At 46.3% G+C, this 1,113,993-nt stretch overlaps 6 protein-coding genes, 1 long non-coding RNA gene, 74 other non-coding genes and 2 pseudogenes across 81 annotated transcripts in view; 79 read left to right on the forward strand and 4 right to left on the reverse strand.

The window, feature by feature from the left end:
- The window catches only part of LOC142566657 (sodium-coupled monocarboxylate transporter 2-like), a 52,564-nt gene extending 33,976 nt beyond the window's left edge, over positions 1-18,588 (forward strand). The window contains exons 6-12 of the mRNA XM_075677489.1: positions 2,309-2,418; positions 2,828-2,895; positions 5,297-5,383; positions 6,182-6,333; positions 15,950-16,050; positions 17,566-17,663; positions 18,217-18,588. Coding sequence (XP_075533604.1) covers positions 2,309-2,418; positions 2,828-2,895; positions 5,297-5,383; positions 6,182-6,333; positions 15,950-16,050; positions 17,566-17,663; positions 18,217-18,306 — 706 coding nt within the window. The 3' untranslated portion in view covers positions 18,307-18,588. The remainder of the gene's footprint in view (positions 1-2,308; positions 2,419-2,827; positions 2,896-5,296; positions 5,384-6,181; positions 6,334-15,949; positions 16,051-17,565; positions 17,664-18,216) is intronic.
- An 82,966-nt stretch (positions 18,589-101,554) lies between these two features.
- Positions 101,555-181,817, reverse strand: LOC142566658 (boophilin-H2-like). The gene is made up of 5 exons (XM_075677490.1): positions 181,748-181,817; positions 117,708-117,869; positions 116,179-116,343; positions 104,820-104,981; positions 101,555-101,942 (listed from the first exon to the last, which is right to left on the reverse strand). The coding sequence occupies exons 1-5, from the start codon at positions 181,815-181,817 to the stop codon at positions 101,929-101,931; spliced, it is 573 nt and encodes a 190-aa protein (XP_075533605.1). The 3' UTR covers positions 101,555-101,928.
- A 15,955-nt stretch (positions 181,818-197,772) lies between these two features.
- Positions 197,773-621,135, reverse strand: LOC142566752 (tachykinin-like peptides receptor 86C). The gene is made up of 5 exons (XM_075677640.1): positions 620,855-621,135; positions 431,377-431,592; positions 345,920-346,070; positions 266,557-266,753; positions 197,773-198,132 (listed from the first exon to the last, which is right to left on the reverse strand). The coding sequence occupies exons 1-5, from the start codon at positions 621,118-621,120 to the stop codon at positions 197,895-197,897; spliced, it is 1,068 nt and encodes a 355-aa protein (XP_075533755.1). The 5' UTR covers positions 621,121-621,135; the 3' UTR covers positions 197,773-197,894.
- Positions 523,433-528,817, forward strand: LOC142566753 (uncharacterized). The gene is made up of 3 exons (XR_012825124.1): positions 523,433-523,845; positions 524,604-524,730; positions 527,089-528,817. It is a non-coding gene; the product is annotated as an uncharacterized LOC142566753 (long non-coding RNA).
- LOC142566921 (U2 spliceosomal RNA) lies at positions 539,341-539,508 on the forward strand (annotated as a pseudogene).
- On the forward strand, positions 577,936-581,528 carry LOC142566784 (uncharacterized; annotated as a pseudogene).
- A 51,416-nt stretch (positions 621,136-672,551) lies between the features above and the next one.
- On the reverse strand, positions 672,552-673,278 carry LOC142566659 (uncharacterized). Its single transcript, XM_075677491.1, has 2 exons — positions 673,180-673,278; positions 672,552-672,698 (listed from the first exon to the last, which is right to left on the reverse strand). Exons 1-2 carry the CDS (start codon positions 673,276-673,278, stop codon positions 672,552-672,554), a joined length of 246 nt encoding a protein of 81 aa, XP_075533606.1.
- A 182,471-nt stretch (positions 673,279-855,749) lies between these two features.
- Positions 855,750-855,822, forward strand: TRNAM-CAU (transfer RNA methionine (anticodon CAU)). The gene has a single exon. It is a non-coding gene; the product is annotated as a tRNA-Met (tRNA).
- An 11,375-nt stretch (positions 855,823-867,197) lies between these two features.
- Positions 867,198-867,270, forward strand: TRNAM-CAU (transfer RNA methionine (anticodon CAU)). Its single transcript has one exon. It is a non-coding gene; the product is annotated as a tRNA-Met (tRNA).
- Positions 867,271-896,120: 28,850 nt separating this feature from the next.
- Positions 896,121-896,193, forward strand: TRNAA-CGC (transfer RNA alanine (anticodon CGC)). Its single transcript has one exon. It is a non-coding gene; the product is annotated as a tRNA-Ala (tRNA).
- Positions 896,194-899,879: 3,686 nt separating this feature from the next.
- TRNAV-CAC (transfer RNA valine (anticodon CAC)) lies at positions 899,880-899,952 on the forward strand. The gene has a single exon. It is a non-coding gene; the product is annotated as a tRNA-Val (tRNA).
- Positions 899,953-900,031: 79 nt separating this feature from the next.
- TRNAV-CAC (transfer RNA valine (anticodon CAC)) lies at positions 900,032-900,104 on the forward strand. Its single transcript has one exon. It is a non-coding gene; the product is annotated as a tRNA-Val (tRNA).
- A 79-nt stretch (positions 900,105-900,183) lies between these two features.
- Positions 900,184-900,256, forward strand: TRNAV-CAC (transfer RNA valine (anticodon CAC)). The gene has a single exon. It is a non-coding gene; the product is annotated as a tRNA-Val (tRNA).
- Positions 900,257-900,336: 80 nt separating this feature from the next.
- TRNAV-CAC (transfer RNA valine (anticodon CAC)) lies at positions 900,337-900,409 on the forward strand. Its single transcript has one exon. It is a non-coding gene; the product is annotated as a tRNA-Val (tRNA).
- Positions 900,410-900,488: 79 nt separating this feature from the next.
- On the forward strand, positions 900,489-900,561 carry TRNAV-CAC (transfer RNA valine (anticodon CAC)). The gene has a single exon. It is a non-coding gene; the product is annotated as a tRNA-Val (tRNA).
- Positions 900,562-900,640: 79 nt separating this feature from the next.
- Positions 900,641-900,713, forward strand: TRNAV-CAC (transfer RNA valine (anticodon CAC)). The gene has a single exon. It is a non-coding gene; the product is annotated as a tRNA-Val (tRNA).
- A 79-nt stretch (positions 900,714-900,792) lies between these two features.
- On the forward strand, positions 900,793-900,865 carry TRNAV-CAC (transfer RNA valine (anticodon CAC)). Its single transcript has one exon. It is a non-coding gene; the product is annotated as a tRNA-Val (tRNA).
- Positions 900,866-900,944: 79 nt separating this feature from the next.
- Positions 900,945-901,017, forward strand: TRNAV-CAC (transfer RNA valine (anticodon CAC)). Its single transcript has one exon. It is a non-coding gene; the product is annotated as a tRNA-Val (tRNA).
- Positions 901,018-901,097: 80 nt separating this feature from the next.
- TRNAV-CAC (transfer RNA valine (anticodon CAC)) lies at positions 901,098-901,170 on the forward strand. Its single transcript has one exon. It is a non-coding gene; the product is annotated as a tRNA-Val (tRNA).
- Positions 901,171-901,248: 78 nt separating this feature from the next.
- On the forward strand, positions 901,249-901,321 carry TRNAV-CAC (transfer RNA valine (anticodon CAC)). Its single transcript has one exon. It is a non-coding gene; the product is annotated as a tRNA-Val (tRNA).
- Positions 901,322-901,400: 79 nt separating this feature from the next.
- Positions 901,401-901,473, forward strand: TRNAV-CAC (transfer RNA valine (anticodon CAC)). Its single transcript has one exon. It is a non-coding gene; the product is annotated as a tRNA-Val (tRNA).
- Positions 901,474-901,552: 79 nt separating this feature from the next.
- TRNAV-CAC (transfer RNA valine (anticodon CAC)) lies at positions 901,553-901,625 on the forward strand. The gene has a single exon. It is a non-coding gene; the product is annotated as a tRNA-Val (tRNA).
- Positions 901,626-901,703: 78 nt separating this feature from the next.
- TRNAV-CAC (transfer RNA valine (anticodon CAC)) lies at positions 901,704-901,776 on the forward strand. Its single transcript has one exon. It is a non-coding gene; the product is annotated as a tRNA-Val (tRNA).
- Positions 901,777-901,855: 79 nt separating this feature from the next.
- TRNAV-CAC (transfer RNA valine (anticodon CAC)) lies at positions 901,856-901,928 on the forward strand. Its single transcript has one exon. It is a non-coding gene; the product is annotated as a tRNA-Val (tRNA).
- Positions 901,929-902,008: 80 nt separating this feature from the next.
- Positions 902,009-902,081, forward strand: TRNAV-CAC (transfer RNA valine (anticodon CAC)). Its single transcript has one exon. It is a non-coding gene; the product is annotated as a tRNA-Val (tRNA).
- A 78-nt stretch (positions 902,082-902,159) lies between these two features.
- On the forward strand, positions 902,160-902,232 carry TRNAV-CAC (transfer RNA valine (anticodon CAC)). Its single transcript has one exon. It is a non-coding gene; the product is annotated as a tRNA-Val (tRNA).
- An 80-nt stretch (positions 902,233-902,312) lies between these two features.
- On the forward strand, positions 902,313-902,385 carry TRNAV-CAC (transfer RNA valine (anticodon CAC)). The gene has a single exon. It is a non-coding gene; the product is annotated as a tRNA-Val (tRNA).
- A 79-nt stretch (positions 902,386-902,464) lies between these two features.
- TRNAV-CAC (transfer RNA valine (anticodon CAC)) lies at positions 902,465-902,537 on the forward strand. The gene has a single exon. It is a non-coding gene; the product is annotated as a tRNA-Val (tRNA).
- A 79-nt stretch (positions 902,538-902,616) lies between these two features.
- Positions 902,617-902,689, forward strand: TRNAV-CAC (transfer RNA valine (anticodon CAC)). Its single transcript has one exon. It is a non-coding gene; the product is annotated as a tRNA-Val (tRNA).
- A 78-nt stretch (positions 902,690-902,767) lies between these two features.
- On the forward strand, positions 902,768-902,840 carry TRNAV-CAC (transfer RNA valine (anticodon CAC)). Its single transcript has one exon. It is a non-coding gene; the product is annotated as a tRNA-Val (tRNA).
- Positions 902,841-902,919: 79 nt separating this feature from the next.
- Positions 902,920-902,992, forward strand: TRNAV-CAC (transfer RNA valine (anticodon CAC)). Its single transcript has one exon. It is a non-coding gene; the product is annotated as a tRNA-Val (tRNA).
- Positions 902,993-903,072: 80 nt separating this feature from the next.
- On the forward strand, positions 903,073-903,145 carry TRNAV-CAC (transfer RNA valine (anticodon CAC)). The gene has a single exon. It is a non-coding gene; the product is annotated as a tRNA-Val (tRNA).
- Positions 903,146-903,223: 78 nt separating this feature from the next.
- Positions 903,224-903,296, forward strand: TRNAV-CAC (transfer RNA valine (anticodon CAC)). The gene has a single exon. It is a non-coding gene; the product is annotated as a tRNA-Val (tRNA).
- An 80-nt stretch (positions 903,297-903,376) lies between these two features.
- On the forward strand, positions 903,377-903,449 carry TRNAV-CAC (transfer RNA valine (anticodon CAC)). The gene has a single exon. It is a non-coding gene; the product is annotated as a tRNA-Val (tRNA).
- A 73-nt stretch (positions 903,450-903,522) lies between these two features.
- On the forward strand, positions 903,523-903,598 carry TRNAV-CAC (transfer RNA valine (anticodon CAC)). Its single transcript has one exon. It is a non-coding gene; the product is annotated as a tRNA-Val (tRNA).
- Positions 903,599-903,678: 80 nt separating this feature from the next.
- On the forward strand, positions 903,679-903,751 carry TRNAV-CAC (transfer RNA valine (anticodon CAC)). Its single transcript has one exon. It is a non-coding gene; the product is annotated as a tRNA-Val (tRNA).
- Positions 903,752-903,831: 80 nt separating this feature from the next.
- TRNAV-CAC (transfer RNA valine (anticodon CAC)) lies at positions 903,832-903,904 on the forward strand. Its single transcript has one exon. It is a non-coding gene; the product is annotated as a tRNA-Val (tRNA).
- Positions 903,905-903,977: 73 nt separating this feature from the next.
- On the forward strand, positions 903,978-904,053 carry TRNAV-CAC (transfer RNA valine (anticodon CAC)). Its single transcript has one exon. It is a non-coding gene; the product is annotated as a tRNA-Val (tRNA).
- Positions 904,054-904,132: 79 nt separating this feature from the next.
- Positions 904,133-904,205, forward strand: TRNAV-CAC (transfer RNA valine (anticodon CAC)). The gene has a single exon. It is a non-coding gene; the product is annotated as a tRNA-Val (tRNA).
- A 78-nt stretch (positions 904,206-904,283) lies between these two features.
- On the forward strand, positions 904,284-904,356 carry TRNAV-CAC (transfer RNA valine (anticodon CAC)). The gene has a single exon. It is a non-coding gene; the product is annotated as a tRNA-Val (tRNA).
- A 73-nt stretch (positions 904,357-904,429) lies between these two features.
- TRNAV-CAC (transfer RNA valine (anticodon CAC)) lies at positions 904,430-904,505 on the forward strand. Its single transcript has one exon. It is a non-coding gene; the product is annotated as a tRNA-Val (tRNA).
- An 80-nt stretch (positions 904,506-904,585) lies between these two features.
- Positions 904,586-904,658, forward strand: TRNAV-CAC (transfer RNA valine (anticodon CAC)). Its single transcript has one exon. It is a non-coding gene; the product is annotated as a tRNA-Val (tRNA).
- A 73-nt stretch (positions 904,659-904,731) lies between these two features.
- Positions 904,732-904,807, forward strand: TRNAV-CAC (transfer RNA valine (anticodon CAC)). The gene has a single exon. It is a non-coding gene; the product is annotated as a tRNA-Val (tRNA).
- A 79-nt stretch (positions 904,808-904,886) lies between these two features.
- Positions 904,887-904,959, forward strand: TRNAV-CAC (transfer RNA valine (anticodon CAC)). Its single transcript has one exon. It is a non-coding gene; the product is annotated as a tRNA-Val (tRNA).
- Positions 904,960-905,032: 73 nt separating this feature from the next.
- On the forward strand, positions 905,033-905,108 carry TRNAV-CAC (transfer RNA valine (anticodon CAC)). The gene has a single exon. It is a non-coding gene; the product is annotated as a tRNA-Val (tRNA).
- A 79-nt stretch (positions 905,109-905,187) lies between these two features.
- On the forward strand, positions 905,188-905,260 carry TRNAV-CAC (transfer RNA valine (anticodon CAC)). The gene has a single exon. It is a non-coding gene; the product is annotated as a tRNA-Val (tRNA).
- A 72-nt stretch (positions 905,261-905,332) lies between these two features.
- TRNAV-CAC (transfer RNA valine (anticodon CAC)) lies at positions 905,333-905,409 on the forward strand. Its single transcript has one exon. It is a non-coding gene; the product is annotated as a tRNA-Val (tRNA).
- A 79-nt stretch (positions 905,410-905,488) lies between these two features.
- On the forward strand, positions 905,489-905,561 carry TRNAV-CAC (transfer RNA valine (anticodon CAC)). The gene has a single exon. It is a non-coding gene; the product is annotated as a tRNA-Val (tRNA).
- A 73-nt stretch (positions 905,562-905,634) lies between these two features.
- Positions 905,635-905,710, forward strand: TRNAV-CAC (transfer RNA valine (anticodon CAC)). Its single transcript has one exon. It is a non-coding gene; the product is annotated as a tRNA-Val (tRNA).
- Positions 905,711-905,789: 79 nt separating this feature from the next.
- TRNAV-CAC (transfer RNA valine (anticodon CAC)) lies at positions 905,790-905,862 on the forward strand. The gene has a single exon. It is a non-coding gene; the product is annotated as a tRNA-Val (tRNA).
- A 73-nt stretch (positions 905,863-905,935) lies between these two features.
- TRNAV-CAC (transfer RNA valine (anticodon CAC)) lies at positions 905,936-906,011 on the forward strand. The gene has a single exon. It is a non-coding gene; the product is annotated as a tRNA-Val (tRNA).
- A 79-nt stretch (positions 906,012-906,090) lies between these two features.
- Positions 906,091-906,163, forward strand: TRNAV-CAC (transfer RNA valine (anticodon CAC)). The gene has a single exon. It is a non-coding gene; the product is annotated as a tRNA-Val (tRNA).
- Positions 906,164-906,241: 78 nt separating this feature from the next.
- Positions 906,242-906,314, forward strand: TRNAV-CAC (transfer RNA valine (anticodon CAC)). Its single transcript has one exon. It is a non-coding gene; the product is annotated as a tRNA-Val (tRNA).
- Positions 906,315-906,387: 73 nt separating this feature from the next.
- On the forward strand, positions 906,388-906,463 carry TRNAV-CAC (transfer RNA valine (anticodon CAC)). The gene has a single exon. It is a non-coding gene; the product is annotated as a tRNA-Val (tRNA).
- An 80-nt stretch (positions 906,464-906,543) lies between these two features.
- On the forward strand, positions 906,544-906,615 carry TRNAV-CAC (transfer RNA valine (anticodon CAC)). The gene has a single exon. It is a non-coding gene; the product is annotated as a tRNA-Val (tRNA).
- An 80-nt stretch (positions 906,616-906,695) lies between these two features.
- TRNAV-CAC (transfer RNA valine (anticodon CAC)) lies at positions 906,696-906,768 on the forward strand. The gene has a single exon. It is a non-coding gene; the product is annotated as a tRNA-Val (tRNA).
- Positions 906,769-906,841: 73 nt separating this feature from the next.
- Positions 906,842-906,917, forward strand: TRNAV-CAC (transfer RNA valine (anticodon CAC)). The gene has a single exon. It is a non-coding gene; the product is annotated as a tRNA-Val (tRNA).
- Positions 906,918-906,996: 79 nt separating this feature from the next.
- On the forward strand, positions 906,997-907,069 carry TRNAV-CAC (transfer RNA valine (anticodon CAC)). The gene has a single exon. It is a non-coding gene; the product is annotated as a tRNA-Val (tRNA).
- A 78-nt stretch (positions 907,070-907,147) lies between these two features.
- On the forward strand, positions 907,148-907,220 carry TRNAV-CAC (transfer RNA valine (anticodon CAC)). Its single transcript has one exon. It is a non-coding gene; the product is annotated as a tRNA-Val (tRNA).
- A 77-nt stretch (positions 907,221-907,297) lies between these two features.
- Positions 907,298-907,370, forward strand: TRNAM-CAU (transfer RNA methionine (anticodon CAU)). Its single transcript has one exon. It is a non-coding gene; the product is annotated as a tRNA-Met (tRNA).
- Positions 907,371-907,448: 78 nt separating this feature from the next.
- TRNAV-UAC (transfer RNA valine (anticodon UAC)) lies at positions 907,449-907,521 on the forward strand. The gene has a single exon. It is a non-coding gene; the product is annotated as a tRNA-Val (tRNA).
- Positions 907,522-907,599: 78 nt separating this feature from the next.
- TRNAV-CAC (transfer RNA valine (anticodon CAC)) lies at positions 907,600-907,672 on the forward strand. Its single transcript has one exon. It is a non-coding gene; the product is annotated as a tRNA-Val (tRNA).
- A 78-nt stretch (positions 907,673-907,750) lies between these two features.
- Positions 907,751-907,823, forward strand: TRNAV-CAC (transfer RNA valine (anticodon CAC)). Its single transcript has one exon. It is a non-coding gene; the product is annotated as a tRNA-Val (tRNA).
- A 307-nt stretch (positions 907,824-908,130) lies between these two features.
- Positions 908,131-908,203, forward strand: TRNAV-CAC (transfer RNA valine (anticodon CAC)). Its single transcript has one exon. It is a non-coding gene; the product is annotated as a tRNA-Val (tRNA).
- A 12,077-nt stretch (positions 908,204-920,280) lies between these two features.
- On the forward strand, positions 920,281-920,353 carry TRNAV-CAC (transfer RNA valine (anticodon CAC)). Its single transcript has one exon. It is a non-coding gene; the product is annotated as a tRNA-Val (tRNA).
- Positions 920,354-923,820: 3,467 nt separating this feature from the next.
- Positions 923,821-923,893, forward strand: TRNAV-CAC (transfer RNA valine (anticodon CAC)). The gene has a single exon. It is a non-coding gene; the product is annotated as a tRNA-Val (tRNA).
- A 10,173-nt stretch (positions 923,894-934,066) lies between these two features.
- Positions 934,067-934,139, forward strand: TRNAV-CAC (transfer RNA valine (anticodon CAC)). Its single transcript has one exon. It is a non-coding gene; the product is annotated as a tRNA-Val (tRNA).
- Positions 934,140-934,218: 79 nt separating this feature from the next.
- Positions 934,219-934,291, forward strand: TRNAV-CAC (transfer RNA valine (anticodon CAC)). Its single transcript has one exon. It is a non-coding gene; the product is annotated as a tRNA-Val (tRNA).
- Positions 934,292-939,219: 4,928 nt separating this feature from the next.
- On the forward strand, positions 939,220-939,292 carry TRNAV-CAC (transfer RNA valine (anticodon CAC)). The gene has a single exon. It is a non-coding gene; the product is annotated as a tRNA-Val (tRNA).
- Positions 939,293-944,795: 5,503 nt separating this feature from the next.
- Positions 944,796-944,868, forward strand: TRNAV-CAC (transfer RNA valine (anticodon CAC)). Its single transcript has one exon. It is a non-coding gene; the product is annotated as a tRNA-Val (tRNA).
- A 79-nt stretch (positions 944,869-944,947) lies between these two features.
- TRNAV-CAC (transfer RNA valine (anticodon CAC)) lies at positions 944,948-945,020 on the forward strand. Its single transcript has one exon. It is a non-coding gene; the product is annotated as a tRNA-Val (tRNA).
- An 80-nt stretch (positions 945,021-945,100) lies between these two features.
- On the forward strand, positions 945,101-945,173 carry TRNAV-CAC (transfer RNA valine (anticodon CAC)). Its single transcript has one exon. It is a non-coding gene; the product is annotated as a tRNA-Val (tRNA).
- A 78-nt stretch (positions 945,174-945,251) lies between these two features.
- TRNAV-CAC (transfer RNA valine (anticodon CAC)) lies at positions 945,252-945,324 on the forward strand. The gene has a single exon. It is a non-coding gene; the product is annotated as a tRNA-Val (tRNA).
- Positions 945,325-950,274: 4,950 nt separating this feature from the next.
- TRNAV-CAC (transfer RNA valine (anticodon CAC)) lies at positions 950,275-950,347 on the forward strand. The gene has a single exon. It is a non-coding gene; the product is annotated as a tRNA-Val (tRNA).
- A 1,221-nt stretch (positions 950,348-951,568) lies between these two features.
- TRNAV-CAC (transfer RNA valine (anticodon CAC)) lies at positions 951,569-951,641 on the forward strand. The gene has a single exon. It is a non-coding gene; the product is annotated as a tRNA-Val (tRNA).
- A 10,669-nt stretch (positions 951,642-962,310) lies between these two features.
- On the forward strand, positions 962,311-962,383 carry TRNAV-AAC (transfer RNA valine (anticodon AAC)). The gene has a single exon. It is a non-coding gene; the product is annotated as a tRNA-Val (tRNA).
- Positions 962,384-971,448: 9,065 nt separating this feature from the next.
- TRNAE-CUC (transfer RNA glutamic acid (anticodon CUC)) lies at positions 971,449-971,521 on the forward strand. The gene has a single exon. It is a non-coding gene; the product is annotated as a tRNA-Glu (tRNA).
- Positions 971,522-979,097: 7,576 nt separating this feature from the next.
- TRNAA-CGC (transfer RNA alanine (anticodon CGC)) lies at positions 979,098-979,170 on the forward strand. Its single transcript has one exon. It is a non-coding gene; the product is annotated as a tRNA-Ala (tRNA).
- An 82-nt stretch (positions 979,171-979,252) lies between these two features.
- On the forward strand, positions 979,253-979,327 carry TRNAA-CGC (transfer RNA alanine (anticodon CGC)). Its single transcript has one exon. It is a non-coding gene; the product is annotated as a tRNA-Ala (tRNA).
- A 4,194-nt stretch (positions 979,328-983,521) lies between these two features.
- On the forward strand, positions 983,522-983,594 carry TRNAV-CAC (transfer RNA valine (anticodon CAC)). The gene has a single exon. It is a non-coding gene; the product is annotated as a tRNA-Val (tRNA).
- Positions 983,595-988,219: 4,625 nt separating this feature from the next.
- LOC142566660 (uncharacterized) lies at positions 988,220-1,005,328 on the reverse strand. Its single transcript, XM_075677492.1, has 4 exons — positions 1,004,900-1,005,328; positions 1,004,060-1,004,150; positions 1,001,122-1,001,304; positions 988,220-988,351 (listed from the first exon to the last, which is right to left on the reverse strand). Exons 1-4 carry the CDS (start codon positions 1,004,902-1,004,904, stop codon positions 988,220-988,222), a joined length of 411 nt encoding a protein of 136 aa, XP_075533607.1. The 5' UTR covers positions 1,004,905-1,005,328.
- TRNAV-CAC (transfer RNA valine (anticodon CAC)) lies at positions 988,780-988,852 on the forward strand. Its single transcript has one exon. It is a non-coding gene; the product is annotated as a tRNA-Val (tRNA).
- Positions 1,005,329-1,069,407: 64,079 nt separating the features above from the next.
- Positions 1,069,408-1,075,288, forward strand: LOC142566661 (uncharacterized). The gene is made up of 4 exons (XM_075677493.1): positions 1,069,408-1,069,500; positions 1,072,594-1,072,719; positions 1,073,213-1,073,286; positions 1,074,735-1,075,288. Exons 1-4 carry the CDS (start codon positions 1,069,408-1,069,410, stop codon positions 1,074,784-1,074,786), a joined length of 345 nt encoding a protein of 114 aa, XP_075533608.1. The 3' UTR covers positions 1,074,787-1,075,288.
- Positions 1,075,289-1,113,993: the final 38,705 nt, after the last annotated feature.

A 1,113,993-nucleotide genomic window follows, 5' to 3' on the forward strand; every position in this document is an offset into this window, starting at 1 on the left:
CAAATTCTATTTCAACTTCGAAAATGGGTAAAATAAATAAAACATGCTCAAACAAGTTAACAAGCATTGTTGTGCCAGTTTGTTGTTAGCAGATTGCATGGAAGAGAGTTATTGTGTGGATTGTTTCATAACGTCCGAGTATAGTGTGCCAACGCAACATCGGGGATATAAGAGAGACCGTTGTGGAAGATATTTGCATTTCGTCCTCATCGAAATGCGACCGGCTCGTCCGCGAATTGACCATACCAAAAACGATACGGCCAGGGACACCAAGACTAACATGGGCGAACATGGGCGCTTGTGTATATCTTGTTAGTCATGTTCCAATTTCTTTCTTTCGCCATTATATATATATATATATATATATATATATATATATATATATATATATATATATATATATATATATATATATATATATATATATATATATATATGCAACTTTCATACCGCAGGGATTGTTGGAAAATTCCATCAACGATTTTTCTAGACTTCATTGTTAATATTTATAATGAACTTATTTTTATTGCTTCTTCGGACAGCAGCATTCCCTGTAAGCCGTATTCATTTTCTAGAGATCGTATAAACCTCGCGTGGCACGCTGCCATTTAATGAACTGCAAAAAATGCAACGTTGCCTCGTTAGCCCGCTTAGTGTAAGAGCGTCATGTGTTGCACGGTCGGAAAAAGAAAGCACCCCTGAGCTCTATTCTTTACAGAGTTTGATATATTGACTAAGAAGTTCCTCTTTGTGCAATTATTTGGGTATCGAGGAGCAATCCACTTTTAATTCCCCGGAATTTTTTGTAGCTGTATCTTATTTCTTCTGCTTCAGTGTTGCTTTAAGTATTTAACACAGTCAACATGATAGCGTTCAGTTTGAATACTTATTTTAGTAGTTTATTTCAACTGCTTAGTTCAAATTCTAAATCTGTGAAATTGATGTCTATACCATGCTGTGTTTCTAATTTGCAGTCGGTTGTTGCCGTCTGTCATATAGCGTTGACTCCTTCAGACTCTCAGTTGTGATATAATCTGTAAGTCAAACACGCTTTTTCGATGCTAAATAATTGGGGCAATTTGGATTTCTGAGCTATAGAAGATGTCCGCAGAGGCTGATGCTGGGGAACCCTGCAGGAACAAGGGAATAATAAACAAGAGCTGTGCAAGTACGATACCACGTGGTTGGCGATAGACACTCTGCCTGCGCAATTCTGGCAGTCATCACAGCGTTTCTGGCTCGTCTAGAATGGCCAGTGTTACGTAGCTCAGTGCGTTTGCCGTTGATGCCAGGCTTACTTGCCATGAATCCATGGCGTGTTGTCTTCAAACACCACCAGACCATGTGCCTGTTAGCGACTTCGAAATCACCAATCGGAACTTAAACACTGAGGCTCTAGCTTTAGCTATCGCGTGACCATAACCAATCACTAAGGGTGCGTTCAGGAGTCGAGAGAGATGTATAGAAGAGCTGTAACTCCCTTGTGCGTTTGTCCAGATGGATGGGTGAATTTCAACAGTCTCGATTCGCAAGCTTCTACGAGCGAATGAGATACGAAAGTGTCAGAATCGTTCTTGCATTTTGTATCTAAGCTCTCAGGCTTTTTGCAATATTGCTGATGGTTCGCTCAGTTAGTATTTCTCTATAGCGCTTAAAATGGGCTACATGTATTCACGTCATGGTGCATTTTTCACCAGTGCGCCTACTAAGTTAGCCGTTCTGACGCGTTCGTGTCTCTATGTACGTCGTTGAATGTTTCCACCGTTTCAAGTGGCGAGCTACCGCGAAGAAAGAAGAGCACATGCCGCCTGCAGCCCTGCAAATAAAAGCCAGTGGCATAATAAGCTGCGTGTTACTATGGGCTAGTCTCTCATACCGCGATATCAAAAACCGATTTGAAGAATACCGCCGAAGTAACGCCCGAACTTTGCTGCTGACGTGAGATCAAAGGTAGCGAAAGTTTTAACACCGTTAACTTCGCGTTAGGTGGGCGAACGACTCAGAAATGGCTGCCCGTTTGGCTGAAGCAGGCAGGCCGTCAACCGACATGTCAGTCGATGACGTAGTTTCCGTGTAATGGAAACCTGTGGGGTACTTAGCCAAGGAACCCTTCTGCGGTTAACATAAAATGGTTTGGCACATGCGGTGCTGACGGAAATAATCAGTGCTCCTCGGTGCTCTCACTTTGTAATCTTTGACAGTGCGCGTAATAAATGTATTGAAAGTGGAATGCTGAAGTGAACTTTGTCGCCAAAGTTGCATCTGGTGTTCGTCGTTGCTTCATAGGTCACTGGTCTTATAATTTCAGCACAGTATCCTCCGTAGTAAACTCCCACGCAGCTGTTTTGTATATTGACGTGCTGTCACCGAATTTCCACATTCCGGAAAATAAGTCTTCCCTTGTGATAGTGGCCCTAGGTAAGCCTTCGCTTGTTTACTGTTTTGTTCTTTAGGCACTTCCCTTCTTCCTATCTACAATTACAAATTTTGTTTCTATTCCCTCCTTCTTAAGAGTAGGCAGACGTTGTGCCCCTCTCGGTGGTGGTTTCCTGTCCACTCTCTTCCCATTTCTTTCTTGGTTTTTCGTATATGTGTGTTTTCTCATCGAATAATAATAATAATAATAATAATAATAATAATAATAATAATAATAATAATAATAATAATAATAATAATAATAATAATAATAATAATAATAATAGGCACATTTAACTCAATCGTCTGCACGTTGCCTGATGTTAGTTAAAATAAGCTGTATGTCTCGTCAGGGGAGCGCTACGCTGCTGATGTTCTTAATGTACTTCGTCATTGCACATTCTCTCCATAGCCGCCGGAAGTGGCATCATCATGACCTTGAGTGGCCTCTTGCTTCCTTACGTCAGTTCTGCTGCAAAGGCAAGTATCGCAGCCTCACAGTTCTATCTATTTTTGAGTTGTTCCGCGCTACGCCTGCTTGGTGGTGTGGTCTTGCCATTATAAAGAGTGACTGGATTTTAGTGTCCTAAAGCGATACACGGGCCGTGGGAGGCGTCGTACATAGTGGAGTAGGGCGGGGGGGAGGAAGGGGGAGGGGGGAACGGGGGGTGCTCCGGATCAAATTTGACCACCTCGTGTCATTTAACGAGCACCAAAATCACCGTACGCGAGCACTTCTGCATTGCACCTTCATAGAAATATGGAAGCCGTAGCGGGGAATATAAGCTGCATCCCTGTGCCCACAGAAGAACGCCGTGTGCACAAAGCTACCGTAACACGTGGTATCTCAATCCGGCCAAGGCGAGTCCCCAATAGAGCAGCCCATCTGATGCGTCATTCAAAAGGCCCGGCAAAGTTTTCCGTGGAATATAAATCATTCTCCTTCTTAATTTTTCGACAGTGCACTGCTTGCGAAAGAAACCCATATTCTTCATAAAGCTGCACAGCACAGAGGAATGCCATGCGCAGACAGACGTTTTAATGCCTGAATTTCTTTTTGGTTAGTCGGAACAAGTTTTGATGTCAAGCCAATGGATATCAATATTTGTGCGTGCTGAAAGTGACCGAGAAATATTATAAACGGTACAACTTAGCACTTCTGATAAGAGACACGCGCACAAAGAAAAAATAAACACACTGGAATCGTTCGCAAGTGAAGCGGCCAAATAAGTTCTCTATAAATGAATGCGTCACGTAAAACTGTAAGTGTTTTCATCCTATGTAACGTGTAACCTTATGCAAGGGGGAGAAAAAATAGACGGAAAGACAGGGATGTTAGCCAGTTCTCAGACCGGCTGGCATCCCTGTGCTGGCGAAAGGGGGTCCGCGGAATAAAAGATAATAGAAAAGAGATGTTACAAAAAAAAGGTAAGAGCAAAAATAAAAGAGAAAAAAGAAAGGAGAATACAGCACTGCTTAAAGTCTGTCTCTAAGGTCAGTCCTCTGCAAGAAGCTCAACAACACTTTCAAAGCCATCTTTGCTGAGGACGGTATCGGCCAGTGACCCTTTCCTCCGAGAAAGGGCGTTTGTCAAGACTATCTAGCACTCTTGAAAGTTTCTTCCTGGGCGCACTGAAGCGGGGACGCTCACAGAGAAGGTGGGCGATTGTTTCCTCGCCGCTACAGTTATCGCATGTAGGGCTGTTGGCCATATCTATCCGAAATGAGTACGCATTCGGATTGCATAAGCATGCAGTGCACACAGAATCGGCAATCGTCTCGCTGACACCGAAGGACCTCTCTTCCACAGGGCATGCACTCTTAAAAAAGGTCTTAGTAGTTACTAACTAGTGTCACACCATTTGCTACCTTAGTATAACGGAAACTGGTAGCGATAAAGTTATCTACATAACTGACTAAGCGAGGTGGTCACTGTTACCAATCGGTCTCAGCTACCAATCCCAAACGCTGTTAGCATCACCTGATGCAAAGATTCTCACCTATGCTGCATATATCGGACCAGCTGTGGCGTATTCCACAGTGGGTCCCTTATATGTATTATAGAATAGAAATTTTGAGTCCGGTAGTGTTCGGAATATCGTAGCTGAGACCCATTAGTACCAGTGACTACCTTGTTTAGTCAGTTATGTTACTAACTCTATAGGCTTCCATAGTAACTATGGCAGTTTTATTACCGGTTGTAATCGTGAACATGGATTCCAAAATGAGTGATGCGCCTTACACAGCGCAGGATTTTATCTGCACTATAAATATTATTGGCAAGGCACTTCGGCGCCTAGCTCGAACAGCAACTGGTAGCAACCGCACCTTTGGTTTCCTTTGGACATAATGCGATGGCCGAATTCATGACACTGACATTTCGGCGGCAATTATGGTACCCGCATGGGTGGCCGTGCGCGCCCGGCCGGGCCGCTGTATCTTGAAAGTTGAGTGTACTAGAACGAAGTCCGTATTCCAGTACACTCTACTTGAAAGCTATCTGCGACCGGTACAGAGTCCGCGCTGCAGCCCTGTGTTTTCGGGACTTAGTTCGCGTTGATAAGAGCTAGGCAACGAAGGACAATTCGTCCGCTACTGTTGCCGTGTTTCCTCACTGCAGCGTTTGGACAGCGAGCTTCCGCGGTCATCGAGTCAGATGTGCTCCATGTTTGCCTCTGCGCGTGTGACACCCTGCGTGTTAATTTAGTCAGTTCTCCTATGTTTACAAGTTCATATGTCCGATAAATCTACTATCCTTACTTCGTATAGGTGTATCGCAATCGGTGCTTCACCTTTCCGGCGAAACTGCAACTCTTTTTTTGTTTATTCCCAAAATTAAACTAGTTCCATGTTTTCTTTTTTTTTTGCTTTTCTTTCACAGTTTTTTATTGCACTGTATGCCGCTGCTTCGGGACCATTCGCAGGAATCATCATTCTTGCATTTCTTTTACCCTGGGCAAATGCTAAGGTGAGTGTTACCTGATATAATCACTTCGTTGCTTTCGTTGTATTCAATATCCTCTTGGTACGATGCTATCGGAACGGTGCTTGGCACGATACATCAGTTCTGAAATTAATGGGGTACCGAAGCACTATTTTTCATAATCTGAAAATAGGCTGTAACAGATGCGATGGCTTTATCAATGAATATATTACCGAAGATTTTTTTTTAAAAATAGACCTACTATAAAGAAAAATATAATGAACGCGGTGTTTTCTTTCCCCATTACACATTAGCTTATAGCCTGCTTTCGCTGAAGCCGCAGCGATAGCAGTCACCTGCCTATTGCTACCTTATTTTTTTCCGTGGTGCGCAATGCTTACCTTTCGATGTTTTCACCTGAAAGAAAAAATGAGCCCAAACGCAACAAAAATAGCGCGAATAGAATGAGCGGGACGCATTTTATTAGGCGCCACTTCCCCGTTTCCTTCAAGATCTTGAAAGGTGGCCATGCTTGCATATCTTCTTGCTCGCAAGAAATTCATGCTCAGGAATCATCACCCAATCGCAGGCGTCTGTAGGCTTTCACGCTGGCTGTAAGCTTATTGCAGATGTAGCATAGAGCAGAAAAGGAGCGGAGCCACGAAAGCCGGAGCAGAGAATGCAAGCGATTATTGCGCCAAATTGTAGGTTTTTTGCGACGTTGCAGCGCCACATCTGGCTCCACTGTTTTCAACAGCGTTGTTTGCAGATGAGGAACTTCATTTACCGTGTTCGAAAAGCGTTTTAGTGCTAAGAGATTCGTCAACGGTCACCTCTCCACAGGGCACGGCTGTTGCGGCAGTGGCTGTCTTTCTCGTCCAGATATGGCAAACCACTGGCCGCTTCGTGTCCAAAATTGTACCCGCCACGATGGAGTACAGCCTGAACAGATGTTCGAACAAATCAACACTGACGCTGCTTGCAGAGAATGACAGGTAAGGTGATTCGTTTTCACATAAAGAGACATCGACACTGTTAGAGTAAAATCGGTTGGGATCGCGATATCTCGAGCACCTTGTTGAGGAGGCTGCATGACACTCCGAATAAATGTATGGTCAGTAAAGACTGGTTTTAAGACATTTAGGTGCACTCAACGTTTCGTAAAGCTGGTCAGATGAAATATGTGCTATGACGCGTTGGCGTATGAATATGCAAACAAATAAGTGGAAGGGTAAATGCAGAGGATAGGATGCCAGTGCAACCTGCGCAGTTTTCGCCGTGTATGGGACTTAGGTGCAAACTTGACGCAACTGTGCATTCAAGCTTGCTGTCCGCAGTCGCCGGAAAGGAGATGACTGTAATACTATAACACTTCGGCTCTACTAAATTCGAGGAAGATTGTGGGGTTATGTTAGAAGACAAGAATGCGCATAGGATTCGCTCAGTTCTGTTAAAGAAAACCTGGTTATGTATCATAATTCTGTTTCAAACAAATGGAGTATCTGTGTCTGTCGTAAGCAAAGGAAGTGCTAAAGATGCATGTGGGATAGCACGGCTTCGTGTAAAGCTGTATCGTCATTTCTGCATCACCGTCAAGTAGCACACTTACCGAAGAAACCGCATGTACAAGCGAGAATAACGTTTTAAATGTTCATTAGATATTGCTATACCTCGAGCTCACAGTAGAACACCAAAGCAAGTTCAGTGACCCTAAGGGAAGACTGTATATATATATATATATATATATATATATATATATATATATATATGACGCCAACACTGTGTATTACTATTATTTTGGATAAAAAGAGTTGTGACAATGTCCGTAACGATAGTTGGAAAGAATTCATAAAGATGAAGCAACAAAGAGTGCAACTCTACACAACGTTGTCTCTTGTGTGGCCTTAGACGGCTACTGACCGTAGTGTCCTTTTACAGAACAGAGATTTACAGTGTCTACGTAACTAGCTATTATAGCTTGCCTGAATCGACTAGATGTAATGTTAAGCCCTAGATGCCTAATTACGGCCGAATAAGAATACAACAAAGGCATGCATGTGGGAAGGTACTGTTGGTTCTCTTCTCAACTCTGCGTACTGTAGAACCGAAATAGAAGCTCCCAGCGTAAGGGGAAGGAGAGCTCTTGGTTACAAGAATGGTCATAATTATTGTGAAATGCATCAGCTTGAAAGCATCTGCTAGCCGCCGTGGTGGCGTAGTGGCTTTTGTGTTGCGCTGCTAATCGCGAGGGTGCTGGATCAAATTCCGGTTATGGCGGCCGTATTTCGATAGGGGAGAAATGCAGAAAACGTATGTGTGCTGTGCTTTCAGTCCAGGTTAAAGAACCCCACGGGGGTCAAAAGGAATCCACAGCCCTCCACTATTTCGTGCCTCATAATCACATCGTGCTTTTGGCACGTAAAACTCCAGAATTTGCTTAGGCAAGAATCTGGAGCTATCCCTGCCGTCACATATCATTGATAAGCATAATAGAGCCCAGCGAGAATCAGTTTGTTTGTCAGAGAGCTCTGAACATTGGGATGCCAAGGCAACGACCTCTCATGAATACGTAGTAGAACAAGCTGTCTTGAAAGTACTGATCCTAGCGCACAGGTACTTTCATTTATATTGTCTTTTTATTATTTCGCGTTCACTTTGAAGTGGGAGTCTTTTTAACTTCTATGTAGTTAGGGAATGCTTACTGTAAGCTTTTTTGGCAGAATTTCATTATGGGGCTAAATTTCATATATAATGTAGCCTTTCACAGTCAGTTAACCAGCGCTCATCACCTCTATTTAATAATAATAATAATAATAATAATAATAATAATAATAATAATAACAACATCTTTTATTCACTCCAATTCGGACAACGCGTTCCAACCTGCACAAGCGTTACCGCTTGTGTGCAGGGCTGGGCAGCCAGGTTAAGTACATGAAAGAACAGTGAACAAAACATAAAAGAAAGGAAAATAAGCAGCAAATGCTTGTACGAAGTAAAAACGAACAAACAAAAACTAACATTAAAATGATAGTAAATTTTCCACCATGCACTCTTTCATACACGAAATGAAAAGCTTAAAAATAAGGCAAATAGTAAATTACCTCAGTCTATAGTATCGTTCAACCACAGTCGAAGAAACTTCTTAAAGTTTTTTAATCCGCTAATGCTCGGGATGTTTCGCATTTTATTGAAGTAATGAGAAACATAGTAGATGCGTTTTTTCCATAGTTGGTGAAAATGCGGGGTATGACATACTTTTACGACTGTTAGAGAGGCCGTACTTTAACGTTGTAGATGTTAAAGCCACTGTGAAAGAAGTGTTTGTATATTATGTCAAAGATAAATTGTTTGTGCACAGGTAGCATGCCAAAATGTTCCATAAAGGCTCTGGCTGACTTATCGTGATAGTTGGTTCTGTAGCCGAGATCGGCTGCAATTATGTACAATATCCGGCTTAGTGTACTTAATTTATGTAAAGAAACGTTACCGTAAATTGTTATTCCGCATTGTAATATTGACTCTGCTAATCCCTTATATACCATTTTTCTAACCGACACATCGCAAATAGATCGTATGGCATATTTCTAGACACACAGTAGGCGTAAGCGTTTGGCTTACTCTTGAATATGCAAGTTGCACGACAGCTGTGTTTCGTCAAATGTGATACTAAGATACTTGATATTGGATTTAAGTTCTAAAGGCGGGCATGAGCAACATCTGCAGTCCCTCTCATGAAGATATACATTTGAGAATGATCTAAACACTTTGGATGGGCTACGAAAACAAAGTAGGCAAGTTTTTGTAATTTTAGTAAAAAACTCATTAGCGCTAAATCCTTCAATCAAAATAATGCACATCCTATTGCATTTTGTCGGAGTCTTCTTCATGTGTTTCACTTGGTATCGCAAGAGCAATATCATCTGCGCATAAAAACATGTGTGAGTTCAATAGAAAACTGGCCATATCATTGACGTAAATATTGAATAGCAAGGGTCCTAAAAATAAGCCCTGAGGAACACATGTCGAAATGTTCAACGTTGAGCTACATGATCCACCTATTTGAAAACATTCGTCTCGATTAGTAAAATTATTTTTTTTTTGAAAAAACGACATGTAGGGACCTCTGAAACCTAAATTATCAAGTTTATATTATAATACGTTGTGATTAACAGTATCGAAGGCTTTTTGCAGATCGACAGAAAGTGAAAGCATAATGTTATTGTTATCTATTTCATTGCTGACTAGGGGTCCTATAACGTAAAACTATTCCAATATGTTTCTATTCCCATCTCCTGACGTCAAATTTGCGTAACCACCAACGCAAGCACTGGGCGGTCACCCGCAGGGTTGTCTGAACAGACCAATCAAACGCTCTCCTCGTTCATAGGAGGTCACTTGTTTGCTTGAAAAACGAATAACATTCCCTACGCTGAGTGACTTCGTATCTAATTGGCTTACAAGAGGCGAGGAGAACGCTCAAGTGGAGAGGGATTCGATAGGGCCGAGCCACTGCACTGAAAGTCGATAACCGGATGAAGAGGGTGGTGCCGGCGTCTACGATTGGTCGGCTTTCCCTTACTTAGCTTGTGGTGGTTGGTCGAAAATCGCGGCGGCATGCAACGGAAGCTCAAGAATGACGCTAAAACGGACCCTAAGCAAAGAAGAGTTGGCAGAATGAGGGGGTAAATGTGCCGAAAGTGCCCGACAACGTTACACGGCAACGAAAGAAATTTTATTATACGCAAATACACCCATGCTCTCCGGCAGGTGCGAGTAGCCAGCGTCTGAGCGATCGGCGGCAGCCATCTTTTATTCCTTTCGGAACGGGGCAGCCTGCGGCTATTCCGAAGAAAATTCAGTTTTGTTCGGCATATTAATGCATCTTTATCGCGTACACGTCACTTTGACGCGATGAGTTCTTGCGTTTTTGTGACGTCGCGTGACAGGCAGGTGAAGTGGGTGCAGCCCGAAAACATTTTACCAATAGCCGAGGGCTGATGGCGAAAAGGGGTCGAATCAGAAATATGTTTTTCCTTTTTCTGTCTATTCATGCATAATCAGTGTGTAAACATCATATCAGATGGGGAGGTATCGCGGTTTTCGTGATGTCGCTTGACAGACAGGTGAAGTGGGGGTGGTCGAAAAAAGTTTTTGAACAATAGTGGAGGGCTGATAGCAGAATTGGAATAGAAAAGTTTGGAATAGTTTTACGTTATAGCGCCCCAGATCATGAAAATCCTCTAGTAGGTTTGCAGTACTTTTGTCTCTGCGGAAACCATACTGGGGGTCACCTATTAGATGGTGCTGCTCAAGCAGTGATGTCATGCTAACTTGCACAATTTTCTCCACTACATAGGCGATTGGGGACAAGATTGCACTTGGCCTATAATTATTATAATCCCTTTTAGAGCGTCTCTTGTGTAATGATCTTATTACACGTGTTTTCGTCTACCTGTGAATTTGGCCAGTTATGAAAGTTTTGTGGATAATAGTAAACAATATAGTTTTAAGCTTGTCATAATGCACTATGACATCCCTCATTCTAACACTGTTATATCCTGGCGATTTTGTTATTGACGTTGTTTTCAACACATCCCACAATTCCGGCTGAGTTTCAATAGACATTTCAGCTGAATGAATGCTCGAAGTAACAGCAGTAGCGTTCGCCATAACCCTTCCCTCTCTACACAAGGAGGTAACAGGTTCCACGATGTGCTTATTGAACTCAGCGGCCAAATCTACCTTGTTTTTATCTGGAAAGGCCTATCCTAAAGTATCGTCAATGCTTTTCTTCGACGGCTTTCCGGCGGTGCTTTGCCCTAAGTTCCATGTTTCTTTGTTTTTACATCCCTACTGCATGCCGAGAATTGATTTAGCTGGTACTCTTTTTAAGGGAAGATTTCTTTGCCTCTTCCTTCGACTATCCCACTGCTGCTACTGTTGCTGCTATGGCTGCTGCTGCCTGGCACACCACGTCAGGGGGTGATTCAGAGCGTGTGTATACATGGCAGGAGCACAGAAGAAGGGAAAGTCAACGGGAGGAACTAGGTTGGACCCCTCAGCGACGAATGTGCACAATACCCTCTGGAGCTCTCTGGGCGTCGATACATTCGTCTCTTGAAAGCTGTAATTATATGTGACCACCTTCAAAAGAATTGCAGAAACGGAAGCTCTTCCCTTTACACTAACGTGCGAGTCCAGAATGGACGTAGATAGCACTGTAGAGAGGATGGAGGAGAAGAGTCAAGGGGAGTGGGTAGGGGAGGGGACGTGAGAAAGTAGGGAAACCCTACTACTATGTGACAGCGGTTGCGTGGAAACTGGATAAGCTTAAGCTCAAGGTACGGTACAAGGCGTTGCTGCTATTTTTGAAAAATAGCACAATGCAAATATGCCAAGCGAACAAATTACGCAGGGCTGCAGGAGCATAGCCGCATTAATTAAGGCGCACCGCAGGATCCAGGCGACACCACGGAAGCGGTCGACCGTCAAATCAATACATCTGTGGTCGCCACGGTAGCTTTGCAGCTATGGCATTGCTAAAGGGCATGAATTTGATGCCAATCGCGGCAGCCGCATTTTGACTGGGGGCGAAATAGAAAACGCACGAGAGCTTAAATTTTGGGACACGTTAAAGAACATCATGGCGCCAAAAGTAATCCGGAGTCCGCCACTACGGCGCGCCTCATAATCCGTTTGTGGCTTTGGCACGCACAGCCCCATAATTCCATTCAAGTTTAATACTTCTGCCATGATGCGATGTGCCATGTGAGGTAATGACAATGCTCAACGCTCTTAGAGGTTATGAAATATGGCTCACAACAACACGTCAAGCAAACACCTCTCCCTGTCTGTTCTGTGTACTACGCAGACAAACAGCAGTGGTGCACGCAAGGTAACGCTTAACTTCAACTCACCACTCTCGTGTTAGACTAAACGTTCAAGAAATTAAGCTTTGGCAGTCAACATCACCGCTAATTATCGTCAATCAAACATCCGGCACGGAAAGCTTCGCTCACATCGATTCCCAAAGTGCGTGAAACCTGCATAATTTTTTTGCCAGCCTTAATTTTGCTGTAATTTTATTTCGCAGTTTCCTGAATTCTTCTCTAAGAAGTCGTGTAGGTGCTCATTGCATCTTCCTAACAGTGTACTCCTAATGTTTACTCTTAATTATTTTGCATGAAATCTGAGTTTTACGACCAACGCATTTCTTTTGCGACGTTGATATAATGTCCACAAAAGTGTACCAATACTCAAAACGTAATAGTAACGCTGCTTCAGAGCTATCTGCGTGTTGCAGTGGGGTCAGCGTTTCATGGAAGACAACTTCAGGGCTGACCCTTTCAAATGGGCCTTGGTAGCGAAGGAACAGCTTAGCTTCACTTAAAGAAATAATTTTCTAATAAGGAGATGAGTACGGAACACATAAGTATTTATGAAATTGAGGATTTTATTTAGAGATTGTTTTGTGCAGGTTTGATAGGGCAATGTCAGAGCCTCCTCCATTTGAATTACAGATTACTCAAAATAAAAAAGGGAAAAAAATTGTTGTGTAACATTCATTCATTCTAGAGCTTTTCAGTACTTTTTTTCCGAAACACAGAATAACATTTCTCAAATGGGCGGTCTCATTCATCGCAGTAGCTAACAGAATTCAGGCAAAACGAGAGCCGGTGGAACACCAGCCAGGCTTGCCGAAGACAATTTTTTATACTTATGGATCAGCAACCCATGTTGCTGCCCAGCAACCCATGTTGGTGTTGTTGCTCGAGGCTCGTGCCCACATAGCCAGTGACCCAAATTGACATAAAAGAGATTCATTAAAGATTGGCACATGCCTAGTTTCACATACCCAGTGATGGAAGCTGGGGTTAACGAGGTTTATTGAAGAGCGGAGCATACCCAGTTGCGCAAACCCAGTTTTACATGCCCAGCTGTTGTTGCCTCAGAACATGGCTTGTGCCCCACTCTTAAAAAAGTTTGCACTATTTGGGACTTGTCCCGCAACAATAATCCTCATCTGCCTTACTTGCGTTCCCTTTCTTCAACGCTGCGAGTGCGGTACTTCCAGGTCACGAAGGGCATGCGCGTTATCAGCGTGACATTGCATTCTCGACAGAAAAGTGACGAGCACAGATTTGTCAAGACTGGAAACGCAAGCAAGGCACATGGCGATTATTGTTGTGGGACAAGATAAGCCCAACGAGTGCAAACTTTTTAAGGGTGTCACAGACCCAGTGATTCAAATTGCCATTAAAGAGATTCCTTGACGTGTGGCAGTTACCTAGTTCCACATGCGTTGTTATGGAAGTTGCTGTTTAGAAGGTTGATTGAAAAGCGGCGCATATTGAGTAGCGCATACCCAGTGACCCAAGTTGGTCAGACGATTTGTTTCGAACCCCCTCTCCTCATCAAAGTGGCCCCGATACTCTAAACATTATACGATTGACTCCGCAGTAACGCAAATTTGTGGAAAAGCAGTTAGCGAGAGACCCAGACAGAAAGAACAATATAGAGTCCCGTAAATTGGGTGAAATACCCTAATGATGCTAATCGCAGTTGGTGCCTTCATGTTCACCCGGATAGTTAGGTTTCTGCAACCTCTGCAAGTGCAGCGGTCATTGCTGGAAGATCCATCACCATCAAGTTCAAGATGTGTCATTGGGTGTCATTGACGCCGGCAGAACCCGCCACCTTCCGTGCTGCACTGGAGTTCCTAATTCAAGGAGCGATGGAGACGTGGTCCATGTTCCCTATAAGGCATCTCTTCAGTGTCTTTTTTGGCCATTTAATTACGTACCTAAAATTACGGACTGACATAAGACTGCTCAATTAGCAGGCAATCGATGTACAGCACAACATAGCATATCAGCGCATGCGGGGCCATTGCGGCATCTATGGTACTGACTGTACGGATGAGGCCACCCAATGTGGGGCCCTATAACGTAAAACTATTGCACTCTGTTTTAATTCCAATCGCCTGACGTCAAGTTTACGTAAGCATTGACGCAAGCATTGGGCGATAACCCACAGCGTTGTTTGAAAAGCCCAATCAAACGCGCTCCTCGTTTATAGGAGGGCACTTTTTTGCTTTCAACGCGAATAGAATTGCCGGCATTGAGCAGATTACCATCTTTAATTGGCTGACAAGAGGCCAGGAGCACGCTTAAATGGAGAAAGATTCGACGTGGCCGAGCCAGCATAGTGAAAGTAGATAACCGGCCGAAGAGGGTGGTGCCGGCGTCTGTGATTGATCCGCTTCCCTTTACTTAGCCTGCGGTGGCTGGTCCAAAATCGCGGCGGCGTGTAATGTAACGTTAAGAATGCCGCCAGAACGGCTCCTCAGCAACGGATAGTTGGCAAAGTGATGTCGCATATATGCTCAAATGGCTCGATAATGTTATAGTGCCGCGGAAAAATGTTTATTTGTGCAAATAAATCCATGATCCTCGCCCGCACTCAGTAGCTAGTGCCATAGCAATTCGTGGGTATCCATTTTCTATTCCTTTCGGAACGGGGCACCTTCCCGCTGTTCAGAAAAATTCGTTTTTTTTCGGCATATTAATGCGTCTTCAACGCGTACACGTAACTTTGACATTATGAGTTTTCGTGGTTTTGTGACGTCGCGTGACACAAACGCGAAGTGGGTGTAAACCGAAAACCGGTAAAATAGGCGTCGAATGAGAAATAATTATTTGTCTTTCGTCCGGTCTAATCATACATAATCAGTGCGTATACATCATATCAGATGGGGCTTTTTCACGGTTTTATGACGTCGCGTGAGAGACAGGCTAAGTGGGAGTGGCCCGCAAATTTTTTAACCCCTCCTGGAGGACTGATTGTAGAATTGGAATATAAAAGTTTGGAATAGCTTTAGGTTATAGTTTCCCTGTGCACAATGATATACATTGTATAGCAATACCACTGCCGAGAACCAATACATCTACAGTATTCCGCTCAACAGCCCGCGAATTTAAATGGCACATTAGTACCTACTCGAGAACACATACAAATACTCGCCTCCATTCTTTGGATCCTCAAGTAAAAGTTTCGTCTTCCGCCAGTGACATCGCGAGCTGATGGAACAATTCATGAAGGCCTTGGCGCGTCTTTCGAAAGCACCTATTCAATTCTTATGGTAATGGCCCAGTAGCCTATTTTCTACAAGGGTGACTGCGAAGAGACAATTGCAGGTCTTCTTTGTGCATGTGCTCTCTTCAGTGTGGCTAAATAAGAACTCTTAACCAGATTAGATAGACTGAATGAGCCGCCATTGTCGGAAGAGAAAATCGTCTGAGACTGATCGAGATTGTGATCTGCACAGAAGGCGATGAATACTTTATTGCGCTTCTTGAGATGATGTGGACTTAGTTACGCCATTGAGAATGGTCGTGCACTACAGCGCACACATGTGCAGTTTTTTTTTCAGATGCTCATTTTCTTTCTTTTTTTGTTTGCTTGTGTATCTTTATATAATCTTTAAGTCTCTTTAGTGCCTTACACCGGCACATTGTATCCAGCCGGTCTATGCACTGTCTAACCGTTCTTAATTTCCTCCTGCTCCACCGGCTCCTTTGTGCGTATGGTCCCAATGCACGCTTCCAGGCCAGACGTGTTCCTTCTGTACCGCCTGTCGCCATACTGGTGCTGCCTCTTCTCCATGTGCTGTACCGTACTACTTGGTCTGACACTAAGCCTTTTCTGTGGTAAGTCAACAAAATACTTACCCGAGGCCCTCGGAAGCACAGCAGTGCGTCTCATTATATATTTTTTTAATTTCTTTGTGTTGTACCGTGCATTCACGGAATAAGTTGTTTAGGACTAGAAGGCAAATCTAGGTTGCGAGCGAATGCGTGGTGAAGGCCTGCATTATTTTTAAGTATCACCAGCGGTTTCCTTAATCTATGCGAACATGTAGCCATGAACGCGCCTTGTTTTCACAACCGCTTCCGAACAGAATGCCACATTAGCCACCTTAAAATAACGCGATGTCTTGTACCGTTTACGATACCTCTATATCTGCTTACCCACTGTGGCTTGCGCATACTTGCACAAACCCGCGGTATTGCATTAGGAAGGTCATAGTAGCTTCCACTGCGACAAACACCTTGTAGCCGAAATGTGCTGCATGTTGGACAAGGCTTCCTTAATTGAAACTGAGTTGCTAGTGTATGTCTTACCTTCCCAAACTCCTCTTGCGTCCCCATAACACCTACTGCTCTCAGTTACTCGACCAACAAACGCAGTTATATACCGGCGCACTCCGTCTTTCTCTTGTTGCTACGCATGAACTTTGTGCATCAGATTGCTGGCCTCGGCCGCCGCGTTTATATATTTTTAGGCTGAAGTTCAAAAAGCATGGTTATCAAGATTTCGGTGCAAGCCCAGATGGTGGAAATAAAACCGGGACCCTCCGATAGCGCATCTCTCGCAGGTGATGTGTTGCTTCGCGACTACAAACAAAACGAGTCAATTAATAACCAATCTGTTAATGCCAGCAATTATGAACCGATGAAAACTTGTCATTAACATTCGAATCAGTTCTTACCGATAAATATCAATGAATCAGCTCTGATCATTGGCAATGGAATCGTTATGACTTCTATGTTGGAAATTACGCGTAAATGAAAAGCTGAAAACATAATCGAAGGTGCGTGGTGGTTTCAGATTCATGAATGTTGTTTCAAACAGAAGCTACCCATCCGTACTTTCCTTTTTTTCTGCATACTGCTTTCCTAACAGAGAACTATGCCACAAGACATGCCACTCTTCACTATCCAAACTTGATACGGCCTGCTTCGACGTGAAGAAGCATGACATACTCTTTGTAACATGCAGTGAGACGAATGTTCTTTGTGTCTTCTAAGCCCAAGGCACTATTTTGCAAATAATACGGACGCAAATAAAGGCAGGCGTTTGTTTAGCACAACGCAGATGTTAAATATAAATATTTTGCGACGTGTTGAATTATGAGCAATTCTTATAAAAATTCACAACATTATTACTGAGCACGCGAAGCTGCCCCCTCTACTTGTACGCGATCCACAGCTTTCACGTTCACGCGGAACTTCGATCTCTTGCATTTTCTTGTTTACTGCTCATTTGGACACTGCTAGCCTTTGTAGTCCTTCTTGTCAATTAATGCCAGATAGATTGTGGGAAAAATGTACATGCTTTAGGATAAAGTTCCAGGGTGGTAAAACGTCAAATTTTACACCCAGCGCGACGGGGCAGTAACGTCAAGGAGACACTCCGCCTTACCAGTCCACTCATGTTAAAGTTCTGGCGCAGAGTTGGGCTTATGCCTCCTTTGAGGGAGGTGAGTACTCATGAAATCTATCTTTTCTCTGGCTGACCTTTCTACTTTACTCGTGTAATACATGCAGGATGTTTCTGAGAATGCGTTCGAAATACCCTAAAACGACAAAGATGTGATGATAAGGCAATTTCCTAAGCATTGCTTCTAGCACACAGACATAAAATTTCAAATGACTCGTAGTGGTAATTAGATATGGAGTCTGGATAATTTGACTAATTGACCGTTTAATTTATATAGTCAGATGATCGATCTGATTGCGAGATTTGAAGCTAGTCATCCGAGGATTTCGTAACGATTTCGAGACGTGGAACAAGCTGACGCTGCTAATTTCTCTCTGCCATGTATGCCGTTGTGGAAATGCAATCCCGAGAAAATTGCTTAATGATCACTTCATGGTTTTTCTTAAGGGATGTTGATGGCATTTTCTTAAACTCCCGGTATAAAAACCACTCGTAGAAAAACGTGAAAAAAGGCTTTAAATATTTCCCTGTTGCTAGGACTTATAAGCAAGTTACTATTATTTGGTATTTCACTGCTATTACTCCTTTTCCAGCATGCTGTTTCCATCGAAGTCAACGGGCGAGAATGCAATGGGACAACCACTGAACTGAAACCGTTGCGGGCAGAAGAAAGATTTGCGTGATTAAATTCAATATCTTCGGCTACCGTCAGACAGACACTTATAATTCGTTCGTCCTTAGTCACAAGGGTTTGCTGAGCGCGCATCGCGCCTTCGAATAATAATAATAATAAAAAACTCGCGTTAATAAGAGCTATGACCGCTTTTTAACATGGTCAGCAATAAACTAATGATCGAGAGATCATGCACTTGCTTTTCACTATTCTTTTGTCATATCATAAAAATAGATGGCTTAGATAACCGACTTGAGGAACTGAAAAACGAAGGTGACATGAAGTGAATGAAATAAAGTTCCATTGTTCTGTTGAATACTAGAGATTTTCTATTTGTTATAGTTTCTACAGTTGTTTAATTGATAGCGAATAATTTCAATGCTGGTACTACTCAGTGAAGAATATATAACTGCTAACGTATGATCTGCCAGAGTTCACAGTAAACTCTGTTATATGTATATTTGTAAATATAAATTGTACGCAGTTATTGGCAAACAATGTTGCTAATTAAAAAAATGTTGCTACTTGTACATGTTGGGCACACGATACTCGTGAGCATTGCTCGATGTTTTCAATTGGCAGCCTTCCTGTGCACATAGTACCCAACGAGATGTCCTTCATGGTTTCCTACTTGTACCCCTCCAAGAGCTACGCAGATGTTCCCCGCTCTTTAAGTTTTTTTTCCATCTATGAAAAAGAACATAGGAGTTACTGACAGGAATGACAGAGAGGTCGACCTGAGCTAGTGCGCTGTAGTCTGCTACTCTGCACTGGGGAAGAGGGAATGGGAGTGAAAGTACTGCAATGGGTGATGATGATAAGAGAAGTCGTGAGTGCTTATACAGTGGCCCTACTAGAGCCGTTCGTGTAGCTTGGTGTCATGCAGAAACTTCAACAGCACTTTAGTTGCCCGCATTCAAGTTGCAGTGTCAGGCCATGGGCCGAGGATAGCGTCCTCCGACAGTGGTTGCCTGCCAACGCTGGCTGGGGAAGTTTCCAACGTCCTTCGATCCAGCATATATGCTGGGCAATCGCACAACATGTGTTCCAGCGTTTCAGGCGTCTGGCAGTGTTCACAATCAGGGCTGTTCCACTGGCCGATGAGATATGCGCAGCGACGAGTGAAAGCAACGTCCGTTTTAATCCTGTGTAGCAATGACGTTTTACTCGGTGTAGCCTAGGGGGGCAAATGGAATTTACCGTCTGGGTCGATCATATGTTGGCGTCTGTGGATGGCATCGTGGTGAAACAGAAACACGTGGCTGCCAACTGCTGCTCCAAAGAGAGAGAGAGAGAGAGAGAGAGAGAGAGAGAGAGAGAGATAGAGAGGGTTATAAGGAAGGCAGGAATGTTAACCAGTCGAGAGTTTGATTGGCTACCCTACACATTGGGAAGGGAGAATGGGAAGCGAGAGAGAGAGAGAGGGTATAGCAATCCGGCAGTCTGCATATAGGCTGGGAATCCGACCCGTTTCTCAGCGATGTGTTGTTAAGATATATATCTTATCTGCTAGGGATTCTAGCTTTTCAAAGTAAAAGTTAATGTCTGATGACTTCAGGAACCAAATATTATTTAGGCTTTTAATTTGATTAATGCTTGATGATTGCAAAATGACAATATAGAAAGAAGTATCTTGTATATGACTCTGTGACTAAACAATAAGAAACGGTATGCCAATCCTCTAAATTACACTTACTCATACATGTGAAGCACGCAGGATGGATGTATTATGCACCACTAATTCGTGAGCAGGGCTTCCGCAGAACCCTCATAGGCACTATACACTGCCCGTAAACAGATTCTAAGACAGATATAGCAGCTATATGGTATCAATAAAATCAATTTTGCCCAGAAAGAAGGGCAGTAGGAAAGAAAAAGCTTTGGATACGTTGGATGTGAATTCAGAAATGTCTGCTGGGTCAACTCTGTGGTGTTTTTCATTCGGTTTGCATTTGTTAGCCACTAAAATACCTAAAACACCTGTAAATGCGTTGTAATCTGTAAGTGCGTTCTATATTAAACAGTAGTGCACATGGAATAACTAAAATACTTCACCTTACATAGGCTAAACAGGCGCTCATGTTCGCAAACAATTACTCGTACGCAAGTAGGCGTTGCCCTTGAGCAGTGTTTCAAATCAGCCGTCATTGGCTGAAATCCCTCGCTTCGCATATAGCAGAGAACATCAATGGAATGTCGCAGCAGAGCATGGGTTAAAGCAGCAGATATGCATGAAGCTATGCTGTCGAGCGAGCAATTTCGGTTTGCCGCGCTCTAGACAAGATGGCGGATGGCGCTTTGCTCCAAGTGGATGTGGCTATTTGAATATGACCTATTACTTCACTCAGAAATGAACGAAGAAAGAAGGTTAACCGAGGGGCTAATTTTAAGCATATCCTAAGGAGCTAACAAAGAGACTAAGAACAACACAGGGGAAATTACTTTTACTAACTAATTGAAATAAAAAAAATTATAAATAATGGAACTGAAAGTGGATGAAAAAATAACTTGCCGCAAGTGGGGAACGATCCCACGTGTTAGCATTACGCGTGTGATGCTCCACCAATAGCGCTCAGTTGGTGGAGCGTCGCACGCGTAATGCTGACACGTGGGATCATTCCCCACCTGCGGCAAGTTGCTTTTTCATACATTTTCAATTCCAATAATTTATTATTTATTATTATTTATTATTTAATTTGTTATTAATTTATTAGTAAGTACAAGTAATTTCCCCTGTGTTGTCCTTGGTGTCTATATTGCCTTCTTACGATATCATTCACTGAGAAATGCAATTGATAACCTTTATTATCTCCTGCCTCAGGAAAGTAATTGAGCAATTACTAAATTATTTGGTTTGATTTAGGTTAGTTTTCTCTCAAACCTAATTAAAGGCGCAGTATCGCCGATAGGCGAAACATTAATAGTAATTGCGTAATAATAGCCAATTACATGAACAGAGCTTCCTAGTATTACAGACCATTTAAACAGCAGTAAATATTCTCTTGCTCTTTAAATTACCAAGCATGGTGTTACGCGTGGACCGGCAAAATGAACAAATCTGACCGCGAACACTGGTGCGCATATCGTTAGCGTGGCACGCTTTGGGCTGCTTCTCGTTTCAAAGCCTCTCCCTAACCATAAATTAGGCGACCTTCGACACTAGGCAGGGAGAAGGCGCTTGAAGCGAACGGCCCTTTGCACCCTCCACAGATTACTATCAAGGTGGGGCGCACCCCGCCCGCGGGAAGTAATTCGCAGCTTTGGCCTGGCTAGAGGAAAGACGCACGATGGTCCACCGTTGCGCACACTTGATCACAATACCGCGAGCTCAACTCCTGCCTCCGACTTTGCGAGCACTCGATCATGTGGTTTCGAACGCTTGGAGCAAGAGAGGATGGTGCACATCAAGCCACCATCGTTCTCGGCTCACGCTCGGACGCTTTCTCTTGCATCCACAGCGTACGCAAGCATACAACGCACAGGGCGCGATATTACGGCACTTGGACTTCATACGGAACCTCACGATGACGGCAACCATGACGGCGAAAGTTTCTCTTGGATGTCTATACAGGCTATCCCAGCCATCATGCGTCGCATAATTAAAGAAAGTGGGCAACTATGCGGGAAGTTAACAAAGTACACACTGTTCACAGTCGAGTGGAGTAGCCACCTGTAAATTTTTGTTGACGCTATTCAGTTTAATAACTTCAATTAGATAATTATTTAATTACTGCTCGGAATGCCGTGCTGCCAGTGGAGAATTTGTACAAAATTGAAAGAAACTTAAAGCTGGCATGTTTTCAGCCAGGTACTTATTGCCTGTTTATTTTTCCGGCTGAAAAGGAACCTTCGCGAAAAATGAGAAACATCAGCCGTCCACCCGTATCAAAAAGCGTGCAGAACCCTCGAATAATCTTCACTGCAGTTCGTGGCAGAGTTGGCGCTTGGTCTCGGGTGCCCTGCGTGCGACTTCGCGGCGCTACTAACTCCTGTGGAGCGTGTTTGAAGGCGCTTCTTAAGGGAAAAAAGTACCTGGCCGAAAACGCGCCCGTTTTCAGTTTCTTTCAATTTTATACAAATTCTTCAAACGACAGCGCGCCATTCAGAGCAGTAATTAAGAAATTTGGTCATTGCAAATCATTATTAAATTGAATGGCATCAACAACAAGAAATTGCTGGCGCGCGTTCTATTCGACTATGAACAATGTGCACTTGGTTATTTTCGCGTAGAAGGACCCGTATTCTTTAAAAACACAATGCATGATAGCTGGCATGAAGTACGAATACAGTAAATAGAAGCTGCTTAGCGTCGAAGCTTGGTCATGTTGATGATTCACTGAAAAACCAAAGGACACCGCGCAGGAAAGACAGGGACACGAGAGAGCAACACGCTCACTCTCTGGTGTCCCTGTCTGTTTTGCGGTGTGTCCTTTTTTGTCCCTAGTAAGTGGAAGAGGCTGGCCTGGCTCTTTCAGTGCATCCCTGGCAGCTATTCAGACGTTGTTTATATTCACTGAAAATTGGTTTGATGTAATGTTTTCGATCATATTCCCTTGTTTTATTCTAAAGACAGCCGGGCAACGACACTTAAAGCTCGCTCGATGGGCGCGCACGAGAAAAGGGCGGTGTTGTAACGCACGAAGAACCTTTAGCACAATACTACGATTACTCAATGATGCGACGCTCGCGTCTGGGTCCTTCATGAAGCCCCGCACTTCAGTCTTGCTCGGATTTGGAGAAGGCGCTTCCGGTAGGTCCCTTGAAATGGTGAAAAAATTGTGCGTAGTTGATTTCCTGGCATCGACGTTCGACGTGGTCATCTCAATTGACCCATAGCAGCACCGGTTCAAATCATCAGCCAACATTTGGTGAAGCGTTAAGACGAGGAAACTCATACTGAGCACCCGAATTTGCCTGTAGGAACATGCGCATCCACGAGGCTGCTGCTTGGCACGAGCACGGGGGTTCAGTTTCCTCAGCTCAAGCTTTCCGCATGTGAAAGCTGCGTCGCCTGTTGCAACTTGCTCGTCAGAGAAGTAACTGGTTAGATCTAACTGCTTACTGAAAAAGGCAACGCAGTTATAGTGAACATTGCCGAGTAAGAAATTTATTTACAATCAATCAATTAGAAAGCCGCAAATAATTGTGATTGATTACAAGTAATTATTTGCATATAATTCGTTACGCACAAGTCTGTTTTTTACGGCACAGTTGTGGATGACGTCACTGATTGCTAGGAACCTTGCCCTCCAATAAATTTTATTTTGTCCTTATCCCATCCAATTTAACTTAGTCATCAGAGTCATCGTTCAAGCGCCCCATTTGCGATTTTCACGAGGCGGACACCACGCCGGGGCAGCGCAGCGAAATACTATTCCCAGTACTATTCGAGCTAATTCCCAAACCACAGCGTCTGCTACCTAGATCGGGCGCAAGACCTCTTCAATGTCGAGAGAGCCACGCTGCAAAAAGAAATCTTGAGAGCTTCTCTGCGTGCCCGTTCTCCACATCCGCAATACCAAAGTGTCTTCAAGTATAATTTCATCGTTCCCCAAATTTGAGCGAAGCGAAAAATGCGCTGTAAACGCTTGTCACCCGTTCGCCATCGGCGGGAAGTCGTTGAAGGGGTGTGCAATCCAGCTGGTCGTTCCATACTCATGCGAACACAGTGAAGGGGTCAGAGTCTGGAGAAAAAAATATATATTTCTCGACTGGCAACGATAAACACAAAATGACACAAGAGCCCTAATACACATGGACTTAATATAGTTAATGATGACGACAAAAATACAACGAGCAATTAACAGTGAATAGAAAAACGAACACCACACAAAAATGCACTTCAGTACAACAAAATTCAAAAGACAACAGATGGAATACGCAAGGACGGGCAGCAGCAGCAAGTCCATAAAACATGAAGTCGATGGCAGAGCATTTCCGTAGAACGCTGGCGAGTCGATCTTGTTGAGACGGGTGCAATTGCTGGGCTGGATTTCCCGGGAGTTTATTAGCTCCTAGAACGACCTGGAGGGGCGCTGCGAGCGGTGCTCGCGTGACGTCAGGGCACGGACTCGCGCCTGTCGTCTGCTGCAGTTCGGTAGAGTGCAAGTTCGGGCGGTGTCCGGGCGCCTTCTGCAGTGTTTCCGTTTGTTCGCTATCGTTCCCTATGCTTGTATACTTATGACGGACCTCTCAAATATATCTTTTACCAAGGCTTCGTTCGCGAAAATGTAATCAAGAAGCTCATTTCCTAGACGAGAATATATTTCTCAAAGGCAACGCTATAGTGCCACACGAGGGAGTTCAGACCAGCCCATTACGGGTTTTTCATGCGCAGATCTACACTTTGCAGCGGTAGCTCACGTGAATAACGAAAGCATAGATGCAAAAGCACAGCACGTAAGAATCCAGTTAGGGTTCCATACCCACCATGGTGCAACATGCGTGTCACAATCAAACGCTGGCTATATATGACTTCCACAACATTTATCTTGATTTTAACGCACTGAAACATGTTTGCTGACGATGAGTAGTTCACGGTATAATACCGAATTGTTCTATTCACAAAAACGCTCGGCAGTAGCATGAGGACTTAACACCGCAGTTTAGATTCTGCCAGCTAGAACTACTTGCGTTTTTCACGGCTTCTCAAAAGGTCGTTCTGCAGCGGTTAAGCAGAACTGGCAGTAATTTGAAGTGAAGCTGATTGAGGCTTACAACTCTTTGCAGCGCACGGAAAGGAATGTACTAATATCTATTCCCTTTCCAGGCTGCACTTTCAGCTCACTTGAGCAATTTACTGATGATTCTTGCTTGAGAAACAGACATGATGAACCTGTAGGGAGAACTGACACAGGTTGCTCGGGCCAAATATTTGAGTGAAATATGCCTTTTGTACCGTTTCACTGCAGCCAGTAAGAAGCCGAAGCCTCATTTATCAGTGGTGTGGCACATACTGGGGGAATATATCATTGCTCCCCAGTGGAGGTCAAAAGTGAAGTGAATTCGTGTGAGGCGTGTGGTGTCTTCTTTATGAGGCGGGTATGCGAGGTTTTCTTGTACGTACTGACGAAGCAAACAGTTTTCAGTTTGCATATTTATACAACGCAGGATCGAGACATGGTGAGGGAGAATGTGTTTGCACTTTCCATTTCAAGGGAACCTAGCTGCGCTGTAGTGCCTCGAGTATGCTATAGGCATTGTGATTGGCGCTGTGAAGAGCTACTTCATGGTTTCAATTGAAAGTTGTAATGAACGCATGGGTTTGGCGAAGAATACGTGCCTCGCCATAACGACAGTCGGTTGCTTCCGTTGCGAGAGGGGTGTGCCATGTCGTGGATAAAAGCCAGTGAGGGCAACTATGACATCTTTCATCGCTTGTAGTTGATTGGTTTTCGGTCTTAGCCACGAAATTTTTTTTTCATGTGATTGCTGTTATGGTATTCGTTAAGTATATATATATATATATATATACATGATGCGACGTTATGTTACCGACCAATGCGTTTCTGGGTGCCTGCTTCAGAGAACACAAAATGCGCGCCTAACTCTTCCTTTTAGGGCTTAATACGGTTGCCACATTTGACTAAAGCTCACCAGTATAATAAGAATAATGATGATAGCTTCCTTCTAACATAGTTTTATAATGTTGACACCAAATATCAAGGTTTTTCTTCCACGTAAAATGCGATGTCTCTCACAGCTAAGTACTAAGCGAATGTTAAGTGTTTAGAGTATCATCATATATAACTTCGTGTGTTCAGCTTGCAGACATTCTTATTAAGCAACATTTATGGACCGATACGGCGCATATACGCTTTGCAAGACCAGTAGGCACCTTCAGCGCTGCATAGCTTGCGATATCCAAGTCGCAAATTTTCATGAGTCACGCGGTTTTGAAGAAGAAACTGCGGTTCAGGCATGGCAGCAGAAATAATCCAAAATATTCTTCTGTAACTACCGCTCGAGCCGCCAATACCCCAAGCATGCACGAAGGGAACGAGCACGCACGGCAGCCGAGCGAGCCGGAGTGAGCGGTGTCCTGACCCTGATGTCACTCTAGGGAGGGCGCCACTCCACATTATGGCCGCGAATGGGCACCCTGCAATGAAGTTTGTCTGTACATGTCGCGCCACCTAGCAGCGGCGGTGAGCACCCGCGAGTAGGCCCATAGAATAAAGAACAACTTCCACAACTGTACCTTCCACAGTGGTTCGAAAATAAGAAGCGACAGCGCATGGAACTTATTGGGGGCCCGACAGATGGCGCTACTTAAACAGGAAGCAGAAATGTTTTTTTTAGTACAATATTCAATATGGCCGCTTTATACCGGTGGCGTACGCAGGGTACGCGCCGTGCTCGCCTCGCTGGCTTTGCGGCATGCCTCAGCTGCCGCGTTTTAATGGCCAGGAGATTAAAGAGCCTCTACTGACGCCCATACGAACAAGCCACAAGTGAGTGAACAGGACGTGCCACTTTATTGGCAGAAGAAAGCAGTACACCTTCTCATAGAAGATCAGAAATAAAATTTGCATGTCGAGATGCGCTGAAACCATTAACGCGAGCTCGTAAACTGCTCACTTTCGTCGCCGCAAATGGCGATCTGGTAACGAGCGACAATCAGTAGCGCAAGCAAATTGGGCAGTGCACCACCTGTTTGCATCGGCAGTCGCCGTAACTTGCAATGCGAAGCAATCGGGTGACGCAAGGCATCTGCTGCCGCAACCAGCACAGCGACATGGACTAAACGGAATTTTAGCGTTCCCGCCTTTCCAACCTACACGTTTCTTTTTGTTCTTTCGGGGGCCGCTATTGTGTAACTCATAGTTGGTGCCCCACATTCTCAATGTGGGCATCACCATTTTGCAGCCACTTTTGCAGGCCTTTCCACCCATGTGGCTATCAACTTCGGACCATGTAATAACGTGTGCTGTCTCCGCTCACGCCACATCAGGGCCGATGAAGGCCCACAAGCATAATTTGCCGGCGGCTGCCGCAAGAAATGTCGAATGGGGAGAGCACCAAATACGGTGCATGTAAATTGGTAGTCTTTGTGGCTGTGTGGACTGCAGGAGCAGATGGTTACCTCGGGAGACTGTTGCCCATGCAGCTAACCAGGTCGCCACATCGAAGAAACATAACACGGCGACCATTATCAAATTAGACTCTGCATTCAATCACCGCATAAGGTTCAGAGAATACACTGTACATTGGCTAAGATCCACATGACAACAGTGGGCATTCACGCACTACAAGTTGCATACAGCACATTCAGCTATCCGACTTCAGGCACAGTGCTTGCCTACGTCGCACATGGTGGTCTAGTAACGAGTGACAACCAGCAGCACAAGCAGATTGGACAGTGCCCCACCTGTTTGCACTGACAGTCACCGTAACTTGCATTGCGAATCAATCGGGTGACGCAGGCACCTGCTGCCATAGCCAACACAGCGACATGAACTACCCGGCATCCTTGTGTTACCTCCTTTCCGACATGCACATTTCTTTTTGTTCTTTCGGTGGCCACTAATGTGTCGCTCACACTTGGTGACTTGGTGACCCACCTGCTCTCAATATGGATGTGGTCTGTTTTGTGGGAATCGCCATTTCGCAGCCACTTTTACAGGCCTTTCCACCCATGTGGATATCAACTTCATACACTTCAAACCATGTAATCATGTATGATAGTCTCTGTTCACGCCAAATCATGGCCAAGGAAGGCCACAAGCACACTTTACCCACGGCTGCAGCAGGAAAGGACAAACAGGGAGCACCAATCATAGTACATGTAAACAGGGAGTTTGTGTCACTGTGTGGACTGCAGGAGCAGGTGCTTACCTCGAGAAGCCATTGGCCAATACAACTGAACAGGCTGCCACATCCCAGAAATGTAACACGGCAACCATGACCAAGTGGGACAACATTGAAACAAGATTATGCAATCAAATCACTTCAGCATACTCTAACATAACGCTCAATCTATACATTGGCACTATGCATTGGCTACGATCTACATGACAACAGTGAGCATACACGCACACAGGTTGCTTGCGGCACATTCAACCGTCCGACTGTAGGCATAGTGCTTGCTTTCGTCGCACACTGCAGTCTGGTAACAAGTAACAGCCAGCAGCGCAGGCAGATTGGACAGTGTGTCCCACATGTTTGCACCGACAGTCGGCGTTGAATATGCGCAACTTGCATTGCGAAGCAATCGGGTGACGCAAGCATCTGCTGCCACAGCCAACAGCGACATGGAGTGCCCGGCATTTTAGCGTTACCGCCTTTCCAACCTGCATGTTTCTTTTTGTTCTTTTGCATGCCACTAATGTGTAACTCACACTTGGTCCCCCACATTTTCTATATATGGGCATGGTCGGTTTTGTGGACATCACTATTTTGCAGTCACTTTTGCAGGCCTTTCCACACATGTGGATATCAACTTCATACACTTAGAACCATGTAATTATGTATGAGAGTCTCCGTTGACGCCAAATCATGGCCGAGGAAGGCCACAAGCAAAATTTGCACACGGCAGCAGCAGGAAAGGACGGAACGGGGAGCGCCAACCACGGTGCGTGTAAATTCGCAGTCTATGTCACTGTGCGGACTGTAGGAGCAGGTGCTTGCCTCGAGAGACTGTTTCCCAATGCAACTGACTAGGCTCCCACATATGAGAAACGTAACACGGCGACAAGTACCAAGTCGGACAGCGCCGAAACCAGCTTCTGCAATCAATCACTTCAATGTAGCTTGCACAAAAACACAGGCTGTCGAGCAAGAACAGCAATCCTGAATGAGACTAGTAATTCAATATGGGAATGAGAAAGCTTGCACTCAAGAAAGAAGCCACTCTACCTTGCAAGCATTGAAAGCCAAAAACATAAGTTAAATGCTACATAGCACACAGTGTAAAGGTTAATGCAAGACACACGCCAATGCCCCATCAGCTATTTCAGGAGAGGAATTGCACATGGCAACATACACTAGAGAGAACTGCTACACATATGCTACTAGACAGTGACTGGCATTAAGTATGAGCAAAGAATCGGTTGACCTTTAATGTTTGTATGAGGAACAGGAATGATCTCTAAAAAAAGTGTGGAATGAAAAAGCTTGCATTCATTGAAACAAAATTATACTTGCCAAGAATTGGCAAGGCCAGGAAGCTCACTAAGGAAGGGCAAGCTGACCGAACACTCTTAGCCAGCGTCGTCTGTGCTTGTTCAGAGGTTGCAGGTACATCTTAAGACAAATAATTTTTTGTTTTTGAGGTACCTGGATGACTCGGCCAATATCCGGTGGAATGATGGCGTAGGCTCTTTTCACTCTTGAAACAGTCGTCCGTAGACTTGATGTCTCATCCAAATAATTCTGGAATGGCTTCTTTGTTCGTGGACTTGCGAATTCAGCTCGAGCCCCTTCCTGTTGGTGTAGAAGGGGGCTCCCGTGATGACCAAGATGTACTTGGCAAAGACTCTGTTGGGGCAAAACAATGGCACATGAGATACAGCAAAGAGTATCCAAACTCATGCAGTGTTTTCTTTTATGTTCGAACTAATTATGCTGAACTGTAAACATGAACAAATGTTCATATCATCTGCTACAAACAAATGACATGTATCTCAAGACTAGCAAGCCAATACAGCATATATCAAGCTTATTTATTTCTGCACCAGGTGTTGTTTACCTTGTAGTAGCAGCCAAAGTCCACACAACGACCTTGTTGTAGCAGGCAGCAGCTTCTGTTTAGTGCATGGAGTGTGTTGCTTTATACTGGTGCCATCCTCATTACTGCATGTCTGGAACAGAAATTTTGACTGCATCAGAAATTGAATAAGCACAATTTTGCAATATAAAATGCGAAAAGGTGCGACATATACATTGCAATGGTTTGTGACTACAGAACACATGCAAATGTACACTGTTTGTTCTAGGGCGCTTAAGCAGCATGGTAAATAAATATGGTTACTCTCCGTAAAATTATGTCTGCGTAACTACAATGCATGTCAACAGCTGAAGTATTATTAAGATCACAAATAAGAACATTTGTGCGCTCGTTTATACACTAGAAGAGGTCACACTGCTGATTTCACAAGCAAATAGATGAAAGACATGAAGGTATTAGAAATGATGCATTCTTTTTGTGCATGAACGTGATGCACCGCTTCATTACTGCAAAAATAGATGTCGTGAGGTAAGCCAAACTGAAAAGCAAGAAAATTTGGAACCAACAGGTACGAAATGTGGGTGAATTATCATGTGTGCATCTGTTTAATACATTAAATTCATTACTTTAGCTTCAGTTTATCAAAAGGTTATTCGGTCCTGTGAACGAAAGAAGTTGCCGGCGGACTCGAAAAAATAAATATATTGATAAGGCAACTTAGTCACTTATGGCTACGGCTACAACGAGATGAAAAATGTGACGCGCGTTCCGATATCGTTTTTCTTTCGTGAATGTGTGTATAATGATGGCCTCGCAACTGAAAGTTTATTTCGGAAACAGCAACGGAGGGTCCTGACTGCCCTTATGTAATGCAGCATCTAGTTCGTTAACTTACCTCCGCCTGTAAGTTAACGAGACGAATAATTTACATACCGATTGAAGCAGTGATGTTAAACGACTCACCGGTATTGCTGTCCCCAGTCGCAGCAGGACCCGGTTCCCATTTCGATGCAGACGTGTTCCACATGGCTCACGACAAACCTTGCTTTCAGGCTTACACCCCAAGTTAAATAACACGAGATATGGAAGCGCAATAAACGGGTGATAGCACAATATAACCAACCAATGTACGAACCCAGGAATCCGTGCCTGCCATGCACGCGAGCATACCGGTAAAAATTTTAAATCCAGGCCAGAGGTCACGTGGGAGGTCGATGATGCTGAACGCTATTTTGCGTTTAATATGACAAAAAACAACAAAGTTGGTAATGAAAAGTACAATGTAAAATTAGGAATTATAATTTTGTAGTCCTTATTATGCAATAAAAACGCTTCGTTTACTGTTGAAGAAAGTTTGTAGGGTAAAATTGCGCTTACTACGGCGCCTCTAGCGGGAGATAATGTGCTCAAGGGGTAACCTTTTTAATTTGTGTACTATGCCTGTTTCTTTAGCAGCGCCGCGCGGTCGATTTTTTTGCCCTCTGTGGCCATTTGTTGAACTTGAGAGTGTGCGGGGCCTGGTAGGCCCTCACCGTCCTTTCACCATTGTCCGGGTGCGCTCAGGCCCGCCTGAAAGCCCGCTTTTCCACTTTTCTAATGGATTCTCGGCGGCCTCTTGGCAGCTCCTCTGTGAGAAATGTGAACAAAATGAACAAGCGCAGATACTGCTGCGTTAAGAATTGCTACAACCCCGAAGGGAATGTCGGCATCAAATTGTCCCGCTTCTTTTCAAAACTGGGGGACGAAACCCCGCGGCTGTCGTGGATCGTCGCGGTTTGTGTCGTTCTTGCGAATGTCTGTTAAACGAACTAAGACGTAAAGCAAAAACAAGAAAAAAAACCAGTAATGTCATTCGTAAAAACACGCAATAAAGCGTGAAGTGCATAAAAACGTGTGAACATATTCCCGCGGTGGTAAATTCAGATAGTTGTTTAGCTCGTCTTGCTCCAAAATAAACACGCGATGGTTGTTACGTGTCAAATGTAGCTTCGTGAGCGCTCCATGCTGGAGCTTTGTACGCACTGTGCTTCTTCCTGCGACAAGACCGAGACGCGACTGCTGGAACCAGGAGCATTCGTGCCGATGTTTTCTCGCACTTAGAACAACAGAACTAAGGTTGGAGTACATCGCAGCGCACGTCGAGTATTCAAAAATTAGCATTTATCTTGCGCACGCTAGCGCATATTTGTTCAGTCTTCATTGTTTAGTCTCAGCTGATTGCTCTCTATTATGCTTCAACGGTAATGCGCTCTTACATTCGAGCCCGAATGACAATACTAGACAATAGGCTCGACAATACGAACGACAATACGCTCGAGGTACTTTGTCAACGGAGAAAAAAGCACCTATTGCCATTTCGCCAAAACCTCTACAATTGTGAGGTGCAAGGGACGCTCCAAGCAATGAAGCTACAAATGACAGTTGAAAAACGTCCACGGCCACACTTGCTAACTTAAGTGCCATAAAATAATGATTAGTAACTTACTCCGAGTTCGACGTCGTCAGCATGCTTGCTTTGTTGTGACAAACGCATCGCGACCTGCGATGCTTGCTTAGTAGCTATGGTGTTGGGCGGCTAAGCACGAGTTCGCGTGATCAAATCCCGGCCACGACGGCCGAATTTCGATGGGGGCGAAATGCGAAGACACCCGTGTGCTTAACTTTAGGTTCACTTTAAAGAAGCGCAGGTGGTCCAAATTATTTCGGAGTCCCCCACTACGGCGTTGCCTCATACCAGATCGTGGTTCTGGCACTTAAAACTCCATTATTTATTTTAAGCCCCTCGGTACGATGTCCGTTCGGTTTACTTCTTTGACACTATATACATGGTTGTAGTAGTAAATTTGACATCCTTTCTGAAGCGTCGGTGGTACAAAATGGGCGTCGATGTTCTAGATTGCCTTAAAAGCGCAATTTAGAATGACGGGCACCTTTAAATTAGCGCTGCAAAAGCATGCCTCCACAGCACTGGCCGCCTCGGTGTTTCGCGGAACTGACATGGTGGCACTGACGGCTGAGCCGATTCGCCACTTTCACGGATGGTGGCGCCGTCGTGCGGCGGCGGCCGGAAACAATCCAAAGAATATACTCGCCGCTGGCTGCCGCCTGTTCGCGTAGCGTATTGGTATTGTCTACGCTTTTCCTTCACTTTTGGTTGACGTTTTAATGCGTTCAAAGCTCCCGTGGGATGCTGAAGGACACTTAAAATGCTCAGAATGAGCAAGCATAGAAGTAACCGTATCTGCTGCGTGCCTCAATGCAAAAGTTGTGAGGTAGGTGATGTGAGCCTTCACTCGTTCCCACCGGCTGCGTCCATGACGAAGAAATTGATTATTAAGCTGTCAATCGGCAAAGCTGTCACAGAAGCGATGAAGGTTTGCAGCGCGCTCTTCACGCCTGCGCACTTCTTTGGAATACGTCAGATGAGTGACGATTCCGAGCACTTGAAATCGCGAATAGACGCACCTCCATAAAGACGCAGGCATAGCACTATATTATGTGCAGGGAAAGAAATAATGCGCAATCTTAACTCAAATGTGTTGTAGGATGATTGATGCTTGCGTTCTTGCCACTCATGCCTTTGCGGCTACATTGGAGCGCAAACATTCTCCGTGAAGCCTTGTAGCTGCTTCAAAATTTCTTGTTCTCGCTCATGCATTCGTGCTCTGCAACTCCGGCTTGACGTTTCACCATTTTGGAACAGAGCGATGAGTTTCTCATTTGTGCATCGAAGCAAAGTGACGCACGCGTAGAGGGACCTGGAACCCGTACCTGTCGTCGTCTGCCACTTCGATGCGCAGCTGCAACGTGTGCACAGGCGCGCATGACCGCACTCGTAAGGTAACAAATCCTAGTCCAACAAACGTTAAACTACAGTGCAGTGTTCGCGTAGGGAACCCTCAGTTGATCTGCGTGTATATTATTTTATAAAGATAACTGGAAGAATGAAGTGAACATTGCCGCGGACCGGTAAATATCGGCTATGTATGTATGTATGTATGTATGTATGTATGTATGTATGTATGTATGTATGTATGTATGTATGTATGTATGTATGTATGTATGTATGTATGTATGTATGTATGTATGTATGTATGTATGTATGTATGTATGTATGTATGTATGTATGTATGTATGTATCGGCTTGATCTGTCCATAGGCAAGACGCGCTAGGGCTGACGCATGCTGTAAAACTACAGCAACACTGTAGCTTACACAGCACGCATAAAACGCATTAACTAAATTACAAGGGTGAACTGTTATCGTATTAGCTCGCAAAAGCGGTGAGATATGAGTTTTTGTTTATTTCTCGTGTTCAACACCCAGCTTTGTGAACACAGACAGGGATAACTAGACAGGAAATTTTCGCTCACAAAACGCGGCTTTAAGGCTGCTTTCACGCCATCGATGTAAAGAACTTGGGTCGCGCAACAACAGGAAGATTTTTTTTCTCGACACGGCGGCTTATTCAAGCGGTCCAAGTAACAACTGGCAGAGAGCATCACACCGTATAAAAGGTCATAGTACCCGTCACGGTCACTTCTCTTTATAACACCGTCGTGGTAAAACTGAGACCACAGCTCGTGTGGTTTGCTTCGAAGCCGCGAAGATTGCATGCAAGGGCCTTCAACTGTCACAGACGTCGACATGCACGCTTTTATGCCGTAGCACACAAGATGACCAGCGTTTAGGTCCTACTCGCCTTCAAGCAGGCTTCGAATCCTGCGTTCTGTTCGCTCAATGTGAGCCATTACGCAGACTAACGACTGCGGGCGTGTAAACTGAAAAGACATTTGAACATGACGACGCGAAAGAACATGTCACTGAGCAAGACGACCCTAACACTGCGCCGACTGCTCTAGTTCTTAATCTCTCGGACAGCCATGTTGGATTTTAGGTGGCGCCCCCTATAGGTCGTGAAAGTTGCGAATTGCTGCGCCACCTGACCATTGAAAGGAGCCCATATCTGACGGCTTCCTTCGAGCAGGCTGAGCTAACTTGAGGGGAACTACCGTGAGCTTCGTTGAAGACGTTGGTTTCTCGTAGCTTACGTCAACTAGTCACTCGGAGTTCAGACGTGGCTAGGCGGCCCAGGTGATACTGGACAGAACTAGCCCCTCGACTACTACTCAGAAGATTATAGGCTCAGCTTATAGGCTTATGCGCACTGCCAAGCAGGGACTAAAACTTGCGTTTAAATAACTTCTCCTTTCCCTATGAGAAGAAAGGGGGGTAACCGAGGGGCCCGATTCTCCTTTCCCTAGTTTCTTGGGTCGGGGAACCGCAGATATTTGTGACGATTCAATTAAGTTCACCAAATTGTATCGCGACTCCTCCCAACTCTTGACCGCACCCCTTTTAATCAGGGGCGAGAGAGCAGATCATTCTTCCCCCGCTGTTGGAGGTCGCGCCACTAGATTGTACCACACAGGCACCCACGCACACCTTTGAGCCCGTGGTCGACCTCTATTGTCCTTGACAACCACAGAAGTAACAGTGGCAACCGGCTGTATGGCGCCATATCCTCGGACAATACATGCACTGCTAGCAGTTCGTGGATGCAGCATTTTCAGAGACATCACATATTTCGGAGCCTTCGGAAAGCCGTTGCCCCCTCCCGTCTTAGAAACCTTCTCAATGCATGCGCGGGGTAGTGAAAGACGGGGGTACTTACACAAGATTCACGAGACGTCAAGGTCGCGCCAACAACAAATATCCCTAATCCTGCCTTAGACATTGTCGGCCCCTTGCCCGAATGGCTGGCAATATCCGTCTTGCGCGGCGGTTCCTACTCCCACGGCCTTTTGGCGCCCGTTGATCGGTGCTTCGCCGACTCGAACAATGCCGCACCGTGATATACCCAGATATGTGAGCACAGAAAATGCGCATGGACGAGATCATAACAGCAATGATGGTTGTTGATCATGGCATTTCCAGCCCGATGACTATTATTTTGCTAAGAGAACGTATGGAGAAACAAAGGTAGGCGGTAAGCAGCAGGTGATTTAGACATCTAAGTGTATATTCATCCCACTAAATTAAACCCGAGTCAGTGAACTAAAAGTAGGCGACTATGATAGCGGCAAACACGGTTCACAATCGTTACGCGGAGATGTTTATAGGCAACAATGGACGGTTTCCAAAATAGTGAGCGCTATCTGGCGCAGAAAAGGCAAAGCTGCAGCGCTCTGCGCGCGAGAGTATAGGAGCTCAAAAAGCGAGTTTCGTTTCTCGGCTGCTGCCTTGCCTGTGCCGCCGCAACCGCGCGTGTTCATTGCGTGAAAAATTATTCAAGACGCCGTCACTCCATTCCAGTTTTCGTACATGTCATGGACTCGAAGCGTACCATTCAAACCGATCGCGTGAGGCAATATCTGCTTTCTATAACTTCCACTATTCGCCAGGCTCATCCAGGCTCGGCCCTGAAGGAAGATTACGTTAAAAATATCGTATATTTCGAGGCTGCTGATGCCAGCACGGGACCGATGCGAGTGACATGCACTCCTCCAACAAAGAGCAGAGTGCACGTCGTCGAAACACACTGACGATGTGTCGCCGAGTGTCCACACTTGGTTTCGCAGAGTGGCTGCGCCCAGCGACTGCCGTGCAAGGCCTTTTGCTCTTTGCTGCCGACAGAGTGCAGAGAGAACCAACTCTGTGTTCATTTAACCGCGTCGTAATTGTCCAGACGCTAAAATGCTCACGAAAATAAAGGCTTTATGACTCGTGGCGTTTTCATTTCAAGCGCCGTCGGCTGCTTCTTCGACAACCGGGAGTTGGGCTATACCGACTCGAGCGATCGGCGGCTGCCCGCAAAGTCAGCGTGCCGAGCGTGATGCTCCGCTTAAGAGAGTTTGCCGTACTAATATGGCCCATCTGCAACAAAGCAAAGTTGCACGGAGCTGTTCGTCTTATTATGACGGTACTTTTTCACGCACGGTAAATACGGGAAAGTCTCAAACGGCGCACCGTTCTCTCGACTGTATGCACTAACGGCCACCGATGAAGAGGGTAGGCCTTGCTCGCTCGCTGGCTGTGAGTGTAGCCGGTTACGAAGAAGCTTTTTTTAGCAATTGAACGCATAATTTTTAGTAGCCTTTTAGCGCATGCATCAATATTAAGAGGCTAAATGAAAAATAAACTTGGCTTTCTGTACACCATCGGCAGAAAAGAGCAAACCAGGCGAACTCCGTCGCACGGTGATCGGTCCACGCTGCCCGTTGGCGACAGCAACTCCTCGGATGGTGTGTTTCGATCACTTCAGTGGCGTAGTACTAGGCGCTGATTGTCATATGAGGCCCACTTTCGACATCACTTTATAATATTTATTATAATTACATGTCAGTGCCAATTGCGTGACACCGCTCTGCTTTCGCAAGCGCTGTCCGTCCTCGTGCATCTTGAGCTTTCCACATTCCGGCAAAATGCAGCTGCATTTAAGGGTGTCTCGAATCTTGCAGGCCGAAATAACCTAGCGGCGCTGGTATATGACAATTCAGTAGCAGCAAGCAGCGCGATGAGAACCGGCTTTGCGAGGAGCGAGCAAGTTTTGTGCTATGATGGCCTCTCCGGCCGTCGCTTATCCATGCTGCTTTCCTCGCCGGAGAGCTCTTCTCGGATGGAAACTGAAGTAAACTCGTGCTCCGTTCGCTAGTGAACCAACAAAACTAGCCGGCCTTTTTACGAAGATACCGCGATCAAAACCACCACAAACCGTCGTCTCAAGGCGCGCTAGGGCTGCGTTGACTTTTCGTCTGCTTCTCGTACCGAACCATGTAGAGGGCGCTCGTGACAGCCGTGTTCGCGCATGTGCAACAGTATTTCTGCAAACCAACCATTTGATTGCTGTTCACAGAACGTCGTGCAGCACTTTGTCGCCATATTGTTAAGTCTCAAAGCGGCAAAGGGCATTCCTTAGGTGCTTCCTACAAGGCAGCCCCCTTCACATGCGGCCGCCCAGACGTCAAGGCAGTCCTGGTGCCGACTGTTGACGGCTCAAGAAAGAAGCTCCCTTCAAGGTTGCAAGGACCACTGGATTCTGTACGCGCAGTAACCACCGTGAAGGCCAGGCTTCCCAGGTAGCTGCAAGCTGACCGTCACGCAGAGCCCACAAATTGATGCAAGGGGTCAACGTCTTTCTGTGGGAACGGCGGCGACTTCAGGTTCCCAGATTTTCACGTGGTTGCGTCCTGTGCAGGGGCGAGTAGGCAACACTGGAGGCAGAGTCCGGCAGAACGGTGCGACGTCATGGGAGAGATATTGTGAACAGTTCGACGATTATGATTTGCCGAGACACAGTCATAATTAGATTCCCTAGTCACGTAGGGAAGACGACTGTCTTAAAAGTGGACACCTTTGATGTAGTATGTCTTGACGTATCCTGATGTGTGCTCAGACATGTAGCGTGCTCAGACATTGAAAGTTCTCCTACATGGGGTGGCCTTCCATATCTGGAGACAGCGCAGATAATGTGAAACAAACGATTTGCCTTTCACTCATACTCCCGGACGTACTCATCCCTGTGCCTGGAGTATTCTTGGCCTAAACGCTACTGCGAGCCGCAACAATAGCAATAGTTCGACGATGTGCCACATGCATGCTTTATACCCCGTAACAGGCAGCTCGTAGAAGCTATAACACTTGTGGCGTATCGGCATCTTATACCACGACCGCTTCGGACAATCACTGAAATACTACAGCATGCAGTAAACGAACACTGACGTCGCACCAAAGGTGGAGGAAGCTCGCGCAATAATCTATTCTAAATATTGCAGCATACGCCTGATGCGACGACCACAGTGAAGCACGCGCACATACCCCAAAACGACCCCCCCCCCTCCCCATCTGTGTCAACCATCTCTCCCGCATGCAGAATACGCGCCCTTTGTGCTGCAAACTGCCCTTCGATCCGCCTTTCCAGAAAAACTCGACGACGCACACGTTTTTGGGGGGCGTGTCAAGCCTTCGGCTTCCGCTGTGCTGTATACAACGAACTTCTGCTTTTGATGCAAAGGCATTAACGCTGTTCAGCTACAACTTAGACTGTAACGGGTAAGTTGGGTGCGAGTCGCTAAAGAGTTTCAGTCCAACGACGCCCACTTCAGCGTTGCCGCCATCGATACCACAGAACGCTTGCACACAAGCCTGGCTTCCTCGCTTGCACGTCATACCCGCATCCTGTGTTACATAAACGCCGCGGCGTGTTGACATCTGCGCGCTCGTCTTCGTTGCACCATGTGCGACGACAGCGCGAGCTGATCGAAGTCGACGTTGGCACAAGTGTTAACGTGTGCGCCGGCGTATTAAACACCCGCATTCTATTAGCCCCGAGAACGACCTAGAGGGGCGCTGCGAGCGTCGATCGCGTGACGTCAGGGCACGGACTCGCGCCTGTCGTCTGCTGCAGTTCGGGCGGTGTCCGGGCGAATTCTGCAGTGTTTCCGCTTGTTCGCTCTCGTTCCCAGTGCTTGTATACTTATGACGGGTCTCTCAAATATATATTTTGCGACGTCTTCGTTGGCGAAAATGTAATGAAGGAGGTTATTTCCTGGACGACAATATATTTCTCAAAGGCAACTCTATAGTGCCACCCGAAGTAGCTCAGACCATCCCATTACGGGTTTTTCATGCGCGGATCTGCACTTTGCAGTGGTATCTCACGTGAATAATGAAAACGTAGACGCAAAAGCACAGCACATAAGATTCCAGTTAAGATTCCATACCCACCATGGTGCAATATGCGTGTCACAAATAAACGCTGGCTATATATGACTTCTGCAACATCTATCTTGATTTTAACCCGCTAAAACATGTTTGCTCACGACGAATAGTTCACGGTATGAATTTGAATTTTTCTATTTCATCACAGAAACGCTCGGCTGTAAGACGAGGACTTAAGTACGACTGCAGTTTAGATTCGGCCCGCACCACTTGCGTTTTTAACCGGTTCTTAAAATGAGGCCGTTCTTCACTGGTTAAATTTAAGTTGCGGTAACTTGAAATAAAGCTGATTGAGGCTTACAGCTATTTGCAGCACACGGAAAGAAATGTACCAATATTTATTCCCTTTCCGTGCTACGCGTTCAACTCACTTGAGCAATTCACTGGTGCTTCTTGCTTGAAAAACAGACATGATGAATCCGTTTGAAGAACTGACACAGGTTGCTCGGGTCAAATATTTGAGTGAAATAATCCTTTTGGACCGTTTCGCTGCAGCCAGCAAGACGCCGAAGCCCCATTCATTAGTAGTGTGGCACATATTGAAGGTATCATTGTTCTCCAGTGGAACTCGAGTCTTCATGTGAGGCTTGTGGCGTCTTCTTTATAAGGCGGGTATGGGAGGTTCTCTTTTGCGCACTGACGAAGCAAATAATTTTCAGTTTGTATAATTAAACAACGCAGGATGGAGACATGGTGAGGCAAAATGTGCTTGCATTTTCCATCTCAATGCAGCCTAAGCTGCGCTGTAGTGCCTCGAGTGTGCTATAGTCGTTGTAATTGGAGCTGTAAAGAGCTGCTTCATGGTTTCAATTCGAAGTTGTAGTGAACTGCTGGATTTCGCGAATAATGCGCGCCTCGCCATAACGACAGTCTGTTGCTTCCGTTGAGGGAGGGGTTTGCCATATCATCGATAAAAGCTGCTGAGGATCGCATTTGATTGGTTCTCGATCTTAACCACGAAATTTTCTTTCATGTGATTGCTGTTATGGTATTCGTGAAGTATATATATACTATACACGATGCGCTGTCGTGTTAACACCCAATGCGTTTCTGGGTGCCTATTTCAGAGAACGGCGAAAGTAGTAACAAACCTTCTCACTCAAAATGCGCGCTTATCTGTTCCTTTTAGGCCTTAATAATACAGTTGTCACATTTGGCTAAAATGACTCACCAGAGTAGTAATAATCATGATGAAAGCTTCGCTGGGCAGTGCCCTTCTAACACGGATTTATAATGTTGACACCAAATATCAAGGTACTTTTCCTTGTAAAATGCTATGTCTCTCATACTTAAGTAATAAGGGAATGTTAAATGTTTCGAAGAGCATCATAAATAACTCCATGTGTTGAACTGGCAGACATTCTTTTTAAGCAAAATTTATGAACAGACACGGCGCATATATGTATTGCAATACCAGTAGACCCCTTGAGCGCTACATAGCTTGCGATATCCAAGTCGCAAATTTTCATGACTAACACGGTTTCGAAGAAGAAACTGCGGTTCAGGCATGGCAGCAGAAATAATCCCAAATAACCTTCTTTAAGTACGGCCCGATCCGCCAATACCCCAAGCACGCAAGAGTTCCCGGGAACGAGCGCGAGCGGCAGCCGAGCGAGCCGGAGCGAGCGGCGTCCTGGCCGTGACGTCACTCGCAAGAGGGCGCCACTCCAAATTCTCGCCGCTAATAGACAGTTTTTTCATGGGCGCCACCACATTGCTACGCAGTGGCGCCATCTATGGGCAGTCGGAATGCTGGCTTGGGCGATCGCTCCGTTTTGCATGGCAGGTATACGCTCGGTGGTAGTTTCTGGCGTTTAATTTCGCGCTCGTGCGGTATATTTAGTATGACACGGCGTCTTCTACGTTGAAATCGGTTCTGTGAGACGAAGTGGTTTAAGTCTGTATGGCCTGACTTCCTGCTGGCGTTGAGGCGGACGGAGCACGCAGCGCGATGTGTGCGCGCATGTTTGAGCCTACAATTTGCCTCGGAGATTAATTGTACATTTCGGAAAGTTTGATTCACTAACGTGACCTTATTGCAGTATTATGCTCTAGTTCTAAGCTGTGGTTTAGGAGCGATCAAACCTACGCGACGATCCTAACAGCGTGGGTACTGTTCTGCTACGATAGGGACTGTGCTGTTATACTTTGACAAGCGTTCAAACTGTTAGCTGCAGATAACATTGCGTGACTACTTGGTTCGGTGGATGAGGTTTTCATTCATGAATAAAATTGTTTTGGTTAGTAATAAAAGCATACCTTACATTGTGAATTAAACGTGTCCAGCAAAGCGTCCATTTACGAACTGCGTGAGCTTCCTACGCAGTGGTACGTGCTGGATTACAGATATCTTTGTTCTATACAGCGCATGGTCCAAGCATACGGCAGCAACGTTTATAGATTTATAAACGTCGTGTGGCGTGACTACGCGAGGTCGCACTGCGGCGATAGCCCATTTTCTTTTTCGATAAAGACGATGATAACCGATTTTTTCGGTTGTGTTCGTTCCATTTTCTACGACGCACTCACACTTATTACGAAAATTTTGCCCTCGCATTCCATAGTCATTCCAAATAGCCATCGCATTCTTTTTATGCGATCCATCTCATATATTATGGCTTTACAGGGCGAAACGGCAGTGCCGAAGCACATAGCTCATACATGCATTGTGCTGGTTCACCAACCTCAGTGATCGCTGTGTTGAGCAGCGCCATAGGCCTCATGAAGGCCTCATGAAGGTCTCATAGCTGCATGAATGCGTGAGAACGATGCCGGTGTGTCACAAATATTTGATAGCGCCTGCCGCTTAGATGTTTCGTGGTTGCCTTAGGCTGGCTGTACACGAGCATGCGCTCTTATGTTTTATGTTTTAGTCCCTACGCCAAGAGATGAGATAGTTAGCAGGTTTACCATTTCATACTGGTAATACAGAGTCACCGGTTCTCTTCGTTGAATTAAAACCGATATACGCAATATAGTTCACAACACATACACACACCGCGGCTGATAATATGCGTCACATGTTTGCGCCCCCAAGAGATTTCTCCGTACTGTAGTTAGCGTTGCTCCGAAAGGCCTCCCTGACGACCTTATATGAACCGACATGCGTAAATTTCACAAAGCACGGCCTAAAACATCTCGAAATCATTCTGCAGCACGCGACAGCAATGCTTTCAAGCAGCGCCGCGCCGCACCGCATAAGCCAGACATGAGGAAAGGCTCGCCGTACGCCCTTTCCTCCTCACCCGATGAAACGGTCTATAGCTGTTCCTAGCAGCCTGAGTTCCTTACATAGCGCACAGACACCTTCGAGTATAATGTAGTTACCTATTGACGGAAAAGGGTGAGTATGCTGCTTTCTCATAGCTGTTTGGCAGAGTAAAAAATAAAAAAAAATAAAACGAACCTGACGGGCAGCAAGTTCGATTGCCGATCGCGGTCGCCGCCTGTCTATGGGAGCGGAATGCAAAAATACTCGAATAACGAGATTTGGGCGGGCGTTACGGAATGCCACTTCGGGAAGATTAATCCAGAGCCCCCGTTTAATACGACGTTGCTCAGCACATAGCCACGACTTGCAGGAGTTAAAAATCGACTAATTACAATCTAGACCAATAGCAGAATCTGTAGAAATGGAACATATATATATATATATATATATATATATATATATATATATATATATATATATATTGTGGCGATTTATAAGCTATTCTTTGTCATCTGTACATGATCATCATCATGGGGGGGTTCATATGGGGTTCTTCATCATCGCTTGTGGCGCTGGCTCTCGAGTGTGATCCGTGCTGTGGGCGTGGTGGGTTCGCCGCATCTTCGACTCGGAATAAACCTAGTGACAACTGCCGCGTCACAAGTGGTGGAGCGTGCTTTTCGGTCCTCCGTCCTGTGACTCCCCGCTCAACCTCCTGGAGCTTCGAACGCGTCGCCGATTGCCTCAGCCTTTGAAGTTGCTGCATTCATACTTCAATCCTTAATGCTGCGCCACGGTGCTCCTCGCGTCCTCCTGAGCGACCGTGGAAAAGCATTCCTCTCGCAACTAGTAGACGAAGTACCCAGAGCCTCCGGAACGACCCACAAGACTACCTCCAGTTCCCACCCGCAAACTAACGGCCTCACAGAGCGATTTCATCGCACGCTGTCAGACATGCTAGCCATGAACATCGAACCGGATCACAGAATTTGGGACGCAATTTTGCCATTCGTGACTTTTGTGTATAATACCGCCGTTCAACGCACTTCCGGTTACTCGCCATTCAAGCTTGTCTATGGTCGTTCGCTCTGTTCCTGTCTTGACGTCTCTTTGTTCGCGCTAACTGTCAATCAATGTCCATCCTCCTGTGAAGAATATGTGTCCCGCATTCTGCGTTGTCGCCAGCTCGCCCGCATCAACACCGAAGCACGGCAACAGGACCGCAAGCAGCATTACGACGCCTCTCATCGCGTCGTGTGCTTCCGCCCTGGCGACGAAGTGCTACTCCGGACACCAGTTCGTACTCCTGGCTTGTGTGACAAGTTTCAGCTTCGGTTCATCGGCCCCTACAAAGTCATGGAGCAGACTTCTCCGGTTAACTATCGCGTGGTACCAGTTATTGTTCCAAATGACCGCCGCTGTCGCGCCGCTGAGGTTGTCCACGTTTCCCTTATGAAGCCTTTCACGAGGCGTTCACCGCCCCTTTGAATTGCGGCCAGGATGGCCGCTCTCGCGCAAGGGGACAGTAGTGTGGCCATTTATAAGCTATTCTTTGTCATCTGTACATGATCATCATCATGTGGGGTTCATATGGGGTTCTTCTTCATCATCGCTTGTGGGGCTGGCTCTCGAGTGTGATCCGTGTTGTGGGCGTGATCGGTTCGCCGCATCTTCGGCTCTGAATAAACGTAGTGACAACTGCTGCGTCACAATATATATATATATATATATATATATATATATATATATATATATATATATATATATATATATATATATGTATATGTATATGTATATCGCGCATCTAGATTTCTTTTTACGTTTATTTGCGTCCCTGCACCTGCATGTTCTTGGTAACACTTAAGATAGCCCCTTACCAGGTTACATGTTTTACACGTTTTTCGCACTTCCCGCTTAACCTGCGGAAAGACTGTAAATGTGGTCACAATTTGGTTACAAGTTGTGTGATCAATAATCCGTAAGGACGTTAAAATCTGCATCTCAAGCCCAGTGCAACACATCGAACGCGCTGGCGCCAAACGAGCGGACCCAAACAATGCGGCCGATGTAAGCAGTGCCCAGCGGAGTGAATGACGAGCGGGCAGGCGACTGCGAGCGCCGACGGCGGGGCTGCTACAACCAGAGTCGGCGGCTCAACATGCGGAACAGTCGCACCACTTGCCATGCACCGTACCTGCGCGTCACTGCGACTTGGTGCATGGATTCAGAGAGCCAGATCATGCCTGGCCATGGCATTTGCCATCCCGTGGTCTTCGGGGCATATATACTTCTGCGTGGCTTGACATCACTTCCAAGCGATGGCATTTGCGCTAGCAATGGGTCCCCGGAAATGGCCCCTACGGTGGTGCTGGACTGTTTATGCCCAAGGGCTCCCAAGTACGAACCCGAAGAACCTGTGCATGGCCACTTGTTTTGGAAACGAACAACAACAACAGCGGCATAACAGTTGCACACATGCTGATCTATGCCGGCGGGGGCGCACGAAGGCGGGAGCTATCGGTGACCTACCAGAACCAATGATCGTTGGGGTTGGGCCGTGGGAGAGATTGCTGCCGAGTTTGAGACCAGTGAACAACTCCTGGGCAAGACTCCGCGCGAACTCAAGACCTATGAACAGCTGCTGGGAAAGTGTACTATCAATTTACGACCAGTGGAAAAATTCTTGGAAAAGTGAACTCTCACTTGGTTGGACGTCACTGTGCATTCTAGTGTGAAATAATATTTAAAGAGAGGATCCAACCACTGAAAGACCGACAAGACGAATATTAATAATCCGACCAACTTTCATGCTTGTCTTGAAAATTGTTCTAATTGAGCCGAGCTTAGCAGATGAACAGAAGCAGTGCTACAAGAGGAACCTCGGAAGCGTAAATTGAACTACGCATAAAACCAGCTACTACCAGCCGCGTCAAGCTTCACAAATCCCCCTCTGCTCTTTGTCTTGTTCACTTGTCTATCTATCTGTCATTTCTCCTTGTCGTTTTGCAGAATAGCTTCCCGTTTAAGTATGAACAAACTAAAATACGAAGAACTTAGTTAGGAGCGGTTTCAATGAAAAGAGATAACTCATTCTAAGTAACTTTCTCTTTGTTCGCTTTGCGAGATTTTACGACACAGATGCGCGACCTAAGATCGTAATGCTCTCGTCTTTTCTGTAGTAATGAATTCTCTTGTCTGCCCAGAGAGTAACGTTGGCTGTCATTCGCAGGAAGCGGAAAGAGTAACAAAAGGCGTCCGCAAAATACAAATTAAAGGTGTCAAAAGTTCTAAAGGTTATGCGTACGTTTTCGGTGGATTAGTTATTTGTCGCGTATACGAGGCCTTTACTAGATTACATGCACTCTACCAGGGTTAGCGTAGATGTGGTTTACCAGCTACAGAAGGAGTAAAACTCTCAGAATATTTTAGCTCTACTGTTCAGGAGGGGAGTAGCAGCCGTAGAGCTGATTTCAATCTATTGCAGCCAGTTATAGTAACTGCTGTACAGCTGTTGCAGCAGGTCAGAGAACCTGCAGTCGTGCTGATTATACATTATTCCAGCTAGTTGAAGCAGCTTTGCCCCGGCTTGTAAAAGAAAATTATAACTCGATTTCTTTCAGAAATTACAGGAGCAGAAACGTCAGCTTTTGTAGAATTGTACTTATGATTACATACATAGCAGTGCTTATTCCAGGCTCGCTACTTTATTGTACGTGCGTGAAAAGCCTAAAATGCCACCATCAGCTTCGTAAAACTTAATTGTATGAGCATGCCTTTCAGGCTTTTGAGATACGTGCACTCGAGGTCTGCAGTAAGCACTACACATATGCAGGCGTAAATACCGTCCTTTAAAATTGAACATGCCGGCCCTTACAATTTATGAAAAGATCTTATAGGCGCCATTCTGTGTCTAGCAGTGATGAAACTGCACCAAGCTCAGAAATCTTGTATATAGCATTGCCAATGGCAATAAAATATCGATCTACGATCGTAATGCTCTCGTCTTTTCTGGAGTAATGAATTCTCTTGTCTGCCCAGAGAGTAACGTTGGCTGTCATTCGCAGGAAGCGGAAAGAGTAACACATAATTATCAGCCCCATCAGTTAAAATATAGCATGAAAAAAACACAATTAAACACTTGCACATGTTACATCGCGGGTTTTTTTTTTGAACACTTCCACATTTTACAAGGCCTGCATACCGCTTTCTTTTCTTGTGAAGAAAGTCCACTAAATAAGAAAGAATATCATGACTACGTGGCCACGTGCACGGTATATACCGTGTGATGATTTCTAAGTTTTACAGAATTTTCGCAATCACCAGTGGCTGATAGCATGATTCTATTACTTAGTCTGGAATATTCAATGATGCGGACATTATTTGCAATTGAAATCGAAACACATATTGAAAAAATTGCAGGAAATTCAGTAATTAACTTCTTATTGACATACTTTGCGACAAATATTGCAATTTACGAATTGTTGCGAGTGAGTCTGCAAGGCATGCCCACTTAAAATTAAGTTTCTGGATGACATCATTTTGAAAATATTCATTGTGAAAGCGTGTGACGAAATACATGGGCCTTTCAGTTAATTTTGTGCTTCAATGCATAAAAGAACGTTTTGTTTAAAAAAGTAAATGGCAAAAAAATCCGCATTTATTACGATTGGCTACGGGTCCTGGTTTACGAAGATGCAGACCCCTTCTCCGCTGCTCATCGTTTCGCCAACCACAGGAGGATACTTAAGGCATCGACTGAGTTCCTTTGGCAAAAGGCACGAGCCTTCCTTCCTCCAAGAAAGGTTTGCCACATACAGGAACAGCCTGGGAAGGGACTGAGGGTAACTACACTTCCCCCGCACGTCAAAGAGTTTTGGACAAAGGACCAAAGTTTTGTTTCGAGCCCATTCAAGAGAGGCTTCAACTTATAACCATGATATGGCGTTTGGGAAGCCTTGCCGGTAAAGAGGATACAGAGCGGGCAATAGGTGACGTATTGGAATGCCTGCAGCGGTGCACAGTAAGTAAATGTTCGCGCAAAGCGCCACCTTTTAGGTAGATCGCGAAATACTTACAAACAGAAGGCCTTATGGTTATTCAATGTGACAAAGAAGGAGGATTGGTAGTGATACCTCAAGGAAGGTAGTCAAGGAAGAAGGAAGCGGAAGCGGAAAAGCTCCTCAAGACAGGTAGTCTTGAGTCGATCGGAAAGACTGTCAAGAAAGCTAAAGGAAGCACTCTGGGAGCGTTTTTCAGCGGGAGAACAAACAAGCCGGTTTGCCCACTTCAGTTCATAGTTTCGGAGAGGTGTACTTGACAGCGCTACATTAGCCGCGTTTACATGAATGCGACAGCGTCGCATCGCATCGCATTTCTAGCGCATCACTCATGTAAACAGCAGTAATGCGCTAGGAAGGCGCATCGCATTAATGCGCCAGGCGAGGGTAGCTTTACGGGCGCGAGTCGACTCTCGCGGAGCATGTAAACACAGGATCGTCACATTAGGAATGATGGGAAGGAATTAGCCATCAACATGGCGGTGGTCCCGGCTGCCCGCTTCGAATTGAATTTGGCGTTGCTTTTGTAAAATGCACTTCGTTTGAAGGAAATGATTGTGTAAACGGCTTTCCCTTAGTCTCAGGCGGCTTCGACGACAGAGTATTATGGATACCCTTGTGGTGTTTTTGAGATCGCTTCTCCTTTCGAACGAGTCGAAGCCTAACACAAGAAACATTCGAGTTGTCGGCGTTACCTATCGCTAGAGTCGGAAAATAACCGCAACGATGGCATATGGCCTCTGAGATCCGAAAATCTCGCTGGCCAACTAAAGCTGCAAAACACGTGCGAGGCTTTGCGTCCGCTACACTATAGCGTATAGCGTACGCTATAAGTTGCGTACGCTAAACTAAAACTGTCTATTTCTCGGCACTCAACCACCAACGTGCACTCGGCCAACTACCGGAAACCAGTTACACCGGAAGTCGGTTGCACTTCCCTTATACGACACCATGTGACGCTACGTTCTTGCGAGAGTTAGAGTTACTGTACATGCTACCGTAGGTAGCACATACAGTAACTCTAGCGAGAGTTAAGGCGCTACATGTAGACGGCGTCGCATCGCCTTTCCCAAATGCGCTTGGAAATGCGATGCGTCACTGTCGCATTCATGTAAACGGGGCTATTGGGAGCTACGGTCAGAAGAATTTGAACACCTTGACAATCAACGATCCATTCGGGATCGCAAGTTCTAGGGAGTCGTCAGCCTTCTCAGTGAAAGTTCTCCTCCTGCAACGAAAACGTTATCAGTTGATGTGATAGAACTCTTCTATGTATTCCACATACTGAACTCTATAGCGCAGCTATGGACTGCATTTCAAAGAAGTGGTGAAAGGAGGCTTCACGGTGCGGAAGGCATGAGCACTGAACACTTCCCTGAACTTTTGAGCTTCAACTTGAATTCAGCCGCAATAACTCATATTGAAAAGTATTATGTGCAGAAGAAAGGTGTGTGCATAGGGTTGTCAGTGGCGCCTATTGTCATTGATATTTTTTTTGCGTTAGCTGACCTCCGTTTGAACGGTAACCTTTTTGATACCGCCGTACTGCGTGTCCTCCGGCACGTAGATTACTATTTGGTGTTGGTACATACCTCTAGTTGCGAAAAGTTTGAAAAGTTTAATTTCAAAACTGACCATGTTTACTGGCTGTATAGTCCTAGAAGCAGGATGTCTTTACTTCCATATAACAGCGCCCATTTCAATATAACCAAGAAAGCAATCGTTGCAATGTGTTGCCGTTCAGCTGCTACTGCAGGAGTCTTGTTTAAACAACTTCGAGGTTAGTTTTGCGCTCCAGAGCAAGCGCTTGGAAAAAACTGGCTACCCCTGGCATTTATTTGCAAACGCAAGTAAACGTATCCTCCAGGCACTTAAAGGGCTTGAGCGACGTAAAGAAACCCTCGAAGGTGTTAGGCTTCTTGGGATGTCTTGCGTGCTCCGGGTTTCCCATAATGTTAAGAAGGTAGCGAATAGGTACGGCATTACAACAGTCTTTTCAGCTCCCTGCAAATTAGCAAGTGTATGTGCGATGATATGAGAAGAAAAGAGAAGATGCCTGTGAAACAAGACATGTCAACTCTTTCACAAAATGTGTTAAAGGGCAGGTTTACCAAATCCCTTTGTCATGCGGAGAAGTTTGCATGGGACAGACTGATGGTTGTTTCAACGAGAAAGCAAGAGAACATGATTTGGCGGTGGGCTGCAAAACGGGTGGTCATTTAGATATACATTGTAGTAACTGCAGGTGTAAACCAGTGTCCGAAAAAAACGATTCTTTTTTAAAAGCAGAAGATAGGCTACAAAGGGAAATTTATGGGGCCTATTGCATTGCCAGGTGCACAGAAACCTGCGTTAGCATGCCATCAGTGTCCTTGACAAAGCAAGAACTGTTTCTTGGATGGAAAAGAGAACCATTGTTGGTGTTTTTGCATTGCACATTTGTAGCCTTTCGTGGTGAAGGTTTGTTGCAATCTGTCCATTTCAGGTAAGGTGTCTGTTGATGGGCATACATTCCCACCCTTGCCAGTTATGGTTTGCTTAGGTTATTTTGAGACAGTGCGAAGGCGCGTGTTCAAATTAAAAAATCGACAAGTGCGATTTGACTGGTCTTAGTGCGTTGACAATTGAAAGTTCCATGTTATCAAGTTTGTCTTGTTAAGGGCAAAACCGATACTCTGTGAAACTTGTGCGCCACGGGTTGATGTTGTGCTTATATAAGCGTCAGTAACGGCTTCTGAAATACTGTTGGAAGGTTGCGCTGGTCCTGTGTGCTTGTCTCTTTCTTGGTCAATGTTTTTTGCTCAACTCGTCAAGGTTTTCAGCTATGAACCAACCGGCCCAAACAAAAGTTTTATTGCATTGTAAGTAGAACAGCAGTGCATATTTACCGCGAGTGTGATGGCGCATATCTCAAAAGCCATGCCATCCTCAAAATTTCTTCCTATTGGATGTACCTTGTCAACTCACCAGCTACCATTCGTAAAGTGCAATTTGCACCGTAAAGCAACTAAGAAGTTAATTAGTGAATTTTCGTTAATTCGCTGAATTATTTGTTTCAATTTTTGTGCATGTGATGACCGTCCCTTCGGGTAATACCGAACACGGACTAGAAATACATCTGCCACAGCCGATTTGTATAAAAATTTATGTAAAGCTTAATATTGATCACACCGTTTAGCAGGTCGTACAAACAATATTAGTTAAAACACAATCTCTTTATCGGTTACGGGTCCGAGTGAAGGTAACAACCCACGTGTTTTTGCCGCAACGCGGCAAGAGATCCAGGTGAATATTGTGAACTGACCTAAATGATACAGCGCTTCTATGAGCTAGGAGCCATAGATGAACATTTGGAACTTGAAGAAACATTCGTCTTGGTCTCAGAATCAAACCCCGAACTAAGGCATTTCAGGAGTGGTCGCTTTACTATATGAGCTAATCAGATGACCATCAAATCGAAAAGCGAGGTCGAATTAACTGACAACTGGAGGAACTTAGACACTGAATATGGCAAATCAGTTCTGCGGAAGCTCAGAAGATGTAGGAGGTTTAATTAAACGAAAAATTGTCATCCACCTTACTGAAGCACAAAGCACCACAGAAAACCGATGCCGCTCTTCCTGAGAAATTGCTGCGAGTTTTCTTTAAAGCTTCGTGTTACAAGTCGGGCGGATGGCTTTTTTTCTTTTACGAACGATCCACCACTTTGCTCGCTTCCGCAGAACTGATCTGCCAGCTCCGATTCCCGGTTCAGTTCCGGTTCGGTTAGGCACTTCGATTGCCGCACAGTGCCGTTTTCAAGCGGCAGGCACTGCTGCGGCTCAATTGTGGTGTTGTGATAGGCCTTTGTGGCGTGGCGTTTTTCTGATTACGAAGGTTGGCTTCAGCGACGTTGCTGGCAACAGTCTTTGGCATTTGTAGTGATATTACTATTGAGGTAAAGGTATTGATTACTTTGTAAAACGCTAGAAGATATGCGGCAACAAGAGAGGTGCTCTATCCAATGCGTCTGAGCTTCGTAGGCAATTTATTGGGCACTGTGATGGCACAGAGAACAATTTATGTAGTCCAGCAGGATTTGTTTGATGCAGGTGAGTGTGTAACGAAGACGTGAATCGAATTAAATTGAATACTTTATTGAAGTGTGCATCGTCACGCTTACGCAAAGAGGACAAAATGCAGCAACGCCTGACGACGTTCTCCCAAATGGTATGACGGTAGCACGCAAGCTGTGACAGCAGAACAGAAATGTAAATCTAGTAGAGTCAAAGTAAATATGCCCAAATACACACTGAACAAGAGACAAAGTACAATAACTCATATACACGTGACAAAATAACCAACATAGGTATAGAAAAGAACATTGTGGTTATGCATCACTAAAGTAAAACAAGCATTAAACACTACAATTTATGTAAACATGAACTCACAGCTGACCTAAATATGAAGCTACAGTAAGCGTAAAGATAATGCCAATGCAAGTTTGGCAGCCCCAGGTGTCATGTGGCGCAAAATGGCAAGGAAAACTCATGGCGTGCATTTCAACTTTCGTTAGCTAATACTGCACGTATACGAGTGGCGTTCATAAAGTTCTTATTATTGCCATAAAGTAACAGCAATTAAACAATGCGCTCCAACACCATTACAGACTCTGTTTCTTGTCATTCAGTATAGTTCGACAGCATTTAAATGATCTGAGCCATTGCACCACATTGTCATGAGCTGGGTCACTGTCCCCGTACACGGCCACCAGCTGGGCATGAGTATCTTTGGCATGTTGTCCCTTGAAGCACAGAAAGCGTATCACTGCTTGTGCTTGAGCCAAATTTCGTGATGGACAGCGCCATTTTAACGCGACAGAGTTAAGGGCCCCTCGTTGCAGAAAATCCGGCGTCGGCGCCAGGCGTCGCTTGACCAACAATCATTCGGAATCACAGTTGCTCCACGGGGCTCACACCTTATCGTTTTGATGACCGAGACGTGTTTCGCCAGTACTATATAAAAAGTAACTTCTATATTCTGCTAAAGATAGGAGGACGTGCGCTCATATTGATGCTTATCGTGTGGGCCTGTTTTATATTTCTGGTACCAATTATAGGAGCATTACGAACGCCCCTCGTAGGCCCTTTCAGGAGCGAACGTCTATGTTTATGTGTGACTGCAGGTAACGGCAGGTGACGAGGTGCGGGAAAGACGGGAGGACGTGGAAGATGAGAGATAGAATTTTAATGTGAAAGCGTTAAGGAGCTCATGTTGCAGAAAAGCCGGTGTCGTCGGCGTCGGTGTCGGCGGCGTTGGCCGTGAGCGATAAATCCCAGCAGGCACTTCATGAATAAAAAACAACTTGCAAGATGGGCTGGGTGGGAATCGAACCAGGGTCTCAGGAGTGTGAGACGGAGACGTTACCACTGAGCCACGAGTTCGATGCTTCAAAGGAGTACAAAAGCGCCTCTAGTGAACGCAATGTTGCCTTAGAAAAGAGCTGTTTCTAAGGCTCAGGCGTGCGTCGCTTGCTCAGGCGCACATTTCGTTGTCGCGCCGAACGCTGCGTTGCTCGACGCTCACCGCGTCCGATGCGGGGCGCGTAGTCGCTGCGCCGTAGCCCATTGTCTTCCACCCCTTGGCGGGTCGACGGGAACGCTGTCGCGTTCCACTCTTGAAGGCGAAGGTTAAGCGTCCTCCAATTTTTGAGTTAATGTATGGGACAGAAGTAAGGCTACTAACGGATATCGTAAATACACAGATGTCGAAAATTTGATATGAAATCACCATCAACAATCACCCATTTCTCGGTGCTATTAAGGGAATAGAGAACGCGGTTAGGGTGAAATCAAACACGGTGTATAGAAAAGGTAGGGGAAGAATATTATTGCTTTAGCATGTAGGTTATTGAACGAAAGTGGAATCAAGTGGCGATGGAATGGCAGAGGGTGCCTCGCTTTAGAGGTATGATGTACTGTAATACATCAGTGGGCTGTTCAGCATCGAGAAGGTGCCTCCTTTCTCGTTGATGGCTTGGAGTACTGGAGCACACCGATATAATGCAGCGTCTTCTGTAGTTGGATTGTAAAGCTATTTCTGGCCAGGGGACACACTCATGACGCCTGGGAATGGCTTGGCAATCGCAGAGGACAGGCTTAAATTGCGGGGATGCGTGCTGCGCTCGCAGGTGGTTCACATTGCGTTGTGCTGTGTTGCTAGTGTTCGTAAATACGTGGGACCGTTAAAGGCACAGTTTATGACACACGAGTGCAAGGCACAGTTCAGTAACATCAATAAATAAAACATAGATGCACTCGCACGAAAGAAGCGGAAATGTTGCGGACTGAACATCAATCGTAGCAGACGATAAACTGGTTGAAACCTGAATTCTCTAGCACTTTTATTGTCGTCTGCAAATTTTTTTTTGCCCATTTCAGGTAAATGCTTTTTTTTACTGCAATTTCAAAGTGCAGGGCTCATTAAGGCAGAGAGCTGCGTTTCTAACCGGCTGCTCCGCTCATATTGTTCGAAGCAGATTATTAGACCACATACTGCAAGCAGACGAATAACAACCCATAGTTCTGTTCAAGCACGTTGTTGTTGCATTGCCTACCGTAATCTGAGTTCTTGATAATTGATACCATAACGTTACGCTCTAGTTTGAACTCGCTTTTTATATACGCGACGATTAAGTGCTACATTTACGAGTACTGAAGTAATATAAAGTGTTATTTACTGCCAGAATCACACCGTTCGACGACACGTTTAACGTTGTTGCTTCTTGCTTTGTTGATGTTGGGTTGCAGAATAGTAGAAAACCGAGTAACAAGCAATAAGGGGTAAAAAATGAATGTCCTATTTTCCTTTAACAAAACGAAATTGCGCTTAAAATATTCTAATTTTGTACCCTGGGCACATAGGTTGTTCGAAGCGCCTCTTTGATGGCATCGCTGCAGAAGGGACCACTGTTCGCTCATTGGATTTCTATGCGGATGACACACTGTCCCATTCCAGTTCACCATACTAAAGTAACTATATGCAGACCGACCTTATTGCTGTTATTGACAGTGATGAAGACTGACGAAAAACGAAGAGAATAAATAAACTTCTTTTCTGTGGCTTTCATTTATAAAATACTATTTTTCCTGCAAGAAAACAAGATCACTTCAATACATTAAATACATCGTGAGATACCAAACACAATATGAGGTTCATAACTTAAGACATGGTAGAACCACCCGAGTCCACAGTAGAATAGAGAGCTGATGAAGGGCAGTCTCGCAACAAACAATAAAAACAGTGCACAACGCCGCACATATTGAATAGCGGGCTTTTCGGTATTGAGAGCCATCATTTTAACTGCGCCAACTTTGCTTGAACTCGTCTACATGTTTGTCACATAATAAGACAGACAACGAGCATATGTGTGAATAAAGACAACACGTACATAATAATCCTGTATAAAAAAAACAAGCAAGGTTCTTATAAAAATAATTGAAAACAAGAAAACAAAATGATCGGCCAGTTATGCTCAGTACCTTAGCACTTACTCTCCCTGCAAAGTGCTTTTTTTATTTTGGTAGTGAAACCTATAGCGAAAACAGAACAAGCACAGAGACAGGTATTATATAAATGCACTCGGTAAATCCTTTTAAACGTTCTTTATAACGTTGTACAGTTACTGACGATATCGCACAGGGACGAAGTAACCTAAGGCAGTCCACCACGAAACAAAAAGCGAACTTTAGTAAGGTGACGCTGTATTGTTCGCCTGGTTCTGCAGTATGAAAAGGAAATAATCTGCTGCTTCAACATGAGGGTGTGCAAGTTTAACTGTCTGTACTCCTAAAAAATATGTTAACATGTAATGTAGAATATTCATTGGCGCTTTTGCGGCCCCCAAAGATGTCGCACGGCTTATCGCACGTAATAAGTTCACGTCCACTTGCAAATGGTTCACAGTACTTCCACCCTTCCAAGGGTACCATCCGTGGTTTCACTTGGAGATGTCGAGATCAGTCACAGCCACCTGAAAAAAAAAATGAGAATGGTGAAGCTGAATCTTTTTAAAGAAATAAGTGGCAAGCTGTGTGAAGAAAAGAGTAGCCGAGTTCATTATGGAAATGCTTTGGAGTGCAGTGTTTCGAATTTCTGTTGAGCTGGTCTGGCTCCGACATTATAAGAATGCAATTCTGGTGCGTGACTAGTGTTTACTGAGTCCTCAAATGTGAACATCCTTGGCGAGGAGAGCTGGCACCACATTGCCCGCAGTACGGCTGCAGTAAGGTACACTAATTTTCGTTTATTGCGTGTCTCCTCCTAATTAATTGACCACGTCATTCAAATGCATTACTCCGAGAATTAATAGTTAGCAGAAATACAGATTGAAGTGCCCGAGTGGCGCTAGTCGGACTATTGTGTTCGACGAAGCCGTCCAGAACGCTCGCATAGGAAGCTATTTGGCGCAGAGCAAATGGTACGCAGACGTTGCGTTGCTACAGGAAACACCCACAGCACTCCACTGAACGTCTTCATGGCGAGATATCATGAAGCCGAAATCAGAAGCCTGATCCTGCGAGGCCAGTTGTAATGACTCTGACAAGCAACTCCTGATAAAAAGTAATCTGTCAACTACGTACAACAGGCATAAAAATGCCAGGCACGTTTGGTTCTACTTGTTTTCATAAATCTAAAGCTAGAATACGAGAGCAAAGCATCGTGGATAAAAGCGGTCACATTTGTTTACTTCAATTACCCTTTATAAGCATGTAAAAACATTGCTTTTAATGTTGGATTGTAAGGCACACTGAACAGAAAAGGACGACGTACATGTTGTAGGGACATGCGAGAAAAAAGGACAAACAAAAGGAAGAAGTGTCCCGTTTCGCGCTATCGGCTGTAAGGGCCACCAAATTTTTAAACGCTTTTATCTTGCTAAGCGTGAAGTCGTGCTAAGCACAAATTTGGGCCGCAGCAGCCGCATTTAACTGGGTGCGAAATGCAATAACGCCAGTGTACTGTGTATTAGGTGCTCGTTAATAATGCCTGCGTCGTCAAAATTTCCGGAGTCCCCCCCCACGGCGTGCCTCATAATTCATGATCACTGTAGTACTCTCACCAGTAACCGAAGCATCATCGTTCGCCCATGATCAGGTAAACTATAACACGCACGCACATTATCTATCCATCAGTACAGTTGAGCCAGGTGCCAGCAGTCAACTTTCTATTCCTGGCCAGACAGGCTTCTGACAGAGTGTCGAATATATCGGCTACAGCGTGATGAAAGATTATGCAATCAAATAGGAATAGTTAAATAAGAGAAGGTATTGGTACTAACAGAAGCACACAAATTATCGTGGTCCTTTGACGCAAGGTACAAGTAATCCAAATATGAATAACATTAAGAGCCAAATTATAGAACAGTGTCAATTAGCCTTTACTGTAATGTTGATACTTGGTGGCTCAGATAAGAATGCACGAGGTGTTGCTAATAGTGTTTGGATTTTATCCAGCTGAATCTTCTAAATGATAGATAATAATAATAATAATAATAATAATAATAATAATAATAATAATAATAATAATAATAATAATAATAATAATAATCATCCTTTATTTCACTCATGAAGTGAGGGAGTGCGGGGAAAATGCTCAGGAGTCAGCATGACTAGTTCCTAGCTCCCCAGAGTACAAAATACAAGAAACAGAACACTTTTGGTATGACAACATAAAAACGACAAACAAATAGTAATAGTAATGCAGCAATAACTGAACTGCACTTCCATAGCTCGTGGAGGCTTCTCTTAGAAGCTTGGTAAATCACTTGTCAGCTATCTTTTAAAAGCTCATTACAAGTTTATCACAGCCTTTCGACCATATAGCCACTGATATTCTCTAGTGCTCATATGGGTGCAGGGCAAAATTCGAGGCAGTCGCCGTCAGCAAGAGACACGCCAGACAACGGCCATGCGAGATCATTGAAGCCTTCACCATTGTCAAGCGCTACCCTTCTTGCATTAGCATGGTATCCATTTACTTACTGATCAGGAAATGACGTACTACATGATTAAACAGGCGTGATGTTTCAAGGCAAGCAGACGAATACACTAGCGTGATCACACATCGAAAAGGTTTCCGGCATTGCTGACGGTGTTTAAGCAGCAGTGCTCCCTGACAGAATTGGAAATTGCGAATAGTAAGCGTTTCCTTGCAATAAGAAAAAAGAAAAGACGCGCGCACACACACACGAAAACAGAAAAAATGAATGAAAGAGGCAAGGGCTTCTTTGCTGTCCGTTTCTATTGCTTTCGTGTTGGACGTGTGTGCTTTTTCCACTTACTTACTATGTCAGGTACGTACCAACTAGGCTCTGAGCAGGTCCTTTTAATCATCGCTTGCGGCCACCATGAAATTCTTTCAGAACTGTCAGAGATTCTATGAGTAAGAATATGTTCGCATTATTTATGATCATGAGGAATTTGAAAGAGCATGCAGTCGCTGGACTTTAAAACAAAGCACATTACTCACGGTGACCCCTTCTAATGGACGGTGTGAATGCAACGTTGACACGTTAACGTTTATTCACATTTTATGCCGCTCTCGGCGGTGCCCCTCCCTCTCTGAACAATTTTAAAGTGTGCTTGTCTTGTGTAACTGGTCTATTTATGGATTCACGTATCATTCCGTCAGTCGTGCACTTCTGGAAATAAATTTTGCTGCTTAGGAATCATCCATGCCGAACTGAAAGGTATTTTAATATTGTTCTCCAAATTATTTTTTGAAGCCTACAATCGCTATGAGTCCTATGGCGAAAGGAGGAAATCGCTATTCTTTAGTCATAACCATAAATTCGGATAGTAATAGCATGAACGAGCTTACGACGGCACATTTTGTTGCACATGGCGCGGGTGTGGAACCTGTTGCCATTTCCGAGGCAGCCTGTGTAAACGAACGGCAGGCACCGGTTTTCTTCTCGATCGTAGTAGAACCGGTGCATCTTGGCGTGGCAAGCGCCTGGATCCATCGGCTTTGAGCACACGTCTGGGGATCGACAGAAATGAATGGTCAGGAAAACAGTAGGCTGATGGAGATGGCAACAAATTTAATAAGTTTTTATTCCATAGGCAGTCCTGATTTCACGCAAACTGCAGCAAGAGGCCAGGTTGAAAAATGTGTGCTTTAGCTTCGCTCAAACGTTTCCCGTGTGTTCGCCGAAACGTTTGAACCCCAGCGCTATTACCGCCAATTTTATGATTTTGGATGCAATGACGGCTATTCACGAAAAGTGATTTGAAGACCGCCGGCATTGTATCCAGAGGTGCCTTGGTTACAGCTGCCCTACTTAGTGAAGAACCCATAACAGAAACGAAGGTAGCAATCAGACTTAAGCAAAAATGCTTATAGATGATAAAATATTTCCTAATCGAGTAGGTGATGGCCCAAAATCTGGAAATTTATGAAATGATCTGAGCCGCATGCTCCAGCGCACATTCTACCAAAAAAATAAAAAAGTACATAGTTTCGTTTAAAAGATGGGGGATTTTGCAATAGCACAGTATTGGGCAACTACGCGAAGTAAGGGTCCTAAGTTTACCGGCTGAATAAATTGTAGCAAACTTTACCTTGCTAATTAAATTAACAAACCTAGTGTTGCGCACGCACACAAAAACATTAACGGATCTCGCTGGATGACCGCGAACGCTCGCTTTCACAACGCTGGTGTGATGAAGAGCACAAAATGAGGATAGTGAACACTTCTGCCCACGCCCTCCTATAGCACGCGCTTGATCTCGGCTGTGCTGCCAACCTCCGAAGCCAGTTTTCTCCTAAATTGGATTAAACATTCGCTAGAGTTCCCTAGATTTGCGCACGATGTGGTTGTTCAGTCTGTCAATATAATTTCTGTCATAGTAAAATTTTCTTTCTGTTATGCAAGTAGACTGCAAATTTTATAGTTAAAATTGAATTTTAAGCTCCTTTGAATATATTATAATGTCGAAGCCACTGGGCCCAAACTGAAATAACGTCGCACTGCAAGTTGTCATGCTAACATCACCGCCGCCTTTTGGAAATCATATTCACAGAAGATTTGAACACGTATAAACGTGGTTCTTTAAAGTGGATTTACAAGTGGACCAAATTGCCAAGATTCCACAGATACCCGCCGTAGTTGCTTAGTACCTATGGTGTTGGGCTTCTAAACACGAAGTTGCGGGATCGAATTCCGGCCCCGGCAGCCGCATTTAGATGGCGCGAATATGAAGACACCCACGTACTTAAGTTTACCTGCATGTTAAATAACCCCTGGTGTCCAAATTTCTAGAGTCCGCACTATATATGGAGTGCCTCATAATCAGGTCGGGGTTTTGGCGCGTAAAACCCAATAATTTAATATTTTTTTACACGGAACCTTATTCGAAATGTAAGGACAATCGGCGCGGGACCTCACTTACACAATGCTTAAACTGTGCGCAACTTCACGGCAGCACTGTGCCGTAAGTTTGCGGTATGAAAATGTTTAATGCCGAGTACTGAAGTAGCTCCACCATGCCTACGCGCTTGCGTATAATTTTGCAGCAATGCACGCAGATACGCGGCAAAATTTTATGTTGCTTCCAATGCAGAACTCGCCCAAACACATGACCAGTGGAACTCTATCCGATCTTACACTGCATTAGGAGGTTCCCAGGAAATTTTAATACTATGTGCATGTGGAGTAGACTCCTGGGCGCCACGACCGCTTTGTTGTGCTCGCCACTATAGGTATATGTGTCCGCTTACGCCCAGATTGCTCCGTTCCCCTTTGTTGTGCACACACTTTCTTCGACGGTTACAAGTGAACATTTCAGTCGAAGTGCATAGACATTGACAGCCCAGTCAGAGGTGCGCACGGCAAAATCGCAGTAGTAGTACTTGGTTAAAGGGCCCACGGCATCGACAGACTGTCGTTCATTGGGTGAGATGTACTCATTGCGCTGCTGTACGACAGAATATCATATTTCGCATGCTAATGTGAAGGCAATTTGCAAGTAACTGAAATAAACATACACCATCACGCTCGCAGCTCCACCGTTTCAATGGCACAGCGCGCAGTTCCCCTAGATTTGGACAACTGTCCCTATTTGCCTAAAGAACATCTCAAATACCTAGACCTAGAGAAATTTTCCTACAATTGACAGCACTAGATCCCGCGCTCACCTATATTGCCCCTCCCGCCACCTTGCGCGCGATTTATCACGGGACCTCTACATTTGAGCGTCCAACAAGCTACCATTCTTCTCGGCTTCCCCCTCGGACACATTCCCTCGCACTCGAGAAAATCTATCGTACTTGGGACTTTATGCAGAACTTTACGACGACGCCGACGGTCACGATGACGGCTGAAATTCGCCTGGAATGTCGATATATTTGCTTTTGCAATAAAAATGAAGGCTCCTCGCGATCGGGGACTGGCTGTACTAGGGGTGGTAGCGCGGTGCATAGTGTCTGCTTATTTTATTTCCATGCACTTATCTACTCATTCAAGGCAAATTTTAGCCGTTGTCTTCGCCGTGAAGTTTCGTGTCAAATGCAAGTGCGATAAGATCGCGCATCGTGCGCCGTTTGCTTCGGGCAGTGTGGGTGCGAGGAAAAGCGTGCGAGGGTGAGCCGCGAAGGATGGTGGATCGATGCGCGCGGTTGCCCCACGTGTCCAGTTTTGTAGCTCACGTCATCAAATGCGCACTAGAGAGGGAGGGAGTGCGGAGGTGAGCGCGCGCAAATGAGATGAAGCCCGTTGTAGGAGGAGCGGAGCATTCGAAAGAATGCTACCTCCTTGGGACTCATTGTAGATCACAATGGTGTCTGTCGCATTGAGTGAAGAGGAGGTAGAATTCTTTCGAATCAAGAATAAATAAAACGCTGGTGGTAATGAGACCGGCGCAGTAACATTCACAATGGTTTTCGTATTTACTGTTGTGTGTAGGAGTTGAGGACGGAAGTCGGGATGAAACACTTGGGAGGTTTATTTTACATTATTTACCGAGAGACGTCAAAGAACAGTCGTACAGTCATTACGGGCCGGCAGCAACTCGGACGCTGCGGCCCGCGGCAAGAAGTTCGAGAGAGGTGAATCAGGGAATGCTCTAGGCATCTCTGGAATCCTCTGGGCTCCCGGCCTCTCTTTTAAGCCCTTCAATGTCTGGAAGACGCGTCATGTTCGGCCAATGGGAGAGTCCGCTCAGATGACGCCACTTTCGGCCAATGGTAGGCGCCCGTGCGGTGGTGTCACACCCGGCAGCTCCCTGCGGCCTTGCCTTGCTGACTTGCAATGCGCTCTTCAAAGGCGGACGGGGGCGACGCTTGGGCCCCAATTGTCCGAGGGCCCCCTACTCCCGGCGGTAGGGCCTCGCTGGCTTGCAAATGCCCTCTTCAAAGGCGGCCGGGGCGACGCTGCCAGGCCTTCCCGGTACAACACAGCCGTCTGGCTTCGGGACTCACGTTACCTGGAACAGTGCCGGCCTATCCCTTAGTTTTCTGGAAGAGTCAAGCATTCAATAGCTCCACCGGCTGTGGGTCCCGCCGACTTGTTTGCACGTGTCGTGCCTCCGGAATGTGCCATCCGTGCTCCTGCATTCCTTACTTAGCAGTGGTGCGATTCGATGTGGTCTGGGGAACTCGAAGGGGGCCTTGAAAAAGGTCCCGTATCTAACATGTGCTAAAATGCACATGAGCGAAAAGACAAATAAAGGGGAAATAAAAGATTGCCGGAATCTTTGCATAAGACGTGTTGCTTGAGATAGTGGTGGTATTTTGAGTCCTGCAAGTCTACGCATGCATAATATAGTGATTTTTTCAATTTTCTTTAAATGAAATTCAGCTGAGAGTCAGCGCTATCTGTTCACTTCGTCTTTGTTCGTTGTCTTCCTGTCGAGCTGTAGCTAATAATGAAGAATATGTGTGTGACGAAATGTCAAATTTGTCAATGATCAGGATTTGGTGAGTTGGTATTGCCTGCATGCCTATAGATAGCTTCATATTTTATAAAATTCAAAAGAAGAGGTACATGCAGACAATGAGCTCCGTATGCTTTTGTGCTTCTCATATTGAGTTGAGTGAATTATTGTGCTTTCTATGGTATGTAAATGAAAGTTGTCCTTTGAGCTGAAAACAAGTCGCCAACCGAACAGTATGCGCCAACGACGCATTTGAAACTTTGGTAGCAAGCGGTAAAAGTAACCCTTGGGGGTTGCTGCAGAAGATCAAACGCGGTTGCCATTATGACGAAGAATTCACCACTTCTAAAGTTTGATCACATTAGAATGGGTATGGATTTATTGCAACATCAGTTGGGGGGGGGGGCGGGGGAGTCATGAAGAAATAATTAAACGACTCATGCAGTGCTTTCTAGTCACCAATTTGTTTCGCATAAGGACACAAATATTGCCACATTCTAATTTTCCGTATACGGTTAATGTTTTGCATTAATCTGCACTTTCAACCTCGATTATCTCTTTATTTAGTTGGCGAATGCACCACAAGAAAGACAGGGACAAAGAAAACACGGAACACCAGACGAGAGCTGCTTAGAACAGATTTTTGATTGCTGAAGCCATGCCTTTTTACGAAGAGTGCAGAAGGCCAGGTATTGAGGTACTCTTCACTGTGAAAACGCATACACGTGGAGTCCCCCTACGAGCTAAGAGTGTCGGAGAACGGAACGTGGCAACGGCTTATCAGTCAGTACTTGCAAAAAATCTTCATGTCCTGGTGAGCAACGAACCGTTCGTTGTAGGCAGTTCCTCGGAGGATTCTTTTTTCACTTGTGTTGCCACGTGACGTAACATCAAAATCAAGTGAAAGCTTCTTACCTAAAAAAGATGATCTGTATATCCTAATAAATGATTGCGATGCAGACATAATTGCATTAACCGAAATGTGGTTGACGAGTAAACTAACAAACCCTGACTTATTATACTGTAATAAACAGTATAATGTTTACCGTACTGATCGCGCTAACACACTAGGCGGTGGTGTTTTAATTGCTGTTAATGAATGCTTCGACTGTTTCCCTGTAGCCATATCATGCAACATTGAATGTGTATGGTGCTGCATTTCTGTAAATTTCAAAAAGGTTATGATCGGGGTTTGTTACCGACCGCCGTCATCAGCCCCGACTTTTTGCGATAGCATGTACGATTGCTTGTGCCAGATAAGTGTTCGCTTCCCCGGAGCGCCAATATTACTTATGGGCGATTTTAACTTCCCAAATATTTCCTGGTCAGGCACGTGTCCTTTATTAAATACAACTTCCGCAGAATCGAAGCATTTTCTAGAGATATGTGCTGATTTCAACTTGTTTCGGGTTGTTACTTCCCCTACACGTGTAACCAACCGCACATCTTCTCTTTTAGATCTTGTTTTAACATCATCAACAGATATCATATCTAAGTTTACACACTCACCCGGCTTGAGCGATCACGACGTCTTGCATTTTTTGATTAGCCTGGCAATTCTACCGTCCCAAGACAGTATTAAAACTATTAGTGATTATAAAAACGCCAACTTCACCGCTATCATCTACGAACTTGCTCTTTTCCTTGATAATTAGCTGCCTAAAGTTGCTGAGCGCTCACTGGACACTAACTGGAATATATGCAAAGAAAAAAATTCGTGATGTTGTTAACAAGTTTATTCCGACGAGGCATGCTTTTTCGAATAACACTGCTTCATGGTACACTAAATATTTGAAATGCCTATCTAACAGAAAAAAACGTCTTTTCCGCACAGCTAAGCGGATGCAAAGCCAGGCTAATTGGTTTGATTACAAAGAAGCTGCCTTGGCCTACTTATCTGCGATAAAGGATACAAAATTTTCTTTTTTTCAATATTATACTTCCGAACATGCTCATAAATAATTCAAGAAGCTTCTGGAATGTAGTAAGGCCTAGTGCATCGAAAATCATATCACTTAGCACGTCTTCCGGCGAGCCTATACCTCGGCAGCATTGCGCTACGCTTTATGTGTTTATAAAAGCTTTCACTCCTTCAGAAAATGATAACCATCTTCCAAGGCTATCATGCTGCAATTTTTTTGCTATGGATCCCGTAATTTTTAACTCTACTGGCATAAAAAAATAATACACACTCTTAAACAGTCATCATGGCTTTCGCAAATTCTTTTCTTGTGAGACTCAGCTGGTAACTTTCACTAATGACTTACATGTATATCTTGATAGCTGTTTTTTGACTGATTGCATATTTAAAAAAAAATTTTCTAAAGCTTTTGACAAGTTCAAACATGTATTGCTACTACACAAACTAAGCGCACTCAACATTGACCCGGGAGTACTCAGCTGGATCCAATCGTTCCTTTCGTCTCGTTCCCAATTTGTTGTAACTAATGACTCCACATCTAACGCTGCTCCAGTTGAATCCGGTGTTCCACAAGGGTGTGTTCTTGGTCCTCTCTTTTTAAATATATATTAAAATTTACCTGATAACATTTCCTCAAAAATTTGTTTATTCGCTGATGACTGTGGTATATATCGAAAAATAACTAATGCATCTGATATAGCTACCCTTCAATCCGATTTAAATAACATATCTAATTGGTGCCTCACTTGGTGCATGGAACTCAACATTAATAAATGCAAACCTATGCGGATTTATCGTTCTAACACAGCTCGCCCTACCTACGCCCTTAATGACACCCCCTTCGATCTGTTACATGCTACCGTTATCGTGGCATTCATATAACTAGAGATCTTTCTTGGAAGCAGCATGTACAATATGTAATATGTAAAGCTATCCGCTCCTTAGGATATTTGAAGAGAAATTTTTTCGCTTGCGCCAGTTTTATTAAAACGGCTGTTGTCCACGACATACGTCCGCCCCCATTTAGAATATGCCTCATCCGTTTGGGATCCTCATCAGATCACATTAGTTAACGAAATTGAATCAGTGCAAAATCGCTCTGTTCGTTTTATCTTAGCTAACTACCATCGCACTGCTAGTGTTACATTAATGAAGAGTACCCTTCAAATCCCATTATTATCTCTTCGCAGAAAAGAATCACTCCCATTTCCCTTTTTCATAAAATCTACTACCGCAACGCATCTCTTCGCCCTCTTTAGATCCAAGCTGCGCCTCATTATTCGGCTCGTCGTGACCAATTACATAAAGTTAACGTACCCTGTCATAACACCGTGGCGTACTCACAATCATTTCTTCCTAGGACTTCAGTCGACTGGAATAATCTACCTACATCATTGGTAAGCACCAGTGACCCCGCTCGTTTTAAGAATTCACTAATCAACATAAAATAATGTATGGTGGCAAATGACATAATTATGTACTTATACGTGAACATTGTCTGCTTGTTAAAGTGTACTCTTTCTGTATTTTCATGTTATGTAAGTCTCTGTTATTTGTCATTAATGCATTACTAGTTTTTTCATATTGCTTTTGTTCCTTGGAAATTCCTTGAAATAATGCTATATTTTTTACTTTTGAACTGCATTCTCGCCGCTCCCCTTTGGCATGTACAGTTATGTACAGGGTCGTCCTTTTCGAAAGGGAACACGCGAGCTAAAGCCCCTCCATACACGTTTCCGCCGACCAGGTTAAGTACCGCCAACCTGCCCTCCTCCTCCACGATCCTCTCCCACTCACCCCCTTAGCTTCCGGCGTCAAGCGGAACTTACGTAACTGCAGCTTCCTGTTCCGAGTGGAAGTGACGCTACGTTTTTTAGCGTTCTTTACTTTCGCGTCGCTGGAGAGGCTTTAATTGCACCAGCTGCGGTTGAAACTGTGAATGCGATTCCATCCAAGAACCACCGCCTATTGTAACCAGCGATGAGTTCGTGTTCGATGCTTCGCGTCAAACTGCGACGGGTTGTGGCATGAGCGACAACGTACAGTGGAATGTAGTGCCTGGGCGCTTGGATACCACTGCCCTTTTTCGTGCATTTACAAAACAGCGACCGCGAACTACTACTTCAGTGGAATACAACAGCTTGTCCCCTCTGCATTCTTCTTATGGTGACTGACACAGCTCTGCTAAGCAAGCGCGAGCGTCTCACCATCGTCTAACAGCAGTCAAAGCGGAAATTCCCGCAGCGCAACTCCAGGAAGCGGAAACGCCGGAACCGGAAATTTTTAAACCGGAAATGCCGGAACCGGAAATACCGGAACCGGATTTGGTGTGAGGGGAAAATCAGCGCACAACAAAGGTTGTCGCTACTTAAGAAAGCGGCGGTGGTGCGTGGATGGAGGGACTTTAACGCGAGCGCGTGGCCCGCGCTCTGCGGCGGCTGCCTAGAGCGCCGGTCAGTGGCAGCAAGAGGAAGCACGTCCGCTTTTGGCGTCATCTATTGGGGACTAGGCATGGCCGATTGGCAAGCGCCTGCTGGCCTCCCTTCACCGCATTACTGATGCCCAAGGAGCGGGGCCTGCAGCGCAGCGTCTGCTGCTGGCAAACCGCGCGCGGTACGCGAGCGCACTGCAAATATCGAAGTGGCAATATACGCCTGGTAGTTGCAGCAGCGCATTTTAATGCGTAAGCTTCCTTCGCGAATACCTCAGCTGCGTCACATGAAAAGGCATGCGAAAAGTGTAGTGCCTTGTAAGTTGACAAAAATGCGTTATTTGACAAGACACTTAATCGTTATAGTAGTGTAAATGTAGATGACTCGTAGATTTATATACGGTAAGGAAAAATTTAAAAAAATTGATCAGCGGGAATACCCATATGGAAACATAGGGCTGTAGATAATGCATGAGGAAGCTTATAGTTGGAGTGGGCAACTAAAATTTGAAGGTGGGCCAACTTGAAATTGGGAGGTGGTTTAACTTAATTTCCGGGGTGGGTTAACCTGATATTTAGAAGTGGGCAAACTTAAATTTCGATTAGTAAGATCTAAAGTTCTAAGTTTTAAATTTCGAGGCGGGCCATCTCGAACTTTGGAGGTGGGTCAACTTATAGCTTGGAGGTGAGCCAACGGAAATTTGCGTGTGGGCCAGCTGAAAATTTTGAGGCAGGTCCACTTAAATTTGGGGGTGGCTCAACTTATATTTAGGGGTGGGCCAACTGAAATTAGGCGGTATTCATATGCACAGTTAAACAAATCCAGTGGCGTTTCTGCATTCTTTTTTGCAGCATACATCTCTGGCTCCCCGCTTCACCGTGTATAGCGTGAATAAACCTCACCTGATTCGGAGCGTTATAGGGGAGAGCGATGCACTCAGGTCAAACTTTGGCGCTGGTTTACAGAATGACAGCCAACGAACTGCGGATAGTGTCCGTCTGACCCTACGCTTCCTGCTAGATGTAGCCCCAATTAGCAACAACGTATCGGTCTACCAACAGAGAAACTACTTCAACGCTTAATCCACGCTGTTTGCTTCTAAAGTCATGCATATTGGCTGGACTTTGGCCGTAATGAGAATGACTTAGATACTGCTGCATAACAAACTGAAGGCTAGAAGATTTTCTTATGTTTGTAAAATCTTCAATGAACATTTTATCAATAACGTAATCAACACGAAATAAAGAAAGAACATCGCGATTCGTGAGCTTGTTCGCCCATTAGAAGAATATAGGGCTAAAATAAGACATCATGGTTAGATTTGGGCATACGTTTCCAAGGAATGCTGGCAGTATTGTATACCTTGTCCTCCAGCGAAAATAGGTGTGAAAGACCAGGGAAACGAGCTCAACTTTGGCAGCGACGTCGTAGTTCGCATTGCGAACTAGAACCAAACGGCTTATTCTTCATACCACTCACTGGAGGCCGAGCCATAGAGAGCTAAGCTTTCAAGCTTAGCCGTGTTGCAATCTTGTGTGACGACACTAAAACTGGATTCACACAGCAGTTCGAAATGCGTGTACAAGCATGACGTGGTTGAGTGGCTAGTAGCTTATCTGCTTTGTCTGCGTGCGGCGTGACTGCGTGACACTGGCCGACGTAATGCTCGTCCCAGACATGTGGTCCGCCGGGTGCGCGCTGTATGCGTGGAACGTTTCGTCTCAAAAATACTGCGAGATGGAAACGTTCAGCGTTTACTGTGCCCGACGTGATAAGTAATCATGTTGGCGCACGCAGATTCTTCTATTCGTGTGAGACGAAGCAGGACGCTTACAAGATGGCTAGTGTTCTACTCGATCAACGGCAAAAAAATTATTGAACTGAGCGTGACACGCTACAACCAGCGGGCTATTGCCTCACTTACAGGAAGACCACTGAAAACGGTGAATAGGATAATTCAGGCTTTTAGGAAGGAACGCCGCAGAAAGGACGCTCTGCACAGGCGTAGAACTCGAGCAACGACGGAGGACGAAGACAGGGCCATCGTGGCTGCAGCGGCATTGAATCCACGTACCACAGTCCGAGAAATGCAGCAGCAATTTGGTCTGAAGGTCTGCAAGATGACTGTAATGCGCCGCCTCGCGGAAGCTGGCCTGAAGAAGCATGTCGCCTGCAGAAAACCGCTTCTTGAACAAAACAGAGCGAGATGGCTGTAATTTGCCAAGGACCACGAGCTGGACAACCACCGTCTGGGAACGCGTTGTGTTTTCTGATGAAAGCTCCTTCAAGACCCGGTGGGACCAAAGGCAAAGAGTCTGGCGCCCTGAAAACAGCCGGCAGGTGGCATATCTTGTTAAAAAAGTTCTGCGCCGCTTTCAGAAATCTTAGCGAAAGCCCAACAAAATAACTACGCTTACTTCATAAATTGTATAAGTTGTGTCTTGCGGACTTAAACAAAGAGAATGGTGTTATCTGGCAGTTAATTTCTAGGCACGAGAAAAGGTTTGCTTGTGTAAACTGAACGAAAACCAGATAAAAGAAGCGCTGAAGATAGCCAGAAAACAACCGGCGATAAAAGCACGCACGAATAAGCACTGCCAATGTCACATCATCGACATCAAAGTTACATCTTGTAAAGTGAGTGACTGAAGATTGGTTGTCAGAGCTGGTTCAAACGATCCTTTTCTTCAGTTACAGGCCTGATTACTTCCAGCGTGTGGTTGCAAGTGGCCGCTCAGGAGTGCGCGTATGGGGCTTTATAACCAGAGAAGGCCTCCATCGATTAGTTCGCATCGAGGGAAGCTCACGTCGTCCAGCTACTGCGCCATCCTTGTTGACGTGATGGTTCCCCACCTTCTTTATGGGCCCTTCCCGGAAGGAGATTGTCTTTCAGCAAGACAACTCCTCCATCCACACATCTAGAAAAGTTAGAAGCTTTCTACAAGAGCTGGTGTCAACGTTCTGATGTGGCTGTCCCAGTGTCCAGACCTTAACATTATTGAAAACGTGTGGGGTCATTTGAAAACAGCGCTAGCGGCCCGGTCCCTCCACGGACTCTCGGCCGACAATCTGTGGAGTGCCATAAAGGAGGACTGGGACCAGCCGAGAATGAACGAGTCGCTCACAGCCTCTCTCTATGACTCTCTTCCCACGAAGATGAGGAATGTCATAGGCGCAAAGAGAGACGCCACTAGATATTGAAACCTGGCGCGAACTAAAAGATTTCAGCCAAATAAATTTTGTTTGCGTTGAAAACAAAGCAAGGCGTCCCGTATTTTTTTGGATAAAAGTACTAAAAATAAAGTATTTAATTATCCCTTTCAGTGCAGCGTCAGGTTGAGTGAAGGTGAAATAATGCTATGGTGACATAATTCCCATTACTGCATATTTACAAAAATACAAGCAACTGTATTCTCTTGAGCCGAAGCTCTCTTGGGCATCACTGCCAGCGTGATCTATTTCATTGATATTCCCTATAAGGGGCTCTAAGGGAAAAGAGATTATTTAAAAATGAGATAGCCACGCTCATGTTGTTCTTGTTCTCTTTGCAGGCGCACTGCGGAAACAGTGAAAAGCCGGTGAGGAAACAAGACACGTAGCGTGTATTTTTTTTTTGTTTGGTGCAGTGTAATCATGTTACATCACTGGTCTCATTATCGGGACTGTGGCACTAGATATATTGAACCACAAGGCGGCCAAGAAGTTATCCGCACTCTGTTTTCAGTACCTGCTAAATACAGTGACCTTGCATAACGCTCGTTTCCTCCCTAAAAGCGGTGGGAGGAAAATACACCGCGACAAAATGGACGTCGTGTGCATAGCGCCGAAGTCACTCAAAAAGACTATTTCGCAGATTGCCCTATGGTTATGTGAAGTTTACTCCGCGGAAAACCGCCCCCCCCCCATGCTTCCAGGAATTATGTGGTGACCAGTACATGGAGGAAGAGGAAAGAGAAAAGTAGAAGGCAGGGAGCTTAACCAGAATAACCTCCGGTTGGCAACCCTACACCGGGGGAATGGGAAAGGTGAAAACAAAGATCACAGGGAGAGAGAGAGAGAGAGGGAAGGAAAGAAGGAAATTCCGGTGAGTTCGCTGACGGGTGTGGTCTTATAGAATTTGCATTAATAGTCACAGATGGTCGCACAAGCCCGTTGTCCTTAAGAAGCACAAAAGCGCCTTCACCGGTTTATGGGCCGACGGGCGATGTTCCAGCAACACCTGCATAAAAAGCGGCCGATTGTCCAGTTTTTGGAAAGCTTTGGCAAGTTCTTGTCTCTCTGGGGCATATCGTGGATAGTGGCACAGCCGGTGGTCTATGTTTTCTTCGGTGCCACAGACCTCGCATGCTGCACTGTCAGTCACTCCAATTAATGCAGAGTATGCCTTTGTGAAGGCAACTCCTAACCAAAGGCGACAGAGAAGCGTATAGCTTCACGTCGAGGAAGTACGAGTGGAGGTCGGAGTTGCAGGGCGGGGTTTAGTCGATGCAGTCGTGTAAGTCCTAAGTTTGGCGAGTTCCACTCTGTCAGTGTGAGACTGCGTGCGAGGTGTCGAAGCTGCCTTGCGGCGTCTGTCTTCGAAAGCGGAATTGGAACGCTATGCTCTTCTTCATGTGCTGTGTGAGCAGGGTTATCGGTGGAATCATTGCCACTGATTTCACAATGCGCAGGTACCCATTGAAAAACGACCTCGTGACCTATTTGTTGGACGTGATGGGAAAGTTTCACGATTTCGTATATCAATTGGTCATGACATCCCTGTCGGAGAACTGACTGCCTGCACTGTATCGCCGGTTTTGAATAACAGAACACACCACTGTTTTTAGGTCTTTCAGAATTAATGAATTGTAGTGCTATACGTTGTATGATATAAGACGTGTGATTTATGATATATGACGTATGATAACGTCAAAAGTACTCGTGATCTCTTCTCAGAGATGAGAAGGTGTTTTATTCAGAAAGTCAGTCATAGGCCGCTAGCAATACATGGTGCGGGATTTCAACAAGCTCTTTTGTCTTTTGGTTTTATTGCCTGCAAGGTTGCTAGAAATTTTCAAGTTTTTTTTTAAAGGCCCCGTATAGAAGGGGTAAGCAGGCGCCCTGAACCACAAAAGAACCAGAGTACGCAGAGTGGATATTGATTAAACCACGAATCAACTGCGGCCAACGGAGCAGCAGCAGGCACGGTACGATGGCCCCTCCCTGTCCGTTTCTGGTGTCTGGTTCTTCTGTGTCTAGAAGGAAACGTGTTAAAAAACATCCTGCACTGTTCATTGGCAGTCTTTCTAGACGCGGTCTCCTTAAAACAACACACCACCGTCAAAGCTTCACCTCAGTGCCTTGTTCTCTCCTAAATCACTGCAAATCACTTAGCCTTATTCACGCTGCGTGAGAAAGCGGAAAGCCAGAGCTGCAGGCTGCAAAAAATTCGCTGCTGCAACTACCGGGCGTAACTTGCCACTTCGATGTTTCCGGTGCGCTCGCGTAACGCGCGCGGTTTGCTAGCAGCAGACACTGCGCTGCAGGCCCCGCTCGTTGCGCATCAGTAATACGGGGAAGGGAGCCCAGTGGGGCGCTTGCCAATCGGCCATGGCTAGTCATTCTGACCGCCAATAGATGACGCCGAAAGCGGACGTGCTTCCTTTTGCTGCCACTGACCGGCGCTCTAGGCAGCTGCCGCAAAGAACAGGCCATGCGCTTGCGTGTTCCCTTTCAAAAAGGGCGACCCTGTACCTTGAGGGTATCACAAATAAATAAATATATAAAAAATAAATAAGCATTCAGGCCCGTTTTATTGAGTTACTCCAACATAACTTATAAAATGCGTTGTCCATAATCCATCTTTGATAGTCTTCAACTGGAGTTCAATTGCACACCTTTATCATGCATGTAGGTAGTATGAGCCGTGGCTTGTACAATGGCTTTTCAATAGATATAGAAGATCTGTATTATTCAGTCCCTCATGATGGATTGTTCCGAGCAATTCGAGCAAAGATTGAAGAGTTCGGAGAATCTAACTTTGGAAATGATCTGGGCATCTCTTGCCACAACTTCCTAGAACTGTTAAAATTTCCTTTAAGTTCTACAGTGGTACAGATCGCAGAAATATTCTACGTGCACAAAAATGGAATACGTATTGGTTCGGCTGTAGCACCTGCTTTATGCTACATCTTCTTGTCCGTGGTTAGCTCTCGCATTAGATAAAGATTGCATGATCAAAATGTCGTGAACATATGCGGATGATTTATTACCTTGAAAAAAGCTACAGGCGACAGGCAAGAACCTCTTCCAGATGACTGATAATATTGTTGCGTGGGGAAAGACACAGACAGAAGAGGCTATTTACAGGCGATTTACACTAGAGCCAGGCAGCCAGGCTGACACTCGCTCGCGCCAAGCGCACCGACCAACTTCGTCGTCGTTCTCGCGGCGGCTCGTTCCTTGAGCGTCGCTTGAGCATATCGTAATACTACCCCCGGCGGCAAAAGCACCGTCAGGGTGCTGTTAAATAGCCAAGGCGCGTGGAGCGTTGTAGGGCTTGAGTCGGGCGACGTGGACGATGTCACTGGTTGTCACAGCGGAGGACGTAGTGGACGTGGCTAAAACAATTTCATAGGTGACATCGGTCACTTTGCGGAGCACGCGATATGGGCCTGTGTAACAAGAAAGGAGTTTTTCACATAGGCCAACTTTACGCGAAGGTGACCAAAGCAACACGAGGCTGCCGGGCAAAAAATGGACATCACGGTGACGGAGGCCGTAGCGTTGCTTCTGTGTGTCTTGAGACACTTGTAGACGACTGCGCGCAAGTTGGCGAGCGCGGTCAGCATGGGCGATTGCATCACGGGCATAAGCGCTAGTTGAAGCTGTGGCGGACGGAAGCACAGTGTCCAGTGGTAGCGTTGGTTCGCGGCCACACAAGAGGTAAAACGGGGAAAAGCCAGCAGTTTCGAGACGGGAAGAGTTATATGCAAAGGTAATGTAAGGTAGAGCGAGGTCCCAGTCTCGCTGGTCGTCGGAAACGTATTTGGATAGCATGTCTGTAAGGGTGCGGTTCAAGCGCTCAGTAAGGCCGTTCGTTTGGGTATGGTAGGAGGTGGTAAATTTGTGCCGTATTGAGCAGGCACGCATGATGTCGTCGATGACTTTGGCCAAAAACGTACGGCCACGGTCTGTTAGCAATTGACGCGGAGCACCATGCATCAAAATAATATCATGTAGGAGGAAGTCCGCAACATCAGTTGCGCAACTGGTCGGAAGAGCACGGGTTACGGCATAGCGGGTCGCGTAGTCCACCGCGACTGCAACCCACTTGTTTCCTGATGTAGATTCCGGAAATGGGCTTAGAAGGTCTAAGCCGACATGATGAAAGGGCTCGGCAGGAATGTCGAGCGGCTGCAGGTAACCAGCGGGGAGCTGGGAAGGCTTCTTGCGTCGTTGGCAAACTTCACAAGCGGCGACGTAACGTCGTACGGAACGGGCAAGACCAGGCCAGAAAAAACGGCGACGTACACGGTCGTAGGTTCGAGATACGCCGAGATGTTCTGCCGTTGGTCCGTCGTGGAGCTCTTGTAGAACGGTTGAGCGGAGGTGTTTAGGTATGACAAGTAGGAACTCAGAGCCATCCGGATGAAGGTTACGACGGTACAGAGTACCGTCGCGGAGGACGAAGAGTCGTAGAGTAGCATCGGCCGGAGAGTGCTCAAAACGGTCGATGAGTGCTCTGATGTAGGCGTCACGGCGTTACTCGTCGGCGAAATGAATCAGCTGTGATACAGAGAATACGCAAGAATCACTGGCAATGTTAGAGGAGTCAGAGTCGTCAACAGGGTAACGTGACAAGCTGTCAGCGTCTTGGTGCAGGCGGCCACTCTTGTACACCACGGAATATGAAAATTCTTGTAGCCTCAAAGCCCACCGACCAAGCCGACCTGTAGGATCTTTTAGCGAAGAGAGCCTGCAGAGAGCATGATGGTCAGTGACTACGGAAAAAGGGCGACCGTAAAGGTAAGGACGGAACTTCGCAACCGCCCAGACTACAGCAAGGCATTCGCGTTCCGTAATGGAATAGTTGCGCTCCGATGGTGTGAGGAGGCGCCTCGCATAAGCAATTACGCGATCCTGGCCACGCTGACGTTGGGCTAAGACGGCACCTACGCCATGACCGCTGGCATCTGTACGCAATTCTGTAGGGGCATCAGGGTCGAAGTGGGCGAGAATGGGTGGTGAGGAGAGAAGAGTAACGAGACGAGAGAAGGCGGCGGCTTCTGCAGTACCCCACGAGAATTGTACGCCTTTCTTCAAAAGATTAGTGAGGGGTCTAGCAATTGCCGCAAAATCTTGAATAAAACGACGAAAGTACGAGCATAGCCCTACAAAACTTCGAACGTCTGCGGCTGTCTTCGGAACCGGAAACTCTCTGACAGCGCGAGTTTTGTCGGGATCAGGCCTTACTCCGGAAGCATCAACGAGATGGCCCAGAAGAGTAATTTGCTGGTGGCCAAAACGACATTTGGTCGAGTTAAGTTGCAGCTTCGCCTTTCGAAATACATCAAGTATAGTTGTGAGACGTTCAAGGTGAGTGTCGAACGTTGGCGAGAAGACGATGATGTCGTCGAGGTAGCAGAGACATGGGAACCATTTCAAACCTTGGAGCAAGGAGTCCATCATACGCTCGAAGGTGGCAGGGGCGTTGCATTATCCAAACGGCATTACTTTAAATTGGTATAGGCCGTCAGGTGTGATGAACGCGGTTTTTTCTCGGTCCATATCGTCAACAGCAATCTGCCAGTATCCCGAACGAAGATCAATAGACGAGAAATAGCTGGAACCGTGCAGGCAGTCAAGGGCGTCGTCTATACGTGGGAGCGGGTAGACGTCCTTCTTAGTAATGTTGTTCAGATGACGGTAGTCTACACAGAAGCGCCACGTTCCGTCCTTATTCGTCGGGCAGAGGAGTGACGAGTTAATCACCATCAGGAACTGGTGGGAAAGACAACAGTTCAATGTAGGCTATTGACTTTGGCTGCAGGCGAAGAAAACCGGTGGGACTTAAGCGCCAGTGGGGTGCGTCAGAAGGTTCTGCGAGCATCGGCAACTCAAGGCGAAGGGTACCGGAAGAGCAGTCAAGAAGAGCAGAATGTGCGGAGAGAAAATCGAGGCCGAGAATGAGGTCATGGGGGCAATGAGCAATTACGGGGAAGAGGACAGGAGTGTGGCGGCCGGCGATGCTGACGCGTATTGACGCGTTGTGCGTATTTTTGAGAATGAAAGCGAGAGATTAAAATCCACGTATGAATTGCCAGCGAACCAGAAAATTCATTTTTTGGACATTAGGCTTCGTTTCACTTATGACCGCATTTCATGGGAATACCGTCCAAGTTCAAAGAAGGCCATATTACTTTTGGACAGCACTCATTCAAAGTTAGTGAGGCCAGCTATTACGAAAATAGCCTTAACCTAGCCCCGCGAAAGTCTCTTGTTCATGTCATGTCAGATAGCTTTTGAAATCAAATCTTCCGGCTCAAGGAAGCGGGTCACACATAATTTCACGTACTTGTGAAGCTCTTCCGTAAGGAATTAAGAGGCCACAAGTCAAAGGTGCAGCACGAAGTAGTAGGAAGAATGCTTCTGTAATTGCCCATGCTCACCGGGTATCCCATAATTTTTGAAGAACAGCACCAAAGCACGACGTCCAAGTACTTTTTTGAGCCCCTTCTAAATTGTGTAAATTGTGTTCCGTGACAATGAAGAATCACTGTCATTGTACGACGACACATGGAACTCGCTACCCACGATGCAGTCCCATGTTATCTATAAGGTTGCCATGAGCCGTGGACGCCAGTATACATGACAGACCGGAAGATGTCTTAAGAAAATGATGAAGGAAAACAATTTGAATGCTTGTAACAAAACGGGAAGCCTTCTAGCAGAACACTGCTAATGATTCGAGCGTGTGTCGATCATTGAAAACACCCAGTTTTTAAGAAAAACAAGAGGCAAAACGGAACTCGAGATTTTGTATGAATTCCTTATCAAGGAGGCGGGCACATGTGCGTCAGCAAGCCGTCCGTTTTATTCACTGAGGCTGAGATCGACTGTGCCTCAAAGGACACATTGAGTGCAACTCCTTTTCAGCATTTCTTGTTGTTCATGCATCATTGCGGTTTCACAAGTGAGATGTTGTCCTCGTACGCATCTGCCTTCAAAAAAAGAAAAAAAAAGATAACGTGCTAGTCAACTGTTCCTATGGGTGGGCTTAAGACGGTGCCCAGCTTGCCGTCTTAATTTAGTCAACTGTCGTGTTTATTTTTAAATAGTTCTTGCGTTAAGCTCCTGTTGTAAGCGTTTCCATTATCTTGAGCGTAACGGCTGCGTGCTCATAGTGTTAGCAAAGTTCCAGTGCAAACGTTTGCGTGTTAACGTAGGTTTTTAAGCAGGTTGTGTTTTTTCATTTCGAAATGTGATATGACATAGTGCCCACTCGCTGAAAAGGTACGGTTGCTGCAATAAAAATTCAGTTCTAAGTCAGCACTTTATTGGTCTGCATTCCTCAACTAACTATGAACCGACTCGCCCAAATCAAAGTCCTGCTTCATTATCTCGCTGGAATTACTTTCAGGTGTTACTTTAACGATACATACTCATTTCGGAAAGAAGTAATTGGCTGCCGCGGCGCCGCTTAATTGTTCCTACACTTCTTGTACACTTCATTATAGATTCATGATGACAGAGAAAACGAACAATGTTGGTAGTTTCTCAAGGACAACGCAACAATAAAGGAAAGGCTGCTTAGCTTTGTAAGTGCATCCAAATTGGGCAGATTGCGCCCCATAATTACTTTAAGAACTAATCATTGTGTGCGTCGTTCTTAGTATGCGGTGCATTCACAATAAGGCCAGGCCATCAGAACAAAGATGCCCATTATGCAGCCGCCGCTGTGCGTTGCACTTCCCCCTAATGTTTGCGCGCAAGCACGCGCACACGCACACACACACACACCTGGTGTCCTGGTGTGCAACGTTGGGGAAACGGGAAAGTGAACTGTGAATAATTGAAAACACAAGCCATAAACCTAAGCAAAAAGGAAACTCGTGCTTCCCAAAAGCATGACCGTCACACTCCACAGGCTGCTCTGGAACATGTCCTCATTAACTGACCGTATTATGAGCAAAAGCTAGTTCATTTGTGCGAAAAATTTAGTGACATGGAGTGACGTGATTTCCCTACGGGGTGATCATGTATCTTTTAGTTCTACAGAATTTGAAAAAATTACGTGTTGCCGATAGCACAATTCTAATCCTTGAACTGGATTACTCGAAGAAGCTTACATTATTTGCACGAAAAATCAAATCAAATATTCAACTAATTTACAAAAGATTACTACTTAATTTCTTAATTATTCACTTCACGGCACATATGACCATTTACGAACTAAAGCTGGTGAGTTCGCAAGGCGTCTCCACTTAGAATGAATGTTCAGGATTATACGAGTTTCGAGATATTCATTGCCAAAATGTGCGACAAAATGCATGTGCGTACCAGTATCGTTTGTGCTTCAATACATAGAAACATATTTTGATTAAGCAAGTGGAACAAGTGCTCTTCTAACGCGACTTTGGTGGCGCATATCGCGAAACTCGTTCCAAGCTTTTTTTCCAAGTGGATATGTCTTGTAATGTCACCGGCTACGATTCGGAAACTTCAATTTGGGCTGTATAGTTTATTAATTCAGAAGTATTTAGGGAATGTTCTTGAATTAGTTGATTGTCTGTTTCAGTTTTTTGCCGAAGCAATGTCCTGCTCTTTGAATAATCCAGCTGAACGACTGGAATTATGCTATCTGCCACGGACCGCTTTTTTAAAAATTCTGTCAAACTTAATCACCCCGAAGGTGCAAGGCCCCCTGCCAGAGATGTGCTTTGACGGCCATGCGGCATCCGTTTGTGGACAACAAGCTAATTGATTTAATTCCATTTGCAGAATCTTTAGGACTGTTCGACTGACTGTTCGCTTTCAGGACTACTTGAACAGTGACATTTGTGTGCGCGTCGATGTATTTCACATCTCCGTAGATGCACACTTGTGTTACTCAACGTAAGTCCGAATGTGTCGTTTCTGTCTATACCTTGTGTTGGTTGCGTTTGCGATTTTCACAGCGAAAGTTTATTTTCGAACTCTACTGGAGTATTCCGACCGTGGCTGCTAGGTGATGCTGTTGTATTGCCGAATGACTCACTCCTTGAAAAAATAAATCACGTACGTGCCCTGATTTGGGATCGAACCTCAGCCACTCGGCACCGCAGACACGTGGTCTAACCATTAGACCAGATTGGCGCGCACATATCTATAGGCCAATGCTAATGATGTAATATTACCGGGGTCATTGGAGCCGTGAAAAAAAAAGAACATGAAAAGAAACTTTTTTGCATTAAATTTTGGAAACACTCGAAAATATCTTAACATTTCTTAGCCTACGGAAGTAAAAAACAATAGCAGCTGAGGGCACATGCAAGGACTATTTTTCAATGGTTTGGGAAGATATGGGGATATTCAACAACAAATAAGCCACTTTTTTTATGCACTCCAAAATTCTTGGTAGCTTTCGGAATCCTTGTTCACCAACCATGAAAGCTGCGCGCCTTTATTCTATTAGTGTAGTGAGGGAAGGCAGGTGCATTATTTGAACACCTCCGGAAGTTTAGTTATTCAGATTGCCGTTGTGTGTTGGCTGTGTAGTCAATACACGGTGCGCGTTCGTCATGTTACAAATTAGGTCAAACGTGTGGGTGCCTATAGACGCGCTTAATGGTGAAAAGAAAGAGCAGTCATAAGTACGTACAGTTCCTCTACAGTGACTCACTGGAAACTGGTTAACGACTGTAAAGCATTCTTCCACAACTGCTTTATTCATTCTGTGTAGAAAAACGTTGATAATTAAAGAAATAGGGACAAAGCGTTTTGCTTGTCTAATTTTTCGTCGCAACCGTACTGGGCGCCGTCACAAAGTTGCAACGTCATCAAAAAATTCTTTTGTCTCTTATTTCAGCTGTTTTGTCGCAAGATAGGTCCTCAAAACTTGCTGTATTGAGTGTTTGGTTCAATGAGAACGCAGTCTAGTCCTTTATTTAAAAAAAAAAAAACTGCTAAACACAGGACCCATGCAAATACTGTCGAAATGCACGACGCCTCGACTTCGTGGCAGCGTCACCACCCGGATTTCGTTTTTGCGTGTTTTCTGAGTTATCAAGCTCCCTCCCTACGGTGTAGGGAGCTGTTTGTCATTTATGAAGAGCTGTACATATATTCTTAGTGCATAATTTAACCGCTTTATTTAGTCTTCTTTTCAATAGTAAATATTTCCCGCCTGACATCAAATATAGTGAATAAAATTATTTATCTCAAGCAACACCTTCAAAAATATAGTGGTAGAAGTGCGTCATTTCAAGTTTAGCAGCCAGACAGAACCCCTCACCATGGCAGCTTGTCTTGCGTTGAGAATGAAAACTAATGAAAAAAAAAGGATCTTCAGTGGAGGCTTTCTTAGTTAGAACAAAGGAGAATGCCAAAGCATCTTCCTTTGCATAGAACAGGCTGTAACGGAATAATTTTTAGAACACAATGGGAGCGGAGAAGTGGGGGCAGGGCGCTTTATTTGTACCATTACGGTATAAACTGTGACGCAGCTACTACAGCATGGTACCCTAACTATGATGCCGAGAGATCACAGAACTGTCAACCTCTCGACTGACGCGTGCTTCTCGATAGGTTAAAGGAATACTGAAGTATACTGACACGAGAATTTCGTGTCCCAAGGGCGGATCCTTCATTCAGCCATAAGTGACGCAAGTCTCGGTTGCCTTTTTGAGCGACAAACAGTGCGGATGCAGCACACCATTACCACAAAAAAAAACAATGCTACCCAAACTGGATGAAACAAAATGTCGCCTGAACATGTATGCTCGCAACGTTACACTAATCGGACGTTCGCACAATTCACATCAATAAACTCCAGTTTATTCGGTATATTCGACCCTTTGCTTTCTTTTGCTTTTTATGTCCGGATACTAAACGGGATTAAAAAATCTGTTGTTCTTTTTCGCAAAATTTCCAGTTTCTTGCCAAAGCGCTCGCATCTTTAGCCAACGCCAACTCTTTCAGAAAGTCGCTGCGTGCTTAACATTGCACAGCACTAGCTACAAGAGAGCACATATGCGTGCGAGTGTACGCCAAGGACGCAAGAATGAAATGAGCAACCTTATAGCATTTCATTTAACCGCTTCAAGAAAGCTTCACTTTCCATAGGTTCGAAGATGTGCATTGGACGTATTATATTTGTGTACTTTCGGTATATGTGGGTTGTTATATGAGCACGCGAGTTACCCTTCAAAATTTTAACTGTACCTTGGGAAAGCCGGTTATAGTGCACCCTGTATTCTCATTATGCGCTGGCAATATGCAAAAGGGATAAATTAAAAAAAAAATAGAGCCCGTAAGTACAGTGTGCAAGAGCTGCTTTTCTTCGTTTCATTTCTGTGCCGTATACGTTTTGTTCTTCGTTGTAAACCAACTATGCCAAGTAGAGATTGTACTGTAACTTCAGGACGAAGGCAATTGTACATACAGCCAAATGATACCGCTCATCAATTTGTCCGTTTGGTCAATACACAACTGTTGTTTCAGAAATCTTTTAATGTTTCGCAGATTCTGTATCAAAAATCTTATCTAATCCGTTCATGCGCGCAGCGTCAATTATGTTGTCGATTCTGGAATGTTAGCGAGCGCGAGTGCTTATTCTGGAATGTACTGTGATATTTCTACACATAGCGGACGGACTTCACCCGTTAGTTCTGATTTCGAGGAGCGACGACTATGCTCACCGCTATAGTAGTTCTTTCAGTGTTCCTTGTTTTTTTTTGGTGGCAGAAGTTTCGCTAATGAAGAGTTATATTGGTGACTCACAGATTTCACAGTGCCTGGTTTTTCAGGGTCACCCGTGTGTCGTGAAAGGAATGATTCAGTTATGGTTCTTAAATTGCATAAGAGAGAGAAATAGCAGAGAGAGGAAAGGCAAGGAGGTCAACCAGACGAGCGTCCGGTTTACTACCGTACACTGGGGGAAGGGAAAGGGGAACAGAAAGAGTAAAGCGGGATAGAGGGAACCCTGTCTATGCACGCAGCAAAGTGCTTGGAAATCGGTCAAGTCAAAGCAAGTGCTCCGTCGTATGCGTTTGGCTGCCGTCAATCTTGGTCGTTCATAGCTGCTGCTGCACATTGAAGTTACCAGTGAAGACCAAGGATCCGGTGGGCGTCAGCAGTACGTTGCAGTGCGTGGCAGTGTATTTTTAAGCTCAACCCCAGCCGTTCTGACTTCAGTGCGAATATAATGATGCGGGTGAGCCATGATGCTTACCAAAGAGTGGCAAGTACTGAATTGAGAGCATTCCCCCCAGCACTTGCATTGCACTTCACGCTAACGGAGTGTGCAGGTTATTTAGGAGCATTCGAAGGGTATTCATCAAAGACCGGAGCGTCATAACGACTTGCTGGTCTTCTTCGGGCAATTTGTCACGAACCCGCGCTGTTCGCTCTACAGCCGTGCGCAGCTGTATCACTTGACGTGGCTCCGGCTACGGCTGTGGCATGAGCTGCGGTATCGCCTCCGGTTGTGACATCGGCTGTGGTATCGCCTCCGGCTGTGGTATCGCTTCCGGCTGTGGCACCTCCTCCGGTTGTGGCGTCGGCTTTACCACCGACTGTGGCTTCGCCTGCGGCATCAGCTGTGGCTTCGGTTGTGACTTCCGCTGTTGTTCTGGCTTTGGCTGTTGCTTTAGTAGTGAGGACCAAGTTGTATTGTTCTCTGCCATGGCCTTGTCAGACTTAGATTGAATTGCCCCAGGCCTAGGGGGCAGAGGAGGAGGTGTTGTCGGATGGGGCGTACTCTTTATAGAGGTATCAGCGTTCTTTGAAGTCCGGCGGCGTCGGGAGCGTCGCTTTCTAACGGCCGCAACAGCTTCCCGACGAGACGAATGGTCTCTCGCGATCTGCTTCAAGATCGCCTTTTCCTTCTTCATTTTGGGGCAGTACTTCGAGGAAGCATCATGGATGGTAGCCAAGGCAATTGGTGTATTTGAGAACCGTGTCTGCACAAGAGTCTGCAGCGCGGGGCTCGCTGCAGCGTGAGCAAACTCTCGTGTTCTCGCACACGGCACTCACGTGTCCCAGTCTCATACAAATGCGGCATTGCAGTGGCCTTGCGATGAATGGTCGCACAGGGTGTCTAAAGTAGCTCACCTTGACGTGCGAAGGGAGAGTCTTGCCCTTGAATATAATTTTCACACAGCGGGATGTGCCGAGGCGATACACATGTGGTATGGCGACGCCATCAATGGCAGGCTTCACTAGAATCGGCTGGTCAGCGCGGGAGATGGAGCCATCCATGTCGTAGATGACAACAGTGGTTGAACCACTGTTCTGGGGGATGTACGAGCGGAGCTTAACGCCACCTAGTTCTGTAACCTTAGTCAAGTTTCTCAGCGCAGTGTCATGTGTGACGTCGATAGCCAACACATTTTTTCGTGTGTTGACTCTAACGTCTGCTATCTGATTTGGCGCCACCGCTTCAAGTTGTACCGATACGGACTGTCTATTGAGTCGCCTCAGGTTGTCGGTTGCGACTTCTGGTACATATAGAATCGTACTGATTGCGGTATACTGAGTTCGTCCTACCACTGGCGTGCTCGAAGACATGGATGCCCCGGTGGTGCGTCTTCGTTTCGCCCTGCGGCTCCGCACAAGCTCGAAGGCGTCATCGGAGAAGTCCTCACTGCTGAGCGAGTAGACGCTAGTGTCATCGCCGTCGGTGTCGCTCTGGAGGCCGGTCCGCTTCCTAGACGCAGCCGTCGCGGAAGTCGCCATTCCCAGGAGAGGCACGGGGACGTCAACCTGCATCCGCGCCACGGACCATGGTGGCTCTCCAAAGATGTACTCAGAAATAAGAAAAAAAAAACAGCTGAGCTAGAGAAATAGCGTTCTGGCTCGCACACACTTCGTCTTCAGTTTGAATAATTGGTAAGTTTAAAAATTTACTTATAAATGCAAAAGTTGTGAGGCTGGTACGCAACGCAGTCGAACAACGTTTCAGAGCAAGAACACGAAAAGGAGTGCACTTTTTCAACAAATTATTGCAAAGCCACGTAAAAAAACATTATGCACAAGCATTAGACCCCCGGTGGATGGACGACTGCATCGAGAGGTTTGTTATAGTAAACCTATACCAAATTATACAATGTAATTAGCATGCGGTTGTCCTGGCAGGCAGGGTCGACGTGCTGTTTAAACCCGAAAAGGCCAACGAGCCTCAGATTTGAACTCGAATAACGTACCTGGGTGCTCACTCCCCAGCTGCTTTGGAGCCCCTGACTAAGGCGGCGGTCAGAAAAGCGACGCGGCAGAGGATGCTAAGAATCTCTTAATCCGGATAGGCCTCCACTGGAAACTGAACGTGGCAACATTTAACATGCGAACCCTTTCGAGTGAGGCTAGCTTAGCTGGACTCTGAGAAATTATCAGGCATTCGCTGGGGATATCAGAGCCCTTAGTGAGGTTAGAACTGGTGAGGCTTATACAGTGCTGACTAGCGGCCACATCCTCTGCTACAGGGGTAGAATAGTGGGTGAGATTTATAATTTGATATATAATGTATAAGGGCATAATGGGCATATAATGCATAAGGGTATAATGCGAAGCAACTGACCACGGCGGCGGTCAGACCTGCGACGCAGCAGAGGGTGCTAAGAATCACTGGCTTCGGACAGGCCGCCATTGGAATATGAACCTGGCAACGTTTAACGCTAGAACGTTATCTAGTGAGGCGAGTCTAGCAGTGCTATTGGAGGAATTAGAGGGCAGTAAATGGGATATAATAGGGCTCAGTGAAGTTAGGAGGCCAAAAGAAGCATATACAGTGCTAAATAGCGGGCACGTCCTGTGCTACCGGGGCTTAGCGGATAGAAGAGAACTAGGAGTCGGATTCCTGGTTAATAAGAATATAGCTGGTAACATACAGGAATTCTATAGCATTAACGAGAGGGTGGCAGGTCTTGTTGTGAAACTTAATAAGAGGTACAAAATGAAGATTGTACAGGTCTACGCCCCTAGATCCAGTCATGATGACCAGGAAGTCGAAAGCTTCTATGAAGACGTGGAATCGGCGGTGGGTAGAGTGAAAACTAAGTACACTATACTAATGGGCGATTTTAATGCCAAGGTAGGCAAGAAGCAGGCTGGAGACAAGGCAGTGGGGGAATATGGCATAGGCACTAGGAATAGCAGGGGAGAGTTATTAGTAGAGTTTGCGGAACAGAATAATATGAGGATAATGAATACCTTCTTCCGCAAGCGGGATAGCCGAAAGTGGACGTGGAGGAGCCCGAACGGCGAGACTAGAAATGAAATAGACTTCATACTCTGCTCTAACCCTGGCATCATACAAGATGTGGACGTGCTCGGCAAGGTGCGCTGCAGTGACCACAGGATGGTAAGAACTCGAATTAGCCTAGACCTGAGGAGGGAACGGAAGAAACTGGTACATAAGAAGCCGATCAATGAGTTAGCGGTAAGAGGGAAAATAGAGGAATTCCAGATCAAGCTACAGAACAGGTATTCAGCTTTAACTCAGGAAGAAGACCTTAGTGTTGAAGCAATGAACGACAATCTTGTGGGCATCATTAAGGAGTGTGCATTGGAAGTCGGTGGTAACTCCGCTAGGCAGGATAGCAGCAAACTATCGCAGGAGACGAAAGATCTGATCAAGAAACGCCAATGTATGAAAGCATCTAACCCTACAGCTAGAATAGAACTGGCAGAACTTTCTAAGTTAATCAACAAGCGTAAGACAGCTGACATAAGGAAGTATAATATGGATAGAATAGAACATGCTCTCAGGAGCGGAGGAAGCCTAAAAACAGTGAAGAAGAAACTAGGAATTGGCAAGAATCAGATGTATGCGTTAAGTGACAAAGCCGGCAATATCATTACTAATATGGATGAGATAGTTCAAGTGGCTGAGGAGTTCTATAGAGATTTAGACAGTACCAGTGGCACCCACGACGATAATGGAAGAGATAATAGTCTAGAGGAAGTCGAAATCCCACAGGTAACGCCGGAAGAAGTAAAGAAAGCCTTAGGAGATATGCAAAGGGGGAAGGCAGCTGGGGAGGATCAGCTAACAGCAGATTTGGTGAAGGATGGTGGACAGATTGTTCTAGATAAACTGGCCACCCTGTATACGCAATGCCTCATGACCTCGAGCGTACCGGAATCTTGGAAGAACGCTAACATAATCCTAATCCATAAGAAAGGGGACGCCAAAGACTTGAAAAATTATAGACCGATCAGCTTACTGTCCGTTGCCTACAAAGTATTTACTAAGGTAGTTGCAAATAGAATCAGGAACACCTTAGACTTCTGTCAACCAAAGGACCAGGCAGGATTCCGTAAAGGCTACTCAACAATAGACCATATTCACACTATCAATCAAGTGATAGAGAAATGTGCAGAATATAACCAACCCTTATATATAGCTTTCATTGATTACGAGAAAGCGTTTGATTCAGTCGAAACCTTAGCAGTCATGGAGGCATTACGGAATCAGGGTGTAGATGAGCCATATGTAAAAATACTGGAAGATATCTATTGCGGCTCCACAGCCACCGTAGTCCTCCATAAAGCAAGCAACAAAATCCCAATAAAGAAAGGCGTCAGGCAGGGAGATACGATATCTCCAATGCTATTCACAGCGTGTTTACAGGAGGTATTCAGAGACCTGGATTGGGAAGAATTGGGGATAAAAGTTAATGGAGAATACCTTAGTAACTTGCGATTCGCTGATGATATTGCCTTGCTTAGTAACTCAGGGGACCAATTGCAATGCATGCTCACTGACCTGGAGAGGCAAAGCAGAAGAGTGGGTCTAAAAATTAATATGCAGAAAACTAAAGTAATGCTTAACAGTCTCGGGAGAGAACAGCAATTTACAATAGGCAGCGAGGCACTGGAAGTCGTAAGGGAATACATCTACTTAGGGCAGGTAGTGACGGCGGATCCGGATCATGAGACGGAAATAATCAGAAGAATAAGAATGGGCTGGAGTGCGTTTGGCAGGCAGTCCCAAATCATGAACAGCAGGTTGCCGTTATCCCTCAAGAGAAAAGTATATAATAGCTGTGTCTTACCAGTACTCACCTACGGGGCAGAAACCTGGAGGCTTACGAAAAGGGTTCTACTCAAATTGAGGACGACACAACGAGCTATGGAAAGAAGAATGATAGGTGTAACGTTAAGGGATAAGAAAAGAGCAGATTGGGTGAGGGAACAAACGCGAGTTAATGACATCTTAGTTGAAATCAAGAAAAAGAAATGGGCATGGGCAGGACATGTAATGAGGAGGGAAGATAACCGATGGTCATTAAGGGTTACGGACTGGATCCCAAGGGAAGGGAAGCGCAGCAGGGGGCGGCAGAAAGTTAGGTGGGCGGATGAGATTAAGAAGTTTGCAGGGACGGCATGGCCACAATTAGTACATGACCGGGGTTGTTGGAGAAGTATGGGAGAGGCCTTTGCCCTGCAGTGGGCGTAACCAGGCTGATGATGATGATGATGATGTATAAGGGCAAAACGGGCAACATTTATTAATTCTACAGAAATAATGAGAGAGCAGCAGTCGTCATAATAATGTTACCGTCAAATAGGAGATAAATATTAAAGGTAATGCAAGCCTACGCTCCAACCTATAGTCATAATTATGAAGAAATAGAACAGTGTTATGAAGACGTTGCATTAGGAATGAGAAAGATGACAACTTCGCCTAATTTAGTCATGGGCGACTTCAATGCAAAAGTGGGGGAAAATCCGGCTGCGAAACAAGCAACTGGCTACTACGGCAACGACGTTAGGAATAGTAGAGGATAAACCTTGGTAGAATTCGCGGAAAGAAAAAAAAAGACTCCGAATAATGAATACTTTCTTCAAAAAGCGCAGTAACAGGAAGTGTGCCTTGATAAGCCGCAATGCAGAAACAAGAAATTAAACAGATTTCATACTCTCTGCCGCTCCCAGCATAATGTAGGATGTAGAACTCTTAGGTATAGACTAAATGGCAGTGTTCATTGGTCTATGATTAATCTCATGTTGAAGAGACAAACAGCAAAGTTAGTCAAGAAGAAACAGGCCAACCTGGACGCCGTAAGGGTAAAAGCCCAAGAATTCGGCCTGGTGCTCGGAAACATATATGCAGCTTTGGAACAGGAAGACGAAGATAACATAGAGGTAACGAATGAAACCGTAAATAGGCTGATTTCAGAAGCAACAACGCAACCAGGAGGTTAGCTCTTCCAAGTAACAAAGAACCGAATAAAGAAACGACAAAGTGTGACAGTATCTAACTCAAGAGATCAGACAGAATTCTCTGAACTCACAATGCTGATAAACAAGACGGAATTAAGCACCATTCCAAATGATAACGTAAAAGCAGTTAAAAATGGCCGCAACATGAAATGAGTGAGAATAAACATGGTATAGGACAAGGCCAGATGTATAAAGTGAAACATAATACGGACAATGACATCAGCAATTTAGGTGATATATTAAAAGCAGCACTCACTGACTACTGACTGACTGACTGACTGACTGACTGACTGACTGACTGACTGACTGACTGACTGACTGACTGACTGACTGACTGACTGACTGACTGACTGACTGACTGAATGAATGACTGACTGACTGACTGACTTACTTACAGACTAACTGAATAAACTTCATTGAAACCAGCAAGAGGTGGTGGCTGGGCGTAGGCCTCCCACGTGGGGCGTCGAGGTGTTGCCGCTTCGCCGCCTCGCAGGCTTGCTGAGTCGCCCAGAGTTGGTCGTCGAGGCTGGAGCTACACTGGGCTGCATGCCATCTCGACGAGGGTATCGTGCGTTTAGTGTCACTGTATTGTGTGCAATACCAAAGCTTGCGTGGAAGTGTGGCTGGCTGTGTCTCGCAGATATGGTAGGTGGGATTGGGGTAAATGTCTCGGTAGATCTTGTTGTAACCGTGTAACGAGGGGGTAAGCATTGGTTTGTAGCACGCCGAAGGTTGTAGCCTGCGCTCGAAGGAACTTTTTACGGACCTGTACAGCACCCAGAGTGCCTATGCTACCTTCAATGGAAGTAGTGACGAACAGAATGCAAATGCCCCTTCTACAACTAGCGACGAAGTTAGAAGGGCCTTGCAAGACATGACCCGAGGAAAAACGTCAGGAGGAGATGAAATAACAGCCGATTTATTCAAAGATTGACGACATAGTGGACTTCAAAAGCTTCCGCCTCTTTACATGCAATGCTTCATGACTTCAAGTGTACCAGTGACCTGGGAAATTGCCAACATTATACTAATGCTTAAAAACGGGAGGCGTTAAAGGATTGAAGAATTACAGGCCTTTAGCCTGCTTTCAGTATTGTGTCAAATATTCCAGAGGATAATTTCCGATAGAATCAGGGTAACAATTCACTCCAATCAACCAAGCGAACAGGCTGGCTTTAGGAAGAGATATTGAATAACGAATCACGTCCACATTATCAATCAGTAATTGAGAAATCTGGGGAGTATATTCGAGCTCTCTATATGGCTTTCATAGATTTTGGAAATGAATTTGATGGAGCGGAGACACCAGCAGTCATGGAGGCATTGCGTAATGATGGAGTACAGGAAGCATACTGACTATCTTGGAAAATATCTACAAAGATTCCACAGCTTCGTTGTTTCTCCACAAGAAGAGTTGAAAATGACCTGTCAAGAAAGGGGTGGGGCAAGGAGACATCTTCTCCTGAGTGCCATTCACTGCATGCTTAGAAGTATTCCAGCTATTATACTGGGAAGGCTTAAGAGTGAGGATCAATGGCGAATATCTCGAAGACCTTCGGTTTACAGAGGATTCCTGTTGAGTAACACTAGGGATGAATTGAAAGAAATAATTATTATGCAGAAGACAAAGCTTGCATTCAATAGGCTTGCAAGGGAACAAGAATTCATGATCACCTTTCATCCTCTAGAGTCTTTGCAGGAGTACGTTTATCTAGGTCAATTCCTCACAGGGGACCCTGATCCTGAGAAGGAATTTTGCGGAACAATAAAAATGGGTCTGAGTGCATACGGCAGGCATTGCCAATCCGAGACTGGGAGGTGGCCACTGACGTTGAAAAAAGTGTATAATCATTGTATTATAGCTGTGCTAACATGTGGGGCAGATACCTGGAGGTTAACAAACAAGCTCGAGAACAAATTAAGGACCGCGTAGAGAATAATTGAACGAAAATCTTAGGCGCATCTTTAAGAAACAGGAAAAGAGAGGCACTGATCAGAGAGCAAACATGGGTAGACGATGTTCTCGTTGAAACTAGCAGAAAAAAATGGAGCTGGGTAGGGCATGCAACGCGTGGGGCAGATAACCGTTGGGCCATTGCAGTTATAGAATGGGTGCCAAGGGAGGGGAAGCACAGCGAATCGCCGCCGACTGCACGATTCAACGACCAGACATTGACGTATGTATTTTACAGGCTCGCACTTGCTATCTTCCGGGACATTTTTACCTCTGGATTGGGTCTTCATCCTGATTTCAAGCCATCACCACTTGGGACACGTCATCGCAGAAGTCTTTTTGGGAAAGCCAACTATCCTCTGGAAACCCTGGCAGAAGAAACGTCTACTTAAACAACTTCCAGTGCAAGACGCTTTGCAGTCGGCGGCGATTCAACAACCAGGGATTGACGTATGTCTTTTACAGGTGCTGTACTTACCGTGTAAAATTAAGGCTATTGGCCGCCGACTGCAGAGTGTATCCTGTTGAGTGGTATAGTGGACAATGGTAGCGTTTGTAACAAAATACTGCCCGATGATGGTCGTTTATTAAATGTTTGGAGTGCCGGAACCCTTATAATTTGGGAAAACGATGATCACGTCTAGCTTTAACTCTTCGCAGCGAAGAGTTAAAGGAAACGTGAATCATGGGTGTGCAAAACGTGTCACGCGGTAAAGTAAAGAGGGGGGCGGGCTCGCAGTCTACGAGTACGACTCCACCAGAAGAAGACACTTCAGAAACTACGTTAATGTCAGAGCTGGCAGGTATTAAGCAAGCTCTAACCTCTTTGCTGACTTTACATGGAAAAGTAGACCCTCTGCCCTTCACAACAGCTGAATTCACACATGTCAATGTGGCAACGAGAGACATAGAAGAAATAATCTCTGTTATGTCAAAACAATAGGAAGTGGTGTTAGCACAGCTTTCAGCCAGTAAAGAACTGGAAACTGCGAATGAATCCCAAATTGCTGAACTAAAAACGCAACTGGAAACACAGGCGGAGCAGCTTCAGCAGCTGCAACAGAATTCAAATGAAATCGAACAGTACGCCATAAAAGTGAATAAGGACATTGAAGGGCTACCTGATAAACACGAGGAAAACCTAATAGAGGTCTTATCGAGCATAGGCAGTGAACTGGAGCTATCATAATACTGTAGCGCTGATATCGACGCGCTGCACTGCTTGCCAAACAAACATAAGACGAACCCTACAGCACTAGTACGTTTTTCCTCCGTGACTTCAAGGGATGTGTGGAGTGATGCGCGGGGGAAGCTAAGACGCTTGCATCCAAATAGACAGCTACTGAGGCTTTTCATCAATGATAATCTGACAAGAATAAACCGAAATCTGTTCTCGCTAGCGAGAACTACAGCAAAAGAAAAGAGCTACAAATTTGCATGGGTTAAGGGCGGAAATATCTTCGTGGACAAGGATGAAAATCCACCCCTGATCCGAGTTAAGAATTTAGCCGATATTCTTGAAATTTCGTAAGCAACATGACAACGAATTTTTCTCTATCTTAAATTTCAATGAGTTCAAAGATATATTTTCTACCAGCCGTCAACGCGGTTTCACAGTAATTAGTATTAATAGCAGAATACTACGAAAATATTGGCAGGAATTTAGGGAGGTAGCGGAATCAGTCGCAGCTCTAGTAGATGCATTTATAATAGTGGAAGGAAATGTACAGCTCGATTGCATTAACATGTATAAATGAAGGGTTACATATCCCATTTTGTCATGACAGAAAAGACCAGGAGGTGGCTTAGCGTTGTTTGTTAAGATAGGATATGACACTGGTTACGGACATTTCTTTAAACCAAGCCGAAACTTTGGCAGTAAAAATCATGGTTACTAAAAGAATAATTGCTGCTAGCTATTTATCGTCCTCCTAATAACTGTGTCACGCGATTCTTGCTTGAACTTGAAGAAATTTTAGAAGGCAACAATGCAGTAGATCAAATTTGTTTGGCGGGTGAATTGAGCATTAATATATTGAACACTAGTTCAACTACTGTGTCGGGTTATCTCGCCATTTTATCAACCTATGGCTTACAAGTGACTATAAATCAACCTACGAGAGAAGAACTCTTACGAAATAGACTAGTATCCTCGTATCTAGACCACATAGGAATAAGCGCACCGAATTATTCATTAGCGGCCTTTATCATTAGGCAAAGGATAGCGCAGCACTATTTTGTCGCATGTCGCCTTAACGCGCTTTTACCCCGGCCCGAAAAAGTCAAGGCAGAAAAACATGATAATAATCAACTGAAAGTGCAGATTTTGAATAGGAAAACATTTGATAATTTGATTTCACAGTTTGACTTGTAGCACATGATTAAGGATTCTAATTACGCTATATGGTATGGTATGAAGAACTTTATTTAGGTCCTGAGGGATCAGTCTGGGACTGATGCGGGCCGCTCCCACGTCGGTACAGAGAGGCCGAGCCCCTCTGCTATCACACGGGCCCTCTGGACAGCCCTGAGTTGGTCCGCCAGCACTTGTTAAGAAAAATTTTGTGAGCAGCTGAAAAATATTGAGCTTTTTAGTAGGTACACAATAACTAAAAAAGAAAGGAAAAGTTACCCCTCGTTTACGGCCGACATAACGGAAGCTATTCCCTGCAGAGATTGGTTGTGGAAAAGGAGCAGGCGTAAGCCCAAAAATCAAGACTTGAAAACGGAATAGAAGATTGCGAGGAATAGGGTAGTTGCCCTCTGGAGGTATAAAGAAAACGGCGGTATTTCTTAGATAGATATAATCAAGCGCGCAAAAATTCAGCAAAAACTTGGGCTTTAGTAATTAAACTCCGAGGCAATCGTGGGGCACCTGCGAAGCCAGCTATAGTGGTAGATGAGTTCAATCATTTTATGACGCATTTTTCTAACACTCCGCAGTCGCAGAGACACACTTGCTCTCTCAAACGAACTGTTCAAGCATCTGCTTTTTTGCCCACATTGTCGAAGGAAGATCTGAGGAGAATAATTTTCAGTTTCCGACCCAATGAACAACCAGGTATAGATGGGCTGGCTGTGGCCAAACTAAGAAAAAAATTTCACACATTATCAGACGTACTGCTTTTTATGATTAATGGTTTTGTAAGCACTGCATGAATTCCGGAAACATTAAAAACAGTGATTGTTAAGCCACTGTATAAAGCAGGAAAAAAACATGAAGTTGAAAACTATAGACCTATCCCTGTTTTGCCTACACTCTCCCAAATACTGGAAAAGTTTCTGTTTGATTATATGACTTTCTTGAAGAAATTTTCAATCCCAATACCAAGACAGTTTGGATTTCTTGCTGAGCGAGGTACTATTATATTGTTGGAAGAGTTCACCGATGAATTATATTCTGCTGTAGATAAGAACCTGTTTAGTTGTGCTCTGTTTTTAGATTTAGCAAAAGGGTCCGAAACTGTAAATCATGACATTTTATTAGAAATGTTTCGTTTGGGTTTCAGGGGACAATTTTTTGATCTGATCTGCAATTATTTACATGACAGGTCACAGGTAGCCATGGGTAGTAAAGATATTGTTACCGCTAGGACGTATGTAACAGCTGGGGTTCCACAGGGACCCGTGTTGTCACGTCTTTTATTCAAATTATGAACGACTTTCCCACGATACTTACAATAGCTACGGTGTATCAATATGCAGATGATACGGTTCTACTCACACGTCATATGCGTTATGAGGAAGCTATTAACGCCCTGCAGAAGGCAGCTCATAAGGTCATGCAATGGTTTGAAGAAAATAGTGTATATATCAATGCTAAGAAAACCAAAATCATGTGCTTTTGAAATCCATTAAAAATAAAAAATAAACTTGCCAATATTTCTACAAGATGAACATTGTATTTCTTGCAAATGTGCTGCTATAGAATTTGTGGATACATTCAAATACCTGGGTATAATGTTCAAAAGCGGCATCTATTAGCAGCATCACATGGCGTTTTTATGTAGCAAACTACGAAGTGTTGCATATGTACTTTTCAACATTACGAATTGTTGCGGGTGAGTGCAAGGCATATCCACTTAGAGTTAAGTTTCTGGATGACATCATTTTGAAGATATTCATTGGGAAAGCGTGCGACGAAATACATGGCCATTCCAGTTAATTTTGTGCTTCAATGCATAAAAGAAGGTTTTGTTTAAAGAAGTAAATGGTGAAAAATTAGCATTTATTACGATTGGCTACGGGTCCTGGTTTACGTAGATGCAGACCCCTTCTGCGCTCCTCATCGTTTCTCCAACCACAGGAGGATGCTTGAGGCATCGACTGAGTTCCTTTGGCAAAAGGCAAAGCCTTCCTTCCTCCAAAGAAGGTTTGCAACACACAGGAACAGCCTGTGAAGGGACTGAGGGTGACTTCGCTTCCTCCGCACGTCAAAGAGTTTTGGACAAAGGACCAAAGTTTTGTTTCGAGCCCATTCAAGAGAGGCTTCAACTTATAACCATGAAATGGCGTTTGGGAAGCCTTGCCGGTAAAGCGGATACAGAGCGGGCAATAGGTGACGGAGTGGAATGCCTGCAGTGGCGCACAGAAAGTAAATGTTCGCGCAAAGAGCCACCCCTAAGGAAGATAGCGAAGCACTTACAAACAGAAGGCCTTATGGTTATTCAATGGGACAAAGAAGGAGGATTGGTGGGGATGCCTCAAGGTCTACTCAAGGAAAAAACCACTGAAGCAGTGTCCCAGAATTTGAAGGCTGCGAAGAACTTCAACCCGAGCAAGCTCAAGAAGGAAGCGGGAAAGCTCCTCAAGATAGGTAGTCTTGAGTCGATCGGAAAGACTGTCAAGAAAGCTAAAGGAAGTACTCTAGGAGCGTTTTTCAGTGGGAGAATAGACAAGCCGGTTTGCCCACTTCGGTTCATAGTTTCGGAGAGGTGTACTTGACAGCGCTACATCGGGAGCTACGGTCAGAAGAATTTGAACAACTTGACAATCAACGATCCATTCGTGGTCGCAAGTTCTAGGGAGTCGTCAGCCTTCTCAGTGAAAGTTTTCCCCCTGCAACGAAAACGTTCTCAGTTGATGTGAAAGAACTCTTCTATGTATTCCACATACTGAATTCTATAGCGCAGTTATGGACTGCATGGAAAGAAGTGGTGAAACAAGGCTTCACAGGGCGGAAGGCATGGGCACTGAACACTTCCTTGAACTTTAGAGCTTCTACTTGAATTCAGCCGCAATAACTCATAATGGAAAGTATTATGTGCAGAAGAAAGGTATGTGTATTGGGTTGTCAGTGGCGACTATTGTCAGTGATATTTTTCTTGCGTCAGCTGACCTCCGTTTGAACGGTAACCTTTTTGATACCGCCGTACTGCGTGTCCTCCGGCACGTAGATTACTAATTGGTATTCGAACAAACCTCTAGTTGCGAGAAGTTTGAAAAGTTCAATTTCAAGGCTGACCATGTTTACTGGCTGTGCAGTCCTAGAACGACGAAGTCGTTACTTCTATATAACAGCGCCCATTCCAAGATAACCAAGAGGGCAAACGTTGCAATGTGTTGCCGTTCAGCCGCTACTGCAGGAGTCATGTTTCCACAACTTCGAGATGAGTTTTGTGCTCCAGAGCAAGCTCTTGGAAAAGCTGGCTACCCCTGGCATTTATTTACAAACGTAAGTAAACGTATCCTCCAGGAACTTAAAGGGGTTGAGCGACGTAAAGAAACCTTCGAAGGTGTAAGGCTTCTTGGGATGTCTTGCGTGCTCCGGGTTTCCCATAATGTTAAGATGGTAGCAAATAGGTACGGCATTGCAACAGTCTTTTCAGCTCCCTGGAAATTAGCAAGTGTATGTACGATGATATGCAAAGATAAGAGAAGATGCCTGTGAAACAAGACATGTCAACTCTTTCACAAAATGTGTTAAAGGGGTGTTTTACCAAATCCCTTTGTCATGCGGGAAAGTTTGCATGGCAGAGACTGGTAGTTGTTTCAACGAGAAAGCAAGAGAACATAATTTGGCGGTAGGCTGCAAGACGGGTGCTCATATAGATATACATTGCAGTAACTGCAGGTGTACACCGGTATTTGAAAACACGATTGTTTTTTTTAAAGCGGAAGATAGGCTCCAAAGGGAAATATATGAGGCCTATTGCATTGCCAGGTTTGCAGAAAGCTGCGTTAGCGTGCCATCAGTGTCCTTGACAAAGCAAGAACTGTTTCTTGGATGGAAAAGAGAATCATTGGTGGTGTTTGTGTATTGCACATTTGTAGCATTTCGTGGTGAAGGTTTTTTTCAATCTGTCATAGAGGTAAAGTGTCTGTTTGTCGGCATACATTCGCACCCCTGCGAATTATGGTTTGCTTAGGTTATTTTGAGACAGTGCGCACGCGCGTGTTCAAATTAAAAAATCGACAAGTGCGATTTGACTGGTCTTAGTGCCTTGATAATTGAAAATTCCATGTCATCTTGTTTTTCTTGTTAAGGGCAAAAACGATACTCTGTAAAACTTGTGTGCCGCGGGTTGATGTTGTGCATATATAAGCGTCTGTAACGGCTTCTGGAATACAGTCGGAAGTTTGCGCCCGTCCTGTGTGCTTGTGTCATTCTTGGTCCTTGTTTCTTGCTCAACTCGTCAAGGTTTTCAGCTATGAACCAACTGGCCCAAACAAAAGTTTTATTGCATTGTAAGTGGAACAGCAGTGCATCTTTACCGCGAGTGTGGTGGCGCATATCTCAAAAGCCATGCCATCCTCAAAATCTCTTCCTATTGGATGTACCTTATCAACTCACCAGCTACAATTCGCAAACTGCACTATGCACCCTCATGCAACTAAGAAGTTAATTGGTGACTTTTCGTTAATTAGCTGAATTATTTGTTTCAATTTTTGGGGCATGTGATGTCCGCCACTTCGGGTATTACCGAACACGGACTAGAATTACATCTGCCACAGCCGATTTGTATAAAAAAATAAGTAAAGCCTAATATTGATCGCACCGTTTAGCAGGTCAGCCAAACAGCCTTATTGAAAACGCAATCTGTTTATCGGTTAGGGGTGCGAGCGAAGGTAACAACCCACGTGTTCTTTCCGCAACGCGTCAACAGATCCAGGTGATTATTGCGAACTGACCTTAATGAAACAGCGCTTCTATGAGCGAGGAGCCATAGATGAACATTTGAAACTTGAAGAAACATTCGTCTTGCTCTCAGAGTCAAACACGGAAATAAGGCATTTCAGGAGTGGTCGCTTTACCATATGAGCTACTCAGATGATCATCAAATCGAAAAGCGAGCTCGAATTAACTGACAACTGGAGGCATTAGACACTGAATATGACAAATCAGTTCTGCGGAAGCTCAGAATATGTATGAGGTTTAATTAAACGAAAAATTGTCATGCACCTTACTGAAGCACAAAGCACCACAGAAAACCGATGCCGGTCTTAATGAGAAATTGCTGCGAGTTTTCTTTAAAGCTTCGTGTTACAAGTCGGGTGGATGGCATTTTTTTCTGTTACGAACGATCCCCCGCTTAGCGCGCTTCCGCAGAACTGATCTGCCAGCTCCGATTCCCGGTTCAGTTCCGGTTCGGTTAGAAACTTCGATTGCCGCGCAGTGCCGTTTTCAAGCGGCAGGCATTGCTGCGGCTCAAAGAGTGGTGTCGTGAAAGGCCTTTGTGGCGTGGCGTTTTTGTGATTACGAAGGTTGGCTGCAGCGACGTTGCTGGCAACAGCCTTTGGCATTTCTAGTGATATTATTATTGAGGTAAAGGTATTGATTACATTGTAAAACGCTAGAAGAAAGGCGGCAACAAGAGAGGTCCTCGATCCAATGCTTCTGAGCATCGTAGGCAATTTATTGGGCACTGTGATGGCACAGAGCACAATTTCCGTAGTCCAGCAGGATATTTTTGATGCAGGTGAGTGTGTATCGAAGACGTGAATCGAATTAAATTGAATACTTTATTGAAGTGTGCATCGTCACGCTTACGCAAGGAGGACAAAATGCAGCAACGCCTGAGGACGCCCTCCCGCATGGTATGACGGTAGCACGAAAGCTGTGACAGCAGAACAGAAATGTAAATCTAGTAGATTCAAAGTAAGTATGCCCAAATACACAATGCACAAGAGACAAAGTACAATAACTCATACACACGTGACAAAATAAGCAACATAGGTATAGAAAAAAAACACTGTGGTTATGCATCACTAAAGTAAAAGAAGCATTAAACACTACAATTTATGTAAGCATGAACTGACAGCTGACCTAAATATGAAGCTACAGTAAGCATAAAGGTAATGCCGATACAAATTTGACAGCCGCAGGTGTCATGTGGCAGAAATGGCAAGGAATACTCATGGCGTGCATTTCAACTTTCGTTAGCCAATACAGCACGTATACGTGTGGCGCTCATAAAGTTCGTATTATTGCCATGATGTAACATCAATTAAACAATGCGCTTAAACACCGTCACAGACTCTGCGTCTTGTCATTCAGTATAGTTCGACAGCATTTAAATGATCTGAGCCATTGCACCACATTGTCATGAGCTGGGTCACTGTCCCCGTACACGGCCACCAGCTGGGCATGAGTATCTTTGGCATGTTGTCCCTTGAAGCACAGAAAGCGGATCACTGCTTGTGCTTGAGCCAAATTTCCCGATGGACAGCGCCATTTTAACGCGACAGGGTTAAGGGCCCCGCGTTGCAGAACATCCGGTGTCGGCGCCAGGCGTCGCTTGACGAACAATCATTCGGAATCACAGTTACTCCACGGGGCTCACACCTTATCGTTTTGATGACCGATACGTGTTTCGCCAGTACTATATAAAAAGTAACTTCTATATTCTGCTAAAGATAGGAGGACGTGAACTCATATTGATGCTTATCGTGTGGGCCTGTTTTAAATTTCTCGTACTAATTATAGGAGCATTATGAACGCCCCTCGTAGGCCCTTTCAGGAGCGAACGTCTATGTTTGTGTGTCACTGCAGGTAACGGCAGGTGACGAGGTGCGGGAAACACGGGAGGTCGTGGAAGATGAGAGATGGAATTTCGACTTAATGCATGGGACTTAAGTAAGGCTACTAACGGATATCGAAAATACACGGTTGTCGAAAATTTGATATGAAATCACCATCAGCAATCACCGATTTCTCGGTGCTATTAAAGGAATAGAGAATGTGGTTAGAGTGAAATAAACACGGTGCATAGAAAAGGTGGGGGAAAATATAATTGCTTTAGCATGTAGACTAGTGAACGAAAGTGGAATCAAGCCGCGCTGGAATGTCACAGGGTGCCTCGCTTTAGAGGTATGATGTACTGTAATACATCAGTGGGCTGTTCGGCATCGAGAAGATGCCTCCTTTTTCGTTGATTGGCTGGAGTACTGGAGCACACCGATATAATGCAGCGTCATCTGTAGTTACATTGTAAAGCTATTTTTGGCAAGGGGAGACACTCATGGCACCTGGGAATGGCTTGGCAATTGCAGAGGACAGGCTTAAATTGCGGGAATGCGTGCTGCGCTCGCAGGTGGTTCACGTTGCCGTGTGCTGTGTTGCTAGTGTTCGTAAATATGTGGGACCGTTAAAGGCACAGTTTATGACACACGAGTGGAAGGCACCGTTCAGTAACATCAATAAATAAAACATAGATGCACTCGCACGAACGAAGCGGAAATGTTGCGGACAGAACATCAATCGTAGCAGACGATATAGTGGATGAAACCTGAATTCTCTTGCACTTTTATTGTCGTCTGCGAAGTTTTCTTGCCCATTTTAGGTAAGTGCTTCTTTTTACTGCAATTTCGAAGTGCAGGGCTCATTAAGGCAGACAGCTGCGTTTCTAACTGGCAGCTCCGCTCATCTAGTTCGAAGCAGATTATTAGAACACCTACTGCAAGCAGACGAATAACAACCCATAGTTCTGTTCAAGCACGTTGTTGTTGCATTGCATGATGTAACCAGAGCTTTTGATAATTGATACCATAACGTTACGCTCCAGTTTGAGCTCACTTTTTATATACACGACGATTAAGTGCTACATTTACGAGAACTGAAGCAATATAAAGTGTTGTTTACTGCCAGAATCACACCGTTCGACGACGCGTTTAACGTTCTTGCTTCTTTCTTTGTTGGTGTTGGGTCGCAGAATAGTAGAAAACCGAGTAACAAGGAATAAGGTGCAAAAAATGAATGTCTTATTTTCCTTTAACAAAATGAAATTGTGCTTAAAAAATTCTAATTTTGTACCCTGGGCACATAGGTTGTTCGAAGCGCCTCTTTGATGGCATCGCTGCAGAAGGGACCACCCTTCGCCCATCGCATTTCTATGCGGATGACACACTGTATCATTCCAGTTCATCGTACTAAAGTAACTATATGCAGACCGACTTCATTGCTGTTATCTACAGTGATGAAGACTGACGAAAAACGAAGAGTATAAATAAACGTCTTCGCTGTGGTTTTCATTTCTAAAATGTAAATTTTCCTGTAAGAAAACAAGATCGCTTGAATACATTAAATACATCGTGGGATCCAAAACACAATATGAGGTTGATAAATTAAGACGTGGTGGAACCACTCGAGTCCACAGTAGAATAGAGAGCCGATGAAAGGCAGTCTCGCAACAAACAATAAAAACAGTGCATAACGCCGCACCTCTTGAATGGCGGGCTTTTCGGTATTGAGAGCCATCATTTTAACAGCACCGCCTTTGCTTGAACTCGTCTACATGTTTGTCACATAATAACACAGAGAACGAGCATATGTGTGAATAAAGACAAGACGTACATAATAATTCTGTATAAAGAAACAAGCAAGGTTCTTATAAAAATAATTGAAAACAAGAAAGCAAAATGATCGACCAGTTATGCTCAGTACCTTAGCACTTACTCTCCCCGCAAAGGGCTTTTTTTATTCTTCTAGTGAAACATATAGCGAAAACAGAGGAAGCACAGAGAGAGGTGCACTCGGTAAATTTTTATAAATGTTGTTTGTAACGTAGTACAGTTACTGACGATATCGCACTGTGAAGAAGTAACCTAATGCAGACCGCCACGGAAGAAAAAGCGAACATTAGAAAGGTGACGCTTTATTGTTCGCCTGGTTCTCAAGTATGAGAAGAAATAATCTGCTGCTTCCACATTAGGGTGTGCTAGTTTAATTGTCTTTAGTCCTAAAAAATATGCTAAGATGTAATGTAGAATATTCATTGGCGCTTTTGCGGCCCCCAAGATGTCGCACGGCTTATCGCACGTAATAAGTTGACGTCCACTTGCAAATGGTTCACAATACTTCCACCCTTCCAAAGGTGCCATCAGTACTTTCAGTTGCAGATGTCGAGATCAGTCGCAACCTCCTGAAAAAAAAGATAATGTTGAAGGAGAAACATTTTTAAGAAATAAATGTCAAGCTGTGTGAAGAATAGAGCAGCCGAATACATTATGGAAATGCGTCGGAGTGCAGCGTTTCGGGTTTCTGTAGGGCTGATCCGGCTCCTTCATTATAAGAATGCAATTCTGATGCGTGACTAGTGTTTACTGATTCCTCAAATCTGAAGATCCTTGGCGAGGAGAGCTGGCACCACATTGCGCGCAGTACGGCTGCAGTAAGGTACACTAATTTTCGTTTATTGCGTTTATCCTTCTGATTAACTGACGACGTTATTCAATTACATTTCTCCGAAAATAAATAGTTAGCAGAAATACAGATTGAATTGCCCGAGTCGTGCTAATCGCACTATTGTGTTCGACGAAGCCGCCCAGAACGCTCTCATACGAAGCTGTTGGGTGCAGGGCAAATGGTACGTAGACGTAGTGGTGGTACAGGACACACCCACAGCACTGTACTGAACGTCTTCATGGCGAGATATCAAGAAGCTGAAATCAGAAGCCCGATCCTGCGAAGCCACTTGTAATGACTCTGACAAGCAACTACTGATAAAAACTGCTGATAAAGTAATCTTTCAACTACGTACAACAGGCATAAAAATCCCAGGCACGTTTGGTCTACTTGTGTTCATAAATCTAAAGCTGCAATGCGAGAGCAAAGCACCGTGGATAAAATCTATCACATTTGCTTACTTCAATTACCCTTTATAAGCATGTAAAAATATTGCTTTTAGGTTGGACTGTAAGGCACACTGAATAGAAAAGAACGACGTACTTGTAGTGCGAACATGCGAGAAAAAAAGAACAAAGAAAAAGAAGTGTCCCGTTTCGTACCTACGGCTGTAAGGGCTAGCAAAATTTTTAAAAGCTTTGACCGTGCTAAGCGTAAAGTCGGGCTCAGCACAAATCTGGGCCATGGCAGCCCTAACTGGGTGCGACATGGAATAACGCCAGTGTACTGTGTATTAGGTGCTCGTTAATGATGCCTGCGTCGTCAAAATTTCCGGAGTCCCCCCCTACGGCGTGCCTGATCATAATTCATGATCACGGTGGTACTCTCACGAGTAACCGAAGCATCATTGTTCGCCCATGATCAGGTAAAGTATAACACGCACGCACATTATCTATCCATCAGTACAGTTGAGTCAGGTGTCAGCAGTCAACTTTCTATTCCTGGCCAGACAGGCTTCTGACAGAGTGTCGAATATATCGGCTACGGCGTGATAAAAGATTAGGCAATCAAACAGCAATAGTTAAATAAGAGAAGGTATTGGTACTAACAGAAGCACACAAAGAAATAATCGGGGTCCTTTGATGCAAGGTACAAGTAATCCAAATATGAATAAAATTAAGAGCCAGATTATAGAACAGTGCCAATTAGCCTTTACTGTAATGTTGATACTTGGTGGCTCAGATAAGAATGTACGAGGTGTTGCTAATAGTGTTTGGATTTTATCCAGCTGAATCCTCTAAATGATAGATAATAATAATAATAATAATAATAATAATAATAATAATAATAATAATAATAATAATAATAATAATAATAATAATAATAATAATAATAATAATAATAATCCTCTATTTCACTAATGAAGTGAGGGAGTGCGGGGAAAATGCTCAGGAGTCAGCATGAATAGTTCCCAGCTCCCCGGAGTACGAAATACAAGAAACAGAACACTTTTGACATGACAACATAAGAACCACAAACAAATACTAATAGTAATGCAGCAATAGCTGAACTGCACTTCCATAGCTCGTGGAGGCTTCTCTTAGAAGCTTGCTAAATCACTTGTCAGCTATCTTTTAAAAGCTCATTACAAGTTTATCACAGTCTTTCGACCCCATAGCAACTGATATTCTCTAGTGCTCACATGCGTGGAAGCAGAAATTCGATGCAGTCACTGTCAGCAAGAGACACACAGGACAACGGCTATGCGAGATCATTGAAGCCTTCACCATTGTCAAGCACTACCCTTCTTGCATTAGCAGGGCATCCATTCACTTACTGATCAGCAAATCACGGGTCTACATGATTAAACAGGCGTGATGTTTCAAGACAAGCAGACGAATACACTAGCCTGATCACACATCGAAAAGGTTCTCAGCATTTCTCACGGTGCTTAAGTATCAATTCTCCCTGGCAGAATTGGAAATTGCGAATAGTAAGCTTTTCCTTGCAATAAGAAAAAAGAAAAGACGCGCGCACACACACACAGGAAAACACAAAAAAAAACGAATGAAAGGGACAGGGGGCAAGGGCTTCCCTGCTGTCCGTTTCTATTGCTATCGTGTTGGACGTGTGTGCTTTCTCCACTCAGTCACTATCTCAGGTACGTACCAACTAGGCCCTGAGCAGGTCCTTCTAAACATTGCTTGCGGCTACCATGAAATGCCTTCAGAACTGTCAGAGATTCCATCAGTAAGAATATGTTTGCATTATTTATGATCATGAGGAACCAGAAAGAGCACGCAATCGCTAGATTTTACAACAAAGCGCATTACTTACGGCGACCCTTTCGAATGGACGTTATGAATGCAACGTTGACACGTTATAATGTATTCATATTTTATGCCCCTCCCTCTCTGAAAAATATTAAAGTGTGCTTGTCTTTTGTAACGGTCTATTTATGGATTTACGTATCATTCCGTCAGTCAGGCACTTCTAGAAATAAATTTTGCCGCTTACGAACCTTCCATGGCGACATGAAAGATATTTTAAATGCTGTTCTCCGAATTATTATTTGAAGCTTACAGTCGGATGAGTCTCATGCCGAAGGGAGGAAATCGGGATTCTTTATGTCGTAACCATTAATTGGGATAATAAAACGCATGAACGAGCTTACGACGGCACATCTTGTTGCACATGGCGCGGGTGTGGAACCTGTTGCCATTTCCGAGGCAGCCTGTGTAAACGAACGGCAGGCACCGGTTTTCTTGTCGATCGTAGTAGAACCGGTGCAGCTTGGCGTGGCAAGTGCCTGGATCCATCGGCTTTGAGCACACGTCTGGGGATCGACAGAAATGAATGGTCAGGAAAACAGTAGGCTGAAGGAGGTGGCAACAAATTTGATAAGTTGTTATTCCATTGGCAGTCCTGATTTTACGCAAACTTAAGCAACAGGCCAGGTTCAAAAATGTGTACTTAGGCTTCGATCAAGCGTCTCCCGTGTGTTCGCCGAAACGTCTGAACCCCAGCGCTATTACCACAAATTTGATAATTTTGGATGCAATGACGGCTATCCACGAAAACTGATTTGGAGACAGGCTGCACTGTATCCAGAATTGCGTTGGTGACAGCTGCCCTGCTTAGCGAAAAACCCCGTAACAGTAACTAAGATAGCAATCACCTTTAAGAAAAACAAAAAAGCTTGTAGATGATAAAATATTTCCTAAAAGGTTAGGTGATAGCACAAAATCTGGAAATTCATGAAATGATTTGAGTCGCATGCTCTGCGCATTCAACCAAAAAAAATATACATAGTTTCCTCCTAAAGATGGGAGATTGTGCAATAGCACAGTATCAGGCAACTTCGCGACGTAGGGGTCCTATTTTCACCGGCTGTATAAATTTCAGCAAAACGTTAATTTGCTAATTAAATTAACAAACATAGTGTTACGCACGCACACAAAAACATGAATAGATCTCGCTCGATGACCGCGAACGCTCGCTTTCACAACGCTGGTGTGATGAAGAGCACAAAATGAAGAGAGCGAACACTTTTGCCCACGCCCTCCTATAGCACGCGCTTGATCTCGGCTGTGCTGCCAACCTCAGAAGCCAGTTTTCTCCTAAATTGGATTAAACATTCACTAGAGTTCCCTAGATTTGTGCACGATCTGATTGTTCAGTTTGTCAATATAATTTCTGTCATAGTAACATTTTCTTTGTGTCATGGAAGTAGGCTGCAAATTTTATAGTTAAAATTGATTTTAAGCTCCTTTGAATATAATATAATGGCGAAGCCACTGTGCTCAAGCTGAAATAATGTCGCAGTGGAAGTTGTCGTGCTAATATCACCGCCGGCTTTTGGAACTCATATTCACAGAATATTTGAACACGTATAAACGTGGTTCTTTAAAGTGGGTTTGCAAGTGGAACAAATTGCGAAGATTACATAGATACTTACACGCGAGTAGTTACTTAGTGGCTATGGTGTTGGGCTGCTAAGCAAGAGGTTGCGGGATCGAAACCCGAACACGGCGGCCGCATTTAGATTGGGGCAAAATACGAAAACACCGGTATACTTAGGTTTAGTTGCACGTTAAATAACCACAGGTGGCCCAAATTTCCAGAGTCCGCCACTACGGCGTGGCTCATGATAAGTTCGAGGTTTTGGCACGTAAAGCCCGATATTTAATTTTTTTTTACACGGAACCTTGTTCGAAATGCAAGGACAATCGGCGCGGGACCTCCTTTACAGAATGCTTAAACTGTGGGCAACTTCACGGCAGCGCTGTGCCGTACGTTTGCGGTATGAAAATGTTTAATGCGGGGTACTGATGTAGCTCGACCATGCATTTTGTACCACCACCATTTCGCAGCAATGCACAGAGAGACGCGGCAAAATTTTATGTTGCTTCCAATGCAAAACTCGCCCAAACACATGACCACTGGAACTCTATCCGTGCTTGCTTTGCATTAGGAGGTTCCCAGTAAACTTTAGTACTATATGCGTGTGGAGTAGACTCCTGGGCGCCACGACCGCACTGTTCTGCTCGCCACTATAGGTATATGTGTCCGCTTACGCCCAGATTGATCCGTTCCCCTTTGTTGTGCATACACTTTCTTCGACGTTTACAAGTTAACATTTCAATCGGAGTGCATAGACATGACAGCCCAGTCAGAGGTGCGCACGGCAAAATCGCAGTAGTAGTACTTGGTTAAAGGGCCCACGGCATCGACAGACTGTCGTTAACTGGGTGAGATGTACTCATTGCGCTGCTGTACGACAGAATATCATATTTCGCATGCTAATGTGAAGGCAATTTGCAAGTAACTGAAATAAAAATACACCATCACGCCCGCAGCTCCACCGTTTCAATCGCACAGCGCGCAGTTCCCCTAGATTTTGACAACTGTCCCTATTTGACAAAAGAACGTATGAAATACCTAGATCTAGGGCCCTATAACGTAAAACTATTCCAACATGTTTTTTATTGTAATCTTCTGACGTCAAATTTGCGTAACCGCTGACGCAAGCATCAGGCGGTGACCCGCAGGGTTGTCTCAACAGACCAATCAAACGCTCTCCTTGTTCGTAGGAGGTCACTTTTGCTTGCTTGAAAAACGAATAACATTGCCTGCACTGAGCGGCTTGTCTTATCTCATTGGCTGACAAGAGGCGAGGAGCACGGTCAAGTGGAGAGAGATTCGTGGGACCGAGCCACTGCACTGAAAATCGATAACCGGATGAAGAGGGTGGTGCCGGCGTCTTTGACTGGTCCGCTTTCCCTTACTTAGCTTGCGATGGCTGGTCGACAGTCGCGGCGGCATGCAACGGAAGCTTAAGAATAACGCTAAAACGGATCCGCAGCTAAGAATAGTTGTCATAACGAGATCGTAAACGTGCCAACATGCTCGAAAACGTTACGCGGACATACCAAAAGCTTTATTATACGCAAAAAAATCCATGCTCGCCGGAGTAACCAGTGCCGGAGCGATCGGCGGCAGCCTAATTTTATTCCTTTCAGAACGGGGCAGCCTGCGGCTATACCGAAGAAAACTCAGTTTTGTTCGGCATATTAATGCATCTTAAACGCGTACACGTCACTTTGAGGCGGTGAGATTTTGCGGTTTTGTGAATTCGTGTGACAGGCAGGTGAAGTGGGTTCAGCCCGAAAACTATAGACCAATAGCCGAAGGCTAACGGCGAAAAGGCGTCGAATCAGAAATCACTATTTTTCTTTTGTTCAGTCAAATCATGCATAATCAGTGCGTACCCGTCAAATCAGATGAGGAGCTATCGCGGTTTTCTTGACGTCGAGTGGCACAGCTGAACTAAGGGTGGTCCAAAAAAAGTTTTTGACCAATCGCGAAGGGCTGACTGCAGAATTGGAATAGAAAAGTTTGGAATAGTTTTACGTTATAACGCCCCTAGAGAAATTTTCCTACATTTGACAGCACTACATCACGCGCTCACCTACTGCCCCTCCCGCGGCCTTGCGCGCTATGTATCACGTGACCTCTACCTTTGACCGTTCAATAAGCCATCATTCTTCTCGGCTTCCCCCTCGGACACATTTCCTCGCCCCCACAGCATACGGTGTAGAGGGGCGCGACAATATCTATCGCACTTGGCACTTTATGCGGAACTTCACGAAGGCGCCGACGGTCACGATGACTGCTGAAATTCGCCTGGAATGTCGATATGTTTGTTTTTGCGATAAAAATGAGGGCTCCTTGCAATCGGCGACTGGCTGTACTGGGGGTGGTAGCACGGCGCATTGTGTCTGTTTATTTTATTTCGATGCACTTATCTACTCATTCCCGGCAAATTTTGCCGTCATCATCGCCTTGAAGTTCCGCGTGAAATCCAAGTGCGACAAGATCGCGCCTCGTGCGCCGTTTGCTTCGGGCACTGTGGGTGCGAGGAAAACGTGTAAGGGTGAGCCGCGAAGGATGGTGGATCGATGCTCGCGGTTGTCCCGCGTGTCCAGTTTTTGAGGTCACGTGATCAAATGCGCACTAGAGTGGGACGTTGTGTGGAGGTGAGCGCACGGAAATGGGATAAAGCTCGTTATAGGAGGAGCGGAGGATTCGAAGGAATGATGTTTCCTTGTTACTCATTATAGACCACACTGGTGTCTGTCGCATTGAGTGAAGAGGAGGTAGAATTCTTTCGAATCAAGAATAAATAAAACGCTGGTGCTTATGAGACCGGCGCAGTAACGTTCACAGTGGTTTTCGTATTTACTCTTGGGTTAAAGTGCACATGAGCGAAAAGACAAATAAAGGCGAAGGAAAAGACTGCAGGGTTCTTTGCATAAAGCGTGTTGCTTGAGATAGTGGTGTCATGAGAAGCCAACAAACACTGACACCGAGGACAACGTAGGGGAAATTACTTTGTGCTTAATAAATGAAATAACGAAACGATAAATTAATGGAAATGAAAGCGGATGAAAAATCAAGTTGCCGCAGGCGGGGAGCGAACCCACAACCTTCGCATTTCACGTGCGCTGCTCTTGAGAGCTACTTGAGACAGTGGTGCTATTTTTAGTCGTGCAAGTCTACGCTTGCATAAAAGAGTGATCTTTTTTATTTTCTTTAAATAAAATTCAGCTGACAGCCACCGCTCCGTGTTGACTTCGTCTTTGTCCGCTATCTTCCTGTCGCGCTGTAGTTAATAATGAAGAATATATATGTTACGAAAGGTCAAATTTGTCAATGACGCGGATTGGGTGAGTTGGTATTGCCTGCATGCCTATATATAGCGTCATATTTTATAAAGCTCAGAAGAAGAGGCAAATGCACACACAGAGAACTCTGTATGCTTTTGTGCTTCTCATATTGTATTGAGTGGATTATTGTGCTATTTATGGGCATGTAACTGAAAGTTGTCCTTTGAGCTGCAAACAAGAAGCGACCCAAACAGTATGCGCCAACGACGCTTTTGAAGCTTTGGTATCAACCGGTAAAAGTAACCCGTGAGGGTTGCTGCAGAAGATCAAACGGGCTTGCGATTATAATTAAGAATTCACCACTTCTGAAGTTTGATCACATTTAGAGTGGGTATGGATTTATTGCAACATCAGTTGGGGGGAGGGCAGGCGAGTCATGTCGAATTATTTAAATGACTCATTCAGAACTTTCTACTCATCAATTTGTTTCCCATAACGATAAAAATATTGTCAGATTTTTATTTATATGGTTAAAAGTATGCAAAAATCTTGCACTTTCTTCCTCAATTATCTCTTTATTTAGTTGATGAATGCACCACAAGAAAGACAGAGACAAAGAAAACATGGAACACTAGACGAGAGCTGCTTAGAACTTATTTTTGACTGCAGAAGACATGCCTTTTTAGGAGGAGTGCAGAACGCCAGGTATTGAGGTACTCTTCACTGTGAAAATGCATACACGTGGAGTCCCCTTACAAGCTAAGAGTGTCGGAGAACGGAACCTGGCAACGCCTTATTAGTCAGTACTTGCAGAGGATTCTTCATGTCCTGATGAGCAACGAACCATTCATTGTACTCCGTTCCTCAGAGGTTTTTTTTTCACCTGGGTTGCCACGTGACATAACATCATAATGGAGTTAAATATAAGCATTCAGGCCCCTTTTATTGAGATAATCCAACATGACTTATAAAATGGGTTGTCCATAATCCATCTTTCATAGCCTTCAACTGAAGTTCAATTGCACACCTTTATTGTGCATAAAGGCAGTATGAGCCATGGCTTGTACAATAGATTTTCAATAGATATAGAAGATTTGTATTGTTCAGTCCCTCATCAAGGATTATTCAGAGCAATTCGAGCATAGATTGAAGAGTTCGGAGAATGTAACTTTGGAAATGATGTGGACATCTCTAGCTACGACTTCCTAGAACTGTTAAAGTTTTATTTAAGTTCTACGGTTGTACAGTTCGCAAAAATATTCTACGTGCACAAAGATGGAATACGTATTGGTTCGGCTGTAGCACCTGCTTGATGCTACATCTTCTTGTCCGTGGTTAGCGCTCGCATTACATCAAGACTGCATGATCGAAATGTCTTGAAGATATGCGGATAACTTTCTTATTAACTTGAAAGGAGCTACAGGCGAGAACCTCTCCCAGATGACTGATAATATTGTGCGTATTTTTGAGAATGAAAGCGAGAGACTAAAATACACGCATGAATTGCCCACCAACCAGAAAATTCAATTTTTGGACATTAGGCTGCGTTTCACTCACGACCGCATTTCATGGGAATACCGTCCAAGATCAAAGAAGGTCATATTACTTTTGGACAGCACTCATTCAAAGTTAGTGAGGCCAGATATTACAAAAATAGCCTTAACTTAGCCCCGAGAAAGTCTCGGGTTCATGTCATGTCAGATAGCTTTTGAAATCAAATCTTCCGGCTCAAGGAAGCGGGTCACACATAATTTCACGTACTTATCAAGCTCTTCCGTAAGGAATTAAGAGGCCACAAGTCAAAGGTGCAGCACTAAGTAGTAGGAAGAATTCTTCTGTAACTGCCCATGTTCACCGGGTATCCCATAATTTTCGAAGAACAGCATCAAAGCACCACGTGCAAGTAGCTTTTTGAGCCGCTTCTAAATTTTGCAAATTGTGTCCCATGACAATAAAGAATCACTCTCGTCGTACGACGACACATGGAAATCGCTACACGCAATGCCGTCCAATGTTATCTATAATATTCCGATGAGCCGTGGACGCCAGTATATAGGACACATCGGAACATGTCTTAGTGAAAGAGCGAAGGAACACAATTCGAAAGCTTATAACAAAACGGGAAGCCTTCTAGCAGAGCACTACTAATGATTCGAGCGTGTGTCTATCTTTGAAAACACCCAGTTTTTGAGGAAAACAAGAGGCAAAACAGAACGTGACATTCTGTAAGCACTCTTTATCAGGGAGGCGGGCAATAGGTGCGTCAGCAAGCCGTCCGTTTCATTCACTGAGGCTGTGATCGACTGTACCTCAAAGGACAGATGGCGTGCACTTGCTTTTCAATGTTTCTTGTTGGTCATGCGTCATTGCGGTTCCATAAGTGAGATGTTGTCCTCGTACGCATCTGCTATTAAAAAAAGAAAATTGAGTGCTAGTCAATTGTCTTGTTGTTGTTTTTAATCTTTCTTACGTAAAAATCCTGTTGTGAGCGTTTCCATTATCTTGAGCGTAATGGCTGCGTGCGCATAGTGTTAGCAAAGTTCCAGTGCAAACGTTTGCGTGTTAACGTAGGTTTTTATGACGAAGCAGGTTATGTTTGTCATTTGGAAATGTGATATGGCGTTGTGCCCTCTTCATAAAAAGGTGCGGTTGCTGCAATAAAAATTCTGTTCTAAGTCAGCGCTCGTCTAGAGTTCCCTGTTTTCTTGTTCCCTGTTTTTATCGGGCTGCATTCCCCAACTAACTATGAACCAATTAGTCCAAATCAATGTCCTACTTCATTATCTCGCTGGAATTACTTTAAGGTTTTGGTTTATAGATAGATACTCATTTTGGAAAGAAGTAATTGGTTGCCTCTGCGCAGCTTAATTGTTCCTACACTTCTTTTACACTTCATTATAGATGCGCGGTGACAGGGAAAAAGGACAATGTTGGCAGCTTCTCAAGGACAACGCCAAAATTAAAGAAAGGCTGCTCAGCTTTGTAACAGCATCCGCATTGGGCCAATTACGCCCCGGAATTACTTTGAGAATTATTCAATGTTCGCGTCGTTCTTAGTACGGGCTGCATTCACAATAAGGCCACGCCATCAGTATAAGGAATTTGCTTATTATGCAGCCGCCGCTGTGCGTTGCGCTTTCCCCTAAACGTTTACAAACACACACACACACACACACACACACACACACACACACACACACACACACACACACACACACACACACACACACACACACACACACACACACACACACACACACACACACACACACACACACACACACATGCACGCGTGCAAGCGCCCACATATCGGCAGAATTTCTTACAGTTTAGTGTCAATAAAAATTAAATAAAAATATTCTGGTTTGCAACGTTGGGGACACGTGAATTTTGGCTGTAGCGTTAATTAATTCATAAGTACTTACGGAATGGGCTCATCAATTAGTTGATTGTGTGTTTCAATTTGTTCCCGAAGAAATGTCCGCCTCTTTGAAAAATCCAGCTTAAGGACTATAATTACGCTATCTTCCACGGACCACTTATTTAAAATTTCTGTAAGACTTAAAAATGATCACCCCGTATGTGAAAGGCACCCTGCCAAATAGAGATGTGATTTGACAACCATGCGGCGTCCGCCTGTGGACAATAAGCTAATTGATTTAATTTTATTTCAAGATTCTTTAGGATTGTTCGACTGACTGTTCGCTTTCAGGACTACTTGAACAGAGACATTTGTATGCGCGTTGATGTGTTTTTACATCTCCGTGGATGCACACTTCTGTTTCTCAACGCAAGTGCGTATGGGTCGTTTCTACGTATACGTTGTGTTGGTTGCGTTTACGCTTTTCTCAGCGAATGTTTCTTTGCGAACTCTACCGCAATATTCCGACCGTGGCTGCTATAGGTGATGCTGTTGTATTGCCGAATGACTCGCCCCTTGAAAAAAATAAATGGCATGCCCAAATTAGGGATCGAAAATCAGCCACCCGGCACCGCAGTCGAATGGTCTAACCATTAGACAGCAATAGCACGCATATATTTATCGTTCCAATGCTAGTGATGTAATATTACCGGAGACATTGAAGCCGTGAAAAAAAGAACATGAAAACAAACTTTTGTCATTATATTTTGGAAACACATGGAAAATAACCTAACATTTCTTAGCGCACGGAAGTAAAAAAAAAACAATAGCAGGTGAGCGCACATGCAAGGACTTCTTTCTAAAAGTTTTGGCAAGAGATGGATATTCTACAACCAATAACCCACTTTTTTATTCACTCGAAGATTCTTGGTAGCTTTCGGAATCCTTGTTCACCAACCATGAAAGCTGCGTGCCTTTATTCTGTTAGTTTAGTGAGGGAAGGCTGGTGCAATATTTGTACACTTCCGGAACTTTAGTTATTCAGATTGCCGTAATGTGTTCGCCGTGTAGTCAATACACGGTGCGCGTTCGTCATGTTACAAATTAGGTCAAACGTGTGGGTGCCTATAGACGCGCTTAATGGTGAAAAAAAGAGCAGTCATAAGTACGTACAGTTCCTCTACAGTGACTCACTGGAAACTGGTTAACGGCGGTAAAGCATTCTTTCACAACTGCTTTATTTATTCTGTGTAGAAAAACGTTGATAATTAAAGAAATAAGGACAAAACGTTTTGCGTGTCTAATTTTTCATCGCAACCGTACTGGGCGCCGTCACAAAGTTGCAACGTCATCAAACAATTCTTTTTGTCTCTTATTTCAGCTGTTTTGGCGCAAGATAGGTCCTCAAAACTTGCTGTATTGAGCCTTTGGTTCAATGAGAACGCAGGGTAGTCCTTTATTTAAAATAAACTGCTAAATACAAGACCCATGGAAATACTGTCAGAATGCACGACGCCTCGAATTCATGGCAGCGTCACCACCCGGATTTCGTTATTGCGTGTTTTCTGAGTTACCAAGCTTCCTTCTCACGGTGTAGAGAGCTGTTTGTCATATATATATATATATATATATATATATATATATATATAGTCATATCATAAGAAGCCAACAAACACTGACACCAAGGACAACTCAGGGGAAATTACTTTTGCTTAATAAAGGAAACAAGGAAACGATAAATTAATGGAAATTAAAGTGGATGAACTACTAGGACACATAAATACCCAAGAAAGTGGATGGGAAAACGGCGCCGCGGTAGCTCAATTGGTAGAGCATCGCACGCGAGATGCGAAGGTTGTGGGTTCTGTTTCCACCTGCGGCAAGTTGTTTCTTCATCCACTTTAATTTACATTAACTTATCGTTTCCTTGTTTCATTTGTTTCATTTATTAGGCAAAAGTAATTTCCCTTATTTTGTCCTAGGTGTCAGTGTTTGTTGGCTTCTTATATGACTAATAAATATCGGGCCCCTCGGTTAACCCCGTTTCTTTTCGTTTGTATATATATATATATATATATATATATATATATATATATATATATATATATATATATATATATATATATATATATATATATATATATATATATACATATATATATATATAAATATATATATATATATATATATATATATATGTGTGCGTGTGTGTGTGTGTGTACTGCATAGTTTAACCGCTTTATTTAGTCTCCTTTTCAAAGTAAATATTTGCCGGCTGACATCAAATCAAATGAAGAAAATTATTTATTACAGGCAACACCTTCAAACATGTAGGGGTATAGGTGCGCCATTTCAAGTTTAGCATCCAGATAGCATCACCCCCCCCTCGGCAGCTTGTCTTCAGTTGAGAATGAAAACTAATGAAAAAAAAAAGGATCTTTTTCGTTTCTTTTGCATAGAACAGGCAGTAACGGAATTATTTCTAAAGCACAATGGGAGCGGAGGAGTTGGGAGGGGGTGCTCCATTTGTGGCATTAAGGTATAAAATCAGACGCAACTACTACAGGATGGTTCCCTTACTATGATGCCGAGAGAGCTCAAAACTGTCAACCTCTCGACTCACGCGTGCTTCACGTTAGGTTAAAGGAATACTGAAGTATACTGACACGAAAATTTTGTGTCCCAAGGGCGGATCCCTTATTCCACCATAAATGACGCAAGTATTGCTTGCCTTTCTGAGCGACAAACATTGCAGATGCAGCACACCGCCACCACAAAAAGTTACACCAACTGGATGAAACAAAATGTTGACTGGACATGTATGCTCGCAAAGTGACACTAATCGGACGTTCGCACAATTCACATCAATACACTCCAATTTATTCGGTAAGTTCGAACCTATGCCTTTTTTTTGGCTTTTTATGTCCGGAGACTAAACGAGATCAAAAAGAACTGTTTGTTTTTCCAAAATTCTCAGTTTCTTGCCGAAACGTTGGCATCTTTAGCCAATGCCAACTGAGTGTTCGAGAAAATCTCTGCGTGCTTAAATTGTACAGCACCGGCTGCGCGACAGCACATATGCGCGCAACTTTACGCCAAGGACGAAGGAAGGAAGTCAGCAAATTTATAGCATTTAATTAACCCCTTCGTGCAAGCTTCGCTTCACATAGATTCGAAGATGTGCATTGGGCGTAATATATTTGTGTATTTTCGGTATATGTGTGCTGTTATATGAAGACGCGAATAACCGTTCAAAACTTTAACCGTGCCTTGGGACAGCCGGTGATAGTGCACCCTGTATTCTCAATTACGCGCTGGTAGTATGCGAAGGTATAAATAAATAAAATAAATAAAGAAAAGCCCGTGAATACGGTGAGCAAGCGCTGCTTTTGTTCGTTTCATTTCTGTGCCGTATACGTTTTGTTGTTCGTTGTAAACCAACTATGCCAAAAATAGAAACTTGAGGACGAGGCCAGTACATACAGCCAAATGATACCGCTCACCTTCGCAGCGAGTTTTGCACGCCTCTAGACGGACGAAGCTGTCCCAGTATCCCGAACAGAATCCGTACCCCGTCTTCTTGCAGCGTCCCGCATCGACGTCGAAGTAGTAGCGATCCTGGACTCCGTCGCGGCAGCGTTCCGCACCCAGCGGGTCGCGACAGGGATCTGTGAACGTACGCTCTGCTCGGAATCTCTGCGAGGTCGACAGCGAAAATTCTTCTCCGTCACGTATCGCCGCCATCTCAATGAGAGAGAGAGCGGGACGCCCGGAGGCTGCTTTCGCGACATACGAATATGCCTGATGATATTTCAAAATAGAAGCTAATTAAAGCCTGTGTAAGTACCCACTATCAAAAGCGCATTTTTTTTCATCAACTGGATTACTTATACAGTTGGACTTTGACTCGCCCGAGGTATAAGCGTCATATTAGCTAATTAGCATAGTTACACGGATTAATGGTATATTTATACGCATCAGGGCGCATCTCCCAATCGGGGAACTAAAGTCGAGCAGTGATACAGTCACGTGCATTCAGCTAAAATCTTCTCCCAACCAACTATTGCAAGAAAGGCCACCTTAAATTATGTGGTGGAATGCATTAATGCAATGGTGAGTCATCGGCAACGTTACACCGCCTGTGATAACGTGAAACTGGTCGCATTTACCACTGGGTGCTACGCGTCCATACTGCTCCGCCCTATTGATCGAGGCAGATGCGTAACCACCTAATATGAAGATGTCCTGGCTCACAATCTAGACGCTCGCGTCACTTACGGCAAGCCGGCCTCTGCCACAACGTCACCATCAGCTGTGGGCATCGGATGCGTGATAACAGATGCTACAAAACACTGCTTCAATTCACGCACAACAAAGGCCTCCCTGTGCACATATAATAAACATATACACACCAAGAGTTATGACTTAACGACAAGTCTCTATCGCAATAAAAAAAGAGAAAATAATGCTATAATGTTCCAATAGCTCTTATCAGCCACGCGGAATAAAATGTAGTTGGCCAAATCCACCTACTATAATAAGATCTGGTACTTCCAAAAAAGGAGCGGGAGTTGGTTTCCATTGCGGGAGTCCATTTCCAAAAGCTGCAATGATCCCAGTGCCCTCACGGGGACGATTACATATGAAGAACACTTCAGTTGCAGTTTGTGTTTCACGGATGCAGAGTTAGAAATTTTGCGCACGTTCAGTGCAGGCGTCGCTTCCGCATATACTTGAGGACTCGTTACACTGTGTTATATACCACTGCAATTTCTTCGTTCTTAGCGAAAACTTCGGAATGTTTACTTATGATCTCATTTTTTTCCTGCATGCAGGTGTCTTTGTAGCTCCAGCACAAGCTGTAACGTTAAGTGGCAATGAAAATGTGCATGTGCTATTGTTATTTAAATGTACAGTTGTGGTACAGTTTTTTGACATCTTTTGTCTGCACGCAAATACACCCTACCCCTTTCCAGTATAAGTTGCTGTTACAGTAATTTTTTATAACAAAGAAAAGAACGCAGATACTGACTTTGACATTCGTCGATACATTCTTTGTACGAAGCAAAGTTGTTCTGGTTGCCGTCGCAGCCATTGTAGGTGAACAGTTCACAAAAGCCGGAAGTGACATTGAAGAAAAAACGCTGAAGCTTTTCATCGCACCTGCCCTCATCTGGCGGTAGCTTGCACTTGGCTGGAAACGACCAACAAAGAGAGAACAAATATACATTATTATTGTGTTGTACATTACCTGTGCCCCATTCATCCTACGGCCCCTCATAGCAGGACTAAAAGAGGGTAGACAAAATCTTAGGTGTTGATTCCCATGGTACCCCCGCTGTCAAGCACAGTCTTAACTGAGGAGTAGGCGCTCGAAAGCATTTAGTAGACGTCGCATGATCCCGAAGGAACAATTACCCTTTAAGCTCTTGAAATGCGGAGAAAGGAGTACACGTGGTTTAACTGGATGAATCAACTCTCCCTGACGACGGATTAGTAAGTGAACTTCAATTCGGCTGTGATGTTACACCGCCACGAAATGTAGGCATTCTACTGAAATACTCCTGACGTATTTAATGTGGCTTTTCTTGAGCGCCTATAGACGGCCTGCAAACCTAAGGCCTCATATATTTTGTCGACAACATCTACAGGCTTTGCTTAAGCAACACACTCGTAAGATAATGAAAAACAAATAAACTATATCGAATAACTTATAAACTCTAGATTTATGCGTAGTCTGTGGACTCTTTATTCTCAAAATATCGAAGCACTAAACATGCATAGCAATCCTGCTAAAGCATGTAGGCTGTTTAAAGAACGTGTCTACATTCATATGTATAATGCTAGAACAAAATGTTTATTACGTGACAACTGAGCGGTTTACGTTTAATTCGCTCAAACATTGCACCGGCAAAAGATTGCGGCAGTAACTGTTAGTTCTATATTAACACGAGTACATAGCTTTTCTTTTTGACGGTGACTGTTTTTCGCTGGATTGTCGCTGCTATCGATTTGTCTGTCGTCACGGTCAAGACACAACTATTGCTTCAGAATTTTTTTTTATGTGTTCGCGGATTCTGTTCCGTAAACCTTATTTAATCAGTTCACGCGCACGAAGTCGATTATGTTGTCGATTCTTTAGTGTGAACGAGAACGAGTGATTATACTGGAATGCACTGTGATACTTCTATAAATAGCAGGCGGGCTTCACCCGTCAGTTCTGATTTCGAGGAGCGATGACTATGTTCACCGCTGTAGTAGTTCTTTCAGTGTTGCTTTTTTTTGGGGGGGGGGGTGTGGCAGAAGTCTCGCTAATGAATAGTTAGATTGGTAACTCACAGTTTTCGCAGTGTCTGGTTTTTTAGCGTCACCCATGTGTCGTGCAAGTAATAATTCAATAATGGTCCTTAAATTGCGTAAAATTTGAATAATTGATGTTTAAAATTTACTTGTACATTTCAAAGTTGTGGGGCTGACACGCAACACAGCTGAACAACATTTCCGAGCAACAACACAAAACGGCAATGCACTTTTTCAACAAATTATTGCAAAGCCATGGAAAAAAAAAACATTATGCACACGCATTAATCGCGCGGTGGGTGCAGGACTGCATCGACAAATTTATTATAGTAAACCTAGTACAAACTTAGGCAATGTGAATAGTGAATAGCATGCGGTTGTCCTGGCGAGGCAGGGTCGAAGTGGTCTTTAAACCAAAAAATACTAATGTACCTCAGATTTGAACTCGAATAACGTTTTTGTGCGCTCAGCCCCCAGCGGCGGTGGCACACCTGATTAAGGCAGCGCTCAGACCAGCGACGCGGACGAGGATGCTAAGAATCTCTGGGTCCAGACAGGCCACTACTGGAAACTGAACCTGGCAACGCTTAACACGCGAACTCTTTCGAGTGCGGCTAGCTTAGAAATGGTCACGCATTGTCTGGAATATCAGTGCCCTTAGTGAGGTTAAAACTGGCAAGGCTTATACAGTGCTGACTAGCGGCCCCATCCTCTGCTACAGGGATAGAATAGGGGGTGAGGCTTATAATTTATAAGGGCATAGCGGACATTTATTAATTCTACAGAATTAATAAGAGAGCAGCAGTCGTCGTAACAAAGTGAAATAGGACATATGGGTTAAAGGTAATACAAGCCTACGCTCCAACATAGAGTCACAATGATGAAATATAACTGTTCTATGAAGACATTTAATTAGCAATGCGAAAGATGACAACTCAGCCTAATTTAGTCATGGGCGACTTCAATGCAAAAGTGGGAGAAAATCGGCTGGGAACCAAGCAACTGGCTACTACGGCAACGATTCTAGGAATAGTAGAGGAGAAACATAGGTAGAATTCGCGGAAAGAATAATGAATACTTTCTTCAGTAAGCGTAGAAACAGGAAGTGTACCTGGATAAGCCGCAATGCAGAAACAAGAAATTGCCTAGATTTCATACTCTCTGCCGATTCCAGCAAAATGCAGGATGTAGAAATTTTAGGTAGGGTATATGGCAGTGTACTATCGGCGTCAAATGAAAGTTGAACAGGGGAGCGCGTGGACCAAGCATAAGTGAAGATATAGTGCGCGCCGCCCAGTCATCAACCATTGACAGGCGCGCACATCCGGTTCGGCCGCACTGCGCGAGATTTGGGAGTGAAACCATGTCAAACGGCCAAACGCTCTCGGCATGCCGGCCGCCGTCGCGGCGGCCAGCGATACCGCGCAGCGCAAGTTTGCCGATCGAAAGAACGAACGTGGTGCGCAAGCTGCAAACCGCGCGGGCGAATCTACCTTGCGATGGCGGTGCAAACTGCAGAACGCGCACCGCTGTTCGCGCCGACAGGGCTTGTTGTTTCGGCGATCTGTGCGATAAGACTCGCCGTAAACTGCAATATTCTAGCTTCATTTTTATTTTTCATTTTCTCCCTTTGAAATGTAAGAACCAGAACAGAAGCGGCATTATCTCACTAGAGGGGGATCGCGCAGTGCGGCCAAACCGGATGTGCGCGCCTGTCAATGGTGATGACTGGACGGCGCGCACTATATATTCACTTATGCTTGGTCCACGCGCTCCGCTGTTCAACTTTCATTTGACGCCGATAGTACATTGGCCCATGATTGGTCACAATTTGAAGAGACAAACAGCGAAGGTAGTCAAGAAGAAAGAGGACAACCTAGTCGTATTAAGGATAAAAACGCGCGAAATAAACCAGGTGCCCGCAAACATTTATGCAGCTTTGGAACCGTAAGACAAGGATAACATAGAGGCAATGAATGAAACCGTAAATAGGCTGATTTTAGAAGCAGCATTATAAGGGGGGGGGGGGGTACGGCAACAAGGCCACCAGGAGGTAAGCTCTTCCAAGTAACAAAGAACCTAATAAATAAACGAAAAAGCGTGACAGTATCTAACGCAAGAGATCAGACAGAATTCTCTGAACTGTCAAACCTGATAAACAAGAAGAAATTAGGCGCCATTCCAAATGACAACGAAAAAGCAGTAAAATATGGTCGCAGCATGAAATGAGTGAGAATAAACCTTGGTATAGGACAAGGCCAGATGTATGCAGTGAAACACAAACATGGTAATGACATCAGCAATTTCGATGATATAGTAAAAGCAGTAATGACTGACTGACTGACTGGCTGACTGACTGACTGACTGACTGACTGACTGACTGACTGACTGACTGACTGACTGACTGACTGACTGACTGACTGACTGACTGACTGACTGAATAAACTTCATTGAAACCAGCAAGAGGTGAGGCTGGGCCTAGGCCTCCCACGTGGGGACGTCGAGACTTGCTGGGACGCCCAGAGTTGGTCGTCCAGGTTGGAGTTACGTAGGGCAGCGTGCCATCTGGACGAGAGGGCCCTGGGGTTAGTGTCGGGATATTGTTGTGTGCAGTCCCAAAGCATGTGTGGAAGTGTGGCTAGCTGCGTCTTGCAGATATGGCACGTGGAAATGGGGTAAATGTCTGGGTAGATCCTGTTGTAACGGTGTAAGGAGGGGCAAGTATTGGTTTGTAGCAGGCGGAGAGTTGTGCCTACGCTCGGAGTAATTTTGTACTCACCTGTACACTACCCTTAGCACCCATGCTACCTTCGTTGGAAGTAGCGGCAAACAGAATGAACAGGCTCCTTCTGTAACTAGCGACGAAGTTAGAAGGGCCTTGCAAGACATGACCCGGGGAAAAACGGCAGGAGAAGATGAAATAACAGCCGATTTATTCAAAGATGGGCGACATAGTAGGCGTCAAAAGCTTGCGGCTCTTTACATGCAATGCTTAATGACTTCAAGTGTACCAGTGACCTGGCAGAATGCCAACATTATACTAATCCTTAAAAATGGGAGACGTTAAAGAATTGAAGCATTACAGGCCCATTAGCCTGCTTTCAGTATTGTGTCGAATATACCAGATGATAATTTCCGACAGAACCAGGGTAACACTTCACTCCATTCAACAAAGCGAACAGGCTGGCTTTAGGAAGATATGTTCGATAATGAATCACGTCCACAGCATCAATCAGCAATTCAGAAATCTGCGGAGTATAATCGATCTCTCTATATGGCTTTCATAGATTTTGAAAATGCGTCTGATTGAGCAGAGACACCAGCAGTCATGGAGGCATTACGTAATCAAGGAGTACAGGAAGCATACTGACTATCTTGGAAAATATCTACAGATTACACAGCTACGTTGTTTCTCCACAAGAAGAGTTGAAAATTACCTGTCAAGAAAGGGGTCAGGCAAGGAGACAATCTCCTCAGTGCCATTCCCTGCATGCTTAGAAATATTCTAGCTATTAGACTGGGAAGATTTAGGAGTGAGGATCAATGACGAATATCTCAACAACCTTCGGTTTGCAGATGATTCCTATTCAGCAACACTGGGGATGAATTGAAAGAAATAATTATTATGCAGAAGGCAAAGGTTACGTTCAATAGCCTGGCAAGGGAACAAGAAATCATGATCACCTATCAGCCTCTAGAGTTTGTGCAGGAGTACGTTTATCTATGTCAGTTACTCACAGGGGACCCTGATCATGAGATGGAATTTTCCGAAAGAATAAAAATGGGTCTGAGTGCATACGGCAGGCATTACGAAACTTAGACTGGGAGGTTTCCACTGTCGTTGAAAAAAAGTGTATAATCATTGTATTCTACCTCTGCTCAGATATGGTACAGAAACTTGAAGGTTTACAAAGTAGCTCCAGAACAAGTTATGAGCCGCGTAGAGAGTGAGGGAGCCAAAATACTAGGCGCATCTTTAAGAAACAGGAAAAGAGATGTACTGATCAAAGTGCAAACATGGGTAGACGATGTTCTCGTTGAAACTAGAAGAAAAAATGAAGCTGCGTAAGGCATGCAACGCGTAGGGCAAATATCCGTTGGGCCATTGCAGCCACAGAATGAGTGCCAAGGGACGGGAAGCGAAGTCGACGACGCAGATAATGAGGTGGGTGATGAAATTTACAAATTTGCAGGCACAAGTACAGACCAACTAGTGCAAGACAGGGGTAATTAGATATCGCTGTGAGAGGCCTTCCTCCTGCAGTGGGCACAAAAATAGGCTGTTGATTATTATTATTATTATTATTATTATTATTATTATTATTATTATTATTATTATTATTATTATTATTATTATTATTATTATTATTGTAAGGAAGATGACGAACGTGCGCGCAGTCAGCAGCATAGGCAGCATCAAGCGCGCAGCAGAGGCTCGAACTCGGGGACTGTGCTCGGTGCATCGTAGAACCGGCTGTCGCTATGAACCCCAATAAACCTCCTTTATAAGTGGCGGAGCCATGCGGGGTAACGTTCCACTCTACCATCCTGGAACTCCGTTCTCGGACGCTACCCTCCGCCATACCGTACGCCGACCAGCAGACTCTTCCATCGCCCCCCGTCCCTTGCGCTGGCACCGTTTGCCAGCAGGAGCCTCCCATCTTCAGCGGAACCGACGGCAACGACGTTGAAGAGTGGCTGTCATCCTACGAACGGGTGAGCGTTCACAACAAATGGAATGACTCGGACAAGCTGGCTTACGTATCATTCTACCTCGCGGGCGTGGCCAGTCTCTGGTTCAGAAATCATGAAAGGGATATCCGAACGTGGTCGGCGCTCAAGACGTCGATTACAGAAGTATTTGACCGACCCGCCGTCAAGAAACTCCGAGCCTAGCAGCGTTTGCGTACACGCGCACAGGACACGGGTGAGACATTCACCAGCTATATAGAATACGTTCTCGATTTGTGCAGGCGCGTGAACGCTGCCATGACGGAAGCGGAAAAGATCAAGCACGTCATGAAGGGAATCGACGATGACGCATTCCAAATGCTTCTGGCCTAGGACCCGCTCACTGTTGGCGATGTCATCAGCTTGTGCCAGAGCTATGATGAATTGCGTAAGCAGTGAGCTCTGACAAGGCGACATCCCACACCAAATGCGGCATCACTCTGCAGCCTTACCACCGGCCCAGAACAAGCCTCCCTGATAACGCAAATCAAGGATTTCGTCCGCGAAGAAGTCGCACGACAGCTAGCTCTTCTGTTCGTCACTCAGGAGTCTGCCAGCACTTTGCCGTCTCATATCCGTAACGTGATCCATGAAGAGGACGCGGAAGCGCTGCCGGCTGTTCACCAGCAGGATGTCGTGACTACACCAGTCACTTATGCTACGGTTGCTGCAACGGCCCCTCGCAGTGTGCCCGTGCGTCGCTTCCAGCAGCCTGTGCACCGCCCTCCCCCTCCCGTCCCCTGGACCACCACTGCCGTCGCTAACCCGTGGCGTACGCCGGACAATCGCCCTATATGCTTCGCATGTAGGTATCTCGGTCATGTCGCAAGGTTCTGCCGCCGTCGATCGCAGGCGTTCGATGACGATCGCCGAGCGCCCTATGTGCCGCCTGATGCAAATGCGCCTTACGAACCCTTCGACCCATCACCAGCTCGCTCCCAGACTGATCGCCGTCCTCGCTTCGAACGCCTCCGGTCATGCTTCCCACGTCGTCGATCGCTTTCCCCTATGCGTCGACGACCCGTCTCTAACGAAGAGGGAAACAAGACGATGCAGTTCCTGAGGCAAGAACTGCGCAAGTGTCGACATGCCGAAGTCCTCCTGCTTTACCTGCCAATGTCATTGATGTGTTTATCGAAGATGTCGCTACAGTCGCCTGAGTCGATACCGGTGCCGCTATTTCAGTTACGGATGCCAGGTTTTGCCGTTCGCTTCGTAAAGTGACGACGTCTCTGTCTGGACTGTCGCTCCGAACGGCGCGTGCTCAATCCATTCGCCCTACCGCTGCTTGTACTGCCTGTGTGATCATACAGGACGTTTTGTACACGATTGAATTCATAGTTCTTTCATCGTGCTCCCACGCCGTTATTCTAAGATGAGATTTTCTCTCACGCCACAATGCCATCATCAATTGTGCTCGGGCTGAGATTGAACTTTTCCACCTTGGTGACCTTGCCTCGGTGGATGCTCATCCTGCCGCTAAAACTGTCGTGAGAGAAGACACCTGTATCCCCCCGTGCTCTTCAGCATTCGTACCAGTCTTCTGTAGTACCATGTCCGATGGGGCGGTCTTCTTCATGCCCTCTCATCACTTTGTTACCCGAAAAGCGCTTCCTTTGCCCTTTGCAGCTGTTGACCTTGCCGCCGGTGTGAGCACGATGCCCATTTACAATCATCTTTCATCGCCGCTATCACTGCTCCGCCGCGAATGCCTTGGTTACGTCGAGTCGGCCGATTCAACGCGAATTGTCTCCGTCCTCGACTAAGTGTCTTCTGCTGTTGCCCATGAACTGAGTGCCCTCTCCGTACCAGACTCAACATCGACTGGTGTGTTCAACCCATTCATCGCCGAAGATCTGACGCCTTCGCAGCGATCTCAACTTGTCGCAATCCTTCAGCACTTCCGCCTTTCTTTCGACGTTGCGCAAACCTCTCTTGGCCGTGCATCGACAATCAAGCATTACATCGACACTGGCACTCACTCACACCTTCGACAAAGACCATATCGCGTGTCCGCTACGGAACGTCGCGTCATTGCAGACCAGGTCGTTGACATGCTCCGTCGAGGGGTCATTCAACCTTCCCAAAGCCCATGGGCCTCTCCCGTGGTCCTCGTCACAAAGAAAGGCGGTTCCATCCGCTTCTGTGTTGACTTTCGACGGTTGAACAAGATCACGCTGAAGGACGTCTATCCACTACCACGCATCGATGATGCTCTGGACTGTTTGCAAGGAGCCGAGTTCTTTTCTTCGCAGGATTTGCGGTCAGGCTACAGGCAGGTTCCGATGGCAGAGGCCGATCGCCCGAAAACTGCCTTTGTTACACCAGATGGCTCGTATGAATTCACCACCATGCCTTTCGGACTTTGCAACGCACCTGCTACGTTCGAAAGAATGATGGATCATGTTCTGCGTGGCCTCAAATGGAAAATATGTCTTTGCTATCTTGACGACATTGTGGTGTTCGCCCCTGATTTCCCAACACACCTGCTCCGCCTCCAGCACGTACTCACTTGCTTGACCAACGCCGGGTTGCAACTTAACTTGAAGAAGTGTCGATTTGCTGTTCGTCAGCTAACAATTTTAGGCCATGTCGTGTCAAAGGAGGGCATTCGCCCGGATACGGAGAAGCTACGTGCTGTTACTGCGTTCCGAAAACCTACTACTATGAAAGAGCTACGCAGTTTTATCGGCCTCTGCTCTTACTTCCGGCAATTCGTTCGAAATTTTGCGTCAATTATATCGCCTCTCACGCAGCTTCTTGGTGGCGCTAGAGATCTCTCATCATGATCTCCAGAGTGTGACGACGCCTTCACAACCTTGCGCCGTCTTCTCACGACGCCACCCATTCTTTGCCATTTTGACCCACAAGCACCAACCGAAATCCATACCGATGCAAGTGGTTTAGGCCTTGGCGCTGTGTTGGCACGGCGTCAACCTGGCCACCCAGAATACGTCGTCGCATACGCGAGTCGCACGTTAACCAAGGCGGAGACCAATGACAGCGTTACAGAAAAGGAGTGTTTGGCCATTGTGTGGAAGCTTGGCAAGTTTCGCCCAAATTTATACGGCCGATCTTTTGACGTAGTGACCGACTACCACGCACTATGTTGGCTGTCGACGCTCAAAGATCCATCGGGCTGCCTTGCCCGCTGGGCATTGCGAATCCAAGAATACGACATCCGCGTGGTGTACCGTTCCGGGCGAAAGCACTCCGACGCTGACGCGCTATCCCGATCACCGCTTCCTCCGAAGGCCAGTCACGACTCCCCCTGCGAGTGCACATTATCCTCTCTGGACGTTAACAGTATCGCTGCTGCACAGCGTAATGATCCCTGGACTGCATCTCTGCTCGACCTTCTCTCGGATACGTCGAAAGTTTCAGCGTCACGTACGCTTCGGCGCCAAGTGCCTCATTTTGCGATTCGCGACCAGCTACTATATCGATGCAACTATGCCCCAGAGGGACGCACCCGGTTATTCGTCATTCCGAGAATCTCGCGATCAGTGCTCTGCTCCTCGTTCCATGTCGACCCTCAGTGTGGCCATGCGGGAGTCTTCAAGACCTACGAAAGACTTCGACACCGCTATTACTGGCGGGCAGTGTACAATTTCGTTCGAAAGTTCGTCCGCTCTTGTCATGAGTGCCAACGCCGCAAAGCGCCACCGCACAACCCCGCCGGTCAACTTCAGCCTTTACAATGCCCATCCCGACCCTTTGATCGCGTGGGCATAGATCTCTACGGGCCACTTCCGTTGACTACTACCGGCAACAGGTGGATAATCGTTGCGGTAGACCACTTAACCCGTTATGGGGAGACTGCTGCTCTACCAAATGCTACAGCGCAGGAGGCCGGCAATTTCCTACTTCGCCGTTTTCTCCTTCGTCATGGAGGTCCACGTGAACATTTAAGTGATAGAGGCCGCGCCTTCTTATCTCAAATCATCGAACGACTGCTTGCTGAATGCGCTATTGTTCATCGTAAATGCACTGCTTATCATCCACAGACTAACGGTACCTCGGAACGCTTTAATCGAACTCTTGGTGACATGCTCGCCATGTATGTCTCACCTGATCACTCTAATTGGGACCTAGTTCTTCCGTTTGTCACCTACGCCTACAACACCGCGACTCAGGTCACTACCGGATTCTCACCATTTTACCTTTTTTATGGCCGTCATCCTTCGCACACCATCGACACCATTCTGCCCTACCGGTCGGACCCATCCGAATGCCTGCCGATCTCGGAAGCCGCCAGACAAGCAGAGGAATGTCGCACCTTGCCCACCGATTCACCTCGGACGACCAGAACCGCCAAAAAGCCTTTCACGATGCCCAGAACTCGACTCCCACTTTTGTCCCGGGCGCTCTCGTCTGGTTGTTAGTGCCACACCGCACGCTTGGGCTCGCTTCAAAACTCCTACCGAAGTACGACGGTCCACATCGCGTTCTCGAAAGAACATCACCCGTTAATTACCTGGTTGAGCCGCTAACGCCGCCGTCCGACATGCGACGACGTAACCGCGAAGTCGTTCACGTTCAGCGTCTCAAGCCGTATCACAATTCTCCCGTCCTTCCAGAAAACTAAGTCGCTCGGATGGCTCCTTTATTTCCGCGGGCCCATTGTAAGGAAGCTGGCGAACATGCGCGCAGTCAGCAGCATCGGCAGCATCAAGCGCGCAGCAGAGGCTCGAGCTCGAAGACTGTGCTCGGTGCATCGTAAAACCGACGGTCGCTACGAAGCCCAATAAACCTCCTTTATAATAATAATAATAATAATAATAATAATAATAATAATAATAATAATAATAATAATAATAATAATAATAATAATAATATTAATTGCCGCAGTCGGCGGCGATTCAACGACCAGAGATTGACGTATATATTTTACAGGCTTGCACTTGCTATCTTCCGGGACGTTTCTACCTCTGGATCGCGTCTTCATCGTGATTGCAAGCCATCGCCACTTAGGACACGTCATCGCAGAAGTCTTTTTGGGAAAGCCAACTATCCTCTGGCAACCCTGGCAGAAGAAAAGCCTACTTAAACAGCCTGCAGCGCAAGATTCTCTGCAGTCAGCAGCGATTCAACGACCAGGCATTGACGTATATATTTTACAGGTACTGTACTTACCTTGTAAATCTAACTAAGGCTATTGGCCGCCGATTGCAGAGTGTATCCTGTTGAGTGGTATTATGGACAATTGTATTGTTTTTAACAAACTGCTGCCCGATGATGGTCGTTTTATTAAATATTCGGAGTGCGGGAACCCTTATCATTTGGGACAACAATGCATAGGTCTAGCTCAAGATATCTTCGCAGTGAAGAGTTAAAGTAAATGTGAATCGTGGGTGTGCAAAACGTGTCGCGCGGTAAAGCAACGAGGGGGGCGGACTCACTCTACGACTGCGTCTCCACCAGAAGAAGACACTTCAGAAACTACGGTAATGTCAGAGCGGGCAGGTATTAGGCAAAGTTTAACCTCTTTGCTGACTTTACATGTAAGAGTAGACTCTCTGCCCCTCCTGAAAACTGAATTCACACATTTGAATATGGCAATGAAAGACCTGGAAGAAACAGTCTCTTTTACGTCTAAACAATACGACGCGGTGTTAAGACAGCTTTAAGCCAGTAAAGAACGGGAAGCTATGCGTGAAGCACAAATTGCTGAGCTGAAAACGCAACTGGAAACATAGGCGGAGCTGTTTCAGCAGCTGCAACAGGATCTAAATGAAAGCGAACAGTACGCCAGAAAAGTGAAAAGTGAAACACGAGGAAGACCTAAAAGAAGTCTTATCGAACATAGCCAGTAAACTGGAGCTATCAAAATTCTGTAACTCTGATATCGAGGCGGTGCATCGCTTGCCAAACAAACATCAAACGAACCCGACAGTACTAGTATGTTTTTCTTCCGTGACCGCAAGGGATGCGTGGTTTGATGCGCGGGGGAAGCTAAGACGGTTGCATCAAGATAGACAGCTACCGAGGCTTTTCATCAATGATAATCTGACAAGAATTAACCGAAATCTGTTCTGGCGAGCTAGAACTGCAGCAAAAAAGCTACAAATTTGCATTAGTTACTGACGGAAATATTTTCGAGAGGGACGAAAATGCACTCCTGATCCGAATAAAGAATCAAGCCGATAGTCTTAAAATTTCGAAAGCAACATGGCAACGAATTTTTCCTCTTTCTTAATTTTCATTGAGTTCAAAGATATATATGCTACTAGCCGTGAACCGGGTTTTACAGTAGTTAGTATTAATATCAGAAGTATATGAAAGTATATCAGAAGTATATGAAAGTATTGGGAGAACTTTAGGGAGGTAACCCAATCAGTCGCAGATGTAGTAGATGCATTTGTAATAGTGGAAACAAATGTACCAGACGATTACATCAACATGCATAAATTAAAGGCTTACAAAGCCCATTTTATGTCATGACAGAAAAGACGAGGAGGTGGCTTAGCGTTGTTTGTTAGGACAGGGTATGACACTGTGGTTACGGACATTTCTTTAAACCAAGCTGAACGTTTGACAGTAAAAATCTTGCTTACTAAAGCAGAATTATTGCTTCTATCTATTTATCGTCCTCCTAATAAGTGTCACACGATCCTTGCGTGAACTTGAAAAACTTTTAGAAGGCCACAGAGCAGTAGATCAGAATTGTTTGGCGGGTGCCGTAAACATTAATATATATTGAACACTAGTTCAACTACTGTGCCGGATTATTTCGCCATTTGGTCAACCTATGGCTTACAAGTGACTATAAATCAACCTACGAGAGAAGAACTCTTACGAAATAGACTAGTATCTTCGTGTCTAGACCACATCAAAGGATAGCGGATCACTATTTTGTCGCATGTCGCCTTAATGCACTTTTACCCCTTACCCGAAAAGGAAAAATCAGAAAAACATGATAATAACCAACTGGAAGTGCAGATTTTGAATAGGAAAACATTTGATAATTTGATTTCACAGTTTGACTGGGCGCAAATGATTAGGCAGTCTAATTATGGTAAAGTTTATGAAATAATTTTTTGAGCAGCTAAAAAGTTTGAGCTTTCTGGTATGTACACAATAACTAAAAAAGGAAATGTTACGCTTGGTTTACGGCCGACATAATGAGAGCTATTTCCTACAGAGATTAGTCGCGGAAGAGGAGCAGGCATAAGCTGAAAAATCAAGATTTGAAAACTGACTATAAGATCGAGGAATAGGGTAGTTGCCTTCTTGAGGGCAACACAGCGGCGGTGTGTCTTATATTTAATCAAGCACACAAAAATTCAGCAAAACTTAGGCTTTAATAAATAATCTCCTATGCAATAGTGGGGTACCTGCGAATTTCTTAGAATCTTTTTAAGAGAAACCAGATGTAGTGGTCGATAAGTTCGATCATTGTTTCACGCGTTTTTCTAACACTGCGCAATCGGAGAGACACGCTTCCTCGCTCAAAGGAACTGTTGAAGCATCTGATTTTTTTGCCCACGTTGTCGAAGGAAGATTTGAGGAGAATAATTTTCAGGTTGCGACACAATTAACAACCAGGCATAGATGGGCTGGCTGTTGCCACACTAAGAAGAAATTTTGACACATTATCAGACGTACTGCTTTTTATGATTAATGGTTTTATAAGCACCGCATCAATTCCGGAGGCATTAAAAACAGTAATTGTTAAGCCACCGTATAAAGCAGGAAAAAAAGATGAAGTTGAAAACTATAGACCCTATCACTGTTTTGCCTATACTCTTCCAAATACTGGAAAAATTTGTTTGATTGTATGACTTCCGTGAAGAAATTTTCAATCCCAATACCAAGACAGTCTGGATTTGGTGCCGAGCGAGGTACTATTACATAGTTGGAAGAGTTCACCGATGAATTATATTCTGCTCTAGATAAGAACCTGTTCAGTTGTGGTTTGTATTTAGATTTAGCAAAAGGGTCCGAAACTGTAAATCATGACATATTATTGGAAATGTTGTTTCGTTTGGGTTTCAGGGGACAATTTTTTTATCTGATCTGCAATTATTTACATGACAGGTCACAGGTAGCCATGGGTAGTAAAGAAATTGTTACCGCTAGGAAATATATTACAGCTCGGGTTCCCCAGACACCCGTGTTGTCACGTCTCTTATTCAATTTATGAACGACTTTCCCACGATAATTACAAGAGCTACGGTGTATCAATATGCCGATGATACGGTTCTACTCACACGTCATATGCGTTATGAGGAAGCTGTTAACGCCCTACAGAAGGCAGTTCATAAGGCCATGCAATGATTCGAAGAAAATAGTGTATATATCAATGCTAAGAAAAGCAGAATCATGTGCTTTTGAAGTCCATTAAAAATCAAAGAATAAATTTGCCAATATTTCTACAAGATGAGCATTGTAGTTCATGCAAATGTGCTGCTATAGAATATGTGGAGACATTCAAATACCTGGGTATAATGTTCAACAGCGGCATCTATTAGCAGCACCACATGGCGCTTTTATGTAGCAAACTACGGAGTGTTGCATATCTACTTTTCAACATAAATGATTTAGTACCTTTACCAGTGAAGAAAATGATAGTTCATGCACTAGCGCGCAGTGTGCTGACGTATGGTGTAAGGATCTTCGCCTTTTGCGCAGAGCGCTGGAAAAATCGGATTGATAAGCTACTAACAAACATATAAAAAATGTTGCTTATGATACCACACTACATGACAATAATATTTTTCATGAATTAGGATTTTGCACATTGATGATGTGTGGTATTTTGTGGCGCAAGGGCCAGGTTTGGCCAAAAAGCGCCATGAGAAGTGGTAGTGTTAACGATGTATTATGGAAGATGTGACTTGGCTGTAAACTGGCCTAAAAATAGTCGCTGTAAAGTGCGTAAAATCTACGTGCTATAAAATTATGGCGATGACTATGAACATTAAAATCCATCGTAAAAGAATGTTGCATTGTTTAAAATATGCGAGATGTTAAATTGCTTACAGCACTACTGCCTCACCCGAGCCCTTGAACCACAAGGGCCTAGAGGCATGTGCCATTCAAAATAATTATCGCAGCGGCATCCTCTGGAGAGAGGAAGCGCTACGAACGTGTGGGGCTAATAACATGCAACACAACATCTTTCAAAAAACCTAGGACGGCGCTGGTGTCAAAGAGTGGTTCTGGACCAAGTAACATAACAGGATGAAGGGGGATGTGGTGGCGGTATGCTAAGAGAAAATGTTTTTTTCTTTCGGATTCGGCTTACCGACACTCCAGTAGGACATGGAGGACGGTCAGCCTTTCCCCGCATCTCCCACAGGTTGGAGGCTCGTTTCCCGTGAGTAAAAAGTTATGTGTGCCAAAAGTGTGTCCTATTCTTAGACGGCAGAATAGGACATCTGTCTGGCGGGATTTTGTTACAGGAGGCCAGAAACCTAATTGTGGCTTTATTACATGCAGTTTATTATTTATTTATTCGTCCCACATGCGTTGCCAGTGGTTTCGTAGTTTCCTTCTTAAGAAAGGCTTCAGGTCTGTGACAGGGACCGAAGCAGTAGAGTTAACTGCATGCAATGAGATTGATGTGGCCATCTGGTCGGCTAGAACGTTTCCCTCGATGCCCCTATGTCCAGGCACCCAGCATAGGATCACATGTTGGTTAGATATATATGATTTGCACAGTGCGGAGTAGAGTTCATTAAATACTGGATTTTTGTGATTACAGAAAGACATCAAGGCCTTCACAACACTGAGGGAGTCCGTATATATAACTGATTTCGGGAGTTGTGATTTAATTATATGTTTTACGGCCGACAGCAGTGCGTAGGCCTCAGCCGTAAAGATGCTAGTTTCCGGATGCAGTACGTCGGATTCCGAGAAGGATGGACCGACGGCTGCATAGGACACCCCGTCGTGTGACTTTGATGCGTCTGTGTAGAACTCCGTGCAGGAGTATTTGTGCTGGAGTTCCCGGAAATGCATTAGGATTTCAATCTCTGGAGGATGCTTTGTGACTTCCACGAAACATATATCACATTGTATGAGCTGCCACTCCCAAGGAGGTAGCAGCTTGGCTGGATGCATTAGGCGAAGCTCGAGGAGTGGAACGTGCATTTCTTCACTAAGCTCCCTCACACGCAGCGAGAAAGGCTGTCTTACGGAGGGACGATTGCGAAAGAGTGTAGCATATGTCATGTCATTAATGGTATTAAAACAGGGATGTTGAGGATTTGAGTGGACTTTCAGAAAATATGTATGGCTGATGTATGTTCTCTGCAGATGAAGTGACCACTCATTTGATTCTACATATAAACTTTGTATGGGACTCGTTCTGAAAGCGCCAGTGGCCAGTCGGATTCCTAGATGGTGCACTGGGTCTAGCATCTTTAGTGCGCTCGGGGCGGCAGAGTGATAAATCACGGCACCATAGTCTAGTCGCGATCGAATGAGGCTTTTATATAGATTCATTAAACACTTCCTGTCACTGCCCCACGTAGTCTGGGACAGAAGTTTCATTATGTTCATTGTTTTCAGACATTTTTCTTGAAGATGTTTAATGTGGGGGACGAAAGTGAGTCTGTAGTCAAGTATGACACCTAGAAATTTGTGTTCTTTGTTTACAGGTATCTGTCGTCCACACACTTCTAAGCAGGGATCCGGAACCAGGCCTCTCTTCCTTGTAAACAAAACACAAGAACTCTTATGAGGATTGATTTTGAATCCATTTTTCTCTGCCCACCCTGACACCTTGTTCAAACCATGCTGTACCTGTCTCTCGCACACTGCGAGGTTAAAGGATTTGAAACCCATTTGAATGTCGTCCACATAGACGGAATACAATATGGCCGGTGGTAAGGAAGCACGAAGTGTTGTCATCTTAACAATAAAGAGTGTGCAACTGAGCACGCCACCCTGGGGTACACCGGTTTCTTGTGCAAAAGGACGTGACAGCACATTGCCTACTTTCACCCGGAAGGTACGATTGGACAAGTAGCTTTTTGTTACGTTTAGCATATTACCATGAATGCCCATTTCTGACAAATCTCTCAAGATACCGTAGCGCCAGGTCGTATCGTACGCCTTCTCCATATCGAGGAATATCGATAAGAAGAACTGTTTGTGTACAAACGCGTCACGAATATGTCCTTCAATACGTACAAGATGGTCGGTTGTGCAGCGCCCTTCTCGGAAGCCACACTGAGAGGGATCAAGCATTTTGTTTTTTTCAAGGAAATGGATGAGTCGCCGATTTATCATTTTTTCAAATACCCTACACATGCAGCTTGTGAGGGCTATCGGGCGGTAATTTGCCACTGAAGAAGGGTCTTTCCCTTGTTTCAAAACAGGGACCACAATGGCTTCTTCCATGCCGTTGGAAGGTACCCTGCGTCCCAGATAGTGTTGAAAAGTGTAAGTAGTGTTACTTGCGCGTCATTGTGTAAGTTTTTGAGCATTTCATACATGATTCTATCGGATCCCGGTGCAGAGCTCTTGCATGCGCTCAAGGCAGCTTTCAACTCGGCAGCACTAAAAGGGCAATTGTACGGTTCATTCTGTCGGCATTTATTGATGAGTGGCTTGCATTCTTCTATTTGTTTATATTTTAGGAAGGATTGCGAATAATGATTTGAGCTTGATACACTCTCAAAGTGCTCCCCAAGGGAGTCGGCCTGATCTTTCAGTGTATCGCCCTGTGTATTTACTAGAGGGAGTGACTATGTTTGCCGCCCTCTAATCCTATTAACGCTGTTCCAGGCTTTGGCCTCATCTCTGAACGAGTTAATACTCGCTAAAAACTTGTGCCAGCTTTCTCTTCTGGACTGCCGGCGGGTTCTCCTACCTTGGGATTTTATTTTTTTAAAGTTGACAAGATTCTCAGCGGTGGGAGAAGCTCGCAGCAACCCCCACGCCTTGTTCTGATTCTTACGGGCGTTCCGACATTCGCTGTTCCACCACGGTACACGTGGTTTGCATTCCAAACCACTTACTTCGGATATGCATTTTGATGCGGCATCTATTATGAATGCTGTAAGATAATCCACAGCAGCATCAATTTCTAAAGAAGAAAGGTCAGCCCATGAGATGCAAGAGAGAGTTCGAAATTTCTGCCAGTCGGCTGTGTCTATCTTCCACCTAGGAGCTTGTGGAGGATATTCGTTTTCTTTAGATGTTTTTATCAGTATGGGGAAGTGGTCGCTCCCGTAAGGATTGTTCATACCTTCCCATTCGAGTTCAGGCAGTATAGACGGGGAAACTAGGCTGAGGTCAATTGATGAAAATGTTCTGTTGGCGAGAGAATAATATGTGGGTGCCTTCTTATTCAGCAGGCATACACCAGAAGAGAAGAGGAGCTGTTCAACAAGACGACCTCGCGCATCTATTCGAGAGTCGCCCCACAGGCTGTTGTGCGCATTGAAATCCCCAAGTACAACGTAAGGTTCTGGCAATTGATCTATGAAGGACTGAAATTGATGTTTGCTTAGTTTGTAGTGTGGGGGTATATAAATCGAGCAAATAGTGATAAGTTTGTTTAGCAAAACAATTCGAACCGCCACTGCTTCAAGGGCCGTTCGTAGCTGTAAATGTTGACAGGCTATGCTTTTATGAGTGAGAATCGCAACACCACCGGATGATGAGACGGTATCATCGCGATCTTTGCGAAACGTAACATACGTTCCGAGGAAGTTTGTGTGTTTCGACTTTAGGTGTGTTTCCTGTAAACACAGCACCTTTGGATTATGTGTGTGGATGAGTTCTTGCAAGTCATCAAGGTTTCTAAGGAGTCCTCTGATGTTCCATTGAATAATTTGTGTATCCATATTTAATGTAAATAAGTGCTGTGTGTACGGAAATGGAAATTATGCCTTAGATTACAGAGCTCTATCGAGGCCCTGTAATCGGGATTTTGCCCTTTCTGGAGCGTTCGAGGGAGCCTCGCCGCTCCTTAGGCGCTTGGCGCGCCGTGAGGACAGGTGAAGTGTCCATTGCCTCTTGCGAGGCGCCGGACACATGATCTTGCGAGCGAGAAGTTTTCTGTGAGGGTCCTGCCTCAGAAGGCAAGACCCCTGCGCCCACCAGCCCGGAGGTCGATGGGGCTCCCTGAGGGATCTGGCTGCGCCGGCTGTTGCCAGCGCTGAATGGGGCCGGGGAGGTTGGGGTAGCCTCGGCTGCGCCCACCTTCGGGGTCGTTGGCCCCGCCTGCTGTGTTGGCGTAGCAGCGTTAGCTGCAGTCGCCGATGGGGCGGATGGCGTCACTGCCGCCTGACTGGGTGTGGGTCGGACAGCCGCCGGAGGCCGTTGTGGCGCTGCCCCCTGACACGCCACTTCGGCAAATGTGTTCTTAGGCAGGTATGCCACCCGCCTACGTGCCTCCTTGAATGATATATTTTCTTTCACTTTGATCGTGACAATTTCTTTTTCGTTTTTCCAAGATGGGCACGATCGCGAGTACGCGGCGTGCTCTCCATCACAGTTTACACAATGCAAAGAGTTCGCGCAAGCTTCAGACGTGTGTTCATGGGCACTGCATTTTGCACATGTTTGGCGGCCTCGGCAGCTCTGCGAGCTGTGGCCAAAACGTTGGCATTTGAAACATCTCAGGGGATTTGGCACATACGGTCTCACTCGGAGCTTGATGTACCCGGCCTCGATTGACTCGGGCAGGACACTTGAATTGACGGTGAGTATTAAGTGTTTGGTCGCGATTTCTTTACCATCTCGCCTCATCTTGATTCTTTTGACATTTATAACATTCTGTTCACTGAAGCCCTCCAAGAGTTCAGCCTCAGAGAGCTCCAGCAAATCATCGTCCGAGACAACGCCGCGGGTGGTATTCATCGTACGGTGCGGGGTTACTACGATTTGGGTCTCCCCAAGTGATACTAGTTTAGGCAGTTTTTCAAATTGTTTCTGATCGCGGAGCTCCAAGAGGAGGTCACCGCTAGACATCCTCGACGCCTTATAGCCTAGGCCAAAAACTTCGGTAAGGGACTTCGATACAAGGAATGGGGAAATTGTTGGCACATGTTTAGCTGGTTTTTCAGAATGGATGACGTGGAAACGAGGGAAAGATTCTTTTTCCCGACCAAAAAATTTGAATACTTCATCGGTGCGCCCTCTTTTTTGAGGGCGATCAGGGAGTGGGGGGAAGGAGTTAGCCATAAGATATGTGAGATTTCGGCAGTAACGCCAGCCACCCACCGTGGAGTCCTACAAGGGGACGCTGCAGGACCTGTGAAACACGGCCTGCAAACGCCAGCTGTACATTACCACTATAACCATATATGAAATAACCAAGGTTGGCTATCCACACACGGTTAACCCTTGCTGCCTGGAAAAATTGGAAGTAAAAGGAAACCAGAAGAAGACAGGAAAGGTGGAAAGTGAGGGAAAGACGAAGATAATAGGGAGAGAGAGACAGGAAAAGGCAACCACCGATTTCCCCCGGGTGGGTCAGTCCGGGGGTGCCATCTACGTGAAGCAGAGGCCAAAGAGGTGTGTTGCCTCCGCCGGGGGGCCTTAAAGGTCCGAACACCCGGCATCGGCTCAGCCTCCAGGATCCCCCTTTCCCCGGACACGGCTGGGCCGCACACGGTTAGACGCGGGAGGGTCCAACCCTCGTGTGCTCGGGTACGTGGTGTCGCAACACACCAAACGCCTGCTGAAGCAGACGCCCCTGCGGGGGATTTTGCACATTCGAGGATTTATTTACCAGAACGGTTATTCTGCGGCATAATTGGAGCGGTGAATTCAAAAAGGCATACGACGCACCTCGATTGCCAAGAAACAAAAACGTTTTCAAGTACCCCATTCCACTACTAGCATGGAGAAGCAAAAAGTGTATACATCACAAAAATATTTAGTGATTTGGTAGATGAGTTCTTTTTGGCAACTTCAAAAAAAATGTTGAAGTTAATAATGAAATGTTGAATTTTAGTTGTGATTCTTCACTTAAGTTGTTTATGTGATGGTCTGTTTACTACGTCTTTGTCGGCTAACAGGTAATACTACCAACCATTCTTCTGATTATGTAAATGTCTACCTTTTAACCTATATTGTAAATATGTAACCACATCGCTCTACCGACTCTGCCGGACCTAGTCGGACAAGTAGTCGCGGACTTAGACAGGCCCGTTTCTTTGTTTTGCTTTTGGATGCGTGTAAATAAACTATTATTATTATTATCATTATCATTATTATTGTTGTTGTTATTGTGCCGGGCCATCCTGCCGTATTTCAGCCAGAGTGTCTAAACCTACTCGTTCGGACATTCGTGCTTAATGATCCTGACAGCACACGGGTGTCCAATGGCCAGCCTCATAATAGGTATCATATAAGCACGTAGATTCTGCTAATTATGCAAAGAAGTCATTTTGGGGGCTCTGTTTCTTTTTATAGGCATGAACGTACGTACCGCGTGCATTTGTCCCACGTGAAATTAGCCCCATGTACAAAAAGTAAGACTTATAGGCGAGTTAAAATAGGAATACACACGTAGCCTGGTGGCCGGTGTCATAATAAAGTTGTTAAAACCCGCCGTGGTTGCTCAGTGGCTATGGTGTTGGGCTGCTGAGCACGAGGTCGCGGGATCGAATCCCGGCCACGGCGGCCGCATTTCGATGGCGGCGAAATGCGAAAACACCCGTGTGCTTAGATTTAGGTGCACGTTAAAGAACCCCAGGTGGTCAAAATTTCCGGAGTCCTCCACTACGGCGTGCCTCATAATCAGCAAGTGGTTTTGGCACGTAAAACCCCAAATATTATTATTATTATTAAAGTTGTTAAAAAGAGGGCGACGAGAAGAGCGCATCAACATGACGTTCTCTCGCATGCTAAAAAAAAAGACACACATACCCGTGCCTATACGCACTCTCGTGCGCATGCGCGACTGCTTAAACTTAAAGGTGTGCGTGCGCCTCAACACACGAACTGTCGTGTCGCGCAATCTGTCTAGCACTGAAGTGGTACGCACCGGCTCCTTGCGCAGAAATCAGCTGTACTCCAGCCAGAACAGCAAGGAAGGCTCCGAGAGTATGCATTGCCTGTAAAGAACGCAATAAAAATGTTGCTACGTAAATTAAGTTGAAGCAATTACAGTCAATGTTAGGGACGCCAATATGCTGTTCCGAAACAGCCCGATACTTTAGGAACACACGCGTGAGGTATCAAAGAAAAGTAGTTAAGTACCTCTTAGAAGTTGTGCATTAGATCATAAACAGCTATGTTTTCGGCAACGCATTGCGAGACCCTGAAAGGAAGGCAGATCCTGTTGCAACGTATTAAAATCAACATTGTCTTTATCATTTCCACCCTGTTTCTGTAAAGTAGTGCGGCTATGAGGTCGTAAATACGTGCCTAGGGAACTTTGTTTCGAAATGACGAGGCACAGAGGGCAGGTCCAGTTTCGAATAACGTCCCTAATTGCTTCGCGGAATTCTAATGGCACGCACGACTCGGCCCCACACGGCGTTCCAACACGGTTTGCAGCGATGCGGAGCCCTCTCGAGATTGGAGCACAGAGAAAGCGTGCCTGAGTAGTAAGTTCAGCAGTTCAGCTGCTTCGCGTGATCAGGATTCCGTCGATTCTTAGCCGCGCTACCAATCAGCTCCGAGATGGAGCACGGTGCTCCTAATGGACCAGCTGAATGAGTTTCGAGCATTCCATTTCGACCAGCCGTATGCCAGCCGCAAAGCGACAGCGCTAGAATGCAGTCATATGAACGTAGCACTACATTGTCACCGCGTAAAAGTAGAAGAAAATCTATGGGACAGTATCCCACAGGGCGATATTTTTTTAAAGTTTGGTGAAATTTTTAAAAATGACCAATGGAAAACAGAGTATATAACTCCTGTCCTTGAGGTGGACGTTTCGCAGAGACGGACATTACTAACATGATAAATCGAAACACAAATTCAAATAATTTTATTTATTTATTTATTTATGTATTTATTTATTTATTTACAGATACTGCAGGCCCTTCTCGGGCGCATGCAGGAGTGGATACTAAGAATACAAACAAGTAAACTTAAACTAATTACTTGACATAATTGCAAAGATATGATACATACAAAAGTGAAAGAAAACACGGAAATACGCTGGACATAGATGACATAAATGAATACTCGAACAAGGTAATATTATAAACTCAAAGTGTACACCTCTTGGACTCGTATTTCCACAAAAGTTGATATTACTAATACATTGAACAAATGATACCAACGAGGTGGAGCTCACTGCCTCCTCAGATAACGTATTCCAATAATAAGAAAAAATATAAATAACCTCATTAATTTGTTTAGCGCACATATTTCTATTTAGAAATTGCAGCCGGTGAGCTTGCAAGACGCATCCAGCTGAAATCAATTTGCAGAATTACGCCAGCTTCGAGGTATCATTTCCCAAACTGTGCAATGAAACCCGTCGGCGTTCTCGTTATTTTTGTGAATCAATCCATAAATTACCGTTTTGCTAAAACAAAGTAAGTGGAACAGTGCATTTTTATGGCCAGTTTGATGGCGCATATCTCTAAACTGGGGTCATTCTGGAAATTAATCACAAGTGGATACGCCTTTCAGACTCAGCCGCTATCATTCGTAAATTGCAATATGTACGGCAAAGCAATTATTTCAATAGGTAACTAGTGAATTTTTGGCAATTATTTGAATGTGTTTTGATGTCTCGTGCTATTGTTCGCCTCTGAATAATGCAGCGCAAGGACCAGAATTATGTTATCTGCGACAGGCTATTTCGAAAAATTATCTAAATTAAAGAACGATCACCCGGTATATCTCAATGTATACGCAGCGCCACACCCTTGCGACGTAAGCGCGGCATAAAATGAAGCTTTGCTGTACGGCGCGATGAAGCGGTCTGTCCCAGCCCTGCTTCTGAAGTGGGCATGCATCTAATCGGAAGTGTAGTACTGCGCCAATCGGCGTAAGATAGGGGTAAATGAGAAACGCGAGGATAGCTTCATTTTACGCCACGCTTTTACATCACACCGGGATTGAACAGAGAGCCGTGGTTCGTGGTGGCGCGTGCGTGTACCGGTAAAGTGAACGAAATATTTAACTTCAGTTATTTCGGTCTGCATGGCCATGTTGAAATGTGAAAACGCGGAACTAAATCTTTATGACGATTTCCTTAGACGTTACACTCTAAAAATATGCCGTAAGTTTAGTAACTAGAACGTTAATCGATGCAATTGGTTTAGTTAGTGCGTGAATCGCTTTTTTTCTCCTGCGTATGACATTCGGTTGGGCAGATAAATTATCTGTAGTGACGTAAGTAGAGTAACTTTTCCAGAATTAAAAATAGGCATTCGAAGTAAACAAACAAAGAAACAAAAACGCCGTATGATTATACAAAGCAAGCACGCACCGTTTGCGGTCTTCCTGAAACTGCGAGAAAGCGTGCGCTAATAGCGCTGCAGTGAGATTTTCGATGTGGCCAGCAGGGGGTGTCACGATGTCTTAAAGAGACGCTGACCCTTAAGGCTCCTGCGGCCGCAGTGTCGCATGGAACTTGCTCTCTTTGGCGTTGTTGTGTATATCTACTCGCTGCTTGCACGTAAGGTGCGTGTTGAAGGAACCCACGTGCGCTCTGTTCCTTTCTCGGGTTCACCAACCGCTCTGACGAGGACGCCGGGACGCGGCACGTGTCTCGTCTGACTTCCTGACACGCGTTCTGAGTGCATGTTTTCCGTTTCGCTGAGGAGCTGCAGGGGTGCTATCGGCAGGCGGTGCCCCGCAGCCCTCTTCCTCCCCGTCTTATCCTGCGGATCCACGTGTCATTTGTTGTCTTTGCTTCTATGTTGCACAAAGACCATATTTTTGGGCGCACCTGCCTATAAAGGTGCTGCCGTTGCTCTTTGGGCATCATGTATTTGTGTAACTAACGTGAGTGCAAGTAGATGAGCCCCGCGCTTTAACTTTTTCCCGGGCGGTGGGCTGTATGCTTCGCACCATATCTTTGCCGCCATGGGGACTGCAGGAAACGCCTTTCCCACCATTGCAATGTGCTGCCACCTCGTTAAAATAAAGGTAAAAACTGAAAAAGGAAAATTGGTGCCGCCTTCTATAGATTAAAGGCTAAAGAAGGCACACTAATGCAATGCGACCCCAATGACTGTATGAAGAAAGCTTCCGATAACTCTCGGGCGGTGTTATAATGGCCCTTTTTCAAAATCGTAGTATCACGAAACATGGCGAGCATGAGCGATCCATACCAACAGGCACAAGTTCCCATTAGGCTCCATCAACATCATCCATCAACATCCCATCAACACTGTAAAATATGGAAGTGCAAAGCCATGTTTCTTGATACTATGATTTTGAAAAAGTGCTGTGATACCACCGCCCGAGAGTTATCGGAAGCTTTCTTCATACAGTCACTGGGGTCATAGTGCATTAGTGTGCCTTCTTTAACCTTGTGCAGTGCTCTGTATAGTTTTTTAGATTCCGCCGCATGAGTGCGCTCTTGTGATCGGATGTTGGTGGTTCCTGCACATGGTGCTCACTGTGCATGTTCTTCTAGATTCTGCTATCTATAAAGGAGTGACGCAATAAAGTGATGTCAGTTAAGAGTAGCGCCTTGTGCTGGGGGTCGTCTTTCATGTGTCCGTTGTTTTGCGCTAAACAAAGTATTTATGGATTCGCACCAACTAGCCCGCCAACCCATTGTGTTGAACACAAGGAAATGCGGTTTCGCCTTGTTTGACTGTGTTGCGGGCACTTGTGAAGTGCTGTCTGTCCAATAACCTTGGTGGCATGGAAATGCCGTCCACTTCTATGCGTTGCTTTCTGTTTCATTGTGGCATCACATCACATTATAATCATAATGTGCATGTACTTTTTCTAAGAGACCCATATTCCTATCCTTGGGTTATATTGGCTGTCGCGTTATTTATGTGCAAATGACCAGTGCTCCAAGTTTCATTTTATCGCAAGGTAAACTACTCGTACCTAAACAGTTCTCTATATCAGAAAACCAAAGCCGAACTGCCGAACAGTACCAAGCAGGAGCCTTAGTGCATTGTCAAGTAGTCAGATTTTATTGGTCATGCAGAGGCGCACAGCGTACCTCTTTATTACTTGCTGAACAATTAAGCTGTGTGAAAACTTTATGTTTATGTAGCTTCAACCACATGCTATTGGCCATTGCTCCTGCCCTCAGCAAATGTGGAAGATTATCACGCCATTTCTTTTCTAACTCTTTTTCCTTATTACATTGTGATTATTGCATGTGTAAGTAGGAAACGGATCACATAGGCAATCAAAAGCCAACAATGTGTAAACTTGGAACATTGATTGTTCAGTTCGATGACTCAGAATAAGTAGATATACACCATAAACGATTGAAAATTAACTTTTACTTGACACAGGGCTAGAGCATACAGTAAGCATACTGTATGTTCATACAGTGTCACATAAATTTAAGTTTTAGTGTAGCTTTCCAGTGTATGCTTTTATTGTTGCATTCTGTCAGAGGGATGGTAACGTTTCGCATGTCTATCAACTAGACTGTCTATATACGGTAGTAAATATGTGCGAACTGTATTTTTTAATGATTTGATAGAATGTGTAGAAAAATAAAGTCATACAATCAGCGCACAGTGATGTGACTTTCTCTGCACATATTGCATGTTCAAAAAAGTATGGTGGAAGCTGTTGCCAAGGTTCAGATCAGAAAAGAAAGCCAGTATAAAAGGGTCCACACCACTGATCTCTACTACAGTGAATGGCCAGCACATCGAGCACCCTCGACTGAAGCCAACCTTGTCTCGGAAGTTCGTACTTCACAACTTTGCAGCAGCACTTCGTCTGCAGAGGTGTGTGGCATTTCTTCCCCTAACATGCCTGCCTGATGTGCCATAAACTACCCAAGCAAGGTTTCGAGGTGTCCAGAATTTTTCCATTGCAATGTCCACAGTGGCGCTAACATAAGTGGCGTGCAATGGAAACACTGGTAAATGAGAAAGAACTTGATGTAAGAGAACACTATGGTATACGGGTTTAGATTGTCATAAAAACGCCTACCAGACATGCAGAGACACCTCCTAAAATGTGAAAAACCACAGAAAATTTTTGACGGCAGCAATATTATCTGATCGCACGCACTAGTTAGTCCACGATATGCCCTGCTTCCAAGACAAGCTACTGCATGACACCGCATTTCCACTGGCTTCACCTGCATCCGGTGCGGTGTGCTGCATCCAGCAAGACATATTAGAAATCAGTGGTGCCCAGTGTTTTCTGTCCCCTTTCTCGACGCCTACTGAACATATGGCAAACTGTTTCCAAAATATGTGGGTTCGTTTCCCACCGCCGCCGGGCACCCACTGGTTCATAAATGGGTACAAGGTTTCCCCGGCCTAGCGTTCGGCTTTCTTCAGGGGTGACTCGCTTGGCAAAGGAGCGTGCGCCCCAAATTCCCGTCGAAACTCTCGTGAGCACCAAAAAAACAAGAGTGTTTCCAAAGCAGAAAAAGAGAGGGAAAGGGCTCTGAACAAATTGAATTTTAAAGTGGCTGGTACTGGGTAACGGAAGTACTGTGGCATAGTAGATTTGCATCAGGCAACCTAGGAGCCCAAAAAGACTGCTGGCCAGCGTATTGTTAGCATGATCAAGTTCTTTTTTTATTCTCATCGCTTATTTAGCTAGTGGAGACAGCTTTCACAACTGGAGAAGAAGCCTTGGAAGCATGAAACACTTCACAAAACCAGCTCCAATATATCATGTGTCTGCATCACAATATTTCATGGCTGCATGAGTGTACCCTCTGGTTAATATGTAAGAGTGTTCATGATGTTTGCCATGCATTATCCACTTTATCTACAGGTCAATCCTATCTTCAGACTTAAGCTTATGTTGCGTTTAGAGAAATTATCGCCGAGAGCCAGGTTTTGAGAAGGCTGACGGAGCTCGACAGATTAAACGCCGGAAGAAGTTGAGAATTTCAGATCAAGAATCTTCAAAGGCCAGTTCATTTAGTGGTGTTAATATTCTGCTCAAAGTTGTTGATTGTTACGTTTATATGGTGCCCAAGCATTGCGGTAACAACTTCACTTGGAATACATAGCAAGGGTGTACTCGACGTAAGCTGGTGGCCTTTTTATGCATGTTCAAAAACTGGTTTCTTGTTCAGTTGAGATTTTCAAATTTTGCATTGTTTATTAGCTGTTGTGTCCTGTTTCCTTTTCCTGCAGTTTCTTAGGTAAACATCTGAATAGTGACCACAGCATGACCGTTTGCTTGATTTTCTAGATTACACGCCCTTGATGCAAAACAATTTTACTTCAAAACTGCTTGTACCGTACTGAAAGAATAACTTGAAGCAGCCATAGACACCAATAACATGCAAGAGATGATTATAAAAATTGTAATATTGTTTTTTCATCTACAAGGTGTCCTAACTATCGTGCACCATGATTTAGAAATATGTAAATGCGATGTAACTAGACAGAACAAAGGTAATGTTGTTTGCCATCGCTTGGAGATACTCGGATTATTTTTTGAATTTTGCCTAATTACATAATTCTTAATTAGTTAATAAACATCTCAAATAGTTAAATGAAAAGTGTCAATGAAAAGTTGTAGAGCAATATGAAAGCCTCCCGATACACTTTTCTGTTACTCATTGTGTGCTACATAAAAGTGTTTTTTCAAGAAATAAGCCTGCGAATACCCATAATGTGTCATGAGTGGCCAGTCACGTGTCAATTTTGTGGTGCAACGCCATGAATACAACTTTTAATGGGCTCTTTTAATAAAAAGACTTAGCTCAAAGAATTATCCTTCTTTATGCAGCCTGTGGAGGCAAGGTTTCTTAGAGATGGCCATTGCCCTCAAGGAAGATCCCGAGGCCACAGGCAGCAGACTTGTGCCCCTAGGGCACAAGTCTAATTTGGCACCCAAACCCTTCTCCTGCAGCTTTTCTGTCTACTTAGCTAACCAGCTGTTGATTATTTTTTGCCTTTGCCATCTTTGACAGATGGCAAAGGGAAAAAAGAATCAACAGCTTCAAACATCGAACTTGCTCAAGCTCAATGTATTTTGGTGAGAAGTTTTTTCCTTATCATTTATCAAAAAACGGGTAATAAGTATATGATGTGGTCGTCATACGGATACTTCTTTCCCACAGATAATTAGCAGCAAAAAAGCAGCTTATGAAGGCTTCAATATTGGCCAGGATGATGTGGCATAGATATGATAATGATTATGAATGTTTCTGGTGAAGGTAGTGGTAGTAGAGTGAATAATCAGAGTTTATATGTAGATTAAAATACATTTCGTTTCAATGACAGAATTTTAAATCATCCCAAATAATTCTTGCGTTTGATAGTCTATGCACATTGAGTGACAGTGCTTCTTGATGCTTGCTTCTTGCTGACATCATTCTTATGCTGCATAATTCACCTGTTTAATTTTCCTATTTCTCCCGTTCAAGCAACTTTACATTCATCATAAGAAACCTCGTAGATGAGTTCCAGAAACTTGCTGATGAAATTAGGGGGCGGCGTGCACCCCAGGCTTAGATATGCATTCAAGAGCCTCATATCTTGCAAATGTTAGAAATACTCCTGCTAAGCAAGTTCTTGGTGTCATACAAGGTTATTTGCGAATACGAATTTGCCTAAATTGGGAAAACAGTCAATCTAAGACATGTCAAGCGATATCGCTGACAATGCACACACATTCCAACTGAACTAAATACAAATAGATATAGCCCCAAATGTAAAAATAATTGGCATGGTCCCATTCTTTCAGTGGCTTAATATCTGTCCTGCGTTGTAAATCTGGAATCCTTTATAATCCAGACTACTAAATACCTCATGAGGGTTGTGACGTGAAATATACATGTCGTATTTATTCCTCATTTTTTACTTTAAGACCCGATAATGCTTAAACCGCAGTGAAAGAACTGAGATCACAGTATTTAGTACTTTATATTGCTCCAGAAATCCGTTTCTCTGCCGATCGCAGCATCCGACACTAACAATTTTTGACAGAGAATGTGAGACAGAAGGCACATAACACTTAGGGTGGTGCTATTCACTTTCATTGTTTGGGAACGAAACCCATAATGTACATGTTATGACCCTACGTGTCATTACCTTTGATCAACAAAAATGCAGGGGGTTTGCGTTTTGCAAAACTGCATGGAGGTTTTTACTGTATGCGATTAAAATTAGAAACCTTCACAGCTGATACTAAATGCATTCTCCACAGCTTTAGGCTATACAGGTGCTCTACTTTACACAGAACACACTCTTTACCTCGTCACAGCCCAGGTGGTGATTCAGATTCTTCAAAGGTGTCTCATTGTATGGGATGGTACATCGCGCTTCACTTATTTGCAGAATATTGCGTTCCAATTGTGTCACATGAGATAAATTCATTAGAGAGCTTTAACTTGCCCTAAATGCATTACAGCTGTGTACAGGTAAACTGGCAGCAGCTTGTAGTGCTTGTGGAAAAACAATTGTAACTGCCATAATATATGTAACTGCTAGTGCACAGGCATCGGCAACAGCAATGGCTAGGGTACACTTGTTTTTTCTACTCTGGGGTATGCATCCTCCACCAGAAAATAGTTTTTTTTTCGTCTTCCTCTTCTACCACCTTGGAATGTGAAATGAGGTGTAATTTGAAGGGTGCACTCTTGCATAAACTTCATGAGCATTTCTTCTTGTCTGTGGCACATATCATTGTTGCTACAACTGTAAACGCAGGTGCCTGTTTACAGCACCCGTAGGGAACAGTCTGTGAATCTTTAACGAACAGTAAGGATAACGAATAATCGAATGATTTTTAGTAATTTTCAACAAATTTAGCACTCTTTGCCTTCCACTGCGGTTTTTTCAAACTCTAATGTTGGCACAAGGTTTGATTGCACGATGTCATTTAGTGAGAAAGAGTGCACTTGTGCGCATAACACCTCATTGGCAACATTCTGCTGCACAGAATGTCATGAGCTTTCGTATGCATGTTTCACTATCTCACAAACCGGCTGCTCCATGGTTAGTTGGAATGTAGCATTAATGTAAAGCACCATTTGATGTTCTAACAAAATTAATTGTGCCCTCTTATCCCCTAATTCTCCTCACTTGATGCCTAGTGTTATAATAGCATGGTTGGCACCATGAGAGTCAGTGCGGTGTATAATTGTGTGTATGGTGGGGTGGGGGGTGTACAAAAACTATAACAACTTTTTCCAGATGACTTGAATCAGTATTGTGGAACGCTGTTTTCTTTCACTCACTGTTACCAAGTTTCACTTTGGTTGTGGCAACAAGTATAATGTAGTTCGCTAGCGCTCCTGCCAACACATATAATGTGCAGGCATCTGTGTTGAAAAAAAGATCAGCTAATGGTTTGCCAGGAGCTAAGGTCCCTTTAGACCAGTAAATTTTGAGCTTACACCTGTGGAAATAACTGGTGAATGAAAGCCCTCCCACGAGAACTGCCCATAAATTTTTCTTTCATTATAATAATACTGAAGCTTTGAACAGCATTTGCACTGCCTTGTTCAAAAAATGACCCATTTCCTTGTTCAAGTAAGACAAAGGTTCCACAGGAAGACAGAAACTTGAAGCCGTCAACACTAGCATGAATATTAACAGCGCTCAAAGTTTTGCAATCTTGCACCTGGTTATCATAGTGTCCATCTCATTTGTTTCCACAGGCTGTTTTTACTGTGTTATGGTCACACACAGTTTAATTTTAATGTCCCCATTTTTTAATATTTGGTTAATATACCTTTTCCTCACCGGCTTTCAACAAAATATGTATTCATAATGTGCCTTCATTTACCATATACACTGATCTTAACCAGATGCATCTTGATACAAAATTTATTTTCCTTAATTCTTTGTTTCCTTTTTCCAAATGTGCACACTGTTTATCTTAATACCTATTTTGACTTCTGGGAAGATTAGGTCTACTGGATTAATGACTTAAACATGTACATGTGTGCATCGTTTACTGTTTTGGGTCACCCCTACTCTTGGCAAGAACTGACAGCAGTGCTCATACCCGCTCCATCAGAATCACCACTCCTAAGCACACCCTTCCTGCCTTTATTTTAACACTTTGACTTCTCTTGACCTATTATATGCCCCAGCATCTTCTCCCCCAGTGAGGCTAGGTGCCAGTGAGCTATGCACAATTCAAAACAACACAGCCAAGGAAAACATCTGCTTACCCTGATGATAAGCACCTATGTCGAAATGTTGGCTACAGCAACATTCCTTGTTCCAACAATGTTGGTCTACTTACATGTTTTTCTAACGCAGAAGTTACTGCTTTGTCGTGTTCTGTGATAATACTTTTTTGCCGCTTTCTTTAGCATGGAAATTCACGAATACTATTTGTTTCTCCTAACAGCAGCAAGTTTATCCTTGCAAGCGTTTAGGGTCAAGAACAACTTTCACCAGGAAAAAAGTGCAAGACGAGTGATTGAAGAAAATAAAGTTGCTTTTGTGATCTAAGAACTTGATGATTGAAATGTTGCACCTTTTCCTATATATGCTATGCAATGCATTCACATCACAAAGTGCAAAGTGTTTTATCTCTGCAGCCATGTCAGTGTGTTGGCTAGACAATTTTCTCAATGGTGACCTGCTGCTTCGGCTATGAGCTGCCTTCATGACGTTTGCATCAAAGGAGATGTACTACCGCAGACACAAGTACCCTGGAAGTGCGAGCATCAACCAAATTGCATTTTTGTTCAAGACCGCTGAAAACAGTGGGTCATGTGTGCACATTCCGAACGCAGATGTTAGCACGGCTGCTCCCAGCAAATAGTGCGCCAATAAAATTCGATCGACTCTCGCGCGTGCTGGGCAATAGTGTCCCCAATGGCACATTCTCAGAACAATGGATATGCTCTGCAAGAGGAAATATGGGAAGCACCTGTTCTTTAACGGATACAGTGCAGATTCAGCATACGGAGTCTTTCGTTTTCTGAATACGGCAAGCACCTGTATTTTAATGGGTATAGTACAGATTCAACATACAGTGTGTTCCGTGTTCTGAATACGAGAAGCACTGTACTTTAACGGTTATAGTACAGATTCAGAATACAGAGTCTTCCGTTTTCTAGATACAGAAGCACTCGTATCTTGTATTACGGTCTCTCTTCTACAGTTGTCCGTTCTTTATTTATGGAAAAGTGTTTGGTCACAAATTACCAGCAGATTTTCTGTAGAGTAAGGCAATTTTTTTTTACTGTGTATAGTATAGAAGTCAGAAGATGTGTGTACGTGTAAACTTTGGCAACGAAAACAGCTGAACATACCGCTAACCTGGCTGTCGCCATTCGACAGTCTGAAACAAGTGCATGCCTGCGCTGAAAATGTTTTCGTGATGATAATAAGTAATCTAGCCGGTAGCACACAATAGGTTATTTCAACCGTGAGTACAAGCTTGAATTCACGGCCCGCTGCTAGGCATTCTCCACACTTGATTTTCTTTCATTTAGTCATTCGGTATGTGTAACAGGGTGTGTGCCCGTTCTTAGCTAATCCTCCAGAATGGTTATGTGCCACTGTAACACAAGAGGCACAGAATGGTTAAATGTTGCCTAGTATGCGTGCCTTTGTGCGCATAATTCTGTCATAATCGTTCTTCCCTCACCAAGCATAATACATCGCCTTCGACCTCGTGGCATCGCTCCGCAGGCGTTTCGTCTGCCTGATTTGGAGTTTGCATGCCGCTAAAGGTTGTGACCCCTGTAGTGAATAAACATAAAAATTGCATGAGATTACACGCTGCGTATACTAGATTAAAGTAAACAAAATTGTACGCATCGCTGCTATAGTTGTAAAGCATTTAGAGTGCAGTTTCACAGAAGCTTCACTTCATGTAGATTTTAACAAGTGCGCTGGATCTGCATGTCTTTCTAGGGATTTGGCCTTACCAACTTCGCGAATTACCAGCAATGAAGATGCTTGTCAGGCTCTTATTTCACGTAATTAGGGGTACCATATTGTGTATAATTAGGTACCCTATAGACCTATTTCTTTAATTATGTTTAGCCGATTAGAAAGGATGGTTCCCAGTCTGAAGCCCACATGAGCATGTCAATAGAATATATAATGCAGTAAACAAATGTCCCGGATAAGACACCGAATTGTGGTTTCGCGGCGTATTGGCAATGACCTTCTTACCGACTCATTTATTCTGATTTTAGCCGCCGCCTACGGTTTAGCCATTCCAAAAATGCGCACGAATATCTTCGTGAATCAATCTCTCGGTTTTCAGGTGACATAGTATCCTGAAGGCAAACAGTCGCGTGCGGAATCCAGTGTAGACTATAACCAATGAGCGTGTTATTGCCTTGATGTCTCTCAAGTGACTCGGTATGTAATAATATAATAATATTTGGGGTTTTACGTGCCAAAATCACTTTCTGATTATGAGGCACGCCGTAGTGGAGGACTCCGGAAATTTTGACCACCTGGGGTTCTTTAACGTGCACCTAAATCTAAGCACACGGGTGTTTTCGCATTTCGCCCCCATCGAAATGCGGCCGCCGTGGCCGGGATTCGATCCTGCGACCTCATGCTCAGCAGCACAACACCATAGCCACTGAGCAACCACGGCGGGTGACTCGGTATGTAAGCGGTTAATGACGTATTAGATTATGGGTGTGCTGCTATAATATAACGAAGCGCATAAACTGTGGTTAGGGGATGAGCTTCATTTGACTAATTTCACGCCCGTAGGGGCTGACCGAAGACCGGTACATCTGCAATGTTTAACTGGGACGTTGGCGCCATGATTTGCTTGTTACCCTTTGGTGTCATGGAGAATATAATTCATACGATGTACCTAGTCACAGCTGCGTTAACACTGCAATTACTTAATTTGCTCTACCTCAAATGTAGAGCAAGTGCCTCAAAGGGCAGTCACATGAAACTAGAAAGCAATAAGAAATATTTGGACAGCTGTATTAAGAAGTACAGAGAAAAAACAAAAGACTAGAGGACTTGATATCGGCTTGATTGGACGGATCGTTGGTGTCTTTCTCTTTGAATATAGTGTTTTGCTCTGCATTGTTTTGTAAGTTGTATGCACGTGTAGCGCTTCATTAGCGTTCTCTGAGAACCTATTATGAAGTTGCCATTTTACTTAATGTGACACTGAAGAGAAACACCAAATAACATTACACTACTGATATTGCCTTTCTAAACTCTATTTTTGCTATTTACTCAGTATGTGGTTGAATATGATAGAAGTAAATGAAAAGAAATTTTTTTTTATTTCGTACTGAAATCCCAGTGCGACGTCACGAATTTCCAAGTATTTTTTTTTCTTTTTGTATTTGGGCCGTTCTGGCTCAGTAAATGTTCTTTATACTTGCAAAGTCCCATCCACGTTGTACCGTCTTCGGCTCTTTTAGAATAGAATATCATGGATCTTTACGGACACAAATTTAACAAGGCCACCCTAGCAGACGCCGTTAAAATCTATGACGTCATGGTTACCCGGTGCGAGAACACCAAGGCGGCATTTCCGCCCTGCTTCCATTCTTGCACCTTCTCTGGCTTGCTCAGCATGTTTTCACGGTGTAAGAGTAGCTTTTTTGTAGGCAAGGGTAACTTACGAATACTGCGACAATCACTTTCCTCTCTATGTAGTGTCCTTTTAAAGTCGAGTTCCTACCAAATTAGTCCCCCGAGTGCCACTGGAAAGTCTAAGCCACGGTGAGCAATTCATCGATGGTCGAGCAATAGGCTATGTCGAAACCGCAATTCGCGAAGATGGAGAACGCATAGCTTGCTTGCTGCCGGCTTCGAGAGCAAATGCTTGCGCTTTCGAACAAAACAAAAGGCGATCGCCTTTGACTTCCACAGTAAACACGGCGAAAGAAACTGCAGTCTTGAACATGTAAGGACAGCGATCATCGGCATCCCAAAATTATGGTCTCAAGAAGAGCAGGATGCTGTTGCTACTGGATCAGTGCCCTTCACTGCTCTAGCTATCGCAAAATCGTCGATGCGTTAAAGCCCCGTTTAGAAATTCACATGCGTGGTTTAGTGATACAATTTTCTGATAAACTTTGAACAAATGTTATTCGATGAATGAAAAAGCTTTTAAATACTCCCGATGTGATGTGCAGACAGTTGCGTCGGTATCGGTGAATTCTTATAGGCAGAAACTTCTCCAGGCTGCAGATGAGAGCCAAAATGTAAAGCGTGCTGTTAGAAACATGCGGATGCCGTGGTGCCACATTTGTTGTAGGCAGAAAAAATTGCTGGCTTCACTTTGTGGTGGACTTCTGTAAATAATAACATGTTTCAATTGGCAGACTTGCTGCAAACTCTGTAGCATGATTTTTCGAGTCAAGTAAGAGCGTACTTCGGGACAAAATATAGTAAGCTTTCGTCAAACATTATCTGTAAGATCGCTTGGTGACAGGAAATCTTGAAGAATGCAAAAGTGAATGTTTTCAACTTTTTATTACACCTGTAGATTACGGAACCAGCTGATTTTTCGTGGATGAATAGATATCGTCAGTACCACTTTTGAAACGAGGTTCGTGGTACGTGCCACCAATAGGCTGATTTCACATAGGAACATCGTATTTTCTTTTCACGAAGTAAAAGTTTCATTGTAGCGCGACAAATATTGTCAAAGAAACGGCGAGATAAAGCATGCCATGTAGAGCTCTTCTCAAGGCTGTTTTCGTCAGTTTTTTTCCGTAAATCATCCAGCCGTCAGTGTACGCAGCAGATCCACTTGCGCATTCGCACCTCTTCTTATAAGCCTTAGACATCACGCGTGTTAACTGCAGCTCCACTTACCTTTTGATGAACGCGGAGAAAATCTATCAAATCCTGCTCAATTTCTGCACGGTTTCCACACGCTATACGCGAATCATCGTCATCCTCAAACTGCCTCCTATAAGACGGTGTTCCCACACAACCTGATGTGGCTTCAAGAAGCACGGCACTGTGTTTGAACCAACAAAAGCATTTCCGTTCTGCTTCATGAGCTCGTCGTTCGGTACAGTTGCGCAGCTGGCTTCAGTTCCGTCAAGCTAGTCTATAGTAATGACCACTTGAATCTCTGATATAATACGTTGAGCACCACTTTCTGTGCGATTGTATACGATATTGGCATAATGTACTTTCTAAGTTATCTTTCCGCACTTTTTTTGTTGTCTAAGAAGTTTTTGATACACATGTGACGCGAACGCGTGCGGGCGTTGCGCAAGCATGGTCCCCAAACACTACCTCTATTATTCCTCTTACTTGCCTTCCAGCCACCCTCTATCCGGAACAAACTCCTGCTCGCATGTGATACACACATATTTGAATACCGTAGTCACCCATTGCCTATCAGCGCCCTTAATTAGGAACACTGAACTTTACTTTCGCGGTAGTCAGCGTGTTGTATGACGAGGTATTCTGTTAAAAAAGGAAACTGTAGATAGTTTTAGCAAGAGGTTTGAAATGCGCTTCGCTGGCTATGGCTAAGCACGAAATCGCGGGTTCATTTCGCGGCCGTATTTTTGTTGTTGCCGAATGAAACATTTTCGCGCATAGCATTTTTCGGGTTGCATTTAAAAGAAAGAAATGTAGGCGACCCTAATCTTTGACTTAGGTGTTTCTTGGTGACACTAGCGCCGCCGCGTCGGCGTTCTTTAGGTTAACTGTAGCTGAACGCCACGCACCAATCGAACTCGGATGAGCAAGCGAATGACTCATAGTTCCTAAAGTCTACGATTCTGTGCTTTGGTGTGCGGTAATCAGTGATTTCTAATTAATTTTAATTACTCCAGACAGTTTAGTACCTCAACTTCTAAATAAACTTACCTCTGACATTATAACTATAATGGACTCCATCGATATCCAAAAACCTGTTATATTTTGAAGTTTCTTTGATAGCGTTTGGAAAAACAAAATCTCGTTTTTTCTGTTTTAAAAATCTAGATTACATTGTTTTCTGAGAAGTTGAACGTTATAATGAAAGACGCTTACAGGCTTCGATAGATACTGCTGTCAGAACACAGGTTTTGATTAAGTTATGTTTACGTGTCAAAAAGACGATGCAGTTATAAGACACACCGTAGTTCCGGACATTGTATTAATCTTGACCACCTGCGGTTCTTCAACGTGCGCTTAATGCATGGAACACGAGCCTTTGTGCATTTCGTCCCCCATCAAAACGCGACCGCTGCGGCCTGGATTTGATCCCGCACCCTCTGGCTCAACAACGTAACGCCAAAGCCAGAACACCTACACGGAGGGTTAAACTGAGACATTACAAACACTGTGTTGGATGATTGCTCGAGGATAGCAAAAAGCCCAGCATTGCTGTTGGCATTACACTTGCGTTTAGCTTCATTGAAGAATGTCAGCTACATTACAGAAATAAAAGAATCTAATTTAACGTTACTTTAGGCTATCAGTATCTTAGGGAAAACTCAGCGATGAGGCGAAGTGTCCAGTTGGAAAGAGCGACGCTACATTTTTGGGATTTTCTTCTATGTTCTGTGCGCAGGTTACTTGTGAGACAGGGGAGAGGGAGAGGTAGGCTTATTAAAACAAATGCCTTAGGGCCGATTTACGCTCGAGCCGCCCATCGCCGCAAGCCGCACCGCACGCGTGCGGTCGCGCGAAAGATTGCACGTATCAAACATTTGTGCACAAATTTCGGTTCACAATGTGTAAGGTATACACTGTGCACACAGTGTAAATGGTAATTTGTGCACAAGTGCTGGATACGTGCAATTTTTTGCGCGACCGCAAGCGTGCAGTGCGGCTTTAAGGAACGCTAAAGGTTACCAGAAAGTCAAGTTAAAGTGATAAAGCAATGCTCTAGAACGTCTAAGGCGTCAATATATTCGCGAACAGAGCTTTAGTAACCGAGAAATTGAGGTAAATGCATGACACGATTTGAGACCCCCCAGCGACATTCCGGTACTAGCCCGATCACGAAAGCACTCCTCATCATAATTTATGTCACTAGTACTCAACTACTCGTATCAAAAAGATCATTTCATTAGATTATAAGACGGAAGAAAATGCTACTTGCCTACTTCTACTCGACTCAAAGAAAAAATAACATTTTGACGTTACCCTTGAGTAGTATGGGTGATCGAAAGGTTTCGTTTTCGCTCTACTCTGCGCGCTCGACTTTGCGCCGCGCGCGCTTTGGAGTTTCAGTTGTGTCTTTATCGCGTCGTGATGCGATTGTCCTGCTGGCTCGCGAAACTTGCATTTGGAACAAGCAGCGAGAATGCCACGTCCATGTGATGTCGTGGGATGCGCGAACGGTCCGGGGAACTTGGCCAAGGGCAGTTGCAGCGGCGAATCCAACGTTACTCATCACTGTGTGCCAACGAGTGAACCTCTCCGTTCGAAGTGGTTAAGTGCCGTACCTCTGCCATAGCGCGCTGGCAAAGAGCCGAAAAATCACGTAGTGTGCTCGCTGCGCTTTAGTCCAGAGGATTACGAGTTCAATACCGACTTACTGAAGTTGATCCAACATTACTTATCACTGTGTGCTAAAGAGTGAACCTCTCCGTTCGAAGTGGTTAAGTGCTGTACCTCTGCCACAGCGCGTAGGCAAAGAGCCGAAAAATCACATAGTGTGCTCGCTGCACTTTCGTCCACAGGATTACGAGTAAAGCGCCCACTTACTGAAGTCGTGTGGAGTGCCTTTCAAAGCAGGCCGCCGTCGTAGTAGTACGCAACGACGCCGGCAGCGCGAGCCCTCAGCAGCAGGTCACGTTCATCAGTGCTTAAATAGCTGAACTCGAGCCCAGCATCGCGAGCTAATGTGTCGTTGTCAGGGTCATCCATTGCAACGAGCGTCGAAGTTGGCGTCACAAAATAAAGAACCAGTTTATCGTCGTGCGTTTTCCCTTCCGCTAGCCACCATAGTTCCGCTTTCGCGCTGCTGTCGGCTCTGTCTTGGCGTTGTTTCTGGCCGCCCGTCTGCGTTTTGTGCAGAAAAGCCGTAGCGCCGTCTGCGGGAGCCGTTTTACTCACCGACGGCGCAACGTCACTATGAGACCATGACGTCAATACTCCTCGATCGGAGGGCGGGTGATTTGAACTGCGCTAGAGCTACGTGGACGCTTCAGAACGCATTTTCTCTTAAAATAAGTCTCTTCTTCGCACGAACAAGCGTTTCGAGGTTTCTGGGATGGTATTTCCACAGTCCACGTTGACTTTATATTAACCTTTAGTGTCCCTTTAAGTTGCTCCGAGTTGCGGCGTGTGGAGAGGGAACGAGCGGCGCGGGCAGAAAGAAAAACACGGGACCTTCTCCTAGCGAGCGGCGGGTGGAGAGGGGAATGAGCGGCGCGCGCACAAAGAAAGACTGGTGTTCCGTCGCTGAAGTCATGCGGCGGCGGCGACGGTTGTGGCGACAGTCGACTGCGAAGCGAGAGAGACGGCGATAGACGACGCTCGCCCGGGTCCTAGCGGATTGCGCGGTAGGCTTCGGAACTACGCTACGGCCTCGGATGCTCGCCAAGCGAGAAACGAGCTGTGACGTGCGAAGTGGCGGCGGCACTGCGTCGGACTGCAAATGCTGCCCTCTGCTCAGAGAATGCAGCGCAATTGTGTTCGGCTTGTCTTACGCATTTGTCGCGAACATATACTGGCGAGAACACGCCGAACCTTTAGGCAGTGCATTAAGTGCTCGCATGTGTCGTTGAGGATGTCGACCTAAAAGCGCCACACGTCTATTTCACTGCGGCTCGTTATATATGTTGCAAGAAGTAGGGTCCCCGATTGTATAGCTTAATGCTTCACCAAGTGTGCAGTAGGCTTTCGCCTTCAAGTGTTACAGAAAGTGTAACATGCTGCCAAACGTTTCTGTACTCACATTGCGACCTTCTCGTATGCTTACGCGATTCATACGAGTTTCTGAACGGCCTTAAGCCATTAAGAGGATTACTAGTGACAGCCTTCGGTTAATATTATTGTTGCGGTGATCAATCTCAATAGACCACATTCGTTATTTTATAACATTGTCTGTACACATAGGTAAACATAATTTTGCGTGCAGTAGCAAGTCACGATTTTCAGTTTCATTATTTTTTCGCTTTTGAGCAATTAAAAAAAAATGACGCTTCTATAAAAATGCGAGTTGGCCTTTTTTGTTAAAATGCGCGTTTATTTAGACCCGCGGGCGGTCTCTTAGCCGCTGTGGGGCTGCGCTGCTAAGCACGAGGTCACGACATGAAATCCCGGCCGCGGCGCTAGCATTTAGATAGGTGCTAAATGTAAAAACGCCCGTGTACCGTGCATGGGGAGCACGGTCAGGACCCCCGATGATCACAATTTTTCCGGAATCACCCGCTACGGCATGGCGCATAATGAAATCGTGGTTTAGTACCGTAAAGCCCCAGAATCCATTCAATGCGCGTTTATAGTATAAGTTTCGGGCGGAACCTATTTCATGATGTCTGACGGCGTTAATGCGATTTGCATTCAGCAATGCAGCGACACACCCTATGGCGGACACCTTTATTTAGATTATGCAATGGTCATTCTGAGATTTCCATTGCTTGGTGCGTTAACCATCAGGCGGTTAGTTCATCTAGCTCGGCAGCTGATAAGGCCCTTCTAGGTGGCATGCTTTAACTGCAAGAGACGCTCTGTGACCGGTTTTTTATATAGTTGTGATTAACATCATAGCGGTGCAACGTATAGCTGTTGTACAGTCGACCTCGGGGATTTGAACCTTGTTTTTTTACTTCTTGTTTAATTCAAACGCACTGAAAAGTCCCGGCGATAAACCATACTATTGCAATGGAAGGAAACGTCCCTTGCGTGCGCTAGATTTATCCAGGTTCGCCGGCTCACCCTCGCACGGTTTCACTCGCACATACTGCATTCGGACTGCGGCGACGATTTGACCGAACTTGTACGTGGCCTCACGTCCATATCCACGTCCATATCACGTCCGTCCACGTCCACGACCATATGTGGCCTCACGGCGACGCCGTCACCGACGGCAGAAATACGCATGAAGTGTTCATATAACTGATATCACAACAAAAAGTTTTGGGTATAAATGAATTTATACATATTTTTCTTGCGTTACCTAGCAACAAGCCAATGATACGCCAGATGTATGCGCGTGCAGGTGTTAGACACGCCACCAAAGCGAGCGAGGCTCGCTGAGCTAGATGACACGGTCGACGCCGGCCGTGTCGTTTTTCGTTTTCCGCTGTCCCCATCTTTATTTGCGATGAATATGATGTGCAATGCCAGCGTCTGTTCTTGGGAAATATTTTCGTCTCATGTCAGGTATATTTTCTGCATTCATGTGCTTTGTTCACTTTCTTATGCACAAATTAAAATGACTGAAAATTTCTAAATCCTTGCTTCATTCAGCTTTTATGTGGTTTTAGTATAGCTAAAGCTTTAGAAACTACTCTCGGAAGGCCAATATTATGCTGAGTGCTTGTGCATGAGCATACCTCAAATTAGCTACACCAAAATTTGAAAATTATGTTTGCGTATAGATTTGTCGCATGAAAAAAAACAGATTAGCAGTTTTATATCCTAGGGACAAGCCATTATAGATTACAAATATTCTGCAGCCTCATATTCTGCAATCGGAGTGAATAGGTACACGAAGGATCAATATGGAACTACTTCTAGCTGCTCCAGAGAAATCGGGCCATTGTTCAATATGTGGCTGGCTAGATATTCAGGAAAGATGAAACAAAGTGCTTAGCGCAGTGACGGCTGGAAAAAGATATACCTTCTGGTAATTTAAGAATGCCTGATCACTGAGGACTTGAACCCACATCATGATACCTCATCATTCTAAGTGTTCCAGCAGCACTTTAACTGGAGTAGAGTGTTGCAGCCGACAAGTCGACGTTGCCTTTTGGTTTCATGCCTACTAGTGGCTGGCTCGCCCACGTGTGCGCATGTCCACTTGGGCATTCAGTCTTAGCTGTGGCGCGTATCACAGAACAGTAGAGGCTCACTGTACATGTTGTAGAGAAGTAAGTGCGGCACATGTTCCTGAGTGCCTGCAGTAGGCTATCGTGGGAGACAAGACAGTAGTCTTCGTGTTCCGTACACCCCTCATCCATATCGCACCTGAAAAAAAAAACACCCCTTACTGTAAACCGTTATACAGGCACTCTCACACAAGTTCACTCCCTCACTCAGTCAAAAGTTCACGGTGAAACTTGATACACTTTTCTCTTTCAGCAGCAATAATTACTCTTTATTGCAATCATTATCTTTAAGTGGCCTTACTGCGGCATCTGTGCGTCAAATAATTGCTAACACAGGATTGAAGTTATCTGCAGTCTGCATGTCCCAATGCAGGACCGCTCCTGTAATGTACTACGACTTCTGTGTAATAGTCATTTTTGCAACTGTTTCACTCAAATAACGGAAGCTTTTTCCACATCTTTTTACTCCTATTAGTTACTGCGGCCAGGTACTGACGTGGACAGCTGTAGGTCTCGCTTTTTTCACCATCCATCATATGCATCCTTGCATCATTTATAACCTGTCACACTGTTTTCCATTGAACAAGTAAACGTCACTTTACTATAAAAACTTAAGGAGCCCTAATACATTTTTCACCTTCCTATCTGGACTCTTATACACCAACCAGCACAATAGTCTGAAATATTTGCTTACTCACAAAATGTCATCTCTAGGGTGCAAGTCAATTCTTCAGGCTCGTACGCTGTGTCATGTGTGCAATGGTATTGCAGTACTGGGGACACGTTAGGCAAGCGAATGTGGCTGATGTCTTCTGCTGGTGTACGTCTCCGGTGCTTCACTAGATTCCTGACAAAAGCGGTACGCCGTCTATTGATTGGAGTTGATGTCTTTGGCGTAGGTATGTTCCGAACATTCACCTGAAGTGCCTCGCATTTCATTTCCTTCAGAGCTATGTTAACCTGAACAGCTGGTAAGCAGAGAAACACCATGCAAAGGTCTGAATAAAAGAGCACCAGGGCAATAGCTTTACAGAAAGTAAAACTGTGTCGCGCAGTTTCTGAAAAGTTGGGACAACGGCAGCGATTCTGGCTAAACTTGCATTGCATAAAGCACCAGCAAACATGCTAAAGTAGACAAGGTTCTACTCCCTGTCCTATATTTTTTGATAATGCTACCAAAGAGGAGAGAAAATCTGCTGCTTGTTCACACTCCATCACATATAACTTTAGCATGTTAATAGAATAGGATCTACTGACAGGAAAGACAGAGAGGTCGACCTGAGCTAGTGCGCTCTAGTCTGCTACTCTGCACTGGGGAAGAGGGAAGGGGAGTGAAAGTATTGGGATGGATGGTGATGATAAGAGAAGTTGTGAGTGCTTATGTACATGTACGTGTACAGAAAGTTCAACCACAATTTAGTTGCACGCATTGAAGTTGCAGTGCCAGGCCATGGGCCGAGGATAGCTTCCTCCGAGAGTGGCTGCCTGCCAACGCTGGCTAGGAAACTTTCTAACGTCCTTCGCTCCAGCATATATGTTGGGCAATCGCACAGTATGTGTTCGAATGTTTCAGGCATCTGGCAGTGTTCACAATCAGGGCTGTTCGATTAGCCGATGAGGTGCACGTAACGACGGGTGAAAGCAGCACCCAGCCGAATCCTTTGCAGCAATGACGTTTTGCTCCGCATAACCTTCGGGGGCAAACATAATTTACCGTCTGGGTCGATCATATGTAGGCGTCTGTGAATGTTGTCATCGTGGGCTCTGCATGCCTTTGTATGGTCCTGCATGAGTGCCTTGATCATGGGGTTGGCGTCAGGTCGTGAGTAGGCAATCCGTGCTTCATCAGAGGAAGAGAAGGCCGATCTTTTCTCATTGTCAGTGAGTTCATTGTCAATCACACCACAATGACTAGGCAGCAATTGAAAAGTGATCACATGGCCACTTGGCACTGTGATTAGTTTCAGCGATTTCCAGCACAAGCAGTTAGTATGGCTCTTTCTTTAAAAGGCATTTTAGCGCCTGTAGCGCTGATTTGGCATCGCAGAATACCGTCCATTTATGAAGTGTCTGTGTTCTCATAATACGGACAGCCTCCCGTATTCCCGCAAGTGCCGCAGCCGTAGATGTCGATTTGTAGTCTAATTGAAATCGCCGAGTGTTCCAAGTAGTGGGATGACAAATGCGGCCGTTGTGGTAGATGGCGTGACCGAACCATCGGTGTATACTTGTACAGTCGCGCTATATAATGTAAATATATGGGACAGGGTGAGCTGTTTCAAGCCAATGGATGAAACGTGGGATTTCTTCATAATTTCGGGTATCTGAAGCCTCACTAGTGGTCTTGGCAATGTCCATGGAGGTGTCTCGGGGATGTTAGGGGCCTGGAACACTGCAGGTATAATGCTTGGTTGACATGCAATTGCTTCAGAAAAACCCCAGTCAAGGTTGGTTCTTGGAAGTGTTGACAGAGGATGGTGTGAGCGTCTTGTCAGCAGGCGAAGTTGGGTTCGCACAGGTTCATAAGACTTCTATACGTCGATTGGACGAGCCCTGCTTCCTTTATTGTGCCCTTAGTTGATGTGCAGAGTGGCAAGCGAATGCATAACCGCAGTGATTGTGCCTGAAGGCTCTCCAGCGTGCGTATACAAGATGATCCCATGTTAGATAGCACGGGCATGCTGTAGCGTATGTAGCCCACAAAAAGTGCCTGGTACAGTTGGAGCAAACTTCGCTCAGAGGGGCCCCATCTCAGTCCAGATATTACACGAAGAAAGTGTATGAAGTTGGTCAGTTTAACCGTAAGCGCAGTCACATGCTTGGTCCAAGAAAGATTACGGTCTATTATCACGCCAAGAAATTTGTGGTGGTTGACTAAAGGGAGCGCCGTTCTGTCGACAACGATTGGATATTGTGACATTGATTTGCGCGTAAGTGCCAACACTGCACACTTAGTTGCTGAGAGCTGCAAGCCTCTACGGCGAAAGTACTTCGCCGTGATGGTAGCCGCACAATAAATCCTTGCACGCAATTGTAGATGTGTGGCCCCAGATGACCAGATACAAATATCATCCGCGTACGTGCTGATATGCGTTGTTTCAGGTAGCTCATCCGGAAGGCCCACCAGTATGACACTGAACAATATTGGGCTAAGCACCCATCCTGCGGAACACCCCTGCGAACGTCATGTCTATCAGTCTCGCAATTCGAATTATTACTTTCGTAATTTTCGCTAAAAGCTAGGTAACAGCCCGAGTGTACTTACCCACGCTCATGCCGAGTGGTTTAGCCTGCACTCCTTTCGCATTCCCGACGCTGCGGAAACGACTTGCTTTTGCGGGGATTTGCAGGCAATCTGTCTGCGTCTGCGCGTCTTTCGCACCAGAGGGAAGGGTCTGAAATGTGCCGAATGTTTACGAAGTTGCATGTTGCGCTTGACCTGCGTACAACTGCAACCACCGCGCAAGCAGTGTTATTTTCGGTGAGCATGTCGGCAATGTTGGCCTGTAAATAAAGGCAACCGGCTACGAGTAACGTGTAGGACGGCGCACACTTGCTGAGTTTTAGTACTGAAAGATAAATAGCATGCGGCGTCAAGAAGAGGCACGACTCATTATGAAACTCACGCTCTGCAGCAACGGTGCTTGTTCTTCGTGAGATAAAGGCGATATCCAGGGAACAACGTTGCTTCGCAGACGCGATTGGAAAGGCACTTCGATTGACTGTCTTAGAAGAGATTTGTGCTCGCAATCCGCGTTGCTTTCAATGGAGGTGCCAGCAGTGTCATTTTTCGTGAGCAAGTCAGCAACGTTAGGCTGTAAATAAAGGCAGCGGGCTATCAGTACCGTAAAGCGCTGCGCACACTTGCTGAGTTTTACTAATGAAAGGAAAATAACATGCGCGTCAAGAAGAGGCTCTGCACACCATGAAATTTTCGTCCTGCAGCAATGGTGCTTGTTCTTCATGGGACGAAAGCAATATCGACGGAAGAGCGTTGCGCCGAAGTCGCATTTGAAAAGGCACGTCCATTGACTGCTTAAGAAGATAATTATGCTCGTAATCATGAGCGCGGAAATGCATCGAGCCAACATGTAGTCTGATCGGTATATTTTCTTGCCTGTATCTGTATCGCTGTAGCATGGGAAATGCGCTGAGCCAGCGAGAACGTAGAGGTTCGCCCGCGGCGCCGCATGGTAGTGCACGTTGGTGTCGGAGCATTCAGTATCCTTGTTCAGACGAAGCGGACCGCTTCGGCACCCCGCGACATCACATCGACCCGGCATTTGCCGCTGCCAACTGGGAACTAAAGCTGATAACAGCTTTCGTGACACAGCACCGACCAGCACAGCCCGCCACGAAATGAAAACTTTGCCACTCACCAAGCGAAAGTGCGAGCGCGGTGTTGCGACGTCGGTTACTCGAACCTCGACAGGCGTTACTATTGGGTAGCGTGGCGTTGTCGGCAGGCTGCAGGCGTCCGGCCGACCATGGCGACCAGGTAGGGGCGAGATGATTTCTTGTGCGAACTTGCACTGTTTATTCCATGGTTGGTGAAGAATAAAAAGAAGAGAAAGAATGAATGAATTGGAAAAAGTACATTGCGGGGTCGCTTAAATAGGCCCGCTAAAATCGTAGGCGAGATCTTCCTCACGTCAACGTCACGTGACATGCACTGAGTCTGGTAAGGGCGGGCGGCTGATCCTTTCTCCTAGGCGACGTTGCACGTGCTTGCTTCCTCTGGCGGCAACCGGCGGGTCCTGTTTGGTTCGCGGAAAGGGTGCTCCCCAGAGCCGCACAGTTTGTGAAAAGGGTTCTCCCCTAGAGTCGCACAGTTCGTGAAAGGGGTTCTCCCTTAGAGTCGCACACACACACAAACGGGCTTGTCATCACTGCGGGGCGCCTGCCAGACCGGCAACAACTCGAGACAACCACAGTAAACTAGGGAGCCATCCTCCGTTTCAATGAGGTATGCTCTTTGAGGATCATTTTTGCCCGGGGTGTTACATGCCAATCGTAACAGCGGTCAGCGCGGCCGAGCGAAACCAAAACTTGTCGACACCACTGTGGAGTGAGCGTGACGGCCGTAATATGCAGCAACAACTCTGGCCTACGCTACGTTTTATTCGTTGCTAAAATTCACCTTATTTCCTTTTCACCTGTACCATGCAGCAGTAGTTGAATAATCAGAATACAGGATGTGACGTCACTTTATGAGAGGTACCACAACGTACGGCAGGTGGCGTCCCTCCAATATCTCAATTCCTTCGTTTTCTCGCTTAGAAATTAAGCCGTCATCGCTAATAATGATGAGCGTGTAATTACAAAAGCCTAATCTTTCAATCTCGCTCAACTTAATATCTCCCTTTAGTGTCCCTTTAAGCAGCATGCTAAATAAATATTGCTACTTCTCATAAATTGATGTCTGTCTAAATACAATGCATGTCAACAGCCTATGTATCATATGGGTAACAAATGAGAACATTTGTCCGTTCACTTATACACTGGAAGAAATCACACTACTGGTTCAACAAACAAATGCATGAAAGACATGAAGCTATTAGGACTGATGCATTATTTTTTTTCACGAATGTGATGAACCGCTTCACTACTGCAAAAATAAGTGCCCTGAGGTAAGCCAAACAGTAAGAACATTTGGAACCCACAAGTACGAAACATTGGGGAATTATCATGCGTGCAACTGTTTATTACATTAAATTGAGTACTTTCAATTCAATTAGTGAAAGAGTTATTCAGTTTTGCGGACGAAAGAAGTTGCTGGTGGACTCGAAAAAAATATACATATTGATAAGGCTACTCAGTCGCCTATGGCCACGGCTACAACGAGATGAAGAATGCGACGCGCGCTCCGATTTAGCTTTCTCTTTATTTCGTGATTCACAACTAAAGGCTTATTTCGGAAGCAGCGACAGAGGATCCTGATTGCGGATATGTAATGCAGCATCTATTTCGTCCGCTTGTCTCCACCTGCAATTTAACGAATCAAATATTACATAAGGATTCAAACAGTGATGTTAAACGCCTCACCGGTATTGCCGCCCTCAGTCGCAGCAGAATCTGGTCCGCGTTTCGATGCAGACATGTTCCGCATTGTTCACGACCCAAATCTAGCTTTGGGGCTTGCATCTCCGCTCGCAAGCACGTCACTTCACCCAAGTTAAATAAGACTGGATAGCGAAGCGCAATTAACTGGTTCTAGCACAAAATAATAACCAGCTAAAGTGTACGAATAAATGAATCCGTGCTTGCCGTGCACGCGAGCATATCGATAAAAATTTTAAATCCAGGCTGGAGGGGACGTGGGAGGTCATTGCCGCTAAATGTTATTTTGCGTTTATAATGACAAAAACAATAGGGTTACAAATCAAGACCACGACGTGTAATTAGGAATGCTAACTTTGTACTGTGTCATGTAATAAAAACACTTGGATAAGTGTTGGAGGACATTTGCAGGTTCAAATTGCGCTTCCATGGTACCTCTAGCGGGAGATATTGGGCTCATGCAGGAAGGCTTCAAATTGCTGTATTATGCATGTTTTATTATCATCGCCGCGCCTTAGATTGTTTCGCCCTCTGTGGCCATTTGTTGAACTTGAGAGTGGGCTACCCCTGACCACGCCCTCACACTGCGGCGTCTCAACAACCCATCAACACGATCAAACTTTACGCAAGGTGGCGATACGATACCGTTGTCACATCGGCCACATGACCAAGCATGTGGCCAAAGCTGCCGTTTGAAACCGGGCTGCGCATAGTTCCGTAATTGCGCTCGTTTGGCCAGTCGAGTGTTTCAGAGTAGGATTTGCACTGGTCCATCATCCAGTCGCACACACCCGACGGACAAGTCTGTTCACGTTGACGAACATGACGATTAGGCATGTCGTGTGTCCGGCGTTTGGTATCCGTTCCATTCATTGCCGCACAAAGGGAACCGCAAAAACGCGTAGTGACTGACTTCGATGGCAATCAGTGCCAGTGCGACTGAGGGCTCGCTTTTCTAACGAAACAGACGTTAACAAGTTGCTGTAGGCGTTCCATACGTAATGGATAACAGGTTGGTGAAGAATTTACCTCTCTAAAGTTGACGGACATTATACATAAGAAACACCGTAATAAAGAAAAAAGGATTATGCAGCACAATCCCGAACACTTTGCAGACAGTGGATATACGGGCTAAGAAACAAGGTATCGAGTTGGAGTTTTTTCGTGTACGGTTCGGTTTCTGGTTCATGTCTTTCGGGTTAGGTTCCGGGTTCGGTTCCCGAGCACCATTCCGTTCCGGTTTAAACTGGTTAGAATCGGTTCGAGCGGGTTCAAACGGGTTCGGAGAAAAAAAAGCAGGAGTGTTTTTGTTGTACTCTTTTAGTGCTACCTTTTCATTTCTCTGTCATGTCGGTATAAAAACAAATTCATAATGCAGGTTTATTTTTGTAAATGTTGTGACTTGGCCAATTCGGATGCATTCAGATGCGTTCTGCAATATGAAGATACAGTTATTATCGGAAGAAGCAAATGCGGATCAACTCGTATCATCATTGAAAGTGCTCCCATTGAAGAGTCCGGCAATGCTTGTGTTAGCCAACCGTCCATGTCACTATCAAAGAAGGAGTTGAAATTCCTGCGCATGTGTTAATTATAATAGTTTTTGCCTCGTCTGCGACTTGCACTATCGTTTGCCAGTGAACCTTGTCAGTAGACACGGGCTTAAAAGCGAGAAAAATTGAGGGTGTAAAAGCGGCGTGTCTTCCCCGAAATGTATTGTTGTTAGAAGTTAGCGCCTGTTTGTGGCTGTTTTCTCTTTTACGTCCTTGTGCGTCTTGCGATATAAGAAAAACTGCAAAAAAGGTACTGAGAAATGCCATCAGATTTCCTTCGCATAGCACAAGTTGATCGGCCTTCATTCTTTTTCTTTCAGTTAATTGCTTCCTATAATCTTGCCTCATATATAAACTTGCTCCGAAAACCATTGGATGAATAAAAATATGCATTACGCAATTATTTATTAATTTCAGTGCGACATATCAATCTTACGCTGGAAACAACATACCAGCGCAATACGTACATAAAGAAATGTATTTTATAGCATTTAGGTTGTCATCTCCTAAAAAATTTCCGGCTTTTTTGTGCGCAACTAAATTTTCTGATTGATCGGGTCGGATAGCGCCGCAAATTTTGCAGATGCAAGGACCCCTAAAATATCGAGGCAGGTCCAACCCACTAATCCACCTTAACCGAGCCGCTAATTCATCTAATCCAAATTATTCAACACACCAATCCCAATAATTCACATTAGCTCACCCACTCATCTAACTTATTCACCGAAGTCCCTTAATATTAAGATTGAGCAGATTCAAGATAATATGGAAATGCTGTCGCATCAACTTTAAAAGTGGAGTTAGGTAGGCCTCAAAGTTTTTTTTAATTACCATGATCTTTTAGAGCACTAAAGAAAGGACACAATGTCACTGTACAAGAACTGCCGGTGACGTAGAGGACTGCGAGTGATTGTGTCTCACTGCTGTTTGTATATAATGGCTTATTCAAACAGAATAAGTGGAAGCTATGGATTGATTGTTGATTATGTCCCTGAAGGCCTTCACAAGGGGGCGGGAATGTATTCAAATCAACTACACACTGAAAACATTACACAATTAGTAACACCATGCACATAGAAGCCATGAAAAATAAACTATGACATGTTGCCTCGGAATATATGTTCTAACTTATTCTAAATGAAAAGGAAAATTGGGGGAGAGGGGCAGTATCTAACACAAACTTATAGTATATACGGACAACTTTACATTAAATTGAGGCGAATAATAATAATTGATCCTGATTTGTTGTGGAACTGCAGACTATGCATAATATTTCGTGCTGCTGCCGGGCGAGTGGTAAAAATATATTCAGACGCAAGGTACAGCGCCATAATAAAAATCTAGAAGTTACAATTTTGAAGAGCCGCTATGCTCGAGAATAAAGCAGCTAGGAAACCTGGGAATAGAAGCGAGCGACAACAATTCAGTATTGACGCTCATGCTGCATTCTATCCCCCGCAGGGGCGTCTGCGTGAGCAGGCGTTTGGCGTGTTGCGACACCACGTTCCCGAGCACATGGGGGTTGGATCTTCCCGCGTCTAACCGTGCGCGGCTTAGCCGTGTCCGGCGAAATAGGGATCCTGGAAGTTGAGCCGATGCCGGGTGTTCGGACCTTGAGGCCCCCCGGCGGAGGCAACACACTTCTTTGCTCTCTGCTTCACGTAGACGGCATCTCCTGACTTACCTACCCGGGGGAAATCGGTAGCTGCCTTTTCCTGTCTCTCTCTCCCTACTACCTTCGTCTTTCCCTTACTTTCCACCTTTCCTGTCTTCTTCTGGCTTCCCCTTTATTTCCAATTTTTCCAGGCAGCAAGGGTTAACCTTGTGTGAATAGCCAACCTAGGTTATTTCATATTTGGTTATAGTGGTAATGTACAGCTGGCGTTTGCAGGCCGTGTTTCACAGGTCCTGCAGCGTCCCCTTGTAGGACTCCACGGTGGGTGGCTGGCGCTACTGCTGAAATATCACATATCGTTATGGATAGCTCCTTTCCTCAACTCCCTGATCGTCCTCAGAAAACAGGGCGCTCCGATGAAGTTCTTCAGTTTTTCGGACGCCAAGTCCACAACTTCCCACATTTCCATGTAGTTCACTCGGAAAAACCCGGCAAACCAGTGCGCACCATTTCACCTTTCCTTCTATCGAAGACTTTGACTGATGTTTTTGGAGCCGGTTATAAGGCGACCAGGATGGCAAGCGGTGATCTCCTGCTGGAGCTCCGCGATAAGAAGCAATACGAGAAACTGCCGAAACTAGTGTCATTTGGGGAGACCCAACTAACAGTTACCCCGCACCGTACTACGAACCCCACCCGCGGCGTTGTGTCGGACGATGACTTGCTGGAGCTCACTGAGGCTGAACTCTTGGAGAGCTTCAGTGAACAGAATGTAATCAATGTCAAAAGAATTAAGATGACGCGAGATGGCAAAGAAATCCAAACCAAGCACTTGATAATCACCTTCGGATCAAGCGTCCTGCCCGAGTCCATCGAGGCAGGGTACATCAAGCTCCATGTTAGGCCATATGTGCCCAATCCGCTCAGATGTTTTAAATGCCAACGTTTCGGCCACAGTTCGCAGAGCTGCCGAGGCCGTCAAACCTGTGCGAAGTGCAGTGCCCATGAACATACTTCTGAAGCTTGCGAGAACACTTTCCATTGTGTAAACTAGGAAGGGGAGCACGCCGCATACTCGCGGTCGTGCCCATCCTGGACGAAAGAGAAATTGTGACGATAAAAGTAAAGGAAAATATAAGTTTCAAGGAGGCATGCAGGCGCTTATCCTACCTGCCCAAGAAAACCTTTGCCGATCTGGCGCGTCAGGGGGCAGCGTCACAACGGCCTCCGGCGGCTGCCCGACCCACAAGCAGTGAGTCGGCAGTTACGCCATCTTCCCCCGCGGCGGTTGCAGCTAGCGCTGCTACGCCGACCCAGCAGACGGGACCATCTACCCCGAAGGTGGGTGCAGCCGTGGCTGCCCCAACCTCCCCGGACCCTTCCAGCGCAGGCAACAGCCAGCGCAGCCAAATCCTTCAGGGAATCCCATCAACCTCCGGGCTGGTGGGCGCAGGGGTCTTGCCTTCCGAGGCAGGACTCACTCGGAAAACTTCTCGCTCGCTAGAGCGCGTGTCCGGAACCTCACAAGAGGCAATGGACAGTACACCTATCCTCTCGGCGCTCCAAGCGCCTAAGGAGCGGCGAGGCTCCCTCGAACGCTTCAGAAAGGGGAAAACCCCGGTTGCAGGGCCTGGAAAGAGCTCTGTAATCTAATCCCTGAAATCTCTCTAATTAATACTTATGTTTCTGTACACACTGCACTAACTTCCTTCCAATATGGATACACAAATTATTCAATGGAACGTCAGAGGTCTCCTTAGAAACCTTGATGATGTGCAAGAACTCATCCACAAACACAATCCAAAAGTGTTGTGTTTACAGGAAACACACTTAAAATCAAAATACACAAACTTTCTTCGACAGTTCATTACTTTTCGTAAAGATCGCGATGATGCTGTCGCATCATCGGGCGGTGTTGCAATTGTAATTGAAAAAAGCATAGCGTCTCAACGTTTAGAGCTACGAACGGCCCTTGAAGCAGTGGCGGTTCGAGTTGTTCTGCTAAACAAATTGATCACTATTTGTTGGCTTTATATACCACCACATTACAAATTAAGCAAACATGACTTTCAGTCCTTCATAGATGAATTGCCAGAGCCTTATGTGGTTCTTGGCGATTTAAATGCGCACAGCTGCCTGCGGGGCGACCCTCGTATAGACGCGCGAGGTCGCCTTGTTGAACAGTTCCTTTTTTTTTCTGGTGCGTGCCTTCTGAATAAGAAGGAAGCCACATATTACTGTCTTGCGAACAAAAGCATTTCTTCAATTGATGTCAGCATAGTTTCTCCTTCTATTCTGCCTGAACTCGAATGGGAAGTTACAAAGAATCCTTACGGAAGCGACCACTTCCCCATACTGCTACGGACATCTAAAGAAAACGAATATCCACCACAGGCATCTAGGTGGAAGGTTGATACAGCTGATTGGGAGAAATTCCGAACTTTCACTAGTATCTCATGGCATGACATGTCCTCGTTAGGAATTGATGCTGCTGTGGAGTGTTTTACAGCCTTCATAATAGATGCCGCATCTAAATGTATATCACGAGTAAGTGGCTTGGCATGCAAACGGTGTGTCCCGTGGGGGAACGACGACTGTAGGATCGCTCGTAAGAAACAAACAGAGCGTGGGGGTTGCTACGCGCCTCTCGCACTGCGGAGAATCTGATTAACTTTAAGCAAGTAAAATCCCAAGGCAGGAGAACGCGCCGACAGGCTAGAAGAGAGAGTTGGCAGAGGTTTTTATGGGGTATAAATTCGTATACAGATGAGGCCAAAGTCTGGAACAGGGTTAATAGGATAAGAGGGCGACAAACATATTCACTTCCTTTGGTAAACACACAAGGTGATACACTGAAAGATCAGGCAGACTCACTTGGGGAGCACTTTGAGAGCGTTTCAAGTTCAAACCATTTTTCGCAATCCTTTCTGAAATATAAACAGATAGAAGAATGTAAGCCACTCATAAGAAAATGTCGACAGCATGAACCGTACAACTGCCCTTTTAGTATTGCCGAGTTGAGAGCTGCATTGAACACATGCAAAAGCACTGCACCGGGACCTGACAGAGTCATGTATGGCACGATCAGAAACTTACATACTGAAACACAAGTTACACTACTCACACTTTTCAACACTATTTGGGCTGCGGCATACCTCCCATCCACATGGAAAGAAGCGATTGTGGTTCCTGTTCTGAAGCAGGGTAAAGACCCTTCCTTGGTGGCAAGTTACTGCCCGATAGCTCTTACAAATTGTCTTTGTAAGCTTTTTGAAAAAATGGTTAATCGCAGACCCATACATTTCCTTGAACTCACCAATATGCTCGATCCCAATCAGTGTGGCTTGAGAGAAGGTCGATCGACAACCGATCATTTTGTGCGCATTGAAGGAAATATCCATGATGCATTTGTTCATAAACAGTTTTTCCTATCAATATCCCTCGACATGGAGAAGGCGTATGACGCAGCATGGCAATACGGGATTTTGCGAGACTTGTCGGGAACGGCCATCCGTGGAAATATGCTGAACACTATTGAAAGCTACTTGTCAAATCGTACCTTCCGTGTAAAAGTCGGTAATGCACTGTCACGTCCTTTTACACAGGAAACTGGTGTGCCCCAAAGAGGCGTGCTCAGCTGCACTCTCTTTATCGTTAAGATGAACACCCTACGTGCTTCACTGCCACCGGCCATTTTTTATTCCGTATACGTAGACGATATACAAATAGGCTTCAAATCCTGCAACCTCACAGTGTGCGAGAGACAGCTACAGCAGGACTTAAACAAGGTGTCGAAGTGCGCAGATTAAAACGGATTTAAAATCAACCCCCACAAAAGTACTTGTGTTCTCTTCACAAGAAAAAGAGGCCTGCTCCCAGATCCTTCTGTAGAACTGTGTGGACAAGAAATAGCTGTCAAGAAAGAACAAAAATTTCTAGGTATAATACTTGACTCTAAGCTTACTTTTATCCCACACATAAAATATCTCAAAGCTAAATGTCGAAAAACAATGAACTTACTCAAATTGCTATCACACACAACATGGGGTAGCGACAGGAAGTGTATAATGAATATTTACAAAAGCCTTATTCAATCACGGTTAGACTATGGCCCCATAGTATAAAACTCGGCCGCCCCCAGTGCACTAAAGATGCTTAATCCCGTCCACCACCTGGGTATCCGTCTGGCCACAGGCGCATTCAGAACTATCCCTATTCAAAGCTTATATGTAGAATCGAATGAGTGGCCACTCAGTCTGCAGAGATCTTACACCAGCTTCACATATTTCCTTAAAGTGCACTCTAATCCTGAACATCCGTGTTATGAAACTACTAACGATGCGACATGTACTACACTCTTCCGTAGTCGACCCTCTGTGAGACAGCCTTTCTCACTCCGTGTTAGGGAGCTTAGCGTGGAAATTGATGTTCCACTCTTCGAACCCTGCTTGATGCCTCCAGCGAAACAGCTACCGCCTTGGGACTGGCAAGTGATAGAATGTGATATATCTTTTGTAAGAGTTACACAATACGCACCAGAACTCGAAATACGAATGCATTTTCATCAACTCCAGTTGAAGTACTGTTGCCCGGAATTCTACACCGATGCGTCACAATCGCATGTTGGTGTGTCTTACGCGGCTGCTGGACCCTCTTTCTCTGAAGCAGGTCTACTGAACCCCCATGCAAGCATCTTTACTGCAGAAGCCTAGGCAGTACTGTCTGCGGTGAAACACATAAACAAATTAAAGCTAGAGAAAGCGATAATATTCACGGACTTGTTAAGTGTTGTAAAAGCACTAATGTCCTTAAGAAAACATAAAAATAATGCTTTCATCGAGCTTTACAGTCTCTTGTGCAACATTTATTCGTCTCGTAGACATGTGACAATATGCTGGGCCCCTGGTCATAGATGCATCGAAGGTAATGTGCTGGCCGACCAAATGGCCACATCAGTTACACCTCAAGCTGGTAATACCACCACTGCTATTCCTGGCACAGACCTCAGGCCTTTTTTGCGAACGAAACTGCGAAGCTACTGGCAACGCATGTGGGACAATGAAACAAATAATAAGCTCCATTTGATTAAGCCAAGGATAGGTTTCTGGCCCCCCGTTACAAAAACAAGACGGACTGATGTCTTATTCTGTAGATTCAGAATAGGACACAGATATGGTACTCACAACTTTCTGCTTACTGGCAACGAACCTCCTACCTGTGGTAGATGTGGTGAAAGGATCGCCGTCCTGCACGTACTCGTGGAGTGTCGGGAAGCCGAAAGAGAAAGAAGGAAACATTTTCATCTTGCCTACCGGTATTGTATCCCTCTCCGTTCCGGTATGTTTCTTGGTAAGGAACCCCTTTTTACCACCAAAGCTGTCCTAGGTTTCTTGAATGATGTGGTTCTGCATGTTAATAGCCCAATAGTATCGTAGCACATTCTCTTTCTAGAGGATGCTGCTATGATAGTATTTCTGGACAGCCCACACCTTTAGGTCGTTTTGGTTCAAGGACTCTGTTTGGGTTGTAGTGCTTCTTCAAAATTTTTTTATCAAAATGACCAATTTTAGCACATTGTAATTCTTTACAATGCTTCTATCGCGTCCTTGGCACGCTTCATAGTCATTGTCATAGTTTTATTACGTGTAGCTCTTACACATTTCACAGTGACCGTCTTTTAGGCCCCTTTACAGCCCTATTACAACCATTGCTCGTAATTTATCGCTCTGCTTTCATTTCATTACCATTGGCTTGGCGCTCTTTAGCCACACCTGGCCCTTGCGCCATAAAACATTATACATCATCATCATGCATTCTATCCATATTCAGCGATTGTAAAGCTCTTTTAGGGAGAATAAACTGCCTATTTTAGCCAAATACAAGGGCTTTAACAACATTTATTCGCCTACTGATTGAACGCTTTACCTTTACCAGTTGTGTGCCTTGCTTCTACTTCGAGTGGGCACATTGCATATTTTTCGCTTATTTTAATAAGTAATACTCGCAGTAAAAATTTCCTGCAGAACTTTATCGGATGTACGGCATAATTATCTCGTGGGTCTTACCTTTTCCAATTTTATTTCGTGCTGATTTTTTTTCAAGCTCTAAGAACAATCTTCCAATGCATCTTCTCCTGCAACCACTCTAAGGGTAGAGTGCAATGTTGGCTCGAACGATTACCAATAAGGATAATGTTACACCTTTGCCGCTTTCAAACATTTTATTATGTCAATGCTACAAACTTTTATTTTGGCAGAATGAAAAGAACGAAGAAAAGGGCATCGCAAAGGGTTGTTAGATTCCACGTCGTTCGATGACTAGACAGGCTGTGCTTAAACCCGGAAAATGCCGTCTTAGCGATGACTTGTGTGGCCGGCGCCGCAAGCACTACTGTGGCAAGTGAATACAGGTCTGAGCGCCCGCGACTTTTCTTTCGCCTAATGGTCCAGTACATTCGAATCCTTGCTTAGTCTAGGCATCTTCTCAAAGGCATCGAGTAGGCTGTGCACTTCGACTTTGAGTGCACGTTCCCTAGCTGGTTGCAGGCAGTCCTCTTCTCTTTCTATAAGAAAGGCCTCAAGATCATCATCAACTCGTAAGCTGCTAGAGGGACATTGTGCTGCCGCTATTGATTGTACTAGATTGCTTCCGTCGATCCCACGAAGCCGTCGCCATGTGGGCACCAGATTCTGTTTTGCTCGGCACCTTTACTCACTAGTCGACGTTACGTGGTAGAGAGCATCTAGATAAATAGCGAAATTGAGAAAAGGTGGCAGCCTAGCAACAACTTCTCTCGCCTCTTCATGGCAATCGTCATGTTGCTGGCTATCGATATGCCCAATGTAGTAACCTCTAGGCGACATTTCAGCCAGGTTCCGTAAAAATCACCTATCGTGACGTGCTCCCTTTGCAGTTCAACAGTCGCTTTCCCAGCGGGAGCCAGTGCAGCCACCGCGTTTTCAATTCCCTGCCAGTCTCCTTCTGTAAGAGAGCGCTGACCTTGATGGATAAAAAAGTCGCACAATTCTCGGACATCCAGCAGCCATTTAAGCATGGCGCTTGTCGACATTCACCGTGTCAGACAGCACAAAATTCGTTTCTTCAATTTTAGTGTGCGAAGAAAGGACATCACGGCTGGTGCTTGAATTTTTTTTCACTTTGTTGCGTGCTTTGATAACAACGTCCTTCACTGCCGAAAATTCCAGCGCATCGCGAGCTGCAGGTTGCAGTATGTGAACGGCTTACCTCATCCTTTGCAAGAGGGGTTCATCATCTTAAAATGTGAAATCTCCTTCGAACTCGTTTAGGCACGGCCAGTCGCTTAAATTCCAACCTGACGTTTCCCACTCTTTATCCTCGGACGGGGGCGCGTGTCACACGTCTTAAGATGCTGGCTCTGCTAAAGAGCAACCGGTCTAGCCACATTCGCTCCATTGCCCGTCATTACACTGTACACTTGGTCCAGAGCTACTCCATATTCAGAGAGCACAACAAGAACTTCCCGCTTTAAGTTTTCCACGGTGTGCCGCCCAATGAGTACATTCATAGCCGGTGTACACTGATGCCAAGGATTAAAATTTTATTAATTATTTTGTTTTACATGCCAAAACCACAACCTCATTATGAGGCACGCTGTAGTGGGGGACTCCGGAAATTAGGACCACCTGGGGTTCGTTAACGTGCACCTAAATCTAAGTACACGGGTGTTTTCGCCCCCATCGAAATGCGGCCGTCGTGGCCGGGATTCGACCCGCAACCTCGTGCTTAGCAGCCGAACACCATAGCCACTAAGCAACCACGGCGCGTGATGCCAAAGATTGCTCGATCAAGGCGTGTAGCACTGTCCATCTTTAGTGACGCAAGACAATCTTGAAGTGACTGTGAAATACATTTTTTTGTGCTTTTCTTGCTTCTAGAGACACTCGTAATCGAACACTCTCGGCGCTCACAGCCATTATTTTCTTAGGGCCCTGCAATATAGGTTCAATGATTCTTTAAAATCCAGAGTCATCAATCATACGAATTGGTCGAATGTTTGTAGTGACCATCATCATCATCATCATCATCATCATCATCATCATCATCATCATCATCATCATCAGCCTGGTTGCGCCCACTGCAGGGCAAAGGCCTCTCCCATGCTTCTCCAACAACCCCGGTCATGTACTAATTGTGGCCATGCCGTCCCTGCAAACTTCTTAATCTCATCCGCCCACCTAACTTTCTGCCGCCCCTGCTACGCTTCCCTTCTCTTGGGATCCAGTCTGTAACCCTTAATGACCATCGGTTATCTTCCCTCCTCATTACATGTCCTGCCCATGCCCATTTCTTTTTCTTGATTGCAACTAAGATGTCATTAACTCGCGTTTGTTCCCTCACCCAATCTGCTCTTTTCTTATCCCTTAACGTTACACCTATCATTCTTCTTTCCATAGCTCGTTGTGCCGTCCTCAATTTGAGTAGAACCCTATTCGTAAGCCTCCAGGTTTCTGCCCCGTAGGTGAGTACTGGTAAGACACAGCTCTTATATACTTTTCTCTTTAGGGATAATGGCAACCTGCTGTTCATGATTTGGGAATGCCTGCCAAACGCACCCCAGCCCATTCTTATTCTTCTGATTATTTCCGTCTCATGATCCGGATCCGCCGTCACTACCTGCCCTAAGTAGATATATTCCCTTACGACTTCCAGTGCCTCGCTGCCTATTGTAAATTGCTGCTCCCTACCGAGACTGTTAAGCATTACTTTAGTTTTCTGCAGATTAATTTTAGACCCACTCTTCTGCTTTGCCTCTCCAGGTCAGTGAGCATGCATTGCAATTGGTCCCCTGAGTTACTAAGCAAGGCAATATCTTCAGCGAATCGCAAGTTACTAAGGTATTCTCCATTAACTTTTATCCCTAATTCTTCCCAATCCAGGTCTCTGAATACCTCCTGTAAACACGCTGTGAAAAGCATTGGAGATATCGTATCTCCCTGCCTGACGCCTTTCTTTATTGGGATTTTGTTGCTTGCTTTATGGAGGACTACGGTGGCTGTGGAGCCGCTATAGATATCTTCCGGTATTTTTACATATGGCTCATCTACACCCTGATTCCGTAATGCCTCCATGACTGCTGAGGTTTCGACTGAATCAAACGCTTTCTCGTAATCAATGAAAGCTATATATAAGGGTTGGTTATATTCTGCACATTTCTCTATCACTTGATTGATAGTGTGAATATGGTCTGTTGTTGAGTAGCCTTTACGGAATCCTGCCTGGTCCTTTGGTTGACAGAAGTCTAAGGCGTTCCTGATTCTATTTGCAATTACCTTAGTAAATACTTTGTAGGCAACGGGCAGTAAGCTGATCGGTCTATAATTGTTCAAGTCTTTGGCGTCCCCTTTCTTATGGATTAGGATTATGTTAGCGTTCTTCCAAGATTCCGGTACGCTCGAGGTCATAAGGCATTGCGTATACAGGGTGGCCAGTTTCTCTAGAACAATCTGTCCACCATCCTTCAACAAATCTGCTGTTACCTGATCCTCCCCAGCTGCCTTCCCCCTTTGCATATCTCCTAAGGCTTTCTTTACTTCTTCCGGCGTTACCTTCGGGTAACGCCGGAATCCCTCTAGACTATTTTCTCTTCCATTATCGTCGTGGGTGCCACTGGTACTGTATAAATCTCTATAGAACTCCTCAGCCACTTGAACTATCTCATCCATATTAGTAATGATATTGCCGGCTTTGTCTCTTAACGCATACATCTGATTCTTGCCAATTCCTAGTTTCTTCTTCACTGTTTTTAGGCTTCCTCCGTTCCTGAGAGCATGTTCAATTCTATCCATATTATACTTCCTTATGTCAGCTGTCTTACGCTTGTTGATTAACTTCGAATGTTCTGCCAGTTCTATTCTAGCTGTAGGGTTAGATGCTTTCATACATTGGCGTTTCTTGATCAGATCGTTCGCCTCCTGCGATAGTTTACCTGTCTAACCTGTATCCTGTCTAATGGAGTTACCGTGGACTTCTATTGCACACTCCTTAATGATGCCGATAAGATTTTCGTTCATATCTTCAACACTAAGGTCATCTTCCTGAGTTAAAGCTGAATACCTGTTCTGTAGCTTGATCTGGAATTCCTCTATTTTCCCTCTTACCGCTAACTCATTGATCGGCTTCTTATGTACCAGTTTCTTCCGTTCCCTCCTCAGGTCTAGGCTAATTCGAGTTCTTACCATCCTGTGGTCACTGCAGCGCACCTTGCCGAGCACGTCCACATCTTGTATGATGCCAGGGTTAGCGCAGAGTATGAAGCCTATTTCATTTCTAGTCTCGCCGTTCGGGCTCCTCCACGTCCACTTTCGGCTATCCCGCATGCGGAAGAAGGTATTCATTATCCTCATATTATTCTGTTCCGCAGACTCTACTAATAACTCTCCTCTGCTATTCCTAGTGCCTATGCCATATTCCCCCACTGCCTTGTCTCCAGCCTGCTTCTTGCCTACCTTGGCATTAAAGTCGCCCATAAGTATAGTGTATTTAGTTTTCACTCTACCCATCGCCGATTCCACGTCTTCATAGAAGTTTTCGACTTCCTGGTCATCATGATTGGATGTAGGGGGTAGACCTGTACAATCTTCATTTTGTACCTCTTATTAAGTTTCACAACAAGACCTGCCACCCTCTCGTTAATGCTATAGAATTCCTGTATGTCACCAGCTATATTCTTATTAACCAGGAATCCGACTCCTAGTTCTCTTCTCTCCGCTAAGCCCCGGTAGCACAGGACGTGCCCGCTATTTAGCACTGTATATGCTTCTTCTGGCCTCCTAACTTCACTGAGCCCTATTATATCCCATTTACTGCCCTCTAATTCCTCCAATAGCACTGTTAGACTCGCCTCACTAGATAACGTTCTAGCGTTAAACGTTGCCAGGGTCATATTCCAATGGCGGCCTGTCCGGAGCCAGTGATTCTTAGCACCCTCTGCTGCGTCGCAGGTCTGACCGCCGCCGTGGTCAGTTGCTTTGCAGCTGCTGGGGACTGAGGGCCGGGATTTGATTGTTGTGTTCATAGGAGGTTGTGGCCAAGTACTGCACCAGGGTGGCCAATCTTGCTCTGGTGAGGGAGTGCGTTACCTGTTCTGGTCACCGGGATCAGGCCACACTCCAGGCCTGTTTGTGCAATTTTATCAACACGCGGATTTTTTTTTTAATCCGGTGGAAAATTGCCTGCACCGGGATTCGAACCACGGACCTCTTGCACGCGAGGCGGGTGTTCTACCTCTACGCCACCGCTGCACAATTCGACGCAAGCATTTCATGATGGCTTCCCCGGTTATGTTTACGCTCACACCCGTGCTCACCTGCAAGACCCTTGTGAGGATTTGCTACACGACGGCTTCTCCAGGACCCCAGACTGCTGTGCTCGAAATCTCCGTTCCTGGAACCAGTTCACAACGATTTCTTCGATTCGTTTCGGTTTGGGTTCAGTTCCGAAATGGGGGAAAAACACGGGTTCGGTTCGGTTGCGGTTGGGGTTCGACACCCTGCAGTAGGAATCGTCCGGTAACCCCATTTGACCATCGCTACTGTCAACAGCGCCACTGCATGCTGTCTAGACGTCAGTAACTGCAGAGGGTCTGTCCAGCTTGTCTTGGTTTACCTTCCCGAGAAGCATGCAGGCGGAAAACAGACACAGATGACTCCTCCATTCAGGATAGTCTAGCGTGCGCCATTATTATCCCAACTTTAGCTGAACACAGTCTACTTAATGGGGTCCTGAAGCACCTTTCGAGCTTGGTGAAAAACAGCGGCTAACATACGCTGCTTTGAACATCTCCGGTAAATTTTGCACCGGTGCAAATTGCACCCGTGCACCCGTGCAAATTTTGCACTTGCCTTTTTCCCGAACACTCTCTTCGATGGAAGCCTTCTCCTGATCCGGTTCGGGGCTGCCGATGGCTGCCATATTTTGCCATATAGCAGATTACTATACACGGCTGCTATTGGCCATTAGTTGACATCGATCAAAACGCGTGAGCCAACTATCGTCTGCTCACGCTCGGCTGTACTCACCAACATATAAATGAAACTTTGGCCGCACTGCTCATCGGGGACGTCGCAGTTGTTGCGTATCGCTAATTTCGCTTAGTCTGAAACACTCAACCTGCCTCGAACTACGCGAAACGTGAAATTCAGGCCCAGACCACGCGCATGCTGCGCTGCGCGAGGAATTTCGGTTAGCACAAACAAGGGACAGGCGCCAGTGGCGCTCACTCCCGGCCGCTCGCGGCTGGTCGCGCTTCGTGTTAAGCGTCGTATTTAACGCTACGAAGTGCACAATCTGGATTTGCCTTCCAGCCGTACAGGACAAAGGCGGTCCGCACCCCGTAGTGTTGCCAAGCTGGAGCTGCCGAGTGTGCACTCCAGCCTTGCCTTGCACATGCCTGTAGCAGCGTTTGCTGCGTAGTGTAAATACCGTGGCTGCCGCGAGGTGCCGCAACGAGCGGTCTCCCCTTGACGCCATAGGAGGCGCTCCGCCACTCCACCGCCGGCGGCGCTCCCCCGTGCCTTCGAAATGGAGAACAGTGAGGGCGAATGGGAAAGGCAAATATCGCGCTAAAGTATCCATGGTCGTAGTAGGTCCATTTCAAAAATTATTTCAGTAATATATTCCTGGGAGGTAACCTAGTCGTTCCGAGGCGTTTTGTAGGCTTCAAAATAACGTGGTTCAGGGGCGCTGTAACGTAAAACTATTCCAAACTTTTCTATTCGAATTCTGCAATCAGTCCTACGCGATTGGTTAAAACCTTTTTTGGACCACCCCCACTTGGCCTGGCTGTCACGGGACGTCACGAAAACCGCGATAGTTCCCCATGTGATATGACGTGTGCACACTGATTACGCATGATTTGACCGAACAAGAACAAGATAGTTATTTCTGATTCGACATCTCGCCATTAGCCCTCAAATATTGGTCAAAGGCTTTCGGGCTGCACCCACTTCACCTGCCTGTCACACTACGTCACAAAACCGCAAAAAGTCACCGCGTCAAAATGACGTGTACGCGTTAAAAATGCAATACTATGCCGTGCAAAACTGAGTATTCTTTTGAACAGCCGCAGGCTGCCCCGTTCCGAAAGGAATAAAAGATGGCTGCCGCCGATCGCCCAGGCACTGGCTACTCGCACCTACCGGAAAGCAGGGGTTAATTTGCGTATAACGAAACTTCCTGCGTGATCGCGTAACGTTTTCGAGCACTTTCGGCACGTTTACGACCTCGTTCTGGCAACTCTGCTGAGGATCCATTTTAGCGTCATTCTTAAGCTTCCGTTGCATGCCGCCGCGATTTTCGACCCACCACCGCGAGTTAAATAAGGGAAAGCGGACCAATCGCAGACGCCGGCACAACCCTCTTCGTCCGCTTATCAATTTTCAGTGACGTGGCTCGACCCCAACAAATTCCTCTCCACTTGAGCGTGCTCCTCGCCTCTTGTCATTCAATTAGATAAGACAAACCGCTCAGCGTTGGCAATGGTATTCGTTTTTGAAGCACACAAAGGTGACCTTCTATGAACGACGAGAGCGTTTTATTGATCTGTTCAGGCAACCCTGCGGGTGACCGCCCGATTTCACGTCAGGAGATTTGAATAAAAACATTTTATAATAGTTTTACGTTATAGGGCCCCAGGGATCCTTTAAAGATTTTTCGCTAGACATATCACTCCCTACAGAAGAGCTAAATGCCATAGCGGAAGCAACGAAGTTCATTGCCGGAACCGAAACTCCTGATAATTGGGTGATATGCTCAGACATGAAACTTAGCGCTAGAGCTTCCGTGTAACGTCGACGCGAAGACGTACAGTAAAATTTATATAATTGTGGCATACGTTGCGATGTGCTGTGAACCGCACCGCACATCGTGTAAAAGATGTTGCGTCTCAGTGGGTTCCAAGTCGCATTGGATGACCAGCAGGATGATCGCACCTGGGATGACCAGCAGACAAAAATGGCAAAACGCGTCCATGGCCGCGAACATTGCGACATGTGCATGAAATGGTTTGTTCGACAAAGCAACGAGAATTCCTATTTTAAATAATAATAATAATAATAATAATAATAATAATAATAATAATAATAATGTTAATGAAAGGTCGCTTAAATGGTTCGGACAAATTTTGTAGACGCGTAGGGTACAGTTAAAGTTAATCATTCGCACCACAACTTGTGTGAAGCGTCTCATATTAAGAGAGCTACGGACGATTATAAGTTACCCGCCTCTATAGTCATGCATTTTCTGCTGAATTCATTCGCCGAGGGATCGGGGCTAAGCTCCGACTTCACTGGCTCTGCGTCATGATGGGATGCCGTGTCGTTTACTTCGGCTGTCTTGGAGGCAGCGCGCGAAGCCTCTACAACCTCTCCACCAGCCGCCTGGTAGTCGATTTCAAGCGAGAGCTATCGAAGGAGCGTACGTTGCGAGCATTGTGTCGCAGCACCGAGCGTATACGGTATTCCGGTAACCACAGGCGAGCTCGGCGTTTCGATTGATGGGTGGAGGCGTTAACAAAAGCTCCTCCATACTATAGTACCTACAGCTCTGCTAATATGGATTGCTGTGATGAAGGAGCTTTAGCGTAGACGTAAATGAGCGGCCTGACCGGTCTGCACGGTCGAGCCACCTGGTGGCGCAGCGCTTAACCAGCCAAACAAAAAGTGAATATTGCTCTAACAGATTATAAAACATTTCTTTACATTTAGGAAAGCAACCTGTTCACCATTACTCCTGCCGAAAGTTTACACCACCAGCAAAGTAGAATACACCTCGTTACTGCTACATTACAGATCTATTTGGTTGAGATCTCTGCCACCAGGTGGCTGCACCGGGCCGACCGGTCACGTTTGCGCCTCCACTCATCCTGTAAAACGGCGAAGCTCAGTCCATTTGCGCTTGCGTTTACACGAATATCGGACATGCGGAACACCAGACAATTTTAGCGCGTTTGGTATGCCCGCAAGCGCGGGCGGTTTCCCGGTTTAGCGGGGGCGTAAACGTGGCCGGCCAGAGTGGTGGCGCCAGCTGGTGGCGCAAAGCTCAATCACATAAACACAAAGCTAATTACTATATTCTGCTTAGCTGCTTGTTCAAATTTTCGACAGCGGCGTAATTGTGTTCACAATTACGCCGCTGCCAAAAATTTGCACCTGCAGCGAAGCAGAATATACTAGGTTACTGAAGTTTTAGCTCTATGCTTGTCTCGTTGAACTCTACGGCGCCAGGCGGCTGTACCGCTCTGGCCGCTCACGTTTACGCCCCCGCAAATCCGGCAATCCGCCCAAACCGCCCCCGCTTACCGTAATAGCGGACAGGCTAAAGGTCTCTACTATCGTGGTAGTAATCTTCCGGTGTAAAGTGACGGCCGCAAACGCGCAAGTCTTGGCGCCGATCGGATACCGACAGTCCGTTTTACTGCAGCCGCTATACTCGCCTCCTGCCTTGCAGAGGGACACAATGTGGCAGCTTGACACATTGCCACTCGCTACGTTTGCAGCTCACAAAGTAACAAGGGGAACCATGGTGCTCGCGAAAAGTAAGATCAAGACCAACACTTCCACACGGAGCACGTTGTAACACAAGCAGACGACACTTGCTCTGTGCCGGAAGCCTTGAGTGTAGTGATACATTTTCCTTGTGCGTTTTCTTGCTGTTGCTTTCTTTTTTACAGGAACAAATTAACGATCATTCCAACTACTACGAAGAACATTTGTTCGCCATAAAGTTGGAAAAATTATCCGTGACCTGGGCAGCCGAGAGGATAGCGCGCCCTTCTGGCCTCATGTGGTCAGCTCGTGTCACCTGGCAAGGGGCGGCTGAAAACTCAGCGGAGTGGCATGCTGCGATCGATAGCAATGTACGTTTTTAAAATCTTATAGTGAAATGCACGCTTTGCGCGGAGCACTCCGATGCGTCAAATAATGATCAGAAGCACCTACCCTGACGATCCTGTACGTTTGTACAAAAGCGTTTCAGGGTCCCTTAAATAATAATAATAATAACAATAATAATAATAATAATAATAATAATAATAATAATAATAATAATAATAATAATAATAATAATAATAATAATAATAATAATAATAATAATAATAATAATAATAATAATAATAATAATAATAATAATAATAGTTATTATTACTGGTATTATTCGATATTAAAACACACATGTACAATGAACAGAGAGGGAAATCGGAAGGGTGCAGGCTGGCAGTCGTCACTGAGACGAGCACTACCAACACCATCTAGAGAACTTAAAGCCTTCTGGCTGTATCCACTCTCCTTGAGCTACGTCACGCAAAAGAGGCCCACATAGAAGTTCCGTGCAGCATGCTGCGAAGCTACCAGCGGCGCACCTGTGTTGAAAATGAGAGGCGGAAGACCGAGTGGTTGACGATGGTGATAACAATTCGATTACTTCTAGGAACCCTGCCGCTCCTTGGAAAACTTCGGGGTTAGAAAAGTCCTGGCATGCTGCGACATGCTTCCGAGCGCACTTTTTTTCTAGACATGAACTGTGCATGTAGTCTCTGCAGTTCTACTGCGATTGTGGTTATGTGTCCGGCAAGCCTTCTCTGGATTACGTTCATGCCAGGATAGGACTATGAAGTGCTGCGTGCTCAATTGCTGCAGCAATTACAAATCGGGGCCGAAAAGTCATGCGTGCATGTTTCCGCGAGATCAATGAACGAATATTGGGTGCCACTGCTAAGGCAGAGAAGAGAAAAGCTGGAATTCTCCGGAATAATGGAGCTGTTTCTTTGTAAATAGTTGCACGAACGTCTTGTATCTCTATTGCTAAACTCATTTGAGGTGTTGTAAATATGTGGACTGCGCTACAGTATGTAATAATGCCTGAAAAACGAAATTATTCGTTTGTAGCCTAATCAAGACTGGAATAAATATATGTGTCCCGAACGTGAAGAAGGGAACATCAGTGAAGTTGTCATGAGGTATGTGTCATGGTGAAGGGCTAACATTTTGTTGAAGAACTTTTGTGGTCGCATGGACGGCAAACTCTTTGACATCGACGATAAATCAAAGCAAAGAAGCTACTCTGAAGAATAGGGCAGCACTGTGACTTTTCAATATAAGCCATGCTCCCTGTCATCATTTACCCGAAATTCGTTCTTAATCCTAAGGTTGAACAATTTCATTTTTTATCGACGGGCTTTTTAATAATGCACCTCGTAAATAGTTTTGCATGAATGAAATAATCTTGGAACAGACTCTGTTCTCTGCAGGCCATCTGCTCAAATATACCTAAAAAAACAAAATAACTGCGCTCAGGTTAACGTTGCCCATAAGGGCGCAATCCCTTCATTCGACCCGTATCCCCGAGCACGCCGCCGGCCTCTTCTCCGTGGCGTCACTCGCCGAGCGCTCATGCCTTCTCTTGTCTAGGTGGTGTTGGCACTACACTCGTCTATCTTTAGGGAAGGTTGGAATAGATAGAGAATATGAAGATAGGGAAAAATAGGTAACAAAGAAGGAAACAGCAAGGTTGACCGGCCAGAAGGACTGAAGTAAAGCAACGACAAAGAATAAAGTGCGCCAGTACGAACAGGAGAGACACTCAGCAACGCGCCTTACTTTATTTTTTCCGTATATAGGGGTCCCTGATTCAGATTTTCTGTTAATCAAGACATTATAACTTTGTTTTATGGACGTCGGTTAAACGCGGCCTTCGTCAGCCAATTCCTACATAAAATTGTATGTGCTAATTCACCATGAGGTCGTGAAGTATCCCATGACAACATGTCTCCTTTGGCTAATAAGGGGTCCGCTTTCTGCCTAGCAGAGTCGAGAACTGTGCGTAATTTACAACAACGGGGAGTCCTGTGCTTTTCTAAGGGAATATTTTTTGGACCGTAATCTTGTTCAGATATGGCGAGGTGGGCAAATGGGTTGTGGGGAATTGTTTTATTTGATTTCTTGTAATTTACCCTCAAAGTTCTTGAAGTGAGCACGCGTTCGAATATTTCTTATTCGAATCTCGCGCTTAAGTGTGACATTGTCATCCATCATGCGTGTCTTCTTCGTTTTGTCATAGCAATCAGCATCATTTAAAGTCATTTTCATCATTCGCAGCAGCTTATATAGCCTTAGCCCAAAGAAAAGTGGATGGGGTAGCAAGAAATAAGAGCTTCCTACCTTTATGCCTAACCTGCTATCGTGAAATCAATATTGACAGCAGCATTACCAGACATTCTTGGCAAAACTGCACATCAATATATGAGCTGGCGTGCATCTTAATATGACACAGTGGTATTCTTAATGTTACGTAACTTTTTGCTGCCCCCTCTTCTTTGTAGTAACAAAAAATTGCTTGCGTTCATTTATTATTTCAAATCCCTTTTAAAGGGACAGTGGCACGCCTTGCCATGAAATGTGTCGAACGAACTATATCTCGTGTAAAAGTGCATCGTATTACGAATCCTTTCTGTGACACAAGATAAGGGCTCACAGCAGAATTTGATGTTAGCCGAAGATTCATCCATCCTTTACCGCCGATACCGTCCCCGTCATCATGTCGGCTTCGTGCCAGATCACCTTCTCATACTCACACTTGCCGTCAATTTGGAAGGAAAATACAACACTGAAATTTTTCTACTGATGACACTAGTCAACGAAGTAGTGCACTTGCGGCCACGTCAGGTTCAGAGCCAGACCAGCTAGCCATAAATTATCGCGAAACCTTGGTGCTTCGCGATTGCTGCGGCATTTTGTTATGCCGCAACAGGACCAAGACGATGTTGTGCGCATCGCAAAGAAGAATTTGCTGTCCAGCGCCAAATGGCTTGATGTTAAAGAACGGCTTGAGATGGATGCAAATCCGATGGGTCAGCTTGTGCAACTGCTTCAACCGTACTGTAATGCTGGCTAACGTTATCCTTTACCACAAAAGCGCCGTTTTGTTTGGTTTAACTGTGAAGAAGAGCTCAACAGCTGGGCTCATTAAAAAAAAAAGGAGGCACCTGGAGTGCCTTTTGGCAAGTCAGAGATCCGCCAGCGTGGCGTGGACAAAAATTTTGCATCCTGCGTTCAGAGCTGCACCGTGTTCTACGTGATGTATATACATCCAGGACGTTGTCACCTTTCGCCGCAAATTTGACGAGAATATGCCAGAAGCTGAAAAGGTCGCCCACGTCCTCAAGGCAAACGCCCTGTTCAAACTCGTCGTGCTTAAGTATTCTGGAACAGGGCAGGAGCTTAATTTTGTAAAGTTATATTTTATGTTTCATTCTTCTTATGGGGCGTCGTATCTACTGACCCATTACTGAGATAATGGCGGTGTGGCGAAGCCTCACCACACCGCCAGTGACACACACCGGTGAAGCGAATGAAGAAAAGGGAAAGAGTGAAAAGCAAATCAATTGTTACAAAATACAGCCCATGGACATTATTACTGAATCCCACCACCTCGAAGGAACGTATGCCACCTCGTTGCTCACCATTTTTTTTCGACCCAACATGGCGTCTGCATCTACATACTAGGGCCTTTCTCTCCCATCCGTGCCCACACTTCATCCGAAAGTCTTGTACAAATTAATCATGAACTCTGACCTTCGTATGGGATTCAAGAAGTTCCTCTTCTGTCCTTCGATATTTGGTTCATGTCGCCGACAGCGGAATTCTAGCTACTATTAGCATGGATGTTCAGCTACTGATATTGTCGCCTGAGGCCCTACCTAAGTTTTACTGCTTGGAGTACTGTCGATATCATCTCAGGTCTTATTTTTTTCTCGGCACGTTCGGCCTTCATTTACTATTCTGCTGGTGCTCTGCAACTCGCTTTGCTGTATGCTGTACACCGCCAGTACACCGACCATCTACGTTCGCATGCCTTACTTCGCCTTTACTTATAGCATTGTTTCATCATATATCTGCCTTCCACGGACTAGTACTAAGCGCAATCTCTCCTGAAACTGGCCTCCTTCGCACAACCTTGACTTCGCACACACGGTCGTCGCTGCCCAGGTGGAAGCAAAGGTGTTTGTTTACTTGTATGCCTGACTATGCTCTCAGGTGCTCTCTCGAGATTATATATCCATTGCAACCTACGTCGCGCTTCGCGAGGGCCATATTTCCCAATTAACTTCACCTACTACTCATCTTTTGCGTCATGCAATTCTAGCACAAACTCCTTGATCACAACAATCGCTCGTGTTCTTTCATCTCACCAAAGTTAATGCACTCCGCTGCCTTCTTGACGAGCAGCGGGACATCTTTGATCTCTTTACTGGCGCCTTGGTCCAATATCCTATGTTAAGCGTCGGACACAAACGTTCTATAGCAGCCCGATACGCCAATGGTCCTACGGGGCTCCCATATTGAGCGCCAAGAAAGAAATAATAAAGTGATTAGGATGCTTGTATGAGAAATCCTTGAACCCCCTTGCAACCCTAAGACTACCTCTGTTGTAGTCGTCATAAAGAATGGTAACAATTAGTGTTTCTTGTAGACTATCGCCATCCTAACAAGATCATAAAGAAAAACGTTTATAATCTGTTTGCCTACATTAAAGGGGTGCTTAAACTGTTTTACGCCTGTTTGGAGCCTTCTTGCTTTTGTTCACTGAAAAAGAAGCAAACAGTTCTTTTACGGCGAAGCTGTATACCTTCTCCCCCAATGTATTTGCCGTGTCCGTGGACAAAAATAACCGATTTCGTGGGCCGATGCCGGAGGTAGTGGAAACGTGGGCTAAAACTGAAGCGAAAAGTGTGCCTATCCTTTCGAATCACGCATACAGTGCCTACCACAAAGGTATTTTCAATAAAGAAAAGAACAAAACATCTGTCGTGTCAACATGATTGATGATAAGGCGGTCGTCAACAATGGGAAGCACAGACTGGTTCATAACGACATGCGCGTATAACAGGAAGCCTGACATCAAACACCGCAGAAAAAATGAAGTGCAGGTTCGTGACGGTACGGACGGTTTGTAATGCAGGGCGTGACATCACTACATGATCTGTACATATATATATATATATATATATATATATATATATATATATATATATATATATGCAATATATGTATATATATATACGCCGAGGTCCTCGCTATGCCCCGACAACAGCCTGCTATGCAATCACTTTACCAGCCGCCACGTCCAACGCGTCCTTCCACATGGATGGGACCTGCCGCAACGACTCGGTGGCGTACAGCGGACAATCGACCGATATGTTTTGCGTGCGGCTATGCAGGCCACGTCGCACGCCACTGTAGTCGCGTGCAGTCGCCTAGCGCTACACCATATGGGCCAAGTTCTAGGGCGGGTTCTCCGCGCCCTTATTACGACGACGAACCTCGGGCTGCGCCACCCCCATTCCGCCGGTCCGCCAACATCCGCCGCTCAACTTCTCCACGCCGACGCTCCCCATCACCGATGCGGCCTCGTTCCGAAGCTCGGGATGAGGAAAACTAATCGTCGCAGTCCATGAGGCAAGGGCTGCGACCCCGTCGAAACGCGGAAGTCCTCAACGTAGCCCGACCAATGTGATAGACGTGTTAGTTGACGGCGTGCGCACATATGCCCTCGTGGATGCCGGAGCCGCTGTATCAGTTATGGACGCAAAGCTTTGTCGCTTCCTTCGAAAGGTTACGACGCCCATTGCTGGACTCGCCCTCCGAACAGCAGGCGCACAACGTATTCACCCGATTGCGGCGTGCACCGCTCGTGTTCTCGAACGCGCATCTCCTGTGAACTATGTCATAGAACCAGTTGAGCCATCTTCAGACATGCGCCGCCGTGGACGAGACATTGTCCATGTCGACCGTCTAAAGCGTTACTACGACCCGCTCATTGTGACGAGCTGTTAGGTCGCCGGACGGCTCCCTTCTCGCTCCCGGGGGGTGATTGTAGCGAAGAGAGACGCTAGTGGGTTCAGCGCTGCTGGCTCTAAACGATAGTGGGCCGAGCGCTCCTGCTCAGCAACGGCTCTCGTGCTTGGAAGCTGTGACTGCCCTGCCCGTCGACGTTGCGCTGCTCCGAGCTGTGCCAAATAAACACCTTTAGAATATATATATATATATATATATATATATATATATATATATATATATATATATATATATATATATATATATATATATATATATATATATATATATATATATATATATATAAATGTATATATATATACGTACAGGGAGGACTACTGAAAAGCGGCGTCCATACGAGGAGCGGTGAAGAGAACGGAGACGACAACGTGAACAACCGCGACGTGCTCATGCCACGGATGCATATCTTGTCCAGGACGCTCAGTGCAAGCGCCAAGCTTGGCAGGATGATGATGCAAGTTGTTAAACCGAAAACGGGTCCAAGCGACGAAAGTAGAATGCGATAAATTGTTTAAAGGGTGCAAATTCTAAATATAAGCAGAAATTTCTCTATGCAGAATTGGGATCTAGTTGCTGCGTTGGTGATCGACTGTGATTCCAGGTTAAGTACATTTCGTTTGTCTCTGGTCCACTCTTTGTGGTGCACGAAGTACCGGCGCAAGCAAAGTCGCCGGAAATTGAAACATATTTGACTAATAATTAGGTAAAGTGCATGTGAATATAGCCACGCGAAGAATTTCGAGCCACGTCGCAATGGGTAATAGTTCTAGGTGTCGTTTACGGCTTCGTCGTCAAGCCAACTTCACAGCGTGGATTGGAGCCCGTTTTTTTTTATTGGTTCAGAATCTATTAAACGTCGTGGACGTGAATATCCCTCATTTTGTGCGCATTGCTCGCAGATGTCTTTGCTTCTGAAAGCCACCCATAACAGTACTGTTGTTATGCCGCATTTTTGGCCTTGAAAGAATGTGTCAAAATATTACAGCTTAATTTTTTTGTATCCATCAAGATAGATCACTAAAACCATTACAATACCATAAAAGGACTGTTAAGAAAGTAAGAGCAATAGCAAAGACTCCATTCACCATTCGCATCGTTGACCCGTCGGCGAGAAATCACTAAGCGGCGCTGATCCTTTATTTTACCTTGGTCGTTCTCGTCCACCTAGCTTCTTCATCGCCCTCTTACGCTGCGCGCGCAGCTTCAGCTTTTACCACGTAAGGTATGGAAAAGAGACAGGTTTCAGTGTAAGCATCACGGAATAAAGATACCATGGAGCGCATGAAGGAACACACCTTTTTCATATTGCATAGTGCCGCGTGGTGCGAAACTTAACAGCAAGAAGAGAGCATGCTGTCCAAGATCTGTACGGACAGGCTACCATTGTATACATCTGCACTTCGGTTACCCGTGCATCGTAAAAGGACCCAGGCTCGTATTGTTGCTTTTTTAGCGGTCACCGTGCGCCCATGGTGTGGTATGAAGAACTTTATTTAGGTCCTGAGGGATCAGTCTGGGACTGATGCGGGCGCTCCCACGCCGGTACAGAGAGGCAAAGCCCCTCTGCCGTCACACGGGCACTCTGGACAGCCGTGGGTTGGTCCGCGAGCACTTCACTGTGCAGCATCCGCTGCCACCACTGTTCACCTCGAGAACCATCACCGGCCAACGCCAAGCAGCGCCAAAGCATGTGTTCTAAATAGAGCAAACCCCACACAAACCACAATAGATTAAAACCCCGCAATCCGGATTAATTTTATGCATGATGACCGGGTTAGGGTACGTTTGTTTCTGCAGAAGCCTTAATGTAACCGCCTGTAGTCTATTTAATTAAGAATGTGGCAGGGGGAATGCCCTGCGCCCTAAGTAATAGTGCTTAGTGATTTCGTCGTAGGTTAACAGTTGGTCCCTGTACTCAGGAGCGGGAGATCCTGCTCCTTCAGGGAGTACACGGCATACTAATCCTCGTGCCTCCCTGTGCGCCACCTCGTTCAGGTTGCGCGGGGCTCCCTTCACTGTCCCCATATGCGCCGGGAACCAAGGAACTGTGCGCGAAGTGATATCCCTACCCTGCAGCAGTCTGTTAGACGGTTCCGCAGCAAGTCCTCTCGAGAAGGCTTTAAACACCAAAACTAAAGAAGTCACTAAAACTAAAGAAGTCACTAAACACCAAAACTCTTTTTGACTCAATTAACGCTAGAGCAATAGCTACCTGTTCGGCAACCCCCGGATTTTGGTATAAATAGAAGCGGCATTTCTAACGCTCCCTTTGCCATCTACCACCACCACCGAATAAGCATTTTTACCATTAATCCTTGCGGCGTCAAGAAAAGCAGACTCCTCCTCCTGATCATTTGCCTCTCGCAACAAAGCCCTAGCTCTCGCGACCCGCCTCCCTACATAGTGTACGGGGTGCACATTCCGCGGAAACTGACCAACCATGATATTTGCCCTAAGGTTCACGTTCAACTTGTGTAGGGGCGCCCTATCGTGCGACACAGTCACCGATTCTTCAATTGACTCTAAAATATACCTACCCGCTGGTGTACCTAGCAACAGCTCCCTCTTTGCAGTACGCTGAGCCTCGGCAATTTCATCTAAAGTATTATGCAAACCCAGTCGTAACAACATATCGTTTCACGTTGTCATAGGCAGACCAAGCGCAGCCTTGACGGTTTTTCTGATTAATGGTTCCAATTTATTTTTCTCCCCCCTATGCCAATTTAGCATACCTGCCACATACGAGAAATGACACATAATAAATACGCGAACTAAGCGCATCGCACCTTCTTCTCCTAAATCCCTATGCCTATTAGAGATGCTTCTTATAAGTCTTATGGCCTCCTCCGTCTTCTTGGTAATACGCTTAACGGTTGTAATGTTCGATCCGTTCGCTTCAAGTGAAAACCCAGGACCCTGATTGCTTCAACTTTGGGTATCACCGACCCTTCGCTAGCATGAATTCTAATGCAAGGCTCAACTTCCGGTACCCAACCCTTCGGCCTACGACCTAGCTTCTTAGATTTGAAGATCAACAACTATGACTTTTTAGTGGAGCACTTCAGCCCCATGAGACCCAGATACTCTTCGGAAAGCGTTACCACCTTCTGCAGCCTAACCTTAAGCTCTCCATCACTACCACCGGCACTCCATATAGTAATGTCATCCGCGTAGATAGAATAGCCAATATCCGGGACAGTATCCAGTGTATTAGCCAACTTCGACATCGCCAGATTGAATAACATAGGCGAGAGTACGGAACCCTGCGGAGTAACACAACAACGCAATTTAATGAGAGCAGCATTCCGGGCAAGTTGGTAATCCATTCCTTAAATGATATTGCGCGAAAAAAATGTGTGTCGTCTTCTCGCCCGTCCGTGTCATTTTTTTTCGTCGCGCAATATCATTTAAGCAACCCAATTTAAAGACTTCCGACATTATCTCCCCAAGCCTGAGGCATGTCCTTCTATCCATAAGGAAAGCCTTGACAAAATGGAAAAGCCGCTGCCCCATATTCAAGTCCGATAGAACCTGCAGAATGAAAGAATGTCGGATTTTAACGAAAGCTTTTTTCCGCATCAAGTCCAATTAGTGCCTTAGTATCCCTTGTCCACCGGTCAAGGAGCTGATGCCTAATCCTGGTCATAACATCCTGAATCGAGAGGCCGGGCCGAAATCCTATCATCGAGTGCGGAAAGACCCCATTGCCCTCAACAGAACGCGTTAGCCTATTTAAAATGACATGCTCAGCGACTTTCCCCAAACACGATGTCAATGAAATGGGTCTGAGATTTTCAAGCCGTATGGCCTTCCCCGGTTTGGGTATCAGAACTGTAGTTGCAAGTTTCCACTCTTCCGGGAAAGAGCCTTCCTTCCATCTGCAATTGATCTCCCGCGTAAGGAACACAATTAACCCGTCGTCTAAATTCCGTAACAGTTTATTCGTAATGCCATCCGGAACTGATGCCGATCGACCATTAGGATTCTGCAGGGACATCCTTATATCACTTTCAGTAGATTCCTCATCCATAGCTGCATTTTCGTCCCCACTATATTCCAAAATCACGTCAGGTGTATTGTGCTTGGTCTCCAACGGAAGGTATCTCTCAGCCAAATCCTTCAGGAACCCCTGCTCCGTGGAGTCCCGACACGCCTGATGGACTATCTTACCTATCACAGTCCTCTGATTAGTTTTAGTGTTTGTCTCATCTAGTAAATGTCTGAGCAAACTCCAGGCGCCTCCCCTCTTAATGCGACCATGAATAGAATTGCGTACTGCATCCCATTGCTGCTTGCACAGTACCCGACAATGGTCTTCAATTTCCTGATTAACCACTGCTATACGCTTGCTATGCCTCAAGAGAAAAGTATATAACAGCTGTGTCTTACCAGTAGTCACGTACGGGGCAGAAACCTGGAGGCTTACGAAAGGAGTTTTACTTAAATTGAGGACGACGCAGCGAGCTATTGAAAGAAGAATGATAGGTGTTACGTTAAGGGATAAGAAAAGAGCAGATTGGGTGAGAGAACAAACGGGAGTTAAGGATATCTTAGTTGAAATCAAGAAAAGAATTGGGGCATGGGCAGGACATGTAATGAGGAGGGAAGATAACCGCTGGTCATTAAGCGTTACGGACTGGATTCCAAGGGAAGGGAAGCACAGCAGGGCGCGGCAGAAAGTTAGGTGGGCGGATGAGATTAAGAAGTTTGCAGGGACAACATGGTCACAATTAGCACATGACCTGGGTAGTTCGAGAAGTATAGGAGAGGCCTTTGCCCTGCAACCAGGCTGCTGCTGCTGCTGCTGCTGCTGATGATGATGATGATGATGATGATACGCTTTTTAAGCCTTCTATTCAATTTCTGACCCTTCCATCTCGCTAACATTGACTGCTTCGCTTCCAACAAATGCGCCAGGCGACTATCCATGTGTTCCGTGTCGATAACGGCTTGAACCTCTTTAGCGGACGCCTCAACCAATGTAGCGAATAATTTATGTAAAGCAACTTCGTACCTTGGCTGCAACAGTCCTCGAAAAGATAAGCCCCACCACCTGCTGCAATCGAAATGATGTACTCAAACCGAGTAGTAGCCTCGGTGGCTACACAGGTCTGCAGCGCTCCATCTAAACCACTTCTTTTATAGACAGAATTCTGCGCTTAGTGTTGCTCACAAGAGCAAGGCTGACATGCAGGCTTGGGAGCGGGAAAGGTTAGTGGCGCAGTTTATTGTAAGAACGCCGATTCAAAAACCTGCGTCGAACTTGCGCTTCTATGCATTATATGCCGCGCACACAGAGGTATACGAGCCACATGGCCGGCATAAAAACTTTGAGCTCTTGAACACTGTTATTAAACATTGTCACATGTCATTACCAAGATGTATTGTCAACTGCGCCTGCAATTAATGTCAAGAAGGGTTTCCAAATTTCGTGGATGGGGGGGGGGGGGGTAGGCTGAACTCTGAAAACAATTCGAACTAGGGCACCACTCTTTTCGGTTTTGCTTGGTTGAATGTGCTGAGAATGTTTCACGTATGCTGTTTGTATGGCTGGGATTTATTCAGCGCCATGTGCAAGGGCCTTTATATGTTGTTTCTCCTGTAATATAGCTGACAATATTTTGCGCTTTGAATATATATATATATATATATATATATATATATATACAATACTATGTCAGGCTATACCTGATATATGTAAAGCGTTATTGCGGCTATATTTTCCTTTCCTAGCTGCCTTGATTTTTTTTTTCGTTTTCTTTACATTTCTTATTCCCGGGCATTATTTTTTATCTTTGAGACAGCTGATCCTTCAGTGGCTCATTTTCCCGTGAGCATGAACTTTAATAATCGTCAACCGCTGTTGTTGTACTCGATTGCTCTCTCTCTCTTTCTGTCCTGTGGGAAGTTTGCATGAGACTACAGTTCTCGCTAAGGATCAGACTTATTGATGAACTTTTCGTGAACATCTTCTTCAACGCCTGTCTTCATCGTTTTCTTTATTAACCGTCGTCAGTGGCTACAAGGCGGACTTCAGTTGTTCAGTACAGGTCGATGGTGTGAGCACCGGCAGAAAATTGGCTCCGGAACAAGTAGCCTGCAGTCGTACGTCAGTACAGCAGCCTGCTTCACGCTGATGTCAGCCGCGACCATCCTCCGCAGCTACGAGTGGCGGTGCTCTACAGGAGCGACGTCTTCCACGCTTCTCAGTGGGCGATGGGCATTTCAGGCCGCTCTTCAGGGTAAAGCTCTGTGTCCACTTTGCGGAACCGCAACGCAACGTCCTCAGGCGGACAGGGCTGTCGCTCCGCTCATTTTCCCTGGTGGGCTTGGAGGAACAGGAGCCACACATGAAGGCGCGAAAGTAGGCCTTGAACCTGCGGGATTGCGAAATAGAGATCATTTGCATGTTGACACGTAACACAGCTACACTACACGAACATTTTGACCATGAAACACTATGCGCACGCTACGTGAATAATTTTCACAGATCAATATATCTCCGCACCATGGCCTCGGGGATTATCAATGCCGCATGCAACAATAGAATCACCGTGGTTTTAAATGCCAAGTCAGCGGTGCACCATTCTGTAAGCAATGGGTGAAAGCCTATTATATCCTCTTTTACACCAAGCGGCTTTTACGCCAAGCTCCCGAGGCACGGTAGCTTTTATTCGGACAGCAGTGTATGGAAGGGGATGCCACAGCAATAATAGATATTTTGACGCCTGCACTTCACAGGGACTTATGTATGCTATAATATTTGCAGTTGGTGTTGACGTAAGGTGATGAGCAGAAATTGGTTATACTCGTGGTTTCACTAAAAGCTGCACTTTCAGAAACCAGAAGGGAGAATTTTTTATGATGATTCAAAGGCAGTCTTAAACTGTTGAAAGCTATATGTGTTTTCGCGAGAATGCGGTTCGAGTTGTCGAAGCATAAGTACGTTGACAAAAGGTGTAACCGAAGCAGTGCGGTCTATTTCTTAATGCAAGGTGGCACAGGTGAGAGCTTCTTGCAATGGATGACGAATGCCTGATGGATAGAATGAGCACATCTACTACAATACCAAGGTATGGTTGGTGTCTGGCGAAAGAATCGCTACCACGCATATTTAGCCCAATATGTGGTGTAATTAGTAGATGTGGCAAGTGTGGTCATGCAGGCAGTCATTTGTCAATGTTCAATACAAAGACGACGGCAGACAATGGAACAACAAATGGCAGTCTCTTTTCAACGGGCAGAACATCTGTTTATCTGAATATTGTAGGAAGAAGTGCCACCGAGCAGCCGCTGCTTCTTCGGTGAGATATCATTTTTCTGTCTTCGAAGAATCAGTGTTGTTTTGAGTCTTTGTGCTGTTGTCCAGAAAAAAAAACAGACATCCTGTGGGATACCTATGAGCTAAAGATCAGGCGATTATCGTGTGGTTTTGCTGCGCTCTACACCGCATCTCCGCCTACCACAGTAGTAGGCAGCAAAGAATTCCGGCACGCGCAATATGTCCGGCAGCGCGTTCCGAGGTGCATGGGTGCCACAGAAGCGGCCCCGCATTCGAAGTGCCACAAAACGCGCCTAATGTCATCACGCCAGCGACGCTAGTTTTCAACGCTGTACTACCTTCCAGCGCACCTTCAGTGAATATGGCCGATATTTGCGACAGTGAAGCCAAGAAAGCACGGGTTCACGAGATAGGACACCCGGATATGAGCTAAGCGAAGAAGACATCGACTGCAATGATACGCCGTTCTTTTTGGTAAGGTATAAAAAGGAGCGACCTGAGGGAATTCCAGTAGCTTTTCGACCCTCACAGGAAGGCGTCAACTTCTGGCAAGCGAATAGAAACCGCAGTGCGTGAGCAATCATTTCCGCGGCAAAGCAAAATGTTCAGTTATTCCGCGTGAATGCAGACGGAAGTTTCTCTGTCAATGTTACTACAGTCTCATCTGCAAGATATCTACTATCGTTTGAGTGAAGTGGCTGATTTTGGAGTCAAGCCTTTTATTCCAGCATTTATGCAAAAAATGTTGGCAAGATACGTCTTGTACCAGGTAAATATATGGAAGAACAACTGGTTCACTTCCTCAAGGATTTTGGCGTGACATCTGCCCATCGCCAGGCGCGCTACAATCACCGAGAAGAGAGAGCGTTACGATCACGGCCTCTGAGCACCGTTATTCTCCATTTCATGGAAGATAAACCAATGTCGCAAAGAGTGCACTTGGGTTTCCCGAGTCATCCTGGAGGAGAATACCATCGCCCTGCTATGAGATGCTACAACTGCCATAGGTTTGGACATTTTCCGAAGAACTGCTGCAGTCTACGTTGCCGCAAGATATGTTCAGAAGACCGCAACCACTCGGAGTGCAAGTCTGTGTGTCAGCTAAAGTGTGCCAACTGTGGCGGAAACCACGAAGCGTCCTATTCCGGGTGCCCTCAGAGCAGAGCTCCCTCATGGTTACGCAGACACGAGTTGATATACGGCAGGCTGCCACCTCATAATGCGCCTTCACTTAACATTGATACCCTAAAATATGCGTCTCCGACTCCCAACAAAGAGCAGGAGCAAGCGGACAATTTGAACTATTCTGCAGCTCTAAAGCAATCAGGTCGACAACGTTCCGACAGCGACCGACACAATCCATCTTCAGAGAATACTGCTCATCTTGCCCAGGCATCGCGTCAATATCGCCGACCTTCTCAACAAAGCCCTCTGCCACTGACACAGCAACCTCATGCAACATCTGAGTGATTACCTAAGCATTCGCCCCAACTACGCCAGACATCCCAGCGACCATACCAGTCAGCTTTTCAGTGATCTCCTCTGATCACAGGTGGAGCTTCAGCGTCGTTTGGTGATTAGGCGTCTATACCCGTGGTCCTGCCCATGCTGTTCACAGCTCTGCGTAATATCGTCAGCGCCCTTCCAGAAGCAAACAACTTGCCAGAGGTAAACGCGCTGTTGTCTATAAAGTCGGGTGCTTCCACAACCACGGCAGGCTCACAATGAATAGTCGTTATAACAATGTTTTCATATTTCAGTGTAATGCTAATAGCCTCCCCAATAATTCAGCTGATTTTCGCAAACAACTAGCTTCACATAACGTTTCTGTTTTGGGTATAAAGGAGGCAGGCGTTCGAGATTACGTTTGTCTTTCAAAATATGTTATATATAAATCGTGGCGTATTGCCGGAAATAGCAGAGTGATGTTATGCATGAGAAAAGACCTGCCGTCTTATTCAAGACAGTCGAGCGATTCAGATATACCGCAGTTCGTAGCATGCAAGATATATTTTAGACATACATGCGTCAAAGTGATAAGTATTTATGTACAAGGTTCTAGCAAAATATCTGTAGACAGCTTGGTGAATGCGTTCGGTATCGCAAAGTCGCATGTGCTGGTTTGTGGGGACTTCGACGCACATAACGTCATCTGTGGCAGTGAATATAATGATTCCCGCGGAAACGTTATCGAGTGCGCAGCAGAAAATTTTAATTTGACCGTGTTAAATGACAGCTTTCTAACGTTCTTGAGAGAGGTTCGCTACTCGAGCTGTATAGATGTTACGCTCTGCTCACATTACCTTCTTGAAGGCGCTGAATGGTCAACGGACATAGAAACGCACGGCACCGATCATTTTCCCGTTCTGGTACAACATCGTCGAATACGGAGTGAAGGGCCCCAGCACTACTCAAAATATACTGATTGTCAAAATTTTCCCCACTATTTAACTAACTCATTGCGCGAAAATGCGAAATTTTAAAGTTTTGCAGATATATTGTGTGAGTCCTGGAAGATCTGCACAAAATAAGGCATTGTCTCAAGTGAATATGCTGGAGTTGACGGGGAACACGAATGTCTCAGAGCAATTAGAGAGAGAGAGAGAGATCAGAGTCAGAATCAGAATCGGTTTTTATTGAGACGATTAGAAAGATTACAAGATGGTAATATACAGAGAGAAACATTTATTTCATTCCGGCCCCCTGTCCGGGGCTACTGGGCGTTAGGGTGGCGGTGAGAGGCTGCCGGAAACGGGGGTGAAGGTGTGACGTTGGTGGCGTCGACTCTTGATTAGGCTGGGTCCGCTTCTTGTGATGCGCAAGCCCAAGCGCCGTGGTGAGCACCGTTAACCCGGTCACATTACGTGGTGTTATGTCAGCCAGCCACTCCTCCAATGTGTGTTGTCTTTTTGATAGCGTACTAAGTATAGATTGAAGTGCGTGTTGGCTTCCCGGACAGTCCCAGAGTGTATGGGGTGTATTATGGTAACCTCCACACTGTGTGCACTTGGGGGAGCCGTCTTTTCTAGCTTTGTAATGAAAAATGCTTTGTGTGGGTAGGCAGTGCGTTTGGGCTTGGCGCAGAGTGGCAGCGGGCTCGCATGTTGTGGAGGGAGGTGGAGCTGGGAGAGTAGTTTCTTGTTCATGCTGTTTCTCTAATTTTAGGCGTCGCATATTTGAAGCCATTTGTGTTAATTCTGTATAACTGAGTGCGTCTGTCCACTGAAGAGGAGGTGCCGGAATATTTGCGCGGGATAGAGCGTGGGCCTTTTCGTTTCCCTCGACGTTACAGTGGCTAGGTACCCATTGAACAGTGATGTGGTGTGCCGCGTTATTCGTCGTATATCGATGCAGGCTTTCGCGGATAGAGTTGGGCAGGTTTCCCGTGAGGAACGTTCGGAATGCTGCTCAACTGTCTGTGCGAATGAGGACACTGTTGTGTGTGTGCTGTGGTGCTGTGACTTCTTCAGTTATTGCCACTATTTCAGCTGTTAATTGGCTAGGGAGGCCTGTGTGCAGGCTTTCAGTATACGCTTTGGTCGCGGCGTTTTATGTCGCCGTGCGGTGTGTTGTGGGGTCCGTACCCGGGGATGCGTCTGTGTAGTACACAGTTGTGTCCGGGAGGTTATGTTGGGTGCGTTTTGCGCTCACTTGTCTTCTTCCTTGGTCTGTTTGCTGGTTCATGTTGCGGGGGATTGGCAGCGTGTGAATGTTGTGAGGCGCTTGCCACAGTGGAGGTGGCAGCGTTATTTGAGGCATGTTGTCGTGAGAATGTCCAAGATTTTTAAGCAGCGCTTGACCTTGGTGTGATCGTTTCAATCTATTTATTTGCGATTCTCTGTGGACGGTCGAATAGTCTGCCAAGATTTAAAAGTATGTCGGTTTGGCTTACTTTGTGATTTGGCGCGTATCTTGGAAATCCTAAAGTTTATCCAGTTTTGTGCGCTGCGTTTTTGTGAGGTGAAGGTATGGCAGCTCGTATAGAATAGTGGGTGCTGCAAATGTTGTGACTATTCTGCATAGATGGTGCTCGCGAATTCCTTTGTTTCTCCGTGTGATGCGGTACAGCAGTCGTTTGAGTTGGTGAAGTTTTTGTGTAGTTTTTTTTTTTGCATCCAAGTGTCGGCCTTGCCATCATCTTGGATGGGGAATCCGAGAATGCGAATTGTTTTGTGTATTGGAATTGGTTCATTTTTAATTCGGAGATGGATGAGGCTGCGGTAGTGGTTTGCTGAGTGACCTCTTTGGTTTCTAACTACGATATATTCTGATTTTTTCGGCGAGATGGAAAGACCAATTTCTTTGAGATGGGAGTGTATGACGTTCATCGCTTGTTGTAGTGTGCTTTCGATGTCACCTCCAGACCCTGCATGTGTCCGTAGTGTAATGTTGTCTGCGTAGATGCTGTATCCTAGGTCAGGTACGTTGTGAAGCTGCGCGCCGACAATGCACAAGGCTATGGAGAAGAGAATCGGGGATAATATCAATCCCTAAGGTACACCCCGCGTGAGATAACACTTTTCATATTACTGTCCATTTACTTTGACGCTGACTGTGCGATCGTGAAGAAAGTTGTGAATGTATTGTGTCATGCGCGGGCCTGGTTTAAGTCTTCGCAGGCCTTTTTGTACAGCAGTGTGGGTGACATTGTCCAAGGCGCCCTTGACATCAAGTCCTACCACTGCTCTGATTTGGCTGGCACTTTCTGTGGCATATACATATTGGTATATCATATACATAGAGTCTTGTGTGTTTATATGAGGGCGGAAGCCTATGACTCTCGGGGCTGGTGTTTGATCTCGTTCCTGGAGCCAGTGAAGGCGTGCTACAACCATTTTTTCATGGTTTTGCCTGCGCATGAGGTCAGTGATATAGGTCAGAAATGTTTTGGGTTGTTGGGTGATTTGCCAGGTTTAGAGATTGGTACAACAGAGGCGTGTTTCCAGATTGGTACAACAGAGGCGTGTTTCCAGCTTGGTGCAATCTCGCCTGTTTCCCAGACTGTGTTTGTATATTCGAGAAGTATTTTCTGTTATTTCGCCGGTAGATTAGCCAGCATCTTATTAGTGATGGCGTCTCTTCCTGGGGTTGTGTTGCGTTTGGTGTTGTTAATTGCAGTGATAAGCTCTTGCACTGTGAACGGTGCATCTGCCTCATTTGGTAGGCTGTTTTGTTCGGTTTGTAAGTCTGGTGTTTTTGGCTGTGAGATGGGCGCCGGAAAAAAAATACGTCGGCAAACTGTTTGGCCAGCTCTTCATCCGTTATATTGTGAGCAAGTTGAATTTCGGCAAGATAGTTTTTTTTTCGACGGGGCTGCCCCAGAGCCCCGTAGAAAAGTATGCAGGGATTTTTCCTTTGTAGTGATTCACCTGCCTATTCACATGTGTGTATCCGAATGGAAGCGGCAAGACCATCGGCGTATGTTTCAGCTGCTTCTGTGATTTCCTGTATGCGGTTTTGTAGTTGCTTGTTGTGTTTATTTCCTTTCCACTGTTTCACTTATTTGTGTCGTTTGTCCCAGAGGGTCAGAAGATGACCATCTACTTTGGGGAGCGCTTCTGTCCGTTGCTTGGCGGCGGTATGTTTGATGTAGGTTGAGGTTACATTCTGTGTCCACTCATCCCACGTGGATGATGTAAGTTTTTCAAGAGTAGCTCGGAATTTTGTCCATTCCGTCAGTGCAGCAGGGCCAACTTGGCATCCTTTGTTGCTTGTGCGTTTGTATTTCTTTTTTGGTATTGTGATATTTGTGCTTATCATGCAATGGTCACTACCGAGTGTTTCCTGTTTATGTTCCCATTTCGGTTCGTGCGTTATTCGTGTCCAGGTGAGGTCTGGGTTGGTGTCGCGTTCTACCGAGTTTCCCGTGCGCGTGTGTTGGGTGATGTCATTAGCTAGGCTGAAGCGGAATTCTTCGGAGAGAAGTAGGAGTTGTTTTCCATTGGGTTCGTTAAAGAGGTAGCTCCATTCTATGTGTTGACTATTGAAATCTCCCAACCAATGGTATCACGTTTGCTGCAATTGTTGAGGTGTTTGCGCCATTGTGAACCATATCTTAGTGCTTTTGGGGAGCGATAGGTGTTTATTACGTCTAGGTTCGTACGTTCCGTAGATGCAGCTGCGTGTGTGTACAGTTTTTTTTTTGTGGCTGTGTTGATGGAGTCTGTGTAAATTCGGGTCGTAGTGTGTTCGTTCGCTATAAGTGTGGTTGTCATAGTGGGCGTGTGAGTGGACGGTGTTTCCTTGCCGAGAGAGCATTTCTTTAGTTTTTGTGTAATGCTCGGGCTCGAGTAGGCGGTGTATCCTGGAAAGGTTATTGGGCCTTCTGTTTTCTTCAAGGTGATAACATCTGGCTTGTGTGTTACTGTGAGAATGAATTAAGCAAAGTTCTTTTTGCGACGAATGCCTCTACAGTTCCATTGCCAGATTGTTATTTGGGGTGACGCGTGACTTGAGGTTGAGTTTAATGTGTTGGGGGGCGTCCCTGTTTTAGGGCTGGCCATATTCGTGTGTGGATTCAATATGGGTATCGTGTGTGGCCTTCTTGCTGGGGCCTTCGGTTGGTGTAGCGTCTGTTCGCTTGCTAAGACGTCGTTGTTGTGTTTAGAGTGCATGAATAGATTGCTGCAGGCTTTCTACCGTACGTCGGAGAGTATAATTCTCTCTACTAGCACATTCATTTGTGAAGTTAGTTCAGCATAAGGTTGCTCAGAAAGCGAGGCCAGTTGTTCTATTCTCACTGTGAGTTGGTTTGTGATGAGTTCCTGTGCGTGGTCACGGTCGCGTTCCCGTTTCTCTACGTTGTTGAGTCTGCGCAAGATGTCAGTAATGTAGCTGGGAATATGGCTGTCGTGTGTTGTCGGAGTGGTTGACTGACTTACCTACGTGAGTTGGGGCCTGGACGGCTGATCGGTCGGGCGGTCCTCACTTCTGTCTTCCGATTGTCCTTCTTGCATGGCTATTTGGTGCGGTGGTCGAGCGGACGTCGGCCCCTTCTTGAATGGCTGTAATGGCCCCGCGGTATTAGGTGCTTCAGGTCGTACGATGTCCCCATGCATGGGCTTAAGCTTTACAGTCTGGGCTGCAATGGCATAAGTTCTGTCGTATTGTATTGTTCTTTCTGCTTGTTTTGGAATGTTGCCCTGTGTCTGCGCGTCCACTTCAATGGATTGTTTGATTTGTTCAATTTTTTTTAGCGCTGCGAAGCGGTTGTGCGGGCTTATGTGGGGGAAATTATCTTTTGTATTGTGCGGCGGCTGTTGTTCCTTCGCCTGCAATTGATTTTCTTGGGCTTTGGTATAGAATATTCTGGATGATCTCTCCTGTAGGCAGCTGTCCGAGTGACCTTGTAGGCGTCTTTTTTTTGGGCATGTGGGGTCTCGGGAGCTGTGTGCGTCTTCACAATTTACGCATGTCATGTCGCAGTCGTGGGGTGTGTATTTAGGGTCAGTTCCCGGAATGAATTGGGTGCCGTATCCTTCACATGCAATGTAGTCTTGTGCTGTGGGGCAGACATCCGTTTGGTGTCCTATGATGTGGCATAATGCGCACTGTACTTCATTGGGCATGTAGGGAGCCACCGATGTGACTATCCGTCCCACTAGTGCGACGCGCGGGAACTTTGGGCCTCTTACTGTGATCAGGACGCATTCACTCTTGTCGCGACGTCGTGTTCTGATAAGTTCAGCGTCCCTGAGGGTGATGTACGCGCTAATTTTGTCGTCCGGGATTTCTATTGCTAGTCCTCGAACTACTCCATGAGCTATTCCTGGCTCGCTGGCTTTTTAAGCTGTGGCTTGGTGTTCGGTGCCGTTGTGAATGACTGTGTGCAAAGCGAGAATTTTCATAAGCGTTGATTCTCGCTTCGTGGAAGCAATTATGAAGTTCTGGGTGCGCCTGATGTGGATGTCGAGATGCGGTAGCTAGGATGATGCGGTTTCCGAGACGGATGACAATGTTCAGTGATTATTTCGTGCGTCTGATCGAAGTGACCAGCGTGAATGGAGTTCCGGATTCTTCGGTGTCGCCCTCAGGCTCGTCTGTGCCCATGCTGTTTACTAACTGACCGGGCCTACCGAGCCGTGGTGTCGTTTGACCTAGCTGCTTTTTCGAAAGTAGTGATCAGCGATGTGGCCTTGTTGGTTAGAGTATGGTGCAGATCGCTGAAGTACTCACTCAGGGGATGATTTGGACGACGCGGTGCCTACTCCAGCCCTTCGGTGGCGTCTCTTGGTCTGGTCCGATATAACTTCCGAGGAAAATGCACGGAGCTGGAGAGCCGGAGCCGCCGTGGTCTCGAGACCAGCCGTGCCGCTCGCGGTGCCTCGGGCGCCCCCGGCTGCGGGCAGCAGTTCGGACCGAAGTACGTGCCGTGGAGCAGCGGTTAGGCACGTCTGACCTCGACGAGCACGCGTGCTGTTCTCCTAAGCGCAATTAGAAGACGAACAGAACGCGCTTGCCGTCGGAGTGGATCACTGGATGAATACAAGATGGCAGAGAAAGTTCACTCAACTTCGCGCAGACACTTACAGAAACTAGGTACGAGACGATGACGCGAATACTGCGCTTCGTTGTCTCCTTTCACTCCAGTTCCCAGAATATGGTCAGTTTCCCGATCCTTTAGTGGCCCTGTCACCCAGAGCCAGCTTTTCGAAGCTCTTGCCGTTGCTCGAAGCGCTCCGCAAACATGTGTTGCCACCGAATTCTGTCCAGGAATTCCGTTTCCAGAATCCAGACCAGGAATTATGTTTACTCGACCACAGTTTGCAAGTTCCACAGCAGTAGTAGAACAAAATGTTCGTCCGTGCTTTATGTCAGAACACCCTCAACTTTACTGCGTGTTTAGTTTAAATGAATTGAAATGTGCTCTTACTTTATGCCGTACAAAAACACCTGCAGGCCTGCACGGCGTTACGTATGTGATGTTAAAGAACCTCAGTCCAGCAGGTAGAATGGCTCTTATGGAGATAATATCTGGATAAGAGAGTCTATTCCAGATTCATGGAAATTGTCTGGTCTAATTCCGGTACTGAAACCAGGAAACACTCCAATTTGTCTTGACTCCTACCCACCCGCAAGGCTCGCAAGCTGTTTTTCTAATCTAATGGAGAAGATGGTAGACGGACGACTGCAATGGTGGTGTGAACACAAAAATGTGCTTTCGAACTACATGACAGGTTTTCGAAAAAAGCGGTCTACAATGGATGCAGTATTAGACATTGTCACATGCGTCGAAAATGAACTAATGTATGGAGATCTGACAATAGTAGTATTTTTAGACAGTGAGAGATCATTCGGCACTGTAAATCGCATACACGTTCTTGCTGGTATGTTATAGCTTGACCTAAATAACGGAACAGAACAATGAATATCAAATTCCTTAAGCGAAAGAAAAATATTTATGGAAACTATTGAATGAGCGAGTTATCACTTCACTACGCTGGGTGTTCCGCAGGGCACTGCTCTAATCTGTTTTTATTTAACTGTGTCATGGCAGGCTTACCAAAAACAAACTACCACTTGGCCTGCGGTATTCCCTGTACGCAGATGATATCTGCATATGGGCTTCTAGATCTCATATACAAGACATTTAAACAACGCTTCAAGAGGGTCTTGATATTAGCGACGCCGTTAAAAAAAATAGGTATGAGTCTCTAATACGCACACAGCCGTTATCCGTTTCACTAGACGACAGCTGAATAATTTGAAACTTACGCTTGAAGGGCAAACTTTGAGCTCGCGAAAGAGCATAAATTTCTTGGAGTTATTCTTGACCGCCTGTTGACATGGGCTTCGAACATCCGCGCAGTAGAAAAGCAGACCAATGCTGTAATAAACGCACTTCGGCGACTCCCTGGAACAATGTCGGGGGGGGGGGGGAGAAGTCGATCAGTCTCTTCACTATTGCAAGTTCTCCCATAACGCACTCATAAAACAAAAAAATGGAATATTTGGCACCTATTCTCCATGACTTATCGGAAACTTCTGAGGAACGTGTTCAACGTTTACTGGCAAGGGGACTGTGAGTGTGTCTTGGGGTTCCGCAGACTACCTCGAGTTCTCTAGTAATTACTGAAACCACAATTTTCACTAATACGAATGGTTGAAGCACGCCGACAAATTTATTGCATCTTACCACGAGAAGCATCTATTAAACATCGCGCTTGGCGAACCAAACAAAAGCAAAATTCACGATGTTGTTCAAGAACATAAAGCATTATTACCAATATTTGAATTATGTGAAGTGGATGTTAGTTACCTTCTTTGGGTGTTAAGAAGTCCTTAAATAAAATTATCGGTCGAGGGGATTATATCTAAGAGAGACATATTCATGGTAGCCTCACAGCGATTGGCACTATTTCAAATTTACCCATTATATGGCCAGTACATCTAGGTGTATACAGATGGTTCATGTAATAAAAATTTCTCAGCTTCAGCATTCGTTATTCTACATTTAGCACCAGAGCAAACACTTCAATTATCCCGAGAGACATCTTCCACCGTGCCAGAACTGTTTCTCATCCTGTGTGCTTGGCGATTCATAACATCAGAAGAAAAGGCGCAAAAATGGTTTATATTTAGTGATTCGCAAACCGCTCTCACATTACTACAAAGCAATAAAAGTTCTTTGAACAATCTGCTATTGTATGAGACGCTCAAAGAACACACAAAAGCAAGCGCAATGAATCATATAATTGCATTTCAGTGGATACCCGGGCACTGCAACATTCTTGGTAACACTGTAGCGTACGCAGCTGCGAATCAGGCGCACAATAACACAGTGACAATCAATCTTCACCTTTTGCGTAGTGAAGTCCGTCTGCTCCTGAGACAGACATCCTGTCGTCTCAGCAAAACTACCTGGTTTGATCAGCAATCTAAGAACTTGTGGTTATGCCCTATAGACCCATGTATAAACCTATCAATTCCGTCAAATCTGAGAGAAAACACAAAATTCAGAATTCAGAGAAATTCATAGAAACAGAACGCACCGCCTGCGGCTTCGTTTTGCATTTAACGACACTTTTTCTACCGGAGAAAAGGTGCCTCTATTCCGCAATGTTCTGGTGGTCATCCACGCAAGGATGTGCATCATCTCCTCCTCAAGTGCACTAAATATTATTCACAACGAAACAAGCAAATTTGTTACTTTTAGGTAGAAGACCATTCACTATAAGAAAGATACTGGGACCATAGCGAACAGCGGGTGTTAAGAAAAGAGCCCTTCTTGCTTTGAAAAAGTTTTTCGAGGACGCCAACATTTGCAGTAAAACACGTTGTGGGGCTAGTTGGTGCATAGCTTTCAAAAAATGAAGCGCCAACGGTAACGGCACACAAAGAAGGAAAGGAGGAAAGAAGAAGCGCCTTGTCCTGTCTTTTGTTCCTTTTTGTGTGCTGTTATCGTTGGCGCTTCATTTTTTGAAAGCCAACATTATGGGCAAATATTAAATTTTAGCCTATCCATATAATCTAAACGAGTGATATCAAGGTTGTTCTCGGTTCAAAATTGATTTAATGATCGTGATTTTTACGCTATGTGTAAGTACTTGTGTTGTCCGCTATGCGGTGTAATTAATCGTGTTCTTTGTTTTGGCTACTCAAGATATCTGATTTTATATATGCACTGAGCTCATGAAAAAAACATTGCGAATCATGTAGTGTTGGACTATACAGTTTTTATTCATCTAGTGTTCTGAGTGCCATATTTCGTAACATTCTCCCTTTTTGTGTAATTGTAAATTGTAAAGGCATTGGCACATTTTTCTTATAAACACTTACTAGGGCAATCTAAGAGCACTAAAAATTGTCGACAAATCTAAAAGCTCCCTGAAATTCTGGTAGCCCTTTGAGGTTTACATACATGCGCCTACCTGAATGTGCTAAGTAGAGGTTGCTAAGGACGGGAGCTAGACACGACCCTATATACATATATATATATATATATATATATATATATATATATATATATATATATGTGTGTGTGTGTGTGTGTGTGTGTGTGTCTTCCTTGTCCAGATGCGGCCTATTGTTCCACTGTACAAGAGTTGACAACAGGCACAAACGTAACAATTCTAAAACCCTTCGACTGAAACACCTGCTTCCTGTGATAACCTTATGGCGCCATGTTTGCCAATACAATCCTCGACATATTGAAGAAGGTCATTGCGCGTGATAGAGTAATATATTTCTTTAACAATCAGCAGAGAAGGTCGTGAAGCCTTTTACCGCGTGACACCTAACAAAATCAAGGACTTGGTCAGAACCTTTCACGAGAAGCAGGTCACCAATCTCGAGAACGTTCAGCTTTGAAAGCAGGTACATGGCAGCTTGCTTCTGCCAGGTGCGCCTTTCGGAAATAACTCGAAAATGAACATCTGCCTTGTGCATGTTACCAGTAAAAAATACGTCAAGGACTTTCTTATCGGATTTCAGTATACTTCTCCGTAGTCTATCAAGGTTAAATTTATTGCAGATTTCACTACTCTTGCTGCTACTCTCGTAGGTGATACATCCTTGCATTCATTGAACACTGCAGAGATAGCTTGACCGGCTTCTTCTAAGAAACAATTAGAGGAAAAAACGGCAAAACCGCCCTCTTTGTCGGCCTGTATGACACACAATGAAATATTGCTCAGGTAAAACTCTACGAGTTTTACAGGCAGCTTAGAACGTTGGGGCTTACATCGCAACAGGCCATCCAACCCTTCGGAGTTCATCCTCACACCATCTTCTTCCAGGGATCTTTTGGACCCTTCACGTAGGATGGACAGAAGCTCCGGCTTAGTCTAACTGCTCGCTTGGGCAAATTGCCGACCAAGACTAAGGACTTGGCACACACTGTTGGGAAGGTTAAAACCCTCTGGAACACGGACGTCAGTCATTGGTTTTCGTTGACCCTTGTTTACGTGAACCCGTAGTAGCATTAGCTGAGGTTGCCAAAGGAACTCGCTGATCTGATCAGCTAACCGCAGGTGCCTCCGCAGAAGTTTCCTTGTGACGCACGGTTCATGGCGATCGAACATTTGCATGCTTAGGTAATCCCGATGGAGACGCGCCTGCCGAAGTCCTTCAGCACGTACAATCTTCATAATTCTTTTCCGACAAGGTCGCGGGATCAAATCCCGGCCACAGCGGCCACATTTCGATGGCGGCAAAATGCGAAAACACCCGTGAACTTAGATATAGGTGCACGTTAAAGAACCCCATGCAGTCAAAATTTCCGGAGTCCTCCGCTACGGCGCGCCTCATAATCAGAAAGCGGTTTTGGCACGTAAAACCTCATAATTTTAAAATTATTTTCCCATGGCCAACGGATGGTGTGAAACCACACAACAACGAACATCTTGGGGAAGCTGCTTGTTAGGGAGGCAGAAACTTAAGACACGTGCGCTGCAGGCAGCCTTGGCGATGAAGACAACAGTACGCCCGGAGTCCCGAGGAATATATTGAAGAAAGCCCGTTGTACTAGAAATGAAATCCAAGAGGGTAGCGATATGGGGGGCTTGGGGGTTGGTCATCATTGAAAGGTATCTGTATAGTGAAACAAAACAAGTACACAAGAAGAAAGGAAGATGAAGACAAGCGCTAACTATCAATAACGACAATTTTACTTCCGAGAATGGTCATACTTATACCCCCAAACAACCACGTGCACACGTGGTTGCTATGCACACGTCCATAGCAACCATTTACGTACATGACAGCATGAAAACAACTTAAACTGATACAACACAAGAACACCTAAATGACATATGGAAAATGCGGTTCAGCCTTTGTGCCATGCGCGAATAATCCAACTCTCTCGCGGACAATGACAGTGACGGTTTGCTGATGCATTGGCCAGCGGCCGAGAGGATCTACTCCGTTTCTATTATCAGCCTTACACATTCGCGCTTTAGCCTATCTATAAGAGCGGTATCTTCTAGAAGTGGGCGACATGGCCGACATGGACACGTTTTAAAATGGAAAGCAAGAAAACCATCGCCTGATACACTGTGACACTTATTTCTGTGCTCTCTTAAGGGCTCATTAATGCATCTTCCGGTGTGGTCTATGTAACATTTCCCACATGACAGCGGAACGCGATAGATCACCCCCACCGCGCATCCTACGAACGGATCTTTGGGATTCTTATCACATACCAGTCTTATCGTCCTCATTGGGTTCGTGGTTTCGCACAAGGTACCCAGCTTATTTGAAGCTGGAAAAACAACCCGCACGCTGGCGCGACTTCCAAATTTTTTCAGGCTATGTGACACCTGGTGTATGTACGTAATCACAGCGGTTTTCACATGCACACGATTGCTAGCTCTGCCATTTTCACCGGGGCAATCTCTCCAGCGGCGCTTTAAGCTTCGGTTTCTTGACCTTCAGTTCGTCTTTACTGATAGTAAGACCTGCTCTACTTATAGCCCACGAGCTAACAAACCTGTTCTCCAATTTAATTCAGCCCATTCGAAGCTGGTGAAGAGGGGCATAACTAACATGTGTTTCAAAAACGCCCTTCGAAAATCATGCCCACACCTAATGAAAACCAATCTCCAGCGACAGTCAGCGCGTCTGAATTCCTATTACCAGAACACCTATTCGACATATTTTAATGCGATTAGCATTATTTGCCTACTTCAGTTGTTTTCTATCTATCTATCTATCTATCTATCTATCTATCTATCTATCTATCTATCTATCTATCTATCTATCTATCTATCTATCTATCTATCTATCTATGCCAACACAGCAGCACGAGTGAGTGAGTCAGTGAGTGAGTGAAATAACTTTATTGTAGGTCCGGCGATGATGCGACCTCGTCGCGCACCCGGCTAGTCCCACGTCGGGACCGGCAGGTCTAGCCCAGTGGCCCGGTCGTCGGCACGCCAGACAGCCAGGATTTGCTTGTCTGGAGCGGAGCTATGGAGAAGGGAGTCCCACTCCTCCATGCTGAACTTGGTGTATGTCGACCCGCACTCCCAGAGCATGTGTGCTAAGTGGAGGACTGCCCGCAGGACGGGCAGCGGGCTCTTCTGGCTAGGACGACTGGGTATGGGATCATGGTCATGATGCCGTCGTGGTCATTTCATCGTCGTCATTATAGCTTCCTCATCCGACTGTGGTCAAGCCGTTGTGGTCGCGCCTACTATGCTGACCAAGTGATCGAATTGTTTTACTAGCTTGGACCACTAGGCTTATTCTCGTGGCCGTGATGCCGTCATTGTCATTACCTCGTCATCAATGCTGCTGTCATCCACCTCTTGTCATGTCATCTTCGTCATTCTATCGTCATCATAAAGTCGTCATACATTCTTTGACATGCAGTGATCATGATGCCGTTGTCGTCGTTCTGTCGTCGTCATTGAAGCTTTGCCGCCCTACCCTCGTCGTGCCTTCTTTGTCGCGCTATCGCTGTCATTGCGTTGTCGACATGTATTCCTTGGCATACCATCATCATGATACCGTCGTGGTTGTTCCATCGTATTAATTTTAGCTTCGTAATCCGGCTCTCGCCATGCTGTCCTCGTCACGCAGTCGTCGTCCTACCACTGTCGTCATACTTATGGGCGGGTTTCCGTCGTGGTCATGCCATCGTCCTCATTCCAGATTCGTCATTTGACTATAGTCATGCTGTCGTCCTCAAGGCTTCTAGGCTGTCTCAGTGACCTAAGTCAATAGTTTGGGCGACTAGGTATGTGCTCAAGATTGCGATTCCGTCATATTCGTTGCATATTCATCAATACAGCCTCGTCATCTGACTGTCGTGATGCCTTTGTCGACAAGCCATCATCATCATAGAGCCGTCGCGCATTCGTTGTCATAATGACAGCGTGAGGAGGTTCTGCTCTTTTCATAGTTGTCGCTCCAGGTTCGCCATGTGACTCGTCATGATGTTGTCGTGACGCCATCGTTATTAATGCATCGTCGTTATGCAGTGTTCGTCACGCATTCATTGTCCTACCGTCGTCGTTATGCCATCGTGGTCGTTCCAACGTCCTCTTTGTAACTTCGCCATCTGATACTCGTCACTCCATCAACGTCATAAAGACATCCTCATACAATTCTCATGCCGTCGTCGTCGCACTCGCCTTTGACCATCCACATCAATTTAGAAATGCGAACCTATTGTAGTCATGCTGTCCTCATACAGTGACTACGTTGTTCCAGTGACGTGATTCCATCTCCGTCATTCTATCGTGAAAATGCTGTCGTCATAACCCATGCACCCGTTGCCTTACCGTTGCCGTCAATACGTCGTGGCTATGCCATTGTTGTCCGTCCAACTTAGTCATCCGATTGTAATCTCCCCCGTAGTCTTCTCACTATTGTCGTTATGCATTCGTCGCCATCCCATTGTTGTCGTGCCGGCGTCGTAACACTGTCCTCGTTTTACCATCGGCATGATTTCCCAGCCGCAATCTTGTTGCCCTCACGCCGTCGTCGTCATACCAACTTCGCCGTTCCATCGACGTCATTCCGTCTTCGTCTTCCCATCGTCGGCACTCCATTGTCTCACATTCGTCGCTACACCGTGATGCTCATTGGCAGCTTTGGCAAGTAAGTGCCATAACAATGTCGACTGATATATTTTCCTTTATTTCATCATTCATCATTAGTACAGAAGGAGGTCCCGGAGTTACAAGAACTGTCAGGGAGACCTCCTATTAGTAATTTAACAATGCAGGAATTAATAGATTATGGTAACATAGCAGCGACAGACATAGGAAAACACGAAGTTAATGAAGCAAATAAACAAGTACAAAAAGGCGCTTACAATAGTTGAACTTCAACACACAAGCAAATGAAACCGATACAGCGTATGAATAAATAAATATGTAGTAATAGACACGTTATGGAAACATAGGAATGACACATATCAAAGAACACGAGGTTGATGCAACAGATATATGCTTACAATAGGCAAAGTACAAATGTTACATAGACTATGCGATAAAAAATTTAAAACGCCTAAAAAAGGAGAAAAAAGAAGACAAAGGGAGATATAGAAGAAAAAATAAATAAAAGCTATCGATACATTAGGTAAATACCGAATCATTGAAAACTGGGAAATAAATTTGAACACAATATATACTTATATTAATGAATCAGTAGCCAGTAGTGTCGTTAGTAAATATTTCTTCGTATCTCTCCAGAATGTCAATGTTGTGCGGCAGGCTTTAATATGGGGTGGTAGTTTGTTCCAGTATTTAATGGCTGTAAAAAAAGGAAGTAAACATTTCATAATTAGTGTTTATTTGAGGGAGTAAAAAATTCTTATAGGAACATCTTGTATTGTTAGTGTTAGTAAGAGCGGAGTTATTAAATGCATCTAAAATTATTTCATGATTTAGTGCGCGGTATATTAGTAAAACCAATTTGAGCTGCAGCATGTAACGTAATGGTAGTACTTTTAAGGAAGTGAAAATTATTACTGCATGTGACATGTAACTAGAGAAATCGATGATCCTCAAGGCTTGATCTTGTAAATGTTGCAGATGTATTATGTGCGAGCAATATGTGTTTCCCCAAACTGAGATGCAGTATTGCAAGTTACAATGAATAAATGCGTAATAAAGTGAAGTTGTAACGTTTTGTAGAAAATATGAGCGCGTTAGAATTTGTACTCTTATTGCAAAGGCAATTTTTTAGACCATGTCAGCATGAAAGATAAACTTAAGTTTGGGGTCAAGTTTGACGCCAAGGAAGACAACTTCGTGTGCAGGTGAGAGAACATGAGTTTGTAAGACGAGCGGTGGCGCAGGCGCGATGACGCGTTTATGTGTGTGAAAAAGCATAAACTGAGTTTTCGAAGGGTTGATGTGAAGTTTGTTACTTGTGCACCACGCACATAAGTTGCTTAGGTCAGAATTTAGTCGTTCTATTACCATATTTATGCATTTGCTATTAGTAAACATAGTCGTGTCGTCAGCATATAGTATAGATGAAGTACTGGTTAAACAGTGAGGAAGATCAATAATGTACACAAGGAAAAGTAAAGGGCCTAAAAGTGAGCCTTGTGGGACACCCTTCGTGTTTGATTTAGTACGTGAGAGTGAACCTCCGAAATTTACAACTTGTGTTCTGTTAGTCAAATAACTGCGGATGAGCGCAAGAGCTGGGCCACGAATGCCCAGAGCTTCTAACTTGTAAGAAAGGATGTTATGACAGATGGTGTCAAATGCTTTACTAAAGTCAATGAAAACTGAACCAACTATATGGGAGTTGTCAAGGGCATGTTTTATTTTGTCACTGAATGATGTTATAGCTATCTCAGCCGAATAACTTTTACGAAACCCGTGTTGTTCTGGCGAGAGAAAATTAAATTTGTGAAAGTAGTTTGTTAAGCGGTTTACAAGTAGTTTCTCAAAGACTTTGCTAAAAAAACGATAGCATGCAGTTAGGGCGATAGTTTGAAATTTATTCTTTGTTACGTTTTTCTAATATAGGAGTTATTTTACCGTGTTTTAATTAGTCGGGATAAACGCCTGTTGTGAACATGCAGTTAATAATGTGCGCGAGTACATCGGCGATATGAGATGATACTAATTTGATTTTAGAAGGTTGTAAATCATCAAGGCCGGGACCTGTACTTCGTAAACCAGCGATTGAATCGGATACTTCTTTGGGTGATGTAGGGACAAGTAAAATGAATATTGGGTTTGCCTGAGTACTCGCTCTGGTATACTGTCAAGTGAATCATCATGTGTAGGACAGAAAAAAGTATTGAATTCATTTGTGATATCAATGGCTTCCGTTACAACCGTTTTTCCTGTATTAAGTTGGCTCAGTGCGTGGTTTGGTGTAGTCAGATGAAGAAAGGACCTAATGGTATCCCAGGTCTTGCGGGTGTTATTTTTGTGTTTAACAATCGTTTTCTCAAAGTAGGAACGCTTGGCTTCTTTCAAGAGTCTGGTAAGTGTATTAGAATAAGCTATGTACCGTTACTTTAAAGTTACATTAAAAGGTTGGCGTTTTAATTTTTTATGGATGTTATCACGTTTTCTAATACTTTTTAAGAGGGATTCTGTTATCCATGGGTTTCTAGGGTCGAGAACCAGTGAGTATTATGTGTTAGACTTGTACACTCCGAGTACACGCTTTTAACTTTGTTGTTAAATTGTTCGAATGCCAGGATTGGGTCTGTTATAGAAAGAATCGGTTTCCGGCCGATTTAAGCAATTTGACTAATGAATTTAGTGGTGTGAAAGTTCGCTGTTTTTATGTTTCGTTGGTACGGTGGTGTAATGGACTTTAATAGATAGAATACGGGATAGTTGTCTGTTATGGGAACAGTGACTACACCAGCACATTGCTCTAGGTGTAAGTCTGATAATACATGATCTGTGAAGGAGTAAGATCCGGACGGAGGACATCTTGTGGGTACGGTTATTAATGAATCTAGGCCATATCCCGCATAGCAGTTGGTATAATTAGAGCAATGACTATCATTGGAGTTAGTAATATCCATGTTTATATCACCGAGGATGACGACATTTTTGTTTTCGTTTGCAATGATGTTCAAGATAGCATCTAGTTGAGAAGAAAAGTTTGCAGAACAAGATGATGCGGCACGGTATACTGATCCAATTATTGTGTTTCTACTGTTAGCTGAAAGAAAATATTCTTCGAGTTCAAAAAAAAAACAGATTCAACGTTAGGGCAAGAGAAAGATAGATTATGGCGACGGTGATATCGAAGGTTATCTTGGACAAGAATGGCTGAACCACCATACCGAACATCCTTACGGACACATACTTCCATTGTGCATCTGGGTATACCAAATAGCTTGCTATCAGCGTTTGTAGACCATACCTCTGAGAGGCAAATGATAGTGAAATGGTTATTTAGATTAGTGGCCACAGTGGCCACTAATCAGAATGAGCTTGCAGACCTTCGGTCACAAGTTCAATCGCTCTCTTCAACAGTAGTTTCCCAGACACAGGTGATTGACAGGATGAGTGGGGAAATAAATGACCTCGAACAATATGGCAGAAGATGTAACTTCGAGATTCACGGCCTTCCTGTCAAATCTGATCAAAACTTACACTCTTTCTTAAGTACTTTGGCAGGCAAGCTAAACATAACCGATTTTGAACAAGCAGATATCTCGGCAGTGCATCGGCTGCCATCCAGAGGCGACTATATTCCACCAATTCTAGTGCAAACTCGCTCAATTTCTGTTAAGCAGAAATGGCTCGGGGCCCGGAGGCGCCTTCCTGATTTGGTGCATGACGATATGTCTCCTCGGCTGTTTTTTAACGATAACCTGTCTCGGGCTAATCGCGAGTTGTTCCGTCTAGCAAGGTCTCGTGGCAAAGAAAAGGGTTTTGAGTTCATCTGGACCAAAAATGGGAAGATCCTTGCAAAACAGTCCGAAGGCGCGCCTCTCATTCGTGTCAACAAGCTTTCTGATCTTGAAAAACTAACATAACCATGTCTGACATTGGTTTCGTGAAGTGTTCCGATTTTTCTGAAGTCCAGAAGTTCTTTCAGCATCACACAGGCAATTCCTTTCAGTTTACTCACGTTAATATTCGCAGTATACGGAAGCATTGGGACCATTTTTGTGCGCTGATTCACCCTTTTCATTCAAATTTTGACGTTGTTGCTCTCACGGAAGTGAACGTTTCGTCAGATGTGTTACCAAATTTCTCGCTGCCAGGTTACCAATTACATTCTTTTACTCGTCTACAACGAACAGGAGGAGGAATCGCAGTTTTTGTTAAAGATTCTTGGTCCGTTTCCGAAATTAGTATTCCTTTTGCTCAAGCAGAAGTAGTTGCGCTCCGTCTAAATACACCTTGGTTGTCGTTGATTCTACTCGCAATTTACCGCCCTCCGTGTTGTAACGGTCGAATCTTTTTAGCTGAGCTTGATTCTGCAATATCATCATTTTCCAGTGAAGAACACGTGTGCATTATCGGGGATATGAATATCGATATTCTACGCCCAACTGTGCCAACAGTCGCAGATTATCTTGACACTTTATCAAAGTGGGGACTAGAGACTGAAATCCACAGCCCTACACGTGAGGAATACTTATCTGGGCAGCTAGTCTCGTCTTGCATCGACCACATAAACGTGCGTTCTCAAAACCTGCTGGTGCGGTCTGCTGTTGTTTAACTCAAGCTTGCAGACCACTATTTCGTCTGCTGCTCGTTAACGGAAGGTTCTAGCCACCCTGCACCTTTGCGCAGCCAGCAAAACGTATCAGTACTTGATTATAAGCGTTTCGATGAAAGAATAGCAAAGTACGATTGGCATTCTTTTATTGACAATGTGTCCCCTGCAGACTTATATGACAGTTTCGTCGAGGTTGTTCGTTCACACAAAGCCGAATCTTCACGCATGGTGATCGTTAAGCAACGAAATTTAGACAATAAGTGGATGTCACCCGTAATACTGGAAGCCATCAAACGAAAAGATCTACTCTGGGCTCAATCAAGACGTGCTCCAAACTGCTCTGAACTACGACTGCAGTTTAAACAAGAACGAAACCGAGTTAATGCCATGATCCGTGTGGCCAAGCGCAATCACTTTAGGTCTCAGTTTAACGACGCACGTTTTAACAGCAAGAAAACATGGTCATTGGTGAATAACCTGAAAGGAGCGAGCGCTGCTATTTATAATGATACATATTTCATATCTCATTTCCATAAAGATGGACAGAGCATTGCGAATGACTTGAACAAACTATTTTCTCTGGTCTCTGGTGCATCTCGTACCCCGCCTAACGACTGTCCTATGCCTCCCAGTGTGATGGAATCTAATAATAATATTTGGGGTTTTACGTGCCAAAACCACTTTCTGATTATGAGGCACGCCGCAGTGGACAACTCCGGAAATTTTGACCACCTGGGGTTCTTTAACGTGCACCTAAATCTAAGCACACGGGTGTTTTTGCATTTCGCCCCCATCGAAATGCGGCCGCCGTGGCCGGGATTCGATCCCGCGACCTCGTGCTCAGCAGCCCAACACCATAGCCACTGAGCAACCACGGCGGGTAATGTGATGGAATCTGCTTTCCTTCCTGACATTACCGAAAGTGATTTAAGGTGTATACTTTTCAGTCTTAAACGTAGTAAATCTCCTGGTCATGAGGGCCTCACTGTTTCTGAACTGTGCAGAAATTTTGAAGCGATTAAGGGTGTCCTACTATTTATGCTTAATAGTATCATTTCCAGAGGTATAATACCGACTTCAATGAAAACTGCTAAAGTTGTACCTTTGTATAAGGGTGGCTCCAGAAACATGATGAGTAATTATCGACCTATCTCTATTCTGCCATGCATTGGCCAAATTTTTGAAAAGCATCTATTACTTACCATGACGAATTTTTTGAATACGCACAATGTTCTATCACCTTGTCAGTATGGCTTCATACCAGGAAAAGGAACAGCAGATCTTCTTGAAGAATTCTCTGACACACTAAATTCAGCTTTTGATAAGAATGAAGTCGTATGCTCTCTTTTTCTTGACGTAAGCAAGGCCTTCGATAGCATCTGCCACGCTCTTCTGCTTGATAAACTTTCTACATTGGGATTTCGAGGTTCGTTTCTACACTTACCTACTAACTTTTTACAAGATAGGCGCCAATATGTGTCGATTTCAAGATTCCATAGCGATTTCACGGCAATTACTTCCGGAGTCCCGCAAGGTTCTATATTGAGTCCTTTGTTATTCAATCTATACGTTAATGATCTTGCTAACAATGTGCCTGTTTCATTGTTCCAGTATGCTGACGACACCGTCATTGTTGCGTGCGCAAAGAAATACACTGATACTGTTACAGCATTACAGATGGCAGCTATTAAAACCATGGACTGGTTTAAGTCTAACCTTATCAATGTTAATACTTCTAAAACGCAACCTATATGTTTTCATAGCCCTTTAAAAAAATTCAGTTGAGTCATCCTGTTTATTTGCACACTTCCTCCTGTTCTCATTGTAACTGTGTACCAGTAAAATATGCGCATTCGGTCAAATATCTTGGCCTGATCTTCGACAGTGATCTGTCTTGGAACTCGCACCTTTCTTTTTTTTGTCAAAGACTTCGCGCTGTATCTTGTGTCCTGTATAATATTAGATATTTTATGCCTTTTTCTGCCCGTAAATGTGTTACACACGCTCTAGCCTATAGTGTACTTAGATACGGAATCACTGTTTATGGTCACTGCACGGTTCGCTGGCAGCGCAGGGTGAATTCGCTTCTACGTTTACTTTTAAAGAATATTGCCTACGACCTGCCCATTGGTAACAACACTGATATTTTTAGAAGATTAAAGCTTCCAAATTTTAACGCTTTATTAACAGAAACTATTGTGCTCAAACATTTCTGGTACAGTCAGTTCACCATTCCATATGTTCCTGCACGTGATTTAAGACCAAAATACCGTTACTGCATTCCTCGCTCCTCAACCCGATACGGAAAGCGCACACGTCAATACTACGTACCTGCCTGTTTCAATAGTATGCCACCTAGTGTATTCCGCATGAGAACAAAATACACCCTGAAAAAAATTTTGCGGTATGTCTCCGCATTACTTCCTGCCCCATAATGATTTAATCGAGTGTTACTGTCTTAATTTCGCATTACTGTCATCCTTTTGCTGTTGTAATGGTTATGTTTCTATATCTGTCTCTCTGAGTTGTTAATTTTTTCTTTTTTTTGTTTGTTTGTCGAGTTCGTTGCAACATCTCTATTTTCCTTTGTTTTGCTGTCTGCCAGGCGCTGCCACTCAAGCCCTTGGTGAGGCTTTGGTAGGCCTGATTTTGGTGTACGAAAATTGACATGAATAGAAGTACTATCTATCTATCTATCTATCTATCTATCTATCTATCTATCTATCTATCTATCTATCTATCTATCTATCTATCTATCTATCTATCTATCTATCTATCTATCTATCTATCTATCTATCTATCTATCATGTTATCATAGTTCTTTGAGAGGCTACGTATGCTGAAGTGTATAAGGGATTTATCGGTGAGCCTACTGTTACTTAGTGAACGTTTTAGTTCTTGTGAAGAAAAATACATTGTCTGGAATATTTATTTGATTAGATATGAAAACAGAAGGCTTGGACAGCTACGAGGCGATTAGCGAAAGGTCGCGTGTGCTAGAAATAACGTACACGTGGCCTCCTTCTGTCTTTCGTGCTTTGATGCGGCAGTTGTCCGTCCATAGAAATTTTCAGTTGTGCTGCTTTCTCAGTTAGAGGGCTTGAGCAAACAGACGTTTGTTGTCTTGTGTTAAGTGGTCGTTAATAAAGACCTTGGCCTCTGCAGACGGAGGGAAGCCGAGAGTAGTAGTGTTTAATCGTGCTTTCCGGGCCTTATTTACGAAATCAGCCATCTTAGTGCGGGAACAGAAGCGTGCAATTATATGTTTATCCTTCTTTGCAGGGACGTGGTGAACAATGTCTATGTCAGATGGTGCCACAGGGTAGCCAATCTTGTCGCCGATTTTTTGGAGAACAAGGACACAGTTCTCGCCCTGTGTGGACGGCACACCCCTGATCTCGACATTGTTTGTACGAGAATACCGCTCGAGGTCCGCTACCCTTCTAGCCAGCTTTTCGTTTTCTTTTGCGAGTGTTTTGTTCTCTGCATTCACAGCGTCACATTTTCCCCTCGATTCTTCATACAGCTGGTTCATCATGCGCAAACTTTCACGTGAAGTCCATATGAGACAGCTTATATTGTATATAGCTGAAGCAAGAAAAATCTCAGAATGATCATTACATATATTAAATAAATGTGAATTTAGCATATGATGTGTCGCTACATTGCTTGAATGCTAATCGCGCTATCGTCGACAGTCATCGTGAGATAATTTTTTTTCTAATTTTTTTCAGGTAATTTTTGGAGGTTTAAAGAAAAACACTGAACCGCATTATAAAATTCAATATCCTACAGTGGCTTGCTAATGAAGCAATACATTATTTCAATTACCACCTGTAAAAGCAGCTATCGCAACTGCCGATAAAAGAGGCAACCATTTGACCACTGTTTCTTTAAAGTGTCGGTTCAAGCCATTCTTGCACATGACTGTACTCATGAAATCGGAAGCAGATACCATCACTTGTCAGTGGTCATGTGTTAGCACTCGTGATATTGATGCTGCTATTTTAGAGATAATTTAGTGAATGAATGCTCTATTATTGCTTCTCAGGGGGTGGTTTCTCACAGGCGAGATAATGTACTATGCAATTTTTCGGGGCCTTTTTCTTCTTTGTAATTACTAGTGTATATATGGTGTCCACGCATTCATGCTATGTCTAGTATTAGGGAGCATCTCTTAGGCGCCCGCTACTGCGGCAAGCGTCGGTGTCGACGTAAGGGAGCGAACGAGCAGCATGAAGAATGAAAAAGCGAACGCGAGGCGCAGCGGGGGATGAAAGACACGAGGAGGAAAGCGGAGGAGGAGCGTGCAGCGGAACCATGAGCCGGAACGCGCAAGAGGAGGGTATGGCGAAAGGGTCAGAAGAAAAACGTAGTGTGGCGACGATGGCTAGGAGATGGCGCCAGAATAGCGCACGTCGTCTGGGAGGTCTGCGGCGGCTGCTGTGAACCGCGGACATGCGTCATCCACAGGCTGCCTCTCGCGATCTCCAGATTAGCGAGGTAGTCGCGCCATGTTATGCTCCGCCAGCAACGTGCCTCACGAGCAGATTGTCCGCACCAGTCAATATACCGCAAAATGAAAACACGTATAGAGCTGCGCTCAAGTTTTCCATTAGGGAGTACCGTAACCGTCGGCGATAATGTTTTAGTGTTGTCTCGTTTTGTCATTTTTGTGTATATACTGCTTACATGCAACAGTGCTGTTCAGTTGGCAGTTATTGCTGTGCCAGCTTCCTACTCCCAATATAGGTCCTCTATTACTGCGCATGGTTTTTGTATATTCCAGTGGTACAAGAGGATCTATGAACATTGTTGGTGCTATAAGGGTTTCAGTTAGCCAGTTTCCTATTTTCTCGCAAATTTAGCCTTTTTCTTTTATTATTTTACAAGTAGCCACAGTCATAGCCCTTAACTTTGGTTTGTTTGAGCCGTAGTGTACAAAGGTGCACTAAAGGTGTCTTCATCGAAGAAGTCAAGATGTTCTAAGCTGTCAGTGCTTTAAAGCTGGTTTAGGTGAGTCACTTGTTTATGCAATAAAATGAAAGGTTTTACATTTGAAACATTTTATGTCTTGTCAGTTGGATAGCTTCCATGTTAATTTGCACAGAGACATTCATTTTGAAATGTGGCCACAACCGGCTTTAGCTGCACATGGCTCTTATATTTTTATTCGATTGAATATATTGAACACTGTTTGCTACTTCATCTTTTAAGACATGAAACTAAGTTTTTAATGCAGTATTCTTCATGTAGCCATTCTTTTCAGAGAAACCAATAAATAATCATATCTGCTGCACAGCTGTGTCACAACTTTTGTAGTAGTCTTCAGTTGAGCCAGGTAACACTGGGTGTAGCTGATATCGTGTTTTTCTCTGGAACACTCGTGGTTAATTTGCTGATTGATATCTACCGAGCACGCGCTGCAGGCGCAAGGTCAAGAACAGCAAGATTGTTGGAAGAAGGCTTGTGACAACTTCAGCCCTAGCAGAAATTGAAACTTTCTTATAATGAAACAGCTTGCTCAAGCAAAAATCAAGCTTGGCCTGCGTATGCTGCTTTACTATCTAGAGTTTCACGACAGACTTTCCCAACGGGATCTGCATTGGATCGTGCGTAGCTCCAGTGCTGTTCAACATGTTTTTAGCCTCTTTTGACAGAGCATTGTCTGAGGCCCTTGAAAATGCAAAAGTGCATAGGGTTTACAGATATGTGGACCATTGTTAGTTGTTTTAAAACACGAACCGTGTGGGCCTACCCATAACCCGGTGGATGAGATCCTCAAGGAATTCAGACAACATGCGAAGAGGTTGTCCTTCACACATGAGCTGCCCACTAGAAACAATAGAATTTCTAGATATGAGCCTGATGCTGTCAGAGGAACATATTTGCTCGGCCTACTGTCCCCGATCATGTAAAGAGTTCATGCCCTATGATGCGGTCGACTCAAAAGTCTTTAAGAGAGGTATTGCCTGTGTGATTTCGGAAGGTGCGCTGGTGAGATGTTGCCCTCACAGGATGGCGGAGAGCTTTGACAGTCAGGTCAACCGGCTTTAGTCAGCTGGGTATCCGTCGTAGGTGCAGTAGCTGAAACTCACCTTCAGAATTGAAAGCAAAAAACAAGTAATGACCATCGGATGGAAAAAAGGTCAATAGTTGTACCTTACGTAAGTAAATTGCGCACAACCTTAAGAACGTCGCTGATAGGTACAAAGTACCTTTGGTCTTCTCTGCACTAAGGAAGCTGTCGGGCCTGTGGCCGCGGATTTCAAAAGTGCCCGAGCCATGTCTATGTGGTAAGAGGCAGGCAAGGCCCCACGTCACCTGTGCGGTGGATGTGGTTTATGAAATTCCGCTCAGCTGCGGTAAGGCTTACATGATAAGGCACTCCTGCGTCTACACGCAATGCGAGGCATGTATATAGCGCTCCTTGCATACGTTTCGCGGTAAAGATAACTGTTGGGCAAGCTGCCGCTGCGACGGCAGCTGGAGTGTAGCATACCAAGCAGTGAGCGACGTAACTACACTTTCGTACGTATAAGAAAAACCCGCCAAACAAATGATCTGTGTTGTGACAGAGCTATGAGGAAGGCCAAGTACAGCGAGGACTTCAGAATACCAGCGTGTATAGAAGGCGCCGCAAATTTATATTCTATGTAGTCCACTCTTTCTATGTGGACGAAGTAACGGCGCAAGCCAAGTCGCAGATCATCTAAACCTCTTAAGGCAATAATTAGGCAACGTACATGTAAATGTCACCTCGTCAACAATTTCAATCTATGTCGCTATGGGTAATCGCTCTACCTTTCGTTAACAGCTTCGTCGTCCAACCACCTTCACAGCATGGATTGTAGACCATTTTTTCCCTTAAGACAGTCTTTCCATAGATGTTTTGTAGTGCCATATGAATTTCTGCCCGATCCTTGCCAAATTTCACTAAAAAATTTTTATTGATCCTTTGTTCTGTCTGTTTGTCGATCTATACTTCGTGGAAGACTAAAAATGGAATGCCAAAACGTGCACGCATAAACTTTTAATTGGAACATACCCCGTACAAAGCACATGAAGTAAGAATGGGAGAAAAGAAACCGCAAAAGAAAGGATAAAAAACACTGTGCGTCATTGCAGCACCCCGAAACAACGCCACCGCCTCAAATATCCTTTGCTTAACTAGCAAATTGGCATTGACGATAAAGCCTTCTCTTTACACAAGTGATATTGTCATTGTTTTAAAGGGTTAGTCAGGCTTCCTTTGAAGTACGGAGTACAGCTTTCACTAGATGTGTTTTGATAAGAATGCTTGAGGCCACTGATCAAGGATATGGTAGTTTCTAGTTATCTGAATAGTTTTTTTTCGCACACACACAAAAAATAACATTAGAATGCCTGTCAAGTTGCTTACACGAATGCTTCAAAGGCCCAGCTTGAACATCGAATCATACTTAATTTAGCTTTAGGCCACTTGGGTACGCTACATAGGTACGAGAGTGTAGATATGTCAGTGCAGTGGCTCAATTCACATTAGCAACAGGCTTAAAATTTTTTTCTGATATTAATTATGTCGCATGAACTTGTGACAGCTATTAACAGTCTGTGGCAGATTGTTTACCGTAAGAGTATTTGGGTTTGATTTCTATTAAGGCAAAGTTAATTTTACATAATTATTTTTACTGTTTTCTGTTCGATGTTTTGCATTTTAATTAAGGCATGTGCTTGTTAATCGCGAAGTGGCCTCTATTATGTATCCGTTTTCTCATACCCACTGGGAGCTACCGCAAGCAATTCTTAACGTTGGTACCTCTTCCTCTACATTGTTGTCCATCTTTATTGAAGAATGATAAACAGTGTTTTAGTGATAAAGTTTTTTTATACATAAAATAAATAACTACTACTTTTAGTGTGGGAAGGCTGGTAATATGCGCGGGAATGCCTAGCCATAGTTGTATAAAAATGTGTTCAGAAAATACGCGCATCAGAAAGCAATACTGAAACACCAGAGAAAGGTATTCTTGAATATTTTTAATGTGGCAGGCATTATTTTCAACACACAAAAGCAACATTGCAATAGGATTTCTGGGATTTTCTGTGCATAGAGTGCGAATGCCGGAAGTTTATACGAAGATTTGAAGTAATATTTAAAAAAATAGCTGTTTTGAAATAATAGGGTGGCGCTTTCGAAGACATGTCACCAGCGCTGGTTACCATCGGGTGATGGGTAGTATGCGGTAATTAGTCGTTAACTAATCAAAAAGGAACGGTTAACTTTTCCACTTTTGGTTCAGCAGGTTTATCGTTAGTGCAAAGCTGAAGGCAGCTCTGTGAACAGCCCATATCAAATTTTGCATCTAGAAAAGGAAAACGACTCCCCGCGGAAATGTGGCATGAGAAATTTCGGCTATCGGAGCGCACGATACTTTTATTTCTTCGTTGGACAAGTCTGCAAGATGCCATGCAAGCACACGTTCTTGGGTACATGGTTGTGCTTGTGCGGTTCATCTTGCACTTTCGCCCTTTACAAAAGCGCCGAAAGTTGGTCTCTCGGAGGAACCAGTATCTGAAGCAGTTTCGCAACTGCGATTGCAGAACTCGCGCCGCAGTGACTTTGGGCACAGCGTTCTATCAGGATGTCACGGCCATATAACACGCGGTAAGCATTGTAGAGTGTTCTAGAAACATGAGAAAAAGTATAGTGCTTCTTAGACAAATGAGAGCAACGTCATACTGTTAGTAGTTGACTTTAGAGACTCAGACTGCGTATTCAAGAGCGATTCGTTAACTGCATGGTTAGCTAACAACAAATATTTGAATTTCAAATATTCGTTATAGGTCGTACCTGGCTTTGGAAAAGGTCTAGCGTGGGCTCCCAAGCACCTATTGGAGTTGTTGAAATGATGTGGGCTTTTGTGGTATGACTATTTTTTATTATCCCAAAAGAAAGGCCACGAAATAAAAAAAAAGAACTGACATCCCTCCATGCTTCCGCGTCTGCTTTACAGCGCTCTCAATCATGTTTTGAAAGAGAAAGCCCCATGGCAATCCGCCTTTTTCAATTTCCTGTGCTGCCCTTTGCCGCATGCCGCTGGAAACGTTTTGGAAGGGTGCCGGGGCTTTCGCCGATTAATTTGTGTACCTGCGCACACGTTGTGTGTTCGTCATTTGTGCGTTTTGTGGATCGCGAATCATAAGTAATGGCTTCTCGGGGGAGAATGTCCATCCTGGAAGCCATCAAGCACTCAACGACTACTCGATGAACAGGCCTGAGTGCGCTGTTGTGCAAACAGTGCGGCCTATAAAGGCGCCCTTAGTTCCCTTTGCCGACTCGGATGCCGAGGAGTTTGTTGTGTCTGATTTCTGTGTTTGCAGCTCGCTTTTTGTATTCCTTTTAAACATTATTTAGACATTTCGCACTTTCAAGAAGTGTTGCAGCGTAGCCTTCCGCGCCGGATTTATCAAAGCTGTGCACTTGTTTACATCGACATCTACAGAAACAGATCGTCGTTAGCGTCAAATACTGTGGGAAAGGTGCATCAGTGATATGAAATAATGTCAAAGCGTAGATATCTGCGCATATGTGCCGGGCTGTTTCACCCTGATACGAGTCAATGTGAGCGGCCGAACCACTTAAACAACGGCAACAGTGATCCATATAACATTGGGCTATCTATTTATTTCGTATTCTCGTTTTGCTTTAACTCCATCATACTTACAGTTTGCGCGTGCCAAAAAAACATTATTACAAAAAGAATGTGCTCGTATAAATTAAATGCTCATTTTTTGGCGGTTTTGTTCTTTCCCAAAAACGCGGATACCATCACAGATACCGTCGGTATAACCGAGCAAGACGGTTGTTTTAGAATGATGTATACCGAATGCACCCGCTCTTCTTTCCCGTTTGACGCGGAGGTAAACAGTGCTTCTATAGAATTAAGAAATGTGTCAGCATAACAAAATGTACAGACCCACCATCTACGTAGCGAACGCAACCGGCAGCGTTCGGGAATGGTGACCAAAGTATAAGATGTTGGCAGAGCGCTGCGTCGCCGCTTGCTGCCTATTGTGTATACGCGCCATGCGAAGTGGAGTGTAGTTGATTTCAAATAGCCAAAGCCAGAAATGAAGTATAAAATCAGTTTCCTTCGTCGTAATTGCTTACATTTCAGTTCAAGTCGGCCGGTAGCGGGTGCACGAACACGACGGCGCCAGGCTGAACCTTCGATGAAGAGGATCAACAATGGCGCAAACTTCATGTGTCCGGCTTCATAGGGTGGAAGCTTGTGCATTTCAACTTCGTAGGCATGTTTTGACCCACTATTAGCGCGATTAATTATACATACAAGCGAGGGCGCTGTCGCTCTCGCGATGTCAGTTCGATCGACGATCGTGCAGGGTTCGGTCGAACGATGGTCGGCACGTGATGGTCGGCACCCTGATGACCATCGGCACGCGTGCCGATGGTCGGCACGCGGCACTCAGTGGCTATGGTGTTGGGCTGTTGAGAAGGAGGTCGCGAGATCGAATCCCGGCCACGGCGGCCGCATTTCGAAGGGAGCGAAATGCGAACACACCCGTGTACTTAGATTTAGGTGCACGCTAAAGAACCACAGGTGGTTGAAATTTCCGGAGTCCTCCACTACGGCGTGCCTCATAATCAGAAAGTCGCTTTGGCACGTAAAACCCCATAATTTTTTTTATGACGCGACTGTTTTCAGCTGCGGATCCGAGTGCTCTTTTTTATCTTTTTTGTTTTGCAGGGGACTTCCGGCGCACCGCGACGCGCGCGACCTTTCCAAAACATTTCGCGGCTAATCCGCTAGGGCAGGGCGCATGCGCCGTCGCGCAGTGAAAAACGGCGGGTTGTAAAAGATGCCGACGAATAATCGAAACGGTATTTTGATACAGGGATGATTTCTGGGTTGATACAGGCGTTTCGATCTCCTTTCAGTGTCCGCCTAACTCGTGTTATTTTGCCCCGTGGCAGATTTTCATTTTCAGAAGACGGTGCAGACGTGATTGACATGGGGGGGGGGGGGGGCGCCGGACAGAGCACTTCTTTTGAGAACGGTCGTGTAGCTTTCGTTCTTTGGTAGCACGATTGACCGCGCCGCAAACCGTACACGCGCAGTGGCGCAGTGCTTTGCATTGGAGCTGTTAGCCGCTAGTTGGTCTAGATTTGTTTTGTCCGCGTGCGCTGTGCTCACACAGAAATGTGAGCCGATCCCTGAGACAGCGCAAACAAGCGGGAAACCCATAGTCTGCTGTTTCTCCAAGAGACGCCACATGAGGACATCAGGTGACATCCTCTCTTGAAGAAGACGTCATCGCGTGACGTCACGTTTGACGTCATTACGTCATCTGATTACATCATTAGGCGATATAGTAACGTGCCGTTGCTGATATTTTCTTATATTCGAATTACAATTCGAAGATTTCATGTCTGCAGCTTGTGTGTAAATCGCACTTTACGACTTGGAACAATTTTAACCTATGTGAACAATTTAATTTGTGAACTTTACGTTTTGGAGCAATTTTAACCTATGTGAACAATTCAATCTACGTGAACAATTTTAACCAATGTGGCTATGTGTAATCGCTCTACCTTTCGTTTACAGGTTAGCCCTCCAACAACCTTCACAGCGTGGATTGTAGACCATTTTTTCCCTTAAGACAGTCTTTCCATAGATGTTTTGTAGTGCCATATGAATTTCTGCCTGATCCTTGCCAAATTTCACTAAAAATGTTTTATTGATCCTTTGTTCCGTCTATTTGACGATCTATATTTCGTGGAAGAGTAAAAATGGGTTGCCATAACGTGCACGCATAAAGTTTTCCCTTGTCATACAGCACTTCGGTTGGTACTAGAGGTCAACCGGGTCCTTTCCAGTGAAGAGGGGAAAGAATGGTGCCGCTACACCCTCTCCAATTTTTTGCTGACTCAATACATGAATTTTTAATTGGAACATACCTCGTACAAAGCACATGAAGTAAGAATGGGAGAAAAGAAACCGCAATAGAAACGATAAAAAACACGGTGCGTCATTGCAGCACCCCGAAACAACGCCACCGCCTCAAATATCCTTTGCTTATCTAGCAAAATGGCATTGACTATAAAGCCTTCTCTTTACACAAGTGATATTGCCATTGTTTTAATAGGTTAGTCAGGCAGCCTTTGAAGTACGGAGTACAGCACCCAACAGATGTGTTTTGATAAGAATGCTTGAGGCCACTGATCAAGGATATGGTAGTTTTTAGTTTTCTGCATAGTCCTTTTTTGCACACACACAAAAGATAACATTAGAATACCTGTCAAGTCGCTTACTTGAACGCTTCAAAGACCCACCTTGAACATCGAATAATACTTAATTTAGCTTTATGCCACTTGGGTATGCGACATAGGTACGAGAGTGTAGATATGTCAGTGCAGTGGCTCAATTCACATTAGCAACAGGCTTAAACTTTTTTCTGATATTAATTATGTCCATCAACTTGTGACAGCTATTAGCAGTCTGTGGCAGATTGCTTACCGTAAGAGTATTTATGCTTGATTTCTATTCAGGCAAAGTCAATTTTACATAATTATTTTTTACTGTTTTTCTGTTCGATGGTTTTGCAGTTTAATTACGGCATGTGCTTGTTAATCGCGAAGTGGCCTCTATTTTGTATCCGTTTTCTCATACCCGCTGGGAGCTACCGCAAGCAATTCTTAATGTTGGTACCTCTTCCTCTATATTGTTGTCCATTTTTATTGAAGAATGATAAACAGTGTTTTAGTGATAAAGTTTTTTCATCCCCATAAAATCAATAACTGCTTCTTTTAGTGTGGGAAGTCTGGTAATATGCGCGGGAATGCCTAGCCATACTTGAATAAAAATGTGTTCAGAAAATACGCGCATCAGAATGCAACACTGAAACACCAGAGAAAGGGACTCTTGAATATTTTTTAATGTGGCAGGCATTATTTTCAACACGCAAAAGCAACATTGCAATAGGATTTCTGGGATTTTCTGAGCATAGAGTGCCAATGCTGGAAGTTTATACGAAGATTTGAAGTAATATAAAAAAAATAGCTGTTTTGAAATAGCAGGGTGGCGCTTTCGAAGACATGTCACAAGCGCTGGTTACCATCGGGTGATGGGTAATATGCGGTAATTAGTCGTTAACTAATCAAAAAGGAACAGTTAAATTTACCACTTTTGGTTGAGCGGCTTTATCGTTAGTGCAAAGCTGACGCCAGCTCTGTGAACAACCCATATCAAATTTTGCATCTGGAAAAGGTAAACGACTTCCCGCAAGAATGTGGCATGAGAAATTTCGGCTTTCGGAGGGCACGATACTTTTATTTCTTCTTTGGACAAGTCTGCAAGATGCCGTGCAAGCACACCTGCTTAGGTACGTGGTTGTGCTTGTGCGGTTGATTTTGCACTTTCGCCCTTTACAAAAGCGCCGAAAATTGGTCTCTCGGAGGAACCAGTATCTGAAGCAGTTTCGCAATTCCGATTGCAGAACTCGCGCCGCGGTGACTTTGGGCACAGCGTTCAATCAGGATGTCACGGCCAATATAACACGTGGTAAGCATTGTAGAGTGTTCTAGAAACATGGCAAAACATATGGTACTTCTTAGGCAAATGAGAGCAACGTCATACTGGTAGTAGTTGACTTTAAAGACTCAGACTGCGTATTCAAGAGCGATTCGTTAACTGCATGGTTAGCTAACAACAAATATTTGAATTTCAAATATTCGTTTTAGGTCGTACCTTGCTTTGGAAAAGGAAGGTCTACCGTTGGCTCACAAGCACCTATTGGAGTTGTTTAAATGATGTGGGCTTTTGTGGTATGACTATTTTTTATTATCCCAAAAGAAAGGCCGCGAAATAATAAAACAAAGAACTGACATCGCTCCATGCTTCCGCGTCTGCTTTGCAGCGCTGTCAATCATGTTTTGAAAGAGAAAGCCCCATGGCAATCCACCTTTATCATTTTCCTGTGCTGCCCTTTGCCGCACGCCGCTGGAAACATTTTGGAAGGGTGCCGGTGCTTTCGCCGATTAATTTGTGTATCTGCGCCCACGTTGTGCGTGCGTCAATTGTGCGTTTCCTGGATCGCGAATCATAAGTAATGGCTTCTCCGGGGGAGAATGTCGTTCCTGGAAGCCGTCAAGCCCTCAATGACTACTCGATGAACAGGCCTGAGTGCGCTGTTGTGTAAACAGCTATAAAGGCGCCCTTTGTTCCGTTTGCCGACTCGGATGCCGAGGAGTTTGTTGTCGCTGATTTCTGCGTTTGCAGCTCGCTTTTTGTATTCCTTTTAAACATTATTTAGACATTTCGCACTTTCAAGAAGTGTTCGAGCGTAGCCTTCTGGGCCGGATTTATCAAAGCGGTGCACTTGTTTACATCGACAGCTACAGAAACAGATCGTCGTTAGCGTCAAATACTGTGGAAAAGGTGCATCACTGATATGAAATAATATCAAAACGTAGATATCTGCGCATATGTGCCGGGTTGTTTCACCCTGAGACGAGTCAATGTGAGCGGCCGATCCACTTGAACAACGGCAACAGTGATACATATAACATTGGGCTGTCTATTTATTTCGAATTCTCGCTTTGCTTTAACTCCATCATACTTACAGTTTGCGCGTGCCAAAAAACATCATTAGAGAAAGAGTGTGCTCGCATAAATTAAATGCTCATTTTTAGGCGGTTTTGTTCTTTCCCGAAAACGCGGATACCATCACAGATACCGTCGGTATAACCGAGCAAGACGGTTGCTTTAGAATGAAGTATACCGAATGCACCCGCTGTTCTTTCCCGTTTGACGCGGAGGTAAACAGTGCTTCTATGGAATTAAGAAATGTGCCAGCATCACAAAACGTACAGGCCCACCATCTACGTAGCGAATACGACCGGCAGCGTTCGGGAATGGTGACCAAAGTATAAGATGTTGGCAGAGCGCTGCGTCGGCGCTTGCCGCTTATTGTGTATACGCGCCGTGCGAAGTGGAGTGTAGTTGATTTCAAATAGCCAAGGCCAGAAATGAACTATAAAATCAGTTTCCTTCGTCCTAATTGCTTACATTTCAGTTCAAGTCGGCCGGTAGCGGGTGCACGAACACGACGGCGCCAGGCTGAACCTTCGATGAAGAGGATCAACAATGGCACAAACTTCATGTGTACGGCTTCATAGGGTGGAAGCTTGTGCATTTCAACTTCGTCGGCATGTTTTGACCCACTATTAGCGCGATTAATTACACATACAAGCGAGGGCGCTGTCGCTCTCGCGATGTCAGTTCGATGGACGATCGCGCAGGGTTCGGTCGAACGATGGTCGGTACGTGATGGTCGGCACGCTGATGACCATCGGCACGCGTGCCGATGGTCGGCACACGGCACTCAGTGGCTATGGTGTTGGGCTGTTGAGAAGGAGGTCGCGGGATCGAATCGGCGGCCGCATTTCGAAGGGAGCGAAATGCGAAAACACCCGTGTACTTAGATTTAGGTGCACGCTAAAGAACCACAGGTGGTTGAAATTTCCGGAGTCCTCCACTACGGCGTGCCTCATAATCAGAAAGTCGTTTTGGCACGTAAAACCCCATAATTTTTTTTATGGCACGACTGTTTTCAGCTGGGGGTTTCCGAGTGGCCCCTTTTCCCCCTTTTTTTTTGCAGGGGAATTCCGGCGCACCGCGACGCGCGCGACCTTTCCAAAACATTTCGCGGCTAATCCGCTAGGGCAAGGCGCATGCGCCGTCGCGCAGTGAAAAAAGGCAGATTGTAAAAGATGCCGACGAATAATCGAAACTGTACTTTGATACAGGGTTGATTAGGGAGCCTATACATGTAAACAATGCTTGCATGTAGACTCCACAGTTTCGATCTGCTTTCAGTGTCGGCCTAACTCGTGTTATTTTGCCCCGTGGCAGATTTTCATTTTCAGAGGACGGTCCAGACGTGATTGACATGGGGGGGGGGGCGCCGGACAGACCACTTCTTTTGAGAACGGTCGTGTAGCTTTCGTTCTTTGGTAGCACGATTGACCGCGCTGCAAACCGTACACGCGCAGTGGCGCAGTGCTTTGCATTGGAGCTGTTAGCCGCTAGTTGGTCTAGATTTGTTGTGTCCGCGTGCGCTGTGCTCACACAGAAATGTGAGCCGATCCCTGAGACAGCGCAAAGGAGCGGGAAACTCATTGTCTGCTGTTTCTCCAAGACACATCAAATGAGAAAGTGAGGTGACATCCTCACTTGAAGAAGATGTCATCGCGTTTCGTCACGTTTGACGCCATAACGTCATCTGATTAGATCTTTAGGCGATATAGTCACGTGCCGATGCTGATATTTCCTTGTATTCGAATTCCAATTCGAAGCTTTCATGTCTGCAGCTTGTGTGTAAATCGTATTTTACGATTAGGAACAATTTTAACCTATGTGAACAATTTCACCTACGTGAACAATTATAAGCTATCTGGCTATGGGTAATCGCTCTACCTTTCGTTTACAGCTTCGCTGTCCAACCACCTTCACAGCGTGGATTGTAGACCATGTTTTTCTCTTAAGACAGTCTTTCAATAGATGTTTTGTAGTGCCATATGAATTTCTGCCCGATCCTTGCCAAATGTCTCTAAAAAATGTTTATTGATCCTTTGTTCCGTCTGTTTGTCGATCTATATTTCGTGGAAGACATAAAATGGGTTGCCAAAACGTGCACGCATAAAGTTTTGCCTTGTCATACAGCACTTCGGTTGGTACTAGAGGTCAACTGGGTCCTTTCCAGTGAAGAGGGTGAAAGGATGGTGCCGCTACACCCTCTCAAATTTTTTGCTGACTCAATCCATGAACTTTCAATTGGAACATACCTCGTACAAAGCACATGAAGTAAGAATGGGAGAAAACAAATCGCAAAAGAAACGATAAAAAACACTGCTCGTCATTGCAGCGCCCCGAAACAACGCCACCGCCTCAAATATCCTTTGCTAAACTAGCAAATTGGCATTGACTATAAAGCTTTTCTTTACACAAGTGATATTGTGATTGTTTAAATGGGTTAGTCAGGCTTCCTTTGAAGTACGGAGTACAGCTTTCACCAGATGTGTTTGGATAAGAATGCTTGAGGCCACTGATCAAGAATATGGTAGTTTCTAGTTTCCTGCAAATTCCTTTCTTGCACACACACAAAAAATAACATTAGAATACCTGTCAAGTTGCTTACTAGAATGCTTCAAAGGCCCAGCTTGAACATCGAATAATACTTAATTTAGCTTTAGGCCACTTGGGTACGCTACATAGGTACGAGAGTGTAGATATGTCAGTGCAGTGGCTCAATTCACATTAGCAACAGGCTTAAACTTTTTTCTGATATTAATTATGTCCATCAACTTGTGACAGCTATTACCAGTCCGTGGCAGATTGCTTACCGTAAGAGTATTTGGGCTTGATTTCTATTAAGGCAAAGTCAATTTTACATAATTATTTTTACTCTTTTTCTGTTCGATGTTTTGCATTTTAATTACGGCATGTGCTTGTTAATCGCGAAGTGGCCTCTATTATGTATCCGTTTTCTCATACCCGCTGGGAGCTACCGCAAGCAATTCTTAATGTTGGTACCTCTTCCTCTATATTGTTGTCCATCTTTATTGAAGAATGATAAACAGTGTTTTAGTGATAAAGTTTTTTCATACCTATAAAATAAATAACTACTTCTTTTAGTGTGGGAAGGCTGGTAATATGCGCGGGAATGCCTAGCCATAGTTGAATCAAAATGTGTTCAGAAAATACGCGCATCAGAATACAATAGTGAAGCACCAGAGAAAGAGATTCTTGAATATTTTTTAATGTAGCAGGCATTATTTTCAACACGCAAAAGCAATATTGCAATAGGAGTTCTGAGATTTTCTGCGCGTAGAGTGCAAATGCCGGAAGTTCATACGAAGATTTGAAGTAATATTAAAAAAATAGCTGTTTTGAAATAATAGGGTGGCGCTTTCGGAGACATGTCACCAGCGCTGGTTACCATCGGGTGACGGGTAATATGTGGTAATTAGTGGTTAACTAATCAACAAGGAACGGTTAACTTTTCCACCTTTAGTTCAGCCGGTTCATCGTTAGTGCAAAGCTGAAGTCAGCTCTGTGACCAACCCATATCAAATTTTGCATCTGGAAAAGGAAAAAGACTCCCCGCGGAAATTTGGCATGACAAACTGCGGCTATCGGAGGACAGGATACTTTTATTTCTTCTTTGGAGAAGTCTGCAAGATGCCATGCAAGCACACCTGCTTGGGTACATGGTTGTGCTTGTGCGGTTCATTTTGCACTTTCGCCCTTTACAAGAGCGCCGAAAATTGGTCTCTCGGAGGAACCAGTTTCTGAAGCAGTTTCGCAATTGCGATTGCAGAACTCGCGCCGCAGGGACTTTGGTCACAGCGTTCTATCAGGATGTCAGGGCCATATAACACGCGGTAAGCATTGTAGAGTGTTCTAGAAACATGACAATAAGTACGGTACTTCTTAGAGAAATGAGAGCAACGTCATACTGTTAGTAGTTGACTTTAGAGACTCAGACTGCGTATTCAAGAGCGATTCGTTAACTGCATGGTTAGCTAACTACGAATATATGAATTTCAAATATTCGTTTTAGGTTTTACCTTGCTTTGGAAAAGGTCTACCGTGGGCTCACAACCACCTAATGGAGTTGTTTAAATGATGTGGGCTTTTGTGGTATGGCTATTTTTTATTATCCCAAAAGAAAGGCCGCGAAATAAAAAAAAGAACTGACATCGCTCCATGCTTCCGCGTCTGCTTTGCAGCGCTCTCAATCATGTTTTAAAAGACAAAGCCCCATGGCAATCCGCCTTTTTCATTTTCCTGTGTTGCCCTTTGCCGCACGCCGCTGGAAACGTTTTGGAAGGGTGCAAGGGCTTTTGCAGATTAATTTGTATACCTGCGCCCACGTAGTGTGTTCGTCATTTGTGCGTTTCGTGGATCGCGAATCAAAATTAATGGCTTCTCCGGGGGAGAATGTCGTTCCTGGAAGCAATCAAGCCCTCAATGACTACTCGATGAACAGGCCTGAGTGCGCTGTTGTGCAAACAGTGCGGCCTATAAAGGCGCGCTTAGTTCCCTTTGCCGACTCGGATGCCGAGGAGTTTGTTGTCGCTGATTTCTGCGTTTGCAGCTCGCTTTTTGTATTCCTTTTAAACATTATTTAGACATTTCGAACTTTCAAGAAGTGTTCGAGCGTAGCCTTCCGCTCGTGATTTATCAAAGCAGTGCACTTGTTTACATCGACATCTACAGAAACAGATCGCCGTAAGCCTAAAATACTGTGGAAAAGGTGCATCACTGATATGAAATAATATCAAAACGTAGATATCTGCGCATATGTGCCGGGTTGTTTCACCCTGAGACGAGTCAATGTGAGCGGCCGATCCACTTGAACAACGGCAACAGTGATCCATATAACATTGGGCTGTATATTTATTTCGAATTCTCGCTTTGCTTTAACTCCATCATACTTACAGTTTGCGCGTGCCATAAAACATTATTAGAGAAAGAATGTGCTCGCATAAATTAAATGCTAATTTTTAGGCGGTTTTGTTCTTTCCCGAAAACGCGGATACCATCACTGATACCGTCGGTATAACCGAGCAAGACGGTTGTTTTAGAATGATGTATACCGAATGCACCCGCTCTTCTTTCCCGCTTGACGCGGAGGTAAACAGTGCTTCTCTGGAGTTAAGAAATGTGTCAGCATAACAAAACGTACAGACCCACCATCTACGTAGCGAATGCGACCGGCAGCGTTTGGGAATGGTGACCAAAGTATAATATGTTGGCAGAGCGCTGCGTTGCCGCATGCCGCTTATTGTGTATACGCGCCGTGCGAAGTGGAGTGTAGTTGATTTCAAATAGCCAAGGCCAGAAAGAAACTATAAAATCAATTTCCTTCGTTCTAATTGCTTACATTTCAGTTCAAGTCGGCCGGTAGCGGGTGCACGAACACGACGGCGCCAGGCTGAACCTTCGATGAAGAGGATCCACAATCGCACAAACTTCATGTGTACGGCTTCATAGGGTGGAAGCTTGTGCATTTCAACTTCGTAGGCATGTTTTCACCCACTATTAGCGCGATTAATTACACATACAAGCGAGGGCGCTGTCGCTCTCGCGATGTCTCTTCGATGGACGATCGCGCAAGGTTCGGTCGAACGATGGTCGGCACGTGATGGTCGGCACGCTGATGACCATCGGCACGCGTGCCGATGGTTGGCACGCGGCACTCAGTGGCTATGGTGTTGGGCTGTTGAGAACGAGGTCGCGGGATCGAATCAGCCGTGTACGAAAACAGCCGTGTACTTAGAATTAGGTGCACGCTGTAGAACCACAGGTGGTTAAAATTTCCGGAGTCCTCCACTACGGCGTGCCTCATAATCAGAAAGTCGTTTTTGCGAATCGTACTTTGCGAATTTCTGACGCAATTTACTTCGAGAAATTAAACTAGCTTAGTAAGGTACTTCAGCTTGGCGGAGGGCCTTGATAAATGAGCATGTACGCTACGCTTCCACACACGTGCGTGCACGTGTGACGTACATCCGCGAGCAGAGGTATAATGCCCAGGGTTTGCGCGATAAACCTGATTTTCTTCTTTGCCTATGAGTGTAACTTGAAAATAAAAACTGCAGTCCAAAGTTGGCGTTGCGGATTTTCTAGTGGGTTCGTCTGCTTCCGTTTGTGCGTCTTAATTACGAAGAAATTGTTTCTTCGGCGACCCTTTGGTCCATATACTTTTTCTCACGGGTGTACGTGTGCAGCCAATGTATCTGTCCTTGATGCGTGGGAACTCTGTGCGTTCCACCTGTCATACAGCGTGTGCTCCAACCATAGTCGTCAGTGTGGCAACACTGTCCAAAATCCGTACTTAAACCTAGCGGCCGCGGCCACTCAGACATCAAATGGTAGCTAGAAGAGGGCTTTGTCTTTGAGTTTCTGCGCAATAAAAATATGTTTTCTCACACATTCGAATAACAATCCGAAGCTACCATGTCAGCAGCTTGTGTTTAGGTCGTACTTTACAAATTCTTTGACGCAATTTAATTTTAAAAATTTAATTTGTTCAATAAGGTACTTGCGCTTGGCGGATCACCAAGAGGAATCAGTATGTAAGCTGCACTTCCACGCACCTGCGTGCACGCGTGATGTATCTCGCTTTTAGGGATGGTGTTTTTCTAACGTCGTCTGACGTCGGTTGTCTTTATCTCACTTCGGCAACAGCTTCGCTGTATATCCATTTGCACAGGGTGGAATGGAGGGAGACTTTTTTCTTTATACTTAGTTTTGTGTAATGGTAGTCGTTTTAGCATTGCGCGAAGGAAATAAATCAGAATATTCGTTAAGCTGCCTGGATATCACAGTCCAACGTACAATAAGCTAGGGAGTTGGCCTAGTTGGTTGACGTTCATGTTTGAGTTCGATTAAAGCGCACGTAAGGCGCGGACATAGAAAGGAAGTAGGCAGGACAGTGCTTGCCTCTCAACTCATTTATCGTTCGACATAAAAAAAATTTAGAAAGATATTACAGTATTTTCGCGCATGCGCAGCCAATCATGACGAGACATTCATGATAGGAGCGCCAAAATTTACACCCCTCAAAATTCTATCGCAATTGTTGTCTATCAAGATACCCATACGCCCTATCATGCAGTGTAATGGTTGTCTGACTGATGCAATCGCTACCCCTTTATTGAATACGGTATGTCTCGACTATATAGCGAGTTAGTTAATCTACATGTTGAAAAAATATTCTGCGTGTCACCAAACTGTGGCTTACACCCGCCGTTTCTGCAGTGCATGGCTAGAAAAGTATGTGAAGCCAGTGCTGGCCAGTATAGGCGTTAGGGCCGCCGGAGTGTGTAACTAAAATGGGCTGACACCGTGTGGTAGGGAGACACCAAAGATTGCACGGCATATTTAGCGAGAACAGACGCGCGGCTGTACTAACGTGTTCTTAGGTTGATGCGCCCAGCCAAGCTCTGTCCAAGGCCATACGGGTTGCGAGGAGCGCATGCCCTGCTACGTTCTAGCGCGGCAGTCCCGAGACAGGTCAGAAGCTGGACACATGTGCTTTAAAAAGGAGCGATGAATTTGCTGATGCAAGTTGTATCACATGTTACTGTAAACTGCGTCCATCGCTCGCCAGGCTTTGTGTTACGGCATTGCTGCTGACAAGCGAAGTTTCAGCGCTGGTTGCCCATAGCCTGTGGAATTTCACGATGCGTTGTTTTCCTTAAGCCGATCGTTTACGCACCTGCCTGACTGCCCCACATATACTTTGCCACAAGGCATGGGGATCAGGTAAATCATCCCCGTTCTGCATTCAACGAACTTGTTTTGATATTTAACAGATCGAAACCATGGCTCTATGACCTTATTAACGCGCGGGCAGATACATACCAGCTTATTTCTTGCTTCAAGTTTCACGTTAACGTTGTACCTATTTCCAATATTTTTCAAATTATGTGCAAGCTTGTGAACATAAGGGATGAATGCCATTTTTTCTTCCGCTCTCGTTTGGTGGTTCCTTCCTTCTGCCCTTTAATTCCATGGCTATGCTTTCGCATGCCGATAGGAATACCTGCGCGGGGCAACACGAATTTTGGAATTTTTTACCCGGCCTTTTGAACTCTCTTTCATGGAGGGCACACATGATTTCTCTAAAGCGGACGTAATATTGACTTTGACCATGCCCTTCAAGACTAACTTGGAGTGCCCGGACGCGAAACCCAGAACAGGCAATTCATTATTCTTAGGGAATTCTGTGGTTAAAGCGAGGTCCATGCTATTTTCTTTAAAACCCTTTAAAACGTTCACCAGTTCACGAGATGGATCCCTGTTCCGTGTGAAGATCAAGAAATGATAAACGTACTTGAAGGTGTGATTAGCAATGCCGAAAAGTCGGCGCTCAACTTCCTTGTCCAATTTGTTTAAAACAATTTCGCTAAAAGCAGCTGCAACTGGGGACCCTATGCTGCTCTCGAACGCTGGATGTATAAACTATTTTTCCAAGCCACATAAGTAGTCGATCGTAAAGAGAGTGAAAGTAGCTCCATGAAGGCCGCAATGAATCCTTATCAACTAGCTCAGCTTTCTGTCGTTCTAAGCAACGTTGACACCGGCTTTTTCGCAAAATTTCAATTCGTCCTTTTTATTCGTTATGCAATCTTCTACCGAAGTGTTCAATTTTCCATGTTGGATTGAACAATACAATTTCTTAATGTCAATGATGAACGCATAGTCATAACCAGGATTGCGATCCGTAAGAAACATTGCAAAATGTTCCCGAGTCTTGTTACATGAAAAGGATCCTTGAATGTGAGACCTTGAAAGTTTTTCTGTAGATATACGCATGCAACATTTTGCCAGCCGTTCCTCCCGGAAACTGTTGCCCTAAACGGTATATCAAGTTTAGGAATGTTGATTGAAAACAATACCCCTAGTTCCTGTATCATTGTTTCTTTTACCTGCGATGCCAAACCTTCCAAGTTCCTATCAATTATGAGGGACCGTGCTGTTTCAAAGACATTCTTACTTTCTTCGTAGATAGTAAAAAATTTTTCTGAATTGCAGGTAAACCTTTCACCCCATACGCTCCTTCGTGCCAAATTGCAAAAAAAAAAAAGAAACCTTCTCTGTCTGCCACTGGCAAACGCAATGCATTCCTGGTCAGAAATTCAAAGAAAAGTCTAGTGTGTCTCGGGTACTTCAGTCTTTAGTTGCTCCTATAACGTCCATGCAATCCGACACGCACCTTGTTTTTTTTTGTTCAGGCACTTGCTTGAATATTCCAAGTGGATAATCCTTACGAACTCACCGGCTGCAATTCGTAAATTGTGATATGGGACGTAAAGCATTGATTCAAAAAGTTGATTCGTGCCTTTTTGCTAATTAGTCAATTATGCATTTTTAATTTGTCGTGCAACCAATGTGCATCTCTTTGAATAATTCAGCTGAATGCGAAGTATTATGCTATCTGGCATAGGCAATTTTTGAAAATTCTTTATTGTCTGAAAAGAAAACACGCTGTCTGCACAAGTCTTGAAGTCACGCACAAATAGAGCGAGAAACTGCTGCTTGAATAGAACTATAATTTTAGTTTTTTTTTTAATATGTTTTTAGGAGTCGGGTAATAGCAATCCCGTAAGGCACTATCGCGATTAAGTGCGGTGTAAGGGACACACCGTTTTGCAGTGGGAATTGAAATACACAAATGCATGAAAGATTACGACTATTCCCCCCTGTCAGCGAAGCATCAAAGAAATATCACTGCAGGATCGTAATGAAGCAGCCGCTTGGTATGCGCGAGTGTGTTCACACTTGTCGAAAAGAGTGCCCGTGTAGTGCAATGAAATGAGGACAGAGAAGTCACAGAAAGAAAGCACGCGCCTCCCGTGGTATGCGTCGCGGCGCTTTCTTTGTCCTGGCTTCCTTGCGCAACTACTTTTTTTTTTTGCGCGCGTGTCTGTGTGAGATCTTAATGTACGTGCCGAAGGCTCCCTTTTCACCCTATCCCTTGATGTGTGCAACTGCGTGAGTAGCAGAGCGGTTCCCACGTGCTCGTAACAACGCTCTTGCGCTTGCCGCAGTTGCATTCAATACTTGGCTGGCACGGTGCGCGCAGTGCTCACTACGGACGGCATGCGGCTTGGGGCAGCAGACGCCCAGGCAGTATGTGGCAATGGCCGAGGGTGCTACTCTCCTGATGACGGCCCGTCGCGACGACAGGCGACAGTTGCCGGGGCCGGTGCGTTGACGCGAAGTATGCTGAGCTGCCGCGTACGGAAATGGCACGCGTCTGTTGGTATGGCCGCGAGAGCTAGACGAACTCGCTGTCTCCTGTTTATTCAAACTTACAAAAATATATGTAGAAACAACTGTCACAAATATTTAGTGAAGGCGTCTGCGCATTTGTTTGTGCATAGTACGAGCAGTGTTCGTGCTAACGCGTCCCGAGTAATGGCGGTACCGGCAATGGGTTAGTTTTTGTTTTACTTAAAAATCTGGAGGATTAAATGCTAAAATCGCGATATGATTATGAGGCACGCCGTACTGGGATGACTCTCGATTAAGTTTGACCACTCGGCCGGGTTTCTTAACGTGCATTCAATGCATGGAGCACGAGAGTGTTTGCATTTTGACCCAAATAAATGGAGCCTCCATGACCGAGATTCCAACCCACCAATTCTCGCTTAGCAGTGCAACGCCATACCATCTAAGCCAAAGTGGGCAGGTGCGTTGCCGCTTTTAATAACTTGGTAACGTACTTGTTACATTTAATAAACAGTAAAGGGTAACGTACTTAGGTTGTAAATTTTCAGTAATGGCCCTTACCAATTACTTTTTATACCAGTAGTTAGGGCCGACATCAGCTGTAACGAGGGTACAAGGATTCTGGCTTCCGTAAGGGTCCGGCTGTCAATCCTGTCGACAGTGGTGCTGAGGACTTTGTGCATTGAAACGACGACAACCGCAGAGAAGGTGCGCTATCGTCTCTTTGCACATATACACTTCACATTCTGGATTTGTAATTACCACGAAGTAGGAGCAGGCACAAGTAAAAGCTACTCCAAGCCGTATACGGCAAATGAGAGTTACCTACCGTCGCGGAAGCCGTGTGGAAGGCGGACCTTCGAATGAGGCTCCAGGGAATAAAGGCACTAGTGAGTTTTTTTTAAAGCAATGGAATTGATCGAAAAATTATAGTGTATTCGAATTGATGCTTTTTTTTTTACCTTCTCTTGTTTTCTCATCCTAGCCTATCCACCTGTGCAAAGTAGCCAACAGGACACATAAATTGATTAACTTCTCTGTCTTTCGCTTCTTTCTTTCACTGTCTCTCTCTCCCTCTCTCTCTCTCTCTCTCTCTCTCTCTCTCTTTATGCCAGTAGCACCACTGCTGCCGCAACAAAATAACGGCGGAACGCATCTCACGATGATCACGGATCACTCTGCTACCGCCATCTTTTTCAACGATCCACTCATTCTCAGGGCCATTCTCATATTTCTCATCGAGTTAACTACCCAGTATTACGTGAGTGCCTTTACTCTTTAACTATAGGTACGCAGAAAAATGCAAATCAGCAATTAGACAGTTTCAGCAAAGCGTTGTGTCATGCATTAGCGCAATCGTCGAGCACCTTAGAAAAAAGATATTATAGCACATCTATCTGTCCTTGGATGACGAAAGGACTGCTAAAATTAATTAAAGATAAAGACTTTTGGCACACTAAAGTAAAGTCCCATAGGGGTAACAAATACTATGAACAAAAATTTCGTATGGCTCGAAATGTAACTAGTGCTATACGTATTCGTAAAAAAGAGTATTACACAAATGTAATGGTCCGTAATTTTGGCAGTTCAAAGGCTACATTGGGCATTATAAACTCAGTAATTAAGCCATCGGTTAGAGAATATACAATGCCAGACTAGAAAATCTTAGGAATATCTATGGAATCCTTAGTATCCTCGTTTAACTCGTACTTCTGTACGATTCGTCAAGCAATATCTAATGATGTACCTCTTCTTTCGTCTATTACCGGGAAAGGGCGACAAACTCATTTGGTTTTGTGGACATCACAGCGGAGGAGATAGTGTCCGTAGTTAATGGCATGCCATTCAAACATTCTACTGGTCCCGATGGAATATCTACAGTGGCCTTAAAACATTGTATTGATATACTGTGCAAGCCATTAGAAAAAATATTCAATCTCTCTCTCTATACTGCAACCTATCTAGCCTTATTAAAGATCGCTAAGGTTATTCCAATATCCAAAAATGGGGACCATAATTTGTTAGAAAACTACCGTCCTATATCTGTCTTAAGTTGCTTAAACACCGTCTTTAAAAAAGTGATCGCCCAACTTCATTTCTTGAACGTGAATCCATTTTGTCTTATTGCCAGAATGGTTTTAGAGCTAAAAGATCGACAAACACAGCACTATTAACTTTGTCTAATTACATAAATTCTCACTTGAACAACAACAAAAGCGTGCTAGGTATACTTATAGATGTGCCATAAGAGTTTGATGCTGTAGATCATGTCATACTGCTAAATAAATTAGAATGCTATGGTTTTCGACGTCTAAATCTTCAATTTTTCTGCAGCTATCTCAATAACAGAAAACACCTAGTTGCCATTGCAGATACCAAATCCAAAGTTTCTGACATTGTTACAGGGGTCCCACAAGGCTCAGTACTGGGGCCAATCTTTTTTTGTCTTTATTTGTAAACGATCTTCCTGGTGCCTTAGAAAACTTCTTTGCTGTGATGTATGCAGACGACATTGTTTTACTTTGTGCGCTAGACTCCTGGGACAAAACATTTCGAGTGGCTAATAATGAATTTGGAAGTGTTAACCAGTGGTTCGCGTCAAATAAGCTAACTCTGAATGCCAAGAAAACTAAATATATTCTGTTTACTTCTTCACGGAAAGCACCTCTAAGGGAATGTCATTCACTTTCTCTAAACCATAGTATACTGGAGCGGGTGTGTTCAATTCAATACTTGGGTGTAACACTGGATGAGCATTTTCATTGGAAGCCTCACATTGCATTACTGTGTAAAAAGTTGAGCAAGGCTTGTTTTATGCTGTACAAATGCCGTTATTACTTCGACACTATTACTCTGAGAGAAATCGACTTTAGCATATTCCATAGCCGCCTGTCGTACTGTATCGTACCTATCGTACGTGGGGATGAGCAAAACGTGAACAAGGTCAATGCAGGAGCCAACGTTCCCTCCGCTCCCTCCCCCACGCCATCCTTTACACAAATAAGCCAGGAAAGCTGTCCTATGTTAACTTTAAAACCAAAGTATTGCTCAAGTCCAGCAGCTTGTCGTCGTGAAAAAGTTGTTCGTCGAATAATTTAACCGCTGGTAAAGAACTTCGTTTTCAATATTAATTTTCTTTTACTCCTTCTGCAACTCCGAGACTTTGTTTGGGTAAATCTGAGCGAGTGAGGCCGGCCATGAAGAACCTTCACATAAGCAATCGCAATTTATCCGGTGATTATGCAGGTTCCAAAAGAAAATGGACGTGCAAGCATAGTTTTTTTTTTTAACAGTGTCACCTACGAACGGCGTTAATGCTACAGATGTTGCAATTCTTTTAATGAATAGAACATGTCTAGCATTTTCGAACACTCCGTTTTTCACAAGCAATTATTGTAATGTTGTTGAGTGGTCTGCAAAGTTTCCTTAGCAGAGGTACGAGTAAGAATGAAGCCTGGTTTTGTGTTCAATTTCTTCTTCAAGAAATGGTTCCACCACGTGCCACAGAGGTGGAAGCCATGAGGTGTAACTAACTCTACAGGCAACAAATTTTGACCTCTAATCGTACCGAAGTCCTACGGATTTGTACAAGGCTACCTCTCTATACTATTATTACTAGTAAAACCCTGCTGCATTAAAATATTACCTTTATAAAAAAATTTTTCTGAGTGCCTGCAAGAAAGATGCACTTTCTAAATTTTTTCGGATGAAGTAACGGCTATGTCATTGGCGTTCCTCCTTTTCTTTTGTTAACAATTATGGTACGACGTTACTTTATTTGTAGATAGGTAGGGCGGTAACGCGTTGTTTTTATTTGACCGCAACGAGTAATGTCTTCCATTCTTTTATTTGGTAACACCTAAAAGACTGAGTACGTGCTAAAGATAGAGGATAGCTAAAAGAAAGGGAAAGACAGGGAGGTTATATACCAGAGGATATATACGGTTGGCTACCCTGTACCGGAGAAGGGGGAAAAGTGTGCGAAAATGCGAGAGAAGGAAGAGAGAAAAAACAATACAGAACAGTCTGTGAGCTAGATAGAGAGAGCGAGAGAGAAAAATAAAAGAGAGTAAAGGCAGGTAGATTAACCGGATGCACGTTTTGTTTGCTACCCTGAACTGGCACAAGGGGTATAGCCACGAAAAGAGAGAGAGAGAGAGCACAGTTTCGCGCACATTTGAAGGTTCGCACCGAGTCTACACACGGTTGCCAAGACCTGTCGAACTTGAGATACTTCAACAGTGCTTTCATGGCTTTCTGTGCCATCGACGCGTACGGCTATAGTCCAAGGGTCTTCATTTCTGAAAGTGGTCTAGAGTCCAGCTGGTTCAATGCTCTCCGGAGAGGTTCACGTTCGACGTCGTACTGTGGACATAAGCATAAAATGTGTTCAGTTGTTTTTATAGCTGCTCAAGGGTCGCACATGGGCGTATCCCCAATTCCAATGCGGAACCAGTAGGCTTTCATAAATGCCACTTCGAGCCAGATGCGGCACAATACTGTCGCCTCAGGACGGGAAACTTTTGATGGCACTTGTAACTTTCAGGATGTATCAAACCTATGAAGATCACACTTCAGGAGGTTGGGAGAAGGCCAGTATTTGTGTGTCATAGCTTTAGCCTTGATATGAAGCTTTCTTACAGCGTCGGTTCTGGATAAGGGGACTGGAACTAGTCGGACTTTGAGATGGGCAGACCGGACGGCTTCATCAGCGAGGTCATTACCAGCGATACCCGTATGTCCAGCTAGCCACTGGAATATGATTTCATGCTCTTCGGCGATAGCTTGATGGGGGTCTTCTCTTATTTCTTGTGTGAGCTGCTCATGAGTCCTATCGTATAGGGCAAAATGCAGGCTCTGAATAGCTGCCTTAGAGTCGCAAAACGTGACCCATTTCTGAGGTGTCTTTTGCAGGAGGTATTTGACAGCAGCATGCAGGGCAGCAAGCTCTGCCGCCGGTGATGTTGTCATTTTTGACAGTTTCAATTTCATTGTGGTTTTCGTTGCCGGAATGACAACGGCACCTGAAGAGCTGGTAGATGAGACCGAACCGTTGGTGTAGATGTGTATTCGGTCCCCATATGTCTCATTGATTAATAGCAGAGTCATCAGTTTCTGAGCTATTTTTTATGTGATTGGTCTTCTTCGTTACACACGGAATACTTAGGCGCACCTGAGGCTGTTGGAGACTCCACAAGGGAAATGAAGGCTTTGCTGTTTGTATCCTAATTGCAGACAATTTGTATGGGTGATGATGACTTCAGAAAACGAAGCACGAGGTTTCTGCGATGGCACGAACTCCAACTGAGAATCGGGGACGCGGGAAAGATGACGGATATGCGTCCTGAGATAATCCACAGCAACGTATGCTAAGATGTCATGATTTTCAGCCACAACAATTGTTGTAGCTGTTGACGTACAGAGAGGAAGTCCTAAACACGTGCACAATGCTTGGCCCTGTAAGGTCTCAAATGAGCGAACATTTGACTTGCGTGTACTGGAGAATACTGAAAAGCTGTAGCGTATATATCCAAGGAATAGAGCTCTGTACTACTGAAATATGGTGCGTACAGATATGCCTCATGTTTTCCCGCGCATGAATCTCAGTACGTGGACTATTGACGAGTTTTTTCTTCACGTACGTGCATTGACGGCTCCATAAAGATTTCAGTTGATTATTACATCCAAAAATTGATGGGCCTTTCCATAGGTGATAGTGTGTCCATTAATGGAGGCTGGCTATAGCGTCATAGGTTCATGTGTGAATGCAATCAGTGCGCATTTCTCGGTCGATACACTCGAGCCTTGTGTTTGAATGTATGCTGGTGTGAAAGTAGCTGCCCGCTGCAATTGCACGCAAACCTCAAAGGGAGTGACCACAGAAGTCCAAAGGCAAGTGCCATCTGCGTATATCGAGAGGTAGATTGTTTTAGGTAAAACTTCAGCTAGTCCAATGAGTGTCACATTAAACAACGTGGGACTCAATAATCCTCCCTGAGGCACGTCGCATTAGATGTAATATCCAGCTGCGGGGCCAAATTCTGCTTGTACAAAAAACGACTGGCGAGTTATGTAGTCGGACAACCAGCGAAGCATGCGGCCGCCGATTCCAATAGTCTCCAGTGAGTAGATGACGGCATCAAGCGCGACTTTGTCATACGCTACTTTCACATCGAGAAAGAGCGCAACTGATATGCGCTTACGGCTTTTCTCATGTTGCACAAACGTTTTCAGGTCAATGACGCTATCAAGTGAGGAACGAGCCCTACGAAAGCCTGCCATGGAAGCGGGGTAGATATTGCAATGCTCGAGATACCATTATAGACGTGCAAAGACCATACTTTCCATCACCTTTCCGATGCGGCTGCCAAGAGCGATAGGGTGATATGCCGCCAAGCCCACCGGATATTTTCCTGGCTTTAGCGAAGGTACCAGCCGACCTAAATTCCATTGCCGGGGAACAGTACTTCTATGCCATGAGTTGTTGAAACTGTTCAGAAGCGCTCTTCTTGCCTCTTGTCCAAGATGTCCCAGGGCAACATAGGTGACGCCGTCAGGGCCTGGAGAGGATGATCGTTTAGAAACGGCCAGGGCAGCTTCGAGTTCTTCCATGGTAAATGACGCGTCCATTTCTGGTTGGTGTTGGTCTTGACACGTTGCTGTTGACAGGATCACCAAAGACTCTCGCACAAAATTCCTCCGCGCCACACCAAGCTTAGTTTGGCCAAGATAGAGGGCCAAAGCTGCGAACAAGTGTCGTTGCTGCGGGCATAAACGAAGACCATAGACTGTCCTCGAGATATGTGGAAGCGGCTTGCGAGGACCCATAATGCACAGGATGTCTTCCATCGCTCACTCTCTAGTTTCTCTATGCGACGCTGAACTTTCTTCTGGATGCGTCGTGCGTCTCTGAGCTAATGAATTGATTTATTGCGTCTATATCGTCGTTCTGCACGCCGTCGAATCGCACGAAGTCTCTCAAGTTCAATGTCGAAAGGCGTTTGGTTTGACGACAGAGCTAATAAAAGCTTGACAGCTTCCATTGCTTCTGCGACGGTATGGTAGACGTTTCCGGCGAAATCTCGCGGACACGCTTCTTCATTAAGCAGCATAAACATCATCCAGTCAGTACTCTTCAAGACATCAAGAGAGAAAAACCGAGTGAAGCCAATAATGTTTAGGCAGGTGGGAATGTGATCGCTCCCGTGAGTCTCGATCTCGCAAAACCATTTAACATGTGGCGTGACGCTCCGTGACACTAAGGTCGAGTCCAGGCAGCTGCTATACGCAAGATCCCACAGGTACGTCCAGCTACCATCGCTCATGATGCAGAGGTCATAATCAGAGGAAAGCGACACAAAATTCCTCCCCCGGTAGTTCATCTTGGTACATCCCCAAAGCAAGTGGGACGCATTGAAGTCCCCAGTGATGGCCTAGGAGCCATCAGCTTCTTTAATGTTTATTTCAGTCATTCACAGTCAAACTGCCTTGATGGCGAGGTGTAACAACCAATAAGAGGGAATGGCACTTTGTTCATTCTGACGCGGAGGCATACGTCTTGGTTGTCGTAATAAGGCTGAACAGTATGCGAAACATAGGACAAGTCCGTGCGGATGTAAATGAGAACATTGCTTCGTTCCTCGCATGTGGAAGAAGCAAAAACTTCGTAACCAGATAATCTGTAAGGAGTTAAAATGTTCGGTTCACAAATAACAAGTATAGGAAACCGATTCTTCAAAACAAATTGGCGAAAATCCGAGATGCGTGATTTCAAGCCTCTGGCACTCCAGTAAAATATCGTCGCACTTATTTCAGCGAGAAAAAAAGTATTGGGTGAGCCATGGTGCTCATATGAGGCTTGCAAGTACTGGATTCAATGCATCTAGTATTTGCAATGCGCTTTGAGCTGTCAGTGTCTGCAGCTTATTTTGTAGCATGCGAATCATTTTTATTAATGATAGCACCACTTACCAATCCTGTTCAGTCTATTCACCAGCTGGAGGTGCTTGGCGTGGACTAGTTCTGTCGGCGTGCAGGGATTCTGCTGCTGGTTGCCGTTTTGGCAACGCAGTCCAGGCTGCGGTGTCCGTATTCTTCTCAGTGCCCTTGTTCTTGTCCTTTGTAGACCTTTCTAATTTTGGTGGCCCAAGTGGCAGTGGAAGAGGTGATAGTGTACGTGGCACACGCGTTACCGACGCAGAAGCTTTCCTTGAAAAACGTCGGCGACGGGAGCATCGTTTCCTGATTTTAGCGGCGGCTCCTCGATGAGAGGAATGATCCCTTGCCATTGTTTTTAAGAAAGCAAATTATTTCTTAATATTTGGGCAGGCCTTTGATGAAGCCTTATGATATCTGTGGCAGTTTGGACATTTCATAGCAGTGGCCGCACATTTATCCGCGGCCTGTGGCTCAGCTCAGCGGGGGCAGGCTGTTTCGTTCTCACAGATGCTGCCCACGTGTCCTAGTTACATGCAGTTGCGGCATTGTAGAGGCTTCGGAGTGAAAGGCCGGACAGGATGACGAAAGTGGCCCACCTTAGCGTGCGACGGCAGACAGTTTCCTTGAACACAACTTTCACGCAACGCGAGTTGCCCAGGCGCAAGACATCAACAATGACGTCTGATCACACGCTGCTTTAACCAGAATTGGCAAGTTATTGCTGAGGACGGCCAAGTCTACGTCTTAAATAATACTTGTGATCACATCAGAGCACAGCGAAATGTGACAGCCCACCTGCGTGGCATCAAGACCTGTTATTTTGAGTAGGGCGCTAAGAGCACCCACTTGCACAACATCAATCGCAGTGCATTTTTACGGGTGTTGACTCTAATGTCCGTAATTTCTTTCGGCACCACGGTCTCCAGCTAAATTGAGACAGATTGTCTATTAAGCCGCTTCATGTTACCGTTGGGTATCACAGACATAAACAAGATACTGTTGGCGTCGGGCCTCCCCGTGGACCCAACAGTTTGTGTACTGGAGAAAGATGTCCTGATGTTCTTCCTCTTCGCTTTGCGGCTCCGCCTATGTTCGAAGTCGTCGTCATCAGAAGAGTCCTCGCTGCTGAGTGAGCAGACATGGGTGCCCTCGCTGTCGCTGTCAGTGTGTAGCCCGCTCCGTTTCCTGGAGGCGGCCGTCGCTGACGCCACCGGTTCCGGCAGACGTACTGGGCGGTATGCTTCCATCGCCACCGAACTAGGCACGAGGACTGATAGATACACTCGAAATTTCACAAAAACAGCGATATGACACTAACAATGATGTTAAGGGAAGCACAGGCGAAGAACTCTAACAGTTGCCATAGTCGTAAAGTAAAGACGACTTTGTGGTCAGTTTGGTAGTTTGCAGTTTCTTGTGCAATAAAGGGTTTATTTCAGTGTTTTTATAAACTACGTCCGTCTTGCATAAAACTGCAAGCACCATTCAAACTGGTTTTCAGCTAAACGCAAGAACGGGGCCAGGGATGGCTGTGACAATAGAGGCCCAGTGTACGCCTGTTGCAAAAAAGTGCATTGAAATTTCCTGTAAAGAACGTAAAAGTAAACTATTGTCCTCCTCTGCCGTTTACCTGCACATACGACAGCAGACGATCGGCACAGCACCTTTAGTGAAGAACTTTCTGTACTTATGGGAAATCCGCAGAACGATGCGAAATGGATGAGTTCTTCGAAGTAACCGGGCATGATACCAGTGAAATAAATGCATGCAGTTTCGCTCACAATTACAGACTCACAAGGGCACATTTTCCAATAAAAGAACAAAAATGAAATATAAACAAGCACGAGAAGCGCTGCATGAGCACAGAGGCGGCAACTAAGCATCACTCTTTCCTAAGCTGTTAATGTCCGTATCAACAAATGGAAGCGTTAACATAATCGCTGCGTTCATGTTTACTGTGTTTTTCTTTTTTTTTGTTTAAACTCGACTTAAACTCTTGTTAAACTCGACTCGTGCGTTAACATCCAGTAACCTACAAAGAACGTTAGTACTGTACCTACATCTACACCTGCTATAGTATAAGCCCACGGACCACGAGTTGAGCTAAAAAAATACAGAATTCGGGTATCCAAGCAAGCCTTAACATGGCGGCTCCGCGTCAGCGTTCATACAGCCATGTTCAGCTGCAGCCCCTATTTCAAAGCTCAGTGTCTGGAAACAGCGCAAAAGACACTGATGAAGCACAATACGATGAAAGAGCTCTCGGCATTACAGAAGACGTCACCAACTCATCCAAATCAATGTATACATATTGCTACGGAACAGCCGCCAGAGTGTGGCTGCACTGACGAGGACGAAGATGACGTGTGTGCCGGCTTGATATAGTAGCGTGGATTCAGTCATTCTTAGGCGAAAGAGAATTCTATTGCTACGAAAGCGGCGTTTCTTCTTCTAAACACAAACAAACGAGAGGCGTACCGCAAGGCTCAGTTCTTTCCCCGGTGCTTTTTAATATTCTCATGAGCACACTACCTTGTCATCAAGAAATAACTACTTATGTTTATGCAGACGATTTTGCGTTTTTTGCATCAGGAGTCCTCGAATAGGATTGAGAAGAGATACACTCCTAATGGTAGATCGTATGTACGTTCGCCCTGTATTAGAATTTGGTTGCGTGCTCTTCTCTGGAGCTCCAGCCTACATGTCCCGTCCTCTAATCCTCTTAGAAAGAGAAACATTACGTCTGTGTTTAGGTCTTCCTAAATTTGTGGCAAATTCTATTCTTTATCTAGAATCCCGTGTTCCGCCACTTTCGTGCAGGTTCCGGCTTTTGACGGTGCAGACGTTCTTAAGGATTTACGAATCACCACTGCGTCATCCCCAAATAATCTTTATTTCACAACCTGGATTGTTTTTCGGTGTCATCTGGCCGCGACTACATAATCCGCAAATTATATTCGTGCAAAAATTACTTGACTCTTTGGGCGTGCGCATATGCGATGTACTTCCTATTACCGACAGAGCTGTTGCCACGGATATTCAATTTGATGACAGCTTTCCTAATAATGCAAAATTACTTCCACACCGTATTCTAGACGGTATATTACAAGATCACCTGAAAAACCTTCAAACAAACGTTGTAATTGCTACAGATGCTTCACAATGTGAAGAAAAGTCAGGTGTAGGAATATTTTCCCCGATTCTCGATTGGACATTTTCTCTTCGGATGCCAGATTTCATACCAATTTTTTTTGCCGAATTCATGGCCGTGGTAATGGAATTACGCAAATTAGGACCATCAATTACATCAGCCGTGATAGTTACTGATTCTTTATCGTTGTTCTCATCCCTTACTGCTTCTAGTGATTCTCGCGTGATGAGGACATTTCAATCATTGGTACCTGATTACTTGAGAAGTGTGCGTTTGATTTGGGTGCCTGGCCATAAAGGACTAATCATTAATGAAATTGCAGGCTCGCTAGCCAAGGCATCGCTAAGTGGACCGATTCTTCCTTGCTGCCCTTTGACTGCTTATGTTACTGCAGTTAGATTTCGCAGGAGTATCATTATACAGTCAGTATCAGGCTCCGCAATTACTAACTCTGTGGATTACGGACATCTCCTGCACCCTTGGAACAGAGATTTTGCCGAACACGGAAAATTGAAGTGTCCATCACGAAGCTGCGCTGCCGTATACCTGCATTGAACTTCTACCTCCACAGGTCTGGTCTGGTCCCCTCACCATTATGCTCATTCTGTGGCGAAGCGGAGACAATCGACCATTTTTGTTGTCTTGCAGACGTTTTTCTATTATAAGAAAACGACTACTCGAAATCTCGCTTCGCTCTATTGGTCTAACTTTATCAGTGCCTGTGATCCTATCTTTTGGAGCCTCCATTGTTGGGTTCAGCCACAGAAATGTTTGCTTGGCGATCCAAAATTACCTACTTGAAACCAATCGATTTCCATGTTAGATTGATCGTTCTCCCTCCCAACCGTAGCTTTCTTTTATTTCTTATCTATTATTAATTATTATTGTTATTAATATTATTATTATTATCTTATACCCGGTTTTCATCTGATTATTCCCTTTTTTCTCCAAACACAAAACGTTTATTTTTAAACTCACACGCCCAAATTGTTAACTCCCTTGTTATCATTATTATTTTTAGGCACCTAATTAAACCGCCCGATTCTTGGCCAACGCCCCAGTGTGGGTATGCGCCACGGCCACTCAGGACAACAACAACAGCAACAACAACAACAATATAGCGTCGCCATTTTGGCCTCCGTTAGCTTCGCTGTAAATAAATCGTAAATAGCATTCGGCTTCAGCTACACGTAACATTAATTTAGTGGAGGTGGACGTTCCCCATACCCGTCTTGGAGCTTCGCAGCGGTCGCAACGGCGACAATGCAACTTCGGCTCCTGCTGGCGACACTTCATCTACGCAAGCGTCTCCACCTGCAGCCCCGACCTATGTAGCCGTTTCCCTACCTCGGAAACCTGATGTTTCCAACGGAGTCGGTAGTCCTGATGTTGACGACTGGATCTGCTAATACGAACGTGCCAGCACCAGTCACAGGTGGGATACGACTATTATACTTGGCAACGTTCTTTTCTACCTCGACGGAGCTCCACTGGCGTTGTTCCAGACTCACGAAGAGGAGATCTCGAGCTGGGACCTCTTCAAAGACAAGCTCCGCGACCTTTTTGGCAATCCGTTTGGTCGACAAGTCAATGCCAAGAAAGCCCTTGCCACACGTGTACAGACGTCGACCGAGTCCTATGTGTCGTACATTCTAGACGTCTTGGCCCTTTGTGCCAAGACTGACCCGAACATGTCTGAGGACGATAAGGTTAATTACATCCTCAAAGGCATTGCTGACGACGCGTTCAATTTACAGGTGTTTACAAACGTCCCCAGCATCGATACCATCCTCAAGGAGTGCCGCCGTGTCGAGCATGCTAAAGGCCGCCGGGTATCCCAGCACATCGCGCGACTTCCCAACACAGCTGCTACGTCACCCTGTGACGACCTCTTCTACCAGCCGTCGCGATGTGACAACTTGACCCGCATCATTCGTCGTGAGGTCGAAGCGGCACAACCGGCGGCCCCTTCATTCCCGTTCCCTGGTCATTCTCCGGTGACAATCTTCTTGATCCTGGCCGTCGTCCGTCAAGAGTTGTTCAACATCGGCCTGCAATCCATTCGTTCCGTACGCTCGGAACCTCTTTCTCCCCGCACGTCACCACCCCGCTCTTCTTACTCCTTTTATGGACAGCGCAACCCCTCCGAATGGCGAACCGTGGACGACAAGCCGATCTGTTTTAACTGCCGACGCGTTGGACATGTCGCTCGCCACTGCCGCAGCCGCTGGACTTCTCCGACGCGCAATACTCCTGAGTACCACCCTCGCCCCTCTAGCGCGTCCTTTTCCTTCGCTCCTTCTATGCCCGCCCCATCATCTGACCCTGCGACACCTTTGGCACGACCCTGCTACTCCCGCTCGCCTTCTCCCTCCCGCCGCCAATCTCGCTCGCTCCCGTCACGCCGCGCTCCTTCTCCTACCTACTCGCCGCTCCCCCGACCGGTAAACTAGACAATGCAGCTTCTGGCAGTGAAGCTGCAATCACGACATTGGCACGAAATCCCGCTTCACCTTACCCACGAACAAGAATCTTTTGGACGTTCTCGTCGACAATATTCCTGTGTGCGCGTTGATTGTCACAGGGGCGCATGTGTCAATTATGAGTGCTGCTCTTCGCCGTCGGCTCAAGAAAGTTCTGACTGCTGCCCCGAACCGAGTGGTACAAGTTGCCGACGGAGGGACTGTCGCTATTGTTGGCATGTGTTCTGCCCGACTCACCATTGCTGAGAGACGCACCGTCGTTCTCTTCACCGTCATCGAATATTGCCCTCACGAACTCATTCTTGGTCTGGATTTTCCTGCCAATCATTCTGCCCTCATTTAATGTTCGGCCAGCTCACTTCGCCTTGACTTGCCTCTTGTTGCCGACCCTGTGGACCCGCCTCCAAGCCATTTGAGCTGCATGGATTTTATTCGCCTACCGCCTCACTCTGTGACACACGTCGACTTGTTCTCCTCACCAGCTGTACCTGACGGCAATTACGTGGCCGCACCAATTCCGGCCGTTATGCTTACACATGGTGTTAGCGTGCCGCACACTGTACTGAAAATTACTGGCAACCGCACCCGCCTTCCCCTTGTCAATTTCGCGCTAACCGCGCAAGTTCTGCCTCAGGGGATCTCCTTGGCTATAATTAGCGCTTTGCAGGATGATGAGGTCGAGCCATTCACAGTGGAAGATCATTACAGCTCAGCCCATACCGTGACGTCATCACACGGTACTGACGTCAACATTGAGAAGATGGTTTCCTCTGACCTTACACCTGCTGAATCTGAAATTCTTTGCCGCGTTCTTGAAGGCCATCGCTACATTTTTTACTTTGACAATAGACCCTTAGGTCAAACGTCCATCGTGACCCATCGCATAAATACTGGCGATGCGAACCCTATTCGCCGACGTCCATATCGTGTTTCTGCGTCGGAACGAGCTGTTATCCAACAGGAAATCAAAAAGATGCTTGCAAAGGACATTATCGAGCCTTCCTGTAGTCCCTGGGCATCTCCCGCCGTACTTGTCAAAAAGAAGGATGGAACGTGGCGCTTTTGTGTAGATCATCGCCACCTGAACAAAATCACAAAAAAGGACGTGTACTCTTTGCCACGTATTGATGTCGCTCTAGACTGCCTGTACGGTGCCACCTATTTTTCTTCTATCGACTTACGGTCCGGCTACTGGCAGATATCCGTCGACGACGTGGACCGAGAGAAGACTGCATTTGTTACCCCTGACGGTGATGCCGTTCGGTCTCTGTAACGCGCCCGCCACCTTCGAACGAATGATGGACTCCTTGCTTCAGGGGTTCAAGTGGTCCACCTGTTTGTGCTATCTGGACGACGTCATCGTTTATTCGCCCACATTCGACACGCATCTAGACCGTCTTTCAGCGATTCTTGACGTGTTCTGCCGCGCCCGTCTCCAGTTGAACTCGTCAAAATGTCCCTTCGCTCACCGCCAAATTGCGTCCTTGGACACCTCGTGGACGGCAGAGGCGTGCGACCCGATCTGGACAAAATTCGCGCCGTTACGAATTTTCCTGTTCCGAAGTCTACCAAGGAGGTGCGTAGTTTCGTATGGCTGTGCTCTTATTTCCGGCACTTTGTGAAGGATTTTGCGACCATCGCATGTCCCCTTACCGACCTATTGAAGTAAGACGCCCCTTTTTCTTGGGGTGCTGACCATGCCGCATCTTTTTCGCAGCTGACTACTCTCCTTACGACGCCTCCAATTTTGGTCCACTGTGACCCGTCCGCCTCAACGGAAGTTCGAACTGATGCCAGTGGTCACGGCATAGGAGCAGTGTTAGCACAACGCCAGCGTGGGCATGATCGCGTTATAGCCTATGCCAGCCAACTTCTATCACCCGCCGAGCAAAATTATTCAATCACAGAGGGCGAGTGCCTCGCTCTTGTGTGAGCTGTTGCGAAGTTTTGTCCATACTTGTACGGACGCCCCTTCTGTGTCATCACTCATCACCACGCTCTCTGCTGGCTATCCTCGCTCAAGGACCCCATGGGATGACTCGCTCGCTGGGCGTTACGCCTGCAAGAATATACCTTCTCCGTGGTATATAAGACGGGACGCTTGCACCAGGATGCCGATTTTTTGTCCCGCTACCCCGTCGACGAACCGGCTTATGCGGACGCCATCCCTTGCGTTTTCTCTGTGTCCCAGTTGCTTCAAATCGGCAACGAGCAACGGCACGATCCTTCAATACGAACCCTCATCGACCGTCTGGAGTCAACTCCTGGCGACGCCTCTCCCCGGATGTTTCTCCTTAAGGAGGGGGCATTATACCGCCGCAATTTTGATCCACACGGCCTTCACCTTCTGCTCGTCATTCGTTCGCATCTGTGTTCGACTGTCCTCCAGCAACTTCACGACGCTCCCTTGGCTGGACACTTGGGCGTCTCGCGCACGTACTACCGTGTACGCCGTCGATTCTTTTAGCCGGGTCTCGCCCGCTGCGTGCGGCGCTACGTTGCCGCTTGTGAGCCCTGTCGGCGCCGGAAGAAGCCCTCCACACCTCCAGCTGGATGTCTCCAGCCGATCTATATCCCATCCGAACCCTTTTTCCGTGTTGGTCTATACCTTATTTTGGACCATTTCCTCTCTCGGGCTCCGGAAATAGATGGGTCACCGTCGCTACTGACTATGCTACGCGGTACGCAATCACCAGAGTCCTCCCGACAAGTTGTGCTACTGACGTTGCTGACTTTCTTCTGTATGACATCATTTTAGTGGACGGTGCTCCGCGCCAATTACTCACTGAACGTGGCCGCAGCTTTCTCTCGGCAGTCGTCGAGGACATCCTCCGCTCCTGCTCGACAAAGAAGGAGTTCAGCACGTCCTACCACCCACAGACCAACGGCCTCACGAAGCGCCTCAATCGGACCATCACCGACATGCTTTCGAAGTACGTTGCGACCGACCACCACGACTGGGATCTTCACTTACCATATGTGACGTTCGTGTATAATTCATGGCGTCAAGACACCGCCGGCTATTCACCATTCTACCTCCTATATGGTCGAGAACCCGCGTTGCCCTCGGACACTTCGTTGCCCTCGGCCACACGTTCAGCCACTAAATACGCCCGCGACGCGATCGCACACGCCGACCACGCGAGCCAGCTCGCCCGCACCCGTCTCGAGGCCTCACAGGAGCATCAGACACGCCTCTATGATTCCCACCATCGCGACGTGCACTTTTCTCCGGGTTCTCTAGTGCTTCTCTGGTCACCCATTCGACGTGGGGGCTTTTCCGAAAAGCTGTGGTCGCGCTACACTGGCCCTTACCGTGTGGTGCGACAAGTGACCGATGTCACGTATGAAATCATCCCCGCCGATTTCTCAGCGTCATCCTCAGCTGCAAGTGACATCGTTCACGTGGCTAGACTAAAACCATACCACACATCTTTCACCGCGGATGTGTAGAGTAAGCACCGGGACGGTGCTTGTACAGCTGGGGGTGATGCTACAGAACAGCCGCCACAGTGTGGCTGCACTGAGGAGGACGAAGACGACGTGTGTGCCGGCTTGATATAGCGTCGCCATTTTGGCCTTCGTTAGCTTCGCCGTAAATAAATTGTAAATAGCATTAGGCTTCAGCTACACGTAACAATATTACTGAATGCCTGGGCCGCAGGAATTTCCTAACTTTTCAGAGTACCCGTTATGCTCGAATGCGTGTGCTCGTCGGTGTACTTGGAGGGAGTAGGAAATACTGCGATAAAGCGGTAAATCAAAGTCGTAGCGCATGAACTTATCTGGAAAAAGAAATGCGTTGGAGAGCGGAGTTGCATAAGAGGTACAAGTTTGCACACTCCCGCGCTTAACGCTGATCAGTATCCCCACAACTGTTTGTGTGTTTCTTTTTAATTTTAATAACACGATTGAAGCACGGAAACAATTACTGCCAGGTTCTATTGAATTTCGCGAGCAAGCAAGCTTCTTTCCTTGTTTGCGAAATGTAAAGTCGAATCCGACAGTGAATTCGAAAAAAAAGCGCTGTTTACAGTTTAACATTGAATTGTTGGATTTCGCATGCCAAAACTACAAAATTATTACGAGGCACGTTCTAGTGGAGCAATCCAAATCACTTTTGGTCATATTGAATTTATTGTGCTCTAAATCTAATGCACCAGCGCTTTTGCACTTCATGCCCATCGAAGTACTGCTGCCGTGCCGGGGATGAAACCCACGGCCCAGAGCTCCGCGGCCGCTACGTTTTTTTTTTAATATAAAGCACAAATGTGAAGCAGTGGTGATTTTCATGAAGAAATGCACGCAGTTATGTAGTTGTACGGCCAACCACTAACTAGGACGCCGCAGCTGTGTCAGTGACGGTGGAGGTAACACATGGAGAGTTCGGACGACAGCCTGGCGCTTGTGTTTAACTCGCGAATAATAAGCGTATGCGCGCAATAGTAACTAAACAATACGAGAAGCGACGTAGTTACTCTCGAGTGTGCAATGGGACCGCATTCTATTCTACCATGTTTCTGACCAGAATTGTGGCGCCGCAATTAGGACGCCGGTGATAGAAACGAGGCGGGTGGGCATACCCTATGGCATTTGCTTCTGTATATTCCGCGTGCTCAGGTATACTACTGCGTCACAATTCTCGTTAGAAACGTGCTCCAACTGGCCCAACCACGTGTCTATTGAATTGTATCTTGAAGCTCCAAAATCCCCATTGGCTAAGGTGTATTTCAATTGTAGCAGCGGCCTGGTATGTGAGACGTAGAATATGTCTGTTCGCGATGTGTATGATAACAGTGATACTGAAGCACGGAGCGGTTACGCGCTATTCCTATGAATGATGTTGGGTTTGTTTACAGTCGTAAAAACATTGCTTAAGAAAGCATACTGGGAAGCATTGCATCATTTGTTGCTGTTTTCGATGTGCAGCACTTACCGACGGTCAAATGAAATAAAGAAAAATGGGCGCGTATTCCCAATAAAGTAGCTACGATATATACAGAATTGTTCGCAGGCGAATGTCAGCCAGTCGGAATGACCCATGTATTAGCGAAGACGACGTGCCATTGTGAAACAGCACTTACGAACGAACAGCTTAGCAAGTTAGGCTCCTGGATCAGGGTATACTGTTATGGCATTATTTCATTATTTTTAACTATTTCCTTTTCAAAGCGCGTAGGGCATCTAGGGAAACTCATTTTTCAAGTTATTTCTGAAAACAGTCATTAAATGCCAGAAACATCGCAATGTTCAGATGGCTAATTATTGTATTTGCGCTAATAAGTTCATCATTATTTCTTTAATTTGGGCACACGTGGAAATTGCGGAATCGAATCCGCAAAGCAGATAGGTTTTCTAACACACTTATGAGGCTGTTGGGAAAGAAAAAAAAACGTCTGTTTCGTATGCGAAACACTCTAAATCTTGTTCGAAGTGGGAAAAGTACTTTAAATGCCTGCGCAAATCATTTTATATCCTTAATAGAACTGCCGATACTAGTATCAGTGTCAAAATATGCATCTCCGGAATATAAAATGCAGTTCACAGACCTCCCTGTTAAAACATACCCTGGCCATCCCACAAACATTGCGGGAGGAAAGTACTTATATGGACACTCCAGGAGTATTCCTGTCGTCGGCGTCACCGCGATGTTCCGTTTAAAGTTCAAGCGCGATAACACCGTCGCCGCACGACCTACGCTGTATGTGGGAGTGAAAACGTATGCATGCCGTTGAGCCGATGATCGCGCCTCAACCTCGCCCGCGCGAAAGGGAGGAGAGCATGGAGGAAGCGCACCGCCTTCCGTCGCGCGCGATGCACCCAACGTAGCGACGCAGTGGGGGAGTACAGGGGTGAGGGCCGTGGCGTTCTACTCCGGCTACAACTGAGCATGTGGTGGCTGCGCGCGTTCGCGCGGCCGTACCTTCAGAGCGATCAGCGTTAGCGGCAGAGTGTAGGTGCGTCGACAGCTCGTAGCTTTGTGCATGCTGTGTGTTCTGGGCGCTCAGTTTGCGTTGAAGCGATAGACAGCACGAAGGTCATATCGCCCACTACTGCTGCCGCGCCCGCTCACGTCAGCGTTTAGACAGCGAGTGTCTGCGGTCATCTGGTGTGATGTGTTCATATTTGCTGTGCGCGCTGACACCATGCTTGTTAATTAAGTTAACAAGCCAATGTTTACGAGTTGATACGGTCGATAAAAGCGATATCCTTACTTGGTATGGCTATCTGCTAATTTGCTATCGCAGTCGATGCTTACCCTTTGTGGCGAAACTGCGAATTTGCAAATCACTTAATTACTACGTATTCCTAGCTGCAAACGCACCCTCCCCTCTAAAAATTATATTGTGGGGCTTTACGTGCCGAACCCATGTCCTGATTATGAACCACGCCGTAGTGGGAGACTCCGGAAATTTGTACCACCTGTGGTTTTTAACGTGCACCTAAATCTAAGTACACGGGTGTTTTTGTACTTCGCCCCCATCAATATGCGGCCGCGGTAGCCAGCATTCGATGCCTCGACCTTGCACTTAGCAGCCCAATACCATAGCACCACCCTCTGATAAGGAAGGGCAAATGAAACGCTACGGGGAATATTTTTTTTTAGGATTTCAAGGGGTAGATGGGGGGGGGGAGGAGTGAGTTGCAGGAAAATTTAGGTAGTCTCAATAACCTAGATATGATTTAGTAAGTGCTATCTACCTGCAGGATAATGAAAGTATATTACCAAAGCTTTGAAAACTATTCATTTCGTTATGGCGCTATTATCCGGCTTTTGTAGTAACCTAACAGTCGGAACTTCGACATCTATCACCGATTATTCAAGCGAAGCTTTTTTTTCCGTACCCTCCCGATCTTTCTTGCGCATGGCTGCTGGCTGGGTGCTCCAGTTGCATTGATGAATAGCTCATACTTGAAGAAGAAGACGAATTTAACGACGTACCGTACGCAGGGACCGAAACTCGGCCCCCCAGCACCGCATGCCCGATGCTCGAACCATTTGACCACCATAATATTTCTTGCTTTTTTTCTCTCCCTTCCCCTCTTGATACAGGTTTGTTAATACTTTCCATCAACTATTAGTGAAGTACACAATTGTTACCTTATAATGCAAATAGAAAGCAGAGTAAAAGCAGACAATCGCCGCATGGGTCGCCTAGTTATTTAAAAATTCCTTCAAGTCTAGCAGGGGCTGCGTCCTGGGCAGCCAGTCAGGAACAAACTCTTGCGTTACATTGAAACGCTCTCTAGCCAACAATCGCACGTGTACTTGTATCGTACCAATACCCGAAAACTCTTTGAGATCATTGCCGTGCCTTGATGATAATGATTTGTACACTATCGCAAGTACCCGCAATCGAGGATTGGTCAAGAAGAGGGTGGCACAATTAAAATAAATCAGAGTAAATTAGGAATGCAGGCAATAGACGTCACATTGCCACAGCACGGGTGCGTGAGAGCAGATGCGTCCGCGCCAGTATACTTTACGCGAAAGATGCAAGACTGCAATGGGGGGTCAAATTGATACCATTTCAATCACCACTTCATGAAAGATTCACCTAACATAGATTCCAAAATGTGCTTTGAATCTACATGTTGTTTCCTTCTTTAGAAATAATTTATTGGAACTGAGATACTCTATTGGCTTCAACACGGAAGGACGTAAGGTACTCGGATTTGCGAATATTTCGAGTTGCCGCTTACCAAGTATGGTTGGAATATCTGGATAAAAACGTAGAAGGAAGCTTCTCTTTTTAACTTGCCACAAGCTAACCTGGAAACAGACTAAAAAAAATCCTTGTTTGACCTTAATCGGAGCCTGATATATATGCTAACTTTAGCTTTAAGCAATATTGTAGCGATCTTAACACGGCTGTTGAAACAAAGAAAAGCGTCGGACTTCATAACCATCCAGTAGGAGAAAATCAAGCCTCCAAAATTTCTGTTACAACCAGGTTCTTCCCCTGCCCTTTCATATTCGCTCTCCAGCGCGCCGCGCGAAGCTCTCGTGCACCTAACTGTACCTCTTGTTCATGCAGTAGTAGATGAGGGGGTTGCACATGGCGTGCGACATGGCGAGCCAGTACATTGCCAGGTACACGTGCTGGATGTGGTCCAGGTAGGCCACGTGTGGGTTGTGCGACACGTACAGGAAGTACGCGTGGTACGGCAGCCAGCACACGGCGAACAGGAGCACCACGGTGAACAGCATCTTCACCACCTGTGGGGTCAACAGCAAAACGATTTAATGCACGGTACGCCAACTTCTGGTGGCAACATTAAATACATAAATACACAACAGCATGGCTGTCGCGGTCAACTAGTAGCAGCGCACACAGGATAAAGAACCATGACTTTTCAAGCGTGAAAGTGACTTTCCGAACGTGAAAAAGGCCCGCGAATACACGTAAGGAGGAGGAGGAGGAGTAGATTTTAATGAAAAGAAAGGAGGAGAGGTCAGCCTGGAGAGCGTGTCTCTAGCCTGCTACTCCTCACTGGGGAAAGGGGAACTGGGAAATACAGGGAAAGGTAGGTGACGGGTGATTATGTTATGGTCAAGTCCCTCGAGCGGCCATTGCGGCGGCAATCTTGCGCGCATTCGCGGGCTCTCACGCTTGAAAAAACACTTTTATGCAGCACGTATTTAGCAATAGAAAGCTGTATCGGGAGCTTTTCGTGTTGCTCTGCGTTGTTCTCATTGCGATTTTTCACCTAATTATTAAATTTGAGAAGTTTATTATTTATTATTAAGACGAATCATGTAATTGGTCTTATTTATTCAACTTTATTAATAAATTAGGCGGAATGCAAAACATAATCTGAGTATCTCCAAGCGATGGCAAACAACGTTACCTTGTCCAGCTTCTCGAGGGGGGGGGGATAAACTTTTATTGTAGAAGCAGCACTTTATGATGGCCGGGCCTAGCCCCCCTTGAGGGGAAGTCGAGGGCTTGCCTCGCCGCTGCCTCACGCGCGTGCTAGGTCGCCCACGTTTGGTCGTCGAGGGCGGATCTCCGTGGAGCCTCATGCAACCTCGACGAGAGGGTCGTGGTGTTAATGTATGTGTATTGTGCTGGGCACTCCCACAGCATCGGAAGCGTAGCCTGGTGAATGCCACAGCATCGGCAGTTGGGGTAGTGTAAACGTCTGGGAATATAAGGTGGAGGCGGGCATGAAGGGTACGTGTTTGTAGCACACGCAGGGTGGTAGCCTGCGCCCGGCTGAACTTGGGGTGAGGTGGAGGGAAGGTTCGGCGACTGAGGTAAAAGGCCTTAACGAGAGCGTTATAAGTGGTCAGATTGACCCTGGTGTCGAACTCGTCTTTAGTGACTCCGGCGCAGTTGACTAGGCCTCGCGCAATGGAGTGGGTGACCTCGTTGAGATTGGGGAAGTGTGAGTGGACAGGGCCCGCATGGGCCGGGATCCATGTCAGGGAGATCATGCTGTCCTTAGAGTGTGGTGCCTGGCAGAGGATGCGAAGAGCTTGGGGAGAAATACGGCCTTTGCTGAAGTTAGTGACGGCTGAGCAAGAGTCACACACGATGGTGTGACAGGCGGGATCTAAAGTGGCCAGGGCGATGGCCACTTCTTCAGCCGTCTCGGCAGTGGGGGTAGTGACGCTTGAGGAGTGGTGTAGTACTCCATCGAGTGTGGCGACAGCCACAAATCGTGTGCCATGGGAATATTGGGCTGCAAGAACAAATGTGGCGCCACGTACGTGAGCAAGGACATTATGATAGCTTCGGCCCGAATTTCGCACCGGGCCCTGTTATAGTCAGGGTGCATTTTCTTAGGGATAGGGTCTGTGTAGATCCAGCTACGGATGTCACTCCGGATCGATTGTTTGGGGCCCTGTTGCTGATGGTAAGTGAAGCCAAGCGTGGATAGTATAAAGCGTCCCGTTGCTGTAAGGGTGAGCCGTTCAAGCTGAGAGCGTTGTTGGGCTTCAATGAGTTCGGCAAGGGTGTTGTGAACTCCCAGTTGGTTGAAGAGTTCAGGGCTGGTGCAATGCGGGAGGCCAAGTGCTTGCTTGTAGACCCCTCGTATGAGGGTGTCGAGCTTGTCTTGCTCAGCCTGGTACCAGTTGAGGTACGCAGCAACGTAGGTAATGTGACATATCACAAAGGATTGGACGAGGCGGAGAAGGCTTTCTTCTTTGAGTCCCCCTCGTCGGCTAGAGATACGTTTTTTTCGGCATTTGGATATTTTTAAATCTTGATGCATGGTGGTTGGTGGGACACCTTGAATACATCCTGGTATATATGCCTGCGCGATAGCCCCAGTGGCATTGCAGTGCTGTACTCGATGTCATAGGATCCATGCTGCCCTCGGTCGGCGGCCGAATCGCGATGGAGGAGGGATGCGAGAGTGCTCGTGTACCGTGCATTGGGCGCATGTAAAGTAATAATTGGAGGTCAAAATAATGTGCTGCAAATATTCCACTCACTATAAACATTTGTAGTGACGCCTCACAAACACAGGATAAACTGAATATACTTTGCGTATAAAGTCGCATTATTCAATAAAACAAACAAATATGCTGACCAAAACAGCTAAGATAACGTGTAAACCGCTTCGTTTCAAATAGAAGGACGCCCAGCCTTCGCGCGATGTTGTGATGGCTTGGAGCATTACTCTACACTCGTCGTTATACGCCCTTATTTCTTAGGCTTTCTATAGTTTCCTGGCGCCAAACACCTTAACAAGATTTTTACAGCGAAGCTCCGTACATCTACCCCCAATGCATTTGCCGTGTCTGTGGGCAAAAATGCCGCCCGATCCCGGAGGTTGGGAAGTATTGGGCTGACCCGCGGTGGAGGTGAAGCAGGCTTCAAGCACTGAGCGCACAATAATAATAATAATAATAATAATAATAATAATAATAATAATAATAATAATAATAATAATAATAATAATAATAATAATAATAATAATACATGAAATTTTTCCCATAAAAAGTTTATTGTCGATGGGTACAGTGGAATTGTTTGTGAATAGCGCATGAACTCACGAGGAGGAAGCAGTGCCGTATGCGCCAAGGACAAAATCTATGTACAACCATACACCCTTGATTTAAGTGACCAATTTCTTCTTTTTTTTTCTCTCGCTCCTTGCTGTCTGCTGCCTTTTGGACCTTCTGGTTATTAGGAGCAGTCAAGTTGCTTTTGTAGCAACTTTTTTCCTAATGCCTTGGCACTTTGTACCACTTGTTTTTATGAATAAAGGTATTATTATTATTATTATTATTATTATTATTATTATTATTATTATTATTATTATTATTATTATTATTATTATTATTATTATTATTATTATTATTATTATTATTATTATTATTATTATTATATGTCTCTGACTGTGGGGTTGTCTGTGCCGTACAAACGAAAGACGGAATTGTGATATCCGCTGTGTATATGATGTCTCCAGCCACACACAAGTGTGATATCGAGAAGTTAATGACTACGCACTTTGCATGGGTTAGCCGTGATGACGCTACCCCTGGGATCATCGTTGGAGACTTCAATGTGGACATTTTAAAAGCATACAAGAAATGATTCACTCAGTTTCTGCTAGAAGAGTTTGGTTTGAAGTGCCACACCAATCCAAGTCACTCAACTACTCAACAACGGTCGTGTATGAATTTAACGTCGGCGAACATTCTGTCTAGGCTTGTAACCGAACGAATCTGTGGACATCACAGTAATAACAATGCTATCCTCACTACCATTACCAAATGATGAAAATAAATACATAAACCCTTGTCTAGCCCTCTGTGATGGGCTACAGTTTTGCTGGCCATCCACCTTCACAGAGTGGAATGGCTCCTCAATTTTGAGAACGCATCTCTTAGGTGCCCGTTCCTGCTTTTCGCGTTGGCGTCGTCCCTTGGCTTCACCGAGCGAACGTGCACAGCGAAGGACGAAAGAGCCAACGCGGAGGTGTATGAAAGACGGCGATAGCGAAAAGAACACGAGAAGGAAAGCGGAGGAGGAAGTTGCAGCGAAACCATGATGCGGCAAACGGAGGAGGAGGAGGAAAAAAAACGCATTGAACCTTTTTGTAAGGGATCGGTGTTCTATATTTCCGTCGCCAGCACAGTGACGGAGCCCCGCCCCTACAAAATGAACCCATTAGCAATTAAGCCGCCTATAAATAAAGCCAGTTTACAAAGCTGAAACTGGCAACAGCAGCGGCTGCTGCTTTGCTTTCATCTGCGTTCCACATGTGGCACATTGAATACTGAGCTGTGTGTTTCGGTCGTTGATTTAACAGATATACCATTATTTAACAATTATTTCAAAGATTCAGTGCGTAATCCAGATGACATTTCTCTAGGTTTAGGTGAACATAGGACCGGTCAATCAACACTGTACAAAACCGTGCTGATGTTGACGTCACCACCGCCGTTGCCTATTCTTACGCTAGAGTCACTGGAAAAAATTTCACAGTACCGCATTCGTTTTCCCCGCGCCGCCGACGCGTTCATTGGCCCAACCGCACCACGTGACTTTGGGGTGCCATATACCTTCCAAGCGCCGGCGGGCCAACTGAGTTTGAGCGCAGGCAGCGCAGATTCCCTACGTTTTTTTGTGTGGGTTCCGATTGTCCCGCTCGCGTTTGACTGGAAGGAAATCATGCCTGGCTGCTGTGCCTTTGGATGCAGCAACCGAAACGAGTCTGGAAAGACTTTTTATTCGATTCCGAGCGGGAAAAATGACCGGGAGCGTCGTTCTGCGTGGTTACACAGAATCGGCCGGGAGAACTTCAAGCCTACAAAAAACGCCCGCGTGTGCGAGGTATAAGTACACCTTGCTTGTGCTTTTCGGCACTGTTTTAGAAGATATTTAAGCGAAGTGCCCGAGGTGTCACCGTGGCTACGAAAATAGGAGTTCATTGCAGGGATCGTTCGCGTTTTGCACGTTTGACGCGGACACACGGGTACGTGTTTGTTGCTCAACACACGCGGTTATTCCGTGGTCGTGGCACGCGAAGGCACACTTGTCGCGCGAGAATTCCGCGTCCTTACGTGCACCAGCTGGTACTCGCATTATTTCTCCGCCCACGTGAGCGTGCTGTCGCCTCGAGTCACTCGACCCATATGGCACTTGTTTTTCGCAGACCGTGACGATCACATTCAATAAAAACATGGTCAGTGCATGTAGCGCGTCCACATAACGGCCGCTTTCTGTGCAGTTGTGTTGGCACTGGTAGAAAAATAGAAATGGGTGAAATGTTAGCAATCTTTGGAGCTGCGTGTCTGCGGCCACATGCACGTTTACGTCTCAATTGAGCTATTTTACTTGTCTCACTGCGTAAACTTCTAAACCTTTATAACGTATTCTTCGTGTCTTTAGTTGGGTCTTTCAAGTTATTATTACAGCTACCTTTCATGTTTTTCTTATTTCACATGTCTGAAACAGGGCTTCATTCAAAAAATCCCTGGAAGCCTCCTTGGGCAGCCCAGCGTTAGGGTGACAGCATCACACTTCTAACCATGCAACAAACATTTGCCGGACCACTTTTGTGCTGAAGACTTTAAGAAGCCTAGAGTGGATGGGCATTCCACTTATCCTTTACTCATTTATACATACGCATTTTGAGGTTGAAACCAACGGCCAGCTCATATTGACAACACATGCTTCAAATTTTGAGCTTGTAAGCCGAGCACATGCAATGAACTGAAGTCAGCATACATATTATGTTTTATGTTGAAATGCTACGGCGCATACCCAAATAATGTTGTGCTTGATGCATAATACAAAACAACAGAGCACCCATTAGCTTTAGTTTCACTCTATCACTATGCATGTTACATAAACCGCTCTAAGAGCACAAGAATTTTATACATCGCCCATGTACCTTTGAAAAAAAAGTGCTGCGTCACCAGCGGGCGTTCCTCCCTTTTTTTTACACAGGCAAAAAATCTTGGCAGTCTAAGAAAACAGTCATAAATAAGTTGAGAAGAGTAGCCGCTCATGAACGCACTAGACAGCCGCGTTCATAAATCGCAATGTAGCAAACTCTCGCTCATTATCAGTGTACAGAAGTACATATACGTTGCTGTAATCACGCAAATGGCTCATATTGGCCTTCCACAAGATTTAGCGCGCAAAATGCTTATCGAAGTTGGTTTTTACACCTGCTGTGCACAGATCGTCTTACGATCACGGCCAAACACCGGTGTGCACACGGCAGTTGCATGTGTGTCGTGCGTATACGGCGGACGAAGTCGCCCGGCAGAGTCGAGAATGCGTGGTATCCGACTATAAACTAAATAAATGTATCCGATTTAGCTTGCGAAATTATACAATGAACGTACGTACACGTGACACTGTCAGGTGTTAGTTTCGTCCTGCTTGGAAACATTCACTAGAAGCCGGCGGTGGTCCGCGATGTTCATGCCCAAAAGCACAAGCTTGCCTCATTGCGGCTCGAAGGGACGAAATGTTTCATTCGTAGCTCGCTCCGCGGAAGGGGAAAGAACGCGTGCATAAGCTCCCGATAGGAGCGCTAAGCTGCTGCCCACAATCGTAACACAGTTCCAGCAGTAAACACGATCGGCGTGCAAAACTACCACCGGCTGCATTACTTCGCACAAACTAACATTTTCTTTTCGTTATTAGCCGCCATTATCTCCGAGCACAAAGTATTTGTACTTCAGTAAACACTCAAAGCGATGTGTAACCGAATATCAAGCTCTTCCAACACGGCGGCCTTCCCGCGACGCAGTCGGCTTGGAAGGTATATGGCGGTGGCCGCTCAGTGTTGCCAGTCAAATCCCGACCTTTGCGGTACTCATTTTTTCCAGTGACTCTATTCTTACGCTGCTACGTTGCGCCAGCTGTAGGTGTTTTTTTTTTTGACGTGATGGTGACGCGCGAAATGCTTGACGCCTGCGTGTATCAGGCCTCAGGCGCCCGTTCATGTGGCGAGCGTCGGCCTCAGCGTTTGCGTAACCAAACAAACGAACGGAACAGAGAAGGATAAAAGAGCGAACGCGGAGTGGGATATTGAAGACACGAGCCGCGAACGGCGGAGACCAGTGAATGCGTCCTCTTCAGTGACGTGCGCGCGGGAAACTGGTGCCATGCGGACCCGCCCGACCACTCGATGCGTGCTCGTACCTGCGTGCTCGTTTCGTACTATCGTCTGCTCGCGTCAGCTCTCGCTCTCACTGGTTTGGTTGCTTGGTTTGGTCTCGTTCGCACTTGCTTCGACTGTCATGCTTCGAGATTGTTCTTTACAATGATGAGTCTAAATCGAGACGTCCTGATGGAAAGGCTTTTGCGGACAGTACGCCATAGCCGATTTAGTACCAGGCGGAGCCTTAATACAAGGGCGAGGAGGCGACAGCCAGTACCTCCTTGGCTTTGGAAAGCGGCGACGCCGCAACAGAAGCCGTGCACACCAACTTGATCCTGATCAGTGGCAACGACGTCGTTATCTTCCAAGACATGACTCTGGTTAGGAGCGAAGGACGAAGAATCTAAATAGAGAGCCCACCTGTCAGCAGATGAAGAAAAAAAGCACGCGACATCTCGCATCTACCAAGAGGAGGTGAGATTTTCATGCTCTCACGTGACTGCCTCAGCGGCTCGCCGCCAGTTGGTGTGGCGGCTCGGCCCCAGCTACGTTTCACCGCCAGCGGGGCGCCATGCACGTTTTGCAGCTACTGTGTATGGGGCTTTCTGCGGCAAATATCGCTGAGGCATCGGCAGAGTAGAGCGCATCATCTGTTCACCGATGACGCCCTCGATAAGCATGGCGAGCGCGTCAAAACAAAGTGCTGCATGGGCGGAGGTCTGTCTGCGGCGGCTGCTCTGAGTCACGCCCACGCATCACCCGCACCTACCCTGCCTCTCGCGATCTCCCGATTAGCGAGGATGTCGCGCCACACTTCGCTCCGTTTGCAATGTGCCGCATGAGACAGATTGTACGCACCAGCCAACATATCGCGAAATGAAACCTCTATAGAGCTGCACTCAAATGACGCATTAGGGAGTGTCGTAATCTTCGGTGGATTTCTTTTTATTGCTGAAAATCAAAGATAACTGTCTACACACAAGTAGTGTGGTGTGTTTGGGTTTCGTTCTATGTTTCACGGATTCATTAATAATGGTATGCGTTTGTCCCGTTTAAATGTACCTGCCGATGGGAGTTCTATTTAGTCACCCTGAAATACCCCTTTTAAAGTTTTTTCTGTATCCTACAAGAGCAAAATGAACACCACGAAAGCATGAATGAAGGCAAAAAAGAAAGAAAGTAAGACAACTTCTTACAAAAAACTAGGTGTTGCTATGATATAATAAAGATATTATAGGGTTATGAAAAAGCGAAGGAAGAAAAAAGAAAGTTTTTTAATCACTTGGAAACGCTTGCGTCCTATGTCAAAGATGTACCTGCGCATGCATTCTATTTCAGGTGTGCACTATGCTTAGATAGCACAAACCCACCGTGGTAGCTTGGTGGCATGGGGTTGGGCTGCTAAGCACGAGGTCGCGGGGTCGAATCATGGCCACGGCTACCGCATTCCGATAGGGGCTAAAACACCCGTGTATTAAGATTTCAGTGCACGTTAAAGAAACTCAGGTGGTCTAAATTATTCCGGCGCTCACACCCTCCCCCAGCGCTACTGCGTGCCTCATAATCAAATCGTGGATTTGGCACGTAAAACCCCATTAACTAATTTTACTTTTTTTAGATCGTGCAAAATAAGAAGTAAATAGAGGTACTGCATGGTCTGTATATGAATCGTTCTATCTGCACACGTGCATATACGGACAGATTGGAGACGTTTCTGCAGGGGTAAATCATATACACTTAGCTAGCGTCCTCTGATAACGTCGGTTGCGTTCTCGGCAATTATTATTTGTGCTACGTATGAACTGGTTGCTTCCCTGTTGTTGCTTTTTTTCTCGCGCGCCTCATATCTAGTCGCTCGCCCAGCGTGATAGGAGCAACACCATTCCCAAGTGACCAGGCGCTTCCTAAAACCGCACGCACGAGTCCAGCTATTTTCCTTCCGCACATATCGAAACAAAGGTCCGGCGTCAGCGATGCCTCGGTTGCAGTGAGGAGCGTCTGTCCTGTGTCTCTGCGTAGCGCAGGAGCGCATCGGATCGTGAGGCCAGACGCTGGCCATTTATCTTCATCAGGATGCCGGAAGCGACGCCGTTGGGAAGGGCGTGACGGTGGGCTATGCAGCGCGATTAGGGGACTCCTTTTCCACAGGTCGGCACTCTGCGCGGAAGTGGCGCGCGCTTGATTTATCCGCAGCGCCGCCCAGCGGTTTCTTGCCCGCGCAAGCGGAGAGCGGCAACACGCTGTCGTTAATAGTGTACAGTTATATCTGTGGTATACTTTCTCGTTACATGCCACCATGGATCACCCGTGCGGGCGTGTGTGCGGCAGCGCACTGACCGAGATAATGAAGTATCAGGAATACCGGAGACAGGGAAACATGCAGTACCTTTAAATGTGGGTCGGACTCCCCTTGAAAGAAAGACGGAAATCATACACAGCAGCTTGGCAAAGCCTTCAAATATTGTGCGTACGTGTTTATTCATATTTAAATGTTTAATTCTGCCTCTAAGCAACATATCTGTAGCATGGTGTGGCACGATTTGTGTCAAATGCCTTTCGCACGCACTATTATAGTTCTTTTCTGTCACTTGTACACAACAGTATCTTCCACAGTAGGGTTTGTTTGATGAGACGCGAAATGTCTTTTGCTCAAAGGTGATTGTTAGCGAAGATAAACTGCCGTTCAGAACTTGACGTGAGGAAAAGTGACTCAGCATTCACAAAGGAAAGGCCAACTTAGTGGCCCAAGCAAGTAACGTTGTGGTTGAGCAAGGAATGATGAATCCCAAAAGTTATGTCCCACTTCAAAACAGTGCAATACGCAGGTGTTGCGAACGTTTATTTACACCTCGAAAGTCTGGAATGGACAACCATGACCAATACACACAGTTGTTGAAGAAAGTAGTCTATAGCATTGACAAAGAATAGGTAAGCACGACTACGAAGCGATTACAGGAAACTGGGAAATACTATTAATGGCTTTCTAGAAGTTCCATATTGTGTTCGCTGAAGACTCGGACAGCATTTTTGCAGCTTTGCCTTTTATCATACAATTCCGTGTCGCGCTTTCACGCTTCGTTAATGGTCAGAGTGACACTCCACCCGCGTTATCAACAGGACCAACCCACCGCGAGCGCTGGATGACAAGAGTGACAAAGAACACAGTGGGATAGAACAGAGTGGAAGGCCTCACTACAATATCGCTGGCTTACTTTGTGAAGAAAACGGCCCGACCCTAAAGCAGTCCGTCTCGAGAGTGGTGCCATTACCACGTGCACAGAAAACCAGTAAAGCCATAATTGATTACACTAACATTTATTTATTTCGGACGTCAAGTGGACGGGAACACTTCGTATACATAATGTATGGGGTAGACAAAAACGAGGAATCATACATCGAGCCTTGAAAATATGATAATACAAAACGCAGAACCACCACACATTAGCGAAGACGTGGTGAAATACTACAACATGGTTAAAAAACCGAATTGTTCAGTTTTACACAACACAGCCGCAATCTGGGCATGAAAGTTGGTTTAGTGGAAGCTCCGCAAAAATCAGTATCCGCATTAAATCGTGACGTCACCATAGGCATAATGTATTCGACAAAAACTACTCCGGTGTTACGAGCTACAAGGCGAATGGTAGTTAATAAAAGTATTTTATGTCAACTTCTTGCTCGTGGCTTCAAACGTTCTTGTGACACATTTATTGTGCTTTATCTGCATAAAGTTCCAAGCAAGTTCCAAGCAAGCAATCACAACAAGGCAAATAGTAGCACGCACTTTCGTAATCATTGCGGATTGTTGCATTTTATGGCCAAATATTTTGATGCAATCGATCAACGTGCAAGTCAAGTCAAGTTTATTTCGAACAACACCGAGTCGGAGGCTCTTGGCGAAAAGATGTCACAGACATCTTGAAAGTGCCCAAGGACCCATTAAATAGCAGCAGGCAGATAGCAAAAATAATCACCTGAAACACTGCACAAAAATGTAGGCATGAAATATAATTCACGCAACGCAACCCTTTTATTGTACAAAATAAATGCACATAATACAGATGTCACACAATCCTTGTAAACACTTGTGCAAAGGCCAAAGAAATAATTTTATTCATAAAATGTAATACATATCAAGATAACAAAAGAAATGTGTTGGTGTTCGAGTGGTTCTTATACGTTTAAAAGCATAGTTCGCACATGTTTCTTGAATTTACATTCAGGCGTTCGAAATTGGTACAAGTTAAGAATTTGTTCAGTATTGCTGGTATCTGGTATTGAAGAAGACATTGTCCGCAGCTTGTAGGAGAAAAAGGATCTGGTATGGATTGATTTCGGAGAGAGTATCGGGGGGGGGGGGGGAGCTAATAAATGAATGATGATAAAGCTTGTTTTCCTTTGTATAAAGTAGTAATTTACATGCACAAAGGTCACTTGCTCTAGTAATATCGTGATTTATGAATAGCTGATGAGTACATAGTTCGCGAGGGTGCCCATACAAATTTTCAAACGTTCTAAGAACCTTTTTCTGCAATACCTTGAGTCTGTTTAGGTTTTGAGCAGACGTTTTTGCCCATACTACCGCGCAGTTAGACAAGTGAGAGTAGAAGTGTGCCGTAATATATAGTTTTTTTAGCCATAATGGTACTAGATTTGATAACCTGTACAGGCAGCCAAATGTTTTGCCCAATTCAGAAGCAAGCCTTGACACATGGCTATTACACGACATGTTTTCCTCGAACAAAACACCTAGAAATTTTTGCGTGCGAACGCACTCTTACGTTGTACCTTGAAAGGAGAATTTAAGATTAATACATGGCGTGTTCGTAGGCCTAAAGATAACGTATTTTGATTTACTCGCGTTTAATGCAAGTTTGTTTTCGTGTAGCCACACTTCCAAATGCCTTAAATAATTGGTTACAGTAACTTGAAGAGTGTTCATTTACTCAGCACTAAAAAAGGCATTCGTATCATCTGCATACATAACTAGTTCTTCTGTGTAAGGGAAATTACATATATCATTAACAAAAACTATAAATAATGAGGGTCCTAAGATCGAACGTGTGGAACGCCTTGCTTAAGTTCAGTTTCTGCTGACGTGAAGCTTCCGACCTTAACGTATTGTTTTCTGGCAGATACGTATACTTTAATAAGTTCAAGAGCAGCACCGCGTATTCCGTAGTCGAATTTTTGTTCTAGGATATCATGTTTTATACCATCAAAAGCCTTTTTCAGATCAAGAAGCAATACAACCGTATACAGTCTTTTTTCAAAATTGTTTAGTACCTCTCCTTTTACGTCTAATAGGGCTAATTCAGTGGACTTGCCTTTCTGGAATCCGTACTGAGCATTGTTTATTATATTGTACTTAATAAGAAAGTTCCTTATTCTGCAATTTATGGCAGAGGAAAACACCTTCGATAGAACAGGCACGGCAGAGATTGGCCTGCAATTCCAAATGTCATTTAGAGCACCGTCTTTATGCACAGGCTATACACGCGCAAGCCTGAGATCGAAAGAAAGTCCAGAAAAGAACACAGAATTAGGGATATGATCCAGGGCCTCCGAGATGAGATCCGCAACACACTTCATAGGTGCCACGCCTAATTCATCTGAATCTGTTTCGATGTTGTTACGTATTCTATTTATTGAGCATAATACCTTAAAACGTATCACTGGGGCTAAAGCCGTTATAGCTGCATCATCGTTCCTGTCTCGGGAGAGGGCTTTGACGTTGAAACGCGTTTTGTTTTTCACAAATTGTTACAGATTATTCACTGCATTCCATAGTTTGCAAGGATCATCATAAATATCGGCGAATAGGCATTCATAATAAATCTTCTTAGCTTTTCGTGTGTCGGCTTTTAGACATTAAATTCTTTAAGAGCCGCTAGGCCACGTGTTTGAACAAACTTATGATACATTTTGTTTTTCATTTTGATTCTTTTGTCAAGGCTCGTGCTGATCCATGGCTTTAAAAATTAAATTGGGGGGGGTTTACGTGCCAAAACCCCTTTCTGATTATGAGGCACGCCGTAGTGGAGGACTCCGGAAATTTCGACCACCTGGGGTTCTTTAACACGCACCTAAATCTAAGTACATGGGCGTTTTCGCATTTCGCCCCCATCGAAATGCGGCCGCCGTGGCCGGGATTCGATCCCGCGACCTCGTGCTCAGCAACCCAACACCATAGCCACTGAGCAACCACGGCGGGTGATCCATGGCTTTCGAATTTTCTTTTAGTTTAATGCGTACGATACCATGGGAAAATTTCTGTCATAACATGTTTTCAGATAGCGAAAGAAAACAATATATACGCGATCATAATCCGCATAAACGAAAGACAGCTACTTCCGAGTGAAATTTCTCAAGTGTGAGTTGGTTTATGACTCGATACGTTGTGTCGTCGGTGAAATTAGGGTTGTTAGATGTGCTAGAGGAAAGAGCGAAAACTAGTAAGTGTTGACTAAGTTCAAGTGAAAATAGGCCTGAAGCAATCTTATTTGTTGGTGCGTAATATCACAAAGTCACAAAGTCCCTTGAAGACAGAAGGACGAAGTTCAGGCAAATCCATGTACATCGTTCCCATCGCTGGCTATGCCACCATGCTTGCAGCTACAGCAGACATCCGCAACTGAGTTCCCAATAGTAATTATTGTAGGAAACTCTATACCTGACGCTGTGTTCACACGACTGAGCAAATCGTGATCTGAGCTGGTGGATGGCTTATCAAGATCTAATGCGTCACGCGTTTCTGCTTTACTTGCTCGCTCCCCGTGAAGCGAATGACGACGTGGCGGAAACCTGAGTGACCGTTGGTATTATCAGCGAGGAAAAGCAATGTAGTTGAAAAAGTATTGCAGGCATGCAGGTCACGCGCTTGTTTATGAATTAAAGCATGCATATAGTGCGCACGTAACTGCGAGAATAACGCATTGCAGAAACATTGTCCCAGAGGAAATGTTTAGGCCAGTAGAAGCTCAGTACCTCCATGACTGCTATCCATTCCACAAGTTTCAACTAAAGTATCGGGGATCTCTCGTAAATGTGACCTACGAGAAACAGCTGTGAAACAACACTTTCTGATATCGACTATACCTTCAAGGATCACGTTCACGCTTCCACAGATGGCTCGCGTCAACATGGAAGTTGAACGTCTGCATTCTATATTGGCCTCGAAGCCATACCGTGGCACCGTCTGCTTTAATCTCTCCATGGCGCAGAAAGCGACATCAAGCGATTCTGGCTTCAAAGTATTTGGCACCTCCAGTTGTTCAGCCACGGATAATTCAGGGTGGATGCATGATTCATTATAAGAAAAATACCCGTAAAGCCTGCGGAGTCATCATCATCATCAGCCTGCCTACGCCCACTGCAGGGCAAAGGCCTCTCCCATACTTCTCCAACTACCCCGGTCATGTGCTAACTGTGGCCATGTTGTCCCTGCAAGCTTCTCAATCTCATCCACCCACCCTAAATTTCTGCCGCCCCTGCTACGCTGTGACCATCGGTTATTTCCCCTCCTCATTACATGCCTTGCCCATGTCCATTTCTTTTTCTTGATTTGAACTAAGATGTCATTAACTCGCGTTTGTTCCCTCACCCAATCTGCTCTTTTCTTATCCCTTAACATTTCACCTATCATTCTTTCCATAGCTAGTTGCGTCGTCCTCAATTTAAATAGAACGCTTTTCGTAAGCCTCCAGGTTTCTGCCCCATACGTGAGTACTGGTAAGACACATCTGCTATACACTTTTCTCTTGAGGGATAAAGGCAACCTGCTGTTCATAATCTCAGAATGCCTGCCAAACGCACCCCATCCCATTCTTATTCTTCTGGTTATTTCAGTCTCATGATCCGGATACGCGGTCACTACCTGCCCTAAGTAGATGTATTCCCTTACCACTTACAGTGCCTCGCTACCTATCATAAACAGCTGTTCTCTTCCGAGACTGTTAAACATTACTTTAGTTTGCTGCAGATTATTTTTAGACCCACCCTTCTGCTTTACCTCTCCAGGTCAGTGAGCAAGCATTGATATTGCTCCTCTGAGTTACTAAGCAAGGCAATATCATCAGCGAATTGCAATTTACTAAGGTATTCTCCATTAACTCTTCCCAATCCAGGTCTCTGAATACCTCCTGGGGAGTACTCTTGATTTACTTGGAAAACATTCCCTTCTTATTCTAATCAGTCTCAAATAATAAATTTATGACGCCCTTGGGATAGCAACGATGTTTAGGCGTAGAAAAAAAATGGCAGTAACATTTGCGTGCGAAAAATAGTGAGAAATGGGAACTGACTTTTATGAAAAGCAATGAAATGTACGATCTCGGTTTGTGCAGCCAATGGAACATTTGTGTGCTCGTTAGTTGCATCTCGCGCATGTGCTACTACTCTTGCATGTACGCACAGCTAAAAACGTCTTGGCATTTTCAGTACTGCATGTAATGTAGTGAAACCATTGGCCCGCTTCGGTGACGTCACGTCTTCGAGCTTCCAGGCCATCAGTCGTTGCAGCTTCGAAGCAATATGTTACGGCATTTAAGAGGTGATTGTCGAGTAGTTAAATTAGAATAAATTATCGGGTTTTACGTGCAACGTAATGATCTTATTATGAGGCACGTAGTAGTGAAGGACACGGGAAATTCGGGCCACCTGTGGGTTCTTTAACGCGCATCTAAATGTAAGTACACGGGCGTTTTCGCATTTTGCGCCCGTCAAAATGCGGCCGCCGTGGCCGGGATTCGATCCCGCGACCTCGTGCATAGCACCCCAACACCATAGTTACTAAGCAGCCATGGCAGGTTGGATGACATGACACAGATGCCATGAAATTAAGGACATAGAGAACGTGACGTGCTTGTAATGACATGTATGCTATGACATAAGTGTTATGAATGACATGATGCATTCGTGGTCGTTTCTTTATCTTGATGTAAAGGCTATCATGCACGAACATTAAAAATATGCAAATTCTTTGTGGCTGGGCAATATTGTTTACCGTCGCTTGGAGATATTCAGATTATTTTTTTTGTATTCCGCCTAATTACATATTTAGCCCTAATTACTTGATCAACTTCCCAAATATTATATATTAACCTCACTCATTGCTGAACGTAGTACCGTCAAGTGGAAACCGAGTATATCCCAACGACTAGAAACGCGGAAAATACCTTCTTGAATGTTAAATTGCCCTCGTTCCTTCAAACGAGCCCGCGCAAGTTTTGTAATGTTGTTAATGGAACTAAAACAAACATTATACATTTAACTTACCCTGATGGTACCTGAATTCCAGTTAATCAAAGTTGCAGTATTTTGAATGAGGCGTTTGTCCACCAAGTTTAGACTTCCCTGTAGTGGATCCCAGAATAATTGACTGGGTTGGTATTAGCCCGCTGATCAATAACCTAAAAGTTTCGTCTGCCAGTGGGCTTCTTTGTATTGATTCCAAAATATTAAAATGCGATGAAGTGTTTTCTTCTGTTATTCTTTCTAAAGTTTTGGTCAGTCGATCATTGCAGTGTTCTTCTTTCCGCGCGACATGGAAGAAAGGAAAGGTGGTTCCAGTCCCAAAGTCAGGCAGTCCGCATGCTCCCGAGATTTAGCGTCCCATTTCATTGACAAGCGTCCCATGCAAACTTTTGGAACACATCAGTTACTCTCACCGTGTTGACTTTTTGGAGACCAATTCATTCTTTCATTCCTGTCAACATGGCTTGAGAAATATGTTCTCGTGCGAAACCCGACTAGCTTGCTTTACTAATGATCTTTTTGCTGCAACTGACAATAAATAGGACGTAGGCTGTATTTTCTTGGACTATTCTAAGGCCTTTGATACCGTAATGCACGATCCACTAAACCTCAAACTTGATCAGCCTAACATTGATCCTATAGTATTAGCTTGGATTAAGGACCTTCTTTCTCATCGAACCCAGTTCGCGGCTGCTAATAATGCTTCCTCTGCTTTTCCATCGGTTACATCAGGGGTCCCGCAGGGATCCGTCGTCTGGCCTTTGCTCCTCTTAATTTATATTAACGACCTCGCTGACTGCGTGAAATCGTGTTCAATTCACTTGTTTGCTGATGACTGCGTAGTAAATAATAAGATTAGTGATCCCGTCGATTCCACTAAACTACAAGAGGACATTAACGATTTATCAATATGGTATAAAGCATTGAACTTGAAATTGAACGAGAATAAATATAAATATATGCCGCCTTTAACACTCCACTAACAATACTGGCACACGCATGTACTTTCTGAATCGCGCCCCTCTCTGTCAAGTTAATTTCTGCAAGTATCTCGGTCTTTATATCGCTCACGATCTATCATGGCACAATCACGTTGAATATATAACCTCTAACGCTAGTCGCACACTAGGCTATCTACGCAGCAACTTTTACGCCGTTCCAGCATCTTTCGAGATGACCCTCTACAAGACACTTAATTGTTCGTTCAAAATTAGAGTATGTCTCGGCCATCTGGAACCCCCCTCAAGAATGACTAACCCTTTCCTTCGAAGCCATTCGGAATCGCGCGTCCCGCTTTATTCTATCTAATCACTCTCGCAATGCTAGCGTAACACTCATGAAGCAAACCCTTAACACACTGGATCTTTCAGTACGTCGCACATACAGTCGCCTCTGCCTTTTCCACAAGGTTTACCACAACCCGGTATTAAAAGAGAAACCTTCAACACTTCCTTCTTAGTTTTCATCCCGCAGTGACCACCTTCATAAAGGTTTCGTGCAATCTTGTCGTACAAACGCGTACTATTACTCGTTTTTTCCCCGTACGAGCAATGACTGGAACCACCTTCCCGCACTGGTCGCCACCATTACAGGCGTATCAAGGTTCAAGACTGCTGCTCTCCATGCCAGCTAACAATTCTATTATTCATTCTTCTGCATTCCTTTTCTGTGTATGTACCACTTTTTCATATAGCTCCTACGGGCCTTGGAAGTATGTAATAAATAAATAAATAAAAAATAAATAAATAAATAAATAAATAAAAAAATTAGAATGAAAGTGTTAGTGAGAAAATTGTAGAGCAACATGAAAAACTCCCGACACAGCTTTCTGTTGCTCAATACGTGCTGCATAAAAGTGTTTTTCCGAGCGTGAAAGCAGCCCGCGAATACACGCAAAGTACTTCGAGCTGCCAGTCACCGCAATTTTCTCATGGACATTAAACAGATAGGTTTATGCCGATGGTGCGGTTACCTCGTTTTCACTATATTAGGGGTACACGGTACCATGCAAGTGATATACAAAACATTGAAGTGAGCAAAACACTTGCACCGGGAAAAACGATCTCCGCAAGCAAGCAGGGCCGGACTCGAGTGCGTTTGCACGCAGACACGCTCAGCGTTGACGTCACTGAAGGCAGCGAAACTGCGCTGCCAATGGACATCCGGGTGAGCTTGCAGGCGCTTAGAAAACGCAGATTTTCCAAACGTGACGCACTATGGTTTTAGAAGGTCGAGCATGCACCATTTCGAATGTCCACCCGCATATAGACGCTGCTGCAGCTGCTAGGAGAGCAGGCAGAGGCGAAGGGGCGCACTTGGCGCTACTTTAGATTGTTTTACAGTGGCTTTTGGCTTACCTCAACATATAGGCGACAGGAACATGCATGCCGATACCGGAGATAGTGCAAAGCCGGGAATGCGTTCCCAGGGGGGCTACCCTGGCCGGCTTACGTCCGTATCAATGCGCGTGGAGAGGAATGCGTGGGCCGCGGTGGAGGTGAAGCAGGCTTCAAGCACTCCGCCAATTTAAAAAAAAAAGCTTAATATCTTGGATCCAAATAGAACCACATAAATTCGGCGTTGTAAGAGAAACACTATATACATATTAGAAAAGGCACATATAGCGTAGAAAGTTGGCCTTCGTGCGCTTGGTTCGTTTTAAATCTAATTTCACGAATAAGGAGAGGGGTGATGAGTGTGGCGACGGCGCCTATGCGCGTGGCCTGCGCTTCTGTGGTTATGACGTCACGAACGTCGGGGGTGCCAGCACGCCTGCAGCGGCTATAGTGGCACATTCGTGGGAGGTGACCGCGGCGGCGCTCGTGTCGGCGTAGTGTGGCGCCGTATTAAAAAAAAAATGTGTGATTTCTTAACGTATGCAGCCCATGTGTGCAGCTTCAACAACTTCGCTGGTAATCCGTCCCCATATGAATGTTGCGGCCCAACGAATTTTTAGCTGTTAAGTATTTTGCTTTATGTTGCGAAAGAGAGAAGACACATTAAAGGCGGCGCAGTACCGGCCAAAGTAGGTGGGCGCTGGTGGCAAGGCGAGTTCCGACATTGCACTTTTATGTTGCAAAAGATATTAAGAAAGAATTCATTTGAGTGCAAAATTCACACGCAGGAAAACACACCTGAAAGAAACAAAGCATCCTGCGGGGTAAGTCTGTCAAGACAGCATCAATGTGTAATGACTTCACTAACGTGACGCGAATTTTTCAGCGAAAATCGAACTTATGCAGCAACTAACTGTAATCCTCGGCCTGAGGTACCTACTTTCTAACACGTATCCCTAGCCACCACCATATCGAAAGTGCTCTCCGGTGAAAAGAATGACGCTGTTAAAGAGGCACTTGCCTGTAATCATTTCAGTAAAACAAAGCACCACCCAAACTCCTTAAAACGAAGTGAGGCGAAAAATGTGTGCTTAAGAAATATACTTGAGTTCTGCATGAAGCAACTAGCAACAGCTCAACATGCACGGCGCCACACATAATATAGATCCTTAAACATGAACTGCGTGGTAGCTGCTACGACGATTTAATGGGCCGCATAAACCCAATAAAACGAGCCTTTGAAAAGTCTCAGCGATGTTCTATTACAGTCGTGAACCTTAGCAAGCCACGGCGGCCGCATTTCGATGGGGGCGAAATGCGAAAACACCCGTGTGCTTAGATTTAGGTGCACGTTAAAGAACCCCAGGTGGTCAAAATTTCCGGAGTCCTCCACTACGGCGTGCCTCATAATCAGAAAGGGGTTTTGGCACGTAAAACCCCAAATATTATTATTATTATTAACCTTAGCAGATCACTTTAAATAAGCGGCTAACGGTAGAGGCACAAGCAGTGTTCGGAACCTAAGGGTTCTTGCATGCTGTACGGCCTTGCCGTACAGCCGTACAGCTTGCATGCCGTACAGCTTGCCCGCCGTACAGCCTTGCATGCTGTACGGCGGGCAAATCGAACCAAAGCATGGGCAGGCCGCGATGAACTTCGTCGCTTACTCGTGTAAGCATGATCACATGGAACAAACAACGAGATGACAAAAGAAAGCGTGATGGGAAGATTTCTCGACAAACGGAGGCGCTCCTTTGCAGCCGTTTGTCTCGCTCACGAAGCCTCGCGGCGAATGAGCGAACCGTGTCGAGGACACGTTTTTGCAGGCGTTGGAGAACTCCCACTAAGCAACGCTTCTTCTCCGGCATGCCTTGAAGCTGCTCCCACAGCACACTTGCGACAGGTGTTGCTTATTTCGCAACGCAAACGTGATGTAAACAGAGAATCACGAGCAACGACGCAGGAAACTACATCGGACAGCTGCTTCCTTTCCCGCGTGCGCCTAGCACGGCCGCCACAAACGATCCGTCCGCCGGCACGCACTGCGCGTATAACCTTGTTTACATTACTTGCTATGCGAATTATACGTGTTTAACTTGATGTGATCATTAGTTCAACTTAATGTGAACTATGCATTAGTGCGCTGAAACTATTATTTCGATTTTATTTTATTATTCTATCTCATGTTTTTCTTACCGCGCTATCTTTCGTATGCCCTGTTTGTCTTGTTTGTTTGTTTGATAAAGCCGGATTATTAAAGCGAAGCTTCCTTCGCGTACCCTCCAGGACTTTCCCGACCGTGGCTACTGGCTGGGTGCTGCTGCTGCCTTGCCTAATAGCACGTAAGACAACACTACCATATTTACTGTCCTTGCAGTTGTACACGCTGCTGGGCTTGTTTTCTGCGGCATTGCTCAGCGATATACTAAGTCATACCCAAAACGTCTCATTGCAACAATTATGCGTCATGGAGAGCACAACTCTTTTAATAAGGCAAACCTTTCTAATACTTATATGCCTACTTTCCTGACCATTAGGCCACAGTTGCAAGTGTACTTCTATCGTGCCAACTACCAAATGCCTCTCTGAGATGATCGCCGCGTCTTGATTATGATTATTATGATATACATACTTTGGAACCTGCCCACAAAGGGGGATTGGCCAAGAAAAAGGCACTGTATTTAACCAAAGCAATGTAAGAGTTGTTAAATGGCGGGGGAATACAGCTGTTCAAGAGCACGTGTGCATGCGACAGCTTCCTTTGAGCCGAATACGCAGGAATGAAAGGGCCAAAGTCGTAGGAATTTCATTACCCGCTATACGAAAGGGGCTTTGCTTCACATAGATCCCGAAAGGTGCGTTGAATTCGCATAATTGTCTTGGCTATGTACTCGTTTGTCTAAGAGAGGAGCATATAGCGAGCATCACCCGTGATGCCAATCTCTCGTACACACACATATAATGTAAAAAAAAAAAAGAATTTGCATTTCAGGCGCTAGACATTTGTAAACAAACGGTGGCGATACAAGCGAACTTTTTCGCTTATGTCAAAACCAACTATTTGGTTTTCAACGAAAGACGGTGGCAGAGGGCTGTAAAAAAAATATTTATCCACATATTCCCCGTGGAGTTGAACACATTTCTCAGAACGGTACACATGCTATTTTAAGCCCTGTAATCAAAATTCGGAAGACTCAGGAACGAACAAAGCATCCGCAGCTGTGATAGCATCTTAAAGGACTATAAATTTGGCACCTCTTAAATCCTTTTTTTCCCATTTAGAGTAGCTAGATATTTGAACAAAAAGAAGCGTTCAGAAGCTAATTTCTGCTAAGAAGTGACTGCGGTTTGCATTCAGGTATTGTTCTAATGAAAGAAGAGTGTGCTAAACATGAAATATATTTTACTCGTCTAGTTGTCGAAAAATTCAACGACGATAGCGAGTTGTTAGCAGCCCAGCGATATCATGTCTCGCACAGGTTCATTTCTGCGCCACCGTGTTGGGCAAAATGCCGCGGAATTGCATGGCGCGGGATCCCGTTCGTCTCTTGTTGGTTACGGCATCGGCCGTACGAAACCATGTTTCCACTGAAACTTTTGTGCGTACAGCCTGCTCTACAGCTGTTTCGCATGAGAGACAGCATAAAAAACTGTCGAAAGGCGACAGATGTGTAGCCATCAAAACGAATGTTAGGATTTTCCCCCTTCCTTTCATGTTGATTCGTTTCTTTTGGATCGACAGTGTGTTTAGGTGCACAGAGAATGTGGGCGCATGGCGGCTGCTCAGATGCTCAGGGCGAGAGAAATATGCTGCTTTAATGACAGGCTTTCAACACTCTTTTCCTTCACCCCCGCACTGACGTATGCAGAGCATCGCAACGCCCACTTTGCAAACATCCACAAAGCACGTCTGTTTTGCCAGTCCTAATCGATTTGCGTTGCGCAAAGGAAAGAAGAAGAACAGCAGTAACAGAAAGAAAGCCGCGCGAAATGCTCCGCAGAGTATCCGATACATCATAGAACACTGGTTCGTGCAAACGCTGCGGTGTTTGCACAATGGGTCACAGCCGCACTGCCACGCGAGCACTGTTACAGGCTGTCCGATCGCCGCGCTCGCTCTCCTGTGGCGTAACAGACGCGGCGGTGCAGAACGCCGTGGCGCCGTTCACGGGTGCTCGACGCAACGTTACAGAGTTAGGAAAGAGTTTTAATGCGTTTCATTCTTTGACGGGTTTCGCGGGGTTATTTTCGTTCTGTTCCGTTGGTCCTCACCTTTTGTGTCGCAAGAAACCCGTAGCGTCATCTAGGCTTGAATAGGTGAATTGCTGCATTAGCGCCACTTAAGTTGTGGGCGCAGGGACGTCTGACGCGATGGTTTTGTCGGGAAGCCACCGACAGACATCCGACCAAAGCCTAAATGTTTCATACAATAATTAGTATAGAAGAAACTCTGGGGCTAGTGCCAACGGGAGCTACAAATGGAGTGATTCAGCCAGTGCAGTAACTATCTTTAGCACTTAGATTTGCCTAAACTTCTTTCTTCAAACAGCTCCGTGACTTTGCAAACTCATCATTTTAAATATAGTACGGTTTTCTAAATAGTAAAATAAACACCATTAAAATTGTCCCACGGCAGGATTCGAAATGGGGACGTATAGCACAGAAGCCCGATACTCAAACCATTAAGCCACGGACGCATGACAATGTCTAAAAATTAATCTGCAGAAAACTAAATAAATGTTTAACAGTCTCGGAAGCAAAGAGCAATTTACGATAGGTGGCGAAGCACTGAAAGTGGTAAGGGAATACATCTACTTAGGGCAAGTAGTGACCGGAGATCAGGATCATGAGACGGAAATAATCAGAAGAATAAGAATGGGCTGGGGTGCGTTTGACAGGCATTCTCAGATCATGAACAGCAGGTTGCCATTATCCCTCAAGAGGAAAGTGCATAATAGCTGTGTCTTACCAGTACTCACCTACGGGGCAGAAACCTGGAGGCTTACGAAAAGGGTTCTACTCAAATTGAGGACGACGCAACGACCTATGGAAAGAAGAATGGTAGGTGTAACGTTAAGGGATAAGAAAAGAGCAGATTGGGTGAGGGAACAAACGCGAGTTAATGACACCTTAGTTGAAATCAAGAAAAAGAAATGGGCATGGGCAGGAGGTGTAATGAGGAGGGAAGATAACCGATGGTCATTAAGGGTTACGGACTGGATTGCAAGGGAAGGGATGCGTAGCAGGGGGTGGCAGAAAGTTAGGTGGGCGGATGAGATTAAGAAGTTTGCAGGGACGGCATGGCCACAATTAGTACATGACCGGGGTTGTTGGAGAAGTATGGGAGAGGCCTTTGCCCTGCAGGGGGCGTAACCAGGCTGATGATGATAATGATGATGCATGACAAGCCGCGTAGAACACACGAATTTCTCGCGGGCAAGCGAGCGCGTCGAGACGCTTGGCGCGCTTCGATTTGGCCTTACGGATGCGCAGTTAGGACACAGGCCAGAGCTTTCGCCGGGAAGGTACGTGCGGAAAGCGCCGGCAACGAGAGAACTGCGCGTGCAGCAACAGGGGGAAGCTTCTGAAGAGGACGCATAGGGAGGCAGGCGAGCGCGTCGGAGGTCAATTTATGCGACAAAAAAAAAAAAAACACTACACCATTTATTTCCTTTAGCAAACACAAAATTGGTGGTACAACGAGTTTACAGGGGAGATTGTCATAGTGTGCGCGGTATTGGTTGGAGTTGCGTATCTCTTAAAATACGGGACCGTTGGTTTCAAGGGTAAAGTATAGGCTCCATAAGCAATGATTACAAAGAATTCTACGCGCAATATGACAATTCCCCTGTGGGAAGTTTCTATTCATTTTTTTAGCTGTTTGTCCATCAACAAATCAATACCGCAATGTGCCTGATAGGTGGGAACAGGGTCCAATGAAGAATGCGTGTACAGATAACGAAACAAACAGTTTGCGCAGCGTATTCATTCAAGCCAAGGGCATAGAGAATACGATGATTTACCGTGTTTGATCACTCGCTTGAAAGTAAACGTTACAATTTTAAGTACTGTCTGTTGTGTATCACAAAGTACAATTCTATGTATTTGGAAACTCTAATTGCACAACTCGAGCGGACGCATACGCTCGGCACTTGCGAGGAAGATTTAGCTCAGGAGTTGATAAGTAAGTACATAGTAATGTAGAAATCGTTTTGCACGGCAACTAATGAGCCAAGTTTGATCGTGACCCTTGCAATCAAAAGAGCAAAGTCGAAATCTAGTGACTGTGAGAACGATTTTTTATGGCAATTTTTCTTATAAGAAGAAAGAAATACTTCAAGTATCAAGTTCTAAAGTTTGTATCTCACAATAATAACATAAGAATGCCATGTACTGCCCTTGCTGAGACATCTAATTCGGACATAAGTTAGGTCCGATGCACAAATTGATACTTGGCTCTCAAGTGATCCATAATGTTTTATTATCCCTTTTACAAATCCCTCCTAATGATTGCAATGATTTATCGTAAGCCGTATACTCATATATTAAATCTGTCCTCATTACATGCTTTAAATGATTCAGATACCGCCATATATGTTATTGCTGCAGATTTAGTGCAACTACAGCATGAGCTCGCTACGTACAAAGGCTATAATGAGAAATAATTGAACTGAATTATTTAATTCTGGAAGTGTTAATGAACAGCTCCTGGTCTAAGTAAGGGTGCACTTGTGAATAAAAAAAAATGGACAAAAGAAACCAACGCACAAAACCTGCACAAGCAGTGCTGCACGATAGCTTAAGAGAGCGTAAATCTACACAGTCGTGGTCATTTTGTCTTGTTGGTATGCCGATTCTTAAAGGATGATTGTAGCGCATGTATAATCAAGAAGAAGAAAATGGTCGAAACATAGCTTTGACTTCAAGCAACATTTTGTTGCTAGGAGCTCTTCTTCATACACGTAAGTGACGAGACGTAACATGAATATTCTAAAAAAACGTCGAAGTTCTTATCCCACCATCTGACCCAAGTCTTAAATTCATGAAGGCGTTAGTAATATCGCAAGTCAGGTTGCTCACGTCATTAGCAGCATCAAACGATATTTAATAAGCATCAGATTTCGAAATGATGCCCGAACCACCATTCACCCCGCGCTTTTTAATGCTATGGCAAGGTTCTATAACACGCTCATATATGCAGCTGCCCGTCTAACGTACGCGACATCTCGCATGGTATCTATCTATCTATCTATCTATCTATCTATCTATCTATCTATCTATCTATCTATCTATCTATCTATCTATCTATCTATCTATCTATCTATCTATGTCTGTCTGTCTGTCTGTCTGTCTGTCTGTCTGTCTGTCTGTCTGTCTGTCTGTCTGTCTGTCTGTCTGTCTGTCTATCTATCTATCTATCTATCTATCTATCTATCTATCTATCTATCTATCTGTCTGTCTGTCTGTCTATCTATCTATCTATATATCTATCTATCTATCTATCTATCTATCTATCTATCTATCTATCTATCTATCTATCTATCTATCTATCTATCTATCTATCTATCTATCTATCTATGTGAGCCTGTCTGTCTGTGTTACGCTAATGCTTGTTGGGATCGCGTGGTTGATAAGTCATAAGAAACGCAGGAGACCGTATACGCTCTTCACAAAAATTTATTTTGTCGGATATTGTGGGGATTGAACTTAAGGCGGCCCTGCGCTCACACGGAAAAACATCTAAATAAAATTTGTACTTTATATATATATATATATATATATATATATATATATATGGGCACGGCCCACGCACTGAGACCATGCGTCTCACGGATCCCTTCTTATTTATTGCTTCACCTGTTCCGGGCGAGGCACTGAACACCGACAATCTACCGAGTGCTACCACGGCTGCGCATGAAGTTGCCGGGCTTGACACATCGTTGCATGGCTCCAGCGGCAGTCTGTGGCACCTACGTAGTGTGAGAGTTACGCCGGACGTTCCCGTGATACAAAGGTCATCAACGTCTCCTACATGGCCGTACTTAAGGAACCACACTGGACAGATCACGGATAGTGGGCATGGCCCCAGCACCGAGACCATGCGTTCCACGAATCTCTTCTCGTTTATTGTACAGGTGAGGCGAGACCAATTGGTTCATTCTTACCGTAGCAACAAAGTATGCCTCTTGCTCCTGTCGTACCCATGGTCCATTCTTGATCTTACATTGATGATGCATCATTGTTTTGTTAACTTGTTACAATGGTGTGGAGACATTGAGTCATATCCAGGTCCTTCCGCTGGAGCCATTCTTAAAGATCTAGGTGATGGCATATGAAACCTCAAGCAAACTACGAACAGTAAACGTAAAGAATCTGCCGACAAATTGAACGCTATTGACATGAAATTAGATAACATAGCTTCAACCATGATCATATACGCAAGTAAAGTTGACGCCTTACAAGAGAAAGCTGACAGCTTGCTTTTGAAGACTGACGACCTCGAAAACCGAAGCAGACACAGTAAGCTCATCGTTTATGGCGTAGAGAAAACAAAAAGAGAGCAATATACCTTTCTTGAGCGGACAGTATCGAACCATATTCTTGAGGATCTGCTGAAGCTGCCCAATGTGGCTATTGAACAAATCCACAGAATCGGTAGGCCAATCGAAAGTAAGTGTCGTCCAGACGCCCTCAAGCTTGTTGATGGGAGATACCAATCTAAGATTCTGAAAAACTGCGGTAAATTGCAAGGTTCTGGATTCACTATTTCGGAGAAATTTTCGCCTAGGCAGCAGTCTATTCGTAAGAAGCTTTGGCCAAGCACCAAAGTAAGTAGCCCCAATGTGGATAAGGTCATCCTTGCTTTCGACAAGGTTAGAACCAGTGGAACCCTTTATTATTGGTATGCGACGCGGAACGAACTTGTTCAATCTACTACACAATGACCAGGCTCCTGTTACGACAGCGTGCAACACTGCAATAAAGATAGCCGCCAGTCACAGCTAATAGTCACAACCGAAGGACCTTGTCCCTAATGACTGTCAACGCTAGGAGCATTGCAAACAAATACGCTGACCTAGAAGGTCTACTCATTGCTTATGTTCCTGATACCACCGTGGTAACAGAGACTTGGCTTCGCGACAGCACAGATGATGATTTGCCTATAACGCATGAAATTGTCAAGATTGCTGTTCCAGATAAGGAAGAGTAGTACTTATGCCGAATAAGGACACTCAGTATGCACTGGTTCCATACAGTAAGGAAATTGAAATGGTGTGGATAGATGTCAAACCTTCCTGCCAAAATGCACTTATCGGAGCTGTCTCTAGACCACCCAATGCTAACATATCTATGCTGGGAGCATTACACGACTCCTTGTACGACAACACAAAGCGCTATAACTGCTTGATAATGAGCAGCGACTTCAAGTTCCCTAATATACATTGGGATTTGGTGTCTGCTACTTCAAGATGTCAACACCCGGATCTGTTGCTAGGTATCCCATATGCCTTCGATCTACAACAGGTTGTGCGTACTCCAACGCGCCAGACTGCAGTATCAAGTTAGATTCTTAGGGCCCTCTAACGTTAAACTATTCCAATATGGTTTTGTTCCAATCTCCTGAGGTCACATTTGCGTAACCGCCGACGCAAGGATAAGGCGGTGACCCGCAGGGTTGTCTGAACAGACCAATCAAACGCTCTCCTCGTTTATAGGAGGTCATTTTTTTTCCTTTAAAAACGAATAACATTGCCTACACTGAGTGGCTTGTCTTATCTAATTGGCTCACAAGAGGCGAGAAGCACGCTCAAGTGGGGAGGGATTCGATGGGGCCGAGCCAGTGCACTGAAAATCGATAACCGCATAAAAAGGGTGGTGCCACCGTCTACGATCGGTCCGCTTTGCCTTACTTAGCTTGAGACGGCGGGTCGCAAATTGCGGCGGCATGCAGCGGAAGGTTAACAATGCCGCCAAAACAGATCTTCCGCAAAGAATAGTTGGCAGAACGAGGTTGTAAACATGCCCAACTTGCTCAAAAACGTCACACGGCCACGCACAAAGTTTTCTTGTACGCAAATAAGCCCATATTTTCCAGCAGCTGCGAGCTGCCAGTGATTGAGCGATCAGCGGCAGCCATCTTTTATGCCTTTCGGAACGGGGCAGCATGCGGCTATTGAAAAAAAATTCAGTTTTGTTCGGCATGTTAATGCATCTTGAACGCGTACACGTCACTTTGACAAGGCGAGTTTTCGCGGTTTGTTACGTCACGTGACAGCCAGATGAAATGGGTGCAGCCAGAAAACTTTTGACCAATAGCCGAGGGCTAATGCCCAAAAGTGTCGAATCAGAAATAAATATTTTTCTTTTGTTCGGTCCAATCATGCATAATTATTGTGTACGCGTCATTCAGATGGGGAGCTATCGCGGTTTTCGTGACGCGTGACAGACAGGTGAAGTGGGGGTGGTTCGAAAAAGTGTTTGACCGATCGCCGGGGGCTAGTTGCAGGATTGGAATAGAAAAGCTTAGAATAGCTTTACGTTATAGGGCCCTTGATCACGTCTTCGTGTCCGATAATGTCAGTTAGCCGGGTTACACTATTTACATGATACGTGGTATATCGGATAACACCTCTATTCCCTTTAAAAGCCATCTGTGGCATAAAGCTCAGCGCAGCAAGAAAAGGCCCTGCTATGACTTTAACAATGCGATGTCGACATAATAGATTTCCTGGAACAAGATTATGATCAATTTTTACAGTATTTCAGGAACTTCACAAGTGTTAAGAATTTGTGGCTACACTTCAAGTAGGCGATGTATCATTGCAAGAATACATACATCCCGAAAAACCCCAAAACACACTTCAAAGCTCCTTGATAACGCGCGAAATACTTCATCTAAAGCAGCGCGTCAAATGACTATCCTCCAAAACCGAGAGAGACAGCGACGTCTTTGCTATGCTGCGATCAGATCTGGGCTCACAAATAAAATCGTGCAGATACACTTTTTTCAGTGTCAAAATGCACCATTTTCTTTTCACCAATCTGAGTAATATTTGGCTTCATTTGACACAAAAGAAGGAACAAGTTAATAAATTGGCAATGCTCGGTAAGGACATCACTGACCCAACCTGTATAGCAACAGCATACAATGAGTAGTTTTTGTTCGTTTTTTTTACAGCAAAAGGTTTATATGACTAACCATCCGTAGTTTTTTCGGCGTCCGGCAACAGAAACGGACTTAGGGATTACTAGCACACCCGTACGGATGCAGTGCGGGGGCACAGATGTCAAACTTCGGAACAGATTAGAATGCTCGCCGCGAACAATAGCGTGACGTCATGGTTATCGCAGTATACAGGCAGGAGAGATATCGGCGCTAAAACAGCTGTGTTGTAGATGGGGCGGACATGCATAGTTCGACACCCAAAGAACAACATGCGTACGAGGAGCGCCGGAGGGAACAGTAACGAGAATGTAAATGGCGCCGGCGCGAAACGATCACCGACGAAGAACGTTCCCGCGATGCTGAACGAAAACGACAATCGCGAGCCCGGGCACTCCAAACGAGCAACGACGCCACACTCGCAACGCATAAAATGACAACCATTCCACTATGTGCAGATGGAATGGCAGCGAAAGCATTTTGCTTTTCGTTTGAGAGCTTTGACTGTCGTCAGCTTTCGCTGCAATTACATCTTCACAGAGTGGAATGGTTCTCTTTTTTTTTCAGTACCGATAACAGCACAGAATTCAGCCACGCATGCAGGTATGAACTTGCCGGGCTACTAATCAGAGAAGAAGGTATTTTTTTGAGCATTGCTGAATTTAGACACTAGGAAAACTTCGGGACCCGACGAAATTCTAAATACATTCCAGTTTACATGCGTGTGTGGTGTGATAAGTGCATTTATATTATTTTTAGCGAAAGTCTGCAGAAGGGGGAAGTTCCCGCTGGTTGGAAAATAGGTAAAATTATGCCGATACATAAAACCGCCAATACGCTCACAGTAACTAATTATCGCCCGGTGTCCTTGTGCAAGCTAGCAAGGTGTTAGAACATTTTTCTGAAACAGTCATCATGGTTTCAGGCGTGGCGTTTCAACAGTGACCCAGTTACTTCCCATTACTAATTATTTGTTTGCAGTACTTGATAGTGGTGGCCAGGGGGACATAATCTTTCTACACTTTGAAAAAACATTTGACCACGTGTCGCATTCCAACATCATATTAAAAATAAAGCATCCCTTTAGAAATGCGCGTGTCCTGCGGTGGTTTCACTCTTAACTAACGCAATGCCAACAGTAAGTTCAAATAGGTGACTCTCAATCACCAATGGCTCCATACTTTTCACGTATCCCCCATAAGTGCGTCCTTGGACCCCTAGTCTTTCTTGTATGTGTGAATGATCTTTCGTTTGATACTGCTGTGAAGTGCCGATTTCTCGCTGATAACTGCGTCGTTTATCATGTCATTCAATGTGAACATGACCCATTACTCTTAAGCAATGCTCTAATATAAAGTTGTAACTGGTGCCGGACCTGGATGATCAGTCTAAATATCCGTAAGTGCTACCAAATGAATGTGACAAGAAGAATCCGCTATCGCATACATATAAAATTACCACCGTTGACATTATGCCTGTCGACGCGTCTAAATATTCGGGATTGAAATACCTCACGATTTAACATGCGAGTGCGCGCATTAAAAACATCGTTTCGTCAATCTCAAAAAGGCTCTAGTACCTTAGGCAACGTCTGAAGCACTGTACGAGGGAGACAGAACTGTTATACATCACTCGTGTGTCTTCTACTTGAATGTGGTTACATCGTTTGGGACCCACACACAAAGACTGATACGGTTAAGCTAGAAAAAGGTACAAAAAAGAACACTAAGGTTTATTTTTGACGCCTACGGAAGACAACTATCTCTACGTGATCTCCGTTCAAGGTCTGGTCTCCCAACACTGAAGAAAACCCGCAGGTTACATTGTCTGAAGATGCTTTATACGACAGTCAACGGCCAAACTAAAATGACTTTTGACAAATACTTGCAGTTTAAGACGTCTAGAAATACCCACGGAAAACACGAACTTACCCTTATTGTACCCCAGGTTAGAAGAATCGCTTATCACTTATCATTTTTGCCTAGAACGATAAGACACTGGAACAGGCTTCCACAAAGGATAACAACAAAGCCATCTGTTGACGCTTTCATATCAGCTCTTTGTCATTTGTCAGCGAAGCATGGGTATCCTTTCATACCGATACTTTTATTCAACCCGCGTCCTTAGTAATCGGAGCTATTGTTCTGCTGTGTATGTTATGTGCTGTATTATGTAAGATGTGGGAATGTTCAAATTTTATTTCGACATTAGCTTTCCTTGTAAAATGTCCCATGTCTTTTTAAACGTACCACCCCTGCTTTCGCTGCTAAGAAGCAGCTGGCAGTATTATATATATATATATATATATATATATATATATATATATATATATATATATATAGGGGAAAATTCCCGATGAAACAGCTGTAACGCACACTAGGCAATATCTAATGCACCCGCTTTGATATTGCTATTTGTTACGTAATAATTTTTCCTGACTCCTAAACAAAGCCCACGAAATATATAAGAAAAAGCACGTGGCATGCCTGCTTACATGCCGATATTGCAGCGCACTCAGAGCGGCCACTTATATACGAACGGCGTATATATAGCTTGTGAGAATGCCGGGCAAAATAACGGAAGTGCCGCGAGGCCGGAGCTTGCTGTGTGGCTTACGCCAGTGTTGTGCTTCACTCCCAGCGAGTCATGATAGCCATAAGCAAAGCACGCAGCACACCGGGCTAAATGCAATTCCAAAATTGTTTGTTGACCCTTTTAATATGGCTCTGCGTGGCTTCACAACTTACTACAATAAGCTTTGTCGCGGCAGGCCCTGCCCGAACTTTAATTAAGAATGACGGGAATCTCTACAATGAACGGAGCCATTCTTCAGCCGTAATTGCTGCAGCAATTGTTCTGTAGTCGGGATGTTACTGCGTAGGTCATGGTCCTCTTGTATATAGCTGCTGGGTTAATCGGCAGTAGTGAGGTAGACATAGAACATTTGAAGGACGCTCAAGCTTCGCCTTTAAAAGTGGAACGCGATAGCAATCAAATATCCCTCACTGCTTGCCACGCTTCCCGGCAACCGCAGCTTTCTTGCGGATGCACACAGGCGAGCGCCATCTGGGTGGTGTTGTTGCAAGGAAGCGAGCGGGCCACGCCGCTATATCAGTGGTACAAACGCTGTAAGAAGGGTTTGTGCTTCAGTTGCCGCGTAACATAGTTACGTTTTCTGCTATATTTAAATTACATTCCTACGCTATCTTGTCTTTGCGTTGTGTTTAGGTCCTACTTTACGATTTTTCTGACGCATATTACTTTGAGGAATTCAATTAGTTCAATAACGCATCTGCGCCACGCAGAGGGCTTGCGTGGTTGTGGTTCGGAATAGTTTTTCGCGAAATGACGTCCAATGCCGAAACCTAATTTCTTGCGATACGGGACCCTTAACGCTGTCACGCTAAAATATCAGCGAGTTTTTGTCAAAGGGTGAAGGCGTTTCGGTAGAATCCCTGCGCAAAACACGTTGGCATACTATTGTACACCATTATAATTGCACGCTTTAAACAAAACGCACACGTACAATAAATCGCGGGGCGTCCTGGCGTGTTTCTGGTTCTTTTCATTCTTTCCCCCGCTCCGCATGGCCGCCACCGTCGATGGATGGATACATGTTATGAGCGTCCCCTTTGGCGATGGGTTGCGCCACCAAGCTCTTGCTATCATACTGCCTAATGTCCTACCTTGGTTAAAGAAGAGAAAGAAAATAAAAAAAACACTATTACGTTCCACAAGGAATTTTTCTGAAACCCTAGTGCGAACATTGCTTTCGCACGTCTCCGTTTTTTGTCGCTTCCCTAGTTTTCGTCCACCAATCTTCCAATCGCCTCTTACTAATCTCTATTGCGGGCATATTTACTTTTCCCCTGCTCTCGCTGAAGCCAAGGGCTTCAAGGAGGTCAGTGGTGCCTAAATCGACCGATGGACAGATGTCTTCATATTCTAATACAACATGCTCCATAGTCTCCGTAGCTTTACCACAGCAACCACATGCTTTTTCGTCATTCTTATATCACGCTTTATAGGTGCGCGTTCAAAGGCATCCCGATCTCGCTTCGAAAAGTAATGAGCTTCCCTTTGAGTTATCATAGATTGTTTCTTTCCTTATTTCGTTTTTTTTTCCTGTAAGGTAGTTGCTCATGGCAGGTTTATTTTCCATTGCCCTCACCCATGAGATTATTTCGGCCTCTCTGACTTTCCGCTTGACGTTCTTTGTTGCTGTCTTTCTCACCCCACAGGCCACATACTTGCTAGTAAGGTTCCTAGCCCTTTTCCTCCACTGTGAATCAACGTTTTTCCTGTAAAGATACCTCAACACTCTCCCAGCACATTTACTTCCATATTCCTCAGTCGTTCTCCATACTCAATTTTACTGCGAGTTTCCTTCACTTCAAAACTATTCCAGCCCATATCACCCTGCACAGTTTCATTTGTAGTCTTCCCGTAAGTGCCCAATGCGAGGCGACCCACTGACTTTTGGTTCACATCGAGTCCTGATTGTACCCCTGATTTAAAGCAAACAACCGCATTTCCAAAAGTATGTCCTGGAACCATTACACCTTTCCACATACCTCGGAGCACCCCGTACCTATTGTATCGCCATAGCGATCTGTGCTTCATTATCGCTGCATTTCTCTTCCCCTTCACTGTTATAGTTATTTCCTGTGCTTACATATATCTATTTCCTTTGTTTATTCATATACCAAGGTATTTATATTCTCCTATTCGATGTATTTGCTGGCCTTGTATTGCCACTGTCTGTTCACTGTTTTCATTGAATACCATAACACCTGATTTTCTAACACTAAATTTGAAACTTGAAATCTTGCTTTCCTCTCCGCAGATTTTAGCCAGACGTTGCAAATGAATTTTCTCGTTAGCTAGCAACACAATGTCGTCCGCATAAAATAATCCTGGAAGCTGCTGCTCTACTACTGTACACGCCTGTTTGTATGAGAGATCAAACCCGATATTACCTCCTTCTAGCGCCCTCTTCATCCTCTCCATCTACATCATAAACAGCACCGGTGATAAAGGGCGCCCCTGCCTCAGTCCCTTGTTGATATGGACTTTCTCCTAGCTCCTAATCCCTTCTTATTCAACGCAAACGGTATTTTCTAGGTAAATCTCTCTCAAAAGCTGTAGACAATCGTCACCTAACCCTTCCCCTTCCAAGATATCCCAGAAAATGTTGCGGTCTACGTTGTCATACGCTCCTGTAATGTCTAAAAAGGCCACATATAACGGTCTGCTTTCTACTCTTGATATTTCAATACACTGAGTAATCCAAATAATCCAAACGCTTACCTATTCTGAAGCCATTCTGAAGTTCTCACAAAATTCCCTTATTCTCTGCCCATACTTGTAGATTTGGTTTGATTGCCTGCATTTCTAGCCTGTATATTACCGATGTTTACTTTGTCGCCAACTGTCTGGTGTTCGCCTACCTTTTAAAGCTGTTTCCACTGTTTTCATCCGAGCTTCCTTACTTCTTGGCCCAAGTTCACTAATTAGCCTAACGGAACCTCGTCTAGCCCTGTGGCTGTGTGCTTAGGAATTTTCTCTTCGGCTTTCTTTCAGTTGAGATTTGTCAGCACCAGCTCCTATTCCACCTGGTTCTCTTTCATGCTCTTTTTTTCTTCAAATACAACCTCGTCATTGCCTTGGAAAGATTCGGCTGTTGTTTTTCCGATGTAATTTAATGCCGCTTCCCCTTCCGGTTTGTTTCCATCTCCGCGGATGCGTGGAGGAGAGCGCCACCTCGTGGTGGTACAAAGAGCCCAGCGGTGGTGACGTCGTGCGCGTCCTCCGCTGTGATTTCTTGGCCTATTCGGCAAGAGTACAGCCATGCATCACCCACGGTCCCAATAAGCTGGAGGAACCACAAAGAAAATCCTGAAAAAACCTGGAGGAATCGCAAAGAAATTTTTGGATTTTTACAAAGTTTGGAGGGTGTGGGAATAGTGAAAAATTACAATGCGATTTGTATTCTTTCGCACCTTACCCACTTTGCATTGTGCTTGTATCTCATGTCTCCCACTACAACTTGGGTCCCCATGTATGCGTCAATTCGTCTGTCAGTACTCTGAGAGCTAAATTAAAGAAGATACCCCAGAGGCCTAGCTGGTCGTATGATCAGAGCAAATTACTATACCATAGTTTGTTGCTTGAAAGAAAAAGCGCACGCACGCACGCACGCACACGCACAGAGAGAGAGAGAGAGAATCCGTGATGAGGTGCGCGTACAGCTAACCACTTAACCTGAACTGCAACAGAATGCGGAATTGGTGCTTTAGTGTCACCTGTGTGACAGTTAAACTGGTGGAAAAGTTTCCGACTACCTACTTTACCACTCGCGTACCTCAGTGGTCAGAAGTCCACACGAAATAAACATCCAAGATTTAAGATAACAGACGAGTTTACTAAACACTTGATAACAACGAAAGCTGCGTCATTTCAACGGAAATTACCTGGCAGTTCCGCAGGCATCCTTTTCGGAACGGTGGAAGAAGTGTGGTAAAGGACCTTACGCAGGCATTATTTTCGCAGAGCTGTTCCTTCCCAAAGCTTTCGTAGGCAAGCACTAGCAACAATCCTCCCGAAGCTCCAGCTGAGCCGCAAGAACATTCGCATCCGCCCGGAAGAACTTGTATCTGCAAGAAGTCGTGTTTCTATCAGCAGTCTCGCAAAAAGTGCAAATTGCTGTCGCGGCTGCCTGAACAACAGGAATAGCACTAATGCCATTTCTCCTCATTAGCGAGATCCCACAACGCAGCATGAGCGCGGGGATGTGGCCTAATGAACTGTCGTCTTTCTTCCGTCTCCTAGCGAGTTAAAGCTGGCGGGATTACGTCAAGAGTGGGCCAGTACAATGGCAAACGAAAGCCGACACAAACGCGCCGGCTTTGTTAATACTGCCAGGGAGGCTCGCTCCTACCATTGCAGTCCGCAGAATAACTTCGTGGTGTCATATTGCTTGCAGTTGCGGTTGTAGGAATGTTCACCAGTTTATGAGAGTGTTGACAGCTGCGCGAAACTTTTGTTTCCGGCTAACTTTGCTTCCACCAGTTCTCCGTTACACCAAGCTCGGGAAAGCCGACAACGGCCTCTCCGCGGTGTGCGTAGACTACGACCTGGCCCAAATTTCTAGAAATTTCTGCCAGTGACACTGCCTCTGTGCTGTAAAAATATGTTTAAGAATATAAAGACCAAAGTTTATTCTGATAGTAAGGGAAATATATGTGAACTGAAACTGTAGAGTTTCTATGATAAAAAAATATTTTTTGTCTGTGTAAGCTCAGACAAGTTTGTCTATTCTGAAGTCACAATTTTGTCATAAATATTGTTTGCGAATTGAGCTTTATTTGTTTCTTTACTATCCTCAAATAACATTTGTGTACCGTTTCACCAAGAACATAATTGTAGGTTTCATATTCGCGAGCCAATTAGTCAAAAAAAGTACGTTAGCTCACCGGGCTAGTCGTGGCTTTTTAAAGCAAGGCTAATGTGCTGGTGGAGTTCATGCTCGAACGTGTTGCGTAGCACCGGATGGTATCTCATTTCTCACGTGCTCTGTGTAGCGCGGACATCTATGCTTCTTTATACTTGTATAAAACCAGATTACGGCAATTCACTGTTTCGTAATTCCAGAGAAAATTACTCGGTAGGGTTAGTCAAAGTTACTCGCACAATCCGAATACAGCGCTGCAGAGGTAAGATAGACATACCAGCTAAACACGAGCATAAACGAGGGATCGCTAATTATGCTATTCCAACTCGCCCCAACGCAAGACTTAATTATTCTCATAAGGAAGTCAACTACATAAAAAAATTCTGTAATACGACAGAAACAGTCATTACCAGAGTATTTTGGTGAAACTGCAGAAAAAGTGAGAAAGCAAAAAGGTAGATTACTAAAATTGGCATGCACGCCTGATTTTTCTTTCTTTTTTTTCATTTCGCGGGGTATTTTTTGTGACTGGAACGCTTTCGGTGATAACACATCAAGCCACTCATGTGGCCTTTGGCCCGTAAAATTACACTAGGTCCTAAAACTTTTCCTTGAAAGGAATCTCAAGTTTTAGATTTCCTTTTTTTCATTGCTTCAAAACATAGGCTTAAGAAGAAGTTCTCGAATTTCATCATCCATACTATCATCTTGCGTTACCTGCACATACCCCGATGGTAGATTCTTCTCTCCAATATGCACAAGTTTTCCGCGCTGTTATACTTAAATTTTCTTTCTGTCCTCGATACTTTTTTCTAAGCAGACTGGCATGTATGTGATTGTAATAGGAGTTCAATATTCACTGGTTTTTCATAAATGGTGTTCTTTTTTACTCTCTCTTCTTTGGATAAGCTCGAAGGACGCTCTTTGTCGTGTGGTGCATGAAGTAAAAGTTCGCTCTGCGTTCTGCGAAACGTTGCTGTTTACCGCCGTGCTTCACGTCCATATATACAACACAGCAGAGAAGTTAGTGGCAAATGACAATGTGTAAAAGGAGCCAAAAGCTTCAAGAATATGATTCAGGCTACTTTGGCATTGTGTACTATTTTGTAAGAGGGACCAAAAGCTTCAAGAATACAATTCGGGCTACTTTGGCGTTGTGCATTATTCTTTGAGAGGGAGTGCCCTGTGGTTCCTTCACGGCATCGTTTGAAAGAGCACTGGGAATAATCAGTCGCTTTTCTAGCTTCGCTGCATTTCCTAAATTCTAAGGCCATTCTAGGGCCTGAAATGACTGAGAGCGAGAGAGCGAGAAAAGAAAGACAGAAGGCATGGATGTTAACCAGGAAAGTGTCCGATTGGCCACCTTGCACTGGGGGAAGGAAAAATAGGGAAAGGAAAGAGAGAGAGAGAGAGAGAGAGAGAGAGAGAGAGAGAGAGAGAGAGAGAGAGAGAGAGAGAGAGAGAGAGAGAGAGAGGCAAGGAGTGGGTGCGCGTGCACGGACAACACCACACAGTGACGTCAAAACTCGATCGACGGCCAATGAGCATAAAGAAGCCGGTGGGACAGTGACAAAGCAGTAGCCACCAAAAACGTGTACTTTGTGCTCTGAAAATTGTTCTTGGAGGTCACTGATATAGCGGAGAAATATTGAGTTTCGCCTGGCGAAAACACTCCCCGGCACGTAGGCGCACTGTATATACGTATACTGTATGCATTTTCTATCATGTGACATTTTATGGATCTGAATTGCAATTATAGTGTTTGGAACATATATAACGGTTAATGTTGCCATGTACCTTTATTTCTTGTCACATTTTGTACCTTGTTTTGAATCTGTGGCGTTTCTCACACATGGCTATAATGAGCTTGTAATGGGTCATTTTAAAGAGTAGTTTTATACTTTTGCGGTATTATCTAAATTATGTGATATTTCTGATATTACGTGGTAATATGTGATGCATTTACATGTCACCATGGTTTTACATGTCACATGGATTATTTAGAAGCAGGGCTACGCAACAACAGCCTTGGTCCAAGAGCGTCGGTAGCTATCTGGCGCTATCTGGCGCTCTCTGGGTTGCCCGACTTCGTTGTCTTCTCTCAATAGTTCAAATCAAATCAACCCAAATCAATTTTATTTTCCAGTTTACATACTGGATGACCATATTGGGTTAAAAGCTACATACGTAGCTTGACGTGACCCAAAAGCCCAGACAAGGCAGTAGTATAGCAAGCAGTGTGTGTACATTTACAATAAATACATATAATTCCAGCGATAGCTGGAATTCTTCATGAACGGAAATACTGAAACATAATTTCCATCATGGCGAGGTACCAGCAATTGAAATGGTTTTAGCCTAGTGAATTTCACGCAACACAACCATAGCACTTCTAGATATACAAGACAATCTAACACCAGCTGGACAACGCAGCATGAGCATGATTTTAGAAGGTTAGCATTTGCTGAGAAAACTAAACACTTTTATACAGTATGTATTCGTAAAGATACACAAAGGAAAAATAATAATCACATCGGATATGTTACAAGTGAACAAAGTATGAGCGGAGTTCTTTCCTACTAAAATGCTCAATATGCTTGTATTTCTTCAAAGTAACTGGTAGGTCATATATTAATGACGGATCTTTATACAGTGTTCTGAAGTATGGAATTGACCCTATCTCCGGATGTCTGGTGTTCGCATTTATGCGACGACGCTCTAAGGAGGCTAATTGTCTTATGTAGCTCCTGGAAAATTCTGAAGAATATCGTGCCGTATTTAATAAACGAAAAGTGTATAGGTTGTCAGTTCGAATAATGTTATGCTTAGGGAACGCCTCTATGGTACTTGAATAGTAACCTATATTTCTAACAAATCGAATTATCTTCTGTAACATAAGAACTCTATGTATGTTAGTTTTGGTAGTTGTGCACCACACTAAAGTACAATAATATAAGTGTACCTTAAATAATGCATTAAAAATTTGCTCCTTGGCTCTGATAGGAAGTATATTACCACATCGTGATAGAGCTCCTAATTGTCACGGAAGAAAGCTTTTTACAGAGATAATTTATGTGCATGTCCCAAGATAGGTGCTAAAAGAAATAAACTCCAAGAATTATATGAGTGTTGGCTAGTTCTATGTTTTGACCTTCAAAAGTTATGGTAGTGTTTAACTGGAGCAGCTTATTTTTGGAGCGAAAAATAAGTCTCTTAGTTTTATTCTCATTAATTTCAATTTGATTTAGCTGGGACCAGATAGACAATCTTTCTAGCAGTTCATTACATTCTACTGTTAAACTGTGCATCTCATTTCCAGATAACATAACAGTGCTGTCATCAGCGTATGTAATGAATTCAGGTTTAGTATCAAGGTTAAAAATATTATTGATGTACAGATTTTTTAAAAAAGCGGTCCTAGTATGCTTCCTTGTTGTACGCCAAAGCTGTTCATCACGAAATACGACATGTGACCGTTCCCGTTCACGTTCTGGAATCTGCCACTTAGATGACATTTGAATATAGTTAAACAGCTACCACGTATTCCGTAACACTCCAGTTTATCTAATAAGATGTTATGGCTGAGGCAGTCAAATGCCTTACTGAAGTCTATAAATAGCGCAAGAGCGTAAATATTTTTTTCTATATTTTCTATTGTATTTTCCTATATCGACAGTAGGGCTGTTTCTGCTGACCTGTGTTTCCTAAATCCATGTTGCGAGTTAGTTACAACACCGAATTTATCACAGAAATTTGCCATACAACAGTGCATAATTTTCTCAAGGCCCTTCTAAAACAAAGCAACACCGAAGTTGGCCTGTAGTTGTTTAGGTCATTAGGACTACCGCCTTTCAAAATTGCCGCAACTTTAGCGCACTTCATTGCTTAGGGAAAGACGCCCGATTGAAGCGTTAACTTAAGTATATGAGCAAGAGCCGGGGAAATGAAAGTTATGCAGTGCTTAATCGGTCCTAACTGTAGGTTATTGATGTCTAAGGCCTTACTGTTATTTAAGCAATTATATGTGGTACACGCTTCATATTCGTCGGTAGGCTGGAAGTAAGTGCTAGCGGTAATAGGACTAGCATTTGTTGTTCCCGAAGTTGTTGCGGGAAGAGGCTTGGCAGAAGGAATGGCAGCGTTGATGAAGTGTTGATTAAAGTGATTTGCAAGAGTCTTACCTCTTAAATCAATACCGTCATGAAGTATACTGTTTGGAACACTCCTTTTGTTCCGACGCCCCTGAAGGCGATTGATTACATTCCATGTTTTATTAGGGTGCTGCCATGTGGTAGCTAAGAAAAGCTGGTCATGATAACCCCGTTTTGCACGCCTAAGTTCCGAATTTGTTTGGTTTGAAAAAATTGTTTATTCTTTTAAGTGCAGTGTAGAACGTGACTGTAAAAATGAATGATACATAGAATTTTTATGTCTGATCATTTTCAAGTGTTATTTAGTTACCTGCGGTTTTCTTGCTTTCTTCGACGGTTTTATTTCTGTCATAGGGAAACGCTTTTCATATATTTTTGAAAATTGTTTAATAAATTTATTCTAAGCTTCACTGACGTCTGTTTTTCCCAAAACAGGAGACCAGTCTTGCTACATTATTTCGCCCTTAATTGCGACCAGCCTGCTGGCCGTAATATACTGAACAGTGAAAATTTCTATGTCATCGTTCCTAATGCCTTTTTCGTTATTATATAGTTCATAAACACGACAGTGATCACTCAGGTCCGAAATTGTAGTACCAGCGGTGTAAATATTAGTTTCGACGTTTGTTACTAGAAGGTCAAGGCATGACAATGTGGAACACGTAATGCGAGCTGGTGTAGTGATGAAGTTTTTGAAGCCAGACGCCGACAATAATGTATTAAATTCCGAGGAGGCGTTGCTGTCTTCAGAAATATTCATATTGAAATTGCCACCGCACGTCATGTGAAAGTTTTCTTGCAGATAAAATCGAAGAAGCATTCGTAAAATTCTATGAAACGTACGTAGTTTCCACCTGGTGGGCGATAGACGACAGCAAATACTTCATTATTATTTCGAATTGTTAGTATTTCATAGCATTCTGTTGACACGCAGTTGTCATGTACCAAAACCCATTTCTTCTGTTTAGTCACAAAAAGAGCAACACCTCCTCCATGTTGAGAAAGAAACTGTTGTAGCCATGTAGCTCCGACTTGCTACTACCAGTTGTATACCAGGTTTCAGACAACAGAATACCATCCAGTTAAAATGAGAATTGGTCTAAATAAAGTAAGATGTCATCCTCTTTATTCACTGCACACCAGCTATCAATATGTAAAACTGATATGTAAGACTGAAACGGGTAACTAGATTTAATAGCAGAACGTGACACAAACTTTAGGTATACGCAATCGTTGTTCATTGTGAAGAATTTGCTGATAGGTCCAGCTCACGCTGTCACCTGCGTCTGTGCGGCTGTGATTGCCGGCGTCGAAAATGCTTTATCAATGTCATACTCATTCCGAATGTGCACGGCAGGCGTATCGTCAGTTTGCTGGGCATAGATTTTCCCGTTAAACGACCAGACAGGTTTCTATTTGTATTTGTATTTCTTCTTGAATGCAAGAGCTAGAAGTTTCTTTAAGGCAGGGCACAAGCGCCCGTTTACATAGCTAGCGTTTCCGGTGGTCAGTCCGATGTCTTTGTTTGTGAGACAAGCTTTCTTTGCCTTGTTTAGAAAGCCGTCTCGCTTTGCACGTGACTTGAACTGGACGATGATGATACTTTTGTTATCTCGACTCGGCACTCGATGACGGGCCTGGATATCGCCTTCTATTATTGGCTCACTTATAGCAACGCCAATCTTAGACATAATATTTATAACAGATTCGTTATCTTGTTTTAGTACTTCATGAATTTCTATGTTTGTCTTCCTCGAGTACTGTTCCGCGAGAACAAGCCGGGTTTCGAGATCCAGGCGTTTGCTTTCCAGACACTCGCATTCGGTACGAGGCGCCGCGTCCTAACTTTCGAGATTCCTGCTCCCCGCAACCACATCGTCCAGTTTCTTTTGTGCTCCTTGATTGAACTGCAGACAAACTGAAGACAAACTCAAGACTATGCTCCACATTCCCGTGTTTGTTTTTTAGCTCGCGGATTCCATTCCGCAAATCCCTTTCAAGGGAACCACGGTAAGCTTTTATTTCCTGTTTTATCTCTCTATTTAGCTTTAGTAACTCTGCCCTCATTTCATCCTAGAGTCTACTTGTATCCTTTGCCACTTCTCAGTACAGACCGACAAGTACAACTTAATTCTGACCCGCCATGGTTGCTCAGTGCTCAGGGGCAGGCTTATTCCAAGATCTTGTGTCACGGATGTAAATGAGCGTGCTACGTGGCGGCACTCTTCGGCACATTGAGCGAGTTCTGAGGCTGGGCGGTATTCGGATGCATCCGGGCGGCATGGAAGTATAGTATCGAGTGTGCAAGAGAACTCACGTACGCATAGTAGAAAGAAAGGGGAAAATTCTGTGGTGGCTTGGACGCACCAAATCTCGATTAGAATGGTCGGAGGCAATGTACATGGAGAGTATATCACCGAGTGTTCGGTTAAAGGGCTCCGTCCATCCTGTGAATGATAGCTTGTAGTGGTGCGATGAATGGTATTGCCCTGACTGAGAAGCTCTTGGACGACTTGCGAAAGAAACACACGGCCTCGGTCGCTAAACAGCTAGCGTGGCGCGCCCTGGCGAAGAAGGAAGCTGGGCAAGATGAACAAGGCAACATCACCAGCTGAAGCTGCTGGAAGAGCGGCGGTTTCGGCTATCGAGTGAGGTGGTCGACGGCCACAATAACCCACCGATTGCCCGCTGGAGTGGAAGGAAGGGGCCCATAGAGGTCTGTGCCGATTCTCACAAACGGGCGGGCTGGACACGGCAAAGGCAGAAGACACGGCTAGCTGAGGGCAGGTGCTCGGGCGAAGACGCTTGTTGTAGCCGCATTGTGCCGTTAAAGCGTCTAGGATCGTACGCAGACGGGCTCATGGTATCCGTTTGAAAAGGAAGGCGACGGCGACAGAAGCGTGCCACATGTCCTGCATAACCGCAAGAATAACTTATAAGGCGATCGTCCGCAGTGCGCCGTGGATTAAAAAAATTGCGGACTGGTTGGTTTAACGCAAATGCTGGTGGCCGAATGGGTGCTGACGCGAAAGAATAGGTTAGTCTACGGGCCGAACCAGCAGCGACGAATTGCGCGTACGCCAAGGGCGCTGACACCAAGGGTGGAGGACGATCAAACAGCAAAGCGTCTTCCTGTATCACTTGTATGGCTGGAGCGAGATGTTGTGCCTGTGCTGGCTCGGGCGTGCTCGATAAAATGGTGAGCTGTCAGGCGACCTCCTCACGCACGAACTGCTTGATCTGCATCAACAGTGCATTCCGGTCACCCAGAGTCAAGACCGCAATCGAGTCGTTCTTTTCCAGAGGATGTCGAGGTTGGGCGCGTTGCTTGCGCAATTCGCTAAAACACTGGTAAAGGCTGACAACATCTGCGAGGGTTTGTGGGTCTTTGGTCAATAACATTTGAAATGCGTCATCGGCTATTCCTTTGAGGATCTGCTTGATCTTATCCGACTCGTACATCAACGGATTTACACGCTTATACTAGTCGACGATGTCTTCAATATAACTGGTGAAGTTCTCACTGGGTTGTCGAGCACGTTCACGAAGTCACTGTACCGCGGAGAGCTTCCGTATCGCGGGGTGGCCAAAGATTTCGGAAGAAGTTGTCATGAACGACGCCCAGTTACTAATATCCGCTTCGTGATTTCGGAACCAGAGACTAGCGACGCGGGTCCAGTAAAATATTACATTTGTATGCCTAATCGCATCGTCCCATTGGTTGACTGTGCTTACCATCTGATAACTTTCCAACCCGTCCTCGACGTCTTGGTCATCAGTCTCGCTGAATATAGGTGGGTGACGCTGAGGGAGCACGCCAAGATTGACGGTGGCTTGAGTCTCGGAACCTTGTGTGGTGGTTTCTTCCGGCATCGCTGTGGCTGGAGGTAAGGGACGACTTCGAGGTTGCAGGTTGGGAGTTTACCCCTCACCTCCACCAAACTGCAAGGGGGTTTATTTACAAGCTGAGCTACGCAACAACAGCCTTGGCCCAAAAGCGTCGGTCGCTATTTAGCATTCTCCGAGCTGCCGGACTTCGTCGTCTTCTCTCAGTAGTTCCTGACTCTCTTCCCCACTACAAACGCGCAAGTGTGCCTTCCCTGCCTTCTGGGCAGGTGATTGGTGGGGACAGAGTTTTAGTCGTGTATGTACGCTCAGTGGACGATCATCTGGTCGCCTGAGTGCATTGGGCATTGATTGCCTTTGTTTGCGAAATCGAGATAGTGGTAAAATAAGTAATCTATGTTCTCCCACTAACCGCATACATCACATGCAGGAATGTAAGTCATTCCAATAAATGCGAAATAAGCTCTCGGGAAAGAAACTCCCGGCCACAATCGACACAGACGATATGGATCGCGTCGGTAGAGACCGGGCGGAGGCCCGCGTTGCAGTGAAGGATTCAGACTGTGTAGTTTGGTGCGCCTTATATGTGCAATGTTCCACAAGGCGCCATTCGCAACTACGACCATTCTTTTTAGAGATATAACAGTAACATCTATTGTCGGCAGTGGTAAGGAAAGGGACCGGTCACTTACTGTAGCATACATAGTCAGTAAAGTGGAGCTGCTGTCATTGCAGTCTTTTCTGCGGTTCAATCAGCGAAAAATAGTAAAAGCAATGAGATGACACCGTTAGCCAACTTTCACGCAAGCGTCGGCCGACTTAGACGAAGCGTTGATGTGGGGCGCTCTGCGCGGTCGGCTCTGATTCTGCCCGATCGTCAACCTATTTTTCGAAGTGCGGGAATAGGTGCAGTAGACGAATATAATAATAATAATAATAATAATAATAATAATAATAATAATAATAATAATAATAATAATAATAATAATAATAATAATAATAATAATAATAATAATAATAATCTTTATTACAAATAATGAAATTGTACATATGATTTTGCTAGGTCTGCCGAAGCCTTCTGTGGGCTTGTATGGCAGAAGCCTGGCAGTCAGGGCGATGCATTATGAACCTTATTACAGACAAACTAAATGTCAAACTAAAAAAAAATAAGAAAGACCGTTTCACAGGTTTTTCAGGTAAACATGCCCAGGAAACAACACTTAATGTTCAAATGAAAACACGTAGCACTCAACAACCATTACAAATAATAATAATAATAATAATAATAATAATAATAATAATAATAATAATACATAGCTAGTGCGTCTGGGCCTTAAAACCTGTCTTTTGGACGCTCGCACCGGTCGAGCAAGACCACGCTCGCAGGCAAGTCCGGAACAGCGTCTTCGAGATCGGGCCAGCGGCATGAAAAGGCGTACCTGCTGCCTGAATGCAACGATGAAAACCGCAATGCTACGGTCATCGCAACGACGCTGCTTGCGACTAGTCATTGATTACCGAAGCTGACACCGATCTATTGTATTTACATTGAATAGATCAGCTGTGGTGGAACAATTACGGGATGTTTCAGGCCGGGGCCATCGTTTCGACAAAGGGATTTGTACTCGTAAATATGAGGCAGGCGCTAATTAACGCACATACACAGATACACAGCCACGGAAAGCGATAGCGCCTTCATCTGTGTATGCGTGTTAATTTGGGCCCGTCCTCTAATAGCTATGTTTCACCAACTAGCCCAACAAGATGTATTCCTACAATTCTTGCATTTGTTATGCTCCATAATCTCACAAATTCCTTTTTCGATCACTGCTCATCACTTCAAGTCTTTACCTTCTTGTAAGGCTTCGTTTTATTGCGGCTACTATTTTGTTTCTTTGCGTTTGCGTTGTCTGTGTTGTTTCTACTAGTTTCTTTGGGCTCCAATGGCTTCAATACATATCAACTAATTCTCACAAGAGGAACCTTTATTGCTATTTAACAGTAGCATCGTTACTCTATGAATGGGTTTTGTTATTGAATTTGAAGTAACCACAGTCGAGCAAGGAGGGTCACTGCAGCCTGTCATTCCAGCGATGTTCCTCCACCTGCCTACAAACTTCAGTCATGTGTGGTTATTCTGCAAGTAAAGTTTCGACATGATTCACTGGGAAGCAAAGGTTCCCTGAAAACTAGCCAACCTGAGCGTGTTAACAGTTTACATGCATGTTCTGACCACATTATGTATTTAGTACAGTACACGCCTCCAAAACAGGTGTACGTGTGTCCACTAGCGTATCTCTTGTGCTCTCTCTCTCTCTCTCTCTCTCTCTCTCTCTATATATATATATATATATATATATATATATATATATATATATATATATATATATATATATATATAGAAACATCAGCGAATCCGACGATAATGTGACATTTAGGGAAAAGCAACGCTTCCTTTTATGCTTACTGAAAGTGCTGAAGTTTATTCCTTTTCAACATGCAATGTCTTCACTGGACTTATCCCTCTTCCCTTCTGTTAAAATGCGCAATTCTTGCTCAATGAAAGCTGTAGTTCTATTTATTCATTTTCTTTCTTCAGACTCGGTTCCTTCTATTACCGTCTCTTTCAATTTTCTGTCTCAACGCTCCTCATTAAATGCACGCTTTAAAAAAAAGACGTTGCGGGGCTGGTTGGCGATGCCTTTTTTTCTTAAAAAAGTAATCCAGTGCTGCTTTTCTTCTCGAGGTCACATAAAGTGCATGACAAGACGAGCGCTCCCTTGGCAGGATGCGCCCGTCCTGTCATACACTTTCTGTATCCGCAGGAACGGGCGCATGAGAGCTGCTCTCTAAAAAGTAGCGCTAGATAACTTTCTTAAGAAAGAAAAAAAAAATGCATCACCACCTAGCCGGCAATGTGCTTTGTTAAGCGAACTTTCTTCTACTGTGCGCCCTTTCTTATGAGTTTCGTCAATCAAGCCTGACATTCTGAAGATCGTGAGTCCAATCGCAGTCACCACCTGCAGGAGCAAGGTTCATAGCCTTCTGTCTCAGGAAGGAACTTGTACCCGTTGAATGGAATAAAAATAAATCACCCGTCCTGTAATGTATTTTCTGTGCCCTCTTCAAAGGGTAGTGCTGGATAACATTCTTAAGAAAGATTATTCCAAGCTCTGGCTCACGTTAACTTCCTCTACCTGCTTCTCCACGTTTGGCTGCTTCTGTTGCCGATTTCTTCACTTCTTGCCTCTTATTCTACTAGTCAACTGGGGCACTTGGCCAGTGCCACACGCTCAGTTGCACACACCCAATGACCAAAGTTGTATAATCCGCAAGACAGATCCAGTAACAGAGTGGGGAGAGGAGGTAAAGAGCGCTCCGCTTTAACACCTGGACCCACACACTCTCCATATCAGAGGCACGTGAAATCAAGAATGGCAACACCATAGGAGTGAAACAGTATGCTTTCTTTGACAATAGACTAGACACGCTAAAACCTCTTTCTGAAAGTCCTTGCGTATTTGTGCAAGCTTTAATGTGGTCTTCTCAATGGAGGATGATCTACGCTCCCCACTCGCGCCTGTGGAGAAGAATCATTCTCGTTTCTGTTGCGGTAATGCGCCGTTATCTAAAGTACACGCATTAATAGTACGCTCTAGGGCAAATGATCGGGCTTAGTAATTTCCTGTTGAGACTTAGTGTGCATCCATACGACTAACAAATTCAGGTCTTTCTCCCTTCTCTAACAAAATATTTGTCGATTTTTTTCAGTGGTTGTTTAATACAGGCAACGAAAAATTTGTTGCCCTTACAAGCGTCCACATGTCCATACGCAGTAGTCACATTGAATATTATGTCCCCTTACGACATTCCAGCGTTAGACACGTCCGTGAATGTTACAAGTAACCGTTTTCACCCATTTCTCGAAAACAGAAACACTACAAAAGCATACTAAGCACTGCTGTAAACCAGCTGAATGAATACTTTCACAGTGTTTTTTTCTAGCCAAACCAAACCGTTACGTCTGAGGCATAAAAACGGGTATGATAGATCGACCCTTATATCAGAACATGGCGTTGTTTCTATACTACTAAACTTAAAGACTAAATCGTCACCTGGACCTGACAATGTATCCAACCCCTTCCTTCGCCGGTATGCCGAGGCACTTGATAAATTTCTTGCTGTTATTTTTCGTGCTTCCCTATCATCAGCTAACCTTCCTAACTATTGGAAAACTGCTCGAATCGTTCCTGTCTTCAAAAAAGGAGACAACATGCTTTGAATAAATTATCGACCAATCTCTTTAAAGTCTTCGTGTTGTAATATTCTGGAGCATGTCATCGTGAATTACATAAACAAATTTTTAACCGACAATAACATAATAACACCGTTTCAACATGGCTTTAGGAAGAGTCTCTCCTGAGTCAGCCAGTAGACAACAGTTGTTCACAGCTTCGCCTCGGTTCTCGATAGGTCAGATTGACGTTATATTCTTGGATTTTAAGAAGGCATTTGCTCTCGTATGTCATGCAAAACTAATCTTAAAGCTTCGGTCTCTAGGCTTACCAGAATTGATAGCTTCTTGGGTTGAATCGCATTTACGCGACACAGTGCAGTTTGTAAGTATTGATGGCCATTTCTCACGGCAGCTACCAGTGAGATCAGATGTACCACAAGGAAGTCTCCTTGCTCCCTTGTTGTTCTCAATATATATAAAAGATATTGCTGATGTAATTAGTGAGCCAGTTTGCATCTGACTTTTTGCTGATGATAGCATGCTATTTGATGAAGTGAGACTTTCTGAGGATCAAGCATTCTTAATCACAATTTAGAGAAAATTCATAAATGGTGTGAACGATGGGACATGGTTCTTAACGCCTAACGCCTAGAAAACCGTTTGCATGAAAATAACCAGAAAATTTCATTCTTTTACCTTTCCGTACTCGGTTGCATAACAGCCACTAGTTCAGGTCGCAAACTACAAATACCTAGGAGTAACTATAACAAACACATTGAAATGAAATTCACACATATAAAATATTTGCGCGTCCTCCTTCCGCAAACTCTGTTTCCTCAGACATAAATTAAAACAAGCACCGGTCGCAGCAAAGCGGTTAGCAGATTCGTCGGGCATTCGACCGAAGCTTGAATATGCTGGGGAACGCCATAATAATGAGTGGAGACTTTAATCTTCCAGATAATAAGTGGAACTCTCTGAGCCCATCCAATGTAACAAACAATGCTTTGCTGTGTTTTCTGTTTACCTTCAACGTTACCCAAATGGCGTCCAAGCCTATCCGTAAAATCAACACAAATTCCAAGAACAAATTGTTCTTCAAATTTCTCCAATATATATTCTTTCTGGTCGAGAAGAGCAAATTCTGTAGATCGATTTTTTTTTATAAATCCGTACCAACATTTCGTTATCACGTACTTGTTACAGAAAGGCTATAGTCAATTATAGATTATAATCTCGAAACCCTTAGAAATCACAGGCAATATCGAAACTGGTCTGTAATCAAGATATATTTTTTTGTCTCCTTTCTTACATACAGCCACTATACGAGCTACTTGCATTTCGGATAGAAAAACACCCGCTGAAAAACATAGTTAAATATATATGTCAGCATGGGAACAATTTTATCAATTACGTATTAGACTAGCCTTACTTGCAGCCCATCAATCAGCATCGTAGCTACGGCCAAGAAAACAGCGAAAACTTCATTTTCTACTGTTGGTTCTAAAAATATCGTGCTTACAATATGAGGATCTATATTTGTGTAGGATGCACGTGGCCCAGCGTCAAAATCCGATACACAAAACAGTCGTTAAACACGTTGACCATAAGATCCCGCCTGACTGTTCCCCTACCGTCTAAGATTTCCGCCAGCGGTTGCTTCCTGTCGGGCCGTCCCATAAATGAATTCAGCTTGTTCCATAATAGACCTGTTCGATAAGATCACGAAGAAAATAGTTGAAGGTAATACATTTCCTTTCACTTTTTAAAATCCTTAATTAAAGCAGTTCCAAACTGCTTCAATGATATTAGGTTCACTTCTTGACGTGTGCGCATAAATTTCTTAAATAAAAGATTTTTTGTGCCAATCTTGGGCAAAAGCTCGCGCGTCATCCATGGCTTTGGACAGCCTGTCAGCATTTCCAGACATTATAAATGGACTGATTTTTTGTACACTGCCGAGAAACAACTCAAAAAAGTATCATAAGCCACAATGGCATAAGTAGATTGAAAAATATTGTCTCAACACAAGTTACTTATATGCATATAGAAATAATCCAAAACCGTTTGCGAGACACATTGGAAACCAGAAGCAACGTCAATGTCCACTCTGGGACTTTCGGTCTTAATACAAGAGCATATTGGCCTATGGTCGCTGATAGGGTACGAAAGAACTCCTATTGTAACCAAGGGCGTATAATAATTTGTTATAAACCAATCAATAATTGTCGGCGAGCACGTGGTAACCCATGTAGGAATACTTAATGTTCGCTCAGTTATGGCATGAAAACAGATTTTCGAACTGAAATGCCTTTACATTATCGCAATTCAAATCTATGTTACAGTCTGCGCCAATGATAACATTATACTGATTTTCAATCACATATATAAGCAAGTGATCTAAGAAAACAAGGAAAGCACGCATGTTGCCATCTGGAGGGTGATAACAGGAAACAGTGACGACATTGTTAAAAAGGACACACACTGTTTCGTAAAAAGCAGTTGCACAAGAAAACTGGTCAACTAGAACTGATTTAAAATAACTATTTGCTAACAAAGAGATGCCTGCACCTGGTCAGGATAGCCTACGCACAAAGAACGTTTTCATGTCGGGAATTTGAAAAAAAACATCCAAGGCATTTGATTGCCAAGTTTCTGTGAACATAATAATATGAAATCAGTATTTCATCCTAGCACTGCGTACTATACGAACGGGAATGGAACAACCAGTGTGACTGTTGCCACGCAACACCAAGAAAACAAAGGTTAAAAGTGTCTCACGTGACTTCACGTAAGCGTGCATGGAACGCGGCTGACGGCTGAACCAGTTGACGTCGATATCACGGCGAGAGGAATTTCGCTTGAAAGCTGTGTGGTACTGAGAGAATGGAACAGGTAAAGCTTACGATATTTTTTTTTTGTCTTTCCTCGCACAGGCACCGGAAGAATGAGATACTTGCAGATTCTGGCTTCGGTAGTTGCTCTTCACGCATTAACGACGCTATGACATTGTTGTAATGATCTCGTTGCTCGGGATGCTGTGCTGCTTATTCTCTCCCTCTGTGCACTTACGTGACATTCATGATGTCACTGTTTCAATGGGCCCTGAAGCACTTCTTATCGGAGTCGAGAAATGCACTTGAATCTAAACTATTTAAGAGATACTTTACTGCAAAATTACTTAATTTCCTTCAGTAGAAGCACAGTTCTTGGCTACCAAAGATCGTCTGTGTTGCCGTCGCGGTGCTCCCGCTCCTTTTTCAATGCTCGCACTGCGAAGGCTCTGGCAGAGCGGGGCTTGCCCACAGCGCTGCGGAGGGTACTGATCATCGCTGTGGCACGCAGTTCAAATTTGATTTTGGATGGTCACGTAGTCTCCACTAATTCCGACTCTGGCGCCTACGACGTGCCAAATGCGGTTGTCCTCATCGAGTGGCAGCTGCTGTCTTCAAGCTAGAGTTACTATATAAGCTCTTTTTAGGGAGCTTGCGTTTCGCCATCGCCCGCCATCTTGGGCTTCAAATTTAGGTGGGAAAGCTACTCCCCGGGCGCGTAGACGTCACGCGTGAACGGTGAGGCCTGCAGCGATGTTTTTTTTTTTTTTGCTTATAGCTCGCCTCATGACAAGAAGCCTGGATTTTACGCTTACGGGCATTATCGTATAACGATTACTGCAAATGCAGTGTGTGACCGAACAAGCACACCGGTGCATGGTGGCAACGTCTGTGAGCCTTTCCATTTCCTATGTAAAGCGTCCAATGTAATGATAAGCCTTTATAGATCAGCTATAATGCTTATTAGGCATGCATGTGACTACGACTAGCGACAGATGAAAGATGAGAATGTCCATATTAAAGAAACACTTCTAACAATCTTTATATCTGAAGTAGGAAACCTAAATACGGTCCACGTGAATGACGCGAAGAATTGCACTCTAACAATTCCAGTATGGTTCCAGTCAGTCTCGTGTTTTACAGATCACGGTTAAATTTAGCCGTGCTATACCTCTCATATGTAGCAGATTTACGTGCTTCCTAAGGCTGCATGCAGTGCGACTTTATTGTGTGAGTAATGTTTTCGTTGGTAAATAGATTGGGTAACTTCTGCAGCGCCGTGCTTAGAATCACTTTCTTTTACACTCTGTCATACCGCAGCGCTGTCAATGCATTGTGTGATATTGATAACGCAGTTTGACGAGAAAAATCCCGCGAACACACATCTTACGGTCAGCAGCCTCAAGTAACAAGAATAAGAATAATACCCATGGAGGAAGGAAAGCATACGAGAGCACAGGAGGCTAGCACAGACGCATTGCAGAAAGTGTGGCCGAAGTTACGTGCTGCTTTTTGCAAAGGACCACTCGGACTGGTACCCCAAACGCCAACGTTGTCATAGCAACCACGAGCTCTCGCTGCTGTTCTACGCCTCTGCAAAGTGAGGTAGGTTTTTTTCGGCGCGTGTCTTTCTCGCAGCATATTCTGTTCTTGAGACAACCAGACTTTGGAGCGTGGTTTTAAGCTTGAAAGTTGTGTTTTGGGTCTGTGAGCGTAGTTGTCAGTCAACAACAGACACACTCAAGTAATCATGGCGTGGGTCTTCGTCGTCTTCAACGCGCTACAGAAAAGCACAGGAGCGCGTCTGCTTCACTAAAGCTGTTGCAGAAGTTTCGTAGGCTCTGTTCTGACGCATGTCGGCAGCACACGCTAGCGGCAGCACGTAGGAATGCAAATTCAAGGCTCCCGCCTATCTGCTCCGGCGAGCTGATGGGAGGCGTAACGGGGGATGGCACACCAACATGACTGCATTTCCGGCTTCAAAAACGCAACGTCAAAGCCTCTCCTATTTTGTTTCTTTCCTCCATGATAATAACAGTGCTGCTGTCGATTGTGCTTGGGCGCCCTGTTAATGCCGAGTGCTGACGTCACTTGTGAAATCTTGGCTTTCCGGCAAAGTAGTGAAGCCCGCTTTGACCACGTGATAGCGCTAGCCCGAAAGCAGCACAGAAATGCGGCTATAATGAAACACAGAGCACCATGGGGATACAATAGGTACGAGGTACTCCGGGGAACATGGAAAGGTGTAATGATTCCTGGACTTACATTTGGAAATGCGATTGTTTGCTTGAAGTCAGGGGTACAAATAAAACTCGATGACAACCTGAGGTGGGTGGGATGCCTCGTATTGGGCACTCTCGGGAGGACTACAAACGAACCTGTGCAGGTTGATATGGGCTGAATAAGCTTTGAAGTGAGGGAAGCTCAAAGTTAAACTGTTTATGAAGAATGACTGACGAATATGGAAGAAAGTAAATGGGCTGGGAGAGTGTGAAGGTATCTGTACAGGGAAAACATTGCTTCACAGTGGGGGAAAAGAAGTAGGAAGCTTACCAGCAAATATGCGGCCTGTAGGGTGAGCAACACAGCAACAAAGTACGTCAAGCGGAAAGTCAGAGAGGCTGAAATATTCTCATCAGTGGCGGCAATGGAAAAGAAACCTGCTATGAGTAGCTACTTAAGAGGAAAGAAACGAAATCAGGAAAGGAACAATTTATCATGATTCAAAAGGAAGCTCGTTATTTTTCGAAGCGAGAGCGGGAAGCCTTAGAACACGCACCTATAAAGCGAGATATAAGATGGAATAAGTAGCAGGTACTTGCTGCAGTAAAGTTAGGGAAACGATAGAGCACTTTTTATTAGAATGTGTATATATCAGCCGAGCGGTCGATTTAGGCGACCCTGACCTCCTTGAAACGCTTGGGTTCAGCGAAATCAGGGGAAAAGTAAACATATCAGCAGTAGAAATTAGTATTTGGCGAAGATTGGTGGAAAGCAATTTGTGAGACGACAAACAACGGAGGAGTACAAAAACAAAGCTCCCAATAGGCTTTCAGAAAGTTTAGTGATGTGTTTTTTTTTGTTGTTTTCTTTTTTTCAACATAGGCTTTAGGCAATATAGGCAGCTTTAGGCAATATAATAACAAGAGCTTGGTGGCGTTACCCACCGCCCCGTTCTAAAGGAGATGCTCATAACATCCATCCATCCACTGAAATCACTGGAGGCGATGCGAGCGGCGCGCGGAAAACAGTGACGCAACTCTGTCTCCTTAAAGAGAACTTATGCAGTGATTCTACAGCAAGCCAGCTCGTCGCGACACCCCGCGGCGGTCTCAGCGTCTACACTGCGTCGCAGATCGCAGCAGCTTGGAGCACAGCACGGGCCACTTTTTCAGGCCAGGGCCCGCTCCGAGCCCGAAAGTGCCATGCGTCGGGCCACTCGAGCTCGACCAGGTGATTTCAGGGACCGTATAACGTAAAACTATTCCAATATGTTTTATTCCAATCTCCTTACGTCAAATTTGTGTAACCGTCGACGCAAGCATCGGGTGGTCACCCGCAGGGTTGTTTCAACAGACCAATCAAACGCTCTCCTCGTTCATAGGAGGTCACTTTTGTTTGCTTGAAAAACGAATAACATTGCCTAGACCAGCAATGGGCCGTCCAGCAGGCTCGCGCAGCTGCCGCCAGGTATTCCCTGTCGGTCCCTGCGTGGGAGACGCCCACTGCGTGCTGACGTGCGTCCTGCAGGACTTTTATTAAAGTTTTTCCAATCCAATTGCCTACACTGAGTGGCTCGACTGATCTAATTGGCTCACAAGAGGCGAGGAGCACGCTCAAGTGGGCAGGGATTCACTGCGGCCGAGCCAGTGCACTGAAAATTTATAACCGGATAAAGGGGGTGGTGCCGGTATCTGCGATTGGTCCGCTTTCCTTACTTAGCTTGCGGTGGCTCGTCCACAATCGCGGCGGCATGCAACGGAAGCTTAAGAATGACGCTAAAGCGGATCCTCAGCAAAGAAAAGCTGGGAGAACGAGGTCGTAAACGTGCCGAAAGTGCTCGAAAAAGTTACACGGCCACGGAAAAACTTTTATTACAAGCAAATAAACCCATGCTTTCCGACAGGTGCGAGTACCCAGTGCCTGAGCGATGGGCGGCCGCCATCTTTTATTCCTTTCGGAATGGGGCAGCCCGCGGCTATCCAGAAGAAAATTCGGTTTTGTTCGCGATAATAATGCATCTTTAACGCGTACACGTCAATTTGGCGTAGTGAGTATTTGCGGTTTTGTGAAGTCGCGTGAGAGGCAGGTGAAGTGGGTGCCGCCCGAAAACGTTTGACCAATAGCCGAGGACTAATGGCACAAAGGCGTCGAATCAGAAATAACTATTTTTCTTTTGTTCGGTGGAATCATGCATAATCAATGTATACACATCATGTCAAATGGAGAGCTATCGCGGTTTTTGTGACGTGGCATGACAGACAGGTGAAGCGGGGGTGGCCCAAAAAAGTGTTTGACCAATCGCGGACGGCTGATTGCAGAATTCGCATAGAAAAGTTTGGAATAGTTTTACGTTATAGTGCCCCAAACCTGGCCCGTGCCTCGCTCTGCCCGGTTCGGTTCGACCCATTAGCCCTTGAGCCTATACGAAGCCAGGTCGAGTTCTGGGTTGTTACGAAGATACTGTCATGTCATCAACGGGCGCAGGGTTGTCTTCAAGCTGCATCAAGCAGCTTTTACCCCTTCGTCTCGACTTTCTGGCTACTCTGCAACTTTGAGATAAATGAACATCTCATTACTTGCTGAACCCGTCCAGATTATTATTCAGTATGCAAACACAAGTGTATACAATGGACAGTGAAGAAAATAGGTAGGGAGCCGGCTGGCAGTTGCCACAGAGAGTGGTGTAACGCCTGCTTACCGCTTAGGAGGGACCATATATGTATAAAAAGAAGTTGAAGATTACTCACCAGAGGCAGATATAAATGCTTCAGGTTTGCCGCTAAAGTTGCTGCTAAACAAAAAGCTATATCCCTTTATCACCATGATCTTGCTTTACAGTGTGATAACAACACTCGTACTAGACTTTCCAGTTGTGCGGCAATATACAGGGTGTCCCAACTACCATGCATCAATATCTAAAAATATGCGGATGCCACGTAGATAGATGGAACCAAGTTAACGTTGTTTGCTGTCCCTTGGAGATACTCAAAATATTTTTTCAATCAACTTAATTACGCACTTAGTCTTAATTAATCAACTTCTGAGATATATTAATTAGATGAAAAGTGTCAATGAGAACATTGCAGAGCTACATGAAAAACTCCCGATACAGCTTTCTGTTGCTCAATGCGTGCTGCATGAAAGGCTCTTTCCGAGCGGGAAAGAAGCCCGCGAATATACACGCAAAGTACCTCGGGCTGGTAGTTGCGCAGCAGTTTTAAATTCGGCTGCGTTTTGTTTTCTGGCGGACGTGCATACAAAATTCCGCCTCTGATACTTTAGAATCAGAGGCATAATATTTGCCTTGGGCTTCTTAAATTGCTAATGATATCTTATATCAACAAGGACGCCTTCCTTCTCTTCTCATCAGATTTCATTTCCTAGCAGTACAAACTTTTCTAAAGATATATGCATCACCACCCGTCTGTGAAGAAAAGGCAGTTTGTGGGCACTGCACCACTATATCTAAATTGGTCTATTTCAATTCGGCTACCTGAATGCATGCCTATCTTTGAGACGGAATTATTGGCAATTGTCTTAGCTTTACGCAAATTACCATCATCTGCGTCAGCAGTCGTAATCTTAACTGATTGCCTGTCTTTTCTTCACTAACCACATCCAAATTGTCAGATTCATTAGAAACTGTCTATTCTCTTCTCCCAAGACGCTTACGTCTCGTTCTTTTAGTTTGGGTGCCAGGCCACAAAGGCCTAGCCTTAAACGAATATGCAGATGCACTCGCAGTAGCGTCCCACGGTGGTCCTATAAGCCCAATTTTACCTACGTCAGCTTTCATCACTGCGGCGCGATTCAGAATACATATTACTGGAAATAACTTCGCGCAATCATCGTTTTCAACATCTGATTGCCCGCATATCTAATTTCCTTGGAACAATAAATGGTGATCCGCTAGAAAAAATTAAGAAACGTTTAGGAGACAGCGGAGCCGAGTTCACTCACTGAGCTTTTGCCTCCGCAGGTCTAGTCTGGTTACATAACCTTTGTGCCCTTAATACAATGAGAGTGAATCTCTGCAGCATTTCTTTTCGACATGCTGCCGTTTCATTACTCAACGGAAAAGATTTTTAGAACCCTTCCAAAAGCCTGGTTTGAATCTTACTCTTCCAGTAATTCTTTCCTTTGAGGCTATCGTACTGGGTTGCAGCCACAGGAACGTTTTTGAAGCCCTCTGCATCTTTTTCGTGAAGCAACAAAAATGGCATGCTACAATTCTTCTGAATACTTAAAATGCTCACACAATTATTTTTATGTAATACTTAGATAATTGATCATTCTTATCTGTAACAGTAGACACTTTAGATCTCATTTGCAAGATACTTCTTTCATTTCACCTTAACTTATTTTTCAAATGTTAACAGTTTTTTCACCGCCCGATTCATGATCGGTCTCCCAGAGTGGATTGCGGCATTTCGCTAGGGAACAAAAAGAACAAGAGCGTCTTGGACTCTGGCAGCGCTGCTTTTGTAAATGCGTCGTAGTGAGTTCCTCTGTTTGTGTCTCCCCGCACGTAACATTTTGGTGGATGTGCTAGGTACCTGCATCCACTTGACAATCCGGTAGAGCCATTCGGTCGTGTCGCCTTGGGCCTCATGCGCCCTTTTCCGACATCTGGGTCGAGGAACAAGTGAGTTATGTCGCTGTTGACCACACGACCAGACACGCTATTACTCGCGCTCTCCCAACCTGTTGCGCTGTGGATGTGGCATATTTCCTGCTACACTACGTCAGTTTGATGCATGGAGCTTCACGTAGAATGCTCACAGACCGAGGCCGTATCTTCTTGCTCAAGCTTATTGATGACATATGCGCGTCCGCTCTGTCTAGCATCAGCTTACCACCTCCTACCATCCAGACACCAACGGCCTGGCCGAACGACTGAACCGGACCCTTACTGATATGAAGGCGAGATACGTTAGAGCCGATCACCGGACTAGCACCTCGCTCTATCGTACAATACTTTCGCCTATAATTCTCCTCGCCTTGACACTGCCGGCTATTCTCCGTTGTGCCTCTTGTATGGCTGTGAACCCACGCTTCCAGTCGACACGTTGCTACCATCGATAACGACCTCGACAAGTGAATATGCACGTGACGCCATCACTCGCGCTGACCACGCTTGACAACTTGCACGTGCTCGCCTATCAGTGTCGCAAGAGAACCAGAGGCGTCGCAGTGACCGCTGTCACCGTAAAGTGTACTTTTCGCCGGGTGCCCTAGTGCTACTTCGGACGCCTTCCCGTTGAGTAGGCTAATGCGACAAACTCCTGCCTTGATAAAAAGGCCCATATCGCGTGGTTAGCCAAGTCACTGATGTGACCTACGAAATGGTTCCAACCAGCATCACAACGTCCTCCGCTTCGACCACCAGTGATATCGCCCACGTCGCTAGGCTCAAGCCCTATAACCCTCTGCCTCCCAAGTATACCTAATAGCATGGGGGCGGCGCTTTTGCTGATGGGTGTATTTGCTAATTCAGTTGGTAGCGTCAAGCATAACCGAGAAGTCAGGTGACGCAGAGCAGGAACCGCTGGATGGTAGAGTGCACAGGCGGAAAGTATTCATTGTACCCAGGGGGGGGGGGGGAGGCGGCTGGGGCCCGACCAGTATTCCGAACCCCATATATATATATATATATATATATATATATATATATATATATATATATATGGTTATTTATTTATTTATTTATTTATTCAAAATACGTTACATGCCCGAAGAATGGGCATTGGGTAAGGGAAAAACATTTACACAGTATCAACAGGAAACAATTATACAAAATTATACAATTATGCAATGCTTTGTTAATAATAATGCAACGAAGAGTCAAGTTTACACAAACTCTAAAATGCTAAGATAAAAAGGAAAAAAAAGCATCGAAGAAGCAACGCAGACAAGTTTTTTTTTTCAGTAAAAAATGAATGTTTATGTCGTGACGGAATTTTTCTTTGTTATCTTCAACTACCAGGATATCGGCAAGGTGGTTCCGCAAGCGGATGACACGTGGAAGCGCAGATGAGTTAAAAGCGTCTGTTTTGCCGTAGATGCGCGTGAAAGAAAGATGATTACGCAATCTTCGTGAGGTGAATGGAGAAACTTGCAGATGGCCTCGGTCCGTGAACGTACTTGTGAAACAGCAATATAAGTGCTACTACGAGTGTTCAAAGAAGGAATTGATATATTGTTTTTAATTTGCGTTATACTTTCGTTCCAGTTGTAATTTTGCGAAATAAATCGAGCGGGTCTATTCTGAACTGAATCTAGCATAGTGGTTAATTAAATGTAATGAGGGGACCATATTGAAGAAGCAAATTCAAGTTTAGGGCGAACAAATGTAAGATAGGCTAATTTGCGGACATTTGTCGGCGTTTTACCGAGGTTCCGGCGTAAATATCCCAAGGATCGGGAGGCATTTCCGCAGATGTTGCTAATATGTGTAGTCCAGGAAAGGTTTGTGGTCAGGGTTGCGCCTAGGTATTTGAAAGAAGTAACTACAGAGACAGAATTGTTGTTAATATAGTACGAGAAGTCGGAAAGGAAATTTTTGCGACTGAAAAGCATTACATTTATCTGGATAAAGCGACATTATCCAGGTGCTACACGAACAGCTATTAGGTCAAGATCACTTTTAATTTTTACGTGGTCATCAGTACCAGCAACTTCTCGGTAAACTATAGAATCGTTAGCAAAGATCCGCACATGAGAAGAAATGTTATTACGTAAGTCATTAATATATATCAGGAAAAGTAGTAGACCAAGGACACTGCCCTGTGGCACACCAGAGGAAACGTAAGAGAGCGAGGAGGAAAGATTATCAACCACGGTGAACTGCTGCCGATTGGTAAGAAAGTTCCGAATCCAAGATAGCGTTAGTGAATCTAAGGACAACGAAGATATATATATATATATATATATATATATATATATATATATATTTCTCACACTAAATTCTTGTACTTGCAGAAACTTTGTGACCTCGAAGAATTGTTCACTGACATGACGGCCGTGTATGAGAATTTACAAGACCTTATATTAAGAGACAGTTCAACTTCACAGCCTGAGTGCTCTTCTACCACCAAGAATCTGACGTCTCTCGGTGTTGCAATCTTCCCTCGTGTAATTGTCGTGTACTTCCCTATCACTAATACTGCTTCGCCTTTCCGGCGAAACTGCAGTTTCCCTCTCTTTTTGTTTCTGTGAGTCCTAGTGTAAGCGCTCCCCGCATGACTGTTGTTGATTCTGATTTCGAGTGAATCCGGCTTGGCGTCATTTCGGTTACTGAGTAACCGAAATAACGCAGATGAAATGATACAGGCTGCCCCAACTATCATGCACTCAGACTTAAAAAACGAGCAGTTGCGTTGCTAGAAGAAAGCCTAGTGCATATTGTTTCTAGTACAGTGAAGTAGCCGCCAGTAATTCTTTCATTCCTCAAATTTAATTCGACAATTGCAAACAGTTATCTAATTCAAGGAGTACTGTCCTAATTATAAAAGTGTTAATGCAACATTTGTAGCCACCGCCAGGCACCCCCAAATGGCATCTAACTGCTGTGAAACACATCCAACTGCTGTGTTTTCAGCGGCGTACTAATTGCGTATAATTTTTTTCCGACTGGCAAACAAACCTCAGGAAATATGAAAAATACCGCGTGACTGCACTCCCACTCGCATCTTAAAGCAGCGCATTTATATAAGCTCACTGAAAGCAACTGCATTGTCTGTCGCAAACCCGAAGAGATAGCGCATCACCTTGATAATGGTACGGAAGGAGCACCAACAGCAGGTTTTCCGGCTTCGCAGCTATTCTTTCTTCTCTGCGTATCACTTATTATCTGCCTCTCAAGGTCGACTGATCACCCTTGATAACACTGCCGAAGCGCCGCTCTGACCACGCAGGAAACGCGAAAAGCAATGTAATAGGCATAGCATGTATCAAAATCCCAGCTTTGCGCGCACCGCATCCACAGAGTGCGAGCGCAGCTATATTTCACGCCAGAAACTTGCTTCGGACCAACACCAAATTAAAGTGGCGGTTTTAATTTTCATGAGAGTGTATACCTGCTCCAAAAACAGGTTCATGACATTCAAAAAGCGAAATAAACAGACCAGGAAGCGACCCGCGTGTTGAGAAAAGGCAGAACCGATGCGTTAAAAAAAGTAAATCACCACTTCTAAATGAACCAAATTGGCAATCGGGACGCCTACACAAAAAAAAAAAAATACATCAGATTTCAGTGTGCCATTATTGTCTATGAATTCGTAAGCGCCCTTGAACACCAGCTGCTGCCTTGTGTTCACACGAGTGCTGGTACTGGTGCTGATTGCACTTTACCCAGTGTGGATTGTAGTCAGTCTAATTGTGTGCATTATGCAAATTTACGTTGGCGTTTCTGTGACAATTGGATTCATCTGTGCACATGATGTTGCTGAAAAACTCCGGTGACTCATCGGCTTTGTGAGGACCCAATGCGAGAAATCTGGACGATTCTACAGGTCCCCATCTTCGAAGCATTGGTGCTGGTTAAGGTGGTACGGGTGAAAAGGCGTTGTTTAGAATCTTCCAAGCTAATGACTTCGAAATTAGTACCTGGCCGGCCACGTGCCACACGCTAGCATGATGGTTTGAGGCCATAAATGCTAGAACGTTCGTGCATAGGCAATAGGACCCAAAGATAGCGTCCTACGCCGCTGTTTCTTGAAGCTGCCAGTTCGTCTCAGATTTTCTACATTTCTGATGATAGTCGACGCGTTTGGTATGACTGATACCAACTGATGATATATGAAATATGACTTTCATGACTGATATATATTTGCGGCCGTCATCTTGTCATTTGCAGATCCCAAGGCAACGATCATTTTTACCTTCTCCTCATTAGAGAAAGACATGCCGACTGGGAAGCAACAAAACGCACCTCCAAACATTTGCAATGACGTTTTCAATTCGCTTTTGCGGCGATAGGTAGTGTTGGAAAAAAAAGAACCTTCTGTGCGCTTTATCCAAGCTAAGAACATAGATATCACTCCTTGTTTTCAAGTAACACCAAACGCGACGCGTTACTTCGGCCGAGGCGTGGCAGATAAGGCCCTAGTTCGATCAGAATGTTTGACAGCGAAGCTGCATATGGTTAGCCGATTCATACGTCTGTCGCCTGTACGCCGAGAACTACTCCGGCACAACCCAATGCGAATGCACGAAAAAAAAAGCGAAAGAGAGGCGCGCGATTCGCTGCGCCAGTAGTGTCGTCGTTGCTCTCCATCACAGCCGAGTGGGTGCGCAGCAGTTTCTCCCCGGCTACGAAATAGGTAGGCCACGTGTCATACGAACTCCTGAAGAGCAGGCAGTTTTCCATCAGCAACGCCGCGAACAGAACCGGGAACGAGCTCGTCTACGCCGTCCCGATGTAGCAGCCCGGGTACAAGAACAGGCTCGCGCAGCCGAGCGCAAGCAGCAACTGCGTACTGAGGATCCGGCAGCCTACCAAGCCGCCGTTTAACGAACCGTCAGGATTAACCCAGTGATAAACACCGGGGCCGCATGTTTCAGCTTCGCTGGTTAACCATCTGTACGGAGTGCTTAAGGGGTGATATTTTTTTTACTTCCTTCATTTCGTTCTGGCTAACTCAGAAGGAGGCTGTTCGAGGGCGCTGTTTTGTGATGCGGGTGGGAGTGCGGTCACGTGGTATTCGCTGTATTTTGCAGGGTTCATTTATCAGTCAGAATAAATTAGTAGCAATCAAATAGTACGTCGCTGAAAATACCGCAGTTAGACGTACCTTGGCTGTGCCTACAGATGCCTCATTGCCACTTTGATAATTATGATAGTACATATCGACTTAGATAATTCATTACAATTACTTGATTAAATATCAGTAACGAGAAAATTGCTGACAGCGACTCCACTGCACTGGTGGAAATATGCGGTAGGTTTTCTTCGAGTAACCCATTGTTTTTTTTTAAATCTTAGTGCATAATAGTTGATTGGGCCATCCTGCATATATTAATCTCTGCATGCAGGGGACGATGCTTCCATCCCTAATAAATGTGGTAAATTATTAGAAACGTTTTTTTGATGAGTCGTTAGCTTTGAATAGTGGACACAGAAGTGATACTCAGATACATATCATTCACGTGCATTTCACACGCCGTTGATAAAAGACTCTGCCGAAGGAGGAGTCAGTAAAGTCTAGAGGTTTTGTCTTTCAGTGACAAAAAAGCATGCAAAGAATTTTGAAGCGAGCGGGACATACAGCAACATATTGATTCTCTAGGCCTAAGCTGTCCATACATTCAGATATAATTGTTAATCGGCTACCTCCTTCTCTTTATTAAACGAATAAACTTTGTCCTGTGTATACAAGTATCTTTAAATATATTGTGTATTTGCATTGTGTTTATAGTGGAAATGTAAAAGAATGTTGAAGTGAGAAAGTACGGATGAGGCAGCCGCCGCTGGTACTTCTAATGCGCTTGTTCTCCTATTGTAAAGATTTGCAGAAATAAAGCAAAGTATCCATTAAAATCCGTGCACGTCTGCCCTGACAATGATGCAGTAAGCTATTAGCCATGACAAAATATCAAGTGAAAAGGTTGAGGCAAGTCAAAAGAAACCTGAAATGATGTGGGTGACAAAACTCTGGTAATGAAAAGTTGGGTGAGAGGGGGGGGGGGGGCGGTAGGACTCGGCATCTCCAGAGGGGGTGGGGGAGGCTCCGCATCTCCCCGGAAAAACTCCGTAGGGGGCTCGCCCCCTTCCCCCCCCCCCCCCCCCCCGTGGTCGGCGCCTATGGACGAGTGGGTCTCTTGTGACAAGAACTAGCGATACTGCTGGTTTTGTCCCTGTGCTCTTCTTCCTTTAAATATGTGTGTGTGTGTGTGTGTGTGTGTGAGAGAGAGAGAGAGAGAGAGAGTCTTTATTTGAAAAACAGGGAAGTTTACCGGCGCGTATACAACCGCTGGCATGCTACTCTGTATAAGGATGGAGAGTGGGATTAAAAGATTCGAGAGGGGAGTGCGAGAAAAAGAGAATAAAAATAAATATGAAATGTGCAAGCCCACCTGATACTAATATTTACAGGTGACATGGCGGGTAAATTTAGACTTTTGTATATGAACTCTTCAATCTTTCATGGTATCTTCGACTGGTCGCCTGTATGCCCCGAAGCAGTGTCGGGTAGATCGATCGTTTCCCGAGCTCAAAGACAGGGAACAATCGCGCAAGCCGAACGTGCGACTCGCTCTCGGAGGAGGAAATTGCTGATGCGAAACCACGTGTATACTGCTAACGTCCGATGTTTCGCCTATCCAAAGCTCCCGGCGCTGCCGGAAACACCGGCGGACGTGCCGGCGGGATGAACGTTCGTCGAGACGCCAGCATGCAGTGCCCTAGGTTGCCAAGGTTACGGTGGGCCGTCGCCAACAGCAGCGACGCGGCGCTGCGATGACGTTTCAATCTCGATGACTGCTCCGACGATAGGGCTCGGAGCGCATCAGAGCACTCCAAGATAGAGGAGAGCAATCGAGAAGAACCAACCGAATGCAGGGCGCGCACCCTCTTTCAACCAGCCGAAGACAACGCCGCTCGCGAGAGCACTCCAGAGTGCTCAGACACGACCAGCCGAAGATAGCATTAATCTTTCCTATTAGGCCAAGTTCTGGAAGGTATTTCAACAATAAATCCAAACCCGCCGCTGTTTTAAAGAGACGGGCATGGGACCTAAGATGCTGGGTAATGTTCATGGATCGTGGCAAATCATGTCTATTTGTTGCTCAAAAATTTTTCTCTCGTCGCGGTACGCGGGGAATGCTAGTAATATGTGCTCCATTGTCTCTAAGTTGCCACAGTTTTCAGAGTAGGGGTTAATAGTAACCCCTATGCGGTACAGATAATTGTTGCCGCGCTCAGTCGAAGACGATAGTACAATAATGCCACGCTCAGTCGAAGACGATAGTACAATGTCTCTAAGGGTCGAGGAAGTTGTCGTGGAATTTGCGGTCTGATTTCTGGGTCAATATAACGCAGAAAGTTATCTTGGTGTAGTGGCAGATTCCAGATGCGGTATTTTTCATGACAGGCATAATTTCTTCCCTTGTTTGAAGCGTCGGCTTTTGTAAAAAAATGATCGTTTGAAATTGCGGTATTGGAGTCCCTTTCGGGTAGATTCATCCGCTTTTTCATTTCCCCAAATGCCGGCATGGCCAGGTATCCACTGAAACTTGATGCAATGCCCAGTAATCTTAGCCTTGTGGTGAAGATAAGCAATGTAAACTGCAGCAGGTTGGTTATTACAACGCTTGTGCCTGTTCCACATACTTTGTAGGGCTGCTTTTGAAACCGTGGGAATGGCCCATGTCTTTGGCGGTTGCTGTCGAAGTACATACACAGGGGCCTCCTTAATGCCATATAGCTCTGCTGAAGTGGATGATGTCGCTCGCTCAAGACGAAACGAGAATCGTTGCCCTGTAGAGGGAACAAAAAGTGCGCACGATGACCGATGTGGAGTTGTAGAGCCATCTGTGAAAATGTGCGTTGCGGCTACGCATTCTTTGTGCATATATTCCAAAGCTATCTGATAAGTCGCTGCTTGAGGCTTTTTCTTTTTCGCACTGATTCCAGGGATATATGGCGCGATTTCCAGTGGGGAGAGCGTCCATGGTGAAATGTTTCGTGGCATAATTTGTAACGCCTGAGCAGGAATCGCAATAGATATGCTTTCGACGGCCTATCCAAAGCTAGACGTAACACGGATTCAAGAGGTATCCTTTAAAAAGTGGGTTTTCGTATGAATGACGTGTCGGGAGTGACTCCGAAGTGTCTTCTGCAAAGATAGCACTTCAAGAGGCAGGCATCCAGCTTGTGCTACAGTTCCAGGGCAGGACGACTCCTTCGGAAGGCCAAGACATAAGCGAAGGCAGTTGTTCCGTGCTGCCTCAAGTTTTCTCTTGCTTGTGGGAGACATTTTGTGCAGGATCGGGAGGTAATACTGTAGTGTTCCGTCGACGTAGGCCTTATGGAGGAGCACCATTGATCAACAGTTGCTGCCCCACTGTGAGGCCGAGGAAATCTTCTCACTCAGTTTTCTCACTTGAGGCGAACATGTCAGGTTCCTATATCGATCGCCACTCCAAAAAACCTGTGTCTTATGGATGGGTACGACCACCCAACACTAGTGTATGTTTTTCTATACGCCTCCGCGTGAAAGCCATAGCAACGCTTTTGTCGGGGGACAATTTCAGATCCCTTGGATTTAGGCAGGCCGATATATTTGCCAGCGCTTTCTGGAGACGTTGTTGGGTGGCACTGCGGGAAAGCGCCGCGCTCCAAATGCAGATGTCGTCCGCACACAGTGTGATTTTCACGCCAAGGGGCAAGTTTCTTCTCAGATGGATGAGGACTAAATGAAATAATACCGGGCTTAACACAGCTCCTTGTGGCACTCCCTTCTATACGGCATAAAGTGCCGTGAGGCCATTCGGGGCACACATGAAAAGTTGCGTCCTTGAAGATAGTCTTCAATCGATGCGTAAAGCCGTCCTCCGAGACCAAGGGTTTGCAAAGCGTCAAGTATTGCTTTATGATAGACGGAATCATATGCTGCCCTAATGTCCAAAGATTATGCAGTAGGTATGTTTCCACAGACCGATTCCTCTTCAATTGATGAGACCAAGGCAATAAAATTATCAATTGCTGACCTATTTTGCCGGAAGCCATTGATTTCCTCCGGGTAAAGTTTTGTAGTTTCCAGGAACCCATTTAGTCGTTTGTGAATAATTTTTTCGAATAGCTTCCCTACGCAGCTAAGCAGAGATAGGGGTCTGAAGGAGGCGTAATTTGTCGGCTGCTTCCCTGGCTTCAATATAGGAATAACTTTCACAAGCTTCCATTCCGCAGGAACCTCCCCAGTTATCTATGGGGCGTTATAGTACTCCAGAAGGCGTAGGCGAGATGGGTGGCATATATTCGGGAGGGCTTCATAACTCACACCGTCATAGCCAGGTGATGATCGCTTGCATGCGTCGCCTATTGCTGCCGTGAGCTCATCAATTGTGAATGCTAATTCTCACTCAGGAAGGTTCGCTTGAGGTGGACTAGGCTGATGACTTGCAATTTGCGAGAAAATTGTGCCCGCTGGAAACGAGCATACGGTACTGCTCTGCCACCTCTTCCAGGGATACGCGCTCATGTAATGAGAGGGCGCTAAAAGAAAAAAGCTGCTGTGGCTTTTTGCGAATGCCTCTGACGACTCGGCAAATTTTGCTCCGCGGTTTTCGTATGTCCAGTGCACCACAAAAGTCTCTCCACCTTTTTCGGTTCAGTTTGGTGAGGTAACGCCGTATATGTCCTTGTGGCCATCGACTGGCTCTGAGGTCTTCGATATTCTTAGTACGTAGAGGCTTCCTTTCGGCACACCTTCGAATGGCACATAACCTTTCGAATTCCTCGTCATTAGTAGGTACATTGCAATGCTTAGTGGCAGAGCGGGTACTTTGAGGCAATGAGCTATTGTCGGTATTAACTCTGCATGCGTAGTCGAGGCTGTGATCCCTTTCTCTACGGCTGCTGTCTAAGCTTCCCAGTCTACCGGCTTCAGTTTCAGTTTTCTGGGCGGCGTCCAAAAATGAAGGGCAGAGATTAGGATCGGGTAGTGATCACCACCTCGAGTCTCGAAATCTGTACACCATCCGAACATAGGGGCAACTTGACTTGCTGCTAATGTGATGTCAATGCACCTAACAGTCTTCAGATTTTTCAGGTATGTTATGCCGCCATCGTTCAAGGGCTCCATATTTTATCTTGCAAGAAGCTTCGCCAGCTTAGCACCCCGAGCACATAGTATGTGAACTGCCCTAGATCTCGTTATGTGCATCACTTGCTCTGGCCGTGTGGTCGGACCCACGCAAACAAGGATCAAGACTCCGCCAGGCTACAAGACGCATTACGCAGCACGGACCTGGCGGAGCAGCTCTGGGCCGTCCAGCGAGCCCACGATGCGGCCAGGGAGTTACAACTCCCGGTCCCAACGTGGGAGTAGCCCGCTCTATGGGACCTTGCGCCCCGTAGCTCGCAGGACCTTTCTATAAAGTTACTCCATCCATCCATCCATTAAAATTGCCACAAATAATATATGTGGAGATTCAGTGCTTGTCAACATGTTTTTCAATCTTTACATGCGGAAAGCTGACCCTGGTTCCAAGTATAAGCCGATCAAGGTAAACACTTTAGATGCAACCACTCTGGTTGCGCAAATATATTCATTCTTGTCATGTGGTGCTACGTCAATCACAGAGGCAGGTACGTCGTTACAAAATCCAACGAGCAGTCGGCTAATTTCCTTTTATCGCCTTTAATGATGAAAATAATAACCCTTTATCCTAAACTGCCCGTCGACGCGAGACTCGGAACTGACCATAAAAGGAAATCAGTACACTCACACAAGATACTTAAAGTCTGCTAACTTCGAGCGCAAGCCGCGAGCGTTCCACTGGAATATAGTACATGTGGAAGTGTTTGCTGGTGGACACCACTTGTGAGACGATTGTTGACAATGCCATAGTTGCTACTGCGAAGAATCGCAGCGTTGCGCCGTGAAAGAAGACGACACCAGCGGTTCCAAAGCGAGGACGGCCTCTACCTCAGGGATGCTTTTAAACGATGGAATGGCACGGAGAATAGCCTTGATTGCAGCCAACATCAAAAAAATCAGCATACTTGATATCTCATTTACAGCACTACCATCTAACAGTTTTTATTGCTTCTTCCTGTTCTTCTGCTACGACCTTGGGGACATATATTGTTGTTGTGGGCTTGCGGCTATATCACTTGAGGGCTTTGACTGACTCTTTGTAGATGAAGATAGAGATGTGAATTTCTGTATTGCCCAAAGGCCATTCTACAATAAAGAAGACAAAAACAAATTGGTAACATTTATATCTGGCCATGGACAGTACAGTTGTCGTAAAGCAATATTTTTTTGCAGTTCTAACCTAATTACTGCACCGATTAATTCATTAGTCGGTTGTTGGTTAAACAATCCACAGCTGACACTTCACTCCAGCATATCACAAACGCAACGCAGCATATATATATATATATATATATATATATATATATATATATATATATATATATATATATATATATATATATATATTGCTACGGAAGGATGACAGAAGAAAGAGAGGAAGAAGAAGAACGAGTGTCGCTCGCTGCTGCGTGTTGTTCCTGGTCAGCCATCTTGACCACATTGACTTTGCTTGCATATATACTGTACATACATTACGTCTATCGTCTATACTCCCATCATCCCCGTAACATATTGGGGGAGGTGAGGGGTACCACGGCTGTAAACGGAGCTCCGCATTGGACGCCGCATCACCGCCCTCACCATGAATGACGGTGTGCACTCGGGATCAACGTCGTTGCCGCCTCCAACGTCACCATCACCCGCTACGACGCTGTCCCCTTCGGTTGTGCTTGTGCAACCCAAGCATCCCGGAACTTTCAGCGGGACTGATGGCACCGACGTTGAAGAGTGGGTGGCTATGTACGAACGTGTGATTGGAATCAACCGATGGGAAACTACGCTTATGCTAGCTAACCTGTTGTTCTACCTAAAAGGCACGGCAAAGGTGTGGTTCAAAAACCATGAAGAGGAGCTGACCAGCTGGCATCAGTGCAAAGAGAAGTTAACACAGTTGTTTGGCAAACCAGCTGGCCGTAACATTGCTGCACAGCAGGAAGTGGCCTCTCTTGCCCAATCCCCCACACAGTCCTATGTTTCGTATATCCAGAACGTGCTGGCGCTTTGTCGTAAAGCCGACCACGACGTGAGAGAAGCTGAAAAGTTAGGCCATCTGCTCAAGGGAATCGCTGACGACGCCTTTAATCTCCTCATGTGCAAAAGCTTCTCTACAGTTGATGCTATCATCAAAGAGTGCCGACAATTCAAGCAGGCCAGAAGCTGACGCGTCCTGCATCCATTCACCAGACTTCCCAATACTGCTGCGACGTCGACGTGTGAAGATCAGCCCGCACAGCAGCATTTGTCGCCATCAGAGGACGCGGTGCGAATCGTTCGACGGGAACTGGATGCGATGACGCCAGCAGTTTTCTGTTCGCGTAGCCCTGATGCTACCCCTATTTCAGCTCCCCTCGTGCAAGCCATCTTTCGACCGGAACTTAAAACTTTGGCCTACATTCTGTCTGTGCTGTCGTCAACCCAAAAGCCAACGAACGCCCTTCTACTATTTTCGCTCCAACCCGACGCTTCACTCAGCGTTATCACAACCCGACTGAGAGAACTGCTGACGACCAGCCGATATGCTTCACCTGTCGCCGCATTGGTCATGTCGCCCGATACTGTCGCAACTCGTGGCCCTCAACACCTCGCACGCCGACCAACTTGCGCCGTTTGATGGAAACGCCTGTGACGTTTCGTCCATCGCCGAGTCTAACAGCGCCGACAACACTGCTAGGAACACGTGGTACAGTCGCTCACCATCGCCGCGCGGACACCAGTCTCGCTCACCGCAAACACGTCGCCAATCTTCCCGTTCGCCACAACCACGTCGCCTTTCGTCCCCTGTGTCTTTTGGCCGCACCCTTCGGAAAACTAAGAAATGCAGCCCTCGGAGGTGGTGCTGCACTGCCCCCTACTGCAGCAAATCCTCTGGCTGTGCCCACGAAGAGAAGTGTAATTGAGGTTAAAATAGACGGCTCACTTGTCCAAGCACTCGTCTACACTGGAGCCCACGTGTCTGCGATGAGTGCTAGCCTACGTAGACGCTTAAAGAAAGTCCTCACCCAAGCAGCTACCCGAGTGCTTCGTGTGGCCGACGGCGCCGTGCTGGTTGTACTTGGAATGTGTACTGCGCGCATGAGCATAGCCGGCCGCCCTACTTTTGTTCTCTTTGCTGTGATCGACGTCTGCCCTCGCTACATTATGCTCGAATTGGGCTCTTTATCCCATCATTCCGCTCTCATCGACTGCGCAACCGGAGTTCTTCAGTTGGAACTGCCTCAAGTCGCCGATGCTCCGAGCACCACTCCACCGCACTTGTGTTCGCTTCGAGGTATGCGTATGTGCCTGAGGCAAACACTTACGTCACTTTGACCGCACAGCCACAGATTCCCGACGGTGAATCTCTCCTTCGCCACATCATCGACGTGCTTTTGAACCGGAACGTTGCTCTTCCGCATACGCTGGTGACTATTACTAATAACAGCGTCGTTCTTCCGCTTCTGAATTTCAGCCTGTGCGCTCAAGTGCTTTCAGCTGGCATATTCTTGGCCAGCGTTTCTAATACTTCCGAATTTGACACGGAAAATATGAATGCTGAGAGCGGTTTCTTAGCACCAATTGCAGCTCACAGCTCTGGTTCCCTAACGGATGACTTGGCGAAGATGATTGCACCTGGCCTCACCTCTGCGCAGGCCACGGACATACGTCTCCTCGAATCATACCTTGGGATCTTTCATTTCGGCGACAAGCGTTTAGGACTAACATCTGTTGTTCACCACCTTATCAATAATGGAGACACGAATCCCATTCATCGGCGTCCCTATCGTGTATCGCATGCTGAACGTTGAGTCACCCAATCAGAAGTGGGCAAAATGCTCCGCAGAGGAGTCATCGAGCCATCAGCCAGCCCTTGGCCTCCGCCTCTTGTCCTTTTGAAAAAAAAGATGGTACCTGACGTTTTTGCGTCGATTATCACCATTTAAACAAGATCATCCGAAAAGACATCTACCCACTACCACGCATCGATGACACCTTGGACTGCTTGCACGGAGCTAAATATTTCTCGTCCATCGATCTTCGATCCGGCTACTGGCAGATTTCTGTTGATGAAATGGACCGCGAGAAGACGGCCTTCATCACGCCGGATGGCTTATATCAGTTCAAAGTCATGCCCTTTGGCCTGTGCAATGCTTCTGCGGCATTCCAAAGTACCTTCTTTGTGCACAGTGCAGATGGCCGAACCGCTGACCATTACACTTGCCGTAGCGTCCCTCAGGGTGGGGTTCTTAGCCCCACTTTCTTCAACCTTGCAATCCTTGGACTTGCCGACGTTCTACCACGTACAGTAAACTGTTCCATATATACTGACGACATATGCATGGGGGCCTCGGCAGTTACGCGTCTCGAGGTGCGTGCACGGCTCCAAAAAGCAGTGACCCTAACATCATCGTACCTGCGTGCTCAAGGCCTCAGCATTTCGACCGAGAAGTGTGCCTTAGTCGCTTTTACCCACAAGCCCATGACCTGGTACCCCATTTCTATTGACGACCAACCAATTTCCTACGCAAAATCTCACCGATTCGTAGGCGTTATTATAGGCAGAGACCTTTCATGGAGCCCCCACATCTCATACTTGAAGAAGAGGCTTACTTCTATCTCCCATATACTAAGGTTTCTTGCCGGTAAAACGTGGGGCACATTCGTGGCATCTATGCTTCAACTATACAGGACGCTCTTCCCAGGATACTTGCGATACAGCACACCAGTGCTATCCATTGCTAACAAAACTAACATCCATGTCCTACAGAGCATTCAAGGCCAAGCCCTTCGAACATGTCTGGGGCTACCTGGAAATGCTGCAACTGTGGCAACAATTGCCCCCGCGGGAGACCACCCAATATTGACCTATATAGCTATCGACGCACTCCGGGCGCATGTTAGCCATATATCCAGAGTGCCTGACCACCATCTCGCTCGCTTGCCTGAGAAAAGACCCAAGGCAGCATTCTCCAGATCAATTGCGGCTAACCGGCACTCTTTGTCTTTGAGGCACTCAGCCGCAACAAGAACGCCATCCCCTATGTGGTGCTTGAAAAAGCCTCCTGTGTACCTTGTTCTTCCAGGAATAGTGAAGAAAGCTAGCCTGACCACCGCGGCTCTCAAGCAGATCACATTGGAACTTTGCATCGTTCGTACGCTAACCAAATCCATGTTTACACGGATGGCTCCGTCTCGGAAAATTCTACGGGTGCCGTTGTCCTACCTTCTCAATCGGTCGTCATCAAGTTTAAGACTTCACACGTAACGACATCTACAGGTTCCGAACTGGCCGCTCTTCATGCTGCTGTCGAATATATTGAAAAAGAACCACCCAACAAATGGGCAATATCTTGTGACTCGAAAGCAGCGCTCCAGAGCTTGGGAAGTTTACGACGTGGCAATTATGAACAGCTGGCGTCACAAATCGAGGAAACCTGCTACTGTGCTTCTGAACGAGGACATGATATCATATTTCAGTGGCTGCCGTGACATTGTGGCATCGTTGGTAATCACCTCGCCGATGACGCTGCCCGACGTGCCCAGGCTGGCTCACCGACACTCCTTATACCTTTATCGAGAGTCGACGCTGCAAGAGAGCTTCGTAGTCTCGCTCGTACCATCACGTTAGGTTACTGGCATACACCACAGAACTCTAAGTGTCGTTTATACAGCCTCGAACCATCACTGAAACATAAATTACCAGCGATTGTTCCACGACATGACGCAACACTGCTGTGTCGGCTGTGGGTAGGAGTAGCATTCACCAACTCCTACAGCTATCGTATTGGAATGGCGGATTCACCAATGTGCGCTAAGTGCAAGTGTGAAGAGACCATCAGTCACCTTTTGTATCACTGTTCTCGCTTCCATAATCAACGTGAGACTCTCCAGTGTGCCTTGAATAGAGTGCATAACAGGCCGTTTACGGAAGCGAAGATCTTGGGAACCTGGCCCCACAGTTCATTAGTGCAGAAAGCAGTTCGAGCGCTTTTTCACTACCTGAAGGCAACAGACCTGAGTGCCCGACTATAGACATCCTACACCTAAGTTCTCTCTCTCTCTCTTTCACTGCCTATTCCCCTCCTCACGTGTAGGGTAGCAAACTGGACTCAGTCTGGTTAACCTCCCTGCCATTCCTTCTTCCCTTCTCTCTCTCCTCGCTCTCCTGCGGCATTTGAACGTATGATGGACTCTCTTCGGTGTGGCTACAAATGGACCACCAGTATTTGTTACCTTGACCACCTTATCGTTTTTTTCTCCCCGCTTTCGACAGCCACCTTACCCTACTCGCTGCCATTCTTACGGTCTTTCGAAAAGCCGGCCTCCAACTGAACTCCACGAAGTGCCAATTCGGGCGCCGTCAGAATACCGTGTTGGGATACCTCGTTGACGCATCCGGTGTCCCGCCAGATCCAGAAAAATTTCGCGCCGTGCGGAGTTTCCCTGTGCCACGTTCTGTTTCTGACATGCGCTGCTTCGTCGGCCTGTGTTCTTACTTTCACCGTCTCGTCAAAAACTTCGCCTACGTTGCTTGGCCTTTGACATATCTTCAAAAGAAGAACACACCATTCTCATGGGGCCCTTAGCACGCTCACACGTTCGCCGCTCTCATCGGGTTTCTGGCCACGCCTCCCATACTTGCCCACGTTGGTCCATCTGCACCGACCAAAGTCCACACTGACGCAAGCTGCCACGGCATCGGCGCTGTTCTCGCCTAACAGCAGAATGGTACCGAGCGCGTGATAGTTTACGCCAGCGGCCTGCTGTCAGCTGCTGGGAATAATTACTCTATCACCGAGCGGTAGGGCTTAGCTTTAGTTTGGGCTGTCGCCAAGTTCCCGCCATATTTGTACGGCCGCACGTTTTCGGTCGTTACAGACCACTACGCCCTCTGCTGGCTGTCTTTCCTCCGGGACCCCCCAGGGTGGCTTGCTCGCTGGGCGTTGCGGCTCCAGGAATTTTCATTTGTAGTAAACTTTAAGTCTGGACGCCTGCACAAGGACACTGACTGTCTCTCGTGTCGCCCCGTGGATCCTTCCGATCCTGTTGCGCATGATTCGGTGACCTGCGTGATGGCTTTGACTGACATGACCCACATGCGCGCTGAACAACAACGCGACGCATCGTTACAGTCCACCATCGCCGAAGGGCGATCCGGTAGCACTGACGGCACATGCCGCATGTTCGTGCTGCATGATGGCATCCTCTACCGCCGCAATATCAACCCTGACGGCGCTGAGTTGCTCCTTGTTCTTCCTCGTCATCTGCGCTCCATCGCGCTCGAACAACTTAACGATGCACCAACGACGGAACACCTTGGATTTTTGCGCACATACGACCGCGTAAGACCCGGTTCTTCTGGCCCGGTGTCTACCGCGCCGTGCGTCGTTATGTCGCAACTTGCGAATTGTGTCAGCACCAGAAGAAACCTCCCCTGCCACCTGTCGGCCGACTCCAGCCAATCGAAGTTCCCTCTGAACCATTCTTTCGCGTTGGCCTTGACCTGCTTGGCCCTTTTTCCGACAACGACTAGAGGGAATAAGTGGGTCGCTGTCGCTGCTGATTACACTAAACGCTACGCGATAACGAAGGCGTTGCCGACTAGTTGCGCAACTGACGTCGCCGATTTCCTCCTTCACGACGTCATTCTCCAGCACGGTGCACCTCGACAGTTACAGACAGCGGCCGCCCGTTCTTGTCTCGCGTTCTGGACGACCTCCCCCGCTCTTGTGCCACTGAGCGCAAGCTGTCCACCGCCTACCACTCACAAACGAACGGTCTTACGGAACGTCTCAACCGAACACTCACACAGATGCTGTCGGTGTATGTTTCCAACGATCACCGCGACTGGGACACCAGGCTGGCCTACGTGGCATTCGCGTATAACTCGTCCCGACCTGACACCACAGGATCATCATCATCATCATAATCATCGTGATCATCATCATCATCATCTGCCTGGTTACGCCCACTGCAGGGCAAAGGCCTCTCCCATACTTCTCCAACTATCCCGGTCATGTACTAATTGTGGCCATGTTGTCCTTGCAAACTTCTTAATCTCATCCGCCCACCTAACTTTCTGCCGCCCCTGCTACGCTTCCTTTCCCTTGGAATCCAGTCCGTAACCCTTAATGACCATCGGTTATCTTCCCTCCTCACTACATGTCCTGCCCATGCCCCCCCATTTTATTTTCTTGATTTCAACTAAGTTGTCATTAACTCGCGTGTGTTCCCTCACCCAATGTGCTCTTTTCTTATCCCTTATCGTTACACCCATCATTCTTCTTTCCATAGCTCGTTGCATCGTCCTCAATTTAAGTAGAACCCTTTTCGTAAGCGTCCAGGTTTCTGCCCCGTACATGAGTGCACCGCAGGATATTCACCCTTTTATCTTTTGTATGGTCGCGTCCCCACTTTGTCCTTTGACACCATGCTACTTTCTGTGCCAGGGTAACTGAGTATGCTCGTGAAGTCATCGATCGCGCTCACATGGCGCGTCAATTCGCCCGATTTCGTTTATTAGGCTCACAGCATATACAAAAAGAGCGCTAGGGCCGGTGCTATCGCGATGTCAAGTTCGCCCCAGGTGGCTGGGTGCTCCTTTGGTCACCATGTCAATGGGTCAGCCTCTCCTAGAAGCTTCTCTCCCGCTACACAGGGCCTTAGGAAGTCCTACGTCAATTTATCGATGTCAATTGCGAGATCTCGCAGTTACAGTTTGATGCATCCTCAGTCCGACGCATGTTGATATCGTGCACGTTTCATGGCTGAAGCCATACTTCGCTCGCAGTTCTTCACCTACCATGCGCCGAGACGGCACTTCACCACCCGGGGGTCCTGTTACAGAAGGATGACAGAAGAGAGAGAGCAAGAAGAAGAACGCGAGACGCTGGCTACTGCGCGTTGTTGCTGGTCAACCATGTTGACCACATGACTTTTCTTGTATATATACTGTAAGTATATTAAGTCTATACTCCCAACATTCCCGTAATTATATATACAGGGTGTCCCGGCTCAATCCACGGAGAGTTTAAAAATATGCGAATGCCGCGTATCTGGACTCTGTTGCTCACAACCTGCTACATAAAAGTATTTTTCTGAGCGTGAAAGTAGCCCGCAAATACACGCGAATTTGCCGCGTGGCTGGTCGCTCGAGGCACTTAATTCAAAGATACCATAATTTGCCTCTGTCGCATGTGGCAACGATAGAGACATGTAGCGGACATCCGTAAGTTCGTTGTCCCCACTGTCGGGGTCGGGGTCGGGGTCGGGGCCCCCTGCTCGAACCGAAGCGAAGTGACAGGATTTTAACCTGTCAAAACGTGTACTATTGCTTGCCTCCGCTAAACCGAGCTCCCAACAAGTGGTGAACCGAGTTCCCAACAGATACATAGTAGAGAAAATGTTGGAAGGAACCCGGTGGGAGTTTCGGGTTTTTGGAGACAATCAGCCATATTTTATGCCACTGCGCGCAGTGTAGTGCACAGGGACGGCTTGGTCACCGCTGTGCTCAACAAGTTTGACGAGCGACCTTCGTCTGAAAGGATAACCACCCAACGTACACGTGACTTTGTATGCTATCAGAAGACTGTTCAAGCGCTGCTGTGCTTTTTTGCGAACATCCAGACTTAGTGAACGCCTACAATACTTCCTGTTTTTTTTCTCCCTCTCCTACCTCCTTGCTAACAACTTTTCTACTGACTTGCCATTTTAGTGCTTTGCGATTTCGTTACAGAATTGATAGTGTGTTGTGTATTATTATATTCTTGTTTTGTTTTTTGCCGTTGGTTTCTATCACCTATGATTTTGGGATAGCCTGCCCTAGTTGCGTACAAACTTCACGTATTTCACATTTAATAAGAAAAAGAAAATGGACAATGCGAAACACCGTGATGACACGATGTCGTGACGCCACTATGACTATGGCGATGTATAACGTTTGTATGGAGGGAAGCATGCTGACGAAAAGGTCAACATGTTCGTCGCGGTTCACTTGACTTCCTACCTTCTGCTTGCTGCGGTGGGCGTTCTCCTGCTGCCGCGTAAACTCGCCGATGCACTGCTCGCCCCAGAGCACCAAACTCATGCGCCAGTACGTGAGAGCCAGCGTTGTCACGGGAACGCCGTATGTCAGGACCAGGAACAGCACATTGTATCTGAAAGGTACAAGGACTTGCTGTCAATATGTAGGGTGAGTTTCGTTTTCTTGGCGCTCTGAACCCTAACGAGGCCAAATAATTACACTCAGTCGAAAAAGAAAAGACCCGTGCAATGATTGCAACATGGACAGCGAAAGACTGCAATTCCGCGGAACGCACGAAACAAAAGAAAGGTTGTTGAAAATAAGGATTCGTACTACGCAAACGGTGCACGAGGCGCATTAGGTTGGTATTGGATGTACATTCGAAACACAATTCAAGCATAAAGATCTCTACACACAGAAATGCGCAGAATGAAGCGGTAGAAAAGATTGGACTATCGACATTTAACAGTCGAGACGACGCCACCTGTGTCGTCCCGTAGGGGGTATATTGTGCAGAAAGTGTTTCCTTATTTGGCACGCATAGAATGTGCTAAAAACTAAATGTGCATTCAAGTGTACCATGCGTAGTAGTAATGCTTCGAGCTCCCGCATGTAGAAAGTATTTTCAGGGAAAAGTCGTTTTAGCAAAAGATAAGACGGAACATCCGTACAGCAGTGTCACCTAAATACACATACATGCACATGTAGCTATATAGCTCTGGAAATATGAGTTGAATATGTTATTGCTTATAAATTTCTGCAAACACAAAAGCAGCTGTCAAGAAAGAAACAGCAAGAACACATACGCAATACAATGGCAGCTGTGCTGTAAAATTGGTCATGGATAAGGTAACATCCGCCTGCTAGTCCATGTATTCATTCAAAAGTGCTTGCACTAATGCCAGTGCATGCAGTACATCGTTGCTCAATAGGCCAAAGATTGTGGGGACGCTCGAATCTCACGGGTCCCTACATGTCGTTTTCCCTACATGGCTGTCGCGTCTCCTGTAATTTGGCTTGCCCGCGTAGCTATGCGCCGCCGGTGGTCGGTGTAGTTGCAGAATAGCACGAAAGATGGCCGAGTGTTGAGCTGCTAACGCCACCTAAAGGCGAGTTAACTCGGGCCCAAAAGGGAGTAGCCTCTTCCTCTTTGGCTTAGGTTCGCGGGACCGTTCAGAGAAGGGCCACGGATCGGGGCACCGGGATGAACAAACACGATCGTTCCAACGTGCCACCTTTCGCATCGTTGTACACGCAAATGACTAGGCGTTTCTTTCCGGCATGGGGCGAACATATTCGCTTGATATCCTGTCGCTGTCAGTCGGCCATCCTCGACTTGTGAGCGACCATTGAAATTTTTCATTGGTTGTGATTATGATAGCAGGCATTGGTATATAGAAGGCGCAAAAAATAAACGTTTGATTGCTTGCACTACTGTGTTGTCGTTCATTTTTCTCAAGAGCACGTTTGAGACTCCACAAGATAAAGTTGGCACCTAAAGATTTGATGACCAGTCAAAAGCATGGCACTTTGGACGAGTTGGTATGAATGGAGTATGGAGTCAAGCAGTGAATTGGCGTATCTCCGACTGCAGCCACAGGCTGTCTGAATATGTTGTCACTTGGTCACTATCGGTTTTGTTGCTTGGTTTCGTTTGTAATCTCTTGATGTCACATGCTTTGCCGAGTGTATAAGTAGCCTTTTGTGTCACGAAATAAACCATCAGTGGGAAGTTAGCGCTGACTCTGTTTTCCATTCCCTTTGATTACCCCTACCTCCTTCCTTTTTTGCTCTTTCTGAGCTGCGCTACAAGCCTAACACTGATGACCAGGATTGCTCGGGAAGCACAGACCAAGAGGCGATGCTTCTAAATAGCCGCGTGGGGAAACCATATCAATAGATTCGCTTGGGTACACGTAACAATGAAACCTGCTCCATAAAAAAAGTCACGTTTTTTGTTGGATCTCTCACAGCGCTATATAACACATGAAATAATGATTGCACCCTCCGTGACCATTTGTGAAGCCCTTCAACTGAACAACCCAGCAGTTTTGTTTTATTTTTGTGTGAAAGCATTAAAATGCTCATTAAGCGAAGAAGCAGGCGTCTGTAGCAGCGAAAGGGCTCCTCACTTCCCATTAGCTGCAGCGTACGTCACGTGCGCGCCTCGACAGAGAGGAGCGGCGAAAGGGGAATCCGCTGCAGCACTCGCGCCAGGTGTTGCATGAGGGGAGAGGGCACCTCCCCTCATGCGACGTCTCCCTTGCTTTCGTTCTCGGAAGCCTGTGTTGTCCGCGCGTTGTTCGTCTGCGCAAGCTCTCGCCTGCGTTCCGACGGGCAGGGGGTTGTGCGAAAGACGACGACAGCGGGACCAGCTGACTGCGGCGAGCGCAAGATGTGCGGTAAACCACCGTTTTCTTATTTGTGGCAATTGTTCTTACTGCTTCCAATTCCACTACGGAGCGTCTGCGGGGCTATTTAGAGTGGCAGGATCTGCGATCGTGAAGTGCACACAAAGTACTCGAAGTCTGCAGCGAAATCTGTTGCTGTTCAAAATAAGACGTTTCCACATTGCGAAAAATGCAGTACAGAAAACTGACCCGAATGGCATGGCGTCACACGGCACATTTTCTGTCTGTAATTTTTTTTAACTAGTCCTAGGCAAATAGTTCTTAGGAAAAGGGTCTTCTCTGAGTACTGGATGCCTTCAATACTGAAGTTGTAACACTCCCACTAAAGAATAAAATTAAATCGTGAGATTTTATGTGCCAAAATTGACGACAATATGATTATGACGTTCAGCATAGTGGGCAAATGCAGCTTTATTTTTTACCCACGTGCACCTGGGATTGTTTAACGTTCCCCTAAATCTACTTGCAAGAGCGTTCTATGATTTTGACCCCACTGAATGTGATAAGCGTGCCCGTGATCGAAACCATGGCCTCCAACTCTGCATCGTAACTTTACAGCCACAAAGGTCCCGCGGGGGGTGCCCTAAATGTAATTTTAAAAGTTTACTGATGAAAAGTGTTATTAATCATATTGGTGTGATGATTTCTTCAAACTTAAACATAATTACCTCCCACTCATCTGAAAAAATAATGGCGGTCGCTTTTAGTTTTTTCGTTCACCGCGATTCTCGTTTTTGATATCGCAGCAGAGCATGCTGTTTTTTTTTTTGGAAATGGAAGTGCCTAACGCTCGCAATTCAAGCTCTAAATTGAGGAGTTTCAAATTTGCACTACGTTGTAATTTGTTGATATTCCTCATAATCTTTGACTATTAGGAATACCTACAGGTTAAGATAAAATTGTCGTGTGACAGAATGAGCTTTATTGCCGATATTTGCTAGCCTTCGGTGAGTCTGGCTGTCTTCGTGCATTCTGCCATAGATGTGTCTTGTATATTAAGATACACGATGCTTCAACGGATGTATTGAAAATAGATATGCCGATACCTGTCTTTCGGATACAGCATGATACAGACACAAGATACCCGTACAGTATCTTAAGATAGCATCGCTACTGCTCCGCCATACTGGGTATCTGCCCCTGCAAATGTGCCACTGGCCATCTGTCGCTTAATGAACCTTGATTGCATAATTTACCATGCTCTGCAAGGGGCACGGCACTCCTGAATGACTTTTTGGGGCTTTGTTCATAACCATAAGAGTGGTGAACTTGCCTTCATCGTTCTGCATCCTTCATCCATGTCATCGTCACCACTCGTCAGCCTTTTCGTCCCCGTTTCCCACTCCCTCTGTGCAGAGCAGCAGGCTAGAGCACGCTAGCTCGGGCCGACCTCTCTGCTTTCTTTCAAATAAATTCTCCCTCTCTCTTTCTGACGCCAACTTGGGTATGTGCCACTTGACATGCGCCGTTCTTGGATTGACCTCTTTGACACCAACCTGGGTCACTGGGTATCACAAGAACAAGGACTGACAGTCATTTAAGTGTCCTTAAGATATCTGAATCGGAAAGCATTGCGACTTCTCTAATTGGTTACGTCCATAATACGTGACGTCATACATTGTCAGGTGTCCTTCACAGCTCTACCTTAATCAACCTTAATCCACTTTATTCCACCTTGCACTAAGTTGTACCAACTTCAATCCACCTTAATCCACTTTAATCCACCCTGCTGTAATTTGTACCAACCCAGTCTACCGTATGCCACCTTAAAGTGACACTAAAGTGAAAAATGATTTCTTCTGCATCAGTAAATTACCTTTCTACAACACCAAAAACACCAGTTTTACAATAATAAGAGGTTTGGTAGGCCATAAAAGCACAAGAACGAAATACGGGTAGCGACGCCTACTTAACTTTCCGCACCTGGTGGCTGGGACGACATGGACTTTTATGGCATCTTCTAGGGCCTACTAAATATATAAAGCGGTACAGATTGACTACATTGCGTTCTAAAGGGACGAACTATTAAACATGGCAAGTTTCGGGAACCTTTACTTAGCCAACGCGGCCCAAATGCCAAAACATACTTTGGAATCCCTGAAGTCAAGCTGACGTAACGGCGTTGGGGTTTCGGCGGGAAATTCAAATACTGAGACTTGGACCTTCATTTTCTCATCTAATAATCAAACTATCTTTTTGAAATGACTACCTGCAGGGTTCTGAAACAATGCTTCATTAGTCTAAACTGATTTATTGTTTCGCTTTAGTGTCCGTTTAATGCACTTTTATCAACCTTATACTCCTTTAGTTTGCCTTCATTCACGTCAGCTTAATTCATTTTAGTCCACCTAAAACCACATTACTCTAACTTGTTCTAACTTTAATTCTCTGTTGCTACTGACCTCGTACAGAACGCTGATGACGTCACTGATGATGATAATATTTGGTCTCACTCGTTGCCTACAATGCCATCTTTTCTGCCTCATGGAACATATAATGCTTTCGCATCAACTAACACCTACGTATTTCACCTAACGCAATGCGAAGCACTACGTAGATGTCCACGGGAGTTGACTCTGCTTAGAATTTTTTTAGGAGACTGCACATACGCCATGGTCTTTATGTATTACCAACGAATGGATAGCAGGGACGATCGTAACTGCTTGCTGAAAGCGGAGAGAAAATTACTTCACTGAAAGAAAGGAGCAAATAAGCGAGCTTTATAATCTGATATTTTCGCCACTGAAGCAAACAATCACTGATGCGTTATGAAAGGTGTGTCGTATTATTCAACCGGTTCGTGACTGAGACGCGCTGTTTCGCGAGCGAACTGTGAGCCTCCCACTGAACAGAAGGAAAACGCTGCAACGGCGGGCACTATGTTGGCTTGCTTTCCAGTTCGGAATGAAGAACGCCGAAAGTAAAATCTTACACAGGAGGCGTCTATGAAGTCACCGTATATAGGAGCAAACTGCATCTCATCTGTTAGGGATGAATTTTCTAGAGCAAAGAAAAGCTAAACAAATAAACAACACAACTCCCTACTCGATCGTGATTTCGGCTCCCACTCAAAAGCGTATTTTGCTTTGCTTTTCCAACAACAATTTCTTGTTCTTCCTTTCTTTTTGTCTACCAGGCACGCAGTGCTCGGTTTTGATCCCAAAGGACGCGCCAGAGGCACTATAACGCAAAGTGATGTAAAGCTATTCCATTTTGATGTTATTCCCATCTCCTGATGTCAAATTTATGTCGCCGCCGACGTAAGCATAGGCGGTGACCAGCAATGTTTTCTTAAGAGCCCAATCAAATGCATGCACTGCTTGTTTAGAGGCGGTCCCTTTGGTTTTAATGCGCATACCACTGCCTGCTTTGACACGTTTTTCTTAACAGCTCAGGAGAAGCGACGAGCGCGCTCAAGTGGAGAAGTTTTTTGTGGAGCCTAGCTAGCGGAGCTGAAGTGGATGACAGGGGAAGGAGGATTGCGCCGACGAGTGCTTCCAGCAGGATTAAGGAATCCGACTGGCTCTCAATCTTACGCCGAAAAATTTTGCCAAGCAGGCAGATGTCATCATTTTTCCTAATAACCAGCAACCAACTAGAAATCCTCCTTTATTTGATCCGGATGATATTTCAGCCATTACAATGCCTTTCACGAAAGCCGAGATACTCGCTGCGATTTAAGGTAAAAAGCAACATTCAACGCCTGGACATGACGGTCTCCCGTATGAGCTCTTCGAGAACTTGGAAGGTGAGGCCATCGACATTTTACTCCAGGTTATGAATAGCGCATGGATCAGTGATGATTATGATGTACAGGGTTTTTCGGTGCAAGCGCCAGGGTTGGCTAAAGAACGCCAGGAAATCGTGCGGGCCACTCGATGTATGGATCGATGGACCTTTCCCAACTGAATAGAAACACTCCCTAGGGGTGCCCATACCTAGACAGGGAAAGCCGCCTATAGACCATGAAGCTCTCCGGTCAATTTCTTTGACACCAACGATCTGTAAATTGCTTGAGCGAATGCTGGCTACTGGACTTTGGTGGTGGCTCAAACACAATCATAAATACCATCCAGTTCAGATCCAATTCAGGCCGTACTCAGGTACGGAATATAGCCTAGCTTACTGGCAGATGACTTTCACGTCTCACCTTGCAGTCATTTGGTGCCCACTGTGGCGGCTACTGGCATAGCCAAAGCGTGCGATGATGTAAATCACGACACCATTCTGCAAAACATGGACACGCTCAGCTTGCAGCTTCAGGTGAATAATTAGTGCACTCATCCTTAACCCGCCGAACATTTTCTATACGTGCAGACTGGAAGCAATTCGGCTCGTTTACATCAACCCGTGGGGCACCACAAGGCTCCGTTCTGACACCATTATTATCCGACATTGCCTTCATGCCTATAGAGTATAAACTACAGGAAGTTGATAATATAAGATTTCTCATTTATGCCGACAACGTCCCACTGTGGTCCACTCACTGGGGCTTCGAAATACAATGTAAACAACTGCAGAAATGTCTTGGCGTGTTACGCGAATACGCGTAGTGCAGTCGACTTCAGACATCAACACAGAAATCTAGCTACTTACACGTCGCCTAAAAAGAGGGCAGGAAGTCAGTTTGCGATAGTGACTTTCATCTCAAGATTGGCTCATCGCTGATTCCTGAGGCTGAAGAGCTGCGGGCTCCTGGCCTAGAAGTTCACCAGTCTTGGTCTAGCGTGACGTGGATCAACAAGATAAGCAAGACATCTGCGAAAGCAGTTCACCTGATTCGCAGAATTGCGCCACGGAGTGGTGGGGCTGGCGTTGACGTGGCCCATTGCCTCGTGCGCTCCGTCCTGAATCCTCGCATTGCATACCAAGCACAGTTCTTACGACTGACTACTAAACAGTGGGACGAAGTTGAGGGTATAAACAGAAGTGCTATGAAAGCAATCAGAGTCCTTCCTCGTCTGACACCTATACCAACGCTACGAAAGCACGCACAGCTGAACACAATTTCTGAGATCTTTGAACAGTAACAGCAAGCAGGAAAGCTCAAATGATGCCACATACCGACAGTCGCGACGCTCTGTTCCTATATCTATTGAGACAGTGCCATGACTACGAACTTGGACAATGTTCCACCACGGAAGCATACATCCCTAGCCAATAACAAGACGACAAAGCTCCACCGGCGGATTCAACCGATTGCAACAACTGAAACGACCGTAGCTACGGTTGAGATACACGGACGCGACCGTTAGTTAACTCAAAAGGAGGACCTTTGTTGAGTTCTTTTCGAGGTGTAGCCTGCATTATACGGGATAGCGCGGCGGTCAAAGGACGCGTAGTGGTGATGCCAGGCCGTGAATTAGTTGTGCGATGCCAAAAAGGCAGTCGGACAGTACGTAAGGAATCGGGGCTCTGTAGCGAGGGGAAGGGTCTACGTGCCCTTTGTATTTCCGGGCTGACAAGTTTGAAAGACGCTTTCAGACAGCGCCCGCCTAGAGTACGGCTTAAGGAGACGTCTCTTGCGCATAAATTTTGAAAACTTTTTTTCTATAGGTCGTTCTTTTTTAGCTGATAGGCTTCAATTATTTGAGATGCATTTGCACCACCAAGTCTAGGTTATTAGTCAGAAACCTGTAATGGCACGCCTAAATATCAGCTCGCTTTTCAAAAAGCTCGTGAGATTTTCTTTCAAAGTAAAACGCGTTATCTAGATGAGTCATTGTTGATCGCGCTATTTAGAAAGTGTTTGTACCATTCCTTTAGGGCGTGTCTTGCTCGGACACAAAGAAGCAAAGCATTGGTGCATGTCTCGCGCGTTTATTCATGAGACGGCAGCGTTTCAGTAGTGATTAGAGTGTGCATGGAAGTATATAGAGTTGGGCTCGAATATTCGTATGAATTCAAGCGCGTAATTCACGCAACATTTTTACAGCGAAGCTGTATATGGCTAGGTTTCCGTGCATTCTTGTTGTCCTGGAACAAAAACTATCATCATTATTGGCTGATACCCCCTTAAGCATTCATGCTTCCCTAAGCAAGCTAAAAATACAATGGCTCATATCGCCGCACGGCAGAAGTTACAAGCCCTCAGCAAAGTGAAGCGAACAGTGCTTAAATTCTTTCGAATCACTCATACAACATACAGAACAGCATGTCGAAAACTGTCAGCATCAATGGCTCATATCCCCTTGAGCAATGGCTCAAGCCAGTCTCCGAAAGCAGCATCAGTCTTCGCACTTGTGCCGGGGGGGGGGGGGGGTGATACCCAGGGTCGACGTTATTCGAGTCCTGGGCATGTTTGTCGAATTGAACGGCGGGAACGGAACGGCTCTCCGCAAGATCATCGCAAAGACGGACAACGCTTTCTACCTCGTTCGCAGAATAGCAAACAGGCACCAAGGAATGAAGGAAAACAATCTCCTCAGGCTTATCAATGCCTTCGTACTATGTCACTTTACGTACACAATTTCTATGTACAACTGGCTCAGAGCGGAGCGAGACAAGCTCAACGCTTTCATCCGCAAAGTGGTCAAGAGGGCTCTCGGGCTACCCATCAGGACCCACACCGAGGATCTCCTCAAGCTGGGGGTGCATAACACTGCCGAGGAGATTGCCGAAGCCCAAGAACGCGCGCAACTCACTCGCCTGAGCACCACTGCGGCAGGTAAACACATCCTCGAAGAGCTGGGTTACCAACCTGCGGGATTTCCGATGGTCAGTACCCCGATCCCTAGGTGCATTCGAGACAAGTTCGAAGTGGCCCCTGTACCCCGAAACGTCCATCCCGTCCATAACGAGGGCAGACGCAAGGCCAGAGCAGCAGCCATACTCAAACAGATCAAGCAACGAGACATTAAAGCAAGCTTCGTCGATACCGCAGAGTACAGCGATGGGAGACCTTTGCCATTGTTGTGGTCGACTCCAGCGGCAAGATTTCCAATAGCGCTTCCTTTCGCACTTCAGACCCCGGAGTCGCCGAGAAAGCCGCCATCACCCTCGCCCTGCTAGACGGTCGTGGGTCCGAGATTTATAGCGATTCAAAAACGGCAGTTAGGGCTTTTCAGAAGGGTTGCATCGCCAAGCAAGCTGCTCGTCTTCTTAGCAGCTCGAGTCAATATGCTCTCACGCATCATTCAATCCACTGGTTTCCCGCTCACATAGGGTCGGTCGAGGGTGCTCCCCCGAACATCAATGAGTCTGCTCACGAGGCTGCGCGTGACCTCACCGACCCCGCTTCCTCTGCAAGAACCACCGACTCCCCTCCTCCCTACCGCCATAGGGACGCTCTCGCTACTTACAACGAGATTAATAAATTCTCCTACATGTCTAAAGGGTCTTTCCACCTCCTCACCCCAAGTTGAATAGAGCGCAAGCCGTTTCGCTCAGGCTTCTGCAGACCAGCACGTATCCGTGTCTGTCCGTTCTCCATGAAGCTTACCCGGACGTGTATCGCGACGACGCCTGCGCCTCCTGCGGGCAGACCTCCACTCTAGCGCACATGCTCTGGGAGTGCGGGTCGACATACCCCAAGTTCATCAAGGAGGAGTGGGACTCGCTTCTGCGTAGCCCCGCTCTAGAAAAACAAATCCTGGCTGTCCGGCGGGCCCGCGACCGGGCCGGTGGGCTAGAACTGCCGGTCCCGACGTGGGACTAGCCGGGTGCGCGACGAGTTCGCATCCTCGCCCAACCTGCAATAAAGTTTCTTCACTCACTCACTCACTCACTCACTCACTCACTCACTCACTCACTCACTCACTCACTCACTCACTCACTCACTCACTCACTCACTCACTCACTCACTCATACCCCCGTGAGCAATGGCTCATACTCCCGTAAGCAAGCAAAAAATGCAATGATTCATAGTCCCGTGAGGTTCATGGCTACTCACTAAGCATGAATTAGCTGCGATGACATTACCCCTGTTGTCGCCGGTGATTTCAATGCGCATGCGTCGGTACCGAAAATGGAGCGGTTTACGTATTCCGAGTTGCATACGTATCACTTGCTATGCCACACCGATCCGGCCCAACCGGTCACCCAACGGCGTACGTGCATCGATTTCACATTGTCAAAGAATGCTGTTGCAGTTACGAGTGAAATAATGACCACCGATCAAGACAATAAATGAGTGTGCGTAACTTTCGTCACGATGACCTCCCGTCAAGGCAATAAATGAGTTCGTACTTTTGTTCAAAATTATGTGTCCCCTAATGTCGTGTGCTAAACAGCTTCGCTGGCCAACCACCTTCACACAGTGGAATGGCTCATGATTTTTTTTTGCTATTGAATCAACTTGGTACTCACATAATGTTTTAGGTGTGTTCCATTTATGTAAGCTTTCGACTTAATGAAATCATTCTCGAACACCTTCTGGTTTGTGAAATCTAGGTTTCAATGCTTATGGCTTGCGCGGCGTCAATGGCATGGAAGTAAATGTGCCAATGGGGCCTACTATTATGTGCTCAATTTTAGCACAGGGTCCAGAAACGGGGCTCGCAGGCGTGCCTTTCACGTACTCACATATCTAGGCAACGACGATTGCATACGCTACTTTGCCACCTGGTTTAGTTTGAGCGTGAAGGATCGTTGATTTCAATCAGTCGTAAGATGCAAACACACTCTATACAACGGCGAGGCAGAATAACTGTTCAGGGATTCTATAATTTTACTTCTTTCGGTGATTTCAAAACGGCTTAGTTAAAATTTCTTTACTCCGTCGTTCAAATTTCCCGCGGGTTCTACCCATTCATAAAAGCGAATGATGGAACAACGTTGCGAACTACAGACTTTCCTCTTCAACGAGAATTACGTGCAAGATAATGGAAAACGACATTTACAGCTCAATTATGTCGCATTCAGTTAAACCCACTTTTTTCAGTTCTAGTGACCATGGTTTTAGTCAAGGTTTGTCGTGTTCAACTCCGATAATTTCTTTTCACAATCTCGTCTCTCAAAAAGACAGAGCCAAAATAATGGACTGCACATTTCTAGACTTCAAAAAAGAATTTGATATAGTGGCAGACAATCTTCTTATCTAAGAAAACTTGTGGCCTATAAATTGCACAACAGTGCCATCGATTCCATTACTGAGTATCTCTCCCCAATACAGGATCTGTGGTTGGTAACGATGCTAGTTCTGAATATGCTCCAGTGACCTCAGGTATCCCCCAGGGATCCGTTATAGCGCCGCTTTGTTTTTACTACTTTTTTTTTTAGTGCGGGTCCTTTGCGAACAAGAGAAAGAAACTGTTAGTGCGTGAGTCACACGACAGTGGAAGATTTGCGGAGCTCCTACGGAATATGTGGATTGTTTGAGAGGAAGGCTTTGTCTTCACGACCTATGCTTGTCTCGCCAGACTTTTGTAGAGAAGGCACTCTATGGTGTGACGCCAGCAACAGTGGTCAAAGTGTCGTCCTTGCCCAAATTAACGAAAGCTGTGAAGCGCATCAAGTGCTGTACCTCAATCGAAAACTGGCACCACGAAAAGAAGCGTGTAGTACCTCTGAGAAAGTGTGTTTTTTGCATGGTATGTGCAATTCAATAGCTCGGATGCAATATACAAGACACAGAATTCACGGTGGAGAGCGACCATTGCCCTCTTGTATGGCTGAAGCAAATGTAGAAAAGAAACGAATGACCGCTGAGATGGTCACATTTGGCCGCAATACAACTTCGGGGTCAAGTGTAAGAAAGGGACCCAGAATAAGAATGCAGACGGTGTGAGCCGGAGAACGTATTTTGTACAAACCGCAATCGATGCAATCGATGTTGTTGAGATAGGCAACTTGTTTCTGTCTTGCTGAGAGCTGACCGCGACAAGCACAGAGACAGAGAGAGAGGTATAACACTGTAAAGATACGCGGGGATCATAGCGTCCGGTAGGCGTGTCGCTCGGGCACAGCGACCAGTGTGCTTGTGTGTGTGTGTGTGTGTGTGTGTGTTCCCAGGGAGATGGACACAACAAAGCGAGGGCTGGGCCCTCGTCTGCTGTGTGACATCAGCCATCACTTCTAGAACAATCCCCGAGGCCGCGAGCAAACATCGACGGTTCGGGCAACCTCACATCTGGTCACCCTCAGGTGGAATCTGTTGGCGGCGGATGTGTTTGTTACGTCTCAACACGGCCAAGGCCGTTAGCGAGACGTTTGCCACGAGGCAAACCCCACCCATCCATCAGCGCCTACCAAGAAGTCAACGCACTGTTGACACCGACCGCTATGTATCCACAAAAGGTACCCTCCCCCACCACTACATTACAGCCTGAACTAATGATGAAAAACGCGAACGTCAAATGCTACCGAAGAACGCCGTCGGCCTTCGATTACCAGGGTGCTATCCTTCCGTATATTCCATACGATCGGAGGGGGGGGGGGATGTTGTGATTCGACGATTGTGATTGGCTGTGATAAAGTCCTCAGATTCCCTAGTCGACTCGCCTAAGGATGACGACGGCATTAAAAGCGTAGTTTTTTCGTGGAGTATGGCCGCTGTGTCTTGATGGGAACTCGCACGTTTGACATGTTCCTGCATGGAGTGGGCTTCCGTAATTGGAGCCGTTAACTAACGTCAAAGAAACCCTTTTACCTTCATTCGTACTACATTCGTACTGTTGGATTTCATTGCCCTAACTCCACCTCAAGCCGCAACAGCGTGTCCTCTCAGACCATCATTGCTACATCGGCCTGTTTTACCGATGTAAACACGTCCACAAGAAAGAGTCACTTTGTAGACGGTGCCGCATTTCCGGGTCAGAAATTGCTTGGGGTGTCTCTTGCTGCAGGCATTACGCCGTTCGCCACTCGCGTTCATACGCTCATACACTCACCGAGCTGGTTCGAGGCCGAAACCACAACCAGAATATCGGCGCATATTGCAGCCTTCTTGATCCTTTAGGTCACTTTGCGCACGTATGGGATTACGGCGGTTTTCGTCCTGTCGGTCTTCTTCGGCGGCACAGCACCCATTCTTCGGACTTTATGCAGCACGGTATCCGCGAGGTGGTATAAAAGAAAATCGACAAATTCAGCTCCTTCCAGTCGCTTGATTTGTGAGGCAAGGCTCTGCATAACGAGATAAGGGCACGACCGCAGGAGTACGTTTTGCAAGTTGTGAAGACTGTTATAATCAGGATTTGCAGGAACCAGAGCGCCCGAGAAATTTTTCAAGCGTCGTCTATTGAACGGATTCACCCTAGCGGCGTCAGTGGCCCTTATGTGTCACTTTCGAGGAAAGAGATCGATTATCTGCGAGGCTGAGGGATGGAATACACCAGGTTTTCTGATTATTTCGCTCTTTGTTCTCTGTCGTTTTCTTCCCTCTTCCTCTCAATTTTTTAGACATGAACTGCATTTGGGTGCCTCGACTTTTTGAAGGCGAAGCATTCTTATACTTTTCAACTGTTGCCGCTACTGTAGCTGTGTTGCACGCCGCGTCGCAAGGTAGCTCACAGCGGGTAAATACATGACACGAGCGTCGCAGACTGGAAAGCAGATGCGAGAAACTCGTTTGGGCCTTTTTATCGCGTCACATGTGCACAATGCACTTTGGAACTCCTTGGGCGTCGCCACAATACCCTCCTGATAGCTGTAATTACCCGTGATCCCCCTTAAGAGCAAGGCAGAAACAGCAGTGCTCACTATTCTACTAACGTGCAAATGTCCAGGGGAGAGGTAGATAGAATGGTAGAGAGGAAGTGACCGAGGACGAGAATGGGCAGAACAGACGCAGCCACGAGGCGAATGAATGACAGCCTCGCCACTCTTCGCTCGCAGTTCCCGTTGATGGGGGGGGGGGGGGAGGCAGGGAGGGAAAAGGCGACGTGAGAAGGCGATGGGACGCCACTACTAGACACGACAGCGCTTGCGGACAAACTGGATAAACTTGTTTATCGTATGGTATGGTTGGTCTCTGATATTTCTGAAAAAAAAAATAAACAATAGATATTTGTCAAGGGTACAAAGGCCGCATGGCGTGCAAACGCAAAGCTGCCTTAGAGCACCGTAGCATCTAGGCGGCACTACGGAAGCGGTCACACGTCAAATCAACACTTCTTTGCCCGCCGTCGTAGCTTGAAGACTATGACATTGCTCGAGGTGACGGGTTCGATCCCTACCGCGGAAGCCACACATCGACGGGGGCAAAATACGAAAACGCTCGTGTACATCGATTTAGGTGAGCGTTAAAGTACCGCAGGGGTCGAAATTATGGTTGAGTCCACCACTACGGTGCGTCTCATAATCCGACTGTGTTTTTGCCACGTAGCTCTACGCAACTCAATCAAAGTTTAACACTTCTCCGTGCTACCCTCTTCGCAAATCATTAAATATGATGCGCAACAACGCCTCAAGCGAACACGTCTCGCTGTTTGTTCTGCGTACTACGCAGGCAAATAGAAGCGGCCCACGCAAGGTAACATTTAACATCAAATTGGCACTCTCGTATGGGACTAAACGCTGAAGAAATTAAACTGATTAAACGTTCGCCGTTAGCATAACCGCTACTTATGATTAGTGAAGGCAAACTGCACAGAAAGCTTGGCTTACGTTGATTCCCACAGTGCGTGGGATCCGCATAATTTCTTTACACTGCCTTTACCAGCTGTTTTAGCTTTTTATTCTCCATGCAAGCGTTTCTGCGTTTCACGACGTTAGTTTCTCTCTATACAATTTTGCCATTGTTACTTTTTTATCTTTCTAACGGTCTCCCTTTTTAAAGCAATAATATTTTTGTTCCGGGCTTTTTCGTTTTATATTCTTACAGGCATTTTGGGAGTATAAACAAAGTGTATTTACAGTATATATACAAGCAGAGTCAATGTGGTTAAGATGGCTGACCAGCAACAACACGCAGCAGCCAGCGTCTCGCGATCTTCTTGTTCTTTCTCTGCTTTTATCCTTCCATAACAGGACCCCTGGGGGCTGAAGCGCCGTCTCGGCGCATGTTAAGCGAAGAAGTGCGAGTGAAGTACGGCTTCAGCCATGAAACGTGCACGATGTCAACAGGCGTCGGACTTGAGGATGCACCAAACTATAACAGCCAGATCTCGCAATTGACATAGTTACCTTAACGTAGGACTTCATAAGGCCCTGTATAGCGAGAGAGAAGCTTCTGGGAGAGGCCGACCCGATGACATGGTGACCAAAGGGGCGCCCAAGCACCTGGGGTGAACTTAACATCGTGATGGCACCGGTCGTAACGCTGTTTTTGTATATGCTGCGAGCCTAATAAACGAGATCGGGCGACTTGACGTGCCATGTGAGCGCCATCGATGACTTCACGAGCGTACTCAGTTGCAGCACCTGGCACAGAAGGTAGGATGGTGTCAAACCGCAATATGGGGTCGCGACCATACAAAAGATAAAAGAGTGAATTGCGGTGTCATGTCGGGACGAGTCATACGCAAATTTCACGTACGCCAGCGTGGCGTCTATGTCGCGGTGATCGTTGCAGACGTACATCGACAGCCTCTCTGTAAGTGTTCGGTTGAGACGTTCTGTAAGAACGTTCGTTTGTGGGTGGTAGGCGGTACACAGCTTATGCCCAGTGGCACAACAGCAAAGGAGGTCATCGACAACTCGAGACAAGAACGAGCGGCCGTGGTCTAAGTAAGTGCTGTTGAGAACGGGGGTCCGAAGACGTGGAAATGTACTTTACTAATGGAGGAGTAAGTGAACGTCGGGCTGGGCCCGATAACGAGGACGTTTTACAAATAAGCTGATTTTTATATATTTACAAGAAAATTCGAAGTAGTAAAGAAAAAGTTCAGGAAGAAGTTGTCGCAGCCGATCGCTCCCGCTGTCCGTTGCTCTTTTTATGCCCTGCGCGGTCACTGTTCAGTCAGTTCCCCAAATCTGGCGTCAGGAGATCGATGACATCAGGTTCTACCAATCCGGAGGTCTGTTGCCCTTTCCTTCCGAAGAGAGCTTTGTCGGAAACGCACGCACATCACTGTGCACAAATAAGAGAAGGGGCATCGTACACTGACTCCGCTTGGCCACTGGCTCCGTCCTCGGCGTGGACGTGCCAATTTTGGCGGCTGACAAGTGAAGGGCCGTAACCTTGCTACTTGCCCAAACCTCTCCTGACTGAAGTACTCCCGTGCTGGCCATAAATGATCTCTTTTGAGAACCATTTTGACGAGGTCGGTCGCCCGTTCCCTATAATCGCGCTAGCCATGGCCGGTGGTTGTCGCGGAGCGAACGGCCGATCATAACACTGTTGAGGTGCACCGTGGTGGAGAATGACGTGGAGGAGAAAATCGGCGACGTCAGTTGCGCAACTAGTCTGGAACGCCTTTGTTATCACGTAGCATGTCGCGTAATCAGTAGCGATGGCGATCCACTTATTCCCTCTAGTCGTCATAGGAAAAGGGCCAAGAAGGTCAAGGCCTACGCAAAAGAAAGGTTCACAGGAAACTTCAATTGCCTGGAGTCCTCCGACATGTGGCAGGAGAGGTTTCTTCCAGCGCTGACACAATTCGCAAGTTGCGACATAATGACACAAAGAGCAGCAGAGACCCGGCCAAAAGAACCGGCATCGTACGAAGTCGTATGTATGCAAAACTCCAAGGTGTCCCGCCGTCGGTGCATCGTGAAGTTCTTCGAGCTCGACGGATCTCAAATGACGAAGTAGGACAAGGAGCAACTTAGGGCCGTCAGGGTTGATATTGCAGCGGTAGAGGATGCCGTCGTGCAGCCCGAACATGCGGCACGTGCCGTGGGTGCTGACCGATTGCACTCCGGCACTGATGGACTGTAAGGATTTGTCGCGTTGTTGTTCAGCACGCCTGTCGGCCAGGTCAGTAAAAGCCATCGCGCAGGTTACCGGGTCATGCGCAGCAGGATTAGCAGGATCCAGGGGAAGACGAGAGAGGCAATCAGCGTCCTTGTGCAGACGTCCTGACTTGTAGTTCACAATAAATTAAAATCCAACGACAAAGCCTTCCTGTCGGGTCCCGGAAGGAAGACAGCCAGCAGAGGGCGAGGTGGTCTGTAACGACCAAAAGCATGCAGCCGTATAAATATGCCCGGAACTTGGCGACTGCCCAAACTAAAGCCAAGCACTTCCTGTTCGGTGATGGAGTAATTTCTCTCGGTAGGAGACAGCAGGCGGCCGGCGTAAGCTATCACGCCCTCGTTACCATTCTGCTGTTGGGTGTGAACAGCGCCGTTGCCCTGGCCGCTTGCGTCAATGCGGACTTCGATCTGTGCAGATGGATCAAATTGGTCATGGGTGGTCAGAAACCCGATGAGAGCGGCGAACGCGTGAGCCTGCTCCAGGCCCTATGAGAATAGCGTGTTCTTCTTTAGAAGATCTGTCATAGGCCGAGCAACGTCAGCGAAGATTTTGATGAAATGACAAAAATAAGAACACAGACCGACGAAGCAGCGCAGGTAAGAAGCAGAACGTACGGACGGCGCGAACTTTTTCCGGATCTTGTTGGACACCGGATGCGTCAACGAGGTATCCCAACACGGTTCTCTGACGGCGTCTGAATCGACGTTTCGTGGAGTTCAGTTGGAGCCCGTCTTTAAGCGAGAACGCCAGAATTGCAGCGAGTGGGGTTAGGTGGCAACCGAACGTGGGAGAAAAAATCATAATGTCGTCAAGATAACAAGGACACGTGGACCGTTTGTAGCCTCGGTGAAGAGAGTCCATCATACGTTCAAATGTCTCAGGAGCATTGCGTATGCCAAAGGGCGTCTGAATTAATATAAACCATCTGGCGTGATGAAGGCCGTCTTCTCTCGGTCCATTTCATCAACTGAAATCTGCCAGTCACCGGATGGAAAATCAATGGACAAGAAGTATTTAGCTCCGGGCAAGCAGTGCAAGGCGTCATCGATGCGTTGTAGTCGGTAGACGCCTTTTCGCCTTATCTTGTTTAAGTGGCGATAATCGATGCAAAACCGCTAGGCACCATCTTGTTTTTTTTTCACCAGGACGTAAGGCAAAGCCCGAGGGCTGGCTCATCGTACGATGACCCCTATCTGGAGCATTTTGTCCACTTCTGGTTTGATGACTCTATGTTCAGCTTGCGATACACAATATGGACGTTGACGAATAGGATTCGTGTCTCCAGTGTTTATACGGTGGTGAACAACAGATGTTTGGCCTGAAGGCCTGTCGCTGAAATCAAAGATGCCACTGTACGATTCAAGCAGGAGACGTATGCCCGTGGCCCGTGCAGAGGTGAGGTCAGGTGCAATCACTTTCGAGAAGGCATCCGTTAAGGAACAAGAGCAGTGAGCTGCAACTGGCGCTAATAAACCGCTCTCGTGACCAGACCAGACTCTCAATGTGAAATTCGAAAGTGCTAGAAACGCTGGCCAAGAACATGCCGGCCGGAAGCAGTTGAGAGCCCACACTGAAATTCAGAAGCGGAAGAAGAACGCCGTTATTTGTAACCGTGACCAGCGTATGCGGAAGAGCAAAGTTACGTAGCAAAAGCACGTCGACGGTGGGGCGAAGCACTTGTTCACCGTCAGAAACGTCTGGCTGTGCGGGAAGTTACCTAAGTGCCCTCAGGTGACAGACGCACATCTTGAAGCGAGCGCAAGTGCGGTGGGGCGGTCCTCGAAGCATTGGTAAGTTGAGGCAGTTCACTCTGAAGAACGCCGGTTGCGCAGTCGATGAGAGCATAATGATTGGATAAAAAGTTCAATCCGAGGCTAACGTCGTGGGGGCAGTTGTAGATCACAGCAAAGGGAACCGAAGTAGGAGGGCGGGCTATACTTAAACGCGCAGTACACATTCGAAGAACAACCAGCACTCCACCGTCGGCCACAGGAAGCACTCGTGCAGTTGCTGGGGTGATTAGCTTCTTTAAGCGTCTACGTAGGCTAGCACTCATCGCAGACACGTGGGCTCCAGTGTCGACGAGTGCTTGGACAGGTAAGCCGTCTATTTTAACGTCCATTCCACTTCTCTTCGTGCGCACAGCCAGAGGATTTGCTGCAGTAGTGGGCAGTGCAGCACCACCTCCGAGGGCTGCATTTCTTAGTTTTCCGGGAGGGTGCGGCCAAAAGCCACAGTGGACGAAAGGAGTCGTGGTTGCGGCGAATGGCGAGATGGGTGACGTGTTTGCGGTGAACAACACTGGTGTCCGCACGGCGATGGTGAGCGACTGTGCCACGTGTTCCTATCAGAGTTGTCAGCGCTGTTAGACTCGGCAATGGGCGAAACATTGCAGGCGTTTCCATCAAACGGTTCAGGCTGGTCGGTGTGCGAGGTGTTGAGGGCCACGAGTTGCGACAGTATCGGGCGACATGACCAATGCGGCGACAGGTGAAACATATCGGCTGGTCGTCAGCAGTTGTCCTCTCAGTCGGGTTGCGATAACGCGGAGTGAAGCGCCAGGTCGGAAGCGAAAATAGTAGAAGGGCGTTCGTTGGCTCCAGAGTTGGCGAATGCACAGAGAGAATGTAGACCAGTGTTCTCAAGTTCCTTGTGAACGATGGATGGTACGAGGGGAACTGAAAAGGGGAACTGAACTGAATGCATCAGGGCTGCGCAAACAGAAAGCTGCGGGCGCCATCACATCTAGGTCACGTCGAACGATTCGCACCACGTCCTCTGATGGCGACGCATGCTGATGTATGGGTTGATCTTCACACGTCGACGTTGGGGCAGTACTGGGAAATCTGGCGAATTATTGCAGGACGCGTCGGCTTTTGGCCTGCTCGAATTGTCGGCACTTTTTGATGATAGCATCAACTGTAGAGCAGCTTTTGCACATGAGGAGATTAAAGGTGTCGTCCGCAATCCCCTTCAGCACGTGCCCGACCTTCTTAGCTTCTGCCATATGGGGATTGGCTTTACGACAAAGCGCCAGCACGTCCTGGATGTATGAGACATATGACTTTGTGGGGGATTGGGCACGGAAGGCCAGTTCCTGCTTTGCGGCAATTTTACGGCAGGCTGGTTTGCCAAACAATCGTGTTAACTTCTCTTTGCGTTGATCCCAGCCGGTTAGCTCCTCTTCGGGGTTTTCGTGCCACACCTTTGCCGTGCCTCTTAGGATAGAACAACAGGTTAGCTAGCATAAACGTAGGGTCCCGCCTGCTAATTCAACTCGCGCCTTTGTACATAGTAACCCACTCTTCAGCCTCGGCGCCATCGGTACAGCTGAAAGTTCCAGGATCCTTGAGTTGCACAACCACGACCACAGGGGACAGCGACGCAGCTAGCGACGGTGACGTTGGAGGACGCAACGACGTCGATCCCAGGTGCTCACCGTCATGCAGGGTGGCGACGGTAATGCGACGTCCACTGCGGAGCTCCGTTTCCAGCCGTGACATCTCCCACCACTATTTTACGGGGATGTTGGGAGTATAGACAGACTGTATTTACAATATAAATACAAGCAGAGTCGATGTGGTTAAGATGGCTGACCAGCCACAACACTCAGCAGCCAGCGTCTCGCGATCTTCTTCCTTTGTCTTCTTTTGTCCTTCCGTGACAATATTGTTGGCACGGCGTTGTTTAGCGTGCAGCTTGGGCGTCGCTTCGATGGGCAATGGCGTAAGGTCAATAATCCAGATATCGAATGTTTTCTGACACATGCGCTGCGGCTGTACTACGAATGGTGAATGCATATATATGGGTTTTCTTGCTCATAATCCCACTTGGAAGTAAGCGCTCAGTATGCCCTCACTCTTAAGTGGTCTGTGTTTTATTTCGCCTTACCTGCCTTAAAAGACATGCATATTTATCATGAAATTTTTTACCCATTAAGCGTGATATTTTCGGAATATTTCTAGCACAACCGTTGCATTTGAGTGGTACACGGATCATTCAGCTAAATAGGAAATGTTCGATTATTACGATAATTATCTTCGATGACTTCTATATATATATATATATATATATATATATATATATATGTGTGTGTGTGTGTGTGTGTGTGTGTGTGTGTGTGTGTGTGTGTGTGTGTGTGTGTGTGTGTGTGTGTGTGTGTGTGTGTGTGTGGGTTACTTTTCGGGGCCTTACAGCAACTTCATTTTCGTAAGTTCCGCTGTGCGCAACATATTATATTTTTTCAGGGCAAAATCGGGTCAAGTACATTCTGAAATAAAAGAAAGTACTCAAACAAATATTTAAGGCCGTATCGATTTATGCGTCGATTCCGCATCGCATATATGTCGTTGAGTACCCTCAAGATGGCAGCCGCCGTTGAAACAGCAGAGTGGCTTTGCAAGACGCGTTGTCTTTGCTTCACGTCGAGGTCTTGGCTTCCGAGGTGCACTTTCGATCGAAGACATTTGCATTTGCTACAATAAATTAGGCAACTATAACAACAGAAAGAGGTGAGCCAATACCATTTTGCACAGCTTCGTTGCACGCGGACGTAAGCTAAGTAATTGCGCAGTTTGACTAAGAATGCATAATTGCCACATGATGTTCCGTTCCAAACTTCTTTTTCATCATATACAAAGAAGGGAGTGCAGAAGACTTCCACTCTGTGAAGCTGGATGACCGGCTAAGCTTTTTTTAGCGCCCGACGCAGAGGTGACACAGAATTTTAAACATAGGTACGAACATGTTTATTGTCCTGATCTGTGGTCATCGCGACGATATTGGTACGCGCACTCATTCACGTATGAACTCTGTTATTAAGTGCGTCCGTCGCGTACGACAATGAATGGCTCATACCCCCGTAAACGCGGCCTCCCCATTACTAAGACAGAAGAGAAGTGAAATTCTACGCTGGAATGATGAGCGGTAACGGAGCCAAGCGTGTAAGAAGACGATGACGCTCGAGCCATTGCTGACGATGATAGTTTTTTGCACAACGGAGCCAGCTGTGGAAGAAGACGACGAACACGCGAGCAGTGGCAAGAACGCGTTCGCGCATTTGGCGCCGAGAATTTTTTCACAGTCATTCGTGAAAAAAAATTTTTTTTTCAGAAATATCGGTTGTTACCCTTGCGCCTGGGACCTCTTTGTGCCCCAGCTCTTACAAGGGTAGTTCGAGGGCACGTTACAGGTCCCCGACCCGACAAGGGTATGTGCCATTGCACCCTTTCTGCAATATGACCAGGATCAGCCCACACCATGATAGTTCTTGCACGCAGACCCCCCGAAACATCGAATCTGAGCCATATACAGTTTTCGAAAAACTAAAGACACAGGATGCCACTGCCTTGTGTAGGCTCAAGACAGGCACTCACACGAAGCTACACATATTACATCGCAAACACCCCCTAGCGTACAGGGACGAATGCCCGTGGTACGGGGCCGCATCAACCCTATACCACATTACGTGGGAGTGCACGCTACCCAACATAGAACACCAAAACACGAATACCACGAGGCCGCAATGGGTGGCACTGCTGTCCAGATCGGCCCTCGACGACCAGCTCAAGCTGATCCAGAGAGCTGAGAAGATGGCAAGAGCAAGCGGAGCCCTGGACGAGGGGCCCCGACCATTAGCGATTATGCTGATTATTCTTTCGACAAAGTTTGTGTATCGTATCCTATAGCTGTATACTGCTTCGCTGTAAAAAGGAGACCAAGACATGAAAGGAGCTCACATGCAACTGAGTAGGAAGCATGTTTCTTGTCTTGGGGCCCTATAACGTAAAACTATTCCAATATGTTTCTATTCGAATCTCCTGACCTCAAATTTGCGTAACCACCAACGCAAGCACCGGGCGGTCACCCGCAGGGTTGTCTGAACGGACCAATCAAACGCTCTCTTCGTTCATAGGAGGTCACTTTTGTTTGCTTGAAAAACGAATAACATTGCCTACACTGAGCGGCTTGTCGTATCTAATTGGCTGACAAGAGGCGAGGAGAGCACTCAAGTGGAGAGGGATTCGATGGGGCCGAGCCACTGCACTGAAAGTCGATAACCGGATGAAGAGGGTGGTGCCGGCGTCTACGATTGGTCGGCTCTCCCTTTCTTAGCTTGCGGTGGCTGGTCGAAAATCGCGGCGGCGTGCAACGGAAGCTCAAGAATGACGCTAAGACGGACCCTCAGCAAAGAAGAGTTGGCAGAATGAGGGGGCAAACGTGCCGAAAGTGCTCGAAAACGTTACACGGCCACGCAAGAAGTATTATTATGCGCAAATACACCCATGCTCTCCGGCAGGTGCGAGTAGCCAGCGTCTGAGCGATCGGCGGCAGCCATCTTTTATTCCCTTCGGAACGGAGCAGCCTGCGGCTATTCCGAAGAAAATTCAGTTTTGTTCGGCATATTAATGCATCTTTATCGCGTACACGTCACTTTGACGCGGTGACTTCTTGCGGTTTTGTGACGTTGCGTGACAAGCAGGTGAAGTGGGTGCAGCCTGAAAACTTTTTACCAATAGCCGAGGGCTAATGGCGAAAAGGGGTCGAATCAGAAATAACTGTTTTTCTTTTTTCTGTCAAATCATGCATAATCAGTATGTACACATCATATCAGATGGGGAGGTATCGTGGTTTTCGTGACGTCGCGTGACAGACCGGTGAAGTGGGGGTGGTCGAAAATGCTTTTGACCAATCGTGGAGGGCTGGTAGCAGAATTGGAATAGAAAAGTTTGGAATAGTTTTACGTTATAGCGCCCTTGATCTCGTTTTTTCCGCAACACTTCTGCCCTCCCTTTGCAACATATAATGCCAAACCAACTAGCCCAACATCTTGCTGTTCCGAAGTTATCAGCTCTCGGCGCACCTACACTCCGTCCCCATCGCAGATCGCTTTCAAGATAGGCGAGGTAGTTACTTTCTTAGCAAAACGCCATTTTATGCATTCAAACGCAAAAATAACTGGAACGTCAATGCATTACTCCGCAATGTTCGGGAATTAATATCTCGAAACTGGTGTCCTCCTAAGAATTCGTTCCAAGTAGATCCGCCTTACGAAATACACGGCTAGAATTTGAAAATTGTTATAAAGGCCATAAGGCAATTAGTTAGAAACGTAATTAGTTAATTTTTGGCAATTAGTCGATTGAGCATTTCAATTATTTTCGAAGTAATGTCAGCCTCTTCGCAGTAAACCAGTTCATGAACTAGAATTGAGCCATATGGCACAGGCAACCTTTACACATTTTTTAAAGTGTTTGCTGAAACACCCGGTATATAGTATATCTCTTAGGGAAGCATATCTATGAAACTTAAAGTTTAATGTGTTAGATTTCACTTATCGCGTTTTATGTCGATAGTTAGTGCAGGTTCGGACTTCTGTGCATAAATCTCGCTCCTTGTTTCTTGCGTTAGCAACGTCGGAGATGGGACGGCGGATTCGTTTCCCACCTGCCTCGGTAGTTAGAACGTTGTTTGCCTGACTACGAGAGTGCGGTTGCATACATGCGGTACAAGAGAATGAAACTGAGCGAAGCAGCAGGGGAGGGGATGAACCAGAAGAATTTTATAGCCTCCAAGATAGGCACTCGGTAAACAGATCATGAGGGACAAGAAGCTTAGCACTAGGGAAAACTAGGTCGTATAGCTGCGCGCCGAAGTAGGGGTATTTTAAAAGAAAGGACGCAGGCGCAATCTCAGTTCTATCCCCGCGCGGTCACGAAGACAGCATTCCCAAGAGTGCGAAATGCAAGAAAAGAAAAGGAAGCGCTACCATTGCGTATATTGTTGTGCGGTAAGAAACGCCCCAGCAGGTCCAACTTAATCTCCACTACACGGCGTCCCTCATAGATCACTGGGCAGCTTCGGGACCTTTAGCGCTACAATTTAATTTCATTGCCCCAACTTTGATAAAACTTCGGTGCCAGCATACTTTTGATTTGGCTGGCAGTACGAGTACTGTAAAAGTATTTAATGCGGGTAGAGACCTGTTGTACAATGCCTTGCAAAAGATTTAAAATGACCCCTTACATAAGTTGGGAACGTTGCCGATTCCGACACTTCACGAACGCAGATGATGCAGGCACCGCGCCTGATACATGTCGATTTCGATTTAATATCACTCTGTCAAGAGCTCTCCCAGAGATCGGATACACATAGGAGTTTGTGTGCCACCGAGGCCTTAGAAATGTAAATCGAACACGCAGGCAAGGACGGAGGGTGCGCATTTCGAGTTCGGCGCCTTTCATTCGCATATTAGACCGCTCCTGAGAATGCAAAGTTGCCTCGGCATCTCAACCCGCACGAAAGCGGGAGACGTGGTTGTGCACAGTCCTATACGTATATGCAGTCCTTACGATATGCGGGCAAGCGAGGACCTGTTGCATGTAAAGGCGCGCACAGTATTTGTTCATTTGCGAAACGTATACGTGCTTGAGAGGATGCGTTGCAGGATGCGTTAGCCGTGAGGCTCCATGTTCGTTTTGATCGCGGAAGGCCTGTCTCTCTATCGAACTGAGCTCGGCAAAGCAATGGTAGGTCCAAAGCACAGGGGCTAGAAATGTTTGACCATGTCACACTTGAGCTATTTAAACTAAGATTTGTATTTGTCCAAAGTTTCGAAGCAACTCCAAAGCAACGAACTTGCTCCGAAACTTCTTTTACGGTTTTTACACAGCTTATTAATTTAAGGAATTGAGGCTCTTCGCAATAGCTGCATTTTGGATGAATATGAAGCGTACAGTGTAATAATCACTAAAAGTTGTAGTTATGCAATACTGACTTCAAACGTTTAATGAAGACAGTATGCTACTTGAAGAAAAAACAGCGCTACAAGTATGTTAAACCGACTCGCCCACATCAAGCTTCTGGTTCTACAGTAGGCTAGTTACCGGTTTCCTTAGAGAGGTATACTGCAATTATTCTGCGGACGGTAATATGAAAACACCATATATACTCATGTAATGGCCGCAGGTTCTTTTTCTGAGATTTGGGGTGAAAATCTGGGGTGCGGCCATTGCACGCAGAAAAAGACAGCATTTTTTTCGCAAATATTTTCGGTGGTACTCGCCTTTATTGAACTACAGTACTCGCTTCTTACGGAGTCTCGCTATTCTTAGCTATTGCCGTAGCGCGTCACCTGCCGGCTGGTATCTATGATGGCGCATCTATGATGACGACAAGCGAAGGCGGCGTGACGGAGGCAGACGCTGAATCTCTGAGGCTGTGCTTTTGGTACCTGGAGGCGCCGAAAACTCGGCACGGCTGTCTTGCTTTGCCACCGCGTAACAACAAAAAAGAACTTCGGAATTTTTGCAACACAAAACAGATAACACTGCCAACCTTCCCAAAACGAAAGTGCGGCTTCTACATGGGTAAGTTTTAAGTATATTTTAGGGGATTTTTTTCGCAAAGATCTGGATGCGGCTTTCACATGTGTGCGGCAATTACACGAGTATATACGGTGATCGCGCCTTTATGCTGCTGATCTAAAATACTGTACAATGTTGAAGGTGCACTTTTGTCTCGCAGCAGTTATTGTTATCGATAGTTTGTATATTTTCCTTCCATATACGATGCGCGCCCCGCATATAATCAGGAACGATTTGCCCTTCAGCGTGGCATAGCAACCCCTCTCAGGAAAGTGGACGGAGTGCAGCGCTAAATAAAGCGAAAGCCACGCTATGGAAGAAACAAATAAATCATACCATAAATGCAATGCACCTTGAAGAGTATAGTTTTTGAAAGGTGACAGCAAATTGCTTCGACGTGGAAGTTGGCATGCAGACAAGCATATCCGGTCTAATCCGGGGTTCGTCGGTCTTCGTGCGGGTACCCTAAAAACATTATAACATAGCGCTTCTTAAGCTCTGGAAAGTGCCATAGCTATGGCGTTTTGATATTCAGCGCGGGGTAACGGGCTTTGTTGCCAGACCTCGGCGGCCACATTTTCACGGGGGCGGAATGCATATGTACTCGTGCACTGAACGCTTGGTGCACGCTGCTGCGCACCAAGCAGCCGAGATGACCTGGATTTATTCGCCTTTCCCTACAATGCCCAGTTAGCCATTATGGATTCATTTTCTCAATCATAGGCAACCGGCTTGACAAATATACTACAAAACTTGACGTACAGTGCTGAAAGCTATCACAACCGTTTCACGGAACTTGCCTAAAGTGACGCTTGCGACACTAGCGTTTTCTTTTTTACCTTCCTGCACTGGTTATTGCTCGTGCCAGGCCTCTGGTGGCATATACGATGACGTTTGACACGGTTCGTGCACTTGAGCGCATATCGAAGTGCTCACCGTACGGTGCTTTAGTAGCCCAAGCAAGATCTGGGCTACTAAACACACAAGACACAAAATACAATCACATAGTATTTGGTATTGTCGTAGCTTGCGCTATGAGAACACCAGGGGGGGGGGGGGGGCTGAAGCCCCATAAGCCCCCCGACTACGCTCCTGGAGAGTGATGTGCCTATGCTTGCCTGTGCGCACTGACACCATTCTTGTTAATTTAGTTAATAAGCGAGGGTTCACAAGTTTATAAGGCCGATAAATCTACTATCCTAACTTCGCACGGATGGCTACTAATTTGCTATCGCAATGGTTGCTTCGCCTTTCGGGGGAAACTGCGATGTTTATTTTTTTATGTCATCATCCACACTTCTAACGCGAAGAAGCACTTCAGGTCCTATGTGTTGTATTTCAGATAGCGCCAGCCTTAGAACTTCTTGTTCCTTTTAGGGACGTTAGCTTGCCTGACAAGCTCCGCGAAAATCCTTCTCAGCCGTTGGAATGCCAGAATTTTACTTGTACATCGCATCACAAATAACTAAGGCATCCAAATCTTACAGCGAAGCTGTATACCTGTACACCCCAATGCATTTGTCGTGCCCGTGGGCAAAAATAACCTCTTTCGTGGGCCGATCGCTGAGGTATGTAGCCGTAGGCTAAGATCGAAGCGAAAAGTGTGCATATCACATAGGTCGGTCTCGATAAAGAAAAGCACAAAACACGTCTGGTGTCAGCATGATGGATGATAAGGCTGTCGTTAACAATTGGAAACGCAGAATGATTAACAACATCCGCTTACAACAAAGGGCGGGACATCAATTACCCATATAAAATATAAACTAAAGTGCAGGTTTGCGACAGCAAAGTTTGCAACACAGGAGGTGAGGTCGTTACATTCGTTCCAGGTAAAGCGCATTTCTCTTCTCTGTGGTCCACTATTTATACGTGCACGAAGCAGCGCCGCAGGCCGTTGAAACATTGCTCGGCTAATGATTAGGCAAATTGCTGTGAATGTTCCAATGTTAATAATTTCAAGTCATGTCGCGATGAGTAACCGTTCTAGGTGTTCTTTACAACTTCGCTGTCGAACCACCTTCACAGCGTCAATTGGAGCGTCAATTGGAGAGAATGACAGAAAAAATTTTTTCTGTCATTCTCTCTTCTTCTCTTTTTATTTTTATCCCTTCCACCTTCCCTCTCCTAGGGCCTGTAAATACCGCTTTCTGTGTAGCCTAGCATACATTGCAAGACGGGGGCATAAATATCTAAATTTCATCACACAGTTTTTTATCTGTCTTGAAATCCTTATTTCATTGCCAGTCCTACTCTGTAGTTGTCTTTTCACCTGTACTGTAGCTCTGTTCCTCGCAGAAGCGGCGCAGTACTTCGCAGCACTCCTCGAATCTCGACTTCCGTGTACAGAGTTCGTTTGAGTTAAGGTATGCTGCCGTACTTTGGTTGGCCTCGCTGGGTAGATTAAGAGAGCCCGCGCTTTGTGCGCTCCGTCTACGTTTTGGGGTGGTAAGTGGATAATTTTCGCTTGACGAGCCATATCGCGTCTTTCGTTCTACAATAACGCTGTGACAGTGAATGCATAGCGAGTTATAGAAAACAGGATCGTTATTCAGTCGTAGATAATTTCGCACTGGTGAACTCCCTGGTGCCGTAGCGTGCTATGTAGCATGGTAATATCTCAATGCAGCCTTTAGGCTTCGCTTATTCGACTATTCACGCAAAGCAAAACAAAGGAAACAAACACAAGATATCGATCGCCGACCCCGTATAGTACCTTATAGTATCCGAAGAGACCCTTGGAGGGTTATCTTTTATGTTCCCTTTGGCTGGGTTTTACGGATAAGTAGTCGCAAACGCTTGCGAAAATCTCAAGGGGCTGCGCGATAGGCCCTCGCGTTTTTCGCGGTCCACTAAATATCACAAGCGACTCGCCTTTCGCGCAGAAGGCTACAAGGACCACGTATAGACGAAACGAGAAAAAAAAAGAGAAAGCAGGGACCTCCGAAAGTGGCATTTATCCCTTCCTTGTCCGGCGCTGAGCAAAGGGGCAACGCCGGCAACGTTGCGAGACGCCTAGATTTCGATTCCAGGCACGCTTCGGCTCACGGCACTGGCCACGTCCAGCCGGCAGTGAAGAAAAAAAGAATTTAAGACCATCGGATACGAAGACTAAGCGCAACATGTTGCACAAGCTTAACTCTAAACTTTTATTTTGCCTGTTCCGTCCTTTTTACTTCAGCTGAAGAGAACAAGTAGAACGCAATATCCTAATATTACCAGAGAACGACTGCAACGGACCCATTTCCTCCTTGTTGGGACATGTACGTTTCATAAAATACAGTGTTGTTGACAGCCCGTCCGATTCAATCTTGTAGGCTTGGTGAAAATGCTCCTCTAACCTCTTCTCTGCTGTTGATGTCTTAAACATCAAAAACGAAAGAGACAGACTTCGGAACACACCAATAGAGAAATGTAGGCACTTGTGCGGATGCTTCGAAGGAGGCTCTACAAGAACACAATTATTCTTTCAATTTGTTTTTTTTTTTGCGAGCACTGTACTATAGAGTAAAAACTGCGACAGTTAATTGAGTCTACCCGGCCCCGCCACTCTGGGGAGAAAAAAAAGTAAGTATAAAGCATCGTTGTCAGTCTACTTCCGGGAACTTTTATTTGCTTGCTTCGCTTATACGCACCACCACTACTTTCGCGACACACTGGAGTCCAATCACGGCAATGCGTCGGGGCCAACGCGTAAAAGCGCGCGAAGCAAATGAGCTCGCGAATTCTCGACGCGGCTCGGTTTCCGAGCAACAGCAGTAAAACATGGCGAAGCGAAACAGGCACGGTCGCTTGGGATGCATCGTGCTCACTAGCCCGCGACACCGGATCACGGCCAGCTCCGGATCTGCTTATTTGTTTAGGGCCCGGAACGCGTACACGCTGTGGCCGCGCTGGGTCCAGTCAAAGAAATTAAAGAGACCGTGAAATGATTTCGACAGTTTTGTACAAATGTACTGAAACGTTAAGGTAGGTCGTTCTGATCATAATTTGACGCATCTATGTGCTCCGAGTAAAGCACGAAATTTATTATAAGGTTTTAAAAACGTGCATCGCTAACGATCGCAGCACGCCACTCAGCTCAGTTTTCAGCTGTCCCCCACCAAGTGACTCGAGGTGACCATATGATGTCAATAGGGCGAGCTATCTAATTGGCTGCCCAGGGCAACTTTTCCAACTTTATGGCGAACGAGTCTTGTTAGTAATAGTTCGAATGTTAGTTAATTTATTTTTAAAAAGAAAGCAAGAGAAAAAGAGTGCAGAAGGACAATTTATCGCTACACTCAAGACTTCCCAATGGTATGGATCCGAGCTTGTTGGTACGGCATCATTATCCTTAAAGGGCCCCTCACCAGGCCACAGAGCAAATTTCTGTTGTACATTGGAAGTTCTTACGTGTCCTCTAGGGAGCCTTCTGTAGCAAGAACTTTTGAAATTGGTTCTTTAATAGCCGAGAACCGCTGACGAGAGAGACGCTCTATCCGCTTGCCCAGTCGGGCCCCCGCAAGCAAAATTCCTTCCCTACGTTCTCTCGTACCGGAGCTCAAGGATCGATCGCGTGACGCATATGTCACGGGGCCTTCCTTCATCTTTTTTCCTCGCTGTTTCTTTTTTTTTTCTGCGCGGCGCAGTTCCACTGACGGCGTCGTGCGTGAGCTGTGGCGTTTGTCTCGTTTCACGGAGCAAAGGATCTCGCGCGCTGTGCACGAGAACACCTGACTAACGGCATAAGTCAGTGCTACGTGAATACTGAGGCAGACACAAGCGGTTCAGAGAGCATAATCACACGCTGGAACACGGTAGAAAATGACATAATTTCTTTGTCTGCGCGCGCGACTGCAAGACGCTGGAACAAGTCGACAAAACGGAAGTACATCTCTCTTTCTGTCGTGTGAAGTATAACATGCTTTATTATTTTTCTAAACTTTAATTCGTATATTGAAGAAACAGATTACACAAATAACAGATGTTGCTTTGAATAAGTCTCGAAGTCACGTGTCACTACGGCCGACGTCACAGTAGTGCGATGTACGTAGCGCAGCGATATACGTCGACTCTCCGGCTGTGAACGCAGCGCCCGAGAGCAGCAGGGCAAACGGCGTTCGGTTTGAAATTTCAGCTCTTTCCGCGGCGCGTATCGATGCCATACTTAGCAGACACGATCATTAGCATGCATTGTATGCACGGCGTTTGTCAGCTCAAAATGGCCAGATGGTGAAGGAAATGGAAGGTGAAAGGTGAAGATGAAATGAGAATGGTGAAGGGCCCTTTAAGGCATTTCAAGCGCACAAAGATACGGACAGCTAAACAATCGCCTTGTCTTCTTTTCACCGTCCGTGTCTTTGTGCGCTTGACCTGCCTTTAGGAAAATTGCGCTTGGCTTCCGGCACACAGCAAGTGTCGTCTGCTTGTGTTACAACGTGCTCCATGTTGACGAGAGCTCCGCGAACAGTGCTGGTCCTGATCTTTCTTTTCGCTAGCACCATATGGTCGCCCTTGTTACGTTGCGGACGGCCTACGTAGCGACTGGCAATATCGCGAGCTGCGACACCGTGTCCCTCTGCAAGACAGTAGGCGAACGGAGTGGCTGCAGGGCATCAGCCTGTCGGTATCCGATTGGCGCCAGGATTTGCGCATTTGCGGTCGTCACTTTAGGCCGGAGGATTACCACCACAATAGTGTTTCATGTGCACGGTATTATTGTAAGCGCAAGTGGATTGCGCCTGAGCATCTCACCGGATGAGACGACGCGCAAACGTGAAAGGTCTACGCGGTGCAGCCACCTGTTTGCACAGATCTCAACAAAACACAGAACTAATATAGTAGTAACGAAGGATATTCTATTTTTATGCTGGTGTAAATTTTCGGTTGGAGCGTAATCGGGAACACACTGTTTTTCTAAATGTTTAAAATGTTTTACTCTTTGTTAAAGCAATATTAGCTCTTTGTTTTGCTGGTTAGGCTCAGCGCCACCACATGGCTGGACCGTACAGACCGATGAGGCCCATGGAGGAAGGACAACTGAGGAGGGGCCCTAGCCATCGATGCACTACCCCGTCCGCGCGCTAGGAGAAAAGTGTGAATTATCCGGCACAAAGAAAAATGGAATGTTATAACCCCTCGGGCTACCTACTCTACAGAAAAACTGTCCTTCACCCTGCCCACTCTCCTGAATAATTACAACAAAACTACCACTGATATTTTAAAAGTAACTAATGCTGCAATACGACAACACTATGTATAAGGTAGCTAATCTTTCTCATTGGGTAATTTTTGTGTTCATTCCCAGTGTCCATTTCGGTGCCTATGTATGTTTTCGATGTTCTTTCCTGTAACCCTTTTACTGCCGCCTTGTAGAGGGGGCTGCGGGCTCCTGTCAAGCTGCCATTTGTTCGTGCAGCTTTTACCTGCAGCCTCCTCCATCTTGCTTGATTGGAAATAAACATTATTATTATTTTTTTAAAACATAACATAGGACGTTCTCCTTTTTGCTGTTTTTTATTTATTTTGCTGTAGCGGCCATGCTTTCGGGCCACAATGGCGGCTTTGTTGTTGTTCTGTGCGCGCGCACGTGTTGCTCCGTACGTTTCGTACAATGGCAAAGGCTCCGTGTGGGCAGGTTTACGTTAGTCTCCATATTCTGTTGCGCTGTGTTATCTGGACTGTGGTCTCTTGGATTTTTCTGTGGACAAGGCCAGACATAAGGAACTAAAGCTTGTGAAATGAACGCGCATACAACACTGTACGCAATGTACCGCGCCACGGCAATGGCAACGGACGAAGGAATATCCGCGCGAAATTTTGCCCTCTTCGGCAAGATCATGCTAACGTGCCATCGCAAGCCCAAGCCGATGTGTTTCAGAATCGGTACAATGAAAGCCTTGCAGGTCAGTGAACCTACTTTTGACAGCGCATGGTGCATTTACGGCACGTAGAAGGTACGTTATTCAAGAACGCATAGTCTTCGTTTTAATACATTCGTGTTTAGTAACGACTTGCGTTTGTGCATATTAAAGCATGTTGCTAAACTGTTGCTTGTTTCTCGCAGTACTCACGACAGCACGAAGTCTTTTAGCAGAGCGCATTCGAGGTTCATGCACCACCTGCAAAGGTGTGCCACAATACACGTGCTGATGGAGCGTTACGCAGAATATGTGCATTTTGCTGCCCTTGGCACCGTGCGCCGGCCTGTCGACGCTTCATCCCGGAAGATGGGACAGAAGCGCCTGCTTTGACTTAAGGAGCGAGTCCTCGCTACCACAGGCGTATCTTACCTGTGCGTGCGAGAAGCGCAGGGAAGTGAAGGTTAACGGATGCGCTGCAAGAGTGAGCAAGGCTCCACAGAAGCACGCCTGCGAACACATCAAACGGCTGTTATATGATCTTACGTAGGCCGGTCCTACGCGCGTACTGTTCTACACCGTGTGCCAGCTATCGCGAAACTTTGGTTCCGTGAAACTTCACTTACCGTCGAAAGAAGGCACCTCCGGCCGCAGTCAATGAATCTAAACGCGGAGTCAGAAATGACGTTCTGCCTGCTCGCCGACTCCCTGTGGTAGTGACGCGCTTGTTTGGTCAATAAAGCACGACGATTCTTCAAGCCACAGCGACAGTACGTGTTTGTGCTTATAAACTCCAAATGGATCGCAAATGTGTCGGTGTGCCGCACGTATCTCCAGTGCGTTCTTGCAGTGCAGTGAGAATGCGTATGTTTTTTTTCCGTATCGCCAGACGCCTAGCTCGCAAGTCCGTCTGAGAGCCCCAGGAAGTCCAAGCAGAGAAAGACAAGTAGGAGGCAGCGATAAAGGTGACCTTTTTTAAAAACACGCTGGAACTGGGCAGCGGCCGGTACATGCGGTTGATGGGAACAGTTCGGTTGACTGGCCTTATGAAGCATGTATATTTTCATAAAAGCGGGTAAAAGCAGCCGACTCGACCTCACGGCACAATTTGCGAAGTTCATTGGGAACTTCTTTCAACATAACTTCGGCAACGGTATTGCAATGAGACATTGTGATTGCATCCTTTTGTTTAGTTTTGCTGCGGAGCGCGCGCGTCCGAGCAGCTTGGTTGCGCGCAGCACGGCGTGGTTTCACGAGAAATGTAAGCAAGAGGAGAGAACTGGCCCGATATGATGGCGGAGCAACGCCACCTTCCGGCTTCACTGAGCTTCACAAAGAGTGACGTCAGGGCCCCTCCTCAGCTTTCCTTACTCCATGAATGAGGCCACTCACCTGCGTCTACGCTAAAGCTCCTTCATCAAAGCAATAGTAGTATGGAGCGGCTTTAGTTTACGCCTTCGCCCATACCGGAATACCGGACACGCTCGGCGCTGCGACAAAATGATCTCAACGCACGCTGTTGCGATAGCTCTCGCTCGTGTTCGACTGTCAGGCGGCTGGCGGAGAGGTTGGAGAGGCTTCGTGCGCTGGCTGCAAGACAACTGGAAGTGATCAATACGGCGTCTCATCATGACGCAAAGCCAGTGAAGGCGGAGCTTAGCCCCGATTACTCGGTGAACGAGTTGAGGAGCGAATGCATGGCAACGGAGAAGGGTACGTAACTTGTAATCGTCCAAAGCTCTCTTAATATGAGACACTTTACACAAATAGTGGTGCGAATGATTTGCTGTAGGTGTACCCTACGCGCCTACAAATTTGTCCAAAGCGTTTCAGGGAACCTTTAAAGAGGCACTAAAGGCTCATACTAAGTCGAAGTTGACTGTTTAAATACCATTCCGGAGACCTCGCAACGCTTGTTTCGTGCCAAGAAAAGACTTGGTTTACGAGGAAATTGCATCTGAAGGGCCCGAATACCTTTATCGCAATTCAAATCTTCCGACACATACCCAGGGGGAGTTGTGACGTTGCATACGCCAGCACGGCCCTTTGCTGCTGTCGGTGAGTAAAACGGCGCCCGAGAAACGGCGGTACCGAGCAAAGACAGAGCAGTGTGTTCGCCGCTACAACAGCTTTCTGGACAAGTTGCGTAGACCGTCCGGGCATCCCGCGATATACCATGGAAGTGGAATTCTATGCTACTCGCAGTTTGTGTGAGTTTCGCGAGCCAGTAAAACTATCGCAGCGCTACGCGATAACAAAATGACTGGACCGCGAAAGTGTGGTCGTTGTAGAGTCGAGCGAAAACGAAACCTATCGACCGCCCCCGTCGTTGTCAACGGTAATTTAAATGAGTTATTTTTTTCTCGAAAGGAAATAGAGCTGGGCAAATATAATTTTATTTCGTCTTATAATACAATACAAGGATGTTTTTTTCCTGCCAGTGGTTGAGTACTGGTCACCGAATTTAACTGAGGAGTGCTTTCGTCATCGGGCAAGCAGTTGAATGTTCCGGGGCAGTCTCTTATCATGTCATGCATTTACCTCAATTTCTCAATTATTAAGGCTCTGTGGGCAATAATTTCCACGCCATAGAGATTCTCGAGCACTAATCTATCGCTTTAGCTTGACATACTATTTGCCTTTAGTGTTCCTTTAGGTGCACGTGCGCCGCCGAGCCGCCATGTCTCCATACTTGTCGAAAGTGGTGCATTCCCTTGTTTTGGTAGAAGCCCAAATCTATCCCGCCTTCACATATGCTCTAGCTTTGTAAGCAGACACCTTCTCTGTGGGCGTGCTCAGCCAGGCTTGTTTGTTAAATATGCTCCAATAAACGCCAACTAGTGGCTGTTAGTAACTCGCATCAATGGTAAAACTTTGAACGCTGCTGTACGCTCCTGTAGACCCTTTTCACAGTGGTCTCATGGCCGCGCCCAAATGTTTGATCGCGTGGTGACGCGTCTATTGCATGCCTATGCTGCCTCCGTTGCCTCCTAGTTTAAAATGGATGACGCCCCGGTGCTGCTCAGCAAACCTCTGTTTTGGTGGATATCGTAGACGGTGATGGGTGGACGACACAAAGTTTTGGCTACAGCTTCGGAGTACATGTAAGCACTTTCGCAGCTCATTATGCCCTGTTCAAACGGCGCGAACAGAGTACACGGTGCTTGTACTATACAGGGTGTCCCAACTTTCATTCACCAAGATTTAAAAATATGAAAATTTCACGTAGGTGGACAGAAACAAGGTAATGTTCTTTGCCGTCCCTTGGCGATACTTAGATTAATTTTTGCATTCCTCCTAATTATATAATTAGTCCTAATTAAATAATCAACTTATCAAATATTATAATTAGATTGAAATAGTCAGTGAGAAAATAGCAGAGCAACAGGAAGAACTCCAGATACAGCTTTGTGTTGCTGAATACGTGCCACATAAAAGTGTGTTTTTGAGCGTGAGAAAAACTCGCGAATACATGCAAATTGCCGCGCGACTGGCCATTCGAGGCGCACTCAGAAAAAGACTTATGTAGCACATATTGATCAACAGAAAGCTGTATCGGGAGTTTTTCATGTTGCTCTACAATTTTCTCAGCGACAGTTTTCATCTAATTAAAATATTTTCCAAGTTGAGAAATGAAGCCTAATTATGCAATTAGGCGGAATGCACAAAATAATGTGAGATCTCCAGGTGACGGCAAAGAACATTGCCTTAGTTCTGTCCACCTACGTGGCATTTGCATATTTTTAATGGGGCGCCCCGCATATGAAGCGGGGCTATAGAAACGTATTCCCAAGCTGTCGAAGCTTTTCGCTTATGAATTAAATGAGGATCAGTCTGTTTTGCTTTTCGTTGTTTATTATTTGAAGCAGCGGCCTGTCATGCTGCTAACTCAGTAAGCTCCTCGGTGCTTTCACCGTCTGACTGTTTTTCTGCCTAATCGCTCGCGGGTGCGCTCACTTGCGATAGATTTGTTCTCGCTGCGCGCCAGGGCTCGGAACGTTGACGTTCTGTGCTCTGTAATACACCGGCTTACTCTGTGGATCGTCACGAAACATTCAGCTTCGAACATCCGTGCGCCGTAGGCGTATAGTCACGTCACCCATGCTTCGGAGCATTGCTTCAAGAGTACGGCCATTCACTTATTCCTATTACGTTGGCGATTGAGTGTACGTAAGTGTGCGTGTGAGTTGGAGTGGATGTGTGTAGTTACAATGCGAGAAACTTACCATACCAGGAAGCGGCGCTGTACTCCCTTTTGTCACGGTATAACGAGCGGTACTCACTCTTGCCGACGTTCCGGTTTCGAAGACCTTTCTTTGGGTTTTAGCGGTACAACGGAAGTGGATGAACTGTGTCTTTATCCTCGAAGAAAGTCGTGCATCGTGCAGGGGTGCTGGCAACTCGGGCAGTCCTTATGTAGTAACGGTCTGTGGACTGCATCACGCATATTCATTCCATTCCTCGATAAGCCAGTCACAATTTTTGCAGCCGACTACTGCACACGCCTTGCCTCTTCCGTTACACATTTTCCAGCATCAAATCAACACCATGCGTTGTCGAACACCCAGTTGCATTTCCGACAGCTGATCGCATAGTAGCAGATTAGAAACGCTAGTGGCTTCATATTCGTGTGCTTTGGCTGAGGCACGTAAGGCTCACTGCCGAAAGTGCCATCTCGTTCTGCTCGGATAAACTACTCCGCGAAAGAGGTCTAAAGTAGAGGGGCACTGGAATGCAGACCTGCGAGCTTCTGAATCAAAGCGGGTTACATTTTAATACTCCTTAATTCTTTATTTCGTACCCTCCCCTTCCATAACTTTTTTTCCCACTGCGTCCTTTCATCCAATCTCTCCTTTGATTTCTTAGCACCTACAGTCCCAGCACCACGTAAGATTTTTGTTTGAAATGGAACACTATGATGGTCTGTATAATAATACACCGTAGAAACCGCGTAGCAACAGCGACGCGTCGGGGCTTACTGCTACGGCATCCGCTGTCAGCAAAATGGAACGAACCTATTTGTGACCCCTTTTCTGCGTTCGCTTTGCTGAAAGAACAACTTAAAAGGCCGCAGAACACCGGTCCGTAGCAACCTGCGGCAAGAGCGTGCCTGTCCAAATTGCGCTCAACGCAAATCAAATCGAAACTTAATACTCCTGTCAGGTGCACGTGCAGTAATGAGGGCGAAATCGAGGCTGCACTTATCGACGCTCATTCATATGGAAGGCAAGACTGAAAGTATTTGTAATCGACTTCCCGCGTCAAGTAAGGCGCTTCGTACAGCCGGCAGTCTTCCCTGCTATTTTACTAGCAATCTCGACATGTTAAGGGAAGGATTTTAATTACCACTGAAAGTGAATGTGTCAGATTGGTAAAGCCAGCACGGTGGCCATTTTCTTTTTTTTTTCTTTTTTTTAGAAAAAGGAAATTCGCCTTGTGTCTAATTCCTTCTTTTCTAAATCACGGCAACATTCCTCTACAACAAGAATTGCACTTTATAGGTTCTGCCGAGCTCGATGCCTTCTCTTCCGAAAATCGGTTCTCCAATTGAAACGTTGGCCAGCCATTCTGAGGCACCTTATCCCTTTTATAACCTGTAGGTCGCAGTGTGGCAATCCATCTGTCATACCGCTTCTTAATTTTGGATTATCGAGCAAAAAGGAATAGGCTGCGGGACTCTATTGTGCAAGCAGCAAAGAAAAAAAAAGAACTAGCAAATGGTTGGTTCGAATCCTGGAAGGGACACTTTGAGCCTCAAAAGTATAAATATAGTATAAGGCACGAAAGACGGATAGGAGGGGACAGCCTGATATAACTGACGACAGAGGACGACAGACACCCTGATATTTCACACTTAGCTTCCAGAACATCGCCTTCACGAATCTGCATCACGTGGGCTGAAAGCTGCGATTTCAACACAACATTGTCACGATTTATGTAGGCATAGTGCCATTGTGTCCGATATTACGTCAAGCATTCTGTGGTACAAAAGTCTGGACTGGGAAGTTAGAGCTCTGCCCCGCTACGCAGGACAGTAACATAAGGATGTTTCACCTTGGAGGTCGACAAAGCAGGTATTTTTCACCGTGCCTGTCGCGATGGATGGGTTGTTCCTGGACCTTCAGAAATAAGAACGATGCATTGCTTACTTACATGGTGTCAAGCAAATGATCCAAAGTATGCTCAGCATAGACCTAACGTCCATAGTGTGTAGCATCATGGAATAAACCTTTCCAGCATACTTCACTGATCAATAGTGCATTCCTCTTTTCAGCCGAATAAGTGACATGTTCCACAGGCTTTCATTAATGCAGTAAAGATTGGCACGACATTGTCGAAGAGCCGGTGAGCAAGAGTTATAACAAATCTTCATAGAACTCGCGTACAGAGCACAAACAGGAATACAAACAGTGGCGTGGTTTTCGGAATAGGCTTTGCGGCTGACTGATACTATCTCCAGTACGGTATTTCGCAAAACACATGAATAACCACCGTTCTTATCTTTTTTTTTTTGCTTCTAGTATGTGATATCAGAATTCCAGTTAAGGTTTCGTTTTCGCTTATTGAAAAGCCACTCCTTACCATAAGTTTGTACAAGGTATAACAAAAGGGGATCAAAGCATTTTAGAGATGAAGTCACCTGAATGGGTCGTCTAAAAGGGCTACCGAGTCCATAAAGAAGCCGTTGATCTCGTGCATTGACTCTACTAATTTTGTCACATTATCAAATCCGGAATAATAGCAGGCAAGAGAGCAACATTTTCAAACCAAGCATCGTTTGCTGGACGGACAATGCTAGCTTCTCAAAACGAAAGGTTGTTCAGGTGTCGAGAATATCCTTGGTATAGCGTGCGAGAAATGGACCTCAATCAGCTTTCAAGGTTGACATCTCATTCTTTTCACAAAGAAAAAAAATTTGTGATCCCGAACCGTTAATTTCGAGTTTCGATCTCATTCGACATATTTGTCGGCGTCACACAGGATGGAATCCGTATGATGAAACCACGGTCTTCCATAAGTTTGTCTTTTGGCATACCACGCGTTCCTTTCAAGTGAAACTGTTTGTTAGCCCCCTCAGGAATACTTAGGAGGTGTTTTATGTCACGATAATATTAAAGGCTACTCCTACTGCCACTGATAAGGCCGTGGAATATGAGTCCGGCGATCGGTTGGCTTTTATGCTTCATGGAGCCAGAAAAAAAAACGCTGTTTGCTGAAGACTTTTTGCTCGCTTTTGTAAAATCTCAGTGGAATATACCCTAGATTTGGCACGATTACTCTGGGAAATTGAATATAGGCACGCCGGATATAGAAATCTACAAGCCGGTGTAAGAGGATGAAGTGAGGTGGTCAGAAGCCCAATTGCTGCTTGATTTTATTGCTTCAGGCGCTCTGAAATTTCTTTCCGGCAGACGTCAGATAAAGTTTTAAACCAGTTTTGGACCTCGGGCACTATAATGTCATGCTCTTCCAAACTCTTTCTATTCCATTTTTGCATTCAGCACTCCACGATTGATCAAACATTTTTTAACCCACCACACTTCATGTATCTGTTACGCGACGTCACCAGGAACTGCGAAAATTCCACATTCGATAGGAGGTGTAGACACTTGTTATGCATAAGGAACATCTATATTTCCGCTTTTATGCCTGTTTTGCCATAAGCCTTCCGGTATTGATCAAACTATTTTCGGGATGCGCCCATTTCATCTGTCGGTCATGCGATGTCACAAAACAGCGAAAACTTACTGCGTCTATGTGACGAGCACACATGAAAGATACATTAACATAGCATACAAAACTGACTTTATTTTTCCGTATAGCCGGAGACTGCCCCGTTCTAAAAGGAATAGAAGGTTGCTACCCGCTGATCGCACTGGCAGTGGCTACTCGAAGCTTCCGGCGAAAACAGATTTATTTGGTTATAATAATAATAAAAAAAATTCGTGTGGCAGTGTAGCGTTGTCGAACCCTTTCGACACGCATATGACATCGGTCCGCCAAACTTCTCTTCGCTAAGGGTGCATTTTACCTGCATTTTGAACCTTCTGTTGCGCGTTGCTGCGATCTATCTTCCACCGGCCACCGCAAGCTAGGGAAGCGAAAGTGGGCTAATCGCCGACACCGGCGCCACCCTCCTCATGCGGTTTTCTATTTTCAGTGCGCTAACTCAGTCCCACCGCAACCCTATCCGCTTCTGCGTGGTCCTCGCCTCTTGTTAGCTAATTAGATAAGAAAAACCTGTCGGGGTAGGCAACGTCATTCGCTATAAAAACAAGGCAAAATAAACCTCATATAAGCGAGGAGAGCGTTAGATTGGGCTGTTCAGACAGCGCTGTGGGTCACCGCCCATCGAGCAAACAAAGCACAGGAGAGGCCGCATTTTTACAATTGCTAGTAAGTACACTGGGGCGTGGCACCTTAGGAGGAGGCCGACGTTCCTGTGCAGGTGCGAGTGAGAGCGGGTGCGAGAGAGATAATCTGGGGTCTTTTGCTCCTTGAATATCTGACTTTGCCTAAGCACTACGGAGAAGTTTCTTTGCTCGTGTTTTATAGGTTTGTCACCTAGGCGTGCCGGCATTTCGGAGTAGGGTCGAGTTTACGTTCTGACGCTGGCTGCCCGCGCGGTGAGGCAGTGGGCACGGATGCCCTATTTGGTGATCGCTGTGTCTGCTACTACGTCGGACAGGCTTTCCCGCGCCTGCGGCGCTCTATCTTCAAAAAAACCTCACTGATTTCCCAGGGGAGCAGTAGGGGCCATAGTAGAGGCCGGGCCAGCTGTCCTGGTACTACATCTTCGCTCTTGGCAGGCTTTTCGTATGCTGGTGTCCGCGACTTTTCAGAAGCATTCTCAAGTGGTCCCATTTGGGTGAAATAAACGCACATAGCCTTAGCAACCGCGGTTGAACGCCACTGCCTGATGTCACGCCGTGAGGGTTATTGGCTTTGCGTCTCGCCCACGTTACTTTAGGTTACCTTAGGTATCGGTAAGGTTGAGGTTAGCTTAGGTTAGGTTAGCGTAAAATGCGTTAGGGGGCGAGGCGTATTCTCACAGCGGTTACGTCGTGCTAATTTTTGTATGTCTCGGCCACGTTAGGTTAGCTTAGGTTGGCGTGAAAGGCGTTAGAGGGCCCGGCTTATTCTCACAGCGGTTACGCCGTGAGGATTATTTTCTTTGCGTCTAGGCCACGTTTGCTTAGGTTAACGTTAACTTAGGTTAATGTTAGGTTAGGTTAGGTTAGCGTAAAAGGTGTTACGGTAGCGCGACGTATTCTCATAGCTGTTGCAGGGGCGTCGAGGGTCACCGGCGGCCTTTCAGCCATTTGCATTCAACCGCGGTTGCTAAAGCGCTCCGCTGTGCCTTCTAGATTTTCAATATATGCGGCCCGGCCTTTACTACCATCCCTACTGCTCACACGGAAACATCTGTGATGTTATTTTCAAGGTACATGACCGTAAGGCGCGAGAAAGCGGTGATCCGGCACGACTAAGTTACCACGAGCGCCGCAGGTGCGAGACAATCTCTCCCACGCAGCTGTCGCCAAATGGTGCGTCAGTGCTCGCTGCTTCACCTATTTGACCGCGCCGGCGCAGCCAGCTTCCGAGCGTAAACAAACTCGATCTCACTCCGCAATGCCGGTACGCCTAGGGATAGACGCATACAACACGAGCTAAGAAACTTCTTCGTAGCGCCTAGGCAGAGTTCAAAGAGCAATATTCAAGCAGCAATAGCCGCCACATTTTCTCTCTCGCCCCTGCTCTTACTCGCGCATGCGCACAGACGTCCAGCGCCTCCGGACCGGCATGCAGCGCCTCACGCATCTTTCCGGGCAGCCCCCTGATAGGCCATTTGGCCTCACACGCTGCACATTTAAAGCGAATATTTGTGCTCGCCTTTTGCGTCAGTTTTCGTGGGCGGTGGTTGGAGTTTCGCCGCTGATGCAAAGGCATTGGTGGAAATAGCGAGTTTTCTATGGCGGCTCGATTGTGGCGCGCATCAATCGCCGAACGCCAACTGTTTTATAGCTCTTTCAGATGGCAGCTTTTTTGCGCCTGAATGTTTATATATAGAGCGCCCGGGAAGTAGGGAGAGAGAGATTCTTGACTGGCGGGTGAAAGGTGGGGCGAAGTGCAGCGCGGTAACTGTTGTTCAATAGAGGGCACTCCTTGTAGCGGCTGCTGGAGAGGAGGACGGCCTCACACGCCGTTGCCTGTGCCACAGGACACAACGCGCATATGACGCCTACATGTAGATACTGCCGCCGCAGGTGTGCTGGTTAGCGGCTCTGTGCGTAAGTTAGCAACGAGACATGAAATGCCACCTAGATATCGTCAATCGAACCAATACAGGCCTTGAAGCGCCATCACTTGCTTAATAAACCGATTGGCTGTGAGAAGCGTTGGGCTAGTCGCTTACGCTGACAATCACCATCGATGGTTTTGAACAATTTTTTTCTTGGATAATTATGAAAGCCATTGGCACAGTTGTAATCATTATTAGAGTAGCTGGAGTTCATGGAATATTACAGCGAACACAGCAGATATATTAAAATTGTAGGCGAAGGAGTATGTTTACTGAGTATCTTGGCTATGTATATATATAACGGCTACCACTAGAAGTACCAGCGGCTGAAAAAAGCAATTTCGCCGAGAACAAAAAAGACCCTCTATATATTCGCTGTTTCTTTGTTATACATGCAGAAAGCACACATTAATTCCAATGTATCCCTAGGCGATCTATGTCAATATTATCCAAGAGAAGGATATTCAGCCCATAATGGACACATCTGGGATTGTGCTCGAAGGAGCGCAAACAAGAATTTATTGCTCCAACTACGAAAGCGTTCAGGAACACTAATAAAGGCTCCTGATGCCTGGTGACGACGTGAGGAAAGGAATTTAGAACAGCTAATTATATTGCACTGGCGTCGAAGCGGTGCATTAAGCTTTAATTTCCCAAACGCATGATATATCCCAGCCTAAATATTTGAGTGGGACGCAATAGAACGAACACGAGGGCAAACGATTTTAAGATATTGTTCCTCCTAAGTTAGATGCGGTTTATTAATATCCTGATTAAGCTACGAAGCACACGACTCCGTCCACTTAAAGAAAAGAATAAGCGGCAAGCTATTCCCCTCAACCGCAATTATAGTAGCCATCTAAGTTGGAATTGCTTATTGGGGTGGGTAGCGCTTTTAAGACAAAGGCAGAGTAAGTCACACACACAAACAAACGTGAGTACCTTGCAGCCACAACACTAGTTATCAACTCTCATGTCGAACAAAAAGTAAAGTAATACATTTGAAACTGAAACCGGTAAATTTATTATTACATTGCTAAACACTTTGCAAGTATTTGAACATTTGTGCAGACACAATAAAATAATGCTTCATAGCAGAATACAGGGCGTCACAGCTAACGCTAGCCAAGCACTTAAAGATAAGATGTGAGATATACGAGGACGCAGCCAATGGTATTCTGTAAAAAAAGTGACGTAAAATACCAGGAGGATCTTTTTTTTAAATGTCACCATTGTTACTTACATAAGATAAATTAACGAACTGTTTCCTTACTGAATTGAGGGGGCGAATTTTGACGAAAAAGGGATAATTGTGTTTTAAGAAAACCCGATTCCATTGTTTTCCCTGTGCTTTGTGTCAAGCACTTCTTATTTTTTTACGAATTTATTAATGCCTGGTGTCGCTGGTGTCGAGGGGTGTGGCAGTATAATCGTACTGTTATTTCCATGTTTCGTCCGTTTTTTTTTTATAACGAGGAAAAAATGATTAAGCGAGGCATAGCACTCTGAAAACAACAAAATGGGGGGGAGGGGGGTTAAAAGATAATTACCACTTGTCTATGACAATTCGCGTCCTCAGTTCGGTATCTAAAAAGCTCGTTAATAATGTAATCTAATTATCGACAGAATTCAATTACGAAAAAAAAAACATCCTCCTGGTGCGGTACTCGCCTGCTGGCAGAACACCATTGGTTGCGTGCTCGTATATTCGATATTTTATTTTTTTCAGAGCTTGAGCTAACGTTAGTTGGGACAACCGTTCCAGCACTACACTGACCTACGTAATCAGGAATGCAACACCGCACATCAACACTATGGGCGTCAATGCAATGGCTAGGCATAATGTTTTTTTTTATGCGTGGTTTGAATATAATTCCACGACCTGGTAGATTATTCCGTTTAACGATCTGTAAGCGCATGTTAAGATAAGGTGTACGGTCTCAAGAAAGAATATACGTGCACGTAAACAAGTAAGAATAAGTAACGCCGCGTAATTAACAGACAGACCTCGTCTTTATTTTTTAAAAGAGCCGACGTGATATATCTGCCAGTAAGTTTATCAAAGATCCCGAGTGCACACTTTCTCTCTCCATCCTGTTTCATCCTGTCTCACCGGCAAATAATTGTGGTTGACATTTATAATTTACTATCACAAGCGCTATAATTTCGTAATTTTCTATGTTTGCTTTCTGCATTGTTGAAACAAAACTTAATCTGTTTTGCCGTGCTATTCGCTTCGTGGCAGAGCATGAAACAGGGCCCCACGGAAAGCTCATTACTACGACTTTATCAGTCTGTATTCCGTAGCCTACATTCGATGCAACTTCCCGGTACTCTCAAACTTGAGCATTTCCAGCTTACGGACATTAGGAGCGTTCAAGCGCCGGCACTCAAAATATGCCTCGGCTTGCCACGACGTGTCTCCAACAAAGGCACAATTGACGAAGCCCGCGTATGGCCCATTATCGGTATACCTGTCCCACGAACCACTTCGTGTATATTTACGCTCACTGACACGACACCGTTGCCGTCCATTGACGTCGGTTCTACATGAGCGGCCGGACAGCAGTTTGACAAGTGCACTTCGCTGCCATCTACTTTACATAACATCAGGCTAGGCCCTTCCATATCACCCCCTCAAACCACCTTCGTTCAAGGTTCAACCTTCGGTATGCGTGCATGTCCCCGGCATACTAAAGAAATCATTGGTTCCCGTTAGCGGACCACAACAACTTGCTGTGGCATAGATCTGGTCAGAATACCAGACATATGTTCATGTTTACACAGACGGCGCCGCGTCACCAAAGGCATCGACAGCAGCTGTGGTGATACCAACCCAACAGATGACTCGATATTTCATTCTAGATCATAATTATTTATGAATCGCTGCAAAGCTTGTGGCTATTCGGGAAACGGTTCGCCACATCTGCGGGAAAAGACCTCAAGAGTGGTGCATTTGCACGGACTCAGGACCCGCGCTGCAAATTTTGGGATGCTTCCTGCGCCACACCCCATCTCAGGTTCTGGCACTGCAGATCACCGAACTGCTTTCATGCGCTCAAGAAAAACACCACCGCATAGTGTTTCAGTGGATCCCGTGACAATGTGGGCTCAATGGTAATGAGATGGCCGATGCTGTAGCAAGGCACGCCCTGAGCAATGGAATGCAAATTGTAGTGCCATTATCCAGACCGGACATCACACGTCTCCTGACGGAATTAATGAGGAGTGCGACGAGAAGATATTGGGCCCAGCCAGACGCTCGTCACGTCCGCCTTTAAAGGCTGGATCCCGATATGCAATTTCCTGTTCTGCGTGGAATTCCACGCCCTCATACATGCCTGATACACAGACTGCGATTAGGCGTCGCCTTCACGCAGAAATATTTCCACATAATTGGACGGACAGACTCCGCGGACTGTTCAGTGTGTGGCGTTGTAGAGACTGTAGACCATGTGCTTGTAGTGTGTCCTGAATATGTGCGCGAAAGACTGGCAATGGCAGCTGCCTTGAGACATTTATACAATAGACCACAGTCTGAGGACCCATTGCTAGGCGCATGGCCACAGCATTGGCAGACGATAGAAACAATGCGTGCTCTTTCACGTTTCCTAGGTGACACGGGCCTGAATTCACGCTTGTGATAACATTTATGCAATGTGTCCTTCACCTCGTCCATCCCATTATCATCCCTCATTGTGACCATTTTTCTTCCACTTTTTCCCTTCCCTTACGTAATGTAGCAGGCCAGATGCTCCATTTTCCGGCCGACCTCTCTACATTTTCCAATCATTAAACGACTTCTTCTTGTGCAAACGCTGTTCGGAGCTGTCAGTTATGGGAGTGGCCGCCTCGTCAAGATGCTCAGTGTACCAGCATTATCGTGGTTTTTTTCCTCCTTTAGAAGGAAGGAAGAATATATGTGATTTTATTATTGCGTCAGCATTACGAGTACAAAAAATGGATGTGGGTGAAGGTTACAGAGAGAGAACAATACAAGAAAGGGAACGGAGGTGCTCGATTATTTTTTTTCGATTGTGCTACGGCAACGGCTATCAGTGCATCTACTAACTTGGGTATTTGATGTTCACTAAATCTATTCCTCGGAGTGCCAGCCAGCGCCGCTCAGAGCCATGGTGGCGGAGCCGGAACACCTTCATTTGCGTGGTGGCGTCAAGTAACATACAAACATAGCAGACCAGGCATTTTTTATAGCCTCAAGAGACACAAACACACACCTATATATATCTGTATATATATAAACAGTCGACAAAGTCAAGGAGCAACGCATCGGGGAAATTATGTATGTAACTATATATGCAGGCATACTTCCCCGACGTTTTCCTCCTTCGCTTTATTGTTGGTTCATATATATATATATATATATATATATATATATATATATATATATATATATATATATATATATATATATATATATATATATACACGCTCACACGCTATCACACGCGGTTGAGCGCGTGTGAGAGCGTGTCAAACCTTCGGTCTCCGCGACATTGATTGTTTTTGAAACAGTGGTGAGAGTTGCTTCGCGGCATTTTGAGGATTTGGATCCTGTGCGTATCGTTTCTTTTTCTAAAAGGCACGTGCTCTGCATTGATATAGTATTATAGTATTTGCAAAAAGCAGTGCAATACATGGCGAGAAAGCCGAAAAGCAGGCAGTACGGGGGGGAATCCCTCAAGGCAGATGAGGAGACGGGTGAGAATAGAGAGGGCGTCGAAACAACCGGCACACAATGTGATGTCGGTATTAGGCTGCATAATATGGAGGCTTTCCAGGAAGAGCTTCTCAAACAGGTGCAAGAGCTCAAAAATGAGCTAAACAGGGAGCGTGAGGCACGGAAGGTAGTTGAAAAAAGACGAAGCAGCCGAGGAAACGCTGAACAGGGCCGCCATTGTGAATGAGCATGTGCGTGACAATGGAACGCAGACCCCCGACGCGACACGCAAGGGAGGGTCAGAGAAATACGTCGAACGCAGGCAGGGTGATGAAGGGTTAGCTGGAAAGAGCAGCACCTACCTTGAGGCCGCTACGCGGAAAAAGCAGGAGCCCAGGGGACAATGCCCCTTGTCGAGTCCGAATCACGCGGAAAATGACAAAGGGAAGCAGGGAGAGGTAGGAGAGAGTGAAAGGGTGATTATCGCTGGCGATTCAAACCTGGCTGTGTGCTCAAAAGCAATTGTGGAGAGGGTGAAAGGCGACAAAAGAGTGGCGGTAGGGACATTTCCAGGGCGCACACTGGGTTCTGTCATGGAGCGAGCAAAAGAAAAGCTCGCGGAAAATGCCCACGTGTGCAACCTCGTCATAGTAGCAGGTGGGCTAAATGACGTCCTAAATAGGAAAGGGCCAGGACTAGCGCAGGGCTTGGCGAAGGGGGTGGACGACTTGCGTGAGCTATCCCCTCAGGTGCAGATTGTGGTGTGCACGGTGCCGGAGGTGCCTGTGCGTGACAGTCACGTACAAAGAGCCGTAGTGGCTGCTAATGAGGCAATATGGAAAATGAGTCGAGAGAAAGGCTTCGAGGTTGTCGAAGTAAACAGGGAAGTGAAAAGTTGTGATGGTATTAAACGAGACGGGATCCACTTCAATTGCAGGTTAGCACGAGAAGTGGGCTGGCGTGTTGGCGGTCGCGCTGTTGCTTCTTTAGGGGGCCCGCGGGCGCTCAGGAGGTCAAAGTAGATAGTTATGAAGAAGGTCCCCTATGGGAACATCAGAAGAGCATCGCCGTCGATAATAGAAAGAGGAGGAACACAAGAAAAAAGCTCGACATGCAATAGGCTACATAAACATGCAGGGTGGCAGAGGAAAGGAAAAGTGGGCAGAGATTGAGGAGCAGTTACACAGAGAATAAATAGGGGTGTATGCGGTTACAGAAACGCACCTTAGAGACTCAGAAGAGCCGCCAGTTATTGAGAATTATGTTTTGGAAGGGTGCAACAGAACTAAGTCGGAAAGAAAGGGAGGGGGAGTCGGAACGCTCATCCATCAGGGAGCCAAATGGAAAAGAGTAAATTCACAATGTCAAGAGCATCTTTGGTTATCAGGTACAATGAGTGGGAAAGAAACTTGGCTGGGTGTTACGTATTTGTGGACCGGAAAAAATTGCACAGAGAAGAATAAAGAGTTACTGGAATGCATAAGCGCTGATATTAAGGGTTTCGGGAGTGGTGCTGAAATTGTCCTATTAGGTGACATGAATGCCAACATAGAGGATTTAGATGGCGATACCGACAATAACGGGAAGTCAATGCTGGACCTTTGTGAGCAACATAACCTCGTGATCGTGAATACAGGGCCTAAGTGTGAAGGAGAGATCACGTGGGAAGTGGGAAACCGGCAATCGACCATAGATTACTGTCTGATGACAGAAGGAATTCATGATAAGTTGAGAGAAATCGTCATCGATTAGGAAGGGTTTAACAGCATAGGGAGTGACCATAAACGCATCACATTGAAAATGGGATATGTAGTTGGGAAAGAGAGCAAGGAGAGCAAAATGGCCAGTCCAAACTTGAACATTGAACTAATAGCAAATACAGACACTAGAGTTGAGGAAGAACTTGGCAAATGGCCAAGTAAAGAGTGGGCATATGGTGAGCTTCTAAGTGTAATAACGACAGAAATACGGAGAGAGAAACAACATGTTCATTGGAAAGGAAAAAAGAAACCGAAAAGCTGGTCGAAAAAGGAGATACGAGAAGCGATCGCCGAACGACAGAAAGCATCTCGAGAGCACAGGCAGGCAAAGAAGGCGCATTTTCCGCAGGATGAAGTAACTAGTAAATGGGTAATATACCGGAAGAAAAAGTATATGGTTCAAATACTGGTGCAAGCAAAATTAAAGGGTGAAAGTGAACGTTGGTTGTCAGAAATACGTGAGAAAAAGAAGGCCGTACCTAGAATATTTTGGAACCACATAAACTTATTAGGCACGAAGTCAACAACAATACAACAACATATCCTAGACGAGGATGAAAACAGACTGGAAGGAGAAGCGGCAATAAATTACATCCCAAAAGCAACAGCTGAATCTTTCCAAGGCAATGACGAGGTTATACTTGATGAAAAAAGAGCATGAAAGAGACCCAAGGGGAAAAGGAGCTGGTGCTGACAAATTTTAACTGGAAGAAAGCGGAAGAGAAAATTCCTAAGCGCACAGCCACAGGGCTAGACGAGGTTCCCGCTAGGCTTATAAATGAACTAGGTCCAAAACGTAAGGAAGCTCTGGTGAAAGCTGTGGAAAAAACTTTAAAAGATAGACGAATACCAGACAGTTGGCGACAAAGTAGAATGAATTTAATTTATAAATGTAAGGGGGAGAAAGACAGAATTCACTCGTAAGACCGTTGACCATTACATCGGTATTATACAGGCTAGCAATGCAGGCAATCAAATTAAAGCTTCAAGCATGGGCAGAGAATAATGGCGTTTTGGGAGAGCTTCAGAATGGCTTTAGAATAGGTAGGCGTTTGGATGATAACTCGTTTGTTCTTACTCAGTGTATTGAAATATCAAAAGCAGAAAGCAGACCGTTGTATGTGGCCTTTTTAGACATTACAGGAGCCAACGATAACGTAGACCGCAACATATTGTGGGATATTCTGGAAGGGGAATGCTTAGGTAACGATTGTATACAGCTTTTGAGAGCGATTTACCTAGAAAATACCGTTTGCGTTGAATGGGAAGGGATGAGGAGCGAGGAGAAAGTTCATATCAACAAGGGACTGAGGCAGGAGTGCCCTTTATCCTCGCTGCTGTTTATGATGTACACGGTGAGGATGGAGAGGGCGCTAGAAGGAAGTAATATCGGGTTTATTCTCTCATACAAACAGGCGGTTACAGTAATAGAGCAGAAACTCCCAGGTTTATTTTATGCGGACGACATTGTGTTGCTAGCTAACAAGCAAAGTGATTTGCAACGTCTGGCTAATATCTGTGGACAGGAAGGCAACAATTTAGGTTTGAAATTTAGTGTTAGAAAATAAGATGTTATGGTATTCAATGAAAACAGTGAACAGACAGTGGAGATACAGGGCCAAGAAATACCTCGGGCAACAGAATATAAATACCTTGGTTTATGGATAAACGAAGGCATATATATGGATATATGGAAACACAGGAAAGAACCATAACAGTAAAAGGGAAGAGAAATGCAGCCATAATGAAGCACACAGCACTCTGGGGATACAATAGGTACGAGGTCCTCCGAGGTATATGGAAAGCTGTAATGGTTCCAGGACTTACTTTTGGAAATGCGGTTGTTTGCTATAAATCAGGGGTACAATCAGGACTTCACGGGAAGCGAAGGTCAGTGGGTCGCCTTGCATTGGGCGCTCAAGGGAAGACTACAAATGAAGCTGCGCAGGGTGATATGAGCTGGACTAGTTTTGAAGTGAGGGAAGCTCGCAGTAAAATTGAGTATGAAGAACGGCTGAGAAATATGGAAGAAAGTAAATGGGCTGGGAGAGTGTTCAGGTATCTGTACAGGAAAAACATTGATTCACAGTGGAGGAAGAGAACTAGGAAGCTTACCGGCAAGTACGCGGCCTGTAGAGTGGACAACACAGCAACAAAGAAGGTCAAGCGGAAAGTCAGAGAGGCTGAATTAATCTCATGGGTGGCGGCAATGGAAAAGAAACCTGCCATGAGTAACTACTTAAGAGGAAAAAACGAAATCGGGAAAGAAACCATTTAGGTTAACTCAAAGGGAAGCTCCTTACTTTTCGAAGCGAGATCGGGATGCCTTAGAACACGCACCTATGAAGCGAGATATAAGAAGGAAGAAGAAGCATGTGCTTGCTCTGGTAAAGCTAGGGAAACTACGGAGCATGTTTAATTAGAATGTGAAGACGTCTACCCAGCGGTCGATTTAGGCACCAATAGCCTCCTTGAAGCCCTTGGGTTCAGAGGGAGCAGTGGTAACGCAAACATGTCCGCAATAGACATTAGTAAGAGGCGACTGGAGGATTGGTGCAAGAATAGTAGGGAAACGACAAAAGACGGGGACGTACAAAAGCACAGTTCGCAACAGGGGATCAGAAAATTTGGGCGTGTTAATTCATAGTGTTTTTTTTCTTTTTTCATTGTTTAACCTAAGTAGGATATTAGGCAGTATAGTAGCAAGAGTTTGGTGGCGCAACCCACCGCCCCATTCCAAAGGGGACGCTCATAATATCCATCCATCCATCCATCCATGGTTTGAGCGTTTCAGGAATGGTGCTGAAATTATCCTATTAGGTGAGATCAATGCCCACATACAGGATTTAGATGGCTATACCGACAACAACGGGAAATCAATGCTAGACATTTGTGAGCAACATAACCTCGTTATCGTGAATACAGGGCCTAAGTGTGAAGGGTAGATCACGTGGGAAGTGGGAAATTGGCAATCAGTCATTGATTACTGTCTGCTGACAGAAAGAGTTCATGATAAATTCAGAAAAATGGTCATTGATGAAGAAGGGAGTGACCATAAACGCATCATTTTGAAAAAGGGAGATGTAGTTGGGAAAGAGAGCAAGGAGTGCAAAATGGCCAGTCCAAATTTGAACGCCGAACAAATAACAACTGTAGTCACTAGAGTCGAGGAAGAACTTGGCAAATGGCCAAATAAAGAGTGGGAATATAGTGAACTTCCAAGTGTAATAACGACAGAAATACGGAAAGAGAAACAACATGTTCGTTGGAAAGGAAAAAAGAAAAAAAACGAAGCTGGTGGACCTAGGACATACGATAAGCGATCTCCGAACGGCAGAGAGCATCCCAAGAGCACAGGCAGGCAAAGAAGGCGCAGTTGCGAAGGGTGAAGTAGCCAGTAAATGGGAAATATACCGGGAGAAAAAGTCAATGGTTCAAATACTGGTCCAAGCAAAATTAAAAGGCGAAAGTGAGCGTTGGTTGTCAGAAATACATGAGAAAAAAAATACCTCACCTAGAATATTTTGGAAACGCATAAAATTATTAGGCAGGAAGTAAACAACAATAGAACAAGTTATCCTGGACGAAGATGAAAACAGAGTGGAAGGAGAAGCGAAAACAAATTACATCTGAAATATAAGATCCGAATCTTGCCAAGGCAATGACGAGGTTGAATTTGAAGAAAAAAAAATCAGCATAAAAGAGACCCAGGTGGAAAAGGAGCCGACGCTGACAAATTTCAACTGGAAGAAAGCCGAAGAGAAAATTCCTAAGCACACAGGCACAAGGCTAGACGAGGTTGCCGTTAGGCTGATTAATGAACTAGGACCAAGAAGCAAGGAAGCTCTGGTGAAAGCAGTGGAAAAAACTTTAAAAGATAAACGAATACCAGACAGTTGGCGGCAAAGTAGAATGAATTTAATTTATAAAGGTAAGGGCGAGGAAGGTAGAATTCACTCGTATAGACCGTTGACCATTACATCGGTAATGTACAGGCTAGCAATGCAGGCAATCAAATTAAAGCTTCAAGCATGGACAGAGAATAATGGCATTTTGGGAGAACTTCGGAATGGCTTCAGAATAGGCAGGCGTTTAGATGATAACTTATTTGTTCTTACTCAGTCTATTGAAATATCAAAAGTAGAAAGCAGACCATTATATGTGGCCTTTTTAGACATTACAGGAGCCAACGACAACGTAGACCGCAACATTTTGTGGGGTATTCTGGAATGAGAAGGCTTAAGTGAAGATTGTCTACAGCTTTTGAGAGAGATTTACCTAGAAAATACCGTTGGCGTTGAATGTGAAGGGCGGGGAGAAAGTACATATCATCAAGGGACTGAGGCAGGGTGCCCTTTATCCCCTCTGCGGTTTATGATGTACATGGTGAGGATGGAGAGTGCGCTAGAAGGGAGTAATATCAGCTTTAATCTCTCATACAAACAGACGAATACAGTAGTAGAGCAGCAGCTTCCAGAATTATTTTATAAAGCAAGTAACCCAAGTGCAGAACAATGGGGAGGTCTGCTCACCAGCAGCGAGCTCGCAGCCCAACGGGCAATTGTGCAGCACGCTTGCGATGCAGCAAGACTCAGCGGTCCCCCGGAATAGGGGCGCCGACATTGTGAAGCGGCCAGGACTCAAGACACGAAGGCACCGGCCCACCGCCAATCTCTCTGAGATATAGAGCAGTAAAGTTTTTCCATTCCGTATGCGGACGACATTGTGTTGCTAGCTAACAAGCAAAGTATTTGCAACGTCTGGCTAATATCTGTGGACAGGACGGCTACAATTTAGGTTTGAAATTTAGTGTTGGAAATAAGGCGTTATGGTATTCAATGAAAACAGTGAGCAGACAGTGACGATACAGGGCCAAGAAATACCTCGGGTAGCAGATAAACGAAGGTAATAAACACAGGAAAAAACTATAACAGTAAAGGGGAAGAGAAAGGCAGCCATAATGAATCACAGAGCGCTATGGGGACATACTAGGTACGAGGTGCTCCGAGGTATGTGGAAAGGTGTAATGGTTCGAGGACTTACTTGTGGCAATGCGGTTGTTTGCTGTAAATCAGGGGTACAATCAGGACTCGACGGGAAGCAAAGGTGAGGGGGTCGCCTCGCATTGGTCGCTCACCGGAAGACTACAAATGAAGCTGTGCAGGGTGATATGTGCTGAACTAGTTTTGAAGTGAGGGAAGCTCACAGTAAAATTCAGTATGAAGAATGACTGGGGAATATGGAAGAAAGCAAATGGGCTGGGAGAGTGGTCTGGTATCTGTACAGGAAAAACATTGATTCACAGTGGAGGAAAAGAACTAGGAACCTTACTAGCAAGTATGCGACCTGTAGGGGAGGGAACACAGCAACAAATAACGTCAAGCGGAAAGTCAGAGAGGCTGAAATAATCTCATGAACGGCGGTAATGGAAAAGAAACTTGCCATTAGTAACTACTTAAGAGGAAAAAACTAAATCAGGAAAGAAACAATTTATTATAGCTAAAAGGGAAGCTGATTACTTTTCGAAGCGAGATCGGGATGCCTTAGAACCCGCAGCTATAAAGCGAGATATAAGAAGGAAGAAGAAGCATTTGCTTGCTGCGGTAAAGCTAAGGAAACTATGGAGCATGCTTTATTAGAATGTGAAGACGTCTACCGAGCGGTCGATTTAGGCACCACTGGCCTCCTTGAAGCCCCTGGGTTCAGCGAGAGCAGTGGAAAAGTAAACATGCCAGCAATAGGCATTAGTAAGAGGCGATTGGAGGATGGGTGGAAGAAAAGTAAGGAAACGACGAAAAACGGAGACGTACAAAAGCACAGTTAGCAATAGGGGATCAGAAATTTTTTTGTTTGGGAGTTCATAGTGTTTTTTTTTTCTTTTTTTATTGTTTAACCTAGGTGGTACACTGGGCAGTATAGTAGCAGGAGCTTGGTGGCGCAACCCACCGCCCCGTTCCAATGGGCGCGCTCATAACTTCCATCCATCCGCGAATTTTGGGGTGATTGCGGCGGAGAGACGCATTTTTCCGGGGCTCCGTGGCCGCGACCAAAACATAAGTCCTTAGGCATGCTCCCAGCTTGCTTCTGTTTTAGATTTGCTGATTTTTTAGCCGTTAGATAGTAATTGGCTAGTTGTTTTTTTTTCATGTAGATTTGGTCTTGTAGGATAGTCAGAGCGTCCTTTCGCGCCACATGTTTCATCACAAGCAACCGCGTGAGACGTTGACTCTTAATAGCCTTTAAATTGTAGTTTCGAAGTCGCAAGACTATTACTTATTAGTGGTTGTAGGGTGTGTGCATTGCTATTGGGAATACTGCTTTGGCATTACAGTGACAGCAGGGCCGCGTGTTTGAACACGTGCAAACATGTGTCGTACCTTAAGTCTGTGCGGCATTTATTGCTTCTGAAACATTGGTGATAATTACTTTGCAGCAGTTTAAGGATATAGATTCTGTGCGTATCGGCCTTTGCTAAAAGACACGTGCTCTGAAACTTTGGCGTTTTTGTTGAAAAAAACCCAAGTGCAAGACTTGGCAAGAAAGACGCTAAAGCGTGCAATGTGCGGGGGGTCCCTCAAGGCAGACGAGGGGACGGATGAGAATGGAGAGGAAATCGAGTCAATTGCTAGACACAGTGATGTCGATGCTAGGCTGAAGAAAATGGAGGCTTTGCAGGATGAGCTTGCGAAACAGGCTGATGAGCTAAAAAATGAGCTAAATATGGAGCGTGATGCATGGAAGGTTGTGGTAAAAAGACTTCCAAGCACCCGGGCAAAAGCTGAACAGGGCCGCTGTCGTGAACGAGAATGGTCGTGACAATGGAACGCAGTTTCCGGACGTGAAAGGAGAGGGAGTGTCAACAAAGCACGAGTAATGCGTACGACGTGGGGAGGGGGTAGCCAGAAAGAGCTTCACGTACCTTGATGCGGCCACAAAGAAAAATCAGGAACGAGGGGCAATGCCCCATGTCAAGTCCAAATCACACAGAAAAGGATGACAAATGCAAGCAAGGAGAGGCCTCGGCAGTAGGAGATAGTGAAAGGGTGATTACTGCCGGTGACTCAAAGTTGGCTGGGTGCTCAGAGGTAATCGTGGAGAGGGTGAAAGGTGACAAACTAGTGGCGGTAGAGAGATTTCCAGGACGGACAATGGGCGCGGTCATGGAGCGAGCAAAAGCAAAGCAAAGCGTGCCATCAAGGATATGAAAGTGTATTTTCTTTTTTTTTTTGCCGTGGCGGGGCTGTGTAAAAGTTGTTGAAACTTCTTAAGTTCAGTTTTTGTCTCCCCTGGAATACCATGTAAACAGTCTACTTGACCAACCAAAACTAAGCACACTAAACAGACGCCATCACAATCCACGCCGTCATGGCGAGCTGGTCCGGGAACTTCCGGGAGGTGTCGCCGCCCGATTTTTGTTTCTGCCCCTTTTCTGGGTCATCATGCTCTTGGCCCATGCAGTGGCCCCAAGAGGTCACTAATACAGCTGAATTTACATTTATTTCTGTTCAGCATCCCCTTAAGCCCTGTTAAATTCTCAATCAGCTGCCCAAGCTGCCAGACCAACCAGCACAATCGTCAATACCACCTGCCCACTTTGATGCATCTCTGTATGCCAACTGGACTCCACCGAATAGAGGCCACTCTGCTTTATCGCTTATGGCTAAGGGTTGCATTCGCAAAATCTTACTCATTTCGCATTGGAATGGCCGACAACGCTCTCTGCAATGCCTGTCTTTGCGAGGAGACGCTAGAACACATTCTATGCTACTGTCCTGAATATAATGTTCAGACACAGTCCCTGGCGTCAGTTCTAGCGCACTTTGACAATAGATCATTGTAAGTTGAAACGATTTCCACATATTGACACGTGTACTTGTCTTTATCGGGGGACACGTTTCGCCGCCTAATAAATGTTAACGCACAGCGCGGAACGCGCCTGCATGTATCCGAAGTTTCTGGAAAGTTATCGATGTTCTATCCGCTGTCTGTTGTCGCCGAACCTTATGTTATCTGATTTCATTGCGTGACGCGAATGGTGTAGAACTTTGTGGAAGACACGCGGGTCCAAGCGATTAGTCTGGAACATTCGACGACTGCTGTATAAAAGCCGACGCGCTCGACCCGCTGATCAGATTTTCGACGATCGCCGACCGTGTTCGCCGCTATCGTTGTGCTGTAAGTGTAGCCTGTTTTGTGGGCACTGCTTCGCCCAATAAAAGTTAGTTTTGTCGTTCACAGTAATGCTACTGTGTTATTCACCGTCACTACCACGTGACATCTGGTGGAGGTGCTTTACGTTCATGTACAGGACGCCCCCAGCAAGCCGTAATGCAAGCCCGGACAGTAAATACAACACCACCGCCTTCCCGGAACATCGAGCAAGCCGCCGGCTACAGCAGCTGCCCCCGGAACACGGAATTCTACCAGAGACGACCGAGAAGATGGTCAGAGAAGTTCGTCCAGAGACGACCAAGAAGACAGCCCTAATGGCAGCCGGAGCAGCCCCAATAGTTCTGCAGCAGCCCAGGGAGCCACCGAGGTTCCGTGGTTCCACATTTGAGGACCCGGAAAGCTGGCTGGAGACGTATGAGAGGGTCGCTACGTTTAACAGTTGGGACAGCGACGACAAGCTGCGGCATGTCTATTTCGCATTGGAAGACGCCGCCAGGACCTGGTTCGAGAATCGAGAAGCCACCTTAACGACATGGGACCTGCGGCTTCTTGCAAACGTTTACAAGCGTCGTGCGAAAAGAGCGAGCCCAAGCTCTACTAGAAACCAGAGTGCAGCTGCCAAACGAGACGATCGCGATCTTCACGGAGGAGATGGCCCGTCTTTTCCGGCACGCCGACCCGGAAATGTCGGAGGACAAAAAGTCGGCTTCGTGATGCGGGGCGTCAAGCAAGAAATTTTCGCCGGACTTATTCGTAACCCACCGAAGACCGTAGCTGAGTTTTGTGCAGAGGCATCGACGATCGAGAAAATTCTGGAGATGCGCACCCGGCAATATAACCGCCAGGGCCGCACGCCGCAGTACGCCATCCAAGGACTGGGTTCCCGCGACCTTCAAGAGACCATCAGGGCCATTGTGCGCGAAGAACTGCGCAAGGTCCTGCCTTCGTCGCAGCCTCAAGTGGCCTCGATCGCCGACATCGTGAAAGATGAGGTTCAGCGATCGCTTAGAGTTCCTGAGGTGCAATCTCAGTTACCGCAGACGCAGCCAGGAGCGATGACCTACGCGCCGTCGCACGTCGTCAAGGCCCCCTTCCGCGACCGCGCCAGCGCCCTGTCATCCGTTGCCGCCGCCGCGAGCACGCCCACCCGTCGTCCAGCGCACCTACGCTAGGAAGACTGACATTTGGCGAGCCCCCGACCACCGCCTGCTCTGCTATCACTGCGGAGAAGCTGGCCATGTGTATCGCCGATGCCCATACCACGACTTGGGACTGAGAGGGTTTGCCGTCAACGCGCCGCGTCCACAGTTTGGAGAGCGCCCACATGACATCGCCGACTACCTCGCCGCTACCCAATGGAGCTCTCGACGACCGTTACCTGCCGCTACCTGTCGCCGCAGCGCCGACCATACACCGGCCCTGCCCGGGGCCGCTCTGCGGGCCCATATCCGGAAAACTAAAAGCGGCAACCGATGGAAGTGCGGTTGCTGTTCGTCGAACTGACGAAGATCCTCCGCCACCAACGAAGAAGACAAAGAAACCATCTCGACGACCTAATGACGACACGCCACCGTCCCGAAGAAGTCAGGAAGCCAAGACTACACTGACGAAAGACGGCTTGACGACGAGACGTTCCAGCTTCAGTTCAACACGACGCAGCCGTGATCCGACGCCAAGACCCAACTGCAACGCCAGAGAAAGAACCACCGACCTCGACGTGCTTCTCGACGGCCACACAGTCACTGCCTTAGTCGACACAAGGGCCGATTACTCCGTAATGAGTGGACACATCGCCGCCCAGTTGAAGAAGGTCAAGACTGCATGGGAGGGACCCCAAATTCGGAGCGCTGGAGGACACCGTATTACGCCGACTGGAATCTGCACACCAAGAATTACCGTTCATGACCGGACTTACCCTGCCAGCTTCGTTATCCTCCAACAGTGTTCACGAGACGTCATTCTTGGCATGGACTTCCTGAACCAACACGGCGCAATCATCGGCCTAAACTCGAAATCGATAATGCTTTCGCAAGCTCAAGCGATATCATCGGAGAGCTTTCGTGGTCACCACACCTTGAGTGTGCTCGAAGATCAAGTGAGCATCCCGCCGCTTTCCAGCACTGTTATTTCCATCGGCACCGAAACACCCGCTGAAGTAGAGGGCGTCATCGAGGGCGACCAGCATCTACTACACGACCGTGAAATTTACGTCGCAAGAGTGATCGCTCGACTCCACGGAGGGAAAGCGGAAGTGATGCTAACCAACTTCAGCCAAGAGTTCATGCACATCAGCAAGGGCACGACAATCGCGTACATCGAGGAATTTCTGGAAACGAGCCATGCCTTTGCCCTCTCAGATTCTGCCGCATCTATCCCGCCGACCATAGTCCACGAACCAGACTTCGACGTAAATCCAAGTCTCCCCATGAGCAAGCAGCAACAGCTCAGAAGTCTTCTCCGACGATACAAAGACTGCTTTTCGACGTCATCGAGGATTCGACAAACACCAGTTGCAAAGCATCGTATCATAAACGAAGAGTGCGCTCGACCACTCCGCCAGAGCCCTTACCGAGTTTCGACGCGAGAACGTGAAGCTATTAGGCAACAAGTCGACGAAATGCTGCGCGACGACATCATCCAGCCGTCGAAAAGCCCGTGGGCATCTCCTGTTGTCCTGGTGAAGAAAAAGGACGGAACCCTACGTTTCGGCGTCGATTATCGTCGACTGAACAAGATCACAAAGAAGGACGTATACCCCCTTCCGCGGATAGACGACGCATTGGATCGCTCTGCAACGCTAAACACTTCTCGTAGATGGACCTCAATTCTGGCTACTGGCAAATAGAAGTCGACGAGAGAGATCGCGAAAAGACCGCCTTCATCACGCCAGACGGCATCTACGAGTTCAAGGTCATGCCATTCGGACTGTGCTGGGCGCCTGCAACGTTTCAGCGCGTCATGCACACGGTGTTAACAGCATTGAAGTGGCAGACGTGTCTTGTTTACTTGGATGACGTCGTTGCCTTCGCCGAAAATTTCGACGACCACCTTAGGCGGCTTGCTACAGTATTAGAGGCCATCAAATCATCAGGGCTCACTCTGAAGCCGGAAAAGTGCCGCTTCGCTTACGATGAGCTTCTGTTCCTAGGCCACGTCATCAGCAAATCCGGAGTACGCCCCGACCCGCAGAACACAGCTGCCATCGCAAAGTTCCCGCAGCCCACCGACAAGAAGGCAGTGCGTAGATTCCTTGGCATGTGGGCCTACTCCAGGCGCTTTGTTAAGGCCTTTTCAGGCATCGCTGAGCCGCTAACGCATCTAACCAAATCTGATGTCGAGTTCAAGTGGCAAACGCCGCAGGCCGACGCATTTCAAGAACTAAAACGACGCATGCAGTCGCCGCCGGTACTTGCACATTTCGACGAAGACGCCGATACCGAAATCCACACTGACGCTAGTAGCCTAGATCTCGGGGCCGTCCTATTCCAGAAGAAAGACAGCCATGAGCGGGTCATATCTTATGCTAGTCGGTCGCTGTCAAAAGCGGAACGCAATTATTCTATGACTAAAAAGGAATGCCTCGCCATCATTGGGGCAACAGCAAAATTCCGCCCTTACATATATGGCAGGCCATTCAAAGTCGTCAGCGACCATCACGCGTTGTGTTGGCTAGCTAAGTTAAAGGACCCTTCAGCACGGCTGGCACGGTGGAGCCTCAGACTACAAGAATACGACATGACTGTAACGTACAAGTCCGGACGAAAACACTCAGATGCCGATTGCCTATCACGCGCCCCCATTGACCCGCCGCCGCAAGATGACGAGGATGACGACGCCTTCCTTGGAATAAAAAGCGCGGAAGACTTCGCTGAACAGCAACGAGTAGACCCGGAGCTAAAAGGCCTCGTTGAGTATTTGGAAGGGCACACCAACGTTGTCCCTAAGGCATTTAAGCGCGGACTGTCTTCGTTCACGCTTCAAAACAACCTACTCATGAAAAAGAACTTCTCACCAGTCCGTGCCAACTACCTTCTTGTTGTTCCGTCGGCGCTGCGTCCAGAAGTACTGCACGCCCTACATGACGATCCGACCGCTGGGCACCTCGGTTTCTCCCGGACGCTATCGAGGATACAAGAAAGGTATTACTGGCCGCGCCTAACCGCCTATGTCGCCCATTACGTCAAGACATGCCGCGACTGTCAGCGACGCAAGACACCACCGACAAGGCCAGCGGGATTACTACGGCCGATCAAGCCTCCTTACCGACCTTTTCAGCGGATCGGGATGGACTTGTTGGGACCATTTCCGACATCAGCTTCCGGAAATAAGTGGATTGTCGTGGCGACGGACTACCTCACCCGCTTTCCTGAAACTAAAGCTCTACCTAAAGGCAGCGCAGCCGAAGTGGCGAAATTTTTCGTCGAGAACATCCTGCTGCGACATGGTGCTCCAGAATCCTGATCACCGACAGAGGAACGGCTTTTACAGCAGAGCTCACCCAAGCCATTCTGCAATACAGCCAGACAAGCCACAGGAGGACAACTGCCTACCACCCGCAGACGAATGGTCTCACGGAGCGCCTGAACAAGACCCTCGCCGACATGCTAGCAATGTACGTAGACGTCGAGCACAAGACGTGGGACGCGGTCCTGCCGTACGTAACCTTTGCTTACAACACGGCGGTGCAAGAAACAACACAGATCACGCCGTTTAAGCTGGTTTACGGCAGGAACCCGACGACGACGCTCGACGCCATGCTGCCGCACGTCACTGACGAAGATAATGTTGATGTCGCCAGCTATCTCCAGCGCGCCGAAGAAGCCAGACAGCTCGCCCGCCTACGCATCAAGAACCAGCAGCGTACCGACAGCCGACACTACAACCTCCGACGACGCTTCGTCGAGTACCAGCCCGGTGACCGTGTTTGGGTTTGGCCCCCGATACGCCGACGAGGACTCAGTGAGAAACTACTTCGACGCTATTTCGGACCCTACAAGGTCATTCGACGTATTGGCGCACTGGACTATGAGGTCGTGCCAGACGGCATTTCGCATTCACAGCGGCGCCGCGCACGATCTGAAGTGGTCCACGTGGTGCGTCTTAAACCCTTTCTCGGACACTGAAGAACTTTCCTTTTGTTATTTTCTTTGCTACGAGTGCTTCTTTATTTCGTTTGTTTGCAGCATCGGTTCGAGAGGGGGAGGGTATTGACACGTGTACTTTATCGGGCGACCACGTTTCGCCGCCTAACAAACGTTATCGCACAGCACGGGACGCGCCTGCATGTATCCGAAGTTTCTGGAAAGTTATCGATGCTTCTATCCGCTGTATATTGTCGCCGAACCTTATGTTATCTGATTTCATCGCGTGACGCGAATGGTGTAGAACTTTGTGGAAGACACGCGGGTCCAAGCGATTAGTCTGGAACGTTCGACGACTGCTGTATAAAAGCCGACGCGCTCGACCCGCTGATCAGGTTTTCGACGATCGCCGACCGTGTTCGCCGCTATCGTTGTGCTATAAGTGTAGCCTGTTTTAACGCGATAGCGTTAAGGAGCTCGTGTCGCAGAAAAGCCGGTGTCGTCGGCGTCAGTGTCGGGTGTCGGCGTCCGCGGCGTTGGCCGTGAGCGATAAATCATGGCAAGCACTTCATAAATAAAAAGCAACTTCCAAGATGGGCTGGGTGGGAATCGAACCAGGGTCTCCGGAGTGTGAGACGGAGACGCTACCACTCAGCCACGAGTTCGATGCTTGAAATCGGTATAAACGCGCTTTTAGTGAACGCGGTGTTGCCTCAAAAACGTGCCGTAGAATGTTATACTGCGGTGTATATCGGTAATTATGAGCACGTAACTTACAGAAGTCGTATTTACACGAATAGCGAAGTACGTTTCCGCTACATTTCTTCTGCGCTTACCACACACGCAGAGCCATCTTGCGGCAAACACAGAAGACCCCTCCTCTCAATGTACGGCGCTGCCTCGACAGGTGGCGCGCCATGCGCGCATTGGGGCTGTGCTGTGCGCGGACCGGTGCCAGGCGCGTTGCGGCCCCGACTCCCTCTCCCCTGGCGACGCTTCGCCGTGCTCCCACGCGGGTTGCAGAATCAAGCGCCGTTATTTTCTTTAGATTACTATCTGTCTATCTCTCTGCCCGTGCCGATCACGACGTTTGGCTGGCGTAGATCGTTTCCCCCTCCGAGACACCGAGTTCTTTGGTTCGTTCCGTTTGCTCAGGCGCACGTTTCGTTGCTGCGCAGAACGCTGCGTTGCTCGACGCTTTCCGTGTGGTAGGTGGACGCAAAGTCCGATGCGGGGCGCCTCGTAAGTGATCCCTGCGCCGTAGCGCTTTGTCTTACACCCCTTGGCGGGTCGATGGGAACGCTGTCGCGTTCCACTCTTGAAGGCGAAGCTTAAGCGTCCTCCAATTTTTGTGGGCGCAGGTTGGCCCAATAAAAGTTAGTTTGGCCGTTCACAGTATGGCTACTGTGTTATTCACCGTCACTACCACGTGACAATATCGCCGACAGAAGACATCGCAGCTGGAAGCGACGAATGGGCTACTTCGGTTTTTGAAAGAGACGGGCTTGGACAAGCGGCTGTGACAACGATGTCACGTTCCACGCAAGGGTGATGGACTGTAACTGGCGATGTGTGTGCTGTGCTATGTGCTCTCTCTCTCCTCCCCATCTTTCATCACCCCCATCCCGCTCCCATGGGTAGGGTAGCAAACCGGTTGAGCTAAACTGGTTAACCTCCTTGCCTTTCCTTCTCCACTTTTTCCTTCCTTCCTTCAGTGAGCTAAACTCGTCTAAAGCGACAATGTTACTAAGCGACCCTCTCAGGCTCACACGAATTGGACCACGACAGCGGCATTTTCTGCGCCAAAATAACACCACTTCTGCATTCCTATTAAATTTATAACTATGCCTCCGGGCACAGCACCTTTCTCTCTGATTCCGCGGATGCTACATTCACATGAGTGAAGGTGAATGAATCACCGTTTAAATATGACGTCACTTGACTGCTGCGTGCCACAGAAAAATGTGTGTCTGAAGTGGTTAGAATAGCATGGGAGCGATTGAGCACTATCCGCTTCGTTGGGTCCCGCGAAAAGGAGTGTGGGCAGAAACAATGCGGAGAGAGCCGAGTTGAGCATTGCTTTCTTTGCGAAAATATCATGGGATCAACTGCGGCTCCAAAAGAAAATGCCAACTGCGCAGTGGCACCAGAGCCTTTAACGACTATCCCCGCTGACGCTGGCGGTAAGCGGTGTGCTTCGGCGCCTCTTAGCTCCCAGACTGAGCGACGTCGGCGAGCGCGTAAATCACGAAGGAGCAATTCCGCGTGATCAGTGCGCGTGGAAGAATTAGGCGGCGGAAATGGCTCAGGGAGGTGCTACTATCAGTAGGAATCCTCCCAAGCCGTGTATCGTGAATAGGAGAAAGAACGGAAGACAGAAAGAAAGAGAGAAATAAATAAAATAAATAAACAAATAAAGAAGGGCGAAACGGGGACTGAGCAATTCACACAGTGTAGCGGTACGGTTTCGTCTGTCTCTGTCGTCTCCCTTTCTTTGTGCTTCTCTCCAGTTCTCCGGGCGCTGGGCACAGATAGATCGTCCGTGCTCGGGAAGGAAGATGCGGCGGCGCCCCTCGAACGGAAGTAGCGATCAACCGCTCCGGGCTGCTCGAGTTAGCGGCAGAGTGACGTATTGATCGCGCGGTTTCTGCTGCGAGATGGTCTGCACAGGAGTCGCTCGCGACGAAAGCTCCGTGGGCGCGGTTAATTAAATTGCCCTAGCAGGCGCCGCTTGTCATCCGCGTTTCATCGCTCGTGCGCTCGGCACTCTCCGTGAGTGCCATGAGTGAAAGACTATAGGGACAAGTGCGCCTACCCGCTGTAAGCGCTACGAATAAGAACCACGGATAAGTGGAGCGATCCGAACGGTGAGCGGCATGCTGAGCACGCGCGGCGAGTTCCTTTTTCTCCTGTATTTGCTTTTCTGTTTGATTGTTCGTGCGGGTTCTTTCGTTGGCACAAAGAAAGCTTATCCTCCGAGATAAGATGCAATCACCAAGCAAAAGTGATCTTTCGATTTTCCTCTATTGTACGCTAAATTCAATTAGCATTCTTGATGCGAACGCACCAGCAACACACAGTCGCTGCAGAATTTGTTCTCGTCGTAAGCCGTACCTCCTTTTCATTTTTTTTAGACTTCCCATTTGCCTCGCCTTCTCGGTCACTTGGAGTTGGCATGCGTACAAGTATATAGCAATTACACTCGTACAATGAAGTATGCTATAGGGGCTTACACACTTCAGCCTATTCTGTTTGATCACAAAGATAACGAAAAAGAATTAATTAGAGAGTTTCGCTTGCAAAAAAATGCAATCTGATTATGAGGCACGCCGTAGTAGGCGACTCCTCATTAATTCTGGCCCCCTGGGGCTCATTACCCTCCATCTGAATTCAAATGCATGAGCGTTTTCTTCTTTTTTTTTGCATTTCACCCACATCGAAACGCGGCCACCGCCGCCGGGATTGAAACAGCGCCCTCTAGATCAGCGGCACCACAAAGACTGTTTTACGAGACTGTCCAGTGGTAGCGGTCTCGTCACAATAGCGTAGGCACGGAACGGAGGAAGAAGTAAAGGAAGTTGGTAACCAACCAAGCACAGCGTAATTGAGAGTGCATATAGGCAACCAGGAGTCATCAAAAAGAAAATGCGAGAAATACAGACAGTAAATTGTGTGATAAGGAAGGAAACAAGAAGACCATGGATATTTACAGAAACGGCAAGCAAGAAATCAAGAAAGAAAATCTGTATGATAAAGCAAAGGGTAGTTAGTGCCTTGCTATTTGACACCCCTGCTAAGCCCGAGGTAACCGGATCAAACACAGGCCACGTCGACCGCATTTCCATGGGGGTGAAATGCAAAAATGCCCGTGCACCATGCCTTGGGTGCACTTTGAAGAACCCAGGGTGGTCAAAATTAATGTGGCGACCCCCTCTATTGCGTGCCTCCTAATCATAACGTGGTTTTGGCACGTAACGTGCAAGAACTTTTTTAAAATTTATTGGACGTCCGAGTTGGCTGTCTGAGGTTAAAAACCATAGCGGGGCAAATATGCTCCACAGTTCCAGGCATGTGTAGAAAATAGATTGAAGTTAGAGCTGGGAGGTGACAAAAAAAGAAGGGGTTACTGAGAGCACGCTCTAATTTTTCGTATTACTTTTGTTCCAGATAAACCGCAGACGTATCGGTTCTGCTGTCTCTCTGGTCCTTCCGAAATATGGTGTCGCGACCGGGACATCCGAAGTCAGATGCGATGCCTTCAACCCCCTTCTTTTCAACGAGTTGGAGAATGGGACAGTTGTATTTGGCTCAACACAGAACCGTCACGGAAAGGACCAACACCGATGATCGTTGGCGACGCAGCTACACAGACAAGCGCTCTTTCAACACGATTTTAAACATGAACAGATATGTTTTGACGAAGAAGAGCAAGGCGCGTAGAGTGAATGTGACGACGGTTACCAGCAAAATTGATGCGAAGATTGTAGAAGACCCCAACAAAGTGCAATTGACGACACTTCTGAACCAGATGAAGAGCGTGTCACAGATATTAAACCAAGTCAACGACCAGATAGAACTGCTCATCTAACCGGAATACGCGGAAACAGAGTTTGAAATAGTTTTGCACTATGAAATGAAGACTTTTGCCACAACGACCAAGTTAGAAGAACGAATTCGCGAGTTGGAGCAAGCGAGACAAAAAAAAAACAGGAATAGTGATAAGCCCAGTGAGCACAGCGCAAGGTACTAACCAAGTCACGGAAATAGAAGAGGTAGTTAAGCTGCCACGGCCTCAGATGATTAAGTTTGATGGGAAAAGAACAACGTGGCCAAGGTTTTGGCATCCGTTCGAGACGACGGTGTACAACAGAATGAACATGTCGAAGAGTCAGAAATTTTATTAACTTCTGGCATCACTCAAAAGAGAAGAAAGAAACGTTCTGGCTACAAGATAACATAAGAGAGACCTACTTGAGAGAACTCGCAAAAGTGGAAGCAGTGAGGAGTTCGCAAGATGTAGATGGCTTAAAAAAACTATTTCAAAGGTTTCAAGTAAACACAAGAGCGTTTCAGTCATGAGGGCTGGCAATGGACAGTTACTCCCCAGTTCTAGTGCCATTCATGAAAACTGCACTACTGGGAGACATAAGAATTGAAATGAAGATGAAAGAAATGGACAAAGTCACAGGCAACAGATCAGCAACGTTGGGATCGGACTTAACATCAGCAGAGAGCACGCGTAAGCGCAAAGAAATTATGGAGTTCTTGACCAACCATGTACGCAGAATAGAAGAGACACGCGATAAATACCACGCAAACCGGTCGGCACGTTGTCCAAGACGAACAAGGACGTCCACGCTTCGAAGCTCCGCGTTGAAAAAGTGCATTTTCTGCGATATGACTGGGTATTTCGCTGACGATTGCAGAGGAAGCGTAACGTTGAAACAGAAGAAAGCAGCTTTGCAGAGGGAGCGAAGGTGTTTCAGATGCACGAGAACTATCACCACACGCCGAAGATATGCCGCGCCAACGTGCGTTGCAAGGCATGGAACCTCGGCCCTTGGCTCAGCAGCCAAGCCGTGGTGGCGGACGGCTACATCCGAGCGCTCAAGTTTAGCAGTTAGACGTGAAAGTTAGACGTACTGATGTAAGGAGAAGGTAGCGGGTACTACGCACGTATTATGCTGGACAATGGGAGCCAGAGGGCATTCATCCTTAAGGGTAAATCTATTATGCGAAGTGAAAAGATCTGAAAGAATCACCGTGAGATCGTTTGAAGTAGGAGAGGCTGAACTCGACATGAAAGTCAAGATCAAGAAGGACCCTACAGTTGAACACATCACTATTTTTCTATTTATATTTTTAAGAATAAAAATAGATAAATTATGGGGTTTTACGTGCCAAAACCACTTTCTGATTATGAGGCACGCCGTAGTGGAGGACTCCGGTAATTTCGACCGCCTGCGGTTCTTTAACGTGCACCTAAATCTAAGTACACGGGTGTTTTCGCATTTCGCCCCCATCGAAATGCGGCCGCCGTGGCCGGGATTCGATACCGCGACCTCGTGCTCAGCAGCCTAACACCATAGCGACTGAGCAGCCACGGCGGGTCTATTTATATTTTTATATTTTTATTGAAATGAAAAGAAAAGCACGAGGCGTAGTCAGCTTATAATGGTGACGGCTACACCTTTTCTCATAGCGGAAACAACAGTATAAAAATATGTAAGAAAATGAAAAGAAATCACGTCATAGTGTCAGAAATCTACAACACACAGTCCTATACACCCATGAACATAACAATGTAAAAGTCAGATGCAAGTTGCACCACAATGAGTTTGTGAACAGTCACAAGCACAAACAAAAGGCGGTGATGCGGACTGCGATGAGCATATAAACAGATGAGGAATTACATAGAATTAGAATACCGCCCGCACATAATTAAAAAAAGCATAACACGTAATATACAAGCACTAATAAATACAAATAATAGAAACAAGTTATAGTAAAAACGTGTGATTATTCAGTGCAATATCTACTACTTATTAGGGATGCCTGCCTCTTCGAAAAAATGTTCAAATGCGTTCAACGCTTTTCGCTGTGCTATTTTCGATGTCCATGGACCCAACAATTTTGCGAGTGTGAATGGCCGGTGAGGATCAATGGAGTATAGCTCTAGTTCTAGCTGCCGTCTTTGCATCGCGTATATGAGGCATTCGAGGCGAACTTCCTCATCGTCGTGGCCACAGGAGCAAGCCGGGGAAGGAGCCAGTTTTATGCGATATAGGAAATGTTTGGTGCATGCTGTCCCAAGGCGCAGTCGATGAACTAGTGTCTCGGTACTTTTCGAAAGTTCTGCATCCAGCTGGTATTTTAGTTGAGGGTCTACTTCGTAAAGAATTGATTCCTTAGTATCAGTATTGAGTCGCTCGAGATAAAAGTAATATCCTCCGACGGTCGTGCCATTGCCACCATTGGTAATAGAGGAAGTTTAAGATCTCTAAACCTTTCTTCAGCTGATGGCACTATGAAGGCAGGCAATAACAACGCAGCTCTCGAAACGTCAGTATTAATTGGAGCCGGTTATTACTGGACACTAGTCAATGGTTGCATTAGCAAAATCCAACCATAAATAATGGCAATGGAAACGATCTTGGGGGATGGATGGTTCAAGGGCCAGTAGATATTCGTTCTGCGCCACTAAAATCTTTAATGGTTATGGTCCTCAAAGTCACTGCCAACTCTAATGCGATCAAAAGTGCACAAGTTATGGGAACTGGAAAGCATTACAATCATGGAAAAACCAATAACAAAGCCAAGCGAGGACCGTGTGCTACAATACGTCACAGAAACCGCAGAGTTCTAGGCAGGAAGATGTTAACTGCAGCTACAATGGAAGGAGGATTAGCACTGAATGACAGCAAGCCAACAACCAGATTGAAGATAAAGCTTGGAGGCGAAAAAAGAAGAAGAGTTTGCGGGGGCACACTGTAACATTTTTTTGTTCTTGATCCAAATAAACCAAAGATATATCGATCCTGTGGTCTCTGATCCTTCCAAAAGAGCATGTATGTGCTAAAAAGAAAACAAACAAAAATAAGACCGGGAACTACTCGGTTTATTGCAATGGAAAGCCAAGGTATTGAGCCAGAGAGATCCGTAAGGTATGTCGGCTTTCGAGATGCTTTGTCATTCAGAGAAAATAGTAGGATCAACTGGCCAGCAGTCGATATAAGAGAGGTTTACAATATTGGAGGGAAAAAAAGTAGCGTGGACATTGATAGAACCGGAGCCATTACATGTGTAGGTGACCGTATTATATAGTGATATAGGTCTTAAATACGAAAGCTAAGATCGAGATAAGATAGGCAAATCGCCAGATTGCGATAGATGAAGTCAAATATGAGTCAATCAAGCAGCCTTGGTGACTGTTTGTCGCCACCGCGTTTCAAAGGGGATGCCAATAAACATCATCGTAATTAACAACAACATCATCATTATCTGACGTCATTATCTACGTCTTTATACCAAAGAAAAGCGCCCGACTACGGATTTGGGGACGCATGAATCAGGATACTTGGCAGCCTACAAATATAGCAAGAAGAACAACTTATGCGCGCTCAAACGCCAAAATTGGATTCACGACGATGTATACCCTTCTGAATGTATTTCTAATACAAATAATGTTCCGGTTGAGCCATTACTTATAAGTAAATCCACTGAACCAATCAACAATGTTGTAAACCTTTCCGTGGTCACTCTTTCCGGTGCTCATATAACTGCCTTATCGAAGGGTCTTATCTTTTGCCCATACTCAGGTAGATTCAGTGAATTTCAGCTTTTGAAAGACCTGCACAACGTTGCTCGAAACATGCGCCTTAAAGAGTACTTTCTCGACCATGAAAGCACTAGTGAGAAACCAGACTACCTATGCCCCACCCACAAGCACTGGACACCCTGCCGCAACGCGATAAATGTCCGTGATATGTACACCAATGCTGTGCAACGTGATATCCTCGAGGCGTCCAAGACCTTTGTTCCTTACTGACCGAATCTGCCGGAGGAAGAAAAAAATAGCGCTAGAACAATTATACAACTAGTGCATTGTGATTTAACCTGCATATAAGCGAGGAACCATTGTTCATCTTAACAAGCAGGATTATATAGAGGAAGCAACCACACTACTCACGGATGCCAGTTTCTACGAACCATTTCCCAACGACCAACCGATAATTTTAAGGGCACTTTGAAGGATACGCTTATGGCACAACTTAAAGATAAAAGGCTCGAAGAAAGAAACTGTTCGGTTACATGTGCCGCTCATTCCTGTGGCTTGTTGATTTTGCTTGCTCCCGAAGGTTCACAAACAAGGTAACCCAGGCCGTCCGATTATTCCCGGCGTAAACGCTAAAACTGAAAGCTTATCCCGCTGCATGGACACTCTTATCAACCAGATTCCCGGAACATTTCCGTCATTTGTAAAGGATGCCAATAATTTTCCTCAAGATACATTTTACAGCGAAGCTGATATGGCTAGCCGATTCGTCCGTCCGTCCGTCCGTCCGTCTGTCGCCTGTTCGCCGAAAACTCCTTCGGCACAAACCCATTCGCATGGGAGAAAAAAATAGAGAAAGAGTGGCGCGCGATTGCCTGAGCCACTAGTGACGTCGTCGCTCTCCGTCGCCACCAAGCGCGCGCTCAACAGTTCCTCTCCTGCTCTGAAATAAGTAGGCCACGCGTCATACGTACTCCTGAGGAGCAGGCAGCTTTCGATCAGCGACGCCGCGAGCAGAACCAGGAACGAGCTTGTGAGCGCCGTGCCGATGCTGCAGCCCGGGCACAAGAACAGGCTCGTGCAGCCGAGCGCAAGCAGCAACTGCGTACCGAGGATCCGGCAGCCTACCGAGCCGTCGTTTAATGAACCACCGGGATTAATCCAGTGACAAACGCCCGAGCCGCATGTTTCAGCTTCGCTAAGTAACCATCTGTACGAATGCTTGGGCGGGGATTTTTGAATCTTGCCACTCCGCATAACGCAATCCTTGTAACGCTCGACGTCACCTCTCTTTATGCTAACATGCCGCATGCCGATGCAATTGCAGAAGCCTTTAAGAGGTATGAAGGTTCTCTTTTCGAGAAACCCGTTGATAAACAAACCCTGGGATCGCTGTTAAAGCTTATTCTTCAGTTAAATACCTTTGAATTTATTAATTGTCATTACTTCGCGATGAGTGGTACGTCAATAAGAATTCGAATAGGCCCAAATTACGCTAATATCTTCATGGGTGTTCTGGAAAGTGATTTTCTATCCAGTACTAACCCACATCCTTTCCTTCATAGGCGCTTTATTTACGACACTTTCTTGATTTGGACACAGTGGGAGGCAAACCTGTTAAAGTTTATAGAAAGGTCATTTTCACCCTTCAGTCTAAGTTTAGCACATTTCTCGCGATTTTCGGTCGACTTTCTGGACGTCACAGTTAGACTATTCCGAGGTAAACTGCTGACAGTATGTTATCCGAAAACCTACTGATAGAAACCGGCTTCTGCATTACCAGAGCAGCCATGTGCGACATTGGAGAACCAGTATCCGATAAAGTCAGGAAATCGTTTCAAGCGATTGTGTACCGGTCGCAAAGGTTTTATTACTAATTGCGAACAACTTAAAACTATTCGCGTTAAACGCCAGTATCCGTCAAACTTAACTGACGACGCCAAGCGGATCAATTGAATAGAGCCGATATTCTTAGCGGAAACCGGTTCTCAAAGAGACGTACCAATACCAATCTTGTGCTACAATTCTCGGCTTCAGCGTCAAATGTTTTATTTTCTATACTGAAATGCCACCACAATATCCTCGCCCAAAGTCAACATATTTTGGATATTTTTGCTGAACCACCTCACGTCCTGCACAGGCGGTGTAAGAACCTCCGCGTTCAATGTTAAAATGTTAAAGGGACAGGCAACTGCGCAGCACATGAATCGAGGTAACCCATCCGATGTAATGGTTCCCTATCGTAGTGGCTAGAACGAGCCATGTTTTGTCATTAAACGTGGATTTATATATTCAATTCATCACTAAAAGTTACGAAAAATTACGTTTGGCGCCCCACGTGGCAAAAAACATGAAGCTGCATAAAAAGCCAACGACGTGACCTTTTACTAGTAAAAGCGACTCCTGCTCTTTTTATTAGTATTGAAACGAAGTATACTTTTTATTATGATGATTTTTTCCTGACTTACAATGTCCAGATAAGCCTTCGATTGTAGTGAGCAGAAAAGTGCCGCTGCCTTCGCCTTCGTTTTCGATGAGTTCGCTTGGTTCGTCCATTGACAGAACAACGACGACGGGGGCCAGCAAGCCATGACGTAGGCGTGTACTTGAGAAAAAAACGCGGTACAAATATAGGAAATGTGCGTACAACAACGCGAACTTATTGCATCAGCTTTTTATTTCCAAAAGTGGTTGAAAAGGTGAAAATGCAGGTTGTTAAGCGCAGTTACACTCACTCCTGTGAAAGCAGGATGATGAGCGGCTTTCACAGTTTGCGAGGCGGACGTAGCTACATCGCTCTCACTTTTCAGCGTTGCTGGAGGAGGGACTCTTCCTTTTTTAGAGGCTGCTCAGATCGAAAAATTCCGCTTACTAAATATCCACGCGCTTTTGGATGTAATCGCTGCAGATGTAAGCACTATCGATGGTGAGCTTTGCGTTGCGCCATAAAAATTAGGTCCTTAAATATCGGTTGTCAGTCCTTTTGACATCCTCAAAATTAAATGAGCACAACAAAACATCTGGCTGCGCCCTGTGCAACAAAGCACATTACAAGGTGTGTGTACATATGCGAACCACCGAGAAATTGATAGATGTTTTCAGGCTTTACCCTAAAAAATCGCAGATCCTTTATTTGTGATACATCCAGCATTATATGCCTACTTGAGTGCACCGTCCGCAGAAAACAGTATGATGACCTAGCAGAAACCTTGTCTCGAGTAAGTTTTAGTAACCAAAGATCGCATGCTAATACGCTTCCTATCCTACCATTATAAAGACATATTCGCCTACCAGGGCATTTTTTACAAAAACCCTGGGCCACTATACTTGAATCAGGTTTTCATTCCCACCACGACCGCAAAATCTGTGAGCCTTACCCAATCTATAAGTTTAACACAGTGTCATTTGGCATCAATGAAAACACAGGCACGCTAACTAGCGTGCCTACTAAGCATACTTGACATTGGCCGTGACGCCCCATGTATGCCATTAGACGCAGCTTCTTTTTTTAAAAAAAGCCTTCTTTTCTTCTTCTTTTTCGCAGTTACGTCAATTATATCTTAAGAATGTCCATAGTCCCTGCACCACACACTGTTCCACCGTATGCATGCCAATAAAAGCCCCCATCATTCATCCTGCGTTCTATGGTGGTTACTGAGCAGTGCGTATCACCTTCGTTCTGGCTTTACTGTCGCGCGGCGCTTTATTATCTCCACATTAATTTTTTTTATTTATCTCCAGTGGTCGGCGATGTAATGTTTAGTAAACTAACGATTCATTTCTGTAGGGCATGCCACGTGTGTGCCATATCTCCATGTTCGTTTATTGATCACAACTGGCTTGCATTGCGATGCTTAGTAAACTAACGATTGATTTCTGTGCTTCGTGCACTGGCGTAGCAACAGGGGGGGCCGGGGGGCCGTGGGCCCCGGGTGCACGGCTTCGCCGCATTATAAAGATGACGTGCGCTGAAGCCATCACAAATTACCGTTTACTTTTTTTTTTCATAACTGAAAAATCGCAGCATGCTCGCTGTTTCAGTAGAGTTTCCCCCTTGGTCTACGGTTTGTTCAAATAAGAGGCGAGACAACTGCGTGTTGGCCACGCGCTTTTCCTTCACGTGTAGCGCGTTTAAGAAAACGCCCCATCCCACGAAGAATCGGGCGTCAGAGCTAAGCCGCACGCACGGCAGCAGGAAAGTACTTATGGTTTGAAGCACACTTTGAAGGCTTATGGACGCACACCTGCAAATATACGCGCGCTTCTCATTCTGCGTGGCACGCACTGTTTGCGGCGTCGAATTATTTTGGACAAGTGCGCGCACCGTGTATCGTATGCGGCGTTAAGTCTTACCTGATGGTACCAGCTTTTTCGGAAATATGCACTCTGAACTGCAATAAAAACTTACCGTGTCGTCGTTATCGCTATGGCCTCAGCACATGGCTTCATGACCATGCCGCCGCCATCTTCTTCCTTTCCGATGTGGCGCGTGTGCACTTTCCGCATGAATGCTTTTTCCAGCGTCGTTAAAAACTGAGCGACGCGGCTTTCGGAATCGAGGCGTGGCGTTGTCAGAGGCCTGGACGCCACCCTTGCGCGACGTGGCACAGGCGTTTCATGAAGCATTCCAAGCTACTTTACGTGCCTCGGATACGCCACATTGCAAGTGATGCGTGCTCCGATCATCAAATGGGCGTCAGTGCCCACCGCTGCATCGCGTTCACCGCGGCGGCAGCCCAGCGTCGGAGCGTAAATAAACTTAAATCTCGGAGGCAACGTCGGAGGTCGCGTCCCTGGGTGCCGCCATGCTAGCGGAAGTGGCTTGTGGCAAGAGCCAATAGGCGCGCAGCTCTGACACCCCCCCCCTCCCCCCGGCGTCTATGGAATATGTTTTGCGTATACGCCTCCGGGCGGCCCATGCGGCCGCGCGCGCCCGGCGAGGCTGCATTATTTCGAAAGCCAACTTCGAAGGGTACAGAGTCCGCGCTGCGCTGTGTTTTCAAGGCATAGTTTGCGTTGGTGCGAGCGGCTGCACAAAGGTTAATTTGCTCGCTGCTGCTGCCGCGTTTCCTCACTGCACTGTTTTGACATCAAGTATCCGCGATGAGATGCGTTCATGTTGGTTTGTGCGCGCGTGACACCATGCTTATTAATTTGGTTATACTCGCGGACAACTTTCTGTGGATATGACAGGAAAGCTACGGAGGCAAAGCGCGCACAAGTGAGAGCGCTTCTGAAAAGAGTCCAGCGTGTTAATCCACGTCGGTTTAGGCTGGGGAAGACAAAACATAAACAGTTTATTAGGAACAGTGAAATAAGGCAGAACGCACCACTGAGTATACAGGTTTACTTATTTCGCGGATTTTCCCTTTCCCGTCTGGGGAAACACGAAACCTTCGCACGTGCATGCTGCGCCAATTCAGCGTTTGTTCCGAGCAACCAAAAGCACTGTCGAACGCTGCCGGACTACTTGGCGCGGTGACACATGTGCATCAGCCACGTCCCCGTACCTTTCCCTTGCTAGCCACAAAACGTTGTCCGCGTGTATAGTATGCCTATGTTTGCAAGTTTGTACGGCCGATATAACTACTATTCTTACTTCGTGTAGCTGTTCACTAATTTGCTATCGCAATCGATGCTTCGCCTTTCGGGTGAAACTGTGCTTTTTTTTTTACATCATAATTTCGGCCTAACGACAAAAGAACGATTTCAATAGCAACACCCTACACTATTACATGAAGTAAGGCTTGAAGCTTTACTGGCATTACGAATTGCAGTAAACATAGGCTGGTTCAGTCAACACGCGTGGCGTGACGCGCTCAGACACAGAGGGACAGAAAGAGCACAATGACCGTGAGCAGCATCGGCTAGAACTTGAGGGTCTTCTCGGCGTTCTGGCCTTGTATTGGCCTCGCGTTCATTCATTGCGGCATGCTTACAGCGGGTGTTCGTCCGCCTCACGCTTTTGAACTGCATGGTTTTGAAGGCATTGACGCTTATCCTCGGCCTCCACTGTCCGCAGCCTTGCGTCTGGGTGCCCCAAAATCGAGCTGCAGCGGGCGCAGCACACGCAGCAGCACAGAGTTCGTGCGTCTAGCCCACAGCGTGTTATTGGAGCGCATGCGAGTCTTCCTTGCTTCAGTGCGATTGGTGTTTCACGGGAGTTTCTCGTCAAGTGTCCTGAGAATTAATATACGTGGGTATGTTCACGCGATGTCAGGAGCGCTGTGCTTCGCTGCAGAACCCTCGCAACGACGGGTACTACCATGATATATTACATGTGGTAAAACGATGACACAAACTGCAGGGTCTGCGTACGTGTGGTAGAATTCATTACAGCAAGCAAAGCTGTCAACCTAAGGTCTTATACGCCTGCCACACGGGCAAATTTGAGCTGCCTGTGTGCACCAGTCGGTGCAATTGGAACACGAACACGCTTAGACATCTTTCGCCACCTGGCGTTCAAATTCTGACGCAAATTGGAAGTGCAGGTTATATGAGTAATGATATTCAGAAAAGCTAATAAAACTAGAACAATGCAACAGATTGAACGAGTTCGTATTCATATTGCTACGGAACAGCCGCCACAGTGTGGCTGCACTGAGGAGAAGGAAGACGACGTGGCCACCGCTTGATATAGCGTCGCCATCATTGCCACCGCTTGTCTGCGTGTAAATATATTGTAGACTCGTACGTCAGCTACACGTAACATTAATTTGGTGGAGGTGGACGTTCCCCGTACCCGTCATGGAGCTTCGCAGCGGTCGCAACGGCGACAGTGCAACTTCGGCTCCTGCTGGCGGCACTTCCTCTACGCAACCGTCTCCGCCTGCAGCCCCGACCTACGTCGCCATTTCCCCACCTCGGGATCCTGGTGTTTTTAACGGAGTCGGCAGTCCTGATGTTGACGACTGGCTCCGCTTATACGAACGTGTCAGCACCAGTCACAGGTGGGATTCGACTATTATGCTCGCGAACGTTGTTTTCTACCTCGACGGAGCTCCACTTGCATGGTTCCAGACTCACGAAGAGGAGATCTCGAGCTGGGATCTCTTCAAAGAGAAGCTCCGCGACCTTTTTGGCAATCCCTTCGGTCGTCAAGTCACTGCCAAGAAAGCCCTAGCCACACGTGTACAGACGTCGACCGAGTCCTACGTGTCCTACATTCTCGACGTCTTGGCCCTTTGTGCCAAGGCTGACCCGTCCATGTCTGAGGACGATAAGGTAAATCACGTCCTCAAAGGGATTGCTGACGACGCCTTCAATTTACTGGTGTTTACCAACGTCACCAGCATCGATACGATCCTCAAGGAGTGCCGCCGTCTTGAGCATGCTAAAAGCCGCCGGTTATCCCAGCACATCACGCGACTTCCCAACACAGCTGCTACGTCATCCTGTGACGACCTCTTCCACCAGCCGTCGCGATGTGACAACTTGACCCGCATTATTCGTCGTGAGGTCGAAGCGGCACAACCGGCGGCCCCTTCCTTTCCGTCACCTGATCATTCTCCGGTGACAATCTCCTTGATCCAGGCCATCGTCCGTCAAGAGTTGTCCAACGTCGGCCCGCACTCCATTCGTTCGGTATGCTCGGAACCTCTCTCTCCACGCACGGCCCCACCGCGCCCTTCTTACTCTTATGGACAGCGCAACCCCTCAGAATGGCGAACCGTGGACGACAAGCCGATCTGTTTTAACTGCCGACGCATTGGACATGTCGCTCGCCACTGCCGCAGCCGCTGGACTTCCCCCACACGCTATTCTCCTAATTACCACCCTCGCCCCTCTAGTGCGTCCTTTTCCTTCGGCCCTTCTATGCCCACCCCATCATCTGACCCTGCGACGCCTTTGACACGTCCCCGCTACTCCCGCTCGCCTTCTCCCTCCCGTCGTCAATCTCGCTCGCCCCCGTCTCGCCGTGCTTCTTCTCCGACCTACTCGCCGCTCCCCCGACCGGAAAACTAGACAGCGCAGCTTCTGGAGGTGAAGCTGCAAAGACGACATTGCCTCAAAATCCTCGCTTCACCTTACCGACCAACCAGAATCTTTTGGACGTTCTCGTCGACAATGTTCCTGTGTGCGCGTTGATTGACACCGGGGCGCATGTGTCCATTATGAGTGCTGCTCTTCGCCGTCGGCTCAAGAAAGTTCTGACGCCTGCCCCGAACCGATTTGTACAAGTCGCCGACGGAGGGACTGTCGCTATTGTTGGCATGTGCTCTGCCCGACTCACCATTGCTGCGAGACACACCGTCGTTCTCTTCACCGTCATCGAGCATTGCCCTCACGAACTCATTCTCGGTCTGGATTTTCTTGCCCATCATTCTGCCCTCATTGACTGTTCGGCCGGCTCACTTCGCCTTGACTTGCCTCTTCTTGCCGACCCTGTGGACCCGCCTCCCAGCCATCTGAGCTGCATAGATTTTATTCGCCTACCACCTCACTCTATGACACACATTGACTTGTTGTCCTCACCAGCTGTACCTGACGGCAATTACGTGGCCGCACCAATTCCGGCCGTTATGCTTACACATGGTGTTATCGTGCCGCACACTGTGCTGAAAATTACTGGTAACCGCACCTGCCTTCCACTCGTCAATTTCGCGCTAACCGCGCAAGTTCTGCCCCAGGGGATCTCCTTGGCTATAATTCGCGCTTTGCAGGATGATGAGGTTGAGCCATTCACAGTGGAAGATCGTTACAGCTCAGCCCATACCGTGACGTCATCGCACAGTACTGACGTCGACATGAAGAAGATGGTCTCCTCTGACCTTACACCTGCTCAAGCTGCAGCCCTTTGCCGCGTTCTTGAAGGCTATCGCGACATTTTTGACTTTGACAATCGACCCTTAGGTCAAACGTCCGTCGTGACCCATCGCATAAACACTGGCGATGCGAACCCTATTCACCGTCGTCCATATCGTGTTTCTGCGTCAGAACGAGCTGTTATCCAACAGGAAGTCAAAAAGATGCTTGCAAAGGACATTATCGAGCCTTCCTGTAGTCCCTGGGCTTCTCCCGTCGTACTTGTCAAAAAGAAGGATGGAACGTGGCGTTTTTGTGTAGATTATCGCCACCTGAACAAAATCACAAAAAAGGACGTGTACCCTTTGCCACGTATTGATGACGCTCTAGACTGCCTGTACGGTGCCACTTATTTTTCTTCTATCGACTTACGGTCCGGATACTGGCAGATATCCGTCGACGACATGGACAGAGAGAAGACTGCATTTGTTACCCCTGACGGCCTTTATCAGTTCAAGGTGATGCCTTTCGGTCTCTGTAACGCGCCCGCCACCTTCGAACGAATGATGGACTCTTTGCTTCAGGGGTTCAAGTGGTCCACCTGTTTGTGCTATCTGGACGCCGTCATCGTTTACTCACCCACATTTGACACGCATCTAGACCGCCTTTCAGCGATTCTTGACGTGTTCCGCCGCGCCGGTCTCCAGTTGAACTCGTCAAAATGTCACTTCGCTCGCCGCCAAATCACCGTCCTTGGACACCTCGTGGACGCCAGAGGCGTGCGACCTGACCCGGACAAGATTCGCGCCGTTACGAACTTTCCTGTTCCGAAGTCTACCAAGGACGTTCGTAGTTTCGTAGGGCTGTGCTCATATTTCCGACGCTTTGTGAAGGATTTTGCGACCATCGCCCGTCCCCTTACCGACCTCTTGAAGAAAGACGCCCTCTTTTCTTGGGGACCTGACCATGCCGCATCTTTTTCGCAGCTCACTACTCTCCTTACCACGCCTCCAATTCTGGCCCATTTTGACCCGTCTGCTTCAACGGAAGTTCGAACTGATGCCAGTGGTCACGGCATAGGAGCAGTATTAGCACAACACCAGCGTGGACATGATCGCGTTATAGCCTATGCCAGCCGACTTCTATCACCCGCCGAGCGCAATTATTCAATCACAGAGCGCGAGTGCCTCGCTCTTGTGTGGGCTGTTGCCAAGTTTCGCCCATACTTGTACGGACGCCCCTTCTGTGTCATCACTGATCACCACGCGCTCTGCTGGCTATCCTCGCTCAAGGACCCCACGGGACGACTCGCTCGCTGGGCGTTACGCCTGCAAGAATATACCTTCTCCGTGGTATACAAGACGGGACGCTTGCACCAGGATGCCGATTGTTTGTCCCGCTACCCCGTCGACGACCCGGTTGATGCGGACACCATCACTTGCGTTTTCTCTGTGTCCAAGTTGCTCGAAATCGGCAATGAGCAACGCCGCGATCCTTCCTTACGAGCCCTCATCGACCATCTGGAGTCAACGCCTGGCGACGCTTCTCTCCGGATGTTTCTCCTTAAGGAAGGGACACTATACCGCCGCAATCTCGATCCACACGGCCGTGACCTTCTGCTCGTAATTCCATCCCACTTGCGGTCGACTGTCCTCCAACAACTTCACGACGCTCCCGTGGCTGGACACTTGGGCGTCTCGCGCACATACGACCGTGTACGCCGTCGCTTCTTTTGGCCGGGTCTCGCTCGCTCCGTGCGGCGCTACGTTGCCGCTTGTGAGCCCTGTCAGCGCCGGAAGAAGCCCTCCACACCTCCAGCTGGATGTCTTCAGCCGATCGACATCCCACCGGAACCCTTTTTCCGTGTTGGTCTAGACCTTCTTGGACCGTTCCCTCTCTCGGGCTCCGGCAATAAATGGGTCGCCGTCGCTACTGATTATGCTACGCGGTACGCAATCACCAGAGCCCTCCCGACAAGTTGTGCTACTGACGTTGCTGACTTTCTGCTCTATGACATTATTTTAGTGCACGGTGCCCCGCGCCAATTACTCACTGACCGTGGCCGCAGCTTTCTGTCGGCAGTCGTCGAGGACATCCTCCACTCCTGCTCGACTAAGCACAAGTTCAGCACGTCCTACCACCCACAAACCAACGGCCTCACGGAGCGCCTCAACCGGACCATCACCGACATGCTATCCAAGTACGTCGCGACCGACCACCACGACTGGGATCTTCACTTACCATATGTGACGTTCGCGTATAATTCATCGCGTCACGACACCGCCGGCTATTCACCATTCTATCTCCTATATGGCCGAGAACCCGCGTTGCCCTTGGACACATTGTTGCCCTCGGCCACACGTTCAACCACCGAATACGCCCGCGACGCGATCGCACACGCCGACCACGCGCGCCAGCTCGCCCGCACCCGTCTCGAGGCCTCGCAGGAACATCAGAGACGCCTCTATGATTGCCACCATCGCGACGTACAATTTACTCCGGGTTCTCTGGTGCTTCTCTGGACCCCCATTCGACGTGTGGGCCTTTCCGAAAAGCTGCTGTCCCGCTACACTGGCCCATACCGTGTGGTGCGACAAGTGACCGATGTCACGTATGAAGTCGTCCCCGCCGACCTGTCAGCGTCATCGTCGGCTGCAAGTGACATCGTTCACGTGGCGAGACTAAAGCCATATCACACACCTTTCGCCGCAGATGTGTAGATTAAGCACCGGGACGGCGCTTCTACTGCCGGGGGTGATGCTACGGAACAGCCGCCACAGTGTGGCTGCACTGAGGAGAAGGAAGACGACGTGGCCACCGCTTGATATAGCGTCGCCATCATTGCCACCGCTTGTCTGCGTGTAAATATATTGTAGACTCGTACGTCAGCTACACGTAACAATATAGAGGGAAGCCTTGTGTGAATGCATAAATAGTCAAAACACGCACACACACACACACGCACACACACACGCACACACACACGCACACACGCACACATACAAATTATATGGAGCCTTTTGTTAAGCGTAGTTGGTGAATACCAGCGAGTATTAGCGAGTACTAGGAAGACTAATGAGCGGTTGGAGAGGCAGCATGCGCATACGTACGTGGCGCCTTTCGAGTTCATTCTATCCGCAAGAAGCGTTTACCTCCTCATTGCTGTGCAGCCGCGGATGCACGAAAGCGAGCTTTCTGTACTTTTTTTCTTTCCCCCGCACGACTGGCAACGCCGCTGTCGCGGATCGATGAATGGATGCTATGAGCGTCCCCTTGGAAATGGGGTGGTGGGTTGCGCGACCAAGCCTTTCTTCTTATTTTGCCTAATGTCCTACTTATATTTTTTGAGAAAACACACAAACGCAGAGAATTCCCGCCATCGAGATTTTTGAACTATTACTGAGCACTCTGTATTCTACGCCTCAGTTGCTTGTGGTCTCCCTACTTTTCGGCCACCAAAGCTCAAGTGGGCTCTTACTAATCTCTACTGCGGACATGTTTACTTTCCCCCTGCTATCGCTGAACCCAAGGGCTTCAAGGAGGCCAGAGAAGCCTAAGCTGGCAGCTAGGTAGATATCTTCACATTCTGATAAGGCATGTTCCATCGATCGTCTCCTTTACCGCAGCAAGCACATGGTTCTTAATCCTTGATGCCCTGGTGGTGCTGCGAGGAACCCAGAGATGCGCGCGGCGCGCGTCCTCTACTGTGATTGGTTGGCCTATTCGGCAAGGCAACAGCCAGGCCGCAGCTCTCTACGGCCATGAAACCCAGCGAGGTTCGCAGAGAAAAGTTTGGCTTTTAAAAACGGCATTTTAACGCGATAGCCTCGGGGGCCCCGTGTCGCAGAAAATCCGGTGTTGGCGTCGGCAGAGTTGTCCGTGAGCGAAAATTGCAGTATTTATTTAGGCATATATGTATATGACGTGCCTTGCTATACGACACGCGGTATATGTGGGCTATATTGCCACACCATTCTATCCCTAAGGTTGCTTGTACCTTGTCTTACATTCTTGACAAAGTTAGTCCTCGACATTTTGAGAATGACCGCACACAAGCAAATGTCATGCGCAAAAACACCGGCTGCGCATGCCTTTTATGTGAAGCCTTCTCAGACTTAAATATTAAACGTGCCAAACAATAAAAGTAACCAAAAACGGTTATTTCGCTGTTTTTTGTCGGCGAGGCAGTGCAGTATCTTCGGGACCGACCCAGGCAAAAGGCCGCATTTTTGCGACAAAGCTTGCCTTCATGCATAACGTTCGCCGCCAGCGCTTTCTCGCAAACATTACGGTTACTTAAGCTGCAGTTGCCGGGAAGCGTGATAAGCAGTCATGGATATTTGAACGGTATCACGTTCCACTCTTAAAGGCGAAGCTTAAGCGTCCTCCAAGCTTGTTACCTGTAATTATCGACTACGGAGAAAGATCGCATGGAGTGTTCTATTAATTGATAGTGTAGTAAAACCTGTAGAGTGTCCTGACGCGCTGGCTTGCACGCGGAAAACGATTAGGGATGTGATATTTGGGTAGCTGGTGCAAGCGTCCATCGCTGAATAGTGCGGTTGTGCTAGGAGTCATCTGCTCCAATTATGCAGTCGGGCAATGTTATTATTGACAATTATTTAACAAATTTAACGTATTCATATATAAATGTACCATTCTATTCGTGACACCACGGTGGCTAGTGGTCCCAGTAGCCCATAGCGGCCACATTTCTTAGGCTGCAGTATCTCGGGGATCGGCCTCCGGTAGGAGGCTAGAGACATATACGATGCAGAAAACTCGTGCTAAATCGCTAGAAAAGGCTTTATGTAATAACAACTGGCCAATGGATGCCCTGCTTTCTCCTAATTTATATGAGTGCATGCATATTCAAATTTCATGAGCCAGAAAATTTTGGCGCCTAGACGCTCCATATAATGTCACCGTGTATGTTTCATTTTATAGGCCTACTGTTCATCGTATAGGCTTAATTAAGGTCGAACAGCTCAAGCCTGTACTCACACGTAGTCGTCGTAGGATGCGTACGGCGGACCGTCGGGCCAGACGAGGATGCACACTGTGCGCACGCTGCCGTCGGCGTAGCGGTACGAGAGCGTGCGCGAGTACAGCAGCGGCGGCAGAGATAGGAGCGCCGAGCAGCCCCAGAGCGCCCCGATGATGGTCACGGAACGCCACCGGGACAAGCGACCGCACAGCGGATGCACGATGGCGAAGTACCTGCGCCAAACAGGAAAGAAGAGAGGTTTGCACAGTTGGTTGAAAACAACAGTTAGCTGTTCACATGATCTAGAAAAACGAACGCAGCAATGCAACAGAAGCCTGCGACGACGGTGAATATTTACTACGAACATGTTACTTGCCCCGGTGGACGTACCTTTTAGCAAGAGGAGGAGGAGGAGGAGGAGAAACATTTATTTAAAAAAAAAGAAAGGACAAGCAGGTGTCTTTCAGCTTGTGCGGGAGGCGCCCTTAGTCCAGGGCTCCTGCGGCTCTTGCTGTCTCCCGGGCCCGCCGCACCAGTTGCTGCTGGTTACGAGGGTCCGAACTAGTCAGCACGGCCTCCCACTGCTCGGGTGTGGGGTTGGGTATTGGCGGGGCCGCCTTCAAGTTGGGACACGCCCATGTGGTGTGATATAGGGAGGCGTAATCATTACAAAGGGGACATTTGTATGAAGAGCTAGGGCTGTTTGCAAGTTTCAAACTGAATGGCGACCCCGACTGACAGTGCTCGTATTGCACCTTTCAAAGGGAAGCTTTATTCCAGAACACTCACGAAGGTGGTTCAGCACAATGCGTTGGCGGGCTAGTTGGTACAAATCCATCATTACTTTCTTTAGCGCCTTCTCCCGTCGTCTCTCTTGTGCCGTTGTTTTGCGCTAAACAAAGTAATTATGAACATTCACGAAGTTTGCTGACCGTGATTGCTGCTACTGCTGCCTTGCCGAATAGCTCACACATAGGACAGCACTCAAATAACGGATCGAACTCCACATAGGCTCTCTTCGCGGAGCAGTTCGCTCTAGAGGAACGAGATGGCACTTTCGGCGGCGCGCCACACATTGCCTCAGCGAAAGCGCACGAATCATAGCTGCTTCTGCCCTGCTTTTGTGCGATCAGTTGTCGGAAAAGCGCCTAGGTGTTCGCTAACGCACTGGGATCCATTTCCGCTACAAAATTCGGAACGTTAAAAGGAAGACGACTGCAGTACTTGGCTGCAAAAATAGTGACTGGTATGATTATTCATGGAATCGATCTGAGTGACCAATTACACGGACCACTGCTACACAAGGACTGCGTGTGTTGCCTGCCCTTGGCAATGCACGGCCTTCCTCGAGGATAAGAAAATTCACTAATCTGCCAACGTTGTATCGCTAACTTCAAATGAAAGGGCTTGAACTCCGGAGCGTCGACAAGAGTGAGCACTGCTCATTACCCAGTGACTAAGGGAGTAGGACCACTTTATGGCATAGTAAATTTATCGCGCGCTATCTGCACACACCCACACCTACTCAAACGCAAACTTACGCCCACTATATCTCCTCCATATTAAGAATAACTAAATGTACGCATTCTCGAATCAATGCGCCCAAGCATGTGTGACGGCGACTACACTGACTACACACGAATGTTCGAAGTTGAACGTTGCGTGACAGTCCACAGGAGTAAGGGAGTGACTAGCCATATAATACATTTTTGCTACAAGCTTTTACAAAGTACAGATAATCAACGTGCTAAACCTTGTGTGCAGCAAGAATAAATCTATCGCAACTGAGCACACTCGCGAGTGATTATCAGAAAAAAAAATTACCGACGATTACGTTACTTCCTAATGCGAAATTTGAGCGCAGCAAATAAGCTGTTTCACCTTTTCGATAGATTGAGGCAAAGAAATCGAGCAACACATGTATGCGCTATCACAGAATTTTTTTTTTATTTTTCACACGTATTCCTTTAACAAAGACTCCACTAACAGTTCTTGACAGTCATGAAGGAAGCTTTGTGGTCGGAGAAATAGACTGATATATGTTCGACTTGGTACACCAATGCTTCATTCTCAAAGACGAGATCTGTACAAGTGCCTCGCGAGGTTGTCACAGCCGTGGGACGCGTTACGAGCGAGAGGAACGGGATGTTCTCCCGCATAAGTGTTAGGAAATTGCTGTTTGTCTTTATGTCAAGCCGCCACCGATCTGGCTCTCTGATTGCCACCGCACAGGGCGAACGGCAGCGGCAATTTCGGCTCGGGCGGTGCACATATACAGATCCGCCGCCACCGATCTGGCTCTCTGATTGCCACCGCACAGGGGTTGCATTGGAGGAGGAGCGAAGAAAGGAATTAAGTTCGAGCCGGCGCTTTGACAACCGGAGACTCGCAGGAAGAGGGGGGAGGGGGGCGGCGTGTACACCCAGCGGCAAACGATGGGGGCAGAAGCGCGCGCAGCAAGTGGACAACACGATAAAGGGAGGAGGGAAGAGATAGCAGCGACTGACTGATGCCGCTGACGCCGATAGTGAGTCAACCCCAGCTGCGGAGTTGGTTTCAGGGACAACGCCGCCGATGCCGATACAAACAATATGATACCCTCGCTTCCGCAGCGCTAAGAACCAGGTCTAGCCGTGGGAAGGTGGTCACGTATTCGTCGACGTGCCGGGGCCTACGTGAAATAACCGGCGCGTCGGCAACTGAAGAGCACCCTATCCGCCACACAAGAACGGGGGGGGGGACCCTTTCCTCCTCTTTCTGCATGGCGGCGACGGTGTTCTATGCAGTCACGTTATCTTGACTCTCTAGCGGCGTCAGCGGCATCCAGCGGTATCAGTCGGTCGCTGCTAGCGCTGGGGGGATGAAAGGGGGGCGGAACTGGTTACGAGGCCGACGACAACGCCGACGACGACGCGAAACCCAGGAACGGACGCCAAAGAGCTGCGCTCTAAAATACAGTCAGATACTGACCATACCGAGAAATCTTACTGAGTTAGAAAAATGAGAAGCGGCTATTTCAAAGTGCTAGACAAATAAATAACGTAAAGTAAAACACAGTGACGATATGATTCATAACCGGAAAGTTCGGATAGCTTGGAATACATTTCTAGCCCCGCTACAATTATAAGCACTATATAGGCTGCTCACACCGTTTGGACGATGCTTAATGATCTCGGAAAATGCTTACATGTTGTTTGAAGCTGCGGCCAAAGTTCGTGTGGTTCACCCAGTCACCGTCTACGGCACCCCCCGGAACAGAAGTTTGCTGAGCCACACCGGGCGTCATGCATATCATTGTAAACACGGATGCAGCTGAGGCCGACAATAGACGCGTCACCGCGTGATCGAACATGACGGCACCCACAGGACTGCCGTGAAAAGAGTCTATAGACAGCTCTACAGCACCCGGTAAAGACGTGCGGGCGGCCGGCTCCGTTCTGTAAGGAATTATAGAATGAAACAAAAAACAGTGCCCAAAAATTCTCATGGCGACAAATATTCGCGTTCAAGAGCATAATTTCAATGATGAAGCGACGCTTCTATGCCTTCTACCACAGATATTGGCACGTCTGCTCGGTTGCTTTCTTGCCAAGTGAGATGGGTCGACCGTGGAGACAGTGCAGCAGTAAATTGAGCCGAACGCGGAGATGATGTAGTCAAAACTGGGCCAACCCCGGAGAGCTTGTGGTCTCTGGCCGCAAGGGTCACGTGGTTTTGGTGTTTCCCTCGTCTTGCCGGGTAGGCACGTAATCACTATGCTGGAAATCATGGTGCAGACAATGAAAATGGTCATAGCATTCAGCTAGCCACTTCAAATGAGCTTCGCTTCACAAAGAGTCGAACATGTGCATTAGATCAGCATTTGTTTGTTTGTTTGTTTTTCGTCAAAATGCATGCGTCATAAAACTCGAACGAACAAACACCAATGACCTTTCAATTGTTACTGCGTCAAAGTGCAACCGATTTGGAGCAGGGTGGAGCCTAGTCGCTGCAAATTTTGCATTCTCTCCATCATGCCACGGGGACAGAGATTATGGAGGAATGTAGAAACTGGTGGTGGTGGCCGCGTGAGGCCAAGTGATACCACTTGACAGCTGACGACTTTTGATGTGCTTAGTGCTTGCGTATGACCGCGACGGGCTACAGTGCGCCATTAAAATGTCAAACAACCCGAAAGTCATGAGTTAGCTGCCATATCTAAACATTGTTAAGCAATGGCTCGTCGTTACAAAAGGAAGACACAAACAAAAATGAACGAAACTTCAACGCTAAATAAGTATGACGCCTTCTGTGATTTGTATACTCTGTCATCCGTTTCCCTGAAGCTATATTTTATTGAAAGCTTAAAATACTACTATTTCCTAATACATTATTTGTTTGCACTTTTTCTTGTATGAATTTGGTTGAGAACTTCCACTCTCCAATATTTGACATTGCATCTCATGTTATTCTGAAATGTTATTTCGCCATTGCGTGCGGGCATAAATTGTGTCGGCATGCCGCCCTTGCATAACATCTGCAAGTATTTGTTTTCCGGGCCCCAGATGTATTCAACTACTTTTTTTGAAGCTTTTTGTCTAGGCTGCATGTCCTAAATGACTGAGACAAACAGAGCACTCCCTCATGCCAAAATACCAACAGCCTCTTGTATACACTGGACAAGTGATTAAAAATGGAATTCAAGTATAATCAGCAGCAATTGCGATATCAGTGCAGAAGCAACAATAACTGGATGTGTAAAAGCTGAAGCATATTTTGGGCAAGCAAAGTAGTATCCAGCACACTTGTACGCAGCTGCGTTTTACTCATTAAACAATAAGTCGACGGCATCACGCGTCATCATCTTTTAAGCGCCAGGCATTCACGGAAACAGAGATGCGCCACGAAGACTAAGATGAAAACCAGCGAAAGAAACGCATAAAAAAGAAACAAGGAATACACAGAACGATGCTAGAATCCCAGCCAACTTTCTTATAGCCATAAATCCCAAGGTCTCGCCAAGTCCATGCGCCAGCACAAATCGACACTACAACCAGCGCAAGTTATACACATTATCACTCAAATTTGTTATGACATTCAAGGTGCGCCATAAGAACACTCCTTTTGAGTTATGTGATGGTACACTAATGCATAGGTAATTATACTTCTTAATCTGGAAGGCAACAATTTGTGTTCTAGTTCCCGTTTGACTGCGGCCAAAAATTGCTATAGAACTGAATAGAGGAGCACAACCACATCTACAGCAATGATGGGCTAATTCACCACCCTCTCCTGAGGCTACTTTGTTGTTGCGTTCCCTCAGCCTCTGCTTATACACATCCCGGTTTAGCCAATATACACCTTTCCGCAAGTCACGGGTATTTTGTAGATATCACTTCCGAGGCGCAGTTAACAAATTTGTGTTTATGATTAGTCGAGAAGCCGAAGGCGCTTTCGCAATGTGCCGAAATGCGCGAATACAAAGTAGACAACTATGACGGCGTCGAAAACACAATGTTCACACCACGCCGTTCAACCACCGCCTTTGAACAGTGTGACACTTTATTCAAATAGGGAACTACATGCACCTTCTTGTCGCAGTTCTGTTCTTTCTCTTTTTTTTTTGGTGAAACGTGGCCTTCATTTGCTTAACAAGAGCTTTCTTTGAGTCTCCGTTTTTTGTTGTGCAACCAATGCGTTTATTTGCCTGACTTTCATCTTAGTCGCCTATGTGCCAACTCGCCGAGAATTCGCTGCTAGGAAGACGAATCAACTGAATGCGCCAGCATAGGGAGGGACACCGAATATGGCTAATCAGTTCTGCGGAATCTCGCAAGCTGCAGGAAGTACCATGAAAGGGAATAATTCACAGCTGCTGATTCGTTCAACCCATGAACGGATGCTTTACTGAAGCGTCGAGCAGGTACCACCGAGCTACGCGAACACTTCTGGCTGCTAAAAGGGCGCCAATCTGTGAAGTCGGCTCTGAGAGGCTGCCTGATTTGCAGAAGACGCAAGCTCACACCAGAGTCTGCACCCCTAGCACCATTGCGATGAGATTTGATTTCAGAAGCGAGTCCATATACAGTTATCGGGGTTGACTTCTGCGTACCACTTTATTTCAACACACAAAATTCACCCCAAAGCCTACATCGCCATCTCCTCATATGCGGTAATGCATGCTCCTTGTCTTGAGCTCACAGCTGAAAAAACCAGCACCAGCTTCCTCGCCACCTTTCGGCGTTTCATCTCTCGTCGTGGCGGCATTTATTCGACCATTTATTCGGACAACGCCCTTGCCTTTCATCCCTGCGCTGGACAGCTTGGAAATGATCCCGCATTCAGGTGGGCAGATTTCTGCAGTGCACACCGCATCCAATGGAAGTTCTGCATCGAGCGAGCGCCTTGGTGAGGAGGGTAGTGGGAACAGCTGGTCCGCATCACCAATTACACATTGAAGCGCGCCCTAGTTCGCAATTCCCTACCGTTTCAAGAGATAACAGCTGTTCTGTGTGAGGTAGAAGCGAACATCAATACCCGTCCCTCAACTCTTAAACGCTCATAAGGTATCTTTTGTAAATACAAATGCAAGATTTCTTGAAAACAGTGTTCATTGCCGAAGAACATATTACAATACCAGAAGTTTCCTAAAATTACGCAAAATAAAAATTATTAGGGTTGAAATACATTTCCCTGCGGGCCTTTGGCACACCCCTAGTTCTGGTGCAATTTCTCAAAGCATAGCCGACGTGAAGGTGAACATTGCTTGTTGAGCAAACAATGTTTGACCTCTTATCGTTCTGCTTACTTGAGCAGCACTATCAGCGTTTGAAGATTGCTGTTCCTGTATGAAAATCTGGTATGGCTGACGGCCGGACTTCATCTGGTACACTAAATTTTTCCTGTCACCTTGGAAGACCTTCAGGGCTCGTGCGTTGCTGCTCTTTTTCTTCCACTATATCCGTTCAGAAACTGTCTGGATGGCACGGTTTGTTTCCCAATAATGTGAAATACATCCCCAAACAATGGCTCAAATATCATCAGCAGCATGAGGTCGGGTGCCAGCTTTGAAGAGGCTAGCGGCTTTCGGTCAGACTTTCGTACGTTCTTTGTATGTGGCAGTGACAGTGCAGACTAGCCATCAAAGAACTTTCCTAACGTTCGTTGTCATCTTCTCAGTTGTCGCTCAAATCTATATCAGAGGAACTAACGTCTTGCTTTGTAGTCGCATGGAGCGAGTATTTATACGCAATGGTTCGTCCTCGTTATCATATTCCTCGGTGTTAGAAGAGTGGTTTAGATCGTCAGGTAAAGTACTAATCCAGAGCCTGTACAAATATCAAGTGCGTTTCCATCTAGAGAAACATAAAATCGCACTTCGAGGAATTACCATCGTGGAAGGCCCGTAGGCAATTATATTCCCACTCCATAGTTACAACTCAAACATACAAAAAGTTACTTCGTCATTACGTTAGGCTCCAAAAGTGAGCCAAACAATAGTTCAACATTTGAAGCATTCAAGAAATGCATTAACGAACATTTCTCGCAGCGACAGATACATTCCTCCACGAGTTATTGCAGTAGTTAAAAACGCGCGCGACAGACGCCCGCCTAGAGAGAAAAATGCCGATAGCACTCATGGAAACTGTAGCGCCGCGTAGTGGGTGGCACAGGAGTCGCTAAATGTTTTCCCAGTGGATTCTCAAGCGTTACTCCAGATGTTTCCACAGTCTCATGGCGGAATAATTGACTGTTTTGGAGATAAAGGCTCCGTAAAATGGTGAGAAATATGTTCACTACGGGCGTTTAAGGGTTAACACATTTCTCTGTAGACCCTGACGAGCTATGCCCATTAACGCCTTCATACTTCTTACTTCACAAATGTACAATGTGCTTGCCTCAATAGTTGGGCGCCAGGCTACCCCATTCAACAAGCATCGATTTGCGACGTCGAAGCATACATCGGCAAGCTTCAGCAGGTCATCCCTAGAAACGCTTGCGCGAAGAGTACTTGCTGCATCTGCGCTCTGCATACGAGGCGACACCTGAGCAGCCACCACCACTTCCCGTTGGAGGCATCCCGTTCAAAAGGTTTACTTCTTTTTGAAACCGGCAGCCTTTAGCAATTTTGGCGGCCGTGGAAGTGCGTTCCAAATAAAAAGGTGCGTCGAGCAGTGTCCACGGGCGCTGCTCGCGCAGTTGCTGCGAGACGACGAACGAGTCAGACGTCCGGTTCCGCCGTTGTTTAGCAATAAAAGTGTTGCAATGGAAAAGTATAAAATGATAAGAATAACTGATTGGTAGATGTGGTTTGGCAAAAAACGCGTTGTGGTATCGGTTAGGTTCAGTTTATACGATCGCGTTGAAGTGATCGGGGGCGCCGAGACGAGTTCTTGCAATGGCGCCAAAGAAATGTAAGCTTCATGAAACAGAGAAGCAGCGTATAGGAACGCTGAACGACAATGGGAATAGCGTAGTCGACAGAGGCAACAACAAGAACAGCGACAGGAACTAGGAGATGATCAACAGCAAGAAGGGCAAAGGAGGTCTTCAGAAGCGGACCGAAAACGACGTTATGGGGCGACGCTCGATACAAAAATTCTGCAGAAATTGTAAGAATCGTCAAATAATGCGTAAGCATTCTTTGGCTCCGGAAAAAGCGTTTAGTAGAGATGCATAAGCTAGCAAAGATCAGTAAGCAAAAGAAAAGTAACAGCCAACCCAAAGAATGCTTACGCATTAGTATGCAATTCTCAAAATTTCTGTAACGTTCCTTGTGCATTAATTTCGTTAGAGCGATTACAGAAGCGCAGTTCAAACGCAGGCAAGAGCTTGCGCGGACGAGGAATGCGTGGATAACACAGGCCCGCTCTGCTACGTCGAGGCGCGCCTGTGACGTGGTGTCGCAGCCAATGGGAATTTAGGTGCCATTTTTCGCTTGTCCAGACGACGGACACCGGATTTTTCGCTCAATGGGCCATTTGATGCTCTTGCACGAAAATGTATTTTTACGAGCCAAAGCGACATATGATTATGAAGAACGCCGTATTAGGGGACTCCCGATAAATTTTGACAACCTGAGGTTCTTTTGCGGTCATCCAATGCACGGTACACGAGCGTTTTTGCACTTCACCCCCATGAAAACGCGGCTGCCGTGGCCTGTATACGTCAAGCCCACACCCTCGGGTTTGGTGGAGGTATATAGCACATTTTGCTCTTTGTTCGCACTTCTTAATTGGTCTGCTTTTGCCCTTACTGCGTCTAGTTGGCTGGTTTCTTCTTGACCAATTTTACTCTTTCTCTCTTCTGAATCCTAGCCCTCAGTAACCTATGATCACTGCAGTTTACCCTACTTAAACCTTCTACATCCTGCACTATGCTGGGATCGGCAGAAAGTATATGAAATCAATTTCATTTCTTGTTTCCCCATTGGCGCGTTTCCGGGTCCACTTTTTGTTACGCTTCCTGAAAAGGGTGTTCATTATTCGAAGCTTATTCCTTTCGGGGAATTCCACCGACATATCTCCTCGAATATTCCTAGAATCCATGCCGTAGTTGCCAATTGCTTCTTCACCATCTTGCTTTTCCTCCACTTTTGGATTGAAGTCGTCCATGACTACAGTATACTGAGTTTGCACTTTTTGCACCGTTAATTCAACATCTTCATAAAACGGTTCCATTTCTTCATCATCGTGACTGGAGGTTGGAGCGTATGTTCGTGCTACCTTTATTCTATACCTCCGATTCAGCTTTATTACGACTACTGCTACCCTTGGGCAAGCTGTCTCCCGTCACGCCGGCACCGCTACGGCTGGTCATGCCTCAACCTTTTTGGTGTCCTGATGCTGCAAGGAATTATGCGCTCCACTCTCAACCAAGTGCACCGCATCAGCGCACGCACCACTGACAGTTCTGGACACTACTGTGTATTCAGTCCGGCAACATGGAACGGCGTCAGCTGACCCATCCGCTCAAAAAACGCGCACATTTCACCGACGCAACGGGCCACGGCACCGCAGTTACGATGCCACGCTCACCGCTGATGTTCTTCCAGGTCTCTTAGTATGAAACTTTGTGTTACCATAACGACGATGTTTCAAATGTGCCCGTGCTTTCAAATGTGCCCGTGCTGCTTTGATGTACCTTTGGCGCGTTCTACTTCTCGGCGGCGATGTTGAATCGAACCCTGGGCCCATGACTAAGGCGCAAGAGGACAAATTAGAGAATGTGGCTCTTGTGGTCAAACGTTTGGAAGCTAGCCATACTACAGTCTTGGAGTCATTAAATAAGATCCTAAACATTCATATCAGCCACAAGAATGACTTGGATGCCCTAACTAAGCGTGTTGTTGAATTGGAATCTAAAACTGAATTGGCGCCATCTGCACAGTCCGCGTAACCCCGAACTTAGAATTGCCTAAAATGCAAGACAAAATTGATGATTTAGAAAACCGGTCTAGATGGTCTAATGTTCTTTTTTATGGAATCCATGATGCAGACGATGAAACTTGGGCGACTTCGGAGCAGCTCGTGAACGAATTTCGTTCCAGCAAACTTGGTGTCGTCACAACTTCAGTTGTGAGAGCGCATCGTTTGGGCCGTTTTTCTACAAGTAAGGCGAGACCAATCATTGCTAAATTTTACAATGATAAAGAAGTTAAATCTGTGCTAAGCAACGGATCGAGGCTGAAGGACACTGACTTCAGCATCGCTCGTGATTATTCTGAGGCTGTCCGACAAAAGCGCCGTCATCTGTGGCAGTACGGGAAATCTGTAAAGAAAGAAGGTGACCGCATTCGTCTCGTATTCAACAAGCTTCACATTAATAGCGATACTTATGTATGGGACACTGAGGCTGCTCGCGTAGTATGTGTTTCTCGGCATCCCACGCAAGAATGATGTTCGTCTGCCACTCCCTCAAATCAGACCCCAGCTTTCCATTTTCTTCAAAGATCGCCATGTAATGCTTCCAAAGCCATTTCTTTCCTTTACACTAACATCAGAAGGGTCGTATCGAAGGATGTTGCTATCTCTTCACTAATCGATTCATGCTCCGCATGACTTGTAGCGCTAACCGAAACATGGCTGACTGATCTTATTCCCGATAATTCCATTTTTGTCAGCCAGACACGTTTTAGCATCTTTCGATGCGACAGATCGTACCGTAAAGGAGGTGGTGTACTCTTGGGGATAAGGGATGATTTGCTAACCATGCCTGTGATGATTAGTTCTTTTCTTGACTGTGTATGGGTTTCTTTTAAGTATTGTTCAACTGATGTAATTATTGGTGCTGTTTACCGTCCTCCTAACATGAATGATGGTTTTTCGTCTGAATTTCGTCGAATTCTGTGTGAAATATGTACGCGTTTCCCTAACTGTACTTTACTCATATTTGGAGACTTCAACATCCCTAGTATAAACTGGTTTTCACAATCCGTCACAGCTAGTGAAACCGAAGCTAACATGTTTCTTCAGTCATGTCTTGATTTTTCACTAGCACAACTTATTACCAATCCCACGCGTCGCACACCGTCTACCGCCAACATTATAGATTTAATATTAACGAATAATCCCGATATTTGTTCAGGCATTATTCATCTAGACGGCATTTCGGATCATGACATAATAACAGGACGCATTACCGGTTCCTTTAACGAAAAGAAAACTACTATTAAACAAATCAGATGTTACAACAGAGCTAACTATGAAAAAATAACTTCCGAATTAGATTATTTCACCACCCAGTTCATGAATCAATATTTATTGCGCACTATTGAGCAGAATTGGGATTTGTTCAAGAGTACTTTCCCTAAACTTGTTGAGGAGTTTGTTCCACTTATGACCATCCGATGTAGCAGCAGTGCACCTGGTTTCATCAGAAGTTGCGACGTATGAATAATAAGAAAAAAGCGATTTTACCGGCAGGCACTAAAGAATGGTCTTCTAAGGGACCAGTATAAGGAATTCGACAAGGACTACCAGTCACTCCTAAAATCCACTCGACGCCAGTTTTTCAATCGCGACCCTGTCATCTCTGCTAACCAACAAATTTCGTAAGTTCTGGCACATCATAAATCCTAGCTTTCATCTTGACATTATGCTTACCGAAAGTAACGGCGTCATTATTAATGAGTCTGAATGTGCTCAGGTTTTTAATGACACCTTTTCGTTAGTATTCACCAAAGAAGACATTAGCTCATCCCCTGTCTTAAATACAATCCATGACATTTGCATGCCTGATAAAAGGGTTATTATTTTCATCATTCAAGGCGACAAAATGGAATAAGCCGACTGCTCGTTGGATTTCGCAACGACATACCTGCCTCTGCGATTGGCGTAGCACCACATGACAAGAACGAATATATTTGCGCAACCACAGTGATTGCCTCCAAAGTGTTTACCCTGATCGGCGTCTACTTGGAAGCAGGATCACCTTTCGACGTGACAAGATTGGAAAACTTGTTGACAAACACTCAGTCTCCACATATTATTTGTGGCGATTTCAACGCACATAACGAGATCTGGGGCAGTTCACATACATGGTGTACAGATACATGGTGTACATACATGGTGTACAGATTTCGAGACTCGAGGTAGTGATCTCTGCCCTTCATTTTCGGACGTCGCCCAGAAAAGTGAAACTGAAGTCGGTAGACTGGGAAGCTTACACAGCAGCCGTAGGCAAAGGAATCACAGCCTCGACTACGAATACAGAAATAATACCGACAATAGCTCATTGCCTCAAACAATTTACCCGCTCTGGCACTAAGCATTGTAATATACCAACTAACGACGAGGAATCTGAAAGTTATGTGCCATTCGAAGGCGTGCCGAAAGGAAGGCTCTACGTACTAAGAACATCGAAGACCTCAGAACTTCTAGACGGGTACAAAGACATATACGGCGTTACCTCACCAAACTGGACCGAAAAAGGTGGAGGGACTTTTGTGGGACACTGGACATACGACAACCGCTGAGCAAAGTCTGGCGAGTCGTCAGAGGCACTCTAAAAGAGCCGCAACAGCTTTATCCTTTTATCGCCCTCTCATTACATGAGCGCGCATCTCTGAAAGAGGTGGCAGAGCAGTACTGCAGGCTCCTTTCCAACGGGACACAACCTTTGCGGCAAATTGCAAGTCATCAGCCTAGTCCACCTCGAGTTACCCTTCCTGACTTAGAATTACCATTAACCATCGAAAAGCTCACGGCAGCAATCGGTGACGTAAACAAGCGATCATCACCTGGCCATGACGGCGTGAGTTATGAAGCGCTCGCAAATCTATGCCACACATCTCGCCTACGCCTTCTGGAGTACTACAACGCCTCACGGGGGCGGGGGGGCGGGTATAACTGGGGAGGCTCCTACGGAATGGAAGCTTGCGAAAGTCATTCCTATATTGAAGCCAGCGAAGCAGCCAACAAATTACGCCTCCTTCAGACCCATATCTCTGCTTAGCTGCGTAGGGAACCTATTCGAAAAAATGATCTACAAACGACTAAATTGGTTCCTGGAAACTGCAAAAGTTTACCCGGAGGAAATGAATGGCTTCCGGCAAAATAGGTCCGCAATTGATAATGTCATTGCCTTGGTCTCATCAATTGAAGAGAAATTGGTCTCTGGAAACATACCTACTGCATTATTTTTAGACATTAAGGCAGCATATGATTTGGTCTATCATAAAGCAATACTTGACGCTTTGGAAACCGTTGGTCTTGCAGGACGGCTTTACGCATAGATTGAAGACTATATTCAAGGACGCCAACTTTTCATGTGTACCCCGGATGGCCTCACGGCGCTTTATGCCGTCGAGAAGGGAGTGCCACAAGGAGCTGTGTTAAGCCCGGTATTATTTAATTTAGTCCTCATCCGATGGATGGATGGATATTATGAGCGTCCCCTTTGGAACGGGGTGGTAGGTTGCGCCACCCCGTTCAAGCTCTTGCTACTATACTGCCTAATATCCTACCTAGGTTAAACAATGAAAAAAGAAAGAAAAAACACTATGAAATACCACGCCCAAATTTTCTGATCCCCTATTACGAACTGGGCTTTTGTACGTCTCCGTCTTTTGTCGTTTCCCTACTTATCTTCCCACAATCCTCCAGTCACCTCTAACTAATGTCAATTGCGGACATGTTTGCTTTACCACTGCTCCGTCTGAACCCAAGGGCTTCAAGGCAGCCAGTGGTGCCTAAATCGACCGCTGGGTAGACGTCTTCACATTCTAATAAAACATACTCCGTAGTTTCCCTAGCTTTACCACAGCAAGCACATGCTTCTTCTTCCTTCTTATATCTCGCTTTATAGGTGTGTGTTCTAAGGCATCCCGATCTCGCTGCGAAAAGTAACGAGCTTCCCTTTGAGTTATCATAAATAGTTTCTTTCCTGATTTCGTTTTTTCCTCTTAAGTAGTTACTCATGGCAGGTTTCTTTTCCATTGCCGCCACCCATGAGATTAATTCAGCCTCTCTGACTTTCCGCTTGACCTTCTTTGTTGCTGCGTTGTCCACTCTACAGGCCGCGTACTTGCTGGTAAGCTTCCTAGTTCTTTTCCTCCACTGTGAATCAATGTTTTCCTGTACAGATACCTGAACACTCTCCCAGCTCATTTACTTTCTTCCATATCCCTCAGCCGTTCTTCATACTCAATTTTACTGCGAGCTTCCCTCACTTCAAAACTAGTCCAGCCCATATCACCCTGCACAGCTTCATTTGTAGTCTTCCCTTGAGCGCCCAATGCAAGGCGACCCACTGTACCTTGGGTTCCCGTCGAGTCCTGATTGTACCCCTGATTATAGCAAACAACCGCATTTCCAAAAGTAAGTCCTGGAACCATTACACCTTTCCACATACCTCGGAGGACCTCGTACCTATTTTATCACCATAGCGCTCTGTGCTTCATTATGGCTGCACTTCTCTTCCCCTTTACTGTTATGGTTTTTTCCTGTGTTTCCATATATCCATTGCCTTCGCTTATCCATATGCCAAGGTATTTATATTCTGTTACCCGAGGTATTTCTTGGCCCTGTATGTCACACTGTCTGTTCACTGCTTTCATTGAATACCATAACACCTGATTTTCTAACACTAAATTTCAAACCCAAATTATTGCCTTCCTGTCCACAGATATTAGCCAGATGTTGCAAATACTTTGCTTGTTAGCTAGCAACACAATGTCGTCCGCATACGGAATGGAAAAACTTTACTGCTCTATATCTCAGAGAGATTGGCGGTGGGCCGGTGCCTTCGTGTCTTGAGTCCTGGCCGCTTCACAAGGTCGGCGCCCCTATTCCGGGGCACCGCTGAGTCTTGCTGCATCGCAAGCGTGCTGCACAATTGCCCGTCGGGCTGCGAGCTCGCTGCTGGTGAGCAGACCCTCCCATTGTTCTGCACTTAGGTTACTTAGTTTATAAAATAATCCTGGAAGCTGCTGCTCTACTACTGTATTCGTCTGTTTGTATGAGAGATTAAAGCTGATATTACTTCCTTCTAGCGCACTCTCCATCCTCACCATGTACATCATAAACCGCAGAGGGGAGAAAGGGCACCCTGCCTCAGTCCCTTGATGATATGTACTTTCTCCCCGCTCCTGATCCCTTCACATTCAACGCAAACGGTATTTTCTAGGTAAATTTCTCTCAAAAGCTGTAGACAATCTTCACCTAAGCCTTCTCATTCCAGAATATCCCACAAAATGTTGCAGTCTACGTTTTCGTAGGCTCCTGTAATGTCTAAAAAGGCCACATACAACGGTCTGCTTTCTGCTTTTGATATTTCAATACACTGAGTAAGAACAAACAAGTTATCATCCAAACGCCTACGTATTCTGAAGCCATTCTGAAGTTCTCCCAAAATGACAATATTCTCTGCTCATGCATGAAGCTTTAATTTGATTGCCTGCATTGCTAGCCTGTATATTACCGATGTAATGGTGAACGGTCTATACGAGTGAATTCTGTCTTTCTCCCCCTTACCTTTATAAATTAAATTCATTCTACTTTGTCGCCAACTGTCTGTTATTCGCCTATCTTTTAAAGTTTTTTCCACAGCTTTCACCAGAGCTTCCTTACTTTTTGGTCCTAGTTCATTTATCAGCCTAACGGGAACCTCGTCTAGCCCTGTGGCTGTGCGCTTAGGAATTTTCTCTTCCGCTTTCTTCCAGTTTAAATTTGTCAGCACCAGCTGCTTTTCCCCTTGGGTCTCTTTCATGCTCTTTTTTTCATCAAGTATAACCTCGTCATTGCCTTGGAAAGATTCGGCTGTTGCTTTTCGGATGTAATTTATTGCCGCTTCTCCTTCCAGTCTGTTTTCATCTTCGTGTACGATATGTTGTTGTATTGTTGTTGAATTCCTGCCTAATAATTTTATGTGGCTCCAAAATATTCTAGGTGCGGCCTTCTTTTCTCACGTATTTCTGACAACCAACGTTCACTTTCACCTCCTCCATCTGAGAAGAAACCTGCCCCTTGGCGTCTAAATCACACCGTATGCGGACGACATCTGCATTTGGAGTGCCGCGCATTCCCGCAGTACCACCCAACAACGTCTCCAGAGAGCGCTAGCAAATATATCGGCCTACCTAAATCGAAGGGGTCTGAAATTGTCCCCCGGCAAAAGCGTTGCCATGGCTTTCACGCGGAGGTGTATGGAAAAATACCCACTAGTGTTGGGCGGTCGTTCCCTTCCATACGTCAAGAAGCAAAGGTTTCTTGGAGTGACGATCGATAGGAACCTCACATGGTCGCCCCAAGTGAAAAAACTGAGTGAGAAGATTTCCTCGGCGTCGCACGTATTCCGATTTTTAGCCGGATCACAGTGGGGCAGCAACTGTCGATCAGTGGTGCTCTCCCATAAGGCCTACGTTGACGGAACACTACAATATTACCTCCCGATCCTGCACAAGATGTCTCCCACAAGCAAGAAAAAACTCAAGGCAGCACGAAACAACTGCCTTCTCGCATGTCTTGGTCTTCCGAAGGGGTCGTCCCGCTCAGGAACTGTAGCAGAAGCTGGATGCCTGCCTCTGGAAGTGCTGTCTTCGCAGGAGACACTTCGGATACACCTCCGCCACGTCATTCATATGAAGGCTCACTTTTTAAAGGATATCTCCAGAACCCGTGCTACATCTAGCTTTGGGCAGGCCATCGGAAGCATATCTATTTAGATTCCTGCCCAGGCGTCACAAATTATGCCGCGAAACATTTCACCATGGACACTGTCCCCACTGGAAATCGTGCCATATATACCTGGAATCAGTGCGAAAAAGAAAATGCCTCAAGCAGCTACTTATCAGATAGCTTTTGAATATATGCACAAAGAATATGCAGCCACGACGCATATTTTCACAGATGGCTCTACAACTCAACATCGTTCATCATGCGGACTTTTTGTTCCCTCTACAGGGCAACGATTCTCGTTTCGTCTTGAGTGAGCGACATCATCTACTTCAGCGTAGCTATATGGCATTAAGGAGGCCCTTGTTTATGTATTCGACAGTAGCCGCCTAAGACATGGGGGATTTTCACAGACTTAAAAGCAGCCGTATAAAGTATGTGGACCAGGCACAAGCGTTGCAATAATCAACCAGCGGCATTTGACATTGCTTATGTTCACCACAGGGCTAAGATTGCTGGGCATTGCATAAAGTTCCAGTGGATACCTGGCCATGCAGGCATTTCGGGAAATGAAAGAGCGGACGCAGCTGCCAGAAATGGACTCCAGTACCGCAAGTTGAAAAGAGCATTTTTTACAAAAGCCGACGCTTCATACATGGCAAAAAAATATGCCTATCAAGAAAAAGACCGCATCTTGAATCTGCCGCTTCACCAAGGTAACTTCCTGCGTTACATTGACCCAGAAATGAGAGCGAAAATTCCACGACCACTTCCTCGACACTTAGAGACATTGTACCATCGTCTTCGACTGAACGTGGCATACACGAACAATTATCTGTACCGCATAGGGCTTACTATTAACCCCTACTCTGATAACTGTGGCAACTTAGAGACAATTGAGCACATATTACTGGAAAGCCCCGCGTACCGCGACGAGAGACCATTTTTTGAGCACCAACTGGGCATTATTTGCCACGAACCGTTAACGTTACCGAGTATCTTAGGTCCAATGCCCGGCCCTTCAAAGCAGCGACGGGTTTTGGATTTATTGTTCAAGTACCTGACAGAAATTGGTCTAATAGGAAAGCTTTCAAAATTGCACACTTCCTATACAAAAGCCTAAATTTACCCGCCATGTCACCTGTAAATATTAGTATCAGGTCCACTCGGACATTTCATATTTATTTTTATCCTCTTTTTCTCCTACTCTCTTCTGGAATCTTTTAATCCCATTGCCCATCCCTATACAGAGTAACATGCCAGTGGTTATATACGCGCCGGCAAAATTCTCTGTTTTTCTAATAAAGAGCCCTATCTCTCTCTCTCTCGCATGCCTGAAATTGTACTTAATGAAAGAGGTATCTTAGCTTTATTAAACAATTTTAAAATTATTAGTAGTTCGGATCACCTCGGCTTTAAGCATAAGATATTTAGAGTACTTCTCAAAGCATTTGCGCTTTGCTGTCCTGTTTGTTTTCGCAATCATTATCACTCGGACTAATTCCTATTGATTGGCAGATAGCCAAAGTAATGCCTATATTTAAATCAGGTGAGCGTTCCTCTCCATTGAAATATCGACCCATCTCGCCAACCAGCACCGTTTGCAAACTTCTTGAGCCTATCATTCACAGCCAAGTCACTACCTACCTCGAAGATCATAACATTATTTTCAATTATCAGCACGGTTTCTGCAAGGGATTTTCATGTGACACTCAACTAGCTGGCTTCGTTAACGACTTACGATTATCACTTGATGCAGGCTTTCAGGTCGACGCAGTGTTTCTTGATTTTTCAAAGGCTTTTGATCGTAATCCTCATCACAGACTTCTACTGAAACTAGCACAGCTTAACATCCACCCTATCGTGCTCGCTTGGATTAAGAACTTTCTGTCATCTAGAACACAGTTCACCTCGTTTAATAATTCTAACTCCTCATCTGCTTATGTGACATCTGGTGTACCACAAGGAAGTGTGCTCGGACCTTCGCTCTTTTTCATCTATATTAATGACTTACCTGCCTGTGTAATATCTAGAATTCGACTTTTCGCTGATGACTGCCTAATTTACCGTAACATTACTAGTGACAGTGACCACCAATCCCTACAATCTGATCTCAACGCAGTAAGCTTATGGTGCTCATCCTGGTTCATGTGATCAAACGTTTCTAAAACAAAACAGATAGCTTTCACTCGCCGCACAGATTGCATTCCAACTACTTATATTCTTAACGACAATACTGTAGAACTAACAACATACAAGTACTTTGGTGAGCACCTTGAGTTTGACCTATCATGGCATCACCATATCGACCTCACCTTAGCATCTGCTAACCACTCACTTGGTCTTCTCAAACGTAACCTCAGACACGCCCCTATGCACGTTAAAAAACTGGCTTATATAACTCTAATACGCCATAAAATCGAATATGCTGCGGCCATCCGGGACCCTGAGCAAGCCTACGTTATCAGTAACATCGAATCCTTGCAGAACCGCGCTAATCGCTTCATATTTTCAGACTACTTACCCTTCACAAGTGTTACAGCATTAAAAATACGTGCCGAACTGGAAGATTTATCATATCGCCGCAAACTTGCTCGTTTAACACTTTTCCATATACTTTATCACCACCCCTCCCTTCGAAGGGATTTGTTTCAGTCACCTCATGCCATCTTTCCACGCCGTGATCATTCTTTCAAAATTAAACGTGTGAAGTGTCATTCCTCGTCTTACAATTCATTCATTCTCCGTACTATCATCGAAAGGAATAATTTACCATCAGCCATTGCCACAGAAACTGACATCATAAAATTCCAAGAGTTTTGTGACGGAAATGTGTAAAATTTCCTGTTTTTGTTTGTGTTCATTTTTTTCTTTTCGTGTTATGCCTTATTTTTATTACATTTATTATTGATATGTATCGCGTTTATTAAAAGCTGTATCACACCCCCCCCCCCTCTATGTAATACCCTCTCCAGGAGGGCCTTTAGGGGTAACGTGAATAAATAAATAAATAAATAAACAAATAAATAAATAAATAAATAAATAAATAATGCTGTAGAATTCGTCAATGTTGCCCGCTATGTACTTATGGATTAGGAATCCTATTCCGAACTGCTTCTTAACTAGTAGTGCTCTATGGCAGAAGACGTGACCATTTGTCAGCACAGTATAAGCCTCACAAGTTCTTCTAACATCGCTAAGGCCAATGATATCCCAAACAATGCCTGATAATTCCTCAAAAATTGCTGCTAGGCTAGATTCACTCGAGAGGGTTCGGGTGTGAAACATTGCAAGGGTCAGTTTCCATTGGCGACCTGTCCAGATCCAGAGATTCTTAGCACCCTCTGCTGCGTTACAGGCCTGACCGCCGCCTTGGTCAGGTCCTCCGCAGCTGCTGGGGACTGAGGGCTATTGGTTATGCAGCCTTGGAAGAGAGAGATGAAGATGACATAGAGGCAATGAATGAAACCGTAACTAGGCTGGCTTCAGAAGCAGCAATTGAAGTGGGAGGTAAGGCACCAAAGCAACCAGTAGGTAAGCTCTCCCACGTAACAAATGACCTAATAAAGAAACGACAGCGAATGAAAGTATCCTACTCAAGAGATCAGATAGAATTCGCGGAACTGTCAAAACTGATCAATGAGGACAAAATAAGGGATATTCTAAATTATAACGTTAGAAAAACTGAGGAAGCTGTAAAAGGTGGACGCAGCATGAAATCAGTGAGTAGGAAACTTGGCACCGGACAAACCAAGATGTATGGAATGAAAGATAAGCTGAGAAATATCATCTGCAATCTCCAAGATATAGTAAAAGCCGCGGAAGAATTCTATACTGACCTGTACATTACCCAAAGCAGCCACGATACTTCCATTCGAACTAGTAATAAACAGGTTACAGAGGCTCCGTCTATAGCTAGTGATGACGTTAGTGGGGCCTTGCAAGGCATGAAACGGGGAAAAGTGGCAGGAGAGGATGGAATACCAGTCGATTAAAGGATGGAGGTGCTTAAAAAACTGGCGGCCCTTTACACGAACTGTCCATCGACTTCAAGGGTCCCAGAGAATTGGAAGAGTTCCAATATTGTACTAATCAAGGAGTACAGAACGCTTACACAAATATCTTCGTGAGTATTTACAGAGATTCCACAGATACCTGAATTCTCCACATGTAGGAAGATCGCGTAAAGGAAGGGGTCAGACAAATAGACGCAATCTCTCCACTGTGTGCTTCACTCCGTGCTTGGAAGAAGTATTCAAGCTATTAAACTGGGAAGGCTTAGGAGTAAGGATCGACGGCGAATATCTCAGCAGCCTTCGGTTTGCCAATTACATTGTTCTATTCAGCAACAATGCAGACGAGTTGCAACAAATGAATGAGGACCTTAACAGAGAGAGTGTAAGAGTTGAGTTGAAGATTACTATACAGAACACAAAGATAATGATCCATAGGCGGACAAGGAAACATGAGTTCAGGATCGCTAGTCGGCCTCTAGAGTCTGTGAAGGAGTACGTTTACCTAGGTCAATTACTCACAGGCCACCCTGATCATGAAAAGGAAATTTACAGAAGAAGAAAAATGGGTTGGAGTGAATACGGCAGACATTGTCAGATCCTGACTGGAAGCTTACCACTACTTTAAAAAGAAAGGTGTACAATGAGTGCATTCTACGGGTGCTAACATACGGGCGGAAACTTGGAGACTGACAAAGAGGCTCGAAAACAGGTGAAAGACCGCGCAAAGAGCGATGGAACGAAAAATGTTCGGCGTAAAGTTAAGAAACAGGAAGATCAAAGCTCCTTTGGAAAAGCATGCTCTCAAAAAAAAAAGAGAATGAAAAGAGAAGAGAAAAGAACAAAAAGAATTTTTAGGCGAAAATAAAAACCGAGGAATGAACTCCAACTTTTACCAAAAACTAAAATGAAGCACTGAAAACGGTGAACCATACTTATTACGAAGGTCCACAGACGTTTCTCCGTATGCGTGGCGTTTTGCATTGCTTATAAATGTTGGCACTGTGCACCGTGCAAATAGTACAGATCGGGGAATATCAATGAAAAACAATAATCATAAAGGGTATGCGAGAACTACAATAAGGAGAGCTTTCCATTACGACTTGATTTCTTACCGCAGCATCTTTATAAGATGTTCATCCAACGAATACAAAATAACAAAAAAAAACAAGAGACAAATAAAGCTAACAGAATTGTTAGCATATATATATATTCGTATAAGCAGCAATATTATTAATAATAATAAAACAGGAGAGCGTAAGTAATACCTTTCTTCGAAGACTTCTAAATTGCAAAAGCGAAATCAGGATGGTTAGCTGAAAAATAGACATGATCTCGATAATTATGTGGATAAACTTCAGTTTGGCAAGAATACAAATACAGCACACATAAAAGGCTCCTGATAGTTTGATGTCTTGATTAACGTTTCCTCACCGCTGAAGATAACCTTAGAGTAAAAGACCGCGTGATGCCTTATTTACCTTCCTCCGCGCCTTACTTTTATTGTTATTTCGTTATATACAACAATGTGCGCCTGGTCGGCCTGTTAAGAACTGGACCTCTCCTCGCGTACATATTGGAGGCCAGGTGTTCTGTCCAGAAGGGTGTGGCGGATAATAGTTGGTGACTTTTCTCGTTGAAATGCATGGGGACCTCCGTGGAGGCAGCCCATTATAGGCGACGTTGCTTTCAGCAACACTTTGCACATACGCACACACACACACACGCATGCATGGATATATATATATATATATATATATATATATATATATATATATATATATATATATATATATATATATGTGTGTGTGGGGGGGGCGAATATTACCTCTTTCGAACACGAATATTAAGGTGCATCATCCTATCAAATCGGGTTATTGGTGCTAAGCCTTAAAATCTCTACGTGTACGCTACGAGAATGCAATCAACCTAGCATCGCGCTCAGTCCTCTTGAGTAACTCAAGGTACATTGAGTATAAGGTTTGATTATTATTACCAATAAATAATTAGCCAACATTCAAGGTACTGCTTTAGACTCAAAATATACAATGGATAAGTTGTAGAGCCCAGTGAGAAATGTTGAAATAATTTATTTCGGCATTCTGGAGTAGGGACGCTGCCCACCTCGGACGGTTACACCGCCAGCTCATTTCTATACGTAACGTTTATTCCTCGTCCTTCGTGACGTTGGTTGAGAACAGTTGTTTTAATTTTTCCGGGCTGCAAAGAAAGCTCACGAGATTTTTTTGGGGAAATTACAAGGTGGCCAGAGACATGCGCTCCGCGACAATATTACACTCAGACATGACGCATTTTTTCATGCATTTTTATTCATGTGCGTTCGTTCTGAGCTGTGATACCGAATACTCACTTTGTTATGCGCAGTGCTGGGTGCTGTCACGCGCAAAGTTAGGGTGCTGTTGATATGGAGTTTTTGTATCCTTGTATTGATCATTTATTCTTGTATTGTTTCATACCCACTCCTGCCCAGGGCCTGACACTCAGGCCGGCAGTATGTACCAAATAAAGTAAATAAATAAAAATGAATGACACCTACTAGCGATGGATGCTTCACCATCGCCCCGCTGGAATGCTGGCACTTTGCAGTGCTAGCGTTCCAGTGTGGCTGCACGCAGATTGTACGCATAAATCAAGCAAAAATTAGAGACGATGGTGACATCTGTCGTCTCCGATGCCATCCACCGCCAGTCCTCGCTGCACTTTACGTGGTCTGCGAACCAGAAAAGCTTGCAGAGCTTTAAGAGTTGGTAGGTGCTATTTATCTCCTGTCTCATTTTGCTTCATTGCTTCGACAGACAAGATATCCCGGCAAAGGTTGTAGCCGATACCGTCGTCTTCAATTCATCTCTGTGGCCTAAGGCCTGTTCATGCGTGGTCTCCCTGCTTAGTCGATCATTCGTGGACAGCATGTTAAGGGCACTTTGTCGCTGCCATCAAGAAACCCATGCCCTGTTTCATACTAAGCGTGCAATCTTGTGGAAGTTACGCAACCGGTTGGGTAATGAAAATATATAACTGTAGGGCTTTCGTGGTCGTGCTTGAGTATAAGCGAGTTTGTTCCTTTTTAAGGTTTAAAGCTTTTCTTAATATCTTACGGTGCCTAATAAAATAATGAACAATTTCACATTATTGCTGGTAAAGAAACACCACTGAGTTATTTCTTGGTGCGAACGCAGCTTTTGCAAGATGTCTTGCTAGCCTCCACAGCGTTGCGCATTATGTATGAAACGGAGTATTGTCATATGGGTCTTTTGAAATCTCGCGCACTTTATTACAGCCCCAGAACACTTAAACCACGGAAGCTATGTCCACGGAGAGAATTTAGATATTTCTCAATGGGCTTCTACAACGTCTCTATTAGAAATCATGCATTTAAGTCATCATCATCACCATCATCAGCCTAGTTACGCCCACTGCAGGGCAAGCCTCTCCCATACTTATCCAACTACCCCGGTCATGTACTAATTGTGGCCATGTTGTCCCTGCAAACGTCTTAATGTCATCCGCCCACCTAACTTTCTGCCGCCCCCTGCTACGCATCCCTTCCCTTGGAATCCAGTCCGTAACCCTTAGTGACCATCGGTTATCTTCCCTCCTCATTACGTGTCCGGCCCATGCCCATTTCTTTTTCTTGATTTCAACTAAGATGTCGTTTACCCGCGTTTGTTGCCTCACCCAATCTGCTCTTTTCTTATCCCTTAACGTCACACCCATCATTCTTCTTTCCATAGCTCATTTAAGCATTTAAGTCAGTGCCTATCAAAGTTGCTTAATTAGTTACCTTGAATTGATGAACTAAGTTTGTAGCAAAAACTTTGTTCGAATAGTTCAACACGATAGCGAACAAATATTTAGTTGGTTGCATTCTAGATCGCACACTTATATCTCTTCAGGCTTGGCACATTTTGGCTTTACTGACCTACAACGACCGCTATTTGATACACTTGCGCAATGTTGCAGAAAGACTTTACCCGAAGTGTATAAAAGAATTGTCGATACGTCTGTAAAACCATTCGTGCCAAAAGCCGGTCCCTGGCCGAAGCGTTCAAATTAAATGTTTGTCCACGGGAACTTCTTTTTTCACACACACACACCTGTATATATATATATATATATATATATACAGAACTGAGGAGACGTCAAGAATGCGTATTATATACAGAAAATAACAGTTGTATTAAGCAATGTTCTAAACCTCGAATTAATCTATGCATAAGGCTAATGTCGCATTATTTATTTATTCATTTATTTGGTTTAATGTGGGAAAGTTAGGCGGCAGATGTGAGACGGTGGTGTATTCGAGGGCTCCGGAACAGTTTTGACCATCTGGGGTTGTTCACGCTCCAGCGGGACTCAGAGGAAGACAGGACACAGAAACACATAACAAACACTGTTATCGCAATCCCAATCGCTCTGCGTTATCACCTAATAAGTTATACACTAAACTGTATATAACCTCGTTTGTTTATATAAATAAGGTGGCTATTTTTATAACTTCGTTGGTTTTACCCAAGTTTGAACCAAGTTACCAAAATAAACGTTTTACGCACCGTACGCGAACGGTTCTTCATTTCAACGCAGCCGCAAGACAGTAGCGGTGGCCAGGAATGAAAATTGCGATCACGGGCGCAGGATGCAGAAAGCATAGTCACGAAATGACTTCGGTGGGTAAATTCTCTATGCGGCTGCTGCTATAAGATACGCCGCACAAAAGAGCACGATGTCCCTTGGAATAACGGTAACGGCCACAGGAAGAGTGCGAAATTTATCGAGCTACGTGGTAGGATGAAACGCAAATAAAGATCTCAGCAACGAGCATTTAGGTTGCCGCTTTTGTTTTCTTTCTCGTTTCTTGTCATCCTGGGCATATTTCGTTTCCTCAAACGGCGGCGTCCAATTCAACAGTACCGCAGAAAAGTAAGCGATGGCCCCCACCTCAGACCGTCCAAGTTCGTTTCAAGATCACGCAGCCATTCGGGAGGTATCACCCCCATGGAAGCGACCGAGCTAAAAATATCCTACGATACAAATGGAAAGTCTTACTGTTCGTAACGATGAGAGACAGAAACCAGAGGATAGGTCGAGCGACGGTGTCTCGTTTTTGCACGCCGGACCACCACGAAAGTTCTCCCCTTGTAAGTTTCCACTTTCTGTCCGCTATAAGGGCCGATTGCAATACGCCTCGAGTGTCAAGCACCACGCCCGGTCGAATTCCCTGAGAACGGACGCGCGCCCTGCTCCGGCGAAGGAAAATAAAAAAAAAAACTGCTGAACAGTGCCCACTTCGAAGGGAGACTGTTGCGCCGTCTGTGTTGGTTTTGCTCTTTATGCTTTGTGCGTAGTGCTCCGTCCTGCTATTGCACGAGTAGGTGTAGAAGAAAACAAAAACGAAAGAAAACAAAATAAGTAGAATCGGGCATCGAGGACGTGCCAGGGCCTCGCGATAAAGTGGAAAGTCTAGGTGTAAGTGGGCGACGACGTTTTGCCGCTCCAACGTGCGATGTCAAAGGGAACGATCGAGTGTGACTGTTTTTTACGTCGCTTTGCACGCATAGTAAAAACGGCGATCATTAAGGGACGTGCGACCGCGTACGTTGCATTTGAAGTGTCCGCGAGCTTTGCCTACCTCGGCCTATCAGGAAATGCTGCGAGGCGGCGACCTCTTTTGCCCCGTTTTTGAGCGCTTTGATGTGAATGAAATTTGTTGTGCGCCGTAAGGTATGGTAAGAGTAGGCATGCAGCTGAAGGCGAGGGATGCGTATAGGGAATCTCGTGGTTTGTCTAACATTAATTTATCTTCGCTTCTGCGGTACGCTGCTAGTAGTTTATGTCACTTCTTCTTTTCGTGTTACTTACTGCACACATAAAACATTGGCAGCGTCTATGTGTTCCAAGGGTAGCTGGCAATATTCTACCGAGAAAATTTATTAGACCGGCGCAGTTTATTTCTCCTGGTATTTAGAATTTGCATTAATTAGAAATCTTTATCTTTACACTCATTTAGACGTATCTTTATGAGAACAATTTAGTACGTGTTGATTGGAATGTTGTTAGCAGATAAAGATGCAAATACTCCGAATTTACTTTTTCCCTGAATTGTTCTTTTGTTGTGTCTGGTAATCGACTGAAGTTACGACGTAAGAAACCCAGCGAAATATTTGCCTTATTTACTATGTTCCTATTTTGCCTATTCCATCTTAAGTAAGACATAATAAAATTTGCAGATATTTATACTCAGCAGCCTTCTTTAAGGTCATATTATTTAAAGCATAAGTACATGACTGAAGTGCGTGTTTCCTTGAGACGATGAGTTTTGCACATTTTTAAACATTCAATTACATTTCTCACCTGATTCTACCAAGCTGCTATTAGGTCTAAATCAAAGTGCAATGATCTAATATCACGCCCCCTATTTCTGACCCACAATCACCTGCAAACATTCCAAACGAAGACGTAACGTCACTTGCAATGTCATTAATGAAGAGTAAAAACAAAAGGAAACCTATAACGCTTCCCTGATGGACACCTGAGGTCACTTGCACCATTTGCAGAACAAACACCGATAAGAATTACCATGGATCCTGTTTTTTGGAAAGATACTCGGCAACAAAATCAATGACATGGTTGTGCAATTCATAGGCCGGAAGTTTCTTTTGAGATGAGTCGATTGTGTGTACCTAAATCAAATATTTTTTGAAGTCTAGAAATATGCAGTGAATTAGCTTGGTGTTGTCTTCTTGTGAGGCCAGATCGTGCAAAAAAAAGTTATCTCAGTTCAACACGAAAAACCTTGACTAAAGCATGGCTAATGGGGCTGATAAAATTGTGTTTAATTGAATACGACACGAACGAACTGTAACTGACGTTTTCCATTATGTTGCACGTAATGCTTGTTAGAGAGAAAAATCTGTATTTCTCAAGGTTCTTCTGTCTTTCTCTTTTATGAATGGGTAGAACCCGTGCGAATTTTCAACGACCGGGTAAAGAACTTTGAACTAAGCCCTTTCGAAATCGCTGAGAAAAGTAAAAGCATAGAATCCCGGCACAGTCCTTATTCTGCCTCGCCATTGTCTCGAGTGTGGCTGCGTCTTACGGCAGGATGAAACCAACGTTCTTTGACACTGAAACCAAACGTGTCAAACTAGCGTATGCAATCGCCGTTGCCTAGTTAGGTCAGTGCACAAAAGACATGCCTGCGAGCCCCGTTTCTGGACCCTGTGCTGAAAAGCGCCGATAATAGTGGGCGTAATGGGCACATTTCCTTCCAGGCCATTGACGCACGCGTAAAACATATGCAACGAAAACAAGGGCCCTATAGCGTAAAACTGTTCCAATCTGTTTTCATTACAATCTGCTGACGTCGTATATACATAACCACCGACGCAAGCATCGGGCGGTAACCCGCAGCGTTCTTTGAAAAGCCCAATCAAACGTCCTCCTCGTTTATAGGCGGTCACATTTTTTTTTCTTTTCAAAGCGAATAGCATTGCCTACATTGAGCAGATTTTCTTATAGAATTAGCTGAAAAGAGGCGAGGAGTGCTCAAGTGGAGAGGGGTTAGATAGGGCTGAGCCAGCACAGTAAAAGTAGATAACCGGCTGAAGAGGGCGGTGCCTGCGTCTGTGATTGATCCGCTTCCGCTTACTTAGCTTGCGGTGGCTGATGGAAAATTGCGGCGGCGTGCAACGGAACGTTAAGAATGCCGCCAGAACGGCTCCTCAGCAACAAATAGTTGGCAGAGTGATCTTGTATACGTGCCGAAAGAGCTCGATGGGTTTATACTGCCACGGAACAATGTTTATTAGACGAAAAAAAAAAGAAAATTCATGCTCCCCGGCCGCTCCGAGTTGCTAGTGCCAGAGCGAACGGCGAGTAGCCATCTTTTATTTCCTTCTGAACGGGGCTGGTGTCCGGCTATGCAGAAAAAAATTAGGTTTTGTTCGGCATAGTAATGCGTCTTTAACGCGTACACGTTACTTTGCCATGGTGAGTTTTTACGGTTTTGTGAGGTCGCGTGACAGATAGGCGAAGTGGGCGCAGCCCGGAAACGTTTCATCAATAGCAGAGTATTATGGCGAAAAAGACGTCGAATCAGAAATAATTATTTTCCTTTCGTTCGGTCTAATGATGCATAACCAGTGTGCGCACATCATATCAGATGGGGCGTTTTCGCGGTTTTCGTGACCTCGAGACCAGCAAAGTGGGAGGTGGCCCGAAAATTGTTTGACCAATCATTTAGGACTGATTACAGAATTCAAATAGAAATGTCTGGGATAGCTTTACATTATAGGCATCCCTATATTGAACGAATCCGAAGGGGATGGAGAAGGATTTGCTTAAATTGAAAACTTAGACAAATCGAACACGCTCATAATATTATGCGAATATCAAATTTGCGCACTTACATAACTATGCGCGCACTTATATAATTCCGTAGTGAGAACATTGGGCCCGTCTTGCGCTTCATCATGAAAGCTGCAAACCATACCATTAATATTAATGGCAACCGTAGCTTGACCTGAAAGCAGGCTTGACGTATGTCCCAAAACGTTGTTGAAAGGACAGACAACCGCTCGGAACATGAATCGATATAACCCCACTGATAGAATGATTCCATATTCTTGTGGCTAAAACGAGTCATGTGTTTCGCATTGAACGCGGATTTATATTTTTAATACGTCACTAAAAGTCGCGAGAAATGACATTTGTCACCCTACGCGGCAAAAACATGAAGCTGCGTAAGAGGCCCACCACGTGACCTTCTACAAGTATATGCAGCTCCTGGCCTGTTTATTAGTATTGAAATGCAGTATATTTTTATTATTATGAGTTTTTCTTGACTTACAATGTGCAGATAAACCTTCGTTTGTAGTGAGCAGAAAAGTGGCGTCGCTTCGCCTTCGCTTTCAATGACTTGGCGTGGATCGTCTATTGACACAACGACGACGGGAGCCAGCCAGCCATGACGTAGGCATATATTTTAGGGAAAAAACGCTGTACAAATATAAGAAATGTTTATACAACGCGAACTTATTGCACGAGCTTTTTAATTCCAAGAGTGGTCGAAAAGGTGAAAATGTAGGTGGTTAAGCACGGTTACACTTACACCTGTGAAAGCAGGACGATGGGCGGCTTTCACAATTTGCGAGGCGGGCTATCGACATCGCTCTCACTTCTCAGCCTTCCTGGAGGAGCGACTCTTACTTTTTGAGAGATTGCTCAGATCAGAAAATTCTGCTTACCAAATATCCAAGCGCTTTTGGAAGTAACCGCTGCAGATGTAAACACTGTCGAGTGGGAAGTTTTTGTTGAGCCATAAAAAACTGGGTCCTTAAAAATCGGCTGTAAGTCCCTTTCAATTGAGTGACGCATAAAGTTCCCTTCGTTGTTCAAGGTTTTCGATGCAATAATTCTTTTACAGCGAAGCTATATATGGCTAGGGTTCCGTGCATTTTCGTTCTACAAGGAAGAATACCGCGGCGAAGAAAACCCTACCACGGACCGACCCACCATGAGAGAAGAGGTCGTCGAGGCGATAAGATCGGCCACCAAGAACACGGCGGCCGGGGCGGACAAAATCCGGAACTCGCTAATCAGAAATGTCAGCGACGAGGCCATCTACCAACTGACAGCCTACCTCAACAAGCTCTGGCAAGAAGGAAGAGTTCCGGCGGAGTGGAAACACGCCGTCGTCGTAATGATTCAGAAGCCAGGGAAGAAACTCCAAATAGAAAATCTCAGGCCAATATCCCTAACGTCGTGCCTGGGCAAGCTGTACGAGAAAGTGATCAAGAAGAGAATCCAGTCGCACTTGGAAAACGAGCGATCGTACCCGGACAGCATATGCGGGTTCAGAGCCAACCTCTCAACGCAAGACGTGCTGCTCCAACTCAAGGAGGAAGTGCTCGAGACGATGCCGAAAACGGGCGAAAACGTCGTCGTGGCCCTCGACATAAAGGGGGCCTTCGACAACGTGAGCCACGCGGTCATCATGGAGGGCATCAACAGCACCAACTGCGGGAAGAGAGTGCACGATTACGTCAGGGACTTCCTGAGCAACAGAACGGCGACGGTGGGGCTGGGCGAGCTGTGAAGCAACGTATTCCCCACGTCGTGCAAGGGCACACCCCAAGGATCCGTCATATCGCCCGTCCTCTTCAACGTGGCAATGATTGGCCTGGCAAGAAAACTTAAGGAGATCCGAGGCATCCAGCACGCGATTTACGCCGACGACGTCACGATCTGGGTCACCCAAGGATCGCTCGGAGAGAAGCAAGAAAAACTGCAGGAAGCGGCGACCTGCGTGGAAAACTAAACCAGAGAAAGGGGACTGCGATGCTCCACGGAGAAGTCGGAGCTCCTCAGGGTCGGCAAGCACCTAACGCAAGCGACACAGGAGGTGACCCTCGAGGGACACAACATCCCGGAGAAGAACATGATTAGGATCCTGGGCATGTGGCTACAAGGCAGCCGGAAGTGCAGCCACACCATTAGCCTGCTGAGCAAGGCGGCGGAACAGGTGGGCCGCATGATCAATAGGGTCTCCCAAAAGAGATACGGAATGAAAGAAGACACTCTCAAGCTAGTCAACAGCCTAATTGTCAGCTGAGTCACGTACTCCCTGCCGTACCACGTGACGACCAAGGCAGAAAGAGAGCAAGCAGACACTATCCCCAGGAAGGCGTACAAGACGGCTCTGCTTCTACCCAGAAACACGTCGAACGAGAAGTTGCTCCAGCTGGGCATCAGCAACACCTTCAGCGAGCTCGCTGAGGCTCTGCTGGTTACGCAAACCGCGAGACTCAGAGGCACCCCTACGGGACGAGCGCTCCTGAGGAGGTTGGTTAGGGTTACGAGCGGACTGACAGACAGATACGCGGACGTACCGGACCACCTCAGGAAAACCATTAATGTGGGACCACGGCCAAAAAATATTGATCCCAACCTACACGAAAACAGGCGAAAAGCTAGGGCCGAATACGTTGAGAGAACGCTAGCCCAGCTAGACAATACAGTATACACGGACGCCGCCGTATATCCACACGGAAGAGAACGCGTGGCCGCGACGGTAGTGGTTAACAAGGAAGGAAACCCGATCACGTATGCCACGGCAAAGGTCGCTGGCACAGCGGAGGCCGAGGAGATCGCCGTAGCGCTGGCGGCAGCGGAAGGTTATAGAACAGGCCGGTCTCTCAACATACTGACGGACTCAAAAGAGGTGTGCAGGAACTACACGAGGGGCAGAATCAGCAAAACTGCCCTCAGAATACTCAGCGGAGCCACCTCCGCCGAGATGGAAAAGCCCAAGCACAACCTAATCTGGGTCCCGGGTCACGTAGGCATAGGGGGGAACGAAAGGGCAGACAGCCTAGCTCGAGGCGAAGCGTTCCGAGCAGGGCGGTCGAATGGCCCGGAGACCCACCTACAGGCTTGCGAGGGGGGATACGCAGAGACCCTGAACTTACATAGAGGAACTAGAATTAGACATCCGCCACTACACAAAGCCCTCACAAAGGAGGTAGCGACCCGCTGGCGCAGACTACAAACTCCTTCCCCAACTTACACGTGCTCAATAAGATGTTTCCGACACAATACAGGGCCACCTGCCCTTGATGAGGTGCCACACCTACACTCTACCACATCACCTGGGAGTGCGAACGCAACAAAGCATTCCACAAACACGACCACCCGAGTGCGGAGCAATGGGAGAGTCGGCTCACCAGCAGCGAGCACACGGCCCAAAGGGCCCTAGTGCAGCACGCCAGCGATGCAGCACGACTCAGTGGAGCCTTGGAATAGGGGCCCACCCTTGCTGAAGAGAAGTCTCAAGTCGCCAGGGCCAAGAAGGTGAAGACGACGGAGACCTCGTAACCGCGAAACTCTTGAAAGGCTCAATAAACGTTTTCACTCACTCACTCTCTGTCCGTGAAAAACTATCATCATCAATGGTTCATACCCCCGTAAGCAAGCAGAAAATACATTTGTTTATTTATTTATTACAGAACCCACAGCGCCAGTGTGGCATTACAGAGGGGGGGGGGGGGCAAATAGTATGTACAACAAACAGTACAAGTCATTTCATAATAAATGCAAAATAATTTTTGGCACAACATATACATCCTGAGAAACACAACTTCAGTCAATAACAGAATATGTTATCTTAATGAAGAAAAAGAAAGCTACATCGTCAGACAGCATTGGTCCTTAGAGCACAACTTCATTCATCAAAAGAACATGTTATAACAAGGAAGAAAAAAATGCATCATTAGACAGAATTGTTACAGAGTCCTGCAGTAACCTGTTCCAGTTCGAAATCGTCCTGGGGAAAAAAAGGTATTCTTAGCATTTCGGTTTTGCATTTTATTTCTATTACCTTATTCACACGATCTAGACGTAAAGATACATAATCAGGCCTAAGTATGTACTTATCGCGTTCAATACCAGTTCTAGAATGAAATATGTTGTGAAAGAACTTTAACCTGAGTGATTTTCTTCGTTCCTCTAATAGTTCCCAGCCAAGATTCTATTTCGCACGTGATACGCTGAAATGCCGAGAGTAATTACGGAACACAAAACGAGCCGCTAAATTTTGCACTCGTTCTAACTTTTCTATGTCAACCTTTAGCCAAGGGTCCCATACAGTGCAAGCATAATCGAGGACAGATCTAATATTCGTAATATACAGGAGTTGCTTAGGTTCCGAAGGAAAATGTTTTGCATTTCGTCGCAAGAAACCTAGTACCCTACATGCCTTGGCTGAAACGTATTCAATATGTCGGTGCCATGACAGATTGTAGGTAAAAAAAACACCAAGATATTTGAACTCGGATACAGATGACAGCTGTTGAGTGTTTATTTTGTATTTAAATTGAAAAGGAGTACGTTTTCTTGTAAAAGACAGGTGAACAGTTTTCTGCAAATTTATACGCTTACCCCAATTTTTGCTCCAATCCATAACCTTGTTCAGGTCCTCTTGCAAGGCAAGACAATCATTTTCATTATGAATAACTCATAACACACAATCATCTGCGAATAAACGTATAGGAGATGAAATATCAACACAGATGTCATTCATGTAGATTAAAAATAGGAGAGGGCCCAGGACGGATCCCTGTGGTACTCCTGATGTTACCTCAATGTCATCCGAGTGTTGGCTGTTTAAAACTACTTTCTGGGGCCTTCAGCTTAAATATTCCCTAATCCAAGCAATAACTGATGTGTTTAAATTATACCATGATAACTTCTCTACTAATAAATCGTGGGGAACAACATCAAAAGCTTTCTCAAAATCGAGAAAAACCGAATCAACAGAGCAGCCGTTATCTAATGCACTTGCTATATCATGTGTTAGTTCTGTTAGCTGGGTAACGCAAGAAAAACCTGTACGAAATCCGTGTTGCTGAGGACTTAGAAGTGAGTATCTGTTTACGTGGTTTATAATGCTAGTAAAAAGGATATGTTCAAACACTTTGCAAACAATACATGTCAAAGAAATGGGTCGATAATTGAATACACTGTTACGGGGTCCAGACTTGTGCACAGGCGCAATATTTGCAGATTTCCAATCATCAGGTAAGGTACTTTCTTGCAATGATTTATCAAAAATAACGCGAAGATATTTTGAGACAGAGTGAGCACACGATGATAGTAATGCAACAGGTAAGCCATCAGGACCGCAAGCCTTACCAACGTCCAGCCGCTTTAGTATCAGTTCAATTCCCCTCTGATCAATCAAAATGTCTTCCATTGGTTCACCACCCATTTTGCCAAAATTCTTATTCATTTTGCTGCTGTTTCCACGTGCAGAGAACACCGAAGCAAAGAATGAGTTGAAGCATTTTGCTTTAGCCAGATTTTCGTGAACAACGATGCCAGCATCGTCTAAGGGGGGAATTGATAAGTTGTCCTTTCTATCCATTTTGATAAGCTTCCAGAATACTTTAGGCTGGTTTTTAATCCGCGAGGGGGAAGAGCCGAAAAACTTTTCCTTGGCCTGTTTCACTGCAATTTTCATTTCTTTTGTAAGGTGATGCAATTTATCTTTTTTTGTGGCGGACTGGTTCATTTTGTAGCTAGCGTAAGCATACTGCCTTCGCTTGAAGATTTTGCGTACTTCCTTCGTATACCATGGCTTACTTTTGCCACGCCGTGACGTCATCAACCACGATGGAACGTATCGTTCCCGCAATTCAAAGATTTTGCTTTTAAATATTCGCCACAGTTCATGCACGTCATTAGATTCTGATAAGGTTTCAAAAAAATTACCGACGATTACGTTACTTCCTAATGCGAAATTTGAGCGCAGCAAATAAGCTGTTTCACCTTTTCGATAGATTGAGGCAAAGAAATCGAGCAACACATGTATGCGCTATCACAGAATTTTTTTTTTATATTTCCCGTACTCCTGGATCATCTCGACGGCGGCGACGGTAAGCTTCTGCTTCGGCGGCACGCACCTCTGGATTCTGACGGCGACGGCGCTGGGCCTCTGCTCTGGCAGCTCGTTTAGCAGCAGCAGCAGCAGCAGCAGACGGAGGACTTCCATCGGTCGTCTCGCTCATGGCTCAGAAAGAACTGGCAGATAATTTCGCAGTGGCGAACGGCAGCGGCAATTTCGGCTCGGGCGGTGCACATATACAGATCCGCCGCCACCGATGTGGCTCTCTGATTGCCACCGCACAGGGCGAACGGCAGCGGCAATTTCGGCTCGGGCGGTGCACATATACAGATCCGCCGCCACCGATCTGGCTCTCTGATTGCCACCGCACAGGGGTTGCATTGGAGGAGGAGCGAAGAAAGGAATTAAGTTCGAGCCGGCGCTTTGACAACCGGAGACTCGCAGGAAGAGGGGGCGAGGGGGGCGGCGTGTACACCCAGCGGCAAACGATGGGGGCAGAAGCGCGCGCAGCAAGCGGACAACACGATAAAGGGAGGAGGGAAGAGATAGCAGCGACTGACTGATGCCGCTGACGCCGATAAAGGGGGGGGGACCCTTTCCTCCTCTTTCTGCATGGCGGCGACGGTGTTCTATGCAGTCACGTTATCTTGACTCTCTAGCGGCGTCAGCGGCATCCAGCGGTATCAGTCGGTCGCTGCTAGCGCTGGGGGGATGAAAGGGGGGCGGAGCTGGTTACGAGGCCGACGACGACGCGAAACCCAGGAACGGACGCCAAAGAGCTGCGCTCTAAAACATCGTAATATGCGTCTGTGCTCGACATATGTGAAGTGTACGGGCTTTTTTGTAAGCATATATGCGTCGCTGGCCACAGTTAACAATTTTAGCGTATGTTAGGTGCATGTTACAAACAACAGCGTTATGATCCCCTATTCCAGGTACTATCATTGTAGAGTGCACTACCGTGGGAAGGTTAGTGAACAGCAAATCTAATATATTATTTCCTCGAGTAGGCTCTAGCACCAGTTGAGATAATGCAAAGGAGTGGCATGTCCTTATCATTTCTTTACTTGACGCACTTCCTAAGTTACTTGTAATGCTTGGTCGGGACCAATCAATTTCAGGTAAGTTAAACTCACCACCTACGCATAAGATATCGGCGTCTATTGTCTCCATGGTATCAGACAGGTCACTCAGCACTTTAACCGGGCTTCCAGGTGGGCGATAAAACGAACACCATGCAAGAGATTTTCCGTTCTGTAACCTAAGTTGAACCCATACTGACTCATTTTGGCCGGCATCAACGTCCAGCTTCCGGGAGTCGACTGCCTCATGAATTAAAATAAAAACGCCTCCTCCACGACGTCCGCGATCCTTCCTATAACAGACGTAGCCTTCGGGAAATACTTCGGAATCACCTATATCGCCGTCCAGCCACGACTCGGTTCCAATTACTGCAGTTGGCTTCGCAATTTCCAGAAGACTGAAAAAGTCGTCGGTTTTGTTGCGAATACTTCTGCAGTTTAGTACGAGTATTGTGAAAGCTGAGTACTGTGGCCGTGCCTGTCAATGGCTCATAGCCGCGTAATGTGAAGCAAACAGTGCTTAAATTCTTTCTAATCACGCATACAACATATAAAACAGCATGTCGAAAACGGTCATCATCAATTGCTCAAACCCCGTTAAGCAAGCAAAAAATGCAATGACTCATAGTCCCTCCCGTAAGGTTGATGGCTACTCACTTTGCGTGAATTAGCTGTGATGACACTAGCCCTGTTGTCGTGATTTAATGTGCAAGCGTCGGTACCGAAAATGGAGCAATTTATGCGTTCCGTGTTGCAGACATATCCCTTGCGATGCCATGCCGGTCCGGCCCGACCGACCACCCAGCGGCGTACGTGCATCGATTTGACATTATCAAAGAGTGTGATTGTGGTTGCGAGTAAAATAATGACCACCCATCAAAACAATAAATGAGTTCGTACCTTTGTTCAAAATTACGTGTCACCTCCGTGTCGTCTGCTAAACAGTTTCGCTGGTCAACCACCTTCACACAGTGAAAAGGCTCATGATTTTTTTGTGATTACTTTTTTGCAGGGCTTTGTTGTGCGTACGGAGTTCAGTGGGACTTCCATGGCGCGGGCCGCTTCCTCAGGACACTTCTCCCCTCAAGAGAGCCCAGTGTCGCGCCGGGGAACGCATGCGCTTATTTGATTAACCTGTGGGTATAACCAGTGCCTGCGTGGGTTGCAACCCACGACCTGTACCGTAGCCGAGGTGTACTCTCTATTACGCGGCCACGGCTGCGGTGGCAATTGGGCTCCATGAACACTAGTCGGAAAATCAAAGTTGGTGTTCACGCTAAACGCCAACTCGCTGAATTTTTTTTCTTTTGCGTTAATTTCGCTCATAAGAAAGTGAGGATGCTTCCATTACTGATTAGTTTCTTCACAATAGAAATGTATCTTAGAGCAGAAAGGGAGAAAGGGCGGCCAATACTGCGACATGGTGACTTCCTTTGGTGTAAGCAGTAATGCTCATCCTTCCTGCGCTTCAAACATGGCGTAAGCAGAGATAAAAACAGGAGGTGAATGGCAGAGACCTTATACGGAATGACTTTCCTTTTCGCTACTCTGCAGAGAGGGATCCGTAGGCTCAGAAGAATGATGATAAAAGAAGATAAAAAAATATATCCGCATGCTCTACCTCTTCAATTTTTTCCCGATGCACACTAGTGTTTTTAAAGGCGTTCACACCGACGTCGGCTGAGACGACTGTCCAAGAATTCTGGTTTCCGTAAGTGGAACGTCGTTAATCCTGCCGAGCGTGGCACTGAAGACTTTTCTTTGTGCATTGAAACGATGACAATCGCAAAGAAGGTGCGCTATAGGCTATTTGCACCCACAAGCTTCGCATTCCGAACTACTGGGCATTCCGATGACGTAGGAGCAGGTATCAGTAATAAGCTACACCAAGTCATAGGCGAGAAACATGAAAAAAAAACTAGTGACATGGCCCTCACCAACTGACAGCGTTTATTGATGGTGAAGAACGGTTGCAAGAAGGTACACTATAAATGGCACCACAGACGAAGCACTGACTGCAAAAGTGGGCCCGGATCTTTAAAAAAATAACAATAATAGTTCCTACGACAAAATTTTACGTAAGAGCATATTTCAGCCAATCATGACATTGGACATATCATTGGCTGGCCAGTGGCAAACAGCTCTTACGCAGGAAAATTTTAAGAATTGGGCCGCTTAACTGGCGGCGTTTCCTGTGTTTTGCCAGTTCCGCATCTTTGCGCCTGTTTTTCGGAGCTTTCTTTGGTTACCCTCACAAATTCGGTGTGGCTGCTACTGCCGCGGGGGGGTCGGTCTCCGCCTCACCGAATATATATATATATATATATATATATATATATATATATACACACATAAACCTCGCTAGTTTCTTTCCATCGCAGACAGCATCACCAATCAGGGAAATACACCATACACGGCGCCGAAATCTCATCCGTAGACTCGTATAAATACCTCGGCATAACCTTTTCAACTACCCTAAATTGGTCACATCATGTCATTAACTTAGCCAATGCCGCGAATCGAACCCACGGTTTTCTCCGCCGGAATCTAAGACTTGCTCCCCCATCAGTAAAATTGTTAGCTTATGTTACATATGTCCGCCCTAAGTTAGAATATGCATGCTCTGTCTGGGATCCTCAACAACATAACCTATCTAATACACTGGAATCAATTGAAAACCGTGCAGCCCGGTTTATCTACTCTGAATATTCTTATCATGCAAGCGTCTCTGAACTAAAATCCCGTGCCGGTCTTACTAATCTAGAATCGCGACGTCTTATTTCTAGACTGTGTCTTTTTCACAAATTCTATCATTCACCACTCCACATTTCAGCTATATTACCAGCTCATCGTCAGTCCAGCCGCATTAACCACAGCAAAGCCGTGTATCCTCCCCCGGCGCAGACTACCTCTCATCTACGATCATTTTTTGTGAAAACCGCCAGGGACTGGAGCGGTCTGTCTGCCGACATCACGCACCACTCCGACACTCATCACTTCAAGGCTGCTCTCGAATCACTGTTTTGTTAAAGCCCATCCCTCATGTAATACCCCATCTCTGGGGCCTTTGAGGTATAATAAATAAATAAATAAATAAATAAATAAATAAATAAATAAATAAATAAATAAATAAATGACCGCTATATGTGTGCCGAATGCGAGTACCAGCGAAAACGCAAAAATAACCTGTGCATATTGATTGAGAAAATAACGTACCAGTAAGCACACCTGTGCTTTGCGTAACTACAACAGCAAGAATCCTACAAAAAAACCTGCATGTATAATATCGCCTCCGTGGTACCTTTAGAGCACATCGACCTGATAATGACAAAGTGCATTATATATTTTCAATTTATTATTTGCTTAACTCGATTTTATTCGATTTAGCCCCTCGTTATGTGTTACGAGATGTGTGCGCATTATTGGGCAATCCTACTGGGTTGGTACGTGCCAGTTCAACAACATCTACAACAGTGATAAAGGTAATAAACCAGAAGAAAGTGGGTTAACCGAGGGGCCCGATTTTATTAGTCATATCGCAAGAAGCCAACAAACACTAACACCAAGGACAACATAGGGGAAATTAGTTGTGCTTAATAAATCAAATAATGAAACGATAAATCAATGGAAATTAAAGTGGATGAAAAAACAACTTGCCGGAGGTGGGAACCGAACCCACAACCTTCGCGAAATGCGAAGGAAATAGGGAAAATGTATCTGGGCTAAAACAGAGACTGACGAATAAAGCAGAAGTGCTTTAACGCCACGTACTTCGGAAGAGTTGGTCTTCCACCAATACGACCCTCATAAACTTACTTCCATACAGAAGCACCAATGACTCTCTCAGGGAAACCAACGGCTCGGCCGCGCTGAAACTTCCCACAGAGTTAACATTTCCTGATATTTTTTGCTTAATATTGTATGTTTCAAGGCATTACTTGTCCCCCTGCTTGGTTAAGAATAATTTGCAAGTGCGCATCGTCTGCGGGGGCGCAAGTTGTAAATTGTTTATTCCGCTACTAGAAATCGGTGACGCCATTTGTCGCTGTAACGCTATCCGGCGTTCGCAGTAGTCGTGGTAGGTAGTGCCAGCATTCCGTTACCGAGGCACGGGTAGTTTGTTGAGGTGTTGCCCACTACAATGCGCACTTCACATTTCTTTTCTTTAGACGAAATAGGGAGTAAGTAATTCATGTAAACATAGTAGTAAACCATCCCATTAGGGAATGTTGTACCTGTGCGAAGTTTGAGCGATGAACGACCCAGCGGTTTAGTTTGAAGATTCGGGGCACATCTAGCACTCCGGTTTATACGACACTCAATACTTCGCCGGCTGTATTTGCGTTACGGAGCAACATCATCGGGCCACGATGTCGTAAATAGCGTTCTCTCAACCGCAGGCGAGCAAAACGTGATGTAGGCGGAGGATGAGGCGGTGTTTTTCGCCAGATGATGAGTTGGTGAGAGAAAAAAAAATGCGTGGGAAACGTAATTCTCGGTTGGGGCGGGCCTACTACTAGTCAGACGGCACGTAACAAAAGCTTACTTACCTAGTCTGTATAAGCGGCAGACAGTGAAGCAAAGAAACGTCCGATATTAGGGTAAAATAAAAATGCATAAGAAGAAACAAGTGGCAGAAATAAGATAAAATCTGGCAAGGATGTTAAGAATGATCAAAGGCGAAACAAAGAAAAATGCAAGATGAAGCGAAAAATAAATGGGAATTGCTAATGGGAAACAATTGACAGTGGCTGAAAAACGAAGCATGCATTAGAAAGGTTGGGGAAAGATCCAAAATGGAAGCAGCTTTGTTAAAGCTTTAGAGGTTAGTGTGTACAAACCAGCTGCCTCTGTGATACAGTCTTTTTATATGTTAGGTGTCCAGAAAGATAACGAATCTTTATCCGCTTAGCCTCACTGTTTTCGCCATAGCTCTTTCAATCTTTGTTTATGCAACGCTCCGCTTGATATCTTCATTGTTGGTTGAAGAAAGGCAAATCGAAATGTGATAACGTTGAAACCGTTGGACCATGTACAGCGAAATGCATTATAGTAGACAAATTACACGGTTCGCACGCTTTCTGTACATCCATGACAAAAAGCAATGGCCCCTCGGGACGACGCTCACGCTTGTGTGGCAGAGTACACGGTATTTGAATACAGGCTTGCAGGGAAATGTTTTGTTATATTCATGACTACATAAAGCCAACAGAGAATGAAGCCAAGGAAAGCATCGGGGAGCTCAACTGTGGTTTAAATTGGAATGCAGGAAATGATCAAGAAAAGGGAAATGAAAGTGGGCGAAAAGATAAACTGTCACCAGTAGGAGCCAAACGCACAACCGCTGCCTTTCCTCACCTGAAAGACGCCTCCCCGTGGCGTATGCTGGCTTCCCGTTTCGCGAGCATATGGAGATTCGCTTCGTCCCGCTACAAATGGTGAATAGCAAATTTCCAGGTATAGAATGCGAACACTGCATGGGCACGCACCCCTGCAAGCTCGCTTCAATTTCCGAATTGCGATGAGCTGTTTAAGCCAGACAGTTAACATATAATTAGGCAATTTCAGTTAACTAGCTCTTCATTTACCACGTCTGATTCTTTTTATGATGTCAAACGCCACTTACACCCCGGCAGCAAAGAAACCATACTTCTATCTCACTTTTTTTTAAATATTTCTTAGTCTCGGATGAGACACCCGCTATATAGGAGTGATTCCCAAGTTATAACTGCTGTCGATGCAATTTTGTAAGTCCTAAGCATAAAAAAAATTACTTATAATGTATGTACAGCATGGGCGACGTACAAATGTGTGGCTGCTCCTAATTTTACCTCACTACAAACATACTTAAAATAATGTAGTTTCTTAATCCTAATGTGCAGGTTTCTTTCTTTGTTTTCAAGAATATTAACATGAAAATGCTCATTAGATTTAGTACGAAACCAAAACTACAATAATGAGAAGCTGTCGTCATTGGCAAAAAAAAAAGAATAACTTTAAAATTCAATGAAATCTACACGCCATTGGGCGGGTGCAACTGGAGACAATGCAAAAGTTGCATCATGTTGCCGAGTTTGCATTCATGTAACCCTTGATTGGCTCAAAGTACGGCAGCGGATTACTTTAATTGTTGGAAACGCGAACATGGCGGAATTGGACAACATAGCCAAATTCTACAACATCCAGAATCGAATTCTAGCTGCTATAGGTGCTGCGGTAACTAATTGCCGGCTCAGGAAATTCGTTGGGCAGCTGCCATTATATGCAGTGAGATTGTGCACCAGAATGCAGTGAGAGATGGTACGCCAGGATGATATTGCACAAAATTTTTTCGTAAAATAACATTTCCGCCAGTCCTAACGCTGGATTAATCATTAAAGAATGCGGGGGGCCAATGGCAAAGTAAACATATGAACGAAAAAGTTTGTGAACTCAATCCCTCATTGCTTTCGAAGTGTTAGTAAGAAGCAGTGCTGGGCCGTATCGAAGATACATGTATCTTAGATACTATCTCACATACTCTTTGGGTATCTTGTATCCGTATCATGATACGCCTGCAAGACGTGCATCAGTATCTGGATTTCCGATACATAAAAGAATGTATCATTTACTTTAAGATACAAGATACTGGGCGGGGGCTATCGCAGCACCACCGTGCGAAACTATAAACGTTGGCCGAACCCCGTTTCTCAAGCTGATGCTGCCGCCATTAAGCGAAATCAATAAAACTAAAGGCAGCGACATTCTTTTATCTAGTGTTCCTGTATATGCTCCCGCAGGGAGCAGAGTTGGGCGTAACTTTTCCGGCGCCGCTCGCACCGCTATTCGCCGAGCGCGATCCCGTGGTGCAGAAATGACGTCAAATGATCAACCGCGCGCTCTGAAGCCAACTTTACGGAAACGGCGCCGACTCGTTTCTGTCAGTGCCATCGAAATTGCAATCAGCGGACCATCGAGCGTGCGTAGCAACGATCGGCTCCGAGTTGCAGCTACGGTATTCGAATATATTAAGTTAATGACTTTGGTGAAGTGCTACAAAGCACATCGTTTTGACACTTGTATTCGAGTATGACGGGTTGCAGCGCACCAAACTGCGCAAATCGCACGGAAGGTGGCAAAGCTTTTTACGCGGTGCCGTGCGGGCGGACGAGACCGGCCGGCTCCGAGAGAGACCAGGATATACGAGGTTCGTTCACCTTGTTTACAGAGGTGAGTTCCGCTTGTTTACGCTAAAACGGCATTTATCTCGAGTAACACTCCTGTACACGCCGAAATGCCTACGCCTGGCATGAGAGGTTGTTCACTCGTGCAATTTTTGGTGTATATGCGCAGCGCGACACAGACGCGGTACAAAGATAGGACGACACGTCTGTGTCGCGCTGCACATACAAGCCAAGAATGTTAACTTACGAACTCGCTGCTTTCTTGCTTGCACGATTGTTCTGAGTATGCGGCTCCAGAATAGTGTGTTCAAAACAGAGTAAATACGAGCAGGTGCAATTTGCCCGCTTCACCCTGCTTTTCTCTGCTCCGTTTCCTTTCTTGTTTTTTTTTTGTCGGCGTTCTGATTTTTCATGTAAAGTCGATTGATATGCTGCTGTTCATTGTTTTGTAGTAAACGAAAACACCGTGTGCTCCCACTTATGAAACAGCTACGATGGCTTCAGCATTTACCGCGCGCAATATGTTGCTTGTTCGATCAGCCTTATAGTCGACGTGAGGAGTGTGAAATTATTTTTGTACGTTTAATAAGCGCTGTGTTATAGGAAATTACCCTAAGTAGTATGAAGAGATAAAGAAAAATGTGCTGTCATGTTACAGTCTGCAATATGTGAATAATTACTTTGCCAGTTTGTCATCTTATGTGATTAGGCAAATAAAAATAACCTGTTGTTGCTCTTAATAACTTGTTGCCTTTCCAGTGGCTTTGAATTCTGCCCCCAAGGCTCCAAGAACCAGCACTCATCCCCTTCTGCCACCAGCCATTGCTCATCCATTCCCTTGTACGAAATAAACTTGATCTAGAAGCTCGTGCATCTAGAATCTTTTTTCCACTTGCAGATTTGCTTTTACGAAGCAGCTGTTGAGCTTGCGGTATGAATCGTAAAAATTAGCTTTGCATAAGATGTGCGCATGTGAACATTTGAAATGCGTTTAAATTTACGTGTCTCCACCGCATATATCGAAAACGTGCAGCTGCTGTGACCGACGTTTAGTGATGAATGACGGTCAACGGTCACTGACATAATTGCAGGCACGATAGTTCTGTTGGCGACATTCATTATTCGTCTCGCTTCGGCATCCAAAATGTGCTCACATAATTGTCTACCACACGCGTATGAAGTTATTTTTTTTAAACATGCGCTTTAAATCATTTCTTGCCTTCCACCTCGGCGGGAAAAGTTCATATGCATGCTGAAAAACATTGCACCGCTTTTTCTTGCAAGGCAAGGCGCGTTTGCACGCGAACTTTTGAGCTGTTCGAGATACCGGCGTGGTCAGGATTTTATATCGAGTGGGCTCCTATTCTTTATATGTACATTCGTGCGTGTGTACACAGAAATTAAAAATTTCGGGGGGTTGACAGCTCTCCGGCTATGCCAACCGCTCGAGCTTAGCCTGCATTAAAAAGGGTCATCTTGCTCAGCGCTGGCGTACAGTTGCCGCGTGTAACTCGCGACCAACAGATGAAAAATTGGAGGACGCTTAAGCTTCGCCTTCAAGAGTGGAACGCGACAGCGTTCCCGCCCACCCGCCAAGGGGTGTAAGACAATGGGCTACGGCGCAGCGACTACGCGCCCCGCATCGGACGCGGTGAGCATCGACAACGCAGCGTTCGGCGCGACAACGAAATGTGCGCCTGAGCAAGCGACGCGCGCCTGAGCCGTAGAAACAGCGCGTTCACTAGAGACGCTTTTGTACCGCTTTGAAGCATCGAACTCGTGGCTCAGTGGTAACGTCTCCGTCTCACACTCCGGAGACCCTGGTTCGATTCCCACCCAGCCCATCTTGGAAGTTGCTTTTTATTTATGAAGTGCCTGCCGTGATTTATCGCTCACGGCCAACGCCGCGGACGCCGACGCCGACACCGACACCGACGCCGACGACACCGGCTTTTCTGCGACACGAGCTCCTTAACGCTATCGCGTTAAAAAGCAAATGGAACACCGCGCGGCATTTGCCTCCTGCGCGCGCGAGGAGTGGCTCCACTGCAGAGCTGGATTATAAACCGGACCTACGCGCAACTCTGCTCCCTGCGGGAGCATTTACAGGAACACTGCTTTTATCTTTCTGCCAGAGCCCTCTGACGGGGGAAGGCAATGATGTCTGCGCGTCTCCATTGGTGGAGCGAAGTCACGTGGTGATGCTCGCGCCATCTCGACAAAAACAAGGCCGCGAACGTCTGCGCGTAACCGACCTTTTGTTTTCTTATTTTTGGTTTCCAGTTGCGTGGGCGGCTAATTTGCTCGTCGCCACCGTACCGTGGTGCGTACGCCAATGCGTGCGGCGTATTTCGCGCAAATTCAAATGCCCCTATTGTCGTTATCGAAGTTTCCCTTGCGTGGTGCCTTGTTACGAAATCTAAACAATGCAAGAATGGGGTTGCCTTGCCTCTATAGTGGCTTTCACACATTAGCAATTTGAGCATTAGCGTGGATGTAAGTTTGACTATTGTGAACCAAAGCGCGTATGGCGCTGCTTCCGGGAGACTTGTGCATAAGGTGCGTGATTGTTGCTCGCAAGCACCAAAAGCAATTTCTTGTACTACGTTGCATCATAAAAATTCTGCGACACATGATTAGGTTACGAAAGCTGCACATTACGGACGGACTAGCGCTTGTCTACAAATTATGAAAGTGAAATGTCATAACTTTAAGTAGTGTCTCCTATATCGTGTTTCTACGTATTCACTGTGTGTGGTACAGTACCACCTTTCTATTTTACTTAGATATATTTTTCTTTCATTAGTTCAGCCGTAAATTTCTTGCTGTTACGTATCACCCTGTAATCGGAGCGATAAGTGGTAGTAGTGTGAACAGCGGCGGTATCCTGCGACGCTTTGTGCCATTACAATATGTACGAAAGGTTTCATTTCTTTTTTTTTTTGGGGGGGGGAGGGGCTGCACAAGTTTTCTCTTAGAATAATATCGTAAAAGGATCGCATGTTAAGGAATACGCCGTTAACGAGCACTTATGCCAGCAGATAAGCATAATATGAAATTTAATTGCAATGCAATATGATATATTGCAATATGAAAGTTAATATGAAAGCACTGTGTGCTCTGTGCATACACGATGACTCAATGACCCATATTATAAGTATGTCGTCAATTACATTGACGACATATATATTAAGGGAACACGGCACAAGCACCTTAACCGACTTAATTAGCCATTTCAATCACTTTCACTCGAGTATTAAATTTACTGCTCACGACTCTGCTTGTCAGATCAACTTCCTGGACACGACGGTCTACATAGAAAACGGAAAACTGAGAACGACATTTTACCGGAAGCCTACAGATAGCCAGCAATATTTAGACTACAACAGTCATCACCCGCGACATTGCAAGCGAGGAATTATTGTCGGACAAGCGAAACGAATAAGAAGAATCTGCAGCGAAGACCACGATTATATCCACCACCTAAATGACCTTAACACAACGCTAGCAGAAAGGAACTCTCCCCAAGTTGCTCTCGATACAGCTTATGATGCCGCGGCAAATTGGAGAGACAGTCGGTACTGGCGAAGAAACAGCCCACACTAGAATCTGACAGACCACCGGCCTTTATAACAAAATATTCTAATGCACTCCCAAACATAAACAACATCCTAAGAAAATACCACCCAATATTATCAAGTAACGAGCGTCTGAAAAGCGCTCCCGGATGTACCTAGGATTACCTATCGCCGAAACAGGAACATTAAGGGCATGTTAGTGCACGCAGAAGTCAGCGAACAGCATTCCCCCGTAATAAAAGCATGTCGTCGCCCCAGGTGCAAAACCTGCAGGCACCTTCAAAGTGACATTAAAATTAAAAACACCGCAAATAGTTACACACATAAAGTCAAATCTAGCTTCACTTGTAAAAGTTCGGATGTGATTTATACGCTTTAATGTTCCTTCTGTAAAAAACAATATATCGGTCAAACAGGACAATCAATGAACGTCAGATTAAACGGACATCGCGCGGACACAGCTAAAAAGCTTCCCCAAGCTGTCGCCGAGCAATTCAACCAATCAGGTCATAACTTTGATGAACTGAAACTCTAGATCTTAGTCAAATTTCTGTTCTGAACGAGAAAGAAAATACATAGAATCATGCCTTATCCATAAGTTCAAGACATTGCAACCAATAGGCATAAAGGTTTCAAAGGGAGCTTTAGATTGTATTCGCTATGCTAAATTTCATGCTATAGGCAACAACACTTAGTTTTATTTCTTGGCGTATGCCGCCCCCTTTTTTCTCTCTTTCTCCCCCCTTTCCTATCCCTGTTCTTTCAGCCGGCGTGTCAGACGCCGTTGACACACCGGCTAACACGCGTGCGTTGACAGAAGGCGGGGGGGGGGGGGGAGAGGCTGGCCTTGGCCTTGTGCACAGCATTTTTTTACTCTCAATTCGACACGCTAACACACCTCCCCTCGTTGCCGCACCCTCTCGCATTACACCCTTTCCCTCTTTAGAAGAACCCCACCTTATATACCGTGGCGAGGAAAACGTACGTCGCCTTGAAGAAGATAAGTGCAATTGTCGAAACGTTGGCTCCTGCCTTCACCTTGTTCTCGTTTTGCTCAAGATCGCATCTTGTATTTTCTACCTTAAGAACAAGTATCGCATCGGATACAATTATTGCGGTAGTATTCTCTATGTGTATCTCAAATATTTGTGGCCCGACTACCTTGAATCGTATCATGATACAATTTCAATGTATCTTTGCGCAGCCCTGGTAGGAAGGAGACGTCAAACAGCGACGATGAGTGTTGTGTGCTGCCTTGTAGCTCAAACGAAATAAATGTTCTTGTTCCAATAAGACAGAAAAAAACCGAATTAACTCGCGTTCTCTGAAAAACCGGTCACGTATTAACAAAAACTTATTATGATTTAACGCTTCCTAATACAAGCTTCTAGCCAATCCTGATCAGTGGCGTAGCAACAGGGGGGGCCGGGGGGCCGTGGGCCCCGGGTGCAAGGGGCCAGTGAGGGGGGGGGGGGTGTCATATGCGTCTGAAGACACCCCTCTTTCCGCCAGCTACACCCGCGGAGGGGGGTGACAGAAGACCTATGGGCCCCGGGTGCCAGACGACCTAGCTACGCCACTGATCCTGATGCTAGACATATCATAAATAGTGGACATAAAGAGTGGACATATCATAAAGAGCCTTCTTTTCAGCCGTATTACTCTCGAGTCGTCTCATAGTTTCTCTCTCCTCAATTAAAAATTAAATTGTGGGGTTTTACGTGCTAAAACCACTTTCAGATTATGAGGCACGCCGTAGTGGAGAACTCCGGAAATTTCGGCCACCTGGGGTGCTTCAACGTGCGCCTAAATCTAGGTACACGGGTGTTTTCGCATTTCGCCCCCATCGAAATGCGGCCGCCGTGACCGGGATTTGATCCCGTGACCTCGTGCAAAGCAGCCCAACCCCATAGCCACTGAGCAGCCACGGCGGGTGTTTCTCTCTCCTTTCCCGTATGCTACCTGATCGAATGTGCACTTCTTATCGCCGACTGGTGTTCAAGCACAGAAAATCATTAGTTTATTGTGCCACCTATTGTGTATGTCACTACTCTGTCTTAATCTTGTGTTATTGCAGAATTTCTGCTTCCTTATGTTGCTCTTTATTCTGCTTTTTTCTATTTTATTATCCCATAACTTTTTGCCCCGGGTATTTTACCTTATTGCTCTTTTGGTTTTCCCGTACGCCAGCATTTAGGCCTCGGCTTTTCTTTGGCATATAAGATGAATATCGGTTGAATTATTATTAAAATACGGAAATTGTTACCCTCATAAAAGTAATTGTGTATTGCGTCAAGCTCACTGGCACTGAACGCGTCTGATGCAGCTCTGAGCCGTCTGTAAAAAGAGTATCAAGTTGGCGTTCACTCAAGCTGCGAAGCCGCATGACGAATGAAAAGGACTGCTGAAGAAAAGACGCTGTAGCATTGAAAGCCTTGAATGGCGTAAGAGAAATTACGTGAAAAGAAGAAATTCCAGATCGGGCAGTGTTAAATAAGAACATCAGTGCGAAAAAAAAATCCCATTTCCTGTCGACCAAACAAAGCAGAGACAACTGTATCGAACTTTCTATACTCCTGATGTAGTTAAAAAGTCATCATACGCGCACACAGACACAGACACAGACACAGACACACACACACACACACACACACACACACACACACACACACACACACACACACACACAGACACACACACACACACACACACACACACACACACACACACACACACACACGCACACGCACACACACACACACACACGCATACATACACACACACATACACACACACACACACACACACACACAACACACACGCGCGCGCAGGCACGCACACACAAAATAACAGCACGCTTCGTACTTCAAGGTCCTGCCAAGTGATAGCTCCCCTGATTCTCAGTATTTTGCCATTTTCTGACCCTAATTCAGATTGATCACCACGGAGAAACCAATCTCGCTCGCATAGAACGCGGGATCAAACTATATCCCCCTATTCGGACTCCTTGATACGAGAGCTAGGACAGCTCGAAATCACAGCCCAGTACGTATATCCGCTTTCATTTTGCTGATGTATACCTGAATAATAACTTTGGCGCACCATTTTTTTACCGGAAACATCGAAGGCAAGATAGCGCCAGAAAAATTTGGTGCAATATTTTTTTTTCAAACGAAACATTGAAAGAAACATAACACAATATTGATGCACCCGCGCCAATTTCGCACTTTATTTCTTGTCTTCTTCCAAAGCGCAGAAATTGTCAGAAGCGCCGTTCAGTAGAAATTGCACGAGAAAAGTACTTCGCTCCAGCACTTAAATAATGACTTTTACTTCCGGTAGTTGTATCTTTCTTCTTTTATGTCGCCTAGTTTCAGCAAATCGAGCAAGACAGTTAAGCGCCATAGAAATAATCGACGCGCATTACCGAGCTGTACCGATCCCCTGGGTTCACGGCATTGATAACAAAGTTTCGATGTATTTATTAGCCATAGCTAAATTTGGGAAACCTTTTGGAAGAAACGGAATATGGTCTGATCGGTTGTTATTCACTTCTCACGTTTCACGGAGGCTCGCGGCTGTGTGCTGTGTTTTCGAGCCGGAGCCCCAGCTCGAACATTGCCAACTGCAAACAAAAATAAGCGCCGGTCAGGCTGTCTATGTACGTCTCTACTGATTGCCGCGATTGGGACACCACTCTACCCTTCGTTACTTTTGCCTACAACTCGTCCTGGTATGACTCCGCCGGCTAGTCGCCGTTCCTTCTCCTGTACGGCCGCAACCCTGCGTTGCCTGATACGCTTCTTCCTGCTGATCCCCCAGTAACCACCACATATGCGCGGGCCGTCCAGCACGCCCGCGCGGCGGCCGACAGGTACGCCCTGTCGGTCCCTGCGTGGGAGACGCCCGCTTCGCGCTGACGCCCGTCCTGCTGGACCTTTAATAAAGTTTATCCAATCCAAAATCTCATCCTTCGTGCGCACGCCGAGTTTCGGTAGTTGGCACGCTTGATCCTTATTTTCTATTTCTCTCTACAGCGTTCTGACTTGTCGGAAGAACGCTGGTGCGTTAGAAGTTCGACGACGGAGGATCGCTTATTTTACGCAGGCAACGCCAGATTTGCTACCTGTCCGTGATCAGGCGCCCGACACCCACGGTGTGGGGAGTCTGGTTCGGTGCAGTGTCGCATACGTATATCGCATACTTATAATCTGGCATCGCGCGCTATCAGCCACGCTCTATCATGCAAGAGGCTTTTCGTATTACCGGTACCCAATATTGCAGGCTAAACCGTGCACGAAAATGAAGTCTGGTCATCGTTCCGACCAATGGATGTGTAATTATTTGCAATCGGCTGCTCTTTAAAACTTTTTTTTTGTTCTTCCACTGCTTCGTATAGCTTTCTGTTGACGAGCTGGTTCCTAAATAAAGGGAAATGTTTTCGCTTTCTATGCAGTTTTTTTTAATTATTGTAGGATGAACCAATCGATCACAGACTATTGGAATCTCCAGAATCCGTCACTTCTGCTGGCAACGCTGTCCACATAAACAAAGATAGGTACGACACCCAGGCTCATGGCGGCTCTTTCGCTTGGTGCCGTGCTCAAGTTTCTCGTTTCTGGCATCGAATTGTGGCGTTTCGGCAAAGCCAAAAAGGACCTTGCGGCCGATCGCCTTATTTGATCAGTTTCAAGGATTTCAGCGACAAAATAGCGGAATAGTTCAGCTGCGCGTGCAAACATCCGGCCTGCCTATCGAGCCACATCAGATTTATTGAAAGAAAGAGTGTCTCTCAAGCGAGCAGGAGGTGAAAGAACGGAAGTGGTTGTGCGTAACGGGCTTCTCCGAAATGTGCAATACGATGTCCGCAGCATTGCTCCACTGCTAAAGGTACGATATTTGACCGTTTCGACCTCCATGTAAGCAACATCAGCATAGCGACTCATCTTGGAATATATTGCATAGCATTCCCTAATATCGATAGGCAGTAGCGTCTCCCGTGCTTTCTGCAGCTAAATGGTCATATTCTTCCCTCATTGGACGAGGCCAAAAACTACAAAGATACCTGGTTAGTATGTCTTGGCATAAAAAAAAGTGAGAGTTTTGTTCGTCAGTCGGGGTTCATTTTTCTGTTTAGTTAGCTTATCTGTGTTACAAAGTCGCTTGCCTCCGATGACTCGCGCTCATTCCTATTTGCAGTGCGCAGTGTTCCAGCTAGGGCCCGGGCTTGAAAACACAATACGCAGCCGCAAACCGCAGTGAAACGTGAGAAGTGAATAACAACCAATCAGGCCATATTCCGTTTCCTCCAAAAGGTTTCCTAAATTTAGGGATGGCTTTCTTTTGAGCAAAGTCACTTGTATTAGTGTAAGTGCATTACTTAGAAAGCAAACTGAACCAGTTGTAATGGAATTTGGTGATGTGCACATTGTTGGAAAACGAACTAGCGGCGCTGTGCCCAAGCTGAATGCTCCAAAGCTGGAACGAGCGCTGTTTGCACTTGCTCCTGAATTTCTTGCGAGCAGTTTCACTGACAACTCACCGTGTTGAATGAGGGAACAATATCTTCTGCCTACACTGCTAAACTAATGCATGCTATCAAAACGATATGTACCCTCGCGGCGCTTAACATGTGTTATTGTCAAGTTCAGACCTTTCGAGCCCGTTAGTGTTCCTGCTAGCGTCCCAGCGGACAAAAGTAGATTGGCTAGAATATTCCTGGTGCTTTATGCACTTGTAAGACTGACGCTGGGGCAGAAAGCTCAACTAAATAACCCAAATGAAGCTTAAGCTTCCACGACAATAATTAAACTCGGAGATTTCGAACGCCCGCCTGATATATATTATATATAGTAACGGATATTCACGACTACAAAGGGAAAAGACGAAACCGTATATTACAAGATTTACAGGTTGCTGCTACTGCAGCAAGGTTGACAGCATCTCACGCGGCATGTGCCGTCTTCTTTCTCTTCGCGGAGCGAAGCGGTCCTTTAACGACATGCTCATGCGCGACACCTCGTAACAATATAAACAGAAAGCAATGATCTACTCGCCCGGAAGAGAAGAATCGTCTCGAGCAGAATGTTTTGAATAAAACAGCATAGTGCCAGCTACCTTCGCCCAAGTTTATTACATACGTCGTTCTCCGATGCGGGTCACCACCCAGCTAAATTATTTCGACATCCGTATTTATTTTTACTTTTTCAGGCTTGTGCGCGACAGCATCACGCTAATTTGAGAACAACGAGTCATTCTCAGGGCATGCTGTGATAGGAGACCTTGGGCCGTATAACGTAAAACTATTCCAATATTCTTATTCCAATCTCTTGACGTCAAATTTGCGTAACCGCTGACGCAAGCATCTGGCGGGCACCCGCAGCGTTGTCTGAACAAACCAATCAAATGCTCCCCTCGTTCATAGGAGGTCAGTTTTCTTTGCTTAAAAAACGAATAACATTGCCTGCACTGAGCGGCTTGTCCTATCTAATGGGCTCACAAGAGGCGAAGAGCATGCTCAAGTGGAGAGGGATTCGATGGGGCCGAGCCACTGCACTGAATATCGATAATCGGATGAAGAGGGTGGTGCCGTCGTCTGCGATTGGTCCGCTTCCTCATACTTATCTTGGGGTGGCTTATCGACAATTGCGGCGGTATGCAATGGAAGCTTAAGAATGAAGCTAAAACAGATGCACAGCAATGAAGAGTTGGCATAACGAGGTCGTAAACGTGCCGAAAGTTCACGAAAACGTTACATGGCCACGCAAAAGGAATTATTACACGCAAATAAACCCATGCTCTCCGGCAGGGGCGAGTAGGCAGTGTCGGAGCGGTCGACGGCAGCCATATTTTATTCCTTTCGGAACGGGGCAGCCTGCGGCTATTCAGAAGAAAATTCAGTTTTGTTCGGCATAATAATGCATCTTTACCGCGTACGCTTCACTTTGACGCGGTAAGTTTTTGCGGTTTTGTGACGTTGCGTGAGAGGCAGGTGAAATGGGTGCAGCCCGAATACTTTTGACCAATAGCCGAGGGCTAATGGCAAAAAGGCGTCGAATCAGAAATAACTATTTTTGTTTCGCTAGGTCAAATTATGCATAATTAGTGTGTACACGTCATATCAGATGCGGGGCTACCACGATGGAAAAATGTGTTCCTCTCAGAGCGAACGATGCTGTTTGTGTGAAAGTTCCCACCCTGCGGACTGTGCGCAATGCCCTGCGAGAGACCAAGAGCTCGAAATTCTGCAAATCATAGAACGGAAACGGTGTTCGCATCGTAAAGCTCGTGCACTCTCATTAGAGAAATCATGTGGCTATGCTGAAGCTGCTGCTCGTCACTCCAAAGCAATGGATGCATCTCTTGGTGATGTTGTAGCTGCTGCCGTAGAGAAAGCTATGGCAAAAGCCCTTGACAGTTTATTTACGAACCTTTCAGAGACCGTTGGACAAGTTCTCACCTCTCAGTTGTCGCAACTTTTGCATGTTACTGCGCGTCCAAGTGTTGCTTCTGAAATCAGTCTCTGATGAGAACATACAGAAACACGTATCGGCACAGGCCTCGCCTCGCAGTACTGATGCCTCCGAAGCTCCCGCAACTCATCTAGAACATGAGGGCTTTCACAGTCACGAATCCGGTTCAGATACCATGGAGAAAATGAATTTGGATGCTCGAACTTGTAAACGTCGTGCTTCTCCATACCCCCCGAGAGCTACTGCCCTCCACAAACTAAAAGCTAAGAAGAGTGAAAATAAGAGCTTATCAAAGGATGATTTCCTAAAGGATAACATTCTACAGACGGCAGTTAATACTGCCGGATATCGTCGACATAGGAAGCTTGAAAGTGCTGCAGTGGAACTGTTCCATTTTTGCTGCAGCCGCTGATCTCTTATATCTCTGTCAAGGTTTTACTCCTGATTTGATTATTCTGCAAGAAACTTGGTTATCCACAGAAAAGAGTTATCAGTTAAAGAATTATCGCAGTTTTCGTCTAGATCGTCCTTCTCGTAGAGGGGGATTAGCATTTTTCATCTCAACAAAAATTTGTTATAGCGCTAAAATTAGTCACCAGTCATTCTCCACTGAAAGTGAGATTCTAGCATTGGATGTAACGCTTCCTGGATGCGCCCCAGTTTCGATAATCAATGTTTATTTCCCTACAGGAGTCCGCAATACAGGCTCTCTTGATGCCGCGGTTGCAGCATGCAGAAAGGATATTCATAGCTGGTGATTTTAATTCTCACCATGTATCATGGGGTTATCGGTCCGACTATTGTGGTAAACGATTGTTAGACTGGGTTTCGTCAAATAACCTTAATTTTGTAAATTCGAGAACCCCGACTTATGTATCGGGCAAATCGCGTTCGGTGTTAAACCTATCTTTTTCCAGTTCGGGCTGTGTAATTTCCTCCTGGTCTGCTATTACCTCGGCCACAAATAGCGACCATCTTCCAATAACTTTTGAAATAACGCGCCCAATTCATTTGGTTGAAAAGCATGTCCGCACCTATGTTAACTATAGTAAATTTCAAGTTTCACTGCGATCAGCTTTAGAAAAACAGGTTGGCCTAAACGATGAAGTTAAGGCAGTTAATTTGTGTCAAGTGCTAAGTGACAGTTACAAAACATGCAAGCTCAGTATGCAGTCAACTAAAGGTGGTACTTATTCACCAGGGTGGAATCCGGACTGTGCACGCGAATATAGAAGAAAGGCAGCCTGGAGAAAGTTACTGTATAATCAATGTCCACGTAATTGGAATGACTATACGTTTGTTGCAGCTACATTCAGGCAAACAGTTGACAAAGTGAAAGAAAATTATAGCACCAAGCATTACAATTACCTCTCGCAGTCTATAGTAATAAAAAAGCCCTATTTCGGTTTCTTCGGTCTAAAAAGATTGTTTCAGCCCCAATAAATGTAGAGTCTGTTAGCTTAACTTCCACTGAATTAGTGCAGTCACTGGAGGATATTGCAAAAGGCTTAGAGCGTCGATTCACATCACTTCGCCCCTATCATATACCGGCACCTGAACCAGCTAATAAGTACATAATGGTCACATTAGAAGAATTAATGAGAGAGGTAAAGATGTTGCCAGCTTCAGCCCCAGGTCCTGATGGCATAACTACAGCAATGATAAAATTATTATTCGAAGTGTCTCCCCAGGATTTGCTTAATTTTATGAATTACTCGATTAAAAATGCAAGGATTCATCCAGATTGGAAGGTTGCCAAAATAATTCCACTACCCAAAAAGCCAGGCGATGGATATACAATAGTCAACATTAGACCTATTTCTCTGACCTCAAATCTTGTAAAGTTAATAGAGAGAGTTCTGTATGGTCACATTTATAGGTGGATAGGCGAGAACTAAATATTAAGTGATTCTCAAATAGGATTCCGGCCCGGCTGCTCAATTTGGTGTGCTCATGTTGACTTGGAGAGTAGAATTCAACTCTCTCGCCGCAACAACCAGTACGCGGCCCTAGTGACATTAGACGTTGCGAAGGCGTATGGCAGTGTCGACCACAGTAGTTTAATCAACAGACGCAATAGTGTGAATCTTCCACAGAATATAATTGCATGGTTTCAAAATTGTCTAAGTGGACGAACATTTTATTGCTATCAAAACGGCGTTTCTTCTAAAAGTTACAAACAGACAAGGGGCGTTCCTCAAGGTGCAGTACTTTTCCCAGTATTATTCAATATTTTACTAAATCACATCCCGACACATCATGACGTACAGGTATACGTATACGCTGATGGTATCGCAATTTTCACGGTTTCGAATGATATACATAACCTATATAAAACTTTGCAGTCGTATTTGAATCAGATTGAAATTTGGCTAAAATGAATACAAATGTCGCTAAATGTCAACAAAAGTGCCATCATTGTCTTTCTCTTAACTTTTGCTATCCGAATAACACTGTCATATTATTATGTCAGATTATTCCGCAGGTACATTCTTTAATATATCTGGGAATGATTTACACCGAGAAGTTTAATTGGCAGACACACCTAGAATACATCGCATCTAAAGGAGCAGGCGCTGTTGGTTTATTACGAAGAGTCTGCAGCAGTCGTTTTGGAATGCGCAGGGAGACCTTGCTGATGATTTCTTGTATGTATGTCCGCCCCATCCTAGAGTTTGGATGCGTGTTATTTTCAAAAGGTACTACGTATAAGTTACGTCCTCTGGTTCTTTTGGAACGCGAATCGCTACGTCTGTGTCTCGGCCTTCCAAAATTTGTAGCCAATAATGTTTTATATCATGAAACTCACCTGCCTTCTCTTCAAACTCGATTTCGTATACTCACAGTCCAAACATTTCTAAACATCTATGCTTTCCCAGAGACGCTCCTACTATATTTTTATTCGAGAACAAACTGCATTCTTCGAGAATCAATGGTCCAGACTGCATTGTCCCCAGGTTGTTTTTGTGCAGAAGCTATTAGAGCCATTACAAATATCTATCCGTGATGTGGCTTTTCAAAATTTACCTACTTCGACAGTAAGTGCTGAATTTGGCGATATATTTCCAAATAACACTAAGCTCCTACCTATTCGATACCTAAAAGGTTTATTAGAGGACCACCTTGAAAACCTCCAAATAAATGGAGTAATAGCCACGGATGCTTCTGTCAGTGAAGAGAAGGCCGGAGTGGGCATTTTTTCGAAATCATTAAATTGGTCTTTCTCCCTTCGACTACCCGACTTTACGCCAATATTTCAAGCAGAGTTATTGGCGATCATCCTAGCTCTACGGAAACTTTCCACATCTATTTCTTCGGCCATAATCTTAACCGACTCCTTGTCTGTTTGCTCCACTTTATCTGTGCCCAATTCAAGTATCATTCTCCGAGAATTTCATTCATTCATTCCCCAACATTTGCGCCTCATCCACCTGGTATGGGTGCCAGGTCACGTGGGGCTCACTTTAAACGAGTCAGCAGACACAGTAGCAGCGGCATCTCTTAAAAGCCCGGTACTGATGATCCTAAAACCTTTGGCATACGTCACTTCTGCAAGATTTAAAAAATTTTAAATTAAGAAAGAACATGCCAAATCATGTATATCAGATACCGCCGATTTTCAGCACCTCAGATTTCCTTGGCAGAGCGGATGGTGTGCAACAAGAAAATCTGAAGTTTCATTTACGCGTATGCGTTGCCGAATACCAGGGCTTGATTTCTATTCCCGTAGGTCTGGTTTGGAATTTTCTCCTAAATGTTTTTACTGCAATGAACCCGAAACTATGGATCATTTCTTTATAGAGTGTCGTAGGTTCAACGTGCATAGAAAACGACTTCTAGAAGGTCCCTTCCGCCAACTTGGATTAGCCTTACGCTACCTATCATTCTGTCTCTGGGGGCGTTGGCACTAGGACACTGTAATAGGAATCTATGTGATGCCATAAATAATTTTATAATGGAAACAAGGAGACTTCCATGTTAAGTTTACTTTTTTTCCGCAACAGGAAACCAAAAATATTAACTTCTAATTTTAAGACAATATATCATGAAAATTATTATTAACGATTAGAATTCATTTAATATCTCATTTTCAGTAAAAAAAAATCATATTTAGGTATTTATTCTTTTTCGACCCACTGCCGCCCGATTCATGGCCCGTAGTGGGTTGTGCTATAACTACAGGCTCCAAACCAAACCAAACCAAACTTGGAGTGATTACTTGGCGAGCAATTACGTGGAAAAGAAGCGCAGTTGCCGCAGGAGGAAGTAGCAAGAAAATGGGATATATACCAGGAGAAAAAATAAATAGTTCAAATACTGGTTCAAGCAAAGATGAAAGGTGAAAGGGAAAGTTGGTTGTCAGAAATACGTGAGGAAAAAAAGGCCGCACCTAGAATATTTTGGAACCATATAACCTTATTAGGCAGGAAGTCCGGAACAATACAATATGCCCTAGACGAAGATGAAAACAAAGTGGAAGGGGATGCGGCATGAAATTACATCCGGAAAATTACAGCCGAATATTTCCACGGCAATGACGAGGTTGTCTTTGAGTGCTTGAGATAAAAAAAGCCATGAAAGAAAATCAGACGGAAAAGATGCTTGTGCTGACCAATTTCAACTGGAAGAAAGCCGAAGAGAATATTCCTAAGCGCACAGCCACAAGGCTGGACAAGGTTTCCATTAGGCTGAATAATGAAATAGGACCAAAAATAAGGAGGCTCTGTTGAAGGAAGTAGAAAAAACATTAAAAGATAGACGAATACCAACAGTTGGCGACAAGGTAGAACAAACCTAATTTATAAAGGCCAAGAGGAAAAAGATAGAATTCACTCATGTACACCATTGACCATTACATAGGCAATATACAGGTTAACAATTCAGGCAATTAAATTAAATCTGGAAGCGCGAGCAAAGGATAATATCATATTGGGAGAACTTCAAAGTGACCTTAGGATCGGCAGGCCTCTGGTTGACCACTTATTTCTCGTTGCATCACTGTACTGAAATATGCAAAGAAGAAGAAAAGAGACCGCTATGTGTGACTTTTTCAGACATTACCGGAGTGTATGACAATGTAAACATCAACACACTCTGGGATATCCTGGAAGGGGAAGGCATAGGCAACGACACTATACACATTTTGAGAGAGATTTATCTAGAAAATACACTTTGCTTTGAATGGGGATGGATGAGGAGTGAGGGGCAAGTTGATATCAACACGGGACTGAGGCAGGGGTGCCCTTTGTCGCTGCCGCTGTTTATGATGTACATGGTGAGGATGGAGAGGGCTCTAGAAGGAAGTAATATCGGGTTTTAATCTCTCATACAAAAAGGCGGGTACACTAGTAGAACAACAACTTCCAGGTCTGTCTGATGCGGACGATATTTTGTCGATATCTAACAAGCAAAGTTATATGCAACATCTGTCCACCGGAAGGCGATAAGGTAGGTCTGCAATTTAGAGTTAAAAATGAGGCGTTAAAGTTTTTAATGATAACAGTGAACAGGAAGTGTCGATACAGGGCCAGGAAATACTCCCGGTAAAAGAATGCAAATACGTTAATATATAGATAAATGAAGGCAACAGATATATGGAAAGAGAGGATTAAAACAATAGCAGCAAATAGAAAGAGAAATGCGGCCACAGTGAAACACAGAGCATTATGCGGATACAATAAGTACGAAATGTTCTGCGGCATGTGCTAATGTGAAATGGTTCCAGCACTTACCTTTGGCAATGCGGTTGTTAGGGGGAAGTAAACATGTCTGCAATAGAGATTAGGAGGGGCATTTGGAAGATTGGTGGAAAGAAAGTAGAGAATGACAAACAACGGATGCGTACAAAAACAAATTTCCCTGTTATGGTTGAGAAAGTTTGGTAAGGCGAATTCTTCGTGACTTTTTTTTTTGGAGGTAGGTAGGACATTAGAAGATATAATAAGAAGAGCTTGGTGGCGTAACCCACCACCCCCGTTCCTAAGGGGGCGCTAATAGCATCTATCCATCCATCAGAACCCTATAGTAGTTAACAGGTACGAAGATTCAAGGGGCACCTAGTTATCCCTTCCTGGATGAATGCGAAGGCATTGCGGCCACGTCAGCAGAAGCAGCCCGACGTGACCGACGGTGTTGGTCACAAGGTGCGCACAACGCAGTCAAAGGTTCAACTCCCACCAAAGGCCGTTGTTATGAGTGCCTTAACAATTCCTTAATTACCTGTGCCTGAATTAACTTCGCTTAATTAATACCAAAGGCCGTGGATTCGACTCAAACCATTGGTCGAGGGTTCGACTCCCAACTAATGTCTTTTCGAGTATCTTAATTAACTACACCTTAATTTAGTGTGACTTCATTACCTTCCCCTTAAAGGGAAGCTGTAGCGGTTTTCAATTTCCATGAATTGCTGGGGTTGGGAAGAACAGACCTATTAATTTACGGTTCTGAAATTTTTTTTCTTCGTTTTGTTAATATAACGGGCGACAATCGGTTTCTAAATCCCCCCCGCGGACACGCCCCCGTCTCTTCGCGGAGCGCTGGGTGAGGAGGCAGCCGGAGGGGAGAACCGGCAAGATGACGTCATTCCTGGGGACCGTGCCGCCGGACCTGCGCGCTAGCATGTGCTGGCGTGTTTCTTACCGTCCTGCACTTTACTATACGACGCTACGAGAGATGTGCCGCTGCTTACATTTGTTTCCTTTTGCGATTTTCGTGAACTGTGCTTCCTTTCTGTGCGGTATCCCAATTATATCGCGCGACTGAAGCGCGGCGTTGTTCCGTCTATATTCTCCCACAAGGGGAAACACCTCGCCACCTCCAAGAGCGGCATTCGCCAAGAGGAGAAAGCGTGAGGTACGGGTTTTAATGTGCACACGGACAATTTTTTAACAGATGATCACCTGCGTGTCCATCAAACAGCCTTACAACGGCCTATGACGAAGCGAGGTGGAGGCACAGCCGGGAATATGCACAAGCTTGCAAAGTGCTTGCCGTTTTCATCCTGTTTTGCCACTCCACTTTGTCACGGAACACTGTACTACGGCTGTTGGTTCGGCGCTGTTTTCATACGGTGAAATAACTGGCCGGGGTTACGCTTGCGCATTCAGTGATATTTGTTCGTCCTACCACGCGGTGCCCGCAGGTTTAGCTGTTCAGCATTGCTGTTCAAATCGCACGACATGAGGCGTTACGATAATATTTTCATGCTCGCGTTAGAGTAGTTGAACTCGGCGTGTAAAAACTTCGTTCCGTAAATTTCGCACTCCCAGCTTGCTACCAGCAGCGAAATGCCGCAAAAACAAGCGTCGGTACAGCCGCGCCCGTGGCAAGGCTAACGGGCTCAAATAGTGAAGTAACGTTGTGAGGTATCGAACTTGTCAGCGTTCGACATGGTCTAGCCCAATACAGGCATCGCTGATGGACAAAAAATGTTTTCTTGCCCTTGCACCTAGAGATGTAGCTATGAATCACGCATGGCAAAATTATTATATGAACGTAATTATATTACTTTACTCATTACTTTCTTACTACGCTCATTGATTTGAATTACATTACCAATTACTGCTTTCAAAAAAGTAATGGTATTACTTTCCGGTTGCTTCCAAAAAGTATTCATGCATACAAGAAGCAAATAGCAAAGTATAAAGAGACGCCAACGTTTCTTCAAAGTAACATACACTTGCCAACATTTCATACCCCCCCCCTTCATGTTTTTTTACGACACCTCACCACACTACCAACGTTCTGGTGCCATACACAGCTTGCTCGTAAATATATTATGAAATTAATAAGTTACTTTAGCCATGAAATTACAGACTCAAAAAATTCACATTACTAAATCACTAGACAACTAATCCATCACATAAATTACTGAAAACGTATTTCAATTACTGTAAGTAATCCAACTGCTGTCATGTTTGCTGATATGCATGATATGCTGAAATTCATGACATCCATGCCTTGCACTCTTTCAGGTTCTAACAGAGCTCCTTGAGAACCGAGCCCCTGATGAACCTGTTCCACCACCATCCCCAATTGAAGAGTTCGAAGGAGCCAGTATGGCACAGGCAGATAACGTTGAAGAGTTTGAAGTAGCCATTGTGGCACTGGCAGCTGGTGTTTACCACACGGCGATGCTAAAGCTGCCTAATATCTGTATGTCAACACCAGCATGCAGCACGCATACCTATTCTTGATCGAGCCACAATCGCTAAGTCGTCGAACCGTAGTACGAATATTACACACATAATCCCTCTGGCCATCTCTGGTTGTGTATGATAAGCAACTTCCATGACTGTACCTCGCAGCACTGTATGTGCGCGCTTTGAAACGCGGCACTTATGTTCGCGATCGTTTATCAACACGCAAGAAACCACGGAAATTTAGACAAGCAGCGGCAAGGTGCTTGAAATACAATGAGAAGTTAGTGCTTCGGCATTCTTCCAGCAGCAAGTTCCCAGTGACAATTTAGCGCGTTTACTTCTCCTGTTTTTGGAGCGTGCAGCTACATGAAAAAAATAACATATGTACCAGCTAAGATTTCCAACGCGCGAGAAGGTGCACACATCGCTTTCGCTGTTGGCACACGCAACATCGTCGTTGCCGCCGTTGGCGCGATCGTTTTCTGTATTGGCTGTCGGTTCGAACATGTACGGCGAAAATACAAGCTGCCCGAGACAGCTAGAACGTTCCATAATACTTACTGCTCAGCTGCGAAGCCATAACAGAACAGCGTGCTACGCTCTGAAACGGCGGCGCCGACCGGCGATCCCCGTGAATGACGTCACAGCGGTCCCGACCAATCACGGGCAACAGCGGCGTTCGCGCGATACCCTGAGGCGCTGCTGCGCGTTTTCTTGCAAAAAAACAGCCGCTTGCGTTTGTTTCCGCTCTTTTTAAACGAGATATTCGTGTTCAATGGACTAAAAACTGTAGAATGCCGCAGGGAACTCATTTTTTTCGAAAAGTGTTTCAGCTTCCCTTTAATAACCACGAAAGGTCGTGGGTTCGACTTCTACCAATGGTCGAGTGTTCGATTCGCACGAAATGTCTTTTTGAGTGTCTTAATTAGGTGTAAATTAATCAACTGTGCTTTCATTACTCTCGCTGTAATTAACTGCTTTATCTCCGACTTTAAAGCAGAGATGCCGCCGCGTCGCGGCCGAAATCCAAGGGAGATAGATGCGCTGAAGCGCGTGTTGAGGTGCCCTGCTTGCCGACCTCATCGCACTGCTGACAAATCTGTATGACCTCGGGAATCGTCCGGGGACTCTTCGCGACGAGCATCTGGAAGGCATGGTCATCGATGCCTTTCATGACGTGCTGGATCTGTAAGCTCCGTCCATAGATGATTTGATGCACTTCCAGAGCGAGAGCACATCTTCAATGTAACTGGTGAAGGTCTTGTCCTGGTGTTGAGCTCGACCACGCAAGCGCTGCTCAGCACGAAGCCAGCGAACGGCGCGACAGCCGAAGACCTCTGCCAAAGTTGTCATGAAAGCCGACCAGGTGGTAGGATCGGATTCATGATTGCGGACCCGCAGGTTTGCCACGTCAGTCAAGTAAAAGATCACATTAGTGAGCCTGGCGCGGTCGTCCAACTTACTATAGGCGCTTACACGGTCATATTCGGCGAGCCAGTGTTCCACGCGTCGTGGTTGTCTGTGCCGCTAAATATAGCAGGATCGCGCTGCCGGATGACGCCAGAGCAGACGATGGCCGGGGGCACGGGAGCAGCAGCCTGGGATGGTCTCGGATCATCCATTTTAATAGCTGTTGGCAGCGTCCGACTGCGGAATTGCAGAATGTCGAAGAGAAATCCAGCACCTAAACCAAATACAACGGGGGTATTCGCCTGGCAGCCCAGTTCTAGGTTTTTAGCGGTAGGTTGAAACAAGTCGGTGCTATAGCGAAAGGGGCAAGAAAGCAGCTTCTCGCCGTTGTCTTCTTTTCATCGGCACCATGCCCACTGCCCAGTGCCTTTAGCACACACCAAAGATCGTGGGTTCGACTCCCACCAATGGCCAAACGTTCGGCTCTCACAAAATTTATTTTCGAGTGTCTTAATTAGCTCTATCTTAATTAACAATGTCTTAATTACCTTCGCCTTCATTGACACCAATGGTCGAGGGTTAGAATCCCACCAAATATATTTTCGAGTGTCTTAACTACACCTTAACTGTGCCGTCATTACCTTCGCCTAAATAACCACAAAAGGTCGTGGGTTTGACTTCCACCAATGGTCGAGGGTTCGATTCCCACCAAATGTAGTTTTGAGTGTGACTTTCAATTATCAATATTTTTTCAGTGACTTTCAATTATCAACGTGGTGGCGACGGCGATCTAAGCCTTTCATTTCGAAGCCATAGCGGACGGTGATTTCAAGCACCGCTGATGTTTAGAAAATACATTCTGTTGAGATCGCTTTAACGTTTTCTGGCCTAATTTCATACAGGAAGGGAAAACAATCTGCTTTCCGCGGCGTCCGTACGCAGCGGATACGTGCGAGCCTACGCGCGGTGGCTGCCGGCGGCAGGACTACGAAAACATATCCCGTAGGCACGGGGCGAGAGGGGGGGGGGAGCTGCGCGCCTATTGGCTCTCGCCACATACCACTTGCGCTAGCATGGCGGCACCCAGGGACGCGGCCTTCGACGTTGCCTCCGTGATTTAAGTTTGTTTACGCTCCTACGCTAGGCTGTCGCCCCGGTGGACGTGATGCAGCTCTATGATGCAGCAGTGGGCACTGACGCCTATTTAGCGATAGGAGCACGCAACACTTGCATTGCGGTGTATCCGAGGCACGTGAAGCAACTTGAAATGCTTCAAGAAATGCCTCTGCCACGTTGCGCAAGGGTGGTGTGCCGACCTTTGACATCATTACGCCTCGCTTCCGAAAGCCGCGTCGCTCCGTTTTCAACGATGCTGAAAAAGCGTTCATTCGTAAAGCGGACACGCGCAAGAGAAAAAATTACCGACGATTACGTTACTTCCTAATGCGAAATTTGAGCGCAGCAAATAAGCTGTTTCACCTTTTGGATAGATTGAGGCAAAGAAATCGAGCAACACATGTATGCGCTATCACAGAATTTTTTTTTTTCACACGTATTCCTTTAACAAAGACTCCACTAACAGTTCTTGACAGTCATGAAGGAAGCTTTGTGGTCGGAGAAATAGTCTGATATATGTTCGACTTGGTACACCAATGCTTGATTCTCAAAGACGAGATCTATTCAAGTGGCTCGCGAGGTTGTCACAGCCGTGGGGGAAGCAGAGGCTAAGCGCCGCCGCCGAGAAGACCCTGCCGTTCGCGCCGCCGAAGCGGAGGCTCATCGCCGCCGTCGAGAGCAACCAGCAGTAAGCGGAAGCGGAGGGGGGCGGCGTGTGCACCCAGCGGCAAACGATGGGGGCAGAAGCGCGCGCAGCAAGCGGACAACACGATAAAGGGAGGAGGGAAGAGATAGCAGCGACCCTTTCCTCCTCTTTCTGCATGGCGGCGACGGTGTTCTATGCAGTCACGTTATCTTGACTCTCTAGCGGCGTCAGCGGCATCCAGCGGTATCAGTCGGTCGCTGCTAGCGCAGGGGGGATGAAAGGGGGGCGGAGCTGGTTACGAGGCCGACGACAACGCCGACGACAACGCCGACGACGACGCGAAACCCAGGAACGGACGCCAAAGAGCTGCGCTCTAAAAGAAGAAGACGGCGGCATGATCACGGGGCCATGTGTTGATGCCACAACAACGACGACGCAGTAAATTCCTGCTGCAGTTCAAAGTGCACATTTACCAGAACGCTAGTACGATCAGGTAAAACTTAACGCCGCATACGTTACGCGGAGCGCGCACTTGTCCAAAATAATTCGAGGCTGCACAGAGTGCGTGCCACGCAGAATGAGAAGCGGGCATATATTTTCAGGTGTGCGTCCATAGGCCTTCAAAGCGTGCTTCAAACCATAAGCACTTTCTTGCTGCTGCGCGTGCGGCTTAACTCTGATGCCACATTCATCGTGGGATGGGGCGTTTTCTTAAACGCGCTATACGTGAAGGAAAAGCGCGTGGCCAACACGCAGTTGTCTCGCCGCTTATTGGAATAAGGTGTAGACCAAGGGGGAACTCTACGAAAACACCGAGCTTGCTGCGATTCTTCAGTTACGAAAAAAAAAGGAAAACGATAATTTATGACGGTTTCAACGCACGGTAATTTTGTAATGCGGCGAAACATTTTGTGTATTGCAGTCAAGCGAGTGAGAATTTGCGCGCACACGCAGTGTAAGCAACACTGTATTATAGAAGCGGGAAGCAGCACTGGGCCATGGTATGGCCTTTATTATTATCTCAGGTGTTGACCTGAGGCCTCCGCGCTGGAGCAGACAGTGTCTTTCAGTGACGCGAAGTGGGAATTTGCGCGCGTACGAAACTTAAGCAACATGTTATTATAAAAACTAGAAACACAAATGGCCATGGTTGTAGTCTGCTATTATCTTAGGGGCACACCTGAGGCCTCCGTCTGCGGGTATTATTTTTCTTTTTGCTTGCTATACAATTTCCCCGCAATACCCATAAGTACTGTGGAGGAGCTTTTTAAAGCACATTCACCGTCATGAAATGAGTATAAAGTCTTGCTTACACTGCGTACGCGCGCAAATTCTCACTCGTGTCACTGCAATACACTGAATGCGTCGCCGCATTACAACGATGCCGTGCGTTGAAGCCATCAAAAAATACCGTTTTTTTTTTCATAACTGAAGAAGCTCCGATCGCCCCCCCCCCCCTCCCAGCACCATGGCCAAGGGGATATGTTTTCCGCATTGGGGGAGAGGACTTACGGAGGCGCCATCTGTCGGAAGTGCATCACTTGCGTAGTATGAGGGATCACGCGGCGCGCTCCTCATAGGTTTGGCTTACGGCACTCAGTAAAAACACCACGCGGCAGCCATTCTGGACACTTTTGTAAGTACTCTCAAAACGGGGGAAGTTTCTTAATAGCAAAATAATAATCTTGGGCAAACTGAAAGCACAGACTCTATCTGTTTACCGAATACGTACAGTGAATGCCGATGCGCGCGATCACCGCAATGGAGTCCCTCGAACCGGCTTCTTGCGTGAAAGGTAGGCAAACGCTGACAGCAAACTATGTGAAATATGTTCTTATAGTGGGCTGTCTGTATAAGCAAACGGAGCATAACAGAATGATACCTCAATGCAGCGACCGCACGCGTTTTCAGCGATCGACTGGGGCATCTGCATGTATGTCCGCGCACCTTTCGCTTTCGCTGCGAGCGCGTTGTCGCACCGTGCCGTGAGCTTTAGGCTGCAGATATGAGCATATGACAGTACACAAGCGGCCATTGTTGCGTGGACGCTATCAGAGCTGTTCAAAAATAATTTCGTTATGGAGAATTCGACGCATACGGCGACTGGGATGTGCCGTCGCGACGATTCGATATTTATTTATTTTTCTAAATTCTTTGTCGTTTCGATGCTATTTCTCAAGTTGCGTCGCACTGAATGTTTACCGGTATTCTGCAGCGTGAGATTTCTCGCTGCTTCTGTATCGTAATCCAGTGCGTTAATTCATAACAAGAAAATGAGCATATGCCATCCTTCTTTTAATGTGCTTCTTACCGCTCCCTATCCATTCCAGGGAGCTTGCCAGTGCCTAGCATGAACAAGTGCATAGACCAAACTGTTATGACATTAGCCGGGCAGCGAGCGCGGGTGAGCGTCTCACTGCGCGCTTTCTGCTACTTACCAAACATGGCAGTCCTGGCGCTGTAGCAGAAATCTTCCTCGCGCCTGTGCTTGCTGCATACCCGAGCTGTAACCGATGGCTGTTAGCGGGTTCAAAATTTCGCGAGCCAAGCTGCACGCGGTTTCTTGTCCGGTGGCTACGCATCAATAAGGCTGACACCGGGCTCTGTTCCGCACGTCCGCCACTGCGGCACCGAACAGTTGCCTACCATGCTGCACGCTTCCAAAGGCAGGCGCTGCCTATTATAGTGCTTTCAGATGTTGTCGAGTGTCTTTCGATACAGCGCTGTTCTTTATAGCTCCGGTTTATTTCTGTGAAAACCTAAGTTCATCCGCTGGCCCTCGTTCCCTGCTCGGTCGTAATGGAAGTGGACGACCCCGCACGTCTGGCGGCGACAGCGGCGTCAGCGGCGGCCGCCTCCAGGAAGCGGATCGGTCAGCACAGCGACACCGACAGCGAGGACACCCATGTCTACTCTCTCAGCAGTGAGGACACTTCCGATGACGAGTTCCAGCTTGTGCAGAGCCGCAGAGCGAAGAGAAGGAACACCAGGACGTCCTCATCGTCAAGCACTCAAACAGTGAGACAGACGCAGAGGCCGGACGCCAATACCATCATATTTGTGCCCCTGCTTCCCACCGTCAACATGAAGCTACTTAATAGGCAATCTGTGTCGATGTCACTGGAAGCCCTGGTGCCAAATGAAATATCGGACATTCGAGTGAACACCCTAAAAAATCTACTGGCGGTTGATGTCCAGCATGCGGCTGCTTTGATCACTCTACGCAGCGTAACGGACCTCGACGGCATTCAGGTGCGCTCTTACATCCCTCTGGGATCTGACGTAGTCACCGGCGTTATCTACGACGTAGACGTCGCCATCCTTAATAACGATTTGCCGATTCTTATCAAGCCAGCCAATGATGAGGTCATCGTTGATGTGAAGCGGCTAGGCAGTTCACGCTGCGTGAAAATAGCATTCAAGGGTAAATATATACCCTCGCATGTTAAGGTGGGACACTTCAGACATGCAGTGCGGCCTTTCATTGCGAAACCTCTTCAGTGCCGCAAATGCAGGAAACTGGGACGTGTGAGCCGCGTCTGCGAAAATCAGGCAGCATGCCCCCGCTGCGGAGAGCCACACGCTGCAGATAAATGTGGCGCGGCTGTAATAAAGTGTTCAAACTGCGGAGGATCACATGAAGATTCATCGAAGAAATGCCCACATATTAAGAAGGAAATAGCAATCTTGAAAGACATGGCGAGATATCATTCATCTCATCGCGAAGTCGCCGATAAAACCAGGAAGCGACGTTCGCGTCGCCGGCGCTCCTCAAGGAGGGCTCCTCAAGGAAGGCGCATGCCACTTCCTACAACACCACCTCCTCCTCCACCGCCCAGGCCAGACAATCTGGAAAGGACCGCGATAGCAAGTCCACTGAGAAGACCACATCTGCCGAATCTCGGCCGGCTCTACCGAGACGACAACATTCACCAACAGAATCACGGCAAACTTTCGCTGGACAACCCCCGACGTCTACTGTCGGTGATTTGTGCGACCAAGACAGGCAGGTGGCTGATATGCTGCAATCGCTAATTAATACAATGCGCATTATACTGAACAAGCTGCAAACAGCAGCAGCTCGAAGCGCTCTGCAAATACTGGATGCACTAAATCCAGTGCTTGCTAGCATCGTTTAAGCATCATGGCTCGGGCAATAGTCCCTTTCCGCACTGAACTTAAAAGTGCGTCGATCTTTCAATGGAATGCCAGGGGTCTAAGGACCCGTATGTCAGACTTTCGCCAATTCATTTTCGCAAATCGCTTCCACATACTGGTCATTTGCGAACCAAATACATCAACTCCACTCAGACTGTCCGGTTATGAATCTTTCGTCTCGTCCATATGCGGTGCGAGCACAAAAGTGATCATTTACATCCGCACGAACTTAACATATGTCGCCAACGTGATAGAGCCTCATGACGACAACCAGTATGTCTGCCTAAATGTCCAAAAGAAGAATGTGTCATTTACACTAATTGGAGCCTACATATCCCCAGCGGGTCACTTTGACGGCGAACGACTTAAGAAAATATTACTAATGAACAATGGCCCCTGGGTTATCACAGGTGACTTCAACGCGCATCACCAGCTATGGGGAAGCACTAAAATTGACTCCAAAGGCAGGAGCCTTGCCTCCTTTGCTGCCGACCATGATTTGTGCTGTGTGAATGACGGCAGCCCAACAATTCTATGAGGCACGACCTTTAGTAGCTGCTTGGACTTAACTTTGGTGTCACGGCGCTTTGCCTCGAGCGTCCAATGGTTTACAGACATAGAAACACATGAGAGCGACCATATTCCAACATACATAAAGATTAGAGGAGTTGAGCAACGCTCCTCAACTGTCTTGCGTGCAGTTGATTGGTCAAAATTTCAGAAGGATATGGATGACACATGTCGGGAAGGCCTCTCACACACTATCGAAGAAGCAATCGCAGAGGCATTGAAAACATCCATCTGCTCGCTTACAAGGTGAGCAAGGCGAACAGGCTTGGACATGGAACTGGAGAGGCTGCGTGCGGCACGCCGACAGGTGGAGAGGAGGTATCGGCGCACGAAGTCCGTCTTAGATCTGAGGGCTTCACGACGCATACAAAAGAAAGTGCAGCGTCGCATGCATAAATTGGAAGATAAGCGATGGAAAACTTTCTGTCAGTCGCTTGATCCCCGAAAATCGCTCTCGCACATATGGAGAACGGTTAGGGGTCTTAGCTCATCTCCGCATCAAAGGAAGCCCTTCGCTGCTCTGGCCCTCTACCAACTCCGCTCGGAACTTCAAGTGGCTGAAGAGTTCTGTGCACGGGTTACTGGGTCCGTGGCCATCATTACTGACGCAGCATTGAATGAGATCCCGGAAGCACGTGTACCAAAAATGAACGTGCTATTTTCACTCGAAGAGCTCGATGCTGCGTTGGCCGCCTGCAGGCGTTCTTCGTCACCAGGACCTGATGGCATCACGTATGCAGCCCTATGCCACCTTGGACATGACGCACGTGATGAGCTGCTCAACTACTACAATGAGTCTTAGAAGAACGGCGCCGTTCCTAAACAATGGAAATCGAGCCGCTTGATCCCCATTCTGAAACCTGGAAAGTCTCCGCTTGAGATCTCATCATATCGTCCCATTGCGCTTTCGAGCTGCATCGGCAAAGTGATGGATAGAATGATTGTTGCTCGCTTGGTATGGTACCTGGAACGATTCAATATCTATCCGGACGCCATGACAGGCTTTCGTCGAGGTCGCACGTCCATGGACAACGTAATTGACATCGTAACATGGGTCCAAAATCAAAAAAGCCTCAAGCGCCAATCTGCGGCACTTTTTCTGGATATAAAAGGAACATACGACAACGTCGCCCATGAGGCCATACTGAACTCACTTGAGGCTGTTGGAGTTGGTGGCCGGATATATAAAAGGATTCGGGACTATTTGACTGAGAGGCGTTTTTTCTTGCAGACCAACGGCGGCCGAACTTCAGACCATTACATCTGCCGTGGTGTGCCGCAGGATGGAGTGTTGAGCCCTGTTTTGTTCAACCTCGTCCTGGTAGGACTAGCGGATTACCTACCGCAGACAGTACATGTCTCAATATACGCGGACGACATTTTCATCTGGGCCTCTGCGGTGACTCGCCCTCAGCTAAGAGCCAGACTTTAGCGGGCGGCAACCATGACGGCGTCTTATCTCCGAGAACAAGGCCTCAGTGTGTCTACTGAAAAGTGTGCATTACTTGGTTTTACGCGCAAACAAATGTCATCGTATCCTGTTACCATCAATGGCCAAGCTATATCCTATGTTAAGACGCATCGCTTTCTGGGCGTCATCATTGACCGCAACCTCTCGTGAAGCCCTCACTGCGTCTATCTGAAAAAGAAGTTAGTAGCCATTGCTCAGGTCTTCAAATTCTTATGCGGGAAAAACTGGGGTGCACCAGTCTATTCTATGTTGCATATGTACAGGGTTTTGTTTCTCGGACTCCTACGTTACAGCCTACCAGTGTTGTCAAATGCATGCAAGACGAACTTTCACGCCTTGGAGAGCATACAAGGTCAAGCCCTACGCACGTGTTTAGGGCTGCCTCGGTGCACCTCAACAGCAGCAACAATCGCCATCGCAGGAGACCATATAATACAAACACATGTAGCTGTCGACTCTCTCAGAGCGCACATTCGCCATCTGTCAAGGATCCCCGACCATCATTTGGCCTCCCTACCAGCCGAGAGACCTCAAGCGACCTTTTCACGAGTGATTAGCGCTCATCAAGAGTACATACCGGCATCTTTTACACCGGCGGCGAAGACTTCCTCTCCCCTGTGGTGCCTGCGACAGCCTCAAGTGAATTTTTCTATTCCTGGAATCACAAAAAAGTCCAATCATCCATCGCCGGCTCTGAAGCAACTTACGCTCCTATTATTATACCAGACGTATCATGACCGCATACATATATATACCGATGGTTCGACCTCACCTACCAGCTCAACTGCCGCATTCGTCGTTCCAGCCAAGAACGTTGCAGTTAAATTCAAATTGTCGCACACGACTACATCTACATCGGCAGAACTCGCAGCTCTCCGTGCTGCTATGATGTACATCACCGAAGAGCCAACAGAGAAATGGGTCGTATTTTGTGGCTCTAAGGCAGCCCTTCACAGCATCAAGTCCACATTACGTCACAGAACATACGAGCAGATGAAATCTGACATCAGAGAACTACACCACCATGCTCTGGAAATAGGACACCACATTATATTTCAATGGATTCCTGCTCACTGTGGCATCGTCGGCAACAACCTAGCTGACAAGGCTGCCCGGTGTGCCCACGAAGATACCAAGACGCGTCCAACACCTTTGGCGAGGTCGGACGCTGCCAGAGAACTTCGCCTACTTGCGCGCAAGAAGTCACAAGAACACTGGATTTCAAGTGCCTTCAATTGCAGATTGCGTAAACTGGACCCCACGCTACGGCTACAACTGCCATCTAGCCTTTCCCGCGGCGAAACAACCTTGTTGTGTCGCTTGTGGCTGGGAGTGGCGTTCACGAACGCATATTCCTACCGTATGGGAATGGCCGAGAGCTCGATGTGCGACTCCTGTGGGTGCGAGGAGACCATCCAGCACCTATTATGTACCTGCCCTCGCTACGATGTCCAACGCCTCTCTCTGCGGGCAACTTTACGCCGACTGGACTCGAGACCGCTCACCGAGTCAAAGATACTCGGACCATGGCCACACCCGTCACTGGCTCGAAAAGCGATTCGTGCATTAGTGCAGTACTTGAAGTGCACTGGCTTAAGAGACCGTTTATAGTGTCCTTGTGTACGGTGTCCCTTCCAGACGTACTCAGTGCTAACTCTCTCTTTCTTCCTCTTTATATTCCCCTTTCCCCCACCCCCAGTGTAGGGTAGCAAACCGGATGCTGTTCTGGTTGACCTCCCTGCCTTTCCTACCCTTGTTCTCTCTCTCTCTCTCTCTCAGACCTTGTCAAGCAAACACCCAAGGCAGGAAAGCCCCATCACTTAATCAAAACCGCAGCGCAGGTGGGGCATTAAGCTTTCGTTTTCAGTTCACTTCGCTGCTTCCCAAGCAGCCGACGTGGCCGCTGTGTCCACGTGATCCGTCTTGCTACGTCACGCCGACGGTGGCGCCAACTTTTCCAGTGGTGGAGCTCGCCCCCAATACGCTGCCGGGACGCGGAAGCCACCGCATTCGAGCAAGCCTTAGAAATCATGTTTTGCTTTCCTGTGCACAGACCAAAAGTATTCGACTACGCCGAGGACGTCGTTCGCTGCTACACGCTGAGCAGTTCCGTGCGATTTGTAAGGATATTGGAGGAGAGCGGACGTGAATACTAGCAGAGCGTCCAAGGGGGCTATGACACAAGTTACTCGCCGTGATGTCAGGATGCTGCTACATACGAGAACCAAAGTTTACTCCGCGGTTGGCGTGACTAGCCCCGCTCACCATTGATATCAGAAGGCTAACTGCTGGTGTCTGTTGTGTGATATCCATCTCCAGGAGAGTCGTGGTAACGAAGATTGTTGTGATACAATCTACTCGGCTACAACTACTATAACAATAGCGTAAATACAGTGGCTGAAGCGTAACCATTACGACAAGAGACAGGGAAGGATAGCTCCGACTTTGGAGTATGCCGTCTCATTCCAAGTGCCTCTACTACAGAACTGTGCCTGCGCCGGGCTAGCCGTGCTTTCTGTTATATATAGGGTGGTTTCGCTTCGTATCGACGTTCGCTGGTTGTTCTCGACAGCACGCGTACCCTGCAGCTTTTTATAATCCCGGCACTCGAAACAGTGCACAACGCTGCCGTACTCAGGTGTGTCTTATTAGCTTCGTCTCCCGTTCACGTCTGGGCATATCCATTTGCCCCGTACCCTTGTGCCTTTCATTAGGCTTTTCGTACTTTGCAGTTTCAATTGTCCCTCTACATGTTATCTTCGAGAGTACCTCCTTTTCTTCACAGGTGCCGAAAGCCGCATGCGCAAAACTGCAATGCGGAAGTCAGCAATTTGTAGAAGCTTCTTTTCAAATTTCTTTTCTGGGTACTTTCTGTTTGTACGTTTGCTTGTACCCCGCCTTTTAGGAAATACATCTCGTATTGTTGGTCGGTGCTTCCTGTCTCTGTAGTGCAGTGCGCGCTACACAACGCACCACGGAGAAGCCGCCGCTGGCGGGCGTAGACGCAGACGGAGCGGCACGCAAGTGACGCTGTATGTACAGCTGTATATCTAGTTGCATGGTGCGCTCCAGCGCCCCCATGCTCTGGCGGCAGAGTTTCTGTTCCAGGTGTGGATTTGACAGCGTCGCATGCGGCCGTGATACGCTCACACCACCCAGCTACGTGCCGACGGCGCCAGAAAACGTATTTTGCGTTCGCTTCGAAGCCATCGTGATGGCGCTTCAAAACGGCCACAAATGCACACATTTGAGATAGCTTACCCTTTTCCTCATCCCAATTCCACGCATCAAAACAAGAAAGGCTGTGGTGTCTAGGTCGAGATGCCCGCTTGTCTCGTTGTGCGTCATGTTAGGAACGGCCTGCAGAGGGGTCGACATGCAAAGTTTTCTGAGCCAGCTGCAGCTGCGAGCGCGGCGAGCTTCCCCGAAGCGACCACGGAAGCCTTAACCACCTGCCGCGGTGACTCGTTTCGTAGGAACGACGATGTGCCGCGTCAACACACCCTCGGCGCCGCTATGACTAAACGCGGTCGGCGGACTAAGCATTGTTCGTGGATTAGCCGTTGCCGCTGTTTGACGCAGGGGAGCCCCTGGAAGATATTTTGCGCGGTAGTCTCACGGGGCTTAGAAATCATGGACGGGCGCGGTGGCCATTGCCTGCGGGGTCAAGACTTGGATGAAGAGGCGCCTGCCCGGGCCAAGCCCCGTGTCTCCGAGTACCCACTCACCTCGGCGTGGACAGGACAACCTGCATGGAAGTGTGTGTAACCCTCCCCCTAAAAGGCGGGTCGGCTACGATGCCGTTGGATGCTACGAATTGGCGCTGAACTGCCGTTTTTCCCTCACCTAGGGATCTAGGGAGGACAGAGTGTTTATAAGCAGCTCTTCTGCGACTGCTGAGTGTGCTTTTCTCTCGCAGTCATGCTAGACTGACGAACCGCAACGTCCTTACGGAGATACTGTAAATAAACCATATTCCTCGTTCTCGATGTGAAGCAGTCCTTCCCTTCAACAACGTCCTCAGCGTGGATAAGTTGGACGACGGCAAGGGCCAGCTACAATCTATTTCAAGCCCGACTCCAAACCTTACAGTCAGCAGCCGGGCGCTGCTTTGAGTTGATCTATTCTCGTATCGCACCTCCCGTTCGAGCTCGAGCTTTGACACTGGTGTTCGCTTGTCATGAAAGGTTTAGACCTCAGGTTTTGCTACTTAACATTACTTTCTGCTGAAAAGAAGTTATTGTAGCCGACGTTCGGGTCACCGGCGGTGGCGACGCAAGATACGCACGCAAGGAAGAAACGTTCATCCCTTTTTAATTGCCGCGAGAAGGCGCGACATGTCAAGTGCGTGTGAAGGAGGGATTTACCGGCCTGAAGGAGGAAAACGGCTGGTTCTTCCTTTCTCGCTCCCTTTATTTTAAGAGTGAACAATCAAGTGTTAGCGTGCGATGTTTCAGAACATCAACGTCGTTCAAGCCAAGAACTTGCCGCGCCAAACACGCAATTAATAGTGGACGAGGTTCCCCTAGATAGAAAAATACATACAAACAGCAATCCCCATTTGGGACGGTGGCATGCCATGTCGCCGACCAGATGGGCCAACGAATGTCCCTGATATGGGAGGAGGCCATCCTTGTCCAATGTGACATGGGAGTGAAAATGACGGCTCCAAACTGAAATCCACCCAAATTAGCACCAAATTCTTTTCGGGAGCCTTGGACAACCGTTCTCGCCCGGACCGACATGGCGACTCAATTGAGCCTCCTCGAGCTGGCCCGGCGCGTGTCTGTGGCCACTGGAGTCCTGGACTGAGGACCCATCCTCCGGTCCCCTTAATCCTATTTTTCCTGAATAAAGGTATTTCTCTCCCTCTCTTTTGAAGTTATTGTATTCATGGGCTTTACCGGATCACTTTCACGTCCCGTCCAGCTTGCAAAAGCACCAGCATGGCCGAGTTTTACGCATCTATGGCACTGCACTGGTCTTGTCACGTAACCACCTCACTATATGCCTCACAGGTAGCGGTGGCGTAGAGATAGAGCATCCGGCTCGCGTGCAAGAGGACGCTGGTTTGAATCCCGGTGCCGTGAAATTTTCCACCGGATTAGAAAAATACGCGTGTTCATGAAATTGCTTAAACAGGTCTGGAGTGCGGCCTGATGCTGGTGACCAGAACCAGTAACGCACTCCCTCACCAGAGCACGATTGGCCACCCCGGCGCAGTACTTGGCCACAACCTCCTATATGAATACAACAATCAAATCGCGGCCCTCAGTCCCCAGCAGCTGCGAAGCAACTGACCACGGCAGCGGTCAGGCCTTTGAAGCAGCAGAGGGTGCTAAGAATCTCTGGGTCCGGACAGGCCCGCCATAGGAATCTGAACCCAGTAACGTTTAACGCTAGAACGTTATCTAGAGAGGCGAGTCTAGCGGTGCTATTCGAGGAATTAGCGGGCAGTAAATGGGATATAAGAGGACTCAGTGAGGCTAGGAGCACAAAAGAAGCATATACAATGCTAAAAAGCAGGCGCGTCCCGTGCTACCGGGGCTTAACGGAGAGAGGAGGACTAGCAGTCGGATTCCTGATTAATAAGGATATTTATTTTGTTTATTTGCAGGTACTGTTCGCAGATTGGGCCGTTACAGGGGTGGCGTAAAATATGGCACAAAACGCATCATGGCTTACATAAAGCAGCACTGTATAGGTAATACATAGATTTGCAAATCACCTGCGTGCTATTATACATAAATATAATGCAAAATCTGACTTAACAACCGTCATGTGAAACATAAAGCAGCAATGTGTAGCCGAAAAATGCATCACGATACTACAACTTGCACGATACATATTACATCACATACATCGCAACATTATACATAACAAAACTACATTCTACAACATACACGAGAAATGTTCGATCATGAGGATTAATTAAGAAAATATTTTGTTACCTCGGTTTCAAAATGTTCTACAGTTTGAGAATCACATATGTCTTTCGGTAAATCATTCCAGTCTCGTATGGTTCTAGGGAAAAAATAGTATGCGTATGTGTACACACGGGGATTGATATACTAGAAAGTTGCTGCGGTGGACACTTCGTAGGCTCCGGACTGTCACGGAATTAGGTACTGCGCTGCATCAAAGTTCAATAAATTTTGAGAAAGCAAAAACAAGAATTTTAATCTGGCTATGCGACGGCGTTCCAAGAGGGGGCAAGTTTAGTTCTTGCAACATCTCTGTTAAAAAATCAGTACTGGAGTACCTTGAATGAATAAATCTAGCCGTCCTTCTTTGCACTCGTTCAATTTTATAAATTAATCCTTTTTGGTAGGGGTACCATATGATGCTTGCATATTCCAGTGTAGGCCTTACTATTGCTAAATAAGCTGTTAACTTTACGGGGGCTGGAGCGAGTTTTAATTTGTGGCATAAGAACCATAACATTTTTCAGGGGTAGAGCATATATTAGTGATATGTTGAGTCCAGTCGAGGTCTGCAGATATTGTTACTCCTAAGTATTTACATTTGTTAACGATAGTTAACACAGTGGAACTTAGCGATAATCAAAATTTAGGACACGCTTAACCTTGTTTGAAACACGTAAAACAACGCTTTTTTTTCTTTATTTACCTGCAGTTTCCAAGTTTCAGACCATTGTTCAACAGACACCAGTGCATCGCTGGGCCCTTTTTAATCCTTGTGGTTACATATTTCATTAAACAGTCGTCCGCGAACAGTCACACAGTTACGTTTTCATTAATATCTGAACTAATATCGTTAATATGAACGAGGAATAATACCGGTCCAAGGACAGACCCTTGAGAAACGTCTGAAGTTACAAATAAACGATCGGACTGGTAGCCGTTTACGTCCACGTACTGCGTCCTAACTGATAGATATTACCTGACCCATTCCACTATATTGTTATTTATTCTAAGCTGTTTCAATCTGATAATTCATTATGAGGAACCCTATCAGAAGCTTTTGAGAAATCAAAGCATATTGCATCAACCTGTTTTCCGTTCTCTATTGCCTTTGAAAAGTCGTGGATGGTTTCAACGAGCTTGTAACTGTTGACAGTTTTTGCAGGATGCTATGTTGGCTCGAATGTTCTGCTGTCTTATTTTCTAGGTAATTATATATTACATTCGATATTATATGTTCGAGGAGTTGGCAGGCAGACGCAGGTTAAAGAAATTGGTCAATAATTTTCAATTTTCTGCTTGTCACCGGTTTTGTGCATCGGGATAACTTTTGCAACAAGCCAGTCGTCTGGGACCCGTTTTTGTTGCAAGGATGCATTAAAGATGACTTCTAAGTATCTAGCGACCCATTCATCGTATGTTCGCAAAAAGGCATTTGGAATTCTATACGGACCAACAGATTTTTTTTTCTGTGATGTTTAGCAGCAGCGACAGTACTTCTTCATAGCTAATACGTACTTCTGGCATATCTGACACGTGTGAAAATGATGTTACTGTAGTTGGAGCAGTAGAATTAGAAACATTTGAAAAGACAGACTGGAAGAACTCGTTATAGTAAGAGGCAATTTTTGAACAGTCGGTTATGATTTCGTCTTTAACAACAATGCTGTATTGGCTTTGAGTAGTTTGCGACAAGTGACGCCAAAACTTTTGCAAAGATACCATGAAGTTCAGAAGTGTTTCCTCGTAGTATTTCTTTTTTGCTTGCTAAGCTTTATTCGCAACTGTGCTGATGGGTTAGATATCTTTCCACGATTTTTTACTTTCCTTTGCCTTCCTATTTTTCGCTTCAGGCGAACAATCTCTCGCTGTATCCGGGATTACATTTACTTCTTCTTTCTTTTCTTATTGGTACGAATGAATTTACGCTGTGCAAAGTAATGGTTTTGAATCTTGTCCAAAACACATTGACGTCATCCTCAGAGCTCAGACTGTCTAGATGAAACGACAAATAATCGATGATACTCGTGTCGTGAGCTTTATCAAAATTGGGACCGTGCGTAGTACATTATTGAAGATTTGTTGCGGGAGCCTTGGTTTTGATTTGTAAAAATACAAGTTGATGGTCTGATATGCCAGCTTCAACTGCTACCTGATAATTTTTAAACCGTCCATAAAGAAATACTAAGTCCAATATGGACTGTACTGTTCCCTTTTGTTGAGTGCTTTCCTGTATCACCTGGGTTAAATCGTTAGTGAAAGAAATATCGAGCAACACTTCGCAGTCAGCTCGTTCCCGTGACTGTATAGTAATCGAGTTCCAGTCAACCCCTGGCAAGTTAAAATCCCCGCCAATTATTATCCCTTGATTTCGCGTCTTCTGTTTTTCTAAGTAGTGTTCGATGGCGTCTAAATATTCAATCGATGCGTTAGGCGATCTATAGATTGCTCCTATTATGACTGAAGTAGTTCCCAGTTTGATTTGGCACCAAGCACTGTCGTGATTAGGGATACTGTTCATCCTTACACATTCAATGTTTTCCTGTGTTGTGATTGCAACTCCTTCTCCTCTAGTTTCTCTATCATTACGTAATATCTTAAAACGTGGAGGTAACAACTCGCTATCTTGTATTGTCGGTCGCAGCCATGTTTCGCTAATAACTACATGGGTGTCACAACTGGCTAGCACATGTTCAATATCGCCGAGTTTAATCGTGATGCTTCGAGCATTAAGGTTTATAAGTCGAAAGACTCTTTCCTGGAAGACGGTATCGGTTCATTGGTTACTATCTGTCAGGGTAGTCCTTGAATGTGTCAATTTGGTCTTGGGGAATTGTCGTATCCTGACACGGGTATTCTTGGAATAACCCATACGTAGACATTGCTATCTACAGTAAGCCTGTCGCGGTTCAGGCACACGCATGAGCTCTCTTTTTCTTTCAACGCAGACTTCCAGAGTAGACTGCGTTTATTCAGTGTTTCTTTTGAATAGTCGTCACCAACAGAAAAACCACATCCTTTCAGTTTTGCGCAGTTTTGAAAAACCTTTTCTTTTTCCCTATAAATATAGAGCTTCAGTGTTACTGGACGAGGCTTCAAGGTTTCTTCTGCAGATTTGTTCTTATGCGGCTTTCCGATTCTAGGCATCCACTCTATAGTTTTCAAGCTAAGACCAAGCTTTTTCTTGAATATTTCTACAACTGCTTGTTTTCAATTTCTTCTGAATTTTCATTGCCATTCTTCGATATCCTAAACACCGTTAGATTGTTTCGCCGCATTCTATCTTCTAAGCCAGCAAGTTTTTCTTGATGTTTTTCTAAAGATGAATTCATCCTCTAGTTTGTCTCTTTTAGCTCAGCAAGACTTGCCGTTTGGTACCGAAAAAGCTGTACAATCTCTTCCAGGGCCCTAAGTCTCCCACTTAGGCCGCTTAGGTTGGTCTGAATGGCCTTTGGCCTTCACACAACTCTTGTACAAGTATTTTTAATTCGGGTGCAGGATTCGTCTCAACATCTCCCGACAACAGCAGACACAGTGATGCAAAAGCAGAAAATAACAACCGTTACAACAACCGATATAGCTGGTAACATACAGGAATTCTATAGCATTAACGAGAGGGTGGCAGGTCTTGTTGTGACACTTAATAAGAGGTACAAATTGAAGGTCGTACAGGTCTAGGCGCCTACATCTAGTCATGATGACCAGTAAGTCGAAAGCTTCTATGAAGACGTGGAATCGGCGATGGCTAAAGTCGAAACAAAACACACTATACTGATGGGTGACTTCAATGCCAGGGTAGGCAAGAAGCAGGCTGAAGACAAATCAGTGGGGGAATATTGTATAGGTTCTAGGAATAGCAGGGGAGAATTATTAATAGAGTTTGTAGAACGGAATAATATGCGGATAATGAATACCTTCTTCCGCAAGCGGGAGTGGAGGGGCCCGAATGGCGAGACTAGAAATGAAATAGACTTCACATTCTGCGCCAACCCTGACATATTACTAGATGTGGACGCGTTCGGAATGGTGCGCTGCAGTTACCATAGGATGGTACGAACTCCAATTAGCCTAGACTGGAGGAGGGAACGAAGAAACTGGTACATAAGAAGCCGATAAATGAGTTAGCGGTAAGAGAGAAAATAGAGGAATTTCGGATCAAGGTACAGAAGAGGTATTCGGCTTTAACTTAGGAAGAGGACCTTAGTGTTGAATCAATGAACGACAATCTTATGGGCATCATTAAGGAGTGTGCAATAGAAGTCGGTGGTAACTTCGTTAGACAGGATACCGATAAACTATAGCAGGAGAAGAAATATTTGATTAAGAAACGCCAATGTAATGGAGAATAACTTAGTAACTTGCGATTCGCTGATGATATTGCCTTGCCCAGTAACTAAAGGAACCAATTGCAATTCATGCTCACTTGCCTGGACATGCAAAGCAGAAGGGTGGGTCTAAAAATTAATCTGCAGAAAACTAAAGTAATGTTTAACAGTCTCGGAAGAGAACAGCAGTTTACGATAGGTAGCGAGGCACTGGAAGTGGTAAGGGAAGACATCTATTTAGGGCAGGTAGTGACCGCGGATCGGGATCATGAGATTGAAATAATCGGAAGAATAAGAATGGGTTGGGGGTGCGTTTGGCAGGCATTCTTAGATAATGCACAGCAGGTTGCCATTATCCCTCAACACAAAAGTGTATAGCAGCTGTGTCTTACCAGTACTCACCAACGGGGCAGAAACCAGGAGGCTTACGAAAAGAGTTCTACTTAAACTGAGGACGACGCAATGAGCTATGGAAAGAAGAAGGATGGGTGTAACGTTAAGGGATAAGAAAATAGCAGATTTTGTGAGGGAACAAACGCGAGTTAATGACATCATGGTTGAAATCAAGAAAAAGAAATTGGTATGGGCAGGGCATGTAATGAGGAGGGAACATAACCGGTGGTCATTAAGGGTTACGGACTGGATTCCAATAGGATCGAAGCTTAGCAGGGGGTGGCAGAAAGTTAGGTGGACGAATGAGATTGAGAAGTTTGTAGGGATAACATGGCCACAGTTAGCACATTAGCACCGGGGTAGTTGGAGAAATATAGGAGAGGCCTTTGCCCTGCAGTGGGCGTAGCCAGGCTGATGATGATGATGATAATGATGATGATGATATGCCTCATGCATTCAATATTTGAGTGCATAGGTAGAGGTTTTCCGACTGCAATACTGGTTTATTGCACCTGAACTGTCAAAAGCGATGAATATTTATAACTGGAATTAATGGTGAGAGAAGTTTAGCGAGACCAGCAGGCGTGATTTCCTGGTGAGTGTCATAAATAAGAGCGGTGATCGTTCCTTGTCGATATACTAAGGAGGACCGAACAGAGATGTTTCTCAGTTGTGAGATCGCCTTAGAGAATACATTATCACCGGTGTGTTAATGCCCCAGAAAGAATACTTGTTTCTGGAGTTTATTCGAATTTCTTCAATCTAGTCTAGAGGCAAGCGTTCAAGATACATCGACAAGCTCTGTCTGATCAGGTTGTTTAGAGGGTCAGCAGTGGTACAGTTCAAGAAAGTGATCATGTTAGCGTTGCTCTAAGCGTTTTTCAGTACCAATTTTCTGGTTGATGAAGTTCATAGTAACTGTTTAGTCCAGAAGTAATTTACAACTGAGTAAAGTACTTGTCCTAGGCATACCTACCGTCACTGAATATTTCGAAGACGCCAGTAAAGCTGAGGAGGGTCCAAGTCGACAACCACGTCTCAAACACAATAATATGCATGATCGCCCAGGTTTTGCTCGCTGGGTCATGTTTCGCTCGCCCATCCTGCACGACACGTGGCAAGAAAGTGCTCAATGGCTTCTGAACCTTTTCCACGTGCAGAGCACGAATCGCCTGCCCCAGAAAATTATTTCACCTAACTCCACCTTCTCGACACTTAAATCCGGCTTCGATTGTTAGGGCTGAACTGAATTCTGCGCATAAAGCGTATGCAAAAATTGTCCCTCCCATATGGAGAGTCGCACAAAAATAAACTATACGAACGATTGCCACTGAACTTTTGGAAAATGCTCGAAAGGATCCTACATTTGTGCTCAGCATAACTGGCGGAAATGAACACTGTTGCTGTCTGTATGGCCCTCAAGCGAACCGACGAAGCGCCGAATGGCATGGCCATGGCCTAATTCCCTCTTAACAAGTTAAGTGACAGCCCGAGCAAGTAAAATAATGCTTATGGAAGTTTTTTCTGCTTGAGCATTTGATTCATGATTATCTGCCTGAAACACATATAATTAACCAAAACTTCTACGTTCATAGGCTGAAATTTTCGCGCCAAGTAACTCGGCAGAGCCATCTTGAGTTCCCATCTGAACAGCTTTTACAGTGAAGCTTTATATGGCTAGCCGATTCGTCCGTCCCTCTGTTGCCTGTACGCTGAAAACTCATTCGGCGCAATGTCATGCGCATGCGCGAAAAAGAGAAAGACATGCGCACGATTGGCTGCGCCAGTAGTGACGTCGTTGCTCTCCATCGTAACCGCACGTGCGTGCAGCAGTTCCTCTCTGGCTCTGCAATTGGTAGGACAGGCGTCATACGTGATCCTGAGGAGCAGGCAGCTTTCGATCAGCAACGCCGCGAGCAGAACCGGGAACGAGCTCATCTATGCCGTGCCGATGCGGCACTCCGGGCACAAGAACAGGCTCGTGCAGCCACGCGCAAGCAGCAACTGCTTACCGATCAGGATCCAGCAGCCTACCAAGCCGTCGTGTAATCAACTGTCGGTATTAACCCTGTGATGAACAATGGGACCGTACGATTCAGCTTCACTGGTTAACCATGTGTACGGAGTGCTTGGGCGGTGATTTTTATTATCGCACGACAACGCGTGGCCTCACACTGTTCTTCAGGAATATCTGCCCAAACGCCATATTGCTGCCCCGATATTTGCAACACTAATCGTTGCGTGATTACTTTTCTCTTTTGGTGTGAAAGTACTGCTTAAAGGAAAGCGTCATGAAGATGTGGCAGCGATGTATTCTGCTGGGACTAGTGTGGAGAAAATCATCCTGTGGAAAAGCTTTCTCAGCTCATTTCGTCTAATCCAACTCTAACTACACAGCCATTTTCTTCCCGTGCTTCTGTGCTTTGTGCAGCTTTTACGTCAAGAACTTCAACCAACTTGTCCAAATCGCTATCCTGTCTCTGACTATAAGTTTAACACTGTTTTCTTTGCTGCTGTCGGCGACGTTAGTTTAATAATTGCTACTTTCGTGATTCGTTTCACACAAGTTCAGCCGGCATTTTGTCTGTACAGGCACGTAAATTTTTGTTTTCATTCTCCAATCCCATCTCGAAGCAGGTTTTCTTCCATGCTGCTTTCACTGGTAAAGTTGGTTCACCCATGTCTCTCTGGGCCGCTTCATTCGTGGTATTTTGTGCGCCTTCCAGTGCTTAGCTCCACAGACCTCTCCTATGAACTGCCAATCCCAGATGGAGGTTAGCTTTTAAGCCCAGCTCCAAGGTTGCAAATGTGAACCCGGAAACCATTATAACTTTCTATATACTGCTCACTCTCATGCACCTGTAGCATGGTATGTTACACTACGACCGCATTTTTTTGCCTTTCACTGTAAACCCGGAAACGATTATACCTTTCTATTAGCTCTCACTCGTACACACCCGTAGCATCGTATGTTCAACTGCGACCGCATTTTGTTGCCCTTCTTTGTGACTGGCTTTCCGTGTTCGTTTATGCACCTGATTCCGTGTTTATTCCATACTCCTACGTATATATACTCATCTGCCCTTGCTATTTCACTTCCCTGTTTTGTAGCTGAATAATCCGCCGAATGATCAAGCAGCAAGAAACACGTGGTTTTCGCTCTAAATGTAGATTCTAGAGCATAGACTGCTTCTCCACAAGATCTTTGAGAGTGTCACCTAATACCAGAAGCGCGTTCTCAAAAATGTAAAATGAACAGATTCAGCAATTTTGGCTGAAGAGAACAAATTTTTAGTCTTGTGATTACCTTTAGGAGCTGATCACGGCAACAAGTTTCCAAAGCAGTTGCTGAATCTTTCAACGTTGAAGAACTTAAGCTTCAAACGCTGCAGCTAAACTTTTTTTATACATGTAAGTCTTTTATAAGTACTACATAGGACACCGACGAGACGAACAGCAATAAAATAAACATAATGCAAGTAAAAACAAGTAAACAAAGGAGGACACATTTACGCTAAACAGGTATTCCAACCGTTTTACTGGCTCTTCCAGTGACCGAAAATATACTAATATTTCATGCATAAGTTAAGTACACAGCAACAGACAAGAATTAAGGTTTATAAGAGAGGCCTGAAATCTAGTAATTATCCAAATCAAAATAATATAAGCAGCAGTTGTTATATTAGTTTGGTCCCATTAGTCCTATCTTCTTTTTTTCTCCCTTTTATATTTTTACATTCGCGAAGTTCCTCAGTAATTTAATGTTATCCTTGACTTAAATGTCGTGACCTATTTTCCATGTAATAGTAATTTCGTATTAGCGTATTCTATTTTCATGTCTCAACTTTGGACAAGGCAGGTATTTGTGCTCTGATTTCATGGTCCATTCGCAGAGTTTGCTCTTAACCTTTTGATGAGACTATTTTTTTATTATCTTTAAACTTGTTTTTACACTGTACAAATCCGTTTCTGACTATTTGCTCGTATCTGGAAAAACTAAGCCCAATATATAGATATGTAAGATTCTTACATGTCAGAGTCATTTGCTGTCTTTCATCAGATGGATTGAGCTAAGGGATCTGTTGGAGAGGTTGAAAACACCTGTCTCTTGCTGCTCCCTTTCAGTTGTTCATGAGCTAGGACGCTATGAATGATGAACAGCACCAACACAACACTGGCTAACATGGAAAAGCTAACTACTACCTTTTATGAGATATCGCAGTGTACTTCCGGCCATATTCACTATCATAATTTGTTTTTTTTTATTTTCAACAATTACACTTCTCTCACTCACGTTACTTTCTTGAACCCGCTTATGCTCCGTGCTCTTGAGTGAGGAGGGAGGCATAGACCTAACTGCGCATATAAACGCTGCCAAAGAAAGCCCTTGTTGCCATGGTGAAGACGAATCCTCCTGTCGAAACATCTTCAGCCTGAAGGTTTCCTTATTTGCAGGCAGATGGTAACTTTCTAGCAGATGACATCGCAAGGCCTACTTACTCATACTAAACAAGTTTATTTTTTAGTGAATCTAACCTTTACTAACCTTTACTTTACTAGCTGATGGCCCGTCTTGAGATATTGAAAATCTGTTAGACAGAAGCCTATGTTAATAATTTCGTTTATAAACTTTTTTATTTGCTCATGCCTAGAGAGCATTCCTTAAGAATGGACACGTAATATTGGGGGCCAAGGGGATACACCAGGAACTTTCGTTTTGTTCTTGCATATCGTGCTATGCCATTGGTTCAAGCGGCACTCTCCCTACCTTGTCGTTGGGATCGGTAAGTTCGTACGTGTTAGTATAGGTAACAAAGGAATCGAATCGAGCAATACAGAAATTCTTGCATTATGCTGGAAAATCAACAGGCAACAGCTCTCCCGCGCTCTGACATTTACTGCCCGGCTCCGCGCTCGCCACAACGTGTTCTTTCTACCTGCCACGGCCTAGCGGTTATGGCACCGCGCTGCGCAAGAAGACACGATCGCAGGTTCGCGCCCCACCGCGGCGTCCGCATTCCGGTAGAGGCGGAATGGAAAAAAGCTACTGTGCCATGCAACAAATTATTGAGAGCCTTAGCGGGTGAAGCGTGAGACTAGGCTTGCAGATTAATATGCCGAAGACCAAGCTATTGTCAAATACCCGGGCAAGAGACCAAGAATATAGGATCGGCAGTCAGTCCCCAGAGTTTCCACAGGAGTAAATTGATTCTAGGTCAGTTTACAGAGGAACACAAATTGGTTGGAGCTGATACGGCAGGCATTATCAAATCGTGACCGGGAGCTTATTGCTATCCTTGAAAAGAAAAGTGTAATATTATCCTACTGCTACTAGCATATGACGCATAAACTTGGAGGCTACAAAGAAACTTTAGAAGTTACACACCCTGCAATGAGCGACGGAACCAAAACTCTAGGCGTAACGCTAAGACACAGGACGACAGCGATGTGGACTTGAGAGCAAACGCGGGTACCCTTATGAAAATGGATTTAGAGTTCCTTTAGAACTCCTAATGAGTTCCTATGGAGTCAAAAGGGACTCTATAGGAACTCGCGATCTATAGAGTCGTCTGCATAGAATCTCTATAAGAAGTCTATAGAAACCTTTCTATAGAAACAAGTCATTTCACACACAATAGATGTGCAATAGAGGGTGTATTGACGTCCTATGTACTGAATTCTATAAAGTAATTTTTATAGAATGTCTTTAAAACTTCTAACGCGACCTGTCTATAGAATGGCTCTCCATTCGTTCTCTATAAATGTTCTATAGAGAGTGTATTGATATCATATGTACTAAATTCTATAAAATAATGTCTATAGAAAGTTTTTAACACTTCTAATGCGGCTTTTCTATAGACTGACTCTCCATTCACGCTCTATAAGCAGTCTATAGAGGGTTTATTGTCATCATATGTACAATATTCTATAAAATAATGTCTATAGAAAGTTTTTAACACTTCTACTGCGGCTTGTCTATAGACCGACTCTCCATTCACCCTCCATAAATGTTCTATAGAGGTCGTATTGACATTTTATGTACCAAATTCTATAGAAAATTTTTTATTGAACGTTTTCAGAAACGTTCTATAGAGGTCGTATTAACATCTTATGTGCCAAATTCTACAGAAAAAATGTTTATAGAACCTTTTCAGTACTTCTAATGCGGCCTGTCTATAGAATGGCTCTACATCCACCATAATAATTCTATAGAGGTCGTGTTGACATCTTATGCACCAAATTCTATAGAAAAATTTATAGAACGTTTTCGGAACTTCTAATGCGGCCTGTCTCTAGACTGGCTCTCCATTTCCGTTCTAAAAATGTGCCATCATATGGCATATGTACTGAGTTCTATAAAGGAACGTTTATAGGACATTAAAGAAGCTAAAGTGCGGCCTGTCTAAGAACGGCTCTATATTTTCACTCTATAAACAGTACCCAGTATCCAGTGCATCGCTGGATTATGGGTCCAGTGCCGCGCGCTGGATGCATGGGGCGCTGGGCAAGCGCGGCGTACTGGGAGGCGCTGGTTACTGGTGCGAAAAACAGCTCTAGCGCGTTAAATACGCGGTGCCTAGACACCGTATGCATTTTTTGAATAGAGAAAGCAACAGAGAGCGTTTTAGTGCAATGAAAAACGAAAAAAAGAACATGTAAAAACAGAAGTGCTCTGACCAGGATTCGATCGTCGCACCTGCAGATCCCCAGCCTGGATCACTACCGGTACGCCACGCCAGCATACGAACACGGGCGGATAATTTAGCATACCAAAATCGAGAAGCACTTTTAGTTTCACAGAGAGAAGTCTTGCACAGACGTGGTAGATGCGCTATCGCCCAGCAACTAAAACTCACGCCTGTACCACAAAGAAAAATTTGCTTTCCGTATTCAATAGTGTGCTCGGAAGTGCCATAACATCGACTTTCACTTGCGATTGGTATTTTAACTTCGAAAAAAATCCTAAATGAACCACCGACCCGGGACGCTGCATGAATGGGCTGTTACTGCCGATTTCGATAGCCGTTTCTTGTTCTTCACGCGAGGGGTATGCTATGTTTTCTTAGTTCAGTGATGTATTTCAGTCTACACGTCTGTCTAGTCATATATCTTCGTCAGAGAAGCGCAGGCTTGTGCTGGGAGCCTTCGGCGACAGCACATATACCTGCGTTTATGACGCGTCACATCGGCGCTCCTCACTTCTTGTGCTGGCACTGTAGACATGAAAAAATTGTTTATTTGAAAGCACCGATGCGAAATCTGAAATATAAAGTAATTTATCCTTCTTAGACTCCTTGATTCTTGAGGTTAGACGCGCCAATAGCGTGCAGACGGACTCGGCGGATACGCTATGCCTAAGCTTCGGTGGGGACTGATCTCGGCGCGGGTAGCTGGCGAAAGCTAAAATGTGTGTATTTGAGCCTCAGAACTCTTTTTAGTACAATAGGGAAAGTGGAAGCGCACGAATGGCCTCAGCCTTGTTATCGGTGCGATAATATCAAGCAGCGGTAGGCTTCGAACTCGGGGTCTGTTCGAGCGCGTCTGAACTACTTCTGGATTTCATGTCCACTCCACAACACTGCGACAATGGCGATAACTCCCAATCACATGTTACGTGCGAACTACTAAAAAAGCGGCATCCTCTGCGTTTGCATGGTTTCGTTCCAGAATTTAGCTATCCGCTTTGTCAAAAGGCAAAATGCAAAAAAACGAAAGTGATTTTCATTGTCACATGTGCAGGAATAAACAAGGCAGCTCACGCACCTTTATTCCATGCTGCGACACGAAATAGTTCTATGACCCTAAGATATAGCGTTATTTAGGACAAGAGACTAGTATGAAGTGATGAAATTGTATAAAGCATTTAATATTGAGCAGCGCTCGTCCTTGCGTACTGGAGCCAGCGCGGCACAAACACAACCAGCGGTTTCCAATGCGACCGTCTCTTCCAGTGTGACCCAGCTCTCCTATCCAGCGTTCTCACTGGTCTCGAGTGAGTCCCAGCGAGCGCCAGCGTACCCAGTGCGATCCAGTGCTTAAAAAAAATAATAACAACGCGCTGATTTCACACTGGAAGGCACTGGAAGGCGCTGGTTCTTGCAATTGGCATTTCCGAGGTTTTTTACTAGGAAGTAAGAGCATCGTTAAAAAGACACTCATTGACGAAGGCAAACATCACACTAATCGAAATTAGGAAAACCAAAGAAATATAACGGAAGCGCGCATTGTGGTTTATATCGCATATGCAGGCAAATCACAAAGATGTATACCGAGAAACACTAAGCAAAACTGCGCCTTAGCAATCGCGTCATATCTATTTGCTGGCATGCAGTGACTGCAGCACTTGGGGCGGAAACACATCGAACGCCGCCGCACATTTCTGGCACACACCACTCAAATGCGACAAATGCACGCTGCAGAAACGATTTTCTTTTTCAAGGAATCTTGAAAAGTCACGGACCACATGAGCGCGATCCGCGCATGATAAGCACATCGCCACGAAAGCAAGATAGGGAACACATAAGCGTAACCTGTGCCTCACGGGTAAAATTAAAAATCATCGTATATAAATTATGTTGCTGTGCGACGGACACAAGCGCACGGAAACATCACACACTGCACATGTGTACCTCCGAGGTTGTGTGGACAATTTCTGGGCTACATTTAAACGACAGCAGGAAGTTACTTCAATGAGAAACGAAGTCAGGGCGCATGTAGTGCAGGTAACGGCTGCGCATAAAGTCAGTTAAGGTTTTAAGGCCAGTGACCGAGGTTGAAATCGTTAAAATCACACCCCAGCAATAGCTTACGCAGGGTAAATTGTCCGGATCTTGAAGGCCATGCTTTTTGCTGACTACATGTGGCATAAGCGATTCAAAAGCAAGAATACTGCATGTAATTTATTTCTGCCCTAAACTATAGCACACAATATGAGCATGTCAATGTTTCTTCTTGTCTAGCAACATATGTATGTAGTTCGGCCCAAAACAGCACAAAACCTGCTGTAGTGGGTATTATTGTTGGAATCACGGAGGCCACAACAGCCGCACTATTATACAGACGGCGCTGGCAGCGTCGGTATTTTCGTATTCAACGCGACAGGTAGAATACGAAGATACGGCGTGTTGTAATTGCTCCGTCTTCAACGGTTGTTGTGCGAGCTGCATCGATGTGTTTGTTTGATCGTGTGTTATTAGGTTTGCTGTAATGAAATGAGACGTAGTTCGCGAGCACGAAAGTGCCAGAAGATGGCTTGAGTCTCGCTGTAAGCACGCCGTATGCGTGGCGCGCCAGCTAAATGTGGACCAACGATTTTCATGCCGTGGAGTGCGTTCCCTTTGTCTCCGCTGGTTGTCGTGGAAAGCTTGCTGGACGGCGCAAAGAAGTAATGCGTATTATTAGCGTGCCTCAGCTCGTCCACTACCCAGCGGCTTGTTTGCTGCAAGTAACATCGCAGACGCATCACTGGAAACTTGGAGAGCGCCTTTCGACCTCGCCGTACTGTTGAAACGGTAAGCAATCGTGCTCGCCAACTACACGTGCGTTCATCCGTGTTGTGTGTGCTTCCCGTGTGTGTATAGAGTGCCTTGCGAACGTAGCAAGTGGAATACCCACGTCAACAGTGAACCCTGTGCTGATACTTGCTACGCGCTGGTTGTAAAAATTGTGTACGCAACTCTATTGCCACAGTGCGGAATTGATAACCCTGATAAGCGTTTGCTTCCGCTGAGAAAAGTTTCGGAAATCGTGTTCACCTTGTGCAGCTGTGCGTGAGCTCCCGCCTGTCTGCTAAAGTTGCATAGTAACGACCCGTCTACCTCTTCATCGATTCTTTCTTCAATGACGTTTCCTCACTTATAAATGCTTCGACGTTGTGCACAATCTCTGCTTACGAGGTTTTTGGCTAACGAACAGTTCTAGGGAAAAAATGTAAGCCAATCACAGCTTGCTACTTGTACAGCTTTATTTCCAGAACAAGATGTGTTGACATAACTGACTTAACTAAACATGACAGGGGAACGTTGCCTATACTAAGTAATGGAAAAAACATTAAGATTAGATTGTAATCTGCTGCTACGGCGCGTCCAAAACATTATTTTATGTAGAGGTCCCTATTGTCATGACATTCGATAATTTCAAGCATTTGCTCTCTTTCCACATTAGTGCAGACATTGTTTTCATGACCCTTTTAGGTGCTGATTGCATGTTTTCACGATATCACAGCTTTATTGTGCCACTGCTATAAGCTAACATGGAACTCATTTTGTAGTGGCGAGGCCGTGACCCACAACATAAACTACAAGATCGAGGAGCCCCCAGAAATGCAGACCCTCTGGATATATGGCTGCAGCAGCATGGCGTGTGATCTGGATGGTCATGCCAGATGTGTATGAAATGTATGTGTTCCAAAAAGGGGACTTGGTGTCATTCATGGTGAATTTTGTCAACACATTCCATACTGCAGCTTACTAAAGAGACTAAATATTTATGCAACCTTATTGAACTTGCTACCTATTTGTGTGCAAAGCCATTATGCCCACATTATTGTGTTCTGTATAAAACTATACCTAACCTTTCCTGATGTTTAGTATTTCTTTTGCGTAAGTTGCTTACCTGCAAGTTAAATATAATTTTTGCTTTGTACGTAGTGTATTTATGACTTTTTATTGTGGTTTTATTCTTTGAAAACTATTTCCTATGCTGTACCCCTTATTTGCATAATTTTTTTCTGTTTGTGCTACAATCTCGTGCAGTTTTCTGTGCATGTAGGAATTCGAAGTGTAGTGGACTAAATATGTCACAGGTCTAAGCACGTAGTGTGCACACCTTTGTTTATCATTGATATCTTTACAGTTACTTCTTTGTTCCCTTAGTAACAGCCACTGCGAAATACACATTTGGTGAGCTTTAATTTCTTGAAAATTAATATGATGGTCAGTATTTACTATGCTGCATTTACTTCAGTAGTACATAGGCACAGACTGATATGGATACCTTGTGACCTACACAGGATGCCTTTTTTGTTTGTTGCATTAGAAATGGCGGCTCACCCACATGTCTTACTATATATGTGGTATGCCTCATCGATTTCACTTGTCAATTTTTACAGTGGATGAAAATAGATGAACGATTCTAATCCAACATGAAGCCCCGTTGTGGAAATGTACGGCCAAGTTGGATGACCATACTGGTCTTTTGAATGAAATATGGTGGTCTCTTATACACATACGATACCGGCCAGTTTGCCCTATGTACACTTGACCACATGTGAAAGGGATACAGTACGCTGCCTGTGACACACACGCCAATTTTGGTGGTATCTTTCACCGAGCAAGCCTCCCTTGCCTGCTTGCCTTTCTCAATTCTCTTGCACACTGCTGTGCATATAGGCACCCCAACAAGAAAGGCTTGCTTAGATACCACTAAATTTGTCTTGTGTCTGTCAGAGGTAGTGTAGTCTATTCTTGTGATCATGTGTATATTTGGTCAAATGTACATGCAGCAGATTGGCCGGTGCCTCAACACGTGCCTAAGACAGCACCATAATTCACTCCCCGGATCAGTATGTTCGTCCCACTTGACCATGCACCCATGGGACTGGGGCTGCACACCAGATTTAGACTGTTCATCTGTTTTGTTCAGCTGCGGCAACCAATTGACCAACAAATTCGCTGAGGAATGCCACATAAAAAGACTGGGTCACAATCTGTTTACTGAATTGTCTGCAACCTTCGTAGGAACAAATTTGTTTGTTGCAACTAGTTTTAGGCACGTTATTTCTTGTTAAATTTTCTGCTTGACCTACAGAGCAGTTATGCAATCAATTTTCAAAGAGACATGATTAGTATAATTTTTGTTTTCTGTTTTTCACATGCCATGTTGCAAGAAGGACCCTTTTTAATTAAAACTGAATTAACTTTTCAATTGCAATTGGGAAGTCTTATCATTGCGTTTAGTATACATATCAGTGTACATACCTGTACTAGATTAGAAACTAATTGTTTCAATAACTCAAAAAGCACGAATATACTGTGTCCATTGTATCTGACAGTGACACTGCGATTGTGTTCCAAATACCACTAATTGGCAGTTATCCATCATAATTTGCGAAAACAACTTAAAACATTATTGTTCCCCATACAATGGATACTTACATGCATCATCATGATTGCTCAAGCTCCATGTGAGAAATTTATTATTGGCATATTAAGCATAGTACATACCAACTATGGCTAACAGCGGATGGAATATTTTGTCTACTGCTCAGCAATAGAAGCCAGTAGGTCATTCCCTTCTTTTCAAAAAATTTGTTTCCTATGGACAGTGTGACGTCTGTATAGGACTCTTAGCTCATGGGTGTTCCTGCTTGCTTATCTTATAAATGGGGAATGTGTTGTCATTGCAAGATGAGATTAATGTGTGACTAGGCTGTTGTCGTTTGGAGATGCTTTTTGTCATCAGCAATGATATTCTACTGCCAGGCACATTGGCCCAGTGCTGATGTCACAGTATCTTGGGAAAGTAAAGATATTGTCAAAAATGATTCTCAAAAGAACTGCCGCTGTTTGGCAGAGTGGTGGGGAGGTGGGGTGTTCTGCCACTTTTCTGTTATAATTTTTTTCTGAAATACTGAAATGAAACTTAGCATAATGCTACAACTATATAGATATTTGTGGCATGTTTGTGCCTGCTAATACATTATGGCTGAATGTTCATTACACCTTTTGAAAATTAATTTCAATTGTATTTTCCAGGCTCCAGCGTCGCCGTTACTAGACGGACCAAATGAGGCCAAAAACTAGCCTTTCCTCGCTCCTTTCCTGGGAAGTGAAATAGCAGGTGATCATGTAAGAATGAACTTGCAACATGTGAGCAGTAGCCAAAGCTCCATACAGGTCATGCTGGTGGTAGAATGATAGGACAAACCGCAATATTTATTTGTTTACTTATTCACTTAATATTTATTTATTCATATCTCGTGAATACTGTGCAGTTTTTCAGCAAGGAATCAGATAAAATAAAGAAATATCATTGCATCAAAGTAAACATGTTATTTGAAAAAGCATAATTCACGTAGCACAGTACCATGATAAAACATTTTCAGACAACTAGTCTGCTTTTGATACGAATTCATGAAAACTGCAAATTTTGAAGAAACAGAGCAGTAAGGTTAACAAATCTTACTCATAACTAAAGAATGAGATCACATTTCTGTTGGACCTAATACCATAATTTAATCTGGCAAATTAGAGATACCATATGCTGCTCTAATATACAATCACTAATTTATGATTAGATGTGCGAAACTCTCAAACATTGCAACAATTTCATGTAAGCTGTAAATTCATCTATCAAGTTTGTTGACTTTAGACATAGCAGATGGAGTCTGCAGAACTGTGATATCTCTTTCTGGCACAGAGACGGGGATTAGTAAGCTTCGTGGTGTTATTTTTCTTAAACCTGCCAAATAGTTCTTCCTGCAACAAGTTGAATTCTCAAATGCCACAAACTTGAAATTAGTGCTGTGGTTGTCTCAAAAGTATTTCTGTATTTTGGATGTATTTGAGTAGGAAAATTTACAGAATTAACGAACTTGTGCTAGTTCTTCTTTATTTTTTTACAGTTGCAAACTAAGTCCTTTTCCTTCAAGTTTTGCTATTTTCAGCAAATTTTAATAAATATTGATAGTTTTAATGTAAAACTATGATTTAAACTTTTTTAAATGTATCAAACCTCATCAAATTTGATTCCATAGTTGCCGAGAAAAACTATTTACTGTTTATGTGCATTACATAGGAGCTCCTGAGCTAAATCTCTTTTTTAGTCGTTGCGTGTGTCGGTCTGGTTTGTATTTCTCACCCTAATTAGAATATTGGCTCTGATCTCAAAATTGTTTCCCTTACAACGAAATACAAGCTCTTAAACTTTGTACGATATATGCTGTACTGCTCTATGATAACCACTGTTTGCCACATTTTTGCAGGGCCTGCGAGTGCTAATTTTACACATAAACATAGACTAATATGCTGTGTGGTTTCGGTATATGGTGTACTTATCTGTGAAAGCCATTATTTGCCACATTTTCACAGCGACTGCCAGTGTTATTTTTGCACTTAAACAAACTAAAATGCTGTGTCGTTTCATCAGGCTGACACAACATTGCAGTGCACATTCATATCAGTCTATTTTCAGGCTTTAGTATCCAACCGTTCAATGTGCACTGCTGGAACAGGCACTCCTTTTGCAGTTTTAATGGTATGGTTTCTTGTCCTAGTCAAGCCTGTTATTGCCAGGTGTCAACTGTAATCAAGTCTGCCACTGATTCTTTTACCTCATGTTTCGCGTGTTTGCACCACCAGCTTGACCTGAGAAGCATGTTGGCAGCTACAGTTTGTGTGTTGCAAGTTCTAGTCTGAAGCGTGTATGTCACATATATGAAGTATGTATCTAGTCTGAAGTGCAATAAACATTTCAAACTGAATACTTTGTGGTTGTAGCACCAATTATTTTGCCACTGCATTTACTGTAGTCCTTATTGCCTACAGTAGAACTTTGGTAAATTGCAAGTTCTTTACACGTATCGGCCTAGCTTTTATAGGCATTTGCTTGTAGGTACTCGAAAGCAACTGCATAGAAATATTCTCTAGAATTTTGTCTTTAGCGTCTCTAAAGCAACTCGATAGAAATATTCTATAGAAATTTGCCTTTAGCATCTCTAAAGCAACTCGATAGAAATATTCTATAGAAATTTGCCTCTAGCATCTCTAAAAAAACTCGATAGAAATATTCTATAGAAATTTGTCTTTAGCATCTCTAAAGAAACTCGATAGAAATATTCTATAGAAATTTGTCTTTAGCATCTCTAAAGAAACTCGATAGAAATATTCTATAGAAATTTGTCTTTAGCATCTTTAAAGCAACTCGATAGAAATGTTCTATAGAAATGCGTCTTTAGAGTTCCTATAAGAATGCGGTGGCCAAATAACTTTTGAAACTCTATAGGAAAATTCTATAGGCAATCAAAATAAACACAATAGAGTTCTATAGAGAACATTCAAAAGACTTTCTAAAAAAACACATTAAAATTTTTTGTAAGGGTAGTCGATATTCTAGTGGACATTAAGAGCTAAAAATGGAGCTGGAGATGCCATGTAATGCGCAGGGCACATAACCGGTGGGCTATTAGTTACAGAATGGGTGGTACGTTAAACGGCCCCTAAACCACCCAGAGGTTTAAATTTAGTTGTGGTGTTACAGTTGTGCACGAGTCTGCAACGAACACGTACCTGAGAGAATTTTTCGCTACGGTGCCGTAGTAGCGGAGTTACATGCGTTCGATGGTCGAAACACGGCCCTCGCTCGTTTCGCTCTTTCTTTTGCTATGCTCCGTTGGTCGGCTGATCTCTCCTCCTCGCCGAGAGCTCTTCCGAATGTCACGTGACATACGTCACCGCCAACGCGCTTTCAAAACACTGTTAACTTCCGGTTACCGCGATTCCGCGCTTCCCGGATACCTGTGCTCCTGCGAACCATGCGGTTATGAACCCTGTGTTGCGCGCTCGTATGTTGCGCGCCAGGCATTGCGCAAGGCACCATCACGAGACAGCCGGTGTCGCGTCGTTTCGTTTTTCCACTCGGCGCTTTTGCAGCCAAGCACCGCGCACGGATGTCTTCTAGTCATCGCAAAACACTTTCGGACTCTGCTGGCGCTGCTAATCAGACCGCTAAGCACGACTGTGTTGGAACTCGAGCGATTTTGCAATTGCCTTGCAGGCCGTAGTTACCGATTCGTAAGAGCGCACAAGCGAGCAACACAAGGAGGAAGAGCTGGGAACACGCGTACCTGCTAGCAGACTAACTGGAAGTCGTAGGTTCTTGTTCGACCAATCGAGGACGTCTGCTCCTGGTGACGTCAACAGATGCACCCTGGTTACGTCACGAAGAACGCTGGGGATACCGGAAAGACCCAGAAAATAGCACGACATTGCTTTTTTTTATATTTAGGCGCACTCGTGGCGCGTAGCGCTGCCGCGTTTGGCATCGTTGATCATGACGTCATATTGAACTCGATGCATATGTTTACTTGAAATGCTCAAAAAATATCGGAGCTGGTTTAGGGCCCTTTAAGGGAAGCGCAGTCGATAAGGCACAAGGTTAGGAGGCCTGATTAAATGACAAAATTTGCATGCACAACTTGGAATAAGCACAATTCAGGGGTAAGTGGAGATCGCTGGCAGAGGCTTTCGTCCAACAGCGGAAGTAAAAATAGGCTAATGATGATGATGAACGTTCATTGGGTGCAGGGTAAAAAACCCCACGTGGTCAAAATTAACCAGAGGCCCCCACTACGGTGTCCCTCATGATATTATGATTGTTTTGGCGCTTAACAATTTCCTTTATAGGCACTCTATCTTTTTGTCTTTCTTTTCTATATTAAATGTCAATACCCAGTAATATCTCCTGTAACGTGTGTCTACTAGCGGCCGCCTGCTTGATTTGTCCTGGGATCTTGAACAGGATTGTTCCCTGAATGCAGGACACCGTGTTCGCCTAACTGCACATTTATAGTATGAAATAAACTCAGACTACCAATAGAGCAAGGTCACCACCTGGTGCAACTTGTGGCAAGACGCCATATTATATTTTTATAGAACAAAATGTTACCATTCCCCGGACTATGTTATCTGTACCTGTGAAATATAATCTGTCGACTCATGCAAGTACGTTCACCTTACTGTCTAAAATAATACTTTTTTGACGCTTCCCAGATAATGAATACTAAGCTATGGGTGAGGGAAAAACCAGACAGACGCGAGGTGCCTGGTGTCCATAAATAACATTGTAACACGGCCCGCTCAATCAGGCGGGAGTGGGACCAAGCGCCGCTGGCTTTCGATTCTGGAACCGTCGAAACTACTGCTCGCGCACTGTCAGCGTGCTGGGCGTGTCCTCATCGTCTTTTTGTGTCGGACCACTGAGGCATGTCGTAGCGCTACAGCCCCCCCCCCCCCCTTCTAGCGAAGGAAGCCGTGAGAACGGGAGGAACGGCCAAGAGCGGATCGTGGTGGTGAGAAACGCACGCAGCTAGTAGGACTGGCCCGGTCTGGAGGGAACGTGACAGCACAAGTGGCTAAAGCGTCAGATTCAAAGTAGGCAGGCTTCAGACGGTCGACAGCGACCATATCTTCCCTGCTATTGATGAGCAACAGAAAGCATTTAGGTTAACGCTAGAGTACCTTAAAGGGACCAGCATACGGGGGCCGTCAGGAAGGACGCACAGCGTCGTGACACACAAACACGTGCGTGCAGTTCTGAAGGCCAGGGTTCACGTATACACGCCGAGAAGAAAGTCATTGTCGGGTACGACACTACGCATAGCACTGAGTAGACGGTAGGCGTAGTCGGAAGCGTCAGCAGTTACGGTGGGCGAGTCGTCGAAGAATTCGCCAGGGACTCGAAGAATGATGCCAAATTTAGTAAGCTCGGTGGCGCTGGAGGAAGAGTCACTGCGTAGAGCTGTGGAGATGCCAAGCATAACGAAAGGAAGGCACTCGATCCATGATGTAGGAAAAGTCGAAGCCATGAGTGAAGCCTTCAGTTGGCGATGAAAGCGTTCGATGATCCCTTTGGACAACCGGCGGTAAGAGGAAATCTTGCTGTGTTTGGCGCCGAGGAGCCGAGATAGACTGGCGAACAATGTTGAGTCACATTGACGCTCGAGGTCTGTCCTAATGGTGGAAGTTATACTGTAGGATTACACACTTCGTTTCTCCCGAGTGAATTTAATGCTGTGCATTTCGCTTCTTGAAAATGTACCAGGTTTTTATGCGAATATTTTGACTAATTAACAAAAAATTTCCTAGTTATGTGTTTACCTAATTGCCTTCAGTAAAAGCTTTAGCTCCGGGCTTCTTCTGAATACATGGGAAAGGAGAAATCGTTTTTCTCGGCAAGCACGGCACCAAATTTGATGAAACTTATTGCATGTAAAAGAGCAGTTTAGGATTTAGTGACTGCTTAAGCGATTCTTTATTTAGGCTGTCGATACTTCATTAAATATTTTGAAATCGCAAATTTTTGAAAAACAATACCATCACCTTTGCAACCCAATAACGCAGCAATGAATAGCTATATCGCTATTCGTTAAGCCGCACCAAACAATACTTCTAGATTGGAAAAAATAGAAATATTATGCGTGGATTTTATATACATCACTGATGTAAGTACGACTTTTGGAAGCCTCTTGCAAACACTGTAACATACTCCGGTAAGAGATCAATTATTATATCAAGTTTCTTCACTTTGGATGCTGTAACGGATGCAGTTTACAGAACTGCGATATTTATTTCGGGTGCACAGTTACAAAATATTAAACTTCCTCGTTATCTACATTTTTTACATTTACCAATTTTCGACAATTTTAGTTAGAAAATTGGGACCCTAAATCAATATTCCATTTCAGACAGTCACTAGAAGTGTTTTCTCAAGTACAGCAAATATCATTAAAATACGCCCGAGGTTTATCTCGGAATGCAGTTTCTGCGTTTTAAGTGTATTTGAATAGGTGGCATTGGAGTTGGGCCCGAGCTACATGTTCCTACTAAGGCACATATTGCAATTTAGAAATCGTAACCCGTGAGACTGCAATGCGCATTCACATGGAAATAACCATGTAAATGACGCACTTTTTGAGACATGCGCCGTCAAACTTGCGGTACACATGCACTTCACTTACATTTTTAACCAACCGCCGCATTGAAGGGCACTGAAGCACCTTTGAACGCAAAAGTAACTGGACAGCCAATATATTTCGTCTCAAAATTCGGGAAATACTTTGAAACTGGGGTCATCCTGAGAACTTCTTCTGAGTGAATCCGCCTTGCAGACACCTTTGCTACAATTCACAAATTGCATTATCAACTGTAAGGTAATGGTTCAAAAGTTAATTAGTTATTTGTGTTAATTAATCAGTTATACATTACGATTTCTGGTGCCAATAATGCCCGCCTCTTCGAGCAGTTCAACCGAGGGATTAGAATTGTGCTATCTGCCACATCTGATTCTTAAAATTTAGTAAATTTCTTCGCATAAACATGCAGTATAAAGACCGTGGAGCCCAACTACAATTCGCAGACTCTTCCTGTAGTCGGCACGACCATCCAATACTCATCCGGCGCGGTGACTTGGGGGCTATGGTGTTGGGCTGCTAAACACGAGGTAGCGGCATCAAATCCCGGCCACAGCGACTGCGTTTCGATGGGGCGAAATTCAAAAAACGCCCGTGTCCCATACAATGGGGGCACTTGAAAGATCTCCTGGTGGTCAACATAAATATGGAGTTCGCCAGAACGGCGTGCTTCGTAATCAAATCGTGGTTTTGGCACGTAAACGCCAAAATTCAACAGAATTCCTGTACTCTGCAAGAAATGAACAGCTAGTTTTGGAATAGGGGCACGTGCCACCCTATAATGATATAATTATTTTACTATTTATATATCAAATGAATAAATCAGATTTATTATAGTGCAAATTATAATAAATTAACTAGCCCGTCCGGTTTCTGTATATAATACAGTTTTTGTACTAATGCTAGTTTTATTTATTCTAATTTTAATTACAATACGCCAGTCTTTCTGAAGTTCAAAGCGAAATCACGTACCACTGACATGGAACGTATAGGCCACGCTTTTACTGCGCCTTGAACAAGTTCAAAAAATTTCAGTGCTTCTGCAGATAATTTTGTGTAAACCTCGAAGCAGTTGTTTGCCCTGTGTCTGCACTAACTGCTAACAATTTCCACACTTTCTTATTGAAGACTGTCCGTGACAAGAATTTCCTTCCCACCGACAATTTGCCCTGCTCAAATTCCTTTAGGTTGAAAAATAAGACAAGAAGGATAGTCGCTGGCCCTCATCTGATGCCATATACCTGGGGCCTTTGAGTTGGGCATAAATATGAAACAAGTGTCCTTTTACAGCTTTTCGTCTGACCCGCCGTGGTGGCTTAGTGGATATATGGCATGGCACTGCTAAGTACAAAGGAGCGCAATCAAATTCTGGCGGCGGCGGCCGCAATCGGATTGGGGCGAAATGCAAAAACGCTTGTGCGCCGTGACGTTAAAGATACGCAGATGGTCAAAATTAATCAGGAGTCCCCCACTACAGCATGCCTCATAATCAGATCGTGGTTTTGGCACGCAAAAGCCAAAATTTTCAGTTTTTAAAAACGATGAAATTTTCAAAACTTTTTAGTCTGCAAGGTATAGTGAATGCAGGGCTGATTGTCGCTCGATCCCTCGCTTGTCGCTACACAGCAGAGGCACAGAAGTTCAGGCAGGTTTGCGGGCTCCCGGTTAAGCACTTCGCGCATGCGCAACTGCGCCTCAACTCGCCGGCTGCGCGCAGGGAAGCGCGAGAGACGTTCTGTTAACGCGTCCAATGTTTTTCTAATATAGGTTCCTTGTTTATTCAACGGCTTCTCGTTCGCCGCACCTTCGTTTCACTCGCGCTTCGAGCGCATTTAGGTTGGCTGAGTAGAACAAGCTTTTTTGTGGCAAACGAGTCTGATGGAACAGGTGCGATGTTAAACAAACTGTGGAATCAGTATAACTTTGCTCCCTAACACGACTCCCTTATGTTTGAAGGCGCTTTTACAAAAATATTACCAGGCCTAAAACGAGCAATACGTTCAATGTGCAGGCGACTTTTCATGATTAGAATTCAGTACAATATTCTGTGTGTTACTAGTAATGCGTAATAAATTAAGTGTCAGACAGCAAAGTAAGGGTCGGACACGTGTCGATGCGAAAAGGAAGCTTTGAATTCCCCATGCCGGCGCTGTCTATCCTTATCCTTGTCACATCCGAGATCTGTTCACGCTTCCTTGTGCGTGTGTGGTATCATGCTTGTTATTTCAATTTGTAACCGAATGTTTAATGCACTGTATATAGCCGATAAAAACTACCAACCTGACTGTATGTAGTTGTCTAATACTTTGCTATAACTTTCAATGCTTCGCCTTTTGGGTGAAACTGCGACTTTCTTGCTTATTTATTTCATTTTTTCTTCGCTTTCGTTCCGTGCCCACGTAGCTTGAGTGTACACTATATATATATATATATATATATATATATATATATATATATATATATATATATATATATTTGTCTCGACAGTAAACTTCAGATTTTCGAGTCCAGTGCATGTTCGGTCGGTTTTTCGCTCTCTTGTCCGTGTCTGTGCGCCCTGTTCCAATGTTGAAGTTACAGAAACCCGCCCAAGTGTCAACATTGATTTTCCACTTGTACTTTATTGACGTATATTACGCTCATGTAAATGCAGCGTTCTCCGAAATATGTGAACAAAAGTGCGTAGCCCTGGTATTTTTCTCAAGTCTAGGACTTCGAGAAAGTATCCTTAACCCTGTCGATGAAGAGCCTTTCAAGTGGCACCATTGCACATATCATCATCGCCACTGCATCAGTGTGACGCATTACTGCCGTCTTCACCCAAGAGGGATATTGCTTTACACGCTGCGCGTACCCGAGGCGTCCTTTTTTTTTAAATTGGCCGCTATTATTGCACCGCTCAGTAAAATACCAGACACAGCAATGGCGGCTGCAGCGGGAGCCCTTTCTATGATGTCGATGACGCGCGCGTCATCTATGGCTAGCGCTGCTTCGATCATAGGTATCGTGTACTGTGCAGAACTTTTATTTTTACTCACAGCGACCCGGCATCCACCAAGCTAAAGCCGTGTTATCGGCAGAAGAAGCGAAACGCTGCCATAACCATTAACCGGGCAGACGCAGGCAATGCCGTTCGTTTCTCCCCGTGACTCTGCGGCACGGCGTATCAGTCCCACCGACCACCGAACCTGCTAAAAGGTGCCTCACTTATTGCCTGCTGCCTGCTGCTTCGCTAAGTAGGTCCATGCTGTAACGATGTGGATAAACGCCGTGTTGTTGTGCCTGCACAGCAGGACTTGGGCGTGCTAACGAGAAAGCGACATGTTGATATCAATCGAGCTTCGCGTTGGCCGCGAGTATCGAGTCGGCGCAGTCGTTACCGGCCTACGACGCGACTAAATTGTTACACGTTGAACACACCTTGTCGGCGCGTTGATCATGCTCCACAGTAAAAAAATCTCCAATATAATGAAACCTCTGTTCCATTTGTCGCATTGTGCACAAAGAGAACTATTAAAGCGAAGCTTTCCCCTCCCTTTGTGCCAGTGTTGGCTGCAGGATGCTGTCGTCTTGCTTATTATAAAGGTTGGGCCTCTGGGCATGTGACACTGGGTTTCTGCCAGAATAGGCTACTTGCGATGGGTCACTCGATAGGCGTGAAAAGGCATGTGTTACTGGGTATGTGATCATGCTTGGTCAATATCCCAGCATAACTATGTGCCACTATGTCGGCGAGCCGTCTCGATAGCCCAGTGTCGATGGCGTTGCGCGTCAGAGCTCAAGGTCGCGGGATCGAATCCCGGCCGCTGCAGCCGAATTTCGATGTGCGCGAAATGCGAAAATGCCGGGGTATACTTTGGTTTTGGCACACTTTAAAGAACACCAGGCGGCCAAAATGATCCAGAGTCCTCCAATACTGCGAATACTGCGTGCCTCAAAATCACATGGTGACTATGGCACATGAGACCGTTGAATTTAATTTTAACTGTGTAGTCGCCCGAATAGATTGGAAGAACAAGAGGCAAGAAGTGAGGAAATCGGCAAACCAAGTTTGAACAAGTCAGCTACAGACAAGTGAACAAGTCGCCATCAAAGGCAGCAGAGTGTGGAGGAAAACGCGAACGCAACAGAATGGGACCAGACCGTGTATTGAGCGAGGATCGTTGAGCAACACGGAAGTGATGAAGTCAACAACTGTACATTGAAGAACTGGAGCACAAAGAAGTGGGAAACCGAAGCAGCTCATTTTTAGCAAATCTTCGCAGTCGGTAATCTTTCTCTGTCGAGAAGCAAATGTTGTGATTTTTATTAGCAAATATGAAATACTGCAGCAGGTTGCAGGAGTTGAGTGTATGATCCCGTAATAAAGACGATGTAATAGCACGAACACACGCTGCAGTTCATAGTCCGTTTGACATAACTGACACAATCAAGTATGCACGAAGCATTTTTACCTGATTTACTCTTAGCTTAGTACCTATCCGTCTTGTCTGATCATGAAAGCCACTCTAGATGATGAAGCGGAGGCGGTACACGAGCACTTTCAATGCCTGCGATACTCGAACAACGATCTCAGCAATGATGTGCCCCTTCACCTGTTTCTCCAGTTCACTAATCATCGTTATCCACGCAATGAAATATTGTAACCTACCAGTACAAATTCCCATCAACTTTAAGACGCAAAATGCTCACCACCTTCCGAGGAAACAATGCTGTACTATAAATCCGAATAACAATTCTGGGGGGCTGGGCCGCATGGGGCAGATTCCGTGAGTTTAAACAATAAGCACTAACCTTCAACTGCGAAACAGCGTGAAATAATGGCGCCTGGCTGAAGAGAACAAACTAAGAAATATTTTATGCACTAAAAATAGTTTTGCAAACTAGAAAAGAAAGCAGCACCAGATCGTGTCATCTACGAAGAATACTTGCAATAATATGAAAGCGCAGTTCGGACAAGGTTAAACAAAAAGAGCGTGCAACCACTAGCCACAACTCAGACCTGTTAACATATTTTCCGGTAAAACCTTACACATACATCTCCGCTGTATAGCTGACAAGCTCATTATATGGGGACACGGTATCAATACGCACGATGCGTAATGCGTAAAGAAAGCGTGACATAACGAATAATTTGTAATGATGCGTAACGCGCAACCAATTAAAAAAATTATAATTTCAACTACTGCCAAGTAGCGCTAGCTTTGTCATTGACTACTGTGCTTCTTCAAGTTAACTTCCTCGAAAAGACCATGTGCATAATACGCGGAAGACTGAAAACAACTCGTTTTCAGAATATTTACGAACGATCAGCAATAATGAGATTACGCTAGTCATCAACGGCAACCCTGCAAATGAGGGCTCTTTGTCAAACAGGCAAACTGCAGAAGTAATGACGACGGCAGTCGCTTCTTAAAATCAAGGTATAGTTTGATCAAAGTATATAGTACTAGCGGAACGCAATTATGCGCTAATTCTCCTAAATCAGGCCTCCTGAGGCGAGAACAAATCAGGATGGCAGTGGCTGCAGTAGTCTAAAGAGGACTACAAGCAGTCGCTACCCTCGATAATAACCTATTTCAGTAGGCTTCCAAACATTAATAATATTCTACGGAAGTACTTTCCAAGAACATCAAGAAATGAACTATATTCAGAAGCGCTCAAGTAGGTACCTTTTGCCACCTGTCACCATACTATAAACATCATAAAAATGTTAGTGCACAAGAAAAATTAAGAGAAAAAAATTCAGTGCCCTTCCACTCTGTGCAGGAGGATGACCGGCGAAGCTGAGTATGCGGGCCCCTTAATGGGAAACTGTCCACTGCCGTGCGTCGAACGCCGTGTGCGCATAAATGGAAGGCGAGGCGCGACCAGTCGCTCTTCCACGATGCTGAGCCTCGGAAGATGATGAGGCACCGGGGGGGTATACATGCATGTTGCAAAATGCGGCCCGACACCTTTTACTAACAAATCTCGGCACGTGGAACAGGCACGCCCCACACCGCACTCAGAGAGCACAGACTGCTTTGCCATGGCCAAGGCGATCGTGCGTCGGTCGATGTCCCGCAGTGCAGTGATGGTTGTCACATCACTCGAAAACCACAAGCGGCCGCACACAACACAGGGCACACAAAATTGTTTCCCCCAGAAACCCCTCTGAAAGCTGGCCGTTGCTCCGGTGAAATGTTCCATATTTGCGGGATCGGGGCCACATGGACGGTGAGTATTTCTTTCTGCCTCGCGGTCCATGCAGGCAGCACGCTTACGGGACCGCCACCACGGGAGAGCGCAAGGAAAGAGGGGCGGTGAGAGCGTAGACATGGCTGAAGCTGTACAACGAGTAGTATCTGATCTGATCAGCTTAATATCTGATACGGGCTGTACTTGGAGCTAAGATATTAAACTTATTTTTCCAAGTTGGCGGAGTGCTTAAAGCCTGCTTCACCTCTGGCGCGGGTCGGCCCGGTACTGGGGCGCTATAACGTAAAGCTATTCCAAACTTCTCTATTACAATTCTGCAATCAGCCCTCCACGATTGGTCAAAACATTTTTGGACCACCCCCACTTCGCCTGTCTGTCGCGCGACGTCACGAAAACGGCGAAAACGTGCCATTTGATATCATATGTCGACACTGATTATGCGTGATTATATCAAACGAAAGAAACATAATTATTTCTGATTCAATGCATTTTTCTTCATTAGCCCTCTGCTATTGGTCAACCGTTCTTGGGCTGCGCTCACTTCGCCTATCTGTCGAGCGAAGTCACAAAACGGTTAAAACTCACCGCGTCCAAGTGACGCGTACACGTTAAAGGTGCATTCATATGCCGAACAAAACTCTTTTTTTTTTCTGGATAGCGGGGCAGTGCCCCGTTCCAAAAGGAATAGAAGAGGGCTGCCCGCCGATCGCTCAGGCACTCACTACTCGCACCTGCCGGTGAACATGGTTTATTTGCGTATAATAAACATTTTTGCGTGGCAGTAAAACGTTATCGACCGCTTTCGGCACGAATACGACATCACTCTGCCAACTCTTTGCTGGGGATCCGTTTTCGCGGCATTCTTAACCTTCCGTTGCACGCTGCCGCGATTTTCTATCAGCCACCGCAAGCTAAGCAAGGGGTATCGGACCAATTGCAGACGCCAGCACCACCCTTCTCATCCGGTTATCTGCTTTCGCTGTGCTGGCTCGGCCTAATCGTAACCCTCTCCACTTGAGCGTGCTCCTCGCCTCATGTCAGCCAATAAGAAAAACTGCTCAATGTAGACAATGCTATTCGCTTTGAAAGTAAAACAAGCGTCCTCTTATAAACGAGGACCTCATCTATTGGGTTTTTCAAACAACGCTGCGGGGGTCCGCCCGGTGCTTGCGTTAGTGGTTACGTAAATTTGACGTCAGGAGCTTGGAATAAAAACAGATTCGAATAGTTTTACGTTATCGGGCCTCTGCACTATTTTCGGGATAGGCTCACGTATAGGGAGAAATTCTCGATCTACACGGCTCGATGGAAGCACGCAATTTTTTTCAGGGCCTAGCCATACACAGCCTCGCTGTAAAAATCGACACTAAACGTACTGCTTACAAAGGATCATTTTACCGCCCCAGGTGTAAGACCTGCAAGCGCGTTTAAAATGACGAAAATTTACATGACTGCAAATGATTATGGGCACGAAATTACCTGCAGCTTTACCTGTTCGAACCTTAACATGATTTATATGCTAGCATGCTCGTTTAGCTCACAAAATATATCGACGTGAAATGACAACCAGTGAATGTTACTTTCAAAGTTTATTCTATGGATCACGTCACGAAATGTCCCGAAGTTCTGGATGAACAATTTAACTCCCTACAGGTCACAACGCCGACGTAATTAAGCTTCAAATTGTGCATAGAAACTTTCGTTCTTCCATGAGACATAAAATATAAAGTCATATTTTATTCATTTGAATGCACTTCAACCAACGGCTATGAAAGTTTCATAGGAAGCTGTGTAATCTATTCGTTATATAATTAATTAGAGTGTAAATAGCAATCCCTCCATTTTTGCAGGTATATAAGTACGCTTTTTTTCCTCGAAAAAAAAAATTATTTGAACTGTGTCCCATGACCCTTCTTGTGTCCGTGTTTTGTCAACGCTGCATGAAAGCTTAAATTGAAAGTGAGAAATTCAAAGGCAGTATACTAGTTTGGTACAATTTTCAGCTATAAAACTGTATCGATGGGCCAGTAATAAAATTAGAAAGTAAATCTTACGCGAAAGTTCATGGAAAGCGACCTGTTGTTCGAATTAAAGCCAGATTCCTATGTCTGAAAACATGAATTTGGAGAAAATATTTCGATGCGAACAATTAGTGTATTGCGCGTGCAAATGATGCAGTAGCGATTGAGCATGCAGTGTGGAAATGTCGCAGTAACCATCAAGGGATAAGAATGGCCGCATAGAGTCACAGTGTTCGATGTCTTGTTTTCTCAAGGAAAATCACGGAAACAGGAGTGAATTTGCTGTGGAGGCTAGTAAGAGATCGCTGGAATACTTCTGGCACAAACAAAAGGAAGCCACACAATGAAGCGCTGTGCGGCAATATCGTTTAAATAATTCACTTTAGTGCAAAAATCTCTTTCAAATAATAAGGCTGAGTATACACAACAATTAAATAACGAAATGGGTGAGTACTTTCATTAGACAGTTTGAGAAGTGATGCTAATATTATTGTGAACATAATCATCATTGTCATCATTACCACCAGCGTCAGTTACACTCTTCAGATTACGCCTGAAAGGGAGATCAGAAAGCCATTCACAGGGGGAGGGTGTGAGAAAGCAAACAAATACTGAGCGTCGCCTGCGCGAAAGTTATTAGGACATAATAGACAGTTTTAGAATAGCGTTTGTTGCCTTACATACGTTAAACCTAAGCACCTTTGCGGTACGTTACGGTGCGTGTCCTTTCAAGTCTTTTAGTTTACCTTACGGAAACCCAAACGTAAAGAAAACGTTATAAAACAGGGCGCCGTATGGTGCCTCGTGCCAAACGTATCCAAGCCAAGATGGTCCATTAGCAACCATCCTGCTGTTGCTATGCGGACGCGTCGCGTTAGGCCTACAGGTGCAAGAATCTCCGAATGACCTCAGAAAATGGTCGTGCTATGCCCTCATAACTAACCTTTCAGGTGAGTTTAGAGAAAGCGAAAGCTCATTACAATTACTGGCGATCAACGCGAGTGAGAGTGTAGCCATCACGAGAATTCACGCTGAAGCGAGAGCCATGGGTGCCGCCTCCCTCCCCCCTTGTTGGAAAACGCTATTTCTTAGCGTCCGTAAATATTACGAACTTTAAACTCGCCAAATAACGTAGGTTATCATGGCGCGCGTGAACTGCCGAAACCCAATAACGTTCCGAGCATGCGCAGTGAGGACGACGCTATTTATTTACGCACGTAATGCTTTTACGTTCGGTTGCAAACGCTGAACTAAAACTGTCTATTTATATACAAGTCGCTGTATTCTCCTAGTTGAGAAATACAATCCCAGACCTTGTTTTGTTCTCACCACCTTTAATTTGTTTTTGGTCATTGAAGCTGCAACGTCTACGTCGTCTCCGAATTTCCCTCCTTCGTGCAATCATTCGCAATTTCCATTTCGCAGCATTCTAACCCCTTGCAGCACCGCGTACATAAATATTACGAAACTGTGCTCCCTGCTTTAAAACGTGTCTGCTGAGTTTGGATAGCGCAATTTTCACGCTACCGCAATAAGATCGCATTGAATAATTTAGCGACAACTCAGCAGTTTGTGGGTACGTCTGCCAGCTGCGCCTGTCATTGGTGTGGGTTCGAGGTCACGCAAAACTAGAGAGGAATTTCTTTTTTAATTTCGTCGCTTGGGGAACTATAGCTTGCTTTTGATTTTTATTGATGTTATGCTAATACTTGCTGACCTTATTAAAATTCATACGGCTTTCATTATATTTCGTATTCTCTATGAAAGCAGCGCATAACGAGCAGGATAACCAGTCAGACTGAAGAATTGTTTTACTGCGCAGGATAATTAAGGCTGAGCGCCATCATGCATGACTGGACGACATCATTTTCCGTAATGTACATCCCACAAAGCCTGCTTCGGAATATTCCTTCGATACAAATTGAATAAAGGGGTAAACAAAGCGATGCAATATCTCCAGTTTTAACAACAACCACAACTATATCAAGAAAATAAACGAGAAAGGAATCCCTTACAAACCATTGCTGAAAGACGTATAAGAACATCAAATCAGCTGATATATAGTTCAGAACGTTCGCTCTCAAAAACACAAACATTTTGGTATAAAACGCCTCTGCTATCTTTGAGGCCATACGTTCATATCTTTACTGCAGCTTTATTGACAATAAGCACACCGTCCTAGGAAGATTTGAGCGAGAGACACTGAGTCCGCGAATAAGGCAAACTACTTGAGTGGGTAAATGTAAGTAGAATTTACTGAAATAAAAAAAAAGTTGAACAGTATCGATTACACGAGAATCGTCAAAGTAATTGTCAAAAGAATTGTCAAAGCTCCTCTCCAAAGAGGAGCGACAAGCACGCATGTATTGAATGTTTACAGCCCTACCAAAGACAGGCACGCAAGAGTGGGTTCTCTCATAAAGAAATTTCTGAGCTTAGCGGGCCATGCCCCCTGCGTGACTGGGGGCGACTTCAACGCACCGCACCCTTCATGGGGCTACTCGGCGACGACACCAAAAGGCAGAAAACTGGAAGAAGTAGTGACGCAAGAAGGGCTATCGATCCTCACCGATCCCACTTACCCTACGAGGCTGGGAAACAGTGTTAGTAGAGATACGTGTCGCGACCTGACGTTCACCAAGAACATAAATAGTTCGATTTGGAAGAATACCGAACAGCACCTGGGAAGCGATCACTTCATCCTCTCTCTGGAGATAAGCACAAACGCGTGCAAACGCAAAATAGGTATCGCAAGAATTACGAACTCGGAAAGGTGGAGACAGGCCCGGGCATCTACTGCAAACCCTATTACAAATCTAGAGGAATGGGTTAAGGGTGAGGTGCAATCTTTGAAAGCCTTTACGAAAGAGGTCTGCACGACAGAAGATTGCCCAGCAGTGGATCCGCACCTTCTACATTTATGGGAAGCAAGACACTCATTGACGAAGAGATGGCAAAGACAACGGCCGCAAACTCAGGAAAAAAATAGAAGAGATAAACAAAAAGGCAGAATCCTACAACATATCCTTGGCCAGACAGAACTGGAATACGCTCTGCGATGGTATTCAGGGGAAGCTAGGTGTATCGAAGACTTGGAAGCTCCAGCGTGTCCTAATCGACCCCAGCAGCAGCAAGTCGGCCACTAAAGACAGGCTCACGAAGATTGTACACACCATCCCGGGTACGGACACAGAGTTGATGGAAAAGCTCAAGACCAGGTATCTGTGCGCGGACCCAGTCATGCAACAACCGGAGTATTCTGGGCTGCCGAATGCGAAGCTGGACATCCCACTCACGAAAGAAGAGATCAAAGCAGAAATTGCGGCCATGAGAAAAAATGCAGCTCCAGGTCCCGATAAAATAACAGCAGAGCTCTTATTTAACCTCAGCCATGACACCATCACCTCGCTGGTGGAATGCTTCAACGAGCAGCATTGGGGTACAGGAACGCTACCAATATCCTGGAAGACGGCCGAGGTCCGGTTCATTCCGACGCCGAACAAAACCCTTAAACTGGATATTCTAAGACCGATATCGCTGACCTCGTGTTTGGGAAGCTCATAGAGAGGGTCATCAACACGAGACTCAGTAGATACTTAGAAGAGAACAACCTCATACCTAACACTCAATTCGGCTTTCGTCCTCACCTATCGACCCAGGACGCCCTGTTGCACCTGTACAAGGATCTCCTTGAGACACCTCACAAGTCACAGACAAGGGCCATCCTGGCACTTGATTTGAAAGGAGCGTTTGATAACGTTCTGCATAAAAATATTCTTCAAAGCCTCGCCGACACCAAATGTGGCGCCAGAACCTACAACTATGTCAAAAACTTCTTATCAGCAAGACAAGCCACTATAAACTTTGGTGGAATAAAAGCAGATTCCATCACTCTAGGCCCGAGAGGAACTCCGCAAGGGGCGGTACTGTCACCCCTTTTGTTCAATTTGACAATGAAAGATCTCCCAGGCCTTCTCTCTGAAATCCCGGGTATCAAAAACACATTGTATGCGGATGATATCACTGTCTGGTGCAACTCGGGGAGTGACGCCGAGATCGAGGAGCGTCTTCAAGCAGCACCGGACACGGTGGACCAGTACGCCAGGGAAAGAGGCCTCCAGTGTGCGCCGGAAAAGTCCGAGTTGCTCATCCTGAAGAACCCGAGGACACCCCTGGCGCAGAACATCACGGTCTATATAGAAAACCGCTCAGTACCGAAACCCACGGAGATCAAGATCCTAGGGCTGCATATCCCGCAGGGGTGACAGAACACCACCACTATGAAGAAGCTTACAACATCCACCGAGCAAATCCTCCGGATGATGCATCGTATCAGAAATAAGCACCATGGCATGAAGGAAAGGGATGCCATCCGCTTAGTGCAGGCTTTCGTGATTTCTCGGATAATGTACGGGACGGCGTTCCTTGACCTCTCCAAGCCGGAAATTGAAAAGTTGGAGACACTGATCCGGAAGGCCTACAAGACGGCAATGGGGCTACCAAACTCCACGCCAACGGCAAAGCTCATGGCTCTAGGACTACATAATACCCTCAAAGAGATGTGGGAAGCACGATGCCTCTCACAACTCAATAGGCTCGCACTCACAAAAGCAGGTAGAGATCTGCTCAAAAAGATCCACATTAATCTGCCCTATACGATAGACCAAAGGGAAGAGGTACCACGTGATGTCAGGAGACGCATCAACGTGTACCCCATTCCGCGGAACATGTATCCCTCATATAACATCGAAAGGAGAAAAGCAAGAGGGGAGGCCCTGAAGAAGAAATGGGTCGAGCAACCTAACACCCTCTATGTGGACGCCGCAAGGCCAAAGAATGGAGTGATGACTGTTGTGGCCTCAACGACTTCAGGATCGATGGTGAATGCGCCTCGATGAAAATATCCAACCCCACTCACGCAGAGGAAGCAGCTATTGCATTAGCTATAGCATCTAACCCCAACGCCGATGTGCTCACTGACTCGCAGAACGCCTGTCGCAACTTCAATAATCGATTAATTCACAGGTCAGGGTTGTCATTGCTGACTAAGCATCCACCCAGCCAAACCTCAGTCATCTGGTTTCCCGGTCACCTGGAACTACCAGGAGGAAACGAAGCCGCTCACAGGCATGCCCGAGCTCTTCTATACCGGGCGTCTCCCCCTGATGACCGTGAAGGGTGCTGCGACCTAACTGCTTTAGCAGTGTATGCTGACAATCTCGCACCATACAGAACAGCCAGGAAGGAGTACCCAACACCACATAAATCCCTCAATAAGTTGGAAGAGAACACTCTTAGGAGACTACAAACTAATACATACCCAATGTCAGCTAAGTTACACCAGTGGTACCCTACACTATACTCCCTGCAATGCCCACACTGTGGAGAGGTAGCTAACCTCTACCACATGGTGTGGGCTTGCCAATTTATTCCCGTAGTTGACCCCACTCCAAATCCCTCAAAAGAGCAGTGGGAGGCTATTCTTCTCAGCGATGATCCTGACCGTCAGCACTGGCTGATGGGAAGGGCCAGCGCAGCAGCAGTAAACAGTGGGCTACCGGACTAGGCGGCCCACCCACGAGTTCTACGAATATCCTGCAAATAAAGATGTTTTCAATCAATCAATGCCAAAGTAAATTGACCCTTTCCCGGTAGACATGCAGAGATATTCTGATGGCGAGGCTAGTCTTATTCGCTAAATTTACCGGTTCATGATATAAGATTTGTGCGTTCTTTGACGTTGCACACCCAATGGGATTGGCCAAACAGCCTTACGGGCAAAATGAAAGAGAGAGAGAGAGAGCTAGGGAAAGCTCCAGATTAGATTAACAGCGAAACTGCGTACTTACGTGATCACTATATTGCGTGCAAATCCAAACGTGAACTATCTAGAGGCTTTTTTTACAAACAAAAAATGAGACAAATTTGATCGGCACCTTCGTACACGTCTGATATGAGATATCTCGGAAATGCTTATGAGACACTCCCCCTACAGCGGCCTGCCTCACAAGCAGATCGTGATAGTGGCACATAAGGCTTCGGAAATTCATTTAATCATTTTGTTCGCTCGCATTCTCTGACATTTTTGTTCCCATTCCACTATCAAGAAGCAATATTACAGGAAAACTTCCTCTCCCGTCTCGAACTATGCCGCACACTGGCTGGTCGTCTCCTAGTCCCTCAAAGTGTCACCTGAATAAACTAGATGCTTCTATTTTAAACTGCAACTGACACGACGAATTTCTCGCTCCGAAGCGACATCGCTATGCCTCCTCTGGATTGAAGTGGCATTTAGAGAAGTTTAGTGGTTCGGCATTAGAAATCTTGACGGACTTGTGTGCGACTCTTGCGGGACCAAAGAAACTGTTGAACACCTCCTGTGCCTTTGCTCTTGTTACGACGTTCAGCGCCGCCCTCTCCGCAGAGAAGTTAAAAGATTGGTCTCAAGCACGGTATCAAAAGCGAAACTCGTTTGACCGTGGCCGTGTGCGCCAAAGAAAGCAACGTGGTGGTTGCTACCTTAACTGTAGTTGACAGATCCTTGGGAGCTTTTTCGAACTTGGAGCACGCCCTCAAGTGTGCTTGCAGTTAGAGCTCTCTCGTTTCTGTTCTTTATCTATCTTTCCCACCTTCATCTCCCTTCTCCAGCAAAGAGTAGCAAACCGAACGTATGTGTGGTTAACGTCCTTGCCGGTTTGCTGCTTCTTTCTATTTTGTTCTTTCCTTCTAACTATTGCAAATCCTATGTGCTGTGGCTTTCGAACGTCCAACAAAGATTTGTCAGCTAAATAAAACAATTAGAGTGTACAAACCTTGTAAGTGTGTTCCTTGCGACTGCAATGTTTGACTGGCAGATCCTTGACCCCACAATGCACCAACTAAGCGGACAAATACTCCCACCCGGCCAGTTATGGCATCTTACATTTATTTACTCAGTAGCAATATAGCAAGCTGAACTTCACTGGTTGCCGTCTAGTTCGTGCACAAACATGATTGCATTTCATCCTTGAATAAATTGGATTCATATTTGTGTAGGAACTGCGTCTCCCACTTTTAAACACCGAAATGAAAATTGTTCTTCAAAGCACTAACATACACGTACACGTATAAGTTAGTGCTCTGAAAAAGATGGGTGATTTCGGTGCGTAAAAGTAAAATTTTCTGCTCCCACTGATCAAAGGAAACAACAAAGTAAGCAGCTTCAACTGTACAGTGCACGAAATTCTCCATATCATACTTATAAGCGAGAACAATTACGCCTGCTCGAACAACGCATTCAACATTATTAATACTTTATATGCGCCATTCATATAAAGGAATATAAAATGCTGTAGTTTTATTCCAGGCTTGCCGCGTTCATGTTTTTGTGAAGCACAAGAATGACACCGAATTACCTTTTCGCTCCTTAGCAAAACTTCAATCTCTTGAGAAGGAGCACACCCAGAAGTAGTTATTGATGAGAGCCAGTTCTTCCCTTTTGTACTAGGGAGAAGCAAAAAAAAAAAACTTAAGGAACACTTTGAACAAAACATACAGTGAACATGCGCCAAGCTTCGAAATGTCACTTCTGTCCAAGACTGGACGACGGTAAGGAGGGCCGATGTTATTCGCCTGCGCTTGACAGATGTCTTGCCATCGATCTGTTTATCCTAAAGGGACACTACGGGTTTCGCGATTCAGAGCAATTTCATAGGCTGGAGTCAAAGAATATTACAGTTTTCCCCCGAAGGCCACTATTTCTCGGCGTTTTCGCATCAACGATCTTTTGTTTTTCTTTTTTTGCGACTTGCAAGTCGCATTAAATTGTGAAAGTCCGTTTTAAGCCCCGTGTTTCTAGATGTTTGCCGGAAATGTAATCCAAATCCGGTTCTTTGTGAGGCGAAGCTGAAGGTGTAATAGATGGAAATTCTCCACAATAAAGGCACTTAAGATGGGCTTCTTTTCTGACCTACAAAAAAGAAAAGCGGGAGCTGTGAGACTGGCTGATTTTACCGTTAGGTCTCGTAAGAATCCTCGAGCGTTATGCGGCAACACAGCTATAACAATGACAGCTGATTTTTTTTTATGTGAACAGCCCCCAGTCCGGTTCAGTATCGGCTTCCTCAGCCCACGGACCGCCAAGGCTCCATCTCTGATCCCTCCGCTGCTTCTTCGGTGTCCTAAGGATTCTGCAAGGTAAAATATACCTGGTAGCGAAGTTTCCACAGGAGCCCATACGTTCAAAACATGGCAGTTTATCAGCGATTCATGGGGCTTAGCGCCATCTGTATGTGCAAGGAACGCTTTCGATGGAAGAAAAAATGTTACGCCATATCCGTTCAAACAGATGTGACGACATTTTGTTTCCGAAGGCGCGAATGTTGTTTCTTTGGCCTGCCTTTAGAACTGTATATTCAAATGCCCCGCCATTCGACTTGATGGGCGTTTCGGGCTCTCAGCGCCGAAAGCGATGCAGGAAAAGGCCAGCCGTATGGTTGTCGAAATCGCGGCCCCGCACAGATTATACTTGCCTTGGAGGCCGTCAAAAGCTTTCGGTGTAGAGTGCTGGTCCTATATATTGTCGGACACGAAGCCCGTTGGCCAGCGCAGTCGCACGAAAACAACAAATATGTGGCGGTCGTAACTCACTACTTTTGAATGAACAGGATAAGAAGCGATGAAGCTACCCACGTCACCAAAGTCAGACAAACGTCGACAAGCAAAAAAGCACATGTGAGATGGGCGTATTTCACAGGTGAAATTTACGAGCGCGCCTTTCTTGCACATTTCAAGAGCTGCATTGCATTGCGAGTGATAGCGGCGTCAACGCCCCCTGTAATGATGGGCGCTGAAAAGAAATGTATTTGTTAATAATAATAAAATTAAATAAACTTGTATTATCTTAACTCGTCACGAATATATAAAGTTAACCAGAAATTTTATTTTCGTCGGATGAATGCGAGTCTCGCTTGAATCAAAAATACCCTTTTTCTTTCCCAATGTTTGTTCCCTGCAAACACAGTCGCACTTCAGTCGCTGCTCGCATAACCACCCTTGCTGATGTGCTGATGTCGATGACCATTCGTAGTGAACCGCTTCTCGCCCGAAGCTTCGCGACCTATTTGGATCGACCTTGGATTCTGCGCACCGCACTTAATTTTAAGCTCAGGTGCCCTCCTGATGTGTTCGTATGCCGAAACTAATATTTTCGCATTTTAAATCTTCGAACTTCAGATATGTATAGCGGTGGAACTCTTATCGGTGGAGCTCTTATCGGTACTTATCTCATGACGGCGCAAATGAATGCTGCTGGCCGAGCGTTTCCAAAGCGATAAGGCGTCTAAAGCCACGAAAAAGAAAAAAAAACGAGAGCAGCATTTTGGTTCTGCTTGAAAGAAGCAAAGGGCGAAACACGCGGAAACGATGAAAGGTGATGAAGGCTGCTACAATTTTGCCTCTGTACAGGGTGGTCCTTTATGAAATGGAAGACGCGAGCGCGAGGCCTGTGCTCTGCGGAGGCTGCTTAGAGCGCCATCAACAGGCAGCAAGGGGAAGCACGTCCGCTTGTAGCGTCATCTATTGGCGGTCAGAATAAGCAGACAGGGTTGATAGGCAAGCGGCTGCTTGCCTATCAGCCAGGTGGATGCGCAACAGGCGGGGCCTGCAACTCAGCGTCTTCTGCTAGCAAAGCGCACTCGGTACGCTAGCACACTGGAAACGTGGAACAACCAACATATGCCCGCTAGTTAATAAGCAATCACAAAGCATTTTAATGCGTAAGCATTCTTTGGCGAGTGCCGCAACAAGACCTGTCCGCCACGCGAAAAGTGTAATGGCTTTTATCTACACAAAAAGACGCAATGTACGAAGTCACGACGTTTAATCATTATAATAGCGCAAATGTGTATGACTGGTAGCTTTATAAGCGATAAGGAACAAATGAAAAAAAATTGATTAGAGACAGTAACCATAGATATACATCGGGTCCACAGAAAATGCATGGGGAAGCCTATATTAGGGATGGGCCAACATGAAATTTAGGGGTGGGCCAACTTAAAATTTCCGGGTAGGTTTATGGTCACTTTGACAACTCCAGTAGAGTTTCTCCGTACTTTTATTTGCAGTACGAAACTCTGGCTCCCCACTCAACCCACAGCCTGAATAAACCTCACCTGATTCGGAGTGGTTTAGGAGAGAAGTGCACTCAGGCGAAACTTTAGCTTAGGTAATCAAATTAATTATTTCTTTAATTAATTATTCAGGTTGTCATCTTTATAATGACGACATTTTCTCAATTACTTAATTAATTGTCCTTCGTTAAAGTAATGCCGGAGACGTCTGTATCTGTAATTAATAATTAGGATTACTTAAGTAGGTCTAACTAATCTCTACTTACCCTTAATTATCTTGATTAGGGTACGTTGATATTAACTATTGATTAGTCTAAGAATTTAACATATCTTTTAATTAGCCTCGCTATTCCTAATTAGCAACAATTAATCGCCATTAAGCTAACTAATTTTATCGTACACAATCTTGTTAGTGTTTATTAACCTTAAATACACCTATACGTCTCTGTACTGACTATATGTAGTAATAATCATAAATCTCAGTAGTCATACGTAGTCATACGGCATTCTCATATAGACCTCCATAGGACCTCACCTATACATCGTGTCACGCGCTACGGACAAACGGACGGACCAACAGATTCCGATGGAAGTAGCGCTAGAACGCTTATGCTTTAATATAGGTAGGCCGGGAGTATCTAATAACCATACCGGGCGTATGTTGGCGCTTACACGTTCCCAGCGCGCTTACGTATCCAACGCGGTTTGCTAGCAGCAGACATTACGCAGCAGGGCCGCTCCTTGCGCAATAGTCATGCGAGGGGGCGGTGCGGGGGGAGGCGTTCCAGCTAATTCTAGCAGGCGCTTGCCTATCGGCCATGCCTGGTTATTCTGGCCTACAATAGATGACGCCACAAGCGAACGTGCTTCTCCTTGCTGCCACTTCCTGGCGTTCTAAGCAGCCTCCGCAACGGGAAGTCAATGCTAGACCGTTGTGAGCAACATAACCTCGTTATCGTGAATACAGGGCCTAAGTGTGAAGGGCAGATCACGTGGGAAGTGGGAAACCGGCAATCGACCATTCATTATTGTCTGATGACAGAAGGAATCCATGATAAGTTAAGAGAAATGGTCATCGATGAGGATGGGTTTAGCAGCGTAGCGAGTGACCATAAACGCATCATTTTGAAAATGGGATATGTTGTTGGGAAAGAGAGCAAGGAGCGCAAAATGGCCAGTCCAAATTTGAATGCTGAACAAATAGCAAATATAGTCACTAGAGTCGAGGAAGAACTCGGCGATTGGCCAAGAGCGGGAATATGGTGAGCTTCTAAGTGAAATAACGACAGAAATACGGAAAGAGAAACAACGTGTTCAGTGGAAAGGAAAAAAGAAACCGAAAGGCTGGTGGAACATGGAGATACGAGAAGCGATCGCCGAACGACAGAAAGCATCTCGAGAGCACAGGCAGGCAAATAAGACGCAGTTGCCGCACGACGAAGTAACCAGTAAATGGAAAATATACCGGGAGAAAAAGTCGATGGTTCAAATACTGGTGCAAGCAAAATTAAAAGGTGAAAGAGAACGTTGGTTGTCAGAAATACGTGAAAAAAAGAAGGCCACACCTCGAAAATTTTCAAACACATAAAATTATTAGGTAGGAAGAAAAGAACAATACAACATATCATAGACGAAGATGAAAACAGACAGGAAGGAGGAGCGGCAATATATCACATCCGAAAAGTAACAGCCGAATCTTTCCAAGGCAATGAGGAGGTTGTACTTGAAGAAAAAAAGAGCATGAAAGAGACCCAAGCGGAAAAGGAGCTGGTGCTGACAAATTTCAACTGGAAGAAAGCGGAAGAGAAAATTCCTAAGCGCACAGCCACAGGGCTAGACGAAGTTCCCGTTAAGCTGATTAATGAACTAGGAACAAAAAGTAAGGAAGCTCTGTTGAAAGCAGTGGGAAAAACTTTAAAAGATATACCAATACCAGTTGTCGACAAAGTAGAATGAATTTAATTTATAAAGGTAAGGGCGAGAAACATAGAATTCACTCGGATAGACCTTTGACCATTACATCGGTAATATACAGGCTAGCAATGTAGGCAATCAAATTAAAGCTTCAAGCATGAGCAGAGAATAATGGCATTTTGGGAGAGCTTCCGAATGGCTTCAGAATAGGTAGGCGTTTGGATGATAACTTGTTTGTTCTTACTCAGTGTATTGATATATCAAAAGTAGAAAACAAACCGTTGTATGTGTCCTTTTTAGACATTACAGGAGCCTATGACAACGTAGAGCGCAAGATATTGTGGGATATTCTGAAGGGGAAGGCTTAGGTGACGATTGTCTACAGCTTTTGAGAGAGATTTACCTAGAAAATACCGTTTGCGTTGAATGGGAATGGATGAGGAGCGAGGAGAAAGTCCATATCAACAAGGGACTGAGGCAGGGGTGCCCTTTATTCCCGCTGCTGTTTATGATGTACACGGTGAGGATGGAGAGGGCGCTAGAAGGAAGTAATATCGAGTTTAATCTCTCATACAAACAGGCGGGAACAGTAGTAGAGCAACAGCTCCCAGGTTTATTTTATGAGGACGACATTGTGTTGCTAGCTAACAAGGAAAGTGATTTGCAACGTCTGGCTAATATCTGTGGACAGGAAGGCAACAATTTAGGTTTGAAATTTTGTGTTAGAAAATCAGGTGTTATGGTATTCAACGAAAACAATGAACAGGCAGTGGAGATACAGGGCCAGGAAATACCTCGGGTAACAGAATATAAATACTTGGTATATGGATAAACGAAGGCAATAGATATATTGAAACGCAGGAAAAAAGCAATAACAGTGAAGGGGAAGAGAAATGCAGCCAGAATGAAGCACAGAGCTCTATGGGGATGGAATAGGTACGAGGTCCTCTGAGGTATGTGGAAAGGTGTAATGGTTCCAGGACTTACTTTTATAAATGCATTTGTTTGCTTTAAACCAGGGGTACAATCAGGGCTCGACGGGAACCAAAGGTCAGTGGGTCGCCTCGCATTGGGCGCTCACGGGAAGACTACAAATGAAGCTATGCAGGGTGATATGGGCTGGACTAGTTTTGAAGTGAGGGATGCTCGCAGTAAAATTGAGTATCAAGAACGGCTGTGGAATAGGGAAGATAGTGAATGAGCTGGGAGAGTGTTCAGGTGTCTGTACAGGAAAAACATTGATTCACAGTGGAGGAAAAGAACTAAGAAGCTTACCAGCGAGTGTGCGGCTTGTAGGGTGGGCAACAAAGCAACAAATAAGGTCAAGAGGAAAGTCAGAGAGGCTGAAATAACCTCATGGGTGGCGGCAATGGAAAAGAAACCTTCTATGAGTAACTACTTAAGAGGAAAAAAACGAAATGAGGAAAGAAACCATTTATGATAACTCAAAGCGAAGCTCATTACTTTTCGAAGCGAGATCGGGATGCCTTAGAACTCGCACCTATAAAGCGAGATATAAGAAGGAAGAAGAAGCATGTGCTTGCTGCGGTAAAACTAGGGAAACTATGGAGCACGTTTTATTAGAATGTGAAGACGTCTACCCAGCGGTAGATTTAGACACCACTGACCTCCTTGAAGCCGTTGGGTTCAGCGGGAGCGGTGGAAAAGTAAACATGTCCGCAATAGACATTAGTAAGAGGCGATTGGTGGATTGGTGGAAGAAAAGTAGGGAAACGACAAAAGACGGAGACATACAAAAGCACAGTTCGCACTAGGGGATCAGAAAATTTGGGTGTGGTAGTTCATAGTGTTTTCTTTTCGTTTTTATTGTTTAACCTAGGTAGGACCTTAGGCAGCATACTAGCAAGAGCTTTGTGGCGCAACCCACCGCCCCGTTCCAAAGGGGACGCTCATAACATCCATCCAGCAGAGCACGGGCGACGCGATTGCGTGTTCCCTTTCAAAAAGGACCCCCCTGTACACAAATGAACTTGTAGTAGGTTTCGAATTGAACGATGATGCTACAACTTTAAACCTTAGTGCTCGAATAACAGCAAATAAATCACACGAGGACAAAACTAACTAACGGTAAAAAAACCGTGGCCATATTCGAGGAAGATTACGCTTTTCTTCTTCACTCGATGACTCCTTTCACACTCGCCCCATCTGTTCTCCTTCTCACACTTACTGTCTACCAGACGTTCTTCCTGGATCTCGCTCTCCGCACGTGCGCATCGCTTTGTGGTCGCATTATCAGATGGTCGCGTCTGGCTTCACACTTGTGCACCGTGACCGGCGCTCAGTCCCTGAGAGTGTGAGCCCGCAGGCTGTTCCAGTTTACCGGATGTAGATCACAACTTATGTACCTCGTTTGAGCGAATCCCAGCGAAATGCAATATATTCAGGGCTCCTCAGGCGCCCGTATCCCTACGTGTTTTCTACAGTAACGCTGTTTGGCTGTGACCAACGTTCAGCAGCAGATATGGCTTACTCCAATGAGGATATGGTTTTGGCTCAAGGTGCGTCAAATGGACATAGGAGGCGCGCAGTTGATCTATTTCAACGCTGGAATCTAGGTACGCGTCCGTGGTCAATGTGCGTGCAAATGAAACACTAAAACAGACTGGGACTTCTACGAAGAAGCGACATCAATCTTCAATCCTGAGCAAGGAAGTGGAGACAAATATTCTGTCAAAGTTTCCCTCAGACCCACATGCAAGTGTTCATAGTGTGGGTGCTGAAGCTGGAGTGTCAAAGTCTTTAGAGTGGAGAATACTTAAGAGGCAATTTCATCCGTACCACGTGCAGCCGCACCAGACATAGGAGCGCCTCGATTTCCGAAATCGAAAGTACTTTGTTAATTGGAATATAATCAAGTCAGAAGAGGACCCAGGCTTTGTGAACAGAATGCTGTGGACCATTGAAGTTACCTTCTCACGTAATGCCCGAGTGAACATCCATAACGCTCAATATTGGAGCGACGAAAACCCTCACTGGATTTTGAGGACGCCACCAATATCACTGGTCGGTTAATGTGTGGTGTGGAATTTACGATGGGACAATCATTGGCCCCGCGTTTTTTGATAACACGCTTACAGGCGAAAGGTATGTCAACGACATCCTTGATGGGGAGCATGAGGATTTTCTTTGCGAAGTTCCATTGGCTAGGATAAAGGATATTTGGTATTAGCATGATGGTGCTCCGGCGCAGGGAGCAGGAAAGCTTGCAAATGGCTGCATGAAGTATTCCCGCAGCAGTGTATTGGAAGGCACGGGCCCATTGCTTGGCCGGCACTGTCACCAGATTTTACTCCCCTCGATTTCTTTCTTAGGGGCTAGGTCCAGAATAAGGTATACTCGACACCAACGACAACATCAGAGACCCTAAAAGAAAAAATAAGACAAGTCTGCAACTCCATCCCTGATACCATGATCAAGAACGCCTCGGAAAATGTGCCTATGAGATCCCAATTGTGCATTGCAGCAGATGGTGACCACTTCGAACACGCATTATTATCAAAGGACGGTTTTTGGATTGAATATTGTCACTGGAAAATCATTCCGGCCCCTAATGCCGCCTCGCCACCGAACCCCATGAAATTCTGTCGGCAGGCTGCCAGCTCGTGCCCATTTGAAGCACAAAAAATGAAGTTATGTATGTTCTTTTTCGTCTGCTTAGGCGCTTTATCGCTTCGGCACCGCTCGGCCAGCAGCACCCATTTGCACCGTCATGCGATAAAAGCGAATGCCCAGATACCTACACCACAGATACCGCCCTGTCGCGGGCCAGTATCGCTGCAGCCGACCTTGATCATCCATCGACGCTGGAGGGAAGCACAATAACACTGTGCGAAAAATCCCGTCACATGGTGTTTTTTTTTTTCATATTTCGCGGTTTCATTGTTACGCTGAAAAAAGGACCACGTGAGATATATCGTGTTGGAAACAATTTACTAGAGGTTTCTGAAGGTGCTCTACAACTTTGCATATCACACTTAAACACAATTAAACATAACTAATCCTTTACTTTAGGGGAAAAATAAAAATATCTGGAAGAACTCTAGGCCAGTGCCAACATTATGCATTGGGTTCAACTTGCGTCCGGAGTGCCTTTTCTTTTTAAATCTTTGGCTCAAGGTAGGTGCGACAACCTGTATATTCTGGAGCGCTATTTTAAATTCACAGTGAAACTTTACCAAACCAGTTCAACTTTCCATGCTTGTTGGCATACATGACCGTTGCCGAGGAAACGAACTATGTGTATAGGAGGCTCAACGAAACACTGTAAATGGTAAAGTTAGGAGTTTAGTTGTTAAGTAGAACTTCTAAATAGTCTCCATGCATTTCCTGTTTTTATCTGCTCCTTTTTCGATCGGTAAGTGTCCCAAGGATACAGCTATATGCTATCCATGTGCCTGCCTTCTTTGGTTTCGTCTCTGCGCACATCAGATTGCTGACAATTTCAATTGCAACCATTGTGCCAAATATCGATAGTGAAACGTACCCACGTTATTGGGTACGTTGGACGCACACTATTAGGTGCCGCGAACTGAATTCATTCAAAAAGCAGTATGCCATACATTCATTGAGGCACGGCGACTCGCAATATATTTCGATGAACTGTCCTGATAGATAGCTGCAGTTATGGAAGCGTGTTTTGTTAACAGTTGCGAGGCAGACATTGTGAAACCACACAGCTCATTGGCATGTTGTAGTGACTGTGAGCAACCAGTTAGTTTCATAATTGTGAGTCCCGAATTCACCTCTTTATTGGGAGTAAACCAGAAAACACCACAATAGCAAGCGCAGTCGTCGGTCGTCGAAATTTAATATAATGGGCGCCAAGTGCATCGGGTATTTATACACCTATGGCAGTGGATTTCGGTATAGTCGGTCGCACACCCTCACATTCTAGAATGTACTACGGTATTCGCATCACGTGCGCAATCAGGTTAGACAAGAACCTTTCATTACAGAATTGGCGACAACATTCGAGAAAGCTCCTATACATATAGGCATTTCTTGCGCAGAGTTATAACCATGTAACTGTGGTTAGCCGGTGAAAAACCTTCATCGACAAACAAGGTACGCGTCGCATTATTTGTGGGCGAACTTAATACACTGCTACCCTCTACCTCGCAAGCGAGAGGTTATTGGTGTTCAATTATATCCAAATAAGAGGATTGGCACGAGCCGACGTACAGGAAGGACATACAAAACGACCGCCATTTTTCTGCCTATATCTTTTTTCTTCCATAGTCCATTTAGTGATATTCCACCAACTATGTATCCCAGCTAGAAAGTTCAATTTTTCGCCCATTGATCAATTTGTTGGAAGAGATTCCTGTTCAGGACAAAAGAAGCATCTCTTGAGATTTCGCATAGGTAGTTATCGGGCACAGATAGCGAATACGCCAGTGAAAACACGGAAAGCAAAAAGTAATAGAGCAAGCAGATGACGGGCACATAGGGACATTTCGCTGTGCGGAGTTTCACTGTATTGGCAGGGGTTTATTTCGTGTAGTGACGGAACTGCCATAGCTAGCGGCACGGCAACTGCTGCTGAACACAAGTTTGTTCGTTTGATTCCCGGATACTGCACCGGCAAGTTCATGCGTACGAAAACCAAAAAGGGCGCCTGTCTGACTTTTGAAGCGAAGCTTCAAAAGTCATACAGACGCCTTTTTTGCAGCCAAGGTGCTGCATTAAGCATTAAGCTGTCATCCTCGTCGGCTGTGGATGAAATCACTTCCAAGCTCTTAAAAAATCTTCGGCACGTCTCCGCCGTATACTTATCGCTACTGTTCGCGCAATCACCTTACACAGGTAACATACCCAGCAACTGGCAAGGGGAAAGGTAATTTCAATCTTCAAATCACGTAACAAAGTCACCTCTTAACTACCATCCCATTTACTTAACTATTGTGTTATGCAAAATCAAGGAACATGTCATTTATTCTCGCATAATAAATTTTCTTGACTCGAACCATTTTTTTCATCCCTCTCAGCATGGATTTCTCAAGGGCTTGTCCTGCGAAACGTAATTAGCCATTTTCATTCATCATCTGCATATGAATCTTGATTCTAACGTTCAAACTGACGCAATCTTTCACGACTTCGCTAAGGCTTTTGACAAAGCACCCCACAAACGCTTACTACTAAAACTTTCCAAGTTAAATTTACCCCCTAATGTATTACAGTGGATAAAAGAATTTTTACCACACCGCTCTCAGTTCGTCTATGTTAATAACCAAGCTTCTAATCGCCTCCCAGTAACACCAGGCGTCCCTCAAGTAACTGTGCTTGGTCCCCTTATATTTTTAATATATATAAACAACTTACCCACACATGTTTCCTATAACATCAGGATGTTTGCCGATGATTGCAGTGTGTATCACAGAGTTACTAACACATCCCATCAGCTAGCTCTCCAAAACGACCTAACTTGCGTGCAAGACTAGTGCCGCCTATGACTCATGCATGGAACATAACCCTGCAAAATGCCAACATGTGCCATTTCACCGCAAACGCAATTCCCTTTTCTCCCCTTAATTAATCTGTGACGTCGCAGGAGAATTAACCAGTCCTTACAAATACCCGGGCGTAACCTTGTGCGAAGACCTAGCTTGGAATGCGTAAGCCACTAGCATCCTATAGATCATCAGCTAACAGAACCTTTGCTTTTTTTTTTAAAACGGCACTTGCCCCACGCATCGCCAAATGTAAAACTTCTCGCATACACGTCCCTGGTACGAAGAAAACTAGAATGTGCATCCCCTATCTGGAGCCCTCACCAAATCTATTTGATACTTTTGCTAGAATCACTGCAGAATCGAGCCACTAGATTCATTCATTCGTGCTATTTATACAATAGCAGCATGTAATCTTTAAAAGCCAAATGCAGCCTAACAAATCCTGCTTGTTGTCGTCGAATAGCAAGTACGTGTTTGTTCCATATGTTTCTTTTTTTTTTCATCTCACTTCTACATCTGCCCTTCATCAGCAATGCGGCACGCATTTCACTCCGCATTGGTCATTACCTGCAAGTTGCCCGTCCACATGCTCAAATTACAACGTTTGCTGCATCATTCTTTCCTCGCTCAGCCATAAACTGCAATGGCCTTCTACACGACCTCACTGCAACCACTTGTCAATCTGCATTTTCTGATTGTATAACTGCCATAGTTAACCAGTATTTTTTTGTTGTATATGCGATTACTTATACCTCTACCCACCATTATGCATTACCCCCATATTCGGGATTTTTAAGGTAACGAATTGATGTGATGAGCCACTAGTGCATAAATTACGTGCGCACGCGCAGCCGTCGCCCCTCTGCTACCTGTGACGGCATTAAGACGTTCGTTATGCCGGGGCCGGTCAATGCGCATGCAAATGACGCGGAACCTCCCTGTACGGGAACTGTACGCAGATATGGCGTAACCTTATATGGCGTTAGCGTGGTGCGGAATGCATGTGTACGGCAATGTAAATATGTGCATCTACCTGCTCGGGGTCCTCAAGCATATATAAATGACGCATACTAAATCAGCATAACCCCCCCCCCCCCGCACACAAACACACACACACACACGCACATTTGAATAACGCATTCCGCACCACGCAAACCGCCCTACAGCACTACACATACCTTCGACAGTTCCCGCTTTAGGAGGTTCCATCCATTTCTTTTTTTTAATCCAAATTGAAAACTAAGATATTTTTCATGGTTTCTTAATGTGCGTAGAAAAATGTGATATTGTTAGGATTGGTTGTCCTCCTGAGAAGAACCAAAGAACTTAGATTTCTTTATGGTTCGTTCTTAAGTTGCTTTCTCTCGTCTCTGTGCTACCTGGTTAAATAAATTATGAATTTTTACGTGCCAAAACCACTTTCTTATTATGAGGCACACAGTAGTGGAGGACTCCGGAACTTTCGACAACCTGGGGTTCATTAACGTGCTCCTAAACCTAAGTACACGGGTGTTTTTGCATATCGCCCACATAGAAATGCGGTCGCCGTGGCCGGGATTCGATCCCGCGACCTCGTGCTCAGCAGCCAAACACCATACCCACTGAGCAACCACGGCGGTGTGCTACCTGGTATACAGGGTGCGCCAGCTATCATGCACCAGGATTTAAAAATACGCAAATGTCGCGTAGCTGGACAAAATCAACGTAATATTGTTTGCCGTCGCTTCGAGATACTCAGATTATTTTTGCATTCCACCTAATTACATAACTACTGTTAATTAGTTAATCAACTGCTCATACATTACAATTGTATGAGAAGTGTCAATGAGAAGATTGTAGTGCAACATGAAAAACTCCCAATTCTGCTTTCTGTTGCTCAATACGTGCTACATAAAAGTGTTTTTCCGAGCGTGAAAGCAGCTCGCGAATACACGAGAAATTGCCGCGCGACTGGCCGCTCGAGGCACTTTGCGTCTGCTCGCTGGCGCTCGGAAAAATAGTTTTATGTACCAGGTATTGAGCAACAGAAAGCTTCATCGGGAGTCCCTCATGTTGCTCTACAATTTCCATATTAACAATTTTCATCTAATTATCATACTTGAGATGTTGATTAATAATCAGCGCGAACTGTGTAATTATCCAGAATGCAGAAACGATAAGTTGAGTATCTCCAAGCGACGGAAAAGACCATTACCTTGGTTCTGTCAAACCAGGTGGCATTAACACATTTTTAAATCTTGGTGCGTGATAGTTGGGACATCCTGTATAAGGCTGCAATAGTGGCCAAGATATGTTCATTTGAAGTAAATGTTACGGCGTTCGTGCGTCGCAGCCTCTGTTTCCGTATCGCCTTCTAATTTACAGCGAAGCTGTTATGGGCTGGTTCATCGAGGATCGTGTCCGTGTGTCGACACAAAATCCCGAAGATAGTGCAATGCCAGGCCCACCCGGGGCAGAGGCGAAGCCGGCGTTAGGCAATCCCCATACGTGTGCGATCCCGAAGTTAGTGCAATGCCTGGCCGACCAGCAACGGAGGTGAAGCAGACGTTAAGCACTCCCCATTAAGTGGACCGATTCCGGAGATAGAGCAATGCCGGGCCGACCCGCGACGGAAGTCAAGCAGGCGTTAAGTGCTCCCCCATACCTGGGCCGATCGCGAAGATGGTGCAATGCCTGGCCGACCTGCGGTGGAGGTGCAGTTCGCCATTAGGGGGCCGATATGCACAGCTTCGCTGGTCATCCTTCTACACAGAGTGGGAGGTCACTGAGTTTTTGTTAAAGTTGAACTTTCCTTGCCTCTATTCCTGAGTTTAGTGAAGCTGCTGCTGGCAGATGTCTGTTGTTGCATTAGTCGGTAGTTCGGCGTATATATTTGGGGATATATACACGATGGTTAATCTCTAATTTCGTGCCCCATGTGTTAGCAGCAGTAGAATGCAATGTGTGCAAACTTTTCGTGCCAAGCTCCACCCAGTCACGATTTGGTATTTCCTGCCGTATGCCCTCCAACCCATTTTTATTCTTCTGTGAATTTCGTTCTCATGATCAGGGTCCCCTGTGAGTAATTTACGTAGCGAAACGTATTCCTGTACATACTCTACAGGCTGACTGGCGATTATGAATTCTTGTTTCTTTGCCACGCTTTTGAACATTACCTTTATCTTCGGCATTCCGTGAAGAATCTCGAGATAAAGTTAAGAACCGCGCACAGAGTGATCGAACGAAAAATGTTAGGCATGACGTCAAGACAGAGGAAGAGAGCGATGTGAATCAGAGAGCAAGGGAAAATGGCCGATATTCTGGAAAATAGGGGAGCTGGTCCGGCCATGTAATCCGTGGGGCAGATAACCAGAGGACATTAGAGTTTCAGAATGGGTGCCAAAGAAAGGGAAGTTCAATCGAGCACGGCATAAATATAGGTAGAAGGAGGAAATTAGGAAGTTGTCTGCCACAAGTTGGAACCAGCTAGCCAAGCACAGGGGTAATTGGCGATAGCTGGGAGAGGCCTTTGTCCTGCAGTGTACTCAATAAAGATGATGATGATGATGATGATGATGATGATGATGATGATGATGATGATGATGATGATGATACGATGGTTATGCGTACACTGAATGCCAGTGCCAGTAGACCGTGCGTATAATAGCCCCTTTATGCTGACAGGCAAATAATTACTAGCAAACACGACGGCCCAGTTTTGATGAGCACGAAATGCATGAAGCTTCGTGTGCGGTGCCTTGTGCGCGCGTTAATTAAACAAAAAAAGTGGCCAAATGTAATGCGAAGCCCGTTGTTACGGCGTCAAGCTCTCATAAAGAAATGTGCAGCTTAGCCCCATTACACGCCAACACAGCAGAATTAGGCACGCGAGGATTACGAAACCTGCAGGCCGTGCTAACGCTGCCTCCAATTAGGGAAGACAGAAACAAAAGATTGCTGCAGCACGCCGACGTGGATGCGCGCATGAGCAAAACACCGCTGAGGTGAGTTAGCAGAAACGACTGCAGAGCGGTGTGATGTGCAGTGTAGAAAAACAGTTTTGCAACAAGCGCTGAGGCCAACAACATTTTATCCTTTGTGCTCATGTTGAGTCGGACTGAAATATCTGTAAGACACTTTTACCTCGAATTTTACAGAGTATAAAGGAGTTGTACACAGCTGCGAGCACAAATTGAAACTTTCAGTCTGGTCTAGCCACCATTACGCCAAGGTGTCATGTGTGAAAATTCAGCTTTGTTCATTATGCAAGTGAGGTTTCTTCGACAAGTTAGTACGGAGCAAGTTCTCAGCATGGTTCTTTTGTGTGAGGGGCAGCATGTTGCACGTGCATTGGCGGAAAACCACGTTCTGCTGACTCTGATGAAGTAGGTGAAGGTCGAAACAAAGTTCTTTACTGGGGCGTGAAACCGAGAAATGGCTGACGCAGGAAAAGATGCGGCATAACCTCTGTGGTTCCCGATGGCTAAAGGAATGCACAAAAACTGCCCTTGAAAAAAAAACATTCTTCCCAACTACGTTTCTTTGACTTCTGTCAAGGAATATTTTCATTAAGAGGAAGCTTTAGCTCGGGCCCCCCTCTGACGCCGCCTATTCAAATACATGTAAAACGCAAAAACGTTTTTCTGAGATAACCCCTAGACCGATTTTAATGGAATTTGTTGCATTTGAGAGAGAAAGTTAAATTCTAGTGACCTCTTTTATAGGAGGTCACTTTTGTTTGCTTGAAAAACGAATAACATTGCCTACGCTGCGCAGCTTGTCTTATCTAATTGGCTGACAAGAGACGAGGAGCGCGGTCAAGTTGAGAGGGATTCGATGGGGCCGAGCCACTCCACTGCAAATCAATAACCGGTCGAAGAGGGCGGTGCCGGCCTCTGCGATTGGTCCACTTTCCCTTACTTAGCTTGCGGTGGCTGGGCGAAAATCGCGGCGGCATGCAACGGAAGCTTAAGAATGACGCTAAAACAAGGGGTGTAGCCAGGGGGGGAGGGCTTATGGGGCTTCAGCCTCCCCCCCCCCCAAATTTTTTCGTGCTGTCCATGCACCGCCTACCCAAGCAATCCCCGGTGCCGGAAGTCATTCTGAATTTTCTCTAGAATGTCTTTTCCACGCTCGAAAAGACATTTAAGCGTGAACCTTGCGAACTGGGGCTGGATTTCGCGGCAGCGCCCATGCACCGGGAGTCCCATAATGCAAGCAGCCCTATCCGTGCACAATGTTTCAAGGGCGTTTTGATGGTGAACGGGCTCGCCACGGCATCTTGTGAAGGCCGCGGAATCTACGCAGCGCATGGACGTCAATTCCGAAATTTATGGGTATAAAGTTCTCAAAAACTTTTGATGTGAAAGGTGCATTGACATTTCCAAAGTTGAGCTTTAGATATTCAATTGCGGAACTTTGTGGGTTTGATGTTACTATAAATACTGGACGCCAAACGTGCATTGACTTTTCTAAAGTCTTACATCGGACCATACAACGAGACAAGCCAAATCAACACACTATCAGACAAGTTGACAAAGCCAGCAGTGAGCTTCGATCAGATGAAGCGTTCTGGTGGTTCATTTGTGCCATCATGACACATAAAAAATTTTTTTTTTTCACCTACGCCAAAGCATCCATGTCAAGACACTAAAGTCAGCCAAGGTGACTACGCTCTTATTTTATTTTTCCTACTTCGACTTTTATTCGCGAGGACACATTGACGTTCTTCAATTTTTTTTGTCCTCGCTACCCTACCTGCGGGCTGCCAGAGGCAGCCAGAGCGCATGCGTTTTTCTCGTGTTGCTCCGACCACCGCACAGCGCACTTCGGTGCGCGTTCGCTTTTCTCTGGCCGAGGGGATTTTCGCCTGGCAGAGTTTTGGGCACTTTCTGGCTAGCAGACGAGAAAAAGAAAATGTCGTCGCTCGCCGCCATCACTGTGGGGACTTACGAATTGCACCGCGTTCGCTTGAGCGCAACCTCTCCGGAAAGTCTTCTCTCGCCAGTGTAGGATACCGAGCAGTATGCGTATGGTTCTCGGTGGACCAAGCGTCTCACGTTTTCTTCGATATTCTTTCGGTAGCTACATTAGGTGCCCAAAGTAGGCATTCGATTGTAGCTAACATACATTGCGCTTTTTCATTTCGGTGCCCCGGCCCCACAAAGGAAAGAAAAAAGTCATTGCTGTAGCGCAGCGAATTGTTGTATGGTAGAAGTTCGATTTTGTTACTTCTTCTTTTGCGGACAGTAATGGGCCACGGGACACTTCAGTTGCCGGATAGTGTTATTATATAGTATTGCGATAGCAATTTATGGACACTCCAGGCGCATTCCTGCCGTCGCCGTCGCCCTCATGTTTCATATAAAGTCCAAGGGCGATAGCATCGTGACCGCGCGCCGCATGCTGTATGTGCGAGTGAAAGCGTAGGGAGCGGGATGGGGGGCTGGAATGGGTGAGACGACGGTGGTGGCTCAGTCTTGTGTGCGCCAAAGACAAAAGGGGGGAGCAAGCGCGCCGCCTTCCGTCGCGCATCGGGGGGAGTGGATGGAATGGGGGTGGGATCTAGGATTCTGTGAATCTCTGATTGCGCAACATGTTTGTTTGCCTTGTTTGACGCATTATATACAGTGACTTTTTCTTGGATACGTAGATTTATTGGAGACTCATACGTATATTTAAATACCTTGTTGCGGGGTTTTGTGTACACGTCCAGTGAACTTTGTTTCCAGTGACACTTTTTTGCCTTTTATCAAGCTGTATCTTCGCATTTGTATATTCCATTGTATCTTCGCATTTCTAATGTTCGAAGGCGAGTAAAATCAAAGGGAGCCAACCCACCCCGCGCAATAATTGTTCGGTCCATCATCTGCGAGGCATGCACGTGACACATAGGCATCTCTCTACAAAAGTGAGACGCAGGTGTGAGTATCAAGGTTGTTTAATACTCTCATACACTAGGTTGAACATGGTTGCGCGACATAATGGGCGCTCTAGAAGTTGAGCAGCGTGGTGCCCTGAGGTTTCTGACAGCTGAAGGTATTTCTGAAAAAGAAATTAGTCGCCGTATGTTTGCCGCGTACGTTGAACATTGCATTTCATTAGCCACTGTGAAGCGTTCCAGCAAACTGTTCAAAGAATGACGTAAATATTGCAAAGACGATCCAAGGCCGGGCCAAAGCCCATCGTGCGATGACCCCTAACAAAATTGCAAAGGTTTATGAGCTGATGAGGCAAGAACGGAGGATTAGCATCGATGAACTGGCACTGGCAGAGGGTGTGAACATCAGTCACGGTTCGGTTCACGCAATAATTCATGAACATCTCAGGTATCCGCTCTTGTTTGCGCAATGGTTGCCCAAGATATTGAACTACCGCCAGAACACGGAGACGTTCAGCGCCGCCTTGACTCATGTAATCCGGTATCACAATAAGGGTGAGGACTTCTTGTCTCCAATTGGGATCGGGGACAAACCATGGTGCCACTTCTACGAGCCTGAAACACCACAGCAAAGCTTACAGTGGAAACATTCGAATTCACCACCCCCAAGAAAGGAAAGGCCGTCATTTCCGCCGGAGAGATGTTGTTGACTTTTTTTTCGATCGTCAGGGGCCATTACTGATAGAATTTGCTAAATCTTGAGAGCCTATCAATTTGTTTCGTTATTGTAAAACGCCAGATCGGCTGCTTCTCACAATCAAGAACAAACTACGCAGAAAATTGATGATTGGGGTCATCTTGTCCCACGACACCGCCGTCCCCACGTCGCTGATGTGGTTAATACAAAACTGGCAATGTTCCGGTGGGAACCGCTGCAACATCCGCCATAGAGCCCAGACCTGTCGCCTTGCGACTTGTACTTTTGGGAGCATTTGGAAAAACAGCTCAAGCGAACCAGATTCGTGTCGGACAATGACGTGAAAGAGTCAGTTGCAGACTTTTTCAAGCAGCAACCCAAGGAATTTAATGAGACGGGAATCACGCAACTCGTTAGACAACGGGACAAATGTCTAAATGATCATGGTGACTACTTTTAAATAAGGTACCCAGTTTGTCATATATTCGCATTGGCTGACTTTCGTTAGACTCGCCCTAGTTTATTTTGCAGAACTCCTGCTCTTTATACGTGCTCTCTGTTGTGGCTATAATTTGGGCACAATTACTCACGATACACGACCGGTGACAGCTGCTTCTGCGTAATACACTGGAACAAATGACAGCGTCATTGAGATTTTTCACTGGCCGTTGCATATGTACAAGAATCTAAACAAGGTTCTTGAATGACAAAGTTTCATTACAATATTTGTCCTCAGCTTGTTAATTTCACGGCCTTCAAATTTTTCATATCAGCGGCATGCACTGCCTCGTTGGTTTCAAACTGATATAGTTCTAAAGTTCGTGTGATATTTTATTTACTTATTAAATCGAGAAAAAAAACATGGAAGCATTGATATCGGTTATTTTTGGATCAGTTTTCTCACACACAAGTATATTCTTTTATGAAAAAATACGTATTTTCCTTGTTTTGACAGTACGTAGCGTTCAAGAATTCGTTTGCAGCATCTTTAGCAATGACAATGCAGTTATTATTGATGTATAGGATCCCCAGACAAAGTGTTTGAGAGGAATCTTTAGCTCGCGCCCAACTGCGACGCGGCCTATTCAAATACATGTAAAACGCAGAAACGCTCTTCTGTGATAACCCCCGGATCCCTTTTCTTGAAATTTGTTGCATTTTAGAGAGAAAGTTAAATTCTACTGTCTGTTGGAAGCGGAATTTCGATTTAGTGCCTGGACATTGTTTAAATATTTTCAAGAACTCGAACGTTAAAAAACAAGAACAAAATAGAAGCACGACATTTACAAACTAATAGCTCTGCATCAAGCAGACATGTCACTGTTCAGTAAACGGCATCTAATATAACAGTCAAAGCGGACAAATTTGGTGCGTCAATTCGTATCTTACGTGAATTGGTTACGTTGTGTACAACAGTTCTGCGAAAGCCGTATTTCCATAATGCTAAATTTCTTGAGATTCACGTGTAACATAGAAATTTTGTCCGCTGTACATGTACTATTAGACGCAATTCACAGAATTATGATATCATTTTTCATTGCTGAGTTAGATAGTTTTAAACTTCATAGATTATATTTCTGAAAATTTGCGATCTTGGTTAATTTGTAATAAAGAATGGACAACCTAAATGAAAAATTTGAAATGAACAGTCGCTGGAATTTAGGTTTTTCTTTTAAATGCAACAAACCTCGTCAAATTTGGTGCATTGGTTGACAAGAAACACGAGTTCTCCTTCTACATGTATTTAGATACGAGCACCCGAGCTAAAGCTTCCTCTTAAGAGGAAGCTTTAGCTGGAGTGCTCCTATCTAAATACATGTAAAAGGAGAATTCGTTTTTCTCGGCAACCACTGCACCAAATTTCATCAGGTTTGTTGTATTTAAAAGAAAAACTTAAAATCTAGTGACTGTTGGTTTCGAAATTTTGAGTTAGGTTGTCAATTTTTTATTAAAAATTGGTAAAAATCCAAAATTTTCAAAAAAAAGAAACTATCAAGTTTACAACTCTGTAACTCAACAACTAAAAATGATAATACAATTGTGTGAATTGCATCTGATAGTACATCTAAAGCGGACAAAAGTGATATGTTACACATGAATATAAAGAAGTTTAATAATAGGGAAATAAAACTTTTGCAAAACCCTTGTAACCAACGTAACAAATTCACGTAATATGTAAAATGACATATCGAATTTGTCCGCTTTAAATTGTCTAATGAATGCCGTTTACAGAACTGCGAAATCAGTTCTTGATGCAGAGCTATGAATTTGTAAACTTCGTGCTTCTATTTTTTTCAAACGGTCAAATATTTGAAAATTGCTTTAAGAAAATTCAAGCCCTAAATCGAAATTCCGCTTCAAACAGTCACTAGAATTTAGCTTTCTCTCGCAAATGCAACAAATTTCATTAAAATCTGTCCAGGGGTTATCTCAGAAAAACGTTTTTGCGTTTTACATGTATTTGAATAGGCCGCGTCGGAGTTGGGCCCGAGCTAAAGCTTCCGCTTAAGGAGGAGACCGAGCTGGAATGTGAGCCCCCCCCCCCCCCCCCCTCCCCTTGAACGAAATTTCTCGCTCCGCCACTGGCTAAAACGGATCGTCAGCAAAGAAGCGTTGGCTGAACGAGGTCATAAACGTGCCGAAAGTGGTCCAAAATGTTACATGGCCACGCCAAAAGTTTTTTTATACGCAAATAAACCCATGCTTTCGGGCAGGTGCGAGTAGTCAATGCCTGAGTGATCGGCGGCAGCCATCTTTTATTCATTTCGGAACAGGGCAGCCTGCGGCTATTCAGAAGGAAACTCTGTTTTGTTCAGCATAATAATGCATATTTAACGCGTACACGCCACTTTGACGCGGTGAGCTTTTGTGTTTTTGTGACGTCGCGTGACAGGCAGGTGAAGTGGGTGTAGCCCGAAAGCTTTTGACCAATAGCCGGGGGCTAATGGCGAAAATGCGTCGAATCAAAAATAACAATTTTTCTTTTTTCAGTCAACTCATGCATAATCAGTGTGCACACGCCATATTAGATGGGGAGCTATCGTGGTTTTCTTGACGTCGCGTGACAGACAGGTAAAGTGGAGGTGGTCCATAAAAGTTATCGACCAATCGCGGAGGGCTGATTACAGAAGTGGAATAGAAACGTTTGGAATAGTTTTACGTTATAGCGCCCATAATTTAGGTCTTTCTCCTATTTGCCTTTTTCAGGTCCACTTCCTGCTACTGCGCTTCTTGAAGAAGCTATTGATATCTTGGAGTCTACTCCTCCCCGTGAATTCTAGTGTTCCTAAATCGATGTTGTAGTCATCAATTGCTTGTTCCGCAGCCTCATTTTCTCCCATTTTTTGCATTGAAGTCGACCATGACTACAGCATGCTGAGTTGGCACCTTTGTCGATGCTAATTCAATATCTTCATGCAACTATTATATTTCTTCATCATTATCACTGCAGGTTGGAGCATAGTCTTGTACTACCTCTATTCTATATCTCCTATTTAAATTTATTACGACACCTGCTATTTCCTCATTAATGCTGCAGAATTCATCAATGTTGCTCGCTACGCCTATAGGGTTTAGAAGTACTAGCCTGTATTCTCTCTTATCTGGACGACATCTGTAGCAGAAGATGCGGCCGTTAGTCAGCACTGTATGAGCCTGACCAGTTCTTCTAACGTCACTAATGCCAATAATATCCTACACAATGCCTGCTAGTTCCTCATAGAGCCCTGCTAAGCTAGCCTCACCGGAGAGAGTTCGCATGTTAAATTTTCAGGTTCCGATGCCAGTGGCGGCCTGTCCTAATCCAGAGATTCTTAGAGCCCTCTGCCGCGTCTCAGGTCTGAGCGCCGCCATGATAAGGTGCTCCGCAGCCGCTGGGGACTGAGGGCCACGGCTTAATTGCTGGTCACGAGGGAGTTAGTGGCCAAATACAGCACCAGGGAAGTCAACTGCTGATCTGGTGTGGGAATGTCTTGGTTGAAGCTTAGTGCGCCCGCCTAATTTGGTTGCGCCCGGACTAGGCTCGCCCCGCTGGGTCTCGGTATTTTTTTTTTCTTTTTGCACGTGCCAAACCAGATAATTTAGTGGAATGGACGAGAATTCGAGCTTCCGATCTTAAGATTAGAAGCTCGGCCTTCTGCCTTTGCTCTACGCCACTTGGCTCCAAAATTGAAGTGTGCGCCCTTTTGTGCATTTCACTTCTGTCGCAATCCGGCCGCCTGAGCCTGCAAAAGAAACTCTTTGACCTAGTGCGAGGTATCATCATGTTTTATCAGTTCAGGAGCAAAAAAAGAAAAGCGGTGTAAGCTCATGCGACGTAAACGTGCGATAGGCAAGTTTGCGGCAACTGCTTACATACATCTCCATGCCCTCGGCACGGATCCTATGTGAAGAGAGCGGGCGTTTCTTCGTCGGTTGGCGCTCGGCGACTTCGTCAACCAGCACCTTAGAAATAATCCTGGCTGCCGAGGGAGCCGATATTGAGCCTATTTGCGGCATTAGAACTGCACCTACAACTCTGTGCAGCGCGATCACATAGACTGCCGATGAACGTACTGTTGCTGGTGGCCTTGCATTGACGCCATGTGAACTAGTTATTATGCAGCTTTCCCTTTGATTTCTTTCCGTAATTACTATAGCAAAAAATTAATCGCCTTGTAGTATGGTGGTGGTGCGGGTGGTGATGTTGCTAGAGGTGGGGTTAGCGTGGCTGCCCTAGGCGGGAACTGCTCCTCCTGAGCATCTCTTTCTGCGCCAAATATGTCGCCAAGTGTTCATCAGTCCTGCCTCTGGCTGGCAGAAACGTGAGAAGAATGCGTGATGCTTGCACTGCCATTCTTCTGGCGGTCGCGCGGTGAACAGAAAACGCACTTGCGTTTGTCGACGCTTAGCAGACACCCGAAAAAGGAAGCTCTCAAATAGGCGTGTGCAGTGATTTGCCGTAAGAATATAGCCTTAAGTGCAGATGCATGATGAGATGCCATGTTGTCAGTTGACCGCGCTCCTTTCATTCCTTGTCGTTTAATCCGACCTTTGCTTCCTCCTCGCTCTCATACGATGCCGCAAGTTAATGTTGGGCCCTTATTTTAGCCTAAGAACTTCTTCGCTAAGAAATTGCGTATGAACGGCGTAGCTTAGTAAGTTCTGCCCATGGTACGATATAGTATCCTGAAAGCACATTCCGTTAGTTATTATGCTAGTATTATTTTTTTAGTCTTCTTTGCAATAAAGTTGAGTCGCGTGTTGAGCGCCTGAAATGCTCGAGATGTAAAGAAGAGCTCATTAGCTTTCGCTGTTGAGCTTTTCTGTTCGTGAGACACAGACATTATTTAGTCTGTTGAACGTAATTGCCGAATGTTCAAGTAGAAAAAGCGTATGTGTATCCGTTTGTTTATTGTTTTTACATATATAAGGGCTTGGAAGAGTCCAACGGCTTAATTTAGATTGCGACTTATTTTATGTATCGTACGAGTTATTCGTAAGCGTCGGGGTAGAATTCTGATTCAACTTTGTTTTTATGTCGTTCGTGTGAGGTTGAGTATTTAGTTTCGTAGTCGGTTAAAACCGTTTCTGGGATTTGAAATGTGGTACTCATTTTACCAAGTGCATTTCGACAGCAATTAAAGGAGGACTATCTTGGTTGGCTTTTATAGTTGTCAGACGTCATTCCGTACTTGCGCGAAGTGGCGGCCAAGCGCTATGATTAGAAGCGCTCAGCATTTGTGTCTACCGCTTTTGGCGACAAAATAAGGTGAGCTCCGGTAACATTGGCATTTACCAACCTGCCCGAATTACAGTTGACAATCACTTGCAAAGCAATCTTGATTTATTATCACGGTGACAATAAAGAGAAGGTCCGTATTGCGAATTTCTTTTGAGCACTTGTCCTGTTTTATTCGGGAATTTTTTGTTTCATGTTTTGTATAGCGTAATCAGATCTCAGATAATGCGATATTTACTCATCTTTCTCTGGTGGTTTGGAGAGAATACAGAGGATGCTTGCTATGGCCGGAGTGGATTGGCGCAGTTAATACTTGGTCGTTCCAGTGGACCTTCTCAGGGCCCAGCAGCAAGAAAGACCACCGGCTGAAAAACTGTCAAAACCTGTCCCTCCAGACCATCGACGACGTCGCTCAACCAGTGCAACTAATCCTCTGACGTGGGTTGGACAGCTCGACTTCTGGATGCGTTGTCTGGCGGTGGGGGTGCTGTTGTGCCACACATCTTTGAGCGAGCACTCATCGAGGGTACTTGAACTTTCCCGCATGCTGACGATATCAAGACAAGTGAAGGACCCAGCACTAATTACTCGACAGCGCTTCACTCAACCTAAAAAGGACAAGGGTCACTAACCTTCAAGACTTATCCTGTGACGCGAAGCAATGCGATGCGGGTGACGTGAGCACCCGCCGTGGCTCTTCCTCCCGACGATGGGTCAGCAAGGGCATTTGAGGCAGAAGCTACCCATTGTTAGAAGAGAGAGTCGCCACCATCCACCCAATCGGTCTGGTGCGCTCCTAACACTACATGTATGTTATTTTCAGCTATCTGTACATATTGCAAAAAGCTTTTCGTTTTCTCTTCGTATGATCTAACAGTCCATCTCTCGTCTTCAACTCCGAAGTCACGACTCCTGAAACACCTTTTGCCGACGTCATGAAATGCCATCTGACGCAAAAGCGCAATATTTTATACGTATTTTTCAGCAAAAAAACACATCAATGCATGCAGTAGAAGCGAAGTTACCGGCAACCAAAGATCGCCGCACATTTCCTGCGCGGTGCCTTCGCTCCTTCATCAAAGACTTGCACCACGGAAGCTACGGCGGAGCAGAGCGGGGCGATGTCGAGAACGCTCCGCCTACTGATAGTCCCAGTGGCACCCAGTTTAAGTTTGGTTTTGGATGTTAACGTAGACGCCGTTACTTCCTGTTTTGGTGCACAACATGCTACACACCGACGCTATCCCTCAAGTTACGGCTGAGTTATGCTATAGAGTGTATACGGCTACTATGGCAAGCATTGTCGCTCTACCTGTGGCGTCAAACGTCTTCAAAGCCGTTCATAGAAACAGCGTAGGGTATCCTCCAAGGCAAGCTTGCGTATAGTACGCCGCGCCAGAAGCCATGCGAGCTTGGTCATGTTGTTTAAGCCATGATGGGCTCCCCTTTGCGACGGTGGCTGACATGTGCGAGCTGTGTACCCACACGTCGACGCACTACTGTGCAGAGTAACGTAGACAAGCGATGCTCCCTAGGCACCACCACCGGCAGCTTGCGCCACATCTGGGTGTCGCGCGTAGTCGGTAGCAGATATGTTTTTTTGGTCACAAATATAGAGGTATTTTCATTTCTTCTAGCCTGGTTTTCCGATGCACTCTTACCAGGCTTGCCGATGCTGACCATCTTGCGGTAACCGGTGCAGTACATTTTTATCGCTGTCGCCCCCTTGTGGCCAACCACTGCGTAGTGGTGTCCGCGTTTCCCATTTACTTTTGAGCGAACGGCTTTTCCAGCGCGTTTTACCCAACTTTCAAATCTGCGAGCACAACAAACGCTGCGTTGGAGCTGAACGTCTGCTTGCGTTCAAGTGGGGCTATTTATTTAGGGCCGACAATGTTCTTCAAAAATGGTCCTGAGTTGGTGGCGCAAACAAAATCTGCAGAATATTTTAAAATTTCCAGCTCTGTACCAAAAATAGATATTGTAGTTCTCTAAACTGCTTCTTTTAAGACATATAAATAACGCAAATGTGGTATATATGTTGAGAGTCGATGTTAAATAGTTACAGCGCTTACGAAGTGTAAAAATGCCACTCATCAATTATTGGTACATTTCAAGGCGATGTGTAATACATCAATTTTGATCTGTTCTGATGACTCCACAGGAGCTGTTGAGTTAATTCTGATATACCTTTCGTTGGTGAGTCGGAGTTGAAACTTCATTCTTCAGTTATTTTTTTATTTTTTATGTAGCACATTTCTAGTTTCTACCGTTCCGATAGAATATCTAAGTTTTTCTTTCTTCATTTGATAACTTAAATCAAGAATATACTTCCACATCCGGTAAGTTTTAACGTTATTTTACTTGCCACTACAACAAACTTCATGAAAATTGGGGCGGTAGTTGACGAAAAAAAATGATTTTATCTTCCCATGTATGTGATAGAAGCTCCCGAAATAAAACTTCCTCTTAACCTTATGTCGTTTTCTATAACACGGCTTATCATTAAGCAATATGGCTTTGCAAAGCGGAATTACATGTTAATAAATACCATGAATATGTTTTTATGTCATGCTTCTTGCACGTTTACCGGAGCTTGCACGTTTACCGGATGACGGACCCTGCAATATCTACATCAAGGGGGTACTTTTTTTTATTTGTAAAAGATGTCCATGCGTCAGAGCATGATGCCAATTTGAAACTCTCTATAACATGATTTATATTCTTAGTGCTGACATGTTTTAAACACCTCTTTTATCCAATTAAGATAGGTTTTTTGTTATTTTCCTTGCCACGACTTGCTCTGCTAGACATCTTCGGCGTATGCACTTCACGAAGTACACATTTATGTCTGAAAATTAGTTCTTTTTTGTAAGTCCTGTCTGCTTACGGCTACGTCCTAATGCATCTAGCATTTTGTCACATTTGGGAGAGGGCGCTGCGGTCGCCGAGGCAGACGGACGCGTTTCACATCTCCGTCTTTTTCGAGCTTTCTCGCAGTGCTAATTAGCCAATACCGAAGTTCCCTCTTCCCCAGTGCGTTGCTAAAGTCGAACGGCATCGACAGACACCGAAAGCATCGAAGGCAAGTCATTTTTCGCCGAATTATCGAACTTTTCGTGTCAACGCCGTGCGACCAAATGCCTATAGCCTAGACGCGCTCCGCCGAAGCTAGGGCTTGACGCCGCACCTGCTGCGCGCCCGCCGACCCCGGCGACTGTCGCGCAGTTCGGAGATGGAGTTGTCCGCTCCAACAACAAGCTCAGATGCCAAGATGCATGTGCAAGTGATGGGCGAAGAAATTTCGCCCGAAGAATTTCACGAAGGCGCCGGATGGAAACTTGCCGGAGACCGCCTGTCGAGAAACCGCCAGCGGGGAGCAGACAAGAAGCTCAACAATGACAACGCCGTCAATCGTAACGCAATGCTGGACGCCAAGAAGATGAAGACCTCAGCCATCAAGGCCGCAAGAATGCCGGCTATGCCACGCGAGGAAACCAAAATTGTCGTTAGGCCGAGGGGCGGCCTAAGCGTCGCCAAGACCGGGCTGATCGACGTCATCGCAGCAATACACGCATCGGCCGGAACCACCAAGGAAGCCGGACACTCCGACACGTTGTGCCTCAACGCACAGCAAAACATCGTCGTGATCAGTAGACCCAAGGAAGAACACGCGTGTCGCTACAAGAAAATCAGTGAAATTAAGATTCGAGGCAAGCTGCACCAAGCCAGCGCATACCGCACGGCCCCGCACGACAGCGTCAACGGAGTCATCCGGGGAATACCCGTAAGCGAAACACCGAGGGACATCGACGTCAGCATCGTCAACGAACGCAACCCGCTAGCCCTGTGCGCCTAAAGAATCGGAACCACGACGACGACCATCGTGGCCTTCAGCGGCACCAAGGTGCCCAACAACGTGAGATACGGCTCCACTCTCATGAAATGCCAGTTATATCGAAAACAAGTGGACGTCTGCCTCCAGTGCGGACGCATCGCTCACCGAAAAGACGTTTGTCCGTCGCCTACCGACCACATCTGCATAGGGTGCGGAGAACAGAACCTCCGTGAGTACTATAAGTGCTCACCGAAATGCAAGCTCTGCGGCGGTAAGCACTTAACTGCCGACAGAGATTGCAAAGCTAAGAACAAGATCCCATACGTCGTTCGCAAGAGACAGTGGGAACGGCGAAAGATCGACAGTCAGGTTTCGCTCGAGCGCAACTTTCCATCGCTCGAGCCGCTAGCTGAACGCAAGTCGAGAACTCCCTCCAAGAATCGCTAGCGATCGAGAGCAGTCAGTCAACAGAGACGGCACAGCCGCGACGCTAGTGCAAATAAGGCCGGAAGATCCCCGTCGAGAGAGCGAGTGAGCTGGGCAGACACCGTCCGATGCCCCAACGAAATGAAAAGAAGGGACGAACAAGAACCAACAAACGCGGAGCCAGGAGACCCAGACGCTCGAGGCGTTGCGAAAAGAAAACGCGGAGATGAAGCCAACGATCGTGCAACTAACCCGGGACATGGAGAACATCCGCAAGGAGATCAACAACAAGTAACAACAAATGGAGCAAGCGCCGACCGCACCAAGCACGCTGGCGCCGAGTATTAATTAGCCAGGCAGCGACGAAAGAGCTCGACTCCGCCAAGGAGCCTGCACCAAAGAAGAGAGCTATCGAAATGCAAGGAAGTAAAGAGGCAGCCTGCCACCTCGACGCTCGCTTCTCTGGTATCGACTCCGGTTTAGACAAGCTCGAGAAGCTGATCCTGGCAATGAAGAACACCATCGAGAGAAAGTTCGTCGAGTACACAGCAAACTCGCCATCTAGGAGAGAAGCATTCAACTAATGATGAGCCACCTAATTTTCGCTCACCAGCAAAGTACCCAAGCACCCGGCCACAACTTACACCTCAGACAAACATGGCCACCGACCTAGCAAGCATAGTCGTGTGGCAGTGGAACTGCCGCGGCCTCCAACGGAAGCGCGCATTGATCCAACAACACATCGAGCGCGCCAACCGAAAACCCGACGTGCTACTATTACAAGATACTTTCACCGCCACACCGTCCCTTCCCGGCTACAGAGTGCACGCGGGCCCGCCAGACGGCAGGGGCCTGTGCACCCTGGTCAGAAAGGGACTGACCTTCGTGGAGCACGAACTCAAAAGCGTCAAGATGGAGCACACTTTCACGGAGCTCGTGCCGACCAAATGAAGAAAGGAAAGCGTTTTCATCTTAAACATATACAGCAACCCGTCGCACTGGCGACAGCGGTTCAAGCATTTGCTGCACAAGGCGAGCACCGCAGCAGGGAAGTCCAAGCTCCTGGCGTGCGGAGACTTCAACGCCATGGATCAGACGTGGGGATATATCAAGAGCAATGTCAAGGGGAGAAACCTAGCACAAGACGCGCTAGAACTAAACCACACCCTTATCACGGACCCGGCATACCCTACAAGAATGGGTAACTCGGTGTCTCGCGACACCACATCCGACCTCACGTTCGTCAAGAACAACGAACCAGTCACCATAACCTGGAGAAACAGCGAAGAAGACTTGGGCAGCGACCACACGATCGCCTAAATTGTCGTACCCACGCCGGGAGATCAAGCAAGTGGCACGAGAAAGTTCGCCTTGGTTGACTGGACCGAGTTCAGGAAACTCAGGGATCGAGAAGAAGCCGCAGTGGACGATATCACGGACATCGATGCGTGGACTGTGAAGGTCGTCCGGAACGTGCACGACTCAACCCGAGATATCGAGACAGACGTCGAGACGGACAGGATGGACAGCCAACTTGCCCACTTCATCGAGGCAAAGGAATCCATACTAAACAGATGGAAGAAGCAGAGACTCAACAGAAGGCTCCGCAAGAAAGTGGCCGAGCTCAACCGCGCGATCGAAGAGCACTGCCACACTCTCTGCTGCCAGGAATGGAACGAGTTACGCAACGTGGCTCACGGCCAGATACACACCGGCAAGCCGGGGAATTTACTCACACCTACTGGATGAAACCAAAACCAAATCCCATCAAAAAGATCGTCTCACCAAACTTCTACATCGACAGACCGCGGAGAGCGGGGCTGCCGCCGTGCGAAAGAAGCTCCAAGACAAGTACGTCCCGACGACACCGCCTGTCGGCCACGGTTCATACCGCGGCCGACCCAACGTGCGTCTGAACAGGGACATAGAAATCGAAGAGGTACGCACAGCCCTGCACGACATGAACAGCCGATTTGCATCTGGTCCGAACCTCATCACAAACAAGGCCCTAAATAATCTGGTGGACCGCCCTATCGAGACCCTAACGGCGTATTACTACAAATACTGGAGGAGTGGCACCCTGCCGAAGCAGTGGAAGAAGGCGAAGACAATTCTCATCCCCAAACCAGGAAAGCCACTGAGCACGGACTGCTTCCGCCCAATCTCGCTCACGTCCTGCGTGGGCAAGGTCCTGGAACACGTCCTAGTCAACCGATGGCAAGAGTACCAGAAAACAAAGATCTCTATCCCGAGACGATTATCGGCTTCAGCCAACACTTGAGCGTGCATAACGCCATGATCCAAATAAAACATCACGTCATCGACGGCAAAATCAGGGACACCAAAGCCATCCTCGGCCTCGACCTAGAAAGTCCCTTCGACAAAGTGACGCACTCTGCCATCCTCGCGCAGGTATCCAATCTAAACCTAGGCGAGAGGTCGTACGAATATATAAAAGACTTCCTCACCGGCAGGATGGCGGAGCTCAAAGCCGGCGACTTGAAGACGGACGAGAAGAAATTAGGGAGCCAGGGCACTCCCCAAGGCTCCGTCATTTCACCCATGCTATGTAACCTTGTTATGATTCAAGTTGCCAAAAGACTATGCCAGATCGAAGGACTGAAGAACACGATATACGCGGACGACATTACGCTGTGGGTGGATGGGGGCAGTGATGCCCGCATAGAATCCACACTGCAGACGGCCATCGACACGATCGAAGAATGCCTGGAAGGTACGGGACTTCATTGCTCCCGAAGTAAGTCGGAGCTCCTGCTTTACTAACTGGGCCAATGAAAACGCACAGAATCAAGAAGCAAAGTGAACACGAAAAGATCAATATCCGCACCAGGGATGGTAACACAATACCGACGGCCAGCAAGATCCGAGCCCTGGGCTTGACGATCGAAGCGCTCGTCAGGAACGGAGCACCACCACCCGCCTCACGGGAAAGGCGGCCAGCGCGACCAGACTGCTCAAGCGCGTTACCACCAAGAAGGGGGGCATGAAGGAGGAAAACCTCATCAGACTTATACACTCCTTCGTACCCTGCCACATAGTGTACGTGGCAGCCTTCCACAAGTGGATGAAAAGCAAAAAGAACAAGCTAGACATCCTAATCCGGAGGGCTTACAAGACAGGCCTCGATCTACCCGAAACTACCAACACGAAACGTCTCCTCCAGCTGGGCATACACAACACGCTCGACGAGATCGCCGAAGCGCAAAGAGCCGCTCAGTTGGAAAGACTGTCATCAAAAAAGGCCGGCAGAACGATCCTGTGCAACCTAGGCATCAGTTATCACGAACAGCAGGGACCAAAATTACCAGTCCCCGACCACGTACGACGGAACATGCGGGTGCCAAGACACGCTAGAGCCAAGGCACTGACGGACCTTGCACGCGGAAGATCCCGGCACCAGATACGTTGACGCAGCCGAATATGCCTGCCGCAACGGCTCCGCGATCACCGTGGACGACTCCGGACGTGCGGGCAACCGCCAGCACGTCGGGCAAGCAAGTGGAGGAAGCAGAAGAAATAGCCATCGCCCTGGCCATCGTAGGCCGAGAATGCCACACGACCTTCAGCGACTCCAGACAGGCGGTGAGGAACTACACCAAAGAAAGAATTGCCCCAACGGCGGCACGCATCCTGCTCCGACAGGCAGACCGGGACAAGAGGACTCGAATCAAGTGGCTCCCGATCACACAGATCAAGCGTCGGAGAAGAATGCCAATCGCAACGAAACGGCACGTGCCCGAGCGCGAGGACTAACCGACCGCGCCCAAGGCAACGTCCGCCCACTGTGGTTCAGCGCCAAAGACATGATGACCAGCTATAACGAATTGACCAAGGCCTTTCGGCTGGCCCGCAGAATTCTCCCGCCGCCCTGCAAAGGACTGAGCAGGTCCTAGGCCGTGCTTTGCAAGCAACTGCAAACGAGAACGCTTCCAAGCCCGGCGCTATTGCATAGGATGTATCCAGAATCGCACGCCGATCACAAGTGCAGAGCGTTCTGCAGGGAGACGGCCACATTCGAGCACAGGCTATGGGATTGCTCCAAACATCCAAGCGAAGCTAACTCAGGATGTATACCGCCGCAGCTCGAGGACGCAACGCGGAGCGACGACCAAGAAAAACAACTCCAGGCCGTCCAGTAGGTCATCGAGGCGCTGGCTAGGCAGAAGTCTCGCGAGCCGGCAACGGCGAGCGGGGATCCTCGCAGAGTACGCGCCACGATGATGACGTAGGCCACGTCCGAAGCGCGCCTGCGCGCTTTACTGCAGGCTCAATAAACGTTTTCCCAATCCAATCCAATGTCACGTTTTATGGCACATCAATGGACACCTAGTCAACTACGAAAAAAAAGGCACGAAAAGAAAGAAGCGACGTCGTAAAAAAGCCGTTTTATAACCCCACGCGGGCCCTTTCCCTTTAAGGATATTTGCACGGCTTCAGCGCTCACAAACATGGGAGCAAACACAAACGCAACTATCAGCAGTAGAAAGTTAGCATGGCAACCGCGTACCACCTAGGCTGTGCGGACTTTTCCTGCTGGCAGATTACAACGATTTCAAGTCTACTCACGAAAGAATGTTATCGTATTCATCGCTAGTCTATATTATGTTAACTTCACGATGGAGATCTATCCCATCCATATCTCCCATTGCCCGCCGTCCTGTACTGCGCTTGTGTTCCCTTAACGCCTATTCCGCAACTCTTAATAGACCACCGGTTATCTGCGCTATATGCACCACATGGCCTGCATTTCTGTTCTCTTACATTTAACAGATTGGGACGCGTTCAGACAAGGAAGTCAACAACTAAAGGGAGAGATCACATCCATCAAGGAATGGTGTCGGCAGCTCAAACAAATACAGGAAACATATACGCATGACATAGATAGGAACGAGCAAGTACCGGAGGTGGACAAACGTCTGCTTGGGCTATGGGAAGCGAGACGTGGCCTCACTAAAAGATGGAAAAGACAAAAGCTTAACAAGAAACTCAAAAAGAAAATAGCAGAAATCACAGCAAAAGCAGAGGAATATGCAACGCAACTGGCCAGGCAAAGCTGGCAACAGTTTAGCAGTTCGCTACAAGGTACGCTCAACACGGCCAAAACGTTGTGCATTCTGAAAGCATTAATGGACCCAGGGAAAACAAAGGCAGAGAGCAACAAGGCAATCCAGAGGCTGATTCACCAGTACGATGGTACCGAAGAGCAGCTAATGGAGGCCTTGAAAGACAAATGCTACGGACAGGAAAGACCCGAAGAATATAAAGGGGTATTCCAGGGGGAAGAAAACACAGATATGGACAGGCCAATCATACGAGAAGAAGTGAACGCAGCTCTGGGGTCCCTAACCAAAAACACAGAAGCGGGAGCAGACAAAATTAACAACTCCCTCATTCGCAACCTAAGCGAGGAGGCGATAGATCAATTAACAATCTACTTAAACAAATTGTGGAACGAGGGAACGATCCCGGAGGAATGGAAACACGCCGAGGTCGTAATGATCCCGAAGCCAGGAAAGAAACTACAGATAGAAAACCTAAGACCAATCTCCCTCGCCTCGTGCTTGGGAAAGTTATACGAAAGAATAATCACAAAGAGAATACAGCAACTCATGGAAGGCAAGGAACCGTATCCGCACAGTATGTTTGGCTTCCGAGCAAAGCTATCAACACAGGATGTCCTCCTACAGATTAAGGAAGAGGTCCTAAGCAAAGCACCCAAGACAGGAGAAAACATCATAATGGCACAAGACATCAAGGGAGCCTTATATAATGTCAGCCACGCGGCAATAATGGAAGGGCTTCAAAACATAAATTCTGGGAAGAGGACTCATGACTACGTGAGAGCCTTCCTAGCAAAAAGAAAGGCCACAATAGGACTAGGGGATATAAGAAGCGAAACCTTTGTCACCCCAAGCAAAGGTACGCCACAGGGCTCAGTCATTTCACCCATACTGTTTAACATTGCGAAGCTTGGCGTGGCCAGGGACATACGACATGCAATGTATGCGGACGATATCACAATATCGGCCAACCAAGGAACGCTAGGACAAAAGCAAGAGAAACTGCAAGAGGCAGCAAACCGCGTAGCAAACTACGTAAAGGCAAGAGGCCTGACTTGCTCCACAGAGAAATCGGAAATACTCAGAATTGGAAAGAACCCCACCAAGGCCGAAATCGAAATAAACTTAGAGGGCCAGCTTATAGCGGAAAAGAACATGATAAGAATTCTAGGAATGTGGCTGCAAAGCAGCGGAAAATGCAGTCACACAATTAGCTTACTCCAAAAATCGACAGATCAAGTAAGCAGGATGATTACGAGAGATTCAAATAGAAGACATGGCATGAAAGAGGCAGACACGATCAAATTGGTTAAAAGTTTAGTGGTCAGCAGAGTCACATACTCGCTACCTTACCACTTGATGAACAAGCTAGAAAGAGAACAAGCAGAAACCATACTAAGGAAGGCGTACAAAACGGCACTACACCTACCGAGGAATACTTCAAACGACAAGCTACTGCAGCTAGGAATACACAACACGTTCAGCGAGCTGGCAGAAGCGCAACTAAACACACAAATAGCGAGACTTTGGCAGTCGGCTACAGGAAGCATGCCCCCAAAGAGACTAGGATACGATACGAAAGGGGCAATAGATCGAGAGGCAGTCATCCCAGACAACGTCAGACAAACCCTCAGAATTAGTCCAATTCCACGCAACATTGATGCGAACCTACACGCAGCCAGAAGGCAGGCAAGGGCAGATTACGTGGAAGGCCACCTGGCAACACAGGAAAACACGGTGTACACGGATGCAGGGCTATACCCGTGAGACAAGCACACTAGAACACACAGAGTAGCTACGGCTGTAGTCGACTACATGGGAGAGACAGTCAACTGCGCAACCATAAGGAATTGCACGGTAGCGGAGGGGGAAGAGGTCGCCATAGCGCTTGCAGCGACCGAAGGCTACCGAAGTAACAGATCACTAACTATATTAACAGACTCCAAAGCTGCATGCAGGCATTACATGCAGGGGAGTGTCTGTAAAGAGGCCCTGCGAATCCTCCTCGGAGCAGGAACCCTCGGAAATAAAGTGAAACACAAACTTTTCTGGATACCGGCCCATACCGGGATAGAAGGGAACGTGAGAGCAGACAGTCTAGTTCGTGAGATCACATACCGAGCTGGACAGATAGAGCCTCTCGAGAACCCTACAACGGTGGAGCCGACGTGTGCGGAAATATTAAACTACTATAGAGGGCAGAGGATCAAATATCCTCCGCCACACACACTACTTACACAACAGGAAGCAGCCGACTGGAGAAGGCTACAAACCGGAACTTTCTATAATCTACACATACTAAGTAAAATGTACCCGACACAATACAGAAACTCCTGCCCATGGTGCGGAGAAATACCAACGCTTTACCACATAACATGGGAATGTAAGCATAACTACACATTTCATAAACATAAAAACCCGAGTGCGGAGCAATGGGAGGGCCTGCTCACCAGCAGCGAGCTCACCGCCCAAAGGGCAATGGTGCAGCACGCGTGCGAAGTGGCCAGGCTCAGTGGAGCCTTGGAATAGGGGCACATCCGTGCTGAAGAGCCAGGCAGCAAGCGCAAGACGGCTCACCGCTAAACCCCTTGATAGAATCAATAAAGTTTTTCTCTCTCTCTCTCTCTCTCCTCTTACTATTAACTACTGCAATGTGCTATCTAATCTGCGCCACTGTCTTCCCACCGACCGGGTGGATGAGAGTGGATGGTGGCTAGTAGTAGAGATAGCGCATTGGCTTTTTAAGAAAAAGAGAACATCTAAGAGTGCAAACTTTACTTTCCAAATTACCCTTAAAACTTTTTTGTTCCGTATAGCTCGGACACCCCCGATAGTAATGCCCTGCTTTAGTTTTTTTTTATTTGTTCAGTGGTCTGCCCATGGTAACTATTCGATGATGGCATCTGACGAAGGCACGCAAGAGTAATGGTAACTGGACCAGCGGGACAGTCGCTTTCCCGTTCCCTATACGAACTGAGAGGGTGCACATGCACTTGCCCACCCCCCCCCCAAAAAAAAAAAGAAGGATTCGCCTAATGGCCAGCGCCTGTGGGCCGTCGCTGCCGGTGACGCTGCAAGGGCGGAATGAGAGCGGGGGGGGGGGGGGGGAGGGGCTCGAAAGCCGCAGGAGAAAGCAAGCGATCGATCAAATGCTAGTTTGCGAGTACTTTTGTATGCAGCGGCAGTAAAAGATTGCTCCCATGCTTCCTGGTGCATTGTCTACACATTGAGAACGTTCTCTTCCAGTGTTGAATAAATGGAATCAGGCAAAGTGATTTGCGCGCCTGTCGTAGACAGGTCATTCCGGAAAAGATTGTGAGTGGAAATTTTCTAAGCGCTAATGTTCGCATTGTTCGGCCAAACGCGCATCCTGATCCACCGGGATTCGTAGCGTGCGCGCTTTTAAGAATTGCCCCTGCTTGAAAGCGAAATCCTGGCATTCGGTCTATTGGCCCGCGAATGAGAATAAGCGCATGATCTGAGACTGTGCCGCCGCCGTCAGCTGTCATCCACACACACTAATGCGAGTGTTCCTGTGTGTGGAGCCATACGCCGACCAAAATTCATGAAATAAACAGCTTTAAGCTTACATTTCAGACGAATTAGACGCGTAATTCATTAATGCATCTATTCATCGGACATATGTGAGAAGATCTGGGATGAAAACAAATATGGAAGAGGTTTTTTCCCAACATAGAGGAAACTAAGTGTTGCACATCGTATTGACTGAAGCACCAAGCTCGACGCCCACCCGCCACGGTAGCCCAATGACTATGGCTTTGCGATGCTAGGCTCGACGGCACAGATTCGATACCGCCACGGCTCCCACATTTCGATGGCGGCGCAATGCAAAATCGCTCGTGCACACAGATTTAGGTGCATATTAAACAACTTGGAGATACTGAGATATTTTTTTCATTCTGCGTAATTACATAATTAGTCCTAATTATTTAATTAGCAGATAAAGTATTATAATTAGATGAAAAGCGTCAATGAGAAAATTGTAGAGCGACATGAAAGACTCCCGGTACAGCTTTCTGTCGCTCAATACGCGCTACATAAAAGTTTTTTCCGAGCGTGAAAGAAGCCCGCGTGACTCGCCGCGAGTTTCTTTCACGCTCGGAAAAAAACTTTTATGCAGCAGGCTTGGAGCAACAGAAAGCTGTATTGGGAGTTTTTCACATCGCTCTACAATTTTCTCATTTACACTTTTGTCGTTTCCCTACTTTTCTTCCACCAATCTTGCAATCGCCTCTTACTAATCTCTCTTGCGGACAACTTTACTTTTCCCCTGTTCTCGCTTTACCCAAGGACTTCAACGAGGCCAGTGGTGCCTAAATCTACCGCTGGTTGACGTCTTCACATTCTAATAAAACATGCTCCATCGTTTCCCTGGCTTTACCGCAGCAAGCACATGCTTCTCCGTCCTTCCTATATCTGGCTTTATAGGTGCATGTTATAAGGCATCCCGATCTCGCTTCGAAAAGTAATGAGCTGCCCTTTGAGTTATCATAAATTATTTCTTTCCCGATTTCGTTTCTTCTTTTTAAGTAGTTGTTCATGGCAGGTTTCTTTTCCATTGCCGCCACCCATGAGATTATTTCAGCCTCTCTGACTTTCCTTAAAACTTCTTTCTGGGCGAGTTGGTGCATACTTGACATAAGAATTGTAACAGCACAAACACATGCAACCACAAAGTCACAAGAACGAGACACAAGCGCTGTAGAGTTCTTGCATCTCTGTTGTGTCTCATCTTGTGTCTCGTCCTTTTTACTTTGTTGTTGCATGTGTTTGCGCTGTTACAATTTTTATGTCTTTGACTTTCCGCTTGACGTTCTCTGTTGCTGTGTTGCCCACCCTGCAGGCCGCATACTTTCTGGTAAGCTTCCTAATTCTTTTACTCCACTGTGAATCAATGTTTTTCCTGTACATACCTCAACACTCTCCCAGCCCATTTACTTTCTTCCAAATTCCTCATTCGTTGTTCATAATCAATTTTACTGGGAGCTTCCCTCACTTCAAAACTAGTCCCTCTAATATCACACTGCACAGCTTCATTTGTAGTCTTCACGTGAGCGCCCTATGCGAGGAGACCCACTGACCTTTGGTTCCCATCGAGTCCTGGGGACGTATTCTGAAACGTTCGCCGCCGCGAAAGTTTCGCCGCCGCGAACGTCACATTCGATAAGCCGACCGCCTGCTCACTCGTGACGTCAGCGTGCACTACCAGCGCGCGCTCTCGAACGCTTCACATCGCACGAGAGATCGCGCCCGGCGAGTGTAGAACGGCTCGGGTGTGTTGTAATCGATAGCAGAGGCCGTCGCTCGGCTCTGGGCACTGGCCACGGTTGGCTCCGGTCGCTTTATGTAAAGGAAATGAGAGAAAAAAAGTGAGAAATGTTATATTTCAATGAATAATCGCCTGGAAACAACACATGCACCACGCCATCAAAAACTCTACTATAAGCTACCACCTAACTACCCTGCTAGACTCCACCAGCAACCGAACGCCAAAAGACGTGTTCGCTTATTCAATATATGTCCGGAGCACCGAATGACACCATGACGTTAAAATGACGTAGACAGGAACTACCAGGTGGCGCAAGTGAATTTCCGGTTTTGTCAAAGCAGCCATTCAGCGCGCGCCGCAACGGCGGAGGCGTGGCCAGGGCGAAACTTTCGCGGCGGCGAACGTTTCAGAATACGTCCCCTGATTGTACCCCTGATTTAAAGCAAACAACCGCATTTCCAAAACTAAGTCCTGGAACCATTACACCTTTCCACATATCCCGGAGCACCTCATACCTATTGTATGCCCATAGTGCTCTGTGCTTCATTATGGCTGCATTTCTCTTCCCCTTGACTGTTATTGTTTTTTTCCTGTGTTCCCATATATCTATTGGCTTAGTGTATCCATATACCAAGGCATTTATATTCTGTTACCCGAGGTATTGCCTGGCCCTCTATCTCCACGGTCTGTTCACTGCTTTCATTGAATACTATAACACCTGATTTTCTAACACTAAATTTCAGACCGAAATTGTTGCCTTCCTCTCCCCAGATATTAGCCAGACGTTGCAAATCACTTTGCTTCTTAGCTAGCAACGCAACGTCGTCCGCCTAAAATAAACCTGGAAGCTGGAACGTATTCTGAAGCCATTCTGAAGTTCTCCCAAAATGTCAATATACTCTGATCATGCTTGAAGCTTTAATTTGATTGCCTGCATTGCTAGCCTGTATATTACCGGCGTAATGGTCAACGGTCGATACGAGTGAATTCTATGTTTCTCCCCCGTGCCTTTATAAATTAAGTTTATTCTGCTTAGCCGCCAACTGTCTGGTATTCGTTTATCTTTATAGTTTTTTCCACTGCTTTCACCAGAGCTTCTTTGCTTCTTGGTCTTAATTCATTAATCAGCCTAACGGCAACCTCGTCTAGCCTTGTGCCTGTGCGCTTACGAATTTTCTCTTCGGCTTTCTTCCAGTTGAAATTTGTCAGCAACAGCTCCTTTTCCACCTGGGTCTCTTTCATGCTCTTTTTTTCTTCAAATACAACCTCGTCAATGCCTTGGAAAGATTTGGCTGTTATTTTTCGGATGTAATTTATTGCCGCTTCTTCTTCCAGTCTGTTTTCATCTTCGTCTAGGATATGTTGTTGTATTGTTGTTGACTTCCTGCCTAATAATTTTATGTGGTTCCAAAATATTCTAGGTCAGGCCTTCTTTTTCTCGCGTATTTTTGACAAGCAGCGTTCACTTTCACCTTTTATCTTTGCTTGCACCAGTATTTGAACCATAGGATTTTTTTCTCCCGGTATATTTCCCATTTACTGGTTACTTCACCCTGCGGCAAGCGCGCCTTCTTTGCCTGCCTGTGCCCTCGGGATGCTTTCTGTCGTTCGGCAATCGCTTCTCGTACCTCCTTGTTCCACCAGCTTCGTTTTTTCTTTTTTCCTTTCCAACGAACATGTTGTTCCTCTTCCCGTATTTCTGTCGTTATTACACTTACAAGCTCACTATATTCCCACTCGTTATTAAGGCCATTTGTCAAGTTCTTCCTCGACTCTAGTGACTATATTTGTTATTTGTTCAGCGTTCAAACTTGGACTTGCTATTTTGCACTCCTTGCTCTCTTTCCCAACTACATATCCTATTTTCAAAATGATGCTTTTATAGCCACTCCCTATGCTGTTATACCCTTCCCCATCAATGACCATTTTTCTCAACTTATCATGAATTCCTTCTGTCATCAGGCAGTAACCAATGGTTGATTGCCGATTTCCCACTTCCCACGTGATCTGCCCTTCACACTTAGGCCCTGAATTCACGATAACGAGGTTATGTTGCTCACAAAGGTCTAGCATTGTCTTCCCGTTGTTGTCGGTATAGCCATCTAAATCCTGTATGTGGGCATTCATCTCACCTAACAGGATAATTTCAGCACCTTTCCCGCAACCCTTATCAGCGCTTATGCATTCAACTAGCTCTTTATTTTCCTCTGTGCAGTTATTTCGGGTCCACAAATACGCAACGCCCAGCCAAGTTTTTCCCCCTCATTGTACCTGATAACCAAAGATGCTCTTGACATTTTGAATTTACTCTTTTCCATTTGGCTCCTTGATGGATGAGCATTCCGACTCCCCCTCCCTTTCTTTCCGACTTAGTTCTATTGTGCCCTTACCAAACATAATTCTCAATCACTGGCGGCTCTTCCGAGTCTCTGGGGCGCGTTTCTGTAACCGCGCACACCCCTATTTGTTCACTATTTAACTGCTCCTCCATCTCTGCCCACTTTTCCTTTCCTCTGCCGCCCTACATGTTTATATAGCCTATTGCATGGCGAGCTCCCTTTCATGCTTTCCTCCTTTTTCGGTTATCGACGGCGATGTTCTTCTGAGGTTCCCCTATGGGACCTTTTTCATTCTACCTACTCTGGCCTCCTGAGCGCCCACGGGCCCCCTAAAAATGCAACACCACCAAGTCGCCTGTCCACTTCTCGTGCCAGCCTCTAATTGAAGTGGATCCCGTCTCGTTTAAAGCCACCACACCTTCTCACGACCCTGCTTGCTTCGACAACCTCGAAGCCTTTCTCTCTAGCCATATGCTTTATACTATTGCAACCTGTAGGCTCTCCCCGGAAACGTCATTGCCGCGCCAAGCTGGGCTGTTAACTGCGTTGGCAGCGCATTTTGCCAACGTCTTCGTAAGGTGTACCAAGTTTGTGTCTGTGAACTCGTGCGGAATTTTCGTTAGCGCATTCTAGACGCATCTTTCTACTCGCGAAATCTTCCTCGCTGGCAGGAAATGGTCACAGTGGCTACAACGAACAGCAGCATGCAGCCATGAGCCACATTGTCGGCTGGGTTTACGATCGACATCTGTAAGTGTCGGCGATCAACTCGCAATGTTCTGCACGTCAATTTCGCGTAGAACAAACAATGCATGCTATGTTTTATCATTCGCTGTGTCCGTGATCACGCAGCCAGCAATTACATACAGGTGCGCCTGTGAGTTGTACTTTGAACGGGAGTGTTCGCAGCAGCTGTCGGCTAGCACGTGTGGGGCGGCGCGGACACCGTATCTTCCCATCACTCGCTATGCTTCTATGAACAATATCTTATCGCATGACTGGTCTGCAACAAAGCTGCTTAGGATCGCTTCGCGGCGGTGTCCTCCCGAAATCTTTGTTCTCTGCAGCAAGTACTTTCCACTCAAACATGTGCGGAACGAGGCAATCGCGAAAAGCCATCTAGCCGTCCTGATAATCCGCCCGCATCGCTGGTGTGGTACGAAGCCTCATTTCGCCTAATAAATGGAAACGATGTGGAAGCAAAGCGATATCTGCCGTCTCAGTAAAACGAGCACTCTGCGGTAGCGCAGTGGCTATGGTGTTGCATGGTTGGACCAAATTTCCCGAGGTTTGTTGCATTTAAAAGAAAAACTTAAAATCTTGTGACTGCTGGCTTCGAGTTTTCGATTTATGTCGTCAAGTTTTTCATAAAAAATTGGCAAAAATCAAAAATTTTCAAAAACGAAAGGATCAAGTTTACAACTCCGTAACTCAGTAACGAAAAAATGATAATAAAATTCTGTGAATTGCATCTAATGAAACATCTAAAGCGGACGAAATTCATATGTTACACATGAATTTCCCAAAATTCAGTAATATAGAAATACAGCTTTTGCAGAACCCTTGTACACAACGTAACAACATCACGTAAGATATCAAATCACTTACCGAATTTGTCCGCCTTCAATGATCTAATGGATCCCGTTTACAGAACCGCAATAGCTGTTGTTGATACAGACCTATGGATTTGTAAACTTCGTGCTTCTATTTTTTTCAAGCTTTCGAATTTTTGAAAATCTTTTTAACAAAATACAAGACCTAAATCGAAATTCCGCTTCTAACATAGCAGTCACTAGAATTTAACTTTCCCTCTCAAATGCAATATATTTCATTAAAATCGACCCAAGGGTGATCTCTGAAACATGTGCTTGCGTTTTACATGTATTTGAATAGGCCGCGTCGGAGTTGGCCCTGAGGTAAAGCTTGCTCTTATGGCCGGCCGCGGTGTCCAGTGCCGTGCGTTGTGTTCACACTAAAGGAGCAGCTGGTCAAAGTAATCTGGAGTCCCCCACTACAAACAGCATTTATTGTTCTTAGTAAAGGGAGTGTTGGGACGTTACAGTCTGAGCCACGGGCATGACATTGTCGCCTCCAACTGCATCTCACAGTTTAACACATATGAGATCGATGATCTGTATTCTCCCATCGCATGTTCCCATTGTATTTAATAACCCGCCGTAGTAGCGCAGTGGCTATGACGTTGCGGTACTAAGCCCGGGGGCGCGGGATCGAATCTCGGCCGCGGCGGCCGCATTTCGATAGGGGTGAAATGCTAAAATGCCCATGTAATGTGCATCGGGTGCATGTCAAACAACCCCGAGTGGTCAAAACTAATCTGGAGTAGTTCTCCACGTCGTACCTTGTAAATAAATCGTGGTTTATGCACGTAAACCCCCCGAATTTAATTTTTAATCATTGTATTTGTTTCTGTAGTGTATGCAAATATTGTGTGCAAGGAAGCTTGCTTAGTTATTCTTACTGCGTTCTCGTTTTAGGCTACATTTACACTCTTCGATTGATGTCAGCTATTTTTCAGATGGCGTGACCTACATGCACCAAGTGTTTGTCAACAGCTGGGTGGATGACGTCAAGGCGTGGCCAAGTGTGTCTAGTGCCCACATTGTGTGCTACCTCGTCAGGAGCAGGGCGTGTGAGCGCAATGAACTTGGGGCATACAAAAGCCTAGATTTCTACAATTTTGTGCAGAGTGGCTGGGTGGGCCAGGTGCTTTGTCACAATGTTAACACAGACTTAGTGTACCTCAAGGCGGATGTTCGACCGTCCCAGGCCATAAATCACAAGCCTTGGACAGCATGGGCTTCTGTCAGGCACACCGGACAGGTTATCACTGCTGGCTGTTCGTGTATGGCTGGGAAAGCAAGGGTTTTCAGCCATGGTGCACTACTGTAGGAAGTCGATATGGCTGTCGCCTCAGGAATGACTGGTACATCATGTACTGACCAAACAGCTCAGTAAAACAGGGGAACAAAAAGGAATGTGGAACCTGCCTTGCTTTAAGATATGGACTTTAAGCTGCAAAAACCAACTGTGGACTCCGAAAATAAGGCACCAAAACCCAAACGAAATTTCATCACTTCGGAAATCATGTAGAGTGATAAACCAAACTGGGAGCATTCCATTTTCCGATCTCTTTGAACATTCCTGGTGAGGGCACAGTTATTCCAACACGTGAAATGAGTGAATTTGTGTTAAGTGAAATGCCTTAAAATTACAGCGGCGGCGGTTTCTTAAAACCGATCAGTATGTTTTTTTTTTGGCACTGACTCGCATACGTTAGGAGACTGACGGGTTATTTGTTGTCATTTATTTAACTTAGGGGTAATGCATGTTGTCATAGTAGATTTTGGTGCCTTTCAAATATAGTAGATATCATGTTTTGTTACTGCACATCATTATAAATACAAATAGCGCTAGCCGGTACTGTGCGGTGCGAATTAGTTGTGTGTAATTGCTTTATATCACGGAGGTACTTTGCTTCATAGTGCATTCAATGCGGCTGCTTAGGACCCACGTGCTACTGATCTGCCAAGCCAGCCTCGCCACTCGCCTACAGACCCCAAAAAGCTATGACCCTTGCAAATTATTTTATGAAAAGTTTGTTGTGCTTTCGCATGAAGGACGGGCTTCCCTTGAATTTGCCACTAGGGAACAGGGGTGCCCGCTATGGCACATGGCCAGGCGCCTTCGCATAACTGCATCAAATGTAAAGCGGGTTCGTAAAAAGGAAAGCACTGACCCCACGAAAGCTGTTTCTGCGCTTTCAAATCCAAGGTTTACTGGTAATGCTGCCATAAAGCATGGGTTGAAGTGCGAAGCCATTGCAAGAGTGGCATTTATTAGGAAGACTGCTCTGGCTGTAGTGGAGTTGGGTATGGTTGTGAGCAATAAACATTCTTGGCTCTCTGCAAGCTCTGATGGCATTTATGCTGATGATGCCCTTGTTGAGATCAAGTGTCCCATTTTCCGACTGCATGGCATTAATTGAAAAGGAAAAGTATTACGTTAAACTGTGTATGGCGAACCTGTGCTCTGTCCAGGTGGCAGAAATGGTTACTATGACAAAGTGCAGTTTCGTATGTTTTGCTGTGGCAAAAGCACTTTATATTTTTATGTGTGGTCGGCTGAAAGTGATGTTATTGTAAATGTGCCTATTGACATACTGTACATTGAACAGAACATGAAGAGTCTCAAAACATTGCACTTTTTGCATCTCTTGCATCACTTTGAGGACCTGCATTATAAAAAAAAGCTGGCTGTGTGCAAAAAAATATGACGAGATTCCTGATTAGTGATGAGCACGTGAAATTTTATTTATTCATAATGTCTGCTCTATTAGAGCCATCTATGTACATTGAATGAATAAGAAACAGTCCACTACCTCTTTAACCCCTTGGCTTCAAATCACTTCAATAATATTCACAGGTACGAAGCCAGTGAGGTTACAAAAACGGCATTACTGAAGGGAAGTTTACCCGACTCCTTTCTCGCAGAGTGCTTAAGGCCAAAATAAAGTACATACGGGACATTTATGCTTTTGTCTGTTCGTTGGTGAGCGGGCGTTTAACGTTATAGAGCTTTGCACCATCAAGGACTATTTTCCTGGCATATTTTCTCAATTTGACGGGCAGCAGTTGCTTGAAAATTGTGTGCGTCTTGATTCAGTTGATTGCCTGCTCAACATGAATTCGTAGCGAAGCAATGCGCCTAGTTTTGGTGACTTCACTTTCAGGTAGTTGATCCTTTCCAGAGAAAAAACATGAAAAGGCAGTCATGTGCATACTTTTAGCTCTTTATGTTTATGGAGGTTATTACAAACACTCTTGTGAACACCTGCCTTTTGTAAATGCAGGTCTGTTCATTTTAATCCCTTGAGCCTCAATATAAAGGTCAAGCTTGGAACCATGGTCTGCCATTATCTCATTATCTGGAAGGAGCTATTCTTTCAATCCACATGTGTTTATAATGTATTTGTCTGACACCCTGCCTCTATACACATGTGACATGAACATTTTAAATCAATTTGGTGCTATGACGGCAAGAAATTTCATCGTGTTTGCACCCTTGTATTGGCTGCAACTTTGCGATCTGGCCATCAGTTTCCATCTCCTTTGATTTAGTGCCTCAGTGCAGTAGAATATGCATGTTGTACGACTCTACGCTGTTTCTGAAACTCTCGGGCATGCTTGCCCGCAACCTTGAGCGGGGCAGCCCCAAGACAATTTCTTGCATTATTTTCACCAGGTCGTCCAGCACTCTCGAAAATGTTCTAGAAACATAAGCTACAGATACCTCGATCTATCATGCTAGATCTCCACAAAGGAGGCCAAATCTAAGCATCATGAGTGTCAATAAGAGCTAGTCTTCTATGGTCAAGACCTTGCGGATGGTTTTGTCTTGAGCCTTCAGTGCTGACAGGAGCTTGTCAAATACAGCCACAGAAATGCCAGTGTAAAAAGAATGTCATCACTGGTCAGTGCTCGATAAGAAATAGTTCTCGTGGTCATGGAACGTCTCGTGCTGGTGTAGGAATGGGGAGCTAGTGGCAGTTCCCACTGTGTGGAGCCATCTTTCATCACCTACAAGGAAGTGGAAAGGCTGTCATGATGTGAACACGTTAGCATTACAAAATATTACCTTTGTATTTTTGCGTGTCATGATGTGCTCGGTTTTGCTTACGTGAATCTGACAAAATGACAGTTTTGTAAGAAACTTAAACACGTCATCCGGCAACTCAAATTCTCTGCGTGCATAATTACATCACTTTCATGATCGGATATTAAGCTCCCACAAACTTCATTTTCTGCAACACTGCTGTTTGGAGTTGATACATCATAAGCGACCGCCTGTAAACAAAGCATAGCGGCAATCATCATTGTAGTGTCATACGGGAAGTAGACATCATCATGTAGAGAGGAGAGTGCCTGTACACACATCTGGTTCCTTATCCAATGTAGATGTCACCAGTGCAGTCCCAATGTGAAGGAAAACCTGCAGAAGAAATTGGCAGCTTAGTTTCACTTTAAGTAGCATATGAAAAAGCCTAGATTGTCCTGCCCACTCACATCTGGTTCATAAACTGTGCCAGAGCTGTCGAACATATCCTGGCTGCAGTAAGCCTATGAAAGAAAAAAACATGTGAATATGTGCACTTCCTAAACAGGCACCATGTTCAGAACCCTAGACTGGCTGTGTGATCACTTACATCTTCATTCCCCAAAACATTGTTAAATAATGTGGTTTCGACGTGTGCTGCAGCCTGTTCGAGTTATCTTTATAAATGACAATATAAGAAGGCAGAAGAATTTGCACGACTGCTTACTCTTTGATAACGTGTAAAGAATTGAACAGCGCTTGTGTCAGTAAGTGGTGCAGGAGGTCTGCATGCACTTACAGCTGCTTCACTCCCAAAAGCATGAGCGAACACTGCAGGCTCAGTGTGATAAGCCTCCAGTTGAGAGAACCACAGCAACAGTTGGCATGGTTTTATGGTGTCTGGTGTGCCTGTAAGCGTAAGCTGTTAGCACCACTACTTGCTTCTGTTTCCTCACATTCACTAGAGCTGTCTAGAATTGTCTCAGCGCTATCTCCAATCTGGTATTGGCCGGACACATACAAAGTGAGCACATATTCTCAGCGATAGTATGTCAAGACAGTGAATGCCTACTCACATCTTCAAAACTGTCCAAAAGAGAGGTCAATGTGGGAACGTGTGCGTCATAAGTGACCTGTGAAAACACAACAATAGCTTCAAGCCTGTTGCATCGACAGAAATTCCGCTATCCTACATAGTTCTGAAAACTTCACAGCCCGGGAAAGACCTAGTTGGGCGATTTGCAGTAAGTGAAGTTAATTGTAGGCAAAACACCAACTAGCTTAGTTTCTGTTCTCAAAGACAAGTTTGTTTAACAAACGAAATATCTTCCCATATTGTGGTATGCAATATACTTCTGAAATCTTTCTTTTGACCAGTTTGCGACATTGGTCTTATAACGACACACACCGGCTATTTTCCGAAATTCCGTCACTGGTATATTCACATTCTGACAAATTAGACCAAAGAAAAGCCTTACACTCTGTGGAGAAAACTGACGTGACTTTTCATGTCGTGTGTCTTCGTTCGTTTTTCTCTGGAACGGAAATAAATCATTATCAGCTACACAGTGATAACAATCTGTGCACTTGCCTTCCGCTTAGTTGGTAGTGGCGTATTTTTGTCACGGTTCAGGGGCCTGCGCCCAAAGGTAACCTGAAATATCACGAAGCCTTTCTTTATTATCGCAGCTAAAAATTCCTGGGTTTTATGTGCCAAAGCCATTGACAAAATTATGAAACGCACTGCAGTAGAGACGACCTTATTAACTCTGACAACCCGAAGTTCCTATACCACTCCAGTCTTAGTACAGGAGCGTTTTTGTGGTTAACTCCATAAAAGTGTGCCCGCTTCGGCTGCGTATCGACACCGCGACTTCGTCCTTGGCAGCGAAACGCCTTAACCGCTAGGCCACCGCAGCAAATCTATTAGCGCAGGCAAGGACGTAGGCTTCGATTCAGTAACAGTTGCTAATAATTGCCACGGACAAGCGAACCGACGACGATATAAAAAGATAATGCCTTGCCAGATCGATATCGTGTCCTCCGCACCGATAGCGTGCAGCCTAGCTCAATCATAACATTCTCACAGCACCACTATCGAGCATGAAACTGCGGCACATGTTTCCTATTCAGGTTCGGCAAAAATCGAGGAGAAGAAATAGCTACGAGCTACGGTACATGATTTCGCAGCTTTTTCACTGGAGCTGTAAAGGCCCAATGCAGTGTCTAAGGCGCAAATTACATGAAATGCGGTGCTTTAGAACGGGTCAGGTAGCGGTGAACAAGTGTTTGCTTACCTTTCGCTGGTAACCCAAGTTGAGTATTGCTAGCGGGTTTTGCTCCGGGCGTTTTCCATCAACGAAATGCGCAGAAAACACACGTGAATTTATGTTTGGCACGAAGTCTTTACCGCTTATCAGCGAAGTTTAAACAAAATTAAATTAAGGGGTTTTACGTGCCAAAACCGAGTTTTGATTACGAGGCACGCCGTAGTGGAGGACTCCGGAAATTTCGACCACTTGGGGTTCTTTAACGAGCACCTAAATCTAAGTACACGGGTGTTTTGGCCCCCATCGAAATGCGGCCGCCGTGGCCGGGATTCGATCCCGTGACCTCGTGCTGAGCAGCCCAACACCCTTGCCACAGAGCAATCACGGCGGGTGTCAGCGAAGTCCACTGACAACAGAAGTCGACGTTCGCGGGGAAGCGGTGCAGCAGAAATACGCCGCAACCACATTGCTCCTTCTTCACAGCGTGTTTCTCGTAGAAGGTATCCGCGATATTCTTTTTTCGTTTTCGCTGGTTATTGCCACAACCCACCTGTACACAGTGCTGATCAGACGACGTAGGCGCGGTGAAAGACGTGTTTGCTGTTAACGAGCGCACACAAAAGAAGAAAGCATATTGAAACAGGCACGTGTCAACTTCGGTCGAGCAAATTTAACCGCCCACTGCACGAGTAGGTGCGGTGAAAGACGTGTTTGCTGTTAACGAGCGCACACAAAAAGAAGAAAGCACATTAAAACAGGCACGTGTCAACTTCGGTCGAGCGAATTTAACAGCCCCCTGCACGAGGGACACCATAGAGAAAGAAATTTCAACAAGAGCGGTACTCCCATAGAGCCAAGCAGCCGAATTGACTGTAGCGCACCAAGCGGATGGTATTAACACTTTCCGATTTCGGTTTTGGGGCGCACGCGTTTTGAAGCCAGTTGGTACACGCCACGCCGGCTCCGCTGATCTGCGCGGCATTATCTTTTTTTTTCGCTTCTACTGCTGAACCACGCGCGGCCTTGGCAGGGAATCGTTTGATTATTTAGTAAAAATGATTACGAACGATCTTTACAGGCCTCCACAGAATCTCTGTCACGTGCAATTTCATAAAGAAAACGCAAGACGTCTTCTGAAATGATGAAATGTTTATTTTGCTTATATAAATGCTCGTTCTGGGCTTCTTGTGCATTCATCTGAAGTTGTGGCACCAGGTAAGGAGCAGTCTTTGCCGTACGAAGCTCGACCGGATGCCATCAGCTGAAAACAGTAAATTACAAGCGTGTATCATTTTGGTAGGTTGACCTAACAGGAATACTGCGTGTAGAGGCGAAACGTGCGTAAGTGGTGAATGAGCGGCATTACACATAAATTCACTTTAACATACGTTTCGTAGCGAATAGACTCCCAACCAATGCCATAAAATCTAAAAACATCTGATTTTCAAGCATCCCTCCCTGTCCGGGCATTATCTTCTGCTCTTTAAGAGCACAAATACACGGGTGACTGCGCGTTTCCAAAACAATTTGGCCTCAGTCGACGCAATGGTACGCCAAGTACACATAGGTGGCTACAGCGCAGGCTCTCAGCCAGACCTCTTTACACGCTCGCAGAATGCCTTCTAGTCGCACTCAAGATAGATTCGTGGGTGCAAAGCCTGTTTTTAGTCGCTCAGAAGACAGAAATGTCAAGTTCTCGTGCTTTTTATGCGTCCTGCCAGGGCAAGCAACATACTCTCGTGTTATTATTCTCGGCAATCACTCGTCGCGTTTTCGACAAGCGTGAGTACCGAAATAAGGTATATGTTGTTGCAGGGCCATAAAAAGCGTCACAAACTTGTCCCACTAAAATTCCGTACACGCGAAAATAGCACGCCACGGCCGGCTTGCTTTTTTGCTAACAGCTTTACAACCCCACGCGCCGCGAGCATGCCTCAAAAGTATCCAAAAAGTTACGAAATAAATTACAATAATTTTTGGGGCGAGAGAATGCGTCATCAACTTCTCCGAGTGAGATTCAGTACACGTGAAACTAACTGCGGCACACAGCCTAGGTGCTTTTCGCTAACTGCGCCACTGCGCCGAGCTCGGCCATTGTGCTTGAAAAGTACCACAGAAAGCAGCGAAATTGGTTACAATAATGTCTGGGGTCAGAAAAAGCCCCAGAGCTTGTCCCGGTAAGATTCAGTACATGGGAAACTGCGTCACACGGCCGAGGTGCTTTTCGTCACCAAGCGAGGTGCGGCGAGTGTGCCAGAAAAACTACCGAAATAGGTTATAATGATGCTTGGGCTCATAGAAAGCGTCGCAAACATCTCCCAGCAAGAGTAATCAACTCAAGTTAACTAGGCGTGGACGGCGGAGCTGTTTTTCGATAACTGCGTCACTATATAAGTTCAGTTTTGTGCAGTATGCCTAAGTAAGCAATTCTCTTGTGCTTGCAGTGCGTCGCAGACTGTCAAACAACAGTCCTCACCTTGCTGTAGTCCAGTAGTGCAGCGGTGCCGTGTCGAAATGCAGACGGAACACAAGGGAACGCCGGGAGCTCAGAAAATGGGCTACATCCAAAACAGACGAGTCGCCGAGCACGCGAGCTTCAAATGCGCAGCCGGCCTCGCTCGCTCCTGTGGCAAGTCTGGCGCACGACGTATACACGCGCGTCTGGCGTGCCGCTAGCTTGTTGCTAGGCAACGCAAGAAAAACAAGTCGCAAAGTATAAGTTATTTACACGCAAAACATTTTTAGTTTTAGTGTGAAAGACTACAAAAAAATAAAACTTTGTCTGTAAGTTCATTTCACATTCTTTTTTTCTGATGCTCGCGTCACCTAACGGTTGGAGTTGAAACTAGGCGTGACGTGTTTTCTGTTGCCAGTTATTGCCCAGTGTCCCGTCTTTTTGAATTTCTTTCTCTATGGGGACACTTTGGTTGCCGGAAACGGAAACGGCGAATCGAACGCAGTGCTCCTGGTTCGAGAGTATCCCCACGTTCTCTGTAATGTGGTCTATAGACCACATTTCATGGACGCCGCCATATTGCTACGCAGTGGCGCCATCTTTGAGCTGTCGGTATGCTGGCTTGGGCGAGCGCTCCGTTTTGCATGGCAGGTATAGGTTCGGCGGTAGTTTCTGCCGTTTGTTTCCGCGCTTGTGTGGTATATTCTGTACGACGAGGCGTGTTCTACGTGCAAAACGGTTCTGTGAGACGTACTGAAGTTCTTTAAGTCGGTATGGCTGAACTTTCTGCTGGCGTTGAGGCAGACGGAGAACGCAGCGCGGTGTGTGCGCGCATGCTTGAGCCTGCAATCAGCCTCGGAGATCAACTGTGTATTTCTGAAAGTTCTGTTCACTAATGTGACCTTATTGCAGTATTATCATCTAATTCTAAGCCGCCGTTTAGGAGCAATGAAACATAGGCGATGATTGTAACAGCGTGGGTACCATTCTGCTACTATAGGAGCTGTGCTGTTATACTTTGACAAGCGTTCAAACTGTTCGCTGCAGATTACGTTCCGTGACAACTTGGTTCGGTGGATGAGGCTTCCACCCATGACTAAAATAGTTTTGGTTAGTAATAACAGCATACCTTACAGTATGAATTCTACTTGTCCAGCAAAGCGACCTTCTACGAACTGCGCAAGCGTGCTAAGCCGTGGTAGGTGCTGGGTTACAGATATCTTTGGTCTAAATAGCGCATGGTCCAAGCGCACGGCACCAACCTTTATAGATCTATAAACGTTGTGTGGCGTGACTATGCCAGCTGGTATTAGGGCGTTAGCCCATTTTCTCTTTAGTTTTCGAGAAAGAGGAAGAAAACCATTTTTTTTTCGGTTCTGTTTGTTCCATTCTCTACGACGCACTCACACTTATTGCCGAAATCTTGTCTTCAAAAATACCCATCGCATTCTTTTTATGCGATCCCTCTCATATATTATGGCTTCACAGAGCAAAAAATCAATGCCGCAGCACATAACTTATTTCTGTGTCATGCTGATTCACCAACTGCAGTGATCGCTGCGTTGAGCCGCGCCATCGGCCTCATGCAGGAGGCTAGCGGAGACATATCGTAATTTCAAGCCTACTAGGCTTGAAATGCGGGAGAACAATCCCGGTGTATCACACATATTTGATAGCGCCTGCCGCTTAGATGCTTCGTGGTTGCCTTAGGTTGGCGCACACGAGCATGCGCTCTCGTATTAGTCCCTACGCCAAGCGATCAGATAGTCAGTAGATTTACCATTTCATGCTGGTAATACAGAGACACCGGTTCTCTTCGTTGAATTAATACCGATATACGCCAAATAGTTCACAACACATGCACACACCGCTGCTGATAATGCGTGTTGCATGTTTACGCCCCCAAGAGATATATTTTCCGCATACTGTAGTTACCAATGCACCGAAAGGCTATACACGGTTTCCTCGACGACCTTGTATGAACGAACATTGCGCAAATTTCACAAAGTACGAGCTAAAACATCTCGAAATCGTTCCGCAGCACGCGACAGCAATACTTTCAAGCAGCGCAGCGCTGGATCGCCCAAGGCAGAGAGGACGAAAAGCTCGCCGCGCGCCTTTTCCTCCTCACCCGATGAAAAGGTGTAAATGGTGTAAGGTGTAATGGTGTATGGTGTAATGGTGTATGGTGTAATGGTGTAAATGGTGAAAAGGTGTAAAATGGTGAGTTTTTAGAGGGTGTTGTTATAGGTAGGGTTCTCTAAAGGGAGAGGGGGTAAAGCGGGTACGTGTGGCAACGAGCGAAGGCGTGTTGACGGCGCGGGTGTAGAATTTCGAATAAACGAGTGCTGCGCATAAGGCCCGTGACATGGCCGTCTGTGAGTCACATGTCAACGGCCGTGTGTCAGTCGGCGTGTCAACGACGTGCACAGCACCCCTCTATTACCTGTTTCACTGGTGGTCGTGGGCTATCATGTCTGTGAAAGAGATAATAGAAGGAGCAGCAGAAACAGCGGTGCTCGGGAAAAAAATATATAAGAAATACGGAAACGAAATAAATGAATAAATAAAAGGAAAAAAGAGAGAGATGCGAAGAAAAAAAGTAAGAAAAAGAAAAGAAACAAAAAGAAAAATTAAGGAAGAACTAAAAACAAAAAAAACTAAGCAACCAAATTGAGTCTAATCATAAGAAGTCAACAAACACTGATACCAAGGACCACATAGGGGAAATTATTCTGCTTAATAAATGAAATAAAGAAAGGATAAATTAATGGAAATGAAAGTGGATGAAAAAACAGACCTTAGTGGCAGAAAGGATGTTACACATCCGCCTCCAAGGTCTGTGAGTGGTGGCGCTGGCTAACACTCCCAGGGTTCTACTAGGAAACATAAATAACCAAGAAAGTGGATGGCGAAATGGCGCCGTAGTAGCCCAATTGGTAGAGCATTGCACGCGAAATGCGTAGGTTGTGTGATCGTTCCCCACCTGCGGCAAGTTGTTTTTTCATTCACTTTCATTTCCATGAATTTATCGTTTCTTTAGTTCATTTATTACGCAAAAGTAATTTCCTCTATGTTGCCCTTGGTGTCAGTGTTTGTTGGCTTCTTATGATATGAACAATAAAGGTCGGGTTCATCGGTTGACTCCTTTTCTTCTCGTTGAAATTAAGTGTTGTCGCCTATAGCTTGAAATTGAGCGCAGCGAATAGATTCTAAAGTTCTCTCTGAAATGCTTATGCCTATTGGGTGCAATGTGTTGAACTTATGGATAAGGTCTGATTTTCCGTATTTTCTTTCTCGTTCAGAACGGAAATTTGACTGTAAGTTGTAGAGTTTAAGTTCATCAAAGTTATGACCTGGTTGGTTGAAATGCTCGGCGACGGCTTTGGGAAGCTTCTTAGTTGTGTCCACGCGATATCCCTTTAATCTGATGTTCCTTGATTGTCCCGTTTCGCCGATATATTGTCGCAGTACAACGCGGACAGTAGACAGGGATAAGTTCTTCAATATCCGCAGGACAACTTGATCAAAACAAAGAGGCCAGAGACACGTCTTCTTCGTCCTCGCCGAATCTCACTGGCCCACTAGATGAAGTCCGTCAATGTCCTTATCTTCGTTGTCGTCTGCATAGAATAGACGCGTCATTTGTCCCTCCCTAAGAGAGCATCGTCCCGATGCTAGACCAGAAGTGTCACTTGCGGAAGTAAGGGTCTCTCGCATAGTTATTCGCTCACATACGGCTTCACGCGGACAACGTGCACAAGCTGAGGACGGTGCGTGCGGCGCCGCGTACAACTGGGACTATCGGGACGACCTCGTACGTGACATCACGGGGCAATACTCGATATGGTCCGAAGTATCGCCTTAACAGCTTCTCGGAGAGGACTCGTTTCCGTGTGGGTGTCCACACCCACACTCTGTCGCTGACATCATAGATTACTATTTGACGGTGAAGATCATAGCGCCCTGCGTCGTAGTCTTGCTGCTAGCAGACCCGCAAGCGTGGGAGCTACCGAGCCTCTTCTGCGCGTTGTGTAAACACATCGGCGTCCGTATCAGTGTCGTCAAAGTAATGTGGAAACATCGCATCCATCATCGTTTGTACATCCCGTCCATGAACAAGGGTGGACGGAGTCATGCATGTCATCTCTTGTTTCGCCGTGTTATATGCGAAGGTGATATAAGGGAGGATGTCGTCCCAATTTTTATGTTCAACATCCACGTACATAGAGAGCATGTCTTCAATTGTATTGTTTATGCGTTCTGTTAATCCGTTGGTTTGTAGATGGTAGGCGGTTCACTTCTGATGAGCCGTTCCACTTAGCAGCAAGACGTGATCTAAAAGCGCAGCCGTGAATGCGGTTCCTCGGTCTCTTATAACGACGGTTGGTGCGCCGTGTCGCAACATAATGTGCTCAATGAAAAAGCGCGCCACATCGGCTGCTGTGCTTCTCTCGATTGCCTTTGTTTCAGCGTAACGTGTGTGATAGTCGGTTGCGAGGATAACAAAGCGATTCCCTGTAGTAGAAGTAGGAAGTGGGCCCAATATATCCATTCAGATTTGGTCAAATGCTCTTCTAGGAACCTGGACGGGTTGGAGGAGACCGGCTCGTTTCGACGGAGGCGACTTGCGCCTCTGGCAGTCGAGGCAAGTGCGGACGTGATCTTTCACGGTGGTGGTAAGTCTCGGCCATTAGTACCTGTGCTGCACTCTGGCCAACGTTCTCGTATAGCCTAAGTGACCAGAAGTCACCTCATTGTGACAGGCTTGAAGTACTTCCGAACGAAGATCTGCAGGAATGACGAGCAGATAGGGGGACCCGGTAGAAGAAAAGTTTCATTTGCAGAGGACTTTGGCTCGCAAACAAAAACAACAGTCGTCTTGCCAAAACACTAGGCGATTTCGCGGATCTGCCTCTAAGTAATTGATGAGTTAAAGCAACTCAGTGTCGTCCCGTTGTTGTTGCGCGATGGTGGATGTGTCCAGAGCACAAAGAAATGCCGAGTCTTCTTCGGGTGGAGCAGAGGACTCTATCGGCGATCGAGACAGGCAGTCAACATCCGTATGTCATTTCCCCGACTTGTACTTGACAGTCATGTCAAACTCTTGCAGCCATAGGCTCCAACGCGCCAGTCGTCCCGAGGGATCTTGAAGATGTGTCAACCAACATAGTTATTGGTGGTCGCTGATAACTGTGAAGTGGCGGCCATACAAATATGGGCGAAGTTTCATTACCGCCCATACTACGGCGAGTCATTTCTTCCCAGTTGTGTAGTAATTAGCCTCTGTGCATGAGAGTGTTCTACTTGCATAGTACTCTTTCTGTGCCCTCCTGCCGCTGCACAAGAACATCTCTCAAGCCAACACTGCTGGCATCAGTGTGGAGCAACGTAGGAACGGTCTCATCAAAGTGACCAAGCACTGGAGGTGTCTGGAGACGTTCACGCAAGTCGTTGAATGCACCTTGCTCTTCGTCGCTCCATACAAAATCAACGTCGTCTCTCGTCAGGCGATTTAACGGCGACGCAATGCGAGCAAAGTCCGCAATAAACCGCAGGTAATAGGCACAGAGGCCGAGGAAGCGCCTGGGATCTGGGCGAACACCTGCGTGGCTGACGACGTGACCGAGAAACTGTAGTTCTCCGAAGCCAAAGTGGCACTTCTCCGGCTTCAGGGTGAGGGCGGCGCGCCGGATAAACTGCAGAACCACTTCAAGCCGTTCGAGGTGTTCTTCACACGTTGCGGAGAGCACGATGACGCCGTCCAGGTACACTAAGCAGGTTTTCCACTTCAGACCCGAAATCACAGTATCCATGAGGCGTTGGAACGTAGCAGGGGCAGAGCACAAGCCGAAAGGCAAGACTTTAAACTCGTATAGGCCGTCTGGCGCCACAAAAGCAGTTTTTTCACGGTCTGTCAGATCTACCACGATTTGCCAATATCCATTGCCATTGAAGAGAAGTCCATTGAAGAGATTTAACGCGCGTGATGAAGCCTCTCGAGTGAATAGTCTATACGGGGAAGCGGGTACACGTCTTTCTTTGCTACCTGATTTAGTTTTCGGTAGTCCATGCAGAAACGCAAGCTGCCGTCTTTTTTCTTCACTAGAACTACAGGAAATGCCCAGGGACTCGTTGGTGGCTGGATCACGTCGTCTTCCAAGATTTTTGTCACTTGTTGTTGTATGGCTTCACGTTCTCTGGGAGCAGCACGATAACGATTTTGGTGAATTGGTCTTGCCGTATCCTCTGTAATTATCCGATGCTTCGTTAGAGGCGTCCGTCCTACGCTGGACGTCGACGCAAATCAGTCATTGAACTTCAACAACAGCGTGAGAAGCCGCCCTCGTTCGTGCTGCGACAAAGCAGTGCTGACGTCAAGTGCAGAAGCTGGGTCTTGCGTAGGTGCTTTTTCGAGTAGTGAACAGCAGCCGCGAACATGCGCGATACCATCAAAATAAGCCACAGCCGTGGCCTTTAGAAGGTACCGTCACTCTGTGCTAAACTTGGTTAGTTACAGGTTCGTGCGCCCGTCGGTGACATTTACGATTCCTCATGCGACCGAGATACCGTGAGTAAGCAACTACGTGGTTAATTTGTCGGCAACTCCCTCGCAATGAAACGGTGCGTCACATGCTACCGAAACAAGGGTACATGATCCAGGTGGGACGACGACGTCGGCTTCTGCTACACGAAAGGAGTTGCGTTGCGCCGATAAGCAATGGACTAAACAAGGGCTCTTATAAAACGTCACCATGCGGTCGGGGATGTTAATTACGGCGGCATATTCTTTCAAGAAATCCATTCCAATAATCGAATCTTTAGAGCACACAGATAGAACGACGAAAGCGGCCACGATAGACGAATCTCCGATGCTAATTCTAGCAGTACATCTTCCAGTAGGCATCAGTAATTACCCGCCCTCCGTCCCTATGTGAGGTTTCTTACTTTCTTCAGGCGGAGGACGAGTTCCTGACTCATTATAGAGAAGTCGGAACCAGTGTCGACTAACGCTGTCACCGGTTGTCCATCCGCCAAAACATCACTGTCGGCGCTCACAACTTTTTCGGTGTCGGGGTTTATCGGCTTCACGTCGTTCTGCGGCGAGAGTGTTGGGGGCTTTTTATTGTCTTGCGGTGGGCCTGTAACCTTACCCCCAGAGGTCGCCGCCTGCAGTTTCCCCGGCGTGGGCTGGGCGAGCTTCGTCCGCGGAAGTCAGCCAAAGTACGTCCAGTAGGGGAAGGCATCTGACGTGGAGGGGTTGGAGAGCGTAACCGACGGCCGAAATCGGACTGAACATGCGGCACAGATTGGTAATTCGGGTGAGCTATTGGAGTTTCCTGAAAAGCAGTTTCGTCGCGGAGTCGTCATTTGCACGTCGACCATAGGACCACGGACGAAAAGGTCGAAATGATGTGTCGTGATGCCCGCAGTGAAGCGAAATGTGGCCGGCGACTCCGCAGTGAAAACAGAGTGGGTGCCTATCGACGGTGCGCCATGCGTCGGTTCTCCGAAATTGCGGCCGTCCCGTAGTGTCGTTTTGCGGCGTTGACCAAGGCGCTGTGAACGGCGGCTGGTGGTATGACTGTAGCTGCGTAACGGGTGAGCGCCTCGAAGCCTCCTCTTGCGGCGGCGACCAAGGAGCGAATGTCGGTTGCTGGTGGTACGGCGGTGGGGTTATAACGGGTGGTGGACGTCGGACAGCGGCTGCGTAAGTCATGGGACGCTAGTGATCTTGAAGATCGGTTGCTGGTAACGCCTGCCTGATTTGGTCATGCACCCCTCCGGCGATTGACGCTGCGGCTCTATCCACTGTCGGTGTCAGAATTTTTTGAATTTATTCTCTGACGAGTTCTCTGATCAATTCCCGCAAGGGGTTCCGACACTTGCCAGTCACTGCGGGGTCATTGATTGTGGTGCTGGTGGACAGTTGATCGTACTGCCTGCATCTCTGATGAAGGGCCCGCCCGATAGCCGTAACCTCTTTGACAAAGTCAGCGACGCTGATTGGTGGATTCCGCACAAGCTCCGCGAACAACCTGCTCTTTTACACCTTGCATGAGGTAGCGCAACTTTCTTTCTTCTATCCTGTTCGGGTCGGCTCTACGAAAGAGGCGGGCCATGTCCTCGGCGAACATTGTCACTGACTCATTAGGTTGTACCCGTAGCTTCATCATCTGCTGGGCGCGGTCCCGTTGGTCGGCACTCGCAAAAGTATCCGAGATTTTCTGACGAAAGTCATTCCATGTCGTTAGGCTAGCTTCGCGGTTGTCGTACCAAGTACTGCCACTGTCGTCAAGGGCGAAATAGACGTGGGAAAGCTTTTGGGCCTCAGTTCACTGATTAATCTGCGACGCGTTCATACTAGTCAAGCCAGTCCTCAATATCTTCGCAGACTGCAGCGCGATAGCGATCGGGAACCAGAGGATGCAGAACGGTTACTTGTTGTGGACTGGAAAACCCGCTGCTTTGGAGTGCTTGCTGTGGGCTGGTTTCGGCCATTGCGAGATGTGTGGAGCTCCTGGATAGAGGTGGTTGAAGAGGGGAGAAGTCCGGGGCAAGGCCTAGCAGTCAACGACTAAAGCGATGAACGCATGTCGTAAGTGGTGATAACCCGTTTGGGTTTGAGGAGCGACTCCCGATGGACTCCGGAGCATCAGGCGCGGTCAGTACACAGCACCTCTACCTGTGTAGCAGTACAACGCGGACAGTAGACAGGGGGACGTTCTTCAATAACCGCAGGACAACTTGTTCAAAACAAACAGGCCAGAGACACGTATTCTTCGTCCTCACCGAATCTCACTGACCCACTAGATGAAGTCCGGTAATGTCCCTATCTTCGTTGTCGTCTGCATAGAATACACGCGTCAATATTGTTTCATACAGAAGGAACATTCAAGCATGCAAATCACATTCGGGGCCCTATAACGTAAAACTGTTCCAATATGTTCCTATTCCAATCTACCAACGTCAAATTTGCGTAACCGCCGATGCAAGCATCAGGCGGTCACCCGCAGCGTTGTCTGTACAGACCAATCAAACGCTCTCCTCGTTCATAGGAGGGCACTTTTGTTTGTTTCAAAAACGAATAACATTGCCTATGCTGAGCGGCTCGTCTTATCTTACTGGCGGACAAGAGGCGAGGAGCACGCTCAAGTTGAGAGGGATTCGATAGGGTCGACCCACTACACTGAAAATCAATAACTGGACGAAGAGGGTGGTGCAGGCGTCTGCGACTGGTCCCCTTTCGCTTACTTAGCTTGCGGGAGCTGGGCAAAAATCACGGCGGCTTGCAACGGAAGCTTAATAATTACGCTAAAACGGATCCTCAGCAAAGAATAGTTGCCAGAACGAGGTCATAAGCGTGCCGAAAGCGCTAGAAAACGTTACATGGCCACGCAGGAAGTTTGATTATACGCAAGTAAACACATGCTTTGAGGCAGGTGGGAGTAGTCAGTGCCTCAGCGATCGGCGGCAGCGATATTTTATTCCTTTCGGAATGGGGATGCCTGCGGCTATTGAGAAGAAAACTCCGCTTTGTTCGGCATAGTAATGTATATTTTACGCATACACGTCACTTTGACGCGGTGCGTTTTTCTGGTTTTGTGACGTCGCGTGACAGGCAGGTGAAGTGGGTGCAGTCCGAGAGCTTTTGACCAATATCCGAGGGCTAAAGGCTAAAAGGCGTCAAATCAAAAGCAACTATTTTTCGTTTGTTCGGTCAAATCATGCACAATCAGTGTGTACACGTCATATCATATGGGGAGCTATCGCGGTTTTCGTGACGTCATGTGACAGACCGGTGAAGTGGGGGTGGTCAAAAAAAGTTCTTGACCAGTCGCGTAGGGCTGATCGTGGGATTGGAATAGAAAAGCTTGGAATAGTTTTACGTTAAAGGAGCCCCCGAACCTGTACAAGCAAAGATAGTTTTCACTTCGTGCGTATAACTGTTTGCGGTGCATTTAATTTTAATGTCACTTTGAAGGTGCCTGCAGGTTTTGCATCTGGGGCGACAACATGCTTTTGTTATGGGGGAATGATGTTGGCTGACTTTTGCGCGCACTAACATGTCTAAAATGTCTGTTGCGGCGATAGGTAACCCTTGCTACAGCTGGGAACGCTTTTCTCTAACGCTGGTTACTTGATAATATTGGGTGGTATTTTCGTAGGATGTTGTTTATGCTTGGGAGTGCATTAGAATATTTTGTTATAAAGGCTCGTGGTATGTCAGCTTCTGGTGGAGGTTTTTTCTTAGCTAATTCCGACTGTCTCTCCAATCTAATTGACTCAAGTTCATAAGTTCTATCGAAAACAACATGTGGATAGCTTATTTCTGCTAGCGTTGTTTTAAGATCATTTAGGCGGTGGAAAGAATCGTTATCATCGCTGCATACTCTCCTTATTCGTTTCGCTTGTTCAAGAAGAAATCCTTGCTTGAAGTGTCATGGGTGACGACTGTTGTTTAAATATTGCTGGCTATCCGTTTGCTTTCGGTAAAGTGTCGTTCTCAGTTAAACAAATTAAATTATGGGGTTTTACGTGCGAAAACCACTTTCTGATTATGAGGCACGTTGTAGTGGGTGACTCCGGAAACTTAGACCACCTGGGGTTCTTTAACGTGCACCTAAATCTAAGTACACGGGTGCTGTCGCATTTCGCTTCCATCGAAATGCGTCCGCCGTGGCCTGTATTCGATCCCGCTACCTCGTGCTCAGCAGCCCAACACTATAGCCACTAAGCAACCACGGCGCGTATTTTCTTAGTTTATTTTACTTGGAGAGTGGTGAGCAGTAAATGTAATACTCGGGTGAAAGCGATTAAAACGGCTAAATAAAACGTGTTCCAATATTATGAATATGTCGTCGATGTGACAAAGATAGGTGTGGGGTTTTAAGGGGTAGGATTTAAACGAGCGTTAAGGGCCCGATGTCGCAGAAAATGCGGCGCTGGCATCCGGCATACCGCTTCCCGCGGGCGACGTCCTACGTCGGACGTCGCATCGACAAAACATAAATTTGAATCGCGCATATACAACCTCGCCGGCCCTCCATGTGGCACAAGGAAATTACTGAAATAATTGGATTTCTGAAGGTAAAATACTTCGGAAAAATCGCAAAGTACCACTTACGCGCAACCTAGAGACATGATAGCGTCGAATTGTAATTTGAATAGGCGAGAAAACATAATTCTGTTACGGGGAAGCTGAAACACAAACCCTTTTTAAAACGATGGCATTTTTCAGCTGTCGATTGAGGTCTGTCTTAGTAGAGCGTCGCGGCCCCCTCGGTTATTTGCACACCATATAAAAAAGAAAGAAAAGACACACACGCAAAGCTTGCCTTCGTGCATATATATAGCGCTCGCCGCCAGCGTTTCCCGGTGAATATTACGGTTACATAAGCTGCAGTTGCCGGGAAGCGTGAAGAGCACTCAGGGATATTTAAATGCTATTGGCGTTCCACTCTTAAACGCGAAGCTTAAGCGTCCTCTATATCTTTTTTTTTGGCACTTTGACATTGTCGCGCATTTAATCAATTGGCGAAGCCACACCATAAATTAGGGACAAGAAAGGGGCACGTATGTCCCCCTTTTTTCTTCATTGCGCTGCCTAACCGATTGCTCACGTGTCGTAATTTCTCGTTGTCCATCCGTTCTAATTATTTTTCTTACGACAATGGAACATTACGACAACGAAACATTGCATTACGACAATGTAACATTGCTGCGCAACAATGAAGGGAGTTTCCTTGCAGAGCATTGCAGAGACTGCACTAATTGCCGCCCTCAGTTTGACAAAACTAAATTTTTGAAGTTTGGAAAAGACAGGTTCGAGCGGCAAATTGTGGAAGCCTATTTCATGAAGAAAGAGGGAAGCACATGCGTCAGCAAGCCGTCCATTGTGCTTAGTGACAAGGAGACTACTTTTTAGAAGGTTTTATTTAGGCCTCATGTTAGAGTGATTTCATTTGCGTTTTCCGTCTGCCTTCCTTTTATTTAACTAGTTTTTATTTTGTTGACGATTTTCTAGTGGCTCTTAAGCTTTTGTTGCTTTTTTGACGCAGACGCTGTTCTTTAGACCTTTATCGTTCAACTCTTCTGTCCGTTTCATTGTTTCTCACGTGGTTCATTTTTCGCGCGGTCATATGTATTCCGAAGAGCACGTTGTTGGGCGAGTCGGTCGTACATACTTAAAGAAGGGAATTGCGCTAAAAAAGACACGGACGAATAAGTACATGGACGGATTGCGCCCGTCCGTGTACTTACTTCTCCAGGTCATGTGTATTATCAATTTTTTAGGTGAGTGACTATTAGATATTTTAGTTTTGACGCAGACGCTGTACTTGGATGCCTTTCTTATGTTTTTTCCGTGTTATTCGTTGGTCATTATTCTAATAGTCGTGCGGGTTTTATCACTGACTGGGCCTTAGGCGTTTGAAGTATGTTATGTTGTGGATACTTTGATAGTGAAGCGTAGACGGTACTTTTTATGTCTCGTTATTTGTCCCCATTGGCTTGGAAAAGACTGTACTAGATCAATTGCCTCCCGTGCTGATCCACGTGTGGTTCTTGTTTGCTCATTCGATATTATGTGCCAGATATGATTCCTGGGTGGTCGATATATTGCTGTTTTTTACTTCTAAATTTTCGTGTGTGACTCGGCGTGAATAACCTACATAAGGCAGGCTTGTTGCGGAAAGAAACTTCGTTGTGCGCGGCGCTGGTGCTCTCGTGTGTGTTCTTCTTCTTGAGTCCTGGTCTTCTGCGCCTTGCCTTTACTACTCAAGCATGAACCAACTAGCCCAAGCAAGAGTTTTACTTGAGCATACTTCTTTATGTATCCCCTTCTCTCTCTGCTAGAAACGCAAACGCTCCTACAAGATGGTTTATGAGCTGTCGCGCATGAAATTCGCGTAAACAAATAAACTGAATATACGACGCCTTTTTCAAGCGAAGCGTGTATTAGCTAATAAGGAGCCCTTTAACGTAAGACTATTTCAATCTGTTCTTTCAATCTCCTGATGTCATATTTACGCAACCCCCGACGCAAGCATCGGGTGTTAACCCGCACCTGTGTGTGCGGGTTAACACCAGCACACACAGTCTACGCTTCACTATCAAACTATCCACAACATAACATACTTCAAACGCCTAAGGCCCAGTCAGTGATAAAACCCGCACGACTATTGGAATAATGACCAACGAATAACACGGAAAAAACATAAAAAAGGCATCTAAGTACAGCGTCTGCGTCAAAACTACAATATCTAATAGTCACTCACCTAAAAAATTGATAATACATATGACCCGGACAAGTAAGTACACGGACGGCCTTCTTTGAACAGATTTTATTATAGAATTGGCAGAAAAAAAGCGGACTGCACGCTCACGTGGAGAGGTTCGATAGGGCCGAGCCAGCACAGTGAAAGTAGATAACCGGATGACGAGGGTGGTGGTGGCGTCGGCTATTTGGCCGCTTGCCCTTACTTAGCTTGCGGTGGCTGATAGAAAATCGCGGCGGCGTGAAATGTAACGTTGAAAATGCCGCCAGATCGGATCCTCAGCAAAGTTGGCACAGCGATGTTGTATACGTGCGGAAAGGTCTCGATAACGTTATACTGCCACGGAAAAATGTTTATTACATGCACATAAATTCATGCTCCCCGGCCGCTGGGAGTAGCGAGTACAAGAGCAATAGGCGGGCAGCCAGCTTCTATGCATTTCGGAACGGGCAGTTTCCGGCTATATCGAAAAAAAAATTCAGTTTTGTTCGGTATATTAACGCGTCTTCAACGCGTACACGTCAATTTGACGTGGTGAGTTTTCGCGGTTTTGTGACGTTGCGGGGCAGACTGACGAAGTCGGCGCAGCCCGAAACCGTTTGATCAATGGCAGATCATTATGGCGAAAAAGCTTGGAATCAGAAATAATTATTTTTCTTTCGTTCCGTCTAATCTCGCATAATGAGTGCGTACACACCATATTAGATTGGACGTTTTTGCGGTTTTCCTGAGGTCGCGTGAGAGACAGGCAAAGGTGTGTGCAGCCCGACAATTTTTTGACCACTCTTGGAGTACTAATTGCAGAATTGCAATATAGAAGTTTTCAATAGCTTTACATTATAGCGCCCATGTATCGATGACGTTGTGGTCACGCAAAAAACCCCAGTTCCGTGCTCTTTACGAAGGTCAGGTGCACGCAGAACAAGCTTCGCTTACCCTCATTTTCAGGTAGGGGAATGGTTGGTCATATCTATTTTGACGTTAATAGATTTTTTTTTAAATTACGTGTAACCTATACGAGCTGGATTTCTTGAAGAGACATAGATTACGACCGGAAGCAAAGAAAATTCATATATCTACAATAATAAAAGTTCCTTAGTCAACATCTAACTAATGCTTTTAGGTCACATGTCGCATTTTAGGAATTTTAGCCCATCAGTTGTCAAGGCTGATCCACATTGAACGAATTTGGAAACTTTAACACCCGTTTTAAGTTCAACGCCCTATATGTTGCAGTAAAGATGCACTGTTGTTTCGCTTACCATTTTAAGAGAACGCATATTTACGGATTAAACCTAAAAAATAACTGGACAGCCAATATATTTGGTCGCACGTTTTGGGAATGAATATGTCGAAACTGGTGCCATGATCAGCATTCGCTTCAAGTAGACATGCTTGGCAAACTGACCTGCTACAATACGTAAATTGCAATACGTGTCCTAAAGTGACTAATTTGAACGTACATTGGAAGATATTTGGTATTCAGTTGAATATAGATTTTTGTTTCTTGTACCAGCAACTTCCTCCTTTTATGCTATTGTCCAGCTGAACGAGTAGAATTCGGCTACTTGCCACAACAAATTTTTCGGACATTCTGTTAACTTATAAAACCACCGGTTATGCGCAACTGAGAAATATTCGTGAACTTTTCCTAATGATCTCCTCACGTCTTCTAGACTGGCGTGTCAAACGATATTATATGGCTCACAGAAAGGAAAATGGGGGGGGGGGGGTAAGTTGGGGTCGTATTCGTGTGTGGGCTCCTTCCTAGGAATACAATATTACGATCTAATGAGCGTCGAATATGATGATGGATATTTCAAAACAAAAACGCTTTAGAAGTACCACAGAAAATGGCATTGCCTTCGTGTAAGCTTGGCTGTAGAGAGAGGGAGAGATAAACCGGATCGAAAAAGGACATGGAGGTTAACAAGCTAACACAATATATTCGGGTTTAACGCATTCAGACCTTGTAAAGGTCGCCTAATCTGGCCAGCACCTACGTAGTAATCAGTTGGCCATTTGAACGCAGTCGGTATAATCACGTAAAATAGCTAGTGTAACTTCGAACATCGTCTGGTCAGCCGTATTTAAAGCGAAGCTGAATGACTTTTTAAAAATAAGTGTGCTTGCAGCGAGCTCTTATAATTATTCGCCAACTGAATACAAAAATAATTGTTTCGCTTTGAACAGATGACCTTAAATGAGCTTGCCTCTAAGTTTCTAATATGAACATCTACTTTATTCCATCGCGGCTGAGACATGTGTCCGAGCAGGCGTATGGATCGTTCGCCACCCAGACGGAGGCGTCCGAGAAGGCGTTCGTGTCGAACGCAATAGAGACAGGGGAGTCCGAAACAGATGCGTGTTGACAAGAAGAATGATCTTTTATTCGCATTAAACGCGCTTTTTATAGAGCTCGCATTATCAACGCTGTGACGCCACAACTACGTGCCCCGGCCCTTTATTGAGACAGAACACTCTTCCCTCCTTCGCAAAGGTTTGTTAGTAAGACCTTTTCTTGACGTCTGCTGGCCGATATCATTCTGGAGGTCTTCGAGTACAGTTGCTTCTCCGTAGCGGTGGTGCCTTGCTTAGGTCATTAGTTGAGGTGGAAACTGTTCCTTTGCTTATTCTTGGGTCAGGTTCACCTTCTTCCACGTCGACCTCGTCAGGACTGTGCACTGCTGACGATGAGACCGGGTCCCCTCCACGGTGTCCAACCGTGAGCGGCGACGTTTCACCCCGATGGCTACGTGCTTCGGAGTGCGCGCCCACTGAATGAAGGCCACTGCTTGAAATTGCCTTGTTTCCTTCAGATGACAGTTCGATGTCAGAGGTCTTGTCGTCTGAGTTTCTTAGGTGCTCAGGGGCTTCTGTGCCTTGCGGTTGAGCACGATGCGACCTAGACGCAACAGTCCATCGTTGTCGCGAGTGGTCAACATAGGTGAATCATACATGCTCTCCTATTCTTACAAGATATGTAGCTGGGCTCATAACGTATTCGATGATTCCATGTTTCCAAGGCTCCACGTCACCTTTAAGAGTCTTGACATCCACTTTGTCGCTAACTGAGAAGTACTCGCCTGACCTTCTTTGCTGATTGCGTTGCTCAGTAGCTTTTCTCTGATGATTCAACATGTTATCCGCAATGCTTGGCATAAGTAGAGACAATTTTAGGCTAGGCGAACTCTTCGAGAAGACTTCAGCTGGAGTCCTTGCTCTTACCGAGTTCGGTGTGTTTCGGTAGGGTAGCGAGAAATGACAGAGACGCTCTTGCATAGTACGGTTTAACCCCGCGGCGTTGTCGGTGAGTACTTGCTTGACAAGCGTTGTTTTCGCTGTTCTCACGAGCTTCTCTGCAGCTCTGTTGTATGAGGTGTGGTATTGATGGGTCCTCGTATGCCTAATTCCCCATTGTAGCAGGAACTCTTGAAAGTCGTCCGAGGTAAACTGCGGGCCGTTATCTGTCACAAATTCCTGGGGGTAGCCATAGACTGCGAAAAGAGTGTTCAAGCACTGCATCGTTCTTGCACTAGTTGTTGCAGGCATGCAAAACACCTCGATTCACTTTGAGTAGACCAGCAGTAGCCAATTGGAGCCATCTTTCGTAGCGTAGTCAACATGAACGCGTCACCAAACTCCTTTAGAATAACGCCAGGGTTGTAATGGACCGGTAGTTTTGGCTGGAAGGACACTTTGACAAATGTGACACTTACGTACTGTGTTTTCGACTCCTTTGTCAAAGGAACGCCACCGGTCGTTTTGGCTTGAAGGACACTTTGACAAATGTTACAATTACGTACTGTATTTTCGACTCCCTTTTAAAAGGAAAGCCACCAAACATAACATCGAGTTAGCATCGTCATCCGTGTTACACAGGGGTGTCCATCGTGCAGTAGTGCCAGAACATCCCGTTGCAAACTATTGGGCACAATGACTCGATGACCCCACGTCAGACACTCTTGTTCAATTGAAAGCTCACCTTTGCACATAAAAAATGTTGCATCTCTCCAGAGTAGCTGGCTAGCAATCCTGTGAGCGCATACCGAGCACTTCGCTTGACAAATGACTTGCAAATGTCCTGTCCTATTGCGATGATAAGAAACGCCCCTTTTCTTTGCTGAACAGTCTTTGTCAGCGCCAGACGCACGGTTTTTTCCTTTCACGCTTCCACGCACCGCTCTAACTTCAGTGCGCCTAACCTCTTCAATGCGCACCTGTTTAGTTTGCCGCTCCACCGGCTCTTTCTCGAATGCAATTTTACATGTGCACTCAAAAGTTAAGTGTTCCACCGCAAAAAGAACGCTTTGCTTCCCTTGGTCACGTAAGCCTCCTACGAAACCATCTCTGAGGAGATCATTTGGGAAAGCTTTAAACTCGCAACTCCTTGCCAAATGCTTGAGCTCTGTCACGAAGTCTTTCACGCTTTCGCCTTCTTGCTAACCTCGCCTATAAAAGTTGCAGCGTTCAGCGATAACTGAGTATTCTGGGCTAAAGTGGTCTTCTAAGAGCTCCCGCACTTCGGGGAAAGTTTTGTCGATGGGTTTGTCGGGAACCAGAATTTTCTTAAGCTCCTCGCACGTTTGACCGCCCATCACATTAAGGAACAGCTTCAACTTTTTCACTGCCGGTACTTCATAGATGTCGACTAAATCTTCGAATCTTTCGTTGTATGGATTTATGCTGTTCGCCTTCGAATTCCGACATACTTCCCAAACGTCTTGAGGAATGAGACGTACCCATTATGAAGAAGCAGTTCACTTATCTCTTCCGGCGACCACTACGTCTTTAGCCTTGTTCTTGCTTCTGAGCTGGTCCGCGTTGCCAGTGGTGTACGCCGTGCTTCACGAGCAGTCGTGCCGAGGTGGTGCTGCGGCTATCCCATCCTCGTCATCAGTTATTCCATCGCGGCTGAAACATGTGTCCCAGCCTGCGTACGGTTCGTGCGCCGCCCAGGCGAAGACATCCGAGAAGGCGTACGTGTCGAACGCAACAGAAAAAAGGGAGCTCGAGAAGCACGTGGTACCACGAAAAATGATCCTTTATTCGCATTGAACAAGTTTTTCATAGAGCTCGCGTTAGCAACGCTCCGACGCCACAGCGACGCGCCCGGCGCTTTACAGGGACAAAACGTTAATGGCGAAATTTAAAACAAAAATAAAAACTGTTCACTTTTACATGCTGATACTTATAGTTCGCGGAACTTGTGTCCACCAATGTGGATAAAGCTCCCCAGTATGTGTTATTTGCATAGACAGTAACGCCTTTGTAATAAAATTGCTGATAGTTGAAAACTTTGCAAGTCCTGTATTCATATACCAAAGCGATGAACATAGAATTAAAACTTCCAAAGCTCAAGTTCCAAGAGAGCATTAGTTGTTCTCATTTCTGTTCATTTCTTTCCTTGCTTTCATTTAAACTAAGCTAAAACACTTTCTAGTTCAGTTCCAAGAAAGTCTCAGTTTCGCCAGAAAGGCGAAACATCGACTGCGATAGTAAATTAAAAGACAGCTATATGAAATAAAGATAATAGCTTTATCGGTCCTAGAACATACTATAACCTACTGGCTGAAATAACCAGCATTCATGGTGTCAGCGCGCCACAAGCAACCATAAACACAACACATTCAATGAGCGTGGACACTCGCTGTCCAAATGCTGGTGTGAGCAAGCGCGGCAGCAGCAGCGAGCGAAGTGAACTTCGTGTTGTATATCCCTTCAGTGCAAGACCGTTCATTGAAGCGATATCGCTTCAATGCACGCTCGTGTATCGCTTCAATGCAGCGTGCACTAAAGCATGCACAAAGGTATCAGCCATCTGCAGATCCCTTTCAAGATATAACGCACTTGTGTTAGCGGAATCAAAGCCGACCCCCCCCCCCCTTCCCTACCGCACTGCCTCCCCGCTATCCTTCCTATTGCGCGCGAGATTAAGCCGCGCTCGTCAATTTGAGGCACGCTCACCCGGTTACAAAACACGCAGTTGATACCGGAGCACCAGGCCGCCCCAACCCCCCATCCCTCCCCTTCCACCACGGATTTTCAGGCGACGGAACACGGCACGTTCGCTCTCCACTTTCCTCCTTCGCGCGCGAGATTGAGCCGCGGTCGTCGGCTTCCATCGCTTGCTTTCTCTCGTACATGCAGCATACGACGCGCGGCGACGGTGTTTTCGCCCTTGGACTTTGTACGGGACATCACGGCAACGGCGTCGCTGACGGCAAAAATGCGCCTGGAGCGTCCATATAATTGCTATCACAATAACAGTACTTTTTATTTTGCATTCTTCCTTATTGTTTCCATTTGTCGGGAAAAAATCGAGCTAGCAATGCTGTTACAACATTGAGGTATAGTACTGCGCGCATTATAAATACTGAACATTGAAATGGAGTGGTTGGTTGGTGGAGTTAGTGGAGTGGTCGCTTTTATTCTCCGCTTCTCTGCGTGTTTGTGAAATAGATGAAATAAGTTGACGATTGACTGATTGATTGATTGATCTATTGATTGATTGATTGATTGATTGATTGATTGATAGCGGGGTTGCGAAGAAGGATAAAGAGCACCAGATGCTCTCAGTACATGGAAGGAACAAGAGTTGACTTTCTGCAATGATTGCTATTCGAAGAAGAAACTATTCAGTAAAACAATAGATACAAAAGAGGGTGATGGTAACTGTGGGCTGATTCATATGCATGGTGCAAAATGAAAGAAATTTTAGTCCGCTTACTGACTGCAGTTCGGTCCTTGATTGGAAGCAATTCCTTAGAAAACTCTGCTAAAGAAATAGTTTAAAAAAGCTGATGTAGATATATACACCAGAGTATATGCCACGTTCATTGCTTGGTTTTCTGAAAATAAAGAGTGGAGTAAGTATTCGTTGAGGGGAACGACGTGCAACTTTTCTGGAAGTTATTAAATGCTGTACGTGGGGCTATTCGTAAAAAATCAGGCGCATATGATCAGTCACATTTTTTCCTTATCAGAAAATCTTCGTTTATTCTGGAAGAGGCTTCCGCCAAAAGTCACCGACGAGCACCGACATGAGACAAATCGCGGCAAGTTGGTGGAACATTTTCCCGGCGAAAGTACTGAGAACCAGAACGTTCCGTAATGAAAACTGCGGACGAGAAAAAGAAGAGCACGGCCCGCCTTTTTCTTGTCCATCGAGCAGCACGCACTATTGTGCACGATAACGAGTGCGCTAATTGCTAACGCAAGAACGCCTTTCATAATCAGTGTGCTCACCTGTCGATGCTCATAGCTGCCATGGTGAAGGCCGAAGACGATACGGTCAAGTTGGCCACGAAGTTGCTGAATACGCAGTACCCTTCGCCGAAGGCCCAGTGGCTCTCGAGCATGTAGACCAGGTTGAAGACGGCGTTGAACGTGGCCGTCATGGTGTCGGCTGCGGAGAGGTTGAGGAGGAAATAGTTGGTGACGGTACGCATGGTCCGGTGTGCAAGCACGATCCAGATCACCGCGGCGTTTCCCAGCACTGCTGTGGCGACCATGAACCCGAACAGGCAAGCGTACACCAGCTGTGTCCACCATGGCAGCACCCACTGGCGCTCGCTGCGCACGTCGACGACAGTCGCGCGCGTGGCCGACGCCGCCAACGACTGGTTCAGTGACTCCAGCAGTGCGTCCGTCAAGTTCGACTTGTCCACGTTGGCCCACGAGCTGTTCACCAGTCTCGAGAGGAAGTCGACACTTTCTGCGTCTAGCAGGGGCATCGCGAGAACTCGCATCGTATAATGTCCTCACGGAGCGTCCGTTTCGACAGTGCGGTGGCGAAATATGAATTACGAGGTATACTCTTTTCTCACGCAGCGTGTTATTAGCTGCGACTTCGCGAACCTCTCCGCCTTATTCCGCTTATCATTTCCTACCACTTCCCTTCTGTTTCTCTTAAACTCGGGTACACTTTTTGCCGGCTATTAATGTCAATGAACGCTACGAGCGTCGCAATTTCCATAGATGTTGTCCCACTTAGCCTTTTCTTTTTTCTTTTGAAGTTCCCGCGTTTAATGGGCGCCAGCGAATGCTTACTCTTAAGCACTTCTTCACATCGCCATGACCAATTGACGCAGCTGATCACGTGCCATTCTAAGGCTGAAAAAGTGCGCTAGCCTTATTCATTACCAAACCAATTCAGAAATATTCACTTTTAACCTTGCGGAACCTTATGATGAGTTTGCCTATGCAGGCGTCTGCGACGGTGGCTTAGCTTTTTACAGCGCGAAAAGTCAACAGAAGCTCCAAGAGTTGCATCTTTGTATATCTTGATCGCGGAGTTAAATCTCTGACTTAGTGAAAGGTTGAGCTACTTGCGATCTGCGCTCATTCTTTTTTTTATTCTTTAATTTTCTTGTGCCATAAGCTTATGCGGTCAGCTAAGATGCAACTGCAGAGGACTTCAGTGGAGTGTCTGCTCTAATATATTCGAATAGTTTTCTTTTTCGCTCAATATTCGCACACAATATAGAAACTAGCGCAAAATGACTTCTCGAAACTTTTGACCACCCGCGCGAAACCTAGATGCTTTCACGTAAACTATGAAAAGCAAAAAAACGAGAAACATAAACGTTAAAAATATGCACAGAAAAGATGAACAGATGTGAAAGATTTTCAATTAGTTTTTGCGAACGCAAAATGACCAATAACAGCTTTTACCATAGAATGGGCTGTCTCTGTAAAAATATTTTCAACAGAGCATTGATTTAACAAATATAACGTCCAAAACAGCACAATATGCAAAATCAACACGTCAGAACTTAATAAAAATGATCTTTTCTTTCGCAGCGGAGACAGGCTAAGGTTTGTTGTGGGGAAAAAAACTCCCGCACGTACCGAACCCCTTAACTTTCACGTGCGCTAAACCGAAGTGCTCACTCAAAACAAAGAAACAAAAGAAGCTGCTGCTACCGAGCGCGCTGCTACCGAGCGCAAAAGCGATCCGTGGCTAAATGCGAGGTAATTGAGCTGATTTATGCAAAATAACAAGCAGCCAGACATCGATCGTTGCACGTACGTAACTTCAGGTCCCGCATTTACTCGGCTTCATTGATGCAGTGTGCCATGAGCCCTTGCACCGTCACTCAATTCTTCAAGATTATGTCCTTAGGAACAGTCATAAGCATGTTATGAGAGCATAAGATGCTCAAAATGAACATTAGAATCACGCTCCTGTTTATTGACTAGCTGAAATAGTTCGTACTTTACACTTTTCGTACAGCACGGCGGTTGATCAATCCGAGGACAAGTGTGTCAGCGGTGTATCCTCAAAAGATGCCAGAGAAATGCGCTTCTCACACGACCGAATGGCCTGTCCTCACGGAAGAAAGTTCTATACTGCTTCACACTGACGCCAACAGACTTGACACGTCTTGTACGCAGTTCAATTTCCTCCAGCAAATCGCTAACGCGCGTTGCATTCTTCGGTGTGACAGCTATAGGGAACACCGACGCAAAACACCAAACTCACGATCTTCAACGGGGAAAAGCGACTCAAAAGTGGTCCTTGCCGGCGCTTGAGGCTCGGGTCCGGCACCGACACCTGTTGGTTTCCCGTTCAACTCACGTGGCGAGCGAAGCGCGGCCTCCGGGGGGGAGGGGGGGGGGGGGTGCGCTCACACGACCAAGACCGCTTAGTCGGCCAATCCCGGGACCGCAAAGACGGGCACGCCGACTGACAAGACTTTCGCTGGACGTCAGCGGCCTCAAAGGCGCCGTGCGGTCTGCGCGAGACTCGGAGAACTGTCCGGCGCGAGACCCGCCGTGCGACTGGCTCGCAGCGACGGCTTTTGCCCGAGTTGTTCAATCGATCTCGCCGGAAGCGCCCCACGGCTCCTCTCTCACCATTTCATTTCCATCGTTTGGTGCTCGGCGCGAGAGAACAGATGACAGGACGAAATGGAGCGGCTGAGACAGGGCACGCGGTGATGTTTTTTTTTTTTTGCTTTATTCCTAATGTTTCATTTCTTTCGTATCCTTTCCGCGCCTCCAATGTCCGCAAATACAGCTTCCGTGCAAACTGCATTCTTTTTTTTTTAGAATTTCATTGTGGGACACAATGGCATCGGAGTCATCCGTGTGTTTCCGATGACAATATATTTCCATAGTTACCGCTGGTGCGCAAGCTCTGCAAATTAATCACTGTGCCTTTCATATGCCGGGGAAGAAGAAATCAGGCTAAGGGACGCCCTGCTGCACGTTTCGTGACTGTCAATACAATTGCCCAGTGTGCCGTCCACATTCAGTTTGCGGCAGAAGCATTTCTCTCATGCAGCAGAGAGCTGTCATGTACTAAACTGCAACAAGAGTAGTGAGGATGGGTGTTGCTATGCCTTCAGGCGAGCAAACAACAAATACCGTCTTGCAGACACGGCTGGTAAATGCTCCGCCCGACCACCACTTGTCAAATTTGGCAGATTCTGAGCATTTATACTGACGAATAGGGAGATTATATTTGCTCGTCGTAAATAAAACCCGTTACAATATATGCTCGCAATACAAGCACTGGGTACTGGTAAAAGCTTTTATATTGCGGCATAATTTACGGAACAAATGGCAAGCTACATCCGGATCCCAACTTTTATAAACAAAAATCACCCACAAATTGAAGAGCAGAGCGTGGAAGTGTGGCTCATACGAAGGAAGCTACCGGCGCACTATATAATTCTTTTCCGTTTCAGCAGAACTACACTGCCCTCATAACCAATCCTTACAAATGCTTTCAGGGTAAATTAGTAAGCATTGATTCCTATCAGTTATCAATACTCTGCTTTGCATTTTCTATGTTTCTTTCCCAAACATAGACAGAGTATCCAGCGTGCGCGCAAGCCCATATAATACTATGCCATTCTTTCTCTTTTTCCTTGAAAAAATTTTAAAGAATCATTTGTGGCACCATTGCTCCATCTCTGCAGGTGCATTTATGGAAGAGGCGGCAACTGACAGCATAAAAAAACGACAACGTCCACGTTACTAGTTAACATATTTAGTAATTTACACTTCATTATTCACTTTGTGGCAAAGGCTACAATTGCAAAATTGAAGATTAGCAGTATCGAAGTCATGTTTGCTTAGAAGAAATTAGAGCACTGTGCTGCCTCGGTGCTAACACAAAAGCCTGGGCATGGCCGGGCCCGCGGGCCTGCCTCGCGCCAGATGAGCTAGTTGTGACGCGGGCCGGGTTCCGGCGATGGAGCTTGGGGCTAGGGTCAAGTTCGCACTTCACTCTGTCCTGACATTGACACGGTTGTTATTTCCAATTTCTCAAGGGCGTGCACTGCAAACACTGCTTTGGGTTTAATTTTGGTTAGTGACGCCTATGGAAAGAAGAACGGCCGCCGACACAGTAAAGATACACTCCCCGCATTAGTGTACGTTAGCAGCGCTTGCCCCCCCCCCCTCCCCCCCGGGTGTGTCGCAAAACTTTACCAGTGGCCACCCCGCGTGCGCCTACTCCCCAATTTTTTTCAATTTTCGCAACATCGGGGAACTCCGGTCGACGTAGTTCCCACGCTATAAATACTTCGGATTCCTTCAGGTCAGCGTCGCACTCAGATGAGAGGCGGACGACTTGTCGCGGAAAAGCAGGCGGCGAGATGTGTGACAGTCTCGGGGGGCCGGACAATAAGGGGGAATGTTTTGGCCGGACGGGGAGTGGCGGCAAAGGACGAATTTCACGAATGTAGCGACGCCATAGAGTCGGAACAAAATGACTACAAGTTAGATTTACGGTGGTGTCATGGGCATCAAAGATGCGCAAGAGAAAGGGATGTACAACGACGCTATATTGGAAGGCTTACAGAAAAAAAGATTTCCTAAAGTACCTTTAGTTGCCTGATGTGTTCTTTGTAATACCAGCCACCAGCGTAGGTAGCGAAATAAATTTCAAAGCAGCTGGGTGCATTTATTAAGAGCAGAAGGCATGCTTAAACCGGAGTCGTTGGACAATCCTTTCTTTCTGCACAAAACTATATTGAGAATTTTGTCGGCACTGAGTAATGCGCAAGCTTACTTTTGTATTGCCTTTCCGTCTTCGTTTTGTATTGCCTTTCGGAAGACGGAAAATTTTCTGCCCGATTTTGAAAATACAATGTCCCTTTCTTAAGGCATACACTCCGAAAGCTGTGAGTAATTACGTCCGGCCACGTAGCAGGGTCACTTCGGAGAATCTCGCAATGTACCTCTTGCTGCGTGGGTGTCTGTACTTCTCTATTGACACAGCGAGAAGCCGTCTCATTCATCCTCTGGAGGCACACTTTGTGGGTGGGAATATGATTATTTGAAGCCAAATTAATAGGAAACAAGTGAGTCGGTTCTTGGAGTGTTGTTTCCTGGCGCTCGTCAGTAGAAGGAGGCCCATCGTGGAGGTTTGGCACCTGTTGATCAGCAGTAGTAGAGATCGGGCGTGGCGCACTGGACAGCTGGAGCTCTGTGGCATGGCAGGGGTCCGGCCGAGTAGCATAGACGTTGCTGACTCAGGAACAGGACAGGGCTCGGTTAGCGTCCGTTGCTCAGAAATATGGACGACCGAGGTTGGCACCGTTTTCACAGGATGCAGACAACTAAGATGAGTCAAACCTTGCTTCTTGAAAGGAAACCATGGTGATGGAGTTGGCAAGTCCTCCACAGAAGCACAGTCGGTACTATAGGGAGTTTGACACGGACTCTGGGTAGAGCGATCATACTGCTCCGCGGAAGCTGCATTCAGTAGGTACTTTGTCTTCTTTGATAGCTTCTTTTCACGCCCTTCTCTTTCTAACTTCGCCTTTCGTTTATACGCACCACTTTGATGCTTCCGATCGAGCATTTTCGCATCAATGAATGCTAATTGTTCACCGGGCACTTCGTCAGTCCGACGCGACCGCAGGTGTCCAACGGTGGCCGTCCCGATGACTGGCGCACGCTGCCTGAATGGTCCGTGGCTGAATGGTCCGTGGCTGGCCGAGTGTGGTGCGTCCCCCGGGAGCTCCTGAGGGGGCGGGCTGATGCAAGCTTAACCAGCGGCTCGGGGCTGAATCGCAGCCCACGATCAACTTCCTTTTATAGACGCGCGCCGCGTCTGTCTGTTACTAGCGCCAAAGCAGGCGTTCACATACGCATAGAGTTCCTTGTACAAATTCCCTCCTTTTCCGTACAAACTCACTCTTTCTCCCGTTCCGGTCTCGTCTTCCTATTGGCTGGGAGCAATCGTCTGTTCTGTAGGTTCTCGATTTTTCTTTTGCCCCGAGCGCGAGAACGAAGGGGACAAGGCGACTCCTAGCGCAGGCGAAGTTACGCGCCTTCCGTCGCCTCTGAGTCATCTTTTTCTACTTCTTTCTGGAAAGTTCGGCGGCCGGTCTGACCTACTTTTTCCGTCGAGCGTGCGCGAGGGTGCGCAGCCACTAGGCAAAAATGGGCCCTGGAGACAGGCCTTTGTGTCCAGCTCTCCAACTTCCCCCTTCACTGTTCGACAAACCTAGGCTGAACAGTGAACATTCTATGTCCCACGGCACGCGGACAAAAGCAGGGGTGACGTCTGCTTTCCGACAAGGTCACGATACAAGTTCACGATATGACAAGGTCACGATACAAGGTCAAGGCGACAAGGCGACAAGGTCACGATACAAAGGCCTTCATGGAATAACTAACTTGAGGTACAGTGGGACGGATCCGCAAAGGTTACCCAGCAGATATCGGAGCCTAACTACACCCTGGACGTTCATAGAAAAAGGAATAAGGGGGTCCCATTTACCACTGCAATTTAATAAAATCTTATTTTGGAAGGGAAGAGGTTGTCAATATGGTCGTAAGTGCTTCAGAAGAAGTAGCGGTCGAGCTTCCAGTTTCAGTGACAGTGACGGGCGCGGTACGCTGCAGAGAGGACAACCTGAATCTTTAGACCGACTGGCTCACGATGCCGATCAAGTAAACGACCTTTGGAAACTCTTTCAGAAATTTCGCCATTGCTTCAGTAGCCGGCCGAGTAGAACGAATCTCATGACTTGTGAGATTGAGTTGACAGTCGAGCCCGTCCAATCCAAACCGTACCGTGTCTCACATCACCCGCGAGATATTATGGAAGTAGAGAGAAAACGAATGTTCGGGTTGGGAATCAGTCAGCCAGCAGACAATGATTATACTTCCCCGATGATTTTTTGTCGCAGTGAGCGGGAAAGAGCCGCGTCCATGCGTGGTCTGTAGGAAATTCAACACGATTGCTGAACGGAGCTCAGTATATTTCAACATTCGACTTCGGTGGCACTGGCAGGTGCCCCTGTCAGAAAGCCCATGTCGCTACGTGGCATTCACTTCTCCGCTTGGCACATTTCGACCAGTCATGTTAAGTTTCGGGCTAAAAAACGCATCGTTTAGCTTTTCCAAGCTGATGGATGTTGTTTTGAAAGACCCACACGATTATGACATCCTCTATTTAGATGATGTGGTTATCATCTCCGACAACTGGAACGAACACATTGAGTACCGAGGGAAAGTGCTGGCCCGTCTGCAAGACGCGGGTCTCGCGGTAACGGCCGAAAAGCGCTACTTCGGGTGTTCGCAGGCTACTTACCTAGGGCATGTCGTAGGACAAGGAAGGCGTCGGCCTTCCGAACTAAAAATAAGACATATCACTAACTTTACTCAACCACAAACCAAGAGACGTAGGTCAGGGCCTTCTGGGGCTCGTTGGTGTTACCAGCGGTATATTTCAAATTTATCGCTGGTAGGAAACCCCTTACACACTCTGCGAAAGGGAGAGCTCGAAAAGGTTCGATTGAATGAGACAAATAAAAGCGCGTTTCAGGATCAGAAAAGCCTTCTGAGCTCAGTACCAGTGCTTCGCACCCCGATTATTCTAATAACTTCATGTCTAATAAATTCATCGTGCAGTGCGACGCCAGTGGCCGAAGGTCGGGAGTCGTACTCAGTCGGGTGGGCGAAGATACGGGGAATCATACGGTACTGTATGCTTGCCTCGAAAAAAGAATGGGCCTGCTTGGTTTGGGGGGTCCGGAAATTATCTTGTTGTCTGTACCGAGTAAAGTTCACTTTCGAAACCGATCACTCACCTCTGACCGGGCTCAGACACGTCTCCTGAGAACGAGCGCTTGCTCAGATGGAGTCTAATTCTCCAAGAATATAATTTCACCGTCCGTTACAAAAGGGGCAAGTTAAACTGGAATATGGAGGTTTGAGCCGCTTGTTTCAGTAAACCGATTTATCATCTTCTGTCCTTTGAGTAACGAGGAATGTGGCTTTTTAATGGGTTGGAAGCCCTCTTGGCAGTTTCAAAACTTTGCTTGTGTATATTTATAACGGTTGTTTTCATTATTTGTTTAGTTTTCTCACTGTTATTTTGCAACGGCAATATCACTCTGACCTTGTTGGCATTCGAGGAGATATGGAAAGCTGTTTAGAAAGGTGGTCGGATCTGCAATATGAAAATTGGTGGAAACGAAGAAAACATAGGTTTGAGTTTGATATATTAAGAGCCTGGCGAGTCAAGGGTAAACAGCCTGCGCTTGGACGTGGAGCAGCGCTATGTTGTTTCGTTTGTTTGATGTACGTACATTCTCCAGGGCACGCGATCCAGGAATTCGTCACACGAAGGTCGTGGCCAGTGCAATACAGGCTCCATCGGCGCTCTTCATGGCCATCAAATTGTGTTCACCGGCCATTCCGAACTTCTGGGGCGAGGAAGAGCGGTTAGATACGAACCAATAACTAGCATCGGTCAAGTTCTCGGAACGCAACCACTCGCCGTCGCATTCTAATGGTGGTGCAAAGATACGCGTCGACCACGCAACCTTAACCGTCAGACGAGTCGGCTATCCCGCACTCGTGTGCCGCGCGTGAAGCTTTCGTCTCCACCCTGTGTGACGTTTACCCAAAGTGCAACTGGAGGCCGGCACAGTTCGATGTAGTTAACCCTCGTCCCGAGAAAGGCATCCTTTAAAATTTTGATTCGGCGCCATTTTTTGAGTTACCCGTCGTTATAGCGCAGTGGCCATGGCGTTGCGCTGCTGAGCTCGACGTTCATTCATTCATTCATTCATTCATTCATTCATTCATTCATTCATTCATTCATTCATTCATTCATTCATTCATTCAATCATTCATTCAATCATTCATTTTATTTGTTCTTCAAAACAAGACGTACCCATTGTGAAATGGGTGAAGAATATAAGCCCTTCCATTACGGCTTGAAAAGAATCTTGAAAAGAATTGACGGCAACGAAGCAACACAGGCTATAACGGTAAGAAAAGAACAATAATGATAACATGACATTTTTACGAATAACATGGTGCAAAGTTACTAGAACTTAGATAACGCATTTTATACCGAGACTTTTCTGGCGAAGCAGTGGCAGAGCGTTTCGACAGGGTGTTTTGTTTATGAAATATATATGTTCTTTGTATTTGGAACATGCGCACGTGAGGTAATAGAACAACGCCTTCAGTCTACGGAACTTCACGTCTAGAACATCTATTTTGCTTTGATGTGGACATTTAGCAGTCGAGGCAGGTTATTCCATAGTACCTGAAATCCCTAATTAGTGCGACATTTTGAAGCATCCAAGCAGTCAGTTCTTGTGTTATAGGCTGCGTTGCCTAATGACTCTCCGTTAGCTATGTCTAAAAATAGCGTACGATTTTCCCGATTGTTGAGTTTATATTCGCGGAGGAGTTTATATTGGTACATATTACTTATTGGAATGACCTTTAGGCTTTTTGAAAATTTGTCCATTGTTCAGTTTCTACCAGTTCGATCTTTATTGATCTGAATAAAATTCGTGACCCGCTGCTGCTGACCCTTAGCATGAAAAATTTCATTACTGCTTTTGTCTTTTTCGTACCAATATGAAGTTTATTATCATTTGTCCAAGCTTCTAGCTTTTTCTGAAGCTATGTTTGGTTGAACGAACGCTTCAGCGCTGAAGGAAGATTACACGAATACGCTTGTGTCGTTCGTCTGCATATATGATCAACTGAAAGTCAGACGATATAGAGATTATGCCATTATTGCACCAATTAAAGAGTAAGGGACCAAGAATGGTCCCTTGGGGTGCGCCTGAGAATATTGATTTCTGGCTAGATATTAGGCGGCTTACTCCGACAAACTGTTTTCTTTGAGAGAGATAACTAATCAACATACTAAGGGCGTATCCTCGAATACTGTAATGGTGTAGTTTATCAAAAAGAATAGAGCGATTATAGTTGTCGAACGTTTGAGTAAATTCAACAAAGATGCCCAGAACGATGCTCTTATCCGCAAAGTTTTGCAAAATATATTCTTGAATAGAATGTTTTCCAAACCTTTGGAAAATACAGGCAGTATTGATTACGGACGATAGTTCGAGACATCTCTGCTATTGACCTTCTTTTTCTTGTAGAGCTGAATCACTCGAGCCACTCGCGTTTTCGATGGCTAAAACGGCCGTTCATAAACAAACATTGAATATGTACTTTAGTATGGGACTTACAATATCAAGGACGTATTTTACCGGTCTAATCTGCACATCATCGGCATCACAGCTGTGGTAATTTTTTTAATTCGCGAACACAGAGCGAACTTCTTCAGTGTCGGTTGGCTCTTAGAAAAATATATTGTCATTAGCTGTACCTGAAATGTTGATTCTTTCTGAAGGGCCTGTAATTGCATTTCTGGTAACAAAGAATTCGTTAATGACAATAACCATTGCGTAACCTCTCAGCGTTTCTCCCTCACGCATAATCTCTACTACGGAATCCTTATCCTGCCCACGTCCAATATTTTACTTCACGATTCGCACGCACAAACTGAACACGTAGACAAGTAACGAAAATAATAGGCATCCCTGCACTTTTTCACTTCTTTATTTAGAACATCACAGAAACGTTTAAAAGCAAGAAGGTCCGCTTCATTACGGGAATTCATGAATTTATTTTAAATGTCGATAGTTTTTATGAATTTTTTGTGGAGTTCACACGTCGTCCAATGCTTTTTCAATTTTTGTTTTTCACACGTTCCTTACGAATAAAATGCTGCTTATAGATTGATAAGAAATTATACATGAATGCTTCATAAGCTCCATTTGCATATAGAATATTCCGAATCTAGTCCCAACTTACACTTTCTAACTCCCGACGAAAAGAATCTAGTGAATTCTGCGAAATAAGGTGGTAAGTTATCACATAGTTCTGAGCGGCAGTAATGAGATCAGTGTCAACTTTAGAGCATATTGCCATATGTTCACTAATGGATCAGGTAAGAATAGCTGTAGTGATAGAACCCATGTCATAATTAGCTAGGAACAAATCTATGGTACTTTCTTAAGCACCCGAATAGTTGTGTTTGTAAGGTTTGAGCAGGTATTGCTGCAAAGGACACGTTCAAATTCAACTTTTTTGGAAGTATTACAGGTAATCAATATTAAGATTGCCGCCGATAAATGCATGGTAACAAATTTGCATTTACAAATCTTAGCATGTTGTCTAAGAACGCAAAAAAGTCGGACACATTGCCATCTGGGGGATGGTAACATGCTGTAATTATGACATTCTTTGTCTGTGCACACACAATTTCGTATTTATCATGAACAACAAAAAATTCTGCGAGTAAACGCGCTTTCAGTGAGTTTTCTGCAAGAAGAGACACGTCCCCACGTCGGCGCTGATTCTATGAACTTAAAATGTTTTTGCATGTAAGGAAGATCAAATACGTCCATTTCATGAGACATCCCCGTCTCAGTGAACATAACCACATTTAAGCGGTTCTGTAAACTGTAAGATAGGTATTTCAATTCAGAAGTTTTGTTTCATAAAGACTGGTCGTTTAAATGAAAACAACGAAGGAGATCATTTCTGTTTCGATATTCATCGGTCATTTCTTCCAACGATATATATCGCAAGTGCGCCATGTCAGTTGGAATTCAGACTTAGTGGACTGCAGGACAACACAGGCTTAACTGACCAGTGCTGAAGGATCATTCTCACTTCTAATGACTACAGCCGAGTCTCCGTGTCTTTTCCGTACGAGGACTTTCCCATTTCAGTGCAAAGCAAGATTATAGTCATGAGACTTTGCCCGAGCCTTGACAGCTACTATACGCATTTTGGAACGTTTTGTCATGCTTTCGGTGATGTATGGGCTTCCTTTGGAATATCTCAGGGCTGTCCTTTTTTTATACCATGCATCTCGAAGGTGCTGGCGTGCAAATGTCACGATCACACCTTTTGTTTTCCCTGGTTTTGCGTGCAACCTGTGAACAGCCAGAACGTCCTCCTTTCCTCCTTTGGGAGTTGCTGCATGCAGAACTTATTCGCAAGTTCGTTGTCCTTAGCAAGCAGGTATTCGTCCTGAGATTCTGCTATACCATGTTTTTGAATGTTTAACAGCCTACTGCGAGCCTACTGCAGTCCCCAGCAGCTGAGAAGCAACTGACCCCGGTGGTGGTCAGACCTGTGACACAGCAGAGGGTGCTAAGAATCCCTGGATTCGGACAGGCCGTGAAAGGATTGGTAGAGGTCGCTCCCACCGCTGGCATCCAGTTGTCAGAGTTGTAGGACGATCTCGCCGCTGCCACCATTTGTAAGAGTTGAAGGCGTAGAGAGGAACTTGGGAGGAACTAGGCATGCAGGATTTATTTGCAGTATTTACATTTTAAACAAGAGATACATCTCGACAGTCTAGCGTGACTCACAAATGGAGCACGTAAGACGAGCATACAGCATGCCAGCACGAAGCTCCAAAGACGCAGCACAGAGCACACTGACGAGCACGCAGCTCACAAGCACATTGACGAGCACGACCTAGCAGTGACAAACAGCTGCTTGTAAACACTTCGTGTTCCCTAGATCCCTAGGTGAGGGAAACGTTCTAGTCATCCTGGTAGGCCCGCCTTTGAGGGAAGGGGGAGGGGGTTTACACGCACACATTCCGCACAGGTTTCACTGCCCCCTACGAGGTGAGACGGGCCCCGCTGAACTCGGGGCTTACGTCTTGAAAGGCGTGTCTTATCCCCGAGCTGACCAGCGCAGCGTAGCCGCCAGTTGTCCATTGTCTTGCGTCCTGTAGACGCCACGTGTGTCAGCAGACTGTGACGAATCCTGGGGCCCACGTACCTCAAATCACCCTTTTGTTAGGGAAGCTCTTCCTGCTGCAGAGAGACCATATCGGCGGTGCCGGGTTCAGTAAGAATAGTTGGTCCGCCGATCGCGTTTTGTCACAATGGCGCCGAGGGGGTGTTGAAGCGGCACCTCGAGGTCCCTACGAAATGAGTCACCGCAGCAATTGTGATAGGGTTTCATGGTTCTCTTCGGGGGAGCTCGCAACGCTCGCAGCTGCAGCTGGCTGAGAAAACTTGCATGTTGCCACCTCGGCAGGCCATTCCTAACGGCCGCCATTGCAATCTGAACCTGGCAACGTTTAACGCTAGAATGTTATCAACTGAGGCGAGTCTAGCAGTGCTATTGGAGGAATTAGAGGCCAGTAGATGGGATATAATGGGGCTCAGTGAAGTTAGGAGGACAAAAGAAGCATATACAGTGCTAAAAAGCGCGCACGTCCTGTGCTACCGAACTTAGCAGAGAGACGACAACTAACAGTCGGATTCCTGATTAATAAGAATATAGTTGGTAACACACAGGAATTCTATAGCATTAACGAGAGGGTGGCAGGTCTTGTTGTGAAACTTAATAAGAGGTACAAATCGGTCGTACAAGTCTACGCCCCTACATCCAGTCATGATGACCAGGAAGTCGAAAGCTTCTATGAAGACGTGGAATCGGCGATGGGTAAAGTCAAACCAAAATACACTATACTGATGGGCGACTTCAATGCCAAGGTAGGCAAGAAGCAGGCTGGAGACAAGCCAGTGGAGGAATATGGCATAGGCACTAGGAATAGCAGGGGAGAGCTATTAGTACTTTGCAGAACAGAATATTATGCGGAAAATGAATACCTTCTTCCGCAAGCGGGATAACCGAAAGTGGACATGGAGGGGCGGGAATGGCGAGACTAGAAATGAAATCGACCTCATATTCTGCGCTAACCCCGGCATCATACAAGATGTGGACGTGCTCAGCAAGGTGCGCTGCAGTGGCCATAGGATAGTAAGAACTCGAATTAGCATAGACCTGAGGAGGGAACGGAAGAAACTGGTACATAAGAAGCCGATCAATGAGTTAGCGGTAAGAAGCGAAATAGAGGAATTCTAGATCAATCTATAGAACAGGTATTCGGCTTTAACTCAAGAAGAGGACCTTAGTGTTGAAGCAATGAACGACAAACTTATGGGCATCATTAAGGAGTGTGCAATAGAAGTCGGGGGTAACTCCGTTAGACAGGATACCAGTAAGCTATCGCCGGAGCCGAAAGATCTGATCAAGAAACGCCAATGTATGAAAGCGTCCAACCCTACAGCTAGAATTGAACTGGCAGAACTTTCCAAGGTAATCAACAAGCGTAAGACAGCTGACACAAGGAAGTATAATATGGATAGAATTGAACATGCTCTCAGGAACGGAGGGTGCCTAAAAGCAGTGAAGAAGAAACTAGGAATTGGCAAGAATCAGATGTATGTGTTAAGAGACAAAGCCGGCAATATCATTACTAATATGGATGAGATAGTTCAAGTGGCTGAGGAGTTCTGTAGAGATTTATACAGTACCAGTGGCACCCACGACGATAGTGGAAGAGAGAATAGCCTAGAGGAATTCGAAATCCCACAGGTAACGCCAGAAGAAGTAAAGAAAGCCTTAGGAGCTATGCAAAGGGGGAAGGCAGCCGGGGAGGATCAGGTAACAGCAGATTTGTTGAAGGATGGTGGTCAGATTGTTCTAGAGAAACTGGCCACCCTGTATACGCAATGCCTCATAACCTCGAGCGTACCGGAATCTTGGAAGAACGCTAACATAATCCTAATCCATAAGAAAGGGGACGCCAAAGACTTGAAAAATTATAGACCGATCAGCTTACTGTCCGTTGCCTACAAAGTATTTACTAAGGTAATCGCAAATAGAATCAGGAACACCTTAGACTTCTGTCAACCAAAGGACCAGGCAGGATTCCGTAAAGGCTACTCAACAATAGACCATATTCACACTATCAATCAAGTGATAGAGAAATGTGCAGAATATAACCAACCGTTATATATAGCTTTCATTGATTACGAGAAAGCGTTTGATTCAGTCGAAACCTCAGCAGTCATGGAGGCATTACGGAATCAGGGTGTAGATGAGCCATATGTAAAGATACTGGAAGATATCTATAGCGGCTCCACAGCCACCGTAGTCCTCCACAAAGAAAGCAACAAAATCCCTATAAAGAAAGGCGTCAGACAAGGAGATACGATATCTCCAATGCTATTCACAGCATGTTTACAGGAGGTATTCAGAGGCCTGGAGTGGGAAGAATTGGGGATAAAAGTTGATGGAGAATACCTTAGCAACTTGCGATTCGCTGATGATATTGCCTTGCTTAGTAACTCAGGAGACCAATTGCAATGCATGCTCACTGACCTGGAGAGGCAAAGCAGAAGGGTGGGTCTGAAAATTAATCTGCAGAAAACTAAAGTAATGTTTAACAGGCTCGGAAGAGAACAGCAGTTTACGATAGGTAGCGAAGCACTGGAAGGCGTAAGGGACTACATCTACTTAGGGCAGGTAGTGACCACGGATCCGGATCATGAGACTGAAATAACCAGAAGAATAAGAATGGGCTGGGGTGCGTTTGGCAGGCATTCTCAAATCATGAACAGCAGGTTGCCACTATCCCTCAAAAGGAAAGTGTATAACAGCTGTGTGTTACCAGTACTCACATATGGGGCAGAAACCTGGAGACTTACGAAAAGGGTTCTGCTGAAATTGAGGACGACGCAACGAGCTATGGAAAGAAGAATGATGGGTGTGACGTTAAGGGATAAGAAAAGAGCAGATTGGGTGAGGCAACAAACGCGGGTAAACGACATCTTAGTTGAAATCAAGAAAAAGAAATGGGCATGGGCCGGACATGTAATGAGGAGGGAAGATAACCGATGGTCACTAAGGGTTACGGACTGGATTCCAAGGGAAGGGATGCTTAGCAGGGGGCGGCAGAAAGTTAGGTGGGCGGATGACATTAAGACGTTTGCAGGGACAACTTGGCCACAATTTGTACATGACCGGGGTAGTTGAAGAAGTATGGGAGAGGCCTTTGCCCTGCAGTGGGCGTAACTAGGCTGATGATGATGATGATGATGAGCGTAACCAGGCTGATGATGATGATGCGCCACTAGAGGTCGTCGGCATCCAACTACGACCGGGCCCCACCCTTGACGTCCGCCTGTCTCTCAATCTTATCAATTGGAACCTTGACGTTTTTTTATTTTATTTTCTTGCAGTTTTAACATTTCTTGTACTGCATCGAACTGGATCGACATCATCTGAATCGATTTTTCAATACCATCTACTTTCGTAGTTAAAATCAGAAAGGACAACAGTTTCTGATTGATTTCTAAAACGAGTGATTTTAGCTCAATGATCTCGTTTCCAAATGCCACGGAGCTATTACCGTCAACGCTGCTTGGTTTCCACAGTTCACATTTCCAGGACATTTTGCGTTTTTTTTGAGAGCTGAACGCTTCTTCCGTCATGGCAGAACATTCGACAGCAGGAAAGTAAAATCCGCAGTTACAGCGAACTATCGCAGGCACGTCATCAGGAAGCGTCCCGCTACAAGTACAACAGCGAGACATGGCTCGCAGCGCAAGCACTGAACACTGTGGCAAGTTGGCAGCAACGGTAGCAAAAGCGCGTGATAACCGGGCAATGAAACAAATGACGGTCACCAACCTGCAATGTGCAGAAGAGTGGCGTTATCGACGTGTTGCTCGAGCCGCCGTCGCTGCCAAAATGCACAACAAAACACGTCCCCCTGTCGCAGACCAGGAGAACAGATTTCTCTGTTTACAGGTTCGATCCCGGCCGCGGCGGCCGCATTTATATGGAGGTGAAATGTAAAACTGCTTGGGTACTTAGATTTCGGTGCGCGTTAAACAGCCTGGGGCGCGGTCGGAGATCTTTGTTTGATACGCGTTCTGTTTGGTTGCTGCAGCGTCACAAAGTGGCAGTATGCAAAATATCTGAAAACGGGGAGGAGAGAGCAGCCAATCAGCAAGCGGTGAGCAGAGATAGTAGAGTAAAAACTTTATTGAATATAAATAAAATAAGGCACGATGGGTTGGAGCCCCTATTCCAGGGCCCCACTGGCACAAGCGGCTCGCTGGGCTTGGTCCAGAAGAGCCAACTGGCTCTCCCGACCCTCGTCCGCAAGCCATGCCTCCCACTGCCCATTCCTCATTAGTGGATGTTGGTGTAATATGGCGCTGTTTGTGTGCGGAGGCTTCCTAGGGCACTCCCATGTGATGTGTTTTAGTGTGGGTGTGTCTGTGCACCACGGGCACTCGTCAGTGAACTTCGTGGGGTGTATTCTGTGTAGGTGGTGCAGGTTGGGGTATGCATTCGTCTGAATACGACGCCAGTCCCTCTCCTGTTGGCTGTTTAAATTGAAGTGAGGATGTCCAAAACGTCTCCGCTCCTGCCTTTGCTGTAGGAGGATGTCACGAGAATTAGGTGGAAGGTCGTCGCTAGGCCATGCTGTTGCTCGGACGTTTAATTCTCGAGCAATACGGTCTGCCCTCGCGTTTCCTGCCGGTCGCTCGTGTGCCGGACACCATAGGATAGTGCGGTGCACCTCTAGTTGAGTGCCTAAAATTTTGATTATTGATTTAGGTGCCGTTCCATGTAGAAACAGGTGGCAAACCGCTTGTGAGTCGGATATTATGACAGCCGAATTAGTTTGGCGCTCGGCGTCCTGAATGGCCAAGGAATGGCTGCAGCTTCTGCCACGCATCTCGAGGCGGTTTTGAAGGATGCCGTTGTTATGTTATTGTTGCATGTAGAGACTATGGTGAAAGTGTCTGAGCTGGCTCTACTGGCATCCGTATAATACACCCCCCGTCCCATGCCAAAATGTTTGTGAAGAGTCTTTACCCTTGCTCTGCGTCGTCCGGGATGGTACTTGGGGTGCATGTTTTTGGGAATTGGGGCCACCGCTATGAGCGATCGAACGTTGCGGTCTATCTGTGCCGTTTCCTCTCCGCAATGCTGGGGTCTCAGGGGAAAGCCTAACCTCGCCAATACTTCCCTGCTCTGAGTTGAAGAACAAAGTCGTTCTTTCTGAGCTTATAACGTCGCGACTGCGTACTCGCCAAAAGTATTGTGCAGGCCCAGTCCCTAGAATCTCTCTGTGCTAGCGCTTTCGATGAACTCCCGGGAAGTTTACTTTCCTCGTTTGTCGTCTGCTTGCAGACAGTATACTACGAAACGAAATGTTTCTCGTCTTCCAATGAAGGAAACTTTTATCTAAATTTTGTCTTCTCAAGCTTAAACACGTTTTCGAATAGTAGTAAGTGAATACTACAATTTATATCTATTAGTTTCTCTGCGTCGTCCCTAGGTGGTGTCGCGCACAATGAGAACAAAGAAAGAAAAAAGAAGCGACGGGAGCAGTGGCGCACTTATCAAGAGGCAGCAACAACATTCCAGTGGTTCGCTGGCACCGATGATGGGGTCGACTTCGCCGCACAATCAACGCACGATTTGTTTCGAGAAACGAAAGCGATGTCGGAATTCGCTTTCTGCCATATCTTCAAACGCGTTTTACAATGCCACCCGCTATCCTTCCATCTCGAGCAACGCCAGCGCAAACACCGAAGTTCCCAACGCAAGCGCCATTTTTCTCGAATTAAACTATGGATTGGATCCGAAAGTGCTAATCAGCTGCCGAAGCCACCGCTTGGATCCAATCCAATCCACCAGACGCGCCATGCGAAGCCGGTCTCGTAACGAGCGATAATCGCTCCAGACTTCCCAACTCCCGCCGGGTTTGGGGCCTAGAAGACGAAATGCTCGGTGGGAGGATGATTGACAGGAGCGTGTCGTCATTTTGAGGTCTCCAAAAACGTGCCGCGCCCCGCGGCTGGCGACGTCGGCGCGGAGTAGGCCAATCGCGCGCGCCGGTAACCGAACAAACCCGCCGAACAACCATCTCCGATCGCACCCCTGAAGTGGTGATTCATAAGAAGATCGTGTCTTTAAAACCTAAAAGCCATCAAATTATTTAAATTTCTTTTTTGATGTCAAACTTTCACCCTTGTACATTTTTTCACGTTCTGTTCAGTCCGGGTACCGCTTCGGAGCAGAAATTATAATGGCAAACTAAGCTGTTATTACGGTTCGAACCCATTCGGAGCATCCTGAACCGGTTAATTTGGGAGGAATGGGGTTCGAGAAAAACAAACAAACAGATGTTTGTGTCCCAATTGAGCATTGCGTTGAACTACTGCAGATAGTTTCTTTTGCATTGGCACTTATTTGAAAAAAAAAATATATTGAGGCACCATGCACTGCTGCATTTAGGCATGTCAGAATTTGTACATTCAGTAAAGAGAGTACTCTATACTAAAAGCAATGTTTCAAACACGCGGACACACATATTCAAGCAGGCGTGCGTAGGAGGCTCTCTAATTCAGTGAGGTTCGTGGCACCCATTGCAGCTTTCTAATTCGCCTAATTCTCTGCTCCTCTCGGTCCCTAAGTATTGCTTCCCCGTCATCCATACTGTAGAAGAGGTAAATACCCTTACTAATACTTAACTATACTTGGTCTAACGGATTCATTATTGTACAAATGAAAACAAAGGCACCTATAATCCTAAGTGAGGGTGAGGACGTTATATCATTTTGCGAAAATTAGTCGCAATTAGCACAACTTCAGAAATTATTCCTTCATCTTATTTATGAACTCAAGAATTTACACATGAAGTTCCTAGAGGGTCAAAAATAACAGTAAGAACACTAAACACTTGTAAATGCGTTATACAGTGATATCACAGGCAGCCAACAAAGAATGACACCGAGGACAGCATAGGGGAAATTACTTGTAGTTTTTAATCCATGCAATCAAAGAAATTATAAATAAATAGAAACAGCAGTAGATGAAATGCAACTTGCCGCAAGTGGGATGCGAATCTATGTATTAACGTTATGCATGCGATGCTCTTACTAATTAAGCTACCACCGGCATCGTTTTCCCATTCACTTTCTGGGTATTTATCTTTATCTACTAGAACTAACCCTGAGAGTGGTAGCCAGTGGTTTATTGACCAGTTTCCTTTACCCAAACAGGTCAAGTATACCTAACTCCTGCGGCAGAAAGAATGTTCAACATCTGCCGCCAAGACCGTCAATGCTGGCGCTGGTTAACGCTCCCAGGGTTAGTTCCAGTAGATAAGCATAAACACCCCACAAAAGTGAACGGCGAAACGGTGCTGCAGTACCTCAACTGGTAAGATCATCGCCCGCGTAATGCAATGACGTGGGTTCGTACCCCACCTGTGGCCAGCCAGTTGTATTTTCATCCGCTTTCATTCCTATGACTTTATCAATTGTTTAATTCAGTTAATAAGTGCAAGTAATTTCTTCTATGATGTCCTTGGTGTCGTTGTTGGCTTCTTATGATATGAGAAATAAAAACAGGGCTCCTCGTTTTTATTTCTTCTCATTCGCTATATGTGCATATACAGCAATTAGTGTATATCGGTAGAAACGATGCAAAGTATAAAAATATGCAAAAAGCTCGTTTTAAGTTTCTAATGTCAACTCAAAAGAAACAGGTATGCAGAGCGGGCACTGAAGATACCTCGGTATACAGGGTGCCCCATCTAAAAGTAACCAATGTTTTAAAAACGATGGCGTGTGCTAGGAAGCTGAAATCAACTCAGTGGTTTTGATAATCGCGCGGCCTAGTCTGCAGTACCTTTTTGCAAGGACAATCAATTAGTATAAACTAATTGCCTATTTTTTTAACATTGGCTTCAGCAAGCAACTGCCAACATGAAATTTGTAGAGCCCATTTAAAAATGTCCCACTCAAGTGTTTGCACCTAAGTACGATTGATGGAGCTTCTTGTACTTGCCCTCAAAGAAATTCCGCGAAATACAGAAACAACCGCGTGATAGCGCCACTACTTCAGCGCCCCTAGTGCATATAGTATGTGGTCCCGCAGGTAGCTGAGTTGCGCATAACTTTTCCGGCGCCGCTCGCATCGCGATTGGCCGAGCGCTATCACGGGGCGCAAAATGATGTCAAATGATCAACTGCGCAACCGCGAAGCCAACCTTACGCGCGTGACGCCGACTCGTCATTTCCGTCAGTGCCATCGACATAATGAGCGGACCATCGAGCATGCGTTGCGTTCATCGGCTCCAAGCTGCATGCACGGTATTCGACGATATTAAGTCAAGCACCTTGGTGAAGTGATACGAAACATATCATATTGACACTTACATTGCAGTATGACGGGGTGCAGCGCGCCAAACTGCACAAGACGCGCGGAAGGTGGCAAAGGTTTTTACGCGGTGCCGTGCGAACGGACCGATGTGCGCCGGCGACTGGTGTGGCTACTGCGTACGGGCCGAGAGCCACCGGCTCCGAAAGACATCAAGATGTGCGAGGCACGTTCCCCTTGTTGACACTAAAACAATATTTATCCCGACTAACGTCACTCTCAACGCCGAGATGCGTAAGCCTTGCATGAGAGGTTCTTGAATTTTTTAACGATTTTTGGCCTATAAGTGCAGCGGGACAAAGAATAAACGATATATCCGTGTCACGCTGCAGATATACGCTAAGAATGTTAGCTTACCAACTCGTCCAATTTGTTGCGTTGCTTGTGCTTGGGCTATGGGAAGCGAGACGTGGGCTCACTAAAAGATGGAAAAGACAAAAGCTTAACAAGAAACTCAAAAAGAAAATAGCAGAAATCACAGCAAAAGCAGAGGAATATGCAACGCAACTGGCCAGGCAAAGCTGGCAACAGTTTAGCAGTTCGCTACAAGGTACGCTCAACACGGCCAAAACGTGGCGCATTCTGAAAGCATTAATGGACCCAGGGAAAGCAAAGGCAGAGAGCAACAAGGCAATCCAGAGGCTGATTCACCAGTACGATGGTACCGAAGAGCAGCTAATGGAGGCCTTGAAAAACAAATGCTACGAACAGGAAAGACCCGAAGAATATAAAGGGGAATACCAGGGGAAAGAAAACGCAGATATGGACAGGCCAATCACACGAGAAGAAGTGAACGCAGCTCTGGGGTCCCTAACCAAAACCACAGCAGCGGGAGCAGACAAAATTAACAACTCCCTCATTCGCAACCTAAGCGAGGAGGCGATAGATCAATTAACAATCTACTTAAACAAATTGTGGAACGAGGGAACGATCCCGGAGGAATGGAAACACGCCGAGGTCGTAATGATCCCGAAGCCAGGAAAGAAACTACAGATAGAAAACCTAAGACCAATCTCCCTCACCACGTGCTTGGGAAAGTTATACGAAAGAATAATCACAAAAGAGAATACAGCAACTCATGGAAGGCAAGGAACTGTATCCGCACAGTATGTTTGGCTTCCGAGCAAAGCTATCAACACAGGATGTCCTCCTACAGATTAAGGAAGAGGTCCTAAGCAAAGCACCCAAGACAGGAGAAAACATCATAATGGCACTAGACATCAAGGGAGCCTTCGCTAATGTCAGCCACGCGGCAATAATGGAAGGGCTTCAAAACATAAATTCTGGGAAGAGGACTCATGACTACGTGAGAGCCTTCCTAGCAAAAAGAACGGCCACAATAGGACTAGGGGATATAAGAAGCGAAACCTTTGTCACCCCAAGCAAAGGTACGCCACAGGGCTCAGTCATTTCACCCATACTGTTTCCATTGCGATGCTTGGCCTGGCCAGGGAACTAGGCGAAATCGAGGGCATACGACATGCAATGTATGCGGACGATATCACAATATGGGCCAACCAAGGAACTCTAGGACAAAAGCAAGACAAACTGCAAGAGGCAGCAAACCGCGTAGAAAACTATGTTAAGGCAAGAGGCCTGGCTTGCTCCACAGAGAAATCGGAAATACTCAGAATTGGAAAGAACCCCACCAAGGCCTAAATCGAAATAAACTTAGAGGGCCAGCTTATAGCGGAAAAGAACATGATAAGAGTTCTAGGAATGTGGCTGCAAAGCAGCGGAAAATGCAGTCGCACAATTAGCTTACTCCAAAAATCGACTGATCAAGTAAGCAGGATGATTACGAGAGTTTCAAACAGAACACATGGCATGAAAGAGGCAGACACGATCAAGTTGGTTAAAAGTTTAGTGGTCAGCAGAGTCACATACTCGCTACCTTACCACTTGATGAACAAGCTAGAAAGAGAACAAGCAGAAACCATACTAAGGAAGGCGTACAAAACGGCACTACACCTACCGAGGAATACTTCAAACGACAAGGTACTGCAGCTAGGAATACACAACACATTCAGCGAGCTGGCAGAAGCGCAACTAAACACACAAATAGCGAGACTTTGGCTGTCGGCTACAGGAAGAATGCTCCTAAAGAGAGTAGGATACCACACGAAAGGGGCAATATATCGAGAGGCAGACATCCCAGACAACGTCAGACAAACCCTCAGAATAAGTCCAATTCCACGCAACATGGATGCGAGCCTACACGCAGCCAGAAGGCAGGCAAGGGCAGATTACGTGGAAGGCCACCTGGCAACACAGGAAAACACGGTGTACACGGATGCAGGGCTATACCCTAGAACACACTAGAACACACAGAGTTGCTACAGCTGTAGTAGACTACATGGGAGAGACAATCAGCTGCGCAACCATAAGGAATTGCACGGTAGCGGAGGGGGAAGAGGTCGCCATAGCGCTTGCATTGACCGAAGGCTACCGAAGTAACAGATCACTAACCATATTAACAGACTCCAAAGCTGCATGCAGGCCTTACATGCAGGGGAGAGTCTGTAAAGAGGCCCTGCGAATCCTCCTCGGAGCAGGAACCCTCGGAAATAAAGTGAAACACAAACTTTTCTGGATACCGGCCCATACCGGGATAGAAGGGAGCGTGAGAGCAGACAGTCTAGTTCGCGAGATCACATACCGAGCTGGACAGATAGAGCCTCTCGAGAACCCTACAACGGTGGAGCCGACGTGTGCGGAAATATTAAACTACTATAGAGGGCAGAGAATCAAATATCCTCCGCCACACACACTACTTACACAACAGGAAGCAGCCGACTGGAGAAGGCTACAAACCGGAACTTTCTATAATCTACACATACTAAGTAAAATGTACCCGACACAATACAGAAACTCCTGCCCATGGTGCGGAGAAATACCAACGCTTTACCACATAACATGGGAATGTAAGCATAACTACACATTTCATAAACATAAAAACCCGAGTGCGGAGCAATGGGAGGGCCTGCTCACCAGCAGCAAGCTCACAGCCCAAAGGGCAATGGTGCAGCACGCGTGCGAAGTGGCCAGGCTCAGTGGAGCCCTGGAATAGGGGCACACCCGTGCTGAAGAGCCAGGCAGCAAGCGCAAGACGGCTCACAGCTAAACCCCTTGATAGAATCAATAAAGTTTTTCTCTCTCTCTCTCTCGGAATCTGCGGATGTCGGACAGTGTGTTAAAAATAGTGCAAATACTAGCAGGTATAATCTGCCCGCTGCACCCTGGCTTTTCTCTTTTCTGTGTTTTATTTTATTTTTTGTAGGTGTGGTAATTTTCATGTAACGTTGATTGATGTGCTTGTGTTCATTTTTACGTAGTAAGGGAAAACCTCGCGCACTCGCGCTTATTAGACAGCTGTGATAGCTCCAGTATTTACCGCCCACATTACCTTGCTTACTAGATCGCCTTCGTCGACATGAGGAATGTAAAATTCTGCCTGTATGCTTAATAACCACTGCGTTACAGTAAACTGACCTGAGTAGTATGAAGAGATCAAGAAGAAAGCGTTCTGACGTTACAGTCTGCAATGTGTGAATAATTACTTTGCAAGTCTGTCATCTTGGTGTGATTAGTGCAATAAAAATAAACTATTGTTACTCTTAATAGCTTGTTGCCTTTCCAGTTGCTTTAAATTCTGCCCCCCAAGACTCCAAAAACCAGCACTCTTGCCCTGCTGCCAGCAGCCATTGGTCATTCATTGCCTTGTACGAAATAAATTTGATCTAGAAACTCCTGCATCTTGAATGTATTTCAATTTTGCAGATTTGCTGCTGCGAAGCTGCTGTTTATTTGCGGTGTGAATGAATCGTAAAAGTAAGCTATGCATGAAATGTGCGCATGTCAACATTAGAAATGCGTTTAAATCTACGTGTCTGCACCGCATATATCGAAAATGTGCCGCTGGTGTGAACGACGGTTAGTGATATATGACGCTCTGTTAAGGGTCACTGACATAACTGCAGCAACGATAGTTCGCTTGGCGATGATCATTAATCGGCTGGTTTCGGCAGGCAAATGCGCTCAAATAATTATCCACCTTATGTGTGTGAAATTTACTTTAAACATACTTTAAAACATTTCTTGCCTTGCGGCCTCGGCGAGAAAGCTTAATATGCATGCTGAAAAACATTGCACCACTTTTTTGTTGCAAGGTACTGCGGGTTTGAACGCAAACTATTGATCTTTTCGAGCAGCGGGCGTAGTCAGGATTTTATTTCTAGGGATCGAGGGGGCTCCTGTCCCCTGTATGCACGTTCGTGCGTGCGTTTGTGTATGTGCTTGTATATATTTACCGACACTGAAACTGAAGTGATACTAGAAAACCTATGCAAAAACAAAAAAAGAAACCGTCGAAAATTTTTTAATCAGAAAACTGTTGCAAGCGTAAATATTCCGTTTCAAGCATTTCTGCTGTGCTAAAACAACAAATGTTCATTTTTTTCTATTTCTCAATTCATTAGCTCTTTCTTGTTGACCCTTACCAATTAGTGAATCTGGCGCAAGACTTGGCAATGCTCTGCAAACCAGCTACTATGCCGTGTTGAATGGCGTTGTACACGTGAACGCGGTGGTTTCATCCGAGTGTTTTTTTTTCCTTGCGTGTTTGTTCAATGTATGGCGTTTGCTCCACTTCAAATCTTGCGTGACCTACAGCACGGCATTCATTGGCGAAACGTGTGAGTGCAGATTTTTCGTTATCGTGCAAGTTCACGCTGTGGTATCCTACGTGCTTGTCTCGTCGTGACGATAAATGCGGAACGCTCCGCGAACAGGCGTCGCGCTATCTTCGTTTGCTCTCCGTAACACAGGCTCTGAGCGTCCGACGGGCAGCAGAATTAGTAAGTCGAATGTTTCCTAAATGATAATGTGGGGCAATGTTGTCTTGTATGATAACTGTTGCATATAAATAGATGGTGCCGCAAGGAATTGCGAATGATTCTGTGAAAAGGATCAGCGTACGTTAAAAAAATTAAATTACGGAGTTTTACGTGCCAAAACGACTCTCTGATTATGAGGCATGCCACAGTGGAGGACTCCGGAAAGTTTGACCACATGGGCTTCTCTAACGTGGACCTAAATTGAAGTACACGGGTGTTCTCGCCTCCATCGAAATGCGTCCGCCGCGGCCGGGATTCGATCCCGCGACCTCGTGCTCAGTAGCTCAACACCATAGCCACAGGGCAACCACGGCGGGTTCAGCATATGTCGCTGTACATTACGACTCTGTGCTGGCCATAGTACTTTTCATGCATTCAAACATGTTTTGTTTGGTCAATTATATTGGCTGCATTATTCTAGACGAATAAAAGTGAAGTTGGTTTTGAAACCTTTGTGGCAATTTCATTTATCCTATTCGCTCACTTTCCTAAGGAAGCTACTGGAGCAATTGCGTCAATAAAAGCCTAATTATGTTCACATTAAGACATACGCCACTCCTATAGTTAAAGGACACGCTGGCGTTTCAGCTGAGGTGAGCCGCAAACTCTCCTCAGCCTCAAAAGAAAAATAACTTCAGCCTAGCGGTCGAAATGGCGAACGCTAAAGAAGTTCAAGCATTCGCGCGAAGCCGCATAAAATCGTGGCGTCACTGCCATTTCCGGCTGTGACGCCAGTTTATTATTTTTTGCTTCCTGTTGTCCCCGCGATACGTAGATGGCGACGGTTGCAAGGAGCCGCCATTTTCTTGACATGTGGTCTTCTGTGGAAGCATCGCCGCCAGTTTACATATACCTTGGCGGGGGAGTGCACTCATGCTGTCCGCCGTTGCTACGGGGTGCATCTGCTGTCATATGCCCTGATTACAACTCCGCGGTAAGTGTGTAGGGAATACACGGGGAAATGCGCCGCGGTAGCCGCCGCTGTGTGTAAGAACCGGATTGTGCATTGCAGAGGTAGACCATTTTAGCAGTTGCAACTCCAACAAAATTCGGCAAAACGCGAAGACCACGCATTGTGCGCAGGGCCGAAGAACAAGCCGAGTACGAGGAGAGGCGTCGACAGCCGAGACGCGACTATAATCAACGACAACGTGCGCGTGCGAAAGCGAAGAACGCGGCCAGCGATTTTTACTTCGAAGGTCGTGAGGAAGAGCAGATGCGACAGTCCGGGCGCCAGCGTCGAGTACTAGCTACCGATGAAGGCCGCGCACTGGAGGCCGCACGTAAGAGTCAAGCTAGGTTGTTCGAGTCTGCATCCACGCGGCAGAAGCGTGAGTTGCCACGTCCTTCGAGCTTCACCGGGGCGAATTACAAATTCAAGAGAATGTTTCTGGACGCGGTGTTTGGCCGTAGTTGCTCGGTCTGCGATCGACACCTTCGCTGGCTAGTCCCCCACAATATGAATGGTTTGGCCAGAAATGTTTACATCGAAGCTGTATATGGCTAGTGTTCCGTGTGATTTTCTTCTCCCTCAACACAAATGCTCACCATCACCAATGGCTCATACCCCCCTCAGCAAGTAAAAAAAACAGAATGGTTCCTTCCCCGTAAGGCAAAGGCTACAAGGGCTCAGCAAAGTGATGCGAACACGCCATGTCTGCGTTCGCACCACCTTCTCTTTGTTGGCATTCAGAGCGCTTCCGTATGGTATGGTATGGTATGGTATGGTATGGTATGAGGAACTTTATTTAAGTATTGAGGGATCAGTCTGCGACTGATGCGGGCCGCTCCCACGTCGGGACAAAGAGGCCGAGGCCCTCCGCCGTCACACGGGCCCTCTGGACAGCCCTGAGTTGGTCCGCATGCTTTTCACTGTGAACCATCCACTGCCACCACTGTTCACCTTGAGCACCATCACCGCCAACGCCAAGCAGCGCCAAAGCATGTGTACTAAATCGAGCAAACCTCCACACTTACTACAATAGAATGAAACCCCGCAGTAGGAATTAATGTTATTCATGAAGACTGGGTTCGGGTACGTTCGCGTCTGCAGAAGCCTTCATGTAACCACCTGTCGCCTATTTAATTTTTAATGTGGCAGGGGGAATGCCCTGCGCCCTAAGTAGTAGTGCTTGGTGATCTTGTTGTAGGTTAGCAACTGGTCCCTGAACTCAGGAGCGGGAGATCCAGCCCCTTCAGGGAGTACACGGCACACTAATCGTCGTGCCTCCCTGTACGCCACGTCGTTGAGGTTGCGCGGGGCTGCTCCCACTGTCCCAAGTAGCTGTATGCGAAGTGATATTGCTACCCTGCAACAGTCTGTTAGCCGATTCCGCAACAAGTCCCCTCGAGAAGGCTTTAATTGGAGATCGCGAGTCACTAAACAACAGAACTCTTCTTGAATCAATTAGTGCTTGAGCAATAGCCTCCTTCTCGGCGACCCCCAGGTCTTTCGTATAAATGGAAGTGGCATTTATAACACTCCCTTCGCCATCTACCACCACCACCAAATAAGCATATTTCCCATTAATCCATGCGGCGTCCACAAATGCAGACTCCTCCTCCTGGTCCTTTGCCTCTCGCAACAAAGCCCTAGTTCTCGCGAGCCGCCTCCCTACATTGTGCACTCTGCGGAAACGAACGAACCATGATACTAGCCCTAAGGTTCACGTTCAACTTGTGTAGTGGCACCCCATCGTGCGACACAGCCACCGATTCTTCATTTGACTATGAACTATACCTAACAGCAGGTGTACATATCAACCGCTCTCTCTGTGCCGTACGCTGAGCTTCGGCAATTTCATCTAAAGCATTATGCAAACCCAGTCGTAACAACATATCGCTTGACGTAGTCACAGGCAGACCAAGCGCAGCCTTGACAGCTTTTCTGATTAAAGCTTCGAATTTATCTTTCTCCCCCCTATTCCAATTTAGCATAGTTGCCACATACGAGAAATGACACACAATAAATGCGTGAACTAACCGCATCGCGCCTTCTTCTCCTAAAACCCTTTGCAAATTAGAGGTCCTTCTTATAAGTCTTATGGCCTCCTCCGTCTTATTGGTAATACGCTGAGCGGTTCTAGTATTCGATCCATTCGCTTCAAGTACAACACCCAGGACCCTGATTGCTTCAACTTTGGGTATCAACGACCCTTCCCTAGAATGGATTCTAATGCATGGCTCAACTTCCGGTACCCAATCCTTCGGCCTAGGACCTAGCTTCTTAGATTTGAAAATCAACAACTCCGACTTTTTAGTGGAGCACTTGAGCCCCATAAGCCCCAAATGATCTTCCGTAAGCTTAACCACCTTCTGCAGCCTAGCCTCAAGCTCTCCGTCACTACCACCGACACTCCATATTGCAATGTCATCCACATAGATAGAATAGCCAATACTCTGGACAGTGTCCAGTGTATTAGCCAACTTCGACATCGCCAGATTGAATAACGTATGCGAGAGTGCGGATCCCAGCGGAGTCGGAGTACCACACCAACCCAATTTAAAACTTCTGACTTTATCTCCCCAAACCTGAGACGTGTCCTTCTATCCATAAGGAAAGCCTTGACAAAATGGAAAAGCCGTTGCCCCGTGTTCAATCCGATAGCAGCCGTTGAATGCAAGTATGTCGGATTTCATCGAAAGCTTTTTCCACATCAAGTCCAATTTGTGCCTTAGTTTCTCTTGTCCACGGGTCAAGGAGCTGATGCCTAATCCTGGTCATAACATCCTGAGTCGAGAGGCCGGGCCCAAATGCTATTCTCGAGTGCGGATAGACCCCATTGCCCTCAACATAACGCGTTAGCCAATTTAAAATGACTTGCTCAGCGACTTTCCCCAAACATGATGTCAGGGAAATGGGTCTGCGATTTTCAAGCCCCATGGCCTTCCCCGGTTTGGGTATCAAAACAGTAGTTGCAAGTCTGCAGTATCCCGGGGAAAAGCCTTCTTTCCATCGGCTATTGATCTCCCGCATACCCGTAGTCTAAATTCCATAACATTTTATTCGTAATGCCATCCGGCCCTGATGCCGATCGACCTATAATATTCTGCAGCGCCATCCTTATGTCACTTTCAGAAAATTCCTCATCCATAACTGTATTCTCATCCCCACTATATTCCAAAATCACGTCAGGAGTATCGTGCCAGGATTCCAACGGAATGTATCTCTGAGCCAAATTGTTCAGCAACTTCAGCTCCGTGGAGTCCCGACACGCGTGATGGACCTGCTTACCTATCAGAGTCCTCTGATTAGATTTAGTGTTTGTATCATCTATTGAGTGTCGGAGGAAACTTCAGGCGCCTCCCCTCTTAATGCGACCATCAATATAATTGCATACAGTACTTCATCCTATTGCTGCTTGCACAGTACCCCCCCCCCGCCCCGACAATTGTTTTCAATTTCCCCGATGAACCACTGCTATACTCTTTCTAAGCCTTCTATTCAGCCTCTGACCCTTCCATCTCGCTAACATCGACTGCTTCGCTTCCAACTAATGCGCCATGCGACTATCCATGTGTTCCGTGTCAATATCGGTCTGAACCTATTTAGTGGACGCCCCAACGTCACCTTTAAGCAGACTAGTCCACTGCTCCAAGGTCAACTCATTTCCCTCATCTTAGATTCTCTGCACTCTTCGTTTCCTAAAGGCATCCCATTGAACCATCTTGAATGTGTGCTCCTTTTTATTAGCCACTACCAAAGTAATGATAAGCATGTAATGATCGCTATCAAAATCTATATTATAATTGGACCAGGGCGAATTCACCACCCCCCGAACAAAAGTTAGATGAGGTGTCGAATTTCTGCATGTCTTCATGCCACATCTAGTGGGATACGAAGGGTCTGTAATCAGAGTTAAATTCGTCTAGTGCCGGCTACCATAGTCTCTCCCCCTTAGTAATGCTATAAGCATGCTTCCACACATGATAGGGTGCATTGAAGTCCCCTCCAATAAGCAACGGCGCATCCTTAGCCAGATTCGCTGCCTTGGTCAAGAGAGATTTGAAACTCTGCTTCGTGTCCCGGGGGCTACTGCACAGGTTAAGCAGGTAAACGCTCCTATGTCATGACCTTTGCCGACCTAAAATTACCGCCACCATAATATATTCAATCTTGGAATCCGCTATGTGAAGATCATGTCTAATTTACGCCAACCTCCTATTAATGAGAGTTGTGAGTCCTCTGCCATGTTCATTATTCTTAACCTCCGCTTTTAAATCCGTTAAGGTCACGTTAGACGTCAGTGTTTCCTGTAACATGATAGCTTTAGGTTTCCCACCATGCGTTCTAACAAAATGCTGCAGGTATGCCATCTTATGATTGAACCGCCTACAATTCCACTGCCAAATACTAAATGTGCTGTTTAATAGAGCCATCTTGACCACGGAAATTCGGCGAAATTGTTTTGAGCTCAAGTCCACTCGTCGGCTTACCCTGCTGGGCTAGCGGCCAGGAGCACTCCAGCTCCATAGCAGGGAGCACCGTCTCATTTAGACATATTTCAACTTTGCCTAATCTCTGACCCGTGATACTTTCCCGCTCTTCTATCCGCTCCAGTCCACTAATGGTCTGATTTACAATTTCTTGCAATGTTGCCATCATTGCTTCAAGTTCGGAACCATCTTTGCCCTGACTACGCACCGTCGAGGACAGGGCCCTCTTTTTTTTCGGAGCAGTTGTCTCCTCATCACGCCATGTTCTCTTCTGCAACCTCCATAGTCCTCGGTACCTCAACCAAGTCATCATGTTTGCTAGCCTGTTCTAAGCTACCGCTGCTACAGGAAGGTAAGCCGCTCCTAAGTTCAGCTATCACTTTGACAAGCCCGTCAATGGCTGCTTTTAAGCTATGATTATCTCTCTCCAATTGCGCAATCCTATGCTTATCCCTATTACCATCCCCATGCTCCTGGCCCTGATCACGTGCATGGTCGGCGCTGATGTTGTCCTTGACCTTGTTAGCCCAGGTGGTCTGGCCTCCAGCTGCGCCGCCGCCTCCACCAGTCAGGAAAGTGTACCCGCACCTCCCTAGAAACGGAGCGGCTGCTGGTGGTTGGAGTCCCAGACGAAGGCCGCTGCCTCGACCTGGAACGGCTCCTAAATCGAAGAGCGCCCCTTAAAGCGTTGGCGGGCGCTTGCCAGATGCACCATCTTGGTTGCCTCCTGTTCCGCCGTTAGCTGCGCCCTGGCTCTCTCCTGTCGTCGAACACGCACCACGCAGGGAAGCTGGTACCGTTGTCTGCATTGTTTATCCGGGGTCAAGTGTTGGCCGCCACAAACTTGCAATAAGGCACACAGTTGTCCTCCTCTTCAGGGTTCCGAGCCCCGCATCCTCGGCATTCAAAACAATCGGGCGCCGGACAGACATCCGCCCGATGTCCATGCTTGCCACACACATAACATACATCCAAATGCTTTCGATGCAGGAAACACCAGACCAGGGTTGGCCAATATTTGACAAAATTGGGCACCTTTAACCTATCGAAAACAATGACAAGTGATCCTGCATTCCTGATTCTTCTGACCGCCATAGCCAGCAGATTGCCATCGTTAACGATATTCCGCTCAAGTGTCGCCGGGCCATCCATAATGTCCACATTACGAATGACCCCTTTACACGTAGTGTGTGGGGCCGTCTCGTACGCACTGACTTCGAAATCCTTGTCCGCCGCTCTGATTAACCTGAATCTCACATATCGTTCAGCGTTGCTCCTTTCTGGTGTACTAGCCACCAAGATATTTTCCATAAAGTTGGGGCAGATAACATTTTCCTTAATCTGCTCAATACGGAGGCCTGCCGCCTCTACAATAGCCTTGCCCAGCACTGTAGGGCTAACTTTCTCCAAATTCACAACACTCCGTGGGCGAATGACTATTTTGATGCGTTCTTGTGGCATCGATGGCGTGCGCGACGCCTTCAAAATGCGATTCTTGATTACCGAGCCTCCGCACCATTCACCTGTGCCCCTTCGTTCAGGCATCTCGATTTGTGAACAGCCATCACCCAACCCAGGCCTTGTCATAACTCTAGATTTTCGGCTGGACACTGTCCACCATCCCAGGTCTTCAGTAAAGTCCTCTGCCAGGAGCACTTCCCTTTCAACGTGCATTGCTGCCATGCCAGATGCGCTCGTCCGGCCGCTCTAGTCTACCAGACGCTAGCTCTCAGCCAGCGTAGCGGGAGCACCAGAGTTCCAATAAAGTCCAAAAGGGGTGGTCCACCTCAAAATCAGATATCCACTGAATCCTCTCGTCCTCAAGGACCCGATGATATCAAATTCGCACCACAAAATGACAAAGAAAGGCGCGGAAGCTTCAAAAAAGACGGACCCATAAAAGCCCACAAGCCTCCTTCGAACTACGTCGTCGTCGTTCCAAAGCGCTTCCGTATCTAATTTACTTTCTTCCGCTTTCCCGTGGCGACGGTCCCGTCGAAACATCATGCGTGTCTACTTTCGAACGGCTGCTCGGGGTGGCGGTCCCGTCGTCCACGCAAATGAATATTCAAATCACGGTAAATGAGTTCGTCCCTTTGTTCAAGATTCTGTCTCACCCCTGTGTCGTGTGCTAAGCAGTTTCGCTGGTCCTCCACCTTCTCATAGTGGAATTTCACGGGCTTTATTTAAAGGCAAGTGGAAAAAGCTCCATCAATGGTACGTAGTTGCAAACACTTCAGCTGGACATTTCTAAATGTGATCAACAACTTTCGTATTGGCACCTACTTGGCGAAGCCAATATTTAATAAGTTAAGCAATTAGATTATATTGAGTAACTGACTTTGCGACATACTGCAGACTAGGCTGCGCGATTCTCAACACCAGAGAGTTACTTGCAGCCAACTAGTACGCTCCGCTGTTTTGAAAGCATTGGTTACTTTTAGCTGGGATACGCTGCATATCGTGACATTTCTTTATCGGGATGAGTCAAGGATCTCGGACAAATAGAGCTTTTCTTGGCATTGCTTAGCGACACATGTTTTGTGTTGGCTTCCTGCAAAGCACTCGCTCTAAGCGCGCTCCCTCACATCCCTCGGTGGCGACCCTGTGCGCCAGCAAGTTGTACCAGCACGTTACGTATCCAATATAGCCCACAACTTGAATACCCTCCTGCCCACCCACTCATTTGCGTTAAGCCGACCGAGATGTGTCTCGCGAACCTGTTTTGCTTTATAACTAAGATAAATGGAGCAGCCAAGGTGTTTTCTGCTTGAACCTTCCTACAGAAACTAGTTTGCGAAAGAACAGGACGGAGGTGATCCGAGCTGATTGAAGTTCGTGGTGCCGGGCATTGTTTGCAGGTTTCTTGGGTATCCTGTTCTGTAAAAGGAATCACCCACGTAAGGTCGCCTTGGACGCGGCAAACCAAGTCCTTAAGAGTGACTTAGACAAATGCGGGTACGTATGTGTTGCGTTTCTTCCTATAGGCTCCAGGATTTTAATTACTAGCCAGGCGTCAAAATTTCATCATGTTTATCTTTGCGTCGCTTACTAGCAACGTCTGCACTAATCAATGGAAAACAATGAACACTTCCTGAAATCACTCTTTTTCTCGGGGGAGGGGGTACCTTTTGCTACTGACAAGGGGTGCAGTAACGTAAAGCTATTCGAAACTTTTCTATTCCAATTCCGCGATTGGTCTGAAATTTTCTTGGACCACCCTCATTTCGCCTGTCTGTCACGTGACGTCACGAATACTGCAACAGCTTCCCTTCTGATATGACCTGTACACACTGATTATGCATGATTGGACCGAACAAAAAGGAAAATAGTTATTTCTCATTCAACGCCTTTTCGCCATCAGCCCACAGCTACTGGTCAGAAGTTTTCAGGCTGCACCCACTTCACCTGCCTGTCACGCGACGTCACAAAACCACGAAAACTCAAAGCGTCAAAGTGACATGTACGCGTTAAAGATGCATTAATATGCTCAAAAAAACGGAGTTTTCTTCTCAATAGCCGCAGGCAGCCCCATTCCGAAAGGAATAAAAGATGGCTGCCGCCGATCGCTCAAGCAGTGGCTACTCGCAACTGCCCTAGATCATGGGTTTATTTGCGTATAATAAAGCTTTCTGCATGGATGCGTAACGTTTTCTAGCACTTTTGGCCCGTTTACGACGTCGCTGTGCCAACTCTTCTTTGCTGAGGATCCGTCTTAGTGTCATTCTCTTCCGTTTCACGCCGCCGCGATTTCCCACCAGCCACCGCAAGCTAAGTAAGGGACACCGTACCAATCATGGATGCCGGCACCACCCTTTTCATCCGGTTATCTATATTCAGCACGCTTGCTCGGCCCCATGAAAGCCCTCTCCAGTTGAGCGTGCTCATCGCCTCCTGGCAGCCAATTACGAACGAAAAACCGCTCAATTTATGCAATCTTATACGTTTTGAAAGCAAAGAAAAGTGACCTCCTATAAAGTAAGAGGGTGTGTGATTGGGCTGTTAGACAACGCTGCAGGGTCACCCCCCGATGCTTGCGTCGGCGGTTACGCAAATTTGACTTCAGGAGATTGGAATAAAATACATTGGAATAGTTTTACGTTATAGGGCCCAAGTTTTCGTTTTGATTTTGGGCCTTCAAGTATTTATCATGAGGCTCCATTTAGTTCAACAATAACAATTCTTATTTCTCCATTCACGAAAATGAAAGGAGGCTCGAACCAAAAGCAAAATAAATTCGCTTGACAAGTGTTGGAGCTTCACTTCACATGGTAGTTTAGATACAGAAAGCAGCAGTTTGAGTTTATACTTGAGATAACACGCAATCAGAGGGTTATATACATAAGACACTTGACTTGATAAATGGTTTAGATCAATATTGTTACAGCGCAACAAAAAGTGGCGCCAATCAGAAGAAGACCATTTGACGTGTAGAGGTGGAATCGGTCTCGACAATCATCTTGTTCTTGCATCCTTGTCTCTCTCGAAAATATTGTAAATATATTTTCATAAGTGACTTCTGCAACGTAACGAATTGGTGAGAGGTGCTGGGTACCCACGAGAAACAACAACGGAGCTCCGCAGTGGTCTTCACCTCGGACTGGACAGCATGACGGACAAAACAGGACCCGACATGGCGCGGCCTATATCAACGCCTACAACCCCAACGGTCGTGGTGGCTCAGCCGGGGGATCAAGGAACCTTCTGCGGCACCCACCACCTCGACGTGGAAGGCTGGATCGCCATGTATGAGCGTATAAGTGCCCACAACAAGTGGGTATCTAAGTGCGTATAAGGGCCCACAAGAAGTTAGCCAACATGTTGGCTAACTTGGTCTTCTAACTGCAAGACACAGCGAAGGTGTGGTATGACAGCCATGAGGAAGAGCTTAACGACTGGAAGCACCACTAAGAAAGAACGAGCCGCCCGCGCAAGACTTCCACACAATCATACGTCTCTTACATCCAGGACGTGCTGGCTCTGTGCCGTAAGGCCGACAGCGATATGGCTGAGTGAGACAAAATTGGGAATGTGCTGAAGGGGATCGCTGACAATGCTTTCAACCAGCTCATTTACAAAAATTGTGAAACAGTACAGGACGTCATAAAAGAGTGTCAACACTTCGAGTAGGCCACGAGCCGCCGCACAGCAACGCCGTTCGCATGTCTGCCGAACACAGCGGCGACATTCTCTTGAGACGACAGACTAGGAGCGCCGCGACCATCATCCTCACATGACCTCACGTGGATAGTGCGGCGAGAATCTGAATCTATGGCTCATGTAGCCCTTTTTTCCAGCCCCAGTGAGCCGAACAACATGCCTACTGCAGCACTTGTGCAGGCAATAGTCCGCGCAGAACTCGCTAATCTTGGAGTTCATTTTGCATATGCCGTTGCCGCATCACAGCTGTCTCATGCTCCAGGTCCATAGAGTGGTCCGTGGTAAACTGCTCACTACGGAAATTCACCCGAGTGGTGAACCGCAGACGATCGGCCAATCTGTTTTGCCTGCCAACGTATCAGTCACGTTGCTCGCCATTGTAACCACCGTAGTGTCTCCTCCACTCTGCGACCACCATTCACCAGTTATTATCGCGCCCAACAGAGCGAACGTCGTTACCAGCCTCCATTGACACCGCAACACCCAAAAGTGCTCGTGCTCCTCGGTACAGCCTCTTCCGACTACATCAGTCCCGTTCGCCACCAGCTCGACGACCATTGCCCTGTCGCCGCAGCCTCATTGTCCGCTATCCTCGATGCAGCCCGAAACCCGTCTCCGGAAAATAAGGCGATGCAGCTCCCGGAGGTGACGCTGCATTGACGACTCGACCACAAAACCTTCTCATCACTTTGCCGACCAAGCAGAACTTGATGTGTTAGGAGATGTTGATGTGCTACGCAGACTAAACGAAGATAGCGCGGCGCTTCTTCGCGGGGCATTGCGCATTTATCGTCACGACGAGACAAGCACGTAGGATACCGCAGCGTAAACTTGCACGATAACAAAAAATCTACACTCACACGTTTCGCCAATGAATGCCGTGCTCTAGGTGACGCAAAATTTGAAGTGGAGCGTGCGCCATACTTTGAACAAACACGCAAGGAAATAAAAGAAATTCGGATGAAACCACCGCGTTCACATGTACAATTTCATTCCACACGAAATAGTAGCTGGTTTACAGAGCATTGCCAAGTCTTGCGCCTGATTTACTAATTGGTAAGGGTCACCAAGAACGAGCTAATAAATTGAGAAATAGAACAAATGAACATTTGTTGCTTTAGCCCAGCAATAATGCTTGAAACGGAATATTTGCTCTTGCAACAGTATTCTGATTAAAAATTTTCCACCGTTTCTTTTTTGTGTTTGCATAGATTCTCTAGTTTCAGTTCAGTTTACCCCCACATATCGTAGGGGTGCGGGGCAAACCTCAACACTTAAACACGCCTAGCACGTCATTTGATCGGTGGGAGGTACAGCTGACCGGCGATACCCTTGCGGGGCAAGAAGCTCTCGTCCAGCAAGTACCTCTAGCAGCAATGGCCAGTGCAGTCCTGCAATGAGGACACCACCCACTCGACCTCAAGAGCCACAACCTTTATGGTCAGAATAAATGTTTTCTCTCTCTCTCTCAGTTTAGTTTCAGTGTCAGCACATATATACACGCACATACAGAAACACACGCACGAACGTGCATACAGGGGACAGGAGCCCCCTCAATCCCCAAAGATAAAATCCTGACTACGCCCGTGGCTCGAAAAGATCAAAAGTTTGCGTTCAAACCCGTAGTACCTTGCAACAAAAAGCGGAGCAATGTTTTTCAGCATGCATATTAAGCTTTAAGCACATTTATTATTATTATTAAGCATATTAAGCATTATTAGGTGCAATAGAAGTCGGTGGTAACTCTGTTAGACAGGATACCAGTAAGCTATCGCAGGAGACAAAAGACCTGATCAAGAAACGCCAATGTATGAAAGCCTCTAACCCTACAGCTAGAATAGAACTGGCAGAATTTTCGAAGTTAATCAACAAGCGTAAAACAGCTGACATAAGGAAGTATAATATGGATAGAATTGAACACGCTCTCAGGAACGGAGGAAGCCTAAAAGCAGTGAAGAAGAAATTAGGAATTGGCAAGAATCAGATGTATGTGTTAAGAGACAAAGCTGGCAATATCATTACTAATATGGATGAGATAGTTCAAGTGGCTGAGGAGTTCTATAGAGATTTATACAGTACCACTGGCACCCACGACGATAATGGAAGAGATAATGGTCTAGAGGAATTCGAAATCGCGCAGGTAACGCCGGAAGAAGTAAAGAAAGCCTTGGGAGCTATGCAAAGGGGGAAGGCAGCTGGGGAAGATCAGGTAACCGCAGATTTGTTGAAGGATGGTGGGCAGATTGTTCTAGAAAAACTGGCCACCCTCTATACGCAATGCCTCATGACATCGAGCGTACCAGAATCTTGGAGAAACGCTAACATAATCCTAATCCATAAGAAATGGGACGCCAAAGACTTGAAAAATTATAGACCGATCAGTTTAGTGTCCGTTGCCTACAAAGTATTTACTAAGATAATTGCTAATAGAATCAGGAACACCTTAGACTTCCGTCAACCAAAGGACCAGGTAGGATTGCGTAAAGGCTGCTCAACAATAGACCATATTCACACTATCAATCAGGTGATAGAAAAATGTGTGGAATATAACCAACCTTTATATATCGCTTTCATTCATAACGAGAAAGGAGGAGGAGGAGGAGAAACATTTATTAAAAAGAAAGGACAAGCAGGTGTCTTTCTGCTTGTGCGGGAGGCGCCCTTAGTCCAGGGCTCCTGCGGCTCTTGCTGTCTCCCGGGCCCGCCGCACCAGTTGCTGCTGGTTACGAGGGTCCGAACTAGTCAGCACGGCCTCCCACTGCTCGGGTGTGGGGTTGGGTATTTGCGGGGCCGCCTTCACGTTGGGGCACGCCCATGTGGTGTGATATAGGGAGGCGTAATCATTACAAAGGGGACGTTTGTATGAATATAGTGTAGGGTGTATTGCGTGTAGTCTGTTTAGATGGGGGTATGTGTTGGTTTGTAGTTGTCGCCATGTTACGGCGTCTTCACGTGAGAGGGTCTTGTGTGGAGGCGGGTATTGTCGTCTGTTCAATCTGTGGTGTTGTAGTATGGCGTTGTATTGTAAAGGTACGGGCTCCATGGAGGCGGCCGTATCCCTCTCTTGTGGCGCCCGGGAGGCATGAGCTCGGGCTACAGCGTGCGCACGCTGATTTCCACGGAGGGACTCGTGTCCTGGAGTCCACACTATTTCAACGTCCGGCAATTGGGAGGCTTGTTTGAGGGGTCGGTGGGCGATTGAAGATATTCTGCCTCTCACATAGCTACGGCAAGCTGCCTGGGAGTCAGTAATGATTCTGACGTACTCGTTGGTCGGACTAGAGGTGATGGCCAAGGCGATGGCTGTCTCCTCCGCTACGAGGGCGCTGGCAGTGCGGACCGTCATCGAGACCACCTCTAGCACATCGAGTGCTAAAATCGCTCCGGTGTTGTGCGGTGAGATGTGTTCAAGGACTTGTTCCTTCAGCTGAAGAAGGATGTCGTGGGTAGAAAGGTGGGGCCGGAACCCGAACATTGTGTCGGGAAAGAGGTCGCTGGATTCTAGGTAAGGTTGAAGCCGGTTCAGAATGACATGTTCCAGAAGCTTGCCTAGGCATGAGGTCAGTGAGATTGGTCTCATATTTTCTAAGCTGGAGAGTTTGCCTGACTTCGGAATGAGTATGATGTCCTCGTGCTTCCAGTCTGCTGGTAGCGTACCCGCTGCCCAGTGATGATTAAAGAGGTCAGTAAGAGATTGAATGGTGCCATCATCCACATTGCGCAGGAGCTTGTTATTTATTTTGTCCTTGCCTGGGGTGGTGTTTCGTGTGAGTGCATGGAGTGCTTGTTGCACCTCAGTGATGGTGATCGGCTTGTCGAGGTCGAGGTCGTGGCTGTGGACCCGCTATAGATATCTTTCAGTATTTTTACATACGGCTCGTCTACACCCTGATTCCGCAATGCCTCCATGACTGCTGAGCTTTCGACTGAATCAAACGCTTTCTCGTTACTTGTCGAGGTCGTAAATAACGAGAAAGCGTTTGATTCAGTCGAAAGCTCAGCAGTCATGGAGGCATTGCGGAATCAGGGTGTAGACGAGCCGTATGTAAAAATACTGAAAGATATCTATAGCGGGTCCACAGCCACCGTAGTCCTGCATAAAGAAAGCAACAAAATCCCAATAAAGAAAGGTGCCAGGGAGGGAGATACGATCTCTCCCACGCTCTTCACAGCTTGTTTACAGGAGGTATTCAGAGACCTGGTTTGGGAAGAATTGGGGATAAGAGTTAATGGAGAATACCTTAGTAACTTGCGATTCGCTGATTATATTGCCTTGCTTAGTAACTCAGCGGACCAACCGCAATGCATGCTCACTGACCTGGAGAGGCAAAGCCGAAGCGTGGGTCTAAAAATTAATCTGCAGAAAACTAAAGTAATGTTTAACAGTCTCGGAAGAGAACAGCAGTTTACAATAGGTAGCGAGGCACTGGAAGTGGTAAGGGAATACATCTACCTATGACAGGTAGTGACGGCGGATCCGGATCATGAGACTGAAATAATCAGAATAAGAATGGGCTGGGGTGAGTTTGGCAGGCATTCTCAGATCATGAACAGCAGATTGCCATTATGCCTCAAGAGAAAAGTTTATAACAGCTGTGTCTTACCAGTACTCACGTACGGGGCAGAAACCTGGAGGCTTACGAAAAGGGTTCTACTTAAATTGAGGACGACGCAACAAGCTATGGAAAGAAGAATAATAGGTGTAACGTTAAGGGATAAGAAAAGAGCAGATTGGGTGAGGGAACAAACGCGAGTTAATGATATCTTAGTTGAAATCAAGAAAAAGAAATGGGGGGCATGGCCAGGACACGTAATGAGGAGGGAAGATAACAGATGGTCATTAAGAGTTACGGAATGGATCCCAAGGGAAGGGAAGCGTAGCAGAGGGCGGCAGAAAGTTAGGGGGCGGATGAAATTAAGAAGTTTGCAGGGACAATATGGCCACAATTACAAGTACATGACCGAGGTAGTTGGAGAAGTATGGGAGAGGCCTTTGCCCTGCAGTGGGCATAACCAGGCTGATGATGATGATGATTAAGCTTTCTCGCCGAGGTCGCAAGGCAAGAAATGTTTTAAAGTATGTTTAAAGTAAACTTCACACACATAAGGTGGATAATTATTTTAGCGCATTTGCCTGCCGAAACCAGCCGATTAATGATCATCGCCAAGCGAACTATCGTTGCTGCAGTTATGTGAGTGACCCTTAACAGAGCGTCATATATCACTAACCGTCGTTCACACCTGAAGCACCTTTCCGATATATGCGGTGCAGACACGTAGATTTAAACGCATTTCTAATGTTCCCATGCGCACATTTCATGCGTAGCTTATTTTTACGATTCATGCACACCGCAGATAAACAGCTGCTTCGCAGCTGCAAATATGCAAATTGAAAAAAAAAACATTCAAGATGCAGGAGTTTCTAGATCAAGTTTACGTATGACCAATGGCTGCTGGCAGCAGGGCGAAAGTGCTGGTTTTTGGAGTCTTGGGAGGCAGAATTCAAAGCAACTGGAAAGGCAGCAAGCTATTAAGAGTAACAACAGCTTATTTTTATTGCACTAATCACACCAAGATGGCAAACTTGCAAAGTAATTATTCACACAGTGCAGACTATAATATGAGAACGATTTTTTCTTGATCTCTTCATACTACTCCGGTCAGATTACTGATATCCATCTGTCGCCTCAAGCCACTACGTACGTCCCTCTACTGTCGTTTCCATCTGTTTCTGACGGCGTCTATGTACTACGTACCACCGCTGACATAGTGCTTGAAAGAAATTTGGCCGTTCCCCATACCGTGCTCACTGTTACAGGCAATCAGGCTTCGTTCCCTCTCCTTCATTCTAACTGCTCGGCTCAAGTTCTTCCCAGAGGCATGTCGATGGGTGACAGCTCGCCTGTGAACAAATGCGAGATATCGGTTCTTCATGGCGAAATTTCGTCGCCCTCTACAGGAACCTCCGATTCACCGACTCTCACAGACGAACTTAGCAAGAAGATTGCACCTAATCTTCTTCCGGCCCGAGCAGCTGATCTTGGAAACTTACCGCGAAATTTTTGACCTGGACGGCCGCCTTTTAGCGCTGACATCGGTGGTCACCCATCGTATTTAGATCGGACACGCATTCCGATACGCCACCGGCCGTATCATGTTTCACATGCTGAACGACAAGTCACACAACGAGAAGTCGATAAGCTGTTGACTAAAGGCTTTATCGAGATATCTTGCAATCTCTGGGCATGCCCTGTTGCCCTTGACAAGAAGGACAGCAGTTGGCGCTTTCGCGTGGATTACAGACGCCTCAACAAACTGACACGCAAGGAGGTCTACCCCTTACCGCGTATTGATGACGCCTTGGACTGCTTGCACGGAGCCAGGTACTGTTCATCGATATTCCTCCGATCAGGCTATTAGCAAATCTCGGTAGATGACATGGGCCATAAGAAAACTGGCTTCGTGACACCTGACGTCCTCTACCAATTGAAATTTATGTCGGTCGGCCTTTTTATGTCGGTCGGACCGCCTTTGTTTGCCATCCAGGTGCTGCTTCCACTTGTGGTGCACAGCATCTACAGTATCTGCCATCCTGCCCGTGACAGTGCTTCTTTGCACCAAGTGACGCCGTTTGCCTCCTGTCAATTGCCTCGTTTCGTTCATCAGGCGGCGCCCTCAAGATTTTTGAACAGTCCTTTCCACTCCAGAGCTGCGGCATGGTCATCGACTGCAAGTTCAACGCCAGTATTTAAGCGCCGGTATCCGTGGGACCGCTTCAGTGGGCACGTGAGCAGCGTCGCAGCGAAAATGACTAACAGACCGCCTTTGTTTGCCATCCAGGTGCGTAACCACATTCCTTTGAATGCTAAGAAAAGTGACAATCGTTGCTCACTGCTGCTCCCGTGCCCACGGCTGTTTTTGAGCGTGTTGACTGAATGCTTCAACAGCTGTCTTCTTTTTCTATTGTCGGGAGATGTGGAAGTAAATCCAGGTCCTTCTCACACGCGTACCAAAATTATCGGTGGTGCTTCGAGCACAGACACCTCGAGCGAGGAAAGCAACAGTGCCGCTAATGTCATATTAACACAATCGGAGCAAAACATGGAAATACTTCGTATCTTGAAGGAACTGCAGGCACAGTCAGTCGCGCTTTCAGCAAGTAACGGAGATATAAAGAAAACCATGGAATAACTACGGAGTGGACAGCAGAGTATTGATTCAGCTCTCGCAAATATGAATTACCGGCTTACGACAGTTGAACACTCACTTGAAGCAATTGACGGAGTAAAGCAGGACCTCGAATGCACTGCTCTTGATATTCGCAAACAAAATCAACTGCTCCAGGCACGAATTCGTGAATTAGAAGACCAGAGTCGTAGAAATAATTAAATTTTTCATGGTATCGCCGATAAGAATGCCCACGAAACATGGGAAGAAACGGAACAAAAACATCTAAATGTCCAGTCAAAATACGTTGACCCCGAACTCTCGCCGAATGACATAGATAGTGCTCATCGATTAGGGCGGTATTCTAATTCTGGATGCCGTCCGGTGATTGTGAAGTTCAACAACTTCAAAACCAGAGAAAGAATTCTGAAGTGTAAAAAAGACATAAAAGAACACATTCAAGTGACACAAGATTACTCGTTTGCCACACGCCAAGCACGCAAAAAACTTATTGGCTTTGCCAAATCACTGCCCGGCTCCCCATCTTTTAAGCTAAAACACAATAAGTTGGTCGTAAACGACAGATCCTACATGTATGACCCAGTAAACAATAAAACATTTGAGATTACCGCAGAACGCACCAAGCCGGTGTCCCAGCGCACGCCTTCGCCTCTCCCCGCTGCATCTAGCTCTTGTAATTCTGCCTAACAGTTACCGAGGGGCAGTGGCCGTTGTTTAAGCGCAGCTCAAACATCAGTTTTATTTATTAATATCCGAAGTGTCATCAAAAGACGTACTGAACTCTCCTCTGCCATAAGTGCGCGTTCCGCTGACATCGTCGTCCTAACTGAAACTTGGCTGCACGAATACATGCGTGATTCTAAGATATTCGATTCATCAAATCAGTTCCACTTCTATCGTTGCGACAGGAAAGATCGGCAAGGTGGTGGCGTACTAATAGCAGTCAGTAAAAAAATAGCCATATTCTCTTCACATAACGTCAAGCATCGAAATTATATGGGTATCTCTTCAACTAAGCTACCACAGAATAATCCTAGGCGCATGCTACCGACCGCCTAATGCCTCTCCTACATTTGTTGCAGAGCTTCACGATACCATTAATGTCATAGTAACGCGTAACCCCTCGTCATCTATCTTTCTATGGGGTGATTTTATCTTTCCGGGCATCAATTGGTCCTCGGTGCAACCATCCTCCTCTTCGGCGCTATGCAAGGAATTCACTAATTTATGTTCACTGTTCAATCTTACCCAAATTGTTACTCAGCCTACAAGAATTACTGAAGTTACAAGAAGTACATTAGACCTCGTACTAACAACATGCCCAGAACTGTGTTTAGAAATAACCTACATGCCCCAGTTAAGCGACCATTCTTTGCTAATTTTTTCTGTAAACATTCCCATACAAAAATCTGCTAGTCACACTAAAATAATACGCATGTATCATCGCGCCGACTTAAACAAAGTTAATAATGAACTAGGCTCTTTCCTGGCCACCTTTTTCGACAAATTCGACTCGCGATCGGTCAACGCAAACTGCCTCTTATTCAGGAACAACATCTTAGATCTCACCAGGCGTTTCATACCCACTCGCGTAATATCTTATCACCTGCATGCGCCATGGTATAACGCGCATCTTAAGCGCTTGTCCAACCGTAAGAAACGCTTCTTCCGTTCAGCTAAAGAATCACGCACTAAACATCATTGGTGCCGTTATCGGTCTGCAGCTCACACTTACAATTTTGCGGTCATGAACGCTAAAGCAAATTACCAGAATAACACTCTACCGGGTATGTTGCTCAATAACCCAAGAAAATTTTGGAGCGTCATTAACCCCTCTGAAACGTCTAGAATAATACTAACGAATTCAAGTGACGAACCTATATCGGATACTGCCTGTGCAAATGTACTGAACGATGTTTTTTCGAGCTTTTTTTCAAATGGTGAAACTACGGATTTCCCTCAACTGGATCATAGCAACTTCCTCCCAAAGTACCCTGTATAGTCATCCATCCTGATGGTACAGCTAAAATAATTGACAATCTTAATATATCTTCCAGTGCTGGTGTCGATTGCATCACTACAACGTTACTGAAAAGTACTAAAATGTATTCATCACTTGCCTTAACTAAAATATTTCAGCAATCATTGGAAAACGGTGAACTACCGGCCGATTGGAAGATAGGCAAGGTAGTTTCTGTACATAAATCTGGTAATCAACACTCGCCTTTTAACTAAAGGCCCATATCTATTGCCAGCATCCCATGCATCTTAGAGCACATACTCTTTTCACATATTGTCACTTTCCTTGAATCAAACTCGTTTTTTCATCCTTCTCAGCACGGTTTTAGGAAGTCCTATTCATGCGAAACACAGCTACTCTTATTCACACACAAACTTCACGCAATTTTAGACTGCCGCTCTATCGCCGACTGCATCTTTCTAGATTTCGCGAAGGCATTTGATAAGGTTTCCCATCATCCTTTGTTACTAAAGCTGCGCATGGTAGGATTAGACACTAACATTCTAAAATGGCTTGAAGTGTTCCCTACCCATCGTCAGCAAGTTGTTTCCGTCAACAATGTTTATTCCACCGTTCACCCTGTTCTTTCCGGTGTGCCCCTGCTTTTTCTTATATTTATCAACGACTTACCCAGTAACCTTTCTTCTTCTGCACATCTTTTCGCCGATGACTGCGTCCTTTTTCGGCAAATAACAAATGATAGTGATAAGCACATGATTCAGTCTGACCTTAACGCTATCTCAACATGATGCAAAACTTGCAATATGGCTCTAAATGCTGAAAAGTGCAAACTTATGCGCATCTCTCGTGTTAATAGTGAATTGCAAGTATATACTCTTAATGGTGTGTTACTTGATCCTGTTACAAGATACAAGTACGTCGGAATTCATACTACGGCTAACCTTAGCTGGCATGCGCACATTGAGCACACCACTAACAAAGCTAATCGCATGCTCGGATATCTGAAACGCAACTTTCACGCAGCCCCCAACTAGCATCAAACTTCTACTCTATACCACAATCGTACATTCACAACTGGAATATGCTTCATCAATCTGAGACCCTGGTGTTAAGAGTTTGATCGACCTACTGGAGATGTTACAACACAAATCAGCGCGGTTTATTCTTTCTGACTTTCGGCGTACATCAAGCGTAACCACTATGAAGACTACCCTGGGCCTAACTTCACTTGCATCACGACGCAAAATTGCACGCCTGTGCCTTTTTCACAAAATATTTCATCATGAGTCTATTGGCTACGAGTTACTTCTTCGCCCTCCATATGTTTCACGCCACACAGATCACATACATAAGGTAGGCATTTCTACATGCAAAACTAAAACATTCTCGGATTCTTTTATTCCTCGCACGTCATATGACTGGAACCACCTTCCTTCTTCAATTGCCACAATTCCTGACCCTGTTGTGTTTCGGACTGCTGTTACCGCTTCTGTTGAATGATATATTGCGTTGATCACTTATTTTAACTTATCTGTGTCTTGGTAATTGTTCTCTGCTGTTGCTTGTATTTTCAGTGTTATGTATTACCCACTCCCCTCTGTAATGCTTTGCCCTGAGGGTAAAATAAATAAATAAATAAAACTGAGGTGGCAGATCTCATTTTACGTGACGTCATCCTACATCAAGGCGCATCCCGGCAACTCCTCACTGATTGCGGCCGCACCTTCTTGTCCCGAGTAGTTGAAGACCTACTTCGCTCCTGTTCTGCCGAGCAGAAGCTTTCCACTGCCTACCACCCGCAGCCTAACGGACTGACCGAGCGGCTATACCGCACGTTTGCAGAAATGCTGTCTATGTACGTTTCTGACGACCACAGTGATTGGGACAGCACGATACCCTTCGTTAGCTTTGTCTACAATTCGTCCCGTCAGGAGACCGCTGGCTTTTCACCCTTTTACTTTCTGTTTGGCCGCCGCGATTCTTTACCCTGTGACACACTGCTTCCTTCCTCAACGAGTACTCCCATTGAATATTCTTAAGACGTCTTAGCCCCGGGCTCACACGGCCTGACAGATTACCGGTCCCGGCTCACTGAGTGTCAGGCCGTGCAATCACTGTCAGGCTGTCCCAATCACTGTTTGGCCGCCACCATCCTTTGCCCTGTGACCCACTGCTTCTTTCCTCAACGAGCACTCCCACTGAATATGCTCAAGACGTCTTAGCCCCGGCCTCACACGGCACGACAGATTGCCGGCTCTCGGCTCACTGAGTGTCAGGCCGTGCAGAAGATCCGGTACGACAGCCGAGATCGGAACATTCGATTTTCTCTTGGCTCCGTTGTCCTCCTATGGACACCATGTCGCCGCGTCGGCTTGTCTGAAAAGCTGCTGCCGCCCTACGCAAGACACTACACGATATTGCATCAGCTTGGTAATGTGAACAATGAGATAGCTCCGCTGGACTCGTGTGCTCTTACGGACGTTGTGCATGTGCCCCGGCTGGAGTGTTACTTTGCCGCAAGTTCGCCTTCCTTATAGTTGCGCCCAGACGTGTCTTTCAAGGAGGGGGTTATGTTACGGCGCCACCAAGAGTGGCGCCAGTCAGAGGATGATTTGACGTCTAGAGGTGGAATCGGTCTCTACAACTATCTTGTTTATGCATCGTTGTCTCTGTTACAAATATTGTAAATACATATTCATATATGACTTCTGCAGCGTACCAATATAATCACACAGGTATTTAATCACACCAGTGCTTCGCTATAATAAAATAGAAATGTATAAAGTGCGTTATATGCAAAGCATTACACAAAATTTAATCAATCACAATAATTGCAACAAAAAATGAAAAAGAAGAAAAAAGTAACGTATCAAAATTGAAGGAGACCCTGAAGATGTTTCTTTCGAAGATAAAAAAGTGCATTTGAAATTAAAATCTTAGGCTATTTCAGAAATACTTTGCCCCAAAAAGTACTTCAATGCGTTTAACAGAAGTGGAACTATTGACGATCCAAGACGGCCTTAGCGGTGCTTCCATTCCTCCTTCGATGCCTTGCACTGCGAAGGCTAAGGCGGAGCGGGACGCGCCCAGAACACACCGCCTTCTAAACGTCAGTGTGGCTTGCAGTTCAAGTTTCACTTTAACGCGATAGCGTTCAGGGAAGCTTTCGCTCGGGCCCAACTCCGACGCGGCCCTTTCAAATACATGTAAAACGCAGAAACGCTTTTCTGAGATAGCCGCTGGACCGATATTGATGAAATATGTTACATTTGAGAGGGAAACAAATTCTAGTAACAGTTGGAAGCGGAATTTCGATTTGGGGCCTGAATGTTGTTTAAAAAGATTTTAAAAATTCGGAAGTGAAGAAAATAGAAGCACGAAGATAAAAACTTAATTGCTCTGCATCAAAAACAGATACCATGGTTCTGTAAACGGCATCTATTAGATAATTCAATGCGGGCAAATTGGATGTGTCAATTTATGTCTTACGCGAATTTATTACGTTGTGAACAAGGCTTCTCCAAAATTTGTATTTTCGTATTACTAAATTTTTTTTACATTCAGGTGTAACATATCAATTTTGCCCAATTTAGATGTGCTATTAGATACAATTGACAGAACTGTGATATCGTTTTTGATTGCTGAGTTACGGAGTGGTGAACTTGGTAGTTTTGTTTTCTGAATATTTGCGATTTTTGACAATTTTTAACAAAACATTTATGAACTAAATACAAAATTAGAAAGCAGCAGTCAGGCGATTTTAAGTTTTTCTTTTAAATGCAACGAACCTCGTAAGATGTGGCGCAGTGGTTGCCGAGAAAAAGGAATTCTCCATTTACATGTATTTAAATAGGAGCACCCGAGCTAAAGCTTGCTCTTAAGGACCCCGTGTCGCAGTAACTGCGGCGTCCGGCGTGTTTAGAAAAAGTTTATTTCAACAAGAAAGGATATGAATACTGAGTCACAATTACGGAACAATTCCCCCAGAACGATAACATACAAAAAGTACGAAGCATTGTATGCACGGCAAGTTCTCAAAGAAGTGCCTGAGTCCTCACTCACTAACATATAACCACATAGCCCCATGGAAACGCACAGTCCCACACAAACTAATTGCCACATATATAAAATGGTGTTGAATATATACGGCAAACACAATGGTTATGTAGAATGATAATGTGACACTTCAGAAATTCAAATAGCTGAGTAACGTCCTTGCGACACATGGAGGGCCTGCGTATTTGGAAATGCGATGTTAAAAATTCTCTCTGCGGAAACGACGTCAGAGGCTGTCAATCACGACTTACACATAACAAACAGACACGATGGCCTCGGATTGTAATTTGAATATATGAGAAAATGTAATTCTTTTATGCGCAAAAAAAAAACACAAACCCCCTCTTCAGCGTTTCTACCTTACCTTTCACAGAGCGGCCATGGCCTCCCAGAGTTGCGAGCGCGAATCTCAACGCCTCCAGATGGATTGATGAAAGGAGCCCATTGCGAGCGGCTGTGCTTTGGTTTTCGCTTTGCTCTGCTATGTTCTTCGATCTGCTTTCCTCTGTGCTCTGCGGCCTTTGCTTTGCCTTGTGCTTTTGCACACTTTGCGTCACTTTGCTCTTTGCTTTGCTTCGCGCCTTGTTCTGCTTTGTGTTTTGCTCTACTTCGCTCTGCATTGCCCTTAACTCTGCTTTGCACTCTGCTCTGACTAGCTCTTTGCTTTGCTTTTTGCTCTGCTTTGTGCTTTGCTCTGCTTTGCACTTTGCTTTGCGGTCTTTGGTCTACCTTGCTCAGCGCTCTGCTTGGCACTTTGCTCTGCGCTCTGCTTCGCTTTTTTCTGAGCTTTGCTTTTTGCTGTATTTTGCGCGTCGCACATTGCTTTGATTTGCTCTTTGCACTGCTTTGCGCTTTACTCTGCGCTCCGCACATTTGCTCTGTTTGCTCTGCTTTAATCTTTGCTCTCTTTTCTTTCTTCTGTGCTCTTTGCTTTGCTTTGCGCTTTGCTATGCACTCCTTGTTCAGCTTTGCTGTTTGCTTTGTAGTCTGCTCGGTTTTGCTTTGTGCTGTGCTTTGCGCTTTGGTCTTGGCTCTGCGCTCTTTGCTCTGCTTTGCATTTGAGCTGATTTGCATTTTTGGCTGCTTTGCGCTTTGCTTTGCGCTCTGCACTCTTTGGTCTGCTTTGCTCTGCGCTAATTGCCTTACTTTGCGATTTACCCGCCATGGTTGTTTAACAACTAAGGTATTGGGCTGCTAGACACGGGGTAGTGGGATCGAATCCAGGCCACGGCGGCCGCTTTTTGATGGGGGCGAAATGCGAAAACACCTGTGTAGTTATATTTAAGGGCACGTTAAAGACTCCCAGGTGGTCCAAATTTCCGGAGATCCCACTGCGGCGTGCTTCATAATCAGATCGAGGTTTTGGCATGTAAAACCCATAATTTAATTTAATTTACTTTGCGATTTGTTCTGCTTTGCTCATTGCTCTGCGCGCTTTGCTCTGCTTTACTCTGCGCTCTTTTCTGTGCTCTCTGTTCTGCTTTGCGCTTTCCTTTGCACTCTTTCCTCTTTTTTGCCCTTTTTTCTGCTTTGCAATTTGCTTTGCACCCTTTGCGCCACTATGCGCTCTGCTGGTTGCTCTGTTTTACTCTGTTTTGTGCCCCTTGTTCTGCTTTGCTCTGCTCTTTGCTCTGCATTGTTATTTGCTGTGCTTTGTGCTTTGTTCTCCGCTATAGGCTTTTTGCTCTGCTTTGGTCTGCCTTATTTATTCCTCTTTGTTTTGCTTTTTGATATACTTTGTGCAGTGTTGTGCGCTCTGCACTTCTTGCTCTGGTTTGCCCTTTTCTCTCGGTTCTTTGCTCTGCTTTCCTTTCTTTTGCTCCTTCCTGTGCGCCATTTGATCTGCTTTGCAATTTCTTCTGTGCCTTCACTCCACATTGCTCTTTCCTCTGTGCTCTTTGCTTAGCTTTGTACTTTTCTCTGCTTTGTTCTGCTTTGTACTTAGATCTGCACTCGAGCGCTGTTTCCTCTGCTTTACTCTGTGCTCTTCGCTCATGCTTTTCTCTTTGTTCCGCTTTGCTTTTTACTCTGCACTCTTTGTTCTGCTTTGCACGTGCCTTTTTTTGTCAGAAGATACTGGCTTATTGTGCAGGCCTGCCACGATATTACACAGCTGTAGCGAGAGTTTTGTTTCCTCCTTGGTGCTTGGCTCAGCCACTAGTTCGCTCTTTTCTGGACGCTCTTTCCTAAGCTTTTCTCTTTGCTCCGCTTTGCTCATTACTCGACGCTCTTTGCTCTGCTTTGCTCCTCGCTCTGCTTTGTGCTATGCTCCTTGCTCTTAGCTCTTCTTTCTACCTTGCTCTTTGCTCTGCGCTATTTGATGTGCACTTTTGTACTCTCCTTCTTATCTGCTCTCGTTCGTGCTTTGCTCATTGCTCTGTGCTCTTTGGTCTGATTACTCTTTGCTCTGCTTTCCTCTTTGGTGCACTTTCCTGTTTCCTCTGCTCTTCTTTGTGCTCTACGATCTTTGCTTTGCTCTTTCCTCTTTTTTGCACCTTGCTCTGCTTTGCACTTTGCTCTGCAATCTGTGCTCTTTGCACTTTCTTGCTCTTCCCTCTGCTCAGCGCTCTTTGCTCTTCTTTCTTCTTTGACATGCATTGTACTTCATTCTGAGCTCTTTCTCTCGGCACTGATTTGGTTTCTGATCTTCTTTGCACTTTGCTCTGCTTTACTCGACACTCCTTGCACTCTGCTCTACGGTCTTTGCTCTACGTTGCTCTTTGCCCTGCATTATGCTTTGCTCTACGTGCTTTCGTATTCGTTGTGATTTGGACGTTGCTCATTGCACTTTACTCCATGCTCTGCTTTGCTCTGCATTCCACTTTGGTCAGCGCTCTGTGCTCTTTCCTCTGCTTTGATCTTTGCTCTGCTTCACGCTTTGCTCTGTGCTCTTTGTTCTGCTTTTCTCTGCTTTCCACATTGCTCTGCGCTCTTGGCTCAGCTTTGTGCTTTGCTGTTTTTTCTGCTTTACTCCTTACCCTTTGCTGTGCTTTTCTCTCTACTCTATGCTATTTGCATCGCTTTGCACTTTGCTCTGCTTTGTGCTTTTCCGTTTGCTTTGCTCTTTACTCTCATTTGCTTTGCTCTACTTTGCGTTCCTTGCTCTCCTTTGCACTTTGCTCTGTACTCTTTGCTTTATTTGTGCTTTGCTCTGCAATGTTCGCTCTGATTTCCTATGCTTTATTCTTTGCTATGTGCTCGTCACCGTTATTTGCGTTTTGCTCTGCGCTGTTTCTTCTCCTTTGCTTTCCGATCTTTGCTCAGCTTCGTGCTTTGCTCTGATCTGCGTTCCTTGCTCTTTGTTCTGCTTTGCTCTTTGTTCTTTTCTCTGCTTTCCTCTTTGTTCTGCACTCTTTGCTTTGCGTTGTGCTTTGGTCTGTGCATTGTGCTCTCTGATCTACTTTGTGGTTTCCTCTGCACTCATTGCTCTGCTTTGCTCTTTGCTTCGGGATCTTTGCTCTGCTTTGAACGTTACTCTTCAGTCTGTGCTCTGCCTTGCGCTTTGCTCTCTGCTGTTTGCTCAGCTTTGCTCCGTTTATCTCTTTGCGTTGTGTTATCTGCTCTGCTTTGCACATTGCTCGGCACTCTTGGAACTTTGCTCCAAGAGTGCCAACTGTTCTCTGCTTCGCGCTCTTTGCTCTGCTTTGCAATTTGCTCTGAGCTCTTTGATTGCAGTTTATTCTATGCTCTGTGCTTTCTGCTTTGCTTTGTTGTTTGCTCTGTGCTCTTTTATTCGAGCTCTATGTTCTGCTTTGCGATTTGCCCTACGCTCTGCTTTGCTCTTTGCTCTGCGCTTCTTGCTCCGCCTTCCTATTTGCTCTGCTTTGCGCTTTACCGTTGGCTTTGCTCTGAAATATGCTCCTCCCACAGCTTCGTACTTTGATTTCTGCTCTGTATTCGTTGCTCTGCGTTGCGCTTAGCTCTGAGCTATTTGCTTTGCGTTGCTAAGCTTCGCTTTTCGCTCTTTGCTATGCTTTGCAATTTGCTCTGCGGTCTTTGCTCTGCTTTGCGCCTTGTTGTGGTTGGCGCTTTGCTCCGCGCCCTGCTATCTCGGCTCTGCTTCATGATTTGCTCTGTGCTTATTGCTCTGCTTTCCGGTTTACTCTTTGCTCTGCCTTGCTCTTTGCTGTTTTTTTACTCTTTCTCTGCACGCTGCGCAGCTTTTCTGTTCGGACTCCTTTGCTCTTTGCTCTTTGCGCTGCGGTTGCTGCTCAGCGTTTTTTGCTCTTTGTTGCTTTGTGCTCTGTACTGGGCTGTGTTGTGCTTTCCTGTGCACTCTTCCATATTTGTTTCGCTTTGCTCTGCTTTACTCTTTGCTATCCAATGTTTGCACTTTTCTCTGCGCTCTTTGATCTGCTTTACTCTTTGACCTGCGCTCTGCTTTGTTCTGTGCTCTTTTCACTTTTTGCTCGCAGATTTGGATTTCTCGCAGCATCTCTTTTGTAGCAGCTTTTATTTCCCTGACCCCTTTCGCCAGCACAGGGTAGCCAGCTGGTCTGAGAACTGGCTTACCTCCCTGTCTTTCCGTCTATTTTTTCCTCTTCCTCCTTGCTCTTGCTTTCACTTTCCGCTTTTGTCTGCTTTAGCTTTTGCTTCGCACTCTTTCCACTTTCTTCCGCGTTCTTTGCTATGCTTTGCTCTGCTTTGCCCTTTGGTCAGCGCGCTCCGCTCTTTGCTATGCTTTACATTTTGCTTTTTCCTTTGTTTTCATTTGCCTTCTCCTCTGCTTTGAACTTTGGGAGCTGTACTGTTTGCTCTGGTTTCTCTGCGCTTCTTGCTCTGCTTTACGCTTTGCTCTTTACTCTTAGCTTTGCTTTGCACTTTTATCTACACGCATTGCTCTGCTTTGCTCTTTGCTCTGTGCACATTCTTCTGCTGCGCTTTTTGCTCTTCTTTGCAATTTGCTCTGCGTTGTTTTCTTTGCTTTGCGATTTGCTATGCGCTCACTGCATCTCTTTTGGTTTTTTTTTGCACTCTAATAGGTTTTTGCTCTGCTTCGCAATTTGCTCTTCGCTTTCCATTGGAGTTTGCTCGCTGCTATGAGCTTCTTGCCCTGCTTTGCACTTTTCTCTGCACTCTAAGCTCTGCTTTGCTCCGCACTCCTTGCTACACTTTATACTGCTTTACGTTTGGCTCTGTTTTGCCCTTTTCTTTGCACTCTGCACTCTTTGCTCCTCATGGGCGTTGCTCTGCTTTAGTCCGTACTCTCTGCTCTGTGGTTCGCTCTGCATTCTTTGTTCCGTGCTCTATGCTATTTGCTTTGTGGTTTCCCCTGTGCTCGGTGCTCTTTGTTCTGCTTCGCTTTTTGGGTTCCTTTAGTATTTGCTCTGCGGTTGTTGCTCAGCGCTCTTTGCTCTCATCTCATTACTCTGCATCGTTCGGCTGTGCTCTGTTTCCTGCAGGCTCTTTCATTTTAGCTTCGCTTTGCTCTCAGCACTTTGTTCTGCTTTGTTATTTTTCTATGCTCCTTGCTCTGCTCTGCTCATTGCTTTCCACTGTTTAAACTTTGCGTTGCTCTACTGTTTTCTACGTGCTTTCCTCTTTTCTTTGATTTGGCTTTTGCACTTTGCTCTGCTTTTCCCTGTGCCCTTTTCTCTGCTTTGCTGTTTGCTCGGAAATATTTGCACGTTGCTCTGCACTCTTAGGCCTGCTTTGCTATTTCTTGTGCCCTCTGCTTTGTTCTGCGCTCTTTGCTAGTTATTTAGTCTTTGCTGGGCATTTGCCCTACACTCTGCTTTGCTCTTTGCTCGGCGCTCCTTGCTCCGCCTTGCTTTTTGCTCTGCTTTCGTGCTTTGCCGTTGGCTTTGCTCCATGCTCTGATTTGTTCCTTGCACTGCTTGCTACATTTCTTTGTGCTCTGCATTTTTTGTTCTGCTTTGCGCTTCGCTCTGCGGTATATGTTTTGCGTGGCTACGCTTGGCTTTTTGGTCTTTGCTCGGCTTTGCTCCTTGTTGTGCTTGGCGCTTTGCTCCGCGACCTGGTATATCGGCTCTGCTAGATGGTTTTGCTCTGATTTACTCTTTGCTCTTTCATGTGGTTTCCTTTTTGTTCTGCTTTGCTTTGTGCTGTACACTCTTTGCTGTGTGCTATTTGCTCTTCTGTGCAGTTGGCTCTGCGCTCTCTGCTCTGCTTTGTGGCTTACGCTGCTCTCTTTGCTCTGCTTTGCTCTTTAGTCTTTCCTCTACGCTTTATGTTCTTTGAATTTTGCTCTGGGCTCCTTGCTCTGCTTTGTACTTTGTTTTGCACTCTGCGCTCCTTCTCCTTACTCTGCTCTCCTGCTCTCCGCTCGGCTCTGTGCTATTTGCTCAGCTTCGTCTGCCTTGCGCTTTGCTATGGTTTGCTCTGCTTTGAGCTTTGCTCATTGCTCTGCGCTTCTTGCTCTGTATTACTCTTTGCTCATTGGTGGGTTTTCCTTTTTCCTCTGCTTTGCTCTGCGCTCTACGCTATTTGCTCTGTTTGCTGTTTGCTCTGTCCCTCTGCTCTGTTTTGTGGTTTTCTCTGCACTCTGTGCTCTTTTTTCTGCTTGCCTCTTTGCTCTGCGTTCTTTGCTCTGTTTCGCGTTTTCCTCTGTGCTCTGTGCTCCTTGATCTGTTCTGGTCTTTGCACTGCTTTCCACTTTGCTCTGCTTTGCACTTGCGCGAAGACAATTGCGCTCTGCGCAAGCGTCTGTTTTCCAATTTTTCGTATTTTTCTATAAAAGAACACGAAAGAAACCTGTATTTTTCACGCCCCTCAAAACTTCATAAAATTGTACATCTCTACAATTCACTACCGTTGCATCGGTATGTTGAGATAAAATGGTCTCAGCAACAAGCTAGGCTGAACAGTCGGCCAATGGTTGTCGTCAGTGTCTTGTGGCTCTCGTAACGAACTAGGCTTACCACGCCTTAAACATGTACGTGAAGTCAGGCACACACTCCCACCACCTTGCAAGAGAGGGCGGACGCTGTAAAAAGACGATCAGCAACATGATGTTTATGAAGTATCGGCCAAGTGTAATTAACGCAGGGGCTTTTCAAAGAATTTGCTGGCCATCGATGTAAGCCTGCAAGTACGTGGTTCACGGTACAGTCCGGACGAAGCGCTGATCGCTATATGCTTTAGTGAAGCTGCAGCCTTACGCTACGAATGTTTTGGGCACCGCACCGGCGTAGCGTTACCAGTGTAGTTTCAACACGGTACACAGCACGAGTGTTTGCGACACTGCGCGTCCGTGCGCTTTTTTCTTCGGGGGACTTTCCCTCGATTTCAGGCGGCGCGAGCGCGTCCCTTTATGAACGTTTTGTGAAAAATCCGCCAGGGTAGGGCGTATTCGCCGTCGCGTCGTGAAAAAGGCGGATGCTACGTGATTTTCAACAAGCCACTTAGTATGTATAGCACGCGCATGACACCGATCAGTAGGCTGACAGTAAATCCACATTTTCGCCTTAGAAACACATTATCACGACACGAGGGCACGAAGAAAAGTTTCTGTGAAGAGCAATAGCAACTTGAGTGGACAGAACGCCAGATTGCGTCTTCGTGTGCCTGTTTTGGAAAACCCGCAAGGCTCAAACCAATTCGGGAATTATATACCGGATTACCTTTTCTTTCCTTTACTTAAAGTACGCGTGGGAAATACGGAGACGCAAAAGTTAGAACAACCAAACGGTATCACGGTATCAGTTGTCAGATAAACCCGTGCCCTCGGCCAACAATTTGGGAGCGTGCCGTGTGTAAGGCGACCGGAATACTATTCTTGTATTCGCGAGGATGTTTCGAGCATAAGAGCCAAAATAAAGGCCAGAACTTTCCGAGCATGATTCGTGCTCGACCCGAGACAGCTTCGACGAAAATAGGCTGGACACAAAAGCCCGCCGGCGGAAGACGGCTTCTCTTCCTTTCTCGTTTTCTGCTTTTCATACTATTTCAATCAACGACGCGTAGGAGGCAACATTGTCATTGCTCTTTGTAGCCTTGCCCCTTTTTGCAAGCCGGCGTATAGGAAATCGTTTACGAAAGTAAGCATGGTACTCACAGTCACAAGCGGCGTAACCTAGCAGAAAACTTTGTTCTTTTCCAATTTTTCTGCAGTCCCCTGTGATCTCGAGGTTAATATTCGTTACATGTAAAATTTATCTTGACAATAAACTTGTTGAATTACAAGAAGCCAACAAACACCTACACCAAGGACAACATAGCGGAAATTACTCGTGCTCAATAAATGAAATAAAGAAACGATAAATTAATGGAAATGAAAATAGATGAAAAAATAACTTGCCGCAGGTGGGGAACGATCCCACAAGCTCCGCACGCTTACATTAATTTATCGTTTCCTTATTTCATTTATTAAGGACAAGTAATTACGCCGCAGTTGCCCTTGGTGTCAGTGTTTGTAGGCTTCTTATGGTATGACTAATAAAAAATCGGGCCCCTCGGATAAGCCCCTTTCTTCTCTTTTATTACATAATGAGGGTCCAGTATCCGGCAACATTGATGCCCTCAGGTAGCATGTGTGGGTTTATTGACCAATACCTTTACTCAAGATCCCGTTCTCATGACGCTTGCGGCAGAACGGATGTTCCACATCCGCCGCCATTGTCTGCGAGTGGTGGCGCTGGCTAACACTCCCAGGTTTCTACTAGCAAATGTAAATACCCAAGAAAGTGGATGGGGAAACGGTGCCGTGGTAGCTCAATTGGTAAAGCACCGCACGCGAAGTGCGAAGGTTGTGGGATCGTTCCCCACCTGTGGCATGTTGTTTTTTCATCCCCATTAATTTCCATTATTTTTATCGTTTCTTTATTTCATTTATTACGCACAAGTAACTTCCCCTATGTTGTCCTTGGTGTCAGTGTTTGTTGGCTTCTTATGATATGACTAATAAAAATCGGGTACCTCGGTTAACCCCCTTTCTTCTTGTTTAGTTACGCAGTTTGAGGCATCCACGACTGGGTTTGAAGGATTCATAAAGGAAAGCTTTCAGTGAAAGCGAAAAATTGTTCCTGAAACTTTGCGATTCATTTCCAGAAAGTCTTTCCACGACACATTAATAATCTAAATAAAAATTAACGAAACATTTTTTTTATGCACTAGCAGAAATTATCCATTATCTCGACTGCCTTGCTCAAAGCTGAAGAGAGAGCTTCATGAATAATGTCAGCGAAACCAACTGTCTATAGGAATGCGCCCTTAATTGTGCAGCAAAGAAAGAAAAAACGACCGATGATTACGATACTCCCTAACGTGAGATTTGAGCGCAGCTGTAAACGTGTTTTCGTTTCGCGATATACTGAAGGGAAGAATTTGAGTCCGAAATCACCGCACCGACTTGCAGTGCGCTAGTGCCGTCAGCACTTTCGCAGAGGGAGGGGTAGTATGGGAACGCTGGCATGATGAGCGGCATCAGAGCCAGCTGTGGAAGCAGACGCCGACGAACGCGCGAACACTGGCACGAGCGCGTTCGCCCGGTTACGCCGCGGGACTGCGACGCTCAACCCATAAGGTCCCTTTTAAAGCTTAGCTAAGTACCGAAAACGTTTGCGGCGCCGCCGATGCACTTCATTGGACAGCGCCCACTTCCGGCTGGGAGCTGCTTCCGTCCGCATGTTCTTCCTGGGCCAGTCCAGCTGCTGAGTTCGACGGTGCTAGCACGCTTGTTTCCTTGCTTGTACCGTTGTGTCGGCTACAGATTTTCATGGAAGGTGACTTCTGTATATCTTTCGCTGTTTGCTGGAAGTCCGCGTACCGTTTGAACGCTTCTTGCTGCCTGCTGTTGCAATGTTTCATTGTTCGCCTCTCGAGAATGATTTACGCATATTAAAGGCACAGATAGCACAACTGCTGGCGCAATGCACGTTTCAACAAGCCCAGCATCAGTCTGAACAGCGCTAACCAGATTCGGCTAGGAAAGCCAAATTTGTCTTTGTGGTCGGGGCTCTTTCCTGTGCGCGAATGACGCGTAACCGCGCAGTACAACTTCTTACTTAAAATCGCTTAGTTCAGTTACTGTTGATTATTTAAACAGCAACATACAGGCAGGAGATTCCGTAGTAGTTTTATTGCAGTACAAAACGACAGGAAAAGACGCTGCTGGCCTGGGCAGTTGCTATCTGAGGTTTTGCGCACACTGGTAGCGCCCGCCAGAAATCTGATTGAAATATCTGCAATAACACTCTGCATATACAAAGATGCGTGCGTGCACTGTTGTCTCGAGAACTAGGCCACCGCACTACGACTACCCAGTTTCACCGCTCGCACTGTCTACGACAAAGCAGCACGCAAATAACCGCTGGAACGCATTACTGGCACGTTTCCCTTCTTGTTAGTGCCCAACTCATTTGCCACGTTTTTTACTGACCAAATCGCGTACCCTTCATGTGCATACAGCGCATCCAACCGCGCCGCCGGAGCGCATTAGGAAAAACATGGCGGACGACGCGAGCCGCTAGGGAAAGCGTGATGGGAGAGGAGGAACTTGTCGCTACTTGGCAAAAGCCGATCCAGGGGTTTTACCCGAAAGGGGTGCTTAAGAGGTGCGCCCTAATACTAATGCGCAAACTCGTAGTCTCATGCCGCATTCTGCTTTTCTCCTCACCCTTTCGTCATACTATCCTCCTTCACTTTTCACATCATGCTTTCATTGTAGCCTTCCCCTCCGCTTTCCTCCTCGCGGTCTCTTCGCTATCGCCGTCTTTCATCTCCCTCTGCACTCCGTGTTCGCTCTTTCAGCCTTCACTGTCCTCGCTCGCTTGGTTACGAGCGCCGCCGAGGCACACTGAGGCTCGCTGACGCTGAACACCGGAATCTGCGCCTAAGAGCAGCGCTCTAAAAAAAGAAAAATGTTAGTAATTTGCTCGATATTAAAGAGTGATGCATTGCCAAGTTTTGTCGTTAACCTATTTCATCTCAACGAAGGTGACAGATTTTCTAGAGCAGCAATGTGAAGCACCACATGGAAACTGTACAGCTTAACACCTTTATAAAGAAGTGCTTGTGGCCTCCAACATAACTCGTCATACAAGTCTCTTAATTGTAACATTCGCGCATTGCACAGCTCGCAATATAACCGGGACAGAGTAATTCCTCTGTTATACAGATCATTTTAAATGCTCGACGATATTAGGGGCATAATATCGACCGTTAAACCTGAATGAAACAAAATTGTGAACTGAAGTGTTAGAGGAAATGCTTCGGGCAAGGAAGGCAGCAGATTAGATTGAAAAATCAAGTACATGATGTAGAACACAGGATGGCACATACACAGGCGCTTCAAGAATAATATCGTGACTGTCAATCCAACTGGCTTTTAGCTTCATGGTTGGACAGTGAACTAACAAAATTACTTTAAAATACAAAGCAACTAGGAGATTTCTGTGATCTCGGAAAGGATTGAAACAATTTTTAAGCTCCTGCGCAAGAAATAGGCCATAAGCATATGGAATGGCCCGTAGCAACAAATTTTGAAACAGAATCCTGACATTAAAAAGTGCGATTGAGGAAGGCTACCTAATCTTACCCTAAAAGCATTGAAGCAGCAGAAATCTTTGTTGACGTAGACTTTACAACCCGCAGCTTTGAATGCGAAAACAAGATTGCTATTTAGGGGAGATTTTGTGATTACAGGGAAGGCGATTCAAGCAGGTTTGCCATGAAGGCTACCTGCGCCCTGTATAATATACGGACAAGATTTACGAAACTATATGTTCAGATTTGTCGAACAAAGGAAAACCAACCGCATTCTTTTAAGTGTGTTTTGTACAGCAAATGATCATTTAAAAATTAAATTTGGGGGGTTTACTTGGCGAAACCATGATCTGATTATGAGACACGCAAGCCACAGTGAGTGATAACTTTATTGAAGATGTCGGGCGATTTGGGCGGGGTGGGGCCACCAGCCTAGGTGACGGCCTTGAGTCCTAGAACATGGGCGGCTTCCTCGGTGACTCCGCAATAATTCTGACGCCATATGTTCTTTAACATGCGCATAAATCTGAGTAGAGAAATGTTTTTTTTTTCATCCCGCTCGCATGGAAATGCGGCCGCCACGGCCCGGATCAAACCCGCCACTTTCAGCTCAGATGCTAAACGCAATACCCATTAAGCAAACACGGTGGCTGACTAGTTTAGCTATAGCTAAACTAGTAATCCTAATCTTACCGTGTATATATATATATATATATATATATATATATATATATATATATATATATACGTGTGTGTGTGTGTAAGAAAAAGAAGGAGGGAACAAACACAAAGCAACCAACCTAAGTGCTGTTGCGTGCTTGAAATTTAGCATAGACAATCGATTCTAAAGCTCCCTTTGAAACGTTTATGCCTATTGGTTGCAATGTCTTCAACTTACGGATAAGGCATGATTCTCTGTATTTTCTTTCTCGTTCAAAACGGAAATTTCAATGTAAGATATAGAGTTTAAGTTCATCAAAGTTATGACATGGTTAGTTGGAATGCTCGGCGACGGCTTTGGGAAGCTTTTATAGTGTGTCTGCGCGCTGTCCGTTTAATCTGACCTGATTGTCCCGTTTCCCCGACACATTCTTTCTTACAGTACCATATAAATTACATCCGAGGTCGTGCAAGCAAAGCTAGTTTTCACTTCGTGTGCATAAATATTTGTGTTCGTATTAATTTTACTGTCACTTTGAAGGTGCCTGCAGGTTGTGCAGCCACCTTCAATCGGCGAACGTCAGAATTAAATATTTATCGCATTTCACAAATTTTTAGTATTTTACTTTCATCAACCACCGTTTTCTGCCGCTCCTTTTATTATCTCTTTCAGAGACACGATAGCCCACGACTGCCAGCTAAGGAGATACACAGAGGGGTGATGTGCGCACGGCCGTTGACACGCCGGCTGACACGCGGCCGTGTCACCGGCCTCGTGAACAGCACTCCTTTGTTTTCTCAATTCTACATCCTCACCACTAACACACTTTCAGTCCTTGTCGCACCCACCCGCCTGTCTCCTTTAGAAGATCCCTACCTATATATAATGTGCCGAAGATAGCTTATGTCACTTTGAAAAAGACAAGTGCACTTGTAACGTTGGCTTCTGCTTTTACCTTGTTCTCGTTTTGCTTATCGTCCACTAATCGAAGAAACACGAGAGACAAAATAATGGGCTGATATAGAGATTGACGTGCAAAAGAAGCTTACGCAACAAAAAGCTGGAGCTCACAAATTTCTCACGTATTAGCGTATTTGCTAACTGCTAACCATTACTAATGAGGGAAGGATAACATGCTAACGCTTGTATCGTATCGAGCTAAACGAAAGCACTGAAAGTGGCTGGATTAAATAACGTCAGCGAATTACGCGCTTAATGAACATGAATTAATTTTCACGAAGGAGTCCAACCAAATACTTCGGAACATTTAGGTAAGCAGTAAAAATGCGCGGAACGATTCGTTCCTAGCTGCTACAGAGAAAGCGTGCAAGTATCAACCATGTCAAGCAATAGAACACACGAAGCACTTTCAAGTAGCAATCAGGCGCTTCCATTACACAATCTTACCAACTATGCGAAATATTCCGATCAAATGTTTCTTCGGGGGCCGAGGGGGAGGAGAGAAGGGGGTTGCGCCCAAACTTGGGAGAAATGTATACACACCTCGTTGCGATCACTTTTTTTAAGAAATACGAAGAGAGCGAACTGTACATATCAGTAAGCGTACCGCGCGTATTTTGCTTTCGTTTTTAGTGCAAGAAGTATAGCTCTATGTTCTGATATGAGGCTTCTACTTGATCACACTTATCCGCAGCTCGTAGGTACCAGGCTCACTCCACTTCCCCTTTTACTCCCCATTCCCCTCCCCACGTGGAGGGTAGAAAACTAGACTCAGTCTGGTTAACCTCCCTGCCTTTCCGTCTTCCCTCCCCCTCTCTCTCTCTCTCTCTCTCTCTCTCTCTCTCTCTCTCTCTCTCTCTCTCTCTCCCACTTCGCAACATCGTTTTACATAATAGCGAACATTGCGAAGTGCAACATTTTATAACGAGTAGCAGCGAATACAACGGGAGTGCTATTTGAAACGTTCATTTGCAGATCATCTAAGCTTTATATTACCCTCTGCTGGGCTTGGCAGAAAAATGACAGCAGACGTATTCGGTGATTCCATTCGTGATGTGTTGCGAGGGATAAATGAAATCCTTATGTTGAGAAATAATTCTTCAATACGTTAATGCCCAATTTTGTTTCACCCTACGACGATCGGCATTGTTTGAGCGACTATATTGCCACATAATAGTGACGGTATCACGAAACTAACCTTTATTGGGCGAGCCTGTGCCCGAAAAAAACAGGCTACACTAAAAGCAAAACGATAGCGGCGAACGGTGTCAGCGATCGTCAAAATCTGATCTGTCGGTCAAGCGCATCGGCTTTTACACACGAGTCATCGAAGGTTCCAGAGTAATCGGTGGTTCCCGCGTATCTTCCAGAAAATTCTACACAATTCACGTCGCACACGTAATCAGATCACACAAGCTTCGGAGACAACAGACAACTGTAGAAGCATCGATAACATTCTAGAAATTTCCGAATGTTATTGGCGCGTCCCGCGCTGAGCAATAACATTTTTTGGACTTTGAAAAGCGCTCACCCGAAAAAGATAAACAATCCACGTGCCAATGCCTCCTTGCAAAAAGCATCGTCCCGCTGCTACAAACATAACAGCAGAGCGATACACAAAAGGACACTCATCAAAGAAACAAAGTCGAAATTAACATAGTCCAAAAAAAAATAAAATCCAAACGTGAGCTACGCAAAGTCCCAAAGTTCATTAGCGCTGGTAGAACGGGTTAAGGAGCGCAACGTGGACTATTTCAGGTCGTGAGTGGCGCCGCTGTCCTAGCGAAATGCCGTCTGGTACAACCTCATAGTATAGTGCGCCAATGCATCGGATGATCTTGTAGGGTCCGAAATAGCGGCGTAAAAGCTTCTCGCCAAGTACTCGTCGGCGTATTAGGGTCCAAACCCAAACACGATCGCCGGGCTGGTACTTGACGTACCGTTGTCGAAGGTTGTCGTGTCAGCTGTCGGTCCTCTGCTGGTTCTTGGTGCGCAGGCGGGCGTGCTAACGGGCTTCTTGGGCGCGCTGGAAATAGGCGCGTGTCGACATTTTCTTTGTCGGTGACGTGCGGCATTGCCATGTTGCAAGCAAATGTGACAAACGGGAGGATGGCATCCGACTTCTTGTTCGACGAAGACGTACATCGCCAACATGTCGGCAAGCGTGTTGTTCGGTCGTTCCGTTAGGCCATTCGTCTGCGGGTTGTAGGCAAGGGTCCTCTGGTGACTTGTATAGCTACGCGTCAGGATGGCTTGAGTAATCTCAGCGGTAACAGCCGTTCCTCTGTCAGTAATGAGGGCTTCTGGCTCCCCATATCGCGGAAGGATTTTCTCGACAAAAAAATTTGGCTACTTCCACTGCACTGCATTTGCGGAGGGCATTCGTTTTGACGTGGCCGGTAAGGTAGTCAGTGGCCACGACGATCTACTTGTTTCCAGATATTGACATCGGAGAGGGTTCCAACAAATGCATCCCCATCTGCTGAAACGGTGGCGAGAAGGCTGGATCAGCTTTTAGTGGGGCGGCGGGTCCACGGGAGCGCGAGTCAGGCCGTCGGCGTCAGAGTCTTTCGGTCCGGACTTGTAGATTAAAGTTATATTATATTCTTGCTGCCTCCGGCTCCACCACGCCAGACATCCTGAAGGGCCCTTTAAATTCGCTAGCCGACACAACGCGTGATGTACCCTGACGACTTTGAACGGAAGCAGCGTGTGAGACCGGGTTAATTGGTATTCCTTGCTGAAGTGACTAGAGCAAGAATGGATGGGGGAACAAAAGGACGACAAGGAGAAGCACCTGTCCTTGCCGCCCTTTTGTGCCCCGTGTGCACTCTTGCGCTAGTCACCTCAGCGACTTTGAACGGCCTGCCATATAGGTAAGGGCGGAATTTTACTCTAGCCTAAATGATGGCGAGACATTCTTTTTCAGTCGTACAATAATTGCCGTCCACTTTTGACAGCGACCGGCAAGCGTAAGCTATCACCCGTTCAAGTCCGTCTTTCCTCTCGACTAGGACTGCACCGATACCTAGGCTACTGGCGTCAGTGTGGATTTCTGTATCGGCGTCCTCATCGAACTGCTCAAGCACCGGTGTCGACTGCATGCGTCGTTTGAGTCTTGGAATGCTTCGGCCTATGGCGTTTCCCCACTTGAACTCGAAATCACATTTAGTTAGCTGTGTCAGCGGCTCAGCGATGCGCGAAAAGTTCTTATAGTAGGCACACATGCCAAGGAATCTACGCGCTGCCTTCTTGTCAATGGGCTGCTGGAACATTGCAATGGCAGCCGTCTTCTGCGGGTCAGGGCGGACTCAAGACTTCCTGACGACGTGGCCCAGGAACAGAAGCTCGGCGTAAGTGAAGCAGCACTTTTCCGGCTTCAGAGTGAGCCCTGATGAATTGATGGCCTTTAGTACTGTTGCATTTTTTACTTGAAAATTATAACAGCGCTAAAACATGCCACCACAAAAGAACAAGCACGAGACACAAATACTGTCGCAAGCCGCCTAAGGTGATCGTCGAAATTTCCGGCGACGACGACGACGTCATTCAAGTGAATAAGAAAGCTCTGCCACTTCAATCCTGCTAATACCGTGTCCATCACGCACCCGAACTTTGCAAGCGCGGAGAACAGTCCGAATGGCTTAACGTTGAACTCATAGAAGCTGTCTTGCCTGATGAAGGCGGTCTTTTCGCGATCGCTCTCGTCGACTCCTATTTGCCAGTAGTCAGCCTTGACATCAATCGATGAGAAGTATTTAGCGTTGCAGAGCTGGTTCAGTGCGTCGTCTGTTCGTGGGAGGGAGTAAACTTCCTTATTCATGATCTTCTTCAGTCGACGATGATCGACGTAGAAACGTAGGGTTCAGTCCTTTTTCTTCACCAAGACTACAGGAGATGCCCACGGGATTTTTCACGGTTGGATGATGTCATCCCGCAGCGTGTCGTCGACTTGTTGCCTAATAGCTTCACGTTCTCGCGTCGAAACTGGGTAAGGTATGTGGCGGAGTGGTCGAGCGCCCTGTTCGGTTATTATTCGATGCTTTGCAACTGTTGTTTGTCGAATCCTCGATAACGTCCAAAATCAGTCTTTGTATCTGCAGAGAAGACTTCTGAGCTGTTGCTACTTACTCATGGGGAGACTTGGATTTATGTCAAAGTCTGGTTCGGGAACTATGGTCGTCGGGCTAGATGTGGCAGAATCCGAGAGTTCAAACGTATTGCTGGTTTCCACAATTTTTTCGAAGTGTGCGATCATCGTACCCTTAGTTATGTGCTTGAACAACTGGCTGAAGTCTATCAGCATCACTTTCGCTTTCCGTCCGTAAAGTCGAGTGATCCCTCTTGCGACGCAAATTTCACGGTCTAGCAGTAGACGTTGGTCGCCCTCGATGACGCCTTCTACGTCTGCGGGTGTTTTGCTGCCGACGGAAAGGACAATGCTTAAGTGAGGCGGGATGCTGACTTGGCCCTCAAGTGCACTCAATGCATGGTGACAACGAGCGCTCTCCGTCGGTATCGCTTGATCTTCGGATAGCGTTGTTGACTTTGACTCCACATGGTTGATTGCGCCGTGTTGGTTTAGGATGTCCATGCCGATAATGACGTCTCGTGAACACTGTGAGCGGATAAAGAAGGTGGCAGGATAGGTCCCGTCATGAATGGTAATTCTTGCCGAGGAGATTCCAGTCGACATTATCACTTGTTCTCCAGCGGTCCGAATTTGAGGGACCTCCAACACAGTCTTAACTTTCGTCAACTTGGCGCCGAAGGTTCCACTCATGGCGGAGTAGTCAGCTCCTGTATCTACTAACGCGGTGGCTGCGTGGCCGCCGAGTAACACGTCGATGTCGGTGACTCTTTGTTTTAGGTCTTGGCGTCGGATCACGGCTGCGTCGCGTTGACGTGTGACTTGTACGTCGTCAGGTCCTTGATCGGAGCATTCTTTGCTTCGAGGCTTCGTCGGTATGGCGGCGTGTCGTTCTTATGTCGTCGAGATAGTTTCTCCAGTGTCTTCGTCGGCGACGGAGGATCTTCGTGGTTTCGAGGTACAGCAACCGCACCTTCATCGTTTGCTGCTTTTCGTTTTCCTGATATAGGCTGACGTACCGGCCCCGGGCTCGGCCAGTGTATGGTCGCCGCTACGGCGACAGGTAGAGGCTTTCTGAAGGTGAGCGGGATGGTCGATGAGGCCTCTACTGAGTGGCGATGAGGTAGTCGGCGATATCTCGAGGGCGTTCACCTCGCTGCGGGCGCAGAGCATTGAGGGCGAAACCTCGTAGTCCCATTCGGTGTACGGGCATCGGCGGTAGGCATGTCCGGCTTCCCCCCAGTGATAGCAGAGCGAATGGTGGTCGGGGGCGCGACAAATGTCTATCTAGCTCGGGTGGCTGCGCTGGGCGACGGGCGGGAGTGCTGGTGGCGGCGGCGGTGGAAGACGGAATTGCGGCGTTACGGAGCCCTGGCGCGGTTGCGGAAGAGGGCCTGCACGGCGGGCGACGGTGGCGCAGGTCATCGCTTCCGGCTGGGGTTGATGTGATGCCTGAACTTCTGGTGCTTCTAGTGACCGCTGAAACTCTTCATTAACTATGTCAACGATTGAGGCCACCTGGTGCTGCGACTTGGGGCACATCTTCTGCAGCTCTTCTCGTACGACTGCTCTTATGATCTCTCGCAGGTGATCGATGCCTAGCGCTTGAGATTCGGCGCGGTTTGTTGCCAGCGCACGGCGGTTGTACTGCCTACTAAGCATCTGAAGTGTCTTCTCCATCATTGTGGCCTGCGAAACAAATTCAGCGACAGTCTTGGGCAGGGTGCGTATCAATGCAGAGAATAGTTCTTTCGCACCCTACATCAAGAGCCGAATTTTCTTTGGTTCAGACATGTCGGGGTCGGCGTGGCAGAAGAGGCGAGTCATTTCCTCCGCAAAGATTGCGATGTTCTCGTTCGGCAGCTGCATGCGGGTTTCCAGTAGAGCTTCGTCTCGCTCTTTGCGCAGCACGCTCGTGAAAGTTTGCAGGAAGCCGTTACGGAACAGGTACCGGACCTGTTCCGTCAGGGTCGATTCCCGGTCGATAGTCAGGGTCGGTTCCCGGTCCTCAAACCGCGTCCTGGCGGTGTCCTCTAAGGCGAAGTACACATGCCGAAGGTTGTCGTCAGAATTCCACTTGTTGCAAGCAGCGACCCTTTCGTATATTTCCGGCGAGTTTTCGGGGTCTTCAAACGATGATCCGCGGTAGGGCGATGGCTCCATGTGCTGTTGCAGAACGCTGGGGAACGCTGAGGCTGCCATTTGGGGTTGCCTCGATCGGCAACGTTCTTCTGGGTCGTCTCAGGTAGAAGTCCATGTTCGGGGGCAACTGTCGTAGCCAGCGGCTTGCTCGATGGTCCGGGATGACGTCGCGGTTGTCTTTGCGGTCGGGCTTGCATCACGACTTGTTGGTGGCGTCCGGTACATGAAGGAAAAGCACCTCCACCAGATGTCATGTAGTAGTGATGGTAGAGAACACAGTAGCAATACTCGGAAGGACGAAAGCAGCTTTTATTGGGTGAACCTGTGCCCACAAAAACAGGCTACATTGAACGAAAAACCACAGCGGGGAACACAATCGGCGACCGTCCAAAATCTGATCAACCGGTCAAGCGCGTCGGCTTTTATGCACGAGTCATCGAAGGTTCCACAATGAACGGTAGTAACCGCGTGGCTTCGAGAAAGATCTACACAATTCGCATCGCATATACAATCACATTACACAAGCTTCGGTGACAACAGACCCATTGATAGTATTCGATAAACTTTCTATACATGCTGGCGCGTCCTGTGCTGTGCGATAACACATATTAGACGATGAAAAACGCTCAACCGAAAAAGATAAGAAGGTACACGCGTCAATATTTTAATTTATTTTTAAACATTCGCGCACCTTGGATTATTTGTGTAGTATTGGCTGACTTTCTGTCTTATATTGCGAAAAAAAAACATTTACTTGATTTAATACAATAGCGTGGACAGGCTAAAAAATTGACAGGAGCAATTTGGTATGCCTATAGGACAGCATTCTGCCCTGGTTTGGATAAAGCCCACGTTTGAACTATGGTTATGCTAAGGGTATTTTGCAATTTGGTAAGCATTTGTTTATTCGAGGACCAAGTCGAATGCGCTTATTTTATACTGATGAGAATGTGTGGAACACTGAAACACCCTTAAAAACAAGGAAATGCAGATTCTTCATTTCTCTGAAAAGGCTTCGCAAATTTCCCAGAAAATATGAACGAAGAGCTAAAGGAAATGTTTAGCGTAAGGCCAACTCCGATATCTCTATGCAAGTTCCTGTAAACAAATATTTATTCTATGAGACAACCCCTAGAGCAATTTGAATTATTTTTTTTTTTCATTTGAGAGAGAAAGTTGAATTGTAGGGGCTCTAAGCAGTATAAATTCATATAGGTCCTTGAATTTTTAAGAAAATTTCCCAAAATTGGTAAGTTTCAAGGCAATTGTTGCATAACGATTACAAATTCATAACTCTGTACCAAAATGAAATATCGCGCACATTTTGACAGCATCTTTCAAAGTATCTATAGCAGATAAGATAGTGTCATGGTGGCAGCAAGTATAGACGCTATCATCATGCACTAAATGGCCCAGAAAACCACCCTACTCAACTTTAGCAGACATTTTTCATATGAGAATTTGCACCCGCCGTGGTTGCTCAGTGGCTATGGTGTTGGGTTGCTGAGCACGAGGTCGCGGGATCGAATCCCGGCCACGGCGGCCGCATTTCGATGGGGGCGAAATGCGAAAACACCCGTGTGCTTAGATTTAGGTGCACGTTAAAGAACCCCAGGTGGTCAAAATTTCCGGAGTCCTCCACTACGGCGTGCCTCATAATCAGAAAGTGGTTTTGGCACGTAAAACCCCAAATATTATTATATAAGAATTTGCACCTAACGTTACACTGATAAAATATTTATATGAAGGTTCACAAAAAGTCCGACTCACAGCTTAGTGCTACACTTCAGAGTGGTGTATAATACATAAATTTAGAAAATTGTGATAACATATTTAATTATCGAATCACAGAGTTAAAAATTTGGCACAATAGTACCTATATTTTGAAATTTTGGGAATTTCTGTGACAATAAGTGAGGGTCTAAATAAAGATTTACTTGATACGGTCACTACTCCTCAAGTTCTCTGCCAAATGCAACAAACCTCATAAATATCGGTCTAGTGGTTCTCGAACACAACGATTTCTCCGTTGACTTGTTCTTATATATATGCGCTCTTGAGTTAAAGCTTGCGCAACTTTTCTTTTATAGCCAGCAGGCCGGGCGGGAGATTAATGTACGAGGTGCCTACGTGGGAGAAAACTCCTTGAGTATAGCGATTGAGTAGCGCAATTGGGAATAGCCGTGAATGAATTGTGGCAGCAGCAGAAGCGTTGATAACGCTGCTGTACCGAAGCTGACGCCATTGTGAAGGTTGTCTTCTCTCCATTACAATATTTGTTCATGTGATCTGCTACACAGCGACCCTTAAAGCCACGTTGCATGCTTTTGCGGAATGCGAATAAAGTGGAGGAAATCAGAGGTAACTATGTAGCGGTCAGTACCACCTAAGTGCGACGCCTTTTAGCTAACCACAGTCCTCAACTCATACCGGATGAAAGGTCGGTAGTTACGTCATTTCCATCAAGATTTGAACTTGATATTTGTAAACGTTCTTATCCTTTGCATTCTCCTCCTTCCTTCTACAGCGAAGCTGCTAGCCTACAGTTGGTCGCCAGTTTTTGTATCCGCGCCCATCATGAAAAATTTGGGCCGATACCGGCGGCATTGCAGGGCCAGGAGCAGTGGCTCGTACCCCCGTTTAAAGTAGAGGCTTCAAGCAGCCAGCAAGGAGAAGCGAACAGTGCGTACCTTCTTTATACCCACGCATACAACATACAGAACAGCATACGTTTCAATAAAGAACAACCACAAAGCAATCATTCGAACCCCACAATTCAGGATACGGCGCCCCTGAAAACAATGCGAAACCCGTAGCGCTCCCCGCACACGTTTCCCGGGAGGATTACTGTTGTGCAACCTGCCGCGCTGACCGCAGCTAGCGACGTGGGGAGCGAAGTCTCTGGCCTTTCGTATGTAAAAGGGCCAGCCTGACAACCGATTTCAGTGTTATTGCAGAACCGCTATGGGCGGCGGCGTGCTCTCAAAATTTCCAATATTTTCATAACTACCATTACTCTGAGCGGATGTTTTCAACGGCTTCGCTGGACAACCACTTTCGCAGGGCCGGAATGGCGCGTCCATTTATTTAAAGCATGAACTTCGTTATTCGATGAAAAAGCGCTGTCTCCGTCCCACAGGAAAACACCGAAGCACAACGTCATCAATTTTAGTAGTATTTTAGTAGTACTTCTAAGAATACGCGCACTCAAGGTATTAAAAACCTTTTCTCATTGTTCCATGGATACTGAACTAACAAAATTGATTATGATTTCCTTGGTTCATTTTATCTTCGCAATTACCAGCTCATCTATAACATGATAAATAATAGTTATATTAAATATAAATATTTATTTACCTGTCTTGTAGTTTACTGTCTGCTACTATTGAACGTTGACAAAAGTCATTTACACAAACACCCTTCTTACATGTGGCTATGGCATACCGATAGATTATCTCGGTTTAAATGGAGCGTATTGAAGTGTCACGAACATTCTCACATGGGAATATGCGTCTGATTGAAAGGTTCGTTGCTTGATTCGAGCAGTTCGCCTTGTTGAAATACAGGTTCGGTTTGACTTTGAAGCCCCGACAGCATTAGTCATCATAAATAGTTAACAGCGCACACAGACGGCGACAGAGAGGACAACAAAACACAGCGCTGTGGCGTTGTTAACCGTTTAAGATGCTTTACCAACTAGCCCACCAAGCCATCCTTGTTAGCATTAGACGCGATGGTGTCATTTTTATCTCCTAACAAAAAAGTCCCGACTTGCTATAAATGGGAAAATTTCCTAGGCCGGTCACAATCTTTTTCACACAGAACCCGCTAAGTGAAAATAGCTAACTTGCGTTGAACTACGCCGATAATAATAAGCATAAGAGCTCTGCTGTGCGCCTTTGCTGCTGTCCTGCCGATTATACACATGGCCCACTCGTTATGTGCCACTGGTTAGGTGCCACTGGTTATGTGTCGGTGGTTGGCTGCTGTCTTGCATGATTGTCGTCCCCGGTATAGTGCAGACAACTGTCGGATATAAGACAAAGAGCTGGCTGGAGACGGCAGATGATATACGCAAGCGCCGACGTGATCACCAAAGCAAAATCACTTTCATTGTCACGTCGTCACCGTCATTACATCGTCGTCCGGGTATAGTGCACACCAGATACCGGATATGGTCGCCATCACTTCGTCGTCGTCACGCCATTATCATTCCGTCTTCTTCAAGTGGGCGGCCATCCATCACCGCGTCATAATAACGCAGTGGTCGTCATGCCGTGAACACCATGCTGCTGTCGTCATTCCCTTGTCATGGCGTGGTCCTGTCATGATCACCGAGTTTTCCTGCTTACATTGCCATCGCTCCGCCGTCATAACTTCGTCGTCTTAATTATGTCGTTGTCACAATGTCCTAGCGGTTCCCGTAGTAGGTATATCGTCATTGTTCTGCCTATGTCAATGTCATCGTTACTCTGTGGTCTCTCACTCGTCGTCATTTCATCATCGTCGTTCCGTCATGATCATGCCGTGGTCTACAGATTTAATGGCTACATCGTCATCGCGCCACCGTCGTCACTTTGTCCTCGTCAATACCGTAGTTGTTCCATCGCTATCATTTCACTGTTGTCAATCTGCTGTTGTCACTCACCCTGTCGTCATCCCTCAGTGATTGTCATTCTATCGTCATTCAAATGTCGCTATTCCATTGTCTCATCACTGTTTCGTTGTCATTTCTTCCTCACATGCCGTCGTGAAGCCTTCGTAATTGGGCAGTCTTTGGCATGCCGTCATTGTCATACAGCTATAGACAATCCGTACTCGTGGTTCCATCGTCATCGTTCCGCCGACGTCAACCTCTCGCCTGCACTTACTCGTCGTCATTCCATCTCCGTCGTTCAAATGCCGTTATACCACTGTGTCGCCGTTCCTTTTTCGCATGCCGTCGTAACGCCTTCGTAATCATGCAGTCGTCGGAATGCCGTCATCATCATGTAGCTGTAGTCGCTCCGTAGTTGTCATGTCGTGGTTTTCAGATCTTCGTGGTTTCATCGCGGTCGTTGCGTGCTAATTATAGCGTTGCCGTGCTATCGTTGTCTAGCTACAACCCATTACCAGAAGAAAAACTTAAAGGGACGTCAACAGAGAGGTACACAAGAAATTGACAACATCAGACATCCCCGTAGGGGGTGTGCGCATATAATGTGCATTTCTGTCGCGCTTAATTAGAGGCCGCGCCTGCGTGTAACACTTGCGTTACGCACGTTACACTCGCCACGTTACACACGCATTACCACACGTTACACTTGCCTGATCGCATTACGCTCGGTGAAACATAGGACTGCACTTGCGTCGTTTGCATTTCATTTGCGTAAAATAACCCTTCATTTACATCATTTTCTGCAAGCATACCGGTCATTAGCGTTGCGTTTGCGTAATATTTACCTTATCATTTGCGCCAACATCATGGAAAGCTTCGCTTAATGCCGATTCCCTCGTAAGCCATGGAGCCCGTAGATTTTTTTCTCTTTTTTAGAGGGCAGCTCTTTGGCGTCCGTTCCTGGGTTTCGCGTCGTCGTCGGCGTTGTCGTCGGCCTCGTTACCAGCTCCGCCCCCCTTTCATCGCCCCAGCGCTAGCAGCGACCGACTGATACCGCTGGATGCCGCTGACGCCGCTAGAGAGTCAAGATAACGTGACTGCATAGAACACCGTCGCCGCCATGCAGAAAGAGGAGGAAAGGGTCCCCCCCCCCCCCTGTTCTTGTGTGGCGGATAGGGTGCTCTTCAGTTGCCGACGCGCCGGTTATTTCACGTAGGCCCCGGCACGTCGACGAATACGTGACCACCTTCCCACGGCTAGACCTGGTTCTTAGCGCTGCGGAAGCGAGGGTATCATATTGTTTGTGTCGGCATCGGCGGCGTTGTCCCTGAAACCAACTCCGCAGCTGGGGTTGACTCACTATCGGCGTCAGCGGCATCAGTCAGTCGCTGCTATCTCTTCCCTCCTCCCTTTATCGTGTTGTCCGCTTGCTGCGCGCGCTTCTGCCCCCATCGTTTGCCGCTGGGTGTACACGCCGCCCCCCTCCCCCCTCTTCCTGCGAGTCTCCGGTTGTCAAAGCGCCGGCTCGAACTTAATTCCTTTCTTCGCTCCTCCTCCAGTGCAACCCCTGTGCGGTGGCAATCAGAGAGCCAGATCGGTGGCGGCGGATCTGTATATGTGCACCGCCCGAGCCGAAATTGCCGCTGCCGTTCGCCCTGTGCGGTGGCAATCAGAGAGCCAGATCGGTGGCGGCGGATCCGTATATGTGCACCGCCCGAGCCGAAATTGCCGCTGCCGTTCGCCACTGCGAAATTATCTGCCAGTTCTTTCTGAGCCATGAGCGAGACGACCGATGGAAGTCCTCCGTCTGCTGCTGCTGCTGCTGCTGCTAAACGAGCTGCCAGAGCAGAGGCCCAGCGCCGTCGCCGTCAGAATCCAGAGGTGCGTGTCGCCGAAGCAGAAGCTTACCTAGTGGAGTCTTTGTTAAAGGAATACGTGTGAAAAATAAAAAAAAATTCTGTGATAGCGCATACATGTGTTGCTCCATTTCTTTGCCTCAATCTATCGAAAAGGTGAAACAGCTTATTTGCTGCGCTCAAATTTCGCATTAGGAAGTAACGTAATCGTCGGTAATTTTTTTTAGAGTATTGATTAGTGAAGGGCTCTTCGTTTGTTTGAGAGAGAGAGAGAGAAAAACTTTATTGATTCTATCAAGGGGTTTAGCGGTGAGCCGTCTTGCGCTTGCTGCCTGGCTCTTCAGCACGGGTGTGCCCCTATTCCAGGGCTCCACTGAGCCTGGCCACTTCGCACGCGTGCTGCACCATTGCCCTTTGGGCGGTGAGCTCGCTGCTGGTGAGCAGGCCCTCCCATTGCTCCGCACTCGGGTTTTTATGTTTATGGAATGTGTAGTTATGCTTACATTCCCATGTTATGTGGTAAAGAGTTGGTATTTCTCCGCACCATGGGCAGGAGTTTCTGTATTGTGTCGGGTACATTTTACTTAGTAAGTGTAGATTATAGATAGTTCCGGTTTGTAGCCTTCTCCAGTCGGCTGCTTCCTGTTGTGTAAGTAGTGTGTGTGGCGGAGGATATTTGATTCTCTGCCCTCTATAGTAGTTTAATATTTTCGCGCGCGTCGGCTCCACCGTTGTAGGGTTCTCGAGAGGCTCTATCTGTCCAGCTCGGTATGTGATCTCGCGAACTAGACTGTCTGCTCTCACGTTCCCTTCTATCCCGGTATGGGCCGGTATCAAGAAAAGTTTGTGTTTCACTTTATTTCCGAGGGTTCCTGCTCCGAGGAGGATTCGCAGGGCCTCTTTACAGACTCTCCCCTGCATGTAATGCCTGCATGCAGCTTTGGAGTCTGTTAATATAGTTAGTGATCTGTTACTTCGGTAGCCTTCGGTCGCTGCAAGCGCTATGGCGACCTCTTGCCCCTGCGCTACCGTGCAATTCCTTATGGTTGCGCAGTTGATTGTCTCTCCCATGTAGTCGACTACAGCCGTAGCTACTCTGTGAGTTCTAGTGTGCTTGTCCCACGGGTATAGCCCTGCATCCGTGTACACCGTGTTTTCCTGTGTTGCCAGGTGGCCTTCCACGTAATCTGCCCTTGCCTGCCTTCTGGCTGCGTGTAGGATCGCATCCATGTTGCGTGGAATTGGACTTATTCTGAGGGTTTGTCTGACGTTGTCTGGGATGTCTGCCTCTCGATATATTGCCCCTTTCGTGTGGTATCCTAGTCTCTTTAGGAGCATTCTTCCTGTAGCCGACTGCCAAAGTCTCGCTATTTGTGTGTTTAGTTGCGCTTCTGCCAGCTCGCTGAATGTGTTGTGTATTCCTAGCTGCAGTAGCTTGTCGTTTGAAGTATTCCTCGGTAGGTGTAGTGCCGTTTTGTACGCCTTCCTTAGTATGGTTTCTGCTTGTTCTCTTTCTAGCTTGTTCATCAAGTGGTAAGGTAGCGAGTATGTGAATCTGCTGACCACTAAACGTTTAACCAACTTGAACGTGTCTGCCTCTTTCATGCCATGTCTTCTATTTGAAACTCTCGTAATCATCCTGCTTACTTGATCTGTCGATTTTTGGAGTAAGCTAATTGTGTGACTGCATTTTCCGCTGCTTTGCAGCCACATTCCTAGAATTCTTATCATGTTCTTTTCCGCTATAAGCTGGCCCTCTAAGTTTATTTCGATTTCGGCCTTGGTGGGGTTCTTTCCAATTCTGAGTATTTCCGATTTCTCTGTGGAGCAAGCCAGGCCTCATGCCTTAACATAGTTTTCTACGCGGTTTGCCGCCTCTTCCAGTTTCTCTTGCTTTTGTCCTAGCGTTCCTTGGTTGGCCCATATTATGATATCGTCCGCATACATTGCATGTCGTATGCCCTCGATTTCGCCTAGTTCCCTGGCCAGGCCAAGCATCGCAATGTTAAACAGTATGGGTGAAATGAGTGAGCCCTGTGGCGTACCTTTGCTTGGGGTGACAAAGGTTTCGCTTCTTATATCCCCTAGTCCTATTGTGGCCGTTCTTTTTGCTAGGAAGGCTCTCACGTAGTCATGAGTCCTCTTCCCAGAATTTATGTCTTGAAGCCCTTCCATTATTGCCGCGTGGCTGACATTATCGAAGGCTCCCTTGATGTCTAGTGCCATTATGATGTTTTCTCCTGTCTTGAGTGCTTTGCTTAGGACCTCTTCGTTAATCTGTAGGAGGACATCCTGTGTTGATAGCTTTGCTCGGAAGCCAAACATACTGTGCGGATGCAGTTCCTTGCCTTCCATGAGTTGCTGTATTCTCTTTGTGATTATTCTTTCGTATAACTTTCCCAAGCACGAGGTGAGGGAGATTGGTCTTAGGTTTTCTATCTGTAGTTTCTTTCCTGGCTTCGGGATCATTATGACCTCGGCGTGTTTCCATTCCTCCGGGATCGTTCCCTCGTTCCACAATTTGTTTACGTAGATTGTTAATCGATCTAGCGCCTCCTCGCTTAGGTTGCGAATGAGGGAGTTGTTAATTTTGTCTGCTCCTGCTGCTGTGTTTTTGGTTAGGGACCCCAGAGTTGCGTTCACTTCTTCTCGTGTGATTGGCCTGTCCATATCTGCGTTTTCTTCCCCCTGGTATTCCCCTTTATATGCTTCGGGTCTTTCCTGTCCGTAGCATTTGTTTTTCAAGGCCTCCATTAGCTGCTCTTCGGTACCATCGTACTGGTGAATCAGCCGCTGGATTGCCTTGTTGCTCTCTGCCTTTGTTTTCCCTGGGGCCATTAATGCTTTCAGAATGCGCCACGTTTTGGCCGTGTTGAGCGTACCTTGTAGCGAACTGCTAAACTGTTGCCAGCTTTGCCTGGCCAGTTGCGTTGCATATTCCTCTGCTTTTGCTGTGATTTCTGCTATTTTCTTTTTGAGTTTCTTGTTAAGCTTTTGTCTTTTCCATCTTTTAGTGAGCCCACGTCTCGCTTCCCATAGCCCAAGCAGACGTTTGTCCACCTCCGGTACTTGCTCCTTCCTATCTATGTCATGCGTATATGTTTCCTGTATTTGTTTGAGCTGCCGACACCATTCCTTGATGGATGTGATCTCTCCCTTTAGTTGTTGACTTCCTTGTCTGAACGCGTCCCAATCTGTGAAATGGGCCAATCCTATCTTTCTCTTGATTGTTCCTGCCTCTATTGACGTTCTTATGATGTAGTGATCGCTGCCTAGGTTTTCTTGCGTGTTCTCCCATTCGACCTGGCTTGCTCCTCTCACAAAAGTTAGATCTGGGCAGGTATCTGGGCTTACGCTATTCCCTAGTCGCGTAGGTTGGTTTTCGTCTGTGAGTAGCTCACATCTTATCCTTTCCGCCGCGTCACTTATCTTTTGTCCTTCTCGTTCTGCCTTCTGGTAGCCCCAGTTCGGACTTTTGGCATTAAAGTCCCCTGCTATGATGAGTGTGTTCGATCTGGCTAGTTTGTCTGCCTCGGCAAACAGCTTCTCGAAATCTCCATCTTTTAGTCTAGGGGGGCTATATAGGTTTATTTTGAACGTGCTTCTCCCTTTATATTTCTTTTTGGGTATGATTTCTGTGATCACGTGTTCGATTTTTGTCCCCTCAATCTCCTTGTGTGCTATGGTTACTATCTTATTGCTAATGAGGGTTGCGGTCCTTCCGCTCTCTTGGCACGTGTATCCCCTTAGCGTGGGTGTTATGTTGGTTTCCTGTAGCATGATTATGTCTGGTTGTGCTCCTTTAGTGTTAATAAACTGCTCTAAGAGGCCCTGCTTCCTCCGATACCCTCTACAGTTCCACTGCCATACGTTTAATTGGTTTTGTCCTGCCATGTTGTGTTGTTATTGTTTGCACTTTGGCTTTCAGGTCCGAAACGCCTCCCATTGTAGAGTCTATCTCTGGCGTCGTTAGTGGTTCTTTGGGTATTTTGGTTTTTAACGTAGGTGCGGAAGCTCTGTTCCTGCAACGCTTGCTTTTGCTGCATTTCGTGCATCTGTTTCTGTACTGTTACCATGAAACCTTTGATCTCGTCTCTGAAGTTTTGCTGTTCTGTCTGTTGCGTGTCCTCAACTGATGGAGCCGACGTATTTGTCACGTTCCTCCCCTGTCTCTGCCACTGCAACTCTTTGATGAGCTCGTCTAGTTTTCTTTTAAGTTGCCTAGTGTCTTCGCGACATTGCTCTAAGTCCTTTCTTAATGCCTTCTTTTCCTCCTCTAGTTTCTTTTCATTGTTTGTCTGTGTTGTATTGGTATCCCAGTGCGGAAATAGTGATTTGTGAGGGCCTGCTCTCCAGCTCACCTTAACACCACCTTTCGTCTGCTGTTGTTTTTGTCCGGGCCCGTTCTGCTTCCCCAGTGGCGGGTAGGACTCATCCCGGCCTCCGTCCTGGCTCGTGCTTCTTCCTCGGCTCCGGATCCTTGACTTGCTGCTGCTTTGGTCCCGGGAGTCGTCTTCTTCTCCGAACCACCTTTGTTTGAAAACATTTGTAGTTTTTTTTTTCGTGGGATGCTCCGCGTGCTAGCTATTAGAGTGGAAGAAGAGCAAGAAGAAGATGGAGCGTCGCCTGAAAACAGAAGCAAGCGTTAAGAACACGGAGGAACAAGCACTAGACTGCGTGAGTAGTTGGCCATGCACGCTACTATCATCTTATAGATTTTACGCTGTCTTACTTCTTCGTTGTGAAGTGATATATTTGATAGGGTATTCGCCCGGTCGCGGTAACTTAACACTTCGTATTTGTTAAAGTTCGCATTTCTTGCAATGACGGAATCAATTGATTACATCGCTGCATGTTACTATATGTCGGGTGAAGTTAATGACGTGCACGGCAATAAAGAAAAACACACCTCTGCTTGTATCTATCCTTAGTACTCACGTCAGTATCATTTGCAAACTGCATCTGCGAGCGCTGAAGCCTTCGGCCACTGTCAAATTGTTAAAGCTGTGATCTTGCTATACAGGTCGAGGTCCTTAATAATTTGCAACAAAATACCGCATAGTCTGTTTAATGCAATGTCCTGTCTAACCTTCATACATGTACTTAAGATAAAGCCGAACCTATATTCTTTGTAACTTTAAGCTAGACTTCTGAATAACTGTTCCAGAAAGGCTATCGACAACAAGTGCATATCAGTTCGCATGCCTACTTGTGCACCAACCTGTGTGTTGTGTATGGAAAAAGTGGCATCTGTCTTAAGGAGCCCCTAAATAACTTCTGAAAGTTCATTGAATAATCGCACACTCCTCTCCAGGCTCTGCCAATTTTAATACGATTAGCATTCTTAGCCTATTTATCCCACTTTGCATTGCTGATGCTCTCTGCTACGGAGCGCTGAAACATCGCTGTCATCTCGCCATCCCTATTAGGCGGAAAAAAAGTTTCTCGCACCAACCACCGCTCATAGCGTTCTACATTGCGTTTCGAACCTATGTCTCCGTCACGATACGGGCGCGTTCACTACTGTGCCAACGCGCAAATACGGCCTGCGGTGGCTGCCTGGTATCTAGGCTCTGAAACATTCCTCTCGCTAGTAAAACAGCGGGCGCTATGACGTAAAACTATACCAAAGCTTTCTATTCCAATTCTGCAATCAGCCCTCCACGATTGCCCAAACACTTTTTTGGACCACCCCCACTAAACCTGTCTATGATGCGGCGTCACGAAAACTGCGATAGCTCCACATCTGATATGACGTGTACACACTGATTATGCATGATTTGATCAAACTAAAGAAAAATAGGTTTTTCTGATTCTACCCCTTTTCGCCATTAGCCCTCGGCTTATGGCCAAAGTTTGTGGGCTGCACATACTTCACCTGCCTGTCACGCGACGTCACAAAACCATAAAAACTCATTGCGTCAAAGTGACGAGCACGCGAGAAAGATCCATTAATATGCCGAACAAAACTGAATTTTCTTCGGAATAGCCGCACGCTGCCCCGTTCCGAAAGGAATAAAAGATGGCTGTCGCCAATCACTCAGGCACTGGTGACTCGCACCTGCCGGAGAGCATGGGTTTAATTGCATATAATAAAACTTTTTTCGTGGCCGTGTAACGTTTTAGAGCACGTTGGACACGTTTACGACCTCGTTCTGCCAAATCTTTGCTGAGGATCCGTTTCAGCGTCATTCTTAAACTTCCGTTGCATGCCGCCGCGATTTTCGACGAGCCACCGAGAGCTAAGCGCAAGCGGACCAATCGCAGACGCCGGCACCACCCTCTTGATCGGGATATCGATTTCCAGTGCAGTTGCTCGGCCCCACCGAATCCCTCTCCACTTGAGCGTGCTCCTCGCCTTGTATGAGCCAATTAGATGAGACAAGACGCCCAGTGCAGGCAATTTTATTCGTTCTTCAAGGAAAAAAAAAGTGACCTCGTATGAACGAGGACAGGATTTGATTGGTCTGTTCAGACAACCCTGCGGGTGACCGCCTGATCCTTGCGTCGGCGGTTACGCAAATTTGACGTCAGGAGATTGCAATAAAAATGTATTGGAATAGTTTTACGTTATAGGGCCAAATGTCGCATACGCAAGTTCATCCAATAAATATACAACAGCTGCACATTGCTCCCTCTGTGATGTAAATCACGACCTTAGTGAGGGATCCATTGGAAACTTCTTAAAAACTTTTTTCTGACGTGATGTTGCTTTCTTCACGATTGGTTTTGTTTGAACATAGCAAACACCAGATGGTCGAGTAGCCATCCATTAACGCGCACAAATGAACAAAGATTCGTCATGTACTTTCATTGCTGGTTTTAGCTCCAGAAATACAATCGTATGGTTGTAGGAGGACGCTACAGGAAGCAAAATTATGCGAGGTTAACGATGGCATCCGTTGTTGAGATATTGGTCAACAGATAGGGCGCCTTCTTTCGCTCCAATGCCGAAGCAGGGCGCAGAAACAACGCTGGAACGACTTAAGTGCTGCGGCTCAGTGCCGTGCAATCACGCCCCACACAAGGAATCCGCGGACGAGCTGCTTGTGGCATGATTCGTTGCAGCTCAGCGACGCCACACTTGTCTGTGGATCATAAAGCGATCAATCTGGTCGTGTAAATGCAGCTCAAATGCCAACTGCAACGAAATTTCGCGTTGGCTAGTCATGTTTTCAGTGGGTAGTAGTACTACCAAAGCAATGGTGGCAAAGTCACAGAACTGCTAATTGCATAGTTTTGTAATTAGCGGCCTTTGAACAGCATCTGAGCAGACCACGCGTGTACCTGGTGATGGTCCCTATGAATTAAGTCCCTGCACGGAGCCTCCAAGATTTTTCAGCCTCCCAGGGGCAGTCGCGAACGCCGCCTCATCCCGGAGGTCATTTGATGATCCGCGCGCTTCACGTCATGTGTTACTTCCGGCGAACAGTAATGTGGCGGGTTTTTGTTGTTTCAGTTTTTGGTATGAAAAACGGCGATTTTTGCGAGTTTTGCGTGGCGCTTCCGCTCGCATTTCGAACATGAGATTTCGCACGCAGGCTCCGTTATTTTTACGATATCGTAAACTAGCATGTTTCGTGGTCCACAACTTCGTTGCGGCCTCCAAGGTATAACGGAAAGAACGCCAGAAGTAGGTCTCAATGGTTTCCAGAGTTTATCAGAGAGGCGTTGTCGAAAAGACCTTGTGAGGTTTCGTACCCACTTCGCGAACAGGAGGCGTCATAACCCACGTGTTCCTTAGGGGGCTTACTGGCTTTAAAGCAATTAAAATGTGTATCACATTTCACCATCCACAGACCACTAATGTGAACATTTGGCAACGAACGAGAAGCAATGAAAATCTCAGAAACACCCCTTCAGACTGAAAGTAAAAGCGTGTAACGCAATACCTTAAGTCGCTCCATTAATTCAACGCTCATCACATTAACGTTGGCCGTCACCGTGTTATAGCTTCTGCCGGAATTTTTTTTTAATTCAAAAGCATTATATGTCCCATGAGGCACAAAATCTAGGGTGATCAAGCGGTAGTACCATAAATGGCCGACGGCGCTTAGAATAAGAACACGCCAAGAAAATGTGCGAATTGATGTCAGATTTCTCAAGGAGGCTCCTGTAAACAAAGTCAATTAATGCCGTTGAAAAGAACAGTTAGTAAATTTCGGTCTGGGTGAGAATCGAACGCGGACCTCCTGGGTCCGATACAAGCACAAGGTAAAGTGACCGAAGGAGGAGTAACCTGAATTAAGGTTAAGTAAAGTGAAATAAAGTGGGTTAAGGTGGAATAAAGTGGATTAAGGCGAAATAAACTCGACAAATTAGAGAAAGGAGGATTAGCCTGGATTTGAATCCTTTAGAATCCCATAAGGATACTGACAATTTTTAGTTGCACCTTGTGATGACAACAAGGCCGTGCACTCGGTGTCACTAGAATAATCAGCAATGACTGCTGATTGCCTTCATGCGAGACACGGGGCTCTTCGACAGCTGGTGACCCACATAGTGGCCCTCACATGAGGATCCGGCGGAACAATTGCCGGCTGTGTATGCCAGGCTAATCCCGCCTGCTGCAACACCACCGCCACCACCATCAGTAGGATAAAACGCTATCGACTGGTCCCGGCCACAGCGGCCACCTTCCGATGGGGGCGAAATGCGAAAAAGACCAGTGTACTTGTACATTTAGGTGCATGGTAAAGAACCCAGGTGGTCCAAATTCCGTGATTCCCCTACTACAGTGCGCTTTAAAATGATATCGTGGTTTAGCCCGTGAAACCCCATAATTATTTTTTATCGATTGATCCTCGTACGCCCGACATCAGTTGCGATACAGCATGCCTTTGCCGTGCAATGGCACGACTGCTCTTCCTCGGCGTATCACTTTCATGTTGCTCCCAAACAACTAATTTCCCCTCGTGTAGCGTGTTTTGCACTGCGCGGGCGGAGGCAACATTGTGCAGGAGATAAACGCAGAGTACTGACAGCCGGTAGTTGACAGCATAGAGTTTCATTCTACAATTACTAGAGCGAACACTGGCGCTAGCTGCGATCGTTCAGCCATCATGTGAATGATGGTGTCAAATGATCGCGGCAAAATTATTTGCTCTTTCCGAAACGGAGGGAACGGGGCGGCAACAAACCCAGTCCGCATGCACTTACAGAAGGTTCGGCTGCTGACCGGCGATAAGGTTCACGCCTGATCGACCGGGGACCAGAGGCATGAGACGTCATGCCAGCGACATGATAAAAACGTGAAAGTCATGAAACATGACATGAAAGTCATGCCAGCGACATGATAAAAAAGAAAAATTTGGAGGATGCTTAAGCTTGGCCTTTGAGAGTGGAACGCGATAGCATTCAAAGATTCCTGACTGTTTCTGAGGCTTCCGGGAAACTGCAGCGTATTTAACCGCAATGTTTACCGGGAAACGCTCGCGGCAAACGCTATGCAGGACGGCGGGCTTTCTGGTAGAAACGTGGCCTCTTGCATGGGCTGGTATACGGCAGGAGCGAGCGCCATCTGGAATCGTTTCAAGGAAGCGGTCGCACCGCCCTGTGCACTCCTACATATTTACCCACTGCCATGCCCCAACGGCGGACGCCGTCTCCGGTCTATGCATTGTAGAAACGCTAGATAAGCGGTTTGTTTGAGTTTTCGCGTAACAAAATTATGTTTTCTCGTATATTCAAAGTACAATCCGAGATCTATCGTGTCTGTAGGTTGTGTGTAAGTCGTAGTTTACGATTTTTCCACGTATTTTGGCTTGATAAATTCAATCAGTTCAGTCAATCTCTTGTGTCACATGGAAGACCTGGGTATGTGTGCCTCGAAAATATCTTTGCCGAAACGACGTCGGACACCGGCAAACGCCGACGACGGATTTTCCGCGACACGGGATCCTTAATGCTACCGCGTTAATCAGTAAACTACGCGCAGTCGGCGACAACGCTTCGCTGAAGGTGTACCAGTCATAAGAACACCAACTCTGACGCGACGCGCGACACAAAGCCCACCACGTGAGAATTTACAACAGTAGCGAAATAAAAATGTATCCGACACAAATGAGAAATACACGCTGCAATAAACGCACCCAACACTACACTAACAGAACATACAAGAATTGAACACGCGATGAATAATTAAATGCGAAATGAAACACGATTAATCAAAAAAGGGTCCGCCGGAAGCAGAGCTCAAGATGATAGTAAACTCTTACAGATGTGGGAAGCCAAGCGCAGCGTGCACGACAGGTGGATAGGATAGGATACACTATATTGCTCTAATTTAGTCTTTCAGCGGTCAGACCGATTTCTTCCATCTTCTTCTTGTCGATGGTTCTTGTCGATGGAGTACTTCCATCTTCTTCTTGCAGGGTTGGCGCCCCTATTCCAGGGCACCACTGAGCATGGCTGCTCGTCGGGCATGGTGTACCAGCCCCCGTAGGAGGCATGGTTGCCGCTGGAGAGCACACTCTCCCACTGCTCTGCACTCAAATTTTCTATATTGTGGAATGTTTTTTTTTTGTTGCCTTCCCAATTGAAATGATAAAGGGTGGGTTTTGCGCCAAACCAAGGGCATATGTTACTGTATTAGTTTGGGAACATTTTGCTTGGTATGTGTAGATTTGGGAAGGTTCCTCTTTGCAGCTTCCGCCAGCAAACTGTCTCTTGTTGATTAAGCATGTTATGGGGCGGGGAGTATTTGACCCTCGTTCCTCTATGATAATCTAGTATTTCGGAGTATGTCGGTATCACCATCATGAAGTCGTCGGGGTCTCCATTTAGGTCCGCTCGGTTATTATGCTCGCGAGCGGTCCTATCGGCCCTCTGGTAGCCCTGAGTTTCAGTGTGTCCCGGTGTCCAGAAAATGTTGTGTCTAGCTCGTCTTTCGTGTTTCCCAGCGCGGAGGAAGATTTGGAGCGCCTTTTGGCCAATTGTGCCATTGATGTAGTTACGGCATGCTTCCTTAGAATCCGTTAATATTGCAAGGGATTTGTTTGCGCGGTAACTCTCCGCGGCCGTTAGAGCAACCAGCCATTTCTTCTCCCTCAGTTACCGTACAGTCCCGTGCCGACGCGCAAGAGATCTCCTTACAGTCCGAGCCAATTACTGTCGCGATGACTTTTTGCTCTGTTGTTCCTCGTTTAAGAGGATACACCGCGGCGACCGTATAAACCGTCTTCGCCTTGGCTGCTAGATATTTCTCTACCTACCTACACGCAGCCAGGCGGAATGCTAGGGCAAAACATGTAGAGAAATATCTAGCAACCAAGACAGGTGGAAGCGTGCAACAACACAATCGAACGCTACGCAGACGCATATCACGGCTAAACAGGGGCATAGGGGACCAGGCATTGCAGATACGTAAAATCCAATGGGAAGGCAGGTGAAACTGCATGGAGAATCAGTGAGGAATGGCCAATACATGGCCAAGACATGGCAGCTCCTCCGGCATCTCTTGGATCCTGAGGAGACCAAAACAGCGCTACGGTTAAGATCAACAGGTTAGTACACGACTACTAATGAACCTCCTCGGATGTCTAGAAGCCGTGGGAATCCGTTACGTCAATGCACCTAGCCCCGTCGCGCACCCGGCGCACGCGGGGGAGGTGGAGTGTAACGCGCAGCTAGACGATGACTTCAGTGTAACAGAGATGAGGGCAGTACTGCACAAGCTCAAGAGAAAATCGGCGTCGGGCCCGCACGGGATAACTAATAAAACGCTCCGTAACTTGGACGACGAGTCGATAGAACGTCTGACAGATTACATTAACGGCGTGCATAATTATGATCCCCAAAATGGGCAAATGGGTACAGATCGTCAATCTTCGACCGATATCCCTGACGTGCTGCGTCGGCAAGGCCAGGGAACACGCGGTATACCCTCGCCTTACGAACTACCTCGAGAACAGAGACATGCTACCGCAGACTTTGCTAGGGTCCCGTCGTGGCCTTTCCATGCAGGACGTCATAATTTAACTCAAACAACAAATCATAGAGAATCCCACACGATTCACCAAAGCGATACTCGGGCTTGACCTCAAAGAGTCGTTCGACAACGTAAAACACGCCGTGATACTTGAAAGCATACGAGCATTGGGACTGGGTGAGAGAACGTACGAATATGTGACTGCCTTCCTGGTAGCCGGGCCGAAATAGCGATCGGTGGACTGGAATCGCAAGACATAAGTTGCGCGGACACGCCGCAGGGCTCCGTCATCTCGCCCATGCTCTTTTACCTCGCGCTTCTTGGCTTACCCGGAAACTTGCAGAGATAGAAGACCTTCACCACAGCTTGTATGCTGATGACGTCACGCTCTGGGTTGCCGAAGGGAAATGACGGCCACGTAGAGCAAATGTTGCAGCGGCTGTCGACGCGGTGCAGGAGTATCTGCGCGACACGGGCCTCGAATGCTCCGCGGCCAAATCGGACCTCCTGTTCAACAGACCCATGTGCAGGGGCCGAAAACCCAAGGACGCTGCTTGCGCAGCCAAGCGCGCAGACAGAGAAATTAGGATAGTCAAATGAGACGGCCCCGTCATCCCGCATGTTCACAACATTAGGGCACTGGCCTTGCACCTGTCGGCCAATGGCCACAGCGGTGAAAGCGTATGCAGACTAGAGCATGCGATCGATGAAACGATCCGGTTGCTGAACCGCATCACAAGTAGACGTAGTGGAATGAAGGAAAGCAATATGATACGCCTGGTACAGGCGTTCGCAACCAGCCAGATAAAGTATGTCGCCTCCTACCTCAAGTGGCAGGCGTGCGAACGAACCAAGCTAGACCACCTCATCCGCAAGGCGTACAAAGGTGCCATCGGGTTACCGATGAATACTAGCACGGATAAATTTCTCAAACTGGGGTGACACAATACCCTAGACGAAATAATCGAAGCGCACAACGTCGCGCAGTACGAGCATTTGGCAAAGAGCAGGACCAGACGACACATCCTTGAGACGCTGGAGATCACCTACCACACGCAGCGCGGCGAAAAGGCCGATTCGCGAGCGCATCGTTGCTTCGCCATTGCCCAAGGACATGCACCGGACACATCATGTCGGCCGGCACAACAGGCGCGCGCGAGACCTTGGACAAAATACGGCAGCAGCAAAGACATGGTTTACGAGACGCGGCCCCTTACGAGAGGTGACGTGGTTTCGCGGTCGCAATCACGGACTACCGCGGAACTTGCGTCGCGAACGCGACGATACGCACGGAAGAGACGGAGGTGGCCGATGAGCCCTCGCGGTAGCTACCACGGATGCCGAGGTGATAAAAAGCGACTGGCAGGAGGCGATACTCAACTGCGATAGCGGCCGGATCTCCCAGGAAGCGGCCCGCATTCTCCAAATTCACGACGGCAATAATTGCCGCTAAAGCGACAGCTTCCTGTCCTGGTATGGAGCCCCGCCCACATAGACCCTCCACTCCCGGGCAACGAGACGATCCACGCCGCGGCTCGAGGACTTACATGCGGAGCCGCCGCGCCCGCCGGCTATCCCGAGCTCTCGCCCACAGCGAGAAGCGATGCGGCAGTGGACGGGGAGGGGGGGATCGCATGACTACTTTTAGAGACATCACACAACACTACAGATTGAACAGATGCAAATACCCACCATCGCACGGCAAACTAAACGAGAAACAGGCGGTTGCCTGGAGGCAATTGATTGTAGACACACATGTAGCCGAATCCGGCAATCGGCCTCTACTACCCCGGCGCCGGACGAGTGTAAAGCGTGCGGAGCCAGAGCAACGGTGCAGCACATGCTGTGGGAATGCACCGGTAGCGAGCAGCAGGAATCCCCAATGAACGGGGCAGACATGGCAGTCTCGAAACGAGGGGCGCGATGGGAGGCGACTCTGCTCAGCCATGTCCTCACCGATCAACTGTGGGCCGTCCGGCACTCCGAGGAAGCCGCCCGTGTCCAAGGACTCGAGGCCGTCACCTAGGCTGGGTGCTTATGGCCCCACCCCGCCCAAATCGCCGGGCATCTTCAATGAAGTTTGCACTCACGCCGGCGGAAAGTTCTGAGAGCAGGTTGGAACACGAGGCTTATCTGTGGCGTGCTCGCCAAGATCCCGATCTGAAGAAGCGTTGGACTGCTGGTACCTCGTTGCCAAAGTTCTTGACGGACTTGCGCCGTCTGTCAATCTACCGGCGAAGAGTTCGCCCTGGGGTTTCAGCCTGCCGACCACATCTTCAGCTGTCTCTCGGTGGACCACCATACCGCTCCGCATTTCAAACCACTCTGTCCGCTCGCCGAGGCTACCTCTTCCTTCGTCACGCCCTGGCGAGCTTCGTGATGAACCGGTCCGGCGAGTACTAGATAAACGGGGAGCTTTCCTCCCTACTGCCGCGTAAGCGACGCTGCGGCTGCAGAGGTAATGGCGGGCATGTCGACAGTGACGCGGGCACGCACGTTCTGACAGTTGGGTAGTACATGGATTTATCTCACCTTCGTGCTTGTGGCTTTAGATGTTCTTGTGGCTTCGTTTATTACCCCTTATCTACCTTCATTAGCGTAAATTTCAAAGCAATCTCTACATTTTTATTGCTGAAGGCAATAAGACTGCAAAGCACCATAATCGCTGCTAATTGTCTTGGTTCTGCTTGACCATGTGTCCGTATCGTAATGGTTTCAATATGAGGCTTCCTTGCTGGAGGTCCCGTCTTGGAATCCTGTCGCTGGACAATTTTTATAATGCTCATTTAATGAATTGTAGCGCGGTACTTCCTTGAAAATGATCAGTTTGGAGTCACGAAGCCGTTTAAAGCAGGAAGATGAAGTTCACGAGGGTTGCAATGTGGGCTTGTTGGTAATGCAGCTTCAAGGGGAGTATGGTAGCGCGATTCAAAGACGGGACAAGAGAAGACACAAAGGGACACACAGAGCGCTAACTTCCAACAACCCGCCGTGGTTGCTCAGTGGCTATGGTGTTAGGCTGCTGAGCACGAGGTCGCGGGATCGAATCCCGGCCATGGCGGCCGCATTTCGATGGAGGCGAAATGCGAAAACACCCGTGTACTTAGATTTAGGTGCACGTTAAAGATCCCCAGGTGGTCGAAATTTCCGGAGTCCTCCACTACGGCGTGCCTCATAATCAGAAAGTGTTTTTTAACTTCCAACACTGTTTATTGTCGAAAACCAGGTCGTACTTATACACTCAGACAACATGAGTCACAGCCACGTGAACAGATTAACAATCAGAGCGATACATTTTGTGATATAATAAGCCATGCGCAAAAATTTCAGTTCTTTTTCAGAGAGAGCCAATGATGGTTTGCTGATACATGAATCCCCTAGGGCATCAATCTGCTCTGCTTCTATTTTAAGTCTAGTGAGTTCGCACTTGTTTCTACCGGTAATGATTGTTGATTCGAAGAGAGGGGAGCACTTATGTTGCTTACAATGAAGGGAGAGAAACCCATCTGATACAAGTTTGTCAACTTTATTTTTGTGTTCGCGCAGTCTATCATTAATGCATCTGCCCGTCGGACAGTCGGGCAGATGCATTCAGTTCACCTTGCATGGATCCTAAACTTTTATAGATTATTCATGTCACTTTCGCAGCCTCAATATGATTTACTTATTCTTCCTTAGTGCTATAAAGATTTGTGCTAATAGCGGCAAAAAAGGTACCCGTCGTTAATTTTGCGTTACCGTCACTACGATACTAATTAGACACTGCCTGAAAATTAGTGCAGCTACATCAAACCGGTTTTGCGGAAAAACTGGTTATCCGATTATTCGATTCACCGGTTATTCGAATTTTAAAACCGGATAACCGGAGTGATCGGTGATTCGGTTGGTTATTTGCTTATTACCGGATACTCGGATAGCCGGATATTCGGATACCCTCGTGTTTGTTCATCTGTGCTTGTGCGCAAATTACCTCTCGTTCTCTCTTCTATTAAATTTCTAGTTATTTTTTCAACCACTACTGCGAGCCAGATATCCTGTCTCGTTAATTTATTTTTTCAGTTTACCCTACGGGCTCGGAGGAGAATTCGGTAGGGGTCGTGATATCCACCTCAGTATGATTGGGAATTACGCATGGACCAGCGAAATATACGTGAGGTCACGGGACAGCGTTTCTCACCTGATTTGACGTTCGCTATGTGTGTACCATTGCATAGCTCTTGCGATTCCCATTCATTTGACACCCATCTCACTGTGTTTGTGAATCACACGTGGGCTTCCGGAAGTTACGCAAGCTCACCTGACATCCTTTACCGCGTGGTCTAGAGTACCCTTCGTGGGTACTATCACAGAGCTCCTTCGGAGCCCGATTGTTTGATATCCATGTTAATATGGTTGAGAATCAGGAATATGCCACGGAATGTTACGTGAGATCCCGTAACACCCTGTTGCACGTGATCTCAGATGCGTTACGTAGTTATAATCGCAGAGATTGTTCGAAACTCGTTCATATGATATCCATGTCAAGGGCCCTTGTAGAAAACAACATGAGAGGTCACGTGACGCTCTTTCCAGCCTGTTTTTATTTCCTTTAGAAATCAACGGTTTCTTGCTGGATGCCCCTTTGTTTCAATGCATGTTAGCAAAACAATCAAATAGCTGCGTTTTACATGACCTCTTTATGGCAATAATGTCCATAACAGTGCATTATTTAGATCACGTATTGCGCGGGAAGGGCTTTTTTGCTGTCACATGACAACGCTCATCAAAAAAGCTCTTCAGTTATGTTTGGTCGGCGCAAAATTATAACATTTCGTCTATATTTTGAACATCCTAAAACAGCTCCGCAAATGCATCTTTGGGTTAAATTGGCGCTGAGATTAAATGAGTGGCAGCTGAATTAAGTTAACTGGCGCTCGGACTAAAATATCTGGCACTTTCATTACTTTAAGCGGCAAAATCTAGTAGATTCGAATATTCGAATGTCCGGCTAACCAGTTATATAAACTGGATATCTTCAACATCCGATCTCTAAAACTGAACAAGCGGTTTTAGAGATCGGATTCACTTCCCTCCGGTTAAACCGGATAGCCGGTTTGACGTACATTTGCAAGCACTACTGGAAAATATGCAGAGCATGAATGGAGAAACATTTAAATTCCTTATTGAATTCAGACATCTAGATCTACGGATTAGTCTCACTTAAATTTTAAGGCTACTCTTAAACCTAGAAATTTCCATAGAAGCAAATCGACTGTAAGCGCATATGGACCAAATCACGAGTAAAAAATTACATCACCGATTGCTCCACAGCTCTAAACTTATTTAATACAACAGCACATACTGCCACAGTCGTTCTCAGCATAGCCCAACACTTCTGCGAAAAGCTGGCAGTCATTTTAGCATACGCTAAAGACGATGAATCCGAAAGCCTGCGCGCTCACGAGACGTTCAATAAATTGCTTGATATTATCATTCGAATGCGTTACTTCCTATTACTTGTCTTCTCCCACCAAATGTTGTGGGCTCAAGTGGCTTAAATAACTGTACCTTCATTATCTGTGCCTAAATTACCGTCGCCCTAATTAACATAATGTGCCGTCGGCTCGAGTGCCTTGATTACATTTACGCTAAATACAAGTATCTTAATTAGCTTCACCTTAATTAAGGCCATAGGTTGTGATTTAGGCTCCTACAAAAGGTTAAAAAAATTATGGGCTTTAACGTGCCAAAACCACTTTCTGATTATGAGCCCCGCCGTAGTGGAAGACTCCAGAAATTACGACCACCTGGGGTTCTTTAACGTGCACCTAAATCTAAGTACACGGGCGTTTTCGCATTCCGCACCGATCGATATGCGGCCGCCGCGGCCGGGATTCGATCTCGCGATCTCGTGCTCAGCAGCCCAACACCATAGCCACTGACTGCCAAAGGTTGTTGGTTCGATTTCCTACTTTAATTATATAATAATTAACTATGCCTTAACACCAAAGGGCGTGGGTTCGACTCCTACCACTGGCGTTGGGCGGCACCATCAACTTGGTGCCATTGAGTTTTGGTGCCACAATGTCGGACAACGAATATTTCCTTCCATGAGCCATCTACGCCTTTTGCTTTAACAGTTTGTAAGCTCCAACGCTGTATGAAGCGAAAGGAAAGGCACGACGCTGCGGACGGCGGCGGCATGAAGATGGCGCACACCGCTGTGTAACGGAACGGAGAAACGGAGAAAACTCAGTTTCACGCTCCTAGCTGCTGTCGCAGGAAAACGCGAGGTCAGTAACAAAAAATGTGTACCAGCAGCAGCATTTACCGTAAAGTTAATACATGAGCTTAGATATACCATCTTTTAGCTTTAGTAGACGTCAATCCACACAAATAGCTCGAACTGTCGAAATGACTAAACGCAAGAAATAATATAACCGGATAAGTTAATTCCAGGGACATACTGTGTCGTAATAAGCCGTTATTGCGGCAAATAACAGAACAATTTAAAAAGAAACGCTGGTGACTGCATTAACCAGCGGCTATGGCAGCAGCGAAACTGCCGCAAAAAGTCGCAGTGGCGCCATCTGGTGCTTCCAACGCAAAACAGCATGCGAGTTCCTTCGTGCTCGCGCCACTAGCCAGCATTCTAGTTGACTGTACTAGTGGCGCTGACCTAGTGGCTGCATTGGAAATTCGTGTATGGCGTTGCCTGAATGGTGCGCGAGCAGAGTAGTCCCAGACGAGGTGGTGGTCCATTGGTGTGATGGCTTCATGGCAGTCGCGACAACGGTATTGAGAGGCTGACTTCTATCGTGCGGTACGTCTACGCTCGGGCTTTGAAAACGAGGTACATAGCGGCGACATCTGTCTAACACGCCGGTAGTAAGGTTGAAGCCAGCCCGCAAGCAGTGCAGTAGGACATGGCCTACGCGGGATAATGCTTCGAGTAGCGTGTGCGGGTTTGATGGTGTAAGACGGTTTAGCTCGCGTCGACACCGGTCAGCAGCGAGGTCCCGTTCATCCTCAGTGTCATTAGCCCCGAGAACGACCTAGAGGGGCGCTGCGAGCGGCACTCGCGTAACGTAAGGGCACGGACTCGCGCCTGTCGTCTGTTGCAGTTCGGGCGGTGCCCGGGCGCCTTCTGCAGTGTTTCAGTTTGTTCGCTCTCGTTCTCTATGCTTGTATACTTATGGCAGGCCTCTCAAATATATCTTTTACAAAGTCTTCGTTCGGGAAAATGTAATCAAGGAGCTTATTTCCTAGACGACAATATACTTCTCAAAGGCAGCGCTATAGTGCCACTCACCCGCCGTGGTTGCTCAGTGGCTATGGTGTTGGGCGGCTGAGCACGAGGTCGCGGGATCGAACTCCGGCCACGGCGGCCGCATTTCGATGGAGGCGAAATACGAAAACACCCGTGCACTTAGATTTAGGTGCACGCAAAAGAACCCCAGGTGGTCCAAATTTCCGGAGTCCTCCACAACGGCGTGCCTCATAATTTGATAGTGGTTTTGGCAAGTAAAACCCCATAATTTTGTATAGTGCCACTCAAGGGAGCTCAGACCAGCCCATTGCGGGCTTTTCATGCGCGGATCTACACTTTGCAGCGGTAGCTCATGTGAATAATAAAAGCATATACGCAAAAGCACAGCACAGAAGAATCCAGTTAGGATTCCATACCCATCATGGTGCAACATGCTTGTCACAATCAAACACTGGCTATGTATGACTTATACAACATGTATCTCCATTTTTACCCACTAAAACATGTTTGCTGACGATAAGTAGTTCAGGGTATAATATCGAATTGTTCTATTTCTTCACAGAAACGCTCGGCAGTAACACGAGGACTTAACTAACACTGCAGTTTAGATTCTGCAGGCACCATTTGCGTTTTTAGCTGCTTTTAACTGCTGGTTCAACTTAAGTGGCGGTAATTTGAAGCAAAGCCGATTGAGGCTTACAGCTCTTTGCAGCACACGGAAAGGAATGTACCAATATTTATTCCCTTTCCATGCTACACGTTCACCTCGATGTAGCAATTTACTGGTGCTTCTTGCTTGAGAAACAGACATGATGAATCTGTTTGGAGAACTGACACAGGCTGCTCGGGTCAAATATTTGAGTGAAATATGCCTTTTGTACCGTTTCGCTGCAGTCGGCAAGAAGCCGAAGCCTCATTCATTAGTAGTGTGGCACATATTGAAGATATCATTGTTCCCCCAGTGGAGGTCAAAAGGCAAGTGAATTCGTGTGAGGCTTGCGGTGTCTTCTTTATGAGGCGGGTATGCGAGGTTTTCTTGTACGTACTGATGAAGCCAATAGTTTTCAATTTGTATAATTAAACAACGCAGGATCGAGACGTGGTGAGGCAGAATGTGTTGGAATTTTCCATTGCAAGGGAGCCTAAGCTGTGCTGTAGTGCCTCGAGTATTATATAGGCATTGGAATTGGCGCTGTAAAGAGCTACTTCATGGTTTCAGTTGGAAGTTGTAGTGAACGGTTCGGTTTCGCGAACAATGCGTGCCTCGCATAACGACAGTCGGTCGTTTCCGCTGGGGGAGGGGCGTACCATGTCGTCGATAAAAGCTAACGAGGGCCACTATGACACATTTCATCGCTTGCAATTGATTGGTTCTCAATCTTAAGCACGAAATTTTCTTTCATGGGTTTGCTGTTATGGTATTCGTTAAGTATATATATACAATACATCATGCGCTGTCGTGTTAAGAGCCAATGCGTTTCTGAGTGCCTGTTTCAGAGAACGGTGAAAGTAGTACCAAACTTCTTCACAAAAAAATGCGCGGCCAACTCTTCTTTTTAGGCCTTAATACAGTTTCCACATTTGACTAAAACTCACCAGAGTAATAATAATCATGACGAAAGCTTCCTTCTAACACGATTTTATAATGTTGACACCAAATATCAAGGTTTCCTTCCATGTAAAATGCGATGTCTCTCACAGGTAAGTATTACGAGAATCTTAAGCGTTTAGAGGAGCATCATACATAACTTCTCGTGTTGAGCTTGCAGACATTCTTTTTAAGCAACATTTATGGACAGGCACGGCGCATATATGCATCGCAGGATCAGTAGACCCTTTCAGCGCTGCATAGCTTGCGGTATCCAAGTCGCAAATTTTCTCGAACCATGCGGTTTTGAAGAAGCAACTGCGGTTCAGGAAAGGGACCAGAAATAATCCGAAATATTCCTCTATAAGTACGGCTCGAGCCGCCAATACCCCAAGTATGCACTAAAGCCCCTCAATTTTTCAAAAGTAGCGCCTTTCTTAGATCTTTCCGCCACCCCGTTCACCCTGGCGCGTACTCCTCCACGCCTCCTGTCACCCCAGCCTCATCCGCGCCCCCATTGGCCAATCTGTGTCACGTGGAAGCAGGCGCCACGCTTTTGTATATTTTTTTCTTTCCAGCGCGGAGCAGGTGCCGCGCTTTTGTACATTTTTTCTTTCCAGTGCGCGCCGACCTCCATTGTTGGGCCTGCGCGACGGAAGTACGGCAGGCGGACTGACGGAGTGCGTTAGCGTAATAGAATGTGTAGGGCCGAGAACTTAATTTCGATGCCATGCAGCTGCGCCTTCGGTTGCCGCAACGGACACAGCGAGGGCAAAAAGCTTTTTGCTTTGCCGTCCGGCTGGCGCAACGCAAAAAGAAGTGTGTATTCGCAGGATCGGGCGGGCTGACTTCGAGGAAGTGGCAACGAGCGCACGGCTTAGTGAAGTAAGGGCCACTTGATACTTTGATAGTAGAGTCGTACGTGGGCCGGTAATTCCACGGCTACTCACAACCTGTTATTTTGAGCCTAGTTCACGCCTTCCTCTTCGAAAAAGTGTGTTCATGCTCTGCGTGGTTTTTACCGCGTTCTTTGACTTTTTTTTCGAATGTGCTCTCTTTGTTTCATGTAGTTTCGTCTAACGGTGAAATGCACGCATCTGCAGCAGGCCTGTGACATAAAAGCGACTTTATTCAGGGTGTGTTTTGAGCTCCACCAGAAGTTAGCACATTCTCGACACTTTTGCAAGGCTCAATATGACTTACGATGCAGTCATTTAGCTTCGAATGTACGCCCGCATGTATTGATTTGGTTTGTGGTGATTAACGTTTTTAACGTTCCGAAGCGACTAAAGCTAGGATGGAGGTCGTAGTGGATGGCTCCGGATAACTTTATCTAGCTCGCCTGGGGTTGTTTAACGTGTACTTTGATAGTAGAGTCGTACGTGGGCCGGTAAATTCCTCGTTGGCGTTTCATAATACTCGCGCGGGCGCGCTAGCGCTGCTTTAGAAGTTGGTGCCTCGGCGCGATTGCATTTCTTCAATAAATTTTATTTACTAGTTGTAACAACTTGTCATTATTTCGTATTATTGACGGCGCCTCCATGGCACCAAAGCGGCAACAGGACCACCAAAGCTAGAACCAGGGCTGGATGGGGCTCGCCGAAGCCTGTCCATGCCAAGGGGGTATAAGATCGCGGACAGCCAATTTTGTATGCGAACACTCCCTGCGACGCCTGCATTATTGTAATGTCACGTGCTCTTCAGAGGCCTCCGTTAGCCATTACATGTGCCCTCCTGGAGCAGTACTTGTAAAAAAAAAAACAATATATCGTCACGATTACCAAAGCACCCCGCAATGAAAAAACGGCCCTGTTGCCAGGCATTGCTGACCGCACACAGCCGGAATCTCTCACGCACCGGCCGAAAAAAAGTATCCTGCAGGTACGTGAATGAACCTACGAAACTACGTACACATACTTTCACGCTGTCAACACCTGAAACTTTGGTAATTACGCGCGTGTTTGAGCACACCGCGTGCTTGCGTCGTGTTTCCACAACGCGAACTCTAAACGTCGCGCGCTTTACGCCTTAAATACGCCTTGAATAATGGTCCTTTTCTCTATTTCTTCCGCAATTCCAACACAAAATTCTAAAGGCCTTTACCGACTGACGAAGAAAGATCTCGATTGAAAAAACTGCTCCGCAGGGCTCGAACGAACATTTCTGCGGATTTCCTCCCGTAGCGTGTTAGCCGTCGTCTGCTACGGCAGGCCCACCACCGGCAGCGCCACCGTCGAGGCCGCGCCGAGCGGAGGAGGCGGGAAGTGAATGGCGCTACTTTGGGAGATTGAGGGGTCTTATCATTCCTCCGTGGGCTTTCATATGCACGAAGGGAACGAGCGCGCACGGCAGCCGAGCGAGCCGGAGCGAGCGGCGTCCTGGCCGTGACGTCACTCGCGAGAGGGCGCCACTCCAAATTCACTCCGCTAACAGCACAGCTGAGAGGGATGAATGACATCTACTAGGGGTTCCAAGGCCATGGGCACGTTGCAAGTGCTAGGCGGCGCCCTCTCTTTCCGACCCCTAGCGCCATCTGACGAATAGTTGCACGAATGTGGTAGGATTACTCACGGCGTCAGCAGCTCGCGCTGCGTGTTTGGCGCCCTGTCAAACGGTAGCGATGGCGCGAAACAGCGTGCCGATATTAATTTTAGCCGGGTTTCGGGAATTACAAGATATTCATAGCTTTTTTCGTGAAAAGAATTTAGAGAAAGGAAGTCGTATATTTGAAGTGGGTACGTGAGGGAAGTGTTGAACTCGCACTGATCGGAAGTGACTGCTAGGTTTATTCCGCAAACGAAAAATAATGCACCAGTGAGATGCGTGAAGCTCAGCGTAAGTTACTTCGTTATCTACGGTGTGGACGCATGAAATTATAGGCGACATTGATTCTTGAAGATCGGCGACAGCAGACAAATCCTAGCGGGGAGCTGCGATTGCCGTGCTGGCATCGCAGGGAAGTGCAAGTACGCCGCGGTAGTTTCCCTGTACATACAGGACGGCAAATACAAATCCAAAACATCTCATCCAAGGACGTGGGGCGTACGAACGACTCGTAAGACCTACCAGAGGTATTCTAACGTTGCTCTCCCCAAAACAGAAAAAAGGGGATGAACTTACCAGTTGTGTTAGACTACACTGGGAAAATATATTCGCCCAAGTTACTGGAAGTGCGATACTTTTCAGTGCGTGCAAGGGAGGTTCCAATAAACCACGTTGTCAAAAATTTTGGTGATCTCAACTGCCCCTTAGTTGATATGCTGGGCGCAGAAGGGTGTATGCCAGCTCAGCCGGCTGCAACCCCTCCTCAAATCTCTCAGCAAGCCCTAGCGCTGTTTGAATGGGAGAGGATTGGGAAGAGTTCCACAGCTTTACTGCGGTACAGTGTGGGAACAAACTACTTTGTTTGCTGCATATCCTGGTGCGCACTGCAGGCAGTGGCGTAGCAACGGGAGGGGGGGGGGCGCCGTGGGCCCCGGGTGCAAGGGGCCAGTGGGGGGGGGGGGGGTGTCAGATACGTCTGAAGACACACGGAAATTGTTGATATCCTCGCCTTCCTCGAATAAACCCAGGGGGGGGGGGGTGACAGAAGACCTATGGGCCTCGGGTGCCCGACGACCTAGCCACGCCACTGACTGCAGGTGTCTCGTTGCTGCCATCATGGCTGTAAAAGCTAAGAATTCAGCGTTATAACGCACTTGGCATAACGCCGGAACATAAAACAGCTTATGCCGTCGGACGAGCGCTATCCAGTGTTGACGCCGTTCTGCTTCATACGGTCGGCTTGGAAACCTGTAAAACTTTGTTCCTCGTGAGTTGGTGTACGTGCTGTTGCAGCCCGCTTCTCAGCAGCTCGGGTTGCACTTCGGCATTGCTCAGAAAAGGCAACAGCTACGCGCGCAACAGTGCGCAGACAGGCTTTCCGAACGCAAGCGGGCCGGTCGTATCCTGCCGGTTCCGCGCTCGCCGCCGCGAGGGGCGCCCTAGTAGGCGCGCGAACTACGTTCGCAACCTGCCTATAGGTTCGGCGTCAAACTAGGCTTCGCGTCAGCATGCCAGCTCTCGCGCAGACTTGTAGGCGATCTCATTACTTCTGATTTTGGCGTGTTCCGATGGCCAGCTGATTGTGATATTTCTTTTTAGGACCTATTACAGGGTTGGTTGAGGTGCTGAATTGCAGAATATGCTTCGTGGCGGCAGCGGCGGGCGTGTAAAGCGACTTCCGAGTCCGTGTATGTGGGCGTGAAGGGGGGGCGGAGGCGGGGTCCTCCGTGCTGGCTGTGATTTCTACCATTCAATTTATGGCACGTCATTCGAAGTCGAAGTGGTCCGGCTTTTGCGGCTATGTTAACACCTGAGTGAGTGTTTCATTTGTGGTGGCATTATGGTAAGCTAGTGTGCCCACTCATTTGAGCACTGGCTATGCATCTGTATACACGTGTCACGTGTCCAGATCCAAGTGCTGCATTAAGGTGGAATATTGCTGTGTCTTGGCCTACCACCGGTTATCGTTCACGTAACGTTATATGTTGCGGAGAACAGGCGAAGGGCAAGCTATGCGAAGGTCGTCTCTCGGGGGAGCAGTTGGCGGAAGAACAGCTGGCCAATCTACTGATATCGACGGTGCTCTGGGGCTTAAGCAAAGCTCTGCCTTGGGGGATGACGATTGAGCACTTGCAAAGGCCACGTTGTTATTCCATAATGTGTCGTATCGGCGGTAGTTTGGCGTAGTGCTATAACTCCTCTGGTCTCGTGTGTTTCGGTAAACCACTAATGACGCGCAGTGTCTCTCGGTAAAGTATTTCGAGGCGCTGCTGCAGTGGCGTGTGTTGAGGTGATGGAACTGTGCTGCGTAGATGGCGCTGCAAAAAGTTGCGCTCGGACATAAATGCGTACTATATCAGTGACTGCGCCACAGACGCGCATTATCCCGGTGCAGGATCTTTTTCCACGCTGGTTGTAGTGCGCAGAGCCAGTGATGTGCTTAGCCAGTGTGGTGAAAGGTTGTGCTCAGTGCTTTAATGAGCTCCGAGCGGATCACAAGTTTTTATCGCCAAAATGGAGACAGAACGTGCTTTCGCTTTCGGGGCGGCCGTGAAGAATGACGTAGTGCGTTTTTTTCTGGTGATCATTTAATCCAAGTTATTGGCAAGATTTCGTCAATGGCGTCAAGCCCCGCTTTCATTCAATGGCTCTCTTTAGTCAGCTAGTCCATGCGAATGGGTCCAAAGTTTTATATCAGCCGCATTCACTGTAAATCGAAGGTGCCGCATTATGACCAATTATTGAGCCAGTGGCGTGAATACTAAGATGAAGGGCATAGGGTAGAACTTCGCGCTACGCCTATTGCGTTTGGGAAACACTTGGTCTTGGTGACACCGTCGAGGCGGATCGCAAATGTGCGAGCTTGCAGAAATGACTTGATGACATTTCTTCCAAGTGCCGCGTGAACAACCGTGCCACCGACGTTTGTTGGCGGACGCTGTCGAAAGATTTTTCCAGGGCCGTCGTAAGGAACACTATGCAAGTAGCAAATATACCTTTTGGTGTCTTTCGTTGTGTGAGTAGGTTGTCTTTGGGATAGCGGAGGCTGTCGTGCGTGCTCAGTTGGGCTGAAGCTGGCCGTCCAGATTGTGAGTAGTAGCTGCGGGCCTCCTGATCGTAAGTCATGCGGGTGAGTTCTACCTTTTCGGCAAGCTTACACGTTGTCAGCATAAAGGAAATGGGGCTCATGTGCTCAAGTGTAACAGGTGACCTGTTCCAGTTCGGAAATGCTGTGACCGCAGAAAGGTTTCGCGCCGCGGGAGTCTGGCCGCTGATACACGCTGCGTTGATTCCTAGAAGCAAGTGAGATTTGCCTTTAACAGCAGGGTTGCGCAGTGCTGTCCAGTCGTCGGAAGAGCTGTCAGGGGCTCTCAGTGTGTTTATTGATTCCATCGGTGCGTCGAGCTCGACTGTAGTGATTGAGCTGCACGCTTGCCTTATAGCTCAGAGTTGTTTACAGGTCCTTGAAAGATGACTTTTGCACGCGTGCTATCACCAAAGCAGCGCATCGTCAGAACGTTTGCACACAGTTTGAAGGAACACGTTAACAACTTTTACGAATTGCCTCTCAAGACTGTGAATTTGCGCGAGTTGGTTTAGCACACTCCAAAAAAAAAAAACGTGCAAGGAAATTCACCGACGATTATGATACTCCATAATGCGAAATTTCAGCGCAGCTCTATACGTGTTTTCATCTCGCGATATATTGACTGGGGTAAACAACCTGTCTGTGCGGTAGATTAAAGATGCAGCGAAGTATGGCGCGACTGCCTCACTATTCGGAAGATCGCGAGTGCCAGCGTGCGTGTGATGTGTGGGCGCGATTCACAGCAGCTGCCGCTGACAAACCTCCGCTCATTCAGCGCTTTGTTTTCTAATGTGGCATCGGTGGACGCGCGCGCCACATGCCATCGGTGAACAGACGACCGCGCGCTACTCTGGCGCCACCTCATAGCGGTCGTCAACGCAGAGCCCGTCATGCGCGGCACTATGCTATTCTTTTCACGCTTTCGCCATACTCTTCTCCTCCGCTTTCCTCCTCGCGCTCTCCGCTATCGCTGTTTAATACCCGCTGGGCTCTGCTTTCTCTCTTTCATCCTTCTCTGTGCTCATTCGCTTGGTGAATGAGCACAGCAGTTATTCACTCGGTTACGCCGGCGCTCAACGGAGGAACGGGCGCCTAATGCCCCAACTACTGGCACGCGCCGAAGCGTCAAAAGCTTCAAAAGCGTCGGTCGGGAACATGGCGAAGCGTGACGACGCGCAGCGATTATGTCTACTGCCGATGCTAGAAGTTTGCCGACGCGAGGGGAAGCTGCGCCGGCCTGCACCAATGAGAGGCTGCGACGCGTCGCAGGGGTCAACCAATCGGAGGCTGCGAAACCTCCGGCTGCTATGCCTATGATGTCCGCCCATGCGGAGGCGCCGGCATAACGATCGTCCGAGTTCTTTGGACGCAGACGCACACGACCTTGTTCCTGAAAGACAGTTTTTAATTGTAGGCCGACAACGACACGACCGACAAACCTACCGACGACCGTGGGTTGTAGCAGTGCGACGATGGATCCGAAGCGACTTCGAACGACGCCGACTAATCCAACCTGCCCACTGGATTCCGCCGTGCTTAGTGTGATCGTCAGCTAAAACAGCCAACCGAATCACGATTGCCGCGACGTCTGTGTTTGTTGTATGTGTATTTTGTTGCGCTCAAAACGAATGAAAACACGTTTACGAGCTCCGAAGTCTGGATAATCAACACTGGCCTATCGCCGATGTTGTTTACGTTATGCGTAGGCCTAGCGCGTCCATCGAGTTCTTAACTGGTGAGCGAACGAACTCAGCTGAGAAACTGTGTCGAAGGAAATGAATTTTCAGGTCCGTTTGGCGCTGCAGTGATTTAAAACGTGGCACTCCTGACTTCATGTGATGTGTGATATGGTGAATGAACCGTGCGGAACTTGGGGTGGTCAACGGCGGCTTGTTTCGTGTGGTGTTGGGTTACTCAAGTTTAACGGGCAAGCTCTGCGCTGTTTCCACTGGCAAATGTAACTTCCGAAAGCGAAAGACACTAGCAGCCGAACTATGGGAAGTGCTTACACAATCAGTCATGCCGCCCGTTTCAGCTGCCACTGCGTTCTTCTATTCGGCATGTGAATCCCAGTTCAGTACAAGTTCACTGTACTCCATCACTCACTTCTTTCAAGTGCATCCGTCTTTTGGGCTAGTTGGGGATAAATCTCTCGTGTAGCAATCAAGAACACTGATGCACTGAAGCATACGTGACAACGCAGTCATGTTTGAGGTAGCGTGTCCTTATACTTGAGCACTGCAAAAAGAAATCTGTTTGCAACGTGTGCCTCGTGTGCAGTACATAGTAGGACCTGCATCATGCAAGACCTATGCATGTAGCAGCGTATACCATGATTGATTCGATGCCTGCTTTAGAAGCAGCAAGTACTGAGTCAATGAAACTGTAATTGATTTTTATCTCACTTTTTGTTTATGGAAAGTGTAGATGGTATGAGTGCATTGTGGGGAAGGTGAAAAGGTGTCATCAGTGTTTTGTGCAGTCGGTATGCTTAAACTGCTGGAATCCCTTCAGGTTCTACGAAAATGTCTTTTGCTGTGATACTATAAATTGCAGTCTACTCAAAACCAAGTTACTAATGCATCTGCGCAAAATGTGTTTGATTAACAAGTTAACACTTCCACAACAACAATATGCCGATGCACAGCATATGTGCTTGCAATAAGTATATTCCGTAAAGGTGAACGACTGGGCCTACAATAACAAACTTTGTAGTAGCACTGCAAAAAGTGCTGCCATGCGTATCAGCCACAACAAAACTGCTGCACGTCCAACCTACTTCCTTGGAGGCACCTCTATAAAGACGGTTCGGGCCCTTCCTATTCTGGGTGTAACAGTTAGCTCTTCCCTGAACTTTTCTGCATATGTTACCAGCCCTGTATCTAAGCACCGGCCCATTCTTGGGTTTGTGTCCCGTGTTTCCCTTCCCTGATGACGTAAGGTTTTCCGAGCACTCTACGCTTCTATCATTCTGTCACGACTTGAGTACAGCTCATCAGTATAGTTCCCGTACGAAACTCACGACGCTAACAAACTTAAGCTTGTTCAGCGCCGGACAACACGCACCTCCACTCCCTTCTTTTCGGCTGTCGCAAGCTCATGCCAGCCTACGAGGATTGCCTCGAACATCTCAAGTAGCGCACCATGCAATACCAGCGCAACATTGCACTAGTTTATACTTCAGGGTGCTTGACGGCTCTCTGAACAGCACCAATCTTTCTTCAGTTCGTCTGAACAAGTGGTCAGCACAGCCTGAGCCCTCATCGCACCTCTATGGCCCGACACCACAAATCCATGATTATATCTGGCATACAGAGCTTTCTCTACACCCCCCTTGGCCATTTGGATTCTCCTTCCTTGGAACCAGACTGAATTGGCACTCCTGTGTGTTGTGCACCTGTCGAATGTGTGCGTGTGTGCCGTGCTGCGTTATTGAGCAAGTGCGTGTGCACGTGGAGGGGAAGGAGGTGTCTTCTGCATCCTGCAAATTCCTGCTCTAGTTGGCTGGTTATCAGCCATCTAGAGCAGGAATCTAGAGCAGCTTTTTTTTAGTCTAGAGTGCCAAGTTACGACTAAGATTATTATTATTATTATTATTATTATTATTAGTAGTAGTAGTAGTAGTAGTAGTATTAGAATCATCACTACGACCACATTGATTGTGTTGAAGCCAGCGTGACACATAATTCAAGATAATTCTGGAGCTTTGTGCGCTCTCACTCTTCTAAAAAGAGTGCGAAAGATGTAAGTATGTTCATGAAAATAGTGGTGTCGTCTCGAACACTGCTTATGCCTTTGCAGAACATTTCTGTTTGCTATATGGCGTGAAATATGCTTCAAGTAACCTTCTTTCTCAGTCTGGCACAGTGTGTACGCTATCAGTCAATGAAAACCTTATTTTCAAGTGTACGAAGTGCCTTAAACCTTCCCTTTCTTGTGGTGTTGATGGTATTTCTTCCGCAGAGCTTAAGACGTATGGAAGCATGCTTTTTCCCGGTTCTCACAAGCATCTTCAATAGTTCCCTGAAATCTAGTACCTTTTCTAGCACGCGGAAGGTAGCATGGACAATGCCCATACAAATCAGGAGCTAGATGTGCAGGTACTAACTGCCAACCTATATCTATCCTCTGCAGTGCGTCAAGTGTGTGAATCGATAGTGGATTCCTTGCTTTCTGTTAGCGCTAAGAGCATTTTAATAAATGAACAGCATGACTGTGTGCCGACAACTTAAAACTATTTGAGACTGTCAACAGTGTTCACCACTGCATCGACTTCCAGAAAGACATTTTTTCACCCTCAAACTGGTGCATAAACAATAAGTACTCTTAAATGCTTCCAACACTATGGCATTAGGTTATATGCAGAAAACGCACCATGTGAAATTTTGATACACCCTACGTGATGCTCCGCTCCTTAGGGTCGATGAAATGAATTATCTTGGTGTGTACTTCGTGAAAATGCTAAGCTTCTCTTGGCATAAATAATTACACAACATGCCCTTCGCGCTCTTGGAATTGCATGCCGTATATTGCATGATTTCTACTCACCTGTTGTGTTTCTGAAACTTTGCTGTGTGCCTCCAACTGCTAAAGTATGCCTCTGTAGGAGGGGGTGCAACGAGCAAATCTACTTCTGACCTCATTGAACGCATCCAGAATAAACTGATGTCTATCTTAAAGCACCACTTTTGCCATTCTGGCGACCCCAGTTGAGCCTTCTCAAATATACTTCAACTCGCGCCTCTAGATTCAAGACTTAATTAATCACACCTTTTTTTCCTGTATAAGGTGGTCCATGTCATTATACATTCCCTAAAGCTTCTTGATCGTGTATTTGTTCGTGCCGCAACAGTATGCCAAGTAGCATTCCACATTCGTTGCCCGGCCTCGTTGCAAGATTGTGCTATATAAGACTCGACTCCAAAACATACTTCAGAGTTCATTTCCTGTCTTTTGTGTATCTGTTGATAATCATGTAGGATTAACTCCTTTTTACTTTTCCTCGTTTCCTTCTTTCCCTATTTGTTTCCCTATCTTGCATTTTTTTGTCTACCACATCCATGTTTTCTGTACGTTTTTGTCTCGTATAGTGCTCGTTAAGTGCACCAGTACAAAGGCTCTCTAGCTGCTGCTGGGCACTACAATAAACATTTGAATGCTTGATTATTATCGTAGTATAAAATCGTGCTCCTTAAGTATGTACTAGTATACTATTTCAGTGCAGTAGCCTTTGTCCAATTAAAAAAAGGGCATGAAATAATAAAGTGCAATAATAATATGCTATGTGCCTGATCATATGCATCGCGCTATTAATTTCTTCTAAGTTTTAATAATGGCTGGCTAATGTATCCAGTATTGTGCAATAAAATAATATACCAAAGCAATTATTGCGTGCCTCGCAGAACAAATTTAATATATCTTTCTCAGTCAAAACATCATAGGAGGCTGAAAACAATAAACTGCAGTTTTTTTTTGTGGTGACGAAGAGTATAAATTGTGAAAATAACCAGTTTATATATTTCTTATATTATGCAAATGAGCTGCTTCCATACATTCGAATAAGCGCTTCAGTAGTACGACTTGGCAAAGGGCAACGAAAGACCCCTATTAAAACCCTCCAATTCTCAAACTTGTATTATGTGACGGTATGTGATTTCATTAATGCAAAGAAAGGCAAACTTGACATCTGGAAACCAGTTACAATAGAACATGGCCCTTACACTGTGGAAATGTTTTGTAGCAATACACTCAATGTGAAGGCCTCTGGATGCGGTGTTAATGGATCAAAACAACCTAGAATAATAGAGGTGCTCCATTGGCTAGATTTGACAGAATCAAGAATCGGGGGAGACAAGCTACGAATTACATAAATTCTAGCTGTTCTAGATATTTTTTGTGATTGCTACAGGTATTTCAATTCTTTTTTGCTGATTTTCTCAGAACTCACTTTTTCACGTTTCATTCATGCACCAACAAGCATAATTGACACGGATGCTTTATCTGTATCCGGTTACCGTATTTCACCGGCTACAATATGTTAAAAGTTATCGCTCGGTGCAGGATGCGCCTGAACGTATCGGAAGTTTCGCGAATGTTATCGATGGTTCTGTCTGTTGTCAACGAACCTTGTTAATCTGTTTGCATACGCGACACGAATCGTGTAGTAGTTTCCGGAAGGCGCGCGGGCACCAGCGAATAGGCTGTAACTTTCGACGACTGGTGTATGCAAACCGACGTGCTTGACGCGCAGACGAGATTTTCGACGATTGTCGATATTGGTCGCCGCTATCATTGCGATTTAGTCTGCACAATTTATTTACCGTCACTACTAGGTGACAATATTTCCAACATAGATTTTTTCAGTGATACTTTGCACGCCTAATTCTTACATAGTTGGCTGTGCAATGAGCTACCAAAAAATGAAATGGTACAGCAGTTCTTTATATGATATGGCATCATCGCGCAGCTGTTCTCAAAGCGATCTTGCAGACAGACGACGCGCGAGCGCGAGCGCTGATGTCGATATTTTGTGCACTATTGTTTCTTCAAAAAGAAAAACAAACTGTTGTGGCAGGCGTATATTCATTGTTCAAACGAGTTTTCTATATCTAAAAGCGCATACAGATCACTAACTTGTTGCTTCATGCTTAGTTTACAGCAGGCTGTTTTAGGCCGGACTTCGACGGATGAAGACAAAATAGTCCAGCAACAGTGCGCCGCAGCCGAGGAGCGAGCTTCGGCGCGCGTCAGAGCTTCTGTCCAGTGGTTGCCTGCCCTCTTCCTCCGACGAACGCGAAGCGAAGCGTTCGCTTGTCGGCACGCGCCAAAGCTTGCCGACGCGTGCCAGTGGTTGGGGCATAAGAGCTGGGCTCCAAAAACGGCGCTAGTTACAGCAGCATACGAAAACAGTGTCTGTGTTGTTTCGTCTTCCTGTAGCCCAGTAGCTAGCATTGCTTTTTCGGAATGCCCCACGAAATCGGCGAAACGTGGCGTCTTGTGTTTCATTCACTGCCTCGAAATTTCACGCGCCGCTACTTGCTTCAAAATCACATTAGTTATCATAGTTACTAGAACAGCGTAAACCGAAGAACAGGTGTCGTCCTCTGTTTTCGCTGCTTTTATACAGTATTGGTTGCCAACCATAGTCATTCGTATACTCTGTCTGTAGCGTCATTAGTTTTTCAGTAGTCATATCGTTGTACAAATGCACACGCTGCCGGCAGCCACTTATAAGGTGATGTGGTTTCAGCAGAGCCGAATACTGCCAAGGTTGGTACTGAGAATAATGAAAAATTAAAATACTTTTAGGACCGTTGAAGCCTCCAAAGTACATGCATTTGCTTTAAGGGGAGGCGAACGGGATTCGTACTTTGAATTTCGGAAAGATTAAGGTAGCGCCAGCTGGTTCTCTTTACGTGCATTTTTCTTTTATATATAAAAATAGAACTACTTTATCGCTTCAGTCATCTTCTAACGGATACATGTGTGCGTCCGTACTGCTTTAATTATGAGAGAAAGGCGCTATCTTTAGTGAACGAAACGCATTTTCATTATTATATTGGAGTCGCGTAATAGAGGCCCAGAATCTTCCAGAGATATCGAGAGTTCCTTTCTTAAGACATAATTGTTTCTTGATATTGTTTTATTCATCCGAAATATAAACTGTAGCACCAAGTATAAGTTTAATGCGCATAAAAGCTTTTGCCTGCGGGAAAAATATGTGTTGAAGGCTTAAGTATTTCGTGGGATACGTCCCGGCAAGACACTTTGACAGGCGGTTAACTAAAGGCTTCAAAAAACTGGCTATGCAACGAGTCTTAGGTACCTTCAGATGTGTATTGCCACTATGTTTCGTAAACTAATGTATTAGGAAAATTAGTATAATTTGGCAATCACATAACTCAATACTGTGGTTTTCCGTCATGCCCTGCTTATCGAGAAATTGAAGTGATGGACTAGCGCCACGTGCTTGCTGCAAGTGACTAATTAAAAACGCATGAAGCCTAAAAATAAAGCCATCGGTATAAAAAAGGAGCAATAATGCCAAATCTCCATATTTCGCAGATCGACAAGGACCCTCTGCAACCAGATTTTGAATTGCCGCGGGAAAATGAGCCAAGCCTCAGCGAGCGTCAGTTGGCTGACGTGTGCTACGGCCCGGCACTGATGATCAGCAGTGTGTTGGTGCTCTTCTGCTTGGTGACCTTCTTGTCCGGTGTGGTCAACCGACGTCTTATGGCTGCCCAGCGACTAACATGCAGCAGCAACGTATGCCTTGGTTACGCTGACGTGATCAATAGGAGCGCGACTGCTCGCGTTCCTCCCTGTAGCGACTTCTACGCGCACGTGTGTGCCGAGTGGGACCAAGGCAACCTGGAATCGCCGCAAGAGTTACAGTTCCGAAGCATCGTAGAGAAGCTCTACCTGAGCCTGGCAAGGGAGCCAGTTCCCTCGCATAATCAGACAAGTTTCCAAAAGGGTGCTGGTTTCTACCAAAGCTGTTTGGCGGTGCTTCTCGACGGCAAAAGTGAACTGCCCGAAATTTTGAAAGGGTTGAGGAGGGTCGGCGTGCATTGGCCGCAGCATTCGGCAGACCCAAACCTCCTGGTGACAGCTGCCAGGCTCAAACAATCGTTCGACTTGGACTCACTGTTGGTCTTCAGTATGCCCGATACGGCGACTCTCAGTGTTCGACCTCCGTCGGTGGACTGGCTTCGCGACACCAAGAGGCAACGGTACGCTGTAGACTTTGCTGGCAATTTTAAGGAGCAATTTCGCGCGCTGTGGGAAGCCTTTAGCAACACAAACCCGAACGAAACTGAGGCCGCGCAGCTAGGAATGGCAGAAGAACGGTTTTTAAGTTACATCGTTTTCGCTGACACTTCGTCGCCATCCTCTCAAATAAACACTCTGACTCTCGCTGCTCTCCCTGACCAATGCTCCGAGTTCTCACGTGACCGCTGGGAGAAGTTGCTGAAGGAAGCATACGATACCATCCCCGAAAAAGTGACAGTTGTCGAGATCAGAGATCGCAGAGTCTTCGACGCAGTGTGCCGTTTGGTAAGGGATCTGGGTGAGACAGCAGTACATTATTACGCCGAATGGCTCGCCGTTCAAACGCTGGCGATGGCTGGCGACAGATCCATAGCGGAGGTTGTCTGGAATGGTGCAGACATGGCGCCTCTCGCCGCACAGTCGACCTGCTTTCGAAGCACAATGCAGGTTTTTGGAGAAACGATACTGTTGGAAGAGAGCCGTCGCTGGCACTTGCAAAGCCCCGCGATGCTGTCCGATTCTCACTGTGTGGCCAAAAAGGTGAGGGATTCCTTATCTCAGCTTATCATGGACGATAGACGTTATGCTTCTACAAACACTTTTCGGAAAGATTTGCTGCATGACCAGCTTTACAATAATGATAGGGTACGTCTAGTAGAGAGCGTATACGCCACAGTTCCGGACATGTCACGAAAGTTTTTCTCGAATCGAATGTTGCTGCTCAATGTCTCTCTAGACAAAGACACCATTAGGAGCCTCGGATTCAGCTGGGAAGCACTGCAAGACATGCTGCAGCATGATGGTGGCTCGGTTCGTTCCCAGCTCCCGGCAATTCAACAGGACGGGCGGTTGTTTCTACAATTGTCCTATGCGACCTATTTCCTGCTCAGCGAAGACATGCCGCCAGTGTACAATTATGCGGCACTGGGAATGCTTGTCGCCAGGCAGCTGCTGGCATTCCGCCGTGATCCTGTACTGCGGCAACGCACGCGTCCAATATCACCATCGCAATCGCAGCAGACGGGAGAATTCGTGGGTGAGCTCGATAAAGAACGCAGTGACTTTTCCCTAGCGCTCGATACAGCTCAGGAGGCAGTGTTCAGCACTCATCGATACAAGGCACATGGGCGGTTGAGGAGGTCACAAGACTTCTTTCTGTTAACGTGTTTCCAAGTGTGCTCTGGCCGCAATACCAATGAAGATCGCAGAAACTTTACCCTTGCATTTATGGCAAGCAATGGTTTCCGGAAGGCATTTGCATGTCGTACTATGTCTTAGCAGCTGAAAATCATTAGTTCGGCATAACAGGCTCGATGCAGGTAAACGGGTATTAGATTCGGCTACACACGAAGGTGGCTGTGTTGAAAATAAAATATCTTGTAATTTGTTGACCGCATACTTTATTAAATCTAAGAGGCAAGTGTCATTTTTGTATTCCGTCCGGCAGCGAGAACTTGCTGTTGTTACTAGGGAGATACGTCCACTGGATCATTGGGCCGAGATTATAGACCAGAAAAACTGGTTCCATTTGACAGGCAGAAAGGATAAATGGCAATAGAACAGGAGATTGTACAGGCAATGTGATGCTATCTTGAATATTACACCCTAGTGCACACGCTGAAAGTCGCCGGAAAGTTGAAGATGCAACACCCGTTTACAGCGATATAAAATAAATATTGTCCAGTTCCCTTTTCTCAAAAAAGTAACCGTTCTGATGTCACTGTGTTACAGTTACCATACGCAGCTAATAAACATTGATACTGTGCATTCAAAGGCGTAATGGGTGGAGACGCGGTATTCTGTGATTTTACCTGGTCTCTTCACTGGTCCCTTCACTGGGACCAGTGAAGGTACCAGTGAAGGGACCAGGTAAAATCACAGAATATTGCAGGCATCTTCCTGATGCCTGCAAATTGCAACACTGTGTTCAACTAAATACCTGCGCGTGTAGGTAAATACTTTCCTAGCTGTTTATTTTGTTAGGGCAGCCCATTTGCAGTGACGGCTTAGGCTGCTGTCGTAGGCGTTAGCATACATATTCAGCACATGTACTGTTCCCGCACTGGCAACGTAAATACGCTCCGAATGCCACTAATCACGCTGGCTGCGCAGTGACGCTAGACTGCAGAGTATCCCCTTGCGCGGGCTAGCGTAACTGCGTGGCGCGTGGCGCTCGTTAGCATTACTCTGGGCAACATCTGCGTCATTATTCAAGTTCTGCATGATGTCGTCCTCTGTCCCAACTACAGTTGAGGCAGAGGATCAGACGGGCAGTCATGATCAGTGTGGGAAGTCCGTCAAACCTATCACAAATGCAGGAAATTTTGCTCAAATACTGAAATGGGGGAAAAAACCCTATGTAGCATAATATGTCCGCAGCACAACCACTCAAGCTAACTACAATTGGGGAACAGGGTCAGGAGGACAACTATGTTCAATTTGGTAAATCTATCAAACCTATCACAAATGAAGCAAATTTTGCTGAAATACTAAAATGGTGAAAAATAACCTATGTCGCACAAAATGTCTGCCGAACCCCACTTTTTCCACTCGGAAAAACTACATTCGGGGCACAATATCAAAAGTGCAGCTTTGGTCAGTGTGGAAAATCCATTAAAACTATCACAAATCAAGGAAGCGTTGCTCAAATGCTGAAATGTGGGAGAAAAACAACCTATGTATCACAATATGTCCAGACAACGACCAATCAAGAAATCTACAACTGGAGCACAGGGTCAATAGGGCGGCCATGGTCAGGGTGCGAAGTGCATCAAACATATTACAAATTAAAAAAAAATAGGTAAAACACTTAAATGGCGAAGAAAAAGAACCTACGTGGCCTAAAATGTCCAGATAACCACCACTTCAGAAAAACACAGTCGGTGCAGGGGATTGGAAGGGCAGCCACGCTAAGTGAGGGAAGTCCATCACAGCTATAGCAAATAAAGGAAATTTTGCTGAAATAGTGAAATGGGAAAGAAAAATAGCCTGTGTAGCATAAAATGTCCGCACAACCAATCCTCGAGAATACTACGCTTGTGGAAGAGGATCAGAACCGAAGCAATGTTTATCGACAAAAATCCATCAAACCTCTAATAAATCAAGGAAGGTTTGCTCAAATACTACAAAAGGACGGAAAATGTGCCTATGTAGCATAAGATGTACGCAGATGTAATCACTCCAGAAAACTACAGTTGTGGCAGAGGATTAGCAGGCCAGTGATATTGTGCAAGAGGCATCAAACCACTAAGAATTGTAGGAAATTTTGCTATAATATTAAAATAGGTGAGAAAAAACAACCTATGTCCCATATATAGTCAGCATAACAACCACTCGAGAAAACTACAGTTGCCGCAGAGGATCAGAAGTGCAGCCGTGTTCAGTGTGGGAAATCCATCGTCTAACAAATGAAGGACCTTTTGCTCAAATACTAAAATAGGGAAATCAAAAGAACCTGTGTAGGCTAAATGTCCACAGAACAACCCCTCGAGAAAAGTACAGTTGCGGCAAGGGATCAGAAGAGCAGCCATGTTGAGTGTCGCAAATCCATGCTGTAACAAATGAAGAAAATTTCGCTCAAATACTAAAATGGGGAAAACAAAACGACCTTTGGAGGGTAAGTGCGCGCAGAACAACCCCTCGGGAAAACTACAGTTGCCGCAGAGGGTCACAAGGGCAGCCGTATTCAGATGGGAAATCTATCCTCTAACAAATGAAGGACATTTTGCTCAAATACTAAAATAGGGAAAACAAAACAACCTTTGTAGGTTAAGCGTCCGCAGAACAACCCCTCGAGAAAACTACAGTTGCCGCAGAGGGTCAGAAGGTCAGCCGTGTGGAGTGTGGGAAATCCATCCTCTAACAAATGAACAACATTTTGCTCAAATACTAAAATAGGGAAAACAAAACAACCTTTGTAGGTTAAGTGTCCGCAGAACAACCCCTCGAGAAAACTACATTCACCGCAGAGGATCAGGAGGGCAGCCGTGTGGAGTGTGGGAAATCCATCCTCTAACAAATGAACAACATTTTGCTCAAATACTAAAATAGGGAAAACAAAACAACCTTTGTAGGTTAAGTGTCCGCAGAACAACCCCTCGAGAAAACTACATTCGCCGCAGAGGATCAGAAGGGCAGCCGTGTTCAGTGTCGGAAATCCATCCTCTAATGAAGGAAAGTTTGCTGAAATACTAAAATATGGAAATGAAAAGAACCTGTGTAGGCTAAATGTCGGCAGAACAACCCCTCGAGAAAAGTACAATTGCGGCAGAGGATCAGAAGAGTAGCCATGTTGAGTGTCGCAAATCCATCCTCTAATAAATGAAGGAAATTTTGCTCAAATACTAAAAAAGGGAAATCAAGAGTGAGTGAGTGAGTGAGTGAGTGAGTGAGTGAGTGAGTGAGTGAGTGAGTGAGTGAGTGAAATAACTTTATTAGGTCCAGGAAAGACGCAGGGGAGACCCCGCGCCACCCGGCTAGTCCCACGTAGGGACCGCCAAGCCGAGCTTGACGGCCCGATCGCGGGCACTCTGGACGGCCAGGCTTTGGTGACTGAGTTCGGGGCTGCCCAAGAGCGTAGCCACCTATCCTCGCTGAAGGAGGAGCCGATGGCTTCGCACTCCCACAACACATGGTCCAATGTTGCCCTTAGTCCACGGGCAGGGCAGTCCGCACTGGGATATCTTTCAGGGTATATGGCATGAAGAACCGCGAGGTTAGGGTACGCACGGGATTGTAAAAGTCGAAAGGTAACCGCCTGCGCCCTGCATAAGGCGGGGTGCAGGAGGGGGAATACCCGTCTTGACAGACAGTAGTGCGTGGTGATTTCATTATACGTAAGCAAGGGTTCCCCGCAGGGCAGGGGGACTGCTGAGGCGGCGCGGTCAGTGAGTCCTCGCGCGGCCGCGTGTGCGCCCCCGTTAGGGTTAGAGGTAAACCCTCAATCGACCCCAAGTGAGCGGGAAACCAAATGAGAGAATGCGGAGAGATACTTTTGGCGCTTTGGAGAATGCGGAGGGCCTGGGGGGAGACCATACCGGTTTGGTAGGCCTTAATGGCTGCCTTGGAATCACTATATATTGCCTCTCTGCGACCATCGAGCACAGCCAGCGCGATTGCAACCTGTTCGGCTACCACGGGCCTCCAAGTGCGTACCGTAGCGCAGCAAATCAGCCTTAAATTGGAGTCTACGATGGAGACGGCGAATGCCTCTTGTTGGACATATGCCGTGGCATCCACGAAGCTTGCCTCAATGTGGTTATTGCGGACACGCTCGAGTAGAGCTGTACCCCTGGCTCGACGTCTGCCGACGTTGTTTGCGAAGCGCATATTGCGGCGAAGGGGCGCGATGTGCAGTTGAGACCTGATGTCGCTTGGAATCCGCACGACGACAGGATTGAGGCCCATCTCGTCGAGTATCTTGCGGCCCGTCGGGGTGCCGGATAGCCTAAGCAGCTGTGAGTGCTCTTGTGCCTCGATAATCTCTTCGAGCATGTTGTGGACTCCGAGCTTCAACAGGTTTTCGGTTTGGGTGCTTGCAGGTAAGCCGAGCGCAAGCTTAAAGACTTTTCTGATGAGTGAATTGAGCTTGTTCCTCTCTGCAACATGCCAATTATGCATGGCCGCCGAGTATGAAAGGGGGCAGAGAACAAAAGCATGTATAATGCGCATGAAATCGTCTTCCTTGATTCCCCGGTGCCTGTTGGCGATCCTCCGAATGAGGCCGCGAGCGCTCTCCGTCTTGGCGGCGATCTTTCTGAGTGCGGTTCCATTGGAACCGTTAGACTCGATATACATCCCCAATATTCTAGCGAGTCCACTCTGGGCACCGGAGACCCGTCACCAGTGAATAGCCGTATTTCGCTTTCGGACGCCGGTTTCCAATCACGATGGCCGCCTCCTCTGGGTCTTTTCTTGTAGAGAAGTAGCTCAGATTTTGATGGAGAACATCTGAACCCAGTGGGGAGGAGGAAGCGCTCGGTCGCATCGATGGCGCTCTGCATGGAGGCTTCAACTTGGCCATCGCCCCCACCGACGCACCAGATGGTGATGTCATCTGCGTAGATGGTATGGTTGATTCCTTGAATCTTCGCGAGCTCCTTAGAAAGCCAGATCATTGCGATGTTAAATAATGTTGGCGAGATGACTGAGCCCTGAGGCGTGCCGCGTGAACCGAGGGTGATTTCTTGCGAAAGGTATCCTTCGATCTTGAGCTTGGCAGTTCTTTGGCTAAGGAAGGACCGAACGAAGTCGTAGGCCCTCTTCCCGAGCCCGAGGGCGGCAATAGACTGGAGAATGAACTCGTGTGAGATATTGTCGAACGCCTTCTGCAGGTCTAATCCAAAGATGGCTCTGGTATCTCCCGTGCTCTGGTCGATGATCTGATGCTTTATCAGCTTCATGGCGTCCTGTGTCGAGAAGCCGGCTCTGAAACCAATCATATTGTGCGTGTACATGCCCTTGGCCTCGATGTGCACCTTGAGCCTGTCGAGCAGGGCATGCTCTGCCACCTTACCGACACAGGACGTCAGGGAAATTGGTCTTAGATTCTCTATTCCTGGTGCTTTACCGGGTTTGGGGATGAGTACCGTGCAGGCCGCCTTCCACTGTGTGGGGACCTGTCCACTGCGCCAGACTTCATTAATCCTTCCAGTGAGAAAGTTGATCGACTCATCATCGAGATTCCTCAGCATCCTGTTAGTGACGCCATCTGGGCCAAGGGCAGATTTGATGTTGAGTGAGAAGAGGACATCTCGGATCTCGGCCGCGGTAAAGTCCTGGTCCAACTCCGGCACCGCACACCCCGCGTATTCCGGGAACTGGGTAGGGGCAGAGCTATCCACGACCGGCAGGTACCTGTCTATGAGCCTGTCGACAATCAACTCAAGACCACCTTTGTAGGTTAAGTGCCCACAGAACAACCACTCGAGAAAACTACAGTCGCCGCAGAGGATAAGAAGGGCAGCCGTGTTCAGTGTGGGAAATGCATCCTGTAACAAACGAAGGAAATTTCGCTCAAATACTAGAAAAGGGAAAACAAAACCACCTTTGTAGATTAAGTGCCCGCAGCACAAACCCTCGAATAAACTACAGTTGCCGTAGAGGATCAGAAGGGCAGCCATGTTCAGTGTGGGAAATCCATCCTCTAACAAAGAAGCACATTTTGCTCAAATACTAAAATAGGGAAAACAAAACAACCTTTGTAGGTTAAGTGTACCCAGAACAACCCCTCGAGGAAACTACAGTTCCTGCAGAGGATCAGAAGGGCAGCCATGTTCAGTGTGCGAAATGCATCCTCTAACAAACGAAGGAAATTTTGCTCAAATACTAGAAAAGGGAAAACAAAACCACCTTTGTAGGTTAAGTGCCCGCAGCACAACCCCTCGAATAAACTACAGTTGCCGTAGAGGATCAGAAGGGCAGCCGTGTTCTGTGTGCAAAATCTATCCTCTAACAAATGAAGGAAATTTTGCTCATATACTAAAATAGGGAATTGAAAACAACCTGAGTAGGTTAAGTGGCCGCAGAACAACTCCTCGAGAAAACTAGTTTCCGCAGAGGGTCAGAAGGGCGGCCGTGTTCCAGTGTGGGAAATCCATCCTATAACAAATGAAGGACATTTTGCTAAAATACTAAAATAGGCAAAACAAAACAACCTTTGTAGGTTAAGCGTCCGCAGAACAACCCCTAGAGAAAACTACAGTTTCCGCAGAGGGTCAGAAGGGCAGCCGTGTTCAGTGTCGGAAATCCATCCTCTAACAAATGAAGGACATTTTGGTCAAATACTAAAATAGGGAAAACAAAACCTTTGTAGGTTAAGATCGCGCAGAACAACCTTTCAGAAAACTGCAGTCGCCGCAGAGGATCAGAAGGGCAGCTGTGTTCAGTGTGGGAAATCCATTCTCTAACAAATGGACAACATTTTGCTCAAATACTAAAATAGGGAAACCAAAACAACTTTTTACAGGTTAAGGGTCCCCAGAACAGCCCCTCGAAAAAACTACAGTTCCCACAGAGGATCAAAAGGGCAGCCATGTTCAGTGTCGAAAATCCATCCTCTAACAAATGAAGGATATCTTGCTCAAATACTAAAATAGGAAAAACTAAACAACCTTTGTAGGTTAAGTGTCCGCAGAACAACCCCTCAAGAAAACTACAGTTGCCGCAGAGGATCAGAGGGCAGCCGTGTTCAGTGTCGGAAATCCATTCTCTAACAAATGAACAACATTTTGCTCAAATACTAAAATAGGGAAAATAAAACAACTTTTTACAGGTTAAGGGTCCGCAGAACAGCCCCTCGAAAAAACTACAGTTGCCGCAGAGGATCAGAAGGGCAGCCGTGTTCAGTGTCGGAAATCCATCCTCTAACAAATCAAGGGCATTTGCTGAAATACTAACATACGGAAAACAAAACGACCTTTGTAGGTTAAGTGTCCGCAGAACAACCCCTCGAGAAAATTACAGTTGCCGCAGAGGATCAGGACAGCCGTGTTCAATGTCGGAATTCCCTCCTCTATTAAATGAAGGAAATTTGGTCAAATACTAAAATAGGGAAAACAAAACAACATTTGTAGGTTAATATCGCGCAGAACAACCCCTCGAGAAATCTACAGTTGCCGCAGAGGGCCAGAAGGGCAGCTGTGTTCAGTGTGGGAAATCCATCCTCTAACAAATAATGGACATTTTGCTCAAACACTAAAATAGGGAAAACAAAACAACCTTTGTAGTTTAAGTGTCCGCATAACAACCCCTCCAGAAAACTAGTTACCGCAGAGGATCAGAAGGGCAGCCGTCTTCAATGTCTGAAATCTATCCTCTAACAAATTATTTACATTTTGCTCAAATACTAAAATAGGGAAAACAAAACAACCTGTGTAGGCTAAGTGTCCGCAGAACAACCCCTCGATAAAACTACAGTTGCCGCTGAGGATCACAAGGGCAACCGTGTTCAGCGTGGAAAATGGATCCTCTAAGAAATGAACGAAATTTTACTCAAATACTTAAACAGGAGAGAAACAACCTGTATATCATAAAATGTCCGCAGAACGACTACGCGAGAAAACTACAGTTGATGCAGACGATGAGAAGGGCAGCCATATTAAGTTTGTAAAATGCATGAAACCTCTATCAAATATATAAAAATACTTCTCAAATACTGAAATAGGGAAGAAAAACCTGTATAGGCTAAAGTGTCCGCAGAACAGCCCCTCGAGAAAACTACAGTTGCAGCAGAGGATGAGAAGGGCAGCCATGTTCAGTATGTTCAGTGTGAAACACTCGTCAAAACCTCTAACAATTAAGGAAATTTTATTCAAATACTAAAATAGGCTAGAAAAAACAACCTATGTAGAAAAATATGTCCGCACAACCACCATTCAAGAAAACTACAATTGGGGCACAGGATTAGAAGAGTGACCATAGCGAGTGTGGAAAGTGCATCAAACCTGTTACAAATGAAGCAAATTTTACTCGAATACTGAAATGAGGGAGAAAATAACCTAGTACCATGAATTGTCCATAGCACCACCAGTCGAGAAAACCAGTATACGGGCAGAGGATCAGAAGGGCACCATGGCGAGTGTGGGAACTGCATCAAGCCTTTCGGAAATCAGGGAAATTTTGCTCAAATGCTGAAATGGGAGAGAAAAATAATTACAACCTATGTTGCACAAACGTCCACCGTACCGCCACTCCGGAAAAGCACAGTCGGGGCAGACAATATGAAGGGCAGTCGTGGTCACTAAGGGAAGTCCATGAAACCTATCACATAGGAAGGAAATATTGCCGAAACAATGAAATGGGGGTGGTGAAAAATAACCTATTGAAATACCTGAGACACCAGTCATCCTGACGAGAAATGACCTTTTATTCCCCACTGAGTAACTCAGATATATAGGGCCGGTGTGACGTCACCGGCTTCAACAGATAAACGCCTATTCGGGGACACACTGGGAGGTCAACAGCAGGCGGCACTATCATCGGTCCCTGGTTGGCATTCTCACGTTACCACATCTCGTCCCTCCCTAAATGAAGATGTCTTGTCACTTGCGAAGCCCCTTATGTTGGAAACGGCCAGGTGACTTCCGCGCCCTCGTGCTACGATGAGGTTCTGGGTTGTCCGCACTCTTATCCGAACTGGTCACTGTAGTGGGAGGTGAAGTCGCTTCGGCGTGTGCCGGAGCCTCCGGCGTCTGGAGGTCCGACTGCGGCCTGGTCGCTCGGTTCACTTTCTGACAGACGTGAAACCGGTTGCGAGAGTGCTGCCATCTCGTGGCCGTGCCCGAAAGCATCGGAGGTGGGGAAGGAGCTTGCTCTGCTGGACAGATTCAGTGTTCAGTTCTCTCCACGTCGTATGCACTTGTATACGCCTCTGCATGTAGAGATCGCAGGTGATCGGCATGTATGAAGCGAAACTAGTTGTGAACTTTCACCACATACTTCACCGCACCTACCACTTGAGTCGCCGCTGCCACCTGCCACGACAACTGTTCTGCGCGCACAATTTTCACGTAGACCAGGTCGCCAACAGGAAACACGCTCCGCCTCACGCCTCTTGTCACACTGTTCTTTCACACGCTCTTGCTTATTCCGCATAGCATGACCAAAATCAGGTTTCAATAAAGAAAGTTTCGTGCGTTGTTTTCTTTTCAAAAACAACTGCTCGGAGTGTTTCGATACACACACAGAAATTAGACAGCTTTAGTTACACGTACGTAGAGACTTCACGTACGCAAACGTGAAGAGCCTACGAACCTTACGAGCACGCTATCTGAAACTCTTTTAGCTACACGTACGCGACCCGCGCCAAGAGGGACCACGTAGCTCCATCTATCGGGAAATGTGAACACGGCGGTAGCCAATTCAATCCTGTCGCCGTGTTTCGATGCAAGCGGTATGCGCGTGCACGACCCGCTATCGCTTGTTCGTGATCTCGCGAAACTCCCGCGCGAAGCTGTCTACGTGCGTAACAAACGCACGCAAAGAATTGAATCTCACGTGCGTCCGTGAGACCAGCGCGCGGCCGCTACGTTCTACGCATGCGCACTGCTTAAACGTAGAAGCTCTACGTACGCAAAGCATCTACGTACGTGCAACTAAAACTGTCTATTTATCAACTCGTTCTTGGAATGACCTGCGACTGTCCGCAGCGTTGTCTTCGAGAACTTCTTTTAGCAAGGCTCGCGTTGTAGTCGGCACCATGCGTTCTGCCGCCCCATTCGAGGCTGCGCGATACGAAGGAATCGAACATGTTTCACACTATCAGCCGACAAGAAGTCCGCAAATTCTACAGACGTGAACTAGGGTCTGTTATCGCTTGTCAGCTTGTCCGAGAGTGCGTAAGCGGCGAATGCGCCTCGAATTTTTTCAGTTGTCTTAAGGCACGTTTATAGCCCGACGTTATCGGCGCGCGGGCGAGCGTCGTTCGCGGTCAGTCACGTTACGTCGGTTGCGCTGCAACAGCCGAGATGCCATCCCTTCTATAATTCAACGCGCGCGTCGTCGGCTGCTATCTTCAGAGCATGCGCAGAACATTCGCCGAGTCGCGCGCCGCCCGCAAAAGCCGTCTGCGGAGTTGTGTTGGCGCCTTTTTCTTCGCGCGCAATGCATTGTGGGTCGATGCGGTCGACGGCGCCGGCGCGCGAATGGAGCAGGAGCCAAATTTGCGCCGACCCCGTCGGGGCGCGCTGGCAGCCGCCGGTTAGGTCGGCGCTGCAGTGCGTCGGACTATAGAAGGAGTTTTCGCCAACGTAACGTAGCGTGCGCGAGCGCGCGTGCTCGCGCGCGCGTTACGTCGGCATATATTTACGCCTTTAGTGGCAGTGGTGGAAGTCATAAGCCACACTTCCACCCATTTCGAATGCGCGTCGACTAAGACCAAAAAACAGGTTTGCATCCTTTACAGCCAAAGCAACATGCACTCGCGACCAACAGTTTGCCTTGTACACTGTCGTCCTTTATGAAAGGGAACACGCGAACGCGTGGCCTGCGCTCTGCGGCGGTAAAGCCCCTTAAACTTCGTGAAGTACTGCCACGCTTTGAAGAATGCCGCCTCCTCCTCGCGCGCTCTGGCCGAGGCCGACGCCGCGTCGCTATTGGCCTAATAGCATCACGTGGGCCCTCGCGCCGTGCATCAGCGCCATTTTTGCTCGAGAAGCGTCTACGGAGTGGTGAGGAGCGCATTTTGGCGCCGTTGCTACGCTCGAGCAATGTAGGCGGCGCCACGGTCGAGGAGGGAGCGTGAAAGCGAGGAGAAACGAGGAGTGAAGGAGGAGGAGAGTGTCACTACTTTACGTTTAAGGGGTTTTATGCGGTGGCTGCCTAAAGCGCCATCAACCGACAGCTAAAGAAAGCACGTCAGCTTTTGGCGTCATCTATTGGCAAACAAAATAACTAGTCATGGCCGGTGGACAAGCGGTGCTAGACTATGCCCCCTCTCCGCTCGCGCAGCGGGCGATGGCTGCAGCGCGTCGTCTGCTGCCAACAAATCGAACGTGGTGCGCGAGCACGGTCGAAACATCGAAGCTCTGTCTCTCGGCTTACGTCAGTTGCGCTTCGCCTAAGCTAGAGCTATATAGGTGAGAGCGATGCACTCAGGGGAAGGTTTGGTTGCGGTTCCCTTTTTCGAAAGTGTATCACTGAACGCCGCGGAAATGTTCCTTCGAGGCAGAAACACACTTTCCCGGAAAGTACTGGTCTGTCGGCAGAGAAAGTTCTCTGTCGTTTAGTATATCTGCGCTTGATGCTATAACGCCATGCACAATCAAAGCACCCTGACCGTGATGACAGCGAAGGAGATGTTACTACGTAAGAAACTTGAAGCAAAAACATTTTCAAAATGTTTCTAAGTATTTTAATTAATGTTGTATCTCTGATGTAAAAATAGCGAGCACAAAATGCAAAAACATATATCATTTATTATTTATCACATTTATTGACATAAAAAATATACGTAAATTTTTCTTTTGTGTTGAGCACCAATACAAAAAACAAAAAGCTGAAATATGTTGTGTCGACGCACTTCTCAGTACCTCGTGGATTCCTCATTTGCTGCGGTGACAGCTGCCATTCTTGAGGGTAGCGAATTATACAAGGCGGCCGTTAGTGATCTGTTGCTTCTCAGCCACTCCCACTCCTCCTTTATGGCACGCCAAAGGTCGTCGGCCGACAGTCCGTGCAGAGACTGAGCCGGCAGCGCAGTTTTCAAAGGTCCCACGCGTTCTCAATAATGTTAACGTCTGGAGACTGGCGGTTGATTAATTAGATTACTTAGAGAGTTCATTACACGATCCTCGAAAAAGCTTGTCACCCTTCGGGATGTGTGGACGTGCGAGCTGTCTTGCTGGAAGATGTAATCACCTTCTGTGAAAGGCCCATTGAGCAAGTAGGGCACCATCACGTCGTCGAGGATTGAGCAGTAGGCGGCAGACGTGAATCTGTCCTCTATGCGGACTAGTGGACCAAGCGCTTCTTTGGTCACGAGGCCCCCGCACGCACACTGCTGAACGTCCACTTGCAGCCACTCGCTGAAGGTATTCTGGGGTGCTATTTTGTAGGAATGCCTTTCTTTACGCCAATGCCTTTTCGCCTGACGTCACCAATTTTGGAAATGGTGGTTGCGTACGCACGACGTTTTTTGGATAGTCCAATCAGAAGCTCCCTTCATTGGCCGGTTGTTTGTCTCGTGTTCTCTTCTCTTTTTCCGGGGCTGTATAGCAAATTTTTCGTGTAAAACAACGCTTAATAAAAGCGGACTTCCATGCTGCGTAAATCAAATTCATTTTGTAACCTTACAACGTAAAAGCTGCCGCAGCTTAAAGATGAGCAAACGCAAGTACTCCTATTTTTGAAGCCATAGCCACATATTGGTCTGATGTGCATCCAAGCCATGCCGTTGAGCGGACGCAAAATGGCGGCCTCTGTTTACCCAACAGCTGACAGCCGCTAGCGTGTCCGTAACGCAGCGCAACTAATTGCGGCCCACAACGGTATACTTGCATCTGAGAAGAATCTGCGCTGCTTGCAGGAGCCGTGAGATACAGCAGAGTGAGGTGAGTAAATATTGCTCGTGCGGTGCTTACGTTGTCGTGTGGTTTTCGGTGCATCATGTCTGACGTGTGATAATTTCTTCTTTACGAAGGGCCAACAAGAATTAACCGTAACACCCGAGGAAAAACTTTGCAACATAGTGGATCGAGAACTGTCAAGGCACTCACCACCTTTCAATAGATCACCGCCACGACAGAACAATAGCCTCGTCAATGTGATCGCAGCAACGGTAATACTTCCTGGGCCTGGCGCCCCTGCACTGACGGTTACGCTCCGAGAAAGAAGCTGCTACAACGCTAAATGTGAGTAGCGACTTTACCTTTTTTATATTAGTGGCATAAAAAGGCAAAAAATAATCAATTCGTAGTGAGTACTTTATTCAGGCGCTTAGCTTAGGCAGAATGTTTGCCTGTAAATTTCTTACTGTTTTGTGGGCCGGCTGAAATTCCCAAGTTTGAAAATCGAGAATGGCGGCACCAAAAGGGCCCAGAGTTTCGAAAGAGCAAACCGATATTTTGGTGCAGTTCATCGAGCAGCACCCATACCTGGCGAGAGCTTCTACAGAGTTCTCGCCACGTATGACTGCTGCTCGAAAGAACGAGCTATGGGAGGAGGTGGCGGCAGTCTTAAACGGACAGGACCCAGCGGTGAAGTTAACGAGCCGTTGGCGGAACCACTGGGCCAAAATGGCTCATAAGGCCAAGAAAGAAGCGGCCAGGGCCGCGAGCGAGAAGAGGTGAGCTTTCTAATAATGCTGACAGTAACGTCGTTACACGTAGTTGTTGTCGTTGTTGTGTTTGCAGGGCCACTGGAGGCGGCTGAGTAGGTGGAATGGACAGCCGCGTCCTCGACATTCTTGGGAGGACAGGCGGCCTCCTTGTTCACCCCCCCCCCCCCGCCAGTTCTTCGCCGATAGCGAGGTGCGTACATTGGGTTTAAAAAGTGTTGTTTGTGCTGCTGTAGCCCCACAAATTTTCAGCACTACATTGTAATACAATATTGCAAAATCTCTTCAGCCATATTTTATTCGTTTTTTTGCGCAAGTTACAATATAGGTTATTTACTCTGAGAAGCAACTTGTGTAAATGATGCGCATTGCACACACTACTCGCAATTTCTGAACACTACTCTGACTGCAGGACACAAGTTCGGAGGATGCTGCAGGGCCCTCCCGCAGTGCGCCAGCAACAACTGCGTTTGTGGTGTCGGGTCCTGCAGCTGTTGCTGGGCCAAGTGGCCTTACACGTAAGTCAGTGACCCAGCTTTTGTTGTAGCATTGTTTGCAGTTGCTGTATGACCTTGGTATGAAGTAGCCCACTGTGCTGTTACTACCTTTGTGTCCAGCATTCAGCTCTTATTCATGGAGCAGAAATGCAAGCCTACAAATAACATGATGTTGTAATAGAGATTCCTTGTGCTTCTTATAGGTTATTGTAACCAGCAACTTTCTGTGGCATCTTTTGCTGCAACTATGTGACTGCCTTGTGTATCATAATTGTAGCTATGTAGCTTCAATGACATTTTGAAGTGACTGGTTAGGACAATCAAGCTGTGTGGGTCAGATAACAGTGGATGAGCAGTCTTTGTTTTTGTCTTGCCTGAAGAGCAACCGCCTACCCTCCAGCAGCCACTCTCCCAGCCGACCCCCAGCCTACCCCACGAGAGCCGCAGGCGTCCCCCCGTAGGCAGTCGAGGCAGCAGGACCTCGAGGGCGCCGTCCAGATGGCTACTGCCGAATACGTTCGGCAGGGCCAGTCGACGGAAGCCAGGGCACAGGAGGAGGCCCGCTTCCGCCGACAAATGCTGGAGCAAAACCAGCGGGTATGTGTAAAGCCACAGACGTATATTTTTCTGCGCATGAAATTGACGAGCATATGACCTCTCCAAAAATTAATCAGTAAACAAGCATAATGTACGCATACAGTGCTGTGGTGATCATATCTTGTACACATTTGCGTGGAATAATATGTGTCAATATTTACGCAATTATGTGGCAAAAAGAAAGAAGTGGCATTAAGTTCAGGGAAGCAGGTATAACCATGTAAGACATCCTAATGGAATGGGACTGCACAAGTTTGATGGGCCAGAAAGATATATTCAGTGTTTCAATATACAGTGACAATAGCCTGCAAATGCGGCTGAATGCAACACACCAAGGCCTTGTTACTGAGCTTCTATAATTAAACTAATTACACATCTTATTCGCTAACAGCACCACGAGGCCCATATGGACGTCCTGCGCCAGCAGCATACCGTCCATATGGAGGTCCTGCGGCAGCAACATGCTGTCCACATGGAGGGAATACAACAGCTGAGGGAGGTGGTTGGCAGCATGTGCGACGTTCAGCAGCAGCGGCTGGCAGTAGAACGGCGCTTCCAGGAGACAAACCAGCGTCTCCTGCAGCTGCTGCTGACTGCACCGGCCCATGGTGGCAGCCAAGTCCCTCCCCCCTCTCAGGACCCACATATTTAAATAAGTACTAGCATAGGCAAGGAATTTTACACCATTTTTATTAGCTTAAATTTTGCTGTTGTAGTAATGATGATATGAAGGTCGGATATTGCTAGTTTGCAAGAAATAATTGCTCAAGTCACCCTTTCATGCAACCACAAGTAGCATAGCCGTTGCAGCATGATTTTTTTTGCTTGAAGTTGCACTTCAGCAATAAGAGCGCCCACACTATCACGCTCACCTGCACAAGCGCCAGCAAGCCTCCTGACTGCGGCATTGCAATTATGAGGCGCCTAGTTGTTGTCATGTCAAGTTAAGCACGAAGCAACACTGCAAATGTTCTACACTTTAATCCTGTGTCATCAAATGGTGACAGTTTCGCGCCCTAATGTAATGTCGAACGGAACCTCTGAATATGCACAGCAAAAAGAAAAAGTTATGAAAATTCCTTGCCTATGCGCCTTCACCTCATTTGTAATGTGTATTTTTTCATATTTATGTACATATTATACATGCTTTTTTGGCATACAGGGCTGGAATATCTTCTTTTCTTGTTTGTCGTTATGACATTTCGTTTCCATTTACTGATCTTTCATGGTCGATACTTTTTTTGTCGTGACATACAAGGCTTAATGACTTCTTTTCTTCTATTTGATTAGTACGTTTTGTTGTCATTCAGTGTTTTTTCAAGGTTTATATATTTTGTTGTCGTGACATACAGGGCTTGACGTCTTTTCTTGTTTTTCATTACCACGTTTTTTTGTCATTCAGTGTTCTTTCATGGTTGTGATACATTGTACGTTTACCCCTCATGCGCAATATTTATGCAGTTTCTCTTACTCAATATCAAAGCAAGATGTTATGGCTTTCTTTTCCAGTATGGAACTCCACGACAACATGTTCCTTTCATACGTAGTGATGTACCTACACATTTCGCAGTGATAAATATCCTTCTGTTGATGCGTGATTTAAGCATCTTCACCGTTTTTTTCTGGTGCAGTTTAAGCCAGTTGCTATTTCTGCATATTTGTGCAGCGTACAACACTTTCCTTAAACGATGCCTGCCGTTACTTGTGATATTTTATGATGCAGTTACCTGTGAATCTTTCAGATGCAAGAACAATGTGATGCAATATTTATTGCAACTTATCTGTGATATGTTGCATATGTCTCTACTGCTGCAGTACTTACTATTCTCGCACTTATTCAATGTAGAGACTGTCGCACGTGATGTGTACATAAACAAGTGTTACCATAAAAATGTCTGTACGTTGAAGGATGAAATAATACAGAAAGGTGCAGTGTTCCTCTGGTGCTTTTATTTGCATGGCGCTACTATATTTGCAGTGCTAGCTTGCACTGTGGAAATGTAATTACACACTCTGCAATATTCCATTCACCGAGTTCAGCTATTTACAATTGAGGGCACTTTGTTGAAATCTATCAACTGCTCATGCGTGCACACACTTCACGGGAGCCACAGCGTTTGACATGTCGGATGACCAGACGGACGGCATTTTCGTCACTACAAAGGAACTTTGCGGTTGTTGCGAGACAAAATGGTGGAGGAACTAGAAGGTGCACGCGTAACAGCACGTTCAATGGAGCGGAAGGTGTGACGTACACTGTACATTTTGGCTTTTGTGAGCCTCTCTGCACCAGAAGAAAACGAGGAGACAGACGCTTATGTCCGTCAGTGCGTAAGGGAACACAGAACTCTCACCGATACGAGTAGAAATAATTATGACAACTGCAGGATACATGCATGGCACGCAGGGCATCTAGGTGACGACAGCAGTAACAAGCGAATCATGGCAGACACTTTGAAAATACACTTATTTTTAGCTTGCTTTCAATCTTATATGTGACCACTAAACATACTGTTTCCCTTAGTATAAATGCAGGCCTTACATAACGCTTCAGTACACAACTTTTACATTTCTTGACAAGTCATGAATGCTTTGCATTACATAAACATCAAGCACAACTTAGCATGGGAAATCTGTCTGCAATTTCACAGCATGAAATGCACAATGCAATTATTTGGCATATGTTATGCTACAACTGCGTGCATGCACCTAGCGATGCTGACGCTGCTGTTGACGTCGCAGCTGCCGCCGAACACACCTCAGGTAATTTATGTGCTGCGCACGGGTTGTGCCAAACATGCCGATCACAGAGTCACGGACAGCCCGGCCTCTCAAATAATTCATTCTCGACCCTGTGTTTTGGGGCAGACCTTGCGGAATGGGGTCGCCATTACCGCAGAGCTCAGTACTACTGCTGCTGCCGCTGTCGTCATCGCTGTCATCATCGCCCGATTCTATGTCGCCCTCAGAAAGGCGAAGGTTGTGCAACACAGGACATGCCGCGACAATGTTGGCTGCACGTTCCGGCTCGTAGAGGAGGGTGCGATATCGCTGAAGACAGCGGAAACGGCTCTTTAAGAGCCCAATGCACCTCTCCACTACGGAACGCATGGCGCCATGTGCTGTGTTGTACTGCCCCTCGGCTGTCTGCGCTGAAGGATGGCCAGGAACTGGAGTCAGGAGCCACGGCTCCATGGGGTAGCCACTGTCACCTGCACGAAGATGGAAATGGTACATTGAGTACTCCTCTGACGAGAAGCAAGTTGTAAACTTAGGAAATCTACAGCAGGCTTCAGAGGTGAATCCTAAGTAAAAGCATGAGTTGAGCATGTCCATACCCGACACAAACGGTTAACAAATTTACAAGTGCACTACTCGGTGCCTGCCACAAGCAGATGAAATCAACACTTGTTGGTACTATCAATGACAGTAGTAGCAGTAGCAGCACTAATGTTTGTTCATTTCTTCTGCTTCTGGCAGGCACTAGGTGCAGTAGCAGCCCTAACACGTGTTGCTTTCGCTTGCTTCTTGCAGGCACATAATGTGCTTGTACCTTAACACTTGGAACATTGACAATGGTGGCAGTCACAATGGTGACAATGATGACTTCATTTTTCTTTTACTCCCGACTTATGCGCTTGTAATTTGGTTAAACGTTTGGGTTGGAGCGGACACGGCGTTCTGCGCTACTGAAGCGTTACTGCGCCAAAAAAGGTGTTTTGCTTCACCGAGGAGGTATTCCCCGGGATTCACGATGCGGCCCGCTTGAAACCGCCGGCGCAACCATGTCGTCCGCCAGACGAAAGCGTGGTGGTCCGACTCCGGTCGCAGAGGGTCCACGGCCAAGATTTTCATGTCTGCATCGCAGATCTGGTAAAACGTAAACAGAGAAAGTGCCCGTTGACATGAGCAACATAACTGTCAAAAAGGATCGGCACCAGAAAACGTGAGGTTTACTTAAGAACATGCAGTTGAGGGCGTAGTATCCCTTGCGGCACATGCACGCAGCCTTGCGCTCACCCTTCGGTGCGACAATAGCTACGAGGCTGCCGTCGACGCATCCTATGACGCCGGGGATAGCACCGCGCCGAAGAAAACCTTCCTTCACGGCTGCCTTTTCCTCGGCCGCCTTCGGAATATGCACCCACTTGTTGCGCGCCCCGGCGTTCACAACAGCCTCTGCCACCCGTCGCACGCACTCGCTCACTGTCGACTGCGATACACGAATCGTCTCCTCGCTCCTAACGGACGCTTGGAATCTCCCAGTGGCAAAGAAGCGCAGCGCATACAACACCTTCCGCTCCACCGACAGTTCCGTCACTCGCTCCGCTTCTAGTTCCCCCGCAAGTTCCTCGCACAACAACCGCACCGTTCCCTTCGAGAGTCGAAAATGCCGTCGAAAATGGTCATCCGGCATGTCAAACGCGTCGTCTGGCTCTCCGTGTTCACGTCGGCGACGGCGAAGAGGCACGGCCATAGCAATCAGAGGGGCGGCCATTTTTTTTATGCCTTCGGAAAAGAACCTGCCTCTGGCCGTGCCGAAAATCCGTGCCTTATGTTCCGCATAAAGAGTGCGTCAACGTCACTATGACGATTACAGTTCTCGCGGCTTCCTGACGTCGCGTAATTGACAGACAAAATGGGCGCGGCCCGGTCATTTCCGACCAATGGATGCGCGGTGATGGCGGCAAAAGGCATAAAGAAAGGAATAGAATTCCTACGAAATAGCACCCCTGGTCTGTAACTGCAGAAAAGCATCATTGGATCATGCATTGACACCAAACCAACAGTCACTAAACTCATCTCGAATACCCTAGCTTTACGCCAAACATGCGGTATTCCGCTGTGCTACATAGCGCGCGCATTTATCGCGGGCTGTTCATGTCTACGTTTTGTACTGTTCTAAGTTTTTATTCACTTTCGTATTTCTTTCAAGTTATTGTGCTATTCTCTAATCTGTCATATTGAACCAACAATTGGGCTGGTGGTGTGCCTCTGTTTGTGGCAGTTGCTAGCCTACTGCCCCCTCTTCCGTGTCTATACTTTCAGCATGTGCTAAAACTAAAGTATTTTTAAATGCGAACTAATGCTGATGAGGGTAATCATATTAGTAATATTAGGGAACACAACTACACTTTAACGCTGCTGAACGTAATCTAACACCATGCCTTACATATCAAGTTCTGTCTGCCGTCTACGCGATATAAGAGACTACAATATCACACAATGTATAAAGAAGGGTAACCGTCCAGTAGAGTTTTCTCAGCATTTTTTAGAGGGATATAATTACCTTTAAGCATAAAACGTCACCTACCGGCTGTTTTCTGGGCGCCACACCCTTTGCCTCTGGTCCCACCGGGTCGTGAATGAACTCTCGTTGGTGAATACAACACTTTTCCACTCCGAGGTAGTCGAATCTGCGTGATCCTTCGCAAACGGCAGGCGTTTGGCTTTCTTGGTGTCTCGAAGCAGCGGTTTCCTGCAAGCAACCCTCTTTTTGAGACCAGCTTCTGCGAGGCGGCGTTTCACAGTCGTCTCGCACACCTTAATGCCAAGTTCCTTCAGTACTTCAGGGACCGTTGTCTGCGGTCTCAGTGCTACTGCAGCCACAATCGCACGGTCTTCGTCTTCAGTTGTTGTCCGAGGTCTGCGCCTGTGCGGAGCGTCGTTCACACGGCGTTCCTTCTTGAAGGCCTGAGCGATCCTGCTTACTGTTTTTAGTGGCCTCCTTGTGCTTTATGCAATATACCGCTGGCTGTAGCCAGCAATACTAAGCTCAATAAATTTTTCGCTTTCCTCGAGTGGAACACGAGCCATTTTCATGGCCTTCTGCCTCGTGGCCCACAAAAAAGGAATTAAACTACGCATGCCCCTAACACTTCTTATAAAGCCACCACGCAAAGCGTTCAGCATCCTACCTTTCCCTTTCGTAGTATTTTCGGGCCTATATGTTACACGCATGAATTAGCGCATTATCACTACTATCTTTACCCCGGTATTCTTAAATGATTCTAGACTCGAACTTGGTCCACCGACCGAACTGATCATAGCGCTGCAACTCGGCTGAAAACCATGCAGCGGTTTTGAAGGACTGCTGCCGATTATCGCACACACATAGCGACCATTTAGCCGAGGGGAATCGCTACCGTTGTCTTTTTGAAGTCCACGCACATCCTCACGCGGACAGACACGCTCGAATTCGCGAGTTAGTGCCATGTAAGGTCGGATTGAAATTGATCCTCGAGTGAGTCTAAACTGGCATTTCTACTTTCATTCGCGACGCAGGGACAATACAGCTGAAGCTAAACATGTTTCCATGAACATTCACACCTTTATATGCTGGAGAACTATAATGCAGCATATTGTGTTCTTGGAAAGGTATTCAGTTGTGGCTTAAGCAAATGCGAGTTCCACGACGAAGCCATGGAGCTCGCATGATACAGAGTATCACTGAATGATTCAGTTATAAAGAACAACCAAACCTTCCCCTGAGTGCATCGCTCTGACCTATATAGCTATAGCTTAGGCGTAGCGCAACTGACGTAAGCCGAGAGACAGAGCTTCGATGTTTCGACCGTGCTCGCGCACCACGTTCGATTTGTTGGCAGCAGACGACGTGCTGCAGCCATCGCCCGTGGCGCGAGCAGAGAGGGAGCATTGGCGGCGAGGAGTTACGGAGTCGCCATCTATCGGAAACGCCTCGCTGTCGTAGTATGTGGGATCACGCGGCGTTCTCCTCGTAGGTTTTCATGTCTGCGCTCACTGAAAATACCACGCGGGAGTTCTTCCGGACATTTCTGTAAGTACTTTCGAAACGAGAGAAGTTTTTTACCGTCTAAATAATAATCTTGGGCAAACTGAAAGCACGGAATTTTTTACAGACGCTATCTCTTTAGCGAATACTTACAGTGAACGTCACTGCGCGCGGTCGCCGCGATGGAGTCTGCCGAACCGGCTTCTTGCGTTAAAGGTAGGTAAACGCTGAGAGCAAACTATATGAAATATGTTCTTATAGTGTTTGTATAACTAAATGGAGCGTAATAGAAGGAAGCCTCAATGCAGCGATCGCACAGGTTCGCAGCGGCCGACTGCGCGTCTGCATGCTTGTTCGCGCACTGTTTCGCTTTCGCCGCGTGCGCGTTTTCGCACCGTGCCATGAACTTTATTTAGGCCGCAGAATATGAGCAGTTGACAGTATAAGAGCAGCCATTGTTGCGTCGACGCTATCAGAGGTGTTCAAAAATAATTTCATTGTAGAGACTTCGACGCCTATACGGGGATTGTGATGTGCCGTCGCGACGATTCAATCTTCTTTTTTTTCTAAATTCTTGGACGTTCCAATATTATTTCTCGAGTTGCGTCGCACTGTATGTTTATCGGTGTTCTCATCGTGCGATTTCCCACTGCTTCTTTTTTGTAATCCAGTGCATTAATTCATAACACAAACATGATTATATGCCATGGATGGATGGATCGATGCAAAACTTTAATAAACTATATGCCGTGCTTTTATTTTTAAATGTACTTCTTACCACTCCCCTTCCACTCAAATGAACTTGCCAGTATCTATAGCATCGACAAGTTCATAGACCAAACCGTGAGGACATTAGTCGGGCAGCGGACTCGGGCGAGCGTCTCAGTGCGCGTTTTCTGAACATCGCAGACCCGGCGCCGTAGCAGAAATCTCTCGCGTCTGTGCTTGCTGCATACCCGAGTTGTAGCCGATGACTGTTTGCCGGTTTTATGTTTGGCGCGCCAAGCTTCACGCAGCTTCTTTCCTGCGGCTACGTGTGAATAAGGCTGACACCGGGCTCCGTTGCGTACGTCCGGCACTGCGGCACCGAGCAGTAGCCTACCATGTAGCGTGCCTTCAAAGGCAGCCACTATACCTATTGTAGTGCTTTCAAGCGTAGTAAACGAGACACTCGAAGCGGGAAAATCTCGCCACTAAATGAGGACCGCAGCGTACGAGGGAATTTAAACTCCCGTTTTCAGCTCGCTTCGGCGCTCCCGAAGCAGCCGACGCGGCCGCTATGTCCACGTGATCCCTCATAGCACGTCAGGCCGACGGTGGCGCCAGCTTTTTCAGTGGTGGAGCTCGAGGCCAATAGTCTAGCAGCGCTTGTCCACCGGCCATGACTCGTTATTTTGTTTGCCAATAGATGACGCTAAAAGCGGATGTGCTTTCTTTAGCTGTCGGTTGATGGTGCTGTAGGCAGCCGCCGCAGAGCGCTGGCCACGAGCTCGCGTGTTCCCTTTCATAAAGGACGACAGTGTACGTCCACAGGTGCACAGGTACCGCTTCAGCGGTGGTCTGAACGGCCTGACAAAATCTAAATCCTTGAACATACTGTTCCCAGGTCATACCCTGGTCCATTCCTAGCCACCAAAAAGCTTCTTGCGGGCATTTTCATGCGGCTGGCCCCTGGCTGCTCTTCCTGTAACAAGTTTAGCACTTGATCGTGCAGGGATTCGGGATCAATGACTCTCAAATCCCACGTGACACAGCCTTGTTCAAGCGACAGTTCTTAACGCCTGACGTAGTAAGGCTTCAGATTTTCGCAGCAGTCGCTCGGCTACCCATTCATTGTGGATTCGGCCACGCGGAACAAGGTTAGGTTCCTTTTTGGGGCCTCTGCTATCGCTTCCGCGGTTAATGGAAGTCGTTCACAAACTCGCAAACATTCGGATGGCTTCTTCTCTATTGCAATCTGCGCGTGGAAGTCTCGACAGAGCGTCCGCCAGTTCTATATTTCTTCGCGTCGACACTTCAGTTGATATGTGTAAGCTGCAAGCGCCATCGTCCATCGTTGCATGCAGGGCGCCGCTATGCTAAGCCCGCACACACACACACAAACAAACACACACACACACACACACACACACACACACATATATATATATATATATATATATATATATATATATATATATATATATATATATATATATATATGTGTGTGTGTGTGTGTGTGTGTGTGTGTGTGTGCGTGCGTGCGTGCGTGCGTGTGTGTGTGTGTGTGTGTGTGTGTGTGTGGACCAGAAACCCGCGACACAAAGTGAGGCGCACACTCTAAAAACAAAGAGAGTTCCGGGCACTCTCTGTTCGAGTGTAGATCGCTACCCTCTTTGAGAGAGAATAGGTCAACCCATCCTGACAGAGTTTTGTTACCCCACCGCAAGAGATTGCTAGTACTCTTCCGCACAGTGATAATACTCTTCCCAAGGGAGTGCTAGTACTCTCCCCGCAGGGGTAATAGTACTCCGCCAGACCGAGTACTTCTACTTCCCCAAACAGAGTGCTTGTACTCCTTCAGAATAGAGTGCTAGTACTCTTCCCAATACCCTCTTAGCCAAGTCCTGGCCACGCATGCAGGCAGGAAATCAGATCAAGTTAGGACCGCTGATATACTGTTCCCTAGGCGGCTCTCAGAGACAGTGGCCCAATTCCAAGCGGCCTTCAGAATAGGCGTGAGCAAAGTTATGCAGGATTTTGAAGTCATTTTTCCTGGCTATTTGCTGCCTACCATGAGGAGTGACTGCTCTGAAGCGGCCTATGCGTATGCGTCCCGAATGCCACTTCGGAGAAAAAAAAAGTTAATTAACACTTTTCCCCGATTATCTTGGCATATTTCCCAATCAGGAGTCACATATTCTAATTAGAATACAATGGTCAAGGGAATCACATAATTATGAAGAATCACCATGCTGTGTACCTCACGTGGACTCACAATTCAAAGCACACATCCTAACCATTATACCACAGCGCCACCACGCCCAGTCGCGTTCTTTTATAGGTTATATATATACCAAATGTATTTGAGGAATCGGCTGCGGTGGGTGGGGTTTCTCTGCAGTGTGCTGTGCTGTTGTGTACTGGAATACGTTTGCGTTTGCATCATTTCCATTCCTTGCTACGACTAACGAAGGAAGACAACGAAGACGACAACGTGAGAACTATTCACGGCTTGTCGTCACCGCAGGAAAATAACAAATGTGCCGTTCAGCTCACGATCGAGTTCTTCTCCAGTCCATGCATTATATGTTCTCCCAAAATACGCGGATACAAAGTATCGCGCCAACCATCCACGTATGTGAATTTATTTCGCGCGTATACTGGTGAGCATTTCTGTTTATTTTTTCCGCCAGTTCCATTCGTATATGGGCAACTGCGACGCCAGTACCAGGCATTTCGACGTACTTCACGCTGCCGTGTAGGCGTTCTTTTCAAGTGTATTAGTTTAGACTTTGGTTCAGTCCGCTGTAAGCTGTTGTCCTGCATTAGCAGCGGATCGTTAGCGTTTTGAAGCGCATGCATTCCAGCATTTGCAGACTGCTTATGCCGATAGCTGCGTCACATGCATTGGCACGCATGTTTAAATGACTAATGTGTCCACTTGTTACGTGTGCACTGCTCGGATCCTGCGGCAGTGCTCGTTCTAAAAGCTCGGAAGACCATCTACACTCATGCGTGCGTTCAATATATATGCACAGGATGGACTTGCCGGCTAGTTGGTTTAGCATTTTAGAAGAAACAACACAACCCAAGGACGACGCAAAAACATGGACCACACCACGAAGCGCTGGTGTGGTTGATGCTTTTTTTCGTCCTTGTGTTTGCGCTGTTTCTTCTTCCACGATACACGCACACCACATGTACGCGAAAGTTTAGGAGTATAGGGGGTTAACTTTGTTTTCGACGTTTCCTCTCTGTGTCAATGGCATAGTTCGTTGCCCGGAATTGTGCACGCATACCTCCATATGCAGAAATGCATCAAAACTTGAAGCCCATGCCTGACTTGATCTAAATGACGCAAGTCGTGAACGCACCAAAAGAAAGGCAGTGAGCGTCTTGGGAAACGTTCGCACCAGGCGTCGTTTATATCAAGTCAAGCATGAGCTTTGCATTAAGATACATTTCTGAATACGGGGGTTAGTCATCTGCTTCTCACAGAAAATGTCGAAGAAACGCCCACCAAAACCAGGCACATTCGTAAACTTAACTAGGCAGTACGAAGCTCCATAGAAAAAAAGCAGAGTGGTATTAAAAGCTTTCAGTATTTTTCTTTACTCTAAAATGGTTGCGCTCTCGTGGCTTCAATGTACAGAGATAGTGCAGCGTTAGCTAAATAGCATGAAATTCCGAACTCCATGCCAAAATAAGCTTGTAAAATTATTTAGGTGCTAGAATTCAGGGTTTGTAGCGATCCTTGAAAATTCTTTATTTATAAAATGCCATATTCAAGGCATTGAAAACCCTTGAATTTTTAGAAGTACTGGAAAGTCCTTAAACTTGTACACTTGGCTAGACTTAGCAGACATTACCAAGCGTTTTTTTTCCTTCTGTGACACTCTCTCGCATGTCACAGAGAATTGTCTGTGGAGGTAATAGAAGGAAAGCGACATCCTTAAAGTTGAAATTACAAAGGAGCTGCAGATACCAGTTTATGTACATGGAACCGACGACAAATGTACTTGGAGGAGCAGAAGCAGGAAGCTCAACAGTTGAGGCATTCGAAGAGAAGCCGTGAAGAGTAAATCGAGAGCTACAGACACAATAAAAAGAAATTAGAAATGACTATTGCTTATTTGAATGTGAAAAGCTGAGGCAACAGATGACATCACATACACTGTCAAGCCAAACAGTATTCAAAAACTGCAAATGTTGCAGGTAGAAGTAGTTAATTGTGCTATTGCAGAAAAACGTTGAGCGCTTTCTTGAAATGCTTCCTTGTTTGCGGTTAGTGATGGGCGGTGAAAGGCAAATTAGCAGTCTTTCAAATGTTTGAAATCAGTGAAATGCGATTTGTTTTGTTTTCTTTTGTTTGCATTAAAGTTAACGATGTTGTTGAACAAGTTATGGCCTGTCCAAACTACTAAACACATCGCACGAGGTCCTTGAAGTTACTGTGTCGGGGCCTCGAAAGTGCTTGAATACCATTGAATTTTTTTCTTCAATATTGCTACGAACCCAGTAGAACAACTGTCATGGAGTGAAAACCTTAGCTGAACAGGTGCTTATACGCAGAGCACAGGAAGTCTAGAAATGCAGTAGTAGACATGGAGGGCCCTGAAAAAAATGTGACAGATCTGCTCGCCTGCCTTATGTTTCTGCACCGACTGTCGCATTTTTAATAGAAGTGCACTTTCCGTTCTACTCCAATAAACGCAACATTACCAACTCCAGTGCGGGGCAGTCCTTCAGCCAGTGCAGAACTCTTTCTGTACATCCCAGTCAGCTCTGTCATTCTTCCAGCATTGTAGTACAAGATTTGTTAAACTGGTTTAGCAGAATATGAGCAGTATACTCTTAAATTAGCTGTTTATTTGTATGCACAAGTTCAGGTCCTCAGTTTGGTTGCATGACAAATTGCCATACCTCAATAGATACAAGAAACAATTTTATTACAGTTTAATAAAATCCAAACAGTAATAATCGCAACAATATAATCACATAAATTTCTTTGGTACGTATACAGCCCATGTCTTCGCACTGTATAAATTCAACTATACATCGCAAGTACTGTGTCCTGACCACTATTATTCACATGTGTAAAACCATCACAGCAATTCTTAAACAAATATCACAGTGATTACTGACATACACTTTGTAACTGCTTTACATGAGCATAATGTATACGAATGGTCCCTGTGTACCTACACATGACTAGTGCCACCCGAGTACTATTACTCATAGGTGTAAAACCAACCAAAGCAGATCTTTAAAAAATATCACAGCGCTTAGTGACGTACACGCTGTAACTCCCTTGTAAAAGCTTAATGCAAACACGTGAGGACACAGAAAGCTAGCAGTGGGCCTACATGGGAATACCATCGCCTCAATACTAGTTCACAAGTGTAAAACCAACCAAGCAGTTCTTTAAAGAATATCACAATGCTTAGTGACGTACATTTTGTAACTAGCTTATATAAGCTTTATACAAACATGAGAACATACACAAAGCTAGCGGTGCACCTACATAGAAGTGCAGCCATCTGAACACTATTATTTGCAAGTGTAAGCACAACAGAACAGTTCGTTATAGTGACGCACATTTTGTAACTGCCTTATACAAGCTTAGTGCAAGCTCAAGAATGCAGAAAAAAATTAATTAAAAACTTGCTCTATGCATATACAAACAGATCAACACAAATGGTAAACACCGCTTTGAAGACGCATGTGACTCTGGCAAAGCACAGTGCTGGGCCGGTTGAAACTGCCATCCACAGAAGTATTGAGCAATGCTTAAACCACAGGCAGTAAAGTGCTGAAAGACTGCGTCTCCAACGTACCTATTTTAATTCAAATTTCTTTAATATAGGGCTCTCTTGCAGATAAGGCATCTGATCCAACTGACCTGATTTTACACCTGCCACATGCATACAATGCACTCAGATATAACTGGTAATAATAATTATAAAAGGCATTTAAAAACTTGATAGTATGATGAAGATGCACAACTAGAAAAGTCGTCCCCCTCGTACTTGTTAAAAAGGTGTAAGTACGACACATGTTCTTTTTCCTCAATTTTTGCATTAATGGACACCAGGGAACCTCTAACCCACACACAAAAAAAAGATACTGCTATGTTAATAGTGTTATGAATAATTTTTTGTGAGAGCCTTTTTACAGACAAGTTGCAGTCTCGTTTCTGTAGGTTGAGTTGTATCATGCAAAATAACATGGAAAGTGGTCACATGGGAGGATGACACTATGTCACAATGTTCGTTTCAGTTGACTCTCTTGCCCTACAAGTCGCTGCTCACTGTGGCCAGTGATGCAACAGCAGTGTCTGTGTGATTTTCATCACACTTCTGTCCTATGCCATCCTTAACAGAGTTGGCGGCACATAGATACCCAAATTTCGATAGCGTTGCTTTCTCAGGTGGTTGCTTTTGATTTGCTCAATATCAGTTGACACTTCAGCTGCATCAAACTTCTTTTTTACCTCTTCAACAACAACATCAACAACAATCTTATGACACCTGTGTTGTCCTTCTAGTTGCCTACAAAGACCAGTCAATCTAGCAAAAACACTGACAGTCTCTATTATCTTCCAATGGGGGAGAGGTGTGCCCCACAATGTGTTCCACATTGTCGTCGCTATGTGGGCTTGCTGGGGAGGCAACAGCTATAATATGTTTTCTTTTGCATATCTTAAAGTGATGCTTGTACTGGTGTTATAACATCTAACTTAGTCTTGCACTTGCTGCACAAGAACACTGGCTCACAGTAGTGGTGAAAAGCTTTTGTATGTTGAGCACATGAGTTGTATGCACTACAAAAAAAGTCACAGTGATAGCACACATGTTGCTCTACCAGGCCTGGTGGGGTTCCTTCTGACACTGCTGCTGATGCTGACGCGCTGCTGCTTGCCTCGTACACTGTTGCAGCTGCAGTAGACATGGCAGTCTCTGTATCTATTGCTGCCGTGTCATTTGTCTTGGTAACTTCAGGTGGTATCGGGCTCACTTCTGCAACAGAGATATCGTTTGCCCCTTGAGGGCTCTCGTCATCAGGGCCAATAACTTCGTAGGCATTGTCTCCTGCATTGAAGAACCAATAAGAACAGCCTGAATTACTAAACATAGCTCTAAAAAGTACGGACATCAAGACTTAACCACAAGCTTTGCACATCAGTGACCAGGCTTAATGAATAATCGACGATGCCATACGCCACAGTGCGTAGCACTGCGGGAGCACCACAATATGAAGAAAACGACCCCGTGCGCCTCTCTGGGCCTATCCTGCACCCCCCAGTTTGTCCTGTCGTCACCAGGCTGTCTCTGATGACAGTTTCTGGTGCTGTCAATTGGTCGAACGAAAGTGTACGACTGCCGGCAAGGCCTGCAAGCAAATACACACACTCCTTCTTCCTCGTCACGTTGCTCGCGATGCCATTGTGGGCAGCCAATGGGGGCAAAGAACAGAAACGCCAACAGAAGGGTCTCCCTATGAGGCTCTTCAACACGTCACCATACTGTTCCACTGTATTGGCGAGGTCATTAGCGCCACCCCTCGCAGGACGACGGGCCAGCGCGGCAGCAACAGAGCTCGTTGGCGATGACCTGTCCCGTAACATTTGGAGGTGTACTAGGCGAGGAAAAGACGATACTGTCCAGATGGCGTGTACCACATGAAAGAGTAAAATGAGCGGGGACTACTTTTCGATAACCAAACACACGCAGCTCCACTATTACTGTACCGTTTCGAAAAATTCTCGTGGCTACGTGTTCGTTGCCTTATCGTGTACAACTGCAACACCGCAACTAAATTTCCACCTCGGTGGTTTAGGGGCCCTTTAAAGAAGACATTTACAGCTTTTTAGTGACTGTAGATTGTGTTAGCTTCCTTCCTAACTTCTGGAAGTTAAACACTTCACTTTGCAAGCCTTGTTGCTCGCAGTGCCTTTGAGGTGCTCTTAGACGCTCGTCAGCTTCAACTGCCGACACTTTCTGCCCTGCACTGTCCTCGTTGCCCTCCTTTTCTAGTTCGTGCCTAAAGAGACATGCGCAATTGACTTGTGTGAGGATTGCGTGATCTTTACGCCCTTCGGAGCGCACAAGGTGCACGAAGTGAATGTGTCTGGGTTGTGTCGCTTCGAAGTAGTAATTACTTAAAATGTCACCCTTAGTAACAAAGGTGTCTCTTGTATACAGTGTTGTTAACATGGCAAACATTGGAAAATCAACCACACCATTTTCACATGTCTCTTACAACCAAGTGTATCTTGTAATGAGATTCTACTGTACTGAATATTTTTCATCTATGGATCATCTGCATGTACATATAGTCACAAAGACATGTTGTGTGGAATGGCGAATCAGGAAACAGCTCGTACTCTTACTTTTTCTCCCTAACATAAGCAGCTGATAACAATATGATAAAAAAGCAGGCAACGAGGCTAGCATGGAACATAATCCTTCGGCTCTAAACAGTTTTTTGGGCCCACATCATTCCCTCATATGACATAAGGAAACAACTTGATTGCAGTAATGGCTGCATGTGATCTGAGTTGATTGAAACAAACAATACATAAGGTTGTCCTGTATGTTTCTTACCAGAGTGCTTTTTAGATGTCGTGCTGGCGAACCTGGCTGCACGATGCTTCTCATGCTTTTTCGCACGATTCCTTTCTTTTCCACTCCACTCTTTTTTCTGCTTTTCTCCCCTTTCCCTTCCCCCTTGTGTAAAATAGCACACCTGAAGTATCAAATCTGTTGAATTAACGTGTGTATCAAACCTGTTAACATGTGTGCTTCTCTGTGGTCTGTGTTGTATTTCTGCGCTGTACAAGTCAATTAAAGATGAAAGATGGAACGTCCCTGCCTTTAGTTTAATTGTATGTATGTATGTATGTGTGTGTGTGTGTGTGTGTGTGTGTGTGTGTGTGTGTGTGTGTGTGTGTGTGTGTGCGCGTGTGTGTATGTGTGTGTGTGTGTGTGTATGTCTCTCTCATGTTTTGAAATATATGTACATTCAGGAGTGCCTGAATGCTCTTCTCCCCTGCTCCAGTGACGAAAAGGAGAGCCTTTTTATGTACCATAGTAAAACATTCAAAGGTTTTCGCTGTGCCCATTACATCACTTATCATATGGACCTGTCACAATGCAGAGTAGCAGTGGTCCATAATACTAGCCGATCCCAACATAACTATAAATTAGCACATACCGACATGCTGTGAAACAGCTGTTGCGAAGCCGTTGCTGCTGGCAATTTCCGCAGCGCTGCAGTGGTACAGCCGAGTGCCACCTGTATAGCGACAAATGCATATGCATGTTAGCAACTCAGTAGTTGCTGATGGTTACATAAGCTTTACACTACACCATAAAGTAATCTAGACAACTTTGTTGGAACAAATACACATAATTAGGACACCATTTAAACACTAACACGATTAATTGCCCCCAATTTCTCACTCACTAAGGGATAATACAACTGAAACATCGGTGGAGAGCTCAGATTAACACAGCCCATAAAGGACAAGCTTTCTTTGAGGAAAACAGCTATAACAGCGGTCAGTTTTCTTGATCATTTTATGTGCTAGCTTTGATTTAAATGTCCTGCAGTTATATAATATATGAAGTGCCGCATTTCTAGCAGCAGAAGGCGTCGTCAGCCTCATGGTACAACTGATTTTTGCACTGTTTGTGTCAGTGAGCCGACACATACAAAGAAAACCGAATTCACACATACATATACAGTGCCAAGTGCACTCCTCCTTCTGAAAACGCAGCCACCAGTTCCAATGCTGCTGAAAGGAAAGGTTATGTAGAGTGCGAGACTGCATGGAACTACCACTTATGACTGTAAGTATATGATCTGCTGATTGGAGAGGTAGTCACATGCTATTTCTAGTCTCTTTTAGAAGCATTATTAAAGGATGAATTAAAATTTATTCATAAGTAAAGATTTCACGCATCCACAGTTCGGCTAAATAAATTGAGAAAAAGACATGTTTACCTGGAAAAGCAACCTCTTTTCCTGCTGCGAAACTTTCCTTCGAATTAATGAAATAGCTTTACAGCGTCATAATATATTGTGTTTCTTGCAACTACTTGCCGGCAGTGGCGAGTTAGTGCTTATATCTGACTCAATGGGCGACAATACTGCCAAGCACAAATGCTTCACGAACACGAGAACACGTCCTTCGCAGAGAATAGCAACCATATATGCCTCTGTTAGACATGATCGCACCTTTGTGGTCAAAATGTACATTAGAACGACATCACCATCTCATTAAAGAAAGCCTCAGTAGAAGGCAGCAGCCAACTGCATAATGTGAAATTGCAACTGATGTCCACTTACTGGTGGCCTGTGTTCGAGTCACTTCTGGCAGTTGACTGGGTGCTGCAAAACATACAGGGCTATGTCAAATGTTGAAAATATATATATGCCAGCATTTCATAAGTCGCAAAACAAGCGAGTAAACTAATAAACAACTGTAATGTAAACAGAGCACACATCATAAGATAGGCTGTCAACTGGTAATGCATTACGCGAAAAACCTAATGCATAGGAAAGACTATATATGTATACACACGAAGCTGACACACAATTTAATTCGCTCTGGGTTTTTCCGTGCAATCTATTATATTCAAATTACTGTCTCGTGGTTAGAGCGAAGTGAGCGTAAATTATGCATTAGATTATCTACCCTGGAAAACTTTTCGTCAAGATGCACCTGTGCGCGCTTCGAATGAGTAGCGTTGTAAAATTTACGTACATGGCATTTAACGTAGTTGCTGAACACGGGTTTCCTTTGCCCTGTGTCGTGTACAGTGAGCTACATATATCTGCCCCCCCCCCTCCTTTTTTTGTACTAGCCATACTGCGTGCCACTGCACCTATACGCACGTCAGTAAACCTCCCGTCACAGAAATAAAAAAAAAAGAAGCGCCAATCACCCCTGCCTGCATGTTGCACAGGGCCTAACCTAACCATGCATGGGCTGTTGCTTTTTATAGTAAACACAGACACCATGCTTATTGCAAGTATGCATCATGTTACTAAGCAAATATGCAATTTCATTGTACCACCATTTTTTTGTCACATGGATGTATCTGTTGAGAGGCAAGACAAAAAGCAGTCACTTCTCAGAACTAATCAGCTTTTTTAAAACACATTTCTAACTTTCAATGACACTCGCTGCTATGTGTTTGTCTCCAGAGAGCCTACTTGATTTGACTTTCCAATCAGAGACATTACATAAATATACCATGTTAAATGACCGCCTAGAGCACGTGAGAATTTTCATCTTGGTGTAACATACTGTATTTTGATTTTGTTGACATTTGGTCAAATGGTACACCCAATATACCCACATACTAGTTTTCTTGTCCAAACAACATGCCAATGTATTTTGATTTTTTGGCATTCGCTCCTCTGCATTACGTGAAGTCGTGCTGCACTGGCTCTTTCACATCCTCGTGTCCTTGCAGCTGCCTTCTTGCGTTATATAAAACGGGTGCCGGAAAAATATCGTGTGCAAAAGTCAACAGAAGGGCATGGTGCAAAACAACATCAAGACAGTCAAGGCCATGGCAATAAAAGAAAGTCTTAGCTCTTATTCTTCCTAGTGAAATGCATGCAAAACATCCAAATGACTGCAACAGTCAACTGCTAAACTAACTTCAATCTTTAGATTTAAACAAAAACAGATAACCAACAATTCATCCTTGTTTGTCACCAATGTTAGAATACTCCTGCTAATATATAGAATATTGGTCATTTTCACACGTCATGGGTCTGTCATAAGTCTGGTGTATCGCAAACACCACTTGTGACATATCCTAAGCACATGCCCAGTGTGCCTCCCGCACCATCCCTGGTTGTGCCACTGCTGAAGCCATAATTTGAGGATCATAGCTGCAAACATGATGCTCAGTAGGGATGAAAATATTGCCCTTCAGTTCAATGGATATATGGATGTGCCTATAAAAAAGGGCAAGAAGGCTTGTTATGGCAAGCTTACCCACATTTCAATACTAACAAGAAGGTTCACTGCGGCCTGCATCTAAGCTTACTAAAAGGCATGAACTTATTTTAATTTATGAGGTGCGCAATAGAGTTCATTTTTGACAGACTCGACTACTGCTGCAGTTTGAAATCTAGCATTATAGATTGTTGAAGGCATGTAAAAGTTGCAGTTAAACCGCAGTTATTAGTTTATTAGACCAACTTATTATTCTGTGCAGGACAGACGACTGGTAACACGGAATTAAAGCAACATTTTATTGTGATATTTTATTTCTCTACAAAAAATATTCAAGCGATAAACACACTTTGATCTGCCATGCAGTAGTAAAATGCACACATTACGCTTGTAACCCCCAGAGGAAGGCTGATTTAGCTGTTCATATGACATAACTCTGACACGTCAACTCATATGAGCAAATGCACAGGCATGTCCAAAACAATAAGCGTATGCAAAGCGGCCCTGCAATTGTTTTTCCACACAGCAGCCGTTATATTCGCTGCCGATGCATAACTAGCTGCTCGACAATTCACAGAGTTCGTAGACATAAGCATCCTTTCAGTTTCGCACCGTGCTCGAAAACCGCAACAGGAGACAAAACCAGACCTATAATCACACCATTTCAATACATGAGCAAAAACTGTTCAGTCTTAGGGATAAACACTGTGAGAGCGATTTAGTGCGCGACGGCGACGAGCGACGGCTTCGAGCGACAAAACGGGCCGTCGCTTGAACAGATGGCTCGGTTTTGGAAATCTAGAAATCGTTGCTCGTCGCCCGGAAGTGCTATGAGCGACTAGGCAATAGCGCGAAGCCGGAACTGGATGTACATCGCCCAAATACTACCGATTGTCGCGCGGAACGAGCAAATGATTCAATTTTTATACGTGCAAGGATGAGAACCTACGGCAAGACCTCCGGAAATATTTTATGCTACTTTTTATAGTAAAATGCATCAACGTAAATTACTAAAGCACGCGTCACGCGTGATTGCAGCCCTCATACCGGCAACACCGGGGCGGCGTCGCTCAAAATCGTCGCTCGCACGGCCATCTCCATCGCATCGCTTGTAGCTGCCGCGCGCAAGATCGCTTATATGGTGTTTATACTTTTTTCAGCATAAAACATGGATTCCTCATGCGTTTTCAGTAAGTTCAAGATAACGCGCCCAATTGACCTCTTGCAACATGCAGCTGAATGCCTGCGGCAAAGTTTCTAACTAGCACTGGTGCTACACGTAACTTCAGTGGTCGCGGATTCCCCCTGGGCGAGACACCGTCAAGCGCGCGGCTTATTTATAACAAAAGCATGCTGCCAGCAAAATGACACCTTCTGTTATGTGATTCCTTATTTCAACAGCGTTCCGTACACAGTAGACTGCCAAACTGAATAAATTCAAACACACAAAACGCACGCTAATAACGCTCCGCATAGGCTCGGAATCACGGGCTGGTGAACAAACCATTTTAACCGTCCTCTCGCATGGCGTCTTATTGAACATACCATAGCTCTGGCAGCGTTTGCGATTTTCAAAGCTATTACGGATAACAGCAAAGTGATAAAATCACATGCAGTTATCACGACGACTTGCTTTTTCGATTGACATCGAGAGACAAAGCGCGTATGTCTAGTCCGTTGTCAATCGCCTCGGCTAAGCGCAGCGACGGCTTCCTGGCGATAGCATGTCATATACGGAGAATGTGCACCTAAGTTAGAATTCACTTACCGTGGAGGATTTGTTGTTATATCCAAGGCATGACGAACGACTGTCGTGTTTTCGCGGTGACGCGAGATGGCTGACACACGATCTCCCTTGGATGGCCTTCGTTACTGCTCGCTGGACGTATCACCTTTCTCCGGTGCTGTGTTGTTCCGCGATCTTGAGCGCGCGCGCGCGGTGGAGCAACTCCGAGTGAAAAAGTAGAGCGCTCGCTACGCGTTCCTTTGAACTGCAGCGGCCTGTTAGTAGGAAAACGATGTGTTCTTTGCTCAGCGTGCATGAGTGATACATTGCCATGTTCGTGGCCAGCCACCTACAGTTGAAGCAGAAGATTACGCTACGTTTTGTTCTCTATAGCCGCAAGAGTAGAACGGGCATTCTACTCTCTCTCTGAAGGGGAGAGTGAAAAGCACATTTCACTCTCTCCTTGGTGGCAGAATGAACAATGCATTTCACTCTACTCGACATTTTGCGAGAGCAAAACAACGCTTTGAAGAGTAAATCGGCCACTTCACTCCTGCGATACCCTTCCTAGTTTTTAGAGTGCAGGCGTACGCTCGCCCCAAGCGTATCCCACGCAAAAAGGGCGCCTCGCGAACTTGGGGGAGCAAACAGACACACAACCTTTTTCTTTGAAACGCAACTTTACTCTCCCTACGACACAGGCTACTGTACACCGCCAGGGTCGTAAGACGCGGGGCTCGAGGTGGAGGGAGATGCCTGCGGTCAGCGAAGAAGGGTCGAACCGCGGGTGGCGGCGAGGCTGCAGGCGTGCAGCCCGCCGCTTGTGAGATTGTTTCCTCAATGTGTTTGAGGCACCTCGGCTGCTGAGAAAAACAGGGCCTGGTAGTGACGGCGCCGTGTTCGTTGCTTACACTCGACCATCCTGCACGATCTCGTCCCAAGGGAGTCTCATCCATCCGACTCGCTTCTGTACTCGCTTTCCGACGCCGACTTAAGTTGTTTTATCTGGCCTGCAGGGCGCTCGTGACGTAGTCTGGACGCGTCGATTCCCTCGATATCCGTAGGTTCGAGATGCGATATGTGTCTGCAGGCTGCATCTCTGTAACAATGTGTTTAGGTTGCGTCTTCGTGGGCTGTCCTGCGTCCTTAACCGTTTGTGGCCATGGAGGCGGTGGTAGTCGATCACCCTCTTGTATGCGCCATCCTTTCTTCCGCGCGAGAAGAACAGGGCTGCTGTACTCGCAAGTACTGTCACGGATTAATCGACATGATTTCGGCTCATCAGTAATGTCCTTCAGTACCCACCTTTCATAGGAAGAGTTGCGGTATGGTGGCTGGAATACCGGCTTGCTTCAGGGAGCTCCACGATTTTAATTTCAGCGATGTCGGTGCACCCTAATTCTTCCATTTTGGGAGCGAAGCAATTCCTATGCTTGTTGAGTAACGCGCAGAGCTATGTTTTCTCTTCGTCAGGGACGATCGAGGCAACATTAATATCGCCTCGGCTAATTGGTTGCGGCGCAGAGGCCTCCTCGTTGGCGGCCAGTAGGACTTGCTTTTATGTGTTGCAATGAGCGGGTAGACGCATGAGTACCTGTCCTTGCTGCAGCTGCAACGTGACGTTGCTGTAGGTTGTAACGGGGACGCTGACCACATCGTTGGCACCAAGGAAAGGCGTTCCTGACGCAAACAAAATCGCTCGCGGGGGAACCTCAACGTTCTCGCGACACGTGAGGACTTCTCTCGGTCCCTCCAATTCTGCAACAAGACCTGTCAGCTCTTGTGCTTGCCTTTGACTCAGCAAATGGGTCCACCCGTGACTACGGACTAGGAGCAGATCGGGCAAGTCGATCACGTCAGTGCCAATGATGACGTCCGGTCCTACGAAGGCGTTGTCGCTGACTATGTAGAAGTGAACGGCCAGAAGTTCAACACCGTGGACGCGCATCTTTAAATCTAGTTCGCCGAGCGATGACTGCTGTACACTGACTCCGCGTATGGCCGCCCCGGGAGGCGCCGTAAGCTCCATGTTCAGCTGCACGGCATGCGTCAGCTTCATCAAGCTCACATCGGCACCCGTATCGAGAAGAGCGATCATCCATTCGTCGTCAATGCAAACGCTTTTGTGCATCCTTTTTGAAGGCGTGGTGCGTACAATATTGGTGACATTCTCTGAGCGGCCATGATTCGGACAAACTTTCGCACTGTGCCCATCGCAGTTACACTTCGCGCAGTGAAGTGGGCGCCGTGGCTCAGAACACTGACGCGACAGGTGGCCCGTTTTTTGGCAGTTGTAACAACCTATACTCCGTTCGCGCGTCGCACTCTTTCTCGCACGGTACTGCTGCGTACAGCATCGTCTGCTTGCGTTGACGAAGGAAATGGCTGGTGGCCACTGCTCAGTCGGCTTCGGCTGCCGAATCTTTGTGCTGATGGGAATTGTTTTTCGCGGTTTTCTGTAAAATTTCTATAAGCTTTGATGGCTGTAAGCAACTCGTCCACACTTCTGTAGCTTCTGTCACGCAGCGTGAAACTAATTTTAGTCGACCAGAGGCTTCTGACAATCTCGGTAATTGTGTCCGGCAGACTTAGCTTGACCCTGGCGCACATTCTTTCCTTTTCTCGAACGTACTTCATCACCTCCTCGTCACGACTCTGAACTCGTTCGGCCAATCTCCTCCATAAGTCCGGGAAGCTTTCTTCAGTCATGAAGGCTGATTTAAATGCAGTTACGAACTCTTGCCATGACTGATGCCTTCCTGCTGACGAGATCAGCCAATGCTTAGTGGAGCCCTGCAGCTTGAGGTGAATTGCAGTAAGGTGTTGGTGTTTAGACCAGTTGGCTAAGTCCGCAACGCGCGAAAGTGTTTCCAACCAATCTTCGGCCCTGATTTGGGCGCTGTCTCCGTTAAAGTTTGGGATGGTGGTAGAGGGGTCCGGACTCACATGAACAGTTGTTGCAGTCGATGACAGATTCATCCTCGCCATCATGCGAGCCAGTGCAGCGAAGGCCTCGGTGAGCTGTCCCATGGAAGACGCAGAAGTAGAACCGCCGAGCTCCCTAATCTCCTCCTGCAGTCGCGAGAGCTGGGCGACTTTTTCTTGGAGCTGGTCTGGTGCGCCGTGATCATTGCGTGGCCTGCTCTCTCGTTGGAGCTCGGTGGCGCTTGTCACCTCCTCAGCAGCACGCGACTGGGCAGCAAGACGTGTGTTGTACGGCTGTTCGCCGTCCTGGCTCATCTTGACGGGCTTGCTGGGATTATCCCACTTCTGAGTGTAAAAAAAGGAAGGTCTCTACCACGGACTCAGCTAGCTAACCGCGCACTTGGTTAAAAAAACTAGCTCTGGTCGACAGCGGCCCGCGAATGTCCCACTGTGGACCAGAAACACGCGACGCAAAGTGAGGCACAGGCGTACACTCGCCCCAAATGGCTCCCACGCAAAAAGGGAGCCTTGTGAACTTCGGGGAGCAAGCAGACACACAACCTTTTTCTTAGAAACGCAACTTTACTCTCCCTACGACACAGGCCAGGGTCGTAAGACGCGGGGCTCGAGGCGGAGGGAAATGTCTGCGGTCAGTGAAGGGGGCTCGAACCGGGGGTGGCGGCGAGGCTGCAGGCGTGCAGCCCGGCGCTTGCGATATTGTCTCAATGTGTTTGAGTCACATCTTCTTCTGAGAAAAACAGGGCCTGGCAGTGACGGCGCCGTGGTCGTTGCTTATATATATATATATATATATATATATATATATATATATATATATATATATATATATATATATATATATATATATATATATATATGTGTGTGTGTGTTCATTTATTTATTTTTATTGCCCAAGAATGCCCAAGACCGGCTGGTGGTTTGTGTATAGAGAGGGCGTCCTTCCGTACAGGTAGCAGTAGACTTTCTTTAACCCGAAAATCAAGGTAAGGGCCTCGCGTTCACACTGTGCATAGTTTTTTTTCTGCTGGTGTCATCGTTCGCGAAGCATATGCAATCGGCCGTTCGCCCTCCGCCGTCTCGTGAAGGATAATCGCCCCGAACCCGTACGATGACGCGTCACACAACATACTGATCGGCTTTTCTACATCGTAGAAAGACGCAGGTGCTTGTGAGCAGCCTCTTCGTTGCGGCGAAAGCGACGCTGTATTCCTTCGTCCAAGACCACTTTTGCTTCTTTCTTAGGAGCCTGTAAAGTGGATCTCCCATTGTTGAGAATCGTTCAGAAATTTTGGATAAAAATTTTACTTTCCTAAACACACCTTTAGTTCCGTCTTTGGGGTAGGCTCAGGTGCTTGCAAGATTGCATGTTTTTTTGTGTCGGTCGAGTAGATGCCCTTTGCGTTTATCTAGTGACCCAAGTACGTCACGGAATCTTTGAAAAAAACGATACTTGCCCTCATTTAACGTGATCTTGTAATCACGGAACCGTACTAAGACACGCTCGAGTGTTTTTTGGCAATCAGCTGAGTCCGAACCTGCCACGATGACGTCGTCTATGTAACATCCGACGTTCGGTATGCCCCTTAATACTGTGTCCATTAGGGACCGAAAAATTGCAGGCTCACTGGCCACCCCGTACGGTAGGTGTTAGAACTCAAAAATACACAAGCTCGTGTTGTCAACAGTGGTCGGGTTTCCGGACTGAGAGGCACTTGTTGATACGCGGGTTATAAATCCAGAACGCAAAACACCTTGCCATTTTCAATGCTCGAGTACAAATCCTGGATAATGATTGGTTTCTAACACCGGGTTGCTGGTTATCTTGAAGTTCCCGCAAATTCTGGAAGTATCATCGTTTTTCTAAATAGTCACGATTCAAGTTGGCGAATCACTGCGAGGAACTTGCTTTAATGTACCCTTCTCCGTCATTCTAATTAGCTGTTCTACGGCTTCTCGTAGTGCGAAAGGGACAGGTCTTGCGCGGCAAAACACTGGTGTGCAGCCTCTCGGGATAAGAACTTTCGCTTCAAACCCTCGTATCTCGCCTAGTTCACTCAAGAAAACGGAGTGAAATTTGAGAGCCTGAACCCTGCCTTCCCAAGTTATGTTTTCTATTTCTCGCTTGTCTAGTTTGAGACATTCAATCCAGTTGCGACCCAACAACACGGGAAGTCGTCTGCCTTCGTCTATCACTACCACAAGTGGCAAGGTCACTCGCTGGTTATTGTGTTTGACTACTATTCGCAGTGTCCCATAAGCTGCAGCTGCTCTCGCGTATACGTGCGTAATGACAATTGGGACGGGGCTGCGCCTGTGTCAGTCTGCATCTGCAGCGGTTTGCCTTCTACCTCTACGCTGAGCTCGTAACAGGACTGTGCCATATTGACGAATTGATTTACTTCCTGCTCAGTTTCTTTCTCTCAACTGCCGCATTAGTTCATTTGCTCCGCCTCAGCTCACTTCGACACATTTTCTCCAAATGTCCTATCTTGTCAAATCAGCGGCACTTTGACTCTTCGTACCAGCACCTATTTGATGAATGGTTTTCGCCACATTTCAGAACGATTCGAAATTCCGAATAATCGCGCACCCTACTTGTCACCCTTTTCTGTAACTTGTGCGATTTACAATTTTCCGATGTATTTATGGAACTCCACATATTTTATTTGCCTGTTTTTTCCATGTGCTTTTTATGTATCATTTGTGTGGTTATCCTGTTTTATTGTGAGAAATTCCAATTTCAGCACACGCATGTTGTATGAACAGTGCGGTGTGCTTTCAGCTTCAGTCGCTACATTTGTGAGCCTCTTACGGTCCTGAGTAAAGGCTGTATATAATAAAATATTTTCGCACTTCACACTTACATGCCTCGATTCCACTGTGAAATGTTAAGGTACTATTAATAACAATGAGCTAGTTTTAGTCTCGGGCTTATTAACATTGCACAAATACACTTCCTTACTCTCAATTCTGCAAAATATGAGATATTATGCTCTACAATGTATTCCTTTATTGCATGCTTGTCCATGGTAAACAAGTAAGCAATATTATGAACGGCTCTCTCTGTATTTTGTGCAGGTGGACAGCGAAGATGGGGCGCTGGTCGAGATGCAGCTTGTAGACAGGGTCATCCTCTGCACCGAACACCAGCCATTGAAATTTGTGAGCGCACTCCTTCCTGCAGTGTTTAGTCCAGAGAAACTGGAAAAAAGCTGCTTCCACGGCAACGTTTGCCGGGTCAATATGGAAGCCTTGGCTAAAAAGGCCTTTGACCAGACGAGGCTTGACGACGTTGTGTGTAAGTGAATTGCGCCACTACGTTGTATTGGATAAGTTAAAAATACAATTTGTGGCAGTTCACACAATTCAGATTTACAAGTGCACTTGGTCATTCATTAATTTCTTTTATTGCTTTTTTTTGCAGCCTGCACATGTTCCCTGTTTCACGTTGGTGTAAAGAAGGTAAAGGGGAGCCTCTCTGCAATGCTGGCTCGTGACCAAGTTCATCAGTATCATTTAACTTCATTAAGTGATTAATAACCGTAGAACAAGAAATGTCGGCAAAGCCAACGTTTCGACCAGTGGACTTGTAGAAAGTGGACTTGTCTTTTTTCCCAAATACATGCTCACTAGTCGAAATGTTGGCTTCGCCGACATGTCTTGTTTTGCAACCGTTAGTCACTCTAATCTTGCTGTAAAGCACTTAAATCAGTGGTATGGCCTCCGTCAATATGTTTACTCGGATAGTTTCATTCTTATCTATAGCCTGATAATTCTGCTAGTCACTTTTATTCTTATTCGTAGCCTTCGCAGTTATTGTAGTCACTTATTCTGCTCAGTTTTATTCTTTGTAGCCTAACTTCTTTGCTGTATTCAGAAGAGGCATATCAATTGTTTGCTGTGCAAGTGCCGAAGCCGTAATTACTAGTAGTGGGCGAATATACGAATATTAACACTAACGTTTTGCATTTGAAAGTGAACTATCAGGTATTTCGCAACATGCAGGCCCACGAAATGTGTTTGTGGCACAGAGGTCCTTAAGCAGCTTTTTCCACTCACAACTTCTGATTTTTTTGGGCAACCATTGATTTAGCATTTTCAGAGAGCTAGTCATACAACTGTCATTCTTGAAGAGCATGTTTGCAAACATTCTCAATATATTTTGATAGGCTCTTCATGCTGTTCTTTAATGACGGTTGGTGTATCTTTAAAACTTGTTTTTTCTTACTGTTGTTAGCTGCCTTTCTTGCACTATTCAGTGCAGGTGTGATATCTAAAGATACCAAAATTTTTCTGCTGCAAATATATGTGCCTCTGTGTGACCTATTCATAGTCAGTAATTATTATTTGTATTTGATTAGTAATAGGAAAATTTGGTATTCTCCCGCCACTAGTGCACACATTGTTTGGAATATTTATTGTACTTATTCTACTCTAAAAGATCCCATATGTGACGGTATCCTGCTAATACAAATGCATATTGTGTGTTGAATGCATATGGTGTGTGTTAAAGAAGTTCTGCTATAACAGCAACTTAGTGTATGCGAATCATCCATGCCACCAAGTTTATTGGATATAGGCAGCGATACTTCAGAGGTGCATACCCGCGATACACTTTGATTGAGCTTGTTTGAACACTGCTCGTATGTTCTTACCTTTGTTGACGCGGCGCGACACGCCAGTGCCAACAAGTTCTCCGTAGCCATAGTCAATTACAGGGGAGAACTCCTCTCGGCAGCCTCGCTGAAGACCTCCTCGGTCGATGTGGTGGAACAGGCTGCTATAGCTCTCGCAATACTGGACTCAAAACGCACTACGGTGTACACGGACTCCCGAGCAGCCGTTAGAGTGTTCGCATCGGGATTGATAGCCAAAGAAGCAGCCAGGATGCTAGACGGCAAACACCCCTCTGACATTGTTCACCGCATAGTCTGGTTCCCAGCTCAGATGGGAGCAGACGTATTACCAGGTCACCTGAACCCCAATGAGATAGCCCACGACCGTGCGCGAGGTTTCATATGCCGCGACGGGATGGTGTCTCGGGTGAGTTCGGGAGAGCTCGTCGACAGTGATCCGCTAGTTACTTTTCATAAAATCACCTCTCACTACAGAGGGAATAGGCAAAGTTTTCCTTTCCCCCATCACAAGCTCAACAGGCCACAAGCTAGCACGCTCCGCATGCTCCAGACGGGGTCCTACCCCTCCAGGGGCTTTCTGAATATGCTCCACCCGGAGATTGACCCACTCTGCCCAGATTGTGGCACTGAATTTAGCTCATGAAATCACATGCTCTGGCAGTGCCCTGTGTTACAGGATTTTAACAAAGAAGAAGACTGGACGAAGGCCATCACAGACCCGAGACAGGACGTCCAGCTCTTGGCTGTCCAAAGGGCCCGTGAACGAGCGGAGAGGCACGGCCTCTCTGTTCCGACATGGGATTAGCCAACGGCTGGGTAGGGACCTGCAGGCCCCCGCTTAGCTCCTCAGGACCCCAATAAAGTCTTTTACTACTACTACTACTGCTCGTATGTAGTAGCGACCTCGGTAGTTCCTCGTGGTTTATACCACTGCAGTTTGAGGTACCAGAAAAAAGAAGCCGTATTATATTTATGTCATCAACCTTAATATAACATGACGTACGTTCCAGGCAGGAAATTCCAAAAAGAATATGCGTTATTTTTATCCAAATATGTTAATGTTTATGATATGATGCTAAGTTTCATTTGGTAGTTCACAAAAGCAATAAACAAATTACTAGAGTGAATAATGCTTACTCAGATTATGTTTTTATGAAGGATTGGCTCTCCATGGACTGACGTATGTAACGGACAAGTTCAAGTATTCTTATAGGTAATTATGCATGGACTTTGTGGGCTTACGACAGTCTACTGCGGGGAGGCGAGTTTCAAGCATTTTTTTTCTTTTTTCAGCTACCTGGTGCAGAAGCGAGAGCAGCTTCTGCTGGGTATAATTTCAATTGCCTGCTATTGCACGTTTGAATTTGCTATAGAAAATTTTTGGCCGTTCTCACAACTGTAAAGCTTGTAGGCTATTAAATTAGTCACAGCGCAGCGGTGTTGTAGGAATTCCTCTTCATATATTCTTATGCTGCATTGTAGAGGCAACAGCAGTGCCGTATTCAACATCTAGGGTACATAAATTATGGTAGCATGAAGGATACATAGAGGAAAGACCCACGAAGGAAACAAAAGCAGTCGCCAAAATTCAACATGGAGGCAACATAAAGTACGGTTACACAAAGGATACATAGCCGAATGACACATGAAGGAAACATAACAGCGCTGGCCAAATTTCAACAAGGAGAAAACATAAAGGATGCCTCATGTGAACTCTGCGAAACATGCAGTAAACATAAAGGACATAACCACTTTACATTAATTAACGCTTGGACCAAAGGAATTTCGAAGCGGTTGTTCCCTGTATCGCTAAAATTGCGATGCTGCATATTGGCGCTGCTCTAGTTAACTGCAAACATAGAGAGACGCATGGTGCGGCCATAACGAAGAAATTCCTGTTGTAATAGCTACCACACACCTGGTAACAGAGTCGCAATGTTGGTTGCCTTTCAATATCATCTGCCACCACCGAAGCCTCCAAGAATTAGACATGTGCGCTGGGTTAAATTTTTCTCCTTTATACAGATACAAAATTTTCTCGTTTGCAAAAGTTCAAACTTCTTCTGTTCGTACTCAATCATATATTTACCTTGAGCATAATCTCATATATCATAATTTTTTTATGATCATCTGCGACAAAGCAAGAATAGACGTATTTTTGTTTAAGGTAGTTCTGGTTTGTAAACGAAATACAACGCTTTTCTAAACAAGGAAACAAAAATGCAAAATAATACTGGTGATATCTTAGTACGGGAATCCGCAAAAGGGGGGTCATGTGGCCCGTTTTATACTGAATTCTTTAATTTTCTTTGGTCCATCAACCTTATGGTATATTCGCAACAACGTCACAACTTCTCGGGTATCAAAAAACAGAGAACGCCGAAATGTCCCACTTTCCCGTAACACACTTGAGATGATGGGATTGCTTGCGCTTGAAAAATAAGCGCCTCTGCCGCCATTCCTCTCTGCACACAATACCCGGTAGTTTTACTGAGCCTGAAGTTATGCTATTGCTGACGCGTGTTTGTACATTCTGGGCACGTCCTCGTGGATAGCATTGGTGTCACCATAATTCATAACCTTTTGTCTCATGACAGGTTGTTGGTGCTGAAGAGGGGGGGGGGGGGTGAAGGTATGGACGACGCATTGTCATCTCTATGGTAGGCATGTTTGCTCACAGGTCCCCGTTTTGTCGTGTTGATGGTCCACACATATTAGGAATGATGCTTTCGCTGACAAATTTAGCTTAAGTTTGTTATTGCGATCAGCATTGCTTGGGAACTAGGCCCAGTTTTCGGCATGTCCGTTTGTCCTCTGCTAGCAGCAATCACGCCAAATCGGGTCGAGCGGCATGTGGCGTCGTTCTTCAATGAAAAAAAGAATGCTATAAAGTTTATCTGGTTCTGGAAGCAATCTGACTACATCTTGTAACGTTGCGGCTAGAGGTGCCATGCGGGCCAGGAATCCACCAAGCCCATCGACGAGTACGTCCGGTATGAAGAATGAAGGAAAATAGTTCAATTTACATTATCCACCCTGGCTCCAGATACGGAATCCCACTCAATGCAGGATCATATTAAATGTCTTAGTTCACATCAGCACACGTTAACCTCTACTCACTGCACCAAAGGTCTCCACATTTAATACCGTCGTCTTCCCTAGGGACTAGGGAATCTGATGACCATACTGCAGCCAGTCACAATCGTTGAATCGGTCTGTATATCCCGCCCATAATATCGCACCGTTCCGCCGAACTCCGCCTCCGATGTTGCTAAATGGGCGCCCGCATATTTAGCAATCTGGGAATCCGAGGTCGAAGCCGCTCCCACGGTAGCGTTCGACGTTGGCCCCTTTCATCATTAGTTCAGGCAGTCAGGCGCAGGAGAGGAGTCTTTTGTTGACCCGCCAACCGTCGGCGTCAAAGCTGCGTTGACTTCTCAATAGGCGATGATGCGTGAAGAGGGTTGCCTCGTGGTAAACGGGTGGTTAATGCCCTTGGCCGTGTTAAGACGTAAGTCTCCTCCTCCACTAAGAGATTCGACCTGAAGGTGACTAGCTGTAAGGTTGCCCGAAGGCTCGATGTTCAGTCGCGGCCTCGGGGATTATTCTAGAAGTATTGGTTGATGACACACTGCAGCTGGAGGCCCCAGCCTTTGCTTCATTGTGGCCTTTTCCCATGAGAATACACAAGCACACACACATTCTGGTCGGCGTGCCCGAGCGACATGCCTAGCGGACGCTGTGAGACCTGCATCACTTTACAAGGTTGTGCCCCTCTCTCTGTATCTCTCTTATTTTTCGTTGTCAGCTCTCGACAAGACAGAAATAGCTTGCCTATCTCAATAACATTCATAGTGATACGCGGAAAACACGTTCCTAAAAAAGTACTCCGAGTTCGTTACATAACATTCCCGGCTCAGACCTCCTGCATTCTTATACTGGCTTCCTTTCTTATATTGACCTCGAAGTTGTATTCCTGCCAAAAGAGACTCCATCTCAGCAGTCGCCCATTTTATTCCCGACAGTTGCTTCAGCTACGCAAGAGGGCAATGTTCTCTCTCAACCTCGAATTTCGTGCCTTGAATATAGCATCCTAACTTTTGAATGGTCCGTACTATGCGCACACTTTTCTCCGAGGTGCTTTACGCTCTTTCTCGGAAGGTCAGCTTTCGACTAAGGTACAGCACGGGATGCTCATCACCGCGTTCGTTAAGTTTGGCAAGGACGGCACCTAGACCGTGGTCGCAGGCGTCACCTAGAGAATTAGTTATCTGAAAAAGTCTGGCGGGAAAAGCACTGGCTATGCAGGCAAAGCATTCTTCTGAAAAGAATCCCCAAAATTCGAATAAGTTTTCGCAAATCTTCCGCTTTCGTGCGACTCACGCATTAGCGTTTTCTTTCTTGTTCACAGAGAACCCGCACGAAAGAAATAACGAAAAAAAATGTTGCATAGTATTACGCGCTTGAAACTACATGAAGATTCGAGCTTATTTCTAAATACTTCCACGCACGCTCTAAGCGATACTGAAAACGCTGTCGTCTTATGAATACAGGAGCAAGACACGAACAAACTCTTTGATTCTCACTGTCCGAGCAAGACACCATTTAAAGGAACGGTAGAATCAATTTCTAAAACTGTGCGGTCAAACGGCGGCTCCTCTAACAACGCATGTTACCTTCAAAGACGAAATCTCGCGAACCCATCCGAAAAGTAATCTGGTACTCAAGCGCGCCGATATAGGTTTCTAACAAATAAACTCAACTTTCCAGCGCAAGCGTATCTAAAAAAATGAAGCCTATCTCCTCGAAAACAAAAATGAAATATCGAAAAGACGAATTCTGAAATATTCACGAGCGCGTAAAGCATCTCTTTCAGAATATCAGTGCTTCTAAAACATAAAATGCAAATAAAGCTCAAAACTTGCTTATTCACACGAGCTCTGGTATCGGTGATCTCAAAACGTTTAACGACACTCTAAATGTGAAGGGAAAAACCAACAGTTTCCACAAAACATCTATACTGATTTTCATTCGGAATAGCCTACAGCGGCGTTAATAAATTACGTTATGCCGTTTTACGTGCCAAAACCAAGATCTGATCATGAGGCACGCCGTAGTGGCAGACCTCGGAAATTAGAACGAACTGTGGTTCTTTAACGTACACGGGTGTTTTCTCCCCCATCGAAATGCAGCCACCGCGGCCGGGATTTGATCCCGCGACCTCGTGCTCAGCAGCCCAACACCATAGCCACTAAGCAACCGCGGCGGGCGCGACTGTACACATCTTTAACTCTTTCCTTACCGTGGGAAACATAAGTGTGTTTTATAGGTTAAGGGAGATTTTTTTCTAAAGGAATTAATAACAATAATATTTGGGGTTTTACGTGCCAAAACCACTTTCTGATTATGAGGCACGCCGTAGTGGAGGACTCCGGAAATTTTGACCACCTGGGGTTCTTTAACGTGCACCTAAATCTAAGCACACGGGTGTTTTCGCATTTCGCCCCCATCGAAATGCGGCCGCCGTGGCCGGGATTCGATCCCGCGACCTCGTGCTCAGCAGCCCAACACCATAGCCACTGAGCAACCATGGCGGGTTTTCTAAAGGAATTACCGCACTCAATATTTCATGTAACACGTAAACGAAAAGCAGAATGAATGCACTTTTGACGCATAAATGTTTTACTCACAAGATATATGTCATAAAAGAGACATATATTGCCAGATTAAATACTGTACGATAAAATTGAACAAAGTTTGTAAAGACACGCTTGTATCAACTAAGAAAAAATGGCACAAAAGTTATGAGGTATGCAAAATGCATTGCTGTTTAATAGGCGCTCTCTCCGAAAGCTTCAAAATTTTTCATTCCACAGGACTTCCGTTACAAAAACATTAACTAGAAGCACTATAGTTGGGCGTGTGATGCCGCGAAGTAGTTCCTTGTTGTCAAACATAGCGGAACCCTGCATGTCTTGCAGTAAGCTCGTGTTCTTGGTTATCCTGTCGTAGCATTTCTTGCAGTTTCTCTAAGTCTCCATCTCAGCAGGCTCTCAAGCGCTCCAAAGAACAACAAAGAGGTGCCGAAGCAAAAAGTGAAACTAACCGGGCTACGGTCACCAATGTTCTGGGCTGATTTAACTTTTCGTCACTCTCAAAGTCCGATGAAAGGGCAGCATGCTCAGACTCGCGGCTGCTCGATTCATAGATTAAATCAGCTGCAGACGCAACGGAATCACGAGATCGGGGATCTTTTGAAGCACGCGCTTGTACTGCTTCCAGAGGCGGCCATTTTTACTTTGATGGTCGCAAAATTTCGGAGCAGGTCTACAAATCTCTGCCGAGTGGAAAATAAAGCTAAATGTTTAGGAAAGAAAAATGTAGTTCTCCTCCTTCATATCCGCTGGCGCAGTTTGTCCGTGAGCGGCGTGGAAGGTCTCTAAAGCCACGTTTCCAACCATTGACAGTGGGCTGACGATACCCAATGGGCGTGGTAGGGAATGAGTTGAGCCGTGCTCGAGGCGGGCTCATTCTGAAAGCTCTTGTCAACCAGGGAATACAAAAACCAAGTAGGCCATTCCCCTCGCTACAGACCACCGACACTTTACATACTGTCAACCTGCCTTCTAGGCATTCCACTACGAATGCACAACCTTGTATGACCACTTAGCGTAGTCTGACCGCCACGCTCTCCCGCGTCGTACACGTTACACATATAAAAGAACCCAGCGAGGGGGAACATAGTTGCCCTCTGGCTTTTGTTCTCCCCTGCGCCGAACGTCTCTTCGTCTTCGTCTGGCGGCTCGGACGCACTCTGACTGGAAACATTCCAAACGACAAACGTATCTTTCTATTCATTTCACTGCGCTTCCCACAGGTTTGCCATCTTGCGATCTCTGCCGCATTCTTGACTGTGACTCGTCTTTCTCTTAGCATGCTTTCTGATGCGCATTTTCGAGTGCATTTTCCTTCTTCCCGTTGGCGGCTTCTCAGCCTGACCAACTTTCTGAATTTCTGTCGGGGAAATTAGAAAGATCTCCTCCTGCGGCTTAACTACGTCTCTAGAGCTAGGTGTTTCGTCTTCTTTCTTTGCACTGTGTTCATCGTCGTGACTTATCTGCCGAGCTAGTTCACGTGCTTTGGACCTCGCGGAAGCCAAGACCTGGGCTTCAGCAAATGTGCACCCACTTTTATTTCAGTAGCGACTCTGAGCTGTTCGGGAAAAAGTAAGGGCATCCTTCCGGTAGCCCACAGGAGACTGTCTCGATATCTCCGAAAGGTCCCTCAAGCTGTACATTAGCCATTGGTAGGCATACTGAGTCTTCGCAGACGGCCTGCCTTATGCGCGCGCGTTCGGGCCCGTAGTCATCACTTGCCACATACTTCGGATGGACGACGTCCATGGTGGCCGCCGAGTCTTTGAGTACCCTACGCGCTTTACCAGTAGATCCGTCATGAGTGGCTTTACAAGATCGATGCAAGTCGGATGATTGCTTCTGCAAGCGAATGCTGGCCTTTTATATAGGAAGTTTCAGGTGAAGAGACCCAATTTTTTTTTAGTTATAGCATGCCAGCTGAACTTTCCATTCGAACTCTTGCAGATTATTTCCGCGTTCCTTTCTACCCCTTTCAGGCGATTTCGGTATGCCTTCGGACTGCGACTAATGTCGTCTCGTTTTTTTTGTTGTGGTTTTGCTGCCCTCGAAGGGAGGTTTTTGGCCGTGGGGAGTACTGCGCGCTACTGCTCTGTGGCCTGAAGCCACGGCTTGCCACATACTCTTCGGTCAGCTGTGCTGCACTCTTTATAAACACACCTTCCTGCCTGTCCTTAACCCAAAGGCTGACTTTATTCGTCAGGGTCTCGCAAAATTGCTCTAAGCAGAATAAATCTGACATCTTACTGCACTTGTACGCCCTTGGTCCTTTCATCCACTCTGAAAAGTTATCCTACTCGCTACACGCATATTCAAGAAAGCTTTCATTAGGCTATAACTTCCCTGTCGAAATCTCCTGCAAAATTTCTCTGTGGAATGCTTGTATTTTTGCAAGCAAACTGGACTACACTTAACTGTACGCGCCTGCCTCGCTTGTGCTTAGTCGCGCCACGACTTGCAAGGCTTCTTCCGGCAGCAACGCAAGCGACCGCTCCAGTCATGTGTCTTGGTTGCTTCGCACAAATCCGTTCAAAATTATTCAGGTAGAGAGAGATGTCATTGCCTCTTTTGTACGGCTGAAGCAAACTCGTCATGTCCACGCTTTCCGTTTGTGGCGGCACCGCATTCCCACCGCAAGCTAATCTCGCTTCCTCTGGTTTTATTTTCGCGAGCTTAATTTCTGCCGGCCTATTCTCGCGCTCAATTTCTGCCTGCGTATGTTCCGTCTTTTTCTCCTTCTCCTCCTCTTCCGCCTGTTCTTTCAGGTCGCGCTCCTTCTCTTCCTTCCTTTCTTTCCTCTCGCGACATATATCTTCCCAGGCATCCGTGAGCGCGTCCTCATCGAAACCAACTTCGCCAATCGCAGTACGAATTTCGGGCTTCTTGAACTTATGGTCAATATCCATACTGAATGCTGCCAAGGGCAACAGCTCTTCTTTCTTTAACACTGTGATATCCATGCTTTTTGAAGAGCAGACTACAACTTCCCCTGTATTGATCGCACAACCAGTGGCCATCAATTACAGCTAATTGTCCAATAGAACCCTGTCCCTATCGTCCGGCAAAACATAGCCACTCTAGCACTCACCCAACCTCGAACTTACGAAGGTCGTGTCTCCTGGAGCCAAGTTCCCAGGTCTGCCAATCCGAGATCCCGAGGACTGCCTTCTGCTGCTCTTGCCTCAAGTTTCGTCGAGTCACCCAAGACTCCACGATGGTTGTGTCTCCCTGAGCCACGAAGAGGAGGTCTCCTGATCGTCCATCCACAGAAGTCGCTCTTCCGTCCGAAGTTTACCTCGAGCTTGCGAAGTTTCCCAGGTCCGCCAATCCGAGATCGCGAGGACTGCCTTCTTGATCTCACCGGTGGCAACCAGTTTGCTGCGGCTTGAGGTGGCGTTTTGGCCACGAATCCACCAAGCCCATCGACGAATACGTCCGCTAGCAGGAATGAAAGAAAAAAAGAATTGATTTTACATTAGTTACGCTGGCCCACTTCATGGGGGAGCACATTGAACGTCTGAGTTTAAATCAGGACACGTCAGCACCTTCCTGACTGCACGAGTGTTTGTTTTTAATGCAGTCGTTTTCTCTAGGCGACTACGCTAGGGAGTCTGATGACTGCATTGCGGACAAACCCAATCGTCGATTCGGTCGCAATATCCTGCCCGGGATATTGCGCCGTTACGCTGGACTCCGCCTCAAATGTTGGTAAATGTGCGGCCGCGTATTTAGCAATCTGGGAATCCAAGGTCGAAGCCATTCGCATGGTAGCATTTGACATTGACCCTTTTCATCATTAGTTCAAGCTGCCAGGCGCAGGCAGAGGCGTATTTTGTTGGCCCGGTAACTGTCGGCATCAAAACTGCGTTGACTTCTGAATAAGTGCTGATGAATCAAGGGGTCTTCCTCGTGGTAAACGTCTGAATAATGCCCGCGTTGAGACATAAGGACGCTTACAGGGTCTCTTAAGATCTCTCTTAAGAGGTGAACGGTGAAACTCTACTCTTCCTCCTTATCATTCGCCTCATTATGAGCATTTTTAGTAATTTGTAATCAAGTGTAGTCGTTACGATTCGTCGTTAGACATATCGGTCATTAGCAGTCATTACTCGTAATTACAAGTCATTTCAGTCATTATTAGTCATTACTGGCCATTACTAAGTATTTTCAGTCATTCCTAATCAATTGTAGTCATTACAAGTTGTAGTTAGACATATTCGTCATTTCATAGTCATTACTAGTAATTACAAGTCATTTCAGTCATTATTAGTCATTACTGCTCACTATAGTAAGCCTTTTTAGTCATTTGTAAGCAATTGTGATCATTAGAAGCCGTTGTTAGACATATTGGTCATTTCGTAATCATTAGTAGTCATTATAAGTCATTAGTAGTAATTTTAGTAATTAGTACTCATTGCTCGACATTTCTAGTCATTTACAATACATTGTGGTTATTACAAGCCGTCGTTAGACATATTGGTCATATTTGAGTCATTAGTAATCATTACACGTCATTAGTCATTATTAGTGATTGCTAATCGTTATTAACCTCTACCAATCTCTATTATAGCGTCATCATTCACTCAACTGTCACTATCAGTCATTTTTCATTCTTTAATCTGTCTTTAATCTCTCTTCACATGGCGTGATGGCGCTTCGGCGGACATTCCGGCGGTCAGGTCTGCCAACACAAACTACACCATGAACCTTGAAAGGCTTTCGCCTTAATACATATAAAGGGGATGAGAACTATCGTGCACCAAGATTTAAGAATATCCTAATGCCACGTAGCTGGACATAACCAAGGTAATGTTGTCTGCCGTCGCTAGGAGATGCTCAGTTTTTTTTTTGCATTCCGTCTAATTACATAATTAGTCTTAATTCAACAACTTCTCAAATATTATAACTAGATAAAAAGTGTGAACTGGACAATTGTAGAGCAACATGAAAAACTCCTGATAGAGCTTTCTGTTGCTCAATATGCGCTACATAAAAGCGTTTTTCCGAGCGTGAAAGAAGCTAACGAATACATGCAGTGCCTCGAGCGGCCAGTGGCGCGGCAATTTTTCGTGTTTTTCCGGGCTGCTTTCACGCTCGGAAAAACACTTTTATGTAGCTCTTATTAGTCACAAGAAAGCTGTAGCGAGAGTTTTTCATTTTGCTCTGCAATTTTCTCATTGACTTTTCATCGATTTATAATATTTCAAAAGTTGAATATTTAAAACTATTTATGTTATTAGGCGGAATGTAATAAGTAATCTGAATATCTCCAAGCGACCGCAAGCAACATTACCTTGACATTACCATGTCCAGCTGCATGGAACTTGCATGTTTCTAAATCTTATTGCTTGATTGATAGTTCCCAGCTAGCACAAAAGAGAAAGAATCATTCTTATTCATGGATATTTTGTCTTGACCGTCTGAAATCCAGATTGATGAAGTCAACATCCAGGATAATTCAATCAAGCTGGAAAATCTGGTTATAAGGCGGATTTTGGAAGACGATTACAATCGCGTGTTCTAGCAGCCTACAATTAATGTTCTTTTTGTTGTCGTTGTTTTCTTTTATTTTCCTTCTTGGCCGGGAATTTCGGCTGGAATTGACGAACGTAGGTTTTTGTTTGTACTTCACACGGTTAGAACAGGACGCAATTACCGCAGGCACGGGTGTTTGCATAGCGGGGAGTACGCGCGGAAATGGCAGCCGCTAGCTCCTTTATTTCGTTATGAACTCGGCTGCAAAGAAGAAAAGTTGAGCTGACCTGTCGGATTGTGAGAAGAGGCGAAGAATTAATGACGAACTGGTGGTATTTGCGAGCCCTGTTGCCACGAGTACAGCTATATTCATGTTATACAATCGTGCGCACCTATGACTATGTTATCTGAATGGTGTATATTAAATCGACGACATAGGTTGCAGTCCGGCTAACAAATGTTAAAATATGATTAGCTTTCGCGACAATGAAGTTGGCAGAACGTGGCGCTGTTTCTAGGTAGCGTAAGGCGCTGCGAGCAAAGTGCCGTGGAAAGTCAGCCAGTCCCGCATATAGTGCAGTGTGACATGGCGCCTCAAAGCGGGAGCTGTCGCGAGGAAAGACAAGGAAGCGGCAAGCAACGCACGCACCGAGTGTTTTAAAAAGTTGGCTGCACTTGGAACCAGAGTACTATGCGTGCTTCAGCAAACGTTAAAGAAGGACCCTCAACTACATTCCATGGTACAAGCTATCTGAACATTAACAGCAATGATGGAGTACCACACGACTCTATAATGCTGACTACTCTGCACTGTGCGGCCATGGTGGCCGCATTTCGATGGAAGCGAAACGCGAAAAGACCCTTGTGCTTAGATTTAGGTGTACGTTAAAGAACCCCAGGTGGTCAAAATTTCCGGAGTCCTCCACTACGGCGTGCCTCAAATTCAGAACGTGGTTTTGGCACGTAAAACCCCAAATATTAAAAAATTAAAATTACTCTGCACTGTGTACCGAGCGCCCGCAGGGCGGGGTTTCACTGTGACCCAGGAGCGCGACACGTGTGGCTGGCGTTCTGGAAGTGCGTGCACTTTCTGTAGAAATGCAAAGACTGCAAGGGTGTGTTTGTGAGTGGCTGTCGAGGTTACAGCCCTTGACAACGCTCAGAGAATTTAAAACAACACTGCCAGCCCAGCTGGACTGGCGGTTCAAAATGCAGAATCATGATTTTATGTTTGTTGTGCAATTTAGTTTTGTCTGTTAGGTTAACGCGTATTTCACTGTGGCCGACAATAAACAAAAAGAAAAAAGAAACGATCGTGGGTTAGTTGTTAGAGCACCGCGCTGCTGTGCTCCATGGCAGTAGTTGGATTCCACCATACGTCACACATTATTTTCTTTTCATTAAAGCGAGACACGAAACAACCAACTTGTCGCAAGTTGCGAAGAATAATACAAATAATGCTTCGTATTAATAAAGAAAGAACCGTGATCGTGGCTTAATTGTTTGAGCGACCGGCTTATGTTTTCGGCGTTTAATGTTCGATTTCCACATCGGTCACACTTTATTAATGCAAAAGCATTATATGCCATATGAAGCGGAAAATGCGGTGCCTTGGCCGATGATGATAGAAAAAGTCACGTTGTCACAGAGACGCGCTCGTCGTCATCTTCTTCGTCAGCTGGCTCTGATGACGCTTATCATACCAGCGCTCCCATACTGCCCCTCCCTCTGCTAGGCGCTGATTGCACTGGCGCACTACAAGCCGGTGTGGTGATTTCGGTGAGTCCTGTGGTGCGCTCCGATGGACGAACCTTCGACTTCTATTTCTCAGTCGGTAGCTGCGCCTGGCTTCTTTGGACGTCCACGCAAGTACGCAAATGTGGCCGGGACACGTGAAATGATACAAGGCAACGTGAAAACAATACCATGCGTTTCCTAAAAGGAATCATCACTGGGAAGATGTCGCAATGCTTTCGCATTCATCCACGTAGGAACGCCTAAGGGCCCTTGACCTTTATTTTTTTTTCTTAAATCTAGTCGAGGTAGCATACGTACCTACCACAAAGTGCCAAGAATGAGGCAATAAAAGTTTGGATCTAAGTTCCCAGTTGAAAAAGACAACAGAAATTCCTGTCGCAACTACAGAAATTTCTGTCGCGAGTACAGAAATTTCTGTTGTACGACAGAAGTTCCTGATGTTTCTGTAGTTGCGATAGACATTTCTGACGTTACGACAGAAATTCTGATGTTCCAACAGAATCATCCTGTCGCGAAGACCAAGAGTTTTGTAGTCGCAACAGAAACGTTCTGTCGGGAGAACAAGAGTTCTGAAGTCATGACAACAGCTTTCTATCGTGACAGCGATTCTGACGTTACGACAGAAATTCTGCCGTCGCAACAGAAAGATTCTGTCGCAAGGACGAAGAGTTCTGAAGTGGCAACAGAAACGTTCTGTCACGACAACAAGAATTTATGAAGTCGCAACAACAACTTTCTATCGCAACAGCAATTCTGACGTCGCAACAGGAACTCTATGTCGTGACTACACATTTTTTGTCGTGGTGTTAGAAATGTGCCACTTTTTGTCGGAGCGACATTAGTTCTGACGCCGCGACAGAAGCGCTTTCAGTCGTGACGCTTTAAAATTGTATGTCAGTTTCGCATCGGTGGTGTACTCTGTACTTTTCTCTTGCGTGATATTCAATCGTGCTTCTCTGAAGCCGGCAATGCTGATAGCACCGACACCGGTATTAAAGTCAACGTGGCCAATTGTTATAATTGTGCCGTGACGAGGAAGCACCATAAACGCCCTACCGGTCTCCTGAAAATCGGCCGCTGATCAAAATCATACCATCTGCGGGAATGGCTGCGTACCCGTTTTGTGTTATTTGGTAAGATGTGGCACACAGGCCTGTGGACTTACATGTGCTGTTACACTGACACAGTTAATTTCCCAGAAATATTGCATAAGCTTTTACGAAGCGAAAAAGAACTTTTGGGTTGTTCCACAAGGTTGTGTGAAAAGCTGTCTCGCTCGGGTCTCATTATTCTGGTACAGCGCTGCCGAGAGAAGCCACTATGCTGTCGGAATGAACAATCATCCACGAATGTTTATGTAGCTATTTTGCATTGAACATTGAATTATATGCGCGCTCAAAAGTGTAACGAGCGAGAACAACTGTCTAAATTATCAGTAACAACCCTAACAATGTTCCCGGTCACCGTTGTCTATTTCTGTATTTCTTATCTAATATGGATATCCTACAGCAAAATCGATGTTCTAGCACTACACAATGTACCTGTCGATGGTAAGAACACTTTTGTTGTTCTAGAGATGAGGCAGTTGACGTGGTGAAGTGAAAGCGCATCTTGGCTCTTAAAATGCAAATATAAACATCAACGGAGACAGAGATTCTTACTGTTGACATGGCCAATATGTACACTTATAGAAATGTTTGGCAGGGTGCAGTGGTAAGATGCTGGGCTCGGGATGACGCGAATAAACTTAACAAAGTAACAGGCTACAGGCCAATTACGCTGACAAACGTAGATTATAAAGTTTTAGTGAAGACATTTGTGCTGTGACTACAAGGTGTTATTGGACCGCATCAGACCTGCGGGATGAGAGGGAGGCCTATATTTACTAATATCCATGTGGCTCGCAGCATTCTTGAAACTTGTGATGCAGATTTTACAAAAGTCGCTATGTTACAAATTGATCTAGAAAAGGCATTCGACAAAGTATGTCACAATCTCCTGCTTACAATTCTTGGTTACGTAGGTGTTGGATCACGGATAACAGAGGGAGTTAATATGTCATACAATAGTTGTACAATTAACCTCACTATCAACCATAAGCTAACTGCAAGTATTGATGTGCGTTCCTCAGTTCGTCAGGGGTGCCCCCTGTCACCTCTTTCGTTCGCAATATATCTAGAGGCTCTCTGTAAAAGAATTATTGATAGTCCGGATATGCGTGGTTTCAGCCTAGAAAGGTGTTAGGTGCGTTTATTGGCTTACGCTGATGATGTTCTTTTCTGAGCTGATAGGGAGAGTGTTCGAGCGGCCATGACAATTATGCGTGAGTTTTGTGACATGACGGACAGCAATATAAGCCTGAATAAGTGTGTAGGCTTGTAGCATGGCCGGTGGCAAACAACACCGCGTGTTTTTGAAGGTATGCAGTGGAAGCTCACGCCTGGGATTTATCTTGGTATACCGTTAGGCACACATCGAGACACCAAAGATTTATGAAATGGCAAAGTGCAGGAATTAAAAGCTCAAACTGATAAGTGGGCCGGGCGTGACCTCTCTATATTCGCACGTGCGGCTATTTGCAGAATATTCTTGGTGAGCAAGCTGTGGTAGCTCATGCAAGCCCTGAACTATTACCGATTCAATTTTAAGAAATTCGATAGAGCATTTGCTGTGTTTGTGTGGCAGTCTGAATATGAAAGAGCAAGCAGGAACAACTTGTTTCGCAAGTTGGGTCAGGAGGGCTTGTCATTACCGAATTTATACTTAACGCAACTGGTTTCTAGATTTTTGTTTTTATGAGACGCGACAAATTTTTTCTTGCGAACAGTTATTCAAGTCCGATTGTGCAATGTCTTACCTAACTTTGCTGTCTCCATGAGGGAGGGTGGGTATAACGCAACGAGTAAATTTTTACGTGAGGTGGTCGTGGCATTTAGATTTTTAAACCGCCACTTTCCCATAGAACATTTGGCTACAGTGAGGCGTAAGCGGATAAGCTCGGATTTAATAGACATTATGTTCTCAGAACCATTTAATCGATGAATGTACCGCGAAGGCCAGGGGAAAGATGTGCTAAAACGTGTGAAACGAATGATTGTACCAGGGGGAGTGACAACATTCTTTTTTAAACTACATACTAATACCTTGCCTGTGAAAACATGGCTAGAAGAAAGAGGGGACTATTTACCATGGGGGGCTAACTGTTTGATTTGCAAGAAACCAGAAACTATAGAACATGTTTTTCTAGACTGTTAGAGTGCGGTGTTCTTTTGGGACACTATGCAAAGAACTATTAAAAAAGAATTTCTGTTAACACCGCATGGTATTCGTTACCTAGACACAGTGCAAGACAGCATACCTTATGACATGTTCTTTCTTCTCGGCCTTCACTGTATCTGGAGAAACCGCATGCCTGTAAGGAATTGTGATTTAAATGTGAGAACAGTAAACTCCTACTTTGCTGAAAATATGAGTAAACTACGGGAAGTGTTTCAGAAATTGGCGTATGACGATGAACTGTTGCTATTGATGGACGCCCTTGCCAAAATGAAAGTTGCGTAATCTCAGCCGCAAGCTCCAAGCGCAGCGGTGGGAAAGTGAATATTGTCAGATGGCGGAAGCAGTGTGTATTGATGTATTTGTCGATTGTCTAGAAAAGGACAAATAAAAATTTGGCGTGGTGCAGTGGTAAGATGCTAGGGTAAGCATCCTCGGGGCCCAAGTTCGAATCCCCGGTGGGGAAGTGTTTTTTTACTTTATATTTTTTTTTCTTTTTTCTACTAACAAATTTACATAGCCTCAAAGAGGTCTCTGTCAATCTTTATTTAAATATTGATCAAGAACTACAGAACTTTCGACTACAGGACGTCACACTACAGACAACAGAACGACGGACAACCGAAACAACGTCCCACAATACGACAGACTAAAATTTCCTGTTGTGTTTTTCAAGTGGGTTATTACAATTTTTTTGTATAAGGTAGCGGTATCATGGTCGTAGCGGCAGTATCTTGTATTTTCCGAGGTACATTATCTAGCATTCCCTGTGCTTCAGGTGCCGAGTGCGAAACCACACTGAGTATTTATTTTGTGGTTCATTGTCCCATGTACGTTGCCAATGGCCCTTCAGTTTGTTGCGAAGAAAGGGCTTTAAATCCGTGACAGGGACGGCTATGGAGGAATTACTTTGTTTTCTATTTACTGATGTAGCCTTACGTCGGCAAGCATATTAACCTTCAATTTATCTATGCCCAGGAACCCAGCATACTATCACATGTATGAGATCAATAAGTAGCGCGCAAAAATGAATAAAGCTCAGTAAAAACAGGATTCTTGTACCTTTTTAAAGACCGTAAAGCTTTTTTAAAAACTTAGAGTTGGTGAATATTATTGACTTTCGTGGCTTAAATTCCCTGGAACCTTTTACCGAAGTCAGTATTGCATAGGTTTCTGCTGTAAAAACACCTGGCTAAGGGTGCAAAACGACGAACTCAAAGAAGGACCGAGAGCTGCGTAAGATACGCCAGCCTGTGACTTTCACGCATCCGTGTAAAATTCGGGGCAAGAATACTTCGACTCAACTTCTAAAAAGTGCATGTGAATGTGTGTCTGTGGAGCGTCTTTTGTGACGTCGATAAATGATGTGCCACATTCCACCACCCGCCGCTGTAATGGAGGTAGCATCTTTGCTGGTGGCATTAGGTGACGTTCGAGCAATGGGACACCCATTTCATTACTTAGCTTTCTGACACGCAGTGAGGACTCTTTTGCTGTAGGTCGATTACGAAACAGTGTGGCAGATGTATTGTTTATGGTCGCGTAACAGAGGCGTTCATGGTTCGAATGCACTTTCAGAAAATAAGTAAGGCTGGAGTATGACCTCTGCAAATTAAGAGACCATTCATTCGATTCCACGTAAAGACTTTGTACAGGACTTGTCCTGAAGGCGTCTGGGGCCAATCAGATGCCTAAAGGATGAATCAAATCCAGCATATTTAACACGGTTGGTGCAGCAGAGTGATACACCACGGCGTTCTAATGTAAGCGTTATCGTACTAGGCTCTTGTACAGGTTGAATAAGCACTTGTTTGTCGCTACTTCATGTTGTGTGTGACAGTACATTGAAAATGGTCATCGTGTTTAGGCATTCAACTTCGAGGTACCTAATGTGGGGAAGGAAGGATAATTTATTGTCAGATATTACGCCTAAACCTTGTGCTCCGTATTTAGAGGAAATCGCTGTCCATGGAGGTCGATAGTGGGCTCTGGCACGAGGCATGTCTTTCTTCTAAAGAAGATACATAATATTTTTGGATGATTTACGTTAAACCCATTTTCGTTAGGTCATTTGGTTAATATATTCAGGCAAATATGAACGTGTCGTTCACATACAGCGAGGTTACGCGACGTAAATCCAATTTGCACATCATCGACATATACACACGAAAACATAATCTGTGGTATTGATGAACGCAATGAGTTCATTTTTATGATAAAAAGGGTTCAACTAGTTAGGCCACCCTCCAGCACACCAGTTTCCTGGATGAAGGACCTGGACAAAGCATTACCAGTAACTTTGAATAACGTTTAGCATGTTCCCTCGGTTACCCATTCACGACAGGTTCCGCAGATTTCCATAGCGCCACATGGTGTCGAATGCTTTTTCCATGTCAAGGAAAGCCGACTAAAACTATTCTTGATGCGCAAATGCGTCAAGAATGACGGCCTCGACGCGCACGAGTAAATTGTCGACCGTTTTTCCCTGAAACATCATTGATGTGGGTCGAGCAACTTATTGGATTCGAGAAAATGCAACAGACGGCGATTACTCATCTTTTCAAACGTTTACATAGGCAGCTGGTGAGTGCTATTGGGCGGTAAGTTGATACCAAGGAGGGGTCTTTAGCTTGCTTTAAAATTGGGATAATGTTAGCTTCCTTCCATTTAGCCGGAAGGTACCCGGCAACCAAAAATTTTTTAAAAAGTGCGAGCAACGTCATTTGCGTCTCAGTGTGCAAGTACTTCCGGATGTCATACATGAACCTGTCACCTTCAGGCGCGGAGCTTATGCATGCATTAAACGCAGCTTTCAGCTCGGTGATGTCGAAGGGACGGTTATATGGTTCGTTTTGTCTGCCTCTGCGGTCGGGTGCCTCATCTTCTATTTCTTTCTAATTAAGGTATGATTCGGAATAATGCGCAGAACTAGACACACGTTCGAAGTATTCCAACAAGCGCATCAGCTTGGTCTGGTGACGGATGGCTTTAAGAGTTCTTAAGAGTTCGTAACGCTTTGAATACTTTTGCCTCCTGAGTATACGAATTATTGGCTGAAAAAGACATCTCTCAGCTTGCCCTTCTAGCTTGCCGTCGCGTCCGCCTTCCTTGTGATTGAATGTGCTTGAACTCGATCAGGTTTTCAGCTGTTGGCGATTGGTGGAGTGTGGCCCATGCTTTACTTTGCATTTTTCGGGCCTGCTTGCAGTCTTCATTCCACCAATACACTCGTCTTTTGAACCACCTGTCACTTGTTTGTGGAATGCATTTTTCTGTTGCATCAATAATGAAGGTGGTTAGATACGTCACTGGGTCGTCTATAATAAATTCGACGATAAAATCACGCGATAAAAAAGTCGATTCTTTAAAAAGGTTCCGATCGACGGAGGATAGTTTCCATCTAGGCACGTGTGGAGGGGAGTCATGTTGAGTTACTAAGTTTAGATTTACTGGGAAGTGGTCGCTTCCGAATACGTTTTTGATTATAATCCATTCTAAGTCGGCAAAAAGGGAACCAGACCCAATAGACTAGCCTATTCATCAATATGAATTAGGATGAGGATTGTAATATGTTGGTCCCTTTTCATTGAAGAGGCACCGGAGCTTAAAAGGAAGTCATATGAGTCTAGCGTCACATCGTGAATATCCCCAAATCGTGTTGGGAGCGTTTAAATCTCCCGCGACTTTGTGAGGACCGGGAAGCTGATCAATGAGGTTATAGAAGTCTGTATTCTTGATATGATGGTTCGGGGGTACATAAATAGAACACACAGTGATCAATTCATTAAAAAGAATGGCCCGAACTGACACTGCCTTAAGAGGCATCTGAAGGACGACATGTCGACAAGCTACAGACTTGTCAGCAGGTATTGCTACACCGCCTGCAGCGTTATCATCGTCACCGTTTTTTAGGAATATGGCGTAATTACAAAAAGTTGGTGTTTCTAGGTTTCAGATGCGTCTCACGCAGCACACAGCACACAACACACAGCAACGTTGAATTATGTTTGTACAGAGTTCGCTAATATCACCGAGGCTATGAAGAAGTCCTCTGACATTCCATTGTAGTATTTGTGTTTCCATTATAAGAAAAGTGTTTTGTGCTGTGTGTTGAAGAGATGGAGTTCACTTAACGAGGCCTTTCCAGGCACTATGACGCAAGGTCTGTCTTGTTTCGAGCGATCGCGAGTTTCGCGATTTGGCTGCTTGTTGTGTCCATCGCGTTTTGCGAGGCGCTGGGCACGTGCGCTTTCGCGCTCTGGATTTGACGTGAAGGCCTGGACACGTCGAACGAGACCTTTAAAGCCACTGGGTAGGAGGTTGATGGTCCCTTCTGCTGGGATGGCGGAACAGAGATAGCTGCAGCCACCAGGGGGGTGGATGGTGTCACCGCCGGCTTACTGCGTGTGGGCCGGGCAGTTGCCGGAAGCCACTGTGTCGCTGCCCCCTTGCGCGCCACATTGGCAAAGCTGTTCTCGGCCAGGTATGACACCCGCTTTCACGCCTCTTTAAATGAAATAGTTTACCACAAGTTTGGCGGCCTCGTCAGTTCTGGGAAGTATGGCCAAATCGCTGGCATTTGAAACATCGCAGAGTATTGGGACATACGGTCTGACGCGGATCGTCACATGCCCTGCCTCGATAGTGTCGGGCAGGATGTTTCAGCCAATTTTAATTATTAGGTGCTTGGTATCGATCTATTTACCGTGTCGTTTCATTTTAACTCGCTTGACATTCATCACATTATGTTGATTCCGTCCTTCTAGAATTTCAGCTTTAGTCAACTCCATCAAATTATCATCGGAGAGGACGCCTCGAATTGTGTTCATGGTACGGTGCGGAGTCACCGTCACCGGGATGTCTCCGAATGACACTAGCTGCGGCAGATTTTTATGTTGCTTCTTTTCACTGAGCTCCAGAAGGAGATCACCGCTCGCCATCTTAGATGCTTTATAGCATGCACCAAGATCTTCCGTAAGGGATTTGGCAACTACGAAAGGTGAGATTATTCAAACTGCATTTTCGGGTTTCTCTGAATATATTACGTGCTATATCGGAAACTTTTCGTTTTGCCGTCTAAAAAATGGAAACACTTCATCTGTGCGTCCTCTTTTTCTGAGGTTCATCAGGTAGTGGGGGAAGGAACCAGCCATAGGTAAACGTGGTTTTCCGCAGCAATGCCAGCCAACCACCGTGGAGCCCTGCATGAGGATGCTGCGGGCCTGTAAAAACAGATCCTGCAAATGCCAACTGTGTGTTACCACTATAACCGAATATGACATAACCTAGACTGGCTACACCCACAAGGTTAGCCCTTGTTGCCTGGAAGATTGGAAGTAATAAAGAAGTAAGTAGGAGACAGGAAATATGAAAAGAGAGAAAGACGTAGATTGGAGAAGAGAACAGGAAAAGGCAACTACCGATTTTCCCTGGTCAATCCGGGTGTGCCGTCTACGTTAAGCCAAAACCAAAGAGGTGTGCCGCCTTCGACGAGGGGTCTCAAAGGTCAAAGTATACCCCTGCAGTCGGGCTGACCCAGGCCGACTCGACGGTCGCTCAGCCCATCTGGTTAGCGTTTACAAAACTCGACAGGCCGATTCCAGCCCGACAAGCAGACTGGACCAGCTTCAGTCGGAGTCATGTAAACACCCTATTTTTCGAATGGCCAAAACATGCAATGCGTTGCTAGTTGTTTTTAATAAGCGCTGGAAGCTTAAATCGATCGCTTCAATCTGCCACCAACTTATCTTGAGCGCCTGTCGCCCTGTGGAGTTATCACAATACACTGTGGTGGTTCAATAGTGGTCCTCTAGCGCATGTCAGTTTTCTTATGTTTTGCTGAACCTAAACCTAACTTCTTGTCACGCTTACGATATTTTATTTTTAGGTGATTGAGCTCATTCGAAAGTGGATCAGTGGCGCAATGAAGCGCTTTGTCCTCGGATGCCGGTCTCGGTATGCCAAAGGGAACGAAAAATGTCCTCTCTGCTTGCCACCCTGTACACCAAGAATTGTTGGACGAATGGAGCGCGGATGTTGCTAAGAGGGGGACACCGTTATCAAGGTGTCTTGAACACCTTTCACTTCGCGCAGCACATAGTTTTTGACGAGTGCTTCTCCAAGTAGATTTTTGCTGGTCTTCCATAAAAAGAATATATATGCAGCATATATATCTTAAGCATATATCCTGCATTATTATGTATGCATGCGAATGCAGACGTTTTGCCAACAAGAAGTGAGCACTGCTCAGAAGGCGTTCAGAGAAAATAAGTCGACGAAACACTTAACAACTTTAAATAGAAACCAGCTTTGCTGTGTAGACTACGATCACGTCTGTGAATTTAATAATTAAAACACACGAGTGGAGTGCAACAGTGCGCGCCTCGTACACATCTGCTTCCGCGAGTTCCTTTCCTTGCTGACCCAGCGTAACTAGCAACACATACCGACACATATCTTCCCTGACCGGCCTGTAACTCTACGTCCTCTTGTCGTTCCACTGAGGGTGCAGCACAAAGCGTAGTACTTAAGCTTGCGTCTCCTAACCATTGAGCAGTGTGAGTCCTTTCCGTACACAGAAACTAGCATAATATAGCTGTGAAACAGAGTACAGATGTTGAGATGAGTTCGGATGAAAACCAAACAGCAGGTTTGGTTCTGGTTCATACCGCTCTTGTAACTCTGTTAGTTATCTCATTCAATCGCTGTTCTCTGCAGCGCTAACCGTTCATTTGTTATTTTCAAGTAAACTTTGTGCCATGATACGCCCGCGCAAATTTTAAATTAATTTAAAGCAATTATATTATGGGGTTTCGCGTGCCAAAAGCACGATATAATTATGAGGCACGCCGTAGTGGGGGACTCGGGGGAAATTTGGACTATCTGGGGCTCTCTAACGTGCACATAAATCTAAATACACGAGTGTTTTCGTATTTCGTCTCCGTCGAAATGCGACCACCGTGGCCGGAATTCGATCCCGCGACCTCGTGCTTAGCAGCCCAACACCATAGCCACTGAGCCACTGAGAAGACGACGAGATTCTAGCGGTTGAGGCGCAGCATGTAAGAGTGTCGCCATCTATGCAAGTATTCGAGAACCAGTACAACGTCGCCGCAAAAAAGGTACACATTTGTCACATCAGTCGGCTCGCCAGTATATTTTACTCCGTGAGCTTAATGCTAAAGCCCCACAGGTACCCCGGTGGGTAGAAACAACCATGGATATTAGAAGCTTGTTTTATCTAGAAAAGGATATCTGCAAAGTTAGTTTTTGGAGCGCGGAAACGAGGGAAGGTGACATAGGTCGCTTTAGATTCTTTATAATTTGCACTAGTTCGGACAAAACAACATTCCTCACAATGACATTAATTTTTTGTAAGTAAACGGAGATTCAGTGCTGGGGATGGAAATGTTGGCATGGAATGAAACGTGTACATAATGCTCACCAAATGCGAACTATTCTTTTAAATATGGCCATGATTTCACTACATTGGCGTGGCCGAATACCTGGGGGCATGAGCTGTCAATTTCAATAATTGTAAACAATACTTGCAATGGTTACGTGGACAGAGGCGTTTCTACCACCTTTTTTTCCCGGAAGTCAAAAACATCAGGAGTTCAATTGTTGTGCGGCAGTAGCATAGAGCGTTATTTATTTGACGGCAAAGTATCAAAAAGCATGCTTCTTACAAATCTGATTACCCGCTGCTGCATGTCCAAACATTTATAAAATTATAACAACTTAAATTAACAAATTAACAATTTAAACAATTATAGAGGCCCCATAGGAACATACATGCCGCCTTCAGCCCGAAAGTGCACGAGGTGACGGATGCGGCAATGAAAAATGGCCTTCGAGTAATCTCTTAGTCTGCAATAATACTTTAAGCTCTCCAATTTTGGAAACCTGGACGAAAATGCGATAGCTTTAGTCCATGGTTGTGCTTGATGGGAAACAACAAACCGAGTGTATTCGAAACAATAGCTAGTATTTGAATTGACATAAGTATAGGCGCCGGCCTGAGGCAGACGAACGTCATCGTCGTGTTCTACTAAATCATCAACATCATTAAGTTCGTTGTCCGTGAAAAATTTTTCCGCCTTGAGAAGGCGCCAAAGCATTGCAAGGGTAGAGGCGAAGAACAATATGAGCGCCAAAACATTGCAAATCACAATATGAGCGTATACTTCGTGCTCAGAAGTTGATGCAAAGTACGCAGTCTATATGGAAAGATCGCTACTGACCACAGTGGACAAAGACACTTCCGAACATAACAGCTTTCACGTCTCGTATTCGTTATATTCACTTGACTCCAACAGCCAGTTCAACAATTCCTGAACAAACAATGTTCTTTGGAGAGGTCACTGATATAAACTTAACTTGATAATGTATCTGACAGAAAAGTTTGTAAACCATGTAAGCGAAATCTGCAGGAAGGCTTCAATGAAGCACTCATACGGTTACCCAGAGATTACGTGTTTTACTAGCCATGTGTACTTTTTTCTATGTTTACTGTTGAGTACTAAATTCTGTGTTGCTAAACCAAATATGTATCCAGCACGAAGACAAGCATCTATTTTGCATCGCATTGGCCCCTTGGGGCATTTATTATTTCGTATTATGCTAAAATGAATGGACAACCAATATATCTCTTGCGTGATCTGGTCTGTACGCCTACTTGAGTCGTCCTTCACAGATCAATACAGCTTTTTCGAAAAGGGACTCCGAGCTTGCTCATCAATTTGCAGATCGCAAAAGCAGCTTGCAGCCGGACGTTCTCAATGTGCAAACATCTGAAAAGCTGCGGTAAACACTGAGATAAGCCTTAGGTTCGGTTAACGCTGTTACAGTTTTCATCGTTTCTTTGTCCATCCACGATCGCTGGTGGAAGCTGAATTAGTATTTGTAGGTACGAACGCGGGTGCGCATGGTCGCGCTTTTAGACGCGCTTTCGGAGATGAAAGCAGATACCGCTACGGTTGGGCAAATGTTATTGACTCAGCTCTGAGTCAATACCTGTACCTACCTGTCAGCGTAGGCAGTGTTCATGGCGAGATCCTTACCTGGGCACAGACAGGAGCGCTGTTAGTTGCTAAATAAACAGTGTTTCACGGCGATGGGAGATCCATTGTGTTCGCGCGCAGTGAAGTATCTGAAGAGGCATCAAACTGAGGTACAATAAACTATCCCGCTTGTTTCCCTGCGATGTTTATGCTGATTTACAACCTAGCAGGAACAATTTGTCATGCACCACCGGCTGAAGAAAAGAGCCATATAAGTCTTACGAAACCACACACCACACTTGAAGCGTGCTGAGGACCAAGCAGGTTTCCTGGTTGCCTCACAATGTCTGAAGTAATTTTCATACCCAGTGCTCCAGGGGCAGTCAATGGAAGCGAAGATACATTAAGAATCTCCGTGCCGCATGTGAGTAGATCATAAAAGGGATCTCATACAAAAATTTTACTGGCACTTGCCGTTCGTCACGCAACCTTCCGTTAGCTTGCTTTTAAAAAATCTCATTACCTCCGTACCCCATAAAAAGATATTTCGGTCCTTATGACGCAGAAAATGTTCCTGAATGCTTATCTGTCGTGGTATTAAGCGTCTGCACATTAAGAGGGGAAGACGAAAACCAGCTGTTCCTAATGTGTGGCTTATTTCGTGCATCCTAAAATTTGCACTAAAAGAATGAATTTCTCATTGCTTCGTTCAACAATGTATGTCTTGTTGCTCATTCTTTCAGTATTAGAAAGCCAAGACACACTTACTTTTAAGTGAGTGCGAATAGTAAGGGGATCCAAAAAAATTATGGGGTTTTACGTGCCAAAACCACTTTCTGATTATGAGGCACGTCGTAGTGGGGGACTCCGGAAATTTGGCCCACCTGCGGTTCTTTAAAGTGCACCTAAATCTAAGTACGCGGGTGTTTTCGCATTTCGCCGCCATCGAAATGCGGCCGCCGTGGCCGAGATTCAATCCCGCCACCTCGTGCTCAACAGCCCAACACCATAGCCACTGCGCAACCACGGCGGGTAAGGGGATCCAAGGCGATGGAAATTAATTTGGGACCCAATTACGCCAATAAACAGGCAATTAAGCCAGAGAACGGTTAGGGCGAACTGTTTATGTTTATTTGAAAAGCAACAAAGAATAAGGTAAAATGATATGAAAGTGCACAAAACAAAACTAACTTCCCGCAGGGCGGATCCGTGCCCACATTGTACGCCTTGTGTGCTTGACTAACTTAGCTTGAAGTTGCATACCCTTGTACAGTGCTCTACTGTTGCAGGATGATTTCGATCTTCGTGAAGCTTTCGTGAAACTCCTCAGCATTTTTTTTTCTGCTGTCCTCATTTACGTTATAGTGATTTGGTCGTAGTCGTTGAATATCAATCCTGGAATGCCTTGAAAGCTGCAGCAGACTGAACGATTTTAAGACCACTTATACTTTCATCTCGCAGATAACGCCATACGTCATTCGAACGCCGGTCCCCGGTGGGTTTTTGGTGCGTGGTCCCGCCGCCGTCCTGGCGGACATGTTCGCAAGAGCTACTAAAATGAAGTACGACACACGCGTTCTCTGCTTCATGCATGCATAGCTACGAGCGTGCTGCGTGGTCATGACTGTTGAGCCTTATTCAGATGTGCTATTCGAGCAGCTGAGTGCTGAGAGCAGATTTAGCAGTTTTTTGTCAAACCTGCATGAAAGCACTTTCACAAGTTCTGGGACAAAAAAAAATCTACCTGCATTCATACGTGCTTTTCTTTTCTTCTGAAACCATTGTGCACCGCAAATACCATACTACTATATTCAAGTGAATTTAATTTGCAGTCACACGAATTGCATGCCCCAGACGCGTATACGGCGTTCGTGTTGTCCACTTCTCTACTCTTGTGTCCTGTCTGCATGCCTCAGCTCTTTTTTTGCATAAGAAAACAACAATAGTGTGGTAAAATCAAAAGCTCGCACAGATAAAAGGACGCTAACCTAATGTCTACAGAATGTGGTAACAATAAATACGCACAACAAAGTGCGAGCCAAATTTGCTATTTTCGTTGTCGCATGTGTAAGCCCGGAAGCTACCGGATTATTAGACATTGCATTTCAGACTCCTGGTTGTGAACCAAAATGCCACTGCCTGGGGATACAAGGTGAACGGCAGTTATTTCGGCTACACTGGACTCATCGCTCGAGGCGTAAGTCACCACTTGATTCAATTGACCAATTTATTGTGGCAGAAAAAAAAGGGGATAGAAATTTGTTTGCCTTGAAGACCGAAATCCAGGTCAGCAGAGACGTGAGAATAGTCGCTGCACCTAGAGCAGATGTGGCTTGCTAGCTATGTAGCGAAGTAGGCGAGGTGACGCCGAAGAGTGCTGTGCCTGCTGAAGGAGAGATGCTCGCAGCGGCTCACTGCATTCGGCCATCAAAAGGGAGCGCCTGAAAAATAAGTTGGCGCGTGCTATCTCGTTTCCTTGTCTTCGCGAGGTACCAAGGATCTATCTATTGGCGCGCACTGGAAGTTTCACATTACGCGAGAATGCTGCATATATAGAGCCGGGCAGGTCGTCAGTGGCGAGAGTACTGCCTTACGGTCAGGTTTTATGCCCATAGTACGGGTATGGGGAATGTTTAACATGGTAACAACCTCCTCAACGGCGGTCAGTTCTTTAGTGCACTGTAACGACAATCCGTAATGATAGCCCGAGGTTTTAGGCGCTTTGGAGTCCGGGACATCAATTTGATAACCCCTGTCGTCCAGAGAGGAGGCTACTTCCGGGTACAAGATCCAATCACCTATGAGCTCTGTGAGACACTGAGTTTCAGCTTGTCTCTTGCACTAGGAATGCTGGATTCATGTACCATAGGTGTCGGTTTTCAAGAATCACATTGTCGCGTATTTTATTCGAGGGCTATTCAGGGCGTCGTGCAAGAGACGTGTATCGAGGTTACGTGACGTCGCACCCTAGCTCGTTGAGGAGCTAATGGTCTTACGCCACTTGCTTGATGTTGGTAAACTGGACATCGTGATGGAGTTGTGCCAGCGCGGCTAGATTGGGAAGAATCAGGGCGTTGCGTATTGTCTTGGTCTAAACTTACATCGAGGTATTTATTATAGCTTTCTTGAGCAGTAAGAGCGGGGTCGAGTTTAGTGAGTTTGGTCAGTGTGAGCAGTGAGCAATAGAGACACGGGAATTGGCAAAGGACTCATCGGATGGTGTCGGCTAAAGCCATGTGCATTAAGAGGACGCTTTAGCTCGGGCCCAGCTCCGACGCGGCCTATTCACATACATGTAAAACGCAAGAGCGTTTTTCTGAGATAACCCCTGGACCGTTATTTATGACATTTGTTACATTTGAGAGAACTTGAATTTGTTGCATTCATTGAGAAAAATTATGAGTTTGTTACATTCTAGTGACTGTTGCAAGCGTAATTTCGATTTCGGGCATGAATTTTGTAAAAAATAATTTCAAAAATTTTTAAGTTTGAAGAAAGAAATCTAAGCACGAACTTTACAAATTAATAGCTCTGCATCAAGAAAGATGTCATGGTTCTGTAAACGGAACCCATTAGATCATTGAAATCAGGGAAATTCAATTAGTCATCTTATATCTTACGTGAATTTTTTACGTTGTCGACAAGGGTTCTGCAAAAGTTGTATATTCGTATTAATAAATTTTTTGAGAACCATATTTAAATCAATTTGGTCCGCTTTAGATGTACTATTTGATGCAATTCAAGGAATTGTGATATAATTTTTCATTGCTAAGTTACAGAGTTGTAATCTTCATAGTTTCGTTTTCTGAAAATTCTCGTTTTTGTCAATTTTAAATAAAAAAACTGACGACCTAAATAAATAATTCCAAACCAACAGACGTTAGGTTTGATGTTTTGCTTTTAAATATAAAAATCTCGCCAATATGGTGAAATCGTTGCCAAGAAAGACGAATTCTCCTTTAACATGTATTTAGATAGGAGCACCCGAGCTAAAGCTTCCTGTTAACTGGTGTTATTTAATGCTAGAGAGAATACGTATATTACTTGTGCACGTGCAGTAATGTATCGAAACCGGTGATTTGCTCTCTTCTGCAGGAGGAGTGCTTCCGTCTTCTGTGCCGGTGGCACAGACATTTAACTGCCCATTTTACTACCCTTGGTCTTGCAGCAGAAATATCAAGATTTTTCACGAAGTTTTCATAATTGATTTCTGGATTATACTACTGAAGTGATGGAGAACAACTGCGTTAGCAAATTACCGTATAAGGAGGAGTTCCTACACCTTAGCATCTTGTATTCAATACGACAGCAGAAGGACGCTCTCAAGGTTACCTCATGCGTCACGCCCCTGTCAACTCGCCAAATGCACACACTCACTGGCAATCTTTAGCACCATGCGTTACCAAGACTAGCTTGTTCAAAACTTTCTTTTTCTGTAGAATCATTGCTGACTCGAAACACATACTTGACTGCTGCCTCAATTCTTTAGAGGAAGTTGAAACGTATGTCCTTCAGGCTAAAACACGTTCTCTTGAGGTCCTATCGCTTTTGTTAATTTTATGTATTTTTATCTGCTTACGCGTCTGTAAATTTTTTTACTCGTTCATATGGCGTGACGTATTTTTTAAAATAAATTGTGGGGTTTCACGCGCCAAAACCACGAGCTGATTATGTAGCACGCCGTAGTGGGGGACTCCGGAAATTCGGACCAAATGGGGTTCTTTATCGCGCACCTAAATCTAATTACACGGTTGTTTTCGCATTTCGCCCCCATCGAGATGCACCCACCGATGCCAAAATTCGATCTCGCGACCTCGTGCTTAGCAGCCGAACACCATAGCCATTAAGCGACCGCGGCGGGTGCCTGATGTATTTCTACCAGTGTAATGTATTTTTTTGCCATTCGTGCTTGAGTTATTGTGCCTGCGGTAATAAATAGGTAAATTCTAACCTCCAATTTTTGGAGAGCCAAAAATTGTACACTTTACATTTGCGTTCATTCGCGATAATTCTAGGTTGGCATCATGTGGTTAACACGTGATTAAAGATTCAGCCACATGGTCCCTTTATTATTTTTTTTCGTGATGGCAATGTTCTGTGATATTCAGGGTAACATTGGCATCCAAATAACGAGCAAAAATATTTTAAAAGCAGTACTAATGTATTGTTATGTGGGTCTCTCGGTATTTTTTCAGGTAAGGGTGTTAGTTTATGCAACCACACCTGAAAGCACTTTTTCTATAGCGCCGCATAAGCGTATAACATACATATTGACGGCAACGTGTGAGAGATGCGTCAAGTAGCTGCAAACGATGCATCAACTTTTGTTCAGGATAGTGACGTGTTCTTGGGGCCAATGATGGCCACGGTCGAGCGACTCGAAATATCTGAACCTACGGCGCCTTACGTCTGCACTGAAATGTTCCTGCTTACGAGCAAGCCAGGAAAATACGTTGATCCTTTTGCATTTGCAATGTCCTTCAGCCTTGAGGTAAGTGAGTGATTATATTCGTTTTAGAAGTCGAAGCACCGCAAATAATTCGTACTCTCTTAGACTTAATTTGAGACATACGGATCTTCGTCAATGAAAGGGTAATATAAGTAACGGCGTGCTTGCTTTCAAAATATTCAAGACGAGCACTATAGGTGTAAGCATGTGCGTCAGTGAGCGCACAAATAGAAATAGTATGGAAATGTAACTCAAGACTGCGAATCATAAAAAGCCAACAAACAAAGACACCAAGGCCAACATCGGGGAAATTACTTGTACTTACTAATTTTTTTGAAGAAATTATAAAGAAATGGCAAAATATGGATGGAAAAACACCTTGCCGAAGGTGGGGAACGATCCCACATCTACGCATTACGCGTGTGATTACGCACGCGTAATGCGAAGACGTGGGATCGTTCCCCACCTGCAGCAAGTTGTTTTTCCATCCACTTTATTGCCATTAATTTATAATGTCTTTAATTCCTTTAGTAAGTACAAATAATTTCCCCTATGTTGTCCTTGGTGTCTTCGTTTGTTGGCTTCTGATAACATGATTAATAAAAATTGGGCCCCTCGGTTAACCCCTTTTCTTTAGTTCAAGGCTGCGAAGTACTTCTCAGTGCGTGAGGCACTTTCTTCCCATGGTTAGCAAACTTAACAATTATTCGTGATTGAATGCAAGCATTCCAAACGGCAATGACAGGAAGTAAAACTTCAACGTGTTATAATTTATGGGAGTTCTGTTACCTACACTCTTAGACGAATGCACACCCTTTGGTATGTATATCTGCCATACAATGATAATCGCCATCTGCCTGCTTGCGTTTCCTTTCTTGAAAACGCCGCGCCCGCTACTATCCTGTCGGGAATGCTATGACATGCTGATAACGCGTTCGTTACTGGGAAGTACTGAGCTCGCAGCGTTAAAGAAAGGAAATGCGGACAAGACAGATGGCGTTTATTGCTGTGTGGCAAGATACTACCCAAAGGGTGTAGTTTTGTTTTAGAGTGTATCTTTCAATCTTCTTTTGTGTGTTCGGTGATATCCCAGGGCATTATCGAGAGCAGCTTCCGCGGGAATCAGTGTTTCCAAAAAAGCGATATGTGAAGTAAATATGGAAGTCAGAAGAAAAGCGTTGCAAAACATCAGCGTAAAGCTTAAAAGTACCCCTCTTTCCTATTTCCTCCGTTCTATTTCCTATTTCTATCCATTCAGGCTGACTGTGATGCCCGCGTTCACTATAAAATTCTTAAATATGGGCCGATATGATGATGAGCACTACAGTGTTTTTTTAAACAAGTCCTTGGATGTCGTTTTCCAAGAGCATTAACAAATTTAAGCAAAAAGACCAAATAAAATAGAAAAATAAGAAATAGTGAATCCCACGCCCCACGCTTTATGTTCGAGTTGGTGCGAAACTTTATTTAGTGTTTACCGAAATGTTTTGACTTCACTTCTCCTCCATTTTATGCAGAACAACGCTCCTAGCTCAGTGCATGGTATTATTCATATTTGATCATTTAACTTCCTTTTTTTCTGCACTAGACAACGTTTGTAACGACTCCTTCGCTGCTCTGTATCTGACTAATTTTCTGTTTCTGGGTTTTTCCGGTCTAACATTTAGTCCTACTTGTCTGTCCGGATAACTGCACACCTACATATGTTCACATACCTTGTTTGACATGCTCAGTTCCACATACCCAGTAAGCCAACTTGTGTATTCGAACACATGCACAGTGTCAAACGCCCATTTGCACATACAGTGACCCAAGTTGCCTATTCGGAGGCACAGAAATACCCAGTGGCTCAAGTTGTCGATCATGGCGCATGCCCAGTTGCAGCTACACAGGGGAGAAGGTCAATTCAAGCGCATAACCCGTAGCCCAGAGAGAGGGAGAGAGAGAAGGAAAGAGAAAGGCAGGGAGGTTAACCAAACGGGGAGATCCGGTTCGCTACCATACGCTGGGGAGAGAGGGGAGGGGGAGGTATAGTGACAGCAAAGTTACTCAAGTTGAGTAATCGGCAAGCCAGCAGCCCGCAGTCAGCAGCCAGGAACCGCAAAGTAGGCGGGGTGCAAAGGGGGAGGCAAAGAAAGTTTCGCCTAAAAGAAAACTGCGGACAAAACTCATCTGCGGTGAATGTCGAGGTAATGCGAATACAAGTATGCTGAGACGAATAGGAATTTATAGTACACTGAACGGGTGTTGCTTTATGTGCAGTTTATGCACTACGTAAACCTTATGTGTGTGTATATATATATATATATATATATATATATATATATATATATATATATATATATATATATATATATATATATATATATATATATATATATATATATATATATATTAAAGGGGGTTTATTCGGCTCGTAGAGCAGCAGCGACAAACTCAGCACCAGCAGGTAGGGCACAGCCAGCGAACGAACAGGGTACGCGCCACGCGATGGCAACGGGGCTTTTCAGCCTGCCGATATTCTTCGTCACAATCACCCCCGGAATTGAAGAGTAGCCATCCTGGCGACCTAGGAAGAGGTGGGTGGATCGTAATACTGCTTCAGCCGGTCAATGTGCACAGTCTCTCGCCCCCGACGACGCAGATCGGAAGATGGCAATACGGGTTCGACCACATAGTTCACCGGTGATGTTCGTGCAACGACGCGGTAGGGCCCGTAGTACTTCGGGAGGAGCTTGGACGAAAGACCAGGAGCAGCAACAGGCGGGACCCAAAGCCACACAAGTGAGTCGACGGGGAAGAGGTGAGAGGGAGGATTGAGTCATGGCGTTCTTTTTGGCGGCACTGTTGAGCAGACGTCAAAGAACGGGCCACTTGTCGGCATTTCTCGGAACGAGGCGATGGCTTTTGCTGATGCGGCAGGCAAGGCGGCGGTTTCAGCATACCGGGTCAAATGATCTACGGCGACAACAATCCATCGGTTGCCAGCGCCAGTAGATGGAAGAGGCCCGTATATATCAATGCCGACACGGTCAAATGGCTCAGCTGGGCACGGAAGTGGTTGGAAAGGTGCGGTGGAGAGATGCGGGACACATTTGCGTCGCTGGCAGGCAATGCAGGAGCGTACGTATTTGTGGACGAAGGTGTACATCCCTCGCCAATAATATTGTAGGCGAAGCCGTGTGTAAGTTTTTGACACTCTGCCGTGACCACACTGCGGGTCAGAATGAAAAGCGGGACGGAACTCTTGTCGTAGGTGGCGAGACACTACTAAGATCCATTTGCGACCGTCATTGTGGTAGTTGTGGCGGTATAAAAGTCTGTCGCGGATTGTGAAATGCTGCGCCTGTCGGCGTAACGCTCGAGGTGCCGAAGTTGCCGTAGGATTTGACAAAAATTCGAATATCATGACGATCTATGGGTCTTTTCGTTACTCTGATGGCATGTCCAAGATGTCAAGTGGTGAGATGTCATGTCTGTCGGTAGAAGTGCTGCTGTATGAAGTAACTGGGGAGCGCGAGAGGGCATCGGCGTCAGCGTGTTTGCGTCCAGAGCGATAGACGACACGGATATCATATTCCTGGATTCGGAGGGCCCACCGAGCGAGGCGGCCCAACGGGTCTTTTAGGCTGGACAACCAGCAAAGAGCGTGATTTTTCGTCACCACGTCAAAGCACCGAACGTAGAGATATGGACGAAATTTTCGAAGAGCCCATACGATAGTCAGGCACTCTTTTTCTGTTGCTGAGTAATTGGCCTCAGGCTTCGTGAGGGCACGACTGGCATAGGCGGCTACGTATTCGGCATTAGTGCTCTTGCGTTGTGCGAGCACGGCACCAAGGCCGACACCACTGGCGTCAGTGTGAAGTTCTGCAGGTGCGCTTGAATCAAAATCGCGCAAGATTGGCGGAAACGTGACTAGGTGACGAAGAGTCGCAAAGGCATCATCAGAAAGCAGAAAGTTCGTTGTCGCCTTGGAGAAGTTGGTTTAGTGGTGCGATCACAGTAACGAAATTGCGAACGAAACGTCGAAAATAAGAGCATAGGCCAATGAAGCTGCGTGGTGCTTTCAAGTTATTGGGCTTGGGAAATTCGGATACGGCGCGAAGTTTAGCAGGATCAGGAAGAATGCCTTCTTTGGAGACAACATGGCCTAATATAGTCAGTTTTGGGGCTGCAAATTGGCACTTTTTTAAGTTAAGCTGGAGACCAGCATTCCGGAGACAGGTCAAAACTTGATGTAAACGCCGAAGATGGGTCGGAAAATCAGGAGAAAAGACGACAACGTCATCGAGGTAGCAGAGGCAAGTATGCTACTTCAGGCCGCGTAGGATGCCGTCCATCATGCGTTCGAAGGTGGCGGGCGCATTGCACAGACCAAACGGCATTACAGTGAATTCGTACAAGCCGTCTGGTGTTACAAACGCGGTTTTCGAACAGTCAGCGTCAGCCATGGGCACCTACTGTATATGCACCAGGTGCACACGAGTGGGTCAAGGTTCCTGATGGCCCTGGCATACAGTTCAATTGGTCCAAAGCAAACGTCTCGAATGGTGTTGCGAATGGGCGTTTCGTCTGCGACAGGCGCTAGACGCGAGTTTTGGGACGCGCCATCGTGCTCCACAGCACCTTGCTGCGCAGCAAAGTGGCGCGAACTGTTGGCGGGAATTTGCATCGTAGGGCCATGCGGAGTCGACGGCACACGCACCTCGATGTGTGTCTTTAGAAATTCACACGGGCCTAGGGCGGAGCGATCGCCGGGTTTGTCTCTAGAGACTTGTGGAGGGTATTCGAGTGGTCTCTCGCAATGGCACAAGCTTAACTCTTTTTAAAGCGAAGCATCCTTTGACGCTTCCTTCGACATTCCTCCTGCTGCTGCTGCCGCCGCTGCTGCTGCGGCTGCTGCTGCTGCCGCTGCTGCCGCCGCCGCCGCCACCAAATGGCTGGGTCATACTGAATGTAATGTCGTCATCATGACGTCGCGCTGTACTATTGTCATCCCTCCCTTCTGGTTGGTGGTTGCAGTCTTGCAGGAATAGCCATTATCAGACATAATCCAAGCTAACAATAAATATATTAAGAATAGAGATGACCCACGACGGCAGGTGATGCACATAATCGCAGACGGAAGCTCTAACACGAATACGCCATTTTTGTCATGCCGCCGTCCTCGTTTTATGCCCTCATGCCATTTACATCAATCCTTAGTTGTTATGACATCCATTATGTTGTTATGTCAGTTGTTATGTTATGTTATCCTTCCGCCTTCTTCACTCTGACGCGTCGTTTTGTATCGTCACCATCACTCCACCATCTCTGAGCCGTTGCCTTCAAGCCATTGTCGTCATTATGTCGTGTGTTCGTAAGGACGCCTCATTTCATATCATAGACAAGACTGGTGTCCATAATCCTACGCGTACGTTCGCTCACACCGTAAGCTGCAGGATAAGCAAAACCATAGGCACAGACACTAAGCTGATTAAATATAATGCTGAATTGAAACTATGAGCAATATAGCAGAAGGCGAAGGCTAATGGCACACAAGAAGACAACAAATTGTCCAACAGCACCAAGTTTTATAAATTGGAGACGTTTAGGCTTTTTTACGTTGTTTCATCTCCCACCGAGAATTTTAGGCACAAAGGCATTTAGAGAAGTAAGCATCTGCAGCCCTATTAGCAAGACATAGCTCAAATGAGAAAAAAAGAAAAGAAATAATAGAACTGCTCGAAACACGCAAATGATAAACTTGACAGTCGTCCCAGCCGGACATCACACTTTTATCTGCTACCACTCAATGCAGTGTCCTGACGTGCATGAAAAGTCCGGCTATTCCGTGCATAGAGAAACACTCCCTATAACATAGGAAACGGAAGGTCACAGCGCGGCAATAATGTTGCAGTCTTCTACAGTAGCGCACGCCGAACGCAATTACGCATTAAGACTGCTAATCCCACTCTGAGATGACAAATCAGTGCGCGCCACAAAGATAAAAGCGTGCGCCATCCTCGGCTGTCAGTTGTTGCCAAGTTGGCCGCATAGCATGTTCCATCGTTTACCCGCGTCAGCTCGAGCCCCACAGAACCCCCATTGTGTTCGTAAGACTGGTAGCCCACTGTCGTAGAAATTTCTGCTTACATCGGCAGCAGCGACGGTGGTTTATGTTTTGGGAATCGACTATCGCTTACTATTGGCGCAAGTTCTGAAGTTCGCACCTGTGATAACATTCCATACACCCCTGTTGTTTACTACAACGCTCGGTTTTGAAGTGGCGGGCATCGCAAGCTAGCCTATCTTGCGAATGCTTTAGCTTTGTGAATGTACTAATTTTGTAAGCTTTTTCTTGTACGAAAGGTTGCTCGTGAGTTCGCTCAGTGAATTACGCTCCAGATGGGATAACGGAGCAGCTTCTGATGACCGCGGCAGCGACGAAACTATCGAGCACGTTCTTTGTCATTGTCCTCGCTACCAAGCATACAGGCACTACTCATGACCCCGTTGCCTCGAGTAGATAGCCACACGCCTTCGGAAAGAAATCCTGCAATGCCAGCCATTACGGTTGACACCATGGAGTTTCCTACAATAGTTACCAGAGGGAACTATGGCGCTGGACTCGTTCAGCCACCATGGGAAGGGTGGATAATACATGGATTTGCCTGATCGTAGTGCTAGTGGATTCAGATGTCCTTGTGGTTTTGTTTATTACGCTTTATCTGCCTTCATTGTCCTAAACATCAAAACATTCTTCACGTTTCCAAGTGCAGAAGGCTCTTCAAACATGGATGATTGCTACTGATTGCAGCGGTTTAGCATGTCGTGGTGGCTAAATCGAAACGCCCCAAGCGTCTCAGCTCACTGGCTTGTACGTGCGAAATTCATATGGGCGTTCTATGCCGCTTGTCAATGCGTGCGTCTGTGGCGTAATGGTCTCGATATCGGGCTTCTATGCTACAGGTCCTCCCGTCCTTCGGTCCGCCTGTGTGCGAATCCTCCCGTCGGACAACATTGATAATGTTTATCTTTATGTATATATGACACAGTAATTCCTTGAAAATAACGAGTCTCGAAGCCGTTTCAAGCCAGGACAAAGTTTAGGAAAATGCATGTACTACCCATGATTCCCATGGCCGCTAAACAACCCGTCTGCAGCTCTTGTAGGCACTAAGGCCAGAGTTTGCTCAAGTAAATATTGTACGAAACTATATGGTTGGCACATCGGAAGTCCGTCCAAGGGCTACTCAAATGTCTTTGGAGTGAGCTGTTGAAGAGATCCTGAAACACTGGAGGATGGGGCGTCCACATTTCTTTAAGTGTTTGCTTTCTTTCTCCGTTTTACTTTCAATCCTTATATTTACATGTGCCCCTATCCTAGTGCAGGATAGGGAACCCAATGGCTCGGTTCCCGCTAACCTTTCTGCCTTTGTTATCTCATTTCCTTTTCTCGATTAGGTAAGTCTAGATGATAAAAGTGCGTTTCCTTGTCAGTAATTAGACAGGAAGCCGGCAATCAATATTAAGTTGTTTCCACTAGCCTCTCTTTTTTCAAAGTTTGCCACCAATAGTACGCGCCAAGGATTTTCGAAGTTATGTAAAAATACGTGCCAGCCTCTTTACACTCGTTCACCCACTGCAGAATGGCTGACGTGCCCTCTGTAGCGAGACAGTGACTGTGCTACACGTTACGCTACTTTTTTATTCCCCCCAAACAACAATCTTTACGAGCTGGTACTCGGGTAGAAACGTCTTTCAGGCTTTTGTTTTCGCGCTAGTAAGTAATAATAAGCTATCGCTCAGATATGGAGCGCTTCTTAATGCCGCGCATTCTTTTCTAAATGCAGCCACATTATGGTCGATGGGCGTAGTGCCTCGCCGTTTAAGTGGGCCGATCCCGGTTATCGTGCAGTCTTAAATGTTGTACCGCAGGGGCACCTGGGTATGTACCATTGGGGCCACTGAGCATGCGCACTGGGTATGTTCCACTGAGCGTTAGTTTGCTTTCAATGTTATATCTTGCTATTGAAAACACTGTGTTTTACTTATCGTAAATATAAACACTACAGCATGTAATCTCCCCATAATTTTTGCTACACAACGTTTTCAATAGTCACACAACTGTTATCTGCAATAAATTAATGTTTCTGATTACGCAAACCTTAGATACCAGTTGAGTCTGCCGTTCTTTTTTTTCTTATAAACCTGAGACTATTTGTTTTTGTAATGAGGAGTCGGCATCCAGAAGGGATCGTGAACTTCACGCAGCCGGTGGAAACTAAAAACAATGTATATCTTGGCTGGATGCAGCACTGCCACTTTGATATCAAAGTGGCAGTGCAAATACGCTGTTAATCTAGTGACTTACCCAATGCTTACAGTTGTCTGTAAAGGAATAACGCATTAGAGAGGAATTGCAATATAAACTTTTACCGGCTGGTGTTGTTCTTCGGGGTAGGAGAAGGGTATACTCCAGCAATCGGGCTATCGGTGCTTTAACTATTGTTGCTTGCACATTTAGCATAATAACACTGCTATTTTGTTATTATGCAGCATTATCTTATTCGTGGCACCATTTTAGTTGCAAGAAGTCTACCTTTCTGAGTTTTTACTTGAGAGAGACACTTTTTGCTTCTTTTGCGAGAAATTTCATAGTGTGAGCCGCAACGAAAGAATGCAACCAAACACTTTGTTTCAGGTCTGGATTGGTGTATTTTTCTCAATGCTGCTTACAACAGCCATGTTGACATTCGACAAGTGCGTCCGAAAGAAAGATACCAAGAACCTTCTTCGGAAATTTGGGAGTTGCCTGTGGATATCCTGCGCGTACTTCTTTACTTCTGGTGAGTTTATCGTACTTTCCAATCACGTTATTTCTGGACTAACAACCGATTTAAAAAAAATACGTATAGGCACGAGTGACTCGAACTCGAGTTAGTCCTAAAATTATCACAAGCTTGGCAGTAGAAAAAAACAGGAGATATAGTCTCTCACCATGTAAGAGTAGGAGTGACGAAAATCGGAGCAGATACCCAACATGACAACAGACGGCGGCAAATATTTTGCTCTTATGTTACACAATTTTCCTTATTTCTTAATAATATGTTACAGTTGCGGTAAGCTTATGGACGCCTTGAATTATTTCCCTAATTGGCAAAACAGAATAACTTGGATTGGATATGAACTGCCAACTTGAACCGTAAACGTAGTTACGCATCATGAAAAGGTAATAGACCTGCGTAGTGTTTCTAAAAGTACAGACATTTTTGCGTGAAGTGTCGAAACAGACGGTATGTCTGCTAACGACTACACCGTCACTTCTTTGCTTCTTCCGTTCAGTTGAGTACCATCACACTAGGACTACCGTGAAACCTTCCTATGGTTCTGACGATGGTAGTCAACTGTGGTATTATAGTTTATCTGCTCCTGCTATAAGCCGTTTTATTCTGTGTGCCGCCATATTCCGTACGCAGTCGCGCCATCTACGAGCAGGAACTGTCACCGCCATGTTGGCTTGAGTGACTGCTCTGTGTTGTACGCCAGGTGTCCTCTTGGCAACAGTTGCCAGAGGCCGTTTTTGGGCTGATAGTGTCTACTTAATATACGTGACACCTACCTACGTTTGAAATGATCCTGTGGGACGTACTGAAGCGATTTAACTCGTGATGGCCCCATTCGCTGCTTCCGGTGAGTTGGAACCCAATTCGATACGTGCGCGCGTCTTTTAACCTAATTCAAGCCTCGGAGATCAGGGGCCGAATTCACAGTGCTTTTTGTTCCTAAGTATTGTTTTTCATTGGTTGATCGCATTCGTTATTATTATGTCCTACATCACTATTGGCTATCACGAACGCTTTAAGTGTAAGAATTTTTTTGTAAATACGGGCCCAGATGGGGGGTGCATTCATAAATATTCGTTTCCCGTATGTGCCTGTATTGCATTATTCGCCGTGTTGTTCGCCTGAGTATAGCTGAAGAAACATACGAGACGATCATAACAGCCTCGGCGCCGTTCCGCTGATTAGTTGGACAAGTGTTAAAACTATTATGTTTAGATACAGTGGAAAGTGATTTCAATAGTTAGACATGGCATTGTAAAAAAAAATTGTTTTCGTCAGTAATAACAACATGCTATTGAACCGCAAAATAATGAAAACTGATATTTTTATTTGGTTTATTTTCCTACACCCACCCACACGGTTTCCGAGAATCGTGTCGTTACAAAGAGCCATCACATTATTTTCATACGGTGCCCATTGGTTACCACTGCATTACGTAGCAAAGAGCCGGTGCCGAAGCAAAAAGCAGACGTGTGATGTTGTTTTCCCAAACCACTTTTAATTTCGAGAACAAATAGTAAATTTTCACGTTTAAACCGGTAGAAATTTTGTAAACCCCCCCCCCCCCTCCAGCCTCGCAATGCAAATGGTACTTCGGACATACAGGCCGGCGTATTCTCGGCGCAGTTTTCTTTTTTTTTTTTTCGCGCATGTGTCTTTTCGTACACTGGTAGAAAGATTGCCGGCAAACCGGTTTGTAAGCGCCCATCCGAAATCCCGCTTACCAGTCGCGTCATTTTCGAACTAATGTGAGAATCTCTCTGCTCAGTGGTCCTATCTCTCGATGAATCAGCCAATCATTGCGGCAGCGTCCCTAGGGTGTTGGTCGCAGATCGCCCCTCATTTCGCCAAATTTTATGCAGTGCCTCAAATGTTGCCTAAAATGAGACTTTTCATCCGGATGAATTATTGAACAGTTTGTATCTGCTGCAAACACGTATTATCCTTCTTCTCAAATAGAGATTAAGACTCACTATGTTTGATTTTGCATATTGCAAGATTCAGGAATCAGTGTAATTTATCCATGGATTGCGTCTTACCAGGTGGTTACTTGCTTTGAAGAGAGCTGTTTATGGTCGCTTTATTGTTTCACACGTTGCACCACAATATGCGCGTCATCAAAATTCACCGGCAGCAACACGCTCAGCGACGTTCCGAGGTGGCCGAGCCCTCCTGTTTGTGCTCTTTCACAGTTACCGAATGACTGGTGCATATTTTTTGTGTGTGTATTTGGGGAGGGGGGCTATTTCCAAAGCATGCAGATTCTTCCCTAACAAATGAACATTGCACTAGAGCTTCTGACCTGGGATAAATCACAATGCGGTAATATTTGAAGCCTAGGTACATGTTCATTGCTTTTATAATTGTCATAATTTGTGCGTAGCCGAAGAGAGCAGACTCTCGCATCTTGCATAATTAGTCTCTGTACCTCTCTTCTGCAGCAAAACACAAGCGAGTAAAAAATGTGTCGACAAGAATCATGCTTGCAACGTGGAGCTTCTCGGTTTTCGTCGTGGTTATCCTGCTAAGCAGCCGACTCGTGAGCACCATGCTAACCAAGAGTGACGAAGACCACGTAGACACCCTTGAAGACGTGCTGCGGTTCCCAAAGCTCAAGATCCTCGTCGAAAGGGGCACCGCATTCGATGATTTTCTCATGGTGAGAGGGACGGGACACTTACCCTGCGCCTTCCTTGTTTACTTCATGGACCAGAAGTCGTGGAATGTTGCTCGTTGTTTGCTCGTGCCATCGCAAGCTAGCTGCTTGCGCTGGCACGAGCAAAAATCTGCTGACGGCTCCGAAAGACCGCGGGGAGTCCGTGGCTTCCGGTCCATGAAAAATGAACGCCATTGTGGCAGCTCTCGGATTGGTGGGCGGAGCTTCCGAAACTGTTCGAGAAAATCGAGTGCGGGGCGGCAATGCTAAGAAGTCCGGAACTATAAGACACTGATAATCGAAGAGGCCCAGTAGCTGCCGCTATTGGCCGAGACGTTCAGTTTCAAACTTCCTCGCGCTTGTCGTCGTGGAGCGTTTAAGACCCTGATAGCGGCGTCGCCTTCTCTACGGTCCTGCGGAGCTCGGTTCTGATATTTCCTCAATTCACCGTAGAAATTAGATGATAAACATGTAGAATTAGGGGTCAATTTCAATATTTAGGAAAAATGAGGGGCCATTAAAATGTGACTGCTTTGAAATTCGCCATTTATACAACCACCCCTAAGGGACTAATAAAAAATAATAATTGTTCTGCTAATTCGTCTTAAGCTCACGTTATTAGCGGCAAAGTATGTCCGCGGTACCTAGTAACTTGTGCTGATAAGTGCTTGTGCGCTGTTATCGCGCACGAGTTGCATTACGCTCTTGCATCTTCTGTATCTGCTTGCCCGGCAAAGGCACAGAAGTGCCACAGCTGCGGTATCAAAAGACACTACAGCAGGGTGTGCATCAAGAAAATTTCAAAACAACGACAGCTACGAGTCTCTTCGGCGCACATGAGCTCGGGCGATATTTGGGGGGGGGGAGCTCTCTGTGCATCGAGAGCGCAGTCGCGATTCCTTCAATTAAGAATTAACGACATACCAATCTTTGCTAAGGTGGATACGGTCGCCGAAGTTTCTGCAGTACTGCTATCTTTTCTAGGTTTGCCCATTATTCTAAGGAAGGTAGAGGGGGTGCTGAAGCATGCAAGCGGCGCTCACACCAATGTTTTGGGCGAAAATCGAGGCACAAAGTTAATGTATTGGAAAATCTCGGCAAGTGTACTATGTCATAAGTCCTTTGCGCCATATTCTTCTTGGCTTGCCAGCTCTTCAAGCATTAGGGATAATTAAGTTCCTGGAGCCCTTAAGCAAGCACACTAATTACGAGGCCTTCCTCTGATAATCTTTCAGCAGTCTCGGCACAATGCCAGGCGAGTATCGAATCAGGCCGCAGCCGGAAGACGTCCCTATTGCTATATGTGCATCGCGCTGGATATAGATTTTATTGAGAGACCAGGTGAAAAAGGAAATTGAGGAAATGGACGGAATGGGAGTCATTATGCAAAATAGAAGTGAGGCGTGCAGACAGGACACAAGAGTAGAGAAGTGGACAACACGAACGCCGTCCACTTCTCTACTCTTGTGTCCTGTCTGCACGCCTCACTTCTCTTTTGCATAATGAATCCTTACCAACTAGCTCAGCTTTCTGTCGTTCTAAGGAATGGGAGTCATTTGCAAATTTGACTGGCCAACCGACTGGTGCGCAGGCACTGTACTAGTCGTACAACCTTCAGGAGACGTCTGGGTATGCGTCGACTTGACGCGGCTAAACAAATCAGTTTTGATAGAAAGCTTGACGCTACCTACCGTCGATGAAGCGCTAGGTTCGTTAGCTGGAGCAAAGTTGTTCTCAAAGCTAGACGTGAATTGAGGCTTTCATCAGGTTCGACAGGCCAAGGACTCGGAGGAGCTAACCACATTTACACCACCATTTGGGCGTTACTGTTTTACGAGGTTGCCTTTTGGACTTACATCAGTGCCTGAATATTTCCAAAAGCGCACGGCGGAAGTATTGCAGGGCCTCCATGGTGTAGTTGACGTGATAGACGACGTTCGTATGTTCGGTGATATTAAAGAGCAGCACGACTCGAGGCTGACAAATGTTCTAGCTAGATTTGTTCAGAACAATGTCACGTTAGACAAAGCCAAGTGTGTTTTCGGTGTAAACGAAATCTCCTTTTTAGGCCATCTGGTGAGTGAAGACGGCGTACAACCTGACCCGGCAAAAATAGTTGCCGTGAAGGAACTACAGCCTCCAGGTAACGTAACAGAGTTACGCAGTGTTCTGGGCATGGTGAATCATCTTGGACAATTTTTGGCACACTTGATACATATGTACCGGCGCCTCTGAGGGCGTTGTTGACAATAGAAACCGAATGGGTTTGGGGCCCTGCGCAGAACACCCTATTGGAAAAGCTGAAGGCCCGAATTTGCTCCGCTAAGTGTATGGCAATGTATGACCCTAGACTTCAAACGATTCTTTCAGCAGACGCGTCATCTGCTGGGCTTGGTGCTGTCCTCTTCGAAACACAGCGTAATGGCAAGCGACGATCAGTAGCGTTTGCTTCGCCATCGCTCACAAAAATTGAGCAACGCTACGCGGAAGTAGAAAAGGAAGCCTTAGCTTTGAAACGGGCTGCTGAAAGATTGGATGACTATATCAGAGGAGGCAACTTTGAAACCGACCACAAGCCTTTCGTATCTTTGTTAGGAAAGATGCCTCTTGATGTGCTTCCCCCACGTGTGCAATGCATTAGGTCAAGACTAATGCGTTATTAAGTCCATGCCGTGTATGTTCTCGGAAAATGCCTTGTCACTGCGAACGCTCTTTCACGGGCAGCACTTGCGAAAGACAAGCGCCTAACCGGCGAACTTTCTGTGGGCGAAGTGTAATCGTTTGCCAAATCATGCATTCAGGGCGTGACAACGGGAAGGATCTTGTTCCAGAGTGTGAAAGATGCTCAAGGAGCAGTAGAAGAAGTAGTTTAATGACTGGAAAATTTAGAGAGGTCGGCCGGAAAATGGAGCATCTGCCCTGCTACTCTACGTAAGGGAAGGGGAAGAAGGGAAGAAAAAGTGTCACAATGGGGGATGGTAATGGGAGGAACGAGGTGAAAGACACATTGTATAATGTGCCCTGAAGGAGCAGATCCTGTGTGTAAAGCACTGCGTCAGGTGTGTCGTAGTGGCTGGCCAGCGATACCGAAGCTTCCTTCCCGTCTAGCGTCATACTGGCAAGATAGAGTAATGATAGCCGAGTGTGAAGGCTTGCTCCTACATGGTACCGGGCTTATCATTCCTCAATGCTTACGAAAGGAAGTCCTAACAAAGCTACATGATGGGCATCCTGGCATTTCAAGAAGACGAGCACTGACAAGGGAGTTCGTTTGGTGGCCAGGCCTTAGCGAACAGTTAGCACGCCAGGAGAAAAAAAATGTGACATGCGCGTGATTTGGACGGCAGAATTCTTAGCCTTTGATTTGTACCCATCTCAAAGCTTCGCGTGGGGAAGACTAGTGGCTGATCTTTGTTTTATTAACAATTGCCACTATCTATTTGTTGTAGATTACCTGTCTGTTACCGGAGCTTGCACTGCTTCCTTCAACCAAGACGGTTGTCGTAATCGAAAGACTGAAACGTATCTTTGCACGCCACGGTATTCCAGCACCATTGGTGAAAGATAATGGCTCACAGTTTGCGTGTTCGCAGTTTCAGCACTTTGCAAATGATTACGGCTTTGGTCACATCACCGTGAGCCCGCGGCGTCCGCAAGCTAACCGGGAGTTTGAAAGAATGGCGAACACAGTAAAGAGCCTCGTGTCTCAAATCAAAGAGCGCATACGTGGCTCTCCTCGCCTAAAGGGCGACTGCCGGCATTGTTGGCCTCAGCCCTGCAGAAATTCTGATGGACCGGCGTCTTCCAATCCATGTTCCAATGGCACCGCAGTTGCGTTGCCCGGGTGAATCAAATCAAATCAATCAATCAATCAAATCAAAAGGGAATTTTATTACACAATAATATGAAAAGTGCGTACAGATATATTTGGTCCCATAGCCTAAAGCGGCTAGTGATGGGTCCAATACAAAAAATATATTGCAATAATTAGCTGGCTAATACAAACAAAATAGCGAAAGTATCATACCTAAGCGGTAAATACTATATATAATAACACAACTCCGCTAAAAAACAACAAAACAAAAACAAAACTCAAGAACGTGCTTGACAAGATAAGTGGCATTTTCATGTAATGTCAAGATTTCTTGCGAGTTTTATTTCAAGAGGCAAATTGTTCCACAGCTTAACACCAGATAATTGAATTAATCTTTCGCCGTACACATTTGAACATAAAGGGAGATTAAAAATACCATTGCGCGCATGTCATGTGTTTACCGACGGAAACGTGAAAATGGCACATGGCAGAGGTGTGTTTGTGTTTATGATTTTATTCACTAAGCAGGAAATCTTGTAGTCCCGTATGTCAGTAAACGGCAGTTTACGCAGCCTCTGAAATAGAGGATGAGAGGGATGACGCACGGCGGAGAAAGTAATCGCACGAAGAGCTCGTTTTTGTAATCGGAATAACGGAATAAGGTATGCTATGTACGTTTGGCCCCACGACTCCCAAAAATAGCTAAGGTGGCAGTGAAATAGGCTATAATATAATATTCGTAGCAATGTCAAATCAAAGTATTGACCTGCTCGTATGAGAGTGTAACAGTTGAGTGACAACTTTTTGCAAACGGTATTGATTTGGTCTCTCCAGTTAAGGTTACTGTCAAATATAATGCCTAGATACTTAATAGTCGCAACACATTCAATAGTTCGATTGTTTAATGATATGCTAATTGAAACGTAGCTCAGAGTTTTCATTCGTGAATGAAAAATAACGTATTTTATTTTATCGGCATTTAGTAATAGTTGATTTTCACGAAACCACATTGAAACAGGTAGTAGTTCATTGGATACAGTATATTGTAAGGTTTCAAGTGAACTACCTGTGAATAAAATTACAGTATCGCCCGCATACATTAATGTTTTAGATGATTGTAGAATTCGCGGGAAATCATTAATGTATAGAGCGAATAAAGTAGGACTCAATACAGATACTTCTGGTACAGCACATGCTACATTCCTGGATTCGGATAAAAAACCATCAATTAGTACTTTCTGCTTTTGCGATGTGAGATAACTGGAAAAGAAGTCATGAGCGCAATCGATAATACCATAGCACTTCAGGTTTTTTCAGTAGTGCCGAGTGACAAATGGTATCAAATGCCTTTGTTATGTCGATAAAAATTTATTTTATTTTATTTTATTTATTTTATTTAAGAATTTTATTTTTGTTATCGAGCCCTGTCACTTCTCTAACTATTTTCTGTATGTTTTGTGTCGCAACGGGCAACGAGACGTGCATAATATGCCCTTTTAGATTTACGCAATAGCCCAACTGACTGATTTCTGAAGTACTTAAACTGAGCCTTGTAATACTCATTTGTTTTCTTTAACTTCAGCTTATTGTAATAGTAATCTTTTTTCTTCAGTAGTGCTAGAATAGGCTGTGTTATCCAGGAACATATCGCGTGATCATACCTACGTCGGGTGCGCGTATGCGATGACTGCTGTATTGCATTCGGGATACTGCAAATAATGTTATCACATCCTACTTGCACGTGATCGTTATAGAGCGTTTCAAACATAGTGTGTTGCAAGAGGGTGCGTACTTGCGAATAATTAACGCGTGTGTGATATCCCGGCAGCAACTTTTCTGTTTTACGAGTATGTGTCAGTACGATTGTGGCATGAAAAGAAAAGTGGGGTGGTGATCAGCATTGCAAAATCATAAACACCAGCGTCTACGTTAGTAGAGACTGCACAGCATGTGATCAATAAGTGTGGCAAAATTTTCAGAGAAACGTGTTTGTTCGGTTATAACATTTCTAAGATTAAATGATTGTAGGAGCAACAAGTAGTCATGGCACTGATCCTTTAGCCAATCTTTATTGAAGTCAGCACTGATTATTATCTGGAAATGCAAGGCTACACATTAAATCAGCACACTTTCCACGACGAATGTGATGTTATCTACGCTTGAGCTTGGGGGGCGATAAAATACACCAGCTATGAAACCACATTCAATTGGCGCAAATACTGTTTCCGCAGATTGTTGAGGGCTCAAGATATCATTTAGACGCTGAAAACTGAGCTCGTTCCTGATAAACATGGCTACTCCAGCACCACGTGTCGCGTGCGCTCTCGGCTGTGACAACATCCCATATCCAGGTATATTTACGTACTCCATCTACCTTTAGTCATGTTTCTGTTAGTGCGATTATATCGTATTGAAATGAATGTTGTGACAAATAGATTAGTAACTGATCAAAATTTTTCTTTGTGTTGCGGATATTGCAATGGAACATTGATATGTTTTTATGTTTGTGCCACGCCTTTTCGACCTCTGCATTATTATACATCTCGATTGGTTACTGTACTCTATCGAGGTCCTCTGCGCATGTCACGTGCAGAACCCTCGAATTTTCTGTCTTGCGCATTGCCACTTTTCCGTATGACACCCAGGGGAACTTCCAATTTTTTTCGTGTTTTGCATTCAATGCTTTTGCCAAAAGTATCTTATTTGCTGGACAAAGGTGTGCATTCACGAACACTGGCGAACTATCCTTGAATACCAAGGTGGACGTGTGCAGCCTCTGCTTTTTTTCCACTCTCAGAACCCGGTCCCTGAATTTGCGAGAGTGGAATTTTACTGTGTTGGGTTTCTATGGTGTTGGGTTCTTCGACGGGACTCGATGAATTACTTCGATGTCAGACTCGTCAATCTTAGAGTCAACGCACGCTGAAATTGCTTTCATTGTCGAAGTTATATGTTCGTCTCGGGCTAAAGGTGTTCCTTTTATTTCCAGGTTGCTCTTACGACTGTATTGCTGCTTGTCAGTTAACTCTTTCTTAGTGTCTCCGAGTTCCTTTGCAAGGCGCAAGTTGTTTTTTATTTCCTTATTGATGTCCTTAACTTTGGTTATTTTGGTCTTTAGCGTTTGGATTTCTGCTCGAAATGCCTCAAAGCTTTTATTGATGAAGTTCATTGCTTGTTTTACTGGGTCCAGCTCAGTTCTTATCAAGCTCATTAGGTCGTGTTTTATTTTGTCACATTTCTCATCAAGTCTACTAGTCAAGTCTACCAAAATCTTAACAAGTTCTTCAACGGTCGTAGGAGCCTTTTCACTCATATAGTGCACACTGAAGCGAGCAGTCCGGCAGCCTAAGTAATGATTACTTAAGTAACAATATAAATAGAACGTAGCTGCACAAAATAATATCATGAGAAGCCAACAAATAATGACACCTAGGACAACATAGGGCAAATTACTTGTGCTTGATAAATGAAATAAAGAAACGATAAATTATTGGAAATTAAAGTGGATGAGAAAACAACTGGCCGCAGGTGGGAACCGAACCCGCAACCTTCGCAGTTCGCGTGCGATGCTCTACCAATTGAGCTACTGCGGCGCCGTTTCCCCATCTACTTTCTTGGGTACTTATGTGTACTAGTAGAATTCTGAGAGTGTTAGCCAGCGCCACCACTCACAGACCTTGGCGGCGGACATGGAACGTCCTTTTTACCGCAGGAGTCACGAGAACGTGATCTTTTTTTTGGGTTCTCACTGGCATCTCAGTCAAGGAACCATTCATGTACCCGGCTGGTGATGTCAGGGCTCATGAGGATGCGCAGAAGCATTTGTTAGTCCGGCGGGTTCTTTCCAAGGTTCAGCTGGATGGTCCCCTGTCGCTGCGTGACCTGGCAGAGTGACTAGGCGTAGGCGCTCGATGTAAAACGGCGACGGGCGCTCTGCACACAATAACTACGTCGTTAAAAGGCTGTTCGATCATTGTGGCTGCCCGGATGGCTCCTGTGTCGAGTCTTTCGGACATGATAGATCAGGACTGTGCTTAAAGGAAGCGGCAAGCGCGGTATTTCAACAAACGCCACCATGCCAGACCGCTAGAAAAACTAGGTCCTGGCGATGCGGTTTGGGTGATGGACAGGCAAACTAATGCTTATGTCATTGCAGCAGCTGTTGCACCCATGTCCTGGCGAAAACCGGTGAAGCCATTACGCTGAGGCGAAAGGGAGGCATGCTGAACCGTCTGCCAAAAAGAGGGAAGCATGAAAGTAGCTACGAGTTTCCGGACAACGATAATCCGGCTTAATCTATACGCGACTATTCAGGCGCCTCATTAGCGGCCAGTCAGGTGCCCTCGGTGACGCGGTATGTGACCAGAGAAAGCAGAGTAGTGAATCGTCCAATCCGGTGGGGTATTGTTGAAGGAATTGTTGATTTCACCACGCGTTCTTTCTTGTGTCTATTTAATGCGTGATATGCCCCCTTAACCTTTGTTTTCTTCGGTAAACACGACATTGTTTGTTCGAAAAAGAGGGATGTTCTGATAAGTGCTTGGGCGCTGCTTTGGCGCATGAGTTGCATTACGCTATTGCATCTTCTGTACGTATCTGCACCCACGGAAGCCACGGGGCGATGACGTCGCGAGGCTGGCATATACGGCTGGAAACAAACTTCGGAGGTTCTTTTGCGTGTCTTCGCGCTCTAAGAAATGTTTACACCCTTTGAGGTTTATCTTGACCCCGAACAATAATCGAAAGCTGCCTTGCTTGCGTTCCCTCTCTTGAGAACTCGGCGCTCGCTACTTTCCTGTCGAGAATGCTGTGTCAAGCTGATAACGCGCAAGCCGTTTGTGACTAGGAAGTACCGGGCTCGCAGCTTTAAAGAAAGGAAATGCGGGAAAGACAGATGACGATTATTGTTTGGGGACAAAATACAACCAAAATGGTGTAAACTTCTATAGAGTGCGGGAACTGGGCTGATTTGCTTGTTCCCTCTTAAGCAACAGTACACCCTTTGGCCATACAACAATAATCGTCATCTGTCTTGTCCGCATATCCTTTCTTTAACGCGGCGAGCCAGGTGCACTTTTACACTCTTAGAAAACTTTACACCCTTTGGGGCTTATCTTGTCCCACAACAATAATCGTCAACTGTCTTGCCCGCGTTTCCTTTCTTTAACGCTGCGAGTCCGGTACTTCCCAGTCACGAACGCATGCGCGTTATCAGTGTGACGCAGCATTCTCGACAGGAAAGTAGTGAGCGCCGAGTTTTCAGGAAAGGAAACGCAAGCAAGGCGGATGACGATTATCGTTGTGGGACAAATGCACACCCCTAAGGATGCAACCGTTTTAAGAGTGCACTCTTAGAAAAACTTACACCTCTTGGGGCGTGTCTGGTCCCACAACAGTAATCTTCATCTGTCTTGCCCGCGTTTCCTTTCGTTAACGCTGCGAGCCCGGTACTTCCCAGTCACGAATGGCATGCGCGTTATCAACATGACATAGCATTCTCGACGGGGAAGTAGCGAGCGCCGAGTTTTCAAGAAAGGAAACACAAGCAAGGCAGATGACGATTATTGTTGTGTGGCAGAGATACAACCCAAAAGGTGTAACTTTTACCTAAGAGTGTTCTTCCGTCGCCGTTAGCTGGGCCGGTTGGTCGCCCCAGCACGCGGCTACACGATAGAACTCGCCTGCAAGAACGCCACGTTCGCCGCACTTAGTCTATTAAAAACCTGCTTTGTTGAAAAAAAGAAACAAGCATCCTGTCCCAAGCAAGGCAACCCTCCTGTTTGTGTTCCTCGTACTTGCACCTTGTTAAAACAAGTTTAAAGATGAAGTACGAGGACACCTAAGCACTCCTTATGATATCAATTGTCACTTACAGCGCATACATATACGAGGGACAAAAAAGGACGACGAAGACAAGCGCTGACCAAAACTACTCATGGCTTCTACGACAGCAACCGGGAGCGCCTGATGCGGAATAGAATAAAACAAGTCTTTTATATTTATGGACATAGCCTTAAATGGGACGTCAGAATGTTGAGAAAGGAAGTGTATGACCTCGGAGGATCCTTTTACCAGAAAGGGATCATTAACATGTAACGTGTTAAGGTAACACTGAAGTCAACAGGAAAGAGAATATTGCCACGTGCCTTTTTTCCGAAGTAATGACACGGAAGGGCGCTTCTGGCTTGTGGTTTTTCGCCGAGAAAAACATCCGAAGGGTCAACCCTTCCTTGCAGTCTACAGATTGTGCAAGAGTGCCTAGATTCAATTCCAATAATATTCGTTTTGCCTGCGATTTTACCCTCCTCAGATCAACACCAGTGCGCTCGATAAAGACAGAATCAATGGAAGCTCTCGTTTTTTCCAAGAAGTTGTTTCTAGTTGTGACGAAAAACCCACCTTCTTTGTCAGCTGCTGCAAGACAAAGGCCATTGTTGGTGAGGTAGGAAAACACCCTTTCAACAGGAATAGCGCTTTTACGAGGAGAGTACGACCGGAGCACATCCACACTGTCAGACACACACCGGTCACCCTCACATTCCGGAGCACGCCTCGACACGTCACGGACCATAGTAAGAAGTTCCGCTGGAGTGTTCCTTCCCACTGTGGCGAACTTTGGCCCAAGAGCGAGAGTCTGTGCGACAAAGTCCGGCAGGTACACACCTACGTCCGTGTGAACTTGCTTCGCTGTCTTGGGGTTAGATGCCACACGCCAGTTGCGAAGACGAAGCGATTCCTGTTGCCACCTCTGTTCCAGGGAGCTGTCAATAAGTACATTAAGCTCCCGTCGTTTCCTGGCCTTGACAGCTCCCAGGTCCTCGATCCACTTGAATTCTTAAAGATTGACGATAAATCCTTGCCTGCCTCATCCATTGGGAGCGCAGGATTTTACACACTCTTTTCCCATGTCCTGCGGACGGAAGAAACTCACTGAAGGCCGCAATAACCTGAGAAGGTAGCTGTCCGGTCCGGCTACGAATGCAGTAAGCCAGGATGCGTGCCAGGTAAAGGGCAAAAGTTGTCAAGGTGACAAGGATGGATGGGTGAAGACAAACAGTGTTAGCGATGCCCGACGAACTAGAAATATATTGAAGCAAGGTTTGGGTACCGGCTAGTTGGTATTCCATGGTATCAGTGGTCACTTACAGCGCATACATAGACGAGGGACAAAAAAGGACGACGAAGACAAGCGCTGACCAAAACTACTAATGGTTATCGTCGAAGAAGCCACAGTGGGAAGGCACACTCCAGCGGAACTTCTTACTATGGTGCGTGAGGTGTCGAGGCGTGCTCCGGAATGGGAGGGTGAACGGTGTGTGTCTGAGGGTTTGGACGTGCTCAGGTCGTACACTCCTCGTGAAAGCGCTGTTCCGGTTGAAAGGGTGTTTTCCTACCTCACCGACAATGGCCTTTGTCTTGCAGCAGCTGACAAAGAAGGTAGGTTTTTTGTCACAACTAGAAACAACTTCTTGGAAAAAACGAGAGCTTCCATAGAGTGTGTCTTTATCAAGCGCACTGGCGTTGATCTCAGGAGGGTAAAATCGCAGGCAAAACGCATATTATTGGAATTGAATCTAGGCACTCTTGCACAATCTGTAGACAGCAAGGAAGGGTTGGCCCTTCGTATGTTCTTCTCGGCGAAAACCCACAAGCCAGAAGCACCCTTCCGTGTCATTATTTCGGACAAAAGGGACGTGGCAATATTCTCTTTCCTGTTGGCTTCAGTGTTACCTTAAGACGCTACATGTTAATGATCCGTTTCTGGTAAAACGACCCTCCGTGGTCATGCACTGCCTTTCTCAACATTCTGACGTCCCATTTAAGGCTATGTCCATAGATATAAAAGACTTGTTTTATTCTATTCCGCATCAGGCGCTCCTGGTTGTTGCCGAAGAAGTCATTAGTAGTTTTGCACAGCGCTTGTCTTCGTCGTCCGTTGTTGTCCCTCGTTTATGTATGCGCTGTAAGTGACGATTGATACCATGGAATACCAACTAGCCCGTACCCAAACCTTAGTCCTTATGAGTGTGAATGCGAAAGCATGAATGCCCAGTTGAATGCAGCTCAGCGCTCCTTCGAGTTATGAACTTCCAGGCGCAAGAGAGCGCATTGAGACGCTTGGCCAACGCTTTCTAAATGCTACAAGGCTGGTGCACTTCAATCAGTGACATCATGCTACATTGCCGAGTGTTATAGAATCCAATGAAAAGCTCCCGAGTAAACCGTAGTGATTTTGACATCACTGTTTGCGTCACGCCGGGCTTGCAATAGAAATTTCGGTCGAAGTAGTATAATATCATAAAGCCGAGTGCACAGGCCTGCTATTTGAGAGGCGTAGGTTCAGCCCAGTGGGTAAGGCACTTGGCTTCTTAGCATTGCGTCGTGTATTCGAAACTCACCACCGCAGAAGTTTTTGCTTTACAATTTTGTTTAATATACATTAATTTCATTATAATGATTGTCAAGGCGAAGTTAGATGACCGACTACCGAAGCAAACTTAGAATGCAGGCGAGAATTTGCGCAGGCTAGGAACACGCGAATAACACAGGCTTCCGAGAGCGAAAGTGAGGTGGCGTCACTGAGGTGCCCTTTACCCTCACGCAATACCTGTCGCACCAGCGGTGCAGCAGATGTTTCCATTCAACCGTTCTGCTCCGTCGAGGTGAGCATGTGACGTGGCATCGCAGCGAATGGCGATTTAGGAGCTTTTTGGCTGCTACAAACGCCGGCCTTTTGGCTCAATGAGCCATTTTGCGCTTTCGCATCAAAAGATGGAACTACTCGAAAAGCTTAAGCCGGACGAAATTTTTCTATAATCTGAGCATACGAACCAATATACATGGCCGTTCTAAGCCTGCTCCTTGGCATTGTCAGCCCGAATCTGCATGAATAAAAACCGTTCCCTTTAGCTACGGTGTCCAGACTCAAAGGGAGTAAGATTCAATGACGAGAAATAAGACCTTCATGAACCGTGTCAGTGCCGCGGTCTACCATTTGGTAAGTGCTGAAATGTTCCCCTGATCGACCACTGATACGGTTCAATCATTCCCTCAATGCAGAAACCGAAGACAGCGTTTTTCCAGCAAATCCAGAGACAAGTGGAAATGGTGGCGGGAAGCATCGCCCCCGGACCTTTACAGGACGACTTTTTCGACCACGTAGAGCGTGGAAGTCACGCGATACTCTACGAACGGTACTTCCAGGACGCCACACTGGCCAGACGTTTCCTCGAGCGCGGTCGCTGCCGGTTCAGGCGAGCGCGCCAGAGCCTCAGCCTGCAGCCCTTGAGCATGCTTATGCGGAAAGGCCTGAAACCAGAACTGAAAAGGACCATAACAACTCTGTACGTTAACATGGTGACATCTACTACCACCGTATATTCTTCCTGTTAACTAGCGCAAAAACTTCGCTCATTACGGTCGTACTAAAGGGCTTTAGAAGTAGCACATTTAAGGTGTTTCTGTACGTTAAGCGGACCTTGGCGTACCCGAGGAATAACGTCTGCGAAACTGCGTACGTGCAGCGCTTTTTTTTTTCCTTTTAGAGAGCAGTTCTTAGGCGCCCGTTCCTGCGGCGAGCGTCGGCGTGGGCGTAACCGAGCGCACGAGCCTAGCGAAGGATGAAAGAGTGGTGTTTTCACATGTAGACCCCACCAGACTACTCAAAATAGCTACTAGCGCTAGATACCCAAATTCAATAGCAATAATAATAATAATAATATTAAGCAACAACCAAGGAACGAGACAGACACACGTGTGCGCCCTGCTTAATAAAACGGCACTTTCGCTGCGTGCATGTTCTTTCGTACACCCTTGCTTTAATATATATTCAGCCTATTCTTAAAGGAACATCAAGTCAAAGATCTTGCTCGAAAATGCCCTTGCAGTGTACCCCAGCATGATGGCTGGCCAGTATGGAAGATACCTGTAACTTAGAGACTATCTTAAGATATCCATTATCTTGTATATGCATCACCAGGCACGTACCCAAGGGGGGGCCAGGGGGTGCCCCCCCCCCCGCAATTAGGACGCGTACCCGCCCCCCCGCCCCTACCTGCCCACGCCACCACTTCTCACACACACTCCTAAAGCGCCACCAAATCAATGTTGAGACTTGACAGCTATTCGGCGTCAACATTTTGCTGCCTTTTTCACTCCTTTTGGATGGCGGTAGTTATCAGCTCTCCTGGGATGTGAAGGCCAGTTTCCTTACCAATTCGGTGCCCGCACAGATAACTCCAGATGCATTCAGTTGTCACAGTTTATTCAACGGTCACGCGCATCGTTGTTGCTGCGTTAGTTCAACCTTTTTCATTTAGACCGATCCAGGGAGCAGGAAAGGGATTCTTTTCGTGGTCAGCTGGTCTGTATGCACATGGAACGAGTTGGGGACAGAGAAAATGCCAATTGCGTTTAAATTTTTTTTTTTGTTTCATTATTTCCTCGAGTGACGGCTCGCCGCAGCGCTAACAGATCCTCGGAACCTTGTACCCGTGATATGGGTTAGATAAGGTCGAAAATAAGATAGTGCGAGACAGCGTCCATCATCAAACCCTGAAATAACCCTTACACTCATAGGCAATATGACTGTTACCCGTTACTCGTCTGGTTTTTCCCTAATTGTACAGCTCTTTTCGTGCAAAATTCCAAGTGGAAATAAGAGTCGCAAGGATTTGAGAAATTCAACGATCTACTAAGGAAGAGTGCCAAGGCAAACAGGAAGGAAAAGCAAAAATTAACAAATTTAACCATGTTTTATGAAAATATCCATGGATCTACATGTTTTTATTTAAAAAGGAAGTAGAGAAAACACCGCCAGAAGTGGAGGACAGTTCCGTGTCTTCTGAATGACGCTGCTACAGTAATCATTCGAGCCGCCTAATGTATAGCCACTTCTCTGCTGTGCTTATGTGGGTGTTTTTCTAACCTTCCGTGGTGCCAGGTACGTGTAGATTCGCATCTTCCTGCGCCATACGCGGTTGTACGCGATTGGCGGCCACGCATCGTTACGTAACTTCCCAAATAACAATACGAGTAGGTTGTGGCACTTAACTTGTTAGAGCAGTAAACGAGGGACCTAAAAGAACTGTGACTGTCCCGCAAATATGTATTTCTGTATATTTCTTCCAGAGCTAAAAAAAAATACGCTACTATAGTCCGATACAACCTAAGTCTGCAAGGAAGCCCCGCCAACGCCCTTATAACCGCCAGCCACTGTTCCTCCGCGAGGCTGCAAATAATTCATACTTTAAACTTTTCCTCTAACATAAATAAGGCGGTAACTACAAAAACAAAATTATTTGCGCGTAATTTTCCTTAGCCTATTATAGTGAAATAGCGAATGCTTAATTCCTTATTGAACTGAAATAACATGCTTGCTTCGCTACAACTATTTGCAGGGCGTCTAGCAACCGGGAAAACCGGGAATTCTCGGGGATTTTGGGTAGTCTGGAAAATCTCAGGGAAAACTCAGGGCATTTGTGCCTCTATTAGCGCAAATTAGCTGCACTTTTATTGAAAGGCTCGAGTACAGACAGGAATCGTAATGAATCGTCTTTGACGCCCTGTCGTCGGCTGGAGGAGTTGCCAGTGTACAGTCAACGTCCGACTTCGCGGATTTCCGATAATTTGGACGGCTTCACGGCACCACCACCACGTACCCCATAGAGTCAATGTATAAGAACGTCTGAAATTTTCCGACGCAAGAACTCTTCGCCGTCCGATTTACCGGACGTTTTGCCGCGACCGCAGATCCCAAACGGCATTAATCAAAGCCACCACCGCTGCGATATTGATTACCTCGCCGCCTCGAACCGGCGCTCTCGCACACAGATCCGCTGGCATCCGTAGCCACCCCTGCGGCAATGTTAGGCCTAACTGCTTCGACGTTCGCTATGAAGCTTCTTGCCGTTGGGTTCCGTGTTTTTTTTATTGAAAGAACTCGCTGCTGTCAGCAATGGCACGGACTCTTTGCGGTCCTCGCGATTGGCTTAGGTGCTTGGAAAGCACGGTGCGTTGCATAATGCCGGTTCCCAGAAGTCAGCTTCGCCTCGATACAGAAACATTACTTCGTGAAGCATACGCAAAATTATTGCAGGGAAGCATAACAAGCGTGGGAAGGGCCTGTTGCCACGGGACACAGTACGTATTCCTTAATTATACACGCGTGCACCCGGTATTTCCTGTCACAGCACGAGCACCGATATGCCTAATACGTGTACCTACAGGCCTTCAGAGCGTTTTCGAATGTGCCTGTGGTGGTTTGAGCCCCTAAGGGCAGTAAATAACGTGCATTTATTTTTTCCCACTCGTCGATTTTTCGGACGTTTTCGCGGCCCCTAGGGAGTTACAAAAATCGGACGTGGACTGTGTAACTGACCAAGAAGATGCTTTAAATTGTCCGTGGGGCGAACGAGTGGCGGAAGGACGAGAACAGAAAGGACCTGCGCATTGAGGAATGAACGGGAAAGGAAGCGTGCTGCCGCCGTTTTGAAGGAGCTTGAGCTCAAAAAATAAAACTGTTGGCTGATGCCGAGATGCAGGTGTCCCTCATCCAAACCAACATAAACTTTTCAAAGCACTGAAACACAGCACTAAGGCGTGGTGCCTGGGCTGAGAGTATGTCAGGACAGTTGAGGTTGACTTACGGGCTGTTGAGAGATAATCTCAATCGTGACAAAGTTCGGGCCTCATACCACTGAGTTTGCTATGAGATGATAGACATAGTTCATATTCACAAATATTTGCTTCTGTATGCATCTCCTTTTTATTCCTATCTGACAATGTCCGACTCCATTTGCAATTTTTTTCGAAGACATTTTTTCTCCTGTGAATTTTTAACCCTTCCATTCTGTTCTCTTTTTGAATAACATAAACACTACTCCTTAGTATTCAAATTGGATTAAATCGTTTTTTTAATTTTTTTTCATATGCTTATTAGAGAGCGACAGCATCGGGCGATATGGTTTCAGGCCGTCTTGACATAAAATATAGTTCTGCATCACTCGTGGAATTGTGCAAAGGCAGCCAGAGAAAACCTGGAAAAATGAGGTAATTTGGAAATGTCAACTTGGTAGACACCCTGATTTGTTGTGAAGTTTCACTTCAGTTGGCAGTGAAGTTTCATGCGAAATCCGCAGACTCCATACATTTTGTCCATGTTTGTTGCACACCTCATTGCTTCCACCGATGAAAAGACTCTTCAAGAACAGCAGACGCTCCGGAGGTCTCAAGTACGACGCCATGTTGAAAAGGCCGCATGGTGACCATTTGTTTGCTTTTGTTATTGGCTGGCGGAGTAACACAACTCCGCGCCGTCCGTGGGCCTTTGTTGCCAACTGCTGTTTTTTAAGTTCTATTCTACTACAGTAATCTTAATTTTACACATTCGGGGGTGCTTCTTTACTAGTTCTTGGCAGTATTCTTCCTGCGCTTCTTTCCTGCGCGAGTCCATTTGGCGGGGTTCTTTATTTGCCAAGTAAAGTAGAGAGAGGTGTCTAGCACAGGGGTACCTGTAAAATATACCTTATTTCATTTCTCTTTTGTGGGTTTAATAATATTTGGGGTTTTACGTGCCAAAACCACTTTCTGACCACTTTTTTTTTGTGTGGGTTTACGCGCCTGTTTAGCGACTGGTGGGCGTTATTCACATTTGTACTAGTAAAGGTACTTCACATTGGTACTAGTAAAAGTACTCCCCCTCAAAGTACCCCCCCCCCCCCCGAAAAAAATCCTGTGCATCCCGATAGATTCGCAAAGGCATGTATCAGTATCTGTAGTTTCCATGCATCAGTTCGAGTATCGCGTATCCTAAACACAAGCTTTACTTATCACATAATCCACCAATTTGCCCCAAGTCACTGAAGTCTACGATGTGACAGCACTTAAGGTTTATTCTAAGATAGGGAAATTTTACGTATATTCGTTTATCCAGGAACCTAAGCAACGAACACAGTGCCACGCGAGACTCCACTCCTTTGAACTTTAACGAATGGCGAACACCAGCCCACCTTGATTTTCTTGAAAAAATAAGGGGTTGTGCGGCGGTAGCATATCAGAATTGAGTGACAGGGTAAGCCAGAGCTAAAAGCAATCGTCACTATTCTTGAGAAAAGTGTGTGATCAATCAGCTTAAGTGTTGCCAATGTGATGATTAATTACCAGTTTTGTTTCAAGTGCAGAATAAAAGTCAGCCAGCGCTCAAATCGCACCCTTGCGCTATAAATTGTGTGCGTGGAAGCAGTTTCGAAAAATACGGACTGCAATATATCTCGTGGATTGCATTGCTGTTTCACTCGGTGGTTTTATGTATACTTGATATTCCACCCTGCGGAAACATATTGCCTAGAATAGCAGATCATTTTTAGTGTGCTTCAAGTAATGTTAACGAGCGCAGGTACAGCCGCTGCTAATTACCCACACAAACGTTCTGCAATAGAATTCCGAGATGCGAAAGCGGGCGCTACGCAGCCGAACGATGATTTATTGCACTTTGCTTGCTCGCCACGTTGTCCCCGTCGCCGCTCTCGCACATCTTTCTGCTAGCATACACATTGTTCGAAGTCACGTGACCTAAATATACATTTGTTTCCCAATAATTTCATGGTTGCTGCCTCAAACTTGGCGGGACACTTTGCATCTGAAATGATCTGGATACCATGAGCCAAAACATCATGGCTGGCTTCACGATTGGCCGGCAGCGTGATAGGGTGACATGGGAAGTTAGGAGCGTACATTCACTGTAGGGTCAGCGTACTGACGGCGTAACGCCAGCGTTCTTTCAATATTCGCCAATCGCCTAGGTGCATTCACCTTTCCTCTAGAATTTTCAAACCTCAAGGTCTTGTACACGGCAATTATAGCTACTCGCTAACCTCTTAACAATTGATTTCACATACTAAGATTACTTTCTGAGTATTTTTGCTACGAAATAGGGTCATTCCATGCCAGTTCGCCTTATAATTATTACTATTAGGTGTGTATGCATGAAGATTACCCCAGACAAAAGAACAAAACAGAGCTAGCTGGAAATTTCACCAGGTGGGGCACAACGCCTACCTTCTATGGAAGGAAGTCGGTACACAAAAGATAACGTGTGAATATATAAGAAAGGTAAGGAGGACGTAATGAAAAAAAAGATACTCTAGAACAACATGTATCCTTATTACGAATGAAATTAAGCCACAACACTGATGAGGATGTCAAGACTACAAGTGGAAGTCCAAATGTGTCGCCTTTAAAAATGATAGAATGGCTCTGTGAGCTTTATTGTATCTAGACGCACGATTAGAAATTTAGGGTTTTTCTAGGTCTAGAGCACGTATTTTTGGCGAAAAAATATTTGGAACACATGAAAGCGATTTGAATTTCACAAAGCAGTGAGATTTACAGACATGCGCACAAGGACCACAATGCATTATCTGCCGAACCGTTCAAGATAAAACATCTAAATGTGGCGTTTAAAGAGCATCGCAGAAGAATGATTAACACAGTTTTCTCATCTCTTTATATGGAATGCTTCAAAATGAAAGCAGTGAGAAACCATCTTTGAGAAAAGCTGTTTCCAAAAATCGAGTGTGACGTGCATGACTGTCATTATTTTTTGTTTTAATGACTAGTCATTAGGGGTTCGCTAAAAGACACTCCTGGAGTTTCTTCCTTTTTTCCTTTCAGATGAAGTTAAAAATGGCTTAACTGAAGCTTTTTTGGAAAATATTTCGAACCCGCCGTAGTGGCATAGTGGCTTTGGTGTTGCGCAGCTGAGCCCGAACGGACGGGATTAAATCCCGGCCGCGGTGGCCGCATTTTGATGGGACCCGCCGTGGTTGCTCAGTGGCTCTGGTGTTAGGCCGCTGAGCACAAGGTCGCGGGATCGAATCCCGGCCACGGGGGCCGCATTTCGATGGGGGCGAAATGCCAAAACACCCGTGTACTTAGATTTAGGTGCACGTTAAAGAACGCCAGGTGGTCGAAATTTCCGGAGTCCTCCACTACGGCGTGCCTCATAATCAGAAAGTGGTTTTGGCACGTAAATCCCCATATAATATTATTTTGATGGGGCCTAAATACAAAAACACCCATGTACCGTGCATTGGGTGTACGTGAGAGAACACCAGGTGGTAAAAAATGTGCCAGGATCTCCCCACAATGGCGTGCCTCTTAATCATCTCTTCGTTTTGGCACGTAACAAACCAGAAATCATTTGAACATTTTCCGGAAAAAATATGGTTGCGTAAGAAAGCCTGAGCTCACTTCTGTAGAACTGCCCTAGGTGCAAAATTCGTTTGCACCTACATATTGCACACCGGTACCCAAAGAAATAGAACTGCAATTTGGAAAAAGAAGACGCCCTTTTGGGCTATGTTCGGAAAGCAGCAACGCACTGAAGTGTTCCATTAAAAAATGCACCGATAAGCGGATGGCATAGATAGGGATATTACCTTTCAGCATAGAAATTTTCATAATCAGATGTGTTTTCTTCTAAGAAAAAAAATTACAAGTTGAGCCCCACCATTGCAATATTTTGGTTCACAGGTCATCATCATCATAATCATAATCATCACCAGCTTAGCTTTATGTACTCTGCAGGACGAAGGCCTCTCCCTGCGATCTCCAATTGCCCCTGTCTTGCGCTAGCTGATTCCAAGTTGCGCATGAAAATTTCATAATTTCTTGTGTTTGTGCGAATCGTGTTGTAACCTCACAGTCTGAAGGCAAAGACGGAATGTGAGCGGTCGTCATCCGTTATGTACATATATTCTGGTAAATTCACTGTTTATCCATCGGCTGCACGCACATTAACATAAAATGTGCAGCTAAAGAATTTACTAAAAAAAAGAATAAAATATGGGGTTTTACGTGCCAAAACCACTTTCTGATTATGAGGCACGCCGCAGTGGGAGACTCCGGAAATTTAGTCCACCTGGGTTTCCCTAACGTGCCCCTAAATCTAAGTACACGGGTGTTTTCGCATTTCGCCCCCGTCGAAATGTAGCTGCCGTGGCCGGGATTCGATTCCGCGACCTCGTGCTCAGCAACCTAACACCATTGCCACTAAGCAACCACGGCGGGTGAAAATGATTTACTTCGATTTGGCTTATATTACAGCGTTACAAAGTGTGTACGCTATTTGAAATCCATCCCACAGTTCTGGCAAAACATTCAGCGACTTTTTTGTCTCACTTCAGCGACACGCTTCAGCAAAAATTGGCAACACTTGACTGTAATGGTTCAATGTGTGATGGATAATCAGGTCTGTCAATGACAAATATAAATCTCGCAGGCACATTCTTCTGCATCTTTTAATGCGATGACAATCCTCAGATCTACTATATATATATATATATATATATATATATATATAATACTCCTAAGATTGGTTTGTAGTTGATAAGCATAGATACGTAAATACCTCAGAAAGTGGATCAGAGAATCGTGACGCGGCAGCTCAAGTGGTAGGAGCATCGCACGCGTAATGCGAAGACGTGGGTTCATATCCCACCTGCGGCGAGTTCTTTTTTTATCTGTTTTAATGTCCATATATTTATCATTTCTTTTTTTTCAATTAAGAATTCCAGTGAATTTCCGCTATGCCTTGGTGCTATTGTTTTATTAGGGTTCTTATGATATGACTAATGAACATCGTACCTCCCGGTTCCCTTCTTCTCATTCATTCATCATATATATACATATATATATATATATATATATATATATATATATATATATATATATATATATATATATATATACGTGTGTGTGTGTGTGTGTGTGTGTGTGTGTGTGTGAGTGTGTGTGTGTGTGTGTGTGTTTGTGTGTGTGTGGTTTGAGACGAAGAGAGAAGAAATAGGGAGAGCTGACCCCCACTTGAAATGTAGTTGGCACGCCACTGCAAGGCAATGAAGTAGTTTTTGCTCTACAGTATTTCAGAAATATTCTATTGAAAGTTCAAATGCATTTCTCGAGATCGATAAGTGTTTCAGGTCCTTTTTAAAGTGTCCATTATATAACGAAGCACTGCTTTTCTTTGTCTTCTACCGCCATACTGGCCTTTCCTTTTTTTGTACATTATGTTACTAAGCATTTATCATCCATCAATCAATGGCGTCGCCAGTAGCAGTCGAAACTGCTGAACTGCTTCCGTTTGTGCATGGCATGTTGTGGTCCTGCCACCGACATTGGCTGCAGGTTTCAGCCCTGGCTTGATACGGCATTTGTTTTCTCTTCCAGCATAAGGAGAGCTTTCGAGATGGGACTGCAGGAGAGACCGATCCTAGCTTACACCTTCAATGCATCCAAGTGCTACGCCGAAGATACCGACGAAGCTGTTGCTTATCGCATCGAAGACCTTCAAGGAGCATTCTTGTCACTAGTGCTCGGTCTATCCCTTTCCTTGGCCGTCTTCGTTAGCGAGATTGTGGTGAAAAAAACTCGTCCTAGAGAGCGCACTTGAACAACGGCGAATCGAGGCCAGCCTGAAGTTTCCGATGGCATTTGAAGCTTCGTGTTTTCTCCTTAGCATGGTCTAGGCCACCTAAATACAAGCGATAGAAATTGTGTTAGTGGTTTGTGTAGTGCCGCACTGCAATTTCTTTTCTCAAGTCAAAATAAATGACACCTAGAAAGCGGTCACCAGTTTTGTTATCGTTTTCAGCCCTTTGGAGACGTATTCGTTTGCTTGCGTAAGTTATGAAAGTCACAGACAGACTTGTTACCCCCATTAGTCGTGAATTATGCCGGACCCTTCATAAATGCTTAACTGGGCGCAACCTAATTCCAAGGCCTCGGCACTCCACTGCAAGAAAGGCAAGATGGTAGGAGGTTGGCGTACACAATTTTTGACGAATAATCGTAATTAGAAACAATTATCTAGTTGTTTATCGTGCTGTCTGTAGTGCTGTGTTTTTGCAATGAAAAAATTCAGTGACATGCTTGAAACATATGCACAATTTTTAAATTGACAGCATGCATTATTACTTATGTATAAAGGAAAATTATTTTCCATTATTTCTGCGGAACGTGACCCGTCAAATACACCGTGAAACATGGTAGTACTTTCAGCAAATTGGTCGCCTGTAGCAGCTCAGAGCACATCGGAAGTGAAATTATGGCACATTTGGCACCTCCGGTGGTTCAGTTCACCTGAAACTCAGTGTCTGCAGATTTTTCTTGGCGACCACTCCGTAGAACCGGCCAAAACAAGTCGTGTCCACAGATGTAGGGGACCTGCTCTATCACGGGGACCTGCAATATTGATTTCTCGGGGATTACTCAAGGAATATTGAAGAGCGGTGCAGGCAGTCACACATTAATCTTCAACCGTGTAATCAGCTATCTAATCAACTCTTGCTCATCGAGTTTTCTTTATGCGCCGCAAAAGTTATTTTTTGAAGAAAAGTCAACGTGTCAAAACGTCGCGTGGCTGAGGCCTTTCTTGCCCACTGTTTTAAAAAGCCATTTCTCTTGTAACTCTTGTAACGCAAGAAGGCGAAAGCCTGCCTGCTGCACATTTGGTAATGCATGAACATATACAATCGGGGCTAGCCATATTGCAAGACTTAACGAGCCGCAATGAGAAGTACACGTGTGGCACTGAGGCGACATCCTCACTAAAGCGCAGTGTTGCACGCTTCTTCCCAGTGGCGTACTTGCGCGGGCGTTCTAGCGAGCAGAAAGAAAAAGTGCAAGAAAAAACAGCTAAATGGGGTGGCCGTAGTTTTTCAATGTTTGCCCGCGCGACGGTCTGGAACCTGTTCGCCGTTGCAAAAGTGTGCGATGTATTGCAAGCATTGTACATGACTAGAATGCACGTGCAACGTTTGCATTGGGTACTGGCTGTTTACGTATTGTGGTCAAAGTGGGAGCGAACCAGTCGAACAAATTTATTTCGATCCGTCAGAACAGGAGGGCTTGGACTGGCACATCTGTTCTTGAAACGGTGCTTTGTTTTGCGTTTCTGGGAGACCAAAAAGCCCCTTTCCTAATTAAAGTGATGGAACTGAGACGAGGTAAGGCCCTTCCTCAATTCATTTTATCTAGTCGCGCAGTAAACAGTGGCCCTATGAGCTGATTTCTCAAAGAAGTGATATGGGCATTTCGGTTTCTGAAGGTACGCTTTTCGATGGAATACCTCAGTCACGTTCCTAAAATGTGTCTCTATAAAGATGTAATTGACGTAGTACTGCCAGTACCGCTGTACAGATCGATGTTCAGTATAGGTACTGAAAGAAATATGCAAAAAAGGGTAAAACCTATGCCTGTGCGGCCATCGGCAAAGTCTTTCTTTTTTCAACTACATTCCAATACACTACCAGTAAAGTCATGGCTTCAGGAAGGAGGTATTTTTATTCCCTGGTTGGTAGACTGTTTACTATGCCATAAAGAAGAAATAATTGAGCACATATTTATAGACTACTGAGACGCCTTGTTTCACTAGGATCTCCTGCAACGAACTATAGAGAATGACTTGCCGATAAAACCCTATGACATCCGTTTTCTCCCAACGGAAAACGAAGGAGGAGCGCCTTACGACATGTTTATGCTATTTGCACAGTCTGTGGCGCACGCGCATGGCCATAAGGCATGCGGATGTACAGGGTCGTCCTATCCACCATAGTCGTCCACACACGGCTCACCGTGGCCGCGCTCCGGGGTGCGCCAGTGCGTCCGGCGCGGCGACGCATCGAAGCGAAGCGGCGCAGGCGCACAGGAACCTCGGGGAGGCGCTTCGCGTCGTCTGCTACAGCGCTGGAGCGCGCCGCTCTCACTCTGTTGTCAAGTGCACTTCGCTAGACCCACAGGGGACTGAGCACCCGAGGTGGCGTTGCGGGAAGGCGCACTTCACTAACTGGAGCATTTCCCAGCTGGTTCGGTCTACAGCTTCTGAACAGCCTACTTAATCATTATACATAAACAGAAACAAGCTTCTGACCACATAAATCGCTTAGCATTTTTTTAAATAAGTGATGATGGTAAAATTAGTCATTTTTTAGAGCGCAGCTCTTTGGCGTCCGTTCCTGGGTTTCGCGTCGTCGTCGGCGTCGTCGTCGGCGTCGGCCTCGTAACCAGCTCCGCCCCCCTTTCATCCCCCCAGCGCTAGCAGCGACCGACTGATACCGCTGGATGCCGCTGACGCCGCTAGAGAGTCAAGATAACGTGACTGCATAGAACACCGTCGCCGCCATGCAGAAAGAGGAGGAAAGGGTCCCCCCCCCCCTGTTCTTGTGTGGCGGATAGCTGGGGTTGACTCACTATCGCCGTCAGCGGCATCAGTCAGTCGCTGCTATCTCTTCCCTCCTCCCTTTATCGTGTTGTCCGCTTGCTGCGCGCGCTTCTGCCCCCATCGTTTGCCGCTGGGTGTACACGCCGCCCCCCTCCGCTTCCGCTTACTGCTGGTTGCTCTCGACGGCGGCGATGAGCCTCCGCTTCGGCGGCGCGAACTGCAGGGTCTTCTCGGCGGCGGCGATGAGCTTCTGCTTCAGCCTCGCTTACTGCTGGTTGCTCTCGACGGCGGCGATGAGCCTCCGCTTCGGCGGCGCGAACGGCAGGGTCTTCTCGGCGGCGGCGCTTAGCCTCTGCTTCCCCCACGGCTGTGACAACCTCGCGAGGCACTTGTATAGATCTCGTCTTTGAGAATCAAGCATTGGTGTACCAAGTCGAACATATATCAGTCTATTTCTCCGACCACAAAGCTTCCTTCATGACTGTCAAGAACTGTTAGTGGAGTCTTTGTTAAAGGAATACGTGTGAAAAATTAAAAAAAATTATGTGATAGCGCATACATGTGTTGCTCGATTTCTTTGCCTCAATCTATCCAAAAGGTGAAACAGCTTATTTGCTGCGCTCAAATTTCGCATTAGGAAGTAACGTAATCGTCGGTAATTTTTTCTCGCTCGTTATTATGCTGGGGTCATTTTATTTTACTCTCACAGCACTTGGAGTAGTGCATACTGAGAAACCTATTAGGCGCGCTTTTCTTGGTTGGAGTCATCACGTGATGAGCCTAGCGCGCCGTTTCGCGCATGTCTTGATGCTAGAACAAATTTGCCTAATTGACTTAAGAAAACGACCGAAACCCGCAATAAATTTCGCAGAAAGTTAGAGAGCGATTTTTCAATCACACATCATCATGTTTGCCATGGATTTTACTATTAAGGAGGGCAATGACATTACTTCGACAGCAACTAAGAAGTGAATCAGCGTGGATTTCGGCACGGGATGTCAACAGTAACACAATTGACTGAAGTTATACATGACCTAGCACAGACTATTGACAACCGCGGTCAAACAGATATAATATTTCTAGATTTTAGCAAAGCATTCGACTGTGTGTGTCACAACAAGCTAATTGCAAAATTGGAGTCAATTATTGGAAATGGAAGCATTACAGCCTGGACTAGGGATTTTTTATCACAACGTTCACAGTTCGTTTTCCATGATGGAGCATCATCTGATACAGTTCCTATCACATCTGGCGTTCCCCAGGGCTCGGTCTTGGGGCCCTTACTATTTTTAATTTACATCAATGATATCGTCAATGACATAACATGCAGCATAAAGCTCTTTGCAGATGATTGCATTATATATAAAGAAATAAGAAGTCCTGAAGATCACCTTACTTTGAACAGATGCCTTAACGAGATAAATGCCTGGTGTGAACAATGGCAAATGTCTATCAACATCAAGAAATCAGTGACAATGGTAGTAACAACAAAGAAGATTAAATCAGGATTCACCTACCTTCTCAATGGTACACCCCTAACTAATGTTCAGCAACACAAGTATCTAGGACTGACTCTAGCATCAGACTTGAAGTGGAATAAGCACATTGCCAACATCACTTCAGCAGCCACCCGTAAGCTTTTCTTCCTTAAAAGGTCCCTGAAATCTGCTCCCAGTCATATCAAACTGCTATGCTATAAAGCCTTTGTGCGGCCAGTACTAGAATACGCCAACACGGTTTGGTTTTCTCACACAAAGACAAACACAGCCGAAGTGGAAAAAGTTCAAAGGAAAGCAATACGGTTTATTCACAACAAGTACAAAACCACTGACTCGCCCACAGAACTCCTGACTTCATCCGGAATGGACACACTGGCAAACAGAGCACAGCAAGCTCGACTAAAATTCATACACAACCTGTTGCACAACCGCTTTAACATAAATTCTTCAAAATACATCACTTTCTCTACGTCCCGTATTTCACGCCATAAGCATAATAAAATGTTAGTTGAGTACCCTTGTAAAGTGGACACATTTAGGTACTCCTTTTTCCCTAGTGGTGTTAGGGAGTGGAACCACCTCGACCCAGCAATAGCTGATATAGACTCGCCTTCAATTTTTAGTAATATGATAGAAAAGAATAAGGAATGACTGCTAGAAATATTTTAGTCTTATGGAAATTTGTTTTTTACATTGTTTAGATCTATCTCTTATGTTATGTTATGTTAGATTGTATTAAGTTATGCACTGTTAGGTGGTAAATTGTTGTTGCATTTATATTTCACGAGATTGTATTGAATGACAATTTATTGTATTTATAACATCTGTTTTATTGTTATAGCTGACTTCACTAATTATATGCATGAAACGATGTCTTTCTTTTTTTGCATTTTGTATTTTTCCAGACTTTACTGTGTACCTACATGTAGCGTATCTAGTTCATTGTACTTTGTATTCACATGTTCTATGAATAATGTTGTATCAACGCTTACATAGTAACAATATGCCCACCTGCTATGGTCTCGATAAAGAGACTGGCAGTATTGAAAATAAATAAATAAATAAATACCCGCTGCTTCGCGACTCTCTTATATACGCGTTAATGTCGCTGGTAGGAGGGCGTGGAGCGCCTTACGCGATGTAGGAAAGTGCTCTCCCCGGCATAGCAACTGATTTCACTCCCCCTTTTCATCTTTCTAATCCTATAAAAAAAATTCATTTTTGTTGTCACAGTTTCGGTAAAATCACCGAAGCGGTGCCGGTCCTTTGACGGCTACCTGACGCGAGAAGTCGCATTCTCATTTAGAGGAATCGTCGGTCAATTATTTGATTACATTGATTAGGTAAAGTAAAACATGTGGCGCAAACGTTTTTTTTTTTTGGTTGTTTGTTTGTTTCTCCTCGGAGTCAATGCAAGCCGCAGGCGAATGCTGTTTCTGTCCGTTTTGAATAGGTAATTGGAGTGGAAAATATATAATCTACATGTCTGTTGTCTAGCTTAAGTTACGTCTTGCCGGGTAATTAAGTCATTACTCGCTTCTATCTCATTTCAGTACTTCCTCGGAATAGGGCATATGCATATTCACACTAGCAAACAATAATTTGTTAATTGTGCGGTATACGTCCCGAAGCCACACATGGCCTCTGCGTTACACCATAGAGGTGGGCATCGGATAAACTTGGAGAGTAGGAGGAATTGATTTCTTTTTTATTTAGGGGATGGGGGGGAGGCTGGGCTAAGTGGGTAAAACCCAAATATGAATATGGCACAGGAACCCTTGCCGCGGACAAGCAATGCTGTTGCCGTCGTGGGGAAGTGGCCGGTCCGTGTGCTGGATGAACGCGGCCAAGATAATTTAACCGGCGGTCATGAGGCCGGCCCGGTGTCGTCTGCCGACAGCATGCCGGTGGTCGGCAAACGTATTCGCCATTTGTAAAAGCCAAGCTCGGCCCAAGCCAGATTGCTGTGGTCGGGCCAGTGTACTTTTTAACTGACCATGGGCGTTAGCCCAATCTACCGCCGAGCCCCCCCCCCCCCCTTTTTTTTTTGCTTAGGTCATGCTATCCCATCTTAGCTTAATATGATGATGCGGTGCAGACAACGGCTGCGCAACTGAGCTACTGGCAGCTCACGAGATAAAGATTCTGGGATGACTCGTCAAATCGAAAGACACCAGAGGTGTTTGCATTAAACGCATTTCTGTCGACTTGCATAATGAATTGTATTTTGTTCGGTTGCTGGTTGCCATGGCACTTCGGCGATAAAAACGCTGTAACAGTGCAGGATAATTTCATTTCCGCGGTGCACTTTCGGAAACTAGCCATGTCGCGGGTACCGGAAAAAGAAAGACGACGCATTGTAGATCTGTGCCTACAAAACTATTCTGAACGCGTTCTGTCGGAGATGACAAAAACGCCACTGAAAACTGTGGATAGAATCGTCCAGGCTTACAAGAAGGATGGAAGAATTGCGGATGCTCCCCGTAAAGCCCCGGAAAAAGTGACCACTGAAGCTGAAGACATGACCATTGTTGCGGCGGCTGCTGCAAACGCGACCTCCACTGTTCGAGAAATTAAGAACAGCCTCAGGCTGTGTGACATCTCTGACACGACTATCAAGCGTTGCCTCTACGCCCCAGCCTAATAAAGAGCGCGAAAAAATGACTGTATTTTTGCCATTATCGCTTATGCGGTGAAAAGCTTGTTTCTGTTTATGCATATTGATTAAACAGGCTGTTCACAAGCTGTAGACCGAACAAGCTGGAAAATGTTCTAGTTAGTGAAGTGCGTCTTCCCGCAACGCCGCCTCGGGCGCTCAGTCCCCTGGGCTTAGTGGAGTGTACTTTACAGCAAAGCCAGAGCGGCGCGCTACATCGCTGCAGCTGACGACGCGACGCACCTCCCTTAGGTCCGTGTGCGCCTGCGCCGCTTCGCTTCGATGCGCTGCCGCGCCGGACGCACTGGCGCCCCGTGGAGCGCGGCCACGGTGAGCCATGTCCACCCTAAGAGTGGACGACCCTGTACATGCTCGAAGTACTCGTAATTTATTGAAAGTGTCTGTTACATAAAGGAAGTCAACGATGAACAAAATTAAAAACCACAATGGATTAGATTATCAAACGAGCTAGCTAAACTTGGACGTTCTTAAAGCCACGTACACACCAAACACTGGTAGGCGCTTTTACCATTGGTAATGCGTGTAAATTTTGTATGTACCATGAAAACGGTAAAAAAAAGTGTAGTGGTTATCGCGTGCGCCTCACACGCGCACTGTCCCCGGTTCGACCTCGGGCGGCATCCTTGTACTCCTTTTTTTGTTGTTTCTATTGCAATCCCATACACGCAGAACAAAAGGGGGAGCAAAATTACCTGCTCCGTACCCGGTTCGCGTGCTGTAGTGGTTTTCACGTGCCACTCGCACGCGCATGGTCCATGGTTCGATCTCGAGCGGGAACATTGTACTCCTTTTTTTGTTGTTTCTATGGCAATGCCATACACGCGGAACAAAACCGAAAGCAAAATAGGCTACAGCGTGCTCGGTTCCCGTGGTGTAGTGGTTATCACGTGCGCCGCACACGCGCAAGGTACATCCTTGCTATTTTTTAACAATAGCGCGCGAGCGCCGACCACACGACATGTCAGTGCACTTGCAGCGGTGAGGGGCACTCCTGAAGCGAACAGTGCAGCAGTACACATTCGAACTAGAGTTCGCCTTGCACGACCGCACGGAATGTTGCCAATGCCGCCGTCCCTGGCCACTACAAGGCCGCGGACACGCCTTACCGTCGAGGCACGCGTGTTATTATTAAAAAATTGTAAGGGTGTACATGATTCGATCCGGGGCGGGAACATTGCGCTCCTTTTGTTGTTGTTGTTGTTTATATTGCAACCCCATACACGCACAACAAAAGGGGGAGCAAAATGGCCTGCTCCGTGCCCGGTTCCCGTGCTGTAGGGATTCCACTTCTGGCCTTCACAGCGTACAGACGTGTTATCATGTGCTCTCTTGTAGGGGCGGTTTCAGCGGCCCGTGTGGGCCGTGCTATCAGGTGTACTGAAAAGCCGGCTGAAGATTACCAGGAAGTTCTGCCTCATCTGCCCGCAGATGCTTCTGTTTTAAACACCGTTTTTTTGCATGCCGATATGAAAGCCAGGCCGTATCGAGTGGAGCATGTCCGAGATAGCCTTGCACGTCTTTCGTTGCTGCCATAAGTGGTTGCCCTCGGGGCATACCAAATGAATCACCTGCGGGCAGTGACGTTTAAGGACGAGGAAGGCAAGATGAATATATTAGCAGCTGATGGGTTCAACGTTAAAGACCACCGCTGCATGGTCATCGACCTGCGCGACCAAAGCATTTGGCTGAAGCTATACTGGCTGCCTCATGATATGCCGGACGATGATGTGCGAGTGGCTTTGGCGCCATTTGGAAAAGTGACGGAAATCAGCAGAGACAAGTGGAAGGTCAAAGGCTGCATCGACAAAGGATCGGCCCCCGCTCGATGATGCTGAAATTAAATGTGGGCCTCGCTGTGGACGACCTACCACACTAACTGCGTGTTGCTGATGATATGGAGCTCGTCTTCGTTTCTGGCAGAACGCCGCTCTGCCTCCGATGCCGTGGCATCGGACACATCCGGCGAGAGTACCGCGTTCCGCGCTGTGGGGTCTGTCGTCGCTTCGGCCACGATGATTTCCAATGTGTTTGCTCTTATGCCAGGGTTACAGACCCACTCCAAAGGGACGCAGTATCTGAACACCTGATGGACGCCGCAGATGCCGAAGAAGCTAGCAGAGAGAGAACAAAATGGGCGAAAACTCCTGCAAAACGCCTTGAACCTTCCTCAGGAGTTGTCCAGGAAGCGAAATGGGGGGGGGGGGGGGCGTGAGCCCTTGGCTGCAGTCCCGGGAACGAAGCCAGAGACTGCAACATGTGACGCATGCGTGAAGGCAGCAAGCACGTCATCGTCACTGCCGCAAGAAGTCGGCCAGGAAGCAACGGACGTCGAGATGCTCATGGCCGGAAGCGCCGCCGCAAAGCGTGCTCATGAAGAACCTGACAATATAGGAACAGCTACTGCGTCAGGCACCGGCGAACCTCCAACGAAGGCATCGACTAATAATAATAATATTTGGGGTTTTACGTGCCAAAACCACTTTCTGATTATGAGGCACGCCGTAGTGGAGGACTCCGGAAATTTTGACCACCCGGGGTTCTTTAACGTGCACCTAAATCTAAGCACACGGGTGTTTTCGCATTTCGCCCCCATCGATATGCGGCCGCCGTGGCCGGGATTCGATCCCGCGACCTCGTGCTCAGCAGCCCAACACCATAGCCACTGAGCAACCACGGCGGGTGAAGGCATCGACTGCCCGGCGGTCTTTGCTTAAACCGAGAGAGAGAGAGAAACAACTTTATTTGCCACTGCAGGGTAGGAAGTTGCTTAAACCGAAGTCGAACGTGCCGCCTGGCAGCAGGGTGGCCCCTACAACGCCTCCGCCCTAGCGGAGGACTCGTTCAAGCGGCCTTCAATGATGACCACAAGTACCCCACAGCTGCGATGCGAGTAGAACGCCTGGCCAAGCAACCCCATGAGACGGCGGCTAATTTCAAATCTAGCCTACGCGTTGCGACACTGAATGTGCGAGGAATGCGTTCTCGTAGGCGGCAATGCCAGATTAGTCACATGCTTTTAGAGAATCACGTTGACCTTCTGGCTGTACAACAAACAAAAATTCAGAGTGAGGAGCAAAGAGAACAAGTGGTTCAAATTTTTCGCTCTAGATAGAATGTATGTGTTTGCCATGTTGTTGGACGGTCAGGAGGCTGCGTCGTTTTCACTCGCAATAGCATTTAGGTTGTTGAAAAAGTGTCCACCTGCGAAAGTGGGAGACTTGTCGCATGTGATTTTATTTTTGCTGCGCTACTGTGGCGGGCTGTGTGCGTCTACGCACCGAACAAAATTCATGAACGTGAAATTTTTTTAAGTGTGCTGAAGGGTTTGTAAAAGAGAACGACATGTTGTGTTTTGTGAGGACTTCAACTGCTTCTGTACAGCTGAAGATAAAATGACGAGCCTCAAAGTACGCGATAGAAGCGCTCAGCTGTTGAACGCGATAGTAATCGAGCGCGAGCTTGAGGACATTGGTTATGCAATGACGCGAGATGCCCAAGCACGGTATACGTACTTTCAAGGTGATTGCCATGCGAAGCTTGATAGTATATACATACCGGAAGAGTTTGTAGCACTATATTCCTCTTATGAAACACAATATATAAGTTTTAGCTATGATAGTTTGGTCTCAATTACCATTGACTAAAAACGAAAGACTGTCAGGGTTAATTAGTTCCTGTGGAACTTCAACGAAAAACTGCTGCAAGACGAAGTTTTTGTCACGAGAGCCAAGGAGTACCTTTCAAATGACCTGCATACCAAAACCAACAGTTTCATATCAGTGTGGGAGCATTTTAAATGCGACATTAAAATTGCTGCCATCGATAGAGCATCTGTATTGCGTCACAAAGAAAGACAACAAAGAAACAGCTACACAGTGAGCTGCTGTATACATGTTAGGGGTAAAACATGAAGTGCCTGGATCGTTTAAAAAAGAAATACGAGAGGTGAAAGCTAAACTCGAATTGATCGACGAAGTACCGCGGCGCAATGATAAGGGCGGGCACTGAAAAGTTGTGGCTGGGCGAAACGCCCACTAAGCGTGTGCTTAGTGAAGAGAAGAAGCATGCTGCAAATAAGGAGATAAATGAAATTCGACATCGCAACAAAATTACACGACAAAGTGAAGAGATAAAACTTGCTTTTGTTGAATTTTATACCGAACTTCTAGGAGGAAGGATTTATGACCCCGAGTACTTCAAAGCCCACTTTCTGGTCCTTATGCCAAGATTAGAGGACACGGTTAGAGAATTAATGGAATCTGAAATTACCGTGGCCGAAATTGAAGCGGCAATCGATGACTTAGGTAATGGCATGTAACCTGGGCCAGATGGACTGGGTGCAGCTGTGTACAATTTTTTTAAGGCAGTAATGGCAGTGGCTTTATGCCGAGTGATCGCTGAATGCTATGAAAAAAAGCAAGCGACTCTCTCGTTCAGGAACAGCGCATGTAGTAATGATCCCCGAAACTGACGATCCTGCAAAATCACTTTCAGTTCAGTCTTCCCGTCCCATTAGTTTGACCAATACAGATTATAAAATATACATGAAAGTGTTAGCTACAAGGCTCCAAAACGTTAATAATTCCCTTGTTGGCCCGCATCAAACTGTGGCATTAATGGTAGAACAATTTTTACAAACATACACATAGCAAGAAGTATTCTGGAATGTTGTGACGCAGTGCATGATCGCGTAGCTATGATTCAGCTGTAGACTTACACAAAGCGTTGGTGAAAGTTGTACGTGAAGTTCTGTTTTTATTGCTGGAGCACGTAAATGTTGGATCTGTAATTACTGAAAGGGTTAAAATGGTGTATCAAGATTGTACAACCAAATGAGTGATTAACAAAGAATTAAGTATGTCGATTCCTGTGCGGTTGAGCGTGAAACAAGGATATGCGTTGTCCCCTCTACTTTTTGCGATGTACTTGAAGCCTTTTGTTTGCGTTTGCTTGCAACATCATGTAATCGAGGCTACACGTTTTTGAGCAGTGAAATTAAGGTTTTAGCGTACGCGGACGACATAGCCGTGTCTTGCACTGATGGAATAAGCGGCCAAGAAGTTGTCAGTGTAACTAAGGCGTTCTGCACAGCAACTGGTAGCGCGATTAGTTGGCCGAAATGCCTTGGATTTTGGCATGGCCACTGGCAGAGCACACCCGAAGTGTACTGTAACATGAATTGGACAGTCTAGCCGGGAAAGTATCTCGGTGTCCCGCTAAATAGTTATTGGAATGCTGAGGAATATTGGTCTGGGGAAAATAAACGCGCCAAAAGTGCTACTGATAAATGGGGTGCCCATAACTTTTCTATGTTTGCAATACGTTTTTAATTACGAAGTGTTCTACGTGTTGCAAGTGATGGCCATGGCAAGAACTTCGGTTCAAAATATGCGCCAAATGTTTCCGACCATTATTTGGGGATCGCAATGGTAGCGCACAAGTCGGTGTAATTTGTTGCATAAGGTGAAAAATGGTTGGCTAGGGCTCTCACACCAGTGCTTTAAGCAGTTGGTGAGCACATTCTTCTTTGTGCGGGATCAAACTGGTGTTTTTTTTTAGAGTTGTCATCCAGGCAAGATTGCGTGTTTATCTATCTGACTTTGTCGTATCATCTTTTTCTTTGCGAGCTGGACCGCTCACCCCTTATTTGCGTGAAGTGGCTACTTCTGTACGTCTGTTCAAGGCAAGGTTTTCATATGAATACTTGTGTGATGTCCCAAAAAAGCGTTTGTATTCTGATATTCTTGGTGTATTTTTACCACTACCAGTTTACCGTGCTGCCTACTGGCTGGGTCCTGAGGGCCATGTGCTAAAGCGTGTGAAAAGATGCCGGTGAGACGCTCAGTTAAAACGTTCTTTTTTCAAATACATACCGACATTCTCCCTGTAAAGCCATGGTTGCAAAGTAAAGGTCTTTTTGTGCCTTGGCCAGTAAACTGCTTAATCTGTAATAAGCCGGAAACAATAGAGCATATTTTTCTTGACTGCCATGACGCCGTATTTCTGTGTGACATCCTAAAAAGAACACTTAAAAAAGGATTGCCGATAAGCGCTTTTGGAATCCGGTTCCTTCCACGTGCAGAAACAAGGGAAGTGCCGATTGATATGCTAATGCTGCTTTGGATGCATAGCGTATGGAAGACGAGAATGGATATCAGAAATCGTCACATCCAGGCTCACTCAGCAAGACACTATTTTGTTGAGAGTATCATATACACACGCGACTTGTTCAGAGCACTATGTGAACCCGCGGAATGGCTACCTGAATTAGACCAATTGGCTTCTGTGATGCCCTTTTAAACTTACACTGGCCAAGCTGTGGCTGGTGTGTTTAGAATATGTACACCCTTGCAATTTTTTAACAATAACGCGCGAGTGTCGACCGCAACGCGTGTCAATGGCTTTGTAGCGGCGAGGGCTGCAGGATTGCCAACTTTATGTGCGGTCGTGCAAGACGAATTCGCTAGCAAGACCTGGGGAATGTCGCCTAGTGCCATGTTACAACTGTACAGGGTGCTTTTTCTGGGATTTCTGCGATACAGCTTGCCAGCAATAAACAACACCGGCAAAACAAATCTACGCACAATACAAAGTCTTCAGGGTCAGGTGCTCCGGATCTGTCTAGGCCTGCCTCAGAGTGCTTCAACAGTGGCTACGATAGCAATCACTAGAGACCACCTTGTCAAGACCCACATTGAAATTGAAGTACTCAGGACCCATATAAGGCATCTAGCCAGGACTCCTCGTCACCATTTAGCCTCTCTACCAGCGGACAGGCCACACACATCTTTCAGCCAAACGATAACTGCATATGATGAATCGTTGCCAGCTTGTTTCACTCCGGCTGCGAGACCTTCGATCCCTCCATGGTGCCTCGCTCAGCCAAAAATCAACCTCGCAATACCTGGTATCTCGAAAAAAGCTGATCTGTCATCACCAGCCCTTAGACAGCTCACGCTACTATATTTGTACGAGAACTACCGTGACTCTACGCATATTTACACTGATGGATCTGTCCTTCCAAGCAGCTCCGCGGCGGCAATCGTCATACCAGCGAAAGCTACAACAATCAAATTTAAGACGACCCACGCGACAACATCGACGGCAGCAGAGCTCACAGCGCTCTTTACTGCTCTTCATCACATTGGTGATGAACCGCCGCACAAATGGACAATATTCTGCGATTCGAAGGCGGCACTGCAGTCTCTACTGTCACCTTTACGACGCGGACCGCACGAACAACTAATTTTCCATATTACAGAGACGTTACACCATATAAGTGCTGCAGGCCACGACATAACCTTTCAGTGGCTTCCAAGTCACTGCGGGATTATCGGCAATGAACGGGCGGATCACGCTGCCCGCTCAGCCCATATTGAAGAGCACCACGTTCCAATTCCACTTTCTAGAACTGACGCAGCACGGAAGCTCCACCTGCTTGCTCGGCAGTGCACCACGTCGCAATGGAATGAGCCACATTTAAGAAATCCGCGACTGTACTCACTTGACCCAACATTAAGTCTTCGAGCGCCATCACAGCTTCGCCGTAGAGACGCCACGCTTCTATATCGACTTTGGTTCGGCGTTGCCTTTACTAAAGCCTATGCCTTCCGCATAGGGACGACCGACACCCCAACCTGTGACCACTGCGGCCATGAATAATCAATTGGCCATATTTTGTGCACCTGCCCGCAGTACAGTCCACAGGGGGCATGCCTTAGCCACGAACTTGACCAACTGGACGACCAACTGCTATCCGAAAAAAGAATTCTGCAACATCGAAAGGACCTACCGTCACAGAAGGCCGTGCAAGCGCTTTTGCGCTTCTTGCGATCTACCGGCCTCTGTGAACGACTTTAACTGGAACGCCTTTTGTGTGTGTGTCTCCATGTGTGCGCGCGTTCGTTTTTTTTTGCGTTTTCCTCTCTGTCATCTTTCTAACCCCCATCCCCCATCCCCAGTGTAGGGTAGCAAACCGGAGACACCTATCTCGTTAACCTCCCTGCCTTTCCTCTTCATTCTTTCTCTCTCTCTCTCTGGTTCGAATGTATTCTGCCGCTCTGTTCGGCTTTAGGGTATCACCTCACCGCTACAGGGCCACTGACATGCCGCGCGGTCGACACTCGCGCGTTATTTTTAAAAAATTGCAAGGGTGTACATGTCGTATATTTGATCTTTTTGTTTGCCTTTGTGAAAAGGCAATAAAGGGAGGAAAAAGGTTCCCATGGTGTAGTGGTTATCACGTGCGTCTCATACGCGCAAGGTCCATGGTTCGAAATCGGGTGGGAACATTGTACCCCTTTTTTTTAGTTGTTTCTATTGCAATCCCATAGACGCAGAACAAAAGGGGAGCCAAATTACGTGCTTCGTACTCGGTTCCCGTGCTGTACATTCTGCTTCCGGCTCCCGAGCTGAACGGATCGCGGGATCATGGGCTCCAATGGAGCGGCATATGCGGCTGTTAGCCGCAGCATCAGGCTTTCGACAGACGAAGATAAGGATTAGCAGATTATTTTGTTTCGGTTACTTACAGGAGGCATCATTTTAAACACACTTATTTTGCACGGTGACGCTCGTGTTCGCCCGTTTTGTGTAGGGGATTTTCGGGATGCGCTTCAAGCTGTTGGTATGCTCTCTGGCGTCGGCGTCCTTGGAACGTACCAAGTCAACCACCTATGGGCGGTAACGTTGAACACAGCCGAGGCTGCTCAAAAGCTGACGGCACTCAAGGAGCTGCTGGTGAAGGGACGTCGCTGCCTCGTGATCGACCTCAAGGAACAACAGGTGAAGCTTCGTCTCCACTGGCTTGTGCATGGAGTGGATGACGAAGTCGTAAAGACCGCGCTGGCCTCCTTTGGCAAAGTGAAGGAAGTGACCCGCGAGCGCTGGCGAGCGGATGGCGTTTCTGACAAGTGCCCGACGACACGAGCGGTGCTGCTGCAGCTAAAGACAGGAATGAAAGTTGACGACCCGCCCCACCACTGGTGGTAGCCCCATGTTGTCCCATGCAGTGCCTGCGCAACCGGGGCTGTGGCCACGTTCGCCGAGAATGTAAGGTTCCCCATTTCTCCCGGTGCAGGCTTTTCGGACACAACGACGCGGACTGTGTACGTTCGTACGCAGTAGCCGCGGGTTCGGCGGATAGCGAGCCATCGACATTAGAACATGTGATGGACGTGATCGAGGCGGAGGAAGCGGCCAAGGGAGTCGGAAATGGCAACGTGGCGGCAGAAACGAGCGGGATGACGACGCCGACCGAAGGCCGGAATAATGTCCCTCCCCCAAAGGAGCCAGCGGCTACACTCGAGAGCGTGAGGACGGCCCCGCAAGAAAACGAAAGCCGCGAGGCGGCTACGGATCCTACGCAGGCAGAGGAAGACAACGCGACCACTCCTAGCGCCCGCGTCTAAGACGTCTCGGCACCGGTCAAGACGTTCCTGCAGCAGGAAGAGAAAGTTGAGGGAAAGGCCGGAGGTGACTCCGAGCGACCACCCACTAAGATGCTTTCCGGAAAGCGCTCAACCCTCAAGCTTAAGCCGAACCTGGAAGCCGACCGTAAGCCCACTGCGAAGCCGACCGAAGACGAAATCGTTCGACGGCCACTACATGGCCACGGAGGCGTCTAGCGGTCAGCTAGACGTTAAGGTGAGCAACATGCTCGGGGCCTTCTCCCTTCCGGTTTACAACAGTAATGGTTACCAAGCCGTCGCTTAGCCTCGGCACGCTAAATGTTCGAGGTCTTGCCGACCTCGACAACGGCCACCACCTCGACGTTTTAGCCGTGCAAAAAACCAAGGTAGACGGCGAGGAGGTGACCGGGAACATGGTGCAAAGGTTCACGTATAACTACTATAAGGTAGTGAGCCACGCCTTAGGGACTTCGGCAGGGTGTGTGCTGTTCGTGAGGAAGCTGCCTGCATAGAGGCTTACTTCTCGTGGTCGACTTGACTTTTGTGACTTAAGCTATTGCAAGGTCCAATGGCGAGTCCTTTGCATTTATGCCCCTAATACTGCGAAAGAGAGGGCAAACTTCTTTTTAAGTTTAAATCACCACTTCCATGTGCACAAAATAATAGCCTGTGTAGGGGATTTCAACTGCGTATTGAACGCTGAGGATAGGTTTACGCGGCGCGTATATAATGATAAAAGCAGCCATATCCTGACGCAGATTATACACGAATTCGAATTGGAAGATATCGAGGACTGTTTTCGGGCTGACCGAGACGTGAGGTGCATTCACCTCCAGGGCACAAGTCACGCACGATAGGAGCGTATCTATCTAACATACGATTTATTAGAAGAAGGCCAGTGATATGCAGTTACTGCCATGTCCTTTTCTGACCGCTGCCTGGTAAAATGCAGGGTGGGCCGCAAAATACAACGAAAGGAATTTGTCTGGGAACTGTGGAAAAGGAATACTGGGCGGCTACGGGATGAAACTTTTAACGAAAAGGTAGTGACTGCTATTAATTCTTTTGGAAAAGACAGTGTTATGAAATTTGGTGAGGAATGGGAGTTGCTGAAGCAAACAATAAAAATGAAGGCAATTGAAAGAAGTAGCTTACTGTGATATGAAGAGAAGGCTAGAGAACAGGGTTTAAAAACATTGCTGGAAAAATTTGCAACGCTGGAATGCCTGCCACCGGGCGCTTATCAAGAAGGTATGCGCGTGCTCTTAAGAAGAAGCCCAAGGTGTTCGACGAAGAGCGCAATCGAAGTGCGCTCGTGCGCGTGAGAGCAGAAAGTCTAACGTGGGGAAACGCCAACGCAAAGAGCACTGGGACTAGAAAAAAAAGCACTCCAGACGTAAGCAGATCGAGGGCATCGAATATGAATGGGTGGTATTAACCGATAACAATAATATAGGGCGTGCTTTCTTTGAACATTACCAAAAGCTTCTTGCCTTCAAGCCTGTCAACATGCACGGTTTCAAGAATTTATTTTTGCAGCGAATGCCACAGCTCTCGAGTGAAGTTAAAGAAACGTTAGAACGGCCAATTACAGAACATTAAGCGATGAAGGCCATCGAAGACCTGAATTCTGACAAGTCACCAGGTCCAGCCGGTCTTTGTGCCACTTGGTACAAATCGTTTAAAGGCCACCTAGCTCCTATCTTAACCGCAGTTTTCAATGAAGCATGCGAACTGAAAATATTTCCACCATTCTTTGGCCAGTCCATACTGTACTGATTCCGAAAGCAGAAGAGACCGAAAAGCTAAAACTACTTCCCTCCTACAGACCCATAACGCTTACTAATTGCGACAAAAAATATTGATGAAGGTGCCGGCACGGCGATTCCAGTCAGTTAAGGAAGTAGTTGGCCAACACCAGACTGACGTGTGGCATTTGCGGAAGAATTATTTTTAGTAAGATTCATAAGATGAAGTGTGTGCTGGAGTGTTCTAACGCCATGTGCGATGCAGTAGCGATCACCCGCCGTGGTTGCTCAGTGGCTATGGTGTTGGGCTGCTGAGCACGAGGTCGCGGGATCAAATCCCGGCCACGGCGGCCGCATTTCGATGGGGGCTAAATGCGAAAACACCCGTGTGCTTAAATTTAGGTGCACGTTAAAGGACTCCAGGTCGTCAAAATTTCCGGAGTCCTCCACTACGGCGTGCCTCATAATCAGAAAGTTGTTTTGGCACGTAAAACCCCAAATATTATTATTATAGTAGCGATCCAAAAGTTGGACTTGGAGAAAGGGTTTGATTTCGTTTCTCACGAGATATTGCTCACCATCCTTCAACACGTTAATTTTGGCCACATAATCACTGAGGGGGTGAACATAGCGTACCGGAGCTGCTTTACTAGACTTATAATTAATCAGACGTTGGGGGCCCCCATTAACGTGAAGCGCTTCGTCCGTCAGGGTTGTCCACCCAGCCGACTCCTGTTTTGTGTTTACATAGAAACGCTATGTCAGGCCATGATCGAAAATGAATACGTTAAGCGATTTCCTCTTCACACGGCACAGGTTACGCTATTGGCATACACCAACGATGTGGCTGTACGTTGTAAAGATAAGCAAAGTGTATTGAATACTGTTAGTATCGTCAGAAGGTTTGGCGCCGTCACTAATAGCTTCGTGAACAGGCATAAATGTCAGGGGTTCTGGCATGGAAGATGGACGTCCACACCAGACCACTTTTGGAACGTAAACTGGGTCACGACGCTAGTTAAGTACCTTGGCGCATCCCTTGATGTCTACAAGGGCAGTAGTGAGCACTGGAATGACCGGACAAAAGAGGTAAAAGAAAAAGCCGGCCAATGTAACGCCGGTCACTTGTCAATGTTCGCAAGAGCTAGAACGTCCAACATGTTTCTCGTGACAAAGATTTCTTATGTAATGCAGGTCCTACAGTGCTCGCGGATCAATGTGCAGAAACTGCAACGCGTGTTCGCTGTTTTCGTGTGGGCATCAAGCTGGGAGCGATGCAGCAGAAATAATCTCTTCCGGCGTGTGAAGGATGGCGATCTGGGATTGGTGCACCTCTTCTTGCGTCAACTGATGAACAGGTTCTTCTTTTTCGTGATACAAATGACCCGTTTGTGCGCACCGTGATCCAAATCAGGCTGTCAAAAGTAGGGACCGAAATAATGCCACGATCAGTCCATGGTTTCTTTCGGCAAATAGTTGATAATGTTTCTTTTTTGCATGCTCGTTTTTCAAGTGAATATTTGTGGAGTGGAAAACGCAAAAAGTTATATTGTGATTTGTGTGACAGTGTTTTGCTTGTACCCGTGCACAGAGCCGTGTACAGTACAGGCCCAGGCCTAGACATATTCAAAATGAAGATGATGCCAGTTCAACCAGCCACGCAATCTTTGTTTAAATTACGTACCAGAACTTTACCTGTTAAAATATTTCTGGGACAACGTGGGTTCTACATGCCATGGGGAACCCACTGCCTTATTTGTAAAAAACCGGAAAGCATAGATCGTATCTTCATCCACTTTGGGAAGGGGTCTTTTTCTGGGACGTGTTGCAAAAGACCTTAAAGAAGGAGCTACCGATAGATCCACACGGAATCAGGTTTCTGGCAGTAAATGATGACGAAGGTTTCCCGTACGACCTTGTCATGCTTACGGGCCTTCACTCTTTGCGGCGCTCAAGAATGGCGGGCAACCATTCTGAACCGGATGCCCGACCGGCGCGTGTATACTTCCGTTGCGTGTATACTTTCAGCGGCGCAGCTGGGCCACGGTTCTAGGTTTTTTGCCAACGAAGATTCTGATTAGCAGGTGCTATGGCCTCAACTACCAACAGGGCAACTTGTTACGAATACTTTATTCTTGCATGCTGATGTACGTGCAAGGCCATACCGGGCAGAAAACTTCCGTGACCTGCTGTCAAGCTTGAAGCTGCTGCCTGACGTTGTCGCCCTAGGCGCGTATCGAATGACCACATGTGGGCCGTGACTTGCAAAAGTGGCGACAGAGTGAAATAATTGCTACGGGCGAAGGACTTGAAGGTGAAGGAGAGACCATTTATCGTCATCGAACCTGGAAATCAAGCAATGCACCTCAAACTACATTGGATGCTACACAAGGTACCGGACGAGGACATTCCTGAAGCCCTGGCGCCTTACGGCCTAGTCACCGACGTGGCGAGAGAGTGGTGCCGGGTGCATGGGCTGTAACATAAAGGTTCTTCGACGCGCCTGGTCACCCTGATGCCGCGGAAGGGCCTGGGGGCGGAAGACGTGCCTCATCTGCTATAGATAGCCGGTGAGGAAGCTCTCGTGGTGATTCCTGGAAGAGAACCGCTCTGCCTTCGTTGCCGCAACACAGGACACATCCGGCGTTACTGCCGTGTCCCGCGCTGCACACGTTGTCATCGTCTCGGCCATGACGAGTCGCAGTGCGTGCTGACATATGCAAACGTGGCGGGGCCGACGGCTGTGGATGAAAACGGTGAAGTGTTTATGGATGAAGTGGATGCCGAGGAAGTTTCTGTCGGAAGCACCAACGAGGCGAAGGCGGCAGCGACACAACCACCGAAACCGAAAAGTCAAACGACTGCCGGAGCGGTGGGTGTGCCAGGAACGCCTACGCGACCTGTAAGCAAGGACTCGGCCGACGATGTACATAAGCAGGCACCGCGACTAAAGAAACGCCGAACGTCTCGACTATGGCAGCAGCTAGTAACGAAGCAATGGACGTTACCAATGCTGGTTTGGTGGCCGGGAAGAGGACACACGAGGAGTCCGCAAAAGACGGCGGAAAAACTGGCGCACCGAACAGCGAGGAACCGCCACCACAGTCGGTGGTGATGCGCCGACCGTCAATATGGCCGACGCCGAATATCGCGCCGGACAAAAGACCGGCGGCGCCGAAGCCTAAGTAGCCGAACGGACTTGTGCCTGCGAAGGCACTTAGACGCGAACTCGCGAGGGCCCATCTCTACCGAAAGGTCGGGTAGGTCGGCTGCTGCTCAAGGAAGGTGTTCTTGTGGACGGCATTTAAATGTGTCGCGAACCAGCTGATCTGTCCGTTAGCACTCGTAGACGTAACTCTAAGTGTAATTAGTATTGCTATGTGTGATTATATACGTTTTTTCTGAATGCCTTTTCCCCCTATTAACAATGGATTTGGAGAGGGGTTTATGAGTGGCTACAATTAATGTACGCGGTCTCGCAGCAAGGCGGAGGCAGTACCAGCTAAGCCGACTGTGCGTTGGAAATGAACTAGATATTACAGCCGTGCAAGAGACGAAAGATGAAAGCGAGGAACAAACAAACAAAATGGTAATACTTTTCAGAACGTATTATAATATATGCACATGTCACGCTGTTGGCACGTCTGGTGGTTGCGCCGTCTGGGTTCGAAGGCGAAGAGATTGTTACTGAGAGCAAAAGCTGGCGATTTATAATTCTTGACTTTGCTTTTAACGAATCACAATGGAGGATTATATGTGTGTATGCGCCAAATGATGTCAATGAAAGATGTCGTTTTTCTCGAATCTAGAAGAGTACCTTCGCTGTGAGAAGCACATCGTCTTTCTTGGTGACTTTGACTGTGTGTGTTATGCAGAAGATCGCGCTAAACCTACTTTCCCGCGGGACAAGAGTGCAGTGTTTTTGAATACTTTAGTAAACAATTACAACCTAGAAGATGTTGGTCGCCTTTTGGCCAGTACATAGCATCCGCAATTTACACACTATCAGCGAGATAGCCAGGCACGTCTTGACAGAGCTTGTATCTCGCTGGATCTTGTGCTTCTGTGTGATAACTAGGTTGTGCAGCCGGTGTCCTTTAGCGATCACAGTATAGTGTGGTTTTCACTCGGTGCCAGAGCAAAGAAGTCGCGGTTTGATTGGGCAATTTGGAAACTTAACGAAAAACACCTAGTGATGACAGATTGGCAAACGCTGTAAAGCGCGAGATTAAGAACTTGAGTAATTAAGAACTTCTTGAGGTAGAAGTATGGGAGGACCTCATGGTTCGCGTGGAAATAGTCGCAATTAAAATAGGAACTGCTAAACGATACAATGAAAAAATTAAAGAAAATGAGCTCCAGAAGGAATTCAATTTTTTTTTTATATTCATGGACAGCGCGGGACCTGGAAAATTTCGTGAAGAAATCAGAACAGTTAAAAGCGCGATGGAAGCTATCGACAAGGAAAAATATAGAGCAGCTGTTATTCGGACACGGACCAAACAACTGTGGGTTGATGGAACCCCGAAGAAACGCGCCATTGCCGATGAAAAGAAGTTCGCAATTAAAAATGAAATAAGACAGATTAATTATCGTAATGAAGTTACTTCCGACTCGAATACGATTAAACAGGCCGTTACCGAACAATAGAGAGTTTTAGCAGTGCCGTATTACGATACGGTATTACCGTTCCGTACTAACACACCGCGATGACTGAAGACGTTGTAGCTGCGTGTTCCGCTCGATGCGTACGATAATGTGATAATGATGATAGCGGCTAACATTGGGGCTCTGCAGAATGCAATAATTATGCGCTGAGCACGAAATATTCATTTTGACGAATACCTTTAGAAAGCTTTAGCTTGTCCATACGCGCATTATTTTATACAGAAGCGCCCAGCAACGGCAACCTTAGACACCAGTCACAAGGCCGGTAGCGACATCTTGTGACACTTCGTCCTGCAACACGGGAAACCTTTTGTTACATAGGTGTTCTTATCTAATCAATACATAAAAAAGGGTTTGTTTCTTCTAAATTGCACTGCTGCTGACACTTTACACCAGCAGATAAGTAGAATACAGTTAGTTACTGCAATAAAATCTTTAAGTAAACTCTGCATCACTAGATGGCGCCACCTACCTGTTTTTTTTTATGCCACTGTTTACTTGTCACTTCGTCACTCCGCAGAAGGTGATTTAATGTAACCTCTTGCCTTGGTATTATCATGCTAAAAAAGCACGCGAGACGTTGACTCTGTGGCCGGCATCAGCTTCTCACTGTTTTGGCTTGGTGCAGCTCGGCTCGCGACCCACGGTACCAGCCGAGCCTTACCGACTCCTTGCCGTCTAGTATGCTGTACGGAAAGACTTTCCGTACGGTAAAGTTCGCGCATGCGCAGTGCTCGACCGGTACCGTATTACGCACTTACCGTACCGTATACCGTACTTTCCGTAGCACCGTTAAAGTCCCTATTACCGCAAACTGTTCGGTCTCCAAATCCACGGGGAGCCGAGTTCGAAGCAAGTTTCATAAATTTTATGTTGATGACGAGGTAAAAGCCAGTCTCGACGAACCGATAAGTGCGCGAGAAATAGAACACGCGATCAACGAACTCCCTGCACGCAAATCACCGGGTCCCGATGGCTTAGCAGCCGCGTTTTATAAGGCATTTGCACCTACGCTTGCTGAAATGTTGGAACGTGTATACACTGCGGCATATGAAAATATGTGACTGCCCCCTTCTTTCAGAAGTGCACACATAGTCTTAATACCGAAAACAGATTATCACAAGGCGCTTTATCGGTTGCACAACGCAGGCCAATTAGCCTTACAAATACCGATTATAAAATACTCATAAAGGTGTTGGCAAAGAGACTTCAAACAGTCATTACAAATCTTGTCGGTCCGCATCAGACCTACGGCCTAAAAGGCCGCACCATTACCACAAACACCCACGTAGCGCGAAGCGTTCTAGAGTGTTGCGACGCTTTCGCTATACCGGTTGCTTTGTTGCAGCTCGACCTGGCGAAAGCCATCGACCGTGTGTCCCACGATGCTCTTCTTGTTTCGGAATATGTTAATATCGGAAAGTTATTTTAGATGGTGTCAGAATGGCCTATGACCAATGCACGACACAGATTATAATCAATAAATCCCTCAGCGCAAAGGTTTCACTGAGATCTTCCTTCAGACAAGGGTGTCCTCTAAGCCCATTGCTGTTTGCATTGTATACCTCGAGCCTTTCTGTTTAACAGTGCTACACAATAACAACATCCGAAGATTGAAGATACAGCTTTCTGAAGTCAAATTACTGGCATACGCTGATCACATCGCAGTCTTCTACAAGGATCGGGGCAGCGTTCTTGAAGCTGTACGTCTTGTAATGAAATACTGCGAACAATCTGGATCTCACATCAATTGGGAAAAGAGCATCGGCATATGGAACGGTCATTGGGACATTCTACCTGCTCAATTTTCAAACATTTGGTGGTCAGCAACGCCATCTAAGTACTTAGGAGTGCCGCTCGCACACTATAAAGATTTAACAGGGAGAGGCGGGCTACCTGGTGGTCGATATTCGAATGCATCATGTAACCGCGCGAACGACAATGGACGAGGAAAGAAACGCACAGGACAGGCGCGGAACTTCAATTGAGACTTACTCCGGGAAAGCCCACATTTATACATGTATCATAATCACACTTGATAATCGTCGGACAACCATCACTCGTCATTGGCAAGCGGGCGTGAGTGCCACAAATTTGCACGTAAATAATTGTACCCTTTATCACTCAGTCACACTGAAGAGCTGCTTACGCAGCTGCCAGATAGCATTTTTATACAGTAAGCTTCATAGATTTCGCGGCTCAATTGTGCTGCGAACATCTTGAAGACTTTAGTGTCACTGAACCTAGGCGTGCAAATACGACAGTGGCGAAAATGGTCACCCAGTTTGCCACCCCCGCCAATCCTTCTACCTCTGCGTGGTACTCCTGCAGTCTGACGTTTAGACACCGTCCCGTCTGCCCTATGTAGTTTTTGCCACAAGAAAAGGGTATCTGGTACACTACCCCTATTCTGCATGGGACAAACCTGTCAACGTGCTTGATACTGCATTCACTTCTTTTCTTCCGTCCCTGCACCATGTTGCACATGCCCGCCAGTTTCTTGGGTGGCTGAAAAACGTGAAGTCCCGGTGGTTTTTTGCGGTGGTTTTGTCCGATGATTATCAAGTGTGATTATGATACATGTATAAATGTGAGCTTTCCCGGAGTAAAACTCAGTTGAAGTTCCACGCCTGTCCTGTGTGTTTCTTTCCTCGTCCATTGTCGTTTGCGTGGTTACATGGTGCATTCCAATTTCTACTATAAAGATAACGCCCGATACTGGGCTGTTGAAGCTGATAGAATGACTGAAAAAGCAAAGGGTTGGTATGGTCGAGATTTATCAATGCTTGGTCGCGCTTCTGTGTACAACCTTTTTTTAGTAGCGAAAGTGTCGTATGTTTTGCAAGTATTGTCAATGTGTCGTTCAAATGTGCAAAATATGCACCGTGTTTTTGCCGTGTTCATATGGGTTTCTAGTTGGGAGAGGGTAAGCAGAACCAGTTTGTTTCGTTTAGCCCGCAGTGATGGGCTAGGCCTTTTGCATTTGTTTATCAGACAATTTGTGTCTCTTTTTCCGTTCTTTCGTGATCAGAAAAATGATTTTCTGCGCACAGTGATCCAAGTCCGATTGAGGAAAGCACTGCCACAATATGTTGTAACGACTAGTGATGTGAAGGGAGGAAGTATTAGGGGAGTATTATTATTGCGTGCTCCGTTTTCCATGGAATATCTGTGCTCTGTGACAGGAAAAACGCTGTATGGAGATTTAATCGACACAATGTCTCAAACTCGGGAGGCCAAGGAGATGATGTACTAAAGCGGGTTAAAATAATGCCGATTAGACCCACCCTAAAAACGTTTTTTAAGCTACACACAAACATGCTGCCCGTAAAACATGGCTAGACGCAAGAGAAATTTATGTGTCATGGACAGTAAACTGCTTACTTTGCAATAAACCGGAGGCTATCCAACATGTTTTCATGGATTGCAGGGATCCAATATTTCATTGGGATGTCTTACAACGCACATTTAAAAAAGAACTATCGATTACATCTCTTGGTGGTATTCGCTATTTGCCAACAGATAACGAAGGAGGAGTTCCATATACGATATGTTCATGCTCCTTGGCCTCCACAGTCTGTGCGAAACTAGAATAGCAGTGCGACACGCGGATGTCGATTCCCGACCGGCGAGAATAAATTTCATCGGAAGTGTGGCATATATTCGGGAAATATATTGTGCACAGAGTGAGCCTCCCGAGTGGGTGGCTATTCTCAATGACTTGATCAAGCTGAAGCGATTTTAATATAAAATGTTAGCCAAAGTGTGGTTGACATGTTTTAGCCTTCAAATGTGTGTTTCATTTTTACTGACAAAAGGCAATAAATAAATAAAATAACGGTTCCCGTGGTGTAGCGGTTATCACGTGCGCTTCATACGCGCAAGGCCCCCGGTTCGATCCCGGGAGAGAACAATGAATTTCCTTTTTATTTCTATTGAACTCGCATACGTGTAGAGCAAAACGGGGGGCAAAATAACCTGAGGCGTGCTCGGCTCCCGTGGGGATTCCCCTTCCGGCTTTCAAGTGAAGCGGTCGCGAGATGGTTTGCTCCCACGGAGCTGTTTCGGCGGCCCATGCGGGCCGCGGTAACAGGTTTTTTGCTTCTGCCGCCGATGATTATCACGTTATTCTGCCCAATCTGCCATCCGGACGCATATATTGAAATCGCATACATGCAGAACAAAACGCGTAACTAAATAACCTGAGGCGTGTTCAGTTCCTGCGGTGCGATTCTGCTTCCGGCAGCCGAGCTGTGCGGATCGTGGAATGATGAGCTCCGTTGGAGCGGCGATGGCGGCCCTTACTAGCCGCGGTAACAGGAACCAAAAAGAAGATTACTCTTGTTTTTCCGCAACTGCCAACAGGACGCATCGTCATCAATACAGTCTTTTTGTATGGCGACGTGCGAGCACAGCCTTACAGAGTAGAAGATTTGAGGGACGCTCTTGCTCTTGCCGGGATGCTGCTGGAAGTTGTTGCACTCGGTGCCTATCAGATTAACCATTTGTGGGCGGTTACCATGTGCAATGCAAACGCTACCAAGAGGCTACTAGCCTTGAAGGAAATGACAGTTAAGGGGCGTCGCTGCGTCGTAGTGGATGCACAGGACCGGCAAGTGAAGTTACGCCTTGATTGGCTTATTCATGGGGTAGCTGACGATGGACGGGCGTACAGCACTAGCCGCTTTTGGAAAGGCGGTAGACGTGCAGCGTGAGCGTTGGCGCATTCTGGGAGTCCCCGACTAGAACTAGACCACCCGGACGGTGCTGTTGAAGTTGAAAACTGGGTTGAAGTTGGAGGACGTACCCCACCAGGTACGGGACACTGGAGAACTTGCACTAGTGGTCGCTCCGGGTAGACCAATGCAGTGCATTCGCTGTCAGGGCTCTGGACATGTCCGGCGGGACTGCAAGGTGCCGTGGTACACGATATGTCAGCGATATGGACACGAAGACGCTCAGTGCACGCGGTCCTACGCCACAGCTACCGGGCGAGGTGTGAACAAGTACAGCAAGAAGCATTTAATCGATGTGACCGAAGCCGAGGCGGCAACGAAAGGAAGCGGAGCCCCCGCAGGGGCGTCTGCGCAAGCAGACGTTTGGTGTGGTGCGACACCACGTACCCGAGCACACGAGGGTTGGACCCTCCCGCGTGTAGCCGTGTGAGGCTTAGCCGTGTCTGGGGAGAGGGGGATCCTGGAGGTTGAGCCGATGCTGGGTGTCTAGACCTTTAAGGCCCCCCCGGCCGAGGCAACACACCTCTTTGGCCTCTGCTTCACATAGACGGCACCTCCAGACTGACCCACGTGGAGGAAATCGGAAGTCGCCTTTTCCTGTCCCTCTATTCAATTTTTTGCTTTCCCTCTCGTTGTCTCTTCTTTCCTGTCTTCTTATCACTTCTTCTCACTTATGAATTTCAAGGCGGCAAGGGTTAATCTGGTGTATGTATCCAACCTTGGATATTTTATATTAGGTTATAGAAGCTACGTACAGCTGGCGTGCACGTTTCCTCCCGGACTCGTGGGGTCCCCTTGTTGGGCTCGGTGGTGGGCGGCTGGCGTAGCTGCCGAAATTAAATTATCCTGCATGGCTAAGACGTCATCCCCCCCCTTTCCCATCGTCCACTTTCAAAAAGCAGGCGCACCGAAGAAACCTTTCAGCTATTCAGCCAACGCAAAGAAACCTTACCCCGCTTTCATGTAATACACAGTCAAGATCCCGAAAAGACAGTCAGAACTATCTCACCTTTCATCGTAGCTGAATGCCTTACCGACACACTAGGTGCTGGCTACAAAATGACGAAAATGAGCAGTGGCGACCTTCTTCTTGAGGTCCGCGACACTCAACAGCATGGCAAACTCTCCAATCTCCTAGCATTCCGTAATGTAGCAATCACCGTTACCCCCACCGATCATTGAAAACATGCAAAGGAGTCATCTTTGATGAAGATCTATTGAGCCTAAGCGAGGAAGAGCTCCTGGAGGGCTGGAAAGAACACAATGTCATTCAAGTGCAAAGAATAAAGATCAAGCGAGACAACCAAGACATTCTAACCAAGCATATCATCCTTACCTTTGCATCGAGCGTGCTACCAGAAACCCTAGAAACGGGATATACCAAAATTAGAGTCAGGCCTTACATCCCAAACCCCCGAAGATGTTTCAAGTGTCACAGATATGGCCATGGTTCGCAAATCTGCCGTGGCCGACTTACATGTGCAAAGTGGGGCGAACACGAACACGAATCCAACAACTGTAATGGCACACTCCACTGTCCCAACTGTGACGGTGGACACGCAGCATACTCTCGAACCTGCCCAACATGGAAAAAAGAAAAAGACATAATCACAATGAAAATCAAAGAAAACATTTCATTTCAAGAAGCGCGGAAACGTGTTTCATTTTTTCATACCTCAGGGTACGCTGGTGCGGCGCGCAAGGGGGCAACGTCGCAGCAGACTCCGGCTCCGGCCCACCCCACAACGAGTGTGGTTGCTGCCTTGCCACCAGCCCCCCTGGCGTCAGCAGCCAGCGCTGCTGCGCCATCCCTGAAGGAGGGCCCATCGAGCTCTGGGTTGGTGGCCTCTAAGGCCCTGCTTTTCGAGGCAAGGCCTACGGTCAAAACACCCCGCTCGTGTGAGCGGAAGTCCAGCGGCTCCCAAGTGTCGATGGACACAACCCCGAGCCAGAAGGCGCATCTAGAGCCTTGGGAGCGGCGCGAGTCTCGCGACCTCTCCAAATTTTCTCACGCAGCAGCGGCAACGGGCGCACGCTTCAACGTTGCCTAATTTTTGCCCAACTACTTTGCAGAAGCATCCGCTGCGCTATCACCGTCACCTGACCTACGGACCGGATAAGAAGCTACTGGCTCGGCGAAAGTTGCATGGCGCCGACAGCATCGACGACGGACGCTGTAAGCGTATACAGGAACGGACCACCGGAGGCTCTGACATTTCTCACGCAGCAGCGGCAACGGGCGCACGCTTCAACGTTGCCTAATTTTTGCCCAACTACTTTGCAGAAGCATCCGCTGCGCTATCACCGTCACCTGACCTACGGACCGGATAAGAAGCTACTGGCTCGGCGAAAGTTGCATGGCGCCGACAGCATCGACGACGGACGCTGTAAGCGTATAAAGGAACGGACCACCGGAGGCTCTGACATTTCTCACGCAGCAGCGGCAACGGGCGCACGCTTCAACGTTGCCTAATTTTTGCCCAACTACTTTGCAGGTTGGTTGCTTTTCGGCCTTTCTGTACTATAAGTTATTTCTTGTGCTACCGTTGCTGCTGCTGCTGCCGCTTTCTCTGCGATGTCTAAGGAAAGCTTGATAGAGTGCCTAAAGTGTCATGGCCAAGTGTCTGAGGGTGATTTGTTCATTACGTGTGCTTCCTGTGATTACCCTTACCACATTGGAGATTGCTCTGGCCTTAGCGCCTCTAAATTCCGCAAACAAAAGGACTCTTTGAAGGCTACTTGGAACTGTGCAACCTGTGTAGTGGCTAGTAGTAGAAGCGCATGTGTCCCTGGTGAATCAAACGCCTCCAACATTGAGCGCAAACTAACTGAGCTTAACGAGAAGTTTTCCATGCTCCTTCCGCTTGTCGCAAAAGTAGACGCCCTTCCTGAACTGGTCACGAAAGTGACCGGCATTGAATCGTCACTCGCTCTTATCTCTGAAAAGTACGACCAAATAATGGACAAACTTAACAAACAAGAGAAGGATGTTACTTCTCTGAAGAAGCGGGTAGAACGAATTGAATCGGGTACCTCGCCAGTAGTTGAGCAAATGAAGCATCAACTGAATGACCTGGAGCAGTACAGCCGACGCCTGAACATTGAAATTCACGGTATTGTAAAAACTGAGAATGAAAACTTGCTCGAAAAGATTAACGACCTGGCCCGAACACTGGAACTGCTCGAGATAACGAGCTCCGACGTTGACGCCCTTCACCGACTGCCAGCACGGCCCGGTAAAGAATCTGTTGCAATTGTTCGGTTTCGTTCAACCACCCTTAAGGAAGCGTGGTTACAGAGCCGCTCTGTCCTTAAGTTAAAAAAGCCTAACATGCGTATCTTTGAAAACATGACTGCTTTCAACAAACATCTCCTGTGGCTTGCGCGAAAGAAGGCGGAAGAAAAATGCTACCGCTTTGTGTGGCAAAAGAATGGGCATGTGCTTGTCCGTAAGGACGAGGGCGATGGCGTCATTCGTATCCGTAACGAACATGACCTAGAAAAAATGGTATAGGTGGTTAAGCCTTTTTTTTAAATGCGATAGTGATTTCCAATGCCCGTCGCAAAGGGTTCCTGCCGTTATCATGATATCGCATCTTTCCGCAACGTTGTATCTGTGCAACAGAAGCAATCTAGTTTTTTTTTCTTGTTACCATTTAAATGCGCAGAGCTTAAGGAATAAAGAAGAAGAACTGCACTCTTTTTTGTCTTCTGTACACTACAATTTCGATGTACTGGCGTTTAGTGAAACGTGGTTTACTTGTGACTGGGATGTCGTACAGCTCGATGGCTACAATTGCGAGGCACTATGTAGAAAAAACAGGAGGGGTGGTGGCGTGGCCCTTTACATCAAAAATGAATTTTCATATAATGTTATACCCGAATACTCTGTTATTAATCCAGATTTTGAGTCCCTTTTCATCACAGCTAACGTATTCACACTTGGAGTTATCTACCGCCCACCCTCTGGATCCTTAGAAGAGTTTTACCGCTTTTTTGAACCAATGTTGGAGTATTTTTCATCTTTCACATCGGCAGTAATTATTTTAGGGGATTTCAATATAAACATTTTAAACCAAATGGATTTAGTTACAGAATTTGTCGATATTATATCGTTAAATGGTTTTTCGAATGTTATTGATGTTCCCACACGCATAACGGCCACTTCAGAGACTCTGATTGACTTATGCCTCACAAATCTTGATAAAAGCGATATTAATGCTGGTGTACTTACTACTGCTATCAGTGACCATATGTCTCTTTACTGTTTTGCTCCGAAACGCTCGGTGCATAGGGTGACACCCACAGCTACAAGCATTACTGTTAGGCCTATAACGTCAAGTTGTATTGATAATTTTCGACAACTTGTATCGTTGATAGACTGGGGTACATTAATGCAAGAGGCTAATCCTAATGACCTCTATGATGTATTTCTTGATAAAATTATTGGAGCATATGATCGTGCGTTTCCGATCAAGATAATTAAGAAATGTAAGAAAGCAAGAAAACCTTGGATAACCCGAGAGCTATTGCGTCGAATAATAGAAAAGAATAAACCCTTCCATGAATTTATAAAACACAGAGACTTGGCAATGCTTGTAGAATTTAAAAAGATCAGAAATAAGTTGAGCTCAGATATTAAGAAGTCCCGAATTTCTTATTATGCTAGTAAATTTGCCGAAATATATTATGACCCTCAGAGAACCTGGCGCACTATCAAAGACTTACTACGGAAAACGCGAACTGACGTCCCTCAAGAAATGAAAATAGATGGGCAGAGATTAACTGGTAAGGCTCTCGCTAATGAGTTTAACCACCACTTTTTGACTTTTGGAGCGTCGGAAGGGACCACCTGTGAGGATTTTGAAACATATATGGAACACAATTTGCCACAAACTTTATTTCTTTACCCGATTACCGAAGTTGAAATTGCTGCTATAATTAACAGTCTTAAAAGTAATGTTTCGTGTGGCTTCGATGGCATTAAAGCAGCCCCAATTAAAGCGGTCTCAGATTTGCTATCCGACGTAGTTTGCCACTTAATGAATACTATTTTGTTGACAGGAATATTTCCGGATAAAATGAAAGTTGCTAGGGTTTCAGTTCTGCATAAAGGTGGTCCTCTTGACTGTATTTCTAATTACAGACCAATATCAGTACTTCCGCTATTTTCCAAAATAGCAGAGAAAGTTATAAATTCTAGAATTTCTCAGCATTTATGTAAGCACAACCTAATATCCGAACATCAGTACGGGTTTCAACAAGGTAAATCGACTGAGTCAGCATTATTAAACATTAGAGAAAAAATTGTAACTAATATAGAAAATAAACTGTATACAATAGGCATTTTCCTAGATTTTAACAAAGCCTTCGATTCTATTAAACATCCCATACTGTTTGCAAAGTTAACTTATTATGGAATAAGAGGACTTCCACTTAAGTTACTGCCTAGTTACCTGACTAACCGTACTCAGTTCGTTGTAATTAAGAATGTACAGTCGGATACGGAATTCATAAGTTATGGAGTTCCGCAAGGATCTATATTAGGGCCAACAATATTCTTGCTGTACATAAACGATATTGTCAACATCCCCCTGACCACAGACATTGTCCTTTACGCAGACGATACAAATGTTTTTTTTTACATCTAATAACCTTTCGTCTCTCACTCGTACTGTTAACTTATGGCTTCAAAATTTGTCCTGCTGGTTAGATGCAAATAAACTCTTATTGAATGTTAGGAAAACCAAATACATTGTCTTCTCATCCGTTAATAAACTAGTTCACCTTGATAGTTCTATAACGTTTAAATCATGTCCATTAGAGCAGGCTTCAGAATACAAGTTTTTAGGGGTAATATTTCATGAAAACCTTCGATGGACAAGTCACGTGAATTTTATAAAGGGTATCATTGCTAAATCAATTGGAATGCTAAATAGATTTCGGACGTTGTTGCCAATAAGATTAAAACGGCAACTTTATTTTAGTACTGTACATTCCCGTATACAATATTGTCTACTAGTTTGGGGTGTTACATCAAAGTATAATTTGGAACGACTATACATAATGCAGAAGAAAAGTATAAGGTTCATTCAAAACCTATCTAGTCGTGATCATACATCCCCATACTTTGCCGAGAACCGAATACTTCACATAGAAATGTTATATAAACAGCGTTTGTTAGAATTGATATTTCTCGAATTAAAAGCAAATCGTGAGCTGTTTTCTCATACATATACAAATACAGAGACACCATATTATTTTAGAAATAAAAACTTTGTAAAGATTAAAACAAGAACTAGATACGGTGTGCAATTATTAAAATGGCAAATTCCGAACCTACTGAATTGTTATCCATCGTTCTTAGATACAATGGAGAGTGCTCCCTCCTTGCTTGCCTTCAGAAAACTAACTAAAATGTATTTCCTCCAACAGTTGTAATTTTGCTGTACATTTGTTTTGTTCTCTTCAAATCCAATTGTAGTCCATTGGCCTTAATAGTTCTATGTCTTGTTGATGGTGAATGTGTGGACGACAAATTGTCATTCTTCCTTATCTTGCTTTATCGTGTTTGATACTCTGTACATGCATTTTTATTTATATGTGCTTGATATTTTGCAGTGTGCTTTGAAGCATGTTGCGCTCATGTTGTGTGCTGCGCGTGCTGTCTGGTGTCAAAGGCCTAGTCAGGTGGCTTTTAGTGCCGCCTTTTGCCTTGGCACCAAGACAAACCGCTCTTGAGCGTTGTTTTGTCAATAAACAAATAAACAAACAAACAAACAAAAAAGACAAAACCTGTACCATAATCACGGGGCCTAAAAAGGCTCTGTAAGTCATTTATATAACTTGACTCCTCTTGAGACACAGCATAAAAAAACACGAACACTAGGGCTACACAAATAATACACTGGAACGTTAGAGGTCTTATCCACAACCTCGATGACCTTAAAGAACTCTTACACAAGCATAACCCAAAGGTGCTGTGTGTTCAGGAGACACATCTTAAATGCACACAAACAAACTTTCTTTGTCAGTACGCCATCTACCGTAAAGACCGTAACGAGGCGAATACCTCGTCTGGCGGTGTAGCAATAGTTGTAGACAAGTCCGTAGCTTGTCACCATGTCGCCCTTCAGACGCCCCTTCAGGCAGTGTCAATTCGGGCAATTCTTTTTAATAAATTGATCACTGTATGTTGCCTATACATACCCCCTAATTTTCATCTGGAAAAAAGTGATTTTTATAACCTAATTGATCAGCTTCCGGACCCTTACATACTCGCAGGCGATTTTAATTCCCACCACAACATGTGGGGAGACTCGCAATGTGACGCGAGAGGTCGTTTCATTGAAAATTTTTTTGTGAACTCCGGTGCATGCCTCTTCAAGAAGAAGGAGCCAACTTATCATAATATTCATAATAATTCATATTCATCAATAGATCTGTCTATTGGCTCGGCTTCAATTTTCCCGGGCTTGCAATGGCATGTAAACGAAAATCCCTATGGAAGTGACCACTTCCCTGTAATGTTAAATTCTATGCCTCAACATGATTTCCCCCTACATACACCCCGGTGGAAACTAGCCTCCGCCGAATGGAATGATTTTAAGGAAGCAACTTACTTATCACGAGATCTTATCACTGATTTTAACATAGACAATGCAGTAACATATTTTACTTGTTTTATAATCGACGCAGCTGAAAAGTTCATTTCCCAAACACAAGGTCTCTCTTGTGAAAGACGGGTACCCTGGTGGAATGAGCAGTGCAGACTGGCACGAAAGAAACAAAACAAAGCGTGGGGTTTGCTGCGTCGCTCCCCGACTGCAGAAAACCTCATAGAATTTAAACTCGCGAAGTCACAAGGAAGGCGCACACGGAGACAGGCAAAGAGGGCTAGCTGGGAGAGGTTTCTCTCAGGCATCACTTCCTACACCCAAGAGTCCAAAGTATGGAATGGCATACGGAAGATAAAGGGGCAACAAATCCACCCTCTGCCCTTAGTGGACGACCAAGGGACTACCTTGGAGGACCAGGCGAACGCTCTGGGCGAACACTTCGAACATGTATAAGCTCCACACATTACACAAAATCATTCCTCAAATACAAACAATTAGCAGAACTTAAGACACTTGATCGTAAATGCCGTCCGGATGAATCATATAATCGTAATTTTAATATTGCCGAGCTTAAAGCTGCACTAAGCACATGTAGAAGCTCTGCACCGGGAGCTAATATAATCATCTGTGACATGATTAAGAACTTGCACGAAGACACAAAAATGACACTTCTGGCACTTTTCAACTCAATCTGGGCTGCCGGGTACCTTCCATCCTCACGGAAGGAAGCTATTGTTATTCCCGCCTTGAAGCTGGGTAAAGACCCTTCCTTGGCGGCAAGTTATCGCCCGATAGCTCTTACAAGTTGTCTTTGTAAGCTATTCGAAAAAACGAATAATCGTAGACTAATACATTTCCTTGAACTGAACAATATGCTTGATCCCTATCAGTGTGGCTTCAGAGAAGGGCAGTCCACAACTGATCATCTTGTACGCATTGAAGCAAATATTCGCGATGCATTTGTACATAAACAGTCCTTCTTATCGATATTCCTCGATATGCAGAAGGCGTACGACACGACGTGGCGATACGGTATCTTGCGAGACTTGTCGGGGATGGGCAACCGTGGAAATATGCTAAACATAATAGAAAGCTATCTGTCCAAACGTACCTTCCGCGTGAAAATCGGCAATGTATTCTCGCGATCTTTTATACAAGAAAACGGTGTACCTCAAGGAGGTGTGCTTAGCTGCACGCTCTTTATCGTGAAAATGAACACCCATCGTGCTTCATTACCGTCAGCCATTTTCTTATTCTGTTTACGTAGATGATATACAAATAGGTTTCAAATCCTGCAACCTTGCAGTGTGTGAGAGGCAAGTACAACAGGGCTTGAACAAAGTATCTAAATGGGCAGACGAAAACGCATTTAAACTGAACCCGAACAAAAGTTCTTGCACGCTTTTCACAAGAAAGAGAGGGCTCGTTGCAGATCCCAATATCGAAATGTATGGCCAGCAAATCCCTGTGAACAAAGAGCACAAGTTCTTAGGTATCATTTTTGACTCTAAACTAACACTTATTCCACACATAAAGTATATCAAGGTGAAATGCTTAAAAACAATGAACTTACTCAAAATTTTATGCCCTACAACATGGGGCAGCGACAGAAAATGTTTGATGAATCTTCACAAAAGCCTCATTCGTTCACGATTGGACTATGGTGCCGTGATTTATCTTTCTGCAGCCCCGAGCGCGCTGAAGATGCTAGATCCGGTTCCCCATTTAGGAATCCGACTGGCCACTGGCGCTTTCAGAACAAGTCCCATTGAAAGTTTGTCCGTAGAATCAAATGAGCGGTCACTCCATCTCCAGAGAACATACATCAGCCAAACATATTTCCTGAAAGTCCACTCTAATCCCCAACATCCGTGTTTTAATACCGTTAACGATATGACATATGATACACTCTTTTATAATCGTTCCTCTGTAAGACAGCCCTTTTCACTTCGTTTGAGGGAGCTTAGTGTTGAAATGGATGTCCCAATCCTCAAACGTCGCCTAATGCCTCCAGCTAAGCTGCTACCTCCTTGGGAGTGGCAGATGATACAATGCGATATATCTTTCATGCAAGTTACAAAACACGCTCCAGAGATTGAAATCCAAATGCATTTCCGGGAACCCCAGTACAAACACTCCTGCACGGAGTTCTACACAGACGCATCGAAGTCACGCGCGGGAGTGTCCTATGCAGCCGTCGGCCCATCCTTCTCGGCATCCGATGTACTGCATCCGGAAACAAGCATCTTTACGGCTGAGGCCTACGCACTACTGTCGGCTGTAAAGCATATAAGGAAAACAAAACTAAATAAATATGTTATATATACGGACTCCCTAAGCACTGTGAAGGCTTCGATGTCATTTTGTAAGCACAAAAATCCAGTAATCAATGAACTATATTCCGTCCTATGCAAAGCGTATATATGTAGCCAGCATGTCATCATATGCTGGGTGCCGGGTTATAGAGGCATCTAGGGTAACTTTCTGGCGGACCAGATGATCACATCAATTGCATCGTATTCTGTTCATCCTACCGCTGCAGTCCCTGTCACGGATCTGAGGCCCTTCTTGCGCAGGAAACTGCGAAACTACTGGAAACGCTTGTGGGACAGTGAAACAAATAATAAGCTGCACGTAATAAAACCACAATTAGGGTTCTGGCCTTCTGCAATAAAATAACGCCGGACAGATGTCCTATTCTGTCGTCTTAGAATAGGACACACATTTGGCACCCATAACTTTTTACTCACCGGAAATGACCCTCCAACCTGTGGCAGATGCGGGGAGAGGCTGACCGTGCTCCACGTCCTCTTGGAGTGTCGGAAAGCCGAATCTGAGAGAAGGAGACATTTTTCCTTAGCATACCGGCAACACATTCCTCTTCATCCACTAATGTTTCTCGGTGCAGAACCGCTTTTTAATGCAAACACAGTCCTAGGTTTCCTCAGAGATGTTGTCCTACACGGTATTAGTCCCATACGTTCGTAGCGCTTCCTCTCTTGAGAGGATGCCGCTGTGATAGTCACTGTATAGTACATACCTCCAGGCCCTTGTGTTTAAAGGGCTCTGGCGAGGCAGTAGTGCTCCAGGTAATTTACCAACTCACATATCTTTTATAATGCATCATTCTCTCACGATGGATTTTATTGCTCATAGTATATGTCATTATCATTGTCATAATCTTATAACAGATAGATTTTACGCACTCTAGAGCGACTATTTTTAAGGCCCCTTTACAGCCACGTCTCATCAATCTCATTGAACTCATAACTACACTGCGAATTCATCAACACTGGCTTGGCGCTCTTTGGCCATACCTGGCCCTTGCGCCAATAAAAACCACACTTTCATTCATTCAAGGAAGCGGAGACCTGGAAGTCCATAAAGAGCAGACCAGCGAAAAGACACCGAAAGCCAAGCAAAGCCAGTCCACAACGGAGGCTGCAGCCAAGCCGCCAGCAGCAGAGACCGATCTTGCAGCAGCACCTGCACCCGCGGACGACGACACAATGGAAAGGAGTCGAACAGAAGGCTTCGACGCTCAGTGAACCAAGAACTGTATGCAAAACACCCAAGCCTCCAACACCAGAGTTAGCCCGGCTGTCAAACGGCCGCTTGAAGGAACTGCCGACCAGTAGGCTCCCACGGGGAGACGCAACAGCCTTAAACCACGGCCAAATGTCAAAACGAAGAGGAAGGCCACTGAAGAGCTGCCGAAGCAGCATCAAGACACTGGGCAACCGGGCGGATCCGAAGGCGTCGAGCGGTACGCTAGACGTGCGAGGTAAGCGTCATGCTTCGGGTCCTATCACCTCGATTTAAAAACATGGCACGCAACGTGTCGTTTAGTTTGACCATGTTAGACGTTCGAGAGCTGGCCGCAAAGAAAAAGCAGAACCAAGTGTACGGATTGTTGGCCGACCACAACATCGACATCTTGGCAGTGAAAAAAACAAAAGTTGAAAGGGAGGAGCAGACCCGAAGTATGATGCTTCGCTTCACGTCTCGGTATTACGTGGCAGTGAGTCACGCGGTGGGCAAGCCAGCGGGATGCCTACTATTTTTGAAAAAGTTAACGGGCCTTCTTGCAGAGAATGTTTATTCATGCCAAAGTGACAAATTGATTGTTGTTGATTTTCATTATAGTGAGGTTAACTGGAGAGTACTACGTGTTTACGCAACGAACGGTACAGATGAGAGGCACACATTTTTTCTGAGCAATGAGCAGTGTTTGAATAAAGAAGAACATGTTCTTATGTTACGAGATTTTAACTCCGTTTGGAACACTCGGGACCGAAGCAACGCGCACGGGTATAAAGATCGTAGTAGTCAGTTATTGTCACGGTTAATTGCAGAACATGACGTAGATGACGTAGCAGAATGCCTCAAAGAAGCGAGAGAAGTGCAGTTTACGCATTTTAAAGGACTGAGTCATGCTCGCCTTGACCGTATTTATGCGTCAGTAGAGATATTGCCCTTGTGCACCCAGTATCATGTAGCACACGTGTCGTTCTCGGACCACTGTCTAGTGAAATTCCTGATGGGAAGTAAGGGAAAAGAAAACACATTTTCATGGGATTTGTGGAAAATAAACGTAAAACTTCTGAGCGACGAATGCTTTATCCAAGCTGTGAAAGAGGCGATACAAGAAATGAAAGAAGAACGGATGTCCATTGTAGGCGCGCAATGGGATTTATCAAAGCAACATGTCAAAATGAAAGCCATAGAGCGATCTAGCTGCCTTAACTATGAGGAAAAAGTCAAACAAAGAAGTTTAAGAACGATGCTCGAAAGGCTGGTTAAGCTTGAGTGTCGAGAGCCGGGCAAGTTTAAAGACGACATCCGTAGGATAAAACAGAACTCGAAGTAGTAGTAGAAGAGCGCTGTTGGGGAGCGCTCGTGCGGGCCAGAGCCGAGGCTGGGGCTGCGCGGAGACGCCCACAACACGAGCGCCTGGGAATTGACAAAGCACGTGCCCACCGCAAGCACATCGATGTGATAGAAGACAACGGTGTTGAGATAACAGACACAAAGGGCATAGGCCAAGCGTTTTGTCGATTCTATGAAGGCCTATTTCCCATAAACCAGTAGATGTAGAAGGTTTTAAAACAACCTTCTTGGAACGCATGCCACGGCTGTCAGACGAAAGAAAAGCAGCTCTCGAAGCACCGATATCAATGGCAGAAAAAGAAAAGGCAATAGATGATCTTAACCCTAGCAAGTCGCGCTGGCCGGATGCCCTGAGCGCGGCATTCTACAAAGCATTCAAACATGACCTTTCCTCTGAGTTGAAAGATGTCTTTGATGAGGCATTTGAGTTGCGAACGTTGCCTCAGTCATTCTCTCAAGCGCACACTGTGCTCATACCAAAAAACAGAACAGAAGGATGACCTAAGACTTGTGACCTCATACAGAACAATTTCATTAACTAACTGTGATTACAAAATATTTAAGAAAATATTGGCTTGTAGGTTTCAGACAGTTATGACGCAGATTGTGAGATCCCATCAATCCTGTGGTAACAGCACAACACTCCAGAGGGCCTCCTACGTCGTCAGCCACTGGAACCACAGCGTGCGCCAGGTTGCACCGAACGTAGATGGCTGTCCGTGGCTTGCCGGGCTGGTGGGCGTCGGCCAGGCACGGCGCGTCCGTGCAGCCGCGTGTCGTGCAGGTGGTGGGGCCTGAGTAACCTGTGTATCCAGGGAGTCGCAGGTCCTCGGCCATCGCGTACACCTCCTGCAGAGGAAGCGCGTCGTAGTCGCTCTGCAGGAGATGCAGGGAAAGGTCTGCGTGTCACCGCCGCAGAGAGTTAGTGTTTCACTGGAGAACACTCGGGTGGTGGCGACCTTTCCTTGCTGTTGGCTGATCAGCCATGGTGGTTGGCTAGCTGATGGCAAGCCACTGCCTGCAGGCAGATGGGTCGGAGCGGTGGTCAGCTGGCGGCATGGTGCTGACTGCTTCCATGATGAGCAGCAGGTTTGCCACCAGGCAATCCAATGTAGTCTGGGCAGGAGGCGCGGCAGTGTCCTGTGTCTCCTGGCGGCTGGAGGCACGAGGGGCTGGTACCGGAGGCCTGGATGCCGGGCTGGGGCCCTTCAGCTCGCTGGCATAGGACCTCGCCGGACGTGAGGACTGCTGCGGCCGCTGCTCCTCGCGGACTGCTGCCCTGACAGCGCGCCTCGACAATGGCGAGGTGGAGGAAGCCATGATTGTGGCCACCTTGCGTTCTTCCTGCCATTTGGGGCAAGCAGGAGTGTCCACCCTGTGGGAGCCCCGCAGTTCCTGCAGCGTACGGCCTGACAGGAGACGTTCGCCGCTTGGCTTTTGCCACAGGAGATGCAGTCGGTCGGCCACTGACAGGACTCCAGGACGTGCCCGAAGCGGCCGCACTGTCGACACTGTACTGGGCGGGGCCTGGCTGGCCTCATCCTGAAGCCGAGCTTGCAGTGGCGTACGTGCTTCGGGGGACCGATCCCGCGAAACGGATGGTGACGGTGCTCCCGTCCATCGTTGCCGACAGCACAGGGATGCTGGACTCGATGGCTCCCAGTAGGTCTATGCCTGCAGGCAGTCCGCTCACACCGTGCAGGAAGCCGGTGCTCTTGCCGCGCTCGGCCGGTAGTCGGGCAGTCACGGGGAGCTTCGGTGAGCTTCAGCAACCCCTCTAGGCACTTCTGGGTGGTGGTGTCGGCGGCCCCGCTGTGGCGCCTGTGGTTGACGCGAACCTGGCCACGAAGAGAGGGCCGCGGCAAGTGCGAGGCGCGGTGCTCCTCGGAAGGCTCCGCCAGGCGCCGCGGGCCAGAAGAGCACCGTGCCGATCACCGCAGGTTCCACCGGGAGCGCAGCATTCTCCAGGGCCTGTGCAGGCCGCCTGTCCCCCTTCGACTGCACCAGAGTGAAGCCGTCTGGCGTTGGCTCACGGGCAGGTGGTGTGCCCTTCTGTACTGCCGCTGCAGGCGCGCTAGGGGCGACCGGGGTAGCAGGTTGGCGCCGTGGGTCGTCCGTTGCCTCGGGAGAGGAAGGCGACACATCGGCAGGCTGCTTTCTCTGCTTCTTCTTCTTCTTCTTCTTCCCTTTCGGTTTCAGCCGCGGAGCAGTCTGGCGTGGCGGGTCCTTCAGGAACCGCGCCGCGGGGTGCACGGGGCCCTGCGCTGACACAACTGTAGTTGTTTCCTTTGCCAACTCCATCGCGTCGGTAGCGTTCTTGTGTGCAGCCGGACGGCTGGCAGACGACGCTGCGGGGGACGCGCCGCCATGGGCACGCTGCAAGTGCTAGGTGGCGCCCTATCTTTCCGACCCCTAGCGCCATCTAACGAATAGTTGCGCGAATGCGGTAGGATTACTCACGGTGTCAGCAGCTCGCGCTGCGTGTTCGGCGCCCTGTCAAACGGTAGCGATGGCGGGAAACAGCGTGCCGATATTAATTTTAACCGGGTTTCGGGAATAACAAGATCTTGACAGAATTTTTCGTGAAAAGAATTTAGAGAAAGGAAGTCGTCTATGTCTACGGCTCGTAAGGCCTACCCGAGGTACTCTAATGTTGCTCTCCCCAAACACAAATAAAGGTGAGAAACTTACTTGTGTTAGGATACGCTGGGAAAATTTTTTCGCCCAAGTTACTGAAAGTGCGATACCTTTATGTTGCGACTTTTCAGTGCGTGTAAAGGAGGTTCCAATAAACCACGTCGTCAAAAATTTTGGTGATCTCAACTGCCCCTTAGTTGATATGCTGGGGGCAGACGGGTGTACACCAGCTCAGCCAGCTGCAACCCCTCCTCAAATCTCTCAGCAAGCCCTAGCGCTGTTTGAATGGGAGAGGATTGGGAAAGAGTTCCGCAGCTTTACTGCGGTACAGTGTGGAAACAAACTACTTTGTTTGCTGCATATCCTGGTACGCACTGCAGGTGTCCCGTTGCTGCCATAATTGCTGTAAAAGCAAAGGATTCAGTGTTAACGCACTTGGCATAACGCCGGAACATAAAACCGCTTATGCCTTCGGACGAGCGCTATTCAGTATTGACGCCGTTGTGCTTCATACGGTCGGCTTGGAAACCTGTAAAGCTTTGTTCCTCGTGAGTTGGTGTACGTGCTATTGCAGCCCACTACGCAACAGCTCGGGTTGCACTTCGGCATTGCTCAGAAAAGGCAACAGCTACGCGCGAAACAGTGCATAGACAGGCTTTCCGAACGCAAGCGGGCCGGTCGTATCCTGCCGGTTCCGCGCTCGCCACCGCGAGGGGCGCCCTAGTAGGCGCGGGAACTACTTTCGCAGCCTGCCTATCGGGAGCAAACGGCGCTTCGGGGGTGGTGCCAGGCATGTCCTCGCTCGGAGGAGGCCCGAAGGAGGTGGCTATCGCCCTTACCGGAAGGGCTTGCTCCATGGGGCCGCTGGCTGCCGCGTGCTGCTCCGAGCTAGGGGCAGCACTCGACGGCTGCTTGCGACGCACAGCCGCCTGCTCGTCGTCGCTCTCTGTTTCGCAAGCGCGTTTTCTGGAACTGGACAGGTCCATGTCCTCGACGTCAGAGAGAGGAAGCGGGATTAAAGCATGGGGCTCCTCATGTGCTAGGGAACCGTCCTCGAGGGGCTCCGAGGCTTCCTCGACGGATGCCGGCTTCGTGGCGTGCCCTGGGGTATCCGCAGGCTCGGGGGGAACCACAGGCAGGTCGACGAAGGTGGCCCGTTGACTGACTGAGCCAGTCGCCCAGCATGCGAGTGGCACGGAGTTCCAGGTCCTCCCTTGCCCGGAGTTCGTCGAGGGACGCGGGATCGCGTGTCACCAGGCTCAAACTGGCGTGGCGACGGTGGCGAACGCGCGGCGGGCGCTCTCCGGGCGAGGCGTAAACCATCTGGTGCTGCGAGAGCCTCTTCTCACACACGGGTAGAAGTCCAAGGAACAGCAAAAAAAAGCGATGATCGTCCGAGCCGAATGACAGCAAGCTCTGCGTTCTATGCAGGAGGCTCAGCGACGTTCGTCCAATACACATGTAGCTCGTTGTGTTCTTGAGTGCTGTAATGCTCTGTCATGTCGGGTTGCAGTGTTGCAACTTGATTTGGAGAAAGCGTTTGACAGTGGTGCCACTGAAGTACTATTTTCAATATTAGAATAGGTTAATGTCGGCGGAGTCATATTAGAAGGAGTAAAAATGGCCTACTCAGAGTGCAGCAGACGCATCATTATAAACAAGAAGTCAAGTTAACCAATCCAGCTTCTCTCCAGTGTGAGGCAGGGATGTGCAATTTCATCATTACTTTTTGATATTCACCTAGAATCTTTCTGCTTGAGTTTAATTAATAGTCAAAGAGTAAACGGTTTTATGCTTGAAATGACAGAAGTCAAGGTTCTCGCATACGCTGATGACATTTCTGTCTTTTGCCAAGATCAAGAAAGCATCAAAACCGTGGTTAGGTTGACTGGTGAATTTTGCAAGGAATCTGGCTGTAAGATCAATTGGGAGAAGACCGTAGGTTTCTAGCATGGAGAGTGGAGCGAAAAGCGTGAATTATTCGTTGGCATCCAATCGACACTAATGCCAACAACGTACTTAGGTGTCCCATTACAATGTTATGACGACACCAAACTATATTGGAACGAGGAACAGAACGCGTGAAAGAGAAGATACAGGGATAGCAAGGTCGAAATCTATCAATGTGTGCCCATGCATCTACTTGTAATCTATTCTTGGTTGCCAAGTTATGGTATATTATGAAAGTATTGTTCATGTCGCGTACTAAGCTGCAAAAAATTCATAGTCTTTGCAGTGTTTGTCTGGGGAGGCAGTTGGGAGCGAACTAGTCGAACTAACCTGTTTTTGTCCGTCAGAAAAGGTGGGCTTGGTTTGTCGCACCTCTTTATCAAAGAAATTGTGTCGCGTTCTATATTTTTAAGAGATCAATGTGATCCATTTTTACGTACAGTTATGCAAGTTTGTTTACACAATGCACTACCTGATTTCATCGTTTCTACCAATAAGACTGCGAAGCATCGTATAAAAGGTTATTGGCGCGAGGTTGTCGCTTTTCGCATGCTTAAGGTAAGATTTTCCTTGGAATACTTGAGTACGGGAAAAAAAGCTATCCAAGGATTTACTTGATGTTATATTACCTCTGCCAATGTACAGAACCACATACACTGGAGGCTGTGGACATGACCCCTTAAAACGGGTTAACGGAATACCGATACGGCCGCATGTAAAATCATTTTACTTCAAGCTCCATACAAACACTTTACCTGTAAAAATGTGGCTACAAGATAAAGCAATCGTTGTACCGTCGACAGTCAACTGCATACTATGCGAAGAACGTGAGACAATAGAACATGTATTTATTGAATGCTGGGATCCCATATCTCACTGGGACATCCATGCAATCGCATACACGCGAAACAAAACGGGGAGCAAAATAACCTGAGGCGTGCTCGGTTCCTGTGGTGTAGCGGTTATCACGTGCGCCTAACACACGCAAGACCCCCGGGTCGATACAGGGAGGGAACAATGTACTTCCCTTTTTCCTATTGCAATCGCGTACATGCAGAACAAAACCGGAAGCAAAATAGCCTGAGGCGTGCTCGGTTCCCGTGGTCTCAGATTCTGCTTCCGGCTCCCGAGCTGAACGGATCGCGGGATCATGGGCTCCAATGGAGGGGCATATGCGGCTGTCAGCCGCGGCAACAGGCTTTCAACGGAAGAAGATAAGGATTACCAAATAATATTGCCTCGGATATCTATAGGACGTATTGTTTTAAACACAGTTTTTGTTGCACGACGACGCTCGTGTTCGCCCGTTTCGTGTAGAGGATTTTCGAGACGCGCTTCAAGCTGTTGGTATGCTCTCTGGCGTCGTCGCACTTGGAGCATACCAAATCTACCATGTATGGGCGGCGACGATGAAGACAACCGAGGCTGCCCGAAAGCTGGCGGCACTCAAGAAGCTGCAGGTGAAGGGGCGCCGCTGCCTGGTGATCGACCCCAAGGAACAACAGGTGAAGCTTCGTCTCCACTGTCTTGTGCATGGGGTGGATGACGAAGACGTAAAGACCGCGCTGGCCTCCTTTGGCAAAGTGACTGAACTGACCCGGGAGCGCTGGTGAGTGGATGGCGTTTCTGACAAGGGCTCTACAACTCGACTAGTGCTGCTGCAGCTCAAGACTGGGATGAAAGTTCACGACCTGCCCCACCAGATCCGCGTCACCGGTGAGCTTGCGCTGGTGGTAGGCCCAGGTCGCCCCACGCAGTTTCTGCACTGCCGGGGCTCTGGCCACGTTCGACGAGAATGTAAGGTTCCTCGTAGTTCCCGGTGCAGGCTTTTTGGACACAACAACGCGGACTCTGTACGTTCTTACGCAGTAGCCGCGGGCTCGGCGCAGAGCGAGCCGTCAAGCTCAGAACATATGATGGACGTGAGCGAGGCGGAGGAAGCGGCCAAGAGAGCTGGAAACAGCAACGTGGCGGCCGAAACGAGCGGGACGACCACGCCGACCGAAGGAGGGTAGAACAATGTACCTCCTCTCAAGGAGCCAGCAGCTACACTCGGGAGCGTGAGGACGGCCCCGCAAGAAAATGAGAGCCGCCAGCCAGCTACTGTTGCATCTGGGTCACAAGCCCCAAGGGTAGCGTTGGCCTGGCGGCCTGGGGCACAGCTGGAAGCATCCGAAGGTCCTGGCAAAGGATGAGTCGACTGCAAACAGAACAACTTGTTTATTATAGCATCGCAAAAGAGCGGCCGGTCAGGTCGACCGAAGTGGAGAGACGGGAGAGCACGTCACTCAACGGAAGAAATCGGCGCCTCTCTCGGCGTCCGGGGCAGCTGCTTTTATACTCTCGGAGTCGAGGGCAAGAAGGAACGGCTTGCGAGAGGCGCCCGTGACGGCGGGGCACGGACACGCTGAGAGACACGTTGAGACAAGAAGTGACGCATCCGCCGGGCCGGCGCCGCTCAGACCTCCTCGCTTCACAGTTGGGGAGCTCCTCTCCCCGGCTGCCGCGCTTTGACAAGCGTGGGCACCAACATGCACATACACTCACACACAAACACACACGAAGACACGTGGCATTGAAACATGCCTGGACGCGCTTGGCAGGAAACGTTACGGCAGCGCTGAACGGGCCAAAATGTCCGCCGCTTTGAATGAAGCCCCGGCGTCCGTTGCATCCGCGCCGGCTATACCGCGCGTCGTAGGCGAAACGTAACAGAAAGCCCCGCCGGGACAAGGAGATCCCGATGGACAGGGGACTGCATCGGCTGTCCGGAGGGATGTCGCTCGATGATGCTCATAACCGAAGTCGGTCGTCCTTCGGCGTTTCTTGAGCGCAGCGCACAGAGAAGTCCTCGTTCTCACGTTCAGGTTCACACAGGTCACTGCAAAGTAACTTCGGGAGAGTTGCCATTTTTTTTTCTCTCGTTCCCAGCAAGCGTTAGAACTACGCTGAAACTCAACCGCTCAGTCAGCAAGCACGACACAACCCTCACTAAGCCCTGCCAGGCTCTTTCCCCTTTTATACTACTGCCTAGTTCCTTACAGTCTAGCAGCACTCAGAACGCGTCCAAAAATTCGAAAATTGCACTAGAAAGCGCGTCATCACATTGAAACTCTAAACAAAAGCAATATGTTAAAAATCCTGCCACAGGAAGAAAACATCAGTAACAAACAACTTTGAGGCTGATTCCTACGTTAGGGGCCTCGACTTAAGCCATCGGTGTTACCGTTGAGACTCCCGTTTTTGTAACGCACCTCAAAGGAATATTGTTGCAAAGCGAGGCTCCAGCGCAGGAGGCGGCCATTTGTGGAAGAGAGGGCCTGCAGCCATTGGAGAGGGCAGTGATCCGTCTCGAAGCATGCGAAGCGGAGACCGCAGCGAGCGACCGTACACCAGCTCAGCTGGCGAAAACCCCGTAGCCGCATGCGGCGCGGTCCTTAATGCAAACATCACCCCAGGCAGACACAGCTCCCAGTCAGTTTGTTGCTCAAAACACAAGGCTCTCAACGCGCACTTCATGACGGAGTGGAGCTTCTCAACGGAATTCGACTTTGGGTGGTACACTGAGCTGTGTAACAGCTTTACCCCACACCTTTCGAGAAAGGCTGTCGTCAAAGCGCTAGTAAACACTGTGCCCTAATCTGACTGGATTTCCGCAGGAAAACCAACTCGCGCAAATATGGACAGTAGTGCATTGACTATCTCAACTGAGCTGTGTTCTTTAAGCGGCACTGCTTCAGGGAACTTTCTCGCTGGGCAGATCACAGTCAAAATGTGTCTGTACCGCGTGGTTGTTACCGGCAGAGGTCCCACTGTATCAATAACGAGCCGTCTAAAAGGCTCCGTAATGATAGGTACCAACTTCAACGGCGCCCTCGATGTGTCCCCTGGTTTGCCAACCCGCTGACAGGTGTCACATGTCCTCACAAAGTGTTCTGCGTCACGAAAACACCCTGGCCAATAGTACTCTTGCAATAGACGGTCCTTGGTCTTCTTAACTCCTAGGTGTCCGGACCGCGAACCCCCATGCGACAAGTGCAACAGATCCTGACAGTAGCACTGAGGCACGATGAGCTAATCGAACTCCACTCCCCTGCGGTCTAGATACTTCCGGTACAGGACCCCACCTCTTTCCACAAAACGAGCATTTTTCTTGGCGATACCTTCCCTGACATTGTAGCGCATGTTTTCTAGGCTGCCATCCTTTTTTTTGCTCGGCTATCAAAGCCGACCGGCTGACTTTTAGTAACCTAAAGAGTCCATCTGACGTAGGCGCGATGAGCAAATCTGCAGATAGCTCTTCTAACTTTCCCGTGTCGGGCATGTCCTCTCCAGTATCTGGTGCCTTCAACGCTACAGGCTCAATTGTATTCAGTTCGGACGTGCTCAGAATATCAGCTTGCTGCACCTCCGACCCTTTCTCATTGTTCGACAACGTCGGCCCCGCAACTACCGCCTTTGCAGCGAGCTCCCGAACTCTCGATCTGGTTAAGGCCTGAACGCTAGCCTCACGAAACAAAAGCCCCTTCTCGCGCAGGAGGGGATCGGACCTGTTCGAAAATAGGTACGGGTACTGGGGGGGGGGGGCAGCATAGATGACACTGCGGCCTCCGTCTCAAGTGCTCCGAAAGGTCCTTCAATAAGCACTTTTGCTACGGGCAGACACACGCTATGAGCTTCCTCGGCTTGCTTGATCCATGCGCACTCGCCCATGAACATATCGGGTTCTACCTAAGAGGGGTGAACTACATCCACTGTAGCTGCGGAATCACGAAGCACTCGGCACTTTTTCCCGTTCACGAGGTCTCGCATGTAAGGCTCGAGAAGCTTCATGTTCTCGTCAGTGCTGCATAATGACAAAAACACGACTTTTCTTTTTGTTTCCGGACACTGCGCCGAAAAGTGACCCGGCTTCTCGCACGTATAACAGACGCGCGCTTGCCTCGTATCGAACCGCTTTCTGCGTTCGGCTTCGGCTGCCGCCGTCTCCTTACGTTCGGTCGGACTGCTTTCACTCGCATCCGCACTACGTGTGTCCCCCCTTGCTCTCATGGGCGTCAACTTCGGCCTCTCAAACTTGGAGCCAAATTCACCCTTTTGACCGTCCTTAGCTCCGCGAGCCCGACGCGTCCCAAACTCCTCGGCTAGCTCCGTGGCTTTAGCCACCGTACTAACGTCTGGCTTATCCAAGACCCTGTACCGCACGTTCTCAGGTAACCGACTATAGAACTGTTCCAGCCCGAAACACTGCAGAACTTTGTCGTGGTCACCAAACGCTTTCTCTTCTTTGAGCCACTCCTGCATGTTTGACATAAGCCTGTAGGGAAACTCTGTATATGACTCACGTCTGCCTTTCTCATTTTCCCGAAACTTCCGACGGAGCGCCTCCGCTGACAGCCTGTACTTTTTTAGCAGACTCGATTTCACTTTGTCGAAATCCTCTGCCTCCTCTCTCTTCAAGCGAGCGACTACGTCGGCCGCCTCGCCGGGTAAGAAAGTGAGCAAGCGCTGTGGGCACGTTTCCCGAGAGAACCCCTGCATCTCGCACGTTCGCTCAAAGTTAACCAGGAACAAACCAATGTCCTCTCCAAGCTTAAACGGCCGCATAAGGTCAGTCATTTTGAACAATACTCGTTCTCCTGCACCGTGTGCGTGACTTCCATTACGAGCGCGTTCCATCTCTATCTCGAGGCGCTTCATTTCCAAAGCGTGTTTACAGTCGCGCTCTTTTTCTTTCTCTTGTTGCTCTCGCTCTTTCTGTTCTTTACGTTCGCGCTCCTGTCCTTTTGCCGTCTCCCTCTCCTCAATGGTCTCAAGGCATTCCGTCAGCTCGTCATCCTCCGCTTCTAACTTAAGAATAGCCCTTAGCAGTTCTGGTTTTCTGAGTTTGTCTGAGACATCCAGACACAACCCTCTTGCAAGCTCCAGCAATTTCGGTTTGCACAACGACTTCGAATCCATGGCTACTCTGAATGCTGCTTTCTCTACTGCCTACTATTGTCTTGCCGCAAACTAACCCGGCAGCAACGACAACCACAATTACCAGCTCTGTTTCTGACACTAACAAAAGCCTGGCAAAACTCAGAAGAAGAAAGTCCCGCACTCACCAAACCTCGCAGCCAAGAATTCCGCGCAGTCGTTTCGCTGCAGGCAACCAGTCATCACACAGGGCTCGTTGCACTGCTCCCGGATGGTCGTTGTGCTGCTCAGCATGCAGTCAACCGCATATCTTCGCTGCTGGCCTCCGTTGTCGCGATCTCACCGCTGGCAACCAGTTGTTGCAAATGGGTCGCAAGCCCCAAATGTAGCGTTGGCCTGGCGGCCTGGGGCACAGCTGGAAGCATCCGAAGGTCCTGGCAAAGGATGAGTCGACTGCTAACAGAACAAATTGTTTATTATAGCATCGCAAAAGAGCGGCCGCTCAGGTCGACCGAAGAGGAGAGACGGGAGAGCACGTTACTCGACGGAAGAAATCGGCGGCTCTCTCGGCGTCCGGGGCAGCTGCTTTTATACTCTCGGAGTCGAGGGCAAGAAGGAACGGCTTGCGAGAGGCGCCCGTGACGGCGGGGCACGGACACGCTGAGAGACACGTTGAGACAAGAAGTGACGCATCTGCAGGGCCGGCGCCGGTCAGACCTCCTCGCTTCACAGTTGGGGAGCTCCTCTCCCCGGCTGCCGCGCTTTGGCAAGCGTGGGCAGCAACATGCACACACACTCACACACACACATACGAAGACACGTGGCATTGAAACATGCCTGGACGCGCTTGGCAGGAAGCGTTACGGCAGCGGTGAACGGGCCAAAATGTCCGCCGCTTTGAATGAAGCCCCGGCGTCCGTTGCATCCGCGCCGGCTATACCGCGCGTCGTAGGCGAAACGTAACACCACGGTTGCTACTCAGGCAGAGGAAGACAACGCGACCCCAACTGGCGCCCGCTTCGAATGCGTCCAGGCACCGGTCAAGAAGTCCCTGCAGCAGGAGGAGAAAGTCGACGGAAAGGCCGGCGGTGACCCTGAGGCACCGCCCTCTAAGACGCTACGAGGAAGGCGCTCCACCCTCAAGACTAAGCCGAATCTGGAGGCTCACCGTAGGCTTACCCCGAAGCCGACCAAAGACGAACTCGGGCGACGGCCACCGGATGGCCACGGAGGCGTCTAGCGGTCACCTAGACGTTAAGGTGAGCACCATGCTCCGGGCCTCCTTCCCTCCGGTTTTCATTAATAATGGCTGCCAACTCATGGCTTAGCCTCGGCACGCTAAACGTTCTAGGTCTGGCTGCCAAAAGGAAACAGAGTCAGGTGTATAGACTGCTAGTGGACCACGAACTCGACGTTTTAGCAGTGCAAGAAACCAAAGTAGACGGCGAGGAGGAAACCGGGAACATGGTGCAAAGGTTCACGTATAACTACTATACGGTAGTGAGCCACGCCTTAGGGACCTCGGCGGGGCGTGTGTTGTTTGTGAGGAAGCTCCCTGGTCTTGTCATAGAGGGTTACTTCTCGTGCACTTCTGGTCGACTTGCATTCTGTGACTTCAGCTATTGCAATGTCCCATGGCGCGTGTTTCGCATTTATGTGCCTAATACTGTGCAAGAGAGGTCAAATTTCTTTGAGTTTAAAACATCGTTTCCGTGTGTACAAACTGCGTATTGAACGCCGAGGATAGGTCTACGCGACGCGTGGTTTATGACAAAGGCAGCGATATCCTGGCGCAGACTATACATGAATTCGAATTAGAAGATATCGCTGATTGTTTTCGGGCTGACCGAGGCGTGAGGTACTCAATTCCAGGGCCAAAGTAACGCACGATTGGACCGTATTTATCTATCATATGATTTATTAGAAAAAATGACAGTTCTATGCAGTTACTGGCGTTTCCTTTTCTGACCACTGCATGGTAAAACGTAGGGTGGGCCGCAAAGAAGAACGAAAGGAATTCGTCTGGGAAGTGTGGAAAATGAATACTGAGCTGCTACGGGATGAAACTTTTAACGAAAAGGTAGTGACTGCTATTAATTCTTTTGGAAAGGACAGTTTTATGAAATTTGGCGAGGAATGGGAGTTGCTGAAGCAGACAACAAAAATGAAGGCAACTGAAAGAAGTACCGTGCTGGGACATGAAGAGGAGGCCAGAAAACAGGATTTAAAAACATTGCTGGAAAAATTGGTGACACTGGAATGCACGCAACCAGGCGCTTATCAAGAAGATATGCGCGCTGTTAAGAAAAAGCTCGAAGTGTTTGACGAAGAGCGCTATCGAGGCGCGCTCGTGCGCGCGAGAGCGGAAAGACTAACATGCGGGGAAACACCGACCAAAAGAGCACTGGGACTAGAAAAAAAAGCACTCCAGACGTAAGCAGACTGAGGCCATTGAATACGAAGGGGTAGTACTAACCGATAACTATATTAAAGGGCATGCTTTCTTTGAACATTACCAAAAGCTTTTTGCATTCGAGCCTGTCAATATGCACCCTTTGAAGAACTTATTTTTGCAGCGAATGCCACAGCTCGAGTGTAGCTCAAGAAAGGTTAGAACGGCCAATTACAGAACAGGAAGGGATGAAGGCCATCGAAGACCTTTACCCTGGCAAGTCACCAGTTCAGGGCGGTCTTTGTGCCACTTGGTACAAATAGCTCCTATCTTAACCGCAGTTTTCAATGAAGCATACGAACTGAAAATATTTCCACCATCCTTTGGCCAGTCCCATACAATGCTAATTCGGAAAACAGAAGAGACCGAAAAGCTCAAATAACTTTCCTCCTACATATTCATAGCGCTTACTAATTGTGACTACAAAATATTGATAAAGGTACCGGCACAGCGATTCCAGTCAGTTAAGGAAGTAGTCGGCCGACAGCAGACTGACGTGTGACATTTGCGGAAGAACGATTTTTACTAACATTCATAAGATGAAGTGTGTGCTGGAGTGTTGTGACGCCATGTGTGATGCAGTACCGATCCTCGAGCTGGATTTGGAGACAGCGTTTCATTGCGTTTTTCACCAGATGTTGCTCACCATCCTTCAACACGTTAATTTTGGCCACATAATCACTGAGGGGGGGAACATAGCGTACCGGAGCTGCTTTCTAGACTTATAATTATTGAGTCGTTGGGGGCCCCCATTAACGTGAAGCGCTCCGTTCGCCAGGGTTGTCCACTCAGCCCATTCCTGTTTTGTGTTTACATAGAAACGCTATGTCAGGCCATCATCGAAAATGAATACGTTAAGCGATTTCGTCTTCACACGGCAGAGGTTAAGCTATTGGCATACACCGACGATGTGGCTGTATGTTGTAAAGATAAGCAAAGTGTATTGAATACTGTTAGTATCGTCAGAAGGTTTGGCGCCGTCACTAATAGCTTCGTGAACTGGCATAAATGTGTGGGGTTCTGGCATGGAAAATGGGCGTCGACACCAGACCACTTTTCGAACGTAAACTGGGTCACGACGCCAGTTAAGTACCTTGGCGCATCCCTTAATGCCTACAAGGGTAGTAGTGAGTATTGGAATGACCGGACAAAAGAGGTAAAAGAAAAAGCCGGCCGATGTAACGCCAGTCACTTGTCAATGTTCGCGAGAGTTAGAACGTCCAACATGTTTCTCGTGACAAAGATTTGGTATGTAATGCAGGTCCTACAGTGCTCTCGGATCAATGTGCAGAAACTGCACCGCGTGTTCGCGTTATTCGTGTGGGCGTCAAGCTCGGAGTGATGTAGCTGAGATAATCTGATCCGGCGCGTAAAGTATGGTGGTCTGGGGTTGACGCACCGCTTCTTGCGTCAACTAGTAAACACGTTCTTCTTTTTTCGAGATACAAACGACACATTTCTACCCACCGTTATCGAAATGAGGCTGTCAAGATCACTTCCAGAATTCGTTGTAGATACCGAAATAAGGCCGGGAGCTGTTCGTGGTTTCTTTAGGGAAATAATTCAGAGTATTTCTTTTTTGCGTGTTCGTTTTTCGAGTGCATATTTGTGGAGTGTAAAACGGGAAAAGTTATATCGTGATTTGTGTGACAGGGTTTTGCTGGTACCTATGTACAGAGCCCTGTAGAGTGGAGGCCCACGCCTAGACGTGTTGAAAAGGGTAAAGAAGATGCCAGTTCAGCCAGCCACTAAATCTTTCTTCTTTAAATTAAATACCGGTACTCTACCCGTTAAAATGTTTCTTGAACATCCTTGGTTGTACATGCCATGGGAAACCCATTGCCTTATATCTAAAAAAAACGGAAAGCATAGAAAATGTCTTCATCCACTGTTGGGAAGTGGTCTTCTTCTGGGACGTGTTGCAAAGGACTCTAAAAGAGGAGCTACCTATAGATCCCCACGGAATCGGGTTTCTGCCAGTATATGACAACGATGGTTTCCCGTACGACCTGATCATGCTTACGGGCCTACACTGTTTATGGCGCGCAAGAATGGCGGGTTACCATTGTGACCCGGATGCTCGACCGGCGCGTGTGTACTTTTGTGAATGCATGCAGCGTTATGTGGAAGTGCAGAAATTTCAACAGCCTGTTCTTGAGTGGCTGTCGAGGGTTGAACCCCTGAAAGCACTAAAGGAATTTTAATCCGGCAACGTCGTGCCACAGTAGCGGACGGCAACGAATGTAAATATTACTGTACTTTGTTTGCTTTGTGTATTCATTCCTTTTTTTTCTTTGGATGTAGTGTTTATCATTTCAGGAATTTGTGGTGTCACATGTCGAGGACTGGCGATATATATATATATATATATATATATATATATATATAAGTGCCAGGCTTAAAAGAAAGGTTCCCGTGGGGCAGCGGTTATGACGTGCCCCTCACACGCGCAAGGCCCCCGGTTCGATCCCGGGAGGGAACAATGTACTGCCTTTTTTTACCTATTGCAATTGCATACATGCAGAACAAAACGGGAGCAAAATAACCTGAGGCATGCTCGGTTCCCGTGGTGTAGCGGTTATCACGTGCGCCTCGCACGCACAAGGCCGCCGGTTCGATCTCGGGCGGGGACAATGTTACTCCTTTTTTTTCCTATTGCAATCGCATACATGCGGAACAAAACGGAAGCAAAATAACCTGAGTCGTGATCGGTTCCCGTGGTGTAGGGGATTCTACTTCCGGCTGCCGTACGGTACGGTCGCGGAATGTCTTGCGGCGTTGGGCCGCTTGAAGCGGCCCAGCAGTGCCGTGGAATCAGGTTTACGGATACGACTACGCAGGAATATCGGCTTGTTTTGCCTCATCTGCCATCAGGTATGAAGGTTTCTAAGACATTTTTTTCGCACGGAGACTTAAAAGCAATACCGTATCGCGCAGAACATTTTCGCGATGCGCTTGCGCGAGTGCAGCTTATGCCGGAAGTGCTGGCCCTTGGGGCCTATCAAATGAATCATGTGTGGGCGATAACCTTCAAGGACGAAGACGCAAAGAAAAAAATACTTTCACTCGAGGCATTCAGCGTCAAGGAGCACCGGTGCGTCGTTATTGACCCGTGCAAACAGGATGTGTGGATGAAGCTTCACTGGCTCCTGCACACCACGCCCGACGACGAAGTTCGAACGGCTTTGGCACCTTAAAGTTGTTGAAATTTCCAAAGGGAAGTGACGTGTCTCAGGCTGGCACGAGAAGGGCTCTCACACACGTTTGGTGTCCTTGCGCCTGAAGTCCGGTTTGACGGTCGAAGACCTGCCGCACCAGTTGCGCATAGGCGAAGACAACGCACTTGTATTCGTATCTGGTAGAACGCCGCTCTGCCTCCGGTGCCACGGAACCGGTCACATACAGCGCGAGTGCCGGGTACCGCGCTGCGGTGCCTGCCGCCGCTATGGCCACGAGGAGAGCCAGTGTGTACGCAGCTATGCCAATGTAACCGGAACAGGCGGAAGCGACATTGTGCAAGAGCACCTTATGGACCAGGCAGACGCCGAAGAAGCTCCTGTGGGAAGTGGGCATCAGGCGAGCAGGCAAGAGAACCCGCCTGTAGCGTCTTCTGTAAAGGACAAAGAACTAAAAACGGAGGACGAAAAACGACAACGGGCCCACCCAAGCACTCCCGAGGTGGAAACAATTCTTGGAGGTGGCGCATCGACTTCGCAGAATGACTCGGAGAACGATGCACTCCCGAAAAGTGAAAAAAAAATCAACCTGCAACAGCTGTTACTAAGAGACCTCATGAGAAGGTGGCTAGCGACGAGGATTGCTCCGACCCAACGAGCGCTGTGGGACCACCGCCGAAGTTGGGGGAAACCCCAACCAAGCGTGAACTGGGAGACGAAAGATGCTACGGCACAAAGAACGAAATCAAAAGAATTTGCTATCGTGACCAAGTCACTACTGATAAAAATGTGATCCAGAAAGCATTTGTTGAGATACACGTGTTTGCTGGGGTGTAAGACACCTGTACACGAAGGCTTCTTTACAGAATTTATGCCACTAATGCCGAGGTTGAACGACGATATGAAAAAGACACTGGAAGCTCCCATTAGTGTAAATGAAATCGAAACAGCAATAAAGGAGTTAAGTGAAGGAAAGTCGCCTGGGCCTGATGGCCTTGGCGCGTCATTCTACAAAGCTTTTAAACAGGAATTGGCCGAAATACTCTACCATGTTATTAATGAAGCGTATGATAGCCACGGAATGCCTCCATCTTTTAAAACAAGCCATATTGTACTAATACCTCAAACAGATGACCCCTAAAATTACTTTCAGTTGAAGCATATCGACCGATAAGTCTTGCAAATGTTGATTACAGGATATTCATGAAACTGTTAGCTAAAAGACTGCAAAGTGTAATAATATTGGTAGTTGGTAAACACCAAACATGTGGCATAAAGGGGAGGACAATTTTTACGAATGTTCATACAGCTGGAAGTGTACTGGAGTGCTGTGATATGGTATGCGGGCACGTGGCGGTGGTACAGCTGGACCTTGAAAAAGCCTTTGATAGGGTAGCACACGAGGCGGTCTTTAGATTACTGGAATATACTAACGTAGGGGGGGGGGGGTTCAAGGTGGTCCTAGATGGAGTAAGAACGGCTTACACTGATTGTACTACCAATCTAATAATTATAAAGACATTAAGTGATCGAATATCAGTTGTAACTGGTGTGAAACAGGGAGATCCGATTTCAGAATTATTATTTGCAATGTTCTTGGAACCTTTTTTGTCTTAAAGTGCAAAACAACCAGAATATACGAGTTTTCCATTTCTTCACACATGAAATTAAACTCTTGTCTTACGCAGATGACATTGCAATTTTTTGTGAAGACAAAACAAGCATTGAAGTAGCCGTAAAAGATGCGAAAGAATTTTGTAGCTTTACTGACAGTGCCATAAACTGGCAGAAGTGTTTAGGTTTCTGGCACGGAGAATGGGAAGATAAGCCAGAATGCTATGAAAGCATAAAGTTCACAACTGTGCCATCCAGCTACCTTGGTGTTCCGCTTCAATATTATAAAGATGCAACAAGCCAGTGGGCAGCGCCAACCGAAAAAATGAAAGCACAGACATCAAAGTGGGGCGGACGAAGTATGTCTATTTTAACCCGTGCGATGGTGTGTAACATGTTTTTTGGTAGCGAAAGTGTTTTATATGTTACAAGTGTTGTGTATGTCAAGGATTTGTGTACAGAAATTGCACAGAATATTTGCTGTTTCTTTGTGGGCATCTGGTTGGGATAGGCTGAGTCGTGTAAACTTGTTTCATGCGGTGGGGAATGGAGGTGTAGGTTTATCTCATTTGTTCTTGAAACAGGTCGTGTCGAGATTTGTGTTTTTCCGCGACCAAAGTGACGCGTTTTTGTGCACTGTCATTCAAATGCGATTGTGTGATGCATTGCCTTATTTTATTGTTACCTCACACACGTTTCGTAATGTAGCTGTGAAAGGATTCAAGCGTGAAGTTGTGGATAGTGTCCGTTTTCTCAGAGTGCATTTTTCAGTAGATTATCTTTCAGATTTTTCCAGAAAGAAGCTTTCCAAGGACCTTATTTATGTCATGTGCCCTACACCGATTTATCGTGCAGCATACCATTTATGACAAGAGCGGAATGTGCTGAAAGGTGTAAAAGGTTTCCCTGTGAAGATTTCTACCAAAACTTTCTTCTTTATGTTACATTGCGGCACACTCCCTGTCAAAGCTTGGCTCCAGGAAAAAGGTATCTTTGTGCCTGGGAGCGTCAACTGCATCATTTGTAAAAAGCCAGAGACCATAGAGCACATTTTCTTGAATTGCTGGGATTCCATATTCTTATCGGACATCCTACAGAGAACTCTCAAAAAAGGTTTCCCATCAACGCCTTTCGGGATAAGGTTTCTGCCTGTTGAGCAAACAGAGATGGTGCCGTATGACATAATAATGTTGTTGTGCATGCACAGTCTCTGGAGAACGCAAATGGTGGTCAGAAATGCAGACCAAGTTGCACGACCAGCAGAAGAGTATCTTGTTGAAAATATTGTATATGTACGTGACGCATATAGGTCTTTATGCGAGCCCCCAGAATGGCTATGGTTCTTTGACTACCTCAAGACAACAAAATACCTTTAACGAAGCTGTATATTGTATAATACAGCCGGTGTTTTTATCGCCTTTTCTTCATTGTGAATGTAGTTTTCCTTTGAATTCAAAATTGTGTATTGAGCCATTCCATATTTCTTCGTACTGTATCGCTAACAGGTAATAAATAAATAAAAAAAAAAGGTTCCCGTGGTGTCGCGGTTATCACGTGCGCCTCACACGCTCAAGGCCCCCGGTTCGATCCTGGGCGGGAACAATGTACTACATTTTTTTTTCTATTGCAAATGCATACATGCAGAACAAAACGGGGAGCAAATTAGCTGGAGGCGTGCTCGGTTCCCGTGGTGTAGCGGTTATCACGTGCGCCTCACACGCGCAAGGCCCCCGGTTCGATCCCGGGCGGGAACAATGTACTACATTTTTTTTCCTATTGCAATTGCATACATGCAGAACAAAACGGGGAGCAAATTAGCTGGAGGCGTGCTCGGTTCCCGTGGTGTAGCGGTTATCACGTGCGCCTCACACGCGCAAGGCCCCCGGTTCGATCCCGGGCGGGAACAATGTACAGCCTTTTTTTTACCTATTGCAATTGCATACATGCAGAACAAAACGGGGAGCAAATTAGCTGGAGGCGTGCTCGGTTCCCGTGGTGTAGCGGTTATCACGTGCGCCTCACACGCGCAAGGCCCCCGGTTCGATCCCGGGCGGGAACAATGTACTACATTTTTTTTCCTATTGCAATTGCATACATGCTGAACAAAACGGGGAGCAAATTAGCTGGAGGCGTGCTCGGTTCCCGTGGTGTAGCGGTTATCACGTGCGCCTCACACGCGCAAGGCCCCCGGTTCGATCCCGGGCGGGAACAATGTACTACATTTTTTTTTCTATTGCAAATGCATACATGCAGAACAAAACGGGGAGCAAATTAGCTGGAGGCGTGCTCGGTTCCCGTGGTGTAGCGGTTATCACGTGCGCCTCACACGCGCAAGGCCCCCGGTTCGATCCCGGGCGGGAACAATGTACTACATTTTTTTTCCTATTGCAATTGCATACATGCAGAACAAAACGGGGAGCAAATTAGCTGGAGGCGTGCTCGGTTCCCGTGGTGTAGCGGTTATCACGTGCGCCTCACACGCGCAAGGCCCCCGGTTCGATCCCGGGCGGGAACAATGTACTACATTTTTTTTCCTATTGCAATTGCATACATGCACAACAAAACGGGGAGCAAATTAGCTGGAGGCGTGCTCGGTTCCCGTGGTGTAGCGGTTATCACGTGCGCCTCACACGCGCAAGGCCCCCGGTTCGATCCCGGGCGGGAACAATGTACAGCCTTTTTTTTACCTATTGCAATTGCATACATGCAGAACAAAACGGGCAGCAAAGTAGCTCCAGGCGTGCTCGGTTCCCGTGGTGTAGCGGTTATCACGTGCGCCTCACACGCGCAAGGCCCCCGGTTCGATCCCGGGCGGGAACAATGTACTACTTTCTTTTTCTATTGCAAATGCATACATGCAGAACAAAACGGGGAGCAAATTAGCTGGAGGCGTGCTCGGTTCCCGTGGTGTAGCGGTTATCACGTGCGCCTCACACGCGCAAGGCCCCCGGTTCGATCCCGGGCGGGAACAATGTACTACATTTTTTTTCCTATTGCAATTGCATACATGCAGAACAAAACGGGGAGCAAATTAGCTGGAGGCGTGCTCGGTTCCCGTGGTGTAGCGGTTATCACGTGCGCCTCACACGCGCAAGGCCCCCGGTTCGATCCCGGGCGGGAACAATGTACTACATTTTTTTTCCTATTGCAATTGCATACATGCAGAACAAAACGGGGAGCAAATTAGCTGGAGGCGTGCTCGGTTCCCGTGGTGTAGCGGTTATCACGTGCGCCTCACACGCGCAAGGCCCCCGGTTCGATCCCGGGCGGGAACAATGTACTACATTTTTTTCCTATTGCAAATGCATACATGCAGAACAAAACGGGGAGCAAATTAGCTGGAGGCGTTCTCGGTTCCCGTGGTGTAGCGGTTATCACGTGCGCCTCACACGCGCAAGGCCCCCGGTTCGATCCCGGGCGGGAACAATGTACTACATTTTTTTTCCTATTGCAATTGCATACATGCACAACAAAACGGGGAGCAAATTAGCTGGAGGCGTGCTCGGTTCCCGTGGTGTAGCGGTTATCACGTGCGCCTCACACGCGCAAGGCCCCCGGTTCGATCCCGGGCGGGAACAATGTACAGCCTTTTTTTTACCTATTGCAATTGCATACATGCAGAACAAAACGGGCAGCAAAGTAGCTCCAGGCGTGCTCGGTTCCCGTGGTGTAGCGGTTATCACGTGCGCCTCACACGCGCAAGGCCCCCGGTTCGATCCCGGGCGGGAACAATGTACTACTTTCTTTTTCTATTGCAAATGCATACATGCAGAACAAAACGGGGAGCAAATTAGCTGGAGGCGTGCTCGGTTCCCGTGGTGTAGCGGTTATCACGTGCGCCTCACACGCGCAAGGCCCCCGGTTCGATCCCGGGCGGGAACAATGTACAGCCTTTTTTTTACCTATTGCAATTGCATACATGCAGAACAAAACGGGGAGCAAATTAGCTGGAGGCGTGCTCGGTTCCCGTGGTGTAGCGGTTATCACGTGCGCCTCACACGCGCAAGGCCCCCGGTTCGATCCCGGGCGGGAACAATGTACTACATTTTTTTTCCTATTGCAATTGCATACATGCAGAACAAAACGGGGAGCAAATTAGCTGGAGGCGTGCTCGGTTCCCGTGGTGTAGCGGTTATCACGTGCGCCTCACACGCGCAAGGCCCCCGGTTCGATCCCGGGCGGGAACAATGTACTACATTTTTTTTCCTATTGCAATTGCATACATGCAGAACAAAACGGGGAGCAAATTAGCTGGAGGCGTGCTCGGTTCCCGTGGTGTAGCGGTTATCACGTGCGCCTCACACGCGCAAGGCCCCCGGTTCGATCCCGGGCGGGAACAATGTACTACATTTTTTTCCTATTGCAAATGCATACATGCAGAACAAAACGGGGAGCAAATTAGCTGGAGGCGTGCTCGGTTCCCGTGGTGTAGCGGTTATCACGTGCGCCTCACACGCGCAAGGCCCCCGGTTCGATCCCGGGCGGGAACAATGTACTACATTTTTTTTCCTATTGCAATTGCATACATGCACAACAAAACGGGGAGCAAATTAGCTGGAGGCGTGCTCGGTTCCCGTGGTGTAGCGGTTATCACGTGCGCCTCACACGCGCAAGGCCCCCGGTTCGATCCCGGGCGGGAACAATGTACAGCCTTTTTTTTACCTATTGCAATTGCATACATGCAGAACAAAACGGGCAGCAAAGTAGCTCCAGGCGTGCTCGGTTCCCGTGGTGTAGCGGTTATCACGTGCGCCTCACACGCGCAAGGCCCCCGGTTCGATCCCGGGCGGGAACAATGTACTACTTTCTTTTTCTATTGCAAATGCATACATGCAGAACAAAACGGGGAGCAAATTAGCTGGAGGCGTGCTCGGTTCCCGTGGTGTAGCGGTTATCACGTGCGCCTCACACGCGCAAGGCCCCCGGTTCGATCCCGGGCGGGAACAATGTACAGCCTTTTTTTTACCTATTGCAATTGCATACATGCAGAACAAAACGGGGAGCAAATTAGCTGGAGGCGTGCTCGGTTCCCGTGGTGTAGCGGTTATCACGTGCGCCTCACACGCGCAAGGCCCCCGGTTCGATCCCGGGCGGGAACAATGTACTACTTTCTTTTTCTATTGCAAATGCATACATGCAGAACAAAACAGGGAGCAAATTAGCTGCAGGCGTGCTCTTACCGTGGTGTAGCGGTTATCACGTGCGCCTCACACGCGCAAGGCCCCCGGTTCGATCCCGGGCGGGAACAATGTACTACATTTTTTTTTCCTATTGCAATTGCATACATGCAGAACAAAACGGGGAGCAAATTAGCTGGAGGCGTGCTCGGTTCCCGTGGTGTAGCGGTTATCACGTGCGCCTCACACGCGCAAGGCCCCCGGTTCGATCCCGGGCGGGAACAATGTACAGCCTTTTTTTTACCTATTGCAATTGCATACATGCAGAACAAAACGGGCAGCAAAGTAGCTCCAGGCGTGCTCGGTTCCCGTGGTGTAGCGGTTATCACGTGCGCCTCACACGCGCAAGGCCCCCGGTTCGATCCCGGGCGGGAACAATGTACTACTTTCTTTTTCTATTGCAAATGCATACATGCAGAACAAAACAGGGAGCAAATTAGCTGCAGGCGTGCTCTTACCGTGGTGTAGCGGTTATCACGTGCGCCTCACAAGCGCAAGGCCCCCGGTTCGATCCCGGGCGGGAACAATGTACAGCGTTTTTTTACCTATTGCAATTGCATACATGCAGAACAAAACGGGCAGCAAAGTAGCGCCAGGCGTGCTCGGTTCCCGTGGTGTAGCGGTTATCACGTGCGCCTCACACGCGCAAGGCCCCCGGTTCGATCCCGGGCGGGAACAATGTACTACTTTTTTTTTCTATTGCAAATGCATACATGCAGAACAAAACAGGGAGCAAATAAGCTGGAGGCGTGCTCGGTTCCCGTGGTGTAGCGGTTATCACGTGCGCCTCACACGCGCAAGGCCCCCGGTTCGATCCCGGGCGGGAACAATGTATTACTTTCTTTTTCTATTGCAAATGCATACATGCAGAACAAAACAGGGAGCAAATTAGCTGCAGGCGTGCTCTTACCGTGGTGTAGCGGTTATCACGTGCGCCTCACACGCGCAAGGCCCCCGGTTCGATCCCGGGCGGGAACAATGTACAGCCTTTTTTTTACCTATTGCAATTGCATACATGCAGAACAAAACGGGCAGCAAAGTAGCTCCAGGCGTGCTCGGTTCCCGTGGTGTAGCGGTTATCACGTGCGCCTCACACGCGCAAGGCCCCCGGTTCGATCCCGGGCGGGAACAATGTACTACTTTCTTTTTCTATTGCAAATGCATACATGCAGAACAAAACAGGGAGCAAATTAGCTGCAGGCGTGCTCTTACCGTGGTGTAGCGGTTATCACGTGCGCCTCACAAGCGCAAGGCCCCCGGTTCGATCCCGGGCGGGAACAATGTACAGCGTTTTTTTACCTATTGCAATTGCATACATGCAGAACAAAACGGGCAGCAAAGTAGCTCCAGGCGTGCTCGGTTCCCGTGGTGTAGCGGTTATCACGTGCGCCTCACACGCGCAAGGCCCCCGGTTCGATCCCGGGCGGGAACAATGTACTACTTTCTTTTTCTATTGCAAATGCATACATGCAGAACAAAACAGGGAGCAAATTAGCTGCAGGCGTGCTCTTACCGTGGTGTAGCGGTTATCACGTGCGCCTCACAAGCGCAAGGCCCCCGGTTCGATCCCGGGCGGGAACAATGTACAGCGTTTTTTTACCTATTGCAATTGCATACATGCAGAACAAAACGGGCAGCAAAGTAGCTCCAGGCGTGCTCGGTTCCCGTGGTGTAGCGGTTATCACGTGCGCCTCACACGCGCAAGGCCCCCGGTTCGATCCCGGGCGGGAACAATGTACTACTTTCTTTTTCTATTGCAAATGCATACATGCAGAACAAAACAGGGAGCAAATTAGCTGCAGGCGTGCTCTTACCGTGGTGTAGCGGTTATCACGTGCGCCTCACACGCGCAAGGCCCCCGGTTCGATCCCGGGCGGAACAATGTACAGCCTTTTTTTTACCTATTGCAATTGCATACATGCAGAACAAAACGGGCAGCAAAGTAGCTCCAGGCGTGCTCGGTTCCCGTGGTGTAGCGGTTATCACGTGCGCCTCACACGCGCAAGGCCCCCGGTTCGATCCCGGGCGGGAACAATGTACTACTTTCTTTTTCTATTGCAAATGCATACATGCAGAACAAAACAGGGAGCAAATTAGCTGCAGGCGTGCTCTTACCGTGGTGTAGCGGTTATCACGTGCGCCTCACAAGCGCAAGGCCCCCGGTTCGATCCCGGGCGGGAACAATGTACAGCGTTTTTTTACCTATTGCAATTGCATACATGCAGAACAAAACGGGCAGCAAAGTAGCTCCAGGCGTGCTCGGTTCCCGTGGTGTAGCGGTTATCACGTGCGCCTCACACGCGCAAGGCCCCCGGTTCGATCCCGGGCGGGAACAATGTACTACTTTCTTTTTCTATTGCAAATGCATACATGCAGAACAAAACAGGGAGCAAATTAGCTGCAGGCGTGCTCTTACCGTGGTGTAGCGGTTATCACGTGCGCCTCACAAGCGCAAGGCCCCCGGTTCGATCCCGGGCGGGAACAATGTACAGCGTTTTTTTACCTATTGCAATTGCATACATGCAGAACAAAACGGGGAGCAAATTAGCTGGAGGCGTGCTCGGTTCCCGTGGTGTAGCGGTTATCACGTGCGCCTCACACGCGCAAGGCCCCCGGTTCGATCCCGGGCGGGAACAATGTACTACATTTTTTTCCTATTGCAAATGCATACATGCAGAACAAAACGGGGAGCAAATTAGCTGGAGGCGTGCTCGGTTCCCGTGGTGTAGCGGTTATCACGTGCGCCTCACACGCGCAAGGCCCCCGGTTCGATCCCGGGCGGGAACAATGTACTACTTTCTTTTTCTATTGCAAATGCATACATGCAGAACAAAACAGGGAGCAAATTAGCTGCAGGCGTGCTCTTACCGTGGTGTAGCGGTTATCACGTGCGCCTCACACGCGCAAGGCCCCCGGTTCGATCCCGGGCGGGAACAATGTACAGCCTTTTTTTTACCTATTGCAATTGCATACATGCAGAACAAAACGGGCAGCAAAGTAGCTCCAGGCGTGCTCGGTTCCCGTGGTGTAGCGGTTATCACGTGCGCCTCACACGCGCAAGGCCCCCGGTTCGATCCCGGCGGGAACAATGTACTCCCTTTTTTTTACCTATTGCAATTGCATACATGCAGAACAAAACGGGCAGCAAAGTAGCTCCAGGCGTGCTCGGTTCCCGTGGTGTAGCGGTTATCACGTGCGCCTCACACGCGCAAGGCCCCCGGTTCGATCCCGGGCGGGAACAATGTACTACTTTCTTTTTCTATTGCAAATGCATACATGCAGAACAAAACAGGGAGCAAATTAGCTGCAGGCGTGCTCTTACCGTGGTGTAGCGGTTATCACGTGCGCCTCACAAGCGCAAGGCCCCCGGTTCGATCCCGGGCGGGAACAATGTACAGCGTTTTTTTACCTATTGCAATTGCATACATGCAGAACAAAACGGGCAGCAAAGTAGCTCCAGGCGTGCTCGGTTCCCGTGGTGTAGCGGTTATCACGTGCGCCTCACACGCGCAAGGCCCCCGGTTCGATCCCGGGCGGGAACAATGTACTACTTTTTTTTTCTATTGCAAATGCATACATGCAGAACAAAACAGGGAGCAAATTAGCTTGAGGCGTGCTCGGTTCCCGTGGTGTAGCGGTTATCACGTGCGCCTCACACGCGCAAGGCCCCCGGTTGGATCCCGGGCGGGAACAATGTACTACCTATTTTTCTATTGCAAATGCATACATGCAGAACAAAACGCGGAGCAAATCAGCTTGAGGCGTGCTCGGTTCCCGTGGTGTAGCGGTTATCACGTGCGCCTCATACGCGCAAGGCCCCCGGTTCGATCCTGCGCGGGAACAATGTACTACCTTTTTTTTCTATTGCAAATGCATACATGCAGAACAAAACGGGGAGCAAATTAGCTTGAGGCGTGCTCGGTTCCCGTGGTGTAGCGGTTATCACGTGCGCCTTACACGCGCAAGGCCCCCGGTTCGATGCCGGGTGGGAACAATGTACTACCTTTTTTTTCTAGTGCAAATGCATACATGCAGAACAAAACGGGGAGCAAATTAGCTTGAGGCGTGCTCGGTTCCCGTGGTGTAGCGGTTATCACGTGCGCCTCACACCCGCAAGGCCCCCGGTTCGATCCCGGGCGGGAACAATGTACTACTTTCTTTTTCTATTGCAAATGCATACCTGCAGAACAACACGGGGAGCAAATTAGCTTGAGGCGTGCTCGGTTCCCGTGGTGTAGCGGTTATCACGTGCGCCTCACACCCGCAAGGCCCCCGGTTCGATCCCGGGCGGGAACAATGCACTACCTTTTTTTTATTGCAAATGCATACATGCAGAACAAAACGGGGAGCAAATTAGCTTGAGGCGTGCTCGGTTCCCGTGGTGTAATAAAGAAAATACAAGAATGTGTACCCGAATGGCTGTCGAGGATAGAACCTCTGACAGCACTGAAAGAATTTTAATTAGACAACGCCAGTCCTTATAGGACTGATGGCATGCGTGTTCTTTCAAAATGTTTTGTATTTGTTAATTGTGCATTGTAATTTTGTTCTGTATTATGTGCTCTGTACAATGTCGAAGACCGGCAATAAATAAAAAAAATCGGTTCCTGTGGTGTAGCGGTTATCATGTGCGCCTCACACGCGCAAGGCCCCCGGTTCGATCCCGGGCGGGAACAATGTACTGCCTTTTTTTTCTATTGCAAATGCATACATGCAGAACAAAACGGGGAGCAAAGTAGCTTGAGGCGTGCTCGGTTCCCGTGGTGAGGCGGATTCCACTTCCGGCCACTGTAGTGTACGGACGTGGCTCTCATGAGCTCCGTCGGAGCGGCATCTGCGGCCCAGCAGGGCCGCGGTTCTAGGTTTTTTGTTAACCATGATCCTGATTATCAGGTGCTACTGCCTCAACTACCAACAGGGCGACTTGTTACGAATACTTTATTTTTGCATGCTGATATGCGTGCAAGGCCATACCGGGCGGAAAACTTCCGTGACATGCTGTCGAGCATGAAGTTGCTGTGTGACGTTGTCGCCCTAGGGTGTATAGAATGAGTCATGTGTGGGCCGTGACTATCAAAAGTAGTGACGGAGTGAAAGAACTGCTGCGGGCAAAGGACTTGAAGGCAAAGGATAGATCATGCATCGGCGTCGACCCTGGAAATCAAGCAATGCACCTCAAGCTGCACTGGATGTTACACAACGTGCCGGATGAGGACATTCGTGAAGCCCTGGCGCCTTACGGCCGAGTCACGGTGGCGGGTGCATGGCCTTCAGGATAAAGGTTCTTCAACGCGCCTGGTCACCCTAATGCCGAGGAAGGGCTTGTGGGCGGACGACGTGCCTCATCTGTTACGGATAGCCGGTGAGGAAGCTCTCGTGGTGCTTCCTGGAAGAGCACCGCTCGTCCTTCGTTGCCGCAACACAGGGCACATTCGGCGCGACTGCCGCGTCCCTCGCTGCGCACGTTGTCGTCGTCATGGCCATGATGAGTCGCAGTGCGTGAGGACATAAGCAAACGTGACGGGGCCGACGGCTGCAGATGAAAGCGCTGAACTTCTGATGGACGAAGTGGATGCCGAGGAAGCCTCTGCCGGGAGCGCCAACGAGGCGAAGGTCACAGCGACACAACCACCGAAACCGCAGGGGCAAACGACTGCCGGAGCGGTGGGTGTGCCAGGAACGCCTACACGACTTGTGAGCAAGGGCTCGGCCGTCGGCGTTCATAAGCAAGACATCGCGGCCAAAGGAACGCCTGCCGTTTCGACTATGGCATCAGCTGACAACGAAGCGATGGACGTTACCAATGCTATTGTGGCGGTCGGGAAGCGAACACACGAAGAATCAACAAGCGACGGCGGGAAAACTGGCAAACCGAACAGCGAGGAACCGCCGCCAAAGTCGGTGGTAACGCGCCGGCCGTCATTACGGCCGACGACGAATATCCCGCCGGACAAAAGAACGGCGGCGCCGACGCCAAAGTAGCCGTAGGGACTTGTGCCTGCAAAGGCACTCAGACGCGAGCTTGCGAGAGCCCAACGCTACCGAAGGGTCGGGGAGGTCAGCTGCTGCTCAAGCAAGGTATTTTATGGACTGCACTTCAATATGTCGCGAAACAGCTGCTCTGTCCGTTAGCACTTGTAGACGAAACTATAAGTAGAGCTAGAAGTGCTACGTGTGATTATATACGTTTTTCTGTTATGCCTACCTTTCCCGCTTATTAGCAATGGATTTGAAGAGGGGAATACGAGTTGCTACTATTAATGTACGCGGCCTCGCTTCAAGACGGAGGCAGTACCAGCTCAGCCGACTATGCGTTGAAAATGAACTCGATATTATAGCTATACAAGAGACGAAAGTTGAAAGCGAGGAGCAAACAAACAAAATGGTAACACCTCTCAGAACATATTGTAACATATGCACATGTCACGCTGTCGGCACGTCTGGTGGATGCGCTGTCTTGGTTCGAAGGGGTATTGGTATAAATGAAGATATGGTTACTGTGAGCGAGTTTTATTGTTCTTGATTTTTCTTTTAATGGATCCCAATGGAGGATTATATGTGTGTATGCGCCAAATGATATCAATGAAAGATGTCGTTTTTTCTCGAATCTAGAAGAGTGCCTTCGTTGTGACAAGTACATCATCTTTCTTGGTGACTTTAATTGTGCGTGTCATGCAGAAGATCGTGCTAAACGTAAATTCCCGCAGGACATTAGTGCAGTGATATTGAACACCTTAGTAAATGACTACAACCTAGAAGACTTTGGTCGCCTTTTGGCCAGTACTTTGCAGCCGCAATTTACACACTATCAACGAGATAGCCAGGCGCGACGTGACAGACCTTACATCTCGTTAGATCTTGTGCCTCTATGCGATAACTATGTCGTGAAGCCGGTGTCCTTTAGCGATCGGAGTATAGTGTGGTTTGCACTCGGTGCCAAGCCAAAAAAGCCGCGGTTCGATTGGGCACTTTGGAAATTTAACGAAAAACACCTAAGTGATGGCAAATTTATAAATGATGTAAAGCACGAAATTAAAAACATGTCGAGTAATGAGAGTGTACCTTGGGCAGAAGTATGGGAAGACCTTAAGGTTCGCGTGAAAATGGTTGCAATTGAAGTAGGAACTGTTAGAAGACACAATGAAAAAATGAAAGAAAATGAGCTCCAGAAGGAACTAAATTTTCTTATTTTTATGGACAGTGCGGAACCTGGAAAATTTAGTGATGAAATCAGAACAGTTAAAAGCGCGATGGAAGCTATTGACACGGAAAAATATAGAGCAGCAGTTATTCGGGCACGGACGGAAAGACTGTGGGTTGATGGAACGCCGAACAAACGCGCCATTGCCGATGAAAAGAGGTACGCAAGGAAAAATGAAATAAGACATATTAATTATCGGGATGAGGTTACTTCCGACTCGAATATGATTGAACAGGCCTGTACCGAACACTACCGCAAGTTGTTCGGCGTCCCAATCTACGTGGGAGCTGAATTTGAAGCAAGTTTCGTGAATTTTATGCCGCGCGTTGATGACGATGTAAAAGCCAGTCTCGAGGAACCGATAAGCGTCCTAGAAATAGAACACGCCATCGAAGAACTTCCTGCAGCCAAATCACCGGGTCCCGATGGCTTAGGAGCCGCCTTTTATAAGGCATTTGCACCTGGCCTTGCTCAAGTATTGGAGCATGTATACTCTGAGGCACATAAACATAAGCGACTGCCACCTTCTTTCAGAAGTGCACACATGGTTTTAATACCGAAAACAGTTGACCACAAGGCGCTTTTATAGGTTGGGGCATACAGGCCAATTAGCCTTACAAATACCGATGATAAAATACTCATGAAGGTATTGGCAAAGGGACTTCAAACAGTCATTACAAATCTTGTCGGTCCGCATCAAACTTGAGGCATAAAAGGCCGCACTATTACTACAAACAGCCACGTAGCGCGAAGCGTTCTAGATTGTTGCGACGTTTTCGCTAGACGCGTTGCTTTGTTGCAACTCGACCTGGCGAAAGCCATCGACCGTGTGTCCCACGATGCTTTTCTTCTTGTTTTGTAATATGTTAACGTAGGAAAAGTAATCTTAGATGGCGTCAAAATGGCCTACGACCAATGCACGACACAGATTATAATTAATAAGTCCCTCAGCGAGAAGCTGTCTCTAAGATCTTCCCTTAGACAAGGGTGTCTACTAAGGCCATTGCTTTTTGCATTGTACCTCGAGCCTTTCTGTTTAGCAGTGATACGCAATGACAACGTCCGAGGATTTCGGCTACAGCTTTCTGAAGTCAAGGTACTGGCATACGCTGATGACATCGCAGTCTTCTGCGAGGATCGTGATAGCGTTCTTGAAGCTGTACGTCTTGTAAAGAAGTACTGTGAACAATCTGGATGCCAGATCAATTGGCAAAATAGCATCGGTATATGGCACGGTCATTGGGACATTATACCAGCTCACTTTGCAAACATCCGGTGGTCAACAACGCCAACTAAGTACTTGGGTGTGCCGCTGGAGCACTATAATGACACCGCACAGTACTGGACTGATGAAGCTGATAGAATGAGTGAAAAATCAAAGGGTTGGCTTGGCCGAGATTTCTCAATGTTTGGACGCGCTTCTGTGTGCAATCTCTTTTTAGTAGCGAAAGTGTGGTATATTATGCAAGTGTTATCAATGTGTCGTTCAAGTGTGCAAAAATGCATAGTGTTTTTGCCGTATTCATATGGGCTTCTAGTTGGGAGAGGATAAGCAGAACCAATTTGTTTCGTTAAGCTCGAAGTGGTGGGCTAGGCCTGTCGCATTTGTTTATCAGACAAATTGTGTCGCGTTTTCTTTTTTTTTCGGGATCAGAGAAATAATTTTCTACGCACAGTAATTCAAGTCCGTTTGGGAAAAGCACTGCCGCAATATGTTGTAATGACCAGTAATGTGAAGGGAGGAAGTATTAGGGGATATCTGCGCGAAGTGGTTGATTTACTTCGTATGTTGCGTGTGCGGTTTTCCATGGAATATCTGTGGTCTGTGACAAGAAAAACACTGTATAAAGACTTAGTTGACACAATGTTGCCAATACCATTGTACAGGTCTGTAAACTGGGGAGGCCAAGGAGATGATGTACTGAAAAGGGTGAAAAAAATGCCAGTTAGACCCTCTCAAAATACGTTTTTCTTTAAGCTACACACAAACACGCTACCCGTAAAAACATGGTTAGACGAAAAAGGAATATATGGGCCATGGACAGTAAACTGCTTACTTTGTAAAAAGCCAGAGACCATTGAACACGTTTTCATCGAAATATGGGATCTAATATTTCATTGGGATGTCTTACAACGTACACTTAAAAAAGAACTACCGATTACACCTCTTGGTGTTCGATATTTGCCAACTGATAACAAAGGAGGAGTTCCGTACGATATGTTTATGCTCCTTGGCCTCCACAGTCTGTGGAAAACGAGAATGGCAGTGCGACACTCGGATGTCGATACCCGTCCGGCGAGAATAAACTTCATCGAAAGTGTCGCGTATATTCGGGAAGTACATCGTGCCCAGAGTGAGCCAACCGAGTGGGTGGCTATTCTTGATGAGCTGATCAAGCTGAAGCGATTTTAATATATAATGTTAGCCAAAGTGTGGTTGGCATGTTTTAGCATTTGAATGTGTTCTTGGTTTGTGCTGCAAACAGGCAATAAAGAAAAAAAAGGTTCCCGTGGTGTACATGCTGACCGCATGGTGCCCCCTTTCCGCGCCAACTTTGAAGTGTGTGTGTCACTCCGTTGGGACATCGGGTGGATGCCTTCTCTTCATTCGCAACACATTAGGTATAAGTGTGGATTCTTTATTTGCATGTGAAACGGGCCGCCTCTTGGTTGTTGATTTTTCTTTTTCAAACTTACACTGGCGCGTTGTATGTGTTTACGCCCCCAATGTTGAAAGTGAACGTAAATGTTTTTTTTATTCCATTGAGCCGTACTTGAATTGTGACAAGGTGTTGCTTGTATTGGGAGACTTTAACTGCGTATGTGCTGCTACTGACCGAGTGAAACCCGCCGTGGTTGCTCAGTGGCTATGGTGTTGGGCTGCTGAGCACGAGGTCGCGGGATCGAATCCCGGCCACGGCGGCCGCATTTCGATGGGGGCGAAATGCGAAAACACCCGTGTGCTTAGATTTAGGTGCACGTTAAAGAACCCCAGGTGGTCAAAATTTCCGGAGTCCTCCACTACGGCGTGCCTCATAATCAGAAAGTGGTTTTGGCATGTAAAACACCAAATATTATTATTATTGACCGAGTGAAGTGTAGACCAGTGAGGGACAAGAGCGCGGAACTGTTGATTGAATTTGTGCACGATTATTTATTGGAGGACGTTGGAAGTGTGTTTTCGGCTGGAACACGGCCTGATTACACACACTTTCAACGTGACAGTCACGCAAGATTAGATAGGCTGTATGTTTCTGCTGATCTCGTGCCACTATGCACAGCCTATGATGTAAAACCTGTGTCGTTTAGTGATCATTGCCTTGTGAGCGCGACTTTTGGAACGAAGGAAGGAAATCACGCTGTAATTGGTACCTTTGGAAACTAAATGAGAAAATTTTAGACGATGAAGGATTTGTCAAGGAAATTAAAAGCGATCTTGATGGTGTACTAGCTGAGCAAGCGGACTGGTTTGCCGTTGAATGGGAAAGTTTCAAAGAACGAGTGAAGCTTAAAGCTATAGAAGAAAGTAGCGCAATTCGGTATAAACAGAAAGAAAAAGAAAGGGAACTTCGCGAACAACTCGAGTGCTTGGTTAGGATGGAAACCAATAAGCCAGGAAATTTTAGTAAAGAAATAAAAGACGTGAAGTGTCAGATCGAAACAATTGACACTGACAGGTACAGAGCAGCAATAATACGCTTAAGGAGCGATAACTTGTGGGCAGGCGAAGCGCCTACAAAGCGGGCGCTATCAGATGAAAAGCGGTACGCTTGCCAGAAGGAAATCAGGCAAGTAAGATACGAGGGGCACATTACAAGCGACCCTAGTGAGATTCAGGGCGCTATTACGGAATACTTTGCTGAACTTTTCGGCAATGGGCGCGAGCATGCGCAAGGGTTTGAAGGGGCTTTCCTCCGACTAATGCCAACACTCGACAATGATGTAAGAGAGCGCCTTGAATTGCCTATTACTTTGGAAGAGATCGAGACAGCAAGTGATGATCTTCCGTCTGGAAAAGCGCCGGGGCCAGATGGGCTGAACGCTGCCTTCTATAAAACCTTTAAACATTATGTTTCTAAGTTCTTGTTACAAGTGATAACAGAAGCCTATGAACGCAAAAAAGTTCCCTTGTCCTTTAGTATTTCACACATCGTACTTATTCCCAAGTCTGATGATCCGGAGAAACGAATGTTAGTGGGTTCCTAGAGACCTATCAGCCTCACTAATGTCGACTACAAGGTGTACATGAAAGTACTAGCCAGACGACTTCAGAGTGTAATCGACAAATTAGTAGGGCCGCACCAAACCTCTGGCATCAGAGGTCGCAGCATTGCAACAAATATACATGTGGCCAGAACCGTATTGGAATGCGTTGACGCGCTTGGAAGCCAGGTAGCTATGATACAGCTGGACTTGGCTAAAGCGTTCGACCGCGTTTCACATGACATTCTTTTCTCCATTCTAGAGCATGCTAACCTGGGTAGTGTAATAGTAGAAGGAGTAAAAATGGCGTACGCCAATTGTATGACACGCATTATAGTTAATGGTGACCTTACTGAGCGCCTCACAGTGCGTTCTTCGGTGAGGCAAGGTTGTCCGCTCTCTCCCCTGCGTTTTGCAGCGTATCTAGAGCCTTTATGTCTGGCCATTGTCAACAGTGATTACGTCACGGGTTTCAAGCTGCAATCTGCTCAGGTGAAACTTCTTGCGTATGCGGACGACATCGTGGAATTTTGTACGAACAGAGAAAGCATTTGTGAAGTTACAAACATTCTGGAAAGGTTTTGTAACCAGACTGGATGTCAAGTAAACTGGGAAAAAAGCTCTGGATTTTGGCATGGGGAATGGGATATTACACCGCAATTTTTCTCACGGCTGCAATGGTCTCCCATGCCAACGCGATACCTTGGTGTGCTCCTAGAATGTTATCGCGATCCCAGCCCACTTTGGAACGAAGAAATGTTAAGGGCGAGAGAGAAGGCGGGAGCGTGGCAAGGAAGGAATCTGTCAATTTTCTCACGTGCCTTTGTCTGCAATGGTTTTCTCATTTAAAAAATATGGTACCTCATGAATGTGCTGTGTGCTTCGCGGACCTCTATTCAAAAATTGCATCGTATATTTGCCGTCTTTCTTTGGACTTCGACGTGGGAAAAAATGAGGAGAACAAACCTGTTTCTTTCAGTGAAGAGAGGAGGCCTTGGACTGGTTCATTTGTTTTTGCGACAAGTGGTATCACGCTTTATTTTCTTTAGTGATTAGAATGACACCTTCTTAAGAACGGTTATACAGGTCCGATTGCAAAGGCTACTCCCAAGAAACATAGTGTCCTCTGGTGAAAACATGTGCGGTGCTGTAACCGGATTTTTGCGCGAGGTTGTGCTTTCTTGTAGGTTGTTAGAAGTGCGTTTTTCCCAGACTATTTGTACAGTGTTCCCATGAAAAAGCTGTACAAAGGTCTTGTGGATATCATGCTGCCGGTGCCATTGTACCGTGCGCCTTATCGCGGAGGCCCAGGGCAGAATATTTTAAAGCGAGTGAAGAAGATGCCAGTTAGGCCAGGCGTGAAGACATTCTTTTTCAAGTTACACTCTAATACATTACCTGTCAAAACGTGGCTTCAAGAAAAGGGAATCTTTGTCCCTTGGACAACGAACTGTCTTTTATGTAAGAGGCCAGAGACAGTCGAACATGTTTCTCTGGACTGCTGGGACGCGATATTCCACTGGGACGTCCTACAGAGAACTATAAAGAAAGAGTTACCACTAGACCCTTATGGTATCAGGTTTTTACCGGTTGATCACGAAGATGTGCCATATGATTTGTTCATGCTTCTTGGCCTCCAGAGCTTGTGGAAAACAAGAATGCAAGTAAGGCATGCAGATGTTAATACGCGCAGTGCCCGTGAAAACTTTATTGAAAGCGCTGCTTACCTTCGCGAATGCATCCGGGCACAGCATGACCCACCTCAGTGGGTAACACTTCTTTATGATTTAGTGAGTTTGAAGAAATTTTAACTTTGTTTGCCTCAGCTCAAGCGTAGCTGAAGTGCTTTATCGTTTGTGACTTATTGTTCCTCATGTGAACTTCGGTAATAAAGAAAAAAAAGTTCCCTTGGTGTAGCGATTATCACGTGCGCCTCACACGCGCAAGTCCTCCGGTTCGATCTCGGGCGGGAAGAATGTACTACCTTTTTTTTCCTATTGCAATTGCATACATGCAGAACAAAACGGGGAGCAAGGTAGCTTGAGGCGTGCTCGGTTCCCGTGGTGTGTCACGCTGTGGGTGGATCAGGCGGCTGCGCTATATTCCTACGAAATAATTTTGGAATTTGTGTGCAATCAGTGTTTTCGTGTGAAACTGGGCGTCTCTTAGTGGCCGATTTTTGTTTTCGTGATGTGGATTACCGTGCTATTTGTATCTATGCACCGAATATTGAAACGGACCGTCGATCTTTCTTTGAGCGTCTCGAAGCGTACGTAAACTGTTCCAAGGTGGTAATACTGCTGGGAGATTTTAACTGTGTTTGCTATACTGAAGACCGAGCAAAATGTTCACGCGTTCGTGATAAGAGTGCCGAATTTCTAAACGCAGTGGTGCATGATTATGACCTGGAAGATGTGGGTAGTGTTTTTGCCAGCGGTGCTCGCCCGCGATTTACACACTTCCAGCGTGATAGCCACGCTCGATTAGATAGATTATACGTGTCAGCCGAATTAGTGCCCTTATGTTGTGAATATGATGTGCAAGCTGTAGGATACAGCGATCACTGTTTGGTAACTACCACGTTCAGGAGAAGACAAAGCAAACACACCTTTAACTGGGATCTTTGGAAAATAAATGCGCAGTTGTTGCATGACGATGTTTTTGTCGATGCTGTAGTGAAGGCACTAGAAAACCTGACTTCAGCCAAGCCAGTAAGCTTTGCCATTCAATGGGAAGAATTGAAACAGAAAGTCAAAACATTGGCCATTCAAAGAAGCAGTGTCATTAGACACAAGCAGAAACAAGCAGAAACAAATCTTCGCAAGCAACTGCAATTTTTTGTCAGCATGAAAAGTGTCGAGCCTGGTGTGTATGTTAACGAATTAAACAAAGTGAAAACTGAACTAGAAAGGATAGATACAGAAAAATACAAAGCAGCACTTGTGAGATCAAGGTCTGAGAAGTTGTGGGCGAGAGAAATCCCAACGAAACGAGCCTTATCGCACGAGAAAAGGTACGCATGTCGGAGGAAATCCGCCAGCTAGCTAAAGGCAATCACGTTACGTGCGACAAAAATCACATCAAGCAAGGGATCGCCGATCACTTTAAAGCAATTTTAGCTCATCCGCGGAATCCTAAATGTAGCTACCAGAATGAATTTCTCTCACTGATGCCAAAGCTCGAAGAAGAAGTCAGGACACGGCTGGAACTGCCAATTATCCTGAGTGAGATAGCGTGGGCAATAGATGAGTTGTCCGTCGGTAAAGCACCAGGGCCTCATGGCTTGGGAGCCACTTTCTATAAAACCTTCAAGGCTGCATTGGCCCGTGTTCTTCACGAAGTTATCAGCGAAGCGCATGAGCGAAAAAGATTGCCCTTGTCTTTCACAACCTCGTATATCGTGCTAATTCCAAAGAGTGATGATGAGAAGAAACTTTTGTTGCCAGGCTCATATCGCTCGGTAACTCTAGCCAATGTCGACTATAAGATATTCACGAAAGCTTTGGCAAAACGACTGCAAAGTGTAATTAAAACATTGGTAGGGCCGCACCAGACTTGTGGGATTAAGGGCCGCAGTATCGCAACAAATGAACACGTGGCTCGAAGTGTGCTTGAGTGTTGCGATGCGATTGGCGACCACGTCGCGATGATGCAGATCGATTTGGCAAAGGCTTTCGACCTCGTCTCGCACAAGGCTTTGTTCTGCATATTGCAACATGCTAACGTTGGCAACGTCATAACGGAAGGCGTCATGATGGCGCACAGAGACGGCTCCACGCCCATTATTGTTAATGGGGAGCTCACCGATAGCTTTCGCGTGCGCTCGTCTGTGTGGCAAGTATGCCCGCTGTCGCCCCTTCTATTTGCTATGTATCTAGAACCACTCTGTTTGGCGATTAAAAATGACGAGCGCATAGCAGGCTATCGGCTGCAGGCAGTGCACGTAAAAATCTTCGCATATGCTGACGACATCGCGATTTTCTGCACAGACAAAACGAGCATTAAGGAGGCCACGACTGTCGTTGAAAAGTTTTGCGATTCAACTGGAGCCCAGATAAACTGGGATGAGAGTTACGGCTTCTGGCATGGTAGTTGGAAAGACACGCCGGAGGCCCTTTATCGATTGAAATGGTCGTCGTTACCAACGCAGTACTTGGGTGCGCCTCTCGGAAGTTACCGTGAACCTGAATCGTACTGGCTCGATCAAGTTTCGAAAGCAAAGGAAAAGGCTGACGGGTGGAGAGGAAAACAATTGTCAATGTTTTCTAGAGCCAGTGTGTGCTACCTATTTTTAGTGTCTAAGATATGGTACGTTATGAATGTGTTGTGTGCTGCGAGAGTAAGCGTACAAAAATTCACTGAGTTTTCGCTATTTTCATTTCGGCGTCTACCTGGGAGAGTATGAGTCGAACGAACTTGTTCCTCCCTGTCAAGAAAGGTGGGCTTGGTCTAGCTCATTTTTTTCTGCGACAAGTCGTGTCACGTTTTGTGTTTTTACGGGATCAAAACGATCCTTTTCTCCGAACGGTGATACAGGTACGGCTGTGTAGACAAATTCCAGGATTCATTGTTTCGACAGTTCACAATATGCCAGGAGCCGTGACTGGTTACCTGCCTGAAGTGGCATGTTCACATATGATGTTGAATGTACGTTTTTCACAGCAATACCTGTCCACCGTTACAAAGAAAAAACTATACAGAGATCTCGTGGACACGATGTTCCCTGCACCTTTGTACCGTCTTCCACACCGTGGAGGCCCAGGACAAGACGTCCTAAATAGAGTGAAAAAAATGCCAATACGGCCGTCAGCTAAATCTTTCTTCTTCAAATTACACACAAACACACTTCCCGTTAAGACCTGGCTTCATGAAAAGGGTATATTCATCCCCTGGAGCACCGATTGCTTATTATGTAAAAAACCGGAAACCATAGAACATGCATTCCTAGAGTGCTGGGACGCCATCTTTCACCGGGATGTTCTGCAGAGAACATTGAAAAAACACTTACCCCTAGACACATATGAAATACGCTTCTTACCGATTGATAACACCGAGGATGTCCCGTATGACCTTATTATGGTCCTGAGCCTCCTCGCAATGTGGAAAACTAGACTGAAATTCCAAAACGGAGACATTGTTGTTCGACCGGTTTGGGAAAATTTCATTGAGAGTGTCGTGTATGTGAGAGATGGTTTCAATGCGCTGCCTGATCCACCGCAATGGATCTCTGTATTTGATGAATTAGCGTTGTTGAAAAGATTTTAGTACCGTGTTGGCCAAAGTGTGGCTCACACGTTTTATCCTTTGTAAACCTTGATTTAAAACGTCGAAGTCGGCAATAAAAAAAAAGTTCCCGTGGTGTAGCGGTTATCAAGTGCGCCTCACACGCGCAAGGCCCCCGGTTCGATCCCGGGCGGGAACAATGTACTACCTTTTTTTTTTCCTATTGCAATTGCATACATGCAGAACAAAACGGGGAGCAAAGTAGCTGGAGACGTGCTCGGTTCCCGTGGTGTGCCATGCGGTAGGCACGGCTGGAGGGTGCGTTCTTCTTGTGAAAAAGCTGCCTGGGCTGCAGATTCAAAGTACTTTTTCGTGTCAGTCAGGAAGGATTGTTCTCTGTGATATTGTTATGTGTGATGCTGAATTCCGCGTCATATGCGTATATGCGCCGAATTCAGTAGATGAGCGCGTCCGTTTTTTTTTCGAACCTTACACAATATGTATGTTGTAATATGCGCGTGATGCTGTTAGGCGACGTTAATTGTGTGTTGAGTGCTGGAGACAGAGTCAATAATGCAGGTGTGCGTGACCGAAGCAGTGAAGTGTTATCAAATTTAATTAATGAAAATGAACTCGATGATGTTTATGAATGTCTGGAAGGGGGGCGTCAAGTGACTTTTACACGTTTTCAGGGCAGCAGCCATGCGCGTTTGGACCGAATGTACATTTCATTGGATACAATTCCAAGATGCCACGGTTACTGTGTAGTACCAGTGTCGTTTTCAGATCACTGCCTAGTGAAATGTAACGTAGGTATAATGAAAAGGAGACATGTATTTAAATGGGACATGTGGAAAATGAATGCCTTGTTACTAAATGACCAGCCCTTTTTACAGGTGGTACGGGATGCGGTTAATGAAGTTCAATGTGATGCTGCGGGAACAATCGTCGAGAAGTGGGAATGTTTTAAACAAAAGGTTAAAATGAAAGCGATAGAAAGATCCAGTAGTAAAAAATTCGAGAAGGAAATGAAAGAAAAGGGTCTAAGAACACTGCTTGGGCAGCTGCTAACGCTTGAGTGCAGAACGCCTGGTGCGTACAAAGACGATGTGCGAAACGTCAAAGAAAAACTTGAACTTTTTGAGAAGGAACGATATCAAGGTGCTATAGTGCGCGCACGAGCAGACGCACTAGCGGCAGGGGAGACGCCCACAAGAAGGGTGCTCGGCTTGGAGAAGGCGTATGGACGAAGAAACCATGTCGACCAGATTTTAGTGAACGGGAATGTCGTCGAAGACAGTGATAGCATTCGTCAAGCCTTCTTTGAGTACTACCAGTCGCTTTTTGCATTTCAGGAAGCGAATGTTGAGGGTTTTAAAGCAGGTTTTCTGCATCGCATGCCACGTTTGAGCGATGACGTAAAAAAGCTATTGGAGGAAAAAATAATGGCGAGCGAAGTCGAAAAGGCAATCGACGATTTGAACATGGGTAAATCGCCGGGACCTGATGGAATCAGCGCGGGTCTATATAAAGCTTTTAAAAGAGAGCTGCCGCCTTTGCTTGCACATGTATTCAATGACGCATACGAAAAGAAATCATTACCACCTTCCTTTGGAAAAACGCACACCATTCTAATACCGAAGAGCGATCAAATAGACAAACTCAGATTCGTGTCATCCTACAGACCGATTTCACTAACAAACGTCGATTATAAAATATTTATGAAGGTTTTAGCTAGCAGGCTTCAAGGCGTCATCAAGGAAATAGTCGCAGACCATCAAACTTGTGGCATCAAAGGGCGATCTATTTTTTCAAACATCCATAAGATGCGATGTGTGCTCGAGTGCTGTGACGTCACCGGTGGCGGTGTTGCAGTTCTCCAGCTCGACCTAGAGAAAGCGTTCGATTGTGTCGCTCACGTTATTTTGTTTGCCATCTTAGATCTTGTTAATGTCGGTTCCATCATCACTGATGGCGTGGCCTTGGCGTACCAGAATTGCACAACAAGATTAATTGTTAATAAGTCTCTGGGGGCTCCCATTAACATCATGCGTTCAGTGCGCCAAGGCTGCCCCCTCAGCCCGCTGTTATTTGCTATCTACGTAGAAGCAATGTGTGTAGCAATTAATGAAAATGACGGAATACGGGGTTTCAGATTGGCAGCGACAGAAGTGAAGTTGCTTGCATATGCAGATGACATTGCAGTGTGCTGCACTGACAAACCGAGTGTAATGGAAACAATATCTGTAGTAAAGCATTTCTGTGCCGTAACGGGTAGCAGAGTAAACTGGGGCAAATCGCTAGGGCTGTGGCACGGGGACTGGTTTTCTGCACCCGACTATTTCGCGAACGTGAACTGGGTGAAAACTCCGACAAGGTATCTGGGTGTTCCCCTAGACAGGTACAATAGCAGCGACGAATACTGGAGGAGCCAAACCAAAGAACTGAAAGAAAAAGTAGATAAATGGAAAGGTAATAACCTGTCCATGTTTGCAAGAGCGACAGTTTGTAACATGTTTTTTATTACTAAGTTATATTACGTCTTGCAAACACTGTATTGTTCTAGAGTAAATGTGCAAAGGCTGCACAGAGTGTTTGCGGTTTTCATCTGGGGATCAACATGGGAACGGTGCAGCCGAACAAATTTGTTCAAAAGAGTTAAGGATGGGGGTGTGGGCCGGGCGCATAATTTTGTTCGTCAAGTTGTAAACCGATTTTTGTTTTTTCGCGATGTGCGCGATTCTTTTCTGCGCACCGTATGCCGGCTAAGGTTGAGTAACGCTTTGCCGGCACATGTTAGCACGGCAAGCATGACGGGAACGCTGCGTGGCTATTTCAAGGAAGTGGTCGACAGTGTACACTTCCTTTCTGTTCGTTTTACAAATGATTACCTTTGTGAAGTGAAAAGGAAAACATTGTATAGAGATGTATGCGACATTGTTTTCCCAGTGCCCTTATACAGAGCCATATACAGTGGAAGGCCAGGACAGGATGTACTTAAAAGAGTAAAACACATGCAGGTGCCACCAGGGGTAAAGACCTTGTTCTTTAAGCTACACACAGGAACGCTCTCCGTGAAGACGTTTCTGGAGGAAAGGGGTTGCCTCGTACCTTGGGGGTCGCACTGCTTGATATGCAAGAAGCCCGAAAATATAGATCACGTTTTCCTACATTGCTGGGCGGCAGTTTTCTTCTGGGATGTCTTAAAGCGAACCCTGAAGAAAGAGCTACCGGTGGACCCCCAAGGTATCAGGTATCTGGCCATTAAAGATGACGACGGGGTTCCCTATGACTTTGTTATGTTGAATGCTCTACACTGTATATGGCGGGCTCGCATGGCAGGGTACCATTGCGATCCTGACGCTAGGCCAGCTCGCGTTTACTTCAAAGAATGTATGTCGCGATTTATTGAAATGCAGAAAATAGAAGAATGTGCACCGGATTGGCTGTCGAGCCTAGAACCCCTGACAGCCATGAAGGAATTTTAGTTAGACAACGCCGGTCCAATATGGACAGACGGCTCTATTGTACGGTTTCTTTCTTTACGTACCTTCCATTGTTTTCTTTTTCTTTCTCCTCCAGTGGTTGGAATTTTTGATACATAAGTGTCTGCTAACTGTATGGTCTTAGTAACGTCGAAGACCGGCAATAAATAAAAAAAAAAAAGTTCCCGTGGTGTAGCGGATATCACGTGCGCCTCACACGCGCGAGGCCTCCGGTTCGATCCCGGGCGGGAAAAATGTACTACCTTTTTATTGCAAAAACGAGGAGCAAAGTAGCTTGAGGCGTGCTTGGTTCCTGTGGTGGTGGTGGGATTCTACTTCCGGCCACCGTTCGGTGTGGACGCAGAATGCCTTGCTCCGTTGGGGCGGTGTTTGCGGCTCAGATGAGCCGCGGTAACAGGAATGCTGCTATGGATAGCCAGGACTACCAAGTTATTTTGCCGCCACTGCCTACAGGACCATGCGTGGCCAACACGCTCTTTCTTCACGGAGACGTAAAGGCAAGGCCCTACCGAGTTGAAGATTTTCGAGACACGCTGGTTCGTCTGGGTCTGCTTCCCGAGGTTGACGCCTTGGGGGCTTTTCAGATGAACCACGTGTGGGCGGTTACTTTCAGAAGCCCAGGTGCTATGAAGAAAATGCTGGCCCTCGCAGACATTACGGTTAAGGAGCGTCGCTGCCTGGTAGTTAACCCAGCCAGCCAGGATGTGCAGCTTAAGCTCTACTGGCTCCTTCACAACTTGCAAGATGAGGACGTCTGCGCCGCGCTCACGCCTTTTGGGAAGGTTACGGAGGTCTTCAAGGAACGCTGGCGCGTGCAAGGCATCACCGATAAAGGTTCGTCAACCCGCATCGTATCGATGAAGCTGAAACCCGGAATTACCATAGACGACCTCCCGCATCAACTTCGGGTCGCCGGCATCATGACACTGCTGGTTGCGCCTGGGTGTGCCCCGCTCTGCCTGAGGTGTAACCGCACAGGTCATATCAGGCGAGAGTGTCGCGTACCGCGCTGTGCTTTGTGTCGACGCTTCGGGCACGACGAAAGCTCGTGCGTGCGAACGTACGCGAATGTGGCGGGACCATCCAAAAGTGATGAAGTCATCCGGGAGCACACAATGGACGCATTCAATGCTGAAGAGACGGCTGGAAAAGGTGGCGTGGTGCAACGTCCTGATCCAAAGGAAGGCACCCGTGAACCAGCGAAGAAAGCGGACACCAAAGAATTAGAGGAGAAGCCTGCTCGAGCTAAAGAAAAAGAGCACCACGCGGAAAATGAAGAGAACAAGACAAGCAACGAGCCTGCGGAATCGCTCGGACACTCTCCGAGTCACATGGACACGACGAACCCCTTAAAGGAGCGGGCCCAGTAAAACGTCCACTCGAAGCTATCGAGAAAAAGGACGAAGGATCAAGTGGATCAAGCCACGAGGAACCGCTTGCGAAAACACCGAGTGGCCGTCGGTCGAGCTTCAAGCCGACGCCTAATATCCCAAGTGGCAGGAAAGGGCCAGCATCGGGACCGACGTGAGCCTCCAGCAAGTGTTCGCAGTATGTGTGAGTACTGAGGTGGGGGAGGGGAGGATGTAAAGACTGACGTCGCCTTCGAACGAAGTGAGTGTCAGTAGTCTGTTTAAGAAGGACTTTAGTGTCACGCGCCTTCTCACATTACCATGAAAATACTTCTAGACACAGCCTTACAATTTGGTACAATTAATGTTCGAGGCCTTGCAGGAAGGCGCAAGCAACATCAGCTTTGTCGCCTGCTCATGAAAAAGAATCTTGACGTAATCGGTGTACAAGAAACAAAAGTCGATAGTGAAGAAAGGACGGATCAAATGTTGCATTCATTTAGGTCACGTTTTTACGTGTGTGTTTCGCACGCATGCGGTACTTCACGTGGTTGTGCGCTTTTTCTGAGAAGCGCTATAGGCCTCTCAGTAGAAACTGTGTTCACAGACGATAGTGGCCGGCTTATTGTTTGTGATTTATGTTTCTGTGATATTAAGTGGCGCGTCATTTGCTTGTATGCGCCAAACAAGATGAACGACCGAAAGAATTTCTTTGAAAGTTTTGAAAATCATTTGCAGTGTGACCGAATTGTAGTTATGATAAGTGATTTTAACTGCGTCTGTAATGGAAAAGACAGAGTTGGAAGCGCACTCATTCATGATGCAAGTGTGCAGTCTTTCAACGTAGCGATAGAAAAATACAAGTTAGAGGATGTTGGGGATGGTGATGTCCAATGCAGAGACGCCACCATTCACCCACTATCAGCGAAATAGTCATGCCAGGTTGGATCGGGCGTACGTTTCGGCGGATCTAATACCATTGTGTTTTCTATATGAAGTGAATCACGTTTCCTTTACCGATGACAGCTTAGTCAACTTTGTAGTTGGTCCGAAAAAGCCGAGCGGTTTTAACTGGGAATTGTGGAAATTTAACTTTAAACTCTTAGAAGATGAATTACTTTAGATGGGTGTGAATGATAGCCTTCACGGATGGTTTAAGACAGAACGCAAAAGTTATGCAGAAGCATGGGTGAATTTCAAACAAGACGTTAAAATGTTAGCCATAGAGAGGTCTGGTGCCTTGCGCCGAGAGGAAAAGAAGAAAGAATTAGAAATGCAAAATAGTTTAAATTTTTATTTAAGTGTTGAGAATGTCAGTCCCGGAAAGTATACGAAGGAAATAAAAGAAATTAAATCCCAGTTAGAACTAGTCGAAGCTGAAAGATACAAAGGGGCGGTCGTACGCGCACGCGCAGAAAAGTTGTGGTGCGGTGAACCGCTGACAAAGCGCTCACTCGGGGACGAACGAGCTTATGCCTCGCGGAACGAGATAACAGCCGTAACATACGGCAGTGAGGTTGTACGAGATAAAGAAACAATAAGACAGGCTTTTTATGAACATTACTGCCAACTACTAAGGCAAGAACGCATTCGCGATGAAGGATTCGAAACTGAATTCCTATCGCTATTGCCAAGCCTTGAAAGGGAAGTAACGGAAAGGCTCGAAGAACCGATTACTTTAAAAGAAATAAAATGGGCGATCGACTCACTAAGTTTCGGAAAAACGCCAGGGCCAGATGGTCTCAGCGCCGCTTTCTAACAAGCTTTTAAGCGAGACATAGCCACTGCCCTTCATAAAGTAATTGCGGAAGCGTACGAGAACTGCGTGCTGCCCCCTTCTTTTCGTCAGTCACACGGTGTTGATACCAAGTCCGAAGACCCTCATGTACTACTGTCGACACGGGCGTACCGCCCGATAAGTCCTACAAACACAGATTATAAAATATACACGAAGATTCTTGCACGGAGACACGAAAATGTGATACAACAATTAGTAGGGTCGCACCAGACATGTGGCATAAGAGGACGATCTATTGTCACCAATATACATGTAGCGAGAACAATATTGGAAAGTTGTGACGCCTTCTCAGAAAAGGTAGCGCTGTTGCAACTTGATCTTGAAAAAGCGTTTGACAGATTGTCCCATGGAATCCTTTTTCTTGTTTTAAAACATGCCAAGATAGGTTCTGTTCTTTTGCAAGGTGTTAAAATGTGCTAGGCTGGCGTATCTACGAAACTAATAGTTAACAAACAGCCTACGGCTATGATAGAAGTTAAGTCAGCACTCCGCCAAGGATGCACATTATCGTTTCTACTTCTTGCTTTGTACGTTGAACCATTTTGCTTAAAGATTGTTAGTAGTAATAAGGTAAGGGTATTTGCAATGGACTCCAGAGAAGTTAAAATCTTGGCGTACGCAGACGATATCGCCATATTCTGTCGAGACAAGCAAAGCATCTCTAATGCAGTAGAAGTGGCGAACAGATTCTGCAAGGTCACCGGAAGTGCGATAAACTTGAGTAAGTCATTGGGCATCTGGCATGGTAATTGGAATGATACAATGGAATTTTTTGAAAATATGCAGTGGATAACGACCCATGCGCGGTACCTTATGGTACCTCTGCAATATTATCATGATACAAAAGACTATTGGCAAGAAGAACTAGAGCAAGTTAAAGTTACAACAACAAAGTTCGGAGGTAGAAATTTATCGATTTTCACGCGATCAACCGTATGCAATGTTTTCATTTTTGCAAAAATCTAGTATGTACTGCAAGCACTGTGCATGTCAAGAATGACCATCCAAAAGATACACAGAGCATGCGCTGTTTTTATATGGGGATCCACATGGGAGAGAACGAGCCGCACTAATTTATTTCCGTCGGTGAAGTCAGGAGGCCTTGGTTTGGCGCATTTGTTTTGAGGCAAGTTGTCTCAAGATTTTTTTTTTTGCGAGATCACAAGGATCCCTTCTTGCGAACAGTGTGCCAACTACGTTTACGAAATGCGTTACCTCAATTTATCGTAACCTCAAGAATGGCAAATAGCTCAAGTCTCCGCGGATTTTTACGGGAGGTAGCTTGGTCCGTAGAATTCTTGCATGCTCCCTTTTCATTTGATTATCTTGCTATTGTTGGAAGAAAAAAATTGTATAAGGACCTAGTTGACGCTTGTATGCCTGTTCCTTTGTACGGATCTATGTATTCACCGAGCACAGGAGCAGATGTATTGAAGCGAGTGAAACGGATGCCAGTGCGATCTGGGGTTAAAACTTTTTTCTTCCAATTGCATACTGGAACTCTTCCCGTCAAACCTTGGCTACAAGAAAAAGGCCTCTTTGGCGCATGGTCGAACAACTGCAGCAGGTGTACAAAACCAGAGACGATCGAACACATATTTTTGGACTGCTCGGACGCACTTTTCTTGTGGGACATTCTGCAACGTACACTAAAAAAGGAGTTGCCTATCACACCGTACGGCATCCGTTTCCTTCCAATTACCAGTGAAGGTGGTGTTCTTTATGATATGCTTATGGCGCTGATTCTACACAGCCTGTGTAAAACACGCATGGACGTCAGGCATGAAAGACTGGTATTCGCCCACCTAGAGAGCACTTTACTGAAAGTATTTTGTTCTTGCGCGAGGCTTGCAATGCACGGCTAGATAAGCCTGAATGGGCTACCTTGTTAGATGAACTCGTCTGTCTAAAGCGGTTCTAACAATGCACGCCTGCCAAATGACGGCAGGCGGTTATATCACCAGAGCACTGTACATATTGTTGCAGGAAGAAAGGAGGCTCACGAGTGTAAAATAACGTATATTTACAACTGGCGTATATGGCGTTCAGGCGACTGCCAGACTTCGTCTAGTCCAATCCAACTTCTTCGTTCTCTTCACCGTAACATCACCCTCCCGGTGGAGTAGCTCCGTCCCGGAGCAGATTATAGAGCCTCACTTAATGGGGGGACATAGGGCTTAAGCCTGGCGACGTGAACAACATCGCTGGTGACGTTGCGATGCACTGAAGGCTGACCGACTGGGGCGATCTCGTATGTCACGTCGGAGAGTTGGCGTAAGATCTGGTACGGACAAGAATAACGGGAAAGTAGTTTTTCCGACAAGCCGACGCGACGTGAAGGCGTCCAGAGAAGGACAAGGGAACCAGGTGAAAAATGGTAGTCTCGGTGCCGAAGGTCGTAGCGTCGCTTTTGAGAAGCTTGCGAGGCTGTGAGGCGATGACTGGCGACATCTCGGGCCTGGGCGGCTAAGTCAATAGCCTCGCGAGCGTAACCAGGGCTGGGTGATTGTACTGCGGAAGGTAGCAACGTGTCAAAGGGCAAGGTGGGGTCGCGGCCACACAAAAGGTAAAATGGTGAAAATCCGCCAGTGTCGTGACGGGACGAGTTGTATGCGAAAGTGATGTATGGTAAAGCGACGTCCCAGTCACGGTGATCGTCGGAAACGTACATGACCAGCATTTCAGTTAGCGTGCGGTTGAGTCGCTCGGTGAGGCCGTTCATTTGAGGGTGGTACGCGGTAGCAATCTGGTGTTCTCTTGCGCAGGAGCGGAGCAGGTCATCGACGACCTTCGATAAAAAGTAGCGGCCGCGATCCGTCAGCAACTGGCGAGGGGCGCCGTGGTGCAGGACGACGTCGTATAGTAAGAAGTCTGCGACATCTGTAGCGCAGCTGGTTGGTAGCGCTCGCGCGATGGCATATCTCTTGGCATAATCGGTTGCTACAGCAATCCATTTGTTGCCTTTGATAGAAATTGGAAAGGGGCCCAGGAGGTCTAGGCCCACACGAAAGAAAGGCTCTGTGGGGATATCTATTGGTTGAAGCAAACCAGCGGGAGGCGTAGCAGGCGTCTTCCGGCGCTGACACAGGTCGCAAGAAGTGACATAACGGCGCACAGAGCGATAAATGCCGGGCCAGAAGAAGCGGCGCCGCAGGCGGTCGTATGTACGAGTGATGCCAAGATGTCCAGCAGTAGGAGCGTCGTGAAGTTGCTGGAGCACGGCTAGTCGAAGGTGCTTGGTAACGACTAGAAGGAGCTCCGGACCGTCAGGACGAACGCTACGACGGTATAAAGTTCCATCGCGCAAGGTGAACATGCGGAGGGACGGGTCATTGGGCGAGGAGCTTATTCGTTCCATAAGTGTTCGAATAACAGGATCTTTGCGCTGCTCGTCGCCAATATGGAGGAAGTCGGAGATGGATAGAACACTGATGTCCGAGTCTGCATCGGTATCGTCCGGTTGATCCACGGGATTGCGGGACAGGCAGTCAGCGTCTTTATGCAGGCGCCCTGACTTATACATAATAGAAAATGTATATTCCTGTAGACGCAATGCCCAACGTGCAAGTCGTCCAGTCGGGTCCTTCAAACAGGAGAGCCAGCAGAGGGCGTGATGATCGGTTACGACGCAGAAGCTCCGACCGAAAAGGTACGGCCGGAATTTCGCGACCGCCCATACGAGCGCGAGACATTCTCTCTCGGTAATGGAGTAATTTCGCTCGGACGTGGAAAGAAGGCGGCTAGCGCAAGCGATGACACGGTCTTGGCCCTGTTGACGCTGAGCGAGGACAGCGCCGATGCCATGGCCACTCGCGTCAGTTCGCACTTCAGTGGGCGCAGAAGGGTCAAAGTGTGACAGAATTGGGGAAGTTGCAAGCCCCTCAATCAGGGTAGAAAAGGCTTTCTCCTGCAGAGGTCCCCAAGAGAAAGAGACGTCTTCCTTAAGAAGGTCAGTGAGAGGGTGAGCGATGTCGGCAAAATTTTTCACAAATCGGCGGAAATAAGAGCATAAACCCAGAAAACTACGGACATCGTTTTTTGAACAAGGTACAGGAAAATTTCGCACGGCGTGAACTTTCTGTGCATCAGGTTGGATACCGGCGGCGTTTACGAGATGGCCGAGCATGTTAATTTCACGGCGACGGTAATGGCACTTGGAGGAGTTTAGCTGAAGGCCAGCCCTGCGAAACACGGAGAGTATGGTTGTGAGGCGCAGCAGGTGGCTCTCAAAGTCCGGCGAAAACACAATCACATCGTCGAGGTAATAGAGGCATGTAGACCACTTCAAGCCGCGCAAGAGAGAGTCCATCATGCGCTCGAATGTAGCTGGCGCATTGCATAATCCAAATGGCATGACTTTAAATTGGTACAGACCGTCCGGTGTGATGAAGGCTGTTTTCTCGCGGTCCATCTCATCGACGCTAATCTGGCAATAGCCGGAGCGGAGGTCAATCGATGAGAAGTATTGGGATCCGGGAAGGCAGTCAAGAGCATCATCAATGCGCGGCAGGGGATAAACATCCTTCTTTGTGATCCTGTTGAGGTGACGGTAGTCAACGCAGAAGCGCCACGAGTTGTCTTTTTTCTTTACTAAGACAACCGGTGATGCCCACGGGCTACTGGAAGGTTCAATGATGTCCTTGTCCATCATCCTGTCTAGTTCTGTCTGTATGATGGCCCTTTCTGTTGCGGAGACACGATATGGGCCGCCTATGAATGGGGCTGGCGTCACCGGTATTGATGCCATGCGTGACAACAGATGTCTGGCCAAGTGGACGGTCGTCCAAATCAAAGCTGTCCAGAGAAGATGACAGGAGGTGACGAAGAGCTGTTGTTTGCTCGGAAGGAAGGTCAGGGGCGATCATCTTAGAAACATCGTCCGCAGGCGTCGAGTACGGAGGAGTGAGTGAAGGTCCGTTGGTACTGACGAAGGATTCAGAGGTCAAAGAAGAAATCTCAAATTCTTCCAAAGGAGTGATACGCGCTATGGCGATACCGTGTGGCAGCACATGCGACGAAAATCCAAAATTGAGGATGGGCACGCCAGCGCAGTTTTCGCGGATCCGGATTAAGGTGCCCGGTAGGGCGATATTGCGCGACAAAACCACGTCAGTAAGCGACGACACGACGTACTCGCCATCAGGTACGAGACGACAGGACGTCAGGAGGACATTTGTAGCCGCTTGTGAAGACAGCCTTGCAAACTCAGCAGAACATAAGCGGTGTGAAACACAAGTTGTTGCGTCGGCAGGAAGCGACAGATCCAACTGTACAACACCTGCGGAGCAGTCAATTTGGGCAGAGTGTTTCGAAAGGAAGTCGAGGCCGAGAATTAGGTCGTGTGGACAGTGTATCAAGGACGATAAATAGCACAACGGCATAATGGCACCCAATGGTCACACGTGCTGTGCACATTCCAAGGACAGGTGAAGTACTCCCATCGGCGACTCGCACAGTGCACGGTACGGCGGGTGTCAGAACCTTTTTGAGCCTTCGGCGGAGAGCAGCGCTCATAACTGAAACCTGCGCTCCTGTGTCAACGAGAGATCGAACAGGAACGCCATCAACTTCAATGTCCAGTAGGTTTCCACATGTAGGCAGGGTCAACAGAGGATTTGTGGGCCGGGTCGGTGTTGCAGCTTCACCTCCGGGAGCTGCACCGCCTAGTTTCCCCAAGCGAAGCGACCGGTTGCAGAAGGGGACGAAGAGCGGTGAACGAGAGGCGAACGGGACCTACGACTTTGCGGAGACGGGGAGCGGCTGGATCTTGGTGGAGCACTGTCGGCGTTGATGTTCCTAGTCGGCGTATAGGGCGAGAAAGTACGATTGTCTGGTACTTGGCCGTAGTGACTCGGAGACGACCACCGAGCAGGCGACGACCAATGGTTGCGGCAATGACGGGCGATGTGTCCAATACCAGAACAATTATAACAGATAGGTTTATCATCCGCTGTGCGCCAGTCAGCTGGGTTGCGACGAGGGGGAGGAAAGCTTTGCTTCTGGGAGCGAGCGGCCGGAGAAATCTGGTAGGTGTTTGTATGGCGGACCGAGGAGAGAGATGGAATGCCCAAACTTGCTATTTCCTCCCGAACGACCGCTTGTATAAGGGAGATGGCGGGCACGCTTTCCCGACAGTCAGAACGGACTGGAGCCGGAGCCATGTCCTCAAGCTCACGGCGAACGATGCGCGTGATTTCTTCCGGTCCTGTGGGCTGAACGAAGCGCGGCGGGTCTTCGCAAGAAGATGTCGCGGCGGTATTGGGCAATCGGTCGAAAGTCTGAGCGACGCGGCGGCCCTTCGCTTGTTCGAAGCGCCGGCACTCCTTTATAATTGCATCCACAGTGGCACAATCCTTGCACATCAGGAGATTGAAGGCATCGTCTGCAATACCTTTCAATATGTGACCAATCTTGTCTGCCTCGGTCATGTTCTTATCAGCCTTGCGACAGAGGGCCAGCACATCCTGTATGTAGACGACATAGGATTCTGTGGACGTTTGAGCGCGACACGCAAGTTCTTTTTTTGCCGCCAGCTGACGACCGACAGGTCTGCCAAACAGGTCTCGCATTTTTTCTTTGCAGACATCCCAGCTCTTTAGGTCAGCTTCGTGTGTGTCGTACCATTGCCTCGCAGTTCGACTTAGGTAAAATATGACGTTTGCTAGCATCATTGTTGGATCCAACCTGTTGTTGTCGCACACTCTTTCGTACATGGTAAGCCAGTCCTCAACGTCGGCGTTGTCCGTGCCACAAAATGTCCCTGGGTCCCGCGGATGAGTGAGGAAGACTGTTGGCACAGGCTGCTGAGGCGTTGTCGCTTGTGTCGGTTGATGTGCCATTGTGGCGGCAGGTAGATGACGCCCGCTGCGAAGTTCGGTGATTGTGCCCCGCACCTTCCACCAAAATGTTGCAGGAAGAAAGCAGGCCCACGAGTGTAAAATAACGTATATTTACAACTAGCGTATATGGCGTTCAGGCAACTGCCAGACTTCGTCTTCGTCTAGTCCAATCCAACTTCTTCGTTCTCTTCACCGTAACAATATCATCCTTGCGCCATCTGTATGTCTGTTTCAGTTGTCAAAGAATGGCAATAAAGAAAAAAAGTCGGTTCCCGTGGTGTAGCGGTTATCACGCGCGCCTCACACGCGCAAGGCTCGCTATTCGATCCCGGGCGGGAACAATGTACTACCTTTTTCTTCCTATTGCGATTGCATACATGCAGAACAAAACGGGTAGCAAAGTAGCTTGAGACGTGCTCGGTTCCCGTGGTGTAGTAGTTATCACGTGCGCCTCACACGCGCAAGGCCCCCGGTTCGATCCCGGGCGGGAACACTGTACTACCTTTTTTTTCCTATTGAAATTGCATACGTGCAGAACAAAACGGGGAGCAAAGTAGCTTGAGGCGTGCTCGGTTCCCGTGGTGCAGCGGTTATCACGTGTGCCTCACACGCGCAAGGCCCCCGGTTCGATCCCGGGCGGCAACAATGTACTACCTTCTTTTTTCCATTGCAATCGCGTATATGCAGTACAAAACGGGGAGCAAAATAACCTGAGGCGTTCTCGGTTCCCGTGGTGTAGCATTTCTACTTCCGGCCACCGAGCGTGACGGACGGCGCATCATGAGCTCCAGTGGAGCGGCGACAGAGACCTTTATTGGCCGCGGAAACAGGTGGAACAGCAAAGATGACGCAGGCTATCAGATTATTTGCCTCCACTGCCAAAGGGGCGCGTCCTGCTAAACACCGTATTTTTGCACGGCGACGTGCGAGCTTTGACTCTACCAAGTAGAAGATTTCCGGGGCGCTCTTGGCCCAACAGTTTCTGCCAGAAGTGCTGGCCCTGGGGGCCTACCATATTAACCACGTCTGGGCTGTGACCATGAACACCGCGGACGCAACGTAAGGTATGCTGGAAGTCAAGGAGCTGAAGGTAAAGGGGTGGTGCTGCATTATGGTCGACCCTCAGGACCGGCAGGTGCGGCTGCGTCTTCATTGGTTAATACTTGATGTGGCCGATGAGGATGTAAGAACGGCGTTGGCGGCTTTCGGTAAAGCCGTGCAAGTCACCCGAGAGCGATGGCGCGTTCAGGGTATCAACGACAAGGGGACGATTACCCGGTCCATCTTGCTCAACTCAACAGCGGCGTGAAGGTGGAAGATCTCCCGCACTAAATTAGGGTCGCCGGTGAGCTGGCCCTTGTCGTCGTTCCTGGCAGGCCAATGGAGTGCTTGCGCTGTCAAGGCACTGGTCATGTACGACGAGACTGCAAGGTTCCCCGGTGCTGGCAATGCCGTCGGTTTGGATACGCCGAGGACCAGTGCGTACGTACATACGCCTCTATGACTGGGCCAGCCGAAGGCAACGACACAGCAAGGTTGGTAATGGATGTGGCCGAGGCCGAAGTCGCGGCGAAAGGGGCAGGAGACCATGTGCTGTAGGCGGTGTGCTTGCACCTGATGCGGGCGCGGGGACACCATCGGACGTGGAAAACGCTACGCAAGGTGCGGCAAAAGAGCCAGCAGAAGAGACCAAGGAAGAAAGCAAGAGCAGCCTAACGGAAGCCAGCGAGCAAATGGAGACAGCTGAGGACCCGTCGGCGAAGAACGACCCTGTGAGCAGCAATCTCGGAGCCTCGGTCAAACGGCCTCTTGAGAAGGCTGCAGACAGCAGCGCAGCGAACCAAGGAAGTGGGGAAGAAGACGCCAACGAGCAGGCGCTGCAGTACAAGGCACGACCGAACACAGCTAACGCAGACAAGTCCGAGAAGAAGCCGCCACCGCTTTCCAGTGGTACCGGTCCACCGGGCGGCTCCGGGGGCGACTAGCTGTGTGCTAGGCGCTAAAGGCACCATGCTCCGGGCCAAGTCTTTTCACTAGACCTATAATCATGGCTCCCAACCCGTCACTTAGATTGGCCGGGCTAAACGTTCGAGATCTGGCCGCCAAGCGAAAGCAGAGCCAAGTTTGTAGGCTGCTGGTGGACAATGACGTTGACGTGTTAGCCGTGCAAGAGACAAAAATAGATGGTGACCAAGAGACCCGCAGCATGGTGCAGCGGTTTACGCCACGGTACTGCGTGGTATTGAGCCACGCCTTAGGGACGTCGGCGGGCTGCATGCTGTTTGTTAGAAAATTATCTGCTATCAAGGTGCAAGGTTTTTTTCATGTCCATATGGTAGATTAGTTTTATCTGATTTTCCTTTGCGTGGAATTGAATGGCGTGTGGTATGTATTTATGCACCAAATGCTTTGGAGGAACGGGCTTTGTTTTTTTCCATGTTAAAAGAGTATATATCGTCGGAAAAGCAGATGGTGTTGTTAGGTGATTTTAAGTGTGTTCTCAGTGCCTGAGGTCGGTCTAATAGATGATTAAGGAGCGATAAAAGTAGGGTTGTTTTGAACGAGATAATTACTGAATGCGAATTAGCGGATGTGGCTGAATGTATGATAGGAACGCGAGATGTGCGTTTCACGCACTTTCAAGGAAATAATCATGCACTCTTAGATCGGATTTACTTGTCGCTTCAAGCAATACCAATGTGTAATAGTTACAGTGTATATCCTATTTCCTTCACTGATTGTTGCCTTGTTAATTGTGACATATGAAGGAAGAAAAAAGGCGGCAGCTTCTCTTGGGAGCTGTGGAAAATGAATTCAAACTTAACTACTGACGAAAGTTTCGGAGAATATGTATTGGACTGCATCAAAAAAATTCTAATGAGCGGCGAGGGTGAATTAACAGATCGATGGGAAGAGTTTAAACAGTGCATTAAAATGAAAGCCATCAATTGTTCCGTCGCAATAATGCATGAAACAAAAAAGAAAGAGAAGGAACTGCGAATAATCTTGGAAAAGCTGACAGAACTGGAGTGCCACAACCGGGAGCATACAAAAACGACATACAGAATATTAAACAGAAATTTGAACTGCATGATGAGGAACGCTATCGCGGTGCGATAGTTCGTGGTAGGGTCGAATGCATTGCGATAGGGGAGGTGCCACAAAAAGGGCTCTCGGACTGGAAAAATCGCACGCTCGACGTAATCATATTGACGTGATCGGGATGGGTAGTAATGAAGTTACAGATAATGATAGTATAGCACGTGCGTTCTTTGAACACTACGAAAATCGGTTCGTTTTTAAGCAGGTGCACCTAGAACGGTTTAAGACGAACTTCGTGAAAAGCATGCCTCAACTGAATGAAGAAAGGAAAGTTGCATTAGAAACGCCGATAACTGTTTTTGAAGTGGAACGCGCAATTGACAATTTTAATCCTGGCAAGTCACCGGGCCCTGATGGGCTTTGCGCTCTGTGGTACAAGCGGTTTAAAAAGGAATTGTCAGCAGTACTTGTAGCAATTTTTAACGAAGCGTACGATGGTAAGGCGTTACCGCCATATTTCGGTCAATCACACGCGGTGTTGATTCCGAAGACAGAGGATGTAGATAAGTTGAAAAGTGTAACATCATACAGACCAATACCACTCACAAATGTAGACTATAAGACACTAATGAAAGTCTTAGCAGCTAGACTTCAGTCGGTTGTTAAAGACATAGTCGGCCCGCACCAAACGTGTGGAATTAAGGGTCGCACTATAGCGACGAATGTTCACAAGATGCGCTCAGTTCTTGAATGTTGTGACTCCCTTGAAGCGTTTGTGGCCGTACTCCAGTTGGATCTGGAGAAGGCATTTGATTGCGTAGCGCATGCTATTTTGTTTGCAATATTGCAACACATTAATGTGGGATCCATCATCACGGATGGTGTAGCTCTGGCGTATCGGAACTGCTCTACCAGACTAATTATTAGCAAAGAATTGGGGGCCCCCATTAAAGTGAAGCGTTCCGTACGTCAGGGCTGTCCCATCAGTCCAGTTTTGTTTTGTACATATATTGAAACCTTATATTTGTCAATAATTGAAAATAATTCTATTCATGGTTTTCGGTTACAATCTTCAGAGCTCAAACTGTTCGCATATGCCGATGATGTGGCGGTATGTTGTATGGACTATGAAGGCATTGAAGAAACCATTAGAACTGTAAAATTTTTTAGTGACGTTACAGGAAGCCGAGTAAACTGGGGAAAGTGTCTGCGGTTTTGGCACGGCGTGTGGCCTTTGAACCCGGAGATTTTTGCCAATGTTGTATGGCAGAAAACGCCTGTGCAGTACCTTGGTGTGCCACTCGAGTCCTACTAAAATAATAATGACTACTGGCAGCAACAAGCAGAACTCTTACGCGAAAAGGCGAATGCTTGGAAGGCGAGGGCAACCGTGTGCGAGGGCAACCGTGTGTAACATGTTTTTTGTGGCTAAACTATGGTATGTGATACAAGTGATGCACTGTTCTAGGGTAAATGTGTAGAAACTGCATAGGGTTTTTGCGACCTTTGTGTGGGGATCTACGTAGGAAAGGTGCAGTCTCACAAATTTGTTCAGGATTGTAAAGTGTGGGAGACTTGGACTGGCGCACCTTTTTCTTAAACAATTAGTTAATAGATTTTTCTTTTTCGCGAGGTCAGCGACCCATTTCTGCAAACGGTATGCCAGTCCAGATTAGGGCGACTTTAACCTGAATATGTTATTAGCACGCAAGTCCTGGACGGGGACGGTACAATGTTATTTTCGGGAAGAAGGAGCGAGTGTGCGATTTTTGAGTGTGCGTTTTTCTAATGATTATTTATATTCTGTTAAAAAGAGGAAACTGTATAAAGACATATGTGATATAGTGTTGCCAATCCCGTTGTACAGGGCGATATACAGTGCAGGCCTGGGTCAGAACGTACTCAAACGGGTTAAAAGAATGCAAGTAGCACCAAGTGCAAAAACTTTCTTTTTCAAACTGCATACCGGAACTCTCCCTGTAAGAACCTTCTTAGGGGAGCGTGGGTTTTATATTCCATGGGGGTCTCAGCGCATTATTTGCAAAAAGCCGGAAACGATCAACCACGTTTTCCTTCACTGTTGGGAGCGGTGTTCTTCTGGGATGTGTCGCAGAGGACAATCAAAAAAGAATTCCCACTAGACACGCATGGAATTAGGTACCTTGCGATAGACAACAAAAAAGGAGTACCTTTCGATCTAATCATTCTGACAGGCCTGCACAGTATATGGCGCTCACGAATGGCTGGCTTCTACTGTGAACCGGACGGAAGACCAGCATGGCTGTACTTTCGAGGGAGCATTGCTCGGTTATTAGAAGTTGAAAAAACAAAAGAATGGGGGTCTTTTTTCCTGGGTAACCAGGGTAGAACCCTTAGCGACACTAAGGGAAATCTAGGTGACAGCGTTAGTCAGAACACGACTCATGGCTTTTCGCTCAATGTATGCACAAATTGTATTGTAACCCCGTCTTGACTTTTCATGTGTTGTAAGTGTATTGTTGTTGCAAAACAGGTAATAAAGAAAAAAGAAGGTTCCCGTGGTGTAGCGGTTATCAGGTGCACCTCACACGCGCAAGGCCCCCGGTTCGATCCCGGGTGGGAACAATGTACTTCCTTTCTTTTCCATTGCAATCGCATACATGCAGAACAAAACGGGGAGCAAAATGACATCAGGCGTGCTTGGTTCCCGTGCTGCAGCAGTTATCACGTGCGCCTCACACGCGCAAGGCCCCCGGTTCGATGCCGAACGGGAACAATGTACTACTTTTTTTTTCTATTGCAATCGCATACATGCAGAACAAAAGGGGGAGCAGAATAGCCTGAGGCATGCTCGGTTCCCGTGGTGTCGCGGTTATCCCGTGCGCCTCACACGCGCAAGGCCCCCAGTTAGATCCCGGGCGGGTACAATGTACTTCTTTTTTTCTATTGCAGTTGCATACATGCAGAACAAAACGGGGAGCAAAGTAGCTTGGGGCGTGCTCGGTTCCCGTGGTGAGGCGGATTCCACTTCCGGCCACTGTAGTGTACGGACGTGGCTCTCATGAGCTCCGTCGGAGCGGCATCAGCGGCCCAGCAGGGCCGCGGTTCTAGGTTTTTTGTTAACGAGGATCCTGATTATCAGGTGCTACTGCCTCAACTACCAACAGGGCGACTTGTTACGAATATTTATTTTTGCATGCTGATATGCGTGCAAGGCCATAGCGGGCGGAAAACTTCCGTGACATGCTGTCGAGCATGAAGTTGCTGTCTGACGTTGTCGCTCTAGGGGCGTATCGAATGAGTCATCTGTGGGCCGTGACTTTCAAAAGTAGTGACGGAGTGAAAGAACTGCTGCGGGCAAAGGACTTGAAGGTGAAGGATAGACCATGCATCGTCGTCGACCCTGGAAATCAAGCAATGCACCTCAAACTGCACTGGATGTTACACAACGTGCCGGACGAGGACATTCGTGAAGCCCTGGTGCCTTACGGCCGAGTCACGGATGTGGCAAGAGAGCGGTGGCGGGTGCATGGACTTCAGGATAAAGGTTCTTCAGCGCGCCTGGTCACCCTGATGCCGAGGAAGGGCTTGGAGGCGGACGACGTGCCTCATCTGTTACGGATAGCCGGTAAGGAAGCTCTCGTGGTGATTCCTGGATGAGCCCCGCTCTGCCTTCGTTGCCGCAACACAGGGCACATCCGGCGCGACTGCCGCGTCCCTCGCTGCGCACGTTGTCGCCCTTACGGCCATGACGAGTCGCAGTGCGTGAGGACATACGCAAACGTGACGGGGCCGACGGCTGCGGATGAAAGCGCTGAACTTCTTATGGACGAATTGGATGCCGATGATGCCTCTGCCGGGAGCGCCAACGAGGCGAAGGTCACAGCGACACAACCACCGAAACCGCAGGGGCAAACGCCTTCCGGAGCGGTTGGTGTGCCAGGAACGCCTACGCGACCTGTGAGCAAGGGCTCGGCCGTCAACGTTCATAAGCAAGACATCGCGGCCAAAGAAACGCCTGCCGTCTCGACTATGGCAACACTGACAACGAAGTGATGGACGTTACCAATGCTATTGTGGCGGTCGCGAAGCGAACACATGAAGAATCAACAAGCGACGGCGGGAAAACTGGCAAACCGAACAGCGAGGAACCGCCGCCAAAGTCGGTGGTAACGCGCCGGCCGTCATTACGGCAGACGCCGAATATCCCACCGGACAAAAGAACGGTGGCGCCGACGCCAAAGTAGCCTTAGGGACTTGTGCCTGCAGAGGCACTCAGACGCGAGCCCGCGAGGGCCCAACGCTACCGAAGGGTCGGGGAAGTGAGCTGCTGCTCAAGCAAGGTATTTTATGGACTGCACTTCAATGTGTCGCGAAACAGCTGCTCTGTCCGTTAGCACTTGTAGACGAAACTATAAGTAGAGCTAGAAGTGCTACGTGTGATTATATACGTTTTTCTTTTATGCCTACCTCTCCCGCTTATTAATAATGGATTTGAAGAGGGGAATACGAGTTGCTACTATTAATGTACGCGGCCTCGCTTCAAGACGGAGACAGTACCAGCTCAGCCGACTATGCGTTGAAAATGAACTCGATATTATAGCTATAAAAGAGACGAAAGTTGAAAGCGAGGAGCAAACAAACAAAATGGTAACACCTTTCAGAACACATTATAACATATGCACATGTCACGCTGTCGGCACGTCTGGTGGATGCGCTGTCTTGGTTCGAAGGGGTATTGGTATAAATGAAGATATGGTTACTGTGAGCGAAAGTGGGCGTTTTATTGTTGTTGATTTTTCTTTTAATGGATCACAATGGAGGATTATATGTGTGTATGCGCCAAATGATATCAATGAGAGATGTCGTTTTTTTCTCGAATCTAGAAGAGTACCTTCATTGTGACAAGTACATCATCTTTCTTGGTGACTTTAATTGTGTGTGTCATGCAGAAGATCGTGCTAAACGTAAATTCCCGCAGGACATGAGTGCAGTGATATTGAACAGCTTAGTAAATGACTACAACCTAGAAGACGTTGGTCGCCTTTTGGCCAGTACTTTGCAGCCGCAATTTACACGCTATCAACGAGATAGCCAGGCACGACTTGACAGAGCTTACATCTCGTTAGATCTTGTGCCTCTATTCGATAACTACGTCGTGAAGCCGGTGTCCTTTAGCGATCACAGTATAGTGTGGTTTGCACTCGGTGCCAAGCCAAAAAAGCCGCGGTTCGATTGGGCACTTTGGAAACTTAACGAAAAACACCTAAGTGATGACAAATTTATAAACGATGTAAAACACGAAATCAAAAACATGTTGAGTAATGAGAGTTTACCTTGGGCAGAAGTATGGGAAGACTTTAAGGTTCGCGTGAAAATGGTTGCAATTGAAGTAGGAACTGTTAGAAGACACAATGAAAAAATGAAAGAAAATGAGCTCCAGAAGGAACTGAATTTTCTGATTTTTATGGACAGTGCGGAACCTGGAAAATTTAGTGATGAAATCAGAACAGTTAAAAGCGCGATGGAAGCTATTGACACGGAAAAATATAGAGCAGCAGTTATTCGGGCACGGACGGAAAGACTGTGGATTGATGGAACGCCGAACAAACGCGCCATTGCCGATGAAAAGAGGTACGCAAGGAAAAATGAAATAAGACAGATTAATTATCGGGATGAGGTTACTTCCGACTCGAATATCATTGAACAGGCCTTTACCGAACACTAGCGCAAGTTGTTCGGCGTCCCAATCTACGTGGGAGCTGAATTTGAAGCAAGTTTCGTGAATTTTATGCCGCGCGTTGACGACGTAAAAGCCAGTCTCGAGGAACCGATAAGCGTCCTAGAAATAGAACACCCGATCGAAGATTTTCCTGCAGGCAAATCACCGGGTCCCGATGGCTGAGGAGCCGCCTTTCATAAGGCATTTGCACCTGGGCTTACTCAAGTATTGGAGCATGTATACTCTGAGGCAAATAAATATAGACGACTGCCACCTTCTTTCAGAAGTGCACACATGGTTTTAATACCGAAAACAGATTACTACAAGGCGCTTTTATCGGTTGGGGCATACAGGCCAATTAGCCTTACAAATACCGATTATAAAATACTCATGAAGGTATTCGCAAAGAGACTTCAAACAGTCATTACAAATCTTGTCGGTCCGCATCAAACTTGGCGGCATAAAAGGCCACACTATTACTACAAACAGCCACGTAGCGCGAAGCGGTTTAGAGTGTTGCGACGTTTTCGCTAGACGCGTTGCTTTGTTGCAACTGGACCTCGCGAAAGCCTTCGACCGTGTTTCCCACGATGCTCTACTTCTTGTTTTGGAATATGTTAACGTAGGGAAAGTAATCTTAGATGGCATAAAAGTGGCCTACGACCAATGCACGACACCGATTATAACTAATAAGTCCCTCAGCGAGAAGCTGTCACTAAGATCTTCCCTTAGACAAGGGTGTCCACTAAGTTCATTGCTTTTTGCATTGTACCTCGAGCCTTTCTGTTTAGCAGTGATACGCAATGACAACGTCCGAGGATTTCGGCTACAGCTTTCTGAAGTCAAGGTACTGGCATACGCTGATGACATCGCAGTTTTCTGCGAGGATCGTGATAGCGTTCTTGAAGCTGTACGTCTTGTAAAGAAGTACTGTGAACAATCTGGATCCCAGATCAATTGGCAAAAGAGCATCGGTATATGGCACGGTCATTGGGACATTATACCAGCTCACTTTGCAAACATCCGGTGGTCAACAACGCCAACTAAGTACTTGGGTGTGCCGCTGGAGCACTATAATGACACCGCACAGTACTGGACCGATGAAGCTGATAGAATTAGTTAAAAATCAAAGGCTTGGCTTGGCCGAGATTTGTCAATGTTTGGACGCGCTTCTGTGTGCAATCACTTTTTAGTAGCGATAGTGTGGTTATTATGCAAGTGTTATCAATGTGTCGGTCAAGTGTGCAAAAAATGCATCGTGTTTTTGCCGTAGTCATATGGGCTTCTAGTTCGGAGAGGATAAGCAGAACCAATTTGTTTCGTTCAGCTGGAAGTGGTGGGCTAGGCCTGTCGCATTTGTTTATCAGACAAATTGTGTCGCGTTTTCTTTTTTTTCGGCATGAGAGAAATGATTTTCAACGCACAGTAATTCAAGTCCGTTTGGAAAAACACTCCCGCAATATGTTGTAACGACCAGTGATGTGAAGTGAGGAAGTATTAAGGGATATCTGCGCGAAGTGGTTGATTCACTTCGTATGTTGCGTGTGCGGGTTTCCATGGAATATCTGTGCTCTGTGACAAGAAAAACACTGTATAAAGACTTAGTTGACACAATGTTGCCAATACCATTGTACAGGTCTGTAAACTGGGGAGGCCAAGGAGCTGATGTACTGAAACGGGTGAGAAAAATGCCAGATAAACCCTCTCAAAAAAACGTTTTTCTTTAAGCTACACACAAACACGCTACCCGTAAAAACATGGTTAGACGAAAAAGGAATATATGTGCCCTGGACAGTAAACTGCTTACTTTGTAGAAAGCCAGAGACCATTGAACACGTTTTCATCGATTGCTGGGATCTAATATTTCATTGGGATGTCCTACAACATACACTTAAAAAAGAACTACCGATTACACCTCTTGGTATTCGATATTTGCCAACCGATAACGAAGGAGGAGTTCCGTACGATATGTTTATGCTCCTTGGCCTCCACAGTCTGTGGAAAACGAGAATGGCAGTGCAACACTCGGATGTCGATACCCGTCCGGGGAGAATAAACTTCATCGAAACTGTCGCGTATATTCGGGAAATACATCGTGCCCAGAGTGAGCCTCCCGAGTGGGTGGCTATTCTTGATGAACTAATCAAGCTGAAGCGATTTTGATATATAATGTTAGCCAAAGTGTGGTTGACATGTTTTAGCACTTGAATGTGTTCTTGGTTTGTGCTGCAAACAGGCAATAAAGAAAAAAAAAGTTCCCGTGGTGTAGCGGTTATCGCGTGCGTCTCACACGCGCAAGGCCCGCGGTTGGATCCCGGGCGGGAACAATGCACTACCTTTCTTTTCCTCTTTCAATTGCATACATGCAGCGGAAAACGGAGAGCAAAATAGGCTGAAGAGTTCTCGGTTCCCGTGGTGTAGCGGTTATCACGTGCCCTTCACACGCGCAAGGCCCCCGGTTCGATCCCGGGCGGGAACAGTGTTACTATTTTTTTTCCCTATTGCATTTGCATACCTGCAGAAAAAAACGTCGAGCAAAGTAGCTTGCGGCGTGTTCGGTTCTCGTGCTGCAGCTGTTATCACGTGCGCCTCACACGCGCAAGGCCCCCGGTTCGATCCCGGGCGGGAACAATGTGCCACCTTTTTTTTCCCTATTGCAATTGCATACATGCAGAACAAAACGGGGAGCAAAATAACCTGAGGCGTTCTCGGTTCCCGTGGTGTAGCGGTTATCACGTGCGCTTCACACGCGCAAGGCCCCCGGTTCGATCCCGGGCGGGAACAAAATACTACCTTTTTTACCTATTGCAATTGCATACACGCAGAACAAAACGGGGAGCAAAGTAGCTTGCGGCGTTGTCGGTTCCCGTGGTGTAGCGGCTATCACGTGCGCCTCACACGCGCAAGGCCCCCGGTTCGATCCCGGACGGGAACAGTGTTACTATTTTTTTCCCTATTGCAATTGCATACCTGCAGAACAAAACGGCGAGCAAAGTAGCTTAAGGCGTGATCGGTTCCCGTGGCGTTTTCCACTTTCGGCCACCAGAGCAAACGGACGTGTAATCATGTGCTCCTGTGGAGTGGCTCAGGCGGGCGTGTCCCGCGGAAACAGGCTCAATGAGAACGGCGAAAGCGACTATAAGATTGTTTTGCCGCAGCTGCCTACGGGTCGTGCCGCATTGAACACCGTGTTTTTACACGCAGACAGCCGCGCGAGGCCTTTTAAGGTTGAAGATTTTCGTGACGGCCCTGCGCCCTACCGGACTGCTGCCCGAAGTCGTTGCGCTGAGAGCGTACCAGGTAAACCATGTCTGGGCGGTCACCATGTCCGGCGTTGATGCAGCAAAGAGGCTGCAGGCCGTCAAGGAGCTTCAGGTGAAGGGGCGGCGCTGCCTCATCATCGATCCGCAGGACGGGACGGTGAAGTTGCCGCTGCACTGGATACTTCGCGGCGCCGATGACAAGGATGTGAAGACGGCATTTGCGGCCTTCGGAAAGGTGCTGGAGGTCAGCCGGGAGCGCTGGCGTGTTGAAGGCGTAAGGGACAAAGGCTCCACAACGAGGGCCGTGCTGTTTAACTTCAAGAGCTGCGTCACCGTGGATGATCTACCCCATCAGGTCCGGGTCACCGGTGAGCTGGCCCTCGTCGTCGCCCCTGGTCGGCCGATGCAGTGTTTACTCTGCAAAGGAAACGGTCACGTATGGCGCGACTGTAAAGTGCCCCGATGTTCTATGTGCCGAAGTTTCGGGCATGTTGACGCCAAGTGCGAGCGCTCTTACGCCGCGGTGGTAGGTCAGCCTGAGGGTGATAAGACAGCAGAGGACGCCATGGACGTAGCTGAAGCTGAGGACGCTGCCAGAGGCACCGGAGGCGTGGCTAATCTGCAGGAGACGACCACTAGAGTGGCACCTGCTGCGGAGGAGACGCACGGGCCCCCTAAAACCGCGAGTAAATCTTCGAGAACACCGGAAACGGCAGAGAAAGACGTTCACAAAGGGGAGGAGGTTCCTCAAGTTGCTGTGGTTGGCGCACTGACCAACTGCAAAAACCAGACAGCTGATGGGGCCACCAATACATCGGTTGCTGGCGTGGCCGTCAAGCGACCGCTGGAAGAGGAACAAGGCCTCAAGGGCAGCCATGAGGCAAGCGAGACGGAGGGACCACCCGCAAAGGCGCCTCTGGGGAGACGTTCCGAATACAAGCCAATGCCCAACGTCGGGGCAGGGAGGCGGGTCGGGGACAAATCGGCGGCGCTACAAAACGACACCGGGCAGCCGGACAAGCACGGTGACGTCTAGACGTGTCCTGGACGTTAAAGGTAAGCACCATGCTTCGGGTTGTCCTCTAACACTATTGGTGAATGATGGCTTCCAACCAGCCTTTGAGTTTCGCCACACTTAATGTGCGAGGACTGGCTGCCAAGAAAAGGCAGAGTCAGGTCTATCGACTCTTGGTGGACGAAGACCTTGACGTACTGGCAGTACAAGAGACAAAAGTGGAAGGGGTGGAGGAAACCGGAGGCATGGTGCTTCGTTTCATGTCTAAGTATTTTGTGGTTGTTAGCCATGCCGTTGGGACCTACGCTGGCTGCATCCTTTTCTGTTAAAAAGTTGCAAGGCCTTTCAAAATTATTTTTCATGTATGTCGGGTAGGATTGTGTAGTGCGATTATCCGTTGGGCTATCGTGACTGGCGGGTCATATGTATTTATGCACCAAACGCGGATAAAGACCTAACCAATTTCTTTTCGGAGATTAGGAAGCATCTAAATGTCACGAAACAACTGGTTGTACTAGGGGATTTCGATTGCATACTGAGTGGGACGGATAGAGCAACAAAACAGAGACCAAACGACAAGAGCACCATATTGTTGAAAGAATTGATTGATGAGCATGATATTGCCGATGTAGCCGAAGAGGGGAGCGCGAAGTGCAGTACACGCATTTTCAGGGCTCTAGCCATGCTCGGCTAGACAGGATTTACGTGTCCCTTCACATCATACCTGCATGTAACATTTACACTGCACTACCCGTTTCTTTCTCAGACCATTGCTTAGTGAAATGCAAAGTGGGGAAAAAAAGAGATGTAATAGTTTTAACTGCGATCTGTGGAAACTTAACGCAACGCTATTACGTGACGAGCACTTTATCCGTTTTGTGTCTGAAGCAATAAACGATGTTAAACTGGACGATAATAAGCAGATAGGTGTAGATTGGGAATTACTAAAACAAAGCTTTAAAATAAAGGCAATCGAAAGAAGCAGCGTCTTAAAATACCGAGAAAAGATGGAGAGAGAACGGGCTAAAAGAAACATTGCGAAAAGTAACTGCGCTGGAAAGCAAAGCGCCAGGTCTTTTTAAAGCAGACTACTTCAGATAAAACAACAACTGTAGTAATTGGAGGAGAACCGCTAATGCGGGGCGCTCGTTCGAGCCGGAGCAGAAGCATGGGCCATGGGTGAAACGCCCACGAAACGGGCGCTAGGTATCGAGAAGACGCACGCCCGGCGACATGAAATAGAAGTGATTGAAGAGAATGGCCAAGAACTGAATGACAGGGAAAGCATCGCACGTGCTTTTCACCGATATTACGAGCGGCTCTTTGCATACCAGCCGGTTTATATCGAAGCGTACAGAGCAAATTATCTTTCTCGTATGAATCAACTATCAGCTGAAACAAAGTCACTTCTAGAACCTCCCATTACGCATGCAGAAATAAAAAGTGCTATAGATAATCTGAGCCCTAATAAGTCTCCAGGTCCGGATGGTCTTGGCGCGGCGTTTTATAAAACGTTGAAGAACGAGTTGGTGCCTTTGTTGAAAGCGCTGTTTGACGAAGTTTTTGCTACCAATACATTACCACCGTCATTCTCTGAAGCCCATACTGTCCTTATTTCTAAGACGAATCAAAAAGTAATGTTGAGACTAGGCACGGCATACAGACCCATTTGATTGACCAACACGGATTACAAAGTCTTAATGAAAGTTCTTGCAAGCCGATTACAGTCAATCATTAAGGATCTTGTAGGACCACTCCAGACTTGCGGTATTAAGGGACGCACTATCGCGACAAATGTACACACGATGAGAGGTGTCTTGGAATGCTGTGACGATTTTCGATATGCTGTTGCCATTCTGCAGATAGATTTAGAAAAAGCCTTTGATTTTGTCTCACATGAAATTTTTTTATTAGTTCTTGAGCACGTGAATGTAGGATCAGTCATCGCTGATGGGGTAGCTCTGGCGTACCGGAACTGCTCAACACGGTTGATTATTAATAAGACACTGGGGGCCCCCATTAAAATAGAGCGTTCCCTGCGCCAGGGGTGTCCTCTCAGTCAGCTTCTGTTTGCCATCTCTCTAGAAAGCTTTCGTTTGGCAATCATCCAAAACAGTAGCATAAAGGGCTTCAAACTCATGGAAGCCGAAGTGAAACTTCTGGCATATGCAGACGATGTATGGGTGTGCTCTACAACTAAAGAAAGTATTACAGAAGTAACAACCATTGTTAAACATTTTGGAAACACAACAGGGAGCGTTGCAAATTGGAGTAAGTTTCTCGGTGGCAGTCTACACCGGAAATGTTCGCCAACATTAGATGGATTAAAGCGCCAGCTAAATACTTGGGGTTCCGCTTGAACATTACCGGCGGAATGAGGACTACTGGCTAGAAGAGGCCAAGCGACTCAAGGAAAAACAAATTGGAATGGTGCTCATCTCTCGAGGTTTGCGAGAGCTACTGTATGTAACTTGTTTTTAATAAGCAAAATATGGTACATTATGCAAGTTTTCTGTTGCTCTCATTTAAATGTGCAAAGGTTCCACAGAGTTCTTGCTGTACTCATTTGGGCATCAGAAAGGGAGAGGTGCAGCCGTACGAACTTAATTAGGAGAGTCAAGGCTGGGGGCCTAGGCCTGTCACATCTTTTTGTAAAACAGCTAGTCAACCGGTTTTTTTTTTCTTTCGAGACGTGTATGACCCCTTTCTGCGGACAATGTGCCATTTACGGCTGAGCAAGCATCTGCTGATGTACGTGGTGTGCAATTTAAGTATGCCTGGTGCTCTTCGTGGGTACCTAAGGGAAGTCGTTGACCGTGTCCGTTTGTTGTCCGTACGATTTTCTAATAATCTTTTTTTCGGTGTCGCGGAAGAAATTGTACAGGGATATGGTTGATATGATTATGCCGGTTCCGATGTACAGAGCCAGAAACTGTGGAGCTAGGACAGGGAAACGATGTGTTAAAGCGTGTTAAGAAACGCACGTGCAGCCAAACACTAAATCCTGTTTCTTTAAGTTGCATACCGGAACTTTACCGGTACGGGCCTTTTTACAAAAGAGGGACTTTTATTTACCTTGGGGAGCAAACTGCCTTATATGTAAACAGCTTGAAACCATTGACCATGTTTTTTGCATTGTTGGACAGCGGTATGTTTTAGGCCGTTCTTCAAAGAACACTACAGAAGGAATTGCCTTTAAGTCCATTAGGTATTAGATTTTTGACGCTAGAAAATGAGGATGGGATGCCTTTGGACCTAATTATGCTAATGGTCTCCACTGTTTATGGTGGGCTCGAATGACCGGTTTCTTCTGTGAGCCTGACAGCCGGCCTGCGCGGCTGCTCTTCCGGGAAGGTATTTCGAAGTTCATTGGTGTGATTAAAGACCAAGAATGTCCTCCGGATTGACTGGCGAGGATCGAGCCCCTCGCAACATTAAAGGAATTTTAATCCTGACATGGCAAGCCACAACGTGACTAACCGCGCAACATGCATGCGCACAAGCTTGAAAGTGTGTTTTTGTATAATTATGTATCGCTTACTTTATTTAAAGAAATGATGCCCTTTGGGTTTGCTAGGTAAAAGTTCCGGCAATAAAGAAAAAAAAAGTTCCCGTGGTGTCGCGGTTATCACGTGCGCCTCACACGCGCAAGGCCCCTGGTTCGATCTCGGGCGGGAACAATGTACTTCCTTTTTTTTAGAGCGCAGCTCTTTGGCGTCCGTTCCTGGGTTTCGCGTCGTCGTCGGCGTTGTCGTCGGCCTCGTAACCAGCTCCGCCCCCCTTTCATCCCCCCAGCGCTAGCAGCGACCGACTGATACCGCTGGATGCCGCTGACGCCGCTAGAGAGTCAAGATAACGTGACTGCATAGAACACCGTCGCCGCCATGCAGAAAGAGGAGGAAAGGGTCCCCCCCCGTGTTCTTGTGTGGCGGTAGGGTGCTCTTCAGTTGCCGACGCGCCGGTTAGTTCACGTAGGCCCCGGCACGTCGACGAATACGTGACCACCTTCCCACGGCTAGACCTGGTTCTTAGCGCTGCGGAAGCGAGGGTATCATATTGTTTGTGTCGGCATCGGCGGCGTTGTCCCTGAAACCAACTCCGCAGCTGGGGTTGACTCACTATCGGCGTCAGCGGCATCAGTCAGTCGCTGCTATCTCTTCCCTCCTCCCTTTATCGTGTTGTCCGCTTGCTGCGCGCGCTTCTGCCCCCATCGTTTGCCGCTGGGTGTACACGCCGCCCCCCTCCCCCCTCTTCCTGCGAGTCTCCGGTTGTCAAAGCGCCGGCTCGAACTTAATTCCTTTCTTCGCTCCTCCTCCAATGCAACCCCTGTGCGGTGGCAATCAGAGAGCCAGATCGGTGGCGGCGGATCTGTATATGTGCACCGCCCGAGCCGAAATTGCCGCTGCCGTTCGCCCTGTGCGGTGGCAATCAGAGAGCCAGATCGGTGGCGGCGGATCTGTATATGGGCACCGCCCGAGCCGAAATTGCCGCTGCCGTTCGCCACTGCGAAATTATCTGCCAGTTCTTTCTGAGCCATGAGCGAGACGACCGATGGAAGTCCTCCGTCTGCTGCTGCTGCTGCTGCTGCTAAACGAGCTGCCAGAGCAGAGGCCCAGCGCCGTCGCCGTCAGAATCCAGAGGTGCGTGCCGCCGAAGCAGAAGCTTACCTAGTGGAGTCTTTGTTAAAGGAATACGTGTGAAAAATAAAAAAAAATTCTGTGATAGCGCATACATGTGTTGCTCGATTTCTTTGCCTCAATCTATCGAAAAGGTGAAACAGCTTATTTGCTGCGCTCAAATTTCGCATTAGGAAGTAACGTAATCGTCGGTAATTTTTTTTTCTATTGCAATCGCATCCATGCAGAACAAAACGGGGAGCAAAATTGCCTGAGGCGCGCTCGGTTCCCGTCGTGTAGCGGTTATCACGTGCGCCTCACACGCGCTAGGACCCCGATTCGATCCCGGGCGGGAACAATGCGCTTCCCTTTTTTTTCTATTGCAATCCCATACACGCAGAACAAAAGGGGGAGCAAAATTATGCGTTGCGTGATCGGTTTCCGTGGTGTGGACTACACTTCCGGCCGCGAAAGCCTACGGACGTGTTTTTCATGGGCTCCAACGGGGCGGTGTTAGCGGCCCAGTTTAGCCGCGGAAACAGGGACGACATGGAAGACAGCCAGGACTTCCAAGTGCTCCTACCTCAAAAGTTCCTATTGTTTTGAACACACTTCTTTTGCACGGTGAGCTACGAGCAAGGCCGTACATAGTTGAAGACTACCGGGATGGCCTTGGACGTATGGAACTGCTGCCTGAGGTTGACGCCTTAGGATCATTTCAGATGAATCATGTGTGGGCTGTTGCGTTCAAGAGCCATGAAAGCATGAAGAATTGTTGATTACGGGGAATATTACTGTGAAAGGCATAAAATGTCTGGTAGTAGACCCGAACAACGAAGGTGTCCGAGTGAAAATCCACTTGGTCCTCCCTAATGTGACGAACGACGACATCCGTGTGGCCTTTGAGCCATACGGCGAGGTTATGGAAACGACAAAGGAGCGCTGGCGTGTCCTTGGTATTTCTGAAAAAGGTACGACAACGCGCGTGCTGAACCTCAAGCTGAAGGCCGGGATCACGACTGAAGATATTTCTTATCAAGTACGTCTCGCTGGTGAGCCTGCTTTCGTAGCTATTCCAGGCAAGGCACAACTTTGCTTGCGCTGCCAGGGTAAAGGGCATATCCGCCGCCACTGCCGGATCCCGCGATGTTCACGGTGCCGACGCTTCGGCCATGATGACAGCGAGTGCGTGCCCACGTACGCAAATATAACGGGCCACAGAAAGGACGCTGACATAATGGATAATATCATGGGCGAGGTTGAAGCTGAAGAAGCACCCGCCACGGTGACGAAGGAACAAAACGCTGTAGAAACGCCTCCGGCAGCGGTACAGCAACGTGAGCCAGCTAGTGAAACAAAAACTTGTGAAAAAAATCCGGCCGGTGCAAATAGTGACGACGTGCACAACAAAATGATTGGAAAAGGTTGCCATCAAGGGAAACCTTCAAGTTAAGCTATGGCGACGTCGCCAAATCAAACACTGACAGTGCAGTGTCAAACAAAGGAAGGCGTTGTAGAGGCGTCGGCAAAGCGCATGCACAGCGACAGTGTCGGTGAACCGGACCATCTGGGTGGTGCAGGTAACGGGGGGCCGCCTTTGAAAACGGCGTTCACGCGACGAACGTCGTTAAAGCCGAAACCGAACATTCCTCCTGGCAGACGCCCTGCGGAGAAACCGCCGGAATAAAGGCGGGGACTCGCTTCCCCTTGGTGTGTGAGCAAGAGGGGACAGAATAAGCGACGCCGCCTAGACGATGCTGTCCCGTCCAGCTACCGAACTTCGCTTCAGGAGGCAGGCGATGGGCAGCGAGTTCATCCTGACCCACTGCTGCCGCAACTGAGTGAAGACTCCACTGCATCGTTGCCTTCTGGGGTAAACACTTCCCGATCGCAGTGCTCTTCACGAATTCAGGACGAAAAACTGTCTCTTCCCCTATGTGTTGCCACTTTGAATGTACGGGGATTGGCGACTAAGAAACGGCAAAATCAACTTAACCGACTTTTTTTTGGAAAATAACTTATACATAGTAGTCAATCGTGCAAGAAACAAAGATAGAAATTGAGGAGCAGACGGAGCGAATGGTGGGAACTTTTCGAAGGCACTTTAATGTTTGCGTTAGCCACGCGATAGGCACCTCCGGTGGTTGTGCAGTTTATATAAGGAACAATGTGGGCATTGAAGGTGAAAAAGAAGTTGCATCTGAGGCGGGACGGTTGCTTGTTCTAGACTTTTCTTACTGCGCAAGCGAATGGCATGTTATCTGTATATATCCACCAACCATCGATTATGAGCGTGTTGTGTTGTTTGAAGACTCAGAACAATCTTTAAAGAGTGATAAATACTTAATTGTGCTTGGCGATTTTAATTGTGTATGTTTGGCTGAAGATCGAGCCAAGAACACCCCTGTACGAGATAAAAGTTCGCGAGTGCCCGTTTCCCTACTCCAGGAATATTATTTAGAAGACCTCGGTTATTTATTGTTAAGAGGAAGTAGCCCTACCTATACCCATTACCAGCGCGGAAGCTGTGCTAGGCTGGAGAAAATCGATATTGCAGTTCACCTTGCGAGAGATTGGGGCCACTACAAAGCGAAACATGTGCCATTCAGCGACCATAGCCTTGTAATGGCTACACTAGGAAGCAATATCAGGTAAAGCCGTTTTAATTGGACGTTGTCGAAGTTCAACGTGAAACTTTTACAAGATGAAAAATTTATGTAGTGTATGACAAAAATATTTAAACAAATGACATCCAAAGAGCCACATGGGTGGGCAGCTGAGTGGCAAAACTTTAAGAATGATGTCAAGATGATTGCGATTGAAAGGGGAACCATTATCAGTCAAAAGCAAAAGTGTAATGAAAAAGAACTCCAGTGCCAACTCGATTTTCTTATATGTATGGAAAGCGGCAATCCCGGCATGTATATAAAAGCAATTCGCGAAGTGAAAAGAAACTAGAAGTAATTGCAGCGGAAAAGTGCAGAGCAGCAGGGATAAGGGCGCGAGCCGAAAAGACATAGTTGGGTGAAACGCCCAACAAGCGAGCGATGTGTGACGAAAGAAGATACGCGGCTCAAAACGAAATACGACAGATCAACTAGTGTAACGAACAGACATCAGACTGGAGTAAAATTGAGCAGGCATTTGTCAACCATTACATCGAAGTATTTGCGAATAAAAGAGGTGATAAAACTGGGTTGAGAACCGAGGTTATTAATCCAATGCCTAAGCTCGATGAAGAATGTAAAACGCGATTAGAACAGCCAATAAGTATAGAGAAAGTCAGAAGTGCCATAAAATAATTAACTCCAGGAAAAACACCTGGGCCGGATGGAATAGCAGCAGCCTTTTACAAAATATTCATCGAAGAAATCAGCCCAATTTTGCATAATGTTATTAGCAAAGCCTATGAGGAAAAACATGTTGGGCTGCTGAGCACGAGGTCGCGGGATCGAATCCCGACACGGCGGCCGCATTTCGATGGGGGCGAAATGCGAAAACACCCGTCTACTTAGATTTAAGTGCCCGTTAAAGAACCCCAGGTGGTCGAAATTTCCGGAGTCCTCCACTACGGCGTGCCTCATAAGCAGAAAGGGGTTTTGGCACGTAAAACCCCATAATTAAAAAAAATTATGAGGAAAAACGGTTACCGCCTTCCTTCCGCGCTGCCCATATTGTTTTGATACCGACGACAAATGATCCAACTAGACTTTTATCAGTATGGGCCTATCGCCCAATAACTCTTACATATGTGGACTATAGGATTTATACCAAAATTTTAGCTAAACGTTTCCAAAGCGTTATTATGCTTCTCGTTGGACCGCACCAGACATGTGGAATAAAAGGACGTTCGATATGTACAAATGTCCATGTAGCCCGCAGTGTTCCAGAATGTTGTGATGCCATCTCAAGACGAGTTGTTATTTTAGAACTCGATCTCGCCAAGGCTTTCCACCTTGTCGCACACGATGTTCTTTTCTCTGTGCTTGAACATGTCAATATTGGCAAAGTGTTATTAGAAGGAATAAACATGGCTTATAATGATTGTACTGTACGCATCATAGTTAACAAGAACCTCAACCAGAGTATTGACGTCCGGTCATCTATAAAACAAGGATGTGCGTTGTCATCGCTGCTTTTTGATGGTTATCTTGAACCCTTCTGTCTCAGTCTTATTATTAATGCAAAAGTACATTGTTTAAGGCTTCAGACGCATCATGTGAAAATCCTTGCCGACGCTGATGATGTAGGAATCTTTTGCACTGACCACAACAGCCATGAGCGTCACCAAAGATTTTTGCAAACAGACAGGTTCCTCGATAAAATGTGAAAAAAGTGTCGGTTTCTGGCACGGAATATGGGACTTTAAACCAGAAAGATTTGCGAGCATCACGTGGGCAGGAAGTCCTTCTACGTATTCAGGCGTGCCTCTCGAGCAATATAAACAAACTGCAGACTACGGGGATGACCTGACGCCTAGGGTGAAGGAAAAAGTTGATGGGTGGTAAGGCTGCGAATTATCGATGTTTGCTCGGGCCAGTGCGTGCAATGTTTTTTTGATTGCCAATGTGTGGTATGTGTTGCAGTTTTTGTAACTGTCCCGTGTCCACGTGCAGAAACTGCGCCGAATATTTGCTGTTCTTATTTGGGACTCCAATTGGGAGAGAATCAGCCGCACTAATCTGTTTCGCCCAGTGAAAGACGGAGGCCTCGGCCTTCCTCATCTGTTCATCTGACAAATTGTGTCGCGTTTTATGTTCCTGCGGGACCAGAGAGACCCGTTTTTCAGAGCGATGATGCAAATGCGCTTTAAGAATGTATTGCCTGAATTTGTTGTGTCTAGTGCGACTGCAATCGACTGTGGTGTAAAAGGTTACTTCACAGAATTAGTCACGTCATTTAGGATACTTAAAAAGCGCTTCTCATTCGAGTACATGAGCCTTGTAGCGAGAAAGAAACTATATAACTATTTAATCGATTTAATGATGCCAGTTCCATTATACAGATGGCTAAACATCGGAGGCCCAGGGCAAGATGTAATAAAGAGTTTTAGAAGAGTGACTGTTAGAGGAGCTGTTAAAACATTCTTTTTCAAATTACACACAAACACACTCCCTGTAAAAACATGGCTCCATGAGAAGGGAATTTTTGTACCGTGGACAACAAACTGCCTCTTGTGAAAGAAACCAGAAACAATCGAACACCCGTATATTGATTGATTGTATCCAGTCTTTTTGGGGGGATGTTTTGCAATGAACCCTGAAAAAAGAGTTGTCGAGAACACCACATGGAATTCGATATCTCTCAGTACAGAATGAAAACACCTTCCCCTATGACATGATTATGATACTGGGGCTACATAGCCTTTGAATTACAAGAATGGCAATCAGGCACGCAGACCCCAAAGCAAAGTTAGCCAGGGATAACTTTATAGAGAGCATAAGCTACATGCGCGAGGTATATCGTACTATAACCGAGCCACCAGATTGGATTTTGGTACCTGATGAGTTAATAAAAATGAAGAATTTTTAATCAACCACACTGGTCAAGCAGACCAAGGTGGGTTTTATGTATGTACAAGCCTTTTCTGAATAAAAGTTAAAAAAAAAATCGGTATCCGTGGTGTAGTGGCTATCACGTGCGCCTCACACGCGCAAGGTCATCAGTTCGATCCCGGGCGGAAACATTGTATTCCTTTTCTTTCTTTTTTTCTATTGCAGTCCCATATACGCACAACAAGAGGGAGAGCATAATTACCCGCGGCGTGCTCGGTTTCCGTGGTGGAGGTTGGCGCACCTCTTCTTGCGCCAACTAGTGAAGGAGGAGGAATAAACATTTATTGTACAACCAGCACTCTATGATAGCCGGGCCTAAGCCTCCCATGAAGGGACGTCGAGGGCTTGCCTCGCCGCCGCCTCGCGGGCGTGCTGGGTCGCCCAGGTTTGGTCGTCGAGGGCGGAGCTCCGCAGAGCCTCATGCAACCTGGACGAGAGAGTCGTGGTGTTAGTCTGTGTGTACTGTGCTGGGCACTTCCACAGCATATGCGGAAGCGTAGCCGGGTGAATGCCACAGCACCGGCAGTTGGGGTTGGTGTAGACATCTGGAAATATAAGGTGGAGGCGGGCGGGTGAAGGGTACGTGTTTGTTTCTAGCAGACGCAGGGTGGTAGCCTGCGCCCGGCTAAACTTGGGGTGAGGCGGGGGGAAAGTTCGGCGACTGAGGTAAAAGGTCTTAACGAGAGCGTTATAAGTTGTCATATTGTCCCTGGTGTCCAACTCATCTCCAGTGACTCCGGCGCGGTTGACTAGGCCTCGCGCAGTGGAGTGGGTGACCTCGTTGAGATTGGGGAGGTGTGGGTGGACAGGACCCGCATGGGCCGGGATCCATGTTAGGGAGATTATGCTGTCTTTAGAGTGTGGTGCCTGGCAGAGGATGCAAAGAGCTTGTGGAGAAATACGGCCTTTGCTGAACTTAGTGACGGCCGAGCGAGAATCACACACGATGGTGTGACAGGTGGGATCTAAAGTGACCAGGGCGATGGCCACTTCTTCAGCCGTCTCGGCAGTGGGGGTAGTGACGCTGGAGGCGTGGTGTAGGACTCCATCGCGTGTGGCGACGGCCACAAATCGTGTGCCATGGGAATATTGGGCTGCATCAAGAAATGTGACGCCAGGTACGTGAGCAAGGGCTTTTATGATAGCTCCGGCCCGAGCTTGGCGCCGGGCCCTGTTATATTCAGGGTGCATGTTTCTAGGGATAGGGTCTATGTAGATCCAGCTACGGATGTCGGTCGGCATCGCTTGTTTGGGGCCCTGTTGCTGATGGTAGGTGAAGCCAAGCGTAGATAGAATAAAGCGTCCTGTTTCAGTAAGGGCGAGCCGTTCAAGCTGAGAGCGTTGTTGGGCTTCAATGAGTTCGGAAAGGTTGTTGTGAACTCTCAGTTGGATGAAGAGTTCAGTGCTGGTGCAATGCAAGAGGCCAAGCGCTTGCTTGTAGACCCCTCGTATGAGGGTGTCGAGCTTGTTTTGCTCAGCCCGGTACCAGTTGAGGTACGCAGCAACGTAGGTGATATGACATATGACAAAGGATTGGACGAGGCGGAGAAGGCTTTCTTCTTTGAGTTCTCCTCGTCGGTTAGAGATACGTTTAAGAAGTCGTAAGGTGTTTTGAGATTGGGCACAGATCTTGTTGAGAGCCAAGGCGTTGGAGCCGTTGGTGGAGATGGTGAGACCGAGGACGCGGATGCTAGGGATGTGTGGGATAGGACTGCTTTCTTGAAGGAGTAGGGTGATGGCGTCACAGGGTCGGTGATCAGATTGGTGTTTGGGAGGGCGACCCCGCTGAATGGGCTTGTAGAGCAGAAGCTCCGATTTAGCCGGTGAACATCGCAGTCCGGTCCTTTGGAGATAGGCTTCAACCGTGTCAATCGCCGTTCGGAGGGCTGACTCCACTTGACCATCACTGCCTCTGTACGACCAGATGGTGATGTCGTCGGCGTAGATGGTATGGTTGATATTGTCGACTCGTTGTAGTTGCTGGGCAAGGCCAATCATGACTAAGTTAAAGAGCATGGGAGAGATAACTTAACCTTGCGGGGTGCCTTTGCTGCCAAGGGGGAGCTGGTCTGATCGTAAATCCCCGGCCGAGAAGGTGGCCGTGCGATTCGAGAGAAAGTCACGAATGTAATTGTAGGCTCGCTCTCCCAGGTGGAGGTTGGAGACCTGGTCAAGGATAGCTGCATGGGGAATGTTATCAAAGGCTTGAGTGAGGTCGAGTCCGAGGATGGCTTTCATGTTACGGGAACGATCGTTTGGCACTTGATGTTTGAGCTGCAACATAGCGTCTTCAGTAAATAGTTGAGGGCGAAATCCAATGATGGTGTGGGGATAGAGAGAGTTGTCTTCGAGGTGACTGTTGACGCGTGCTAAGAAGGCGTGTTCCATCACCTTGCCTACGCATGAAGTGAGGGAGATGGGTCTTAGGTTATTGAAGCTAGATGGTTTGCCAGGCTTTGGGATTAGAATAACATTGGCAGTCTTCCAGGCAGCTGGGAGGGCGCCACTGCGCCAGCAATCGTTGATGTAGTTAGTCAGATGGGACAAGGATTCGTCATCGAGATTGCGAAGGGTTTTGTTAATGACCCCGTCTGGCCCTGGAGCAGAACGACCGTTAAGCTTGCGAAGAGCAGCATGTATTTCAGATACGCAGAAACCGGCGTCTAGCGTAGGGTTGGGATTACCGATGTAATTGCTGTGTGGACTGACTTGTCCCCTGGAGATATATATGGTGCAGAGGTAGTCAAGCACCTGTTGTGGACCTTGCTTAAGGGTCTCCGTTTAAAGGAGCTTCTGCAGCCGATCCTGTTGGGTGGTGCGGGTGGTGGTATTATCAAGCAGATGTTTGAGGAGCTTCCACGAGGAGGGGCGATGAAGTTGTCCATCCACCGTGTTGCACAGCTCAGTCCATTGTTGCCGGCTGAGGGTTTGACAATGCTCCTCGATGGCTGTGTTGAGTTTGGAGATCTTACTTCTGAGGCGATGGTTTAGGCGCTGCCCCTTCCATCCAGATAGGATGGTGGCCTTAGCCTCCAGAAGATGGGCGAGGCGGCTATCCATGCGTTCAGCTGAGGCATCTATAGTTACCACCCGAGTGGCCGTTTGAACATCAGTGCCTAGCGCTTGCATCCAGGTGTTAATGTTGGCAATGTCTTCTGCTGAGGTAGAACCTATGCGTATCTTTCGAAAAACATCCCAGTCGGTAATGGTGAATTCTTTAGTGGGGGCAGGGGCGGCAGCGAGTTGGGGTAAAGAGAGAGCAAGGATATAATGGTCGCTGCCCAGGTCTTGCTGGGTATTGGTCCAGTGTGCATTGTTAATATGTTTGATGAAGGTGAGGTCAGGGGTAGAGTCCCGGGTAGAGGAGGTACCAAGGCGTGTGGGAAAGGAGGGATCCGTGATGAGCGTAAGGCCTAAGCCGTGGTAATCTTGCCAGAGGTTGCGAGCTGCAGCTTCCGTGCGAACGTAGCCCCAGCCTGTATGGGCGAGGTTGAAATCGCCGCCGATGAGTAGGGGGTGCGTTCTAGCTACGTGAAGAGCCTTCTTAAGGAGGGTGAGGAATCGAGACCTTGCTTTGTCCTTGGGGCTATGTAAATGTCCTTGGGGCTGTCCTTGGGGCTATATAAATGTAAAGAAGGAAGATGCATTCTTTCCGTTTACGATTGGGAATTAATTCGTGGAATATATGTTCAATGTGAGGACTATTGAGATCATGTTCAATAACAGGGCTACGACGGGTGGAGACCCGGCGAAAAGGGTGGGTGGTATGGAAGGTTTGATAACAAGGGAGCGTGGTGGGGGCGTTATTGGTTTCTTGAAGTAGGATAGCATCCGGGTGGTGGGTATGTTGGCGTAAGTATTGATTGAGTACCGGTTGTTTCTGTTGAAAGCCTCGGCAGTTCCACTGCCAAACGAGGGCGTCTTGATTAGTGTGAGCCATGATGGGAGATGGTGGATGTCGCCATCGGCATCCCGGAAGGGTCGCAGACGGGGGCAGCATGGCTAGGAGGCGTGAGAATATGAGTTTCCAGGTTGGTCACTCGTTGGACAATACCAATGAAGGCTTGCTGGATGGAGTCCAGTGCATGTTGGAAAGTGCTAATATTGTTTGAAGTGAGATGAGCATGTCTTTAACTTCAGAGCGGACCTGGCCCGTGGCTCCATCTTGCACCTATTTGACCAGATAACCCAGAAATAGCTCAGCTTAAGCGCGAGAACGCCATCCTACGCGATCTCCTAACTAAACTCGCGCAGAATGTTAGATACCTCAAACAATCCCAAACACCAGCCCCTACACCTATCGCACAGAACGTCCCAACCCCTAGTCAGGAGGCACCCTCGACTCCCGCCCCCAAGAAGAGAGCTCAACTAGTGAACAGGTTCTTCTTTTTTTGGAGATACAAATGACCCATTTCTGCGCACGATGATCCAAATGAGGCTGTCAATAGTACTTACCGAATTCATTGTAGGTACGGAAATAATGCCAGGACCAGTCCGTGTTTCTTTCGGGAAATAGTTCAGAGTGTTTCTTTTTTGCGTGTTCGCTTTTCAAATGCATATTTGTGGAGTGCAAAACGGCAAACGCTATATCGTGATTTGTGTGACAGTGTTTTGCTTGTACCCATGTACAGAGCAGTGTACAGTGGAGGCCCAGGCCTAGACGTACTGAAGAGAGTTAAGATGATGCCAGTTCAACTAGCCACGAAATCATTCTTCTTTAAATTACATACCGGCACATTACCTGTTAAAATCTTCCTGGAGCAACGTGGGTTCTACATGCCATGGGGAACACATTGGCTTATTTGTAAAAAACCGGAAACTATAGATCATGTCTTCATCCACTGATAGAAAGGGGTCTTTTTTTTGGGACGTGTTGCAAGGAGCTCTAAAAAAGGAGTTACCGATAGATCCCCACGGGATCAGGTTTCTACCAGTAAATGACGACGAAGGTTTCCCGTACGACGTCATCATGCTTACGGGCCTCCACTGTTTACGGCGCGCAAGAATGGCGGGCTAACATTGTGATTCGGAAGCCCGAACGGCCCGTGTATACTTCCGTGAATGAATACAGCGGTACGTGGAAGTACAGAAGTTGCAACGGCCTCTTCCTGAGTGGTTGTACAGGGTTGAACCCCTGAGAGCAGTCAATGAATTTTAATGAGACAACGTCATGTTACAGTAGCGGACAACAACGCATGTGTATAGTACTGTTTATTGTTCGGCTTTTGTATTCATTACGTTTTGTTTGGTCTTGTATATCATTTAAGGAATGTGTGTTGTTGTGATATGTGGAGGACTGGTAATAAGGAAAAAAAGGTTTCCGTGGTTTAGTGGTTATCACGTGCGCCTCACACGAGCAAGGTCCGTGATTCGATCCCGGGCGCGAACATTGTACGCCTTTTTTTGCTTTTTCTATTGCAATCTTATACACCCAGAACAAAAGGGGGAGCAAAATTACCCGCGGTGTGCTTGGTTTCCGTGGTGTAGTGGTTGTCACGTGCGCCTAACACGCACAAGGTCTCCGGTTCGATCCCGGACGGGAACATTGTACTCCTTGTTGTGTTTTTTCTTTTACAATCCCATACACGCAGAACAAAAGGAGGAGCAAAATTATGCGTTGCGTGCTCGGTTTCCGTGGTGTAGCCACTTCCGGCCACCTAGCTTGACGGACGTGTATGTCATGCGCTCCGTAGGAGTGGCTTCAGCGGCCCAGACGGGCCGCGTTAACAGGATTTCTGCCTCGGACAACGAGTATCAAGTTGTTTTGCCTAGTGTGCCAACAGGACGTTTTGTTTTGAATACAGTTTTTCCACACTGTGATATCAGGGCCGGGTAGAAGATTTTCGCAATGCTCTCGCTCAGTTGTCACTCGTTGGCGGAAGTGGCTGCTCTCAGGGCCTACCGCATGAGCCATGTGTGGGCCGTGACCTTTAAGGACAGCGATGCGGTGAAAAAGATCGTCAGCGTTGGAGAGCTGCAGGTCAAAAAGGGCCGGTATCTCGTCATTCAGGACAACCAGGACCATTCAGGATGACCCCGCCAACCAGGACGTACGTCTGAAAGTGCATTGGCGGCTGCCCAGCGTTCCCGATGAGGACGTACGTCTTGCCTTCGCGCCGTTTGGATAGGTCACGGACGTCGTCCGCGAGCGCTGGCGGGTTCACGGTGTGGCTGATAAGAACTCCACAACAAGGCTGGTTATGCTGAAGTTGAAGCCGGGCATAAAGCTCGATGACCTTCCGCATCAGGTGAGCGTCTCCGGCCAACTGGCTCTCGTGATTGTGCTGGGCAGGGCTCCTCTCTGCCTACGCTGCCGCGGCACGGGCCACATACGTCGCGAGTGCCGTATTACACGGTGTGGTGCCTGCCGACGCTTCGGTCATGATGACAGTCAGTGCGAGCGCACGTACGCAAGCGTGACTGGACTCGTGGGCAACGAGGACAACTCTGCCCTGCTGGTGTACGAGGCGGACATGGAAATCACGTCCACGGCGGGTGAAACAGCTGACGTCGTGGCAAAGTCGGCGGTTCGCATGAACAGGAGGATCACCAACAAGCGACTGCCGAGGGCATTGCGGCCATGCCGAATGCTGTAGTAAAAATCCCATCTGAGACGGAGGGGACCTCCAGCCTCGTTGAACCTGAAGGTATGGACACCCTTACCGGCCCAACTAGCCAACCGACGGGGAAACGGCGCCACAACCAGACCGTTAGCCGGATGGCGACACAGGGCGACAGCGGCGGAGACGAGCCACCGCCCAAAGCACCAGGGATAAGAAGGTCGACCTTGAAGCCGCGGCCGAACATTACGGAATATCCACGGCAAGCGGGTAAACCGCCTCCGTAATTCCGGGCTGTCTAGCTCGAGTGGGGTTGGGGGTTTGGTGAGTGCAATGGCCGTCATCCTGAGCGCTAGTTTTTTGGAACCTTGCCAGGAAGGGGTGCCCAAGTTGCACTTGAGTGCCCTTTCCGGAATGTCCAGCTGCATCTGCTTTAGAGGCCTTCGACGTGCTTATCGGCGCACCTTTATGAGCGCTCATCCTTGTGTAACGTTGACGGGAACCATTCTACCGTGTAGCCATGGCGGTTAATATTGAAGGAACGCTACGTGTAGCTACGTTAAATGTGCGAGGACTCGGTGCAAGAAGACGGCAATGTCAGCTAAGTCGTCTCCTCTTGGAGAATGATTTACATATAGTAGAAATTCAAGAAACGAAAATTGAGAGCCGAGAGCTAACCGACATAATGGTGTCCAATTTTTGTGCTCACTTTGACGTGTGCGTTTGTCACGCGGTTGGTGGATCAGGCGGCTGCGCTATATTCCTACGAAATAATTTTGGCATTTGTGTGCAGTCAGTGTTTTCCTGTGAAACTGGGCGTCTCTTAGAGGCTGATTTTCGGTTTCGTGATGTGGATTACCGTGGGGGGGGGGGGGGCAAAAGAAAAGGCTGACGGGTGGAGAGGAAAACAATTGTCAATGTTTTCTAGAGCCCCTGTTCGTAAACTTTTTTTTAGTTTCTAAGAGATGGTACGTTATGAATGCGTTGTGTGCTGCGAGGGTAAGCGTAATAAAAGTTCACCGTGTTTTCGCTCTTTTCATTTGGGCCTCAACCTGGGAGAGGATGAGTCGAACCAACTTGTTCCTCCCGTTCAAGAAAGGTGGGCTTGGTCTAGCTCATTTGTTTCTGCGGCAAGTCGTGTCACGCTTTGTGGTTTTACGGGATCAAAACGATCCTTTTCCCAGAAAAGTGATACAGGTACGGCTGTGTGGACAACTTCCAGGATTCGTTGTTGCGACGGTTCACAATATGCCAGGAGCCGTGACTGGTTACCTGCGGGGAGTGGTATGGTCATATAGGATGTTGAAAGTACGTTTTTCACAGCAATACCTGTCCACCGTTACAAAGAAAAAAACTATACAGAGATCTCGTGGACACGATGTTCCCTGCACCTTTGTACCGTTTTCCACACCGTGGAGGCCCAGGACAAGACCTTCTAAAGAGAGTAAAAAAATGCCACTACGGCCATCAGCTAAATCTTTCTCCTTCAGATTGCACAAAAACACACTTCCCGTTAAGACCTGGCTTCATGAAAAGGCTATTTTCATCCCCTGGAGCACCGACTGCTTATTATGTAAAAGACCGCAAAAATATTGAACATGCATTCCGAGACTACTGGGACTCCATCTTTCACAGGGATGTTGAAAAAACAGTTACCCCTGGACTCATATGGAATACGCTTTTTACCGATTGACAACGCGGAGGATGTCCCGTATGACCTTATTATGATCCTGAGCCTCCACGCTGATGCGGAAAATTAGACTGCAATTTAAAAATGGAGACATTGTTGTTCGACCGGTTCGGGAAAACTTCATTGAGAGTATTGTGTGTGTGAGAGATGCTTTCAAAGCGCTGCCTGATCGACCACAATGGATCTCTGTATTTGATGAGTTTGCGTTGTTCAAAAGATTTTAGTACCGTGTTGGCCAAAGTGTGGTTCACACGTTTTACCCTTTGTAAACCTTGATCGAGCACATCGAAGTCGGCAATGAAGAAAAAAAAGGTGTCCGTGGTGTAGCGGTTATCATGCGCGCTTCACACGCGCAAGGCCCCCGGTTCGATCCTTGGCGGGAACAATGTACTTCCTTTTTTTTCTATTGCAATCGCATACATGCGGAACAAAACGGGGAGCAAAATAACATCAGGCGCGCTCGGTTCCCGTGCTGTAGGGGTTATCCCGTGCGCCTCGCGCGCGCAAGGTCCCCGTTTCGATCCTGGGCGGGAACAATGTACTTCCATTTTTTTTCAATTGCAATCGCATACGTGCATAACAAAACGAGGAGCAAAATAACCTGAGGCGTACTTGGTTCCCGTGGGGATTCCACTTCCGGCTTTCAAGCGAAGCGGTCGCGGGATGGCTTGCTCCCACGGAATGGTTTCGGCGGCCCATGCGGGCCGCGGTAACAGGTTTTTTTGTTTCTACTGCCGATGATTATGAGGTTATTCTTCCCAATCTGCCATCCGGGTGCATTGTCGCAAACACCGCTTTCATGCACGGCGAACCAAGAGCCCGGCCCTACCGTGTCGAAGACTAGCGGGACAATTTGGCCAATCTAGGTGCGCTCCCCGACATTTTGGCGTTGGGGCGTATCAGATGAACCACGTGTGGGCTGTAACAATGACGAGTGCTGACGCTGCTCAGAAATTGCTCTCCGCCGTCAACGTGAAGGTGAAGGATCGCCCATGTTTGCTCATCGATCCAAATAACCGGGAGGTTCGCTTAAAGCTACACTGGTTGCTGCACGGCGTGACCGACGAAGACATTCGTGTTGCCCTGACACCCTGCGGGAACGTGTTGGAGGTCACGCGGGAGAAGTGGCGGGTGCAAGGCGTCACTGAAAATGGCTCTACTACCCGCTCAGTGGGACTGCGATTGCATGGCGACGTCAACATCGACGACATTCCACACCAGCTCAAGATAGCCGGAGAGCTGACTCTCATTGTTGGTCCAGACCGCGCTCCGCTGTGTCTTTGCTCTAAGAGCACCGGCACATACGTCAGGACTGCAAAATGCCGTGGTGCAGTCGCTATCGCCACTTCAGCCATGAGGACGCGGATTCCCCGAAGACGTACGCCAGCGTGACCGGACCAGTCCAGGCAAACGACGCAGTGGACCACCTCATGGATGAGGCAGACTCAGAGGAAACAGCAGGAGGGGGCCGAAACCCGACTACCCAAGATGGTACGCCGAACACTCCACAGGAGCACCAGGTAAGCCCGAAGCAGGGCTTCTGCATGGTGTCGTGGAAGACCGGAGCAAAAAGGCTGATTGAAGTAGTATCGGCAAAACTTCTTCCGGCGGAGCTGTAGAGACCCCCACCGAGCCAGTGCCGATGACAGGCATAGATAGCGACTTTGCCAGTGCGACCGGAAAGCGGCCCCACGAAGCAGACGAAAAGGAGAAGGGGCCCAGCGCCGTCGCAACGGACGAGCCGCCTGCGAACACGACTCCCGTGAGGCGTCTTCCCCTTCGGCTACGGACGAGCACTTCGACGGAGCGCAAGACGGCGCAAACGCCGCCTTGACTGCACCGTGACAAGGCGCCCAGGAAAATAAGCGCAGTAGTTAGGTGAGCGTCATGCCCCTGGGTTTTCACCGCCTCGCAATGATGTCAATGGATAGGTCAATTCGTGTGGCCACTTTAAACGTACGTGGGCTTGCCTCAAGGAGGAAGCAAAGTCAACTCTACGGACTAGTCAGCGAATATGACCTGGACATTCTAGCAGTGCAGGAGACGAAAGTCGAGGGCGACGACGAAACCGGCGGCATGGTGCGTCAATTCTTAGCGCAATGCTGTGCTATAGTCAGCCATGCTGTGGAAACTTCTTCCGGTTGTGCTTTGTTCATCCGACATAGTCTTGGAGCAAAAATAGAAGTTGTGACGTCATGCCCGTCAGGTCGGCTTATTGTCTGTGATTTTTATTATGTTCATTGGAATGGGGGGTGGGAGTGTAATATGTTTGTACGCGCCGAACGTCACTGACGAAAGACGCATTTTTTTCGATCATCTAAAACGGTATACGCAATGCAATAGGCTCCTCATTATCGCCGGTGATTTTAACTGTGTTTTTTCAGCCTGTGATAAAACTAGCGCTCGACCGTATAAGGATGCAAGCAACATTTCCCTAAGCGATATAATAAGGAACGATGGCTTGGAAGACGTGGCTGAATGTCTCGGTGGTGGGAGAACTACACAGTAAACGCACTTTCAGGCAGCCAGACACGCCCGTCTTGACAGAGTGTATGTGAGCCTTGATTTGATTCCCCTTTGTAAGGAGTACCATGTGAGCGCCATTTCATTCAGTGATCACTGTTTGGTCAGCTTTTTAGTAGCGAGTACGTAAGAAAAGAAAAATGGCTTCGAGTGGCAACTATGGAAAGGGAATTCGAAATTACTAAGCGACGAAATGTTTATAGCGGACGTAATGAAGCAAGTTGAAAAAATTAATGCTGTTGGTAACACGACATATGGGGAAAAATGGGAGAACTTCAAGCAGGGGGTTAAAATCAAGGCTTTAGAGCGCGCGAATTCTATATGCAGAGAAAAAGGAGCGGAAGAAAAGCAGATGCGCAGGAATCTAGAAAAATTGATCAGCGAGGAACCTAGGATGCCCGGCATGTTCATGGACGATATTCGCGTACTGAAGCATAAAATAGAACAGTTTGATATCGAAAGATACCGCGGTGATTTCGTGCGGCCAAGGGCTGAGAGGCTGATAATTGGAGAAGCACCGTCAAAAAGAGCGTTGGACTCAGAAAAGTGGCATGCGCGCCGCAATCAGGGGTGCGATCGGAGATGGTTTTTCGGCGCGTTCGTTCTGTTACGGGCGCGCGCGATTGGCCTCCTCCGCGCCGACGTCGCCAGCCGCGGGGCGCGGCCACGCTTTTGATGACGCCAAAATGACGACACGCTACTGTCAATCATCCTCCCACCGAGCATTTCGTCTGCTAGGCGCCGAACCCGACTGGAGCTGGGAAGTTTGGAGCGATCATATGGTTTCTCATGGCGCATCTGGTGGATTGGCTTGGATCCAACCGGCAACCGGTGGCTGCGGCATGGCACGTTTGACTCCAATCCGTAGTTTAATTCGAGAAAATGGCACTTCCGTTGGGAACTTAGGTTGTTGCGCTGGTGTTTCTAGAGGAAGGAGCAGAGCGGGTGGCAGTGCGAAACCCGTTTCAAGAAATGACAGAAAGTGAATTCCGGCGTAGTTTTTGTTTCACAAAACAAATAATTCGTTGGTTGTACAGAGAAATCGACCCCATCATCGGTGCCAGCGAGCGACTGGAATGTTGTCGCTGCCTCTTGAAAAGTGCACCACTCTCCCCGTCGTTTTGTTTTTCTTTCTTCTTCTCGCTGTGCGTGAAACCACCTAGGGACGACGCAAAGAAACTAATAGTTATAAATTGCAGTAGTCAATGCTACAAGTATTTGAAAACGTGTTTGGTCTTGATAAGAAAAAATACATTTTTTGGATAAAGATTTCATTCATTTGGAAGACGCGAAACATTTCGTTTTGTATTATACTGTCTACAAGCAGACGACAAACGACGGAAGTAAACTTCCGGGGAGGTCACCGCTTCCTGATTGGCTGCTCTCTCCGCCCCGCTGTCACAACTTTTGCATACTGCAACTTCGTGACGTTGCAGCAACTGAATAGAACGCGCATCGAACAAAATATCTCCGATCGCGCCCCAGATAGCGGAAATTGAACATCGCGGAAAAGTCAGAGACGCAGCAGAAGATATCGAGTGCGCTTTCTTTCAGCACTACAGTGGTTTACTCGCCGACTGCTGTGGCGACATTAATCGTTTTAAAAAGGACTTTTTGTCGTTGATGCCAAAGCTAGATGACAGTACGAAAGAAATATTGGAAGAACCGATTTCAGAAGAGGAGGTGAAAAGTGCGATTGAAAGTATGCATCCGGGGAAGTCCCCTGGCCCTGATGGTCTAACCTCGGCCTTCTATAAATGTTTCAAAGGGGCGATCTCACCAGCCTTAATGGATGTATACAACGAAGTCTTCCAGCTCAAAGTATTACCCCCGTCCTTCTCACCTTCCCACACTGTTCTTATACCCAAGTCAGAAGATCCCGTTGCACTGCGAAGAGTAACTTCTTACCGCCCAATTTGTTTCACTAATGGAGACTATAAGATAATGATGAAAATCTTAGCCAAGAGCTTGCAGACTCATTTCGAAGCTCGTGGGGCCGCATCAAACGTGTGGCATTAAAGGCCGAACTTTCTTCACTAATATACACGTAGCACGCAGTATCCTCGAATGTTGCGATGCAATGGGCGCACGAGTGGCAATGCTCCAAATTGATCTCGACAAAGCGTTCGACCGAGTGCCTCATGACATTCTTCTGTGCATTCTAGATCACGTGAAGTTGGGTAGAATAATTAGAGAGGGGGTTGCCATGGCGTACCGGGACTGCTCAACGCGGTTAAATTTCAACAAAGTAGTGGGAGGGCGAATGCAAGTTGAGCGTTTGGTGCGTCAGGGTTGCCCTCTCTCGCCGCTGTTGTTTTGCTTGTATATAGAGTCGTTTTGTTTGAGTGTCATGGAGAATGACTGTGTCCGAGGGTTTAAACTACACGAGGTTGAAGTCCACCTGTTGGCTTATGCAAACGATATTGCTATGTTTTGCACTGATTTGGACAGTATAACACAGGCTGTCAAATGGGTTAAAAGTTTTTGTGCTGTAAGCGGCAGCGCGGGAAACTGGGGTAAGTGCCTGGGATTCTGGCACGGGGATTAGCGGGGGGCCCCAGACACTTTTGCCAACTTGAGTTTCGTTCCGACTCCGGTGAAATACTTGGGTGTTCCCCTTCAGCGCTACAAAGACAGTGAATCGTACTGGAGGAGTGATGTGGATAAGCTGCGGGACAGAGAAAACAAGTGGAATGGCTGGAATTGGTCCATGTTTTCCAGAGCCACAATTTGCAACATATTTTTAGTGAGCAAACTTTGGTACATCCTCCAAGTCTTGCATTGCTCAAGGGTAAACATCCAAAAAGTTCACCGGGTGTTCGCAGTGTTCGTGTGGGCATCGTCTTGGGAGAGATCAAGTCGCACCAATTTGTTTCTTCGAGTTCGAAATGGAGGACTTGGATTGTCACATTTGTTTTTGAGACAGGTAGCAAATTGCTTCCTTTCTTCAGGGACGCAAAAAACCCGTTCTTATACACTGTCTGCCAACTTCGCCTGGGCAAACACCTGCCCAATATGGTTGCCTCAGCTGGCAGTTTGCCATGCGGTGTTTATGGCTTTCTACGTGAAGTTGTGGTTTCATGCAGGTTTTTGTCAGCGCGTTTTTCGCTTGAATATTTGAGTGAAGTTAACCGAAAAGAAACTGTACAAGGACCTGTGTGATGTGGTTCTTCCCGTGCCTTTATATCGGTCTCTCTACAGTGCTGGCGATGGGCACAATGTTCTAAAGCGCGTTAAGGCGATGCTAGTACCGTCAGGCGCTAAGGCGTTCTTTTTTAAATTGCAAACCGGAACGCTGACTGTCAAACCGTGGCTGGCTGAAAGAGGTTTCTTTGTTCCCTGGGGCACTCATTGTACAATTTGCAGGCAGGAGGAGACAATTGAGCATGTTTTTCAGCATTGTTGGGATGCTGTTTTCCTTTGGGATGTGCTCCAGCGCACAATCAAAAAAGATTTCCCCCTAGATGTGTATGCGATTCGCTACTTGCCTATAGAAAGTGATGACGGTACCCCATTCGATATGATCATGCTTACAGCCCTGCATAGCATTTGGAAGTGCAGAATGGCAGTAAGGTACACCGATCTCGATGCAAGAGCGGCTCGCCAGTATTTCAAAAAGAGCATAAGGAACTTTGTAGAGGAACAAAAGTTGCTGGAGTGCATCCCAGAGTGGTTGCCACGTGTGGATTTACTATTGGCGATAAGAGAATTTTAGCACATGCGCGGCTGCACAAGTTCAACGGTCGTTTTTACCATATGAGCGTGTCTTGTGATTATTTGTGAAGTTGTACGTTTTTTATCCGGGCAAAAGACCAGCAATAAAAAAAAAAAAGCTCCGTTTTCGTGGCGTAGTGGTTATCACGTGCGCCTCTCACGCGCAAGGTCCCCGGTTCGATCCCGGGCGGGAACATTGTACTCCTTCTTTTCTTTTTTCTATTCTATACACGCAGAACAAAAGGGGGAGCAAAATTACCCGCGACGTGCTCGGTTTCCGTGGCGTAGTGGTTATCATGTGCGCCTCACACGCGCAAAGTCCCCGGTGTGGTCCCGGGCGGGAGCATCGTACTCCTTTCTTCTTTTTTCTGTTGCAATCCCATACACGCAGAATAAAATGGGAAACAAAATTATACGTTGCGTGCCCGGTTAATTTCCGTGGTGTCCCACTTCCGGCTGCCGAAGCGAACGGTTGTGCGATGACGAGCTCCGTAGGGGCTACATCGGCTATTACCAGCCGCGGCAACAGAAACTTTTCATCTGAAGGAGGCTACAAGTTGATTTTGCCGAATTTGCCAACAGGTCGTTTTGTTGTTAATACAGTTTTCCTTCACGAAGACGTTCAAGCACGGCCTTACCGAGTAGAAGATTTTCGCGACGCGTTGTCTGGTTTGTCGCTGCTTCCTAAGGTTATCGCCTTAGGGGCATATAGGATGAGCCACCCGTGTGGGCCGTAACTTTCCGTAATGCCGAAGCCATGAAGAAGTTGCTCGCCGCGAGTGAATTGAAGGTCAAGGGCCGGCGTTGTGTCGTCATTGATCCTGGAAACCAAGATGTAAAGATGAAAGTGCACTAGCTATTGCACAACGTTCCAGACGAAGATGTGCGGGTGGCCTTCCTTCCTTATGGAAAAGTGACCGATATTAGCATAGAGTGGTGGCGAGTACACGGAATCACTGACAAAGGTCCAGGACCAGGTTCGTGTCCATGCGTCTCAAGGCAGGCGTTAAGCTGGAAGACCTACCACACCAGCTGAATGTCGCAGGTGAACAAGCTTTGGGGGTCGTATCGGGCCGTGCGCCGATGTGCCGGCGCTGTCATGCAACGGGGCACATTTGCCGCGACTGCCGGGTTCCGAAATGCAGTGCCTGCCGTAGATTCGGACATGAAGAAGGTCAATGCCCTAAGACGTACGCCAGCGTCGCCGGGCCTTCGAGTGGCGAGGATTCATCCGAGCTGCTCATGGATGACAACGACGCTGAAGAAGCTTCGAAGCCGTCAAAGGACACCACAGACCGCAAAATGGTAACGCTGGCAGCCAACAAACCCATTTTGAAGGAAAAGCGTCAACCAACAGAGCGCGAACGGGATACCAAAGACCAGACCGTGGAAAAAGCCACCACATCGAAGGACGCCTGTCAACCTACCAACGAGGATACAAAAGTGGAAGAAACCCAAGAGACCTGCATGGACGTTGTCAAAAGCGTCAGTGGACAGCCCACCAAGCGGCCATTGGAGGAGAGCGTCGAGAAGGCAGAAAAAGGAGGTGAAGAGACAGAACCACCGTCGAAGGGACTCGGCATAAGGCAGTCTTTAATGAAGCAGAGGCCGAATTTTTCCGCTGAGCGGCGGCCGGCGGAAAAAACTCCGTCTTGACGCCGACTCTCCGCGCAGCGCAACGTTTGGGGTCTTCGGGAGGACGCGGGGACTCTGAGGGAACTCATTTGCAAGTGTCATGAAGCCTTCCGGTTGGAAGATGCCTATAGCGCACATTGTGCTCCATACGTGATGTGTCTACAAGGTTCATCTTCGCTGTAAGTGTTATACTATGCTAACTACTTTTTCAGGTTGTAAAGGGGTACTCTAATGCGATCATTTTGCAGAATATAAAAAAAAGGATGGCGTTAAAATGAGACACAGCACTACGCATAGCGACGATAAATGTCAGAGGTCTGGCGTCTAGGAGACGTCAGTTCCAACTTAGCCCCCTGCTGTTAGAAAATGAACTGGATATCGTAGCAGTTCAAGAGACAAAGGTAGAAACGCAGGAACAAAGTTATCGCATGATATCACCTTTTAGAAGTCGGTACAATGTTGCCATAAGTCATGCAGTAGGTTTGTCAGCAGGTTGTGCTCTATTTCTTGAAAATTCTATTGGAGTTGTTGAGGAATCTTTGAGTGTCAGTAAAGGTAGTGGTCGTTATATTGTTTGTGATTTCATCTTCGCAATGAAAAACTGGAGGGTGATTAACGTGTACGCACCAAACAAGAAACATGACCGGCGAGTTTTCTTTGAGGAAATGGAGAAACACTTGCTATGCGATAAGCTGGTCATATTACTGGGTGATTTCAACTGTGTTTGTGAACCAGAAGATAGTGAAAAAACGACCTATTCGAGATAAAAGTGCAATTTTTTAAAGCGGAATAGTGGATGAACACAAATCAGATGACGTGGGGTCCTTGTTTTCATGTAACTTCCCCCAGTTCACTCATTTTCAAGGAAATAGCCACGCTAGACTAGATAGAGCTTATATATCGACAGCTCTTGTACCTTTGTGCAGTAATTACACAGTCAATCATGTTTCTTTCAGCGACCACAGCTTAGTGTCTTTCTCGTTTGGAGCAAAAAAAAAGAATAAGTACGTTTAATTGGCAGCTCTGGAAACTTACTGACAATCTATTGGATAACAAACCTTTCGTAGATTACGCAATGGAAAACCTTAATGATTTACTTGAAGATCACCAGAACATAATTGGCAGATGGGAGCGTTTCAAAGAAAAAATGAAGATTAAGGCGATAGAACGGGCTTCTGCACTTAAGCACAGTAAAATAAAGCACGAAAAAGAACTGCAAGCCCAGTTAGACTTCTTCATCAGCCAAGAGAGTGTTACCCCCGGCCTGCGCAGTAAAGAAATTCGAGACTTCAAGCGACAAGTTGAGCTTATCGATGTTAAAAATTATACAGGAGCAGTGATACGGGCTCGTGCAGAGCATTTGTGGATGGGTGAAACGCCCACAAAACGCGCCCTTAGTGACGAAAAAAAGATACGCGGCCAAAAAAGAAATCAAAGAAATAAAGCACCGAGGTGCAGTCACAGATAAGAAAAGTGATATAGAAGATGCTTTCGTAGAGCACTTTCGGAAATTGTTTGGTGAAAGGAAAGAAGTAAACGAGGGATTTGGAAACGCTTTTCTTCCACTTATGCCACAACTAGATGAGAATGCAAAATCAGTCCTAGAAGCCTGAATTACATTAAAAGAAATTGAAAAATCAATCGATGATTTGAACCCCGGACAGTCAGCCGGTCCCGATGGACTGGGTTCCGCGTTTTATAAGAAATTCAAAGCTCCTATAGCTAAGGCATTGTATGCGGTAATACAAGAGACATATGACGTAGGAGAGCTTCCCCTTTCTTTCCGGCAATCACATGTCATTCTAATTCCAAAACAGACGACCGACTTAAGCAATTATTGGTAGGTTCTTACCGGCCAATTACCCTCTCTAACGTAGATTATAAGATATTCATGAATGTCTTGGCAAGAAGATTACAAGGTTTTATTAAAGATATAGTCGGCCCACATCAAATTTGTGGAATTAAAGGTAGGAGCAGAACGACGAACATTCATATCGCAAGAAATATTAGATTATAAATATTAAAGAAAAGAAAAAAACCTCGGCTTAACGCAGCTCGTCACTGACTCAACACGCGTCACTGCTCACTCGTCCAACTTTAGATCTTGTATTAACAACTCACCCTGATAACTTTATCCCTGTCACTTTATTGCGCGGTTTGAGCGACCACCTGACAGTACATGTTTCGTTTCGTTGCAGTGTACTAAAGAAACAAAAAAATCGGAAAACACTTACACTCTATGATAAAGGGGACTATGTCAGCATGAACCGAGAATTATCTGAGTACTTCGATACGTTCGCCGCTAACTTTCAACTAAATTCTCTCGAGTCGAACTGGCTGCTTTTCAAATCAGAGATGCATCGCCTTATACGTCTTTACATCCCCACCATTACAATAACAGAAAGAAAATCATCACCATGGTTTAATGTACCCCTCAAACGACTAAACAATAAGAAGAAACGGTTGTTTCGACAAGCCAAACGATCTAATTCTTCTTGCACATGGCAGAAGTATTACGCAGTCGAGAAAGAATATGACAAGTTAACCTCTCAAACTAAACAGAAGTTTCTTTCTACCACTTTACCAGCTATGCTACAAACTAACCGGAAGCGATTTTGGAAAACTATTAATCCTAATCAGCGGAATGAGATATCACTTATCAATAGCTCCGGACTCCCGATCCCTGAGACTGAGGCTGCGGATCTTCTTAACAGAACATTTAGTTCAGTTTTTACTAATGAATTACTTGATGGCTTGCCCGATCCACCATACTTCGCATATCCGCTCATGCAAAATATCACATTCGATCCCATCGGCATTGTCAAAGTAATTGAATCATTGAAGAACTCATCTACAGCAGTAGACGGTATCAATGCCAAAGTTCTAAAAAATACTAAACATGCGTGTAGCCTGCTTTTATCACTCATATTCCAGGAATCGCTTAACAGCGCTTCAATTCCACATGACTGGCAGGTGGGCAAGGTCATCCCAGTCTTCAAGAAAGGAAGCCGATCATCACCGAGTAACTACCGCCCTATTTCCATAACAAGCGTGTCTTGTAAAATAATGGAACATATTTTATACTCGCATATTGCTGACTTCCTAACATCCGTCAATTTTTTTCACCCAAGTACACACGGTTTCCGCAAAAATTATTCCTGTGACACTCAACTTACTCTTTTCTTGCACGACTTACATTTAAACCTACATCGTAACATCCCGACTGACACAATATTTTTAGATTTCGAAAAAGCATTCGATAAGGTCCCTCATGGTCGTCTCTTAATAAAGTTATCGCGTCTTAGCATTCATCCTTGTGTTCTAAGCAAGATTCGAGGGTTTTTAACTAACCGTGAGCAATTCGTATACGCTAACCCACACTCTTCATCCTTAACACCCGTGCTTTCAGGCGTACCTCAAGGTACCGTACTTGGTCCCCTCCTTTCCTTAATATACATCAATGACCTACCTTGTAATATTTCTTCTCATATCCGACTCTTCGCTGATGATTGTGTGGTTTACCGAGCAGTTACTAACCCCAGCGACCATTTGGCGTTACAAAATGACCTATCGCGCATACAAAACTGGTGTACCACTTGGCTCATGTCATTAAATGTAGCTAAAACCGTGTTAATGCCCATTCATCGTCGTCGTAACTACGTTATCCCTAATTATAGCATCAATAACACGCAGATTGCAACAACGGATTCATTAAAATATCTTGGTGTGTACATCTCGCGTGACTTAACTTGGACCTGCCATGTTAACCACATAATAAACTCTGCTAATCGTACTCTAGGTTATCTACGTCGTAACCTCTTCCTCGCTCCTCCCTCTATTAAACAACTTGCTTTTCTAACCTTTGTGCGGCCTAAGCTTGGGTATGCCGAAGCTATTTTTGACCCCCACCACAATAACCTTATTAAAGCCCTCGAGTCGGTTCAGAACCGCGCGACACGATTTATCCTGTCAACTTATTCATACAATACAAGCACCTCGGCACTAAAAGCCCAAATAAACCTACCCTCTCTAGCTTCACGCCGTAGAATAGCCCGTCTTAATCTTTTTCATAAATTCTTTCATTCCTTGCCTTTTGACAACCCGTACATAAAAAGACCACATCGCATTGCCCGCACCAGTCACTCTAATACAGTATATCCCCCACAAGCCCACACCGTTACTTTTCAGCAATCATTTTTTCTACGCACAACACGAGACTGGAATGGCCGGCCCGCCGAAGTTGCCACTATCATCGACCCACTTGCATTCAAGCGACTCATCGGAAATATCCCTTTGTAATTTGTAGTATCTCTTTGTCACTAACTCCCCACTCCCTCATGTAATGTCTCAACAGAGACCTTTGAGGAAATGAATAGAGAAAAAAAAAGAGTGTTGTGATATTTCCAACCGCGTGGCAATGCTCCAAATAAATCTGGAAAAGGCTTTTGACCTTGTTACGCATAAAATATTGTTTGCCATTATGGAATATGTAAATGTAGGGAAAATAATACTGGAAGGTGTAAAAATGTCGTACACTGGATGCTCTGCCTCAATTATGATTAACAAACAAGTTAGCGAAAGCATCCAAGTCGTCTCTTCAGGGAAACAAGGGTGCCCTCTGTCGTCCCTACTTTATAGCATTTATTTAGAACCCTTTTGCTTAAAGATTATTCAAAATGAGAAAATAAGAAGCTTTCGTATTAAGTGAACTCAAAATATTATCTTACACCGACGACATAGCTGTATTCTGTACCGACAGAGAAAGTGTAACAAATGTGATAAAAGATGCCACAGCTTTCTGTCAGTAAACAGGGAGCAGAATAAACTGGAATAAATGTCAAGGTTTCTGGCATGGAGGATGGGATAGTGTGCCTGTCACGTACGCCAACATTCAGTGGACGACTACTCCAAGCAAATACCTAGGCGTACCACTACAACATTACAAGGATACACAAGAATGCTGGAAAGAAGAGACAGACAAGGCTCGAGAGAAAACACAAAAATGGGGAGGACGAGACCTGTCAATTTTTTCCCGTGCCAAAGTGTGTAACGTTTTTATTATTCCTCGAGTATGGTATGTTTTGCAAGCGTTGCGTATGTCGCGCTTAGGCATTCAACGGCTGCATAGAATGTTTGCTGTTCTTGTATGGAACTCATCATGGGAAAGGGTGAGCCGCACAAATGTGTTTCTTAAAGTGCGATCCGGAGGACTGGGTTTGATTGATTTGTTCGCGACACAAATTGTCTCTAGGTTCGCATATTATCGCACTCAAAGAAATTTTTTTAAGAAGTGTTATGCAAGTCAGATTGGCGAACGCATTGCCAGATGTCACTGTGTCATCATGCGCCCATATGCAACGCAATGTACGCGGATGCATGCATGAAATTCTTGCGCTGTCCAATTTCTAAAAGTAAGATTTTCAATGGAATATCTTAGGGAGGTTAAGGGAAAACACCTCTACAAAGACCTAATTGATGTGATGATGTCTGTGCCCTTGTATCGAAGGATGTACAATCCTGGGCCAGGCAGCAATGTGTTAAAAAGGGTTAAAAGAATGGCTATCCGATCGTCAGTGAAGACATTTCTTTTTCATGCTCCCCCCCCCCCCCCATAGTGGCACACTTTCTACAATACCGTGGCTAAAGGAAAAAGGGTTGCTGGTACCATGGTCGGTAGACTGTGTAATATGCAAAAGGCCTGGAACAATCGAGCACATGTTTCTCGATTGTTGCGATGCCGTATTCCTATGGGACATCTTGCAAAGAACCCTGAAAAAGGAACTGCCGCTTACACCCTACGGCATTCGATTTCTTCCGGTCGAAAGCGAAAGTGTGCCGTACAATATGCTAATGATTATTGTAATGCACAATTTTTGGAAAACCACTATGTCAGTGCGTAATGCGGACGTCAACGCGAGGTCAGCCCGGGACAACTTCAACGAAAACATTGCATATTTAAGAGATGTGTACAAACCGAAGGAAGAAAAGCCAGATTGGTATGTTTACCTGGACGAACTGCTGACCGTAAAGCGTTTTATAACACACTTATGCTAGCCAGGCACAAGCTAGCATTTTTAATGTATTATGATGTTGTTCTTCCACTGTATTGTGCCAAGTTGGCAATAGAGAAGAAAGAAACTTCCGTGGTGTAGTGGTTATCAGGTGCGCCTCGCACGCGCAAGGTCCCCGGTTCAATCCCGGGCGGGAACGTTTTACTTCTTTTTTGTTTTTTCTATTGCAATCGCATACACGCAGAACAAAAGGGGGAGTAAAAATACGCGTTGCGTGATCGGTTTCCGTGGTGTAGGGGTTATCACGTGCGCCTCGCACGCGCAAGATCCCCCCCGTTCGATCCCGGGCGGGAACAGCGTATTCCATTTTTGTTTTTTCTATTGCAATCCCATACACGCAGGACAAAAGGGTGAGCAAAATTGCCCGCGGTGTGCTCCGTTTCCGTGGTGTAGTTGTTATCACCTGCGCCTCTCACACGCAAGGTCCCCATTTCGATCTTGGGCGGGGGAACATTGTACTCCTTTTTTTGTTTTTCTATTGCAATCCCATACACGCAGAACAAAAGGGGGAGCAAAATTATGCGTTTCGTGCTCAGTTTCCGTGGTGTAGCAATTTCACTTAAGGCCACCACAGTGAACGGTCGTTCCAGGATGTGCTCCCTCGGGGCGGTTACAGCGACCAATGACCACGGAATCAGGTCTTCTGACAAGCCGGCTGATGATTATCAGGTTGTTTTGCCGCATCTGCCCACAGGTGATTTTGTTTTGAATACCGATTTTTTGCATGATTGCCCCATGGGAAAAGCCGTATCGTTGCGAGCATTTCCGCGACGCACTCGACCGTCTTTCACTGCTGCCGGAGGTGGTTGCCCTCGGGGCATACCAAATGAATCACCTGTGGCGAGTGACCTTCAAGGACAAGGAAGGAAAGAAGAAGATACTGGCTGCAGACACCTTTAATGTCAAGAGTGAGCGCTGCATGGTTATAGACCCCTGCGACAAAGGCTTACGTCTGAAGCTCTACTGGCTACTCCATGGTCTGCCGGACGACGATGTGCGAACGGCTCTGGCGGCCTTCAGAAAGGTGACTGAAATCACGAGAGAAATGAAAGGTGAAACGCTGCATTGATAAAGGATCGACAAGGCGCTCCGTAACACTAAAACTGAAAGTGGGCGTTACCATCGAAGATTTGCCTCATCAATTGCGTGTTGCTGAAGATGTCGCACTCGTCCACGTTCCAGGCAGAACTCCGCTCTGCCTCCGGTGCCGCGGCATCGGCCACATACGTCGCGAGTGCCGTGTTCCACGTTGCGGGCTCTGTCGTCGCTATGGCCACGACGAGACCCAGTGCGTGCGCTCTTACGCCAGCGTAGCAGGCCCAGCCCGGAGAGATTTGGTTTCCGAGCACATGATGGACGCAGTTGATACTGAAGAGGCTGCCCGAAGACATGGCGCGGAAGGAAAGACTGAGGCAGCAGTGCCTCTGCACACTCCAGGTGGAGACGCCAAGGAACCGAGTAACGATGAAGACCCTGGGCCTGTTACTCCTCAGAGATTTGGTTTCCGAGCACATGTTGGACGCAGTTGATGCTGAAGAGGCTGCCCGAGGACATGGCGAGGAAGGAAAGACTGAGGCAGCAGTGCCTCTGCACACTCCAGGTGGAGACGCCAAGGAACCGAGTAGCGATGAAGACCCTGGGCCTGTTACTACCGTAATGAGCCTAGACACACCAAAACTTCCAAGAAACACCCAAAACCATACCAGCGATTATTTTCCTGAAAACAAGAAAGCCACAGAGGAAATTTCCACAGATCTCGACATGGCAGCATCTGGCAGCGGACCTGCAAAGAGAAGCCGAGAGGAAACTGGAGACACCTCTGCAAGAGGTGATGAAAAAAGCACCGGAGAACCTCCCACAATGTCCGCAACGTCCAGACGGCAGTCTTTCAAACCAACGCCAAAACTTGCGCCAGCCCGACGGACTAATTCAATACCGCGGGCTTCTTAGCGGCGGCGTTTTCTTGTTACTGTTTTCCCTTGTAGAACCCCGCTCAATCAGCGGAGTACTCGCGCACGTTAATACCCTGGAACGGCAGCATATATGGAAGCAGCTTTTCAGCCAATGCCCCTGTTTGACGTAAGAATGTGAGTAAAATATCAGCAATAATATCAACTTGATATGGCAGTAAACTTTAAAAATGCCTTGCGTATCACAACTTTTAATTCAAGAGGCCTTTCTGCACGAAGACGGAAATATCAACTAAGTCGCATTCTCTTTGAAAACGATATTGATTTGTTAGTGGTCCAAGTGACCGAAATCGAGAGGGAAGAGCTTGCTGATAAAATGGTTGAAGTCTTCCGTAGCAGATATAATGTATGCGTGAGTCATGCAGTTGGTAGGCCTGGCGGTTGTGCTATCTCTATTCGAAAAGTACTGGGGTCATTGAATCTGTGTCTTGTAGTGAAAATGGCCGGCTAGTATTTTGTGATTTTGTTTTTGCTGAAATTGCCTGGCGTGTTGTTTTTGTTTACGCACCGAATAAAATCAATGAGCGAGAAGTTTTTTTTAATACTGTGCGACCTTGTCTAGAAACCTTGTCTAAACGCCATAGATGGACTTGGCGCAGGAAAAGCTCCCGGGCCTGATGGTTTAGGTGCGCCCTTTTACAAGGCTTTCAAATTTCAGCTCAGCGAATTATTGCACAACGTCTTCAACGAAATGTATGCAACACAGCCAATGACGCCATCGTTCTGAACCGCTCATCTAGTACTGATTACTAAGTGCGAGGATACGGTTAAACTGTTGTCGGTAAAATGTTATAGACCAAAAAGCCTCACAAACTGTGATTACAATATATTCACGAAAATGTTAGCAAATGGACATCAAAGTGTTGTAAGGCGTCTAGTGGGACCGCATCAAACATATGGAATCAAGGGCATAACAATTTCTACCAATACACGTGTAGCTCGTTGTGTTCTTGAGTGATGTGATGCTCTCTCATGTCGGGTTGTAGTGTTGCAACTGGATTTGGAGAAAGCGTTTGAAAATGTGTCACATGAAGAACTATTTTCAATAGTAGAATATGTTAATGTCGGCGGACTGATATTAGAAGGAGTAAAAATGGCCTTCTCAGAGTGCAGCACAGCAATCATTATAAACAAGAAGTTAAGTGAACCAATCCAGCTTCTCTGCAGTGTGAGGCAGGGATGTGCAATTTCATCATGACTTTTTTATATTTACTTAGAACCTTTCTGCCTGAATTTAATTATTAGTCAAAGTGTACGCGGTTTTATGCTTGAAACGACAGAAGTCAAGGTGCTCGCATACGCTGATGACATTGCTGTCTTTTGCTAAGATCAAGAAAGCATCAAAACCGTGGTTAGGTTCACTGGTGAATTTTGCAAGGAATCTGGCTGTAAGAGAAATAGGGAGAAGACCGTAGGTTTATGGCATGGGGAGTGGAGCGAAAAGCCTGAATTATTCGTTGGCATCCAATCGACACTAATGCCAACAACGTACTTAGGTGTCCCATTACAATGTTATGAAAACACCGAACTATAATGGAACGAGGAAACAGAACGCTTGAAAGAGAAGATACAGGGATGGAAAGGTTGAAATGTGTCAATGTTTGCCCGTGCAACTACTTGTAATCTATTCTTAGTTGCCATGTTATGGTATGTCATGCAAGTATTGCTCATGCCTCGTACTAACCTACAAAAAAATTCAGAGTATTTGCAGTGTTTATTTGGGGAGGAAGTTGGGAGCCAACTGGTCGAACTAACCTGTTTTTGTCCGTCAGAAAAGGTGGTCTTGGTTTTTAAGAGATCAGTGTGACCCATTTCTGCGTACAGTTATGCAAGTTTGTTTACACAATGCAGTACCTGAATTAGTCGTTTCTACAAATAAGACTGCGATGCATCGTATGAAAGGTTATTCGCGAGAGGCTGTTGTCGCCTTTCGCATGCTTAAGGTAAGATTTTCCTTAGAATACTTGAGTACGGTAAAAAAGAAAAAGCTCTACAAGGATTTACTGCATGTTATGTTGCCTCTTCCAATGTACAGAAGCGTATACACTGGAGGCTGTGGACATGACGTCTTAAAACGGGTTAAAGGAATGCCTATATGGCCGCATGTGAAATCATTTTTCTTCAAGCTCCACACAAACACTTTACCTGTAAAAACGTGGCTACAAGATGAAGGAATGATTGTACCGTGGACAGTCAACTCCATACTATGCCCAAAACCGGAGACAATAGAACATGTATTTATTGAATGCTGGGATCCTATATTTCACTGGGAGATCACTGGGACTCAGCCTCCATAGTAAATGGAAAACTAGAACATCGGTAAGACATGCCGACGCTAACGCTTGGCCTGTAAGGGAAAATTTTATTGAATATGTAGCGTATATGCGAGAGCTTTACCGAGCCCAGCCAGAAACACCTGATTGGGTTACACTGTTTGATGAGTTGATCAATTTCAAAAGGGTTTGAAATCCTTCTGATGTTGTTTTCTGTATTATGTAAACGGGCAATAAAGAAAAATTGGTTCCCGTGGTGCAGTGGTTATCACGTGCGCCTCACACGCGCAAGGTCCCCGGTTCGATCCCGGGCGAGAACATTGTACTCCTTTTGTGTTTTTTATATTGCAATGTCATCGACGCAGAACAAAAGGGGGAGCAAAATTACGCGTTGCGTGATCGGTTTCCGTGGTGGTGGTCATTCTGTTTCCGGTAGCCGAGCTGAGCTGTCAGCAGAATCATGGGCTCCAGTGGAGCAGCGAGAGCGGCCACTTTTGACCGCGGAAACAGGTTCTGCAGTGATGAAGAAAGGGACTACCAATTTATTTTGCCTCAGCTGCCAAAAGGACGAATTGTTAATAACACCGTGTTTCTACACGGTGATTTACGAGCGAGGCCGTATAAGGTCGCGGACTTTAGGGATGGTCTTACGCCCACAGGCCTGCTGCCGGAAGTTGTGTGCTTTGGGGCGTACCAAGTGAATCATGTCTGAGAAGTGACCCTCGGTGATGCGGCTGCAATACAGCGATTGCTGACCTTGAAAGAGCTTCAGGTTAAGGGGTGGCGATGTATTATCGTCGACCCTCAGGACCAGCATGTGAAGCTCTGACTTCACTGGCTGCTACCCGCCGTGGTTGCTCAGTGGCTATGGTGTTGGGCTGCTGAGCACGAGGTCGCGGGATCGAATCCCGGCCACGGCGGCCGCATTTCGATGGGGGCGAAATGCGAAAACACCCGTGTGCTTAGATTTAGGTGCACGTTAAAGAACCCCAGGTGGTCAAAATTTCCGGAGTCCTCCACTACGGCGTGCCTCATAATCAGAAAGTGGTTTTGGCACGTAAAACCCAAAATATTATTCACTGGCTGCTGCGCGGCGTGGAAGAAGAAGACGTCCAGACGGCGTTGGCGGCCTTCGGCAAGGTGGTTGAGGTGAGCCGGGAGAAATGGCGTGTTCAAGGCGTTGCGGAGAAATGTTCGACCACGATGACAGTTCTTCTCAAGTTGAAGGGCGGACTAAAAGTGGAAGATATTCTTCACCAGATGCGCGTTGCAGGGGAGTTGGCCTTGGTGGTGGTGCCCGGTCGTCCGATGCAATGCCTACGCTACCAAGGCATGGTACACGTCAGGTGGTACTGTAAGGTGCCGCGCTGCTCGCGTTGCAGACGCTTCGGGCACGTCGATGCCGACTGCGTCAAGACTTACGCTACTGCGACTGGCCCAGGGGTGAGTGAGAGTCAGCAGTACACGTCATGGATGCAGTCGAGACCGAAGACGCTGCTAAGGGAGCCGGAGAGAAAGTGCCCCCAGCGACAACTACCAGGAGGGTGCCGGAGGTCGCTGACGCCAAGGTCGTCCAAGTCGCTGAGCAGGTTACTGGGCCTGCAAGGGTCGAGAAGGACAAAGATCCTGCGAAGTCAGGCGCTAGTGAAGCTGAACGGGATGACGACGAGTCAGTGATGCAACAGGGCGAGGCCGCTAGCGGTGGGGCCGGGGCCGCTGGTCTCGGTGCCACATCCAAGCTCCCCCGTGACGTGGCCGAGACAAGAAAAACGCAGAATCCAGCACTAGTGACGGGCCGCCGGAGAAGACGCCTCTAGGGAGGCGGTCGGTCTTCAAGCCTAAGCAAAATGTTCCGCTCGAGAGAAGGCCTGGTGACAAAGTGCAGCAGACGAACACCACCGGGAAGACCGGCGGTCCCGGAGGCGGCTAGCCGAGGGCTGGTCGTGAAGGGTAAGCATCATGCTCCGGGCCTACCTTATACTGTAGTTCAGCATGGCTCCTAATCCGTCACTCACTATTGCCACACTAAACGTAAGAGGGTTGGCGGCTAGGCGTAGGCAAAGTCAAGTCTTACGGTTGGCCATTGACCACGACGTAGACGTTCTAGCTGTCCAGGAGACAAAGGTTGACGAAGAGGAGACCGGGAGCATGGTACGACGTTTCATGACTAGATATAATGAGGTCGTTAGCCACGCGGTAGGTACGTCCGCCGGTTGTGTTCTGTTTGTTAAGAAGTTGCCTGACCTTGTTGTTAAAAATGTATTTTCATGCCATTCCGGAAGGATTGTTTTTTGTGATTTTGTTTTTCGTGAACTTGAACGCAGAGTCGTGTGCATATATGCGCCGAATGCTGTGGAAGAGCGCCCCTAATTTTTCGCGAACCTTTTTCAGTATGTTAGCACTGATAAGTGCATGGTTTTGTTGGGGGATTTCAATTGTGTTTTGAGGGCTCGGGATAGAGTCAATAATGCTGGCATTCGCGAGAAAAGCAGTACTGTGTTGACTAAGCTAATTAGTGATAATGAACTGGACGATGTCTGTGAGCGCCTGGAGGGGAAGCGGGAAGTCATGTACACGCGCTTTCAAGACAGTAGTCATGCGCGGTTAGACCGCATATACGTATCGCAAGACATGATTCCAATGTGTCATAGTTATTCTATGGCAGCAGTATCGTTTTCAGATCACTGCATGGTGAAATGTCATATAGGCAATGAGAGGAAGAAAGAAGATTTTAATAGGGACCTATGGAAAATGAATCCCTTACTGCTAAAAGACGAGCCATTTGTAGAGGCAGTACGTGAGGCCGTCAGGAAAGTGAGCGAGGAAAATAGTGGAACAATAGCAGAGAAATGGGAATGGTTCAAACAAAACGTAAAAATGACCGCTTTAGAAAGATCGAGCTGCTTCAGATTTGAGAAGGAAATGAAAGAAAGGGGCGTACGAAAGACACATAAGCAGCTGATAGCGCTTCAGTGCGAAAAACCTGAGGCGTATAAGCAAGATGTAGGAGCCATTAAAGAAAAAAATCTAGCAGCTTGACAAGGAACGGTATCAAGGTGCGATTGTGTGAGCAAGAGCAGATGCATTAGTAGCTGGGGAGACGCCCACTTAACGGGCGCTGGGACTTGAAGAAACGCAAGGATGACGGAATCATGTCGACAGGATTTTACGAAACGGCACCGTTGCCGACGATAGTAAGAGCATAGGCCGAGCGTTTCTAGAGTATCACCAGTCAGTCTTTGCGTCTCAAGAAGTGAATATAGACGAGTTTAGAAATGCCTTTTATGTCGCATGCCGCGATTGAGTAACGATACAAAAGAACGATTGGAAGGGAAAATAAGAGAACGTGAAGTTGAAAAAGCGATTCATGATTTGAACCAAGGCAAATCACCTGGACCTGACGGTCTTGGAGCGTGTTTATATAAAGCTTTTAAGAAAGAACTGTCACCGTTGCTAACAGAGCTGTTTAATGATGCGTATGAAAACAAAACTTTGCCGCCTTCTTTTGGAAAAGCGCATACCATATTCATTCCTCAGAGTGACCAAGTGGAGAAACTTAGGCTAGTAACATCTTACAGGCCAATTTCTTTAACCAATGTTGATTATAAGATTTTTATGAAAGTTTTCGCTGCCAGATTTCAAAGCGTCATAAAGCACATATTCGCAGATCACCAAATGTGTGGTATCAAAGGAAGCTCCATTTTTTCGAATATTCACACGATGCTGTGCGTGCTGGAGTGCTGTGACGTCACCTCGGGCGCAGTCGCGGTGCTCCAGCTCGACCTCTAGAAAGTGTTTGATTGTGTCTCTCATGATATTTTGTTTGCATTTTGGATTACGTTAATGTTGGTTCCATCATCACTGAGGGAGTGTCGTTGGCGTATCAGAACTGCACAACACGCTTAATTGCGAATAAAGAATTGGGGGCCCCCATTAACGTCATGCGTTCTGTGCGTCAGGGCTGCCCCCTTAGTCCTCTTTTGTTTGGCATTTACATGGAAACTATGTGTTTCGCAATAACTGAGAATAAGCAAATACGCGGGTATAGCTTGGCAGCCACACAAATCAAGCTCTTGGCATATGCGATGACATCGCGGTGTGTTGTACAAGCAAAGAAAGTGTGACGGAAACAACAAGGGTAGTGAAAAATTTTTGTGATGTGACGGGCAGTAGAGTAAACTGGGGGAAGTCCCTCGGTTTGTGGCACGGAGATTGGTCTTCGGCCCCGTACAATTTTGCAAATGTCAGCTGGATGAAAACCCCGGCCAAGTATCTAGGTGTTCCCATCCATGGACAGTTACAAAAATAGCGACGAATACTGGAAGAACCAAGCAATGAAACAATGCATTTTACTCTCCATTTTCGCAAAGGCAACTGTGTAACATGTTTTTTTATTACGAAGTCGTGGTACGTCATGCAAACGTTGTACTGGTCACAGGTAAACGTGCAAATGTTACACATAGTGTTCGCGGTTTTTATCTGGGGCTCTACCTAGGAAAGGTGTAGCCGGACCAATCTGTTCAGGCACGTGAAGGAAGGGGGGCTAGGCTTGGACCATCTTTTTGTACGGCAGCTTGTCAACAGATGTTCGTTTTTTCGGGATGTGCGTGATCCATTTCTGCGCACTGTATGCCAGCTGAGGATGAGAGGCGCTTTGCCGGCACTTATTGTTAGTACAGATAGTATGCCAGGAACTCTTCGTGGCTATCTTAAAGAAGTTGCAAATAGTGTGCGCTTTCTTTCTGTGCGTTTTTCTTTTGAGTATTTATGTGACGTTAAAAGTAAAACATTGTATAAGGATGTTTGCGACATTGTATTTCCAGTGCCATTGTACAGAGCGCTATACAGTGGAAGATCAGGACAGGATGTCCTTAAACGAGGGAAAAATATGGAGGCGCCTACTGGGGTAAAGACATTCTTTTTTAAATTACACGCAGGAACACTCTCAGTGAAGACATGCATGGAAGAACGTGGCTTCCTTGTACCCTGGGGCTCGTACTGCTTGATTTGCAAGCAACCTGAAACAATAGAGCATGTCTTTTTGCATTGCTGGGCCGGGGTGCTCTTCTGGGATGTCCTACAAAGAACAATCAAGACGGAATTACAGTTAAATCTGCATGGGATGAGGTACTTAGAGGTAAGGAATGATGACGGGGTTCCCTTCGACCTAATAATGCTCAAAGGCCTTCATAGTTTATGGCGTGCAAGGTTGTCTGGGTACTACTGCGACCCGGACGCTAGGCCTGCGCGTACGTATTTCCGAGCAAGCATGTCTAGTTTAATTGAAATAAAGAAAATACAAGAAAGTGTACCCGAATGCCTGTCGAGGATAGAACCTCTGACAGCATTGAAAGAATTTTAATTAGACAACGCCAGTCCTTAGAGTACTGATGGCATGTACGTCCTTTCAAAATGTTTTGTAGTTGTTAATTGGGCACTGTAATTTTGTTCTGTATTAGGTGCTCTGTACAATGTCCAAGACCGGCAACAAATAGAAAAAAATCGGTTTCCGTGGTGTAGCGGTCATCACGTGCGCCTCACACGCGCAAGGTCTCCGGTTCGATCCCGGGCGGGAGCATTGCACTCCTTTTTTTTTTCTATTTCAATCACATGCACGCAGAACAAAAGGGGGAGCAAAATTACCCGTGGCGTGCTTGGTTTCCGTGGTGTAGATTCTGCTTCCGGCTCCAGAGCTGAACGGATCGCGGAATCATGGGCTCCAGTGGAGAGAGAGAGAGAGATAACACTTTATTATGCCCTTGATGGGGTTCAGGGGTGGCGGGGGTCGGGAGAATAACCCCCAATCCCCTCCTTCCTCAGACGGCAGGTAGTCCTTGCTTTCTCGCGTCGTATTCGACCATCCGGACGGCCCAGAGCTTCTCCTCTGGGTCCAAGGTGAACAGCAATGTCTCCCACTGCTCGGCTGTAGTTGTGATGCGTGTGTTAGTGCAGGAGGTGTTGGTGGGTGAGGCTTTGGGGCATTGCCAGATAATATGATCGCGGTCAGCGCAGGCCTCGCACGCTTTGCAGAGTGGGGGCATGCATCGAGGTAAATGCGGTTGTAAAGCACGGGGTTCGGAAAAGTTCGCGTCTGAAGGAGTCGCCAAGTGGTGGATTGAGATTTATTCAGTGTTTTGTGTGCTGGGGGGGTAGCGTAAACGCTCTCTGCGTAGTGCAGGAGAATTTCTATGAACGTGACCATTCGGTCCCGCGCATGACCACGATGCAGAACAGAGGGCTGGTCGGGATCGGAAGACGCAGGAGAAGGATGATGCGCCCGGTGTGCGACAGCTTGGGCGCCATTGTGCGCCGCGTCGTTTCCAGCCAGACCCGAGTGATCAGGGGCCCAGATGATGTGGACGCGGCGTTGCCTTGAGGGAGGAGTGCCAGAGAGTATCTTCTGCACTTGGGGCGCTATCAGTCCTCTTGTGTAGTTCCGAATGGCCGTTTTTGAATTGCTGATGATGGAGTGTGCATTGGTAATCCCGTAGGCCAAAGCGATTGCCGTTTCTTCTCCTACTTCGGGTTGCGTGGTGAGCACTGATGCCGCCGCGGCGAGGGGTTACTGCGAACCCACGACAGCGATGACAGCCATGGTGTTTTCGTTGAGGTATTCCGCTCCGTCCACGTAGGCTAGGTCAGCGGCTTGGTCGTAGCGCTTTTGTAGTTGTTCACCGCTTCCTGCACGTCGCTCCGGATTGTGTTCAGGGTGCATTATGCGAGGTATGGGCGGAATAACTGGCTGAGCACAAATGCTTGGAGAGATGGGTACTTTTGGTCCGAATTCGGTGGTGTAGGTTATGCCTAGGGTGTTTAGAATGTGCCTGCCCGTGGTGGAATTGGCGAGTCGTTCGTATTGGCTAATACGCTGCGCTTCAATAAGCTCGTCTATGGTGTTGTGAACGCCTAGGGCGTCCAGTTTCTCGTTAGAGGTGGAGATGGCAAGATGTAGGGCTTGTTTATAGGCCCTCTTGATAATGGTATTGAGTTTGCGCTTGTCAGTTGCATTGAGGCTAAGGTACGGGGCGACATAGGTGATCCTGCTCAGGGCGTGGGTGGTTACCAGGCGTATAAGGTTGTTTTATTTCATGCCGTTATGTCGATTTCCGATGTGTGTAATGAGGCGACTGGTGTGGTGTACATGATTATCTAATTGCTTGAGTATCTCCGTGTTTCTGCCCTGTTGTTGGATGCGTAAGCCAAGGATACGAATGCTAGGTACAGTAGGTATGCGTTCTATCTATCTCGGGCGGGTGAGGGTCTGGACGTCGACTTCCACAATTAGGCTTGTACAGAAGGAGCTCCAATTTCTGTGGGGCGCACGCCAGGCCGCGCGGTTCTACGTATGCAACGACCTCGTTCATGGCTTGGTGTAGCGTGTCTTGGATGTCCCAGTCGCTGCCCCTGGTGACCCACAGGGAGATATCGTCTGCGTAGATGCTATGCTTGAGGTTGGGGATGCGAGCTAATGCAGGTGATAGTCCGAGCAAGGCCACGTTAAAGATAAAAGGCTACAGAAGCAATCCTTGCGGCGTGCCTTTGCTGCCGAATTGAATTATTGGCGACTACAACCCTCCGATGGTAATGGTGGCCGTGCGACCTGCAAGAAAATTCTTCACGTAGTTATATGTTCCATGTCCAACCTGGAGTTGTGCCATATTTCGTTCAGTATGGCCTCATGCGTGACGTTATCGAAGGCCTTGGTTAGGTCTAGCCCCAAGATGGCTCTCATGGCACCGTGACACTTCTCTTTGTCAATGATTTCTAACTGGCTTGAAACTTCCTTTATTTCCGACATGACTAGGCCAGGTTCTGTGCTTTCTACATTAAGCGGAAAGTCGAGTTTACTCCTCAAGGCTTTTTCTTTCTCTTTTTATTCTTGTCTCAGTTTAGTAGCTCTTTCTATAGCACTAATCTTCATTTTTGACATTTTCCTACATGGTGACTATATATTTCTCTTCAGCTACAATCAATCGTCCGAGTTTTTCTTTAACTTCATTTACAAAACAGTCATCGTTGAGTAGCTTATCACTTTCTACAAATCCCACGAATTTTGTTTTTCGTTCTTTTGTTCCTACTGTGAAGACAACCAAACTGTGCTCAATAAAAGAGATTTGCTTGTTCTCGTAGGTTTGACATAATGGCACGAGTTCCAGTGATACATAAGCTCTGCCCAGCCTAGCATGGCTAAGTCCTTGAACATGAGTAAACTGTGGAACACTGTGATCGTACAACATATAGCCGACGTCTTCCAAGTTGTAATATTTGGGGTTTTACGTGCCAAAACCACTTTCTGATTATGAGGCACGCCGTAGCGGAGGACTCCGGAAATTTTGACCACCTGGGGTGCTTTAACGTCCACCTAAATCTAAGCACACGGGTGTTTTCGCATTTCGCCCCCATCGATATGCGGCCGCCGTGGCCGGGATTCGATCCCGCGACCTCGTGCTCAGCAGCCCAACACCATAGCAACTGAGCAACCACGGCGGGCCTCCAGGTTGTATTCACTGACAAGATTGTTCAATAGCAGTGCGCTACGCTCGTTTATCGGCAATTTTTTCACACGATCCTCCGGAAAATAAACAATTGAAATCTAAGTAAAACCAAAAGCCTATCGGTCTTTAAATAATCCTCTACTCGTTCAAAAAAGGACTGTCTCTCGCTCTCTCTATTAGCAGCGTAAATACAAACAACTTGCCAGAAAATTTCACTCAAGGTAATATTGTCAACAACAAGGCGCACCATTTCGCACACTGTAACTGCGTAAAACTTGCATTTAGGCTATTGCGCAAAAAAATAGCGCAGCCCCCGATGTGCCGGCCGCATGAAAGACGCATACATTATAACGCGGAACGAATGGTGGCACCATGCGATCCGTTTGTTCTCGACTCGCTATCTTGGTTTCCTGAACGGCGATTATGTCGAGATCGTTTTCAAGAAAGAACTGACTCAATTGATATTGCCGCCGCCTTGTACTTAGTCCTCGGACGTTAAGTGTGGCAATACGAATCGCGGTATTAACTGCGGCCTCCATTATGAGCAAGAATAATCGGGCCGCTAACGCTTACCTTGAGAGACCCATGCGCTATGCATAAAGTGGTGTCCTCTATTATTCTGTAGTGCGTCGGTACACCAGTCACACTGGCGGTATCACACGTACTAGGCATAGCTAGGTTGCACTACCCAAAACGAAGGGGGGGCGGCCCCGTCTCGGGTCTCCGCTCGACTTGGACGTTGGGCCTCGGCTTGAAGGGCGTACGTCGCAGATGAGTCGCCCTTGTAGGTGGTTCGCTGCATGTTGTTGCTCCAGAGGTCCCGGTTACGCCGATCGTTTCCTCGTGTGCCCACTTCGCAGGCATGTTAGTGGCTGCTGACATGTCGGCGTCAGTCGTAGCAGACGCCTCGGCACATGTAGTGACAGGCGACGGCTTCTATGAGACGTTCTTCTGTTCTGTCACGGAACTCTGGTTATCAGACGCATCGTTTGCAGTCTTTTTCTGAGAATCAGCCTCGTCGTTGGTTTTCTTGTTTGGACACAAGTTTTTAGGGCGAAGAGACGGCTGTGTGTTCGCGTTGCCAACCTTGTTGCTCTTAACTGGTGAAATATCTTCCACCTCATCCATGAGGTGTTCAGGTACTTCTTCTCTTCTCGTTGGTCCTGCGACTACACAGCGTGTCTTGACGCACTGAGAACGGTCATCGCCGAAGCGTCGGCAGACCTCGCAGCGTGGAACTCGACAGTCCCGTTGAATATGACGGGTTTTATGGCACCGCAGGCAAAGAGGCGCTCGGCCCAGAATGACGGCAAGGGTGAGCTTCCCTCATATACGTAGCTGGTGCGGGATATCGTTGACTGTGGCACCTGCCCTCAGCTGCAGCATCACCTACCGCGTCGTTGAGCCCTTGTACAAAATCCCTTGAACACGCCACCGTTCGTTCGCTGCACCCGTCACCGTTCCGTACGGGGCAAGAGCTTGTCGGTTGCTTCATCTGACACGTTTGGCACCATCCAAAGTAACTTCATGTGCATCCGCCTTGATTGCTGGGGTCAGCGACATACAGCGCCGTTGTTTGACGATGCTTCGGGTAGCAAGCAGCTTCCTCGGAGCTTCAGTCGTCTTCATCTAGCCGACTATATCAATTTTCCTTCTTTTTTCGCCCTTCGTCATCGGCTCGGAGATGACTCGCTCGCCGCCACGCTGGCGCTATCCCTGCGATCTGCCCCACGGCGCGTCGCGTGATAGAAGCAATAGAACTTGGAATCGAACATCACGATATGCGGCCTTTCATTGCCTGCGCGAAGTAAAATCGAAGAGTGTGGTGCTGACGGTGCGCGCTGTGCCGTGAAATTGAGGAGCAAAGTGCAGCATTCCTGAAGTTGTGAAAAAATGGCAGCCAAATAAGAGATATTCACAATATCTTCCCGTCCTGACTGTATAGTTTTATCAGCCGAACGAAGGAAGCACTGAACCAGCCTAGGTTAAACCCTTCTGATTGCTGAACGGCGGCCTACGGGCTATTCACGCTGGCGATAGCACTGGGAGTTCGATCTCACCATGCAAATACCTCCTTGGTATTGGCTTTGAAGCGGAGGCCACGGGAAAGCTGACCCGGCCATTCTACCTGCCAACAGAGTATAAATGCGTGAGCAACTTCGTGGACAGTGCGGGCAGCAGAGATCTAGGCCATTCCGAATAATGCTTCGCTTCCGACCGACCTCTGGGAGCTGCAGGCTGGTGGCGATGTACCGCCGCGAGCAATATTCCGTCCTCTGCGTGGAATGACCACTGGTACAATTGCACCGGAGTCTCCTCCATTTGATAGCGCAGCCTGCAAAAGGTCTACTTAGAAAGCCGGCAAGAGTGGTGCAACTTATTATCGGTTATTTCTTCGAACGCGTATCGCACTTCCAGCCATGGTCAACACCGAAAGAGCAACGCCAAGCAGACGTCGAAGGCAAGTAATAACCTCAGAAGCAACCAACGCACGCGCGCGCGACGCCCGCGTGTCTCCGAGGTCGAGCGGTCAGTGTCGCAAGCCAACAGCCAAGCCACAGCAACGGAACCCAATGTGGACTGCCCCTTCGTCGGTTCCTACGACCGGTTCGCTTTGAAGATGATTGGCAGATGCGTGACGTATTCATAAATTGCGATACCGTCCCGCTGCCTGTGACGACCTGTGACGTAACCAAAATTTTGGAAAATCAGGTGAAGCCAAACGAACGGTTCCCCAACCGAACCGTTATACGATTCGGCCCCAGCACACAGTAAAAAAATTGCCTTACTTTACAGAAAATTTGCTGGTAATTTGTGACCGAACACTCTTCCGTAAATTAAGAACGGTCATTTCCGTAGAACGGACAACTGTAAAAGAGAGACCGTAATACAAGATACGAGTGCTTCTGTATCTGGATAACGGAAGACTGTATTCTGAATCAGTACTATAACCGTTAAAGTACGGTGCTTCTCGTATTCAGAAAACGGAACACACTGGGGGTATGCTGAATTTGTACTATAACCGTTAAAATACAGGTGCTTGCCGTATTCAGAAAACGAAATACTCCGTATGCTAAATCTGTACTATATCCGTTAAAGTACAGGTGCTTCCCGTATTTCATCTTGCAGAGCATATCCATTGTTTGAAGGATGTGCCATCAGGGATAAAATTGCCCAGGACATTCGAGAGTCGACCGAATTTTATGGTGCACTATTTGCTGGGGTCAGCCGTGCTAGCATCTGCGTTCGGAATGTGCATACGTGACACACTGTTTTCAGCGGTCTTGAACAGCAATGCAATTTGGTCAACGCTCGCACTTCCAGGGTACTTTTGACCACGATAGTACATCTCCTTTAATGCAAATGTCATGAAGAGCTCATAGCCAAAGCAGCAGGTCACCATTGAGAAAACTGTCTTGCCAACACACTGACATGGCTGCAGAGATAAAACACTTTGCACTTTGTGATAAGAATGCACTACATAGGATATATACAAAAAGGTGCAACATTTCAGTCCTCAAGTTCTTAGGTCACAGAAGCAACTTTATTTTCTTCAATCACTCGTCTTGCACTTCTTCCTGGTGAAAGTTGTTCTTGACCCGAAACGCTTGCAAGGATAAATTTGCTGCTGTGAGGAGAAACAAATAGTATTCGTGAATATCCATCCTAAAGAAAGCGGCAAAAAAGTATAATCACAGAACACGACAAAGCAGTAACTTTTGTGTTAGAAAAACATGTAAGTAGATCAACATTGTTGGAACAAGGGATGTTGCTGTAGCGAACATTTTGACACAGGTGCTTGTCATTAGGGTAGCAAATGTTTTCGTTGGCTGTATTGTTTTGGATTGTGCATAGCTCACTGGCCCCTAGCCTCACTGGGGGAGAAGAAACTCGTGCATATAATAGGTCAAGAGAAGCCAAAGTGTTAAAATAAAGGAAGGAAGGGTGTGCCTAGCAGTGGTGATTGTGATAGAGCGGGTATGAGCACTGCTGTCAGTGCTTGCTAAGAGTAGGGGTGACCAAACAGAAAACGATGTACACAGGTAAGCAGTCATTAATCCAGTAAACCTAATATTCCCAGAAGACAAAATAGGTATCAAGATAACCAGTTTGCACTTTTGGAAAAGGAAAACGAAGAATTAACGAAAATAAATTTTGTATCAAGATGCGTCTGGTTAAGATCACTGTAAATGATAAATGAAGGCACATTATGAATATATATTTTGTTGAAAGCCGATGAGGAAAAGATATATTAACCAAATATTAAAAAATAGGGACATTAAAATTAAACTGGGTATGACCATAAAACAGTAAAGAACAGCCTGTGCAAAAAAATGGGATGGACAATATGATAACCAGGTGCAAGATTGCAAAACGTCGAGCGCTGTTTATATTCATGCTGCTGTTGACGGCAGTTTCTGTCTTCCTGTGGAACCTTTGTCTTACTTGAACAAGGAAATGGGTCATTTTTTAAACAAGTCAGTTCAAATGCAGTTCAATGCTTCAGCACTATTATAATGAAAGAAAATGTTATGGTCAGTTCTCCTGGGTGTGCTTTCATTCACCGGTTATTTCCACCGGTGTAAGCTCAAACTTTAATGGTCTAAATGGACCTTAGCTCCTGGCAAACCATTAGCTGGTCTTTTTTTCAATACAGATGCCTGCACATTATATGTGTGGACAGGGGTGCTAGCGAACTACATCATACTTGTTGCCACAACCAAAGTGAAACTTGGTAACAGTGATTGAAAAAAAAACCAGCATTCCACAATACTGATTCAAGTCGTCTGGAAAAGTTGCTTAAGTTAATGCATCCCCCCCCACCAGACACAATTATACACAACACTGACTCTCATGGTGTCAACCATGCTATTATAACGCTAGGCATCAAGTAGGAGAATTAGGGGATAAGAAGGCACAATGCTTTTTGTTAGAACATCAAATGTGCTTTACAGAAATGCTACATTCCAACTAACAAAGGAGCAGCCGATAGTGACCAATGCATACGAAAGCTAATGACATTCTGTGCATCAGAATGTTGACGATGAGGTGTTGTTATGCGCGCAAGTGCACTCTTTCACACGAAATGACATCCTGCAGTCAAACTTTGTGCCAACATTAGAGTTTGAAAAACACCACAGTGGAAAGCAAAGAGTGCTAAATTTGTTGAAAATTGCTAAAACTTATTCGAACATTCGTTATCCTTACTGTTCGTTAAAGATTCAGAGATTTTCCCTACGGGTGCTGTAAACAGGCACCCTGCTTTTACAGTCGTAGCAACAATGATCTGTGGCACAGACAAGAATAAATGCTCATAAAGTTTATGCAAGACTATACCCTACAAATTACACGCCATTTCACATTCCAATGTGGTAGAAGAGGAAGACGAAAAAAACTACTTTCTGGTGGAGGATGCATACCCCAGAATAGAAGAAACAAGTGTACCCTAACCATTGCTGCTGCCGATGCCTGTGCACTAGCAGTTACATATAATATGGCAGTTACGATTGTTTTTCCACAAGCACTGTAAGCTGCTGCCAGTTTACACAGCTGTAATAAATTTAGGGCAAGTTAAAGCTCTCTCATGGATTTATCTCATATGACACAATTGGAATGCAATATTCTGCAAATAAATGAAGCGCGATGTGCCATCCCATACAATGAAACACCTTTGAAAAATCTGAATCACCGCCTGCACTCTTAGCAAATATGGCAAATGTTTTCCTTGGCTGTGTTGTTTTGGATTGTGCATAGCTCACTGGCTACGCACAAGTTGAAAACGCCACGCCCGCTACTTTCCTGTCAGGAATGCTATCAAGCTGATAACGCGCATGCCGTTCGTTACTGGAAAGTACAGGGTTCGCAGCGTTATAGAGAGGAAACACATCAAGGCAGATGACGATTATCGTTGTGTGGCAGAAGGGGCACTCCAAAGGGTGTAACTTTGCCTAAGAGTGTGGGCAGCGACGAGGTAAAAGAGTGTGTTCTGTGTAAAGTAGTGCACCTGTATAACCTAAAGCTGTGGAGAATGCATTTAGTATCAGCTGTGAAGGTTTCTAATTTTAATTGCACACAGTAAAAACCTCCATGCAGTTTTGCAAAACGCAAACCCCCGACCTTTTTGTTGTTCAAAGGTAATGACACGTAGGGCCATAACATGTACATTATGGGTTTCGTTTCCAAACATTCTAAGTGAATAGCACCACCCTAAGTGTCATGTGCCTTCTGTCTCACATTTTCTGTCAAAAACTGTTAGTGTCAAATGCTGCGATCGGCAGAGAAATGGTTATCTGGAGCAATATAAAGTATTAAGTACTGTGATCTCAGTTCTTTCACTGCTGTTTAAGCATTATTGGGTCTTAACGTAAAAAAACGAGGAATAAATACATGCATATTTTACGTCACAACCCTCATGAGGTATTTAGTAGTCTGGATTATAAAGGATTTCAGATTTACAACGCATGACAGATTTTATTCCACTGAAAGAATGGCATCATGCCAATGACTCTCATTTGGTGCTATATTTATTTGTATTTAGTTGAGTTGAAATGTGTGTGTATTGTCAGCGATATCGCTTGACATGTTTTAGATTGACTGTTTTCTAAATTTAGGCAACTTCGTATTCGCAAATAACCTTGTATGACACCAAGAACTTGCTTAGCAGGAGTATTTCTAACATTTGCAAGATATGAGGCTCTTGAATGCATATCTAAGCCTGGGGTACACGCGGCCCCCTAATCTCATCAGCAAGTTTCTGGAACTCATCTACGAGGTTTCTTATGATGAATGTAAGGTTGCTTGAACGGGAGAAATAGGGAAATTAAACAGGTGAATTATGCAGCATAAGAATGATGTCAGCAAGAAGCAAGCATCAAAAAGCACTGTAACTCAATGTGCATAGACTATCAAATGCAAGAATCAATTGGGATGATTTAAAATTCTGGCATTGCAACGAAATGTCTTTTAATTTATATATAAACTCTGATTATTCACTCTACTACCACTACCTTCACCAGAAACATTCATAATCATTATCCTATCTATGCCACATCATCCTAGCTAATATTCAAGCCTTCATAAGCTGCTTTTTTACTGCTAATTCTCTGTGGGAAAGAGGTGTCCGTATGAAGACCATATCATACACTAATTACCCGTTTTTGATAAATGATAAGGGAAAAACTTCACACCAAAATGCATTGAGCTTGAGCAAGTTCTACGTTTGAAGCTGTTGATTCTTTTTTCCCTTTGCCATCATTGACCCACCTGGTTAGCTAAGTAGACAGAAAAGCTGCAGGAGAAAGGTAGGGGTGCCAAATTAGACTTGTGCCCCAGGGGACCTTTTCACGGTCACTGGAGGAACTGCCTGTGGCCTTGGCATCTTCCTTGAGGGCCATGGCCATGTCTAAGAAACCTTGTCTCCACAGGCTGCACAAGGAAGGATAATTTTCTGAGCTAAGTCTTTTTCTTAAAAGAACCCATTTAAGTTGTATTCGTGGCTTTGCACCCCAAAACTGACACATGACGGGCCACTCAAGACACTTTGTGTATTCTCAGGCTTATTCCTTCGAAAAACACTTTTATGTAGCACATAAAACACTTGTAACAGTAACAAGAAAGTGTATCAGGAGGATTTCATATTGCTCTACAACTTTTCATTGACACATTTCATTTAATTATTTGAGATATTTATTAACTAATTAAGAATTATATAATTAGGCAGAATGCAAAAAATAATCAGAGTATCTCCAAGCGATGGCAAACAACATTACTTTCATTTTGTCTAGTTACATCGCATTTACATATTTCTAAATCTTGGTGCACGATACTTAAGACACCCTGTAGATCAAAAAACAATATTACAATTTTCATAATCATCTCTTGCGTGTTATTGGTGGCTATGGCTGCTTCAAGTTATTCTTTCAGTACGGTACAAGCAGTCTTGAAGTGAAATTGTTTTGCATCGAGGGCGTGTAATCTAGAAAACCAAGCAAAAGGTCAAGTTGTGTTCACTATTCAGATGTTTAACTAAGAAGCTGCAGGAAAAGGAAACAGGACACAACACCTAATAAACAATGCAAAATTTGAAAATTTAAACTGAACAAGAAACCAGCTTTTGAAAACACAGAAAAAAGCCAGCAGCTTACGTCGAATACATCCTTGCTATGTACTCCAAGTGAAGTTGTTACCGCAATGCTTGGGCACCATATGAATGTAACAATCAACAACTTTGAGCAGAATATTAACACCACTAAATGAACTGGCCTTTGAAGATTCTTGATCTGAAATCCACAACGACTTGTTCTGGCGTTTAATCTGTCGAGGTCAATCTGTATATTCAAAAGCTGGCTCTCGGCCATAATTTCTCTAAACGTAACATCAGCTTAAATCTCAAGATATGGTTGATCTGTAAATAAAGTGGATAATGCATGGCAAACATCATGAACACTCTTACGCGTTAACCAGAGGGTTCACTCATGCAGCCATGAAATTGTGATGCAGACACAATATATTTAAGCTGGTTTTGTGTAGTGTTTCATGCTTCCAAGGCTTCTTCTCCGGTTGTGAAAGCTGTCTCCACTAGCTAAATAAGCTATGAGAATAAAAAAAGAACTTCAACATATCATATTGACCGCAAAAAAGACGGGGACAGAGGGAGAGAACACATAAACAGGTATGATATGCAATAAATACCAACTAGGCCAAAGTGAAGTTCTTCTGAACTTCAACATGCTCAGAATACGTTGGCCATTTGCAAGTAAACAGCAGCCTTTTTGGGCGTTCAGGTTGCCTGGTGCAAATCTACTATGCCAGAGTACTTGCGTTACCCAGTACCAGCCACTTTAAAATGCAACGTGTTCAGAGCCCTTTCCCTTTGTTTTTCTGCTTTGGAAACAGTTTCCCATGTGTTCAGTAGGCGTCGAGAAAGGGGACAGAAAACACTGTGCACCCCTGATTTCTAATTAGTTTCGCTGGATGCAGCGCACCGCACTGGATGCAGGTGAAGCCAGTGGAAATGCGGTGTCATGCAGTCGCTTGTCCTGGAAGCAGGGCTTATGGTGGACTAACTAGTGCGTGCGATCAGATAATATTGCTGCTTAAAAACTTTTCTTTGTGGTTTTTCACATTTGAGGAGGTCTCTACATGTCTGGTAAGCGCTTTTATGACAATCTGAACCCGTATACGATAGTGTTCTCCATGAAGTTTTTTCTCATTTACCAGTGTTTCCATTGCACGCTACTTATGTTAGCGACACTGTAGACACCGCAATGGAAAAATTCTGGACACCTCGAAACACTGTTTGGGTAGTTTATGGCACATCAGGCAGGCATGTTAGGGAAGAAATGGCACACACCCGTGCAAACGAAGTGCTGAAAAGTTGTGAAGCACCAACTTCCGGGACAAGGTTGGCTTCAGTCGAGGCTGCTCGATGTGCTGTCCATCCCCTGTAGTAGAGATCAGTGGTGTGAACTCTTTTATACTGGCTGTCCTTTCTGGTCAGAACCTTGGCAACAGCTTCCACCATACTTTTTTGAACCTGCAACATGTGCAGAGAAAGTCACATCACTGTGTGTTGATTGTATGGCTTTATTGTTCTACACATTCTATCAAATCATTAAAAAATACAGTTCGCACATTTTTACTACTGTATATAGACAGTCTAGTTGCTATACACGCGAAACATTACCATCCCTCTGACAGAATGCAACAATAGAAGCGTACACTGTAAAGCTACACTAAAATTTAAATTGATGTGACACCGCATGAGCATACACTATGCTTACTGTATGCTCTAGCCCTGTGTAAAGTAAAAGTTAATTGTCAATCATTTATGCTGTATTTCTACTTATTCTGGGTCATCAAACTGTACAATCAATGTTCCAAGTTTACACATTGCTGGCTTTTGATTGCCTATGTGATCCATTTCCTACTTACGCATGCAGTAATCCCACTGTAATAAGGAAAAAGAGTTAGAAAAAGAAATGTCGTGATAATCTTCCACATTTGCTGAGGGCAGGAGCAATGGCCAATAGCATGTGGTTGAAGCTACATAAATACTCAGTTTTCACACAGCTTAATTGTTCAGCAAGTAATAAAGAGGTATGCTGTGCACCTCTGCATGAACAATAAAATCTGACTACTTGACACTGCACTAAGGCCGCTGCTTCGTACTGTTCGGCAGTTTGGCTTTGGTTTTCTGATGTACATAACTCTCCAGGTACCAGTAGTTTACTTTGCGATAAAATGGAGCTCGGAGCACTGGTCATTTGCACATAAATAATGCGACAGCAAATATAACACAAGGATAGGAATATGGGTCTCTTGGAAAAAGTACATACAAATTATGATTATAATGTGATGTGATGCCACAATGAAACAGAAAGCAACGCATAGAAGTGGACGGCACTTCCATGCCACCAAGGTTATTGAACTGACAGTACTTCAGAAGTGCCCGCAACACAATGTGTTGGCGGGCTAGTTGGTGTGAATCCATAAATACTTTGTTAAGCGCAAAACAATGGACACAAGAAAGACGACCCCAGCACAAGGCGCTACTCTCAACGGACATCACTTTATTGCGTCACTCCTTTATAGATAATACAATCTAGAAGAACATGCGCAGTGAGCACCATGTGCAGGAACCACCAACAACCGATCACAAGAGCGCAGTCATGCGACGGGATCCAAAAAACCATATTGAGCACTGCACAAGGTTAAAGAAGGCACACTAATGCACTGTGACCCCAATGACTGTATGAAGAAAGCTTCCGATAACTCTCTGGTGGTGGTATCACAGCACTTTTTCAAAATCGTAGTACCACGAAACATGGCTTTGCACTTCCATATTTTACAATGTTGAGCCAAATGGGAACCTGTGCCTGTTGGTATGGATCGCTTATGTTCGCAATGTTTCGTGATACAACGATTTTGAAAAAGAGCCGTGATACCAACGCCAGAGAGTTATCGGAAGCTTTCTTCATACAGTCATTGGGGTCCCAGTGCATTAGTGCGCTTTCTTTAACTTTGTACAGTGCTCAATATGGTTTTTTGGGATTCTGTCGCATGATTGTGCTCTTGTGATCAGATGTTGGTGGTTCCTGCACATGGTTTTCACAGCGCATGTTCTTCTAGATTCTGCTGTCTACAAAGGAGGGATGCAATAAAGTGATGTCAGTTGACAGTAGCGCCTGGTTCTGGTCGTCTTTCTTGTGTCCGTTGTTTTGCACTAAAAAAGCAATTATGTATTCCTTGTGTGTGTTTGAAGACAGCTGCACACGCAGTAGCGATTCCAGTATTGCTGCCCAGTGGTTTAGCTCGCCACAGTTTGAAGTGCCACAAAATATAAGGAGAGAAACCTGCATTATAATCTTGTTGCAAACAAGAATATAACGTGAAGTGCTTTCAGAGGCCAAAAACTATAAAAAAAATTTCATGATGCACACTGTGCAGGGTTTTATAGCAAAGTCAAATACATTTAGTGTAAATATCACACTATGATGGTACACAATGGTGGTAATTTGTAATAATATAAAAGGTGCATTAATGTTACAACAAAAATTGACATTACATAATAATATCCCTGTAAAATTTATCATGGAGGGGCACCACTTGGTTAAACAATAGTGATGTAATGTCTATGTACACAAGTATTAGCCATGCATTTCTGCCATTGTTCAAACGGCATAAATGAATGGGTAACACTTGTATACATAGATATTACATCTCTATTTTTTAACCAAGTGGGTAAACTATGTCTGCCTCATACAAGGTTAGAATTAAACCATAAATTATATATAGTCACCCTAACAGTAACACCTCATTTGAACTTCACAGTAAGTAGACGCCTGTTGATGCCAGCCTCCCCCAATGCTAAACTGCGCTGCATGCTTTTCAGAGAAATTATCGTGGTATCACTCAACCCTGAAGCTATTCAGGACTGCAGCATTGTATAAGACATCTACAAATGTCCCATTTCATGTATAACAGCCTGAATTGCTTGCACACCTTACCAAGTGCAAATTAAAATTACTTCTTCTTGTTTAGCATTTTTGCCTGCTAGACCACAATCCAATGTCATCAATATATTAACATATTACCTCAAAGAACCTAATTTGGCTTATAGATTAACACCTTCGCATACTGCCACAGCTGCACTCTGTCATATACGTTGCAATCATAAAGGAGTGCTTGTCCACCAGCACTCCGATGTCACTAACAGTGATCTCCTACACAGCTAAGTAGATGGTCATGATTCAGGTAGCAAATAGCTAAGAGAAAAAAAATCCACTCACCTTGAGAGCTACAATACTGCGATAACTTGAGAGAGATGGACCCACTGCAGGCAGCAGACCTCTTCTCAGCTCCAGCACAACAGCAACTTGCCTTCCAGTAAAAGAAAAGGATTGATTAGTAATGATAAGTTACCTTGTTTTTGCTGAGTATCAATACAACCTCACTTTCATGCATATCCACTCTCCGCTTTAGTAATACAACTGAATTATTCGTAAAATAAAACAGTCTATGATGATACCATTCGCTTCTCTTGTATGTCCAAATTTTTTCGCACTGATACCCCGTTTACCACTTGCTTACTGACACGAATGCCTTTACTGCCCAGACATCATTCGAAGCAACACGTCTTGCTGCACCGCAAAAAGTTGCACCAAGGAAGCACAGCAGAGCAGCCAGAGCAAAGAACTTTTTTTTCTGGTCACAATTAAAACGTGCACCCAAGCAAGAAAGTAACGATCACAGGTAGTGAGCGACTGCTATTGCCTCGAACGTTTATTTCCGTATTCTAATAGAAGTTCTTGTATCGGTACAGTATGCTCTCAAGTCAATACAAGCGTCAATACAAGTGCGCAACTGAACGCAGTTTTATTCTACACTTTTAACGCGAGTGAGCAAAAGGTTAGAAGTACCTCAGGGAAATTGCGATCGAGCCGATCGCGCTACGACTGCAATCGATCTGAAAAGATAGGGCGATCCCTTTCCCCATTCATGCGTCATTTTTGCCCTCAGACGTTGCATAGTGGTCTTTCGGAAAAATATTTCTGTTCGCGACACCGGCTTACCACACATCATTTTAACACCTACGTTATGCAAACCAAATAAGATTAAAATGGGCTTACCTCATGAGCAAGTTACGAGCGCGCGTGGACTGTTGAACACCCGTTGAGAGCAAGCAGGCTATCCGTGTCCAAGCGCATACGTGCACCCAAACACAGGAGAACTTCTTCGATGCCGCAGCGTGCAGAGTTTTGTACACGAAATGAAAGACATCCAGCGCAAATATCTTCGCGCGATGACGGCAAATGACGAGCGCACAAGCGTACACAACACAGCGACAAATTCGGAACTTTGCCAATTCGAACGTGCCGAGACCCAAGCAGCGTAACCATCCATCGTTTCTGTTCTTCGCTCCCGATGCGTCAATCTCTCTTCCTTGGGGTCTTGCTCCACTCTTGAGTACAAATCAAGAGATATTTACGGCAAATTAACAACTTTTACAACACGACACGATAAATGCCGGCTGACTACACATGTGCAGCTCCGTCTGCCACTCCTAACGGAAATGCAGCGCGCTCTGCCCCCTGGTGCCGCACTCTGTGAGCGCGGAGAACAGAACAGAATCGGTTTCGTCTACGCATTTGTGCTCTAGTTACTGGAAATGCAATATAATTGCTTGACAATTAATTGAATTAAAAAGAGGAGAACGCTTTCTCTCCCACAAGTTAGTGCGTTTTATACAAAGGGAGAGAGAATGCAAGAAGCAGAAAGGCAGGGATGTCAACCAAAGCGTTCGCTACTGGGGATAGCAAACCCCTGTGCTGCAATGAAGTGCAAAGCAGTGCACTGCGATGCGTCCATAAGCTCTAGTATAGTGATAATTTGGGCTGGTTGGTGCATCTAACGAACGGGTAAATCATGAGTTGTATTATAACATTACCCATATATAAAGCACATGGAACTAATGGTGTTGCATTCTAGGTCAAAAAGAAATAAAGCTTGAATCGTTACATCTCGGCACTGGGCATTCTTTCTTTCCGTGTTATTTTTTTTCTTTTTGACATTACACACAGTACTAGCACCGTAACAGGTCCTTCATCTTCAGTCACCTTCCAGTAGTTTACACACATGTCGGTGCATGTTCGCGTTCTTTATTCTACCGTACAAGAACGAGCGCGCTTACCGGTCTTGTTTCAAGATGAAGCGCCAAATGTTTGCGATTACATCTTATCGCAAGAATTAATCCATGAACAGTGAAGATTATGCGTAATCCATTTGTCTCAATGAATGGGCAGTTATTGTCAGAGACGAGATATTTTGTAAATATTATGGGAATGAGTTAAACCAACTACATTGCAGTTCATCAGTGCGTCTGACACTTGGGTTAATTGCTTGCCGCATTCGGAAATTTCATCCGACCGTCGTACTTGGATCTATAGGCCACCAGTCCCCTTCGAGACCATTTGTTGCAAAATGTAAACGCAGTTACGGTCATTATACCACTCCCTTCGTTTCGGTACTGATTTAGAGTGCGCACAATTTTTGGCGTATAGAGCACCAATGTCATTCCCAGTGCACCAGCACCTGAATGCTGCAAGCTTGTTTACGTATGCACGTATATCCATGGCTCTTCATTCACTTAAACATATATGCTGTGTTATTAACTACAAAGCGCTTAATTTGAGAACATTGCGAGAACACGCATATATTTGCGCATATGATCAGCGTTACAAGGCCCATATGCGCGGCAAACTGCGACCGGAATAGAAGAAGCGTATATATGTTTATACGATCTGTTATTGCAGCTTTTGGTAGAAGGCTAGCTCTCACATTTTGTACGCATCTTCGTAAGCGTACAGTTTGCGTGTTCAATAAAATATTGTTAGCTGAAACTTTATGAGTACGAGCGCTCATTCAGACAGCTTAAATTTTCTCGTGCACAATAATACGGATGTTCGCATAACAAAAATACGGAATTCTGCCTGTTTCGTCCGAAACAGCGTATAGCCGTTATATGTTTACAGTGAATATGTCCGTAAAGCTTAAAACGGAGAGCACTTTCCGTATATTAACGGCAGATTTTGCCGTATTTTTTCCAATATGACATAGTTTCCGTATTTTTACCTGCAGTTCTCCGTATGATGACGGAAATCCTCCGTATAATGACGGAAATTTTTTACAGTGCATGGAACGGGTTATTTTGCTGCCCCTTTTGTTCTCCGTGTATGCGGTCGCTATAAAAACAAAAATAAATACATAATTCCCGCCCCGTTTCGACACGGGGACCCTGCGCATGTGAGATGCACGTGATAACAACACTGTAAAACATTTCCCCAATTTTACGGTCAAACCTTGCGTTTAAAACAGCGGCATTCTACGTAAAAAAAAAAGAAAAACGGACGTCAGCTTCGTTTTTGAAATACGGAGAGCCGTCCGTAATTTCATGATGAGGGGAACTGAACATGTTAAGAGCGAAAAATTAAGACGTAGAGAATGTAAAGAAAAGACACTGCCAATTCTTACCTGCAGTTACATTATATCACCATAGGTAACGCTGTTTAAACATTATTCATTGGCGAATCGCAAATACACACAGACAAACGGAAGAGCTTTTAGCGGTGACGCTGCTTACCACCCTTTATCGCTCCTACACGACGGGTTGTATTTCTCCGGCACAACAATACCAAGCGGACATGGGCTGCACATGCGCTGTGCGGAGATAGTATACCTGTTGCATTTGGGATTTCACTCCGAGAATAAGATGGAATCGACGATGGATTGCTATACAGGTAAGTGATTTAGGTGTCCTTTTTTCGTTGTTGGTGCACTTCACGCATGAGAAATGCACCGCGAAGGCCGATGCGGGCTCAATTGTGTTGTGTGAGCACGGCCTGTAATGACATTCCTGCTTGGGCATGAGTACTGATGAAGCCGCGACATTGCGAGCCTGTGATAACGGGTGTAGCGCTATTTGTGCTGATTGCATATAGCCTACATTCAGACGCGTAAGCAATATCAGCGTCGATGACGTCTCTAGCAGCTCCGTTGTCGGCTGTGTGTGGCAGCTGGTTTACCGACGTTGGCATTCCTGTTTGCACTTTGTTGTGCTGTGTTCTTGGCTTTTCTGTGTGTTCTGGGTGTTCTGAGTGTTCTATTCTGTGCTTTCCAAAATAAAGTGAAGTCAACGTTCCCCTTAGCGACCTCTCTCGACGCGGTGTAACCCTATGTTAGCCGTATTTGGTGAAGCATTGCATCACAGCAAAATTCTCAGCCAATATTATTTTTCGTTAAGCCTAGGGCGCAGTGTCCTGGCTGGGCGTGCATGATCGCTGTGTTCATAACCGCAATTGAAAGATTGCTTGTCCGGAATTGAAAGTTTGCTTCTATGAAGACCTCATAGAGCATGTTGGATGCGTATGCCCCTACATTACAATGAAAGGACGGTGTAGCATGCTTACTGCCGTAACTTCGTGCGATCTGCAGTTACATTGTCTTCACACGGTGCCCATTACTTTGGGATCGAGCCCGAGAAATTGTGCTCGATCGCAATCGAAAGTGTCCGCGTGATATATATTGTTACGGTTAATGTTAAACCGGTTTTATTCAAGGGACGAGATGGATGGTAAAGTCAAGATGGCGTCCTGAGGCTGCACCAGCTCACTTCTTCTTCCTCTTCTTCTCGCCCGGCTCATGCCGTAGCAATCCCCGGTTGCCAGACGAAGCCCGCTGGGCAAGTCCAAATCACTCGGAAAGCGTAGGGTGAAACCGCTTAAGACGGGCAACATGTACTAACTGGGTCCGGCTAGACCGACGACCAGTCGACGTCAAGCGTGCCACTACGTACGTCAAGTCACTCAAGCGATCTACGATGACGAATGGGCCCGTGTACTGAGGTAAAAACTTTTCGCATAAGCCACGTTTACGTTGAGGAGTCCACAACCACACAAAGTCTCCTTTGGCGTACGAGACAGACTGGTGTCGGCTGTCATAGCGCTCTTTCGATCGGTCTTGCGATGCCACAGTACGAAGACGAGCGATACGCCGGGCTTCTTCGGCAAGACAAAGCGTCTTGGCAACAGAGTACTCGCTGTGAAAGTCAAACGGTAGTATAGTGTCAATGCAGCTTAGCGGTGAACGTGCGTAAAGGAGATAAAAAGGACTGTAATCGGTCGTCTCATGCTTTGCAGTATTATACGCATAGGTGATGAAGGGGAGTACGTCATCCCAGTCCTTGTGATCGGAAGATACGTATATGGCCAGCATGTTAGTTAGAGTTCTGTTCGTACGTTCTACAAGCCCATTTGTCTGAGGGTGATAAGGCGTTGAATGACGGAATTGCGAACTGCAGAGACGAAGCAGTTCTTCTACGGCGTCCGCAACGAACTGACGACCGCGATCGCTAATGATCACACGGGGGGGACCATGTCGAAGAATAATGAATCGAAGCAAAAACGTTGCAACGGACGCAGCTGTTGAAGATGGCACGGCCGCCGTTTCCGCGTAACGGGTCAGATGGTCGACACATACGATCACCCATCGGTTGTCGTTAGATGATCGGGGAAATGGGCCCAGAAGATCGATACCCACTTGTTCAAATGGCAGGCGAGGCGGCGGCAGAGGTTGGAGAAGACCTGGCGGAGCGGTCGTAGGGCGCTTGTAGCGTTGACATTGTTCGCAACTGGCGACGTAGTGCTTGACCGTGTCCCGCATTCTGGGCCAGTAAAAACGCTCCTGTGTCCGGTTCAAAGTTCTTATGAATCCTAGATGGCCAGAGGTCACATCGTTGTGCATGGCTCTCAGTATGTCCGTTCGCAGACTCTGCGGCACCACCAGAAGGAAGCGTGCGCCTTTAACCGAATAATTGGTCTTGTAAAGCAGGCCGTCACGGACACAAAATCGACCGGTGGCTCCAGGACGCGATGCGGCCACAAATAGAGGTTCCAAACCAATATCATTTTCCTGCTCTGCTTTGAAAGTCATCGAGTCTGGGAATGTAGAAGAAATGGGAGCAAAACAGTCATCAAAATTGTCTTCGTCACACTCCGTCGTCGTCAGAGGAAGGCGGGAGAGACAGTCCGCATCTGCGTGGCGACGCCCGGACTTGTAGGAAATAACGAAGTCGTACTCCTGCAGTCGAAGAGCCCAACGTGCCAGTCGTCCACTCGGGTCACGGAGATTCACCAACCAGCACAACGCGTGGTGGTCAGTAATGATAGTGAACGGGCGTCCGTAGATATAAGGTCGAAATTTGTGGACAGCGAAAACAGCTGCCAAGCATTCTTGCTCGGTCACAGTGTAATTGCGTTCCGCCTTAGTCAAAGAGCGACTAGCATAAGCCACAACGTGTTCAGCTCCTTGATGACGTTGCACAAGTACGGCGCCGATGCCGATGCCACTGGCATCAGCGTGCACTTCCGTAGGTGCGCATGCATCGAAGTGACGCAATATGGGCCCTGATGTTAGTAGAAATTTTAGCTGACGGAACGCGTCGTCGCAAGCCGATGTCCAGTTGAAAGGGACGGCTTTTTGGAGAAGACATGTTAGGGGGTACACCACGTCGGCGAATCTTGGGACGAAGCGCCGAAAATACGAGCACAGGCCCAAGAAACTCCTCAACTCCCGCACTGACTTCGGTGCTTCGAAGGAGCTGACTGCCTCAATCTTCCGTGGATCAGGCCTCACACCGTTTTTGTCGACCAGATGCCCAAGTACTAACGTCTCGGTTTCTCCAAAACGACATTTCTTGGAATTTAGGATCAAGCCGGCTTGTTTGACACAATCCAGAACAAGATTGAGACGGCTGTTATGTTCACTCAATGTGCTGCCAAAAATAACCACATCATCGAGGTAGCACAAACAAATTTCCCATTTAAGTCCTCGGAGGATAGTATCCATGAATCGCTCGAATGTTGCTGGCGCGTTACAAAGGCCGAACGGCATAACGTTAAATTCATAAAGACCGTCTGGTGTCACGAAGGCCGTTTTCTCCTTATCGTCTGGGTGCATGGGTATCTGCCAATACCCCGATCGCAAATCCAGTGATGAAAAGTAGGCAGCGGAATGTAGACAGTCGATGACATCATCAATTCTAGGAAGCGGATACACATCCTTTTTGGTGACCGCATTCAGTTTCCTGTAATCAACGCAAAACCGCCACGATCCATCCTTCTTCTTTACTAAGATTACTGGTGCTGCCCACGGACTAGAAGACTCTTGGACAACACTTTTACGCAGCATGTCTTTCACCTGTTCAGCAATAACTGTCCTCTCTGCTGAAGAAACGCGGTAAGGCTTTTGCCGAATGGGGTGCGCAGATCCGGTGTCAATTCTGTGGCGAGCACGAGAACGCGGGAGTGAAGCCTGCTTGTCGCCTTGTGTGAAATCGAACACAGAAAGATGTGCCCACAAAACTTGTGCGAGAGCGCGGCGCTCATGTGAGGGCAGTCCCTTGTTGATCATTCGTAGGATCTGCTCTTCAGAAATGCTTCTTTGGGGATCGCTAGTATGAGACTGCTCCTCCTCGCTTAGAACTGTAATGGAGCTGTAAGTAATCTCGTCAAATTCAGCAAGCTTCATATCACGCGGGAGAACGGCAGGGACGCAAGAACAATTGAAAGCCCATAAATTGGAGGCGCCATTCACTACTCTCACGACAGAGCGTGGTACAAGTACATCTTTCTTTGCGCAGCTCGACGTAAGCGGCTGGACTTGCGCGTCAAACGATGAAAGGTCGGCAGCAGCGAAATTTACAGGGATACGTGACAGCGACCAAGGCGGTAGCAGCAAATCGTTCGAAACAACACAATAGTTTTTCACTGGTAAGGATGTGTCGGCAAGGGTGGCGAGAAGCGCGCTATTCAAAGTAATTTCGCCTGTGCCACAGTTAACGGATGCACCACAATCCTGAAGAAAGTCAATCCCGAGAATCACATCATGAGTGCATCGCGGTAGTACGAGAAATTCTGTTTTAAGATCTTCTCCTCCGAATAAAACACTTGCAACACAAATACCAAGGGGAACTAGGCACTCTCCGCTGACACCACGAAACGTCACACCATCATTCCACGGGAACATAACTTTCCTACCCAGCCTCTCTTTGAAAGTCACACTCATGACGGAAACGGTAGCACCAGTATCCACTAATGCTGTTGCAGGTATACTATCAATTAACACACGCACTTTGTTCTTCACCATCATAATAGGCAGAGGAGTATTTCGCAGATACACAGACTGTCCGGCGACCTTACCTCCATCGGCCGCGCCGGCTAGTTTCCCGACGGCGGTGGAGACGTAGCACGTCGCCGTGGTGACGGTGAACGGCGTTGGCGACTGGTTGGGGGCGTCAGGCTGCGGTCAGAAGCTGGCGAGCCACTCCTTCTACTATACTGACGGAAGGTATTCCGAGGTGGCGCGCCTGTGGTGTTTGCAGGGTCTATCGGCCAACGGTCGTCATAACTATCACGTCCAAAATTAGGCCAAGTTGGTGGTGGGCCATATGTTGTTGTCTGTCGGCGCCGGCGACAAAAACGAGCAATGTGTCCTGAGGCGCCACAGCTGTAACATACAGGAGATGCGCGACCGACGTTGTATGCCTCGGAGTCAACCCTGGGGCGCTGCGAATAATAAACGCGATCTTCCGAATTCCGATTCGTGGTGGTAGCTCGACGAGTTCGTTGATCGTGCGTCATGTCGTCGGGAAAGGTACTTCGGTGCTGTCGCAGCTGATCACCTCGACAGTCTGCAACGCCTGGCATGACAGACAATGCTGACACAGCAGATGCATGTTCTTGAGGTTGGTTGGAAGCGCAACCAAGCTGTTCGACATCCGCCCCTTTGGTGTGTCGTTCAAGTTCTTCGCGGACAATTTGCCTTATAGTTGCCGCAAGGTCAAATTGAAAGCTGTAGTTGTCGTTTTCGTCAACGCTTGCCACCGTTGTGACATTTGCTAGCCTGCCAAACTTTGGCGTGATACGGCGCAGCTTCAAGGCCTCAAATGTGCGGCAATGCTTGATGAGGTCGGCGACCGAGGCGAGACTCTCCTTTCCGATTAAATAATTGTAAACATCCTCGGCTATGCCTTTGAGAAGGTGTCCAACCTTGTCCTCTTCGGACATTCGAGGATTGACAGTCTTGCAAAGCTTCAGGATCGCCTCTATGTACGTAGTACAGGTCTCACCTGGGACTTGAGCGCGCTGAAGCAATGTCTGCTCCGCCCGCTTCCGTTTCGTGGTGGAATCGCCAAAGCACTCTGTGAGGTGAGTAACGAAGCTGTCCCACGTTGTGAACGTATCTTCATGGTTCTCGAACCACACTAGCGCCGTGTCTGTGAGGAACAGAACCACATTGTCGAGCTGAGTCGTGGAGTTCCAGCCGTTGTACTTGCTCACACGCTTGTAGTGGGTGAGCCATTCCTCCACGTCTTCGCCGAATTTTCCAGAGAAAGGGCGGGGCTCCATCTGATGCATCCAGGCGCCGGTTGTTCGCACTGGAGCTGCCGGAGAAGGCTGTTCGTCGCTGCTGTGGGACATCGGGATCTCAAGCGGTGTTGGAGGCAGTCGAGCGAGGCGTCGGCTCCGGCGTGGCACTTGCTGCAGCAGCTCCGTCGTCTTGGTCGAAGTACCCAGCACCTCCACCACAAAACTGTTACGGTTAATGTTAAACCGGTTTTATTCAAGGGACGAGATGGATGGTAAAGTCAAGATGGCGTCCTGAGGCTGCACCAGCTCACTTCTTCTTCCTCTTCTTCTCGCCCGGCTCATGCCGTAGCAATATTAAGGGTCGCTGCAGAAGAAATTGATTATTTTGCTAGCTGGCAATCTGCATCAGATGATTCTCGAAGTTTTTGTTTTGCTTTTACTTCTCACAGCTACCAAGCTGACGATTAACGTTCTGACGCAATACGTCAGCATTTCGCGTATTATGGGAGTTTAATGCCACGTAAATTCTGCCTATATGGGGCCGTAATTGCAAAGCAAATGCATCTGATAAGTAATATTAACCTACCCTTGACAAAGAACAGCAGTGGACAAAAGTGTGTAAGGGACATTTCAAAGTTACAAGTGTTCCAAACTACTGTAACAACAAATCAAAAAAATTTGTCAACACTTATGTTAAAGGCCGGTTCTAATACTGACTATATCAAGTTGTGTAGACTAATTTTCAGCATATGCGCATCACCACAATAATTATTCTAAAATGCATGTAGCGAGTTTTTAGAGTAGGATGTCTGCTGTTTTGCCGAATAGAAGGTGCTTCGTGAAGTCTTTTTTTAATGAGTTGAACGATGCAATTGACGATACCGAACGATACCACAGCAATCAGTAACTCGGTGACAAGCTTATGTGAAAGAGTGTAATTGTACATGAAAATTTTTTTGCTGTAGTGTGGACGACCGGTCTGTAAATGCCTGATATTAGTATTTAAATTGCAGCTATTTCACCAGTGAAGGATGTCTGTGTGCCGGTTTGCGCGCATTTCTCAGCCATACCAGTGTGCCACAGCCGTCTGTCGGGTGGTGCTCTTTGTTCTGGTAAGCTGAGCCATTTTATTCTAGAGCGGTCTTGCATATGCAGCCTTATGGACAATGACTGCAAATGTTGGTGAAATGACGAGGCCTAATATAAAAGCACCAGAATTCAGGATTTGATAGAACACATAAAACATGCACCAATAAAAAAATTGTTTGTCTGGTGTTGCCTTAACGACCATTGAAAAACACTGCATACTGATCATTGGCGCTGTTATGAATTGGCTCCACGTTAACTAAGTTTAGCCATTAGTGAGCTCAATGCGAGCTAGTGTTGAGCTAAGTATAATAGGTGGGCATGTGACGACGCAATTACTCAAGTGCGGCATTGGAACGCAACGTAACAATGTAAAATTATAGCCTGAGCACGCAGCTGTGTCGTGTGGTCAGACGACCATGAAATATTAATATTTAAAAAGGAATGAACAGCGCTACTGCCAGTACGAAGTAACGGCAACAGACACAGCAACATATTCCCTTTGTCCTGTCCGTAGCCCTGTTCGATTCTTTTCTAAACGTGCACGAAGCACCAAATTCGGAAATTCAATTACTTCAATTTGCCAAGCAGGTTAAGTGATGACACGCTAGCATAGTGGGAGCTATTCTGCGAGTTTCGTATGCGTTGAAAATGTGTCATCAAGATTCTTCACTGTTAAAATGCAAAAATTTTTGTGTACAACTGCGAAAAGTAGCATCAATAGCTACGTTGCTCCCCCATGTTGTGTCAAGGGTATGTGCATGTTTTCCAAGATAACCCTTCAGTCGTGGAACTGCTTCATTGGAAACTTTCTACCCTATATGACGTGAAGTAAGGCTACTAAATGGGTAGATTGAATTGTTTTTTGTCGTCTCTACAGTATTAGATGAGTTCATGGAAGGAGGGAGACTACCACTAGACACTGATCTTGCATTCCTGGACCTCAGCGTTTTCTTTGGTGAGTGTCATGTGCACTGGATTTATGCCCCATGTTTTAAGGAGCGTATTCTGCCTTCGCATCAGCACACTCTTTGGCTGTGAAGCTCTGCCACAGGAGCACCAAATAGCATCATCAACAAGTCGAGGCATCACCAAGTGGAGGAGAACTTCTAGACCAAGGGCTGACATTTGCCTACAGTGGGGTGACCCCTGTTATATCACATTCACAAGGTCAGCCATAGTTTCAAAATGACTATCGTGAGAGCTATAACTTTTATTTTTCACGTCAAGCAATCTGGGTGCAAAAAGGTGAATTAGACCAGGCCTTGAATGCGAAGTGTAGCAAGAGGCCCATGCAGCATTTCATCAACTTTGCGGTTGTGGTTTACGGCATCCCGCTGTCCTGCAGCTGCAATTATGCAGGACAAATAGGCCTAATAAATAAATAAATATATATATAACATTATATCATCAGCCTGGTTAGGTCCACTGCAGGGCAAAGGCCTCTCCCATACTTGTTTTGCATACTTGACATTTGCCTACAGTGGGGTGACCCCTGTTATATCACATTCACAAGGTCAGCCATAGTCTCAAAATGACTATCGGGAGAGCTATAACTTTTACTTTCACGTCAAGCAATCTGGGTGCAAAAAGGTGAATTAGACCAGGCCTTGAATGCGAAGTGCAGCAAGAGGCACATGCAGCATTTCATCAACTTTGCGGTTGTGGTTTACGGCATCCCGCTGTCCTGCAGTTGCAATTACGCAGGACAAATAGGCCTAATAAATAAATAAATAAATATATATATGATATTATATCATCAGCCTGGTTAGGTCCACTGCAGGGCAAAGGCCTCTCCCATACTTCTCCACCTACCCCGGTCATGTACTAATTGTGGCCATGTACTCCCTGCAAACTTCTTAATCTCATCCACCGACCTAACCTTCTGCCGCCCCCTGCTACGCTTCCCTTCCCTTGGAATTCAGTCCGTAACCCTTAATGACAAACGGTTATCTTCCCTCCTGATTACATGTCCTGCGCATGCCTATTTTGTTTGCTTGATGTCTACCAAAATGTCATGAATTCGCGTTTGTTCCCTCACCCAATATATATATATATATATATATATATATATATATATATATATATATATATATATATATATATATATATATATATATATATATATATATATATATATAATGTGTGTGTGTGTGTGTGTGTGTGTGTTTAAAGAACAGTCTTAGCTTGCACTATCGTTGTCTAGCCTTTTCCCGTCTTTTTATGCTGTCCCCAAATAATTGCATAGGTGTCACATCCTTGCAGAATTCGCAGTTATGAGATCCATGCTTTGGTAAATTATCAGAAGCTGCCAAATGGATGACATAATCCATCTACACGTGTTGGTGTAGATAAAAGTGACTGTGCAGTGGTGGTAGAGCATCATATGTGCTTGTTTACCACTTATGAGCTTTTGTTTCCAAAGCTTTTTGTGACACAGTGATTCAAACTATGTCTATGAAAACAGTACCGCATGTTGCAAGTAAATGTTACAACACTTGTAGACAAAGCTCGGTGTTGTGAGAGGTTATAGAAACTTGCTTTCGACTTGCTTTCTGCAGGTTTCTGCACCATTTTATAAAGATGCTTCTTTGACTCCCGCGTGTGTCGTGTTCATGCCTCACTATGAAACTGAACATGTATGAGCTTTATGGCATCCATTTTAGTAAATAATACACGAATATAATTACGCAGACGCGGTCCTTTAAACTATTTCTTGAAACGACATCGCAAAATAGCATCTGAGGGTCTCCATTTCTTACATCTGCTGTTTTGCACATCACAAATGTAATAAAACTGTATTTAGTAGCTGCACTACATAGGGCTTCATTTTGTTCTATCGCACTTCTTTGTTGTCTTGTCTCCCCCTGCCGCTTGTCTTGTTTCAACAACTTCTATCTGCAAGCCGTCGTAAGATTGCTCCAACAATTTTGACTGATTTCAGTATCTTTTTCTAACCATTCTCTCGTATCAACTTAAGAAAATTAATTTGATTAGCGTTACTTGATTAGCCTAATTCGAAATAATTTATTTACTGTACTTGCTTGGTTGCATTGAACTGTTTTAATTAATATAGTTCTTACAATTCACCTTTGTATTGCGCGGTATCGGTAGAGATATTCACCAGCTAGTCATTCACCAGAAAGGATCCCGAATTTTGCACCTTGTGAGTGTAGGTTAGACAGCCGCTTGCACTACACAAGGAGCGACCTGTGGTTGCTAGAAAATATAGTTCTGCTGAGAATTTTGATTCATACAGTTTTGATTCTGTGTGCTAGCATGTTTGTATTACAGCACGTATTTCATAGAGATGAGGTTCCGTGAAAGTATATGCTGTCATTGAATGTCTGTTAAGCAAGAAAGTTAAGCAGGTTGACCGTACCTATTTAGAACTTCCACTGTTCTGAGGCCCTTGCTTGTTTGCAACTTAAGCGTGTGTGGTTTGGTGCTGTCAGTCTAAGCGTAACGTCTCTTTTTGTTCTCCCAGGAAGGACGCAAGCATCGCTGATGAGCCATTTGACGTGCCGCCACACTAATATTGTATTTGGTAAGTTCTATTACAGGTTTTATTTTGTATAGTACGTGCTATAATTGTGCGCAGTGTGGTCCAAACTTTAGTGATTAAGCTGTTAGACAACAGCTGTTTACAAATGAATAACTATAAAAGCTGCTCAAGATCATTAGCGATATAATTTTGCTCACTGCTGAATTTTTTTTGTAATATAAATGATGAGGCATCCAGCAAGTGCAGCTTTTCTGCCTAATTGTGGAAACCTTCAAATACGTTTAACCCCTTATCAAAAGTGTACAGCAGTAGGATACAACTGTTCACAGCGACAATTTTATAATATTTTCATACATGGAAAAGTGAGTCAAAGGTCAGGTGTACTTTTCTTATAAAGTTTTATAAAACGAGTTCATCATCATATTGCATAATTGATTTAAAAGCCTGTCGCGAAATTCTGACTTCTAAGAATAGATCAACAATTGTCGAACGAGAGCTGTCTCTAGAGCCATGGTTTGGGCAAGAGGTTTGTCTTCATCAGGCCGCTTGTTTTTAGAGCACTGACAATAGTCTTATACCATGACATCATGGCAAAATTCACGTCACTCATGGTAGGTTTTCAAGAAAAATTGATAGAATAGGACACAATCCAAAGTATTTGAGAAACATATTCACTTAGTCATGTTCACCATGCAGTTTAAGCTCACCAGTACGAAGACATTATGTAGGATAGGAAGACAAAGCATCAGTGAGCCTCTTCGATTATCAGTCCCTGTAAGTGCCAGACTGCTTGGGACTGCTGTCCCGCATTCGATTTTCTTAATCAGCTTGGGAATCTCCGCCCACCAGTCCGAGAGCTGCCAGAATCGCATTCGTTTTACCAGAAGTCACGAACTGTTTGCGGACTCTCAGAACTGTCAGCAGATATTTCTTCGGACATACGCAAGTAGCTAGCAGACGACGGCTGTCTTAAAAAGATGCGCGTGGGGTTTTAAAAGAGGCTGTGTGTTTTTCTGTACTTTGCGCGTTCCAGACAGCAAATATCGTGCACTCAGCTATCACTTCCGTTACATTGGTGCTTCCTATGCCATCATGCGAGTTTTTCACGAGTGGGCTAATTAGACAGTTTTAGAATAGGGGTCCCAAACGTTTGGGGCCCCACAGAAATAGCGTCGACACCACTGCGCATGCGCGAGATGCAAACAGCGTTTGGGTTTTGCATCAGGCACGTTATTTCACTGATTTAGCGGGAGTCCCAAACGCTTTCACAAAAGCTTTGCGCCAACAAACATGGCGGCGCCCATAGAAGCGATCGCTCTAACCTAGCAACAAACTGGGTTCGATTCGTGGTAACGCGTGAAGTTCCCAAGCTAGGAGGAGTGACTGCGGTTATCGCTTTCTCTCAACTAGCGTGTGATATGAATATTGATTCATTGGACGCCGCTGATTCCGAATTCAATTTTCGATTTTATTCCTCGTAGGCCTAACACGGCTTAAACTTTGCTGGTGAAGGAACGTAAAGTTAGCTACTCAAAACTAAACGCAACCAATTGCTTGACGCTAATAGAATAACCTCTAAATTGTAATTATACGTGGAAACACGAATTTGAAAATTACTCTTCTTTTCATTAAATGGTAAATTTTATTTAATTACTTATAATAGCTTATCTTTGACGCCGTAGTGGCGCCGCAAGCGCAAGACGCTATCCGCAAACGGAAAGCCCTAGTCTAAAGCACTTCACTCCTGCATTCCCCAACGCGAACACCCGCAAAGCTCTTTGGGGCCCCAACCTTTTGGGGCCCCTACTCTAAACTCTCTATTGCTGCAGCTTTAGTCCTTGTGCTTTTTAAGAGCGAAGCACAGCGATCAGGCGCAAATGCTTGCTTTTCTTGATGTGTTTCATGACACCTCTCATGCTTATTGTTATATGCGTAGTACAGAGGTAGATTTCGCTTTTCAGATGAGTGAAGCTGGTGTGCGAGGAAACATATCTTATTGCATACAGCGATTTAATGCTGGTAGCTGGGGTGGTATACAGGTGTCCCACGTAACTTGAGCTAAACATTAAAAATATGCAAATGCCACATAGCTGGACCGTACCAAGGTAATATTGTTTGCCGTCGCTTGGAGATACTCAGATTTTTTTTTTCATTCCACCTGATTAGATAATTATCCCTTATAAATCAAATTCTCCAATATTATAATTAGATGTAAAGTGTCATTGAGAAAATTGTAGAGCAACATGAAAAACTTCCGGTACAGCTTTCTGTAGCTCAAATACGTGCTGCATGAAAGCGTTTTTTCGAGCGTGTAAGAGAGAGTAAAACATCTTTATTAATAATATCTCAATGGCGACAGCAGTGTGGGAGGAACCCTCAGTCCAGGGTCCCTAAGATGATTCCGGCGATGTTTCGAGCCCGTTGTATCACTGCTCGGAGGACTTCGGGAGGTCCGTCGCGGAGGGCATCGTCCCACAGCTCTTTGTTGCGTAGGGGGTAAAGGAGAGTTGGCAAGGGAGGAAAGAGGTTTGCAGTGCACTCAATCGTGACGTGGAAGATTGTGGGCGAGCTGCCACAGCCAGGGCAACGATCTGCATAACAGTGTGGGCAGAATTTATTGAGAGAGACAAGATTAGGAAAAGTTGCGGTTTGTAACTGGCGCAATGCCACTGCTTCCTCCCGCGAGAAGGACGGCGGTGGTGCGGCGTGGGTGCGACGAATGCGTGTATAATGACGGAGTATGTCTTTATATCGGAGCAAGGGATCCCCCCACTCTGAACTAGTCGCCTCACCACGCCGAGTCGCCCGGAGGGAAATTTCTCGGGCAACCGCATGTGCGCGTTCGTTACCCGGCAGCGAGGTATGACCAGGGGTCCAGAGTAAGTGGATGCGGGAAGGTGTGGTTAGTGTATTTTGCGGGATCTGTTTCAGAATTTGGTGCGCCGCTGTCGAGATGCCATGTCCTGATAGGAACGCCCGGCATGCCTGTTGCGAGTCCGTCAATATATACACTTCCTCAGGAACACGGATGGCCTATCGAATTGCAAGAGCAACACCGAGAATTTCTCCGTAAGCGGCATTTGTTCCGCGCATTGCAGCAGAGTCTCTCAGGGATTCGGTGCCATCCAAAACTACCGAGGTATAGCCCTCTTGAGTGCGTGATGTGTCCGTGTATAAAGTGTGTGTTTCCGGGATGTTTGCAAGCATGCGGCCAATGTATCGTACACGGGCTTTGCGCCGCCCTTCGTCATGCTCGGGGTGCATATTAAGTGGCAATGGATGAATACTTAGTGCTTGGCGTATCGCTGACGACAAGATCGTTGGACGGGTTTCAGACTCAAGGGGTGGGACAGAGTATCCTAGCCGTGTGAGAAGATGGCGGCCAGTAGGAGTGAATAGGAGGCGCTGGCGATGGCTGACCCAATGTGCCTCTAGCAGCTCGCCTAGTGTGTTATATGTCCCTAAGTTAAGGAGACGGTGTGTGGAAGTATAGTTCGGGAGGCCATGGCCAGCTTCGTCGCTTTGCGAATCATTGCGTCTATGCGAAGTTTTTGCGCTTGGGTCAACCGCTGAAATGGGAGATGGTATGTAAGGCGGCTGATCACGCATGCCTCCACCAAGCACAGCAGGTCCTCTTCTCGAAGGCCCCAGCGCCTGTTGGAGACCCTCCGGATCATGGCCAGAATTTGCTCAATTTGTCTGGATAGAAGGGAAACAGTGTAGTTTGACCTGCCATCCGGTTGGATGTGTAGGCCGAGGATACGAGCACGATTAACCTGTGGTATCGGTGTGCCATCCACGCGCGCAGTGATAGGGGGAGCAGAGGAACGGCTCCGGGGACGAATGATTATGAGCTCCGACTTTTCTGGAGCACATCTTAAGCCGCATTTTCTCGCGTACTCGGAAACTGTATCGACTGCTTGCTGCAGTCGGTTCTTGATGGCTCCGTCGGAACCCCGTGTCGACCAGATAGTAATGTCGTCCGCATAAATAGCGTGGGCGACATCAGGGATCTAGTCGAGTAGTCGGGGGAGCCCTGCGAGCGCGATATTGAATAAAGTAGGGGAAAGAACTGAGCCCTGGGGTGTCCCACGTCCTACAAGGCGAATCGTACCGGATCGATGCGGTCCCATTCCTACGGTGGCTGTGCGATCTCGAAGAAATGCGCGGATATAGTTGTACATACCAATTCCACAGTGTGAATGTGCAACATTGCGAAGGATGAGGTCATGTTCAACATTATCGAATGCCCATTTTAGGTCTAAGGCTATGAGTGCTCTCGTTTGGGCGGACGACGGAAATCCTATGACTTCCTCCCGCAATTGTAAAAGCACATCTTTGGCAGACAGATGAGCCCGATATCCGAATTGAGAGTTAGAAAAGAATGATTTTTCTTCGAGGAAGGGCTGCAGACGCCGCAAGAGTACATGCTCCATGAGCTTACCAATGCAGGATGTTAGGGAGATGGGTCGTAAGTTTTCAACCTTAACAGGCTTGCCCGGTTTGGGGATCAGTGTGATGTCGGCGTGTCGCCATGCTTGGGGAAGCATGCCCTTGCGCCAGCAATCATTGAAGATATGGGTGAGGTGGTTAATATCCGCGTCACTGAGGTTACGAAGGGTGGCGAATCGGATGTGGTCGGCTCCCGGTGCCGTGTTGCGGCGTAGGACTTGTAGGACCACCCGCACCTCGTCAGATGTGATGTCCGCATCTAGCAATTCGTTCGCCTCGCCTACATAAGGATAGTCAGGGTACTGCGGCGGCGGGCCTATGGGTATGAAATGCTTCTCTAGCTCTCTGAGGAGTGTCGAGACATCGTCTCTGTACTCGTGCATTAGGATGTGCAGCTGTTGAAATGTTTTCCCGTTGTTGTGGTGGGATCTGTGAATGAGCGAACAATCGACCATGTTTTTGCTGTGCTCAATGTGCCTGAGAGGCGATCGCAAAATCCTCGCCAGTTATTCCTCGTAAGGATCTCTGCATACTCCTGAGATTCCCGTGTAATTTGATCTATACGTTTCCTAAGTTTGCGGTTGAGGCGTTGTCGTTTCCATCGTCGTGTCAACCCTCTGCGGGAGTTCCAAAGATGAAGTAAATGCGGGTCTATGTCTGGTGTCTCGGTTGTGGTGCGCAGTGTGCTCGTGGTGGCCTCTAGATCTTGTGCGAGAGAGTCAAGCCAGCGTTCGTACCCTTGCCGCTCAGGTGGGTCCTGGCGACGTTCCCTGAATTTCGCCCAATCCGTTATACGCACATTTCGCTCGGGCCTGCGCGCACCCTGTAATGACAAGGTGGTCGCCACAATGTAGTGGTCACTACCAAGGTGCTCCTCTAAAGGCCCGTGCGCAACGACTGGGCCAGTATTGCGCACGAAGGTAAGGTCAGGGCAGGTGTCACGAGATACGCTGTTGCCCATCCGAGTGGGGTGCTCTGGGTCGGTAAGGAGTGTGTATATCTCATGTTACAGATGGCATTCAAATCAAATCAAATCAAATCAGTTTATTTTTCATCTCAAGGATGAGGGCAGGCTCGGGATAAAAGTGACATCAGTCACTTGAGGGGAACCCGAGCCTCCCTGATACATGGAATGCATTGAGGACAGACGAACAAAATTCGTTCATAGCAAGAAGGGGTTAATATTTACAACTCCTAATACACATAGATTCGTCATGAACTGAAAATATAGATATACAGATTCCTTTACGGTTAAATTATACAGTATAATACATGAAGACAAATTCCAATATACACTGAAAGTTTAGTTAGTGATAAACAATATTGCATTGATTTCATGATAAAAGGGCTTCCCTAATAACACGTATGCCACATTCTTCAATTATTATCTTTTTTTTAATTAATTTGTTTAATAAAACAGGAACAGTGAAGCGGAGCATTTGTCGGCCAAAGTGTGTTCTGCACAATGGAATAATCCAGTGTTGTTGGTAACGAGTAGGGTATGGGATAGTGTACGGTTCAAGTTGAAAAATATCCAAAAAAGCTCGATTGCTATTGAGCACGGATTTTTTATATCTTATTGCTAGGTAATACTCGTAAAGTTGATGAATTGGGATAATGTTAAACCGCTTAAATAATTCACCCGTATGTGCATAGTAGTCAAAATTAGCAATGTGCCTAATCGCTTTTTTCTGTAGTTTGTATAGTCTATTAATGTTCGTTGCTGTTGTACTTCCCCATACCAAAAAACAATAACTGACATGCGATAAAAACAAGCTGTTATAAAGTGTTATCTTAACGGAAACTGGAAGCAAGGAACGCAGTCGTGCAAGTATACCTACACATTTGGAAATATTAGTTATTAGTTTATTAATTTGTGGTTCCCATGACATTATACAATTAAAAAACACTCCTAAAGTTTTAACCGTCTCTACAATTTCAATCGTCGCGCTACCTAAGCGTAAGGCATCGCGTGGAGAAGTAAGCTGCATCCGCGAGTGAAAAATAACTGCTTTTGTTTTTGATGCGTTAATGACTAATGAATTTTGCTCACTCCATGCATACAGGTTCTCTAATGTAGTGTTGATAAGTGAAGTCAATGCACTCATATCATTACCGGTGAAGAAAATGCTAGTGTCATCGGCATAGATTATATATTTAGGTTTGTCATTAATTTTTACAATGTCGTTGATGTATAGGTTAAAAAGCAGCGGCCCTAAAATACTACCTTGTGGTACCCCAGTAATTATCGGCTGAAGAGAAGAGCAGTAATTGTTAATTTTTACACATTGCGATCGGCACTTAAGATATGATTTCAAGAGTGAAAGTGGGATGCCACGAATACCATACATTTCTAGTTTTTCAATTAAAGTGTAGTGACAAAGACGATCAAAGGCCTTGGAAAAATCTATAAAGATTCCAATGCAGAGTTGCCTATCTTCAAAAGATTTTAGAATTATTTCTTTTTGGGCTAGTAAAGCAGTCTCAGTCGACCTGCCCTTCATGAAACCGTATTGCGATTTTGTTATTATGTGAAATTTGGTGCAAAAGTTTATAACTCTTTTAAAAATAATTTTTTCAAAGCCTTTTGAAAATATCGGTAATATGGAGATGGGTCGGTAGTTCCCAAGGTCATTTTGTCTCCTTTTTTATGTAGCACAGTGACAACAGACGTTTGCATTTGTTTTGGAAAACAGCCTGTCGATAAAGACAGGTTATAATTGTGAGTGAGCACAGGAGCTATAATATGGATTACATGCTTGATCGGAGATATCTGAAAACCGTCTATGTCACGTGCGCTGGTGTTCTTTAGTGTAGAGAACGTTAACACTATTTCTTGATCGTCAGTTGGTGCGAAAAAGATGCTGTTCGTTTCTGTAGTCTGTGCACGAGTTACCGCTGGCTGTAATTGTTGCTTTGGCTGTCCAACGTTTATGAGAAAGTGGTTAAATTTTTCAGCAAGCTCTAGATCTTTAACAATGCGGCCATCTATTTCTATTTCCGTAATTCCTGGGCAAATAGGGGTCCTGTGAAGTAACGTATTAAGCTTCCTCCAGATGTTTGCGCTTCCATTGCAGAAGTCTAGGTCGAATTGTTGACTTAAATAATTTCTTTTTTCTTTCCTAATCAACGCATTTACTTTATTTCGGAATTCTTTAAATATTTTAAGGTCTGATATGTCTCTAGTTCTTAAGAACCTACTAAAGAGTTTCGTTTTCCTTTTGATCATTTTTAAACATTCATAATTTATCCATGGTTTTCGATTCTTACGGCATTCTTTTACAACCTTTTCTTTGAAATGCTTCAAATAAATTTGTTTAAGGATAGCTATGAATGTCTCGTAGGCTGAATCTGCAGTTAATGAAAGGTAGACTGTACTCCAATCTGTTTGGGAAAGACTTGTGCTAAAAGCAGCCAAGGTAAGAGGCGTGATGTCTTGAACGGTTCTAGTCGGTAACTCCGTCGGCTTTTTGGTAGTACTGTCTGTCATAAAATAAAGTGCTAGGTGGTCGCTTATATCGCAGTACAATACACCTGACTCCACGTTATCTTTGTTTATGTTGGTAATAAAAACATCAATTAAAGTTGCTGAATTTGGTGTGATACGTGTGGGGGTCTCTGTTACTATCTCGTAACCATTTGACACAACCATAGCCACAAACTCAGTTACGAGGGGAGAAGACTCTAGTACGTTTATGTTGATGTCGCCACCAAGAATTAGTCTTAAATTGTTGTCGTTTACGTAATTGAATAATTGTTCAAGAACACTGGTGAAATTATTTACAGATGAATCAGGTGGTCTGTATATGACAGAGTAAACGTAATTTCGTGACGTTAGAGTTAAGCATTCAATGTCGGAATTAATAAAAGAAAATTCTGATACTATTCGAGAGTCTGTGTCGTGCTTTACTAAAACAGCAAGTCCACCCCCTTTTTTATTCGTACGGTTAAGGAAGCAAGTGTTATAGTTATCGTGCCTGTAAACCTGGTCTTCTAGAGTATACCAAGTTTCCGTAATCATTATGATGTCAAAAGTAAAAGAAAAGGTGTTAAGAAAAGCAGATAGTTAATATTCCTTGTGTCGTGCTGAACGAATGTTTAGGTGAAAGCAGCACAGTTTGTCGCGAAAGCGACTCGCTACAAGATTATTTACGTCACGAGATGATATCGCCATGACGAAAGAAAAGATGCACCACAACAGCGCACAGCGATTCTAAGCAATCTTTTCAATGTCACATGCTTCACGAATGTGCAGAACACGCGAGTCTTCATCTTTCCGTGCAAGAATGCGCCCATCATTCGTCCACACAAACTTCCAGTTTGCTGTTTTCTTTTTAGCTATTGCCATGCCGAGAAGTTGCTTTAAAACTGGGCATAAGTGTTCATTGATGAACACAGGCGTGTTAGACGAGTGGCCAAGATCCTTTGTCGAAATGCGCGTTTTCTTTGCTTTTTGAAGCACCGAATCGCGTTTGGAGCGACTCTTGAATTGTACTGCTATGTTCGGGTTTGAAGTGGAATTTTTTGCAGGTACACGGTGACACTTTTCAACATCATCTTTCGAGATGGGAACATTTAACAGTGCGCCAATCTCATGAAGAGTACTAGGAAGGTCCTCATTAGCAAGTTTGGGTATTCCCTTAATTTCAAGATTACACTTGCGAGAATATTGTTCTGAGGCAGTGATCCTCTGATCCTGTTGAGACATTTGTTTCCTCAAAGCGTCGCACTCCTCAAAGCGTCGCACCATAAGCGGGTCCCTTTAGCCTGCGATTTAACGTAACCCCATGCAGTATGCGGAGCGTTAAAGTCGCCGGCCACCACACAAACCCGTCCAAACCTACCAAATTCTGTTAGTAGGTGCTGAAAACAGTGCGTTCGCGAGCGGGGGGACTGTATGCATTGAGTATAAACAGACTCACGCTGCGTTTACCTTGCGTAATTATTTCCAATATTTCGTGAGGAATGTCATTGTTAGTGGTATGCATGCGACATGTAACATGTTTCGAAACTAGGGCTCCCACAAGAGGAGAGACACCCGAGAGCGTGCTGTAGCCGGATAAAGAAGGGGTGCAATTGACTTCCTGTAAGAGGATGACATCGGGAGGGTTCGTGGATGTGGCGATATACTGCTGTACGGAACCTCGTTTTCGGCGGAATCCCCTACAATTCCACTGCCACACCACTAGTTGCTCCGCGTTACGCGGCGCCATCATCATCGCGAGAGGAAGCAGGCGGTCGTGCATAGGGATGCGGGCGCTGGGCGCCCACATTTGAAGGTTGCGGCCGAGGGCCTTGGTCGGAAAGCGCGCTTTCATTGTTACCGCTAAGCTCAGGAACTTGCATGCGTGCAAAAGTGCACCCTTTTCATGATTTTACTTGCTCCGTAATCCCTACTTGAAGGGCCTCCATTTGGCGTTCTATCCTGTCCAGAGCCGCCTGCATACTAGTGCTCATGTCTGCCACCAGCGCGACCATTTGTTTCTGTAGGCGCTCACAGCGCGCCTCCATGTCACGACGTAGGCGGGCTATTTCTATTAGAGGATCGGGATTTGGTAACGAATCGGTAATAGGGGAAGGGGTAGGGAGAGATTTACTGGGCCGAGCGAGCTGTGGGGTACCCTTCGCCCGGCCTACCTCCCGAGGCGCCTCCATTGCTGTTTTCTTCTCCGGGGTCCGCTGCACCCCTGAAGGGACCACGGTCACCTTGGCTGGGGCGTTGGTCTGCAGGGCCTTCTTGTAGGGTTGTCGGGAAGATGGGGAAGAAGGGCGCTTCTCTGGGAGGCGCACCGATGCCTCGCGGGATTGGGACCGAGACTTGGAGCAGGTCCGGAACTTGCGACGGTAGCTCGAACGGGTCTCCGACCGGACTTTTCTGGTCTCCTTCGTTGGGGCACGCGACGTTCGGGTCTCCGCCGTATCTGTGGTAGTGGTCGGGTCGCTGAAGGGTTGGAGTTCACGCTGCTCTTTCTCGAGAGCTTTCCGCACCCAAGCTTTGTTCAGTGTCTGCCTAGCACGCCGCGGGCAGTTTGGATCCGCTGTAGGGTGGGTGCCGTCACACGATCTGCAGTGTGGGGTGCACGGGTGTGACGGGGTGGGGTTGTCAGTCCCGCACGTCGCGCAAATGACCACGTGCGGCGTTGGACAGTAATCAGCCCAATGGCCGAGCTTGTGACATATCTTGCAAACCAGTTGGCGGGGTCGATGGGGGTAGCAGTGGAGTTCGGCACCATAGAAACGCACGTAGCGAGGCACTTTAAGTCCTTCAAATGTTACCAACGCAACGTTGGTTTGACGCATCGTTCGTGCTTGGAGTATTTGAGTTCCAGGAGCCACAAGCTCATCCACTAGCTTGGATGACGATGTACCGGGCAAAAGGCCAGGAACAATTCCCTTGCATGAGTTGTCTGGGGCCGCAAAATATGTCGTAATGACATAGACCCGCTGACCAAGGTTCAGCTCCCTCACCTTGTACAATGCGTCGGCTACGTGTGACTGAGGTGTGCTGATGATTGCCAAGTTCTGCTGAGGTCGCAGTCGTAATATAATGTCCTGACGATCCTCGGTGGTCAAGCCGGCAGCACTCCATAGAGCACTGGCGAGTTCTGGGCGCGTCCACTTATCGAGAAAAGTCCTCCGTGAGACCGCAGAATTATCTTTTCATCTAGCAAAGGAAGTTGCGGCAGGTTCTGATTCCGAATGCGCTTGCGTACGGTAGGCTGGGAGGCGTCCGGAATGCCCAAGATGTTCTCGGAGGGTTGCGTCTTAGCGCGCGTTTGACGGTTGCGTCGCTTATGCATGACTGTCTTCCAACAGCCGCCTGTGTCATCGTCAGTTTTGTCGTCTTAAATGTTCGGGGCAGCATCTTCCTCCATCCTTTCCTCGGTCGGAGTGTCTACCTCTGGTTGTTGGGAGGGAAAATCGGTGATGATGGGATCGGCGGCCACTCCCGCGGTATCCACCTCGGGCGTCTTCGTTGTTGTCGAGGATCGCGCGTCGGCGTTCTCCGTCGCCGATTGCGTCTTCTGCTCGTTGGAAAATGACGTTGCGGTAGATAAATGCTCCATCGAAACAGAGCGGTGAATTGGTCGAAGGCCCTTTGCACGCCCGTTTAGAATATGGGCTTCGGAAGAGCTGGTCACTTGGCGCTCTTGGTTCATGGTGTAGAAAACACGCCAAGGCAGCTATGGCCCCGGCAGGGGCAGCCGCGTTGGAACTGCTTCAGAGCTGTAGAGGCGCGGGGAGCGGCAACAAAGTCCCGGGAAGAAAAGGCGGTCGGTGGGAAACGGCGAGATAGCCGCTTCCCATACGACACCCGGCGAAAGCGGCCCGGACAAGGGCGGTCAAGGGCGGTCGGTGAAGGTCGCGTAGTCTCGGTGGTTGCGGAGCGCGCCGACGACACGACCGTTCACTTCGGCGGACCGATTGGAACTCTCGAGCGTGTAAGAAGCCCGCATATACACTCAAAATTGTGGCGCGACTTGCCACTCGCGGCACTTTGCGTGTATTCGCTGGCTTCTTTCACGCTCGGAAAACACTTCTATGGAGCACGTCTCGAACAAAAAGCGTATGGGGAGTTTTTTTATGTTGCTCTAGAATTTTGTTATGTATACTTCGCACCGAAATATAATATTTCATAATTTGATTAATTCAGGAAGACGGATTATTTAATTAGGCGGAATGAAAAAAATGTAAGTACCTCAAAGCGAAGGCAAGCAACATTACCTTGCTTTTTTGTCCAGCTACGTGGCATTTGCATATTTTTAATGTTTCGCTGTGTGGCCACACATGTGCAGGTCATAAATACCAGGTTCTCTAGCCGAGTGCCATCCATGCGGTATAACCGAGCTCAGATTGGTCCACCTTGACTGATCAAATAGGGCGCCACTGTAGGTTAAATGAGGCGTACAACTCCTGCGGGACCCGCCGTGGTTGCTCAGTGGTCATGGTGTTAGACTGCTGAGCACGAGGTCGCAGGATCGGACCCCGGCCACGACGGCCGCATTTCGATGGGGGCGAAATGCGAAAACACCCGTGTACTTAGAATTAGGTGCACGTTAAAGAACGCCAGGTGGTCGAAATTTTCGGAGTCCTCCACTACGGCGTGCATAATCAGAAAGTGGTTTTTGTCACGCAAAACACCATAATTCAATTTTTAATTTAACTCCTGCGGGGACGGTAGAGTATCCGTCTCCAGTGCAAGAGGACCGTGATTCAAATCCCGGTGCCGCGCAATTCTCCTCCGGGAAATACAAAAAAAAGAAAAAAAAACCGTGTGTTGAGAAATTGCACAAACAGGCCTGGAGTGCGGCCTGATCCCGGTGACCAGAACCGGTAACGCACTCTCTCACCAGAGCAGGATTGGCCACCCTGGTGCAGTACTTGGCCACAACCTCCTATATGAATACAACAATCAAACCCCGGCCCTCAGTCCCCAGCAGCCGCGAAGCAACTGACCACGGCGGCGGTCAGATCTGTAACGCTGCAGAGGGTGCTAAGAATACCTGGCTCCGGACAGGCCGCCATTGGAATCTGAACCTGGCAACGTTTAACGTTAGAACGCTATCTAGTGAGGCGAGTCTAGCAGTATTATTGGAGGAATTAGAGGGTAGTAAATGGGATATAATAGGGCTCAGTGAGGTTAGGAGGACAAAAGAAGCATATACAGTGCTAAAAAGCGGGCATGTACTGTGTTACCGGGGCTTAGCGGAGAGGCGAGAACTAGGAGTCGGATTCCTGATTAATAAGGAAATAGCTGGTAACATACAAGAATTCTATAGCATTAACGAGAGGGTGGCAGGTCTTGTTGTGAAACTTAATAAGAGGTACAAATTGAAGGTGGTACAAGTCTATGCCCCTACATGCAGTCATGATGACCAGGAAGTCGAAAGCTTTTATGAAGACGTGGAATCGGCGATGGGTAAAGTCAAAACAAAATACATTATACTGATGGGCGACTTCAATGCCAGGGTAGGCAAGAAGCAGGCTGGAGACAAGTCAGTGGGGGAATATGGCATAGGCTCTAGGAATAGCAGAGGAGAATTATTAGTAGAGTTTGCAGAACAGAATAATATGCGGATAATGAACACCTTTTTCCGCAAGCGGGTTAGTCGAAAGTGGACGTGGAGGAGCCCGAATGGTGCGACTAGAAATGAAATCGACTTCATACTCTGCGCGAACCCTGGCATCATACACGATGTAGACGTACTCGGCAAGGTACGCTGCAGTGACCATAGGATGGTAAGAACTCGAATTAGCCTAGACTTGAGGAGGGAACGGAAGAAACTGGTACACAAGAAGCCAATCAATGAATTAGCGGTAAGAGGGAAACTAGAGGAATTCCGGATCAAGCTACAGAACAGGTATTCGGCTTTAACTCAGGAAGAGGACCTTAGTGTTGAAGCAATGAACGACTATCTCATGGGAACCATTAAGGAGTGCGCAACAGAAGTCGGTGGTAACTCCGTTAGAGAGGAAACCAGTAAGCTATCGCAGGAGACGAAAGATCTGATCAAGAAACGCCAATGTATGAAAGCCTCTAACCCTACAGCTAGAATAGAACTGGCAGAACTTTCTAAGTTAATCAACAAGCGTAAGACAGCGGACATCAGGAACTATAATATGGATAGAATTGAACAGGCTCTCAGGAACGGAGGAAGCCTAAAAACAGTGAAGAAGAAACTAGGAATAGGCAAGAATCAGATGTGTGCGTTAAGAGACAAAGCCGGCAATATCGTTACTAATATGGATGAGATAGTTCAAGTGGCTGAGGAGTTCTATAGAGATTTATACAGTACCAGTGGCACCCACGACGATAGTGGAAGAGAGAATAGCCTAGAGGAATTCGAAATCCCACAGGTAACGCCAGAAGAAGTAAAGAAAGCCTTAGGAGCTATGCAAAGGGGGAAGGCAGCCGGGGAGGATCAGGTAACAGCAGATTTGTTGAAGGATGGTGGTCAGATTGTTCTAGAGAAACTGGCCACCCTGTATACGCAATGCCTCATAACCTCGAGCGTACCGGAATCTTGGAAGAACGCTAACATAATCCTAATCCATAAGAAAGGGGACGCCAAAGACTTGAAAAATTATAGACCGATCAGCTTACTGTCCGTTGCCTACAAAGTATTTACTAAGGTAATCGCAAATAGAATCAGGAACACCTTAGACTTCTGTCAACCAAAGGACCAGGCAGGATTCCGTAAAGGCTACTCAACAATAGACCATATTCACACTATCAATCAAGTGATAGAGAAATGTGCAGAATATAACCAACCGTTATATATAGCTTTCATTGATTACGAGAAAGCGTTTGATTCAGTCGAAACCTCAGCAGTCATGGAGGCATTACGGAATCAGGGTGTAGATGAGCCATATGTAAAGATACTGGAAGATATCTATAGCGGCTCCACAGCCACCGTAGTCCTCCACAAAGAAAGCAACAAAATCCCTATAAAGAAAGGCGTCAGACAGGGAGATACGATATCTCCAATGCTATTCACAGCATGTTTACAGGAGGTATTCAGAGGCCTGGAGTGGGAAGAATTGGGGATAAAAGTTGATGGAGAATACCTTAGCAACTTGCGATTCGCTCATGATATTGCCTTGCTTAGTAACTCAGGAGACCAATTGCAATGCATGCTCACTGACCTGGAGAGGCAAAGCAGAAGGGTGGGTCTGAAAATTAATCTGCAGAAAACTAAAGTAATGTTTAACAGGCTCGGAAGAGAACAGCAGTTTACGATAGGTAGCGAAGCACTGGAAGGGGTAAGGGACTACATCTACTTAGGGCAGGTAGTGACCACGGATCCGGATCATGAGACTGAAATAACCAGAAGAATAAGAATGGGCTGGGGTGCGTTTGGCAGGCATTCTCAAATCATGAACAGCAGGTTGCCACTATCCCTCAAAAGGAAAGTGTATAACAGCTGTGTGTTACCAGTACTCACATATGGGGCAGAAACCTGGAGACTTACGAAAAGGGTTCTGCTGAAATTGAGGACGACGCAACGAGCTATGGAAAGAAGAATGATGGGTGTGACGTTAAGGGATAAGAAAAGAGCAGATTGGGTGAGGCAACAAACGCGGGTAAACGACATCTTAGTTGAAATCAAGAAAAAGAAATGGGCATGGGCCGGACATGTAATGAGGAGGGAAGATAACCGATGGTCACTAAGGGTTACGGACTGGATTCCAAGGGAAGGGATGCGTAGCAGGGGGCGGCAGAAAGTTAGGTGGGCGGATGACATTAAGACGTTTGCAGGGACAACATGGCCACAATTAGTACATGACCGGGGTAGTTGGAGAAGTATGGGAGAGGCCTTTGCCCTGCAGTGGGCGTAACTAGGCTGATGATGATGATGAATGTTTCGCTCAAGTTACGTGGGACACCCTTTATAATCAGAGTGTCGCTGATTGCTTTTGACATGTATGTTAATCCCTTCTGTTATCAAGTTCGAGCGTTTGCTTTTGAACATGCAGGATTAGTAGACTGTGTAGACGTGCTCTGTCCTAGACCCCCGTCGGGCCTTTAGTAGACGGTTTCTTAAGCTTTGATGATATCGGCTTGTGGTTTTTGGGCGAAGAGTGATGTGGAACTACCGCGATTTTGCTTATTTCAGTGTGGCAGGGCCGCTTAAATTTCGCAGGCAATGAATGAGCTGGCTTAAATACAGCGGTTAAGGGGCACGAAGAGCGAGAGCACGATGTAGGCTGAGCTTTGTCAACATGTTCAATTTGCTCAGGCTGCGATTCAATTATGCAAGCTTTATGGTTGTGTCGGTTACGTGGCCTCTGAGACTGCACAATTTTGGAGCTACTGAATTCGCTGGGTAGGGCACTGGGTCGTTAACAGCAGACGACGGCAGCCAGGAGAGTGACTTCCGATCACGGTGCTTTCAACAAAACCTCCGACAGTCCCAGACAGCTGTATCACGTGACTGTGATGCGCTCTTCTTTCAGTGCTAGCCCGACCGAAAGCTACAGGTGGTTTGTGGACAATCTGGGACTACATAATCGAAGAGGCCCAGTGCTCTCAAATACATTATGTCCAGTGCGAGACGAAGGCCTTTCCTAGTAATCTGCAAACTTCAACCAGAAGCTTCAACTGCAAACTTCAGTAATCTGCTTGCTTCAACCGACTCCATCCTGCGCTTGAATATTTACAAATTTCGTCATGGTGCCTAGTTCTTACCGTCCTAAACACCATCTTTTTTTATTTATTATGCACATCATTTTTTGTCGTTCCATTGCTTGTTGAACAAGCCTTCACTTCCCAAGCTTCATTCTTATCATGCTAGGTTTCAGTCTCATAGTATAGTTTTAGCACAACGCAATGATGGTACTTTTTTAGGAATAATGGTAAGCTGTACATCGTGACTCAGTCGTGTGTGACATAAGTGTTCCGAGCAATTTTCAGTCTTTCAATTTTCTTCTACTGATCCAGGACTCTGTGATTAATTTCCTTAGGTAACATCTTTCATTGCCTTGTTGCCATGGAAAATATAACTGGTGCCTTCTTGCAGGCCTTCAAAGTGGCAACATGTACAGTGCCGACTGTAGGGCATGTTCAGATAAATTCAACTGGACAAGTCTGGCGATAACATTTATTTTCATAAAATTTTTTTTGGTGCCTGAGCCTGAACACAATGATATTAACATTAGTTTTGCAAGAAGAATAAAGGACTCCTTGCAAAAAAAATATAAGATCACCTGTTTAGTTAGAAGTTTCTTCTCTGGATTTTATCGAATCTTCATTTTGGTTAGATCCCAAAGAAAAAGTGTTGTGGCTGGGGCTCAAAAAATATTTTGTCACAGACTGCAGTCCAACAGCATGAATTCCAACTACGCTATAAAGAACAAAATATTTAGAAGTGCAACACTGCACATATTAGCCAAAGTTTTTTTTTTTCTTTGCATTTATTAACAGCACAGAATTTGGCCATCCTGTTGCCATGAAAGTCGTAGAAATTTGAGCAAAGAACACTGTCTGCATTGACTCTCAAAATCCACGGGAAGTGCTCATGTTTGGGCATGTTAATTAATTACTGTACTTTAAAATTTTTAGGAGAGACTTGATTTATTTCAGAAATATTCCGAATTAAGCGCATTCACGTGAACCAATGGAATCTGGAAAAAAGATGTTGCATTATTTGTTTGGTTGTGGAATTGCAAATCAAGGAACGGACATAATAAACAGTACAACCTGCAGGAGCGATGGATAGAGTCCGGGCAAGTTCCGTTACGTCACGAACATGCTACAGGTTCCTTCGAAAATCACGCATTAGCAAAAGGGCAATTCTTTGAGTGAACACAGTGGAATATTATAACTTTTTAAGAAGGTTGGGAGGGCATGTTGATGCATTCGCCAGCATAACTTTCAATTTTCACTGCCTGAGTAAAAAGAATATTACACACTGATACTTCTTCCGTGACACAACAAACCATATCTGAAAGGGGCTGACAGCTGTTGTGACACAGTTGTAGTGCAAGCATGGTTTCTTTGTATTTTTGCCATTCTACCAGCTTGTCAGCTGGACAGTATCTTTAGCTTGCTTGTTCAGCGTCGGAAGTAAATACCATGCGTGGTTTGAGCTTGTTTCAAGAGTGCTTCGTTGTTATGGGGAACAGTAAAATCTGCAATGTTGTTTAATGGAGCAATAAAAGTGGAAAGCTATGGTCCGCAGTATGTGACCATGACACCTCTACCTAAATGCGGGAAATGTAATCTCTAAAAGTCGTAATGTGCACTTGACACCATTGCCTGTTCCAAGCAAACCATCAATTGAATTGGATGCTTTCCATCTGAAGCTTTTGATGCTATAAGTCTTCGAATTAATATATACCAACACGGCTGAGTCTGAACCATTTCTTTTGACAAGAGCACTTGTATTGGCAGTTGTGAATTACAAATCATTTGTTGTTGATCTGAAGAACAATGGTTCTGATGGTGGCAATAATTAAAGAGCTTTTATCATTTGGTGTTTCATTTATTTCAGGCAAAGCCAAAGGCATCTGCAAGCAGCCAGTCATTCCAATTCTCAACCAATCCTTCCTCTAGTCAGTCCATTTCTAGTGTCTAGTCATGCAGGTTCTTTTTTTTCAGTAAAGCACATTAAACAAATATTTGTTCAGATTCAAGTGGCCTGATGTTACTTGGATATGAATTTGTATGTGTGCTGTGTACATATCGTCTGAAGAATCCAAGTGCAACATGACAACACTGACACGAAGAAGAAGCGGTGTAGAAGACAGTGACACTAGGAGTAAACGTGCAAAAACAGCACGTTCAGTGTGATGTATGTCCTATGTGCTTTGATTTCTTCCCCGTTTCCAGCTATATCTTAAATGTTGCGAGTTATCCACGTCGTAATGCACAACTTCGTTGGTTCAGCGCCCAAAAGAACTTATTGCAATGTACGAAACAATTTGGCTGGAGATATACACCAGCATTATCATTTACAAAATACAGAAATTTTGCAAACATTTGCCCTTGTCAATACGAAGCAGCATGAAGTTGAGCAAGTTCGTATTGATTCATGGTATGGAAATGCTAGCATAGAAAACATGGACACAAGAAGAATGAAAAGAATGGTGTTTCCCTTTTTCTTTTCGTTCTTTTTGTGTCTTTTAAATGAACACCTTTCTGTACCACGGTTTGTCCGCTTTTCAAGTCCCCGTTTTTTCATTACCAAAAGTATCTGCATGTACTGTAATCACAATTACGGGGCTCAATTTACAGCATTTCCGTATTGCGGAACTCACCGTCTTTCTTTTTTGTAAAATACGGGCAATTTCATGATCACAGCTACGGAGCTCACTGTTTTCCATCTAACGGAAAATATTTTTACGGCTCTCCGTTTTACGGAAACCCCGTTTTTTTACGGAGAAGTATCCGGCAACGTTCTACCTTTAACTTTCACCTTAAACGGAAGACATTTTTTTTGCAGTGCATGTATGTAAACCCGGAGTCAGAAATGACATTTTGCCTCCTCGCCTACGCATTGTGGTAGCGATGCGCGGCCACCCGATATTTGTTCAATAAAGCACGACGATTCCTCAAGCCACAGCGAGAATACCTGTTTGTGCTCATAAACTCCAGATTGATCGCAAATTGGTCGGTGTGTCGTACGTGTCTCCAGTGCATTCTTGCAGAGCAGTGAGAATGCGCACATTTTTTATCGTATCGCCAGATGTCTAGCTCGTAAGTCCGTCTGAGAGCCCTAGGAAGTGCAAGCAGAGAAAAGCAAATAGGAGGGAGAGATAAAGGTGATATTCTTTAAAAACACGCAAGAACTAGGCAGCGGCCGGCACCTGTGGTTGATGAGAATAGTTCAGTTGGCTGGGCTAATAAAGCATGTTTATTTTCATAAGAGTAGGTAAAACGAGTGGACTAACGGCCCAATTTGCGACGTTCATTTTGAACTTCTTTAAACACGACTTCGGCAACAGTAATGCGATGAGGCATCGCGATTACATCCTTTGGTTTAGTATTGCTGCGGAGCGCGTGCTTCCGAGCAGCCGCGTGCGCGCAGCGCGGCGTGGTTTCGCGAGAGATGTAAACAACATAGGAGAACTGGCCCGACATGATGGCTTAGCAACGCCAACTTCCGCCTTCTCTTAGCTTCACAAAGGGTGACGTCAAGACCCCTCCTCAGTTTTTGCCTTCCTCCATGGGCCAGATGAATGCGCACTACAGTCCTGCCGCGCACATAGCAAATGTTCTGCGTTCCGCTAGACGCATAACAAGCGCATAGCTGCGCTTGCTGCATAGTGTAGATGCCGCGACCGCCACTCAGTGTCGCGACGAGTCCTCACGCCTGGGAAATGCTCGGACAACCGCGTGCTCTGATTGGGCTCTGTGGGCGATAGGCGCGTGGCGACGCGACGCAGCCGGAGCCGCTGTTGGCACCTGAACTGCGCCTGAACTGGAAGTAGTGTAGTAATGAAACAAAACAAAAAACAAAAAGAAAAATGTCGAACATTTGGGCGGGCGACTGCCTGCCTGCCACCCTATCCCTCCACCCACGTGAAGGTTCCTGTGGATTCGAAATGAGCGAAAAAGCCGCGCATTGGTGTGATTACCACACTTACCTCCGCTTGTACTTGAAGCACGCGATTTTTTTTCAAATTCGTGAGATGTTCTTCAATACAGAGGCCATGTTATCATTATTCTGAAAATTCCACATCACGCTATACGCCACGCATTAGTTCCCTTAACGCCACCAGACTTTGTGGCCCTCCGCGCATTTTGGCGGAGCCGCTCAGCGGAACACCCGGCCAACGCGGCGCAGTTCGCGCTCACCCGCCGTGCTCATGATCATGAGGGTGCCGACGCGTCAGCGGTGGCGCGCCGTTCGGCGAGCGTGGCGTTTTTGCGAGTGAAAAACGCTCCATGCAGTTGAAGCTTAAGAGTGAAACGCGATAATATTGCGCTAGCTGATTCCAACTTGAACTTGGAAATTACCTCATGTCATCACCCCATCCAACTTTCTGCCAACCTCGACTGTGCTTCCATTTTTTGGCATCAATTCTATAACTAAAATAGCCTAAGCTATCTGCCCTACGCATTACACGGCCTGCCCAGCTCGATTCCTTTTTTACAGCGCAGCTGTTTAGGGTAGGATCCCCGGATTTCTTCATGGCGTTACGTCGACAGAATACAGTGGTGTGCCGATCCTGACGGCCATGCAGGGCAAAGCAATGGCTCATACCCCCGTAAGGCAGAGGCTATACAAGCAGTGACCCATCGGAAGCAAAAAGGGGCTTGTGTGCGAGTTTACGCATAACAGAATTATGTTTTCTCGTATATACAAATTGCAGTGTGACGCTATCTATTCCACAGGTTGTGTGTAAGTCCCACTTTACTAATTTCCTGGCTAATTTTACTTTGAGAAACTCAATTAATTTAGTAACGCCTCTGCGCCATGCGGAGGGCCTGCGTCGTTGTGGTTCAGGATTTCTCTTTTTTTTTTTTCTGACGGACAACATTGCCCGCCGACGCTGGCAGCAGATTTTCTGCGACACGGTGTCCTTAACACTGTCGCGTTACCAAAAACGGAAGATGGGTAGATGATTACTCCCATATGTACAGACAGAATACCAACGGTAGAACACAGGAGCTGGACATTTGTAATACACAGATCTAACAAAGAGGCACATAGCGCAGCCGCGCGCGTGATAAGATTTAAAGGACCACTAAAGTGAAAAATTATTTCTTTTGCATTAGTAAATTACCGTTCTACAACACCAAAAACACCACTCTTATAACGATAAGACGTTTGGTAAGCCATAAAAGCGCAAGAACGAAATACGGATGGCGACGCCTACTTAAATTCCCGCATCTGGGCGCTGTGACGTCTTGGATTTGGATGGCATCTTCTAAAGACTACTAATTATATATAGCGGTACAGATTGACTACATTGTGTTCTAAGGAGCCAAATATTAAACATCGCAAGTTTCGGGAACCTTTATTCAGCTAACGTGGCCCAAATGCGAAAACATACTTTGGAATCCCTGACGTCACGCTGACGTACCGCTGCTGGGGTTTCGGCGCGAAATTCAAATACTGATACTTGGACCTTCATTTTCTCATCTGATAATCAAACTATTTCTTTGAAATCACTGCCTGCAGGGTTCTCAAACAATGCTTCATTAGTCTAAACTGATTTATTGTTTCGCTTTAGTGTCCCTTTAAACATGCGCAAGAGCTCACAGGCGCATTAAGCTGAGTAAGAAAGGCGTGGTTAGCTCACATACTGATATTCATATCATCAAGTACACTAAAAGAATAGCTTGTACTGTTCAAAACTTGCAGTAGGTCGTCCATTACAGACAAAAATTGAGCTTTTGCTCCCTGATTGTGGCCGGTGTATCACATCCAAGATCTGTTCTCAAGCGAATCGTGAATTATTTCTTATTGCGATTTATGAATGAAAATTGAGGAATGGCCTTGTGACAGAAACTGAACTACGCAGGCTGCCACACAGTCACCTCGTGCATAGCTTCTGCGTAGTCCTGATAAACCTTTGATCTTAAAAACACGATCACCATTTGATGAAGACGTCTCAGTGAAAAGTAAAGCATCAAACTAAGAATTACTGTGCCCAAGTTATTCTAAAATATAGTCCTCTTTATTCCTTATCATGCGTGTGTTTAGGTGCGAAATAGATGCTTGTAAAAACCAGAAAACACCTTCCCAAAGGACTCGTTATCGTATTATAAGCATTGCGTAGTGCTGTCAGGCTCCTTACCGATGTGCTTCTGTGTGAATGCCAGAAAAAAGTTTTTTAGAGGATCATTTTATCAAGATCATGGGGGCTGGAAATGCGCAACACAGGTGATTTCTAATCTTTTCTGGAAATTATTTGCCCGCATCAGTTCAAATAAATTTGCAGACAATGTGCTCTTTCTTTAGCTTTGCGACTGCCAAGAGCTGCTTTCGAGGCCTCGTTATGTGATTATTGATAAAAACTTCATGGGCCACATCGAACCATAACGTTTTAGAACTAATTTTTGTTTGCCAAGCCTTGTTAAAAAATTCGCTCCTTTTGATGCATCGCACAAACCGGATAGCTATGTTCGTGTCATTGTGCCTAGAGGATGACACCTTAGGATATGTCATTTTCATTGACCTGCCGATATCAAGCCAAGCCCGCCCGACGTTTCCAATTCTTTCTCTCCGTCGTCTTTCTCTTGGAACAACTCTTTCTCTCCGTCGAAGGCATCGCGGCGCGGAAAAGCACGGATATAGATAGCACTCTCCTGTGTCACGTCTTCAATTGGCACTTCTCCATGCTTGCTACGAGAATTCCATGAACTCAGTTCCACCGAGTTGCAATAAGCCCATTTGTCACGAAGTACGCCACGATATCGTCACTTCCGCGCCATCTGCATACTTCCGGCCACGTCGGCTTCCCCCGGACAGGCTCAGAGGAGTCCGTGCACATTCTAAATAATGTTTACACCCTTTGGGGCGTATATCTGCCACACAATAATAATCAACATCTCCCTCACTTGCGTTTCCTATCTTGAAAATGCCGCGCCCGCTACTTTCCTGTCGGCAAAGCTATGTCATGCTGATAACGCGCATGCCGTTCGTTACTGTGAACTACCGAGCTCGCAGCGTTAAAGAAAGGAAATGCGGACAAGACGGATGACGCTTATTGTTGTGCGGCAAGGTACAGCTCAAAGGGTGTAAACTTTTCTTAGAGTGCAGAGTTCGAGCATATGTATACTCGTAAGCAAAATTAAACCCTTTTGCCACACCTTAACTAAATTATGGGGTATAACGCGCCAAAACCACTTTCTGATTGTGACCCACGCTGTGGTGGAGGACTCCGGAAGCTTTGAGCACCTGGAGTTCTTTAACGTGCACCTAAATCTAAGTACAAGGGTGTTCTCGCATTTCGCCCCCATCGAAATGCAGCCGCTGTGGACGGGATTCGATCCCGCCTACTCGTGCTCAGCAGCCCAACACCAGAACCACTGAGCAACCACGGCGGGTGCATTTAGCCGTACAAAAATAATCATCTGTCTTGTCTGCATTTTCTTTCTTTAACGCGGCGAGCCCGGTACTTCCAAGTCACGAACGGCATGCCCGTTATCAGCATCACAGAGCATTCTCGACAGGAAAGTTGCGAGCGCAGCGTTTTCAAGGAAGGAAACGCAAGCAAGACGGATGACAATTATCGTTGTGTGGCAAATGTACCCGCCAAAGCGTGTACGTTTGCTTAAGAGTGTAGGAGCTAGCTAGGCATTATTCGGCTGCCCCATATCCGGCTCCTCTGGACAAGGGCTTACTTCGCGGGAGTGCCACAGCCTGGCGTATTGACCTTAAACTTTTCAAATTTTCCGCACTGAGCTACTGATGACGTCAAAGAAACAAAAATAAAAGAATTAAAAGCTATCCCTGCGCATTTAACTTCACCACAAAGCTTGTCCGCCGGCGTTATCAGTGTTCTTCATAAAGAGCGGCCACTCGTTGTCTTTAAATTATTCGTCATCCTGAGAACGTGTAGTCGATCGCGACGAGGCAAAAAACCCAGCGGTGATTGATTAACCAACGTCAGACTCTACACTGTGTCCTGAAGAGACTGGACGATAGGCCATCCACAGAAGCAAAGATCTTGGGAGCCTGGCCTCGCAGTTCATTAGCCCAGAGAGCCATTCGAACGCTTCTTCACTACCCGAAGGCAACAGACTTGAGTGCCCGACTGTAGATATCCTGCACCTAACTTAGTGCGTGCGAAAGTGCGATATAAAATCACGTTTTCTCCTCCTCTCCATGTGAAGAGTAGCAAACTGGGCTCAGTCTGGCTAACCTCCCAGCATTTCCTTCCTTTCTCCTCTCCCTCTCTCTCTCTGTCTGCATTCCCACTTCTCGTTTTCGTCGCAGACGCAGGCGGAACGGACGCACAAATGAAAAAAAATAGTAAAAATTGCTTGAGCCGCTTGCTGACACATGACCTTAACGTTTGCAGGCTTCTCCCATTTGAGCGTATGGGGGCTTGCGGCAGCGTGCAGATAATCGCCTTAAATTTATTGTAAATTTGCCTTCACTGACTTTTCGGTTAAAGCTGAAACGCTGGACAAAAATGAGACCTATCGTTGTATTTTTTTTTCTAGGTATAAACAAGAACGCTCATTCCTAACTTTAAAGGAACAACACATGAAATTTTTGTAAATAAGCGTTCAAGTCGGTGATAATTAGATTTTTTTAGGAAATGCCATAAGGATACTATATTTGAGGTCATGTTGCTACCAGTACTGGCCGGCACCACGTATCGACGAAAAGGCCGATGCACGCGGTAGGTTACTCAGTAATGAAAACAGAAAATACGACTGTTTTTCAGTTCTCGCAACTTATTATAAACAGAACACAGCGCACCCTCCACCATTACACATTTCTTTTTCGGCAGCAGCGACACACAATTGCAGACTGACATGCCTATTAAAGGGGTTTAATTTTATTTTTCATCGCGGAACCGCAAGCGCAGGTAGCGCCGCGCGTATCCCGCGGCCACGTAGTCTAGAAGCGCTCTTATTTTTCTAGCAATATGGCCGCCGGCGGCTTCAGGCGCTCCCATAGGCAGCGACTGGTATTGACACTCCAGAAGTTTAAGTATATAACCTCCTTGCATGGAAACGACAGCCTGATTGCTAATAGATAGTTGGCTTGGATATGTTTGGCTCGAAGCGCTAGAGGGCACCCTGTCTTCTAACGCGTTCTTATGCGTTCGCCTCTCTGTCTCGAAGGGACGCGCACTGTAACATGCTGCAAAAGTGCTTGCGTTGAGCGTATGTAATGCGAGAAACGCTGTTCTAAACTGTCTGTTCCCCAACTTCTGCAGTAAACCCATGTTTATAGCATTCCCGCAATCGCAAGAGTCACGAGTATGACAGCCGTAACAGCAAGCCGGACGGTACGGTCGTAACTTGTCGTGACAGCGCAGCTGTAATCCACAGAGCCTGCCACTAAGGAATACGCGGCGACGTATGGCTGATGAATAAGTAATTGCCAAGATTGGTATTAAGTAAACGTTTATTACCAAGAACGGTGGGTGCTTATACTACCGCAAAGGACGGATGCTAGGTGGTGACTCCAATCAATTACTTGCCACATCACACACCTAAACTGCAATTCAACCGGTTTCACCAACTCTCGCTTATATTCTGTCGACCCTAAACTGCGACTTCGCCTGCCACCTGGACTACAGCTTTTCCTCTTTTTGTCCCCCGCTCCTTTCCGAACGTGCTGAGATGTGCTTCCACCGATGTTTGCTCCTCCTTTTTTAATTAAATGAAGGCATTCATTCATTCATTCATTCATTCATTCATTCATTCATTCATTCATTCATTCCTAAATTGCTGCAGAAAATAACGTGTCTTCATCTCCATAAACACCCTGTCTCTCACCTAGACTCTCCCATCGCAAAGCAATGTTGCTGTGTACCAAATGGCAAGGCGTCGCATATACAGTTTTCTAGAAATGGCCAGCAGCACGGCGTGCAATTTTCGGTGGTTCACGAAACAGTATAGCGCACCTTATTCTCGGCCACTTCCACACTCAGCGCTCTGCTCCGTGAGCTACTATTAGCCGCTAGGACGAAGTACGAAATCAAAGAAACCAAGCTGAGCTGGTCGCGTGCAGCTCTTTTCGGATTCGTGATGCGTCGATTTAAAATATACATTTCTTATCTAGGCCTAAATGCCAGCGACATAGCCGAGGTGAGTAACGGTAGCTCTAGGGTTAGGACTAACGACGCTCTTCACGCAGCACTTTTGTTATGATCAATAGAAGGGGGCAATGCGACGGGAAGCGTATCTGCGCCGGCTGAGGGAGAGGCGCGATGAACGATGAAATTTCCCGGCACCGCTAGAGGCGCTACAGCGCGTTGGTGTGCAAGGGCAAGCCGCGGCACGGCCCTTGCCAGTGTAGCGCCAGCGAGGTCTGCCGGGCAAGCGTAGCCGTGTAGACCGAGCTTGTTTGGACGTCGATCGTGACCACTTGGAAGCTGCGAAACGTCGCACATGTGCCACTGTCATTATATTTATGTGCGTAGTGCCTGATATTGTGATGTTCCTGCGTTATGTAATAGATAACGCGGCATGCACTCATGGCGTCGAAAGCGCGAACATGTTTTCTACAGTTTAGTGGCAAAATTTCTTGCCAACGTTGTGCTTCTAGCCTCACAGTCACCAAAGAAGCAGCCGAATGCAATGCAGACAGCGTGTTCACGCAAAAATTTGACAGGGGAGGCTTGTTTTACCCTACAGATGAGTCAGCAATGCTTATTAAAGAGCTAGAGGATGCATTCAAATTTTTTTTCAACAGAGAAGCTTTATGCTTTAAGTGTGCATGATTGTATGCAGTTCTTGAGCAGTTTAACACTGCGCTCAGTGGGATGCGAGCTCCATCGCAAAGAGCTCACTGCAAAATTATTCAGTTTGTGGTGTTAACTAGGCTGCTGCTTTTCACAAAATCTTTTAACTAAGACAAGGCTCTTCAAAGGAAGAGCCAGAAACATTCGAAGTTAAGGAAAGTGAAGTAGAGCCTACTGCTAAGCTCGGTCTGATGTGTGCATGTGGACTACTGTACTATGAAATAAAGTGTTTCCTCTCGTCTTGTGGACTTGTACAACAAAAGCAGTGTTGGAAAATATTTAGTGCATGTTGAGGTTCACAAAAGCATCCACAAATGTACGTTTTTGTTACGTGACTGTATGCATGTTTCCCTGACGTGACTGTATGCATGTCAGCATTTATTATCACAGAACAACAGTGTTTTCTTCTTTAGGTCTTAACATTACACAGCCAAAATATATGCAGCAAAACCCTCATCCTAATAATATAATACTTTTCGTTTTAATGTATATGTCCGCGCTCCTCCATTACAAAGTTCCTGTTACATAGTGTTCCATTACAAAGTACTGAACATGTATCCAGTGCTTTCCCCCTGCAGCTGTTGATATTCCTAACGACACCAGGAAACTGAGCCTGATGCCAGCAACGCCCAGAAATCAAATCGGGAGCACTCACAACGTTGTCGCACGCTTGTGTGATACACAGTAGCGCTGAGGTGCGTTTGTATTATGTAGGAGAACCGATTTTAAAGGCAAAAGTGCACGATTGGGCAGATGCATATAAGTTAATGAACTTCATTTGCGCAAAGAAACCATGTGCATGCCTTCACACTTGCTTTATAAGAAGCCTACTGCACAATCAATATACCGCTGCTTTTAACTGCACCAAATAAAACTATTAAAGCAATTCAAATATTGGCGACATCATTTGATCATTCGATTGCTCAGATTGGTAACCTCTAGATATGGAGTAAGTTGAGAAGTTGTGTGCCTAATTAACGAAGGAACATTTTTTAACTTTTCTATAATTGATCTTAAGGGGCTAAAGCAGATAAGTATTTTGGAGCCCATCCTCGAGATTATCTAGCCGATCGAAGAAATTTTGATTAAACACACACACACACACACACACACACACACACACACACACACACACACACACACACACACACACACACACACACACACACACACACACACACACACACACACACACACACACACACACACACACACACACACACACACACACACACACACACACACACAAACAAACACGCACACACACGCACCCACACACACACGCACACACACACGCACGCACGCACGCACAGAGAGAGATACGACACATGTTCGCCGAATTCACATATAGACGTGCCCACGCATGCACGCACACACAAACGCGCGTATGCTCCCACATTCATACACGAACTCATGCCCACACATATTCAAATACTGAGGCACAAATACACGCGCACACTCAAATGCGAGTACACACGCTCGCACGCTCAAGGCGTGCACACCCATATACATAGCCTCTCTTTCCCTGTTGCCTCACAAAAACATGCGTGTGCAAACAGACTGAATGACGCACGCTCTTTAATTACCGTTTAAAACTCCAGCTGTAAAATAAATCGCTCTACAGTTTAAATTTGGGGCGTCTTCAAGTCAATGTGGCCTCTGCTGAGAGGGTGCAACACCATTTGGTCCTGTCCTGTGACATAACAGCCCTTCCCCGACCAATACACTGCTTTAACGCGCCACCAATTTTGCAACTCAGTGTCATAAATGCATATGTTGTTACAAGGGACTGCTCTCTTGGCCCAGACTGTTGAAACTTGTTGATACTCGGCTATTATATAGAAATAAAATGGCTTGAAATTTTGCCCATCCCATTACGCATGTGCATTTCCGTGAAGTTCTACAAGATGGTGAAGGTGCAATGTCCAGAATTCCTGAGTATCTCCATGGTGAAATGTACGATAGCTTTTCGAGCGCAGCTCTTTGGTGCCCATTACCGCGTTTTCTGTCGCCGTCGGCCTCGCCGCAACCAAAGTCACCATCCGCGCGCAGCTCTAGCTGCGCACGCTTCTGGTGTCATTTCTCACGCGCGGCGCGAGTCTTGCTCTCCCCTTGTCCTCCAAAGCCGGATCAGGTGTTCTGGCCTATCCTCTCGTCCCCTTCCTCCGCGCAGCGCCGTTGCGGTGGCTCTGGATGGATTGATCTTATGAGCGTCCCCTTTGGAACGGGGCGGTGGGTTCCGCCGCCAAGCTCTTGCTATTTTACTGCCTAATGTCCTACCTAGGCTAAACAGTATAAAACAGAAGAAAAAAAAAAACGCTATGAACTACCCCACCCAAATTTTCTGATGTGTTGACTTACAAACGAGCCGTAGAAAGTTATACTGCTGTGTATATCGGTAATTATGAGCATGTAAATTACAGAAGTCGCAGTTAAACGCGTAGTGAAGTACGTTACCGCTACATTTCTTCTGCGCTTTCCGCACACGCGGAACCATCTTGCGGCAAACACAGAAGATCCAACACAGAACACAGAAGATATGAGCTTCCACTGTCCTGTGGGAAAAAATACCTCGGACAGACAGGGAGATGTCTTAATGACCGATTACGGGAGCATTGCCAAACTGTGAAAAATAAGCAATACGGAATGCGGCTGTGCTCCGGTGTATGAATCCTGCCGGGTTCTTGCGAAGCACAAAGATAAAGACGTGCGAGAGATCATTGACGCTCAGGCTATCTGGCGGAATAGAGACAAGAGTGTTAGTGCCCCTTCAATCGACCTGTTAGATAAGGAGACGGCTTTTTTGGATGGGTAAGATTTGGATAAGGTGGCGCCACTGTGCATGGGTTATATAGGTGTATTTCCTGAAAATCAAGTTGTTGAAGTTAGCGCATTGTGTTGTCATCTCCCTTTCGTCCTTGTTTGCTGGCGCTAAATATGCTTACAGAAGGTCCCCTCCACGCAATGTACGGCGCTGCCCCGACAGATGGCGCTCCACGCGCGCATTGGGGCTGTGCGGGGACCGGTGCGAGGCGCGTCGCCGCCGCGTTGTCCGTGCCGATCACGACGTTCCGAGCCACCGAGTTCTTTGGTTCGTTCCTCTTGCTCAGGCGCACGTTTCGTTGCTGCACCGAACACTGCGTTGCTCGACGCTCACCGCGTGATTGGTGGGTGCAAAGTACGATGCGGGGCGCCTTGTAAGTTATCGCTGCGCCGTAGCGCATTGTCTTATACCCCTTCGCTGGTCGACGGGAACGCTGTCGCGTTACACTCTTGAAGGCGAAGCTTAAGCCTCCTCCAATTTTTTTCCTCCACTGTGAATCAATGTTTTTCCTGTACAGATACCTGAACACTCTCCCAGCCCATTTACTTTCTTCCATATTCCTCAGCCGTTCTTCATACTCAATTTTACTGCGAGCTTCCCTCACTTCAAAACTAGTCCAGCCCATATCTCCCTGCAGAGCTTCATTTGTAGTCTTCCCGTGAGCGCCCAATGCGAGGCGACCCAATGACCTTTGGTTCCCGTCGAGCCCTGATTGCACCCTTGATTTAAAGCAAACAACTGCATTTCCAAAAGTAAGTCCTGGAAGCATTACACCTTTCCACATACCTCAGAAGACCTCGTACCTATTTTATCCCCATAGAACTCCGTACTTCCATTATGGCTGCATTTCTCTTCCCCTTCACTGTTATTGTTTTTTTCCTGTGTTTCCATATAAATATTGCCTTCGTTTATCCATATACTAAGGTATCTATATTCTCTTATCCGAGGTATTGCCTCACCCTCTATGTCCACTGTCCACTGTTTTCACTGAATACCCTAACACCTGATTTTCTAACACTAAATTTCAAACCTAAATTGTTGCCTTCCTGTCCACAGATATTAGCCAGACGTTGCAATTCACTTTGCTTGTTAGCTAGCAACACAATGTCGTCCGCATGAGATAAACCTGGGAGCTGCTGCTCTATTACTGTACCCGCCTGTTCGTATCAGAAATTAAACCCGGTATTACTTCCTTCTAGCGCCCTCTCCATGGTCACTCTCGCCGCTACCGTCCACTCCGCCCTCGACGTCCCCATCTCCCGCTGTCGCGGCACCGGCGCGTTGCCGGCGGCGGGCGCTCCTTGGCCCAACGCTCCTACGTCCCCGCGTCGCGTGGCTGCACGGCTCTCAGTCGTGTCTCTCGCTTCCCCGTTTGCGGGGCTCGTTCCTCTGTGGCATTTGTCGCCTCTGGCAGTGCTTGCGTCTGGCTGTCCTCCCGCCTCCACTCTTGCCCTATACATCGTGTTACCTGGCGCAGTGCCGTTGCGGTGACTCGAAAGATCGAAACTCGAAACTTGCTTCTACTTCCAACCTTTTGCGGCCACATTGAGGCGTGTCTGTAAGTGAATGAGTGTGTGACCACTGCTCAATACCCCTGTTGTCCACCCGTTTCCTCATACCATCTCAGAAAAAAACATTAAATATAATTGCTAATCTGCCCTCCCCCTCTCCGCGACAGTGGGTCACTGTCGCGGAGAGGGGGATGGCGCGATTGCGCGCCGCCGGAGCGCCGGCTCGATGGCGGCGGATCGCGCTGTGTGCTGCCCAATCCGAAACGCGGAACCGCCTCCGTTCGGCACTGCGTGTTCTGTGTGCGGTTGACTGTTGTTGAAATAAGGCAATAGCTGCGCTCAAAGATCGCATTACCAAGAAGCGTAATCGTGGGCCAATTCTTTTTAACATAACACAAATACATACCGTGCTTGTTGTTATGTTGTCCAAGAAATAAAATCTGATAATAAAAACCGATGACTTATCAAATAAGCAACCCATTGCTACATTTGAGGAAATAAAAACAGAAAATATAATATTTAAACAGCACTCCTCAAAATGTCAACATTGATGCCTTCAGGTAGCATGTGTGGGTTTATTGACCAGTTGCCTTCACCCAAAAAGATCCCGTACTCGTGACGCCTGCGGCGGAAAGGATCTTCCACATCCGCCGCCATGGTTTGTGAGTGGTGGCACTGGCTAACACTCCCAGGATTAGTTCTGGTAGTAAAACATAAATACGCAAAAAAGTGGATGGGGAATCGGCGCCGTTGTAGCTCAATTGGTAGAGCATCGCACGCGTAATGCGAAGACGTGGGATCGTTCCTCACCTGCGGCAAGTTGTTCTTTCATCCACTTTTATTTCCAATAATTTATCATTTTTTAATTCATTTAGTAAGTACAAGTGATTTCCCTGATGTTGTCCTTGGTGTCATTGTTCGTTGGCTTCATATGATACGATTAATAAAAAATTGGGCCCCTTTGTCAGCCCCCTTTCTTCTAGTTCACTATCTTGCCTTGGCTCTTTAAGGACAGCCTAATATTCTGCAACCCATCCATGACCTCACTGAGAAAACCAACAGCTGCTTTTTCATGGTGATCATTTTAAAGAGTTTCAAGATATATAGAAACAAATACATAAAAGGACAGCTGCGTGGGCGACGTCAACACTGCCGCTTTGTTACGCGCGAAGAATGGCCAGCGATTCCACATCGTAAACCATATTAAGGTCGGACCAGTTCACTGCTAGAATAGAGACACGCCACCCGTCTAACTAGACGGTCTGGTTGGCTAGGTCAGCTCTTTCTCGGTGGCGGAGGAGGGTGTTGCAGCTGCCATTTATCTATCACCTATTCGTCTGTGATTTACGAAATATGTAAATGCTTGTATAAAGCGGCCTTCTTCAACAAGGCCAGGGCTGTGTCCTTCTGTTTGGCAAAGCAGGTTGGTTGGCACGCCTCTAGTAAAAATCAGACTTGTATGTAACGAATTTCATGTAAGGCAGTGTGCCACTGCGTGCCTATCATCGAGGGAACGTGCGTTCTCCCCTCGCCCCCCCCCCCTCGTTCTTATGTAGTGGTTGCCCTTGTGCTCAGCTTTAAACATCTATTGACAACCTTGACATCGTCATGTCAAGCGAACTCGCCCAACTATGTGTACCGACCTTCAAATTTACACGAAACTACCAACCCCCTTCCATTGGGTCGAACTGAGGAATCCGGTGGCGCAACCCATCAAGACTGCTGACGCGACGAAAGGGAATGCGACGCGGTTAACGTGAGCACCCGCCCCGCCTCGTTCCTGCCGACGACGAGAGTCGCCCAAGGGATTTAAGGCGAAACCGGCCCATTGTGAGACAGAGAGAGTCGCCATCAGCCGGCCCATCGGCCTCGTTGCGCTCTTACCGCTACTTGCATGCTATTACCTGCTACATCTCAATATATTGTATAAAGCTTTTCGTCTCCTCTTAGTCTGCTCCAAGAGTCCGTCCCTCGTTCTCGACCACGAGTCGCAATACGGGGCATTCATAGTCGGTAAGAGTTGCTACTCGATTCTTGGTCTCTTGTATAGACAAGTTTCTGACCGTTAAACGTACACGTTCCTGTCGGTCAACATGACAGCTGACTCACATGCACTTATTTTTCTATTGTAACGCGAACAGTACTTTCAGGGTTGAATGAAAAAAACTGTTTTGTTTTTACTTGCATTGCAGATTTAGCCGCCTATACGAGCAACCTGGACTTTTTCTGGCGCCCGTACAAGTCATCGGTTTAACATAGTAATTATGTCTAAAATGAAGCGAGAAACCTTCAGAGACTGCGTGCGCTGAAATAAACCACGCCTAAGTCTAAATGGCTTACAAATGAAGGGGGCCAGCAAGAGCTCTACCAAATGTTGGCCGATGGATTCAACAGGCGTTGCTATAACTCCACACCGATGCCCACTTCAAACGTTTTTGCCAGCAATTGACATAAAGATAATTTTTTCAGCTTTTCTTTATTGGGGGCGTATTTTCCCGTCTCCAAGAACAATGAAAGGCTGCGATGGAGGAGCCAGACTCAATTTGGATTGTATTGGAGCCAACTTTATGCCTGCAGTTGGGTGCTCGCGCGCCCCGACGAGGGCCTACGTCATCCTCGAAGTCGCCGTTACTCGGCCCGGGTCTCCGCTCGCCGTTGCCGGCTCGCTGGGTCCGTGCCTTTCGAGCGCCTCGAGGACCTGCTCGACGGCGCAGAGCTGATCGTCTCGATCGTAGCTCTTCGCGGCTGCCTCAAGCCGCGACGGCAGCGTTCTTGATTTTGCTTCTTCTGGATATTTTACGCAGTCCTACAATATGTGCGTGTAGTCTGCGGTCTCCCTCCGGCAGACTCTGCACATATCTGTCGGATATGTCTCCGGGTACATGCGATTCATCAGTCTCGGGCTCGGTAGCGATCCGGTCTGGAGCTCTCTCAGTACTACCGCCTCCGCTCGATTCAGCCTCGGGTGCGGGCGTGGAAGCGTCCTGCGAGCCAGGCGGTAGGCCTTCGTGATTTCATTGTAATCCGTCATGCGGTCCTTGGTTCCGAACCACGTCGGACGGTCTGTCGGCGGGGGGCGGTTGGTTAGCGCTCGCGCCGCTGCGTGTGCCGTCTCATTATGGTTCTCATTGCGTTTCGACGTGTCGTCCGCGTGCGCCGGGAACCACTTGAGTCGTACTTTTCGTTCTTCTAGTATGACCGCTCGCAGTACGCGCTCAGCCTCCCTGCAGATGTTGTCTTTAGCGAAGTTTCGCGCCGCCTGTCTTGAGTCACTCAGCACCGTGTGGCAGTCTGCGTCGGCGATGGCCAGGGCGATGGCTACCTCGTCCGCTTGTTCCGCTCCGGCGCTTCTCACGCTCGCTGCCGTCCTCGTGGCGCCAGTTGACGCCTCTATGACGACCGCTGCGAAGGCGTTCCGTTGGACATACAGCAAGCTTTACACTAGGTTCCTCATAAGGCGATTATTTTCGGACTTGCAACTGTGGTAATTTCGAGTCGGCTGCTCCGCTTTCTGCCCAATTTTCTATCGGAGCGCCGGATAAAAGTGCCTGTCGGAGGAATCAAATCAAATCAAGGAATAACAAGTGAATCCCACCCTGTGAAGTGCGATGTCCCACAGGACAGCGTTTTATCGCCGCTTATGTTGAACACCGTACTCGCCGCATTTCCGAGTCGCTTGCCTGGGGACAGAGACTTCCCTGTGGGAATAGCTATCTGTGCGATTATATTGCTCTAAGGATGAGCGGTGCGTCGCACCTTAGGCCGCAGCTTCGTGCAAGCTTACAAAAAGTCCTGAACATGACTTCGGAATACTTGTGTGAAGTTGGCCTGCAGATATCACCTGCTATGTCGGCCGCAATAGCATGTGGAAAATTAGACATGGAGACTTAGCTTATCAAATAAGTCCACGTGAACTCCCTTATGCTATTCATGTTAATGCCCGAAGCTTAAGAAAGCATTTTGCTGATTTTAAGGTAATACTACATGGGACTGACCAACATTTTAAAGTCATTTGCGTAATAGCAACTTGCCTTTCGGATGGAGACGAATCGTTGTATTCTTTTCCACAATAGGTGTTAGAATACTTTCAGCGCGTTGATAGCCCACATGGCGATGTGGCTATGTTCATATCACTATCTGTATCTTACAAAACACGTGCCGATCTAGGTATCAATATTCCGAAATGTGTATCCGTATTGCTCGAAATAGAAAACTTCTTTCCTCACATTACAGGAGACGCCACTAGAAGGCGACGCGGAGTACACACGCTTCGCGTGGGCTCCGCAGAACAACAACTCTGGAAGCGTAATTTTTCAAAATTACTTGGAAAGGACCACGATATCGAGCGCCTGAAAGTATTCCCCACCTGAGCACACCAAAATCTCGAATATCCGGCCCGGAGCGGTCAATTTTTCTCTGTGTGGATCAACGCTCCACGAACACTAACGAAGAACACGGCCCCAGCGGCGCGGTGCGACGCCTTCGACCCGGGTCGCCCCCGGAGCTCTCGCAGCCACCTCCACGGCCACCAGACTCCGACATGGACTACGTCGAAGTAGCAGGTGAGGAAATCTCACCCGGAGAATTCACAGCAGAAGTAGGCTGGTTCGCAAACCACCTACACCGTAGCTAAGCGGCCAGCTAAGCTAAACCGCAAAGACTATGACCAAGGAAGACGTCGGTGGCGAAGCGATGAGCCGGCAACCACATCAAAGACAGAAGTTGCCTCGGCAGCCCGCCCACCCGCGGGAAGACATAAAGATTATACTGAGAACTCGAGAGGGTCTCGACGGTGCTAAGTTCAGCTCCGCGGGGCTACGCGACGGAGTCTTCCGAGCCACCGGCCTTACGGCACAAGAAACGACAGAAGATATCCTCCGTACTAACCCGGAGAAGAACATAGAAATTGCCGACACGCCCTGCATAGCTCAGGCAACAAAATACAAGTCCATATCGGAACTTTAGCTCACGTGGGAAGAACCTACGAGATCACTGCCTACGTCGCGTCGCCACAACCAAGGGGGTGATCCACAACATCCCAAACTACGGGCCAGAAATAAACATCACACGAAGCCTAGTATACAAGAAAAGCCCAAACATTCTACAAGCAAGAAGGATGAGCGAGACAAATTCAGTGGTCATCGTCTTCGAGGGTGAAAAGGTGCCCTACTACGTCTATTACCGCGGTGCGGAGTACAGATGCTGCGTACACAAGAAGAAACACGAAATATGGTCTACCTGCGGCATGCTGGGGCACCAGATGGACGTCTGCCCGGCGCTCAAAAGCAAGACATGCCCCTCCTGTGGCAAGAAAAATCCACAAAAAGCACACCAGTGCAATCCCACATGCGCACTGTGCGGGAGAAATCACCCTGCCGGAAACAGAAAGTGCAAAAACTGCTTCCAGACGCCATATCTCGTTCGGAAAAGGCAGTGGGCGAAGGAGCAAAGGCAGAATGGCACCGGCCAACGCGTCAGCCCTCCAGACGCGACGACAACACATGAAATTGAATGCAGGGGCCCTGGCGGGAACAAGAAAAGGGAGGAAGGATGAGAGATCATTGGAACTCCTTCCCTCCCCTGCCGTTGCACAAGGCCGGGAACGGAGACACAGCCGGTAAACGTAAGCAGCAACACCTTTCAAGGTTCAGCTCAAAACGACGCAACCCTACAACGCAAGCCCGGCGGCAGTCACGGTCGGCGTCACGTGAGGGACATCGTCAATCAAGATCGGCGTCCTGGGGGAGTGAGCATCGGCCCTCAGCAGGCAGCCACCAAGGGAACAAGGTGAGCTGGGCCAGTGCAGTCTCCCATACTTATCCGCTTAAGACTCACACGAAAGATCCCCCCCCCCCTTTACGGTGTTAGGCCACCAGGCAGAAATCGCTAAAATCAGACCGATGCTAGAAACTCAGAGTAATCACCAGTCAAAATCTATGCCACGGATTAGCCCAAAATACGTAATTTGACAGTGTAATTGCCGCGGGTATCGCCGTAAACGGGGCAACCTTCAGCAATTCATAAAGAATGAAATAGTGGGGGAGGCGCCAGCTATGATGTGCTTGCAGGAGACCGGAGGCTTGGCCAAACTATCGGGATACAAACCGCATTACGGGGAGGACGAGCCGGCATCGAACGACAGAAATACATCAGTAACGACTCTCATTCGACGTAACATACAGGCCATACGATACGACGTTGGCGTAGCGACCATGGACTACGTCCTCGTGGAAATAATATCGAGCAAAAGAGCACTCAGGGAAGCGTGTTCACACTGAACGTATACGGCAGTCCGAGGAAGCAACACAGATTCGCGAACCCCTTCCACAAAGCATTGAACATTGCCAAACATCAAGCACTAGATGTAGCGGGGGACTTTAAGACACACCACAGTACCTGGGGGTACAAACGGGAAACGACCTACGGACGCAATCTCTGGCTGGATGCCCAGCACGAGGGGCTGTCCCTGATCACCGACCCGACGCGCCGAAGCAGGATAGGCAACCGCGTGAGCATTGTTATGATCGACCTGCGAAGTGTGAAAAACAGTCAGGCGCGCGTTCCCATGACGAAATGATTGCCATCTTCTCGGAAAAAGCGTCACCCATTTACGCCCTGAGCAGGCACAAAGAGAAGGACGTAGAGGAGGAGACACAAAGGGCAGGAGCTCGTCGACTACAGAACCTGACAGAGGTTCTTATATTTCTACAGGTTCCTCAAGTTTTCCAAGAAAGGCATTGATGACCACAATACCGCGAAGGGTCATTTGAGGCCGTTCTGGCTCCCGTGTTGATCAGAACCGCTCGTGGTTCGGATAGAGTCACAACCATGTACCAATGAAGTGAATACATTCTATTTCTGCTTTTTTCGTCATCACGATGCCCGCATTCGTCATCGTTTTCTGATTCTTCCGATGAAGGCCCACCTCACCCGGTCGAGATCGTACCAGCATGGATACCACCACACCGGACTTAACTTTCACCAAGAATGCTTGACTTTGCGCCGTATGGCTAAATACATAAATACACAAGAAAATCTAGGAAGTGACCATTACATAGTCCCCACACCACGCAAAGCAGGTCCACACAAACACAAGGGGGGGCACCCAAATAAATATCACAGAATGGGATGTGTTCAGGAAGCTTAGAGTAGCCGAAAGGAACTCGCGCGAGGGCAGCGCAGAAACACACCAAATTGAGGCCATCGAATCGTGGGTTGAACAGCTTCACACTTGCCTGGCGCATTGCCATCAAGTTCCCAAGTAGAATGCATAAAGAAAGAAATTTCAACAAGAAGGGACACTCCCATTGGCGGCGAGGAGTTACGGAGTTGCCATCTATCGGAAGCGCCTCGCTGGCGCAATATGAGGTATCACGCGGCGCGCTCCTGATAGGTTTTGCTGTCAGCGCTCACTGAAAACACCACGCGGGAGCTCTCCCGGACATTTCTGTAAGTACTTTCGAAACGAGAGAAGTTTTTTACAGTCTAAATAACAATCTTGGGCAAACTGAAAACACAGACTCGTTTACAGACGCCATTTCTTTACCGAATACGTACAGTGGAACGCCACTGCGCGCAGTCGCCGCAATGGAGTCTCCCGAACCGGCTTCTTTCGTGAAAGGTAGGTAAACGCTGAGAGCAAACTATCTGAAATATGTTCTTATAGTGTTTATATACATAAATGGAGCGTAATAGAATGAAGCCTCAATGCAGCGATCGCACATATTCACAGCGACCGACTGCGCGTCTGCACGCTTGTCCGCATAATGTTTCGCTTTCGCCGCGTTCGCGTTTTCGCACCGTGCCATGAGCTTTAGGCCGCAGAATATGAGCATTTGACAGTATATAAGGAACCATTGTGGCGTGGGCGCTATCAGAGCTGCTCAAAAATAATTTTATTGCAGAGACTTCGACGCCTACGGGGACTGTGATGGGCCGTCGCGACGATTCAATATTTTTTTTCCCCTAACTTCCTGGACCTTTCAATATTATTTCTCGAGTTGGGTCGCACTGTATGTTTATCAGTGTTCTCAGCGTGCGATTTCCCGCTGCTTCATTTTTGCAATCCAGTGCATTAATTCATAACACAAACATGACTATATGCCATGCCTTTTTTAATGATCGTCTTACCGCTCCCTTTCCGTTCCAGTGAACTTGTCAGTATCTAGCATCAACAAGTTTGTAGACCAAACTGTAATTACATTAGCCGGGCCGCGGGCGTGGGCGAGCGTGTCAGTGCGCGTTTTCCGAACATCGCAGACCCGGCACCGTATCAGAAATCTTCCTCGCGTCTGTGCTTGCTGCATACCCGAGTTGTAGCCGATGACTGTTGGCCGGTTTTGTTTCGCGAGCCAAGCTTCACGCAGCTTCTTGTCCTGCGGCTACGTGTGAATAAGGCTGACACCGGGCTCTGTTGCGTACATCCGGCACTGCGGCACCGCGCAACAGCCTACCATGTTTCGCGCCTTCAAAGGCAGCCACTATATACCTATTGTAGTGGTTTCAAGCGTTGTAAAGTGGACACTCGAAGTGGGAAAATCTCGCCACTAAATGAGGACTGCAGCGTACGAGGGAATTTAAACTCTCGTTTTCAGCTTGCTTCTGCGCTCCCGAAGCAGAGGACGCGGCCGCTATGTCCACGTGATCCCTCATAGCACGTCACGCCGATGGTGGCGCTAGCTTTTCCAGTGGTGGAGCTCTAGGCCAATACAGCTCAGCGGCCGAATTGACTGTAGCGCACCAAACGTATGGTTTTAACACCTTCCGGTTTCGGTTTATTGCGCGCGCGTTTTGAACGCCATTTGGTACATGCCACGCCAGCTCCACTGATCGGCGCGGCATTTGTGATTTTTTTCTTCGCTTCTACTGCTGAACCACGGGCGGCCTTGGCACGGAATCGTTTTATTAGTTAGTAAAAATGATTGCAAACGATCTCTACAAGCCTCCACCGAATCCGTGTCACGTGCAATTTCATAAAGAAAACGCAAGACATCTTCTGAAATGATGAAATGTTTATTTTGCTGCATATAAATACTCGTTCCAGGCTTCTTGTGCATTCATCCAAAGTTGTCGCACCAGGTAAGCAGCAGTCGTTGCCGTACAAAGCACTACCGGATGCCATCAGCTGAAAAAAAGTAAATTACAAGTATGTATCATTTTGGTATATTGACCTAACAGGAATATTGCGTGTGGAGGCGAAACGTGTGAAAGTGGTAAACGAGTGGCATTACAGATAAATTCACTTTTACGTACATTACGTAGCAAATAGACTCCTCCCAAACAATGCGATCAAATCTGAAGAAAACATCAGATTTTCAAGCATCCTTCCCGCCATGATTTCCTGCCCCTTAAGAGCCCAAATAAACGTGTGATTGCGCGTTTCCGAAACAACTTGGCCTCAGTTGACGCGATGGTACGTCACGTACACAGAGGTGACAACAACACAGGCTCTCAGCCAGACCATGTTACATGCTCGCAGAATGCCTTCTAGTTGCACTCGACAGATTCGTGAGTGCAAAGCCTGTTTTCAGTCGCTCAGAAAACAGAAATGTCAAGTTCTTGAGCTCCTCGGCGTTATTTTTTACGCGTCCTGCCGGCGCAAGCAACACACTCCCGTGTTATCATTCCCGGGAATCGGTCGTCGCGTTTTCGACAAGCGTAAGCCCCGAAATAAAGTATATGTTGTTGCATGGCCATAAAAAGCTTTACAAACTTCTCCAACTGAAATTCAGTACACGCAAAACTAACTCACCACGGCCGGCCTGCTTTTTTGCTAACAGCTTCACAACTCCAGGCGCGGCCAGCATGCCTCAAAAGTATGCCAAAAAGTTACGAAACGAATTACAATAATTTATGAGGTCAGAGAATGCGTCACGAACTTCTTCCAGTAACATTCAGTACACGCGAAAATAACTGCGGCACACAGCCGAGCCGCTTTTCGCTAACTGCGCCACTACGCCGAGCGCGGCCACTCTGCTTGAAAAGTAGCGCAAAAAGTAGCGAAATTAGTTACAATAATGTCTGGGGTCAGAGAAAGCGCCAAAGCTTGTCCCGGTAAGATTCAGTACACGCGAAACTTAGTCACACGGCCGAGGTGCTTTTCGTCACAAAGCCAGGTGCGGCGAGCGTGCCCAAAAACTACCTAAATAAGTTATAATGATGCTTGGGCTCATAGAAAGCGTCGCAAAGATCTCCCAATACGAGTAAAAAACTCAAATTAACTGGGCGTGGACGGCGGAGCTGTTTTTCTATAACTGTGTCGCTATGTAGGTTCAGTTTTGTGTAGTACGCCTAAATTTGCTTGAAGTGCGTCGCAGACTGCGAAACAAAATTCCTCAAATAGCTTTACTCCACTAGTTCAGCGGTACCGTGTCGAAATGCAGACGGAACGCAAAAAAAAAAAAAAAAGCCGGGAGCCCGACAAACGGGCTACATGAAAAAGAAACGGGTCGCCGAGCAGGCGAGCTTCACATGCGCAGGCGGCCTCGCTCGCTTCGGTGGCTTGTCTGGCAAATGACGCATGCATATCGCGAGTCTGGCGTGCTGCCAGCTTGTTGCTAGGTGATGCAAGAAAAATAAGTCGCGAAGTATAAGTTCATTTATACGCGAAACATTTAAGTTTTAGCGGGAAGTAAAAAAAATAACATGTTGTCTGTAAGTTCATTTCACATTCTTTTTTTCCGATGCTACGTTACTGGCAGGCAAGAATTTTGAGCGGCTTGCTTCAGCAGTTAAGCGCTCCTGCAACCTGCACCTCGAATTGTTTTTCATGGCCAAGGCACAAAAGTTTCGCGTTCCGTTAAGAAACATAGTATCAGAAAGGGATTCGTGGTAGTTAATTGTTTCTTCATTTCTTCAAAACCACCCTAATGCCTTGATAGTTACTGATCAGTTCGTTTTACCAAACTCTGAAACGTTGGTAACGTACTTAAGCACGTCTAACCCTGGAAGATGCGATTTCTTCAGCATAGATGTACAGGATATGTATTACAACATTCCGCGTGGTCCTTTATTATCGAGTGTTATGCATTGTATAACGGAAGACAACGATGAGATGGAATTTGTGAACAAATGTGGCGTATCAGTTAATACCTTTCTTGAACTATTAACCTTCTACCTTGAATCCACCCTTCTACTGTAGTATTATGTTACGCACAGACATAACTCGGGTTTATGTATAGGCTCAAAGGTAGCTCCGGTACTTAGCACAATTTCTTTAGGTAGCATTGACAAAGTGATTGATGTAAACCCTGAAGGCCTTGCGGTAAAGGTGTTTCGTTTTGGGGCTGTTTTTTGCCTATAGTCGAACATGGTGTTTTGGATATAGGAGTGGAAGAGGTCTTGAAAGTGTTCAAGGACAACAGCCAAGGACTGGATTTCACCGTTGAATTGCCAAAGAATGGCAAGCTACAGTTTTTAGATGGGGAGTTAACTACCACACCGGACCACGTTTGCTGATCTCACAATTCACGATCAGAAAAACCCTCGCTTAGCTACAATTCCGGACACACAAAAGTTGTAAACAGCGGCATAGCTTTATCGTGCCTGCAAGCGGCCTTAACCATGTCTTGCCCGGAAAGAATAAAAGAAACTTTTAGCCAACATGTTATCAGGCTACAGAATGCAGGATATGAAAAACATGTACTATGTAATCAGGGGGGGGGGGGGCTATAAGTTGATTCGTTATGTGCGCAATGGCTATCAGAAAGAGCGTAATAGAAAAAAGAATGGCAGCAAAAAAATTGTGTCAATACCATATGCACACAAGATTGCGCATAACTTAAAAATGTATGTAGCAGATATTGTCTACAAGTAGTTTTTTTCAGCACATAACAAACTCGGAAGAACATATGGCGTACTGGATCGTAGAGTTTCCGCAAAAGTAAAAGTGAAGGGTCCTAAGTGCACGGTCAAACATACGGAAAAACTTGTCAAGTGCAGGTCGTCCGTTGTCTACTGTTTGCCCATACCTTGTGGAAAAGTATACATCCGCCAAACGGGTCGGTGTGTAAACACAAGACGTTTGGAGCACAAAAGGGGATTAGGGCGAAATAGTGATTCCCACATTAAAGGGCACTGCTCACAGCCTGGGTGCTCGCCGCTTTACAATGATACTGCAGTTCCATCGCACCATAAGGATCAGCTGAACAGGGAAATAACCGAAGCTTTTCACATTCACAAGAGGGGAGAGGGTTGTATCAGTCAGCCATCTGTATTTCTAAGCCATGGTGAGGTTTCCTTTCTGGAAGAACACTAAAAAAATTGCGTAATAAAAAATGTTTGTTAGGGGCGCAACAAATAGGATAGGATTGCACACCATGATAGTGAGGTGCCTATCTTTGACGCCCGAGTATTCGCGGGTAAATTAATTTGAAAAATTTCTTTAATCTTGCATTGATTATCTTTGACGCCTCAGGGTGCGCAGGTATATAAATATGAAGTATGTGTTCGGAAATAAAATAGTTGCGAGTGCTGCGAGTGTCGTCTATTCTTGTGTTTTCGCCGTGTCCCTGTCAGTGCACTGCTTCACCAGCAAGGTATGATGACTGCGTTATCTATCACACAATTACCAGTCATGAATATCACGTCATTCTGAAGGAAACATATTCAACTATTGTACTTAGTGTAACGAGTGGCAGATGAACATCAACTTTCACACGACTGTCTCCATGTCCATCTCGACACGTACTACTCAATTATGTCCTTTTTATTGTTTCAATGGTATTCTTCTAGAAGACGTTTCTCAATATAAGTACCATGGCATTCTATTCACACATTATTTATCCTGGTCCAAACATAGTGAAGCAACCTGTTCTAAAGATTAAGCACGCCTAGGTTACCTAAAGCGTTCTCTGCGCTCAGCCCCTAAAGAAACAAAATTACTGACTTACGTCTAAAACCCTAATACGGCCCATTTTGGATTACGAGTGTGCCATGTGGAATCCATACCTGAAATCCGACATAAAAAAACTTGAATCCGTCCAAGAAAGCTATTCGATTTATATACCGGCGTTACGACAAGGACTTCTCCCTCAGTTCTAACTTTGCCTCCTTGAACTTCTCTTCGCTAGTAGAGCGGCGTAGTGTAGAAAATCTTAAACTATTTTACACCGCTGTTAACTGTGAACGTTGCTCATCTTTGGAATAGATTAAGTTTGCTAAAGCGTCTAAGACGGAATTTTCACCCTCTAAATATACTACCCCAGTACTTGCGGAGTGACAAATTCAAATATAGTTTTGTCCGCGGTTACCTAAAATGAGAGCCAGCTTCCCCCTAACATAGTAAACTTGACACTTGACAATTTTGTAAAGGCAATCACTGGTTGATGCCCGTGATTCCTAGGACCATGTATTATATACTATGTTTATGTGCATATATATGCGTATACAGACCATTTTTTTTCTTTTTCAACATATTTCTTAGACTAGTGCGTTACTGTGTGTGACACCTATGATTTTGTACCCTACTCCTGCGATAACCCTCTTAGGGTTGCAGTATGTATAAATAAACAAATAAATAAATAGAACAACTGATTATGGGATTTCACGTGCCAAAACCATTTTCGGATTATGAGGAACGCCGTGGTGGAGGACTCCGGAAATTTCAACCTCCTGGGGTTCCTTAACGAGCACCTAAATGTAAGTACATGCGTGTTTTCGCATTTAGCCCCCATCGATATGCAGCCGCCGTGGCCGGCATTCAATGCCATACCCTCGTGCTCAGCAGCCGGACACCATAGCCACTGAGCAACCACGGTGGGCAAATAAATATATAAAATAACTCAAAATAATCAGCATTGCATATTATTCAGCATAATTTAAAAGTTGGGTAATGGAACTGCAGGAGAATCAGTCCTAAAAAGGCTGCCCTCCTGCTGTTAATTAAATCGAAGGCTGAGAAAGCACACGCACTTATGTTCGAAGAAACAGTGACGATCGATCTTTCCTTTGCAGGCAACAAGGTGGAGTCTTCTCGAAGGGATAGAGGCAGCGGTGTCACCATTCTGAGAAACAGGAAGATTCCTTATGTCCGACATGAGCTCCGGAAGCTACGCAGTGATGTTGAATTTATTGTGGTTGAGATTGTTCCCAACAGTTACGTAGGCAATAGCAGCAGTACATTTCTCCTCAATTTGTACAGCAGTCCTAAAGTTTGTACAATGCTTCAAATCCATCTTAACCAAGGTCAGTAAACTTCCTAGGGAGGCTCTTTTGCTTTTTGATGGGGGGGGGGACTTCAATGCACCTCATCAAACGTGAGGATACCCCTTCTCCACCGGCAAGGGAGAGACGCTGTGGAGGCACGCTTCGGACCTTATTCTGTTATTACAGAGCCCGAACATCCAACTAGATGCGGTAACTCCTCGTGCAGGGACTCTACTCCCGATTAAACCTTTGTCAGGCGATCGCGGAGTCCATTTGAGCTATACCAACATTGGTCTGTGCAGTGACCTCTACATAATAACAATCAAACACGACATAGCCGATATAAAACTAAGGCAATATAAGCTGATTGATTGGGACAAATTCCGTAAATTGAGAACCCCCCAAAGCTCACCCACAGCTACGGCTGATCCGCCGCTCGAAAGATGGGTACAGCAACTCGGATCTCTCATCAGGGCGTCAGAGAGCGTTATTGTGACGGACGTCCAAACGGATAAGATGGACTCCAGACTCGCTCACCTCCTCGAGGCCAAGCAATTGACATTAGCACGATGGAAAGGTGAACAGTTGAACAGGAGACTAAGAAAGAGATTAGCACTATTGAATAAGGAAATTGAGGAACACTGTAGAGTTCTATGCAGACAGCAGTGGGACAAGGTGCGTCTCTCCCTGGATGGCAGACTCCGCAAAAGCGGTGGCTGGGGCCTCCTGAGACATCTCCTGGATGAGAACGGCTCCAAGACCAAACCCGCTCAATGGTCGCTACTATGCAAAATTATTGACAAGGCAAGAAAAGAAATGGCGGATGACAAGCTATTAGATGACCTAGCTAGTCAGCACCTCCCGCTCAAGAGGACACAATCGTTCACCCCGATTTCGGTCGGATACTCGGGGTCTCCCAATCACGCCCTTGACGGAGATTTCTCGGAGGGTTCAATCCGCCTTGCGATTCAGGAACTTAACAATAGATCTCCCGCTGGGCCCGATGGGATCTCCAACAGAGGTCTTCGCAACCTCGAAGATAATTCCGTCAGTTACCTAACCAGCCAAATCAATAGAATCTGGAAAGAGTGCCGGGTTCCGAAAGAATGAAAACACGCATGTACGGTACTCATTCCAAAGCCGGGCAAACCTCTTGGGCTTGCAAACCTCAGACTGATATTTCCGACGTCATGCCTCGGTAAGGTCACGGAACATGTCGTGCTCAACAGGCTCTCCAACCATGCGGAGGAGAACGAACTTTTTCCGTGCACCATGATCGGATTCAGGCCAGGACTTTCGACCCAGGATGCTATGCTGATATTTAAAAAGAGGCTCATAGAAAGGACCACTCGAACTCGGACGCTGATGGGCGCATGCAGCCACGCCTTCGAGGAGACGTCACTGGTTCTGAATACATGTAGCGTTTAATTAATGCTATACAGCGTCACACATTATACTGATAAACTAGGATAATAGAGAATAAATAAAATACTAGAAGTAATAAAACCTATTTTTTCCCTGGGAAACGTGCCATTTCTTCTTCTTAGGCTGGACGGCGGATGTCACGGAGGAAAGGTAATGGGTCAGCGTTTTTTCGGAGAATACGATGACGACCTGGGAACGCCGGAGGCGGGATTGGTTCAACACCTGACGCAGTCATTTTGACGGCTCATGGTTTTGTTAAGTGGTGGTATGCGATCCATAACCACAAAGGAATGCGCGTCTAAATAAAATAAGTGTTCCATCAAGAACTGCGTCGAATAAGCTAGAAGCTCTGAATAACTGCATGAAAGCGCAAGCCAGTAATGAAAGTGCAAAGGGAAAGATTTAAAGAATTAGATTATGAGTGCATATATTCGATTGTGCTCTTGGGCCAATCATCTTCGATCCACGTAGATCAATTCAGGAGTCCCGGCCACGGCGATCGCATTTCGATGGGGGCGAAGTTCGTGAGGGCAATGCTCGACGACGGTGAAGAGAACGACGGTGTGTCTGTCAGCAATGGTGAGTCGGGCAGAGCACATGCCAACAATAGCGACAGTCCCTCCGTCGGCGACTAGTACAACTCGGTTCGGGGCGGGCGTCAGAGCTTTCTTGAGCCGACGGCGAAGAGCAGCACTCATAATGGACACATGCGCCCCGGTGTCAATCAACGCGCACACAGGTGCACTGTGGACGAGAACGTCCAAAAGATTCTTGTTCGTGGGTAATGTGAAGCGAGGATTTCGTGCTAATGTCGTCATTGCAGCTTCACCTCCAGAAGCTGCACTGTGTAGTTTTCCGGTCGGGGATGTGGCGAGTAGGTCGGAGAAGAAGCACGGCGAGACGGGGGCGAACGAGATTGACGACGGGAGGGAGAAGGCGAGCGGGAATAGCGGGGTCGTGTCAAAGGTGTCGCAGGGTCAGATGATGGAGCGGGCATAGAAGGGGCGAAGGAAAAGGATGCACTAGAGGGGCGAGTGTGGTAATTAGGAGAATAGCGTGTCGGAGAAGTCCAGCGGCTGCGGCAGTGGCGAGCGACATGTCCAATGCGTCGGCAGTTAAAACAGATCGGCTTGTCGTCCACGGTTCGCCATTCGGAGGGGTTGCGCTGTCCGTAAGAGCAAGAAGGGCGCGGTGGGGCCGTGCGTGGAGAGAGAGGCTCCGAGCATACGGAACGAATGGAGTGCAGGCCGACGTTGGACAACTCTTGACGGACGACGGCCTGGATCAAGGAGATTGTCAGTGGAGAATGATCAGGTGACGGGAATGAAGGGGCCGTCGGTTGTGCCGCTTCAACCTCATGACGAATGATGCGGGTCAAGTTGTCACATCGCGACGACTGGTGGAAGAGGTCCTCACAGGATGACGTAGCAGCTGTGTTGCGAAGTCGCGTGATGTGCTGGGATACCCGGCGGCTTTTAGCATGCTCGAGACGGCGGCACTCCTTGAGGATCGTATCGATGCTGGTGACGTTCGTAAACACCAGTAAATTGAAGGCGTCGTCAGCAATGACTTTGAGGACCTTATCGCCCTCAGACATGGTCGGGTCAGCCTTGGCACAAAGGGCCAAGACGTCGAGAATGTACGACACGTAGGACTCGGTCGACGTCTGTACACATGTGGAAAGGGCTTTCTTGGCATTGACTTGGTGACCGAACGGATTGCCAAAAAGATCCCGCAGCTTCTCTTTGAAGAGATCCCAGCTCGAGATCTCCTCTTCGTGAGTCTGGAACCATGCAAGTGGAGCTCCGTCGAGGTAAAAAAGAACGTTCGCAAGCATAATAGTCGGATCCCACCTGTGACTGGTGCTTACACGTTCGTATAAGCGGAGCCAGACGTCAACATCAGGACTGCCGACTCCATTGAAAACACCAGGATCCCGAGGGGGGAAACGGCGACGTAGGTCGGGGCTGCAGGCGGAGACGGTTGTGTAGATGAAGTGCCGCCAGCAGGAGCCGAAGTTGCACTGTCGCCGTTGCGACCGCTGCGAAGCTCCATGACGGGTACGGGGAACGTCCACCTCCACCAAATTCATGGTACGTGTAGCTGAAGCCTAATGCTATATACACTCTATTTACAGGGACGCTAACGGAAGACCAAAATGGCGACGCTATATCAAGCGGGCCCACGTCGTCTTCTTCTTCCTCAGTGCAGCCACACTGTGGCGGATGTTCCGTAGCAATATTTTCACTTTTGTAAAGCAATAATCAGTGCCCTTATTATAGTGCGCTCTCCCCGTTGAACACATTATTGCCGCTGTGTCCTTCTGAATTGTGCATTTCTCTTTCTAGGGACGAACTTACGAAGTGTTTTGTTCGTAAGTGCTGTCGACCGGCGGCCTCCGCTAATCCCATTCACCATTTCACCATTTTCACCATTTCACCCATTCACCATTGCACCATTTTCACCATCACCATTTTCCGGCATTTGCTTTTAGAAAGAATTCTAGCGTAAGTACTTTGTGAATACAGGCCCTGTTTCACCAACAGCTGTAAGAACCTGCAAAGGTACCCAGTATTTTTGGTAGCCCTGATCATTGGAGCTAGCTTGCATTCGGTGAGAGCGCGTTTTACGAAGTGGATTCTACTGTGAAGAGCGGAACAGCAGTCATTTTTAATAAATTTCAGTACACAGATTCAAATTTTAGCGCACCTTCTCCCTTTTGACTTTAGGACCAACAAAAATGTTGGCTAAATTGTGAACATTGGGTGTGCAAACTGTGTATTATCCTTATGTTGTATTGAAAGCACAAAATTGAGACATTGGACTTGTTAATTGAAAACACTTATGAAAGCTTCAATGAATATTCTGAGTATTCTGTGGTCGGAAATGGTGTGTCTACTAAAATGGATGATGACACTCTACCTAAAGACTCAAAGTTGCTAGTTTCATCGCGCCTTTGAGATTTGTGGCATATTGCGACAGAGAACAACCACATGGTTAAGCGATAAAGACCACAATAGTGTAGACATGAATGAACACTTGAGCTAGGCGGAAGCCAACGTTTCTTTGTGCCATGTATCTTGACTAGTACCAACTAGCTACTACCGGTTAAATACTCCTAGTAACATTTTCTGCATGAGGTGCAGTCTAATTGCCAGCCTAATTTTTTATATTTAAGGGTTACAGTATGCATGTGGTTTAACACGCACGAAAGCCGGTCCAGGATCTCCGTAGCATACGCCACGTTTGGCCCGTCACGATGCCTGAAGACAGTGCGCAGTCTAGGCAGTCCACATCAGCTCCATCAACAGCCATATTTTCGTACCCCCGCTACCTTGGCATATTCTTTGGCACGTAAACTAATGACGTGGAAGATTGGCTCCCATTATACGAGTGAGTCCGTGACCACAACAGGCGGGGCGAGACGAGGATGCTTGCCAGCCTAATTTTTTATATTTAAGGGTTACAGTATGCATGTGGTTTAACACGCACGAAAAAGACATAACAAATTAGCCTGGAAGCAAGCAGAAGCTACATGATTTGTTTGTCGGATCAGTTGAACGACAGCAGGCAGCAAGAGATGAACTAACGTCAAGAGCTCAGATGTCTACGGAATTCTACGTGGCGTATACTTAAAACGGGTTAGCCCTCTGCCGCAAAGTTTATAAAGACATTGTGGAGGTGAAGAAGGTCGGGCATGTGCTAAAAAGCATAGTTGGCGATGCCTTCAGCTTGCTCCTCTGTAAGAGCTAAAAGCAGGGTGATTACTTAGCGCTTTGGCGGGCTCCCTAACACCGCTGCGATTTTCTCGTGTGACGATCCAGGGAAGTAATTGGGTGGCGCTGTCCAGGGGTTCCACGGAGGCCACGAACAGTTCTCCATATAAGTGACAGAGGCTTTTGGGGATTCAGAGACTCGCAAAAAGACATCAACCGTTGTGAAGCCAGCTTCTTCATACGACACTATTTTCTTCTGTGTGCGACTCGCCAATCTCAAATCATGATGGATTTTGTGCGCCTATATCTTCGTTCCACACGGCGGCGTATAGTCCTCAAGTTTTCTCTAACCCGATGTCGAAGTCGGTGCGTGCGGAGCTTTTCAAAATCGAATGAGTGGCAACCTGTAAGGCACCTACTTTCTCCAGTTTGCTACCATACACGTAAGGAGGGAAGGAGTGAATGAAAGAAAGAGAAGTCAACAGTCAGAATCATTACACACACTGTAGAAGTAGGAGTGCAACTATACCGTCGCGGCCTCAAGTATGTTGCCATCAGGTACTGCAGAAGAGCTCGCGTGGCTTTCTGTGCGCATGAAATGCGCGAAATCAAGCATCCAGGACCTTTGCTTTTGCAAAAAGCCATTTGTGAAGTTCCCTGAATACACAATGGAGTGTATGATGTTGTTTGTCGAAGATGAAACAGTGGCCGAAGAAACGATCGATGGTGTCTTCCCAATGGAATTTCGCAAGCATTGTCAGGTCAGTCAGCAATTCATACAGCTATCAATGCGATAACTGTAGGAGTTAGTCAAGGATACTACGACCCACAGCCGATACAGCAGTTTGTGTCGTATCGGGCATGAAAAATTTGCTGGTAACCGTAATGACGGATTGTGGCTGTGTATGCAACAGCTGGAGAACTGCGATTTCTATGAGTTATTGTGAATTACGCTGCAGAAGGGGAAGCTGTCTCGCACCGTCAATTCTTAATAACTGCATAAGCTATGTCAGCACTCTACACACTAAACAATTCCTCACCCTTAAGGGTGTAAAAAGGGTGTTCAACAGATTTACACCCTACTGCGCACCCTTCCAGCACCCTATTTCGGCGGGAGCACCCTACGAGCAGTCCGCAAAGGGTGCATTTAGCGGAAGGGTGTAAACGGGGGTGCGAAAAGGGTGCAATAACTAATGGGTGCTGATGTGCTGATAAGGGTGTACAGTAGGGAACAAAATTTTGTGGACCATGTGATCAGCAAACGAAGCGGATAGCTTTTCAGAAGTCAAGACAAAAGAAATGAATCTTTTTTGGAAAATAGGCAATATGTGCAACTGGAGTTTTATGATTCATTACAATGTCAACAATTTCTCGGAGAGGTAGCTAAAGCTGCTAAACTGCATTTTCTGAAGGGATGCTATCCCCAACAAAGAAGGTTAGGTTTCGAAATAGGCAAAATACTTCTGTTGCCGACCCCTTCAAAACACCTTTTCCTAGAAGATATGGCTTAGAAATGGGCTCTGGTTTGCTGCCAATATCATGAGGATCATAAATCCATTCTGACAATGCTTTTGTTCAAATCACCACGTGAAAAGAATCGTTGTTCAATTAATGAAAAGATTATATGCCGCAGTGCAAATGGTATGACTCCTTCAAGCAGGTCATGCTTTATAAGGGTGGAAGGTGTAGCGTCGGATCAAAGCCGGGGCACAAAAGAGCACATAGCTCCTTGACCCCATACAATGACAGAGTCGGCAGCCCTGCACTCAACATACTCAAGTGGTGTTTGTGCACTTTCGGCGAGCGAAGCACAAAATCGCCTTCTAAATGCTTGTAGTAACTTTCATTCCGCAGAGCCATGCAGTGCCTACAAATTCTTTCTTGGCTGAATGCGCATTTGAAGCCTCCAATTCTATGGCTAGACACATTGCCACCAGTGAAAATGAAAACAGATCCCTTTACCAGGTTTCCGTTCACAGTTATGCCGTGATTTCCTAGCTTGCCTGCGCCGTTTTTGCCTTCAAACAGCGACAACACAGACCGAGCATAATGCCCCAACCCGTGCGCGCCATTCCAGAACATCAACACAGTATAAATAAAACAAAAAGGAGAGCAAACAGAACACAGACTTTGCGACAGAGTAGTAACAACTAATGGCGGGTCTTCTGCTTTTAGAGTTAGACTATTGCCAATAATTTATTATTACGTGTTTTCGAATAATAATATTACTTAGTGATTATGAGTTTCTTTTTGCTTTTGATTGCTACACTGCAGCGATTGTTATCTTTGCACGCACTGCAGTAGGTGCTGAACATGGTCAGGTTTCATACCATTGCTGGCAACAAGGGTGAAGCTTCAGGCTCTCATTCTTTTAGTAAAAACGCAAAAACCAAACGCAAACCGCTCCAAAAACTGTCCGTAAATTTTTCAATACCTAATTGTTACGCCATCTATGGGCAACTTTTTGCACTGCATTTAATAAAGCACAAGGCAAAAATTAGCATGGCTGTGCACTGTTCTTGCTACTAGTCGGCGCAAAATATCTGTTTTTAAATAGTGTGAAGTTTATTTAGACTATGGCATTTCTGCGACATGCTGTAATGACGAATTTCACAACTGTCTCTTGTTCTGCCATGGTTACATTGTGCGGATTGCCGCGTAATTCTCACTGCTCTCATTGCTGCGTTGGTTCCATGTTTGACTGCCTGTTGTTTGCAAGTGCCAGGGGTACTGTGTATGTAAATTTGCTTGCGATGCCATGCTGCATAGTTAGTGTGCCCCACCTTGGTGCGGCAAGGACATATGTTTTTGCGGATGGAAAGTTCAACGCGCTCAAAGAAGCAATTTGCGCGTGCCCGGTTCTCGGCGGCAAAGTCGACCTGACGTCGAGCTCGTTTCAGGCAAGTGCACGTGTTCCCTTGTTTGATTCTAACTGCACCTGCTAAGGTAGCGTTGTGCGGAAGTACTGACGATTATGATGAGGGAGGCTTTTCGCGACATGTTTGAATCCGAGTAGTGTTTACATCGCGTAGCAATAAACTGTAAGTATAATACTCGTTCGCGCTACATAATTCTCGCACGGGCGCGGTAGCGCTGCAGAACTCGCGGTGCGCCTTTTTCGTTGCGGGGTGCTTTTCTCGTCGCGACGGTAGATCGCATTTTTTCAGCGAAGCCGCGTATCGCCAAACTCGTTATGTGCTTTAGTGCGACGGCGACCAGCAACGAGCATTGTTGTCCATGTCTCTTATGTCGCGGCTTAGTTTTCGACTCCCAAAATTTGCCTTGTCGCCAGGAGGTGCCGCTTATACGTAGTGCGACTAGTCAGTCGGGCGCCCTCAGACCGTACACGCTTGCCCTTTGCCGTACAGCTGCTCCCCTTGCTCAGTCTTAGCGCGCGCGCGCGTGCTGCCTGTCATCGCCACTGCACCACTGTCCGCCATATACATGGAATTACTTTTGCAGCGGCTGTGAAGCATAGCAGTAAAAGAAACAGCATTGTGCATGTCAGCAACTAAAGGCTAAAAAATTTCGTGTGAGCTGCATGATAGCGCGCTCTAAGGTGTGATGCGTGTCAAGCCCTGTACGAGCGCCTCAGTCACTGTGCCGATTCATTTTAAGTGCGTTGTGGAGGATCGCTCGCCAAGCAAATGCTTATTAGTGCATTTCGCTCATATAACAGCAAATCGAGGGGCACATTGCTAGACTGTTTTCTAATCCGAAAACAGTCCGCTGTTGCACATTTACAGTGGTTTGCTGCACATGACGCAATGGAAGCAGTTTACAGCCTTGTCGTGCATAGAGATTCCTCAGGTCTCTGCAGGATATAAAAACCAGTTGTGCTTTACCGCTTTCAGATACTGGACAAGACGTTCGATGAGTATGTGGATCTCTCTCCTGAGGACACTATCCCAGACTTATCGAAAATTTTACTGCGCCCACAAGTGGACAGTGAGCAGCAATGTGCGTCAACATCGACTGAGGTATTTGGATTTGGTAGTCATGTGTTCTGCAAATTCACAGCTTAGTTACGAATTCATGTGTCGGCTATTTATTTTAACAGTGGAGCTATTTAAGCCGAGCGTTTCACATGCGAACAAAAAACTAGCACAGCGTTGCCGATTCCGCTAAACTGAGCTTAATCCAGTTGGAGCTTGGTTACGCAGTTGGTTCATTTGTAAGCCCAGGTAAGGTAGTGGTAATTGTTTCAATCCTAATTAAGCAATTTATAATTGATAGTCAAACAATACCCAGTCGATACCTAATCGATAATCGATCAATATACCGTAAATTTAAGAAGTGCTTGGTAGTACCCCGGTAAGCATGGCAATGCATCGTATAGGCCAATCGATGGCCACTCAATACCCAATTGATACCTTATCGATAATCGTGAGCTAGGTTCCCATCAGCTCCACTGTCTCTTTAGCATTGTGCCTCCAGTGCAACGTGCAACTATGCTATTTTTTTTTCTTGCAGCACATTGCAGCGAGCGTTATGGTGGCCAGTGGCAGTGAAGATCATGAAAATGGCCTTGGAATTTCCTTCGATCTGTAAGTGTGTTTGAGTGTCACATTAGAATTTTAGGTAGTCTCACAGGGTCGCATAATAATATTGGTTTTGCCCGTAATCATGTTTTAAAGAGAGATTTATTGAATGGGAAGGCAGAGAAGTCGGCCTAATACATGTCTATAGCCTAGAACTCTGCACTTGGGAGGAGGAAGAACAAAGATTGTCAAGAAAACCAAAGCACCTTATAGAAAGATGGTTGAACACGAAGCTTTCTCCCATCTGAATTAAAGTCCAAAGCCAATGACCACGTAACGAAACCAAGAAATGCTGAGCCACCAGATGCAATGCATATGTGATTTGATGGCTTGTTTACAATTGTAGTCACTGGCGTTTGGCTGTGTTCACCTGGTTGTGAACGTTGGGATCAGCGTGCCATGATGTCTAGGTTCTGTTTCAATGCGTATGCTCGATTGGATCAGAACGACGGCGCCAATGTCAGTAACACATATAGCTCACTGGTATGTTCGCGGCTCCCACGTTTATATTGTCCGCAGTGGCAAAGAAAATTGCTGCGCCTGAAATTGTGCACATCATACGCGCTGCAGGTCTGGCAGTAAATTTTATGAATTCGCATCATACTGAACTTTGTTGCAGGTGTGACTGTATCCCTGAGATTCTGTTCGGACTTAACTCCTCTTTCCTCATATTAACGACGGGCTTTCTCGGAGTGAGAATGTTTATCAAAGTAGAAGTACCATAAGTATTCCAAAACACAACACGCATTGTATATCCTTGGCTAGTATTGTTGCAATTAGAGTCCAGGCGCAGTTGATTGTAAATTTCCCAAACAAAAACACGAGAAATCAGTGCTGTCCTTATACTCATGTCAGTGCCTCCTAATGCCAGTGCTGTACTAGGTCTGGAACCTTAACAGTAAAGTTAGTGCTGGGCTTGGTTGGCACTGATATCATGCTATTTAGAATAATCTTTTGCCATAGAAGAGCTAACAATATTTTTTTTCTGTGTTTACCTGTAGGTTGTTTCAAGTGTTGTCACCTGAAGTATTACCCACGCAATTTTTGCTTCTGCCTTGTAATGCACTCACTTTTTTGTGAAAGTGGAATCTTAAAATGGCATGCACAAAACAGCTGGCCAGAGAAGTGCGCTGTTTTAGTTTTTATCAATGTTTAAATTAGGTGGGAATTGGCCTCAGCAAATTCTGTGCAACATATTTATTATAAAATAAAGCTGCCATCTCAAGAAGTGGGGGCAATTCTGGGCGTGGTCCCAAAATTTGCGTCGGGCATAAACCAAAATTGCATGCAGAAATGTCAGACTAGCCATTTGTATTGTTAACATTGTTTGTATTGCGTTGAAATGATGTATAACCTGCAGAAAGCTTCATAAAGGTTGACTAAGTATGAAGAGGTGACAATGTACTATTCATGGTCTATTGGTGATGATGCAATATTTTTTCTTGCCACTACAGGACCAGATCATTCCTGCAACCCCTTGCATGGTATTTTCTGGAGCAGACGTAGAGGCTGACCTTCTCCATTTCAAGGTGGACCGCGAGAAGTTGCTTGCAGTGAAAAATGGGGAGGAGGGGCTGGCAGCTGTCTTGTCTGCTTACTGGCTCTTCAATATCCAGTACGACCGCAAGCTGTTCAACACTCTTGTCGTGTTGGAGTGCCTTTTCCTTGGGCTCACATTGAGTGCCCTTAGAGTAGTGGCTACAAAGTTCTTGAACAAGGTCACCAAAAGTGAGCCATGTTGACTGTGCTGTTGGCCGTCTTGGCCGTAACAATATTGAAGTGGTAACAAACTTTTGATAACAAAGTGGTAACGTTTGATAAAAAAAAATTAAGTCTAGCCAACTTCCGCCATTGAGCCAGTGGAGGCAAGTCAAGTAACCGAAGCATTTCGGAAATAGTCAATGCGATAATACCGGGAAAGAATGAAGCTTGCAGATTTTTTCTGTATCTTAATGCGATTTATTAATCCTGATTGAAACGGATCCCAAATGACACTGGCATACTCTAACGTCGGTCTAATGTAAGTTACATATGCATGTAGTTTGACGGGTGTGGTTGCTAGCTTCAACTTTCGGCGAAGGAAGCATAACTTTTTTTTGCAGCTCCACAAGTTCTGTTTACGTGTGATTTCTAACTTAAGTCTTCCGAAATTGTTAAACCTAGGTATTTTATCGTTTCGGCTTCAGTTCGAATTGTTGAGTTCATGTCATAATTACACTCAATAACATGCTTTGTTTTGTTTTTAACTGAGCAGGACTGATTTAGATTCGTTAATTTTCATTTTACTTCTCATGGCCCAGACTTCTACAGCTTTAAGGGCTTGACTAAGTGACGCCTGATCGTTTTAGTTATTGATTTCACGATATAATAAACACTCGCCTGCAAATAACGGGATGGTTATGTCGTTATTTATGTGGTGAGCAATATCATTTATGTAAGGTAGAAAAAGAAGTCCTAAAACGGATCCCTGTGGAACGCCTGAGGTCATGTTTAATTGGTTAGATTGGTTACCATTTATATCAGCGTATTGTGTCCGATCTGTAAGATAGCGGATCCACATAACGTCATAATTTATATTCATTTCCATCAGTTTTTTTAATTCGTTATATACGACCAGATCGAAAGCCTTCGAGTAATCTAAAAATATAGCGTCGACCTGCTTTCTATTGTTCAATTGTATTGTTCTGTTGTTCTATTTCTATTGTTCATAAGTATTCGTGTTGCATTAATTACTGATGTTCTCAATAAATTTACTTTGATACCAAAACTATCCCGCACTCTCATATGTATAAAAACATACCTGTGCGACGCATGTCTCAAGTGGGCAAAAGATCACCAGGTGCTGTGTTGTGTATATTATTTGCCTTTGTTGCGAGGGTAATATATGATTGTTGCGGCTCAACAGTCGTATGTTTCCTTGGAAAGCAATGGTTCCCATGCATTGCTTTCCTGATTAAATTTTTCATTATGCATGGCATGGATATGTGCTGGTATACGGGTCCTTGGATTGATGTTGTGCGTTGTGGTCCAGAAATAGGTATAGCTATAGAACACTTATGCAATGTGTGACAGGTTGTATCCATGGGTGGGAAAGATGCATATATATATATATATATATATATATATATATATATATATATATATATATATATATATATATATATATATGCTGCTTTGTCTACATATCAGTTGCTAGCATGCGGCCTGCACACGGCATTGTCTGTGGAGTAGAGCATTCTATGTTTGTGGTCACATTTGCTGTCGTGCATCAATCCTCGGCTTTTGCTGCTCGGGTGAAACAATGTAGAACACCCTTCCAGCACCCATTTCATAGGGTGTTATGGTAAAATAGCACCCTTCAATAAGGGTGCGACCACTACACCCTTTAAAATTTTATGCTGTGCACCCTTCCTTAAGGGTGCTAGCCTCTGCACCCTTTCCTAGCACCCTTATTTAAGCACCCAATAGGTGGCAAAGGGTGTTCGTCTGGGGACAAGCTAATTTACACCCTTATGGGTGAGAAATTGTTTAGTGTGTAGCGCAGATACATCGGGCAGAGTCTAAGAGGTGTTTGCGAACAAGTGCACAGTTAAAATTAAATTATGCAATTTTACGTGCCAACACCACGATCAGATTATGAGGCACGCCGTAGTGGGCGACTCTCGAAATTCGGAGAAAATGGGGTTCTTCAACGTGCACCTAAATCTAAGTGCACGGGTGTTTTCGCATTTCGCCCCCATCGAAATGCGGCCGCCGTGACCGGGACGAACAATGCCACAATGTCACGGAACCCACTGAAAGATCAGATCAGGTCCTTTACCATCAACGCAATGGAAAATACTGTTGATTTATAACAGGAATAAGTTGCGGTTCATGCGTCTAAAACTTAGAACGCTTTGAAAGGATGACTTGTAGAATATTGCCCATTTCGTTGGTGTTCCTTTTCGAATATAAATTTTACAGTGGTGAGAAGAGCAGCGTTTTTTTTTATTCCGCGGATGTCGTGATGTGTGAAGTAGTGATTATGATAATTTAATGACTCGTTGATATGGGACAACCAATGGGCCAGTTGAAGTTCCCAGACCAAGCTGAAAATGCACACATGAATTTGGTTAGTGTACGACATGCGTAAGAATCAAAATGGATCTCCTTGTGAGCCACAGTGTATAAGCTGGCCTTCTTTGCAATGCCTCGGCCTATACGCAAGGTAGACAGAAAGCTTTTTCAGGCAATGTATGTCAGAAGGCGTTTTTTTTTTGTGGGCAAGCAGCTCAGTAACATGGAATGATGGCTCGCTGCAACCGCTCCCAAAAAAAAAGCAGCCTTGGAACTCTGCTCTAGGAAGGCAGCTAGATATTTGTCAGGAACCTATAATCTGCGGTTTATGTGTGCTCTGAGGGTGTTGAATGCTATAGTATATGTAGTCAGTAGGTAATCTTCGGCGATAGCCATCGTTGCTACTGTCGCAGCGTACTTCATGAGGTAGCCGGAAATATTCTGTGAGGCACGAATGCCAGCGTTGAACCACGCGGGCACGCTATATTGCAAATATTTAAGAAAATACGCATTAGGCGACTCCAGTATGGCAAGCACCCCTATACAGAGATGTGGTGTTTTCAAATGTTGAGAGAAGCACGAGCGTAGAGTGGAGCACGTGTTCGAACGCTCTCCGAATCTTCTCATTGTCCTTCATTCAGCCCCTTTCTGGTTGAGATCCCTCTCGGTTTTTTAGCTTTCTTGTTTTGCTTCTTCAACTGCCGGGATATTGAGTGGCTAGGGCGTTGTACTGCTTAGCTCGAATAAGTTATGGGTTCAATATCAGCCGCGGTGGCCTCGTCTCGATGGGGCGAAAATGCAAAAACGCTCGTCTACTTAGATTTAGGTGCGCCCTAAAGAATTCCAGGTGGTCAAAATTATGCCCGAGTCCTCGACTGCGGTGTTCCCAATAATCACATCGGCGTTTTGGCTCATAAATCCTGAGAATTTTTTTTCAGGTTGCGGAAAGAAACAGTGCAGAGCGCGTAAGGAATGAACGAGACCGCGCATAGTGCCATACACCTTAAAATGGCATATTGTTCGGACAACTCTGCTTTCGGGCCTGGTTTCTTTCCTAGTTTCGCCTGATCTACAGGATATTGTCACGTGGTGGTGATGTTGAAGAACACAGTAGCAATACTGTGAACGACAAAACTAACTTTTATTTGGCGAACCTGTACCCACAAGGCCGGCTACACTTATAGCACAACGATAGCGGCGGACACGGTCGGCGATCGTCGAAAATCTGATCAAAGGGTCAAGCGCGTCGGCTTTTATACATCAATCGTCGAATGTTCCAGACTAATCGTTGGGACCCGCGTGCCTTCCACAAAGTTCTACACCATTCGCGTCAGGCGATGAAATCAGATAACATGAAGGTCGGCGACAACAGACAGCGGTAGAAGCATCAATAACTTTCCAGAAACTTCGGATATATGCAGGCGCGTCCCGCGCTGTGCGATAACATTTGTTAGGCGGCGAAACGTGGTCGCCCGATAAAGATAAGTACACGTGTCAATATATTCGTTTTCTCTTTAAACACAGTAACCGTGCAAGGGCCAGGCCAACCGGCAGCGAACGAACGAAGCACTCAACAGCGCTTTGGGACCGTTTTATTTTGTTTATTCTACCCCAGGTCCTGTAACTCTATCTTCTTTAACGTATGCCAGTGGGCCATTGTTATCACTCTCTAGCGTTTTATTTTCTGTCACCTGTTTGAAATAGTTTAAAAAAGAACATTAAAAACAATCAGTTATTTGATTCAATTGCTCATGTTCTTGAGATGATGTTTGGCATAAATTCGGAGTTCAGGCTTTCAATCCCCTTATTGTTTTCGCAATCTTTCTCTTTTCATGCAGGGTCCTTGTCCTTGAAGATGGCAGAGTGCGAGAGTTCGATTCCCTACAAAAACTGCTTCGGGACTCCTCATCTGATTTCTACCGTATTGCAGGGGAGGCTGGCACTCAAAGCGTTTCAAACAAGAGTCAAAGCGCCGTGACGGTACTCTAATCGTTATTTATGAGATAATTCTAATAAAAGCTTGGATATTTTACAAACTGAATATGACGTCATCTAATACAGAAACCTTTGAGAAGGATTTGCCTCTAACCTCTCTTCGTTTCTACTGTAAAATACCGAGTGTGCATCCATGTCACAATAAGGGCCCACGACTTACCTTTTAACCAAAACTAAAGAACTAGCAAAGCACCGCATCAAGCGCCCACAAGCTCAAAATTTTCGCGAGGATGCAGCGCCCAGTCACCGATGATAGCTGTTATACGCGCTACAAGCGGCTGGCCACCCCATGGTCCCAGAATTTTCCCTATTTTACCGCATAGCGCTAAATAAAAGAGTGTTTTACGCTGTTGCATGCGAGTATTTACAGCACTATGTAGCTCTTGTCCGTGATTTCGTTCGCTGTGCTTTGGAGCGTTGCATTTATGCAGTGTTGTAAAGTCGATATTGTGCAGGCACCAACAGCGTAACAAGAATGACGGTCGGACATCGCCAAAAATGAAATTTCATGAAATTGGGAATAACTTCAAGCCCGTGCATGCACGCGGCCCGATGTACGATTTTCTCCTCGAACCAAACTCTGCGAAGAATCCAGTCTGAAACAGGAGCTAAGTGTCGGAGAGCTTCTCTTCAGTGAGAAATTGAATTCTTTGAGAGTTAACGGAAGGCCGGCTGTGCGGCTGAAAGCAGCGAAGACTGTTACCTCCAGGGCTGACTAGGCTTTTCGTAACGGGCAACGCGATAAACAGTTTGGCTAGATGCACGCCTAAAGCCGCGTAGTTAGCTATGATGTATCAACGTTTTCGTACCTTTATTTCTGCTTGTTAGCGGCATCGATCCTAATGCAATATATACCGCTTTACTTTAAATGTTCCTTAAAAGATTTTTATTCCAAGAGTTTAAACAGAGGCTGTCAATAAAGAAAACGATAAAGGAATGAAACCTACAGAGAACCTTACTAACATTGCAGTCATCGTCATCACCATCAGCAGCAGCCAACCTTTATGTCCACTGCAGGACGAATGCCTCTTGTAGGGATCACCAACCCACTGGCCACAAGTCGTTTTGAAGACGCCTTGGACCAGCCAAAATGGACTAAAATGACTACAACTAGTTAGGACGGCTAGGAGGCGTCTTGTTAAGATGTCTTCTGCTTACAGCTTGCCAAGACATTTTTAAAATGTCTTCAGAAGACAGGTTGAGAACGTTTTGCGTAAACGTGTGGAAGATATCTGTGCTAGTCTGTTTTTTTGGAAATGCCTAAAATAATATATTTCGATTCTTTTCTCGGCTTACACGGCTGTTGCATATCTGTCATACCAAAATGACTATACCTATTATAAATACGTGCCCTTCTTGGTACCCTGTCATAGTGCCTATACGTACGTCAAGGAAAAAAAAACATGGATCGAATGTAAAATTAATGCCACTAAACTAGATTAATAACGCGCACGTGCATAGGCCAGTATCAATCAAAACTTTAGTAAATACGCAATTTGGTTCAACATAATTACAAGAACGTGCGTAAATGCCCGTGAAACACACACACACACGGGCGCAAATAACGCGCTGTACACTGTTCGACGCATAGCTATTGCAGTGTTTCAATGTTTTTTTAAAGAGATATACCTATAAGTGGCTGGCTTTATTGTTTGTACTTTTTCATAAGAATGTGGTACAATTCTATATCGATGCTATACAACTTATCGACACTACAGCTCTTACTGAACGAAGCGCAAGAATACACACGGGCTCGAATATATATCGCAGCAATTTTTTTACTGTAGCCCGTACAGTGGCGACTGTACGAACGTGGTGCCCACTCATAGTGGCGAGATATGCGCCCTTTTTCTCGCGACAATATGCGGGCTTTGCCTTCGCGCGTCGCTTTCTCACTGGCAACAGGAAATACTGAGGTTGGTCGGAGTGGAAAAGTCGATCGTCCGAACGCGCAGTATAATCGCCTTGCATGTCACCAAACAATCCACAAACTCTAATTACTATTTCTTGGTTTACGTAGAAAAAACAAGTAAATTTGATGCTACTACTCCGATATTGAACACATACGATCGTACAAATCAGGCCGCTTCAGCTCCAAAGGAAATGTCACCTTTGTCTGGAGCAGCGCAGTCGTGCTTCATTGTGACTCGTGACACCAAAAACTACAACCGATCGCGTAAAAAATTCAGAATAAAATGTTGAATAAATTCAGAAAGTATCTGCCCAAATACTTTACAAACACAATACTATAAATGCATTCTAACAGCCAAGAAAAAAAAACAATTTGAATAGATTTACCCTAGGAACAGAATACGGTTCAAAGGAGTAATATGGCAACAGTACGACGAACCGCAAAAGACTATAGATCAGCCAATGAAAATCGGCGTAAGTAATAAGCGCATAAATTACATGTTAAGTGAAAATGTCAGCACAAATGCGCGTAGGAATTTTTTTTTGCCTTGGACAAGATAGTTAAATTAATAATTATGGAAAGCGACTGGCAAGCAGAAACTAAATTTTCTGAAGCTTCCGATTCGGTGTCAGGTTGTAATTAGATTAAACTTGTAGCTGCCACAGTTTAAAGGCGCTATAACCTTGCATCCACGTAGACTGTGAAAAGTAGCAATATATTTGCGCCATTTATAAAAGGTAAGGCAGGTATTTGTCAGGTTTCATTCAATTACACTGTTCATAAAGAGACAAATTGCTGCGCGAGTCACAATCATCAGAACAAATAGACGCTACGCATGTTAGACAGATCGGTTTATCATAAGATGAAAGGAAGCCATCTTTGCGTAAGTCGCTATAATACAGTGTATGTTTGATTTAGTCACTTCCTCTACAGAGGCACAGCTGTCAAAACAGGAAAGCTGACATCCTGAGGCCACGAATAGGCTGGTTTTGGCCTAACAAAACATCAAAGCACCAATAACTGTTCGGTATCCTATTACAGATGTGAACACGCTTTGCATCTAGTTCAACGTTTCGCGACGACAGAAAAAAAAGGGGAACGCATAGAAAACCGCGCATCACCTGCAACTCCACATACATATACGCACACCCATTTGTACGAACGCATGCCGTGCAACGCACCTGTACAAACAACCTCACACTGCACAGTAAATGCAAAGGTGTCCGCAGCAGTACAGTCAATTCTCTGAAATGTAACACCAATACGTATCATTTGCTTCAACGCACAGCCGTTCCGAAACGGTGGGACTTGAAGCTCGCTGATCCCACGGGCACGCGGAGTTGCGCGAGCCAATGGGGCCCTGAACTAAGGGATCGAGCCTACGATGAGGTCACCCCATCTCATTACAAATAAATGTTTTCTCCCTCTCTCTCTCGCTCTCTCTCTCTTTCGCTCGTTCCAGATGCTTGTCGCAGCCAATCCCTCGAAGAAAATACAAGTACGGTCACCTCCACAGACACACAAGACGCACATTCTTCGAGTACATCAGTCGTTTCGATGAATTATGAAAAAAATCTATGGGCACGTTGCTGAGCTAAATGACGATATGCGAAAGCCTATCTATGACTGCCTCTGTTGCTGTTGTCTGCACTGTTCTGCGAACGAACGCCGCCATGGCCGCGAGCATGGGATGCAATCACAGCCATATGGCTGCAAGCTTTGTCGCTGATTTGCGCGCAACCCCACGCGTATGTCCGCGCACTCGCGCAGCGATACTGGCAGATGGGAAGGCGGATAAGGTTGGAAGTCTGTACTTTTCGCCACGCCGACGGCCCTGGCGGCATCTCGACGCCTCGAGCTATCAAGTGACCGAAAGCCTTGAGAAGGGGCATTGCCTAAGCTCTGCCTCGCTCTGCTTTTCAGTTTTCTCTCCCAACCTTCCCTTCCAAGCTTTCGCCCTTTCACATCTTTCCGGCGGGAAGCGGTGTCCATTGGCTTGGCGCCTGTGCAGGTAGGCGCCTTTGTTTATATTGAGAGCACTCGCAGAGCAAGCTCTCCATTATGTGGTTTCGATGCGTTAACCAACGACCCTTGTTGATCCTTGGAGTAGGCGGCGTCGCTTCTTTGACTTGGAAAGCAGATCCAGCTTCGTTGACGGCTGAATTTCGCCGACAAAAAAAGTGAGCACCACATGAAAGCGTCTTATTTCTGATAATGGTTACCGCGAAATGTCCTTTGCATGGACATATCACGTTCACGCGACGTAATCGAAAGGTATACTGTGAGCTTGGGGTGGCGTCTAATCTAAGCTTACGACATGTGATTTCACAGATAAATGAGTGATTTTTTTCCACATTGTGAGCGACAATTTCTCGCGCTTTAAGGTTTTCTCCGTGATCCTGACACGCGTGGAGGATGTAGTACTAACATACAAACTTTAATTCCTAATTGCAGTCATACATGTACCGTGGAATGCGTATGGGAGAGTTCGTACCCCTCTATATACAGGGACATTAGGGAGAGTTAATTATTCATGACAGGCTTTTCACAGCGAGTGCTCTGCGCATCCGGAAAATTTAAGCATTCAGCCAGTGTCGCTCGTTTGTCGACATAAAAATGCGTTGCTTGCGCTTCCACTGCTCCGCTATTCGCGCATTTATTATCACGTACGCGATCAGATAAACTCGCATAGCCGAAATAATTTCTTTGGCATGTTTATTATTCAGCAATATTTGGGTGGCGCGGTAGCGCCGTTCAAAAATATTCCCGCCTCGAATATAATTCCCCTTCGTTCTCGCACCAATTTGCACGCTTGCTTTTACGGCAACGTGTTTTGTTTAAAATTGTATTGTGCTGGTTGCGTGTGACATGCCTGTTTTATTTATACTGTGTACTGCGCATTCGGTCGAGCTGCAGTCGCGCTTCGAATCGTCTGACTGCTGGTCGGCATGAATAAAATATCGCGATCTCTGTCGCTGACTGCTCGTGGCTACATTCTCGGGAAGACAATGGGGGCACGCCACTGTGCCCCGGATTTTCTCTGGTGGTAATCAAATTAAATAAAAACAGGGAAACCCGTATTTACTGAGAAGCAATAACGAGTGTAAAAGCCAATGAAAACGAAAAAAATGAGGGGTTGCAAAAAACGCAAAGCGCACAATTTAAGATAAAAGCCAATGGGAAAAGAAAAGGTGGGCACGGTAACTCCTAATGTCCTAAGGGTCGGTCAGCGAGGACACAAGGGCCTCGCGGAGACCTTTTAATGAGAAGGAAGCATGAAGGTGGGAGTGAAAAGAACAATTGTCAGGTAGCAAGTGCCCGTACAGAAAATGTGGATGGCAGGATTGAGTCAGCATCAGGAACTCGAAGGCAAGAACGCAGGTGGAGGCGGGTCCGAATAGAAAAGCTGCAGAACTAATAAAGAAGGTGAGCAATGACTGGGCAATGACCACCAGAATGGGAGTGTCTCAACCAAACGGATGACCATTGCCTACGAAGAAAGCAACAACAGGTGAAAGTACACTGATAAAATTGAGAAGGGAAGAATCTAGCAACGCCAGAAACGCCGCACTCAGATGAAAAGAGACCACAAGGCAAAACCAGCAGAATGGGGTCCTGAACCAGAACTTCCAAGCAGCTCCCGGGATACATCCCCCTCCCCTCCCCTCCCCTAGCTCCTTGCGCACGATTCTGGCAGCATAACTCGCAGGGGAAGGAAAACAAGTGAGTATAAAACAAAGAATATGACAGAAAATTAATAAGTAAAGAAAAAAGGAAAGAGAGAAAGAAAAAACACGATTCGATCTACGGAATGTGGTAATATAGGAATGTGTCCCAGCAGCGGTCAGGGATATATGCTCCTGTGGGCCAGGCATGTTGGGCTCGCCCGTTACTGAGGCTTAGACTTGAGACATGGGGCACACGCGGACGCCGGCACGCAGAAGTCGACGCTGGCGCCGTCACCCGAGTGCTCCAACCAGGAGCCGGCGCACAAGCAGTATGTGTGGTTAAGGCGGCATATTGCGCCACCTAGGAGAACGCCCGCTGGGGCAGAACCCCGAAGACAACGCAACGCATCCCGCCCAATCTGCACCTGCTTGGGTCATAGACAAAACCGTAGTTATTCATGTAGCTCCCGCAAAAGTCATAGGAGTGGGAAAAGGAGCCGAGAAAGTGGTAGAATAATGGAAATAAAAAAAAATGTAAGAGAAAGAGAAAAAAGAGAACAAGGCATATTGGGCGCTGTGCACAAGACACAATGGTGTTGGATCCCCATTGGAACCATAAGGTGGCAGTAGGGGCAAGAGACGCTGACAATCGGGCCGCCCGAGCGCAACATTATCATCATCATTGACACCCGCGGGTGTGACATGTGCGAAGGCATCAAATCCTCGTCCGGAGAGTGGTGAGCCAGCCAAGATGAGAATTGACGCGTTCTTGCCCTAGATAAACCTCGCATACCCCTCCAAGTCGCTGGAACACGGGCTCAGCCCCCCCCCCCCCCCCAGCCGACTGGTAAGCATGTTCACATGTAAACGCCCGCTGCCAAGTAGCTCGTTATACGCCACAGCCCCCAGCCAGGTCATCTAACAGCGGCTGTCCCAGTCGCAGGATGGCAGAGCCAGCCACGACTCCGGGCATGCAAACAGGACATTTGACGCCACCGACGCGCGGGGCCGTCGCACCGATAGCGCCACCAGAGACAATGGTCAGGTACGGTGCATTGCATAGCAAGCACCCAAGAGCGCCGAGCCAGCTACCCGAATATGCCAAGAAAAGAGCATGAATAAGAGACAAAAAAGAAAAACTCGGGAAATGAATGCCGGTCACAGACAGCACGGCTTACGACGCATCCACGCGAGGGGCAGCCCGCGGCCAATCCGGCAATACCATACAAATCAGTCGCCCCATCCTAATAAGGATAGCGCGATTACATTTACTCTCGAGAATGTGTGGGTTAGCAGCCTCGCCAAGACGGCTATCCCGGGCACTAGTGATCCTCGTCGCAAGTGCCACATAATTAGGCTCTTATTGACGGCACTTGCTCCAGTAGCTTCCTTGGGAAGGTGAGCGAATAGGAAGAAAGTAAATGACACTGCCAAAGAGCTTGCAAAATCATCAACTTCACTCTTATTCGTCTTGAATAATGCAACCAATATAACTGACCAAATAAACATGTTTCAATGATGAGAAGTACTATGAACAGCACACAGTCATAAGGCATAGCAACCTATGCGAATCCTTTTCACAGAATCATTCGCAATTCCTTGCGACCCATGTATTCATATCCAACAATTATCAGACAACATTGCCCCACATTATCATTTAGATAACATCCCACTTACTAATTTTGCTGCCCTTCGAACACTGAGAGCCTGTGTTACGGAGAGTAAACGAACATAGTGCGACGTTTCGTCGCGGGGCATTCCGCATTTATCGTCACGACGAGACAAGCGCGTGGGATGCCGCAGCGTGAACTTGCACGATAACAAAACACCTGCACTTGGCACTTTCCTCCAATGAATACAGTGCGCTCGGTCACGCAAAACTTGAAGTGAAGCGCACGCCACACTTTGAAGGAAAACGCGCAAGGAAATTTTTAGAATGAAATGGACGAAACCGCCGCGTTCAAGCGAGCAACGCCATTCCTCACGACATAATAGCTGGCTTGCACTGCCTTGCCAAATCTTGCGCCGGAAACACTGATTGGTAGGGGTCGCCAGAAAAGAACTAATAAATTGTGAAATAGAAAAAAAAACTAACATTTGGTCTTTTAGTACAGGAAAAATATCGGAAACGGGAAATCTAATCTTATGCCAGTATTCTGATTAAAAATTTTAGCGCATTATGCAGCCACAAGTCTTCGCTCCCTCGCACGCGAGCTTACGCTAACTCTGTGGAACACCAGTGAATTGACGAACGCACGTCTTCCCAGAATGGATCGAAGTTTGCAATTCCGTCTTCCACCAGGGTTGCCACGAACGGAAGCAACACTTTTGTGCCGCGTATGGCTCGGCGTGTCATTCACGAAGTTCCATTGCTTTCGCAGTGAAATGGCCGACAGCCCTACTTGTGACAGCTGCGGCTGCGATGAGACGATCGAGCACCACCTCTGTGGCTGTCCCCGTTACAATCTGCCAAGAAAAGTGCTCGTGACCGCGCTCGAAAAACTAGACAATTGCCCCTTCACAGAAGAGAAAGTTCCAGGACACTGATCCAGAAGGGTTTCGGGACTCGGGGCCATTTAAGGGCTTTGCTCAAGTTTTTAAGGACACATTGAATTGTGCGGCCGCCTTTGACTATAGTTGTGCGTAACATCGCGTTACTGTATGAATTTTTCTTGTTCTGTTTTCTTTTTTTTCTCTTCCTTCTCCTTCTATTTCCTTTACCCCTTTCCCCAGCACAGGGTAGCCAGCCGGTATTTACACTGGCTAACCTCCCTGTCTTTCCTTCCCTTTTGTCTCTTTAGCGCATTTTTTGCGCATAGGTTTTCTAGTTTCAGTGTTTCTCCGCCGTTATGTAGTCGCGCTTCAATCTTGCACCACTAACTGACATCCTTGGCGATAGGCTTTTGTACGCTTTTCGTTCCAAGCTTCGCGACCTATTTAGATTAATCTTGCCCTGCCCTGCGCAATTGCAAAGTCGACTTCATCAAAGATAAACCAACGGTCTTCCAAGCGGCGCACCACTCGGCCATCTGCGACGAATCGAATGACCGTATTTTGTGCATTATCTTTAGTGGCGTCATCCGCAGGAATCTGCACTGAGAAATAGGGCGGCCGTCCGCAAGACGTCGGTGGTTTTCTCGCCGGTCGGTGTAACAAGCGCAGGCAATAGGGGGCCGGAGTTTATTAAACGCACTCCAAAATGGAACGCCAAAAAGGCTCTTTTTCGAACACTCCTCCCCATAACGCTTAAGTGCACCTTCTTAGGCCTGCGCAATGTGCTTTCTGTATGTGCGGCGTGCTCGGCTAAATATCGCCCTTAAGTGTGCGCGCAAATCGGGATCACGAGACGCCTGGTAATCGGCGCCGCATGGCACGAACCCGGTTTCTTTCGATACCCGATTTCGGGGTCCACTAGGATTTCGCGGTATGCGGGCCATATTTTACTAAACGTAGATTACGGCGGACACGGTTACTATATAAAACATAGAATTTTGTAATGATGAAGCCAAGAGCCTCGCAAGAGCGAATATCAGCGCCCTTGACCTGCTGAAACCAAGTCATCGCCTTGAGACTCTGCAGGATACAAGTGCGGCCAGGAAGAGTCAAGCGTCTTTCAGGGATTGGCTGTCCTTGAACAAAAAACAAAACTCAATACCTTTATGCGCGGTCAGGCTCTCTTCTTCGTTGACCCGCCACAGATAGTCCAAAGAAGCCATCGCTGGCGTCACCTTGGTAAGGTCTATCCAGCTGTCATTGTAGATGTTTTCAAAGGTGGCCACCGAGTGTGGATCCTTTAATATGTGCAACACATATTGACACGGGAGTTGCACAACTACCGCACCCCCACTGTCACGCTCTCCTCTGCCCCAGAGGTATGTTTGGCGTTAAATTCCCGCGCTATAATAGCCGTACCCGACCTGATCTGCGCTAGGCACTCAGTGACCATATCCAGATATTGGTCAATATCCGTGTGGTGAGGAGCGTATCCGCCATCACCGTGAAGGCGAGTGTCGGCGACGAGAAAGTGACCGCGACGACATGGGTGGAAACCAAAACAGGAAAGCAGTTATAGCCAGTCCCGTCACAAAAGAAAACCATTTTGGGTTTTTCGCATGATTTAAATTGAAGATAGCGAGACGGGACACCAGGAATTTCATTTACTCTCACGTAAGGGTCCTAAACAACCGCAAATGAAATATCGCTGGCCTCGATTGCCCGTGTCAACATCGCCATCGCATGTTTAATATAATCCATGTTCGCTTGAATGAATTTAAAGTTATGGTTAGGCGCCATGTCGAAGGCCGTAAGGTAGTGCCAATTTCACCCAGACAACGAATAAAGCCAATCGCCCAACAAAAGTCGATAGCCACACGCCCCGCTCACATCGCCGGCCATCGTCTGGTACGTAATATATGGCGTGCTATCTTTTTAACAGAGGAGCTGTTTAAGCTTTCATTCTGCCGTGGAGCATTACCAGAAAACTCAGCCCAGCTGTGCGCCGCCTCGCGTTGCCCATGATTCTTTTTTGGCGCCACCAATTTGAGACAATAATTGTGGTTGGCCTACGTTATATCGCAACGGCGTTCGTACAGCAAGTCATGAATCTAAAGCTGCTCAATCACGCGGGCTCATGATAACGAAACTTAAGGCGCACTCGTAGTTAATGAAAATCTATTCCTATTCTAAATTCTTATTCCTATTCCATATTACGAATAGATTGCTATTCCTAATCTGGACCTATTCAGGGTATTGGCCAGCGCCCCTCAGTTAATCGGGCCCCTCAGTTAACTCCCTTTCTCCTTTCTCCTCGTTTATTACATAACGAGGGTCCTGAATCCGGCAACAGTGATGCCTTCAGGTAGCATGTGTGGGTTTATTGACCGGTTGCCTCCACCCAAAAAGATCACGTTCTCGTGACACCTGCGGCAGAAAAAGGATGTTCCACATCCGTTGCCAAGGTCTATGAGTGGTGGCGCTGGCTAACACTCCTAGGGTTCTACTAGGAAACATAAATACCCAAAAAAGTGGAGGGGGAACGGCGCCGCGGTAGCTCAATTGCTAGAGCATCGCACGCGGAATCGGAAGGTTGTGGGATCGTTCCCCACCGGCGGCAAGCTGTTTTTTCATCCTCTTTCTTTTCCATTAATTGATCGTTTCTTTATTTCATTAAGCACAAGTGATTTCCCCTGTGTTGCCCTTCGTGTCAGTGTTTCTTGGCTTCTTATGATATGACAATTAAAATTGGCCCTCTGGGGTAACCCTTACAAAATGGTTTATAGAAAGTCTATAGACTGTCTATAGGGTTTCTATAAAATTTTTGTAAGGGAACTCCCTTTCTTGTCGTTTAACACCAACCTAGTAACTTGTTACTGCACCCATTAAAAAAAACTGAATGATTTACACTTGGCAAATTGGCAGTAGCATTGAAGAAAAGGAACAACCATATCATTGAAAATGCTACAACACTGATTCGGTGGAATACTGGTGCCATCAGGATGCGTTATTTGAACAGAGCGTGCTTTACTGTCACTAACAATGTTCCAAGATCTTCGCAGATTTTTTTTTTTTTTGTAGAAACGAAGACCCTGTAAGGTACACATCCATGTATCTCAACGCTACTCGCTGAAACGAATGCACATTCCAGTCCCATTTTACTTATTTAACTTCTTTTTCCACATTCGACGCTTGTGTTAATTGCCAAATTTTTCTTTCCTTCTGTGTAGCTCACTTCAATTTCCTGTTGCCGACTTTTTCACTTCGGCTTGGTTCAACGTTTCTCGCTCAATGCAAGTTCTTTATCCGACACGGTTCACTTATTCTGTGGCTGATTTCTTCATGGTTCATTTCCCGAATTCACTTGTCGCTGTTTCTTCTGCATGCCTATTCTGAGAACTAACCAGTGGCACATGCCTATTTAGGATAATGGCAGCGAAATTTGACACACGCGGGGTGCCACATGCCCATGTGTACATATCCACTGGTCTAAGTTGTAGAATCGGCATGACAGCAGCCACCACAGCCAGCAGCCGCATGCTGAAGTGGGAAATAAACCTTTCAAAAAAAATCCACCGGCGATTACGATGCTTCCTAATGCGAAATTTGAGCGCAGCTCTATACGTGTTTTCATTTCGCGAAATATTGCCCGGCGCGGACAGATCTCACAGACGACGCGCGCTACGTTGGCGCCATCTCGTAGCCATCGTCGCCGCCGTGCGCGACTTCGCGCGGCACTACGCTTTTCTTCTCATGGTTTAGCTGCATCCTCCTCTTCTACTTTCCCCCTCATACTTTCGCTTCATCCTCACCCTCCGCTTTCCTCCTCGTGCCCTCTTCGTTCTGGCTGCTTTTCTCAACCACGCTGCGCTCCGCGTTCGCTCTTTCATCCGCAGCGCTTGTTCGCTCGGTTGCGCCGGAAGCGCCGACGGTCGGCGCAGGAATGGGCGCCTAAGAGCTGCGAAGCCCGCCATGGTTGCTTAGTGGCCATGTTGTTGGCCTGCTAAGCACGAGGTCGCGGAATCGAGCCTCGGCCACGGCAGCCGCATTTCGAGGGGGGCAAAATACGAAAACACCAGTGTACTTAGATTCAGGTGCACGTTAAAGAACGCCAGGTGGTCGAAATTTCTGGAATCCCCCACTACGGCGTTCTCATGATGAGAAAGTGGTTTTGGCACGTAAAACCCCATAATTTAAGAGCTGCGCTCTAAAAAAAGCGTCCTCTGTACACACTTTCTCGCGAAACCAAGCACCTACTTCAGCGGCTGAAAGGAAATAACGTGCTATTTGTCATTCTTCGAAATTGTATTTCCATAAATGATTTCTCAATCAGAATTTCCATCTTCATACGACAGCAGTTTTGTATTTATCATCATCATCAACCTATTATATTCTCCATTGCAGGATGAAGGCTCCCCTGCGATCTTCAATTACGCCTTCCTTTCTCTTGCTGATTTTAGCTTTCCCCTGCAAATTTCCTAATTTCATCCCATCACCAAATTTTGTGCCTCCTCGACTGCGCTTCTCTTTCTTTGGCACCCATTCTGTAACACTAATGGTCCATCAGCTTCTGCCCTACGCCTTACGAGGCCTGCCCAACTCCATTTCTTTCTCTTAATGTCAGCTAGAATATCGGCTACCCCCGTTCCTCTCGAGTCCACAGCGCTATATTCCAGACTTTTATCTTCACGCCCAACGTTTTATTGCGATAATAATTATATGGACACTCCAGGCGCATTTCTGCCATCATAGTCGCCGTGAGCTTCCGTAATAAGTCCGTATGCTGTATGCGTGCCGTATGCTGTCTGCGCGATAGAGTAAAAGCGTGCGCTTGTCAGCCGGCAATTCCGGTGGGTTCTACTCCGGGCAGCCCGGGCGGCTGCGCGCACGCGTCCGCCCAGCCAGCTGTATCTGGAAAACAATTTGAGATGGGGACAGAGTCAGCCGTGCGCTGTGTTTTCGCGGCTGACTTCATGTTTATGTGACAGGCAGCGCGAAGGCCAATTCGCTCGCTGCTGCTGCCGCAATTCATCAGGGCAGCGTTTCGACAGTGAGTTTCCGCGGTCATCGAGTAAGATGTGTATATATTTGCTTGTTAGCGCGTGACACCATGCTTGTTAATTTAGTTAGTATGCCCATGTTCACAAGTTTATACGGCCGATGAACTACTATCCTTACTTCGTATAGCTGGCCATTAATTTGCTTTCGCAATCGATGCTTCATTTCCGGGCGCGACTACCACTTTTATTTTTTCGTTCCGTCGCTTTCTGCACGATCCTTAACTTGTTTGCAAGCCTCTTTGTTAACCTCAAAGTTTCTGTCCCATAAGTTAGTAGCGATGGAAAGTACTGGTTATACAATTTTCCATTCAGCGACCGCAGTGAGCTCCCGGTCATGATTTGGTGAAGTTTCGTATTACCGTATCAATTACGCTCCAGTGACTGTCTACTGCGGTAGCTGCGGACCTACATGCGTCCAAAGCAAGATGAGGTCTTGGTAAAATTCAGCCTTGTAGTCGCAATTGGAGCCTCAAATGCGCTGACCCCACTGTGAAGACAACTACAGCATTACCACTTTGAAGTGTCCTAACTGTCAGGGTGATCACTGCGCCCCTTCCAAAGACTGTCCCCAGATAAAGAAAGAGATCACCAATGGTCAAAAACAGTTCTACCCACAAAGAGGCCGCGGTGAAAGTGCGGCGAAATCGCCGTCACTGTCGAAGAACTTCACGACGGAGAATATCAACTTTTCAAGGAAAGTCAACTCGTCATGCAGCACCATCAGCGGAAGTGCCCATCATCCCAAACACCGATGTCGGCAGAAAGAAAACTGCCAGATCTCTCTCTACAAAGGAATGGCCGCCACTTCCGCGTACACTACCGACAGAAGAGTCACAGAAGAAGCCTCCCCCAGTACAGCAAGGTGCTGTATTCGAGGAGTCGCGGAAAATAGATGAGCAAGTAATAGCTCTTATTAGACCTTTAATGAATGCCATTCGCGTGTTGCTAAACAACATGCACACACCGTCTGCCAGAAGTGCACTTCAAGTACTGGATGCTCTTGAGTCCGGTGCTGGCAACGCTTGAGTAGATCATGGCTCCCCAGCCACTGTCTTTCAGGGATGAGGTCCGACGAGCAGCTATATTTCAGTGGAATACCCGCGGACTCAGAGCGCGCATTTCGGATTTCCGTCGCTTTGTGTATGCCAATATGTTTCCGATTATCGTCATTTGCGAGCCGAACTTATCGAAACCGATCAGGCTTTCTGGATATGAATCGTTTATGTCGCCAACAGTTGGTGAAAAGAGTAAGGTGTTGGTGTTTGTCCGCCGTTGGCTCAATTACATTCAGCAGCCTGTGCCACCTACCTAGATAGGTAGGCGTCCACGTTTTGTGGGCGCCTACCTATCTCCGTCAAGTCCATTTGGTCACAAAAGACTACGAGACATCATATCCTCAACTCGCGATACCTGGGTCATCATTGGAGATTTCAACGCCCATCATACACTCTGGGGAAGTTTGAAGGTCAACGCGAGAGGCAGAGCTCTGGCACCTTTCGCCTCCAGTAATGAACTTTGGCTGCTGAATGACGGAAGCCCTACGTTTCTACGTGGCCCCACATACAGCAGCTGTCTTGACTTGACTTTTGTCTCACGAATCCTTGTCAGACGTTCTGGGTGGTTTGCGGATATAGAGATGCACGGAAGTGACCATATCCCCACGTACGTCAAGATCAGAGGATTGTCCCCTTCCAAAATACGAGATACGATCCAAAGAGTGGACTGGTCTAAATTTCAGTCTGCGATGGAAGAACACTGCGACGGCAATCCATATTACGACTTGGAAGACGCAATCAAGAGCGCGGTGCGAGACACTATGCGCATCCTCAAATGCTCTTTGAAACTGATGGAATTGGATGTGGAACTAGAACGACTTCGAGCAATCCGACGACGTGCTGAACGAAGGTACGCACGTACGAAGACAGTGGATGATTTACGGACCACCAGACGCACGCAAAAGAAGATCCAGCGCCGGTTAGAGAAGCTCGAATCGCAACGTTGGACTGCATTTTGTGAGTCGCTAGATCCACACAAGCCTTTATCGCAACTATGGAGAACGGTGCGCGGTCTCCGGACGCTCCCCGTACAGCGGTTCCCATTCAAGGCTCTTGCCCTCTCTGAAAAGAGACTGGAGATTGAAGTGGCAGATGATTTCTGCGCCAGATTATCCGGCCAACTCACAGCTCTCAACATTCCAACGCCTTCGAGTAGTTGTCCGCCACCACGTGATCACCACATGGATTTACCATTCTCAATCCACGAACTTAAGGCAGCATTAGCTTTGTGTGGCCGTGCATCAGCGCCAGGACTTGATGGAATTTCCTGCCGAGCTTTGTGTCATCTGGGTGAACGAGCGAGAAGTGCTCTCCTTGAGCTGTACAATGAATCTTGGAGAGATCGTGCACTAACAAGCTGGGAGACAAGTCGCCTTGTTCCACTGCTGAAGCCTGGCAAGTCGCCATTGGAACTCTCGTCATATCGCCCGATCGCTTTGGCAAGCTGTGTGGGCAAACTAATGGAGAGGATGGTCCTAGGACGCCTGGAGTGGTACTTGGAGTACAGTACTACAACACTTACCCGGATGCCATGGCGGGCTTTCGGCGTGATCGATTATCGATCGATAACGTCGTTGCCCTGGTCACCTACATTCAGCATGAGAAATGCCGTAAGCGTCTCAGCGCTTCTTTTTTAATCGACGTCAAAGGGGCATATGATAACGTCACGCATGAAGCCATCATCGCTGCTCTCGCAGGCGTAGGAGTGGGTGGTCGGATGTTTCTATGGATATGGAGCTATCTCTCCTGCGATCCTTTTATGTAAGCATCGAGGAAGGCCATACTTCTCTACATTATAGCTGACACGGCGTCCCCCAAGGCGGCGTACTTCTAATTTTTATTTAATCGAATTCTAATTGCTCCCCTTGAGCACGTGCCAAGCACAGTCAGGTTATCAATGTACGCGGATGACATCTGCATATGGACGTCTGCAGGAACACGCCTATAATTGTGAGCGAGGATTCAGAGAGCTGCCATCCAAACTACTATCTACCTCCGTAATCGAGACCTGGAAATTTCCTCCGAGCAATGCGCGCTATTGCCATTTACGCGCAAACCCATGACAAACTACAGCATAATGATAAATGGCCAAATAATACCACGTGTTCGATCGCACAAAATTCTATGCGTCATAATCGACAGGGACTTCTCATGGAGCCCTCACGTATTATATGTGAAAAAACGGTTGATAGGCATCTGCCACCTGTTCACGTTTTTTCAGTGGCAAGACCTGGGGAATGTCGGCAAGTGCCATGTGTCAACTGTACAGGGTGCTTATTCTAGGCTTTCTGCGATACAGCTCACCAGCAATAACCAACAGAGGTAAAATGAATCTACGCACTATACAAAGTGTTCAGGCTCAAGCGCTCCGGATCTGTCTAGGCCTGCCTCGGAGTGCATCAACAGTGGCTACGACAGGAATCGCTAGAGACCACCTTCTCAAGACCCACATTGAAATTGAAGTGCTCAGGACCCATATAAGGCATCTAACCAGGACCCCTCTTCACCACTTAGCCTCCCTACCAGCTGACAGAGCTCGAACATCTTTCATCCAAACGATTACCGCGGATGATGAATCACTCCCACCATGTTTCACTCCGGCTGCGACACCTTCGATTCCTCCATGGTGCCTCACTCAGCCAAAAATCAACCTCACAATTCCTGGCATCACGAAAAAAGCTGATCTATCACCACCAGCCCTTAAACAGCTCACAGTACTATTTTTGTACGAGAGCTTCCGTGACTCTACACATATCTACACTGATGGATCTGTCTTGCCAAATAGCTCCACGGCGGGAATCGTGATACCAGCGACAGCCGCAAAAATCAAATTTAAGACGTCTCACGCGACGACGTCGACGGCAGCCGAGCTCGCAGCGCTCTTTACAGCCCGTCATTACATTGGTAAAGAACTGCCACACAAGGGGACGGTATTCGGCGATTCGAAGGCGGCACTGCAGTCACTACTGTCACCTTCACGACTTGGACCGCACGAGCTGCTAATATTTCACATTACAGAGACGTTACACCATACAAGTGATGCAGGCCATGAAATAACCTTACAATGGCTTCCAAGTCATTGCGGGATTATCGGCAATGAACGGGCCGGTCAAGCTGCCCGCTCAGCCCATATTGAAGAGCACCACGTTCCAATTCCACTTTCTAGAACTGACGCAGCACGGAAGCTCCACCTGCTTGCTCGGCAGTGCACCACGTCGCAATGGAATGAGCCACATTTAAGAAATACTCGACTGTACTCCCTTGATCCAACATTAAGTCTCCGAGCGCCATCACAGCTTCGCCGTGGAGACGCCACGCTCTTGTATCGACTGTGGTTGGGCGTTGCCTTGACCAAAGCCTATGCATTCCGCATAGGGATGACCGACGCCGCAACCTGTGACCACTGCGGCCATGACGAATCAATTGACCATATTTTGTAAGCTTGCCCGCAGTACAGTTCACAGAGGGAATGCCGTCGCCACGAACTTGACCAAATCGACGATCAACCGCTATCGGAAAAAGGAATTCTACACCACCGAAGGGACCTAACGTCACAGAAGGCAGTGCAAGCGCTATTGCGCTTTTTGCGATCTACCGTCCTTTGCGAACGTCTTTTACTGAAACGCCTTTGTGTTTGTGTGTCTCAATTTGTGCGCGTTTTTTGCGTTTTCCTCTTTGTCATCTTTCTAACCCCTATCTCCCATCCCCAGTGTAGGGCAGAAAACCGGAGACTGATATCTGGTTAACCTCCCTGTCTTTCCTCTTCATCTCTTTCTCTCTCTCTCTCTCAAATGCGCTGCTAGCAACAGTAACAAAGTCCACGGGTAAGCAGCCTCGATAACAACACTAAAGCACCCAGACGAATTTCGTGAAAGTCTCACCTCCTGTTGCTTCTAGATGTATTCCCCTCACGAACAATCCTGCGCAAATGAATAATTGCCACAGCTACATATCTTTGATGCAAGCTTTGCGCGTGTGAGGGGCACGCGATACCCACTACTCCACGGGAACCAAGCACAGAGTTGGTTATTTCACTTCCGGTTTTGTTCTGCGTGTATGCGATTGCAAGAGAAACAAAAACAACATACATTCTTCCAGCCGGGATCGAACCGCGGACCTTGCGCCAGTAAGGCACACGCAATAACCACTACACCACGGGAACCGAGCATGCATTAGGTAATTTTGCTCCCCGCTTGTTTTTCTGCGTGTATGCGACCGCAATGGAAACAAAAAATAAATACGTTGTTCCCGCCCGGGATTGAACCAGGGACCTTGTTTGTGCGAGGCGCACGTGATAACCGCTACAGCAAGGGAACCTTTTCTTTTCTTCATTGCCTCCTACTTGAAGTACCATGCGCAATACATTGTTAAAAGGAGAGTCAGCTCACTTTATGTCGGCTCGTTGGCAATAAACTGGCTTGAAATTAACCAACTCATAGCACAGCGGCAACCAGTCAGGTGGTTGTTTCTGCGCTTTGTATACTTCACGCTTGTAGGCGATACTTTCAATAAAGTATTACCTCACAGAATGGACGTTCACATCAGCGTTACATACCTACCTTCTTGTGCACCATATACTATGGAGGCTCAGTAGCCTAATAGGGCCGTATGGAACACTGTTATTTTCTTTGTCTAAGTATCTGGCACCACAGGGAGTTATTGGTAATTCTTTCTTTATTGTTCGTTGTAAGCTGGCCCAATGAAAAAAGGGTTCCCAACAATCAATGAACACATGATCAACTGTCTGGTTTTTTACACAATATACAATTGGTAGTCAACGTCACAAATATTTCCTTGTCTTCCAGCCAACTCTTTAGAGGCAGGGTATTTTTGTGGAGTTTAAAGAAGAATGATTTTACCGATGGTCACACAGGCATTCTTCTGACTCTTTTGACGACATCATCTCCTGTACCTCCAGAGTGTGCTATCCTGTACACTGGAACTGGCAATAAGGAGTCTAACACATCATGAGACAATTTCTTTCTTTTGACCGAACTTAAGTATTCTAGCCAGAAACTAACACTAAGCATACCGAAAGATGACACTACTTCCGGAAGGAAACCTTTCACTGGACGAGATTCAACATACCAACACGAAACAAGAAATTCAGGATTACTTAATCGCACTTGTATCATGGTGCGCAAGAAATGATCACTCTGGTTCCGCAAGAACATAAACCGCGATACAGTCTGACGTACTAATAGATGTGACAGTCCAATACCACCGTTGCGAACCGATCTGAACAGAATAAAGCGGCTGCAGCCTTCCCAAGTTGAGTTCCAAATGAACACAGCGAACACTCGATGCAGCTACTGTACATTCACTCTTGCCATGAATAGCGCTTGTAGTATGTACCATATTTTAGCAGCCAGAAAAACGTTGCACACGGTAGAGTGCGCGAACATTGGCCGATTGAGCCGTTGCCATGCTAGCGCTTTTTCCTTCGCCGTCCGTGTTTCCTTTTCCCATAACTCAGTACTATCTTTATCGTGTTCAAACGGCACGCCAAGATATTTCAACGACCGACTGTATGTTTGCGAAAGTAAACGGTGTGCTTTGCCACGCGTCATGCCAAAAGCCGATGCACTTGCTCCAGTTTATGGCACTGCATGTTTTTCGCAGTAGGATTTCGCCCGTTACCACTTCGCTGATAGTGTCATAGGCATCGCAAAGCACTGCTAGATCGTCTGCGTTGGAAAGCACTTTCACCTAGCTCTTCTGTAATTTGAAACCTCTTGTTTTCTCGTTCTCTTTAACGCCTAGGCAAAAGGACCCCAGGTATATTGCGAAGAGCAATGACGAAATTGGGCGCCCTTGTTTCAGAGATGAGCAGACATTGACACTTCTAGTGAGGCTCTTGTTGATAATCAACCGTGTGCTGCTGTCTGTGTAGACTCTTTTTAAGCCATCTGCCATCACTTATTCTATGTTCGTGTATTCTAACATCTCGAAGAGAACATATGAGACACACGGTCATATGCCTTCTCCAGGTCTTGCTGCAACATTGCAACTTTACCCTCGAAAGCATCGACGCATTCCAGAACGGTCCTGGCGACCTGTACATTGGTGGTTATTGTACGCCCTGTAATCCCACACGTTTGGTGGACTCCAACTAAATGTTTATTTGAGCTGTGACCTTTTCGCGAGTATTTTCATAAAAATTTTATAGTCAGTGTTCGCAAGGCTAATGGTGGGTACGATGCAACAGGCAAGTTCTTTACTGGATCCTCAGCTTTAGGTATGAGGACCATCTCAGCTGTTCGGAAAGGCGCGGATATTTGGTTGCATTTATAGGACTGCACTAAAAACTTTTTCATTATTGGTGCTAATTCGGCCTTAAATGTTTTGTAGAAGGCTGTGCTTAAGCCATAGCCCAGGTGCCATTCCTAAGCCTAGTTCTTATATAACAGCTCCAACTTCACACGCAGTTAAAGGTGCTTCGAGGCTTTTTTAACACCTTCTTCTAGTCGTGGCATTAAGTGCAGGAACTGGCTTATGAAGCCACCCAGATCAGTTTTTCTTTTGCTAAACAGTTCACCATATTGTTCAACAAAGGCGTGTTCAATGATCCTGCTGTCACTCGCCACTTCATCTTTGTAACTTATCTGCTTTATTTCACTGCAGCGAGCGTAAGCTTTGTCGTCACTAAGCGAGCGTTTATTCAGTGTTTCCCCTTGCCGCAGTCTTTCGGCTCGGGATCTTACCATGACACCGCGATACTTCTCTGTGTGGATAATTTCTAACTGGCTTTTAACTATCATTATTTCCTTCATGACTTCGCCAGGTTCTGTGTTTTCTACATTAAATTGAAAGTCGAGTTTATTCCTCAGGGCTTTTTCTTTCTGTTTTTCTTCTAGTCTCAGTTTAATTGCTCTTTCTATACCGCCTATCTTCAATTCATTTTTAAGATCTTCCCACTTGGCGCCTACATAATTCTCTTCGGCTGCAATCTGTCGTCCAAGGTTTTTCTTTAACGTCATTTACAAAACAGTCATCGTTGAGTAGCTTGTCATTAAATTTCCACATGTCCCACGAGAGGTTTGTTTTTCGATCTTTCGTTTCTATTGTGAAGGCAACCAAACTGTGGCCATTAAAAGAGACTTGCTTGTTATTGTACGTTTTACATAACAGCACCAGTTCCAGTGACACAGAACCTCTATCTAGCCTAGCATGGCTAAGTCCTTGAAACTAAGTAAACCACGAAACACTGTGATCGTAAAAGAGATAGCAGGGATCTTCCGGGTTGCATTCGTTGACAAGATTAATCAATAGCAGTGCACTACGATCATTCATCGGCAATTTTTTCACACGATCCTCCGGAAAACAAACACAATTGAAATCACCTAGTGAAACCAAAAACCAATAGATCTTTAAATAATCCTCAACTCGTTCAAAAAAAAAAAACACTATCTCTTGCGCTCCATATTAGGTGCGTAAATACAAATAACTCACCAGAAAATTTTACTGAAGTTAAAATCTACAACAATCAGGCGTCCCGTTTCACACACTGTTGCTTTCACAACTGCATTCAGGCTACTGCGCAAAAAAATAGTGCAGCCCCCCAGTGTGCCTGCCGCATGACAGACGCATACACCAACGCAGTACAAATAGTTGCACCATGCCATCCGTTTGGCTGGAATCACTATCTTAGTTTTCTGAAGAGTGATTATGCCATGATCGCTTTCCAGAAACATACGCCTCAGTTGACACTGCCGTCGCCTTGTGCTTAGTTCTCGGAGATTAAGCGTGGCAATACGGATCGCGATGTTTAAAGTGGCCTCCATTATCAGCAAGAACAATCGGGTCGCTTAGCGCTTACCTTGAGAGACGCATGCACTATGCATAAAGTGGTGTCCTCCATTCTGTAATGCACGGCTGCGCCAGTCTAGCTGGCGATATGACACGTAGTAGTCGTAGCAAGGCTGCACAACCTAATCGAAACCGCTACGGTTGCATCCCCGTCTCGGGTCTCCGCTCCTTTCAGAGATTGCACCTTGGCCTGAAGGACGTACGTCGCAGCTGCGCCGCCTTTGTGGGTTGCTCACTGCTTGTCGTCGCTCCAGAGGTCCCGGTTCCGCCGATCGTTTCCTCGTGTGCCCGCTTCGCAGGCATGTTAGTGCCTGCTGCCATGTCGACGTTAGTCGTAGCAGATGTCTCCGCACATGTCCGCACATAGGGGCAGACGACTGGTTCGAGGAGACGTTCCTCTGTTCTGTCGCGGAACTCTCGTTTTCAGTTACATCGTTTTCAGTCTTTTTCTGAGAACCAGCCTCGTCGTTGGTTTTCTTTTCTGGACACTAGTTTTTAGGGCGAAGAGATGGCCGTGTGTCCGCGTTGCCAATCTTGTCGCTCTTTAACCGGTGAAATATCTTCTACTCCAACCACATCCAAGAGGTGTTCAGATACTTCGTCTTCTCTTCTCGTTGGTCCTGCGACTACGGCGCATGTGTTGACGCACTGAAAAGGGTCATGGCTGAAGCGTCGGCAGAACTCGCTGCGTGGAACTCGACAGTCGCGGTGACTATGACCGGTTGCATGGCACCGTAGGCAAAGAAGAGCTCGACGTGGAATGAGGGCAAGGATGAGCTCCCATGCTATAAGTAGTTGGTGCGGGATATCGTCGACTGTAGTACTTGCCTTCAGCTGCAGCGTCACCGACCGTGTCGTTGAGCCCTTCTACAAAATCCCTTGAACACGCTACCGTTCTTTCGCTCCGCCCGTCACCGTTTCGTATTGGGCAAGAGCTTGTCGGATGCTTCATCTGACACGTTTGGCAGCATCCAGCGTAACTTCATGCCGACGCCATGGTTGCTGGGGTCCACGACAATACAGCGCCGTTCCTTGTCGATGCTTCGGGTAGCAAGCAGTTTCATAGCAGCTTCGCTTGTCTTCATCATGACCGCCCACACGTGGCTCATCTGATACGCCCCCAAACCAACTACTTCGGCGAGTGGTTCCAGACGTACCAGAGCGTTACGGAAATCCTCAACCTTGTACGGTCTTCGACGGACAGTATTACGTATTAAAACAGTATTAAGGCCGATTCGTCCGGTAGGCAAGTGCGGCAAAATCAACTGATAATCCTCGTCGTCAAAAACAGCATTTCTATCACCGCGGCCGACCATGGCCGCCAACACTGCTCCGTCGAAGCACATTATAACACGTCCGTTCATTACGGTGCCCGGAAGTAGAATCCTACACCACGGGATGCGAGCAAGGCATGGGTTAATTCGCTCCCCCCTTTTGTTCTGCGTGTATGCGATCCAACTAAGGACCTTACGGGGATGGAACCAAGGACCTAGCGCGTGTAAGGCGCACGTGAAAACCGCTACACCACTGGAAGCCAGCACCGTGTAGTTCAATTCGCTCCTCCTTTTGTTCTCCATGTATGCGATCGCAACAAAAACAAGAACAACGCAGTTCCCGCCCGGGATCCACCCGGGGACCTTGCGCGTGCAGGGCTCGCGTGATAACCGCGACACCACTCGAACCCCCCCTTTTTTATTCGCTGAATGGCACATCACGTGCAAAGAACAAAATAAGAACGAAACGCATTACAGAAAAAAAATGACACTGAATAATCTTCAAAAACGTCAAACACACTTTATTTGGCGTGGGATTATTATAATGAAATGAGATAATTCAGAACAGGTAGCCATTCCGGCTGATCTTCGCCTGCACAATATGCATCCCTGGTGTGAGCTATACTTTCTATAAAGTATCCTCTGGCTGGGCATGCGTTTACATCCGCATGCCTCACTGCCATACGCGTCTTCCAAATTGGGTGCATACTCGACAACATAAACATATCATACGGTATGTCACTTTCACACTGAACCGGCAGAAAACAAAGACCGTATGGTGTTTAAACTTGGCTGAAGCACGTCCCAGTGAAGTACGGCATCCCAACAGTCCAAAAACATGTGATCAATACTTTCCGGCTTACGGCACAAGAGGCAATTAGTACTCCACGAAACAAATCGGCCCTTTTCCTCTAGCCATGGTTTCCCGCGCAGCGTTCGAATGTGTAGCTGAAAAAAAGACGGTCTTGGCTGATGGGCGTACTACCATTCTTTTGATTTTTTTAAAGACATCTTTTCCGGGCCCAATTTCATACATGGTGCGATACAAGGGTATTGGCATCATTACGTCGATAAAATATTTATACAGCCGCTTTTTCTTAACTTCGCACAAGTACTGCGGAGAAAAAGGAACCTTTAATATACTGAACGCCGATAGTACTTCGCGCAGGTAACCACGTGTACCCGGTCGACTGCACAAGAAGACAATACGATGAATTCAGGTAAATAACAGCATAATCTAACTTGTAATGCGGTGCGGAAGAATGGGTGACTCTGATCTCGTAGAAAAATAGACCTCGACACAATCTGTCTTAAAAACAAATGGGCCAATCCCATCCCACCAGCTTTCATTGATCGCAAAAGATTTGTGGGAGTCGTACGTTCCCATTGGGAGCCCCAAACAAAAGTGGCATTGGCTCTGTGTATCTTCTAAACGTTTAGCCTATTCATGACAGCACCTGAAGCACGTACCAAACTTTCGCTGCTAAGAAGATATTGCAGACTGTTGACCGGGCGAATATCGAGTTTTTCCCTCCCCACTTATTTACTTTCTCTCTCAACATTTCTTTTTCGTCCTTCCAATATTCATCTGGATCTTTATATCCCTCTAGTGGCACACCGAGATACTTTGTGAGCACGTCCCTCCCTTTTACATTTTCGAAAACTCTGGCATTGCCTCCTAGGTGCCATGTCACAGACCTACACACTTATCCCAGTTTATTGCACTACCGGACCACTTGCAGTACTTGTCGGCTACTTTCGCAGCTTCGCTAATACTTTCTCTGTTTTCACAGAAAACGGCAATGTCATCAACATAATACAGTAATTTTACCACCGATATCATAAGCTTAAAGCCACGTTCTTTTTTATTTTTTAATTTGCTAAAACAAAAGGGCTCTAAGTAAATAGCAAACAACAAAAGAGAATTTCGACGCTCCTGGTGGACGCTCCTGGCTATTTGAATACTTTGAGTGACTTCTTTGTTAATGACAATGTTAGCCTCACAATTTTTGTACGACCTTTTCACGCCTTCTAAGATAATATTCCCGACATTTACATGTATTAATACTGTAAAAAGTAGGTCATGCACTACACGATCGAAAGCTTTTTCGAGGTCTCATTGTAACATCACGACTTGCCTGCCCCATGCACCACAGATTTCGAGGATGCTCCTCGCTGTGTGAATGTTGGTTCCTATTGTTCGGCCCTTTATGCCGCATGCTCGGTGTGGTTCTACGATTAACTGTATTACACTCTGCATTCTTGTGGCTAGCACCTTCATGAACACCTTATAATTCACATTGGTGAGCCTTATAGGACAGCAAGCATTCGCCGACAAAAGCTTCACTGGATCGTCACTTTTGGGTATCAGTACAATATGCGAACTTCTAAAGGATGGCGGTGCATCCTTTATTTCGTACGGCTCAGCGAAGAGCCGCGAAAGAGCCTTCGAGAGGTCATGCTTAAACGCCTTGTAAGAAGCAGCACCAGGTCCGTCTGTACCCGGCGTTTTCCCTTCCCTTAGATCGTCTATTGCTCTATTTCAGTTGCATCCCAGCAATCCTTTGTGATATTCGACAAACGCTTTTTGGATCATCAATTTCTCTCTTGTAATCTCTTCACCGTACGTTATATGTGTTATTTCCTTACGTGAAGCCTACCGCTTCTCCTCACTGAAGGATTGTTTCGTCGGTGTTTCGCCGAGCCAGAGCTGTTCTGCGCGTGCGCGTATAACTGCGCGTCTGTATTTTTCTATACCCATTATCTCAAGCTGATTCTTTATTTTTCCTAGTTCTTCATTGAAGGTGCCTGGCTGCGCGCTCTCGACTGTCAAGGAAAATTCCAACTGACACTGTAGTTCCCTTTCTTTTGTTTTTTCTTTCTGGTGTAAAATAGAAGCTCTCCTCGATAGCGCTAATTTTTATTTTTTCCTTAAATCGCTCCCATGCATTAACAAATCCCCCCGACTCAAAGATGTGCAATTTTTCTATAAGTGCTTTCACATTGTCTACAAAAACTTTATCGTTAAGTCTTCCGCGTGGCCCACATTCTTTTCTTTCTGCGTCGACGATTTAGAAAGGGCCGTGTACACGTCCCCACTCCCCATTCTGCTGCTGGCTGCTTCCTCTGCGTCAATTTGGTCCATGATGTGCTGCAAGACACGGTCGGCTGTAACAGCACCTGCCACATTGGCATATGTCTGAGTGTATTTGTTGTCTTCATGACCATAGCGCCTGCGCTGACCACACAAGGATACGCGACAGTCGCGTCTAAGTCGCGTCGGCGACACCATAAGCACAGTGGCGCTCGGCCTGGCACAACCAGAAGCGTTGTCATACCACCCACTCGAAGCTGATGTGGTAGGTCCTTGATAGTCACTCCGATTTTCAGTTTTAGTGCTACGGTACGAGTCGAAGTTCCCTTCTATGTGATACCATGCACGCGCCATCGCTCCTTAGATACTTGTGTCACCTTCACATAGGCCGCAAACGCGGTGCGTACATCTTCATCCGGTACATAATGCAAGAGCCAATGTATCTTCAGCCGAGCCTCCTGCTAGTTTTTGTCGATAACGAGGCATCGCCTCTCCTTGATTTTGATGTCACCAACAGCGAGCATCTTCTTGATTGCTTCTGCTGTATTGAAGGTCACCGCCCAGACGTGGTTCATCTCGAAAGCCCCAAGGCAAGCACCTTGGGCAGCATTCCAAGACGAACCACCGTGTCGAGGACATCTTCCACATGATAAGGTCTTGCCCTGATGTCTCCGTGCAGGAAAACAGTATTTGTAACACACGCACCTTTAGGTAACTGTGGCAAAACAAATTCATAACCCTGGTTTTCTATGGCAAAAAACCTGTTTCCACGACAGATATGGGCCGCTGTATCCGCTCCATCGAAGCTCATGGTGACTCAACTTTAGCTAGCGAGTCCGGAAGTGAAATCACACCAAGCGAGCCCAGCACGGAGTAGGTTAATTCGCTCCGCCTTTCGTTCTGCGTGCATGCAATGGCAATAAAAACAAAAATAGCAGCACTAGCAGGTAGGGCGCAGCCAGTGAGCGAACTGGGTACGAGCCATGCGATGGCAACGGGACTTTTCAACGTGCCAATCTGCTTTGTCACACAAGCAACGTCTGACAGTTCCTCAAAAAGTCCTGCTAAGCTAGCTTCAATAGACAGAGTTAGGCTGTTAAAGGTTGACAGCTCATGGGTTTATTTACCTATAATAAAACCTTCTGCGTGGCCGTGTAACGTTATCGAGCCCTTTCGGCACGTTTTACGTCGCTCTGCCAACTTTTCTTTGCTGAGGATCCGTTTTAGCGGCATTCTTAAATTTCTGTTGCAAGTTACCACAATTTTTGACCACTCACTGCAAGATGGTTGAAAACGGCAGAGCGAAGCGGACCAATCGCAGACGCTGGCACCACCCTCTTTGTCCGGTTATCGATTTTCACTGCGCTGGCTTGGCCCCATCGAATCCCTCTCCACTTAAGCGTGGTTCTAGCCTTTTGTCAACCAATAAGATAAGAAAAACAACTCAATGTAGGCAATGCAATTCGTTTTTGAAAGCGAAGAAAAGTTACCTCCTTCAAACGAGGAGAGCTTTTGATTGGGCACTTCCGACAACGCAGCGGCTAACCACCCCATGCTTGCGTCGGCGGTTACGTATATTTGACGTCAGGAAATTGGAATAAAAAATATTGGAATAGTTTTACGCTGTGGGCCCAAGGAAACTTGCAGGCGCAAGTTAGAATCTACTAACGCAAGCCGAGGGTAATTGCATAATTGGCGATCGCTACAAGAGGCATTTGTCCTGCAGTTGACATAAACGTAGGCTGCTGCTGATGGTGATGATCGCAATGTTAGTAAGGTTCTCTGTAGGTTTCATTCCTTTATCGTTTTTTTTACTGACAGCCTCTGTTTATATTCTCGGAATAAAAAAGTTTTAGGCAATGTTTTAAGCACAACGGTAAATATTGCGTTAGAATTGCTGCCGCTAACAAGGAGAAATAGTTATACGTGCAGAAACATTGATACATCATAGCTAACTACGTCGCTTTAGGCGTGCATCCAGCCACATTGTTTTATCGCGTTACCCGTTACGTAAAGCCTATTTAGTCGTGGAAGTCACAGTCTTCGCCGCTGTCAACCACAAAGCCGGCCTTCCATTAACTCTCAAAGAATTCAAATAAGGCGTAGTAGGTCTGTTCGCTAAAGAGAAGCTCTGCGTCACTTAGCTCCTCTTTCAGACTGGATTCTAAGCAGAGTTTGTTGCGAGGAGAAAATCGTACATCGGGTCGCGTGAACGCACGGGCTTGAACTCATTCCTAATTTCACGTGATGTCTGGCCCTCATTCTTGTCACGATGGCGGTGCCTGCACAATATCGACTTTAAAACACTGTACAAATGCAATGCTCCAAAGCACAGCGAACGAAATAACGGACAAGAGCTACTCACTGAGGCAAATACTCGCATGCAACGGCGTAAAAAATCCCATAATTAAGCGCTATATATGCGGCAAAAGAGGGCAAAAGAGGGAAAATTCACCGCACTGGGACCACGTGTTGGCCAGCCGCCGGTAGCGCGGAACAACAGCTGTCATCAGGGACTCGGCGCTGCATTCTTGCGAAAATTTTGAGCTTGTGGGCGCTTCATGTAGTGCTTTGCTAGTTTTTTTAGTTTTGGTTAAAAGATAAGTCGGGGACCCTTATTGTCACATCGGTGCACACTCGGTATTTTACAGTAGAAACGAAGAGAAGTTAAAGAGGCAAATAATTGTGAAAGGTTTCTGTATTAGATGACGTCAAGTTATATTTGTGAAATTTCCAGGCTTTTATTACAATTATCTCATAAATAACAATTAGAGCACCGTCACCGCACATTCACTCTTGTTTGAAGCGCTTTGAATGCCAGCCTTCCCTGCAATACGGTAGAAATCAGATGAGGAGTCCCCAAGCAGTTTTTGTACGGAATCAAACTCTCGGAGTCGACCATCTTCAAGGACAAGGACCCTGCATGAAAAGATAAAGATTGCAAAAACAGTAAGGGCATGAAATGGCCGCATGAACTCCGAATTTATGCAAACACGATCCTAATCAACATGTAAAATCGACAAAAGTAATTGATCGTTTTAAATGTTCTGTTGTCACCTAGTTCAAACAGGTGATAGAAGAGACAACGCTAGATAGTGGCAACTGGGGCCGGCTGGCGCACGTTAAACAAAATAGAGTTACAGGACCTGGGACAGAACGAACAGAAGAAAACGGACGAAGCACTGTTCAGCGCTTGGTCAGTTTCCTGCCGGTTGGCCTGGCCTTGCACGGTTGCTGTGTTTAAGAGGAAGGTTCAGCTCGGGCCCAACTCCGACGCGGCCTGTTCAAATATATGTAAAACGCAAAAACGTTTTTCTGAGACAACCCGTGGACCGATTTTAATGAAATTTGTTGCATGTGAGAGAGAAATTTAAATTCTAGGGACTATTGGAAGCGTAATTTAGATTTAGGTCCTGAATTTTCTTAAAAGAATATTTAAATATACGAAAGTCTGAAAAAGATAGAAGCACGAAGTTTACAAACTCATAGCTCTGCATCAAAAACAGATATCGCGGTTCTGTAAATAGCATCTGTTAGACCATTGAAAGCGGACAAATTTGATATGTCATTTTACCACCTATGTGAATTTGTTACGTTGTGTACGAAGGTTCTGCAGTAGCTGTATTTCCATAACACAAATTTTTTTCACATTCATTTATAACTTATCAATTTTATCCGCTTTAGACGTACTATTACATGCAATTCACAAAATTGTATTATCATTTTTCGTTGCTGAGTTACAGAGTTGTAAACATGATAGTTCTGTTTTCTGAAAATTTTCGATTTTTGCCCATTTTTAATAAAAAATAAGGGCCTCAATCGAAAATTCGAAACCAACAGTCACTAGATTTTAAGTTTTCTTTTAAATGCAACAAATCTCGTCAAATTTGGTGCAGTGGTTGCCGAGAAAAACGAATTCTCCCTTTACATGTATTTAGATAGGAGCACCCGAGCTAAAGCTTGCTCTTAACGAGAAAACGAATATATCCTGTAGATCAGGCGAAACTAGGCACGAGACTAGGGGTGAAAGCAGACGTGTTAATTAAATTATGGGTTTTTACGTGCCCAAAGCACTTACTGATTATGAGGCACGCCGTAGCGAGGGACTTCGGAGATTTCGACCACCTGGGGTTCCTTAACGCGCACTTAAGTCCATGTACACCCGTGTTTTCGTCCCTATCGGAATGCGGCCGCCGTGGCCGCGTTTCGATACCGCGCCCTCGCGCTCAGCTACCCAACACCATAGCCACTGAGCAAGCACGGCGGGTGAAAGCAGACGTGTTGTCCGTGCAAAACACGATTATAAGGATTGGTGCACTATGCGCTGTTTCATTCATTCCGCACGCGCTCTGTACTGTTACTTCCCTTAGCCTGGAAAAAAGATTTCTGAGGTTCTAGGGGCCAAAATACCGATCTTATAATTGGGAACACCGTAGTGGGGGACTCCAGTTTAATTTTGGTCACCTGGAATTCTTTAGGGCGCACCTAAATCTAAGTAGACGAGTGTTCTTGCATTTTCGCTCCGTCGAGATGAGGCCACCACGGCCGGTATTGAACCCGTAACTTCGCGCTCAGCAGTACAACGCCATAGGCACTGAGCATCCCGGCGGTTCAAGAAGGACAACAAGAAAGCTAGCAAACCGAGAGGGCTCTCAGCCCGAAAGGGGCTGAATGAAGGACGATGAGAAGATTCACAGAGCGCTTAAACATGCACTGCACTCTACGCTCGTGCTTCTCTCCAATTTTGAAACACCACTTCTTTGCATAGGAGTGCTTACCGTACTGGAGCTGCATGATACGTATTTTCTGGAATATTTGCAATATAGTATTCCCGCGTGGTTCAACGCTGGAATTCGTGCCTCAGAGAACATCCAACGCCAAGCCTTTTACACGTTTCCGGCTACCTCATGCAGTACGCTGCAACAGTAGCAACGATGGCCATCGCCAAAGATTACCCACTGACTACATATACTATAGCTTTCGACGCGATCAGCGCGCACATAAGCCTCAGATTATAGGTTCCTGACAAATATCCAGCTCACTTGCTAGAGCAGAGTCCCTAGGCTGCTTTTTTCAGAGCAGTTGCGACGAGCCATCATTATATGTCACTGAGCTTCTTGCCCGCAACAAAAACGCCGTCTCACATATAGCGCCTGAATATGCTTTCTGTGTACCTTGCGTGCACGTCGAGGAATTGCAAAGCAGGCCAACTTATTCACTGTGGCTCAGAAGCAGATCCATTGTGGTTCTTACGTATTTCGTACTTTAACCGAATTCATGTGTGCATTGTCGGTTTGGTCTCGGAACGGCAACTGGCCCATTGGCTGTCCCATATCGACAAGCTATTATGAAGTTCGGTACTTAACACATCACGACATCCACGGAATCAAATAAAACAAAACGCTGACCTTCGCATCGTTGTAAAATTTATATTCGAAAAGGAACACCATCAAAATTGGCAACATTCTACAAGTCAGCCTTTCAAGGTGTTCAGTTTTAAACGCGGGAACGACAACTTATACGTGTTCCAAATCAACGAAATTTTTTATTTCGTTGCTGGTAGAGGACCTGATATGATCTTTCAGCAGGTGCCGTGACACCGTGGCATTGTTCATCCCGGCCACGACGGCCGCATTTCGATGGGGGCGAAATGCGAAAACACCCGTGTACTTAGATCTTAGGACCACGTTCAAGAACCCCAGGTGGTTCAAAATTTTCTGAGCCCCCCACTACGGCCTGCCTCATAATCAGATCGTGGTTTTGGCACGTAAAATCCCATAATATAATTGCAACTACGGCATTGTTATAACCCCCTATCCAACTCTGTCCGATGTATCTGCGCTAGAGTGCCGACATTGCTTACGCCGTTATTAGGAATTGACGGTGCGAGACAGCTTCCTCTTCTGGCGCGTAGTACACAATAACTCGGAGGAATCGCAGCTCTCCAGCGGTTACATACACAGCCACGATCCGTCATTACAGTTACCAGCAAATTTTTCAAGCCCGATACGACACAAACTGCTGTATCGGCTGTGGGTCGTAGTATCCTTGATTAACTCATACAGCTATCGCATTGATAGCTTTATGAGTTACTGACTGATCCAAAAAAGTTTGTTAAATTCCACTGGCAAGAAACCATCGACCGTCTCCTCCGCGACTGTTTACTTATCGACAAACAACGCCATACTCTCCAGTGTGTATTGAGTGAACTGCACAATTGGCCTTTTGCGAAAACAAATGTCCTGTATGTCTCACCTCACATCTAATGAGCACAAACAGCCACACGAGCTCTTCTGCAGCACATGATGGCGAAATACTTAAACGAGCAGCGGTATAGATGCCCTCCTCCTTGTACAGCTTGTGTAATGGTTAAGACTGTTGTCTTCTCTTTCATTCACTCCGGCTCCCGACGTGTAAGGTATCAAACTGTAGAAAGTGTAGTCAATCTCACTGCATTACCTTTCTCGCACGTCTCTCTTTTAAGCTCTATGAGTAACAACCTTCAAAGCTCGCATTTTATGCGTCTTTCTTACGTACGTGAATGATTGCCAGTCACCAATATTATTTGCTGTGCGCATTAGCACCAGGAAGGCTTTTGAGGATTGGCTCTTGCATCAGAGGTCGATGTCAAGGCTGCCAGCACTTGGCATTGAGCGAGTTCTGGAACATTTCCACAACACCGAAGTGGACCTTTGTAATTAACTGTGCTGCACAATTGCACATCTAGCATTCTTCCAATCTGCTTCTTCCCACATCCCGTCTTCTTTCCTGTTCTTTGTTTTGCTCGTCTAGAGTAGCATACTGAAGCACAGCAGCTCAGTCCCCCCTCTCAGAATTTTCTTAAATAAAATCTCCCTGTCACCCTATATCACTTTTGTTGTACGAAATCAAGGAAAATTGAGAGAAGAATGCTGCGCTGTGGTGCACTAGTACAGGTACAGGTGTGCTGAAGCCACACAGTATATACCTACGTATTAGTCTCGATATACACGACTTAGCTCCTGGGCTCGTGTTTTCTGAAGTCTGAAATTATACGTGATACTGCACGTGCAGCCTTCAGTTACCTCCCGAACACGGCTTGTGCTCGCTCTGGCAATGGCTGTTTACTTGTGACGTCTTAATGCTTTCCGTAGGCTGTTGTGAGGAGCACTGTCGTATCTGTACATCAATGCTCAAGTAGTGCGTCTGCACCCGCCGTGGTTGCTCAGTGGCTATGGTGTTGGGCTGCTGAGCACGAGGTCGCGGGATCGAATCCCGGCCACGGCGGCCGCATTTCGATGGGGGCGAAATGCGAAAACACCCGTGTGCTTGGATTTAGGTGCACGTTAAAGAACCCCAGGTGGTCAAACTTTCCGGAGTCCTCCACTATGGCGTGCCTCATAATCAGAAAGTGGTTTTGGCACGTAAAACCCCAAATATTATTATTATTAGTGCGTCTGCTGCATTTGCTGCGAGGAAATGTGGCATAAAGCCCACAACCACTAGATGACGCTTATCTCCGTCCGCCGAGACCACTGAAAGATCATCTCTCACATGGAAGCGTCACCTAGTTCCATTCAGGATTAAATTTCTCTAAACCACGCTTCACAGTGTAGCACCTACACCCTCGTGACCAGACTTGCGGTTCGCGTTGATGCCGTAGAGATTCTTCAGTCGACTTAGTCAAGCGAAACCGTTCTAACCCCTACTCATCCGCCCGTGTGGTGCTTTTTCTTGCCTCGTGTTCCACAGCGTCTTCTTGTGTTTCGTTCCCCGTGTCCCATGCTGTAAGAAAATCACTATAAATTCTCCTTCAGACATCGCATTTACAACGTCTGGTTACTTTGCTCACGAAAGGCTTGCACAGATTCAATAAAAAGGATTTTAAACGTGGACATAAGTGAAAGTCTACCCACATCTTCCACCGAACCTCACAGAAAATTGCGGTCACGCATAAAATTCCCCACTGCGTTCAAACTCACTTTTTGTGCCTTCCTTTGTCTCAGCGACAGATAAAAATTACATCATGGTGCTCCGAAAAACTAGGGGTATCATTTATCAAAGACCACTGGGAGCATGCTCACTGACTTTGTCAAACCAGCATGCAATAATCCGATTTTTGAATTTATTACCTATTTTCACCTAAACTCGGACACAAAATCATGCCCACGTCATCTACTTAGACTTTGTCGTGGCCTTCAAGCTTGTTTCCCGTCAGTTTGGCGAAACTCTCATGCCTCAGTGTGGAACCCCGCAGTGCCATGGACACATTGTTTTGTTATGGATAGCTCACAGTACGCAGCTGTTGGTACTCATCT

The sequence above is a fragment of the Dermacentor variabilis genome, unplaced genomic scaffold, assembly GCF_050947875.1.
Source record: "Dermacentor variabilis isolate Ectoservices unplaced genomic scaffold, ASM5094787v1 scaffold_13, whole genome shotgun sequence".
Classification (NCBI taxonomy): Eukaryota; Metazoa; Arthropoda; class Arachnida; order Ixodida; family Ixodidae; genus Dermacentor; species Dermacentor variabilis.

Bases quoted from the DNA above. Each gene is read 5' to 3' on its own strand.
- LOC142566752 (XM_075677640.1), bottom strand. From the start codon at position 621,120: ATGGTCGCCACAGCAGTGCTGGGAAACGCCGCGGTGATCTGGATCGTG. The intron at 346,071-431,376 runs GTGAGTACAGGC...TGTACCTTTCAG, and splicing joins GCATCCTACGACGACTACGT to ATACAATGTGCTGTTCCTGG. The intron at 266,754-345,919 runs GTAGGAAGTCAA...TTGACCCCACAG, and splicing joins CCCACCGCAGCAAGCAGAAG to GTGGTGAAGATGCTGTTCAC.
- LOC142566659 (XM_075677491.1), bottom strand. From the start codon at position 673,278: ATGTCAAAGAAGAAAGAAGAGCAAAGAGCGCTGAGCAGAGGGAAGAGC. The intron at 672,699-673,179 runs GTGCAAAAAAGA...TAAAAAGCAAAG, and splicing joins AAAGTGCAAAGCAGAGCAAG to CGGAACAAAGAGAAAAGCAT.
- LOC142566661 (XM_075677493.1), top strand. From the start codon at position 1,069,408: ATGGAGTGTATGATGTTGTTTGTCGAAGATGAAACAGTGGCCGAAGAA. The intron at 1,072,720-1,073,212 runs GTATTTGGATTT...TTTTTCTTGCAG, and splicing joins GTGCGTCAACATCGACTGAG to CACATTGCAGCGAGCGTTAT. The intron at 1,073,287-1,074,734 runs GTAAGTGTGTTT...TTGCCACTACAG, and splicing joins CTTGGAATTTCCTTCGATCT to GACCAGATCATTCCTGCAAC.
- LOC142566658 (XM_075677490.1), bottom strand. From the start codon at position 181,817: ATGGCAGCCATCGGCAGCCCCGAACCGGATCAGGAGAAGGCTTCCATC. The intron at 117,870-181,747 runs GCAAGTGCAAAA...GGTCGTTTCCAG, and splicing joins AGAGAGTGTTCGGGAAAAAG to CCAAGTGCAAGCTACCGCCA. The intron at 116,344-117,707 runs GTCAGTATCTGC...GTACGTTCACAG, and splicing joins ATGTATCGACGAATGTCAAA to ATCCCTGTCGCGACCCGCTG.
- LOC142566660 (XM_075677492.1), bottom strand. The intron at 1,001,305-1,004,059 runs GTGAGTGGATTT...CACATGTTGCAG, and splicing joins GCAGTATTGTAGCTCTCAAG to GTTCAAAAAAGTATGGTGGA. The intron at 988,352-1,001,121 runs GTGTGTGCCATT...TGTTCTTTGTAG, and splicing joins TCAGCACTTCGTTTGCACGG to GACATCCCAGAAGAGCACCC.